Below are 1,153,433 nucleotides of genomic sequence, written 5' to 3' on the forward strand. Positions count from 1 at the left end.
ACATTCTTATCAGCAGGATGGTAGTAGAGCAAGAATTGAAATCGAGCGAAGAACAACGACCACCTGGCTTGGCGAGGATTTAGTCGCTGTGCTGACTGTAAGTACATAAGATTCTTGTGGTCCGTATAAATGATAAGAGGGTGAAGCGCCCCCTACAGGAAGTGTCTCCATTCCTTAAATCCCACCTTAACCATGACAGAACTTGGCGAACATGCTTACGATGTGTCATCAAATCAGGTGAGTAAATCAGGATGTCGTCCGAATAGACCACCACACAGACATACAGCAGATCCGTGAAAATTTCATTTACAAACTCCTGGAACGCAGCTGGAGAGTTACACAGTCCAAAGGGCATAACAAGGTATTCATAAGGACCGTCTCGGTGTTAAATGCGGTTTTTCATTGGTCACCTTTGCGGATTCGGATCAATTTATATGCTTTGCGTAGATCCAGTTTTGTGAATACCTTAGCCCCACGAATTTTAGCAAAAAGTTCTGAGATGAGCGGCAGAGGATACTTATTCTTTACTGTAATTTGGTTCAGACCCTGGTAGTCGATACATGGACGAAGAGATCCGTCCTTCTTCTTCACGAAGAAGAATCCGGCTTCGGCCGGGGAGGAAGATTTCTGGATGAACCCTCTCTCTGGGTTCTCTTTAATGTAGGTGGACATGGCTAGGGTCTCTGGCAAGAAGAGAGGATAAACTCGCCCTCGAGGTGGTGAAGTGTCAGGAAGTAAATCAACAGGGCAGTCGTAGATGCGATGAGGGGGAGGAGTCTCTGCTTCCTTCTTACTGAAGACATCCGCAAAACTAGCATAATGTGAAGGTAGATCGGAGAGTGACTGAGGCAGTGGAGGCAAAACAGTACGAACCTGTTTCAGACAGCGGTCATGGCATCTGGGCCTCCATTGGAGGACTTCTCTAGAATTCCAGTCAACAACCGGAGCATGTAAACGAAGCCAAGGTAGGCCCAGCAGAGCTGAGTTGATAGCTTTAGGCAGCATGATGAAGGTGATCTTTTCCGAGTGAAGAACTCCGTTTTGTAGTGTCAGTGGTTTAGTGACGGACACAATAGGATCTGGCAATGCTTGTCCATTCACAGAGGCAACAGCCAGGGGTCTCTCCAGAAGAACTGTGGGTAGATGTAGACAATCCACTAAAATTTGCAGCTGCTCTAGAATCCATATAGGGAGAGGAGGAGTGTGATGTCTCTCCAGAAATGATGGTCACAGGAATATATAACTTGGGAGAGGCTTTGACGTTTGGTGTCGTCCCACTTAGAGTTGTCTCCCCAACCAACCCTAGGTACTGGAATTTCCCGGCTTTCTTGGACATTGGCACACAAAAGGACGCAAGACAGACACAGACCTGAAGAGCGTCTGCGCTGTTTCTCCAGATTCTTTCTGTCTACCTGCAAAGGTTCTTCAGGTAGAGCAACAGGAGGAGGCAATAGTGGTCTCTGGAATGAGGGTGCCAGTGTGTGGAAACGTCTCTCCTGCCAAAACCCTAGAGCACGTTCCTGGATCCTCATGTTGACCCAAGTAGCCAACAAGATAAGAGCATCCAGGGTAGAAGGAAGATCGCGGGCTGTTAGCTTGTCTTTGATGTGCGAGGACAGTCCCTGCCAAAAGTTTGCCACCAATGCCTCATTGTTCCATGCCAACTTTGCTGCCAGGGTACGAAAGGAGATAGCATACTCTCCTACTGTGGACCCTCCTTGCTTGTGGGTTAGCAGAGTCGCCGTTGCAGAGGATGTTCCTCGAACACAGTATGAAAAGTCTGTAAGAATAAAGCTAGGTCCGAGAATTCAGGTCCCTCTCGTTCCAAGATGGGGTTGACCCATGTCAGGGCCTTGCCAGCAAGAAGGGAAATAATGAATGCTTTCTTGGCCAAATTAGAGAGGAAGAGATGAGCTCGTAGTCTAAAATGAATAATACATTGATTGATGAACCCTCTACAGGCTCTAGGGCAGGGGTTTCAAACTCGGCCGGGTAAGTGGGCCACATATAGAAAAAATGGGAAGTTGACGGGCCGCATTACTTTCAAATTTGATACAATACAAAATTAGTGTTAATCAATTAATTATTTGATCTACTATAACACTATATTACTATAATAATAATAATAATACTACATTACTATAATAATAGCGCTAGGTTTAAAATTTGAGATATTTCTCCACGTGCTTATTTCAACAATCCAGTTTTCCAGTTTAAGTGTCGCTAAATGCAGTCCGGCGGCTCAGTTGGTAGTTTTTGGCAGACACACATGTAAAGATTGGGCAGCTCCTTTTTAGATAGTTCCAAAGTGCCGCAGTGCCCTCTGTGGATGCTGCCGCAGTGCCCTCTGTGGATGCTGCCGCAGTGCCCTCTGTGGAAGCTGCCACAGTGCCTTCGGTGGATGCTGCCACAGAGTCCTCTGTAGATGCTGCCACAGAGTCCTCTGTAGATGCTGCCACAGTGCCCTCTGTAGATGCTGCCACAGTGCCCTCTGTAGATGCTGCCACAGTGCCCTCTGTAGATGCTGCCACAGTGCCCTCTGTAGATGCTGCCACAGGGCCCTCTGTAGATAATGCAACACACCCCTAGATAATGCCACAGTGCCCTCTGTAGATAATGCAACACACCCCTAGATAATGCCACAGTGTCCTCTGTACATACTGCCACAGTGCCCTCTGTATATGCTGCCACAGTGCCCTCTGTAGATGCTGCCACGGTGCCCTCTGTAGATGCTGCCACTTTGCCCTCTGTAGATGCTGCCACGGTGCCCTCCGCAGATGCTGCCACAGTGCCCTTCGCAGACGCCACAGTGATGTCAGGGGCTTGCCCAGAGCTGGAGTCAAGGAGCAGAGCCGCTTCTAGCACTCTGCCAGGGATTCCAGCTCTTATATGGACAGATATGTCAGGGGCAACCCCAGAGCGCTAGTAGGCTTTTCCTGGGACTCCAGCTGTGCTCCTGACATCACTGGGACTCCTGCTCTGAGGAAGCCCCTGACATCATTGTCGATGTATGGACAGCGATGTCAGAGGCTTCCCCAGAGTCCCAGAGCAGAGCGTATATTAGCACTCTGCCCGGGACTCCGGCTCTGGGGAAGACCCTGACACACTGTCCATATATGGACAGCGATGTCAGGGAATTCCACAGAGTCCCGGAACAGAGCCGATACTAGCGCTCTGCCTGGGACTCCGCTCTGGGGAAGACCATGATACACTGTCCATATATGGTCAGCGATGTCAGGGAATTCCACAGAGTCCCGGAGCAGAGCCGATACTAGCGCTCTGCCCGGCACTCCACTCTGGGGAAGACCCTGACACACTGTCCATATATAGACAGCAATGTCAGGGAATTCCACAGAGTCCTGGAGCAGAGCCTGTTCCATCGCTCTGCCCGGGACTCCGCTCTGGGGAAGACCCTGACACACTGTCCATATATGGACAGCGATGTCAGGGAATTCCACAGAGTCCCGGAGCAGAGCCTGTACTAGCGCTCTGCACGGGACTCCGCTCTTGGGAAGCCCCTGACACACTGTCCATATATAGACAGCGATGTCAGGGAATTCCACAGAGTCCCGGAGCAGAGCCTGTACTAGCGCTCTGCCCGGGACTCCGCTCTGGGGAAGACCCTGACACACTGTCCATATACGTTGCTCCGTACTGCTAAATAGCAGTTTCACTGTTCAATTTGCAGAATATCTGCTTTCGTCAGGGAACATAGCACGCTTACACTGCATGCAGGGCTGCTCAAATAGCTCACAATACGTGGGGGCACGATCGTACTCAGACAGCTGAAAGCAGCTCACCTCCCTGCAGCCCTCCCCAAGTACATGCGACTTACCAGGAAGCCCTACTCTGCACACATAACTAACTGTGGTTTTGACTGCCTGGCAGGCAGAGTACTCACTCTTGCGCTGCCTGTTTGTCACGTTCCCTTGCAGAGTTGTCTCGGTGTAGCAATTACGGCTCTGCTGCATCGAGCCTTTACTCACACGATACATATAACTGTGGTTATCTCTGAGGGGGGTTTTCTGCTGCTGCTTGTGGTCACACATACAAGGCTGACCACGGCTTCTGTGTCAGCCCACGTGATTTATAGTAAGCCTTGACAGCTAGGTCTGTGCGTATAATGTCAGCTCAATATAGGTTGTTACATTGCCTGACATTCTGAAAATTTACAAACACGCTAACTAAAGATCATTATCTAGGCAACTCAGCTGAGCGGCCGCCCGTCAGTGACTGTTACTCAGTCTATTTTGCTAGCACGCAGCAGTCTCAACTCTACTGTGCCGTGTTTACTTACATAGGACACATGCACATGCAACCCACTATGGTTATATTGATGCAGGGATTTCTCCACCGCAGGGCTTTAGTTACAGCCCGTTGGAGGAACCTTTAGTGTCATATGCAATTTGACTGTCTCATCATCAATACTGAGGGGGACAGCCATTTGCTAGTATTTAACACTCTAATCTCTGGACCAGGGACTATTACAGAGCCTCCTCGCATATACAGAGGGGGAGGCTAGATACATATATCTTTAATAAAACGGAGCATTTAATTTAGACATAATATTATGCAGTGTCCCAGTTAGGGTATGTGCACACACACTAATTACGTCCGTATTTGACGGACGTATTTCGGCCGCAAGTACCGGACCGAACACAGTGCAGGGAGCCGGGCTCCTAGCATCATACTTATGTACGATGCTAGGAGTCCCTGCCTCGCTGCAGGACAACTGTCCCGTACTGAAAACATGATTACAGTACGGGACAGTTGTCCTGCAGCGAGGCAGGGACTCTTAGCATCGTACATAAGTATGATGCTAGGAGCCCGGCTCCCTGCACTGAGTCCGGTCCGGTACTTGCGGCCGAAATACGTCCGTCAATTACGGACGTAATTAGTGTGTGTGCACATACCCTTACACTGCAGCAATGTACGGTGATTTCTGACATTGTATGGAAAATGTGTTTAAAACTGTTCCTTTAAGGCTGGGCTGAGGGGAGGAGTCAAGGCGGATCCCTTGTAGTTTTGAATCAGTTAGGCCACATTCACACGAACGTGTTTTTGCGGCCGCAATTCCCCCGAAAATCCACGGGAGAATTGCGGCCCCATTCATTTCTATGGGGCCATGCACACGACCGTAGTTTTTGCGGTCTTTGCACGGCCCAGGAACCCGCACCGCAGAAAGAATGGGCATGTCCTATTACGGCCGTCTTCTGCGGTCCGGGCTCATTGAAAACAATAACGGCGGCCATGTGCATGTCCTACGATTTGCGGGCGGCCCGTGGCTGACAGTCCGCAGCCGGCCGACCCGAAAATCACGGCCGTGCACACAGCTACGGTCGTGTGCATGAGGCCTTAGTCAGTGCTGAGAGAGCCCAGTAACGGTTGGAGTGAGGAGCAGTTCCTGTGTAGGAGAAAACCCTGCAGCTCTGAGGAGAAAATCCAGTTTAGAGATCTTGGATCAAACCTGAAGAAACACACACAAGTAATCCAGCTGTGTAATTACCACAGAGAGCAAATCCAGCTCATGAGAGAATCAAAGGAGGAAATTCAGAAGGAATCCTCTGCCTTGTCTCCTCACCTGCCAGCCTGCAGCCTGCAGCCATTGCATCTGTACCCTGCCAAACCTGAAGTAAAGGACCGTAAGTTACTATTTACAAGTTATTCAACCGTCTCCCGTGTATTTACCAACAAGGGCACCCCAAATACCATCATACCGGGAGGCTGTACAACAGGGTGTGCCCCAGGGGGAAACTACAACAACCACCATCTACATTCACCATACAGTGCAGACCCCCTCCATTTTCCCTGTAACGGCTCTGCAGGGAGTGCTTGAAGGCCCAGCCACCGTGTCCTTATACCGCCTCGCACTACCCCATTACCACCGGGCTGTTGCATGTTAATTTGGAGTCACGAACAGGATTGTTATATCACCTCTGTGCCTCCTAAAGAAATTTGCTAAGAGACTTTATTGCTGTTGAAAATCGCTGCATCTTGGAAAACCCAGTGTTTAAGCAGCAGCAGTGTGATTTCAGAGACTTTGTGTGTGAAATTTACTGTGGCCCCTCCAGGGTGCATTACGAGACTGCTACAGGAAGATATTGCTGTTTGTGTGAAGAAAAAGTGGCATTAGAGACTGTATTTGATTTAGAAATTGTCAGCTGCGTCACCACCGCATTTTGTTCCAGCCCACGAGGGGTTAACCAGTCGACAGTGTTACAGCGGGAAAGCGGAGACCAGAATAACCGCCAAGTAACAGCCCGCCTACTTCCTGGTGGGAAGAGCTAGAATCTGCCTAGCAACAGTGAAACATCACGTGGACAGCGGAACCAAAGTTCCTACCTCTTGTTGTGCCGGGGACAGAAAACACCAGCCGCAACTACCGGAAGTCCCTGGGCGCCGCCATCTTGAAAGTTACCCAGCCGGAGCCGCAATAGCTGCCGCTGCTAAGAAAGATAAAGAATTTTTTCCCACTTAGCCCTGCGAGAGTGGAAGTGTCCTACAGCCGCGGAAGTCAACCAGAGACCGCGGTGAGCAGATAAGATACTCAGTTTGAAAAATTTGCACAGCGTTGCTAAGGGCAACGACCCACAAATATAGCAGAAAAGTCTGACGATGGAGAAGAAGTTTCGCCCAGCAACAGTGGATTACCCCCAGCTCCCCAGGTGATGCCAATCACACTGCCCTACTACTTTGGAGCACCATGGCTCCCCCGCTACCAGGGAGAAAATCATTCACTGAAAGATTTCAGGCAAAAGATGTTGTCCATGTTTCGCTTGTATCCTCTCTCCACAGAACAGAAGGTTGAGATATTAACTGGACAGCTAGAGGGCGTTGAGAGAAGTGAAATCCTGGCCCTGAACTGAGAGAAAGACAGTTGAACAAATTCTGGACCGGCTGCGCGCCATTTTTGAAGTGAGAACTGTGGCAGAAATCAAGATGAGGTTCTTTGGAAAAAAACAACATCCCGGTGAGTCATTGAGAGACTTTGCTTTATCCCTGCAGGAGGCGCTACGGGCAATTATGCAGGTAGAACCCATGGAGGCTGCAGCTGCTGACAAGGCCTTAAGAGAGCAATTTGTGGAGGGAGCTGGATCTGAAGCCCTAAAAAGCCAGCTCAGAATGTTGGCCTCCCAGAACACAGACTGTCCTTTCCTGGACTTTAAAGAACTAGTCATAAGGATCCTGGGGACTGAAGCTGCATCGACTTCAACCAAAGTTTGTCCCTATTCCATAGAGACACCCCATGAGCTTCCTGCTGACTACCGAGTTACCTTGGGAAGCCAAGCTGCCATTGCTCCGTCAACCCCCAAGCCAGAGCCAGATTCAGTTGCGGAACTGAGAGAACAAGTTGCTGTTTTGACCAAAAGCCTCACTAAAGTGTGTCAGAGCTTGGAAGATCTGAAGCAGCACCAAGAGGAAAGCCACCGGTACACCAGTAACAGATTCCGTGATAGACCTGTTAGAAGGATGTTAACTTACCAGAATCCGGGTAGGCTCCCTACTGACAAGTTTGATGCTAAGGGAAGACCCATTTGCCGCAGGTGCCAAAAAGCTGGCCATGTTGAGAGAGAATGCCGTCAGTTAAACGACAAACCACCGAGGCAATGGACCGCCCATCGGGAGGAAGGCCACTAGGTCCATCAACTCCAGAAAGCATACCCCGCTATGTTGGGCAGTGTCCAGTGATCATCATCCACCTAGAGGGAGTTCCGATTCCTGCCTTACTGGACACTGGCTCACAGGTCACCACGCTGCAAAGAGGGTGGTTTGAGAAACATTGGGACACTGATCAGCTGATACAACCTCCAGACCCATGGCTGAAAGTCATAGCTGGTAATGGACAGTCGATACCACTACATGGTTACTGGGAACCTACAATCCAGGTGAGAGAGATGCAACTACCACAGCAAGGCGTAATTGTGATAGATCTGAAGGATGATGAATTTCCACCAATGGTGCTGGGCATGAACATACTCCACAATTGCTATGAAGAAATGCTAGATGCCCTACATGGTGCCCTTCCTACAGCTTCTACCTCTAAGCAAATTGTGCTTCAGAATGCCATACGTCGCCTGACTGCTCAACAGAGATTCTGCAATGAAAAGGGTGAGATTTGCCGTGCTCGTATTATGGACAACCAACCAGTGATTCTGCAGCCAGAGACAGAAACCATGGAGTGGTGCAGAGCTCGTTCAGGTTTACAAGGTAAAGACTATCAAGCTCTAGTGGAACCTCTTCCACTGGAAGAACACCCAACAGTACAGGCAGCTAGAAGCATAGTGACCGTTTCCAATGGGAGGGTACCCATCCGCCTCCTGAATCTTGGCGACCAAGCTGTGGAGCTGAAGAAGCATTACCCAATTGCCAAGCTGTCACAGATCTTTGTGGAAGACATCTGGAGTCCAGAAACTATTGTGTCCCAACATACTAACCAGAGTCGTGTCACGCCTGGGAGGACAACAAAACCCTGGTGGACCGAGATCCATGTTGGCGATGCCAATACACAAGAAGAACAGATTGAAGGAGTCCTAACAGTAGCCCAAGATCACCAGCGGGCTTTCAGCAAGCATTCCATGGACTTTGGAAAAGCTACCATCATACAGAATACCATTCCAACGGGTTCACATCCACCCATCAAGGAAATGTACCGTCCTATTCCACCTGCTATGTACCAACAGGTGAAGAAACAGCTTCGGGAGATGAAGGATGCTGATGTGATTCGGGAAAGTTACAGTCCATGGGCTGCACCCCTAGTCCTGGTGAAGAAGAAGCATGGTGATGTTCTGTGTGGACTACCGGAAACTCAATAAGATCACCCACAAGGATGCGTATCCCTTGCCACGCATTAAAGAATCTTTGACTGCCTTGGGGTCTGCTGCTTATTTCTCTACTTTGGACTTGACCAGCGGGTATTGGCAAGTACCCATGGCCCCTGAAGACAAAGAAAAGACTGCTTTCACTACTCCTATGGGATTGTTCGAGTTCAATGACATGCCCTTTGGACTCTGCAATGCCCCAGGAACTTTCCAGAGACTGATGGAACACTGCCTGGGTCATCAGAACTTTGAGACCATCCTCCTGTACCTAGACGATATCATCATCTACTCAAAGACATATACAGACCATTTGCAGCATCTGGCTGAAGTATTCCAGACCCTCATAAAATACGGCCTGAAAGTGAAACCCTCTAAGTGTCATCTCCTGAAACCAGAAGTCCGTTACTTGGGTCATGTCTTCAGTGCAGATGGGGTGCTTCCTGATCCAGAGAAAGTGGCAGCCGTGAAGAACTGGCCAACTCCTAAGACCGTCAAAGAGGTGAGAAGTTTTCTTGGGTTTGCAGGATACTACAGGCGTTTCATCCCACACTTCGCCCAGGTTGCAGAACCGCTCCAGGGATTGTTAAGAGGCCAGTCCAAAGAAGCCCTGAAGAGAAGAATCCCAATTGAGTGGGCCGAAGCCCATGAAACTGCCTTCAAGGAGCTAAAACAACTGCTGATTGAACCACCAATCTTGGGATATCCTGACTATCAGCAACCCTTCAAAGTGTACACAGACGCCAGCAACAAAGGGTTGGGAGCAGTCCTGTCGCAGGTACAAGACCAAAAGGAGAGAGTCATTGCTTATGCCAGCAGAGCTCTTCGTGGAGCTGAGAGGAACGACCAGAATTATAGTTCCTTCAAGCTGGAGTTCCTAGCTCTTGTGTGGGCCGTCACAGAGAAATTTAAAGACTACCTTGCTGCGACACCCTTCACTGTCTATACAGATAACAATCCGCTAGCCCACCTTGACACCGCCAGACTCGGAGCTCTTGAACAGAGATGGGCATCCAGATTGGCCAACTACCAGTTTGTAATCAAGTACCGGTCTGCTACATCCAATAAGAATGCTGACGCCCTGTCCAGATTGCCCGTTGATGATGAAATCGCCCAAAGTCAAGATGAGTGGGAAGAAGTAGAGATGCCAACTTTCCACGCCCAGTTTGCTGCCCAAAATCGCCAGAGAAAGAAAAGATCACTCTGAGCCAGAGTTTCCTGATCCTTCTAAGGATCCAAGACAATGGGTTAAGATCCAAAGAGAAAGTCGAACTCTCCGAGAACTCCAGACTTCTCTTCTACAGCGCAAAACTCCTGACCGAATACGAAGCTGTAAAGCTGATCTAGAATTGAGTCATCTATGGAAACAAAAGAATCACCTCTTCATGTCAAGAGTGCTGGTACAGAGAAACGCTCTAGATCCTATTATAGGTGAACGTCTGCATCAAATTGTAGTACCCCGGCGAGATGCCAAAACAGTGTTGGAAGCCTATCATGACCAATCAGGACACTTTGGGGTTCAGAAAACTGAAGCTACTATCCGCAGGAGATTTTACTGGACAGGTGTGAGAAGTGACCTAGAGAAGTGGCGCCGGGAATGTCCTATTTGTGCCCAGAGTAAAGGACACCCTTCAGACCAGAAAGCTCCACTCCATTCTATCATCAGCCATAAACCTCTGGAGCTTATAGCCATTGACCATGTCAAGTTGGAACCAAGTCGCTCAGGGTATGCCTATGCCATTACAATTATTGACCATTACACCAAGTTTGATGTTGCTTTGCCTGTGAAAGACCTGACTGCCAAGTCATCTGCTGCCATTGTTTGGAAGAATTTCGTGCTTCCTTATGGCTGATCGTGGATCTGCATTCGAGTCCCAGCTGTTCCACGAGATGTGTTCCCTACATGGCTGCCAGAAGCTCAGAACTACCGCTTATCATCCACAAGGAAATGGCCTGTGTGAGAAGATGAACCAGACGCTCATTCAGATGCTGAGAACTGTTCCATCCCAGAAGAGAGCTGATTGGCCAAGTCTACTGCCTGAACTGGTGTACCTGTACAACAATACCATCCATTGTTCCACAGGGTACACTCCCTACTATCTCCTGTTTGGCAGACAAGGAAAGTTACCATCAGATATGGCCTTAGATGTCGAGGTGCCAGACACCATCAATCCCCTGCCAAAGATTGAGTGGGTGAGTGACCACCAACGTCGCCTGATTGAAGCGAACGAGATTGTGGAAAATCGGATGGAAGATGCTCGTCAAAAGCAACAAGCAGATTTTGACAAGAATGCCTGTGCAAAGCCATTCCAAATCGGAGACCGTGTATGGCTGAAAAACAACCATCGCACCAGCAAGTTAGACAGCAAGTGGGAGAAAGAACCCTACACTGTAAAGTCTATCCCATATCCAGGTACTGATGTCTACAAGATTGAGCGAGAGGGCCGAGAACCTCAAGTTGTACATCGCAACAGGCTTAAACCCTACCAGAAGGAAGACACACCTACAGAACCACAGTCGACTGAAGAACTTCCTACAGCTGGAGAAGCCCACAGCCCACAGAGGAATCTCCTTCAACTAAAAATTCTCACCCCTCCAAAGATGAGCTGATGTTCCGTCCTTTTGATTGGTTCCTCAAGCCATGGATGTCAGTGTTCATCCCCAATGTTGTTCCTGCAGTGAATACCATCCCACCGCCTTCGGCAACAGAGTCCAGACCTTGTCAGGAAGAATCCATAGACCAGGAGGTTGTGACAGAAGAGCCCCTGAGAAGATCCGAGAGAGTTACCAGAGGTAAGATGCCGGCCAGGTATCAGGATTGAACTATTATGGAACTCTCGTACTGCGTTTGTTAGTCAGTGTTCATCCATTCATTGGCTGACTAAAGCTGAAGAGAGACCAAGAACATTTGCCTCTGCTACGTCCCAGATGGGCCTAAGCCCCCATGTTTCCCGTTTAGTGCCGGACTATGGACACTACCCCAGTTACGTTGATTGATTGATCTACGACCTTGTTCCCCTTCTAGAAGAGTCATCATCCCGTGTATTCACTCTGCACCCACGTTACCAACAAGGGCACCCAAAATACCACCATACCGGGAGGCTGTACAACAGGGTGTGCCCCAGGGGGAAACTACAACTACCACCATCTACATTCACCATACAGTGCAGACCCCCTCCATTTTCCCTGTAACGGCTCTGCAGGGAGTGCTTGAAGGCCCAGTCACCGTGTCCCTATACCGCCTCGCACTACCCCATCACCACCGGGTCGTTGCATGTTAATTTGGCGTCACGAACAGGATTGTTATATCACCTCTGTGCCTCCTAAAAAAATTTGCTGAGAGACTTTATTGCTGTTGAAAATCGTTGGTTAATCAGCCATCTTGGAAAACCCAGTGTTTAAGCAGCAGCAGTGTGATTTCAGAGACTTTGTGTGTGAAATTTACTGTGGCCCCTCCAGGGTGCATTACGAGACTGTTACAGGAAGATATTGCTGTTTGTGTGAAGAAAAAGTCTTAGCGTGCCAATCTAGGGGACTTTGGCACAACGTCATCATTTTTTCATCTAACATTGTTTTTAATAATTCAATAAAGTATTTTTTATTTTTTACATTGATGAAACACACTACTTTTCCTACTTCCCGTTCCTTTATTCCCATATATGGACAGCGATGTCAGGGAATTGAACAGAGTTTCGGAGCAGAGCTTGCACTAGCGCTCTGCACGGGACTCCGGCTCTGGGGAAGCCCCAGACATCGCTGTTCATATGTGGACAGCGATGTCAGGGAATTCCAGAGTCTCGGAGCAGAGCCTGTACTAGCGGCTCTGCGTCCCACGGGCTGCAGATGACTGCCCCAGGGGCCGCGTGCTTGAGACCCCTGCTCTAGGGTCACCGTCGTAGTGAGGCGGAAGAGGCAACGAAACTGGGTATCCGGAACAGACAGGAGGAGTAACGGGCAGTGGAATGGCAGCAGCATCCGGAAGAGGAGGTTAATCCAGTCGGGCGATGATGGAGTTTACAGCCACGAGGAGTTAATCCTGGCGTGCACGTAGGTCATGCATGTCAGTTTGTATGAGCTGCGGTCTTAGATTGGCCAGCGGGTTCCATGGCCTGAGTGTACTGTCACGATCCAGGGGTATGTGGACCCACTAGGCCGCTGCGCCTTAGCGGAGAGGCGGCTGACCAAGTCAGTCTATGCAAAGCCTATACTAAAGTTTGTAGCACAAGGGTACCTAAGATAGTCCAGACAGTAGCAGAGGTTTTGGCACGGATGGGACTTGCCGTGGCAGGTGGCGCCAGATATGGCGGATGATACCAGGAGTGGCAGATGACACCAGATGTAACAGCAGGGGTGGCAACGACGCAACATGACTCCAACACGTCAGCGCATCCGGCCGCTCTGTCCTGTAATGTCCACGAGGGGGCACACGCGTGTTCGTTCCCGGCCTTAAATGGGCAGCGCGCATACATAGTTAATTATTTATTTCTCAAGTCCAAGGTGATCTGGGAAATAAATAATTAACTATGTATGCGCGCTGGCCATTTAAGGCCGGGAACGAGCGCGCGTGCGCCCCCTCGTGGACATTACAGGACAGAGCGGCAAGATGCGCTGACGCTCTCCGGCGAAGGAGACGTCGGCCAGAGGAGGAAGGTCTGCGGTCGCGGCCATCACCAGGTAAGGGAAGGCGGCGGTCCGCGACCATTATATCAACATTTAAAGTCCCATGATGTACCTCCTGGTCCTATACCTCAGCTGTATTTGCCAGACAATACCCTCATATCTTTTGTGTTCTACAGCACATTATGGAGGCAATTAAGGACTTATTCTATGAGAGTACTATTACCAAATTATTGACCTTTTTTAGTCATTTTTTTCACATTAGATTTAATCAATTCGCTACCATGGTTGTTCGGATATTTTGCACCTCTGGTAGCCAGGACAATTTTCCCAAATTTTGACATACACAAAAAAAAAACTAAAGTACAAAATTAAAAAGTCATACCCAACCCCCATACCTGACCTGGAACATTGGCTCTTCCAATGTAGAAATGCAAAACTAAAATATTCTGCCAAAATAGGCTTGTTAATGAAGAGGGGTAAACCCTCTGGTATTGAAGTGGTTAAAAAAAATGTATGCATACTAATATGTGGATTGTAACTAGAATAGGCCTACATTATTAAAGGTGTTTTCTAGGCAGTAAAAATTGATTGCCGATCCTCAGGACAGGCCATCAATAGCTGATGGGTCGGGGTCCAACTCCCGGTACCCCCACCGATCAGCTGTTTTGAAGGGCCGGCAGCGCTCGTACGAACGATGCTTGCCCATTAATTCTTCTTGCTCACTGAATTGTCGAAACGCATTTACTTCAATGGGAGAACAGGCTGCAATACCTGTGAATCACCGCTAAATGCGTGTCATACGAGCACGGCGGCCCCTTCAAAACAGCTGATCGGCAAGGGTCCAGGGAGTCGAACCCCGACCCATCAGCTATTGACTATAGGCCATACATTTTTATTGCCTGGAAAACACCTTTAATAATGCCTCAATATTTAACTCTTTTTAAAGGATACTTCCATTCTACAATGCTTATGCAGCCTTTTCTGAATGGGTTTTGAAGGCTTAAACAAAACAATGAGCGAACAGGCCGTGGAGATGGTGGTACTAAAGGTTTCTTCTTTTTCTTTTGCATTCCCTCTTCAGTTGATGCTCCCAAGGGATCCATTCTTGCTGCGTTAACTCGAAGCTCTGGTACTGTTTTTGCTTCTTACGTAGTCAGCTCCTTGAATGTAATAAAAAAAAAGTGATTATTTATATTACACAAGTAAGTAAATATAAATATAACTGTTTACCATGTAAAATATGTTTTTTATGTTAGGTAAAAAGTAACCAAAGTTACTGTTTTTAGGTATAAACAAACATCCGTTTTTATTAGATTTATTAGATGTGTTCATCTCAACCAGGGCTGAATTATCATTACAGCTTATGGGGCTCCAGCTCATCTTGGTTCAGAGGGGCGTGCAACCAAATTTTTTATCGGTTCAATTATTATTTGTATTACTTATTATGGAGCCAGGTATTTGTGGACCAATCTGGTGGTGGCAAGACAGGCGGCGCTGGCAGTGAATTTTTCTTACATTATAATGTTATTACATTTAGCTATCCTTTAACCCCTTAACAACCAGGCATATTTTGTTTTTAAGGACCAAGCATCCTTTTTGAGTTTTTTTATTATTATTATTTTATGGTGAACGCTGTAAAAAAAATAAAAATAGAAAACAATGCAACAATTACTGTTTTTTTGGACACCTTCCGCTGTTTTTTGATCACCACATCTAGGTGGTTCGTAGAAGATCAACACCGACGGTGTGGCAACCAGAGGCATTAGGGTATGTTCACACGGCTTATTTTCGGCCGTTTTTCAGTTCGGGTCTGAACCATCCACGGCGATTGTGTGGGGATTCGGTGGGGATGTCAGTGGAAGTCTGTCCCCCGCGGTGGCGGTGGGAGTCAGTGCAGGAATTACTGAGGCGGTTGCTGCGGATGCAGTGGTACAAGTTGAAAAGTCGAGGGAAACGCAATGGGGCTTCTAAGAAGGTGGTCAGTGAGGTGTGGTTGGTGGATGCCGTGAAAGGGAAGGTATATTTATGTTTCGAGGGCCTATTAAAGGCTCAAGTCGAGAGTTAGAGAAAAAATTTGGAAGGATGAATATGTGGACATATTTTCATTCTTTTCATTGGAGAAGTTTAGCCGCTTCCCACTGCAGCCACTTTTTACCTTCCTGACAGAGCCTTATTTTTCAAATCTGACGTGTCACTTTATGTGGTAATAACTTTGTTATGCTTTTACCTATCCAAGCGATTCTGAGATTCTTTTCTCATGACACATTGGACTTTAAGTTAGAGGTAAAATCTGGTCGATACATTCAGTATTTAACTGTGAAAAACACCAAAATTTAGCAAAAAAAAAAGCAAAAATTAGCATTTTCGAAATTTAAATATATCTAAGACATATAGAAATACCACACAAAATAGTTGCTCATTAACATTTCCCATATGTCTACTTTAGATTGGCATCATTTTTTGAACATCCTTTTATTTTTTTTAGGATGTTACGAGGCTTAGAACTTTAGCAGAAATTTCTCCCATTTTCAAGAAAAAGTCAAAAGGCTATTTTTTTATGGACCAGTTCAGTTTTGAAGTGGCGTTGGGGGCCTATACGATACAAATCCCCATAAGTCACCCCACTTTAAAAAAGTGCACCCCTCAAAGTATTCAAAACAGCATTTATAAAGTTTCTTAACCCTTTAGCCGTTTCACAAGAATTAAAGCAAAGTGGAGGTGAAATTTACAAATGTAATTTTTTTTGTATAAATTCATATTTAACCACTTCCCGCTCCTGGACGTACTATTAGGTCATGGTAGCTGTATCGTTCGCGCTTCATGACCTAATAGTACGTCTAGGGAGTAACGGCCATTTCGGCCGTCCTCCCGACACATACAGGAGCTGTGACAGCTGCTGTGTCGTACAGCAGCTGCCGCAGCTCCTACAGCGGGGACCGATCGCTGTGTCCCCGCTGATTAACCCCTTAAAAGCCACGTTCAATAGAGATCGCGGCTTTTTAGGGGTTAAGCTACCATCGCCGGCCTGCTACACGATAGCGGCCGGCGATGGTGACTATGGCAACCGGACACCAAACAATGGCACCAAACCAAGTCAGGACCCACTATGCTTGCTGTCAGTGAGTAGCTGACAGCTCTAATACACTGCACTACGCATGTAGTGCAGTGTATTAGAATAGCGATCAGGGCCTCCTGCCCTCAAGTCCCCTAGTGGGACAAAGTAATAAAGTTAAAAAAAAGTTAAAAAAAGATGTGTAAAAATAAGAAAGTAAAAGTTTTAAGAGTAATAAAAGTAAAAATCCCCCTTTTTCCCTTATCAGTCCTTTATTATTAATAAAAATAGATAAATAAACAAATAACCTATACATAATTGGTATCGCCGCGCCCGTAACGGCCTGATCTACAAAATTATTTTGTTATTTATCCCGCACGGTGAACGCCGTACAAGAAAATAATAATAAACCGTACCACAATCACAATTGTTTGGTCACTTCACCTCCCAAAATATGGAATAAAAAGAGATCAAAAAGTCGCATGTACCTAAAAATGGTCCTGATCAAAACTACAGTTCGTTACGCAAAAAATAAATCCTCGCACGGCTTTCTTGATGGAAAAATAAAAAGTGCTGGCTCTTAGAATATGGTAACACAAAAAGTGAATGATTTTTTACAAGACTTATTTTATTGTGCAAACGCCATAAGACATAAAAAACTATAAACATATGGTATCGCCGTAATTGTATCGCCCCGCAGAATAAAGTGAATATGTCATTTATAGCGCACAGTGAACGCTGTAAAAAAATAGAATAAAAAAACAATTGTAGAATTGCTGTTTTTTAGTCACCACGCCACCTAAAAATAGAATAAAAACTGATCAAAAAGCCGCATGCACCCCAAGAAAACTACAATGAATTCCTCAAGGGGTCTAGTTTCCAAAATGGGGTCACTTTTGGGGGGTTTCCACTGTTTTGGCACCACAACACCTCTTCAAACCAGACATGGTGCCTAATAAAAAGGAGGCCTCAAAATCAACTAGGGGCTCCTTTGCTTCGGAGGCCGGTGCTTCAGTCCATTACCGCACTAGGGCCACCTGTGGGATATTTCTCAAAACTGCAGAATCTGGGCAATAAGTATTAAGTTGCGTTTCTCTGGTAAAACCTTTTGTGTTTCTAGAAAAAAATTGTATAAAAAGGATTTTCTGACAAAAATAAATTGTTAATTTCACCTCTACTTTGCTCTAAATTCCTATGAAACACCTAAAGAGTTCATAAACTTTCTAAATGCTGTTGTGAATACTTTGAGGGGTCTAGTTTCTAAAATGGGGTGTTCGATGGGAGTGTCTAATATATAGGTCCCTCAAAGCAACTTCAGAACTGAACTGGAACCTAAAAAAATAAAAAAATGAGGCAATACTTCGCTTCTCCTAATGAGCCTACTCCAAGACGACCCCAGTTTTGACCATTTGTATAAACGGAGACCCCTATTAGACCGTTTCAGTACTGGGTTTTCCCAAGCATACTCCCCCCAGAATTGTATTTCTATTGATTAGTCCCTGGTACATTTTAAAGGGAGGCTTCAATTCCGCCAGTTCCTGCCGGGTAGGAGGGCAAGGTATGGTGTGAAGATGTATAAGCTGTGTGAGAGTGCATCAGGGTATACCTACAAATTTAGGATATATGAAGGAAAGGACACCAGTGCTCAGCCTCCAGAATGCCCCCCCTTACTGGGAGTTAATGCAAAAATTGTGTGGGATTTGGTGCACCCACTGCTGGACCAGGGTTACCACCTCTACCTGGATAATTTTTATACCAGCATCCCACTCTTCAAGTGCCTCGCTTCCAGAAGTCCTGCGGCATGCGGCACTGCTAGAAGAAATCTGAGAGGCCTCCCTAAGACCCTGCTTGGGCAAACACTCAGAAGGGGTGAGAGCAGGGCACATTCTAGCAGCAACATATTGTGTGTCAAGTACAAGACAAGAGAGATGCCACACTAGTACCCATGTACCAGTACAGAGACCCCCAAACCAGACTGCATCCTGGACTACAATAGGTACATGAGAGGGGTGGACTTGTCAGATCAAGTCCTGAAGCCCTACAGCGCCATGCGGTGTGGTATAAGAAGCTGGCCGTGCACATCATACAGATGGCATTGTACAATGCGTACGTGCTATGTCGATGTACAGGCCAGACGGGAATTTTCCTGGAATTTCAAGAGGTGGTTATCAAGAAACACATTTTTAGAGACCAAGAAGGGGGGCACCCAGTACTTCTGGAAGCGGGGCCACATGCATCGTACCAGGGCAACACTTTCCTGGAGAAGTTCCCGAAACTGGCAAGAAAGAAAAAAGTTAACCGCTTCCCCACATTTGACGTATCCATACGCCAAAGTCAGGTAGGGGAAATATGGAGCGGGCGATCCCGCTAGTTTAACTCGTTAAATGCTGCGGTCAATACTGACCGCAGCATTTAAATCGTCAGAAAGAGGGAGGCGACCCCCTCTAACAGCTCATCGTGCCCCCCGCAACGCAATCGCGGGGGGGCGATGGTTGCTATGGCTGCCTGGGGGCTTAATGAATGTCCACAGGTCCGCCATCTTTGTACACCTATTAAGCCCTGCCTCTGGCAGGGCTTAATAGATGACTGTCAGAATCACAATATACTGCAATACAATAGTATTGCAGTATATCGTACAAGCGATCTAACGATTGCTGGTTGAAGTCCCCTAGGGGGACTAATAAAAGAAAGTGAAAATGAGTTAAAGGTTTTTTTGGTGTAAAAAAAATAAAAATAAATTAAAAGTTCAAAAAACCCCCCTTTTCCCATTTTCCCCCTAGAGCATAGTAAAAAAATAAAAAAATACACATAATTGGTATCGCCGCGTCCGCAAAAGTCTGAACTATTACAATATATCATTATTTAAACCGCACGGTGAACGCCGTAAAAAAAAAAATTGTAAACGCCAGAATGTCTATTTTTTGGTCACCTCATCTCCCACAAAAAATGATATAAAAAGTGATCAAACCATCGCATGTACACCAAAATGGTATTATTAAATACTACAGCTTATGCCGCAAAAAATAAGCCCTCATACCACTTAATCGACGGAAAAATGAAAAAGTTGTGGCTCTCGGAATTTGGCGACACAGAATAAATTTTCTTTTTTACACTTAGGTTTTTACATGTAAAAGTAGTAAAATATAGAAAATTCTATATATATTTGGTATCGCCGTAATCGTATTGACCCACAGAATAAAGTTAACAAGTTGTTTTAATTGCACAGTGAATTCCGAAAAAACGACGCGCAAAAAAACATGGAGGAATCGCTGTTTTTTTCATTTTCTACCCCACAAATAATTTTGTTCCCGTTTCCTAGTACATTATACAGCAAAATAAATGGTGCTACGAAAAACTACAACTAGTCCCGCAAAAATCAAGCCCTCATAGTTCTATATAGACGGAAAAATAAAGACGCTATGGCTTCTGGAATGTGGAGAGGAAAAAACGAAAATGAAAATCTGAAAGTTGTTTACGACGGGAAGGGGTTAAAAGAGGTACAAAGTCTGCTATAAGAGGGGGATAAGGGAGGACACAATATATCAATGTGACACGTGTCCCGAAAAACTAAGGCTCCGTATGAAAGAGTGCTTCAAAATGTATTATACATCCCTTGATTTTTAATCTACCCTAGTTTTACTTACTCTGATGCACTCCGCACATCTTATCCCCCACATCTTTCCCTTCTGAGCCCTACCGTGTTCCCAGGCAGCTGATAACAGCCACATTGAGGGTATTGCCATACCCGTGAGAACCCACATTACAGTTTATGGGGTGTAAAAATGCTCACTAGGGGGGCGTGGCCAGGCACGGATGTGAGCGGTCGCACTGAACCTTAGCTCCGTGTTCTGAACCCTGTATTTCATCCTGTGGAGAAAGTATTTCAGCCAAAATTCCTTACCTGTTGAGAAAGAAGGGTAGGAAACCCACTCGGCACAACATGGGACCCTCCAAGACTTCGGGAGCGGTGGAAAAACTGAAAGAGTTCGCCAGGAACTCGGGACAAGATGGCGCCCGGGGGGAGCAGTCCTCGCCGGCACATGTTCAGGAGAGACGGCCTGCTGCACTCGCCGAGGCAGGGGAAGCGGTGCCCCCCGAGTTAACGCTGAAGCAGGTGACGGAGACGCTCCTGGCGGCGATTCTGGAGACACGTACCTCGGTAACAACGAAAGTGGAGGAGGTGAAGGTGGATGTCGGTCTGATGCGGCAGGACCTCCATAATCTGAGAGACCGGGTAACTCAGGTTGAGACAAGGGTCTCGGACCTGGAAGATGTAACGGCAGCAGTACCGCGCACGCTGAGGGACCTGTCGGGGAAAGTGGAGCTGTGGCGCCAAAAAGCAGATGATCTCGAGAATCGACTGAGAAGAAATAATCTGAGGATAATAGGCCTCCCTGAAAGGTCGGAGGGACCCAGACCAGATGAATTTGTGGAGAAGTGGCTGAAAGACCTATTCCCGGATACAGTATTTTCAATGGCCTTTGCAGTGGAAAGGGCGCACAGAGTGCCAGCGAAACCACCACCACCCGGGGCGAATCCCAGACCATTGCTGGCGAGATTGCTAAATTGCAAGGACCGAGATATGGTGCTGCAGGCGGCGAGGCGCAAAGGAGAGATCAGAGTGGAGAACACGACGGTGTCCATTTTCCCGGATTTTTCCCCGGAGCTACAACGACAGAGGGCCTCGTACCTGCACGTCAAGAGACGACTTCGGGAGCGTCAGATCCCATATTCTATGGCGTACCCTGCGCGACTGAGAGTTGTGGATGGAGAGAGATCCGTGTTTTTCACTACCCCTGAGGCGGCAGATGAGTGGCTCACCAGACATGGACGATCTCCTCGACGCTGACTTGAGGACCATGTTTTATATGAAGGGGACAGTGAGTTTACATGATTGTAATATGCATTTTATGAGGGGTCCCTATGCAGTGGATATTTGATCTCGCACACACATGGGTTATATACATGGAAGTGTTCTTGATGTACTGAGTATATGTATGTACTAAACTTTGAAGTAGATAAGGGGAGAGGGGCAGATATATTGAGGTGGCATAGGAGTAAAAATGTTATAGTTTAAATAACTGGATTAAGTACCCTCACGTTTATGTAAGTTATAAGGAAAGAAGAGGCCGTACTGCAGACATAAAAGAGAAAATAAGGGGAGGCCTCCATGACTGGAATAGTTGGGAGGGAATCAGAGTTGGCTGGCCTATGAGAGTCGGGGAAGGATGGTAGGAGGGCTTGAGGGAGGTAGGGGTGGGGATTGAAGGGGAGGTACCTGTTTCCTGTTGTGCTCTTCTCTCTCTTCGCCAGGACACAGAAGCAGGAGCATGTTTGTTACCCCTGCTGCGTCTGACGAGGAGGCTATGGAGCTGTTGCGGGCCGCGGCAGCCTCTCAGGGTCCTGGATGGCTCGGAGCACGAGTGGCGACGCTGCTGCAGGGACAATCGGGCGCTCCGGTCCAGGAGCGAGCAGAGTCGTCTGGAGCAAGCGGGGAGCGCTCTGTCATGCCGGTGGTCGCGGGGCTGCTGGAGCAGGCCGAGGTACAGGACCGGCGTACCAGGGGGTCGGGCAGGAGAAGAGGAGAGCCCGTTTCCCCCATGACTCAGGCCAGTGCTGGCACTCCCGGCGTGACGCGCAGTACGAGGCGCTCGCGCCCGCCCGCAAGGCTGAGTCCTGAAGACATCCCGCGGGCGCGGCGGCGCAAGAGGAGCCCCTCAGTGGACCCTGCTGGCCAGACCCCAGGGCGGCCTGCCGCTGCTCTTTCGTCTGGTCCTGGGAGGAATCCCAAAACGCGGCAGCGCCCGGCGGCAGCGGCGAGGAGGACGCGGCCTTCACTTCTGGTCACATCCTCTCCTTCTTCAGTACGTGGCGGAAGGGCAACGGCGACCCTGCATGGCGATGTGCCAGCCAGAGGGTCGGCTCATGGTGTCGTCGAGGTGGAAATGAGCAGAGGTCGCAGGATGAGGTCGGTGGTTGGAATGCCAGGGACGGAACAGCTTGGAGCTGGTTCAGCGGGACGGATGAGACATGATCTGGAGCTCGGCCAATTGGATGATGCGATGTCACCCCCCCTTTTCTCAGACGGAAATCGGAATTCCCCGTGCACACATTGCCAATGCGGACAGCACCAGAGGGAGTCCGGAGCATTGGAGGACGGTGAGCGGCGGGCCTCTCCACGTGGACATGGGGGTCCGGCTGACGGGTTCACAGCCCCTGGGCAGCCTGGTGAGTTGACACCTACGTTACCATTTCCAGCTTTATTGATGTCGGGTATCGGTGTAGAGGGTGTCGCGTCGGCGGGCGTCGCGGCGGAGTCGGGGGTCCCGTCGTTACAGGCGGGTGCGGGGGATAGTTTGGCGGAGTTAGTGGGATGTTTAAAAGTGTTGGTGGGGCGGCTAGGTGGTTTCCCTTCCCAAGAACCGTCAGGTGTGGCGCCGGCCGCGGTGTGGGGGGGCAGTGTTGGAAGCGCTCCGGTTCTTCAAAACGGTGGGGGGTTGACTGCCGGGGCAGCGGTGGCAGTGGCGGTTCAAACAGACTCGCCAAAGGAGGTTGATAGGGTGCGTCTTGATGATCGTGCGCGCGGGGAGGTTTACATTTGTTATGAGGGCCCGTTAGGGGCGCATTTAAAGCAGGAGGTAAAGGAAAGGATTTGGAAAGACGAGTATGTGGAGATTTTTTCCTTGCTTCCGCTGGAGAAGTTTAATTTAGATAAGGTGAAGCGGGATGAAACAAAAAAGGATGAGGAAGAAAAGAGACGGTACAGGTTGATTCCAAAAACGTTCGTCAATTGGATGCAGGCTTTTGCAATTTTGGCGAGTGTTATTGGGGAAAAGGCGCCAGATAATTGTTCCGGCTTGTTTTGTTATTTGGATGCGGTGGGGGAGGCGCATCGGGTTTATGGGGGCCAGGCCTGGCTTCGTTACGATGAGCAGTTTCGGCAGAGGAAAGCGGTGCGGCCGAATATACGGTGGGACCATAAGGACATAGCCTTATGGTTAAAAGTGACGGCACTTTATAAGCAGGGGCAGTCCTTTCCCGGGAGCGGGAATGCAGCAGGACCTTCCGGGGGAGGTAGTCAGGCCTCAGGTTCCAAATTTGGGACGTGTTGGCAGTTCAATGAGGGGCAGTGCAAATTTGGAGCGGCGTGTAAATTCAAGCATGCGTGTTCACATTGCAGCGGGCAGTCACATGGAGCGTCTAAATGTTTTAAAAAGGGTAAACGACAAGGGGGAGCCAGCGGTGCGTCTGGTTATGGGGGAGACTCCGGTGAAACTCATAAAGATGGCCCCCTTTCTAAGTAGGTACCCCAATAAGGAGGGGGCGCGGTTGATTAGTTTAGGTTTTGGTTCCGGTTTCGTTATTCCGCCCCCTTTGCATGAGGTCCCTTTCACGCAGCGCAACCTTAAGTTGGCATATCAGCATGCGGGGGTAGTCTCGGAAAAAATCCGGAAGGAGATTGATCTGGGCAGAATGGCGGGCCCTTTTAGCACGATCCCAGTTCCAGGTTTGGTGGTGTCACCGTTAGGGGTGGTTCCAAAACGAGAAGGTAACAAATTCCGGCTTATTCAGCATTTGTCCTTCCCGAAGGGGGCGTCGGTTAATGATGGCATTGACCAGGATCTCTGTTCTGTGGTCTACACGTCGTTTGATGCGGCGGTAGCGTTGGTACGTGGTTACGGAAGAGGGGCTCTGATGGCTAAAACTGATATTCAAGCGGCGTTCCGTTTGTTGCCGGTTCATCCGAACAGCCAGAGGTTGTTGGGGTGTTATTGGGACGGGGATTATTACATTGATCGATGCCTTCCCATGGGTTGTTCGTTGTCGTGCGCGTACTTTGAGGTGTTTAGTTCTTTTTTGGAATGGGTAGTCAGGGAGGTCGCGGGGGTGGAATCAGTTATTCACTATCTCGACGATTTCTTGTGCGTTGGCCCGTCGTGTTCGGGGGTTTGCGCAAATTTGTTGGAGACGGTCAATTGGGTGTCAAGGGAGTTCGGTGTACCCTTGGCTGTGGAAAAAACTGAGGGTCCGGTGACGACCATTTGTTTTTTGGGAATTACAATCGACTCCATAGCAATGGAGTGCAGATTGCCGGAGGATAAGTTGGAGGATTTGCGGTTAGTAGTGGAGCGAGCGTGTCGGATTAGGAAAATTACGCTACGTGAATTGCAGTCCTTATTGGGGAAGTTGAATTTTGCTTGCCGCATCATGCCGATGGGCAGGGTTTTTTGTCGGCGGTTGGCAGCGGCGACGGCGGGGGTTCGGGAACCCCATCATTTCAGTCGCCTGGCTGCAGAGCACAGGGAAGATTTACAGGTCTGGCTCCATTTTCTGGCACAGTATAATGGGCGCTCTCTTTGGATGTCCCGGGCGTTAGATAGCTTCGATTTGGAATTGTTCACTGACGCGTCTGGGGCGGTGGGGTTCGGGGCGTTCTTTAAAGGTCAATGGTGCGCGGGAAAATGGCCGGTTGCATGGGTGGAGGCGGGACTGACGCGTAACTTGGCCCTACTCGAACTGTTTCCCATCGTGGTGGCGGTCACCATTTGGGGAGACAGGTTCCGGGACAAAAAAGTGCGTTTTCATTGCGACAATTTGGGGGTGGTGATGGCTATAAATAATACTTCGGCGTCGTCCCCTCCAGTGGTTCGCTTGTTGCGTCAGTTGGTGCTTTCCTGTTTGAGTTTAAATGCATGGGTGGTGGCGGTGCATGTTCCCGGGGTAGAGAATTGTATTGCTGACGCGCTTTCTCGCTCGCAGTGGGATCCTTTCCGGCAGCTGGTCCCGGACGCGGAGTTAACAGGGGTGGACTGTCCCAGTCATCTGTGGGAGCTGGTATCCAGGCGGCAGGTGCATTGATTAAACGTTCACTGGCCAGTGCGACGTGGTCGTCGTATGCTGCTGGATGGAGGCAATGGGAGGAGTGGGTGAGATCTTTGGGTGATGTGTGCTCGGATGATGATAGGATGGTGGCCTTGCTGTTTTGGTTGGGGGATGCGTTTGCCCGGGGTTGCACGGTCGCTAAGGTTAATCGCTTCGTGGCGGCCATTGCTTTCGGTTGTAAGTTACGGGGGTTGGTAGATATCACGAAGCGGTTCTTGGTGGGCCAGGCATTGAAGGGGCTGAGACGGGGTGTAGTGGTGAGGGATAAGAGGCGTCCCGTGTCATTTCAATTGTTGTGTTCACTGGAGGTGGTGGTGCGGCAGGTGTGTCGTTCAGAGTATGAGAGCAAGCTTTTCCGGTTGGCTTTTGCGTTAGCCTTTTTTGGAGCTTTTCGGGTAGGGGAATTGGTTTCCCCCAGTTCGGTAAAAGCGGGGGGCTTGCTGCAAGATAATGTCGATTTGTATGAAGACAGGGTGGAGATAGTGTTGCGAAGGTCGAAAACGGACCAAGTAGGGGCGGGACGTCGAGTGGTTTTGTTGGCGGTCCCAAAGAATCCGGTTTGTCCAGTGTTGTGTGTCAAGGAGTACTTGGCGGGTTTAGATCTCTCAGACGGGCCGTTGCTGCGGCACGAGGATGGCTCGTTTCTGTCGCGGTATCAGTTTATTTCGGTTTTCAAAAAGTGTCTTGTGGCTAGCGGGGTGCAGGCAGAGCAATACTCGTCTCATTCTTTTCGTATAGGGGCAGCGACGGAGGCGGTGAGATGGGGTTTAGATGATGCAGGCGTGCAGCGGATAGGGCGTTGGGAGTCGGCGCGTTTCCGTTCTTATGTGCGCTTGAACATGTTGTGATATGTTGATGTATAGCATGTTCCGGGTGCGTGCGTTTCCGCCTGAGTATTAATGGTGCGCGGCAGCAAGAGGTGGTGCGTGTATGTTCTTCATTTGTTTTGCAGGCCGTGACTCATGCATGGTGTGGATTATGGGACATTCTTTTGTGTACTGGGGTGCCCTTCGCGCGGATGTACGGCCGGACGGTCGACAGCTCAGGATTCCGCGGGACGCGGCGGTTGTGAGGTGGATGGGTATACGGGGAATGACATGGAACAGGGTATTGCCCGAGTTTCACAATTTTGTACTGCTTGACAGGGCGCCGGAGGTACTGGTGTTGCATGTGGGAGGCAACGATTTGGGTATACGCCCTTTCCGGGAGTTGGTACGGGACGTCAAGCATGATTTGCTCTGCTTATGGGCAACTTATCCTAAATTGGTGACGGTGTGGTCCGAGATGGTCCCTAGGAAGAGCTGGCGGATGGCCCGTTCTGTGGAAAAAATTAATAAGGCTCGCATTAAGGCTAACAGGGCCATATCGAGGTTCGTGGCGCGTAATGGTGGGGTTGCGGTGCGCCACTGGGATTTGGAGGCCGGGACAGGCAGGTATTGGAGAGAGGATGGGGTGCACCTCAATGAGGTGGGGATGGATATGTGGAGTCTGGCTTTGACCGATGGAATTGAGCGAGCGGTGGGAGTGTGGAGGAGCTCGCAGGCGTGAGGTGGTCAAGGCCTGTTTCGCTTTGGCGGGGGGGAGTCCTTGAAGTAGGTCGTAAAAAGTGGTGGGGGGGAATGCATCACGGGATGCACCCCCAATTTGTCGGCTTCTTAGGGTGTTACCCCTTTTTGAAAGCTGGGTTATATATATGGTGGTCATCTGCAAAAGGAAATTGGTGCCCCCGGGCCGGGTTACGGCTGGGGGTAAGGTATTGGTGGGCAGATGGCCAAAATTAAGTATCGGTGGCTTCAAGGACTTGCCCCTGTCATTCTGGTTGGTTAATAATGTTGTGACCCTGATAGGGTCACAGTGGGTTATTTAATGTTATGATGAATCCCCTTTTTGGGGATTAAAAAGTTATGGTATTTAAAAAATTTCATTGTTATTTAAATAATAAACGGCTGCTGTGGCCATAAAAATCCAACTCTGTTTCAGTGTCTGCTTTGGGAAGGGTAGTATTACATAGGGGAGAAGTGACTCGACTTATTGGAGTCAAGAAGAGGCCGTACTGCAGACAAAAAAGAGAAAATAAGGGGAGGCCTCCATGACTGGAATAGTTGGGAGGGAATCAGAGTTGGCTGGCCTATGAGAGTCGGGGAAGGATGGTAGGAGGGCTTGAGGGAGGTAGGGGTGGGGATTGAAGGGGAGGTACCTGTTTCCTGTTGTGCTCTTCTCTCTCTTCGCCAGGACACAGAAGCAGGAGCATGTTCCCGCCCGCCCGCCCTGATGTGGAGTGGTAGATCGCGGCAGAAGGTTGCTGCGGGTGGTGGTTATTGTCAGCAGTTATTATTTGCATATTAATGTATATCTACGGGGTGGTTAATTTTTGTCATTGCAGCTGCGGGGGGGAGTCCTTGAAGTAGGTCGTAAAAAGTGGTGGGGGGGAATGCATCACGGGATGCACCCCCAATTTGTCGGCTTCTTAGGGTGTTACCCCTTTTTGAAAGCTGGGTTATATATATGGTGGTCATCTGCAAAAGGAAATTGGTGCCCCCGGGCCGGGTTACGGCTGGGGGTAAGGTATTGGTGGGCAGATGGCCAAAATTAAGTATCGGTGGCTTCAAGGACTTGCCCCTGTCATTCTGGTTGGTTAATAATGTTGTGACCCTGATAGGGTCACAGTGGGTTATTTAATGTTATGATGAATCCCCTTTTTGGGGATTAAAAAGTAATGGTATTTAAAAAATGTCATTGTTATTTAAATAATAAACGGCTGCTGTGGCCATAAAAATCCAACTCTGTTTCAGTGTCTGCTTTGGAAGGGTAGTATTACATAGGGGAGAAGTGACTCGACTTATTGGAGTCAGGGAACATGGAAACTTATATGGCTGAAATACAGCTTAACAAAGGGTGAAGCCATTGAAAAGGTACTATTGCTTATCTTGATTCCTCTGTGTTACTAACCTAAGCAGTGGAAACTTCCCCCGTTTTTATGCACTTTGCATTTTTTATGCCTTGTAGGCTTAAGCAGCTCCTGATGAGCTTAATTGTTCAAAGTTATTGGTTTAAGGTTCAATACGGTTTTGCACGCCTGCTACATGAGGACATGGGAACAGGGTCCCATTATCACTGCTCGCTGATTGTGGGGGGATGGTGCCTTCACATAGAGATATGGTATAGAAAGGAATATGGCGACACTTAAATTTATGTCCTGGAATGTGAGGGGAATGGGAACGCCGGGTAAGAGAAATGTGATCTTTTCTGTACTACGGAGGCACATGCCTCATATTATATGCCTTCAGGAAACGCATCTTACGGCAGATAAGGTGCATATGCTGAGTAAATCTTGGATTCAATGGGGGCGGCATGCTACTAGATCCTAAGCATCACGGGGAGTATCACTACTAGTACATAGAAATTTACGCTGGGAGGCGTTACATACAAGAATAGATACTGATGGTAGATATGTGCTGGTTCATGCTAATGTAAACTCTGTCCCTTATGTCATAATTGGTATATACAACCCACCACAGGGCTCGATGAGTATACTCAGAGAGGCCATCACATTCGCATCCACTTATCAGGAGGCGCGAGTTATACTAATGGGGGACCTGAACCTCAAGATAGACCCTCTGTTGGATCGCTTTACTGTTAGGACGGGCCCCCGGGACCCCATAAGTCCCACGCCGCTAGCATTTATGATAGAGGAGATAGGATGGTTGGATCTATGGAGAGTGAGCCATCCGGGAATAAGGGAATACACATGCCATACTCCGCAGTTTAACGCTCTGTCTCGCATTGACTACGTGTTGGGATCTCCCGCCATTTTCTCAAGCATGGCTTCTATAGAGCACCTGCCCAGAGGGGTGTCGGATCATAGCCCGATTCTTTTACAGTTACATCAACGGGCGGAGGGAAGGAGGGGAGCTCTTAAGATACACCCATTTTGGTTGCAATTGTTTACGGGAAGTGACAGAATACCTGACCAGCTAGATGTCTTTTTAGGAGCTCATTCACAAGAACAAAATAGTGCACTGGTGTGGGATACATTAAAGGCGTATCTGAGAGGGTGCTTGAGATCCTCTATTTCCTATGTTAAACGCTCCTCAGCCAGACAAGAAATGGATTTAGAACAACAATGCAGGGATTTAGAGGATACTTTCGTACGGGACCCTACCCAGGTTAACAGAGAAGCGTGGCTGGCTGCGGGCAGACAATACTTGCTTCTAGTCAAGGAAAAGGCAGCAAGAAGGATATTCTTCTCTAAACAATACTTTTTTGAGCACAGTAATCAGTCGAGTTTGCTGCTTGCACAAATAGCGAAACAGAATACCATGTCCCCCCCAGTGCTACGTATATCCCAACCAAACCAGGGTACGGCTACTACGCCACTAGACATACTGAATAGATTTGCAGATTTTTATGGGGAGCTCTACACTTCGCAGGCACAGTATTCGATGGAGGAATTGAACTCCTATTTAGATGGGGCAAACTTCGCAGGGTTGTCAGAGGAGAATAGGAAAAAGTTAGAGGCCCCCTTCTCGGTACAGGAGATTGAAGAATGCTTATCCTCCATGACAAAAGGGAAGGCGTCAGGTCCGGATGGTCTCCCTCTAGAGGTGTATATTAAATATGCAGATACTCTAAATCCCCAGTTCTTAACTGTATTTGAGGACGCCTTTCAGAAGGGTGAATTACCAGTCTCGATGAAAGATGCCACTATAGTTGTCATTTTGAAACCAGGGAAAAATTCAGAGGAATGTGAGTCGTACCGCCCGATATCCCTACTCAATGTGAATTATAAAATCCTAACCAAACTTTTAGCTAATAGACTTAGTGGCGCTATCACAGATATTATTCATCCGGACCAATCCGGTTTTATCCCAGGCAAATCAACATCGGATAATATCCGCAGAGCTCAGGTGGTGACCCAGATAGGGTGGTGGGAGCAGCAGGACTGGGCATTGGCCTCGTTGGACGCGGCTAAGGCCTTTGATTCAGTAGAGTGGCCTTATTTGTTTGAGGTCCTTCGCAGATTTGGTTTTTGTGAGAGCTTCCTTAAATGGATTAAAATCCTATACAAAGATCCGAAAGCATCGGTGTTGGTCAATGGGATTTTGTCTCCCTCCTTTTGTCTCCATAGAGGCACGAGGCAGGGATGCCCCCTGTCCCCTCTTCTGTTTGCAGTGGCCATCGAGCCCCTGGCTATCCGCATCCGTCGGGATGCGGCTTTTCAGGGTATCCGCATAGGACCGGTCTTTATGCCGATGACATGATTTTGTATATGGCTAACCCAAACGCCTCCTTACCAAGAGCAATGACAATACTGGAAGAGTTTAGACGGTTCTCAGGCCTATATATCAATTGGAGTAAGTCATTTCTTATGCCCCTTAGACCTGATAACTGTGGGTGGGATACGGACTTCCAGGGCCTGCAGGTGGTCTCCTGTTTTAAATACTTAGGGGTCCATATAGTTAGGGATAGTGGCGCTTCATATGATCTTAATATATATCCCCTGTTGACATATCTGAGAGATAAATTTGCTGTCTGGAAGGCGCTCCCTATATCGACAGCAGGAAGAATAAATTTAATTAAGATGATAGTGCTGCCCAAAATGTTATATCTCCTAGAAAACGCGGACACCCTGGTCCCTAAACGATTTTTCAACCAGGTAAGCTCTTTATTTTCCTCATTTGTATGGGGGGAGAGTCGCCCCAAGCTTAAACTTAGCACGCTCCAACGCCCCAAGGAACAGGCGGGGGCCGCACTACCTGACGTGTTCCTGTACTACTTGGCAGGCCAATTAAGATATATAAAGGCATGGGTGGCTGAGGAACCAATGCCTAATGCAGAACTCCACTTGGCACAATTTCTTAGGATCCCCTCTTTGTGGCCCATACTTGAGCCACATGGATATAGCCCTAGGCATTCCTTGCCAATAATTAAACTAGCCAGGCAGGTCTGGTCACATGTTAAGAAAGTTCTGGAATGGGAGGACATAGTTGCAGAGCTGCCGCTTTGGTCTCATCAGGGTCTGTCTCATTTTAGGGGGATGCAGGATTCTGATTTTTGGATTGAAGTAGGTATAACGCAGGTGCAAAACCTGATAGATGAAGAGGGACATATGATATCCGCCAGAGAGATACAGGATACATTCCGGGTTCCTGAGAGAGATGCATTCCGTTGTGTACAGATTAGGCATGCTTTACAATCCCAGTTCAGGGAAGATCAGAGATCCATTTCTTCACTTCCACTCATTGGTATTCTGAGAACACAGGGACCAAGGGGGATGGTATCTGCCTTTTATACTTACCTTCTGTCGCAGAGGGTCGCTCACGCTGAGATGTCGGTTGAGGTTGGATGGAGGGGTCTTATTCCCACACTATCCAGTGAGGACTGGGGGGGAGGCCATGGGGTCACATCTCTTGGTCTCGCCTGCAGCGAACAATAAATTGACGCAATTGTACATCATACACAGATGTTATATTACCCCTATCAGATTATATCGGATGGGAAGGGCACCCAGCACACGATGCCCTAGATGCTCTCAAGACCAGGCTGGCTTTGATCACATGATGTGGTTATGCCCAGTCATAGCCAACTTCTGGAAAGAAGTGACGCAAATACTGTCCTCAATTATGACCAACCCGATTCCATGTGAACCAGGTCTCTGCTTATTGGGGCTGTTGGGAGAGAGGACGTGGACACACTACGAGGGTATCTTCCTGCGAGAAGCCCTGTTCTTAGCCAGAAAAGCGATAGCCATCCGATGGATGGGGGACACTTTTCCGGATACATCACAATGGAAAAGCCTGGTCAATGCTATTCTCCCATATGAAAATATAGTATATAAACATAGAGGATGTCAATATAAATTCTTGAAAATCTGGGGAGAGTGGTGCTCCTCACCTCTTGCCTCCTTCAGCGTGGGCGACCTTAGAGAATCCTTACCACTTCAAGTAGGAAGGATTTGAGATCTACTTGACCAGGTTTTAATACCCTAGGTGTGAGAATGGAGCTTGGATCTGGTAAATAACTGCGACCTGTATGTCTGCAGAATCACAAATAAGTGGGATACTGACCTGCCTGCGTGCAGTGAATATTTGGAGTCTCCTGTAACTCGCCTTCAAGTTTAAATGTAAATTGCAAACTCTTGTTTCTAATGTGTATTCATGGTATGCAGGAACGTTGATGTTAATGTTACTATTTTGTTTTCATTTGCTGATGATTTTTGTATGTACTTTTACAATAAACAGAGTTTAAAAAAAAAAAAAATGCTCACTACACCTCTAGATGAATGCCTTAAGGGGTGTAGTTTTTAAAATGGGGTCACTTCTTGGGGTTTCAACTGTACTGGTACCTCAGGGGCTTCTGCATACATGACTTTGCACCAGAAAATCCCCAGTAGGCCAAATGGTGGTTCTTTCCTTCTGAGCCCTCCCATGGGCCCAAATGTCAGTTTATCACCACAAATTGGGCATTGCCGCACTCAGTACCAATTGGGCAACAAAATGGGGTATTTTATTTCCTGTGAAAATAAGAAATTTTCAGGCAAAACTACATATTATTGGAAAAAATTAATTTTGTTTGAATTCCCAGCCCAATTCAAATAAGTTATGTGAAAAAACTATGGGGTCAAAATGGTCACAACACCAATCAATGAATTCCTTGAGGGGTGTAGTTTCCAAAATGGGGTCACTTCTGGTGGGTTTCCATTGCTTTGATACCTCTGGGGCTCTGCAAATGCGACATGGCACAACCGAAAACCAATCCAGCAAAATCTGCACTCCAAAGAACACACAGCGCTCCTTCCCTTCTGAGGCCACCCATGTGCCCAAACGGCAGTTTATCGTCACAAATGGGGTATTGCTGCACTCAGTACAAATTGGGCAACAAAATGGGGCAATTTGTTCCCTGTGAAAATAAGACATTTTTATCAAAAATGACATCTTATTGGAAAAGTCATTTTTTTAAATTTCACAGCCCAATTCAAATACGTGCTGTGTAAAAACTGTGGTGTCAAAATGGTAACAACAACCATAAATTAATTCCTTGAGGGGTGTAGTTTCCAAAATGGGGTCACTTTTGTGGGATTCCTACTGTTTTGGCACCTCAACACCTCTTCAAACCTGGCATGCTGCCTAAAATATATTCTAATAAAAAAGAGGCCTCAAAATGTACTAGGTCCTTCTTTGCTTCTGGGGCTTGTGTTTTAGTCCACGAGCACACTAGAGGCACATGTGGCAAATTTCTAAAAACTGCAGATCTTGGACAATACATATTTAGTAGTGTTTCTCTGGTAAAACCTTCTGTGTTACAGAAAAAAATTGAATACAATTGAAATTCTGCAAGAGAAATGTAATTTGCAAATTTCACCTCTACTTTGCATTAATTTCTGTGAAATGCCTGAAGGGTTAAATAAACTTTCTAAATGCTGTTTTGAATACTTTGAGGGGTCTAGTTTTCAAAATGGGGTGTTTTATGGGGGTTTCTAATACATAGGCCCCTCAAAACTACTTCGGAACTGAACAGGTACCTTAAAAAAAATACTTTTGACATTTTCCTAAAAATATGAGAAATTGCTGTTTATGTTCTAAGCCTTGTAACGTCCAAGAAAAATAAGAGTGTTCAAAAAATGATGCCAATCTAAAGTAAACATATGGGAGATGTGAACTAGTACTTTTGGGTGGTATAACCGTCTGTTTTACAAGCAGATGCATTTAAATTCTGAAAAATGCTATTTTTTATAAATTTTATCCAAATTTTGCAACTTTTCACCAATAAACACTGAATATATCGTCCAAATTTTACCACTAACATAAAGCCCAATGTGTCACGAGAAAACAATCTCAGAATCGCTTTGCTAGGTTTAAGCATTCCGACGTTATTACCACATAAAGTGAAATATGTCAGATTTTAAAAATGTGCTCTGAACCTTAAGGCCAAAACAAGGCTGCGTCCTTAAGGGATTAATCTATTTTTTTCTGTAACAGAAGGTTTTACCAGAGAAAGGCAACTCAATATTTATTGCCCAGATTCTGCAGTTTTTAGAAATATCCCACATTTTGCTCTAGTGTGCTTATGTACTGAAACATAGGCCTCAGAAGCACGTAGAGGATTTTGGGGCCTTCTTTTTATTAGAATAAATTTTAGGCACCATGTCAGGTTTAAAAAGGTCCTGTGATGCAGAAACAAAGGAAACACCCCATTTTGAAAACTACACTCCACAAGGAATTGACAGCAAGGATCAGAAGAGAAGGAGCGCCATTTGGCTTTTGGAGCACAGATTTTGATGGATTGGCTTCTTGGCGCCATGTCGCTTTTGCAAAGACCCTAAGGGACCAGTACAGTGGAAACTACCCAAAAGTGACTCCATTTACGAAACTACAGACTTTGAGGAATTCATCTAGGGGTGTAGTGAGCATTTTGACCCCGCAGGTGTTTCACAGATTTTATTAGAATTGGGCAGTGAAAATAAAGAAAAGCCTTTGTCTTCAATAAGATGTAGATTTAGCGCAAAAATGTTTCATTTTCTCAACAAATAAAGGAAAAAAATAATCCCAAAACTTGTAAAGCAATTTCTCCCGAGTATGGCACACAGTAGGGCTCAGAAGGGAAGGTGCGCCATTTGGCTTTTGGAGTGCAGATTTTGCTGGATTTGTTTCTGGGCGCTATGTCGCATTTGCAAAGCCCCTGTGGAAACAAAACAGTGGAAACCCCCCAGAAGTGACCCCATTTTGGAAACTACACCCTTCAAGGTATTCACCTAGGGGTGTATTGAGCATGTTAACCCTGCAGGTGTTTTGCAGAAATTTGTGTGCACTCGATGTTGCAGAGTGAAAATGTGAATTTTTCCATAGATATGCCAATATGTGTTGCCCAGCTTGTGCCACCATAACAAGACAGCTCTATCATTATTATGCTGTGTTTCCTGGTTTTAGAAACACCCTACATGTGGCCCTAATCTTTTGCCTGAACATTCGACCAGGCTCTGGAGTGAAAGAGTACCATGCGAAATTGAGGCCTAATTTGGTGATTAACTGTAACGTCTATGGCCACGGCCCGTCGTTCGGTCGTTAACCTCGATGTCCATGGCCATGGACAGCTTACCTCCCTGCAGCATCGTCCGCCAGTCAGGCGCCGGCACTCTCTTCCGGATTCCGAGTGTCTCCTTAAAGGGCCAGTGCGCGCGTTTTTGCAGTAAAACGGCAATCTGGCCCAGGATGCCCTGGGCTATAAAAAGTGCTCTGCCCTCTTGCCCTTTGCCAGAGCGTTGTTAGTTTTCCATTGTTCGTCTTGCTTATGGTCTCCCAGTGTCTTCCAGCCTCCCAGTCTACCTTGCTCCTGTATCTCGTATCCCGTTTCCGTGCTACCTAGTGCTATTGCCGTGCTGTGCTACTTGCCATGCTGTGCTACAGCCTACGCTGCCCTGCTACGCCTCACCGGACGACTTCCCGCCGCCTGGTTCTGGACGTGCCCGAAGTATTAACGAAGTATTGGTTCACAATTGCAGGGCTCTGATGTGGAATAATAAAAGAAACCCTTGAGAAGTGACCCGTTTTGGAAACTGCACCCCTCAAGGCATTTATTAAGGTGTGTAGTGAGCATTTTCACCCCACAGGTCTTTTCCAGAAATGAATGCACTGCGGATGGTGCAAAGTAAAAATTTCAATTTTTCCCTAGATATGCCATTTCAGTGCCAAAAATGTTGTGCCCAGCTTGTGCCACTGGAGACACACACCCCAAAAATTGTTAAAAGGGTTCTCTCGGGTATGGCGATGCGATATATGTGGAAGTAAACAGCCGTTTGGGCACACTGTAGGGCTCAGAATGAAGGGAGCGCCATTTGGCTTTTGGAGCGTGGATTTTGCTTGGTAGTAGTTTTGTTTGGAGTTTTAATGGCATTTCAGTTTATAATGTGGGGGTACATGTAAGCTGGGTGGAGTATACCCGGGTCATAGTCGGTGGTATAATAATGGGGTTAAAAAAAACATTAAAATAATCCATAGATGTGTGTTACGCTGTGAAGCAATCCTTTCTGCACCGGCTGGTGTCGCCCTGATAAATTATGTCCTTTCTTATCCCCCTTTTGGTTTACACTCCGCACCTTTGCAGTTTGGGGAATTTTCCTGGGAAAGTGTTGTCCTTATATGATATGGGCACCCTCACTTTCAGCCAATATGTTTGGGCCCTACCCTTCGTGAAACAGATGAAATGTTCCCCTTGGGTCTGCACAACTACATATTCTTTATTTCCTGACTTATTGGAGCCTTAACTAATTTTATTTTTTCATAGACGTAGTGGTATGGTGGCTTTTTTTTGTGGGATGAGCTGCAGTTATTATTGGTACCATTTTGGGGTACATGCAACTTTTTGATCACTTTCTATCCTATTTTTTTGGAGGCTAGGTGACCAAAAAACAGTAATTCTGGCATACTTTTTTAGGATTTTTTCATACAACGTTCACCATGCGTTATGAATTACATGTTAACTTTCCTTTGCCGGTCAGTATGATTCCGGTGATACCAAATTTATAGCACTTTTTTATGTTTTACAACTTTTTGCACAAAAGAAAATGCTTTTGTAAAAATAATGTGTAATTTCTGTCACCATGTTGCAAGAACCATAACTTTTTAATTTTTTCGTCAGCAGAGCTGTATGAAAGCTTGTTTTTTGTGAGACGGGCTATAGTTTTTATAGGTACATGCGACTTTTTGATCACTTTTTATTCCAATTTTTGTAGGGAAAAGTGACCAATAAACAGGAATTCTGGCATTGTTTTTTAAGGTTTTTTTTTATGTTGTTCACCGTGTGTAATAAATAAAATAATATTTCTTTAGTTCAGTCCGTTACGGTCTCGGCGATACCAAATATGTATTGTTTATTTATTTTCAATAATAAGGCACTTGATAAGGGAAAAAGGCCGATTGTGTTTTATTTTATTACTTGAAACTTTTATTATATATGTTTTACAACTTATTTTTTAACTTTTTTTTTACACTTTTCTTTGGTCCCACTAGGGGACTTGAAGGTCCAACTGTCGGATTTTTTTCTAATACATTGCACTACCCATGTAGTTCATTGACAGCAAACCGATTAAGCTTCGCCTCCGGGCGGGGCATAATTGGCTTCCGTAATGGCAGTGCAGGAGGCCATTGTTAGGACTCTGCTACTAACCCCTAAGATGCAGCAATATTTTTCGGGTTAATACAATAATGGAGTTACCAAAGTTATATAGATTTTTTATGTTTTACTATTTTGTCACCATATTCTGAGAGCCATAATCTTTTATTTTTCTGTCGATTGAGCAGTGTGTATGTATATATATATATATATATATAAATCTTTCTTTAAAGCGGGCTTCCACTAGCTTCTGCCCCACTTTGATTTATCCTAGGGGTGGCAGGGGTAGAGGGGGAGTGAGGGGTATACTGCTTTTCTCACTGTTTATGCATAGGTTGGGTAATGTGCTACAGTAACGCCAAAGTTTTTGTTTTTTTCGTCTGACCCTGACTACTGTATTGATTGCGATAGCGGTGTTTAGTTATGGGGAAGAAGGTTTTGAGAGGGTTGAGGGGGAGGGGATTTGACCAAACTGTGTACTCTGGTTTGGGAGGTGGCGGGCTTTGTGGATACGTCTGCTATGTATTAATGGTAACAATGTGAACTATGTCTGTATCGCCGATAATTAGCTGGAATGTCAGAGGGCTCTCTGATGCTACCAAACGACACAGTGTATTTAGGTTTATGTTGAAATGTCGCCCTGCCATATACTGCCTGCAAGAAACGCATCTTTCTGCGGACAAAATAGATTTAATGAGAAGGCCGTGGATAACCTCTGTGTACCATGCTGTTTATTCTTATAATTCTAGAGGATCTAGCATCTTGGTGCATAGATACATAACGTTCCAGGGCATGGCGCAGAGTATTGATGTGGAGGGTCGCTATATTTGTTTGCTTTGCAGAATTGACCAGCAGCTTCTTGTCCTTGTATCAGTGTATATTCCTCCTCCTTTTTCCTCGGCCTTACTGAGGGAGATATTGGATTTTGTAGCCTTGCACCCTGGCATCCCCTGTCTCTTGGTTGGAGACTTCAATAATGTCCCTGATTCGGCCTGGGATAGATGTAGAGTTGCAGGCCAATCTGTAGTATCGGAACAAACTCCTTTTGGGATCCTTATCACTGAACTAGGCCTTATAGATGTATGGAGGGTTAAACATCCCCAGGATAGCCGGTTTTACTGTTGCTCTTAAACATATGCTTCGCTATCGCAAATTGATTTGGCCCTTTGCAGCCCGACGCTGTTCCCTAGGATAGGGGAAGTTGAGTATATGCCTAGGTCTCTGTCAGACCACTCTCCCTTGCGGGTGGTTCTGGAACCCGTGGTGGGATATAATGGCTCTCAGGAGGGGAAGCTTAACCCATTTTGGTTATCTATTATCTACTATAGGGAACTGGTTCCAAGATTTCTACGGGAATATTTTGAATTTAATGCGGGGGCGGCATCGGTGCATTCAGTATGGGAGGCTATGAAAGCCTACTTGAGAGGGATAGTGATTAAGTCCATCAATATTACGAAGTCTAAGTCAACGGCTCTAGATGATGAACTGCATGCGGATGTGACGGCTGCGGAGGTAGATTTTATAACTAATCTGGTGTTGGATACCAGTGAGTGCTTGAAACAGGCTCAGGCGTGCCTAAGAACCCACCTTCTAGAGGTGACAGATAGGAAGAGACCGTTTGCTAAGCAGAGGTTCTATGCGGAGGGGGAAAAGGTTGGCCACATGTTTGTGATCTCTAAAGCTCAGCAAGAGTCCTCCCACATTGCTGCTTTGAAATACGATGCGGGCGCCTTAATCTCTGATATCCCAGGGATCGTGGGAATATTACAGTCCTTTTATGGTTCCTTGTATGCCTCAAAGGTGTCCCCTACTACTGCAGATATTAGGGGTTTCTTGGGAAATGCTAATCTCCCTATTCTGAATAGTGAGGATAGGGCCATGTTAGATGGCCCTCTTATCCTGGAGGAATTGCAGGAGGCTGTGCGAGGTATGGCCAATGAGAAAGCCCCGGGAGTGGACGGCTTGCCCACGGAAGTGTACAAAAACTATGGGGATGTGTTGTTGCCTATGCTGCTAGAGGTGTTTCAGGAGTCCCTGGAGGTGGGATATTTGCCAGAATCCATGCGAGAGGCCACCATTGTAGTGCTTCCCAAAGAGGGTAAAGACCCACTGCTTCCCGGGTCCTACCGCCCTATCTCTCTGTTGTCTACAGATGTCAAAATTCTCGCAAAAGCCCTTGCCAACATAATGTAATTTCCTCTTATTCATTATGATCAAACAGGCTTTATGCCAGGTAAGGCGACATCTGTTAATATTCGGCGTGTGTTTCTTAGTTTACAGATTCCGCCTGATAATAAGGGTAGCAGAGCCATCCTGTCGTTAGACGCCGCCAAAGCATTTGACAGTGTTGGATGGTCCTATCTGTGGCACAGGCTTGAACGTATGGGGGTAGGCCCAGTTTTCATTTCCTGGGTTAAAGTTTTGTACTCCGGTCCCAAGGCTAGAATTAGGGCTAATGGGGGTCTATCGGTGAGATTTCAGCTTTAAATGGGTACACGACAAGGGTGTCCACTATCGCACCTTTTGTTTGCAATTGCTATTGAGCCTTTGGCGGCAGAGGTTTGGCTTTCCCCAGTGATTAAAGGTTTCACATATGGGACTTATGAGAATAAAATTGCTTTGTACGTGGATGATGCATTGTTCTTTTTGGTAGATACGGACCCTCTTTAACAGCGGCTATTTCCTTAGTTTGGACGTTTATCTGGACTAACTATTAATTGGCAGAAATCAGCGCTACTTCCGATAGAACCCCTGGTTGAGCCTGTGGACACAATAGGGAGCTCAGTACATTGTGTTGCACAAATTCGGTACTTGGGGATAGAGGGGACATGGCGGATATCTGATTTTGAGGATTTGAATCTCATGCCTTTGATACAGAAATGTAAACGTAAAATAAGTGCGTGGTGTAAACTGTATCTTTCTGTCGTAGGCTGTGTGAATCTTATTAAAATGATTCTGATGCCGCAATTGCTTTCCCTGATACATAATGCACCAGTGTGGATCCCGCTCACCAGCTTCCACAGGCTGAGCGCTCTTTTCCGAGACCTTAGTTGGCGAAGGAACCGCCCTAGATTGCAGCTGGAAATTTTGCAAAGGCCCAAAACTGAGGGGGAACTGGCTTTCCCGAATCCATGGATTTCGTTTTTGGCAGCCCAGTGTCAGCACCTTAAAGGATGGGGCGCTCGTTCTGGGGAAGACGCTTCTGAAGTTTATATTGCAGTATCATTTGAAATGTGACATTTTATTGGAGGCTGTTGAGAGTGGGCGCTCATTCATAAAACCTGGGGAAAAGTTAAGCAGTTGAGAGGTGTGACGGGATACACGGAATATACACCCATATGGGGAAACAGAGTGCTTCCTGAGTTCATGGGCCTAGACAGTTCGGAGTACTGGATGGCGGCGGGACTTACGAGGTTATCTCAATTGACAAGTGGGTCTACCTTTAAATCCTTTCAGCAGTTCCAAGAGGACCTTAATGTTCCACATAAAGGGCTCTATAGGTATTTACAATTGAGGCATGCGTTTCTGGCGCAGTTTTCACAGGTTCAAGTGACTATACAACACGACAATATTGTCCAAGCTGTTGGCCCTTCTGGGACCATGAAAGGGGTTATATCGTGGGTATACCAACTCCTGCTGACTAAATTTTTGGATAGTTATCCTTTGGTAGCTATGCGTAAATGGGATAGGGGTATACCAGGTATTGATGAAGACCAGTAGTCCACTATAATAAAAACTGTTCTGAAGGTTTCGATGAGTGAGGACGGCAGGCTCTCACAGTTCTATATGCTCCACCGGGTGTATAAAACTCCTGAGGTGTTACATCGGATGGGAATTTGGCCTGATGCTACATGTCCGAGATGTGGTTTGGAGCCTGCCGACCTCCTCCATATGCTGTGGGATTGCCCGCAACTTGATATATACTGGTCCGGCCTCCTTGCGATTGTGGGGAAAGTGTTCTCTATATCTGTGCCTCGGGATCCAAAGGTATGTCTATTAGGCTTTGTAGACAGTCTGCCTCTGAACTCTAATGGTAAAATGGCAGTGGGGAGAGTGCTATATGTGGCCCGGAAGCTCATAGCACAGCATTGGATTCAGCCTTCTCTCCCAAAGGTTCAGGAGTTTGTGGATCGAGTGAACCAATTGTTCATTAATGAAAAGGCGATATTTCTTAAGAGAGGAGCATCTGCCATTCTGGACAAACTGTGGTTGCCATGGTTAAATACTGATGGGTTGGCAAGTGCCGGACTGCTAAGGGGTGGGGCTGTTGGGATTCGGGGTAAATACATTTTTGCATATTTGATTTGGGTCTGTGTCTCTGGGGTAATACTTACTTGAGTGGAGAGTGGGTTATGATATCTTCTGCTACGGCTGTGTGTATGGCATGTAGATTATATCTGCTAGTGAAATTAAAATATGTTCCTGCCCTGCGTGGCAAATTTTCTGTATGACAAATGTATACGTTCATTTCCCTTTATGGTGTATGGTCGAAAGGTTGTGTGGGTGGGGGGAGGGTGTCCTATTTCTGGATTGTTGTAATTGCTGAAAATGTGCAATAAAAAGTATTTGATAAAAAAAAAGGGGTTTTCCACGACTGGACATCTGATGACCTATCCACAAGATAGGCCATCAGTATATGATCGGTGCGGGTCCAACACACGGCCCTGCACCAATCAGCCACTCTGGCTTCCAAAATGTTTTGAACTGTGTGCAGTAGTTGGAACCGAAAGCAGATGGCTCCGACCACTGCATAGCGGCCGTTTTGCAGGCCTGCAGCTCTGTTCTGATTCACTTGAATAGCCACCTGCTACCGGCATGGACGTCCGGTGCCCAGCCGGAGCAGCTGATCGGTGCTATCACATATTGCACACAGTGTCAAGTATAAATAGGAAGTACATACAGTAATTCACAAAAGACCTATTTGATGTACAGTTTACATAAAACACATATATAAATATGATTCCCAACCTATATCAAAAGCTGTTTTTTTAAAGTGCAAACATGTCTTGATAAATTCATATACAAAATACATTATACATGAGAATACAGTATATAAAAATCGTGGACAGTGATTAAATTAGCAATTAGGCTGATTCAGAGAGGTGCAGAGGCCAATTAAAGAAATACATGTATATACATACACAAAACTTACAGTTAATCGTATAACATCGGTAGCAGACCTATCCAGCATGTAGCGTCCGCACGCATCTACTGTGCATGCTCAAAGATGGCATACAAACCGGAAGTTCAATCCAGTGGAACGCATATGACAGAAAGATCACGATTGCGCATGCGCAAAGACGGAGCTTGCGTTCCAGCCATTCTGCGCATGCGTAAACGGCGGCGATAGTGTAAATATAATGTAACACCTGCAGAGAAAGCATTGTGTATGGAGGATGCTGCAGTTAATGCCAAGCAGGGACTCACATCAACAGACTTTAGCACATCATCTTCTGAAGTGTAGTGGACTACATGTCCCAGCAGCACTTGCTTCTCTATACCCCTGCAGCCTAGGAGAGGAGCAGCAGAGGGGAGCACTGATTGGCTGAGAAGGGATTGTGGGACAAGGCTGAGCAGGGAGGAGAGACGGTGGCCATCTTTGGGAGAGACACATGGTCAGGAGATAGGGAGACTGTGAGTGCATTGCAGAGAGAAGAGAGTCCTGCACTGGGGCACACAGCACAGAGACCCAGAGACAGTCCTGACAGCCCAGCAGCTCACTGTATGAGAGAAAGAAATGCTGCAGCAGCATCACCTCTGCAAAACAGCCTGATTCCAGGGAGGTTCCCTGGTCTGCAGCACAGAAGGATTTTGCCTGCCACGCAGTGGCGTAGCTATAGGGGTCGCAGCGGTCGCACTTGCGACCGGGCCCCTAAGCCTGGGGGGCCCACGGGCCCCCGTTGCCATACTGTATGCTTCCCAAAAAAATCTTCTGTGCCGTAAAGCCGGCACTTCCCGGTTACGGTCACATGGTACACTTAGTGTACCATGTGACCGTGTTGTCACGTGACACGTCTTCCGGACAGTGGAGTGGAAGAGTCGGTGCCGAGGACTCCAGGTGAGCTGCAGTCTGTGTTGTATTGTGTTGTGATGCCTTGTAATGTATTGTGCTGTTTGCGGTGGAGAGGAGGGGGGGGGGGGGCGTTAAATCACAGCCCCCCCCCCCTCCTCTCTCCACCGCAAACTTCACAATACAGTATAGTACACATGACTATGAGAGCGGGGCTGCGGCTGTGTAATACAGCCATTGCCCCGCTCCTGAGTCCTGACAGTAAGTGCGCGCGCGGTCAGCATGATGTGATGCAGCCGGCGCTGCACTAATGATCTGCGGCACTGAAGACAGAACATGGCACCCCCATGTTCTGGCTTCAGTGCCTGAACCGCCGCTCATTAGTGCAGCGCCGGCAGCATCTCCTCATGCTGACCGCGCGCGCACTTACTGTCAGGAGCGGGGCGATAGCTGTATTACACAGCCGCAGCCCCGCTCTCTAACGGCGGAGATCAGAGGAACCGCTCATCTCCGCCGTTATTCCCCTGAATGCTGCAATCAAAGCCGACTGCAGCATTCAGGGGAAAATGAGAAGGGGGGGGGGGGGGGAATGCCCCTGGATCGTGTCACAGGGAATTCCTGTGACGCGATCGAGGGCCATACCATATATGGGCAAACAGCCTATTGAAGGACCCCAGGGCTGTCTTACCATATTTCCTGTTAGGGCATACTGAGGTATGTCCTAACAACTGCCTGTGTGCTATCTGTCCACAGGCTAATGTACTGGCACATATCTGATATATGCTAGTACATTAAAGTTTAAAAATAAAGTAAAAACAAAGTAATGTTAAATAAAAAAACACACATTCACCTTTTTTACAATAAACATTAAAATAGGTCTCAATACATAAAATATACACATATTCGGTATTGGCGCGGCCGTAATAACCTGCACAACGTTTTTTTTTGCATTATTTGTGATGTGTACGCTGTAAAAAAATAAAATAAACTGCTTTCTATCACTTATTGTGAGGCACGAGGTGTGATGAATTTAACCTCCATGTGCCTCACATTAATAGTAATTAACCCCATCATGTTCCTTACACATTAACCCATTATGACTGAGAAACATGATGAGGTTAATTACTATTAGGGTATGTTCACACGGCCTATTTACGGACGTAAATCGGGCGTTTTTGCCCCGAATTACGCCCGAAAATAGCGCCTCAATAGCGCTGACAAACATCTGCCCATTGAAAGCAATGGGCAGACGTTTGTCTGTTCACACGAGGCGTATATTTACGCGCCGCTGTCAAATGACGGCGCGTAAATAGACGCCCGCGTCAAAGAAGTGACCTGTCACTTCTTTGGCCGTAATTGGAGCCGCTATTCATTGACTCCAATGAATAGCAGCGCTAATTACGGCCGTAATTGACGCGGCGTTCAAGCGCCTGCACATGCCGGTACGGCTGAAATTACGGGGATGTTTTCAGGCTGAAACATCCCCGTAATTTCAGCCGTTACGGACCCCCGCCGTGTGAACATACCCTTAACGTGAGGTACATTCAAAATTCATCATCACACCTCGTGCCTCACATTAGAAAACGAAAGACCTTTTTTTTTTTATTACTGTAAACGAAGTATCGGCATCAAAGTCCAAATTTTGGTATCGTGACATCCCTACACTGTGGGTCGCGTCCCCCTGGGGGTTCGTGTGAAGACCTCCGGGGGGTCGCGAGTCACTCACCGAGGTCCCGGTTCCATTCAATCCTGGAGCAAGGAGCTGGCATCTCCTTGATCCAGCATTCACTGTGCCCTGAGCAGCTCGACGCAGGCAGGCAGGATGTAGCGACATCATCGCGCCTGTCTGCGCTGAGTCACTCATAGTACACACCGGAGGAGGCGAAGGATCCTCCACCCGACGTGGGAACGGGGATAGGTAAGTAATTATGCTATTTTCTTTATTATGCACATATGGGGGCATTATACTGTATGGGGTCTGATATTGCGGGGGCATTATACTGCATGGGGGGCTGATAAGGCATGAGGGCTGATAAGATGGGGGGGGCATTATATTGCATGGGGGCTGATATGGGGGAATTATACTGCATGGGGGGCATTATACTGCATGGGGAGCAGATATGGCATGGGGGCTGATAAGATGGGGGCATTATACTGAATGGGGGCTGATATGGGGGAATTATACTGTATGGGGGCTGATATGGGGAGCATTATACCGTATGGGGCTGTTATGGGGGGGCATTATACTGTGGGGGCAGCTATGGGGGGGAATTATACTGTGTGGGGGCAGCTATGGGAGCATTATACTGTGTGGGGGCAGCTATGGGAGCATTATACTGTGTGGGGGCATTATACTATGGGGGCTGTTGGGCAAAGCGTCTGGGCATAGGCATGCATAGGGGTCTGATGATAATGATGATGGTGGTGTTGTGGAGTGGTAGGGGGGCCCAAGCTGAATTCTTGCACCCGGGCCCATGAGCCTTTAGCTACGCCCCTGCTGCCACGCCATTGTCGTCTACGCGTCTGAACGCTGCGGCCCCGAGCTGGATCCCGGGGGAATATCATCTTTGCTGCAAGAAGTAGTGAGTACACATTGCTGGAACTTATTGTGCGGATATTGAGGACTTAGTGAGAGAACTGTTCTTGAGAGGAAGTTCAGTATCTAAGTGCACCAACGGTTCCTGAAAAGCGCGCCAACGTCCGCGGCAACAGGGCCCCAACGTTTGGACTGTGTTCATTGCATTACTGCAGCCATTAGTAACAGTATAAGTTTGTGCCAGCTATTACCAGCAGTATGAGTGTGGGTGAGTGATCATTATCCTGTGTGGGTCACTGATATACTGTAGATGTTTGGTGAAGACAGTAGATTAACCCTTTGTTATCCCCATAACATTTCAGGGAATATTGCTAAGTGTTGTAGCAGCCAGGCCTGGCATATAGCCCATGCCCACCACTAGGGGGTCAATCACACAGAACTGTAACTGTTATGTCATTTGTGCTTTATTTCTTTATTTGCATCATTCTTATTCAGATCGCCCTTGTTTACCTTTCCCTAAATAAAACGGTTGAGTAGTTTCACCATAACCGCTTGTGAGTGTGTACTGAGCTCAGGTGGGGGTTTCCCGAGTTGACCCCTGGCAGAAGAGAAATACCCTCCTGCTTTCCTATAGAGCTCCTAGCAAGATTCGGGTGGAGGCACTGTGCCATAGTGAGGTGAGAACTACACTACACCCTGCCTACAGAGGTCAGCCCAAAGGGGTGTTACAATAAGATTTACATAGAGAAAAGGGGGTTATGTAGGTAGAGAAGTCTGCAAACCTGAATACATGCACAGAACAGCATCTAAATGGATGCAACAGATAGCAAGGATAAAAAAAAGACGGACAATGAGCAATTATATGACCCCAACTAAAGAACCTCCATATATCAAAAAATATAGGAACTCGCTGAGCTACGCTGTTTTCGTTACTCCCATGGAACTGAATAGTAGTTAAGGAAACAGCGTATCCTGCTACGCTACTTCTGTAACTGCCATTCACAACTATTGGAGTTACGGAAACAGCGTAGCTCAGTGAGTTACGCTGTTTCCGAAACTCATCCATGTATTGCAGTGTATTGTAGCAGGGATTTAATGATCGCTGGTTCAAGTCCCCTAGGGGAACTAATAAAATGTGTAAAAAAAAGTGTAAGTGATAAAAATAACAAAATTAAAACTTTTACCATTTTTCCCCAAGCACAATGTAAATTTTTTTTTCAAACAAATTGGTATCGCTGCGTCCATAAGAGTCTGAACTATTACAATATAGCATTATTTGAGTCTCACGGTGAACGGCGTAAGAAAGAAAAAAAAATTGAAACCCCAGAATCGTTGTTTTCTTTCCTATTTTCTGTTGCGTCTTATAGTCCGAAAATACGGTATATTGAGTATAGAGATATATATTATATTTTCTATGTTACTAAACAGGTGACAACAACAATAACGAGGGTCTATAGAGATGACAAATGATGATGTATAACAACACGGAGTGATGAGTCCCCTCATACACTACAAGTCCCAGTCAGGGGCCACAGATATTATTATCACTGAGGGGGCCACAATAAAAGCTCAGGTACCACAGCACCTACCATACTGGAAAATAACTCAGGGGCTTCAGTCTGTGGATATCAAAATCATAGGGGCCAAAACTGTTATCATAGTAAGGACCCCATACATAACCTGTTATACTAGGAGCACATCAGTGGCCACACACAGTTTCTATTCTTTTCTCCTGTTCTCATGGGGTTATGAGGGTTGGGATTTGTCACAGTAGCAATTGCGGCAGGAGGAGGGGTCTTTGAAGGCACGTAATGGGAAGAAGGAGAACAACATTGAAGATTGTTGGAAAAGAACTCCGGGCGTTTAACCCTGGGTAGTATTGGAGGGGCTGGGGAGTGGTTACCCAGCTGGTTTTGCATACATTCCTGTTGGGCAGGGTCCACAGGAAGGGAGAGGTCTTGGAGATGATTGGTGCCCTCGGGTCAGGTGCAGTACGGCTGTAGGGCAATAAGTCCAGACCTGACAAGGAAAGGATGGAGTTTTTGATATAATGCCTGAAGTGCCTTCAAGGATCCTTTAACTGGAGAATGTTTGAAGAATAGTGCAGGATGTTCATTTATGGAGTGTTTTTTATGATATGTTATGATTATGCTATTTTATTGCATAAAAGTTGTGTATTTAATAAATGGCTGCTGTGGCCTTAACACCAATTTCAAGTTGTGGTCTCTTATTGGTTTTGGGAGGTGGAAGGTCATAGATAGCAAAGGCATCAAACATACCTTAAGGCTGGGTTCACACGACCTATTTTCAGGCGTAAACGAGGCGTATTATGCCTCGATTTACGCCTGAAAATACGGCTCCAATACGTCGTCAAACATCTGCCCATTCATTGAATGGGTGTGCCGACGACCTGTCATTTATGCGTCGTCGTTTGACAGCTGTCAAACGACAACACGTAAAATGACTGCCTCGTCAAAGAAGTGCAGGACACTTCTTTGAAACGTAATTTGAGCCGTTCTTCATTGAATTCAATGAAGAACAGCTCAAATGATCGGCCGTCAAAGACGCCTCGCATAATGCGAGGAGGAGCTTTTACGTCTGAAACGACGCAGCTGTTTTCTCCTGAAAACAGTCTGTCTTTTCAGACGTAAAAGCCAGTTCTCGTGTGCACATACCCTAAGTCATGAATAGCTGACACACTCGTAGCTTCGGTTCACGGTATTACAGCCTTGTCCAATTCAAGTGAATACTGTGAACTGCCGCTACTAGTCTGTTGACGATTCACAGTACAAGAAGTGACAGAAATGAAGGGGAAGCATGGCCCCTTCAAAATAGCTAATTGGCAGTGCTGAGAGTCTGACTCCCCCTTATCAGATAATGATGGTCTATCCTCAATTTCTTCTAAATGGAAAACCACAATTGAGTGGAGAATACTGAGTAGGAGTTGGTGGACTACACTATAGTGTCAAATGCTGCAGAGAGATCCAAAAGAATCAAGAGAGAATAGTTGCCGTTAGATTTAGCTGTCAGGAGATCATTCAACTTTAATAAGAACAGTTTCTGTGGAGTGTGGAAACCAGACTGTTAAGGGTCGAGAAGAGAGAGATCAAAGAGATAGCGGATTAGACCAGAGTACACCAAGCATTTCAGGAGTTCAGAGATGAAGGGGAAATTAGAGATAGGTCAGAAGTTAGCAGCACAGGATGGGTCAAGAGATGTTTTTTTCAGTAATGGTTTTATAACATGAGGTTTAATAGAGGAGGGAAAGATCCTAGAAGAAAGCGAGAGGTTGAATAGTTTTGTAAGGTGACTAGTGACCGCTGGTTGGAGAGACTGGACGAGGGAATAGGATCACTAAACATTTACACCGGCCGATAATCGTTGATCGGCGCTCGTTTGCTCCTGTCACACGGAGCTCTGGATGGGGACGAGCAATCGTTATTCCAATCGATCGTCCCCATACGTTATTATCATTTTAGCAGCGCGTCTCCCTGTTTACAGGGAGATGTGCGGCCGACAACGATAATATTTTTGCTTTTTTAAAACTATTAGAGCGCTTGCTTGTTCATCTGCAGATCGCTGCCCTGTCTATACAGGGCAATTATCGGCAACGAGCGTTCTATAAACGCTTGTCTGCCCGTTAATTGCCCAGTGTAAAAACCCTTAATGCAGGTAGTGAATTAGAAGTAGAGAGTAGCCTAGAGACTTCTATTATTGGGTCAAATGCTGAAAGTGAAAAAAAAAATATGGGAGGGAAGGGGATTTTTGCTACTTGGGGACTGGGAGATGATTTCATGCCCGATGTTGTCAACTTTAAGGGTATGTTCACACACTAGACAAAAAACGTCTGAAAATACGGATCTGTTTTCAAGGGAAAACAGCTCCTGATTTTCAGACGTTTTTTTAAGGCACTGGCGATTTTTGCTGCGTTTTTTATGGACGTTTTTGGAGCTGTTTTCAATAGTCAATGAAAAACGGCTCCAAAAACATCCCCTTTTTTCGCGCCCGATTTTTTTACACGGCATATAGGAACAGAATGCCGTGTTTCCCATTGCAATCAATGGGCAGATGTTTGGAAGCGTTCTGCTTTAGATTTTTTGGCCGTTTGGCCCGAAAAACGGCCGAAAATAAGACGTGTGAACATACCCTAATTGTAAAATATGTGGCCAGGTCTTTAGCACTGAAGTCTGTTATAGGTGTCTGCACTTTAGAACTAAGGAGGGAGTACAAAGTATCAAAGTGTTGTTTTGGATTATTATATAGTGTGGAGATGAGAGACGTGAAATAGGCTTGTTTGACATGGTGTAGGCAGAGTTTTACGTTTGTAGCATGCATTTGTAATGAAGCAAATCTGCCGAGCTATGTGATTTCCTCCACATCTGAAGCACCGAGTGCTGCTTATCCGGGCACTTTTGAGAGTTTTAGGGTATGTTCACACGCACCGTTGCTTTCAATAGGTTTTACGGTGTTCTGCTCCCACGAGGTGTTATTTTACGCGTCGCTGTCAAAAGACGGCGCGTAAAAAGACACCCCCAAAAAAGAAGTGCATGTCAGTTCTTGGGACGTTTTTGGAGACGTTTTTCATTGACTCCATTGAAAAACGGCTCCAATAATGTCCGTAAAATACGCCCAGAAAAACGCGAGTGCCTACAAAAACGTCTGAAAATCAGGAGCAGGTTTCGCCTGAAAACAGCTCCGTATTTTCAGACGTTTTTGGTCATTGGGTGTGAACATACCCTCATTGTAATGTTTGCCAGCTATATTGGGACAGGAGAGGGCAGGGATAGGGGCAATGAGGATTGTAGACTACAAGTTGCTAAGTGTAAATGGCATGTAGATTTCTGTATGTGTGATTGGCAGGTGTATCCCGAGGAGGCAGAGAATTTGTTTTATTATAAAGGAGAGAAGAGTGAGAGAGCAGCATTAAAGAAGCACTCCACTTTTTTTTAAATTTCCCCCTCCATTTGTACATTGGTGTTTCAGTGGGGTGCTGTGTGCAGAAATACTTACCGATCCGTGCATCAAGTCGTTTTCGTATCCAGCGCCGCCCACGTGATCTTCATTCTGACCTGGTCTGGAATCACTGCTGTTGAAACAAACGGAACTCAGGCTCTCAATGCATTCCTATTGGAGCCAGAGGAATGCATTGAGAGCATGAGTTCCGATTTTCTGAAAAACAGTGATTCCAGACCACGTCAGAATGAAGATCACGTGGGCGGCGCTGGATCCAAAAACTATGTGATGCACGGATCGCTAAGTATTACTGCACACAGCACCCCACTGAAACACCAATGTACAAATGGAGGAGAAGTAAAAAAAAAAGTTAAGTGCTTCTTTAATAAAGTCAGAAACTGAGCGGACCCGGAAGAAGACCAGATCAAGTAAATGCCCGTCTTCATGTGTAGTAGAATGAGTAAGTTGTGAAAGGCCTAGGGAGGAGGTTAAGGATAGAAATTGAGAGGCAGATGAAGGGATTAGGTTATCAATTGGGATGTTAAAGTCACCCATGATGAGAGTGGGTATTTCAGAGGATAGGAAATAAGGAATCCAGGCAGCAAAGTGATCCAGGAACTGGCACGGCGAGTCAGGGGGGCAGTAGACAACCGCCTCTCGCAGGTAAAATGGGTGGAAGAGTCTGAGGGTGTGGACATCAAAGGAGGGGAATGTGAGTGAGGGTACTGTGTTACGCCACTGGGTTGCTCAAGACTGCAACACCAGACAATCGCTATCATACAAGTGAAGCACGCATCAATACTGACAGAAAACAAAAGGCACCTCACCAGTGGACGAGTGGACCCAAACACCTAAGGTAGTAGAAGATGGAGACTTTGCACAAATGGAGTAGATGGCAGATGAATAGCATGCAAGCAGTTAACAGATGAAAAAACAGTGGACAAGAGTTTACAGCACTCACTGAGCTTATCTGAATACTATCCCACATAGGGTAAGACAACAGCTTGGCAGCATAACAAACGCACAGGAAAGGCAAATAAACCAGTGGAACTACTGATACGAGGATACACATTAGACCACTAAGCAAAAACTAGCGTGATCTATATGTAGGACCAAAAAAGGTACTCCGCCTGAATCAACAATGCAAAACTGAATGATGACCAAATCCAGATTTAGGCCTTATTCACACGAAAAAAGGCTGCATTTTTTGCGCGTTGCAGTTCCGTGTGTCATAAGTGTTTGGTGCGTGGCTGCGTGATTTTAACGCATACGCCATCCTTATGACACGCGGTTTTGATATTTAGAAAAAGAAATGAAGGAAGTGGTTTTATTTTTCCCTTCATTTCTTGATCTACTGTTGCGCGAATCACGCGCGACACACGGAAGTGCTTCCGTGTGCTGCGCGTGATTTTCACGCACCCATTGACTTCAATGGGTGCGTGATGCGCGAAAAACGCTCAAGTATAGGACATGTCATGAGTTTTACGCAGCGGACACAGGCTGCGTGAAAATCACGGAATGTCTGAACGGCCCCATTGACTAACATAGGTGCGTGCGACGCGCGTGATTTTCACGTGCGTATCACGGACGTTAAACACGTTCGTGTGAATAAGGCCTTAGACTAAAGGCATTGGCTAGAAACGCCCAAACACAGAGATAACAGAATCATTGATTAGTAGCAGTTCTGCATTACCCCCCACCGCACTTCAAGGAGGGCTGAAGAGCCCTAAGGCCTCATGCAGTATTTCGGTCAGTATTTTACTTCAGTATTTGGAAGCCAAAACCAGGAGTGGGTCCAAAACGAGGAAGAGGTGCAAATCTTTCCATTATAGGTTTTCTCTGCTTATGTTCCACTTCTGGTTTGGGCTTCCAAATACTGAAGCACAATACTGACCAGAATACTGACGGGTGAAAGAGTCCTTAATCCTGGATTTATCTGGATTGGCTGCATGAAAGGCTCTTATCAATCTATCGGCATGGATGTTCCTAGCTGATTCCCAGGACCTTTCCTCTGGGTCATAGCCCCGCCAATCGACAAGGTAATGGAGTTGTCTGCCGCGCCAATTAGAATCAAAGACCCTCTAGACCTCATAAACAGGCTGACCATGGACCAAAACAGCAGGAGGTCTACAGATCGCCCTTTTGAAAGTAGAGGCAGGCTTAAAAAGAGAACAATTAAAGTACTCGGTATTCTTACGCTGTGTGGTAAATTCAACATAAAGGAAACTGGAATAATTTGTCTCAAAATCTTAAACGGACCAATAAATCTAGGCCCCCAACTTACTTGCCACATGGTTGTCTTAAACAGATGTTTTTGGTGGACAACCACACTATCTCCCACTTTGAACGTATGTGTCCTGCGGTGGTGATCAAACATGCGTTTAGCTCAAAGGGCAGCTGAGCCCAAAGCACCAAGGATCTTCCCCCACACGGATTCAACATCTTAATCCTCAGTCTGAGCAATGAAATGTCAAAACCCACACTGCTGGTAAATGAAGATGCCTTGGCGTGAAAACGATAATTATAGAACAACGGAGAGACTTTAGTGAATGCATATGACATGAATTGCAAATTCTGCCCATGGCAAAAACTGGACCCACTCATCATGTAATTCTTAGACATAACACTAGAGTTATTCCTCTAATGTCTGGTACACTCTCTTAATCTAACCATTGGTCTGTGGATGATAGGCGGTGGAGAAACCCGAATTAATACCTAAATTTGCACAAAAGGCCTTACAAAATTTAGCCTCAAACTATGAACCCCTGTCAGATACAATATTTTCAAGAATACCATGAAGTCTCACCACTTGAACAAAGTGAGTAGCCAGAATATCAGCAGAGGGCAAACCAGACAAGGGTATAACATGGGCCATTTTACTGAACCTGTCTACAACGACCCAAATGGTACAGATGTAGCCATCTTTAACCTGATTCTGATAACTTGCAGCAGCGTGATATCACACAACAAAAGCCGTTGAAAAGTCATTGAAAAAGTCAAGATAAGAGATCTAGCCATTGTTTATTTAATGTGTTAAAAGTCAAGGTAAAGACGGCTACATCTGTATCCCCCGACCCCCCCCCCCCCCCCCCGTATCTGAGCAACTCGACAATAAAGTCCATGGATATGTGTGTCCATGCAGGGTCACTTTTATGCTTCCCGGGGCGAAAATTGAAATGGCGCCCCCCCCCGGATCTTAATTGACATCCCCCTGGCGGTTCTACATCACTAGAAGTCTCATTAAAAAAATCATACCACCCATTATCTCGCTGCAGATGATACAGTGACTACAGTACTGATTAAAGGCAGAATTGCATTTACATTAAGTGGCTCACAGATGACGTCTCCATCTGGTCGAGATCTCTATGATGACTTCGCCCAGTCATGGCCCATTTTTGCAGTTTTCTACTCAGATGTCTTCAGCTTCTCACTTTTCAAACATTTCTGCACCTATAAACGAAGATAAAATCCTCATGGTGCCACACACAATGCCCCTAAATATAATAGCACCATACACCTCAAATTCTAATGGAAACATACACTTTTTCCCTGATTATAATAGCACCATACACTGTGTCACATACACACACACAGTGGCGTAACTATAGGGGTTGCAGCGGTCGCAATTCGACCGGGTCCCGAAGCCAGACGGACCCGCAGACCCCCGCACCACATCAATTAATAGTTACTATAGTAACTGGATTGGACAACCCCTTTTAAGCCTCCCATGTGGTAGGCTTAGATACAGGGCACCAGCAGACATTAATCTTATACTGCATAAGATTACTGTCTGCTGAACCCTGTATCTAAGCCTACCTTAGGCTTAGATACAGGGTCCAACAAACAGTATCACACCTGTATGTAAGGCCTGTTCACATCACAGCTGCACTTCCGTTCAGGGGTTCTGTCGGAGGTTTCCGTCGGATTAACCCCTCAACGAAAAGGCAAACGGAAACCTTAGCTTCCGTTTGGATCACCATTGATCTCAATGGTGATGGAAACTTGGCTAATGATTTCCATTTGTCACCGTTGTGAACGGGTTCTGTTGTTTTGGTGGAATCAATAGCGCAGTCGACAGGGGCGTAACTAGGAAAGACTGGGCCCCATAGCAAACTTTTGACTGGGTGTCACACAACCCCCCCTTGTAGATATTGCCTTTTTTACAGCCCCCCCCCTGTAGATAACGCCAAACAGCCCCCTTTGTAGATATCTACAGGGGCTGTATGGCATTCTCTACAGAGGGGGCTGTATGGCGTTCTCTACAGAGGGGGCTGTATGGCGTTCTCTACAGAGGGTGCTGTATGGCGTTCTCTACAGAGGGGGCTGTATGGCGCTATCTACAGAGGGGGCTGTATGGCGCTATCTACAGAGGGGGCTGTATGGTGCTATCTACAGAGTGGGCTGTATGACGTTATCTACAGAGGGGGCTGTATGGCGCTATCTACAGGGGGGTGTATGGCGTTATCTACAGGGGGGGCTGTATGGCATTTTCTACAGGGGGCTGTATGGCGTTATCTACAGAGGGGGCTGTTTGGCATTATCTACAGGGGGGGCTATATGGCGTTATCTACAGAGGGGGCTGTATGGCGTTCTCTACAGGGGGGACTGAATGGCGTTCTCTACAGAGGGGGCTCTATGGCGCTAACGCCATACAGCCCCCCCTGTAGAGAACGCCATATAGCCCCCCCTGTAGAGAACGCCATACAGCCCCCTCCCTGTAGGGAACGCCATACAGCCCCCCCCTGTAGGGAACGCCATACAGCCCCCCCTGTAGGGAACGCCATACAGTCCCCCCTGTAGGGAACGCCATACAGCCCCCCCCTGTAGGGAACGCCATACAGTCCCCCCCTGTAGGGAACGCCATACAGTCCCCCCTGTAGGGAATAACCTACAGTACCCCCCCTGTAGGGAACGCCATACAGCCCCCCCGGTAAGGAAGGCCATACAGCCCCCCCCCCCTCTGTAGGGAACGCCATACAGCGTCCCCCCTCCCAAAAAAATGCGACCTACAGTGTGTCCTACAAAAGGCATATATCCCCTATCCACAGGATAGGGGATACATGTGTGATCGCTGGCAGCGATAGGGTGAAGGGGGGACCGAAAGTCCCCTGAAGTTCTCCATGACTAACCTCTGACTTCCGGAGTCTGCGCAGCTCAATAAAAATGAAAGGAGCGCTGGTCACGCATGCGCACAAGCGCCACCGGCGCTCCATTCATTTCAATGGAGCTGCCGACACAGACCCCGGAAGTCCGAGGTTTGTGATGGAGAACTTCAGGGGACTTTCGCTCCCCCGTTCTCCCTATCAATGCCAGCGATCACACATGTATCCCCTGTCCTGTGGGTAGGGGATACATGTCTTTTGTTTAATGGCAGAGCGGGGAGATACCCCCCTGCTCTGCCATAGTGTTCAGTGGCGTCCCGCTGTAGCAGCCATAGCGGCTGCTAGCGGAGCCTCCGGACACAGGCCCCCTCATGCCGCGGGCCCCGTAGCAGCTGCTACGGCGGTAGTTACGCCACTGGCAGTCGACAATGCAAAACAACTGAATCCTGTCACAACGGTGACAAACGGAAACCTTCAGCAACGTTTCCGTTACCATTGAGATCAATGGTGAGGGAAACGGAAGCTGAGGTTTCAGTTTGCCTTTCTGTTGAGGGGTTACCCGATGGAACCCCTCAACGGAAGGGCAGCGGTGATGTGAACAGGCCCTTACTAATGGATTTTTTTGTGTTTTTTTACAGGTTCGAGAAAAACCTTTGCATCGGGGCCCATGAGCCTTTAACTACGCACCTGCACACAGTGCCCCCTGTAGATATTGCCCTCCATAGAGCCCCCAGTATATAGTGCCCCCTGTAGATAGTGCTCCACATATAGCTCCCCTGTAGATAGTGCTCTACATACAGCCCCCATCCCCTGTAGATAGTGTTCCACATATAGCCCCCACCCCGTGGCTAATGTTCCACATATAGCCCCCACATATAGCCTCCCTTTAGATAGTGCTCCACATATAGCCCCCACCCCCTGTAGGAAGTGCTCCATATATAGTCCCCACATATATCCCCCACCCCCTGTATATAGTGCTTCATATATAGCCCCTCACACTTTTAACAGAAAAAACAACAACTTTACATACTCACCTAAACCTGTTCCCATGCCGTCCTCTTGCAATGCAGACCTACTCTCTTCTGAGCAGGTCTGCTGGGGCTGAACGATGCAAGCGGTGCTATTATGTCATCGCGGTGCTTGCGGCTGCCTTGCCCTGTCAATCAACTACAACATTGCTCCACTTACGTCATTAAAAGGCGCTGATTAGCGGGGCACGTTCCGTATCCCCGCCATTCAGCGATTAAGCATGTAATTGTATCTGCATCCTATAGACGCAGGTACAATTATAGTGCAGGAGGGGGTGGCAGTGGCTGATTTCAGTCACGCCGCCGCCCTTTCGGAGAGGCAGCAGGCCGCTGCCTGAAGCGAGATACTCATCTCGCCTCATGGACAGTACGGCCCTGTGTCCATGATTTCCCGGGAGTGGGCAAAGGTTTTAACTGACCAAAAGGTAACGCTCTAGATACGTTATTGGTCGCTGCCCGCCGGCATTCCTCTCTTACCAGCAGCCGCGATGTCAGGACTGTTTTCCCCACTTCACTAATTCTCCTGAAGTCCAATCAAACACTGGATTATGGAGGGACAACCAAGGGTACGCCAAAATAATTGGATAGAAGGGAGAGCAAGCTAACAGAAAATAAATAGTCTCACAGTGGATACCTCCCACTGACAACTTAAGAACGGAGTACCGTATCTTACCGATCCTCCAGACACAGGAGTACCATTCAATGAACAAAGGTCAATGGGTTTCTTCAAGGTACAGGGATAATACCCAACTTCTTGGCCAAATCAAAATGTAGAAAATCTGCTGCAGCACCAGAATCAACCAAGGCCTGCATATGCAAAGATATGCCCTCCCATTCAATCTTAGAGGGCAACAACACAATATTCTTAGGAGAAAAATTACATACACCCAGAAGAACCTCCCTGTTGACTTCTAGGCTCTGACTTTTTCCCAACTTGAGGGGACACTTTGGGCAAAATTTCCATTTTATTTTTTTACCACAATACAAACAAAGACCTAAGCGTCTCCCTTTAGAGAGCCTTTGGCTGAGAGTGCATTGGTTCCGCCTCAGTCACACTAAGAGACATCAACTGGATGACACAAAGCAGTCTCAATCTCTGACCTTCTCTCCCTAAGGGTATGTTCACACGGCCTATTTACGGACGTAATTCGGGCGTTTTGGCCCCGAATTACGTCTGAAAATAGCGCCTCAATAGCGCTGACAAACATCTGCCCATTGAAAGCAATGGGCAGACGTTTGTCTGTTCACACGAGGCGTATATTTACGCGCCGCTGTCAAATGACGGCGCGTAACTAGACGCCCGCGTCAAAGAAGTGACCTGTCACTTCTTTGGCCGTAATTGGAGCCGCTATTCATTGACTCCAATGAATAGCAGCGCTAATTACGGCCGTAATTGACGCGGCGTTCAAGCGCCTGCACATGCCGGTACGGCTGAAATTACGGGGATGTTTTCAGGCTGAAACATCCCCGTAATTTCAGCCGTTACGGACCCCCGCCGTGTGAACATACCCTTATACGCCTGTCAATATTGATGCCTAAAGACATACGGCTGTTAAGAGAATCACATGAGAGAAATTGTACCATAGCATCCTTTACCTGGTCAGAAAAGCCCACACGATACTAACTACAGAGGGCGGCATCATTCCAATCACTAACAGTGGCCCACCATCTAAATTCTGCTGAATATTCCTGAACTGTCCTGCCATGTCCGAAGATGAGCAGCCGCTGAGGTAGATGCTTCCGAGTCATCGCAGAGAATCCCCAAAGTTTACAGGAATGCTTCCACACTTAGTAATGCAGGATCTCCAGGCCTAAGACTAAAAGCCCAAGACTGTGGATCCACTTTCAACAGAGTCTAAATATTTCCAACTCTTTGACCCCAAATATCTAGGCCTCATAAAAAAAAAAGTACAATCTACAACTTTCACAGAAGTGTCTAAACTGAGAACTATCACCAGAAAAATGGTTGGGTAAATGTTTACGAGGTTCAGGACAAGCCGCAGGTATAACATCACCCCCCTGCATATTACGAGTAAGATGTTCCTGAGAAACCAAACATGCTAGAACATTCTGCATCACAGAACCCAAGGTTTGAATTTGATCATGTAAAACTCTGCACAGGATTAGGATCAGACATGATGCAGCTCCCAGTGAGGCTGGTTATAATGTTACACTGCTGGTGGTGCTCAAGATCACAACAGACAATCGCTATCAAATGGGTGAAGCACGCATCAATACTGACAGAAAATGTCCCCTAGTAGGACATATTAAAGTCCCCTAGTAAGACTAGTAAAAATGTAAGAAAGTTAAATAAAGTTAATTAAAAAAATGTGAAAAAAAATGAAAAACCCACTTTTTCCCCTTACAGAATGCTTTACTATTAAAGAAACAAAATAAAGTAAAAAAGTTAGACATATTTGGTATCGCCGCGTCCGTAATGACCCTAACTATGAAGTTATTACATAATTTACGCATAATTTATGCACGGTGAACGCCGCAGAAATAAAATAAAAAACAATGGAAAAATTGCTGTTTTCTGTGAATCCTGCCTTAAAAAAAATGTGAGAAAAAGTAATCAAAAAGTCGCATCTACTCCAAAATGGTACCAATAAAAACGACAAGTCATCCCGCAAAACAAAAGCTCTCATACAGCTGCATCGGCGGGAAAATAAAAAAGTTATGGCTCTTCAAATATGGAGACACAAAAACAAATAATTTTGAAAAAAAAGGGTTTTTAATGTGTAAAAGTACTAAAACATACTAAGTCTAAACAAATTTGGTATCGTTGCAATCGTAAGAAACATCTGAATAAGGTTATTGTGTTATTTAAACCACAAGGTAAACGGCGTAGATTCAGGATGCAAAAAAGTGTGGCAAAATTTCTGTGTTTTTTCTATTCCCTCCAAAAAAGTTAATAAAAGTTAATCAATAAATTATATGTACCACAAAATGGTGCTATTAAAAAATACAACTTGTCCCACAAAAAAAAAGACCTTATACAGCTATGTCGAAAAAATAGCTTGGTCATTAAGGTTTAAAATAGGCTGGTCATTAAGGAGTTAATTTATTATGCTAGATTTCCTAGACTGGACTGGGAGGTGTACTAGGGTGTTTCTCAACCCTATGCAGTCTGTGAAGCTGCTGCTTGCAGCCTGCTATTGAATATTTCGCTTGGTAGCACAAATGCATGTTAACCTTTTCCTCCCTCTAGGCAGTCCGAGTAAAGCATGTTCACACGTGGCAGGAATTGGTGTGGAATTCCGCTGCGGACAGTCCGCACTGGAAATCCGCAGCAGACAGTCTGTCCATTGGTTTCCACACCTTTTTAGTTATCTCCGTGCAGACGTTGCGGACAACTCCGCTGCGGACCATAGGCTGCGGTGCGGAATTTGGTGGCCGCAGCATATACTGGCTGTTGCGGACTTGATGCGTACTTGTGGCATAATTTTTCCATTGACTTCAATGGAGTTGAAAAATTACGCAATGAAATCCGCAGATGTTATGTGTGTTGCGTTGCGGATTGCTTTCGCGAACAGGATATTTCATCATTCTGGCTGGACCTATGTGTTTCGAGGTCTATAGCCAGACTGAGATGAAATGTTTTAAAAGAGAGCAGGATGTACTCTTCCCCTGAATCCGCAACGACTAATCCGCAGCATTTTACTTCACATTTTAGGCAAAGGCGCAACGGAATCTGCAACACAGATTATGTGCGGAATTGATGAGGACAGTGTCTGCAGAATTCTGGCACGTGTGAACATGCCCTTAGAGTCCTTTGGCACGTGTTATGATAGAGGCGCCCTGAGTTTTCAGGGTTTTTCAGATAATAGTCTTCCTGAGAAAATTAATATTTGTGTGAAGAGGAAGCCTCTACATTTATTTTATGACTGAATACTATACTTTAAAATATTTTTTGTGTGGGAACTAGGTTTCTTTAGTTGAAGGTGCAGTAGGCGTAGCTTTGCCTCTATTTGGCTCAAATTCCCATTATTTAAACTGGGAATAGTGCCTCATTAGTCACAGCTGTCACTTGGTTTTATACATATTTTCTGTGAAACCAGGTACGTATGTATTCTTTCTTGGAGTAAATTCCCCGGGTATATACCACTTGGTGGTAAAGAATGTTGGCAGCAGAGGGTCTTATGTTTCATATTAACAGCTGCAGAGACAGTTCTTTGGGCCTTTTAGCACTTACGACCCCTCTAGAGAGAGATCCAAAACCTAAGGTAATGCAACCTGGAGTGGTTGTACAGTAGGTGCACCGTATTTAATTTCAAACTCATGAATCCGTCAGATTTGGTAGCATCTCAGAGACACAAGGTCCTTGATCCAGTATGTTGAATACAGATAGATTTCTACTGGATTGGGAGCACACCTGGAGGAATATACAGTCCGGGGCTCAATGAGTACTCTCTAGTGGTCTATGTCCTGGATTCTAAAGAAACGCTAAGCCATATCATATGCTCTCTCTTACTATGCTTCAGGGGAAAGTTCAGGGGACAGCAGACTGTGTAAAGTCGGACATCATAACATCAGGTAGGGTGGCATCCGATCAGAACCCCTTCTCAGAGAAGTGATAAAGGCAGAGAAATGTTTCCACCTTGGTGCTGAACCTGTTCGCCATGAAATCGTTCTCTGGCAACACTTTCTGGTGATCAGCTTGAAGATTTCTAGATTCAGAGACATTTCCCCCGGGACTGCTAGACTTCAACTTAGTTGGTCAGCAATAATGTTTAGGGAGCCTTGAATATGTACAGTAGACAGATGGGTAAGCTCAACTCTGTCTATGTCAAGATCTTTCCCACAGTATTATTATAGTAATGTAGTGTTATAGTAATGTAGTATTATAGTAATGTAGTATTGTTATAGTAATGTAGTATTATTGTTATAGTAATGTAGTATTATAGTAATGTAGTATTCTAATAGTAATGTAATATTATTACAGTAATGTAGTATTATAGTAATGTAGTATTCTAATAGTAATGTAGTATTATTACAGTAATGTAGTATTATAGTAATGTAGTAGTGTTATTATGGTATTGTAGTAATGTAGTAGTATTATTATTATAGTATTGTAGTAATGTAGTATTATTATAGTAATGTAGTAGTATAGTAATGTAGTATTATTACAGTAATGTCGCATTATTATAGTAATTCAGTATGGTTATAGTAATGTAGTGTTATAGAAATGTAGTATTATTATTATTATAGTAATGTAGTATTATTATAGTAATGTAATATTGTTATAGTAATGTAGTGTTATAGTAATGTATTATTATTATTATAGTAATGTAGTATTATTGTAGTATTATTGTAGTAATGTAGTATTGTTATAGTAATGTAGTATTATTATAGTAGTTGAAATAGCTAATTGATTAATAATAATTTTGTATTGTATCCAATTTTAAAGTAATGCGGCCCGCCAACTTCACATTTTTTCTATATGTGGCCCACTTACCCGGCCGAGTTTGAGACACCTGGGTTACACCCAAGAGTTTTTAAAGAACTTAGTCCAGTTATTTCTGTCCCCCTCTTCATAATATTCAGAGATTCTCTAGTGACTGGTATAGTGCCAAGGGACTGGCGCAGGGCAAATGTGGTGCCTATTTTCAAAAAGGGCTCTAGGTTTTCCCCGGGTTATTGTAGACTAGTAAGCTTAACATCCATCGTGGGGAAAATGTTTGAGGGGCTATTGAGGGACTATATACAGGATTATGTGAGAGAAAATGTATTATAAGTGACAGCGAGCACGGATTTACTAAGGACAGAAGTTGTCAAACTAACCTGATTTGTTTTTATGAAGATTTGAGCAGAAGCCTAGACAGAGGGGCCGCTGTGGATATAGTGTTTTTGGACTTTGCAAAGTCATTGGACACTGTCATTCATAGATGTCTAATTGGTAAATTAACTCCTTCAGGACCCAGCCTGTTTTGGCCTTCAGGACACAGCCGATTTTTTCAAATCTGACGTGTTACTTTATGTGGTAATAACTATGGAATGCTTTTACCTATCCAAGCGATTCTGAGACTGTTTTCTCATGACATATTGAACTTATTGAATGTTAGTGAAAAATTTGGTCGATAGATTCAGTATTTATTTCTTAAAAACACCAACATTTTTTCTAAATTTAAACGTATCTGCTTGTAAAACAGATAGTAATATCACACAAAATAGTTACTAGTTAACATTTCCCATATGTCTACTTTATGCTTGCATCATTTCTTTGAACATGCTTTTATTTTTCTAGGATGTTACAAGGCTTAGAACTTTAGCAGCAATTTCTCACATTTTCTAGAAAATTTCAAAAGGCTATTTTTACAGGGCCAGTTCAGTTCTGAAGTGGCTTTCAGGGCCTTATATATTAGAAAGTGCCCATAAATCACCCCATTTTGAAAACTGAACCCCTCAAAGTATTCGAATCAGCATTCATAAAGTGTTTTAACCCTTTAGGGCTTTCACAGGAATTAAAGCATTGTAGAGGTGAAATTTACAAATTAAATTTTTTTGGCCAAAATTCATTTGTAATAAAAAAAAAATTCTACCACAGAAGGTTTTACTTGAGAAATGCAACTCAATATTTTATTGCCCATATTCTGCAGTTTTTAGAAATATCCCACATGTGGCCCCAGTGTGGTAATGGACTGAAACACCGGCCTCAGAAGCAAAGGAGCACCTAGTGGATTTTGGGCCTCCTTTTTTAAAGAATATATTATATGCACCTTGTCAGGTTTGAAGAGGTCCTGTGGTGCCAAAACAGTGGAAACACCCCAAAAGTTACCCCATTTTGTAAACTACACCTCTCAAGGAATTTATCTAGGGGTATAGTTAGCATTTTGACAACAAAGGTTTTGGGCTAAATATATTGTAGTTAGTCTGTTAAAAAGAAAATCTACTTTTTTTCTGAAAAAACATAGACATTTTTAATATTTACAAGGAATAAACAAGAAAATGCACCCCAACATTTGTAAAGCAATGTCTCCCGATTATGGCAATACCCCATATGTGGTAATAAACCGATGATTGGATCCACAGCAGGGCTCAAAAGGGAAGGAGCGCCATTTGGATTTTGGAACACAGATTCTGCGGGAAAGGTTTTCGGTGCCATGTCGCGTTTGCAACGCCCTGGAGGGACCAAAACAGTGGAAACACCCCAAAAGTTACCCCATTTTGGAAACTACACCTCTCAAGGAATTTATCTAGGGATTTAGTTTGCATTTTGATCACACAGGTGTTTCGCTAAATATATTGGAAATATTCTGTAAAAATGAAAATCCACTTTTTTTCTGAAAAAACATAGACATTTTTAACATTTACAAGAAATAAAGAAGAAAATGCACCCCAACATTTGTAAAGCAATGTCTCCCGATTAAGAAAATACCCCATATGTGGTATTAAACTGATGATTTGATCCACAGCTGGGCTCAGAAGGGAAAGAGCGCCATTTGGATTTTGGAGCATAGATTTTACCGTAATGGTTTTCGGTGCCATGTCGAGTTTGCAACGCCTTGGAGGGACCAAAACAGTGGAAACACCCCAAAAGTTACCCCATTTTGGAAACTACACCTCTCAAGGAATTTATCTAGGGATTTAGTTTGCATTTTGATCACACAGGTGTTTCGCTAAATATATTGGAAATATTCTGTAAAAATGAAAATCCACTTTTTTTCTGAAAAAACATAGACATTTTTAACATTTACAAGAAATAAAGAAGAAAATGCACCCCAACATTTGTAAAGCAATGTCTCCCGATTAAGAAAATACCCCATATGTGGTAATAAACTTATGATTTGATCCACAGCTGGGCTCAGAAGGGAAAGAGCGCCATTTGGATTTTGGAGCATAGATTTTACCGTAATGGTTTTCGGTGCCATGTCGAGTTTGCAACGCCTTGGAGGGACAAAACAATGGAAACCCCCCAAAAGTTACCCCATTTTAGAAACTACACCCCTCAAGGAATTTTTCTAGTGGTAAAGTTAGCATTTTGACCCCACAGATTTTTTTGCCGAATTTAGTGGAATTAGGCCGTGAAAAGGAACATGGAAATTTTCAAATTTTACAAGGAATAAAGGAGAAAAAGAACCATAAAATTTGAAAAGCAATTTCTCCCGATTGCAGCAATACCCCATATGTAGTCATCAACTTTTGTTTTGACACAGGGCTCAGAATGGCATGAGCCCTATTTGGCATACAGATTTTCCTGGATTGGTTTTTGTGCACCATGTCAAATTTGCAAAGCCCCTGTGGTACCAGAGTACAGTGGAAGCCCCTAAGAAGTGACCTCATTTTGGAAACTACAACCCTCAAGGCATCGTGTGCCTGAACATATGACACGGCTCAGACGTGAAATAGCACCATGCGCATTTGAGGCCTATTTTGGTGATTTTCACAGCATTGGTCCACAATTTCAGGGCTCTGAGGTCGATAGTAAAAGAAACCTCCAAGTCATCTGAATAAGGTTATTGTGTTATTTAAACCACAAGGTAAACGGCGTAGATTCAGGATGCAAAAAAGTGTGGCAAAATTTCTGTGTTTTTTCTATTCCCCCCAAAAAAGTTAATAAAAGTTAATCAATAAATTATATGTACCACAAAATGGTGCTATTAAAAAATACAACTTGTCCCACAAAAAAAAAGACCTTATACAGCTATGTCGAAAAAATAGCTTGGTCATTAAGGTTTAAAATAGGCTGGTCATTAAGGAGTTAATTTATTATGCTAGATTTCCTAGACTGGACTGGGAGGTGTACTAGGGTGTTTCTCAACCCTATGCAGTCTGTGAAGCTGCTGCTTGCAGCCTGCTATTGAATATTTCGCTTGGTAGCACAAATGCATGTTAACCTTTTCCTCCCTCTAGGCAGTCCGAGTAAAGCATGTTCACACGTGGCAGGAATTGGTGTGGAATTCCGCTGCGGACAGTCCGCACTGGAAATCCGCAGCAGACAGTCTGTCCATTGGTTTCCACACCTTTTTAGTTATCTCCGTGCAGACGTTGCGGACAACTCCGCTGCGGACCATAGGCTGCGGTGCGGAATTTGGTGGCCGCAGCATATACTGGCTGTTGCGGACTTGATGCGTACTTGTGGCATAATTTTTCCATTGACTTCAATGGAGTTGAAAAATTACGCAATGAAATCCGCAGATGTTATGTGTGTTGCGTTGCGGATTGCTTTCGCGAACAGGATATTTCATCATTCTGGCTGGACCTATGTGTTTCGAGGTCTATAGCCAGACTGAGATGAAATGTTTTAAAAGAGAGCAGGATGTACTCTTCCCCTGAATCCGCAACGACTAATCCGCAGCATTTTACTTCACATTTTAGGCAAAGGCGCAACGGAATCTGCAACACAGATTATGTGCGGAATTGATGAGGACAGTGTCTGCAGAATTCTGGCACGTGTGAACATGCCCTTAGAGTCCTTTGGCACGTGTTATGATAGAGGCGCCCTGAGTTTTCAGGGTTTTTCAGATAATAGTCTTCCTGAGAAAATTAATATTTGTGTGAAGAGGAAGCCTCTACATTTATTTTATGACTGAATACTATACTTTAAAATATTTTTTGTGTGGGAACTAGGTTTCTTTAGTTGAAGGTGCAGTAGGCGTAGCTTTGCCTCTATTTGGCTCAAATTCCCATTATTTAAACTGGGAATAGTGCCTCATTAGTCACAGCTGTCACTTGGTTTTATACATATTTTCTGTGAAACCAGGTACGTATGTATTCTTTCTTGGAGTAAATTCCCCGGGTATATACCACTTGGTGGTAAAGAATGTTGGCAGCAGAGGGTCTTATGTTTCATATTAACAGCTGCAGAGACAGTTCTTTGGGCCTTTTAGCACTTACGACCCCTCTAGAGAGAGATCCAAAACCTAAGGTAATGCAACCTGGAGTGGTTGTACAGTAGGTGCACCGTATTTAATTTCAAACTCATGAATCCGTCAGATTTGGTAGCATCTCAGAGACACAAGGTCCTTGATCCAGTATGTTGAATACAGATAGATTTCTACTGGATTGGGAGCACACCTGGAGGAATATACAGTCCGGCGCTCAATGAGTACTCTCTAGTGGTCTATGTCCTGGATTCTAAAGAAACGCTAAGCCATATCATATGCTCTCTCTTACTATGCTTCAGGGGAAAGTTCAGGGGACAGCAGACTGTGTAAAGTCGGACATCATAACATCAGGTAGGGTGGCATCCGATCAGAACCCCTTCTCAGAGAAGTGATAAAGGCAGAGAAATGTTTCCACCTTGGTGCTGAACCTGTTCGCCATGAAATCGTTCTCTGGCAACACTTTCTGGTGATCAGCTTGAAGATTTCTAGATTCAGAGACATTTCCCCCGGGACTGCTAGACTTCAACTTAGTTGGTCAGCAATAATGTTTAGGGAGCCTTGAATATGTACAGTAGACAGATGGGTAAGCTCAACTCTGTCTAGGTCAAGATCTTTCCCACAGTATTATTATAGTAATGTAGTGTTATAGTAATGTAGTATTATAGTAATGTAGTATTGTTATAGTAATGTAGTATTATTGTTATAGTAATGTAGTATTATAGTAATGTAGTATTCTAATAGTAATGTAATATTATTACAGTAATGTAGTATTATAGTAATATAGTATTATTATAGTAATGTAGTATTATTACAGTAATGTAGTATTATAGTAATGTAGTAGTGTTATTATGGTATTGTAGTAATGTAGTAGTATTATTATTATAGTATTGTAGTAATGTAGTATTATTATAGTAATGTAGTAGTATAGTAATGTAGTATTATTACAGTAATGTCGCATTATTATAGTAATTCAGTATGGTTATAGTAATGTAGTGTTATAGAAATGTAGTATTATTATTATAGTAATGTAGTATTATTATAGTAATGTAATATTGTTATAGTAATGTAGTGTTATAGTAATGTATTATTATTATTATAGTAATGTAGTATTATTGTAGTATTATTGTAGTAATGTAGTATTGTTATAGTAATGTAGTATTATTATAGTAGTTGAAATAGCTAATTGATTAATAATAATTTTGTATTGTATCCAATTTTAAAGTAATGCGGCCCGCCAACTTCACATTTTTTCTATATGTGGCCCACTTACCCGGCCGAGTTTGAGACACCTGGGTTACACCCAAGAGTTTTTAAAGAACTTAGTCCAGTTATTTCTGTCCCCCTCTTCATAATATTCAGAGATTCTCTAGTGACTGGTATAGTGCCAAGGGACTGGCGCAGGGCAAATGTGGTGCCTATTTTCAAAAAGGGCTCTAGGTTTTCCCCGGGTTATTGTAGACTAGTAAGCTTAACATCCATCGTGGGGAAAATGTTTGAGGGGCTATTGAGGGACTATATACAGGATTATGTGAGAGAAAATGTATTATAAGTGACAGCGAGCACGGATTTACTAAGGACAGAAGTTGTCAAACTAACCTGATTTGTTTTTATGAAGATTTGAGCAGAAGCCTAGACAGAGGGGCCGCTGTGGATATAGTGTTTTTGGACTTTGCAAAGTCATTGGACACTGTCATTCATAGATGTCTAATTGGTAAATTAACTCCTTCAGGACCCAGCCTGTTTTGGCCTTCAGGACACAGCCGATTTTTTCAAATCTGACGTGTTACTTTATGTGGTAATAACTATGGAATGCTTTTACCTATCCAAGCGATTCTGAGACTGTTTTCTCATGACATATTGAACTTATTGAATGTTAGTGAAAAATTTGGTCGATAGATTCAGTATTTATTTCTTAAAAACACCAACATTTTTTCTAAATTTAAACGTATCTGCTTGTAAAACAGATAGTAATATCACACAAAATAGTTACTAGTTAACATTTCCCATATGTCTACTTTATGCTTGCATCATTTCTTTGAACATGCTTTTATTTTTCTAGGATGTTACAAGGCTTAGAACTTTAGCAGCAATTTCTCACATTTTCTAGAAAATTTCAAAAGGCTATTTTTACAGGGCCAGTTCAGTTCTGAAGTGGCTTTCAGGGCCTTATATATTAGAAAGTGCCCATAAATCACCCCATTTTGAAAACTGAACCCCTCAAAGTATTCGAATCAGCATTCATAAAGTGTTTTAACCCTTTAGGGCTTTCACAGGAATTAAAGCATTGTAGAGGTGAAATTTACAAATTAAATTTTTTTTGCCAAAATTCATTTGTAATAAAAAAAAAATTCTACCACAGAAGGTTTTACTTGAGAAATGCAACTCAATATTTTATTGCCCATATTCTGCAGTTTTTAGAAATATCCCACATGTGGCCCCAGTGTGGTAATGGACTGAAACACCGGCCTCAGAAGCAAAGGAGCACCTAGTGGATTTTGGGCCTCCTTTTTTAAAGAATATATTATATGCACCTTGTCAGGTTTGAAGAGGTCCTGTGGTGCCAAAACAGTGGAAACACCCCAAAAGTTACCCCATTTTGTAAACTACACCTCTCAAGGAATTTATCTAGGGGTATAGTTAGCATTTTGACAACAAAGGTTTTGGGCTAAATATATTGTAGTTAGTCTGTTAAAAAGAAAATCTACTTTTTTTCTGAAAAAACATAGACATTTTTAATATTTACAAGGAATAAACAAGAAAATGCACCCCAACATTTGTAAAGCAATGTCTCCCGATTATGGCAATACCCCATATGTGGTAATAAACCGATGATTGGATCCACAGCAGGGCTCAAAAGGGAAGGAGCGCCATTTGGATTTTGGAACACAGATTCTGCGGGAAAGGTTTTCGGTGCCATGTCGCGTTTGCAACGCCCTGGAGGGACCAAAACAGTGGAAACACCCCAAAAGTTACCCCATTTTGGAAACTACACCTCTCAAGGAATTTATCTAGGGATTTAGTTTGCATTTTGATCACACAGGTGTTTCGCTAAATATATTGGAAATATTCTGTAAAAATGAAAATCCACTTTTTTTCTGAAAAAACATAGACATTTTTAACATTTACAAGAAATAAAGAAGAAAATGCACCCCAACATTTGTAAAGCAATGTCTCCCGATTAAGAAAATACCCCATATGTGGTAATAAACTGATGATTTGATCCACAGCTGGGCTCAGAAGGGAAAGAGCGCCATTTGGATTTTGGAGCATAGATTTTACCGTAATGGTTTTCGGTGCCATGTCGAGTTTGCAACGCCTTGGAGGGACCAAAACAGTGGAAACACCCCAAAAGTTACCCCATTTTGGAAACTACACCTCTCAAGGAATTTATCTAGGGATTTAGTTTGCATTTTGATCACACAGGTGTTTCGCTAAATATATTGGAAATATTCTGTAAAAATGAAAATCCACTTTTTTTCTGAAAAAACATAGACATTTTTAACATTTACAAGAAATAAAGAAGAAAATGCACCCCAACATTTGTAAAGCAATGTCTCCCGATTAAGAAAATACCCCATATGTGGTAATAAACTTATGATTTGATCCACAGCTGGGCTCAGAAGGGAAAGAGCGCCATTTGGATTTTGGAGCATAGATTTTACCGTAATGGTTTTCGGTGCCATGTCGAGTTTGCAACGCCTTGGAGGGACAAAACAATGGAAACCCCCCAAAAGTTACCCCATTTTAGAAACTACACCCCTCAAGGAATTTTTCTAGTGGTAAAGTTAGCATTTTGACCCCACAGATTTTTTTGCCGAATTTAGTGGAATTAGGCCGTGAAAAGGAACATGGAAATTTTCAAATTTTACAAGGAATAAAGGAGAAAAAGAACCATAAAATTTGAAAAGCAATTTCTCCCGATTACAGCAATACCCCATATGTAGTCATCAACTTTTGTTTTGACACAGGGCTCAGAATGGCATGAGCCCTATTTGGCATACAGATTTTCCTGGATTGGTTTTTGTGCACCATGTCAAATTTGCAAAGCCCCTGTGGTACCAGAGTACAGTGGAAGCCCCTAAGAAGTGACCTCATTTTGGAAACTACAACCCTCAAGGCATCGTGTGCCTGAACATATGACACGGCTCAGACGTGAAATAGCACCATGCGCATTTGAGGCCTATTTTGGTGATTTTCACAGCATTGGTCCACAATTTCAGGGCTCTGAGGTCGATAGTAAAAGAAACCTCCAAGTCATCTGAATAAGGTTATTGTGTTATTTAAACCACAAGGTAAACGGCGTAGATTCAGGATGCAAAAAAGTGTGGCAAAATTTCTGTGTTTTTTCTATTCCCCCCAAAAAAGTTAATCAATAAATTATATGTACCACAAAATGGTGCTATTAAAAAATACAACTTGTCCCACAAAAAAAAAGACCTTATACAGCTATGTCGAAAAAATAGCTTGGTCATTAAGGTTTAAAATAGGCTGGTCATTAAGGAGTTAATTTATTATGCTAGATTTCCTAGACTGGACTGGGAGGTGTACTAGGGTGTTTCTCAACCCTATGCAGTCTGTGAAGCTGCTGCTTGCAGCCTGCTATTGAATATTTCGCTTGGTAGCACAAATGCATGTTAACCTTTTCCTCCCTCTAGGCAGTCCGAGTAAAGCATGTTCACACGTGGCAGGAATTGGTGTGGAATTCCGCTGCGGACAGTCCGCACTGGAAATCCGCAGCAGACAGTCTGTCCATTGGTTTCCACACCTTTTTAGTTATCTCCGTGCAGACGTTGCGGACAACTCCGCTGCGGACCATAGGCTGCGGTGCGGAATTTGGTGGCCGCAGCATATACTGGCTGTTGCGGACTTGATGCGTACTTGTGGCATAATTTTTCCATTGACTTCAATGGAGTTGAAAAATTACGCAATGAAATCCGCAGATGTTATGTGTGTTGCGTTGCGGATTGCTTTCGCGAACAGGATATTTCATCATTCTGGCTGGACCTATGTGTTTCGAGGTCTATAGCCAGACTGAGATGAAATGTTTTAAAAGAGAGCAGGATGTACTCTTCCCCTGAATCCGCAACGACTAATCCGCAGCATTTTACTTCACATTTTAGGCAAAGGCGCAACGGAATCTGCAACACAGATTATGTGCGGAATTGATGAGGACAGTGTCTGCAGAATTCTGGCACGTGTGAACATGCCCTTAGAGTCCTTTGGCACGTGTTATGATAGAGGCGCCCTGAGTTTTCAGGGTTTTTCAGATAATAGTCTTCCTGAGAAAATTAATATTTGTGTGAAGAGGAAGCCTCTACATTTATTTTATGACTGAATACTATACTTTAAAATATTTTTTGTGTGGGAACTAGGTTTCTTTAGTTGAAGGTGCAGTAGGCGTAGCTTTGCCTCTATTTGGCTCAAATTCCCATTATTTAAACTGGGAATAGTGCCTCATTAGTCACAGCTGTCACTTGGTTTTATACATATTTTCTGTGAAACCAGGTACGTATGTATTCTTTCTTGGAGTAAATTCCCCGGGTATATACCACTTGGTGGTAAAGAATGTTGGCAGCAGAGGGTCTTATGTTTCATATTAACAGCTGCAGAGACAGTTCTTTGGGCCTTTTAGCACTTACGACCCCTCTAGAGAGAGATCCAAAACCTAAGGTAATGCAACCTGGAGTGGTTGTACAGTAGGTGCACCGTATTTAATTTCAAACTCATGAATCCGTCAGATTTGGTAGCATCTCAGAGACACAAGGTCCTTGATCCAGTATGTTGAATACAGATAGATTTCTACTGGATTGGGAGCACACCTGGAGGAATATACAGTCCGGGGCTCAATGAGTACTCTCTAGTGGTCTATGTCCTGGATTCTAAAGAAACGCTAAGCCATATCATATGCTCTCTCTTACTATGCTTCAGGGGAAAGTTCAGGGGACAGCAGACTGTGTAAAGTCGGACATCATAACATCAGGTAGGGTGGCATCCGATCAGAACCCCTTCTCAGAGAAGTGATAAAGGCAGAGAAATGTTTCCACCTTGGTGCTGAACCTGTTCGCCATGAAATCGTTCTCTGGCAACACTTTCTGGTGATCAGCTTGAAGATTTCTAGATTCAGAGACATTTCCCCCGGGACTGCTAGACTTCAACTTAGTTGGTCAGCAATAATGTTTAGGGAGCCTTGAATATGTACAGTAGACAGATGGGTAAGCTCAACTCTGTCTATGTCAAGATCTTTCCCACAGTATTATTATAGTAATGTAGTGTTATAGTAATGTAGTATTATAGTAATGTAGTATTGTTATAGTAATGTAGTATTATTGTTATAGTAATGTAGTATTATAGTAATGTAGTATTCTAATAGTAATGTAATATTATTACAGTAATGTAGTATTATAGTAATATAGTATTATTATAGTAATGTAGTATTATTACAGTAATGTAGTATTATAGTAATGTAGTAGTGTTATTATGGTATTGTAGTAATGTAGTAGTATTATTATTATAGTATTGTAGTAATGTAGTATTATTATAGTAATGTAGTAGTATAGTAATGTAGTATTATTACAGTAATGTCGCATTATTATAGTAATTCAGTATGGTTATAGTAATGTAGTGTTATAGAAATGTAGTATTATTATTATAGTAATGTAGTATTATTATAGTAATGTAATATTGTTATAGTAATGTAGTGTTATAGTAATGTATTATTATTATTATAGTAATGTAGTATTATTGTAGTATTATTGTAGTAATGTAGTATTGTTATAGTAATGTAGTATTATTATAGTAGTTGAAATAGCTAATTGATTAATAATAATTTTGTATTGTATCCAATTTTAAAGTAATGCGGCCCGCCAACTTCACATTTTTTCTATATGTGGCCCACTTACCCGGCCGAGTTTGAGACACCTGGGTTACACCCAAGAGTTTTTAAAGAACTTAGTCCAGTTATTTCTGTCCCCCTCTTCATAATATTCAGAGATTCTCTAGTGACTGGTATAGTGCCAAGGGACTGGCGCAGGGCAAATGTGGTGCCTATTTTCAAAAAGGGCTCTAGGTTTTCCCCGGGTTATTGTAGACTAGTAAGCTTAACATCCATCGTGGGGAAAATGTTTGAGGGGCTATTGAGGGACTATATACAGGATTATGTGAGAGAAAATGTATTATAAGTGACAGCGAGCACGGATTTACTAAGGACAGAAGTTGTCAAACTAACCTGATTTGTTTTTATGAAGATTTGAGCAGAAGCCTAGACAGAGGGGCCGCTGTGGATACAGTGTTTTTGGACTTTGCAAAGTCATTGGACACTGTCATTCATAGATGTCTAATTGGTAAATTAACTCCTTCAGGACCCAGCCTGTTTTGGCCTTCAGGACACAGCCGATTTTTTCAAATCTGACGTGTTACTTTATGTGGTAATAACTATGGAATGCTTTTACCTATCCAAGCGATTCTGAGACTGTTTTCTCATGACATATTGAACTTATTGAATGTTAGTGAAAAATTTGGTCGATAGATTCAGTAATTATTTCTTAAAAACACCAACATTTTTTCTAAATTTAAACGTATCTGCTTGTAAAACAGATAGTAATATCACACAAAATAGTTACTAGTTAACATTTCCCATATGTCTACTTTATGCTTGCATCATTTCTTTGAACATGCTTTTATTTTTCTAGGATGTTACAAGGCTTAGAACTTTAGCAGCAATTTCTCACATTTTCTAGAAAATTTCAAAAGGCTATTTTTACAGGGCCAGTTCAGTTCTGAAGTGGCTTTCAGGGCCTTATATATTAGAAAGTGCCCATAAATCACCCCATTTTGAAAACTGAACCCCTCAAAGTATTCGAATCAGCATTCATAAAGTGTTTTAACCCTTTAGGGCTTTCACAGGAATTAAAGCATTGTAGAGGTGAAATTTACAAATTAAATTTTTTTGGCCAAAATTCATTTGTAATAAAAAAAAAATTCTACCACAGAAGGTTTTACTTGAGAAATGCAACTCAATATTTTATTGCCCATATTCTGCAGTTTTTAGAAATATCCCACATGTGGCCCCAGTGTGGTAATGGACTGAAACACCGGCCTCAGAAGCAAAGGAGCACCTAGTGGATTTTGGGCCTCCTTTTTTAAAGAATATATTATATGCACCTTGTCAGGTTTGAAGAGGTCCTGTGGTGCCAAAACAGTGGAAACACCCCAAAAGTTACCCCATTTTGTAAACTACACCTCTCAAGGAATTTATCTAGGGGTATAGTTAGCATTTTGACAACAAAGGTTTTGGGCTAAATATATTGTAGTTAGTCTGTTAAAAAGAAGATCTACTTTTTTTCTGAAAAAACATAGACATTTTTAATATTTACAAGGAATAAACAAGAAAATGCACCCCAACATTTGTAAAGCAATGTCTCCCGATTATGGCAATACCCCATATGTGGTAATAAACCGATGATTGGATCCACAGCAGGGCTCAAAAGGGAAGGAGCGCCATTTGGATTTTGGAACACAGATTCTGCGGGAAAGGTTTTCGGTGCCATGTCGCGTTTGCAACGCCCTGGAGGGACCAAAACAGTGGAAACACCCCAAAAGTTACCCCATTTTGGAAACTACACCTCTCAAGGAATTTATCTAGGGATTTAGTTTGCATTTTGATCACACAGGTGTTTCGCTAAATATATTGGAAATATTCTGTAAAAATGAAAATCCACTTTTTTTCTGAAAAAACATAGACATTTTTAACATTTACAAGAAATAAAGAAGAAAATGCACCCCAACATTTGTAAAGCAATGTCTCCCGATTAAGAAAATACCCCATATGTGGTAATAAACTGATGATTTGATCCACAGCTGGGCTCAGAAGGGAAAGAGCGCCATTTGGATTTTGGAGCATAGATTTTACCGTAATGGTTTTCGGTGCCATGTCGAGTTTGCAACGCCTTGGAGGGACCAAAACAGTGGAAACACCCCAAAAGTTACCCCATTTTGGAAACTACACCTCTCAAGGAATTTATCTAGGGATTTAGTTTGCATTTTGATCACACAGGTGTTTCGCTAAATATATTGGAAATATTCTGTAAAAATGAAAATCCACTTTTTTTCTGAAAAAACATAGACATTTTTAACATTTACAAGAAATAAAGAAGAAAATGCACCCCAACATTTGTAAAGCAATGTCTCCCGATTAAGAAAATACCCCATATGTGGTAATAAACTTATGATTTGATCCACAGCTGGGCTCAGAACGGAAAGAGCGCCATTTGGATTTTGGAGCATAGATTTTACCGTAATGGTTTTCGGTGCCATGTCGAGTTTGCAACGCCTTGGAGGGACAAAACAATGGAAACCCCCCAAAAGTTACCCCATTTTAGAAACTACACCCCTCAAGGAATTTTTCTAGTGGTAAAGTTAGCATTTTGACCCCACAGATTTTTTTGCCGAATTTAGTGGAATTAGGCCGTGAAAAGGAACATGGAAATTTTCAAATTTTACAAGGAATAAAGGAGAAAAAGAACCATAAAATTTGAAAAGCAATTTCTCCCGATTACAGCAATACCCCATATGTAGTCATCAACTTTTGTTTTGACACAGGGCTCAGAATGGCATGAGCCCTATTTGGCATACAGATTTTCCTGGATTGGTTTTTGTGCACCATGTCGAATTTGCAAAGCCCCTGTGGTACCAGAGTACAGTGGAAGCCCCTAAGAAGTGACCTCATTTTGGAAACTACAACCCTCAAGGCATCGTGTGCCTGAACATATGACACGGCTCAGACGTGAAATAGCACCATGCGAATTTGAGGCCTATTTTGGTGATTTTCACAGCATTGGTCCACAATTTCAGGGCTCTGAGGTCGATAGTAAAAGAAACCTCCAAGTAGTAACCCCTATTTTGGAAACTACATCCCTTAAGGCATTTTAAGGTGTATAGTGAGCATTTTCACCCCACCAGTGTTTTTTCATTAGAAATTAATGCGCAGCGGATGGTGCAAAGTGAAAATTGCAATTTTCCACTGATATGTAATTTTAGTGCACAATATGTTGTGCCCTGCTTGTGCCACTGAAGATAAATATATAACTGTTAAGCGGGTTCTCCTGGGTATGGCAATGCTATACAAGTGGACGTAAACGGCTGTTTGGGCATGCTGTAGGGTAGAGAAAGGAAGTAGTGCCGTTTAGCTTTTGGTGCACAAATTTTGGATGGTAGGCGTTCTGTTTGGGGTTTTTGCTAATATTTCAGTTTATGATGTGGGGGCATATGTAAGCTGGGCAGAGTACATCAGGGCATAATGAGAGGGTAAATAATGTGGTAAATAAATAATAATCCACATATGTGTGGCCATTGTCTCACTGATAAATGGCGCCCAATCTTAACCGCTCTTGGAACACACTCTGCACATTTTGTGTCGCCATATTCTGAGAGCCATAACTTTTGAATTTTTTCTCCAAGGGAGCTGTGGTAGGGTTTATTTGTTGCGGGACAATCTGTAGTTTCCATTGGTACCATTTTGGGGTACATGTGATTTTTTTTTATCACTTTTTATTTCATTTTTTGACAAGCAGGGTGACCAAAGTTATTTTATTCTTTTTTTTTTACAGTGTTAACCATGGACTGTAAATTAAAGTTTTACTTTATTGTGTGGATCAATATGATTATGGCGATATCTTATGTAATATAGTTTTTTTAATGTTTTGCAGCGTTTTCACAATAAAATAAACTTTTTTTTAAATAATTTATTTTTTGCGTCACCATATTTTTTTTATTTTTTATTTTTCAGTCAGAAAAGCAATGTAAGGGCTTATTTTTTGCAGGACGGGTTGTAGATTGCATTGGTACTATTTTGGGGTACATGCGACTTTTTCCATCACTTTTTATTCTATGTTTTGGGAGGGATGGTGATTATGGCATTGTTTTTCTTTTTTCTTTTTTTGCGGTGTTCACCATGCGGGAAAAATAACATCATAGTTTTATAGTTTGGGTCGTTACGAATCCGATGATACCAAATATGTGTATTTTTATAACGTTTTCATTTTTTTTCTATAATATGCGGTTTTTGTTTTTTTTACTTCAAACTTTTATTTTTACACAACAGTTTATTTAACATTTTTTATTTTGTACAACCTTTTTATTAACTTTTTTTTTTTGTCCCACTAGGGGACTTGAAGGCCTGAACCTCTGAATGTTATTTTAAAAAATTGCACCACCCACGTAGTACAATGCATTAGAGCTGTGAGTCATACACTGACAGCAAGCCTAATGGACTTCCATAAATGGCAGACCAAGAGGCCATTGTTAAGCCTCCGGTTGCCATAGCAACCATTGGCAACCCCACGATCGCGTTGCAGAGATGCCGATTGGCTACAAACCACTAAGATGCTGTGATTGCTTTTGTTTGCGGCACACAAGGGGTTAATGACAGGGATCGGAGCTAGTTCCGTTCAGTGGTGCTACAGCAGGGTGCCTGTAATGGCAGGAAGGAGGTGAAGGGAAAGTGAGCCCTAATCTACCCACCGCCCTGTCCCTGCCTACTTGCAACGACCCGCCCTAGGCGACGGGGTACAACTGGGCGGCGGTCCCTACACTGTCTAAGTGCACGGGAGAACAAACAGGGAACATGCAAGGGAAGGGGCAGTAGCCCACGGAACGCCGCGAGGAAACGGAGCGGTGAATGAGTAGTCAGGACCAGGATGAAGTGGAGTATACCAACGTGAGCACGGAGAAGGAAGCAAGCCAGGGGCAAAGCGAAGCAGGTTAAGCGGAACTGCAGCAAGGCAGAAGCACGACAGAAGCAGGCTGGAGCAAGCAGCAGTGGGGCCAGGAATCCAGAAGAATTACAAGCACTGAGGAAGAGAACACGGCAGGTAATAATGGACAGGGGGCGGAGCTAACTCCGACTGACCAGGCCGCGATAGGCTCTCCCACTCCTGATCCTGCCACCCTGGTTGGTGGGAGCCGGTGTCAGTCTAAGAGGTCTGGCCTCAGGTGTGGATTGATTAATCCCAGGAGTATACCTAGACGTAGTACCTGGCAGATCCCTAACAGTACTCCCCCTTTTATGAGGGGCCACCGGACTCTTACTAAGAGGACCCGATTTAGTAGTGAAGAGAAGGTGGAACCTCCTGATCAATACCCCAGCGTGAACATCACGAGCAGGTACCCAAGTCCTCTCCTCTGGCCCGTATCCTCTCCAATGGACCAGGTACTGGAGGGAGCCCTGGACCATCCTACTGTCCATAATCTTGGCCACCTCGAATTCCACCCCCTCAGGGGTGAGAACGGGAACAGGAGGTTTCCTCGAGGGGGACCAGGACGGGGAGCAGCGTTTAAGGAGGGAGGCATGGAAGACGTCATGTATGCGAAAGGATGGGGGCAGCTCCAGACGGAAGGATACAGGGTTGAGGACTTCAATGATCTTATAAGGTCCAATAAATCGGGGAGCAAACTTCCTGGACAGGACCTTAAGGCGCAAGTTCCTGGACGACAACCAGACCAAATCCCCGACGACAAACCGGGGGTTAGCAGAACGTCTACTATCAGCCTGAATCTTTTGTGCGCTCTGGGACGCCTCTAGGTTCTTCTGAACCTGGGCCCAGACTGTGCACAGTTCCCGATGAACATCCTCTACCTCAGGATTATTGGAACAACCAGGGGAAACGGAGGAGAACCTTGGGTTAAACCCGAAATTACAGAAAAACGGGGAGACCCCTGACGAGTTACTGACCCGGTTATTCAGGGAAAATTCAGCAAGGGGAAGGAATGAGACCCAATCGAATTGACAGTCAGAGATGAAACACCTTAAATATTGTTCCAGGGATTGGTTAGTCCTTTCCGTTTGGCCATTAGTTTCGGGATGGAAGGCGGAGGAGAAGGACAGATCAATCTCCAACTTTTTACAAAAAGCTCTCCAAAATAAGGAAACAAATTGTACCCCTCTGTCAGAAACTATATTGACTGGGGCCCCATGGAGACGCAGGATGTGTTTCACAAACAAAGAAGCTAACGTCTTGGCGTTAGGTAGCTTCTTAAGGGGCACAAAGTGGCACATCTTGCTGAAGCGGTCTACTACCACCCACACCACCGACTTGCCCTGAGATGGGGGAAAATCGGTGATAAAATCCATGGAGATATGGGTCCAAGGTCTCTGGGGAATGGGCAAGGAACATAGTAGGCCCGCAGGTCGGGACCTAGGGGTTTTGGACCTAGCGCAAACCTCACAAGCGGCGACGTAAGCCCTAACGTCTTTAGGCAACCCAGGCCACCAATAGTTTCTGGTAATGAGGTGTTTGGTGCCCAAGATGCCAGGATGACCAGATAGAGCGGAGTCATGGTTTTCCCTGAGTACCCTTAGCCGGTATTGCAGGGGAACAAACAGTTTGTCCCCAGGGACGTTCCCGGGAGCTGAACCCTGATCAGCCGCGATATCAGAAGCTAAATCAGAATCCGTGGCAGAAACGATTATACCAGGGGGTAAAATACAAGCAGGATCCTTCTCGGAAGGAGGATTGGCCATGAAACTACGTGACAGAGCATCAGCCTTAATATTCTTGGACCCAGCCCTATAGGTAACCAAGAAATTAAATCTGGTAAAGAATAGTGCCCACCGAGCTTGTCTAGGATTAAGCCTCCGGGCCGATTCTAGGAAAACCAGATTCTTGTGATCCGTAAGGACCGTTACCTGGTGTCTGGCCCCCTCCAGGAAGTGCCGCCACTCTTCAAAAGCCCATTTAATGGCTAGAAGTTCGCAGTTGCCATTATCATAGTTACTCTCCGTGGGCGAAAACTTCCTAGAGAAGTAAGCACAGGGGCGGAGATGGGTGAGGGAGCAGGTACCCTGGGACAAGACGGCCCCCACTCCCACCTCGGATGCGTCAACCTCCACAATAAATGGCTCCTCTTGGTTGGGCTGAATCAGCACGGGGGCCGAGATAAAGCACTTCTTGAGGGTCTCAAAGGCCTGGACAGCCTCAGGGGGCCAATGGAGGACATCAGCACCCTTGCGAGTAAGGTCCGTAAGAGGCTTAGCGACGACCGAGAAGTTGGCAATAAATCTCCTGTAATAGTTGGCGAACCCTAAAAAACACTGTAACGCCTTAAGGGAGGCAGGTTGGACCCATTCCGCCACAGCTTGAACCTTGGCAGGGTCCATGCGGAATTCATGAGGAGTGAGGATTTGCCCTAAAAATGGTATCTCCTGTACCCCAAAGACACATTTTTCAGTCTTAGCAAACAGATTATTCTCCCGAAGGACCTGGAGCACCTTCCTGACATGCTCCATGTGGGAGGACCAGTCCTTGGAAAACACCAGTATGTCATCAAGGTACACAACAAGAAAATTACCCAGGTAATCTCTCAGGATTTCATTAATAAAATTCTGGAAGACAGCAGGGGCATTACACAACCCAAAGGGCATGACCAGGTATTCTAAATGACCCTCGGGTGTGTTGAACGCAGTTTTCCACTCATCCCCCTCTTTGATGCGGATAAGGTTATATGCCCCCCGTAGATCGAACTTAGAAAACCATTGGGCTCCCTGAACCTGATTAAAAAGATCCGGAATCAAAGGAAGTGGGTACTGGTTCCTTACGGTGACCTTATTCAGGTTACGATAATCAATGCACGGCCTAAGACCACCATCCTTCTTCCCCACGAAGAAGAAGCCAGCACCTACAGGAGAAGTCGAGGGGCGAATGAAACCCTTGGCCAGGCATTCTTGGATATACACCCTCATAGCTTCATGTTCAGGACATGAAAGATTAAATATCCTACCCTTAGGAAGCTTGGCACCAGGCACCAAATCGATGGCGCAATCGTAATCTCTATGGGGGGGCAACACCTCGGAGGCCTCCTTAGAAAACACATCGGCGAAGTCCTGAACAAACTCAGGAAGCGTGTTTACCTCCTCCCGGGGAGAAATAGAGTTAACAGAAAGACATGACATCAGACATTCACTACCCCATTTGGTGAGATCCCCAGTATTCCAATCAAACGTGGGATTATGCAACTGCAACCAGGGAAAACCTAATACCAGATCAGACGATAATCCCTGCATCACCAGTACAGAGCACTGCTCCAAATGCATGGAGCCAACCAGGAGTTCAAAAACAGGAGTATGCTAAGTAAAATAACCATTAGCAAGGGGAGTGGAGTCGATACCTACTACAGGGATAGGATAAGGTAAATCAATAAAAGGCATTTTTAGAGACATAGCAAATTCCACAGACATGATATTAGCAGATGAGCCAGAATCCACGAAAGCACTGCCCGTGGCAGACCGGCCAGCAAACGAGACCTGAAAGGGAAGCAAAATTTTATTGCGTTTCACATTAACGAGAAATACCTGTGCGCCCAAGTGACCTCCCCGATGATCACTTAGGCGCGGAAGTTTTCCGGCTTTTTATTCTTGCGCCTGGGACAGGTGTTCAGTAGATGCTTGTCGTCCCCACAGTAGAAGCAGAGACCATTCATTCTGCGAAACTCCCTACGTTGTCGAGGGGACATGGAGGCCCCGAGTTGCATAGGTACCTCCGAGTCCTCCGTGGAGGGGCGAGGAGACGGGACCTCGGGGGGAATCGCAGAAAAGTCAGAGGGGAGCACATTGAAACGTTCAAGCTGACGTTCCCTGAGACGTCGGTCAAGTCGTACTGCTAGGGCCATAACCTGGTCAAGGGAGTCAGAAGAGGGGTAGCTAACCAGCAGATCCTTCAGGGCGTCAGATAATCCTAACCTAAACTGACACCTTAGGGCCGGATCGTTCCACCGAGAAGCTACGCACCACTTTCTAAAATCAGAACAGTATTCCTCAACCGGTCTCCTACCCTGACGTAAGGTCACCAGCTGACTCTCGGCTAAAGCAGTCCTGTCAGTCTCGTCGTAAATGATTCCGAGGGCAGAGAAAAAACGATCAACAGAGGAAAGTTCAGGGGCGTCAGGAGCCAAGGAGAAGGCCCACTCTTGGGGCCCTTCCTGGAGTCGGGATATGATGATACCCACCCGCTGGTTCTCGGAACCTGAGGAGTGGGGTTTTAGGCGGAAATACAGTCTGCAAGGAGAGAAACGTCTTACGGTCCCCTGAGAACCGGTCAGGTAACTTGAGGTCGGGTTCTAGAGGTGAGGTGAGGGGTACTACTAAGGCAGCGTCACCCTGGTTGACCCTCTGGGCCAGGGCCTGGACCTGTAGGGAGAGGCCCTGCATCTGCTGGGTCAGGGTCTCAAGGGGGTCCATGATAGCGTCAGAAATGGTAGACTAGGTAGACTAGGTATGGGCTTGTAATTATGTAATGGCAGGAAGGAGGTGAAGGGAAAGTGAGCCCTAATCTACCCACCACCCTGTCCCTGCCTACTTGCAACGACCCGCCCTAGGCGACGGGGTACAACTGGGCGGCGGTCCCTACGCTGTCTAAGTGCACGGGAGAACAAACAGGGAACACGCAAGGGAAGGGGCAGTAGCCCACGAAACGCCGCGAGGAAATGGAGCGGTGAATGAGTAGTCAGGACCAGGATGAAGTGGAGTATACCAACGTGAGCACGGAGAAGGAAGCAAGCCAGGGGCAAAGCGAAGCAGGTTAAGCGGAACTGCAGCAAGGCAGAAGCACGGCAGAAGCAGGCTGGAGCAAGCAGCAGTGGGGCCAGGAATCCAGAAGAATTACAAGCACTGAGGAAGAGAACACGGCAGGTAATAATGGACAGGGGGCGGAGCTAACTCCGACTGACCAGGCCGCGATAGGCTCTCCCACTCCTGAGCCTGCCACCCTGGTTGGTGGGAGCCGGTGTCAGTCTAAGAGGTCTGGCCTCAGGTGTGGATTGATTAATCCCAGGAGTATACCTAGACGTAGTACCTGGCAGATCCCTAACAGTACCAGCTGTAACATACGGCTGATGGCGCAGGCTCAGCTTCTGAACCCGCGCTATCTTATTTTTGCGACCGGAAGCCTTTTAGGCTCCGCCTCTAGGCGTGCCTAACAGGCTTCAGTGCTTGGCAGACGGGAGGCCATTGTTAGGCCTCCGGTTGCCAAAGCAGCCATCAGTAACCACCAGATTGCATCATTGGTCACTGAAGCGTCGATTGACTAAAAACCCCATAGATGCATAGCTCGCTTTTGAGTGCTGAATCTAAGGGGTTAATTGACCGGATTGGAGGCTAGCTCCAGTACAGGTCTTGCAGCAGGGTGTCAGCTGTAATATTCAGCTAACACTCACTAGTGATGATGCAGGCTCAGTTTGTGAGCGGTTGTGAGAAGAGAGAGAGAGAGAAGAGCAAGTTAAAAAAAAGTCTAAAAAAACAACTTTTTTCGGCATCCCACCTCTCCCATCCACTACAGAGTTCTGTACCCTTCCTCCTTGTGTTCCCCCCATGTTTTTGGTCAGTGATCTCCTATCACTAACCACTTCTTAGTCTTCAGGACCAATTTCTTTGTCCCTCTGTATTACTTTTTTCTTTTTTTTCTTTATAAAACATATAAAACAAAAAAAAAACCTGTTAATTTAGACAATTTAACTGGTTAGTTTAGTATTTGGGCTAGAAAGTGTCAGGGAACCGTCAAAAACCGTAGTTAGATCTAGCGTTAGGGGTCCATCACCATAGTTAGGTTTAGCGTCTGGGAAGCTCGGAATAATCTGGATAGGTTTAGTGTCAGGCACCCGTCACCGTAGTTAGGTTTAGCTTTAGGGAAGCTCGGAATAATCTAGTTAGGTTTAGTGTCAGGGAATAGTCGCCGTAGTTAGATTTAGTCTAAGGGAAGTTCAAATAAAATCTAGTTAGGTTTAGTGTTAGGAACCCTCGCCCTAGTTAGCTTTAGTTTCAGGGAAGCCCACTCGTTGTATAAAAACACAACATATTCATTTCTTGCCTCCGACACAGAGTCGTCGGATGGTGAGACTCTGTTTTATTTATCCACCTCCTCATCCAGTGATGAAGAAGAGAAACCCCCTAGGAGACGCCCCAGGACCACCACTACAGTTGAAGCCCCCGAGCGAAATGACCCCGCCGCAATTCAAGCGCCCGAGTGAAGTGACCCCATTTGGACCCCCACACCAGACATTTATGAGCCCCAAATCCCAGAGTACATGGGCAGCTCAGGGATAAAATTTAATACGGCAGGGCTCAGTGAAATGAACTTTTTCAAGTTCTTCTTCACTGATGACTTTATAGATCTTATGGTCTCCCAGGCGAATTTATATGCCCAACAGTATATTACTAAGAACCCCACATCATTTTATGCCCAATCCCACAGGTGGATCCCTGTAGATGCAGCAGAGTTGGGCAAGTTCTGGGGACTTCACTTGAACATGGAGCTTCTGAAAAAGCCATCCATTAGGACCTACTGGAGCACGGACATCTTATACCACACCCGATGTACCGTATGGCCATGTCCAGGATGCGTTATGAGGCAATACTTTGCTTCTTAGATTATAGGGATAATGAGCAGTGCCCACCCCGAGATGACCCCAGTATTGTCTGTTTGTACAAACTGAGACCCCTATTAGACCATTTCAATGCCCGGTTTGCCAAAGCATACACCCCCGAGAAGTGTATTTCTATTGATGAGTCCCTGGTACATTTTAAAGGGAGGCTTCGATTCCACCAGTACCTGCCGGGTAAGAGGGCAAGGTATGGCGTGAAGATGTATAAGCTGTGCGAGAGTGCATCAGGGTATGCGTACAAATTTAGGATATATGAAGGGAAGGACAGCAGTATTCAGCCCCCAGAATAACCCCCCTTACTGGGAATTAATGCAAAAATTGTGTGGGATTTGGTGCACCCACTGCTGGACCGGGGTTACCACCTCTACCTGAATAATTTTTATACGAGCGTCCCACTCTTCAAGTGACTCGCTTCCAGAAGTACTGTGGCATGCGGCACTGCTAGAAAAAGGCCTCCCTAACACTCTGCTTGGGCAAACACTCAGAAAGGGGTGAGAGCAGGGCAAATTCTAGCAGCAACATATTGTGTGACAAGGACAAGAGTGATGTCCTTGTATTGACAACAATACATGACCACACCAGTACCCATGTACCTGTACGAGGTACCAGTACAGAGACCCCCAAACCAGACTGCATCCTGGACTACAATAGGTACATGGGAGGGGTTGACTTGTCAGATTAAGTCCTGAAGCCCTACAGCGCCATGCGGAAATTGAGGGTGTTGTATAAGAAGCTGGCCGTGTACATCATGCAGATGGCATTGTACAATGCGTACGTGCTATGTCGATGTGAAGGCCAGAGGGGAACTTTCCTGGAATTTTCAAGAGGTCGTTATCAAGAACCTAATCTTTAGGGACCAAGAAGAGGGAGCAACCAGTACTTTTGGAAGCGAGGTCACACGAATCGTACCAGGGCAACAATTTCCAGGAGAAGTTCCCCAAACTGGCAAGAAGGGAAAAGTCAAAAGAGGTGCAGAGTCTGCTCAAAGAGGGGGATAAGGAGGGAAACAATATACCAATGCGACATGTGTCCCGAAAAACCAGGGCTCTGTATGAAAGATTGTTTTCGAATTTATCATACATCCCTTCATTTTAAATTTACCCTGATGCACGCCGCACAGCTTATCCCCCTCATCTTTCCCTTCTGAGCCCTGCCGTGTGCCAAGGCAGCTGATAACAGCCACATGTAGGGTATTTCCGTACCCGGGAGAACCCAAATTACAGTTTATGGGGTGTATATATCCAGTGGCACATGCTTGGCACAATATATCGGACACTGACATGCCATATATATATATATATATATATATATATATATATATATATATATATATATATGTATATAGAAAATTGCAAATCTCACTCTGCACCATCTTTTACACAGTACCTGTGGGGTCAAAATGCTCAATACACCTCTAGATGAATGTCTTAAGGGGTGTAGTTTTTAAAATGGGGTCACTTCTCGGAGGTTTCAACTGTACTGATACCTCAGGGGCTTCTGCATACATGACTTAGCACCAGAAAAGCTTCAGTAGGCCAAATGGTGGTCCTTTCCTTCTAAGTCCTGCCATGGACCCAAACGGCAGTTTATCACCACAATGGGGTATTGCCGCACTAAAGACAAATTAGGCAACAAAATGGGGTATTTTGTTCCGTGTGAAAATAAGACATTTTGATCAAAAATGACATCGAATTGGAAAAAATGACATTTTTTTAATTTCACAGCCCAATTCAAATAGGTGCTGTGAAAAAACAGTGCGGTCAAAAGGATAACAACAACCATAAATTAATTGCTTAAGGGGTGTAGTTTCCAAAATGGGGTCACTTCTGGTGGGTTTCCATTGCTTTGATACCTCTGGGGCTCTGCAAATGCGACATGGCACCCAAATACCAATCCAGCAAAATCTGGACTCGAACAAACACATAGCGCTCCTTTCCTTCTGAGCCCTCCCATGGGCCCAAACGACAGTTTATCACCACAAATGGGGTATTGCCGCACTGAAGACAAATTGGGCAACAAAATGGGGTATTTTGTTCCCTGTGAAAGTAAGACATTTTGATCAAAAATGACATCTTATTGGAAAAAATGTAATTTTTTTAATTTCACAGCCCAATTCAAATAGGTGCTGTGAAAAAACTGTGCGGTCAAAATGATAACAACAACCATAAATTAATTCCTTGAGGGTGTAGTTTCCAAAATGGGGTCACTTCTGGTGGGTTTCCATTGCTTTGATACCTCTGGGACTCTGCAAATGCGACATGGCACCCGAAAACCAATCCAGCAAAATCTGGACTCCAACAAACACATAGAGCTCCTTTCCTTCTGAGCCCTCCCATGGGCCCAAACGGCAGTTTATCACCACAAATGGGGTATTGCCACACTAAGGACAAATTGGGCAACAACATGGGGTATTTTGTTCCTTGTGAAATTAAGAAATTTTGATACAAAATGACATCTTATTGGAAAAAATGAAATTTTTTTAATTTCACAGCCCAATTCAAATAGGTGCTGTGAAAAAACTGTGCGGTCTGGACAATACATATTTAGTAGTATTTCCCTTGTAAAACCTAAGAACCTAAATTCAGCAAGTAAAATGAAATTTACAAATTTCACCTCCACTTTGCTTTAATTCCTGTGAAATGCCTGAAGGGTTAAAAAAAACTTTCTAAATGCTGTTTTGAATACTTTGAGGGGTCTAGTTTTTAAAATGGGGTGTTTTATTGGGGTTTCTAATACATATGCCCCTCAAAGCCACTTCAGAACTGAACAGGTACCTTAAAAAAAAAAGGCTTTTGAAATGTTCTTAAAAATATGAGAAATTGCTGTTTATGTTCTAAGCCTTGTAACGTCCAAGAAAAATAAAAGAATGTTCAAAAAACGATGCCAATCTAAAGTACACATATGGGAAATGTGAACTAGTAACTATTTTGGGTGGATTAACCGTCTGTTTTACAAGCAGATGCATTTAAATTCTGAAAAATTCTATTTTTTTCAACATTTTCTCTAAATTTTGCAATTGTTCACCAATAAACACTAAATATATCGACCAAATTTTACCTCGAACATGAAGCCCAATGTATCACGAGAAAACAATCTCAGAATTGCGTGGATAGGTTTAAGCATTCCGACGTTATTACCACATAAAGTGAAATATGTCAGATTTGAAAAATGGGCTCTGAGCCTTAAAGGGGTTGTCCGAGATTTTTTTTTTTAGTACATTTAAAAATACATTGCACATATTAAAAATAGCATAATATAATTACCCGTGCAATCTTGCTTCTGTTCTCCGCTCTGGCTGCATTTTCCTTATGGTCACATGATCTCTGACGTCACCTTTTCAGCTGCCTCCACTGTCGTGTCGTATCCCGATCACATGGTCTCGTATCAGAGAGACCTCGGATAGTATACAACACGTCAGTTGTGACGTGTCGTATATCGGCTTCTTCTGCTTCACATCCCGTAACGTGCATGCGCTGTCACTGCTGTTCTCGCGGTCCCTGCTGTTCTCGAGATAACAGCAGGGGCCGCGCATGCGTGTTACAACAGAACAAGCCGATGTACACCACGTCACAAGTGACGTGTCGTATACCCGGCAAGAATTCAAGATCAACAAAGCGGCAGAGCCAGAGCAGAGAGAGACATCAACAGTCAAGTTCCCGACAGCAGGATTTGGAAACGGGGCCACTTTTGAGAACGTAAGTATATTACAAATGTATTTATATTTATAACTTAAATGATTTAAAGGTGTTATTGAAAATATGATGTTATCTCGGACAACCCCTTTAAGGCCAAAACTAGGCTGCATCCTTAAGGGGTTAAGCAAAGAAGTGATAGTGAAGACATTCTTTATTGTTTGGGAAAGTTTCATTGCCATACTACCTGCACATATTCACAGGGCTGTTAGAGGTTTTTTCTCTCTCCCTATGTGGTATCAGGAACAGGTCTTACTGGTTGACACCATAGTTGTTATCTGATTTTGGTGGGTTTTGTGTGGTCCTAGGGAGTTGACGTACCTTCTAACTGGTGGTCCTTGAGCTTTCTTGATATATTACTTCTCATGTAGAGTACAATTTTTCCTGTTCACTTTTGTTTGATTCTCTATTCTACTTCAGTATGGACAGTATGTAGTATATAAGCTCATGCTTTACCTTGATTTTCTCTGGGTTGACATTGGACGGATGTCTGTAATGTGATCTTTCGCTGCATGGCTGACTAAGGCCTCATGCACACCAACGTAAAAACGCCTGTAATTACGGGCCGTAATTACGGCACGTTTTTACGGGCCCATGGACTTCTATTGGCCACGGGTACCTCCCGGTATGCTTACGTGAAGGTGCCCGTGCCGTTGAAAAATATAGAACATGTCCTATTTCAGGCCGTAATTACGGCACGGGCAGGCCCATAGAAGTCTATGGGGCTCCCGTAAATACGGGTGACTACGTGTGTGCACCCGTAATTACGGTAGCATTGCTAGGCGACGTCAGTAAATAGTCACTGTCCAGGGTGCTGAAACGATCGGCAGTAACTGTTTCAGCACCCTGGACAGTGACTACCGATTACAATATAGATCAACCTGTAAAAAAAAATTGAAGTTCCTACTTACCGAGAACTCCCTGCTTCTTCCTCCAGTCCGGCCTCCCAGGATGACGTTTCAGTCCATGTGACGGCTGCAGCCAATCACAAGCCAATCACAGGCTGCAGCGGTCACATGGACTGCCGCGTCATCCAGGGAGGTCAGACTGGAAGTCAAGAGAGGGACGCGTCACCAAGACAACGGCCGGGTAAGTATGAATTTCTTTTACTTTTTCTGCGGAAAGGGCTGTCCCTTCTCTTTATCCTGCACTGATAGAGAGAAGGGCTGCCAATTAGTGCAGTGTAATTTTGCAGCGAAAACGTGCCCATAAATACGGGTGGAATACGGGTGACACCGGACCCGTATTTACGGGCACGGGTCCGTAAAAACTGGTGCAATACGGGTCGAATACGTGTGACTAAGGACCCGTATTTACGCCAATATTTACGGGAGAACAAAAATACGTTTGTGTGCCTGAGGTCTAAGGCTGGGTTCACACTGAGTTTTTTGCAGGTGAAAAATCTGCCTCAAAATTCCGTTTGGAATTTTGAGGCAGATTTTCCTCTGCCTGCACGCCGATTTTCGCTTTGTTTTTTGCCCGCGGCCATTGAGCACCGCCTCAATGGGAGGTCAGAGGCGTAAATGCCCGAAGATAGGGCATGTCCCTTCTTCATGCCTGATTTTCATGCCTCCCTTGAAATCAATGGGAGGCATTTTCGGCCGTTTTTTGGCGCATTTTGCGGCACAGTTTCCGCGTCAAAAAACTCGCCAAAAAACTCGCCAAAAAACTCTGTGTGAACTCCCCCTAACATATTTCTTCTGACCTAAGGCTATGTTCACACAGAGTTTTTTGCAGGAGGAAAATTTCTCCTGCAAAAACTGCTCCAGACGGTTTTTGCACAGTGGTTTGACAAAAACTCGTCAAAACACTCGTCGAGGCGTTTTTTTCCTCTTTCTGAGTAATTGAAATGGGGTTTTGGAGGCGGAAACCGCCTCAAGATGGGTCATGATGCTTCTCTTTACCACAACACGTTTTTTTTACTCGCGGTAAAAAAAACTAGTCCAACTCCCATTGAAATCAATGGGAGGCATTTTCGGGCAGTTTTTGAGGAGTTTTGCGGCGCGGTTTCCGCGTCAAAAAAATTGCCAAAAAAAAACTCTGTGTGAACAGGACCTAATACTGTCTTTCAACAACATTTGAATGAACACATTACAAATATTTTTATTTAATGCACCCTAAACATAAATAAAAATATTAAAAGAGTGCTTTAACCCCTTAACCCCTTCAGGACGCAGCCACTTTTTGACCTTATGACACAGCATCATTTTTTAAATCTGACATGTGTCACTTTATGTAGTAATAACTCTGGAATGCTTTTACCTATCCAAGCGATTCTGAGATTGTTTTCTCGTGACATATTGTACTTTAAGTTAGTGAAAAAATTTGGTCGATATATTCAATATTTTTGTGTGAAAAACACCAAAATTTAGAGAAAATGTGCAAAAAATTAGCATTTTCTAAATTCAAATGTATTTGCTTGTAAGACAGATACTTATACCACACAAAATAGTTACTAGCTAACATTTCCCATATGTCTACTTTAGATTGGCATAGTTTTTTGAACATCCTTTTATTTTTCTAGGACGTTACAAGGCTTATAAGTTTAGCAGCAATGTCTCAAATTTTCAAGAAAATTTCAAAAGCCTATTTTTTTAGGGACCAGTTCAGTTCTGAAGTTGCTTTGAGGGCCTTATATATTAGGAACCCCCACAAATCACCCCATTTTAAAAACTGCACCCATTAAAGTACTCAAAACAGCATTTAGAAAGTTTCTTAACCCTTTATGCGTATCACAGGATTTAAAGCAATGTGGAAGGCAAATTTGCAAATTTCATTTTTTTTTTGCAGAAATTCCATTTTAATCCATTTTTCCTGTAATACTGAAGGTTTTTACCACAGAAACACAACTGAATATTTATTGCCCTGATTCTGAAGTTTTTATAAATATCCCACATGTGGCCCTAGTGTGATAATGGACTGAAACAAAAGCCCCAGAAGCAAAGGAGTACCTAGAGGATGTTTGGGCCTTCCTTTTCTTAAATTATATTTCAGGCACCATGTCAGGTTAGAAGAGGTCTTGTGGTGCCGAAACAAAGGAAACCCCACAAAAGTGACTCCATTTGGGAAACTATACCCTTTGAGGAATTCATCTAGAGGTGAATTGAGCATTTTGACCCCACAGGTGTTTCACAGATTTCATTATAATTGGGCAGTGTAAATGAAAAATTACATTATTTTCCAATAAGATGTAGATTTACCTCAAAATTTTTATTTTTTTCAACAAATAAATGAGGAAAAGCACTCCAACATTTGTAAAGTAACTTCTGCAGAGTACGGAAATACCAAACATGTGGTCATAAACTGCTGTTTGGGCAAGCGGCAGGACTCGGAAGGGAAGGCACGCTATTTAGCTTTTGGAGCGCTGATTTTGCTGGATTCATTTCTCTGCACCATGTCGCATTTGTAAAGCTCCTAAGGTACCAGAACAGTGGAAACCCCCCAAAAGTGACTCCATTTAGGAAACTACACCCCTTGAGGAATTCATCTAGGGGTGTAGTGAACATTTTGACCCCACAGGTGTTTCATAGATTTCATTAGAATTGGGCAGTGAAAATGAAAAATTACATTATTTTCCAATAAGATGTAGTTTTACCTCAAAATGTTTAATTTTTTCAACAAATAAATGATGAAAAGCACCTCAACATTTGTAAAGCAACTTCTCCAGAGTACGGATATACCCAACATGTGGTCATAAACGGCTGTTTGGGGAAGCAGCAGGACTCAGAAGGGAAGGCACGCCATTTAGCTTTTGAAGTACAGATTTTGCTGGTTTGATTTCTCGGCACCATATCGCATTTGTAAAGCTCCTAAGGTACCAGTACAGTGGAAACACCCCAAAAGTGACTCCATTTGGGAAACTACACCCCTAGAGGAATTCAACTAGGGGTGTAGTGAGCATTTTGACCCCTCAGGTGTTTCATAGATTTCATTAGAATTGGGCAGTAAACATGAAAAATGTCATTTTTTTCCACTAAGACATAGCTTTAGGTAAAAATGTTTAATTTTCTCATCAAATAAAGGAGAAAAATCACAATAACATTTGTAAAGCAACTTCTCCAGAGTATGGAAATACCCCATATGTGGTAATAAAGTACTGTATGAATACACATCAGGGCTCAGAAGGGAAGGAGCGCCATTTGGCTTTTGCTGGATTGGGTTTTCTGCTCCATATCGCTTTTCCAAAGCCCCCTTAGGTGGCAGTACAGTGGGAACTACCCAAAAGTGACTCCATTTGGCAAACTACACCCATTGAGGAATTTATCTAGGGGTGTAGTGAGCATTTTGACCCCACAGGTGTCTCATATATTTTATTAGAAATGGGCATTGAAAATGAAAAATTACATTATTTTCCAATAAGACGCAGCATTAGTTAAACATTTTTCATTTTATCAACAAATAAAGGAGAAAAAGCATCGTAACATGTGTAAAGCAACTTCTTCAGAGTAGGGAAATACCCCACACGTGGTCATAAACTGCTATTTGGATACACAGCAAGGCTCTAAAGGGAAGGAGCGCCAATTAGTATTTGGACTGGGGATTTTATAAGATTAGTTTTTTGACACCATGTTGCATTGAGCTATAGTACCAGTACAGTGGTACCCCCGAAAAATTACCCAATTTTGGAAACTAGATCCCTCAAAGAATTGATCTAGGGGTGTAGTGAGCATTTTGAACGCACAAGTGTTTCGCAAAAATGAGTAAACAATAGATGTTGCAGATTGAAAATTGCTGTTTTCCACAGATATACCATTTCAGTGCCTTGTATCACTGTAGACACACATCCCATAAATTGTTAAGCGGGTTCTCCAGAATACAGTAATACCCCATATGTGGTCATAAATTGCGGTTTGGGCACACTGCCAGGCTCAGTTGGACCACCATTTGGCTTTTGAAGCGCAGATTTTGCTTGGTATTTTACTGGTATTTCAGTTTATAATGTGGGGGCATATGTAAGCTGGGCGGAGTGCATCAGGGTATATGTAAACTGGGCGGAGTACATCAGGGTATATGTAAACTGGGCGGAGTACATCAAGGGCATATGTAAGATGGGAGGAGTGCAACAGGTCTTAATAGGATGATGTAATAATGGAGTGAATGAATAATCCATGGATTGGTGTGGTACGCTTTGAACCAATCCTTTATGCACAGGCCGGGATTATTGGGTATTTTACAAAATATCTGCGCTCCAGTATTGCCTTATATTTGACTTCTTCACTAGCCCTATAAGCCGCACAAGGCCCTAAAGTTACCTCATCTCCGCTGCATCTACATGGTCCACCTGTGGGGTCCAGCAAATGACGATGTGGGGTACTTAGTGAAATTCTACTGGACCTAAAAATGAGTCTGGGCCGTCATTTAGAATAATTTTGCATCATTGCGTTTTGAGTCATAACGTGTTATTTTTCCGGTAACTGAGCTGTGTGAGGGCGCGTTTTTTGTGGAACGAGCTGTAATTTTTATTGGTTCCATTTTGGGGTACATGCGATTTTTTTTTTATCACTATTTATTTTATTTTTTGGGAGATGAGGAAACCAAAAAACAGCCATTCTAGCACGTTTTGTTTTTTTTGTTTTTTTTTACAGTGTTCACCGTGCAGTATAAACAACATGTTAACTTTATTCTGCGGGTCGATACGATTACAGCGACACCAAATTGATATGTTTTTTTTACGTTTCACTACATTCCCACAATAAAAATACTCTTTTCTAAAAAAAACTCATGTTTTAGTGTCGCCATTTTCTGACAGCCATAACTTTTTTATTTTTTAGTTGATATCGCTGCGGGAGGACTTGTTTTATGCGTGGTGAACTGTAGTTTCTATTGGTACCATTTTGCATTACTTGCAACTTTTTGATCACTTTTTATTACATTTTTTTTGAGACAAGATGACCAAAAAATAAAATACTAGTCATAGTCATAGTTTTTTATTAAAAAAATTTACGGTGTTCACCGTGCGGTAAAAATAATGTGACATTTTTATAGATCAGGCCGTTCCGAACGTGGCGATACCTATTATGTATATTTTTTTTTCATGTTTTAATTTTTTTTCTAATAATAAAGAGTTGATCAGGGAAACAGGGCGATTATTGTTTTTATTAGTTAAAACTTTTATTTATTTATTTTTCTTTCACATTTGTTTTTACTTTTTTCACTTTTTTACTTATGTAGTGCATGGTATTGTAACTGTCATTCATCAACTGACAGTTAGCCTATTAGGTCCTTCCTCCGGCAGGACCTAATAGGCTTCCGTACCTGGGCAACCAGGAAGCCTAGCAACGGCTTCCTGGTTGCCATAGCAACAATCTCCACCCGGGATCCATCGCGGGGGGGGGGGGCCGGGGGGTACAGAGGGAGCTCCCTCCCTCTGTCAACCACTTCAATGCGGAGGACGTCATTGACAGCCGCATTGAAGGGGTTAAATGGCTGCGATCGGCGGTAACAGCCATCGCAGCCATTGCAGCGGGATGTCAGCTGTCTATAACAGCTGACAGCCGCTGAAGATAAAGCGCGCAAAGCTCCTGTGCTCGCTTTACCTACAGGGCGTGACTATACGCCCGAGTGCGGAAAAGCACTTTGTATTTGGACGTACAGTCACGCCCAAAAGTGGGAAGGGGTTAAAGAAAAAAAAACTAGATAATGCAGCTAGTGCTGGTTATATTTTTCAAAAGGCGGCTCTGTTAGTGCGTGCTCCCGACCTTAATAGCTAATCTAGTTCTAGCTACACCTCCTCCCTATAGCTAGCTCCATTGGGACTCCCTCTAGGAGTGTTGTCCCCAGCCAGACCGTTTACGACACTCTGGCCGGAGATTCCTGCCCTGGAGGAGCCCCTGACTGTAGGGTTCGTGGTGTAAGCTGCACATAAATTGGCTGTATGAGACAGCATCCTTCCTTGTCTCCTGTGCTCCCATCGGTAGTACAGAAGCCCGCACTGATACAGGACTGGCTTCCGTACTGCAGATGGGAGCATAGGAGACCGAGCAAGACGCTGTCTCATACAGCTGATTTATGTGCAGTTTACAGCACAGGCATCGGCCTGTCCATGCTGCTGTGTAGCATAAGTATGTAACAGACAATGTTACATACCTGTTCTGATAAGGGCTCAGCTAACTCGGCTGGCCTTTATTCATGTGCCGCGTACAGGACGGCTCCAGGGCTACTGCGCATGCCTGGGGATCATCCTGTAGCCTTGAACAGAACTCAAAAGAGGTGGTCGGGGAAAGGAGCTACTGCGCGTGCTCTAGCATGCGCATTCCCAGGATCCCGGCTACCCTCACTACAAAATAAAGAGGTAGAATGGAGCAAGCACGACTACTGCTGCTGAACCACGGAGGTGGTAGTAACCATAAGTAACAGGTTATAAACAATTAATGGAAGCCTGGCTGGAGAATAATTCATATCTGCAAAACAGTACATATTTGAAAAATGAATGTATATAGATATTGACATTATCTAACATATTAAATATGATTGCTGAGTTGGGAATACACCTTTAACCCCTTCAGGACTGAGCCTGTTTTGGCCTTCAGGACGAAGCCGATTTTTAAAATCTGACATGTGTCACTTTATGTGGTAATAACTGCGGAATGCTTTTACCTATCCAAGCGATTCTGAGATTGTTTTCTCGTGACACATTGGACTTTATGTTACTGGCAAAATTTGCCCGATAGATTCAGTATTTAATTGTGAAAAACACCAAAATTTTGCGAAAAATTGCAAAAATTAGCATTTTTCTAAATTTAAATGTATCTGCTTGTAAAACCGATAGTAATACCACACAAAATAGTTACTAGTTACCATCCCCCACATGTCTACTTTAGTTTGGCATCGTTTTTTGAACATTATTTTATTTTTCTAGGACGTTACAAGGCTTAGAACTTTAGCAGCGATTTCTCATATTTTCAAGAAAATTTCAAAAGACGATTTTTACAAGGACAAGTTCAGTTCTGAAGTGGCTTTGAGAGTCTTATATATTAGAAAGTCCCCATAAATCACCCCATTTTGAAAACTGCACCCCTCAAAGTATTCAAAACAGCATTCAGAAAGTGTATTAACCCTTTAGGCGTTTCACAGGAATTAAAGCAATGTAGAGGTGAAAGTTACAAATTTCATTTTTTTTATACAAAATTCATTTGTAATACATTCTTTTCTATACCACAGAAGGTTTTTCCCAAAAAATGTAACTTATTATTTATTGCCCAGATTCTGCAGTTTTTAGAAATACCCCACATGTGGCCCTAGTTCGGTCATGGACTGAAACACAGGCCTCAGAAGCAAAGGAGCACCTAGTGGATTTTGGGGCCTTCTTTTTTTAGCATATATTTTAGGTACCATGTCAGGTTTGAAGAGGTCTTGTGGGGCCAAAACAATAAAGACCCCCAAAAGTGGAAACTACACCCCTCAGGGAATTTATCTAGGGGTATAGTTAGCATTTTGAACCCACAGTTTTTTTGCTAAATTTATTTGAATTAGTTTGTGAAGATGAAAATCTACTTTTTTCTGAAAAAACGTAGAAATTTTTAATTTTTTCAAGGTATAAAAGAGAAAAAACACCCCAACATATGTAAAGCAATTTCTCCTGATTATAGCAATACCGCATATGTGGTAATAAACTGCTGTTTGGACCCACAGCAGGACTCAGAAGGAAAGGAGCACCATTTGGATTTTGAAATTCTGATTTTGCTGGAATGGTTTTCAGTGCCATGTCGCGTTTGAAATGCACTGGAGGGAACAAAATAGTGGAAACCCCCGGAAAGTGACCCCATTTTGTAAACTGCACCCCTCAAGGAATTTTTCTAGGGGTAAAGTTAGCATTTTGACCCCACGGTTGTTTTGCTGAATTCATTGAAATTATTCTGTAAAGGTAAAAATTGACTTTTTTTCTGAAAAAAGGTAGCCATTTTTAATTTTTACAAGGAATAAAGGAGAAAAAGCACCCCAACATTTGTAAAACAATTTCTCCCGATTACGGAAATATGCCATATGTGGTAATAAACTGCTGTTTGGACCCACAGCAAGGCTTAGAAGGGAAGGAGCGCTATTTGGCTTTTGGAGCTCAAATTTAGCTGAAATGGTTTTTGGGTGCCATGTCGCATTTGCAAAGCCCCTGAGAGGCCAAAACAGGGGAAACCCCCCAAAAGTGGAAATTACACCACTTAAAGAATCTATCTAGGGATATAGTGGGCATTTAGACCCCACAAGTCTTTAGCAGGATTTATTAGAATTAGGCCGTGAAAATGAATATCGACATTTCTTCCACTAAAATGTTGCATTTTTTTCAATTTCACAAAGGATAAAGGGGGTAAAAGCACCCCAACATTTGTAAAGCAATTTCTCCCGAGTACGGCAATACCCCACGTGTGGTCATAAATGGTTTTTCATTAGAAAGTAATTAACCCTTTCTGGAGTGATCCATTTTCTTCTTTTCCTTCTTAGTTTTTTCCTCCCCGCGTTCCAAGAGCCACAACTTTTTTATTTTAGAGTCAATAGAGCGGTATGAGGGCTTATTTATTGAGGGACGAGCGGTCGTTTTTATTGGTGCAACTTTTTGGTACATACAATTTTTTGAGCACTTTTTATTAAATTTTTAGGTAGAGCCAAGGTGACCAAAAAAACAGCGATTTTGCCGTTCTAAATTCTTTATTTTTTACATGAGACGCTCCATACATCACCCCCCACACTACGACATGCTATGTCATGGTGCGCGCAGGGGTTAATGCGCAGCGCATGGTGCGGAGTGAAAATTAAAATTTTCCACTCATATGCCATTTTAGTGCACTATATGTTATGCCCAGTTTGTGCCACTGAAGACAAATAACTCAAAATATTAACCGGGTTCTCCCAGGTATGGCGATGCCATATCTGTGGACGTAAATTGGTGTTTAGGCACGCTGCAGGGCTCAGAAGGGAGGGACGCCATTTGGCTTTTGGGGCACAGAGTTTGCTTGGTAGTTGTTCTGTTTGGGGTTTTACTGGTGTTTCAGTTTATAATGTGGGGGCATATGTAATCTGTGCGGGGTACATCAGGGTACATGTTATCTGTGCGGAGTACATCAGGGTACATGTTATCTGTGCGGGGTACATCAGGGTATAATAAGAGGGTATAATAATGCAGTAAATAAATAATAATCCGCAGATATGTGGCCAGTGTCGCACTTATAAATGGTGCACGATCTTATCTGCTTTTGGAACACTCTGCACATTTTGCATCGCCATATTCTGAGAGCCAGAACTGTTTTATTTTTTCTCCACCGGAGCCGTGTGAGGGTTTATTCTTTGCGGGACAATCTGTAGTTTTCATTATTCCATTTTTTGGCAAGCAAGGTGACCAAAAACCATAAATTCTGACAATGTTTTTTATTTGTTTTTTTTTATGGCCTTCACCCTGGGCTATAAATGACCATTATACTTTATTCTGCGGGTCGATACGATTACGGCGATACTAGATGTATATAATTTTTTTATGTTTTGCAGCGTTTGTGCAATAAAATCACTTATTTATAAAATAAATAAATTTTTGTGTCACCATATTCTTAGAGCCATAACGTTTTTATTTTTCAGTCAAAAAAGCGGTGTAAGGGCTTGTTTTTTGCGGGACGGGATGTAGTTTGTATTGGTACCATTTTGGCGTACATGCGACTTTTTGATCACTTTTTATTGTATATTTTGGGAGGGTTGGTAACCAAAAAATTGTGATTCGGGCACTGTTTTTCGTTTATTTTTTTCGCAGTGTTCACCGTGCGGGAAAAATAATATTACAGTTTTATAGTTGGGGTCGTTACGAACGCGGCGATACCAAATATGTGTACTTTTTTTAACGTGTTAATTTTTTTCCTATAATAAAAGTCTTATTATAGGAAAAAAAGCATTCTTTGTTTATGTCACTTCTAACTTTGATTTTTACACTTTTTCAAAACATTTTTATTATCTTTTTTTAACTTTTTTTACTTGTCCCACTAGGGGACACTTAGACTTGCAGCTTTGATCGCTGCTGGAACACATTACACTACACACGTAGTGTAATGTGTTCTAACAGTCATTGTGACGTAACTGTCACACTGACAGGAAGCAGAGGAGGAACGGCCGGAGGCTGATCCTCCGAGGCTTCCGTACATGGCAACCCGGAGGTCATTGTCTGGCCTCTGGTTGCCATGATAAGGATCGCCAGCCCCCGCAAATACATGTGGGGGGCTGCCGATCCGCTGTAAACCTCTTCGATGTGGTGATCGCAATCGACCACCGCATCGAAGGGGTTAATTGCCGATTTCAGCGGCGACAGGCCGCTGATCGGCAACGGGGAGAGCAGGGCTGACACCCTGCACAGTTAGCCGCCGCTGCGGTGTAGCGCCGCGCGGCGGTTAACTTTTAAAGCGCGGACGTAACTGTACGCCCAGGTGCGCAAAGTTACTGCTTATCTGGACGTACAGTTACGCCAAGGTGCGGGAAGGGGTTAAATGGGCCTCTGTAATCTTGATTTGCTCACTGCACTGAAATTCAGCGCTGAGAAAATGGAGTTCACATTACTGAAAAAACAAAAAACTTTCCTACACTTTTAACTGCGTTTTTCTTTTAGGTTTAAAAAAGAAAAAAAAAAAACATTTAAAAACACCAGCTTTTTTTCCCATGGGACATAGGTTTTTATAGTGTTATTTTTGTGGTGTTTTTTTTTCTTCAAAATTGTGTGTTATATTACCGAAGTTTTTACATGTGTTTTTTGTGTGGTGTATTTCAGATTGCAAATCATGTGAGTCAACACATTCCTCTTTGAAACACAAGATTTAATCGTCATCGTATGAACTACACAGCGCATTTCCCATTGAAATCAATGGGAAGCTGTGTGCAGGCATATTTAGAATGTTTTTCAGCGCGTAATACGAGCGCTTTACATGAAAATATGGCGTGTGAACATGGCCTTATTGAACTTTTTTTTACCCTGCTCTTCATAATTATCCAATCTGTGAAGTAAATTGGGTCCAGTAGGATATTTCAAGACTTCTGGCACTGTCCTAGAAGCATTCGCTTCTGCTAGACACTAGACGACTGGACATATAAACTGCTGTAGCAATGGAAGGGCTAGGTTCACATCATGGTCAAAATGCGTTTTTGCTGCAATTTTCGCAAAACCATGTGGATTTGCCGCGATTGGGGCGGTCTTGCCGTCGTTTTATGAAAATTACAGCAAAAAAAGCATTTTGACCATGACATGTAAATCCAGCCTGACGGCACAATTCAGGAGTACTGCAGCTAGAACTGTTAGGCCTGGTTCAGATGACCGTATTTTACGTCCGTGTGATGGCCATTAAAACAACAGCCATCACACGGACCTATGTAATTCAATGGGGACGTTCACATGATGTTGTTATAGAACATGTCCTATTTTGTTCAGTTTTCACGGATCCCTACATAGACTCAAGTCTATGGGGATCCGTGAAAACAGAACCCACACGGGGCCACGTCGGATGGGAAAAACGACACGTTTTTCACATCCGAGTTTCCACATGTTCGTGTGAAGCTAGCCTTATGGAGCGATGTACCTTTGCCCTTCATTATCTCAAAGTTGAGAACTATTTCCTGTTTCTACACTGGCAGATTTCTGCCCATAATGAGCGCCGATCGCTGTTATAACAAGTCAATCGACACTCATTTAAAGGCCCTTTTACATGAGCTGATGCTTTCTGTATGGGTATGAATGATTGTTAAAGGGGTTTCCCCAGAATCATCAATTATCCACAGGAAAGGTGATCATTTTTTAGTCGCTGGAACCCCCACCGATTGTAAGAACGGTTTCCTGAACCCTCTGTTCCGCCTAACTGCTTGACCTCAATGAGGAGGACATGAAACGGAGCAGCGGTCGAGCATAGGTGCTGCCGCTTCCTTCAATGTCGACTGCGCTATTGATTCCGTCAAAACAACGGAACCCTGTCACAACGGTGACAAACGGAAACAATTAACAACGTTTCCGTCAGCATTGAAATTAATGGTGAGAGAAACGGAAGCTAAGGTATCCGTTTGCCTTTCCGTTGAATGGTTAACCTGCCGGAAACCTCCAACGCAACTCCTCAACGGAAGGGCAACGCTGATGTGAACAGACCCTTAGAAAGTTTCTATGTTTCAGAAAAGCAAAGTAATAAAAATATTTAGTTTTTTTATTGGACATCCCCTTTAGGTTGATACCTATTTCTTTAGTTTCTAAAAGGCTATAAAATTGTAGTTAAGCAGAACATACCTAACAAAACAAAACTTTTTTGTAAGCTAGATGCTACTATATGTCTTGAAATAGTATTTAGACTGTAAAGGACGTATATTGCTTCTAACCATCGTAAAGGCAACTATATATACTTCAAATAATAACAGATATGGATTTCTATATACACACATTTCTAAATAACACATAAAATTACATGATAGATAGATTAGATAGATAGATGATAGATAGATAGATAGATAGATAGATAGATAGATAGATAGATAGATAGATAGATAGATAGATAGATAGATAGATAGATAGATAGATAGATAGATAGATAGAATTACTGGCTTACTCCACTATGGTCAGACACAATACAGCATATATACACCACACCGACATGACAGGCGGACAGTACCTTGTATTCTATAATGTCTCCCTCTGCCCGTCCTTCTCTCAGAGAGCTTTCTTGAGGTAAATATTTCCCATCCACTCTCAGATGCTCGGCACTGTCCCTTCACCATTTAACAATGGATTGTAACGCTACAGAGGAGTTAGGAAAACTTCGGAAAGTGGGATATTTAGAAGAAGCGACAGGTGGACGTCATCGCTGCCTGCTTGTCCGAGCAGCTGTAGAGTGACAACCGTGCACACGTCTTACGATTAAATTTAGACCTGAAAACATCCTGCGACAGCTGCAAAGCTCAAATTCTCACTACGTGGGGGAGGAGAGGAAATATAACCAACTTCTATAATGTGCACTTACTTATTTCTCTTTTATACATCAGATTTTAGAGGATGAATAGCTAGGATGCACAGTATAAAACTTATAGTGTTTTGCAATGTTTTTGTATGCGCAACTTGTACAGGTAAAACACATTAAACAGTTGGTTTCGCCGGTACAAACTGTACAGGCAATAAAATGCTAATTTATATTAGATGATCGATTATTACACACACACACACACACACACACATGCGCGCGCACACCCCTTTAACGACCAGGCCTATGTTGGCCTTATTGACTGAAGGGGTTAAATGGCTAGAATAGGAGCCAAGCTGTCAGTCACAGTCGGACTACCTCAGTGAACCTTCGCGTGACTAAGGCCTCATTCACACGAGTGTGAATCACGTCCGTGTGCTGTGCGTTAAAACAACGCACAGCACACGGACGCATTGATTTCAATGGCATCATGCACACATGCGTGATTTTTCACGCAGCGAGAGTCCGTTGCGTGAAACTCACAGCATGTCCTATATTGGTGCGTTATCACGCACCTACGCACCCATTAAAGTCAAAGGGGGCGTGAAAACCACGCACCGCACACGGAAGCATATGCGTGTGCGGTGCGGGATTTGCACATCAATTGAATTTTTTTTAAAAATGTCCTTTGCGAGTGTGTGAATAACGCATGCCACTCGCAAAGTACACTGATGCATAACGCAACACACACGGATCAGATTCACGCGTGTTTTTCACGCACGTGAGTCTGATACGCTCATGTGAATGAGGCCTTACATGTATGTGAAAGTGCGTTAATAGGTTAATGTTTTTGTAGGTGTTATGTGTCATAGTAACCTGCAAATGGATGCCAGGACCCAAGGTTTTCCAGCAGAACATTGCCCATAGCCTCACATTGCCACTGCCTGCTTGCCTTCTTCTCATACTGCATCCTGGTGCCATTTTTTCCTCTGGTAAGCAACCCACACGCAAACAACCGTCTATATGATGTAAAAGAAAAAGTGATTCATTAGATTAGGCCACCACTTTCCATAGGTCCATGGTCCAATTCTGATGATCATGTGCCCATTGTAGGCATTTGTGGCAGTGGACAGGGGTCAGCATGGGCACTCTGACCGGTCTGAGGCTAAGCAGCTCCATACGCATTTAACTGCGATGCACTGTGTGGTCTGACACCTTTCGATCATAGCCTCTATTAACTTTTTCTGCAATAATAATCTTTTTTTACATAGTGCCAACATATTCCGCAGCACTTTACAATTCAGAGGGAACATGTGCAGACAATAATATCAGACATTACATATTGACAAAACTAACAATTCAAACAAGAGAAGTGAAGGCCCTGCTCGCAAGAGCTTACAATCTATGAGGAAATAAGGGAGACACAATTGGTAAAAAGTGCTTGTTAAGTACAAGGGTCCAGCCATCTTTTATACATTTGGGGTAGTACACAAACAGCTGCATGAGTCGGTCACCAGCCAGCATCAGTGTATGACAGACATGAAGTGTATTAGGGTGCAAGGAGTGTGGGGGATACTGCTAAATGAGGGGGTCAAGTCCTCATGACTAATGTAAAAGGAAAGTAGTCAGATTAGGGAATGTTATACGCCTGTCGAAATAGGTGTGTTTTCGGGCACGTTTAAAACTGTGAATGTTGGGTATTAATCTGATTGTCTGGGGTAGCGCTTTCCACGGGACTGGTGAAGCACGAGAAAAATCTTAGAGACGGGAGTGGGAGGTTCGGATTATGGTGGATGTTAATCTTAAAATGTTGGCAGAAAGTAGAGCGTGAGTAGGGTGATAGACAGAGATGAGGGAGGAGATGTAAGGTGGTGCAGCATTGTGGAGAGCTTTGTGGGTGAGAGTAATAAGTTTGAATTTAATTGCAACCAGTGCAGTGACTGGCACAGTAGGTTTGATGTAGCGGTAGGTTTGATGTAGCGGTTGGTCATAAAGATGAACCTGGCTGCTGCATTCAGGATATTCTGGGAAGGGACAAAAACCGTGGCCCTTCCTGATTAATTTCTGATCAGCTTAGAAAGTCCCTTGCCGCGTGGTTCGGAGTGTAGGGGGGGGGGTGCTTCCTTCAAAGCATTTTTGAGAGTGTTATTGTAATATTTGACGGGCAGATTGGAATAGGAGAGGGAAGAGATAGGGAATAATGTGGACTGTAGAATGACTATGAGTTGCTGAGTGTTAATGGCATGTAGATTTCTGTATGTCGGATGGGTAGGCAGAGAATTTGTGATAGTAAAAGAGAGAACGTTGTGATCAGAGAGAGGGAGAGGAGAGTTATTAAAGTCAGAAACTGAGCAGAGACAGTAGAAGACCAGGTCAAGTGAATGCCCATCTTCATGTGTAGGAGCATTAGTAAGGCTCTGTTCACATCAGCGTTGGGGTCCCGTTCTGACATTCCGTTGGATCTTTCTGTCAGAACAGGACCCTGAGCAGACACAAACTGACACAGACAGTGACGGATCCGATGGCCGTGGTTCCCGTTTGTCTCTGTTGTGCACCGAACCCGTTGTTTTGCCGGAAGCAATAGCGTAGTCGACTACGCTTTTGTTTCCAGCAAAATGACGGGTTCGGCACACAGCAGAGACAAACAGAAACCACGGGCACCGGATCCGTCACCATTGAAATCAATGGTGATGGAAACAGAAACCTCTGGTTTCCATCTGTGTCAGTTTGTGTCTGCTCAGGGTCCCGTTCTGACAGAAAGCTCCGACGGAATGTCAGAACGGGACCCCAACGCAGATGTGAATAGAGCCTAAGTTGTGGGAGGAGGTTAAAGATAGAAACTGGGAGGCAGATGAGGAGATAGAGTTATCAATAGGATGTTAATGTCACCCATGATGAGAGTTGGTGTTTCAGCTGATAGGAATTGTGGAAGCCAGGCAGCAAAATGATCCAGCATTTTTTTGCTGCAGTAGCTCTTTTGTGGGATGACTAGACTAGCTAGTCTTCGCTTCCCGCTAAACCACTTTTGGTAGGTACTAACTGCAAACTGGGAACACCATACAAGACCTGCCCTTTTTGAGATGCTCTGACCAAGTATTCTAGCCATCACAATTTAGCCCTTATCAAAGTTGCTCAGATCTTTATGCTTGCCCATTTTTCCTGCTTCCAAGACATTGACTTTGAGAATTATCTGTTCACTTGCTGCCTAATATATCCCACCCCATAATAGGTGCCATTGTAACGAGATAATCAAGATAATCAATGTTATTCACTTCTCCTGGCAGTGGTTATAATCTGTCTTCTTCTAAACGGTGTAGAAGAAGTTTATCTGGTTGGGGGTGTTCTGAGGAGCATTGGGGCAGGGCATAAAGGGGTTATTTGGGACTTTTAAATAATCTTTCCCAGGCCAGGTATTGCTATAATATAGTAAACTACCCCTGAAATACCTCAGCTATGATGCTGCTATGAACAGCGCACGACTGCTGCAGGAGCCTCCAGGGGAGAATGGAGCCACAGCAGAGCTGGAGCCGGCACCTCCCTTAGGGGTGTGCGACCTGTGCCATCGCACAGGGCGCATAACTCCAGCAAGTGGACGGGACGCTCCGCTGGCTCCTTTCCCCTGCTTGTTTCAGAAGGGCCCGGGCCCAGCGACTCAGCAGCCGCCTTTCTGCCCGGGTGCTTCTTCACTTAGTGGTGTCGCTACTGCTGTAGAAGCCATAACGGCTGCTAACCGCAACACCGGGCATGAGGGCGCCTGTGCCGCCCGTCGGAACGGGCCCCCCCATGCCCGGCGGCCCCGCTAGCAGCTGCTGCGACTGCTACAGCGGTAGCGATGCCACTATAGCAGTGCAGGGAGGTATCTTCCTCCTCTTCTATCTACTAGCGCCACTGTAGCTACCTGAAGGAGCAAAATCCCCCTGTGGACGGGGATTCTGCTCCTGGAGCGCTCCCCTTGATGTCCCTGTTCATATATGGACAGTGACATCAGGGGCAACTCCTGAAGCGGAATCCACGTCCACAGAGTTGCTGACTCTGTGACCGGGGATTCCACTCCAGGAGAAGCCAGTGACGTCACAAATGGACACAGTCGACAGGGGCTTCTCCTAGAGTGGATTCCCCGGTCACAGTGGGATTCCGCTCCTTCAGGGAGCTACAGTGGCACTATCTACAGGAAGGGGGTGCTATCTACAAGGGGGCTGTGCGCTGTGTGCCACTACCTACAAGGGGGCTGTGTGTCACTACCTACAAGGAGGCTGTGTGGCACTACCTACAAGGGGGCTGTGTGGCACTACCCACCAGGGGGCTGTGTGGCACTACCTATAAGTTGGCTGTGTGGAGTGGCACTACCTACAGGGTGCTGTGTGGCACTAACTTCAAGGATGCTGTGTGGCACTGTAGTGTCCCAGTACACTCCCTACTTCCATAAAAGGAGTAGTTGTCGTATGGTAGTAGGTTTGTCACAATGTAATAGTACTGTGTGTCAGTATGCCTCTGTATATCAGGTATTTCCTGTGCATACACTGTGTATATTCACAAACAGACCCATATATACCCACACAGGCACATACAGTGAAGGAAATAAGTATTTGATCCCTTGCTGATTTTGTAAGTTTGCCCACTGTCAAAGTCATGAACAGTCTAGAATTTTTAGGCTAGGTTAATTTTACCAGTGAGAGATAGATTATATTTAAAAAAAACCTGAAAATCATATAGTGAAAATTATATATATTTATTTGCATTGTGCACAGAGAAATAAGTATTTGATCCCCTACCAACCATTAAGAGTTCAGCCTCCTCCAGACCAGTTACATGCTCCAAATCAACTTGGTGCCTGCATTAAAGACAGCTGTCTTAAATGGTCACCTGTATAAAAGACTCCTGTCCACAGACTCAATTTATCAGTCTGACTCTAACCTCTACAACATGGGCAAGACCAAAGAGCTTTCTAAGGATGTCAGGGACAAGATCATAGACCTGCACAAGGCTGGAATGGGCTACAAAACCATAAGTAAGACGCTGGGTGAGAAGGAGACAACTGTTGGTGCAATAGTAAGAAAATGGAAGACATACAAAATGACTGTCAATCGACATCGATCTGGGGCTCCATGCAAAATCTCACCTCGTGGGGTATCCTTGATCCTGAGGAAGGTGAGAGCTCAGCCGGAAACGACACGGGGGGAACTTGTTAATGATCTCAAGGCAGCTGGGACCACAGTCACCAAGAAAACCATTGGTAACACATTACGCTGTAATGGATTAAAATCCTGCAGTGCCCGCAAGGTCCCCCTGCTCAAGAAGGCACATGTATAGGCCCGTCTGAAGTTTGCAAATGAACATCTAGATGATTCTGAGAGTGATTGGGAGAAGGGGCTGTGGTCAGATGAGACTAAAATTGAGCTCTTTGGCATTAACTCAACTCGCCGTGTTTGGAGGAAGAGAAATGCTGCCTATGACCCAAAGAACACCGTCCCCACTGTCAAGCATGGAGGTGGAAACATTATGTTTTGGGGGTGTTTCGATGCTAAGGGCACAGGACTACTTCACCCCATCAATGGGAGAATGGATGGAGCCATGTACCATCAAATCCTGAGTGACAACCTCCTTCCCTCCACCAGGACATTAAAAATGGCTCGTGGCTGGGTCTTCCAGCACCACAATGACCCGAAACATACAGCCAAGGCAACATAGGAGTGGCTCAAAAAGAAGCACATTAAGGTCATGGAGTGGAAAACTTATGGAGGGAGCTGAACATCCGAGTTGCCAAGCGACAGCCTCGAAATCTTAATGATGCAAAGAGGAGTGGGCCAAAATTCCATCTAACATGTGTGCAAACCTCATCATCAACTACAAAAAACATCTGACTGCTGTGCTTGCCAACAAGGGTTTTGCCACCAAGTATTAAGTCTTGTTTGCCAAAGGGATCAAATACTTATTTCTCTGTGTACAATGCAAATAAATATATATAATTTTGACTATGTGATTTTTTTATTTTTTTTTATATATATATAATCTATCTCTCACTGGTAAAATTAACCTAGCCTAAAAGTTCTAGACTGTTCATGTCTTTGACAGTGGGCAAACTTACAAAATCAGGAAGGGATCAAATACTTATTTCCTTCACTGTATTATAGATTGATAGGTATTACCCTCATACAATTTTATATATAATATGTTGGAGCAATGAGATTCACACTAGGTGTACACCACCGATTTATGATATATGTATAGTAACAGGAAAGGGAAAGAGGAAAGTAGTGTGATCAAATAATTTTGAAAATAATAAATTTTTTATTAGTAAATAGTTAAAATAACAATGTTAGCTGAAAATTTGTAGTGCCAATGACCCCTCACTTGACACTATAGACAAATAAATGTCTTAATTATTCTTACTCCGTTGGGGAAATATGCGAGTAATGGGACAAGTAGCCTAAATCTTAGATGTATATTGATATATTGATTAGCCCACAGTTGTATATGCTAAAGCAAAGTGTTGTGGAAATTACACTGCTAGGGCATGAACTTAATTTGGTTGTAGTGGTACACAATTCTCTATAATGCTGTGCTGAAGGTTCCTTCATCGGGCTGTAATGTTAGCCCAGCGATGGAGGAACCTAGTGAGGTGACAGTCACTGCGTGTCTGTCAAGTTGCATATAGACCAGATCAGCATACAATGTACAATGCTGAGCACGGTCAAATGAGAGAGAGTAACACGGCAAAAGCCGGGATAAGCTGTCTGGGTGCTTGTTAGCACGTCCAGTACAGCTAAACACGGTCCCTATTTGTGAGCTACTGCAGCTCACTGAGCACAGAATGTGTGTTCAGCGTAGATGGAGAGACTGCTAAATCAACAGTCTCTACGTAGCGGCTCAATGGTCACACGGCACAAAATCAAAAGTGCCGTTCGTGAATAAAGAACCAGTGTAATCTACAGAGTAGAGCCGAGATCAGCTGTCTGGGTGCTATCAGCACGTCCAGTACAGCGTAGCACGGACTCTCACTGTGGGCTGCTACGGCTCACTGGGCACACACTGTGTGCTGCGTCGAGGAGAGACTGTCAGGATGACAGTCTCTGCATTCCTGTGGAGCTTCTAGTTGATCACTACGGCATACAGGGAGTAGTGCCGTTCGTGATAAGAAAGGGAGTTTTACAGTGTTGAGCCCGGATCAGTTGTCTGGGTGCTAACAGCACATCCAGTACAGCTCAGCACGGTCCTCCACTGCAGGCTGCTGCGGTTCCCTAGGCACACCTGTGTGTACAGCGTCAACAAGAGACTGTTGAAGCTGCTCGTTGATCATTCCGGCACACAGTAGACAGTGCCGTTCGTGACCAACGACCAGGGAGTTGAAGCCTTTATGCCGGGATCAGCTGTCTGGGTGCTAATCAGCACGTCCAGAGCAGCCCGGTCCCTTCGTTTGAACTGCTATAATTGACGGAGCGCACGTACTATGTGCAGCTTCAGTGATAGAGGCATAGAGGAGTCCCTGTCTCTTAGCAGATATTCTGCCACAGTTGTTAGTTGGAGACTAGTGTCCTTTTTAATTTCAGCAGCTAATAAGCTATTAGTCGCGGTTACTTTTCTATAAAGATCAGTGTGGAGGTTCCTCTCTAGATCTGTGTGAATGAGAATATCCAAAAAGGGAATCGACTGTTGGTTGTGTACAAGGGTCAATTTAAGGTTAAAGTCATTGTTGTTTAATTCCATGATGAAGTGCTCCAGATCTGTGATTGTGCCCCCCCAGATGACAAATATGTCATCAATATAGCGCCTCCAAAGGCAAACATTATCTGTCAAAATTTTCATCTCATCAGAAAAAGACTATTTCCTCTTCCCACCAGCCAAGGTAAATGTTAGCAAACGTAGGAGCCACAGCTGCTCCCGTCGCTGTGCCCCTAATCTGTAGGTAAAATCGTCCGTCAAAAATAAAATAATTACGTGTAAGAATGAATCTCAGTGCTCTGAGAATGAAGTCTTTCCTTATAGGGTTCAGATTTTGATTCCTAGACAGAAAATAGTCTACCGCAGAACAGCCCCTGGAGTGATCAATGCTGGTATATAGACTTTCCACATCACAGGTTGCCAAAATTTCGTCTTGATTGAGAGTTATTCCATCTAACTCTTTGAGTATTTGCATAGTGTCTCTGGTGTGGGAAGGTAATTCCAACACAATGTCACGGAGTTCATTGTCAAGCCACTTGTTACACTTCTCCGTGAGATTTCCCACACCAGAGACAATAGGCCTACCTGGGGGGTTATCGAGATTTTTATGGACCTTAGGGAGCATATAGAAGGTGGGAACCCTAGGGTCCTTAACAGATAGAAATTGTTTTTCATTAACAGTGATTGCTCCCAATGTAAGACCTTCTGAGATCATAACGTTGTATTCGTCTAAAAACTGAACTGTTGGATCCCCCCATAGTGATTTATAGCCTTGTTTATCTGATAGCTGCCACTTGGCCTCACGTATGTACTGATCGTTTGGCCAGATAACTATATTCCCCCCCTTGTCCGATTGTTTAAAGACAATGTCTTTCCAAGACCGAAGATCACGAATTGCCTGATGTTCCATAATGGTGGTGTTATCCTTGATTCTATGAAGCGGTAGAGAAATTATATCTAGAAAGACTTTGACCGCAGGACACGTGTCCATAGATGGCATAGTGGTCGATTTCGCTTTCAGGTGTTTTCTACTCTGGGGTTGTACTATGTGTACATCTCCGCTGGTAGTGTTGTCTAATAGTAGTTCTTCTAGATCTCTCAGGGTCGCTGCTTCTTGTCCTATGAGGTCTAATGAATCTGGAGAGTGGATTCCCGGATCTTCTGCCGATCCACTAGGGTAAGTATCTCGTTGTGAGAAGATCATTTTATATATCAATTTCATGCCAAAAAGATGCAGATCTTTAATCACTGTAAATTTGTCAAGTCGTGTAGTGAGACAAAAATTAAGGCCCTTCTTCAGGACTTGTGATTGTGTGCCAGTAAGGGAGTGCTGCGAGAGATTATTCACTCTCATAGAATCTCCCACTGACTCAGTCACATGAGAGGTCATCTCCTCTGTTGATCTTTTTTCTTTCCTTTCCCTCTCTGAGAGCCTCTGAAGCCCCATCTCCCTCTGTCCCGTAAAAAAGGGACTTCCGGGACTGCGTTATAATTGCTCCTTATGGCTGAATGTCTTCTCGGGGAGTTAGCCTGGCCTCTATCTTGGTCAGAATTTCTGATCTCGGTATCAGACCCAGAGGCCTCAGTGAGGTCAGTGTCTGAGAAATCATGTGATCTAGTGATTTTGGCCTGTGAATGTGCGTGTTTTGTATATAGGCGACTGGATTTCATCTTGCCCCAGTTGTATACTTCGCCCTTTGTGTAGTCAAGTTTGTCTCTTATGTATTTCTTTTTCTTCCTACTTTTAACCTTGGATTCCACTAAATCTATATGATCCAGGGTTTTGGAAAAGGCCTCTTCAAAGCCATATGATGTCTCTTGGGCTGCGAGTTTAGGGGTCAAAACTTCCAATTCCCTCTCCACATTGTCTAAAATGTGCAATTCATCCTCAATAAGGACAGCCATCAGTGCCCTAGAACAATCTGTCAATATGGTTTCCCTTCTGTCTTTAAGACCCGGTTTGGACAATTCATAGGATGGAAAAAGGGGTACTCGAAGGCCCCTCGAAATAAGACCTTGCTCTAAATATTTTTCCAGAGTTGATTTTGTCCATGTGGATTGTATCTGTCTTATTTGTAGATCTTTAAAACGTCTAAGAAGGTCACTAGTGTCCTCAGTCCCATTATGGTTTGGAGATTCTATTTCTTGTGTGGATGAAAACACATTAGATAATTCTAGTTTCTGTCGTAAATTCCTTGACTGTAACTCATCCGCTATCTTAGATTGAGCCATCTAGAAGGCCTCTACACTGGTAGTGAAGGTAAAAACCCAGACTTGTCCAAGCAGGACAAAAAGTATTAGTATTATAGATTGATAGGTATTACCCTCATACAATTTTATATATAATATGTTGGAGCAATGAGATTCACACTAGGTGTACACCACCGATTTATGATATATGTATAGTAACAGGAAAGGGAAAGAGGAAAGTAGTGTGATCAAATAATTTTGAAAATAATAAATTCTTTATTAGTAAATAGTTAAAATAACAATGTTAGCTGAAAATTTGTAGTGCCAATGACCCCTCACTTGACACTATAGACAAATAAATGTCTTAATTGTTCTTACTCCGTTGGGGAAATATGCGAGTAATGGGACAAGTAGCCTAAATCTTACATGTATATTGATATATTGATTAGCCCACAGTTGTATGCTAAAGCAAAGTAGAGACTGTTGATTTAGCAGTCTCTCCATCTACGCTGCACACACATTCTGTGCTCAGTGAGCTGCAGTAGCCCACAAATAGGGACCGTGTTTAGCTGCACTGGACGTGCTAACAAGCACCCAGACAGCTTATCCCGGCTTTTGCCGTGTTACTCTCTCTCATTTGACCGTGCTCAGCATTGTACATTGTATGCTGATCTGGTCTATGTGCAACTTGACAGACACGCAGTGACTGTCACCTCACTAGGTTCCTCCATCGCTGGGCTAACATTACAGCCCGATGAAGGAACCTTCAGCACAGCATTATAGAGAATTGTGTACCACTACAACCAACTTAAGTTCATGCTCTAGCAGTGTAATTTCCACAACACTTTGCTTTAGCATATACAACTGTGGGCTAATCAATATATCAATATACATCTAAGATTTAGGCTACTTGTCCCATTACTCGCATATTTCCCCAACGGAGTAAGAATAATTAAGACATTTATTTGTCTATAGTGTCAAGTGAGGGGTCATTGGCACTACAAATTTTCAGCTAACATTGTTATTTTAACTATTTACTAATAAAGAATTTATTATTTTCAAAATTATTTGATCACACTACTTTCCTCTTTCCCTTTCCTGTTACTATACATATTTCCTTCACTGTATATGCACAGTACAGATATTGTTGTAAAATTTCACGTGCAGCCCTATGTAACACCACAGATAACACAGTGATAACTCTCTGAGTACAGATAATGTAGTAGATGTTACCTGCAGTCCTATGTAACACCACAGATAACACAGTGATAACTCTCTGGGTACAGATAATGTAGTAGATGTAAGAGACAAACACATGCAGCCACACACACACACACACACACACACACACACACACACACTGTAACATATACACATACAAACACAGAGACACATACTGTATACACACTACACACAGACACTCACCATGTCAGGATCACAGGTCAGGACGGGCTGTGGGCGGAGCTTCCTCCTCTGCTTCTCGGCAGTTATTTACCCCATGTGTGTAACAGCAGAGCACAGAGTAGAGGCAGAGCCCAGTGGCGCCCCCTACATGCTGGGAGGGTGCAGCACGGGAGTGGACCAGTCCAGTCCCCTGACCTGAGTCATCTGACCTCATGTCACTGACGTGAGGTCAGGTGACAGGTAAGGTGTCTGGACTGGTCCACTCCCTGGCCGTCACAGACCCCAGTCAGAACGCCGCTACGTGATTTCCTGGCTCTTCCTAAGGCTGCTGCAGGTTTCCGACATACAGGGCGCCTATCAGCAGCGATCAGCTGCTCTGCGGCGCCCACTTCCCTACCAGCTAGTTGCGCCTGGGGCACATGCCCCGCCTGCTCCCCCTAGCTATGCCCTTGGGTATAGTTAGCATCTTGACCCGACAGGTCTTCTGCTATATTTATTGGAATATGTCTGTGAAAATGAAAATCTATTTTTTTTCAGAAAAAATATTTTAAAAAATAATTTTTACAAGGAATAAAGAAAAAAAAGCACCCCAAAACATGTAAAGCTATTTCTCACGATTACCGCAATACCCCATATGTGGTAATAAACTGCTGTTTGGACCGACGGCAGAGCTCAGAAGGGAAGGCTTTTGGAGCGCAGATTTTGCTTGGTAATAGTTCTGTTTGGGGTTTTGCTGTGATTTCAGTTTATAATGTGGGGGTATATGTAAGCTGGGCAGAGTACATAAGGGCATAATAAGAGGGTATAATAATGGAGTAAATAAATAATTCATAGATGTGTGGCCGGTGTCGCACTGATAAATGGTGCCCAATCTTATCCGCTTTTGGACACTCTGCACAATTTCTGTGACTATATTCTGAGCGCCAGAACATTCTTTTATTTTTTCTCCACTGGAGCCGTGTGAGGCCTTATTTGTTACGTTACAATCTGTAGTTTTCATTGGTACCATTTTAGGGTACATGTGATTTTTTGATCACTTTTTATTCGATTTTTTGGCAAGCAAAGTGACAAAAAAACATACATTTTGACAATATTTTTTGTCCTTTTTTTTAATAGTAATTACTGTAAAACATGTGTATGTATAGGTGGTTTTTAAATACTCCACCACCCCTGCTAGAATTCTCTCCCCCAGCACAGCGGACCCCCTTCCATTTAGGTGCAAATCATCTGCAGAATACAGTTTGTACCGCAATGAAAAGTCAGCCCAGCGCTCTAGGAGCCCAAAGCCTTCTAATCTACACCAAGACTTAAGCAATGCATTTAACTCTCTGAGCTCTCGCTGTCTTTCATGTGATGCGCATGGCACAGGCAGTATTCCTGAGAATACAACCTTGGAGGTCCTTCCCTTCAGCTTGTAGCCTAGTTCTTTAAATTTATTCTTAAGGCTCCTCCACCTACCATTTATTCTATCGTTGGTAACTATATGGACCACAACAGCTGGATCATCACCAGCCCCTCGCAGCAATTTATCCACCCGTTCCACCACATGCCGAACCATGGCACCAGGGAGACGGCAAACCATTTGGTTGAGGTGGTTGAGGTGGTCTTGGTGACAAATTATTCTATCCTTCTTCCTGATTAAAGAATCCCCTACAACTACTATTTGTCTTGCCTTACCTGCATTACTATCCCGCTGACTACTAGCTGGGCTGTTCTCCCGTCTGTTAGGGAGATCCGTATCCACTAAGGCTGTCATTTTTGAGACCGATAACCTCGCATCATCACCCAACTTGGCAATTTTGCTCCGAATATCAGTAACAGGATTGGCCTTCCTTTTCTTGGAACCCTTTCTACTGCCCCTAACCCCTATTGTAAGTTCTTTACGGACCATGGCATTTGCTGTCACATGCAAGAAAGAAAATGTCAGGAAAATTCTAATAGAACAAAAATCCTAATAGAACAGCTGAACTTTATATAGGGTTACTCAGAATAACTTTAAATAATGGCAGCTGTGGGGGGCGTGGCTAACTCCCGCCGCGAGCAGTCGCATGCTGTAAGAGCTCCGTCCCGGCTTCAGTGTTTCTGCACTAATCCTGCCATAAAACTTCCCACAAATACTTCTTGAACTCGGGGTACTCGCAGGCATAGCAGAGGAGAGCTGAAAATGAGCAAGACATGCCATTCGGCGGCTGCTGACCGCCTCAAAGAGTTCGCCAGATCGAGTAGCCATCATGGCGCCGTTACTCCTGGACAGCAGCATGAGGAGGTGGACCCTCCGGGAGATGAGGATTCGGAACCATCATTGAAGCAAGTCACAGCACAGCTCCTGACTGCTATACGTGAGTCTACCACTTCTCTTACTGGGAAAATTGATGAGGTTAAGGTGAACCTTGGATTGATGCGTCAGGACCTCCAGAAACTAAGAGATCGGGTACGAGATACCGAAAATCGGATCTCTCAAATAGAGGATGATTCTGCCCCAGTGGCATGGCATATTGGGGCCCTGGAAAGGGCGGCAGATGCATGGGCACAAAGATCGGATAATCTTGAGAACAGGATGCGCAGGAATAATGTTCGTATCCTGGGTTTGCCAGAACTTACTGAAGGCAAGGATCCGGGGACATTTATGGAGCAATGGCTCAAAGATACGCTACCTGATGCTCCAATATCTGCGGCTTATGCAGTTGAACGGGCACATCGCGTTCCTGCCAGACCACCCCCGCCGGGGGCCATGCCGAGGCCTATGTTGGTTCGATTACTCAGCAGTAAAGATAGAGATGCCATTTTGAGAGCTGCGCGCCAAAAGGGCCGGATCACTCACAACACCGCCACGGTCACGATTTTTCTATATTAAACTATTATTACTATATGCATATCTGACATGACTTCATTGTGTGTATACTCTTTCTGACCACTGTATTTTTTCTTTTGATTGTATTGCTATTTCTGGTTGGGGGCCCTGAGTTGTCCCTGGATGGGCTGTTGGCCTGTCCTGGGGCGACTTGTTGTCCCACATCCAGTGCGATGATCATTGTGCACTGCGTTTTACATGACTGGGAGGTCCCAGTCCTATCATTGCGGGTTCTTGTATGACGGGTTATATACCTGTCTTGTGTGGGTTGGAGATGCTGGAGGGTGGAGGATGGAGCAATAGTCTGTGCAGAGTTTCCAGTTTCACACAGACTACCCCCGTGTTTCAGTGGGGATATACTATTCCCCTAGTTAGACGTGTCTTCTAGCTTTGCAAGGGGACTGATTTCTTTATTTTCGTTTTGTTAAATCTTTTATTTTTATTCAAGGATCATTCATTTAGCGGTGCATGATGTCTTTAAGTGTTCTGTCTTGAAATGTGCGGGGATTGGGAGAGCCACGTAAACGCAATCAAGTTTTCTCCCAGATCAGAGCACGAGGCCCACAAGTAATATGTTTGCAAGAAACGCATTTAATGCCAGACACCATTAAATTTATGAGGAAGCCAAGGGTACAATGGTCAGCACATTCCACGTATTCCTCATATTCCAGGGGGGTTTCCTTACTTATTCATAAATCCCTGAGATGGGAGCCGGGAGTCATGAAGAAGGACCCAGACGGAAGATATATTTTTGTGCTTGCCCGGATTGAGAGTCAACCTTTTGTCCGCCTGGGTGTATATATTCCTCCTGCACAATCCCTAGCGATCCTATATGAGGCAGCCAATTTTGCATCAGCGTATCCCCAAGCTAAGGTCATCTGCATGGGAGATTATAATACTGTAGCTAACCCTACAATGGACAGATTTCGACCGGGTGTGGGGACTGATCCACCCTGTGTATCTAGACCCCTTCCTTAATTGTCACTCCTGGAAGAGGTGGGTTGGTATGATCTTTGGAGGTATATGTGGCCTGATGTCCTGGAATATACTTGTTATACCCGGGGAGAAATGCACTGTCCCGTATTGACTACATCTGCGGTAATGTACGGGCGTGTTCGGTGCTTTCTTCTGTAGAACATTTACCCCGTGCGTTTTCTGACCACTCTCCTATAATGGCTAGTTTGACCACGTCCCAGAGTAGGAGCCACACATGCAGGAAAATACATCCATTTTGGTTAACTCAATTTACCCAGCAGGATCGCATTCCTGATCAACTTCACATATACACACAGGGCAACGTGAATGGCACAAACCACTCAGCTTACTGGGATGCACTGAAAGCCTATCTGAGGGACTGTCTTCAGTCCTCCATTTCCTATATAAAGAGGGAATCGGTTAAAAGGGAACAGGACTTAGCTAACTCCTGCAAAGTACTGGAAGCCACTTACGTCTCGGACCCATCGGAAGACAATAGGGTCAGCTGGTTACAGGCGGGTAGGCAATATTTGTTGTATTTGACTGAAAAAAGCAAGCGTAGAATGTTCTTTGCAAATCAGAAATATTTTGAACAAGGAAACCAATCTAGCAGCCTGTTAGCACACTTAGTCCATCAGAACACTTCCTCCCCAGCTATTTTGAAAATTAGAAGCCCTAATGGTGTTATTCTCACCGCTACGTCGGATATATTTTCTGCATTCACTGATTTCTACAAAGACTTATATGTCTGTAGGTTTACGAAGTCTGCAGAAGAGTTACGGGTATACTGTGAATCTATCACCTGCCCCTCTATAACTAATGAACAGAGACTCCTACTTGATGGCATGATCACTATAGAAGAGCTAAATGAGGCAGTGACGGATATGTCTAAGGGGAAAGCCTCGGGGCCTGATGGCATACCTTTGGAGGTTTATTTGAGATACCAAGAGCAGTTACTCCCAGAACTCCTTCATACTTACCATACATCTTTGTTAGCGGGGTCCCTGCCTGACTCATTTTATGAGGCCACAGTAGTGGTGATACTTAAGCCGGATAAGGATCCCTTGGATTGTTCTTCCTATAGACCCATAGCATTACTTAACGTGGATTATAAAATATTGACCAAGGTATTGGCAAATAGGCTTAATGCTATTATGCCTTCTATTATCCACCCTGACCAGGCTGGGTTTATACAAGGGAGAAGTACATCAGACAACCTACGCAGAGTCCAAATTGTCTCCCAGATTGCATCGCGACAGGGTGCGGACTGGGCCTTGGGATCTTTGGATGCAGCCAAGGCCTTTGACTCCATTGAGTGGCCATACTTACTCCATATTCTGCGTGGGTTTGGATTTGGTCCAGTGTTTTGTCAGTGGGTCTCCTTATTGTATTTACATCCCAGAGCGGCTGTGTTTTTAAATGGACAGCTCTCTCCATACTTTAATTTAGCTCGGGGTACCAGACAGGGTTGTCCGCTCTTCCCTTTATTATTTGCTATTGCTGTGGAACCCCTGGCTATTTTACTTAGATCTGATGTGGTTTACCGGGGCATACCCCTAAGCTCTGCGGAGCACCGAGTGCATTGTATGCGGATGACCTGTTGCTATTAATGTCATCTCCTGATGAGTTCTTAGATACAGCAATGACCATAATTAATATGTTTGGAGAATTCTCTGGCCTGTCTATTAATTGGGACAAGTCGTGTCTGATGTACTTTTCCCCGCCCAGAAATGTATGGTGGGATCCTTGGTGTATGGCTTGAGGGTGGTTTCTAGTTTTAAATATTTGGGAATTCATATCACGAGATTAGACGCTGACATGGTACAGGCAAATGTTGCTCCTCTAATTCCGCTGTTTCGGGATAAATTTAAGATTTGGTCGGGGTTGCCTCTTCCGTAGCAGGTCGTATCAACCTTATCAAGATGGTGGTTCAGCCTAAATGTCTATATATTCTGCAGCACATTTTTGTATATATTCCTAGGTCATTCTTCCAAGAGATGGAATCGCAACTTATTAAATTTATATGGGAATCTTCTAGATCTAAATTACAACCGGCAAAATTGCAACGACCTAGAGATTTAGGGGGATTGGCCCTTTCTGACTTATATTTATACTACCTGGTGGGTCAGCTCAAATATATGGCCGCCTGGGTGTCACCTGATGCACCAGAGGGATTGGAACTATGTCTGGCAAGCTATTTGGGCCTTCCTAAATGATGGCCTGTACTAGATCCTTTACTTCCCCTTGGTAGGAAATCCTTACCGATACATAAGTTTGCTCGTAATGTCTGGCTGGCGGCACTTAAGATCTCATGGGATGACCAAATTATAGCGGAAACACCCCTATGGCAGAATGCGGTACTTGATCAGTTAACTTCCTCACAGGATGATGCATTTTGGTCGATACTCGGGGTGGATACTGTGGGAGATCTATTTGTGAATAATGTGTTGCTCTCCTTTACCCAGGTTGAGGAGAATTATCAGGTTCCGAGACGAGCCTTCTATAAATATTTGCAATTGCGTCATTCACTGCGGACTCAGTTTAGGGTAAGGGATGTACTTATCTCCACCTATCCCTTGATTGGCATTATTAGATCGCAAGGCCTTGGAGGGTTGATTTCATCCATCTATTCTTACCTTCTCCACGCGAAGGCAAACAAAGCAGCTTTCCCAGCAATGGACAGGTGGCAGTCCTTGATCCCATCCCTAGATGAGGAGTCCAGATCGAGTCTTTTGGAGTCGCATAGATTCGTATCTCCTGCTATTAACAATAAGCTTATACAGCTTTACATCATACACCAGAGCTATCTTACCCCGATCCGCCTTTATAAAATGGGTAGACGACCTAATCCCAGTTGTCACAGGTGTCTCTGTGAACCTGCTGTTTTCATCACATGATATGGGAATGTCCTGTGCTTCAAGTTTTCTGGACCGACGTTACTGACCTGTTATCCCGGGTATTGGAGGTCCCAGTTAGACTGGATCCAGGGGTTTGCTTATTTAGATTATCGGAAGATGGGATGTATTCTATTCCTACTCGCACGTGCCTTCGGGAGACGTTATTTATGGCTAGGAAGGCAATAGCTATTAGCAGGGGCGTAACTAAGAAAGACTGGGCCCCATAGCAAACTTTTGACTGGGGCCCCCTCTCCCCTGGGTGTCACACAACCCCCCCCCTTGTAGATAGTGCCTTTTTTACAGCTCCCCCTGTAGATAACGCCATACAACCCCCCCTGTAGATAACTCCATACAGCCCCCTCTGTAGAGAACGCCATACAGCCCCCCTGTAGATAACGCTGTCAGGGATCATTACCATGTATATTGTTTGAAAAATATTATCCTTACATATATATATATATTCAGTATATTACACAAAGAGATTGGATTCATGGAGCACAAAGAGCCTGCATAACACGCCTATGGAAGACACCGCCCCCTGGAATGCAAAGAGGAGTGTGCAGAAGAATGTACAGGAAAACTTACAACAGAGGAGCCAATGGGACTTAAGCAAGTCCCATATCTCGAGGGAGGGGCATTTGTCTCCTCTGTCTGTTTCTTTGTTCTGAATAAAGTTCAGTTCTCCTCTTTTCTGATGAAGGGAAAGTGTGTAGCGAACATTTCTGACTCGTTCACTTCTTTCCAGGCATGCCTTCAGCTTTCAATTTACAAAGGTGGTTATTCGGTGTGAAATGACAGGGAGAAAGGAGCTTCCCTGATATACGGACCTGACATTTGGCGCCCGAACAGGACCTCACTCGAGGAAATATCAAAATCCGGACAACCGACAATCACAGGGTGAAACAGAGGACTCAAAGTTGCCCACTGAAGGAATTTGATCACTTCCGCAATAACACAGTAAGCGAATTGATTTTATAAATCTTCGTCTTATCTGTGTTAGTGGACAGTCTTGTGGCGATCTGTAGAACTCTTTTGTTGATTTCCTGGATTATCTCAGGCGACAGAGGTGATATTTTCCGCTGTGAGGTTGAAAACCTGTGAGAACTTAGTCGCGCCCGACTAACCATTCTCTGGGTAATTAGAGTCTAAATAAAAGATTATATAACCGACCGGAGAGCTGCAGACTGTGAAATTTTTATATTTCCAGCGAGGCCAGAGAGTCTAATTAAAGATTTTTATATCCTAGCGAGATGTAATAAATTACATTGCAGACTAGAGATGATACTATTTCGGCGAGACTTAGCGTTGGAGACTGTGAAATTATAATATTTCCTGCCAGACCAAGAATTGCAGATCGAAAATTGTTATATAAATTACGTGTATAATATAGACTGTTAGAATGGATGGTTTACGGTTCATATTCAAATCATCAGGATCACCCGATCCTATTCATGATTTGGTTAAGTGAATGGAAGTTAGGAATAAGAAAGGCATTGTATGTTATATGTATTAGAAAACACAGGACCAGCCGACGCCCGGTAATGGCTTCCGTACCTTATGTTGAGTGTGTCCTCATTGTGGGTGGGAAACCACCCCCCCTTCACAGCTGAGCAATGTATTTCCAATGGGAGAGGCTGCCCCCCCCTGACCCTGATGTGGCCACGCCCGGCCCAACCAAATCAGTATGAAATAATCGCCTTGTTAATTTTGTCATTTGTAGTGTTTTTTTTCTATTTACAGAAGTTCCAGTCTAGTTCACTGATGAAACAACACGTCATCATAATATAGAGATGGTGGCCGACAGATTGTACTGTTACAAATTATGTGGTTGATGTTTTGAACGTAGATAATTCCTATACAATAGTGTGATGAATGATTGCAGATACGTATGTTGTTTTGCCGGCATTGAAAGTGTTAAGATTGTGAGACTAGACGCTGTGAGAAGCTGTGAGTGTGTGACCCCCCTCCCTCCCCCCTGTAGTGCGCTGTGTTTGGGAGGAGGAGGGGGGCTGACTGGGTGCAGTCTGCAGGGCTGATGAGACAAAGGGATTTCAATATGCACTGCTGAGAGATATATATATATCAGTAATGTCTACAAATTCAAATAAATTTCTTCTCTTTGCGCATGCGCTGTTGTTTATAAAAGTTACGATATTTATGTGTTATGATGTGATCAGATTTCATGTGTTTTGATGTTAATTCAGATGTATTAAACTACAGATACTGTGAGACACGGGGTTTTGAAAATGTATGTGCCCCCACCGTTCCCTATTTTTATATACAGTTTATTGGTTTGCAGTAATTAATGGTATCAGATATAATATTTTCTGTTTTTATTGAATAACTAACTACAATTGTTTTGTTTTTTGATTTCACACATGAGTTATATCATTGTAAAGATCAAATGTATTTGTCAGGAAAAAGTCATTTTTGTTTCAGGCTGTTGTACATTACAGGGGGTTAAACTAGTGTTATGTTGAGATGTAGTTTTGAACTCTGCTACATTACTTTCGCAGAGTCCACAAGGGGGGAATGGTGAAGGAACTGATCAGGTACAATTTTGGTTTGTTTTGAGTTAATTAATTTGGTTTCAGGAGATCTAAAATGTGTAAGAGACCCCAATGAGTAATCCAGATTACATGTGTATGAGAGTAACCTACATTTTGAGGTTTTTCTGTGTAGATGGTTCCAGATCTTTCCAGAACGGTGAATATGGCACTGGGTCTGCTGTGCTGTAGTCTCCACCCAATATGAGGTATTGCGTAAGAGACCATCCCCCTCCAGCAAAGTTACACAGGAGGCAGAGGTGACGTCACTCACAGATGAGTCTTTACAGATTTAGATGGGGGAGAAGGGAAAAAATAAAAAACTTGTCTGGACATTGTTAATTTGATGTAAAGTTTTAGGAATGTTTTATTTTTATTTGTTTTTGTATTAATCAAGTATTTGCAGAACCTGATAAAAGTGAGATTCTCAAAGTATTCTGGATTATCAGATGAGTGTGGAGAAGTGTATAACATTTGGTTTTATTTTAGAGGATGAAGACGCCACCCGTTTGAGATGTTATATATATATGTGACATGGGTTTCTAATGTAAATTTGTAATAAAGAGATATTTTATTATACAGTATGTACAAGACAGGATACGAGGCACCAGGTAAATTACCCAGAAACCACTCTCACCTTCTTGTTCATCTCAAGGAGCGGAGCTGAAGGTGTTCGCTGAGGCTTGTAACCTGGCAGAAGGTAAGACGGCCGACATTTACACTGACTCTAGGTACGCTTTTGGCATCGCCCACAATTATGGGCCCATTGGTAGTAGGAAATTTATTGGATCATCGGGTAAGCCAATTGAGAGAGCGAGAGAAGACAGACCTGACAACAAGGATATGTGCAGCCAGGTGTCAGTAAATTGGCTTGTCCCTGGATACAATAATGCCACCACTAGGTTTGTAGCAGCCGGCATGATGTGCGCACGGTATGACATAGGTAAAACAACAAAGGTACCTGTGAATAGTGCAGCCCGGCCAGATTAACAGTCCCAGCGACTGCAGAACATACAACTACCCGAGGTAGAAGTGTATGACAATGTGCTCGTGTGTGTAGACCTGTTCTCGGGGGGGGGGGGGCCTGAAGCCCGGCCTGTATTTTCCCCACTGCAGACGTTGTGTGTAAGTGACAGGGGAACAATGTTATCCCAAGTATTGACCTGATGTTTGTACAATAAGATGTTAGCAGTTCTCTAGACGTTGTCCCAAAGTTAGTTTGTTTAATAACTGTATTTAAGAAGTGTTGTGGGAATATTAAATTCTGAAGTTAAGTTTTATGTAAAGTTCTAGACCAGCCTTAGCATTGGACTATTAGAGTCATGCGTCAGATAAAAGGTACAGAAGCGGAATATTCCCATTCGAAAACATTTTTATTTGTTTATTTTTGTTGTGAAAGGGAAATTTTAGAGCAGAGAATTCTGTGCAGTGTATATGTGTATGTATAGATATGTATATAAAGAAGAAGAATCAGTTTGTAAGTTTTAGTTACTGACCAGTGTGAACGTTTAAAATAAATCGGTCATTGTTAATGTTCTCCTTCAAGTTAATTATCTGATTAAGATCAATTACTGATTAGGCTATGAAAAGCTTGTTCTTCACAGGAAGAGTCCAACTGGGAGCGGAAGGTGTGAGAACCAGATTCTAACAGAATGTGGACGGATAAGGGAAGATGAACCGGTAACACGCAAGGCACTCTTGATGGCACTTGCATTGATGGTGTATGACCTCACATATGCCCCAAGACTGCACAGATCGACGTGGTAAGATCTAATTGGTATGTCCCAGGCTTTACAGCTGATGCTGCTAAATTCTGTTAGAGCTGTTTGATTTGCCTACAGAACAGTCCTGGCAGACCGGTGCCAACCTTATCATACCCGCCTCCCCCGAAGAGAACCGACCTTGAGAGGCCTTCCCAGGTAGAACGAACCAGATTAGAGTAAGAAAAATAGTTTTAAGACACTTGTCAGATAAACATGTGGAGTCTGTGTATGTTTCTGTGAGGTGGAGATGTTCTAGGCAATCAGCTGAGATCAAGGTACAAATCCTGCTGAAAGGGTATCACCAAGTGTAAATGAAATGTACCCAATAATTACACATCTTCTAGGTGCCCTGTCCATTGTAACAGAGAAGTTTTTCCTTATATAAAGGTGTTTGATGTCATTTAAGGGCCTGACATTATTGTATGTACTTAGAACAACGTTTATAATGTATGCGGATGATGTTATCACAAGATTAGTATTTATTTTAACAGTTGACAAGAGTTGGGGGTCCCCAGCAAGTGCCAGTAAATATGAACTAAAAGACTTTTAACACGATGAACTCCATCACTGAGATGCGGCAGGCACAGCCTGAGCCACTACAACGCGTTTATCATGAACTGACGGCAGTGTCACAATTCTAAGCGGCCGCCCAGACAAGTAACTTGCCAGAGGAAGAGTACAGATGCGGAGGGTTTGATAGTCACAATACAACTCCACTAATCCGCCTACGTGGGATCTCACCCCAGGCTCACAACATGAGGTGCTATGTACAGCCTGATGACGTAAACTAAAGGAGACGGTGTCGGACAGATGAGAAGGACCAAACCAAGTCCTGATGACATCAGCAATGATCAAAGTAAAGACTAAAGACCTGAGTGAATCCGTCAGCAGGATCAAGTGTTTTGATAAGTAAGTGACTAGGAGGGGGTAATAATAACTCCCCCACTGGACACCAACGTAGTCTGACTCCACAATTGTGTGGGTTACCCTGAGGGTGACAGTCAGTGAAGAGCAGAAGACAGGAGAAGAAGAAGACGATGGTGTACAGGACTGGCAATGAACTGATGGGACCCGAAACCTGAGGGTGATAGCATTATGATTATTAGTTGAGGCCCTATTGTTTATAATGTCTGAGGTTTATAATTATAATGTGTGTAAATATGCCACGGTGCTGCAAATTACAATCTGAGGAGTTTTGTGTGGAGGCGTGAGGTGAAGGTCACTGTGCTGCCCATGACCTGTTATATCTGCAGGGGTAAAAGTCCCATTAGGACAGTAAGTGACAGTGCGACAGTTGTTACCATTAATAAAATGTAGACCGGATTAATTATATATATATATATTACAACCAGCAGCGGTTTGTAGATTATATCAAGACAACCATCCTGTATCCAGAGGAGAATAGGGAAAGTTAGGACCACTCCGACACCTTGGAAGTCCAGGTACAAAGGGGGGTTACTCATCAGGAGTGGCTCGTCTCAAGCTGGTGAAGAAATCCAAAACCCCTACCCGCCTGGTTCGAGTGGTCAGTGGTAGGTTGCTAGGCAAGACTCAGGGATAGAATAATATTTTTAGGGGGGACTGTCAGGCATCATTACCATGTATATTGTTTGAAAAATATTATCCTTACATATATATATATATATATATTCAGTATATTACACAAAGAGATTGGATTCATGGAGCACAAAGAGCCTGCATAACACGCCTATGGAAGACACCGCCCCCTGGAATGCAAAGAGGAGTGTGCAGAAGAATGTACAGGAAAACTTACAACAGAGGAGCCAATGGGACTTAAGCAAGTCCCATATCTCGAGGGAGGGGCATGTGTCTCCTCTGTCTGTTTCTTTGTTCTGAATAAAGTTCAGTTCTCCTCTTTTCTGATGAAGGGAAAGTGTGTAGCGAACATTTCTGACTCGTTCACTTCTTTCCAGGCATGCCTTCAGCTTTCAATTTACAGAGGTGGTTATTCGGTGTGAAATGACAGGGAGAAAGGAGCTTCCCTGACCTGACAACGCCATACAGAGTCCCCCCCCCCTGTAGATAACACCATACAACCCCCCTGTAGATAACGCCATACAGTCCCCCCTGTAGATAACGCCATACAGTCCCCTCTGTAGATAACGCCATACAGTCCCCTCTGTAGATAACGCCATACATCCCCCCTGTAGAGAACGCCATACAGTTCCCTCTGTAGATAACGCCATACATCCCCCCCTGTAGAGAACGCCATACAGTCCCCTCTGTAGATAACGCCATACAGCCCCCTGTAGATAACGCCATACAGCCCCCTGTAGATAACGCCATACAGCCCCCTTTGTAGATATCTACAGAGGGGGCTGTACAGCGTTATCTACAGGGGGGACTGTATGGCGTTCTCTACAGAGGGGACTGTATGGCGTTCTCTACCGGGGGGAATGTATGGCGTTATCTACATGGGGGGTTGTATGGCGTTATCTACAGGGGGGGCTGTATGGCGTTATCTACAGGGGGGGCTGTTTGGCGTTATCTACAGGGGGGTCTGTATGGCGTTATCTACAGGGGGGTCTGTATGGCGTTCCCTAGAGGGGGGGCTTTATGGCGTTCCCTAGAGGGGGGGCTGTATGGCGTTCCCTACAGGGGGGCTGTATGGCGTTCCCTACAGGGGGGACGTTGTATGGCGTTCCCTACAGGGGGGGCTGTATGGCGTTCCCTGCAGGGGGACGCTGTATGGCGTTCCCTACAGGGGGGGCTGTAGGGGGTTCCCTACAGGGGGGACTGTATGGCGTTCCCTACAGGGGGGCTGTATGGCGTTGGTGGGCGTTGGGGGCTGTAGGTAACGCCATACAGCCCCCCCTGTAGGGAACGCCATACAGCGCCCCCCCTCTGTAGGGAACGCCATACAGCGCCCCCCCCTGTAGGGAACGCCATACAGAGCCCCCCCTATAGGGAACGCCATACAGAGCCCCCCCTGTAGGGAACGCCATACAGAGCCCCCCCCCTGTAGGGAACACCATACAGCGCCCCCCCTGTAGGGAACGCCATACAGAGCCCCCCCTGTAGGGAATGCCATACAGCGTTCCCACTCCCAAAAAAATGCGACCTACAGCGTGTCCGACAAAAGACATGTATCCCCTATCCACAGGATAGGGGATACATGTGTGATCGCTGGCAGTGATAGGGAGAACGGGGGACTGAAAGTTCCCCGAGTTCTCCATGACTAACCTCTGACTTCCGGCGTCTGCGCAGCTCAGTAAAAATGAAAGGAGCGCTGGTCACGCATGCGCACAAGCGCGACCGGCGCTCCATTCATTTCTACGGAGCTGCCGACACAGACCCCGGAAGTCCGAGGTTTGTGATGGAGAACATCAGGAGACTTTCAGTCCCCCGTTCTCCCTATCGCTGCCAGCGATCACACATGTATCCCCTGTCCTGTGGATAGGGGATACATGTCTTTTGTTTAATGGCAGAGCGGGGAGATACCTCCCTGCTCTGCCGTAGTGTTCAGTGGCGTCCCGCTGTAGCAGCTATAACGGCTGCTAGCGGAGCCTCCGGCCATGGTGGGGGCCCATGCCGGCGGGCGACACGGGCCCCCCCCATGCCGCGGGCCCCGTAGCAGCCGCTACTGCTGCTACGGCGGTAGTTACGCCACTGGCTATTAGATGGATGAATCCTTGATCTCCTACTAAATCTATCTGGATAGAACTGATTAATTCTATGATACCCTATGAGCGAATTGTTTACATCAATAGAAGATGCCCTGATAAATTTAATCGGGTGTGGGATCGTTGGTGTAATTCTGAGCTTACATCTTACACTAACACTGCATTATCTATGGCTCTTAGAGCAATCCCTACTTAGGTGCTCCGCAAAAATGCTGTCTGTTTCTCTTTTTGGGTATTTTATGGTTTAGGTTGGGATACGACCTCATTGTTACCTTATGTCACCCAGATGGGCTCTGGATTTTGCTGGTTCTCTGTCTCTTTACATATTGTAATGTATAATTGCTTCCCAGCGAATACGGAATGTGATGCACTGTAGATGTATGTGATATGTTTATATGTTTTAGTTTATTTCTTGTATAAGTTTGAGATTTATTATAATGCCATGCATTGCTGACATGATATTGTAACACGCACTTTTGTATTACTATTGGGCATGTCCGCTGCGCGGGGGCCCAGGAGTTTCTTTTACCATTTGTGTTTATGTACCTCCTTCAATAAAATGAGTTTTAAAAAAAAAATAATGGCAGCTGTGTACTCACTACTATTTAACCCCTTAGTGACCACCAATACGCCTTTTCATGGCGGTCACTAAGGGGCTTTAGGCTAGGCCGCCGCCTTTTCCGGGCGCCCCAGTCTAAGCCCTGCACGGGTGTCCCGTGCAGGCTGGAGCCGTGAGTTTGGCTGTCTAATGAAAGCCGTGCTCCTGCTCCAACGCCCGGGATCGAAGTTTACTTAGATCGCGGCCGTTTAACCCGTTAAATTCCGCGGCCATTAGCAACCGCGCCATTTAACTTGTTTATAGAGGGAGTGAGCTCACTCTGTCACCCATCGGCGGCCCGCAAATGCAATCGCGGGCCTCCGATGGGGTGTCATGGCAGCCGGGGGCCTGATAAAGGCCCCCAGGTCTGCCCTGGGCATATGCCTGTTAGAGGCACGTCCTAATAGATTGCCTGTCAGAGTTGCACTGACAGGCAATAATGCTTTGGTATACGAAGCATACCAAAGCATTATAGCAGCGATCTGAAGATCGCATAGTAAAGTCCCCTTAGTCCCCCAGTGGGACTAAAAAAAGAAGTAATGTAAAATAAAAATTACAATAAAAAAATAAATAAAACCGTTTTTTTCCATAAAAAGTGGTTTTATTTAGTAAAAGTGTAAAAAATAAATAAAAGTACACATATATGGTATCGCCGCAACCGTAAAGGCTCAAACAATAAATTTAATATGTAATTTAAACTGCAAGGTCAACACCGTAAATCAAAAAACGCAAAAAACAAAATTGCTAGTTTTTTCCATTGCGCCCCCAAAAAGTCACTACATTGATAAAAAAATTAAAAAAATACAGCTCTTGGAAAGCGATGATGCAAAAACACATCATTTTAGTTCAAAAGTGTTTTTATTGTGCAAAAGTCAGAAAACATTAAAAAAAACTATACATATGTGGTATCTTCATAATCGTACCGACCGATAGAATAAAGGTAACATGTTATTTACGCCGCACAGTGAACGGCGTCAATTTAAAATGCATAGAACTATGGCGGAATTAGTTTTTACATAGTCGCATTCAAAGAGCTATAACTTTTTTATTTTTCTGTCGACATAGCTGTATGAGGACTTGTTTTTTTGCGGGATTGGTTGTACTTTTTAATGGCACCATTTTGGGGTGCATATAATTTTTTGATTAACTTTTTTTTTTTTTGGGAGGGGGGAATAGAAAAAACTATACGCTATGGAACGACTCCCGTTCGCATTCTCTATGGGGATGTATGTGCCGTATTCCATCTCTTTATGTGTCGTTAATCGACACATACAGAGATGAAAAAAAATGGCAGCCCCATAGAAAAGTGAAAGAAAGAAAATAGTTAAAAGTACAAGAAAAAAACACAAATAAATAAAATTTATTTAATGACCCAGCCTGTTTTCGCCTTATGAACCAGGCCATTTTTTTCAAAACTGACATGTGTCAATTTATGTGGTAATATCTCCGGAATGCTTTTACCTATCCAAGCGATTCTGAGATTGTTTTCTCGTGACACATTGGACTTTAAGTTAGTGCTAAAATTTGGTCGATACATTCAGTGTTTATTTGTAAAAAAAAACACCAAAATTTACAGAAAATTTGTAAAAATTACCATTCTTCTAAATTTAAATGTATCTGCTTGTAAGACAGATAGTTATACCACACAAAATAGTTACTAGTTCACATATCCCATATGTCTACTTTAAGTTGGCATCATTTTTTGAAAAAAAAAAATATTTTCTAAGGACGTTACAAGACTTAGAACTTTAGCAGCAATTGCTCACAATTTCAAGAAAATTTCAAAAGGCAATTTTTTTTAGGGACAAGTTCAGTACTAAAGTGACTTTGAGGGCATTATATATTAGAAATACCCCATAATTCACCCCATTTTAAAAACCTAACCCCTCAAAGTATTAAAAATAGCTTTTAGAATGTTTCTTAACCCTTTAGGTGCTTCACGGGAATTACAGCAAAGTGGAGGTGTAATTTACAAATTTCATTTTTTTTGCAAAGAATCAGTTTTAATAATTTTTTTTCTGTAACACAGAAGGTTTTACCAGAGAAACGTTACTCAATATTTATTGCCCAGGTTCTGAAGTTTTTAGAAATATCTCACATGTGGCCCTAGAGTGGTAATGGACTGAAACACAGGCCTCAGAAGCAAAGGAGCACTTAGTGGATTTAGGGGCCTCCTTTTTATTAGAATATATTATAGGCACCATGTCAGGTTTGAGGAGGTCTTGTGGTGTCAAAACAGTAGGAACCCCCCAAAAGTGACCCCATTTAGGAAACTACACTCCTCAAGGAACTTATCTAAGGGTATAGTTAGCATTTTGACCCCACAGGTTTTTTGCCGAAATTATTGGAAATAGCTTGTGAAAATTAAAATCGACATTATTTTCAATAAAATGTAGGTTTCGCTATTTTTTTTTCATTTCCACGAGAACTAAAGCAGAAATAGCACCACAACATTTGTAGAGCAGTTTCTCCTGAGTAAAAAAATACCCCATATGTGGTCATAAACGGCTGTTTGGACACACGGCAGCGCTCATAAAGGAAAGAGCGCCATATGACTTTTGGAGGTCAAATTTAGCTGTAATGGTTTGTGCGGAGGCCATGTCGCATTTGCAAAGCCCCTGAGGGGACAAAACAGTGGAAACCCCCCAAAAGTGACCCCATTTAGGAAACTACACTCCTCAAGGAACTTATCTAAGGGTATAGCTAGCATTTTAACCCCACAGGTTTTTTGCAGAAATTATTGGAAATAGCTTGTGAAAATTAAAATCAACATTTTTTTCAATAAAATGTAGGTTTTGCTAATTATTTTTCTTTTCCACGAGAACTAAAGTAGAAAAAGCACTGCAACATTTGTAGGGCAGTTTCTCCTGAGTAAAACAATACCCCACATGTGGTCATAAATGGCTTTTTGGACACACGGCAGGGCTCAGAAGGGAAGAAGTGCTATTTGGCATTCAGATTTTACTGGATTGGTTTGTGGACGTCATGTCGCCTTTGCAAAGCCCCTGAGGGACAAAAACAGTGGGAAAACCAAAAAAGTTATCTCATTTAGGAAACTTCACCCCTCAAGGAACTTATCTAAGGGTATAGTTAGCATTTTGACTCCACAGGTTTTTTGTCTGAATTTATTTGAATTAGGCCGTATTTACTGGTATTTAAATATATAATGTGGGGGCATATTTAAGTTGTGAAGAGCAAATCAGAGTATAATAAAAGGGTACATGAATAATAAAATTCATAATTCATAGATGTGTAGTAAGCCTTGAAGCAATCCTTTATGCACAGCCAGGTTTTTCGGGGCAGGTGACGCACTGATAAGTGGTGTCCCTTCTTATGCCCCTTTTGCTACACACTCTGCACCATTTTTGGGATCTTCCCTTCTTTGCAGTTTGGGGAATGATGCCGGCAAAGTGTTGCCCTGGTACAATACGGGCGCCCTCGTTCCAGCAGATGTGCTTGGGCCCTCCCCTGCCTGGTTTTCAAACACAAGCACCTTGATAATCTCCTCCTGAAAATTAAGGAATGACCCTGTCCGGCCTTCACATTTGGATAGCAAGTAAGCGTTATACATTGCCATCTGTACCATGTGCACGGCCACCTTTTTGTGCCACACCCTTGTTTTTCTCATGGCACTATAGGGCTTTAGCACTTGATCTGAGAGATCAACCCCTCCCATGTACTTGTTATAGCCCACGATGCAATCTGGCTTGTGGGTCACTGTTGTGGTACCCCGTACAGGGACAGGGGCGCTGCCGTTCCCATGTATTGTGGTCAAGAGAAGGACGTCCCCCTTGTCCTTATACTTGACGATAAACACATTCTCGCTGCATAAAGCCCTGCTCTCACCCCTTCTGACACGTTGGCCAAGCAGTGTTTTAGGGAGGCCTCTCTGGTTTTTGTGCACCGTGCCGCATGCTGCAGTATTTCTGGTGGAGAGGCATTTAAATAGTGGGATGCTGGTGTAGAAGTTATCTACGTAAAGATGATAACCCTGGTCCAGCAGTGGGTGCACCAGATCCCACACTATTTTCCCACTAACTCCAAGGACAGGGGGGCATTCTGGGGGTTCAATCCTGGAGTCCTTCCCTTCATAAACCCGAAACTTGTAGGCGAACCCTGAGCTACTCTCGCACAGTTTGTACATTTTTATCCCATACCTTTCCCTCTTACTGAGCAGGCATTGGCGGAATTTTAGCATACCCTTGAAATGTACAAGGGACTCGTCTATTACAATGTTCTTTTAGGGGGTATACGCTTCTTGAAATTTGGTGCAGAAATGATTAATTACTGGCCTGATTTTGAATAGGCGGTCAAATGTGGGGTCATCACAGGACAGGCACTGTGCATTATTATTATTATGCAAACATTTAAAAATAGTTCCAAAGCGAGTCCAAGGCATTGCCATGCGGTAAATTGGGGTGTTGTACAAAACATCTGTACTCCAGTATTGCCTGATCTGTGGCTTCTTTAGCCCCATATGCAGCACTGCTGCATCTACAGGGGTCCACTTGAAGGGTTTAGCATATGATGATGTGGAGTTCTGGGCAATAAATTGCTGGGCATATAAATTGGTCTGGGCCACCATCAAATTCACTAAATCCTCACTGAAGAAAACCTTAAAAAAAATCTATTTCTGTGAGGCCTTCAGTCTCAAAATGAGTTCCTGAGCTGCCTATGAATTTGGGGATCTGAGGCTCATAATTCTCAGGGGTGGGTTCCACACGGATCACTTATCTGGGGGGGTTGCCTCAGCTGATGTCCTGGGTTGCCTTTGTGGGGGTTCCTCATTACTGGATGATGATGAGGAGGAGGAGGACAAGATGTATGGGGCGAATTCCTCTTCTCCCTCGCTGATAGAATCAGTGTCAGAGGCCATGGTGGCATATTCCTCCCCTGCTGAATAGACCCTTTGGGATGATTGGGACATTCTTATTAGAGGGGTGTGTAGTGCTTGAACACGTGTAACACTGACTTTATTTTTACAGAGGGGTTTGTGTGTGTTGTGCTTTTACATGTGTATTTCAAAATTGCTGAATAAAAAAAAAAAAGAAGAGAAGAAAGAAAATAAAAATTTAGAAAAAAATGGAAGCATAAAAAATTTACTGAACGAACTTCAGTAACAAAAAATTATGCCAATATAAAACTGTAAAGAATTTCCTGACTACCTGACACTAACTAAAATTTAGTGACGTTCAATCTGCTAAAAGAAAAATGTAGTATAAAAACTACTGCAGTAAATTTAGGCTGGAACCGGGACTGGGAAAGGGAAATTCAGGAATCACTAGTGCTGCTGCTAAAAAAAAAATCTGCTGCAGAACGTTGATGATGATGATCACAGTCAGTGATCACACAGCAATATGCAGAAGATGACGATCGCAGCACAGAAGGCCTCAGCAACGGTTAGTATTCGGTTCACAGACTCACACACCAGCTCTGCTCACCGATCCAAACCGGCTCGGTACAGGGTGTTTGAAACGCCCGCCATGGCTATGATTGGTCGGTCTATGCAATGGTAGCGATCGGGGGGATGGCACCATCACTACTGCATCACAAGTACATGGCAGGGATTGGTGCCGTCCTAGACAGCACCAATCCCCAACGTATCACTGTGCCCTGCGGCACAGTGATAGGTTATAGCCGCAAAAAGCCGTGATTGGCCGATCTGAACTGACCGACCAATCACAGCGATCGCCAATGTGAGGGGGGGTGTGCCACCCCCTGGGCCGCGTGTAAAGATGGCCTGCTGTCTTTAGACACAGTGACCACTTAATGCTCCAACGTACCCATACGTCGCCGCTGAAAGACTCCTGCCTTGTTCTGACGGTGAGTGACGTCAAAGCAGAGTGGCAGCAGTAGGCTACCTCTACCGCTCCCCGCTCTGGCGGCAATGTGGCACCTACAGGGGGACTGTGTGTGGAGCTATCTACTGGGGGGCTGTGTGTGGAGCTATCTACAGGGGGGCTGTGTTTGGAGCTATCTACAGGGGACTGTGTGTGGAGCTATCTACAGGGGACTGTGTGTGGAGCTATCTACAGGGGGGCTGTATCTGGCGCCATGTACAGGGGGGCTGTGTGTGGAGCTATCTACAGGGGACTGTGTGTGGAGCTATCTACAGGGGGGCTGTATCTGGCACTATGTACAGGGGGGCTGTGCATGGCGCTATCTATAGGGGGCTGCGTGTGGCGCCATCTACAGGGGGGCTGTGTCTGGCACTATGTACAGGGGGGCTGTGTCTGGTGCTATCTACAGGGGGGCTGTGTCTGGAGCTATCTACAGGGGAGCTGTGTGTGGAACTATCTACAGGGGGGCTGTATCTGGCGCTTTGTACAGGGGGGCTGTATCTGGCGCTATGTACAGGGGGGCTGTGTGTGGCGTCATCTACAAGGGGGCTGCGTGTGGCGCTATCTACAGGGGGGTGTGTGTGCTCTATGTACAGGGGGCCTATTTGTGGATCAATCTACAGGGGGACTGTGTCTGGCACTATATACAAAGGGGCTGTGTGTGGAGCTATCTACAGGGGGCTGTGTCTGGCACTATCTATAGGGGGATGTGCGTGGAGCTATCTACAGGGGGGCTGTATCTCGAGCTATCTACAGGGGGACTGTGTCTGGCGCTATGTGCAGGGAGCCTATGTGTGGATCAATCTACAGGGGGACTGTGTCTGGCACTATGTACAAAGGGGCTGTGTGTGGAGCAATCTACAGGGGGGCTGTGTCTGGCGCTATCTACAGGGGGCTGTGTGTGGAGCTATCTACAGGGGGTCTGTGTGTGGAGCTATCTACTGGGGGGGCTGTGTGTAGAGCAATCTACAGGGTGTAATGTCCGTGGCTGCGGGCTGTCAGCTCCAACCTCCCACTGACAGCCGCAGCCACAAGTCGGCAAGCGCTGGCCCCAGCCTCCTCCTCAGGAGACGCCAGCGCTGTTTTACTATTGACTTCCATTGTTCTTTTGGTTTGTCCTGCAGCTGCTGCCGTGATGAGCAAATGTTATACACAAGTTAGGAAAAGTAACATAAAGACGACATAGCCGGATCCATAATATCTGTAATATCCAGACAGTCTAGAGATCCGCAGTGAGAATTTGCACGTGTTATTAGCAGAAGGATCTGGCCATGATTTGATGTGTTTATGCGGGATATTGGGCGTGGTTAGGGGCGTGGCTTAAAATTTCCCTCTTTTCCGAATTCAAATGATGGGAGGTATGATCTATCTATCTATCTATCTCATATTCATCTATCTATCTCATATCTAATCTATCTATCTATCTATCTGTAACGTCCGTAGTCGCTAACGATGAACTCCTTCCATCCGGTCGACGTCCTTCTCTCCAGAGATGTCTGCACATGCGGCCGTCCTGTTCCACAGTGACCACCAGGGTGCGCTCGCGAGCTCAGTCCAACCTTAATGAGCCAAAGCGCACACAGGTGTCAGATTGAGCTGATTGCTCCCAAAGCACCCTGAACTATAAGAAGGGCCCAGCCCCTTCCTGCCTTGCCTGAGCTTTGTTGTCGTTACCCTAGTCTGTCTATGCAAATGATCGCCTAAGTGTTTTCCAGTTCCCAGTGTTTCCCGTTCCTGCTACCTGTAACCTGTATCCCGTGCTATTCTGGTCAAGTGCCATATTGAGTTGGAGTCGTGCTGCGCTGAGTACGACGCCTGTCCTACTTCACCACGCCTAGTGCTTGCCTGCTGCCTAAGTCCCAGCCGAGCCTGCCTTGCTACTAGCTGAGCTACCACAGGTACACCTTATCGAACTATAGACTGTGACCTGTGTCCTGTTGGCCAGCAGCCATACCGTCAAAGCGGTACGGCCCAGTGGGTCCACATACCCAACGTGACACTATTTATCTATCTAATCTATCTATCTATCTATCTATAATTCTCATATCTATCTATCTATCATTCTCATATCTATCTATCTATCTATCTATCTATCTATCTATCTATCTATCTATCTATCTATCTATCTATCTATCTATCTATCTATCTGTCTGTCTGTCTGTCTATCTCTATCTATCTCATATCTATCTGTGTATTTATTTACCTCCTGTCAGGCCAGGTGGTCGCTGTTCTTTGTCCGGTTTCAGTTTGAGCTCCACTACCGTCCGGCCGACAAGAATGTGAGGGCCGATGCCTTGTCCAGGTCGTTCGAGACAGAGGACACGATGGAGTCTCCACAGAATATCATTAATCCGTCCTGCATCATTCTTGTCAACCCGCTGCAAGTTAGAGACATTCCCCCGGGGAGGACTTTTGTGCGTCTGGCAGATAGAAGAATTCTTCGCTGGGGACAAAGTTCCAAACTGGAGGGTCAAGCGGGTGTCCGTAAGACCCGAGACCTGATTGCTCGTCAGTTCTGGTGGCCCACGCTGCCCAAAGACATCACGGACTTTGTCTTCTTCAAATAAAGTTGCCCACTGCAAACCGGAGGGCCTGCTCCAGCCGCTGCCTGTGCCCGATGCGCCCTGGCAACATATTGCTATGGACTTTGTCATGGACCTGCCTCTCTCTGCTGGTTGCAGTACGGTCTGGGTGGTGGTGGACCGATTCCCCAAGATGGCTCATTCCGTTTCATTGACCGGCCAACGGTCCCCTTCCCGACTGGCCAATCTTTTCATCCAACAAATCTTCCGTCTGCACGGCTTGCCTCTGCATATTGTGTCAGATCGGGGGGTTCAGTTCACCTCAAAGTTCTGGAGAGCCCCCTGCTGACTCCACGGTGTGAAGTTGGATTTTTCCTCTGCCTACCATCCCCAGTCCAATGGTCAAGTCAAGAGAATAAATAAGATTATGGAGAACTATCTACGACACTTTATCTCCAGGCAGCATGATGACTGGGTGCAGCTGCTTTCTTGGGCTGAGTTCTCCTACAACAACCACACTAGTGAGTCCACCGCCTCCACTCCATTCTTCATTGTCTATGGCCAACACCCACAAATACCTCTCCCTGTTTCCACTACGTCCCAGGAGCCTGCAGCTGACTCTGCATTCAGGGACTTTCTACAGATCTGGCAGCAGACCCGATCTATTCTGCTGGAAGTCGACCGCATGAAAAGAAAGGCAGACACAAGAAGACGAGAGCCTCCCCAGTTTCTTCTAGGCTCTAAGGTCTGGCTGTCCTCTAGGAATATCCGGCTGAGGGTGCTATCTTACAAGTTTGCTCCGAGGTTCCTTGGACCCTTCGAGATTTTACAACAAATCAAGCCCGTCTCCTACAAGCTTCGGCTGCCTCTTACCCTCAAGATCCCCAACTCCTTCCATGTCTCCCTGCTGAAGCTGGTGATCTTGAACCGCTACTCCAAGACTTCCACTCCTGCAGTGGCTCCCAGCGGTTCATCAGAGGTTAAGGAGATCCTGGACACCAAGAGAGTGGGTGGAAGAACCTTTTATTTGGTGGATTGGAGGGGGTTTGGTCCTGAAGAGAGGTCCTGGGAGCCAGAAGAGAACCTCAATGGTCCTACCCTCTTGAAGAAGTTTCTCTCTCGTTCTGGCCCCAAGAGGAGGGGGCGTAAGAGGTGGGATACTGTCATGGCCGCGGGCCGTCAGGCTCACTCACCACCTGACGGCCGCAGCCATGGATCTGTGAGCACTGTTCCCCATATCCTCCTCAGGAGATGCCAGCGCTCACTTCCGCTACTCCCGGTCGGATGCCGTAGCGTGCCCGCTCTTAAAGGGCCAGCGCGTGCACCTGAATTAAAGTACAAAATTAGCCCATGAGCCCCTGGACTATAAGAGGGGTCCAGCCCCTTCCTGCCTTGCCTGAGATTTGTTGTCGTTACCCTAGTCTGTCTATGCAAATGGTCCCCTAAGTATTTTCCAGTTCCCAGTGTTTCCCGTTCCTGCTACCTGTAACCTGTATCCAGTGCTATCCTGGACAAGTGCTATATTGAGTTGGAGTCGTGCTGTGCTGAGTACTACGCCTGTCCTGCTTCACCATGCCTGGTGTATGCCTGCTGCCTAAGTCCCAGCCGAGACTAGCTTGCTACTGTCTGAGCTACCACAGGTACACCTATACGAACTATAGACTGACCCGAGTCCTGTGGGTCCTACATGACACTATCTCATATCTATCTATTTATCTATCTTATACCTATCGATCTAACTATCGATCTATCTATCTCACATCTATCTAATCTATCTATCTCACATCTATCTATCTATCTATCTATCTATCTATCCAGGGGCGTAGCTAAAGGCTTATGGGCCCAGGTGCAAGAATTCAGCTTGGGCCCCCCTACCCCTCCCCAACACCACCACCATCAGACCCCTGCGCGCGCCTATGCCCAGACGCCTTACCCAACAGCACCCATAGTATAATGCCCCCACACAGTATAATGCTCCCATAGCTGCCCCCAGAGAGTATAATGCCCCCATAACTGCCCCATACAGTATAATGCCCCCCCATATCAGCCATATCGTATAATTCCCCACATAGCTGCCCCCATACAGTAAAATGCCCCCATATCAGCTCCCCATACAGTACAATGCCCCCCACATGAGCATCCCATACAGTATAATGCCCCCATATCAGCTCCCCATACAGTATAATGCCCCCCATATGAGCTCCCCATACAGTATAATGCCCCTCCATATCAGCTCCACATACAGTATAATGCCTCCCATATCAGCTCCCCATACAGTATAATGCCCCCCATATCAGCCCCATACAATATAATGCCCCTCCATATCAGCTCCCATACAGTATAATGCCCCCCATATGAGCTCCCCATACAGTGTAATGCCCCCATATCAGCTCCCCATACAGTAAAATGCCCTCCATATGAGCTCCCCATACAGTATAATGCCCCCCATATGAGCTTCCCATACAGTATAATGCCCCCCATATGAGCTTCCCATACAGTATAATGCCCCCCATGTGAGCTCCCCATACAGTGTAATGCCCCCCATGAGCTTCCCATACAGTATAATGCCCCCATATGAGCTACCCATACAGTATAATGTCCTATCTGTCTGTCTGTCTATCTATCTATCCAGGGGCGTAGCTAAAGTGTAATGACGGGGTAGGGAGACAGACAGGTGAGCCCTAATCTACACGCCACTCAGTCCCTGCCTACTTGCACGGCCCGTCCTAGGCGACGGCGTACAACTGGGTGACGGTCCCTACGCTCAATATGTGCACGACAGACAAACAGACAAGGGGTTACAGGTTTACATGTAAATATTTGCCTAAAGTCCATCCTGTGTGATAATGTCTATGAGGAAAATTATCACGTGGAGTCCCTATGGGTGGAAATAAGGGCAAGGAGAAAGAATGATAAAATACTGATAGGGGTTTGTTATAAGTCTCCAAGTCAGTGGCGTAACTACTGCTGTAGCAGCCATAGCAGATGCTATGGGGCCCGCAGCATTAGGGGGCCCGTGCTGTCCATCCACCACATTCAATAGTATGTGCGTCCTTGGGACACAGATTCTATTGTACACTATGAAAGAGCAGGGAGGTATGTACAGGGGGGTCTATATGGCACAATCTACAGGGGGGGGGGCAGTATGCCACAATCTACAGGGGGGCTGTATGGCACAATCGACAGGAGGGGGATGTATGGGACTATCTTCAGGGCAGAAATATCTACAGGGGGCACTATCTACAAGAAGGGGCTGTGTCTGGCACCCAGGGGAGGGGGCCCAGTCAAAGGTTTGCTATGGGGCCCAGTGTTTCTTAGTTACGCCCCTGCTCCCAAGTGTAATGGATGAAGCAGAGAATCAACTAATAAAGCAAATAGATGAGGCAGCAAACCATAACGAAGTCATTATTATGGGGGACTTTTACGACACTCATATTAACTGGGAGGCAGAAACCTGGAGGTCCGACAATGGAAACAAGTTTTTGACATTTCTGATTTGGAAGATGTAGTGACTCCAATAAGATCAAGGTTCAACACTCTAGGAATGCAACAGTCCACATGGCGGGCTAAAATCGATGACATGGGCAACCATTTGCATAGATATAACATCCGCTTCATCGGCTTGCCTGAAGGTGTGGAAAATTCAAACCCCGCTATGTTCTTGGAAAATTGCCTCAAATCAACATTTGGGGATACTGCCTTTTCTCCTATGTTCTTTGGGAGCGTGTGCATCAGATCCCAAATAGAGCTCCTCCACTTCGGGCGCCACCATGTACTTTCATTGCCAAGTTTCTGAATTTCAAAGACAGGGATAAATTGCTGGAACTTACAAGGAAACATCGGCCTCTGAAACATACCAACAAGTATGTGAGAGTCTTTCCCGACTATTCGTTGGAGGTACAAATACGGAGGCAGCGATTTACGGAGGCCTAGAAATGTTTGAGAGAGAAACAAATTGTCTATTCTATGGTATACCTCGCCAAACTCAGATTGGTGCACAACGGGATGTCTTTGCTTGGTTAGACTATCATGGACTCTAATCTCTTTATTCCTGTGCTACCATATCTCCTCATGCTGTAAGGGTATATAGCAGAGGTAAATTACTCTACACCATGGAACGTGTTCCTAACTTTGCTCCTATGTCAAGGTTTTGATCTTCCTTGCTATTGTCTTCAGTCTTGATGGGTGTCAGGAGATGTATTTGGACTAGGATATATTGCCGTAATACTCCTGTCTACCATGTTATAGCTCTATTGAGCCTATTAATTTATTTAGAGAATCTCTTCTGCATTCTAGGGGAGGGGGGTTGCCCCTTTCACTAATCATTTAAGCACACCTTGTAGTTCAATTTCTTTTTTTTTATACAAGCTCCAATTTGGAATGAAACCTGTCTCAAGTTCGGGGTGATGGGTAGGGTGAGTTTGGGTTGGGTTAATTTGTTTTTACCTTTCATACTTATCTGCTAATATATGTATAAATTCTCTGACCATGTGGACTAGTAATCTGATCTCTGGGAGTGCTGGAGTTGGAAAATCCCATAGAGGGCGCAACTTCTATATTCAACCCCTGTATATTCTTGTCCTCCGGGACTGTATTGACCTACATATCACTCATCGAGACACTACGCCATATTAAATTATCTCCTGAAACGTGAGAGGATTTAATTACAAATTTAAAAGGTCCTTTGTTTTTAATTTTCTCTCCAAGTGCAATGTCTTTACAAGAGACCCATTTACTGGGTCCCAAATTGCGAGCTCTGGTGCGACCATTGGTCAGGCATGGTTATCATGCTTCTTATTCCAGTTCCTCCTGTGGGGTCTCTTTGCTGGTTCACAAATCTCTACAATGGGATGTTACATCTGTTAAGATAGACCCAAGGGGGAGATTCATTGTGCTAGATCCAATTTACATCCTTTATTATAGTAAATGTCTATAATCCTCCATCGGCCACTGTTCAATTACTCAATAACATAATGATGCTTGTAACAGAGTTTTGTCCTGCTCCTCTTCTACACTTCGGGGACTTCAATCTTTTGCTATGATCTGAATTAGATAAACTAGGGGGAGTCCTGGGTTTTGGTTCCCCTCTGGCTGACTTGGCCGCAACATATAATTTACGGGAAATTTGGCGGTTTCGCTACCCTCATTCGGTAGCTTACTCATGCCATTCACCCGCCTATAGGTCCTTTTCCTGAATTGACTTGGCGTTTCTAAATGATGCCTCTTTAGTATACGTGGTAGATGCACAATACCTCCCTAGGGGAATCTCGGAACACTCTCCCCTTATGGTCACTCTGGGATTCCCTAAAGTTGCCAAAGGTAAGATCTGGAGAATGAGTCCCTTATGGCTCTCTTGTGCTGAAGTTGCAACCTCCATAGAAAGAGAAATTACAGGGTTCTGGAACACTAATCCAGGTTCGACAGATCTGGTATGATATCCTTTTAAAGCATATATTAGAGGGGTGGTTATACGGGCAATCTCCTCGCATAGAAGGGAACCAGCTAATCAACGTACAGTATTGGAGGCTGAACTGGTTGTAACAGAGGAGGAATATCTCAGGACTAAGTCTCCTCGGCCTTTGCTTCCTTCTCAGCAAAGCAACGTGAATATACCCTCTTATTAACTGAGCTCACCAGGAAGAATACTTTATATTCTCAGCAGAGGGTTTTTGAGCAAGGAGATAAGAATGGTCTTCTGGTGGCTTATTTAGCTAGAGTGGACACCACTTTGGAAATCACCTCTTGTACTGGGATGCTTGTTAGTGACCCCTTGGCCATCAATGACGTCTTTGCAAAATTTTGGTCCGATTTATACTCCTCTAAGGTTCCAAATAGTCAACCTTAGTTAGAGGTATATCTAGACACCATTATGTTCCCCACCCTGGATAGAGAGTATGTTAATTTTCTGGAAGTTGATCTGACTTTAGCAGAAATTACAAAGGCTATTAGCTCCTTTCAGAACAGGTATAAATTGCTTGTTGAACTGATTGTCCCTCATTTGCTTAAAGGAACAGTGTCATCACAAATTATTTTTTTATATGTTAAAGATGTTAGTGCTTTATTAAAAACGTTTATATTCATTTGTGTGTTTGTGTTTTACTTTTTCTTATTTTTACACTTTTTCTTCACCAATGGGGGCTGCCATTTTTTGTTCCATTTCTGTCTGTGTCGATTAACGACACATACAGACATGGAATACGGCAGCCACAGTCCCATAGGGACTGCGAACGGCTCCCGTCCCATTGACTTCAGTGTACGGCGTCTGTGTGGGAACTGCGCATGCGCCGCTCCCACACAGTCCAATTCGAAATTGGCGCCGTCCGGCGCCATTTTCCTGTGGACCGGAAGTCGCGGCCGGACAGTAATATTACTACTTCCGGTCGCGGCTTCCGGATTTGTGCACTTGGACCAGCGGCAGCAAACGGAGCGGACGGGCCGGAGGGAGCCGCGGCGGCAGGAGCAGGTAAGAGATTTCAATGTATGTTCGTGTTTGTGTGTGTTTACTACTGTATGTAAACCTACTACGCTGTGTGTTAGCTCAAAAAATGGCGACACACAGCGTAGGAGGTTACACCGTTCAAACCCCTAGTTTATCCCGGCACTAGCCAGGATAAAGGAGGGGGGATGCTGAGAGCTCACTAGAGCGAGGGCTTTTAACCCATTGTTGCAATGCTGCAATTTTGGGAATAGCTCCATCTAGTGACCAAAAATGGGTAGTATTATAAATTAGAATTAATTTATAATATTTCCTGACTATTTCCTGACTCGTGAAAAAAATAAAAAAAATTTGAACCATGTTTAATCACCCACACACTAAATGTTTAATTTTTTAAAAAAAAACATGTTTTTCTGGCAACACATTCCCTTTAATCTTTTTCAATCCTTCAATGGGAATAATATCCTCCCCCTTCTATGAGGGAGGCACTATAGACACGGCAGAGTGGCGGTGGGGAAGGGGGGCCCAAGTTTGTGGAACAGCCCAGGGCCTATGGTCTACTTATGCCGCCACTGTGAAAACTGATGTGTTTAATGTGGAACTGTTCTGCCATAAGTCTTGTATTTTCCTATTAAGTCCGTGACCACCAATAATGTGTTTTACCTATGTGCTTTATATAGCATGTCTCCTGGTATGTTAGGCCAAGTTTTGATGCTGGAAACCAAGCCAAAAAACGTAGAAATCGCCTCCCATTGATTTCAATGGGAAGCGACGGCGTTTTTTTTTTCCTGCGAGCGGAAAGAAACGCTTGTGGGAATGAAAAGTGACATGCTCTTTCTTCCCGCGGTTCTGTCACTGATCTCCTATTGAAATCAATGGGAAGCAAAGAAAGCGTTTTTCACTGCGTTTTTTGCCCGCTGCGCTCAACGGCCGCTGCTGAAAGATGCCGCAACAAACGCTGCGAAAAACACGGCAAAGAAAGTGCAGGCAGGTCAAAATCTGCCTCACAATTCCTGAAGAAAGGAAGGCAGATTTTTCGGCCTGAAAAAACTCAGTGTGAACATACCCTTAATCCTATGAGCAGCAAGGCTTTACAACAACATAGTATACTTGTGCAGAAGCATGTCTGATGTTTATAAAGCATTGGTGCTCAAAAGGTTAAGATAAAGTCTAGTTCACACAGAGTTTTTTGCAGACAGAAAAAAACTGCCTCCGAATTCTTGCAGGATTTTTTAGGCAAATTTTGATCTGCCTGTGCTTTTTTCAAGTTTTCTGCTGTGTTTTTTGCCCGTGGCCATTAAATCTATTGCAAGGACAACAGGCAAAAAATGCAGCGAAAAACGCTCAGAAATTAGCGCTGCAGGTCACTCCTTCACAAACTGCTTATCATTCTGTGATGGCTCCCCCTAGGCAACAAGTAGCAATTTTTAACTACAGATTCAATCTAGCGGGCTGCATAAGGCTGGATTTTAGCGAGAAGACAGGTAAAACAAATATATTACAAAATGTATTATTTTTGGACAAGTAGGTCAATTGCTGAACTTTTATAAAGATGGAGCTTCTCTATAAACATGTCTTACATCCCAGAGCTTCATTTAAAATGTTGCTGATTCTACTGGAATCAGTTGAAAGACCCACCACACATGGATTAGTTTCCATAATGCAATGGTAAAGTCCAGTAAAGATTTTTTTTTTTTTTTAACAGATTACTGTACAACATATTTCTCAGAATGCAAATCACTTGAGAAAGTTCTCTGCAGATTAAAAAGGTAAAATGCAAGTGAAATAAGAATTTCCTATTGTAATTACACACATATAAAGTTTTTGTTTCTTTTTTTTTTTTTAATATAGGGTGTGACCTAAGGCACAAAGCATTCTTTGCGCAAATTCTCCTGTATGTAAATATTCTAGTGCTTAAAGAGGCTCTATCACCAGATTCTCAAATCCCTATCTCCTATTGCATGTGATCGGTGCTGCAATGCAGATAACAGTTATGAGCTATATTATATATATGCAAATGAGCTTTAAAATGGACAACTGGGTGTGTTTTTTTTCGTATGTCCAACTGGGCGTGTATTGTGTTTTTAACTGGGCGTGTTTACTTGTTTTACTAACTGGGCATTGTGAATAGAAGTGTATGATGCTGACGAATCAGTGACCAATCAGCATCATGCACTCCTCTCCATTCTTTTACACAGCAGCATCACGTTCTTACTAGAACGATGTGCAGCCACATACACAGACATTAACGTTAATCAAGTGTCCTAATAATGAATACACATGACCTCCAGCCTGGACGTCATGTGTATTCAGAATCCTGACACTTCTGAATCTTTTCTGTGAGATTCCAGCAAGCCACGCGTAATCTCGCGAGATTACGAGGTAAACGAGATTTCGTTTCCCTTGCTGGAAATCTCACAGAAAAGATTCAGAAGTGTCAGGATACAAGTAAACACGCCCAGTTAAAAACAATACACGCCCAGTTGGACATACAAAAAAAAAACACGCCCAGTTGTCCATTTCAAAGCTCATTTGCATATATATAAAATAGCTCATAACTTGGCCAAAAATGAACTTTTGCATAAAAAACCACGTTACTGTTATCTACATTGCAGCGCCGATCACATGAAATAGGCGATAGGGATTTGAAAATCTGGTGACAGAGCCTCTTTAAAGTATCTTAGAATCCGTTCAGCAATGTAAATGCAAAGCTAATCAAAATTATATTGATTTTTATATTTATTAACACATTAATGCATAATCCCATACATACACGGCATGGGAAGGCTGTGATCACAATCACGTGGGCACAAAAGCTGTGCCCACACAATCTCAACAGCAGCCTGGCTGTGACTATCATCCAGGCATTCACTGCAACTGCTAAAATTGGAGAAACCTCCAATGCTTGAGGTTGAACCCCTTTAATGATGCGGTCAATATCAACCATGGCATTTAAATGGTTTGACAGATGGTGGGGGCTCCCTCTTTCAGCCCACGAACACGATCACCAACTAGTTGCCATGGGAGCCGGGGGCCTAACATAAGCCACTAGGCCTGCCCTGGCTATAAGCCTATTGGGCCGTGCCAATGACAGGCAGTAATTCTTTGGAATACTAAGTAAAATCGCAAAGTGAAGTCCTCTAGTGGGACAACACTAAAATAATTAAAAACAGACAAAGTAAAAATAAAATAAAACCACTTTTCTCTACAAAAAGGGGTTTTATTTACTAGAAGTGTAAAAAATGTTAATAAATAGACACATATAGGGTTCCGCTACAATCGTAACTACCTGAACAATAAAGTTAACACATTAATTAAACCACCGGGTGAACGCTGTACAAAAAAAAAAAAAAACACTGCGAAATTCCTTTTTTTATTATTTCCCCCAAAAAATAAAAGTTAATCTATAAGTCCTATGTACCCCAAAATAGTACCAACGAAAACTACAACTCGTCCCGCAAAAAACATAGCACATATGGCTTCATCGACAGAAAAATAAAAAAGTTGTGTATCTTGGTATGCGGCAATGTGAAAACAAATTATTTTTGTTTGTTTTTATTATGCAAATGTAGTAAAACATAAAAATACTATACATATTGTACATGAAAAACAATGTTGGAATAGTTGTGCTTTTTCAACTCCTTCCCAAAAAGAAGGTAATAAAAATTAATCACAAAAAAACAAGCCATTATAAGGCTATGTTGACGTAAAAATAAAAAAAATGTATGACTCTTCGAAGGTGGGTAGGAAAAATAAAAAGGCCTTGTCATTAAGGCAAAAATAGGCCTGTCGTTAAGGGGTTAAACATGCATTACAAGATTTTTTTAAGCGATAATTCATTGAAACCAGACATCAGACTATGCTAGCACCAACTGATGAAGTGGAAGAAAACCTTCCACTTATTTACTGAGCTACATATACACTATTCTTCTTCAGTAACCTGTAAAAGAAAAAAAAAACTGAAAAAAAACAAAGGTCCAGCGATAACAACAAAATTGATTGATCACAGAATGATCACTAAAAAAAACAAAAACCTGTGTCTTGAAGATCCAATGTGGCAGGACACATTATATTAATTTCCAACCATTATATATTACATATAATTTTTAATGTCTGATCATATTATAGCTTTAAAAAAATACCTCATATTTTGATGCAAATAACTGAGATTTTACTTTTCTTTATTACTTTTTGTCACCTTAAACTTTATATTGCATAAAGTGAAAGTGAGCACAACAACTTGTGATGAAAATAAAACACATACAAATGTATGGTAAACATATAATAGGTTTATACCAATACACTCTTTCCACTCCATAAATAGAAAATTGTGGTATAAATGGTTCTATAGAATGGCAGAATAAATAAAGACAGAAAAGAGAGAATAGAAAGAAAAGTAAGAGAGAAGGAAATTCAGACATAAATTGTAAATATCTTGTATATACTTTAGAATAAAGAATAATGCTCTGAATCAAAATATTACTGTTTTCATAAGAAAATATTGTACATGTTATGTATATATAGTGTGAGCTATCTCACTCGTCTTCATTTGAATTTTCTTGGACACTACCTTCTGCCCTCTGCTCTGCTCTATCTGTAATTGAAAAAAAAACAAGTTTTAGTACATCAACAAGATCAACATTAGTGAGTACTGAAAATTGAGACTATTTTCTCGTGACACATTGTACTTTATGTCAGAGGTAAAATTTGGTAGATACATTCATTGCTTATTTGTGAAAAACACCAAAATGCAGAGAAAATTTTCAAAAATTAGAATTTTTCTAAATTTGAATGTATCTGCTTGTAAGACAGATAGTTATACCACACAAAATAGTTGCTCATTAACATTTCCCATGTCTACTTTATGTTGACATAATTTTTTGAACATCCTTTTATTTTTCTAGGATGTACCAAGGATTATAAATTTAGCAGAAATTTCAAACTTTTTAAAGAAAATTTCAAAAGCCTATTATTTTAGCAACCAATTCAGTTCTGAAGTGGCATTGAGGGGCCCATACATTAGAAACCCCCATAAATCACCCCATTTTAAAAACGGCACCCCCAAAGTATTCAAAACAGCATTTAGAAAGTTTCTTAACCCTTTAGACGTTTTACAGGTATTAAGGAACGTTGCGGTGAAATTTACAATTTAATTTTGTTTTGCAGAAATTCCATTTTTATCCATTTTTTTCTGTAACGCAGAAGGGTTTAGCAGAGAAACACAACTCAATATTTATTGTCCAGATTCTGAAGGTTTTTTTTTTAAATATCCAACATGTGGCCTTAGTGTGCTACTGGACTGAAACACAGGCCTCAGAAGCAAAGGAGCAACTCGTGGATTTTGGGGCCTTCTTTTTATTAGATTATATTTTAGTCTAGTTTGAAGAGGTCTCGTGGTGCCAAAACAAAGGAAACACCCCTAAAAGACCACATTTTTTTAAACAAAACCCCACAAGGTATTAATCTAGGGATGAAGTGAGCATTGTCGCCCCCACAGTTACTTTATAGATTTTAGTAGATTTGGGGCGTGAAAATGACAAAATTAAATTTTTTCAAATAAAACGTCACATTTTTTAATTTCCTCAAGGACTAAAGGAGAAAAAAAAAACAACATTGCTAAAGCAATTCCTCCTAAGTATGGCAATACCCCATATGTGGTGATAAACTACTGTTTGGACACTGCAGAGCTCAGGAGGGATGGCTGTGTGGTATGTGGACCCACTGGGCTGCTAAGCCGTTACGGAGTAGCAGCTGGTCAAACGGAAAGTCTAAGACAGACACTAGGGCGAGAGTACCTGGGTAGCTGGCTTGTACCGAACTATCGGAAGCTGGCTTGTGCCGGACTATAGGAAGCTGGCTTGTACCGGATTATCGGTAGCAGGCTTGTGCTGGATAACTGGACTGCAACTCTGAAGTTGTCTTGGACACTTGACTTGACATGGACACTGGACTTGAACACTGAAGTCGTCTCGGACACTTGACTTGGCACGGACACTTGACTTGGCACGGACACTGAAGCCGTCACAGACACAGGACTTGACACCGAACACGGACACTGGATATAGGTTGCGGGATACAGCATAACACTTGGGAGCCTTTGCAGAACAACACAGGCTTAGACGCAACATTGCTCAGGCAATGTGGAGGTGGGAAGGGTTACTTTTAAAGTGCTGGGTATGCTGGGATTGGTTTGGGAAGAATTTCCTGGTGCGCGCACCCTACAGGCATTGGCCGGAGGACAGAGCAGTGTGATCTGGTGTCTCAGGGGAAGGAGACACCGGCAAGGCTTCAGAGTCCTGCGGCTGCTGGTGATTGGGGAAGGCTGGCTTACAGTACCCCCTTATTCCCCCACTTCTTTGGTTCAGAGCGTAGGAGTAACTTTTTGATGAGAGCTGGGGCACCCACATTCTCTTTAGGCTCCCAGGACCTCTCCTCAGGACCAAAACCCTTCCAATCCACCAGACAGAAGGTCTTCCCGTCTACCTTCTTATAGTCCAGCATCTGCTTGACCTCTGAGACATCAGAAGAACCGCTAGGAGCAAATACAGAGCCAGGAGATTAACTGAACCGGTTCAGGACCACAGGCTTCAGGAGGGATACATGGTAGGAGTTGGGAATCTTGATAATAGGTGGTACCCGTAGCTTGTAAGACACCGGGTTGATTTGTTGCAGAACTTCAAAGAGGCTGAGAAATCTGGAAGCGAATATGTAGGAGGGAATTTCAGACTAATATTTTTTGAAGACCACCAGACTTGGGAAGAAACTGAGGGCATATTTCTTCATGCGATTCACTGCCTGTAGGATCGCGGACTTGATTTGCTGCCAGACATGAAGAAAGCTTCTGAAAAAAATTAATTGGCTGCAGGCACTTGAGATGTAGCCAGTACAGGAAGAGGAACACGTGGATGCTGGCTGTAAACATTTAAAAAAATGGAGAAGAAGCAAGAGAATCATTTGTGTATTGTAAGAGAATTCGGCCCATGGAAAAAGGTGCACCCAATTGTCGTGTTGAACATCGTATGAAATGACGAACATAATTTTCTATAAGTTGATTGATCCTTTCAACTTGGCCATTGGATTGTGGGTGATATGCAAAAGAAAAGTCAAATTTTACATAGAAGAGTTTACACCGGGCTCTCCAGAACTTAGCCATGAATTGTACACCCCGATCAGAAATGATATGGAGGGCCAGCCCATGTAGACGAAAAATATGTTGAACAAACAAATTTTCTAGGCGAGGAGCTGAGGGAAGGCCAGACAGAGGAAGAAAATGTACCATCTTAGAAAAACGATCCACCACAACCAAGACAGTGGTACAACCAGCAGAAGGAGGAAGATCTGTAATAAAGGAACAGGCAGAGGTTGGAGTAGACTCACAGGTTTGGAATGGGTAGCTTTATTTTGGGTACAGTTGGTAAATGAAGAGACATAGTCCACAACATCTTTGGGCAGCGTGGGCCAACAGTAATGGCGCAAAATAAAGTCCACAGTCTTATGGATACCAGAGTGCCCTGCCACCTTGGAATTATGACCCCAAGAGGAGAATTTTCTTCCTGTCAGTAGGACGAATAAGATTTTTCCAGGAGGAATGTCTTTGATCTGCAGAGGGTTAACAGAAATACTCCTAGAAGGGTCAATGTTATGTTGAGGATCCTCTTCTGAGTCATCTGTCTCAAATGACCGAGACAGTGCATGAGCCTTTATATTTTTATCAACAGGATGGAAATGAAGTAGGAAATGGAATCTGGCACAAAACAGAGACCATTTGGCTTGACGAGGGTTGTCATTGTGCAGGCTGTAAATAAGTGAGGTTCTTGTGATCGGTTCTTGTAATAGGATGAGCAGGCCTCTCTAGCAAATGCCTCCACTCTTCTAAGGCTAATTTGACAGGAGATAACACTCGGTCCCCAATGGAGTAGTTTAGTTCTGCAAGAGAGAAGAGCTTTGAGAAGAAGACACAGGATACCACCTTACCCTTGGATTTTCTTTGAAAGAGAAGTGCTCCAGCGCCAATGGAAGAAGCATCAACCTCCAATGAGAATTACTGAGACACATGAGGATGGTGAAGTACGGTGTAACAGCTGCCGCGCCGTTCCCTGCCGTTCCAACGGCCTCTGCTCCGGTTCCGGCACCCTCCCTCATCAGCTGCTTGTCCCGAGCTCCACTTACCCGGTCCGGACGCTCTGCTGGCCCTGGACGGCGTCAGGTGAGTGCAGCCATCTCCTCCTTCCGCGGTCGGCATCCCCGATGTGCGGCTGCTGTCACTAGAGTGCGCGCGCTGACTCGTCCTGCCTTAAAGGGCCTTAATTCCCTAAACTTCCTATTTAAGGTTCCTCCTCCCTACCATCCCTGCTTGTTCAACCAAGTTCCCAGTGAGTTCCCTGTGCCTTAGTTCCCTGTTTCCGTTCCTTCTGCTTTTGTCTGTATTTCCCGTTACTGACCTCTGCTTGAACTTGACTATCTTTGTCTGCCGCCTGCCTTGACCTATTGCTGCCATACCCATTACGACGTCTGCCGCCTGCCTTGACCTATTGCTGCCATACCCGTTACGACGCCTGCTGCCTGTCCTGACTTCTGCCTATCCATCCGACCGCCTCTACCCGCTGTGCCAAGCGTTGCCTGGGTTCCAAGCACCATCTCCCAGATGACAACAAGGATCCATGAACAAACCGTTGAGAACCGTTATAGGTTGAACAAGCCATGGATCCCCTTGACACAGCCCTGCCGAACACGGTTGATATGGCTCAGGAGCTTTCTAGACAACAAGTCCGCCAAGATCAGCTTTTCCAGCTTCTGCAGAACGTGTCCACTCGCTTGAACGAACTAGCACCTTCGGCGCCTCTGATACTACCACCACCACCGCAACAAGCTCCTGTCTACAGTCCCGGACTTCACCTACCTACGCCTGCTCGCTATGAGGGAGACCCCAAGACCTGCAGGGGATTTGTTAACCAATGCACCATCCACTTTGAAGTTATGGCACATCATTTTTCCTCAGAACGGGCTAAGGTGGCCTATATCCTGTCCCTGCTGTCTGGTGAAGCGCTGGCTTGGGCATCGCCCTTGTGGGAGAGAAACGGCCCGATCATATACAACATTCAGAACTTTCTCTCTACTTTTAAAAGGGTGTTTGAAGAACCGGGCCGAGACTCTTCTGCAGCGTCCTCCCTACTTAAGCTCCGACAAGGAACCTCCACTGTAGACCAATACGCCATTCAGTTCCGCACCTTGGCTACAGAACTCCAGTGGAATAATGAGGCTTTGGTATCGACCTTCTGGGAGGGTCTGATGGGCCGAATCAAGGATGAATTTGCAGGCCGAGACCTTCCACCGTCCCTGAATGACTTGATTACCCTAGCTAATCGTATAGATATATGTTTCCGTGAGAGACAACAGGTATCTGCTCGAGGCAATAGGACTTCATGATTGGCACCAACCTTCCAAAGACCTCTTCTGGCCTCATCTTCCTCCCGCTCGGACGAACCCATGCAGGTGGAGAGAACAAGACTCACGCATGAGGAGCGCCAGAATAGACGCAAGTTCAATTTATGTCTGTATTGTGGTGGAAAAACGCACTTCCTCAGAGACTGCCCAGTGAGGTCGAAAAACTCCAACGCCTAGGGCAAGTGGGAGAGGCTACCCTAGGTGGAATACCTTCCTCTCAGAAGATGACCATACCAGCGAAGCTGTCCTTTGCAGGAACCACTTTCGGCGTTCAAGCCTTCCTTGTTTCTGGATCCGCTGGGAATTTTCTGTGCCATTCCTTGGTAAATCGTTACCAAATCCCAGTGCAAAAACTCACCAAACCGTTGTCCATTGCTTCTGTAGATGGGAGGCTCCTACAGGAAACTATCTCGTCACCGAGCCCATTCTCCTGTTAACAGGGGCGCTGCACCAGGAACATAACTCCTTCTATGTGTTAAAGAACTCTCTGAACCCTTTGCTTCTAGGTCTACCATGGTTGCAGAAGCACTCTCCTGTTATTGACTGGACTGGAGGTCAAATTACCCGCTGGAATGACTTCTGTCACCAACATTGTCTGCTATCTATTCGCCCACCTAAGCCTCAGTCTGCAGAACCTGACTCAGCAGGACGTCCTACTCCATGCAAAAGCTTCTCGGATGTCTTCTGCAAACAACAAGCCGAATCACTGCTTCCTCACAGGCCATATGACTGTGCCATAGACCTGGTCCCCAACGCCACGCCTCCCAGAGGTAGAGTCTACCCTTTGTCTTTGCCCGAGACTGAGGCCATGTCTAGGTATGTCCAAGAAAATCTGGAGACAGGATTCATCCGTAAGTCCTCCTCTCCTGCTGGCTCAGGGTTTTTCTTTGTGGGAAAAAAAGACGTCTCCCTGCGTCCTTGTATTGATTACTGAGGATTAAACAATATCACGTTAAAGAACAAGTACCCAAAACCATTGATCTCAGAACTCTTTGACCGGCTACAGGGGGCGAAGATCTTCACCAAACTAGACCTTCGTGGAGCTTATAATCTCATCCGTATCCGCGAGGGAGATGAATGGAAAACCACCTTCAATACTCGTGATGGGCATTTTGAATACGTTGTCATGCCCGTTGGACTTTGTAATGCTCCTGCGGTTTTCCAGGCCTTTGTTAATGACATTTTTCGAGATCTGTTGTACAGCTGTGTGGTGGTATACCTGGATGACATTTTAATCTTCTCCCCCAATATTCAAACTCATCGTGTGCATGTGAGCCAAGTGTTACAGCGTCTGCGAGAGAACTCCCTGTTTGCCAAGCTAGAAAAATGCCTCTTCGAGAGAACCAGCCTGCCTTTCTTGGGGTATGTAATTTCCGACCAGGGTCTTCAAATGGATAAAGCCAAGCTGTCCTCAATTCTCAACTGGCCTCGTCCGCAAGGACTCAAATCGGTCCAACGCCTGCTAGGATTCGCAAATTATTACCGCCAGTTTATTCCTCATTTCTCCTCTATGACGGCTCCTATTTCTGCTCTGACGAAAAAAGGGGATAATGCTAAAGACTGGACCCTGGAGGCCGAAGCCGCATTCCAAGCTCTCAAAGCTGCCTTCTTTTCTGCCTCAGTCCTACATAAACCAGATTCCACCAAACCATTTGTTCTGGAGGTCGATGCTTCTTCTGTGGGAGTTGGAGCTATTCTGTCTCAAAAGACTTGTAGAAGGAGACTTGTGGCCTGCGGTTTTTTTCTCCAAATCGTTCACATCCGCTGAAAAAAATTATGGAATTGGAGATAAAGAACTTTTAGCTATTAAATTGGCCCTGGAGGAATGGAGACATTTGCTTGAGGGTTCACGGCACCCCATCATCGTTTACACAGACCATAAAAACCTCCTATACTTACAAACTGCTCAACGCTGTTTTGACCCCACAGACCAAGAGCCCAGCCCCCAGTTTATTATAGATCTGAGACGTAATGTGATCGCTGCTCCTGTTGAAGTGGTACACATTCCCCGAGGAAAGACCTACGTACCCCCTAAACAAAGGGATTGTATTCTGCGTTGGGGTCATGCCTCCAGGGTTTCTGGGCACCCTGGCATCAAAAGGACTCTCGATTTGATTGGTCATCAGTACTGGTGGCCTTCCATGTCTCAAGACACTAAAGACTTTGTTTCTGCCTGCCCCACTTGCTCTCAAAATAAAGTCTCCCATTCAAGACCTGCTGGCCTTTTGCAACCCCTGCCTGTGCCTGACTCTCCCTGGTCGCACATTGCCATGGACTTCATCACCGATCTGCCTTGTTCTGCTGGGTGTATCGTAATCTGGGTTGCGGTGGATCGCTTTTCCAAGATGGCGCACTTCGTACCTCTCTCAGGCCTTCCGTCATCTTTCTGACTGGCAACGCTGTTTGTTGAGCACATCTTTCGCCTGTATAGTCTTCCTAAGCACATTGTTTCTGACAGAGGAGTTCAGTTAACATCCAAGTTCTGGAGAGCCTTGTGCAAACTGCTGGAGGTCAAACTAGACTTCTCTTCCGCATACCATCCCCAATCCAATGGTCAAGTAGAGCGGATAAACCAAATACTTGAAGGTTTCCTCAGGAATTTCATGTCTCCGAGACAAGACAACTGGGCAAGTCTGCTTCCATGGGCCGAATTTGCCTACAACAACCATACGGGGGAATCTACCCGCTCTTCTCCCATTCTTCTTGGTGTATGGCCAGCACCCAGGAATTCCTCTACCAGTCTCTGTGCCTTCTGAGGTTCCGGCTGCTAACACGGTCCACTGCGACTTTCTACGAATTTGGCAGACGGCCAAGGACCCCATCCACAAAGCCGTAGCCAGGTTTAAAAGAGACGCGGATAAAAGACGCAGGATACCGCTGTCGCTCCTTCCTGGGGATAAAGTCTGGCTATCTACCCGGTACATACGTCTGAAGACCCCTTGTTACAAGCTAGCTCCTCGGTTTCTGGGCCCCTATGAAATAACTAAACAAATTAATCCAGTAATTTTCAGATTTCGCCTTCCTCAGTCCCTAAAAACCTCTAATTCCTTCCACATTTCTCTGCTAAAACCCACCATACTCAACCGATTTTCTAAGAAAATTTCGGTCCATCCTGTACCGGCGGCTGATGCCGAATTTGAAATTTGAATTAAAAATTCTAGATGTCAAACGATCACGGGGGAGATTATGGTACCTAGTGGACTGGAGAGATTATGGTCCTGAAGAGAGATCATGGGAGCCCGTGGAGAATATCAACGCCCCAGCTCTCATCAAGGACTTTGAGCGAAGTTTTCCAGGCAAGCCTAAAAAGAGGGGGCGTAAAGGGGGGGTACTGAAACGGCTGCCGCGCCATTCTCCGCCGTTCCCAAGGCCTCCGCTCCGGTTCCGGCACCCTCCCTCATCAGCTGCTCGTCCCGAGCTCCACTTACCCGATCCGGAAGCTCTGCTGGCCCTGGACGGCGTCAGGTGAGTGCAGCCATCTCCTCCTTCCGCGGTCGGCATCTCCGATGTGCGGCCCCGCTGTCACTAGAGGGCGCGCGCACTGACTCGTCCTGCCTTAAAGGGCCAGCGCGCGCCTTAATTCCCTGAACTTCCTATTTAAGGTTCCTCCTCCCTACCATTCCTGCTTGTTCAACCAAGTTCCCCGTGAGTTCCCTGTGTCCTAGTTCCCTGTTTCCGTTCCTTCTGCCTTTATCTGGATTTCCCGTTACTGACCTCTGCTTGAACTTGACTATCCTTGTCTGCCGCCTGCCTTGACCTATTGTTACGATACCCGTTACGACGTGTGCCGCCTGCCTTGACCTATTTTTTGCCATACCCATTACGACGCCTGCCGCCTGTCCTGACTTCTGCCTATCCATCCGACTGCCTCTACCCGCTGTGCCAAGCGTTGCCTGGGTTCCAAGCACCATCTCCCAGACGACAACGAGGATCCACGAACAAACCGGTGAGAACCGTTATATACGGAAGCTGAAGTGAAGGCTCTCTTGAGGCTGGAGAATGCAGACTCTGCCTCAGGGGTCCAGACTTTCGTTCACTCCCTTCTTGTATAAGAGCAGAGATAGGAGTGGTAGTTGAAGAGAAGTTTAGGATGAACTGGCGGTAGAAATTTCCGAAACCAAGAAATCTCTGTATGGCACAGAGAACTTGAGGGCGTGGACACTCTAAGACAGACTTCACTTTCTCCTGATCCATCTGGAGTTTACGATCTGAAATTATATAGCCCAGAAAGGGCAAAGATTTATTTTTGCATGCGCACTTTTCAAGTTTAGCGTAGAGACTATTCCCATTTAACCGTGAAAGGACTTGGCGAACAGACTTCCGGGGAGTCGTCAGATCTGGTGAATACATCAAAATGTTGTACAGAAAAACCACCACAGAGACATACAGTAGATCCCGGAACATGTAGTTTATGAATTCGTGGAACACAGCGGGAGCATTACACAATCCAAAGGGCATTACGAGATATTCGTAGTGACCGTCTCAGGTGTTGAATGCGGTTTTCCATTAGTCACATTTGCGGATATGGATCAAGTTATAAGCCACGTGTAGATCCAGCTTTGTGAAAATCTTGGCCCCAAGAATTCTGTCGAAGAGCTCAGAGATTAGCGGCAAAGAGTATTTGTTTTGACAGTGATTGGGTTTAAACCACGGTAGTCGATACATGGCCAGAGAGATCCATCTTTCTTTTCTACAAAGAAGAATCCAGCTCCGGCTGGAGTAGTAGACTTCCTGATGAGCCCCCTCTCGAGGTTCTCCTTGACGTATGCCGACATAGCTTGGGTCTCAGGCAAGGAGAAAGGATAAACCCGTCCACGAGAAGGTGAAGCTTTAAGGAGCAATTCAATTGGACAATCGTATGGAAAATGGGGAGGAAGGACCTCAGCCTCCTTCTTACTGAAGACATCTGCTAAACAGGTATAGGGTGGAGGCAGACCCCATGAATTTAACGATTTAATTTAATGAATTTAACGATGCTATGGCTGCCTGGGGGCCTAATGAAGTCCCCCAGGTCCGCCATCTTTGTGCACCTATTAAGCCCTGCCTCCGGCAGGGCTTAATAGTTGCCTGTCGGAATCACGATATACTGCAATACATTAGTATTGCAGTATATCATGCAAGCGATCTAACGATCGCTGGTTGAAGTCCCCTAGGGGGACTAATAAAAAAATGTGAGTTAAATAGTTTTTTTTTGTGTCAAAAAAAAATATATATTAAAAGTTAAAAAAAAAAACCTTTTCCCATTTTCCCCCTAGAGCACGGTAAAAAAAATAAAAATAAATATAATTGGTATTGCCGCGTCCGTAAAAGTCTGAACTATTACAATATATCATTATTTAACTCGCAGGGTGAACGCCGTAAAAAAAAAATATTGTAAACGCCAGAATCTCTATTTTTTGGTCACCTAATCTCCTACAAAAAATGAAATAAAAAGTGATCAAACCGTCGCATTTACACCAAAATGGTATTATTAAAAACTACAGCTTATCCCGCAAAAAATAAGCCCTCATACCACTTAATCGCCGAAAAAATAAAACAGTTATGGCTCTCGGAATTTGGCGACACAAAATAAATTTTCTTTTTTACACTTAGGTTTTTACTTGTAAAAGTAGTAAAATACAGAAAAAAACCAATATATATTTGGTATTGCCGTAATCGTATTGACCCACAGAATAAAGTTAACATGTTGTTTTAAATGCACAGTGTATTCCGTAAAAACGGCGCGCAAAAAACCATGGAGGAATTGCTGCTTTTTTCATTTTCTACCCCACAAATAATGTTTTTTCCGTTTCCTAGTACATTATATGGCAAAATAAATGGTGCTACGAAAAACTACAACTCGTTCCGCAAAAATCAAGCCCTCATAGTACTATATCGATGGAAAAATAAAGACGTTACGGCTTTTGAAAGGTGGGGAGGAAAAAACGAAAAATGAAAATCTGAAAAAGGACTGCGGCGGGAAGGGGTTAAACAGAATGATCATTTAATAGCTGCATTCTGTATTTACTCTGTTATCTCTATGTTATATTAAAATTAGTTGGATGATGTGAAACATTTATATATAACAAATTAAGAAATCGGGTGAGGGGCAAATAGTTTTTCACAGCACTGAATGTAAAGTGAATACATAGAAACTGCAGCACTGAAATGATGGAACATTTTTAATAAATGTGTATCAGAAAAGTGCTTATTATTACCAAATACATACATAAAATAAAAGAATTAAGCACCAAGAGAATTATGGGTTTTTGCTATATCGTATTCTGTCAACGAGAATTTTTTCTTAACCATTTCTGCACCACCCATAGACTATAAACGTCTGGGCGGCCCACACTTATCTCTGCAAGGACATTCCAGAATGTTCTGCAGAGTTGGCATGTTTGACGCTCCCTGGCAGCATTTAACTTTGTGATACAGGTGTCTCTGGACAGCTGTATCACAGAGCTTCCATAGAAGACCAAGCGGCATTATCACATTACTCCTCCCAGCGGCGCTTGCGCACCGACTGTGGGGAGCTCCATGATACAGCTGTCTAGAGACAGCTATATCACGGAGCTTTTTTCCGGAGACAACTCAGTGTTGTCTCCAGTCATGTTATATCTGTGACAGCGTGTCACAGCGATCACAGAAAACTTTGTTAGTAAATAACAAACTTTTCCAGTTGTATCTTCTCCCTCTCTGGCAGGCTGACAGAGAGGGAGAAGAATAAGGTAAAACACAAACACACTTTTTTTTCAATAAAGATATTTTTCCAATATCTATTTGCTACATGGTGACTTTGGCTGCGTCACAGGTCGTCCGGCCAAAGTTGCACTGTAAGTAATAAAAGTTAATGTGGTTGTGTCGCAACGCGAATGTTGCCACGACATGACAATTGCAAGAAATCCAAACTGTCATGTCGCAGTTACATGCAGGACGCAACATGACCACATTGACTTTCATTACTTGTGGTGTAGGCTATTGGACATAGTGATCTTTGGCTGTGCGACCTGGGTCGTGGCCAAATTTACCATGTAGACCCAGCCGTATGGTGACGTTACATGTGGCGGATTCGCTGCAGATTTTACTTGCGGATTTGAGCAGGTAAAGTCTGCAGCAGATTGCAGTGCAAGGCAAGTAGATTTTTACAAAACTCTTCCACATGCTGCAGACATTTTACACTGCAGATTTTGAAATCTTTGATATGTCGTTAAATAAATACCTGGGGGGGGGTCTACTTTCCATAAAAGAGTCATTTTGGTGGTGTTAAAAGGCTTATTCAATCCCCAAAAATTGGTGGCCTATTCTCAGGATAAGCCATTAATATCTGATCGGTCGGGGTCCGAATTACGGCACCCCCGCAAATCAGCTGTTTTGGAGGGGCCGCAGCACTAGTATGTGCGCACCTTCCCCTTCATTTGTCTTACTGCTCATACTGTGAATCGCCAAAAACACTTGTAGCAGTGGTTCACATTATTAGTCTTTTCGCTTCAATGGTTGTAATTCTGTGAACCGCTGCTAGAATTTTGTCGGCGATTCACAGTATGAGCAGTAAAGAAAATGAAGGGCAAGCAGTGCTCATATGAGCCCTACGGCCCTTCAAGACAGCTGATTGGCAGGGGTGCCATGAGTCTGACCCCGACCAATTCGATATTGATGGCTTATCCTGAGTATAGGCCACCAATTTTTTTTGTATAGAGTACAGAAAAGCTGTATCTCCAAAAGTAAAAAGATTTTTTAATAAAGACTAAATTACAAAGTTACACTAAGCACACTGACTAATCTATTTATTTAGAAATAAAAATGCCCTCAAAGGTGTTCATAGCCTTTAAGGTAACATAGCTATTAGAGGCCTTGTTTTTTGTTTTTTTTTTGCGTAATGAGTTGTATATGTCTAAGGCATCATTAACCCCTTCCCGACATTTGACGTATCCATACTCCAAAGTCAGGTAGGGGAAGTATGGAGCAGGCTCACGGAGTGAACCCGCTCCATACGATGCTGGTGTCGGCTGTATGCTACGATCCCGCTCGTTTAACTCGTTAAATGCTGCGGTCAATACCGACCGCAGCATTTAAACCGTTAAGAGACTAAACCAAGAAAATATGATCGACTACGGCACACAATAATGAAAAAAATATATAAATTTTATTAAATAACAAACATCAGACAATTTAAAAGATGGAATAAGGAATAAGTCACACAATAAAAAGACGTCGCATCAATCAAAAGGTCGGATATGAGTGTTGTGTCAACATGTAAACAGTTTACATTATAGCAGCAATAGGGAATGCATATGATCACAGAGGAAACCGTGTCCAGTTGAGATCACAGCAAGTAAGAGCCAGACATGTCCAAGAACAGCGATATAGTCAGTACAAAAATGAGGTACTAGTGATTGTAGCGATCTCTGCATAGGTGTGAGAGATGAGTATGGATCGCAGGAAGTTTAGATACACGATGTTACAGGACAGTGTAACATATCAAAATATCTTTGTAATCAACAGAAGGTAACCAGAGATGATGGACAAAACAAGGCAATGGCTGCTAGACAAAACAAAAGTTATGAAACATACCGGTGGACATGATGGAAGTGTGAGATGAGACGTCTGAACCCGACGCGCGTTTCGGCAACTGCCTTCGTCCGGGGTTTTCCCGTTAGAAAGAGGTGACGACCCACTCTAACAGCTAATCGCGCCCCCCGCAATGCAATCGCGGGGAAGGGGGGGGCGATGGTTGCTATGGCTGCCTGGGGGCCTAATGAAGGCCCCCAGGTCCGCCATCTTTGTGCTTCTATTAAGCCCTGAAGCCTGTCAGAATCACAATATACTGCAATAACGATCGCTGGTTGAAGTCCCCTAGGGGGACTAATAAAAAAAGTAAAAATGAGTTAAATAAAGTTTTTTTTTATGTAAAAAAAAAAAAAATTTCAATATTATGTTTAAAAAAAAACCTTTTCCCATTTCCCCACTAGAGCATAGTAAAAAAAAAAAAACAATAAACATAATCGGTATCGCCGCATCCGTAAAAGTCTGAACTATTACAATATATCATTATTTAAAGGACCAGTGTCACGAAAAAATTTTTTTTTAGATCAATTTGATTTTTGTGTTTTATTAAAACATTTTTTATTTATTTGTGTGTTTGTGTTTTATTTTTTTTTATTTTTTCACTTTTTCTTCCCTATGGGGGCTGCCATTTTTTTTTTCCATCTCTGTATGTGTCGATTAACGACACATACAGACATGGAATACGGCACATACAGTCCCATAGTGAATGCGAACGGGGCCCGTTCCATCCACTATACTGTACGCCGTCTGTGTGGGAGTTGAACTGTGCGATGTCCAGCGCCATTTTCTTGTGGACAGTAAGATTACTACTTCCGGTCGCGGCTTCCGGACTTGTGCACTTGGAGCGGAGGTAGCAGACGGAGCGGACGGACCGGAGGGAGCGGCGGCGGCAGGAACAGGTAAGTTAGGTCTGTGTATGTACGTGTTTTACTGTGTGTTTACTACTGTATGTTAACCTACTACACTGTGTGTTAGCTCAAAAAATGGCGACACACAGTGTAGGAGGTTTGACCGTTCAATCCCCTCGTTTCTCCCGGCACTAGCCAGGATAAAGGAGGGGGGATTCTGAGAGCTCACTAGAGCGAGTGAGTTTTCTCAAATTTTGCAGCATAAAGCAATGTGGTTGCTTTACCACATGCAATGCTGCAATTTTGGGAATTGCTCCATCTAGTGACCAGCGCTGGGAAATATTATAAATTAGAATCTAATTTATAATATTTCCTGACTCGTGAAAAAATGTTTAAAAAATTTAAACCATGTTTAATCACCTATACACTAATTGTTTAACTAAAAAAAAAAATGTTCTAGCGACACATTCCCTTTAACCTGCACGGTGAACGCCGTAAAAATAAATTGTAAAACGCCAGAATCTCTATTGTTTTGGTCAAATCATCTCCTACAAAAATAAATAAAATAAAAGGTGAATGTACACCAAAATGGTATTATTAAAGACTACAGCTTATCCCGCAAAAAATAAGCCCTCATACCACTTAAACGATGGAAAAATAAAAAAGTTATGGCTCTCGGAATTTGGCGACACAAAATAAATTTTCTTTTTTACACTTAGGTTTTTACTTGTAAAAGTAGTAAAATATAGAAAAAACAATATATATTTGGTATCGCCGTAATCATATTGAGCCACAGAATAAAGTTAACATGTTGTTTTAATTGCACAGTGAATTCCGTAAAAACGACATGCAAAAAACATGGAGGAATCGCAGTTTTTTTCCATTTTCTACCCCACAAATAATTTTTTTCGCGTTTCCTAGTACATTATATGGCACAATAAATGAGGCTACGAAAAACTACAACTCGTCCCGCAAAAATCAAGCCTTCATAGGACTATATAGACGGAAAAATAAAGACGTTATGGCTTTTGGAATGTGTGGAGGAAAAAACGAAAAAGAAAATCTGAAAAAGGGCTGCGGCGGGAAGGGGTTAACAGGTACATAAATGGTAGTATTTAATTTAAATGAATTTTTTTAATGATGGAAGAAAACATAATGTTACCCAAATTATTAACCCTTTGAGGATTAAATGAATTTTGGCATTGAAGAATTTTGGGGTTTTTGTCTCCTCGTATTCTGTAAGCCATAACTTTTTTTGTTTTAGGCTTTATAGCTATTTGAGACCTTAGCTTTTGCATATAGAGTAATATATTTTTAAGGCATCATTTACAGATACAAAAATGGTAGTGTTTAGTTTATATGAATTGTTAAAAATGGCAGAATGCATTAAAAAAAAAAAGCTAGTCCGCCATGGTTTGTTTCTTCTTTTTTAGCTTTTTTTTTTTTTTTTTTACCGCATTTATCGTTAAAATAAACAGAGAACATAACTGTGTCAAGATGAGTTGGAGATACCTAATATGTATTTGCTTTAATGGTTTTTGTGACTTTTATAAAATAAAACTAATTTATTAATTTTTTTCATTGCTTTTGTCATATTTTTCGTGTTGCAGTGTAATTTTTTACCCATAATGTACTGACATATACTTATATGACAGTACATTAATGCCCTAACAAATACTATAACTAGACAGCACTGGGGACCCTTTATTAGACCCAAGGCTGTCAATATTACTCAATTAGTCCCAGCGATCGCGATGCTGGGGTTAACAGGAACAGAACAAAGGGAGCCCCCTCTTTATCCCCACACCGAGATCAGTAAAGATTGCGGTCTATCAAGGGTTTAATTGCCAGGATCAGAGTTTTCTGCCATCCCGGCCGTTAGGTGATGGAAGAAGGTGTGTGTCTGTTAATCACAGCCATACCAGCTCTTCATTGTACGAGCACAGATGTTGTTTAGTAGTAAGTATTTATTTATGTATTTAGTTATATTTGTTACCTTTTTTTTATACAGTACCTCCAAATGGTTAAAAAAAGTCGGTTTCGTTTTAGCTTTATTTTCTTACACTACTGTTTGCCCACAGCAGTCCCATTTACAGGAGAAATCATTTGTCACATTGAAAATTTATTTAGGTTTAAAGGGGATGGCCACTTTATCTTTATTTCCCCAAATGTGCATAATGTTACTTACTAATATAATGTTTTTAATGGTCTTCGCCGAGGTCTTGATGTGTATGGTGCGCCCAGGAGCGTATTACAATGAGGGCAATATGGGCAAGTGCCGAGGCTGGAAGGGGGCCCAGTTCGCCCCGGTTCTCCCTTACCGGCTGTTAAAATAACAGCCGGTTCAGGGAACCGGAGTGAAGCGGGACCGCTCACCCAACCAGTGGCTATACACTACACTACGCACGACACAATACTATAGTAACTACAGTACTTACATTCCCGTGACGTCACCACCATCCTGAGTCAGGACATCTGCCGTGGCTGAAGAGCAGGGTAAGTTTGATACCCCTTCTGCTTGAAGCTGATGGCTTGGGGTCCGACTCCCAGGACCCCCGCCAATCACCTGTTTTGAAGGGGACGCAGCGCTCGTACGAGAGCTGGTGCTTCCCCTTCACTTGCTCACACTGAATCCGTGTGGGTGATTCATAGTGTGAGCGAGTAAGTGAAATGAAGGGGAAGCATCTCTCGTACGAGTGCTGCGGCCCCTTGAAAACAGGTGATTGGGGGGTCCCGGGAGATGGACCCCAAGCCATCAGCTATTGATGGCCTCTCCCGAGGATAGGCCATCAATGTTTAGGGACTGCACAACCCCTTTAAGCCTAGAGGGCCCATGAGACAGGATCACATATTGTGTGATGCTGTCTGCTGGGCCCTGTATCTAAGCCAATCACATGGTAGGCTTAGATACAAGGCCCATGTGTGATCCTGTCTGTTGGGCCCTGTATCTAAGCATCTTACATAAGCACATGGTAGGCTTAGATAAATGGCCCATGTGTGATCCTGTCTGATGGGCCCTGTATCTAAGCCTAACACATGTGTTACTAATCGTTTTTTGTGTGTTTTCTTACAGGTTCGGCCGTTGGACTACGTCAGATTCCAGGACTACTTCGATGACGGCGTTTTTATTATCAATAAAATGGTTAATGAGGGTTGTCTGGGTGGTTTTTATTTCAATAAAATATTTTTTCTATGTCTTGGTTTGTTTTTTAAACGTTGTTATTACCGCTTTAGTAATGGACGCCGGCTGATTGACAGGGTCCATTACTAAGGCGATGCTTTGTGTTAGCCGGTACAGAGGCTAACACTAACACCCATTATTACCCCGGTACCCATCACCACCAGGGGTGTCGGGAAGAGCCTGGTACGATCCAGTACCTGACCATCTCTAGTGATGGTCGGGCAATGGGGCGGCCACAAGCTGGTATTATTAGGCTGGGAAAGGCCAAAAACTGTGGCCCTTCCCCCCTGGTAATGGTAACCTGCTGCTGCTTTCTTGTATCTGGCTGGTTATGAAAAATGGGGGGGACCCCGCCATATACAACAGCAGCAGCCTAGCATTACCAGGGGGGGAAGGGTCACTGATATTACCAGCCTGTGGCTGACCCGGTACCCGACCACTACAGATGGTCGGGTACTGATTCATACCCGGCTCTTCCCAGTACCACTGGTGGCGGTGGGTACCGGGGTAATAATGGGGGTTAGTGTTAGCCTCTCTGCCTGCTAACATTAAGCCTCGCCTTAGTAATGGATGTTGTCAATCAGCCAGCAGCTATTAATAAGGCGGTAAAAGTAAAGTTTAAAAAAATACAAGGACATAGAAAAAATATTTTATTGAAATAAAAAAACAAACACAACCCTCATTAACCATTTTATTGAGAATAAAAAAACGCTGTCATTGAAGTAGTCCTCGAATCCGACGTAGTCCAACAACCGAACCTGTAAAATAACACAAATACACAAAAATAATTAGTAACACATAAAAAAGCAAAACAATTCTTATACTTACCTTTACTGGGTCCAGCGCTGGAACCGCAATGTCAGCGAGCTGGTCCCTATATCTAATCCTATCATGTGTGATACTGTCTGTTAAGCTACTGTATCTAATCCTATCATGTGTGATACTGTGCTGAGCCACTGTATCTAATCCTATCCATAGTTTGTAGGGTCGTAGTGCTATAGATATGCTGTCTCCTATACACACACACACACACACACACACACACACACACACACACACACATATTCAGGATTACAGTGTATAGTACTATTATATTCAAGAGCGCAGTGTATAGTACTATTATATTCAGCAGTACAGTGTATAGTATTATTATATTCAGGAGCATAGTGTATAGTAATATTATATTCAGTAGTACAGTGTATAGTATTATTATATTCAGGGGCACAGTGTATAGCACTATTATATTCAGGAACACAGTGTATAGTACTATTATATTCAGGAGCACAGTGTATAGTACTATTATATTCAGGAGTACAGTGTATAGTACTATTATATTCAGGAGCACAGTGTATTGTACTATTATATTCAGGAGCACAGTGTATAGTACTATTATATTCAGGAGTACAGTGTATAGTACTATTATATTCAGGAGCACAGTGTATAGTACTATTATATTCAGGGGCACAGTGTATAGCACTATTATATTCAGGAGCACAGTGTATAATACTATTATATTCAGGAGTACAGTGTATAGTAATATTATATTCAGGAGTACAGTGTATAGTACTATTATATTCAGGGGTACAGTGTATAATATTATTATATTCAGGAGCACGGTGTATAGTACTATTATATTCAGGGGTGCAGTGTATAGTACTATTATATTCAGGAGTACAGTGTATAGTACTATAATCATTGTATGATACTATTATAGTTAGAAGCATAGAGTGTGGCATCATGAGAATTTTATCTTCGTTTACAGGTGCGGAAATGTTGGAAAAGTGATGAGCCAAAGACATCTGAGCTGCAAACTGCAGAAATGGGCCGTGCCCGGGAGAAGTCATCATAGAGGTCTGGACCGGATGGAGAAGAAAAGAAAAGAGAAAAAGAACGAAAAAGAATCTGAGGCATGACCGGTGAGTCACTCAATATGTTTATTCTACCTGTGACTGATCAGTACTGTAGTCACTGTATCATCTGCAGCGAGATGACAGATGGTAGCATTCTTTTTGTTAAACAGAAACTCCCAGCATATCCTAACCATTGTTCAGGCTATACTGGGAGCTGTCGTTTTATGATGTACAAATTTATATAGCAGGCGTTTAAATGAATTTGCAAATGATCTCTGTACTGAACTGTATTTGTTCTGGTGCTGTATATATGTACTGAGCTCGGTTCTGGGGCTGTATATATGTACTGAGCTTGGTTCTAGTGCTGTATATATGTACTGAGCTTTGTTCTGGTGCTGTATATATGTACTGAGCTTGGTTCTGGGGCTGTATATATGTGCTGAGCTTGGTTCTGGGTATGTATATATTTACCTTCTCTTAAGGTAAAAGTATATGTTAAATCTACTTTTACCTTAAGAGAAGGTAAATATATACAGTAAAAACTAAATCCAAAAAACCATGGGGGAATCTCAGTTTTTTCCAATTCACCCATTATATGGTACTTTACATGGTGCCAATAAAAACTATAATTCCTCCTGCAAAAAAATAATCCTTCACACACCCCTCCTTTGACGTAAAAATAAAAAAGTTATAAAGCTCCTGACCACTTCAGTGTCTCAAAGTATTCTGCTTTCTTTCTTCTATATGGCTCATTCCGCTTTTACAGCTAAATTAAAACCGTGCCAGGTCTGTGGCCGCCTAAACAGAAATCTGCAAATACATACAGTACAGCGTCCTCGGAGTTTGGGGGGGGGGGGCCCAGACCTGAAGAAAATGTGCCCGGGGCCCATGTTACCCTTAATTCGCCCCTGGGTGCGCCCCCTTTTTAAGTCCAATCTTCATAGCTGACTGCACAGCGCTCTGGTCCCAACATGGCTGCAGATGGAGGGGCATGTGACCAGACCTGGCCATCTGCGTCCTCCAATGAATGACACTGTATACAGCAAGGGAAACTAGCGAAAGCCCAGTGCTGCGTGCAGTGTTCTTCAACGGAGAGAACTGATGGACAGGTCTGGTCACATGCCCCTCCATCAGCAGCCCTATTGGGACTGGAGCACCGTACAGTCAGCTATGAAGATTGGATTAAACAAGGAGTACTACACAACTATAAATTTCACTCGTAGCACACATATTTCATCAACAATTGCAATAATCTATGCCAATGATGATATTAGCAGGATTGAAAAAGATAGTTTCGTTTTTAATGCATTTGTTATTTATGATTGTTTGGAAAGGAATAAATCGTAACAATAACTGCCCAGAGATGTCCCAATAGTGTTTTTCTTTATTTATAAGCTGAGGTCACATTGGTGTTAGTCTTTATTCCTAGACAGAATTTTGTGAATGGCGATATTTTTTTAAGTATTAAAAACTGCTAATGACACTTTATATATGCAACTTAAACAAGTATATAAACATTGACTACATACAATGTATACTTTAAAAATAACATAATAAGCATGATGCATGAAATACTGCTTTGGAGATTCACATTGTCCCATACCTGTATAAGTAAAGCAATAAAAAGTTATTTACATCTGTTTTCCTTAGTAGAGCTTACCTGCTCTGATATGGTTTAGTGATGCTAACATCCGTAGCATAAAAGATGCAGGCACTGTAATGGTGTTTCGAGTTTCTTCCAACATTAATTCATTACGTGAAATAACCTAGATATCCATATAGGGGAAACAGATAATATAATGAACATGTTGGAATATAGAACCAAACCATACTGTAAATATTCTAAATCAATGTCTTAAGGGCAATATGTCGCAAATAAAACATTTGTTTTGTAAGTTACTTATTTTTATTACATTTTTTTCCCCGCTTTTTGGTGTATCTTTTTTTCTTCCACAAGGTAGGAAGTATTAAAAATGAAATAATAATTTGACATGTTTTCCTATGTTGGCCACCAGGGAGAGAACTACCCAGAATTACAGAAATGTGAATCAGGCAAAGCAACCGGACTCACAGCTGCTGTAAATGTGGGAGGGTCACTCACCCTCAGGGCCAGCCTTAGGGGTGTACGACCTGTGCCATTGCACAGGGCGCATCCCTCCAGCAGGTGGAAGGGGGTGCTGCGCTGGCTCCCTTCCCCTGCTTGTTTTAGAAGCGCTCAGGCACGGCAACTCAGCAGCTGCCTTTCCGCCCGGGCGCTTCTTCACTCAGTGGCACTACCTACAAGGGGGCTGTGTGGCACTACCTACCAGGGGGCTGTGTGGCACTACCTACCAGGGGCTGTGTGGCACTACCTACCAGGGGGCTGTGTGGCACTACCTACAAGGGGACTGTGTGGCACTAACTACAAGGGGCTTTGGGGCACTATCTACAGGGGTCTGAGTGGCACTACCTACAAGGGGCTGTGTGGCACTACTTACAAGGGGCTGTGTGGCGCTACTTACAAGGGGGCTGTGTGGCACTTCCTACAGTGGGCTGTGTGGCACTATCTGCAGGGGCAATCCGTGAGTGGCACTATCTACAAGGGGATTTGTGGCACTATCTATAGGGGGCTGTGTGGCGCTATTTACAGGGGGAATCTGTGAGTGGCGGGCTGATGGTAATTTTACTGTGAGTGGGGGGCTGATGGTCATTTTACTGTGAGTGGGGGCTGATGGTCATTTTACTTTGAGTGGGGGCTGATGGTCATTTTACTGTGAGTGGGGGGCTGATGGTCATTTTACTGTGAGTGGGGGGCTGATGGTCATTTTACTGTGAGTGGGGGGCTGATAGTTATTTTACTATGAGTGGGGGGCTGAAAGTCTTCAAGTGGTTTCCACCTCTGACCTCCAATTGAAATGAATATGAGGCAGATAATACCTGCGGTGCTCGTTTGGTGCTTTTTTGCCTTCGTCTTTTGCATTAGCTTCAACGGCTAAGGAATTTTGAGGTAGATTTTTTTTGTCTTACAAAAAAAACGCTGTGTGGACATACCCTACTAGTGTAGTGCTTGTTTTTAGCCATTTTCTGTCTTTCTCTAAAAAAATTTTGGTAGGGTTGCCCTGTGGAAATGTTATTTTTCCAGTGGTCCGAAAAGGTCGGGAGACTCTGTACTGGGCTATAGGAACACGCGGGCTTACGCAAAGACCCCGTCGGGGAGCAGCTCAGTTTGTCCGTGGGAACGGGGCCTAGGTGAGTACAATTTTATGTTTGTTTGGAGGCACTGTCTACAAGGGGAGGTGGGGGGCTGTATGGCACGATCTAAAAGGAGGAGGTGGTGGATTATGGCACTGTCTACAGGGAGGATGTATGGCACAATCTACAGGGGGGACTAGCTACAAGAGGGAGCTGTGTGTGGCAGCCAGGGGAGGGGGAATTATACTGTGTGGGGGTCACTAAGCGGACAATATACTGTGTAGGGGTACTACAGGGGGGCAATACAGGGGGCACTTAGGGGGCATAATACTGTGTGGGCACAATTAGAGGACAAAATACTGTGTCCTTGAAGGGGTTATAATATATTATATTATTAAATATTATTATTATACTATATAGGGGTAACTAAAGAGGCATTATACTGTAGGGGGCATTATACTTTTTTATGATGGGGTGGGGCGCCAAAAGATAATTTTGTATGAGGTGCAATCTATCCTAACGCCGGCCCTGCTCACCCCCTCCTTTTTTTTGGCTACAAGCCAGGAAGAGGTGTCTTCAAATTGCCAAGCATTGACAAGCTTTATTTTTTAAGTGATTCTACAATTGTAGGATGTGCTGATAACCGCAGCTATAGGACACACCAAAATGCTAAGAATTATGAAAGTCAAGAGGGAGACCCTGTGGTGAATGACTTTTCACTTGATAGGTTTACACGGCGTGTATTTGGGGAGAAGACAGAAGACTGCTGTAGGTGAGTATAGTAATGGAAATTCCTCTTGAGGACTCTTAATGCTTCCAATTTTGCCCTGATGTACACCACCAAACTAAATTTAAACAAATGAAAAAGGAAGGGGAAGAGGTAGAGAAGAGAAGGGCAAGAAGCATAAAAATCAATGTATCTCTTTGAATAGAAAAAATAATAAAATTACCAGCTTAGAGAGGTATGGTATACCTAGCAGGGATGGGGTGAACAGTTCCTCTTTTGAGTACACATGAAATTAACAGATCCCATTCAACCTGTATGTGATGGGAGTAGTTGAATGGAAATAGAAAGGGAAAGGTGCATACATCAAATATCAGATATTTACAGTGGGGTGCACAGAGGGGCACACCATATGGTAATGTTAATATCCCCGGAGCACGCCACTGTAATGTGACACTGGGTTGGCTAATGAAATGAGTCAATATCTAATTGCATAGACTATGCTCAGTGATATATTTAATATGTCTCACTAAGTGTCATTATGCAGCCAGCTGCACACATTAGTGTAGTAAAGTGTGTCACAGACAACAGACTAAATTCAATTGTCACTGCTCAATATAAATATGTGCTTTGTTTTATTTAATTTTATTGTCAGCAACCTCATTAATTGTAGCAGTCTGGTAAGATGTGATGCAAGGCAACTGAGCCAGTACTTTTGTTAAAATTAGCACCAGTAACACTTAGATATTTTGATGTGAATATCTGGCAACATATGTAGCGATGAGAGCAGCTTAAAGGGGTTGTCCGACAAAGAATTCAAGATCAACAAAGCGTCGAGTGCAGAGAGTGACGTCACCCGTCAAGTACCCCACAGCATGATCTGGAAACGGGGCCACTTTGGAAAATGTAAGTATATTACAAATGTATTTACATTTAGAAATTACAAGCATTAACACATAGTCATTAAATCTCGGACAACCCCTTTAAGGAACGCTGCCCCTCTCTCCAGGAATTGCAAAGAGCACGTTGCCTAGCAGCAGGTGGGACGCCGAAAGCTAAGGCAGTAAGTCTGCTGTCTGATTCACTGCTCACACGCTGTTCAAGCGCTGTGAGCAGCTCAGCTGATATTCAGCTGTAAGTTTAAACCACTCTGTGTGTGTTTACACGTCGCTCCGTGAGCGGCGTCCAGCAGTACCACTACAAGGATGTATTTCCCTGCCTGGTGATCGTTCACCAGCAGGTATTTAACCACAATAATCTTTCCCTTCAGATTGTATTATCGTTCCCTGATGTAAAACCGGATATGTCCCGACGCACGTTTCGCTGACATAAGTCAGCTTCTTCTAGGGACATGGCCGCTCAGTTTCTCGCGTCCTTTATGTTCAGAATTGTGATGAACAGCTGTCAGTCAATCGCAATTGAATATTTAAAAAACAGTGTTTAATTGATTAAAAAAAACTCCCACAGGGTTGGAGCTAACAGTGTCTAAAGTAATTAACAAAAAGGGATTATTACCCATGGGTATAAAGACCTACCGATATTTAGATGTAACGCCTGAATATTTTAAAAAAACATATATTTTACAGGGTTTATTAGCAGATTCAATACATTTTTATTTTAATTTTGGGTTTTATTTGAATTTTGCTAACATTATTTTTGATCACATTTTTTTTTATATTAACAACAGTTGTGTGACTATTTATTGTGTCACAACAATTATATTATTTTATTACTTTTTATATAAGTTTTTATGGTGTGAACTATTTTTTTTGTGTCACAACAATTATATGATTGTATTACTTTGTATATAAGTTTTTGTTTTATTAAATTTGTGTTACCTACACCAAGCAAACATTTTATGTCAGTCAATTATTACTACCAGAGTAACAGGACAAATATACCGTTTGTAATTTCAATTGGGGAAAACAGTAAGGTTTTAACTATATACAGTTACAGTCAAAGCTAAGTGAGATGGATCAGGAGGTCCTAAATAGGACAGGCAGTTATGTATACCCATATATTAATATATATATATATATATATATATATATATATATATATATATACCTAGGTACTGATGTTGCATGCCTATACATAATTACAGAAAGCATCCAAAATTGAATGGCTCATTTAGTCCATTAGGACTCCCGGACTGCATCATATAGATCCACCTGCTCTTCTCTCTTAGTAGGAAGTTGTCCACATCTCCTCCTCTAATCCCCATAGATAAATGGTAAATAGCCCAACCCGTGAGCTCCCCAACATTGAGATTATGTTTAAGTTTGAAACGTCGAGCTACAGGGGTGAGTTGAAAGGGCTTATTTTTCTGATTTGCCTCTAACTCCATTCTGTCATAATTTTTTATCCTGTTGAGATGTTTGCGTATCCTTATCTTCATTTATTTGTCATACTATTAACTTAATTTTTTTTTGTTTTGCAGGTTCTGCTGGACGGTTTTGATTATGTCGTCTGCAATGATCTACGGTTTTTTTAATAAAACGGTTAACGAGGGTTGTGTGGGGAGATTTTACTTCAATAAAAAATGTAAACTTATGCCTCTGTGCTTTTTTAATACTTTATTAGGGCCTTAGTAATGGCAGTTGTCTGTTTGATGACGTCCTTTACTAAGGCGGGGCTTAGTGTTGGCCAGTAAAAATGCTAGCAGTAAACCCCAATTATTACCCGGTACCAATCATACCACCAGGAAAGTCAGGTACAATCAAGTACTCAACCATCTGAAGTGATGGTCAGGCACTGGGGTGGCCACAGACTGGTATTATGAGGCTGGGAAGGGCCAAAAAATGGGCCCTTCCCACCCTGGTAATGTTAGCCTGCTGCTGCTTTATTGTATCTGGCTAGTTATGAAAATGGGGCGGACCCCACGTAGTTTTTATCAATTATATTTTTCATAACCACCCAGATACAATAAAGGAGCCGCAGCCTAGCATTACCAGAGTGGGAAAGGACACTGTTTTTGGCCCTTCCCAGCCTTCCCATCACTTCAGAAACCTCACTGCAATGACCGGAATCCAAGATCTCTTTGTTTCCGCCTGTTTAACCTTAGACTTAGATGCCATGGTCAACAGCGACCGCAGCATCCAAGCCTTTAGATAAAGGGGAGGCCCCATTAGACAGCCCATCAGCCCGCCCACAATGCGATGGGCTGTGGTTCAGATGGTTATCATGGCAGCCTGGAGACTTAGTAAATATTTGCGCTTCTAATTGAAGCCTGTCAAAATCACGACATACTGCAATACATTAGTTTTCCAGTTTATAGTGTAAGCAATCCAAAGATCGCTCGTTCAAGGTGAAAGTCCGAACTATTACAATAACAGGGTGTTTTTTGAGTACTCACTGTAAAATCCTTTTCTTGACCTGTATCTTGGAGGACACAGACCATGGGTATATGCTGTTGCCACTAGGAGGCTTGACACTATGAAATAAAAAAGTGAGTCCTCCTACATGATATACCCTGCCCACAAACAATGAGCTATTCAGTCTGTCAACAAGCAGTAGGAGAAATAGATACAACGTAAGACACGAGAGGGCAATCCTTAAAACTGACATCCTTAGATACAAAAAAAAATTGAAAACAACTAAGTGGGAGCTGTATCACCCAATGAACTGGACAAGAAAAGGATTTTACGGTGAGTACTCAAAAAATCCTGTTTTCTTATTTATTACATTGGGCGACACAGACCGTGGGACTTCCTAGAGCAGTCCCCAGGGGTGGGAACAGAACACAGAACATGGTCAGCAATTTCACAGATGCCTGCAATAACTTGCGACCCTGGTAGAAATTCACAAAGGTGTGCAAAGAAAACCTTGTGGTCGCCTTGCAAATTGAAGGGCAAAGGCCTGATGGTGCACAGCCCAGGAAGCCACAACCGCTCTGGTAGAGTGGGCCATGACCCGGAAAGGGGGAACCCTTCCCCGGACGAGTTAAGCCTCAAGAAAAATCATCCAAATCCATCGAGCAATAATGTCCTTAGAAGCCGCCAAACTCTTCCTGGGACCCTCTAGGAGGATGAAGAGGGAATCTGACTGCAGGAAATCTGCTGGCACTGTGTAGGAGCGGCTGACAAATACCTCGTTAAGAGGTATTCTGGTTACATGTGCATGCGCACTGCCGCTCCATTCATTCTCTATGGGAGCGCCGGAGATAGCCGAGTGCAGTGTTCGGCTTTTTCCGGCGCTGCCATAGAGAATGAATAGGAGGGAAGTTGTTGTAATTTGCTAAATCGTGCGGCCATAAAGGGTGTATTAATTCATGGCCGCACGATTTTGCAGATAAAGGGACGGTTTACCCGCGTTAACATGCAGCCACTAACAGGCTGTTTGACAGCCGCACTGAACATGGTGCCGGCGCGGTTGTTAGCCGCGTTGCGACCCTGTCAGGGCCGTTCTGTGTGGCCTTACCCTAAGACATACAAAACCAATATTCAGATCCCACGAGGGAATCAGAGGACGATAAGGGGGGACCGCACGAGCCCCCCTGCAAAAAAAGTCTCAATGTCAGACACCAATAGGAGACCGAACAAGATGGAAAGAGCAGACACTTGCTCGTTCAGGGAACTTAGAGCTAAAATATGATCCATACCCCGATGTAAAAAGGATAGAATCCTGGACAAGGAAAAAACGCAAGGGGGGAAGCTTACGATCCTCACACCAACCAACATAAGCCTTTCATGTACGATGATGGATGTGTGCTGAAGAGGAATTTCCGGCCTTAAAGAGGCTCTGTCGCCACATTATAAGTGCCCTATCTTGTACATGATGTGATCGGCGCGGTAATGTAGATTACAGCAGTGTTTTTTTTTTAGAAAAACGATAATTTTTGACAGAGTTATGACCTATATTAGCTTTATGCTAATGACTTTCTTAATGACCAACTGGGCGTGTTTTACTTTTTGACCAAGTGGGCGTTGTGGAGAGAAGTGTATGACGCTAAACAATCAGCATCATACACTTCTCCCCATTCATTTGCACAGCAGCATCGTGTTCTTACTAGAACAAGATGTGCAGCCACATACACACACATTAATGTTAATCAAGTGTCCTCACAATGAATAGACATTACCTCCAGCCAGGACGGGATGTGTATTAAGAATCCTGACCACTTCTCTGCACTTCTCTGTGATTTACAGCATAGCAGGCGTAGTCTCGCGAGATTACGCTGTAAACTGTAATTTACAGCGAGACCTTGCTGTGCTGTGCTGTAGTCTCTCACAGACGCTACAGAAGTGGTCAGCATTCTGAACACACATCACGTCCTGGCTGGAGGTAATGTATATTTATTGTCAGGATACTGCAGTAACGTTATAGTGTGTTTATGTGGCTGTACATAGCGATATAGCTATAATGCTATTTGCTGTGTAAATGAATGGAGGGAAGTACTGTATATGACGCTGACTAGTCAGCGTCATACACTCCTCTGTACAACGCCCACTTGACTAAAAAGTAAAACACGCCCAGTTGTTCATTAAGAAACTCATTAGCATAAAGCTAATATAGGTCATAACTCCGTCAAAAATGATTGTTTTTCTAAATAAAAAACACTGCTGTAATCTACATTACAGTGCCGATCACATCATGTACAATATAGGGCACTTATAATGTGGTGACTGAGCCTCTTTAAGCATAGTGAGGATAACACTCTACGAAAAACCACGAGCCCTTAGAACAGTGGCTTCAACAGCCATGCCATTTAATGTAGCAACCTTAAATTCTGGTGGAAGAGAGTAAGGGCCATGGAACGTCAGCCAACAGGGTTGACAAGAGGTTCCGCGTACAAACAGCGGCACAGCCAATTCGGGGGCCACCAGAATGGCAGGAATCCCATCCGACTTGAGTCATCGGAGATGCCGTGACAGGAGAGGCAGAGGAAGAAAAATGTACAGGAGACTGAAGTCCAACCGTGACACAATGAGAGCCTCCACGGAACAGGCCTCTGGATACCAAGCTCGGGAGATGAAGCAGGGAACCTCGCGATTGAACCTGGAGGCCAACATGTCCACGTCCAGATGAGACAAATTTGGTTGAAACGTCTTGGTGAAGAGACCACTCCCCGGGATCCAGCGTTTCGCGACTGAGGAAGCCTGTGATCCATTGTCAATCCCATGAATGTGAACTGCTGTGAGAGACAGAGCATGAGCTTTTGACCAGATCAGGATCCTGGAAGCCTCAGCCATCACTGCAGCGCTGCGAGTGCTGCTCCGGTGATTCAGATAGGCCGCCTGCTAGCATGATGCTTCATCCCAGGAGACTGCTACTACATTCTGTGATAGGCTGCAGCATTCACATGGGATGAAACATCATCCCAGGAGCCCGCGCTGGAGGGAGGAAGAAACACAGACTCCTGGGTAAGTATCGGATTTTTCTTTTATGCGTTTCATTTTCTGCAGCGAAATCGCTGCAAAAAAACTCAACAACTGCTATTTGTTGCGGCTTTTACCTCCCCATTGAATTCAATGGAGAAAATCCGAAACAAATAAGCAGCAATTCCGTAAATACAATGACATGCTGCGGAATAAAATTCCGCACCGCAGGTCAATTTCTGAGCGTTATTTCCGGTCAGTATTTACGCAGCATGTGGGTGAGATTTGTTTTATCTCATCCACTTTGCTGCTACTATATTTGCTGCAGATTTTCCGCAACGCATTCATTGCGGAAAAACCTCAGTATTTACGCTATGTGTGAACTTACCCTAAGGCCTAATTCACATGACCGTGTTCGGTCCGTGACATGAGGAACAGCCCCAGAGACCCTGGGCAGAGTGCTAGTAGAAGATTTGCCCGGGGACTCCAGCTCTGGGAAAGCTCCACTACCTAGGCGACATATCCTACTATATGCCTTTACACGTACAATTTTGGGAAAGGGAGAAAGGAAAGTGTATATATAACTTTTATTTGTACGTTTAAAATAGACAATAAGTCATAAAAGTTCCAATGGTGCAATTGGGTATGTGTGAGTGACCTCCAAACTCACATACCCTGTAGGCCAAATAAACAGTGTGGTATATCACTGTTACTATAACCACAATGTGAATAGCACATGATTGCTGTGCTACAGTACAGTTGGCATGCAGCACTGTCTGAATGAGGTCCAGACAGTGCGATCTCCCACAGCGGCGCTCTCTGGGGAGAGCAGAGCAGCAATGTGGGAGATGCCATCTGGAGCTGATGCCCATCCACTTCGGACGAAATGTGATGCTGCAGTGGCACCCCAGCAAGACAGAGTTGAGGCAGCGATGCAGGACAAATCGTCCAGAGTGGTTGGCTCGAGTCCAGACGGAGTAAAAACCCCCGCTGTAGTGTGGTGGGTGCCGTCCGGAACTATATTAGACCAATTTCTTATTTAATTTAGTTGCTCATTACTCTGACATGAACTACACATCAATTTGTGTTTCAGACTTTCTGATTGGCCGATTAGGCTGTCAATCATTTTTGACCCTATTTATAGGGTAGTGAAATGGGGGTCCCCCACTGCTAGAAGAAGCCAGAATGCTGGCAAAACGCGCATCAGGTGCTCAGTATTTTTAATATTCTAATGTGCAATAACATGGCCTCTAGCTATGCAGTACATTACTAGTTTGTACACAGCTAACCTCACTGCCACAATCGGACAGGCTATCAGGTGTTCTGCACATGTACTCGAAAGGTCTCGCGACACTTGAACGCAACCTCGCCTGGCTCTATCCTAGCAGTAGAGCGTAATTCAGCCCTCACCTGCCTTCACCTTCTGCAGGACCCTAATATAATCTCCGGCGTCCCACCCCGGAGGGTCTCTCCTGCATCGCCGCCCCACCTTGCCTGTTGTGGGGCCGCTGCAGCCGACTACCTGTCCGTGGGGATACCGGCCAGGCACGATCCAGCGAGAATCTCTCGCCCCTGCCACTTTCTAGTTACAGACGGCACCCACCGCACTGCCGCTCTGCTGACCCAGGCAGAGCGCTGCGGTGGGGGTTTGCTCCATCCAGACTCCAGCCAACCACTCCGGATGAATGTCCTGCACCGCTGCCTCAGCTCTGCCTCACTGGGGCGCCGCTGAAGAATCACATTTCATCCAAAGTGGTTGGGCACCAGATCCAGACGGCATCCCCCACATTGCTGCTCTGCTTTCCCAGGGAGCGCTGCTGTGGGAGATCACACTGTCTGGACCTCATTTAGACAGTGCTGCATGCCAACTGCATGGTAGCACAGCAATCACGTGCTATTCATATTGGGGTTATAGTAACAGTGATATACATATACCACACTGTTTATTTGGCCTACAGGGTATGTGAGTTTGGGAGTCACTCACACATACCCAATTGCACCACTGGAACTTTTATCACATATTCTCTATTTTATAAAAGTTATATATTATAAGACCACATACTTTCCTTTCTCACTTTCCCCAAATTGTACATACTTACCTAGGTGGTGCACACCAATGTGGTCTTTCACATATTACACATGTGATTGGTGGCCCCTCTTCTATTACCTACTATATGCCTTACAGTGGGATACGTTTTGGCTAAATGTAACAAAATCCAGGGCATTAACCGGTCACTGCGTGCTCCATGGTTTAGTTCACTGTAGTTGACATCAGCATCAAAATCGGCTAACGCGTATAACGTACAAACATGGGCGCCACACTTTCCGTTGTCCACCCCAGTAATGGAGGGGGGCCCAGACATCTTGGCTGTATGGGGCCTATAAATTCCTGATGGCGGCACTGCCCCCATACCTTGAGGCTGGCATCCGTGGAGAGGATCAGCCAGTTCAGTGGGGGAAGGAGCGCCCTCGGGCTATGGCCGGAGAATTGATCCAGAACCGAAGCGAGCGACGAACCATGGAGGGGAAGAAGGCATTTCAAAACTAGTGACTGCAAGGTATACGTCTCACTAGGAGAAGATCGCCCGCTGCAGAGGATGCGTGTGGAACAGTGAAAATGAAAAAGCCTCGAATAGAGGCCACCATAGTCCCGAGCACCCGCCTGCAGGGGCGAAGTGAAGTCGGCAGAGCCGTATGTGTGAACGAATCCCATGCAGAAGAATAAGACGACGTTCCATAGGAAGGGACACCTTCGCCAAGTGAGTGTCAATGGCGACCCCCAAAAAAAGGATTTGTAAAAAGGAGATTGGCAAGACTTGGACCGATTAATGTTCCAACTGAACTGAATCAGAGTGTCCAGAGTGATCTGGAGGGCCATCTCATTGCTCCTCTTGGAGGGAGATTCGATTAGGATATCGTCCAGGTACAAGATGTCCGACATCCCACTGGTGCGAAGGAACACCATCACAACATGGAGAACTTTGGTGAACACTCGTGGGGCCATGGCTAGGCCAAAAGTAAGGGCCACAAATTGGTAATGACGCGACAGTACCGCAAAACGCAGGAAGCGCTGATGAGAAGTGCAGATAGGTACATGTAGATATGCGTCTTTGATGTCCACAGAAGAAAGAAATTCCCTGTTCTATGGAAGCGGACAGATCGGAGAGATTCCATTAGAAAATGATGGACTGAAACATGTGCCTTGAGGTGCTTGAGATACAGTATGGGCCGAATCGAACGGTCCTTTTTGGGGATGACAAGAAGTTGGAATAAAAAACGCTGGAACCTTTGGTTCAAGGGTACCGGAATGATAGTTGCATAGTCAGTACGGTTGTAATAAGAAACATATGTCCATCAAGTTCAACCAAGGGTTGGGAAAAAGGGAAGGGATGAAACAAAAATTCTACACATTCATAGAGATATTTTTTTGTTCTAGGAAATTATCTAAGCCTTTTTTAAAGCCATCTTCTGTTCCTGCAGTGACCAGCTCCTGTGGTAGGCTATTCCACAGATTAACAGTTGTCTCAGTTAGGCCTCGTTTACACGAGCGTGATATACGTCCGTGCGACGCGCGTGCTTTTCACGCGTGTCGTACGGACCTATGTAAATCATGGGGGCATGCAGACAGTCCGTGAGTTTTGCTCAGCGTGAGTCCGCTGAAAAAAACTCACGTCATATCCTATATTTGTGCGCTGTTCGCGCATCACGCACCGATTGAAGTCAATGGGTGCGTGAAAATCACGCAGGTCACACGGTAGCACTTCCGTGTGAACAGCGTGATTCACACAACAGCTGTCAAACTCTGAATGCAAACAGAAAAGCACCACATGCTTTTCTGTTTACAAACATCCAAACGGAGTGTCATAATGATGGCGGCTGAGCGAAAATCTCAGAGCCGCGCATCATACGCTGATGACACACGGAGCTGTTAAGTGCCTTTTGCGCATGCAAAACGCCGCGTTTTTTGCGTGCGCAAAACGCACACGCTCATGTAAACCAGGCCTAAAGTAGGCTTGTCGCCTCTGCAGATTTAACCTTTTTTTCTCCAGACGGAGGGAGTGCCCCATTGTCTTTTGAGGGTGTTTTCCATGGAACAGGTTTTCATTATATTTCTTGTATGGGCCATTCATATATTTATATAAGTTAATCATGTCCCCCCATTAGTCATCTCTTTTCAAGGCTAAATAGGTTTAATTCTTTTAAACTTTCCTCATAACTTAGATTCTTCATGCCCCTTATTAGTTTAGTTGCTCGTCTTTGTATTTTTTACAACTCCATGGCATCCTTTCTATGAACTGGAGCTCAGAACTAAACTGTATATTCTAGATGAGACCGCACTAATGCTTTGTAAAGTGGTAATATTATATCCCTGTCCCGCGAGTCATGCATTTTTTAATACACGGCAATATCTTGCTAGCCTTAGAAGCAGCTGATTGACATTGTATGCTGTTATTGAGATTATGATCTACAAGTACACCCAGATCCTTCTCAACAAGTGACTCTCCCAGTGTAGCTCCCTCTAAGACATATGATGCATGCAGATGGTTGGTACCCAGATGCATAAGTGGGTGGGGGGAATAACACACCATATAGCGTAATAAATTCAGTTTTATAGATGCTTAAATTAACAAAATATTCCATTCATATCATTATGCATTTAACAATGTGCAGTTATTCTTTTGTTCATCTATTAAATCATTGTCTTTTTTTAGCTGAGGTCTTTATACTACCTGCTAGTATTCTCATGCTCGCAATGTCCGAAGACTGCGGAAATGAACAATATTTTGTTAATTTAGACATCTGTAAAACGGAATGTATTACGCTATATGGTGTGTCATTCCCCCCACCCACTTGTACAACTTTAAATGTGAAATACAACTGCCCTACACTGGGTTTTCTATGGCTTTTTTTCACTACAAATGAAAGCACTTTGCACGTGCAAACAGTGTTACAGACCTGACGAAGGGACCGGTCCAGTCCAGAAACGCGTTGTCGTTCCAATAAAGAGTACCTTTGCGAAAAATACCTTAAAGAACCTTTTTTCCTTCAAAGCCTGGCACCGATACCACACATTATACTGCATCTTTTACTCATCTCATTACATATTTGTTCCCTGCAAGGAGGATTCATCCACCAAGGGACCGCAGTGGGTGGCAGCCGGCAAAGATATTGATCATTCCACAAAAGTCTCGGAGGAGAGCTGCTGTTACAAAAAATTTTTCACATTTGTGTCCATAGCTTGGTGTCATCCCATCCTCTATATCATTAATAAATAAGTTAAATAATAGTGTTCCCAGCACGGAACCCTGGGGTACACCACTTATAACCAGTGACCATTCAGAGTAGGAATTATTGACCACAACTATCTGGATACGGTCCTTGAGCCAACTTAGAATCCAATTACAAACTATACTATCTAAACCTATAGTCCTTAATTTACCCATTAGACATCTAATAGGGGCAGTGTCAAATGCCTCCCCATGGGAGTAGTAGCCGAACCATGACATAAATTAATATCTGGGTAATCAAAATCTCCCATTATCACTACAGTACCTGCCTGTGCAGCCTGCTCCATCTGTTTATATAGCTGGCCTTCCATGTCCCCAGATATATTGGGGGGGTCTATAGATTGCACCAAAAGTTATTTTTTCAGTGTTTATTCTCCTTTGTAATTCCACCCACAAGGTTCCAACCTCCTCACAATCTTCACCAACTATTGCCTATTTCACACTCTCCTCATATCACTTCTCACATACAGACATACACCACCACCTTTCCTATTTGCCCTGTCGTTCCAAAATAGTGTAGAACCCTGTAGATTTACAGCCCAATCATGTGAAGAGTCTATCCAAGTTTCAGCAACACCAATTATATCAATATGTTCCTCCAGTACCAAGGCCTCGAGCTCCCCCATTTTGCTTTCTAGGCTTCTGGCATTTGTGAACATACACTTTAACTTGCATTTCAATTTGTCACGTTCGATATCATAAATGTGACTATTTGACATTATTTGGGCATTTTTATCTTCAATGTTGTTTTGTAACGAGAGGATCTCCTTAAAGGGAATGTGTTGCCAGAAAAACATGTTTTTTTTTAAAAAATTAAACATTTAGTGTGTGGGTGATTAAACATTGTTCAAATTTTTTTTATTTTTTTCGCGAGTCAGGAAATATTATAAATTTTTTCTAATTTATAATACTACCCATTTTTGGTCACTAGATGGAGCTAGTTCCCAAAATTGCAGCATTGCAACATTGGGTTAAAAGCCCTCGCTCTAGTGAGCTCTCAGCATCCCCCCCTCCTTTATCCTGGCTAGTGCCGGGATAAACGAGGGGTTTGAAAGGTTTAACCTCCTACACTGTGTGTCACCATTTTTTGAGGTAACCCACAGTGTAGTAGGTTTACATACAGTAGTAAACACACACAAACACTAACATACATTGAAATCTCTTACCTGCTCCTGCCGCCGCGGCTCCCTCCGGCCCGTCCGCTCCCTTTGCTGCCGCTGTTCCATGTGCACAAGTCCGGAAGCCGCGACCGGAAGTAGTAATCTTACTGTCCGGCCGCGACTTCCGGTCCACAGGAAAATGGCGCCGGACGGCGCCAATTTCGAATAGGACTGTGTGAGAGCGGCGCATGCGCAGTTCCCACACAGACGCCGTACACGGCAGTCAATGGGACGGGAGCCGTTCGCAGTCCCTATGGGACTGTGGCTGCCGTATTCCATGTCTGTGTGTGTCGTTAATCGACACACACAGAAATGGAACAAAAAATGGCAGACCCCATAGGGAAGAAAAAGTGTAAAAATAAGAAACAGTAAAACACAAATGAAAATAAACGTTTTTATTAAAGCACTAACCTCTTTAACATATAAAAAAATTATTTGTGATGACACTGTTCCTTTAAACTGTTGCATAGTCTTCTCCCAACAGTCTATTTCACTCCCCACCCATATAGTCTGACCCCTCTCTAACCTACTTACCAGACCCCCTTCCATTTAGGTGCAAATCATCTGCAGAATACAGTTTGTACCTCAATGAAAAGCCAGCCCAGTACTCCAGGAACCCAAAGCCTTCTCCTCTACACCAAGACTTAAGCCATGCATTTAACTCCCTGAGCTGGCTCCCTGAAGCAGCAGGAGTGTCGATTGCTCGAAGAAAGGGTGCCGCCCTGGATGGGGACTGTGGAACAGCGCACTGAAGATGCACTCTGGAGGGAGGCTGGCAAATTAGATTTTGTAACCAGAAGCCTGCCCCCCCCACCCGTGGCAAGTCAAGTGGTGGCGCATCTTCAGACGGAAGTGGCCTCGCCAGTCCCAAACTTTGCAGGTGGAGGTTGGGGGCGCCAGGAGGGCCGTGTCTTGAAGAAAGGTTTGGCCTTCTGATCCTGGTTAGCCTGCCGCCTGGATGAAGGGGTGTTAGAGAAACCATGAATGGAGCAAAAAAGCAGACCCACCTTTTTGGTCGGGGTAGTGCGCTTAGGTCTATTCTGAGGAAGACGGGTGCTTTTACCACCTGTGGCTTCCTAGATATTCTCATCCAACCAAGACCCAAAGAAACGAGAACCTGAAAAGGATAGAGCAGTCAGGGAGCGCTTGGAGGGACAAAGCCTTGAGCCAGGTAGTCCTGCGAATAGCGACAGAGGAAGAGCATCAAGAGCAGCTTCACAGATATACTTGGACGCATTGGCAATCAGGTGAGATAGATAGACTAATTCCTCTTGAGGAGCAGACCATGATGGAATTTTTGAGCCCATTCAGTGTCGGCTATGCTAACCCAGACAGATGCAAAAATCGGGCGAAGGGCATAGCGCGAGACCTCATAGGTAGTTTTAGCAAAGGAGTCCACATGGCGATCCAGGGGATCCTTGAAGGAAATGGAATCTTCCATTGGCAAGGTAGTAGCCTTGGCTAGGTGAGAAACCGGAGTATCTCCCGCTGAGTTCTCACCCATGCGGAAGAATTGCCCTCTTGAAAGGGGTAGAAAACATCCAGATGGCTAGAGTGGGAAAACTTCTTGTCCGGGTGCTTCCATTCCTTAAAGACAATGCACCCTAGTTCCGAGTGGGCAGGATAAACAGCCTGAGCAATTTGGGGCTGAAGAAAAGAAATGGAATCAGTGGAAGAGGAAGTTCTAGAGTCAGTGACCAGAAGTGTGTCACGGACAGCTCTAATTAGCACCTCCACCAAGGTGGGAAGTGGGGTAGAACCCCTACCAACGGAATCCGAATCAGATAATTCACCATCAGACAAAACTTCTCTAGGTAGAAAGGAGGTACCAGACCAGACTTCAGGGCCAGAAACAGCTCATCTGAGCAGTCTCGTTGATTGGCGCTAGTTTACACGGCCCTACCTTAAAGAGAACCTTTCACCTCCCCATACATGTACAGCTGAGTGCAGCATGTAATGGGGAGGGCTGAACAAACCCTTTAAAAAACAATTTATACCTCCCTCCGTTATTTAGATATCGGTGCTGTTATATTTGGCACCCGATATTTAAATAACCCCCTGAACAGTCAACGTGGTGTGTACTGGCAAGGGGGCGTGTTACTATGGATGTGACACTGTCCAATCAGATATGGACAGTGCCACAGCAAGAGCGAGGAGAGAGTGTGCGATTGCAGTCTTTTCACCCGAACTGGCAAGGGGGCATGTCACTTCTATGGACAATGTAAGAGCTGGGGAGCGATTGCACTGTCCGTAGCAGAGACACGCCCCCTTGCCAGTTCGGCAGACAATACAAGACTGATCTCTAGCACGAGCTGAAGAGATGAGAGCGCGCTCTCCTCTCCACAGCTCTTACACTGTCCATAGCAGTGACACGCCCCCTTGCCAGTCCGGCAGAAGACTAATCGCTCTTGGTGTAACACTGTCCGTATCTGATTGGACAGTGTCACAGCCATAGTAACACGCCCCCCTTGCCAGTACATGCACCGTTGACTGTTCAGGGGGTTATTTAAATATCAGGCGCCAAATATAACGGCACCGATATCTAAATAATGGAGGAAGGTAGAAAAATGTTTTAAAGTGCCCCAGGGTTTGTTCAGCCCTATGAATAGTGAATTCCCTTTGCTCTTTACGCGTAAGGCACCAGATTCTAAGAGTGTTGAACACTATATGAGAGAGGTTGCGTGGGGTTGCCAGGCAGATTCAAGCTATCTAAGATCAAAGGCATTTGACTAGGAAGTCGGTATGCATCACATAAGGAAGTTGACTGACAAGAAAATTTTGTATTGCACTTTGAGGAGGCATAATAAATGGCAAAGGTAGTTTGGTATGAGGGTACCCCTTTAGGGTCAGACATGGCAGTAGAGAGGGTTACTTCCACCGAAGTAGTGAAAAGTAAGAAGATCACTCAAACTGCGTAGCCAAGAGCGCTCCTAATTAAGAAGTAATACCTGCTTCACCTAGCGTTGCTAGTGAAGTAAAAAATTACTGAAAACTAGCACAGTGAGAAAAGTACTATGCTCCCTTAGATAAACTGACTCAGCACCTGTAGGCTAGGGCTCCTGTAGGGGAATAGAAGAAGCAAAGGCTAATCCTACCCGCTTTCAAGATGTCAGATGTCCTCCTGACGCAAGAAGCAGCAGTTCCGTTCAGGAGGTCTTGTGTTCCAGCTGCGTCCATCCAAATGGAGGATAGCAGAGGGAAATGTTGAAGCCTCGCCCATGAAGCTCCACGATTGGCCGCTGGCGGACATTTGAGGAGACCATCCAATCCGGGGAGAGAATTGATTCCCCATGATAAATAGGGAAAAGACGTGCCAGAGCGCTATTGGCATAGTACAGTGAAGTCTCCCAACCCCGTCCGTCCGTCTTTGCAATGAAGAAAAAAATGGCGCCGCCGGCGTATTGGCGCCAACCATACAAAAAAAACAGCGCTAACTGCCCAAAGCATTGAGGGAGCGCAGAAAGGACTATGGAGAAAACCCCAGGAATAGGTTGGTCCATCGAACTCCTACAGTGCACAAACGGTGGTCCGATTTGGTGGAGGGGGTGTTAGTATAACTCACCCAACTCTCCATCTCCCAGATGTACTGACCAGCAGGAGCACCCCCTCAGTGTTACGGTCTTTACTAAGGGGAGACTGGGGGAGGCGTTAGAGGTGATCCTAAGGCTGGTGGGTGACAGAGGAGCTGGCGATCTTGTCTCACTTGTCTTCAAAGGCAGGTTGGACAACAGTGCATGAGTATATGACACTGTGCGCCCACCAAAGGGAAACACGGGGAGAACCTGTGACCCTAGTTCTTCATGACGAAAAAAATAAAATAATAAACGAAAATAAAAAAGAAAATTTTTGGTAGAGACTCTGCTGCTATCAGCAGAAGTGTCTGCCTCCTACGACACTAAGCTTAGACTGAATAGCTCACTGTCTGTGGGCAGGGTATATCCTGTAGGAGGAGTCACATTTTTATTTCATAGTGTCATTCTTTCTAGTGGCAACAGCATATACCCACGGTCTGTTTCCCCCAATGTAATGTATAAGAAACAAAGTTATTTAAACCACAGGGTAAATTCTGTAACAAAAAAGCATTTAAAACACCAGAATTGTGGTGTTTTTTAGACAAGTTAGCTCTCCCAAAAAAATGAATAAAAGGTGATTAAAAAGTCGCATGTACTTCAAAATGGTACCAATAAAAACTGCAGCTCACCCTGCAAAAACTAAGCCCTCATACAGCTCAAACAATGAAAATATAAAAAAATTATGGCTCTCAGAATGTGGCGACACAAACCCAATTTTTCACAAATTTAATTTTCTTTGAAAGTGGTAAAACATAAAAAATATATACATTTGGTATCTCCCTAATCATATCAGCCCGTAGAATAAAGATAACATGTTATTTTTACCGCACGATGAATGCCATAAAATGAAACCCAAAAAACTATGGCGGAATCTCTGTTTTCTTCCCATTTCACCACACAAATAATTATTTTTTCATTAGATTAAATGGTGCCATGAAAAACTACAAATTGTCCAGCAATAAACAAGCCCTCATACGGCTATGTCGACGGAAAAATAAAAAAGTTATAGCTTAAATAAAACTGGAGGGAAATAATGAAAATGAGAAATCGATAATTGCCTACATTATTAAGGGGTTAAAGACCAAGCCCCCTTTCCAAAAAGCCTAACTGGACGGTCAGACTATATAGGCTGTAACCATGCTGGTAGAAAAAACTTTGATCAAAATTATTTTCAAAGTTGATTAATTTTTAACTTCAGATGCAATGGAGCCAAATAAATAAAAAAGTTGGTTGTAAAGGTGTACACATTCCCTTATTTTTGTGCTCTCATACAACCAGGGCTGATTCAAGCTTTTCTGCTGCCTGAGGCAAAAATTGAAATGGCGCACCTCAGATCTTGATTGACATCCTCCTGGCTGTTCTACATCACTACCAGCCTCCAACTCTTGCGAATTCGCCATTGCAGAGTACACTTTGCTGCGCAGTGCCTACCCATGGAGTACAAGGCAATGGCGCATCCGAGAAAGCTGGAGGGTACTAGTAGTGATGCAGAACAGACAGAAAGATGTCAATCAAGCATGAAAAGTTGGGTTTAGAGTCAGGACTATGTGACACCTCAGGATAGCGGCACTGCCCCATGACCTTTTATAGAGTATTTAGCATACAGCGTGAACTGTTCTTAAAAGTTGACATTATCGATTTTGCTGCATCTGAAAAAAACATTCAGGGGAATGTTTGGAAATATTGTCAGGTCATGTATTACCGCATGGGGGGATTCAAGGGGTTGAAACTAACTGACAGATTCCCATTAAATAGACAATATATTGCAACAATTCAATTTGCTCTGTAATTTTTGTTATTAGAAATATATCCTATATAATTACAACACCAGAACAAAGCTTTGACATATATACGGCACTAGAACCAAGCTCAAATATAGCACAAGAACAAAGCTCAGTACATAAATAGATCAGAACCAAGCTCAGTACATAAATACAGCACCAGAATCAAGCTCAGTACATACATACAGCACCAGAACAAAGTTCAGTATATAAATACAGCTTCAGATCCAAGCTCAGTACATAAATACAACACTAGAACCAAGCTCAGTACATAAATACAACACCAGAACAAAGCTCAGTACATAAATACAGTACCAGAACAGAGCTCAATACATAAATACAACACTAGAACCAAGCTCAGTACATAAATACTTCACCAGAACGAAGCTCAGTACATAAATACAACACCAGAACCAAGCGCAGTACATAAATAAAGTACCAGAACAGAGCTCAGTACATAAATACAACACCAGAACCGAGCTCAGCACATATATACAACACCAGTACATAAATACAGCACGAGAACCAAGCTCAATACATAATTAAAGCACCAGAACCAAGTTCTGACAAGTACCAAAACAAAGTTTAGAACACAAATACAACACCAGAACCAAGCTCTGACATATATACGGCACCAAAACCAAGCTCAGTACATAAAAAAACACCAGAACCAAGGTCAGAACATAAATACAACATCAAAACCAAGCTCAGTACATAAATACAGCACTAGAATCAAGCTCAGTACATACATACAGCACCAGAACAATGTTAAATATATAAAAACCTGCTCCAGAACCAAGCTCGGTACATAAATATAGTACCAGAACAGAGCTCAGTACATACATACAACACCAGAACCACGCTCAGTACATAAATACAGTACCAGAACCGAGCTCAGTACATAAATACATCACCAGAACTGAGCTCAGTACATATATACAACACCAGAACCATGCTCAGTACATACATATAGTACTAGAACCAAGCTCAGTACATAAATACAGCACAAGAACCGAGCTCAATACATAAATACAGCACTAGAACCAAGCTCAGTACATAAATACAGCATCAGAACCAAGCACAGTACATAAATACAGCACCAGAATCAAGCTCAGTACATACAAACAGATCTAGAACAAAGCCCAGTATATAAATACAGCTCCAGAACCAAGCTCAGGACATAAATACAACACCAGAACCAAGCTCAGTACATAAATACAGTACCAAAACAAAGCTCAGTACATAAAGACAACAACAGAACAAAGCTCAGTGCATACATACAGCACCAGAACAAAGCTCAGTACATAAATACAGTACCATAACAGAGCTCTGTACATAAATACATCACCAGAACCAAGCTCAGTACATAAATACATCACCAGATCCAAGCTCAATACATAAATACAGAACCATAACCACGCTCAATACATAAATACAGCATCAGAATCAAGCTCAGTACATAAATACAGCACTGGAATCAAGCTTAGTACATACAAACAGCACCAGAACCGAGCTCCGTATATAAATACAGCTCCAGAACCAAGCTCAGGACATAAATACAAAACCAGAACCAAGCTCAGTACATAAATAGAGTACCAAAACAGAGCTCAGTACATAAATACTTCACCAGAACCAAGCTCACTAAGGAAAATCTGTAATTAGGCCATGATCACCGTGGACTAGTTCCAGAACCAAGCTTAGTACATAAATAAAGCACCATAACCAAGCTCAGTACATAAATACAGCACCAGCACAAATACAGTTCAGTACAGAGATCATTTGCAAATTCAGTGTAACCCCTGCCATATAGGTTTGTACAGCGTGAAACTACAGCTTTCAGCATGGCCCGAACAATGGTAAGGATATGCTGGGAGTTGCGGTTTCACAAAATAAAATAAAAATCATACCACCCATCATCTCGCTGCAGATCATACAGTGACTACAGTACTGTTTAGAGGCAGAACAAACATTTCCATTAAGTGTCTCACAGGTGACATCTCAGATTCTAGTCATTATTTTTCTCTTTTCTTCTCCATTCGGTCCAGACCTCTATGATGACTTCTGCTGGCCACAGCCCATTTCTTCAGTTTGCCACTCAGATGACTTCAGCTTCTCACTTTTCAAATAATTCCACAACTATAAACAGATAAAATTATCATGTGTCACACACTACACCCCATAGCGCCATACACTGCGTCCCTGATTATAAAAGCACCACACACAGTGCCCCTGTAGATAGTGCCCTTTATAGAGCCCCCTGTAGACAGTGCACCACAAAGAGCCCCTTGCAGACAGTGTCCCACATAGAGCCCCTTGCAGACAGTTCCCCACATAGAGCCAGCCCCCTGTAGACAGTACCCCATACATAGTTCCCCCTATAGAGCCTCCTGTAGATAGTGCTCCTATAGAGCCTTTTGTAGATAGTGCCCCATATAGCCTCCTGTGGATAGTGTCCCCATAGAGCCTCTTTGTAGAGATAGTGCCCCCTGGAGATAGTGCCCCATATACAGCCCCTATAGATAAAGCCCCCAGGGTCCCTTGTAGATAGAGCCCCCAGAGTTCCCTGTAGACAGAACCCCCAGAGTCCCCTGTAGATAGAGCCCCCCAGAGTCCCCTGTAGATAGAGCCCCCTGTAGATAGATCCCACTGTAGCTATAGCCTCCTGTAGGTAAAGCCACTCACACTGGTTACTGGAAAAAAAAAACTTTACATACTCACCTGATCCCTTTCCCACGCCGTCCTCTTACAACGCAGGCCTGGTCTGACCAAGACGGCTGGAGCTGAATGACGCAAGTGGCAAGATAACGTAATCGCACTGCTTGCGTCATTGAAAGGTGCTGAATGGCAGGGCAAGGCACATCCTTTCAATGACGCAAGTGGAGTCATGACAGGGCAAGGAGCTAATGTTCTTTGCTCTGCTCATGCTAGTTATAAATGTAATTGTATCTGCATCCTATAGACGAAGATACAATTATAGTGCAGGAGGGGATGGCGGAGGTTGGTATAAGTGGCACCGCTACCCTCTCAGAGAGGCAGTAGGCCACCGCCTGAGTCAAGACGCTCAACTCGCCTCATGGACGGTGTGACCTGCATACAACCCCCATAAACTTTGGTTTCCTATCAGATAATAGATGAGCACGGGGAAGAAAATAAACATAAATGAGTTAATTCATTATTTTCCTTTAGGTCTGTTCTTCTTGATAAAGAACATTCACCGCAATAATCAGACTGCAGCATAAATCCATTAGACTCACATTATTCCTATGTCTACGTTTGGTAATTGCTTCAAAGTTGCTATACATTGTTATTATGACATAAATGGCAATACAGTTTTACAAAATGAAGGAATAGCAACTCTGATGTATTTTTTTCCTTACCTCCTCAGCAAGTGCCCAGTTGAAAGACTTGTCTTGTTCAAGTGGTGACCAGATCTTTATATTGTAATCTATACCAGATGATGCTAAAACTTTAACACAGAACAGATCATAAGCATGATGATAATAATAATAATAATAATAATAATAATAATAATATTAATAAATAAAAAATGATATGTCCTTAAAGGGGTTGTCCAGTCCCAAACAATGTATAGCCTATCCTCAGGATAGGCCATCAATATCTGATCGGTTGGGGTATGACTCCCTGCACCCCCACCTATCGGATGTTTTGAAAGGGCCGCAGCGCTCGTATGATTGCTGCTTCACCTTCATTTCCTTTACTGCTCACACTGTGAATCACCGAAACACTTGTAGCGTTGGTTCACAGTATTATAGACTTCTACCATTCACTTCAATGGCTGAGGATAGAACACCAATTTTTTGGGCCTATTCAACCCCTTTAAATAATGTCAGTAGTATTGTCACTAATACCCAATTCTTCCAATACCTGCAGCTATGTCATTGCCTTGCAAACCCATTTTCAACATGCTCCACCACCTTTCCATGATTTCTCCCAGCCCACCTCACTCATGTCTTCTCCCGCTTCCGAGACAGAATCTTGGTCCCCTTTTTCCAGATAAAAAAGCAGGCATAGGAAGCACATGTTGGCCTTTTAAATGGACAGTTATTTTTCAGTGAAGTTTGTATTTATCAACAGTACAAGCGAATACAATAAACTTTGAATTATATCTTATTAGAGACAAATTCCACTTTATCCACTTATCAGGCTCCTTTTCTCCCCTCATCTCCTAACTTATTACTCACTATGAATTTACTACCACTTCCAGTTCCTCAAGGCAAGACATACTATCTGCATACTGAGGGATCAGGTTACAGCTGCCCATAGAAGTCTATGGAGGCGGGGGGAAGCAAGAATAGAGTGAGAGAGATAGACAGAGGAAAGAGACACAGATGCTGCAGCTGCTTTCTAGTGAGTGTTCTATCTCCCCTCAGTACTGGATTCTCAGTTAAACTGCTTATTACTTCTGTAAAATGTCCTCCTGCTGTTTCTATATATGTGATAAATAGAGATAGGAGAGCAGGATTTTCCTCTTCTCTGCGTGCAGTGTATAGAAGGCATAATAGCAGTTAGGCTCCACCCTCTAAGTCCTACAATGGCTAGAAATGGTGTTATTCCTCATGTACACACATATGACAGCTTATTCTGAAAAGTTGGTTGAAAGGTTAGGTACGCTTTAATAGCTGCTCAATGGTTTCCTATTGTTGAGACACCCAAACTAGTTTTCACAAAATATGGTAAATGTACCACTCAACTATATTCACCATGCCTACTATACAACGGCCCGCCACCAGGATCTTCCTCTCTTAGCTGGAGTGGAGAGAGGTTATGTTAGTGTACAATTATTTTAAAGGATGGAATAGCATAGTAGACTGTGCTATGTTATCATGAGGGATCACGCAAAAAAGCGTACACAGTGCAGTATACTATTTTTAACATGGGAGCCTAGGTGTAACAGATGCCACTGTATGGCATCCGTCACAGGTATACGTTGAACTTATACATCGGAAAGTTCCTGACATCACTGTCCATATATGGCGAGTGATGTCAGGAGCTTTCAAATGCCAGAGTTACCGGCTAAAGTGTCATGAGTGCTCTGCCCACTGACTTTAGCTCTGGGGAGATCTTGATGTCATTGTTCATCTTATATTTAATCAGGAAGGACGTGGTGTCAGAAGCACAGTTATGGACACCATGTGGTTTCCGAGGCAGTTGAACAGTTAGCTTCGCCCACAGCCCGACCTGCAGGAAGCCTGTGAAAAAGGAGATGTGAGTGCTCAGTCTGTCTGTTGTTTGTGCCTCTATTTGTCTGTGTGTCTTTGTGTGTGCATAAGTTCCAGTATGTGTGTATGTGTGTCTTTGTGTGTGTGTATTTGTGTGTCTATTCACACGACAGGGATTTTCGGCCCAAAAGGAACAATAGACCCAAAATGGGGCTATTCACACGCCCAAATTTTTGACGCGCCGTCAAAAAATGAAACATACCCTATTTTGGGCCGTTCTCCCGGCCGCACGGCTCCCATAGAAGTCTATGGGGCCGTGTACAGCACGGCTGTTACTCGGATATGATCCGAGTGACGGCCGTGCATTCTGCCGCTCGCTACCTCTCTTCTCCTTCTCAGAGTGAGGAGGATGGGGAGGTTATTTTGTTGTTCCCTGTAGGAACTTAATCCCTAATCCCCGGCCACAGCTTTGGCTGGATTCCGCTCTAGGAGAAGTCCCTGACGTCACTGTCCATATATGTGTCCGAAAATGTACAAATTAAATTCATCCGTTTTTAAAACACACAGGGAAAAAATTGGATGCAAAACAGGTCAAAATAGTCCGTTAAAAACGGAAACATAGGCCGGAATGGAAATGGAACGGAAGGAAAACGGCCGAGAAAAACGGACCAAAACGGACGTTTTCATCGGCTGACACTCGGACCCTGTCATGTGAATAGAGCCTTACATAGGACTGCAGGTGACATCTACATTATATTTACGCAGAGAATTATCACTGTGTTATCTAAGGTGTTACATAGGACTGCAGGTAACATCTACTACATTATACCTTTACCCTGGGTTAATAATCTATTATTCAGCAAACGCTTCCGAATTTTTCTTAGGATTCAAATTTTGGTAATTAGGTTTTAAAATACATTTAGATTTTTTTTAGAATATTTTTTACAAATACTTATCATCATTCCTTTTGCTAGCAAACCCGTGTAACTGGTTTTCTATACTAGTATACATATATATGCCTTACAAAGTGAGTCCTGCTCTGGAGGACCTGCCCTGTCCTGTTACATAGAAAACCCATTGATATGAATGTGCACTGTGCAATTAGAGAACACTTACTACCAAGTTTCCCTAGATATAAAAGGGTGGTTACCTGAGCAGGGGAGCAGACGCACCAATCTGAGCTCCGTGAGCAATAGCTTCCATCCAGCTCAATCTGCACTAAAGGAGGCTGTTTCTCATCGTCCTGGAGGGCACCGGACACTGCTATACATCATCCCTGCCTGGGAGAGCATTTTGGTCCGTTTTAGCAGACAACCGAAATTGCGGCCTAGGTGAGACCTGAAGCCGAGGACTAAATTTTTGTCCGTGACTGCACGTGCGGGATTTACGGCCGGAGGAGAGGCAGCAAACAAGAGCAAGGTGAGGCTGCCACCACATACAATCCTGCCCTACCATATCCCCTGCTCCGGAAAACTTTGCACCGCAGCAGTAGTTTTAAGACACAAAGGCTTAGATCAAGGGTGAAGCCGAGAACTAAATTTTTGTGCCTACCTGGACGGGAGTTAGAAAAAGAGGAGAGGAGGCCTTCTGGAGAAAGGAGAAGATGCCTGACATACCAGCACCTAAATCCCCCGCCCCAGAAAACAGTTGAAAGTTGCAGCAGCAACAGGGAACACCGTGGCCTATCCCCAGGGTGAAGCCTGGGTCTTTATTTCATAATTTACATCATCCAGCTTCAAGTGTGTGCTGCATGAAATAAAGGAAGCAAGAAACGGGGAGAACACAAACCAAACACCTCTAATTTTGCCTATTAACCGGTTAAGGACTAGGCTGTTTTACAGCTAAATGACCAGAGCAAATTTCACAATTTTGCTATGCCCTTCTTTAGATGACTATAACTCAGCAGGTGAATAAAGTTCATCTTTAAATTTTACACTCTTTTTAAAGGACAGATAGGGCTTTGTTTTAGTGGCATTTGTCAGTATATATCATTTTTATTTTTTTCTCTAAAGTGGGCAAAATTGGAAAAAAATGCAAGAATTTAGCAATTGCGCCAGTTTATGCTAGCATTTTTCACACACGGCATGGACCACGGACAAAATTAATCTCCTTTCACATTCCTCCACTTCTCCCGTGCATGGGGATACCAAATATGTGTGCCTTATTCACTGTGCGGGCATGTGCCAGGGCTTGGCATAAAAGGAGGCTTTTTGGCCTTTTCGGTCCAGGAATTCTGCATTTGATTTTATAGCAGCGTACTGTTTTCTTGGGGGTGTAATGCTGCTGAAACATTAGAAACACCCCATAAATGACTTCATTCACACAAGTAGACCCCACAAGGTTTCCTTCAAGGGGTTTATCATATTTTTAGCAAGTCCAGTTTTCTTCTGAAAGTTTCTTGAATAAGATGGAACAAAATAAAATCAGCGCTTTTTTAGCAAATGCGTCAGTTTAGGCTAGTATTTTTCACACACGGTATAGACCACGGACAAAATTAATCTCCTTTCACATTCTTCCACTTCTCCCGTGCATGGGGATACCAAATATGTGTGCCTTATTCACTGTGCGGGCATGTGCCAGGGCTTGGCATAAAAGGAGGCTTTTTGATCTTTTCGGTCCAGGAATTCTGCATTTGATTTTATAGCAGCGTACTGTTTTCTTGGGGGGTGTAATGCTGCTGAAACATTAGAAACACCCCATAAATGACTTCATTCACACAAGTAGACCCCACAAGGTTTCCTTCAAGGGGTTTATCATATTTTTAGCAAGTCCAGTTTTCTTCTGAAAGTTTCTTGAATAAGATGGAACAAAATAAAATCAGCGCTTTTTTAGCAAATGCGTCAGTTTAGGCTAGTATTTTTCACACACGGTATAGACCACGGACAAAATTAATCTCCTTTCACATTCTTCCACTTCTCCCGTGCATGGGGATACCAAATATGTGTGCCTTATTCACTGTGCGGGCATGTGCCAGGGCTTGGCATAAAAGGAGGCTTTTCGGTCCAGGAATTTTGCATTTGATTTTATAGCCGCATACTGTTTTCTGGGGGGCGTAATGCTGCTGAAACATTAGAATCACCCCATAAATGACTTCATTCGCACAAGTAGACCCCACAAGGTTTCCTTCAAGGGGTTTATCATATTTTTAGCAAGTCCCGTTTTCTTCTGAAAGTTTCTTGAATAAGATGGAACAAAATAAAATCAGCGCTTTTTTAGCAAATGCGTCAGTTTAGGCTAGTATTTTTCACACACGGTATACACCACGGACAAAATTCATCTCCTTTCACATTCTTCCACTTCTCCCGTGCATGGGGATACCAAATATGTGTGCCTTATTCATTGTGCGGGCATGTGCCAGGGCTTGGCATAAAAGGAGGGTTTTCGGCCTTTTCGGTCCAGGAATTTTGCATTTGATTTTATAGCCGCATACTGTTTTCTGGGGGGCGTAATGCTGCTGAAACATTAGAATCACCCCATAAATGACTTAATTCGCACAAGTAGACCCCACAAGGTTTACTTCAAGGGGTTTATCATATTTTTAGCAAGTCCAGTTTTCTTCTGAAAGTTTCTTGAATAAGATGGAACAAAAAAAAATCAGCTATTTTTTAGCAAATGCGTCAGTTTAGGCTAGTATTTTTCACACACGGTATAGACCACGGACAAAATTCATCTCCTTTCACATTCTTCCACTTCTCCCGTGCATGGGGATACCAAATATGTGTGCCTTATTCACTGTGCGGGCATGTGCCAGGACTTGGCATAAAAGGAGGCTTTTTGGTCCAGGAATTTTGCATTTGATTTTAGAGCCGCATACTGTTTTCTGGGGGCGTAATGCTGCTGAAACAATAGAATCACCCCATAAATGACTTCATTCACACAAGTAGACCCCACAAGGTTTTCTTCAAGGGGTTTATCATATTTTTAGACAGTCCAGTTTTCTTCTGAAAGTTTCTTGAATAAGATGGAACAAAATAAAATTAGCAATTTTTTAGCAAATGCGTCAGTTTATACCAGCATTTTTCACACACGGCATAGACCAAGGCCAAAATTAATCTCCTTTCACATTCTTCCACTTCTCCTGTGCTTGGGGATACCAAATATGTGGGCCTTATTTATCACATAGAGAAGTAGGAGGGCGGACGATAGAAGAAGCTTTTTTTTCAAAGCTGGTTTTACAAAACTCAACAGAGTTACTATAACACTTCCAAAATATCTGCTCTTGAAGCAGAAATCCCAAAATATTCATCTAGGGGTATAATGGGAATTTATTTTTTTGGGTTTTCTAAAATAAGAAATTGCAGGTTTATGCAAATGGAGCTCTCCAGCAGATGAACTTTAGAGAATATGCAAACATGACATCCACCCCCCACCCATTCCCTCCCTCACCCTTAGAGTAAAATCAGGGGAAAAATAAAAACGTAATGTAGGGCAAATATATTTTCAACGAATTAACTAAAATCTAATAATTCAGAACAGTGTGGTATTTTTTAAAACATGGCTCAATGCACAGGCCTGGTTGCGAGGGACATGAGGCACAGAAATATCGTGAATCTTTGCGGTGCCCGTCTTTTCTGCAGACGCGGCACTTTTTCTGAGGGTTGCTTCTGGTTGGTGTTGGGGGAATCCGACTGATGAAGTGTCTTTCAGTCAGTCGCGTGACATCCTCAGACTGGGGGCATTCTCGGGTGTCCTGAACATCAAAAATGAGGCCTTCAATAATTTTTTCCTGGAAATCCAGGTATGTGTCTCTGCCTCTGTTTTTTTTGTAGAGCACAAATGAGTTGTGGATGGCCACCTGTAACATATAAATGGCCCTTTTTTTTACAAGGTTTAGTTTTGCGTTTTACTAAATAGGGCTGTAAAACCTGGTCGCTTAAATACACCCCCCCATGTACTTATTATATTCGGACACGCTCACTGGTTTGTGCTTGTCCGATGTTGCCCCCTTTTCCCTCATTGCCACTGTTCCTGCGGTATGAATCGTGCTTAGCACATACACATCTTTGCGATCCCTGAATTTGACCGCCAGCCATTCTTCAGATGCATAAGCACAGGAGTTCCCCTTTACCATGCGCTTCCCCACTAATTGCTGTGGAAAACCAATTCTGTTTTGGCGCATGGTACCACATGCCCCAGTCCTTGCAGCATGCAAATGCCTAAACAGGGGCACACTCGAATAAAAATTATCACAGTACAGGTGGTACCCCTTGTGAAGCAGAGGCTGCATTATCTCCCACACGATCTTACTGCTGATGGAAAGATCAGGGGGGCATCCAGGAACATTTATTGTGCGGTCCCGCCCTTCATAAATCCTGAAGGCGGTGGTATATCCTGACCCGCTTTCACACAATTTGTAGAGCTTAACGCCATATCTTGCCCTTTTTGAAGGTAGATATTGGCGAAAGCTAAGTCTGCCATGAAAGTTGAGGAGGGATTCGTCCACACTTACATTCTGCTCAGGGGTGTAGAGTTGCAGAAATAAATTATTCAGGGAATTTATTAGCGGTCTTATTTTGAACAACCGATCCCGGTTTGCATCGGTACTTGGGGGGGCCTGTGCGTTGTCATTGAAGTGGAGGAACCTCATTATTGTCTCATAACGAGACCTGGGCATTACTGCAGAATATACTGGGGTGGCTTGGGCGGGTCTTGTTGACCAGTAAGACCTAATGGAGGGCTTTTTGACAATACCCATATTTAGGGTGAGCCCAACATTTTTTTTTAATTCCAGCAAATTGGTGGGCATCCAATCTCTGGCATGGGTGGATGAAGGTTTCTGCCTTATATATTGAGTGGTATATAAATTTGTTTCGTGGACAATCTGATTTAGGATGTCGTCCGTTATAAATAAATGGAAGTAATCCATTTGGACAAAATTTGTATTGTCCACGGTTATGCCAAGAGTGGCAGTAAATTCGTGGATTCTAGGCCCAAAAGATGGGGCAGGTGCCCATACAAGATCCTGGACTGAAGGGACCAGGCTGTCCCGTGCTATAGCGCTACTTGGCCCTGCGCTTTCATGTTCTGCAGTTTCAACTGCATCAGGGACAACGTCCCCTGAAGATGAACCTGAAGTGACGCTGTCATCGTCACTACCTAAAACAGGTTCCATCTCGGACGCCATCTCTGATGCGGTCTCCGACTCAGACCACAGCATGGCGTATGCCTCCTCGGCGCTAAACAACTTCCTCGCCATAACGTAACTAACACTAACACTAACGAAACAATTTTTTATTTTTTTTTATAAAACACACAAACTAACTGCTATATATATCTACACTACCGCTAACAAAAAAATAAACCGCTATTGCTATATATATTATATATATGTGGATATATATATATAATTATATACTCCCTACCTGCCTATTCTAATAGAATAAAAGATAGAAAGGTAGATATATAGAAAAAAAGATAGATGGATAGATAGATTGTATAGATAGTTAGAAATCTATCTATACATAGAATGTTTTAGAGTGTAACTGTATTTTTTGTGTAACTGTAACTGTAATCTTGTGGCAGCAATTCTCCCGAATCTCTTCTTCTCCTCAAACTGAAACAATGTTTGAGGAGAAGAAAAGAGGCAGGAGGTTTACTGCCAGAAAAGTCAAAATAAAACAAATGTGGTCGCTGTGATAGGTTTTCACAGCGACCACATGTTCAGGGACCATCAGATTGGTCCCTGATACTCTGCCCAGTGCCCAAAGCTGTTGGTAACAGCGTGGCCACAGGGCTGTGTGCACGCGATCGCGTGCACACTGTTTTCTATGCAGAAATGCATGTGATCGCTGTGATTGGTTGTCACAGCGATCACATGTTCAGGGGCCAAACGATTGACCCCTGACATTCCGCCCAGTGCCCATGACTGTTAGCAACAGCCAGGGCATAGAGCTGTGTGCACGCGATCGCGCGTGCACAGTCTCTGAAGTGCCGCCGTAAATAGTCTATACGGCGGACTTCAGAGACCCTGACCGCTGGCCGTATAAATACGGCCAGCGGTCGGGAACCTGTTAAGAAACAGGAGGAGAACTCTGACTTCTGAAGGAGACCCTCCTGTGTTGTTCAAAAATTGTAGCTGGAGTCACTGCGACATACCAGCACTCTTGGGGTGGGGGGGGGGAATTTGAAAAAGAAAATAATAAAAAAAAGGATATAAATATATTTATTTTTCTGCTGAATTGCCTAATTTACCACTACAAGAGAAACCGAACCACAATGTTAGAAAATATCAACTGTATTTAGACATATTTCAGAATATGTACTAACATAGGACCTTTTAACCCCTTCCCGCACCTTGACGTTAATGCACGGCAATGTGTGCAGTAACTTCGCGCACCTTGACGTGCAGTAACGTCAGTGCTTTGACAGTTAACCGACGCGCGGCGCTACACCGCAGCGGCGGTTAACTGTGCAGGGTGTCTGCCCTGCTCTCCCCGTTGCCGATCAGCAGCCTGTCGCCGCTAAAATCGGCAATTAACACCTTCGATGCGGTGGTCGAATGCGATCACCACATTGAAGAGGTTTACAGCGGATCGGCAGCCCCCCACATGTATTTGCGGGGGCTGGCGATCCTTCTCACGGCAACCGGAGGCCAGACAATGACCTCCGGGTTGCCATGTACGGAAGCCTCGGAGGATCAGCCTACGGCCGGTCCTCCGATGCTTCCTGTCAGTGTGACTGTTACGTCACAATGACAGTTAGAACACATTACACCACGTGTGTAGTGTAATGTACTCTAGCAGCGATCAGAGCAGCAAGTCTAAGTGTCCCCTAGTGGAACAAGTAAAAAAACTAAAAAAAAGATAATAAAAATGTTTTTAAAAAGTGTAAAAATAAAAGTTAGAAGTGACATAAACAAAGAATGCTTTTTTTCCTATAAGTCTTTTATTATAGGAAAAAAATTAACACGTTAAAAAAAGTACACATATTTGGTATCACCGCTTTCGTAACGACCCCAACTATAAAACTGTAATATTATTTTTCCCGCACGGTGAACACCGCGAAAAAAATAAACGAAAAACAGTGCCCGAATCACAATTTTTGGGTTACCCACCCTCCCAAAATATACAATAAAAAGTGATCAAAAAGTCGCATGTACGCCAAAATGGTACCAATACAAACTACAAACCGTCCCGCAAAAAACAAGCCCTTACACCGCGTTTTTGACTGAAAAATAAAAAAGTTATCGCTCTCAGAATATGGTCACACAAAAAATAATTTATTTTATAAATAAGTGATTTTATTGCACAAACGCTGCAAAACATAAAAAAATTATATACATATGGTATCGCCATAATCGTACCGACCCGCAGTATAAAATATAATGGTAATTTATAGCCCAGGGTGAACGCCATAGAAAAAAGAGTAAAAAACATTGTCAGAATTGATGGTTTTTGGTCACCTTGCTTGCCAAAAAATGAAATAAAACGTGATCAAAAAAATTTCTGGTGCCCCGAAATGGTACCAATGAAAACTACAGATTGTCCCGCAAAGAATAAACCCTCACACAGCTCCGGTGGAGAAAAAATAAAACTGTTCTGGCTCTCAGAATATGGCGATGCAAAATGTGCAGAGTGTTCCAAAAGCGGATAAGATTGGGCGCCATTTATCAGTGCGACACCGGCCACATATCTGCGGATTATTATTTATTTACTGCATTATTATATCCTCTTATTATACCCTGATGTACCCCGCACAGATAACATATGCCCCCACATTATAAACTGAAACACCAGTAAAACCCCAAACAGAACTACTACCAAGCTACATCTGCGCCCCAAAAGCCAAATGCCGCTCCCTCCCTTCTGAGCCCTGCAGCGTGCCTAAACACCAGTTTACGTCCATAGATATGGCATCGCCATACCCGGGAGAACCCGGTTAATATTTTATGAGGTATTTGTCTTCAGTGGCACAAACTGGGCATAACATGTAGTGCACTAAAATGGCATATCAGTGGAAAATTTTAATTTTCACTCTGCACCATCCGCTGCACATTAACCCCTGCGCACACCTCGACATAGCATGTCGTAGTGTGGGAGGTGATGTATGGAGCGTCTCACGTGAAAAATAAAGCATTTAAAACGGCAAAATCACAGTTTTTTGGTCACCTTGGCTCTACCTAAAAATGTAATAAAAAGTGCTCAAAAAGTTGTATGTACCAAAAAATGGTACCAATAAAAACGACCGCTCATCCCTCAATAAATAAGCCCTCATACCGCTCTATTGACTGAAAAATAAAAAAGTTGTGGCTCTTGGAACGCGGGGAGGAAAAAAACTAAGAAGGAAAAGAAAAAAATGGATCAGTCCAGAAAGGGTTAATTACTTTCTAATGAAAAACCATTTATGACCACACGTGGGGTATTGCCGTACTCGGGAGAAATTGCTTTACAAATGTTGGGCAGCTTTTACCCCCTTTATCCTTTGTGAAATTGAAAAAATGCAAGATTTTAGTGGAAGAAATGTCGATATTCATTTTCACGGCCTAATTCTAATAAATCCTGCAAAAGACTTGTAGGGTCTAAATGCCCACTATATCCCTAGATAGATTCTTTAAGTGGTGTAATTTCCACTTTTGGGGGGTTTCCACTGTTCTGACCTCTCAGGGGCTTTGCAAATGCGACATGGCACCCAAAAACCATTTCAGCTAAATTTGTGCTCCAAAAGACAAATAGCGCTCCTTCCCTTCTAAGCCCTGCTGTGAGTCCAAACAGCAGTTTATTACCACATATGGCATATTTCCGTAATCGGGAGAAATTGTTTTACAAATGTTGGGGTGCTTTTTCTCCTTTATTCCTTGTAAAAATTAAAAATGGCTACCTTTTTTCAGAAAAAAAGTAGATTTTTACCTTTACAGAATAATTCCAATGAATTCAGCAAAACAACTGTGGGGTCAAAATGCTAACTTTACCACTAGAAAAATTCCTTGATGAGTGTAGTTTCCAAAATGGGGTCACTCTCCGGGGGTTTCCACTATTTTGTTCCCTCCAGTGCATTTCAAACGCGACACGGCACTGAAAACTATTCCAGCAAAATCAGAATTTCAAAATCCAAATGGTGCTCCTTCCCTTCTGAGTCCTGCTGTGGGTCCAAACAGCAGTTTATTACCACATATGGTGTATTGTTATAATCGGGAGAAATTGCTTTACATATGTTGGGGTGTTTTTTCTCTTTTATTCCTTGAAAAAACAAAAAATGTCTACGTTTTTTCAGAAAAAAAGTAGATTTTCATCTTCACATACTAATTCAAATAAATTTAGCAAAAAAACTGTGGGTTCAAAATGCTAACAATACCCCTAGATAAATTCCCTGAGGGGTGTAGTTTCCAAAATGAGGTCACTTTTGGGGGGTCTTTATTGTTTTGGCCCCACAAGACCTCTTCAAAGCTGACATGGTACCTAAAATATATGCTAAAAAAAAGGAGGCCCCAAAATCCACTAGGTGCTCCTTTGCTTCTGAGGCCTGTATTTCAGTAAATTAGCGCACTAGGGCCACATGTGGGATATTTCTAAAAACTGCAGAATCTGGGCAATAAATAATAAGTTGCATTTCTCGGGTAAAACCTTCTGTGGTATAGAAAAAATGTATTACAAATGAATTTTGTAAAAAAAAAATGAAATTTGTAAATTTCACCTCTACTTGCTTTAATTCCTGTGAAACGCCTAAAGGGTTAAAACACTTTCTGAATGCTGTTTTGAATACTTTGAGGGGTTTAGTTTTCAAAATGGGGTGATTTATGGGGACTTTATAATATATAAGGCCCTCAAAGCCACTTCAGAACTGAACTGGTCCTTGTAAAAATCGCCTTTTGAAATTTTCTTGAAAATATGAGAAATCTCTGCTAAAGTTCTAAGTCTTGTAACGTCCTAGAAAAATAAAAGAATGTTCAAAAAACGATGCCAAACTAAAGTAGACATATGGGAAATGTTAACTAGTGACTATTTTGTGTGGTATTACTATCTGTTTTACAAGCAGATACATTTAAATTTCAAAAAATGCACATTTTTGCAAATTTTCTTCAAATCTTGGTGTTTTTTACAAATAAATATTGAATTTATCGACCATTTTTTTCCCTAACATAAAGTACAATATGTCACGAGAAAACAATCTCAGAATCACTTGGATAGGCAAAAGCATTCCGGAGTTATTACCACATAAAGGGGAACATGTCAGATTTGAAAAATCTGCTTCGTCCTGAAGGCCAAAACAGGCTCAGTCCTGAAGGGGTTAATGCTTTAACTATATATTACACCTCTTCCAGCAAGTTTTACAAGAAACCGATCATAATGGGCAAACCCACAAAAAATTCTGGTGAAGAACAAGTCAAAAACGGGAAAACACCTAAGAAAGGTCAAGAAATAGAAATCACAAGTAAAAGTTTGACCTTTGAAGAAAATCAAAGCTTGATTTAAAAAATGGATCCTAAAAAAGCTAAATCAAAAGATACCTTAACAACCTCAAACTGGACAGACAGTGAAGAAGAAGAACAAACTGCGCACGATTCCTCAGATCTCAAAGAATACATAAAAGTTCTTCCCACAACAGATTGTATCAGGGGCTTATTCAAAGAATTCACCCAGACGGTAAAAGAAGTAATATCAGAAATTAGGAACAACGTTAACCCCTTAAGGACGCAGCCTTGTTTTGGCCTTAAGGCTCAGAGCCCATTTTTAAAATCTGACATATTTCACTTTATGTGGTAATAACATCGGAATGCTTAAACCTATCCTGTTTTCTCGTGACACATTGGGCTTTATGTTAGTGGTAAAGTTTTGACAATATATTCAGTGTTTATTGGTGAAAAATTGCAAAATTAAGGGAAAATGTATAAAAAAATAGCATTTTTCAGAATTTAAATGCATCTGCTTGTAAAACAGACAGCTATACCACCCAAAATAGTTACTAGTTCACATTTCCCATATGTCTACTTTAGATTGGCATCGTTTTTTGAACATTATTTTATTTTTCTTGAACGTTACAAAGCTTAGAACATAAACAGCAATTTCTCATTTTTTTAAGAAAATTTCAAAAGCCTTTTTTTTAAGGTACCTGTTCAGTTCTGAAGTGGCTTTGAGGGGCCTATATATTAGAAACCCCGATAAAACACCCCATTTTAAAAACTAGACCCCTCAAAGTATTCAAAACAGCATTTAGAAAGTTTTTTTTAACCCTTCAGGCATTTCACAGGAATTAAAGCAAAGTGGAGGTGAAATTTGCAAATTTAATTTTTCTTGATGAATTTCAATATTATTAGATTTTTTTCTGTAACACAGAAGGTTTTACCAGAGAAACACTACTAAATATGTATTGTCCAGATTCTGCAGTTTTTAGAAATGTCCCACATGTGGCTCTAGTGCGCTCGTGGACTAAAACACAAGCCCCAGAAGGAAAGAAGCACCTAGTGCATTTTGAGGCCTCTTTTTTATTAGAATATATTTTAGGCAGCATGCCAGGTTTAAAGAGGTGTTGAGGTGCCAAAACAGTAGAAATCCCCCAATAGTGACTCCATTTTGGAAACTACGCCCCTCAAGGAATTCATTTAAGGTTGTTGTTATCATTTTGACCACACAGTTTTTTCACAGCACCTATTTTAATTGAAATTTTTTCCAATAAGATGTAATTTATGATCAAAATTTCCTATTTTCACAGGGAACAAAATACCCCATTTTGTTGCCCAATTTGTCCTGAGTGCGGCAATACCCCATTTGTGGTGATAAACTGCCGTTTGGGCCCATGGGAGGGCTCAGAAGGAAAGGAGCGCTGTGTGTTTGTTGGAGTCCAGATTTTGCTGGATTGGTTTTCGGGTGCCATGTCGCATTTGCAGAGCCCCAGAGGTATCAAAGCAATGGAAACCCACCATAAGTGACCCGATTTTGGAAACTACACCCCTCAAGGAATTCATTTATGGTTGTTGTTATCATTTTGACCACACAGTTTTTTCACAGCACCTATTTGAATTGGTCTGTGAAATAAAAAAAATGAAATTTTTTCCAATAAGATGGGATTTTGAACAAAATGTCTTATTTTCACAGGGAACAAAATACCCCATTTTGTCCTTAGTGCGGCAATACCCCATTTGTGGTGATAAACTGCCATTTGGGCCCATGGGAGGGCTCAGAAGCAAAGGAGTGCTATGTGTTTGTTGGAGTCCAGATTTTGCTGGATTGGTTTTCAGGTGCCATGTCGCATTTGCAGAGCCGCAGAGGTATCAAAGCAATAGAAACCCACCAGAAGTGACCCCATTTTGAAAAACTACACCCCTCAAGGAATTAATTTATGGCTGTTGTGACTATTTTGAACTCACAGTTTTTTTCACAGAACTTATTTGAATTGGGCTGGGAATTAAAACAAAATTATTTTTTCCAATAATATGTAATTTTGGCTGAAAAATCTAATTTTCACAAGAAATAAAATACCCCATTCTGTTGCCCAATTTGTCCTGAGTGCGGCAGTACACCATTTGTGGTGATAAACTGCCGTTTGGGCCCATGTGAGGGCTCAGAAGGAAAGGACCACCATTTGGCCTACTGGGGATTTTTTGGTGCAAAGTCATGTATGCAGAAGCCCCTGAGGTACCAGTACAGTTGAAACCCCCAAGAAGTGACCCCGTTTTAAAAACTACACCCTTGAGGCATTCATCTAGAGGTGTAGTCAGCATTTTGACCGGAGACATACACCCCATAAACTGTAATGTGGGTTCTCATGGGTACGTCAATACCCTACATGTGGCTGTAATCAGCTGCCTAGGCACGCAGCAGGGCTCAGAGAGGAAAGACGAGGGGGGATAAGCTGTGCGGAGTGCATCAGGGTAAGTAAAACTGTGGTAGATTAAAAATCAAGGGATGTATGATACATTTTGAAGAACTCTTTCATACGGAGCCTTAGTTTTTCGGGACACGTGTCACATTGATATATTGTGTCCTTCCTTATCTGCCCCTTTTATAGCAGACTTTGTACCTCTTTTGACTTTTTCCTTTCTTGCCAGTTTGGGGAACTTCTCCTGGAAAGTGTTGCCCTGGTACGATGCGTGTGGCCTCGCCTCCAGAAGTACTGGGTGCCCCCCCTTCTTGGTCCCTAAAAATTAGTTTCTTGATAACCACCTCTTGAAATTCCCGGAAAGTTCCCGTCTGGCCTGTACATCGATGTAGCACATACGCATTGTACAATGCCATCTGTATGATGTGCCTGGCCAGCTTCTTATACCACACCGCATGGCGCTGTAGGGCTTCAGGACTTGATTTGACAAGTCCACCCCTCCCATGTACCTATTGTAGTCCAGGATGCAGTCTGGTTTGGGGGTCTCTGTACTGGTACCTCGTCCTGGTACATGGGTACTGGTGTGACATCTCTCTTGTCCTTGTACTTGACACACAATATGTTGCTGCTAGAATGTGCCCTGCTGTCACCCCTTCTGAGTGTTTGCCCTGCAGAGTCTTAGGGAGGCCTCTCAGATTTCTTCTAGCAGTGCCGCCTGCTGCAGGACTTCTGTAAGCGAGGCAGTTGAAGAGTGGGATGCTGGTATAAAAATTATCCAGGTAGAGGTGGTAACCCTGGTCCAGCAGTGGGTGCACCAAATCCCACACAATTTTTGCATTAACTCCCAGTAAGGGGGGGGGGGCATTCTGGGGGCTGAGCACTGGTGTCCTTCCCTTCATATATCCTAAGTTTGTAGGTATACCACGATGCACTCTCGCACAACTTTTACATCTTTACGCCATACCTTGCCCTCTTACCCGGCAGGTACTGGCGGAATTGAACCCTCCCTTTAAAATGTACCAAGGACTCATCAATAGAAATACAATTCTCGGGGGAGTATGCTTGGGAAAACTGGGCACTGAAACGGTCTAATAGGGGTCTCCATTTATACAAACGGTCAAAACTGGGGTCATCTCGGTGTGGGCACGGCTCATTATCAGTATAATGTAAGAAGCGAAGTATTGCCTAATTTATTTATTTTTTTAGGTTCCAGTTCAGTTCTGAAGTTGCTTTGAGGGGCCCATATATTAGAAACCCCTAAGATTCACCCCATTTTAGAAACTAGACCCCTCAAAGTATTCACAACACAACAGCATTTAGAAAGTTTATGAACCCTTTAGGTGTTTCACGGGAATATAGAGCAAAGTAGAGGTGAAATCTACTTTTTTTTTTGTCAGAAAATCCTTTTTATACCATACGTTTTGTAAAAAATCATTTACTTTTTGTGTTACCTTATTCTAAGAGCCAGAACTTTTTTATTTTTCCATCAAGAAAGCCATGCGAGGACTTCTTTTTTGCGTAACGAACTGTAGTTTCCATCAATACCATTTAGGTACATGCGACTTTTTGATCTCTTTTTATTCCATTTTTTGCAAGGTGAAGTGACCAAAGAATTGTGATTCTGGTACGGTTTATTATTATTTTCTTTTACGGCGTTCACCGCGCGGCATAAATAACGAAATAATTTTGTAGTTCAGGCCGTTACGGACACGGCGATACCAATTATGTATAGTTTATTTGTTTGTTTATATATTTTTATTAATAATAAAGGACTGATAAGGGAAAAGGGGGGATTTTTACTTTTATTACTTTTAAATCTTTTATTTTCTTATTTTTACACATCTTTTTTTAACTTTTTTTTAACTTTTTTACTTTGTCCCACTAGGGGACTTGAGGGCAGGTGGCCCTGATCGCTAATCTAATACACTGAACTACATGCGTAGTGCAGTGTATTAGAGCTGTCATCTACTCACTGACAGCAAGCATAGTGGGTCCTGACTTCGTCAGGACCCAGTAGGCTTCCGTCGATGGCATAGCCGGCCAGAGGCAATTGTTTGGTGTCCGGTTGCCATAGTCACCATCGCCGGCCGCTATCGTGTAGCAGGCCGGTGATGGCAGCTTAACCCCTAAAAAGCCGTGATCACTATTGAACACGGCTTTTCAGGGGTTAATCAGCGGGGACACAGCGATCTGTCCCCGCTGTAGGAGCTGTGACAGCTGCTGTACGAGACAGCAGCTGTCACAGCTGCTGTATGTGTCGGGAGGACGGCCGAAATGGCCGTTACTCCCGTGACGTACTATTCCGTCATGGAGCGCGAACAGGGCGGTTTCCATGACGGAATAGTACGTCACTGAGTGTTAAGGGGTTAAACAAGCCTTCACTAGAATTCAAGCTCTAGAAGATACATGCACCCAAGCGATCTCATACTCCGAAAGAATGTCTGAGATACTTATAGATAAGCAAAAAGAAATGTATCTGCAAAGACTACATATAGATGACCTTGAAAACAGATCTAGAAGAAACAACCTGAGAATAAGAGGCATACCTGAAGCAGTCATTGACAAGGAAATTCCTAACGTTTTCTCTCAAATATTCAATGCACTCATAGGGAAAGAAGAAAATCACGATATAGGTCTCGAACGAGCACACAGAGTTTTCAGGCCCAAATCTATCAGTCCAGAAAAACCGAGAGACATATTATGTTGCTTGCAAAGCTTTAAAACCATTAAAACCAAAGAAGAAATATTACTGGAAGCAAGATAATCGAGTACGAAGAAAGCAAAATTCTTATTTATCAGGATCTCTCCAAACTCACTTTAGATCTAAGGCGCCAGAGAGAGAGCAATATTCCATACAGGTGGATGTTCCCCTTTGGTCTTGCAATAACCTTACACAACAAAACATTGACAATTAAAACACCAGATGACCCGGACTTTGCTTTGAACAAATTGGACTTGTGTCAGGACTGGAGGAACAACTCAATTTACCACAACTTCCAAAACAGGACAGCTGGGAAACAACTACCCCAAAGAAAACCAAAAAGATGAAAAGGACAGGACTGGAAAGTGGAAAGACTCAGAGAAGATGAGAAAAAAATAATGTTTGGAACTATGACATTATATACGTTTTTCAGTGTCAGTCTCCTCTCAAACTCATAAGTTTGGAATATTTTGATGTCAATCTATTCCTTTTTTCTATTTTAGCTTCTACAAAATAGGTCATACCTTTCTACATCTCAAACTCATATCAGCAGAGACAATTGTTAGTTTACCCTTAGTTCTCTTATTATAATTTGTATTTGTATACCTTGTAACTCCTAACTCTCTTCCCCTCCTTTCTGTACCTTCCATACCCCTCCCTTCCTATGTTTTAAAAGAAAAACTTAAAGAGGCTCTGTCACCACATTATAAGTGGCCTAGCTTCTACATAATGTGATCGGCGCTGTAATGTAGATAACAGCAGTGTTTTTTATTTAGAAAAACAATCTATTTTCACCAAGATATGATCGATTTTAGCTTTATGCTAATGACTTTCTTAATGCCCAACTGGGCGTATTTTTACTTTTGACCAAGTGGGCGTTGTGGAGAGAAGTGTATGACGCTGACCAGTGACCAATCAGCATCATACACTTCTCTCCATTCATTTACTCTGCACATAGTGATCCTGCATTGTTCACTATGTGCAATCACATACACACACACACACACACACACACACACACACACAATAATGTTACTGAAGCGTCTTGACAGTAAATAGACATCATGTCCAACCAGAACGGGATGTCTATTCACAATCCCGACACTTCGGTAACGTTTGTGTGTGACTTATAGCACAGCAAGCGTAATCTCGCGAGATCACGCTGTAAATGACAGCACAACGTGATCTCGATGTGCTGTGCTGTAAGTCACACGCGTTTTTTACATGTTTTTTGATGCATTTTGTGCGTGCTTTTTGCCATTTGTTTGGTGCGTAATCATGAGTCCCATTGACTATGGGAACATTTGGCGCGCTTTACGTGCCAAAGAATTGACAAGACTCTTCCTATATTCCGCAACGCGTTTTTTAAAAACACTCACGTGAAAAATCGTGTTGTATGCACTAACGGTGCGCTTTCCCATTGATGTAAATGGGAAGCCTAACCAAGCATTTGACGCGTTTTTTCGGCACGAAAAATGCGTAAAAAACCAAGACAAATACACGCCGTGTGAACCTGTCAACTGAAAAGTCATTTACCGCAGGGTCTTCCCTCTTGACTTTTAGCATTCTTAGCCTTTTGGTGTGTCCTGTAGCTTCTGCCAAAAACACTCCCAAAATGGAAATTGGACACTGCCTAGCAATTTGAAGACACCTTTTCCCGGCTTGTAGCCAAAAATAGGGAGGGGGTGAGTCTCCCTCCCACATTAACAGCAGCTGTAAGTCAGGCTACTTTGCATGATTCATCTTGCTGTAGTTCTGGGAAGTGCTCCCTCTGGTGGCCATAGGAAAACATGTAAAATTATAATTTAATTTTTAATACTTTCCACCTTGTGGAAGAAAAAAAATACAGCAAAACAAGTTAAAAAATGTAGAATCACATGTGGGGTCAAAATGCTCACTACACCTCTTAAATACCTAAGGGGTGTAGTTTCCAATATAGGGGTCACTACTTGGGGGTTTGTTTTACTATTTGACCTCAGAGCCTTGCAATTGTGGGCCAATGCTGTGAAAATCACCAAAATAGGCCTCAGATGCGCATGGTGCTCTTCACTTCTGAGCCCTGTCTTGTCCAGGCAAATGATAAATGCCTTGAGGGGTGTAGTTTCCAAAATGGGGTCACTTCTTAGGGCTTCCACTGTACTGTGGTACCTCAGGGGTATTACATATGCGACATGGTGGCCAAAAACCAATCCAGCAAAATCTGCATGCCAAATAGTGCTCCTGCCATTCTGAGCCCTGCCGTGTTTCCAAACAGCAGTTTATGACCACATGTGGGGTATTACCATAATTGGGAGAAATTTCTTTACAAATGTTGGGGTGCTTTTTCTCCAGTATCCCTTGTGAAAATAAAGACATTCTACACTTTAGTGGAACAAAATGTAAATTTTCATTTTCACGGACTAATTCCTATAAATTCTGCAAAAGACCTGTGGGGTCTAAATGCTCACTATACCCCTAGATAGATTCCTTGAGGGGTGTAGTTTCCAACATGGGGTAACTTTTGGAGGGTTTCCACTGTTTTGGCCTCTCATGGGCTTTACAAATGAAACATGGCACCTGAATAAGAATCAAGCAAAATTTCAGCTCCAAAAGCAAAATGGCGCTCCTTCCCTTCGGAGCCTTGCCGTGGGTCCAAACAGCAGTTTATTACCACATATGGGGTATTGCCGTACTCAGAAGAGTTTGCTTTACAAATGTTGTGGTTCTTTTTCTCCTTTATCTATAGTGAAAATGGAAAAATCTGAGCTAAAGCGACATTTTATTAGAAAAAACTTAGACTTTCATTTCCACAGCCTAATTACACTAAATTCAGCAAAAAACCTGTGGGGTCAGAAAGCTCACTATACCCCTTGATAAATTCCTTAAGGGGTGTAGCTTGCCAAATAGTGTCTTTTTTGGGGTGTTTCCTTTGTTTTGGCACGACAAGAGCTCTTAAAACCCGACATGGTGCCTAAAATATATTCTAATAAAAAGGAGACCTCCAAATCCTCTAGGTGCGCCTTTGCTTCTGAGGCCTGTGTTTCCGTCCAGAATTCTTTTCATGTGGGATATTTCTTAAAACGGCAGAATCTGGGCTATAAGTATTGAGTTGCATTTCTCTGGTAAAACCTTCTGTGTTACAGAAAACAATGGAATAAAAAGGATTTTCTGACAAAAAAAATAAATATGGAAATTTCACCTCTACTTTGCTTTAATTTCCTGTGAAACACCTAAAGGGTTAATAAACTTTCTAAATGCTGTTGTGAACACTTTGATGGGTCTAGTTTCTAAAATTGGGTGTTTAATAGGGGTTCTAATATATAGGGCCCTCAAAGCAACTTCAGAACTGAACTGGAACCTAAAAAAAAATATATATATAAGGCAATACTTTGTGTCTTACATTATAAAGATAATGAGCAGTGCCCACCCCGAGATTACCCCAGTTTTGACCGTTTGTATAAACGGAGACCCCTATTAGACCATTTCAGTGCCCGGTTTTCCCAAGCGTACACCCCTGAGAATTGTATTTCTATTGAAAGGTACATTTTAAAAGGAGGCTTCAATTCCGCCAGTACCTGCCGAGTAAGAGGGCAAGGTATGCCGTGAAGATGTATAAGCTGTGCGAGAGTGCATCAGGGTATACTTACAAATTTAGGATATACAGTGAAGGAAATAAGTATTTGATCCCTTGCTGATTTTCTAAGTTTGCCCACTGTCAAAGACATTAACAGTCTAGAATTTTTAGGCTAGATTAATTTTACCAGTGAGAGATAGATTATCTAAAAAAACAAACTGAAAATCACATAGTCAAAATTATATATATTTATTTGCATTGTGCACAGAGAAATAAGTATTTGATCCTTTTGGCAAACAAGACTTAATACTTGGTGGCAAAACCCTTGTGGGCAAGCACAGCAGTCAGACGTTTTTTTGTAGTTGATGATGAGGTTTGCACACATGTTAGATGGAATTTTGGCCCACTCCTCTTTGCAGATCATCTGTAAATCATTAAGATTTCGAGGCTGTCGCTTGGCAACTCGGATCTTCAGCTTCCTCCATAAGTTTTCGATGGGATTAAGGTCTGGAGACTGGCTAGGCCACTCCATGATCTTAATGTGCTTCTTTTTGAGCCACTCCTTTGTTGCCTTGGCTGTATGTTTCGTGTCATTGTCGTGCTGGAAGACCCAGCCACGAGCCATTTTTAATGTCCTGGTGGAGGGAAGGAGGTTGTCACTCAGGATTTGACGGTACATGGCTCCATCCATTCTCCCATTGATGTGGTGAAGTAGTCCTGTGCCCTTAGCAGAGAAACACCCCCAAAACATAATGTTTCCACCTCCATGCTTGACAGTGGGGACGGTGTTCTTTGGGTCATAGGCAGCATTTCTCTTCCTCCAAAAACGGCGAGTTGAGTTAATGCCAAAGAGCTCAATTTTAGTCTCATCTGACCACAGCACTTTCTCCCAATCACTCTCAGAATCATCCAGATGTTCATTTGCAAACTTCAGATGGGCCTGTACATGTGCCTTCTTGAGCAGGGGGACCTTGCGGGCACTGCAGGATTTTAATCCATTACGGCATAATGTGTTACCAATGGTTTTCTTAGTGACTGTGGTCCCAGCTGCCTTGAGATCATTAACAAGTTTCCCCCGTGTAGTTTTCGGCTGAGCTCTCACCTTCCTCAGGATCAAGGATACCCCACGAGGTGAGATTTTGCATGGAGCCCCAGATCGATGTCAATTGACAGTCATTTTGTATGTCTTCCATTTTCTTACTATTGCACCAACAGTTGTCTCCTTCTCACCCAGCGTCTTACTTATGGTTTTGTAGCCCATTCCAGCCTTGTGCAGGTCTATGATCTTGTCCCTGACATCCTTAGAAAGATCTTTGGTCTTGCCCATGTTGTAGAGGTTAGAGTCAGACTGATTACTTGAGTCTGTGGACAGGAGTCTTTTATACAGGTGACTATTTAAGACAGCTGTCTTTAATGCAGGCACCAAGTTGATTTGGAGCGTGTAACTGGTCTGGAGGAGGCTGAACTCTTAATGGTTGGTAGGGGATCAAATACTTATTTCTCTGTGCACAATGCAAATAAATATATATAATTTTGACCATGTGATTTTCTTTTTTTTTTATATATATAATCTATCTCTCACTGGTAAAATTAACCTAGCCTAAAAATTCTAGACTGTTCATGACTTTGACAGTGGGCAAACTTACAAAATCAGCAAGGGATCAAATACTTATTTCCTTCACTGTAGGTGTAAAATGCTGGGTAGCATTTTGACATTGTGCCGAATGTCTACTTTCAAGATAAATTAGCTGCAGGGGGTCAATAAATCTCTAACTGTAGGTAAATGCCTGGGACAAGAAGGCAAAATTTTATGAAGACAACTATCCTATATTTTCTCCATTTCTCTTATCTGCCATCGTACCTTAAGTATAGTGGGTGAGGTATGTGTTGCTCTGTCTTGTCTAAATCCACAATCTTTCTACTGAATGTAGATTTAAAAATCTATGCAAATACATATGTGCTGCATTTGCTGCATGTTTGTGTAAGGTTTATGCAGACCAAGTGGAAAACTAGCCATCTTACTTCCCAACTTTGAAGTATCGCAAAGAGGGACAACCAATGCGGTGCGTGTAGCGCGTTGCAGCAATTTTTTTCCAGTAAAGCCACGCCTCTAACCCTACCCAATCCCTGACCATACACACCCGGTTCAGCCCACAGAGTATCATGCTTCCATAGTGCATCCCCACAGTATAATGCCCCCATAAAACCCCCACACAGTATAATGCCCAATAGCTGCCCCCTCACAGTATAATGCCCCCATACTGTACAATGCCCCCATAGATGCACCAAACAGTATAATGTCAACACAGATGTCCCCATACAGTATAATGCCCCCATAGCTGCCCCATACAGAATAATGCCCCCATACAGTATAATGCCCCCATAGCTGCCTGAATACAGTATGATGCCCCATAGTGCCACACTGCCCACCTAGTGCCACAGTGCCCACATATAAAGTGCCACAGTGCCCAGATATAAAGTGCCAGTTGCAAAATATAAAGTGCCAGTGCCCAAATAGTGCCACAGTGCCAATATAGCTGGTGCCCATATAGTGCCTCAGTGCCCATGTAGATAGTGCCACAGTGCCCACATAGTGCCACAGTGTCCACATATTAAGTGAAAGTGCCAAAATATAAAGTACCAGTGCCCACATAGTGCCACAGCGCCCATGTAGCTGGTACCCAGATAGTGCCATATTGCCCATTTAGATAGTGCCACAGTGCCCACATAGTGCCACAGTGTCCACATATAAAGTGCCAGTGCCAAAACATAAAGTGCCAGTACCAACATAGTGCCACAGTCCCATGTGGCTGGTGCCCATATAGTGCCACAGTGCCCATGTAGATAGTGCCACAGTGCCCACATAGTGCCAGTGTCCACATATAAAGTGCCAGTGCCCATGTAGATTGTGCCGATATAGTGCCACAAAGCCCATGTAGATAGTGCCACACATCCCTTGAAGATAGCACCACCCTATCAGTAGATAACGTCAACCCCCCTGTAAATAGCTCCAACCTGCCTGTAGATAGAGCTAAAACCCCCTGTAGATAGTTCCATTGGGGCTCCCTCTAGGAGCGGAATCCCCGGGCCACAGCGTGGCCGATTCTCTGGCTGGGGATTTCTCTTCAGGAAGTGCCCCTGACGTCACTGTCCATGTATGGACATTGACGCCAGGGGCTTCTCCAGGAGCGGAATCCCTGGTGAGTGATGTCAAGGGCTTTCTCAAGACAGGAGACCCGGCCAGAGAGCTTGCGCTGCTCTGGCCCGGGACTCCATAGTTGAATGCTGGAGCAGGGAGCTGACGGTTCCCTGCTTCAGCATTGTATTCAACTGTATCTGTGTCCTGAGGATGCGAATACAGTTAAAATCGGGACATACCACCAGCCGCCCGGGACAGCACCTGGAATCCGGGACTGTCCTGCTTAATACGCAGCGGTTGGGAGGTATGCTAACCACTGCTCCTTACTTAGTCCAAAGTAATGCACCACACATCATGTGACCACTGGAATTCAAGTAAAACTGTAATGACGGGGGTGGGGAGACAGACAAGTGAGCCCTAATCTACCCACCACTCAGTCCCTGCCTACTTGCAACGACCCGCCCTAGGCGACGGGGTACAACTGGGCGACGGTCCCTAGGCTCAATAAGTGCACGACAGACAAACAGACAAGGGTACACAGAGCTAGGGGGAGAAACAAGAGCAACAAGAGAAGTGAACAAGCCGAGTCAAACCAGGAGAGTACGAGGTGCCAAACGCAGAGCAGGAGAGTAGTCAGCAAGCCGGGGTCAATATGAAGCAAGGACAATGGTACAAGAAGCTGCAGCAGGGCCAGGAAACCAAACGAGAAGAATCACAAGCAAAGGAGGAACAGGAAAGGCAGGTATAAATAGACAGAGGGCGGGAGCTAGCGCCGTCTGGCCAGGCTGTGATAGGTTCTCCCACTCCTAAGCCTGCCACCCTGAGTGGTGGAAGATGGAGTCAGTCTCACAGACATAGAAGCAGGTGCAGACTAATTATCTATGGGCGTTAACCCCAAAGCTGTGCCTGGCAGATCCTTTACAAACACTGTCCGAATATCTAACAAATTAATAGTATTTTACTGAGGAATAAAGGATATTTTCTACCTACAGCATCCTTTCAGCATCATGTCTGCCAGTGTCTGTGTAGGTGCATCTCTTACATTATTAACAAAATTACAATATCACAAAGAAACAGGCAGCCATTTTACACAAGTAAATATATGCACATGGAAGTAGTTCTTCATCATTACTCCACCATTAGTCCTGTTCACTTAGCCCATGGATGTTTCCACTATGTTGTCATAAACACGTATCATGTAAACCTGTTGCTAACTGAATGCTAGGGGTCACATTTTGTGTGTGCGTTAGGGTTGTTAATCTTGTTTTAATTTTTTAAAAACTTGTCATGTTTTTAGATTGGTCTGAGGTCTAATGAGGGCTTTGGAGTCACATGAAGCACTGTGTGGTACTGTCTAGGGAGGGTATTGTGTGTGTGTCACTTTCTACAAGTGGTACTGTGTGACACCAGTGGTACTGTGTAGTAATGTCGACAGGGGGCACTGTGTGTGTGGCAAGATCTACAGGGGGTACTGTGTGTGTCACTATCTACAGCGGGCACCTTGTGTCACTATCTACAAGGGCTCATTTCTGACACTATCTACAGGGGGCCCATGTGTAAATATCTACAGGATATAAGGGGGAAAAAGGAAGAAAAAGTGCTGCTCCTCTAAGGTGATAACGTTATGGGCAGGGCATATACAAAGTTGGATTTCTTTGAGATAAGACTCACCTAGTGCAGTTGTGCTGGAATAGACACAACACTACTGCCTAGCATCTGTGAGCAAGCTGCCTCCCACTGCGATCCCTTGGAAGGTAGTTCCCAAAGAAAGAAAAAAACTTGCAGTGTTCTAGTTATGGTGCCTGGCAGGTAAGTATCAGGAGGACGTAAGATATTACATAGTTATTACGGTTGAAAAAAGACACATGTCCATCAAGTTCAACCAATAAATTTATTTTATTGAAACAGACTATGCGTTTCAGGACTGAACTGGTCCCTTCATCAGGTAAAAAAACATATCTACAGGGGGTACTATGTGTGGCACTATCTACAGGGGACACTGTGTGTGGCACTACCTATAGGGGCACTGTGTGTGGCACTTTCTACAGGGGGCTCTTTGTTTGGCACCATCTACAGGGGTAGTGTGTGGAATGTCTACAATGGGCACTGTGTGGCACTGTCTACATGGGGCACAGCGTATTTGTGTGGCGTGTGATTTGTATGGGGCACATTCTATGGCACTATTTTGAGGGGGACAGCCTATGGCACTATTTTTAGGGGGCACAGCTTTCGGTACTATTTTTATGGGGCATTGTGTATGTGACACTAATTGTGTTTGGAGGCACAGTTTATGTGGGGGGTGCAATTTGCCTAATCTGCCTAAGGCACCAAACTAGCTTGCCCCATCCCATTCTGCAGCTACTGAAATGAAAGTAAGATGTTAGCAATTATAGCTAATAATAGAGAGGAGCATCCTGGGGTCCCAGAATGCTGCGACAGTAAGGTTGCCACCTGCTTGGTAAATCACATAACTTAGACGTGATCGATTCCAGGTAGATCCTGACCCGCCGACACTGAACCCGTCAGGTCCGCGAGACTGACGAATTCAGTGTAAAACGAGCGATACAGCTGTTCTGTATAGAGGAGACAGAACAGTGGTATCTCCAAAAGTACAATTATTTTTTAATACAGACTAATTACAAAGTTACACTAAGCACACTGACTAATTTATTTATTAAAAAAAAAAAATGCCCTCAAAGTTGTTCATAGTTTTTAACCCCTTCCCTCTTTGGCAGCTTTTGACCTTCCTGACAGAGCCTCATTTTTCAAATCTGACATGTTTCACTTTATGTGGTAATAACTCCGGAATGCTTTTACCTATCCAAGCGATTCTGAGAATGTTTTCTCGTGACACATTGGACTTTATGTTACTGGCAAAATTTGCCCGATACATTCAGTATTTAATTGTGAAAAACACCAAAATTTAGCGAAAAATTGCAAAAATTAGCATTTTTCGCAAATTAAATGCATCTGCTTGTAAGACAGGCAGTTATTCCACACAAAAATGTTGCTAACTAACATCTCCCATATGTCTACTTTAGATTGGCATCGTTTTTTGATCATCATTTTATTTTTCTAGGACGTTACAAGGCTTAGAACTTTAGCAGCGATTTCTCACATTTTCAAGAAAATTTAAAAATGCTATTTTTACAGGGGCCAGTTCAGTTGTGAAGTGGCTTTGAGGTCCTTAGATATTAGAAACCCCCAATAAGTCACCCCATTTTAAAAACTGCACCCCTCAAAGTATTCAAAACAGCATTTAGAAAGTTTCTTAACCCTTTAGACATTGCGCAGGAATTAAGGCAAAGTAGAGGTGAAATTTACAAAGTTCATTATTTTTTTCCAGAAATTCATTTTGAATCCATTTTTTTTTGTACCACAGAATGTTTTACCCAAGAAATGCAACTCAATATTTATTGCCCAGGTTCTGCAGTTTTAGGAAATATCCTACATATGGCCCTAGTGTGCTACTGGACTGAAGCACCGACCTCAGAAGCAAAGGAGCACCTGGTGGATTTTGGGCCTCCTTTTTATTAGAATATATTTTAGGCACCATGTCAGCTTTGAACAGGTCTAGTGGAACTAAAACAGTGGAAACCCCCCAAAAGTGACTCAATTTGGGAAACTACACCCCTCGAGGAATTTATCTAGGGGTGTAGCAAGCATTTTGACTGGCCAGTTTTTTTGCAAACATTTTTGGAACTAGGCCATGAAAATGAAAATCTACATTTTTTCAAATAAAATGTAGGTTTAGCGATTTTTTTTTCATTTCCAAAAGAACTAAAGTAGAAAAAGCATCACAACATTTGTAGAGCAATTTCTCCCGAGTAAAACAATACCCAACATGTGGTAATAAACGGTTGTTTGGACACACGGCAAGGCTTCGAATGGAAAGTGTGCCATTTGGCTCTTGGAGCTCAAATTTAGCAGGAATGGTTTGCGGAGGCCATGTCGCATTTGCAAAGCCCCTGAGGTGACAAAACAGTGGAAACCCCCAACAAGTGACCCCATTTTGGAAACTATACCCCTCGAGGAATTTATCTAGGGGTGTAGCAAGCATTTTGACCGGCCAGTTTTTTTGCAAAAATTTTTGGAACTAGGTCATGAAAATGAAAATCTACATTTTTTCAAATAAAATGTAGGTTTAGCTAATTTCTTTTCATTTCCAAGAGAACTAAAGTAGAAAAAGCACCACAACATTTGTAGAGCAATTTCTCCCGAGTAAAACAATACCCCACATGTGGTAATAAACGGTTGTTTGGACACACGGCAGGGCTTAGAAGGGAAAGAGCGCCATTTGGCTCTTGGAGCTCAAATTTAGTAGGAATGGTTTGCGGAGGCCATGTCACATTTGCAAAGCCCCTGAGGTGACAAAACAGTGGAAACCCCCAACAAGTGACCCCATTTTGGAAACTATACCCCTTGAGGAAATTATCTAGGGGTATAGTGAGCATTTTGACCCCACAGATTTTTTGCAGAAATTTTTGCAAGTAGGCTGTGAAAATGAAAATCTACATTTTTTCAAATAAAATGTAGGTTTAGCTAAATTTTTTCATTTCCACAAGGACTAAAGGAGAAAAAGCACCATAAAATTTGTAAAGAAATTTCTCCCGAGTAAAACAATACCCCACATGTGGTAATAAACGGCTGTTTGGACACACGGCGAGGCTGAGAAGGGAAAGAGCGCCATTTGGCTTTTGGAACTCAAATTTAGCAGGAATGGTTTGCGGAGGCCATGCCACATTTGCAAAGCTCCTGAGGGGACAAAACAGTGGAAACCCCCAACAAGTGACCCCATTTTGGAAACTACAACCCATGAGGAAATTATCTAGGGGTACAGTGAGCAGTTTGACCCCACAGGTGTTTTACAGAACTTATTGTAAGGAGGCCGTAAAAATGAAAATCTACATTTTTTCAAAGAAAATGTAGGTTTAGGTATTTTTTTTTCATTTCCACAAGGACTGAAGGAGAAAAAGCACCGCAACATTTGTAAAGCAACTTCTCCCGAGTAAAACAATACCCCACATGTGGTCACAAACATCTGTTTGGACACACGGTAGGGCTCAGAATGGAAGGAGCACCATTTGGATTTTGGAATGGTTTCTGGGTGTCATGTCATATTTGCTGAGCCCCTGTAGTACTAGTACAGTGGAAATACCCCAAAAGTGACTCCATTTGGGAAACTGCTCCCCCTGAGGAATCATCTAGGGGTATAGTGAAAATTTTGATCCCAAAGGTTTTTTGCTGAATTAATTAGAATAAAGCCATGAAAATGAAAAATAATTTTTTTTCCCAACAAGATGTCATTTTAGATACACATTTTTCATTTTTACAAAGAATAGAGAAGAAAAAGTACCCCAACATTTGTAAAGTAATTTCTCCCGAGTACGGTAACACCCCATATGTGGTTATAATCAGCTGTTTACATATATGGGAGCATTCAGAAGAAAAGGAGCGGTATTTATCTTTTGGAGCGTAGATTTTGCTGGAATGGTTTGCGGACGCCATGTTGCATTTGCAAAACCCCTGATGTATTGAGAATTTAGACTCCACAGGTGTTTTTCAGAAATGAATACGCAGTGGATGGGGCAAAGTGAATATTGCAATTTCTCCACTGATCTTCCCATTCACCGCACAAGATGTTGTGCCCCTAGAGAATCTTACCCCATAAATTGTTAAGCGGGTTCTCCCGGGTATGGTAATGCCTTACTTGTGGCCATAAATTGCTGTTTGGGCACACTGTAGGGCTAAGAAGGGAAAGACCGCCCTTTTGAGCATGGATTTTGCTTGGTAATAGTTCTGTTTGGAGTTTTGCTGGTATTTCCGTTTATAATGTGGTGGCATATGTAATCTGTGCGGAATATATCAGGGGTATATGTAATCTGTGCGGAGTACATCATGGGTATATGTAATCTGTGCGGAGTACATCAGGGCATAATAAGAGGGTATAATAATGGGGTAAATAATACAATTATCCATAGGTGTGTGTTACGCTGCGAAGCGATCCGTTATGCACAGGCCGGTGTCACACTGATAAACGGTTTTCTTTCTTATCCCCCATTTGTAACGCTCTGCACCTTTTGGGGACTTTTTCTCCTTCGTAGTTTGGGAAATATTACTGGGAAAGTTTTGCGCTGGTATAATACGGGCGCCCTCGCTTCCAGCGGATGTGCTATGTCCCTTCCCTTTCCTAAATACTAGGGCCCTGAAACTGAAGAAATGTTCCCCTCTGGCCTGCGCATTGAGATGTTTTTTCATCACCGCATTACTAGTGCCGTAACTTTTTTGTTTTTCCGTTGATTGAGCGGTGTGCGGGCTTGTTTTTTGCGAGACGGGCTGTAGATTTTATTGGTACCATTTTAGAACACATACGACTTTTTGATCACTTTTTATTTCATTTTTTGGTAAAGGAAATTACCAAAAACAAGCAATTCTGGAATCGTTTTTTATTGTTTTTTTTATCGGCATCCACAGTGCGCCCTAAATTACATGTTAGCTTTATTCTGCGGGTCGATACGATTACGGCGATACCAAATTTATATAGTTTTTTTTATGTATTGCAGCTTTTGCACAATAAAATCACTTTTTTTATTAAATCATTTGTTTTCTGTGTCGACATTCTAAGACCTATAACTTTATTATTTTTGCGTGCACAAAGCGGTGTCAGGGATTATTTTTTGCGGCACGGATTGTCATTTTTTATTAGTACTATTTTGGAGTAAATGTGACTTCTTGATCACTTTTTATAGCATTTTTTGGAAGGAGATGTGACCTAAAAACAAAGATTCTGGCGTTGTTTTTCATGTTTTTTTTTACGGCGTTCACCGTGCGGGATAAATTACATAATTGTTTTGTAGTTTGGGTCGTTACGTACGCGGCGATACCAATTATGTATAGTTTTTTTTATGTATTGTGGCTTTTGCACAATAAAATCACTTTTTTTATAAAATCATTTGTTTTCTGTGTCGCCATATTCTAAGACCCATAACTTTTTTATTTTTGCGTGCACGAAACGGTGTCAGGGATTATTTTTTGTGGGACGGATTGTCGTTTTTATTAGTACTATTTTGGAGTAAATGTGACTTTTTGATCACTTTTTATAGCATTTTTTGGAAGATGTGACCTAAAAACAAAGATTCTGGCGCTGTTTTTCATGTTTTTTTTTACCGCGTTCACCGTGCGGAATAAATTACATAATAGTTTTGTAGTTTGGGTCGTTACGGATGCGGCGATACCAATTATGTATAGTTTTTTTGATTTTTACGGTTTTTCCCATAATAAAAGACTTACTATGGGAAAAAAGTCAGTTTAGCTTTATTTTTATTTGAAATGTGTGTGTTTTTATTGTTTTACCACATTTTTATTAACTTTTTTTTACTTTTTTTACTTGTCCCACTAGGGGACATGAGGGCCTGATGCCCCGAACGCTACTCTAATACACTGCACTACATACGTAGTGCAGTGTATTAGCGCTGTCAGTTATTCACTGACAGCAAGCCTATGAGGACACGCCGCAGGCGGGTCCTCATCGGCTCCCGTACAAGGCACACTCGGACGCCATTTTCTGGTGTCCAATTGCCACAGCAACCCAGCGATTGCATCACTGGGTTGCTCTATTGAGCGCAGCATCTGAGTGGTTAATCTGCCGGATCGGAGAATAGCTCCGGTCCTGGCAGTTACAGGAGGGTGCCAGCTGTACAATACAGCTGTCACCCCGCGGTGATGGTGCCGGCTCTGCTTCTGAGCCCGCACCATCACTGCGCCGTACATATACGGCGCTTTGCGGGAAGCACCTCCCGACAGCGCCGTATATATACGGCGGATGTCGGGAAGGGCTTAAATCTGACATGTGTCAATTTATGTGGTAATAACTTTGGAATGCTTTCACCTATCCGAAATAGTCGTTCGTGACACATTGTACTTTATTTAGAGGTAAAATTTGGTCGATACATTCAGTGTTTATTTAGGAAATCCAATAAAAATTTTGATACAATTTGCAAATATTAGCATTTTTAGAATTTGCTTGTATCTGCTTCTAAGTCAGAAAGTTATACTACAAAAAATAGTTGCTAATTAGCATTTCCCATATGTCTACTTTATGTTGGCATCATTTTTGAATATCCTTTTACTTCGCTCGCTCTTTAGAAGGGTATGTTCACACAGGGCGGATATGATACAGTGTATCCTCTCTGGCGGCCGCAGGGAATTCAGGCTGAAAAACTGCAGTTTTATGGCCTGAATGTCTGCTGTGGAAAACTACACGTAAAAAAAAAAAAGGTTCATACCTACCCATGCCATGGTGACGCGTCCATCTGTCGTCCTGCAGCCTGGCCTCCTGGCATGACGTTTTATCCCATGTGACCACTGCAGCCTGTGATTGGCTGCAGCAGTCACATGGGATGAAACGTCATCCCTGGAGGCTGGGCTGGATGAAGGAGCAGAGTATTCTGGGTAATTCTAATTATTTACTCAAGTTACTTAATTTGTGAAACTATGCCCCTTAAGGAATTCATCTAGGGGCATAGTGAGCATTTTTAACCCACAGGTGTTTCAAAGATTTTATTAGAATTGTGGAGTGAAAATGTAAAATTATTATGTATTTCTTTTAGCTTTAGTTAAAAAAAATTTTTCATTTTCTCAACAAATAAGCACCCTAACATTTAACCCCTTCCCGTTGCAGCCATTTTTCAGATTTTCATTTTAGTTTTTTCCTCCCTACATTCCAAAAGCCATAACTTTTTTATTTTTCCGTCGATATAGTCCTATGAGGGCTTGATTTTTGCGGGACGAGTTGTAGTTTTTCATAGCACCATTTATTGTACCATATAATGTACTGGGAAATAGGAAAAAAATTATTTGTGGGGTAGAAAATGTAAAAAAAATGTGATTCCTCCATTGTTTTTTGCGCTTCGTTTTTACGGAATTCACTGTGCAATTAAAACAACATGTTAACTTTATTTTGTGGGTTAATATGATTACGGCGATATCAAATATATATAGTTTTTTCTATATTTTACTACTTTTATAAAATTTATTTTGTTTCGTCAAATTCTGAGAGCCATAAATTTTTTATTTTTCCGTCGATTAAGTGGTCTGAGGGCTTATTTTTTTGCGAGAGAAGCTGTAGTTTTTAATGAAACCATTTTGGGGTACATGCAACGTTTCGATCACGTTTTATTTAATTTATTGTGGGAGATGAGGTGACCAAAAAAATAGAGATTCTGGCGTTAATTTTTTATTTTTTTTGTACGGCGTACACCGTGCGGGTTAAATAATGATATATTGTAATAATTCAGACTTTTACGGCGATACCAATTATGTTTATTTAATTTTTTTTTACTATGCTCTAGGGGGGAAATGGGAAAAGGGGGCTTTTCTGAACTTTTAATATTTTTTGTTTTTTTTACATAAAAATAAAACTTTATTTTACTAATTTTTACTTTTTTTTATTAGTCCATTAGCCGGAGGCAGCGCTTAATAGGAGCACAAAGATGGCGGACCTGGGTGCCTTCATTAGGCCCCCAGACAGCCATAGCAACCATAGGCAACCTCACGATTGCATTGCAGGGAGTGCGATGAGCTGTTAGAGAGGCTCGCCCCCTCTTTCTAAAGATATAAATGCTGCGTTCGCTATTTAACGTGGTAAACGAGCGGGATCGCGCACGAGCGCAATCCCTCTCGTTACTCTGAAGTGTCGGCTGTAACATACAGCCGACACCGGCATCGTATGGAGCGGGTTGCATAATTCCCCTACCCGTCTTTGGCGTATGGATACGTCAAATGTCGAGAAGGGTTAAAGAATGAATTTCGCCAGAGTACGTAAATACCCTGTTTGTGGTCATAAACTCCTGTTTAGGCACACGGTAGGGCTCAGAATGGAAGAAGCACCATTTGGCTTTTGGAGTGCAGATTTTGCAGGATTGGTTTCCAGGCACCATAACGCATCTGAGAAGCCCCTGTGGGACCAAAGCAGTGGAAAACCCCCAGTAGTGACCTCATTTTGGAAACTAAACCACTCAAGGCATTTACCTAGGGGTGTAGTGAGCATGTTGACCCTACAGGTGTTTTCCAGAAATGAATGCTTTGGATGGTGCAGAGTGAAAATGGAAATTTTTCACAGATATGCCATTTCAGTGGCACATATGTGCCACCATGAAAAGACAGGTCTGTAATTATTATGCTGTGTTTCCCAGTTTTAGAAACACCCTACATGTAGCCCTAATCTTTTGCCTGGACATACGATAGGGCTCCGGAGTGAGAGTTCCATGCAAATTTGAGCCTAATTTGGTGATTTAGACAGTATTGATTCACAGTTGCAGAGGATCTGTTGTGAAATAATAAAAGAAACCCCTTAAAAGTGACCCTATTTTGGAAACGAAACTCCTCAAGGCATTTATCAATGGATATAGTGAGCATTTTGACCGCACAGGTGTTTGAATGCGCTACTGAAGGTGCAAAGTAAATATTTACATTTTTCCACAGATATGCCATTTTAGTGGCAAATATGTTGTGCTCAGCTTGTGCCACTGAAAACACACACCCCAAAATATCTTAAAAGGGTTCTCCCATGTATGTGAAAGTAAACTGCTGTTTGGGCCCAGCGTAGGGCTCAGAAGGGAGTAAGCGCCATTTGGCTTTTGGAGCACAGATTTTGTTTGGTGGTAGTTTTATTTGGAGTTTTACTGGTATTTCAGGTTATTATGTGGGAGCATAAGCAAGTTGAGCAAAAGTACATCAGAGCATAATAAAGCGGTATAAAAAAATTATAAAAATTAGACATGGATATTTGTTACGCTTTGAAGCAATCTTTTTGCACAGGACAGTTGTGGCACTGATAAATGGTGTCCTTTCTTATGCGCTTTTTGTTACATACTCTGCAACTTTGCAGTTTGGGAAATTTTGCTGGGAAAGTGTTATCCTGATATAATTGGGGCAACCTAGCTTCCAGCAGGTATGTTTGACCCTCCCCTTTCTGGTTCCCAAATATTAGGATCTTGATAATCCCCTCTTGGAACAGAAGAAATGTTCCCCTCGGGCCTACACATATGAATATTTTTTTCTTCTGTGACTTATGGGAGCCATAGCAAAAGCCAATTTTCATCATCTTAGGGAAAAATTCCTTTCTGACTCCAATATGGCAATCAGAATAAACCCACGGATCAACAACCCATCTCCAGTAATCTAGAAAACATAACTTGTAATATTATTGCACTCAAGAAAGGCATCCAGGCCCCTCTTGAACTCTTTTAGTGAATTCACTCTAACAACTTCCTCCGGCAGAGAGTTCCATAGTTTAAAAATGGAAAATAAATAATAAGTAACTAAAAACTGAAAGTCTTGGCCCTCTCAGAAATAATCTGGATGTAATGGTGGAGGAGGATTCGGAAAAAGTCAATCTATTAAATGCCTTCTTCTTTTCTGTATTTGTACAGGAAAATCCAATGTCGGAGGAATAAAGTAAATGCTACATTAGATGTCACCTGTTTGACCCATGAAGAAGTGTTGCGCTGCCTTACAAACTCTAAAAAAGACAAGTAACGTGGTCCGCATGCCATACACCCCCTAGGTTCTGCAGGAATTAAAAACTGTGATAGACAGACCCTAATTTTTAATATTAAGGGCTTCCTGAATGACCAGGTCTGTTCCAATGTGCTGACACACAGTATGTAAGTTTAACCTCCACTGGAGGTTTTCTAAGAGATGCTTTTCTGGAGTATCTCAATGAAAATAACCTTATAACAGAGCATCTATGGGTCTATGAGAGATCGGTCCTGTCAAACTAATCTGATCAACTTCTGTGAGGAGGTAACTTCTAGACTGGATCTGGATAAGGCTGCAGATGCTGTGTATTTCTACTTTCAAAGGCATTTAACCCTTTCCCGTCAAAATAATTTTTGGACTTTCGTTTTCATTTTCTCCTCCTCACATTCCAAAAGCCATAACTTTTTTATTTTTCTGTCGATAAAGCCATATAAGGGTTTGTTTTTTGCGGGACGAGTTAAGAATTTTTCACGGCACCATTTATTGTACCATATAATGTATTGGGAAACTGGAAAAAGATTCTAAGCCCTGTAATATAATCAACACAGAAGAGTATAATACAGTGTTACAGAGTTTTTTGAAAATGGTGTCTTTGGGAAAACCGCCACTGAAAAGGACTTTGGAAAATTGGTGGACGATAAACGTCTCTTTTGGGCTAGCTGAATTAAGTGGCTTGTGATACAAGTGGAGTTATTAAACCGGAGTTGAAAAGAGGAGTTAAAGTCCCTGTTTCTACTCTTCTTTTCTTTTACTTTAACAATTGTTCACTGTTTTTTTGTAACTTTTGTAACTGGGATAATGGACAGCAAGACTGGAGGTTTCCCTCAGTGCACAGTCTGCCATAAGTATGCATGACTGGAGCCGGATTTCCAGGGTGAATACCTCTGTGGCAGATGTGAGCATGTTGTTCACCTGGAAGTTCGCATTAGAGATCTGGAGGAGCAAAATGCAACACTGAGGGCGATAGACAATCTTGAGCGGAGCATGCTGCTCACTGAGCAAGCAGTTAGTGGTGTAGAACTGGAGGGTGAAGACATGGGTGAGCTGGATCAGGCAAGTAGCTGGGTTAATGTAGTGAAGGGCAGTAGAAAGAGGTCCAAGGGGGCCAATCCTGTTTCTGATATTCCAAGCAAAATTACCAAGTTGGGTGATGATACGAGGGTGTCAGTCTCAGAAATAGCAGCCCTAGTGGATACTGATCTCCCTCACAGCGAGGAGAACAGCCCAGCTAGTAGTCGGCATGATGGTAATGCAGGTACGGCAAGACAATTAGTAGTTGTAGGGAATTCTATAATTAGGAAGATGGATAGAATAATTTGTCGCCAAGACCACCTCTACCGAATGGTTTGCGGTCTCCCTGGTGCCAGGTTTCGGCATGTGGTGGAACAGGTGGATAAATTACTGGGAGGGGCAGGTGACGATCCAGCTGTCGTCGTCCATGTGGGTACCAACGATAGAATACATGGTAGCTGGAGGAGACTTAAGAATAATTTTAAAGAACTAGGCTACACGCTGAAGTGAAGGACCTCCAAGGTAGTATTCTCAGGAATACTGCCTGTGCCATGCGCATCACAGGAAAGACAGCGGGAGCTCAGGGAGTTAAATGCATGGCTTAAGTATTGGTGTACAGGAGAAGGCTTTGGGTTCCTAGAGCACTGGGCTGACTTTTCATTGGGTTACACACTGTATTCTGCAGATGATTTGCACCTAAATGGAAGGTGGTCCGTCGTGCTGGGGGAGCGAATTCTAGCTGGGGTGGCAGAGTATTTAAACTAGGGCTGAGGAGAGAGGTAAATGTAGAAAATAAAGGGGTAGTTAGGTTAGAGAGGGGTCAGACTATATTGGTGGGGGGAGAAACAGACTGTGGGGAGAGGACTAGACAACAGGATAAGGAGATCCTTTTGTTACAAAACAGCAATGAAAATAAAAATGCATAAATAATGTCAAATAATCACATTTCTGATACTGAAAGTGAAACATTTAAAGGCCAGTTTAAGTGTATGCCAGAAGTCTAGCAAGCAAAATGGGGGAGCTGGAGGCCTTGGTACTGGAGGAAAATATAGATATAGTTGCTGTTTCTGAAACATGGCTAGACTCTTTAAATGACTGGGCTGTAAATCTACAGGGTTTTACACTGTTTCGGAAAGACAGGGCAAATAGGAAAGGCGGTGGTGTATATCTGTATGTGAGAAGTGATATGAAGGCGAGTGTGGAAGAGAAAATAGTGGGTGAAGATTGTGAGGAGATTGAAACCTTGTGGGTGGAATTACAAAGGGAGGTAAACACTGCAAAAATTACTTTTGGTGTAATCTATAGATCCCCAATATAACTGAAGAGATAGAAGGTCAAATATATAAACAAATGGAGCGGGCTGCACAGGCTGTTACTGTGGTGATAATGGGAGATTTTAATTACCGAGATATTAATTGGTGTCATGGTTCGTCTTCAACTGCAAAGGAGAGAAATTTTCTCAACCTGTTGCAGGAAAATTTTATGGGCCAGTTTGTGGAAGACCTGACTAGAGGTGAAGCTCTGTTGGATCTGGTCATTTCTAATAATGCAGAGTTTGTTAGGAATGTCAATGTTCGTGAAAACCTTGGTAACAGTGATCACAATATAGTTACATTTTACCTATACTGTAAAAAACAAACACAGGCTGGAAGGGCAAAAACACTTAATTTTAAGAAAGCCAATTTCCCCAGGATGAGGGCTGCAATTCAGGATATACACTGGGAAGAACTAATGTCAAATAATGGTACAAATGATAAATGGGAGATTTTAAAATATACTTTGGGTAATTATAGTGCAAAATTGATTCCTATAGATAACAAGTATAAACGACTAAAACTAAACCCTACATGGCTTACACCTTCTTTAAAAAGGGCAACACATGACAAAAAAAGGGCATTTGAAAAATAAAAATCTGAGGGTACAGCTGTAGCCTTTTTAAATTATAAACAGCTTAATAAAATCTGTAAAAAGGTAATAAAATCAGCAAAAATACAAAATAAAAGGCGGGTGGCCAAGGATAGTAAAACGAAAAATTCTTCAAGTATATAAATGCAAAAAAGCCAAGTTCTGAACATGTAGGACCCTTGGATAGTGGTAATGGGGAGTTGGACACAGGAGATCAAGAGAAGGCAAAGTTACTAAATGGGTTACATAGTTACATAGTTAGTACGGCTGAAAAAAGACACATGTCCATCAAGTCCAACCAAGGGAAGGGAAAAGGGAAGGAAAAATTTCTACACATAGGAGCTAATATTTTTTTGTTCTAGGAAATTATCTAACCCTTTTTTAAAGCCATCTACTGTCCCTGCTGTGACCAGCTCCTGCGGTAGGCTATTCCATAAATTCACCGTTCTTACTGTAAAGAAGCCTTGTCGCCTCTGCAGCTTGAACCTTTTTTTCTCCAGACGGAGGGAGTGCCCCCTTGTTTTTTGAGGGGGTTTTACAAGGAACAGGATATCACCATATTTTTTGTATGTGCCATTAATATATTTATATAAGTTAATCATGTCCCCCCTTAGTCGTCTTTAGCTCTGTATATACAACAGAAGAAAGAGCAGCTGATGCAGCCGATTCCAGTACTATTAATATATCAGTTGATATACTGAATTGGCTGAATGTAGATATGGTCCAAGTAAATAAAATAAAATAAATGTACACAAGGCCCCGGCACCAGATTGGTTACACCCTAGATTTCTTAAAGAGCTTAGTTCAGTTATTTCTTTCCCCCTCTTCATAATATTTAGAGATTCTCTAGTGACTGGTATAGTGCTAAGGGATTGGCACAGGGCAAATGTGGTGCCTGTTTTCAAAAAGGGCTCTAGGTCTTCCCTGGGTAATTATAGACCAGTAAGTATAGACCATCGTGGGAAAATGTTTGAGTGGCTATTGTGGGACTATATACAGGATTATGTGACAAAAAATAGTATTATAAGTGACAGCCAGAACGGTTTTACTAAGGACAGAAGTTGTCAAAACAACCGGATTTGTTTTTATGAAGAGGTGAGCAGAAGCCTAGACAGAGGGGCCGCTGTGGATATAGTGTTTTTAGACTTTGCAAATGCATTTTACACTGTCCCTAAGAGACGTCTAATGAGTAAATTAAGGACTATAGGTTAAGAAAGTATAGTTTGTAATTGGATTGAGAATTGGCTCAAGGACCGTATCCAGAGAGTTGTGGTCAATGATTCCTACTCTGAATAGTCCCCTGTTAGAAGTTGTGTACCCCAGGGTTCCGTGCTGGGACCACTAGTATTCAACTTGTTTATTAATGATATAGAGGATGGGATTAATAGCACTATTTCTATTTTTGCAGATGACACCAAGCTATGTAGTAATGTTCAGTCTATGGAAGATGTTCATGAATTGCAGGCGGATTTAAACAAACTAAGTGTTTGGGTGTCCACTTAGAAAATTAAGTTTAATGTAGATAAATGTAAAGTTATGCATCTGGATACCAACAACCTGCATGCATCATATGTCCTAGGGGAAGCTACACTGGGGGAGTCACTGGTTGAGAAGGATCTGGTTGTACTTGTAGATCATAAACTAAATAACAGAATGCAATGCATCTGGGTACCAATAATCTGCATGCATCATATGTTTTAGAGGGAGCTATACTGGGAGAGTCACTTGTTGAGAAGGATCTGGGTGTACTTGTAGATCATAAACTAAATAACATCATGCAATGTAAATCAGCTGCTTCAAAGGCCAGCAAGATATTGTCGTGTATTAAAAGTGGCATGGACTCGTGGGACAGGGATATAATTTTACCACTTTACAAAGCTTTAGTGAGGCCTCATCTAGAATATGCAGTTTTGTTCTGGGCTCCAGTTCATAGAAAGGATGCCCTGGAGTTGGAAAAAATACGAAGAAGAGCAACTAAGCTAATAAGGGGCATGGAGAATCTAAGTTACCAGGAAAGATTAAAAGAATTAAACCTATTTAGCCCTGAAAAAAGATGACTAAGTGGGGAACATGATTAACTTATATAAATATATTAATGGCACATACAAAAAATAGGGTGAAATCCTGTTCCATGTAAAACCCCCTCAAAAAACAAGGTTCAGCCTGCAGAGGCGACAAGCCTTCTTTACTGTGAGACCTGTGAATCTATGGAATAGCCTACCGCAGGAGCTGGTCACAGCAGGGACAGTAGATGGCTTTAACTCGTTGGTAACCGCCCCATAGTGTTTTCACGGCGGGCACTAACAGGCTTTATTCCGATGCAGTAGCCTTTTTACGGCGCTGCATCGAAATAAATAAACAGAGCAGGGAGCCGTTAAATCTCCCTGCTCTCAGCTACCAGAGGTAGCTGGGGGCACCCCTGCTCGAATGGGTGAGATCGATATCAGTATCGACCTCACCCGTTTAACCCTTCAGATGTGGCGCTCAATAGCGAGTGCCGCATCTGAGTGGTTTTGGAGAGAGGCAGGGAGCTCCCTCTCATTCCACCAGCACCCGGCGATAAGATCGCCGAGGGTCGGTGTCTTCTATGGCAGCTGAGGGGCCTAATAAAGGCCCCCAGGTCTACCTGTAGTGTATGCCTGCTAGGTCATGCCAGAAGCATGGCCTAGCAGATGTCTGTCCGTTTTGAACGGACAGGCATAATACACTGCAATACAGAATTATTACAGTGTATTATAAATGTGATCGGGTGATTGCATAGTGAAGTCCCCTAGTGGGACTAGTAAAAAAGTCAAAAAAAAGTTTAATAAAAAGTAAAAAAAAGAAAAAAGCGAAAAACCCACTTTTTCCCCTTCCAAACTGCTTTATTATTAAAAAATTAAAATAAAGTAAAAAAGTTACACATATTTGGTATCGCACCGTCCGTAACAACCCCAACTATAAAGTTATTACATTATTTAAGTCGGTGAACTTCGTAAAAAAATATAATAAAAAACAATACGAAAATTGCTGTTTTCTTTTAATCCTGCCTTTTAATTTTTTTGATAAACTGTGATCAAAAAGTCTCATCTACTCCAAAATGCTACCAATAAAAACTACAAGTTGTCACGCAAAAAAAAGCCCTTATACAACTGCATTGGCGAAAAAATAAAAACTTTATGGCTCTTCAAATATGAAGACACAAAAACAAATAATTTTAAAAAAAAGTGTTTTTACTGTGTAAAAGTAGTAAAACATACAAAATCTATACAAATTTGGTATCATTGCAATCGCAACAACCCGCTGAATAAAGTTATTGTGTTATTTCTATCACATGGTAAATGGTGTAAATTTAGGATGCAAAAAAGTGTGGCGAAATTTCAGTTTTTTTCTATTCCCCCCCAAAAAAGTTAATAAAAGTTAATCAATAAATACTATGTACCCCAAAATGGTAATATTAAGAAATACAACTTGTCCCGCAAAAAACAAGACCTTAAACAGCTATGTCGACACAAAAATAAAAAAAGTTATAGCTCTTTGAATGAGACGATGGAAAACCGTAAAAAATAGCTTGGTCATTAAGGTCTAAAATAGGCTGGTCATTAAGGGGTTAAAAAAAGGCTTCGATCATTTCCTAGAAACTTTTCCCTTCCCTTTTCTTATCCCTTGGTTGAACTTTGGTTTTAGGCCTTCCCTGGTTGCAGTTGCATAATCCCACGTTTGACTGGAATACTGGGGATCTTACCAAATGGGGTAATGAATGCATGACGTCATGTTTTTCTGTTAATTTCTCCCCCTGAGGAGGTGAACACTCTACCTGAGTTTGTTCAGGACTTCGCTGATGTTTTCTCTAAAGAGGCCTCCGAAGTGTTACCTCCTCATAGAGAATACGATTGCGCAATTGATTTGGTACCAGGAGCTAAGCTCCCTAAGGGTAGGGCTGGGTCTAAAAATATTAAGGCTGATGCACTGTCCCGTAGCTTCATGGCCAGCCCTCCTTTGGAGGAAGATCCTGCATGTGTTTTGCCTCCAGGTATAATCATTTCCTCTATTGATTCTGATTTAGTCTCTGAAATTGCGGCTGATCAAGGTTCAGCTCCCGGGAACCTTCCTGAGAACAAGCTGTTTGTTCCCCTGCAATTCCGGCTAAGGGTACTTAGGGAAAATCATGACTCTGCACTATCTGGCCATGCAGGCATCCAGGGTACCAAGCACCTCATTGCCAGAAACTATTGGTGGCCTGGGTTGCCCAAAGACGTTAAGGCCTACGTCGCCGCTTGTGAAGTTTGTGCTAGGTCCAAGACTCCCAGGTCCCGACCAGCGGGCTTACTATGTTCTTTGCCCATTCCCCAGAGACCTTGGACCCATATCTCCATGGATTTTATCACCGATTTGCCTCCATCTCAAGGCAAGTCGGTGGTGTGGGTTGTAGTAGACCGCTTCAGTAAAATGTGCCACTTTGTGCCCCTCAAGAAACTATCCAGTCTCTAGAACAATATTTAAGGTGTTTTATCTCTGACTGTCAATATGATTGGGTCTCATTCATTCCCCTCGCCTTAATTTTCCTTTAATAACCGGGTCAGTAACTCGTCAGAGGTCTCCCCCTTTTTCTGTAATTTTGGGTTTAATCCACGGTTCTCTTCCATTTCACCTGGTAGTTGCAACAATCCCGAGGTAGAGGTCGTTCATCGAGACCTGTGCACAGTCTGGGCTCAGGTTCAGAAGAACCTAGAGGCGTCCCAAAGCATACAAAAGACTCAGGCAGATAGAAAACGTTCTGCTAACCCCTTGTTTATGGTCGGGTATCTGGTGTGGCTATCGTCTAAAAATTTGCGCCTTAAGGTCCCGTCCAAGAAGTTTGCTCCCCGGTTTATAGGGCCGTACAAGGCATTGAAGTCCTCAATCCTGTCTCCTTCCGACTGGAGTTGCCCCCATCTTTTCGAGTACACGACGTGTTCCATGCCTCCCTCCTTAAACGCTGCTCCCCGTCCTTGGCTCCCTCGAGGAAACCTCCGGTCCCTGTTCTCACCCCTGAGGGGGCAGAATTCGAGGTGGCCAAGATTGTGGACAGCAGGAAGGTCCAAGGCTCCCTCCAGTACCTGGTCCATTGGAGAGGATATGGGCCTGAGGAGAGGACTTGGCTACCCGCTCGGGATGTTCACGCTGGGATATTGGTCAGGAGGTTTCACCTTCGTTTCCCCAGTAAACCAGGTCCACTTAGAAAGGGTCCGGTGGCCCCTCATAAAAGGGGGGGGTACTGTAAAGGATCTGCCAGGCACAGCTTCGGGGTTAACGCCCATAGATAATCAGTCTGCACCTGCTTCTATGTCTGTGAGACTGACTCCATCTTCCACCACTCAGGGTGGCAGGCTTAGGAGTGGGAGAACCTATCACAGCCTGGCCAGACGGAGCTAGCTCCCGCCCTCTGTCTATTTATACCTGCCTTTCCTGTTCCTCCTTTGCTTGTGATTCTTTTCGTTTTGTTTCCTGGCCCTGCTGCAGCGTCTTGTACTATTGTCCTTGCTTCATATTGACCTCAGCTTGCTGACTACTCTCCTGCTCTGCGTTTGGTACCGCGTACACTCCTGGTTTGACTCGGCTTGTTTACTTCTCTTGTTGCTCACAGTGTTGCCGTGGGCAACTGCCCCTTTCTCCCCCTAGCTCTGTGTACCCTTGTCTGTTTGTCTGTCGTGCACTTATTGAGCGTAGGGACTGTCGCCCAGTTGTACCCCGTCACCTAGGGCGGGTCGTTGCAAGTAGGCAGGGACTGAGTGGCGGGTAGATTAGGGCTCACTTGTCTGTCTCCCCACCCCCCGTCATTACACTGAATATCAGAAAAATTAGTTCCCACTATACACATGCAGTAATTTTGGTTAAAGTGCTCTATCCATTACAATTAGTGACTTAAAAAGGTTTTCACACCAATTCCATTTATGGCATACCAAACAAAATTTGCCATAAATGTATAATCATTGAGGGTTCAGCTGCAGCACTTTCGGTTCCTGTCAGCTAGACTCGTCTTCACTAAGGAGACACCAATTAGGCATATTAAAGTCTATGTAACGACCTAAGACAAACGGCGAGCGAGGTGGGTCAAACGAGGCATGGTACAGAAGTACTAACCATTAATAATAGAGATCAAAGGGTGCCCCCAGGGTTGGAGCCCTATTGATCATACATTTATGATATTTCCCATAGATATGCCATAAATAGTGAAAAAATTAGTTTGTATAATTTGTATATTTTGTTTCTCGTTCATTTGTATTCTAGTGAAAAAGCCCAAAGCTTTCCTCACGCATTTTAGTAACTGGACCTGAGGTGTTCAGCTGATTACCAGTACAATAAATTCAGAAATAAATCCAGCTTGTAAGATAAAAATGAAAGCAAAAGACATACACCTCATGCACACGACCTTTGTGCCATTCGGGTCTTTCTTGACGGCATCCGAGTGGCACCCGATAGTCTTCACAAACCCATTCACTTTAGCGGGTGAATCGGGTCTGTGATCCGAGGAAAGATAGGACATGTTCTATTTTTCCTCGGCCGGCACACACGTTCATGTGCATGAGGCGTTATGCTGTCATTGGTGGGAAGTGTTGAAAGGAGACATGTGGGTCAGATGAATACTTTGTGTAGGATTGCACGCTTCAGTATGCAATGAAAATGTAATATTTTTAAGTTCCCTAACAGATTCCTAAAACGGAAACATTTCATAGTAACAAGCAATAAAAATAAATACATTTAGTGGAAAAAAATGTACGTATACTATCTAGATTGTAAACTTTGTTTCTTATAAATTACCAAAGAGTAAAAACAGTATTTTTGTACTTATATTGTTATTACTGTTACTTACTTGGGTCATAGGGATGTGGTTGAAGACAGTTTACTACATGATTGTCTGCTTCTAACAGCATTAGATGGTCAGTTGTGTGTCGATCCCAGATGAAAATATGACCACAGTCAGAACCACTTATGACAAAGTTTTTACCCCAAAAACAAGCCTCTTTGATCTGTAATTAAAACAGAAATTACAGATTTTGTCATATTTTTTATAGAAGACATGCAAAATTAGAGTTGGCATAAAATTTGGGGAGTGGGATTAAAAGGATTTGATTGTCAGAAAATTGTTGCTCTTTTATTATGTCACTAACTACATCAAAAAACATCCTAATATATTCCACTGAGCCAGTGTAGAGCAAACTATGATATTGGTCGTTTAACCCCTTAGATGCCGCGGCACCTAAATAGTGTACAAAGGGGCGAAGCTCTCTCTGTAAACCTATCGTTGCGGTGCCAATTCGTTACCATGGCAGCCAGGGGCCTAAAGGCACCCAGGTGTGCCATTGGTAGCTATCAATTAAGCCATACCAGTGGCATGATACACTGACAGGTCGTAATGCTTTTGAATACAAAGTATGCCAAAGAATTTTACCAACAACCAAAAAAATGCAGCTTCAAGTCCCCTAGTGGGACTAATTAAAAAAAGTTAACCCTTTAACGACACAGCCATTTTTCATTTTTATGTTTCCGTTTTTCACTATTTGCCTTCCAAGAGCCATAACGGTTTTATTTTTCCATCAACAGAGTGGCGTGAGGGATTTTTTTTTTGCAGGAGGAGCTGTAGTTTATATTGGCACCATTTAAAGTACTATATAACGTACTGTGAAATGGAAAAAAAAACTTCTTTGCGGGGTGGAAATGGAAAAAAAATAAAATCCCCGTTTTTTGGGCTTATTGTTTGCGGGACGAGTTATAGTTTTTATTGGTACCATTTTTTGGTATATACGATTTTTTTAGAACTTTCTATTTAATTTTTTAGCACAAAGGTACCTAACAAACACGATTCAGGTGTTTTAATATTTATTTTTTTACGCCGTTCACTGTGAGAGTTAAATAACTGTATATTGTAATAGTTCGGACTTTTATGGATGCAACGATACCAATTTTTTTAAATTATGCTTTTTTTTTTTACATTGTGCTTGGGGAAAAATGGTAAAAAAAATATTTTTTAACTTAATATTTTTGTATTTTTTTTTACACTTCTGAAAACTTTATTTAACATTATTTTTCACATTTTATTAGTCCCCCTAGGGGACTTGAACCAGCGGTCGTTAGATCGCTGATACAATAAACTGCAATACTAACATATTGCAGTATATTGTCATTTTCACAGGGCCGGAGGCAAGGCTTAGCAGAGGCAGACAAAAGACAGACCGCCCCCTCCTTCTAACGGTTTAAATGCCGCGGTCGCTATTGACCGTGGCATTTAACTAGTTAAACGGCCAGGAACAGTGTGATCACTGTACCTGGCCATTAGAGCAGCGTGTCAGCTGTAGTACAGAGCTGACAGCTGCGGTGTATGGAGCGATCCATGACGTTCATTTTCGTCAACGGAACGGGGAACACTGGGAACTGGAAAACACTTAGGAAACCATTTGCATAGACATACTAGGATAACGACAACAAGGCTCAGGCATGGGAGGAAGGGGCTAGGCCCTTCTTATAGCCCACGGTGCTCTGGGAGCTATCAGCTCAACTTCCCACCTGTGTGCGACCTGGCTCCTTGTCTGGACTGAGCTCGCGAGCACACCCTTGTGGTCACTGTGGAACAGGACAGCTGCATGTGCAGACATCTCTGGATGGAAGAAGTTCGTGGTCAGCGACCACAGACGTTATAGTATCCCCCCTCTTACGCCCCCTCCTCTTGGGACCAGAACGAGAGAGAAACTACTTAATGAGGGTAGGAGCATTGAGATTCTACTCTGGCTCCCAGGACCTCTCTTCTGGACCAAACCCCCTCCAATCTACTAAATAAAAAGGTTCTTCCTCTTACTTTTTTGGTGTACAGGATCTCCTTAACCTCAAATATCTCGGAAGAACCGCTGGGGGCAACTGCAGGGCTAAGATTTTTAGAGTAGTGGTTCAGAATCACAGGTTTCAGGAGAGAAACGTGAAAGGAGTAGGGGATCCGGAGGGTAGGAGGCAGCCGAAGCTTGTAGGAGACCGGGTTAATCTGTTGTAAGATCTCGAAGGAACCTGGGAGCAAACATGTAAGATGGCACCCTCAGCCGGATATTTCTGGAGGGCAGCCAGACCTTGGTACCTGGAGAAAACTGGGAAGGTTCTCTTTTCCTTGTGTCTGCCGTACATTTCATGCAGTCTACCACCAGCAGAATAGAGGATTGGGTCTGCTGCAAGATACACAGAAAGTCCCTAAAAGCAGAATCAGCTGCGGGCACTTCGGACATAACAGACACCGGAAGAGGGAATCGTGGGTGTTGGCCGTAAACTATGAAGAATGGTGTATGTCTTGTGGACTCGCTAGTATGATTATTATATGAGACCTCCACCCAAGGAAGAAGCTGCACCCAGTCATCATGCTACTTGGAGATGAAGTGTCGTAAGTAGTTCTCCATGATTTGGTTGATCTTCTCGACTTGACCATTGGACTGAGGATGGTAGGCTGAGGAAAAGTCCAACTTCACACGAGGAGTCCGCAGAGGGCTCTCCAGAACTTTGAGATGAACTGAACCCCCTGATCAGACACAATATGCCTAGGCTAGCCGTGCAGGTGGATTCAGTCGTTGGGCCGTCTGGAGATAAGTGAGGTTCTTGTGGTCCGTAAATATCAAGATGGGATGAACTGCGCCCTCTAATAGATGTCTCCACTCCTCCAGAGCCAATTTGATGGCCAGTAACTCACAATCCCCAATCGAGTAGTTGTGTTTTGCGGAAGAGAAGAGCTTGTAGTAATAGAATTTGACGTTAAGCAACAATTGTTGCATTGATATATAACAGGTGTCCGTTCACTTGATGGGTTAAATAGTATCACTGCCTGAATGAACAATTAAAATACGATTTTTATTGTAGAAAACCTTACTAAAATTAGGGCTAGATAGCCAATTGTACTATAAAGGCGTAAGCACGGTAGACCATACAGAGGAGGAGCGGTTATAGTACTGTTGTTAGCACCATTACTGCCAAACGACAATTCCCCCTATCTGTATTATAATATAACACCTGGTCAATCCCTGCCACTAACACGTGTCCCTACGCGTTTCCGCACCGTTATTGGTCACAGTGCTTCATCAGGGGTACACTGATGTGATTCCAACACATCTAATTCAATTGTATGGCGGGGAGACACCTATTGCGTGTCTCATAACATTCACCCGGCTCGTGCACGACACTAGTCAGCTGGTCGAACACGAGCCGAGTGAAATGCCGGACATAAGTAGTACTAGCCCCTCCCTCCCCGGAGTGACGCGGCGGCCAAGCAGCCAACCCGTGGCGAGCCACGTACATGACGCGGCCCGAGCAGGGCCGGCCCCCGGGCGTTCGCTGTCATCACAGGGGGGAGGAACAACAAAAGCGTCCCTAGTAACCAGGGATCACAAGGCGGCCATGTCTCACTGACATATGAAAAGTGGCTGGGGAGAGGACCCAAAACAGGAACACAGCGATCGCGAGCCATGACAATGGCATACTCAATCGCCGCGTGTGCCATCCGAGGGACGGGAGACACAGCGGTCCTGAAACCGATAAACACCGCACCCCCGTGTGTGTGTCGGAGGAAGGCAGGGTCAGGGTGGGAAAAGGTCATTACCCATTCACCATATAATCTAGCGGTATAAGTCACCGCGATTAGTCTCATATGGAGACGGGCAGATTGGAGATGACTGTACTAAGGTGACAAAGGGGCAATAGATGCAGATAGGGATAATATGTACGGTGTACATGCAGGGGTTTTGCCCAGTCAGGGTCACAGCAACTGGTTCAGAGGAAGCAATTGAATGAAATTTGCTCATTGAGACCCGCCGGTTTCATGGTATGCATGTGGAAGATCCATTGGGCCTCTTTTTGTAAGATCCTCTTATCCCAATTGCCGCCCCTGGCAGATGACCTAATATGCTCAATCCCCTGAAATTTAATGACATGGGTGTCACCACCATGCTGTTCCCAAACGTGTCGGGCCACCGAAGTATCCACATTACGACGAATGTCGCCTATATGGTCCCTTATTCGTCTCCTGAATTCTCTAATTGTCTTGCCGACATATTGCAGTCCGCAGACACATGAGATCAGGTAGACGATGCCCTTCGTTTTGAAATTAATAAAGGATCTGTTGTCATATGTCCGACCAGTCGCATGGCTTTTCAAATTCTTGCCACACGAAATGGATTCGCAAGCTTTACAAGACCCACATCTAAATGTGCCCTTGATGTTATGTGTGAGCCATGTTGTGGGGCGAATAGATAGCATGTGGCTATGAACTATACGATCCCTAATGTTCCTACCCCTCCTGTAGGTGACAGAAGGTCTGTCGCCCACAAGGTCCCCTACATCTGGATCAGTCCGCAGAATCCCCCAATATGTCTGTAGGATTCTGATGACTTCACGATTGGATGAATCATACGTGCCTATAATTCGCATTTTGTCATCGGTCGTACGTTTTTTAGGATTTAGGAGTTCACTCCTATTACAATGAATTGCATTGCGATAGGCCGATCCAAGGACATCGTGGGGATAACAAAATCATGATGTAATCAATAAATCTCAGCCAGAGGATGATCACAGATGTCCATCGATCCATCTCCTCCCCAAATACAATCATCTTCTCCCACCAGCCCAGATATAAGTTAGCATAGGAGGGTGCACAGGGGGTCCCCATTGCTACCCCCCTAAGCTGGTGGAAGAATTTACCATCGAACAAAAATAAATTCTGTTCGAGAACAAAACGAAGGAGGCTATCCACAAACTCGTTGTGAGCCTGGAAATGGTGTTCCCCTTTCCTTCAAAAAATCATCCACAGCCCTACATCCCATGGTATGGGGTATAGAGCTGTAGAGGGCCTCCACATCCAGTGAGGCCAGATATACGCCAGGGTCACATTTGATGCCCTCTAAGCGTCTAAGTACATCCATCGTGTCGCGAACATACGATGGGAGGGCCAATACAAATGGACTAAGGATCCGATCGATATAGAGACTAGCATTCTGAGTCAGGTTATCAAGCCCAGAGACGATGGGGCGACCCTTGAGAGGAGATGTGCCTTTGTGTACCTTGGGCAGGCTGTAAAAGATGGCATATTGTGGATGATCGGTCAGAATAAAGCGTTGTTCATTGGTGCTCACCAAATTGAGAGATCTGCCTTGGTTTACCAATCTTTTTAGTTGGTTTGCAAAAGTCGGCATAGGATCACTCGATAAAATTCTATAACATGCTGTATCACTCAGAATACGGTGGCACATGTCACTATACTGATTACGATCCATCACAACAATATTGCCACCTTTATCTGATGGTTTAATGACAATACGGTCATCCTGCTCTAGGGCCTGTAGGCCTGCCATCTCATCTCTGGAGGTGTTAAATTTAATGGTATTAGAGGAATCAATTTTCCTAAGCTGGTCCACCACTACCTCCAGAAATACATCCATTGTAGTAATAGCCACATACCATTGACTTGCCCTTGGAACCTCTCTGGAACAGGAGTGCACCAGCACCGACAGAGGAGGCGTCCACCTCCAACGAGAACTGTCGAGAAACATCTGAATGATGGAGGATCGAGGCTGACGTGAAGACACTCTTCAGGCATTAAATGCGGCTTCCGCCTCTGGAGTCCACACCTTGGCGTTCATGTCTTTCTTGGTGAGGTTAGGGATAGGAGATGTCAGTGAGGAAATGTTTGGAATGAACTGTCTGTAGAATTTGGCGAATCCCAGGAAGCGCTCTAAGGCCCTCAAGCTTTGAGGGCATGGCCATTCCAGGACGGCCTTTACCTTTTCAGGATCCATCTTGAGACCTTGATTCTTGATGATGAAGCCCAGGAGGGGTAGAGCATCTTTCTTAAACATGCACTTCTCCAACTTGGCGTACAGACGATTCTCCCAAGCAAAACTTGACGGATATGTCTCTGATGAGTCATTGGATCTGACAAAAAAATCAAGATGTCATCAAGATAGACCTCAACACATACATAGAGGAGGTCATGGAAGATGTCATTAACGAACTCCTGGAAGACTGCGGGAGAATTACACAGACCGAAGGGCATTACTAGATATTCATAGTGTCCGTCTCGGGTGTTAAATGCGGTCTTCCATTCATCACCCTGGCGAATCCAGATTAGGTTGTAAGCCCCACGCAGGTCTAGCTTTGAAAAAATCTTGGCTCCACGTATGCGATCCAACAGTTCAGGAATCAAAGGCAATAGATACCTATTTTTTACTGTGATCTGTTTGAGACCCCAGTAGTCGATGCAAGGACACAGAGAACCATCCTTTTTCTTGTCGAAGAAGAACCCGGCTCCTGCCGGGGAGGAAGACTTTCGAATGAAGCCCCTCTCCAAGTTCTCCTTAACATAAGCGGACATGGACAGAGTCTCTGGCATGGAGAGAGGATATACCCTACCACGGGGAAGGGATGCACAAGGAACTAGGTCGATAGGACAGTCATACGTCCAGTGTGGGGGCAGAGACTCCGCCTCTTTCTAGCTGAAGACATCTGAGAATGCAGAATAATGACCCGGCAATCCTGCCACTGACTGAGGCAGAGGAGGCTGAGCCGAACAAATCTGTACCAGGCAGCGGTTGAGACACTCAGGAACCCACTGGAGAACATCTCCAGAATTCCAGTCCAGGACTGGGGCATGTAGTCAGAGCCAGGGCAGACCCAGCAGCACAGGATTGACAGCTTTAGCCAGGACAAAGAACGAAAGGAGCTCAGATTTGAGGACTCCCACTTGGAGCCTCAGCGGCTTGGTCACAGCTATAATTGGGTCTGGCACTGGTAGTCCATTCACAGATGCAACCATCAATGGCCTCTCCAGAGGGGTTGTGGGCAATTGCAGAAGATCGACCAGGTCTCTATGAATGAAATTAGCAGCGTATCCAGTGTTCAGATACACAGGGACCTGATGCGTTCTCTCTCCGGACACTATGGTCACGGGAATGGACAATTTAGACGAAAGTCCTTCTTAACCCAGGGTTGTCTCTCCCACCGACCCTAGGCTCTGGGGCTTTTGGGGAGACAGGTGCACATGATCGCAATATAGAGTCCCAAGGTGCATCTGCATTGTCTCTCCTGGGTAGACAGCTTAAACTGGTCCGTCCTTCCAGACTCCATAGAAGGATCAGCATCTGAGGACAGCAGGGGTTTCTGCAAAGTAGGAACCGGACTAGGGAGTCCTCCCTCCCGACGAGCTTCTTGGAACCGTTCTCGGATCCTTATATCAATCCGGGCTGCCAGAAGGATGCCAGGCTAGATGATAGATCTCGGGCGGCCAGCTCGTCCTTAATCCTAGGAGACCGTCCCTGCCAGAATGTAGCCACCAGGGCCTCATTGTTACACAACAGTTCTCCTGCCATGGTGCGTTAGTGGATGGCGTGCTCGTCCAAGGAGGTGTCTCTCTGGCGTAGGTTCAGCAAGGAGGCGGCTGCAGACGGGACTCTTTCAGGCTCCTCAAACACTGTGCGAAATGTCCGTACGAACCCCTGCAAGTCACGGGTCTCTGGTCCCTGTCTCTCCCAGATAGAGTTTGCCCATGCAAGGGCCCTGCCAGTGAGGAGAGAGATGATGAACGCGACCCTTGCGCCATCAGACGAGAATGCCCTTGCATACAGGCTAAAGTGGATCTGGCACTGGTTCAAAAATCCACGGCAGGTCCTCGCGTCTCCATCATAGCGGTCAGGAAGCAAAGAAAAGCGGGGATCAGCACTGCCAGGAGGTGTAATCGGAGGATCAGTACTGCCAGGAGGTGTAGTAGGAGGAACATCAGCTTGCACCTCCAGCCAACGTGCAATAATGTTCAATGCCTGGAGGAGTTGGTCCTGTCGAGACCGGAGGTCTAGCATATCCGCCCGCATCTCCTGTGACGTCGTCATGGTCTTGGATTGACCAGCGGGGTCCATGGCCTGAGCCTACTGTCACGTTGGGTATGTGGAACCACTGGGTTGTACCACCTTGACGGTATGGCAGCTGGCCAACAGGATACAGGTCACAGTTTATAGTTTGTATGGTGTACCTGTGGTAGCTCAGACAGTAGCAAGACAGGCTCGGCTGGAACCAGGCAGCAGGCAGGCGCCAGGAATGGCGCAGCAGGACAGGCTTGGTACACAGCACAGCATGACTTCAGCTCAACACGGCACTTGACCAGGATAGCACGGGATACAGGTTATAGGTAGGAGGAATGGGGAATACTGGGAACTGGAAAACACTTAGGAGACCATTTGCATAGACATACTAGGATAACAACAACAAGGCTCAGGCATGGAAGGAAGGGGCTGGGCCCTTCTCATAGTCCAAGGTGCTCTGGGAGCAATCAGCTCAATCTCCCACCTGTGTGTGACCTGGCTCCTTGTCTGGACTGAGCTCGCGAGGGCACCCTGGTGGTCACTGTGGAACATGACGGCCGCATGTGCAGACACCTCTGGAGAGAAGGGCGTCGACTGGATGGAAGGAGTTTGTGGTCAGCGACCCCAGATGTTACAGCCACTCTTCTATCTGCGGTTCAGAGCAAAATTGCCAAGTTGGGTATTGATGCGAGGTCTCAACCTCATATATGGCAACCCAAGTTGACACTGATACCCCTAACAGCTGAGACTCTAGCTAGTAATTGGGAAAGTTAATACAGGAGCTGAATTAGTGGCTGAAACGGTCAGGCAGAAGAGTGATAACAGCAAGTGTAATCAAAAGGGTGGTAATAGCAAGAGTAATCAAGTAACAGTCCAGGTTCAGTACACCCATTAGCGGCAACACGTTTTAGAATGAGGCAGAGACGTAGTAAGGAAACAATGCAAGTTCTGTACACAAATAAGCAGCAACACTTTATAGAGAGCCACACCTAAACTCATGGGCCTCAGCTCTGAAACTCACTGATGTGTGGCGTTGGAAATTTCCGACTCATAAAGTATACTCCTATTATTACTCTACTCATAAAAACTTCTCTTGGATTGACCTTGCTATGGCATCCAGAGACTTCCTGCCTATCGTCACTTCTATTGCTTTAACTCCCAGGGGTATATCAGATCACTCGGCCCTTCTACTGATGTTTTTATATGGACTTCCTGCTGATTCTAAAGTATGGAGGCTTCATCCGGCATGGCTCCCCTCTCCTGAGGTCGCCTCTGAGGTCCCGGCCTCTCATTTTACATACTGGGAAAATAATTCTTCCCATACAACCCCCTGGTTGTATAGGACGCTTATAAAGCTACTGTTAGAGGAGCATTCGCAGCTGGGGTGGCGAAATACAGAAAGTTGTCCAGGGTAAGGGAGGTGTTTCTGGTGGATGAGGTCCAAAGAGCTGAATGAGAATACATTGCAAATCCTCAACCCAGTGCTAGGAGCCTGTGGGCGGGGCTCCAGAGGGAACTACTCACCCTGTACACTGAACAGACTAAAAAGTGTGTGCTGTCTACCGAGGCATCCATATTTGAATTTGGGGACAAGAATGGTAAGCCTTGGCATACCTCTCACGGGCAGAGGGTCCATGCACTTCCATTCCATCCGTTATATCATCAGAGGGTGTGCTATGTACTGCTCCGAAGGATATAAATAGGCTCAAGGTGTTGTGTTCCTCCGGGAGAGATTGAGCAATTTCTAGACTCACTCCCCTTATGGAATCTGTCCAATGCACAGTCAATTGAGTTGGATAGCCCGCTTATGGAAGGCTATATAGAAGAGGCTATTCAGTTGCTGCCAACCGGCAAAACTCCTGGTCTGGATGGTTTGGGTGGTGAATGGTATAAGACTAATTGTGAAACTCTGATGCCTCGGCTCCTAGGGTGCATTTGAGCTGGGTATCTTACCAGACTCCATGGGTGAGGCTCTTATTGTGGTGTTGTTGAAGATGGGGAAGGACCCTACTCTTCCGGATTCTTAACGTACTTTCTTACTTATTAACTTGGACGCTAAAATATTGGACAAAATCCTAGCCAATAGATTAAAGAAGGTTATATTGCCCCTAGTTCACCCTGATCAAACTGGCTTAATGCCTGGAAAGGGCACAGATATTATTATACATAGACTGTTTCTGAACATTGACGCTCCTCAGGGTCTTGTTCTCTCTCTGGACACATACAACTCCTTTTCCATGAAAATTTTGTTACCAAATTCATAGCTCTTGTCTGGATACTATATGAGGGGCCCAGGGCCAGGGTGAGAACAAATATGAACATTTCCAATTCCTTCTGTCTTACTCGAGCACATTCAAGTGAGGATCGTGCTTTACACAGTCCATAGACTGATATGGGAGCCGTGCGTCTGGGAGAGCAGCCCCATTTGGGGTCTATCGTTCTTACTGCGGCCGTGTGACGGTCGTTAAATATATAGCCACCATTCGGCCATTATCCCTGTCGTGTGAATAGGGCCTTATAGGTAAAGTAATCCAACCAGTCATCCTGAAGAGATGACACTATGTTCACACTATCTAATAATCCAAAACGCCTCTTTGATACTTTTCACTCCCTCCCGTCCAAAAGTGCAGACACCGATTACAGATTTCAGTGCTGAAGGCCTGGCCACTTCTTTTGAAGTTAAAATTGACAACATCCGGCATGATATTATGTCCCAGTCCCCTAGTATCATCAATCCACTTCCCTCCCACACTCCCTCTTTTTCACTTTCAGCATTTCACCTAATAACAGAAGAAGAAGTCACTAGGCTCCTCTCTTCGTCCTACCACCTGCCTTAGTGATCCTATCCCCTCACACCTCCTCCAGTCCCTCTCCCCGGCTGTCACTAGTCACCTGACTAAAATATTTAATCTCTCCCTTCTGGTATCTTCCACTATTCTTCTAAACATGCCATTGTAAACCCATTACTGAAAAAAACAACTCTTGACCCATCCAGTGCGACTAACTACCGACCAGTCTCTAATCTGCCCTTCACATCCAAACTCCTGGAACGCTTGGTCTACTTTTGCCTTATTCGCTATCTCTCTGCTAACTCCATTCTAGACCCCTTACAATCTGGTTTCCGCACTCTACACACCACAGAAACTGCCCTTACTAAAGTCTCAAATGATTTCTTGGCGGCTAAATCGGACAATTAATACTCTCTCATGATTCTTCTGGATCTCTCTGCAGCCTTTGACACTGTTGACCACCAACTCCTACTTAACATGCTCCACTCTATTGGCCTTAAAGACACAGCTCTCTCTTGGTTTTCTTCCTATCCCTCTGACCGCTTGTTCAGTGTGTCATTTGCTGGTTCAACTTCTTCTCCCCTTGCGCTTGCTATCGGGGTTCCTCAGGGATCAGTCCTAGGTACGCTCCTCTTTTCTCTCTACACAGCCCCTATTGGACAAACCATCAGAAGATTTGGCTTCCAGTACCATCTCTACGATAATTACACCAGCGATTGTCTGTCCGCTGTCTCCAACATCATGTCCTCTCTCTATTTGAAACTGAATCTTTCCAAAATGAAACTCATTGTGTTCCCACCATCTGCTAACCTACCTAAACCAGATGTCTCCATCTCAGTGTGTGGCATTACCATAACTCCTAAGCTGCATGCCCGCTGTTTCGGGGTCATTTTTGACTCAGATCTTACCTTTACTCCTCACATTCAATCACTTACACACTCCTGTCATTTTCACCTCAAAAATATCTCCAGAATAGACGGAAACAGCCAAAACTCTCATTGTCGCTCTGGATCACTCTCATCTTGATTACTGTAACTCATTACTAATCGGTCTTCCCCTCACTAAACTCTCCCCTCTCCTATCTATCCTTAATTCGGCAGCCAGGCTCATCTTTCTGACCAACCGCTACACCAATGCCTCTACCCTGTGCCAGTCACTGCACTGGTTTCCCATACCCTTCAGAATTAAATTCAAACTTATTTTACTCTCACCTACAAAGCTCTCCACAGTGCTGCATTTCCTTACGTCTCATCCCTCATCTCTGTCTACCACCCTACTCACGCCAACGACCTTAGATTTAAATCCTCTATATTCCGAACCCCCCATTCCCGTAGATTTTTCTCGTGCTGTACCAGTCCTCTGGAACATACTACCACAGACAATCAGATTAATTCCCAATATCCACAGTATTAAACGTGCCCTGAAAACACATATTTTTAGACAGGCCTATAACATTCCCTAATCTGACTCCTTTCCACGGCCCCCCTTTTACATTAGATCTCAGAATAAGATTCCCTCACACTCCTTGCACCCTAATGCACTTCATGTCTGTCATACACTACACTGACACTGGCTGGTGACCGGATCATGCAGCTTTATGTTCTGCCCCATATGTTTTTAAAGGTGGCTGGACCAGTGTACTGAATAAGCACTTTTACATTTTGTGTCTCCCTTATTTCCTTATAGATTGTAAACTCCTGCGAGCAGGGTCCTCACTCCTCTTGTTTGAATTGTAAATTAGCTTTGTCACTATGTAGGGTTTGATATTGTATGTTCATGTTCCCTCTAAATTGTAAAGTGTTGCGTAATATGTTGGCGCTATATAAATAAAGATTATTATGATTATTATTATTAACTAATGAAGCATCAAGTTACTGTTCAAGGGTTTGATTAGTTCTTTCAGTAAGTCTCTTATCAATTTGAATGCACAACTGAATTAAGTCCTCCAAGTCATCTGGAGTTTCCACTCTGGAAAGTTCATCCTTCACTTGCTCATAAGGCACTCACCGATATTGACATTTCTGGGTGTCACGCCTCGTGGGGAATGTGGACCCACTAGGCCGCTCCGCCGTAGCAGAGTAGCAGCGGGTCAAATAAGAGTCAAAGACAGTCTTTAGGACTAGAGTGCCTGGATAGAAAACTTGGCTGACACTTGACTTGGCAGACAATTGACTTGGCACAGATGACACATGGCACGGATGACACTTGGCATAGATGACACTTGGCACAGATGAAACTTGGAATAGACGCTTGACTTGACTTGGCACAGACACAGAACATGAATAATGCAGTCGTCTCGGACACTTGACTTAATTCGGACACAGATGCTGGATATGGGATACAGAAACAGGAAAACAGGATACAGCTAAGGAACCATTTGCTAGACAAACATGGGTAGACACAACATAGCTCAGGCAAGGAATGAATGTGCAGAACCCCTTTTGTTTGTCCTTTTATGCTGGGATAGTTTGGAGGAGATTTTCCTGGTGCGCTCGCTGACCCTTTAAGGCCGGGAGCACGTGCACGCACCCTACTAGCAGCAGTGGCAAACGATTGTACACGCTGGTGTCCCCGGGGAGGAGGATTCCGGCACAGAGGTGAGAGGCACTGGCGGCCGCCAGGGGAAGTAGCATGGCGGTGTTCGGCGGCCACCAGCGTTACAGTAACCCCCTCTACACCTCATCTTCTTAGGCCCAGAGTGTAGAAGGAACACTTGATGAGCGCAGGGGCATCAACGTTGTCTTCAGGTTCCCACGACCTCTCCTCAGGGCCAAACACTTTCTAGTCAACGAGCTAGAACGTTTTTCCTCCTACCCTCTTCTAGTCCATAATCTCTTTTACTTCAAAGACGTCAGAAGCACCACTGGTAGAAATTGCAGAGCCAGGGGATTTTCTGTAATGATTTAGGATCACAGGCTTCAGGAGGGACACATGAAATGAGTTGGGAATCTTGAGAGTCGGAGGCAGCCGTAGCTTATATGACACAGGATTGATCTTATGGAGAATTTCAAAAGGACCAAGAAATCTGGGAGCGAATTTGTAAGAAGAGATTTTCAGACAAATATTCTTTGATGATAACCAGACTTTGACTCCGCGAAGAAACTGAGGAGGGATTTCTCTTTCGATCAGTATTTTTCTTTATGCTGTCCACTGCCTGTAGGATCGAGGACTTGGTTTGCTGCCAGATATGAAGAAAGTTTCCAAAAGAAGAATTAGCTGCTGGCAATTGAGATGTAGCCAATACAGGAAGAGGAACACATGGATGTTGGCTGTAAATAATGAAGAATGGGGATAACAGACATACAGTAGGTCCCAGAAGATGTCATTCACAAACTCCTGAAACACAGCTGGAGCGGTACACAGTCCAAAGGGCATCATGAGATACTCGTAGTGACCATTTCTGGTGTTGAATGCGGTCTTACATTCATCACCTTTACGGATACGGATCAGGTTAGAGATCCAGGTTCGTGAAAATCTTGGCCACACAAACTCTATCAAAGAGCTCAGAGATTAGCGGCCAGGGGTACTTGTTTTTGACTGTGATTTGGTTTAAACCTCGGTAATCAATACATTGTCGGAGTGATCCATCTTTTTTTTTGATGAGGAAGAATCCGACTCCAGCCAGAGAAGTAGACTTCCTGATTAAACCCCACTCGAGGTTCTCCTTGAACACAAATAATGCAGTCGCCTCGGACACTTTACTTGACTTGGACATAGATACTGGATACGGGATAGAGGATACAGGAAAACAGGATACAGCTCAGGAACCATTTGCTAGACAAACATGGGTAGGCACAACATAGCTCAGGCAAGGAGTGAATGGGCAGAACCCATTTTGTAGCTGCAGGTTGCGAGTTTTACCTGTTGCGCGCAATTTTTTTTCTACATAATAAAGGCCCACACTACAGCTTTATCTGTCATGAGACAGATTATAAACAATACTTTTTTCTTTTCACCGGTAAATGTAGCAGTTTGCATTTGAAAATATATGCAGCATTCGAACAAGCAGGATCCCGCTTGTTTAAACCCTTAGATGCTGCTGTCAATAACGACCGCAGCATTTAAGCGGTTAGACATTGGGGGCGGCCCCCTCTGACGTCTCATCGCCCCCCGTGACATGTTCTTGAGGTGCCAATGGTGGTCCTGGCAGCCTGTGGGTCTAATGAGGGCCCCCGTGTCTGCCATCTTTTTGCTCCTATTAAGCACTGCCAGAGGCTTAATTAAGAAAAATTAAAACTGTAAAAGAAAGACCACCATGGTAGCATTCTCTAAAATATTTCCTGTGTCATGCTCAACACATGGAAGACAGTGGGAGCTTAGGGAGTGAAATGCATGGTTCACGGTTTGGAGAAGGGGTTGGGTTCAAGAGAATTGGGCTAGATTTTTATTGGGGTTGCAAAATGTATGCTGCAGATAACTTGCTCTTGAATGTAAGAAAGTTGCAGTCCTAGATAAGAAAATTCTTGACGGGGTGGGAGAGTATTTAAACTAGGGTTATGTGGTAGGGCAAACCAGAAAATTAAAAAGTAGATAGGCGTAGTGGGTGAAGAGGTACAGATTGGGGGGGGGGGATTATGGTAGTGGATAAGCGGATATCTATCTGTGTTACACACCAACATGCAGAAATGTGTCCACAAAATTGTAATAAATCACATTACTACAAAGGCATGTACAAAATTGTATGGCAACCCAAATGATCCTGATATTAAGAACCTTGAAGGCAGCGCTGCTTTAGCAAAGTGTCCCCATATCAGCCACTAAACCTGTACTGCCGCCCCTTCATTCTCTGGATCAGCAGGGGTCTGGGAAGTTGGACCCCCACCTATCACAAAGCGCTAGCATATCATGGCTATATGTCATCACGGTGTGTGAAGGGACTAAACCTTTAAGTTGCCATACAATTTTGTACATGGATTTAAAGTAATGTGATTTATTCAAATTTTGTGGACATATTTGAGCAAGTTGGTGTGTAGCAAGGATTTCTGCTGAGAATATTCAATTCTGCGCTCACATCTCCGTTGCAGATTCCGTAGTTTTTGCTTGACAAAATAGTGCAGCATGCTACGCTATTTTGTCCGGTAAAATGACAGAAACCCGACAGATATCATTAAAGTCAATGGGTTCTGTTGGCCCTGCTGGTTTCTATGATGCAATGGGTCCGGCGGATTCGTTCTCCCCCACTATCTATCTGTCCATCCACTAAACCCATTTACTTTTGTATTTTCTGGTTTACCCTCCTCCTAAGCCCGATTTAAATATGATGAAATATCTTAGTTTTAGGTTAAGCCATTAAAAGGGAATGACACCAAAAAATAACAAAGAGTATGTAAAAGTTTTACCCTGTATGCAAACCTTTGAATTCCTGATATTCGACATATTGCGGATCAGATATACAGATTGCTGGGTAGGGCTGGAAAAGACCCGACAGTTATGGTACACATCAGAGTCTGGTACTTAAAAAAGATCTAGGAAACCTAGCAGAGATGCTCAAGTCCAGGAACTCCAGGGTAGTTCAGAAATACTACCAGTGCCACAATCGTCAATAGTAAGACAGTGGGAGCTTATGTACAGTGAAACCTCTACATAAGACAACCCCTTTGAGAAGACCACCCCCTTATCCAGACCAGATTTTGTGACAAATTTTCAGTTCCACATATACTATGCATACTTGCATCTTGTTTTAGAACCACCCCCCCCCCCTCCTCCGAAGACCACTTTTCTATGCAATTTTGGGTGGTTGTCTTAAAGAGGTTTCACTGTATGTAAAGGCTATATACACCTTTAAAGGAAGGGTGTCGCGAAAAAAAATAATTTTATATGAATTTGTTTTTAGTGTTTTATTAAAATAAATGTTATTTATTTGTGTTTGTGTTTTACTTTTTTTTTTTTTTTTATAACTTTTTCTTCACTATGGGGCTGCCATTTTTTTTTTCATCTCTGTATGTGTCGATTAACGACACATACAGAGATGGAATACTGCACATACATCCCCATACGTTCGCATTCACTATGGTGTACGCCGTCTGTGTGGGAACGGCGCATGCGCCGCTCCCACGCAGTCCAAATGGAAGGTCTTCGGCCGAGCGACATCCGGCGCCATTTTCTTGTGGACCGGAAGCTGCGGACGGACAATAAGATGACTACTTCCGGTCGCGCTTTCGGACATGTGATTAGAAGCAAACACTAGGAGCGGACGGACCGGAGGGAGCTGCGGCGGCAGGAGCAGGTAAGTTATGTTTGTGTTTGTTCGTGTTTTACTGTGTGATTACCACTGTATGTAAGCCTACTACACTGTGCATTCGCTCAAAAAATGGCGGCACACAGTGTAGGAGGTTTGAACATTCAATCCCCTCCTTTCTCCTGGTACTAGACAGGATAAAGGAGGGAGGATTGCTTGAGGACGCTAGAGCGAGTGTGTCTTCTCAAATTTTGCAGCATAAAGCCATGTGGTTGCTTTACCACATGCCGACGACTGTTTAACTAAAAAAAAAAAAAACTAAAAAAAATTTCTAGGGACACATTCCCTTTAAAGCTAAAATTTTTCTCTTAATAAATGTATGCTATGTATCCTGTATACACTATTGACCGTGGCATCTAAGTGGTTAAACGGCCAGGATCAGAGTTCTGACACAGCTGACACGCGCAGCATATAGAGCGTGCTCAGAGTATGAGCACTCTCCATACTTCAACCCCTGCATGCAAGTGCACATGCTGGTGGTTCAAGGGGCTAAAAAGCCCATGATGTATACATTAAACGTATGCCTATGATGTATGTTATACAGTGGCAAATGTCACTAATAGGATCTCCATGTTAAAAAACTGTAAACCACAATACAATACAATATTTTTTTTTCCATTGTAGTCCACTACACTATTCCATATCTAAAAAATAAGGTATACAAACTTATACCAGCCCGAAGGACCCCAAAAGGACACTCTATTGGCCTCTATTGGGCTAATGGAGCCCTATGTATATATGAGTGCCCAATCAAACGTTCAGGAAGAGGGTTGACAAGAATACCAGAAATAAGACCTTTAGTAGGTGCCTGTTTTGCAGAAGGTAAGCAAACTGCTTAATTTTAAGGTAATGAAATTTACTTTGAAGTGGCAAAGAAAATGTTTTGCAGTTCTTCAAAAGGGAGTAGAGTCCTAGTTCTATAATTAATATTGTCTGCATACAAAAATAGGTTATGAAACTATGGTTTGGAAAAAGCAGGGGAATAAAAAAAAATAAGACATGGACGGGCAGAAGATGAATTATAATTCTGGGCACAAGTCTTCCAAACATATGTAGTAATTTGCATGGGTCCTAACAGCATATGTGCAAGAGGATTATAAGAGAGAGTTGGGTTAAGCAGAATCAAACCATAAATTTTACATTTCTGTCCACCTTGCATATGCTGGGAGGACCATCCAGGCAGAAATCCTTCTCAGATGGACTACCCAATAATAGTAAATTATATTTGGGATAGCTAATCCTGCAGTGTCTATACTAGCTAAGAGGGTGGCTTTGCAATCCTGTAACGTTTTGCAGTCTAGATAAATCGTGGGATAGCCCTAGGATCTCTAAGACAAGAGGAGGCTTCTGCCACAGGTCATATAAGGAGTATCTCCAAAGCAGCCTACAAAACTCTTTTGATGGTCTATTCAACAAGAAAAGCCAGTCCATGGCGTCTGAGAAGGCTATGCAAAAATTTCCTCCTAAAATAATGGCCACAGAAGGGAGACAGGTTAATTCACTAAGGATTGACACATAAGTGACCCACGTTACTAGACTTCATTACAATAATATTTTGCTGTCCTACCATAGTTCGTGAGTTCCTGTGACCCTTGTACACAAGTTTTGAAGGAGGCAACCGAATGTTTTGCATGTCTAATTCTTCCAACTCCTTTCTTTCTTTTCTTCTTCTAAAAAGTTCTTGTATACGAGCTGCAGCAGATCTCCTAAAATACATTTCAAAATATTATACGTAAAGTGAAAATGACTGTAGAACTTAAAAAAGTAAAATTTACTTTGTATTCATGAACAAGAAAAGAAGCCCAATCGATCACACAAAAAAAACACTGTAAAAATCATGAAACATTTAAAAGGAAAAAATATATACATCTAGAAGTAAAATCAAGCAGAATTGGCAGCTCAAAAATAGATTGCCAGCTACATTTATAAAAATCCACTAAAATTTAGGTTAAAAGTAAATATTTTAAACATGTCCTTTTTTTTGTGTTAAAAGGATATCCAGGTTCCTAAATTTTTTAGTAATGGCTGAAAATGTCCTGAATTAAACAATCATCGCGAGGTCTGCCAGATTATCAGTGCTGGATTGCCATGGGAAAAGATAGGTGTGTAGTGCTTGTTTATTTTTTAATTTACATAAATTGCAGCTATTACTAAAAAAAATTAGGAACCCGAATAACCTGTTAATGAGTTACCTGTGCCAGATAAAATGTAGGAGAACTTTGATCAATGACCATTCAATAACACTTATTTAGAGGGAACGTATCATCAGAAAATGGCATCGGGATTTTGTTCTAAACATATTTTTTAAATATTTTAATGCTGTATTTTTTTGGCCTAAGGCTACATTTACACGACTGTGAAAAGAATAGGTTATTAAATACTGATGAACTGTTTTTCACGACCATTTTGCATCAGTGTATCTCCAAATTCTCATCCATTTCAAGTCCGTCTGTCTGTTTCTAATGGCCGTTTGTCATTCGTTTTGCCATCTGTTTTTCATGGCCGTTAAAAAAAAACTGATGGATTTAATTTGTCTGGATTTTTTTTGGCCAAACCCCTGAAAACACCACAGTGCCCCTGTATATTGTGCCACAATGTCCCTGTAGATAGTGTCACAGTGGCCATAGTAGATAGTGATAATGCCCACATAGTGCCACAGTGCCCTCATAGATAATGCCACTGTCCACATAATGCCCACATAGATCATGCCACAGTGCCCATGTAGTTAGTGCCATACACAGTACCCATGTAGATAGCATCAGTGTCCTCTCTAGATAGTGCCCACATACTGCAATAGTGGGCCTATGATGTGAAAATCATCAAAATAGACTGCAAATGTGCATGGTGCTCTTTCAATCCTGAGTCCTGCCATATGTATAGGCAAAAGATAAATGCCTTGAGGGACGTAGTTTCCAAAATGGGGTAATTTTTCAGAGTTTTCCACTGTACCTCAAAGGCTCTGCAAATTTGACATGGCGCCTGAACACCAATCCAGCAAAAACTGAGCTTTAAAAGCCAAAATGGCGCTCCTTCCTTTCAGAGCCTTGCCATGTGCTCAAACAGCAGTTTAAGGCTACGCGTGGAGTAATACTGAACTGAGGAGAGATTGAGTAACATTGTGCAGTGTTTTTTCCTCTTATTGCCCTTTGTGAAAATGAAAAATTGGGGGCTAAAACGACACATTTTGGTTAAAAATTTAATTTAGTATTTTCACTGCCTAATTTTAATAAAATCTATGAAACACCTGTGGGGTCAAAATACTCACTACATCCCTAGATGAATACCCTGAGGGATGGAGTTTCCCAAATAGAGTCACTTCTCAGGTGTTTCTACTGTACTGGTACCTCATAGGCTCTGCAAATGCGACATGGTGGCGCCGGCCAAAAAAAAAATCCCGCAAAATCTGCATGCCAAATAGCACTCCTGCATTTCTGAGCCCTGACGTATGTCAGTAGTTTACAACCACATATAGAGTATTTCTATACTTGGGAAAAATTGCTTTGCAAATGTTAAGGTGTTGTTTCTCCTTTATGCTTTGTGAAAATTAAAACATTTTCATTTTCACAGCCTAATTCCAATAAATTCTGCAAAAGACCTATGGGTCTGAATGCTCACTATACCCCTAGATAGATTCCTTAACCCCTTCCCTCTTTGGCCACTTTTGACCTTCCTGACAGAGCCTCATTTTTCAAATCTGACATGTTTCACTTTATGTGGTAATAACTCCGGAATGCTTTTACCTATCCAAGCGATTCTGAGATTGTTTTCTCGTGACACATTGGACTTTATGTTACTGGCAAAATTTGCCCGATACATTCAGTATTTAATTGTGAAAAACACCAAAATGTAGCGAAAAATTGCAAAAATTAGCATTTTTCTCAATTTAAATGTATCTGCTTGTAAGACAGGCAGTTATACCACACAAAAATGTTGCTAACTAACATCCCCCATATGTCTACTTTATATTGGCATCGAATTTTGATCATCATTTTATTTTTCTAGGACGTTACAAGGCTTAGAACTTTAGCAGCAATTTCTCACATTTTCAAGAAAATTTCAAAATGCTATTTTTACAGGGACCAGTTCAGTTGTGAAGTGGCTTTGAGGTCCTTAGATATTAGAAACCGCCAATAAGTCACCCCATTTTAAACACTGCACCCATCAAAGTATTCAAAACAGCATTTAGAAAGTTTCTTAACCCTTTAGACATTGCGCAGGAATTAAGGCAAAGTAGAGGTGAAATTTACAAAGTTCATTATTTTTTTCCAGAAATTCATTTTGAATCCATTTTTTTTGTACCACAGAATGTTTTACACAAGAAATGCAACTCAATATTTATTGCCCAGGTTCTGCAGTTTTAGGAAATATCCCACATATGGCCCTAGTGTGCTACTGGACTGAAACACCGGCCTCAGAAGCAAAGGAGCACCTGGTGGATTTTGGGCCTCCTTTTTATTAGAATATATTTTAGGCACCATATCCGCTTTGAACAGGTCTATTGGAACCAAAACAGGAGAAACCCCCCAAAAGTGACCCCATTTTGGAAACTACACCCCCCGAGGAATTTATCTAGGGGTGTAGCAAGCATTTTGACCGGCCAGTTTTTTTGCAAACATTTTTGGAACTAGGCCATGAAAATGAAAATCTACATTTTTTCAAATAAAATGTAGGTTTAGCAAATTTTTTTTCATTTCCAAAAGAACTAAAGTAGAAAAAGCACCACAACATTTGTAGACCAATTTCTCCCGAGTAAAACAATACCCCACATGTGGTAATAAACGGTTGTTTGGACACACGGCAGGGCTTAGAATGGAAAGTGCGCCATTTGGCTCTTGGAGCTCAAATTTAGCAGGAATGGTTTGCGGGGGCCAGGTCGCATTTGCAAAGCCCCTGAGGTGACAAAACAGTGGAAACCCCCAACAAGTGACCCCATTTTGGAAACTATACCCCTTGAGGAAATTATCTAGGGGTATAGTGAGCATTTTGACCCCACAGGTTTTTTGCAGAAATTATTGCAAGTAGGCTGTGAAAATGAAAATCTACATTTTTTCAAATAAAATGTAGGTTTAGCTAATTTTTTTTCATTTCCACAAGGACTAAAGGAGAAAAAGCACCATAAAATTTGTAAAGAAATTTCTCCCGAGTAAAACAATACCCCACATGTGGTAATAAACGGCTGTTTGGACACACAGCGAGGCTGAGAAGGGAACATTTGGCCATTTGGCTTTTGGAACTCAAATTTAGCAGGAATGGTTTGCGGAGGCCATGTCGCATTTGCAAAGCCCCCGAGGGGACAAAACAGTGGAAACCCCCAATAAGTGACCCCATTTTGGAAACTACACCCCATGAGGAAATTATCTAGGGGTGTAGCAAGCATTTTGACCAGCCAGTTTTTTTACAGAACTTATTGTAAGTAGGCCGTAAAAATGAAAATCTACATTTTTTCAAAGAAAATGTAGGTTTAGGTATTTTTTTTTCATTTCCACAAGGACTGAAAGAGAAAAAGCACCGCAACATTTGTAAAGCAACTTCTCCCGAGTAAAACAATACCCCACATGTGGTCACAAACATCTGTTTGGACACACGGTAGGGCTCAGAATGGAAGGAGCACCATTTGGATTTTGGAATGGTTTCTGGGTGTCATGTCACATTTGCTGAGCCCCTGTAGTACTAGTACAGTGGAAACACCCCAAAAGTGACTCCATTTGGGAAACTGCACCCCCTGAGGAATCATCTAGGGGTATAGTGAAAATTTTGATCCCAAAGGTTTTATTGCTGAATTAAGCCATGAAAATGAAAAATAATTTTTTTTTCCAACAAGATGTAGTTTTAGATACACATTTTTCATTTTTGCAAGGAATAGAGAAGAAAAAGCACCCCAACATTTGTAAAGTAATTTCTCCCGAGTACAGTAACGCCACATATGTGGTTATAATCGGCTGTTTACGTATATGGGAGCATTCAGAAGAAAAGGAGCGGTACTTATCTTTTGGAGCGTAGATTTTGCTGGAATGGTTTGCGGACGCCATGTTGCATTTGCAAAACCCCTCATGTACCAAACAAAAGTGACCCCGTTTTAGAAACTACACCCCTAAAGGCATTTATCAAGGGGTGTAGTGAGAATTTAGACTCCACAGGTGTTTTTCAGAAATGAATACGCAGTGGATTGTGCAAAGTGAAAATTGCAATTTCTCCACTGATCTGCCCATTCACCGCACAAGATGTTGTGTCCCTAGAGAATCTTACCCCATAAATTGTTAAGCGGGTTCTCCCGGGTATGGTAATGCCTTACTTGTGGCCATAAATTGCTGTTTGGGCACACTGTAGGGCTAAGAAGGGAAAGACCACCATTTTGAGCATAGATTTTGCTTGGTAATAGTTCTGTTCGGTGTTTTGCTGGTATTTCAGTTTATAATGTGGGGGTATATGTAATCTGTGCGGAGAACATCAGGGTATATGTAATCTGTGCGGAGTACATCAGGGCATAATAAGAGGGTATAATAATGGGGTAAATAATACAATTATCCATAGATGTGTGTTACGCTGTGAAGCGATCCGTTATGCACAGGCCGGTGTCACACTGATAAACGGTTTTCTTTCTTATCCCCCTTCTGTAACGCTCTGCACCTTTTGGGGACTTTTTCTCCTTCGTAGTTTGGGAAATATTGCTGGGAAAGTTTTGCGCTGGTATAATACGGGCGCCCTCGCTTCCAGCGGATGTGCGATGTCCCTTCCCTTTCCTAGTTCCTAAATACTAGGGCCCTGAAACTGAAGGAATGTTCCCCTCCGGCCTGCGCATTGAGATGTTTTTTCATCACTACATTACTAGTGCCGTAACTTTTTTGTTTTTCAGTTGATTGAGCGGTGTGCGGGCTTGTTTTTTGCGAGACGGGCTGTAGATTTTATTGGTACCATTTTAGAACACATACGACTTTTTGATCACTTTTTATTTCATTTTTTGGTAAAGGAAATTACCAAAAACAAGCAATTCTGGAATAGTTTTTTATTGTTTTTTTTATCGGCATCCACAGTGTGCCCTAAATTACATGTTAGCTTTATTCTGCGGCTCGATACGATTACGGCGATACCAAATTTATATAGTTTTTTTTATGTATTGCAGCTTTTGCACAATAAAATCACTTTTTATATAAAATCATTTGTTTTCTGTGTCGACATTCTAAGACCCATAACTTTATTATTTTTGCGTGCACAAAGCGGTGTCAGGGATTATTTTTTGCGGGACGGATTGCCGTTTTTATTAGTACTATTTTGGAGTAAATGTGACTTTTTGATCACTTTTTATAGCATTTTTTGGAAGGAGATGTGACCTAAAAACAAAGATTCTGGCGTTGTTTTTCATGTTTTTTTTTACGGCGTTCACCGTGCGGGATAAATTACATAATTGTTTTGTAGTTTGGGTCGTTACGTACGCGGCGGTACCAATTATGTATAGTTTTTTTTACGTATTGCGGCTTTTGCACAATAAAATCACTTTTTTTATAAAATCATTTGTTTTCTGTGTCGACATTCTAAGACCCATAACTTTTTTATTTTTGCGTGCACGAAACGGTGTCAGGGATTATTTTTTGCGGGACGGATTGTCGTTTTTATTAGTACTATTTTGGAGTAAATGTGACTTTTTGATCACTTTTTATAGCATTTTTTGGAAGGAGATGTGACCTAAAAACAAATATTCTGGCGCTGTTTTTCATGTTTTTTTTTTACCGCGTTCACCGTGCGGGATAAATTACATAATAGTTTTGTAGTTTGGGTCGTTACGGACGCGGCAATACCAATTATGTATAGTTTTTTTTATTTTTACGGTTTTTCCCATAATAAAAGACTTACTATGGGAAAAAAGTCAGTTTAGCTTTATTTTTATTTGAAATGTGTGTGTTTTTATTGTTTTACCACATTTTTATTTACTTTTTTTTATTTTTATACTTGTCCCACTAGGGGACATGAGGGCCTGATGCCCCGATCGCTACTCTAATACACTGCACTACATACCTAGTGCAGTGTATTAGCGCTGTCAGTTATTCACTGACAGCAAGCCTATGAGGACACGCCGCAGGCGGGTCCTCATCGGCTCCCGTACAAGGCACACTCGGACGCCATTTTCTGGCGTCCGATTGCCACAGCAACCCAGCGATTGCGTCACTGGGTTGCCGATCGGGTGAAAACCTATCAGATGCTGCGCTCTATTGAGCGCAGCATCTGAGGGGTTAATCTGCCGGATCGGAGAGTAGCTCCGGTCCTGGCAGTTACAGGAGGGTGCCAGCTGTATAATACAGCTGTCACCCCGCGGTGATGGTGCCGGCTCTGCTTCTGAGCCCGCACCATCACTGCGCCGTATATATACGGCGCTTTGCGGGAAGCATCTTCCGCCAGCGCCGTATATATACGGCGGATGTCGGGAAGGGGTTAAGGGGTGTAGTTTCCAAAGTGAAGTCACATTTGAAGAGTTTCCATTGTTTTGCTCCCTAAGGGGCTTTGCAAATGCGACATGGCACCCAAAAACCATTCCAGCTAAATTTGAGCTCCAAAAGCCAAATGGCGCTCCTTTCCTTCTGAGCCCTGCCGTGTGCCCAAGCAGCAGTTTATGATCACATATGTGGTATTGCCGTACTCAAGAGAAATTGTTTTACAAATGTTTGGGTGCTTTTTATAATTTTTCTTCTTTATTCCTTGAAAATAAAACAATGTGAGCTAAAACTTCATTTGAGAAAAAAATTAGATTTTCAATTTCACGGCCTAATCCAATGATTTCAGCAAAAAAAACTGTGGGGTCAAAATGCTCACTACAACCCTAGATAAATTCATTGGGGGCTGTAGTTTCTTTTTGTGTGTGTTTCCTATGTTTTGGCACCACAAGACTCTTCAAACCTGACATGGTGCCTACAATATATTCTTATAAAAAGGAGGCCCTAAAATACAATAGATGCTCCTTCATTTCAGAGGCCTGTGTTTGAGTCAAGAAGCCCACTGGTGGCACATGTGGGATATTTCTAAAAACGGCATAATTTGGGTAATAAATATTAGGTTGTGTTTCACTGGTAAAACCTTCTGTAACAAAATTAATTAATACTGAATTTCTGCATAAAAGATGAAATTTGTAAAGTTTACCTCAACGTTGTTTTAAATCCTGTGAAACGCCTAAAGGGTTAAGAAACTTTCTAAATGCTGTTTTGAATACTTTGAGGGGTGCACTTAAAATTTGGTGATTTATGGGGGTTTCTAATATATAGGCCCCTCAAAGCCACCTTAGAACTGAACTGGTCCCTAAAAATAGGTTTTGGAAATTTTCTTGAAAATGTGAGAATTTGCTGCTAAAGATATAAGCCTTGTAACGTCCTAGTAAAATTGAAGGACGTTCAAAAAATTATCCGAACATAAAATAGCATATGTTAAATGGTAACTATTTTGTGTGGTATTATTATCTGTCATACAAACAGATACATTAAAATTTTAAAAAATTGCTAATTTTTGAAAATTTTTGAAAATTCTGGTGTTTCTCACAAATAAATACTGAATGTATAGATCAAATTTTACCACTAATATAAAGTACAATGTGTCACGAGAAAACAATAAGATAAGTAAAACCATTCTAAAGTTACTACCACATATAGGGACACATGTCAAATTTGAAAAAATGGGTTGTGTCCACACGGTCAAAACTGGCTGTGTCTCAAATGGGTTAAAGTGGTTATCCTACAATAACAACTCATCACCTATGCACTCGGGGACCCACAACTGGGACTCTCACCAATCATGAGAACAGGGGTCATGAGTCCCCTGTTTGAATGGAGTCACAGTCATGCATGCGCGGTACTGCTCCATTCATTCTCTAACTAACGGAGATAGCTGAGCGATGTACTCATGCCCGCAGCCCAGTTAAAACAGGGGACTATTATGCAAATAGGCGACTCTCCCTTTCGGAGTCAGCTTGTGCATCCTCTCTTTCAACTCACATCATGCCTAGCACCGCCAATGCCACAAACTGTGCTGCATATACTGAAACCGCGAGATTTGTGTAATAGGTGCGCAATATCTTTTTATTTATTTTTCAACAAGCTGAATTTAGAAAAAAAATTGTGTAGAGACTTTTTTATCAGCTGAAAACAAGTCCTCTTGAAACAGGTTTTCGAAAAACTCTTCAAATCTTTTCAAAGCTGCTTAAACAAGCACTCCACTTTATTTTTTTTATTGCACCCTCAATTTGTACATTTTTGTTTCAGTGGGGTGCTGTGTGTAAAAATCCTTACCAATCCCCACCTCATGTAGTTTTTCGGGTCCAGCGCCGCTCACGTGATCTTCATTCTGACCTGGTCTGGAATCGCTGCTGTTCAGAAAACCGAAAGTAAGGCTCTGAATGCATTTCTATGGAGCCTCGTTCTGGCTCCCATAGGAATGCATTGAGAGCCTGAGTTCTGGTTTATTCAAAAGCACAGTGATTCCAGGCAAGTCAGAGGGAAGATCACGTGAGCGGCGGGGTCACTGACAAGCTGAATAGAAGTGCCACAAACCGCAAAGTGGTGAGGAAGAACCGAAAAGTGCTGGAAGCGCTGGTGAGATGGACAAATGGGAAGTTGTGGTAAGCTCCTGTATGTCTACTGATGATATAAATTTCCCCTGTACCATGGAAGAAATCAACGACCGGAGGGACTCCATGCGAGAATGACGGACCTGGACAAAATGGGATCCTGAACCATGCTTTTTGGGGACAACAAAAAGATTTGAGTGGAACCCGTGGGACTCCTGATCTGGAGGAATGCGAACAATGACTCCTTCACCCAAGAGAGATTCTAGTGCTTGATAAAGGAAGAGCCTATCGGGTGGAAGGCGTACAAACTTGATCTTGTACCATGAGGAGACTACTTTCTGCACCAAAGTGTCCGAAATGTGAGAAAGTTGTTAAAGAGAAGAAGTCTGCCCCTCCCAGCAGAGAGGGGTGCACCTCCATGCGGAAGCATTCTTTCCCGCTGCAGGCTTAACAGACTGCGGGCAGCGGGCGCCAGGAGGAATGGGGTTTGAAAGAAGGCCTGGTCTTGTAGTCGTGGTGGGACTGCTGGCAGTATGCCCGTGGTCCAAGGAATCTGCGAATAGGGATGCAAATGAAGTCCTTGTTGCCTGGGGTAAGGAGCACGGCGAGCCTTAGTTGAGACAGGTAAGTGTTCTTTCTTCCTGTGGCTTCTGAGATGATCCCATTCAGACGGGCCTAAAAGAGACGGGAGCCAACAAAATAAAAAGCTGTGAAGGGGCTCTTAGAACCATTTATTAGCGGACCAGCTTTTTTGCCCCGATGTCTGGCATATAGCAACTAGGGAAGAGTATGTGCGAGCCACAAGGCGGGCTGCATCTTGAGGAACTTTGTAGAGATACTTGGTAGCCTGTTGAGAAAGTAGTCCTAGATCTTTAGTAGATGCTCCTGAGAGGAGGCCATGGCGCAGTTGGCAAAGCCAATCAGTAAAATCTCTGTTGACCTATGCAGAAGCAAAAATCGTCCGCAAGGCTGAGCTTGTGGCCTCAAAGGACACTTTGGGGAAAGAGTCTAGTTTCTATTATGGAAAATTAAATTTTTTTAAATTTTTATACTGTTAACTTTTTTTTGGTAGGTTCCGCTGGACTGTTTGGACTACGTCGTAGATTCATTGGACTACTTCGATGATCTACTTTAAAAAAAAAAAAATGGTGAAAGAGGGTTGCATGGGGGAGTTTTGATCTCAAGAATTTTTTTTTTCTTATGTCTGTTATTTTAATACTTTATTATGGCCTTAGTAATGGCTGCTGTTTGATTGACAGCATTTAATTACTAAGGCTGGGGCTTAGCATTAGCCAGTAACAAGGCTATCACTAACCCCTATTATTGCCCTGGTTCCCACTGCCGCCAGGGATATCGGGAAGATCCGAGTATGATCCAGCACCTGACCATCTGAAACGACAGTTAGGCAGCGGGACGACCACAGGCTGGTATTATCAGGCTGGGAAGGGCCAAAAACCGTGGCCCTTCCCACCCTGGTAATGCTAAGCTGATGCTGCTTTATTGTATCTGGCTAGTTATGAAATATAGGGTGAACCCTACGTCATTTAAAAAAAAAAAATTATAGAAAAAAAATTACGTGAGATCCCCTCCATTTTTCATAACCAGCCAGATACAATAAAGCAGCAGCAGCCTAGCATTTCCAGGGTGGGAAGGGCCACAGTTTTTGGCCCTTCCTAGCCTGATATTACCAGCATACGGCCACCCCAGTACCTTTCGCTTCAGATGGTCGGGTACTGGATCGTATCCGGCTCTTCCCGGTACTCCTGGTGGTGGTGGGTAGCGGGGTAATAATAGGGGGTTAGTGCTAGCCTTTTTACTGGCTAACACTAAGCCCCTTCTTAGTAATGGACGCTCTCAATCAGACAGCTGCCATTACTAAGGCAGTAATGAAGTATTTAAAAACAGAGACATAAAAAAATTATTTTATTAAAATAATAACTCTTCCACACAATCCACTTTAACCATTTTATTTAAAAAAAACTTAAAGAGGCTCTGTCACCAGATTTTGCAACCCCTATCTCCTATTGCAGCAGATCGGCGCTGAAATGTAGATAAGAGTAACGTTTTTTGTTTTTTTAAAACGAGCATTTTTGGCCAAGTTATGACCATTTTTATATTTATGCAAATGAGGCTTTCTAAAGTACAACTGGGCGTGTTTAAAGTAAAAGTACAACTGGGCGTGTATTATGTGCGTACATCTGGGCGTTTTTACTTCTTTTACTAGCTGGGCGTTGTGAATGGGAGTGTATGATGCTGACGAATCAGCATCATCCACTTCTCTTCGTTAACACCCAGCTTCTGGCAGTGCACAGACACAGCGTGCTCTCGAGAGATCACGCTGTGACGTCACTCACTTCCTGCCCCAGGTCCTGCATCGTGTCGGACGAGCGAGGACACATCGGCACCAGAGGCTACAGTTGATTCTGCAGCAGCATCAGCGTTTGCAGATAAGTAGCTACATCGACTTACCTGCAAACGCCGATGCTGCTGCAGAATCAAATGTAGCCTCTGGTGCCGATGTGTCCTCGCTCGTCCGACACGATGCAGGACCTGGGGCAGGAAGTGAGTGACGTCACAGCGTGATCTCTCGAGAGCACACTGTGTCTGTGCACCGCCAGAAGCTGGGTGTTAACGAAGAGAAGTGGATGATGCTGATTCGTCAGCATCATACACTCCCATTCACAACGCCCCGCTAGTAAAAGTAGTAAAAACGCCCAGATGTACGCACATAATACACGCCCAGTTGTACTTTTACTTTAAACATGCCCAGTTGTACTTTAGAAAGCCTCATTTGCATAAATATAACAATGGTCATAATTTGGCCAAAAATGCTCGTTTTTTTTAAAAAAAAAACGTTACTCTTATCTACATTGCAGCGCCGATCTGCTGCAATAGGAGATAGGGGTTGCAAAATCTGGTGACAGAGCCTCTTTAAATCAGCAAAGTAGTCCAATGAATATAAGACGTAGTCCAAATGGTCCAGCAGAACCTGCAAAACAAAAATTAGCAGTATGAAAAATAAAAAGAAAGATGGCTGCCCCCACAAATGTACAAACATATGAATAAATAGTTACTTTAGGGAACATATTAAAATAATTAGAAAAAATAGGCCCATAAAGTAAAACATAAAATCCTTTAGGCCCCATGCACACGACAGTAAAAACGCCCGTAATTATGGGGCGTAATTACGGGCCCATAGACTTCTATTGGTCACGGGTACCTTCACGTTTGCTTACGGGAAGGTGCCCGGGCCGTTGAAAAATATAGATCATGTCCTATTTCAGGCCGTAATTACGGCACGAGCAGGCCCATAGACGTCTATGGGGCTCCTGTAATTACGGGAGCGTTGCAAGGTGACGTCAGGGGATAGTCACTGTGCAGGGTGCTGAAAGAGTTAAACGATCAGTGCAGGATAGAGAGAAGGGGCTGCATTGATCGGCAGTAACTCTTTCAGCAGCCTGGACAGTGACTGCCGCTGGATAGTGAGTAAAAACTTGCAACAAAAAAAAAGATCATACTTACCTAGAACTCCCTGCTTCTTCCTCCAGTCCAGCCTCCTGGGATAATGTTTTATCCCATGTGACCGCTGCAGCCAATCACAGGCTGTAGCGGTCACATGGACTGCCGAGTCATCCAGGGAGGTCGGACTGGATTCAAAAAGAGGGACGCGTCACCAAGACAATGGCCGGGATACGTATGAACTTCTTTTTCTTTCTATCGCTGCATTCTGCTGCGGAAACTCTGTCAAAGGGGCTGCCCCATCTCTCTATCCAGCACTGATAGAGAGAAGAGGCTGCAGACCAGAGCTGAATAGAGAAAAGAGGCTGACAATCAGTGCTGGATAGAGAGAAGGGGCTGCCGATTAGTGCAGTCCAATATAGCAGAGAAAACGGGTCCGTAAATACGAGTGGAATAAGGGTGACAACGGAACCGTATTTACGGGCCCGGGTCCGTAAATACGGGTGGAATACGAGTGACAAAGGACCCGTATTTACGCCAGTATTTACAGGAGGGAAAAAATATGCGTACATGGGGCCTGAAAGATAACCTTTCACCTTCCCATATGTAATGGGGAGGGCTGCACAAACTCTGGGGCACTTTAATATTGTTTTCCTATCCTCCTTCGTTATTTAGATATCGGTGCCGTAATATTTGGCGCCTTATATTTAAATAACCCCCTGAACTGTCAATGGGGAGGTAATTGGCAAGGCGGTGTGTAACATCGCTGTGACACTGTCCAATCAGCTACGGACAGGGCCACAGCAAGAGCTGGAGAGAGGAGAGCGTGTGCGCCTGAGCTCGCAGCTCTGCCACCACTACAGAAAAGAAGAGGAGAAGAGTGTGAATTCTTCTTCTTCTGTTCCATGGCATCGGAGCTGTGCACGCACGCACGCTCTCACTCTTTAGCTCTCGGCAGACAAGGACGACAAGACTGATCTCTCGCGAGAGATCACACAATCTTGTACTTGCCTGGCGAGAGCTGAAGAGTGAGAAAGTGCGCGCGCACATGCTCTCCTCTCTCCAGCTATTGGGGTTGACACTGTCCGTAGCTGATTGGACAGTGTCACAGCGATGTTACACACCCCCTTGTCAATTACCGCCCCATTGACAGTTCATGGGGTTATTTAAATATCGGGCGCCAAATATTACGGCACCGATATCTAAATAAGGAAAGGGGGTAGGAAAAAAATGGAAAGTGCCCCAGAGTTGGTGCAGCCCTGACCATTACATGCTGCACTCAAATGCACATCTATGGGCAGGTGACAGGTTCTCTTTAAAGTGTAACAACTTTTTAAAAAACTTTTGACATGTCAGAAGTTTTGATCAGTGGGGTCCAAACACTGAGACCCCCCACTAGTCGCTAAAACGAAGCAGCAGGAGTGCTCGGGTGAGCGGTGCGCCGCTTCAATTTTGTTTGGCTTTCTTTGGAGCAGTGTACAGGCTCAATAGAAAGTCTATGAGTCCGTACACCGCTCACTCGGCTGAAGGTCGATCATAAATGAAGCGGCACATCGCTCACCCGAGCACTTCTGCTGCTTCGTTTTAGCGATCGCTGTGGGTCTCAGTGCTCGGTCCCACACCGATGAAAACTTCTGACATGTCACTATGACAAGATAAAAGTTTAGTTACGATTTAAAGGCTATGTACACCTTTAAAAACGTATTATATATATATATATATATATATATATATATATATATATATACATATACAGTGAAGGAAATAAGTATTTGATCCCTTGCTGATTTTGTAAGTTTGCCCACTGTCAAAGACATGAACAGTCTAGAATTTTTAGGCTAGGTTAATTTTACCAGTGAGAGATAGATTATATATATAAAAAAAAAAAAAGAAAATCACATTGTCAAAATTATATATACTTATTTGCATTGTGCACAGAGAAATAAGTATTTAAGTATTTGATCCCCTACCAACCATTAAGAGTTCAGCCTCCTCCAGACCAGTTACACGCTCCAAATCAACTTGGTGCCTGCATTAAAGACAGCTGTCTTAAATGGTCACCTGTATAAAAGACTCCTGTCCACAGACTCAATTAATCAGTCTGACTCTAACCTCTACAACATGAGCAAGACCAAAGAGCTTTCTAAGGATGTCAGGAACAAGATCATAGACCTGCACAAGGCTGGAATGGGCTACAAAACCATAAGTAAGGTGCTGGGTGAGAAGGAGACAACTGTTGGTGCAATAGTAAGAAAATGGAAGACATACAAAATGACTGTCAATCGACATCGATCTGGGGCTCCATGCAAAATCTCACCTCATGGGGTATCCTTGATCCTGAGGAAGGTGAGAGCTCAGCCGAAAACTACACGGGGGGAACTTGTTAATGATCTCAAGGCACCTGGGACCACAGTCACCAAGAAAACCATTGGTAACACATTACGCCGTAATGGATTCAAATCCTGCAGTGCCCGCAAGGTCCCCCTGCTCAAGAAGGCACATGTACAGGCCCGTCTGAAGTTTGCAAATGAACATCTGGGTGATTCTGAGAGTGATTGGGAGAAGGTGCTGTGGTCAGATAAGACTAAAATTGAGCTCTTTGGCATTAACTCAACTCACCGTGTTTGGAGGAAGAGAAATGCTGCCTATGACCCAAAGAACACCATCCCCACTGTCAAGCATGGAGGTGGAAACATTATGTTTTGGGGGTGTTTCTCTGCTAAGGGCACAGGACTACTTCACCGCATCAATGGGAGAATGGATGGAGCCATGTACCGTCAAATCCTGAGTGACAACCTCCTTCCCTCCACCAGGACATTAAAAATGGCTCGTGGCTGGGTCTTCCAGCACGACAACGACCCGAAACATACAGCCAAGGCAACAAAGGAGTGGCTCAAAAAGAAGAACATTAAGGTCATGGTGTGGCCTAGCCAGTCTCCAGACCTTAATCCCATCGAAAACTTATGGAGGGAGCTGAAGATCCGAGTTGCCAAGCGACAGCCTCGAAATCTTAATGATTTACAGATGATCTGCAAAGAGGAGTGGGCCAAAATTCCATCTAACGTGTGCAAACCTCATCATCAACTACAAAAAACGTCTGACTGCTGTGCTTGCCAACAAGGGTTTTGCCACCAAGTATTAAGTCTTGTTTGCCAAAGGGATCAAATACTTATTTCTCTGTGCACAATGAAAATACATATATATAATTTTGACAATGTGATTTTCTGTTTTTTGTTTTTTTATATAATCTATCTCTCATTGGTAAAATTAACCTAGCCTAAAAATTCTAGACTGTTAATGTCTTTGACAGTGGGCAAACTTAGAAAATCAGCAAGGGATCAAATACTTATTTCCTTCACTGTATATATATATATATATATATATATATATATATATATATATATATATATATATATATATATATATATATATAAAAAATCGAGCAAAGAAGCAGCACTCAATAGCAAAAAATGAAATTTATTCACCCAACACAGCAACGTTTCACTTCCTCCATGGAAGCATTTTCAAGCAATTAGTGAAAAGCACACACAGGTATATATAGGGAGCACAAAGCTCAATTAACAAATCCTCTAAATAGCAGCAATTATACACTTCATATTGAAAAAAATACCCCGTGTAACAGTGTAACAAAATATTACATATATGTGTACAAGAGTCAAACATTGACAAATGGTATGAAGAACTTTAAAATTCCAACGAGTGTAATACGTGCCTATAAAATAGTGTAATGCATTAATTGGATATTGATTAATAATCACATTATAATACACAATAGCTGGCACTCACCAATCTGGAGAAACAAGGACATCCTGAACAGAACATGTGTGGAATTAAAATTTCCGGCGTTACAAACACCGAACTGCGCATGCCCTAACTCTATCTGTCCATTGGGTAAGGCTATCACATGTGATCTGACTCGCCGTGACGATGCACAGCGACGCAACAGCTGACATGATTACATCACTAGCAGAGGCCCATCAAATCGCACAGTCGTGTTAGGGTCAATGCAACCTAATACGCCATGTTTGTTAAGGGCAAATATGCCAGAACTACAGTTTACAGGGTAGAGATACCACTAAAATACCTCTAATGAAGTCGTGAATAACACATTCCGCTAGTCAAGAAGGAGTGTATGAAAACTGTGTATAAGATGCACAGTGGTAGGTTTTGCTCAATTGGAATACCTTATGTCCCAAGAGACAAGAGAACGCCCGCTCACATAGCGTGCAGAACTCAAGTCCCACGAAGAAATACTCAACCAATGCGATGATCTATCATCAACACAGAGGCACATAGTATTACTCCTATTAAGGGATCTCTGGAAAATTAGCAAAAACCTGTACCTTCAAATCAGAACTCCCCCGTTGCGGAGCTATCATTCACGGCTCAAAACGTATATATATAAAAAGAGTCAATAAGCAACCCAAATGATACTGAACAAACATAGATGGCAGATGTCGTGGAGCTGTGCAAAATCAACAACATTATTGCAGTTCACATAGATAAAGAAAAATCTAAATAAAAATGTAAATGACATTTTTTTTTATTCAATAACACTCTCCTATGACAGAAAAAAAGAGGCCACATGTGTACAGAATTCCTTGTTCCAGTTGGCAAGTGTCTTCCAATATCAATATCGAGACTTCAATCTATAAAAAAGAAGAAAGAAGAAGTATATTAAAAATTACAGTATAATAGCTTTCCTATTCCAATACATCAGACAATATCTAGAGTAGTGAAGGGATCATGAACAGATATCATTAGGCATTTGTGGAAATGGGTCATAGTGTACAACAACTTAGATTTTGCATCATTGATAGGGTTCCCCCCCTCAAACGGGGAGGGAATAGGGAATTGATCCTTAAACAACGGGAGGTTCAGTGGATCAATAGACTAAATTCCCTCTACCCTAACGGTCTCAATATTGATTACCCCTTGAATGTATTCAAATAAGTATTTTATTACATCTAGGACATTGTGGTCCAGATGGTTTTGAGAGGTCATTCTCTTCATGTACAGCCTTTAGATTTGGCCTCTGCGGCGTTCCTTGGGGATTCCTTTGCCTAATGATATCTGTTCATGATCCCTTCACTACTCTAGATATTGTCTGATGTATAGGAATAGGAAAGCTATTATACTGTAATTTTTAATATACTTCTTCTTTCTTCTTTTTTATAGATTGAAGTCTCGATATTGATATTGGAAGACACTTGCCAACTGGAACAAGGAATTCTGTACACATGTGGCCTCTTTTTTTCTGTCATAGGAGAGTGTTATTGAATAAAAAAAAATGTCATTTAAATTTTTATTTTTATTTTTCTTTATCTATGTGAACTGCAATAATGTTGTTGATTTTGCACAGCTCCACGACATCTGCCATCTATGTTTGTTCAGTATCATTTGGGTTGCTTATTGACTCTTTTTATATATATACGTTTTGAGCCGTGAATGATAGCTCCGCAACGGGGGAGTTCTGATTTGGAGGTACAGGTTTTTGCTCATTTTCCAGAGATCCGAGTAATACTATGCGCCTCTTTGTTGATGATAGATCATCGCATTGGTTGAGTATTTCTTCGTGGGACTTGAGTTCTGCACGCTATGTGAGCGGGCGTTCTCTTGTCTCTTGGGACATAAGGTATTCCAATTGAGCAAAACCTACCACTGTGCATCTTATACACAGTTTTCATACACTCCTTCTTGACTAGCGGAATGTGTTATTCACGACTTCATTAGAGGTATTTTAGTGGTATCTCTACCCTGTAAACTGTAGTTCTGGCATATTTGCCCTTAACAAACATGGCGTATTAGGTTGCATTGACCCTAACACGACTGTGCGATTTGATGGGCCTCTGCTAGTGATGTAATCATGTCAGCTGTTGCATCGCTGTGCATCGTCACGGCGAGTCAGATCACATGTGATAGCCTTACCCAATGGACAGATAGAGTTGGGGCATGCGCAGTTCGGTGTTTGTAACGCCGGAAATTTTAATTCCACACATGTTCTGTTCAGGATGTCCTTGTTTCTCCAGATTGGTGAGTGCCAGCTATTGTGTATTATAATGTGATTATTAATCAATATGCAATTAATGCATTACACTATTTTATAGGCACGTATTACACTCGTTGGAATTTTAAAGTTCTTCATACCATTTGTCAATGTTTGACTCTTGTACACATATATGTAATATTTTGTTACACTGTTACACGGGGTATTTTTTTCAATATGAAGTGTATAATTGCTGCTATTTAGATGATTTGTTAATTGAGCTTTGTGCTCCCTATATATACCTGTGTGTGCTTTTCACTAATTGCTTGAAAATGCTTCCATGGAGGAAGTGAAACGTTGCTGTGTTGGGTGAATAAATTTCATTTTTTGCTATTGAGTGCTGCTTCTTTGCTCGATTTTTTCCATATACCTTACTGGGAGAACGTCACTCCCTGTTATTTGAAGCTTAGCACCAGCTGTTTTTGTTTTTTTGCACAGTGCTGCTCCTATTATATGTTTGTTTCTATATATATATATATATATATATAAATATATATATATATATATATATATATATATATATATATCTCAAATCGATTGTTGCAAGTTTTAATTACTTTTTGTTGAAAATGATTAATTATTGTTACTTTTTGAGATACAGCTGCTTTGTATCCTGTATACAGAGCAGCTGTATATAGCGCTGAGACCTGAATCCAAGAGGTCGCCTATTATCGATCACATCTAAAATATGAACTTATATGTGATTGGTAACAGCTCGATTCTGCAGGACCCGCTGACACTGAATCAGTCAGTCCCGCTGACCTGACGGATACAGGATTCAGCGCTATATACAGCTGCTCTGTATACAGGATACAAAGCAGCTGTATATCAAAAAGTAAAAATTATTTTTAATAAAAAGTAATTAGAAAGTTGCACCAATCACACTGAAACCCCCCCCCCTTGCAGTATAATAAGTACTGAGCGTGCTATGGGGGGATTATACTGCAAGGAGGGTACAGACTCTGACTGCTGTGGGGGAATGCTGTGGGGGGAGATAAACTGTGCTCAGCTTCTTGCCCCCACTAATTTAAGTGATGGGGCGGTTGCCTGAGCACCTTACTGACAGTTGAGGGCTCTATGCGGCTGAATAATCCCCCCCCCCCCATAGAGCCCTCACTAATTACTATACTGCAAGGTGGGGGTCTGGGCATTTAACTGACTGCTGAGGGCTCTAAGGGGGCGGATTCCCCTTAGAGTCCTCAGCAGTCAGTCAGACACTCAGACCCAGCTAACCTTGCTGTATGGTAGCTAATGAGGACTCTATAGAGCCGTCAGCTGTCAGTAAAATGCTCAGACCGCCCCTTGTAGAATTCCCCAACCTTCAGCATCGGCCGATCACTTTTGAATTAGCGGGAGCAGGTTTATGGGGAAGGATTATACTGCGCTCAGCTTCCTGCCCCAACTAATTTAAAAGGGGTCGGCCAACGCTGGGGGGGCCGGGAGTATACTGCAAGGGGGGGTCTGGGCGTTTTACTGACAGCAGAGGGCTCTATAGGGGGGAATTATCCCCCCCATAGAGCCCTGACTAGTTACTATACTGCAAGGTTAGGTGGGTCTGAGCATCTAGCTGACTGCTCCAAAGGGGTGGAGCAGAATCCCCCCCTACAGAGCCATCTGCAGTAAGTCAGATGCTCAGACCCCCCCCCCCCCCCCCCTATCCTTTCATTATAGTGATGTGAGGGCTCTATGGGGTGGATTATTCTAGCCCCATAGAGCCCTTGGCTGTCAGTAAAATGCCCAGATCCCCCTTGCAGTATACTACTGGGTCCCGGTCCCAGCAGCTTCGCCCGACTGAGTTAAGGCAGGAACGTACCTCGTACATCTCATCACTTCTCCTCTTCGATTGACCGCTCCTCCTGCAGACCTGCTCCTCTCTGGCAGCGCATGCTGCGTACAGCGTCAGAGAGGAGGAGTGTTACAGACGTGCACATCATGCGGCACGTGTGCTAAGTCTGCATGCCCCCTCCCCCCAGTCCAGTCTGTCCCTGGTCTTTTTCGGGAAGGTGGTGTCACCTGAGGCTGTCAGCTCACCTCGCCTCATGGCAGGTTCGGCACTGCATATACAGCACAGGACTGCTGAGGCCACGACAAATACCCCTGTCCGTATACCCTATTAGGGTATATGGACTACATTAGAGGGGGTCCCACACTTGGGAAACCCCTCTATGTGCCAGAACGGAGAGCCACTCTGAAAGAGTGGCATTACAAGTGAGGCCATTGATTTGACTGGCCGCATGTAATGCTACGTTTCCCATGCTGGTGCCTGGGAAATATGTGTTTTTGTTTTCCCCTGGCTATAACAGCTCATCGCTGGGGGTAGAAAAGCCGGATAACTGCACCAGCTATGTTTAAAAAGGGGTGGTCTTCATGAGACAATCCCTGTAATAATATTTTTATATTCCAATTTTTGTGCTCTTTTTGTTTTAAATAGTTTTTTTTGAGGCTTGGTACGGTGTTTGACTTAAAAATAGAGGCTACGACCCATAAGGGCATGTTCACGCAGGTCGCATACACTGTGGAAAGGTCTGCTGTATAATTGACCTAGGACCCGCAGGGAATTCCGGCCAAAAGTCTGCACCAAATTGTTAGAAATAAAAATCAATACTTACCTCAGCAATGCGTCCCTGCTTCCCATGTCTGGTCTATATGCAGCCCGGATTCATGTGATAATGTTGCAGCCCATGTGACCGCTGCAGCAGTTACATGGGATGATACATCATGCCGAGAGACCAGCAGCACAGAGAACAGCTGGGGGAAACGAGGAGCTGCCTCTATGGCAAAGTCAGTGAAGTAAGTATTGACTTTTTTTTATTACTTTTAAACAAGAAAAAGCTTTTTGATTCTTTTTCAGATTTGCGATTTTTGCAGTGAATTCTCAACTTTTCCCCCAACAAAATCACAACATTTTCTATTTGCTGCAGTTTTTTTAACTTTCCCATTGAAATCAATGGAGAAGATCCACAACAAAAATGTAACTATTCCTGTAATGATAGGGGTAGGGAAACGGACAAGTGAGCCCTAATCTACCCGCCACTCTGTCCCTGCCTACTTGCAACGACCCGCCCTAGGCGACGGGGTACAACTGTGCGGCGGTCCCTACGCTCAGTAAGTGCACGAGACAAACATACAAGGGAATATAAAGCAAAGGGAAAGGGGAAGTTGCCCACGGCAACACCGTGAGCAACAGAGTGGTGAACGAGCCAAGTCAAACCAGGAGAGCACGAGGTACCAAACACAGAGCAAAAGAGTAGTCAGAAAGCCAGGGTCAGTATGGAGCAGGATCAAATAGTAGGAGCTGTAGCTGGGCCAGGAAACCACAAGGAAAGAATCACAAGCAAGGAGGAACAGGAAAGGCAGCTATAAATAGACCGAGGGCGGGAGCTAGCTGAGTCTGGCCAGGCTGCGATAGGCTCTCCCACTCCTAAGCCTGCCAGCCTGAGTGGTGGAAGCTGGAGATAGACTCAGGTGAAGACTGATTACCTCTGGAAGTTAACCCCGAAGCTGTGCCTGGCAGATCCTTTACAATTCCACAGAATAAATTTACATTCGATCGATTAAAAATCCGCACCGCAGGTCAAATTATGCACATTTGCTCAGCTGATTTTTTTCTGCAGCATGTCGATGAGAACTGTTCTTATCTATTATGCTGCTACTGTAATACGCTGCTAATCTTCCATCCGTGTATCAGGATAAAAAAATCTGCGGCAAATTTGCCCAGTGTGAACATAGCCTAAAGATGCTGGTTAATTTTAGTAATTTTAATTTTTTTAGCGACAGATATGTTAACCATACCATAAGTTATAATTACAGTACAGAATTTAAAAAAATATATATATTAGGCTTGTACGTCAGAGGATCATTTGTTATACTACCGTGTTTCCCCGATAGTAAGACACCCCCGATTGTAAGACGTATCGGGGGTTTCAGGGGGGTCGGCTAATATAAGCCGTACCCCGAAAGCAAGACATATGTCTTACTTTCGGGGAAACACGGGGGTATTGCCGCCTCCTGCCCACTTCCGCGCCGCCCCCTCTCCATACGTCACCGCGCCGGATATATCCGTCCTCAGCAGCTGCTAGTTCGCGCAGGAGGACGGATATATCCGTCCTGTGATGGCGCGGGTACTGAGACTGTACCCATGCGATCAGCGGCAGGAGCACGGCTGTTATACACAGCCTGGCTCCTGCTGCAACTGCCGGAATCGAAGCGCGCGCCGATTCCGGCAGTTTAACCCACTAAATGCCGCTGTCAATAGTGACAGCGGCATTTAATGTGTTTGACAGAGGGGGGAGCTCCCTCTGTCACCCGATCGGCGCCCCCGCAAACAAATCGCGGGTCGCCGTCGGGTTTCCATGACAGCCGGGGGTCTAACAAAGACCCCCAGGTCTGCCTTCAGCATCTGCCTGTTAGGCGATGCCGGAGGCATGACCTAATAGGTTGCCTGTCAGTTTTACACTGACAGGCAATAATGCTTCGGTATACTAAGTATACCAAAGCATTATATATGCGATCGGCACATCGCATAGTGAAGTCCCCTGGTGGGACTAAAAAAAAAAATGTAAAACAGTTAAATAAAGTTTGTGAAAAAAAAAAAAATAATAATTAGACAATTTTTTTCCAATATAAGACATACCCCGAAAGTAAGACATAGTGGGGCTTTTGGGGATAAAAAGAAAGTAAGACACTGTCTTACTTTCGGGGAAACACGGTATGATCAAATTTGAAGCATTTAAGGCTATATTTTCGTTACTTTTTAAAACTCATGCAGCAAACTTGTTAGTTAAACTTTACCAGTCAAATTTATAAAGGTTACCTGGTTAATCTATCACTTACTGATGGCCCTCCGACACTTAATCTGTCAAGATGAGAAGACACAATTATTTAAACCATTAAAACAATTAACTTCACAATTGTAAATGTATTTTTTATATCATCATCATTATTACTGAAGGCTTCTTCTAAATCAGTGGCACATTTTTTTTTTTTGCCTAAACTCATAAAGTGTGATGAACGGGCAGAATGCCCGTAAGCAACCATAAGGAGGGCCATCTGGCCCCCAGGAAGAAAGGGGTTGTAGTGGGGTACCTTAGATAGTTTGGTAGGAATAGGGATAATGCAGGTTAAGGGTATTTTGCTTTGTCAGGTGTAAGGTAATTGGGTGAGGAAATTAGGGAGGGAGTAAAGTTAATTGTGTAAGGGGATTAGTGTAGGAGGAGTTAAGGCAGGTAATGTGAAGGAGAGTAGGCTAATTTTGTTTCTGTTTACAGGGAAAAGCAGATTGGATTGTGCTGAAGAGACCAGAGAAGATAAGCAGGACTACTGAGAACGGTAAGCAGAAAAGGAAGATCATGTCCCCAGAAGGTTCTCGGAAGCCAGCAAACCCAGTAAGTCAGAGGTACAATGGCAGTTAGAAGGGGGTGTTAGCAAGCTATATTCAGCTCAGCCTGAGAATGGAGGGGAGGACATGGATATATAGCCCCCTAAATCGGGGCCCAGCATGTATAGAGATATACAGTTAGGTCTAGATTTAATTGGACAGTGACACAAGTTTTGGCCTTTTAGCGGTTTACCAAAACATATTGAATATACTGTATATACAATATACATATAATTAATATACTGTATGCTTAAAGTACAGACTCTCAGCTTTAATTTGAGGGTATTCACATCCTAATTTGAGGAAGGGTTTAGGAATTACAGCTCTTTAATATGTAGCTGCCTCTTTTTCAAGGGACCAAAGGTAATTGGACAATTATCTCAAAAGCTATTTAATGGGCTGCATGGGCTATGCCCTCATTAATCCATCCTCAATTAAGCAGGTCTGGAGTTGATTCCAGCTGTGGAATTTGCATTTTTGGACAGATGAAACTAAGATCAACCTGTACCAGAATGATGGGAGGAAAAAAGTATGGAAAAGGCTTGGAACGGCTCATGATCCAAAGCACACCACATACTCTGTAAAACATGGTGGAGGCAGTGTGATGACATGGGCATGCATGGCTGCCAAAGGCACTGGGTCACTAGAGTTTATTGATGATGTGACTGAAGACAGAAGCAGCCGGATGAATTCTGAAGTGTTCAGGGATATACTTTCTGCCCAGATTCAACTAAATGCAGCAAGGTTGATTGGACTTCGCTTCACAGTACAGATGGACAATGACTCAAAACATACTGCGAAAGCAACCCAGGAGTTTTTTTTAAGGCAAAGAAGTGGAATAGTCAATCACCAGATCTCAACCCGATCGAAAATGCATTTCACTTGCTTAAGACAAAACTTTAGTCAGAAAGACTCACAAACAAGCAACAACGGAAGACAGATGCAGTAAATGCCTGGGAAAGCATCACAAAGGAGGAAACCCAGCGTTTGATTATGTCATGGGTTCCAGACTTCCTGCAGTCTTGGCCTGCAAAGGATTCTCTACAAAGTATTTAAAAAAAAACATTTTATATATGGTAATGTTAATTTGGCCAACATCTTCTGAGCCCCTGAAATGAGGAGACTGTGCAGAAAAAATCCTCAGGGCACCCCTACCAAAAAAAGACAGAAAACAGCTAAAAACAAGCACTACACTCGTAGACTATGTTCACACTGTGTTTTCTGTATGGCAAAAAAAAAATCTGCCTTAAAATTCCTTTAGGAATTGACAACGTTGCTTGATCTTTTTTTTTTTTTTGCGTTCTTTTCCTAAGCCGTTGAAGCTAATGCAAAATGCGCAGGCAAAAAAGCTTCAAACGGGCGACGCAGGTATTTTCTGGCTCCCATTAATTTCAATTGGAGGTCACAGTAAAATTACCATCAGCTCCCCATTCACAGTAAAATGACCATCAGCCCCCACTCACAGTAGAATGACCATCAGCCCACCACTCACAGATTCCCCCTGTAGATAGTGCCACACAGCCCCTTGAAGGTAGTGCCACACAGCCCCTTGAAGGTAGTGGCACACAGCCCCTTGTAGGTAGTGCCACACAGCCGCCTTGTAGATAGTGCTACATAGCCCCCTTGTAGATAGCGCCACAAGGCCCCCTTGTAGATAGCCCCACACGGCCCCCTGTAGAGTGCCACACGGCCCCCTGTAGAGAGTGCCACACGGCCCCCTGTAGAGAGTGCCACATAGCCCCCTGTAGAGAGTGCCACACAGCCCCCTGTAGAGAGTGCCACACAGCCCCCTGTAGGTGGTGCCACACAGCACCCTGGTAGGTAGTGTCACACATCACCCTGGTAGGTAGTGCCACACTGCCCCCTGGTAGCTAGTGCCACACAGCCCTCTGGTAGGGAGTGCCACACAGCCCCCTGGTAGGTAGTACCACATAGCCCACAGCCCCCTTGTTGGTAGTGCCACACAGCCCCCTTGTTGGTAGTGCAACACAGCCCACCGCCCCCATGTAGGTAGTGCCACACAGGCCACAACCCCTTTGTAGATAGCACCCCATCCTTCCTGTAGCTAGCGCCACTGTAGCTCCCAGAAAGAGCGTAATCCCTGTGTGGCCGGGTATTCCACTCCACTTGATGTCTCTATCCATATATAGGCAGTGATATCAGGGGAAACTCCTGAAGCAGAATACCCGTCCACAGCATTGCCGACGCTGTGACTGGCAGCTCACAGTAAAATGACCTGCTACAGCGGTAGCGACGCTACTGAGTGAAGAAACGCCTGGGCCTGGCGACTGCTGAGTCGCTGGGCCCGAGCGCTTCTGAAACAAACAGGGAAAGGGAGCCAGTGCAGCGCCCCCTTCCACCTGCTGGAGTAATGCATCCTGTGCAAAGGCACAGGTCGCACACCCCTAAGGCCGGCCCTGGCTGTGCACATACATGACAACGCACTGACGCTACAGCAACTTAACTTGAAAAGGGAGCAGGGGTTCCTACTGTAGTGTTAGTGTGCATCGCCTGGCTCCATAGAGGCCTACACTGCACCCAGGGCAATTGCACAGGGCACATCACTTCAGCAGGTAGTAGGGGGCAATGCACTGGCTCCCTTCCCCTGCTTGTGTTTCCCCTGCTTGTGCTTCTCCCCACTGAGAGAAGTAGTGCCCGGGCGGAAAGGAAGCTGCTGAGTGGCTGGGCCCGGGCACTTCTTCTCTCAGTGGCGTCGCTACCACTGTAGCAGCCATAGCGGCTGCTAGCGGCTTGACTGGGCATGGCTGGCCGCGCCGCTAGCGACCGCTGTGGCTACTACAGTGGTAGTGACGTCATATTCAATAGCATCTGCGTCCTTAGGACTCAGATACTATTAAACAATATAGCAGAGCAGGGAGGCATCTCCCTGCTCTGCTATCTACTAGCGGCACTGTAGCTCCCTGAAGGAGGCCGGTTGCCAGTGATTCAGCAACAGGAGAAGCCCCTGACGTCACTGTCCATTAATAGACAGAGGCGTTAGGGGCTTCTACTGGAGTGGAATCCCTGGTCACAGTTTCGGCAACGCTGTGGACGGAGATTTCGCTTCATGAGTTGCACCTGATGTCACTGTCCATATATGGACAGAGACATCAAGTGCTCCGGCCACAGGGGGGATTCCGCTCCTTGAGGGAGCTACAGTGGTGCTATCTACAGGAATGGGAATGCTATCTACAAGGGGGCTGTGTGGCACTACCTACAAGGGGGCACTACCCACAGGGGGGCTGTGTGGCACGCCACACTACCTACAAGGGGGCTGTGTGGCACTACCTACAAGGGGGCTGTGTGGCACGCCACACTACCTACAAGGGGGCTGTGGCACTACCTATAAGGGGGCAGTGTGGCACTACCTACAAGGGGCTGTGTGGCCCTATCTACAGGGGGCATCTGTGAGTGGCGGGCTGATGGTCATTTTACTGTGAGTGGTGGGCCTATGCTCATTTTACTGTGAGAGGCGGGCTGATGGTTATTTTAATGTGAGTCGCGGGCTGATGGTAATTTTACTATGAGTGGTGGGCTGATGGTCTTCAAGGGGTTTCCACCTCTGACCTCTAATTTTAATTAATAGGAGGCAGAAAATACCTGCGGCGCTCGTTTCCCGAAGGAATTTTGAGGCAGATTTTTTCTGCTATACAAAAAACACTGTGTGAACATACCCTAAGAGTGTAGTGCTTGTTTTTAGCCGTTGTCTGTCTTTCTCTAAACAGTTTTTGGTAAAGGTGCCCTGAGGAAAAAAAAATTTCCAGCGGTGTCTGGAGTCCGAAAAGGTTGGGAAACTCTGTACTAAGCAACAGGATCATGCCGGCTTACGCAAGGATCCCGTCGGGTGAGCACCATTTTTTTTGTTTGAGGAGCACTGACTACATGGGGAGGTGGGGGGATGTATGGCACTGTCTACAAGGGGAGGTGGGGGCTGTATGGCACTGTCTACATTGGTGAGGTGGGTGGCTTTATGGCGCTGTCTATAAGGGGGAGGTGGGGGCTGTATGGCACTGTCTACAAGGGTGAGGTGGGGGCTGTATGGCATCGTCTAGAATGGGAGGTGGCGGATTATAGCACTGTCTACATTGAGGCTGTATGGCACCATCTTCAGGGGAACACTATCTACAAGGGTGGGGGCTGTGCGTGGCAGCCAGGGGAGGGGGCATTATACTGTGTGGAGGCCACTAAGTGGTCATTATAATGTATAGGGGCAATATACTGTGTGTGGAGCATGGTGAGTATTAGATTTATTTTTTCCGCTCTTTGCTACTCTTAGCTTTGGGGGTACTATGGGGGAAATTATTACTAATGGCAGCCCTCTGGTGGAGCACTAATACTAATGGGGGCACTATAGGAGCATTAATACTAATTGGAGCACTCTGGAGGAGCATTATTACTATTGGGTGCACTATTACTAGTGGGACTCTCTGGGGGAGAAGGATTACTATAGGGGGAACTATGGGGGAGTACTATTACTAATAAGGGCACTCTGCTTCATACAATTAATGTAATTGGCAATATATACTTGCCAAAATAAGTTTTGGGGCACTTAGTGAGAATTATTACTGTTAGGGATGAGATATTTGCTTGGCACAATATTTTTTGAGGGCACTATGTGGGGCACTAAATATTGTAGGTGGCACTATCTGTGTGTGGTGCTTTCAGGGGGACTAACTGTATGGCACTAATATTTCTACAGTACAGTATTTGGGGACACTAGGATGGGTAGTTTGTGTTGAGAAGGTGGGGAGGATGTTTGAAAGGTGAGGAGCTTAAGATATCTGGGAACAATCTCTGCGGAGATGAGTCATGGGTAAAGAAGCATTCATGGTGGTCTGAGATATATGGAGAAGAAAAGGAAAGAGAACTTCTCCAATCAGAGAGTATTTTGCCTCTGACTGCATCTGATCAGTGCTGGATTCTCCTGTATGTTCTATAGCACTGAATTGAACTTAAAAAGTAATATCCATTCCGGGACCATGTCATGTAGTATTTGAATAGGTATAATTCACTGTATTTCAAAGATGTATTCAATTGTGCTCCCACAACATAACAATTTTAAAGGATTCACTGGTGTAATATATGAGTAAAATATAACATTTATTTATAACTCTCTAAAAACAGGGGTACAATCACCACTGTGAAAAAGCCCCACCGTGTGTATAAAAACGTATTAAATAATAAACACTGAGTTCTAATTCAATTGTGAACCTCCTATAGCTCAGTGTTCAACAAGAATATGTCAGCGGCATCTATGACATCTATGCGAGCATGCTTCCGTGGAGTACAGCAGAATACCTGCTGCTGAACTAAATATCGCTGGCATCCCGGCCAGAGTGACCAAGCTACAGACCCCTGATGATGAGTATTGAAACGCGTAGGGTCGGTTGTGAATAGGAATTTTTTAGCATTGGGAACACTAGCATTGTTTGTATACCTCAACACTAGGAGCTTCCGGAGCGGTTATCACGGACTCTAGTGTGAATTAGGGTCAAGACTATTGTTATGCCCATTTTTCAAATGCTGATTCCGTATTGATATTCTTGTTGAACACTGAGCTATAGGAGGTTCACAATTGAATTAGAACTCAGTGTTTATTATTTAATATGTTTTTATACACACGGTGGGGCTTTTTCACAGTGGTGATTGTACCCCTGTTTTTAGAGAGTTATAAATAAATGTTATATTTTACTCATATATTACACCAGTGAATCCTAGCATTTGAATAGGCCATAGTCCAGCGAGTCCTCCGTTAAAAAATCAAAAGTTTTATTATGGCATCTTAAAATAAGTACAACAATCCAGGAATAAGAACCGGCCTACATGCTTCAAGCGTGTAGCTCTCATGCCCCATGCACACGACCATATTTTTTCCCTCCCGTAAAGACTGGCCGTAAATTGTCACACGTTTTTAACCCGTATTTACGGACCCGTGCCCGTAAATATGGGTCCATTGTCATCCGCATTTACGGACCCGTAAATAAAGGGGGCTGCAAATGCTGTCACATGATCACTCAGACACCATTTTCTCTGCTTCTCTTTATTAAAAAATGTAAATCCCCTGACGTCGCCTAGCAACGCCTCCATAATTACGGGTGCACACACGTAGCCACCCGTTATTACGGTAGCCCCATAATCTTCTATGGGCCTGCCCGTGTCGTAATTATGGCATGAAATAGAAATGTTCTATATTTTTCAACAGCCCGAACACCTTCCTGTACGCAAACGGTAAGGTACCCATGGCCAATAGAAGTCTATAGGCCCATAATTACGGGCTGTAATTACGGGCGTTTTTACGGTCGTGTGCATGGGGCCTTAGTCATGGACAAAATTTACAAAGAGGTTTAAAAAACCCTCCCCAACCAGACCAACAAGGCAAACCGCTGCCACATCATCTATGGAGATTTAACCCCTGCTATGTCAGTTGCTGGATCCAAGAAAATTTAATTTATATTACATATACAGAACGGCCGTATCCGAGCCTTGAGGCATAGGGTAAGGCCACATGACGAGGGGAAGAGGAAGAGCTGGGTTAGACAGCGCTCTGGTTTGAGTGCCAGTCTAACTGGAAGCAGCACGCGGAGCAGTTGTCCTTGCTGCTCGCTCCTGCTCTCACGCTTCTCACCCCTCTTCCTTTGTCACTAAGGATTTTCTGCGATAGCGGAAGTTCGCAGGCTGCTGGAGCAGCTCCAGGACATGGTGGACGAGTGGGGCTTGGAGTGGCTAAGGGCCCTGCTGGCTGGTCAGGTGGTAGGACCGGCGGTGTCTAGTGCGGCCATGCCATCGGCAGAGGGAGCACAGGACATGAAGGCCAGGGAGGGGTAGGCAACTGGGGGATTGCAGGACTGCGATCCCCAGTTGGTGAATCCACAGCGGTCCAGGAGGGCCAGGCCGCCAGCTAGATTAAACCCTGACGCTACTCACAGGGTCCGGCGCAGAGTTGGGAGCCCCTCCAGGTAACCTGTAGGCCGGGCCTGGTGCCCTCTCCTCCGTCTGGCAGGAATCCCGTTTGCCGACCGGATCCAGCGGGGCCAGGGGGTCCGGTCTCCATGAGGCGGGGAACGCCCTCAGGCCCCAGGACAGCATTTTTATCCAGGTCTGCGGCAGGCCAACCTGGCGATGCTCCAGTCAGGCGGCCTGACTGTTCCCGTGGAGAAAACACGAGGAGCTCCTGAGGGCCACAGTCGGTGGTCGTGCGGGGCAACGGCGGTGGGCGGCGCCCTGCAGGCTCGGCGGTGGAAGGTCGACGGCCCGCGAGAGCTTCGACAACGGGCGTTTTTCCAGCTTGGGTGGAGAGAGCGGCCCTCCAGGTTCGACATCTGGATGCGGGACGAACGTCGCTAGGGTCTGTGCGGGGTGGCTTTGGGGGACAAGAGACTAAAGTTCGGGAGTCCGGGGTGGCGGTGTCGGTTCAGATGGATAAGGATGGAGAAGTCGATCAGATGCGGTTAGACGATAAAGCAAAGGCGGGGGTTTATGTTTGTTTCAAGGGACCCCTGGGAGCATATTTAAAACCAGAAGTTAGGGAAAAAATATGGAAAGACGAGTATGTCGAAATTTTTTCACTCTTGCCCTTAGAGAAGTTTAATTTAGAAAGCCAAAAAGAGTGGAGAGTAGGAAGGAATTGGTCCAAAATCAGTGATAAATAGGTATACGTTTAAATTTATTGAAATACACTTGTTCTACCTGTATAAACGTTTAAAATAATTCTTTAATGATAATTTATTAAAATATAGTAGGGCACAAAGTGCCAAAAGATCCAAATACAGGCGTTGGCAGCCAGATCAAGAATGCACAGTAAGAGGAGTGTGAAATGGACAATCAACATGCACTGATTGAACAGTGCCTGACAAGTCTGATGTAGTTTTCAACACCTCTTAAGATGTGCTGGCAAATATTGGTAGGATCTGATTGCCACAGATTACAGGCACACTTCCCTACGCGTTTCTGCACCACATTAGGGGAGCGTCCTCAGGGGTATGAATTGCCTGATATCACTCGTATTAGTTCACGAGATGCCGGTCAGCTGATATTCAGCTGTTCAAGTAGTATAACGGCGCATACGAGACACTGATGTCGGTCTAGCGCGCGCCGGAGAAACAAGGAAGCTTTAAAGCCCTGGCCCCACCTCCCAGGCATTGCGTAGAGTAGGAAGGAGGAAAAATGTAGGTACAGATTGATACCCCAAACCTTTCTTAACTGGTTACAAGTGTTTGCCATATGGGCAAGTGTTATCGGGGAGAAGGCGCTGAAGAATTGCTCCGGGCTTTTCTGCTATTTAAATGCCATAGGGGAAGCTTACAGGGTTTACGGAGGCTGCAAACAGCAAATCGAGTTTATGCTGGCAGTTTAATGACGGACAATCTAAATTCGGGCGGATTGCAAACTCAAGCACTCCTGCTCAGTTTGCGGAGAAGCGTCTCACGGTCCTCCTGTTCCTTTAACCAGTTCAGGACCGGGCTATTTTGAGCCTTCAGGACCAGACACCGTTTAGCCATTTTTAGCACACGTTAGTTAAATGGCTATAACTTTTTTATTTGTTGGGCTAACAACGTGATTTTTGCAATGTTTTTTCCGTAGGCAATGCAGGTTTCTTTTTTTTTATCGTTTTCATACAGATCCTTTTTGCTATTTTAGAATTTTTAGGCTTAAAGTTTGAAAATAATAGTAAAAAAATAACATTTTTATGTTTCAGCTATTTTTTTTTGGGTAATAACATAGTTTTACCCTAAAATAGACCTTTTATTTGTGATCGACATTTTCTACCATAAATTTTAATATATTACATGTCTATATTAGGGTAATTGGGTCAGCGCTAGCGTTACAACAATGATTGGCTGGGGGGGGGGGACGACGTTTTTTTTTGGGGTGGGTATTTTATGTGTATTTATTATTAATTTTTTTTGCACTTTACAGGGGAAATCAGCCCTCTCATAGTGAGGATTGTCACCAATAGGGCTGTGCTGGGTCTAGTAAGACCCAGCAATAGCCTGTCAGTAAACGGCACCCGGCAATCATGTCACCAGTCACATGAACACCGGGAGCAATAGAGACAGCGGCGCGGCCGCTGCCTCTATTCCTATACACAGGGTTCATTGAGCGCTGTGTAAAAGAGATCGGAGAAGACAGAAGCAGCGAAAGTTGCTTCTATCCTCTCCTCAGGGTCCCCGGCAGTCACTGACAGCCGGAGACCCGACATTCAGCTGCCCAATCGCTCGGGCAGCAAGTTAAAACCCGAGCTGTAAAAAGTCTATGGCTCGGGTTTTTACGGAGCCTGACTGACTGCTGGCCGTAAAAACATAGCCAGCGGTCGGGAACCAGTTAAGAAGGGAAAGGAAGAGGGGGCAGTTCAGGTGGGCATGGGGGAGACGCCGGTGAAGCTGGCAGAAATGTTGCCTTATCTAGATAGGTACCCGGATAGGAATAAGGCAAAGTTACTGGAGTTAGGGTTTAAGGTCGGTTTTTGTATCCTGCCCCTCCGCATGAGGTCCCCTTTTCATTGCGTAACCTAAAGTCTGCTCGTGAGTTCCCGTTAATAGTGGCTGATAAGCTGAGCAAAAAGGTGGGGCTGTGTAGAATGGGTCATTTTGTTTCACCCCCCCTTTTCTGACTTGGTGATTTTCCCTCTCGGGGTGGTCCCCAAGAAGGAACCTAACAAGTTCAGGCTTATCCATCCCCTGTCACATCCAAAGGGGGCTTCAGTGAATGATGGTGTAAAGGATCTGCCAGGCACAGCTTCGGGGTTAACTCCCTTAATTAATCAGTCAGCACCTGAATCTACATCCCTGAGACTGACTCCAGCTTCCACCACTCAGGCTGGCAGGCTTAGGAGTGGGAGAGCCTATCGCAGCCTGGCCAGACTCAGCTAGCTCCCGCCCTCTGTCTATTTATACCTGCATTTCCTGTTCCTCCTTGCTTGTTATTCTTTTTCGTGTGGTTTCCTGGCCCAGCTATAGCTCCTTCTATTTTGTTCCTGCTCCATACAGACCCTGGCTTACTGACTACTCTTCTGCTCTTCGTTTGGTACCTCACACACTCCTGGCTTGACTCGGCTCGTTCACCACTCTGGTTGCTCACGGTGTTGCCGTGGGCAACTGCCCCTTTCCCTTGCTTGTATTCCCTTGTATGTTTGTCGTGCACTTACTGAGTGCAGGGACCGCCGCCCAGTTGTACCCCGTCGCCTAGGGCGGGTCGTTGCAAGTAGGCAGGGACAGAGTGGCGGGTAGATTAGGGCTCACTTGTCCGTTTCCCTACCCCCCGGTCATTACAGATGGCATTGATCCGTCTCTCTGTTCTGTGGTTTACACCTCCTTTGACGCGGCAGTTGATTGTGTTAGGTGGTATGGCAAGGGTGCGCTTATGGCGAAGACGGATATCGAATCGTCTTTCCGTTTACTGCACGTTCATCCCAAGAACATTCGGCTGTTGTGTTGCAATTGGGAGGGGTGTTATTTTGTTGATGTATGTCTTCCGATGGGCTGCTCGATTTACTGCACCTATTTCGAAGTCTTTAGTTCTTTCCTGGAATGGGTTATTTGCGAGGTAGCAGGAGTGGCCTCAATCATTCATTACTTGGATGATTTTCTTTGTGTTGGGCCGGCGGGTTCCCTGGTGTGTAGTGTCTGTTGTCAACAGTAGAGTGGGTGTCTAGGCGGTTCGGGGTTCCGCTTGCGCCTGCAAAAACCGAGGGCCCGAGGTTGGTGATGGTGTTTCTGGGTATCAACATTGACATGGAATGCCGCCTTCCCCCTGAGAAATTGCAAGATTTGAAGTTGCTGGAGGGCAAAACGCGGCACGCTGTGGAGAATCACGTTGCGCGATTTGCAATCTCTCCTGGGAAAACGTAATTTCGCACATCGAATTATGCCTATGGGTCGGATTTTCTGTAAATGTTTGGCACAGGCAACGGCGGGCGTGAAGGGCCCTCATCATTTTGTTCATTTGGTCCAAGAAGATCGTGACGACTTAGAGGTGTGGTCAGAATTCCTTGACCAGTACAATTGCCGATTAATTATCATGGCGCCAGTTGTTGATCATTTTGACTGAAACTTATTCACTGATGTGCCTGGTTTTTGGGGTGTATTGCGGAGGGCAGTGGTGTGTGGGTCAGTGGGCTGATACCTGGGTTGAGGAGGGTTGGGTTCATAACCTGGCTTTCCTGGAATTGTTTCCATTGTCGTAGCGGTTACAATATGGGATGAGCGTTTTAGGAACAGGAAAGTGCGTTTTCACTGTGACAACATGGGGGTGGTGATGGCAATTAACAACGTTTCTGCGTTTTCTCCCCCTGTTGTCTTTGTTGCGACATTTAGTCCTCTTGTGTTTGTCTTTGAATGTGTGGGTTACTGCTGTGCACGTCCCGGGGGTCAACAACTCAATTGCTGGTTCTCTTTCTCGCTTACAGTGGGATCGGTTCTGGCTTTTGGCCCCGGAATCGGAGACGGAGGGTCTCGAATGTCCTCCGCACTTGTGGGATCTGATCTCCAAGAAGCGAATCAGCTGATCCGTTCTCCTTTTGCTCCAGGGACGTGGATTGCTTACGAGGCAGCGTGGCGAGATTAGGAAGAGTGATTGCGTGAAATGGACGGGGTTGTTACTGATGAAGATTGGATGGTTGCCTTGCTTGCTTTCCTGGGCTATGTGTCGGCTGCGGGTTGGTCGGTCGCTAAGGTTAATCACTTTGTTGTGGCCTTGGCCTTCAGTTGCAAATAGCAGGGACGGCGGGACGTCACTAAGAATTTTCTGGTTGGCCAGGCCCTGAGGGGGTTCAGAAGAGGGCGGGTGGTGCCTGATAGAAGTCGCCGGGTGCCGTTTGCTTTGTTGGAACGATTGGGGTCTGCAGTGGATGTGGTGTGTACCTCCGTGTATGAGTTGAATTTGTTTAGGTTGGCTTTTTCGTGGGCTTTTTTCGGGGCGCTTCGTGTGGGGGCAGTGGCGTAGCTATAGGGGTCGCAGCGGTCGCACTTGCGACCGGGCCCCTAAGCCTGGGGGGCCCGCAGGCCCCCCTCGCCACACTTCGATAAATCTTTACACAGCGCAGGTGCTGCTGCGTGTGTATCAGCGTGTGTAATCCCTCTCCATTCTTGTGCTCTGCGGCACTGGATTGGAGGAGACGGGAGGAGGAGTCTAGATACACACACTGCCGCACGCTGTCTAAGGAGAAGCTCATGTCTCATGGCAGCTCGTTTCCCCCACATCTATGTGAGTGCAGGACGGGCATCACTCGTAATTACATTGTCTTTCTTTAGTGTTTTTTTTCCTATACTGTTTGATCTTTGCTGTTTCTCTCTGTTATTTCTATCCTGCAAATAAAGGACAAGAACGGGAGGATTCAGCAGTGAGAGCAGCCAGACAGGACACTGATAACAGAGGTTACTGAGTGTCATAATTCATTACAGGACAGCTCCAGCCTCCAGTTATCGGGAAGAAACTGATAAGGGGGCTAGAGGTTACTGTGGGTCATGATTGCACATTACTGGAGGTCTGGAGCTGTGCTGTAATGTGAAGCACACAGCTCTGCTATGCCAGTATCCATTAGGAAGCTATAGATAATAAAGAGGCTACTCCTACAGGTGTTATAGATAATATCTAGTAACAGGGGCATTTTCTTACGTTTTTTGCCAGAATCGTAAATTACCACTTATCCGTAGGATAAGTGATCATTTTGTTATCACTGGGACCCCCACCAATCATGAGAACTGGAGTCCCGGACCCCCCATTCCTCCTCACTGTAAGCAGGACATTGAATGGAGCAGCGGTCGTGCATGAACTCTACTGCTCCATTCAAAGTCTATGAGAATGACAGAAATAGCCGAGTACAGCGCTCGGCTGTTTACGTCATTGTCATAGACAGTGAATGGAGCGGCGGGCGTATGCTCAACAGCCGCTCCATTCAAGCTCCTCTTTACTGCAGGGGTGCAGTGAGGAGGATCAGAGGGTTTTGGACCCCTGGCGTCACAATCGCATCCAGCAATAAGAAAATTATCAAATATACTGTTGATAGGTGATAATTTATGATTCTGGGAAAAACATTTTAAATATCTTGCAATTAATAAAATTATCAACTGCCCAGGGGGAATTTATCCTGTGTAGGAGGACATAGGGGGCAGCAATCCCTTTTGTGGGGGCAAAAAAGTTGGTATTATTACTATATAAGGCCCAAAAAAGGCATTATGATTTTGTGGTGGGTCACTATTACTTTGAGGTGGGGGCACTATTATTTTGTAGGGCACAAAAGGGGGCACTAGTACAGTTTGGGGAACAAATGGGGCCACTATTAAGGTGGAGGGGGCACTAAGAGGGCTATTGGGGCAAGCAACATAATTTGTAGTTTCTGTAAAGAGACAAGTTATAGCTGGAAGAAGTCATGGCGGTCTGGCCTGGATAGAGAAGAAAAGGGAAATTGGAGAAGACGTCTCCTGTGAGTCACGGGATACAACTGTAGTGTATTAATTGTACACTGTGTAGAGCTGGTATATGACCATTATTTGGTGACTTCATTATTTAGGTATACTATCATACATAGAACTGCGCCGCTGTAAGTCTGCCGTGTTATAAAAGTTGTTTTATTAGTCTCCGATGTATATATTTTTGTTTTGAGGGAGAAGCAAAACATACGAGTTGTGCCACTGATCTTTTAAGACTGTAAGAACCTCCCTGGCGGCTAGTGCTACATTAATGGGTTACTTTAGAGACCCAGCAATGCAGCTGAAAGTTAGGGTATGTTCACACAAACTATTTTCGGACGTTTTTTGGGCCGCAAACGCCCGAAAAATCGGAAGCAGAACGTCACCAAACATCTGCCAATTGACTTCAATGGGAAAAATCGGCGTTCTGTTACGATGGGCCATTTTTTTGCCCGGCCGTTTTTCAAAACGGCCGTGTAAAAAAAGGCAGCTAAAAAGAAGTGCAGGTCACTTCTTGTGACGTTTTTGGAGCTGTTTTTCAAAGACTCTATTGAAAACAGCTTAAAAAAACGGCCGTAAAAAACGCAGCGACAAACGCGAGTGGGTTAAAAAACGTCAGAAAATCAGGAGCTGTTTTCCCTTGAAAACCGCTCCGTATTTTCAGACATTTTTGAGTTTGTGTGTGAACATACCCTAAAAGGGAAGATGCGTAGGGGGGCCCAAACTGAACTTTTGCACCTGGGCCCATGAGCCTTTAGCTACGCCACTGTTTGGGGGAATTGGTGTCTCCCAAAGGGTCACGACCGGGTGGTTTGTTAGTTGAGGATGTTTTGCAGCTCAAAGGGCGGGTGGAGTTCTGGATTTGCGTTCTAAAACGGATCAGTCAAGAAGGGGCAACCGGGTGTTGTTGGGAATGACTTATTTACGGGGTACTGATGTAGTGTCAACTCCATTGCTGCGTCATGGGGACGGGGGTTTTCTGTCTCGTTTTCAGTTTACGGCTGTTTTCTGTAAGTGTTTAATGTCCATTAGCCTGGAGGGTAGGTCTTTTGCGCCACATTCTTTTCGGATCGGAGTGGCTACAGAGGCGGCAAGCTGGGGTTTGAGACCTGATGTGGTGCGCTGTGTTTGGGAGGCAATCTCAGCGTTTTTAGTCATACGTTCATACCCATTTGCTTGCATAGGTGTGGGTGGTTGGTGGAATTATTGTTTGGTGGGAAAGATGGTTCGTGCTGCTTGCTCGTGTACTTGTTTAACAGGTTTTTTTTATTTTATTTTAGATTATTCCCCGTGCATGGTGTGATTCTTTGGGCACTCGAATGTCCATTGGGGGGCGGTTCGGGCGGAGTTTCGGTCGAACGGGCGCCAGCTGGGTTTTGCGAGATCGGTAGCTATGTCGCGATGGCTCGGATTCTGTGGCATGACGTGGGCAAGGGTTTTACCGGAGTTCCATCATTCTGCGGGGCTGGATAGAGCGCTGGATGTCCTGGTGCTTCACGTTGGGGGGAATGACCTGGGTGTCCGTCCATTTCGGGAACTGATTTGTGACATACGCTTTGATCAGCTGCGTCTATGGTCCGTTTTTCCCCGAGTGGTTGTGGTGTGGTCGGAGATTGTACCTCGCAGATCGTGAAGGGCCATCAGGTCAGTGTAGGCGTGGGATGTTTGTGCGTCACTTAGATTCTGAGTATGGTGTGGGCAATTTTTGGTTGGCGGTTGGGGTGCATCTGAATGCGTTGGGTGTGGATCTGTGGGTGTTGAGGATTCAGAAAGAAATCGAGCGGCTATGTTGTTGTGGGGGAACTCGCATATTTGAGGTGTTCAAGATATGCTCGCTGTGGCGGGTTTGGGGGTCCTTGGAGTTGGTCAAATTTGGGTGGGGGAGGGATTTATAGTAGGGATGGTCCCTCCCAAATTATGTTATGGGCGATCTGGTTTATTTGGGCTCCTGCTGCGTGGGGTCCTGATGAGTAAATACATGTGAAGTTTTAGCCATCTGCTGTTGGTCACGGTACCCCTGAGCCTGTTTTTTGGACGGCTGGGGTAAAATTGCAGTTTTATGGGCAGAGTGGCGCTAGATCCTCCTTTCTGAGCTTCAAGGACCTCCTTTCCCAATTTTTCTGTAGGGGTGAATGGTTTTCACGTGAATGAGGTTAGAATGGGGTTTGCGTGAAAAGGTTAAAAATTGGTGGTTATTTATTTCTTGTATATTTATTTGGTATGTTATTTATTGAATAGTTTTTCTTGTTCGTTAATAAAATGGCTGCTATGGCCAATTCATTCGAAGCAAACGTCTCTGTGTTTTATTGGGCTAATTAGAGTTTATGGTAAGTCGGAGACATAAAGGAGGTGTGAATTGGTACAGTAGCAAGATACAAGGTAAGACTGGACCGAACTTTATTATCCCTTGTCATGTATAAATGCTGAAACTAAATAAATGTATTAAACATGGTCATGGATCCATTATTGGCTGCTTGCCATTTTTATCTCTGTGTATGCACATGGTTACAGACAGTATTGATAATTTACGCTATATTTACACAAATATATGTACTACATATTGCGAGCACAGAATGAAATTTACCTTCTGAAACATTATGTATTTGTAAACATTATGGATATAAAGTGAAACGATGTATCCAGACATAAATCTGTGGTCAGCAGCATGCCACTTGTGTCTCCTTGTGTACACAAGGTCTCATGTGGTGGCAGTAATGTACATTATATATTCTCATTTTCTATATGAATTTGAATCTTATTAAAAATGTACAGAATTAAACATTATCACCTGAACTCTATCACAGAGGCGATACTAGGGCATTAGCACAAGGGTGGCGAAAACACATCTGAGTGGGCCCAAACCCAGTGGGCCCCCCACACACTATAATGACCCCTTAGTGGTCCCCACACAGTATAATGCTCCTATAGCTGCCCTTAAAAAGGATAATGCCGCTATAGCTGCCCCACACAGTATAATGCCCCTATGATTGCCCCCACACAGAATAATGTTCCCATAGCTGTCCTCACACAGTATAATAACCCCGTAGTGGGGAAAATGTTTGAGGGGCTATTGAGGGACTATATACAGGATTATGTGACAATAAATAGCATTATAAGTGACAGCCAGCACGGTTTTACTAAGGACAGAAGTTGTCAAACTAACCTAATCTGTTTTTATGAAGAGGTGAGCAGAAGTCTAGACAGAGGGGCCGCTGTGGATTTAGTGTTTTTGGACTTTGCAAAGGCATTTGACACTGTCCCCCATAGACGCCTAATGGGTAAATTAAGGACTATAGGTTTAGAAAATATAGTTTGTAATTGGATTGAGAATTGGCTCAAGGACCGTATCCAGAGAGTTGTGGTCAATGATTCCTTCTCTGAATGGTCACCGGTTATAAGTGGTGTACCCCAGGGTTCAGTGCTGGGACTACTATTATTCAACTTATTTATTAATGATATAGAGGATGGGATTAATAGCACTATTTCTATTTTTGCAGATGACACCAAGCTATGTAATATAGTTCAGTCTATGGAAGATGTTCATGAATTGCAGGCAGATTTAAACAAACTAAGTGTTTGGGCGTCCACTTGGCAGATGAAGTTTAATGTAGATAAATGTAAAGTTATGCATCTGGGTACCAACAACCTGCATGCATCATATGTCCTAGGGGGAGCTACACCGGCGGATTCACTTGTTGAGAAGGATCTGGGTGTACTTGTAAATCATAAACTCAATAACAGCATGCAGTGTCAATCAGCTGCTTCAAAGGCCAGCAGGATATTGTCGTGTATTAAAAGAGGCATGGACTCGCGGGACAGGGATGTAATATTACCACTTTATAAAGCATTAGTGAGGCCTCATCTAGAATATGCAGTTCAGTTCTGGTCTCCAGTTCATAGAAAGGATGCCCTGGAGTTGGAAAAAATACAAAGAAGAGCAACGAAGCTAATTAGGGGCATGGAGAATTTAAGTTATGAGGAAAGATTGAAAGAACTAAACCTATTTAGCCTTGAAAAAAGACGACTAAGGGGGGACATGTAAATATATTAATGGCACATACAAAAAATATGGTGAAATCCTGTTCCTTGTAAAACCCCCTCAAAAAACAAGGGGGCACTCCCTCCGTCTGGAGAAAAAAAGGTTCAAGCTTCAGGGGCGACAAGCCTTCTTTACAGTGAGAACTGTGAATCTATGGAATAGCCTACCGCAGGAGCTGGTCACAGCAGGGACAGTAGATGGCTTTAAAAAAGGGTTAAATAATTTCCTAGAACAAAAAAATATTAGCTCCTATGTGTAGAAATTTTTCCTTCCCTTTTCCCTTCCCTTGGTTGAACTTGATGGACATGTGTCTTTTTTCAGTCGTACTAACTATGTAACTATGTAACTATGTAGTGCCCCAACATAGTATAATAACCCCTTAGTGCCCCCCACACAGTATAATGAGCCATTAATGGACCCCACACAGTATAATGTCCTTATAGCTGTCCCCCTATAGTGCCCCTATAGCTGTCCCCCACACAGAATAATTCCCCCATAGCTTCCCCAACACAGTATAATGACCAATTAATGCCCCTACAGAGTATAATGCCCCCATAGGTGCCCCACACAGTATAATGCCCCCATAGTGCCACCACACCGTTTAATGCCCCCATAGCTGCCCCCACACAGTATACTGCCCCCATAACTGACCCCACACAGTATAAGGCCCCCACAGTGCCCCCCACAGTATAATGCCCCCGTAGCTGCCCCCCACACAGTATAATGCCCCATAGTGCCTCCTACACAGCATAATGCCCATTTGCTGCCCCATACAGTATAATGCCCCATAGCTGCCCCATAAAGTATAATGCCCCATAGCTACCCCAAACAGTATAATCCCCCAGCTGCCCCATGCTGTATAACTCCCCATAGCTACCCTCATACAGTATAATGCCCCCATAGCTGCCCCCAATTGTATAATGCCCCCATAGCTGCCCCTAAACAGTTTAATACCCCGAAATCTGCCCCCATACAGTAAATTTCCTCATTTCGGCCCTCCACACCCAGTATAAATCCCTCACAGTGCCTAATTAATACTCACCTATCCCCGTTCCCACGACGAGTGGAGGAGATCCCTCTGTTCCATCGCTCTGTGAAGTGTGTAGCTCTGTGCAGACAGGCGTTATTATGTCACTATATCGCGCCTGTCTGCACAGAGCCGCTCAGAGCTGGCATTAAATAGTGAATGCTGGAGCAAGGAGCCATCAGCTCCCTGCTTCAGAATTGGATTCAACTGTATTTCAACTGAGGACGCAGATATAGTTGAAACCAGGACATGCCACTGCTGGGGGACTGGCCCTGGGCCCCACCGCCCCCCTGCTAGCTACGCCTCTGACTCTGTGTATTAAGGACAGTAGAGGATGTGTTTTTTTTAGATACAATGTATCCTGCAATATAGGGAAAAAAACACAGATTTATGATTCATCTGTAAATGATATTTGACAAAAATGAATTAAAAAAAATATTATTCAAAACAAAATCAGTTCTTCTAGGTACACTTGCATACTGTTTTTGAAAGAACTCGGCAGGGAGGTTGTTCCAAACATCTTGGAGAAATAACCAAAGATCTTCTGTGGATGTTGACTTGCTCAAATCTTTCATGTAATCCCAGACAGACTTGATGTTGAGTTCAGGGCTCTGTGGGGGCCATATCATCACTTCGAGGGCTCCTTGTTAACATTTATGCTGAAGATAGCTCTAAATGACATAGGCTTTATGTTTGGGGTCGTTGTCCTGCTGCAGAATAAATCTGGAGCCAATAAGACACCTGTCACGAAGGGTCTGTGGACCCACTAGGTCGTACCGCCTTGGCGGTAAGGCAGCTGGTCAACAGGGCGCAGGTCAATGTCTATAGTTCGTATAGGTACCAGTGACAGCTTGGACAGAAGCAAGGCAGGCTCGGCTGGGACTAAGCAGAAGGTAGACATCAGGCGAGGTGAAGCAGGTCAGATGTGGGAAAAAGCACGACAAGACTTTGGCACAGCACAGTACTCGACCAGGATAGTATAGAATGCAGGGAACAGGAACACACTAGGAGGCCATAACATAGACAAACTTAGGAAATATCAACAACACTCAGGCATAGAAGCAGGGGACTGGAGCCCTCTTATAGTCCAGCGTACTCACGGGTTCAAGTTCATCAGAAGCACCCTACGGCATTCGGCTGAAGTGAGTGAACGCGAGCGCTGGCGTCTCCTGAGGAGGAGGCTGGGGCCAGCACTTGCCGACTCGTGGCTGCAGCTGTCAGGAGGAGATTGGAGCTGACGGCCCGCAGCCATGGACATTATAGTATCCCCTCTTTTACGCACCCTCTTCTTGGGACCAGAGCGAGAGAGAAACTTTTTCAGAAGAGTAGGGGCATTGAGGTTCTCCTCTGGCTCCAAGGACCTCTCTTCAGGACCAAACCCCCTCCAATCCACCAAATAATAAGTTTTTCCTTTCACTTCCTAGTGTCCAAGATCTCCTTAACCTCAAAGATGTCCGAAGGGCCACTGGAGGCAACCGTAGGGCTAGGAGTCTTGGTATAGCAGTTCAGAACCACCGGTTTCAGGAGGGAGACATGGAAGGAGTTGGGGATGCTGAAGGTAGGAGGCAGCCGTAGCTTGTAGGCAACAGGGTTGATCTGCTGCAGGATCTCGAATGGTTCGAGGAACCTGGGAGCAAATTTGCACGACGGCACCCTTAGTCGGATATTCCTAGAAGACAGCCAGATCTTTGTGCCAGGTAGAAACTGAGGAGGTCCTCGTCTCCTTGTGTCAGCCTTCCATTTCATGCGGTCGACTGCCATTAGGATGGAGGATCAAGTTATCTGCCAGATCTGCAGGAAGTCTCTAAAAGCGGAGTCTGCCGCTGGTACCTCGGAAGTCTCGGGCACCGGGAGAGGAATTCGTGGGTCCTGGCCGTAGACAATGAAGAACGGTGTATTACTTGTACACTCGCTGGTGTGATAATTGTAGGAGAATTCAGCACATGGGAGCAACTGCACCTTGTCATCATGCCGCTTGGAGATGAAGTGGCACAGGTAGTTCTCTAAGATCTGAATGATCCTCTCGACCTGACAATTGGACTGAGGATGGCAGGCTGAGAAATAGTCCAACTTCCCACCGAGGAGTCCGCAGAGGGCTCTCCAGAACTTCGAGGTAAACTGAACCCCCCGATCGGACACAATATGATGTGGCAAGCCGTGCAGGCGGAAGATGTGTTGGATGAACAGCTTGGCCAGCTGAGGAGCAGAAGGAAGACCGGTCAGAGGAACGAAGTGGGCCATCTTCGAAAATCGGTCCACCACCACCCAGACAGACCTGCATCCAGCAGAGAGAGGCAGGTCCATAATAAAGTCCTTAGCTATATGCTGCCAGGGAGCATTGGGCACAGGCAATGGCTGGAGAAGACCAGCAGGTCTGGAGTGAGCGGCCTTGTTGGCTGCATATACAGAACAGGAAGAGACAAAGTCCATAATGTTCATGGGGAGCGTGGGCCACCAGAAATGAAGAGCAATCAGATCCCGGGTCTTACTGACCCCCGCGTGACCTGCCAGTCTAGAGGAGTGTCCCCAGCGGAGGATTCTTCCACAATCAGCCAGGCGCACAAAAGTTCTACCTGGAGGAATGTCCCTAACTTGCACGGGATTGACAGAGACAATGCAAGACAGATCAATAATGTTCTGTGGAATACCCATGGTGTCTTCCGTCCTCGAAAGACCTGGACAAGGCATCGGTCCTCACATTCTTGTCGGCCGGGCGATAATGGAGCTCAAACTGGAACCTGGTAAAGAACAGTGACGACCTGGCCTGACGAGGTTTAAGCCGTTGGGTCGTCTGGAGGTAGGTCAGATTCTTGTGGTCTGTAAAAATTAGGATCGGATGAGCTGCGCCCTCTAGTAGATGTCTCCACTCTTCCAGAGCCAATTTGATGGCCAGCAACTCCCGATCCCCAATCGAGTAGTTGCGTTCTGCGGAAGAGAAGAGCTTAGAGAAATATCCACATACCGTTGACTTGCCCTTGTGACCTCTCTGGAACAGGAGTGTACCAGCACCGACAGAGGATGCGTCCACCTCCAACGAGAACTGCAGAGAGACATCTGGATGATGGAGGATAGAGGCTGACATGAAGGCACTCTTCAGGCTATTGAATGCGGACTCTGCCTTGGCGTTCATACCCCTCTTAGTGAGGTTAGAGATGGGACAAGTCAGTGAGGAGAAGTTTGGAATAAATTGGCTGTAAAAATTGGCGAATCCCAAAAAGCGCTGTATGGCCCTCAAGCCTTGAGGGCGTGGCCATTCCAGGACAGACTTTACCTTCTCAGTATCCATCTCGAGACCTCAATTTAAGACGATGTAACCCAGGTAAGGTAGAGCATTTCTGTCAAACACGCACTTCTCCAACTTGGCGTACAGACGATTCTCCCTTAACCGTAGCAGAACTTGAAGGACATGTCTCTGATGCGTCATAGGATCTGGAGAAAAAAAATCAAGATGTCATCAAGGTAGACTACTACACAAACATAGAGGAGGTCACAGAAAATGTCATTAAAAAACTCATGGAAGACCGCGGGACCATTACACAGGCCGAAGGGCATTACTAGATACTCACAGTGTCTATCACGGGTGAGTCATCCATTCATCACCCTGGCGAACCCGGTCTAGGTTGTAAGCCCCACTCAGGTATAGCTTAGAAAAAATCTTGGCACCACGTATATGATCAAGCAGTTCAGAGATCATTGGCAATGGATATTTATTCCTCACCGTGATCTGGATGAGACATCGGTAGTCGATACAAGGACGAAGAGAGCCATCTTTCTTTTTGACAAAGAAGAACCCGGCTCCTGCCGGGGAGGAAGACTTTCGTATGTAGCCCCTCTCCAAGTTCTCTTTCACATAGACGGACATGGGCAGAGTCTCTGGCAAGGAGAGAGGATATACCCTACCATGGGGAAGGGATGCACCAGGAATCAGTTCAATAGGGCAGTCATACGCCCGATGTGGAGCAAATTTGTCCGCCTCCCTCTTGCTGAAGACGTCCAAAAATGCAGCATAATGACCCGGCAATCCTGCCAATGACCAAGGCAGAGAAGGCTGAACTGAACAAATCTGCACCAGGCATAGGCTTTGACACTCAGAGCCCCACTGGAGAACCTCTCCAGAATTCCAGTCCAGGACTGGGGCATGCAGTCGGAGCCAAGGCAGGCCCAGCAACACAGGGTTAACAGCTTTGGATAGGACATAGAACGACAGAAGTTGGGAGTGAAGAGCTATAACTTGGTCACTTGGTCACAGTTATAACTGGATCTGTCAGAGGTAGTCCATTTACTGAAGCAACTGTCAACGGGCTCTCCAGAGGGGTGGTGGGTAATTGAGGAAGGTCCACCAGGTCTCTACGGATGAAATGGTCACAGGTATGGACAATTTAGACGGAAGTCCACTCTTACCCAAAGTTGTCACTCCTAACAACCCTAGGCTTTGGGATCTTTGGGGACACAGGCGCACAAGATGGAAACCAAGGCCGCAATAAAGACAGAGTCCAGAAGTGTGTCTGCATTGTCTTTCCTGTTTGGATAACTTACACTGGTCCATAATCACAGACTCCTTAGGAGGATCGACATCTGAGGACAGCAGGGGTTGGTGCAAAGTAGGAGCCAGAGTGGGAAGGACTCTTTCCCGTCGAACCTCTTGGAGGCGTTCTTGGATCCGTATATAAATCTGGGCGGACAGAAGGATGAGGTCATCCAGGGTTGACGGCAGATTCCGAGCGGCAAGTTCGTCCGTTATTTTAGGAGCCAGTCCATGCCAGAATGCAGCCACCAGGGCATCATTGTTCCATAAAAGCTCTCCCGCCAGGGTGCAGAAGTGGATGGCGTACTCAATCACGGAGGTGTCTCCTTGGTGTAGGTTAATCAAAGAAGCCTCTGCAGATGAGACCCGACCAGGCTCCTCAAACACCATACGAAAAGTCCGGAGGAAGGCTTGGAAGTCACGGGTCTCTGATCATAGTCTCTCCCAGATAGGGTTCGCCCATGCAAGAGCCTTGCCAGTGAGGAGAGAGATGATGAAAGCGACCCTTGCGCCATCAGACGAAAATGTCCTATTATACAGGCTGAAGTGGATCTGGCACGGATTCAGAAATCCACGACAGGTACTTGCCTCTTCAATATAGCGGTGAGGAAGTGGCAAAGAAAAACACGGGTCAACACTGCCAAGAGGTGTAGTCTGAGGATCAACACCGCCAGGTGGTGTAGTAGGAGGAATGGCAGCTTGTGCCTCCTGCCGACGTGCAAGAATGTTCAACGCCTGGAGGAGTTGGTCCTGTCGAGACCGGAGGTCGAGCATATCCGCCCGCATTTCTTGAGACGTCGTCACAGTCTTGAATCGACCAGCGGGGTCCATGGCCTGAGCGTAAGTCACGAAGGGTCTGTGGACCCACTGGGCCATAACGCCTTGGCGGTAAGGCAGCTGGCCAACAGGGCGCAGGTCAATGTCTATAGTTCGTATAGGTACCTGTGGCAGCTTGGACAGCAGCAACGCAGGCTCGGCTGGGACTAGGCAGCAGGTAGACGTCAGCCGAGGTGAAGCAGTTCAGACGTGGGATACAGCCCGAACATGACTTTGGCACAGCACAGTGCTCGACAAGGATAGTATGGAAAGCAGGGAACAGGAACACACTAGGAGGCCATCACATAGACATACTTAGGAAACATCAACAATGCTCAGGCATAGAAGCAAGGGACTGGAGCACTCTTAAAGTCCAGGGTACTCACGGGTTCAAGTTCATCAGAAGTTCGGTGCGCGCGCTGCCCGTTTAAGATCGGCCACGAGTGTGCATGCGCACCCTATGGGATCCAGATGAGTGGACGCGAGCGCTGGCGTCTCCTGAGGAGGAGGCTGGGGTCAGCACATTCCGACTCATGGCTGCGGCTGTCAGGAGGAGATTGGAGCTGACGGCCCGCAGCGATGGACATTACAACACCTCCCTGATGGTATTGCATGATGGATAAATATCTGCCTGTATTTCTCAGCATTGAGGACACCATTAATCCTGACCAAATCCCCAACTCCATTTGCTGAAATACAACCCAAAACTTGCAAGAAACCTCCACCATGCTTCACTGTTGCCTGCAGAAAATCATTATTGTACCGCTCTCCAGTCCATCGGCAAACAAACTGCCTTCTGTTACAGCACCTGCTGCCATTTTTCTGCACCTCAGTTCCTATGTTTTCGTGCATAGTTGAGTCGTTGGGCCTTGTTTAACCCCGTAGTGACCAGCCTATTTTAGGCCCTCATGACCAAGCTATTTTATTCGTTTTTCTATAGTCGCATTCAAAGAGCTATAACTTTATTTTTCCGTCAACATAGCTGTATGAGGACTTGTTTTTTTGTGGGATTAGTTGTACTTTTTAATAGCATCATTTTAGGTTACATATAATTTTTTTAATTAACTTTTATTAACTTTTTTTGGGGGGATTATAAAAAAAACCTGAAATTCCACCATTGTTCTATGCATTTTAAATTGACGCCGTTCACTGTGCGGCGTAAATAACATGTTACCTTTATTCTATGGGTCGGTACGATTAAGACGATACCACATATGTAGAGGTTTTTCAAGTTTTACGACTTTTGCACAATAAAAATACTTTTGAACTAAAATTATTTGTTTTTGCATCGTCGCTTTCCAAGAGCCGTAATTTTTTTATTTTTCCATCAATGTAGTGATTTTTTTGGCTTGTTTTTTTGCGGGATGAGATGTTGTTTTGATTGGTACGGTTTTGGGGTGCATGGGACTTATTGATTAATTTTTATTATGAATTTTTGGGGGGGCAATGGAAAAAATTGCAATTTCGCCATTGTTTTTTGTAGGTTTTTTTTACGGTGTTCACCTTGTGGTTTAAATTACATATTAACTTTATTAATTGAGTCATTATAGTCGCGGCGATACGATATATGTGAACGTTTATTTATTTTTTACACTTTTACTAAATAAAACCACTTTTTATGGAAAAAAAATGTTTTTATTTATTTTTTTACTGTAATTTTTATTAATAATCTTTATTTCACATTAATTACTTATTTTTTTAGTCCTACTAGGGGACTTTACTATGCAATCTTCAGATCTCTGCTATAATGTTTTGGTATACTTCGTGCTCTGCATTATTGCCTGTCAGTGTAAATCTGGCACAGGCAGACCTGGGGGCTCTTATCAGGCCCCCGGCTGCCATGACACCCCATCGGAGACCCGCAATTGCATTTGGAGGCCGCCGATGGGTGACAGAGGTAGCTCACTCCCTCTGTAAACAAGTTAAATGCAGCAGTCGCTATTGGCGGCGGCATGTAACGGATTAAACGGCCGCGATCTAAGTAAACTTCGATCGCGGGTGTTGGGAGCAGGAGCCTGGCTGTCATCAAACAGCCAAGCCCCGGCTCCAGCCTGCACGGGACACCCATGCAGGACTTAGACTGGGCCACCGTGAAAAGGCGGCAGCCTAGCCTAAGGCCCGAAGGTATGGCTTTTTGGTAGCAATATTTCCATGAAGTCTACTTCTGATCAGACTTCTCCAAACAGTAGATGGGTGTACCTAGGTCCTACTGGTTTCTGCCTGTTCTGAACTGATGGCATTGCTGGACATCTTCCAATTTTGAAGGGTCTTTGATCTAGTGCACTAGGTTTACAACGTTGAGGACTGAATCTACGGTCCTCAACGTTGCCTGTGTCTTTGAGCTTCTTGAAAAGAGCTTGAACAGTATATATTGAAACCCTAGTCTGCTTTGAAACCTTTGCCTGGGAGAGACCTTGCTCGTTTAGTACGAGTGAGCTCCCCCACTCCTTTAAGAGTATGCTTGTAGTGGTTACTAGTTACATGCTACAAAGTGTTGCCTGCAACCGCCTTTCTATAAATAGATGTATGTACTGTATGTTCTTAGATTTAAAAATTCTATGTTTGGTTCATGTGGATTATGTGTGAATCCAAAATTGTTATTGTTACCATTGATATATTGTAATGGCCGTGGTCGCTGACCTCTGAAGTTTTGCCGGCATCTCCTCCCTCTGAGACGCCAGCGCACACTGCTCTCCACTTCAAATGCCCGTAGTGTGCACATGCGTGCCTGCATCCGCTCTTAAAGGACCAGCGCGCGCACCACAGAATCCTTCCTCAACATATTCCAGCACACCTGGGATTTTAAAAGGATTTCTACCCACTCCTTCCTTGCCTGAGCAATGTTGTGTCTTCTCTATGTTTGTCTTGCAAATGGTTCCTTAGTTTTATCCTGTATCCCGTATCCTGCTGAATACCATAATCCGTATCCAGTATTTGTGTCCGGTTGTAGTGGCTAATCGAGTGTCCGGTGCCCGTGCCAGATCGAGTATCCGAGATGACTTTATCATTTGTGTCCAGTTCCCGTGCCAAGTCAAGTGTCTGAGATGACTTCAGCATATATGTACGGTACCCTAGCCAAGTCTAGTGACCCAGACGTGTCCACTACTCCTGTCTGGTGTCCTAGCCAAGTCCAGTGTCCGCGACGTCTGCAATACTCCTGTCCAGTGTCCTGGCCAAGTTCCATTGTCCTGCACAGGCCTGCTTCCCCTGATTGTCCGGCATATACCCACCTCTGACTATCCAGGTGCTTTATCATCATTGACTCCCATAGACTGTTTATCAGCAGCTGCTCCGTTACGGAGGAGTGGCCCAGCAGGTCCGCATACAGTTTGCTTAGGCCATGGATCCCGCTGGAGATCAGCCCCTACAAGCTGTTAACTCCACGACCCGCTATCACTCTTTTCAGTTCTGTGTTCGGAATTACGTTGCCACTCCCCCTCGTTACAATGGAGATGCAAAATCTTGTAGAGGCTTCATCAACCAGTGCAAGATCCACTTTCAGCTACATGCTCATCTTTTCCCCTCGGATGTGACCAAAGTTGTTTTTATTGTCTCCCTCCTCTCTGGCAAAGCCCTGGCATGGGCGAACCCTATCTGGGAATGTGAGCGGTTTGAAACTTTGAACATAAAATTGTTTCTGGAGACTTTTTGTAATGTATTTGAAGGACCAGGCTGAACATCTTCTGCAGCTGTTTATCTTTTGACTCTCCGTCAAGGGAAATCGACGGTAGGGGAATACGCCACCCAATTCTGTACATTGGCAGTGGATCTTGCCTGGAATAATGAGGCCTTGGTAGCAACTTTTTGGCAAGGATTGGCTCCTCAAATTAAGGATGAGCTGGCGGCTCGTGACCTTCCGACCACCTTGGATGCCTTAATTCTGCTGGCTGCACGGATCGACATAAGGATCCAAGAACGCGCCCAGGAAGCTCATTGGGAAAAAAGGTCCTATAAACTAGCGCCCAGGTTCCAGAGGTTCTTACTGCCTCCTTCGGTTATTCCCCCTGAAAAGTCTATGCAGGTAGACTGACTCAGACTGTCTGACCAGAAGGGTCATTTTGTGCGTAAATGTCCACAGAAGCCGGGAAACTGCAGCACCAAGGGTTGATAGGAGAGACTACCCTAGGTGGGTCGACGCCAACTGCAAAATTCTCTTCCAAATTATCTATTCCTGTGACAATCTCCACTGGTGAAGAATCACACTCTATTTCTGCCCATTTGGATTCTGGAGCGTTTGCGAACTTCATCCACTAGGCCTTAGTACATTGTCTTCACTTGCCCACAATACCTCTGGAGAAACCTCTGGCGGTCGCTTCAGTAAATGGTTAATCCCTGCTCAATCCAATTCTTTCCGTCACTAAACCTCTAAAGCTACAAGTGGGAGTTCTTCACACGGAAAAAGTAGCATTTTATGTCCTACCGAAAGCAATTAACCCTATTCTGCTGGGACTGCCATGGCTTCACCAACACGCTGTAATGACGGGGGGTAGGGAAACGGACAAGTGAGCCCTAATCTACCCGCCACTCTGTCCCTGCTTACTTGCAACGACCCGCCCTAGGCGACGGGGTACAACTGGGCGGCGGTCCCTGCGCTCAGTAAGTGCACGACAAACACGACAAACATACAAGGGAATACAAGAAAGGGAAAGGGGCAGTTGCCCACGGCAAGACCGTGAGCAACCAGAGTGGTGAACGAGCCGAGTCAAGCCAGGAGTGTGCGAGGTACCAAACGAAGAGCAGAAGAGTAGTCAGCAAGCCAGGGTCTGTATGGAGCAGGATCAAAATAGAAGGAGCTGTAGCTGGGCCAGGAAACCACACGAAAAGAATCACAAGCCCAGAGGGACAGGAAGGGCAGGCTTAAATAGACCGAGGGCGGGAGCTAGCTGAGTCTGGCCATGTTGCGATAGGCTCTCCCACTCCTAAGCCTGCCAGCCTGAGTGGTGGAAGCTGGAGTCAGTCTCAGGGATGTAGATTCAGGTGCTGACTGATTAATTATGGGAGTTAACCCCGAAGCTGTGCCTGGCAGATCCTTTACAGTACCCCCCCCCTTTTATTAGGGGCCACCGGACCCTTTCTAAGTGGACCTGGCTTACTGGGGAAACGCAGGTGGAACCTCCTGACCAATACCCCAGCGTGAACATCCCGGGCGGGTACCCAAGTCCTCTCCTCGGGCCCGTATCCTCTCCAATGGACCAGGTACTGGAGGGAGCCTTGGACCATCTTGCTGTCCACAATCTTGGCCACCTCGAATTCCACCCCCTCAGGGGTGAGGACGGGAACAGGAGGTCTCCTCGAGGGAGCCAAGGACGGGGAGCAGCGTTTAAGGAGGGAGGCATGAAACACGTCGTGTATACGAAAAGACGGGGGTAACTCCAGCCGGAAGGAGACAGGATTGAGGACCTCAATGACCTTATACGGCCCAATAAACCGGGGAGCAAACTTCTTGGACGGAACCTTGAGACGAAAGTTCCTAGACGACAACCACACCAGACCATAAACAGGGGGTTAGCAGAACGTTTTCTATCAGCCTGAGTTTTTTGTACGCTCTGGGACGCCTCTAGGTTCTTCTGAACCTGGGCCCAGACTGTGCACAGTTCCCGATGAACGACCTCTACCTCGGGATTGTTGGAACTACCAGGTGAAACGGAGGAGAACCGTGGATTAAACCCAAAATTACAGAAAAAGGGGGAGACCCCTGACGAGTTACTGACCCGGTTATTAAGGGAAAATTCGGCGAGGGGAATGAATGAGACCCAATCATATTGACAGTCAGAGATAAAACACCTTAAATATTGTTCTGGAGATTGATTAGTCCTCTCAGTTTGGCCATTGGTTTCAGGATGGAAGGCAGAGGAGAAGGACAGATCAATCTCCAACTTCATACAGAAGGCTCTCCAAAACAATGAAACAAATTGTACCCCTCTGTCCGAAACAATATTGACAGGGACCCCATGGAGACGCAGGATGTGTTTAACAAACAAGGTAGCCAACGTCTTGGCGTTGGGTAGTTTCTTGAGGGGCACAAAGTGGCACATCTTACTGAAGCGGTCTACTACCACCGACACCACCGACTTGCCTTGGGATGGAGGCAAATCGGGGATAAAATCCATGGAGATATGTGTCCAAGGTCTCTGGGGAATGGGCAACGAACGCAGTAAGCCCGCTGGTCGGGACCTGGGAGTCTTGGACCTAGCACAAACCTCACAAGCGGCGACGTAGGCCTTAACGTCTTTAGGCAACCCAGGCCACCAATAGTTTCTAGTAATGAGGTGTTTGGTACCCAGGATGCCTGGATGACCAGATAGTGCGGAGTCATGATTTTCCCTAAGTACCCTTAGCCGGAATTGCAGGGGAACAAACAGCTTGTTCTCAGGAAGGTTCCCGGGAGCTGAACCTTGATCAGCAGCAATTTCAGAGACTAAATCAGAATCGATCGAGGAAATGATTATACCTGGAGGCAAAATACAAGCAGGATCTTCCTCCGAAGGAGGGCTGGCCATGAAGCTACGCGACAGTGCATCAGCCTTAATATTTTTAGACCCAGCCCTATAGGTAACCAAAAAATTGAATCTGGTAAAAAATAACGCCCATCGAGCTTGTCTCGGGTTTAGCCTCCGGGCAGATTCTAGGAAAACCAGATTCTTGTGGTCGGTAAGGACCGTTACCAGGTGCCTAGCCCCCTCCAGGAAGTGGCACCACTCTTCAAATGCCCATTTAATGGCTAAGAGTTCGCGGTTGCCAATATCATAGTTACTCTCAGTTGGCGAAAACTTCCTGGAGAAGTAGGCACAGGGGCGGAGATGGGTGAGGGACCTGGTACCCTGGGACAAGACAGCCCCCACTCCCACCTCAGATGCGTCAACTTCCACGATAAATGGCTCCATTTGGTTGGGCTGAACCAGCACCGGGGCCGAGATAAAGCACTTCTTAAGGACCTCAAAAGCCTGGACAGCCTCAGGAGGCCAGTGGAGGAGATCAGCACCTTTGCGAGTGAGGTCCGTAAGAGGCTTAGGGATGACCGAGAAGTTAGCAATAAATCTCCTGTAATAATTAGCGAACCCCGAAAAACACTGTAACGCCTTCAGGGAGGCAGGTTGGACCCATTCCGCCACAGCCTGAACCGTGGCGGGGTCCATGCGGAATTCATGAGGAGTGAGGATTTGACCCAAAAATGGTATTTCCTTTACCCCAAACACACATTTTTCGGTTTTGGCAAACAGTTTGTTTTCCCGAAGGACCTGGAGCACCTTCCTGACATGCTCAATGTGGGAGGACCAGTCCTTGGAAAACACCAGTATGTCATCAAGGTACACTACAAGAAATATCCCCAGGTAATTTCTCAAAATCTCATTTATGAAATTCTGAAAGACCGCAGGGACATTACACAACCCAAAGGTCATGACGAGGTATTCGAAATGGCCTTCGGGCGTGTTAAACGCAGTCTTCCACTCATCCCCCTCTTTGATGCGGATAAGGTTATACGCCCCCCGTAGATCCAACTTAGAGAACCATTGGGCCCCCTGAACCTGATTGAAGAGATCAGGAATCAAAGGAAGGGGATACTGGTTCCTTACTGTGACCTTATTCAGGCTACGGTAGTCAATGCATGGCCTAAGACCACCATCCTTCTTCCCTACGAAGAAGAAGCCAGCACCTACCGGAGAAGTAGAGGGACGAATGTTACCCTTGGCCAGGCATTCCTGGATATACTCTCTCATGGCTTCACGTTCGGGACAAGAAAGATTAAATATCCTACCCTTAGGAAGCTTAGCTCCTGGTACCAATTCGATAGCACATCGTATTCTCTATGAGGAGGTAACACTTCGGAGGCCTCCTTAGAGAAAACATCAGCGAAGTCCTGAACAAACTCGGGTAGCGTGTTCGCCTCCTCAGGGGGAGAAATAGAATTAACAGAAAAACATGACGTAAAACATTCATTACCCCATTTGGTTAGCTCCCCAGTATTCCAGTCAAACGTGGGATTATGCAACTGCAACCAGGGAAGGCCTAGAACCAAATCGTATGATAATCCCTGCATCAACAGTACAGAGCACTGCTCCAAATGCATGGAGCCCACAAGGAGTTCAAAAACAGGGGTATGCTGTGTAAAATAACCATTAGCAAGAGGAGTCGATACCCACTACCGGGACAGGTTTAGGCAAATCAGAGGCATAGCTAGAGACATAGCAAATTCCACAGACATGATATTAGTAGAGGACCCTGAATCCACGAAGGCACTGCCGGTAGCAGACCTACCACCAAAAGAGACCTGAAAGGGAAGCAAGATCTTAGTACGTTTCCTATTTACGGGAAATACCTGTGCGCCCAAGTGACCTCCCCGATGATCACTTAGGCGCGGAAGTTCTCTGGCTGCATTCTTACGCTTAGGACAGTTGTTCACTTGATGCTTGTCATCCCCACAGTAGAAGCAGAGACCATTCTTCCTGCGGAATTCTCTACGTTGTTGCGGGGACACGGGGGCCTCGAGTTGCATAGATATCTCTGAGTCTTTCGGGGAGGAACGAAGCAACGGAACTTCGGGAGGCATCATGGGGGAGTCGGAGGAGAAAACACATAAACGTTCACGTTGTCGTTCCCTGAGACGTCGGTCAAGTCGTACCGCTAAAGCCATAACCTGGTCTAGGGAGTCAGAAGAGGGATAGCTAACTCGCAGGTCTTTCAGGGCATTCGACAGACCCAACCTAAACTGGCACCTTAAGGCAGGGTCATTCCACCGGGAAGCTACGCACCACTTCCTAAAGTCAGAACAATACTCCTCAACAGGTCTCTTACCCTGACGTAAGGTCACCAGCTGACTCTCGGCAAAGGCAGTCCTGTCAGTCTCGTCATAAATAAGTCCGAGAGCAGAAAAGAAACAATCAACGGAGGAAAGTTCAGGGGCGTCAGGAGCCAAGGAGAAGGCCCACTCTTGGGGCCCTTCCTGGAGCCGGGACATAATTATACCCACCCGCTGGCTCTCATAACCTGAGGAATGAGGCTTTAAACGAAAGTAAAGCCTACAACTCTCCCGAAAGGAGAGAAAAGCCCTCCAGTCCCCTGAGAACCGGTCGGGCAACTTGAGGTGGGGTTCAAGAGGTGAGGTGAGGGGAACTACCAAGGTAGCATCAGGCTGGTTGACCCTCTGAGCCAGGGCCTGGACCTGTAGGGAGAGACCCTGCATTTGCTGAGCCAGGGTCTCACGGGGGTCCATAGTGGTGTCAGGGACCAGGGTAGACTAGGTATGGCTTGTGATTATGTAATGACGGGGGGTAGGGAAACGGACAAGTGAGCCCTAATCTACCCGCCACTCTGTCCCTGCTTACTTGCAACGACCCGCCCTAGGCGACGGGGTACAACTGGGCGGCGGTCCCTGCGCTCAGTAAGTGCATGACAAACACGACAAACATACGAGGGAATACAAGAAAGGGAAAGGGGCAGTTGCCCACGGCAAGACCGTGAGCAACCAGAGTGGTGAACGAGCCGAGTCAAGCCAGGAGTGTGCGAGGTACCAAACGAAGAGCAGAAGAGTAGTCAGCAAGCAAGGGTCTGTATGGAGCAGGATCAAAATAGAAGGAGCTGTAGCTGGGCCAGGAAACCACACGAAAAGAATCACAAGCCCAGAGGGACAGGAAGGGCAGGCTTAAATAGACCGAGGGCGGGAGCTAGCTGAGTCTGGCCAGGTTGCGATAGGCTCTCCCACTCCTAAGCCTGCCAGCCTGAGTGGTGGAAGCTGGAGTCAGTCTCAGGGATGTAGATTCAGGTGCTGACTGATTAATTATGGGAGTTAACCCCGAAGCTGTGCCTGGCAGATCCTTTACACACGCCCTGTCCTCGACCGGAATTGAACCTGTTGTGGTTTCATCCCGGCCGTGGTGGCGCCCCCCCCCCCTCCCCGCTGGTCTTAGCCCCAGCTCACCACTGAATAGAAGGAGAGTTAGAGCTTCTGCTTCCTCCAACCGACGCTCAGTGTGCGGCCCGTTGGCTAGTGCACAAGTTACTGTGGCGGCACCTAGCCATGTAATATTGCTGCCGACTATTTTGAGAACCCAAATCCCTGCTGCTAATCACCCCAGTCCAGCATCCCTGGCTCCATCTGATATTGTGGCTCCGATTCCTCCTCCCCCACAGCCCTGCGGGTTAGCTTGCTTCTTTGGACTGGGCAGGAGGTCGGCTGCAGTTACAACTGTCAGCCAGCAGGTGGTGCCCCTTGCTCTTGTATCTGTACCAGCCAGTAATGAAGCTTGTGTTAATGTTAATCGTTCTTCTCCTTTGCAAGGGGAAAGCAATAGTTTAATGTTATATGAATCAGAGTTGAAGCCAGTCCTCCCCGTGCTTTATACCCCCCAGACGCACACGTGGACACCGTGATGAGTGCAATCGCCCTCAACGTTACGACAGTCACACCATCACATCGCAGCGTCTGAGGGAGATCGATTCGCACTCATCCGATTAGTCTTATACACGTTCCAGGCGTGGGCACAGATCCGCAGGAAGGTCTCGGTCTAGATGCCCTCGCAGTTCTGGTAGAAGTTCCCATAGCAGAAGACGAGGCAGAAAACACTCCCTATGCTCTAAAAGAGAGAGAGAGAGGTCAGTGTCACGTTCTTGTTTTTCGAGCTCATCCTGCACCGATTCCAGTTGTTCCGGAAGTCCAGATGGGAGTCACAAGCGGGGGAGATGTACTACAGAGGACGCCGGTCGGTCATCCGGTTCCACCTTGGCCGTGCCACAGTCGACGTCCTCTACAGCTGCTCCACGAGTCGCGCTTTCCTCGGATGACATCTCGCAGACCTCCAGTCAAGTTGGGAAGTTGTCGTGCACTCAAGCTTGGTCAAAGATGCCCGCGATGGGCGAAGGTGAAATGTTATCTGTTTTAAAAACATTTATATCAAAGTTTGATAAGAGTGAAGGCAATGCGTGTTCGTCTCAAACGAAGCCTGCGGCGGCTATGGAGTCGATGGGTTTAATTTTCCGTGACTCCTATTTTTGTGGGGTCACCCTTCGGGTACACACGTTTTTACTGAGAAAAGAGCTAAGATCTGCAAGACTAAATTTGTAGATTTGTGGTCCCTTATTTTACCAGAACACTTGACTGTTGAAAAGGACAAACGTTTTGACAAGGATGACAAAAAAGTCAAGGTAGCCAAAACCTTTGGGAATTGGCTCCAAGCGTTCTCCATGTTAGCATGTATTTTATCTAAGAAATACCCGGAAGTTAGTTACGATTTATTTGTATATCAATATAAAATTTCCTCTGCTTATAAACTGCATGGTGCAACGGCCTGGTGGATATATGGGGAGGAGTTTAGGAGGAGGTTAGTTCTACATCCTGAGGTTGGTTGGGCATCAAAAGCTACGGGTGTATGGATCCAATTGATGATGTTGCAAAATCCAACCTCATCCTTTCTGCCTCCCGCGGCTGCCAGTGCGGCGTCCTCTGGACGTAGACCCGACGCTTCCTGGATGTATAATGAAAGTCGTTTACTTGCCTCCTGCCATTTCAAGCACGAGTGCTTGATCTGCGGAGGAACCCACGCTGCACTTCGATGCTTTAAAAAAGGTAAAGCGACCTCCAAGCCTTCTGCCCCAGGCAGGGTCGAGGACGCCGGTGAGCGTGCTAGAGATGCGCCAGTGGCTAGACCAAAACCCCAGGAGGCAGGAAGCCATCGCACTTGATCACAGTTTTACATATGGTTTTTATATCACTCATTGACCATAAAAAAAGTGGTTACTTTTACCGGTAATTTAAAATCTTTTTCAGAGGTGGTCCGAGGAAAAATCGACAAAGAGGTGGAATTGGGCTGTATGTCGGGTTCATATGCTGAAACCTCCCTTTCCGAACCTGAATATCCCTCTTTTGGGCATCATGCCAAAGAAGGAGATAGGAAAGTTTAGTTTAATACAGCATTTATCATTTCCTCCTGGGGATTCGGTAAATGACGGTATGTCAAAGGAGGACGCAGCGGTTCGCTATGTCTCTTTTGACAAGGCTGTCTGGTTGATCAAGAATGCCGTGGAGCTCTGCTGTCTAAGTCGGACATCGAGTCTGCTTTCCAGTTACTCCCAGTACACCTGGATTGTTTCCACCTTTTCGGATGCCAACGGAACGGCAAATTTTATGTCGATTTACATGTTTACCCATGGGCTGTTCCATCTCTTTCAGATATTTTGTAATGTTTATTTGTTTTTTTAGAATGGGTCGTGAGGTTTGAATCGGGTTGATCCATTATTTAGACTACTTTCTTTTTGTTGGTCCTCGCGATCCCGAGATATGCCCTAGATTGTTGAACTGTTTCAAATATTTCACGCCCCGTTTTGGTGTTCCATTATCACTAGAGAAAACAGAAGGCCCCGGCACAGTCATGTCATATTTAGCCATAGAATTTGATACTGAGGATATGGTTTTTCACCTGTGGAGGGCAAATTGGCAAAAATGCTATCATTGATCGAACGTTTTATGATTGCAAAAAAAGGGACTTTGCTTCAGATGCAGTCCTTAACCCCTTAGTGACCACCAATACACCTTTTCACGAGTTACTAAGGGGCCTTAGGCTAGGCTGAGTCCTGCATGGGTGTCCCGTGCAGGCTGGAGCTGGGACTTGGATCTCTGATGACAGCCGGGCTCCTGCTCCAATGGAGCGATCAAAGTTTTCTTAAATACCGGCATTTAACTTGTTTACAGAGGGAGGGAGCACCCTATGTCACCAATCGGCGGCCCGCAAATGCAATCGCGGGTGTCCAATGGGGTGTCATGGCAGCCGGCGGCCTCATAAAATCCCCCAGGTCTGCCCTGGGAATATGCTTATTAGGACGTGCCAGAGGAATGTCCTAATAGATTGCCTGTGAGTTTTACACTGACAGGCAATAAGGCTTTGGTATAGCAAGTATACCAAAGCATTATAGCCGCGATCTAAAGATCACATAGTAAAGTCCCCTAGTGGGACTAAAAAAAGGAAGTAAGTAATGTGAAGTAAAAATTATTAATAAAAATTACAGTTTAAAAATAAATCTATTTTTTCCCATAAAAAATGGTTTTATTTAGTAAAAGTGTCTGTTAAGGATCTGCCAGGCACAGCTTCTGTATCCACGCCCATAGGTAATCAGTCTGCACCTGCTTCTATGTCTGTGAGACTGACTCCATCTTCCACCACTCAGGATGGCAGGCTTAGGAGTGGGAGAGCCTATCATAGCCTGGCCAGACGGAGATAGCTCCCGCCATCTGTCTATTTATACCTGCCTTTCCTGTTCCTCCTTGCTTGTGATTCTTCTCTGTTGGTTTCCTGGCCCTGCTGCAGCTTCTTGAACTACTTGTCCCTGCTTCGTATTGACCCTGGCTTACTGACTACTCTTCTGCTCTGCGTTTGGCACCTCGTACTCTCCTGGTTTGACTCGGCTCGTTTACTACTCTTGTTGCTCACGGTGTTGCCGTGGGCAACTGCCCCGTTTCCCTTTGTTCTGTGTTTCCTTGTCTGGTTGTCTGTCGTGCACTACTGAGTGTAGGGACCGTCTCCCAGTTTTACCCCGTCGCCTAGGGCGGGTCGTTGCAAGTAGGCAGGGACTGTCTGTTTCCCTATCCCTGTCATTACAGTGTCTAAAATAAATAAAGGTACACATATAAGGTATCGCCGCGACTGTAATGACGCAGACAATAAAGTTAATATGTAATCTAAACCGCAAGATGAACACCGTAAAAAAAACTACAAAAAACAATGGCAAAATTGCTATTTTTTTCCATTGAAGTCATAATAAAAGTCAATAACTCCCATGTACCCCAAAACAGTACCAATAAAAACTACGTCTTGTCCCGCAAAAAACAAGCCCCCATATCACTACATTGAAGGAAAAATAAAAAACTTTTCGGCTCTTGGAAAAAGACTGTAAAGGATCTGCCAGACACAACTTCTGTGTCGACACCCATAGGTAATCAGTCTGCACCTGCTTCTATTTCTGTGAGACTGACTCCATCTTCCACCACCCAGGATGGCAGGCTTAGGAGTGGGAGAGCCTATCACAGCCTGGCCAGACGGAGCTAGCTCCCACCCTCTGTCTATTTATACCTGCCTTTCCTGTTCCTCCTTTGCTTGTGATTCTTCTCTGTTGGTTTCCTGGCCCTGCTGCAGCTTCTTGAACTACTGATCCTCTGCTTGTGATTGACCTTTGCTTTTCTGACCACTCTTCTGCTCTGCGTTTTTGTACCTCGCTCATCTCCTGGTTTGACTCGGCTCGTTCACCTCGCTTGTTGCCCACGGTGTTCCCGTGGGCAACTTCCCCATTTCCCTTGCTTCTTTGTACCCTTGTCTGTTTGTCTGTCGTGCACCTATTGAGTGTAGGGACCGTTGCCCAGTTGTACCCCGTCGCCTAGGGCGGGTCGTTGCAAGTAGGCAGGGACTGAGTGGCGGGTAGATTAGGGCTCACTTGTCAAATAATTTTAGATCAAAAGTATTTTTATTGTGCAAAAGCGGTAAAACATAAAAACCTATACATATGTGGTATCGTCGTAATCGTACCGACCCATAGAATAAAGATAACATATTACTTACAACGCAAAGTGAACAGCGTGAATTTGAAATGCATAGAACACTGTCGGATTTTCAGGGTTTTTTTCTATTCCCCCCCCAAAAAAGTTAATAAAAGTTAATCAAAAAATGATATGTACCCCACAATGGCGCCATTAAAAAGTACAACAAATCCAGCAAAAAAACAGCCTTCATACAGCTATGTCAAGAGAAAAATAAAAAAGTTATAGCTCTATAAACCTCGTTCCAAATTATTATGCAAATTTTATTTTTCGCTGATTTTCCTAAATAGTCGATGACAGTCAGTATAATCTTCAAGCCATCAACCGTTGGAGTATAATGCAAATTTTATTGAACAAATCCCCTAATAATAACAGATTTTCTTTTAGAAGTAAAAAACTCAAAATGAACTGTTTATTATGCACAACAGAGATCAAAACATTTTAAAGGTTGTCAAGAGAACTAAAATGGTAATTTGTTGAATTTGCAGCATCAGGAGGTCATATTTACAGAAATCAAAAGCTCTTTCAATCAAAAAAAACAACTTAACAGGCCAAGTTACATGTTAACATAGGACCCCTTCCTTGATATCAACTTCACAATTCTTGCATCCATTGAATTTGTGAGTATTTGGACAGTTTCTGCTTGAATATCAGGATGTCAGAATAGCCTCCCAGAGCTTCTGTTTTGATGTGAACTGCCTCCCATCCTCATAGATAATTTGCTTGAGGATGCTCCAAAGGTTCTCAATAGGGTTGAGGTCAGGGGAACATGGGGGCCACACCATGAGTTTCTCTCCTTTTATGCCCATAGCAGCCAATGACACAGAGGTATTCTTTGCAGAATGAGATGGTGTATTGTCATGCATTAAGATAATTTTGCTACGGAAGGCACGGTTCTTCTTTTTGTACCACGGAAGAAAGTGGTCAGTCATAAACTCTACGTACTTTGCAGAGGTCATTTTCACACCGTCAGGGACCCTAAAGGGGCCTACCAGCTCTCTCCCCATGATTCCAGCCCAAAACATGACTCTGCCACCTCCTTGCTGACATTGCAGCCTTTTTGGGACATGGTGGCCATTCACCAACCATCCACTACTCCATCCATCTGGACCATCCAGGGTTGCACGGCACTCATCAGTAAACAACACGGTTTGAAAATTAGTCTTCATGTATTTCTGAGCCCACTGCAACCATTTCTGCTTGTGAGCATTGTTTAGGGGTGGCCGAATAATAGCTTTATGCACACTTGCAAACCTCTGGAGGATCCTACACCTTGAGGTTCGCGGGACTCCAGAGGCACCAGCGGCTTCAAATACCTGTTTGCTGCTTTGCAATGGCATTTTAGCAGCTGCTCTCCTAATCCTATTAATTTGTCTGGCAGAAACCTTCCTCATTATGCCTTTATCTGAACGAACCCATCTGTGCTCTGAATCAGCCACAAATCTTTTCACAGTACGATGATCACGCTTTCTTGAAATATCCAATGTTTTCATACCTTGTCCAAGGTATTGCACTATTTCACGCTTTTCGGCAGCAGAGAGATCCTTTTTCTTTCTCATATTGCTTGAAACCTGTGGCCTGCTTAATAATGTGGAACGTCCTTCTTAAGCAGTTTTCCTTTGATTGGGCACACCTGGCGAATTATCACAGGTGTCTGAGATTGATTACAATGATCCAAAGAGCCCTAAGACACAATACCATCCATGAGTTTAATTGAAAAACTAATAATTAAATGTTTATGACACTTAAATCCAATGTGCATAATAATTTGGAACACGGTGTAGAATAACGAAAAAAATAGCTTGGTCATTAGGGCCTAAAATAGGCTGGTCACTAAGGGGTTAATAGGTTTGCTAGTGTTTGCGAGCAAGTCATGCTGATGGGACGCGCTTTCTTGCGTCGCCTTTCGTTAGCCAAGAAAGGGATAAAATCTCCAAATCATTTTATTCGTGTTACAAGACATATCAAGGATGATTTGTCCGTTTGGCAGACCTTTTTGCAGTCATAAAATGTCCGATCTTGTTTTATGAGCAATGTTGTAGATAGCCCAGATTTGGAATTCTATTCCCATTCGGCTGGCTCGGTTGGTTATGGTGCAACTGTGGCAGGCATTGATCCATGGCTCGAAGGCCCGATTCTTGGTTGCTTTCACATTTAAATAAAAACCTGACGCTGTTGGAATTATTCCCCATAGTAGTTTCAGTTGAACTTTGGGGCGACAAGATGAAGAATAAGAGAATTTTATTTTGGTCTGACAACTTAGCGACTGTTTTGGCTATTAATAATCTGACTTCCAGTTCTGTCTTTATTGTGACTATTGGTGTTTCGCTGCCTGCAACTAAACATTTTTTCAGGGCAAAACACCTGCCAGGTGTAGATAACTCAGTGGCTGATGCTCTTTCTCATTCGCAGATGGATCTCTTCAGGGAGCTCTATCCATCGGTGGAATCAATGGGAGAACCATGTCCGGAGGACCTATGGGCCCTCGCGGAAGCGAATTGATGAGCTTGGTACAAGCATTGGTTACAACGTCCACATGGTCGGCTCATAGTAAGTCTTGGAATTCATTTTTGCTTAGCAGCGGCGCCATTGACCTTCATGATCGTGACTTGATGCACGGAGCCTTTATGGCTTTTCTTGAATATCTGCGGCGTGACAGAGTATCCGCTTCAATGGTTAAAAAACACATGACTGGCTTATCCTTCATGTTACAACTTCGTAATTTGCCAGACGAGACTAAACATTTTTGCATTTGACAAATATTGAAAGGGTAGCGCATAGGGTCTCGTGCGTCGGATAGTCGTAGTCCTATATTATTTATGCTCTTACAGCGTATTTTAGTGTCGCTTGAGATTGTATGTTTATGAATCTTCACTTTTTCGTGACTCTTTTTCACTGGCATTTTTCCGTGCTCGCCGGGTCGGGGAATCGGTACCTGCCAGTGGTTGAGAGGACCTGGTTCTAACCACATCTGATATTGTTATTTTAAATTATAGCATACACAGAAGTATTCGTAGGTCTAAGACGGACGTATACGGCAGGGGCACGTGGATATCGGTTTGTAGTTTGGATTCACCATTTTGTCCAGTAAAACTGATTCATGAGTACGTTGATTGTCAGCCCGGCAGTAGTCATTTCCTAGTGCATTATAATGCACAACCTTTAACTAAATTTCAGTTTCCGTCAGTTTTTAAGAAAACTTTAAATCCGGTCGGTGTGGATTCAAATGAGTTTGGTACCCATTCCTTTACGATAGGGGCTGCATACAGCAGCTGGCGCGTCCTGTCTCCTAGACGATGATATAAAGAAATTAGGACAATGGCGATCGGACTGTTTCGTCGTTATATACGCCCAGATTTGCTTACTTGTTAAAGAGGCTCTGTCACCAGATTCTCAAATCCCTATCGCCTATTGCATGTTATCGGCGCTGCAATGTAGAGAACAGTAAAGTTTTTGTTTTTTTAAAAAACGTTCATTTTTGGCCAAGTTATGAGCTATTTTATATATATGCAAATGAGGTTTTAAATGTCCAACTGGGCATGTTTTTTTTCCGTATGTCCAACTGGGCGTGTATTGTGTTTTTAACTGGGCGTGTTTACTTGTTTTACTAACTGGGCGTTGTGAATAGAAGTGTATGATGCTGACGAATCAGTGACCAGTTAGCATCATGCACTCCTCTCCATTCATTTGCACAGCAGCATCACGTTCTTACTAGAACGATGTGCAGCCACATACACAGACATTAATGTTAATCAAGTGTCCTGATAATGAATACACATGACCTCCAGCCTGGACGTCTTGTGTATTCAGAATCCTGACACTTCTGAATCTTTTCTGTGAGATTTCCAGTAAGGGAAACGAAATCTCGTTTACCTCGTAATCTCGCAAGATTACGCGTGGCTTGCTGGAATCTCACAGAAAAGATTCAGTAGTGTCAGCATTCTGAATACACATGACGTCCAGGCTGGAGGTCATGTGTATTCATTATCAGGACACTTGATTAACGTTAATGTCTGTGTATGTGGCTGCACATCGTTCTAGTAAGAACGTGATGCTGCTGTGTAAATAAATGGAGAGGAGTGCATGATGCTGACTGGTCACTGATTCGTCAGCATCATACACTTCTATTCACAACGCCCAGTTAGTAAAACAAGTAAACACGCCCACTCTCTCCCATTAAGAAGTCTCTGTTGTACTCCTTCCTAATTCTATGTCATACATATACTATGGGTGAATGGTGAAGCACTCTGGTAAGTGAAGCAGCTCCCCTCAGTCACAAGCGGAAACCATAGTTTTTCATTTCCATCACCATTGATTTCCGTTTGTCTCCGTTGTGCAAGGGTTCCGTTGTTTTGACTGAAGCCATACCGTAGTCGACCAAGCACCCAATGGTCACTCTGGCTAAGCTCCAAACATCCTGTGAGCAGATGGGAGAAACTTCAAGCTGGTCAACCATCACTGCAGCACTCCACCAATCTGGCAGAGTGGTCAGAAAGAAACCTTTCTTTAGTAAAAGACACATGAAAGCACCTAAAGGACTCTTGGACTGTGAGAAACAAACTTCTATAGTCTGATGAGACCAAGACTGAACTATTTGGTTTAAATTCTTAGTATCATGTCTGGAAGAATCCAGGCACTGCTCATCACCTGCTCAATATCATCCCTACAGTGAAGCATGGTGGTGGCAGCATCATGCTGTGTGGGTGTTTTTCAGCAGTTGAGACAGGGAGACTGGTCAGGGTTGGGGGAAAGATTAATGAGCAAAGTACAGAGATATTCTTAATGAAATACTGATCCAGAGCGCTCCGGACCTCAGACTGGGCTGACGGTTCACCTTCCAACAAGACAATGACCTTAAGCACACAGACCAAGACAACACAGGAGTGGCTTAGTGACAACTCTCTGAATGTCCTTGAGTGGCAAGGGCCCTGACATGAACCTAATCGAACATCTCTGGACAGACCTGAAAAAGGCTGTCCATCGACAGTCCCCATCCAACCTGACAGAGCTTGAGAGGAGCTGCAGAGAAAAATGGGAGAAAATCCCCAAATCAAAGTGTGAAAACCTTGTGGCATCATACCACAAAGACTGGAGGTTGTTATCGCTACCAAAGGTGCTTCAACTAAGTACTGAGTAAAGGGTCTGTATACTTATATGAATGCAATATTTTAGTTTCTCCTTTTCAAAAAATTAGCAAAGAGTACTAAAATTCTGTTTTCATTTTGTCATTTTATCTCGAGAACAGCAGGGACTGCACATGCGCATTACGGGCTGTACAACAGAACAGCCCATACACGGCATGTCACAAGTGCCCGGAAAAGAATTGAAGATCAACACAGTGGCCAGAGAGTGACGTCACCCGCCAAGTACCCCACGGCAGCATCTGGCAACGGGGCCAATTTGGAAAATGTAAGTATATTACAAATGTATTCACATTAATAAATTACAAGCATTAATATAGTAATTTTAACTTGGAAAACCCCTTTAATTAAAATGTTTCTACCATTTATCTTCTGTACTTCAGGGTAATATAGTGAATTACTTTCTTTCGTTTCTACAGTATTAATGTCCACATTTTCCTGTTCTAGTTTTAAGAGGTTAACAAGACAGCATTGTTCCACAAAATTCAGGTCAGTAAACTGAATAATAATAGGCATCTCCATTACTTTGTTTTCTTCCAGATTTCATTGCTTTACTTTGAATATAAATGTCTCTTTGAAGTAAGTAATCTTACTAGCTTGTTAACATCAAAAAGAGTCCTGAAAATATTAAACAGTTTGGCTGGGACAAAATGTAATCAACTAAAGAGAACTTCCAGTTGTTCTTTTGTTAATGTGGTAGAGGATTAATTCAAAACACTACACTTTTCACCAGCAATGATACAATCAACATAAGTCTCTATTTGCGATTCCGGGCAGGATAACTTCTTGCTTCTGTGTTCCCTCCCTGCCCAGAGTCAGCATTTTTTGTCTGCAAAGCATTCATGTGGAGGCATTATACTCCTCAATCCCCCACACAATCGGTCTAAAAGCGGTAGAATATTTCCTAAACACAAGGGGAACCCACCTACAGCGACATAATGCCTTCATTTTAGATTTGTTAAAATTTGTATTGACAAATAACAATTTTCTCTTCAATGGTCGTATCTACCACCAACTCAGGGGCACAGCCACGGGTAACTCATGCGCACCGACATATGCAAATTTGCTCCTGGGTTAGTGGGAGGAAACCATGGTATTTACAGCGCCAACATCTAAACAGCCCGATGTGGGCACGTTTTATAGACAACGTGTTTGTCCTATGGGGGGGATTTGAAAGGGACTTTATAAGCTACAGTAAAGCATTGAATGAAAACATTATTGGTCTGAGATTCACATCTGAATCTAATAATCAAAGTTTGCCATTTTTGGATGTATATATCTCCAAAAATGATAAAGGAGGACTTATTCCAACTATATACAGAAAACCAATTTCCACAAATAGTCTTTTAAGAAGAGAAAGTCATCATCCCATTTCATTGAAACGGGGAATACCAAAAGGACAGTACCTCAGACTTAGACGTAACTGCTCCAATGAACAAGAATTCATAGAGCAAGCAACGGATCTTAAAGCTCGATTCCTTGAAAGAGGGTACCCGTTGAGAACCCTTAAAAAAGATTATCAACATGCAAAACAAAAGAAGAGGGAAGAATTCATTATCCCAAAAAGAAAAGAATTGACCAATCAACATATACGTCTAATTGGCACTTATGATAGATCAGATCAAAAAATTAAAGGAATACTAAGAAAACACTGGGGCATCCTACAAATGGATCCAGACCTCAAAGAAGTCATATCACTTTGGGCACAGGTCACCTATAGATGAGGAAGGAGGATAGGAGACAGAGTAACACATAGCCACTTGAAAAGCTCTAGACCTGACTCATGGTAAAACGAGTGGATGCTATAAGTGAAGACGCTGTAAAGCTTGCGTGGTTGTACAAAATACTAAAGAATTTACGAGCTCACATACAGGAAAAAATTATAAAATAAAGGACTTCATTAATTGAAGTTCTAAAAATGTAATTTATAAAATTACATGCCGTTGTCCTCGGGATTACATAGGCAAAACCACAAGGGAATGGAGAAGGAGGATCCTGGAACACCTAGGGGACATCAAAAATGCCAGAAACAAACCGGTGGCCAGACATGTACATTTAAATCACGGGGGGTGGATGCAAAATGTCTTAAATTCACAGCAATTGAATTAATTCACCGATCAGCAAGGAGAGGAGATATAGACACAGTAGTTCTCCAAAGGGAATACAAATGGATATTTAAACAGGGTAGCTCCGCACCCCATGGATTAAATGAGCAACTAGATTTTTCTAGTTTCATTCAAATCTTTCCAGCAGCTCATAAAGAATATTCCAACAAATCTGAAAAGCTCAAAAAATAAATCATATGTGTCAATGGGCTATTAACAACTTAACCCCTTCCCGACATTTGCCGTACATGTACGTCATGGAAAGCATTGACTTCCCGCAAAATGCCGTACATGTACGTCAAATGTTTGGCACCGGCTCAGAAGCTGAATCGGTGCCATCATCACCGGATCTCAGCTGTATCTTACAGCTGACATCCGACTGTAACGGCGGGGACCGAAATTAGCTTCGATCCCCGCCATTAACCCCTTAAGTGCAGCGCTCAAACGCGATCGCTGCACTTAAGGTGTTTGCAGCTCATCGGAGCCCCAGCAATGAAATTGCCGGGGTTCCGGTGGCTGCAATGGCAACCGGAGGCCTAATACTGGCCTCCCGGTCTGCCTAGCACCGAAGCCGGTCAAGATCCGCCCGGCGGCGGAGCCTGATCGGCTTCCGTAGCTGCCGGCAAGATGGCGCCGGGTCAGGAGCTGATCCGGCGTCATCAGCGGTGGAAGTCAGCTGTACTGTACAGCTGACATCCACCTGTAACGGCAGGAACCGGAGCGAGCTCCGATCCCTGCCATTAACCCCTTCGATGCAGCAATCGAAAGCGATTGCTGCATCGTAGCGGTTACTAGCAGATCGCCAGCCCTGACAGGCAATCGGGACTGGCGACTGCTGTTATGGCAACAGGAGACACAATGGTCTCCTGCTCTGCCATTACGGAAGCCGATTTAGGCCCCGCCGGGAGGCGAAGCCTAATCGGCTTGCTGTCAGTGAATGACTGACAGATCTAATACATTGCACTACATAGGTAGTGCAATGTATTAGAAAAAAAAAAAGCTGACCGTTGGACCTTCAAGTCCCCTAGTGGGACTTGAAGAAAAGTGTAAAAAAAAGTATAAAAAAAGTGTAAAAAAAAGTGCAAAAAATAAAAGTTTGAAAACAATAAAAGTTTCAAGTAATCAAATAAAACACAATCCCCCTTTTACTCTTATCAAGTCCTTTATTATTGAAAAATAATAATAAACCAAATGTATTTGGTATCGCCACGACCGTAACGACCTGAGGTATCAAAATATTGTATTATTTATTGCACGCGGTGAACAGCGTAAAAAAAAACGTAAAAAACGTTACCAGAGTTTCTGTTTTTTAGTCACTTTGCCCTACAAATATTAGAATAAAAAGTGATCAAAAAGTCGCACGTATCCAAAAATGGTACCTATAAAAACTATAGCTCGTCCCGCAAAAAACAAGCCCTCATACACCTCCGTCGACAAAAAAATTAAAACGTTATGGCTCTCACAACTTGGCGACAGAAAAAAAATACATTCTTTTTACAAAAGTAATTTTATTGTGAAAAAAGTTGTAAAACATAAAAAAGTGCTATAAACTAGGTATCGCCGGAATCCTACTGACCCACAGAATAAAGTTAACATGTAATTTATAACGCGTGGTGAACGCTGTATAAAAAAAACGAAAAAAGCTGTGCCAGAATTGCATTTTTTTGTTTACCTGGCATCCCAAAAAATAGGGTAAAAGGTGATCAAAAAGTCACATGTACCCCAAAATGGTACCAATAATCGCTACAGCTCATCCCACAACAAACCAGCCCTCATACCGCTACGTCTATGAAAAATAAAATTAGTTATGGCTCCAATAAGTCAGGAAATAAAAAAATATGCAGTTGTGCCGAGGGGAACATTTCTTCAGTTTGAAGAGGCGATTTATCAAGGACCTAAAATTAGGGAACCAGGAAAGGGAGGGCCCAAACATATCCGCTGGAAGCGACGGTGCCTGTATTATACCAGGACAACACTTCCCAGCAAAATTCCCCAAACTACAAAAGGTGCGGAGTGTGGACTAAAAGGGGGATAAGAAATGACACCATTTATCAGTGCGACACTGGCCTGTGCGGAAAGGATTGCTTCACAGCGTAACACACATCTATGGATTATTTTACTTCTAAGCCCTGCCGTGTGTCCAAACAGCCGTTTATTACCACATGTGGGGTATTGTTTTACTCGGGAGAAATAGCTTTACAAATTTTACGGTGCTTTTTCTCCTTCAGTCCTTGTGGAAATGAGAATAAATTAGCTAAACCTACATTTTCTTTGAAAAAATTTAGATTATCATTTTCACAGCCTACTTCCAATAATTTATGCAAAAAACCTGTGGGGTCAAAACGCTCACTATACCCCTAGATAATTTGCTCAATGGGTGTAGTTTCTGAAATGGGGTCACTTGTGGGGGGTTTCCACTGTGTTGTCCCCTCAGGGGCTTTGTAAATGTGACCTGGCCTCCGCAAACCATTCCTGCTAAATTTGAGCTCCAAAAGCCAAACGGCGCTCTTTCCCTTCTAAGCCCTGCCGTGTCTACCAAATATCCATTTATTACCACATGTGGGGTAGTGTTTTACTCGGGAGAAATTGCTTTACAAATTTTGCGGTGCTTTTTCTCCTTTAGTCCTTGTAGAAATGACAAAAAAAATCGCTAAACCTACATTTTCTTTGAAGAAATGTTGATTTTAATTTTCATGGCCTACTTCCAATAATTTCTGTAAAAAACCTGTGCGGTAAAAATGCTCACTGTACCCCTAGATAATTTCCTTGAGGTGTCTAGTTTCCCAGATGGGGTCACTTTTGGGGGATTTTCACTGTTTTGGCACCGCAAGAGCCCTTCAAACCTGACATGGTGCCAAAAATATATTCTAACAAAAATAAGGCCCCAAAATCCACTAGGTGTTCCTTTGCTTATGAGGCCGGTGCTTCAGTCCAGTAGCACGCTACGGCCACATGTGGGATATTTCCTAAAACTGCAGAAACTGGGCAACAAATATTGAGTTGCATTTCTCTGGTAAAACCTTCTGTGTTATAAAAAAAATTGTATTAAAAATTTATTTCTGCAAAAAAATATTAAATTTGTAAATTTCACCTCTACTTTGCTTTAATTCCTGTGAAATGTGTAAAGGGTTAAGACATTTTCTAAATGCTGTTTTGAATACTTTGAGGGGTGAAGTTTTTAAAATGGGGTGACTTTTTGGGGGTTTCTAATATATAAGGCCCTCAAAACCACTTCACAACTGAACTGGTCTCTGCAAAAATAGCCTTTTGAAATTTTCTTGAAAATGTGAGAAATTGCTGCTAAAGTTCTAAGCCTTGTGAGGTCATAGAAAAATAAAAGGATGTTCAAAAAACGATGCCAATCTAAAGTAGACATATGGGGGATGTTAATTAGCAACAATTTTGTGTGGTATAACTGCCTGTGTTACAAGCAGATACATTTAAATTGAGAAAAATGCTAATTTTTGCAATTTTTCACTATATTTTCGTGTTTTTCACAATTAAATACTGAATGTATCGACCAAATTTTACCACTATCTTAAAGTCCAATGTGTCACGAGAAAACAATCTCAGAATCGCCCGGATAGGTGAAAGCATTTCGACGTTATTGCCACATAAAGTGAAACATGTCAGATTTGAAAAATGAGGCTCTGTCAGGAAGGTCAAAAGTGGCTAAAGAGGGAAGGGGTTAAAGCACAGGTGTCGCCAAATTATTATTTTTTATATATAAATTAGCTTTTAGTGTGTTATTAAAATACATTTTATTTATTTGTGTGTTTGTGTTTTACTTTTTTCTTTTTTCTAACTTTTACCTCACTATGCGGGCTGCCATTTTTTTTTCATCTCTGTATGTGTCGATTAACGACACATACAGAGATGGAATACAGCACATACATCCCCATAGAGAATGCGAACAGGAGCCGTTCCATTCACTATGGTGTACGCCGTCTGTGTGGGAACGGCGCATGCGCCGCTCCCACACCGTCCAAAAGGAAGGTCTTCGGCCAGACAGTAAGATGACTACTTCCGGTCGCGGCTTCCGTACATGTGTTCAGAAGCAAGGACTAGGAGCGGAGGGAGCGGACGCAGCGGCGGTGGCAGGAGCAGGTAAGTTATGTTTGTGTTTGTTCGTGTTTTACTGTGTGATTACCACTGTATGTAAGCCTACTCCACTGTGCATTAGCTCAAAAAATGGCGGCACACAGTGTAGGAGGTTTGAACATTCAACCCCCTCCTTTCTCCTGGCACTAGCCAGGATAAAGAAGGGGGATTAATTGAGCACACTAGAGCGAGTGTGCCTTCTCCAATTTTGCAGGATAAAGCAAAGTGGTTGCTTTACCACGTTGAAATGCTGCACTTTTGGGAATTGCTCCCTCTAGTGACCAGCACATGGAAATGTTATAAATTAGAATCTAATTTATAATATTTCCTGACTTGTGAAAAAATTTAAAAAATTTAAACAATGTCTAATCATTTATATACTAAATGTTTAACTAAAAAAAAAATATATATTTTCTAGCAACACATTCCCTTTAACCCCTTCCCGCTCCTGGACGTACTATTAGGTCATGGTAGCTGTATCGTTCGCGCTCCATGACCTAATAGTACGTCTCGGGAATAACGGCCACTTCGGCCGTCCTCGCGACACATACAGGAGCTGTGACAGCTGCTGTCTCGTACAGCAGCTGTCACAGCTCCTACAGTGGGGACCAATCGCTGTGTCCCCGCTGATTAACCCCTTAAAAGCCGGCTTTTTAGAGATCGCGGCTTTTAGGGGTTAAGCTGCAATCGCCGGCCTGCTACATGATAGCGGCCGGCGATGGTTACTATGGCAACCAGACACCAAACAATGGCATCCGGCTATGCCATCGACAGAAGCCTAGTGGGTCCTGACAAAGTCAGGACCCACTATGCTTGTTGTCAGTGAGTAGCTGACAGTTCTAATACACTGCACTGCGCATGTAGTGCAGTGTATTAGAATAGCGATCAGGGCCTCCTGCCCTCAAGTCCCCTAGTGGTACAAAGTAATAAAGTAAAAAAAAAGTAAAAAAAAGATGTGTAAAAATAAGAAAATAAAAGTTTTAATAGTAAAGTAAAAATCCCCCTTTTTACCTTATCAGTCCTTTATTATTAATAAAAATAGATAAATAAACAAATAAACTATACATAATTGTAATCGCCGCGTCCGTAACGGCCTGAACTACAAAATTATTTCGTTATTTATCCCGCACGGTGAATGCCGTAAAAGAAAATAATAATAAAAAGTGAATGATTTTTTCCAAAACTTATTTTATTATGCAAACGCCATAAGACATAAAAAAACTATAAACATATGGTATCGCCGTAATCGTATCGCCACGCAGAATAAAGTGAATATGTCATTTATAGCGCACCGTGAACGCTGTAAAAAAAATAGAATAAAAAAACAATAGTAGAATTGCTGTTTTTTAGTCACCACGCCACCTAAAAATAGAATAAAAACTGATCAAAAAGCCGCATACACCCCAAGAAAACTACAATGAATTCCTCAAGGGGTCTAGTTTCTAAAATGGGGTCACTTTTGGGGGGTTTCCACTGTTTTGGCACCACAAGACCTCATCAAACCGGACATGGTGCCTAATATAAAAGAGGCCTCAAAATCCACTAGGTGCTCCTTTGCTTCGGAGGCCGGTGCTTCAGGTATAAAAAGGATTTTCGGACAAAAATAAATATGTAAATTTCACCTCTACTTTGCTCTAAATTCCTGTGAAACACCTAAAGAATTCATAAACTTTCTAAATGCTGTTGTGAATACTTTGAGGGGTCTAGTTTCTAAAATGGTGTGTTTCATAGGGGTTTCTAATATATGGGCCCCTCAAAGCAACTTCAGAACTGAACTGGAACCTAAAAAATAATGAGCATTGCCTACTCCAAGACAAACCCAGTTTTGACCGTTTGTATAAACGGAGACCCGTATTAGACCGTTTCAGTGCCCGGTTTTCCCAAGCATACACCCCCGAGACGTATATTTCTATTGATGAGTCCTTGGTACAATTCCGCCAGTACCTGCCGGGTAGGAGGGCAAGGTATGGCGTGCAGATGTATAAGCTGTGCGAGAGTGCATCAGTACCGACAAATATAGGATATATGAAGGGAAAGACACCCCCATTCAGCCCCCAGAATGCCCCCCCCTTACTGGGAGTTAAAGGACGGGTGTCGTGAAAAAAAATTATTTTATATCAATTTGCTTTTAGTGTTTTATTAAAAAATGTTTTATTTATTTGTGTGTTTGTGTTTTACTTTTTTTTTATTTTTTAACTTTTTCTTGTCTATGGGGGCTGCCATTTTTTTTTTCATCTCTGTATGTGTCGATTAACGACACATACAGACATAGAATACGGCACGTACAGCCCCATAGTGAATGCGAATGGGACCCGTTCCATTCACTATGATGTACGCCGTCTGTGTGGGAACGGCGCATGCGCCGCTCCCACACAGTCCAAATGGAAGGTCTTCGGCCGAGCGACGTCCGGCACCATTTTCTTGTGGACCGGAAGCCGCGGCCGGACAGTAAGATGACTACTTCCGGTCGCGGCTTCCGGACTTGTGTTCTAATGCAAGCACTTGGAGCGGAGGGAGCAGACGGAGCGGACGGACTGGAGGGAGCGGCGGCGGCAGAAGCAGGTTAAGTTATTTCTGTGTATGTACGTGTTTTAGTGTGTGATTACTACTGTATGTAAACCTACTACACTGTGTGTTCGCTCAAAAAATGGTGACACACAGTGTAGGAGGGGATTCTGATAACTCACTAGAGCTAGTGTGTTTTCTCAAATTTTGCAGCATAAAGCAATGTGGTTGCTTTACCACATGCCAATGCTGCAATTTTGGGAATTGCTCCATCTAATTTATAATATTTCCTGACTCGTGAAAAAATTAGAACAATGTTTAATCATTTATACACTAACTGTTTAACTAAAAAAAAAAAAAATTCTAGCGACACATTACCTTTAATGCAAAAATTGTGTGGGATTTGGTGCACCCACTGCTGGACCAGGGTTACCAACTCTACCTGGATAATTTTTATACCAGCGTCCCGCTCTTCAACTGCCTCGCTTCTAGAAGTCCTGCGGCATGCGGCACTGCTAGAAGAAATCTGAGAGACCTCCCTAAGACTCTGCAGGGCAAACACTCAGAAGGGGTGAGAGCAGGGCACATTCTAGCAGCAACATATTGTGTGTCACGTACAAGGACAAGAGACATGTCACACCAGTACCCATGTATGAGGTACCAGTACAGAGACCCCCAAACCTGACTGCATCCTGGACTACAATAGGTACATGGGAGAGGTGGACTTGTCAGATCAAGCCCTGAAGCCCTGCAGCGGTGTGGTATAAAAAGCTGGCCGTGCACATCATACAGATGGCATTGTACAATGTGTACATGCTACGTCAATGTGCAGGCCAGAGCGGAACTTTCCTGGAATTTCAAGAGGTGGTTATCAAGAAACTAATTTTTAGGGACCAAGAAGGGGGGGCACCCAGTACTTCTGGAAGCGGGGCCACACGCATCGTACCAGGGCAACACTTTCCAGGAGAAGCTCCCCAAACTGGCAAGAAAGAAAAAAGTCAAAAGAGGTACAAGTCTGCTATAAGAGGGGGATAAGGGAGGACACAATATATCAATGTGACACGTGTCCCGAAAAACTAAGGCTCCGTATAAAAGAGTGCTTCAAAATGTATCATACATCCCTTGATTTTTAATCTACGCCAGCTTTACTTACCCTGATGCCCTCCGCACATCTTATCCCCCTCATCTTTCCCTTCTGAGCCCTGCCGTGTGCCCAGGCAGCTGATAAAAGCCACATTGAGGGTATTGCCATACCCGTGAGAACCCACATTACAGTTTATGGGGTGTATGTCTCCAGTAAAAATGCTCACTACACCTCTAGATAAATGCTTTAAGGGGTGTAGTTTTTAAAATGGGGTCACTTGGGGGTTTCAACTGTACTGGTACCTCAGGTGCTTCTGCATACATGACTTCGCACCTGAAAATCCCCAGTAAGCCAAATGGTGGTCCTTTCCTTCTGAGCCCTCCCACGGGCCCAAACGTCAGTTTATCACCACAAATTGGGCATTGCCGCACTCAGGACAAATTGGGCAACAAAATGGGGTATTTTATTTCATGTGAAAATAAGAAATTTTCAGCCAAAACTACATATTATTGGAAAAAAATAATTTTGTTTGAATTCCCAGCCCAATTCAAATAAGTTATGTGAAAAAACTATGGGGTCTAAATGGTTACATTACCCATCAGTTAATTCCTTGAGGGGTGTAGTTTCCAAAATGGGGTCACTTATGGTGGGTTTCCATTGCTTTGATACCTCTGGGGCTCTGCAAATGCGACATGGCACCCAAAAACCAAACCAGCAAAATCTGCACTCCAAAGAACACACAGCACTCCTTCCCTTCTGAGGCCATCCATGGGCCCAAACGGCAGTTTATCGCCACAAATGGGGTATTGCTGCACTCAGGAGAAATTGGGCAACAAAATGGGGTATTTTGTTCCCTGTGAAAATAAGAAATTTTTATCAAAAATGACATCTTATTGGAAAAAATGAAATTTTTTTAATTTCACAGCCCAATTCAAATACGTGCGGTGTAAAAACTGTGGGGTCAAAATGGTAACAACAACCATAAATTAATTCTTTGAGGGGTGTAGTTTCCGAAATGGGGTAACTTTTGTGGGATTCCTACTGTTTTGGCACCTCAACACCTCTGCAAACCTGGCATGCTGCCTAAAATATATTCTAATAAAAAAGAGGCCTCAAAATGTACTAAGGCCTCATGCACACGACCGTAAAAACTCCCGTTATTACGGGTCGTAATTACGACCCGTAATAACGGGCTCATAAACTTCTATTGGCGACGGGTGCCTTCCCGTTTTCTCACGGGAAGGGGCCCGTGCCGTTGAAAAAGATAGAACATGTCCTATTTCAGGCCGTAATAACGGCACGGACAGTCCATAGAAGTCTATGGAGCTCTCGTAATGACGGGTGGCTACATGTGTGCACCCGTCATTACGGCAGCGTTGTTAAGCGACGTCAATAAATAGTCACTGTCCAGGGAGCTGAAAGAGTTAACTGATCGGCAGTAACTCTTTCAGCACCCTGGACAGTGACTACCGATCAGTATAAACCTGTAAAAAATAAAAATAAAAGACTTTCATACTTACCGACAACTTCCTGCTTCCTCCAGTCCGGTCTCCCGCCCGTTGCCTTGGTGACGCGTCCCTCTCGACATCCGGCCCGACGTCCTGGATGACGTTTCAGGCCATGTGACCGCTGCAGCCAATCACAGGTCAATCACAGGCTGCAGCGGTCACATGGACTGCCGCGTCATCCAGGGATGTCGGGCTGGATGTGAAGAGAGGGACGCGTCACCAAGACAACGGCCGGGTAAGTATGAATTTCTTTAACTTTTATTACAGAAAAGGCTGTCCCTTCTCTCTATCCTGCACTGATAGAGAGAAGGGGCTGCCGATTTGTGCAGTGCTATTTTGCCGCCAAAAACGTGCCCGTAAATACGGGTGGAATACGGGTGACACCGGACCCATATTTACGGGCACGGGTTCGTAAATACTGGTGCAAAACGGGTGGAATACGTGTGACACCGGACCCGTATTTACGCCAGTATTTACGGGTGGGAAAAAATACGGTCGTGTGCATGAGGCCTAAGTCCTTCTTTGCTTCTGAGTCTTGTGTTTTAGTTCACGAGCACACTAGAGACACATGTGGAACATTTCTAAAAACTGCAGAATCTGGACAATACATATTTAGTGGTGTTTCTCTGGTAAAACCTTCTGCGTTACAGAAAAAAATGAAATACAATTGAAATTCAGCAAGAAAAATAAAATTTCACCTCTACGTTGCTTTAATTTCTGTGAAATGCCTGAAGGGTTAAATAAACTTTCTAAATGCTGTTTTGAATACTTTGAGGGGTCTAGTTTTCAAAATGGGGTGTTTTATGGGGGTTTCTAATACATAGGTCGCTCAAAGCCACTTCGGAAGTGAACAGGTACCTTAAAAAAAAGGCTTTTGAAATTTTCTTCAAATATGAGAAATTGCTGTTTATGTTCTAAGCCTTGTAACGTCCAAGAAAAATAAAAGAATGTTCAAAAAACTATGCCAATCTAAAGTAGACATATGGGAAATGTGAACTAGTAACTATTTTGGGTGGTATAACCGTCTGTTTTACAGGCAGATGCATTTAAATTCTGGAAAATGCTATTTCTTATAAATTTTCTCTAAATTTTGCAATTTTTCACCAATAAACACTGAATATATCGTCCAAATTTTACCACTAACATAAAGCCCAATGTGTCACGAGAAAAGAAATGTGAAAAATGGGCTCTGAGCCTTAAGGCCAAAACAAGGCTGCGTCCTTAAGGGGTTAAATAGTCATCCAGTACTTTAATATTGACTACCTTTGCGAAAATGTAAAACTTTAAATATAAGAAATAGTATCTATATATGAAGTAAAAAAACCCACGTTTAAAAACAGATGGTTTATTGCCTAAAATATCCAAATAATAATATATCCAAATAAAAGAGTAAAACCCACTTCTATAGCTAAAATTTTAAAACTACAAACAGGGTTGTAGGGGTTAATGGAACGTAGTTATCTGTATTTGTTTCCACAGATACTATATCTACACTAGTAGATAAGCCAGACACCCCTAGCCTCTCTCCCAATCTCAAGTAGCACTGGGTCTGATTCACATTGTGAATGCATGTGGCAACGTAAGCTGACCTTCTGTTTGCGGAGGGTGATTCCACTGCCTTCAGGCAGTGGTTCATAGCCTGCAACTGGAGACACAGAGATAGTGGTTCGTGATTTTGGGAGGTGCTCTGGACTCGGTGGCGTATCAGCTTCGACTAAGGGGCACTGGAGGAGTGCACAATGAGGGAGGGAATAACCTGTATAAATAGCAATAAAAAAAACATGATGACGTCATACGCTGGAACCAGCGTATGCTCCAGCACTGGGAAACAAGTGCTATGAGGAATCCCTGCCACTGCAACGAAACTCCAACTTAATCTGTGCCTCCTGTCAAGGAGGTTATCTGGCCTAGTCTCCCCTGAAGAATTCTGGCCACAAGGAAACCCGTCGGGAGAAGGCAAGGATTGATTGCCTAATAATAAGAAAGAAACAAGTGAGGTTTCCCAGTCCCCAGCCATAGGAACGGAACAGGACTTTGACAAACTACGGAACAGGTAGGAGGGGTCATTACCCCACAGATATTAACATCTATCCTTCTGGGAAAAAGACCACTCACATATATTGAAATCATTTGGAGCACCATTTACATTCTGCAAAAAGTTTTAATATCATCAATAGAGATGAGCGAACCGGGACATCCGAACCCGGTTTCGGTCCGAACATCGCGAAAAGTTCGGTTTGCAGCGAATGCGAACTTCACTGGGTTCGGCCGAACACGTTTTGACCGAACCCGGGCGGGCAGAAAAAACATTACAAAAATATTATACTAATCGGCAGCCACTTGTCTCTATCAATCACTGATAGAGAAAAAAGGCTGCTGATTAAAAATAAAATAAAAAGCATTTCATACGTACCCGGTCGTTGTCTTGGTGACGAGTCCCTCTTCTTCCTCCAGTCCGACCTTCTTTCCTGACGCGGCAGCCTGTGATTGGCTGTAGAGGCCGCTGCAGCCTGTGATTGGCTGCAGAGGCGGTCACGTGGGATGAAGCATCATCCCTGGAGGCCGGCCTTCTGACGTCATCCTGACGTGCGTGACCGCCACTACAGCCTGTGATTGGCTGCAGCGGCGACATGGATGAAACGTCATCGCTGGAGGCCGGACAGGAGGAATGTAAGTATGAACGTATTTTTTTTTAAATTACATTAAAATTGTATTTTCCGCATGCCGAGCATGGTACTGTCAAGGTTGCTGAAAGAGTTAGTGCAGCCCATTAACTCTTTCAGCACCCTGGACAGTACCATACTCGGCGCACGGAAATTACAGGTTCGGTCAGAACTAGCTCGGTCCGAATCAAACTTTTTCGTGAAATTCGGCGAACCAGCCGAACCGAACTTTTCATAAGTTCGCTCATCTCTAATCATCAATATAAAATTGACGTTTTATTGCATGGAGCATTACATCTCCTTCATGATAAGGAAGATTTTTTTGTTGTAAACAGTCTTGTCCTAGTGTGTCATTTGTTTTGCACACTTTTTTAAAACATGTTACGAGTAAAGGTTACATTTTAAACAAAACTCTAGTCCTATTCCAGTGATCTGACTGCAAAGCATTCATAGTAGGAATATTTGTGGTGAAAGATGAATTGCCAACATTCATGCCAATATTCTTTTATTTGTCCTTATTTTTGTTCTTATAAGTTACATTTTATTTCCACAGCTGCACCCTCGCTCTCCCAGACTTCGGAGGAATCATATTCAGATGAACTAAACGTAACATGATTTGAGGAAGTATTGTATTTACGGTCACTTCTTCGTTTGTTACGTTTTAATATTGATTTGGGTGTGCAGGCAACACTTTCCTTGCCCATATAAAAGTTATTTGTTTTATAGTCTTCCATTTCTCTAGTATATTTCATCAGAATAATCTGCTCCTCCAACGTTTGAGACCCTATCAACACCCCTGATAACTTTCACACCATTCCCCAATGGTAATGTCACAACTCGGTACTAAGTAGATCACAAGTTACAAAAGTAGAACTCCACTTCACTATGGTTGCCTAAGCCGCTATAACGTGTAGTGTTCTCATGATTTTATCATCAAAGCAGTGTTTTTTTAAACTCTCAATCGCCCTCCATTGTTTATGAGGTGTGGAAGGCCGTTTTCAACAGTGATAAAATGCTGATCCTCTGCTGAAAGGCAGAGCCCACATATAGTGGGCCCTATTCTCTGGCTGCAGCAATCTATAATGGAGATAATTACAGGAGGAAGTTACATTATAAACATTTTGCTTAGTAGTTTGGTAATATATTTATGGCTGACCATAGGCAGTATTGGCTGGAACTATATGAGGGCCCTATAGCTAACAATGGCAGTGTGGTTAACACTGTAATTAAGAATTACAGCAGGCACTTAGTAGTGTGCCTGAGACTATATTTAGACACCGTGTGACATAATGGGCAGTGTAGCTAACATTAGAGGAAACTGTAGCAAGCATTAGGAGACAGCAGGAAGACTTTGTTCGCGGTTATGGACATACCTTCAGTTCAAGAAGCTACACCTTTTAAGGGCACTTTTTTTAATAAATAGATTAGTCAGTGTGCTTAGTGTAGCTTTGTAATTAGTCTTTATTAAAAAAATCGTTTTACTTTTGGAAATACAGCTCTTCTGTATTCTCTATACAGAGCAGTTGTATCGTTTGCTTTACACTGAATCCATCAGTCCCGCGGACCTGACAGACTCAGTGTCGGTGGGTCCTGCGTGTCTGTGACATGCAGCATCCACCTGTAAACTATCACATTCATGTTCATAACTTAGATGTGATCGATTTACACTGTAATTAGTTTTTATTATTTATTTATTTTACTTCCTGAGATACAGCTTCTATTTATCCTAAAGTCCAAATACAATGTCAGCTGCACAGCCTTGTAAATCATAGGTGGGTGCCGACCTGCCCAGGTCAGGGCTAACAGACCTGCTGTAGTAGAATCCAAAAATCAGGCAGCACTCCAAGGTATAAGCAAGGTAGAAAAAGGTGCTTTATTGGTCCATATACACACGACGTTTCAGCTCAACACAGGAGCCTTTCTCAAGTGAACAGATTCATGTCATGACCACACATTTATAGGAGAACCAAAGTTATAAAAAAGTAGTGCCAATAAAATGCAACAACACATATAAGGTTGCCAAAAGGTACATAGTGAATTCATATATGCAACATTAAATGAGTGAGGAATGTGTTAAAAAGATACTATCACAACAGGACTGTAATACATAACATAATACATTACAGAAAGTTATATAGTTTAACAATCTTTAAATTGTATATAATTAGATAGGATCGTGCACATGTGTAGATACCACTACACTTGAGGGACTCACCGAGAATAAGGATCCGGCTCCAATGTAAACACAAAACATGTGCTGCAATCACCATTGTGGAGCTGTCAGAAGCATTGGAAGCATTAGTATTCGTGCTGCGCATGTCATGCATGCGCAGTCACGAAGGGAACGCCAATCAGCCATACCCGAAGAGGGCAAATGCCAATCATAGACATGCGAAGAAAATCCACAATGAGAAATGGAATTTTAGGAGTGAAGGGGAAAAAACCCTTTATCACTCCTATTTGATACAGGAAGACAATATGTACTAGAATGTCAAATATGTATGTGCGTATATAAAGAGACCTCAGTCTACTACGTAGAGGATTAAATACAGAACCCTGAATCACGGGTATTCTGAAAAGATAAATCAACTCCTGATAGTATATACATACACACATATATATATATATATATATATATATATATATATATATATATATATATATATATATATATAAATACACACACACATATAGCGAAAAAAATTCCACATATTGCATAGTTGTACATGTCTAACTCAAACCACATGTCAAATATTGGCGCGTCTCAATGCAATGCATTTGAAAATACTAATTATAGTTGTCAAAATTTTCAACAGAAAATACAATAAGCATATTTCATTAGTATAAATGAGCCAGTCCTAGGATCGGTGAGTCGATCAATGCCGCGATGTGATATGAAAATACGTGATCTGTGAATACAGAGCAGTTGTATCGTTTGCTTTACACTGAATCCATCAGTCCCGCGGACCTGACAGGCTCAGTGTCGGTGGGTCCTGCGTGTCTGTGACATGTAGCATCCACCTGTAAACTATCACATTCATGTTCATAACTTAGATGTGATCGATTTACACTGTAATTTGTTTTTATTATTTATTTATTTTACTTCCTGAGATACAGCTTCTATTTATCCTAGATATATTGAAGCTGTATCTTGCGCTTAAACCTGAATTTGTCAGGTCAGTGGGACTGACGACTTCTGCGACAGCGGGTCCTGCATGTCTCTGACATGCAGTATCCAGCAGCTATCGATCACATCTAAGTTACGAACTTAGATATGATCGATAACAGCTGGATCCTGCTTGTCAGAGACACGGAGGACCCGCTGTCACAGAAGCGTCAGTTCGGTTGATCTGAAGGATTCAGGTTTCAGCGCAAGATACAGCTTCGATCTCAAAAAGTAAAAACAGTTTCTAATGAAAACAAATTACAAAGTTGAACAAAACACTCTAATACAATGTTTTAGTTAAAAAAAAAAAAAAAAGGACTTCAAATGTTTACATAGCGTTTAAACTGAACTGCTGAGGATTTGTTTATTGACAACCAGTAACAGTAGGATTTTATAATTAAAATATAGTTTTTAACAACATAATTAAGTCCACATTTGTTAAACTAGGTCCAGATACATTGCAAATATTTTTTTGATTCAACCACTGGTAAGCCCCTTTACTATCTCTGTCCTAGCTGGTGAAGCCCCGATAGAAAATGTTTGCGAAGCACTGCTCTGTAGGAGAAGAGAAAGGGAGAAAATCCAGATGATCGCCCTGGCACAACCAACTTTGATAAATGCGGATATCCGTAGAAACAGATGAAGAGATTTCGCAATAGTTAGGATAATTTAATAAGTATTTGTACATAGAAACAACGTGTTTCGAGGCCGAAATAGCCTCTTCCTCAGGTAGAGTACAAAGTTCCGGTGATCATCCGGATTTTCTCCCTTTCTCTTCTCCATGCTGATTCTGGACAAATTCCTGATCCGGAGCCTAGGCTGCAAATCTCCAAGACCGACAACTCATCGAGTTAATATACTCTCCATCTCTTTGGACGATGTGCTCCCGGCACAACACAACCGGACCGGGTTTTTGCCTAATACATCACTTGTGTTAACTCACTGGCGAGGCCCGCCATGAACACATTACCAGAGAGGAATAGTGCCAAAAAGGGATCACCTCTTTTCCTTGAATTCTGCTCTGTAGAAGGGCATGTAGCCTTCTAAAAGGTGCCCATAGATATTAAACAGAATATAAAAACAAAAAATATCTGAAGAAGACAGTGCTGAGTGTCAATCTGTCATTAGCCTCCAGCAACCGGTTGATCTTTCAGTAGCTACAAATTCGAAGGAATCCGCAACAAACTGATACAATGCGATATTTGGGCCAATTGACCTCACGCTCGCAGTCTTTCAGTAGCTGTCCACATTGTGCATGCCATTAGTGGAAGTTATTTTTGTGGCCAGAATTTTTACAAAACCCAAACACAGTAACCCAAATTAAACACGAGCCACAAATATACTATATATTAACGGAGCCCAAGAAAACTTGCATACAAGTGAGTAGACTGTTATTCTCAAGAGAAATCAGTTTTTCATGATTTTGAAATGGGAATAGAAACAGGGGAATGTGTTTTAAAATATAAAGAATTGAAATATTGACGAGTTAAAGAGCGTGTCTCAAAATTATAAGCTTTCTCCTAACCACAGGATCTGTGGGGGTCCGACCACTGGGACCCTCACCGATCATGAGAACAGGGGTCCTGTTCCTGTGAATGGAGCGGCAGGATGGGTATGTGTCAAATTCAACATTTCAGCCCCATCGCATGGCCTTTCTCAAGCAATGTGATCTGGCAAAAAGACAGGTATTAATAGAACAATCAGTGTATTTAACACAGTAAAGTACAAAAAACAGTATATCTAGTACATTGCGTTTAAGCACCAATCATTTACATATCATTGACAAACAACGTGTCAAAGTGCAATATAAAAAGTGTCATTACATAAAAATATCTAATGATCAATTAGATATGATAAAAACAAGAGATGCAAGGAATGGAGCCACTAACCAATCAAATGATCGGATCAAGCCAGCGACCTAAAACGTTCCAAACTGGATAGTGTCCTCAAAAGCATATTGGGCATGCCTGGAGTAGGATGTAACCATAACCAAAAGACAGAGTCATGTCTATGCGTGTTTAGGCCGAGGTAAAGCAGAAACAAAAGCGTTTCTAGTTACCGAAGTGTCTCGCTCCATTGTGCAATGCATGCATGCGTATTGGCGATTTGTGTGTTAGAATGGCCATATTAACTACTCGTAAGATATGTGAAGGTAATGGAATATTTACACAAGTTAATATAACACTGTCTGTTGCCACCCAAAAGACATCAGATCCCTATGGTACAAAAAATGCGTCCCTCAGACTTCTACAAGTGTCATCTTTTACTTACTCCAAGTCATCCACACATATGCACAAAACCCATTCATTTGCCTGCCTTCGCATACTTCTACCCCTATAGGAGGCAGACTGTCACAAAGATCATGGCCATACAGGCTAGTAGTATCTACATAAACATGACACTTAAGTCTTGGCCATTATTTATGTGAAAGAGAAAAAGAGTTCCAAAAATGGCCATCAATTTCAATATAATGATATATTTATCTCCACTCCACCATAGTACCTGACAAAAAATACTTCTGTTTAACAAAAAAGACAACACTCAGCAAAAAGTAATGTCGCTGGCTTCATGTGATGTAGGTGGTATTCCATTCTTTATTCCCAAGTTCTGCAAATAGATGAATAAAATGAGAAATAATTATTCAACATTAAATACTACTGTAACGTCGGTGGTCGCTGAAGACGAACTCCTCCCATCCAGCCGACGTCGTCCTCCACAGAGATGCCAGCACATGTGGCCGTCCTGTCCTGCAGTGACCCCTAGGGTGCACGCTCGAACTCATTCCCGGCCTCAAGGATTCAGAGCACACACATGTGTGCGATTGAGCTGATTGCTCCCAGATCACCCTGGACTATAAGAAGGGCCCTGCCTCTTCCTTCATTGCCTGAGCGTTGTTTGTACCTACCCGCGTCTGTCTTTTCAAATGGTCCCTTGAGTGTTTTCCAGTTCCAGTGTTCCCGTTCCTGCTACCTGTACCATGTATCCTGTGATATCTTGTTCCAGTGCCGTGTAGAGTTGGAGTCGTGTTGTGCTGTATACTACGCCAGTCTTGTTACACCACACCTCGCGTCTGCCTGCTGCCGAGGTCCCATCCGAGCTTATCCTGCTACTGTCTGAAGTGACCACAGGTACACCAATACAAACTATAGACATTGACTTTGTATTCTGTTTGGCCAGCTACTATACAGCTACGGTGGTATGGCCCAGTGGGTCCACAATACCCACAGATCGTGACAGTACGCTCAGGCCATGGACTCCGCTGGTCAACTCAAGACTGTGATGACATCACAAGCTATGCATTAGGATTTGCTAGTCTGCAAATTACGACAAGACCAACTCCTCCAGGCGGTGAACTCCATTACATAGCGACTGGATGCGCAAGCTGCAGTTTCCACGCCACCTGCTCCTATTGCCTCTGCTGTTCCTCCCACTACACCTCCTGGCAGTACGGCTCCTCTGAATACACCTCCTGGCAATGCTGACCCCCGATTTTCTCTGCCACTACCTCATTACTATGATGGACCTGCAGGGGATTTCTCAACCTGTGCCAGATCCACTTCAGCCTGTATGCCAGAGCATTTTCCATTGACGGCGCAAGGGTCACTTTCATCATCTCTCTCCTCACAAGCAGGGCCCTAGCATGGGCGAACCCCATTTGGGAACGACAGGGACCAGAGACCTGTGATCTCCAGTGGTTCCTACGGACAGTTTGTATGGTATTTGAGGAACCTGGACGAGTCTCGTCGGCAGCCGCCTCCTTGCTGAACCTTCGGCAGGGAGGCAATTCCGTGGGCGAGTATGCCATTCACTTCCGCACCCTGGCAGGAGAGATGTTATGGAACAACAAAGACTTGGTCGCAACATTTTGGCAGGGACTGTCCCCCGTGATTAAGGACGAGCTTGCCGCCCGAGATCTGCCATCTACCCTGGACGATCTCATTCTTCTCGCTGCGAACGCTTCAGAGAGGCTCATTGGGAGGGAGGACTCCCTAGTCCGGACCTCACATTTTAGCAACCCCTGCTGTCGCCATCTGCTGTTCCACCTAAGGAGTCTTTGAAGACGGACCATCTCAAACTTTTTATCCAGTAGAGACAATGCAGACAGACTTCGGGACTCTCTCTGCATTGTGGCCTCGTAGGCCATCTTGTGCATTTGTGCCACCAAAAGCCCCAGAACCTAGGGTTGGTTGGAGAGACAACTCTGGGTGAGAATGGACTTTCTTCCAAATTGTCCATCCTCGTGATCATAGTGTCCGGTGAGAGAACGCATCGAGTCTCTGCCTATCTGGACTCTGGATCCGCAGCTAACTTCATTCGGAGAGACCTGGTGGATTTTCTCCAGTTGCCCATAACCGCTCTGGGGGGGCCTTTGATCATTGCCTCAGTGAATGGACTGCCTCCGCCAGACCCGATTGTAGCTGTGACCAAACCACTGAAGCTCCAAGTGGGAGCCCTTCATTCAGAGCTCATTTCATTTTTTTGTCCTGCCCAGGGCTGTTAACCCTTTGCTGCTGGGTCTGCCCTGGCTCCGACTACATGCCCAAGTTCTGGACTGGAATTCTGGAGAGGTTCTCCAGTGGGGTTCCGAGTGCCTCAACTGTTGCCTGGGTCAGATCCATGCGGCCCAGTCTCCCCAGTCTCGGTCATTTGCAGGATTGCCTTCTCACTACTCACAGTTTGCAGATGTCTTTAGCAAGAGGGAGGCGGAGACGCTGCCCCCACACCGGGCGTATGACTGTCCTATTGAACTGGTTCCTGACGCGTCCCTTCCCCGTGGAAGGGTGTACCCTCCCTCCTTGCCAGAGACTCAGTCTATGTCGCCTATATTAAGGAGAATTTGGAGAGGGGTTTCATACGGAAATCCTTCTCTCCGGCCGGAGCCGGGTTCTTCTTCGTCAAAAAGAAGGACGGAACTCTTCGACCCTGCATCGACTACCGGGGTCTCAACCAGATCACGGTAAAAAATAGATATCCGTTGCCATTGATTTCAGAACTGTTTGATCGCAAACGATGAGCCCATAATTTTTCTAAACTAGACCTGCGTGGGGTTTACAACCTAATCCGGATTATCCGGGGAGACGAATAGAAGACTGCATTTAACACTCGAGACAGGCACTATGAATACCTGGTAATGCCCTTCGGTCTGTGTAACGCTACCGCGGTCTTCCAAGAGTTCGTCAATGACTTCTTCCGAGACCTCATCTATGCCTGTGTTGTGGTCTATCTCGATGTCATTCTGATTTTTTTCCCAGATCCAGTGACTCATCAGAGACATGTCCGTCAAGTTTTGCTGCGGTTAAGGGAAAATCGTCTGTATGCCAAGCTGGAGAGGTGCGTGATCGAGAGAAAGTCTGTACCCTTCCTGTGCTACATTATCTCGGATCAGGGTCTCAAGATGAAACCTTAGAAGGTAAAGGCCATCCTGGAGTGGCCACGCCCGCAAGGCTTAAGGGCCATACAGCGTTTCTTGGGTTTCGCCAACTTTTATCGACAGTTCATCCCAAACTTCTCCTCACTAACCGCTCCCATCTCTACCTTCACCAAACAAGGCATGAACGCCAAGGTGTGGACTCCAGAGGCAGAGGCCGGATTCCATAGTTTGAAGAGTGCCTTCACATCAGCCTCAACCCCCCATCACCCTGATGTATCTCTACAGTTTTTGTTGGAGGTGGACGCCTCCTCTGTTTGCGCTGGCTCACTTCTGCTTCAGAGAGGTCCCTAAGGCAAGATAATGGTATTGTAACGTCTGTGGTCGCTGACCACGAACTCCTTCCATCCAGGCGACGCCCTTCTCTCCAAAGATGTCTGCACATACGGCCGTCCTGTTCCACAGTGACGACCAGGGTGCGCCCGCGAGCTCAGTCCAGACTTAAGAAACCAACGCGCACGCAGGTGGGAGATTGAGCCCCTCCCTGCAATGCCTGAGCGTTGTTTGTCGTATCCAAAGTTTGTCTATGCAAATGGTCTCCTAGTGTTTTCCAGTTACCAGTGTTCCCAGTGTTTCCTGTATCCTGTGCTATCCTGGTCAAGTGCCGTGCTGAGCAGTAGTCATGCTGTGCTGTATTCCATGCCTGTCCTGCTACTCCACGCCTGACGTCTACCTGCTGCCTAGTCCCAGCCGAGCCTGCCTTGCTACTGTCTGAGCTGCCACAGGCACACTATACGACTATAGACTGTGACCTTCGCCCTGTTGGCCAGCTACCATACCGTCAAGGCGGTACGGCCCAGTGGGTCCACGAACTCAACGTGACAGGTATGGCTATTACTCCAAGCTTTTCTCTTCCGCAAAGTGCAATTATTCAATTGGGGATCGGGAGTTACTGGCCATCAAACTGGCTCTGGAGGAGTGGAGACACCTACTAGAGGATGCAGATCATCCCATCCTGATTTTCACTGACCACAAGTACCTCACCTATCTCCAGACGGCCCAACGGCTGAACCCCCATCAGGCCAGTTGGTCGCTGTGCTTTGCCCGGTACCAGTTTGCGCTCCACTACCGCCCTGCCGACAAGAACGTGAGGGCCGATGCCTTGTCCAGGTTGTTCAAGACAGAGGACATCATGGAGCCTATCATTGACATTGACCCATCCTGCATCATCTCTGTCAACCCTCTGCAGGTTAGAGACATCCCTCCGGGGAGGACTTTTGTGCGTCTGGCAGACAGAAGAAGAATCCTCCGCTGGGGACCCAGCTCTAAACTGGCAGGTCACGTGGGTGTCCGTAAAACCCGAGACCTGATTGCCCGTCAGTTCTGGTGGCCCACGCTGCCCAAAGACATCATGGACTTTGTCTCTTCCTGCACAGTGTGCGCAGCAAAGTTGCTCACTCCAAACCGGCTGGCCTGCTCCAGCCGCTGCCTGTGGCCAATTCTCCCTGGCAGTATATTGCAATGGACTTCATCACAAATCTGCCTCCCTCCGCTGGATGCAGTACGGTCTGGGTGGTGGTGGACTGATTCTCAAAAGATGGCTCATTTTGTTCCGCTGACCGGCCTACCTTCTGCTTCTCGACTAGCCAACCTCTTCATCCAACATATCTTTCGCCTGCACGGCCTACCTCTGCATTTCGTGTCTGATCGGGGGATTCAGTTCACCTCAAAGTTCTGGAGGGCCCTCTGTAAACTCCTCGATATAAAGTTGGACTTTTCCTCAGCCTACCACCCCCAGTCCAATGGCCAAGTTGAGAGGATCAATCAGATCATGGAGAACTACTTACAACATTTAATCTCCAGGCAGCATGATGACTTCCTTGGGCCGAGTTGTCCTATAAAAACCACACAAGTCCACCGCCTCCACACCATTCTTCATAGTCTACGCCCAACATCCACGTATTCCTCTCCCTGTGTCTGCTTCATCCCAGGTGCCTGCAGCTGACTCTGCATTCCGGGAATTTTTACGGATCTGGCAGAAAACCTGGTCCTCTATTCTGCAGGCAGTCGACTGCATGAAGCGAAAGGCAGAAACGAGGAGAAGAGAGCCACCTCAGTTTCTTCCGGGTACCAAGGTCTGGCTGTCCTCAAGAAATATCTCACTGAGGGCGCCGTCATGCTAATTCGATCCCAGGTTCCTCGGGCCCTTTGAGATCCTGCAGCGGATCAACCCTATCTAATAAGCTTCAGCTTACCGCTACCCTCCGGATCCCCAATTCCTTTCAAGATTATTTTCTGAAACCTGTGGCCCTGAACCGCTACTCTAAGACTCCTAGCCCAGCGGTTCTGCCAAGATATTTGAGGTTAAGGAGATCCTGGAAACCAAAAATTAAGAGGAAGAACCTTTTATTTAGTAGATTGGAGGGGGTTTGGTCCAGAAGAGAGGTCCTGGTAGCCAGAAGAGAATCTCAATGCTCCTACCCTCATTAAGAAGTTTCTCTCTCGTTCTGGTCCCAAAAAGAGGGGACGTAAGAGAGGGGATAATGTAACATCCATGGTCGATGACCACAAACTCTTCCCATCCTGCCGACGTTGTCCTCCCCAGAGATGCCAGCACATGCGGCCATCATGTCCTGCAGTGACCACTAGGGTGCATGCTCGAGCTCATTCCCGGCTTCAGGGAGTCAGAGCACACACTTGTGAGATTGAGCTGATTGCTCCCAGATCACCCTGGACTATAAGAAGGGCCTTGCCTCTTCCTTCATTGCCTGAGCGTTGTTTGTATCTACACGTGTCTGTCTTTGCAAATGGTCCCTTGAGTGTTTTCCAGTTCCAGTGTTCCCATTCCTGCTACATGTACCCTGTATCCTGTGCTATCTTGTTCCAGTGCCATGTAGAGTTGGAGTAGTGTTGTGCTGTATACTATGCCTGCCTTGTTACACCACGCCTGGTGTCTGCCTGCTGCCAAGGTCCCATCCGAGCCTATCCTGCTACTGTCTGATGTGACCACAGGTACACCTATACTAACTATAGACATTGACTTTGTATTCTGTTTGGCCAGCTGCTATACCGCTACGGCGGTACGGCCCAGTGGGTCCACAATACCCACAGATCGTGACAATTACTGATCATATTCAAATGGTAGCTCCTGGTCCCCAATGCAAAATCTGTAACAGGGCCCCGACCTACCATATGTCACGATCCGTGGGTATGTGGACCCACTTGGCCGTACTGCCGTAGCGGGATAGCAGCTGTCCAACAGAGTACCAAGTCAATATATAAATAGTCCAAGCACAACGGCTAGGCACAGTTGGGACCTTGACAGCAGACACCAAACGTGGTGTAACGGAGCAGTCGGAACCGGTAGCACAACACGACTCCAACTGTTTCGAGGCACAGGAACAAATTTCACAGGATGTTCGTAGAGGAGAACTCCACTTGTATTCTTAAATTAAATGGAATAAGTTATCCCTCCATGCTCAGGTGTACACCACCTATTCAATTGTAGAAATAATAGGAAAGGGGAAAAGAGGAAAAGGAGCGTGGAGGGTTAAAAGTCGCCTTCAATTGTATTGATACCGACTGCAATAGGGGCAAAAAGATTATATAGTTCAATGTCCCCTTTTAATATTGCCACATTGTAAAATTGTCGATATTACAATGTATAATTGCGACTTTTGTCAAATTTAACAAAGTAGAAATTATATTGGTTACTATCACTACTTTGATAAAAATAGAAGAGGTAGTGCTACAAGGGTGAATGGTATATATAAAGTTCCTTGTAAACGCACTCCGCAAGAGGTTGTATTCAAATTCTGTGAGCAACTGCGTATTGCCTAATTGCGTTTTTTGTTATATTATCGTATTCTTTTTCAATTTTTTAAAAATCTTTCCAATTCGTTATTAGGTCATGTTATAGTACAATATAGACTGCGGAATATGCCAATAGGCAATACGTTCGTTGGTGCGTTTTATGTACAACGCTGTTAATTTTATCACCGTTAAATATGTACTTTAGTCAGCAGTATGACCATTATCCTAATGAACTGCCGGCTCTTAAAACACCACGTGTTGTGTTTGGGCCGCAGTGCACACAGATAGACAGGCTCTGTTTGAATTGTAAGTGTAACTTAATAAATTCAATCGTGTGATCTGCTGGTTAATTAGGCCAGCAAATATTCAAGATGCACGCTGTCAAAGCCACGGCAACTCCGTAGCCTGTGACGGTATTACCACCACATTCGTTCGTTCCCCTTTGTTTATAAGTGCGGAGCGAACTGACAGCTCACCACTTTGTAGTGCTGTTGCCACTACCTCCGTTCGTTCTGAGTTTGCAGTGAACGAACTGATTGCGGTAAGATTAGATTTTAAATTTTAAATTTCTAGATTTTCTCTCACTAATCTTGCCCTCTACAGTCGATAATCTTTCCCTATTGCCAGGGTCGGTATAGTCCCGACGCGCGTTTCACTGACCGAAGTCAGCTTCTTCCGGGGGCGGGAGCATTTTGTTTCTGAAGCTATTTAAAGCCCAGAGTTTGATTGACATTAAGTATAGCCAATCAGTTACATGGTGATTCGTTAAACTGTTACTGGTCTAAAGGGAACTGTGATTTTGTTCCCGTCCGTGATTACAAAACAAAATAAAATCATCCCGTGCAGGATTCTCCTCAGCAATATTTAATAGGTTAACAAAAACCTTTACCATTTATTAATATGTCCAAAATATTAGGACACATTATATTAAATGATATCACTTCGCATGCTCTATGTTATTCAGTAAATTTAAAAGTAATATGCTACCGGACTGTCGTTAACTTGAAATATTCTATTATTGGACCTACAAAAATCTTTATTATGTATTTTTTGATTTTTATTTTATTATGTGTTATTTATATAGTGTTATATTAATTTTATTTAATTTTTTACTTCATTTTTTACTTGTTTTGTGAAAGATTTTTTAAGGTTTTATGTAATTTTTATATGTTTTTATTGTTTTTGATAATTTCTGACCCTTGTAGGAAAAGTACTAATTTACATTCTTTTCTAAGTAAAACCCTATGTACATGCTTTGTATCGGTTAGATAAATTATCCCAAAAATTAATCTGAAAAAGACTGTTTTGATAACATTAAATCCAGGTTGACCATTCAGGGAGATTGGAATTGTTGTGGATGGTGTAATGGGAGTGTCACTTGTTTAAAGAAAACAGCCAAAGTTGAAGGATTCGTTTAAACCATGTGGATTCACAGAGTTCATGTTGAAGATCCACTTACTCTCTTCTTGTAACAATAAGGAGTCCACATCTCCACCTCTGATTCCCGTAGTGAGGTGGCAAATCGCCCAGCCTGATAATTCTCTAAAATTGAGATTATGGCTGTGTTTAAAGTGTCTGGCCACTGATGTTGGTTGGAACTGTTTATTTTGTTTTTTTGTCTCCATTTCCACTTTATCGTAATTTCTTATGTTTCCAATATGTTCCCTTATTCTAGATTTCAGGTCTCTCTTGGTTTTTCCCACATAGTATAGGTTACACGTGCATCTTAGGACATATATCACCCCCTTGGTGGCACAGGTGATATGTTCCCGAATTTTGTAATAAACTCCTTTTCCATTCTTGAAACCCTGCTTTTTTATGAGGATTTGACAGGCTGTACATAGGCCGCATGGATAAAACCCTGGGTATTTTTGTTCTTTCTTTTTTATACAATCTCTTGAAAAATGACTTTTTACAATATGTTGTTTTATAGTATTACTTTTTCTATAACCTGAAGAGATTGTTGTACCGAGATGTTCTTTCAGGTCTTCGTCCAGTAGTAAAATCTGCCAATGTTTTGCCATGATATTATACATTTCTTGCCATTTTTCGTGTAATGTGGTAATAAACCTTACTTTATTGTCACTTTTCGACTTTGTCTTGGTGACTAGCAGTGTGTCCCTGTCTGTCCTGAGTGCAATGTTATAAGCCTGTTTTATCTGATGTCCAGAGTAATGTCTATCCTTCAATCTTTGTTTCAAATCAACTGCTCCATCCTTGAAGTTTTCAAAGGTAGAGCAGTTTCTCCTTAATCTCAGGAATTCCCCTTTGGGGACCCCTCTAATTGTTCTTTTGAGGTGGGCACTATTAGCGTCTAGCAGGCTATTGGTAGCTGTCTCTTTCCGATACAAGTTCGTAACAATATCATGATTAAGATCAGTACCAATTCTAATATCTAGGAATGTGACCTCCTGCCTGCTATAATTTAGGGTTAATTTCAAGTTCAAATCGTTGGTATTAAGTTCCTTTATGAAATCTAGCAATTCGCCCTCTGTCCCACTCCAGATGAACACGATATCATCGATGTATCTTCGCCATGTCGTAATCTTATCTATGTACATCTGGAGTGGCTCCCCAAAAACAACTTCTTCTTCCCACCATCCAAGGAACAAATTGGCAAAGGTAGGTGCACAGGTTGTCCCCATCGCCGTTCCTTGGATTTGTAGGAAGAAGCGGGAGTCAAACACAAAATAATTCCTACTTAAAATAAATTTCAGAATCTTGTTGGCAAAAATCCTCCTGTTGGGGTTATAACCTTGTTCTCGTCCCAAGAAAAAATCCACAGCTTTGCAGCCTAAATCATGTCTGATACTCGTATAGAGACTCTCTACATCCAGGGTTACGAGAATTTCTCCCTCCTCCAAGCTAGCATTGTTTAGCTCTTGGAGTATTTGCATCGTATCCCTGGTGTAGGAGGGTAGTCTATATACAAAATCTCTTAATTCTTGATCCAGCCATTGACTGCACCTCTCAGTTAGGCATCCTTGGCCAGACACAATTGGTCTGCCCGGTGGATGTTCCGCATTTTTGTGAATTTTAGGCAACATATAGAAGGTTGCCACCTTAGGATGTCCAACTGAGAGAAACTTAGCCTCACCTTCCGAGATGGCTCTTTCTTCTACACCTGAATGGATAAGTCTCTCATATTCCTGTAGGAATTGAATGGTGGGATCCCCCCAAAGGGGTTTGTAGCAATCCTTATTATTGAGCTGTTTTTTGGCTTCCCTTGTGTAAAGATCCTTTGGCCAAATGACCACATTCCCACCCTTGTCGGATTGTTTGAATACTACATCCGTCCAGATTTTAAAATTCTTCAAGAGCCTTATATTCCTCATGTGTGATATTATTATGTCGTGGATTGTCACTTATTTTTAAAAGATCTTTTGTGACTAATTCCACGAAAACTTTAACTTGTGGACATATGTCCAAAGGGGGCATTTTCTTTGATTTTAACTTTAATCTCGGATTTAGCATATTGGTTTCCTCTAATGCTACTGTTTCGTTTTCCAAGTTAATTCCTTCACTCAAATATTCCCCTTCTATAGCTAATACTTCTAAGTCCTTCAAATTTGAAACAAAGATTGAAGGATAGACATTACTCTGGACATCAGATAAAACAGGCTTATAACATTGCACTCAGGACAGACAGGGACACACTGCTAGTCACCAAGACAAAGTCGAAAAGTGACAATAAAGTAAGGTTTATTACCACATTACACGAAAAATGGCAAGAAATGTATAATATCATGGCAAAACATTGGCAGATTTTACTACTGGACGAAGACCTGAAAGAACATCTCGGTACAACAATCTCTTCAGGTTATAGAAAAAGTAATACTATAAAACAACATATTGTAAAAAGTCATTTTTCAAGAGATTGTATAAAAAAGAAAGAACAAAAATACCCAGGGTTTTATCCATGCGGCCTATGTACAGCCTGTCAAATCCTCATAAAAAAGCAGGGTTTCAAGAATGGAAAAGGAGTTTATTACAAAATTCGGGAACATATCACCTGTGCCACCAAGGGGGTGATATATGTCCTAAGATGCACGTGTAACCTATACTATGTGGGAAAAACCAAGAGAGACCTGAAATCTAGAATAAGGGAACATATTGGAAACATAAGAAATTACGATAAAGTGGAAATGGAGACAAAAAAACAAAATAAACAGTTCCAACCAACATCAGTGGCCAGACACTTTAAACACAGCCATAATCTCAATTTTAGAGAATTATCAGGCTGGGCGATTTGCCACCTCACTACGGGAATCAGAGGTGGAGATGTGGACTCCTTATTGTTACAAGAAGAGAGTAAGTGGATCTTCAACATGAACTCTGTGAATCCACATGGTTTAAACGAATCCTTCAACTTTGGCTGTTTTCTTTAAACAAGTGACACTCCCATTACACCATCCACAACAATTCCAATCTCCCTGAATGGTCAACCTGGATTTAATGTTATCAAAACAGTCTTTTTCAGATTAATTTTTGGGATAATTTATCTAACCGATACAAAGCATGTACATAGGGTTTTACTTAGAAAAGAATGTAAATTAGTACTTTTCCTACAAGGGTCAGAAATTATCAAAAACAATAAAAACATATAAAAATTACATAAAACCTTAAAAAATCTTTCACAAAACAAGTAAAAAATGAAGTAAAAAATTAAATAAAATTAATATAACACTATATAAATAACACATAATAAAATAAAAATCAAAAAATACATAATAAAGATTTTTGTAGGTCCAATAATAGAATATTTCAAGTTAACGACAGTCCGGTAGCATATTACTTTTAAATTTACTGAATAACATAGAGCATGCGAAGTGATATCATTTAATATAATGTGTCCTAATATTTTGGACATATTAATAAATGGTAAAGGTTTTTGTTAACCTATTAAATATTGCTGAGGAGAATCCTGCACGGGATGATTTTATTTTGTTTTGTAATCACGGACGGGAACAAAATCACAGTTCCCTTTAGACCAGTAACAGTTTAACGAATCACCATGTAACTGATTGGCTATACTTAATGTCAATCAAACTCTGGGCTTTAAATAGCTTCAGAAACAAAATGCTCCCGCCCCCGGAAGAAGCTGACTTCGGTCAGTGAAACGCGCGTCGGGACTATACCGACCCTGGCAATAGGGAAAGATTATCGACTGTAGAGGGCAAGATTAGTGAGAGAAAATCTAGAAATTTAAAATTTAAAATCTAATCTTACCGCAATCAGTTCGTTCACTGCAAACTCAGAACGAACGGAGGTAGTGGCAACAGCACTACAAAGTGGTGAGCTGTCAGTTCGCTCCGCACTTATAAACAAAGGGGAACGAACGAATGTGGTGGTAATACCGTCACAGGCTACGGAGTTGCCGTGGCTTTGACAGCGTGCATCTTGAATATTTGCTGGCCTAATTAACCAGCAGATCACACGATTGAATTTATTAAGTTACACTTACAATTCAAACAGAGCCTGTCTATCTGTGTGCACTGCGGCCCAAACACAACACGTGGTGTTTTAAGAGCCGGCAGTTCATTAGGATAATGGTCATACTGCTGACTAAAGTACATATTTAACGGTGATAAAATTAACAGCGTTGTACATAAAACGCACCAACGAACGTATTGCCTATTGGCATATTCCGCAGTCTATATTGTACTATAACATGACCTAATAACGAATTGGAAAGATTTTTAAAAAATTGAAAAAGAATACGATAATATAACAAAAAACGCAATTAGGCAATACGCAGTTGCTCACAGAATTTGAATACAACCTCTTGCGGAGTGCGTTTACAAGGAACTTTATATATACCATTCACCCTTGTAGCACTACCTCTTCTATTTTTATCAAAGTAGTGATAGTAACCAATATAATTTCTACTTTGTTAAATTTGACAAAAGTCGCAATTATACATTGTAATATCGACAATTTTACAATGTGGCAATATTAAAAGGGGACATTGAACTATATAATCTTTTTGCCCCTATTGCAGTCGGTATCAATACAATTGAAGGCGACTTTTAACCCTCCACGCTCCTTTTCCTCTTTTCCCCTTTCCTATTATTTCTAAAATTTCACAGGATACAAGATACAGGTAGCAGGGCACAGGATAACACTAAGGGACCATTTGCAAGACTAAAATTGGAATACTAACAATGCTCAGGCAATGAGTAAAGGGGCAGGGCCCTTCTTATAGTCCAGGGTGATCATTGGGCTAATTACTAATGTTTTGCCTTTAAGGCTGGGCACTGCAGAGTGGAGCGGAAGTGAGCGCTGGCATCTCCTGGCATCTCATGACCATAGCTGTGGCCGTTGAGGGGTGAGTAATCCCGACGGTCCGCAGCCATGTATTTTCCACCATATATTATTTATAATACTAATGTCTTCTTATGCGGCTGAGGGACTTTTGGGCCCCCACAGACTCCAGTGCCCGGGTGCGACTGCTACCTTTGCACCCCGTATAGCTACGCCCCTGGCTGTAGCCACATTGGTCATAGATCTAATAATGCAGCCATATTATTATTGTCAGCATTGGGCTGTGTTCACAGCTGCATTGGACGCTCTTAGGTGGCTTTCAGACCACTGTATTTCTATATAATGTATATACTGATAAAGCTCCCAGGAGATGCATTAAACAGTTTAAAAAATGGATGTCCCTGCAATCCGACCTCCATAGGTGCCCATGATAAAAAAAAAAAGCACATACACATGCATGGGATAACGCAGCCTCAAAGCTATTTCACCCAGCAAAAAAAAGCTACAAATCTGCAGGATTCCACCTCAACAGAGGCTTTTTTTTAGCCTCAGTTGGGTGTATGGGGGTCTATGTATCCATTTATCGTATGCATCAAGAGTTTTCCCGCCACATACAGTAAACTGATAGAAATACCATGGTGTGAAAGTAGCCTTAGAAGCCTCCACTGCAGGTAATAAAAATTGTGACCAAAATAGTACAGCATGCTGCGCTATTTTGTCTGGTAAAATGACAGGCAGCAAGTGGTAGGGGTACTATGGGGAACAAAAAGTGGCAGGGGGGTTTAATGGGGTGCAGTGGACACTGAAGCGGATTTTGCACTTTATTTGTGGTGGGGCACAGATGGTGGCAAAGGCTCTATGGGAGGTGGGGAATAGAAGGAGGCAGTGGTTAGGCAGGGGGCCAGGGGGGAGAGTGCAGGTGAAAGCAGGGCCGTATTTAGAGTTGATGCTGCCCTAGGCACTTTTAGCGCTGATACCGATATAACTCCTGAAGTTACAGAAACAGCGTAGCTCGATAACATTGAAGCTCCAGCGCTAGGCCCTGGAAAGGTAAGTATAATAATTGCTTTGCTTTTTTATGTTTTACTAACTATTTATTTTTTGATGTTTCTTTACAGGTTGGCTTGTTGGACTACTTCGGATTCGAGGGCTACTTCGATGATGGCAGTTTTTTCTCAATAATATGATTAACGAGGGATTGTGTGTTTTTTAAAACTATATTACTTCAGCCTTGGTAATGGCCGCTGTCTGACTGACAGCATCCATTACTAAGAAGGGGCTTAGTGTTAGCAGGTGAAAAGCCTAACAATAAACCCCCCATTATTACCCCGGTACCCACCGCCACCAGGGGTACCGGGAAGAGCCAGGTACAATCCAGAATCTGATCATCTTTCCCAGCCTAATAGTACCAGCCTGCGGCTGCCCCATTGCCCATCCATCACTCCAGATGGTTGGGTACTGGATCGTACCCGGCTCTTCCCGATAGCCCTGGTGGCGGTGGGTATCGGGGTAATAATGGGGTGCCATGGCAGCCAGGGGCCTGATAAAAGCCCCCAGGTCTGCCCTGGGCATATGCCTATTAGGACATGCCGGATTCACGTCCTAATAGATTGCCTGTCAGATTTACACTGACAGGCAATAATGCTCTGGTATACTAATTATACCAAAGCATTATAGCAGCAATCTGAAGATCGCATAGTAAAGTCCCCTAGTGGGACTAAAAAGGAAGTAAGTAATGTGAAATAAAAATGTATTAATAAAAATGACAGTTAAAAAAAAAAAAAAAGTGGTTTTATTTAGTAAAAGTGTAAAAAATAAATAAAAGTACACATATATGGTGTCGCCGTAACCGTAATGATGCAAACAATAAAGTTAATATGTAATTTAAACAGCAAGGTAAACACAATGGCGAAATTGCTATTTTTTTACATTGCCCCCCCAAAAAATCATAATAAAAGTTAATCAATAAGTCCCATGTAACCCAAAACAGTACCAATGAAAACTACGTCTCGTCCCGCAAAAAACAGGCCCAAAAAATCACGACATTGATGGAAAAATAAAAAAATTAAGGCTCTTGGAAAGCGACGATGCAAAAACAAATAATTTTTGTTCAAAAGTGTTTTTATTGTGCAAAAAGTCGTAAAACATAAAAAACCTATACATATGTGGTATCGCCGTAATCGTACCGACCCATTGAATAAAGCTAACATGTTATTTACGCCGCACAGTGAACGGCGTCAATTTAAAACACATAGAACCATGGTGGAACTTCAGTGGTTTTTCTATTCCCCCCCCAAAAAAATAATAAAAGTTTATAAAAAAATGAGAAGCCGAGCTGGCACCATCACCACAGGGTGACAGCTGTATTATACAGCTGGCACCCTCCTGTAACTGCCAGGACCGGAGCTATTCTCCGATGTGGCCGATTAACCCCTCAGATGCTGCGCTCAATAGAGCGCAGCATCTGATGGGTTTTAACCCAACCGGCAACCCAGCGACACAATTGCTGGGTTGCTATAGCAATCAGAGGCCAAATAATGGCTTCCGTGTCTGCCTTGTATGGAAGCCAATGGGCTTGCTGTCAGTGAATAACGGTCAGCGTTATACACTGCACTACGTATGTAGTGCAGTGTATTAGAGTAGCGATTGGGGCATCAGGCCCTCAAGTCCCCTAGAGGGACAATTCAAAAAAGTTAAAAAAAAGTTAATAAAAATGTCGTAAAACAATAAAACACACAAGTTTCAAGTAAAAAAAAAAAGCTAAAATGTCTTTTATTGAGAAAAATCTTAAAAAATTAAAAAACTCTATACATAATTGGTATCGCCGCGTCCGTAACCAAGCTATAAAAATATTATGTAATTTATCCCTCACGGTGAACGCCGTAAAAAAAAAAGAAAAACAACGCCAGAATCTTTGTTTTTAGGACACATCTCCTCCCAAAAAATGCTATAAAAAGTGAACAGTTACATTTACTCCAAAATAGAAACAATTAAAACGACAATCCGTCTCGCAAAAAATAATCCCTGACACAGCTTTGTCCATGGAAAAATAAAAAAGTTATGGGTCTTAGAATATGGCGACACAGAAAACAAATGATTTTATAAAAAAAAGTGATTTTATTTTGCAAAAGCTGCAAAACATCAAAAAAACTATATAAATTTGGTATCCCCGTAATCGTATCGAACCGCAGAATAAAGTTAACATGTAATTTATCGCGCACTTTGAATGCCGAAAAAAACCCCAGTAAAATACTATTCCAGAATTGCTTGTTTTTGCTAATTTCCTATACCAAAGAATTACATAAAAAGTGAAAAAAAAAAGTTGTATGTGTTCCAAAATGGTACCAATAAAATCTGGGAGCCCGTCTCGTAAAAAATTAGCCCACACACAGATCATTCAACCGAAAAATAAAAAAGTTATGGCACTAGTAATGCGGTGATGAAAAAACATCTCAATGTGCAGGACGGAGGGGAACATTCCTTCAGTTTCAGGGCTATAGTATTTAGGAACTAGGAAGGGAAGGGACATAGCACATCCGCTGGAAGCGAGGGCGCCCGTATTATACCAGTGCAAAACTTTCGCAGCAAAATTTCCCAAACTACAAAGGAGAAAAAGTCCACAAAAGGTGCAGAGCGTTACAAAAGAGGGATAAGAAAGAAAACCGTTTATCAGTGTGACACCGGCCTGCGCATAACGGATTGCTTCACATCGTACCACCCATCTATGGATAATTGTATTATTTACCCCATTATTATACCCTCTTATTATGCCCCTGATGTACTCCGCACAGATTACATATGCCCCAACATTATAAACTGAAATACCAGTAAAACTCAAACAAAACTACCAAGCAAAATCCAGGCTCAAAATGGCGGTCTTTCCCTTCTTAGCCCTACAGTGTGCCCAAACAGCAATTTATGTCCACAAGTAAGGCATTACCATACCCGGGAGAACCCACTTAGGAATTTATGGGGTAAGATTCTCCAGTGGCACAAGCTGGGCACAACATATTGTGCGATGAATAGGCATATCAGTGGAAAAATTGCAATTTTCACTTTGCACCATCGGCTGCATATTAATTTCTGAAAAACGCCTGTGGAGTCTAAATTCTCACTACACCCCTTGATAAATGCCTTTAGGGGTGTAGTTTCTAAAATGGGTTCACTTTTGTTTTGTACATCAGGGGTTTTGCAAATGCAATATGGCGTCCGCAAACCATTCAAGCAAAATCTACGCTCCAAAAGTTAAATACCGCTCCTTTTATTCTGAATGCTCCCATATATGTAAACAGCTGTTAATATCCACATATGGGGTGTCAATGTACTCAGGAGAAGTTGCTTTACAAATGTTGGGGTGCTTTTTCTTCTTTATTCCTTGTGAAAATGAAAAATTTTGATCTAAAACTACATCTTATTGGAAAAAAATTTAATTTTTCATTTTCACTGCTTCATTCTAATTAATTCAGCAAAAAACATTTTGGATCAAAATTTTCACTGTACCCCAAAATGACTCCTCAGGGGGTGCAATTTCCCAAATGGAGTCACTTTTGAGGTGTTTCCACTGTACTAGTACTACAGGGGCTCAGCAAATGTGACATGGTGCCCAGAAACCATTCCAAAATCCAAATGGTGCTCCTTAAATTCAGAGCCCTACCGTGTGTCCAAACAGTAGTTTATGACCACATATCGGGTATTGTTTTACTCGGAAGAAATTGCATTACAAATGTTGCATGCTTTTTCAGTCATTGCGGTAATAAAACCAAATTAGCTAAACCTACATTTTCTTTGAAAATATTTAGATTTTCATTTTCATGGCCTAGTTCCAAAAATTTCTATAAAACACCTGTGGGGTCAAAATGCGCACTATACCTCTAGATAATTTCCTCAAGGGGTGTAGTTTCCAAAATGGGGTCACATGTTGGGGGTTTCCACGGTTCTGTCCCCTCAGGGGCTTTGCAAATGCGACATGGCCTCCGCAAACCATTCCTGTTAAATTTGAGCTCCAAGAGCCAAATGGCGCTCTTTCCCTCCTCAGCCCCGCCATGTGTCCAAACAGCCGTTTATGACCACATGTAAGGTATTGTTTACTCGGGAGAAATTGCTCTACAAATGTTGCGGTGCTTTTTCTCCTTTAGTTCTATTGGAAGTGAAAAAGAATCCGCTAAACCTACATTTTATTTGAAAAAAATTTAGATTTTAATTTTCATGGCCTACTTCAAAAAATGTATGCAAAAAAACAGGGGGGTTTCCACTGTTTTGGTACCACAAGACCTCTTCAAAGCTGACATGGTGCCTAAAATATATTCTAATAGAAAGCAGGCCCCAAAATCCTCTAGGTGCTCCATTGCTTCTGAGGCCAGTGCTTCAGTCTATTACCACACTAGTGCCACATGTGGGATATTTCCTAAAATGTCAGAACCTGGGCAATAATGATTGAGTTGCGTTTCTCTGGTAAAACCTTCGGTGTTCCAAATTTTTTTTTTTTTTAAATGAACTTGGTAAATTTCACCTCCATATTGCTTTCATTCCTGCGAAACACCTAAAGGGTTAAGAAACTTTCTAAATGCGGTTTTGAATACTTTGAGGGGTGCCGTTTTTAAAATGGGGTGACTTATTGGGGGTTTCTAATATATATGGCCATAAAAGCCACTTCACAACTGAACTGGCCCCTGTAAAAATAGCCTTTTGAAATTTTCCTGAAAATGTGAGAAATTGCTGCTAAAGTTCCAAGCCTTGTAACGTCCTAGAAAAATAAAAGAATGTTCAAAAAATGATGCCAATCTAAAGTAGACACATGTGGGATGTTAATTAGCGACTATTTTGTGTAGTATAAGTATCAGTCTTACAAGCAGATACATTAAAATTTAGAAAAATTTTGCAATTGTTCGCTAAATTTTGGTGTTTTTCACAATTAAATACTGAATGTATCGACCAAATTTTACCACTAACTTAAAGTCCAATGTGTCATGAGAAAACAATCTCAGAATCGCTTGGATAGGTAAAAGCATTCTGAAGTTATTACTGTAACGTCTATGGCTGCGGACCGTCGTTCAGACATATCCTCTGACGACCGCGGCAATGGACGTCTGTGTTCTCGGCCGCATCTCCCTCCAGGGAGACGCCGGCACTCACTTCCAGGTTCTGAGACTGTTTCCCGCAGGGCGCGCGCACGGCCTTAAAGGGCCAGTACGCGTCCAGTTGTTAATAATCAGTATTAGCCCAGAATGCTGCTGGACTATGAAAAGGGCTCTGACCACTTGATCCTTGCCTGAGCATTGTTGTATAACTAAAGTTTGTCTTGCAAATGGTCTCCTAGTGTTTTCCAGTTCCCAGTGTTACCTGTTTCTGCTGCCTGTACCCTGTATCATGTGTGTGCCATCTACAGTGAAAGTCAAGTCGTATCTTCCGCTGCATCTACTGTGCCATCTACAGTGAAAGTCAAGTCGTGTCTTCTGCTGCATCTACTGTGACATCTACAGTGAAAGTCAAGTTGTGTCACCGCTACTGTCTACATTGTCTCAGGTAACCTTTCTGGACTATAGACATTGTATTGTACTTAGTCGGCCAGCTGCTATCCCGCTACGCGGTACGCCCACATAAAGTACCACATAAAGTGAAACATGTCAGATTTGAAAAATTAGGCTCTGTCAGGAAGGTCAAAAGTGGCCAAAGTGGGAAGGGGTTAAAGTGTATCTCCACTTTCAGTTAAAACTATTATACTGCATTAGTGTGCGCTATAATAGTTTTTTAAAATCACTTTTACTGATTTTGATTTGAGCAGCACGGACTGTGTAAAATCCATGCTGCCGGCTACTAATAACTATGCAATAGTGTCCTGCTCGTTTTCATGAATCCCGTATGCAGAACGGACATTATGGCCAATGTGATTCTATAGCACTGACAACCATTCCGGATACAGGAGCTATGGAAACGAGCAGGACGCTCTGTCTCCTATTAGAGAGTTATGAGCAGCCAACAGCACAGACTTTTGCTCAAAGCAAAATCCGTAAAACAAGTAATTTAGAACAACTATAAGGGTATGTTCACACACAGTGTTTTCAGACGTAATTCAGGCGTTTTACGCCTCTAATTACGCCTGAAAAATACCCCTAATACGCCTACAAACATCTGCCCATTGCTTTCAATGGGTTTTACAGTGTTCTGTTCCCACGAGCCGTAATTTTACGGGTCGGTCAAAATACGGCGCGTAAAAAGACGGCCGGAAAAATGAGTGCATGTCACTTCTTGGGACGTTTTTGGAGGCGTTTTTCACTCCAATAACGGCCATAAAATATGCTGCGAAAAACGCGAGTTGCTACAAAAATGTCTGAAAAACAGCTCCGTATTTTCAGACATTTTTGGTCACTGCGTGTGAACATACCCTAATAGTGCACACTCCAGCACTATATTAGTTTTTTAACTGAAAGCAGAGGTGCGATTCAGATTTCCATATATATATATTAAGAATAGTATATTTCAATGAAATATATATAAAAACTGGGTATTTTTTGGAGAGCGCTCCTTGATATGAAGAAAAGGCAGATAAGTACTGATAAGCTGATTTATTGTGCAACACAGGATGGGCAACACAGGATGGGCAACGCGTTTCAACGCAGAACATGCGTCTTCATCAGGCCGAGAAATAGGTATAGCAGAACAGCACAGTATACAGTTTAAATACACAGAGGAGACTGGGGAGGGTTTAAAAAAAAGGCCCAAAAAAAAAAACAACACATAGTAATCAGGTAAATAAAATCAGGTGTGGCTGACATCATTAGGTGAATGTTCACAGTTAAAAAGGCAATGGATGCGTTAAAACAGTACATGCATAGAAATATATGTATAAAGAGCAGAGATCGAGATTCAAAAAGCAAACCTAACACTGCAGAACAGAGAATTTAAGAAACAGAGTATGATACCGACGGATGAAAAATAGGGAAAGGCTAGTGAGGGAGTAAACAGACGTTGAAAGCACGAACGGCGGCAGGTGCCGAAGTGCAGAAGGATAGAACAACAACAAACACATGCCGGCGTCAGCGTAGTCAAGGCGACCAAAGTAACTACGGTGGCCGCAAAGGGGAAAACAAATGTAAAAAGCAAAAGGACGCTACAGACGGAGGATGCACCGCTACATGAAGGAGGGTAAGATGATGGAAGAATTATTACGTTTTAGTCATATTTTTGGGGAAAATACAAGAGAAAAGTGGCAATAGAGTATGAAATATGGAAACATAATAATAATGATAATAAAGTTAATCGTCCAATATGCAAAATTTCTGGATAAAAGGAAAACTGGAAAGATAACTTCATTCAAAGAAGTAAATATGAAAAAAATAGAACAAACGAACATTATAAATAAATGTAGAAATTCAATAAACAGGGTAGTACATATGAGATTTGACATCTTGATATATTAATATATGCAATGCATAACATGACCAAAGGAGCACACATATAGTTAGGATAAACTAAAAACAATCAATCCAATGAAGATTCTGAAATATCATTAAGACCGCCAGGCTGTAGACACGATAATTTAAAGATCCAATAGTTCTCCCTTTGTTTTAGTTTGTTGTACCTATCGTTGTCAATAGCTGAGATGGCTTCAATAGGGGTGACACAAATATTACTAAAGTCCCTATTATGAACAGTTAAAAAGTGACGTGAAACACTATGTTTTAAAAAACCGGTTTTCACATTAAATCTATGCTTGTTAATCCTGCACCGCAGTTGTTGGGTTGTTCTCCCCACGTATTGCAGGTTGCAGGAGCATTTGAGGAGATAAATGACGTAGGTATTACTACAATTAATAAACGTTTTAATAGGGAAAGATTAATTTGTAACGGTTGAAGAAAAAACCGTGCAGCCATGGGTAATGTTGCTACAACACAAGCATCTCTGGTGGCCACATCTATAGGAACCAACGACAGGTGGTAAAGGGTTAGAATTTTTTACACATACTTGTTTCAGTCTGCTTGGTGCTATGATATTGCGTATGGTCTCCGATCTCCTATAAGTTATTTTGGGTTTATCCGGTAAAAATTCTTTGAGATAAGGGTCACTTTTTAGTATGTGCCAATGTTTATTTAAGATTTTAGTGCATACATTACTACCACAATTAAACGAGGTGATGAAGTTATGATTCAAATTACTAGCAGAGACAGATGCCGTATTACTATCATTTGATGAGATGCACCCATCTTGTGTCAGTAAACTGGCCTTGGATATGGCACCTTGGATAAGACTAGTGGGATAGTGCTTATCTTTAAAACGTTTTTTTAGGATATTGCACTCCGATTTAAATTGCCCATTGTCTGAGCAGTTCTTCCTAATACGTCTGAATTGCCCAAACGGTATATTTTTTTAGCCATGAAGGATGATGTGCACTTTTAAAATCAAGATAACTATTCACGTCCAGAGACTTAAAATGTGTTCGTGTGTTAAAAATACCCTTGTTATCTTTATTGATCGTGAGATCCCAAAAATCTATTGAGGTAGTGGAAAAATTATGTGTGAAGGTAAGACCAAAATCATTCTGATTTAAAAAGCTAATAAAAGCAGCGGCATGGATAGCATCACCCTTCCAAATAAAAAACAGATCATCTATGTAACGACGGTAAAAAATGATATTATCACTAAAAGAATGGGAATCACCAAAAATGTGGGCGTCCTCAAACTGTCCCATATAGAGGTTGGCATAGGATGGAGCAAATCGAGACCCCATTGCACAGCCTCTAATTTGTCTGTAAATTTGGGCATTGAATGAAAAAATATTATGTTGTAAAATAAAATCAATACATTCCAAAAGAAAAAAAGATTGGGAACGAGGTATGTGTATGTCAGATGTTAAAACAGTTTCTATAGACAGCAGACCCTTGTCGTGTGGGATATTTGTATACAATGCTGATACATCAGCTGTTAAAAAATTGTAATCTAAAGAGTGATGTGTTTTGTTCAAAATAGTTAGATCCCTAATTAATTGTGTTGAGTCTTTGAGGTAAGAATGAAGTTTCAGAACTTTGGGCTGAAGATGTAGGTCAATAAAATGAGATAAGTTACTTGTGAGAGAGCCTATGCCGGATATGATAGGACGGCCAGGGGGATTGATGGGGGATTTGTGGATTTTGGGAAGGTGATAGAGGAATGGTAAATTTGGATGAGAGATATTTAAAAAATTGTATTCCTTTTTAGATAAAAGACATTCATCATGACCCCGTTCGATAAGACGTTTGTACTCAATAATATAGGAGGGAAGGGGGTTAATAGACATTACTTCATAGAAGGAGTCATCCGACAATAATCTTATGGCCTCATTAATATAGTCGATCCGGTCTTGTAGGACTATGCCACCTTCTTTATCTGCTGACCGGATAATTATGGAGTCATTTTGAGACAAGGTTTTTAGAGCCCCTCTCTCTAATTTTGTACGATTATCTTTACAGATGGTCAAGTGGTCGAGTGATTTGAATTCGGTATTCATAATGTTGGAGAAAGTTTCCAACGCAGACCCGCGGTGGTGTAATGGGTAAAAACTAGACTTAGGTCTTACATCAACACAGACATGTGGGGTAGGGTGTATAGTAGTCAAAGGGGTGTTATTAGTGGCCAACGGTATTGGTGCCATGGAAAAATGCCTAGCCAAAGTTAGTTTCCTTACATACCTATTGAGATCCATGAATAGATCAAAGCCTTTTGGGGTTGTAGTTGGGCAAAAGGATAGACCTTTTGAAAGAAGATTTGTTTCGTTAGAATTCAGGGAATACTTGGACAAATTAAAAAATTTTACGGTATTAATTTGATGTGATTTGTTTACTACTAAGTTTTCTGTCTGATCTTTTGTGGTGGTTCTAGTTCTTTTCTTTTTACCTCCTCTGCATCCCCTATATTTATGTCTATTTTTCTTTTCAGTGAGGGCTTCTGTATTTTTGGAAAGAAATGTGTGATGGTTTGAGATTTTGGGCTCTTTAATATGGGCATCAGAAGTGTAGTAGATTGGGTGGTGGGAGTTAAGGGTGGCATGGTAAGTTGTGATGGGAGTCCTAAAAAAGAAATGGATGAATGTGTATTGTTGATAGCGTCAGAAAAGACATCAATAGAGGAATTATCGATGCAACACAATGGTTCATCAGAGGGTAACGTAGTAGACAGCATAGGGAACATAGGAGTAGGTAACAGCTGAGTAGTAAATGTATTATCATGGGTAGTGAGGTAGTGGGTAGTGAGGTAGTGAAGACCGGATCGACTATATTAATGAGGCCATAAGATTATTGTCGGATGACTCCTTCTATGAAGTAATGTCTATTAACCCCCTTCCCTCCTATATTATTGAGTACAAACGTCTTATCGAACGGGGTCATGATGAATGTCTTTTATCTAAAAAGGAATACAATTTTTTAAATATCTCTCATCCAAATTTACCATTCCTCTATCACCTTCCCAAAATCCACAAATCCCCCATCAATCCCCCTGGCCATCCCATCATATCCGGCATAGGCTCTCTCACAAGTAACTTATCTCATTTTATTGACCTACATCTTCAGCCCAAAGTTCTGAAACTTCATTCTTACCTCAAAGACTCAACACAATTAATTAGGAATCTAACTATTTTGAACAAAACACATCACTCTATAGATTACCATTTTTTAACAGCTGATGTATCAGCATTGTATACAAATATCCCACACGACAAGGGTCTGCTGTCTATAGAAACTGTTTTAACATCTGACATACACATACCTCGTTCCCAATCTTTTTTTCTTTTGGAATGTATTGATTTTATTTTACAACATAATATTTTTTCATTCAATTCCCAAATTTACAGACAAATTAGAGGCTGTGCAATGGGGTCTCGATATGCACCATCCTATGCCAACCTCTATATGGGACAGTTTGAGGACGCCCACATTTTTGGTGATTCCCATTCTTTTAGTGATAATATAATTTTTTACCGTCGTTACATAGATGATCTGTTTTTTATTTGGAAGGGTGATGCTATCCATGCCGCTGCTTTTATTAGCTTTTTAAATCAGAATGATTTTGGTCTTACCTTCACACATAATTTTTCCACTACCTCAATAGATTTTTGGGATCTCACGATCAATAAAGATAACAAGGGTATTTTTAACACACGAACACATTTTAAGTCTGTGGACGTGAATAGTTATCTTGATTTTAAAAGTGCACATCATCCTTCATGGCTAAAAAATATACAGTTTGGGCAATTCAGACGTATTAGGAAGAACTGCTCAGACAATGGGCAATTTAAATCGGAGTGCAATATCCTAAAAAAACGTTTTAAAGATAAGCACTATCCCACTAGTCTTATCCAAGGTGCCATATCCAAGGCCAGTTTACTGACACAAGATGGGTGCATCTCATCAAATGATAGTAATACGGCATCTGTCTCTGCTAGTAATTTGAATCATAACTTCATCACCTCGTTTAATTGTGGTAGTAATGTATGCACTAAAATCTTAAATAAACATTGGCACATACTAAAAAGTGACCATTATCTCAAAGAATTTTTACCGGATAAACCCAAAATAACTTATAGGAGATCGGAGACCATACGCAATATCATAGCACCAAGCAGACTGAAACAAGTATGTGTAAAAAATTCTAACCCTTTACCACCTGTCGTTGGTTCCTATAGATGTGGCCACCAGAGATGCTTGTGTTGTAGCAACATTACCCATGGCTGCACGGTTTTTTCTTCAACCGTTACAAATTAATCTTTCCCTATTAAAACGTTTATTAATTGCAGTAATACCTACGTCATTTATCTCCTCAAATGCTCCTGCAACCTGCAATACGTGGGGAGAACAACCCAACAACTGCGGTGCAGGATTAACAAGCATAGATTTAATGTGAAAACCGGTTTTTTAAAACATAGTGTTTCACGTCACTTTTTAACTGTTCATAATAGGGACTTTAGTAATATTTGTGTCACCCCTATTGAAGCCATTTCGGCTATTGACAACGATAGGTACAACAAACTAAACCAAAGGGAGAACTATTGGATCTTTAAATTATCGTGTCTACAGCCTGGCGGTCTTAATGATATTTCAGAATCTTCATTGGATTGATTGTTTTTAGTTTATCCTAACTATATGTGTGCTCCTTTGGTCATGTTATGCATTGCATATATTAATATATCAAGATGTCAAATCTCATATGTACTACCCTGTTTATTGAATTTCTACATTTATTTATAATGTTCGTTTGTTCTATTTTTTTCATATTTACTTCTTTGAATGAAATTATCTTTCCAGTTTTCCTTTTATCCAGAAATTTTGCATATTGGACGATTAACTTTATTATCATTATTATTATGTTTCCATATTTCATACTCTATTGCCACTTTTCTCTTGTATTTTCCCAAAAAATATGACTAAAACGTAATAATTCTTCCATCATCTTACCCTCCTTCATGTAGCGGTGCATCCTCCGTCTGTAGCGTCCTTTTGCTTTTTACATTTGTTTTCCACTTTGCGGCCACCGTAGTTACTTTAGTCGCCTTGACTACGCTGACGCCGGCATGTGTTTGTTGTTGTTCTATCCTTCTGCACTTCGGCACCTGCCGCCGTGCGTGCTTTCAACGTCTGTTTACTCCCTCACTGCCTCTTCTGTATTTCAGTAAGCTTTTTGCTTTATCGATCCTTCCAAGTTTTGAGATACTATTATGTCCACTAGCCTTTCCCTATTTTTCATCCGTCGGTATCATACTCTGTTCCTTAAATTCTCTGTTCTGCAGTGTTAGGTTTGCTTTTTGAATCTCGATCTCTGCTCTTTATACATATATTTCTATGCATGTACTGTTTTAACGCATCCATTGCCTTTTTAACTGTGAACATTCACCTAATGATGTCAGCCACACCTGATTTTATTTACCTGATTACTATGTGTTGGTTTTTTTTTTGGGCGTTTTTTTTAAACCCTCCCCAGTCTCCTCTGTGTATTTAAACTGTATACTGTGCTGTTCTGCTATACCTATTTCTCGGCCTGACGAAGACGCATGTTCTGCGTTGAAACGCGTTGCCCATCCTGTGTTGCCCATCCTGTGTTTGCACAATAAATCAGCTTATCAGTACTTATCTGCCTTTTCTTCATATCAAGGAGCGCTCTCAAATAAATATCCAGTTTTTATATATATTTCATTGAAATATACTATTCTTATTTCCCTGCGGCTCAATCTCATTGATGCCGGTACCTGGATACGGAAAGCTGCAACCTGGCTACATCAAACGGAATTTTACACTAAGCTATACCTGCCAGTATTAGCTTTTATGGTGAGCCTAATCACTTACCTTTACTATCCAGTACCCTATCCTTTAAGGTTTATCTTGCACCATGTGGCGCTGTGTATATTTTTCTCTCTTCAGACATCATATATATATATTGTACCAGTTCAGCTACTAAGATCTGGGATTTGGGCCCAGAATGTAATAATTAAAAGGAATGTTACTGGAGAAAGTGTCCTTTCTCCTTATTTATTATGTAAGAAACCTGGAAAAAGGGGGGGGGCGTGGCTAGCGGGCAAGATGGCTGGACGCATCTGAGCTGCTCTCCAGGGGACCGCTGCACATCCTGCTATAATCCTGAGCTGACAGCATGCTCTGGTGATCTGGAGTGACCGGAACCGGACCACTATACCCCTGACTATCCCCGGGCCGACTTTGAAGCGTCTACCCGCTTCCAACACCGAGCACTCACCGAGTGAAGTACGGACCGCGTGCAGCTGCGGCCTAGCTGTCCCCGCTGAGCGCTACCTCCAACAGGGAAACCCTGCAACGCATAGCTCACACCCTGCTCGCGTATACCGGCAGAAGCCTTGAACCGGAACATCACAGCAGGAGCTGTCGCTGGAACAGGTACCGGACACCCACCCTTCAGGGACCTGATCACTATTTAGTGCGTGGCATAACACATAGCGGCGGGACTTTGAGAACGGAGGTGGGGCGCAGAGGGGTGAAAGACGAGGCCTAGATCCTAAGTAATGCTGTAGTCTCGTACAGCACTAACCTACTTCGACCCCGTGATCCTCAGTGGTAGTACCAGGAGGAATAACCAGGAAATTAAGTCCTAACACCATTATCATCTGGGCCTTCCTAAACTAGCAAGGAGTGTATGATAAGCCTACCTTGCTTGTCTCATCTTCAGCTGCGCAGATCCTCTGCACTTTGGAGCTTCATTCGATACCCCGCTACTCTACAAGATCGCCTTGATCATTTATTGCTAGTTGCTTACTTCTCAAATAAACGACATGCACAGATCTAACCTTCAACCCGCTATGGATAAGCTGAAAGAATATGCTCATACAGACAACGATGACACTACCTCCACTCCTCGTGCAACACGTTCCGCACTGGGCAAAACACGAGATGGCGACTCCCACTCACGGGATAACACTGAACCTGAGACGGATCCCGAACCTACTTTACGCCAAGTATCTGCTCTATTGCTGGCGGCCATAAACACCTGTAAAACCTCATTGACAGGTAAAAACCTGGAAAAAGGTATGGAAAAGTTCAGGATTTGGGTTGCCTTGGGAGTCTCATTAGCTGCCAGCTGTGGGCTCCTTTAAAGGAACAGTGTCACCACAAAAAAAATTTTCATGTCAGTTTAATGTTAGTGTTTTATTAAAAACGTTTTTATTTATTTGTGTGTTTGTGTGTTACTTTTTTCTATTTTTTCACTTTTTCTTCCCTATGGGGCTGCCATTTTTTTTTCCATTTCTGTATGTGTCGATTAACGACACATACAGACATGGAATACGGCAGCCACAGTCCCATAGGGACTGCGAACGGGTCCCGTCCCATCCACTTCTGTGTACGCCGTCTGTGTGGGAACTGCGCATGCGCCGCTCCCACACAGTCCAATTTGAAATGCGCGCCGTCCGGCGCCATTTTCCTGTGGACCGGAAGTCGCGGCCGGACAGTAAGATTACTACTTCCGGTCGCTGTTTTCGGACTTGTGCACTTGGACCAGCGGCAGCAGACGGAGCGGACGGGCCGGAGGGAGCCGCGGTGGCAGGAGCAGGTAAGAGATTTCTATGTATGTTCGTGTTTGTGTGTGTTTACTACTGTATGTAAACCTACTACACTGTGTGTTAGCTCAAAAAATGGCGACACACAGTGTAGGAGGTTAGACCGTTCAATTCCCACGTTTATCCCGGCACTAGCCAGGATAAAGGAGGGGGGGATTCTCAGAGCTCACTAGAGCGAGTGCTTTTTTTCCCAATTTTGCAGCAAAAAGCAATGTGGTTGCTTTACCACATGCAATGCTGCAATTTTGGGAATAGCTCCATCTAGTGACCAGCAATGGGAAATATTATAAATTAGAATCTAATTTATAATATTTCCTGACTCGTGAAAAAAATAAAAAAAATGTGAACAATGTTTAATCACCTACACACTAAATGTTTAATTAAAAAACAAAACAACATGGTTTGCTGGCAACACATTCCCTTTAAGAAAGGTGTGATCTATTCACACAATGCTCCGAGTCTGGAGAAGACTAGCATTGCCAGCAGGTTAAAGTCAAATGTTCTGGTAAGAACACATGTTTCTTGAGAGGTGCTGGGCAGTAGGTCTTTCACCCTGATAGATAGGGAAGCAATATGTTTAGTTAAAGGCTGGACGGCCTAGGGTTTGTTTTGAAATGTTTTGTAAAAACTGCTTTTCATGTATGAAGACAATAAAGCTGGTTGCGACCAGTTTCAAACCGAATCGACTGCGTTGGAGTGACAATATTCAAGTGTGCCAAACATCTTAGCCCAAGAGATGGAGATCCTGTGAGCTAACTTACCAAAAGTTGTCACAGATGGTGCATACCTCCCAACCGTCCCGGATCCGGTGGGACAGTCCCGGATCCGGCAGGACGGTCCCGGCTTCTAACCTCTGTCCCGGGCGGTCTGTAAGTGTCCCGCTGGGCGCTGAATCAGAACAGCTGATCGCTGCTGACTGCAGCAGCGATCAGAAGAAGGCAGGAGTCTTGCGGCGGTGTTCCCACTAGGATCAATGCCTGCCCGTGAGTGGACCAGTCCAGTCACCTGACCTGTCACCTGACCTCACCGGTCAGGTGACTGGACTGGTTCACTCCCGGGCCGGCATCGACACCAGTGAGATCGCCGCTGCAAGACTCCTGCCTTCTTCTGACGGTGAGTGACGTGTCCCGAGTGACGGCCGTGTCTTCTGTGGCTCACGCTCTCTCTCCTCCTCCTCCTCACAGTGCAGAGTGCATGTGAGGAGGAGGAGGGACTTATTTTGCTCCCTGTAGGAGTCGGAATCCCCAATCCCCGGCCGGGGATTGGGGATTCCGCTACAGAAGTGAGTGACTACACTGTCCATATATGGACACAGCGACGTCACTCACTTCTGAAGCGGAATCCCCGACCCTGCAGCCGGGGATTCCGCTATAGGAGAAGTAAGTGACTACACTGTCCATAAATGGACACAGTGATGTCACTCACTTCTGAAGCGGAATCTCCGACGCTGCAGCCGGGGATTCCGCTACAGGAGAAGTAAGTGACTACACTGTCCATATATGGACACAGTGACGTCACTCACTTCTGAAGCGGAATCTCCGACCCTGTGGCCGGGGATCCGCTACAGAAGAAGTGAGTGACCACACTGTCCATATATGGACACGGTGACGTCACTCACTTCTGAAGCGGAATCTCCGACCCTGTGGCCAGGGATTCCTCTCCAGGAGAAGTCAGTGACATATATGGACATTGAAGTCAGTTACTTCTCCTGGAAGGGGGGGATGGGTGCAACCTACAGGGGGCTGTGTGGCATTACCTACAGGGGGCTGGGTGGCATTACCTACAGGGGGCTGGGTGGCATTACTTACAGGGGGCTGGGTGGCATTACCTACAGGGGGCTGGGTGGAACTATCTGCAGGAGGAATCTGTGAGTGGCACTATCTACAAGGGGATTTGTGGCACTATCTATAGGGGGCTGTGTGGCGCTATCTACATTGGGAATCTGTGAGTGGCGGGCTGATGGTAATTTTACTGTGAGTGGGGGGCTGACGGTCATTTTACTGTGAGTGGGGACTGATGGTCATTTTACTGTGAGTGGGGGCTGTGGCATTATCTACAGAGGGCTGTGTGTGGCAACAACTTTAAATGAAATTCATCCGATTTTAAAACGGACAGGGAAAAAACGGATGCAAAACGGGTCAAAATCGGCCGTTAAAAACGGCAACACGGCCCGGAACAGAATCGGAATGGATGCAAAACGGCCAACACATCATGTGAATAAAGCCTACCTCTACCGCTCTGGCGGCAATGTGGCACCTACAGGGGGACTGTGTGTGGAGCTATCTACTGGGGGGCTGGGAAGTTTGGATAATGGAGGATGTTAATCTTCGATCCTTGAGAGAACGTAAAGCATGGGTAGGATGGTAGTCAGAGATGAGGGAGGAAATGTAAGAATTTGTAGCACTGTGAAGAGCTTTGTGTGTGAGAGTAATATGTTTAAATTACTTAGTTATTGGCACAGGGTAGAGGCATTGGTGTGCCGGTGAGTCAGAAATATGAGCCTGGCTGCTGCGTTTAGGATAGATTTGAGAGGGGAGAGTTATGTTCGGTCCGTAAAGGACGGGACGCATTTCGGCCGCAAGTCCCGGACCGAACACACTGCAGGGAGCCGGGCTCCTAGCATCATAGTTATGTACTACACTAGTACGGGACAGTAGTTCCACGGAGAGGCAGGGACTCCTAGCGTCGTACAAAACTATGATGCTAGGAGCCCGGCTCCCTGCAGTGTATTCAGTCTGGGACTTGCAGCCAAAATACGTACGTTACGGACCGAACATGCTTGTGTGAATTAAGCCTTACAGTAGTCAAGATGAGAGTAAATCAGAGCAATAATGAGATTTTTGGATGTTTCCACAGTTAGTAAAAAGCTGATTCTGGAGATGTTTTTGAGGTGAAGGTGACATGAGCATGCCAGTGATTGAATATAGGGAGTAAAGGAAGGATCTTAACCCCTTCGCGCTCAGCGACGTAATAATCCGGCACGCTAACTGTATCGTTAGCGCTCAGCGACGGACTATTACATGCATCGCCATTTTCCCCCGGCGCGTGCACGAGCTGTGACAGCTGCTGTTTCCAACAGCAGGCTATCACAGCTCAATACGCCGGGACATGCCGCGATGGTCCCGCCTCCACGATCGCCACTATTGGTCAGTTAGTGAGAAACTGTCCAATAGTGGCGATCAGTCGCTTCACTTCCTCTCCCTGACCTCACATCCGCCCTTGGAGTTAGCGAGGCGTTCAGAGCGGTTGTGAGAAAGAGACAGAGAAGAAAAAGAGTGAAAAAAGTGTGAAAAAAGTCAAGAAAGAAGATAAAAAACAACTTTTTTCTGCTTCCCACCTCCCCAATCCACTACCCAGTCCTGTACCCTTCCTCTTTGTGTTCCCCCCACGTTTTTGGTCAGTGATCTCCTATCACTGACCACTTCTTAGTCTTCAGGACCAATTTTTGGGTCCCTGGGGATTATTATTTTTTTTTTCTTCATATAAAACAAAAAATAAAAATAAAAATAGTTAGTTTAGCCAATTTTGACAATTTAACTGGTTAGTTTAGTATTAGGGTTAGTTAGTGTCAGGGAACCGTCAAAAAGCGTAGTTAGGTATAACGTCAGGGAATTTAGCGTCCGTAATCCGTCACCGTAGTTAGATCTAGCGTTAGGGGTCCGTCACCGTAGTTAGGTTTAGCGTCAGGGAAGCTCGTAATAATCTAGATAGGTTTAGTGTCAGGTACCCGTCACCGTAGTTAGGTTTAGTGTTAGGGAAGCTCTGAATAATCTAGTTAGGTTTAGTGTCAGGGAATAGTCGCCGTAGTTAGATTTAGTCTCAGGGAAGTTCAAATAAAATCTAGTTAGGTTTAGTGTTAGGAACCCTCGCCCTAGTTAGGTTTAGTGTCAGGGAAGCCCACTCGTTCTATATAAAAACAAATTTTTTTGGCTGGTTTAGCAGCCTATTAGGGAATGTCCCAACGGACATTTAGTGCCGAAGAGGCATATACATTTCTTGCCTCCGACACAGAGTCGTCGGAAGGTGAGACTCTGTTTTATTTGTTCACCTCCTCATCCAGTGATAAAGAAGAGGAACCCCCTAGGAGACGCCCCAGGACCACCACCACTGCAGTTGAAGCCCCCGAGCGAAATGACTCCGCCGCAGCTCAAGCCTCCCGAGCGAAGTGACCCCATTTGGACCCCTACACCAGACATTTATGAGCCCCAAATCCCAGAGTACACGGGCAGCTCAGGGATAAAATTTAACACGGCAGGGCTCAGTGAGATGGACTTTTTCGAGTTCTTCTTCACTGATGACTTTATAGAACTAATGGTCTCCCAGACTAATTTATATGCCCAACAGTATATAACAAAGAACCCCACATCATTTTATGCCCAATCCCACAGGTGGACCCCTGTAGATGCAGCAGAGTTGGGCAAGTTCTGGGGACTTCATTTGAACATGGGGCTTCTGAAAAAGCCATCCATTAGGACCTACTGGAGCACGGACATCTTATACCACACCCCGATGTACCGTATGGCCATGTCCAGGATGCGTTATGAGGCAATACTTCGCTTCTTGCATTATACGGATAATGAGCAGTGCCCACCCCGAGATGACCCCAGTTTTGACCGTTTATACAAACTGAGACCCCTATTAGACAATTTCAGTGCCCGGTTTGCCCAAGCATACACCCCCGAGAAGTGTATTTCTATAGATGAATCCCTGGTACATTTTAAAGGGAGGCTTCAATTCCGCCAGTACCTGCAGAGTAAGAGGGCAAGGTATGGCGTGAAGTTGTATAAGCTGTGCGAGAGTGCATCAGGGTATACATATAAATTCAGGAAGGAAAGGACAGCAGTATTCAGCACCCAGAATGCCCCCCCCCCTTACTGGGAATTAATGCAAAAATTGTGTGGGATTTGGTGCACCCACTGCTGGACCAGGGTTACCACCTCTACCTGGATAACTTTTATACCAGTGTCCCACTCTTCAAGTGCCTCGCTTCCAGAAGTACTGTGGCATGAGGCACTGCTAGAAGAAACCTGAGAGGCCTCCCTAAGACTCTGCTTGGGCAAACACTCAAAAGGGGTGAGAGCAGGGCACAATCTAGCAGCAATTTATTGTGTGTCAAGTACAAGGACAAGAGAGATGTCCTTGTAGTGACAACAATACATGGCCACACCAGTACCCATGTACCTGTACGAGGTACCAGTACAGAAACCCTCAAACCAGACTGCATCTTGGACTACAATAGGTACATGGGAGGGGTGGACTTGTCAGATCAAGTCCTGAAGCCCTACAGCGCCATGCGGAAATCGAGGGTGTGGTATAAGAAGCTGGCCGTGCACATTATACAGATGGCATTGTACAATGCGTACGTGCTACATCGATGTGCAGGCCAGAGGGGAACTTTCCTGGAATTTCAAGAGGTGGTTATCAAGAACCTAATCTTTAGGGACCAAGAAGGGGGGGCACCCAGTACTTCTGGAAGCGAGGCCACACGCATCATACCAGGGCAAAACTTTCCAGGAGAAGTTCCTCAAACTGGCAAGAAGGGAAAGAATCAAAAGAGGTGCAGAGTCTGCTCAAAGAGGGGGATAAGGAGGGAAACAATATACCAATGTGACACGTGTCCCGAAAAACCAGGGCTCTGTATGAAAGATTGTTTTCGAATTTATCATACATCCCTTAATTTTTAATTTACCCTGATGCACTCCACACAGCTTATCCCCCTCATCTTTCCCTTCTGAGCCCTGCCGTGTGCCCAGGCAGCTGATAACAGCCACATGTATGGTATTGCCGTACCCGGGAGAACCCACATTACAGCTTATGGGGTGTATACCTCCGGTGGCGCATGCTGGGCACCCTATATCGGACACTGACATGCCATATATATATATATAGAAAATTGCAAATCTCACTCTGCACCATCTGCTGCGCATTATCTTTTACACAGTACCTGTGGGATCAAAATGCTCACTACACCTCTAGATGAATGTCTTAAGGGGTGTAGTTTTTAAAATGGGGTCACTTCTCGGGGGTTTCAACTGTACTGGTACCTCAGGGGCTTCTTCATACATGACTTAGCACCAGAAAAGCTCCAGGAGGCCAAATGGTGGTCCTTTCCTTCTGAGCCCTGCCGTGTGCCCAGGCAGCTGATAACAGCCACATGTAGGGTATTGCCGTACCCGGGAGAACCCACATTACAGCTTATGGGGTGTATATATCCGGTGGCGCATGCTGGGCACCCTATATCGGACACTGACATGCCATATATATATATATATAGAAAATTGCAAATCTCACTCTGCACCATCTGCTGTGCATTATCTTTTACACAGTACCTGTGGAGTCAAAATACTCACTACACCTCTAGATGAATGTCTTAAGGGGTGTAGTTTTTAAAATGGGGTCACTTCTCGGGGGTTTCAACTGTACTGGTACCTCAGGGGCTTCTTCATACATGACTTAGCACCAGAAAAGCTCCAGGAGGCCAAATGGTGGTCCTTTCCTTCTGAGCCCTCCCATGGGCACAAACGGCAGTTTATCGCCACAAATGGGGTATTGCCGTACTAAGGACAAATTGGGCAACAAAATGGGGTATTTTGTTCTCTGTGAAAATAAGAAATTTTGATCAAAAATTACATCTTCTTGGAAAAAATGTCATTTTTTTAATGTCACAGCCCAATTGAAATAGGTGCTGTGAAAAAACTGTATGGTCAAAATGCAAACAAAAACCATAAATGAATTCCCTGAGGGGTGTAGTTTCCAAAATGGGGTCACTTCTGGTGGGTTTCCATTGCTTTGATACCTCTGGGGCGCTGCAAATGCGACATGGCACCCGAAAACCAATCCAGCAAAATCTGGACTCCAACAAACACATAGCGGTCCTTTCCTTCTGAGCCCTCCCATGGGCCCAAACGGCAGTTTATCGCCACAAATGGGGTATTGCCGCACTAAGGACAAATTTGGCAACAAAATGGGGTATTTTGTTCCCTGTGAAAATAAGAAATTTTGATCAAAAATTACATCTTATTGGAAAAAAAGGCATTTTTTTAATCTCACAGCCCAATTCAAATAGGTGCTGTGAAAAAACTGTGCTGCAAAATGCTAACAACAACCATAAATGAATTCCTTGAGGGGTGTAGTTTCCAAAATGGGGTCACTTCTAGTGGGTTTCCATTGCTTTTATACCTCTACACCTCTTCAAACCTGGCATGCTGCCTAAAATATATTCTAATAAAAAAGAGGCCTCAAAATGCACTAGGTGCTTCTTTGCTTCTGGGGCTTGTGTTTTAGTCCACGAGTGCAGTAGAGCCACATGTGAGACATTTCTAAAAACTGCAGAATCTGGACAATACATATTTAGTAGTATTTCTCTGGTAAAACCTTCTGTGTTACAGAAAAAAATTGAATAAAATTGAAATTCAGCAAGAAAAATGAAATTTGCAAATTTCACCTCCACTTTGCTTTAATTCTTGTGAAATGCCTGAAGGGTTAAAAAAACTTTCTAAATGCTGTTTTGAATACTTTGAGGGGTCTAGTTTTTAAAATGGGGTGTTTTATCAGGGTTTCTAATACATAGGCCCCTCAAAGCCTCTTCAGAACTGAATAAGTACCTTAAAAAAAAGGCTTTTGAAATTTTCTTAAAAATATGAGAAATTGCTGTTTATGTTCGAAGCCTTGCAACGTCCAAGAAAAATAAAAGAATGTTCAAAAAACTATGCCAATCTAAAGTAGACATATGGGAAATGTGAACTAATAACTATTTTGGGTGGTATAACCGTCTGTTTTACAAGCAGATGCATTTAAATTCTGAAAAATGCTATTTTTTTCAAATTTTCTCTAAATTTTGTAATTTTTCACCAATAAACACTGAATATATCGACCAAATTTTACCACGAACATGAAGCCCAATGTGTCACGAGAAAACAATCTCAGAATTGCTTGGATAGGTTTAAGCATTCCAACTTTATTACCACATAAAGGGAAATATGTCAGATTTGAAAAATGTGCTCTGAGCCTTAAGGCCCAAACTAGGCTGCGTCCTTAAAGGGAATGTGTTGTTAGCAAAAAATGTATTTTTTTTTTTAGTTAAACAATTAGTGTGTGGGTGATTAAACACTGTTCTAATGTTTTTTATTTTTTTCACGAGTCAGGAAATATTATAAACTGGATTCAATTTATAATATTTCCCATTGCTGGTCACTAGATGGAGCAATTCCCAAAATTGCAGCATTGCATGTGGTAAAGCAACCACTTTGCTTTATGCTGCAAAATTGGGAAAAAATCCCTCGCTCTAGTGAGCTCTCAGAATCCCCCCCTCCTTTATCCTGGCTAGTGCCGGGAGAAACGAGGAGATTGAACGGTCTAACCTCCTACACTGTGTGTCACCATTTTTTTAGCTAACACACAGTGTAGTAGGTTAACATACACTAGTAAACACACAGTAAAACACGAACATACATAGAAATCACTTACCTGCTCCAGTCGCCGCCGCTCCCTCCGGACCGTCCGCTCCGTCTGCTGCCGCTGCTCCATGTGCACAAGTCTGGAAGCCGCGACCGGAAGTAGTAATCTTACTGTCCAGCCGCGACTTCCGGTCCACAGGAAAATGGCGCCGGACGGCGCGCATTTCAAATTGGACTGTGTGGGAGCGGCGCATGCGCCGTTCCCACACAGACGGCGTACACCATAGTGGATGGAACGGGCCCCGTTCGCAGTCCCTATGGGACTGGAGCTGCCGTATTCCATGTCTGTATGTGTCGTTAATCGACACATACAGAAATGGAAAAAAAAATGGCAGCCCCCATATGGAAGAAAAAGTGTAAAAATAAAAAAAAGTAACACACAAACACACAAATAAATACAAACGTTTTTAATAAAACACTAACATCAAACTGATATAAAAAAAAAAAATTGTTGCGACACTGTTCCTTTAAGGGGTTAATCAAACATAATCCCAAGTTATGGAAATACTACACACTGAAATAGAGACACCAGGTTTAGGTAGGTTAGTAGATAGTGGAAACACAAGAAGCTCAGTTTTTGAAAGATTCAGTTTCAAAAAGAGAGAGAACATGATGTGATGTTTTCTATTAAAGAGGGGGTGATGTCACGGAAAGAGCTATGTAATTGGTTGTCATCAGCGTAGAGATGATACGGGAAGCCAAATCTGCTGATAGTTTGTCCAGTTGGGGCTGTGTATAGAGAAAAGAGGAGAGGACCTAGGACTAAACCCTGAGGCACCAGAACAGCAAGGGAGAGAGGGAGAGAAGTAGAACTAGTAAATGATACACTCAACGAGCGTTCAGAGAGGTAAGAAAAAAACCAAGGGAGAGCAGTATCCTTATGACCAATAGAGTGGAGCATATTGGGTAGGACTTGGTGCCGTTAGATTTAGGTTTCATCAATGTTTATTAGAAGTTGTTTTAAGTATGACATAAGACTTATTACCCAAAAATATTACAAAAAAAAAAAATGGCCACAAGTGAATCAGGTAATATAGACATATTCGAAATAGAAACTCAATAGAGTAGAACATATGCAAAAAACATATTAACTTTGACTAATGTCGGGCACATAGTGAAATTGAAGAGCGGTAAAAAACAAGAACAGGGCAGCTCAAACCGCCATAATATAATCAAGTGCACACTCGAGCACAATAACCTGTCCCACTGTGTATAGGAACTTGAAAAAAATAAATGACAAAGAACAAACATATAAGGAAAGTATAGAAGGGGAGAGGAAGAAACAGAAAAAGATGAATGTCAAGACCAGTCAAATAAGCTAGCCATGTGCAAATGGAAGTCAGCCAGGACCTTCACTCCTCAGAGTTACGGAACTAGAACCATGGCTGCCAGACTGCCAAGAAGAAAGAAAGTTTATCTACCTCGATATCCATTCATTCCTCCATTCTCATAAGTTGGATAAAGCGTTCAAGGTAGGATAAGAGAAGGTCCTGTCTGCTTCCAATAGCATGCAATAGTTTGTCGGGCTGCAGCCAAGAAATGTCTAAACAACCCCTTTTTAGCCAAAGACAGGGGATCAGGCAGTAGTGCAAATTCCGGGTGATAAGGGAACTTGGCTGGGGAAAATGTGTTGTACAGGGAAAAGACCTTCTTCCAAAAGACTTAAATGTCCGGGCATTCCCAACAAATATGGTAATATGTGCCTGGAACAGCATTATAGTGCCAACAGGTATCTGGGGTGGAAGGGTATAATTTATGTATCAAATCCGGAGTTTTATACCATCTAGACCAGGGGTCACAAACTCGACCGTGTAAATGTGCCACACACATAAAAAATGTGAAGCTGACGGACCGCATAACTTTCAAATTTGATACAATATAAAAGTATTGTTAATTAGTTATTTGAACTACTATAACAATACCACATTACTATAACAATACTACATTACTATAATAATACTACATTCCTATAATAATAGAGCAAGGTTTAAACTTAACGGAAATTTGCGAGTTCACTCCAGGTGTTTATTTTAACAATCCAGTTTTTCAGTTTGTCGATAAATGCAGTCTGGCTGCTCAATTGGCAGCATTTGGTAGATACAAGAATATCAAGATCGGGCAGCCCCTTTTATATAGTGCCACAGTGCCCTCTGTAGATAATGCCACAGTGCCCTCTGTAGATAATGCCACAGTGCCCTCTGTAGATAATGCCACACCCACATGTAGATAATGCCACAGTGCCCTCTGTAGATAATGCCGCCCCCATAGATAATGCCACAGTGCCCTCTGTAGATAATGCCACAATGCCCTCTGTAGATAATGCCAACCCCCCCTAGATAATGCCACAGTGCTCTCTGTAGATAATGCCACAGTACACTCCGTGGATAATGACACAGTGCCCTCTGTAGATAATTCTGCAGTGCCCTCTTTAGTGCCACACACTCGCCCCCTATAGATAGTGCCACACGCACACGCACACACACACACACCATGTAGATAGAGGGAGCCCCAATTGAGCTATGAGTGGAATCCCCAGCCAGAGCGTTGCCGACGTTTAGGCCGGGGATTCCTCTGCTGGAGGAGCCCATGACGTCAAAGTCCATAGACAGTGATATCAGGGGCAACCCCAGTGCCGGAGTCCCAGTGCACTAGTATAGGCTCTGCTCCGGAACTCTGGGGAAGCCCTAAGATCACTGTCTATATATGGACAGTGATGTTAGGGACAAGACCAGAGCCGGAGTCCCAGGCAGAGCGCTAGTAGCGCTCTTCCTGGGACTTCGCTCTTCCCGACTTCACTGTCCATAGATGGACAGTGATGTCAAGGGCAAGCCCAAAGCCGGAGTCCCAGGCAGAGAGCTACTAGCGCTGTGCCTGGGACACCATCTTTGCTCCTGACATAACTGCTCATATATAAACAATGATGTCAGGGGCCTCCCCAGCCAGAGTCCTGGAGCAGAGCAGCTTCTAGCACTCAGACTGGGACTTCAGCTCTGCTCCTGACATCACTTTCCATATATGGACAGTGATGTAAGGGGCTTCCTCAGAGCAGGAGTCCCGGAGCAGAGCGCTAGTATAAGCTCTGATCTCGGATGTCATGAAAGAGTGCTGGCACACTCCTCCTTCAGCCTGCTCTCTCCTCTCCCAAGGGAGCTACGGGGACCAGAGCAAAGTAAGGTAAGATTTAGGTTGCGCTTAAGAAGTGGGAGATGGTTATGCATGGAGATTTCATTTGAGAGAATATGCATGCTCTGTAGAGTCCCTCAGGAAACATGGATTGCCATTAAATTTAGCAGTCAGATCAGTTGGGACTTTAGTAAGGGTAGTCCCTGTAGAGTGTAGACACCAGATTGCAAGTGGTCGAGAAGAGAGTTAGCAGAGAGATAGCCAATTAGGCAAGAGTAAACCAAGTGTTCCAAAAGTTTAGAGAAATGAAGGGTAGATTAGAGACAAGTCCATAGTTAACAGTGCTGGACGTTTTTAAGAGATGTTTTTCTTCAGTAATGGGGTTATTAACGGAATGTTTAAAGATGAGAAAAAGATCCCCCCCAAAAAAGAGAGATGTTAAATATTTTAGTTAGGTGACTAGTGACAGCTGAGGAGAAAGACTGGATGAGGTGTGAGGGAATAGGATCACTAATGCAGGAAGTAGGACAAGAAGAAGAGAGAAGCGTAGATTCTTCTTCTTGTGTTATAGGGTAAAATGCTGAAAGTAAAGAAGAGGAATTATGGGAGAGAACTTGATTAATGCTACTAGTGGTCTGGGAGATAATATAATGCCAGATGTTGTCAATTTTACCTTTAAAATAAGTGAACAGGTCTTCAGAACTGAGATCTGAGTTAGGTGTCTACACTTTAAGAATAAGGAGGGAGCAAGAAACGATCAAAGAGTCATTTTTGGAAATGACTTAGTATGGAGATGAGAGAGGTGAAATAAGCTAGTTTGGCTTGTAGGGCAAGATGTAAGTTTTGAGGTGTAATGGAGGAAATCTGCTGACATATTCATTTTTTCCCACAGATGTATGGCAAACCTCGAGCACCACTGAAGAAAGCGAGATTAAGTCGTGTGCCAAGGTTGTTATTGTCTGTGTTGTGAGGTTCGGAGTGTAGGGGGGAGGCTGCTTCATCCGAGCACTTTAAGAGTTTAATTGTAATGTTTGGTAGCCAGATTGGGACAGAGGAGGGAAGAGAAAGAGGACAATGAGGACTGTAGACTGTCTATGACTTGCTGAGTATTGATGGCTGTAGATTTCTGTATATCTGATGGATAGGCATGTCCTGAGGAGTCAGAGATTGTTTGATAGTAAAGGAGTGAAGATTGTGGTCGGAGAAAGTGAGAGTAAAGTTAATAAAGTCAGAAATTGAGCAGAGCCAGAAGACCAGATAAGATCATGTGTAGCAGTATTAGTACGTTTTGAAAGTCCTAGGGAGGAGGTCAAAGATAGAAACTGAGAGGCACATGAGAAGATTAAGTTATTAATGAGCATCTTAGTCAACCATAATGAGTAAATATTTCAGAGGATAGCAAAGGTAGCAAGCAGTCAGGGAGCAAAGTAATCCAGGAACTGGTGGGGAAAACCAGGGGGGTGGTCCTAAAAATCTGATCTCTCTCTCCCTACTATCCCCTCCCACCTCATAGACTTATTCGGTCATCTTCTTTGTGTGTCTCCATCACTCTGCTCCTGCTCTCCTCCCATCTCTATAGACTTATTTTTGGCAGACTGTGAAGATACACCCCCCATTTCCTGCAGTCGGTCTCCTCTGCTCTGTAACTAGAGACGGATTTTGCTTGACAACAGTGGGTGGCCAGCAGATTACAGGAAGGGAGACACCTAATGGCAGTAACATTACAGAGAATTTGAATTATAATGTTAATATATGTCAGGTACACTATTAGATTAGCATGAGTTGTTTGGAAAGTTAGTTTTCATTTAACACATAAACTATGTTGTTTTACCTTCACATATGAAAGATTAACACTGATTTTTTACTAACCTATTTTGTGATTGAACTCTTGGTGGTAAACGGACTGTGTTATTATCACTGTCTGCTTCTTGGTGCTCAGAAGTTGCAGAATGAAGCTCTGTTTGCAACAAATTTTGAGAAGTTTCAGGATGCACTTCCGCATCTAAGGTTGCAAATGGTGCCCTTTGGTTTTCATTAGTGCTGTCATCTGGGTGATTGGTTGCAGCTAAAGATAAATAGTAAAAAATAATTCTAGTTAAATGCAAAGTTAGAATTAATCAAATGGTCTCGCAATAAGGAGCTGACCCAACAAGTGGATTGAGGGGTGAAGAGGCTGACTAGTGTTCATAATTTACATAATTCACAGTTAATGCTGCAAATGTATTTATTTTATTGTTCTGCACTATAGACATGAATTCAGACATTAAGTTTTGGGTTTCCAATTGTTCCATTAAATATTTGGCTACTATTATTATTTATCTTAAAGCACCATTAATTCCAGACCACTGTACGGATGTAGCCATCGTTATCTTGACTCTGATAACTTGCTGCAGCATGATATCACACAACAAAAGCCAAAAAAAGTCATTAAAAAAGTTAGGTTAAAGGATCTTGCCACTGTTTAATTAATGCGTTAATAGTCAAGGTAAAGATAGCTACATCTATACATTTAAAAAAAAGTACATAGCATGAGACAATAAAAACCACAAGTACAATTTTAATGTATGATAAACTGGTACAGAAGGAGAGAGGAAGCCACCTGCGGGGACTTTATGTTTTTTTTTTACACAGGACGATTATCTGGCAGACGAGCATTAATATAACGCTCATTGCCGATAATTGCCCAGTGTAAAGAGGGGAACGATCAGCAGATGAACGAGCAAACGCTCGATCATCTGCTGGTCGTATTGTTTTAAAAAAGTTAAATATTACCGTTGTCGGCAGCACATCTCCCTGTGTAAATATAATATAGAGTCTAACCCCCTCATTTCTTTTGTTTTACTTGGTACCAGCACTCCACACTTTTGGCCCAGCTGATTTTAATTAGAAATGACCTCATAAGTGTTTCTGCTCGTGCTTGTACTCTCAGTTGTCAACTGGGGGCGCTGTAATGACGGGTTAGGGAGACAGACAGGTGAGCCCTAATCTACCCGCCACTAAGTCCGTGCCTACTTGCAACGACCCGTCCTAGGCGACGGGGTACAACTGGGCGACGGTCCCTGCGCTCAGTAAGTGCACGACAGACAAACAGACAAGTGTACACAGAAGCTAGGGAAACGGGGCAGCTGCCCACGGAGACACCGAGAGCAACGAGAGTAGTGAACGAGCCGAGTCAAATCAGGAGTGCACGAGGTACAAAACGCTGAGCAGGAGAGTGGTCAGTAAGCCAAGGTCAATAACAAGCAGAGGATCAGTAGTTCAAGTAGCAGCAGCAGCAGAGCCAGGAAACAAGCAGAGCAGAATCACAGGCAAAGGAGGAACAGGAAAGGCAGGTATAAATAGACAGTGGGCGGGAGCTAGCTCCGTCTGGCCAGGCTGTGATAGGCTCTCCCACTCCTAAGCCTGCCATCCTGAGTGGTGGAAGATGGAGTCAGTCTCACAGACATAGGGGCAGGTGCAGACTGATTACCCACGGGCGTCGACACAGAAGCTGTGTCTGGCAGATCCTTTACAGTACCCCCCCTTTTATGAGGGGCCACCAGACCCTTTCTAGGTGGACCTGGCTTATTGGGGAAACGAAGGTGGAACCTGATGAGCAATACCCCAGCGTGAACATCCCGGGCGGGTACCCAAGTCCTCTCCTCAGGCCCGTATCCTCTCCAATGGACCAGGTACTGGAGGGAGCCTTGGACCATCCTGCTGTCCACAATCTTGGCCACCTCAAATTCTACCCCCTCAGGGGTGAGAACAGGGACTGGAGGTTTCCTCGAGGGAGCCAAGGACGGGGAGCAGCGTTTAAGGAGGGAGGCATGAAACACGTCGTGTACTCGAAAAGACGGGGATAACTCCAGTCGGAAGGAGACAGGGTTAAGGACTTCAATGATCTTGTACAGCCCTATATACCGGGGAGCAAACTTAGCCACACCAGATCACCGACCACAAACAAGGGGTTAGCAGAACATCTCCTATCTGCCTGAGTCATTTGTATGCTCTGGGACGCCTCTAGGTTCTTCTGAACCTGGGCCCAGACTGTGTACAGTTCCTGATGAATGACATCTACCTCGGGATTGTTGGAACTACCAGGTGAAACGGAGGAGAACCGTGGATTGAACCCAAAATACAGAAAAAGGGGGTGACCCCTGACGAGTTACTGACCCGGTTATTAAGGGAAAATTTGGCGAGGGGAATGAAGGAGACCCAATCATATTGACAGTCAGAGATAAAAAACCTTAAATATTGTTCTAGAGACTGATTAGTCCTCTCAGTTTGGCCATTAGTTTCAGGATGGAAGGCCGAGGAGAAGGACAGATCAATCTCCAACTTTTTACAGAAGGCTTTCCAAAACAATGAAACAAATTATACCCCTCTGTCAAAAACAATATTGACAGGAACCCCATGGAGACGCAGGATGTGTTTGACAAACAAGGTAGCTAACGTCTTAGCATTGGGTAGTTCCTTGAGGGGCACAAAGTGGAACATCTTTCTGAAATGGTCTACTACAACCCACACCACCGACTTGCCTTGAGATGGAGGCAAATCGGTGATAAAATCCATGGAGATATGGGTCCAAAGTCTCTGGGGAATGGGCAAAGATCATAGTAAGCCCGCTGGTCGGTACCTGGGAGTCTTGGACCTAGCACAAATTTCACAAGCGGCGACGTAGGCCTTAACGTCTTTAAGCAACCCAGGCCACCAATAGTTTCTGGCAATGAGATGCTTGGTACCCAGGATGCCTGGATGGCCAAATACTGCAGAGTCATGATTTTCCCTGAGTACCCTTATCCGGAATTGCAGGGGAACAAACAGCTTGTTCTCAGGAAGGTTCCCGGGAGCTGAACCTTGATCAGCCGCAATTTCGGAGACTAAGTCAGAATCAACAGAGGAAATGATTATACCTGGAGGCAAAACACATGCAGGATCTTCCTCCGAAGGAGGACTGGCCATGAAGCTACGCGACAGTGCATCAGCCTTAATATTTTTAGACCCAGCCCTATAGGTGACCAAAAAGTTGAATCTAGTAAAAAATAACGCCCATCGAGCTTGTCTCGGGTTTAGCCTCCGGGCAGATTCTAAGAAAACCAGATTCTTGTGGTCGGTAAGGACTGTTACCTGGTGCCTAGCCCCCTCCAGGAAGTGGCGCCACTCTTCTTGGCTTAGCGATGACCGAGAAGTTAGCAATAAATCTCCTGTAATAATTAGCAAACCCCAGGAAGCACTGTAACGCCTTCAGGGAGGCAGGTTGGACCTATTCTGCCACAGCCTGGACCTTGGCGGGGTCCATGCGGAATTCATGAGGAGTGAGGATTTGACCCAAAAATGGTATCTCCTGCACCCCAAACACACATTTTTTGGTTTTAGCAAACAGTTTGTTTTCCTGAAGGGCCTGGAGCACCTTCCTGACATGCTCAATGTGGGAGGACCAGTCCTTGGAAAACACAAGAATGTCATCAAGGTACACTACAAGAAATACCCCCAGGTAGTCTCTTAAAATCTCATTTATGAAATTCTGGAAGACCGCGGGAGCATTACACAACCCAAAGGGCATGACGAGGTATTCGAAATGACCTTCGGGCATGTTAAACGCAGTCTTCCACTCATCCCCCTCTTTGATGCGGATAAGGTTATAAGCCCCCCGTAGATCAAACTTAGAGAACCATTGGGCCCCCTGAACCTGATTGAAGAAATCAGGAATCAAAGGAAGGGGATACTGGTTCCTTAAAGTGACCTTATTCAAGTTTCGGTAGTCAATGCACGGCCTAAGACCACCATCCTTCTTCCCTACGAAGAAGAAGCCAGCACCTACCGGAGAAGTAGAGGGGCGAATGTAACCCTTGGCCAGGCATTCCTGGATATACTCTTTCATGGCTTCACGTTCGGGACAAGAGAGATTAAATATCCTACCCTTAGGGAACTTAGCTCCTGGTACCAATCGATTGCGCAATCAAATTCTCTATGAGGAGGTAACACTTCGGAGGCCTTTTTAGAAAAAACATCAGCGAAGTCCTGAATAAACTCAGGTAGAGTGTTCACCTCCTCAGGGAGAGAGATAAAATTAACAGAAAAACATGACGTCATGCATTCATTACCCCATTTGGTAAGATCCCCAGTATTCCAGTTAAACGTGGGATTATGCATCTGCAACCAGGGAAGGCCTAAAACCAAATCGGACGATAATCCCTGCATCACCAGTACAGAGCACTGCTCCAAATGCATGGAGCCAACAAGGAGTTCAAAAACAGGGGTATGCTGTGTAAAATAACCATTAGCAAGAGGAGTGGAGTCGATACCCACTACCGGGACAGGTTTAGGCAAATCAATCAATGGCATAGCTAAAGACATAAAATTAGCAAGAGACCCTGAATCCACGTTAGGCACTGCAGGTGGCAGACCTACCCTCAAAAGAGACCTGAAAGGGAAGCAAGATCTTATTAGGTTTCATATATACGGGAAATACCTGTGCGCCCAAATGACCTATCCGATGGTCACTTAGGCGCGGAAGTTCTTCTAGCTGCTTATTCTTACGCCTAGGACAGTTGTTCACTTAATGCTTGTCATCCCCACAGTAGAAACAGAGACCATTCTTCCTGCGGAACTCTCTACGTTGTTGGGGAGAGACAGAGGCCCCGAGTTGCATAGGTTCATCCGAGTTTTCCGTGGAAGAATGAAGCAACGGAACCTCGGGAGCCATCATGGGGGGGTCAGAGGGGAAGGCACAAAAGCGTTCCAGTCGTCGTTCCCTGAGACGTCGGTCAAGACGTACCGCTAAAGCCATAACATGATCTAGGGAGTCAGAAGAGGGATAGCTAACTAACAGGTCTTTCAGGGCATTCGACAGACCCAATCTAAACTGGCACCTCAAGGCAGGGTCATTCCACCGAGAAGCTACACACCACTTCCTAAAATCAGAACAGTACTCCTCAACGGGTCTCTTACCAGCTGACTCTCGGCAAAAGCAGGCTTGTCAGTCTCTTCATATATGATCCCGAGAGTGGAAAAAAAAAGATCAACAGAGGAAAGTTCAGGGGCGTCAGGAGCCAAGGAGAAGGCCCATTCTTGGGGCCCATCCTGGAGCCGGGACATAATTATACCCACTCACTGGCACTCAGAACCTGAGGAGTGGGGCTTTAAATGGAAATAGAGCCTACAACTCTCCCGAAAGGAGAAAAAAGTATTTCGGTCCCCTGAGAACCGGTCAGGCAACTTGAGGTGGGGTTCAAGAGGTGAGGTGGGGGGCACTACCAGGGTAGCATCATGCTGGTTGCCCTTCTGAGCCAGGGCTTGGACCTGTAGGGAGAGGCCCTGCATTTGCTGAGCCAGGGTCTCAAGGGGGTCCACAGTTGTGTCAGGGACCAGGGTAGTAAAGGTATATGGGCCTGTGATTATGTAATGATGGGGTAGGGAGACAGACAGGTGATCCCTAATCTACCCGACACTCAGTCCCTGCCTACTTGCAACGACCCGTCCTAGGCGACGGCGTACAACTGGGCGACGGTCCCTACGCTCAATAAATGCAACGACAGACAAACAGACAAGGGTACACAGAAGCTAAGGGAAATGGGGCAGTTGCCCACGGCAACACAGTGAGCAACAAGAGTAGTGAACGAGCCGAGTCAAACCAGGAGTGCACGAGGTACAAATCGCAGAGCAGGAGAGTAGTCAGTAAAGCCAGGGTCAAAAATGAAGCAAGGTCAATAATCATAGCAGGAGCAGTAGAGCCAGAAAACAGAAAAGAATCACAGGCAAAGGAGGAGCAGGAAATGCAGGTATAAATAGACAGAGGGCGGGAGCTAGCTCCGTCTATACAGGCTGTGATAGGCTCTCCCAGTCCTCAGGCTCCCAGCCTGACTGGTAGAAGATCGTGTCACTCTCTCAGATTTAGGAGTAGGTGCAGACTGATTACCCACGGGCGTCGACACAGAAGCTGTGTCTGGCAGATCCTTTACAGGTACCCTATATGAACTATAGACTCTGACCTGTGCCCTGTTGGCCAGCTGCCATACCGCCACGGCGGTACGGCCCAGTGGGTCCACGAATCCTACGTGACAGTATGCTTCACATGTCTGCTGTATCTGGAAACATTACTTCTTGTTTATAAAAGCCTATGTTCCTGTCAATCTCCATTCCCCACTCCTAAACCTCTTGCTACCTGCCTTCTTAATGAGAACCTAGTAGGGAAGGCTAGTAGAATGCTTGGCTACATAGCTAGAGGTATAATTAGTATAAAAAAGGGGAAAATTTAAAGTGGTTAACCCTGGTTTTTAATATTGATAGGTCATCAATATGCGATCGGTGGGAGTCCGACTCTCTGCATTCCTGCCGATCAGCTGTGAAAGGAACAGCATGTGCAAGTACAAATGAAAGATAAATGCATGTAACCAATGAAGAGGTCAACGACCGCCGCAGCGCTTTCAAACAGCTCAACAGTGGGGGAGCCAAGCATCAGAGCCACAACAATTATCAATTTAAAAATCCAGATAAACCCTTTAATCCCACTGTATAGATCTCCAGTGAGACCACATACAGTATATTGTGTTTAGATCTGGAGATCGTGCCTACAAATTTTTTTTATAAAATAGAATATGACCAAAGATGAGCTATAAAAAGAGTGGAAGGTCTTAAGCACAAAGCTTATCAGGTGAGACTTAATAACTTAATTTGTATAGTCTTGAGGAAAGAAGGGAAAGGGAGACATTATCGAAGCCTTTAAATATGTTAAAGTTTTAAATAAAGTCCTGAAAGGGAAGTGTTTTTAATAAAAAACTAAACACAAGAATACGTGGTCACAATCTGAAATTAGTTGGGGGGGGGGGGGGATCTGAAGCAATGTCAAAAAAGATTATTTTAATAAAAGAGTAGTAGATACTTGGAACAAACTTCCAGCAGATGTGTTTGGGAAATCAACAGCAAGTGAATTTATGCCTAAGCCATGTGGTCTTTTTCCGACATCAAGCTTCTATGTTTCCAACTCCTGTTTTTGATGCCTTCATTGAAAGCTCATGCCCTTACTTCTCAATAACTCTCCTACATGTACCACTTCTATTTAATCTACAACCACGAGACTAATGCCCTGTTTCAATTGTGTTTCAGCCTAGCGTTCAGCGTATGCACCAGGAAAGCTCCCGGCACATATTCCAAACATATCCATTGAGAGAGACTGTCAGCCTGCTTTTATAAGTGTTCATGATGCTGTAGTAATAAAAATACATGTGAGCTAGCAAATTCTCTCTGACAGCTTGCAAAACCCTGCTTGGGTAACATATTCAAGTTAATTTAGCTCTATCTATTTCTCCCTTACGAAGTAAGTGAAGGTCAAGTCTTCTCCTACTCTGCCTATATCGAAATGAATGGAGCATGCAGCCTGCAAGTGAATGAATTTAATTAACATTGGCAACAATTCTATCCCACTCTCTACCATACTCCATATTTTTTTAGTATTTGATCATTGAGTAATGTACCTTCCATTTCATTTGACAGAGCAGGTTCAAGTGTTGTAGAATCATTTGTGTGTCCAACTTTCACAGCTACTGAACTTGCGGCAGTGTTACTCCTTAAAAAAATAAAAATAGATATATATTACGACTGGTACTTCTTCAAGGTAAACATTGTGGCATTATATTACTCAATGAAAATAAACATATTACTCCAGATCAGCATGGGTTTTTGAGGGGTTGGTCATGTCAAACTAATCGGATCAGCTTAGGAGGTAAGTTCTAGACTGGACTGTGGTGAGTCAGTGGATGTCATATACAGTATCTTAATTCTTCCAAATCATTTGATACTGTGCCGCATAAGGTTGGCATATAAAATTAAAATGCTGGGTCTGGGGGAAAATATATGTAATTGGGTAATTAACTGGTTCAGTAATAAAAAAAACAGGGTGGTATTACATACTCTGACTGGGTCACCGTTACTAGTGGGGTACCACAGGGGTCAGTATTGTGCCCTCTTCTCTTTAATACATTAATTAATGACCTTGTAAAGGGATTAAACAATATAATAGAATTCTTTGCCGATGGTGCTAAACTGCGTAAAAAGATTTGTTTTTATAAAGAGGTGAGCAGAAGCCTAGACAGAGGGGCCGCTGTGGATATAGTGTTTTTGGACTTTGCAAAGGCATTTGACACTGTCCCCCATAGACTTCTAATGGGTAAATTAAGGACTATAGGTTTAGAAAGTATAGTTTGTAATTGGATTGAGAATTGGCTCAAGGACCGTATCCAGAGAGTTGTGGTCAATGATTCCTACTCTGAATGGTTACCGGTTATAAGTGGTGTACCCCAGGGTTCAGTGCTGGGACCACTATTATTCAACTTATTTATTAATGATATAGAGGATGGGATTAACAGCACTATTTCTATTTTTGCAGATGACACCAAGCTATGTAATATAGTTCAGACTATGGAAGATGTTCGTGAATTGCAAGCGGATTCAAACAAACTGAGTGTTTGGGCGTCCACTTGGCAAATGAAGTTTAATGTAGATAAATGTAAAGTTATGCATCTGGGTACCAACAACCTGCATGCATCATATGTGGATTGCCACCTGTAACAGATAAATGGCCACTTTTTTCTACCAGGTTTTTGTTTTGCGTTTTACTAAATAGGGCTGTAAAACATGGTCGCTTAAATCCACCCCCCCCCCCCCATGTACTTGTTATATTCTAGGAACATTTATTGTGCGGTCCCGCCCTTCATAAATTCTGAAGGCGGGCGTATACCCTGACTCGCTTTTACACAGTTTGTAAAGCTTAACGCCATATCTTGCCCTTTTGTTGGAAGGTAGATATTGGCGAAAGCTAAGTCTTCCATGAAAGTTGAGGAGGGATTCGTCCATGCTTACATTCTGCTCAGGGGTGTAAAGTTGCAGAAATAAATTATTGAGGGAATTTATCAGTGGTCTTATTTTGAACAACCGATCACGGTTTGCATTGGTACTTGAGGGGGCCTGTGCGTTGAAGTGGAGGAACCTCATTATTGTCTCATAACAAGACCTGGGCATTACTGCAGAATACACTTGGGTGGCTTGGGCGGGTGTTGTTGACCAGTAAGACCTAATGGAGGGCTTTTTCACAATACACATATTTAGGGTGAGCCCAAATTTTTTTTGTAATTCCTGCAAATCTCTGGCATGGGTGGATGCAGGCTTCTGCCTTATATACTGAGCGGCATATAAATTAGTTTAGTGGACAATCATATTTAGGATAAATAAAATTGATAAAATTTGGATTTTCCACAGTTATGCCAGGAGTGGCAGTAAATACGTGAATTCTAGGCCCAAAAGATGGAGCAGGTGCCCATACAAGAGCATGAACTGGAGAGACCAGGCTGTCCCGTGCTACAGCGCTTCCATGTTTTGCAGTTTCAACTGCGTCAGGGATAACGTCCCCTGAAGATGAACCTGAAATGACGCTATCACCGTCACTGCTTTCAACAGGTTCTATCTCTGACACCATCTCTGATGCGGTCTCAGACTCTTACCACAACATTGCGTATGCCTCATCAGCACAAAAAAACGTCCTCGCCATAATTTCACTAACACTATCTAAACAAACAATTTTATTTTTTTTTTCACAAACAAACACTAACTGATTATATATATATATATATATATATATATATATATATATATATATATATCTACACACTACCGCTAACAAAAAAATAAACCGCTATTGCTATATATTATCTATATATATATATATATATATATATATATATATATATCTACACTACCGCTAACAAAAAAATAATCCGCTATTGCTATATATATTATCTATATATATATGTGGACATATATATATATATATATATATAAAATTAAATATTCCCTACCTGCCTATTCTAATATAATAAAAGATAGAAAGGTAGATAGATAGAAAAAAAGATAGATGGATAGATTGTATAGATAGATAGAAATCTATCTATACAGAGAATGTTTTAGTGTAACACTTTTTTTTCACAGTATTCTTCTGGCAGCAATTCTCTTGAGTCTCTTCTTCTCCTCACACTGAAACAATGTGTGAGGGGAAGAAAAGAGGAAGGAGATTTGCTGCCAAAAATGTCAAAATAAAAACAAATGTGATCGCTGTGATAGATTTTCACAGCGATGACATGTTCAGGGACCATCAGATTGGTCCCTGATACTCTGCCCAGTGCCCAGAGCTCTTACTAACAGCGTGGGCACAGGGCTGTGTGCACACTATATTTACATAGAAATGCATGTGATCGCTGTGATTGGTTGTCACAGCCATCATATGTTCAGGGACCAGCCAGGGCACAGGGCTGTGTGCACCCGATCGCGCGTGCACACTCTCTGAAGTGCCGCCGTAATTAGTCTATACGGCGGACTTCAGAGACCCTGACTGCTGGCCGTAAAAACACAGCCAGCGGTCGGCAACCTGTTGAAGGGGTTTTCCCATGAGAAAAACGTTATATTGCTGTGAGTTACGTAAACAGCGTAACTCGCGGAGCTACGCTGTTTACGTAAGTCTCATAGAACTTAATGGTAGTTACGGAAACAGCGTAGCTTGCATGCTACGCTGCTTCTGTATCTGCCATTCACTACTATTGGAGTTACGGAAACAGCGTAGCTCCGCGAGTTACACTGTTTATGTAACTCACGACCATATAAACCTTTTCATGGACGGAAAAAACACTTCATTCAGTCACAACACACAGCGGCTGAACGGGGTTTAGGGGGCCCTGTTCTGGAGATAGGTGCGGATCCCAGAGCTGGGACTCCTTGTCTATATGACATTTATGACATATCCTGCGGAGGTGTCATAAATGTATTTAGTGGGAAAACCCCTTTAACACTGATAAATGTAAGGCTATGCAAAGTGAATGGAAAATACATGTCACCATTACATACTAAAACACTGGAAAATGACTTTTTAGTTGACAGTAAACATTATAAAACAATAGTTAGACCACACAAGGAATATTGTATGCAAATTTTGGGCATCTATGCACAAGAAAGACATAGTAGAGCTTGAGTGGGTTCAAAGGCGAGCAGCCAAAGAAAGAAATGAAAAGGGTGGACTACAGTACCCAGAATGATTATCAGAATTAAAGGGGTTATGTGGGGACCGAAAAGTATTAGCACTGTATGCACTGAAGTATGTGAGTACACTCGCTAATATACATGACGGTCCCCCGTTGTGCTGATAATGAGATTCTAATAGATTTTTATAGTGCTGATGGGGGACCGGAAGTCTAGTTGCAAATTTTTCTTTGACGACGACACAACTCTTTGTCATGTGACCAGCCCTGCTGTACTCCATGTACTACTGCTTCAGCGAGTGAGTACACTGCTAATACTTTTCGGTCCCCAAATTAAAAAAAACAAAAGTAAAAAAAAAACAATAATGGTTGAAAAACCCAATAGCTATGGATAAACATATTTAAGGTCAATACAGAAGTCTCATTCATGATTTATTTTTTACCCCTTTTCTATAACAGAGAAAAAGTGTCAATATTACCCAAAAAGTAAGACCTATTCATACAGGGCAATGCAGTGCCCAATCATAATTGTTTCAAAGTTTTGCCAGCCTGACACGGTTAGGTACCGTTTAGTTATACGTTTTTAGGATGTTTCCTTAATATTATATGAACGAGAACAGGTGTGAGCATTTTCTCATATTTGCTGCCAAATAATGTTGTTCGGTATAAGGCTAATCTGCTTTTCCCATGCTGCTACATAGGAGGGGGTCTGAAGACACAAAAGTTGAAAATTGAGAATAGATTTGAGAGATTATTCTTTGATTTTAAGGCGTTATATACGTTTTCAAATGTGGAAGGGAGGTTCCCAGACGGGACTTTAAAAAAATGTAGTGAAGTATATAAATATCTATAATGTTCCCTTATAGGAATATCAAGGATATTTCTCAGTTCTGCAAAATATTTCATTTTCCCATCTCAAGTGAAAAGAGATATTAAAAGATTGATCTAACCACCACTAAAAGGCGGCATATGTTTGAGCTGGAGGGAAATGTGGATAAATGATAAGGTTTTGCAAAAAGGAAGGGATGGACATTAGTTTAAAATTATTTCTGTGAGTAGACCAGAGACATAGGGAATGTGCAACCACTGCATCACTAACAAAACTTAAACGGACATTAACTTTTCAAGCAACTTATGCTAATCCAATAGTATGACACCCCCCCCCTGCCCCCCACAAAAAATACCATCTTGTTTCTGATGATTTCCTTACGATTCCTCTCCTTGCATATTTTTCAGTTTGTTTTCATTCAGGAGTTCCGGTCCACGTCCGTTTCCGGTCCCTCCTAGACTACATTTACCACCATGCATAGAGCTGGTATTTCAGCCAGGTCCAGACCCGCTTAGCACACCTCTGTTCTCAGAAAGGCCGCGCATTGGTGCTCCATTGGTCACTGGGAATGGCGCAGGCGCAGTGTAGTCTGCAAGGCTTGTCTGACGAAAGAATGCTTACACAGGTGCAGTGGAGGCAGTGGATTTAGGATGCGTCGAGGAAACACTTCGTTTGAATCACACATGCTGTAAATGACTGAGCGTATCCGGCTCCCACCCTTGTACATGTCAGTAATGACGCTCCGTGCATTGAGCAAGCCGGAATGAAGTGTGGACAATGAACGGACGGGAATTCACCGGAAGAGTGAAAATCAGATGGGGTTGGCGACACCTGAGCCGTGATGTGATTGGGAAAAACGTACAGATTCTCCAGCGTGAGTAATTTGAAAAGAAACTGGTATTGGCAGCTGTAGGTGATTGACCATTACATGTCAGGTTCTAGAAAACCCCTTTGGGAATTTTCATTACTAAGTAGATAACAAAGTCAGATTCAACACAATGGGCTGGTTCCCGTTATTCCTTCCAAAGTCATAAATTGTTTAGATAAGGAAGGATTAATTTATTAAAGGGAAGTTCTCACATGCTCTGCTTGTGTCAAAAATGTCTTGATGCTAGAGCAGTTTGCTCTGAGGCAGAGGTAGTTCCCATCCATATGTCCTAAAAAGAGTCATACCTAAGGAACTCTCCCATCTCAGAGGACTGTTCATGGCACTGGATATATACTCTATGTGTAGCAATACATGTTCACAATCGACACCATACTGTGAAAATAATATATATAGTTTAGAATATAAATTTTAAGTAAAAAGGTTACTCCCCGAGGATTACAATAAGAAAGGATTAAGGGGTTTTGATACTAAGAGACATTGATATGGAAGAGAACGGAAAATATCTGAATATTTGATAGCTAGTATAGCTGTTATTTCCATACACCTTGACTGACAGAAGCAGAGAGACAATAGGGGATATGCATAAAAAATCCCAGTGACGATACTTTGTAACCCAACCCACTGAGGAGGCAACATAGGACGAAAGATCAGAGAGAAGAGGGATGTCGTATGAACACTTCGCCATGATTGGCCGTCTCACGATCGAGCCAACAGAATGGGAGGGAGATTCCAGCATACAAAAGACGCGAGACTGAGGCGCTCGCTGCCACTGCCAAACCCTATAGTTGTTATGGCGCTACGATGCACGTCTCCCTAACGAACCAGAGAGAACTGGTGAAATGCCTAGGAGAAATGAACAAGCGGTAGGGAAACAATTTAGATGGGAACAGGGATAGGTTCCCGCGATAACAGGGTCGTTCTTTTCAGAACGGGAGCCCGGAATGGTTATCAAATAGAGGGCAAATGCAGTTCAACTGTAAGGCATAGACATACGGTAGCACCACTGTGCGATCTAAGCAGACCCAAAAGATCCTATTACCTTTACAACTATTTAATGGAGCCAAATACCCATTACTCATAAATATGAGAATTTATGTTTTGTATGTCGGTGTGTTTATTAAAATACTAAAAACTAAAAATCAAAACTATGATATTCCACTTTTATCGGCTTTATAAAGGCTTTTATAAATGAATCCTTCCTTGTTATGTACATACAGGGGAGGGGGAGCAGAGTAAGAAAGACACTGACAGACATGCTGCAGCTTCCTGAGTGTTAGGCTGGGTTCACACAACCTATTTTCAGGCGTAAATTAGGCGTTTTACGCCTCGAATTACGCCTGAAAACAAGGCTCAAATACGTCGACAAACATCTGCCCATTCATTTCAATGGGTTTGCCGACGTACTGTGCCGACGACCTGTAATTTTACGCGTCGCTGTCAAAAGACGGCGCGTAAAATAACAGCGTCGTCAAAGAAGTGCAGTACACTATTTGGGACGTAATTTTTTTTACTTTATCAAGATTTTTATTTTGAAAATATAACAGCATATAAAACATTGTACATTTTGCCCAAAAATTTGCAAGCAGTGCAATATACAAACTTTCATAATGTAAGAACCGTATATAAAATGTATAAACATCAGTGGGAGGTAGCCTCCCAACCATCTAAATTGAGTATAAATCGAAATGTAGTGGTACTAACTGTACCATGTTTGCATCAAGATAGTGCAATAGTCAGGGGACCAGGCCCCAGCAAAGTAAGAGTTGGTACGTATAAGTGCCACAAATGTGATATCACACCAACACAAGACACCAGACAACAGAGGGAAACAAATACAGACAAAGCGCACGGATTAAGGTCACAGAATCTGTTCAGAACATTTCATCCAGCCAGAGAGGTAGATCAGCACCACCCCGGAATCCAGACCACACTGCCCAAGTTCGGACGAAAAGCACAGATGTGCCCCTATCAGCGGACAACAACTCCTCCATCCTCATAATCCCGTTCACCTCCGTTACCCATTCCTTCAAAGAAGGTACAGTATGAGACTTCCAGTGACGAGGTATCGCCGTTCTCGCCGCAGTCAGGTAATGTCTAAAGACTTTTTTGAGGTGTGGGAGTGATCCAGGAACCATGGAAAGTAATCCAATAGGAGCTGAGGTCGGGACCTCAGTGTGAAAGAGCTTGTTACCTTGTTACCTAGGTCAAAAAATTTTCCCCAAAAGGGACGCAGCTTGGGACATCCAAGACAGCATTCATTGATGAGTTGGCACCGTTAGGAGTAAGGGTCTCAGCCAAATATCCAACCTCCCTTCTCTCCCAACAGAGGAATGTATCAACACCCACTGCCGGAGGGAAGGAAGGGTTATTAAAGAGAGGAGTCAGAGGACCCGGGCGATGAACAAGGCCCGCAGCACCATAGATTCACTCCCAGACCACAAGAAATTGACGTGTGAGGAAAGGCAAAGAAAGCATGTGTCGCTGAAGAACAGACAACCACGGTAGAGAGGACAATGCAAGAGGAGACATAGCTCTTTCAATGCGCACCCATTTCCGAACGGAACCAATCCACTACCCTCATAATCATTGCAGCTTGATGGTATCGTTTAAAGTCTGGAAGACCCGCGCCCCTGTCTACTTTTGGCCGACTAAGGACAGCAAAACGGATGCGAGGCTTAGAGGAGCCCCACACAAATTTAGTTATGGCCCTGTGTAAGGTCTTGAAAAAACCCGAGGGTACTACAATAGGAACGGTCTGGAAGATATATAGGAATTTGGGCAAAATATCCATTTTAACCGCGCTGATACGCCCAAACCATGACATACGATTCCCGCCGTACTCCGCCAATTCCTTCAGAGTACGCTGCAGAATGGGCATGTAATTCAGAGCATACAGGTCTGACTGCTGCGTGGGGACATGCACCCCCACATATTTTAAGGACGTAGGTTGCTATTTGAACGGGAAAACCCGAGCAAGATGGGTAGCCAGAGGAGCATCAAGAGATATATTCAAGGCCTCAGATTTAGAGTAATTGACTTTAAAATTCCTTAAATGACCAAAACGCTCAAATTCCTCCGTCAAAGATGGCAAAGAAATCATGGGAGTTGTAATGTACACAAGGAGATCGTCTGCATAAAGCGCCAATTTATGAAGCTGTGAGCCAACACGTACACCATTAACATTAGGGTTACTCCGCAGTGCCACGGCCAGGTGTTCCATGACCAGAACACACAATAGGGGCGAGAGTGGGCACCCCTGTCTCGTGCCATTAGCGATAGACAAAGAGTCAGATAAAAGTCCGTTGACACGAACTCGAGCAGTAGGCCTATGATACAATGCCATTATCCTTTCCACCATAGTAGTGCCAAGGCCAACCTGCGTCAGGACACTGCGGAGGAACACCCAGTGCACTCTGTCAAAAGCCTTTTCGGCATCCACCGAGAGTAAGCACATCGGTATCTTACGTGATTGGCAGTATGATGTTAAAAGGAGAGTCTTGTTAGTATTATCCCGCACTTCCCGACCGCATACAAACCCCACCTGATCATCAAGGATCAAACCAGGCAGTAACGGCGACAGACGAGAGGCAAGCAACTTCGCGAAAAGTTTTACATAAACATTGATTAGTGATATGGGTCTGAAGTTAGCGCATGATGTCGGATCTTTGCCTGGTTTTGGTAGGAGGGTGATATGAGCCTCGAGGGACTGAGGCGCAAAGGGACACGAGGAATACACAGAGTTAAAGACTTTCGTCAAAAAAGGAGCCAGTTGATCCTTAAATGTCTTATAAAATTTGTTGTTAAACCCATCGGGCCCCGGACTCTTGCCCAAGGGTGAGTCTCCAATTGCACGCTCAACTTCCGATTCCACAAAATCCTCCTCGAGCCCCAAAGCCTCCCCCTCCTCCAAGGACGGCAACGCAGTATTATGCACATAAAGGTCTATTTTATCCCGTAACGCCTCCGCCTGCATATCGTGAAATTGACCTTTAATATTATATAAAGCCGAGTAATATTGTCTGAAGCAATCAGTAATACTAACCTGGTCATGAACCTCACTGCCCGAAGAAGATATAATTTTAGGGATGTAGGACGCTTGTGTACGGGGATGTAATATACGTGCCAAAGACCTGCCACACTTGTCCGCAAATTCGTAGGAGTGCTTCCTCATCCGATCCCTGAACCGAGCGTGGGACTGATATATCAGGGAGCGTAAGGATTCTCTCGCAGTAGTAAGATCCGCAAAACATGACATGATTCCAAATCCCGTATTTGAGTAAGGACACGCGCAATAGTTACCCCTTTTTCTCGCTTCAAACGTGCCCCATGTTGTATCAGGACTCCTCTAATGACACATTTCAGCGCCTCCCACTGGAGTGGCAGAGGAGTAGAGTCATGCTCATGGACCTAAAAAAAAAACGAAAGCGAATCCTTAAGGGCCGACACGCACACTGTATCACGTAATAAATTATCATTAAGTTTCCATGACTGGAAATTCGGTACCGAATCAGGAAATGTAAGAGTCAGAAACACAGGGGCATGAGCTGACCAGATCATGGGGCCCACATCAGAAGTGGGATGCCAGGTAAGCAAATGTTGGCTAATCAAAAAAGCGTCTATCCGACTGTACATATTATGCAGTGGGGAGAAGAAAGTGTACTCTCTTACCTGAGGGTGCAGAATCCTCCACACGTCAATCAGTTGCATGGAATGCATCACAGTCTTTAGTGCCCCCAAGTGCGACTTAGGAACAGTAGACCTGCCCGAGGAGGTGTCTAGCCTGGAATCGAAAGTCAAATTAAGATCTCCTCCCACAATTAAAACGCCCTCGGTGAACTCTTCCAATTTCTTCAAAAACAAGCCACACACTCTAGCCTGATCCTGATTAGGGAGGTACAAGTTAGCCAGGGTGAAAATCTTATTTCGTTAGGACAGTTTGAGAAAAACGTATCGACCACCTGGGTCAACCAGAACGTCAATGATATTGTGAGAGAGCGATTTGAGGAGACATATACTAGCGCCCTTGGACTTGGACTCCGGGTTGGCACTGTGAAACCAAGTCGGAAAATATCGATTTGTGAACTGTGGCGTATGGCCCACCTGGAAGTGAGTCTCCTGTAGGAACAAGATGTGTACCCGCTCTTTGTGCATGTTATATAAAACTTGCGAGCGTTTTTCCGGGACATTAAGCCCCCTAGCATTAAAGGTACAGACTTTCAATTGCACCATCGCCACCTCCTACCGAAGGAACACACGAACAGAATGTGCTAAAGCAGTGGTGAAAAGAGCAAGACAGACAAGGAAGGGAGACACGACAACAAAGACAGAGAAACGGGCGAAATAATCACCCACTCCTTGATCTACTCAAGGAGAAACAATCCAATATACACCGGATTCAACCAGTGAGTCCCTAAGAGGAGAAGTGTCAGGACAAGGTCTAGCCAGCGCCCCGCACCCCCCAACCCGGCAAATTTCAATAAAGCAAATAACAATATAACAGAAAAGAAAGGAAAACCAAGGCACTTAGCATAATACCCTATAGCAGTTAAATAATAGTATGCAGCATTAGTAGGGACCTAAAGAAACCTCAGCAGAGAAGACCCCTGAATACAGTCAATGTCAATATAAATGCAAATACAGGTTAGCAATACAGGGAATATATAAAAAATGTAAACATTCACGTTTGTAGCGCATTGACAGCAATCAACATACACCAATTAGCCACCAGATCTCCATTAGCAATCACTTATAACAAGAGGCAGACCCACACAGCAATGGCTATATGAAACACAGAATACAATTGCTTCAGATGAGAAACACAAGAGCCATTGCATTTAACTCAGACAACAGGCCGCAAGAAGACATAAGAAGGGCATCACATCGGCTCAGCAGGACGATCCTCATGACGCCTCATCGGAGAAGCAGGAGAATGACCTCGCCTGCGTGCCCGTGGACGCGGCGGCGGGACGGGAACATAAGGCCAATCAGGAAGGGAGATTCTAGGCAAACGGAGAGCAGCGCAGAAGTCCAAAACATCCCCTGGGTCCCGAACACTCAGCAGTGTCCCATCCCTGCGAACCTGCAGCTGAAAGGGGTGACCCCAGGAATAAGAGATCTCGTGTTCTCTCAAGACATACAGCAAGGGACGTAGCACTCTGAGCTTGTCCAGAGTCATCCTGGACAAATCAGACAGCATCTGGATCTTGACCCCTTGCAATAAAACCTTGCCTTTATCTCGGGCCTTCCTCATGATCTGCTCCTTGAGAGAAAAGAAATGGACACGGCATAGCACATCTCTAGGCCTATCAGGATCCGGGTTACGAGGGCCTAGAGTCCTGTGAGCTCTATCCAGTTCCAGAGGGTCATCAGCAGGGCGCCCTAGTAAGGTGTTAAACAGAGACTGTAAAGCAGGGATCAGTTGACCCGGAGAGATATCCTCAGGGATGCCCCGAAGCCGAATATTATTGCGGCGATTCCGATTCTCATGATCCTCAGCAAGGTTAAATAACGCATGAATCTGATGAGAGTGTTGATCCAATCGGTCGGCATGAGAAACTTGCTGTTGTGAAATAACAGAAACCTCGCTTTCCATCCACTGCACTTGATCGGATAATTGGGATAGATTGGTGGTAAGAGATTGTATCTCCGATTTGTACGTCGTCTCAAGACGATTTACATAACGCTCCATGTCCTGTTTAGTGGGCAGCACAGATAATTGTCGTCTCAGGCCCTGTAGATCATCCCCTAGGACAGTAGAACCACCCAATTGAGATGAGGGATGAATAGCTATATCTCTGGGAGAGGTAGAAGGCAGCAATGCAGGCCCCAGCACTTGAAGGGAGGAAGAAGGAGAGACCCGGCCGCAATGACAGGCCCTACGTGGCGAGCAGTCCCGCGCAGGCAGCGCCATCACAGCCCCAGAAGAGCACGGTTCTAACCCATCCAGCAGGGAGGGAAGCTGCCCAGGCGAACCCGATATCGAGGAGAAGGTACTATCGGTACCTGATGCAGCAGCGCCGGCCGCAGATGACAGCCCCTCTGGAAGCAAGGTCCCGGTGCCATCTCGTCTCCCCTCCAGCAGCGCCATCTTAGATGATGTTCCAGCAGTAGCGTCGGTCAGGAATCGCTGGATGGAGCCGGCTGAAGACATCTGCCGTGTGCAATAAGGAGTCCTTGGGACGTAATTTGAGCCGTTTTTCATTGACTTCAATCAAGAACAGCTCCAAATTACGGCCGTAATTGACGCCTCGCAAAACGCGAGTAGGAGCAATTACATCTGAAATGCAGGAGCTGTTTTCTCCTGAAAACAGCTCCGTAATTTCAGCCGTAATTGTCGTTATTGTGTGCACATACCCTTACTGTCTCGCCCCAGTACTGGATTCTCAGATAAAATGCTCATTACTGCTGTATAATCTCATCAACGCTGCTGCAGCTTCTATAAATGTGATAGATAGATAGATAGATAGATAGATAGATAGATAGATAGATAGATAGATAGATAGATAGATAGATAGATAGAGATAGCAGAGCAGGACTCTCCACTTCTCTGTGTGCAGTGTATGGCAGACATGATAGTCGTTAGGCTCCACCCAACATATCAGGGACCACTGAGAATTAGAGAGAGTCTGCAGAGGGGAAAACTGCTAAAAAATGCAGAATACAAATCATATAATGGCTAGAGATAGTGTTATTCCTCATGTACACATATATGACAGTTTATACTAAAAAGTCACCTGAAAAGTTAGGTATGCTTTAACCCCATCCCGTTCCTGGACGTACTATTAGGTCATGGTAGCTGTGTCGTTCGCGCTACATGAACTAATAGTACGTCACGGGAGTAACGGCAATTTCGGCCAGCTTCCCGACACATGCAGGAGCTGTGACAGCTGCTGTCTCGTACAGCAGTTGCCGCAACTCCCACAGCGGGGACCGATCGCTGTGTCCCCGCTGATTAACCCCTCAATAGTGACCGCGGCTTTTTAGGGATTAAGCTACCATCGCCGGCCTGCTACAGGATAGCAGCCTGCGATGGTGGCTATGGCAACCAGACGCATAACAATGGCGTCCCGCGTATGCCATCGAAGGAAGCCTAGTGGGTCCTGACAAAGTCAGCTCCCACTATTCTTGCTGTCAGTGAGTAGCTGACAGCTCTAATACACTGCACTACGCATGTTGTGCAGTGTATTAGAATAGCGATCAGGGCCTCCTGTCCTCAAGTCCCCTAGTGGAACAAAGTAAAAAAGTAAAAAAAAAAGTTGTGTAAAAATAAGAAAATAAAAGTTTTAAAAGTAATACAAGTAAAAATCCCCCTTTTTCCCTTATCAGTCCTTTATTATTAATAAAAATAGATAAATAAACAAATAAACTATGCATAATTGGTATTGCCGCGTCCGTAACGGCCTGAACTACACAATTATTTAGTTATTTATCCCACGCGGTGAACGCCATATAAGAAAAGAACAGTAAACCATACCAGAATTAAAAAATTTTTGTCACTTCACCTCCCAAAAAATGAAATAAAAAGAGATCAAAAAGTTGCATGTACCTAATAATGGCACTGATCGAAACTACAGCTCGTTACACAAAAAACAATTCCTCGCACGGCTTTCTTCATGGAAAAATAAAAAAGTGATTTATTGTGCAAACGCCATAAGACATAAAAAAATATAAACATCTGTTATAGCCGTAATCGTTTCACCCCGCAGAATAAAGTGAATATGTCATTTATAGCGCACAGTGAACGCTGTAAAAAAATACTATAAAAAAAGAATAGTAGAATTGCTGTTTTTTTAGTCACCACGCCACTTAAAAATAGAATAAAAACTGATCAAAAAGTCGCATGCACCCCATGAAACCTACAATGAATTCCTCAAGGGGTCTAGTTTCCAAAATGGCATCACTTTTGGGGGGTTTCCACTGTTTTGGCACCACACGACCTCTTCAAACCGGACATGGTGCCTACTAAAAATGAGGCCTCAAAATCCACTAGGTGCTCCTTTGATTCGGAGGCCGGTGCTTCAGTCCATTACCGCACTAGGGCCACATGTGGAATATTTCTCAAAACTGAAGAACCTGGGCAATAAGTACTGAGTTGCGTTTCTCTGGTAAAACCTTCTGTTTTACAAGAAAAAAATTGAATAAAAAGGATTTTCTGACAAAAAAAAGAAATATGTCAATTTCACCTCTACTTTGCTCTAAATTCCTGTGAAACACCTAAAGGGTTAATAAACTTTTGAAATGCTGTTGTGAATACTTTGAGGGGTCTAGTTTCTAAAATGGGGTGTTTGATGTTGATGTCTAATATATAGGCCCCTCAAAGCAACTTCAGAACTGAACTGGAACCTAAAAAAAATAAATTAGGCAATACTTCGCTTCTTACATTATACTGATAATGAGCAGTGCCCACCTTGAGATGGCCCCAGTTTTGACCGTTTGTATAAACGGAGACCCCTATTAGACCGTTTCAGTGCCCGGTTTTCCCAAGCATACACCCCCGAGAAGTGTATTTCTGTTGGTGAGTCCCTGGTACATTTTAAAGGGAGGCTTCAATTCCGCCAGTACCTGCCGAGTAAGATGTATAAGCTGTGCGATAGTGCATCAGGGTATACCTACAAATTTAGGATATATGAAGGGAAGGACAGCAGTATTCAGCCCCCAGAATGCCCCCCCCCCCTTACTGGGAGTTAATGCAAAAATGGTGTGGGATTTGGTGCACCCACTGCTGGACCAGGGTTACCAACTCCACCTGGATAACTTTTATACCAGCGTCCCGCTCTTCAAGTGCCTCGCTTCCAGAAGTACTGCGGCATGCGGCACTGTTAGAAGAAATCTGAGAGGCCTTCCTAAGATTCTGCTTGGACAAACAAGAACGGGTGAGAGCAGGGCACATTCTAGCAGCAACATATTGTGTGTCAAGTACAAGGACAAGAAAGATGTCCTTTTATTGACAACAATATATGGCCACACAAGTACCCATGTACCTGTACGAGGTACCAGTACATAGACCCCCAAACCAGATTGCATCCTGGACTACAATAGGTACATGGGAGGGATGGACTTGTCAGATCAAGTCCTGAAGCCCTACAGCGCCATGCGGTGTGATATAAGAAGCTGGCCGTGCACATCATTGTCAAGAACATAATCTTTAGGGACCAAGAAGGGGGCACCCAGTACTTCTGGAAGCGAGGCCACACACATCGTACCAGGGCAACACTTTACAGAAGAAGTTCCCCAAACTGGCAAGAAGGGAAAAAGTCAAAAGAGGTGCAAAGTCTGCTATAAGAGGGGGATAAGGAAGGACTCAATATATCAATGTGATATGTGTCCCGAAAAACCAGGGCTCTGTATGAAAGTGTTTTAAAATGTATCATACATCCCTTAGATATTTAATCTACCCTGACGCACTCCCCACAGCTTATCCCCCTCATCTTTCCCTTCTCAGCCCTGCTGTGTGCCCAGGCAGCTGATAACAGCCACACGTAGGGTATTGCCGTACCCAGGAGAACCCACATTACAGTTTATGGGGTGTATATCTCCGGTGGCGCATGCTGGGCACAATATATTGGACACTGAAATGGTATAGATATATAGAAAATTGCAAATCTCACATTGCACCATCTGCTGGGCATTACCTTTTAGACAATACCTGTGGGGTCAAAATGCTCACTACACCTCTAGATGAATGTCTTAAGGGGTGTAGTTTTTAAAATGGGGTCACTTCTCGGGGGTTTCAACTGTACTAGTACCTCAGGGGCTTCTGCATACATGACTTAGCACCAAAAAAGCGCCAGTAGGCCAAATGGTGGTACTTTCCTTCTGAGCCCTGCCGTGTGCCCAGGCAGCTAATAACAGCCACATGTAGGATATTGCCGTACCCGGGAGAACCCACATTACAGTTTATGGGGTGTATATCTCCAGTGGCACATGCTGGGCACAATATATCGGACACTGACATGGCATATATATAGAAAAAATTGCAAATCTCACTCTGCACCATCTGCTGCACATTATCTTTTACACAGTACCTGTGGGGGTCAAAATGCTAACTACACCTCTAAATGAATGTCTTAAGGGGTGTAGTTTTTAAAATGGGGTCACTTCTCGGGGGTTTCAACTGTGCTGGCACCTCAGGGGCTTCTGCATACATGACAACACCAGAAAAGCTCCAGTAGGCCAAATGGTGGTCCTTTCCTTCTGAGCCCTCCCATGGGTCCAATTGGCAGTTTATCACCACAAATGGGGTATTTCCGCACTTAGGACAAATTGGGCAACAAAATGGGGTATTTTATTCCTTGTGAAAATAAGAAATTTTGATAAAAAAAGACATCTTATTGGAAAAAATGATTTTTTTTTAATTTCACAGCCCAATTCAAATAGGTGCTGTGAAAAAACTGTGTGGTCAAAATGGTAACAACAACCATACATGAATTCCTTGAGGGGTGTAGTTTCCAAAATTGGTTAATTCCTACTGTTTTGGCACCTCAACACCTCTTCAAACCTGGCATGCTGCCTAAAATATATTCTAATAAAAAAAGAGGCCCCAAAATGCACTAGGTGCTTCTTTGCTTCTGGGGCTTGTGTTTTAGTCCACGAGCACACTAGAGCCACATGTGGCACATTTCTAAAAACTGCAGAATCTGGACAATACATATTTAGTAGTGTTTCTCTGGTAAAACCTTCTGTGTTACAGAAGAAAATGGAATAAAATTGAAATTCAGCAAGAAAAATGAAATTTGTAAATTTCACCTTCACTTTGCTTTAATTCCTGTGAAATGCCTAAAGGGTTAAAAAAAACTTTCTAAATGCTGTTTTGAATACTTTGAGGGGGTCTAGTTTTTAAAATGGGGTGCTTATGGGGGTTTCTAATACATAGGCCCCTCAAAGCCACTTCAGCACTGAACAGGTACCTTAAAAAAAAGGCTTTTGAAATTTTCTTAAAAATATGAGAACTTGCTGTTCATGTTCTTGTAACATCCAAGATTTTTTTTTATTTTTTTTCAAAAAACGATGCCAATCTAAAGTAGACATATAGGAAATGTGAACTAGTAACTATTTTGGGGGGATAACCATCTGTTTACAAGCAGATGCATTTAAATTCAGAAAAATTATATTTTTTTAACATTTTCTCGAAATTTTGCAATTTTTCACATTGTGATTGCTGTGTGGCACTATATACAAGGGAGGGGGCTTTTTGGCACTATATACAAGGGAGGTTGGCTGTGTGGCACTATATACAAGGGGGGTGCTGTGTGGCACTATATAAAAGGGAGGGGGGCTGTGTGGCACTATATACAATAGGGGGCTGGGTGGCACTATATACAAAGGAGGGGGGCGGTGTGGCACTATATAAAATGGAGGCGTGGCTGTACAGCACTATATACAAGGGGCTGTGTGGCACTATATACAAGGGGGGCTGTGTGGCACAATATACAAGGGCGGCAGTGTGGCACTGTATGCAAGGGGGAGCTGTGTGGCACTTTATACAAGGGTGGCTGTTTGGCACTATATACAGGGGGGCTGTGTGGTGCTATGCACAAGGAGAGCTGTTTGGCTCTATACACAAGGGGAAGATGTGTGACACTATATACAAGGGGCTGTGTGTGTGGCACAATATACAATTGGGGCTGTGTGGCACAATATACAAGGGGGGGCTGTGTGGCACTATATACAAGGGGGGCTGTGTGGCGATACAAACAAGTGGGGGCTGTGTGGCACTATATACAAGGGGGGCTGAGTGCCACTATATACAAGGGGGGCCAAGTGGAACTACATACAAGGGGGGCTGTGTTGCACTATATACAAGGGGTGCTGTGTGGCACTATACACAAGGGGCATCTGTGTGGCCCTATACACAAGGGGCATCTGTGTGGCCCTATACACAAGGGGCATCTGTGTGGCACTATATACAAGGGGCTGTGTGTGGCACTATATACAAGGGAGGGGGCGTGTGGCACTATATACAAGGGGGGTTGTGCGGCACTATATACAAGGGGAGCTGTGTGGCATTATATAAAAGGGGGGCTGAGTGCCACTGCAAACAATAGGGGCTGTGTGGCACTATATACAAGGGGGCTGTGTGGCACTATATACAAGGGGTTCTGTGTGGCACTATATACAAAGGAGGCTGTGTGGCACTATATACAAGGGCAGCTGTGTGGCACGATCTACTAAGGGGGTCTGTGTGGCACTATCTTCTACAGGGCTGTGTGGTACTGTCACGTAGGGTCTGAGGACCCACTGGGCCGTACCGCCTTGGCGGTATGGCTGCTGGCCAACAGGGTGCAGGTCAATGTCTATAGTTCGTATAGGGTACCTGTGGCAGCTCGGACAGTAGAAAGGCAAGCTCAGCTGGGACTAGGCAGCAGGTAGACATCAGGCGTGGTGAAGCAGGTCAGTCGTGGAATACAGCACGGCACGACTTGGGCTCAGCACAGTACTCGACCAGGATAGTACGGAATGCAGGGAACAGGAACACACTAGGAGACCATTGCATAGACAAACTACGGAAACAACAACGCTCAGGAATCAAAGCAGGCGGCTGGACCCCTCTTATAGTCCAAGGTACTCACGGCCTGATGATTCATCAAAGTCTTCAAGAGCGGGCACGAGCGTGCGCGCGTACCATACGGGATCCGGCTGAGGTAAGTGGAAGCGAGCGCTGCCGTCTTCTTAAAAGGAGACACGGACATGACAGTATCCCCCCTCTTACGCCCCCTCTTCTTGGGACCAGAGCGAGAGAGAAACTTCTTCAGAAGAGTAGGAGCATTGAGGTTCTCCTCTGGCTCCCAAGACCGCTCCTTAGGACCAAACCCCCTCCAATCCACCAAATAAAAAGTCTTTCCTCTCACTTTTTTGGTGCCCAAGATCTCCTTAACCTCAAATGTGTCTGAAGGACCGCTGGAGGCAACTGCAGGGCTAGGAGTCTTGGTATAGCGGTTCAGAAATACCAGCTTCAGTAGGGAGACATGAAAAGAGTTTGAGGGTAGGAGGCAGCCGAAGCTTGTAGACGACAGGGTTGATCTGCTGAAGGATCTTGAAGGGTCCGAGGAACCTGGGAGCAAATTTGCATGACGAAACCCTTAGTCGGATATTCCTAGAAGACAGCTAGACCTTTGTGCCTGGGAGAAATTGAGGAGGTTCTCTTCTCCTTGTGTCAGCCTTCCGTTTCATGCGGTCGACTGCCATTAGGATGGAGGATCAAGTCTGCTGCCAGATCTGCAGGAAGTCTCTAAAAGCGGAGTCAGCCGCTGGTACCTCAGAAGTATCGGGCACCGGGAGAGGAATTCGTGGGTGTTGGCCATAGACAATGAAGAACGGTGTATTCCTTGTAGACTCACTGGTGTGAGTATTATATGAGAACTCAGCCCACGGAAGCAGCTGCACCCAGTCATCATGCTGCTTGGAGATGAAGTGGCGTAGGTAGTTCTCCAAGATCTGATTGATCCTCTCAACCTGACCATTGGACTGAGGATGGTAGGCCGAGGAAAAGTCCAACTTTACACCTAAGAGTCCGCAGAGGGCTCTCCAGAACTTCGAGGTGAACTGAACCCCCCAATCAGACACAATGTGCTGTGGTAAGCCATGCAGGTGGAAGATGTGTTGGATGAACATCTTGGCCAGCTGAGGCGCAGAAGGAAGACCGGTCAGAGGAACGAAGTGGGCCATCTTAGAAAATCGATTCACCACCACCCAGACTGTACTGCATCCGGCAGAGAGAGGCAGGTACGTAATAAAGTCCATAGCTATATGCTACCAGGGAGCATTGGGCACAGGCAATGGCTGGAGCAGACCAGCAGGTCTGGAGTGAGCGACCTTGTTGGCTGCACATACTGAACAGAAAGAAACAAAGTCCATAATGTCCTTGGGCAGCGTGGCCCACCAGAAATGACGAGCAATCAGATCCCGGGTCTTACAGACCCCCGCGTGACCTGCCAGTCTAGAGGAGTGTCCCCAGCGGAGAATTCTTACACAATCAGCCAGGCGCACAAAAGTCCTTCCTGGAGGAATATCCCCAACTTGCAGGGGATTGACAGAGACAATGCAAGACGGATCAATAATGTTCTGTTGAATCTCCATGGTGTATTCTGTCTTGGAAGACCAGGACAAAGCATCGGCCCTCACATTCTTTTCGGCGGGGCAATAATGGAGCTCAAACTGGAACCTGGTAAAGAACAGTGACCATCTGGCCTGACGAGGGTTTAGCCGTTGGGCCGTCTGGAGGTAGGTCCGATTCTTGTGGTCTGAAAAAATTAGAATCGGATGAGCTACGCCCTCTAGTAGATGTCTCCATTCTTCCAGAGCCAATTTGATGGCCAGTAACTCCCGATCCCCAATCGAGTAGTTGTGTTCTGCGGAAGAGAAGAGCTTAGAGAAATATCCACATACCATTGACTTGCCCTTGGGACCTCTCTGGAACAGGAGTGCACCAGCACCGACCGAGGATGCGTCCACCTCCAATGAGAACTGCAGAGAGACATCCGGATGATGGAGGATAGAGGCTGATGTCAAGGCACTCCTCAGGCTATTGAATGCGGACTCGAGAGTGCACACCTTCGCGTATATGCCCTTCTTAGTGAGGTTAGAGATAGAAGTCAGTGAGGAGAAGTTTGGAATAAACGGTCTCTAAAAATTGGCGAATCGCAGAAAGCGCTGTATGGCCTTCAAGCCTTGGGGGCATGGCCATTCTAGGACAGACTTTACCTTTTCAGGATCCATCTCGAGACCTCGATTCGAGACGATGTAGCCCAGGAAGGGTAGAGTATCAATGTCAAACACACACTTCTCCAACCTGGCATACAGACGATTCTCCTTTAACCGTAGCAAAACTTGACGGACATGTCTCCGATGCGTCTTAGGAACTGGAGAAAAAATCAAGATATCATCAAGAGAGACCACAACACAAACATAGAGGAGGTCACTGAGAATGTCATTAACAAACTCCTGGAAGACCGCGGGAGCATTACACAGGCCGAAGGGCATTGCGCAAGATATTCATAGTGTACATCACGGGTGTTAAATGCAGTCTTCCATTCATCACCCTGGCGAATCCGGATCAGGTTGTAAGCCCCTCGCAGGTCTAGTTTAGAAAAAATCTTGGCACCACGTATACGATCAAACAGTTTAGAGATCAGTGGCAACGGATATTTATTCTTCACCGTGATCTGGTTGAGACCTCGGTAGTCGATACAAGGACGAAGAGAGCCATCTTTCTTTTTGACGAAGAAGAACCCGGCTCCTGCCGGGGAGGAAGACTTCCGTATGAAGCCCCTCTCCAAGTTCTCCTTCACATAGGCGGACACGGACAGAGACTCTGGCAAGGAGAGATGATATACCCTACCATGGGGAAGGGATGCACCAGGAATCAGTTTGATAGGAAAGTCATACGCCCGATGTGGAGGCAATGTCTCCACCTCCCTCTTGCTGAAGACGTCCGAAAATACAGCATAATGACCCGGCAATCCTGCCAATGACCGAGGCAGAGAAGGCTGAGCCGAACGAATCTGCACCAGGCATCGGCTTTGACACTCAGGGTCCCACTGGAGAACCTCTCCAGAATTCCAGTCCAGGACTGGGGCATGTAGTCGGAGCCAATGCATGCCCAGCAACACAGGGTTAACAGCATTTTGGACAGGACATAGAACGACAGAAGTTAAGAGTGAAGAACCCCTACTTGGAGCCTTAGCGGCTTGGTCACAGCTATGACTGGGTCTGGCAGAGGTAGTCCATTTACTGAAGCAACTCTCAACGGGCTCTCCAGAGGGGTGGAGGGTAATTGAAGAAGGTCCACCGGGTCCCTATGGATGAAATTAGCCTCGGATCCGGAGTCCAGATACGCAGAGACCTGATGCGTTCTCTCGCTGGACACTATGGTCACAGGTATGGACAATTTAGGCGGAAGTCCTTTCTTACCCAAGGTTGTCACTCCTAGAAACCCTAGACTTTGGGATTTTTGGGGACACAGGCGCACAAGATGGCCACCGAGACAGCAATATAGACAGAGTCCCGAAGTGCTTCTGCGTTGTCTCTCCTGGGTGGTTAGCTTACAATGGTCATTCAACACAGACTCCTTAGGAGGATCGACATCTGAGGACAGCAGGGGTTGCTGCAAAGTAGGAGCCAGAATAGGAAGACCTCCCTCATGACGAACCTCTTGTATGCGTTCTCGGATCCGTATATGAATCTGGGCGGACAGAAGGATGAGGTCATCCAGGGTAGGCGGCAGATCTCGAGCGGCAAGTTCATCCTTAATTTTAGGAGCCAGTGCATGCCAGAATGCAGCCACCAGGGCCTCATTGTTCCATGACAGCTCTCCCGCCTGGGAGCGGAAGTGGATGGCGTACTCACTCACAAAGGTGTCTCCTTGGTGTAGGTTAATCAAAGAAGCCGCTGCAGATGAGACCTGTCCAGGCTCCTCAAACACTATGCGAAAAGTCAGACGGAAGCCTTGGAAGTCACGGGTCTCAGGTCCTTGTCTCTCCCAGATAGGGTTCGCTCATGCAAGAGCCTTGCCAGTGAGGAGAGAGTGATGAAAGCGACCCTTGCGCCATCAGACAAAAATGTCCTAGCATACAGACTGAAATGGATCTGGCACTGATTCAAAAATCCACGACAGGTACTTGCGTCTCCATCATAGCGGTCAGGAAGTGGCAAAGAATAACGTGGGTCAATACTGCCAAGAGGTGTAGTCTGAGGATCAACTGAGGATCAACACTGCCAGGAGGTGTAGTAGGCGGAACGTCAGCTTGTGCCTCCTGCCGTTGTGCAAGAATGTTCAACGCCTGGAGTTGGTCCTGTCGAGACCGGAAGTCTAGCATATCCGCACGCATTTCTTGTGACGTCGTCATGATCTTGAATCGACCAACGGGGTCCATGGCCTGAGAGTACTGTCACGTAGGGTCTGTGGACCCACTGGGTCGTACCGCCTTGGCGGTATGGCAGCTGGCAAACAGGGCGCAGGTCAATGTCTATAGTTCGTATAGGGTACCAGTGGCAGCTCGGACAGTAGAAAGGCAGGCTCGGCTGGAACTAGGCAGCAGGTAGACGTCAGGCGTGGTGAAGCAGGTCAGGCGTGGAATGCAGCACGGCACGACCTTGGGCTCAGCACAGTACACGACCTGGATAGTACGGAATGCAGGGAACAGGAACCCACTAGGAGACCATTGCATAGACAAACTAGGGAAACAACAACGCTCAGGCATCGAAGCAGGGGGCTGGACCCCCTCTTATAGTCCAGGGTATAGTCCACGGCTCTTAAAGGGGCAGCGCGTGCACCGGACTTTGATGAAGCATCAGGCCATGAGTACCCTGGACTATAAGAGGGGTCCAGCCCCCTGCTTCGATGCCTGAGCGTTGTGGTTTCCCTAGTTTGTCTATGCAATGGTCTCCTAGTGTGTACCCTATGGGATCCGGCTGAGTTGAGTGTAAGCGAGCGCTGGCGTTTCCCGAGGAGGAGACTGGGGCGAGCGCTCGCCGACTCGTGGCTGCGGCTGTCATGGGGAGAGTAGCGCTGATGGCCCGCAGTCACAGACATGACAGGCACTATATACAATGGGGGTGGGCTTTAGTGCTATCTACAGGGGGCTATGTATGGCGCTATCCACAGGGGGGCTGTGTGGCGCTATTTACAGGGGGGCATTACTGCTGTGGGGGCACAAAGGGGGCACGGTTACTGATGTGACACTTTTATTGTGTCGAGCACTGAGGGATCATTATTATCATCTGGGACACTGTGGATTACGAGTTGTTTAGAGGATGGGGTATTGGTGTGGAGGATGCTGTAAAAGCCAGAAACCAACATGTCTGTGTGTCAAAATCTGCAGAGACGTGTCGTGGCTGGAATAAGTCACATTGGTCTGGATGGGAAAAAAAAGGGAAAGTGAATGACTCTAATCTAATCGAGAAAACATCACCTGTAAATCACTGGATATAAATGTGCTGCAATCACTTATATCGTCTGCAGAGCTCCTGTGTATAACTGGCATCTACCACTTTATGGTCACTATATGCTGGTTATATTATATCATCTGTAGAGCTCCTGTATAAAACTGGAATCTTCCAGTATATGGTCACTACATGGTGGTAATATTAAATGGTCTGCAGAGCTCCTGTTTAGAACTAGCATCTACCACTACATGGTGGTAATTTTGGTCTTTGTATAGTGGTTTTATTCAGTAACAGTATGGGGGTATTATTCAGTTACTATGGGATTACGGTGTGGCGGTATTATTTTGTAACATTATGGGTGTATTATTCAGTCACTATGTGGTTATGGTGTGGAGATATTATGCAGTAACAGTATGGGGGTATTTTTCAGTCACTGTGGTTATGGTGTGGAGGTATTATTCAGTAAAAGTATGGATGTTATTATTTAGTCACTATGTGATTATGGTGTATGGGGTATTATTGGTAATATTGCTCTTATAAAAGTGAGTTGTGTTCAGTAACAGTATGCAGGTTATATTTCATCTGGTATAATTTAATAACTGTATATGTATATAGATAATTTTTTTGTGTGAGATGGGACATATGCTTTGGGGCTTGCAACACTCCTTGACGCTCTAGAAACCAGTGATGCAGTTTTCTACACACCGCCTTCTAAATAGACTGCATTATTGATACAGTTAGGGCCTGTTCACATCAGCGTTTGGTTTCCGTTGATGGGTTCCGTCAGACCTTTCTGTCAGAGGAACCCATCGACGGAAAGGCAAACAGAAACCATAGCTTCCGTTTGCATTACCATCGATTTCAATGGTAATGCTTCCATTGCAAATGGTTTCCGTTTGTCTCTGTTCCGTAAGGTTTCAGTTTTTTTGACGGAATCATAAACCTTACGGAATGGAGACAAACGGAAACCATTTGCAACAGAAACATTACCATTGAAATCAACGGTAATGCAAACGGAAAGCTATGGTTTCCATTTGGTTTGCGTCCATGGGTTACCCTGACGGAAAGGTATGACGGAAGCCATCAATGTAGCCCTGACGCAAATGTGAACAGGCCTGAATTCAGCCTTTGGGGCCCCACTATTAACTTTGCCCAGGGCCACACTTTGTTTAAAACCGGCCCTGCTTTCACCTATCCAAGCGATTCTGATATTGTTTTCTCATGACACATTGTACTTTATCAGGTGTAAAATTTGGTTAATAAATTTGTGGCTTATTTGTGAAAAACGCCCCAATTTTGTGAAAATTTCTAAATTTGAATATCTGCTTGTAAGACAGATAGTAATACCACACAACATCGTTACTAATTAACATGTCCCATATGTCTACTTTATATTTGCATAATTTTTTTTAAATTACTTTTATTTTTCAAGCATGTTACATGGCTTATAAGTTTGCGCAGTAATTTCTCACATTATTTTTTAAAAATTCAAAAGCCTATTTTTTTTAGCTACCAGTTCAGTTCTGAAGTAGCTTTGAGGGGCCTATATATTATAAACCCCCATAAATCACCCCATTTTAAAAACTGCACACCTCAAAGTATTCAAAACAGCATTTAGAAGTATTTATGAGTTTTACAGGAATTAAAGCAAGTTAAGGTGAAATTTGCAAATGTATTTTTATTTTTTTGCAGAAATTTAATATTAATAAAAAAAATTCTGTAACACAGCAAGTGTTAACAGAAAAACACAACTCAATATTTATTGCCCAAGTCCTACAGTTTTTAGAACTATCCCACATGTGGCCTTAGTATGTTTCTGGACTCAAACACAAACCTCAGAAGCAAAGGTGCATCTTGTGGATTTTGAGGCCTTCTTTTTTTTTTTAGAATAGATTTTAGGCACCTTGTCAGGTTAGAAGAGTTCACGTGGTGCCAAAAAAAGAAACACCCCCAAAAAAATATCCCCATTTTGGAAACTACACCAGACAAGGAATTTATCTAGAGGTGTAGTGAGCATTTAAACCCCACAATTTTACTAGAATTGGACAGTGAAAATGAAAAAAAAATTATTTTTTTCCCAATAAGATATAGTTTTAGATCAACATTCTTCATTTTTCAACAAATAAAGTAAAAAAAGCATGCCAACATCTGTAAAGAAAACCCCATATGTGGTCATGAACTGATGTTTGGGCACACGGTAGAGCTCAGAATGGTAGGAGCGCCATTTGGCTTTTGGAGCGCAGATTTTGCTGGATTGATTCCTGTGCGCCATGTTGCATTTACAGATCCCCTGAGGTACCAGTACAGTGGAAACCCCTGAAAGGCGACTACATTCCTTGGGGAATTAATCTAGGGGTATAGTGGGCATTTTTGCTCCACAAGTTTTTGCTGAATTTATTAGAATTAGGATGTGAAAATAAAATAACTATATTTTTTTTCCAAGAAGACGTAGTTCAAGCTCAAAATGTTTCATTTTCACAAGGACTATAGGATAAAAAGCATCTCAGTTTGTAAAGCATTTTTTCCAGAGTACTGAAATACCCTATATGTGAAAGCAGTCTGCTGTTTAGACACACAGGAGTGCTCAGAAGGAAAGAGGGCCATTTGGCTTTTTGAGCGCATATTTTGCTGAATTGTTTTTTGGGAGCATGTCGCATTTGAAGAGCTTCCTGAGGTACCAGTACAGTAGAAATTCCCCAGATGTATCCCCATTTTCGAGACTATACCCCTCAAGGAATTAGATTGGTGGTGTAGTAAGTATTTTGTTTCAATAGTTTTTTATTGATTTTCACATGAAAGAATGAATGCTCAGGTATCAGAGTTACAGTTATACATATTCAGCTCCAACATGAGCTAAAACGGAAAAACAGACCAGAACAAAATCAACAATCATAAAGCTAGCTGAGTACATCAATACACATTTAGTTATAGAGCAGGATTATGCACATGGTCTCCCTATACCTAGACTTGTTGACACAAAGGACTAACAGCCTAGTAAGTCCAGATGTTGGTAATTGTGGGAAAGGAGAAGTTGTCATATGCTATGATCTTTTCGTATGCGTAAGAGGTAATAATTAACAATAGCAGTTTCTCCAGCGTGGATGCGTGAACACTTTTCCAATGTCTAGTCAGGACTAATTTGGCGATCACCAAGATTTTGTATGTTAAGGTTATAAATCTGGGAGGAACAACCTCCATATGTAGAAAGAGCAAAGCTAAATGAGGGGACATGGGAGTCTTAAAATGAAATAGAGATTCCAGCAAGTTAAAGAGGCTCTGTCACCAGATTTTCAAACCCCTATCTCCTATTGCAGCAGATCGGCGCTGCAATATAGATAACAGTAACGTGTTTATTTTTTTCAAAAACGAGCATTTTTGGCCAAGTTATGAGCATTTTTATATTTATGCAAATGAGCCTTTCTTAAGTACAACTGGGCGTGTTTAGAGTTATGTCCAAGTGGGCGTGTATTGTGTATGTACATCTGGGCGTTTTTACTTGTTTTACTAGCTGGGCGTTGTGAATAGAAGTGTATGATGCTGACGAATCAGTATCATCCACTTCTCTTCGTTACCACCCAGCTTCTGGCAGTGCACAGACACACAGCGTGTCCTCGCTCTTTCCTCCTGTGGGAGGAAGTGAGTGACGTCACAGCGTGATCTCGCGAGGACACGCTGTGTGTCTGTGCACTGCCAGAAGCTGGGTGGTAACGAAGAGAAGTGGATGATGCTGATTCGTCAGCATCATACACTTCTATTCACAACGCCCAGCTAGTAAAACAAGTAAAAACGCCCAGATGTACACACACAATACACGCCCACTTGGACATAACTTTAAACACGCCCAGTTGTACTTAAGAAAGGCTCATTTGAATAAATATAAAAATGCTCATAACTTGGCCAAAAATGCTCGTTTTTGAAAAAAACAAAACGTGTAGTCTTGATGGACATGTGTCTTTTTTCAGCAGTACTAACTATGTAACTATGTTACTGTTATCTACATTGCAGCGCCGATCTGCTGCAATAGGAGATAGGGGTTTGAAAATCTGGTGACAGAGCCTCTTTAAATACATGCTTCCAGTATTCATGTAGAACAGGACAGTCCCACAATGTATGCAGCAAAGTGCCCTTGTGTCCACATCCTCTCCAACAATCCGCGGAGGAATTTGGATATATCAGATGTAGCCTTTCTCGAGTGTAATACCAGTGTAGGTTAGTTTTAATAGCTGCTTCCACGTGCGAGCTACATTGTAGTGTGGAGTGAATGAGTTTGAAGGCTTTCAGCCATTGATCTTCCTCAAAGGTAGTTCCTAGATTTTTTTCCCCAAGTCCTAATTTTGTGAGTTTTGATAAATTCAGTATTAGCTTTTAAAGTATTATAAATACCTTTGAGATTTTCCATGGACTTATCAAGCCATCCAAAAAACTTCAAATTACAGAGAGGATGCAAGTCGTCAAGTTTAGAAACAAAGTGTCTAATCTGCAGATATTTATATAAGTCACTTCTTGGTAGTGAATAATTAGACATTAAATATTAGAAGGAGCGGAGTTGGTTCTGTTGATATATATGAGATAAGTTGATTATACCTCTGGTCTTCCAGTTTGTTAAGTTTAGGTCAGGAATAACTAGTTCTAAAATGTCAAAATGTAGCAGTTGTAGCAGTTGTAAATGGGAAGATACGGGTGGGAGGGGAGACATTCCAAAATGCCAGAACAAGGAACACTTTCATATTAGAGGGGAAAATGTAGAAAGAATGTAAATTTGAACCCCATGTTTAGAGAGGTTCGCTTGCCAGCCTGAACTAAAAAGTGCCACCAAGGTGGCTACATAGTAACCATACATATTAGGAATTCCCAATCAACCCAATTTTTTTTATTTCTGGTCAGTATATAGGAAGCAACTTTCGGTTTATGATAGGACCATATGTATACCACGGGAATCTGTTGAAGGCAGCAAAAAAATTACTTCAGAATAGTTATTGGGACCGTTCTAAATAAATATAAGAGATTTGGTAGTAATAACATTTTAAAAGTGACGACCCTACCCACCCATGATACTTCAAATTGATGTAGTCTAGTAGTCTCTAATTGAATGGATGTTAGGAAGGGTTCATAATTAGCTCAGTATAGGGATTTATGTAGAGGTGTCAAAGTGATGCCCAGATATTTGATACCACCTTCCAGACAGTCAAAGGGATATTTGTTTTCAAGAAGATGAAGTGTCGAGGAGGAAAGATTCAGCGGTAGTATTTGGGACTTTGAGTATTACGTTTTTATAAAGAGATCCACCCATAGGTTTGAATACATTCCAAAGCAAATTCCAGAGAAACCACTGGGGATGATAGCAAGATTCTAATGTCATCCGCGTATAATGATATTGTATGAGTTCTATTTCCGATTTGTATCCTGTGGATATCGGCATGCGTTCTTAAAAGTTGTGTGAATGGTTCCATGGATAGGATAAACACTAGTGGGGATAATGGACATCCTTGTCTAGTGTCATTGGTGATTTGAAAACTATCTGATAGCACACCATTAGTGTAGACCTTAGCGGAAGGATTTGAATATAGTCCCTTAATAGCCGTAAGTATCGTCCCATTGGAACCCATTGTATCGAGGGTGGAAAAAGTATAAGCTCAGTGTATACGTTCAAAAGCTTTTTCAGTGTCGAGGGCTAACATAACCAATGGAGAATGGGACTGTTCAATATGATATACTAGGCCTAGCACTCTACGTGTATTGTCTGAAGCCTGTGTACCCTTCACAAATCCTACTTGATCCTCTCCTATCAATGAGGGCAAAACAGGGGCAAGTCTTGTAGTCAAAATTTTTGCATAAAGCTTTACATCTGTGTTCAATAGCGATATATAGGACGAAAATTCTGAGGAGCGTCCATGGATTTGCCCGGTTTTGGAATAGTTACAATTAAAGCAGATTGGTTTTCTGCTGTCATGGATTCAGATGACATAGCTTTCTGAAAAAATATAAGGAGTTAAAATGCCTTGTAAAGACTTGTAATACACATTAGAGAGACCATGCGGACCACGGGATTTACCATTAAGTAGTTGCTGGATTGTAGTGTAAATCTCTACTCCCAGTATTGGGGAATTTAGGCTAGATAATGGTCTCTCTGAGAGTGTAGGTAAGGCCAGGTTGCGAAGAAAATTCTGTATGTCCGTCTCAGACGGATGAGGAGAAAAAGGGTACGTACCTAGGATATAGAGTGATGAGTAAAAGTTCTTACATTGATTGGCTATGTTTTTAGGATGTGTCTGTTTAGTTTTAGTGTGGGGGTCTATGAGAAACGGGATCTTCGATTTCTGATGTTGGGTTTTACGACGTATTGCTAGCAATTTACCGGCTCTGTTATTTTGTGAATAATATATAGCCTTAGTTTTTTTTAAAGATTCTTTTCATAATCAAATAAAAGGCTACAGCGGAGGCGTTGGCAAAGATTAAATAATTGTTCCGCTTGTTGCAGGGTTTGTGTAGTTTTATTCTGGGATTCTAAGTGTTGAAGGGAGGAAATTGTGGCTAAGCATTGTTTTTTCACTATGTGTCCCAAACGGATGAGAGTACCTCTAATGAATGCTTTGTGGGCATGTCATTTATGTCTGAACTGTCATTAGTCAGGAAGTATTCACGAAGCTCTGTTTCTGTAGTTTGTTTGTGGGCAGAATGCGAGAGTAAAAAGGGGTTACATCTCCAGAGATTATTCTGATTCACATTATTATATTCCTCCAGGTATAGGGAAATAGCGGCATGATCTGACCACTTAATGGTCTCAATAGTTGAACATTTAGAAGAGAGGAGTAACTCTTTATCTACCAAAAACATGTCAACACAGGAGTAGCTATTATGAGCCTGAGAATAAAACAAATAGTCCCTTTCTGCACTATGTTGAGCACGCCATATATCATATAAGTCATGTTTCCAAATTAAATTTCCCAGTGGAGTTAGTAGCTGGCGAGAGGGATTCATATTATCGAGGGTGGTATCAATTATAGAATTAAAGTCCCCACATATTACTATTCTGCCTTGCTTAAATTTATGAACAAGCCTAATTACTTTTTAGAAGAAGCGGAGTTGGTGTCTGTTGGGTACATATAAATTCACCAACGTATACGTCACATTATTAATCATGCATAGCAAAATAACGAAGCGACCCTTATGGTCGATGTGGACCTGAATTGGTTGAAAGGCAACGGAATTCTTAACAGCCACCAGAACACCTCTAGTTTTAGTGGTAAAGTGAGATTGGTATATATATGGGGAAAGAGATTGTGGGTAATTCGAGACGCATCTTTTTGCAAAAGGTGTGTCTCTTGGGCACAGATAATATCACATGCCAAAGATTTAGCTTCCATCCACATTGTGCGAACTATTAAGGCCTTTGACATTCAAGGAAGCTATTGTAACAACCATTGTACAGGGAGAAGGTGTGCTGGTGACTGCAGAACATCAAAGTAAACAGTACAAGTCTGTATCATAAAAGTACCAGAAGTAAAGTGAATCATGGTGAGACAGTTTCGTCCAATAGAAGACCAATCTTCCATGAATCTGCTAGCTAAAATGGAAAACAATAGGTAAAACAGCAAACAATCAAAACGGGACTTCATGCGTCCTCTAGAAGACAACATACAGGAACAGTGAAGGCTGTTCAACAAATGGGGGGAAAGAACAGTCAGCTTGATGTTGACTAAGATGGTCGCCTCTGCACCAAAAGGATAGGTGTGTGAATCCTCATATGGATCTAGATGAGCTGCAAATTAAGTACTCCAGGTATTTTTACAAGGCAGTAGAGAATTGTTGTTTACGTTGGCTCACTACTTGCCAACCATCTCGCAGTCTAGGGGGGTAGGTATTAGAAGGTTTTTCAGGGGTAGGCTTCGTTATATCCCACTGTCCCAAGAGGGTGATACCTTCTGCGAGGGTCCGGATAACGTGAAGAGAGTTGATGTGGTGAATAAGCAGACGAACTGGGAAGCTCCAGCAGTAGAGAATCTTGTGATCACGTAAGGCCAGTGTGACGGGGGCTAGTTGTCTGCGCATTTGTAGTGTTACAGCAGATAAGTCCGTGACGATAGACAGAATTTTGTACTGAGTAGGTAGAGCATCTTTTTTCCAAGTGGATGCCATCAGTAGCTCTCTGATGTAATAGAAATGGACGCGGGCAAAGACATTGCGTGGAACGTCATATGTCAAATCTTTTGGTCTCTGTCAATGATAAGATCTCTAGGGGTGCATCGAGGAAGCATAGTTTTGATAAAGCCCTGTACATAATTGGCCAAATCCGATGCTGCAACATTCTCCGGAATCCCTCAAAAGTTGACATTATTCCAGCGGGATCTATCTTCTAGGTCCACCAGTTTAGCTCTATCTTGAGAGACCTCATCTGCTGTCATAGTGAGCGTCCATTAATTCGTTATGAGAAGCAACAAATTCACTGATTTTAGATTCCACATGTTGCACTCTGTGCTCACCTTCTTGCACTGCCACAGACATAGAGCGAAGAAGTTTTGCAAAGCCGGAATGTAGGGAAGTGCTGAGAGCTTGCAGCATGGTTTTCATAGTAAGCTTAGTAACAGAGTTCATGGAGGAAGGTAAATCTCCCAGAATGTCACCATATTCAGGGGTTAGGGGATCACAGGGTATGATGACCCCTACCTTATCTGTTGGTGAGTACGGAGAGAGTAGTCGCTGTCTCTGCTGCGACAGGCTTCTGGAGCTCTCAGACGCCGGAGAGGAAGGAGCAGAGCCGTGCTTGGAGTGAGAAAGATGGCACCCGCACCTACCGGAAGTCGGGTTTTCTGAATGACCGTCAAGGAGATCATCTTGGGCGGCCAATGGTAGGAGAGCCAGAGTAGGTACTGAGCCATTCCTTCTCTGTACCTTTGCTTCCGACGTGTGTAGTGACGGGGATTGCCGAGGAGGATCGGAGGTGAGTGATCCGGCCTGAGAATATGCATCTCCGCCATCTTGTCCTTAGTCAGCACGGCGAGAACGATAAAAATCCGTAAGTCGGGCAGGTCTCGTCAGCGTCTAGGCATCTCGGTGGATATCTTTAACCAGGTCAATTAAGCTGTTGCCGAACGGAGCACTATTCGAGGCATTAGTCCATGAAGTAGCTAGAGTGGTGCAGGAGCCGAGCTCTCAAGCGGCCATCATGTTCGGCAGCCAAGACACGCCCCTGTAGTAAGTATTTTGACCCACAGGTGTTTTATAGATTTTATGAGAATTGGGCCATGGTAATTTAAATCTATATTTTTTCCAATAATATGTAGCTTTAACTCAAGTTTTAATTTTTACAAGAAATACAGGAGAAACGGCACTTCAAAATGTGTTCCACTATTTCTCCCGGGTAAGGCAATACCCAATATGTGGTTGTAAACTGCTATTTGGATACATAGCAAGGCTATAAATTGAAGGAGCCCAATTTTGTTTTTGGATTAGGGATTTTACAAAACTAGTTTTCGGACTCCATGTTGCATCGGGCTGAGACACCAGTACAGTTGAAACCCCCGAGAAATTACCCCATTTTGGAAACTACTTCCTTTAAGGAATTCATCTAGAGGTATAGTGAGCATTTTGGCCACACAGGTGTTTTTACAGAAATTAGTACACAATAATTGTTGCAGACTCAAAATTGCCATTTTTCCACAGATATGCCATTTCAGTGCCCAATATCTTGTGATCAGCTTGTGCCACTGGAGAAACACACCCAATAAATTGTTAAGCAGGTTCTCTATAGAGTAATAGCCTATATGTGGTCATAAACGGCTGTTTGAGTACACTGCCAGGCTCGGAAGGACCGCCATTTGGCTTTTAGAGCGCAGATTTTGTGTGGTAGCAGTTTTGTTTAGGATTTTACTGGTGTTTCAGCTTTTAATGTGAGGGTATATGTAAGCTGGGCGTAGTGCATCAGGGTATATGTAAGCTGGGTGGAGTGCATCAGGGTATATGCAAGCTGGGCGGAGTACATCAGGGTATATGTAATCTGGGCAGAGTACATCAGGGTATATGTAAACTGGGTGGTGTACATCAGGGTATATGTAAGATGGGCGGAGTACATCAGGGCATAATAGGTTGAAGTAATAATTGAGTAAATAAATAATAAAACCAAACCAGCCAGAACCAGTCCTTCATGAACAGGCCAGGTTTTTTTCTAAGATGTCGCAATGTTTCCTTTCTGATACCCTTTCTGAAACACACTCTGCACTCTTTTTGGGTCCTTCCATTATGTGCAGTTTGGGGAACTTCGCTCTAAATGTTGCGATGATCACGTTTTGGGGAATAGGTGCTTGAACACTCCCCGGTTCTCAAATATTAGGGAAATTATAATTACCTCTTAAAGATGAAGGAATGTTCCCAACTGACCTGCACATAAGGATAGCAAGTAAGCATTATACAATGCCATCTGTATGATGTGAATGGCCAGCTTTATGTACCAAGAGACACGGCTACATGGTAAATGAGGGTATTGTACAAAATATCTGCACTCCAGTATTGCCTAATCATTGACTTCTTCACTAGCCCTGTAAGCATCACAAGGCCCTAAAATGTTCATATCTCAGCTGCATCTACGAGGTTCATCTGTATTATTTTTCTGTTGACAGAGTGTGTGAGGGCTTGGTTTTTGTGGAACGAACTGTCATTTTTATTGGTTTCATTTTGGGGTAAATGCGATTTTTTTGGGTCACTTTTAAGTTAATTTTTGGGGAGGCGAGAAGACTAAACAGCAATTCTGGCACTGAGTTTTATTTTTATTATTTACAGCGTTCACCGTGCAGTATAAACAACATGTTAACTTTATTCTGTGGGCCAATATGATTACAGTAATACCAAATTTATATATTTCTTTTTACGTTTTACTACTTTCCCACCTCACGAACCTCAGGTACGAACACAGCGATACCTATTATGTATAGTGTTTTTAATTTTTTTCCAATTATAAAGGACTTGATCAGGGAAACGGCTATTCTTGTTTCTATGACTTAAAACATATTTATTTACGTTTGTAAAAAAATATATATTTTTTTTTTACAGTTACTTGGGGACTTGAAGGCCTGATCTTCTGATCCCATGTACAATACACTGGCCGACCAGGAGGCCTTTGATAGGCTTCCTGGTAGCTATATCAACCATCGGTACCCCACAATCACTTGCAAGTGGCCGAAGTGGTACAGAGTTAGCTTCCTACCTCTGTCAGCCACTTAGAAGTCACGGTTGCTATTCACAGCAGCACCTATGGGGTTAAACGGTGCCGATCGGAGATAACTCCAATCTTCGCCGTTGCAGCGGGATGTCTGCTGTATATTACAGTTGACAACCACTGAAGATGGCGTGGACACAGCTCCTGTGCCCGCTTCATCTTCAAGATGTGACTGTACGCCCATTTGCATTAAGTTATTCTTGACATGGATATACATTCACGTCCTTTTGCACGAAGGGCTTAATGGAGGGCGTTTGTCTTTAAACCAGTGCATTTCTTGGAGAAACACAATGTTGCGGTGACATTTGAATGTGATTAAAGATTTTATGTCTCTTAAAGCGTTCTATATGTATAGTGACATCGGGGGCTGTTCCTGGAGCGGAATCCCAGTCCAGTGCATCGGCAACGCTCTGGCTGGGGATTCCACTTCAGGAGGAGCCCCTGACGTCACTGTCCATATATTTTATTCAGGAAAACAGCAGCACAGCCACAAAAAATTCTTCAGTGTAAAAGGACAACTACCCAAACTTGGGTGGTGCACACAGTAAAGAATCCCAGGTCCAAGGGAGACAATCCACATGCAAGCGAAGAAAGGAACTGCAACACTCAAGATAATCCAAAGAAGTGTATTTGATTTTATTCACCAAGCATAAAAACACTTGCAACGTTTCAACCCATAAATGGGTCTTTATCAGGCACGCTTGATAAAGACCCATTCATGGGTTGAAACGTTGCAAGTGTTTTTATGCTTGGTGAATAAATCAAATACACTTCTTTGGATTATCTTGAGTGCTGCAGTTCCTTTCTTCCATTGCATACTGCCCATATATGGATAGTGATGCCAGGGGCTTCTCCTGGAGCGGAATCCCCGGGCAGAGCATCGGCAACGCTCAGGTTGGGGATTCCGCTTCAGGTGGAGCCCCTGACGTCACTGTCCATTTATGGAAAGTGACGCCAGTGGCTTCTCCTGGTGCGGAATCCTTGGCTAGAGCGTCGGAAAAGCTCTGGGGGAATTCCGGTCCTAGACAGGCGCTCCGCTCCTAGACAGGGTATTTGGCAAAAAATCTAATCACATGCACTTAGCGCTGTGAGGAGGAGAGAGTGAGTGTCAGAAAGCACGGCCGACACTCGGATTACATCCACGTGACGGCGGTGTTTTACATGGCCCCACAGAGTCCTATGGGAGTTGTGTGGCCATAAGAATGGCCCAAAATAGGGCTTGCTCCATTTTTTGACAGACCAGTAATTTGGGGTGCATTGTTTTCACCGCCACAGTGTGACGTCTGTTAAAAAAACGGCAGAGAAACCCTGCTGTGTGAACAGGGCCTTAGAAATGGACGCATGCGTGATACTTTCCGGGTGTCATGCGGTTGCCATGGCAACGGCACCGCCCATTATGCCGGAGCGTCTCTTCACGCCAGATACAGGCTCGGTGGGGAGATCACGAGTGGGGGTACAGAATAAAACATTCTTTTAAATAGTTTTTTTAGGGAAGAGGGGTAATTTCTTTGTTTTATCTTTTTAACCCCCACAATATATTTTTCAGGGTAGAAATGAACAAATAATTTGTGTTCCCTGCATTTCCCTACATATAGATTAGTGGTAATAGTGATTTAAAGGGGTTGTCCCACAAAACACATGTATCCCCTATCCACGGGATAGGGGATACATGTGTGATCACTGGGGGTCTGACCACTGGGACCCCCAGCGATAAGGAGTATGGGGGACCGAAAGTCCCCCGAAGTGCTCCATGAGAAGCATCGGACCCCCGTGGTTCGTGTCCAGCAGCTCCATAAAAATGAATGGGGCACCAGTCATGCTTGTGCGCATGCGTGACCGGCGCTCCATTCATTCCTATGGAGCTGCAGGACACCCAAGCTGGACACAGACCACGGAAGTGCCAAGCTTGTCATGGAGCACTTCGGGGGACTTTCTGTCCCCCGTTCTTATTGCTGGGAGTCCCAGTGGTCGGACCCCCAGCGATCACATATGTATCCCCTATCCTGTGGATAGGGGATACATATTGTTTTGTGGGACAATCCCTTTAATGCAAGTCACTGCTGATCTACATAAAGGAAAAAATGGGAGAAGACAGAGATTTTGTCTTTATAGTATTCATTCTGCTCCCAAGAAAATCCTTCGATGTCAATGATGACTTTTTCACTGTAAGCATCCTTAAAATAGAGACTGGAAAATGAGCTGTGTTTAAAGCAGTGGTGCATAACCTGCGGCTTGGGACACACATACGGCCAGCGATGCTATTCTGTGGCCCCCAGCCATTTCTGGCAACCCCATATTTGGGGATCTCTCTGGCACTCCAGAGAGGAAGAGATGAGGCGGAGAGGTGGCTGTGCAAGAATGTGGCTCTTTCCATTGTAGTTTTTGGGAGTAACTCCCATAATCTACAGAAGAGAAAACTGTGCTTACGCGTGCAAACAGGGGATAACGGCATTGTTCTAATAAGTGTAAGTCCCAGAGGTCTACCCCTACTTATCAGACATTTATAGAATATACCCTCCAAGTTGTATTGGAGCCCTAGTGAGTGGTACAATCTGACAATGTGGCCCACAGACCAAAACATTTTTTTAAAGCGTATCTTTCACCTGAATATGGTGCCCTGTTTCAGGAAAGCTAATTATGGAGACAGGTCCACTATACTATCAGCCTAAATTGCACACACAAAAATATTGTGCTATTTGGCTAATAGAGACTAACAAAGAATAAACTCAAAGCTATAAGTTGTAGTATTCTTGAGGAGAACACTCCCCCTACCTCTCTCACCAGTGACTGAATCCTGCCGTGTATACATGCAGCTGTCAGGAAGTGGTGACATGGGCAAAAGGAGGCTGCTGGAGAATAAACAGATGACTCATAACTATGAGTCTGCTGAACCCTATTAGTCTAATGCTGCAAAATGTTTAATTTAGCATTGTGGTGAGGCCCCGTCATCAACATGTTTTGGCTGGTGAGGCCCCAGTAAAAAAAGATGGAGAAGCCTTGGTGTATAGCACACTGCCACTAAACTCTGAAGCAGTGGATACATGTTCTCTGAAATGATAAATCATGTTTACTATCTGGTAGTCTGATGGATGGTTCTGGGTTTGGCAAATGACAGAATAATACTACCTAATGAAATGCATAGTGCCTACTGTAAATTTTGGTGGAGGAGGGGTAATATTCTGGGGCTATTTTTCAGGGTTTGGGCTAAGCCCCTTATTTCCAGTGCTACAACATATATTGACATTTTAGAAAATTGTATGGTTGCAACATTGTGGCAACAGTTTGGGGAAGGCCCCTTCCTGTTCCACAATGACTGTGCACCTGTGCACATAGCAAGGTTTATAAACGCATGGTGTGGAGGAACTCGAGTGGCCTTCACAAAGCCCTGACTTAAACCTCATCAAACACATTTGGGATGAATTGGAATGCCAATTGCGAGCCAATTCGGCTGAATGGCCACAAATTCCCACAGACACGCTCCAAAATCTTGTGTAAAGCCTTTCCAGAAGAGTGGAGGCTGTTATAACCGCAATGGGGAACCCAACCCATGGTTTTGTTGGCATGGGATGTCCAACAAGATCATAGAGATGTGATGGTCAGATGTAAACATACTTTTGGCCATATAGTATAAAGCATACATAAAATTGCATAAGTTTACTGATCACTATACACATATTTATTCAGTTAATAGTTTGTTAATAATGTCACTCCAGATTTAAAAGTCATAAAATTATATCATTATGAACATTGTAGCTATTTACCATTCATCTGTGAAGTCCAGTCTTATTGTACTTGTGGTAGTTCCTTCTGTACTGTAGTGTAATTGCAATACAGGCTCACTTGTCTCAGCTTCGGGACTGAATTTGGCGGTTTCTTTAAAAAAATTTAACATAAAATGGTCACCAACAAACAACTAAAATGTATGCCAACATTTTTCTTTTGCATTTTATTTGATAGAACTCAACTATATCTACAATACAAATAAGTATACCCATACCTTCTTCAAAAAAAAATCAACACATCGTCTTCATAAAGCCGCACCTTATCTTCCATCCCTCCTATTCTAATTTCACATAGGTCCCCTCTCTCTCTCTCTCTTAATTGCTGTGCCAACAGCTCAATCATCAAGGCGAATAATAAGGGTGAAAGGGGGAATAAGGGGGAGGCTTAGTCATTTAGACTAATTCTTGCCATGGCTTCTGCAAATAGAAGCCTAACCCACTTTATATATTGCCTCCCGAATCCAAATCTCCAAAGGACCTCCCATATGTAGGCCCACTCGACGTGGTCAAGTGCTTTGACCGCATCAGGTGATTTCACAGCAGGGCTTCTGAAATCCTGCCAATCCCCCATAAGAGCCAAAAACATTGTCGTATGTTACCAGACGTAGCTTTCACGGGGATAAAAGCGGACTGGTCTGGGTGTATTTACAACACCTCTATCACACCTCTCAGCCAACTTGACAACATTTTTGCTATAAACTTATAGTCCAAATTCATTAGGAAAATCAGTCTATAGGAAGCTACTTTAGAAGGATCCTTCCCTTCCTTCAGGATCAATACCACCAAGGCTTCCCTTATTGAAGGGGGGGATATATCTTTTGTACCGGAGCTAATTACTACTTCCAAGAGCAGTAGGCATAGTATGCTTCCATATTTCAAGAACGCCTCACTTGTAAGCCCATCGCATCCGGGGGACTTATCCTTTGGGCTATTTCTTACAACTTGCTTGAGTTCCTGAAGAGTAAAAGTGGAATCAAGCGTAGTCCTCATATGTTCCTCTAAACTCGGCAATCACATCCCTTTTAGATACTTAGCAATTTCTGCTGGTGGGGGTCTTTATTTCAGATGAGTACAGCTCAGGATAGCACCTCACCAACACCTCCACCCCCCCCCCTATCCCTCCTATTTACACTCCTGATAGAAGAAAGTGTTAGGTAAAGCAAACTCCTCCTTCAACTGTTGAAAAGACTTAAGTACACACTCCTTATATACATACGAAATGAAAATAACTCCGGAAGACTCCCATTGCTCAAACCTCTGCAATTGATATAACTCCCATGCCTGGACATTCCGCCATAAAGGAATGAGCCGAGTAATCCCTGTGATACCTTGGATTTCCCTGGAAGTCTAAATCGCTGTGCCTCCAGCAAGGAAAGTAAAGGGCCATTACCCAACAAATACTTTAATATTATACCACTGGAACCTCCACAGTCTGACAGCCCCCAACCCTTAAAATGTTGCAACTGCGCCACCAAAAAATATATCTGAGGGTTAGGAACTGCCAAACCCCCCTCGTCAGTGGGCAGCTGTAATGTTTCTAGCTTAATTCTGGGCGTACCTCTTCCCCATATAAATCCACAAAAAATGTGATCAATTCTGCAGAACAGAGATTTAGGGATCCAGACCGGCAAATTATGAAGTACATAGAGTAATTGCGGCATTAAAATAATTTTCAACAAACTGATTCTGCCCACCAATCCCAACAGCAATTTACCCCAGGCTTCAGTCTTCATTTTGAACTTTCCCAGAAGCGCCAACATGTTCAGAGGAATAAAATCAAAGACCCGAGTAATCTGCATCAAGTATTTGAATTGCGACGTGACAGGAACCATAGCCAGACTAGATGGCAGAGAATCTACTAACGGATCCACAGGAAGCATAGCCGACTTATTCCAATTAATAGTGAGACCGGAGAATTCACCAAATAGAGTGATAGTACTGACAGCCTGAGACAAGGATTCTCCCGCACATCCCCCAAAAACAAAAGAATATCATCAACATACAAGGCCACTTTCTCCTCCAACCCTCCATACTTAAACCCCACTATTTCTGAAGTCATCCTAAGTTTAATTGCCAAAGGTTCTATGGCCAGGGCAAAGAGTACAGGGGATAAAGGACACCCCTGCCTTGTGCCTCTTTCCAGAACAAAAACATCAGAAACCAAATTATTCACCCGAACCCGAGGCGCAGTACATAATTTTTACCCAAGAGATAAATCGGGGCTCAAATCCCATTCTCTCCAGGACGGCCCACAAATAACTCCATTCCACACTATCAAACATCTAGGGACAATACCACTCTACCACCAGGATTATCCGGGACCACCTGGAGATTCAGGAACAAGCGACGAATATTAATAGCACTGAATTTAGATGGCATAAAGCCCACTTGATCAACGTGCACCAGGGTAGTAACAACCCCCCCCCCCCAACCGAAGGGACAAGACTTTAGCCAGCAGTTTAATATCCGTGAGAAATAGGGAAATTGGACTGTAAGATTCCGTGCACCTGGGGTCTTTATCCGGTTTCAGAAGAACAACAATGAGTGCCTCCATCATAGAAGCCGGTAGTCTCCCCCTCTCCTCTGCCTCCTGAAACACGGACAACATGTGTGGCAATAACAAATCACTATATTGTTTGTATATTTCCACGGGAAACCCATCAGTCCCAGGGGCCTTGTCATTGGACATGTGGTTTAACGCCATCGTTAGTTCCTTAAGCGTGAGAGGCGCTTCCAACAAATTACACTGCTCCGCCGACAAAGATGGCAAAGGAATACCATCTAAGTAAGCAGCCAGACCCTCAGTGGTGACCCCAATTCTAGAAGCATACAAAGATCTATAATAGTCACAAAATTGAGTCAGTATACCTTCCGAATCCGTAACCAGAGAGCCCTGCCCATTCCAAATACCTGACATGAAGTGTGCATCCTGTTGTGCTCTATCCACAGTAGCCAATAGATGACCAGTATGCTCCCCCTCCTCAAAATATCTCTGCCTCATAAACATGCATTTATTTTCCGCTATCTGTCTATCATGTGCTGAAAGTGCTTCCTGCACTTCCTTCCAGTGTTTCAAATTTTCCTGTGTAGGGTCTACTACATACCGCCCCTCCGTGTCCTGCAGTCTAGATCGTTTCAATTCTCCTAACGCTCTAGTTTTACGTTTAACCCTAGATATCTCTTATATATATATACCTCTAAAAAAGGCCATCATAGCATCCCAAACAACTAGCAAAGAAGTGGAGCCCACGTTCTGTTGAAAGTATTCCTGCAATCTAACCAGTACCCCCCCCCCCCACCCATCAATTTTAACCAAAATGGATTAAGCTTCCAGCCTGGACGTCTATTACATGCCACTCTCTGCAAACCCAGTGTCACCAATACAGGAGTATGATCAGACAGAGAACGAGGTAAGTATTTTACATCTTTAACATAGGATAACAACCTATTATTTCCCAAACATAAATCAATCCGAGATAAGGAATTATGAGAAGCAGAGTAACATGAATATTGTTGCAGGTTTGGCTTCCGGAGCCTCCAAAGGTCTAGCAGGTCCAACTTCCTCAAAAACTGACCAAATGTGGTAAGACCTGGAGAAAGGGTCGTAGTAGCCACTGGGAATTTATCTAATGTCGGATCAAGATAATTATTAAAATCACCCATGACGACCAAAGGAGCCTCCGGATCATGAACCGAAAACTCCAGAGCCAACCGAAACACTGTACTTAGAGAAGGGAGGCGGAACATAGATTGCAATGACAATACATAAAATACCATACAGTTTACAATACAATCATACATATCGTCCCTCTTTGTCTATTTCTGACTTAATACATTCAAATGGCACACTTCTATGAACCAGGATACTGACACTCCTAGAATAAGAGGGAAACGTGGAATGAAACGCCTGTGCAACCAATGCCCGTTTAAGTAAGTGAACAGAATCAGGTAATAAATGCGTTTCTTGCAGGCACACTAAAGCAGGTAAACGATCCTGCAAGGCATTAAAGATGGCATAGCGTTTAGTAGCATCATTCAAACCCCAAACATTCCACGTCAGAAGATTAACCGTCCCCGCCATAAAGACACACCAAAAATAGCAAATGTCTCACCCTGTTACCATAACCCACCCCCACCCCTGAACATACCCAACAAGACACAAAAAAATATAAGACAGCATTTTCAGCCTCCGAAATGCGAAGGCGGGGGGTATTAAAATATAGCCCCAGCCAAAAAACTGGTAGTGTAACCAATACGAATCTCCAAATTAACCAGCATCCAGAAGAAGGAGACACCAAAATAGCAATAGACTACCCTGAACTGCATTGCTGTCTGTAAGAACCATGTGTGATGTACAACAAGACAGCATACAAAAAGAAAAGGGAAAACAGACAGTTCTCCCACAATCTGTAGGAAAATAACTAACAGATTCACATTTTACAAGTGCGCAACAGACATAAGTAAATATGTATAAACAAAGAAAACAAATTTTTTTTTCGTAAAAGTAAACAGTTACAGCAGAGTGGTCCAGCAATCAGCACAGAATCTTGCAGTAGTAGACAAGTTGGAACTGACTAGCCACAGTCTCAAACAAAAAAGGCACATTCCAAGGCCAAGCGGAAGTAGAGGATCTTCAAGTGTCGCCTCCATCATCTCGTCGCAGACGCCTCTCATGGTGTTATATCCAGGACATGGCCTCCGGCGGAGTAGCAAAAAAAATGAGTCTGACCCAGTGCCGCCACACAAAGCTTGGCCGGGTATATCATACCATATGCGACATTCAAATTGCGTAGTTTACGCTTAACTTCCAGAAACTTTGCTCTCCTTCTTTGCACTTCTGCGGAATAATCAGGATAAATAGACACATTCGAGCCGTTGATAGTAAGATCTGTATGATCTCTAGCATTACGAAGCACCATGTCGCTGTCCTTGAAATGCAGCAATTTAATTAAGATCGGCCGGGGTGTAGCCCTAGGTGGCAAAGCCCTGGTGGGGACCCGGTGAGCCCTTTCAATAGCAAATAACGGCGTCAAATTATCTCGACCAATTTTTTCCTGGAGCCACTTTTAAAAAAAATTGATCAGGATTAGTTCCTTCAGCTCTTTCAGGGACACCCACCAAGCGGATATTATTACGGCGTGATCTATTTTCTAAATCATCCGTCTTCACCCTTAAGGACGCAATCTCCTGGGCTTGTTGTCTGGCGTCTCTCACCACAGGAGACACAGTATCCTCCAACTCTGACACCCGACCTTCCATTGCAGTCGTGCGCTCCGTCACTTTCTGTATATCGTGCTTGCTAATAGCCAAAGATTCCATAATGCCCCCACTTGCATCTGAAGGGCACACAGAGCAGAATTACATCGAGTGGCCACCATAAACACATCTTTGAGCGTAGATTCAGGACTACCATCAGGCTGAGTAGAAGTCCCTGGTAATGAAACAGTAGCTGAGGATGGCAGTCCCCGTTCAGCATCCGAAATATCGGGGCAGTCCCCTCCAGCTCCACATGGGCAAGTGAGGTGCCAAGTACAGGGAAAATGGAAGACCCACTCTGTGAAGGGGTAGGTGATGAATGAGCAAACTGCGCATGGCGAGCAGCAATTTCTCGAGCGTATCTGGTCGTTTGGGCTCTCTCACTGATACAGCGCCATCTTGGGTGGCCTTCTCCCTTGCTCCCTGGCCACCTTTACTCTTCTTGGATATATTATCAGCCGATAAGATAGTCTGTATAAAGCTAGGACCACACTGAGGGCTTAATTTAGGCACTATGTAGCTACGTCGTGTTCGTGGCTCCAAAGATAGTCTGGATATCATGTACTCACGATACCTGGTGATCCCAGCACCAGAAAGTCCTGCACACGACCTCCGCTACATCCGGCAGCGCAGCTACCACACGGCTGCAAGATGGCATCCGGCAACTCTACCGGCCCAGGAAGACGGGGCAAACAGCACACCCGACCGGCAAGTAAGCCCTGAATCTCCTCACACCACGGTCCCAGACGACTCCTACAGCCAACCACCTTCAAACGGACCACTCAAAGTATTATCAGGTAGGTTTAACCAGGATAATTCAGGATGGCTGGCGGGAGCTCCTGTAACACACGTCCGGCTACATGAAAGGCTAGGCCATGCCCCCCACTTTTCCCTATTTAACTCAGTTGGATGTGCCATAAATTGTGCCTCTGATTCAGAAGCTACTACATTTATGTGTCTCAGATGTTTATTTTTATCTCTTTTTTAATTTTAGCGACTTGCTTCAGAACAACCCCTCTAAGAAACTATTTCATTGTATCCCATAATACCTCTAGATCCGAATATGGTTTGTTAGCTGCAAGAAACTCTTGTAACTCACTCATTACCCCCTCGTGTTGATCCATAATATCCAACCAAAATGGTTTAAATTTATACACGGTCAAACTTCTTTTTTTTAAATTAATAAAATCCAGAATAAGCGGCACATGATCTGATAAACCCCTCAGGCCATATCTAACCTCGTTTATCAATGACAGCCCCAAATCATTACAGATAAAAAAAAATGTATCCAAGACATACTTGCCTCTGCCCAACTTAGTTCATTCAATAGCCCAGAAAACTTGAATGACCCTGTTTCTTGCCTATTCGCCGATACCCTGTCCAAATTCAGATCCAGAACCTTGTTAAAATCGCCTGACATAAGCAATGGGCACCTAGGCCTTTCCTCTGCGAACTACTTTAAAGTAATCAGAGGGCCGCAAGATGAGCCGGGGGAGATACACTGAGGCCAAAATACATCTAATACCTTCAAGTATACAATATAAAAAAACAGGACAGCTCTATGGATTAGTATACAAACCCCAATTGAGAAGGAGGAAAAAAAGGAATTAGACCCATATGCCATGCATTTCTTACAGACATACGATCTAGATTCTTCAGTTAAATGAATTTACTGAAAAAAAATAATTGCTGGTTGGAATTGATTACAGAACTGGAATACTGCAAGGTGTTAAGCCAATCTCCTAACCCTCTCCTATTCCATGATACTAACTATAGCATTCTTTCTTATATTAAAAAAAAACACCCACTTCTGTCCAATCCGCTCAGACACGAACCCACCTCCCATTGTGCAATTGTGTGCTGCCACCACACATTAGAACTCTTATCCTATTATACCCTCACTTCTCCCCCCTGCTTAAGAGTTACTATACAGAATCAACATCTACGCTCCCTAACTACTGCCCGTTGAAAATGTAACCCCTTTGGGACGAAGCCATTTTTTTATTTTTCAGTTTCGTTTTTCACTCCCTGCCATCCAAGAGCCATAACTTTTATATTTTTCCATCAATAGAGTGGTGTGATGTTTTTTGTTTTTTTTTAGCGGGAGGAGTTGTAATTTCTATTGGTAGCATTGAAAGTACCATAAAATGTACTTGGAAACTAAAAAAAAATTATTTGCAGGCTGAAATTGTAAAACAAATTGCTATTCCTCGATTGTTTTTTGGGTTTCGTTTTTACGGCGTTTACCGTGCGGTAAAAACGACAACTTAACTTTATTCTGTGGCTCAATACAATTACGGTGATACCAAATTTATGTACGTTTTTCTATTTGAATACTTTTAAAGAAAAAACTTTTTAGAAAAAAATGCTGATCACTTTATATTACATATTTTTTGAGAGCTAAGTTGACCAAAAAGCAGAGATTTTTATTTTTACAGCGTTCACTGTGCGTGTTAAAGAGGCTCTGTCACCAGATTTTGCAACCCCTATCTGCTATTGCAGCAGATAGGCGCTGCAATGTAGATTACAGTAACGTTTTTATTTTTAAAAAACGAGCATTTTTGGCCAAGTTATGACCATTTTCGTATTTATGCAAATTAGGCTTGCAAAAGTACAACTGGGCGTGTTGAAAAGTAAAAGTACAACTGGGCGTGTATTATGTGCGTACATCGGGGCGTGTTTACTACTTTTAATAGCTGGGCGTTCTGAAGAGAAGTATCATCCACTTCTCTTCAGAACGCCCAGCTTCTGACAGTGCAGATCTGTGACGTCACTCACAGGTCCTGCATCGTGTCGGCACCAGAGGCTACAGATGATTCTGCAGCAGCATTGGCGTTTGCAGGTAAGTCGATGTAGCTACTTACCTGCAAACGCTGATGCTGCTGCAGAATCAACTGTAGCCTCTGGTGCCGACACGATGCAGGACCTGTGAGTGACGTCACAGATCTGCACTGCCAGAAGCTGGGCGTTCTGAAGAGAAGTGGATGATACTTCTCTTCAGAACGCCCAGCTATTAAAAGTAGTAAACACGCCCCGATGTACGCACATAATACACGCCCAGTTGTACTTTTACTTTTCAACACGCCCAGTTGTACTTTTGCAAGCCTCATTTGCATAAATACGAAAATGGTCATAACTTGGCCAAAAATGCTCGTTTTTTAAAAATAAAAACGTTACTGTAATCTACATTGCAGCGCCTATCTGCTGCAATAGCAGATAGGGGTTGCAAAATCTGGTGACAGAGCCTCTTTAAATAATGCTATGTTGTAATAGTTCAGACATTTATGGGCACAGCGATACAAATTTTGTTTACTTTTTAATTTTTTACATTACTTTAGAGCAAAAATGGGAAAATGTTTTACTTTCTGGAACTTTTATATTTTTTTTCAATACTAAAACTTAGTTTCACTTTATTTTACACAGTTTATTAGTCCCTCTAGGGGACTTGAACCAGCGATCGTTGGATACTAATGTACTGCAGTGTATAGTCATTTTTAAAGGCTTCTGTTAAGGCCTGCCACAGTCAGTGAAGGCAGTCCTGGGGGTCTTCATTAGACCCTTGGGCTGCCATGACAACCATAGTCACCCCCCCCCCGATCCCGTTGCGTGGGGGGGTGATCTGGCCGCCCCCCTATTTTCTATGCCTCAGATGCTGCGGTCACCATTGACCGCAGCATTCGCTGTTCCTGCTCGTTAGTCCCGGGTGTCAGCTGTAAAACAAAGCTGACACCCACAGCGTATGGAGCACGCTCAGCGCGTTAGCGTGCTGCATACATCACCCCACGCACACGGACGTAATAGCACGTCAAAGTGCACAAAGGGGTTAACGGGAGTCAAGCAAATCACTAGTTTTATTTGCATTTGCCCTCCCAAACCACTCTTAACCCGTTAATGACCGCCAATACGCCTTTTCACGGCGGCCACTAATGGGCTTTATTCTGCTGCATAAGCCTTTTTACGGCGCTGCATCAGAATAAACAAACAGAGCAGGGAGCTGTCAAATCTCCCTGCTCTCAGCTGCCAGATGTAGCTGAAAGATGGGGGCGTCCCTGCTCGAACGTGTGAGATCGATATAAGTATCGATCTCACCTGTTTAACCCCTCAGATGCGGCGCTCAATAGCGTGCGCCGCATCGGAGTTGTTTTGGAGAGAGGGAGGGAGCTCCCTCTCATCCCACCGACACCCGGTGATAAGATCTGTGTCTGTGATCTGTGTCTGTGTCTCCGATGGCAGCCGGGGCCTAATAAAGGCCCCCAGGTCTGCCTGTAGTGAATGCCTACTAGGTCATGCCAGAGGCATGTCCTAGCAGATACCTGTCTGTTTTAAATGGACAGGCAATAATAAACTGCAATACAAAAGTATTGCAGTGTCTTATAATAGCGATCGGATAATCACATATTAAAGTCCCCCAGTGGGACTAGTAAAAAAGTAAAAAAAAAGTTAATTAAAAAAAAAAGAAAAACCCACTTTTTCCCGTTACAAACTGCTTTACTATTAAAAAAATAAAGTAAAAAAGTTACGCATATTTGGTATTGCCGCGTCCGTAACGCTCCCGACTATAAAGATATTACATTATTTAACCCGCACAGTGAACGCTGTAAAAAATGCTGTTTTCTGTGAATCCGGACTTAAAAAAAATGGGATAAAAAGTGAACAAAAATTTCGCATCTACTCCAAAATGGTACCAATAAAAACTACAAGTCTTCCCGCAAAAAAAAAGCCCTCATACAACTGCATCGGCAGAACAATAAAGAAGTTATGGCTCTTCAAATATGGAGACACAAAAACAAATAATTTTGAAAAAAAAGCGTTTTTACTGTGTAAAAGTAGTAAAACTTCTGTTTTTTTTCTATTCCCCCCCAAATAAAAGTTAATAAAAGTTAATCAAGAAATAATATTTACCTCTAAATGGTGCTATTAAAAAATACAACTTGTCCCGCAAAAAAACAAGACCTTACACAGCTATGTCGACGGAAAAATAAAAAAGTTATAGCTCTTGGAATGCGACGATGGAAATACGTAAAAAATACCTTGGTCATTAAAGTTTAAAATAGGCTGGTCATTAAGGGGTTAAACGTGCTGAAAAACAGTAGGATATTGAATATTTGCATCTCTCATAATAAGAGGCCCGTTTCTTCTGCGTTTATGGTGCATAGTTCGCATAAATATTTATCTTGCAGCCATTATAGACTAGACCATAATTTTTCCTGTCTTTCCTTAGTTTAGTGTCTATCAGGGGCGTGGCCTGATAGCGCAAGGAGGAAGACGTGTACCTGCTGTGCTCCTCTGCACCGAAGGCTAAACCGGCTCAACTAATCCTATAACCTGCACAAGTCGGGACTCACCCTCGGTATTCTGGAGATTGAGGAAAATCCTGTGACGGGAGAACTTCACATGCCATCCTGTCTCCCAACAGAGCCGACACAGACACGCCACGAGCCTTCCACATACAGTGGACCCATCCTGTCGCTGACTTCCTCTGTCCAGTGTCGGGCACATCTCTGAGGTGAGGAATCTACCTACCCTCCATTTGTGTCCATTGTTCTTCCCTGAGAGGAACACGTGCCTACTTCCTCGGCTGGGCCCTCTTTCCTCCGTTGGCCATCTTGAAATCAAAGGCTGCACGCTGAACAGACATAGCGCTGCCCTACAAACAACACTCCAGAGAAATAGTGTGGATGTTGTCCCCTCTCTGCTGGTAATAACAGCAACAGGAGAGTCTGGGAATTGTTCATGGGAAAACTAATGCAGTCCCCACTCACTTTAACCTCAAAATCAGACTGTGTTTGGGACTTATAATGCCCTGTCAAAGGTGATCTTCTATGGTCATTCTGAGATGGTTTGAGTGCTCATATTAAACATAATGGGAGGTACCTCCATAAAGAACACTAAGGTTAAACCATCCAAACTCATAATTTCTATAACCCCTCATCCCCCCAAAAAGAAGTGAAAAGACTAATTTCTCTTCCACCATCTTCTCCCACTCCTTCGTCCTAGCCTGATTCAATGAACAATGATATTCTGGATGACATTGATTCTCAACCCGCTTCAGAAGTCAGAATGAAACAACTTCTGAACTCTCTAAGAGATTCATTTCAATCAGATTTTAGAGAAGTTATGGGGGAATTACGATGTGACATACAATCTATTGCCGCAAGAACAGATCATAAAATGGAAGATTTTGCGAAATCTTAAAACCTGCTCATCGATGCAAACTCTATTTTAGACGAAGAGGTTCTGCGGCTCTCTAACAAAGTGTTGGATTTGGAAGACCGTTCCAGTAGGAACATTGTTCGTATTAGAGGAAATCCTAGTAAGTTTCTCCAGACCTCCTGTCTCAATATCTCCCTAACCTGATGGCAATAGACCTACCTCATAAATCTACTTTGGATCTCACGAATGACAGGATTCACCAGATCCCAAAACCCCATCATATTGCTTCGCACCTTCCTAGAGATACGATTGCCTGCATCCATTTTTTTGGTGTAAAGGATAAATACCTCAGAGCATAAAAAACCTCTTCTGAGCTGCTGGAACGCTTCAAAGATATTTCTCTTTACCCTAATATGTCTGCAGCGACTACAGTATGAGGAGACGCAAAGAATTTGCTCTGTTCACTTAAATTGCAGGAAAACAATAAAAGGTGATGATCACAGCTCACCTCATCACCTTTCCTGCACAGTGACCTCTGCACAAGTCACAGAGCATGCTTAGAAAACTCTCCCATAGAAATCAAAGAGTCATCTCCAGACTATTATTTCCTGCGGTTCATGTGGCTGCTGTATAGCATATCTCTAAATAATGTTTGCAATAGCTCACGCAAGATAACTGCCCCCATAAAAATTTACAGAAAATAGAATAAAAAATCTACAACCGGAAAATAAAAATAAAAAATAGAAAAATATGTATCAATATTTAGATTTATTAGTAAACCAACATATAAGCGACACATTACTTTTAACCCCTTAATGATCAAGCCACATTTTTCAAATCTGTCAAGTCTTAATTCATCAGAAAATAATTCTGTAATAGTTTTGAATAGCCAAGTAATTCTGATTGTTTTTTCGTCACAAGTTTGACATTATTTAGGTGGTAAAATAAATAAAACATTTTTTTTGTAAAAATGTCTATTTTTATCTGCAATATGTACATACACACTGTACACATTTTTTTAATTAAATATATATTTTACCCTATTTTGGCAGCACTACATTTTGACCTATTTAAGAGTTAGTTAAGATTTTAAACATTTAAGAATTTTATAAATTTCTAAGTACATTTTGTTTTCACAGGCTCAGGCCTCATGCACACGACCGTATTTTTTCCCACCCGTAAATACTGGCGTAAATACGGGTCCGGTGTCACACGTATTCGACCCGTTTTGCACCAGTATTTACGGACCCGTGCCCGTAAATATGGGTCCGGTGTCATCCGTATTCCACCCGTATTTACGGGCACGTTTTTGGCGGTCAAAATAGCACTGCACTAATCGGCAGCCCCTTCTCTCTATCAGTGCAGGATAGAGAGAAGGGACAGCCCTTTCTGTAATAAAAGTTAAAGAAATTCATACTTACCCGGCCGTTGTCTTGGTGACGCGTCCCTCTCTTCACATCCAGCCCGACATCCCTGGATGACGTGGCAGTCCATGTGACCGCTGCAGCCTGTGATTGACCTGTGATTGGCTGCAGTGGTCACATGGGCTGAAACGTCATCCAGGGACGGCCAGGACGTCGGGCCGGATGTCGAGAGGGACGCGTCACCAAGGCAACGGCCGGGAGACCGGACTGGAGGAAGCAGGAAGTTCTCGGTAAGTATGAACGTCTTTTATTTTTATTTTTTACAGGTTGCTCTTTATTCTGATCGGTAGTCACTGTCCAGGGTGCTGAAAGAGTTACTGCCGATCAGTTAACTCTTTCAGCTCCCTGGACAGTGACTATTTACTGACGTCGCTTAGCAACGCTGCCGTAATGACGGGTGCACACATGTAGCCACCCGTCATTACGGGAGCTCCATAGACTTCTATGGACTGTCCGTGCCGTTATTACGGCCTGAAATAGGACATGTTCTATCTTTTTTAACGGCACGGGCACCTTCCCGTAAGAAAACGGGAAGGTACCCGTGGCCAATAGAAGTCTATGAGCCCGTTATTACGGGTCGTAATTACGACCCGTAATAACGGGAGTTTTTACGGTCGTGTGCATGAGGTGTCAGAATGATGGAAACCATCATAAATTACCCCATTTTGAAAACCAGACTCCTTTATGTATTTATTAAGGGTTGTTGTAAGTTTTTTAACCCCACAGTTTTTTTGTAAGAATTTATGCGAAGCAAGTGAAAAAAATAACATTTCACTTTTTTCACAAATGTGTCATTTTAACGACAGATTTCTTTGTAAAGTGAACATGATAATAAAGAAACACACCCAAAAATATATCACCCTCTTTCACCTATGTTCAAAAATACCCCCATTGTGGCCCTAATGCCCTGCTTGGACACACGTCAGTGCCCAAAAGGAAGGGAGCACCCAGCGGCTCAAGACACCTATTTTGCTTGAAAATGTTTCAGGCCCCACTGCACATTCAGAGAGGCATTGAGCTCCCAGAACTATAGAAATGCCCCATAGATTACCCTATTTAGAAAATGAGACCCATTGAGGTATTTATCTAGGGGTGCAGAGAGTACTTTGACCCCACAGGTTTTGCAAGAATTAATGCAAAGCAGGTAAAAAAAAATTACCTATTTTTTTCACAAATGTGTTTATTTAAAGACCGTTTTTTTGTAAAGTGCACATGGAAATAAAGAAACGTACCCCAAAATGTATCACCCTGTTTCTCCTGTGTTCAAAAATATTCCCATTGTTGCTCCAATCTGCTTACTGGACACACAACTGGGCCTAAAATGGAGGAAGCACTCTTTGGCTTTTAGTACACAACAGAATGGATTCCAGGCCCCAATCCAATGTTTTTAGATGCATTATTCTGACAGAACTATAGAAATCCCAAAGAAATTCCCACTTTTTAAAAAAAATACAGCCCTTAAGGTATTCATCTAGGGGTGTAGTAAGCATGCTGAATGAAATTTTTTTATAGGAGGAAATAATGGAAATTATCCCAGAGAATATGGGTATATATTGTGTAAAGGGAAGTGTCCCCTTTCAATGGAGATGGAGGGGGGATATGTGTAGTGTATATATATATATATATATATATATATATATATATATATATATATAAAATATCTATATCTTGATGTCCCAGGAGACAGGTCTGTAGATTCACAGACTTGGTCATAGGAATCTACTCAAAAGAAGCCAATGACAATTACTCATTGTCCTGATTTGATTAGCAGAGAGCGAGACGGGAGATACTGCCTTTGATCTCCTGTCCCCTTACTCAGCAGGGGACCAGGGAGGTAATTGGGGATGTATCTTGTGATGCACTCGTGTACCATAGGACATCCCCACTGATTAACTTACCTCCCTTCCCCCTCGAGATTCTGGGGGGGGGGGGAAAGATTCCCACTGCTTGCCCCGTCCTCACCAGGTAATGAGATTCCATGGGGGGAGCCATAAACCCATGTCTCCCCCCTTGCACATGTATGAGCATGTGATGTCGCACAGATGTGCACGGGAGGGTTTAAAAGGACAAAATGTCCCACACTCTGTTTCCTGCTCCCCGGCTCCACCAACGGACACCTCCACTCCTGGTCTCCTCTTCCCTCGTGGTCTCCTCTTCCCTGGCTCACTGCTCCACCGATGTTCTCCACTCCACCAACAATCCCCTGGACAACGAGCACCAAGTATCTTCTCCGCCTACACAACGAGCTAATACCTATACCTCCCCAGTAACCCTTTCCTGCAACCCCCACATTACCTGCACCCCTACCTGAACATTCCCATACCTGTGGTTAACCCTTTCATCCCTAGCAACACTTCCCATCTGGAGTAACCCCTGAGTCCCTGTTAATCCTTGCTGGCCTAAGTAACCCTTGCAGTAACCTTTACTGTCCCTGTTAAACCTTGATGTCCCTGTTAACACTTGCTGCCCTAAGTAACCCTTACAGTAACCGTTGCTGTCCCAGAGCTAACCCTTGTTTACCAGCATATCCCCTGGTACACGTTGTTAACCCCTTTTTACCTGATTAACCCTTAGTGTACAGGGATAGTTATTGCTAGGAGGGAGTGGGACAGAAATAGTGAGCGTGTATTGTATTGTAACTGTATTCATATGTATGTTTAGGTAAGTGGGTGGTGGTATAACATAGGATTGTAACACCATGTTGAAACTGTACTACATATAGTGTGAGTATACTCAGTATATATTAACTTGTTATATGTACTGGGGTATACGGATAATATACGGTGACCAGTTACTGTGTTCTGTGTATGGTGTATTTTATATGTAGAAGTGTGAATATTGTTAGTAATAAATATTACCTTTTATTCACTATACAATTGTATTTACTGTACGGTCTTATTCCCTTGAGTAGCAGCAAAATAATTAGATCAACGTTAGTATAAGTAAAAGGTAGGGGAACTAGGCATAACCCTAGTTACCCTGATTATAAAGGAGGTAATAGTGGATGACACAAGAAGGTGAACCCCGCTATTATCCTAGCCCTTTAACATATTGTTTTCTTCTAATTTTTGATACATTTTTACATTAAATAGGAGAAAAAAATATCTGTAAATCTGAGACCGTATTAGAAAAATGTTGCATTGTTATCTTTGGGGGCCATACAGAAGAATAGCAATACTATGTTCTCATAAGGGTGGCGTGTGACTAAAAATGCATTTGCTTGTCCATATGACTGTCTTGCTAACAAAGCAGTTGTCCCACATTTGTGTCACTCTGATGCCGTTGTGAAAACCATTCTAGTCTTATATATAATAAATTATAGCAGAAAAAATAAACTGTATTAGAGTGAAGGGCAATATATAAAAAAATTGAGGAAAATTTATCAATCTATGCGGCAAACTCGAGTTCGTTCACGAGATGAAAAACACCTATGGTGCTATAATGACAAGTTATTTTTCATAGTGACTGGTCATATAGCGTCTCGTTATCCCCATCGATCCCAATATAAGGGACGAACATGCCAAGTAACGTGTTACACCATAAAAGCCCCGTGCCCGGCAAAGTAGGAACCGCTATGTGCACAAAACAGCCATTCACCTACTGAATAGATAAAGGAGCAGTGTCCCAAACCATATACAGGAACAGTAAAGGATCAAATAATGTCAGTATTTCTAGAAGCATTATCTGGTGCAAAAGGTCCTGCAAAAAACAGAATGTAATAAAGCCTGTAGTGTATTGATAAGGAACAGTTTAATTATTAGTGATCCTCCAAATAAAATAAAAAATATCATGCCTGTATTACCAAACAGTAATATGAATAAAAATAACAGTTGTGTGTGGCAGGACATAGTAGTAAGAACATTCAACAGAAACAAAATTATCAAAAATATAAAAGAGGTAAAATTATTTTCACTGTCTGAAAAAAATACCCTCTACTACCTCTCCCAAAATAATTTCTCCCCACTTGAAAAGCCCACAAACTAAAATAAAAATATATATTTAAAATTAGTTCCTAACACCCTCCCCCCCATTTTGGCATTTTCTAAATAAAATTAGTAATTGTAAACTGTGTTGTATGTTTCAAAACAGGGGTAGTTGCAGCGGTCTGGTTGAGATGGGCAAATGGGCCTGTAACATAGACTATCCCTCCTCCTTTCATGCTTACTACAATCCCGGCACCTTTTTTGATATGCTTGGGTCTCGGTGGAAGGGACAGGGTGTAGAAAGTGGCGCTCTGCAAGTCTTTTCACATACTCAGACTCGTAGGGTTGTGTAGGGGGGGGGGGGTGGAGTCAAATAGGAGATACTCAATAACCTCCTCCTGGAAATGGAGAAAGGTGAATGTTCCATGGTATTTTTAATAAAGTACAAACCAATTATAGGTAGCAATCTGAATTAGAAAGACTGCTACCTTTCTGTAACAGGCCCTGGTCTTACGCTTCACTAAATAAGGTTGAAGCACCTTGTCCGAGAGATCTACACCCCCAATACATTTATTGTAATCTGTCACACAGACAGGCTTACGCTTTTCAGTGGTGGCCCTCCTCTTTCTAACTGTCACCGTGGTGACCGCTTGCCGAGTGAACAAGATACAGACATCTTTCGTGTCATTCCACTTCACTGCAAGTAACTTCTTTCTTGCCAGTGCGAATGATGCCCCCTGTCAAGACGTCTGGACACCAACTGTTTTGGGAATCCCAGCCTGTTTTTATGGACTGTCCCGCAGGGCCCTGTATTTGCAGCATGGAGGGATTTAAAAAGTGGGACACTGCTTCAAAATTTGTAGACGTGGTACCCTTGGTGCAGGATTGGCACCATTAGGTCCAAAACAATTTTGCCTGATCTGCCAATTGTCTCTGGGCAGCATGGGGGATTCATTTGACAGTCTTTGCCTACATAAAAAACCACAGGTGTACCCCGTTGTGCTCTTGCACACCTTTTATAGTTTAATACCATATTTGGCTTGTTTGGAGGGAGTGAACTGACAGAATGAAAGACAGCATTTATTTCTAATCAGTGATTCATCCACTCTTAAATTTTGATCTGGGGTATATGAATTAAGAAAAGATTCTTGTAGGTGGGAAATTAAAAGTCTCAATTTATTAAGGCGATAATAGCCTGGCTAATTTCTTTGGGGGACTTGGGAGTTATCCGTAAAATGCATGAAGCACATTATGGATTCAAATCAGTGTCGGGACAGGACTGCTGCAAATACAGGGGTAGTGTGGACAGCTCTTGATGCACAGTAAAGGCAGCTAGTTGTTTTTTTGACCAACCCCATATTAAGAGTTAGGCCTAAAAAAAAATTAAGCTCAGGGACACTAGGTGAGGTCCATGATGAGTAGAGGGATATTGGTTTTTGTGCAATAAAATGTCTTGCATAAGTATTTGTCTGTTGGACAACCAACTCCAGGATTTGGTCACTAAAAAATAAGTGTAAGAAGTCAATAAGGGTAAAATTAGCAACATCCACTTTTATTCCTGGTGTTGCTGACAGTTGCGGTTCTTGGGGGGAAAATTAAATCGCGGGATCCCACATTACGGGAGGGACGGCACCGCCAGGCCCTGCACCACTAGTTATATTATCACTAAATTCAATATATGGGTTCCTCTAAAAAACAAATGGTATCACAGAATAGGAACTCAAATACTCAAGGTAAATCCAATGATATACAAATACACTTGACACCACCAGGGCTGATTCAATAACCAATCCACAACTATCACCCGGAGTATCTAGAACAAATGTGTCTCAAGGTGGCGTGGTACTATACACCACTTATGGATAACTCCAGGGATCCCCAAAAAAAATTCTCCCCCACAATTTTTTTTTTGCATACAGCGATAACACTAATACTTTTTGGCCCAATGCGTTTCTCCAACTTCGTTGGTTCATCAGGGCACAATACTGAGCAATATGTAAATATTTGAAAAACTGTGAAGGTACAGATACATAAAGAATAAATTTGCTCATATTGCCACTTTGTGCCAGATTACGATTCAAGACTCCAGAGAGAGTAAGGATGATAATTGGCTGAGAAAGAAACAGACAGTTGGAGAAGTTAATTTTACAAAGCATGCTGGTTTGTAGCAGCTGAAGATAGAGGATTGGAATTCCACATCGTCAGCAATAACTTCCTTTGGATGCATGGTGCAAATGTGCCAACATTAGCATGTATATGCGAAAACTATTTTTTTAAGTATTTATTGGCTACACTAAGTGTATGGGGAAAAAATATATTTTTTTGTATCCCTGGAGTATATCCATAGGTGGTGTATGGTACCCCGCCACCTAGAGACACATTTGTTCTGGATACTCCAGGTGATAATTGTGGATTGATTATTGAATCAGCCCTGCTGGTGTCAGGGTTTTTTGTATATCAATGGATTTACTATCACGTAGGGTCCGTGGAACCACAGGGCCATTCCGCCTTGGCGGTATGGCAGCTGGCCAACAGGGCACAGGTCAGAGTCTATAGTTCATATAGGGTACCTGTGGCATGTGGTATATAGCACAGCACGGCAACAGCTCAACACGGCACTAGATCACGATACAGGTTACAGGATACAGGAACAGGGAACACTGGGAGCAGAAAACACTAGGGGACCATTTGGAAGACAAACTTAGGATACGACAACAACGCTCAGGCGTGGGAGGAAGGGTCTGAGACCTTATAGCCCAGGGTGCTCAGAGAGCAATCAGCACAATCTCCCACGTGCGTGCACTCTGGCTTCTTGAGTCTTGACTGAGCTCGCGAGTGCACCCTGGTGGTCACTGTGGAACAGGACAGTCGTATGTGCAAACATCTCTGGAGAGAAGGGCGTCGACTGGATGGAAGGAGTTCGTGGTCAGCGACCACGAACGTTACATTTACCTTGAGTACTTTAGACCTATAATTAATAAAGGTTATGTTTTATGAAGAGTTCCTGTTCCCTGCACCACTTGGCCCTGCATCTGGGGTAGCGAGAGCGATGACTAATTCTACCACCATAGGGCTACGGGGTCCAGTGGTAGAACCTCTGAAGCAGTGTCGATGTCACTACCTGAACTGCCGGAGCATAGCAAGGTGTACGCTTATTCCGCAGTAAACATTCTCGAAGCCATTATTATTAGAAAAAACTTCCCATAAAAAACTCAACCTGCCTAACACCAATAATCTGATGACCCTATAATCAGTAACCGTTAGGATACCAACTTTTTTTTAATGTTTTTGTTTCTGCGTTTTTTTAATTTTCTTTTTTTCAACCTAAGAAAAAAAAAAGATAACCTGCCTATCATTAGGTAAATAAATAGTAATTATGAAACCAGCACAAAAAGATTACGTAAAACTTGCTAAAACCAGATAATAACCAGAAAACAGAGATAAAAAAAAAGTACTGACCACTTGTGTGCTCACACTTATCAGGAGATCAGGCGGCAGAAACTGGTTGATCAGGGGGCACAAACTGGGTGATCAAGAGGCACAGATTGAAGAATTTGTGGTGTTTTTTAAACTTATACAGCTTATGATTTGAATGTAGTGTCTCTCCTCTCACAGATCAACTACGGTGAGGGGCAAGGAAGACATAGCCCATGTCCTGGCTGTGTTTTCTAAACATACTGACATAGATCACTGTGATCGGTATATCACAGTGATCATGCCATCAGGGACCACTGAGATTGGTTCCTTACTATTAGCCATATGCTGCCACAGGCAGCATTAGCAATGTATAGACATCGTGCGCCATTTTGCTTCATCAGGGACGGGAGGGTGATAAGGGAGTTCTGGCCCTAATTTTCACTATTTCGCTCTCCTCTTACAGAATATATAATGTGAAAGGAGAGAGAACTTATTTTTTAAACTGCCGTAGTGTTTTAGATGATCGCCGCTATTCAGTAAATGATGGCTACCACGTGACCGAGGACCGGACAAAACAATCCTCGGTCGGTACTTCAAGGCCTCAGCTACCTCTGGTAGCTGACAAAAGAGAGTTAAAGCGCCTCCCAGGGGCGCCATCTTATGCCAAAGAGCTGCCGTGAAAAGGCAGAGCTTTGGCATAAGTACCCTTAATGGCCACTGTTAAAACACATATGGGCGGTCATTAAGGGGTTAAAGGAGGTGGTCTTCAGAAAAACAAACTTATTGTATAATAAAGTATCAGTAAGGGTTTATAAGAGATTGGGTTATAAGCATAGGTTTTTAAAAAGAGAAACAATATCAATGTTTTCTCTCAGGAGGCGAGTTCTAAATTGAACCTTGGATTTAAAGTAAAGTACTTGCTTTGATATGGTTCCACATAAAATGTGTGTAAATGGTTTAATAACTGGATATATATATATAAATATATATATATATATATATATTATATATATATATATATACACATACACAGTGAAGGAAATAAGTATTTGATCCCTTGCTGATTTTGTAAGTTTGCCCACTGTCAAAGTCGTGAACAGTCTAGAATTTTTAGGCTAGGTTAATTTTACCAGTGAGAGATAGATTATATAAAAAAAAACAGAAAATCACATAGTCAAAATTATATATATTTATTTGCATCGTGCACAGAGAAATAAGTATTTGATCCCCTACCAACCATTAAGAGTTCAGCCTCCTCCAGAGCAGTTACACGCTCCAAATCAACTTGGTGCCTGCATTAAAGACAGCTGTCTTAAATGGTCACCTGTATAAAAGACTCCTGTCCACAGACTCAATTAATCAGTCTGACTCTAACCTCTACAACATGGGCAAGACCAAAGAGCTTTCTAAGGATGTCAGGGACAAGATCATAGACCTGCACAAGGCTAGAATGGGCTACAAAACCATAAGTAAGACGCTGGATGAGAAGGAGACAACTGTTGGTGCAATAGTAAGAAAATGGAAGACATACAAAATGACTGTCAATCGACATCGATCTGGGGCTCCATGCAAAATCTCACCTCGTGGGGTATCCTTGATCCTGAGGAAGGTGAGAGCTCAGCCGAAAACTACACGGGGGGAACTTGTTAATGATCTCAAGGCAACTGGGACCACAGTCACCAAGAAAACCATTGGTAACACATTACGCCGTAATGGATTAAAATCCTGCAGTGCCCGCAAGGTCCCCCTGCTCAAGAAGGCACATGTATAGGCCCGTCTGAAGTTTTCAAATGAACATCTGGATGATTCTGAGAGTGATTCGGAGAAGGTGCTGTGGTCAGATGAGACTAAAATTGAGCTCTTTGGCATTAACTCAACTCGCCGTGTTTGGAGGAAGAGAAATGCTGCCTATGACCTAAAGAACACCGTCCCCACTGTCAAGCATGGAGGTGGAAACATTATGTTTTGGGGGTGTTTCTCTGCTAAGGGCACAGGACTACTTCACCGCATCAATGGGAGAATGGATGGAGCCATGTACTGTCAAATCCTGAGTGACAATCTCCTTCCCTCCACCAGGACATTAAAAATGGCTCGTGGCTGGGTCTTCCAGCACGACAATGACCCAAAACATACAGCCAAGGCAACAAAGGAGTGGCTCAAAAAGAAGCACATTAAGGTCATGGAGTGGCCTAGCCAGTCTCCAGACCTTAATCCCATCGAAAACTTATGGAGGGAGCTGAAGATCTCAGTTGCCAAGCGACAGCCTCGAAATCTTAATGATTTACAGATGATCTGCAAAGAGGAGTGGGCCAAAATTCCATCTAACATGTGTGCAAACCTCATCATCAACTACAAAATAGTCTGACTGCTGTGCTTGCCAACAAGGGTTTTGCCACCAAGTATTAAGTCTTGTTTGCCAAATATATATATATATATATATATATATACACACACACACATATATATAAATATATATATATACATACCTGTTATATATTTTCAAAAGCTTGTTTGAAGCCCAATTTTTCATTGGTTTAAAATGGACACACATCTAATACACCGCCTGACAAATATGTCAACACAGGATCGGATCAAGCAGCATTTGGCTTGGAAAGACAAGGAAGAACAACTGATGAAATAAAATCGCCAAGAAAGACAAGAAAGAACAATTGATGAAATAGATCGATTCCAAACTGGACGTAATACATCAGTAGCAACGAGGCTGTATGGCCAATTTTGGACTTTCCAATTCACGACGCTATCCGACGGTAGTTCATCTCAACGTCCACTTGGAAAATGGACAGAGAGTCTACTTCACCGAGGAAACTGCTGCACAACAAGTTTTGCAGCCCAAAGACACCACGCTGACAGCATTCTTCAAGCTTTGCCAACAAGGTTACTTTGCAATGACAATCCTGTACTGCGATGTTCTAAAAGTATTATATGTGGAATAAATCTACAAGAGTTTCAAGCGAAGAGTCCAATGAACACCAGTTGAAGGTCATGTTGGAATCAAGTCAAGTGATGCTCTTGGCAGAGTCTACACAGTGAACCCAAACAACCACGAGTGCTTCTTCCTCCGGTTGCTTCTTCACACAGTAGAAGGACCGACATCGTTTGTTAGCCTCAAGACTGTTGGCGACCATGTTTGTACAACCTATCGGCAAGCATGTCAAGAAAGGGGACTACTTGAGAGTGATTCTCAATGGGACAAGACTTTAGAGGAAGTAGCAACCTGCCAATTACCAGCAAGCTTACAAAACCTATTTGCTGTCATACTCACAACATGTGGACTATCCAAGCCACTTGAACTGTGGGAAAGGTACAAAGAGCACCTCTCGGAGGATGTTCTTATGCAAGCACGACGGCAAAACCCGGGACTCCAATTGGACAGCTGTACTCTGCAAATGTTCAACATGTCATTGATCCTACTTGAAGAAAAGACCGTCATGATGGTTGGAAAGAGATTTGAGCAACTGGGACTTCCCGCAACGGAAGGGAACAACGTTGAAAGACATGGACGGGAATTACTTAGAGAAACAAGCTATGACATGAGCAATCTGGAGACTTATCTTGCAACGAATTAACCTCTTTTGGTTGCTGACCAAACGGCGGCGTACAATCAGATCTTGGACATGGTTGTGAAAAACACCAGTGGTATTGTCTTCTTGGATGCTCCTGGCGGAACAGGAAAGACGTTTGTCATAAATCTGTTGTTGGCAAAGATCCGACAACAATCCAGGATTGCTCTGGCTGTTGCTTCCTCTGGCATTGCGGCAACATTGCTTGATGGTGGCAGAACTGCCCATTCAGAGTTCAAATTACCGCTCAACTTGACTCGAGATGCGTCTCCTGTTTGTAACATCAGCAAAGGTACTAGTGTGGCAAATGTCCTGCAAGAATGTTTGATGATTGTCTGGGATGAATGCACGATGGCACACAAGTTGGCACTTGAAGCTCTGGATCGAACTCTGCAGGACTTGCGTGGAAACAATACAGTCATGGGAGGTGTCGTCTTGGTGTTGGCCGGTGATTTCCGTCAGACATTGCCTATTGTTCCAAAGGGAACACCAGCAGACAAATCGAAAGCTTGGTTGAAGCAGTCAGTGTTGTGGAGGCATGTGAAGAAGATGAGTCTGACTACCAATATGCAAGTTCATCTGCATGGAGATGCCACAGCTTGTGAGTTTGCCAGCAGATTACTAAATCTGGGGAATGGAGATGTTCAAGTTGACAATGGGACAAATCTGATAAACTTCCATGATGATTTCGGAAATTTTCCCAAGTCGGTGGAAGAGCTTACAAACAGTGTCTTTCCCAACATCGCCTTCAACTACAGAGATTATGAATGGTTATCTCAACGGGCAATACTGGCTCCAAAGAATGATTCTGTCAACGCCATAAAGCAGCAAATTCAAATGACTATGCCAGGTCAAGAAAAGCTGTACAAGTCCACCGACACAGTTATTGACCCCGATCAGGCGGTGTACTATCCGACAGAATTTCTCAACTCTCTCTCGAGCCGCCTGGCTTACCTGCCCATCGATTGATGTTGACGGTTGGCTCACCAATCATGCTGTTGAGAAACATTAACGCTCCGAAACTTTGCAACGGGACTAGGCTGTGTGTCAAGAAGTTGATGGATAAAGTCATCGAGGCCACCATACTAACATGATGTGCCAAGGGGGAAGTTGTCTTTATTCCTTGCATTCCCACGCTCCAAATTATGTTCCTTTCGAGTTCAAGCGGCAACTGTTCCCTTAACACCTAGCCTTCACAATGACAATTAACAAGGTTCAAGGTCAATCCCTGAAAGTGGCAGGAATACACCTTCAAAGTCCCTGTTTTTCCCATGGGCAACTATATGTTGCTTGCTCCAGAGTCAGCACTGGAAAGAATCTCTACATCTTGGCACCGGATCAAAAGACAAAAAACATTGTTTACAAGAAAGCGTTGGAATAGAAACATGCAATCCTAAATCAACACTATATAAATCTGTAATGAATATATTGCTTTATTTAATTTCTTTTATGCTTCCAATAACATTATTTACACTCTCTAGCAATTAAATTCATATCGAGAGGTAGCAATTAAATTCGTACTGAGAGGTATTTAAATAGTGAGCTTTTACTCTATCTATACCGTAAGTCAACCTCCCGAGCAACGCCGGGTATAAAAGCTAGTATATATATATATATATATATATACATACATACATACACTACCGTTCAAAAGTTTAGGGTCACTTAGAAATTTCCTTATTTTTTAAAGAAAAGCACAGTTTTTTTCAATGAAGATAACATTAAATTAATCAAAAATACACTCTATACATTGTTAATGTGCTAAATGACTATTCTAGCTGCAAACGTCTGGTTTTTAATGCAATATCTACATAGGTGTATAGAGCCCCATTTCCAGCAACCATCACTCCAGTGTTCTAATGGTACATTGTGTTTGCTAACTGTGTTAGAAGGCTAATGGATGATTAGAAAACACTTGAAAACCCTTGTGCAATTATGTTAGCACCGCTGTAAACAGTTTTGCTGTTTAGAGGAGCTATAAAACTGACCTTCCTTTGAGCTAGTTGAGAATCTGGAGCATTACATTTGTGGGTTCGATTAAACTCTCAAAATGGCTAGAAAAAGACAGCTTTCATGTGAAACTCGACAGTCTATTCTTGTTCTTAGAAATGAAGGCTATTCCATGCGAGAAATTGCCAAGAAACTAAAGATTTCCTACAACGGTGTGTACTACTCCCTTCAGAGGACAGCACAAACAGGCTCTAACCAGAGTAGAAAGAGAAGTGGGAGGCCCCGCTGCACAACTGAGCAACAAGACAAGTACATTAGAGTCTCTAGTTTAAGAAATAGACGCCCCACAGGTCCTCAACTGGCAGCTTCATTAAATAGTACCCGCAAAACGCCAGTGTCAACGTCTACAGTGAAGAGGCGACTCCGGGATGCTGGCCTTTAGGGCAGAGTGGCAAAGAAAAAGCCATATCTGAGACTGGCGAATAAAAGGAAAAGATTAATATGGGCAAAAGCACACAGACATTGGACAGAGGAAGATTGGAAAAAAGTGTTATGGACAGACGAATCAAAGTTTGAGGTGTTTGGATCACACAGAAGAACATTTGTGAGACGCAGAACAACTGAAAAGATGCTGGAGGAGTGCCTGACGCCATCTGTCAAGCATGGTGGAGGTAATGTGATGGTCTGGGGTTGATTTGGTGCTGGTAAAGTGGGAGATTTGTACAAGATAAAAGGGATTTTGAATAAGGAAGGCTATCACTCCATTTTGCAACGCCATGCCATACCCTGTGGACAACGCTTGATTGGAGCCAATTTCATCCTACAACAGGACAATGACCCAAAGAACACCTCCAAATTATGCAAGAACTATTTAGGGAAGAAGCAGGCAGCTGGTATTCTATCTGTAATGGAGTGGCCAGCGCAGTCACCAGATCTCAACCCCATAGAGCTGTTGTGGGAGCAGCTTGACCGTATGGTACGCAAGAAGTGCCCATCAAGCCAATCCAACTTGTGGGAGGGACTTCAGGAAGCATGGGGTGAAATTTCTCCCGATTACCTCAGCAAATTAACAGCTAGAATGCAAAGGTCTGCAATGCTGTAATTGCTGCAAATGGAGCATTCTTTGACAAACGCAAAGTTTGAAGGAGAAAATTATTATTTCAAATAAAAATCATTATTTCTAACCTTGTAAATGTCTTGACTATATTTTCTAGTCATTTTGCAACTCATTTGATAAATATAAGTGTGAGTTTTCATGGAAAACACAAAATTGTCTGGGTGACCCCAAACTTTTGAACGGTAGTTTTATATATATATATATATATATATATATATATATATACACACACACACACACACATTGTCACGCTGGGTGTGTGGACCCACTGGGCCATACCGCCTTAACGGTATAGCAGCTGGCCAACAGGGTAAAAGTCAAAGTCAATAGTTCAGATAGATGTACCTGTGGTACCTCTGACAGTAGTGAAGACCGGATCGCATGGGACATTGGCAGTAGGCGGACACCAGGTGTGGTGTAACTAGGAAGGCGTAGTACACAGCACGACTCGACTCCAACTCTAAATGACACTTGATCGAGAATAGCACGGGACACAGCATACAGGTAGCAGGAACGGGAACACTGGGAACTAGGAAACACTAAAGGGACCATTTGCAGAGACTAACATAGGTAAACGACAACAATGCTCAGGCATGCAGGAAGGGAAAGGGGTCTTCTTATAGCCCAAGGTGCTCATGGCCTAGTTTGGTTCTTTAATTCAGGTGCGCGTTGGCCCTTTAGGAGCGGACCCTGCGGGACACAGCAGAGTGAAGCAGAAGTGAGCACTCACTGATCCATGGCTGCGGCCGTCAGGAGGCGAGTACACCTGATGGCCCGTGGCCATGGGTATTACAGTATCCCCCCTCTTATGCCCCCTCCTCTTGGGACCAGAGCGAGAGAGAAACTTCTTCAGGAGGGTAGGAGCATTGAGGTTCTCCTCTGGCTCCCAGGACCTCTCTTCAGGACCAAATTCCCTCCAATCCACCAAATAAAAGGTTCTTGCACCCACTCTCTTGGTGTCCAGGATCTCCTTAACCTCAAATGTATCTGATGAACTGCTGGCAGCCACTGCAGGACTAGGAACCTTGGAGTAGAGGTTCAGGACCACAGGCTTCAGAAGGGAGACATGGAAGGAGGCAGCCGAAGCTTGTAGGAGACAGGGTTGATCTGTTGCAAGATCTCGAAGGGTCAGAGGAACCTGGGAGCAAACTTGTTTGATGACACCCTCAGCCGTATATCTCTCGAGGACAGCCAGACCTTGGTACCTGGGAGAAACTGGGGATGTTCTCTTCTCCTTGTGTCTGCCTTACAATTCATGCGGTCGACCGCCAGCAGAATGGAGGATCGGGTCTGCTGCCAGATCTGCAGGAAGTCCTTAAAAGCAGAATCAGCTGCGGGAACCTCGGACATAACGGATACCGGGAGAGGAATTCATGGGTGTTCACCGTAGACAATGAAGAAAGGTGTAGTTCTTGTGGACTCACTTGTATGATTATTGTACGAGAACTCGGCCCAAGGAAGAAGCTGCACCCAGTCATCATGCTGCTTGGAAATGAAGTGTCGTAGGTAGTTCTCCATGATCTGATTGATCCTCTCGACTTGACCTTTGGACTGGTGATGGTAGGCTGAGGAAAAGTCCAACTTTACATTGAGAAGTTTACAGAGGGCTCTCCAGAACCTTAAGGTGAACTGAACCCCCTGATCAGACACGATATGCCGTGGCAAGCCATGCAGGTGGAAGATGTGATGGATGAAGAGGTTGGCCAGTCCAACAGCAGAAGATAGACTAGTCAGCGGAACGAAGTGAGCCATCTTCGAATATCGGTCCACCACCACCCGCAGAGGGAGGCAGATCAGTAACAAAGTCCATTGCTATATGTTGCCAGGTAGCATCGGGCACATGCAGCAGCTGGAGCAGGCCAGCAGGTTCGGAGTGAGCAACCTTGTTAGCTGCGCACACTGAGCAGGACGAAACAAAGTCCATAATGTCCTTCGGCAGCGTGGGCCAACAGAAATTATGGGCAATGAGGTCTCGGGCCTTACGGGTACCTGGGTGACCTGCCAATCTGGAGCTGTGTCCCCAGCGGAGGATTCTCCCTCTGTCTGCCAGGCGCAGAAAAGTCCTCCCCGGAGGGATGTCTCTAACTTACAGGGGGTTGACAGAGACAATGCAACACGGATCAATAATATTTTGTGGAGACTCCATGGTGTCCTCTATCTCAAACGACCTGAATAAGGCATCGGCCCTCATATTCTTGTCGGCCGGATGGTAGTGGAGCTCAAACTGGAACCGAGCAAAGAAGAGCGACCACCTAGCATGGCGAGGGTTCAGCCGTTGGGCCGTCTGGAGATCGGTGAGATTCTTGTGGTCAGTGAATATCAGGGTGGGATGTACTGCGACCTCTAGTAGATTCCTCCACTCCTCCAGGGCGAATTTGACGGCCAGTAACTCCCTATCCCCAATCGAGTAGTTGCGTTCCACTGAAGAGAAGGAGTTCAGAGTAATAGCCACATACCACTGCTTTGCCCTTCCAACCTCTGTGGAACAGAAGTGCACCAGCACCAGCAGAGGAGGCGTCCACCTCCAACGAAAACTGTCGAGAAACATCTGGATGATGGAGGATAGAGGCTGACGTGAAGGCACTCTTCAGGCTATTAAATGAGGATTCCGCTTCTGGAGTCCACACCTTGGCGTTCATGCCTTTTTTGGTGAGGGTAGAGATAGGAGATGTCAGTGAGGAGAAGTTTGGAATGGACGGTCTGTAGAAATTGGCGAATCCCAGGAAACGCTGTAAGGACCTCAAGCCTTGAGGCCTTGATCCAAGATGATGTATCCCAGGAAGGGCAGAGCATTTCTTTCAAACACGCACTTCTCCAACTTCGCGTACAGGCGATTCTCCCTTAATCGCAGCAAAACTTGACGGACATGACTCTGATGAGTCATCGGACCTGGAGAAAAAAAATCAAGATGTCATCAAGATGGACCACAACACAAACATAGAGTACGTCACGGAAGATGTCATTAACAAAATCTTGGAAGACCGCGGGAGCGTTACACAGGCCGAAGGGCATTACTAGTTATTCATAATGTCCGTCACGAGTGTTAAATGTCGTCTTCTATTCGTCACCCCGGGCCAATCCGGATATGGTTATAAACTCCCCGCAGGTGGAGCTTCGAAAAATTTTTGGCTCCTCGTATGCGATCAAACAAACTTTTTTTTTTACATATATTTATTTATTTTTTTTGCACAAATAAAATACAAAGACGTCACAAACGTACGCTACACAAAAACCCTAGGCTAAACCTAGGCTAACCCTAGACTAACTCTAGAATAGAACCTAGGATAACCCTAGACTAAACCTAAGGGCACATTCACACGTTGCTGTGGAATTCCGCTGTGTACAGTCCGCAGTGAAATTCTCCAGTGGCTGTTTTTTACATTTGTTTAAATACATTTTTAGGCAAGTTAGTTCAGACGTTGCGGAAAACTCAGCTGTGGACCATAAGCTGCGGTGCGGAATTTTCCCTCTGCAGCATGCACTGTCTGTGGCGGAGAAGAAGCGGAATTTCACTGCGGATTTCAGCCTTTGCAATGCAAAAACTGAAATCTGTGGCAAGTCTGCTGTGTTTTCTGCAACGTCTGAATTACCTGTCAAATATGCAAATGTTGGTGCAGATTCGTTGCGTAATTGCCCCAAATCTGCACCAACATTTGCAGCGGAAAAACTCTGCCACGTGTGAACGTGCCCTAAGGATAAGCCTAGCCTAGGTATACAATTGAAGTTTATATAAAGTTCATATATTAGATTTTTTGTAATTTTGTGTCTTTGGTGTCACAGTAAAATTCTCTCTCTGTCTCTTCTCATACAGAGTAACAAGTGTGAGGAGAGACAGAGAGACAGGTAGGAGAAACACTTCGTTTTTCATTTTGTGATCACTGTGAATGGTTCTCACAGTGATCACATGAACGGAGACCACTGTTATTGGTCTCGGATCAGCACACTGAAGCCAAGGCTGTTGCTAACAGCCTTGGCTTCAGAGGCAGATTAACCGATGACCGGGAAAACCGCTCCGATGTGGCCCCCTCCGTCCCAAACAACTCAGATGTGGCACTTGCTATTGAGCGCCGCATCTGAGGGGTTACAACTGATTGGAGACCACTGCTAGTGGTCTCCGATCGTTGCCCTGAAACCCAAGGCTGTTACCAGCAGCCCGCACTTCAGGAGATCCCCCCGAAACCGCTCCGATGCGGCCCCTTCCCTCCCAAACAACTTGCTATCCAGCACCGCATCTGACGGGTTAAAAAAATCAAAGGCCTCTCCAGAGGGGTTGTGGGCAACTGGAGAAGATCCACCAGGTTTCTCCGAATGAAGTTAGCTGCGGATCCAGAGTCCAGATAAGCAGAGACCCGGTGTGTTTTTTCGCCGGACACTATGGTCACGGGAATGGAGAATTTAGAAGAAAGTCCTCCTTCACCCAGGGTTGTCTTTCCAACCAACCCTAGGCTCTGGAGCTTTTGGGGGTACATACGCACAAGATTGGCTCCGAGGCCGCAATATAGACAAGAGTCCCGACGTGCGTCTGCGTTGTCTCTCCTGGGTAGACAGTTTGAAATAGTCTATCCACAAAGACTCCTTTGGAGGAACAGCTGATGAGGACTAGGGGGTCCTCCCTCCCTACGGGCCCCTACGGGCCTCTTAGAACCGTTCTCGGATCCTTATGTAAATCCGGATGGCCAGAAGGATGAGGTCATCAAGGGTAGATGGCAGATCTCGTCCTTAATCTCAAGGGATGGTCCCTGCCAGAATGTAGCCACCAAGGCCTCATTGTTACACAACAACTCTCCCGCCAGGGTGTGGAATTGGATGGCGTACTCGACCCACGGACGTGTCTCCCTGGCAAAGGTTCAGAAAGGAGGCAGCTGCTGACGAGACTCGTCAAGGCTCCCCAAACACCGTGCAAAATGTCCGTAGGAACCCCTGGAAGTCACGGGTCTCTAGTCCTTGTCTCTCCCATATAGGGTTCGTCCATGCTAGGGCCCTGGCAGTGAGGAGAGAGACGATGAAAGCGAACCAAGTCGGAGGGTCTGTAATGCCAGGAGGTGTAGTAGGAGGAACGGCAGCTTGCACATCCAGCCGAAGTGCAATAATGTTCAATGCCTGGAGGAATTGGTCCTGTCAAGACCGGAGGTCTAGCATATCTGCCCGCATCACTTGTAACGTCGTCATGGTCTTGGATTGATCAGCGGGATCCATGATGTGAGCGTACTGTCACTTTGGGTGGGTGGACCTACTTGGCCGTACCACCTTGACGGTATAGCAGCTGGCCAACAGGCTACAAGTCAAAGTCAATAGTTCGGATAGGTGTACCTGTGGTACCTCAGACAGTAGTGAAGACAGCCTCGGATGGTACCTTGGCGGCAGGCGGACACCAGGCGTGGTGTAAACAGGAAGGCGTTGTACACAGCACGACTCGACTCCAACAATGCTCAGGAAATGCAGGAAGGGACAGGGCCCTTCTTGTAGTCCAAGGTGCTCATGGGCTAATTTGTTTTTTTAAGTCAGGTGTGCGCGCTGGCCCTTTAAGAGCGGGCACGAGCGTGCACGTGTACCCTATGGGACACAGCAGAGTGAAGCGGAAGTGAGCGCTGGCGTCTCCTGAGGAGGAGATGTGGGTCCGCGTTCACTGATCCATGGCTGCGGCCGTCAGGAGGTGAGTAAACCTGACGGACCGCGGCCATGGGTATTACACACATATATATATATATATATATATATATTTATTAAGTGTTCTGTTTCGATTTGTCTATTGAAGAATTAAATATCAACAAAGAAGACTGGTGGACTGCTCACTTACCTTTCTTATAGTGCATGAGGCCCCTGTCACCGTAGAATCGTATAGTCCACAGATTAGTCCTGTGTAATGCATCCGCAAGGTGAATATGACTAAACATGGCGTTAATCACACACTACTCTTGGCAATTTTTAAATATGGCTGCCTGTCTCTAGGTGATGTTGTTAATAAAGATAAATATTAAAAACATACACAGAGGAGACAGGGAAAACAATGTGATGCTCCTGCATAGACACTGACAGATGAGATGCTGCTGTGGGTAGAAATACTTTGTAACTTCTGCTACTCAATAACCTATTATTCACCTGTTATATACTCAGACAGTGTTACCTAAATGCCAGATGTCACTTGACGCTATCTTTAGTCCCTGACCATGTGTCACATTACACTATCTTTTAGTTCATTCAGTTATCGTATTGATGCTTTGCTATGGACTTATCTATGGCCTATATACCATTATTTTTTCATTTTAGAGTGAGGCAAATGCAATAATATAAGAAAGGTATGTGAGCAGAATTTCTAATACATGTATATTAGACAACTGTATGATTTTTCTATTCTATAAATAAATTAATAAAAATTAAAAAAGTGTTCAACCCCTTTTTTGTACACAAGAGAGCGGAATGTATGTTCTTAATGTAGCCTTTATCCTGATAACTACCTGTGTGAAGTGGTGCCACCTGTGTGGTAGCAGTGATACTGGGACTTTTCTAGTCTGGGACAGTGGGAAATTGCACTTACCCCTTCCCGCTGCAGGCATTTTTTGGATTATCACTTTTGTGAAACCAAACCCAATTGGTTAGCCAGCGGTTCATTTACATATTGTTAAATAAAGAGGGGCAATATCTCAGCAACGGAAGTAAAGAACAAACATTGTTGGAATCAAACACAGCGGCAATTACTTGAGTCTAATAACTCATTTTGTAGGAGCTAGTTACAGATACTCTTTAAGTAATACAAAATTAACATCATCCCCTGATTTGGGCAGTTCAAGCAAACACGAAGCTTTACACTTGGGGTTAGACAGACAAAGCATTACAAGCAAACGATTAGAAGCCATGCTCCACGTTATTCACTTTCTGATTTATGGTGATCATATTGCATTACATACACTGGTATTCATAAGCAGCAGTTATATTTTTTAAAGAGGCTCTGTCACCACATTATAATTGCCCTATCTCCTACATAATGTGATCGGCGCTGTAATGTAGATTACAGCAGTGTTTTTTATTTAGAAAAATGATCTATTTTCACCAAGATATGAACGATTTTAGCTTTATGCTAATGAATTTCTTAATACACACTTTTGACCAAGTGGGCGTTGTACAGAGGAGTGTATGACACTGACCAATCAGTGACCAATCAGCGTCATACACTTCTCCCCATTCACTTACTCTGCACATAGTGGTCTTGCTGGATGATGATGTGCAGACACATACTCACACATTAAGGTTACTGAAGTGTCTTGACAGTAAATAGATATCGCGTCCAACCAGGACGGGATGTCTATTCACAATCCCGACACTTCGGTAACGTTTTTGTGTGACTTACTCACACAGCACATCGAGATCACGCTTAGCTGTCATTTACAGCGAGATCTCGCGAGATTACTCTTGCTGTGCTGTAAGTAACACACAAACGTTACCGTAGTTTCAGGATTATGAATAGCAGTAAAAAAGATTATATATGTTTTAAAAAAAACATATATGTTAAAACTGGATATTTGAGAAAGCGCTACACAATTAGATTAGTAGAATGATGCATATGATAGATTTATTGCATAAAAAGGAAGGGCCCTTCCTTTTTATGCAATAAATCTATCATATGCATCATTCTACTAATCTAATTGTGTAGCGCTTTCTCAAATATCCAGTTTTAACATATATGTTTTTTTGAAAAAATATATAATCTTTTTTACTGCTATTCACTCGCGGCACAATACCATTGTTGCCGGTACCTGGATACTGAAAGCTGCAACCTTGTCACAACACTGCTTACATCCCTAAGCTGTACCTGCCAGTACAAGCTCTTACGGTGAGGGCAACAACTTACCCTTGCTATCCATTACCCTACCTAACAAGGTTTATCTTGCACCATGTGGCGCTGTGTACTTTTTTATTTTCTCAGACATCAGGATTATGAATAGACAAGGCGTCCTGGCTGGACGCGATGTCTATTTACTGTCAAGACACTTCAGTAACGTTAATGTGTGAGTATGTGGCTGCACATAGTGAACAATGCAGGATCACTATGTGCAGAGTAAATGAATGGAGAAGTGTATGACGCTGATTGGTCAGCCTCATACACTTCTCTCCACAACACCCACTTGGTCAAAAGTTAAAAAACGCACCTAGTTGTCTATTAAGAAAGTCCTTAGCATAAAGCTAAAATCGCCCATAACTTGTTGAAAATAGATAGTTTTTCTAAATAAAAAACACTTCTGTAATCTGTATTACAGGATAGAGCACTTATAATGTGGTGACAGCCGCTTTAAAGAGGCTCTGTCACCAGATTTTGCAACCCCTATCTGCTATTGCAGCAGATAGGCGCTGCAATGTAGATTACAGTAACGTTTTTATTTTTAAAAAACGAGCATTTTTGGCCAAGTTATGACCATTTTCGTATTTATGCAAATGAGGCTTGCAAAAGTACAACTGGGCGTGTTGAAAAGTAAAAGTACAACTGGGCGTGTATTATGTGCGTACATCGGGGCGTGTTTACTACTTTTACTAGCTGGGCGTTGTGTATAGAAGTGTCATCCACTTCTCTTCACAACGCCCAGCTTCTGGCAGTGCAGCACTGTGACGTCACTCACAGGTCCTGCATCGTGTCGGCACCAGAGGCTACAGATGATTCTGCAGCAGCATCGGCGTTTGCAGGTAAGTCGATGTAGCTACTTACCTGCAAATGCTGATGCTGCTGCAGAATCAACTGTAGCCTCTGGTGCCGACACGATGCAGGACCTGTGAGTGACGTCACAGTGCTGCACTGCCAGAAGCTGGGCGTTGTGAAGAGAAGTGGATGACACTTCTATACACAACGCCCAGCTAGTAATAGTAGTAAACACGCCCCGATGCACGCACATAATACACGCCCAGTTGTACTTTTACTTTTCAACACGCCCAGTTGTACTTTTGCAAGCCTCATTTGCATAAATACGAAAATGGTCATAACTTGGCCAAAAATGCTCGTTTTTTAAAAATAAAAACGTTACTGTAATCTACATTGCAGCGCCTATCTGCTGCAATAGCAGATAGGGGCTGCAAAATCTGGTGACAGAGCCTCTTTAAGCATTGCTAGAATTTAATTATGGGGTACTTTATTTTAATGAAGTATTAATAAGCATTATTTACTTGAATATTACATTTAGACCTTTACCCCCTTTCCCCAGCAGCAGTTTTTGCTTTTGTTTTTTTCATCCCAACCTTCCAAGACCCAGAACTTTTTTTTTATTTTTCGGTCGATGGAGCTGTGTGAGGAATTGTTTTTGCAAGGCAATCAGTAGATTTTATTGGTACCATTTTGGGGTACATAAAGCTTTTTATTCACTTTTTTTATTATATTTTTCTTGGGAGATATGTTGCCAAAAAAACAGCAATTCATTTTTTGTACAGCGTTTACAGTGCGTTATAAATAATATTATATTTTAATAGTTGGGATCGTTACAGATACCAATTATGTTTATTTTTGTTATTTATTTAAGTAATGAATAGGATAACTTTTTTTTTTTACTATTAGGGTATGTGCACATGGTAGAAGGCTTCTACGTCTGAAAAGACAGACAGTTTTCAGGAGAAAACAGCTGCCTCGTTTCAGACGTAAATCCTCCTCCTCGCATTTTGTGAGGCTTCTCTGACAGACGTTCATTTTGAGCTGTGCTTCATTGAGTTCAATGAAGAACGGCTCAAATTACGTCTGAAAGAAGTGTCCTGCACTTCTTTTGACGAGGCTGCATTTTTACGCTTCGACGTTTGACAGCTGTCAAACGACGACGCGTAAATGACAGGTTGTCTGCACAGTACGTCGGCAAACCCATTCAAATGAATGGGCAGATGTTTGCCGACGTATTGTAGCCTTATTTTCAGACGTAAAACCAGGCATAATACGCCTCGTTTACGTCTGAAAATAGGTTGTGTGAACCCAGCCTTATTGTTTTTTCATATATATTTTAAAACACTTTATAATTTATTTTACCTTTTTTAAACTTTCTTTTCCCACTAGGGTTCTCAAACATGTGATCGATTGTATAATACAGTGCAATATTATGTATTGCATTGTATTGTCCTGTCAGCGCTATCCTATTAGGTCCTGCCTCTGTAGGCCTAACAAGAATTGTAAGATTAAAAATATTCATTAGACCCCCAGTTGCATGACAACCCATTGGCACCCAGCGATTGTATCGTTGGGGAGCTGATGGGGCAACAGAGGAAGCTCCCGCCCTCTATACAACTGCTTAGATGCTCCTTTCAATATTGACCGTAGTATGTAAGTGTTTAAACAGCTGGAATGTAATTATCTCCGAAGCTGGCTGTTGAAACAGGTTGTCAGATGTAATATACAGCTGACATCAGCTCCATACATACCCATCCACCATCTGCCTTATATACTAGTCCTTCTCAATGAATTAGAACATCATCAAAAAGTTTATTTATTTCAGTAATTCAATTCAAAAAGTGAAACTCATATATTCTATAGATTCATTACACACAGAGTGATCTACTTCCAGCATGTTTTTCTTTTAATGTTGATGATTATGGCTAACAGTTAATGAAAACCCAAAATTTAGTGTCTCAGAAAATTAGAATATGCTATATTATCTAATTAAAAAAATTATTTGCAATTCATTGTGTTATATCAAGTCCAGAGTCAACGCAGCCAGCTAGCTACCAGGAAATTTTAGAGCACTTCATGCTTCCCTCTGCTGACAAGCTTTATGGAGATGCTGATTTCATTTTCCAGCAGGAGTTGGCACCTGCCCACACTGCCAAAAGTACCAATACCTGGTTTAATAACCACAGTATCACTGTGCTTGATTGGCCAACAAACTCGCCTGATCTAAACCCCGTTGAGAATCTATGGGGTATTGTCAAGAGGAAGATGAGACACAAGACCCAACAATGCAGACGAGCTGAAGGCCGCTATCAAAGCAACCTGGGCTTCCATAACACCACAGCAGTGCCAAAGGCTTAGCGCCCCCATGCCACGCTGCACTGTTTCAGTAATTCATGGAAAAGTAGCCCCAACCAAGTATTGAGTCCATATACTGTATATACTTTTCAGTAGGCCTACATTTCGGTATTAACCCCTTCCCGCAAATGGGCGTTATTGTACGTCCTTTTTATTGGTGCGTTCCGGCAAATTGGTGTACAGTAACACCCTGAGGATGAAGCGGGCACAGGAGCTGTGCAAGCTTCATCTTCAGCGGGTGTCGGCTGTAATATACAGCCGACATCCCACTGCAACGGCGGCGATCACAGTTATCTCCGATCGCTGCCGTTTAACACCTTAAATGCTGCTGTCAACAGCGACAGCGGCATTTAAGTGATTGACACAGAGGCAGGGGGCTCCCTCTGTACCCCGTTGCCCCCTGCAAATAATCGTGGGGTGTCGATGGTTGCTATGGCAACCAGGAAGTCTGGCAACGGCCTATTAGGTCCTGACCAAGGCAGGATGTAATAGGCTTAACTGTCAGTTGTAAAAGGATACTTACAATAAACTGCACTACATAAGTACATACATAAGTAGTGAGGTATTGCACTGGGGATCAGAAGATCAGATCTTCAAGTCCCCTAGTAAGTGTAAAAAAGTAAAAAAAAGTAATGTTTTAGATAAATAAAAAAAGTTTTATGTAATAAAAACAATAATCACCCTGTTTCCCTGATCAAGCCCTTTATAATTAGAAAATGAAAAAAAAAACAAAAAACTATACATAATAGGTATCACCGCGTTTGTATCGACCTGACCTATAAAAATATCATATTATTTATCCCGCACGGTGAACACCGTAAAAAAAAAAGAAATAAAAAACAATGGCAGAATTTCCTTTTTTGGTCAGGTTGTTTCCCAAAATTTTTTATAAAAAGTGATCAAAAAGTCGCAAGTACCCCAAAATGGTACCAATAATGCAAAAAACAAGCCCTCACTTCGCTCTGTCGACAAAAAACTAAAAACAGTTATGGCTCTCAGAATATGATGACACTAAAACATTATTTTACTTAGAAAATTGTTTTTATTGTGTAAAATAGTATAACATAAAAACAATATAAATTTGGTATTGTCATAATCGTATCGAACCGCATAATAAAGTAAACATGTTATTTATACTGCACAGAGAACTCCGTTAAAAATATATTAAAAAAGTTAGAGAATTTCAGTTTTTTTGTCTCATCTCCCAAAAAATTGAATAAAATCTGATCATTATATCACATGTACCCCAAAATGATACTAATAGAAACTACAGTTCGTCCCATGAAAATCAAGCACTCACACAGCTCGTCAACAGAAGAATAAAAAGTTACGACTCTCGGAACGCAATAATGCAAACGACGGTCCAGACTAATTTATATGTGCAGCAGTTCTTCACCTCAAACCCCACGTCATCATTTGCTAGCCCCCACTGGTAGACCCTGTAAATGCAGAGGAAACTATAACATTTAGGGGTCTGTGGTACATATGGGGCTAGTGAAGAAGTCAAACATTAGGCAATTCTGGAGTGCGGATATTTTGTACAATACCACGGACACCCTTTAGAAGTGCGACTCCTGCACCCAAAAAACTGACCTGTGCATAAAGGATTGGTTCAAAGCGTACGTCACTATCCATGGATAATTCATTTTATTATTAATTTACCCCACTATTACATCATCCTCTTTTGAATGATGCACTCCGCCCAGCTTACATATACCCTGATGCACTCCGTCCAGCTTACATATACCCTGATGCACTCCGCCCAGCTTACATATACCCTGATGCACTCCACCCAGCTTACATATACACTGATGCGCTCCGCCCAGCTTACATCTACCCTGATGTGCTCTGCCCAGCTTACATCTACCCTGATGCACTTCGCCCAGCTTACATATACCCTGATGCATTCCACCCAGATTACATATACACTGATGCACTCAGTCCAGTTTGCATATACCCTGATGAATCCGCCCAGATTACAAATGCCCTGATGCACTCCGCCAAGATTAAATATACCATGATGCACTCCGTCCAGCTTACATATGCCCCCACATTATAAACTGAAACACCGGTAAAACACTAAACAAAAGTACTAACAAGCAAAATCTGCGTTCCAAAAGCCAAATGGCACTCCTTCTGGGCCTGGCAGTGTGCGAAAACAGTTTATGACCACATATAGGGTATTACTGTACTCTATAGCACCCGCTTAACAATTTAAAGGGTGTGTGTCTAAAGTGGCACAATCTGAGCACAACACATTGGGCACTGAAATAGCATATCTGTGGAAAATGGCAATTTTCAATCCGCAACATCTACTGTGTACTAATTTCTGCAAAACCTTTGGGGTCAAAATGCTCACTACATTTCTAGATGAATTCCTTGAGGGGTGTAGTTTCCTAAATGGGGTCACTTCTCGGGGGTTTTCACTGTACTGGTACTTCAGCGCAATAAAAAATGGCGCCAAAACACAATTTTGTAAAATCTGCACTCCAAAAAACGAAATTGCGCTTTTTCCCTTTAGACCATTGCCGTGTATCCAAATAGCAGTTTACAACCACATATGGGGTATTTACCTACTCAGGAGAAATTGTTTAACGAATTTTGGGGTGTCCTTTTCTCCTGTATTTCTTGTGGAAATGAAAAATTATGAGCTAAATCTAGAAGTATAAAATCTATAAACCACCTGAGGGATCAAAATGCTTAGTAAACCTCTAATTTAATTCTTTAAAGGGGTATAGTCTCTAAAATAGGATCACACCTAGGGAATTTCTACTGTACTGGTACTTCAGGGTCTTTGCAAATGCGACATGGCCCCCAGAAACCAATTCAGCGAAATCTGAGCTGCAAAATCCAAATGGCACTCCCGCCCTTCTGAGCCCTGCCGTGGATCCAAATAGCAGTTTATTACCACATATGAAGTATTGCCGTAATCAGGAGAAATTACCTTACAAATGTTAAGGTGCTTTTTCTCCTTTATTCCTTATAAAAATTAGAAAAATGTTTTTTCAGAAAAAAAGTAGATTTTCATCTTCACAGACTAATTCCAATAAATTCAGCAAAAAACCTATGTGGTCAAAATGCTAACTATACCACTAGAAAAATTCCTTGAGGGTGTAGTTTCCAAAATGGGGTCTCTTTTGGGGGGTTTCCACTGTTTAGGTCCCTCCAGTGCGTTGCAAACGCGACATGGCACCAAAAACCATTCTAGTAAAATCTGCGCTCCAAAATCCAAATGGAGCTCTTTCCGTCCTGAGCCCTTCCGTGGGTCCAATCAGCAGTTTATTACCACATATGGGGTATTTCCATAATAGGGAGAAATTGCTTTACAAATATTGTGTTGCGTTTTCATTTTTGTTCATTGCAAAAATTAGAAAATTCTATGTTTTTCCAGAAAAAAGTAGATTTTCATTTTCACAGACTAATTCAAACAAATGTACCGAAAAAAACTGTGGGGTCAAAATGCTAACTATACCCCTAGATAAATTCCCTGTGGGATGTAGTTTTTTTTAAAAATGGGGTCAATGTTTTTTTTATAGGGGTTTCTAATATATAGGGCCCTCAAAACCACTTCAGAACTGTCCTCCCTGAAAATATAGCCATTTGAAATTTTCTTAAAAATGTGAAAAATTGCTGCTATAGTTCTAAGCCTTACAACGTCCTAGAAAAATAAAAGGACGTTCAAAAAACGATGCAAACAAAGTAGACATATGGAAAATTTTAATTAGTAACTATTTTGTGTGGTATTACTATCTGTTTTACAAGGAGATACATTTAAAATTAGAAAAATCATAATATTCTTTATATTTTCTCTAAATGTTGGTGTTTTTCACAAATAAGCAATGAATTTATCTACCAAATTTTTCCCCTAACATAAAGTACAATATGTCACGAGAAAATTATCTCCGAATCGCTTGCATTCCAAAGTTATTACCACATAAAGTGACGCGTCAGATTTAATTTCATTAACTGTTAGCCATAATTTTCAACATTAAAAGAAAAAATGCTGGAAATAGATCACTATGTGTGTAATAAATCTATATAATTTACGAGTTTCACTTTTTGAATTGAATTACTGAAATAAATAAACTTTCTGATGATATTCTAATTAATTGAGTGGGACTAGTATATACATCGGATTTCGGGAAGGGGTTAATTCGATTTCTACATAAATATCCCAAACAATAACTGCAGCTATGAGAAAATGTTCAGTATAATGAATCACACTGTACAGTTGCCACCTACAAACTAATGCAGCACACACAGATAAAAACCCACACTTATACTATACTGCTAGTTTTGTAGGCTACGCACCCCGTCCTTCATCAAGTGACATGGATCCAAGTTGTTTGCTAATCATAGAAGTAGAATCTGAAACAAGAATTACATTTCAGGCAGCTTTAAACTGTTAAAAAGCTGAATGAATTAATGAAAATTGTATTGTGTTTCACAATCGTGAAAAAATATAGATACCACATGTAAAATTGTGAACATATCAATATTTGACCTATATAAAGATAAAGGTGATGTAACTAAACAGAAAATCAAAATTGACTTTGTAAAAATATATTAAACAAGACAAATTCACAGAAAAATCACTTGAAAGCAATTTAATATGATTTCCAAAATAGTGGAGAAAATTTCAATCTGCTGCCAACTTGCCCAGGCTCAGCAATTCATGCAGGTTTAGCTCAAGAGCAGAATGCAAGGTAATGCAAGAGGCTGCATGGAGTCTCTAAGTATCCTTGAATTTTTTTTACAGGACTTAGTTCACTTTGACATCCAGTGCAGTGAGATATACTATTAGTCTACTTCTAGAAAGAGGGTTAACAAGCTAAACCCACATGAGTGGTGTGTCAGGAGGCAGAAAAATCAGGTAAAAAAATCATTTCAGGGTAAAACTAAAGTTTGAACCTAAACTCTTAGGAAAACTCTTCTGAAACAATATGGTCTAGACAGACAAGGTAGAGAGTCCTATTTTACCATATTACCAGAAGACCGCTTTGGTAAAAACATAGACAACATTTCACAAAAAGAACTTGATTACAAACTGTTAGGCCTCTTGCACACGACCGTTGTCATTGATCGGGCTGCAAACTACTGATCCTATTTGGGTCCGTAATGCCTCCGAGTTTCTTCTGCAACCGTTCCGTATATTATGGCCGTTTGTGTCCCTATACCATCCATATTTAGCAGTCCGCACCAATAGGATGGTCACGCAATAGGATTTCCCAGACGTTTTTTCTAGCAATGTACCCACAAAACGGATGGCTTTCCTTTGCTTTCCATTATTTTTGTGGACCCATAGACTTGAATGGCGGCACAGGTCCGAAAGAAACGGACTGGGATAAGATATGTTACATAAGAATTTATGAAATTGACTATCTAGCAGAAGGAAAAAAATTCTCACTCAATGTCTGGGAATGGTAGACCATTACAACAAACTTCTCCTGGTAGTTTGAACAAAATGTTAACAAAGAACCTCATGTTCCATATAAACTATGCCTAGCGTCTCAGACCAACGTATATATTGTTGATGTGCGGTCCATGTCTAATTTCTCACAATACTGACATTATATAGTCTATCCTCCTCAATTTTTTTGTTTTACTTGGCACCAGCACACCACACATTTGACCCAGTTGATTTGAATTTAGGAATGACCTCATAAGTGTTTCTGCTCTTGCTTGTGCTCTCAGTTGGTCACTTGGGGCGCATGGTAAGGTGAGCTTATTCCATCTGTTCACATGTTGTGGTGCTGTGGGGTCGTATCTGTTGCTGTAGTGCTGCACTTGTGGGGGGATGTGGCCCAGAGCCAAGGAGGCTTGGCACAGCCCGATAGCATGGGTGCTTTTGGACCTCTGGGATGCTCCCCCTGCAGGAGCAGTGCTGCGGTGGCTGTGGCCGCCATGCGGTGCTGCAACCGATAGAGTAGGGATCCACATTGAAAGAGGTCGCTTTGAAGTATCAAGTGGGCTTATACAGTTTGATTAAAATGTTAACAACGAAACTCATGTTCATGTTTATAAATTATGCCTAGCGGCTCAGATCAACGTATATATTGTGGATGTGCGGTCCATGTCTAGTGTCTCACAATACTGCATCTCCTGGAAGATCTTAGTTACAAGGTTTGGATAGCACTATGTAATGGTGTGGGTGCATTAGTAGGGGCCCAACCCGATCCAATAGAGAAAAGAAGTACTATGCACACCAATATGGAGTTATTTATCTAAACAAATAATTTATTTATTTGTAGCCAGTGACAGTGCGACGTTTCGGTCAACACCTTGACCTTCCTCAGGCAATTTAGTCAATGCTGATCCTGCGTGGATGGCGCTGTAAGATTGGCGGGTAACCGATATGTGAGGCGCCTCACATAGCGGTTACCCGCCAATCTTACAGAGCCATCCACGCAGGATCAGCATTGACTAAAGTGCCTGAGGAAGGTGAAGGTGTTGACCGAAACGTTGCACTGTCACTGGCTACAAATAAATAAATTATTTGTTTGGATAAATAACTCCATATTGGTGTGCATAGTACTTCTTATCTCTTGGAAGATGTTTCTACCAAAGCGAGCAATATCCGGTATTTCACAGAGGGAAATGGTTATCTGTGTTTTTTTTTGTGGTTGACTTTGCAATAATTTTTTAATTTGTTAGTGTATATGCTAAATCTTATCTTTTATACGGTTTCAATAAAAATACAACATTAATATATTCCACAAAAAATACTAAACTTTACATGGTATGTACTTACATGACTGTATATATATTTGTGTATTAGACAAAACCTAAACATATTATGTGTCTATTTGCATATTTATGGGATTTAGGCCTCATGCACACAAACGTAAAAATGGCAGTAATTACGAGCCTTAATTACGGCCCGTAATTACGGGCCCATAGACTTCTATTGGCCACGGGTACCTTCCCGTATGCTTAAGGTAAGGTGCCAGTGCCGTTAAAAAATATGGAACATGTCCTATTTCCGGCCGTAATAACGGCACGGGCAGGCCCATAGAAGTCTATTGGGCTACCGGAATTACGTGTGGCTACGTGTGTACACACGTAAATACGGGAGCGTTGCTAGGCGACGTCAGGGGATAGTCACTGTCCAGGGTGCTAAAAGAGTTAACGGTTAGACAGTAACTCTTTCAGCACCTGGGACAGTGACTACCGCTGGAGTTAATAGTATTAAAAGTTAACTTACCTGCTTCTTCCTCCAGTCCGGCCTCCCGGGATGACGTTTCATCCCATGTGACCGCTGCAGCCAATCACAGACCATTCACAGTCTGCAGCGGTCACATGGACTGCCGCGTCATCCTGGGAGGTCAGACTGGATGTCAAAAGAGGGATGCGTCACCAAGACAACGGTACGTATGAACTTCTTTTACTTTCAATCGCTGCGGAAACTCTGCCCGAAAGGGGTGCCCCTTCTCTCTTTCCAGCACTGATAGAGAGAACGGGCTGCCGATTAGTGCAGAGAAAACGGGTCCGTAAATACGGGTGGAATACTGGCGACACCGGACCCGTATTTACGGGCATGGGTCCGTAAATACTGGTGGAATACAGGTCGAATACGTGTGATAAAGGACCCATATGTACTTCAGTATTTACAGGAGGAAAAAAATACGTCCGTGTGCATGAGGCCTTAGAGTGTATTTAAATGGGCCAGTAGTGTGATACGCAGATCGCACACGTCTTATCACAAAATTGCCAGTGGTCTTGCTATGCATTTATCTAGCAGTACAGATTTAAAATGTTAAGCAAGTGTTTAACAACTGTTGTTTACCGGCATGTGAAGATACACCCTAAAACAAATGCTTCCATATATAAATGTTAAATGGGTTTTTCCCACGAGAGACATTTATGACATATCCACAGGATATGTGTCAGATGGATGTGGGTCCCACCTCTGGTACCCGCAGCTATCTCTAGAACCAGGCCCCCTAAACACCATTCTGCCGATCTGTGTTGCGGCTGAATGAGGTGAATTCCGACCATGAAAAAGGTTATATGGTCGTGAGTTATGTAAACAGCGTAAATCGCTGAACTACGCTGTTCTGCAAAAATCAATCTTATTTCATTCCAAAATTGTGTTCAAATCTTTGATTATTCATGCAGCAGTTTAACACCTTAACGACTGACCGTAAATGCTGCGGAATTGCATGTGGAAATCCTGCAGTATTTACAGGAGCAGCAAAGTGGTTAAGATTTAGAAAATATCATGCCCACGCTGCGGAAAAAAACAGCGTAAAACGTTAATAAATTGACCTGTGGTGCGGAATGGAATTCCGCAGCATGTCAATTTATGCTGCATTTTTATTTTCTGTCACGTGTTTTCCCCATTGAATTCGATGGGGATGCAAAACCCGCAAAGGAAAGCCAAGTGTTGCGACTTTTACGGTGTAATCGCAGCGTTTATGCTGCAAAAATCGAAACTCCGGGGAAAATCATACTTGCCCAGAACGCGGTCCTTCTTCCTGCATTCCGGCCTTTTGGGATGACGTTTAATCCCATGTGATGGTTCCAGGCAATCACAGGCGGCAGCGCCACATGGCCTGCAATGTCATCGTAGGAGGGCGGACTATATGCAGAGAAGATGGAGGGGGTAAGTATGAGCGCCTTCTTGTGCAGTGGAATTTCTGTTAGAAAAACCACACCACAATGTGGTGCGATTTTTCGGACGGAAAGTGACACGGGTTACAGGTCAGATAGGCTGTGCGATTTTTACGCAGCATATCTGACCCGTGGGAAACCGGCATTGCGGTGTAATATAAAAGATGATCCCCAAGTGATAGTAAAATTAAAAGTTAAAAAAAGTTTATAATAAATAAAAATCCCAAGTAAAAAAAAAAAGAAAAACCCACTTTTTCCCCTTACAAAATTCTTTATTATGAAAAGACAAAAAATAAATTAAAAAAACGACACATATTTTGGTATCGCTACGTCTGTAATGATCCCCAACTATAAAACTATTACATTATTTAACCCGCATAGTCAACGCCGTAAAAAATAAATAAAAAAACAATGCCAGAACTGCTGTTTGCTGTTCATCCTGCCTTAAAAAAAAAGTGATAAAAAGTGATCAAAAAGTTGTATGAACTCCAAAATGGTGCAAATAAAAACATCTAAGTCGTCCCGCAAAAAAAATTAGCCTTTGTGCAGCAGAAAAATAAAGTTATGGGCATTTAAAATATGGCGACACAAAAACAAATAACTTTTTTTTAAAAAAAAGTGTTTTTATTGTGTAAAAGTAGTAAAACATAAAAAAAACGATATAAATTTGGTATTGCCGCAATCATGACAACCCGCTGAATAAAGTTATGTTATTTATACCACAGGCTAAATGGCGTAAATTTAAGACTCGAAAAAGAATGTCAAAATCCGTTTTTTTCCTATTACTCCCCTTAAAAGTTAATCAATACATTTTATGTACCTGAAAATAGTGCTATTAAAAAAAAATACAACTTGTCCCACAAAAAACAAATCCTTATACAGCTACGTCAACGGAAAAATAAAAAAGTTATAGCTCTGTGAATGCGACGATGGAAAAAATTGCTTAGTCAATATGGCCTAAAATAGGCTGGTCACTAAGTGATATAATCACCTATATAAATATATTTCTTGACAATTTATTATACTCAAGATACCACAATATTCACATATATTAAACCAAAAAAGAGATCTTGATATCATGCAATTATTTTGTCAAAAATACAATTACATTTTTATTTAAATACTTTACAATTTATTATACATCAATACAAAAATAACCCTCCTCCCAAGTATATACTATAGACATGTAAAAAATATAAAAGAAAACCAGGTGACCTCAAATATGATGTCATAAATCATGAATGGTATAAACTCCTCATGAAAGTGCAATTACACCTCAGGTGAAGTGAGTAACATGTATTCCCATAAAGCACGATCAACATGGCAATATGATGACATAAATCATGAATGGTATAGACTTCTCATGAAGTCAATTACATCTCAGGTGAAGTGAATAACATATATTCCCATAAAGCACGATCAACATGGCAATTGAAGTCAAAGTGCGATAGGTTTATTTAAACAGCATATCCACGCTGGTAATCCTGCTAAGGGCAATACAAGAAAAATAGCACTACAATTGGCAACAGTAATTGCAAAGGAACAACCAATGTTAAAAGTAGAGCATACCTGAGGAGGACATAGCGAATATATGATAGGGCACCTGGACACCGAGCACCTCGACGCGCGTTTCGCAACCTTCGTCAGGAGGTGTAGTAGCTACTCTGACAGCTTCGATTTAAATACACAAACGGAAAACCCCTGTAACCAATGGCGCGCCGCGCACCGCTCACACCCACCGACGTCATCCCGTCAGCATCATGACGAGCACCTCTGGTCACTAATTGATTACAATTTTGGTTGATTAAAACAGATATGAATTAATAAAATAGTACCAAAATCATAAAAAAAATTTAATAATTATACACACCCAGACCCCGAGCAGCATCATTTAGTAAGGCAGGATGTGGTGTGCAGGCAAAAGGAATTAGGCTATGTTCCTCTGGTAGTCAAATGCAACAAAAAAGCCGAACTCCTTTTTTTTCTTTTTGGTGAAGCAATTCTTTTTTTTACTTTTATTCCATATGCGATGCTTCGGTCATAGACCTTTCTCAATCAAAGACTTAGTGCAAGTGATTACATATATACACTACCGTTCAAAAGTTTGGGGTCACCAAGACAATTTTGTGTTTTCCATGAAAACTCACACTTATATTTATCAAATGAGTTGCAAAATGACTAGAAAATATAGTCAAGACATTGACAAGGTTAGAAATAATGATTTTTATTTGAAATAATAATTTTCTACTTCAAACTTTGCTTTCGGCAAAGAATGCTCCATTTGCAGCAATTACAGCATTGCAGACCTTTGGCATTCTAGCTGTTAATTTGCTGAGGTAATCGGGAGAAATTTCACCCCATGCTTCCAGAAGCCCCTCCCACAAGTTGAATTTGCTTGATGGGCACTTCTTGCGTACCATACGGTCAAGCTGCTCCCACAACAGCTCTATGGGGTTGAGATCTGGTGACTGCGCTGGCCACTCCTTTACAGATAGAATACCAGCTGCCTGCTTCTTCCCTAAATAGTTCTTGCATAATTTGGAGGTGTACTTTGGGTCATTGTCCTGTTGTAGGATGACATTGGCTCCAATCAAGTGCTGTCCACACGGTATGGCATGGCGTTGCAAAATGGAGTGATAGCCTTCCTTATTCAAAATTCCTTTTACCTTGTACAAATCTCCCACTTTACCAGCACCAAAGCAACCCCAGACCATCACATTACCTCCACGATGCTTGACAGATGGCGTCAGGCACTCTTCCAGCATCTTTTCAGTTGTTCTGCGTCTCACAAATGTTTTTCTGTGTGATCCAAACACCTCAAACTTCGATTCGTCTGTCCATAACATTTTTTTCCAATCTTCCTCTGTCCAATGTCTGTGTGCTTTTGCCCATATTAATCTTTTCCTTTTATTAGCCAGTCTCAGATATGGCTTTTGCTTTGCCACTCTGCCCTGAAGGCCAGCATCCCGGAGTCAGCTCTTCACTGTAGATGTTGACACTGGCGTTTTGCGGGTACTATTTAATGAAGCTGCCAGTTGAGGACATGTGAGGCGTCTATTTCTCAAACTAGAGACTCTAATGTACTTGTCTTGTTGCTCAGTTGTGCAGCGGGGCCTCCCACTTCTTTTTCTACTCTGGTTAGAGCCTGTTTGTGCTGTCCTCTGAAGGGAGTAGTACACACCGTTGTAGGAAATCTTCAGTTTCTTGGCAATTTCTCGCATGGAATAGCCTTCATTTCTAAGAACAAGAATAGACTGTCGAGTTTCACATGAAAGCTCTCTTTTTCTAGCCATTTTGAGAGTTTAATCTAACCCACAAATGTAATGCTCCAGATTCTCAACTAGCTCAAAGGAAGGTCAGTTTTATAGCTCCTCTAAACAGCAAAACTGTTTACAGTGGTGCTAACATAATTGCACAAGGGTTTTCAAGTGTTTTCTAATCATCCATTAGCCTTCTAACACAGTTAGCAAACACAATGTACCATTAGAACACTGGAGTGATGGTTTCTGGAAATGGGCCTCTATACACCTATGTAGATATTGCATTAAAAACCAGACGTTTGCAGCCAGTATAGTCATTTAGCACATTAACAATGTATAGAGTGTATTTCTGATTCATTTAATGTTATCTTCATTGATAAAAACTGTGCTTTTCTTGCAAAAATAAGGACATTTCTAAGTGACCCAAAACTTTTGAACGGTAGTGTATAAATACAAGATAAGTGGTGTGCAATCAAACAATTCCCATACCTCCCAACTTTCAAGTATTACAAAGAGGGACAACCAATTTTTTTATTTTAAGCCACACCTCTAACTCCGCCTAATCCTTGCCCATACACACCCGGTTCAGCCCACCCAGTATCATGCTCCCATATTATCTCCCCTCAGTATAATCCCCCGCATAGAACCCCCACACAGTATAATGCACTATAACTGCCCCGCACACAGTATAATGCCCCAATACAGTATAATACCCCATAGAGAAACTACGATATTATGTTACTAGTAACCACGGGACACTACAAAATGAGCACAATGGAGCTCGAGGTCCAAAGACAAAGTCCAAAAAATGTCTAAATGAAATTAAAGCAAAATAGATCCTCCGCTCACACTCCACTAATACACCGCAAAACAATCCACCTTCGGGACTGTCCTTCCTTCAACTCCAGCTTGTAGTAAAGGTGTAAGTGATCTTACTCTGGGAGTACAGAAAAAATATGTTTTTCAGGCCAAAACTCCTTCCAGTGTTTGCTCCTTTTAGATAAGAAGCAACCAAGTCTCCCCGAATGCTTACGCTCCACAATGTAGTTTCTAAATAAAGTTTAAAATAGCCCAAACGTAGTGTTTCACCGCAACTTCAGATGAACAGTTAAAACAAGGGGGTTTTAACCCCTTAACGACGAGCTACGGAAATATCCGACACAAGCAGGTGATAGTTCCTGCATAGCAATGGATATATCCATCGCTCTGACTCATGGGTACTGCTAGTGTACCCACGAGATCAGCGGCAGGAGCACGGCTGTTATACACAGCATGGCTCCTGCCGGAACAAAGAACTCTCAGAATCCGGCAGTTTGACCCATTAGATGCCGCTGTCAATAGCAATCAATAGCTGTCAATAGCAATCAGCAGCCCCGCAACGATATTGCAGGGAGACAATCGGTTTCCATGACAGCCAGGGGCATGGCCTAATAGATTGCCTGTCTGTTTTAGGCCTTATTCACACGAACGTGTTATACGTCCGTGCTAGACGCGTGATTTTCACGTGCGTCGCACGGACCTATGTAAGTGAATGGGGCCATTCAGACTGTCAGTGAATTTCATGCAGCGTATGTGCACTGCGTAAAACTCACAACATGTCCAATATTTGGCCGTGTTTCGCGCAGCACGCACCCATTGAAGTCAAATCGCGCACGTCACACGGAAGAACTTCCAGGTGCCGCGCGTGATGCGCGCTACAGTAGTATAAAGAATGAATGAAAACAGAAAAGCACCACGTGCTTTTCGGTTTGTCAACATAGAACCAGAGTGTCATAATGATGCCGGCCTGCGAAAATCACGCAGCCACACACCATATGCTGATGCCACATGGACCTTTTGCGCGCGCAAAACGGACACGTCCATGTGAATAAGGCCTTGCACTGACAGGCAATAATGCTTCAGTATACTAAGTATACCAAAGCATTATATCTGCGATCAGAAGATTGCAAAGTAAAGTCCCCTAGTGGGACAAAAAAAAAAGTAAAATAGTTAAATAAAGTAAAAACAAAACTACTGTTTTCCCCAAAAAAGGCCCCATGCACACGACCGTATTTTTCATCAGTAATTGCGGAGAGTAAATACTGACAGTAATTACGGACCCATTCATTTCTATTGGCCATGGACACTTTTCAGTATTTTTACTGATGGGTTTCCGTGCTGAAAAAATTATAGAACATGTCCTATTCTTGTCCGTAATTACGGCAAGGACTCTTCCATATAAGTCTATGGTATCTTCTATAAATACGGATGTGCATCCGTACATCGTTCATATTTACGGAGGTGTTGCTATGCAACATGCTGATATCATTTGCATCCTCCATTTTTTTTTTACAGATCCATATATGTGGATGGAATACGGATGCAATACAGACCATATTTACGGACACCCTTCCGTAAATGCTTACAGATTCGTATTTACAGACAGTATTTCTTAGTAGATGAAAATACGGCCGTGTGCATGGGGCTTAAAAGCGTAAAAAAAAAACACATACAATTATATGTTATCGTAATGAATCAAACAATAAAGTTAACACATTAATTAAACCGCCGGTTGAACGGCGCCCAAAAAAAACCCACAAAGAACAACGGCAAAATTCCTTTTTTTTTCTCCCATTCCCCCCTCAAAAAATAAAATAAAAGTTAATCAAAAAGTCCCATGTACCCCAAAATACTACCAATAAAAACGACACCTTGTCCCGCAAAAAACAAGCCCACATATGGCTACATTGATGGAAACATAAAAAAGTTAGGGCTCCTGGAATGGAGCGATGCAAAAACAAGTAATTTTTTTAAAAGTTTTTTTATTATGCAAACGTAGGAAAACCTAAAACCTTTACATATTTGGTATTCCCGTAATCGTGTCGACCCACAGAATAAAGGTAACATGTTATTTATGCTGCATAGTGAACGGCGTAAATTTATAACGCGAAAATCAATGATGGAATAGCTGTTTATGTTCAATTATTTTCTAAAATAAAGTTAATAAAAGTTAATCAATATATTATATGCACCCTAAAATGGTGCAATTCAATAATACAACATGTCCCGCAAAATATAAGCCCTTACACGGCTATGTCAACAGAATAAAAGTTACAACTCTTAGAATGCGACAGTGAAAAAAATAAAAATAAATCCTTGGTCACTAACACGCAAAAAGGCCTGGTCATTAAGGGGTTAATTATATTCAAAAACATCAATAAAAACAGCTCTTTTTCATAACAATGCAAGCAGCACGCCTCACATGGACCCGACCCTGGGTTTCACCTTAGGGTATGGTCACACGCAGAGTCAAAAACGTCTCAAAATACGGAGCGGTTTTAGGGTATGTTCACACGATCAGAGGCATTTACGTGTGAAAAGACAGACTGTTTACAGCTGCCTCGTTTCACACGTAAATGCTCCTCCTCGTAATTTACGAGGCGTCTGAGACGCTCTGAGACGCTCGTAAATCTTGAGTTCAATGAAGAACAGCTCAAATTACGTGGCAAAGAAGTGCCCTGCACTTCTTTGCCGAGGCAGTCCATTTACGCGTCGTCGTTTGACAGCTGTCAAACGACGACGCGTAAATTACAGGTTGTCTGCACAGTACGTCGGCAAACCCATTCAAATGAATGGGCAGATGTTTGCCGACGTATTGCAGCCCTATTTTCAGACGTAAAACGAGGCATAATACGTCTCGTTTACGTCTGAAAATAGGTCACGTGAACCCAGCCTTAAAAGGAAAACAGCCTCTGATTTTCAGACGTTTTTTGAGCAACTCGCGTATTTCGCTGCGTTTTTCACGGCCGTTTTTGGAGCTGTTTTCAATAGAGTCTATGAGAAAACGGCTCCAAAAACGTCCCAAGAAGTGTCCTGCACTTCTTTTGACGAGCCGTCATTTTACGCGCCTATTTTGACTGCGACACGTAAAATGACAGCTCGTCTACACAGAACATTGTAAGACCCATTGCAAGCAATGGGCAGATGTTTGCCGACGTATTGGAGCCGTCTTTTCAGGCATAATTCGAGGCGTAAAACGCCTCCATTACGTCTGAAAAGAGGTCGTGTGCACATACCCTTAAGGTATGATCACACGCTAAACCAAAAACGTCTGAAAATACAGAGCTGTTTTCAAGGGAAAACAGCTCCTCATTTTTAGACGTTTTTTAAGCCACTCGCGTTTTTCGCTGCATTTTTGGAGATGTTTTTCTATAGAGTCTATGGAAAAATGGCTCCAAAAACAGCTGATGAAGTGACATGCGCTTTTTTTTCGCAGCCGTTTTTTTACGCGCCCGTTTTAATAAAATAGCCATGAAAAAAAATGGCCCGTCGGAACAGAACGCAGTTTTTCCCATTGAAATCAATGGGCAGATGTTTGGAGGCGTTTTGCTTCTGATATTTCAGCCGTTTTTCGTGACGTTTACAGCCCGAAAAACGGCTGAAAACACTACGTGTGCACATAACCCTACAGCTTCTTCCTGGGGCAACCAGGAAGAAGTGCTGTTTTTATTCATGTTTGTGAGTATAATTAGAACGCCCTTGTTTTAACTGTTAAACTGAATAATGCCCACACAGTATAATTCCCTATAGTGCCACAATGCCACTGTAGATAGTGCCACAGTGCCCACTGTAGATAGTGCCCACATAGATGGTGTCAGTGCCTACACAGTACCACAGTGCCCACATAGATGGTGCCAGTGCCCACATAGTGCCAGTGCCCACATATAATCACAGTGCCCATGAAAATCGTGTCCACATAGTCCAAAAGTGCCCACATATAATGTGCCAGTGTCGACATAGTGCCACAGTGCCCATGTAGATGGTGCCCATATAGTGCCACAGTGCCCATGTAGATAGTGCCACACCCCCCTTGAAGATAGCGCTGCCCCCATTGTAGATAGCTCCATTGGGGCTCCCTCTAGGCGCGGAATCCCTGGCTAAAGCGTCGGTGAGGAATTCTGCTCCAGGAGTAACCACTGACGTCACTGTCCATATATTGATAGTGACACCGGGGGCTTCTCCAGGAGCGGAATCCCCGGCCAGACAGCTTGCGCTGCTCTGCCCCGGGGCACCATAGGTGGATGCTGAAGCAGGGAGTTGACGGTTCCCTACCTCAGCATTGGATTCAACTGAGGACGCAGATACAGTTGAAACCGAGACACCGCCAGGAATCCGGGATGATTGGGATTTATGAATTCCCATAATAAATGATACTGAAACATGACATAACAAATATCAGAAGGATACATATATCTAAAAATTGCATACAAAGTGTATTATGCGTCAATAGCAATATTCAGATATTAGCTCAATCTATCATTACAGTATATATTAGCTATAAAGGCTTAATAATCGTAATTAGTGCAGCTATGTGTTAAAATAAACTCACCAGTTAGGGGTATAAATAATAAGCATCACGACTCGTATGTATAACAGCACACTCTTACCGTCGTCTGGGGCAACTTCAGTGCGCCTGTCCAAAGAGATCACTAACCAGGAGGGAGGAGTGGCTCAAAAATGTACAGCGCATGCACTCTAAAGATACTGTATTGTAAATGTGCCATCTTGGAAAGTGGCAAACTACTTGTGTATGAACATGTGCACTAGGAATCACCTAAACCAAATGCAACATCATGGAAAGGGGCAATGTATAGGTTATTAAGTATTCTACTGGCAAGGCCGGGTGTGACAGACCAATCAGCCAAGAGAGACATGTATCAAGCAGATAATCAAGGTGGGCTGGAATTAGAGTAATAACTGCCACCTAACAGTTATACTTATGTTTTAGAACAAACACATCCTATACAAGGGGGATGAAGCAAAGACCTTTATACCGAGGTATCAGTCACCTCTCCGTGTGGGCCACCATCAGGAGCCAGTAGAGTATATAACTCTCATGCTCTGTTTAATAGATGCCCTCAAGTGGTCATGAGGAAACATGCACACAGATGACAGAAAACCGCATGAAAACCGCACCTCTACTGTTGCAGTGTGGACATGGTATGAAACCAGAACGTAAATCCTATATCAAAATAAACGTCTGCTATTAAATGAACGGTAATATATTATATTAAAGGTGAGCTAAACAATCTCTCCTGGTAGCAAAAAGGACATACATATAAAAATATATAGAAAAACATATGACGATAAATATTGAAAAAATATACAAAAAATTAATACAATATGGAGATCAACCATCAAGGTGGGCTAGTGTTTTCAAAAAGTTGTGTACAAATTTGTGTATCCACTGTCAAAATAAAGCAAAAATAATAAATAGTAAATGTTTTAAAATATATTAAAATAAATTAGTTCCTGGTGTTCAGGGGGTCTCACTAGCAGTGTTCTACACGGCAAGCAACTAAACTCCCTTCATGTCATAACATGCAATTTGTAATCGACATTCATTCCGTTTGGTATTAAGGTGTTTATCCGGTATATCCATTATAGTTCCCCTTGTTTCAGCAGTTGGACTCTGTCCCCACCACGTCGAAGTGGGGGGGATGTGGTCCAGTATCCTGAACCTGAATTGTTTCTCATAGTGGCTGATCGCCGTAAACTGTTTGGCAATATATGCATTATTTTTTTTCTTATAGTGTACCTATATTGGTTGAGATGGGTCCTTAGATCCAAAGTTGTCCCACCAACATATCAAATTACAGGGACAACTCAGAAGATATATTACATGGTCACTGGCACATGTTAAAAAGTGCTGAATGGTAAATCTCTGTCGGATCACAATGTGAGGAAATTCTCCCCTTTATCCATCAGTGAACAATTAATGCAGCTCAAACAGGGGTAACACCCCTCACATTTCCGTCCAGTTAGGGATAACTGTGAACTGTGCTCATGGGAGACTATGTCTGCCCAGAATACTGTGTCCTTTATGCTTTTGGATCTCAGATATATATATATATATATATATATATATATATATATATATATATATATATATATATCTATAGTACGGTCGAAAAAAATACATATGTCCATCAAGTTAAACCAAGGGATGGGAGAAAGGGTAGGGTTGAAACAAGAATTCTACATATTGACATAGGAGCGGATATTTTTTTGCTCTAGGAAATGATCTATGCCTTTTTTAAAGGCATCTCCGGTTCCTGATGTAACCCGCTCCTGTGGTAAGCTATTCCATAGATTCACAGTAAAGAAGGCTTGTCGCCTCTGGAGGTTGAACCTTTCTTTCTCCAGATAGAGAGAGTGCCCCCTTGAGGGGATTTTAACTGAAACAGGTTTTCACTATATTTCTTGTATGGGCCATTCATTTATTTAAGTTACTCCTGTCCCCCCTAAGTCATCTCTTTCATTTAATTATTTTAATCTTTCCTCATAACTTAAATTATCCATACCCCCACTAGTTTAGTTGCTCTTCTTCAAATTTTTTTCCAAACTACAGGGCATCCTTTCTATGAACTGGAGCCCAGAACTGAACTTCATATTCTAGATGAGGCCGCACTAATGCTTTGTAAAGTGGCAATATTATATCCCTGTCCTACGTGCAGGGCCGGACTGGCCATCTGGCAGTTCTGGCAAATGCCAGATGGGCCGGGGAACAGTGGGCCGCCTGCTGGCTGCCCAATCAATCAGTGTCGGAAGTGTCAGCGGCCTGCTGCCTTTCTGAGGGGTCGGCGACGCCACTGAAACCAGCCGCCGCCACTTCCTCCTGCACTAATTGTACCTGCGTCCCGACCAATCAGCGCCTTACAATGACGCTGAATGGCAGGGCAAAATAACTTGCCCTGCCAATCAGGACCTTTTAACGATGATAGCGGCGCGATGTCATCGCGTCACTTCCGTTGTTGAAAGGCGTTGATTGGCGGAGCAAGTCATTCAATTAGGACATTTCAATGACGCTAGCGGCGTGATGACGTCATTGCGCCTCTTCCATTGTTGAAAGGCACGGATTGGCGGGGCAAGTCATTCTGCCCTGCCAATCAGTGCCGTCGTTCAGCCCCAGCAAACCTGCTCAGAAGAGAGCAGGACTGCATTGACACAGGATGGCGTGGGAACGAGATCAAGGTGAGTTTGTAAAAGTGTTTTTTTTCTCTCTAAAAGTGTGAGTGGCGTTATCTACTATAGGGAACTATATGTGGGACACTATCTACAGGAGAGGCTATATGTGGGACACAAAGGGGGTCTATATGTGGGGCACTATATACAGGGGGAGCTATATGTGGGGCACAATCTACAGGGGAGGCTATATGTGGGTTACTATCTACAGGGGAGGCTATACGTGGGAAACTATCTACAGGTGGGGCTATATGTGGGGCACAATCTACAGGGGAGGCTATATGTGGGTCACTATCTACAGGGGGCTATATCTGGGACACCATCTAAAGGGGGGCTATGTATGGGACACCATCTACAGGGGGGGGCTATATGTGGGGCACCATCTACAGGGGGGGCTAGATGTAGGGCACCATCTACAGGGGGTGCTATATGTGGGGCACTATATAAAGGGGGCACTATATGTGGGGAGCTATCTACAGAGGGCACTATCTACAGGGGCCTCTATGGGGGCACTATCTACAGGGAGCACAGTGTGTGTGGGACACTGTGTATGGTGCTATTATAATCAGGGGCAGTGCATGGTGCTATTCTAATTAGAGGTGCAGTGTATGGCACCATGAGAATTTTATCTTCGTTTATAGGTGCAGAAATGTTTGAAATGGGCTGTCGCTGAGAGAAGTCATCATAGAGGCCTGGACCCGATGGAGAAGAAAAGAGAAAAATAACTACTAGAATCTGAGATAGTCACCTGTGAGCAGCTGACGAGGGGGAAGGGGTTAACTGGACACAGGTGGTATAAATTAGTCAGCAGACCTCATTTTGAGCTTGCTCTTTCTGAGCTTGGTGGTTTAAGTGGCTTGTGAACTAAGTGGAGTTCTAAAACCGGATTTGAAAAGAGGAGTTGAAGCCCCAGTAAGTACTCTTCTTTTCTTTTACTTTGACAATTGTTCGCTGTTTTGGTGTAACTTGGATAATGGATAGCAAGATTGGAGGTTTTCTTCAGTGCACAGTTTGTCATATGTATACACGACTGGAGCCGGAGTTCCAGGGTGAATATCTCTGTGGCAGATGTGAGCATGCTGTTCACCTGGAAGCTCGCATTAGAGATCTGGAGGAGCAAAATGCAACACTGAGGAAGATAGACAATTTTGAGCGGAGCTTGCTGCTCACAGAGCATGCAGTTAGTGGGTTAGAACTGGAGGGTGAAGACATGGGTGAGCAGGATCAGGTAAGTAGCTGGGTTAATGTAGTTAGGGGCAGTAGAAAGGGGTCAAAGGCAAGGAAGGCCGATCCGGTTTCTGGCATTCCAAGCAAAATTGCCAGGTTGGGTGATGATGCGAGGGTGTCAGTCTCAGAAAAGGCAGCCCTAGTGGATACTGATCTCCCTAACAGCTGGGAGAACAGCCCAGCTAGTAGTCGGCGGGATGGTAATGCAGGTAAGCCAAGACAATTGATAGTTGTAGGGGATTCTATAATCAGGAAGACGGATGGAATAATTTGTCGCCAAGACCGCCTCAACCGAATGGTTTGCTGTCTCCCTGGTGCCAGGGTTCGGCATGTGGTGGAACGGGTGGACAAATTGCTGGGAGGGGCTGGTGATGATCCAGCTGTTGTGGTCCATGTCGGTACCAATGACAGAATAAATGGTAGGTGGAGGAGCCTTAAGAATAATTTTAAAGAACTAGGCTACAAGCTGAAGGGAAGGACCTCCAAAGTAGTATTCTCAGGAATACTGCCTGTGCCATGCGCATCACAGGAAAGACAGCGGGAGCTCAGGGAGTTAAATGCATGGCTTAAGTCTTGGTGTAGAGGAGAAGGATTTGGGTTCCTAGAGCACTGGGCTGACTTTTCATTGGGGTACAAACTGTATTCTGCAGATGATTTGCACCTAAATGGAAGGGGATCCGCTGTGCTGGGGGAGAGAATTCTAGCTGGGGTGGCGGAGTGTTTAATCTAGGGCTGAGGAGGGAGGCCTATGTAGGAAATAAAGGGGTAGTTAGGTTAGAGAGGGGTCAGACTATATTGGTGGGGGGAGAAACAGACGGTGGGGAGAGGACTAGGCAACAAGATAAGGAGATCCTTTCGTTACAAAACAGCAGTGAAAATAAAAAGGCCCAAATGTCAAATAATCACATTTCTGAAATTGAAACATTTAAAGGCAAGTTAAAGTGTATGTTCACAAATGCCAGAAGTCTAGCAAGCAAAATGGGGGAGCTGGAGGCCTTAATACTGGAAGAAGATATAGATATAGTTGGTGTTGCTGAAACATGGCTGGACTCTTCACATGACTGGGCTGTAAATCTACAGGCTTTTACACTGTTTCGGAAAGACAGGGCAAATAGGAAAGGTGGTGGTGTATGTCTGTATGTGAGAAGCGATATGAAGGTGAGTGTAAATGAGACATTAGAGGGTGAAGATTGTGAGGAGGTTGAAAGCTTGTGGGTGGAATTACAAAGGGAAGTAAACACGGAAAAAATTACTTTTGGTGTAATCTATAGACCCCCCAATATAACTGAAGAGATAGAAGGTCAAATATATAAACAGATCTCCGGAGCGGGCTGCACAGGCGGGTACTGTAGTGATAATGGGAGATTTTAATTTCCGGGATATTAATTGGTGTCATGGTTCGGCTTCAACTGCAAAGGGGAGACATTTCCTCAACCTGTTGCAGGAAAATTTTATGGGCCAGTTTGTGGAAGACCCGACTAGAGGTGAAGCTCTGTTGGATCTGGTCATTTCTAATAATGCAGAGCTTGTTGGGAATGTCAATGTTCGTGAAAACCTCGGTAACAGTGATCATAATATAGTTATATTTTACCTATACTGTAAAAAACAAACGCAGGCTGGGAGGGCAAAAACATTTAATTTTAAGAAAGCCAATTTCCCCAGGATGAGGGCGGCAATTCAGGATATAGACTGGGAAGAACTAATGTCAAATAATGGGACAAATGATAAATGGGAGATTTTCAAATCTACCTTGGGTAATTATAGTGCAAAATGTATTCCTACAGGTAACAAGTATAAACGACTAAAATTAAACCCCACATGGCTTACACCTTCTGTGAAAGGGGCAATACATGACAAAAAAAGGGCATTTAAAAAATACAAATCTGAGGGTACATCTGCAGCCTTTGTAAAATATAAAGAGCTTAATAAAATCTGTAAAAATGTAATAAAATCAGCAAAAATACAAAATGAAAGGCAGGTGGCCAAGGATAGTAAAACAAATCCTAAAAAATTCTTCAAGCATATAAATGCAAAAAAGCCAAGGTCTGAACATGTAGGACCCCTAGATAATGGTAATGGGGAGTTGGTCACAGGGGATCAAGAGAAGGCAGAGTTACTAAATGGGTTCTTTAGCTCTGTATATACAACAGAAGGAGCAGCTGATGTAGCCGGTGCCAGTGCTGTTAATATATCAGTTGATATACTGAATTGGATGAATGTAGATATGGTCCAAGCTAAATTAAATAAAATAAATGTACACAAGGCCCCGGGACCAGATGGGTTACACCCTAGAGTTCTTAAAGAGCTTAGTTCAGTTATATAAACAGATCTCCGGAGCGGGCTGCACAGGCGGGTACTGTAGTGATAATGGGAGATTTTAATTTCCGGGATATTAATTGGTGTCATGGTTCGGCTTCAACTGCAAAGGGGAGACATTTCCTCAACCTGTTGCAGGAAAATTTTATGGGCCAGTTTGTGGAAGACCCGACTAGAGGTGAAGCTCTGTTGGATCTGGTCATTTCTAATAATGCAGAGCTTGTTGGGAATGTCAATGTTCGTGAAAACCTCGGTAACAGTGATCATAATATAGTTATATTTTACCTATACTGTAAAAAACAAACGCAGGCTGGGAGGGCAAAAACATTTAATTTTAAGAAAGCCAATTTCCCCAGGATGAGGGCGGCAATTCAGGATATAGACTGGGAAGAACTAATGTCAAATAATGGGACAAATGATAAATGGGAGATTTTCAAATCTACCTTGGGTAATTATAGTGCAAAATGTATTCCTACAGGTAACAAGTATAAACGACTAAAATTAAACCCCACATGGCTTACACCTTCTGTGAAAGGGGCAATACATGACAAAAAAAGGGCATTTAAAAAATACAAATCTGAGGGTACATCTGCAGCCTTTGTAAAATATAAAGAGCTTAATAAAATCTGTAAAAATGTAATAAAATCAGCAAAAATACAAAATGAAAGGCAGGTGGCCAAGGATAGTAAAACAAATCCTAAAAAATTCTTCAAGCATATAAATGCAAAAAAGCCAAGGTCTGAACATGTAGGACCCCTAGATAATGGTAATGGGGAGTTGGTCACAGGGGATCAAGAGAAGGCAGAGTTACTAAATGGGTTCTTTAGCTCTGTATATACAACAGAAGGAGCAGCTGATGTAGCCGGTGCCAGTGCTGTTAATATATCAGTTGATATACTGAATTGGATGAATGTAGATATGGTCCAAGCTAAATTAAATAAAATAAATGTACACAAGGCCCCGGGACCAGATGGGTTACACCCTAGAGTTCTTAAAGAGCTTAGTTCAGTTATTTCTGTCCCCCTCTTCATAATATTTAGAGAGTCTCTCATGAGTGGTATAGAGCCAAGGGACTGGCGCAGGGCAAATGTGGTGCCTATTTTCAAAAAGGGCACTAGGTCTTCGCCGGGTAATTATAGACCAGTAAGCTTAACATCAATTGTGGGGAAAATGTTTGAGGGGCTATTGAGGGACTATATACAGAATTATGTGACAATAAATAGTATTATAAGTGACAGCCAGCATGGTTTTACAAAGGACAGAAGCTGTCAAACCAACCTGATTTGTTTTTATGAAGAGGTAAGCAGAAGCCTAGACAGAGGGGCCGCTGTGGATATAGTGTTTTTGGACTTTGCAAAGGCATTTGACACTGTCCCTCATAGACATCTAATGGGTAAATTAAGGACTATAGGTTTAGAAAGTATAGTTTCTAATTGGATTGAGAATTGGCTCAAGGACCGTATCCAGAGAGTTGTGGTCAATGATTCCTACTCTGAATGGTCCCCGGTAATAAGTGGTGTACCCCAGGGTTCAGTGCTGGGACCACTATTATTCAACTTATTTATTAATGATATAGAGGATGGGATTAATAGCACTATTTCTATTTTTGCAGATGACACCAAGCTATGCAATATAGTTCAGACTATGGAAGATGTTTGTGAATTGCAGGCAGATTTAAACAAACTAAGTGTTTGGGCGTCCACTTGGCAAATGAAGTTTAATGTAGATAAATGTAAAGTTATGCATCTGGGTACGAAAAACCTGCAAGCATCATATGTCCTAGGGGGAGCTACACTGGGGGAGTCAATTGTTGAGAAGGATCTGGGTGTACTTGTAAATCATAAACTAAATTTCAGCATGCAGTGTCAATCAGCTGCTTCAAAGGCCAGCAAAATATTGTCGTGTATCAAAAGAGGCATGGACTCGCGGGACAGGGAGGTAATATTACCACTTTACAAAGCATTAGTGAGGCCTCATCTAGAATATGCAGTCCAGTTCTGGGCTCCAGTTCATAGAAAGGATGCCCTGGAGTTGGAAAAAATACAAAGAAGAGCAACGAAGCTAATAAGGGGCATGGAGAATCTAAGTTATGAGGAAAGATTAAAAGAACTAAACCTATTTAGCCTTGAGAAAAGACGACTAAGGGGGGACATGATTAACTTATATAAATATATGAATGGCGCATACAAAAAATATGGTGAAATCCTGTTCCATGTAAAACCCCCTCAAAAAACAAGGGGGCACTCCCTCCGTCTGGAGAAAAAAAGGTTCAACCTGCAGAGGCGACAAGCCTTCTTTACTGTGAGAACTGTGAATCTATGGAATAGCCTACCGCAGGAGCTGGTCACAGCAGGGACAGTAGATGGCTTTAAAAAAGGCTTAGATAATTTCCTAGAACAAAAAAATATTAACTGCTATGTGTAGAAATTTTTTACTTCCCCTTTCCTATCCCACTTCCCCTTTCCCATCCCTTGGTTGAACTTGATGGACATGTGTCTTTTTTCAACCGTACAAACTATGTAACTATATGTAACTATGTAACTATGTAACCTCATATAAATGTTTATTCTGCCTCTAATCAGTGCTGTAGTCACTGTATGATCTGCAGCAAGATAATGGGTGGTATGATAACAAATTTTGTGAAACAGCAACTCCCAGCATATCCTTACCATTGTTAGGTCCATGCTGGGAGCTGTAGTTTTATGCCGTAGAAACCTATATGACAGGGGTTACACTAAATTGAGCTGTATTTGTGCTGGTGCTGTATATATGTACTGAGCTTTGTTCTGGTGCTGTATATATGTAATGAGCTTGGTTTTGTTGCTGTATATATGTATTGAGCTTGGTTCTGGAGCCGTATATGTAAGAACTTTGTTCTGATTGTCACAAACAAAGGTAGCATGGGATACAGGATACAGGTAGCAAGTACGGAAACACTGGGAACAGGAAAACACTAAGGGACCATTTGCAAGACTAACATGGGTAAACACAACAACGTTCAGGCAATGAGTGAAAGGGCAGAGACCCTTTTATAGTCCAGGGTGATCATGGGCTAATTAGGGATTATTTTCATTTGCACGCACTGGCCCTTTAAGTTCGGGTGCGCGCACCCTACGGGGTCCAGTGAAGCAAGGCGGAAGAGAGTGCTGACGTCTCCTAGGAAGGAGATGCCGGCCAGCACTCACAGAGTCATGGCCGCGGCCGTCGAGGGGTGATTAGGAACGATGGTCCGCGGCCATGGCCATTACAGTGATGCTGTAATTATATAGAATATATTTATAATAACAAAATTACAGGGCAGAACGGAATTGTTTTTAATTCATTGTATATTTAATGGGAATCTGTCAGGTAGATTTAACACCTTGAATTCCCCTCTATGTTGTTTTCAGATGCAGAGAAATCTATCAAATCAACTTATAAAACGGCGAACACTATATGCTAATTACTCATTAAAGGCTCATGGGGCGGAGGCGCTATCCTGAAGATTCACATCGGCCTGCCTCCAAACCCTCCTTTCCATGCTTAATTGACATCTCTCTAGCTGCTATACATCACCGCCAGTTTCCTCCAACTTTCTCGGATGCGCATTTGCCTTGTACTACTTGGGCACACACCGTGCAGCGAGGTGTACTCTGCCCGGCTGAACCGCGCATGCCAGTACAAGGCAACAAAGCATCCGCAAGAGTTGGAGGAGGCTGTTAGTGATGTAGAACAGCCAGGGAAATGTCAGTCAAAATCTGGTGGCGCGCCATTTAGAATTTCGCCTCAGGCTGCAGAAAAGCTAGAATCGGCCCTGCGGACAGTGGTGCACACAAGCACCAACATTACAATAACTGCTGCCTCCTGGTGTTTAAAACCACATCTTTCCGAGATGTATTGCTGTGTACTCTGCAATGATGGGGAGGAGCACTGCAGAGATGAAGTATACTGCTTGTTGGCCGAGCCATAGCTAGTCAGCTCTAGACTTGTTTTCTGCACTGATGCCTAGCTCATTAGCGCACATCTCTGGCGCCGTAGAGGAAAAGGAGAATCAGTACCTGCGCAGTCTGCATGTGCAAATCAAACCTAACGCTGGTTGGCTGAGCATCAGCCAATCAGTGATGAGCTTGCTCTTTCTACTGCCCCCTGAACTCAGCTTCAGTCTGGCTGCCGAGGAGGACACCCCAGCCCATGCCAGGTTTGTTTCTGATGGCTGTAGCACCAGCACATTTATTTCTTTATCTGCTTCAGCTTCATGTAAGCTCCAAGCAACCTGTTACAATGAGGAGGGTAGGGGGGGCATAAGTGAGTGTAAAGGACATGGGTGATGCACACAGTAGCTGCAAGTAACCTGCTTGTGGGGGGGGGGAGTGGGTCCAGATATTGTAGATAGGAGCTATAGGGTTAAAAGGGTGAGCATCAGGTTATGGTTAATTTGAGCCACAGATGGGAGGAACTTTGTAAAAGGGACGTGGCTTCGTGGGCACATAGACGGGGCTTAATGGTGGAGGGGGCAAGATGCCTATGTACTGCCAGCATCCTGCATGCCAGTGACCAAAAATCTACACAAGAAAGCAGGTAAATATAGCAAGGTGAGTGAAGTGTTGGATTGTTTTTTGTAGTGTGACTGGTTGATGTAGTGTTAACAGTGTATGTCAATTGTATGAGTGAAATATGCAATTTGTGTGAGTTTTGTGTCTTCTAATGTATTAGTGGCATTTTTGTGCGTGTGAGTGGTATAAGTCTAGTGTGTAAGTGTTATGTGAGGTATGTGTTTAACATTTGAGTGGTGTGTGTGGTATGTGTCTAGTGTAATTAATTTAGGTGGCTCGTGTCTAGTGTAATTAGTGTGTGTGGTGCATGTCTAGTGTTTGCAGCATCTGTGCCAGGTGTGAGTAGTGCGTGTTCAACATGTGTCCTTGGTGTGGGTAGACAACGTGCGGCATATGTCTTAGGTGAGCGTGAAGTATATATCCTAGGTGTGAATGGTGTGTGTGCGCATGTGTCCTAAGAGTGAGTGGTGCATGTGCGGCATATGTCCTAGGTGTGAGTGGGAGATGTGTTCTAGGTGTGCGTGCGAATGTGTCCAAGGTGTGCGTGGTGTGCGCACACATGTGTCCTTAGGTGTCTGGTGTGCGTGCGCATGTGTCCTAGGTGTGAATGTGCATGTGTCCTACATGTGAGTGGTGTGCGTGCGCATGCGTCCAGCTTGTGGGTTGCATCTGTGCGTCATAAGTCCAGCATGTAAGTGTTTGTGTACATATATGGCTGAATATAAAATTTAAATCACACTATTTAGTTACAGTATGGTGATATTTTAGCATTGTATAATGGTATAATTTGCAATCTTCATACGTCAGTATTAGGCCATGATCACGCAATAAGGATTTGATTAGGACTAAGTCCTTGATTCCACACCTAAATCCCTTTCAAATCTACTAATATTCTGTATCCATTACAAGTGAATGGGCTATATTATGTCCCATTCACATACAGAGGAAATAAGTCTGCTTGAATTTGTTTCCGCTCCGCAAAAATAAATCCTCTAGAATAATGAGCATATTCATTATTCCCGTGGAAGAGCAGTGGATTTGGAGCTATAAGGAACTATTGCTCTTTTCATTTACACCTGTTTTAACAAATCTCCCCATGTCTTGTATAGCTGAAAGGTGGTCCCATGTACTCAAGCCCAACACTGGCGGCTGTGTATGGCCTGCGGTGGGCCTGTGTGCTTAAAAATGCCATGGCTGATTTTAAGTCCCAATCTGGCACTGCCTACGAGTCCGTGCCTCTTTTAATACACGACAATATCTTTCTGGCCTTAAAAGCAGCTGGGTACCCCAGTTTTATTGCCCCAGCTTATCTTAATGATGTATCACCTCATGTACTAATTGTCTTTGTGTAACATCTTAATGTTGTGCTTTTTTCTAAGTCATTCATTTGTAAACTGCCTGAAGAAGGAGCCTCTGTGCTCTGAAAGCTTGCATATAGAACTTTTATGGTTAGCCAATAAAGGTATCATACCTTCTATACTTTTGTCTTTTTTGACACAAAGGTATTTAACATTGCATATGTTATTTTTTTATGAAATTCATTTGTAATACATTTTTTAGAGAAACTCAACTCAATATTTATTGCACAGATTCTGCAGTATTTAGAAGTACCCCACATGTGGCGCTAGTATGCTAATGGACTGAAACACAGGCCTCAGAAGAAAAGAGCATGTATGAGAGGAAAAAAATAACTAGAATACAGCGCTTCTAACATCAATTGTACATCCAGACAAGGCAGTAATTAATGATAAAAGGATTTATTGGGTTTTAGAAGGTTTAAATAGGCTATACGTTTTGACGCTGGACCAGCGTCTTCATCAGGCCATATACATTAAATTGCAAGGAAGCAACTTTATATAGTGAGGGAACGGAAGAAGAAAAACCGCCAAAAAAGGCAGGGATCAACTCTGAGGTCACACAGGGTCATGATGATGCAAAAGGCCAAGTAAAAACACACATAGGGGGTTAAGTAAATAACACAATGGTTTAAGTGGCAATAAATCAATGAGGGCATGTCAAACGAAGCTGCAGAAACAGAACTGAAATGGAGATGAATAAAGAAGAATATAAGCGGCAAAGGTCCGAAGTGTCAGAGGTATTGAGAGAATAAGCGCATAATGCAAATGTGTGGTTCAACTTAGTAATGAGAGGATGAGGGGGGTTAAACTGTCGGGTTTTTACACATATAATGGGAAGGGGGACCGATCGGTACTTACAGTTACACTTTGCTTGTCTCATGGGGCAGAGTCTGGAGGTACACTACAGGCGGCGCTCAAACAGCGTCCCTGTCGTCAAGGAAACTACAAAACTATGGTGGCCGCAGTGGTACAAAAGGCATGGAGAACGCGAGTTCACGTAGTAGTGTCCGAGCGCATGAAATGCATGAAGGTTGCAGGAATATTTATCCAAATGTAATAAAGGTATGTAGGTCTTCACTGGCTATAGGTCAGAGGGGGGCAGTGTTGGGATGGAGAGGTGACGGAATGGCCAGAGTGAACAGGGGCTTGTCAGGTTTTTTTTTTAGAAAATTTTGTAAATGAAAACGATGGATATATATATATATTTAGCATGTACAGTGCTTTGTCAAGGGTTGGTATGTTAAATGAATTAAAAATGGGGCATTTAATACAAATTGAACTAATGTATATAAGAACATGAGAATTGAAAACATAAAAAGGATGGTAATTAATAAATCCATAGATGGTCCATTTAGTAATAATAAAAATAAGGTCTGATAGGTGGAAACGAAGGGAAATCTCAATGTTGGGGATTTATGATATTTTTATGACATTTTTTGAAGATATATTAGTTGCGGACGTAATTAATCTAGGGATGTTTCGGTGATTTAATTTAGACCGCTGGGGTTGAGACAAATCATTTTATAGTTTCAATAATTCTCACGTTGTTTTAGGAGGTTGAATTAATGGAGCATGAAGAGATTTGTTCAATTGGTGTAATTAAAATATTATCAAAGTTACAGTTATGCGCAAGTGAGAAAATGGCGTGAAACGCTATGTTTTAGAAAGCCATTAGTGATATTTGATCGGTGTTTATTGATCCTAGAGCGAAGTGGCTGTGTGGTGCTTCCAATATATTGGCGGTAACATGGGCATTGTAGTAAGTAAATAACGTAGTCACTTGCGCAGTTATGCGTAAAATTTAACCCAAAGTCATTATTATTCAGATAGTTGATGAAAAGGTCAGCATCAGAGTTATTGCCATTCCAAATAAAAATCAAATCGTCGATATAACGTTGAAAGAAAATTATATAGTTACTGAAGGGGTGAATACCCATGATGAATTTGTCCTTGAAAGCACCCATGTAAAGGATGGCATAGGATGAAGCAAACTGGGAACCCTTGCACAACCCATTTTTTGTCTGTAAATAGCATTATTAGAAGTGAATATATTGTGTTTGAGAATAAAATCAATACAATCTGTTAGGAAAAGAGCTTGAGAGTCGGGTATATTATCGTCAAGGAGTAGGATGGATTCAATAGTTAATAAACCTTTGTCATGTGGAATATTAGTGTAGAGAGCTGATACGTCAGCAGAGAGAAAGCAAAGGGAAGAGAAGTTGAAATCATAGTTAAGTGACCTGAGGTAATTGATTAAATGGGTGGAGTCTCTGAGGTACGAGGGAAGTTTAAAAACAAAAGGCTGTAAGTGTTGTTAGTTAGCTTATACCAGCAATAATAGGATGTCCTGGGGGTGTAGTGAGGGATTTATGGATCTTGGGTAGGTGATACATGAAAGGCATAGATGGGAAGGGGACTTGTAGGAACTTAATTTCTTTTTTGGTTAGTATTCCATCATTAAAGGCGGTATGAATGAGAGTTTTGTACTTAATGCTGTAAGCCGGTAATGGGTTTGTTTTGAGTTTTTCATAGAAGGAGTCATCTGAAAGCAATCTTGTTGCTTCTTTGATATAATCTGTCCTGTTTTGTAAAACTATGACACCCCCTTTGTCTGCAGAGCGAATCACTAGGTATGTATTTGATTTAAGGGATTTGATTGCTCTCCGTTCAGATGGATTAAAATTATCCTTGGTAATCAGAGGGCTTTCAAGGGTATTGAGTTCGTTCCATACAATGCTGAAAAAGTGTCAATGGCGGAGCCACAGTGATGGGCAGGGTAAAAGGTAGACTTGGAAAGAACGTCAACAGTGATTGGTAATGGATCAGGGTTGGCATTGTCAGGAATAAGGGCAGTGGGGAGAATGAAGGAGGAGGTCTGGGGGGAAATGGCAAAGTGGCGTGTAAGAGTGAGTTTGCGAATGAATCTTTAAATCCATAAAAAGCTCGAAGCCATTAGGGGATACAGTAGGGCAAAAGGAAAGACCTTTGGCTAGTACGTAATTTTCATTTTTATTAAGTACATGATTGGATAGGTTAAAGATTTTTACTGTTTGTGTTTTTTTGGCTGTTCCTGCAGATTCTGTTGTGTTTTGCTCTGCCTCCTGTATCTGCTCCTAGTTTTCTTTTCGTGGTGACTCTCTGAACTGTTGGAAAGAAGGATGTTATGGTAAGAGGTTTTGGGCTCAGAAGGAAGGGAAGGATTGTATCTGTTGAGTGGGAGGAGGGGGTCACAGGGGGTATTAGACGGTGGGAGATGGGAGTCACTAGGGGCACGGTGAGTTGAGAGGGAAGGCCTAAAAAAAGAGATGGTGGTAAAGGTGTTGTCCGTGTGGGGTAGTGTACCATCAGTGGATGAGAAATTGGCAGTCGAGGGTGGTTTAGTTGGGGAGTTTAGAAGAGTGAGATTTTATATTGAGGAGTCATGAATGGAAAGCTCGAGGAGTTCGGCCGGAATTGGTTGGGAGATGGATATTTCAATAGAGTCATTGAAAAAGGGGAGAGGAAGGCTGTTGGGGAGGGGAATGGGAGAGGAGATTGAGACATCCGAGTTGATGATTTAATTCAAATGGTTTGAATGCATTGATCGGTATAGAGCCGAGTGGGTGGAGATTGGTTATAGTAGTAGTTAATTGTGGAGGATTGGGGGTAGGCAAATGGTAATTGGAGACCCTATCCAGGGGGGTAGCGGGCATGTTAGATAATTTAGTGAGATGGTTTTTATTTTTGAATGTCGTGTTTTTCTGGGATGTTGGGGGTTTGTGGAGGGAGGAGGAGGGGGTTTCTCCATTCAAATTTTTATGGGGAAGACCAGTGGGTTTGGGAGGGAAGAGTTTTCTAGAGGGATTGACGGAGCGATTTACAGGGAGGGCTACTCCATTAGCCTCTGGGCACCAATACCCAGTTCTATTGGTTTGATCTATCTCTAAGAAGTTTGTTGGCTTTTTTGGTGATAGAATCATATTCAAAATTCGTTATACGATTTTTTTGTGGATGTTTCCAAAAGTATAAAGTCAGGATGTTCATGGAACATAATCAAATTGTCTCTGATGTTATCAATTTCCATTGAAATATTTTCACAAAGATCCTTTCTTTTATCAAGTAGTCTTTTCAGAAAACCTGATGCACATTCATCTAGAAATTCAAACCAATTGATACTTAAAGTGGTATCATTGTGTCACGTTGGATATGTGGACCCACTGGACCGTACCGCCTTAACGGTATGGCAGCTGGCCAAAAGGACACAGGTCAAAGTCTATAGTTCATATAGGTGTACCTGAAGTAGCTTCGGACAGTAGCAAGTCAGGATTGGAAGGGACTTTGGCAGCAGGCAGACACCAGGCGTGGTGAAAAGGACAGGCGTGGTATATGGCACGGCACAACTCGAACTCGAAACGGCACTTGAGCAGGAACGGGAAACTCTGAGAATTGGAAGACACTAGGTGACTATTTGCAGAGACAAACTAAGGTAACGACAACAAAGCTCCCGCAAGGCAGGAAGGGGCTGGGCCCTTCTTTTAGTCCAGGGTGCTCATGGGCTAATTTGGCACTTAAACACATGTGCGCTCTGGCTCCTTAAGGCTGGACAGAGCTCGCGAGTGCACCCTAGTGGTCACTGTGGAACGGGACGGCCGCATGTGCCGATATCTCCGGAGAGTAGGGCATCAACCCGATGGAAGGAGTTCGTGGTCAGCCACAACGGACGTTACAGTATCCCCCCTCTTACGTCCCTTCCTCTTGGGACCAGAACGAGAGAGAAACTTCTTAATGAGGGTAGGAGCATTGAAATTCTCTTCTGGCTCCCAGGACCTCTCATCTGGACCAAACCCCCTTCCTCTTACTTTCTTGATGTCCAGGATCTCCTTAACCTCAAATATATCAGATGAACCGCTGGGAGCCACTGCAGGAGTGGAAGTCTTAGAGTCGTTGTTCAAGATCACAGGCTTCAGCAGGGAGACATGGAAGGAGTTGAGGATCTTGGGGGTAGGAGACAGTCGAAGCTTGTAGGAGACAGGGTTGATTTGTTGCAAGATCTTGAAAGGTCCAAGAAACCTGGGAGCTAACTCATAAGATGGCACCCTCATCCGGATATTCCTGGAGGACAGCCAGACCTTGGTACCTGGAAGAAACAGGGGAGGCTCTCATCTTCTTGTGTCCGCCTTTTTTTTTATGCGGTTATGCCATGTGACACACGTGTTTAGAGAGGGAGTGAGGCTGCACCCTGTGAGGGAGAGTGAGGGCCTTCCTTAGCCTTAACAAGTGAATGGAGGCTGAATTGCATTCTTATTAGACAGGAAAAGAGGAAAAGAGTCCAGTATAGTATGGAGTCTCTGAACAGAGCAGCTCTGATACGGTGAAGATGTCTGATGAAAGCTGCATTACACTCAAACTCTCCGATTGGCACCCAGTAGGCCCTGTAGACAAGTTAAGTGTTACATTCTAGAGTTCTGGTGAAGCATAGTGTTGTTGTCTGCAAATCTGTTGTTTAATGGCCAGTTGGTCTTAAGTAGCCTGTAAATCGAATTGTGGACTACGAACTAATGCTGTGGCACCATTTCCCTGTTGGCAGAGTAAATTGGGTTGCTTGTGATGTTTGCAAGCAATCGCTCGAGTGTGTTACTGATGATACTGTGAAAGGTAGTGGTTAACCGCCACTAGAACCCGCAGAGGCTTAGCAGCGATGTCCACAAAGTTTGTGGCGCAATCAAGAGCAGAGGGCTCCACCCTTACTCTTCGATTAGGCCGTGAGGTAGTGGGGTGGTTCCCGCAGTGACCCACGGTGGCGCAGTAGGAACAACGACTGTCTGGTCGGACACGAGTATTAGATGCAACCGGTACAGGGTGGGACTCCTGCATTCGGTTGAGGTCCTCGGTCTCGAGTTGACCACTCAGCCTATTACTACTGTAATTCACATTAATAAAGTATGAAGGAAATTTTCTCCTTATTGCCTCTCTACATGATGTTGCAGCAGCAGCAAGAGTTCATCCAGGCTGAAATGCAGCAGCAACAAACCCAGGTCAAGCAAGATGAGATGAGCCGCATTCTGGTGGTGAAAAATAGGATTTTTTTGATTACTCACGTAAAATCCTTTTCTTGTCCAGTTCTTTGGGGGACACAAACCATGGGTATATGCTGTTGCCACTAGGAGGCTTGACACTATGAAATAAAATGTGACTCCTCCTATATACCGTGCCCACAGACCGTATAATGCCCCAAAGAACTCCACACACCGTATATTGTCCCTATAGCTACAACCACACAGTATAATACCCCATAGCGCTTCTCACACAATATAACGCCCCCATAGCTGACCCCATACTGTATAATGCCCCCATAGAACCCCACAAGTATAATGCCCCTATAGCTGCCCCCACACAGTATAATACCTCATAGTGCCTCCCACACAGTATAATGCCAAATAGCTGCCCCCACACAGTATAATGCCCTTATAGCTGTCCCATACAATATAATGCCACCATAGCTGCACCATACAGTATAATTCCCACACAGATGCTCCATACAGTATAATGCCCCCCATAGCTGCCCCCGTACAGTATAATGCCCAAACAGATGCACCCATACGGTATAATGCCCGCACAAATTCTCCCATACAGTAAAATGCCCATATATCTGCCCCCATACACTATAATGCCACATAGCTGCCCCATAGAGCATAATGCCCATATAGCGGTCCCATTCAGTCTAATGCCCCCTTAGCTGCCCAATACAGTATAATTCCCCATAGCTGCCCCATAGAGTATAATTCACCGTAGCTGTCCCATACAGTATAATGACGCATTAGCTGCCCCATACAGTATAACGCCCTCTTAGATGCCCCCATAAAGTATAATCCCACTCAGCTGCCCAAATACTGTAGAACACCCCATAGTGCCTAATAAAAAAAAAATCAAATAAAACTTTTTGTTCTTATCACTTTTGCAACAAGAAAAGCTTTAACCCTTTTATGAAAAGTATAGCTTATAGCTTCACTTCCTCATAAAATAAGCCGTTTTTTTTTTTTTATCATGGTAGATCTTAAATACCATCTGTATTATTACAATGGATTCCTACATCACCAAGGATGCCTACCTTTGCATTATCGGAATAAAGGATAGGAACAGGAAAAAAGCAAGGTGGATAAATAAAAATGTAAAGGGGGCAATAAATTATAAAAAATAAAGTATTTAAAGGGGTTCTCTGGGCACAGGGCTGTTTTTCATACTGATGACATCAGTATATGATCGGGGGGGTCTGACAAACCGGACCCCACACCGATCAGCTGTTCCGGCTGCCCTCGGGCACCGGATGTTATGCAGTGGCCGATGTCGGAAGCAGATGGCTCCGTACACTGCATAGCAGTCATGGTGAAGTACTGCAACTCTGCTCTCATTTACTTGAATAGGAACATAGCTGCAGTTTTACAGCATGGCCGCTGTACTGTGACGGGAGCTATCTGCTTTTAGTATGGACATCTCGTGCCAGGAGGCAGCCAACACATCTGATCGGTGCGGGGTCCAGGTATCGGACCCCCACTGATCATATACTGGTGACCTATCCTGTGGATTGGTCATCAGTATGAAAAATCACCCCTTTAAGCTACTGAAGCTGGAAGGCAATGAAGAAGTGATAAAAAGCATTCGGGGAAAAAACATGTATTATGTAAAAACAGATAAAGAAAGCAAAGCTGCAGACAGGGAAAATGTTCTTTAATTACATAAATGATAAAAACGTTAATACTGAATGTGTTGGCCCTTTAACAAGCAATGAGGAAAAAATTGTTGAGGAGAATAAAATGTCAGGTGAAATGCAGAAGAATAAAAGTAAACCTCCATTAAATGTCACTTGTCCTACAGAGAAAGAAGTACAAAAGCGACTTAAAAAAATTAAAATACAAAAATCACTGGGTCTAGGTGGCATACAACCCAGAGTTCTAAGTACAGCGATAGACAGACCCTTATTTATGATATTTAAATATTCTATAAGGACAGGATCTGTTCCACAGGACTGGTGCATAGCGAATGTTGTGTCAATATTCACAAAAGGGTCAAAAACTGAGCCTGGAAACTATAGGCCTGTGAGTTTAGTCTCTATTGTGGGTAAAATGTTTGAAGGTTTTCTAAGAGATGCTATCCTGGAGTATCTCAATGAGAATAAAGGTATAACTCCATATCAGCATGGGTTTATAAGGGATCGATTCTGTCAAAGTAATCTGATCAGCTTCTGAAAGGAGGTAAGCACTAGACTGGACAGAGGTGAGCGAGAGTGGTTATTAATGGATCAGACTCAGATTGGGTCATTGTTACTAGTGGGGTACCACTCTGGTCAGTATTAAGCCCTATGCTTTTTAACCGCCTCCCGACCACCCACAGTAAATTCACGTCGGTGCATGCTGGGCTCTGTGCAGCGCCGACGTGAATTCACGGTGGGTGTTAAAAGTGTGATTTGGTGTCTCAGAGTTGCGCTGACACCCGGATTGCGCTGTTAACCCCTGCCTCTGGTCCCAGAGACATGATTGGGACCAGGGCCGGCCTTAGGATAGATGGAGCCCTGTGCAAAATTATCTTTCAACGCCCCACCCCATCATAAAACAATGCCCCACAAAAAAAGTATAATGCCCCCACAGTATAATGCCCTACATAGTGCCCCCACACAGTATAATTCCCCTTTAGTGCCCCCATACAGTATAATAATAATATTTAATAATATAATATAACACCTTCAAGGACAGGGTATTTTGTCCTCTAATTGTGCCCACAATATTATGCCCCCTGCAGTATCCTGACACAGTATAATGTCCACTTAGTGGCCCCCACACAGTATAATGCCCCCCCTTGTAGATAGTGGCAGCTGTAGATTGTGCCATAGAGTGTCTCTGTAGACAGCGTCATAATCCCCCACCTCCTCCTCGTAGATTGTGCAATACAGCCCTCCCCACCTCCCCCTTGTAGACAGTGCCCCCTCAAAAAAAATTGTACTCACCTAGGCCCCATTTCCATGACGAACTGAGCTGCTCCACAATAGGATCCTTGCGTAGGCCGGCGTGATACTGTAGCCTAGTACAGAGTTTCCCAACCTTTTCGGACTCGAGGCACCACTGAAAAAATAAAATTTCCTCAAGACACCCCTACCAAAAATTGTTTAGAGAAAGGCAATTTTAGAGAAAAGACAATAGAGAATACGGCTAAAACCACACACTACACTCATAGTAGTTTGACCTTTTTTATTTGGCGTTTTTTTTTTTTAAGCTTTTGAAGATAATGCAAAAGACACAGGCAAATAAGAACCATACCAGCGCCGCAGGGATTTTCTGCCTCCTATTAATTTTAATTGGAGGTCGGAGGTGGAAATTACTTGAAGACCATTAGCCCCCCACTAACATTAAAATGGCCATCAGACCCCCACTCCTAGTAAAATGACCATCAGTCTGCCACTCACAGTAAAATGACCATCAGCCCGCCACTGACAGTAAAATGACCATCAGCCCGCCACTCACAGTAAAATGACCATCAGCCTGCAACTCACAGATTCCCCCTGTAGATAGTGCCATACAGCCCCTTGTAGGTAGTGCCACACAGCCCCCTGGTATTGCCACACAGCTCACAGCCCCCTTGAAGGTATTGCCACACAGCCCACAGCACCCTTGAAGATAGTGCCACACAGCCCACAGCCCTCTTGTAGATAACACCCCTCTTTCCTGTAGATAGTGCCACTGTAGCTCCCTTAAGGAGCAGAATCCCCAGGTGACCAGGTACTCCGCTTCTGGAGCACTCCGCTTGATGTCTTTGTCCATATATGGACAGTGACATCAGGGGCAACTCCTGAAGCGGAATCCCGGTCCACAGCATTGCCCACGCTGTGACCGGAAATTCCACTCCAGGAGAAGCCCCTGTCATCTGTGATTAACGGACAGGAACAGCGATTGCGCTGTTACAGGAGCCTGTAAAAATTACATTATACAGCAATACATTAGTATTGCAGTGTATTGTACCAGCGATCTAATGATCGCTAGTTCAAGTCCCCTAGGGGGACTAATAAAATGTGTAAAAAAAAAAAAAAAGTTAACGTTTTTATTAGTTAAAAAAATATATATTATATTTAATGTTAAAAAAAAAACCTTTACCATTTTCCCTGTAAAGTAATATAAAAAAAAAAAAAAAAAAAAAATGTGTATCGCTGCATCCGTAAAAGTCTGAACTATTACAATATACCATTATTTAACTCGCATGGTGAGCGCCGTTAAAAACAAAAAATTTAAAACGCCCAAATCGCTGTTTTTTGGTCATCTTAGCTTTAAAAAATAATGCAATAAAAAGTGATCAAAAAGTTGTGTGTACCAAAAAATGTTACCAATAAAAACTACAGCTCGTCCCGCAAAAAATAAGCCCTCACACCACTCGATCGACCAAAAAATAAAAAAAGTTATGGCTCTCGGTATGTGGTGAAACAAAATGTTTTGTTTTTTAACAAATAGTTTTACTTTGTAAAAGTAGTAAAACATTAAAAAAAACCTGTATAAATTTGGTATCACCTTAATCATATTAAGTCTCAGAAAAAATTTAAGTTGTCGTTTTTACCGCCTGGCGAAAGCTGTAAAAACGAAACCCAAGAAACAATGGAGGAATCACAGCTTTTTCCAGTTTCAGCCAGCAAAGTATTTTATTTTCTGTTTCCCAGTACATTAAATGGTCCTTTAAATGGTGTCACTAGAAACTACAATGCCTTCCGCAAAAAAAAATAAGCCCACACACCACTCTACTGACTGAAAAATAAAAAAAGGGAAGGGAAAAACTAAACTGAAAAAGCAAAAAATGGATCAGTCCTGGGTTAATTAATTTCTAATAAAAAACATTTATGACAACGTGAAAAATTACCGTACTTGGGAGAAATTGCTTTACAAGTGTTGGGGTGCTTTTTCTCCTTTATCCTTTGGGAAAAGGAAAAAATGCTAAATTTTTGTGGAAAAAATGTTGATATTCATTTTCACGTCCTAATTCTAATAAATTCTGCAAAAGACCTGTGGGGTCTAAATGCTCACTATATCCCTAGATAGATTCCTTAAGGTGTGTAGTTTCCCAAATCGGGTCAGTTTTGGGGTGTTTCCACTATTTTGGTACCTCAGGGGCTTTGCAAATGTGACATGACACCCAAAAACTATTCCAGCTAAATTTAAGCTCCAAAAGCCAAATATTGCTCCTTCCCTTCTGAGTCCCGCCGTGGGTCCAAACAGCAGTTTATTACCACCTATGGCAAATTGCCATAATCAGGAGAAAATGCTTTACAAATTTTAGGGTTCTTTTTCTCCATTATTCATTGCAAAAATTAAACATTTCGATGGCTTTTCAGAAAAAAAAAGTGGATTTTCATTTTCGCAGTCTAATTCCACTGAATTCAGCAAAAAAAACAAAAAACTGTGGGGTCAAAATGCTAATTATACCCCTAGAAAAATTGCTTGAGGTGTGTAGTTTCCAAAATGGGGTCACTTTGGGAAGTTTCCACTATTTTGGTCCCTCCAGGGCGTTGCAAACGCGACATGGCACTGAAAACCAATCCAGCAATATCTGTGCTCCAAAACCCAAATGGTGCTCCTTCCCTTCTGAGCTCTATCGTGGGTCCAAACAGCAGTTTATTACCACATATGAGGTATTGCCGTAATCGGGAGAAATAGCGTTACAAGTTTTGGGGTACTTTTTATTCTTTATGCCTTGTAAAAAATAATTATTTTTTATAAATATTTTTTCAGAAAAAGTCGATTTTCATTTTCACAGACAAACTACAATAAATATAGCAAAAGACCTGTGGGGTCAAGATGCTAACTATACCCCTAGATAAATTCCTTGAGGTGTGTAGTTTCCAAAACCGTGTCACTTTGGGAAAGTTTCCACTGTTTTGGCAGCACAAGACCTCTTCAAACCTGACATGGTGCCTAAAATATATTCTACAAAAAGGAGGCCCCCAAATCCTCTAGGTGCTCCTTTGCTTCTGAGGCCTGTGTTTCAGTCCATTGCCATACTAGAGCCACATGTGTGATATTTCTAAAAACTTCAGAATCTGGGCAATAAATATTGAGTTGCATTTCCCTGGTAACACCTTCCATGTTACAGAAAACAATGTATTACAAATGATTTTCGGTAAAAAAAATAATTTCATTTCCCTTTTACTTTCCTTTAATTCCTGTGAAACGCCTAAAGGGTTAAGAAACTTTCTGAATGCTGTTTTGAATACTTGTTTTTAAAATGGGGTGATTTATAGGGTCTATCTAGTACATAAGGCCCTCAAAGCCACTTCAGAACTGAACTGGTCCTTGAAAAATAGCCTTTTGAAAAAAATGTTAAAAGGTGAGAAATTGCTGCTAGAGTTCTAAGCCTTGTAACGTCCTAGAAAAATAAAATAATTTTCAAAAAACAATGCAAATATAAAGTAGACATGGAATATGTGAAATTGTAACTATTTTGTGTGGTATTACTATCTGTTTTTACAAGCAGATTCATTTAAAATTAGAAAAATCATAATTTTTAACATTTTCATAAAATTTTGGTATTTTTCACAATTAAGCAATGAATTTGTTGACCAAATTTTTCCACTAACACAAAGTACAGTATGTCACGAGTATATAAAATGACATGTCAGATTTGGAAAAAATGGGGCTGGTCCTGAAGGCCAAAATGAGCTCGGTTCTGAAAGGGTTAATATATTTATTAATGACCTTGTGGAGGGATTGCACAGTAAGATTAAAATTATTGCATATGGGGGCGTGGCTTAGGCATGGCGGTGTGATGACGCACTTTACTGGAGCTCCGGATTCACCATACAGAAAATCGCCCGAAAGGGCTTACTTACCTGACCTAGGCATACGATGAAGAAGGGGAGAAGTCGCAAGAACCTCCCGGTCACCCCTGGCACCTCGTCCATCGGCAGGTATCTTCGGTCCACGCTGGACGGAATTTCACCGCGGCGCTCCTCCATTCCTCCAGCAGGCCGCACCCAGACTCTGCCGCCACATGGATACTCGCCGCCTCCCTGCTCCTCTGGACAGGCAAAGACCGACAGCTGCTCCCGGGTTCCTGGATCTGACATGGCGACGCCAGAGAGAGGTCAGTGCTCTGAGGACTCCCCAGGGTCGGCTCCTCCGGTCCTGGTAGAGGACTTTCCCCCCATTCAGCCCCAGTCAGTACCCAGGCAGGGTGAGGATCGCATGGTCCCACCAGGCAGGGCGGTCTCGGCGCCATCTTTTCTTGCCGCCCCGTGGCAGTCACCCTCACAGGACTGGATGCTGCTGAGTAAGGGGACATTTGAAATTTTAAAGGGGGCCCCTCACTCTGTCACCTGGGTAGGGGGAACAGTCAGCCCCTTCTCAGGGTCCCCCGCTCTCAATGGAACGGACTCTGGCGGAACTTTGGGAAATGGTGAGGATGTTGCCCACCAAATCCAATCTAGATCTACGCCTCTCCCGGCTGGAAGAGAAACATGACAAGACCATTGGCGCGGTTTCACAGGAGGTGCGTGTTTTGACCGCAAGGGTGGATACATTGGAGCGCCAGAACTCCATATCCTCCATGGACATCTCGGTCCTATCGCAGACCCTGGCCACTCAAGCTTCGCAAAAGCGGGACTTTTCCTTACACTTGGATGATGTCGAAAACAGGGGGAGACGGAACAACTTGATGCTGAGAGGCATATCGGAATCTGTGCCCCGGGATGGCCTATATGATGCAGTGACGCATATCTCTAATAAGCTCCTGGACAGACCACGTGATATGGCCATTAAGATGGACAGGGTGCACAGGCTGGCTAGAGATGGTAACTGTCCGCAGGACGTCATATGTAGAGTACATTTCTACAAACAAAAAGAGGATATTGCCCGGAGAGCTTGGGAGAAGGGGGCCGTTCCCATCAATGGTTCCGAGATTAACGTATTGCCAGATGTCTCCAGACTGACCCTTTCCATGCGCAGGATTGTCCGCCCCTTGCTGGAGGCGACCAAGGCGGCAGGAGCTACTTACAGATTGGACCACCCCTTCCACATCATCCTTCACAGACCGGGGCAATCTTTTGCAGTTCGGTCTCCGGATGACCTAGAGGAGGCCTTCCGGTTTTTGCAGATCTCACTGGTGCGGCTAGCTGATTGAACAGAGCCCCCGGCACCACTCTTTATTAGAGGGGGCCCATATCCTGATTTTGTTCATCCAATCCTGGCAGTTTAACCCCTTCTCTTTCTCCTACTTTGATTCTCCCTCCTAGTAAAGGGATCCCTTACGGCAATTTCAGTTCAGGAGCCAGCAAATGTCGGCTGTAATATAAAACTCCCATCCTGGCAGTTTAACCCCTTCTCTTTCTCCTACCTTGATTCTCACTCCTAGTAAAGGGATGAATGGAAAGGAACTCTGCAACAAAATTCTGCAACAAACTCTGCCACATGTGAATCAACCCTTATGGAAATTTGAGCTCAGGAGCCGGAGGATGTCATCTGTAATATAAAACTCCCATCCTGGCAGTTTAACCCCTTCTCTTTCTCCTACTTTGATTCTCCCTCCTAGTAAAGGGATCCCTTACGCCAATTTCAGTTCAGGAGCCAGCAAATGTCGGCTGTAATATAAAACTCCCATCCTGGCAGTTTAACCCCTTCTCTTTCTCCTACCTTGATTCTCACTCCTAGTAAAGGGATGAATGGAAAGGAACTCTGCAACAAAATTCTGCAACAAACTCTGCCACATGTGTATCAACCCTTACGGAAATTTGAGCTCAGGAGCCGGAGGATGTCATCTATTATATAAAACTCCAATCCTGGCAGTTTAACTCCTTCTCTTTCTCCTACTTTGACTCTCCCTCCTAGTAAAGGGATCCTTTACGGCAATTTGAGCTCAGGAGCCAGCGAATGTCGGCTGTAATATAGAACTCCCATCCTGACAGTTCAACCCCCCCATCTCTTTGTCATACCTTGATTCTCCTTCCTAGGAAAGGGATTGGAAAGTGTGAACATTTTTTGTAAAAACTTTTATTTTTATTTTTTTGGTCCCATAAAGTGACTTTAACTTCTCTAATTACACTCTACTAGCATACTTACACCCAGAGGACGCACTCAAATTTTTCCAGGAGAGTAAAATTGCTCCTCTTAGAATTTATAGGCGAGGAGGAGTAGATTTGCGGTAATTCAGTTTAATAGAACATAAATATATGTGATGTTATAAACTCCCTATTTATGACGGAAACCATTACTATAACGCTTCCAAACATAAATAGGGAGTTTTAGACGGTATGGGGTGGGGGATTTTTTAAAACTAATGTAAGGCAAAAGTGATGTACGGTAGTTGCCTATAGAAATAAATCGGTATATTTCTAAATATAATACACGACTACTATATATATATATATATATATATATATATATATATATATATATATATATATATATATATATATATACTTTCAGAATTGTTATAGGACATGAAGACTGCTCCTGCCATCAAGACTGCTCCAGTCAAGATGTTATGACCAGGCATCGAGATTTTTCTGTCAAAGCAAACAAAAAATGTGAATTTTTGTGGGCCATCAAAAAAGAAATTTGACAGATACAAAAAACTATTCAGAAGGAAAGGCATTATAAGGGGCATCATGTTCCTCACACAGGTCAGAGAATGTCATCTGCTACAAGAGCTCTGTGACTGGCACCCATCATACACAACACACATTAACAACTACTGCTATACTCCCAGTTATTGTGTACCTTGAAGGACAGGGTGGTTGTCCACTGCAAAAACTTAATCTCAATCCAGGGACAGCCTGGAAGCTGAACCACCGGTCTCCAGGCTAAGGCTTGCTATGAAATATAGTATCTGGAACTCCCATAGAAGTGAATGGGACTTTCGGGAACAGTGTGGCATTTCCAGAAAAAGCATAGCTCGGTGTGCTTTGAGTGTATACATACATATATATATATATACACTCAAAGCACAGCGAGCTATATATATATATATATATATATATATATATATATACACACTACCGTTCAAAAGTTTGGGGTCACCCAAACAATTTTGTGTTTTCCATGAAAACTCACACTTCTATTTATCAAATGAGTTGCAAAATGACTAGAAAATATAGTCAAGACACTGACAAGGTTAGAAATAATGATTTTTATTTGAAATAATAATTTTCTCCTTCAAACTTTGCTTTCGTCAAAGAATTCTCCATTTGCAGCAATTACAGCATTGCAGACCTTTGGCATTCTAGCTGTTAAGTTGCTGAGGTAATCGGGAGAAATTTCACCCCATGCTTCCAGAAGCCCCCCCCACAAGTTGCATTGGCTTGATCGGCATTTCTTGCGTACCATACGGTCAAGCTGCTCCCACAACAGCTCTATGGGGTTGAGATCTGGTGACTGCGCTGGCCACTCCATTACAGATAGAATACCAGCTGCCTGCTTCTTCCCTAAATAGTTCTTGCATCATTTGGAGGTGTGCTTTGGGTCATTGTCCTGTTGTAGGATGAAATTGGCTCCAATCAAGCGCTGTCCACAGGGTATGGAATGGTTATGCAAAATGGAGTGATAGCCTTCCTTATTCAAAATCCCTTTTACCTTGTACAAATCTCCCACTTTACCAGCACCAAAGCAACCCCAGACCATCACATTACCTCCACCATGCTTGACAGATGGCGTCAGGCACTCTTCCAGCATCTTTTCAGTTGTTCTGTGTCTCACAAATGTTCTTCTGTGCGATCCAAACACCTCAAGCTTTGATTCGTCTGTCCATAACACTTTTTTCCAATCTTCCTCTGTCCAATGTCTGTGTGCTTTTGCCCATATTAATCTTTTCCTTTTATTAGCCAGTCTCAGATATGGCTTTTTCTTTGCAACTCTGCCCTGAAGGCCAGCATCCCAGAGTCGCCTCTTCACTGTAGACGTTGACACTGGCGTTTTGCGGGTACTATTTAATGAAGCTGCCAGTTGAGGACCTGTGAGGCGTCTATTTCTCAAACTAGAGACTCTAATGTACTTGTCTTGTTGCTCAGTTGTGTAGCGGGGCCTCCCACTTCTCTTTCTACTCTGGTTAGAGCCTGTTTGTGCTGTCCTCTGAAGGGAGTAGTACACACCATTGTAGGAAATCTTCAGTTTCTTGGCAATTTCTCACATGGAATAGCCTTCATTTCTAAGAACGAGAATGGACTGTCGAGTTTCACATGAAAGCTCCCAGATTCTCAACTAGCTCAAAGGAAGGTCAGTTTTATAGCTCCTCTAAACAGCAAAACTGTTTACAGCGGTGCTAACATAATTGCACAAGGGGTTTCAAGTGTTTTCTAATCATCCATTAGCCTTCTAACACAGTTAGCAAACACAATGTACCATTAGAACACTGGAGTGATGGTTGCTGGAAATGGGGCTCTATACACCTATGTAGATATTGCATTAAAAAACAGACGTTTGCAGCTAGAATAGCCATTTACCACATTAAAGGGAACCTGTCACCAGCATTTCACCTATTAAACCAGCAATATCTGATGGTAGTGGGTGAAAAATCATTTCTATCTAACCTATAATTGTCTTCTTAGTCGGCTCTGTAGCTTTAGTATTCAGCTTTTTAGTGTTCCCACACCGTATGCTAATGAGCATAAAAGAGTCATATCTTCGTTTGAAAAGAGTCAAATCTTCATTCCTCAAGTCTCTCCGAGTTTACCCCGCCTCCTTACATTTGATTGACAGCTTCACGCCTTCCCCCAGCACACAAAACCCTGCACTTGTGCATTGCTGTCCTCTTCTGGGGTGTGCGCACAAAGGGACACTGGATTATTACGATAAAAAGCGCAAAATGTTTGCAGACCGTTATTTACAGTTGAAGGAGTAGTTTAGGAGAGGGGATAACGGTAATAAATTTTTGATAGCAGCGGCCAGTGAGGGATAAGTAAAGTTCAATAGGTGAAATGCTGGTGACAGGTTCCCTTTAACAATGTATAGAGTGTATTTCTGATTAAATTAATGTTATCTTCATTGAAAAAAACTGTGCTTTTCTTTCAAAAATAAGGACATTTCTAAGTGACCCTAAACTTTTGAACGGTAGTGTATATATATATACGACCACTCATCTGTCAACAAACTAATTATATACCAAGTGGTATATCAAAAACAAAACATGTATCACAGGAAGGACCACCACTAAAATTTTACCTAGGGGTAGGTATAAGCAATTGATAATACAGGTAACTCACCCTGTTATATCCTACTTAAAACCACGCCTAGAAAGACAGGATAGCCACCTGATAAGGGTGATCCCACATTCAAAAACCTAAACTACTATTCCCTAAACCAACCCTGATATCTATCAATGTGAGGGGATATAGAGAATTTCCCAGAGAAAATAAAGGTAGCTGTAGTAATAGGTAGGTAGTCAAAACACACTGTTTGATATGATAAAGTATCCAAAGTATACAAGCATCACCAATTTCCCACAGAGTTCGGTAATGAAAAACCTACAATGGCGATTAGAAACTTCCAAACTCTTAATGTGTTTCCCAATAACCTGAGGAAACAATTCATCAGGGAAGTAACGATACTTACTGGCTATATAGTTAAAAGCCACATGGTCTCCTAAATATATTGTTGAGTCAAAAATACAATAAAGAAATGTCCCAAACAAAAGAAAACAGTACCAAACACAATTGCATTGATCGCAACAATGGTACTTGTCTATCTCCAATGTGGAGTATGTTTAACCACAGAGATATAGCTGGCCGCACAATGTTAGTCCATGATGGTGTAGAGGGAGAGAATACTTCCTACATATTGATTAAATAGTGTCTGACGTCAGAGGGCACCGCCCCTGATACAACAGGGAGCAATCCCAATGGTTGGAGCTGCTTCTACCTGGCAATTATATCACCTTAAATAATTTTACGTCCTCATACTAGTAAAAACTAACAATGCATATGTTAACCCAGGAGCAGGAAAATCAGTGGGCGTTTCAGGTGCCAGGAGTTAAATCATGCGTTCAAAAAGACATACCCCCATATTTTTGTTTAACCCTACACCACTAAGAACAGACAAATAAGTGTGTGATAAATCACTGCAATCCTTTGGAGATGACAGGTACTTAAGAGCGACATAGTGGGGTCTTATTACTTTTTATAACAACTGTGTCACGGCGCGGGGTGTGGACCCACTGGGCCGTACAGCGTAGTGGGAGAGCAGCTGGCCAACAAGGTACAAAACAATGTCTATAGTCCAGAATGGGGACCTGAGGCAATGTAGACAGTAGCGGAGACACAACTTGACTCTCACTGTAGATACGATAGCACGGGATACAGGGTACAGGCAGCAGGAATGGGTAACACTGAGAACTGGAAAACACTGGGAGACCATTTGCAAGACAAACTTTAGGTATACAAAAACACTCAGGCAAGGAACAAGTGGGCAGAGCCCTTTTTATAGTCCAGCAGCATTCTGGGCTAATACTGATGATAGACAGTAAGACGCATACTGGCCCTTAAAGGCCGTGCGCGCGCCCTGCGGGAACCAGCCACAGAACCAGGAAGTGAGTGCCGGCGTCTCCCTGGAGGGAGATGCCGCCGGGAACACAGACGTCCATACACGGAGAGAGAGATATTGCACTGCACTAATCGGCAGCCCCTTCTCTCTATCCATCACTGATAGAGGGAAGAGGCTGGCAATCAGTGCTCGATAGAGAGAAAGGGAAGCCCTTTCGGGCAGAGCATCCGCAGCGATAGAAAGAAAAAGCAGTTTATTCATACCCCAGCCGTTGTCTTGGTGACGCATCCCTCTTTTGACATCCAGTCCGACCTCCCTGGATGACGCGGCAGTCCATGTGACTGCTGCAGCCTGTGATTGGCTGCAGCGGTCACATGGGATGAAACGTCATCCCAGGAGGCCGGACTGGAGGAAGAATCAGAGAGTTATGGGTAAGAATAAACTTATTTTTTTCTGAGTTGGTGTTTTTAGAGGAAATCATTAGAAATCTATATTGTGAGCGGCGCGCATAGTACTCACTGTCCAGGGTAGTCACTGTCCAAAGTGCTGAAAGAGTTACTGCTGATCAGTGCAGCCCCTTTTCTCTATCCAGCGCTGATTGTAACTCTTTCAGCATCCTGGACAGTGACTACCGCTGGACAGTGAGTACCATGCGCGGCGATAGGAAACATGGAAGTGTACACGGAGTACACACGGAAACCACACTGATCCAATTACGGACAAACGGATCTGTGAAAAACGGCAGTGAAAACGGTGATGGAAGTGTGCATGAGACCTAAGTCTTTTGGTCTAGGAAAAAAATAAAAACCATCATATAACTAAACATATTTGGCATGGCCACATCCGTAATGACCCAAAATATAAAGCTATTATGTTATTTCTCCCACACGGTGAACGCCATTATTTTTTTTATAAAAAACAATACAAGAATTGCACATTTGTGGTCACTTCACCTCCCAAACAAAATGGAATAAAAATGGATCAAAAAGTCGCATGTACCCCAAAATGGCAACAGCAAAAACTACAGGTTGTCCCGCAAAAACACAAGCCCTAACACAGCTTTCTTGATGAAGAACTAATAAAGTTATGGCTCTTAGAATATGGTGGTACAAAAAAAATGATTTGCACAATAAAATCACTTTTTAAAAAACAAACGCTGTAAAATATAAAAAGCTATATACATTTGGTATTGTTGTAATCATATCGACCTGCAGAATAAAGTAAATATGTAATTTATAGCGTGCGGTGAACGCCGTAAAAAAATAAATAAATAAAATAATAGCAGAATTGCTGTTTTATGGTCACCACCCCTTTTAAAAAGCAGAATAAAAACTGATGAAAAAGTCAAATGTATCCCAAAAGGATACTAATAGAAACTACAGATTGTTCCTCAAAAATAAGCCGTCAAGCAGATCAATTAAGAAAAAAAAAAAAAAGTTATGGCTCCCAGAATATGGCGACACAAAAGGTGCAGATTGTGTTCCAAAAGGGGATAAGATTCGGCACCATTTATTAGTGGGACACTGGCCACATATCTATGTATTATTATTTATTTACTGCATTATTATTATTCTTTATAATGCCCTCATATACACTGCCCAGCTTATATAAGCCCCCAAATTATAAACTGAAATACCAGTAAAATCCCAAAATACTACCAAGCAAAATCTGCGCCCCAAAATCCAAATGGTACTCCCCCCCTTCTAAGCCCTACAGTGCAAACAGCAGTTTACGTCCACATATATGGCATTCCCATACCCGGTACAAACCCGCTTGGCAGTTTACGAGGTATTTGTCTTTAGTGGCACAAGCTGGGCACAACATATAAACACCTATGTGGTCAAAATACTTCCTGCACCTCTTAATAAATGCTTGAGGGTGTAGTTTCCAAAATGGGATCACCTCTTGGGGGGTTATTTAACTATTTAACTTCCGAGCCCTATAATTGTGGGTCAATGCTTTGAAAATCACCAAAATAGGCCTTAAATGCGCATAGGGCTCTTTAACTCCTGAGCCCTGTTGTATGTCCAGGCAAATGATAATTTTTTTGCAGGGTGTAGTTTCAAAAATGAGGTCACTTCTCGGGGGCTTCCACTGTACCTCAGGGAGCTCTGCAAATGTGACATGGCACCCAAACACCAATCCAGCACCTTCCCTTCTGAGTCCTGCCTTGTGCCCAAACAGCAGTTGGGGCCACAAATGGAGTATTGCAATGCTCGTAAGAAATTGAGTAGCAAATTGTGTTTTTTCCTCCTATCACCCCTTGTGAAAATTAAAAATTATTTGCTAAAACGCCATATTATTGGACAATTTTTTATTTTCACTGCGTACAGTAAAAAATAGTGTAGTACCGTGTTAGGCCTCATTCACACGACAGGGTTTCCCGGCCGGGTGCCGGCCGTTCATAAATCGGCCGGCACCCGGCTGTATTAGGAATAATAGACCCCTAATGGGGCTATGCACACGACCGATTTTTTGACGGCCGGGAAAACCGGCCGTCAAAAAATAGGACATGCTCTATTTTCGGCTGGGTACCCGGCCGCCCGGCTCCCATAGAAGTCTATGGGGCCGGGTAATACACGGCCATCACCGGAATGTGTTCCGAGTGATGGCCGGGTTTTCCGTCGCTTGCGCTCTATCTCCTCCTCCTCACAGCGCAGAGTGAATGTGAGGAGGAGGAGTTGATGCCATTCGGATGAATGGCTGTACGCTGTACACTGTGTGGCAGGGCCGGGGCGTACAGCAGGTGGAAGGGAGTACTGCGCTGGCTCCCTTCCCCTGCTTGTTTTAAAAGCGCCCTGGCCCGGCGACACCTTCCATGGCGCCGCTAGCAGCTGCTGCTGCTGCGGCTGCTACTACTGTAGCGACGCCACTATAGCAGAGCAGGGAGGTATCTCCCCGCTCTGCTATGTGCTAGCCCCACTTTAGCTCCTTGAAGGAGCGGAATCCCCGTGTTTTCAGGGATTCCGCTCCTGGACAGAGCGCTTGATGTCTCTGTCCATATCTGGGCAGTTACATCAGGGGAAACTCCTGAAGCGGAATCCCCGAACACATGGGGATTCCCCTTCAGGAGTTGCCGCTGATGTCACTGTCCAGATCTGCCCGGCCCGGAACGGATGCAAAACTTTATGCAAACCGGCCGGGCAAAGTGGCCGATTTTACCGGCCGACACTCGGGCTCGGGCGGGACCCGGTCGTGTGAATCCCGCCTTAGCCAGAAACAATACTTTTTTGACACAAAGGTATTTAACATTGCATATTATTTTCACTGCATAATTCTAATAAAATCTATGAAACACCTGTGGGGTCAAAATGCTCAGAACAGCTCTAGGTAAACGCTCTGATGGATGTAGTTTCAAAAATGAAGTCACTGTACTGGTACCTCAGTGGCTATACAAATGTGACATAGTGCCTAAAAACCAATCCAGCAAAATCTACATGGCAAATATTGCTCCTGCCATGTGTTTAAATAGTAGTTTATAATATATGCGGTATTGTGTACTCGGGAGAAATTAATTTACAAATGTTGGGGTGCACTTTCTCCTTTATCCCTTGTGAAAATGGAAAAATTCTAAATTGTAGTGGGAGGGGTGTATATCCCAAATGAACTCACTTTCCACTGTTCTGGTCCCTCAGTTGCTCTGCATATACGACCTAGCACCCAGAAAAAACATTCCAGCTAAATTTGAGCTCCAAAAGTCAAATGGCACACCTTCACTTCTGAGCAGTGCTGCGTGTCCAAAGAGCAGTTTATGACCACGTATAGGATATTGGCGTACTCAGAAGAAATTGCGTTACAAAGGTTGGGGTGCATTTTGTCCTTTATTCCAAAAAACCTGTGGGGTTAAAATGCTCACTATACCCTTAGGCCTGAATGTAGAATATGTCCATGTGACGGCCTTTAAAACAATGGCAGTCACACGAATACATATATTTCAATGGGGCCGTTCACGCAGCCATTTCTTCAATGGACCGTGTGAAGGGTCCGTTGAAAAATAGAACACGTCCTATTATCTTACGTTTTCACGGATCCTTCCGTAGACTCGAGTCTATGTGGATCCGTGGAAATGGGACCCGCACGGGGGCAACTCGGATGTGAAAAACTGCAGTCTTTCACATCGGTGTTTCCCCACGTTCTTCTCAATAAGCCCTTAGATGAATTCCTCAGTGATTGAAGTTTCCAAAATTGGGTCTTTTTTTAGGTGTTTCCTATTTTTTGGCACCACAAGAACTCTTCAAACCTGATATGGTGCCTAATTTATAGTCTAATACGAAGGTAGCCCCAAAATCCGCTAGGTGCGCCTTCATTTCTCAGGCTGGTGTTTGAGTCTAGTAGCACACTAGGGCCACATGTGGGATATTTCTAAAGACTGCAGAATCTGGTAAAAAAAAATATTGAGTTGTGTTTTTCTGGTAAAACCTTCTGTGTTACAGAAATTTTCTAAGTGAGGCTCTGTCACCACATTATAAGTGCCCTATCACTTAAAAAATATCTATTTTCACCATGTTAGGAACGATTTTAGCTTTATGCTAATCAGTTTCTTAATGCCCAACTGGGCGAATATTTACTTTAGACCAAGTGGGTGTTGTACAGAGGAGTGTATGACGCTGACCAATCAGTGTCATGCACTTCTCTCCATTCATTTAGTCAGTGCATAGTGATACTGCGTTGTTCACTATGTGCTGTCTTATACTGACATATTAACGTTACTGAAGTGTTTAGACAGTGAATAGACATTCCTTCCAGCCAGCACGAGATGTCTATTCACAATCCCGACACGTCGCTAACGTTTCTGTGGTACTTACAGCAGAGCAAGCGTAATCTCGCTCTAACCTGTGAGAAGACGTCAGAAGAACCTCTGGGAGCAACTGCAGAACTAGGAAATTTACTGTAGTCGTTCAGAACCACGGGCTTTACAAGGGACACATAGAACGAATTGGAAATTCTGAGAGTAGAAGGCAGCCAAAGCTTATAGGACACAGGGTTTATTTGTTGCAAGACTTCGAAAGGGCCGAAGAATTTGAAAGCGAATTTGTGAGAAGGCATCTTGACAAATGTTTCTTAAAGGGAATGTGTTGCCAGCAAAACATGTTTTTTTTTTTTTAATTAAACATTTAGTGTGTAGGTGATTAAACATTGTTCAATTTTTTTTATTTTTTTCACGAGTCAGGAAATATTATAAATTAGATTCTAATTTATAATATTTCCCATTGCTGGTCACTAGATGGAGCTATTCCCAAAATTGCAGCATTGCATGTGGTAAAGCAACCACATTGCTTTTTGCTGCAAAATTGGGAAAAAAGCACTCGCTCTAGTGAGCTCTGAGAATCCCCCCTCCTTTATCCTGGCTAGTGCCGGGATAAACGAGGGGATTGAACGGTCTAACCTCCTACACTGTGTGTCGCCATTTTTTGAGCTAACACACAGTGTAGTAGGTTTACATACAGTAGTAAACACACACAAACACGAACATACATAGAAATCTCTTACCTGCTCCTGCCGCCGCGGCTCCCTCCGGCCCGTCCGCTGCCGCTGGTCCAAGTGCACAAGTCCGGAAGCCGCAGCCAGAAGTTGTAATCTTACTGTCCGGCCGCGACTTCAGGTCCACAGGAAAATGGCGCCGGACGGCGCGCATTTCAAATTGGACTGTGTGGTAGCGGCGCATGCGCAGTTCCCACACAGACGGCGTACACAGAAGTGGATGGGACGGGACCCGTTCGCAGTCCCTATGGGACTGTGGCTGCCGTATTCCATGTCTGTATGTGTCGTTAATCGACACATACAGAAATGGACAAAAAAATGGCAGCCCCCATAGGGAAGAAAAAGTGTAAAAATAAGAAAAAGTAACACGCAAACACACAAATTAATCCAAACGTTTTTAATAAAGCACTAACATCTTTAACATATTAAAAAAAAAATTGTGATGACACTGTTCCTTTAAAGATAGCCAGACTTTGACTCCGGGAGAAAATTGAGGAGGAACTTTTCTTTTTCTGTCGCCATGCCTTTTCATGCGATCAACTGCCTGAAGGATCGCAGACTTGGTTTGCTGCCAGATGTGAAGGAAGTCTCAAATTAAGAATTAACTGCCGGTACTTGAGTCATGGCTGGAACAGGAAGAGGAACTCATGGATGCTGACTGTACACCCTGACGAGTTACTGACCCGGTTATTAAGGGAAAATTTTGGCGAGGGTAATGAATGAGACCCAATCATATTGACAGTCAGAGATAAAACACCTTAAATATTGTTCTAGAGATTGATTAGTCCTCTCAGTTTGGCCATTAGTTTCAGGATGGAAGGCAGAAGAGAAGGACAGATCAATCTCCAACTTTTTACAGAAGGCTCTCCAAAACAATGAAACAAATTGTACCCCTCTGTCAGAAACAATATTGACAGGGACCCCATGGAGACGCAGGATGTGTTTGACAAACAAGGTAGCTAACGTCTTAGCATTGGGTCGTTTCTTGAGGGGCACAAAGTGGCACATCTTACTGAAGCGGTCTACTACAACCCACACCACCGACTTGCCTTGAGATGGAGGCAAATCGGTGATAAAATCCATGGAGATATGGGTCCAAGGTCTCTGAGGAACGGGCAAAGAACATAGTAAGCCAGCTGGTCGGGACCTGGGAGTCTTGGACCTAGCACAAACTTCACAAGCGGCGACGTAGGCATTAACGTCTTTGAGCAACCCAGGCCACCAATGGTTTCTGGCAATGAGGTGCTTGGTATCCAGGATGCCTGGATGGCCAGATAGGGAAAATCATGACTCTGCACTAAGTACCCTTAGCCGGAATTGCAGGGGAACAAACAGCTTGTTCTCAGGAAGGTTCCCGGGAGCTGAACCTTGATCAGCCGCAATTTCAGAGACTAAATCAGAATCAATAGAGGAAATGATTATACCTGGAGGCAAAACACAAGCAGGATCTTCCTCCGAAGGAGGGCTGGCCATGAAGCTATGCGACAGTGCATAAGCCTTAATATTTTTAGACCCAGCCCTATAGGTGACCAAAAAGTTGAATCTGGTAAAAAATAATGCCCATCGAGCTTGTCTCGGGTTTAGCCTCCGGGCAGATTCTAGGAAAACCAGATTCTTGTGGTCGGTAAGGACCGTTACCAGGTGCCTAGCCCCCTCCAGGAAGTGTCGCCACTCTTCAAATGCCCATTTAATTGCTAAGAGTTCACGGTTGCCAATATCATAGTTACTCTCAGTGGGCGAAAACTTCCTGGAGAAGTAGGCACAGGGGCGGAGATGGGTGAGGGACCTGGTACCCTGGGACAAGACAGCCCCCACTCCCACCTCGGATGCGTCAACCTCCACGATAAATGGCTCCATTTGGTTGGGCTGAACCAGCACTGGGTCCGAGATAAAGCACTTCTTAAGGACCTCAAAAGCATGGACAGCCTCAGGAGGCCAGTGGAGGAGATCAGCACCTTTGCGAGTGAGATCCGTAAGAGGCTTAGCGATGACCGAGAAGTTAGCAATAAATCTCCTGTAATAATTAGCGAACCCCAGGAAGCACTGTAACGCCTTCAGGGAGGCAGGTTGGACCCATTCCGCCACAGCCTGGACCTTGGCGGGGTCCATGCGGAATTCATGAGGAGTGAGGATTTGACCCAAAAACGGTATCTCCTGCACCCCAAACACACATTTTTCGGTCTTAGCAAACAGTTTGTTTTCCCGAAGGGCCTGGAGCACCTTCCTGACATGCTCAATGTGGGAGGACCAGTCCTTGGAAAACACAAGTATGTCATCAAGGTACACTACAAGAAATACCCCCAGGTAATCTCTTAAAATCTCATTTATGAAATTCTGGAAGACCGCGGGAGCATTACACAACCCAAAGGGCTTGACGAGGTATTCGAAATGACCTTCGGGCGTGTTAAACGCAGCCTTCCACTCATCCCCCTCTTTGATGCGGATAAGGTTATAAGCCCCCCGTAGGTCCAACTTAGAGAACCATTGGGCCCCCTGAACCTGATTGAAGAGATCAGGAATCAAAGGAAGGGGATACTGGTTCCTTACAGTGACCTTATTCAAGTTACGGTAGTCAATGCATGGCCTAAGACCACCATCCTTCTTCCCTACGAAGAAGAAGCCAGCACCTACCGGAGAAGTAGAGGGGCGAATGTAACCCTTGGCCAGGCGTTCCTGGATATACTCTCTCATGGCTTCACATTCGGGACAAGAGAGATTAAATATCCTACCCTTAGGGAGCTTAGCTCCTGGTACCAAATCAATTCTCAGAACCTGAGGAGTGGGGCTTTAAGCGAAAATAGAGCCTACAACTCTCCCGAAAGGAGAAAAAGGTCTTCCGGTACCCTAAGAACCGGTCAGGCAACTTGAGGTGGGGTTCAAGAGGTGAGGTGAGGGGCACTATCAGGGTAGCATTAGGCTGGTTGTCCCTCTGAGCCAGGGCTTGGACCTGTAGGGAGAGGCCCTGCATTTGCTTAGCCAGGGTCTCAAGGGGGTCCATAGTAGTGTCAGGGACCAGTGTAGACTAGGTATATGGGCTTGTGATTATGTAATGTCGGGGTAGGAAGACAGACAGGTGAGCCCTAATCTACCCGCCACTCCCTGCCTACTTGCAACGACCCGCCCTAGGCGACGGGGTACAACTGGGTGACGGTCCCTACACTCAATAGGTGCACTACAGACAAACAGACAAGGGTACAAAGAAGACAGGGAAATGGGGAAGTTGCCCACGGGGACACCGTGAGCAACAAGCGAAGTGAACGAGCCGAGTCAAACCAGGAGATGAGCGAGGTACAAAAACGCAGAGCAGAAGAGTGGTCAGAAAAGCCAAGGTCAATCACAAGCAGAGGATCAGTAGTTCAAGAAGCTGCAGCAGGGCCAGGAAACCAGCAGAGAAGAATCACAAGCAAAGGAGGAACAGGAAAGGCAGGTATAAATAGACAGAGGGCGGGAGCTAGCTCTGTCTGCCCAGGCTGTGATAGGCTCTCCCACTCCTAAGCCTGCCATCCTGGGAGGTGGAAGACGGAGTCAGTCTCACAGACATAGAAGCAGGTGCAGACTGATTACCTATGGGCGTCGACACAGAAGTTGTGTCTGGCAGATCCTTTACACCTGCCATCTGTCTAGTGCTGGGAAAGCTGCTTTATTTGCCTTTGTATGAATGAGGAAGGAGTAGATTGAAGAGATTAAACCCCTTCAAATAGGTCCCCAATAATGTTTACACCTAGATGTGACCAAAAAACATCATCCTGTGAGGAACTCAACTGACTCATCGTATCATTGTGCCATAGGGGTGTCTCAGCAATTATCTGATCCTGCCAAGATATATTTAGCACTGCTTCCCATATTTTGCGTGCCACTTTATGGATCGGTAAGGATTGTCTTCCAATCGGTACTAAAGGGTGAAGTACAGGCCACAACTTAGTCATTCCCATGTAATTCGCCAGACATTTCTCCAATTCCACTGGTTCCCCATGGAACACCTAGGATCCCAGATATTTAAGGTGACCAGCCAGATAGTATACATAGAGATCAGAGAGAGCCATGCCAGCCAGGTCTTTAGACCTTTGCAGTTTTGCTAATTGCAATTTAGATCTAGAAGATCCCCATATAAATGCAATAATTTGAGAATCCATAGCTTTAACCCCTTCCCGCTCCTGGACGTACTATTAGGTCATGGCAGCTGTATTGTTCGCGCTCCATGACCTAATAGTACGTCTCACAGCTCCTACAGCGGGGACCGATCGCTGTGTCCCCGCTGATTAACCCCTTAAAAGCCGCGTTCTATAGAGATCGCGGCTTTTTAGGGGTTAAGCTGCCATCGCCGGCCTGCTACGGCAATGGTGACTATGGCAACCGGACACCAAACAATGGCGTCCGGCTATGCCATAGAAAGTTTTAAAAGTATTAAAAGTAAAAATCCCCCCTTTTCCCTTATCAGTCATTTATTATTAATAAAAACATATAAACAAACAAATAAACTATACATAATTGGTATCGCCGCGTCCGTAACGGCCTGAACTACAAAATTATTTCCTTATTTATCCCGCACGGTGAACGCCGTAAAAGAAAATAATAATAAACCGTACCACAATCACAATTGTTTGGTCACTTCACCTCCCAAAAAATTGAATAAAAAGAGATCAAAAAGTCGCAGGTACCTAAAAATGGTACTGATGGAAACTACAGTTCGTTACGCAAAAAATAAGTCCTCGCACGGCTTTATTGATTGAAAAATAAAAACGTTATGGCTCTTAGAATATGATAACACAAAAAGTGAATGATTTTTTACAAAACTTATTTTATTGTGCAAACGCCATAAGACTTAAAAAAACTATAAACATAGGGTATCGCCGTAATCATATCGCCCCGCAGAATAAAGTGAATATGTCATTTATTGCGCACGGTGAACGCTGTAAAAAAAATAGAATAAAAAACAATAGTAGAATTGCTGTTTTTTAGTCACCACGCCACCTAAAAATAGAATAAAAACTGATCAAAAAGCCGCATGCACCCCAAGAAAACTACAATGGATTCCTCAAGGGGTCTAGTTTCCAAATTGGGGTCACTTTTGGGGGGTTTCCAATGTTTTGGCACCACAAGACCTCTTCAAACCGGACATGGTGCCTAATAAAAAAGAGGCCTCAAAATCCACTAGGCGCTCCTTTGCTTCGGAGGCCGGTTCTTCAGTCCATTACCGCACTAGGGCCACATGTGGGATATTTCTCTAAACGGCAGAATCCGGGCAATACGTATTAAGTTGCGTTTCTCTGATAAATCCTTTTGTGTTATAAAAAAAAATTGTATAAAAAGGATTTTCTGACAAAAAAAAAATTTACATTTCACCTCTACTTTGCTCTAAATTTCTGTGAAACACCTAAAGGGGTCATAAACTTTCTAAATGCTGTTGTGAATACTTTGAGGGGTCTAGTTTCTAAAATGGGGTGTTTGATAGGGGTTTCTAATATATGGGCGCCACAAAGCAACTTCAGAACTGAATTGTAACCTAAAAAAATAAATAAATGAGGCAATACTTCGCTTCTTACATTATACTGATAATGAGCCGTGCCCAACCCGAGATGACCCCAGTTTTGACCGTTTGTATAAACGGAGACCCCTATTAGACCGTTTCAGTGCCCGGTTTTCCCAAGCATACACCCCCGAGAAGTGTATTTCTATTGATGAGTCCCTGGTACATTTTAAAGGGAGGGTTCAATTCCACGAGTACCTGCCGGGTAAGAGGGCAAGGTATGGCGTGAAGATGTATAAGCTGTACGAGAGTGCATCAGGGTATACTTACAGGTTTAGGATATATGAAGGAAAGGCCACCCCCAAACCAGACTGCATCCTGGACTACAATAGGTACATGGGAGGGATGAACTTGTCAGATCAAGTCCTGAAGCCCTACAGCGCCATGCGGTGTGGTATAAGAAGCTGGCCGGGCACATCATACAGATGGCTTTGTACAATGCGTACATGCTACGTCGATGTGCAGGCCAGATGGGAACTTTCCTGGAATTTCAAGAGGTGATTATCAAGAACATAATCTTTAGGGACCAAGAAGCCCCCAGTACTTCTGGAAGCGGGGCCACACGCATCATGCCAGGGCGGTAACATTTTCCAGGAGAAGTTCCCCAAACTGGCAAAAAGGGAAAAAGTCAAAAGAAGTGCAAAGTCTGCTATAAGAGGGCGATAAGGGATGTCACAATATATCAATGTGACACGTGTCCCGAATAACCAGAGCTCTGTATGAAAGAGTGTTTTAAAATTTATCATACATCGCTTGGTTTATAATTTACCCCAATTTTACTTACCCTGATGCACTCCGCACAGGTTATCCCCCCTCGTCTTTCCCCTCTGAGCCCTGCTGTGTGCCCAGGCAGCTGATAACAGCCACATGTAGGGTATTGCCGTACCCAGGAGAACCCACATTACAGTTTATGGGGTGTAGGTCTCCGGTCAAAATGCTCACTACACCTCTAGATGAATGCCTTAAGGGTGTCGTTTTTAAAACCGGGGTAACTTCTTGCGGGTTTCAACTGTACTGATACCTCAGGGGCTTCTGCATACATGACTTCGCACTAGAAAATCCCCAGTAGGCCAAATGGTGGTCCTTTCCTTCTGAGCCCTCCCATGGGCCAAAACGGCAGTTTATCACCACAAATGGGGTATTGCGGCACTCAGGACAAATTGCGCAACAGAATGGGGTATTTTGTTTCTTGTGAAAATAAGAAATTTTCAGCCAAAACTACATATTATTTGAAAAAAATAATTTTGTTTTCATTTCCAGCCCAATTCAAATAAGTTCTGTGAAAAAACTATGGTGTCAAAATGGTCACAACACCTATAAATGAATTCCTTGAGGGGTGTAGTTTCCAAAATGGGGTCATTTATGGTTGGTTTCTGTAGCTTTGAAACCTCTGGGGCTCTGCAAATGCGACATGGCACCCGAAAACCAATCCAGCAAAATCTGGACTCCAAAGAACAAATAGCGCTCCTTTCCTTCTGAGCCCTCCCATGGGCCCAAACGGCAGTTTATCACCACAAATGGGGTATAGCCGCACTCAGGACAAATTGGGCAACAAAATGGGGTATTTTATTTCTTGTGAAATAAAGAATTTCTGTGCTAAAATGACATATTATTGGAAAAAAAATATTTTTTTTTAATTCCCAGCCCAATTCAAATAAGTTCTGTGAAGAAACTATGGGGTCTAAATGGTCACATTACCCATAAATGAATTCCTTGAGAAGTTTATTTTCCAAAATGGGGTCACTTCTGGCGGGTTTCCATTGCTTTGATACCTCTGGGGCTCTGCAAATGCGACATGGCACCCGAAAACCAAACCAGCAAAATCTGTACTCCAAAGAACACACAGCACTCCTTCCCTTCTGAGGCCTCCCATGGGCCCAAACGGCAGTTTATCGCCACAAATGGGTTATTGCTGCACTCAGGAGAAATTGGGCAACAAAATTGAGTATTTTGTTCCCTGTGAAAATAAGAAATTTTGATAAAAAAATTACATCTTATTGGAAAAAATGTCTTTTTTTTTAATGTCACAGCCCAATTGAAATAGGTGCTGTGAAAAAACTGTGCGGTCAAAATGGTCACAACACCCATAAATGAATTCCTTGAGGGGTGTAGTTTCCAAAATGGGGTCATTTGTGGTTGGTTTCTATTGCTTTGATACCTCTGGGGCTCTGCAAATGCGACATGGCACCTGAAAACCAATCCAGCAAAATCTGGACTCCAACAAACACATAGCGCTCCTTTCCTTCTGAGCCCTCCCATGGGCCCAAACGGCAGTTTATCACCACAAATGGAGTATTGCCACACTAAGGACAAATTGGGCAACAAAATGGGGTATTTTGTTCCCTGTGAAAATAAGAAATTTTGATCACAAATGACATTTTATTGGAAAAAATGAAATTTTTTTCATTTCACAGCCCAATTCAAATACGTGCTGTGAAAAAAAATGTGTGGTCAAAATGGTAACAACAACCATAAATGAATTCCTTGAGGGGTGTAATTTCCAAAATGGGGTCACTATTGGGGGATTCCTACTGTTTTGGCACCTCAACACCTTTTCAAACCTGGCATGCTGCCTAAAATATATTCTAATAAAAAAGAGGCCTCAAAATGCACTAGGTGCTTCTTTGCTTCTAGGGCTTGTGTTTTAGTCCACGAGCACACTAGAGCCACATGTGGGACATTTCTAAAAACTGCAGAATCTGGACAATACATATTTAGTAGTATTTCTCTGGTAAAACCTTCTGTGTTACAGAAAAAAAATTGAAATTCAGAAAGAAAAATGAAACTTGCAAATTTCACCTCCACTTTGCTTTAATTCCTGTGAAATGCCTGAAGGGTTAAAAAACTTTTTAAATGCGGTTTTGAATACTTTGAGGGGTCTAGTTTTTAAAATGGGGTGTTTTATGGGAGTTTCCAATACATAGGCCCCTCAAAGCCACTTCAGAACTCAAGAGGTACCTTAAAAAAAAAGGCTTTTGAAATTTTCTTAAAAATATGAGAAATTGCTGTTTATGTTCTAAGCCTTGTAACGTCCAAGAAAAATAAAAGAATGTTCAAAAAATTATGCCAATCTAAAGTAGACATATGGGAAATGTGAACTAGTAACTATTTTGGGTGGTATAACCGTCTGTTTTACAAGCAGATGCATTTAAATTCTGAAAAATGCTATTTTTTCAAAATGTTCTCTAAATTTTGCAATTTTTCACCAATAAACACTGAATATATCGACCAAATTTTACCACGAACATGAAGCCCAATGTGTCACGAGAAAACAATCTCAGAATCGCTTGGATAGGTTTAAGCATCCCGACGTTATTACCACATAAAGTGAAATATGTCAGATATGAAAAATGGGCTCTGAGCCTTAAGGCCCAAACTAGGCTGCGTCCTTAAGGGGTTAAAGAATGACATGGGAATATGTACAAATACATGTTGCAAGACGTATAAACACTTAGGTTGGACAACCATCTTAATAAGATTTATACGACCCGCTACCGAAAGGGGCAAAGCCAACCATATCTTAAATTTATCTCTGAAGAAAGGAATCAGAGGGTCAACATTCAACCGTATATCAGAGTCCAATCTGTTGACATGAATACCCAAATAATTAAATCCAGAAACCACTTTCAGACCGCATACCATCGAGTTCACCATGGAACTCCTGAGTGGGGAGAAGTACATCAGACATGACGTTTCCCAGTTAATGCGTAGACCAGAATATTCTCCAAACAGATTAATAATTGTCATTGCCCTTTCCAATAACGTATCTGGATAAGACATGAACAATAGAATATCGTCAGCATATAACGCTATACTTTCCTCTCCAGAGCTAAGGGGTGTGCCTCTAAATAACTCATCCTGTCGTTTCAAAATAGCAGGGGGCTCTATAGCAATAGCAAATAAGAATGGTGATATCGGACAAACCCGCCTGGTGCCCCGTGCCAGATTAAAATATGGAGAAAGTTGTCCATTCAAAGAAATGGTCATTGTATAAACACAGGCCCAAATCCAAAGTTATAAAGAATACAAAGTAAATATGGCCATTCAATGGAATCAAAGGCCTTAGCTGCATCCAAAGAGGCCAAGGCCCAGACCTCACCTTGTCTCGATGCAATCTGGGAAACAATTTGGGCTCTACGTCGGTTATCTAATGTATTCCTCCCTTGAATAAATCCAGTCTGGTCAGAGTGTATGATAGATGTCATAATATCATTGAGCCTATTGGCCAAAACCTCTGTTAATATTTCATAGTCAACACTGAGTAATGCTATTGGTCTATATGATGTGCAATCCAATGGATCTTTATCTGGTTTTAATATAACTACTAATATATACTCCGGTAAGGACTTCGCTAGTAAAGATGCTTGATACGTTTTAAGTAGTTCAGGAACCAATTGGTCCTGGTATTTCAAATATACCTCTAATGGTATGCCATCCGGACCCGAGGCCTTCCCCCTGGACATGTCCGATAATGCCTTAGCTATCTCCACCACAGTAATAGGGCAATCAATTTTAAGTCGTTGATCGTCAGTTATAGTGGGGCAAGATACATGGTCACAATAACTAAACAAGTCTTCAGTTGATTTATCAAATTTAGAAACATATAAATCTTTATAGAAATCAGAAAACTCAGAGAGTATATCAGATGTGGGAGTCAAAGCAGAGCCACCAGGAGTTTTGAGTTTTAATATCGCTGGAGATGCGGTATTCTTATGGATTATGTGTGCCAGCAGGCTACTGGATAGGTTACCCTGTTCAAAATACTTCTGATTATTGAAAAACATTCTACGCTTAATCTTTTCAGTTAGATAAAGTAAATACTGTCTACCTGTAAAGGATCTGCCAGGCACAACTTCTGTGTTTACGCCCATGGGTAATCAGTCTGCACCTGGTTCTATGTCTCTGAGACTGATTCCATCTTCCACCACTCAGGATGGCAGGCTTAGGAGTGGGAGAGCCTATCACAGCCTGGCCAGACGGAGCTAGCTCCCGCCCTCTGTCTATTTATACCTGCCTTTCCTGTTCCTCCTTTGCTTGTGATTCTTCTCGTGTGGTTTCCTGGCCTTGCTGCAGCTCCTAGCTATTTGACCTTGCTTCATACTGACCCCGGCTTACTGACTACTCTCCTGCTCTGCGTTTGGTACCTCGTACATTCCTGGTTTGACTCGGCTCGTTCACCTCTCTTGTTGCTCACGGTGTTGCCGTGGGCAACTGCCCCATTTCCCTTTGCTTGTGTCCCCTTGTCTGTTTGTCTGTCGTGCACCTACTGAGCGTAGGGACCGTCGCCCAGTTGTACCCCGTCGCCTAGGGCGGGTCGTTGCAAGTAGGCAGGGACTGAGTGGTGGGTAGATTAGGGCTCACTGTCTGTTTCCCTACCCCCCTGTCGTTACACTACCAGCTTGTAACCAAATGATTCTATTACTGTCTGACGGATCAGAAATGTAGGTAGCTTCTAAAATTTTACAGGATTCAGCTAAATCGTCATTTTTTTTTTAACCGATTCTCATTTAATGTAGGAAATAGAGGACTGGAGACAGCCCCTAAGGTATGCTTTGTGCCCATCCCAATAGACAGAGTGATTAGAGTCTATCGAGTTTTCCCGAGCATATATCTGTAACTGATCTGGGATACGATCCTGATGGGTAAACTGTGTCAACCAAAACGGATGGATCTTTCTACACATTGCACAAGTCCCTCCCTGATCTACCCTCATGCGAACCAGAATGGGTGAGTGGTCAGAGAACGTACGGGGCAAGTGTTCAACTGATTGAAGCACTGAACAGGTCTATACATTCCCACAAATATAATCTATACGGGACAATGAGTTCCTCCCTGGGCTAAAGCAGGTAAATTCCCTGACATCAGGGCACAAATGTCTCCAAATGTCATGCCATCCAACTTCCTCCAAGAATAACATTAGGGGAGAAAGCCTGAACAAGGACTGAGGGTCAGTCACCCCACCTATCCTAAATTTATCAAGTAGAGGGTTAGCTATGGTGTTATAATCTCCCATACATATAACCTTAGCTAGAGGATAAGCGGAGGAAAAACCGGCCGCTTCATATAAGACCGCTGGGGACTGTGTGGGGGGTATATATGTACACAATAAAACATAAGGATGGCACTCAATTCAAACATGAATAAACCTATGGATAAGGAGGGATACACCTCTTGAGTATCAGGAGAAAGTGGCATGTGCTGACCACTATATCCATGGTTTTTGCAAAAATCTAACCGTTTCAGGCAACAAATGAGTTTCCTGTAGAAATGATTTTATTTAGGAAAAAGGGAGAAAGGGAAAGAGTTGTGGTTCCTATGTGAAATTGAGAATAATAAAAATAATAAACTTTATTGACTAATTAGTTTTATAATTATTTTTTTTTTTTACAATTGTCCAATGTAGGTCAGAATAGATTACAGTGCAGATGACCCCTTATCCTGCACTATGATAGCAAAATGTGCCTACTAATAGTTAACTATCCAATGCTATTGTCTTACAAAAAACATATTCAGACCTTTTATTTTACTGAAATTGATACATTTATTATTTTGAATTGTGCTTTATTCTCTACTCTGTGATGGGCTGAGTAGAGATCTGATAACAGTAGTATAATGATCTTTATTCCAAGTGTGCTATATTTTGTGCACTAAATAAAACAACATTTGCTGTTAGTCAGTGGACACTGTATCAGTTAACCCCTTAGTGACCAACAGTACGCCTTTTTACGTTCCTCACTAATGGGCTTTAGGCTAAGGCGATGCCTTTTAACGTGATCGCTTTAGCCTAAAGTAGCGCCGAAACGAAAGATCAGAGCTCCGTTCTCTCAGCTACCGGAGGTAGCCGAGAGTTCGGAGCAACGACCAGAGACCATAACAAGTGGTCTCTGGTCACGTGATCGCCGTGAAACGCTATTTCACGGCGTTCACGCTAAAGCGGCAGATAATCGCCATTTCTCTCTCCTCTCATGGAATAACTCCTTAGAGAGGAGAGAGAACGGGTAATTAGTGCGGCCCCCCACTCCCACGTCCGATCCCCCCCCCGTCCGATTCCCCTTCATGTCCGATTCCCCCCCCCCGGTCCGATCCCCCCGGTCCGATTCCCCCCCCAAAATGGCGCCCGAATGCGCTTTGCATATCTTACCTGTGTCGTCAGCTGGCACAGCAACAATCAGGGACCGTTGCGACTGGTCCCTGATCAGGTGATCTCTGTGATAAAACCTATCACAGAGATCACTGACAGTTATTTTCATAACACAGCCAGGACATGGGCTGTGTTTCTCTCTCCTCCCATTGTAGTTGTTCTGAGAGGAGAGAGAAATCAGTCTGCGTCCTGTGCTGTGAAAGAAAAAGTGATAAAAAATCATCGTTCTAATATATACATATATATATATATATATAATATATAAAATCTATATTAGCGTCAGCGCTAGATTAGCGTCAGCGCTAGTTTAGCGTTAGTGCTAGTTTAGCGTTAGTTCTAGTTTAGCGTTAGTTCTAGTTTAGCGTTACTTTAGGTTTAGTGCTAGTTTAGCGTTACTTTAGGGTTAGGGCTAGTTTAGCGTTCGTGTTTAGGGCCGTTAGAATTTATTTTACGTCTGTTATATAAAAAAAAAATATATATATAAAAAAAAAATATATATATATAATAAAAAATAATAATAATTTGTGTCGTTTTTAGGATTTTAGGTTTACTTTAGGGTTAGGACTTATAGGGCATATATATATATATATATATATATATATATATACATACATACATACATATCTATAAATATGTCTCAGCGAATGTACAGCGCAGAGCAAGCCTACGCCTTGCTATGTTCCAACACTTCTGAAAGCGAAACAGACACCGCTTCAGAATTTGTTCCAGACAGTGACAGTGACGATTCTAATTCCACCGCTGAACCCCATAGTCTTATGGTGGTTGATACGTCAGTCGCTGTAGAGGTGTCAAGTGCAGGGCCGAGTGTTGCAGTCCCTCCCGTGATGTGGGATCCTGCACTATAATTTTCCCCCCAAGTACCCCAATTTGAAGCGACCCCAGGAATTAGTGTGAAGGTCCAAAATTTTACCCCCAATAATTTTTTTAATTTATTTATATGTGATACGGTCCTAGACTTGATAGTTCAGCAGACTAATCTGTATGCTAGGCAGTTTGTTCTACAAAAGCCTGCGTCTATGTACTCCAGAATGTGGAGCCCCACAAGTGTCCCAGAAATAAAAATTTTTTTAGCCATTACCCTCAATATGGGTGTGGTTAAAAAAACCTCTGTCCGGTCCTACTGGACTTCTAGTGCTGTCCACGCTACCCCTGTATTTGCAGCAGTGATGTCCAGAAACCGCTATGAGGCCCTAATGCGATTCATGCATTTTACTGACAATTCCCAAGTCCCCCCAAGAAGTGACCCAGCCTATGATCGGCTTAATAAATTAAGGCCATTAATCACCCTTCTAAATGATTTATTTTTAAAGTTGTACACCCCTGACAAAAATTTGTCTGTAGATGAATCGCTCATGAGCTTCAAAGGGCGTCTTTCCTTTCGTCAATTCATCCCTTCCAAACGAGCCAGATATGGGGTGAAATTGTACAAAGTGTGCGAGAGCACAACGGGTTACACCTGCGGTTTCAAAATCTATGAAGGCAGGGACTGCCAAATTCATACCCCAGGCTGCCCAGAAACTATTGGCACCTCTGGCAAAATTGTGTGGATCCTAATGGAGCCATTTCTGCACGTCTATACAAGGGGTACCACGTCTATACAGACAATTTTTATACAAGCGTTGCCCTTTATAAAGCCCTCCATGCTGCAAATACAGGGGGCTGTGGGACAGTACTGAAGAACAGAGTGGGACTCGCACAACAGTTGGTGTCCAGGCGTTTGGGAAAAGGAACATACATGGCCCTTGCAAGTCAGGAATTGCTTGCAGTGAAGTGGGCCGACAAGAAGGATGTCTACATGCTGTCCACCGTACACACGGACACCACTGTGGCAATTACGGAGAGGGGGGCTACCACAGCAAAGCAGAAACCTGTCTGTGTAACAGACCACAACAAATTTATGGGGGGTGTAGAACTTTCCGTCCAGGTGCTTCAGCCTTACCTGGTGAAGCACAAAAATAAGGCCTGGTACAAAAAGGTAGCAATCTACCTCATCCAGGTTGCTACCTATAACAGTTTTGTTATTTTCAAAAAAGCCCAAGGAACGCTCACTTTCCTTCAATTTCAGGAGAAGGTCATTGAGCATCTCCTTTTTGAGTCCACTATACCGGCACAATCCTGCGAATCTGAGGATGTGCGCAGGCTTTCAGAGCGCCACTTTTTACACCCTATTCCTTCCACTGAGACCCAAAAATATCCCCAAAAAAGGTGTCGGGTATGTAGCAAGCATGGCAGGAGGAGGGATACCCGCTTTTATTGCCCCATGTGTCCATCAAAACCAGCCCTTTGTAACTACCCCTGTTTCGAAACCTTTCACACGGTTGCAAATTACTAGAATTTAACACAAAAAAAAAAAATGGGTTGGGGGCCTTTTTAGGGAGTCAATTTCTTTATATTTTCTTTTTAGTTCGTGGGCTTTCCAAGTAGGGATTATTTCTTGTGGGAGAGGTTGTAGAGCACATTTTTTTCAGACCGTGAAACTAATTTTACCCCTTATGATTTTTTTTATTTATTTGTGGGTGATCAAGTGCTGGAATTAATTGTCCAGTACAAAATCCCACATCCACAATTTTTTTATTTTGACTGTTCTTATGACTATGTCCTGCCACATACAGCTGTTACATTCCTAATTCTGTACCGTGATACGGGCATGATCTTTTTTTTTATTTGGAGGATCTCTAATAATCGAGCTGTTCCTTATCAATACACCATGGGCTTTGTTACAGTTCTTCTGGAAATACTGACATCATTTTGGGTATTAGTGATCCTTTACTGTTCCTATAGATGGTTTTGGACACTGTCCCTTTATATATTCTGTAGGTGATTGGTTGTTTTGTGCACATAGCGGTTCCTACCTTGCCGGGCAGGGGCCTGTTATGGTGTACCGCGTCACTTGGCACATTCGTCCCTCATAAGGATTGATGGAGCTAAAGAGACGTTGTACAACCAGTCCCTGAAAAAAAAAAACCTTGTCATGACAGCCCTGCAGGTGTTCTTCTATCTAGTGAACAGACTCGAGTTTGCAACATAGTTGGATACATTTTCCTCCATTTGTTTGAAGATATTGCCCGTCACTCCAGTACAGTTTATTTTTTCCTCTCTGACTGATTTTATATTAGGACAGAATTCTGTCCACAATGACATCATAATGGCACCAACTGCTTCTTCAGCAAGACATAGTCATAAGTACAGGCAAATACGTCTATAGCAACATGTATCCGTTATGAATACACAGCTTCACTTCTCTTCTGTGCCGCACAAATTTATTAATGTGGCATATTTCTAACAAAATAACCTTCTACCACGTCTCCTCTATTTCATGTGGAAACGTAATAAGAGTTTGAAGAAAACATTATATACCCATAGTGTCTGAAATAATAACCATTATTTCCTCCTTTAAAAATTTTTGGTCCGCATGCCCACTACACCACTAGATGAATACCTTTAGGGGTTTAGTTTTTAAAATGGGGTCATTTCTGCGTGGTTTTTTTTTTTGTTCAGGCTTCTCAATGCCTCTAAATGCATGATATGGGGCCTAGAATTTATTCAATTGTGCCCTGAAAGCCAAAGGGTGCTCCCTCTCTTTTTGGCCCAGCCACACGTCTAATAAGCAGATTGGGGCAACAATGGGAGTATTTTTGAAAACAGGAGAAACCGGGTGATAGATTTTGGGGTGTGTTTCTTCATTCTCATGGTCGCTTTACAAAGAAATCGGTCGTCAAAGTGATACTTTTATATAAAAAGTGATTTTTTTTAAAATTTCACCAGCTATGCATTAAATTTAGCAAAAAACTGTGGGGTCAAAATACTCACTACACCCCTAGATAAATACCTTAAGGGGTCTAGTTTTCTAAATGGGGTCGTTTATGGGGAGTTTCTATCGTTCTGGTAGTTCAAAACCTCTCCAAATGTACAGTGGGGCCTAAAACATTTTCAAGCAAAATATGAGTCCTGAAAGCCTCCGGGTGCTCCCTCCCTTTCGGGCCCTGCCGTGTGTCCAGGCAATGCATTAGGGTCACAATGGGGGCATTTTTGAAAACAGGAGAAACAGGGTGATAGATTTTGGGGTGTGTTTCTTCATTCTCATGGTCGCTTTACAAAGAAATCGGTCTTCAAAGTGATACTTTTATATAAAAAAGTGAATTTATTTTTTAAATTTATCAGCTATGCATTAAATTTAGCAAAAAACTGTGGGGTCAAAATACTCACTACACCCCTAGATAAATACCTTAAGGGGTCTAGTTTTCTAAATGGGGTCGTTTATGGGGAGTTTCTATCGTTCTGGTAGTTCAAAACCTCTCCAAATGTACAGTGGGGCCTAAAACATTTTCAAGCAAAATATGAGTCCTGAAAGCCTCCGGGTGCTCCCTCCCTTTCGGGCCCTGCCGTGTGTCCAGGCAACGCATTAGGGTCACAATGGGGGCATTTTTGAAAACAGGAGAAACAGGGTGATAGATTTTGGGGTGTGTTTCTTCATTCTCATGATCGCTTTACAAAGAAATTGGTCTTCAAAGTGATACTTTTATGAAAAAAGTGAAATTATATTTTTTTATGCCTGCTTTGCATGAATTCTTACAAAAAAACTGTGGGGTCAAAATACTTACAACACCCCTTAATAAATACCTTAAGGGGTCTAGTTTTCAAAATGGGGTCACTTGTGGGGGTTTCCACCATTCTGACACCTATGAGCCTATGAAAACCTGGCTTGGTGCAGGAAAACAAAATGTACTACAAAATTTATAAAATTATTATTTAAGTAGCTACATCGACTTACCTGCTAACGCCGATGCTGCTGCAGAATCAACTGAAGCCTCTGGTGCCGGTGTCCTCGCTCGTCTGACACGATGCAGGACCTGTGAGTGACGACACAGCGTGATCTCTCGAGAACACGGCTGTGTCTGCACTGCCAGAAGCTGGGCGTTCTGAAGAGAAGTGGATGATACTTCTCATCAGAACGCCCAGCTAGTAAAAGTATTAAAAACGCCCCGATGTACGCACATAATACACGCCCACTTGGACTTTTACTTTTAAACACACCCACTTGGACTTTTGCAAGCCTCATTTGCATAACTACAAAAATGGTCATAACTTGGCCAAAAATGCTCGTTTTTTAAAAATAAAAATGTAATCTACATTGCAGCGCCTATCTGCTGCAATAGCAGATAGGGGTTGCAAAATCTGGTGACAGAGCCTCTTTAAGTGCTTGCTGTCAGTTTTCACCATAAATTCGTGGGAAATCGTAGGCAGCAGCACATTAAGGTATTTTGGCTAGATAGCCTGTGTGTTCCACCTTTGCAGATGGAGCACACCTATAATCCTCACTATTAGGGTCAGCAGCGTTGTAATAGTCGTGCTGGAATTTTTGGTTGTTTAACAGCAATGTAGTGACTTATATGAATGAGCACCACTGTCTTCCCTGATGCCTAGGTGCTTGCTGTCAGTTCTCACCGTAGTACGTGGGAGACCGTCAGCAGCAGCAGTGTGAATGGCATACAACGCTGATCCTCGCGAATAGGATCAGCAGCGATGCAACTCGTCTATTTAAAAATGGCAGTACACTATGTTAGGTGCCCTATTAGTTAGGTGCTTGCTATCTGTTTTCACCGTCGTCACGGGAGAAACAGTGTGTAGCAGCACGGTGTAATATAGTGGCTGAACAGCCTGTGTATATCGATTTGCTGATTCAGTAGACGCTGTCAGGGATTCAACCCAGCAGCGTGTGGCAAAATATAGGCACCGCTCTCTTTCAGGGAGCAGCGTTTACACATGTAAGTCGTTGCCAATTATTGATTAATGTTGTAGGTAGCATTAGATAGAGTTAGGACCTTAAACATTGGTTTCTTTATTTGGACTAAACACCCGACGCGCGTTTCGCCGGCATTCCGGCTTCCTCTTGGTGGGGCTGTATGGCGTTCCCTACAGGGGGGGGAGATGTATGGCGTTCCCTACAGGGGGGGGGCTGTATGGTGTTCCCTACAGGGGGGGCTGTATGGCGTTCCCTACAGGGGGGCTGTATGGCGTTCCCTACAGGGGGGGCTGTATGGCGTTCCCTACAGGGGGGGGCTGTATGGCGTTCCCTACAGGGGGGGCTGTATGGCATTCTCTACAGGGGGGCTGTATGGCGTTCTCTACAGGGGGGGCTGTATGGTGTTATCTACAGGGGGCTGTATAGCGTTCTCTACAGGGGGGCTGTATGGCGTTAGCGCCATACAGCCCCCTCTGTAGATAACGCCATACAGCCCCCTCTGTAGATAGCACCATATAGCCCCCCCATGTAGATAACACCATACAGCCCCCCCTGTCGATAACGCCATACAGCCCTCCCCTGTAGGGAACGCCATACAGCCCCCCTTGTAGGGAATGCCATACAGCCCCCCTGTAGGGAATGCCATACAGCCCCCCCTGTAGGGAATGCCATACAGCCCCCCCCTGTAGGGAACGCCATACAGCCCCCCTATAGATAACACCATACAGCCCCCCTGTAGATAACGCCATACAGCCCCCCTTGTAGATAACGCCATACAGCCCTCCCCCTGTAGGGAACGCCATACAGCCCCCCCTGTAGATAACACCATACAGCCCCCCCCCTGTAGATATCTACAAAGGGGGCTGTATGTCGTTATTTACAGGGGGGGCTGTAAAAAAAGCGCTATCTACAAGGGGAGGGGTTGTGTGACACCCAGGGGAGGGGGGGGCCCAGTCAAAAGTTTGCTATGGGGCCCAGTCTTTCCTAGTTACGCCCCTGCAAGCAGGCCACAGCGGATGTACTGAAGGGCAGGTGCGAGTCAATAGTTTACAGTAGTACAAGAGATAACTGTACACAAAACATAGTAAGAGCAGCAGTCAATCGCCCCCTAATAAGCAATAGTAGAAAGAAAAAAGGGAAACACTAATTCCCCCCAGGCACCTATCATCAATAAAGTAAACATATTGGTTTCGAACCCATATGGTCTCAGAACATACAATAAATGTAGTGTCAACAAAAATCTAGAGGAGTCACTTATAGACACGCCACCAAGGGCAACATTATGAAATCAGGAAGGTGCAGTCCAGCATACACCAGTGAACACAGTTCTTACAGGAAGAAACCCTCAATCCGAATGATTACGGAGCGGACGTTCATGTTGATCCAACCATCTCACCACCGCTTGTGGTTGGTCAAAGAAGAGAGTGGTACCAAGAGCAACCACCCGCAGACGCGCCGGGTAAAACATTAAGTAGAGAACTTGAAGAGTCCTCAGACGGCGTTCGATATCAATGAATTGAGATCTCCTCTTTTGAATATCCATGGAATAATCAGGAAACAGGGAAATGTTATGCCCATCTAACACCAGATTAGGATGGTCTCTAGCTGCGCAGTAGAATGTCTCTATTTCTGTAGTGTAGAATCAAAGCACATCGTTCACTTCACCAACACTTTCTTCTAAGGCAGTAGTTCTCTTAGAGATCTTTTTGACATCCCGTATGGAAATGTCCTCCTTAAGACCACCAACTTGGAAGGTCAGGGATTTGTGGCAATGATTAATAGCCTTCATCACATTAATAAGTTTGAGAATAGCCCGTTCAATCTTTTCCCCTGCACGTCTGTCTCCATATCTTCAGCATGCCTGTGGCTGTAAACATGTCAGTCCTTCCTCACCAGTATCTTCACAAGCTCGGTCCTGGTCAGTAATAGAGGGAAAAGCAGCAGCTCCCAAACTGAGCTCCACAGAGGTACTGCAAGCATATTTATTGAGGAGAAACGGAAGAATTTGATCCAGCGCTGTTTCATTAAAAGGAAGTAATATTCTAACTTTATTTCAGACAAAAGTAAAATCCACTAGGAGTAAGGGTGGATGTCTCAGCAGTAAGCCTTAGGCAGTGCAGTGTGACAGGTAGGTGTCAGGATAAAAGTAGCTGCTGGGGGAAATGTCAGGATCAAAGCAGGTGCTCACGACCACTTCACCCTCTAAAATTGCGAGATAGCACCTACCCCTCAAGGAATTTATCTAGGGGTGTTGTGAGCAATTTGATGTCACAGGTGTTTCATAGAACTTATTACAATCGGGGCGTGAAAATAAAAAAATGAATGCTGTAGCATTAGCGTAACATTTTTCATTTACACAAGGAATTCAGGATATATAGCACCCAAAAATTGTTAGGAAATTTCTTCGGAGCACGGCAATACCAAATATGTGGTGATAAACTGCTGTTAGGCACACGGAAGGGCTCAGAAGGGAAGGAGCACATTTGGCTTTTAGAGCGCACATTTTGCTGGAATGGTTTTCTGATGCCATGACGAATTTGCAAAGGCTCTAAAATACTAACACAATGGAAAAAGTAGTAAAAAAATCTGAAGTTTTAGTTCAAACTTTAATTTGCTTAAGGACTGTAGGGGAAAAAAGCACCCCACAATTTGTTAAGCAATTTCTCCAGAGAACAGCAATATCCTACAGATGTAACCATCTTTATCTTGAGTCTGATAACTGCAGCGTGATATCACACACAAAAAAGTCAAGATAAAGGATCTTGCCACTATGTATTTAAAGGGGTTTTCCAGGGACACAAAATTTTTGATCTAACATTCTATGTAACGATTTAACCAGTTCAGGATCGGGCTATTTTGATCCTTCAGGATCAGACACCGTTTAGGCCTTTTTAGCACTCGTTAGTTAAACAGCTATAACTCTTTTATTTGTTGGGCTAGCGACGTGATTTTTGTGTTATTTTTCCGTAGACAATGCAGGTTTATTTTTTTTAGCATTTTTATACACATCCTTTTTGCTATTTTAGAATTTTTAGGCTTAAAGTTTTTGGGGGTGGGTATTTTTATGTGTATCTATTATTAATTTTATTTGCACTTTATTCTACTTTTATTTTTTTATTACTGTGATCTGCCCATCAAAGGTCAGAAAAGACCTTTTCTCTCTTCTTTTACACCATGTTTTTCCACTGTAACTGGGGCTGCACAGAAGCCCCAGTTACAGGGGAATTCAGCCCTCTCATAGTGACTATTGTCACTAATAGGGCTTTGCTGGGTCTAGTAATACCCAGAAGCAGTCTGCCACTAACGGCATCCCGGCGATCATGTGACCAGTCACAAGATCACCAGGACCAATAGAGACAGCGGCGATGCCGAGCGCATTGAGCGCTGTGTAAAAGCGATCAGAGAAGATAGAAGCTGCTTCTATCCTCTCCTCAGGGTCCCCGGCAGCCACTGACTGCCGGAGACCCGACATTCAGCTGCCCAATCACTCGGGCAGCAAGCTAAAACCCGTGCTGTAAACAGTCTATGGTGCGGGTTGTAAGGACCCTCACTGCTGGCCGTAAATACACAGCCAGCGGTCGGGAACCAGTTAATAAAGTTGCTAATATATAGTCAGTTTTAAATCTGAAGACTTTACTTTCTATTCGCCCTACCTCTGCTCTGCCAGAAGTTCTGACTTTCGGCTGTCTCTTATTTGCTGTCGACACAGGATCGTGGACGCACAACTAGGTGTCAATACCTCACTGACCTATGTAACAACACAAGGCTGTTCTTTACTAATTATTCTGCCCCCTGTGTCTATTGGCCCCCACTAGTTCTACCTACCCCTCTAGTTTAGCCCGCCCACCTGCTTCATCTGAGGTGCGGTCACAGAATCCTGTGACCACACCTCAGATATCTAATGTGATCCCCATCATAATATATGTACCCCATATATATATATATATACATACATACATATATATACATATATATATATATATATATATATATATATATATATATATATATAATTGTGCTTCTATTGAAGTACATGCAAAGATTGAATGGAGCAGACATTGAGGAGGTCGTGGACCAATAGGATGCCTCAAAACCCGGGACTTCTGACATACACCCGGGTTTGAGGCATCCTATTGGTCCACGGCCTCCTCAATGTCCGCTCCATTCATTATTTGCTTGTACTTGAATAGCAGCACCGTTTTCTTTGCGTGCATGCTATTCCTCAATTTTCACTGAGGAATAGCATGCACGCAAAGTAAGCCCAACGTAATGTAGGTGCAGCCGTAATAGAGAGAGCGCATGAGAAGGTGGTTTGGGTTTTAGGCTATTACGTTCGAGGCTATGTGTATAGGGAGTTAAATGGTTAAGTACAGGGGGGCTGGTGTGAGAATGTATCTATATGTGGTGGGAGGAGTATAGTGTATATAAGTCCATGCGGGATAGAGGCAGCCCTCTTTCCCACTGGACAACAGGAGAAAGATTTGTGTGTGAAATACTGACTTAGCAAAAAAAAAAACAGTTTATTCACTTACCTTATCATGGATGCTTCACTGGAGTCCATGATGGTCAGGATCAGAGACGCAGCGCTGCAGCACGGTCCTGGATGGCTGGAGCAGCTGTTCTCCTGGGGCTCTTCCTCCAGATCCAGTGGCAGGAGTGGAGAGTGTGGAGGGACGCGGCAGCAGGCATTCCAGGCCTCCGGAGAGGCCTTCATCTGAGGTAACGCCTCAGTCCCGTCGGCGCCGTGGGAGCCCCTCCAGGGACCCTCCTCCTCCCGGTCCTGAGCGATCGCCATGCGCAGGGCCTAGGAGGTCTGGGAGGAATCCCGGCAGGCAGGCAGGATTGGAGGTGACAGGAGGGGGGGGCCGCGGCCATCTTCCCTCCTCCTGTCTTCAACGACAAGGCCGGAAGTGAGGGCGGGACTGGAAGTGACGGCTCTCTCCGACGCCGAGGTTCCGGAGGAGCTCATCAGAAGGACGAGCGGACGCCAGGCCCGACCCGCAGGACAAGGCGGGCGGGCTCTAATTGGAGGATGAGGTCACCTCCTGCTGGAGCAGGGAGGCATGCGGCGGGGACCGGAAGTACCGGGTCCAGGTCTGTCGGTGACGTCGTGCCCCTTCCGGAAGGGGGGGGCAGCGGCCATCTTGCCCCACAGTGAGAGGAGACGAGGAATCGGATGACCGCCCTGCATAAGGGCCTGGAACCAGGGCTGTCTTTCTATCTATGCCACGCCAGAAGCGGGTGGCAGGGCATTGGACGGGCCGATGTCTGCTGGGCCTATGGTCAACATCGGCCAGGATGTTGGACAGCTACGAGGAGCGAGGGGTGCAGGAGCACCAATCCCCTGGACCGACGAGATTGACAGCGGGATCGTCTGGATCGGTGGATACGGCCACTGGGAGGTCACCTCAGGGACGGCCGGGTGAGTCTACCACTGTTGTGGTGCCGGGAACGGGTGGGGGGGATGTTTTCTGTGTCTCATATGCAACTGTTTTTTAGGGGTATGCACGAATATTTCACTAAAGGTTTGGGGGGTGGTGAGCAGTCTCCAGCGAGGGTGTGGGGCGCTGTTAGTGAGGCGTGTGGAAGTGCGGCTGCGTCAGGGGTTTGCAGTGGTTAGCGAGGTGGCGCCGGCTGCGGGTGTCATGGTGGAATTGGATAAGTCGGTTGATGCGGGGGCTGGTACATCCAAAAAAGTGGTGGAAGACGTGCGTTTGGCTGACGTTTTGAAGGGCATGCAAGTGTATGTGTGTTTTGAGGGCCCGCTTGGGGCGCATTTGAAGGCTGAGATTAGGGAGAAGATCTGCAAGGATGAATATGTGGAGATTTTTGCTTTATTGCTGTTGGAAAAGTTTAACCTGGACCGGTGGAAACCGGATGAGAGTAAGAAGGAGGAGGAGGAGCGGCGTCGTTATCGCTTGTTCCCTCGGACGTTTGCGAATTGGCTGCAGGCCTTCACTATTTTGGCTAGCGTGGTGGGTGAAAAGGCGGCAGAGAATTGTTCGGCGCTGTTTTGCTACATGGATTCAGTGGGGGAGGCGTACCGGGTATACGGCGGTAATAAAAGTTGCGGTATGACGAGCAGTTTCGTCAGCGGAAGTCCACAAGGACATTGGTCTGTGGATGCGCCTAATGTCGGCTCCAAAACAGGGGCATTAGCCCTTTCGGGATGCGGCCGGCGGGCAGGGGTCAGCAACGGGTCGGTCAGCCTCCGCGGGAAAAGGATGTTGCTGGCAGTTCAACGAGGGGCATTGTAAGTTTGGACCAGACTGTCAGTACAAGCACGAGTGCTCCGGTTGCGGAGGCGCCCATGGTTTGTCCAGATGCTTCAAGAAGCATAAGGGCAGGCAGGGAGATGCTGAGCAGAAGAGGGGCAACGCCGGTGAGGGTGGAAAGGATGCTTCCGTTTTTAAAGGAGTATCCAAATAAAAAAGTTGCAGAGTTGTTGTTTTTGGGTTTTTCGGAGGGTTTTAGGATTCCTTGTACGTCGGCTGGATGTGATGGGGTGGTCCGTAATTTGTCGTCTGCTTTGGCGCGGCCTGATCTGGTTCCTAATAAGTTGATGAAGAAGGTGGATTTGGGTCGCATGGCTGGCCCATTTTACTTCCCGCCTGTGCCTAGTTTGCGGGTTTCCCCGTTGGGTTTGGTTCCTAAAAAGGAGGGTAATAAGTTCCGCCTTATTCATCACTTATCTTATCCGGAAGGGGAGTCGGTGAACGATGGCATTGATCCTGCCCTGTGCGCGGTTAGTAACACTTCCTTTGATGCGGCGGTTGTTTGGGTTCGCAAGTATGGGAAGGGCTCACTGTTAGCAAAAACTGACATTGAGGCCGCGTTTCGTCTATTGCCGATGCACCCGGACAGTTTTTGTTTGTTAGGTTGTTATTGGCAGGATGGATATTTCGTGGATTGTTGCCTCTCGATGGGCTGCTCCATTTCCTGCGCTTCTTTTGAAATGTTTAGCACATTTCTGGAGTGGGTGGTTCGGCGTGAGGCGTAGGTACCATCTGCGCTGCATTATTTGGATGATTTTTTGTTTATTGGTCCGCCAGCTACCTATGTGTGTGCAGGATTGCTCCATACTATGGAACGAGTGGCAAATGAGTTTGGGGTACCTCTGGCGCCCGAGAAAACTGAAGGTCCTACAACGGTAATCAAGTTTTTGGGGATAATTATTGATTCGGACAAAATGGAATGTCGCTTGCCAGAAGATAAATTGCTGGAGTTGAGAGAGTTGGTGGCGAGTGCTTTGCGCAGAAAAAAGATTCAGTTGCGGGATATGCAATCATTATTGGGACATTTTAATTTCGCATGTAGAATTATGCCCATGGGGCGGGTGTTTTGTAGGCGGTTGGCTAGTGCTACCGCAGGGGTTCATTCTCCCCATCATTTTATTAGGTTGTCGGGGGAGTTGAAAGCGGATTTGTTGTTTTGGGGGGAGTTTTTGCAGAGCTACAATGGGCGGTCTGAGCTCATGTATCGGCCGGTGTCTAGTGTGGACTTAGAACTCTTTATAGATGCGTCAGGTGCTTGTGGCTTTGGGGCATATTTCCAGGGGCAGTGGTGTGCGGGGGTTTGGCCAAGTGCATGGTATGAATGTGGTTTCGTCCGTAACTTGGTTTTGTTGGAACTGTTCCCGATTGTGGTGGCTGCAGAGTTGTGGGGGGATTGTCTGAGGGATAGGAAAGTGCGTTTCGTATGTGACAACTTGGGTGTGGTTCAGGCCGTTAATGCCCAGACGGCTAATTCTCCGCCGGTCGTGCGACTATTGAGACATTTAGTTTTGAAAGGTTTGGTTTTGAATTCGCATTTTGTGGCAGTTCATGTTCCTGGGGTGCTTAATTCAGTGGCTGATTCCCTTTCTCGTCAACAGTGGGACAGGTTTCGTCTTTGGGTGCCAGATTCATGGCCTGGCTTGCCCAGAGCATCTTTGGAAGGTGGTATGACGAAGGCGATGTCGCTCGTTGGGAAGTAAGTTAGTGTGGTTACGTGGAAGAGGTATGGTGCGGTATGGCAAGTATGGGAGGCTTTGTTGGAGGATGCGCAGGTGGGTATTTCGGATCGGCCGGCGTGCTTGTTATACTATATAGGGAATGCTTACAGTGAGCGATTTGTAAGCTATTGACGTCTGTTTGTGTGTCAGGGTTTGAAGCACGTTTATTTAAGCTGGCCTTTTCTTTAGCTTTCTTTGGGGCTTTCAGGATATCGGAGTTGGTGTCGGCCAGTAAGCGTGTAGCTGGGGGCTTATTGTACGCGGACGATGAATCAGATGGCTCCTGGTTATCTTGCTTGCTTCGTAGATCTAAGACGGATCAAGAGGGAAAAGGTTTTTTGGTGCGCTTGTATGAATTACCAAGATCACAGGTGTGCCAGGTTTACTGTTTTCAGGAGTTTATTGCGGTGAGACCGGAGGGGTCCACTTCCTTGTTGGTTCATGCAGATGGTCTGTCTTTGTCGAAATTTCAGTTTTCACAAATTTCAAAAAATTGATCCTGTTGTCGGGCAGGGGTGGAGCAGGGTTTAGCTCTCACTCATTTAGGATTGGCGCGGCTACTGAAGCAGCTAGGCGGGGTTAATACCCGGCAATGGTTAAGAAGATAGGTAGGTGGGAGTCAGACAGATATAGGCTTTATGTGCGGCCTCATTTGCTTTGAGGCGGTGGGGATAAGTTGTGCTGGAGGTGGGAAATGGAGTTATTACCTTACTGTTTTGTTTTGTTCAAGGTGTGGGCCTCTGCTTGGTCTGGATCATGGGGCATTCCTACGTGCACTGGGGAGGTGTTCGGGCTGATGTTCATCCGGCTGGACGGCAGTTGGGCTTGGACCAGTCTGAGGTTCAAGTCAGATGGTTGGGTCTGAGGGGCATGCTGTGGTGCAGGTTGTTGCCAGATCTCCAGTTCTACGCAGGGTTGGATAGAGCGCCTGATATTTTGGTCGTGCACCTTGGAGGCAATGATTTGGGTATAAGGTCATCTAGGGATTTGATGCGGGACGTTAAGCTGGATTTGTTGCGTTTATGGTCATCATTTCCAGGATTGATTATTATTTGGTCGGATATTGTTGCTCGCAGGGTGTGGCGTCAGGCCCGTTCGGTACACAGTTTGAATAAGGCCAGAGCAAAGGATAACAAAGTGGTTGGAAAAATTGTGGCATGCAATGGTGGTGTTGTGATGCGGCATAGAGAGTTGGAGGGAGGTGAGGTCGGATGGCGTTCATTTGAATGAAGTAGGGTTGGTTATGTGGACCCTGGGCATCAAGGACGGCCTGGAAAAAGCCCTGCGGTTGTGGAGGGACGTTCATGTGTAAGGTGTCACACATGAATGTCGTGGAGGCAGGAGGAGGGGTCTTTGAAGGCACGTAATGGGAAGAAGGAGAACAACATAGAAGATTGTTGGAAAAGAACTCGGGGCGTTAAACCCTGGGTAGTATTGGATGGGCTGGGGAGTGGTTACCTAGCTGGTTATGCATACATTCCTGATGGGCAGGGTCCCCAGGAAGGGCGGTCTTGGAGATGGGTGGTGCCCTCGGGTCAGGTGCAGTATGGCTGGAGGGCAAGAAGTTCCAGACCTGACAAGGAAAGGATGGAGTTTTTGAAATATAATGCCTCAAGTGTCTTCAAGGATCCTTAACCCCTTCAAGACACAGCCTGTTTTGGCCTTCAGGACACAGCCAATTTTTTCAAATCTGACATGTTTCACTTTATGTGGTAATAACTTCGGAATGCTTTTACCTATCCAAGCGATTCTGAGATTGTTTTCTCGTGACACATTGGAATTTATGTTACTGGCAAAATTTGCTCGATACATTAAGTATTTAATTGTGAAAAACACCAAAATTTAGCGAAAAATTGCAAAAATTAGCATTTTTCTAAATTTATATGTATCTGCTTGTAAGACAGATAGTAATACCACACAAAATTGTTGCTAATTAACATCACCCATATGTCTACTTTAGATTGGCATCGTTTTTTTAACATCCTTTTATTTTTCTATGACATCACAAGGCTTAGAACTTTAGCAGCAATTTCTCACATTTTCAAGAAAATTTCCAAAGGCTATTTTTACAGGGGCCAGTTCAGTTGTGAAGTGGATTTTAGGGCCTTATATATTAGAAACCCTCGATAACTCGCCCCATTTTAAAAACTTCACCCCTCAAAGTATTCAAAACAGCATTTAGAAAGTTTCTTAACCCTTTAGATGTTTCACAGGAATTAAGGCAAAGTAGATGTGAAATGTTCAAATTTCTTTTTTTTTTTGCGGAAATTCATTTTTCATCTATTTTTTTGTAACACAGAAAGTTTTACCAGAGAAACGCAACTCAATATCTATTGCCCAGATTCTGCCGTTTTTAGAAATACCCCACATGTGGCCCTAGTGCACTTATTGACTGAAGCACCGGCCTCAGAAACAAAGGAAACCTTAGAGGATTTTGGGGCCTCCTTTTTATTAGAAAATATTTTAGGCTCCATGTCGGGTTTGAAAGGCTCTTGCGACACCAAAACAGTGGAAATCCCCCAAAAGTGACCCCATTTTGGAAACTATACCCCTTGAGGAAATTAGCTAGGGGTATAGTGAGCATTTTGACCCCGCAGGTTTTTTGCAGAAATTATTGGAAGTAGGCCGTGAAAATGAAAATCTACATTCTTTCAAAGAAAATGTAGGTTTAGCTTATTTTTTCTAATTTCCACATGGACTAAAAGGAGAAAATGCACCACTACTTTTGTAAAGCAATTTCTCCCGAGTAAAACAATACCCCGCATGTTGTCATAAACGGCTGTTTGGACACACGGCGGAGCTTAGAAGGGAAAGAGCGCCATTTGGCTTTTGGAGCTCAAATTTAGCAGGAATGGTTTGCGGAGACCACGTCGCATTTGCAATGCCCCTAAGGGACCAAAACAGTGAAAACACCAAAAAAGTGACTCCATTTAGAAAACTACACCCCTTGAAGAATCCATCTAGGGGTGTAGTGAGCATTTTGAACCCACAGTTTCATAGATTTTATTAGAATTGGGCAGTGAAGATAAAAAAAAAAATCCTTTTTTTCCAATAAGACGTAGCTTTAGCTCAACATTTTTCATTTTCTCAACAAATAAAGGAATAAAAGGACTCCAACATTTGTAAAGCAACTTCTCTGGAGTACGGCAATACCCCATTTGTGGTCATAAACTGCTGTTTGAGCATACGGCAAGGATCAGAAGAGAAGGAGTGCCGTTTGGCTTTTGGAGCACAGATTTTGCTGGATTGGTTTCTTGACACCATGTCACTTTTGCAAAGCTCCTAAGGTACCAGTACAGTGGAAACTCCCAAAAAGTGACTCGATTCACAAAACTACACCCCTTGAGGAATTCATCTAGGGGTGTAGTGAGAATTTTGACCCCACAGGTGTTTCATAGATTTTATTAGAATTGGGCAGTGAAAATAAAAAAAATCCTTTTTCTTCAATAAGACGTAGTTTTAGCTGAAAATGTTTCATATTTTCAACAAATAAATGAAAAAAAGCACCCCAACACTTGTAAAGCAACTTATCCTGTGTACGGCAATACCACATATGTGGTAATAAACTGCTGTTTAGGCACAGAGTAGGGCTCAGAAGGGAAGGAGCGCCATTTGGCTTTTGGAGTACAGATTTTGCTGGATTGGTTTCTGGTCGCTATGTCGCATTTGCAAAGTCCCTGTGGGACCAAAACAGTGGATCCCCCCCAGAAAAGACCCCATTTTGGAAACTACAGCCCACAAGGTATTCACCTAGGGGTGTAGTGAGCATATTAACCCCACAGGTGATTGGCAGAAATTGGTATGCTTGCGATGTTGCAGAGTGAAAATGGTTTTTCAATAGATATGCCAATATGTGGCACCCAGCTTGTGCCACTGGAGACACACACCCCAAAAATTGTTAAAAGGGTTCTCCCGGGTATGGCGATGCCATATATGTGGAAGTAAACTGCTGTTTGGGCACACTTTAGGGTTCAGAAGAGAGGTAGCGCCATTTGGCTTTTGGAGCGTGGATTTTGCTTGTAGTAGTTTTGTTTGGTGTCTTACTGGTGTTTCCATTTATAATGTGGGGGCACATGTAAGCCGGGCAGAGTATATAAGGGGCATAGTCAGGTGGTATAGTAGGGTAAAAAAAAACAATAAAATAATCCATAGATGTGTGTTATGCTGTGACACAATCCTTTCTGCACAGCCCGGTGTCTCACTAATAAATGGTCTTTACTTATTCCCCTTTTGGTCCACACTCCGCACCTTTGCAGTTTGGGGGATTTTGCAGGAAAGTGTTGTCCTGGTATAATACGGGCACCCTCACTTCCAGCAGATATGTTTGAGCCCTACCCTTCCTGGTTCCCTAATTTTAGGGTCTTGATAAATCGCCTCTTGAAACAGAAGAAACGTTCCCCTCGGGTCGGCACAACTGCATATTTTTTATTTCCTGGCTTATTGGTGCCTTGACTAATTTTATTTTTTCATAGTTCTAATGTATTAGAACTGTCAGTTGTTCACTGACAGCAAGCCTAATCGGCTAACGTAATGGCAGATAGGAAGCCATTATTAGGCATCCTGTTGCCATAGTAGCAGTCGCCAGCCTTGCCATCGCATGGCAAGGCTGCCGATTGCATACAAACCACTTTGATGCAGCGATTGCATTGAATCGCTGCATTGAAGGGGTTAATGCCAGGAATCGGAGCTAGCGGACACCCACTGCTGATGACGCCGGCTCAGCTTCTGAGCCGGAAGCTGAGCCGGCGCCATCTTGCCGATGGTACCGGAAGCCTCCTGGGCCCCGCCGACGACGGGGCATAGGAGGATTCCGTTACTGGCGGACCGGGAGGTAAGTATTACCCCTCCGATCGCATTGCAGCCACCGGCACCCCAGCGATCACGTTGCTGGGGTGCCGGTGGCTATAAACTCCTCACATGCTGCGATTTCTATTGAACGCAGCATGTGAGGGGTTAATCGGTCGGATCGGAGGCTAGCTCCGGTCCTGGCCGATACCTCAGGGTGCCAGCTGTAACATACAGCTGTCACCCGGCGGTGATGTCGCTGGCTCAGCTTCTGAGCCAGCTTCATCTCCATCACGTACAGTTACGTGGAGATGCGGGAAAAGGCCATCTCCCATCACGTAACTGTACGTGAAATGGCGGGAAGGGGTTAACTGGAGATTGTTTGATGAATAGTGCAGGATGTTAATTTACGGAGTGTTTTTTATGATATGTTATGATTATGCTATTTTATTGCTTAAAAAGTTGTGTATTTAATAAATGGCTGCTGTGTCCTTTACACCAATTTCAAGTTGTGGTCTCTTATTGGTATTGGGTAGTGGGAGGTCATAGATAGCAAAGGTATCAAACATACCTTGTGTCAAGTAAGCCCAACGTAATGTAAGCGCAGCCGTAATGGAGAAAGCGCATGCCAAGGTGGTTTGGGTTTTAGGCTATTACGTTCGAGGCTATGTGTATAGGGAGTTAAAGGGTTAAGTACAGGGGGGCTGGTGTGAGAATGTATCTATATGTGGTGGGAGGAGTATAGTGTATATAAGTCCATGTAGGCTAGAGGCAGCCCTCTTTCTGCTGAACAAAAGGAGAAAGATTTGTCCCGCCCGCCCGCCCTAATTTTCTCCTGTTCTCATGGGGGTCTGAGGGTTGCGATTTGTCACAGTAGCAATTGTGGCAGGAGGAGGGGACTTTGAAGGCACGTAATGGGAAGAAGGAGAACAACATAGAAGATTGTTGGAAAAGAACTCGGGGCGTTTAACCCTGGGTAGTATTGGAGGGGCTGGGGAGTGGTTACCCAGCTGCTTTTGCATACATTCCGGATTGGCAGGGTCCCCAGGAAGGGAGGTCTTGGAGATGGATGGTGCCCTCGGGTCAGGTGCAGTACGGCTGCAGGGCAAGAAGTTCCAGACCTGACAAGGAAAGGATGGAGTTTTTGAAATATAATGCCTCAAGTGCCTTCAAGGATCCTTTAACTGGAGAATGTTTGATGAATAGTGCAGGATGTTAACCCCTTAAGGACACAGCCTAGTTTTGGCCTTAAGGCTCAGAGCACATTTTTCAAATCTGACATATTTCACTTTATGTGGTAATAACGTCGGAATGCTTAAACCTATCCAAGCAATTCTGAGATTTTTTTCTCGTGACACATTGGGCTTCATATTCGTGGTAAAATTTGGTCGATATATTCAGTGTTTATTGGTGAAAAATTGCAAAATTTAGAGAAAATTTTGAAAAAAAAATAGCATTTTTCTGAATTTAAATGCATCTGCTTGTAAAACAGACGGTTATACCACCCAAAATAGTGACTAGTTCACATTTCCCATATGTCTACTTTAGATTGGCATCGTTTTTTGAACATTCTTTTATTTTTCTTGGACGTTACAAGGCTTAGAACATAAACCGCAATTTCTCATATTTTTAAGAAAATTTCAAAAGCCTTTTTTTTAAGGTACCTCTTGAGTTCTGAAGTGGCTTTGAGGGGCCTATGTATTAGAAATCCTGATAAAACACCCCATTTTAAAAACTAGACCCCTCAAAGTATTCAAAACAGCATTTAGAAAGTTTTTTAACCCTTCAGGCATTTCACAGGAATTAAAGCAACGTGGAGGTGAAATTTGCAAATTTCATTTTTCTTGCTGAATTTCAATTATATTCTATTTTTTTTTCTGTAACACAGAAGGTTTTACCAGAGAAACACTACTAATTATGTATTGTCCACATTCTGCAGTTTTTAGAAATGTCCCACATGTGGCTCTACTGCGCTCGTGGAATAAAACACAAGCCCTAAAAGCAAAGAAGCACCTAGTGCATTTTGAGTCCTCTTTTTTATTAGAATATATTTTAGGCAGCATGCCAGGTTTGAAAAGGTGTTGAGGTGCCAAAACAGTAGGAATCCCCCAATAGTGACCCCATTTTGGAAACTACACCCCTCAAGGAATTCATTTATGGTTGTTGTTACCATTTTGACCACACAGTTTTTTCACAGCACGTATTTGAATTGGGCTGTGAAATGAATTTTTTTTTATTTTTTCCAATAAAATGTCATTTGTGATCAAAATTTCTTATTTTCACAGGGAACATGTAATGGCAGGAAGGAGGTGAAGGGAACAAGTGAGCCCTAATCTACCCACCGCCCTGTCCCTGCCTACTTGCAACGACCCGCCCTAGGCGACGGGGTACAACTAGGTGGCGGTCCCTACGCTGTCTAAGTGCAAGGGAGTACAAACAGGGAACACGCAAGGGAATACAGTAGCCCACGGAACGCCGCGAGGAAACGGAGCGGTGAATGAGCCAGTCAGGATCAGGAAGTAGTGGAGTATACAAACGGGAGCACGGAGCAGAAGCAAGCCAGGGGCAGAGCAACGCAGGATAAACGGAACTGAAGCAAGGCAGAAGCACGGCAGAAGCAGGCTGGAGCAAGGCAGCAGTGGGGCCAGGAATCCAAGAAGAATAACAAGCAAGGAGGAAGAGAAAACGGCAGGTATAAATGGACAGGGGGCGGAGCTAACTCTGACTGACCAGGCCGCGATAGGCTCTCCCACTCCTGAGCCTGCCACCCTGATTGGTGGGAGCAGGTGTCAGTCTCCGAGGTCTGGCCTCAGGTGTCGACTGATTAATCCTGGGAGTATACCCAGACGTAGTGCCTGGCAGATCCTTTACAGAACAAAATACCCCATTTTGTTGCCCAATTTCTCCTGAGTGCAGCAATACCCCATTTGTGGCGATAAACTGCCGTTTGGGCCCATGGGAGGCCTCAGAAGGGAAGGAGCGCTGTGTGTTCTTTGGAGTGCAGATTTTGCTGGTTTGGTTTTCGGGTGCCATGTCGCATTTGCAGAGCCCCAGAGGTATCAAAGCAATGGAAACCCACCAGAAATGACCCCATTTTGGAAACTACACCCCTCAAGGAATTCATTTATGGGTAATGTGACCATTTAGACCCCATAGTTTCTTCACAGAACTTATTTGAATTGGGCTGGGAATTAAAAAAAATATATTTTTTCCAATAATATGTAGTTTTAGCTAAAAAATTCTTATTTTCACAAGAAATAAAATACTCCATTTTGTTGCCCAATTTGTCCTGAGTGCGGTAATATCCCATTTGTGGTGATAAACTGACATTTGGGCCCATGGGAGGGCTCAGAAGGAAAGGAGCGCTATTTGTTCTTTGGAGTCCAGATTTTGCTGGATTGGTTTTCGGGTGCCATGTCGCATTTGCAGAGCCCCAGAGGTATCAAAGCAATAGAAACCAACCACAAATGACCCCATTTTGGAAACTACACCCCTCAAGGAATTCATTTATGGGTGTTGTGACCATTTTGACCCCATAGTTTTTTCACAGAACTTATTTGAATTGGGCTGGGAATTAAAACAAAATTATTTTTTTTAAATAATATGTTGTTTTGGCTGAAAATTTCTTATTTTCACAAGAAACAAAATACCCCATTCTGTTGAGCAATTTGTTCTGAGTGCCGCAATACCCCATTTGTAGTGATAAACTGCCGTTTAGGCGCATGGGAGGGCTCAGAAGGAAAGGACCACCATTTTGCCTACTGGGGATTTTCTAGTGCGAAGTCATGTATGCAGAAGCCCCTGAGGTACCAGTACAGTTGAAACCCGCAAGAAGTGACCCCGTTTTAAAAACTACACTCTTAAGGCATTCATCTAGAGGTGTAGTGAGGATTTTGACCGGAGACATACACCCCATAAACAGTAATGTGGGTTCTCCCGGGTACGGTAATACCCTACATGTGGCTGTTATCAGCTGCCTGGGCACACAGCAGGGCCCAGAGGGGAAAGACGAGGGGGGATAAGCTGTGCGGAGTGCATCAGGGTAAGTAAAATTGGGGTAAATTATAAACCAAGGGATGTATGATAAATTTTAAAACACTCTTTCATACAGAGCTCTGGTTATTCGGGACACGTGTCACATTGATACATTGTGTCATCCCTTATCGCCCTCTTATAGCAGACTTTGCACTTCCTTTGACTTTTTCCCTTTTTGCCAGTTTTGGGAACTTCTCCTGGAAAGTTTTGCCGCCCTGGTACGATGCGTGTGGCCCCGCTTCCAGAAGTACTGGGTGCCCCCCCTTCTTGGTCCCTAAAGATTAGGTTCTTGATAATCACCTCTTGAAATTCCAGGAAAGTTCCCCTCTGGCCTGAACATCGATGTAGCACGTACGCATTGTACAATGCCATCTGTATGATGTGCACGGCCAGCTTCTTATACCACACCGCATGGCTCTGTAGGGCTTCAGGACTTGATCTGACAAGTCCATCCTTACCATGTACCTATTGTAGTCCAGGATGCAGTCTGGTTTGGGGGTGGCCTTTCCTTCATATATCCTAAATCTGTAGGTATACCCTGATGCACTCTCGCACAGCTTATACATCTTCACGCCATACCTTGCCCTCTTACCCGGCAGGTACTCGCGGAATTGAACTCTCCCTTTAAAATGTACCAGGGACCCATCAATAGAAATACACTTCTCGGGGGTGTATGCTTGGGAAAACCGGGCACTGAAACGGTCTAATAGGGGTCTCCGTTTATACAAACGGTCAAAACTGGGGTCATCTCGGGGTGGGCACGGCTCATTATCAGTATAATGTAAGAAGCGAAGTATTGCATAATTTATTTATTTTTTTAGGTTCCAGTTCAGTTCTGAAGTTGCTTTGAGGGGCCCATATATTAGAAACCCCTATCAAACACCCCATTTTAGAAACTAGACCCCTCAAAGTATTCACAACAGCATTTAGAAAGGTTATGAACCCTTTAGGTGTTTCACAGAAATTTAGAGCAAAGTAGAGGTGAAATTAAAATTATTTTTTTTATCAGAAAATCCTCTTTATATCATTTTTTTTATAACACAAAAGGATTTATCAGAGAAACGCAACTTAATACGTATTGCCCGGATTCTGCAGTTTTGAGAAATATCCCACATGTGGCCCTAGTGCAGTAATGGACTGAAGCACCGGCCTCCGAAGCAAAGGTGCACCTAGTGGATTTTGAGGCCTCTTTTTTTATTAGGCACCATGTCCGGTTTGAAGAGGTCTTGTAGTGCCAAAACATTGGAAACCCTCCAAAAGTGACCCCAATTTGGAAACTAAACCCCTTGAGGAATCCATTGTAGTTTTCTTGGGGTGCATGCGGCTTTTTGATCAGTTTAAATTCTATGTTAAGGTGGCGTGGTGACTAAAAAACAGCAATTCTACTATTGTTTTTTTATTCTATTTTTTTTACAGCGTTCACCGTGCGCAATAAATGACATATTCACTTTATTTTGCGGGGCGATACGATTATGGCGATACCCTATGTTTATAGTTTTTTTTAATGTCTTATGGCTTTTGCACAATAAAATACGTTTTGTAAAAAATCATTAACTTTTTGTGTTACCTTATTCTAAGCGCCAGAACTTTTTTATTTTTCCATCAATAAAGCCGTGCGAGGACTTATTTTTTGCGTAACGAACTGCAGTTTTGATCAGTACCATTTTTAGGTACATGCGACTTGTTGATCTCTTTTTATTCCATTTTTTGGGAGGTGAAGTGACCAAACAATTGTGATTGTGGTACGGTTTATTATTATTTTATTTTACGGCGTTCACCGTGCGGGATAAATAACTAAATATTTTTGTAGTTCAGGCCGTTACGGACACGGCGATACCAATTATGTATAGTTTATTTGTTTGTTTATATATATTTATTAATAATAAATGACTGATTAGGTAAAAAGGGGGATTTTTACTTTTAATACTTTTAAAACTTTTATTTTCTTATTTTTACACATCTTTTTTTTACATTTTTTTTACTTTATTACTTTGTCCCACTAGGGGACTTGAGGGCAGGAGGCCCTGATCTCAATTCTAATACACTGCACTACATGGGTATTAGAACAGTCAGCTACTCACTGACAGCAAGCATAGTGGGTCCTGACTTTGTCAGGACCCACTAGGCTTCCGTCTATGGCATATCCGGCCGCCATTGTTTGGTGTCCGGTTGCCATAGTCACCATCGCCGGCCGCTATCGTGTAGCAGGCCGGCGATGGCAGCTTAACCCCTAAAAAGCCGCGATCTCTATAGAACGCGGCTTTTAAGGGGTTAATCAGCGGGGACATAGCGATCGGTCCCCGCTGTAGGAGCTGTGACAGATGCTGTATGAGACAGCAGCTGTCACAGCTCCTGTATGTGTCGGGAGGACGGCCGAAACGGCCGTTACTCCCGAGTCGTACTATTAGGTCATGGCGCGCGAACTATACAGCTGCCATGACCTAATAGTACATCCAGGAGCGGGAAGGGGTTAATTTATGGAGTGTTTTTTATGATATGGTATGATTATGCTATTTTATTGTATAAAAAGTTGTGTATTTAATAAATGGCTGCTGTGGCCTTTACACCAATTTCAAGTTGTGGTCTCTTATTGGTATTGGGTGGTGGGAGGTCATAGATAGCAAAGGCATCAAACATACCTTAAGTCAAGGAAATCGTGCTGCTTTTCAGGTACAAGCAAAGAATGAACGGAGTGGACATAGAAGAGGCCGTGAACCAATAGGATGCCTCAAAACCTGGGACTTCTGACGTACACCCGGGTTTGAGACATCCTATTGGACCACGGTCTTCTCAATGCCCAGCCCATTTGCCTCTTATTAGTAAAACTCCTCAGTGCTCGTGCACTGCATGGCCTGAGAAAAATATGTCCCTGGAAAACCCGTTTAATGTGTTAAAAGTCAATATTAAAATGGCTACATCTGTATATGTGAACATAAACTGCTGTTTGGGCACAAGGCAGGGATTAGGTGGAAAGGACTGCCATTTGATTTGGCGCTCATATTTTGCTGGTATGGTTTTCTGAGGTAGCAGTACAGTGGAAACCCCCCAAAAGTAACCCCATTTAGGAAACTACACCCTTCAAGGAACTCATCTAGGTGTGTAATAAACGTGTTTCAGCAAATTTATTAGAATTGAAAATAGAAAAATAGAAAACGTAAATTTTCTTCTAATATTATGTAGTCCTTCTTTTAGGAGAAAAAGCACCCCATAATTTGTTATGCAATAAATAAAAATAGAGTATGAAAAAACCGCATATGTGGTTGTAAACTGCTGTTTGGGTACACCAGGGCTTTTGAAGCGCTGATTTTGCTGGAATGTCGCAGTTGCAGAGCCCGTTGGGTACCAATACAGTGGAAACGTGACCCCATGTTGGAAACACAAGCATTTTGACCTCACAAATCTATTTTCCAGAAATTTGCGCTCAATGGATGTTGCAGAGTGAAAATTGCTTCCACAGATATGTCATTTCTGTGCCAATTATTTTGTGCCAGGCTCACAAGGACCACAATTTGGCTTTTGGAGTTCGAATTTTCCTTGGTAGTAGTTTTGTTTGGAATATTATTGGTATTTTAGTTTATAATGTGGGGGTATATGTAAGCGTTGCGGAGTATATCAAGGCATAATAAGGTGGTATAAGGATGGGGTAAATAAATAATAAAATAAATAATCCATGAATTAGTGTGGTATGATCTGAAACAAGCTTTTAAACACAAGGCAGTTTTTTCAGGGCAGGTGTCCCTTCTTATCCCCTTTTGGAACACAGTCTGCACCTTTTTGGGTCCTTTCCTTCTTTGCAATTTGGGGACAATACTGGTAAAGTGTTGCCGAGGCACAATACAGGCAGCCTCGGTTCCAGCAGATGACGTTTTAGGGCAGATGTGCTGGGACCCAAAATTTCCTGGTTGCCAAATATTAGGGCCTTGATAACAACCTCTTAAAACTGAAAGAATGTTTCCGTCTGGCCTGCACATTGGGATAGCACGTAAGCATAATACAATGCAAAGGCCAGCATTTTGTACCATGGGATGAGGTATTGTACAAAATATCCAAATTGTCCAGTATCCATTCAGTATTGCCTTCTTCACTAGCCCCATATGCAGCACATGGTCCCAAAACTTCATAATCTCTACTGCATATAAAGGGTCCATCTGTGAGTTCAAACAGATGACCTGGGTTTTTATGAGAGAAACTGTTGGGTGTATAAATTAGTCTGGGCCATCATTTTTCATTATCGCGTTCAAAGATTCATAACATTTACATTTTTCCGTCAGCAGTGCATATAATGTATTGAAAAACTTTTATTAACTGTTTTTGGAGCGAAACTAGAAAACCAGAAAGCAATTCCGCAATAGTTTTTGGGTATCAATTTTACGGCGTTTATTGTGTGGTATATATAACAAGTTAACTATATTCTCCCGGTCAGTATGATTGTGGCGATACCAAAGTCAAACTTTTTTTCATGTTTTACCACTTTTACACAATAACAAACACTTATTAAAAAGAAAAATGATATTTTTGTGTCGCCACATTCTGAGAGCCATAACTTTATTTTTCCACTGACGGAGATGTAAGTACTTTTTTTTTTTTTTGTCGTACAAGCAATGTAATTTTGAGGTACATGCATCTTTTTGGTCACTTTTTATTACATTTTTTTGAGGCGAAGTGACCAAAAATAAATGATTCTGGTGATTTTTATAAAAAAAAAATATGCCATTCACTGTGCAGAATAAATATAATGATAATTTTACAGTTCAGGTCTTATGAACGCGGTAAAACCAATTATGTATAGGTTTCTTCATTTTTTTTCCCAGTTATAAAGGACACAATAAGGGGGGAAAAAAACGCCTTTCGTTTATATTACTAATTTTTCAAACACATTTTTTTCTTGACTTTTTTTTTGTATCAATAGTGTATTTGAAGGCTTGAACTTGTAATCGCTTGTACAATACATTGCACTACTTATGTAGTGCAGTGCATTGTAGCAGTTATTTTTCAACTGACAGGCAGCCTATTAGGCCCTATTAAGTGCATGGCAGTCTAGGAGGCCATTGTTAGGTTTCTTGGTTGCCATAGCAACCATCTACACCTGCGAACACTAGCTGGGGGCCCCCTTGCCTCGGTCAACCACTTGAATATATTGACTGCGGCATCTAAGGGGTTAAACGGCCATGATGACCTAGCCCCGATTCCAACTATTGCAGTGGAAGCCCAGATGTGTATTAAACCCAACTCAGGCCTCATGCACACAAACGTATTTTTTCCCTCCCGTAAATACTGGCGTAAATACGGTTCCTTGGTCACATGTATTCGACCCGTATTGCGCCAGTATTTACGGACCCGTGCCCGTAAATACGGGTCCGGTGTCACCAGTATTCCACCCGTATTTACAGGCACGTTTTCGCTGCAAAATTGCACTGCACTAATCTGCAGCCCCTTCTCTCTATCAGTGCAGGATAGAGAGAAGGGACAGCCCTTTCCGAGGTAAAAGTTAAAGAAATTCATACTTACCAGGCCGTTGCCTTGGTGACGCGTCCCTCTCTTGACATCCAGCCCGACCTCCCTGGGTGACGCGGCAGTCCATGTGACCGCTGCAGCCTGTGATTGGCTGCAGCGATCACATGGGCTGAAACGTAATCCAGGGAGGCCAGACTGGAGGAAGAAGCAGGGAGTTCTGGGTAAGTATGAACTTCTATTTTTTTTACACGTTGATTTACATTGTGAGCGTAAGTCACTGTCCAGGGTACTGAAACAGTTACTGCCGATCAGTTAACTCTTTCAGCACCCTGGACAGTGACTATCCACTGATGTCGCCTAGCAACGCTCCCGTAATTACGGGTGCACACACGTAGTCACCCGTAATTACGGGAGCCCCATAGACTTCTATGGGCCTGCCCGTGCCGTAATTACGGCCTAAAATAGGACATGTTCTATATTTTTCAATGGCCCGAGCACCTTCCCGTAAGCATACGGGGAGGTACCCGTGGCCAATAGAAGTCTATGGGCCCGTATTTATGGGCCGTAATTACGGCCAGTGATTACGGGCGTTTTTATGTTCGTGTGCATTGGGCCTCACACTGTGAACAGTGCAAGCTCAACTGCTGAGCCCGCCACATTTGCTATACTAGTACGGCAAATCTCTCTAACCCCTTCCCAGCCATGACGTACCCCTACGTCATGGGCTAAGAAGGGGTTAATAGGAAAAATAAATGTAAAAAAAACTACAAAGGCGGTGAAGCTTGATAACGGTTACTGCTGGCAAAAATCAGCGACAGGGACTGGGCATTCATGAAGAGTGGAGTTAGAGAACTGTCACTGCTCACATAATCAGTGACAAGGACTGGGCAGAGATGAAGGATGGTGGTATGGGTGTGAGTGGGGCTCTTGAAAAGTACTTATACGTTGTTGATTTTTACTGTAATTGTGCTTGCGCTGTGTTTCCTTCGCGAGAACACACACATACTGAGAGAGCGCTGTCTGCAGAACCACCAGTCTGTGTGTGTTGTCGCGGGAAAGAACACAGCGCAAGCTGCCCTGACACTGTCCGAAGCTGATTGGACAGTGTCAGAGCGAAGAGATCACACCCCCTTGCCATTTAGTTAGATAGAAACGCCCCATTGGCAGTTCATGGGCTTATTTACATATTGGGCGCCAAATATAACGGCACCGATATGTAAATAACGGAGGAAGATAGGAAAAAAATTTAACGTGAGACAGTATTTGTGAAGCCCTGCCTATTAAATGCTGCACTCAGCTGCACATGTATGAACAGGTGAAAACTTCTCTTTAACTCCTTGTCGCAGAATCACGTAAATGCACGGCATGAAATCCATCCATTAGTGCATTCCGCCGTGCTTGTACGTGTAGGAGATCGTGCGGACACAGAAGCTGTGACCGCACAATCGCCGCGGGAGGCGGGCTGTGACTAACAGCCTGGCTCCCGCTGCAACGACTAGCCAATCCTGGCCGTTCAACACCTTAAATGTTGCGGTCAATAGCGACTGCGCAATTTAAGTTGTTTGACAGAGGGAGGGAGCACCCTCTGTCACTGATCTGCGGCCCGCGAATGCAATCAACCAACCGCCGACGGGTTGCCATGGCCTAACAAAGGCCCCCAGGCTGTATGCCTATTAGGCCGTGACAGAGGTATGGCCTAATAGATTGCCTGTCAGTTTTACACTGTTTTTTACAGTTTTACAGTGGTATACTAAGCATACCAAAGCATTATATAAGCGATCAGAGGAGATCGCAAAGTGAAGTCGCTTAGTGGGACTAATAAAAAATAAAATAAAACCGTTAAATAAAGTATATTTAAGAAGAAAAAAAAAATGACCATAAAATTTTAAATAAAACCACTTTTTCCATAAAAAGTGGTTTTATTTACTAGAAGTGCAAAAAAAACACAAAACACACACATATGGTATCGTCGTGATCATAACGACCCAAGTAATAAAAGTAACTCATTAAATAAACTGCCGTGTGAACGCAGTACAAAAAAACGCACAAAAACTACAGCAAAAATAAAAAAAATTTCCATTCCCTCCCACCAAATAAATTAAATGAAAGTTAATCAATAAGTCCCATTTTCCCCAAAATGATACCAATAAAAGCTACATCTCGTCCCGCAAAAAAAAAGTCCTCATATTGCGACATCGACATACAAAATAAAAAGTTACGGCTCTTGAAAAGCGGCGATGCAAAAACAAATAATTTTTCTTTAAGGCTATGTTCACACGGGGTCTTTTGCCGAGTTTTTTGACGCGGAAACCGCGTCGCAAAACTCGGCAGAAACGGCCCGAGAACGCCTCCCATTGATTTCAATGGGAGGCGTCGGCGTCTTTTTTCCCGCGAGCAGTAAAACTGCCTCGCGGGAAAAAGAAGCGACATGCCCTATCTTCGGGCGCTTCCGCCTCCGACCTCCCATTGACTTCAATGGGAGGCAGGAGAAAGCGTGTTTTCTGCCCGCGGCGCTCAATGGCCGCGGGCGAAAAACGGCGCGATAATTGCTATTCACACGGAGTATTTTGGGGGAGGAATATCTGCCTCAAAATTCCGTTTGGAGCTTTGAGGCAGATATTCCTCCCCCAAAATACTCCGTGTGAACATAGCCTAAGGCTGGGATTTTTGCAGGTGGAAAATCTGCCTCAAAATTCCATTTGGAAGTTTGAAGCAGATTTTCCTCTGCCTGCATGCCGATTTTTGCGTCGTTTTTCATGGCGTTTTTCGCCTGCGGCTCTCAATGGCCGCGGGCGAGAAACGCAGCGAAATATGCTTTCTCTGCCTCCCATTGATGTCAATGGGAGGTCAGAGGCGTAACGGTGCGAATATAAGGCGTGTCCCTTTTCTCTCCCGCGAGCCGGTTTTACCGCGCGCGGGAGAAAACCGCCACGGTCTCCCATTGAAATCAATGAGAGGCATTTTCAGACCGTTTTTTGGCGAGTTTTGTGGCGCGGTTTCCGCGTAAAAAAAACTCGTAAAAAAACTCTGTGTGAACATACCCTAAAAGTGTTTTAATTGTGCAAAAGTAGTAAATAGTAAACGGCATAAATTTAAAACGTGAAAAACAATGCTAGAATAGCTGGGGTTTTTTTCAATTCCTTCCCTAAATAAATGAATAAAAGATAAGCAATATAATATATACACTCAAAAATTGTGCAATTGAAAAATGCAACTTGTCCCGAAAAAACAAGCCCTCATGTGGCTATATTGACATAAGAATAAAAAAGTTAGGACTCTTGGAAGGCGGGGAGAAAAAAATAAAAAAGAATGCTTGGTCCTTAAGGCCGAAATAGAACTGGTCCTTAAGTTTATAGACCCATTTTAATATCAGTCATAGAGACCCAGGCATGTAATGGCATCAAAAATTTGCATAAAAAATTTGATTACCTGCTAACATCCCAGGATGCGAAATAGGAAACAATAGAGTAACATTTTTTATTTGCATAGCATATTCTTACCAGAAGGAGCACTGGATTTGTTTGACGAAGGTAAAAACTGTTGTTCCATATTTTCAGCAGATGACCCTTCTTCAGCATTAATGGGAGATGAATTCACATTGACGTCAGACTGATCTGATTCTGCAGATGCTTGTATCTCTGTGCTTGTAGACTGTGAAACTGGTGTGCTTGACTGTAATCCACCTGCATTATGAAAATAACATTAACTCCATAATGACGCAGTCATATTTGGGCCTTAAGACTCCGACCCCATTTTTCAAATCTGACATGTGTTACTTTATGTGGTAATAACTTTGGAATGATTTTATTTATCCAAGTGTTTGAGATTTGTTTTCTCGTGACACATTGTAATTTATGTTAGTGGTAAAATTTGATCGATACAATCAGTATTAGTTTGTGAAAAACACCAAAAATTAGCATTTTTCTCAATTTGAATGTATCTGCTTGTAAGACGAATAGTTATAACACACAAAATAGTTACTAGTTCACATTTCCCATATGTCTACTTTATGTTGGCATAGTTTTTTTGAACTTCCTTTAATTTTTCTAGGAAGTTAAGTTTAACAGCAATTTCTCACATTTTCAAGAAGTACAGTAAAAAATAGTGTAGTACCATGTTAGCCAGAGACAATATGAAATGTTAAATACTTTTGAGTCAAAAAAGACAAAAGTATAATAGGTATGATACCTTTATTGGCTAACTATAAAAGTTCTATATGCAAGCTTTCAGAGCACAGAGGCTCCTTCTTCAGGCGGTTTACAAATGAATGACTTAGAAAAAAGCACAACATTTAGTATACAAAGACAATTAGTACATGAAGTGATATATCATTAACCCCTTAAGGACACAGCCTGTTTTGGCCTTCAGGACATAGCCAATTTGTTCAAATCTGACATGTTTCACTTTATGCGGTAATAACTTCGGAATGCTTTTACCTATCCAAGCGATTCTGAGAATGTTTTCTCGTGACACATTGAACTTTATGTTACTGGCAAAATTTGCTCGACACATTAAGTATTTAATTGTGAAAAACACCAAAATGTAGCGAAAAATTGCAAAAATTTGCATTTTTCGAAATTTATATGTATCTGCTTGTAAGACAGATCGTAATACCACACAAAATTGTTGCTAATTAACATCACCCATATGTCTACTTTAGATTGGCATTGTTTTTTGAACATCCTTTTATTTTTCTATGACATCACAAGGCTTATAACTTTAGCAGCAATTTCTCACATTTTCAAGAAAATTTCAAAAGGCTATTTTACAGGGACCAGTTCAGTTGTGAAGTGGATTTTAGGGCCTTATATATTAGAAACCCTCAATAAGTCACCCCATTTTAAAAACTTCACCCCTCAAAGTATTCAAAACAGCATTTAGAAAGTTTCTTAACCCTTTAGATGTTTCACAGGAATTAAGGCAAAGTAGATGTGAAGTTTTCATATTTTTTTTTTGCAGAAAGTAATTTTTTATAAATTTTTTTTGTAACACAGAAAGTTTTACCAGAGAAATGCAACTCAATATCTATTGCCCAGATTCTGCAGTTTTTAAAAATACCCCACATGTGGCCCTAGTGAACTTATTGACTGAAGCACAGGCCTCAGAAACAAAGGAGCACCTAGAGGATTTTGGGGCCTCCTTTTTATTAGAAAATATTTTAGGCACCATGTCGGGTCTGAAAGGCTCTTGTGGCGCCAAAACAGTGGAAATCCCCCAAAAGTGACCCCATTTTGGAAACTATACCCCTTGAGGAAATTATCTGGGGGTATAGTGAGCATTTTGACCCCGCGGGTTTTTTGCAGAAATTATTGGAAGTAGGCCGTGAAAATGAAGATCTACATTCTTTCAAAGAAAATGTAGGTTTAGCTAATATTTCTAATTTCCACAAGGACTAAAAAGAGAAAATGCACCACTACTTTTGTAAAGCAATTTCTCCCGAGTAAAACAATACCCCACATGTGGTCATAAAAGGCTGTTTGGACACACGGCAGGGCTTAGAAGGGAAAGAGCGCCATTTGGCGTTTGGAGCTCAAATTTAGCAGGAATGGTTTGCGTAGACCACGTCGCATTTGCAAAGACCGTAATGGACCAAAACAGTGAAAAAACCAAAAAAGTGACTCCATTTAGGAAACTACACCCCTTGAAGAATCCATCTAGGGGTGTAGTGAGCATTTTGAACCCACAGGGGTTTAATAGATTTTATTAGAATTGGGCAGTGAAGATAAAAAAAAATCATTTTTTTCCAATAAGACGTAGCTTTAGCTCAACATTTTTCATTTTCTCAACAAATAAAGGAATAAAAGAACCCCAACATTTGTAAAGCAACTTCTCTGGAGTACGGCAATACCCCATTTATGGTCATAAACTGCTGTTTGGGCACACGGCAAGGATCAGAACAGAAAAAGCGCCATTTGGCTTTTGGAGCACAGATTTTGCTGGATTGGTTTCTTGACACCATGTCACATTTGCAAAGCTCCTAAGGTACCAGTGCAGTGGAAACTCTCGAAAAGTGACTTGATTCACGAAACTACACCCCTTGAGGAATTCATCTAGGGGTGTAGTGAGCATTTTGACCCCACAGGTATTTCATAGATTTTATTAGAATTGGGAAGTGAAAATAAAAAAAATCCTTTTTCTTCAATAAGACGTAGTTTTAGCTGAAAATTTTTCATTTTCTCAACAAATAAATGAAAAAAAGCACCCCAACACTTGTAAAGCAACTTCTCCTGTGTACGGCAATACCACATATGTGGTCATAAACTGCTGTTTGGGCACAGAGTAGGGCTCAGAAGGGAAGGAGCGCCATTTGGCTTTTGGAGTACAGATTTTGCTGGATTGGTTTCTGGTCGCTATGTCGCAATTGCAAAGTCCCTGTGTGACCAAAACAGTGGATCCCCCCCATAAGTGACCCCATTTTGGAAACCACACCCCTCAAGGTATTCACCTAGGTGTGTAGTGAGCATATTAACTCCACAGGTGATTGGCAGAAATTGGTGTGCGCTCGATGTTGCAGAGTGAAAATGTTTTTTTTTCCATAGATATGCCAATATGTGGCGCCCAGCTTGTGCCACTGGAGAGACACACCCCAAAAATTGTTAAAAGGGTTCTCCCGGGTATGGTGATGCCATATATGTGGAAGTAAACTTCTGTTTGGGCACACTGTAGGGTTCAGAAGGGAGGTAGCGCCATTTGGCTTTTGGAGCGTGGATTTTGCTTGTAGTAGTTTTGTTTGGAGTCTTACTGGTGTTTCCGTTTATAATGTGGGGGTACATGTAAGCCGGGCGGAGTATATAAGGGGCATAGTCAGGTGGTATAATAATGGGGTAAAAAAAAACAATAAAATAGTCCATAGATATTTGTTACGCTGTGACACAATCCTTTCTGCACAGGCCGGTGTGTTGCACTAATAAATGGTCCTTACTTATTCCCGTTTTGGTCCACACTCGGGATCTTTGCAGTTTGAGGAATTTTGCTGGGAAGTGTTGTCCTGGTATAATACGGGCACCGTCGCTTCCAGCAGATATGTTTGGGTCCTCCCCTTCCTGTTTCCCTAATTTTAGGGGCTTGATAATTCGCCACTTGAAACAGAAGAAACGTTCCCCTCGGGCCGGCACAACTGCATATTTTTATTTCCTGGCTTATTGGAGCCTTAACTAATTTTATTTTTTCATAGACGTAGTGGTATAACGGCTGTTTTTTTTGGGGGGACGAGCTGTAGTTTTTATTGGTACCATTTTGGGGTACATGCGACTTTTTGATCACTTGTTATCCTTTTTTTTTTTTTGGGAGGCAAGGTGACTAAAAAAATATGCCAGAATTGCTCTTTTTTGATTTATTTTTTTTAAAACATAAGTTTTTATTGACAAAGGAATGAGATATCACATACAGACTTTTGGCATATACAATGTGCATTAACATTTTAGTGATCATGTTTCCTCCACAGAAGGAATGTAGAATAGAAAATGAGTAATACAAATACAATTTTTTACCCCGACCAGGTGTATCACCTATACCTGTTAAGCAAATGCAATAAGTTATAAGCTATACATCAGTCACTATCATGGGGCCAAGTTACACTGGAATCCAATGTATATGCCTACTTAGATCATGTAGATTCTCCATCAATGTTTTTTAGAAAAAAGTTATAAACCGAACTTAAACAAAGTAAACAAACAAAACAAACAAAACAACTCAGCTTGCAAGAGCACGAGCATTACTTTATATGGAAGTTTAAGTATGCAGGGAATCCACATAATATCTAAACGACGTCCATTTATCCCATTGGAGACATTGTGACACCTGAGATCTCTGTAAGATTATCGTTTGTTCCATAATACAAGTAAGATTGACATACTGAATTACCTCAGTTATTGTAGGAGTGGAGGTTTTTTTCCAGTATTTGGCTATAAAAATTTTTGCAGAGCATAGTACATGGAAAAGAATGGCTTTATCATGCGAATGAAAATCAGCTAAACCCACTTGTAGCAGAGCTAAGGCGGGAGTGGTAACCACTGGGAATTGTAGAACAATCGACAGTAGTTTGTCTATCCTGACCCAAAACTTCTGTATAGCCGGACAATGCCAGAAAATATGTAGAAAAGTCCCCACTTCCAGTCCACATCTCCAGCAAATATTAGAAGTAGTAGGGTATATTAAGGAAAGGCGGTGAGGTGTTAGATACCATCTATATAGTACCTTCCTAGTAGTTTCTAAATGATGAGTAGAATTAGACAGTTGGGAGGCCAGCGAAAAGGTAGCTTCCCAGTCTACACTATCCTGAGGTAAGGAGAGGTCAGCTTCCCACCTCCGAATACATTGGAGATCTGATTGCTGTGAGGAGTCTAGTATAGCCCTGTATGCTTTAGAAACCCCCTTTACAGTTTTGGGATACTGAAAAAAATAGGATTCATAGAGTGATTTAGCGGGAAGGGGATCCGTGGTCTTGTTTATTAAGAAATGGCGCACGCGAATATACTTATAGAAATCTTTAGTTGGTAAGTTAAATTTGTTAACAAGCTCTGCAAAAGTAGGAAGAACACCTCCACTCCACATATCCCCCACTGTACCTACTCCCTGAGCAATCCAGAATGACAGATTCAAATTAGGAATTAATTGCGCGAGTACTCGAAGACTCATGTCTGACATTCTCATAGGAAAAAGAGCTTTCCTGACCACCACTGATTTCCACGAGTTTAGAGCAGCTTTAATAGTCAGCAAAGGCGGAACCAGAATAGGTAGCTTTAGTGCTGCAGCCCACAGGTATGTCTCAAGAGATTCAAACTGCCCACAGCTGCTTTCAATTAGAACCCAATGTTTAACGTGCGCTGGATTTAACCACTGCCTTACTTGGTCTAAAATGCAGGAATGATAATATGCAAATATATTGGGGAATCCCAACCCTCCTTGCTCCACTGTGAGGTATAGAATTTGAACAGCTACCCTCACTTTTTTTTTCTTCCATGCATATTTGATCAAGAGCTGTTGCAGTTTATGTAGATAAGCTACAGGAACCCATATAGGCAAATTTCGAAATAAGTAAAGAATTTTCGGTAAAACTAACATTTTAAGAGCTGCAATACGCCCTACCCACGAAACTTCAAACCGTAGGTGGTCATCAAGCTCCTTTTCCAGTTGAGGTAGTAGAGGGGGATAATTGAGTGCGTAAAGTCTCGACGCAGGGTAAGCTAATTGAATCCCCAAATATGGAAGTCCCTGAGACGTCCATTCAAAGGAGTATAAGTTTTGCAACTTCTGAACCTCATCTGCCGGTAATCCCATATTCATAATTTTAGATTTGCCTTCATTTAGTTTGTAGTAAGAAACCTTACTAAAGGTCTCCAGAATGGTCATGACATGAGAAAGTGACTCACAAGGGTCGGATAGCACCATAAGTACGTCATCCGCAAAGAGACCAATTTTGTGCTCAATACGGCCAATGGTAACCCCCTTTATTTCTTTACTAGATCAGATTTTTTCAGCTAAGGGTTCCATGACCAATATAAAAATTAGGGGGGAGAGTGGGCAGCCTTGGTACCATTAGTACCATTAGTTATATGAAACGGATTGGATTGGTACCCTGAGGTTAACACAGTGGCAGAGGGGTGAGTATATAGTGCCATTATAATATCCCGGGCCTTCCCCGTAATTCCAAATCTAGCAAGCCCTGCGTCCAAGTATCCCCAATGCACACTGTCAAACGCCTTTTCCGCGTCTAAGGATAAAAGCAAAGAGGACGTCTTCCTGCGTCCCACCCAATCTATGAGATCTATAAATCTCCTGGTACCATCTACTGAAGATCTCTGTTGAGTGAAACCCACCTGGTCTTGGTGAACTAAGTCAGGCAGCAGGGGAGCCAGGCGTACAGCTAACAATTTGGAGTATATTTTTAAATCCGTGTTGAGCAGACTAATGGGTCTAAAATTTTGTGGTCGGTCCGGAGGTTTACCTGGCTTAGGCAGTGTGACAATGGCTGCTTGAAGCATTTCTGGGGGCATTTGACCCGTGGAATGAATTTGTGAAAATAAATGTAGGAGTTGGGGAGCAAGGATAGTACTATATTTTTTAAAATACTCATTGGTGAGTCCATCCGGACCCGGTGACTTTTGCGGTTTTAGGGTAGCTATAGCGTCCAAGATTTCAATTAATTGGAAAGGCTGTGATAATGTGTTAAGCTGGGATGTCGTAACTTCTGGGAGAGAGACGGAGTTAAAAAATGCATTAATACCTTCAGGAGTGGGTTGTGAGACAGTAGGGTCCTGATTTAGATTATACAGAGAGGAGTAATATTGTGCTATAGAGTTTGCGATCTCCTGCGTATTAAATATAATGTCATTTTGTTGGTTATGGAAAAAGGGGATCCTAGCTTTGAAGGCTTTATGTTTTAGTTGTTGTGCTAACAACGCCCCGGCTTGATTGCTTTGTCTATAGTATTTAACTTTTAATCTTCTCAAAGCCTTGTCATAGCTATATAAATCAAGCTGGTGCAGTTGCGCATGAAGGTAACTAATCAGCCGCGATCTATTTGCACAAGGCGTACCTTTATTTAACTGGGTGAGGCAGAGAATTTCCTCCAATAATCTTATACGTTTAGCTTCTCTGCTTTTTTTGTCTTTGGCCGCTAGACCAATAAAGTGACCCCTAATAAAAGCCTTGTGAGCACACCACACTGTTGCGGGGGATACATCCGATGTCACATTAAATTTAAAGAACTCCTCCAGAGTGGACATGTGTGCGTCCTGATATTTAGGGGAGTTTAGTATGAAATGATTGATTCTCCATGGGAATGAAGGGGTTTTGTTGAAATGCTCAGACACCACCATGGAGATAGGCGCATGGTCTGACCAGGTAATCAGCCCTATCCGAGAGGAGGGAATTCTGTCAAACAACATCTTATCCACAAAAAACATATCGATACGAGAGTATGTACCATGGGGATGAGAGAAGAATGTGAAATCTTTCTCATTTAGATGCTGTAACTTTCAGACATCCATAAGACCCTCTCTAGCTATAACCTGAAACAAATCTGAGGGAGAATGCGCGGCCCCAGGAGCCGTGGAGTCAAGCGATGGCCACATAACTCTGTTATAATCTCCCACTAACACAAGGTGTCCTTTCTGAAATTTATGAATTTGTTTAAATAACTTATTAGTAAACCTAATCTGGTGTGTATTGGGTGCATACAGATTAACAATGGTATATTGCACATTGTTCAAATGACATACAAGGATAACATAACGCCCCTCTGAATCCACCTGAATAAAATCTTTAACAAATGCAACAGATTGGTGTATGGCTATAGACACGCCCCTTTTTTTAGAAACAGCCGGAGCTGAAAAGATGTGAGGATAGTTTTTGTGCTTAAGCCTACCAATATCTGGCAAATTTAAATGTGTCTCCTGCATGCAAAGCACAGAGGCCTTCAAATTTTTGGCCTCAGCCCATAACATTGATCTCTTAAATGGGCTGTTTAACCCTTTAGTATTAAGAGAAGAAAATTTACAGCACCATTATGTATTCTCAAAAAGGACATATTTCACATTACTATTCCCTGGGCATATTAGCCCACCTGAGACATTAAAGGCACCATCATGACATATTCTAGCATTACTTGCGAGCGGAGCTGAAAACATAGCCCAAAAACGTGGGCAACTAAGAAAGAAAATCCAAACCAAACGGTACATTCTAGTCCGCACTTGACGTTCTGACAGTGCAGCCCTAGAAGGGGGGAAAATCTGCATCAACAAGGTACAGACATGGCTCCACCCTAGGCCATACAAATGAAACAGCATAACTGACATTCATATAATATGAGAGTTACAGACACACATATGCACCGGAGTAACAAAACAGCGTTATTTCACCATACTTCACAGAAATATGCACTACAGCATTATGAGACTGAAGAACGGCGATGGCGATGGACTTCCTGCCACTCCTCTTCCAAACGGAGAGGGAGTTTAGGTGGAGATGTAGCCTTGGACTGCCTAGAAGTACCCGATCCATGAATATCTCCAGTGTCCAAGTTCCAACTGTTGAGCAGCGCAGCAGCTTTGACTGGAGAGTCCACCACATGTTTCGCATCTTTAAAGGAGATAATAAGCTTGACGGGGAATCCCCATTTGTAAGGGATTTGGTGATCACGCAGAGCCCGAGTGGTAGCCACAAATTCTCTCCTGCGCATCAAGGTGGCTGCAGACAAATCAGCAAACAACTGTACTCCCCGGAACCGGTCAGGAAGGGAAGCCTCAGATCTCGCTGCAAATAGAAGTTTATCCTTGAAGTGATAATAATGAAGACGAGCAATTACATCCCTCGGCGTAGATGCAGGCAGGGATCGTGGTTTAGGTATGCGGTGTGCTCTGTCGACCAGCATATCCTGTTGAGTTGTATCTGGTAGAAGAGCCACAAACAAATCAGCTAGGAACCCCGTCAATTGGGAATTTGTAATATCCTCGGGAATACCTCTAAACCGAACATTATTGCGGCGCGACCGGTCCTCTAAATCTGCAATTTTATGAGATAGAGCATCCACTTGCTCTTCCAGGCCCGTATTAGTATCCACCAGAGCATTGTGCGCCACAGAGAATTCCGCCATACGGTTCTCAATATGAGAGGTTCTGTCTTTCAAAGCATTAAAATCTTTCTGCAAATCCTGAAAAGCACTTTGAATAGACTGCTGGATAGAGGCATGAAGATCATGTAAAAGATATTTAAGTGCAGCCTCAGTCACTGGTTTATCAGATCCAGTATTTTGCATTAACACAGGCGCCATATTTAACATGTGCTCTGTGGGAGAGCTATGAGTACTCAGAGAAGGAGAAGATGGTGGTCTGGAGGAGAACATCCCAACAGGGGACTGAGCCGGCTGCCTCATTGGAGATTCAGAAGACCGAGGGTTGTGTGGTGACGAGACTGCGAGGCCCGTGCCTCTAGCAATCCCTGCAGACCTCCTTTCAGCAGCAGAGTCTCCCTGATGATCCTGTGCAGGCGAGTCGGCGCCATTTTGGGTTCTTGCCGCTGGGAAGAACTCTGTCAATTTAGCCGCCGCGGGCTTCTTCTTGATCCTGCCCATGACAGGTAAGTGTTACAGACGATCCGGTTTGTTGGTGTGTCGTTTTTGGACACTGTTATGCCCGGTAAAGTGCCGATTTTAGCCGGTTTCAGCCTAGGAGCAGTGGAGCTGGAACTAAACGCGTCCTACTCCATGCGCTCGCGGCCACGCCCCTTTTTTGATTATTTTTATACAGCGTTCAACACGCATTATAAATTACATGTTACCTTTATTCTGCAGGTCAGTCCGATTCCGGTGATACCTAATTTATAGCACTTTTTATGTTTTACTACTTTTTGCACAATAAAATTACTTTTGTAAAGAGAATGGATTTTTTCTGTCGCCAAGTTGCGAGAGCCATAACGGTTTTAATTTTTTCTTCGACGGAGCTGTCTGAGGGCTTGTTTTTAGCGAGATGAGTTATAGTTTTTATAGACACCATTTTTGGGTACATGCGACTTTTTGATCACATTTTATTTCAATTTTGGCAGACAAAGTGACCAAAAAATAGCAACTATGTCAGTATTTTTTAGTTGTTATTTTTTACGGCGTTCACTGTGCGGAATAAATAACATAATATTTTTATAGTTAAGGTCGTTACGGTCGCAGAAATACCAAATATGTATGGCTATTATTTTTTTCAATAATAAATTACTTAATAAGGGAAAAAGGGCGATTGTGTTTTGTTTTATTTTATTACTTGAAACTTTTATTGTATGTTTTACAACTTTTATTTTTACTTTTTCTACACTTTTTTTTTAAATACTTATTTAGTCCCACTAGGGGACTTGAATGTCCAACTGTTTGTTTGATGTTCTAATACATTGCACTACCTACAGTGAAGGAAAGAAGTATTTGATCCCTTGCTGATTTTGTAAGTTTGCCCACTGTCAAAGTCATGAACAGTCTAGAATTTTTAGGCTAGGTTAATTTTACCAGTGAGAGATAGATTATATATAAATAAAAAAAAGAAAATCACATAGTCAAAATTATATATATTTATTTGCATTGTGCACAGAGAAATAAGTATTTGATCCCCTACCAACCATTAAGAGTTCAGCCTCCTCCAGACCAGTTCCACACTACAAATCAAGTTGGTGCCTGCATTAAAGACAGCTGTCTTAAATGGTCACCTGTATAAAAGACTCCTGTCCACAGACTCAATTAATCAGTCTGACTCTAACCTCTACAACATGGGCAAGACCAAAGAGCTTTCTAACGATGTCAGGGAGAAGATCATAGACCTGCACAAGGCTGGAATGGGCTACAAAACCATAAGTAAGACGCTGGGTGAGAAGGAGACAACTGTTGGTGCTATAGTAAGAAAATGGAAGACATACAAAATGACTGTCAATCGACATCGATCTGGGGCTCTATGCAAAATCTCACTTCGTGGGGTATCCTTGATCCTGAGGAAGGTGAGAGCTCAGCCCAAAACTACACGGGGGGAACTTGTTAATGATCTCAAGGCAGCTGGGACCACAGTCACCAAGAAAACCATTGGTAACACATTACGCCGTAATGGATTAAAATCCTGCAGTGCCCGCAAGGTCCCCCTGCTCAAGAAGGCACATGTACAGGCCCGTCTGAAGTTTGCAAATGAACATCTGGATGATTCTGAGAGCGATTGGGAGAAGATGCTGTGGTCAGATGAGACTAAAATTGAGCTCTTTGGCATTAACTCAACTCGCCGTGTTTGGAGGAAGAGAAATGCTGCCTATGACCCAAAGAACACCGTCCCCACTGTCAAGCATGGAGGGGGAAACATTATGTTTTGGGGGTGTTTCTCTGCTAAGGGCACAGGACTACTTCACCACATCAATGGGAGAATGGATGGAGCCATGTACCATCAAATCCTGAGTGACAACCTCCTTCCCTCCACCAGGACATTAAAAATGGCTCGTGGCTGGGTCTTCCAGCACGACAATGACCCGAAACATACAGCCAAAGAAACAAAGGAGTGGCTCAAAAAGAAGCACATTAAGGTCATGGAGTGGCCTAGCCAGTCTCCAGACCTTAATCCCATCGAAAACTTATGGAGGGAGCTGAAGATCCGATTTGCCAAGCGACAGCCTCGAAATCTTAATGATTTACAGATGATCTGCAAAGAGGAGTGGGCCAAAATTCCATCTAACATGTGTGCAAACCTCATCATCAACTACAAAAAACGTCTGACTGCTGTGCTTGCCAACAAGGGTTTTGCCACCAAGTATTAAGTCTTGTTTGCCAAAGGGATCAAATACTTATTTCTCTGTGCACAATGCAAATAAATATATATAATTTTGAATATGTGATTGTCTGTTTTTTTTAAAATATAATCTATCTCTCACTGGTAAAATTAACCTAGCCTAAAAATTCTAGACTGTTCATGTCTTTGACAGTGGGCAAACTTACAAAATCAGCAAGGGATCAAATACTTATTTCCTTCACTGTATGTAGTGAAATGTATTGGAACGGTCAGTTGTTCACTGACAGCAAGCCGATCAGGCTCCGCCTCTGGGCGGGGCCTAATCAGCTTACGTAATGGCAGACAGGAGTCCATTGTTAGGGCTCCTGTTGCCATAGTAATAGTCGCCAGCCTTGCCATCGAATGGCAAGGCTGCCGATTTGCTACAAACCTCTAGGATGCAGCGATCACAATGGATCGCTGCATCGAAGGGGTTAATGCCAGGAATCGGAGCTAGCTCCGGTTCCTGGCGATAGATCAGGGTGTCCGCTGTAACATACAGTGGACACCCGCTGCTGATGACGCCGGCTCAGCTTCTGAGCCGGAAGCTGAGCCGGCGCCATCTTGCCAAATGGTACCGAAAGCCTCCTGGGCCCCGCCGACGACGGGACATAGGAGGATTCCATTACAGGCTGACCGGGAGGTAAGTATTAGCTCTACGATCGCCTTTGCAGCCACTGGCAACCCAGCGATCACGTTGCTGGGGTGCCGGTGGCTATAAACTTCTCACATGCTGCGATCTCTATTGAACGCAGCAGTGAGGGGTTAATCGGTCGGATCGGAGACTAGCTCCGATCCTGGCCGATACCTCAGGGTGCCAGCTGTAACATACAGCTGTCACCCGGGGGTGATGTCGCTGGCTCAGCTTCTGAGCCAGCTGCATCTGTTTCACGTACAGTTACGTGGAGTTGCGGGAAAACACCATCTCCCATCACGTAACTGTACGTGAAATTGCGGGAAGGGGTTAAGATAAGCCGGGGAGATAAAACTGAGGTTATATGGGTGATGACTTAGGAGTTAAGGCATCTGGAGTCAGTCTCATGGGGGATGTGACATGTGTCCATGTAATGGCTCATAAATCCAGGTGTTAGATTGAGGCCTTGTGTCAATGACTGGAATTTTTTTTTTTTTTTTAAAACATATTTTTATTGAATTTTTTTTCAACACAAAAAAAAACACAAATCATACAGTAATGCATTGTCATAATCATAATGATAAACATTACAAAAAATGTATAAATGAACATGTGATAGTGAATGCTTCCTAGCAAACTAGGTTTAATCTTGGAAGGTATTCCCCATAGGCTATCAGCCCTCCTTCATCTCCTCTATCCTTCCCATCCTTTAACCCCACATGTCGGGTATTCCTGTAAACATTGTTACATAACTTTGCATATCTGCCTAACTAACATAACTAAACAATACACAAAACAAATAAGAAATGGGAGCATACATAACAATTGGAGCTTCATGAAGCAGTTCACCGACTCAGGCAGCTAGTCCGCAAGAATAAAGAAATCCAAGAGGATATATATGCTTTACTCCCGTGATATTTTCAGTGCCCCTAAAGTGCCCTTGAGATCTTCAATCAAGTACCATGACGTTCCCGTGAATGGATCTATGATGTCCCTTCGTTCTGCACTGGTGAAATATTTTGTGAGGAAGAGCTTCCATTTCTCAAATAATTTTTTGCTCTGCGTGTCTTTATTCTGTAATATACCAATGCGGTCTAGATAAAACAGTTTCCTCAACCCCTGGACCACCATGTTCTGAGTCGGTACTTCAGCTACCAGCCAGTTTTGGAGTATGCACCTCTTTGCCACAATCAGTGTGGCATGGGCCATGGGAGCTAAATGTGTCGTTTCTGTTTCTTCTAATTCTCCATCATGTTGTATATGGAATAAGACCTCCATTGGCCCTAAATTCCCATGGAACCTGCCCACCTGCTGCAATAAGGATGTTATCTCCCCCCAGAATGGCTGAATATGTGCGCACGCCCAAAGGCCATGATACATGTCCGTCTTTGAGATATTACATCTAGGGCATGACGTTTTCCTATCTGGTTGTGAGGCGGAGGGGGCCAAGGTAAATGCATATATTGCTTGGTGGATGATCTTCAAATGAGTTTCCCTCCAGTTTTCGTTGTGCACGTGTGCCCTGAAATCCACCAGCCCTTTTTCAATATGCTTTTCAATGCCTGGTAAATTAAACAGTTTTTCCCATCTCCCAAAGGCCTGCCCCGGGGACATCTTCAGTAGTGATGGTCTGAGTGTACTATATAATTGGGAATTGGAGTGTCTGTGATTGTCCGTGAACCATGAATCAAACAGGTTGGGGGGGACCTCATCCGCTACATCCGCAAGTTTAGTTTTACAGTGATTAACTATTTGTAAGTACTGTAAGTGCTGATGCCGAACAAAAACGTATTTATTCTGGAGCTCCTGCAAGGTTAACCACCTCTTATCCTGCGCGTGGAACATATCCCCCAGTGTCGCTACCCCTTTCTCCCTCCATTCTGACATTAGTTTGTTAGATCTTCCTGCTGCAAACTCTGGGTGCTGCCATAAGGGCATATGTTTTGAAATGCGATAAGAAAGGTTATAGTGTTTGCGCAATACCTTCCAGGCAATGATGGTATCTCGTAACAGAGATGATTTCTTGACGATCTTTGGGAGACAAGTGAACGTTGTGTGTACCAGGGCCATGAGATCCCAAGGTTTTGCTAGCTGTCTCTCCAGTCTAGTATTGGAGTGGAACTCTGTGTTGTGTTTCCAGTCTAGCAGATGTCTACTCAAGCAGGCCAGGTTATAACCCCGAATGTTAGGGAAATTGACCCCTCCTTCCGCCTTCCTCATCATGAGTTTCGTGAGCGCTATTCTTGGTTTCTATCCCCCCCATATGAATTTGGTAAATGATGAGTTGAGTGTATTGATATCTGAGTGCTTGACCAGAAGTGGGATAGTCTGGAGCGGGTAGAGTAATTTCGCAAATCCTGACATTTTGACCAAACAGCTCCTTCCCATCAGTGATAAAGGTAGACTGTGCCATCTCAGAAGATCTGCTTGGATATCCTGTATAAGGGGGGGATAATTTAGATCATACAGCGAGTTGGGTGCCCGACCCACTTTAATACCCAGATAAGTAATGTTTGACTTAGCCATCTCAACATCCAGGGAGACTAGGGACCGCCTATATGCTGGGTCCTGCGTTCCCAAATCTAATAACTGGCATTTTAACGTGTTAACTTTGTACCCTGAATATCTCCCAAAGTCGTTCAATGCCTGGAAGATACGCGGAACATCTTTAAGGGGGTCTGCGAGAAATAACAAGATGTCATCTGCAAACAGCGTTTCCTTGACCTCCATCTCCCCCACCCTTATGCCCGTATATAAATTGGATGACGCCAGATAACGTGCCAGCGGCTCCAAAGCCAGATTGAACAACAGTGGCGATAGCGGGCACCCCTGTCTTGTACCTTTACATAGACGGAATGGTTTCGACAGAAAGCCTGGTGTGGAGATTCTAGCCTTAGGGTCTTTGTATATGTGGTGTAATAATATCCTGAATGCCCCCGTTATTTCCATCTTATCCAGGACAGCATCCAACCAATTCCAACGGACATTGTCAAAAGCTTTCTCCGCGTCAAGTAAAAGTAAAGCCGAATGTTCCCCCGGAAATGGGTTATGCTGTACTCTATCTAGCACTGCCAGAACCGTCCTAATGTTGGTGACCGCCGACCTACCTTTAATAAAACCTACTTGTTCTGGGGCTATGAGGAACGGCATTATATTCGCTAACCTATCAGCTATGATTTTGGAAAGGAGTTTAGCGTCCACGTTTATGAGCGATATGGGTCTGTATGATCCTGGTAGTAGGGGGTCCTTTCCAGGTTTAAGCAATAATTTCACATAAGATGTGTCTGCTGATGGTGGTAACCCCTCCTCTCCCAGAGCATTGTTAAACAAGGAGACCAAAGTCTCCGTAATCTGTTCCCGCATTACTTTAAAAAATTCGCCAGTCAGCCCATCTGGGCCAGGCGCCTTACTATTTTTAAGGTTTCTTATTGCTTCATCCACCTCCTCCCTTGTGACCCTGGCATTTAGAAGTTGCAACTGTTCCGCGGAGATAACCGGTAAAGTGACCTTGTCTAACAGTGTGTCTGTCAATGAAAGGGAAGATGTATCAGAGTATAGCTCCTCATAGAATTTAGCCAAGATGGAATTAATACTAGTTGGATCGCATGTTTCTCGCCCATTATGATCCCTTAATTTCGCTATGTGTTGCACTGAGCGCTTTCCTCGAGCCATATTGGCCAAAAGTTTACCCGCCTTACTTCCGAACTTATGTAAAGTAGCTTCAAAGTCTCGAGTATGCATTGTTTCTTTCTGAGCTGCCCACTCGTCAAAAGAGTGTTTTGCCTGAATCCAGGCCTGTCTAGCATCTAGTGTAGGGTGCGCCAAATATGCTGTATAGGTTGCCCTCAGTGTAACACTAGAAGCATTAAATTTTTGCTGACAGTATACGCCATTATCCTCCCCCTCAGCACTGCCTTGGCCGTATCCCAGTACAGTGAGGGGTCATCTCTGTGTTCTGAATTCGTCGACGTGTATTCTAACCACCACCCTCTTAGCTGTCTCACAAAGGTGTCATCAGTTGCTAAATGAGCCGGGAATCTCCATATGAAGTCTGATCCTCTGGGATATATTTCCTGAAAATCTACTCGTACCGGGGCGTGATCTGAGATCACTAGGTCCCCTATCTCAGCGGCCCCCAGCCTCGGTTGTAGTGTTGGGGATATCAAGAGGTAGTCAATCCTGGACCAAGACTGTTGAGCGTGGGAGTAATGTGTAAATTCCCGGGCATCCGGGTTACCCCTTCTCCAGGGATCTATTAAGTGTGTTCTTTCCATCAGGGGTCCCAACACTCGGTCCTGTTTTCTGGGAGCCCCTGTTGGAATGGATCCCATGCTTTGTGAACTGTGTATGCGTCTATCCTCCTTGTGATCAGAAACTGAATTAAAGTCACCTCCCACTATTTTGTGCTGGACATTATCTGACATAAGGGCCCTTTCCAAACCATTGAAAAACGCAATATTATCACTATTAGGTCCATACACGTTATAAATGCTTAATACCCCACATGGTGTGCTTAGAGTAATATGGAGCAGTCGCCCTTCCTTATCTGCATCGGTGTGGATTACCTCATGTACCAGGTTTCTATTTATTAAAATAAGTACCCCCGCTTTACGGCCACAAGCTGAAGAGCCGTATACTTGGCCCACCCACAACTTTTTCATGCGGTGGAAGTCGCTCTCCTCCAAATGCGTCTCCTGAAGAAGAGCGATGTCCGTATGAAGTTTTTTTAAGTGACGGAGTACCATCATTCTCTTGTTAGGAGACCTGAGCCCCTTTACATTCCACGAGGTCAGCTGCATAAAGTGAGCGTTCCGATAAGGTTCACTATTGACTGGTCATATATATCTATTTCTAGGCAAGCGTGCTTTGCTGCCTTGGTAGCCGCCCGGCGGCGTCTGCTCCAGACTGCTCCCAACATTACAATAACAACATTTACATTCAGTGCCAGAGAATTGGCACAACCTTTAACAACAAAATGCCCATCCAGGAATGTCACCAGCATTTCCTGTGAGACAAACTTTAAATTGGCATACATAACTTCACTTTTTTCTGGTCTGTGACCCCTCCCCCCCTCCCCTTCCCGCCATCTTTTCGTGATATACTGGAACTTCATATTTTACATTTTTAAAGTATCAAAATAAGTTGGGCTTCCTATACAACCCGGGTACAAGTGCTTATGCCTATTATAGCAGGAATTTTGTCGGCATAATATCCCACCAGAACCAATTGCCACATAAATATATAAGGCACAATCAAATGCGCTCATGGAGCCTCTATGCGATACTTATCAGTCCGGGATGGTTGCAAGCCGGTTTTCTGAGCGTTGTCGATGTGGCATCTTCGACGATTCTGCCCGTTGTTGCTTGGGTGAGGAAGTGGAATTGCGGGCGACATCTGACCATGTACAGTCCCTCGGTGAAGAAACTGGTGCACGGGGACCTTCCCCTCCTGTACCTTGACTCGCCGTCTCCTCTCCCGATTGTCTAGGGCCCCGAAATCCAGGGATCTTGTCTACATATAATGCCGCCTCCTCAGGATTGTGGAATACCTTGGTGGCGCCATCCGTCTGCATGATCCTCAAAGTGGCCGGATATTGTAGCTGAAATTTGATTTTGCGTTTGTAAAGGGAGGTGCAAACCCCTCCAAATGCTCTCCGACGCCTTGTGACTTCTGCCGAATAATCTGCAAACAGAATGATTTTTGCCCCCCTTATATGCAAAGGGGTATTACGGTTCCTGAAAGTGCGCAAAAGTTCCTCTTTGTCATTGTAATCCAAGTACCGCATGATCACCTGGCGCGGTCTGCTTTGCGGCTCTCCTTTGGCGTTGGCGCTCGGACCAGGGGGGCCCACTCTGTGTGCCCTTTCCACTCTGCAAGATCTGGTCAGGCCTAGCGCTTCTGGTAACTCCGTCTCGCAGATGCCCTGGAGGAGCTGCGGTCTAATATGCTCAGGCAGTCCCACTATCCTTAAATTGTTTCTTCTGGACCGATTCTCAAGATCTTCTAAGCGGTCTCTGAGTTTTGTGTTATCTCGCATTAGGTCTCTAATGCAGGTATGTGCCCCTGCTGATTCATCCTCCATGAGACCAACCCGCTGCTCCAATTCATCTAGTCGATTGCCATGAGATGTCACCTCATTTTGGAGTTTTTGGAGCGTTGTTGTGACTGTGGCTATTAAGGATTCTCTGATGTCGGGGGCCAGTTGGGTAGCTACCTCAATTGCCAGCTTCCGATAATCAATCTGTGAGTCAGTCATTACCGACGGCGATAGCACTTCCCTCTGAATTTCTGGGCTCTGAGACCGGCTCTGTGAGAGTGGTGGCTGCAGCGGCGCCGCCATCTTGGATGGCCCCTCACCTCGTGTGCTGTGCTCGGCCGAACAGGAGATCTCTCTGCTGCCGCTCCGGAGGAGATATATCTCCATAAACCGCCCAGTTCTTGTCCCCCGACTCTCCTCCTAATGCCGGGGTGCTTATATCCTGCGGGTGTGTGGCGTAGATGGGTTAGGGGATCAGGGCTTCAGGAGCTCATGCATCTCCGTCTTCACATCCCAGCGCCGGAACCGGAAGTCGACTGGAATTTTATCATCATCTTGAATTCCCAAATTTTTCTTTCTCTGTTGTTTTTAAAATGACCCTTCAGAATTAGTATCTTTAAATCTGCCAAACTGTGATCAGGTCCAGAGAAGTGTTTCCCCGGGTGTATCTACCTCCTGTTTTATTGTATGTCTGTGAAGATTTATCCTGGTTTGTAGTTTTTGTAGATTCCTTTAATGATGCACCTAGTACACAGGATCATGTACACTACATTGGAGGATGTACAGGAGAACGTGCCAGTGATTTTATAGTCCAGCTGCGTGTTTGGTATGTGGATGGTGTTTGATGACAAGATGTTGGTACAGGTCTTGCATTTTCTACTGTTGCAAGGAAAGGTGCCAGTCTCTGATGGTGATGAGAGGGCACTTCTGACCAGGAGATTCCTTAGGTTTGGTGGCTGTTTGTATGCAAGGAGAGGTAAATCCGGGAATATATCCTTCAGTTTATTGTCTTTGTTAAATACAAGTTGGAGATCAAAAGCAATTTTCCTCAAGATGTTCATTTGTGGGTTGTATATGACCACATATGACCATATGACCCACAAATGAACATCTTGAGGAAAAAAATTCACTAAAAACTAGAATGGTTTTCTTTTTTACAAGGGATAAAAGAGAAAAAGTACCCCAACATTTGTAAAGAAATTTCTCCCAAGTATGAGTAGAAATTTATTAAGTCATACAGGCTACGCGTATGTATGGCCTGAGGAAGACGCTGGTACAGTGTCGAAACGCGTAGCCTGTATGACTTAATAAATTTCTACTTATACACCTTCGTTTCCATTATCTGTGAATACCCTCCAAACAACCACGCAGCAGCGCCCTATAGGATCCTCCCTTTTGTCTTCTTTTGCCCATATGCATTACTAGCGGTAACCGGTCTGGTTTTCCGGCTTTGGATCCTGGCAGCAGCACGAAGTGGTTTGATTATTTTCTGCCTATATCACATATTCACCAGGTGAGCATAAACTGATTAGGGTTATAGCTCTCCCGTTATCGTATTGACCTGCACCATGTGGCGCCGTGCCTTTTGCTTCTCTTTTCGTTCTCCCAAGTATGACACTACCCCATATGTGGTCATAAACTGCTTTTTGGTTACACGGAAGGGCTCAGAATGGCAGGACCGCTATTTGGCATGCACAATTTGCTGGATTGGTTTTCCATTGGTTTTGTTGATCTGTTTAGAGTTTTACTGGCATTTGAGTTTATAATATTGGGGCATATTTAAGCTGTGCGAAGTACATCAGGGCATAATAAGGTGGTAACATAATGGGGTGAATAAATAATTCATAGATGTATGGTCAGTGTCACACCGATAAATGGTGCCCGATCTTATCCCCCTTTTGAAACTCACTCTGCACCTTTTGTGTTGCCTTATTCTGAGAGGCATAACTTTTTTATTTTTTTTATCGACTGATGTGTGTGCGGGCTTATTTTTTACAGGGAAAACTTTTTCATTGGTATTTTGGGGTACATGCAACTTTTTGATCAGTTTTTATTTTATTTTTTGAGGAGCGTGGTAAACAAAAAACAGGAATTCTTCGATTTTTTTAAATTATTTTTTTTACAATGTTCACTGTGCGCTATAAATTACATATTTACTTTATTCTGCAGGTCAATACGATTATGGTGATACCAAATGCATACTTTTTTTATGGCGTTTGCACAATAAAAACACAAAAATTAGTGTTGTCATATACTAAAAACCATAACTTTTTTATTCTTTAACCAGTTCAGGACCGGGCTATTTGCAACTTCAGCACCAGACACCGTTTAGCCATTTTTAGCACGTGTTAGTTAAATGGCTATAACTTTTTTATTTGTTGGGCTAAAGACGTGATTTTTGCAACGTTTTTTTCCGTAGACAATGCAGGTTTCTTTTTTTATCGTTTTTATACACACCTTTTTTGCTATTTTAGAATTTTTATTCATAAAGTTTGAAATGAATAGTAAAAAAAATAAGCTTTTTTACGTTTCAGCAATTTTTTTGGGTAATAACATCGTTTTACCCTAAAACAGACCTTTTATTTGTGATCGTCATTGTCTACCATAAATTTTAATATATTTCATGTCTATATTAGGGTAATTGGGTCAGCGCTAGCGTTACAACAATGATTGGCGGGGGGGGAGACGTTTTTTTTGGGGGTGGGTATTTTATGTGTATTAATTATTACATTTTTTTTGCACTTTACTTTACTATTTTTTTATTACTATGGTCTGTCCCTCAAAGGTCAAAAAAGACCTTTGGGGAACTTTATATACAGTGAAGGAAATAAGTATTTGATCCCTTGCTGATTTTGTAAGTTTGCCCACTGTCAAACACATGAACAGTCTAGAATTTTTAGGCTAGGTTAATTTTACCAGTGAGAGATAGATTAACTAAAAAAAAAAAATGAAAATCACATAGTCAAAATTATATATATTTATTTGCATTGTGCACAGAGAAATAAGTATTTGATCCCTTTGGCAAACAAGACTTAATACTTGGTGGCAAAACCCTTGTTGGCAAGCACAGCAGTCAGACGTTTTTTGTAGTTGATGATGAGGTTTGCACACATGTTAGATGGAATTTTGGCCCACTCCTCTTTGCAGATCATCTGTAAATCATTAAGATTTCGAGGCTGTCGCTTGGCAACTCGGATCTTCAGCTCCCTCCATAAATTTTCGATGGGATTAAGGTCTGGAGACTGGCTAGGCCACTCCATGACCTTAATGTGCTTCTTTTTGAGCCACTCCTTTGTTGCCTTGGCTGTATGTTTCGGGTCATTGTCGTGCTGGAAGACCCAGCCACGAGCCATTTTTAATGTCCTAGTGGAGGGAAGGAGGTTGTCACTCAGGATTTGTCGGTACATGGCTCCATCCATTCTCCCATTGATGCGGTGAAGTAGTCCTGTGCCCTTAGCAGAGAAACACCCGCAAAACATAATGTTTCCACCTCCATGCTTGACAGTGGGGATGGTGTTCTTTGGGTCATAGGCAGCATTTCTCTTCCTCCAAACACGGCCAGTTGAGTTAATGCCAAAGAGCTCAATTTTAGTCTCAACTGACCACAGCATCTTCTCCCAATAACTCTCAGAATCATCCAGATGTTCATTTGCAAACTTCAGACGGGCCTGAACATGTGCCTTCTTGAGCAGGGGGACCTTGCGGGCACTGCAGGATTTTAATCCATTACGGCATAATGTGTTACCAGTGGTTTTCTTGGTGACTGTGGTCCCAGCTGCCTTGAGATCATTAACAAGTTCCCCCCGTGTAGTTTTCGGCTGAGCTCTCACCTTCCTCAGGATCAAGAATACCCCACGAGGTGAGATTTTGCATGGAGCCCCAGATCGATGTCGATTGACAGTCATTTTGTATGTCTTCTATTTTCTTACTATTGCACCAACAGTTGTCTCCTTCTCACCCAGCGTCTTACTTAGGGTTTTGTAGCCCATTCCAGCCTTGTGTAGGTCTATAATCTTGTCCCTGACATCCTTAGAAAGCTCTTTGGTCTTGCCCATGTTGTAGAGGTTAGAGTCAGACTGATTAATTGAGTCTGTGGACAGGAGTCTTTTATACAGGTGACCATTTAAGACAGCTGTCTTTAATGCAGGCACCAAGTTGATTTGTAGTGTGGAACTGGTCTGGAGGAGGCTGAACTCTTAATGGTTGGTAGGGGATCAAATACTTATTTCTCTGTGCACAATGCAAATAAATATATCTAATTTTGACTATGTGATTTTTTTATTTTTTTTTTATATATAATCTATCTCTCACTGGTAAAATTAACCTAGCCTAAAAATTCTAGACTGTTCAGGACTTTGACAGTGGGCAAACTTCCAAAATCAGCAAGGGATCAAATACTTATTTCCTTCACTGTATATTTTTTCTTTCTTTTGCACCATGTTTTTCCACTGTAACTGTAGCTGCACAGCAGCCCGTTACAGGGGAAATCAGCCCTCTCATAGTGACGTTTGTCACTAATAGGGCTGTGCTGGGTCTAGTAAGACCCAGCAGCAGTCTGTCACTAACGGCACCCGGCGATCATGTGACCAGTCACATGATTACCGGGAGGAATAGAGACAGCGCCGCTGCTGCTGTCTCTATTCCTATACACAGCGTTCATTGAGCACTGTGTAAAAAGACATCGGAGAAGACAGAAGCAGTGAAAGTTGCTTCTATCCTCTCCTCGGGGTCCCCCGGCAGTCACTGACAGCCGGAGACCCGACATTCAGCTGCGCAATCGCGCGGGCAGCAAGTTAAAACCCGAGCCGTAAAAAGTCTATGGCTCGGATTTTAAGGACCCTGACTGCTGGCTGTAAAAATACAGCCAGCGGTCGGGAACCAGTTAATCAAGAAAACTGTGTGAGGACAATAAAAACTGTCGTTTTTATTGGTACCATTTTGGGGTACATGCGACTTTCTGATCTTTTATTCTGTTTTTTTGGGCGGGGAGGTGAAGTGACCAAAAAAATAGTGATTCTGGTATTGTTTTTTTTTTACGGTTTTCACCGCACGGGATAAATAATGTAATATGGTTATAGTTTAGGCTCGATCAGCGTCATACTCTTCTCTCCATTCATTTATACAGCACATATCATCTGCTGTGGGTTTGGTAGGTTCCAGAGTTGTTGCCTCTTAAGATCTTGGCTCGGTAGAGGTGTCTTATTTGTGGTCTGTACTTGGTCAATTTTGATTTGGACCCAGATTTATCCGTTGGGTACAGCTCTTATACTCCCAACTTATAGTTAGTATTAAAACCAATTGTCATATCTCCCCCTCATTCACCCTAGCCCGTGGGACTAGACAGGGTTGCCCACTCTCCCATTCCCTCTTTGCACTGGCCAATGAGCCTCTTGCGCTAGCTATAAGAGCCTCTCCTGATATAAAGGGCTTTGAGATGTGTGGGAGGGATCATGTCTCTCTCTATGCTGATGATAGGCTTCTATTCCTCCATGATCCGGGTCCATCTCTGTGGGCAATGTCTAATTTATTTGCGTCCTTCTCTGGTCTTCGTGTGAATTGGTCAAAGTCTTTAGTAATGGTGAAAGACAATGCAGCTGGGGAGATTGCACTTCCTTCCCCACTACAATGGGTGGATAACATTAATTAGGCCCAATATCTGCAGCTTTATACCCGATAATATAGTTTTTTTGGTACAATTTCTTAAGATAGACCTTGATAGATGGAAGCATCTCCCTCTTACAGTTACTGACAGAATTAATCTATTTAAAATGAAGCCCCTGCCTAGATTTTTGTCAATTTTTCACCACTCTCCAGTATGGCTACCTTTATCACTGTACTCCAATATTGATAAAAGATCTTCGATCTTTTATTTGGGCAGCGGGTACTTCTAGAATCGCTCTGGGCACACTATGATTACCCACGGAACAGGGGGGCTGACTCTCACGAATCTATATCTCTACTTCCTTGAAAGCCAACTGGTGTATGTTTGTTGATGTTTTAACATCACAGACATTTTAATCGCAGTACTGAGCAGGAAGCTTCACTTCTTGGTTCCTATAAAGCCCTAGTGAAATATATTTATAGGCAGGCCCCCCGGGAGACACACTTAAAGTTCCAATTCAGACTACTCTGAAGTTTTGGCATAGATCAATGCTCCTCTTTAAGTCAGAGGAGGTGTCCTGATCACCTAGGACACCACTCTGGTATAACCCACTTCTACCACTGCTAAGAAGATTCCCTAACCCCAGTGGGCAGCCCTGGGTATATTGACCTTGGGAGATGTGGTGTTGGAGGATAGGGTAGCTGCCGTCACACAACTAAGGTCTAAACACCAGGTTCCGACTCATCTCAAGTCCTGTTATTTACAGCTTAGACATAGCCTTTGGTCGCAGTTTGCAGGATATAATGTCAGACTATGTACGTCCCCGATGGAGGAATGCGTGACAAATGAGACGTTGGCTAAACAGTCATCCATATTTTATAGACCGTTATTAAATGTATCTTCCAATATACTTGATAGAGCCGCCTTGGACCGATGGTCTCAGACTCTGTCCTCTGTATCTATGGATTATCATAAAGAAATGCTCTCTGCTCTAACAAGTCATTTAATTTCTACAAGAGACCGACTTATTCAACTACATTTTTTCACCAAATCGATTACACACATTCCGGGACATATACCTACTCCTGTCTGCCCACGTTGCCAAGGAGCGGAGGGATCTTTTCTGCATATGTTCTGGGAATGTGCAATTATTAATAATTTGTGGGCGGAAGTACTTGAATTTCTTGAGCTTAAACTAGGACTCCCTTGTATTCTTGACCCTAGAATTTGACTTTGGCTGTTAGATCCCTCATGACACTGCTATTAATCTATGCTAGAAAAAACTATACTCCTGCACTGGAAACATCCTAAGGTGATCAGCATGGATTGCATTGGTTAACTCTACCCTGTCACTTTTTAAACTCACATATGAAGCACGTGAGTATCCTGATAAATTTCTGAAAGTGTGGAGCTCTTGGATAGCCAACTCTTACACTAGCTCTAAACTTTACATTGTCCAGGATGTTTGGACCTGGAATTTGCTGACGTCTCTTTTGGTCCCCCAGTCCTCCACTGCACTTCTTCTTTGGCTGGTCTTCAATAAGCTTTATTGTATATTTTCTGGTGATAAGGAAAGACTGTTTGTTAATGTTTTGTTTTTTAACCCCTTCCCTCCTCCTTGTATTTTCACTTTTGTTTTTTCCTCCTCACCTTCCAAAAGCTATAATTTTTTAATTTTTCCGTCTATATAGCCATGAGGGCCTGTTTTTTGCGGGACAATTTGCAGTTTTTCATGGTACCATTTATTGTACTGCATAATGAACTAGGAAGCTGAAAAAAAATTATTTGTGGGGTGAAATGGGCAAAAAACAGCGATTACGCCTTTTTGGGGGGGGGGGTGTTGTTTTTACGGCATCCATCAGGCGGTAAAAACTACACATTCACCTTATTCTACAGGTTGATATGCTTACGGCGATACCAAATTTTTATGTTTTGCTTTATGTTTTCCCAATTTTAAAAAAATAAAACGATTTGCTAAACTAAAAAAATCTTTTGTGTCACTGTGTTCTGAGAGCCATAACTTTTTCATTTTTCCATAAATTTAGCAATGTGAGGGCTTAAATTTTGCGGGGCGAGCTGTAGATTTCACTGATACCATTTGGGGTATATGTGACTTTTTGATCACTTTTTATTTTGAGCGCTAAGATGACTAAAAACCAGCAATTTGCGTGTTTTATATATATATATATATATATATATATATAATTTTTTTTACGCCATTCACTGATCGGGTTAAGCAACGCTATAGTGTGATAGTTCGGACGTGTACGGACACGGCGATACCAGTTATGTTAACTTTTATTTTTTTAACATTGATTTAGGGAAAAAAAATTAAAAGCGGGGTTTTTGGAACTTTTAATACTTTAATTTTTTTGGAACATAAAAAGAACCTTTATTTAATGTTTTTTTACTTTTTTTATTAGTCACCCTAGGAGACTTGAAGCAGCGATCCAACGTATATCCTAATGTATTGCAGTATATTGTGATCCTGACAGTCTCTCATGAAGCCCTGCCGGAGGCAGAGCTTCAAAGGAGTACAAAGATGGCAGAACTGGGAGCCTTTGTTAGGCCCCCAGGCTGCCATAACAACCGTTGTTAATGGCCGATCTTGTCATGGGGGGGCGCGATGGCTTGTTTGAGGGGGCGGCCCCCTGATTCTAACACTTTAAATCCCGCGTTCGCGATCGACTGCAGCATTTAAGATGATAAATCGGCGGAATTAAAGTGAACTTTGATTCTGCCCGCTGGAGTGAGGTGTCGGCTGGGCAGCACAGCCGTCACCCGCTGTGTATGGAGCGAGCTCAGCCCGTGAGCTCGCTCCATACTTCCCCTTAATATATATCATATTGATATGTGAAGAAATATATCTGTATGTTTTGATTCATACCTGACTTTATACACTTGGTACTATTGTATTATTTACTTATAGTTTTATGTTTTACCACTTTTACAAAGAAAAAAAATTTGTAGAAAAAAAAATAATTTGTGTGGCCGCTTTCTGATAATTTTGGGGTACATGCGAATTTTTGATCACTTTCTATTCCATTTTTTGGGGGAGCTACGGTGACTAAAAAATAGCAATTCTTGATACATTAATTATTTATTTATTTTTAAAGTGTTCAGCGTGTGGGTTAAATATTGTAATAGTTTGGACTTTTACGGACGTGGCGATACCAGCTATGTTAGTTTTTTTTATCATTACTTTAGGGTAAAAAATGGTAAAAGGGATTTTAATTAGCAGTACAATAAAAGGAAACAAATTATATATATATATATATATATATATATATATATATATATATATATATATATATATATATATAGTGAAGGAGATAAGTATTTGATCCCTTGTAGATTTTGTAAGTTTGCCCACTGTCAAAGACATGAACAGTCTAGAATTTTTAGGCTAGGTTAATTTTACCAGTGAGAGATAGATTATATAAAAAAACAAACAGAAAATCACAGTCAAAATTATATATATTTATTTGCATTGTGCACAGAGAAATAAGTATTTGATCCCCTACCAACCATTAAGAGTTCAGCCTCCTCCAGACCAGTTACACGCTCCAAATCAACTTGGTGCCTGCATTAAAGACAGCTGTCTTAAATGGTCACCTGTATAATGACTGTCAATCGACATCGATCTGGGGCTCCATGCAAAATCTCACCTCGTGCGGTATCCTTGATCCTGAGGAAGGTGAGAGCTCAGCCGAAAACTACACGGGGGGAACTTGTTAATGATCTCAAGGCAGCTGCGACCACAGTCACCAAGAAAACCATTGGTAACACATTACGCCGTAATGGATTAAAATCCTGCAGTGCCCGCAAGGTCCCCCTGCTCAAGAAGGCACATGTACAAGCCCGTCTGAAGTTTGCAAATGAACATCTGGATGATTCTGAGAGTGATTGGAAGAAGGTGCTGTGGTCAGAGGAGACTAAAATTGAGCTCTTTGGCATTAACTCAACTCGCCGTGTTTGAAGGATGAGAAATGCTGCCTATGACCCAAAGAACACCGTCCCCACTGTCAAGCATGGAGGTGGAAACATTATGTTTTGGGGGTGTTTCTGTGCTAAGGGCAGAGGACTACTTCACCGCATCAATGGGAGAATGGATGGAGCCATGTACCGTCAAATCCTGAGTGACAACCTCCTTCCCTCCACCAGGACATTAAAAATGGCTCGCGGCTGGGTCTTCCAGCACGACAATGACCCGAAACATACAACTAAGGCAACAAAAGGAGTGGCTCAAAAAGAAGCACATTAAGGTCATGGAGTGGCCTAGCCAGTCTCCAGACCTTAACCCCTTCCCTCTTTAGCCACTTTTGACCTTCCTGACAGAGCCTCATTTTTCAAATCTGACATGTGTCACTTTATGTGGTAATAACTCCGGAATGCTTTCACCTATCCAAGCGATTCTGAGATTGTTTTCTCGTGACACATTGGACTTTATGTTACTGGCAAAATTTGCTTGATATGTTCAGTATTTAATTGTGAAAAACACCAAAAATTAGCGAAAAATTTCAAAAATTAGCATTTTTCTCAATTTAAATGTATCTGCTTGTAAGACAGGCAGTTATACCACACAAAATTTTTGCTAATTAACATCCCCCATATGTCTACTTTAGATTGGCATCGTTTTTTAAACATCCTTTTATTTTTCTATGACCTCACAAGGCTTAGAACTTTAGCAGCAATTTCTCACATTTTCAAGAAAATTTCAAAAGGCTATTTTTACAGGGGGCAGTTCAGTTGTGAAGTGGTTTTGAGGGCCTTATATATTAGAAACCCCAAAAAAGTCACCCCATTTTAAAAACTTCACCCCTCAAAGTATTCAAAACAGCATTTAGAAAATGTCTTAACCCTTTAAACATTTCACAGGAATTAAAGCAAAGTAGAGGTGAAATTTACAAATTTCATATTTTTCTGCAGAAATACATTTTTAATACAATTTTTTTTATAACACAGAAGGTTTTACCAGAGAAATGCAACTCAATATTTGTTGCCCAGTTTCTGCAGTTTTAGGAAATATCCCACATGTGGCCGTAGCGTGCTACTGGACTGAAGCGCCGGCCTCAGAAGCAAAGGAGCACCTAGTGGATTTTGGGGCCTTATTTTTGTTAGAATATATTTTAGGCACCATGTCAGGTTTGAAGGGCTCTTGCGGTGCCAAAACAGTCAAAATCCCCCAAAAGTGACCCCATCTGGGAAACTAGACACCTCAAGGAAATTATCTAGGGGTATAGTGAGCATTTTGACCGCACAGGTTTTTTACAGAAATTATTGGAAGTAGGCCGTGAAAATTAAAATCAACATTTCTTCAAAGAAAATGTAGGTTTAGCGATTTTTTTTCTCATTTCCACAAGGACTAAAGGAGAAAAAGCACCGCAAAATTTGTAAAGCAATTTCTCCCGAGTAAAACAATGCCCCACATGTGGTAATAAACGGCTGTTTGGACACACGGCAGGGCTGAGAAGGGAAAGAGCGCTATTTGGCTTTTGGAGTTCACATTTAGCAGGAATGGTTTGCGGAGGCCATGTCACATTTACAAATCCCCTGAGGGGACAAAACAGTGAAAACCCCAAACAAGTGACCCCATTTTGGAAACTATACCCCTTGAGGAAATTATCTAGGGGTATAGTGAGCATTTTGACCCCACAGGTTTTTTGCAGAAATTTTTGCAAGTAGGCTGTGAAAATGAAAATCTACATTTTTTCAAATAAAATGTAGGTTTAGCTAATTTTTTTTCATTTCCACAAGGACTAAAGGAGAAAAAGCACCACAAAATTTGTAAAGCAATTTCTCCCGAGTAAAACAATACCCCACATGTGGTAATAAACGGCTGTTTGGACACACGGCAGGGCTTAGAAGGGAAAGAGCGCTATTTGGCTTTTTGAGATCACATTTAGCAGGAATGATTTGCGGAGGCCTGGTCACATTTGCAAAGCCCCTGAGGGGACAAAACAATGAAAACGCCCAAAAAGGGACTCCATTTAGGAAACTACACCTCTTGAGGAATGCATCTAGGGGTGTAGTGAGCATTTTGACCCCACAGATGTTTCATAGAATTTATTAGAATTAGGCAGTGAAAATAAAAACAGTCCTTTTTCTTCAATAAGACGTAGCTTTAGCGCAAATTTTTTCATTTTCTCAACAAATAAAGGAAAAAAAGAACCCAACATTTGTAAAGCAATTATTACCGAGTACGGCAATACCCCATATGTGGTCATAAACTGCTGTTTGGGCACACGGCAGGGCTCAGAAGGGAAGGACCGCCATTTGGAGTGCAGATGTTGCTGGATTGGTTTCTGGGCACCTGTGGGCCCAAAACAGTGGAAACCCCCCAGAAGTGACCCAATTTTGGAAACTACACCCCTCAATGCATTTACCAAGGGGTGTAGTAAGCATTTTAACCCTGCAGGTGTTTTGTAGAAATTAGTGTGCGCTCGATGTTGCAGAGTGAAAATGGGATTTTTTTCCATAGATATGCCAATATGTGGTGCCCGGCTTGTGCCACCATAACAAGACAGCTCTCTAATTATTATGCGGTGTTTCCCGGTTTTAGAAACACCCTACATGTGGCCCTAATCTTTTGTCTGGACATATGACAGGGCTCAGAAGTGAAGAGTACCATGCAGAGTGGAGGCCTAATTTGTTGATTTACAAAGTATTGGTTCACAACTGCAGAGGCTCAGATGTGAAATAATAAAAAGAAACCCCTGAGAAGTGACCCCATTATGGAAACTGCACCCCTCAAGGCATTTATTAAGGGGTGTAGTGAGCATTTTCACCCCACAGGTCTTTTCCATAAATGAATGCGCTGCGGATGGTGCAAATTAAAAATTTATATTTTTCCCTAGATATGCCATTCAGTGGCAAATATGTCATGCCCAGCTTATGACGCTGGAGACACACACCCCAAAAATTGTTAAAAGGGTTCTCACGGGTATGACGATGCCATATATGTTGAAGGAAACTGCTGTTTGGGGACGCTGTAGGGTTCAGGGCCGAGGGAGCACCATTTGGCTTTTGGAGAGCGGATTTTGCTTGGTAGTATATTTGTTTGAGTATTGCTGGTGTTTTATAATGTGGGGGTACATGTAAGCGGGGCGGAGTATATAAGGGGCATAGTCAGGTGGTATAAAAAAATAAAAATAATCCATAGATGTGTGTTACGCTGTGATCGATCCTTTCTGCACAGGCCGGTGTCGCACTGATAAATGGTGTCATTTCTTATCCCCCTTTTGGTCCACACTCCGCGCCTTTGTAGTTTGGGGAATTTTGCTGGGAAAGTATTATCCTGGTATAATACGGGCACCGTCGCTTCCAGCGGACATGTTTGGGCCCTCCCCTTCCTGGTTCCCTAATTTTAGGTCCTTGATAAATCGCCTCTTGAAACAGAAGAAATGTTCCCCTCGGACTTTCTGATCACCTTTTATCCTATTTTTTGGGAGGCCAGGTAAACAAAAAACCGCAATTCTGGCACAGCTTTTTTCGTTTTTTTATACAGCGTTCACCACGCATTATAAACTACATGTTAACTTTACTCTGCGGGTCAGTACGATTCCGGCGATACCTAATTTATAGCACTTTTTTATGTTTTACAACTTTTTGCACAATAAAATTACTTTTGTAAAAAGAATGTATTTTTTCTGTCGCCAAGTTGTGAGAACCATAACGTTTTAATTTTTTTGTCGACGGAGGTGTATGAGGGCTTGTTTTTTGCGGGACGAGCAATAGTTTTTATAGGTACCATTTTTGGATACGCGCGACTTTTTGATCACTTTTTATTGTAATATTTGTAGGGCAAAGTGACCAAAAAACAGAAACTCTGGTAACGTTTTTTACGGGTTTTTTTTACGCTGTTCACCGCGTGCAATAAATAATATAATATTTTGATACCTCCGGTCGTTACGGTCGTGGCGATACCAAATACATATGGTTTATTATTATTTTTCAATAATAAAGGACTTGATAAGAGTAAAAGGGGGATTGTGTTTTATTTGATTACTTGAAACTTTTATTGTTTTCAAACTTTTATTTTTTGCACTTTTTTTTACACTTTTTTATACTTTTTTTACACTTTTTCTCAAGTCCCACTAGGGGACTTGAAGGTCCAACGGTCAGATTTTTTTTTTTTCTAATACATTGCACTACCTATGTAGTGCAATGTATTAGATCTGTCAGTCATTCACTGACAGCAAGCCGTTTAGGCTTCGCCTCCCGGCGGGGCCTAAATCGGCTTCCGTAATGGCAGAGCAGGAGACCATTGTGTCTCCTGTTGCCATAACAGCAGTCGCCAGTCCCGAATGCCTGTCAGGGCTGGCGATCTGCTTGTAACCGCTACGATGCAGCAATCGCTTTCGATTGCTGCATCGAAGGGGTTAATGGCAGGGATCGGAGCTAGCTCCGGTTCCTGCCGTTACAGGTGGATGTCAGCTGTACAGTACAGCTGACCTCCACCGCTGATGACGCCGGATCAGCTCCTGACCCGGCGCCATCTTGCCGGCAGCTACGGAAGCCGATCAGGCTCCGCCGCCGGGCGGATCTTGACCGGCTTCGGTGCTAGGCAGACCGGGAGGCCAGTATTAGGCCTCCGGTTGCCATTGCAGCCACCGGAACCCCGGCAATTTCATTGCTGGGGCTCCGATGAGCTGCAAACACCTTAAGTGCAGCGATCGCGTTTGAGCGCTGCACTTAAGGGGTTAATGGCGGGGATCGAAGCTAATTTCGGTCCCCGCCGTTACAGTCGGATGTCAGCTGTAAGATACAGCTGAGATCCGGTGATGATGGCACCGACTCAGCTTCTGAGCCGGTGCCAAACGTTTGACGTACATGTACGGCATTTTGCGGGAAGTCAATGCTTTCCATGACGTACATGTACGTCAAATGTCGGGAAGGGGTTAATCCCATCGAAAATTTATGGAGGGAGCTGAAGATCCGAGTTGCCAAGCGACAGCCTAGAAATCTTAATGATTTACAGATGATCTGCAAAGAGGAGTGGGCCAAAATGCCATCTAGCATGTGTGCAAACCTCATCATCAACTACAAAAAACGTCTGACTGCTGTGCTTGCCAACAAGGGTTTTGCCACCAAGTATTAAGTCTTGTTTGCCAAAGGAATCAAATACTTATTTCTCTGTGCACAATGCAAATAAATATATATAATTTTGACTATGTGATTTTCTGTTTTTTTTTAAATATAATCTATCTCTCACTGGTAAAATTAACCTAGCCTAAAAATTCTAGGCTGTTCATGTCTTTGAGAGTGGGCAAACTTACGAAATCAGCAAGGGATCAAATACTTATCTCCTTCACTATATATATATATATATATATATATATATATATATATATATATATATATATATATATATACACATATACACACACACACACACACACACACACACACACACGGCATTACATTCAGTTCACTACAGAGATACAGAGAACTGGAAGCCAAGTGTACATAAGAGGGCATAATCATAAGACAAGGCTGTTACACATACTACCATATATGTAAATCTTTTCAAAAACATTTTTATTCGCTCTAGCACATTTTGAGGGAAACTAAATGTGCATGTGTGAAAAGACAAACAAAAATAAAGTAAGACTTCTAAAGAAAACATCTCTGATGCCTGCTCAAGGAAGAAATAGAATAGCTCTCACAGTCATCTCCATGTACCGTCCAGTGTGTAATTGTTATGGGGTAATATCTAAAGGGGGAGAAGGTAAATGTGTAAGTAGGGTTGTGGGAAAATTCCTCTGAATAAATAAGGTCCAACGCTCTCATTTACAAACATGTGTAGACCTATGGGTCACTCGTTTAACCCTTTCATAACCATGCCTGTTTAGGCCTCAAAGGGAACCCGTCATCTGCATTTTACCTATTAAGTGGGTGAAAAATAATTTTTATGTAATCTATAATTATCTTCGAAGTAGGCTCTGTACCTTTAGTATTCAGCTTTTTAGTGTTCCCGCACCATATGCTAATGAGCATAAAAGATTTATAACTTAATTTGAAAAAAGTCATATCTTCATTCCTCAAGCCTTACCGAGTTTACAATGCCTCCTTATTTTTGATTGACCGCTCCTCACCTTCCCCCAACACACACGAAATCCTGCGTTTGGCGCATAGATGTCCAGTTCTGGTGCATGCGCACAATTGGACACCATAGCGGCGAATGTGCAGTAACTAGATTTGATGCCTAGACGTAGCAGGGAAGGGTATCGGACCATACATGACTGGCGCATACGAGATTTTGCCATTTAGGGCAGGCGAGTTTTCAGTGGTGGGCAGGCATAAGAAGAGGAACGAATGAACGAACGAACGAGATTGCTGGATTATTACCATAAAATGCGCAAAATGTTTGTAGACCGTTATTCATGGTCGGAGGAGTTTAGGAGAGGGGATAACGGCAATGAACAACAGCGGCCAGCTCAGGGTGAGTAGCGTTTAATAGGTGAAATGCTGGTGACAGGATGTTCCCTTTAATGACATCTGGTATGTGTGACTATATCAAAGAATAACTCTGTAATAGTTTTGCACATTCAATTCTTACATTGTGTTTTCGTCACATGTTGACGCATGTACCACAAAATGGTACCAATAAAAACTACAGCTCGCCTCGCAATAAAAAAAGCCATCACACCGCTAAATCAACAGAAAAATAAAATACTTATGGCTTTCAGATGATGACAAAAAATAAATTTTTTAAACAAATTGTTTTTTTCTTTATAAAAGTGGTAAAAAATGAAAAAAAAACTATATAACTTCAGTATATCCGTAATTGTATTGACCCGTAGAATAAAGTAAACATGATTTTTTACCGTATGTCGTGAATATGAAACCCAAAAAACAAAGGTGAAATCGCTGTTTTTTTAGCCATTCCACCCCACAAAGAATTTTATTTCAGTTTCCCAGTACATTATATGGCACTTTAAATAAGGCTGTGAAAAACCTACAACTTGTCCTGGAAGCCCTTATACGGCTATGTCAACGGAAAAATAAAAAAGTTATGGCATTTGGAATGCGTGGAAGAAAAAACTAAAACTAAAATCCGAAAAATGCCAAGGGGTTAAAGACAGATTATTTTGTAAAGCGAGCATGAGAATGAAAAATCGCACCTCAAATTTTATCACACTGTTCCTCCTGTGTTCAAAAATATCCCCATTGTGTATCTAATGCGCAGCTTGGACACACAACAGGGCGCAAAATGAAGGGAGCACCGGTGGCTTTCAAGACACAAATATTGCTTGAAAATGTTTTAGGCCCCATTGCACTTTTGTAGAGGCATTGAACAGCCAGAACGATAGAAAACCCCAATAAATTACCCCACTTTGAAAACTGGACCCTTTTATGCGTGTAGTGAGTATTTTAACCCCACAGTTTTTGCAGAAATCAATCTTTGTCAGATTATATTTCTGCAATATCTGCATAATCAGCACCCAGAGATATTCAATGAGGGGTATATTGTAAATTGATTTTTTTTCCCAATTATTTTTAAAGATGGTGTAAAAGGAAGGACTTATTTTTTTTTATTTTTTTTAAAGTGTGAGGCCAAGGTTGATTTTTTGGGGATTAAAGGTTAAAGATCTTTCATCTCAAAAGGCATCATATATTTTTGGCAATAAATACGAAAAAAACAAAAACTAAATATTAAAAACATAGTCAATTATCTGCTTTAATGTCTGAAATGGCACAACTTGATATACTGTTGAAAAAAAAAGTCTCTGTGTGAAAATTTTTAAAACAGTCTTTGAGGAACAGGCTGAAGGGCAGGCTGGGCAATAATAACGTGTATCATGCCTCATTCCTCTTTTAGAACAAACCCGACATCTTCATATGACTCTGTTGAAGATATTACTACAATTCAACGTCGCTTTGCGAGCCTTCTGCTATTTTCTGATTCTAATTGATAAGATGACCCAAATTTGTGAAAAGGAGATCCTCAATGACCTTTCCTGGTAATCAAGAAATGTACCTGAATTCCTTGATTTTTTTTTTTTTTTATATATAAAATAAAGGAGTTCTACATGACTACTTGAAACAGATTGATTACTAATTTCTTGTACCAACTATATTTCTTGACACCTGTTATGGATGCAAAACCTTGTCTGAAAGGTTCACTTCCCCCAGGTACTTATTGTAGTCAATGATTGACACAGGCTTTTGTTTATAGCAGAACCTAGTTATACAACAGCTGTTGTGGCATCTGTGTGGATTCTGAAAATTCTTCAGGCCCGAATGCACATTTGTAGAGTGAAAATAGAATGAAAATATGTCTAATATCCTTGCACTTAAGGGCAAGCAACTCTGCGCTGCCAACACCGCCTGAGTCCCCGTTTCTATACTTTGAATTTACCAGTAATAGTGGAAACCCATGGCAGTTTTTAACAAGGGTCCCACAAGCCCCTGTGTTATTTTCAAGCATACTTTTAAAAAGAGGTATGCTGGTATAATAGTTATCTACATACAGGATGTAGCCTTTTTGTAGGAATGGGGAAACCAGATCCTAAACTATTTTTCCACTTGTCCCTAGATAGGTAGTGCATCCTGATGGATTTAGTTTTTTGAACTTTCCCTTTGTACATATGGAAAGCTGATGTATATCCTGTTGAACTCTCATACATTTTATAGATTAATCCAAACCTTGCCCTCTTAGACGGAATAAATTGTTCAAAGTGGTGTTCCTTTGAATTTTACAAGGGGCTCATCAATGGAAATGTTTTGGGTGGGGGTGTAAAGCTTTAAAAATAATTCTGACAGCTCTTTGAGGTAGGGTCTAATTTTGTATAATATGTCAAATTCTGGAGCGTTTTTAGAGGGACTATGGCTGTTATTGAAATGGCAAAATCTAAGCAGAATTTCACACCATGTTCTTGGAAGAATGGCAGAAAATTGAGGCGCGGTTAGAACAAGACTGGTGTACCAGTAAGAGTGTATACTGGGTTTTTTAACAAGTCCAATGGAAAGTGTGGGCCCTATACAGTTTTTCATCTCCTGAACATTTGTTGGTGTCCATATGTCTTGTGTGGCATAATAGGAGCTTGGATTTCTTGTGATCAATTGGACTGCATATAAATTTGTCTGTGAGACGATGAGCTCTAATAAATCATCTGTGATAAACAGGATAACAAAATTGAAACACAAAATCTTCCACACCTACATTGATACCTGGGATGGAATTTAAGTCAGGGAGAAATAGGCATCAGAATTTGAAGTTTCCCATCTTGGAAATGCCATAGCTAATGGTATACTGAAATGCGCCCCTTCGCTAGTACTTGGGATCTCACTTGTACTGGGCATTTTATTCTGATTCGGAGAAGTTTCTCCAATACCACTCTCTGCCTCCACCGTACTGGTCCTTGACTTTTTTGAGGATGGACCAGAATGACTGCTACATTCTGAGCCCTCAAAATCATAATCCCCATCTGACAAAACACTCTCTTCCCTGTCAGAAAATAACATTGCAAACACCTCCTCTGCAGTGTACAACTGATCTGCCATTGTTTTAATTGTATCTTTTTTTTTATACTAATGTAAAGGATCTGCCAGGCACAACTTCTGTGGATACGCCCATAGGTAATCAGTCTGCACCTGAGTCTATGTCTCTGAGACTGACTCCATCTTCCACCACTCAGGATGGCAGGCTTAGGAGTGGGAGAGCCTATCGCAGCCTGGCCAGACGGAGCTAGCTCCCGCCCTCTGTCTATTTATACCTGCCTTTCCTGTTCCTCCTTTGCTTGTGATTCTTCTTGTGTGGTATCCTAGCCCAGCTACAGCTTCTAACTATTTGATCCTGCTCCATACTGACCCTGGCTTACTGACTACTCTCCTGCTCTGCGTTTGGTACCTTATACACTCCTGGTTTGACTCGGCTCGTTTACCTCTCTTGTTGCTCACGGTGTTGCCGTGGGCAACTGCCCCAATTCCCTTAGCTTTGTGTACCCTTGTCTGTTTGTCTCGTGCACTTACTGAGCGTAGGGACCGCCGCCCAGTTGTACCCCGTCTCCTAGGGCGGGTCGTTGCAAATAGGCAGGGACAGAGTGGCGGGTAGATTAGGGCTCACTTGTCCGTTTCCCTACCCCCATCATTACATAATCACAAGCCCATATACCTAGTCTACTCTGGTCCCTGACACTACTATGGACCCCCTTGAGACCCTGGCCCAGCAAATGCAGGGTCTCTCCCTACAGGTCCAGGCCCTGGCTCAGAGGGTCAACCAGCCTGACGCTACCATGGTAGTGCCCCTCACCTCACCTCTTGAACCCAACCTCAAGTTGCCTGACCGGTTCTCAGGGGACCGGAGGACTTTTCTCTCCTTTCGGGAGAGTTGTAAGCTTTACTTTCGCTTAAAGCCTCACTCCTAAGGTTCTGAGAGCCAGCGGGTGGGTATAATTATGTCCCGGCTCCAGGCAGGGCCCCAAGAGTGGGCCTTCTCCTTGGCTCCTGACGCCCCTGAACTTTCCTCCGTTGATCTTTCTTTTCTGCTCTCGGACTCATTTATGACGAGACTGACAGGACTGCCTTTGCCGAGAGTCAGCTGGTGACCTTACGTCAGGGTAAGAGACCTGTTGAGGAGTATTGTTCTGACTTTAGGAAGTGGTGCGTAGCTTCTCGGTGGAATGACCCTGCCTTAAGGTGCCAGTTTAGGTTGGGTCTGTCGAACGCCCTGAAAGACCTGCTAGTTAGCTATCCCTCTTCTGACTCCCTAGACCAGGTTATGGCTTTAGCGGTACGACTTGACCGACGTCTCAGGGAACGAAAACTTGAACATTTTTGTGTTTTCCCCTCTGACTCCCCCATGATTACTCCCGAGGTCCCGTTGCTTCGCTCTTCCAAAGAAGACTCGGAGGTACCTATGCAACTCGGGGCCTCCGTGTCCCCCCCGACAACATAGAGAGTTACGCAGGAAGAATGGTCTCTGCTTCTATTGTGGGGATGACAAGCATCAAGTGAACACCTGTCCTAGGCGTAAGAATAAGCAGCCGGAAAACTTCCGCGCCTAAGTGATCATCGGGGAGGTCACTTGGGCGCACAGGTATTTCCCGTAAATATGAAATGTAATAAAATCTTGCTTCCCTTTCAGGTCTCTTTTGGTGGTAGGTCTGCTACCGGCAGTGCCTTCGTGGATTCAGGGTCTTCTGCTAATATCATGTCTGTGGATTTTGCTATGTCTCTAGCTATGCCTTTGATTGATTTGCCTAGACCTGTCCCGGTAGTGGGTATCGACTCCACTCCTCTTGCTAATGGTTATTTTACACAGCATACCCCCGTTTTTGAACTCCTTGTTGGCTCCATGCATTTGGAGCAGTGCTCTGTACTGTTGATGCAGGGATTATCGTCCGATTTGGTTTTAGGCCTTCCCTGGTTGCAGTTGCATAATCCCACGTTTGACTGGAATACTGGGGAGCTTACCAAATGGGGTAATGAATGCTTGACGTCATGTTTTTCTGTTAATTCTATTTCTCCCCCTGAGGAGGTGAACATGCTACCTGAGTTTGTTCAGGACTTCGCTGATGTTTTCTCTAAGGAGGCCTCCGAAGTGTTAACTCCTCATAGAGAATACGATTGCGCTATCGAATTGGTACCAGGAGCTAAGCTCCCTAAGGGTAGGATATTTAATCTTTCTTGTCCCGAACGTGAAGCCATGAGAGACTATATCCAGGAATGCCTGGCCAAGGGTTACATTCGCCCCTCTACTTCTCCGGTAGGTGCTGGCTTCTTCTTCGTAGGGAAGAAGGATGGTGGTTTTAGGCCATGCATTGACTACCGTAACTTGAATAAGGTCACTGTAAGGAACCAGTATCCCCTTCCTTTGATTCCTGATCTCTTTAATCAGGTTCAGAGGGCCCAATGGTTTTCTAAGTTTGATCTACGGGGGGCGTATAACCTTATCAGCATCAAAGAGGAGGATGAGTGGAAGACTGCGTTTAACACGTCCGAAGGTCATTTCGAATACCTCGTCATGCCCTTTGGGTTGTGTAATGCTCCTGCGGTCTTCCAGAATTTCATTAATGAGATTTTAAGAGATTACCTGGGGGTATTTCTTGTAGTGTACCTTGATGACACACTGGTGTTTTCCAAGGACTTGTCCTCCCACATTGAGCATGTCAGGAAGGTGCTCCAGGTCCTTCTGGAAAACAAACTGTTTGCGAAAACCGAAAAATGTGTGTTTGGGGTACAGGAGATACCATTTTTGGGTCAAATCCTCACTCCTCATGAATTCCGCATGGACCCCGCCAAGGTCCAGGCTGTGGCGGAATAGGTCCAACCTGCCTCCCTGAAGGCGTTACAGTGTTTCTTGGGGTTCGCTAATTATTACAGGAGATTTATTGCTAACTTCTCGGTCATCGCTAAGCCTCTTACGGACCTCACTCGCAAAAGGTGCTGATCTCCTCCACTGGCCTCCTGAGGCTGTCCAGGCTTTTGAGGTCCTTAAGAAGTGCTTTATCTCGGCCCCAGTGCTGGTTCAGCCCAACCAAATGGAGCCATTTATCGTGGAAGTTGACGCATCCGAGGTGGGAGTGGGGGCTGTCTTGTCCCAGGGTACCAGGTCCCTCACCCATCTCCGTTCCTGTGCCTAATTCTCCAGGAAGTTTTCGCCCACTGAGAGTAACTATGATATTGGCAACCGCGAACTCTTAGCCATTAAATGGGCATTTGAAGAGTGGCGCCACTTCCTGGAGGGGGCTAGGCACCAGGTAACGGTCCTTACCGACCACAAAAATCTGGTTTTCCTAGTATCTGCCCAGAGGCTAAACCAGAGACAAGCTCGATGGGCGTTATTTTTTACCAGATTCAACTTTTTGGTTACCTATAGGGCTGGGTCTAAAAATATTAAGGCCGATGCACTGTCGCGTAGCTTCATGGCCAGCCCTCCTTCGGAGGAAGATCCTGCTTGTATTTTGCCTCCTGGTATAATAATTTCTTCTATTGATTCTGATTTAGTCTCTGAAATTGCGGCTGATCAAGGTTCAGCTCCCGGGAACCTTCCTGAGGATAAGCTGTTTGTTCCCCTGCAATTCCGGCTAAGGGTACTTAGGGAAAATCATGACTCCGCACTATCTGGTCATCCAGGCGTCCTGGGTACCAACCACCTCATTGCCAGAAACTATTGGTGGCCTGGGTTGCCTAAAGACGTTAAGGCCTACGTCGCCGCTTGTGAGGTTTGTGCTAGGTCCAAGACTCCCAGGTCCCGACCAGCGGGCTTACTACGTTCTTTGCCCATTCCCCAGAGACCTTGGACCCATATCTCCATGGATTTTATCACCGATTTGCCTCCATCTCAAGGCAAGTCGGTGGTGTGGGTTGTAGTAGACCACTTCAGTAAGATGTGCCACTTTGTGCCCCTCAAGAAACTACCCAATGCCAAGACGTTAGCTACCTTGTTTGTCAAACACATCCTGCGTTTCCATGGGGTCCCTGTCAATATTATTTCGGACAGAGGGGTACAATTTGTTTCATTGTTTTGGAGAGCCTTCTGTAAAAAGTTGGAGATTGTTCTGTCCTTCTCCTCTGCCTTCCATCCTGAAACTAATGGCCAAACTGAGAGGACTAATCAATCTCTAGAACAATATTTAAGGTGTTTTATCTCTGACTGTCAATATGATTGGGTCTCATTCATTCCCCTCGCCGAATTTTCCCTTAATAACCGGGTCAGTAACTCGTCAGGGGTCTCCCCCTTTTTCTGTAATTTTGGGTTTAATCCACGGTTCTCCTCCGTTTCACCTGGTAGTTCCAACAATCCCGAGGTAGAGGTCGTTCATCGGGAACTGTGCCCAGTCTGGGCCCAGGTTCAGAAGAACCTAGAGGCGTCCCAGAGCGTACAAAAAACTCAGGCTGATAGAAGACGTTCTGCTAACCCCTTGTTTATGGTCGGGGATCTGGTGTGGTTATCGTCTAGGAACTTGCGCCTTAAGGTCCCGTCCAAGAAGTTTGCTCCCCGGTTTATTGGGCCGTATAAGGTCATTGAAGTCCTCAATCCTGTCTCCTTCCGACTGGAGTTGCCCCCATCTTTTCGAATACACGACGTGTTCCATGCCTCCCTCCTTAAACGCTGCTCCCCGTCCTTGGCTCCCTCGAGGAAACCTCCTGATCCCGTTCTCACCCCTGAGGGGGTGGAATTCGAGGTGGCCAAGATTGTGGACAGCAAGATGGTCCAAGGCTCCCTCCAGTACCTGGTTCATTGGAGAGGATACGGGCCTGAGGAGAGGACTTGGGTACCCGCCCGGGATGTTCACGCTGGGGTATTGATCAGGAAGTTCCACCTTCGTTTCCCCAATAAACCAGGTCCACTTAGAAAGGGTCCGGTGGCCCCTCATAAAAGGGGGGTACTGTAAAGGATCTGCCAGGCACAACTTCTGTGGATACGCCCATAGGTAATCAGTCTGCACCTGAGTCTATGTCTCTGAGACTGACTCCATCTTCCACCACTCAGGATGGCAGGCTTAGGAGTGGGAGAGCCTATCGCAGCCTGGCCAGACTCAGCTAGCTCCCGCCCTCTGTCTATTTATACCTGCCTTTCCTGTTCCTCCTTTGCTTGTGATTCTTCTCGTGTGGTTTCCTGGCCCAGCTACAGCTTCTAACTATTTGATCCTGCTCCATACTGACCCTGGCTTTCTGACTACTCTCCTGCTCTGCGTTTGGTACCTCGTACACTCCTGGTTTGACTCGGCTCGTTTACCTCTCTTGTTGCTCACGGTGTTGCCGTGGGCAACTGCCCCAATTCCCTTAGCTTTGTGTACCCTTGTCTGTTTGTCTCGTGCACTTACTGAGCGTAGGGACCGCCGCCCAGTTGTACCCCGTCGCCTAGGGCGGGTCGTTGCAAGTAGGCAGGGACAGAGTGGCGGGTAGATTAGGGCTCACTTGTCCGTTTCCCTACCCCCATCATTACAACTAAGTACGTAACTGAAATAGATTTTTTTCATCACAAAAATGAATTATTGTGGTACTCCCTAGAGAATGATATAAAATAATTATGTGTGTATAATTGTATGTAGCAGAAATGAATGAGGAATTAAAACAAATTGTATTGTAGCCAATTAGCTGAGACACTCCTTATAAAATTCTATAGAATTATATTTGGTACAAAAGTTAAGTGGTATTAAAACAAGGTGAATTCATTTATAGAACTAAATAACTGACAAACTGACACAACACTCCTTATATAATTATAGGTTACAAAAGAGAACTAATATAAGTGATACTAAAATTAGATGAATTAATTAATATAGCTAAATAACTGATTAATCGACACGACACTCCCTATAAAATTATATTTAGTACAAAAAAGAACTAATATAAGTGTAGCGCCAATGGTCGTGGGTCTCACTCACTCCAGCGGCCTCCAGCTTACTCATCCTCATCGCCGGCGTCTCTCTGCCCACGCTGGAGCACTCTGCTTTCTCTTCCTCCCACTGCCTGTGCCGGTGTGTGCGCTCGTTCCAGGTTCTAAAGGGCCATAGCACGCACCAGGAATATTGCCCCCAGCCTATCCCTGCATACCTTGGACTACTTAAGGATCTCTGCCCACTTCCCCAGTGCCTGAGCAATGTTGTTTCTAACCCAGTGTTAGTCTGCAAAGGTTCCATATCCTGTTCTCTGTAACCGTTGTCCGTCACCAGTCTTGTACACGTGTCCAGCCCTGTATCCTGAGTCCAGTGTCCGTGACCAGTCCTGCTTCCAGCAATCCGGAACTAGCCTGCTTCCAGCAATCCAGCACAAGCCTGCTCCAATCTTTCCAGCACAAGCCTGCTCCCAGCTATCCAGCACAAACCTGCAGTCAGTATCTGGCACCAGCCTGCTTCCAGTAATCTGGATTCAGCCTGCCATAAAAGTACCATCTACCAGTGACTATCAAATACCTGCCTGGCCAGCAGCTACTCCGTTACGTCGGAGTAGCCAAGTGGGTCCACATCCCCAGTGGACGTTACAGTTTGCTCAGGCCATGGACCCTGTGGGCAAACCCAAGACTGCTGTTCAGGTCATGCAGGAAGATATGCATGGCCTCCGAATATGCCAAAATTTGCTTTTGCAGGCAGTTAACACCTTAGCCAATTGCCTGGACATTGCTTCTGTCCCTACCAAGACAGCTCCACAGCTTTAGCTCCGTCCAACCCTTTGAGGTTTTGAACTACGTCTTTTCTTGCACCAAGTGACACCAAAAAAGATTTCTCATTCCAAACCTGCGGGCCTACTTCAACCTCTGCCTGTTCCGAACAGCCACTGGCAACACATTGCCATTGATTTTATTACTGATCTTCCTTCCTCTGATGGCTGCACCACTATTTGGGTTATTGTTGACCGATTCTCCAAAATGGCACATTTTGTTCCTTTGACCGGCCTCCCCTCGGCTCCTCGTCTGGTGAGTCTATTTGTCTTTCGTCTGCAAGGATTGCCCCTGAATATTGTGTCTGATCTGGGTGTCCAATTCATATCTAAATTCTGGAGAACCCAGTATAAACTTCAGGACGTGAATTTGGACTTTTCAACTCTCGTACCATCTACAATCCAACGGCCAAGTTGAAAGAATTAAACAAGTGCTAGAAAATTACGCGCTCATCCCAGTTCTTAAAGGGTCAGAGCACGCATCAGGATTATTGCCCTCATTTCATTGCTGCATACTGTAATGATAGGGGTAGGGAAACGGACAAGTGAGCCCTAATCTACCCGCCACTCTGTCCCTGCCTACTTGCAACGACCCGCCCTAGGCGACGGGGTACAACTGGGTGGCGGTCCCTACGCTCAGTAAGTGCACGAGACAAACAGACAAGGGTACACAAAGCTAAGGGAAATGGGGCAGTTGCCCACGGCAACACCGTGAGCAACAAGAGAAGTGAACGAGCCGAGTCAAACCAGGAGTGTACGAGGTACCAAACGCAGAGCAGGAGAGTAGTCAGAAAGCCAGGGTAAATATGGAGCGGGATCAAATAGTCAGAAGCTGTAGCTGGGCCAGGAAACCACACGAGAAGAATCACAAGCAAAGGAGGAACAGGAATGGCAGGTATAAATAGACAGAGGGCGGGAGCTAGCTGAGTCTGGCCAGGCTGCGATAGGCTCTCCCACTCCTAAGCCTGCCAGCCTGAGTGGTGGAAGCTGGAGTCAGTCTCAGAGACATAGACTCAGTTGAAGACTGATTACCTATGGGCGTTAACCCCGAAGCTGTGCCTGGCAGATCCTTTACACATACATTGGTCTACTTAAGGAATTCTGCCCACTTCTCCAGTGAATGAGCAATGTTGTTTTATAACCCAGTAGCAGTCTGCGAAGGTTCCGTATCCTGTTCCCTGTAAGAATTGTCCACGACCAGTCTTGTATCCGTGTCCAGCACTATATCCTAAGTCCAGTGTCCATGACCAGCTCTATATCCTGAGTCCGTTGTCCGTGAAGAGTCCTGCTTCGAGCTACCCAGCATAAGCCTGCTTCCAACTAACTGGCACCAGCCTGCTTCCAGTAATCCGACATCAGCCTGCTTCCAGCTATCCGGCACCAGCCTGCTTCCAGTAATTCGGCACCAGCATGCCATCAAGGTACCATCTACCAGTGACTTTCATATACCTGTCTGGCCAGCAGCTAATCCGTTACGTCGGAGTAGCCCAGTGGGTCCACATAACCGGAAGAAGTTACAGTAAGCGGTACTAAAATTAGGTGAATTAATTGATATCTTATTGATAAGTATCTGATGAACAGACACAACACTCCCTATAGAATTATACATAGAAAAATGAAATCCTGTTCCTTGTAAAACCCCCTCAAAAAACAAGGGGGCACTCCCTCCGTCTGGAGAAAAAAAGGTTCAAGCTGCAGAGGCGACAAGCCTTCTTTACCGTGAGAACTGTGAATCTATGGAATAGCCTACCGCAGGAACTGGTCACAGCAGGGACAGTAGATGGCTTTAAAAAAGGGTTAGATAATTTCCTAGAACAAAAAAATATTAGTTCCTATGTGTAGAAATTTTTCCTTCCCTTTTCCCGTCCCTTGGTTGAACTTGCTGGACATCTGTCTTTTTTCAGCCGTACTAACTATGTAACTATGTAACATTAAGGCCGGATTTTCTAGACCAGATGGCCATTAAAAACTCAACATTTATCAGTTTTCCATGTCCATTTTGCATCAGTGTCTCCAAATTCTCATCCATTTCCAGTCTGTCTGTCTGTTTTTTATGGCCGTTAAAAAAAAGAATATAAAAAAAAAAAGATGAATTTCATTTGTCCGGGTTTTTTGTTCCAATCCCCTGAAAACACCACAGTGCCCATGTAGATAGTGCCCACATATAGTGTCACACTGCCCACATATAGTGACATAGTGCCACAGTGCCCATGTAGATAGTGTCGGAATATCCCTATAGTGTCCACATATAGTGCCACAGTGCCTACATGCAGTGCCACGGTGCCCATATAGTGCCACAGTGCCCACATGCAGAGCCACAGTGCCCACATGCAGAGCCATAGTGCCCACATGTAATGACAGTGCCAACATGTAATGACAGTGCCCACATAGTGCCACCCCCAATATAGTCCCACAGGGCCCATGTAGGAAGTGCCACATCCCCTAGAAGATAGCACCCCACTCCCCCTAGTGGATCACAGTACCCACTCTCCTTGTGGTCGCCATGATTGGCAATCATAAAAATCACATGATCGGACCCTGAACAAATCAGGTCCCCATGAGGGTACCGGGACCATAGGCTGATAGCAACAGCCTGCTCCGGGTGCTAGACGCGCTCTGGGGGTCAGGATAGCCGATAAAATATAGATAAATTAACTTTGGCACTACACAGAGCCCAGCAAGCGTCAATATTACTCTACTAAGAACCTCTCAAACAGTGCAAGTGTGTAATGACGGGGGAGGGAGACAGACAGCTGTGCCCTAATCTACCCGCCACTCAGTCCCTGCCTACTTGCACGGCCCGTCCTAGGCGACGGCGTACAACTGGGCGACAGTCCCTACGCTCAATATGTGCACGACAGACAAACAGACAAGGGTACACAGAAGCTAAGGGAAATGGGGCAGTTGCCCACGGCAACACCGTGAGCAACAAGAGTAGTGAACGAGCCGAGTCAAACCAGGCGTGTACGAGGTACCAAACGCAGAGCAGGAGAGTAGTCAGTAAAGCCAGGGTCAATTTAAAGCAGAGGTAAATAGACTAGCAGAGCAAGGAACCCAGACAGAATCACAGGCAAAAGAGGAGCAGGAAATTAAGGTATAAATAGACAGAGGGCGGGAGCTAGCTCCGTCTGGCCAGGCTGTGATAGGCTCTCCCACTCCTCAGCCTCCCAGCCTGAGTGGTAGCAGATCGAGTCACTCTATCCGACTGAGGAGCAGGTGCAGACTGATTAACCACGGGCGTTGACACAGAAGCTGTGTCTGGCAGATCCTTTACAAAGCTCTTCCATTTAGAGACTAAGCATAATAAATGTGGCCGTTTGAACATGTGAAACTGGCCATCTACAGTGAAGGAAATAAGTATTTGATCCCTTGCTGATTTTGTAAGTTTGCCCACTGTCAAAGACATGAACAGTCTAGAATTTTTAGGCTAGGTTAATTTTACCAGTGAGAGATAGATTATATTAAAAAAAAAAAAGAAAATCACATTGTCAAAATTATATATATTTATTTGCATTGTGCACAGAGAAATAAGTATTTGATCCCCTACCAACCATTAAGAGTTCAGCCTCCTCCAGACCAGTTACACGCTCCAATTCAACTTGGTGCCTGCATTAAAGACAGCTGTCTTAAATGGTCACGTGTATAAAAGACTCCTGTCCGCGGACTCAATTAATCAGTCTGACTCTAACCTCTACAACATGGGCAAGACCAAAGAGCTTTCTAAGGATGTCAGGGACAAGATCATAGACCTGCACAAGGCTGGAATGGGCTACAAAACCATAAGTAAGACGCTGGATGAGAAGGAGACAACTGTTGGTGCAATAGTAAGAAAATGGAAGACATACAAAATGACTGTCCATCGACATCGATCTGGGGCTCCATGCAAAATCTCACCTCGTGGGGTATCCTTGATCCTGAGGAAGGTTAGAGCTCAGCCGAAAACTACACGGGGGGAACTTGTTAATGATCTCAAGGCAGCTGGGACCACAGTCACCAAGAAAACCATTGGTAACACATTACGCTGTAATGGATTAAAATCCTGCAGTGCCCGCAAGGTCCCCCTGCTCAAGAAGGCACATGTACAGGCCCATCTGAAGTTTGCAAATGAACATCTGGATGATTCTGAGAGTGATTGGGAGAAGGTGCTGTGGTCAGATGAGACTAAAATTGAGCTCTTTGGCATTCACTCTACTCGCCGTGTTTGGAGGAAGAGAAATGCTGCCTATGACCCAAAGAACACTGTCCCCACTGTCAAGCATGGAGGTGGAAACATTATGTTTTTTGGGTGTTTCTCTGCTAAGGGCACAGGACTACTTCACCGCATCAATGGGAGAATGGATGGAGCCATGTACCGTCAAATCCTGAGTGACAACCTCCTTCCCTCCACCAGGACATTAAAAATGGCTCGTGGCTGGGTCTTCCAGCACGACAATGACCCGAAACATACAGCCAAGGCAACAAAGGAGTGGCTCAAAAAGAAGCACATCAATGTCATGGAGTGGCCTAGCCAGTCTCCAGACCTTAATCCCATCAAAAACTTATGGAGGGAGCTGAAGATCCGAGTTGCCAAGCGACAGCCTCGAAATCTTAATGATTTACAGATGATCTGCAAAGAGGAGTGGGCCAAAATGCCATCTAACATGTGTGCAGACCTCATCATGAACTACAAAAAACGTCTGACTGATGTGCTTGCCAACAAGGGTTTTGCCACCAAGTATTAAGTCTTGTTTGCCAAAGGGATCAAATACTTATTTCTCTGTGCACAATGCAAATAAATATATATAATTTTGACAATGTGATTTTCTTTTTTTTTTTATATATATATATAATCTATCTCTCTCTGGTAAAATTAACCTAGCCTAAAAATTCTAGACTGTTCATGTCTTTGACAGTGGGCAAACTTACAAAATCAGCAAGGGATCAAATACTTATTTCCTTCACTGTATGTGCTACCTTAGTTGTGTGATAGAATTAGGTCCAAAATTATTTGGACTGTGACACAATCTTCATGATTTGGGAACTGCATGCCACCACATTGGATTTGAAATGAAACAACTGAGATGCAATTGAAGTGTAGAATTTCAGGTTTAATTCAAGGGGTTCAACAAAAATATCCTGTGAAACGATTGGGAATTGCAACCATTTTTCTACACAGCCTCCTCATTTCAGGGGCTCAAAACTAATTGGACAAATTAACATTAACCATAAATAAAATGGTTTTTCTTATACTTTGTAGAGAATCCATTGCAGGCAATGACTGCCTGAAGTCTGGAACCCATGGACATCAACAAAGGTTGGGTTTCCTCCTCTGTGATGCTTTGCCAAGTCTTTACTGCAGCTGTCTTTAGCTGTTGCTTGTTTGTTGGTCTTTCTGCCTTCAATTTTGTCTTAAGCAAGTGCAATGCATGCTCGATCGGGTTGAGATCTGGTGATTGAATTGGCCATTGCAGAATATTCCACTTCTATTCCTTAAAAAACTCCTGTGTTGCTTTCGCAGTATGTTTTGGGTCATTCTCCATCTGTACTGTGAAGCGACGTCCAATCAACCTTGCTGTATGTGGTTGAATCTGAGCAGAAAGTATATAGCTGAACACTTCAGAATTCATCTGGCTGCTTCTGTCTTCAGTCACATCATCAAAAAACACTAGCGACCCAGTGTCTTTGGCAGCCATGCATGCCCATGCCATCACACTGCCTCCACCACGTTTTACAGAGGATGTGGTGTGTTTTGGATCATGAGCCGTTCCAAGCCTTCTCCACACTTTCTTCCTTCCAACATTCTGGTAGAGGTTGATCTTAATTTCATCTGTCCAAAGAATGCTGTTCCAGAACTGGGCTGGCTTCTTTAGATGTTGTTTGGCAAAGTCTGGCCTTTCTATTTTTGAGGCTGTCTTCTCTTTATGGAAGACTTACAGTAGATACTGATACACCTACTTCCAGGAGAGTGTTCTTCACTTGGGTAGATGTTGTGAAGGGGTTTTTTTTCACTATGGAAAGGATTCTGCGATCATCCACCACAGTTGTCTTCCGTGGACGTCCAGGTCTTTTGGATTTCACCAGATCACCAGTGCGCTTTTTTTTTTTTTTCAAGAATGGGCAAAACTATTAATTTGGCCACACCTAACATTTGTGCTATCTCTCTGATGGATTTCTTCATTTGTTTTCAGCCTAACGATGGTCTGTTTCACTTGCATTGAGAGCTCCTTCGACCTCATGTTGTTGGTTTACAGCAACAGCTTCCAAATGCAAATGCCACACATGGAATCAACTCCAGACCTTTTACCTGCTTATTTGATGATGGATTAACGAAGGAATAGCCCATGCAGCCCTTTAAATAGCTTTTGAGATAATTGTACAATTACCTTTGGTCCCTTGACAAAGAGGCAGCTAAATATTAAAGAGCTGTAATTCCTAAATCCTCCCTCAAATTAAGATGGGAGTACCCTCAAATTAAAGCTGAGAGTCCACTCTTTAAGCCCATATTGATTATACAACTGTATATTATATATGTTTTGGTAAACAGCTAAAATGCAAAAACTTGTGTCACTGTCCAAATATTTCTGGACCAGTGGCAGCCGTAGCGGCTGCTACGGGGCCCACAGCTTGAGGGGGCCCGTGCCGCCTGCCGACAAGCCCCCCCCCCCCCCATATGCCTGGTGGCGCCGCTACTACGGGGCCCGCGCCGCCGAACCTCCAACAATTATGGACTGGGCGACACAGGCCCTCTCATGCCCGTAGGCGTAGCTAGAACCGGAGGGGTCCCGGTGCTAGCGACAGCCAAATATATGCATTAATGCTGAATGGCCCGGCATGCTTTACAATGACGCTGATTGGCAGGGCAAAATGACTTGCCCCGCTAATCAGCGCCTTTCAACGACGCTAGCGGCGCGATGACGTTATCGCGCCGCTTCTGTGCTTGAAAGGTGCTGATTGACGGGGCAAGTCATTCTGCCCCGCCAATCAGTGTCATTGAACGACGCGTTGTTCAGCTCCAGCAGACCTGCTCAGCATTGCAATCGGACTGCGTGGGAACGGGATCATGTGCGTATGTAAAGTTTTTAGTTTTTTTCTAATAACACTGTGAGTGGCATTATCTATAGTGGGGGCTCTATCTACAGGGGGGGGTCGTCTATATGTGGGTCACTATATACAGGGGGTCCAGATGTGGGGATGTGGGGCACCATCTACAGGGGTGGTCTATATGTGGGGATGTGGGGCACTATCTACAGGGGTGGTCTACATGTGGGGATGTGGGGCACGCTCTACAGGGGGTCTATATGTGGGGATGTGAGCCACTATATACAGGGGGATCTATATGTTGGGATGTGGGCCACTATATACAGGGGTGGTTTATATGTGGGCCACTATATACATTTGGGGTCAATATATGGGGATATGGGCCACTATAAACAGATGGGTCTATATGTGGGCCACTATATACAGGGGTGGTCTATATGTGGGCCACTATATACAAGGGGGTCTATATGTGGGGATATGGGCCACTATCTACAGGGGGGTCTATATGTGGGGATGTGGGCCACTATCTACAGGGGGATCTATATGTGGGGCACTATATACAGGGGGAGCTATATGTGAGACACTATACAGGGGTGGGCTATATGTAGAGCACTATCTAAAGGGGAGCTATTTTAGGGCACTTTCTATAGGGGTGGGCTATATGTGGGACACTATATACAGGGGTAGGTTACCTGTGGGGCACTAGCTACAGGGGGGCTATATGTAGAGCACTGTCTACAGGGGTGAGCTATATGTGGGCCACTATATACAGGGGGAGCTATATGTGAGACTACCTACAGAGGTGGGCTATACGTGGAGCACTGTCTATAGGGGAAGCTATGTGTAGGGCAGCACGGTGGCTCAGTGGTTAGCACTATTGCCTTGCAGCTCTGGAGTCCATATGTCGGCACTATATACAGAGGGCTGTATGTGGGACACTATCTACAGGGGCTTCTATGTAGGGCACTATTTACAAAGGCTCTATGGGGGTCACTATCTACAGGGGGCTATGGGGGCATTATCTACAGGCGGCATGGTGTGTGGGTGTGACAGTGTATGGTACTATAATAATCAGGGACACAGTGTATGGTGCTATTATAGTTAGAGGTGCAGTGTATGGCGCTTTATTATATTTAGAGGTGTTGAGAATTTTAACTACGTTTATAGGTGCAGAAATGTTTTAAGAGTGAGAAGCTGAAGACATCTGAGCGGAAAACTGCAGAAATGAGTCATGGCCGGTAGAAATCCATCATAGATGTCTGGACCGGAGGGAGAAGAAAAGAACTAGAATCTGAGACGTCACTGGTGAGTCACTTAATGTAAATGTTTATTCTGCCTTTAATTAGCACTGTAGTCACTGTATGATCTGCAGCGAGATGATGGGTGGTATGATTTTTTTTTGTGAAACAGCATCTCCCAGCATATCCTCATCATTATTCGGGCCATGCTGGGAGCTGTAGTTTTACGCCGTACAAACCTATACGGCAGGGGTTGCACTAAATTGAGCTGGATTTGTTCTGGTGTTGTATATATGTATTGATCTTGGTTTTGATGCTGTATGTAAGTACTGTGCTTTGTTCTAGTGCTGTATATACGTATGATTTGTTTTGGTGCTGTATATATGTACTGAGCTTGGTTCTGGGGAAGTATTTATGGACGGAGCTGGGTTCTAGTGTTGTATTTATGTACTGAGGTTGGTTCTGGTGCTACCGTGTTTCCCCGAAAGTAAGACAGTGTCTTACTTTCTTTTTATCCCCAAAAGCCCCACTATGTCTTACTTTCGGGGTATGTCTTACATTGGCAAAAAAATATTTTTTTTTTTTTTTTTTTTTTTTCACAAACTTTATTTAACTGTTTTACATTTTTTTTTTTTAGTCCCACCAGGGGACTTCACTATGCGATGTGCCGATCGCATATATAATGCTTTGGTATACTTAGTATACCGAAGCATTATTGCCTGTCAGTGTAAAACTGACAGGCAACCTATTAGGTCATGCCTCCGGCATCGCCTAACAGGCAGATGCTGAAGGCAGACCTGGGGGTCTTTGTTAGACCCCCGGCTATCATGGAAACCCGACGGCGACCCGCGATTTGTTTGCGGGGGCGCCGATCGGGTGACAGAGGGAGCTCCCCCCTCTGTCAAACACATTAAATGCCGCTGTCACTATTGACAGCGGCATTTAATGGGTTAAACTGCCGGAATCGGCGCGCGCTTCGATTCCGGCAGTTGCAGCAGGAGCCAGGCTGTGTATAACAGCCGTGCTCCTGCCGCTGATCGCGTGGGTACAGTCTCAGTACCCGCGCTATCACAGGACGGATATATCCGTCCTCCGGCGCGAACTAGCAGCTGCTGAGGACGGATATATCCGTCCTTCGGCGTTAAGTGGGAGTGGAAGTGGGCAGGAGGCGGCAATACCCCCGTGTTTCCCCGAAAGTAAGACATATGTCTTACTTTCGGGGTACGGCTTATATTAGCCGACCCCCCTGAAACCCCCGATACGTCTTACAATCGGGGGTGTCTTACTATCGGGGAAACACGGTAGATATATGTATGGGCTTGGTTCTAGTGCTGTATTTATGTACTGAGCTTGGTTATAGTGCTGTATATATGTATGAGCTTGGTTCTGGTGCTGTATATATGTAATGAGCTTGTTCTGGTGAGGTATATATGTGCTGAGCTTGGTTCTGGTGAGGTATATATGTGCTGAGCTTGGTTCTGGATCTGTAATTATATAGGATATATTTATATTAACAAAATTGCAGGGCAGATGGAATTGTTCTCAATTCATTGTATATTTAATGGGAATCTGTCAGGTAGTTTTAACCCCTTGAACCGCCACGCCACCATGCGGTAACACATGACCTGACAATATTTCCAAACATTCCCTTGTATGTTTTTTCAGATGCAGCAAAATCTTTAAAATCCATTTTGAAAACGGCACACACTATATGCTAATTACTTATTAGAAGGTCAAGGGGAAGTGCCGCTATCCTGAAGAGTTACATAGTCCTACCTCTTTTGGATTTTCACATTCGTTTTATCCTTCATCAATACAGCCATATGAGTTGAAGATTTTCACCATATAATCTAGTGGGAAACTGGAAAAAATAAATTGCGGGGTGGAACAGGAAAAAATAAGCGATTCCTCAATCTTTTTGGGGGGTTTCGATTTTTACGGAATTCACCATGTGGTAAAAATGGCATGTTAACTTTATTCTGATCTATGTGTCGATACGATTGCGGCGCTACCAAATTCATGTAGTTTTTGTATGTTTTCTGTCGTTTCAGCTGTATGGGGGCTTATGTTTTGAAGGGCAAGCTGTAGTTTCTTTTGGTATCATTTTGGGTTACATGAAACTTTTTGATCACTTTTTATTCCATTTTTGTAGCAGATGAAGTGAACAAAAAAACAGTGATTCTGGTAGTTTAATTTTTACTGTGCGGACTAAATAATGTTATATTGTAATAGTTCAGACTTTTACACATTGGACTTGGGGGAAAATGGGAAATGTTTGTTTTTTTTACTTTTAATATAGATATATATATATATTTTGAATATATTAAAAAAAACTTTTTACTGTATTTAACTTTTTTTACTTGTCCCCCTAAGGGACTTGAACCAGACATAGTTAATGATGCTGGGGTTGTAGGAGGAGGGTGTGAGTGCAAACAGGGGAGGGGGATAAAGCTTGTGCAAGTGTTTCTGTTTGGTTAAAACTCCTAAATAGAAAACAATCATTATATAAAATACATCAGGAACCAGAAGAGTATGTAAAAAAAACTACATCAAGAAAACAAGAGTGTCTATACTACAAACATGTAAAATGAAGTGAAGGAGCAGTATACTACTGAACCCATCCATATAACGATAAGTTTTTATAATTTTACATTTACACACTTCATTTAACATGTTTGTAATATACATAATCTTCTGTTTACTTGATGTATTTTTTTATATAATCTTCTGGTTACTGATGAATTTTATATAAGGATTATATAATGATTGCTTTAACAAAACAGGAACACTTGCATAAGCCTTATCCCCTCCCGCGTTTGAACTCACACCCTCCTCCTATGACCTCAGCCTCATAATCACTTAATAATCGCAAATGGTATCATACAACAAAATTATGTTATGTAACATTGTAATTACAGTATAATTATTGATCTGATGAATCATGACATTAGATCAGACTACACAAACAACAGAGTATACCGATGGAACGACTCCTTCAATTTTGGAAACATGGGGCGCGCCAACGTAGACAAAAACTGGTGGAAATTATTCCAGTTCAGGCAGCGATACAACTACAGGCAGATACCCACAGCAACGTTTCTTAGACAACCGCAGAGGAAGAAACGAACCACCAGGCGGGTGGGGAGGAGATGGTCGAGGACGCGAGACAAATGTAGAGACGAGATCCCAGGTAAGGACAATAACCTGGTTGTCAACCTCTCCTCCCACACTCTCACACCAACGGAACATTCTGTATTACAACGGGGACTATCCTTCTACCCACTGCCCCCCAGTAACATCTTCACCCTCCAACAGGAACTCAATTACTTTTACAGGTCATTACGTTTAAAAACACATTTTGGGTTGCTCACGTCCTCCCCTAATCCCCAACAACCTGATGATAATGTCCCACACCTTTCCATCACTACCTTAGGCTTACCTAATAAAATCCACTTTGGCCCCCCCAAAAACACACCATCCTACAGAGTCTTACATAAATATAGTCTGGAATATTATCCCCATCGAAAGAACATCTCTATCAAGGAAACCGATGCACTATCTATCTAAGATCAAAATAAAGAGATCATAATCAAACCAGCTGATAAGGGTGGGGCCATTGTTGTACGTAGAAACTATGTGATGGAAGTAGAATGCCAATTAACAGATACCAATACTTACAAAAAAACTTTCACATGACCCCACCACTAATATAGGGAGAAAAATCATTCTTATATTAGTCTATCACCTTGAAAACCACACCATAGATCAAAAGACCTACACATTTTTACAAAACCCTTTCCCTATCACTCGGTCTTTTAAGTTCTTCCCAAAATTCACAAATCACTCATCAACCCACCAGGCCGGCCCATAGTAGCCTCTACTGATTACATTCTATCACCTCTCTCCATTTTTCTTGAGAAAATGTTGACACCTCTGGTAAAAAGAACATCTTCGTTTATTCTAGGCACTGGCCATTTTCTCCAGAACATACGTAATTTAGCGAGTGTAGAACCTCATTGCATCTTTACCACACTTGATGTCAATAGTTTCTATACGTCCATTCAACATCATGATGGCATAGTTGCTACCAAGAGATTACTAGATTCCACCGACATGAATATCAATTCCAAAAACCTTTGTTTGGACATTTTAGAGCTTATACTTAATGAGAATTTCTCTCTCTTTGGGGATGTTTATTATAAACAAATATGCGGCACTGCAATGGTCTCAAATGTAGCCCCACCCTACGCTAATGCCTAAATGGCCGCATTTGAGGATGATTATGTATACCCCAATCTCAAATTTAGAGAACAAGCATTGTGTTGTTTCCACTATATTGATGACATTTTTTGCTTTTGGAAGGGAACAGAAAATTTCCTGATTGATTTTCTCTTTGAAATTAATAATATACGAGTGGGACTCCAATTTACCCCCATGAAATTTGCTTTTTAGACACTCTCGTCAAAAAGAATGACAGGGGTGTGTTGTCCACAGATTTGTACACCAAACCAACGGACAGGAATTGCCTGCTCCATTTCAATAGTAATCACCCCACAAAAACAAAAACGTCCTTACCAAAATCACAATACAAATGAGTCTTAAGAATTGTTATAGACCATGTAATACGAGGCACCAGACTTAATGAGATGACCGACAAATTCCAACAGAGCGCTAGCCCATAAGAGTTCTTAGACATAAACTTACTAAAGTGCTACAGGAGGAGTCTTCACCTCCTATTGCACCTAGAAATAAAAACCTAGCTAGGATTCCGTTCATTCATACATACCATCCTCTTGCACCCAAATTTCAACAAATAATTAAAAAACACTGGCATACTCTACATACAGCCTATCCCATGATAGAAGAATTTGCTCTACCTGCATTGATGTGCTTAAAACGTCAACCGAATTTCAGAGACAGATTAATCAGAGCAGACATTGGTAGTAGAAGTAAATTACCAATAGACATTTTTGAAATCTAGACGCGATGGAACTTTCCCATGTCTGCACTACTCCAGCTGTTCAAATTTTATTAAGGGTGACAGATTTCAAAATCCACATAATAAAACCTTTCCAATCAAGGGCTTTTACACCTGCAAAACAAATGTTGTCATATACCTTAGGAAATGTCCATGCGGCTTGGTTTATATTGGAGAAACGACACAACACATAGACAAGACTTTATAGCCAGCCACAAATCCACGATTCAGTGTAGCAAAACGTGGTTACCCATTCCAGACCATTTCCAAATGGCTAACCATAAAATGTCTCAGTTAAAATTTTAAGCTATAGAGCATATCCCGAGACCACGTAGGGGTGGCAACTATATTCGCCAACTTAAAAAACTTAAATCATACTGGATTCATACATTTCGGACTTTGGCCCCCAAGGGATTGGATAGTGAGTTTGATCTAATGTCATAATTCATCAGATCAATATCAATAATTATACTGTAATTACAATGTTACATAACATCATTTAGTTGTATGATACCATTTGCGATTATTAAGTGGTTATATACTAAGTTGCATACTAATCTGTATTGTTTCTTCCTCTTCTAGACACGCTAGAATATTTTCCATCGCTGGACCAGGTAATAATACCATAAAACCGGTTGTTTAACTCGTTCTCTGGTTTTCTTGTTTTTCATTCCCCCCCCCCTATGTTTTTCTTTGTTCTTCTTTTGTCTTTCTCATACGTCAATAGCCTATCGTAGCTTGATCTATTTTGTTTACACCACCAATTTTATACATCATAAATAAAATTCTCTGACATCGACACAATAAGTAGCAATGTTTGAGTCCATCCGCTGAAGCCGTTGCCAAGAGAACTATACACAAGCGCCATTAACTGGTTCCCGACCGCTGTCTGTGTTTTTACAGCCAGCGGTCAGGGTCCTTAAAACGCGCGCCATAGACTTTTAAGGGTGCGGGTTTTAACTTGCTGCCCGAGCGATCGGGCAGCTGAGTGTCGGGTCTTCGGCTGTCAGTGACTCCCGTGGACCCTGTGGAGAAGATAGACGTGTGCCGTTAGTGACAGACTGCTGCTGGGTCTTACTAGACCCAGCACAGCCCTATTAGTGACAATCGTCACTATGAGAGGGCTGATTTTCCCTGTAACTGGGGCTGCTGTGCAGCTCCAGTTACAGTGGAAAAGTGTGGTGGAAAAGAAAGAAAAAAAATATATAAAGTTCCGCAATGGTCTTTTTTGACCTTTGAGGGACAGACCATAGTAATAAAAAAATAAAAGTAAAGTGCAAAAAAAAAATGTAATAATAAATACACATAAAATACCCACCCCCAAAAAAATGTGTTCCCCCCCCCGCCAATCATTGTTGTAACGCTCACGCTGACCCAATTACCCTAATATATACATGTAATATATTAAAATTTACGGTAGACAATGACGATGACAAATAAAATGTCTATTTTAGGGTAAAACTATGTTATTACCAAAAAAAATAGCTGAAAAGCAAAAAAGCTACTTATTTTACTATTATTTTCAAACTTTAAGAATAAAAATTCTAAAATAGCAAAAAGGATGTGTATAAAAACAATAAAAAAAAGAAACCAGCATTGTCTAAGGAAAAAACATCGCAAAAATCACGTCGTTAGGCCAACAAATAAAAAATTTCGAGCCATTTAACTAACACGTGCTAAAAAGGGCTAAAAGGTGCCTGGTCCTGAAGGCTCAAAATAGCCCAGTCCTAAACTGGTTAAACAGCAAACGAAAATAGATCTGACTCCATCTTGGTACTCCCTACAACTTGTGTATTCAATACGTCATCTCTGGTTCACAGTACCTCATCTACACTTCTATAGAAAGATTTACAACTACATTCTATTCTATCGTAGGCTACTATCCCCACACTCAACTACTCAACGCATTTCTTAGTTGCATAGCTACCACATACCTTCGTTGCTATGCGCCCATTTCGTCACTTCTGGTTCCTGGAACTGACGTACTTCTGGTCCGGATAGAAGAAAACACAGACCGCTCACACATACTCCACACTGGCTTGTCTGGCAGTCTTTGGCCTGATGAAGACGTTAGTCCAACGTTGAAACGCGTTGCCTGCTTATCTCCATTAAAACTAGTTATTTATTTGCTAACTACTTATCATCATTATCTTCACGAACAGCAGCGCCTCTCTTTAATTTCTCTTACACATCAAAATGTGTATTGTTTTTATTTTATTTTAACTGTTCTCAATTACTGCAGTAACCTTCACGGTTCACCGGATTGGACCTGGCTGCAGCTGTTTAAAACTCTTTCCCAGCATTGTGCCTGTGTATAGCACAAACTTACAAGGTGAGCCTTTGCCTTCGCTACTTTGTACATATTACCAGCATTTATTTTGCATTATGTGGCGCCGTGCTCTCTTCTTTCTCTCCTACAGCTGTAGTCTGGCAGACGTCCATTTACAAATCTTCACTACATTTCCATGTAATTTATTTTCCATTCCATCCTCTACTCTGACAGTATTTTATGGTATGGTCTTCCATCTTTAGGGTTTGGTAAGCCCCCCCCCCCCCCCTCCTGTAACTCAACTTTGAATTTATCTAGTCAAACCTTAAGCCTGGTATAAACCGTCAATGTTATGAGCTTTATCATTGGTTAAATCATCCAATATTTCCAATATCAAGACTTCTTTCTTCATCCCTATACACCGGATGTTCCTATTTTATGGTTTTAGGATACATTATGTTATATGAATTTTATGGCTCTCTATTTCATAGATGTCTATTTTCATATGAATACTATAATTATTTCTGTGCATTATTTATATGCATGTACGCTATATTAAAATTAAATTATTTATTTATTTTACACAGCAACAGTGTTAAAAGCCATGGATTGGCCGAAACATCATTATTAAGTCGCTTCAATTCATATAAAAATGCTGATTACATATGAAATAATATAGGATATACAGCTTTGTAAAAATAAATCTATTCCACTTGCAATATATTTACTTGCTTTTTTGTGAGTGCTGGGGTAATCAAGACTATATAGTTTTACAGTGACAGGCAATATTACGCTCCAATACAGAAGTATTGCAGTGTTTTATAAAAGCGATCAAATGATCGGAGCATAAAGTACCCTAGCGGGACTAAAAAGAAAGTTAAAAAAAAGCTTAATCAAAAATTCGATAGAACCAAGCAGATTAAGAACCACGCAACCACAAAACATTTTAAGACTGTTTCCAAAAATAGTAGGGATCTATAAATGTGGAAAAAATAAAAGTCTGCTGTACTAGTATAAACTCGGGCAAAAGAACTGTAGGATAGAACATTACAAAAGAGGAATTCACCATTAAATCCTTCCTGAAATGCAGCTCGGATTTTGTAGTATACTTATTAGAGTGCGAATGTGGTATTCCATATATCGGAAGGACAACTCAGCCCCTACAATGTAGATTGAAAAGCCACAGATTTAATGCAAAAACTGTATACCTTAAACACAGCTTATCACAACATCCGTTAAAACACCACAACTCGTCATACGCAAATATAAAAATATCTCCCATAGAGAAAGTCACACTAAATACATATAACCGGACAGCTCCCCTGAATAAACGCAGATCATATTGGATCTTCAAGTTCCAAACATTAACGCCGGATGGTTTGAACGAAAACATAGAAACCGTCTAAAAAACAAAAGGTATATTTCTGACACAATATAAGAACAAAACAATTAAAAAAAAAAAAGATTTCTCATATAAAAACATTTTTCGCTTTGATATCCGACCAATATCATCCAGTTGTCTCTACCAGAAGTCATATAACGAAACTATAAAAACCTAATATAATCAAAACCAGTATTATTGGTAGTATTATTATTATTATTATTATTATTATTAGTATTAGTGATTGCTTACCATCTATGGTTTGAGTGTATCTTAGCATGTTTTAAACCCCTACCAAGCAGGTCAGAATATATTCATTATTTTTCGCTCTTGAGCAGAACTATTGGACCGTTTCAGCCGCCGTAGCAATACCCATTTCAGCCGATGATCCGATTTCCCAGCAACAGTAACGCTACGTCAATGTAAATGAATAAAACCCATGAGCAGTATAGCACTGAACCCATCTATATGGTAAGTTTTTATCATTTTACACACTTAATTTTAGATGTTTGTAATATACACACTCTCCTGTGTTCTTGATGTATTTTTTACATAATTTTCTGGTTCCTGATGAATTATATATAATGATAATTTTGTATGTAAGAGTCTTAAAGCCTATGGAAACCTTTGTGCCTAAGAAAACTTTTTTCATGCAAGTGACTAAGTCCCAGTAGAAAAACAAATTATGCACTTATCTTTTTTTTGCATCCAGTTTGCCTTCTTATGTTTTCAGCAACCCTCATATGTGGTTTGTAAGCTTTCGGCCGGGTTTACACGAGCTTGTGCGTTTTGCGCACACAAAAAATGCGCCATTTTGCGTGCACAAAAGGCACTTAACAGCTGTCAGCCCCGTATGATGCGCGGCTGCGTGATTTTCGCGCAGCCGCCATCATAATGAAACTCAGTTTGGATGTTTGTAAACAGAAAAGCACGTGGTGCTTTTCTGTTTACATTCATAGTTTGACAGCTGTTGCGCGAATCACGCTCGTCCCACGGAAGTGATGCGCGAACAACGCAGAAATATAGTACATGTCGTGAGTTTTACGCAACGGACTCACGTTGCGCAAAAATCACGGACTGTCTGCACTGCCCCATAGACTAACATAGGTCCGTACGACACGCGTGAAAATCACGCGCGTTGCACGGACGTATAACATGCTCGTGTAAATGAGCCCTTCCTCCAATCAAACTTCTTCTCTAAGGGTCAGTTTACATTCAGGATTTGATGTGGATGAAATCCATATCAAATCCGAATATTAATCCGCATTTAGAAAACCACATGTGCGTATTTCTTATAGTGTGGATTTCATTGCAGATTTTAAAATATAATTGATTTATATGATGAAAATCTGCAATTTATACGCATTGAATCCGGTGAAGCATGCTGTGTATTTAATTTCTAACCGCATTTCTAAATCCACAACGTAAAAATAAGCTGCATGTGGTTTGGGATTGTAAAAACCCATCTACTTGCATTGTACAGTAAATTTCTGTGGATTTGTGCTGCATATTCAGCAACGTAAATCCGCATCAAATCCTGAACGTGTGAACTGGCCCTATGGGGTGTTCATGTTCTCTTCTCTGCCTGTTTGGATTTTTCATGCACAAGCACAGCTTACCCTCTGCCCCCCCCCCCCTCCACTTCTCCTGGTTAGGAGGCCGTTTTGAATAACAATGCCCACACACAGCTCTATTCACATGACAGGGTCTGGGTGTAGGCCGTTCTGGTCTGTTTTTCTCGGCCGTTTTGCATCCGTTCCGTTTCCGTTCCAAGCCGTGTTTCCGTTTTTACCAGCCGATTGTGACCCGTTTTGCATCAGTTTTCACTAATTAATTTAATTTGTCAATTTTCTTTAAACCCAAACCACTTAAAACACCCACAGGAAAGTGATGATTGCACAGCCACCATTTTCTATTGCTTTCAGAGTATAGAGAGCTTTTTCTGTTCCCTCAGCTTCTTTGCATTTGTTTTTTACTCTTTCTCTGCTATTTTTTACTTGCTACCATGTTCACAGAACCATTGAACTGTGTACTGCAGCTTTGGCTGATTTCTCGGCAATTCGGACAGCAATCGCAGATGTTGATGCCCTCTGTAGATAATGCCACAGTGCTCCCTGAAGATAGTGCCGCAGTGCCCCCTGTAGATAGTGCCACAGTGCCCCCTGTAGATAGTGCCACACAGCCCCCTTGTAGGTAGTGTCTCACAGCCCCCATGTAGGTAGTGCCACAAAGCCCCCTTGTAGGTAGTGCCACACAGCCCCATTGTAGGTAGTGCCACACAGCCCCCTTGTAGGTAGTGCCACACAGCCCCCTTGTAGGTAGTGCCACACAGCCCCCTTGTAGGTAGTGTCTCACAGCTCCCTTGTAGGTAGTGCCACATAGCCCCCTTGTAGTTAGTGCCACACTGCACCCTTGTAGGTAATGCCACACAGCCCCCTTGTAGGTAGCGCCACACAGCCCGCTTGTAGGTAGTGCCACAAAGCCCCCTTGTAGGTAGTGTCACATAGTACCCTGTAGTTAGTGCCACACAGCCCACTTGTAGCTAGTGCTACACAGCCCACTGTAGGCAGTGCCACACAGCCCACTGTAGGCAGTGCCACACAGCCCACTGTAGGCAGTGCCACACAGCCCCCTTGAAGGTAGTGCCGCACCCCCTCTGTAGATAGTGCCACACAGCCGTCTTATAGATAGCACCCCCTAGATGGCACCCACCTGTAGATAGTGCCACTATAGCTCCCTGTAGGAGCGGGATCCTTCTGGCCGGGGATTACGCTTCTAGAGAGAGTCCCTGACGTCACTGTCTACCTACTGTAAATAATAATCTCCTCCTCCTCACATGCTGCCACAGTGCCCTCCGTAGATGCTGCCACAGTGATGTCAGGGGCTTGCCCAGAGCTGGGGTCCCGGAGCAGAGCCACTTCTAGCACTCTGCTTGGGATTCCAGCTCTGCTCCTGACATCACTGTCCATATATGGATAGAGATGTCAGAGGCAACACCAGTGCTGGAGTCCCGGGCAGAGCGCTAGTAGGCTCTTCCTGGGACTCCAGCTGTGCTCCTGACATCACTGGGACCCCTGCTCTGGGGAAGCCCCTGACATCATTGTCGATGTATGGACAGCGATGTCAGAGGCTTGCCCAGAGTTCCAGAGCAGAGCCTATACTAGCGCTCTGCCCGGGAATCCGGCACTGCGGAACTCTAGACATCATGTGTCCAAACATGGACACCTATGTCAGGGAATTCCATAGAGACCCGGAGCAGAGCCGATACTAGCGCTCTGCCCGGGTCTCCGCTCTGGGGAAGACCCTGACACACTGTCTATATATGGACAGCGATGTCAGGGAATTCCACAGAGTCCCAGAGCAGAGCCTATACTAGCGCTCTGCCCGGGAATCTGCTCTGCGGAAGACCCTGACACACTGCCCATATATGGATAGCGATGTCAGGGAATTCCACAGAGTCCCGGAGCAGAGCCTATACTAGCGCTCTGCCCGGGACTCCGGCTCTGGGGAAGCTCCAGACATCGTGTGTCCAAACATGGACAGCGATGTCAGGGAATTCCACAGAGTCCCGGAACAGAGCTGATACTAGCGCTCTTCTCGGGACTCCGCTCAGGGGAAGACCCTGACACACTGTCCATATATGGACAGCGATGTCAGGGAATTCCACAGAGTCCCGGAAAAGAGCTGATACTAGCGCTCTTCTCGGGACTCCGCTCAGGGGAAGACCCTGACACACTGTCCATATATGGACAGCGATGTCAGGGAATTCCACAGAGTCCCGGAGCAGAGCCTGTACTAGCGATTTGCACGGGACTCTGGCTCTGGGGAAGCCCCAGACATCGCTGTTCATATGTGGATAGCGATGTCAGGGAATTCCAGAGTCTCACAGCAGAGCCTATACTAGCGACTCTGTGTCCCCTGGTCTAAAGTAAATACACGCCCAGTTGGGCATTAAGAAAGTAATTAGCATAAAGCTAAAATTGCTAATAACGTGGTAAAAATAGATTGTTTTTCTAAATAAAAAGCACTGCTGTCACCTACATTACACGCCCATCTCCTTATGTAGGAGATAGGAGACTTATAATGTGGTGTCAGAGCCTTTTCGCATTGCTTTTTGAAAATCCTTTTATTTTTCTGGTGCGTTACAAGGCTTATAACTTTAGCAGAAATTTCTCGCAATGTCAAAAGGCTATTATTTCAGGGATAAGTTCAGTTCTAAAGTGGCTTTGAGGGACTCATACTTTGCAAACCCCCATAAATCCCCCCATTTTCAAAACAGCATTTAGAAAGCTTCTTAACCCTTTAGGTGTTTCACAGGAATTAAAGCAAAGAACAGGTGAAATTTACACATTTCCTTTTTTTTTGCAAAGATTCATTTTAAATCTATTTTTTTTCTGTAACACAGCAGGCTTTACCAGAGAAATACAACTAAAAATGTATTACCCCAATTCTGCAATTTTTAGAAATATCCCACATGTGGCCCTAGTGTGCTAATGGACTTAAAGAGGCTCTGTCACCAGATTATAAGTGCCCTATCTCCTACATAATCTGATCGGCGCTGGAATGTAGATTACAGCAGTGTTTTTTATTTTGAAAAACGATCATTTTTGAGCAAGTTATGAGCAATTTTAGATTTAGTTTCTTAATGCCCAACTGGGCGTGTTTTTACTTTTGACGAAGTGGGTGTTGTAAAGAAGTGTATGAGGCTGACCAATCAGTGACCAATCAGTGACATACACTTCTCATTGTTCCAGCCCAGCATGATCCACAGCACAGTGGGATTGTGCAGTGAAAGAAGCTGGGCTGGAACAATGAGAAGTGTATGTCACTGATTAGTCACTGATTGGTCAGCCTCATACACTTCTTTACAACACCCACTTGGTCAAAAGTAAAAACACGGCCAGTCAATGACTGCCTCGGCAAAGAAGTGCAGGACACTTCTTTGCAATGTAATTTGAGCCGTTCTTCATTGAAGTCAATGAAGAGCAGCTCAAGATTTACGAGCGTCAAAGACGCCTCGCATAATGCGAGGAGGAGCTTTTACGTCTGAAACGACGCAGCTGTTTTCTCCTGAAAACAGTCTGTCTTTTCAGACGTAAAAGCCACTTCTCATGTGCACATACCCTAACTGCAGTGCGCTTGACTTATACATGCGTGCTATTACTGTTTCGTAGTATAATGTCACGTGCAACTGTTTGTAGGCTGCATATTCCTCAGAATGTAAGATGGCCTTTTAGAGGCTGTAGAGCTGGTTTGTGAGTGAAGGCAAGAAAGAGGTGATTTAAACCAGCTGTTCTATCCATTAGCATGGGAAATGCACAGTGTCTTGGGAATAAATCAGATGAGCTGTTGCTTTATTCAAGAATCAAAGGGAATTCTGGGAATGCAGTATTTTGTGTTTTGCATAGACATGGCTTCATAGTGATGTCCCGGATTCCATGTCTCTGTACCTGGGTTTATCTTGATTCGCCACGACCTTGATATGCAATTGAGTGGGAATAAGAAAGGTGGGAATTGATATTCTATGTGAACAATAGATGGTGTAATCAGGGACATGTAACGGTAAAGGAGCGTCATTGTTGTCCGAATATAGAATCTTTTGCAACAGGAATTAGGCCATGCTATTTACTTTGGTAGTTGCAGTTTTCGTTTATATACCGCCGTCTGGAAATTTGGGGGTGGCATGTGAGGTACTCTCTGGGGTGTTTGCCCGTTTACAGACCAACCATCCTAATTGCTTCTTTTTTATATCGGGTGATTTTAATAGGGTGGTTTTAATAGGGTGATGTCCTTGGCGCTACCAAAGTTTCACCAGTTTGTCAAGTGTGCCACCCACGAGGATACTATTTTGACCTCCTTTTTGCAAATGTTAAGGAGTTGTACAGTTCAACGGCTCTTCTACCATTCGGAAGGTCAGATAATAATTTGCTACCGTTGCGGTCTGTTCACCAACGGGTTGCTTTTAACTCATGGATATCAAAAACATTCGCCAATGGACACTTGAGGGTTAACGAGGCGTTGCAGACGTATTTTTCGGAATAACAGAATATGAGTTTATGTGAAACACCAGGTGAGGATATAGATGCGGTTATGAATCAGATTACCGATTTATATAAATTTTTTGCACGGATATGCTGATCCCTGTTAGAAAGGGGAGTTGTTTTTCTAACAATAAGCGGTGGATTACTAAAGACTTAAAACCGTTATTAAATAAAAAAAGAAGTTGGCTTTCAAAACAAAGAATAGGGACCAAATTAAAATTGTACAACGTGAGCTTAGAGTCAGGTTAAGGGACAGTAAGGGGGTGTATAAAGAAGTTAGAACATCAGCCATCACAGAACAACTCCAAGGAGGTGTGGTCAGGAATTAAATTACTAACTGGGTTTAAGTGTAAAATGGAAAATAATGGTGGCAGCGTAGACCGGGCTAATGATCTAAATTAGAATTTTAATATATTTAGAAGGATACGTAGTGTGCCTATAGATGAGGTTGGTGCTTCATCACAATAAATGCCATCGCTAGATTTTGGTACCGGAGTAATAGATTATGTGATTTCAGAATGTGTCATGTGGGGGCAGTTTATACTGATGAAAGTAGGAAAAGTAGCAGGGCCAGATGGAATTAGTCCTCGGGTGTTAAAAGTTTGTGCAGACCAGCTGTGTTCCATTTTTCAGAGATTGATCAATCAGTCTTTGTTCTGAAACGGTATCGGTGATATGGAAGACCTCGTGTTTGGTGCCGGTTTCAAATTGTACATCACCAGTTCCTTTTGGTGATTATCGCCCGATAGCTTTGAATTCATATGCAATGAATGCTAGAGAGGTTAGCGGTAGCCTGTATGTGTCACGGTATGTGGACCCACTAGGCCGTACCGCTGTAGCAGGGAGGCAGCTGGCCAAGCAACAGGGAACCCCAGCAATACAAAATCCCGCACAAGGATACCTGAATAGTCCATACAGTGGACGTGTCGGTTGTCGTGGAGTTATCGGCAGCATCTCCCTCCTGAGAGATGCCTGCACTCACTTCCTGGTCCGTACACTGACTCCCACAGGGCGCGCGCACGGCCTTAAAGGGCCCAGAATGCTGCTGGACTATAAAAGGGGCTCTACCCTCTTGCCTCTGTGCTGTCAAGAGTTGGAGTCGTGAGCCTCATCTTAGCTTGAATTCACTGCTACTGTCTACATTGCCTCAGGTACCCTTTCTGGACTATAGACATTGTATTGTACCCATTTGGCCAGCTGCTATCCCGCTGTTAGGTACGGCCCAGTGGGTCCACACCCCGCGTCGTGACACTCGATACTGAGTAAATCAAGGTGTTTGGAATATTTGTTTCCTATTTTTATTATTTGCATAGCATTAACATGTGTATCGATCCTGTGTAATAGCCTATGATGCACTATATAGGCAAAAAAATAGCTTTCAGGGGTTAAAGAATAGTTCTATGAAATACTCTATCTTAATTGGTCGTTTAGGAAAGGGATGATATAGTGACAGAGCACTATATCACTATATCAGGGCACTGAGTGACAGAGCAGTGAGTGATAAGGGTAATATGGGAGAGGAAACTATATGTTTATTTATTTTATTTTTTAGTCTGTCATGAAAATGATAAAAATGGGAAATCTTTGCTTTGGAAATAAAATTGGGGGCAAGGAAATGAAAATTCAATTTCAAACTAAATTGCGTAAAGCTTTTTTTTGGGATTGTAGATAGGCTGCTCCTCTGATTTATAGATTATAGGTACATGTAGATTTTAGATTAAAGGGAATGTATTTCAGAAAATCATTTATGTTAAACATATTTTTTTTTAAAAACATTGCTAGTGTTTGTTTTTTTTGCCAGGATATGATCGCCGCAGGTAAGTTCCTGGCGTACCCAGCAAACAACTGATTTTAGTCGAGGGAAGCAAGGCATTTCCCCTGCAGCAGACATTTTGTTTAGACTGTTAACGACATCTAAGCTACTTGGATTTTCTCTTTTCAAGATGACCACAGAATTTTAATGTACAAAAGTGAGTAGAGCAAATGTATGTCAAATCAAACATGGTGAAGAGCTTGGGTCGATTTTTGATCATCATTAAAATTTGAGATATTTATCATGATCCAGTGGGGGAGATTTATTAATATTGTCTTAAAGAGACAGTATAAAACTAGACCAGACAGGCAGAAACTGCATCAAATTTTTCACAGTGGTGCCCGCTGTATGATAAATTTGGCACAACTTGCTAGACACATGATTAGCTTTTCTCTTCCTTACGCCACCAAAACATGGTCTAAAACACAATAAATTTTGCACGAGTCATATACGCCAATTGTGAGTCAAGATACACCAAGTGTGTAAAACTGGTCTAACAGTGGCATTCAATTCTTAACCCCTTAAGGACGCAGCCTAGTTTTGGCCTTAAGGCTCAGAGCCCATTTTTCAAATCTGACATATTTCACTTTATGTGGTAATAACATCGGAATGCTTAAACCTACCGAAGCGATTCTGAGATTGTTTTCTCGTGACACATTGGGCTTCATGTTCGTATTAAAATTTGGTCGATATATTCAGTGTTTATTGGTGAAAAATTGCAAAATGTAGAGAAAATTTTGAAAAAATTGCATTTTTCAGAATTTAAATGCATCTGCTTGTAAAACAGACGGTTATACCACCCAAAATAGTGACTAGTTCACATTTCCCATATGTCTACTTTAGATTGGCATCGTTTTTTGAACATTCTTTTATTTTTCTTGGACGTTACAAGGCTTAGAACATAAACAGCAATTTCTCATATTTTTAAGAAAATTTCAAAAGCCTTTTTTTTAAGGCACCTTTTCAGTTCTGAAGTGGCTTTGAGGGGCCTATGTATTAGAAACCCTGATAAAACACCCCATTTTAAAAACTAGACCCCTCAAAGTATTCAAAACAGCATTTAGAAAGTTTTTTAACCCTTCAGGCATTTCACAGGAATTAAAGCAAAGTGGAGGTGAAATTTGCAAATTTCATTTTTCTTGCTGAATTTCAATTTTATTCATTTTTTTTTCTGTAACAAAGAAGGTTTTACCAGAGAAACACTACTAAATATGTATTGTCCAGATTCTGCAGTTTTTAGAAATGTCCCACATGTGGCTCCAGTGCGCTCGTGGAATAAAACACAAGCCCTAGAAGCAAAGAAGCACCTAGTGCATTTTGAGTCCTCTTTTTTATTAGAATATATTTTAGGCAGCATGCCAGGTTTGAAGAGGTGTTGAGGTGCCAAAACAGTAGGAATCCCACAATAGTGACCCCATTTTGGAAACTACACCCCTCAAGGAATTAATTTATGGTTGTTGTTACCATTTTGACCACACAGTTTTTTCACAGCACGTATTGGAATTGGGCTGTGAAATTAAAAAAAATTCATTTTTTCCAATAAAATGTCATTTGTGATCAAAATTTCTTATTTTCACAGGGAACAAAATACCCCATTTTGTTGCCTAATTTGTCCTTAGTGTGGCAATACCCTATTTGTGGTGATAAACTGCCGTTTGGGCTCATGGGAGGGCTCAGAAGGAAAGGAGCGCTATGTGTTTGTTGGAGTCCAGATTTTGCTGGATTGGTTTTCGGGTGCCATGTCGCATTTGCAGAGCCTCAGAGGTATCAAAGCAATGGAAACCCACCAGAAGTGACCCCATTTTGGAAACTACACCCCTCAAGGAATTCATTTATGGTTGTTGTTAGCATTTTGACAGCACAGTTTTTTCACAACACCTATTTCAATTGGGCTGTGACATTAAAAAAAATGTCATTTTTTCCAATAAGATGTAATTTTTTATGAAAAATTCTTATTTTCACAGGGAACAAAATACTAAATTTTGTTGCCCAATTTGTCCTGAGTGCGGCAATACCCCATTTGTGGTGATAAACTGCCGTTTGGGCCCATGGGAGGGCTCAGAAGGAAAGGACCACCATTTGGCCTACTGGGGATTTTCTAGTGCGGTCATGTATGCAGAAGCCCCTGAGGTACCAGTACAGTTGAAACCCGCAAGAAGTGACCCCGTTTTAAAAACGACACCCTTAAGGCATTCATCTAGAGGTGTAGTGAGCATTTTGACCGGAGACCTACACCCCATAAACTGTAATGTGGGTTCTCCTGGGTACGGCAATACCCTACATGTGGCTGTTATCAGCTGCCTGGGCACACAGCAGGGCTCAGAGGGGAAAGACGAGGGGGGATAAGCTGTGCAGGGGGCGTCAGGGTAAGTAAAATTGGTGTAAATTATAAACCAAGGGATGTATGATAAATTTTAAAACACTCTTTCATACAGAGCTCTGGTTATTCGGGACACGGGTCACATTGGTATATTGTGTCATCCCTTATAGCAGACTTTGCACCTCTTTTGACTTTTTCCCTTCTTGCCAGTTTGGGGAACTTCTCCTGGAAAGTGTTGCCGCCCTGGTACGATGCGTGTGGCCCCGCTTCCAGAAGTACTGGGTGCCCCCCCTTCTTGGTCCCTAAAGATTAGGTTCTTGATAATCACCTCTTGAAATTCCAGGAAAGTTCCCGTCTGGTCTGCACATCGACGTAGCACGTACGCATTGTACAAAGCCATCTGTATGATGTGCCCGGCCAGCTTCTTATACCACACCGCATGGCGCTGTAGGGCTTCAGGATTTGATCTGACAAGTCCATCCCTCCCATGTACCTATTGTAGTCCAGGATGCAGTCTGGTTTGGGGGTGGCCTTTCCTTCATATATCCTAAATTTGTAGGTATACCCTGATGCACTCTCGCAGCTTATATATCTTCACGCCATACCTTGCCCTCTTACCCGGCAGGTACTCGCGGAATTGAACCCTCCCTTTAAAATGTACCAGGGACTCATCAATAGAAATACACTTCTCGGGGTGTATGATTGGTAAAACCGGGCACTGAACGGTCTAATAGGGGTCTCCGTTTATACAAACGGTAAAAACTGGGGTCACCTCGGGGTGGGCACGGCTCATTATCAGTATAATGTAAGAAGCGAAGTATTGCCTCATTTATTAATTTTTTTAGATTCCAGTTCAGTTCTGAAGTTGCTTTGAGGGGCCTATATATTAGAAACCCCTATCAAACACCCCATTTTAGAAACTAGACCCCTCAAAGTATTCACAACAGCATTTCGAAAGTTTATGAACCCTTTAGGTGTTTCACAGAAATTTAGAGCAATGTAGGTGTGAAATTTACATTTTTTTTTGGTCAGAAAATCCTCTTTCTACCATTTTTTTTACAACACAAAAGGATTTATCAGAGAAACGCAACGTAATACTTATTGCCCAGATTCTGCAGTTTAGAGAAATATCCCACATGTGGCCCTCGGGCGGTAATGGACTGAAGCGCCGGCCTCCGAAGCAAAGGAGCACCCAGTGGATTATGAGACCTCTTTTTTATTATGCACCATGTCCGGTTTGAAGAGGTCTTGTGGTGCCAAAACATTGGAAACCCCCCAAAAGTGACCCCATTTTGGACACTAACCCCCTTGAGGAATCCATTGTAGTTTTCTTGGGGTGCATGCGGCTTTTTGATCAGTTTTTATTATATTTTTAGGTGGCGTGGTTACTAAAAAACAGCAATTCTACTATTGTTTTTTTATTCTATTTTTTTACAGCGTTCACTGTGCGCTATAAATGACATATTCACTTTATTCTGCGGGGCGATACGATTACGGAGATACCATATGTTTATAGTTTTTTTTTATGTCTTATGGCGTTTGCACAATAAAATAAGTTTTGTAATAAATCACTCACTTTTTGTGTTACCTTATTCTAAGTGCCATAACGTTTTTATTTTTCCATCAATAAAGCCGTGCGAGGACTTATTTTTTGCGTAACGAACTGTAGTTTCCATCAATACCATTTTTAGGTACATGCAACTTTTTGATCTCTTTTTATTCCATTTTTTGCGAGGTGAAGTGACCAAACAATTGTGATTCTGGGACGGTTTATTATTATTTTCTTTTACGGCGTTCACCGCGCGGGATAAATAACGAAATAATTTTGTAGTTCAGGCCGTTGCGGACGCGGCGATACCAATTATGTATAGTTTATTTGTTTGTTTATATATTTTTATTAATAATAAATGACTGATAAGGGAAAAGGGGGGATTTTTACTTTTAATACTTTTAAATCTTTTATTTTCTTATTTTTACACATCTTTTTTTAACTTTTTTACTTTGTCCCACTAGGGGACTTGAGGGCAGGAGGCCCTGATCGCGTGCAGTGTATTAGAACTGTCAGCTACTCACTGACAGCAAGCATAGTGGGTCCTGACGTTGTCAGGACCCACTAGGCTTCCGTCTATGGCATAGCCGGACGCCATTGTTTGGTGTCCGGTTGCCATAGTCACCATCGCCGGCCGCTATCGTGTAGCAGGCCGGAGATGGCAGCTTAACCCCTAAAAAGCCGCGATCTCTATAGAACGCGGCTTTTAAGGGGTTAATCAGCGATCGGTCCCCGCTGTAGGAGCTGTGACAGCTGCTGTACGAGACAGCAGCTGTCACAGCTCCTGTATGTGTCGGGAGGACGGCCGAAACGGCCGTTACTCCCGAGACGTACTATTCCGTCATGGAGCGCGAACAGGGCGCTTTTCATGACGTAATAGTACGTCACTGAGCGTTAAGGGGTTAAAGTGTAGCTAAATGTTTGACAAGCTTCTGACATGTCATAGTGACATGTCAGAAGTTTGTATTGGTGGGGGTCTGAGCACTGAGACCCCCACCAATCGCTAGAACGAAGCAGCTGAAAGCCGATGTATCGGAGTACGGGCTCATAGACTTTCTATGGAGTCCGTACACCGATACATTTATTTCTAAAAAAAGCCGAACAGACACGAAGCGGCTGAGCACTCACACGAGCGCTTCAACTGCTTCGTTCTAGCGATTGGTGGGGGTCTCCGTGCTCGGAGCCCCACCAATCCAAACTTCTGACATCACTATGACATGTCAGAAGTTTGTCAAACGTTTAGCTACACTTTAATACCTTATCTCTCTCCTAAACAAAGATTACATAGATGGATTGTCTAAGCAAGAGAGTAATATAAATTAGTGGATGAATTATATAAATAACACTTTGTGGGACTACATCTGGTTAGATTATGGTTTTGTTTTTTTAAACATTCCTAATATTGCAGCAAAGCAGATGAGAAGCGTTGAATAAAAAACATTGTCTGCTACAACATTTGATTTTAAAGTGGACCGGTCAGCTCTGTATTGTGTTATTATTCCTCCTAGAAATGTATGAGGATGGCCTGAGGAAGACGCTTATTCAGCGTTGAAACGCGGATGGCCTGAGGAAGACGTTTGTTCAGCGTTGAAACGCGTAGCCACTTATTGAAATAAACGTTTCTTATTTATTATACTCTGGACTTCATTCCTACAAATCTCGCCACGCAGCAGCGCCCCCGTAAGATCCAATTTTTTCTTCCTCTCTCTCTGTCAAAGATTACATAGATGGATTGTCTAAGCAGGAGAGTAATATAAATTAGTGGATGAATTATATAAATAACACTTTGTGGGACTACGTCTGGTTAGATTATGGTTTTGTTTTTTTAAACATTCCTAATATTGCAGCAAAGCAGATGAGAAGCATTGAATAAAAAACATTGTCTGCTACAACATTTGATTTTAAAGAGGACCGGTCAGCTCTGTATTGAGTTATTATTCCTCCTAGAAATGTATGAATAAATTAACAACTGTGTGCTACCATTCAGGGGTGTGTACCTACACAGTCTGGTCTGGTCAGCACTGATTGACAAGTTGTCAATTTATTGATACATTTCTAATAATAATAGAAGATGGGCACAATACAGAGTTCTAATAAAAGATGCTCCAGAATTGTTATTTCATTGGAAATACAAGTATTTACTAAAACAGACATGTCAACAGAGTTTTCAGGTCCATGTTATGTTTTGATAATGTACGTGTTTTTTAACGAAGTTGCTGTAAAGCTGCAAGTTGGCTTTTACCGTTTGAGCAAAGTGTTTACTAAAAATCTCATACAAATATTTTGATATTTAAAAACAATATAATATAAAAATAATATTTAGAGATGTTTCAAATAAATTGATGGCCTATCTTAATTCCTTTGAATGAGACAATTCTGTGTGCAGTCACTCATGTGGACGAGCCGCTGTGCCTATCTAAAAGATGAAGGGGACCCTTCATTTTGCTAATCGGCATGGGGCTACAGAGATCGAACTTTTAGCTATCAAACATTGATGGCCAATCATATCGATAGGCCATCAATGTTATAGAACTGGAAAACCCCTTTATAAGTGCTATTCAATAAAATAATTAACAAAAATAAAAATGTGGTGCTACCTGCAACATGTTTCAAGACTTTCTTGATACATTATTTAAAGGCTATAGAAACATTTGGGGCAATTATTTTTTTAGTGTAATGTATGTATTTTGTGAGCACTTTCTAATATATTTTTATTAGAAATTTTGATTTTTTTATTTTCTGCAATGATGTTGTCATCCGAATCCGTCACTGAGCTGGACTGACAGCTCGGTTGACGGTGGCTCCTGTGTGCCTCTGACAACTCATCAATCCAGCTCACTGACCGATTCGGCTGACAATATCGTTCTGCAGCTTCTATGCACAGTGGATATAGAGAAGCTGCAAAACAGAAAAGCACGTTTTTTAATAATATTCGAAAATTGCTCACAAAATACATACATTACATAAAAGTGTCATCAAAGGTTTCCATAGCCTTGAAGGGTCTTTTTAAACGTAAAGATAAATTGGTAAAAAAAAATAGCACCAATCGATGATATAGCGAGTCGTTAATGTTTGAAAAAGACGTATAAAAATAATCGTATATTTTTTATAGCGTCAATCACTTTTGAGATTGCTCGTTTTTCCTCCTGTTTCACCTAACGACTAGCAGATGCTCGTTTACACAAAAAGGTATAGCACTGACAAACAATAACTTAAAAGATTCACTCAATTTTTTTTACCGATTGTGCAATCGATGCACATGTTTACTCAGGCCAAGGATTACTAAATTTTACTCGGTATTACAATATTTTACATGATAATCACCCTGTGTAAGAGGGTTGGTGAGTGGTTTAGAAGAATTGCTAATTTTTTTCCATTCCAGATTTTGCACATGATACAGAAGCATGTAAATGTAGCTACACATATACAAACATTACTTTGGCTGGGAATGTACCTCTACTTTGATTTCTTCCTCTTCCTCTTTGTGCAACTTCACTAGCTTCTTCAAACCATCTTGAAAGCATGTCAGACATTCTTTGCATTAAGGATGCATTAGTCACCTGATCACCTGGAGAAATTAAGTGATTTACATCTTAACAAAATAAATATAAATTTAAAATACAGTACTTGGTCATATGATTTTCAATAAATTCTAAAATCAGAAAGTCTACTTTTGTCTATATGAGCATATAATTATTGGTCAGGGAAAGGGTTGTGCAGTCAAAACTACTCTGCCTCAGGCTATTAAAGGGAACCTGTCACTTGTTTTGGAGCCACTAAACCTCCAGCATGTTATTATGCTCCTGGGGTTTAAAGTTCCAAATCTACCCACATCAAAACTGGCCATTTAGGCAATATTTAGTAAAATAACTTACAATTTACTAAGGTCAGTTGAGGAGCAGCATCGGGCGAATGCACATGGTGTGCACATGCGCCTGATGCTGCTGACGGACTCCTCTAAGTAAATTATAAGTTATTTCACCAACTATTGCCTAAATGGCCGGTTTTGACTTGGGTAGATTTGGAGCACTAAACCCCAGGAGCATAACAACATGCTGTTGGTTTAGCATCTCTAAACCTAATGACAGGTTCAGTTTAAACAAAAAATTATATGACATATACTGTCTACCGTCTCACATGCTCGCTGGTTAACCCTTTTAGGACAAGACAAATTTTTGTTTTTATGCTTTGGTTTATTCCTCCCTGTCTTCAAAAAGTCATAACTTTTTTATTTTTTACATATACTCTGATGTACTCCGCCCAGCTTACATATACCTTGATGTACTCTGCCCAGCTTACATATACCTTGAGGTACTCCACCCAGTTTACATATACGTTGATATACTCTGCCCAGCTGATGTACTCCGCACAGATTACATATACCCTGATGCACTCCGCCGAATTTACATATAGCCTGATGCACTCCGCCCAACTTACATATAGCCTGATGTACTCCGCACAGATTACATATACCCTGATGTACTCCTCACAGCTTACATATACCCTGATGCACTCCGCCCAGTTTACATATACCCTGATGTACTCCGCCCAGTTTACATATACCCTGATATCCTGATATACTCCGCCCAGTTTACATATACCCTGATGAACTCTGCCCAGTTTACATATACCCTGATATACTCTGCCTAGCTTACATGTGCCCCCACATAATAAGCTGAAATACTAGTAAAATCCCAAACAAAACTACTACCAAGCAAAATCTATGCTCCAAAAGCCAAATGGTGGTTCTTCTGAGCCTGACAGTGTGCTCAAACAGCAGTTTATGACCACATATCAGGTATTACTGTCACGGCCCTGGTCGCGGACTGCCGCTGTTCCTTACCTTGTGACGGCCGCAACAACAGACCGCTGGCATCCTGCCAGCGTCTCCCTCCTAGAAGACGCCGGCACTCGCGGTCGTCCAGCCCTACTCTTAATGTCAGTGTGCGCACGTGCTCGTTCCCGGCCTTAAAGGGCCAGGGCGCTCACCTGTTAAAAATACCCTAATCTATCCCTGAAGAGAGAAAGCAAAAAACACACGGCGCCACCTTGTGCAGGTCAAAAGGTTGAGTGGGTGAGGCAGGAGGGCAATTGTCATGCTCACCTAGGTAGGATGGTTTTAAGCGTTAGGATATAACCACAGTGCTGCTGCCAGATCCGAGTCGGTACCCCGAAGGGACCGCTTTGTTGACGGAGAGAAAGGGAGAAAAAATTGGATCTTGTGGGGGCGCTGCAGCGTGGCGAGATTTATATGAATGAAGTCCAGAGTATAATAAATAAGAAATGTTTATTTCAATAAGTGGCTACGCGTTTCAACGCTGAACAAGCGTCTTCCTCAGGCCATGTACACACTGTGCTTACAGTACTTTATATAACATAATGGATTCCAATTAACAAGAGTGAAAAAAAACGCCAAATCTGCCGAGGTCAGAGTGCGGCCGTGACGTCACACCCGGTTTTTTTCAAACAGTAAAAAAGTAAAAACAGAAATAGGACATTTTAAGAATAAATACATTCTTTGGTTTGCAAGAAAGAGGCTCATGATAATAGGGGTACAATAGAAAGATACCTGAATTGTATAATTTACAGAAATGACTAAAAATAATGGTCTTTAAAAGCCGGCAGTATATCGTTAACTGCAGTGCATTAGAACCGATAAAAAAATGGACATCTTTATAGTTTTATGCAAAGGGTTAGTGGGACTAGCAATAACATTAGTGGTTTAGACATAAACTGAGTTTATAATGAGAACAATTGTGTTGCTAGGTTTAATTGGAGGACGCCGAGACGCGTCTCCGTTGCCAGGACAACTAAAGAGGGTCGGAACTTCAAGAAGAACAGAACATGCCGGTTGGGCTACAGGTAAGTTGAAAAAGAGTAAAAGTACATCTACATGTATTTATTTAACATATATAGAATAATGAGTAGTGATCAGAGGGTAACAAACTTTGTAGTTACAACCACAAATGGTTTTTTTAATTTTAGTGTGAGATAGTCGGTATACTGGAGTGAATACCCATCATAGGCAATATTAATCTTATTTACATTTTACTCTCATTTTGAATGTTATAAACAAATTGTCATGTTATCAGTGGCTTCTGGTACACGTGCTGAGATCGGGATGTTTTAGTCTAAAGTGGACTCAGAGATGTCATTAAGACCCCCAGGGTGTAATATTTTTAACGTAAAAATCCAATAGTTTTCCCTCTGTTTAAGTTTATTAAATCTGTTGGGAACATCTGGATGGATGTCCTCGATTGGTGTGATGTTAATTTGATTAAATTGACACTTGTGTACCTGGGTGAAGTGACGGGACACACTGTGTTTTAGAAAGCCCGTGTTCACATTAAATCTGTATTTATTCAGTCTAGATCGCAAACATTGTGTAGTTCTCACTATGTATTGCAACTGGCAGGTACATTCCATTAAATAAATTACATATGAACTACTGCAATTAGAAACTTGTCTGCCTGGGATTGAAATGTTGGATGATAAAAACGAATTTGCTACTTGTATACCTCTTATGTGGAATATTACTATAGAGGGCAGTCACATCAGCTGTTAAAAAATGTATTTGGGATATGGATGGGTCAATTTCTAAATTAAATAAATCTTTGATTAGTTGAGTCGAATCCTTTAGATAGGATGGCAGGGTAAGTACAAATGGTTGAAACAAACAAATACAATACTAATTTTATTACCACTTTTAACCAAGGGAACAAAACAGTTAGGGCCATCCTGCACAAACACTGGCACATCATAAAAAATGACTCCTATCTGAAGGATGTGGTGCCGGCCCAACCGAGCATCACATTCAGACGATCTTTAACTCTGAAAAACATTTTAGCCCCTAGTAGGGTCCGAAAACCGAAAATATTACAAACAAACTTTTTGTCCAAATTAAATGGCTCTTTCAAGTGTGGTCACCCACGGTGTTTATGCTGCAACAGCATCACCCACAAAAAATACACATACACATCCACTGTTACAAAAGAATCATTCAATATTAAATCATTTCTTAATTGCAGTAGTTCATATGTAATTTATTTAATGGAATGTACCTGCCAGTTGCAATACATAGTGAGAACTACACAATGTTTGCGATCTAGACTGAATAAACACAGATTTAATGTGAACACGGGCTTTCTAAAACACAGTGTGTCCCGTCACTTCACCCAGGTATACAAGTGTCAATTTAATCAAATTAACATCACACCAATCGAGGACATCCATCCAGATGTTCCCAACAGATTTAATAAACTTAAACAGAGGGAAAACTATTGGATTTTTAGGTTACAAACATTACACCCGGGGGGTCTTAATGACATCTCTGAGTCCACTTTAGACTAAAACATCCCGATCTCAGCACGTGTACCAGAAGCCACTGATAACATGACAATTTGTTTATAACATTCAAAATGAGAGTAAAATGTAAATAAGATTAATATTGCCTATGATGGGTATTCACTCCAGTATACCGACTATCTCACACTAAAATTAAAAAAACCATTTGTGGTTGTAACTACAAAGTTTGTTACCCTCTGATCACTACTCATTATTCTATATATGTTAAATAAATACATGTAGATGTACTTTTACTCTTTTTCAACTTACCTGTAGCCCAACCGGCATGTTCTGTTCTTCTTGAAGTTCCGACCCTCTTTAGTTGTCCTGGCAACGGAGACGCGTCTCGGCGTCCTCCAATTAAACCTAGCAACACAATTGTTCTCATTATAAACTCAGTTTATGTCTAAACCACTAATGTTATTGCTAGTCCCACTAACCCTTTGCATAAAACTATAAAGATGTCCATTTTTTTATCGTTTCTAATGCACTGCAGTTAACGATATACTGCCGGCTTTTAAAGACCATTATTTTTAGTCATTTCTGTAAATTATACAATTCAGGTATCTTTCTATTGTACCCCTATTATCATGAGCCTCTTTCTTGCAAACCAAAGAATGTATTTATTCTTAAAATGTCCTATTTCTGTTTTTACTTTTTTACTGTTTGAAAAAAACCGGGTGTGACGTCACGGCCGCACTCTGACCTCGGCAGATTTGGCGTTTTTTTTCACTCTTGTTAATTGGAACCCATTATGTTATATAAAGTACTGTAAGCACAGTGTGTACATGGCCTGAGGAAGACGCTTGTTCAGCATTGAAACGCGTAGCCACTTATTGAAATAAACTTTTCTTATTTATTATACTCTGGACTTCATTCATATAAATCTCGCCACGCAGCAGCGCCCCCACAAGATCCAATTTTTTCTCCCTTTCTCTCCGTCTAATCTATCCCTGATCATCCTGGACTATTAAAATGGCTCCGCGCTTCCACTCCTTGCCTGAGCGTTGTTGTTTTCCCATGTTCGTATTGCAAATGGTCCCTTAGTGTTATCCTGCTCCCAGTGTTCCCATTCCCTGTTACCTGTATCCTGTGCTGTGCTTTGTCCCTGAGCCTGTCTAGTGTTGGAGTCGTGTTTTGCCGCCTGCTGTTATACACCACGTCTGGTGTCATCCGCTATCGCTGGTATCATCCGCCACGTCTGGCGCAACCTGCCATGTCTGCTGGTATACACCACGTCTGGTGTCATCTGGTATCACCCGCCACGTCTGGCGCAACCTGCCATATCTAGCCCTATCTGTGCCAGAGCCTCTGCCACTGTCTGTACTATCTCAGGTACCTTTGTGCTACAATCTTCTTGTAGAGACTTTGCATAGACCGTGACATGGCACCTGTATTGCTGTAATCGGGAGAAATTGCTTTAAAAATGTGGGTGTGTTTTTTGTCCCTCATACCTTGTAAAAATTTTACATTTCTACTTTTTATTGGAAAAAATTTAGATTTTAATTTTTACGGCCTCATTCCACTAAATTTAGCAAAAAACCTGTGGGGTCAAAATTCTCACTATACCCCTTGATAAATTTCTTGAAGGGTGCAGTTTGCAAAATGGTGTCTTTCTGGGAGTGTTTCCACTGTTTGGCCCCAAAAGACCTCTTCAAACCTGACATGGTGCCTAAAATATATTCTAATAAAAAGAAGGCCCCAAAATTCTCTAGGTGTTCCTTTGCATCTGAGGCCTGTGTTTCAGTTCATAAGCACACTAGGGCCACATGTGGGATATTTCTAAAAACTGCGTTATCTTGGCAATAAATATTGAGTTGCTTTTCTCTGGTAAAACCCTCTATGTTACAGAAAAAATGGAATAAATATACATTTCTGCAAAAATAATGAAATTTGTACATTTCACCCCTACTTTGCTTTAATTCTTGTGAAACGCCTAAAGGGTTAAGAAACCTTCTTAATGCTATTTTGAGGGTGCAGTTTTTAAAATGAGCTGATATGGTATTGTATGGGCACCTCAAAGCCACTTCACAACTGAACTGGTCCCTGAAAAAATAGCCTTTTGAAATTTTCTTGAATATGTGAGAAATTGCTGCTACAGTTCTAAGTCTTGTAAAGTCCAGGAAAAAGGAAAGAACGGTAAAAAAAAAAAACAATGCCAACATAAAGTAGTGTAGACATGTGAAATAGTAACTATTTTGTGTGGTGTTACTATCTGTTTTACAAGCAGATACATTTAAATTTTCTACAAATTTTGTTGTTTTTCACAAATAAAACAAATTACATTTTTATCACAATATTGCAGTCTATGGCAAATCTAGTGCATTGCTATTGAGACCTGCCACAGGCAATAACACTAGAAATCTTCCTATAGCAGGCATGGGAGCGTACACAAAGGTCCCAGCTGCTATAGGAATACACTGGCATCTGAGGGCTTAAATGCTTGCATTCAGAAATTGTTGTGAACGCAAGCATTTCCACTGTGTCCCTGCTGTACAACACAGCAGAGATCCAGCGGTTATGGCACCCGCTCGGTTTCCGAGCGGGCGCCATTTTTAACCCCTTCCCGCTTTGGCCACTTTTGACCTTCTTGACAGAGCCTCAATTTTCAAATCTGACATGTTTCACTTTATGTGGTAATAACTTCTGAATGCTTTCACCTATCCAAGCGATTCTGAGATTGTTTTCTCGTGCCACATTGGACTTTATGTTACTGGCAAAATTTGCTCGATACATTCAGTATTTAATTGTGAAAAACACCAAAATCTAGTGAAAAATTGCAAAAATTTGCTTATAAGACAGGCAGTTATACCACACAAAATTGTTGCTAATTAACATCCCCCATATGTCTACTTTACATCGGCATCGTTTTTTGAATATCGTTTTATTTTTCTAGGATGTTACAAGGCTTAGAACTTTAGCTGCAATTTTCACATTTTCAAGAAAGTTTCAAAAAGGCTAATTTTACAGGGGACAGATCAGTTGTGAACTGGCTTTGAGGGTTTTATATATTAGAAATCCCGAAAAAGTCACCCAACATCACCCCTCAAAGTATTCAAAACAGCATTTATAAAGTTTCTTAACCCTTTAGACGTTTCACAGGAAACAGAAAGTAGAGGTGAAAAGTACAAATTTCCTTTTTTTTTTGCAGAAATTAATTTTTAATCCATTTTTTTGGTAACACTGAAGGTTTTACCAGAGAAATGCAACTAAATATTTATTGCCCAGAGTCTGCAGTTTTTAGAAATATCCCACATGTGGCCCTAGTGTGCTAATGGACTGAAGCCCCGGCCTCAGAAGCAAAGAAGTACCTAGTGAGTCTTGGGGCCTCCTTTTAATTAGAAAATATTTTAGGCACCATGTCAGGTTTGAAGGGCTGTTGTGGTGCCAAAACAGTTGAAATCTCCCAAAAGTGACCCCATTTGGGAACTCAAGGAAATTATCTAGGGGTATAGTGAGCATTTTGACCCCACAGGTTTATTGCAGAAATTATTGGAAGTAGGCCATGAAAATTAAAATCTACATTCTTTCAAAGAAAATGAAGGCTTAGCTAATTTTTTCCCATTTCCACAAGGACTAAAGGAGAAAAAGCAGTGCCAAATTTGTAAAGCAATTTCGCCTGATTAAAACAACACCCCACATGTAGTCCTAAATGGCTGTTTGGACACACGGCAGGGCTTAGAAGGGAAAGAGCGCCATTTGGCTTTTGGAGCTCAAATTTAGCAGGAATGGTTTGCGGAGGCCAAGTCACATTTGCAAAGCCCCCGAAGGGACAAAACCTCCCACAAGTGACCCCATTTTGGAAACTACACACCTTGAGGAATTCATCTACGGGTGTAGTGAGCATTTTGACCTCACATGGGTTTTATAGATTTTATTAGGATTGGGCAGTGAAAATAAAAAAAATCCTTTTTCTTCAATAAGATGTAGCTTCTCAATAAATAAATGAAAAAAGAACCACGTTTGTAAAGCTATTTCTCCTGAGTATGGCAATACCCGATATGTGGTCATAAACTGCTGTTTGGGCACACAGTAGGGCTCAGAAGGGAATTAGTGCCGTTTGGCATTTGGAGCACAGATTTTGCTGGATTGGCTTCTGGTTGCTATGTCGAATTTGCAAAGCGCCTGTGGGACTAAAACAGTGGAAACCCCCACAAGTGACCCAATTTGGAAACTACACCCCTCAATGTATTCACCTAGCGGTGTAGTGAGCATCTTGACCCCCACAGATGTTTCATAGATTTTATTAGGATTGGGCAGTGAAAATTAAAAAAAATCCTTTTTCTTCAATAAAACGTAGCTTTAGCTAAATTTTTTTCATTTTCCCAATAAATAAAGGAAAAAAAGAACCACAGCGTTTCTAAAGCAATTTCTTCTGCGTACGGCAATAACCGATATGTGGTGATAAACTGCTGTTTGGGCACACGGTAGGGCTCAGAAGGGAAGCTGCGCCATTTGGCTTTTGGAGTGCAGATTTTGCTGGACCGAATTCTGGGAACTATGTCGCATTTTCAAAGCCCCTGTGGGACCAAAACAGTGGAAATCCCCCACAAGTGACTCCATTTTGTAAACTACACCCCTCAAGGTATTCACCCCGCAGGTGTTTTGCAGAAATTAGTGAAAATTTTATTTTTTTCATAGATATGCCAATATGTGGTGCCCAGCTCTTGCCACCATAACAAGTCAGCTCTCTAATTATTATGCTGTGTTTCCCGGTTTTAGAAACACCCTACATGTCACCCTAATCTTTTGCCTGGACTATCGACAGGGCTCAGGAGTGAGAGAGTACCATGCGAAATTGAGGCCTAATTTGACAATTTACTCAGTATTGGTTTACAATTGCAGAGGCTCTAATGTAAAATAATAAAAGAAACTGCAGAGAAGTGACCCCATTTTGGAAACCACACCCCTCAAGACATTTATTAAGGGGTGTAGTGAGAATTTTCACCCCACAGGTCTTTTCCATAAAGGATTGCTCTGCGGATGGTGCAAAGTAAAAATTAAAATTTTTCCCTAGATGTGATATTTCAGTGGGAAATATGTTGTGCCCAGCTTGTGCCACTGGAGACACACAGCCCAAAAATTGTTAAACGGGTTCTCCCAGGTATGGCAATGCCATATATGTGGAAGTAAACTGCTGTTTGGGCACGCTGTAGCGCTCAGAAGGAAAGGAGCGCAATTTAGCTTTTGGAGCGTGGATTTTGCTTGGTAGTAGTTTTGTTTGGAGTTTTACTGGTGTTTCAGTTTATAATGTGGGGGCATATGTAAACTGGGCAGAATACACCAGGGGAATAGTCAGGTGGTATAATAATTGGTTAAACAATAAAATAATCCATAGATGTGTGTTACGCTGTGAAGCAATCCTTTCTGCACAGGCTGGTGTCGCATTGATAAATGGTGTCCTTCCTTATCCCCTTTTGTTCCACACTCCGCACCTTTGCAGTTTGAGGAATTTTGCTGGGAAGTGTTGTCTTGGTATAATACGGGCACCCTCGCTTCTAGCACATATGTTTGGGCCCTTCCTGGTTCCCTAATTTTAGTGCTTTGATAATTCTCCTCTTAAAACAGAAGAAATGTTCCCCTCTGATCTGCACAACTGCATATTTTTCTTTCCTGAATTATTAGAGCCTTAACTAATTTTATTTTTTCATAGACGTAGTGGTATAAGGGCTGATTTTTTGCGGGACGAGCTGTAGTTATTATTGTTACCATTTTGGGGTACATTCAACTTTTTGATCACATGTTATCCTTTTTTTTGGGAGGCAAGGTAATCAAAAAATAACAATTCTGCCATAGTTTTTTAGTTTTTTTTTATACATCGTTCACCATGCGTTATAAACTACATGTTTTCTTCATTCTGCGGGTCAGTATGATTCCGGCGATACCAAATATATAACACTTTTTTATGTTTTACAACTTTTTGTACGATAAAATCACTTTTGTAAAAACAATGTATTTTTTTAAGTTGCAAGAGCCATAACTTTTAACGTTTTTCATCGACGGAGCTGTCTGAGGGCTTGTTTTTTGCGAGATGAGTAATAGTTTTTATAGGTAGCATTTTTGGATACATGCGACTTTTTGATCACTTTTTATTTCAATTTTTGAAAGACAAAGGGACGAAAAAAAATGCAATTCTGGCATTATTTTTTAGGTTGTTTTTTACGGTGTTCAACTACCATAATATTTTTAGGCTGGGTTCCAATACGTCGGCAAACATCTGCCCATTCATTTGAATGGGTTTGCCGACGTACTGTGCCGACGACCTGTCATTTACGCGTCGTCGTTTGACAGCTGTCAAACGATGACGCGTAAATTGACTGCCTCGGCAAAGAAGTGCAGTACACTTCTTTGCAATGTAATTTGAGCCGTTCTTCATTGAAGTCAATGAAGAGCAGCTCAAAAATACGGGCGTCAAAGACGCCTCGCATAATGCGAGGAGGATCTTTTACGTCTGAAACGACGCGGCTGTATCTCCATGACGTAATGGTACTGCGCTTTGCGGGAAGACCTTCCCGATTGCACCGTATATATACGGCCGATGTCGGGAAGAGGTGAAAAACCCTTTCCTGACGTAAATAGAATTATTAGCGGCGAGAAAGGGTTTAACCCCTTCCCGCTCCTTGACGTACTATTACGTCATGGCAGCTGTATCGTTCGCGCTCCATGCCGTAATAGTACGTCTCGGGAGTAACGGCCGTTTCGGCCGTCCTCCCGACACATACAGGAGCTGTGACGCTGCTGTCTTGTTCAGCAGCTGTCACAGCTCCAACAGCGGGGACCGATCGCTGTGTCCCCGCTGATTAACCCCTTAAAAGCCGCGTTCTATAGAGATCGCGGCTTTTTAGGGGTTAAGCTGCCATCGCCGGCCTGCTACGCGATAGCGGCCGGCGATGGTGACTATGGCATCCGGACACCAAACAATGGCGTCCGGCTATGCCATAGACGGAAGCCTAGTGGGTCCTGACAACGTCAGGACCCACTATGCTTGCTGTCAGTGAGTAGCTGACAGTTCTAATACACTGCACTACGCATGTAGTGCAGTGTATTAGAATAGCGATCAGAGCCTCCTGCCCTCATGTCCCCTAGTGGGACAAAGTAATACAGTGAAAAAAAAGTTAAAAAAAGATGTGTAAAAATTAGAAAATAAAAGATTTAAAAGTAATAAAAGTAAAAATCCCCCCTTTTCCCTTATCAGTCCTTTATTATTAATAAAAATATATAAACAAACAAATAAACTATACATAATTGGTATCGCGGCGTCCGTAACGGCCTGAACTACAAAATTATTTCATTATTTATCCCGCACGGTGAACGCCGTAAAATAAAATAATAATAAACCGAACCACAATCACAATTCTTTGGTCACTTCACCTCCCACAAAATGGAATAAAAAGAGATCAAAAAGTCGCATGTACCTAAAAATGGTACTGATCAAAACTACAGTTCGTTACGCAAAAAATAAGTCCTCGCACGACTTTATTGATTGAAAAATAAAAACGTTATGGCTCTTAGAATAAGGTAACACAAAAAGTGAATGATTGTTTACAAAACGTATTTTATTGTGCAAACGCCATAAGACATAAAAAAAAACTATAAACATCTGGTATCGCCGTAATCGTATCGCCACGCAGAATAAAGTGAATATGTCATTTATAGCGCACGGTGAACGCTGTAAAAAAAAACGAAAAAAAACCAATAGTAGAATTGCTGTTTTTTAGTCACCACGCCACCTAAAAATAGAATAAAAACTGATCAAAAAGCCGCATGCACCCCAAGAAAACTACAATGGATTCCTCAAGGGGTCTAGTTTCCAAATTGGGGTCACTTTTGGGGGGTTCCCAATGTTTTGGCACCACAAGACCTCTACAAACCGGACATGGTGCCTAATAAAAAAGAGGCCTCAAAATCCACTGGGTGCTCCTTTGCTTCGGAGGCCGGTGCTTCAGTCCATTACCGCCCAAGGGCCACATGTGGGATATTTCTCTAAACTGCAGAATCTGGGCAATACGTATTAAGTTGCGTTTCTGTGATAAATCCTTTTGTGTTATAAAAAAAATGGTATAAAGAGGATTTTCTGACAAAAAAAAAATGTAAATTTCACCTCTATTTTGCTCTAAATTTTTGTGAAACACCTAAAGGGTTCATAAACTTTCTACATGCTGTTGTGAATACTTTGAGGGGTCTAGTTTCTAAAATGGGGTATTTGATAGGGGTTTCTAATATATGGGCCCCTCAAAGCAACTTCAGAACTGAACTGGAACCTAAAAAAATAAATAAATGAGGCAATACTTCGCTTCTTACATTATACTGATAATGAGCCGTGCCCACCCCGAGATGACCCCAGTTTTGACCGTTTGTATAAACGGAGACCCCTATTAGACCGTTCCAGTGCCCGGTTTTCCCAAGCATACACCCCCGAGAAGTGTATTTCTATTGATGAGTCCCTGGTACATTTTAAAGGGAGGGTTCAATTCCGCCAGTACCTGCCGGGTAAGAGGGCAAGGTATGGCGTGAAGATGTATAAGCTGTGAGAGTGCATCAGGGTATACCTACAGGTTTAGGATATATGAAGGAAAGGCCACCCCCAAACCAGACTGCATCCTGGACTACAATAGGTACATGGGAGGGATGGACTTGTAAGATCAAGCCCTGAAGCCCTACAGCGCCATGCGGTGTGGTATAAGAAGCTGGCCGGGAACATCATATAGATGGCTTTGTACAATGCGTACGTGCTACGTCGATGTGCAGGCCAGACGAGAACTTTCTTGGAATTTCAAGAGGTGATTATCAAGAACCTAATCTTTAGGGACCAAGAAGGGGGGGCACCCAGTACCAGGGCAACACTTTCCAGGGGAAGTTCCCCAAACTGGCAAGAAGGGAAAAAGTCAAAAGAGGTGCAAAGTCTGCTATAAGAGGGGGATAAGGGAGGACACAATATATCAATGTGACACGTGTCCCGAATAACCAGAGCTCTGTATGAAAGTGTTTTAAAATTTATCATACATCCCTTGGTTTATAATTTACCCCAATTTTACTTACCCTGATCACTCCGCACAGCTTATCCCCCCTCGTCTTTCCCCTCTGGGCCCTGCTCTGTGTCCAGGCAGCTGATAACAGCCACATGTAGGGTATTGCCATACCCGGGAGAACCCACATTACAGTTTATGGGGTGTAGGTCTCCGGTCAAAATGCTCACTACACCTCTAGATGAATGCCTTAAGGGTGTAGTTTTTAAAACGGGGTCACTTCTTGCGGGTTTCAACTGTACTGGTACCTCAGGGGCTTCTGCATACATGACTTCGCACTAGAAAATCCCGAGTAGGCCAAATGGTGGTCCTTTCCTTCTGAGCCCTCCCATGGGCCCAAACGGCAGTTTATCACAACAAATGGGGTATTGCGGCACTCAGAACAAATTGCGCAACAGAATGGGGTATTTTGTTTCTTGTGAAAATAAGAAATTTTCAGCCAAAACTACATATTATTTGACAAAAATAATTTTGTTTTCATTCCCAGCCCAATTCAAATAAGTTCTGTGAAGAAACTATGGGGTCTAAATGGTCACATTACCCATAAATGAATTCCTTGAGGGGTGTAGTTTCCAAAATGGGGTCACTTTTGGTGGGTTTCCATTGCTTTGATACCTCTGAGGCTCTGCAAATGCGACATGGCACCCGAAAACCAATCCAACAAAATCTGGACTCCAACAAACATATAGCGCTCCTTTCCTTCTGAGCCCTCCCATGGGCCCAAACGGCAGTTTATCACCACAAATGGGGTACTGCCACACAAAGGACAAATTGGGCAACAAAATGGGGTATTTTGTTCCCTGTGAAAATAAGAAATTTTGATCACAAATGACATTTTATTGGAAAAAATGAAATTTTTTTCATTTCAGAGCCCAATTCAAATACGTGCTGTGAAAAAAATGTGCGGTCAAAATGGTAACAACAACCCTAAATGAATTCCTTGAGGGGTGTAGTTTACAAAATGGGGTCACTATTGGGGGATTCCTACTGTTTTGACACCTCAACACCTCTTCAAACCTGGCATGCTGCCTAAAATATATTCTAATAAAAAAGAGGACTCAAAATGCACTAGGTGCTTCTTTGCTTCTAGGGCTTGTCTTTTAGTCCACGAGCGCAGTAGGGCCACATGTGGGACATTTCTAAAAACGGCAGAATCTGGAAAATACATATTTAGTAGTGTTTCTCTGGTAAAACCTTCTGTGTTACAGAAAAAAAATGAATAAAATTGAAATTCAGCAAGAAAAATGAAATTTGCAAATTTCACCTCCACTTTGCTTTAATTCCTGTGAAATGCCTGAAGGGTTAAAAAACTTTATAACTGCTGTTTTGAATACTTTGAGGGGTCTAGTTTTTAAAATGGGGTTTTATCAGGGTTTCTAATACATAGGCCCCTCAAAGCCACTTCAGAACTCAAGAGGTACCTTAAAAAAAAGGCTTTTGAAATTTTCTTAAAAATATGAGAAATTGCTGTTTATGTTCTAAGCCTTGTAACGTCCAAGAAAAATAAAAGAATGTTCAAAAAACGATGCCAATCTAAAGTAGACATATGGGAAATGTGAACTAGTAACTATTTTGGGTGGTATAACCGTCTGTTTTACATGCAGATGCATTTAAATTCTGAAAAATGCAATTTTTTCAAAATTTTCTCTAAATTTTGCAATTTTTCACCAATAAACACTGAATATATCGACCAAATTTTACCACGAACATGAAGCCCAATGTGTCACGAGAAAACAATCTCAGAATCGCTTGGGTAGGTTTAAGCATTCCGACGTTATTACCACATAAAGTGAAATATGTCAGATTTGAAAAATGGGCTCTGAGCCAAAACTAGGCTGCGTCCTTAAGGGGTTAAGGAACACTGCAGAAAATGTATACATAATTTTATGCCTAGTGCAGGGCCATAGGTTGCGGTGCTTGATCCTGGAATAAAAAGATCAAAGAGAGCAGTCATGCACTTCACCATTAACCCCTTCAGGACTGAGCCTGTTTTGGCCTTCAGGACGAAGCCGATTTTTCAAGTCTGACATGCGTCACTTTATGTGGTAATAAGTCCGGAATGCTTTTACCTATCCAAACGATTCTGAGACTGTTTTCTCGTGACATATTGTACTTTATGTTCGTGAAAAAACTTGGTTGATAAATTCAATATTTATTTGTAAAAAAACACCAAGATTTGGAGAAAATGTGTGCAAAAATGTGCATTTTTCTAAATTTAAATGTATCTGCTTGTAAAACAGATAGTAATACCACACAAAATAGTTACTAGTTAACATTTCCCATATGTCTAATTTAGTTTGGCATAATTTTTTGAACATTCTTCTATTTTTCTAAGACGTTACAAGAATTAGAACTTTAGCAGCGATTTCTCATATTTTCCCAAAAATTTCAAAAGGCGATTTTTACAAGGACCGGTTCAGTTCTGAAGTGGCTTTGAGGGCCTTATATATTATAAAGTCCCCATAAATCACCCCTCAAAGTATTCAAAACAGCATTCAGAAAGTGTTTTAACCCTTTAGGCGTTTCACAGGAATTAAAGCAAAGTAGAGCTGAAAGTTACAAATTTCATTTTTTTTTTCTATACCACAGAAGGTTTTACCCGAGAAATGTAACTTATTATTTATTGCCCAGATTCTGCAGTTTTTAGAAATATCCCACATGTGGCCCTAGTGTGCTAATTTACTGAAACACCGGCCTCAGAAGCAAAGGAGCACCTAGTGGATTTTGGGGCCTCTTTTTAGCATATATTTTAGGTACCATGTCAGGTTTGAAGAGGTCTTGTGGGGCCAAAACAATAAAGACCCCCAAAAGTGACCTCATTTTGGAAACTACACCCCTCAAGGAATTTATCTAGAGGAATTAGTATGTGAAGATGAAAATCTACTTTTTTTCTTAAAAAACATATAAATTTTTAATTTTTTCAAGGAATAAAAGAGAAAAAACACCCCAACATATGTAAAGCAATTTCTCCCGATCATAGCAATACCCCATATGTGGTAATAAACTGCTGTTTGGACCCACAGAAGGACTCAGAAGGGAAGGAGCACCATTTGGATTTTGAAATTCTGATTTTGCTGGAATCGTTTTCAGTGCCGTGTCGCGTTTGAAATGCACTGGAGGGAACAAAATAGTGGAAACCCCCTGGAAAGTGACCCCATTTTGGAAAGTACTCTCATCAAGGAATTTTTCTAGGGGTAAAGTTAGCATTTTGACCCCACAGTTGTTTTGCTGAATTGATTGGAATTATTCTGTAAAGGTAAAAATCGAATTTTTTTCTGAAAAAGGTAGCCATTTTTAATTTTTACAAGGAATAAAGGAGAAAAAGCACCCCAACATTTGTAAAACAATTTCTCCCGATTACGGAAATATGCTATATGTGGTAATAAACTGCTGTTTGGACCCACAGCAAGGCTCAGAAGGGAAGGAGCGCTATTTGGCTTTTGGAGCTCAAATTTAGCGGAAATGGTTTTTGGGTGCCATGTCGCATTTGCAAAGACCAAAACAGTGGAAACTCCCCAAAAGTGGAAATTACACCACTCAAAGAATCTATCTAGGGATATAGTGGGCATTTAGACCCCACAAGTCTTTTGTAGGATTTATTAGAATTAGGCCGTGAAAATGAATATCAACATTTCTTCCACTAAAATGTTGCATTTTTTCAATTTCACAAAGGATAAAGGGGGAAAAAGCGGCCCAACATTTGTAAAGCAATTTCTCCCGAGTACGGCAATACCCCACGTGTGGTCATAAATGGTTTTTCATTAGAAAGTAATTAACCCTTTCTGGACTGATCCATTTTTTTCTTTTCCTTTTTAGTTTTTTCCTCCCTGCGTTCCAAGAGCCATAACTTTTTTTATTTTTCAGTCAATAGAGCGGTACGAGGACTTATTTATTGAGGGACGAGCGGTTGTTTTTATTGGTACCATTTTTTGGTACATACAACTTTTTGAGCACTTTTTATTACATTTTTAGGTAGAGCGAAGGTGACCAAAAAACAGTGATTTTGCAGTTTTAAATTCTTTATTTTTCACGTGAGACGCTCCATACATCACCCCCACACTAAGAAATGCTATGTCATGGTCGCGAAGCGGTTAATGTGCAGCGGATGGTGCCATTTTAGTGCACTACATGTTATGCCCAGTTTGTGCCACTGAAGACAAATACCTCATAAAATATTAACCGGGTTCTCCCGGGTATGGCGATGCCATATCTGTGGACGTAAACTCGTGTTTAGGCATGCTGCAGGACTCAGAAGGGAGGGAGCGCCATTTGGATTTTGGGGCGCAGATGTAGCTTGGTAGTTGTTCTGTTTGGGGTTTTACTGGTGTTTCAGTTTATAATGTGGGGGCATATGTTATCTGTGCAGCGTACATCAGGGTATAATAAGAGGGTATAATAATAGATATGTGGCTGGTGTCGCACTGATAAATGGCGCCCGATCTTATCTGCTTTTGGAACACTCTGCACATTTTGCATCGCCATATTCTGAGAGCTAGAACTTTTTTTATTTTTTCTCCACCGGAGCTGTGTGAGGGTTTATGCGTTGCGGGACAATCTGTAGTTTTCATTGGTACCATTTTGAGGTACCAGAAATTTTTTGGATGACGTTTTATTCAATTCTTTGGTAAGCAAGGTGACCAAAAACCATCAATTCTGACAATGTTTTTTATTCTTTTTTTTATGGCCTTCATCCTGGGCTATAAATGACCATTTTACTTTATTCTGCGGGTCGATACGATTACGGCGATACCATATGTATATAATTTTTTTATGTTTTGCAGCGTTTGTGCAATAAAATCACTTATTTATAAAATAAATTATTTTTTGTGTCACCATATTCTGAGAGCCATAAAGTTTTTAGTTTTCAGTCAAATAAGCGGTGTAAGGCCTCATTTACACGAGCGTAATATACGCGCGTGCGACGCGCGTGCTTTTCACGCGTGTCGTACGCACCTATATTACTCTATGGGGCAGTTTAGACGATGCGTGAATTTTGCGCAGCGTGAGTGCGTTGCGTAAAACTCACGACATGTTCTATAATCGTGCGTTTTTCGAGCATCCACGCACCCATTGAAGTCAATGGGTGCGTGAAAACCACGCATGCCGCACGGAAGCACTTCCGTGCGAACTGCGTGATTCGCGCAAGAGCTGTCAAAAGGATGAATGTAAACAGAAAAGCACCACGTGCTTTTCTGTTTACAAACATCCAAACGGAGTGTCAAATGAGAGATGAGCGCACCGAACTTCACTGGGTTCGGCCGAACTCGTTTTGACCGAACCCGGCAAAAAATGTTCGGGTACGCGACGTCAGGAGACAGTCACTGCCCACGGTGCTGAAAGACTTAAACTGTTTCAGCACCATGGACAGTGACTTTCGATCACAATATAAGAAGTTCGGACTTACCGATAAGTCCCGGCTCCTTCCTCCAGTCCGACCTCCCGGGATGACAGTTCAGTCCAAGTGACAGCTCCAGCCAATCACAGGCCAAGCACAGGCTGCAGCCAATCACAGGCTGCAGCGGTCTCATGGACTGCCGCGTCATCCTGGGAGGTGGGGCCGGACGACAAGAGAGGGACGCGTCACCAAGGCAACGGCCGGGAGACCGGACTGGAGGAAGCAGGCAGTTCATGGTAAGTTTGAACGTCTTTCTTTATTCACAGGTTGGTGTATATTGTGATCGGCATTCACTGTCGAGGGTGCTGAAAGAGTTACTGCCGATCAGTTAGCTCTTTCAGCACCTTGGACAGTGACGGGCGTCGACTAGCCTCATCTCTACGGATGACACACGGAGCTGTCAAGTGCCTTTTGCGCACGCAAAACGCAGCGTTTTTTGCACGCGCAAAACGCACACGCTCGTGTAAATCAGGCCTAAGGGCTTGTTTTTTGCGGGACGGGTTGTAGTTTGTATTGGTACCATTTTGGCGTACATGCGACTTTTTGATCACTTTTTATTGTATATTTTGGGAGGGTTGGTAACCAAAAAATTGTGATTGGGGCCCCGTTTTCATTTATTTTTTTCGCGGTGTTCACCGTGCGGGAAAAATAATACTACAGTTTTATAGATGGGGTCGTTACGAACGCAGTGATATCAAATATGTGTACTTTTTTAACGTGTTAATTTTTTTCCTATAATAAAAGACTTATTATAGGAAAAAAAGCATTCTTTGTTTATGTCACTTCTAACTTTTATTTTTACACTTTTTAACCCCTTCCCGCTCCATGACGTACTATTACGTCATGGCAGCTGTATCGTTCGCGCTCCATGACCTGATAGTACGTCTCGGGAGTAACGGCCGTTTCGGCCGTCCTCCCGACACATACAGGAGCTGTGACAGCTGCTGTCTTGTTCAGCAGCTGTCACAGCTCCTACAGCGGGGACCGATCGCTGTGTCCCCGCTGATTAACCCCTTAAAAGCCGCGTTCTATAGAGATTGCGGCTTTTTAGGGGTTAAGATGCCATCGCCGGCCTGCTACACGATAGCGGCCGGCGATGGTGACTATGGCAAACGGACACCAAACAATGGCGTCCGGCTATGCCATAGACGGAAGCCTAGTGGGTCCTGACAACGTCAGGACCCACTATGCTTGCTGTCAGTGACTAGCTGACAGTTCTAATACACTGCACTACGCATGTAGTGCAGTGTATTAGAATAGCGATCAGGGCCTGCTGCCCTCAAGTCCCCTAGTGGGACAAAGTAATACAGTAAAAAAAAAGTTCAAAAAAAGATGTGTAAAAATAAGAAAATAAAAGTTTTAAAAGTATTAAAAGTAAAAATCCCCCTTTTTAAGTTATCAGTCATTTATTATTAATAAAAATATATAAACAAACAAATAAACTATACATAATTGGTATCGCCGCGTCCGTAACGACCTGAACTACAAAACTATTTCGTTATTTATCCCGCACGGTGAACGCCGTAACAGAAAATAATAATAAACCGTACCACAATCACAATTGTTTGGTCACTTCACCTCCCAAAAAATGGAATAAAAAGAGATCAAAAAGTCGCATGTACCGAAAAATGGTCCTGATCGAAACTACAGTTCGTTACGCAAAAAATAAGTCCTCGCACGACTTTATTGATTGAAAAATAAAAAAGTTATGGCTCTTAGAATAAGGTAAAACAAAAAGTGAATGATTTTTTACAAAATGTATTTTATTGTGCAAACGCCATAAGACATAAAAAAAAACTATAAACATCTGGTATCGCCGTAATCGTATCGCCCCGCAGAATAAAGTGAATATGTCATTTATAGCGCACGGTGAACGCTGTAAAATTTTTTTTATAAAAAAACAATAGTAGAATTGCTGTTTTTTAGTCACCGCGCCACCTAAAAATAGAATAAAAACGGATCAAAAAGCCGCATGCACCCCAAGAAAACTACAATGGATTCCTCAATGGGTCTAGTTTCCAAATTGGGGTCACTTTTGGGGGGTTTCCAATGTTTTGGCACCACAAGACCTCTTCAAACCGGACATGGTGCCTAATAAAAAAAGAGACCTCAAAATCCACTAGGTGCTCCTTTGCTTCGGAGGCCGGTGCTTCAGTCCATTACCGCACTAGGGCCACATGTGGGATATTTCTCAAAACTGCAGAATCCGGGTAATACGTATTAAGTTGCGTTTCTCTGATAAATCCAATTGTGTTGTAAAAAAAATGGAATAAAGAGGATTTTCTGACAAAAAAAAAATGTAAACTTCACCTCTACTTTGCTCTAAATTTCTGTGAAACACCTAAAGGGTTCATAAACTTTCTAAATGCGGTTGTGGATACTTTGAGGGGTCTAGTTCCTAAAATGGGGTGTTTGATAGGGGCTTCTAATATATGGGCCCCTCAAAGCAACTTCAGAACTGAACTGTAACCTAAAAAAATAAATAAATGAGGCAATACTTTGCTTCTTACATTATACTGATAATGAGCCGTACCCACCCAGAGATGACCCCAGTTTTGACCGTTTGTGTAAACGGAGACCCCTATTAGACCGTTTCAGAGCCCGGTTTTCCCAAGCATTCACCCCCGAGAAGTGTATTTCTATTGATGAGTCCCTGGTACATTTTAAAGGGAGGGTTCAATTCCGCGAGTACCTGCCGGGTAAGAGGGCAAGGTATGGCGTGAAGATGTCTAAGCGGTGCGAGAGTGCATCAGGGTATACCTACAGGTTTAGGATATATGAAGGGAAGGCCATCCCCAAACCAGACTGCATCCTGGACTACAATAGGTACATGGGAGGGATGGACTTGTCAGATCAAATCCTGAAGCCCTACAGCGCCATGCGGTGAGGTATAAGAAGCTGGCCGGGCACATCATACAGATGGCATTGTACACTGCGTACGTGCTACATCGATGTGCAGGCCAGACGGGAACTTTCCTGGAATTTCAAGAGGTGATTATCAAGAACCTAATCTTTAGGGACCAAGAAGGGGGGGGCACCCAGTACTTCTGGAAGCGAGGCCACACGCATCGTACCAGGGCGGCAACACTTTCCAGGAGAAGTTCCCCAAACTGGCAAGAAGGGAAAAAGTCAAAAGAGGTGCAAAGTCTGCTATAGGGGATGACACAATATATCAATGTGACACGTGTCCCGAATAACCAGAGCTCTGTATGAAAGAGTGTTTTAAAATTTATCCTACATCCCTTGGTTTATAATTTACCCCAATTTTACTTACCCTGATGCACTTCGCACAGCTTATCCCCCCTCGTCTTTCCCCTCTGAGCTCTGCTGTGTGCCCGGGCAGCTGATAACAGCCACATGTAGGGTATTGCCATACCCGGGAGAACCCACATTACAGTTTATGGGGTGTAGGTCTCCGGTCAAAATGCTCACTACACCATGAATGCCTCACTACACCATGAATGCCTTAAGGGTGTAGTTTTTAAAACGGGGTCACTGCTAGGGGGTTTCACCTGTTCTGGTACCTCAGGGACTTCTGCATACATGACTTCGCACTAGAAAATCCACAGTCGGCCAAATGGTGGTCCTTTCCTTCTGAGCCCTCCCATGGGACCAAACGGTGTTTTATCACCACAAATGGGGTATTGCCGCACTCAGGACAAATTGGGCAACAAAATGGAGTATTTTATTTCTTGTGAAAATAAGAATTTTTGCGCTAAAATGACATATTATTGGAAAAAATAAATATTTTTTTCATTCCCAGCCCAATTCAAAGAAGTTCTGTGAAGAAACTGTGGGGTCTAAATGGTCAAATTACCCATAAATGAATTCCTTGAGGGGTGTAGTTTCCAACATGGGGTCACTTCTGGGGCTCTGCAAATGCGACATGGCACCCGAAAACCAAACCAGCAAAATCTGCACTCCAAAGAACACACAGCGCTCCTTCCCTTCTGAGGCCTCCCATGAGCCCAAACGGCAGTTTATCACCACATATGGGGTATTGCTGCACTCAGGAGAAATTGGGCAACAAAATGGAGTATTTTGTTCCCTGTGAAAATAAAAAATTTTGATAAAAAATTACATCTTATTGGAAAAAATGACATTTTTTTTAATGTCACAGCCCAATTCAAATAGGTGCTGTGAAAAAACTGTGCGGTCAAAATGCTAACAACAACGAGAAATTAATTCCTTGATGGGTGTAGTTTCCAAAATGGGGTCACTTCTGGTGGGTTTCCATTGCTTTGATACCTCTGAGGCTCTGCAAATGCGACATGGCACCCGAAAACCAATCCAGCAAAATCTGCACTCCAACAAACACATAGCGCTCCTTTGCTTCTGAGCCCTCCCATGAGCCCAAACGGCAGTTTACCACCACAAATAGGGTATTGCCGCACTAAGGACAAATTGGGCAACAAAATGGGGTATTTTGTTCCCTGTGAAAATAATAAATTTTGATCACAAATGACAATTCAAATACGTGCTGTGAAAAAACTGTGCGGTCAAAATGGTAACCACAACCATAAATAAATTCCTTGAGGGGTGTAGTTTCCAAAATGGGGTCACTTTTGGGGGATTCCCACTGTTTTGGCACGTCAACACCTTTTCAAACCTGGCATGCTGCCTAAAATATATTCTAATAAAAAAGAGGACTCAAAATGCACTAGGTGCTGCTTTGCTTCTAGGGCTTGTGTTTTATTCCACGAGCGCACTAGAGCCACATGTGGGACATTTCTAAAAACTGCAGAATCTGGACAATCCATATTTAGTAGTGTTTCTCTGGTAAAACCTTCTGTGTTACATAAAAAAAATTAATAAAATTTAAGTTCAGCAAGAAAAATGAAATTTGCAAATTTCACCTCCACTTTGCTTTAATTCCTGTGAAAAGCCTGAAGAGTTAAAAAACTTTCTAAATGCTGTTTTGAATACTTTGAGGGGTCTAGTTTTTAAAATGGGGTGTTTTATCAGGGTTTCTAATACAAAGGCCCCTCAAAGCCACTTCAGAACTCAAGAGGTACCTTAAAAAAAAGGCTTTTGAAATTTTCTTAAAAATATGAGAAATTGCTGTTTATGTTCTAAGCCTTGTAACGTCCAAGAAAAATAAAAGAATGTTCAAAAAACGATGCCAATCTAAAGTAGACATATGGGAAATGTGAACTAGTAACTATTTTGGGTGGTATAACCGTCTGTTTTACAAGCAGATGCATTTAAATTCTGAAAAATGCAATTTTTTCAAAATTTTCTATAAATTTTGCAATTTTTCACCAATAAACACAGAATATATCGACCAAATTTTACCACGAACATGAAGCCCAATGTGTCACGAGAAAACAATCTCAGAATCGCTTGGGTAGGTTTAAGCATTCCGACGTTATTACCACATAAAGTGAAATATGTCAGATTTGAAAAATGGGCTCTGAGCCTTAAGGCCCAAACTAGGCTGCGTCCTTAAGGGGTTAAAAACATTTTTATTATCTTTTTTTTACTTTTTTTACTTGTCCCACTAAGGGACACTTCGACTTGCAGCTCTGATCGCTGCTAGAACACATTACACTACACACATAGTGTAATGTGTTCTAACTGTCATTGTGACGTAACTGTCACACTGACAGGAAGCATCGGAGGACCGGCCGGAGGCTGCTCCTCCGAGGCTTCCGTACATGGCAGCCCGGAGGCCATTTTCTGGCCTCTGGTTGCCGTGATAAGGATCGCCAGCCCCCGCAAATACATGTGGGGGGCTGCCGATCCGCTGTAAACCTCTTCAATGTGGTGATCGCAATCGACCACCGCATCGAAGGGGTTAATTGCCGATTTAAGAGGCGACAGGCCGCTGATCGGCAACGGGGAGAGCAGGGCAGATGCCCTGCACAGTTAACCGCCGCTGCGGTGTAGCGCCGCGCGGCAGTTAACTATTAAAGCGCGGATGTAACTACACGCCCAGGTGCACGAAGTTACTGCTCACCTGGATGTGCATTTACGTCAAGGTGCGGGAAGGGGTTAAGACCTGCACTAGGCATGAAACAGTGTATAAAATTCACCTGGATTGTTCCTGTAAAGAGTAAGGGTATGTTCACACGCAAACGCAAAATATGTCTGAAATTACGGAGCTGTTTTCAGGTGAAAACAGCTGCTGAATTTCAGAAGTTTTTGCATGTACTCGTGTTTTTCGCGGCATCTTTTACGGACGTAATTGGAGCTGTTCTTCATTGGAGTCAAAGAAAAACGGCTCCAAAAACGTCCCAAGTAGTGTCCTGCACTTCTTTGACGCAGGCGTATTTTTACGCGCCGTCTTTTAACAGCGACGCGTAAAATTACACCTCGTCTGAACAGAACATCGTAAAACCCATTGCAAGCAATGGGCAGGTGTTTGCAAACGTAATGGAGCCGTCTTTTCAGGCGTAATACTCCTCAATTACGTCTGAAAATAGGTCGTGTGCACATACTCTAACTCAGGGGTCTCAAACTCGGCCGGGTAAGTGGGCCACATATAGAAAAAATGGCAAGTTGACGGGCGGCATTACATTCAAATTTGATACAATACAAAATTATTGTTAATCAATTAGTTATTTGATCTACTATAACACTACATTACTATAATAATAATAATAATAATAATAATAATAATACTACATTACTATAATAATACCGCTAATTTTAAAATTTGAGCTATTACTCCACGTGCTTATTTCAACAATCCAGTTTTCCAGGTTAAGTGTCGCTAAATGCAGTCAGGCGGCTCAGTTAGCAGCGTTTGGCAGACACACGTCAAGATTCGGCAGCCCCTTTATAGATAGTGCCGGAGTGCCCTCTGTGGATGCTGCCGCTGTGCCCTCTGTGGCTGCTGTCATAGTGCCCTCTGTAGATGCTGGCACAGATGCCTCTGTAGATGCTGCCACAGTGACCTCTGTAGATAATGCAACACACCCCTAGATAATGCCACAGTGCCCTCTCTAGATAATGCAACACACCCCTAGATAATGCCAGTGTCCTCTGTAGATGCTGCCACAGTGCCCTCTGTAGATGCTGCCACAGTGCCCTCTGTAGATGCTGCCACAGTGCCCTCTGTAGATGCTGCCACAGTGCCCTCTGTAGATGCTGCCACAGTGCCCTCTGTAGATGCTGCCACAGTGCCCTCTGTAGATGCTGCCACAGTGCCCTCTGTAGATGCTGCCACAGTGCCCTCTGTAGATGCTGCCACAGTGCCCTCTGTAGATGCTGCCACAGTGCCCTCTGTAGATGCTGCCACAGTGCCCTCCGTAGATGCTGCCACAGTGCCCTCCGTAGATGCTGCCACAGTGCCCTCCGTAGATGCTGCCACAGTGCCCTCCGTAGATGCTGCCACAGTGCCCTCCGTAGATGCTGCCACAGTGCCCTCCGTAGATGCTGCCACAGTGCCCGCCGTAGATGCTGCCACAGTGCCCGCCGTAGATGCTGCCACAGTGCCCGCCGTAGATGCTGCCACAGTGCCCTCCGTAGATGCTGCCACAGTGCCCTCCGTAGATGCTGCCACAGTGCCCTCCGTAGATGCTGCCACAGTGCCCTCCGTAGATGCTGCCACAGTGCCCTCCGTAGATGCTGCCACAGTGCCCTCCGTAGATGCTGCCACAGTGCCCTCCGTAGATGCTGCCACAGTGCCCTCCGTAGATGCTGCCACAGTGCCCTCCGTAGATGCTGCCACAGTGCCCTCCGTAGATGCTGCCACAGTGCCTTCCACAGATGCTGCCGCAGTGATGTCAGGGGCTTGCCCAGAGCTGGAGTCCCGGAGCAGAGCAGCTTCTAGCATCCTGCCTGGGATTCCAGCTCTGCTCCTGACATCACTGTCCATATATGGACAGAGATGTCAGGGGCAACCCCAGACATGGAGTCCTGGCCAGAGAGCTAGTAGGCTCTTCCTGGGACTCCAGCAGTGCTCCTGACATCACTGGGACTCCTGCTCTGGGGAAGCCCCTGACATCATTGTCGATGTATGGACAGCGATGTCAGAGGCTTCCCCAGAGTCCCGGAGCAGAGCCGATACTAGCGCTCTGCCCGGGACTCCGCTCTGGGGAAGACCCTGACACACTGTCCATATATGGACAGCGATGTCAGGGAATTCCACAGAGTCCCGAAGCAGAGCCTATACTACTGCTCTGCACGGGACTCCGGCTCTGGGGAAGCCCCAGACATCGCTGTTCATATGTGGACAGCGATGTCAAGGAATTCCAGAGTCTCGGAGCAGAGCCGATACTAGCGGCTCTGTGTCCCGCGGGCCGCAGATGACAGCTCCATTGGCCGCATGCGGCCCGCGGGCTTGAGACCCCTGCCCTAACTGTACTTTCCAAAAACTTTTGATATGTCATTACATAGAACGTCAATTATGTTTGCGGTCTTCAGCCCAAATATTGAAGCAAAATACTGATCAAAATACTGCCTTGTGAAAGTGACCTTAGAGTTTATTCTCAATTCTATAAAATCAACTTAGTGTGAGAGGTATATATTTAGTGTCAAAATGGGATGATATATTATCGTTGGAAACCAGGAAAGCCTTCATGAAAGTTTTTTTTGTTTTTTTTTAAGGTTTTTCTACTTTCCCATAATGGTATCTGATCCTATCTTTAGTGCTATACACATGGCTCTCAAAAGGATCTGTTAGGCCACGTTCAGACATAAAAGATTAGTTGTAGATTTTCATTGTGGATTTAGTTCAAAACCCCATTGACACATATTTCAATTTAAACAAACAAATTTGTCAGCGTAACTATGTATTGTCAAAGATTTTACCACAAGTAAATATAATGCATAATAGCATAATATCATGCATACCATCTCTTTCTCGTTCACTTTCAGGTCTCGATCTGGGTCCTGTATCTGACCAATCTCCTCGTAACCGGAGGCGCTTAAGTGGAGGTTGCCGTACCTTAATGATGAAAAATTCTGTAATTAATACATGCCTTTACTTTAGGCTACATTCACACGACACAACGTCAAATGGCTGCTTTCTGAACAATGGAGGTCTGTGGGTGTATTCAAATGTCTGTTTTTTTAACGGCAGGTGAATATTGTCTATTAAAAAAATAGGAGACATAATTCCAAACTGGCTGTTCATTACGGTGCCTACAAGACTGGTGACTTTATTGCTCATCATTATTGGTGGCCCTCGCTTTCTAGAGTTGTCTTGGACTTTGTTTCCTCCTGTGCTAACTGTGGCCTAAACAAGTCTTCTCATTCTAAACCTGCAAGTCTGCTCCAATCTCTGCCGGGACCTGTAGCTTCCTGGCAACACATCGCCATGGACTTTATCACTGTCCTTCTCCTTCTGCTGGATGTACTATGATCTGGGTAGTGGTAGACCGTTTTCCCAAGATGGCACATTTCGTTCCTTTAACGGGCCTTCCCTCAGCTCCTCGTCTGGCAGATCTCCTCATGCAACACATTTTTCGTCTACACGGACTACCCCTACATATTGTGTCTGACCGGGGTGTACAGTTCACGTCTAAACACTTTTAGATGTAAAGCTGGACTTTTCTTCTGCCTATCACCCACAGTCTAACGGTCAAGTGGAAAGGATCAACCAAATGCTAGAGGATTATCTCCGTCATTTTGCCTCTGTCAAACATGAGAATTGGGTACAGCTTCTGCCTTGGGCGGAATTCTCATACAACGACCATACAAGCGAGTCTACGGCTTCCACTCCATTCTTCACTGTATACAGTCAGCATCCACAAGTTCCTCTTCCTGTACCAACTATGCCTCAAGTGCTTGCAGCCAATTCGTCCTTGGGGACTTTTCTTCACATCCAGCAGCAAACCAAGTCCACGATTATTCAATTGATCGCATGAAAGCATATGCCGATAAGAAGAGAAGCGTATCTCCTCAGTTTCTCCCCAGAGTCAAGGTCTGTCTCTATTCAATGAACACTCATCTGAAGATCCTTTCCCACAAATTCACTCCCAAGTTCTTCGGCCCCTTCGATGTGTTACAATAAATAAACCCTGTGTCCTATAAGCTTCGGCTGCCTCATACTCTCAAAATCCATAACTCGTTCCATGTATCTCTCCTGAAGCCCGTGGTACTGAACCGTTACAGCAAGTTCCTTGGTTCTGCAGTTGCTCCCAGCGGTTCTTCTGACATCCTTAAGGTAATGGAAATTCTGGACTTGAAGAGGGTAGAAGGGAGGACTTTCTATTTGCTGGACTGGAAAGGGTTTGGTCCTGAGGAGAGGTCTTGGGAGCCTTAAGAGAAGATTGATGCCCCAGCTCTCATCAAGAAGTTCCACTTCTGCCTTGGACCTAAGAGGTTAAGGGGGGTACTGTTGAGCCCGTGGTCGATGACCACCAGCACGTCCTACTTACCAGCAGCCGCGACCACAGGACACCCTCTGCAATTCGGCGTCTCCCACCCCAGAGATGCCGACACACGCGACTGCAGCTCCCTACTATTTCCTGTAGGGTGCACACCCACGCTAGTTCCCGACCTTAAGGAACCAGTGCGCGCACTAGTGTAACAGTTCTCTAAACAATCTGTATGCACCCATGACTTTAAAAAGAACCCCACCCCTCCTCTCCTTGCCTGAGCGTTGTTGCGTCTGCCCATGTTAGTCACTGCAAATGGTCCCTTAGTTGTATCTTGTGTACCCATTTCCTGTGCCCTGTATCCCGCATCCAGTAATTGTGTTTGTTCCAGTATGAAGTCTAGTGCCAAGAATGTCACCTGTGCCGAGTGTCACCTGTGCCGAGTGTCTGCTACATCAAACGTCTGCTACACCAAATTACTGCTACAACTAACGTCTGCTAAGCTAAGTGTCTGCCTAATCTTCTATCCAGGCACCTTGTCCTAAGGCTTTTATTAATTGTTGTTTGGCCAGCTGCTGCTCCATTATGGCGGGGCGGCCTAGTCTCCAATATAATAGGCCCTTATATGCAATCTAAATACTATGTACAGTTATATCACTGGATAGTAGAGAGCGCTGTCTAATGATCTTTTAATACCTAGGCCTAAAACTATGACAAAGGGAAATCCACCAGGTCTAGAGGAAAGACTGTTTTACTATTATCACAGATTGTGCTTCTTTATTAAGCAGTGAGACTAAGGAACTCTCTGCCACAGAATGTTGTGATGGTTGTTTCATTAAACAAGTTCAAGAGGAACCTGGATGCCTTTCTTGAAAGATATATCACAAATTATATGTACTAGATTGCTATTAGCAATTTAGGATTATAGGTTGGGCTTGATGGCTTATGATGTAATTACAATAACATCTTAGGGAATTGGTTTATATGTAGCTACAGTATATCACAATACATATGTTAACACAAGCTTTGTTTACACATTTACAGAAAGGGGATATAGAGAGTACGAGTGTAAATGTGCCCGTACATGTTAGGTAAAACTCAGCCAAACTCGCTGATTTTTGCCGATGATCTGATGTTAATGGGGGACACCAGATACTCCCCATGACAGAAAATGCGAAAAGGGAAAGCAGAACTTAACATTTTGGATTTCAACAAGCCATAGCCTATGTTCCTACAGGTGAAAAGACATTGCCAGAGGTGTCTGGAGCAGCTTATTCCCCTTTACTGATAGTCTGGAGTAATAACTTGACCGAAATAGCATACGACCAGCAATTATTATTAGGTGTATAACCACGTTAAAGGGGTTTTCCCATTAAGGACATTTATGACATATCCACAGGATATGTCACGTCTGGGACCCGCACCTATCTACAGAACGGGGCCCCCTAAACCACGTTCAGCCGCAGTGTGTTGCAGCTGAATGAGGTGTTTTCCGATGAAAAACGTTATATGGTCGTGAGTTACGTAAACAGTGCAACTCGCTGAGCTACGCTGTTTCCGCAAGTCTCATGGAACTGCCATTCACTACTATTGGAGTTATGGAAACCGCGTAGCTCAGCGAGTTACGCTGTTTACGTAACTCACGACCATATAACGTTTTTCATGGTCGGAAAACACCTCATTCAGACGCAACACACAGCGGCTCAATGGGGTTTAGGGGGCCCCATTCTGTAGATCGGTTCAGGTCCCAGAGATGGGACCTGCATCTATCTGACATTCATGACATATCCTGTGGATATGTCATAAATGTCCTTCATGGGAGTTATTACTCCAGACTATCAGTAAAGGGGAATAAGCTGCTCCAGACCCGCATCTATCAGACATTTATGACATATCTTGTGAATGTGTCATAAATGTCTCTCGTGGGAAAACCCCTTTAATTGCTACCCCCACTGTGTTCAAAATATGTTATGAAATATGGCTAGGTATATAGTTGACTGCCCTAAATAGTGTACAAGAATTAACAAATGACCTTCTTAAGAAACCCATACTTTGCAACTAATTAAACGACTGATCTTCTAACAAAATTCTGATGGATACTCACCTCTTCTTGCTTCCGATTGGCTGATGGAAACTTGAGTTCTTTTGCTTGATCATCTTTTGGATTAAATAAATATACATAATCTGATGAATAGCTCACAAGGACCTCTTCCCCATCTTCACTATAGCACAAAGAGGTTACACGACAAGATTTGTTTGCAAGATGTGGGGGTACAAATCGTACACACATTCCCATAGTTCCACGATTTGAATAATTGCCTGTAATTGGAATAAAAAAAAAATTCTTACTACATGTTTTAGTAAAGCTCATAAATGTTCTTGTTCCTATTTTATGAGTGTTTAAACTCAAAGATGTGCCAGTAACGGTCAGCGCAGGTTATCCTCCACCTCTCTTAATTACCATTGAAAGGGTTATTTTAATCTAAGACACTTATAGCATATCTTTGGGATATGCCATAAATGTCTGATAGATGCAGGTCCAAGCTCTGGGACCTGCACCTATCTTGAGAACAGAGGTCCCCGACCCCTGTCCTGCCTGGTGAGGTGGCTGCTTGCCAACACATACAGGCAAAGTCGCTCTCCCACAAAAATCAAGCCATCATACAGCTACATCGACAGAAAAATAAAGTTATTACTCTTGGTATGAGGCAAAATAAATATTACTATTTTTCCATAAAATATGCTTATATTGTTAAAAAATATTTGGTATTACTGCAATCGTAATGACCCATAGGATAAATTTAACACATTATTTATACTGCATGACAAACAAGGATTAAAAATAAAAATGCACAAAACAATGGGAGAATTGCTGTGTTTTCTATTCCGCCACCACAAAAAAAAAAAAAAAAAAGTTGAAGGTTTTCTCATTATGATGATGTATCACATATCCACAGGATTGGTGATAAACGTCAGAACGGTGGGGGCCAAAATGCTGGGACCCCCCACCGATCTTGGGAACAGAGATCCTGGAGTGCCCTATGTGAATGGAGCGGGACTGCGCATGCTCAGCCACTGCTCCATCCACTTTCTATAGGGCTACAAGAGATAGCGTTATGCAATAAATTATCATAATGAGAATACCCCTTTGATCCATAAATTATATGCATCACAAGAGCTGGAGGAGAGCATGCGCACGCGCATGCACAGCTCTGCCACCGCCGCTACGGAACAGAAGAGGAGAAGAAGAATGTGGATTCTTGTTCTCCTCTTCTGTTCCGTAGTGGCGGCGTCAGAGCTTGTCAGATAGTGAAGGAAAGACTGTGTGATCTCGCAAGATAGATCACACAGCACAAGCCGCTCTGACACTCTCGGTAGTTGATTGGGCAGTTCAGAGCGCTAAGTATCACGCCCCCCTTGCCCTTTCCAGGAAAAGATACGCCCCATTGACAGTACAGGGGGTAATTTACATATCGGGCAAATATAACGGCACAGATTTCTAAAAAACAGAGGAGGCTAGAAACATAGTTTAAAGTGACACAAGGTCTGTGCAGCAGTGCCTATTACATGGTGCACTCAACTGCACATGTATGGGCTAGTGAAAGGTTCCCTTAAAGACTCCCTACCATATGGATCTCCATAAGAGAATCAGTATCTTCCTAGAGCTGAATTTAATGATTTAATGATCTTATAATCTTATTTATGAAAGTTAAACATATCCCAAGAACAAGTAAAGAGGACAATTGAGGACAGAGAATATATGCATATAAGTCACAGCCATGGTGAAAATACCCAATAGCTATCCTGGAAAAAGTAAATGACGTAGTTAATTGTCAACCTGAGAAACATTTACAGCTTGGGTATATGAAATAGGACGAGTCAACATAGATGCACAAGATGAGAACATAGTTCTACCACTTTATAAATCACTTGTCAGACCGCACATGTAATATTGTGTACAGTTTTGAGCACCAGTGCACAAGAAAGACCTACAGTATGAGAGTTTGAGCTGGTTCAAAGATGGACAACTCAGGAATAAATGGAATGGTTGAACTACAGTACCCATAATTATTATCAAAATTAGGGTTATTTCGTTTAGAAAAAAAGACAGTTGAGTAGTAAACTACTAACTATGTAGGAATATATCAAACTATGGTTACCCCCCCCCCCCCCCATAGGATCTATTTACATCCAGGACTGTAGCTATAACAAGGGGGCATCATCTACAGCTAGATGAAAGAAGGTTTCTACAATTAAATAGAAGGGAATTCTATACTGTAAGAGCAGTGAGACTATGGAACTCTCTGCCAGAGGATGTGGTTATGGTGAATTCACTATAAGATTTCAAAGTGGCCTGGATGCTTTTCTTGAGTGTAATAATATTACAAGTTATGTTTACTATTGTCACGTTAGGTATGTGAACTCACTGTGCCATACCGCCATGACAGTATGGCAGCTGGCCAACAGGACACAGTCTATAGTTCGTATAGTGTACCTGTGGCAGCTTAGACAGTAGAGAGCCAAGCTCGGCTAGGACTAGGCAGCAGGCTGGTGCCAGGTGTGGTGTAGCAGGACAGGCGTGGTACATAGCACCGCACGACTTCAGCTCAACACGGCACTTGACCAGGATAGCACGGGATACAGGTTACAGGTAGCAGGAATGGGGAACACTGGGAACTGGAAAACACTTAGGAAACCATTTGCATAGACATACTAGACTAATGACAACAAGGCTCAGGCAAGGCAGGAGGGGTTGGGGCCCCTCTTATAAACCAGGGGCACATGGGCTAATTTTGTACTTGAATTCAGGTGCGGGCACGGGGGTGCGCGCGCAACCTAAGGGACCCGGCCGGGAGACGCAGAAGTGAGCGCTGGCGTCTCCTGAGGAGGAAATGGGGGCCAGCACTCACAAATCCATGGCATCAGAAGTTGAGTGAACATGCCCGCGGCCATGGGCATGACAACTACATTACTGTAGATGGGTTGTTGATCCAGAGATTTATTCTGATTGCCATATTAGAGTTGGGAAAGACTGTTTCCCTAAGATGAGAAAAATTAACTTGTGCATCATGGGGGTTTTGCCTTCCTCTTGATCCACATTGTAGAATAACAGGCTGAACTGGATGGACATATGTATTTTTTCTGCCTTACAAATTAGGAAAGTAAAAAAACAACTATGCAAGATACACGCAAGACTAGATACAAGGATCAAGAAAATTGGCAACAGAGGGAGAAGGGGTACACCTTAAAGGGAACCTGTCACCAGCATTTCACCTATTAAACTAGTAATACCAGGTGGTAGTGGGTGAAAAATCATTTCTATATAACCTATAATTGTTATCTTAGTCGGCTCTGTAGCTTTAGTATTCTGTTTTTTTAGTGTTCCCACACCGTATGCTAATGAGCATAAATGAGTCATATCTTCGTTTGAAAAGAGTCAAATCTTCGTTTGAAAAGTGTCATATATTCATTCCTGAAGTCTTTCAGAGTTTACCCCGCCTCCTTACATTTGATTGACAGCTCCTCGCCTTCCCCCAGCACACAAAATCCTGCGCTTGTGCATTGATGTCCTCTTCTGGAGTTTAGGAGAGGGGATAATGGCAGCACTGAACTTTTGATAGCAGCGGCCAGTGAGGGATAAGTAAAGTTCAATAGGTGAAATTCTGGTGACAGGTTCCCTTTAAAGAGGCTCTGTCACCAGATTTTGCAGCCCCTATCTGCTATTGCAGCAGATAGGCGCTGCAATGTAGATTACAGTAACGTTTTTATTTTTAAAAAACAAGCATTTTTGGCCAAGTTATGACCATTTTCGTATTTATGCAAATGAGGCTTGCAAAAGTACAACTGGGCGTGTTGAAAAGTAAAAGTACAACTGGCCGTGTATTATGTGCGTACATCGGGGCGTGTTTACTACTATTACTAGCTGGGCGTTGTGTATAGAAGTATCATCCACTTCTCTTCAGAACGCCCAGCTTCTGGCAGTGCAGCACTGTGACGTCACTCACAGGTCCTGCATCGTGTCGGCACCAGAGGCTACAGTTGATTCTGCAGCAGCATCAGCATTAGCAGGTAAGTAGCTACATCGACTTACCTGCAAACGCCGATGCTGCTGCAGAATCATCTGTAGCCTCTGGTGCCGACACGATGCAGGACCTGTGAGTGACGTCACAGTGCTGCACTGCCAGAAGCTGGGCGTTGTGAAGAGAAGTGGATGACACTTCTATACACAACGCCCAGCTAGTAAAAGTAGTAAACACGCCCCGATGTACGCACATAATACACGCCCAGTTGTACTTTTGCAAGCCTCATTTGCATAAATACGAAAATGGTCATAACTTGGCCAAAAATGCTCGTTTTTTAAAAATAAAAACGTTACTGTAATCTACATTGCAGCGCCGATCTGCTGCAATAGCAGATAGGGGCTGCAAAATCTGGTGACAGAGCCTCTTTAACAAAAAATAAAAGGGTGGGCGGAGTATAAATCACATGTGCTGCTGAAATTAGGATGGAACACAATGTATCAGAGAACTTGAACTGTACCTAAGGTGTCCAGAATTTCAAAAAGTACTCCTGTGAACCAAATAGTTCCTTCATAATCATATTGTTCAACTCTTGCGCGCCATTGTTTTCCTGAGCATGGCAACACGGCATGTGATATTGTGCATATTTTTAGTCATGCTTTATTATCCAGCTTTATTATCCAGCTGTGCATCCAGGTCTACTGCCCATAGAGAATAGATACACAGTGAAATGGAGTTGAAGAATGAGTGAGCAATGATTTAAGGTTGGCAAGCTGTGTAGGTTTAGGGAGAGGTGGAGAAACGAGAGCCTATGAGTAAGCGTAATTGATCATCTGACTACAAGGACAGGATGATGTATCTAAGCTGGACCAGCCCACTCAAAATAGAAAATCAGGAGAATTTATTCCTGGGGAAAATGCTGAATTATCGAACAAGGTATTACTACCTTGTTCGATAATTCAGCATTTTCCTCAGGAATAAATTCTCCTGATTTTCTATTTTGAGTGGGCTGGTCCAGCCTATGGGATATGGGACACTTCCTATTAATGCAGTCCCAGAACTGTAGAATAGGAGGAACTAAAATGGGAGCACAGAGAATTGGGGTCTGTGAACAGATGATAGTCATGGGAAGGAGCATAGGGGCGTCACACAGATATTTCCCTGCTAGGAATAATTTTCAAATGTCGAAGAATGCTAAAAACAGGAACTCCGTTAGCCTTTTAGTACAATTTGCAACTAATAGGTATACCAAATATTTATATTTTTGTGATATTTATTTAATGAAAAATTTTTTGGGTCTATGCTATTTATTATGCTTTTTTTTTTCACATTATATGTATTTCATTTTATTTAACATTAGTTATTTTTTTTATATATCCAGTAGGGAATTTTAACTTTTTTGAATATTTATTTTTAATTGTAATGTATTGGAATATGTGTATATTAAAATACACTATTGCCATTGCATGTAAATTGCATTGACATCTGTAAGGGCATAGCTAAGGTATGCCCTAACAGCCAAGCTGGATTGGCAATCTGGCAGGTCTGGCAAATGTCTGATGGGTAGGTGCACAGTTGGCTGGCCGTCACCCACACGGTTGTTTATTAAAACTACGGTCTGAAGCCTATTCCCTCTGTGTGTCTGATCAAGCTCATCTGTACAAGGCTGCTGACCAGACACTCAGAGAAACCGGAAGGGGAAGAAGAGGGGTGAGGTTGGGTGCCTCTGTATATTCGGGCAAGAACAAAGAAGAAGAAGGATAGAACCCACTCACTAGTCGAGCAGTGGTTAGGTCAATGTTTGGTCTGGAATGGTTGGGGTGCACTGTCGGATTTCACAGAACTCAATAGAAAGAGAATAATGGCACTGCTGAAACACTGCTGTATCCTGAGCCAATAAGCAGCGATTGGGCCTGGCATACAGCAGCTGCTCAGCAGTGCCACTTTCACTATTACCATTTGCAGGAAACCAACATGCACCCCGGCAGCTGCAGGAAAGTTAGGCTCTGTCACAGCGCTACATGCAGCGTTACTTTCACTTTCAAATGATGGACACCCCCTAGGTCAGTCAAGTGGGTCTGTTGGGCACCAGTGATTTCCGTCATATCCCAGATCCAGAAGAGTGTTGTGGCTGCCATTATGAACTAAAGCCACAATGCAGATGTGAACAAAGACCTACCTGTAATTTAGTGTTGACCGAGGGGACATGGCTTAGTAATGTTATGGATGTGGCGTGATGTGAAGAGGGCATGTCTATGTCTCAGCAGGAGGTTCAGCCAGGGGTTATTAATAGACAAAAAAGACCTGGTAAGTGTGAGTGAATAACGTGTAGTGTGTATGGCACAGCGTGTTTGTGTGGCAGGTGTCGTTGGTGTGAGTAGCATGTGTCCTAGGTGTGAGTGGAGCATGTGCGGCATGTGTTCTAGGTGTGAGTGTGTATATGTGGTTGATGATTAAGTATGTTTTTTTTTAGTCATACCATTATTTGGTTATGGTAAAGGTATATTTTAGTATTGTATTGTCACGATCCGTGGGTATGTGGACCCACTAGGCCGCACCGGAGTAGCAGCTGGCCAAACAACAGTCCTAGTACAATAGTCCCTTTAATAGTCAAGACAGTAATGGAGGCTCGGCACAGATGAACTTGTAGACACCAGACATGGTGTATATCAGCAGGCGCGACCGGTGGCACAACACGACTCCAAAAGGTTAAGGCACAGGAACAGATATAGCACGGGATAAAGGATACAGTTAGCAGGGCATGAGAACACCGGGAACAGGATAACACTAAGGAACCATTTGCTAAGACTAACATGGGTAAATACAACAACACTCAGGCAATGAATGAAAGGGCAGAGCCCATTTTATAGTCCAGGGTGATCATGGGCTAATTACAGATTTTCCTCATATGTGTGTACTCGCCCTTTAAGGCCGGGCGCGAGCGCGTATATATATATATATATATATATATATATCTCAAGAAACCAGCAGAACTCAAATAGAGAAAAAGGAAGGAGTGGGTGCCAGCGAGCAATCCAGATCCAAGGATTGTTCCGAACAATAAACAATAAGGGTATCTGCACACGATTAACTGGTTGCCGACACAGGACGAGTATGCTCGTCCTGAGCAGCGAGCACTTCGCGCATTAGGACGAGCATACTCGTCCTGTGTGACAGCAGTCTCTGCCGTCTCTGTGTGTGCGATCGAGAGCGGGGCAACGGCTGTAATACACAGCCACGGCCCCGCTCTGACAGCGGAGAGGAGAGAAACATCTTCTCTCCGCTGTTAACCCTTTGAACGCCGCGATGACAGCTGATCGCGGCGTTCAAGGAGAGGGGACTGCACATTGATCGCGTCACAGAATATAACTGTGACGCGATCAAAGCCAACAACTCGTATGGCCAGACAGCCCAGGGTCCAGTGAAGGACCCCAGGGCTGTCTGAACATATTTCCTGTTGTTAGGGCATACTGAGGTATGCCCTAACAACTGCCTGTGTACGATCAGTAACAGGCTAATGTACTGGCATATAGATCTATGCCAGTACATTACAGTTACAAAATCAAAATCAAAATGATAAATCCCTTTATGGGATTAAAAAAAAAAGTTAAATGAATGTAAAAAAAAAATAATGGTAAATAAATAAAAAGTAATTAAAATACACAGAAACACACATTTTTTATAATAAATCAACTTTTTAAAATATAAGTCCCAAAACACAAAATAATATAGACATATTTGGTATCGCCACGACCGTAACAACCTGTACTACAAATGTATACCATTATTTATTATGATCGGTGTATGGTGTAAAAAAAAAAATATTAAAACTGCTGCACAACTGCTTTTTTTCTGCATTTTAATCTAATTAAAAATTTATAGAAGTTAAACGATAATGTATTTGTATCAAAAAATGGTACGTACATAAAGTACAACTCGTCCCGCAAAAAACAAAGTCTCATACAACTACGTCGTACAAAAAATAAAAGCGTTATGAGCGTCGGGATGCAAAGAGGGAAATTTACAAAAAATTGCTCTGTCCTCAAGGCTAAAATTGGCCGTCTCCTTAAGGGGTTAACTGGCTTTTACGTCTGAAAAGACAGACTGTTTTCAGGAGAAAACAGCTGCGTAGTTTCAGACATAAAAGCTCCTCCTCGCATTATGCGAGGCGTCTTTGACGGCGATCATTTGAGCTGTTCTTCATTGAATTCATACGTTTCAAAGAAGTGTCCTGCACTTCTTTGACGAGGCAGTCATTTTACGCGTCGTCGTTTGACAGCTGTCAAACGACGACGCGTAAATGACAGGTCGTCGGCACAGTACGTCGGCAAACCCATTCAAATGAATGGGCAGATGTTTGCCGACGTATTGGAGCCGTATTTTCAGAAGTAACACGAGGCATAATACGCCTCGTTTACGTCTGAAAATAGGTTGTGTGAACCCAGCCTAAAACTCACAGCACTCCAGGTTAAAATGTAAAAAAATGCAGTAATTTAAACAACGTTTCAATCCCACATTGGGAACTTTTTCAAGCATAGTAACACATAGTGATTGGAGGTATATATACCATGTGTCTCATTACAATATTTAACATTATAAAAATTTACATATAAATAATTTGTGTTACAGTATATAAACCAGTGCATGTAAAGCACAGTGATACATTGCATCTATCAGCATTGTCAATACAGAAGTGCAACATATATAAAAAACTAAAATGAGTCTTAATCAAAAATTCCACAGATGTGGAAGGGTTGGGACTCCGGGAGCACTCACCAATCGCAGGTCAAGTTTGTATGAATATTCAAAAGGCTAGTTTAAAGAGGCTCTGTCACCAGATTTTGCAACCCCTATCTGCTATTGCAGCAGATAGGCGCTGCAATGTAGATTACAGTAACGTTTTTATTTTTAAAAAACGAGCATTTTTGGCCAAGTTATGACCATTTTTGTAGTTATGCAAATGAGGCTTGCAAAAGTCCAAGTGGGTGTGTTTAAAAGTAAAAGTCCAAGTGGGCGTGTATTATGTGCGTACATCGGGGCGTTTTTAATACTTTTACTAGCTGGGCGCTCTGAAGAGAAGTAACATCCTCTTCTCTTCAGAACGCCCAGCTTCTGACAGTGCAGATCTGTGACGTCACTCACAGGTCCTGCCTCGTGACGGCCACATCGGCACCAGAGGCTACAGTTGATTCTGCAGCAGCATCAGCGTTTGCAGGTAAGTCGATCTTACCTGCAAACGCTGATGCTGCTGCAGAATCAACTGTAGCCTCTGGTGCCGATGTGGCCGTCACGATGCAGGACCTGTGAGTGACGTCACAGATCTGCACTGTCAGAAGCTGGGCGTTCTGAAGAGAAGAGGATGTTACTTCTCTTCAGAGCGCCCAGCTAGTGAAAGTATTAAAAACGCCCCGATGTACGCACCTAATACACGCCCACTTGGACTTTTACTTTTAAACACACCCACTTGGACTTTTGCAAGCCTCATTTGCAGAACTACAAAAATGGTCATAACTTGGCCAAAAATGCTCGTTTTTTAAAAATAAAAACGTTACTGTAATCTACATTGCAGCGCCTATCTGCTGCAATAGCAGATAGGGGTTGCAAAATCTGGTGACAGAGCCTCTTTAAACTCACAACCTGTTCATCATGCCTGTAACTACTGCGCGTGTCAGGATTGCTACATCAGCTGACTGAAATACATTTCTCTCAATGCACAAGTTCAAAGTAGCATTCTGCCTCCATAGGGTGAGACGCAATACTGAATAGCATAATGTGTTTAACCCCTTAAGGACGCAGCCTTGTTTTGGCCTTAAGGCTCAGAGCCCATTTTTCAAATCTGACATATTTCACTTTATGTGGTAATAACGTCGGGATGCTTAAACCTATCCAAGCGATTCTGAGACTGTTTTCTCGTGACACATTGGGCTTTATGTTAGTGGTAAAATTTGGACGATATATTCAATGTTTATTGGTGAAAAATTGCAAAATTTAGAGAAATTTATACAAAATAGCATTTTTCAGAATTTAAATGCATCTGCTAGTAAAACAGACGGTTATACCACCCAAAATAGTTACTAGTTCGCATTTCCCATATGTCCACTTTAGATTGGCATCGTTTTTTGAACATTCTTTTATTTTTCTTGGACGTTACAAGGCTTAGAACATAAACAGTAATTTCTCATATTTTTTAGAAAATTTTAAAAGCCTTTTTTTTAAGGTACATGTTCAGTTCCGAAGTGGCTTTGAGGGGCCTATGTATTAGAAACCCCCATAAAACACCCCATTTTGAAAACTAGACCCATCAAAGTATTCAAAACAGAATTTAGAATGTTTATTTAACCCTTTAGGCATTTCACCGAAATTAAAGCAAAGTAGAGGTGAAATTTGCAAATTTTATTTTTCTTGCTGAATTTCAATTGTATTCAATTTTTTTCTGTAACACAGAAGGATTTACCAGAGAAACACTACTAAATATGTATTGCCCAGATTCTGCAGTTTTTAGAAATGTCCCACTTGTGGCACTAGTGTGCTCGTGGACTAAAACACAAGCCACAGAAGCAAAGAAGGACCTAGTACATTTTGAAGCCTCTTTTTTATTAGAATATATTTTAGGCAGCATGCCAGGTTTGAAGAGGTGTTGAGGTGCCAAAACAGTAGGAATCCCACAAAAGTGACCCCATTTCGGAAACTACACCACTCAAGGAATTAATTTATGGTTGTTTTTACCATTTTGACCACATAGTTTTTACACAGCACATATTTGAATTGGGCTGTGAAATTAAAAAATACATTTTTTCCAATAAGATGGCATTTTTGATAAAAATTTCTTATTTTCACAGGGGACAAAATACCCCATTTTGTTGCCCAATTTCTCCTGAGTGCAGGCAATACCCCATTTGTGGCGATAAACTGCCGTTTGGGCCCATGGGTGCAGGGGTGAACCTAGCCCGTCTGCCGCCTGAGGCGAACTATAAAAAGGCGCCCCCCCCCCCACAAATCTATCAGAGTTTTCTCATTCCTAACTTTACACATCAAACACGGAATATATAATTTTTTTAAATAGGAAAACATTTGATGTTTATTTGTTAGGCCCTGTTCACACAGAATATTTTGACGAGTTTTTGGGCGCGGAAACCGCTCCGCAAAACTCGTCAGAAACCGGACGAAAATGCCTCCCGAGAAAGAAGGGACATGCCCTATCTTCGCACGTTTACGCCTCTGACCTCCTATTGACATCAATGGGAGGCAGAGACAGGGTATTTCGCTGAGTTTTTTGCCCGTAGCACTCAATGGCCGTGAGCGAAAAACGCGGTGAAAATCGCGGCAAACAACGTGCAGGAAGGACAAAATTTTCCTCAAAAACCCAAAAAACTCAGTGTGAACATAGCCTTAAAGTGCTGTTTGAAGTATGGAAAATATTTAAAGAATTATTCTTACTGCCAATCAGTGCAGTGCAAATAGTACAGTCTGCACAGCCCCATATCTCTCCTCGGCAGCCAGTCTCATTTGCGGTGAAACTCTCTGCAATTACATTCAGGCCAGTCCAGGACGGATCGCGCTTAGCGCTGTTTTGAAGCGGCACGTCCTGGGCTGGTTTCTTTGCTCTACCTGCTGTATTGTTGTGGTCTGCCTGTGCTGGCTCGATGCCAGTGGTGGATTAATATGATCTTTGGCCCTGTGCGGTCCACAAGTTATGGACCCACATCCCACGCGTAAGTATCACCTACATGTCAAAGTACATCACATGCCACTCTGCGGACTGTCTCTTAGCCTGATCATCCGCTGCCACTCACACTTCCCCACAGCCCCCACCACTGTAATGTACATAGATTGTAAGACCAACATTACCAATAATACCGCCATACTGCTACAGAATAATACCCCATACTGTTACTGAATAATACCCCCATACTGTTCCTGAATAATACTCCCATACGGTTACTGAATAATACCCTCATACTGTTACTGAATAATACCCCCATACTGTTACTGAATAATACCTCCATACTGTTACTGAATAATACCTCCATACTGTTACTGAATAATACCTCCATACTGTTACTGAATAATACCCCCATACTGTTACTGAATAATACCCCCACACCATAACCACATAGTGACTGAATAATACGCCCATACTGTTACTGAATAATACATTTATACTGTTACTGAATAATACTCCCATACGGTTACTGAATAATACCCTCATACTGTTACTGAATAATACCCCCATACTGTTACTGAATAATACCTCCATACTGTTACTGAATAATACCTCCATACTGTTACTGAATAATACCTCCATACTGTTACTGAATAATACCCCCATACTGTTACTGAATAATACCCCCACACCATAACCACATAGTGACTGAATAATACGCCCATACTGTTACTGAATAATACATTTATACTGTTACTGAATAATACTCCCATACTGTTACTGAATAATACCTCCATACTGTTACTGAATAATACCCCCATACTGTTACTGAATAATACCTCCATACTGTTACTGAATAATACATTTATACTGTTACTGAATAATACTTCCATAATGTTACTGAATAATACCCTCATACTGTTACTGAATAATACCCCCATAGGGTTACTGAATAATACCTCCATACTGTTACTGAATAATACCTCCATACTGTTACTGAATAATACATTTATACTGTTACTGAATAATACCTCCATACTGTTACTGAATAATACCTCCATACTGTTAGTGAATAATACCCCCATACGGTTACTGAATAATACATTTATACTGTTACTGAATAATACATTTATACTGTTACTGAATAATACCTCCATACTGTTACTGAATAATACCCCCATACTGTTACTGAATAATACCCCCATACTGTTACTGAATAATACATTTATACTGTTACTGAATAATACCCTCATACTGTTACTGAATAATACCCGCATACTGTTACTGAATAATACATTTATACTGTTACTGAATAATACCTCCATACTGTTACTGAATAATACCTCCATACTGTTACTGAATAATACCCCCATACTGTTACTGAATAATACATTTATACTGTTACTGAATAATACCTCCATACTGTTACTGAATACCTCCATACAGTTACTGAATAATACCCCCATACTGTTACTGAACAATACCCCCATACTGTTACTGAATAATACCTCCATACTGTTACTGAATAATACCTCCATACTGTTACTGAATAATACCTCCATACTGTTACTGAATAATACCCCCATACTGTTACTGAATAATACCTCCATACTGTTACTGAATAATACCTCCATACAGTTACTGAATAATACCTCCATACAGTTACTGAATAATACCCCCATACTGTTACTGAACAATACCCCCATACTGTTACTGAATAATACATTTATACGGTTACTGAATAATACATTTATACTGTTACTGAATAATACCCGCATACTGTTACTGAATAATACATTTATACTGTTACTGAATAATACCTCCATACTGTTACTGAATAATACCTCCATACTGTTACTGAATAATACATTTATACTGTTACTGAATAATACCTCCATACTGTTACTGAATAATACCTCCATACAGTTACTGAATAATACCCCCATACTGTTACTGAACAATACCCCCATACTGTTACTGAATAATACCTCCATACTGTTACTGAATAATACCTCCATACTGTTACTGAATAATACCTCCATACTGTTACTGAATAATACCTCCATACTGTTACTGAATAATACCCCCATACTGTTACTGAATAATACATTTATACTGTTACTGAATAATACCTCCATACTGTTACTGAATAATACCTCCATACAGTTACTGAATAATACCCCCATACTGTTACTGAACAATACCCCCATACTGTTACTGAATAATACCTCCATACTGTTACTGAATAATACCTCCATACTGTTACTGAATAATACCTCCATACTGTTACTGAATAATACCTCCATACTGTTACTGAATAATACCTCCATACTGTTACTGAATAATACCTCCATACAGTTACTGAATAATACCTCCATACTGTTACTGAATAATACCTCCATACTGTTACTGAATAATACATTTATACTGTTACTGAATAATACCTCCATACTGTTACTGAATAATACATTTATACTGTTACTGAATAATACCTCCATACGGTTACTGAATAAAACTGCCAAACCATGATCACATATTACTACAACATTGTGTCAGAAAAAACCCACCATACTGTTAGTGAATAAATCACACTATATATAGACCAATATTACCACCATATAGTGACCTTATAGAGGTAGATGCCAGTTATACACAAGATATCTGCAAACCATATAAGTGATTACAGTATAGTTATATCGAGTGACTATTGTGGCAAATTTAAGTTTTTTACACTGCTTTTTTTTGGTAGGTTCCGCTGGAGCATTTGGACTACGTCGTAGATACATTGGACTACTCCGATGATCTACTTTTAAAAAAATAAATAAAATGGTGAAAGAGGGTTGCATGGGGGAGTTTAGATTTCAATAAAAGTTTTTCTTGTGTTTTTTTTAAATACTTTATTATGGCCTTAGTAATGGCTGTTGTCTGATTGAGAGCGTCCATTACTAAGAAGGGGCTTAGTGATAGCCAGTAAAAAGGCTATCACTAACCCCTATAATTACCCCGGTTCTCATTGCCGCGAGGGGAGTACGATTCAGTACCCGACCATCTGAAGCGACGGTAAGGCAGCAGGGCGGTCACAGGCTGGTTTTACCAGGCTGGGAAGGGATAAAAAACGTGGCCCTTCCCACCCTGGGGATGCTAGGCTGCAGCTGCTTTATTGTATCTGGCTGGTTGTGAAAAATAGCGGGAACCCCACGACTTTTAAAAAAAAAAAAATAGAAAAAAAATTACGTGAGATCCCCTCCATTTTTCATAACCAGCCAGATACAATAAAGCAGCAGCAGCCTAGCATTACCAAGGTGGGAAGGGCCATGGTTTTAGGCCATTCCGAGCCTGATATTACCTGCCTGCGGCCACCCCAGTACCCGCCCTTCTCTTCAGACAGTCGGGTGCTGGATCGTACCCAGCTCTTCCCAGTACTCCTGGTGGCGGTGGGTACCGGGGTAATAATATGGGTTAGTGATAGCCTTATTACTGGCTAACACTAAGCCCCTTCTTAGTAATGGACGCTCTCAGACAGCTGCTATTACTAAGGCGGTAATGAAGTATTAAAAAACAGAGACATAAAGACATTTATTTTATTGAAATGACAACTCTTCCACACAATCCACTTTAACCATTTTATTAAAAAAAAAGAAATAAAGCTTAAATCAGCGAAGTAGTCCAATGAATCTACGACGTAGTCCAAATGGTCCAGCGGAACCTGCAAAACAAAAATTAGCAGTATGAAAAATAAAAATAAAGCTGGCTGCCCCCACAGACGTACAAACATATGAATAAATAGCTACCTTCGGAAACATATTAAAATAATTAGAAAAATTAGGCCAATAAAAAAATAAAAAATTATAACACCTTTCTTTTAAAGAGAACCTTTCACCTCCCCATACATGTACAGCTGAGTGCAGCATGTAATGGGGAGGGCCGCACAAACTCTGGGGCACTTTACATTTTTTTCGTTATTTAGATATCAGTGCTGTAATATTTGGCGCCCGATATTTAAATAACCCCCTGAACTGTCAATGGGGAGGTAATTGGCAAGGGGGCGTGTAACATCGCTGTGACACTGTCCAATCAGCTACGGTCAGCGTTACAGCAAGAGCTGGAGAGAGAGCGCGTGCGCGCAGCTCCGCCACCACTAAGGAACACAAGAGGAGAAGAAGAGTGTGAATTCTTCTTCTTCTGTTTCATGGCATCGGAGCTGTGCGTGCACGCACGCTCTCACTCTTTAGCTCTCGGCAGACAAGGACGACAAGACTGATCTCTCACCTGAGATCACAGTCTTGTACTTGCCTGCCGAGAGCTGAAGAGTGCTGTTGACATTGTCCGTAGCGGATTGTGTCCCAGCGATGTTACACGTCCCCTTGCCAATTACCGCCCCATTGGCAGTTCATGGGGTTATTTAAATATCTGGCGCCAAATATTACAGCACCGATATCGAAGTATGGAAAGAGGGTAGAAAAAAAAATGTAAAGTGCCCCAGAGTTTGTGCAGCCCTGACCATTACATGCTGCACTCAAATGCAAATCTGTGGGCAGGTGAAAGATTCTCTTTAAAGTGTAACAACTTTTTAAAAAAATGTTGACATGTCAGAAGTTTTGATCAGTGGGGGCCGAGCACTGAGACACCTCCACTAGTCGCTAAAACGAAGCAGCAGAAGTGCTCGGGTGAGTGTGTGCCGCTTCAATTCTGTTTGGCTTTCCTTGGAGCAGTGTACGGGCTCAATAGAAAGTCTAGGAGTCCGTACACCGCTCACTCGGCTGAAAGTCGATCATAAATGAAGCGGCACAGCGCTCACCCGAGCACTTCTGCTGCTTCGTTTTAGCGATCGGTGGGGGCCTCAGTGCTCGGTCCCCCACCGATGAAAACTTCGGACATGTCACTATGATATATAAAGATATCTATTACTGCGATTGGTGCAAGTTTTAATTACTTTTTATTGAAAATGATTTGCACTTTTTGAGATACAGCTGCTTTGTATCCTATATACAGAGCAGCTATATATAGCGCTGAGACCTGAATCCATTAGGTCGCCTATTACCGATCACATCTAAGTTATGAACTTAGATGTGATCGGTTACAGCTCGATCCTGCAGGACTCGCTGACCTGACGGATACAGGATACAGCGCTATATACATTATATAATATATTTATTTTAATTAGCGGGGGCAGGTTTATGGGGAAGGATTAGGGCCTGTTCACATCAGCGTTGGCTTTCCGTTCCGGGGATCCGTGGGAGGTTTCCGTCGGGTGAAACCCCTGCAACGGAAAGTCAAACTGAAACCACAGCTTCCGTTTCAGTCACCATTGAAATCAATGGTGACGGAAACATTGCTAATGGTTTCCGTTCATCACCATTCCGGCAGGTTTCAGTTTTTGTGACGGAATCAAGAGCGCAGTCGACTGCGCTAATGGTGACTGAAACGGAAGCTGTGGTTTCAGTTTGACTTTCCGTTGCGGGGTTACCTCCGACGGAACCCCAGAACGGAAAGCCAACGCTGATGTGAACAGGCCCTAAGGCTTCTTTCACACTAGCATTAATATACGTTTACCTCTCTTCCGTCAGAGGAAGAGAGGATCAATAAGTTAAACGGAAAGCAACGGCTCCATTAGAATTACCATTGCTTTCAATGGTAATTCTTTTGTATCAGTTGCTTTCCATTTGTCTCCGTTCGCTAAGTTTCCGTTTTTTTTAAAGGAAACAAAAGTGAAGTCTGCAGAACTTTTATTTCCGTTCAAAAGAACGGAAACCTAGCGAACGGAGACACACGGAAAGCAACTGATACAAAAGAATTACCATTGAAAGCAATGGTAATTCTAATGGAGCCGTTGCTTTCCATTTAACGTATTGATCCTCTCTTCCTCTGACGGAAGAGAGGTAAACGTATATTAATGCTAGTGTGAACAAAGCCCAATACAAGTAAGATATTAATAAATAAATTTAAAAAAAAAAACCCAACTGGGATTTGAACCAGCAACCTTCATGTGTAAGGCAGACAAGCTAACCACTAAACTATAGAAAGCTTCAGTCAATGCCTGTGAAACTGTAGTACTTGAGGGTTTATTGAATGACAGGCACTATTAGTCTCTCCTATCTGCTGCGTGTGGGTGGTGACTGGTCAGAGACTCACAGTCAGACTGGCTGCCGCAGCTGCTGCATGCAGTGTGCACTGTGAGACTCACCAGTCAGCCCTATTTGTAGCTTTCCCACACTAATTAAGCACAGGAAAGCTACAAAGCCAGGAGTATACTGCAGGGGGGGGGGTCGTTTTACTGACAGCAGAGGGCTCTATAGGGGGGAATCATCCCCCCACCATAGAGCCCTGACTAGTTACTATACTGGAAGGTTAGGGGGGTCTGAGCATCTGACTGCTCTAAAGTGGGGACAGAATCCCCCCTATAGAGCTCTCTGCAGTAAGTCAGACGCTCAGACCCTCCCCCACCCACACTAATCGTTCCATTATAGTGATGTGAGGGCTCTATGGGGTGGATTATTCCAGCCCCATAGAGCCCTCTGCTGTCGGTAAAATACCCCCCTGCAGTATACTCACGTCCCGGTCCCAGCAAGGCAGGCACTTACCTCGTGGTGCTGCTCGTCGCTCCTCCTGCAGACTTGCTCCTCTCTGGCTGTATGTACTGTGTACAGCGTCAGAGAGGAGGAGGAGTATTACAGATGTTCGGCGCGTCTGCATGGCCCCTCCCCCCGGTCCAGCCCCGGGCTGAAAATGCCGCCCCCCCCCCCCCGTTTGGGTAGGTGGTGCCGCCTGAGGCCGTCGGCTCACATGGCCTCATGGCAGGTTCGGCACTGCATGGGTGGCCTCAGAAGGGAAGGAGCGCTGTGTGTTCTTTGGAGTGCAGATTTTGCTGGATTGGTTTTCTGGTGCTATGTCGCATTTGCAGAGCCCCAGAGGTATCAAAGCAAAGGAAACCCACCAGAAGTGACCCCATTTTGGAAACTACACCCCTCAAGGAATTAATTGATGGGTAATGTGACCATTTAGACCCAATAGTTTCTTCATAGAACTTATTTGAATTGGGCTGGAAATGTAAAAAAATATAAATTTTTTCCAATAATATGTAGCTTTAGCTCAAAATATCTTCTTTTCACAAGAAATAAAATACCCCATTTTGTTGCACAATTTGTCTTGAGTGCGGCAAAGCCCAATTTGTGGTGATAAACTGACGTTTGGGCCCATGGGAGGGCTCAGAAGGAAAGGACCACCATTTGGCCTACTGGGGATTTTCTGGTGCGAAGTCATGTATGCAGAAGCCCCTGAGGCACCAGTACAGTTGAAACCTCTGAGAAGTGACCCCGTTTTAAAAACTACACCCCTTAAGGCATTCACCTAGAGGTGTAGTGAGCATTTTTACCGGGACATACATCCCATAAACTGTAATGTGGGTTCTCACAGGTATGGCAATACCCTACATGTGGCTGTTATCAGCTGCCTGGGCACACGGCTGGGATCAAAAGGGAAAGATGAGGGGGATAAGATGTGCGGAGTGCATCAGGGTAAGTAAAACTGGGGTAGATTAAAAATCAAGGGATGTATGATACATTTGAAAGCACTCTTTCATATGGAGCCTTAGTTTTTCGGGACACGTGTCACACTGATATATTGTGTCCTCCATTATCCCCCTCTTATAGCAGACTTTGTACCTCTTTTGACTTTTTCCTTTCTTGCCAGTTTGGGGAACTTCTCCTGGAAAGTGTTGCCCTGGTACGATGCGTGTGGCCCCACTTCCAGAAGTACTGGGTGCCCCCCTTCTTGGTCCCTAAAAATTACTTTCTTGATAACCACCTCTTGAAATTCCCGGAAAGTTCCTGTCTGGCCTGCACATAAACGTAGCACGTACACATTGTACAATGCCATCTGTATGATGTGCACGGCCAGCTTCTTATACCACACCGCATGGCGCTGTAGGGCTTCAGGACTTGATCTGACAAGTCCACCCCTCCCATGTACCTATTGTAGTCCAGGATGCAGTCTGGTTTGGGGGTCTCTGTACTGGTACCTCGTACAGGTACATGGTACTGGTGTGACATCTCTCTTGTCCTTGTACGTGCCACACAATATGTTGCTGCTAGATTGTGCCCTGCTCTCACCCCTTCTGATTGTTTGCCCTGCAGAGTCTTAGGGAGGCCACTCAGATTTCTCCTAGTAGTGCCACATGCCACAGTACTTCTGGAAGCGAGGCACTTGAAGAGTGGGACGCAGGTATAAAAATTATCCAGGTAGAGTTGGTAACCCTGGTCCAGCAGTGGGTGCACCAAATCCCACACAATTTTTGCATTAACTCCCAGTAAGGCGGGGCATTCTGGGGGCTGAGCACTGGTGTCCTTCCCTTCATACATCCTAAATTTGTAGGTATACCCTGATGCACTCTCGCACAGCTTATACATCTTCACACCATACCTTGCCCTCCTACCCGGCAGGTACTGGCGGAATTGAAGCCTCCCTTTAAAATGTACCAAGGACTCATCAATTGAAATACACGTCTCGGGGGTGTATCCTTGGGAAAACCGGGCACTGAAATGGTCTAATAGGGGTCTCCGTTTATACAAACGGTCAAAACTGGGGTCGACTTGGAGTAGGCAATGCTCATTAGGAGAAGCGAAGTATTGCCTCATTTTTTTTTTTTTTAGGTTCCAGTTCATAAGTTGCTTTGAGGAGCCTATATATTAGACACCCCCATCAAACACCCCATTTTAGAAACTAGACCCCTCAAAGTATTCACAACTACATTTAGAAAGTTTATTAACTCTTTAAGTGTTTCACAGGAATTTAGAGCAAAGTAGAGGTGAAATTTACATATTTATTTTTGTCAGAAAATCCTTTTTATTCCATTATTTTCTATAACACAAAAAGGTTTTACCAGAGAAACGCGAATTAATATTTATTGCCCAAATTCTGTAGTTTTGAGAAATATCCCACATGTGGCCCTAGTGTGGTAATGGACTGAAGCACCTGTCTCCGAAGCAAAGGAGCTCCTAGTGGATTTTGAGGCCTCTTTTTTATTAGGTACCATGTCCGGTTTGAAGAGGTCTTGTGGTGCCAAAACAGTGGAAACCCCCCAAAAGTGACCCCATTTTGGAAACTAGACCCCTTGACGAATTCATTGTAGTTTTCTTGGGGTGCATGCGACTTTTTGATCATTTTTTATTCTATTTTTAGGTGGCATGGGGACTAAAAAACAGCAATTCTACTATTGTATTTTTATTCTATTTTTTTTACAGCGTTCACTGTGCGCTATAAATGATATATTCACTTTATTCTGTGTGGCGATACGATTACGGCGATACCAGATGTTTATAGTTTTTTTTATGTCTTATGGCGTTTGCACAATAAAATACGGCCGATCATTAAAAATAGTTATCAGCATATAGAGCGGTTACATCAAATGCCTCCGTCTTCTAGACATCCACAGCATTTGAGAGATGGACTTGTAAAAACAGAAGTCCAAAGAGGTCCTAAACAAGGATTTATTATATCTAGAGAACTAGGGAATTTCCCGAGTTTAAACTGCATTAAAACAGCGGTACAAGTACAAAGGTAGAAAAACCTGATTACATACAGTAAATAATACAATAGTACCAATTGTATTAGGTCAGTTATCAATTGAAACAAACGGATATATTTCTTCACATATCAACATGCATATATATTAGAAAACAAAAAAATAACCCTAACTAACAGCCTTTCCTTAGCAGCAGAAAATATACAAGAAAGCTTGGTGAGGACCCGTCAAGACGTGTATTGGAGGAGTGGGGGATCAAGAGAGACGTCAGCAGATTTTAGGTTCAAACATCCTGGACAATATCAAGTTAAGAGCTAGTATGAGGGTTGGCTACAAGAGCTCCATACTTTCAGAAATTTGTCAGGACATCCACCTGCTTCATACGCGAGTTTAAAATGTGGTAGGGTAGAGTTAACCAATGCAATCCATGAGGATAACGTAGGAACCTTGGGATGTTCCTAGTGCAGGAGTATAGTTTTTTTTAGCATAGAATAATAGGAGCCTCATGAGAGATCTAAGGGTATGTTCACACGCAGTAGCAAAATACGTCTGAAATTACGGAGCTGTTTTCGCTTGAAAACAGCTCCTGATTATCAGAAGTTTTTTAACAATTCGCGTTTTCGCTGCGTATTTTACAGACGTTATTGGAGCTGTTTTTCAATGGAGTCACTGACATGTACTTCTTTGATGCGGGCGTCTTTTTACACGCCGTCTTTTGACAGCGACGCGTAAAATTACACCTCGTGGGAACAGAACATCATAAAACCCATTGCAAGCAATGGGCAGATGTTTGTAGGCGTAATGGAGACGTTTTTTCAGGCGTAATTCGAGGCGTAAAACGCCCAAATTACGTCTGAAAACAGTGCTTGTGAACATACCCTTAAAGCCACAGTAGCTATAATGTTTTCCACCATTAATAAAAGACAAATTCTATGGTCAAGAATACGAGGGAGTCCTAGTTTAAGCTCAAGAAATTAAAATACTTCAGCCCAGAAATTATTAATAATTGGACACTCCCAGAACATATGCAGGAAGGAGCACTCCGCTCCCTGGCAATGTGGGCAGACAGGAGTAGGTATACGTCTCATTCTAAATAATTTGGAAGGTGTGTAATATATTTGGTGGAAATTTCATTGAATAAGTCGGTCTCCTGTAGATATTAAAGGACCTGTCAGAGCAGAGAGCATTTATTTATGATCATCTACATATATATTGATCCAAGGCTCTGTCAAGCTTTTTGGAAGATACATTTAATAACTGCCTATAAATTATAGATAATAGTTTAGCAAACGCCTCCTGTGTCACTCAATCTTCCACCGGGGATGTACATAGTCTGACATTGTATACTGCAAACTGCGACCAAAGGGCATGTCTATTTAATGCAAGCTGAGGTGAGTCGGAATCTGGTGTTTGGACCTAAGTTGTGCGGAGGTAGCTACCCTATCCTCAACCACCACATTTTCCAAGGTCAATATACCCAGGGTTGCCCATTCACTAGGGTTAGGCAACATACTCAGCTGTGGTAAAAGCGGGTTATACAAGAGCAGTGTCCTAGATGACCAGGACGCCTCCTCGGACTTAAATAGCAGCTGTGATCTCTGCCAAACCTTCAGAGTCCTCTGCATTGGGACTGTAAGTGTGTATCCCGGTGCGGGCCTGTCTATAAATAGAATTTACGAAGGCTTTATAGGAACCAGGAAGCAAAGCTTCCAGCTTAGTACAAGAAATAAAATGCCTATGAGTAAACCACCACCAAACATATACAGGGTTGACTGGCAAGGAAAAGAGATAAAGATTCGGGAGGGCCAGCCCCCCCTGCTCAGTGGGTAGTTGTAGTGTGCCAAGAGCAATTCTAGGAGTACCCCTTGCCCAAATAAAAGATCTAAGATCTTTATCAATATTGGAGTACAGTCAGGGGCTTAGCTAAAGGCTCATGGGCCCAGGTGCAAAAGTTCAGTTTGGGCCCCCCTACGCATCTTCCCTTTTAGGGTATGTTCACACACAAACTCAAAAATGTCTGAAAATACGGAGCGGTTTTCAAGGGAAAACAGCTCCTGATTTTCAGACGTTTTTTAACCCACTCACGTTTGTCGCTGCGTTTTTTACGGCCGTTTTTTGAAGCTGTTTTCAATAGAGTCTATGAAAAACAGCTCCAAAAACGTCACAAGAAGTGACCTGCACTTCTTTTTAGCTGCCTTTTTTTTACGCGGCCGTTTTGAAAAACGGCCAGGCAAAAAAATGGCCCATCGTGACAGAACGCCGTTTTTTCCCATTGAAATCAATTGGCAGATGTTTGGTGACGTTCTGCTTCCGATTTTTCGGGCGTTTACGGCCCAAAAAACGTCCGAAAATAGGCCGTGTGAACATACCCTAACTTTCAGCTGCATTGCTGGGTCTCTAATGTAACCCATTAATGTAGCACTAGCCGCCAGGGAGGTTCTTACAGTTTTAAAAGATCAGTGGCACAACTCGTATGTTTTGCTTCTCCCTCAAAACAAAAATATATACATCAGAGACTAATAAAACAACTTTTATAACACGGCAGACTTACAGCGGCGCAGTTCTATGTATCATAGTATACCTAAATAATGAAGTCACCAAATAATGGTCATATACCAGCTCTACACAGTGTAAAATTAATACACTACAGTTGTATCCCGTGACTCACAGGAGACGTCTTCTCCAATTTCCCTTTTCTTCTCTATCCAAGCCAGAGCGCCATGACTTCTTCCAGCTATAACTTGTCTCTTTACACAAACTACAAATTATGCTGCTAGCCCCAATAGCCCTCTTAGAGCCCCCACCACCTTAATAGTGGCCCCATTTGTTCCCCAAACTGTACTAGTGCCCCCTTTTTTGCCCTACAAAATAATAGTGCCCCCACCTCAAAGTAATAGTGACCCACCACAAAATCATAATGCCTTTTTTGGGCCTTATATAGCAATAATACCAACTTTTTTGCCCCCACAAAAGGGATTGCTGCCCCCTATGTCCTCCTACACAGGATAAATTCCACCTGGGCAGTTGATAATTTTATTAATTGCAAGATATTTAAAATGTTTTTCCCAGAATCATAAATTATCACCTATCCACAGTATATTTGATAATTTTCTTATTGCTGGATGCGATTGTGAGACCAGGGGTCCAAAACCCTCTGATCCTCCTCACTGCACCCCTGCAGTAAAGAGGAGCTTGAATGGAGCGGCTGTTGAGCATACGCCCGCCGCTCCATTCACTGTCTATGACAATGACGTAAACAGCCGAGCGCTGTACTCGGCTATTTCTGTCATTCTCATAGACTTTGAATGGAGCAGTAGAGTTCATGCACGACCGCTGCTCCATTCAATGTCCTGCTTACAGTGAGGAGGAATGGGGGGTCCGGGACCCCAGTTCTCATGATTCGTGGGGGTCCCAGCGATAACAAAATGATCACTTATCCTACGGACAGGTGGTAATTTACGATTCTGGCAAAAAACTTAAGAAAATGCCCCTGTTACTAGATATTATCTATAACACCTGTAGGAGTAGCCTCTTTATTATCTATAGCTTCCTAATGGACACTGGCATAGCAGAGCTGTGTGCTTCACATTACAGCACAGCTCCAGACCTCCAGTAATGTGCAATCATGACCCACAGTAACCTCTAGCCCCCTTATCAGTTTCTTCCCGATAACTGGAGCTGTCCTGTAATGAATTATGACACTCAGTAACCTCTGTTATCAGTGTCCTGTCTGGCTGCTCTCACTGCTGAATCCTCCCGTTCTGTCCTTTAATTGCAGGATAGAAATAACAGAGAGAAACAGCAAAGATCAAACAGTATAGGAAAAAAAACACTAAAGAAAGACAATGTAATTACGAGTGATGCCCGTCCTGCACTCACATAGATGTGGGGGAAACGAGCTGCCATGAGACATGAGCTTCTCCTTAGACAGAATGCGGCAGTGTGTGTATCTAGACTCCTCCTCCCGTCTCCTTCAATCCAGTGCCGCAGAGCACAAGAATGGAGGGGGATTACACACGCTGATACACACGCAGCAGCACCTGCGCTGTGTAAAGATTTATCGAAGTGTGGCGAGGGGGGCCTGCGGGCCCCCCAGGCTTAGGGGCGCGGTCGCAAGTGCGACCGCTGCGACCCCTATAGCTACGCCACTGAGTACAGTGATAATGGTAATCATACTGGAGAGTCATGAAAAAAAGTACACAAATCTGAGAAGGGACTTAATTTTAAAAATATTGATTCTGCCTGTAACAGTGAGAGGGAGGTGTTTCCATCTATCAAGGTCTATCTTAAGAGATTGTACCAAAGGAGTGATATTATCTGGTATAAAGCTACAAATATTGGGCCTAATCACTATACCTAGATAAGTAATTTTATCTGTCCATTCTAGTAGGGAAGAAAGTGCAATTCCCCCAGCTGCATAGTTTATCACCATCACCAAATACTTTGACCTATTCACATGAAGTCCAGAGAAGGACACAAATAAATTGAACAGAGAGAACATTGTCTGTAGAGATTGACCCATATCATTAAGGAATAGAAGAGTGTCGTCAGCATATAGAGAGACACGCTCCTCCCTTCCACCCATCTCAAAGCCCCTTATGTCAAGAGAGGCCCTTATAGCTAGCGCAAGAGGTACAATGTCCAGTGCAAAGAGGGAAGGGGAGAGTGGGCCTAAAACCAGATTGGTCCGGATGGTTAATATGAGAAATTAGTTTTTGCAGAGGCATCGCCAAAATTTGGCCTATTATTTTAATGTCACAGTTAAGGAGTTAAATAAGCCGGTAGAAGCCACATTCCTTAGGATCTTTACGGGGCTTGGGGATCAGTACTATAAGAACCTCTCTCATAGAAGGAGGGAGGGTATCACCCCCATCAAAGGATTAAAAAAGGCTAAGCAAATGAGGGGCAAGTAATTCAACGTGTAGTTTATACAACTCTATGGGCAGACCAGCCAGTCCTGGGGTTTTCCTATTCAGAAAGAAACCAATAGCCTCTGTAATTTCCTCTATAGTCAGATTAGCCTCGAGAAAACGAACATCCTCTCTATCCAGGGTGGGGAACACAATATTATCTAAGTATGCCTCCAAGTCAGGGGGGGGTAGTCGAAACCTTAGAGGAGTCTAAATCATAGTAAAAATTAGCAAAGATGTTATTAATGGTCACTATCAGGCATTCAAGTACAAGAGGTTATTTCCAAAATAGGGTTTGGGGTGGTGTCCTTTCTAGCCAAGTAAACCAGCGAAGGACCATTTTTATCGCCATGATCAAAAACCCTCTACCGAGTATACGTTTTTTTTTCTAATGAGCTCAGGTAATAAAAGATTATATTTTCGTTGTTTTGAAGAGAAGGTAGTAAAGGCAGAGGAATCCTTAGTCCGGAGATATTCCTCCTCTGCCACAATCAACTCAACCTTCCTAAACTGTGTGATGCTGAGCTAGCCCCTTCCTATGTGAGGATATTGACCATATAACCAACCCTCTAATATACGCTTTGAAGGCATCCCATATCAGATTACTGTTTGAGGAACCTACATTTTAATTATGTTTAATTATGGATTCCTGTTTATGTATTCTTATAGATATCTATTGGACTACAGTAGTGCACTCACCGCCAGAGATAATGTCATCATATTATACCATATGTTTCTCTCTCTTATTGTAGATGTCTATTTAACATTTCACTAGTAAACATGATCAAGTGATATTTTTTCACATTGATGCGTTTTGTTAGAGACGTATAGCTCTCCAGCATTGGAGCAGACGTTGGTTACGCCTTCCTCAATTTGCCGTGATGAGTCTGGGTTAGAAAACCTTTTAGTCAATACATAGCATATAAGTTGAACATTGAGAGTAATGGTACTTGTCATATTGGTTAATATAGATATGTGTCTAATTTACTTTTGGGTAGGCTAGTGCAAGTTCTACCTTATGTTACTTGAAGGTTTGCATGTCCTACATTAAGATGACGTCTCCAGCTTCAATGATGCCGAGTCGTTAGCTAGTCGTGACGCCGATTTGCAAATCAATCTTACAGACCGACTTGGTTTTCCACGTGTGTCTGTTGACATCTTCTCGAGGTTGAGTGCCAGCTGCTTATCATATGTTACATCTAATTCCAATTAACAGTGGATTGTTTCTAGCCTACACTTTTGCATCACCTGAAATTTTGCATTTATGTATACGATTTGTACTGGATCACATGTTGATGGTATGTATTGATTACTGTCTTTTTTAAATATTTCACTATGATGTATGATATTGTCACTTGATTATATGCAATAATATAAATGAGGTGATTTATCACGGACACACGCTATTTATAGGGTGTATGTATACGCTTTCATTGCTTGATAATGCCTTCATTGAAAAGGTGAAACATCGCCTTTTGCACTAGGTAAATAAACACGTTTAATTCATACTTCTGCTGGTGTGCTGCCTCCCTTTCTTCTGGATACACTCCAGTGAACTTTGCATGGCCATGTCCTGGTAGATGCCCTGACATCCATCACCACTGAAGACATGAGCGGTGAAGAGCAATTCCCTCCTGTTATAGTTCCTTACAGAATAGGAAGATAGGGAATGATAGAAGCAAAAAAGTTAGAGTCCCTTATGTATAACCATGTTTTGGCATATCCCTCAACACCATTCACACCTGAGATCATTGGTGAGGAAAACTTCAAAGCTGTACCAAGGAGCAAGAACATGCTCCAAGTTGTAGAGCAGTTTACCCCTGTGACATGTCCTCCCCGCAAAAAAAGATATGGAATCACAGGAGTACACAAACTAGAGTCCATGACGTTCCAACCAGGCAAAGACCTTTTCCAGCTTGTCCAGGAATATTGCAGAGCCGTTGTGCACCAATCTGAGTTTGGCAGGGAACTCCATAGAATAGAATATTTGTTTCTCCCTAGGCATTTATTGGCCTCTGTAAATCGCTGACTATGTTTTTGTACTTCCAACGAATAATCTGGTAAGACTCTTATATCTTGATTGGTATGTTTCAAAGGCCCGTGTTTCCTTGCAAGCTCCATCAACTTATCTCTGTCTTTGAAACTTAGAAATTTTGCAATGAAAGTGGGTGGCAGCTCTGTAGGTGGAGGAGCTCTAGTCGGGATCCGATGCGCACGTTCCACACAGAACATAGGAAAATAGGCAGTATTCCCAAATATTGACTTAAGCCAATTTTTCCAAGAAAGCAGCAGGGCTGGCTTTCACACACCTTCAGGCAGGCCGATGAAGCGGATGTTACATATCCGCAAACTGTTCTATCATCTTGTTTCGCCTTACATGTGGACTGTTGCGCTTCTAGAGTGTCGACCCTTGATCTCAGAGGAGTCACATCTTTCAAGTCAGAGATACGCCTCTCAGACACCGTAGCTCTTTCACGTAGTGTGTGCACATCAGCTCTGAGAAGTGCAAAGTCCGTATGAAGGGCATACATTTTCATGGCGAAAGGAGAAGTGGAGGCCTCAGAAGGCTGTAGAGGCCTAGATGTAGGATTAGACTTATCCATCTTGTCCGTAATTTTAGACGGTTTGGAGGGGACCATTTTAAGAGCACCCTAGCAGGATAGTGTAAGGACAGAGAATTACCTCAGATTAGTGCACAGCCAAACATAAAGCTAAAGGATTAAAGGCGTAGGGAAGGGGGAATAGTCTTAATGCCGCTCTTCATATCCAGCTTACATCTTTGCAGTATAGGGAGGGACAGCAGGGAGGTCGGAACAAATCCAAAGCATCAGTGGCAACAAGTGCTAAAGTCACTCACCACTCACACATTGGCGGCCGCGTCCACAGGAGCTTCCCTAACTCAGAGCGTCCTATCAGTCACGTCCCTCGAGTCCAAGCCAGGTTTCAGGGCAAATAATGATGGGCTACAGTGAAGGAAATAAGTATTTGATCCCTTGCTGATTTTTTAAGTTTGCCCACTGTCAAAGTCATGAACAGTCTAGAATTTTTAGGCTAGGTTAAATTTTACCAGTGAGAGATAGATTATATTAAAAAAAAACTGAAAATCCCATAGTCAAAATTATATATATTTATTGGCATTGTGCACAGAGAAATAAATATTTGATCCCCTACCAACCATTAAGAGTTCAGCCTTCTCCAGACCAGTTACACACTCCAAATCAACTTGGTGCCTGCATTAAAGACAGCTGTCTTAAATGGTCACCTGTATAAAAGACTCCTGTCCACAGGCTCAATTAATCAGTCTGTCTCTAACCTCTACAACATGGGCAAGACCAAAGAGCTTTCTAAGGATGTCAGGGACAAGATCATAGACCTGCACAAGGCTGGAATGGGCTACAAAACCATAAGTAAGACGCTGGGTGAGAAGGAGACAACTGTTGGTGCAATAGTAAGAAAATGGAAGACATACAAAATGACTGTCAATCGACATCGATCTGGGGCTCCATGCAAAATCTCACCTCGTGGGGTATCCTTGATCCTGAGGAAGGTGAGAGCTCAGCCGAAAACTACACGGGGGGAACTTGTTAATGATCTCAAGGCAGCTGGGATCCCAGTCACCAAGAAAACCATTGGTAACACATTACGCCGTAATGGATTAAAATCCTGCAGTGCCCGTAAGGTCCCCCTGTTCAAGAAGGCACATGTACAGGCCCGTCTGAAGTTTGCAAATGAACATCTGGATGATTCTGAGAGTGATTGGGAGAAGGTGATGTGGTCAGATGAGACTAAAATTTAGCTATTTGGAATTAACTCAACTCGCCGTGTTTGGAGGAAGAGTAATGCTGCCTATGACCCAAAGAACACCGTCCCCACTGTCAAGCATAGAGGTGGAAACATTATGTTTTGGGGGTGTTTCTCTGCTAAGGGCACAGGACTACTTCACCGCATCAATGGGAGAATGGATGGAGCCATGTACCGTCAAATCCTGAGTGACAACCTCCTTCCCTCCACCAGGACATTAAAAATGGCTCGTGGCTGGGTCTTCCAGCACGACAATGACCTGAAACATACAGCCAAGGCAACAAAGGAGTGGCTCAAAAAGAAGCACATTAAGGTCATGGAGTGGCCTAGCCAGTCTCCAGACCTTAATCCCATCGAAAACTTATGGAGGGAGCTGAAGATCCAAGTTGCCAAGCGACAGCCTCGAAATCTTAATGATTTACAGATGATCTGCAAAGAGGAGTGGGCCAAAATTCCATCTAACATGTGTGCAAACCTCATCATCAACTACAAAAAACGTCTGACTGCTGTGCTTGCCAACAAGGGTTTTGCCACCAAGTATTAAGTCTTGTTTGCCAAAGGGATCAAATACTTATTTCTCTGTGCACAATGCAAATAAATATATATAATGTGATTTTCTTTTTTTTTTTTTTATATAATCTATTTCTCACTGGTAAAATTAACATAGCCTAAAAATTCTAGCTGTTCATGTCTTTGACAGTGGGCAAACTTACAAAATCAGCAAGGGATCAAATACTTATTTCCTTCACTGTATATACAAGGCCTAAACTGTCGGACAGAAGTAGCCAGCATTCGGCTTCTGTTACAAATCTAGCCAGGGTTCCGGCCCCAGACTAGGCCCGAGACTCCAGGCCGCAGAATGCAGCAATGAGAAGGGTTATCAACCTAGGAGATCGTTGTTTCTTAGAAGGAGCAGGGGTAGCTCTCCCTGTAGATGCAAGAGCATGTAGAAAGGGGGATGTAGCAGCTACCATAGCCGGCTGCTCCAACTTCCGGCAAGCCAGCCGCAACTGTAGTCTGCGGCTTCAAACCAGCCAGTAGGCAGCAAAAGTAAAATTGTTGCAAACGCCCAATACAGGGCTTAAAAATGAACAGGAGTCCCCACTGGTGTCAGATCTCCACATGGATGAGGGCTGGTACCCTGTAAATGGGAGGATTTTAGCGGATGAGAGACAAGAGAAAGGGGGCCCCAGCAAAACACGTCCGGTCAGCATTACGTCCAAGCGCTATTTGATAATTTAATAGTTACATCAAGAAATGTAATGTTCTCCTTAGAGTACACTATAGTGAAACGTGTATCATGATCTATCAGTATTTTGCATATTGTCCCAAGCACAGTTACAAAATGTAAATGTTCCCAATGTAAATACTAATAATTTTTGGCTAAAAAATGTTGATCTGTTCAATAGATGTGTATTCCAACCACCTCTTGTAGCACATCCTATTGATACTAGTCCTTCTGAATGAATTAGAATATCATCAAAAAGTTAATTTATTTCAGTAATTCAATTCAATAAGTGAAACTCATATATTACATAGACTCATTACACACAGACTGATCTATTTCCAGCATTTTTTTCTTTTAATGTTGAAGATTATGGTTAACGGTTAATGAAAGCCCAAAATGTAGTCCCTCAGAAAATGAGAATATTAAACAAGCCCAATTTCTCAAATGATTTTTAATACCGAAATGTAGGCCTACTGAAAAGATGTACAGTGTATGCACTCAATACTTGTTCACTCAATTACTGCATCAATGAGGCGTGGCATGGAGGCGATCAGCATGTGGCACGGTTGAGGTGTTATGGAAGCCCAGGATGCTTTGATAGCGGCATTCAGCTCATCTGCATTGTTGGGTCTGGTGTCTCATCTTCCTCTTGACAATTCCCCATAGATTCCCTATGGGGTTTAGGTCAGGCGAGTTTGCTGGCCAATCAATCACAGTGATACTGTGGTTATTAAACCAGGTATTGGTGCTCTTGGCAGTGTGGGCATGTGCCAAGTCCAGCTGGAAAACGTTTTGCGATTAAAGAGTAAGGAGAGAGGTCTTATACATACAAATTTAACGACAACTGAAATTACAGCCATTGATGAGTTGTTCCATAACCATGGCCTTACCATTAAACCCGCCGACAAAGGGGGTGCGACTGTGGTTATGGACACTGTAACATACATCAATAAAGCCTATAGACAACTGCATGACACAGAGGTTTACCGTGTTTTGGGTGATGATCCTAGATGGGATAATGAGAGGAGAATTAAACAGTTTGTCAGGTGCATGACTGTGGCCTCATTGATCAAGCACTAAAAAAAATTTTTATTATTGAACATCCAAACACTCCACTAGTGTATCTATTACCTAAAATTCATAAGCGTTTAGAGAATCTCCCTGGCCGCCTGATTGTGTCCAGGAGGGGTTCCTTACTAAGCAATATTTTCATCTTTATTGACAGGGCCCTAAGACAATTTGCAATCCATGCCAAATCATATATTAGGGACATAACTGACTTTTTGAACAAATTGAAACAAGTGACACCACCCCAGGGATTCTTTCTGGTATCCTTTGACGTGGTGTTATTATATACTTCTACTGATCATACAATGGGCATTAATGCAGTAAAACACATGTTGGAAAGATCAGAATACAAACCCTCTTGTTGTGAATTTATCATTTCATTGGTCTGGACTTCAAATTACTTTGTGTTTGCTGAAAAGTTTCATATCCAACAAAGGGGTACAGCAATGGGATTAAACATGGCCCCTATCTATGCCAATATTTTTTGGACCGTGATGAAGGAGATGTTCGTATGTGTGTCTGACCACTTCTCTGAAGTATTGAGGTGGTGGCCCTACAAAGACAACATCTTCCTCATATGGACAGGCACTGAATCTTCATTGAGGGCATTCCATGATTACTTAAAAATGGTAGATCTAAGGAGAACAGTTCATTTCTTGATGTAACTGTTAAATTATCAAGTGGCATTTTACAAACTGAATTATACTCAAAAGACACAGATCGTAATACGTTACTCCACTTTGAGAGTTGTCATCACAAGAATATGGCTCGTTCACTTTGATATAGCCAAATGCTAAGGTGGAAACGAATCGTTGATGATTTGGAAATTTTTGAAGGTACTTTAGATGCTATGGTGTTTAATCTCTTGGAAAGGGATTACCTGAACAGATTAAGGAGGGTACAACGAGATACACAGACTTAATGACATCCCTAGGGAAGAAATACTCAAGAAGGTTAAAACAAAGGTTCACTTTGTTTCTACCTTTAAAGACCTGAGTGGTAATGTCTCCAAAATATTGAATAAACATTGGCCGATCATTAAAAATAGTTATCAGCATATTGAGGGATTTCATCAAATGCCTCTAATGTCTTCTGGACGTCCACAGCATTTGAGAGATAGACTTGTAAAAACAGAAGTCTAGACAAAGACAAGGACACAAAAGATTTATAAGACCTAGAAAACTGGGCAATTTCCCGTGTTTAAACTGCATTAATTGACCCTTGACATGCAAAGGCAACATCTTTTTACATCCCCTTATTCATAAAGAATATAAAATTAAAAAAATTTAGACATGTGATTCAGACTGGGTAATCTATGTACTATGGTGCCCCTGTTCTTTATTGTATGTAGGAGAAACTACATGAGACTTTAAAACTCGTCTCAACAACCATAGATACATGTTCCGTAAAAAGAAACGCGATCTGCCAGTCTCCAAACATTTCTTAGACTTGGGACACACAGAAAGGGATCTCAGGTTCATGATTTTGGGCCATATTCCCCCACATAAAAGTGGCGTTGTGTGTGACGCTATCTAAAGGGAGGGGTGTATTCCGGGCATCTCAAAGCCCCGGCAGACATGAAAGTGCAGCGGTGCTTACACTGAAACAGCACTGCGCACATTAAACCCCGTTCCAGGCTGCCAACGTTTATATACGTGACAACTGCATGGCGATTTATAAGTTGGTATGTATATTACCGTATTGCTGTTGTGAAGGGGTTAAAAGAGCTTAAAAACTCAACAGCAATGAAGCAAAGAACAGATAGAATGCTGTAAATTAAAAAAAAATGATCATAGCATATGTATAGTAACATCAGAAGGATAACATCTTGACTGAACAATATATTGTAAAACAGGTGGAATAAAAAACGTGTGTTCACAATTGGGAGCAAGTGCTTATATTTTGCGGGAGGAGTTGTAGTTTTTATTGGTAGCATTTAGGGAATGTAGACACGATAACTGCTATTACGTCTGAAATTACGGCGCTGTTTTCAGGTCGAAACAGCTCCTGAATTTCTGACGTAATTGCATGTACTCGCGTTTTGCGGGGTGTCTTTTATGGACGTAATTTGGAGCTGTTCTTCATTGGAGTCAATGAAAAACGGCTCCAATTACGTCCCAAGAAGTGTCCTGCACTTCTTTTGACGAGGCTGTAATTATACGCGCCGTCTTTGACAGCGACGCGTAAAATGACAGGTCGTCGGCACAGTACATTGTAAAGCCCATTGAAAGTAAAGGGCAGAAGTTTGCCGATGTAATGGAGCCGTTTTTTCAGACTTAATGCGAGGCGTAAAACACCTCCATTACGTCTGAAAATAGGTCGTGTGAACCCAGCCTTAAAGCACCATATAATGTACTGGGAAACTGAAAAAAAAAATTGGGGTTTCGTTTTTACAGCTTTCAAAGTGCAGTACAAACGTCAACCTTTATTCTGTGGCTCAATACGCTTACGGTGATACCAAATTTTTATCGATTTTTTTATATTTTACTCTTTTTAAAGAAAAAAAACATTTTAGTTAAAAAAAAATAGTTTTGTGTAGCCACATTCTGAGAGCCATAACTTTTTTATTTTTTTGATCGATTGAATGTTGTGACAGCTTATTTTTTGCGAGACGAGCTGTAGTTTTTATCGGTACCAATTTTTGGTACATACTTTTTGAACACTTTTTATTACATTTTTTTAAAAGCGAAGTTGACCAAAAAACTGCAATTTTACATAGTTACATAGTCACATAGCTAGTACAGTCGAAAAAAGACATGTCCATCAAGTTTAACCAAGTGACGGGAAAAAGGAAAGGGATGAAACTAAAATTCTACACATTCACATAGGAGCTGATATTTTTTCGTTCTAGGAATTATCTAACCCTTTTTTAAAGCCATCTACTGTCCCTGCTGTGACCAGCTCCTGCGGTAGGCTACTCCACAGATTCAGAGTTCTCACAGTAAAGAGGGCTTGTCGCCTTTGCAGATTGAACCTTTTTTTCTCCAGATAGCGGGAGTGCCGCCTGGTCTTTTGTGGGGGATTTTACATGGAACAGGATTTCACCATATTCTTTGTATGTGCCATTCATATAATTCACAAATTAATCATGTCTCCACTTAGTCGTCTCTTTTCATAGCTAAATATGTTTAATTATTCTAATCTTTCCTCATAACTTAAATTCTCCAAGCGCCTTATTAGTTCAGTTACTCTTCTTTCTATCTTTTCCAACTCCATCCTTTCTATGAACTGGAGCCCAGAATCAAACTGCATATTCTAGATGAGGCCGCACTGATGCTTTGTAAAGTGGTAATATTATATCCCTGCGCCGCGAGTCCATGAATCTTTTAATACACGACAATATCTTGCTGGCCTTAGAAGCAGCTGACTTACATTGCAGGCTGATATTTAGTTTATGATCTACAAGTACACCCAGATCCTTCTCAACAAGTGATTCTACCAGTGGTAGCTCCCTCTGAGAAATATGATGCATGCAGATTGTTGGTATCCAGATGCATAACTTTACATTTTTCTACATTAAACCTCATTTGCCAAGTGGATGCCCAAACACTCAGTGTGTCCAAATCAGCTTGCAATTTACAAACATATTCCATAGACTGAACAATACTACATAGTTTGGTGTCATCTGCAAAAATAGAAATAGTGCTATTAATCCCATTCTCTATATCATTAATAAATAAGTTGAATAATATTGGTCCCAGCACGGAACCCTGGGGTACACCACTTATAAATGGGGACCTTTCAGAGTAGGAATCACTGACCACAACTCTCTGGATACGGTCCTTGAGCCAATTCTCAATCCAATTACAAACTATACTTTCTAAACCTATAGTCCTTAATACACCCATTAGACGTCTATGTGGTACATTGTCAAATGCCTTTGCAAAGACCAAAAACACTATATCCACAGCAGCCCCTCGGTATTGGCTTCTACTTACCTCTTCATAAAAACAAATCAGGTTGGTTTGAAAATTCTGTCCTCCATAAAACCGTGCTGGCTGTCACTTATAATACTATTTTTTGTTTGTCACATACACCTGTATATAGTCCCTCAATAGCCCCTCAAACATTTTTCCCACAATGGATGTTTAGCTTACTAGTCTATAATTACCCGGGAAAACCTAGAGCCCTTTTAGAAAATAGGAACCACATTTACACTGTGCCAGTCCTTTGGCACTATACCAGTCACTAGAGAATTGTCACGGTCTGCGGGTATGTAGACCCACTAGGCCGGACCGCCATATCGGGGCGGCAGCTGGCCAAGCAACACAGCACCCAATCAATAAAAAGACCCGCTCTAGGGTACCTGAATAGTCCAGACAGTGGCCGAGGCTTTAGCACGGATGGAGGTGGGTGCAGGTAGCAGGGCACGGGTAACAACTGAACAGGATGACACTAAGGGACCATTTGCAAGCCTGACATGTGAATACTAACAACGCTCAAGCAATGAGTAAAGGGACAGAGCCCTTCTTATAGTCTATGGAATCATGGGCTGGTTGGTAATGAGATTCCCACATGCGTGCGCTGGTCCTTTAACCCCTTAAGGACGCAGCCTAGTTTTGGCCTTAAGGCTCAGAGCCATTTTTCAAATCGGACATATTTCACTTTATGTGGTAATAACGTCGGAATACTTAAACCTATCCAAGCGATTCGGAGATTGTTTTCTCATGACATATTGGGCTTTATGTTCGTGGTAAAATTTGGTCGATATATTCAGTGTTTATTGGTGAAAAATTGCAAAATGTAGAGAAAATTTTGAAAAAATAGCATTTTTCTGAATTTAAATGCATCTGCTTGTAAAACAGACGGTTATACCACCCAAAATAGTTACTAGTTCACATTTCCCATATGTCTACTTTAGATTGGCATCATTTTATGAACATTCTTTTATTTTTCTTGGACGTTACAAGGCTTAGAACATAAATAGCAATTTCTCATATTTTTAAGAAAATTTCAAAAGCCTTTTTTTTAAGGTACCTCTTGAGTTCTGTAGTGGCTTTGAGGGGCCTATGTATTAGAAACACTGATAAAACACCCCATTTTAAAAACTAGGCCCCTCAAAGTATTCAAATCAGCATTTAGAAAGTTTTTTTTAACCCTTCAGGCATTTCACAGGAATTAAAGCAAAGTGGAGGTGAAATTTGCAAATTTCATTTTTCTTGCTGAATTTCAATATTATTCCATTTATTTTCAGTAACACAGAAGGTTTTACCAGAGAAACACTACTAAATATGTATTGTCTAGATTCTGCAATTTTTAGAAATGTCCCACATGTGGCTCTACTGCGCTCGTGGAATAAAACACCAGCCCTAGAAACAAAGAAGCACCTAGTGCATTTTGAGGCCTCTTTTTTATTAGAATATATTTTAGGCAGCATGCCAGGTTTGAAAAGGTGTTGAGGTGCCAAAACAGTAGGAATCCCCCAATAGTGACCCCATTTTGGAAACTACACCCCTCAAAGAATTCATTTATGGTTGTTGTTACCATTTTGACCGCACAGTTTTTTCACAGCACCTATTTGAATTGGGCTGTGAAATGAATAAATGTTATTTTAACCAATAAGATGTCATTTTTTAATCAAAATTTCTTATTTTCACAGGGAACAAAATACCCCATTTTGTTGCCCAATTTCTCCTGAGTGCAGCAATACCCCATTCGTGGCGATAAACTGCCGTTTGGGCCCATGGGAGGCCTCAGAAGGGAAGGAGCGCTGTGTGATTTTGCTGGTTTGGTTTTCGGGTGACGTGTCGCATTTGCAGAGCCCCAGAGGTATCAAAGCAATGGAAACCCACCAGAAGTGACCCCATTTTGGAAACTACACCCCCTCAAGGAATTCATTTATGGGTGTTGTGACCATTTTGACCCCATAGTTTTTTCACAGAACTTATTTGAATTGGGCTGGGAATTTAAAAAAAAAAAACTTTTTTTCCAATAATATGTCGTTTTAGCTCAAAAATTCTTATTTTCACAAGAAATAAAATACTCCATTTTGTTGCCCAATTTGTCTTGAGTGCGGCAATGCCCAATTTGTGGTGATAAGCTGCCGTTTGGGCCCATGGGAGGGCTCAGAAGGAAAGGACCACCATTTGGCCTACTGGGGATATTCTAGTGCGAAGACATGTATGCAGAAGCCCCTGAGGTACCAGTTCAGTTGAAACCCGCAAGAAGTGACCCCGTTTTAAAAACTACACCCTTAAGGCATTCATCTAGAGGTGTAGTGAGCATTTTGACCGGAGACCTACACCCCATAAACTGTAATGTGGGTTCTCCCGGGTATGGCAATACCCTACATGTGGCTGTTATCAGCTGCCTGGGCACACAGCAGGGCCCAGAGGGGAAAGACGAGGGGGGATAAGCTGTGCGGAGTGCATCAGGGTAAGTAAAATTGGGGTAAATTATAAACCAAGGGATGTATGATAAATTTTAAAACACTTTCATACAGAGCTCTGGTTATTCGGGACACGTGTCACATTGATATATTGTGTCATCCCTTATCGCCCTCTTATAGCAGACTTTGCACCTCTTTTGACTTTTTCCCTTCCTGCCAGTTTGGGGTACTTCTCCTGGAAAGTGTTGCCGCCCTGGTACGATGCGTGTGGCTTCGCTTCCAGAAGCACTGGGTGCCCCCCCTTCTTGGTCCCTAAAGATTAGGTTCTTGATAATCACCTCTTGAAATTCCAGGAAAGTTCCCCTCTGGCCTGCACATCGATGTAGCACGTACGCATTGTACAATGCCATCTGTATGATGTGCACGGCCAGCTTCTTATACCACACCGCATTGGCGCTGTAGGGCTTCAGGACTTGATCTGACAAGTCCATCCCTCCCATGTACCTATTGTAGTCCAGGATGCAGTCTGGTTTGGGGGTGGCCTTTCCTTCATATATCCTAAATCTGTAGGTATACCCTGATGCACTCTCGCACAGCTTATACATCTTCACGCCATACCTTGCCCTCTTACCCGGCAGGTACTCACGGAATTGAACCTTCCCATTAAAATGTACCAGGGAATCATCAATAGAAATACACTTCTCGGGGGTGTATGCTTGGGAAAACCGGGCACTGAAACGGTCTAATAGGGGTCTCCGTTTATACAAACGGTCAAAACTGGGGTCATCTCGGGGTGGGCACGGCTCATTATCAGTATAATGTAAGAAGCGAAGTATTGCCTAATTTATTTATTTTTTTAGGTTACAGTTCAGTTCTGAAGTTGCTTTGAGGGGCCCATATATTAGAAACCCCTATCAAACACCCCATTTTAGAAACTAGACCCCTCAAAGTATTCAAAACAGCATTTAGAAAGTTTATGAACCCTTTAGGTGTTTCACAGAAATTTAGAGCAAAGTAGAGGTGAAATTTAAATTATTTTTTTTATCAGAAAATCCTCTTTATACCATTTTTTTTATAACACAAAAGGATTTATCAGAGAAACGCAACTTAATACGTATTGTCCATATTTTGCCGTTTTGAGAAATATCCCACATGTGGCCCTAGTGTGGTAATGGACTGAAGCACCGGCCTCCGAAGCAAAGGAGCACCTAGTGGATTTTGAGGCCTCTTTTTTTTATTAGGCACCATGTCCGGTTTGAAGAGGTCTTGTGATGCCAAAACATTGGAAATCCCCCAAAGTGACCCCAATTTGGAAACTAGACCCCTTGAGGAATCCATTGTAGTTTTCTTGGGGTGCATGCGGCTTTTTGATCAGTTTTTATTCTATTTTTAGGTGGCGTGGTTACTAAAAAACAACAATTCTACTATTGTTTTTTTATTCTATTTTTTTTACAGCGTTTACTGTGCGCTATAAATGACATATTCACTTTATTCTGCGGGGCGATACGATTATGGCGATACCCTATGTTTATAGTTTTTTTTTATGTCTTATGGCGTTTGCACAATAAAATAAGTTTTGTAAAAAATCATTCACTTTTTGTTTTACCTTATTCTAAGCGCCAGAATTTTTTGTTTTTCAATCAATAAAGCCGCGCGAGGACTTATTTTTTGCATAACGAACTGCAGTTTTGATCAGTACCATTTTTAGGTACATGCGACTTTTTGATCTCTTTTTATTCCATTTTTTGGGAGGTGAAGTGACCAAACAATTGTGATTGTGGTATGGTTTATTATTATTTTCTTTTACGGCGTTCACCGTGCAGGATAAATAACAAAATAATTTTGTAGTTCAGGCCGTTACGGACGCGGCAAAAGCAATTATGTATAGTTTATTTGTTTGTTTATATATTTTTATTAATAATAAAGACTGATAAGGTAAAAAGGGGGATTTTTACTTTTAATACTTTTAAAACTTTTATTTTTTTATTTTTACACATCTTTTTTTTAACTTTTTTTTAACTTTATTACTTTGTCCCACTAGGGGACTTGAGGGCAGGAGGCCCTGATCGCAATTCTAATACACTGCACTACATGCGTAGTGCAGTGTATTAGAACTGTCAGCTACTCACTGACAGCAAGCATAGTGGGTCCTGACTTTGTCAGGACCCACTAGGCTTCCGTCTATGGCATAGCCGGACGCCATTGTTTGGTGTCCGTTTGCCAAAGTCACCATCGCCGGCCGCTATCGTGTAGCAGGCCGGCGATGGCAGCTTAACCCCTAAAAAGCCGCGGTCTCTATAGAACGCGCCTTTTAAGGGGTTAATCAGCAGGGACACCGCGATCGGTCCCTGCTGTAGGAGCTGCGGCAGCTGCTGTACGAGACAGCAGCTGTCACATCTCCTGTATGTGTCGGGAGGACGGCCGAAACGGACGTTACTCCCGAGACGTACTATTAGGTCATGGAGCGCGAACGATACAGCTGCCATTACCTAATAGTACGTCCAGGAGCGGGAAGGGTTAAGGCCAGGCACTAGTGTGCGCCCGGGTGAGTAAACCCGATGGTCTGCGGCCATAGACTCTACAACAATCTCTGAATATTATGACAGAAATAACTGAACTAAGTTGTTTAAGAACTCTAGGGTATAACCCATCTGGTCCCGAGGGCCTTGTGTACATTTATTTTATTTAACTATTCCCAACCGCGGGCTATGTTTTTACGGCTAGCGGTCAGGGTCCTTAAAACCCGCGCCATAGACTATTTACGGCGTGGGTTTCAACTTGCTGCCCAAGCGATCGGGCAGCTGAATGTCGGGTCTCCGGAAGTCAGTGACTGCCGGGGACCCTGAGGAGAAGATAGAAGCAGCTATCGCTGCTTCGGTCTTCTCCGATCTCTTTTTCACAGCGCTCAATGAACGCTGTGTATAGGAATAGAGGCAGTGGCCGTGCCGCTGTCTCTATTGGTCCTGGTGTTCATGTGACTGGTCACATGATCACCGGGATGCCGTTAGTGGCAGACTGCTGCTGGGTCTAACTAGACCCAGCACAGCCCTATTAGTGACAATCGTCACTATGAGAGGGCTGATTTTCCCTGTAATTGGGGCTGCTGTGCAGCCCCAGTTACAGTGGAAAAAGATGGTGTAAAAGAAAGAAAAAAAAAATATAAAGTTTCCCAAAGGTCTTTTTTGACCTTTGAGGGACAGACCATAGTAATAAAAAAATAAAAGTAAAGTGTAAAAAATGTTTTATAATAAATACACATAAAATTCATACCCCAAAAAAAAGTCCCTCCGCCTGCCAATCATTATCGTAACGCTAGCCCTGACCCAATTACCCTAATATAGACATGTAATATATTAAAACTTACGGTAGACAATGACGATCACAAATAAAAGATCTATTTTAGGGTAAAACTATGTTATTACCAAAAAAGAAAAATTTGTTCAAAAGTAAAAAAGCTTATTTTTTTAGTATTATTTTCAAACTTTAAGCCTAAAAATTCTAAAATAGCAAAAAGGATGTGTATAAAAATTATAGAAAAAGAAACCTGCATTGTCTACGGAAAAAAACATCGCAAAAATCACGTTGCTAGCCCAACAAATAAAAAAGTTATAGCCATTTAACTAACGCGTGCTAAAAATGTCTAAACGGTGTCTGGTCCTGAAGGCTCAAAGTAGAACGGTCCTGAAGGCTCAAAGTAGAACGGTCCTGAACTGGTTAACTTAGTTTGGACCATATCTATGCCAATTAACTATAATAATTGATGCATTAATAGCACCGGCACCAGCTACATCAGCTGCTCTTTCTTCTGTTGTATATACAGAGCTAAAGAACCCATTAAGTAACTCTGCCTTCTCCTGATCCCGTGACCAACTTCCCATTACCACTATTTAGGGGTCCTACACGTTCAGACCTTGGCTTTTTTGCATTTATATACTGGAAGATATTTTGGGGATTTGTTTTGATATCCTTGACCACATGCCTTTCATTTTGTATTTTTGCTGACTTTAATTACTGTTTTACAGATCTTATTAGGCTCCCTGTAATTTACAAAGGCTACAGCTGTACCCTCAGATTTTTATTTTCAAATGCCCTTTTTTTGTCAAGTATAAACGACTAAAATTAAACCCCGCGTGGCTTACACATTCTGTAAAAATGGCAATATATGACAAAAAAAGGGCATTTGAAAATAAAAATCTGAGGGTACAGCTGTAGCCTTTGTAAATTACAGGGAGCCTAATAAGATCTGTAGGAACCTATAGGAATAAATAGGAATAAATTTTGCACTATAATTATACAAAGTAGATTTTAAGATCTCCCATTTATCATTTATCCCATTATTTAACATTAGTTCTTCCCAGTCTATATCCTGAATTGCAGCCCTCATCCTGCGGAAATTGGCCTTCTTAAAATAAAGTGTTTTTGCCCTCCCGGCCTGTGTTTGTTTTTTACAGTATAGGTAAAATGTAACTATATTGTGATCACTGTTACCGAGGTTTTCATGAACATTAACATTCCCAACAAGTTCTGCATTATTAGAAAAGAGCAGATCCAACAGAGCTTCACCTCTAGTCGGGTCTTCAACAAACTGGCCGATAACATTTTCCTGCAACAGGTTGAGGAAATGTTTCCCCTTGGCAGTTGGAGCCGATCCATGACACCAATTATTATCTGGGTAATTAAAAGCTCCCATTATCACACCTCTGCAGCCTGCTCCATCTGTTTATATAGCTGACCTTCCATCTCCTCAGTTATATTGGGGGGTCTATAGATTACACCAAAAGTAATTTTTTCAGTGTTTACCTCCTTTTGTAATTCTACCCACAAGGTTCCAACCTCTTCACAATCTTCACCCTCTAATTTCTCTTTCACATTCGCCTTCATATTACTTCTCACATGCAGACATACACCACCGCCTTTCCAATTTGCCCTGTCTTTTCGAAACAATGTAAAACCCTGTCGATTTACAGCCTAGATTTTGGCGGTTTACATTTTTTATTTGTTACAGCGTTCACCGTAGAAGTTAAATATCGCTATATTGTAAAAGTTCAGAATTTTATGGAGACAGCGATACGAATTTTGTTTACTTTTCTATTTTTTACATTACTTTAGTGGAAAAATGGGAAAAGGTGGGTTTTTGAACTTCTAATAATTTTTTTTCTTCACTAATAAAAATGTAATTAAATTCTCTTTTTTTTTTTTTTACACTGTTTATTAGCCCCCCTAGGGGACTTGAACCAGCGATTCAAGTATTTAATGTACTGCAGTATATTGTCATTTTTACAGGGCGATCCTGGGGGCCTCCATAAAGGCCCCTGGGCTGCCATGAAAATCCTTAGTCACCCACCGATCTCGTTGCGGGGGGGAGGGGGTGACGAGCGGTCGGAGGGCGCCGCTCCCCCTTTTCAATGCCTCAAATGCTGTGGTCGCGATTGACCGCAGCATTTGAGTGGTTAAAACAGCCAGGAACATCGCGATCGCTGCTCCTGGCTGTTAGTCCCAAGTGTCAGCTGTAAAACACAGGCAACTACTGCAGCATCTGGATCGCGCTCAGCGCGCGAGCGCGCTCCAATCATCACCCCCCCACCCCCGTATGTAATGGCACATCCGGGTGCGTGAAGGGGTTAAGGGGTGTTGTTTCCAAAAGAGGGGTCACTACTTTGTTTTACTGTTTGACCTCAGAGCTCTGAAATTGTTGGCCAAAGCTGTAAAAAAAAACATAATAGGCCTCAAATGCGCAAGTTGCTGTTCACTTCTGAGCCCTATCGTTTGTGTAGGCAAATTGCAAATGTCTTGAGAGGTGTAGTTTCTAAAATGGGGTCACTTCTTGGGGGCTTCCACTGTACTCTGGTACCTCAGGGTTTTGCAAAGGCGACATAGCGCCCAAAAAACAAATCAGCAAAATCTGCATGCCAATTAGCGCTCCAGCCTTTCTGAGCCCTGCCTTGTGTTCGAACAGCAGTTTATGACAAATGCTGGGTACTGCTGTAATCAATAGAAATTGCTTTTAAATATTGTGGTTCTTTTTCTTCTTTATTCCTTGTTAAAATTGAAAATTTCCATGTTTTATCCGAAAAAAAATATTTTCAATTTCACAGCATAATTCCACTAAATTCAGCAAAAAAAACCTGTGTGGTCAAAATGCTCACTACACCGTGTTCCAAATTATTATGCACATTGGATTTAAGTGTCAAACATTTAATTATTACTTTTTCAATTAAACTCATGGATGGTATTGTGGCTTAGGGCTCTTTGGATCATTGTAATCCATCTCAGACACCTATGATAATTAGTTTGCTAGGTGTGCCCAATCAAAGGAAAACTACTTAAGAAGGACGTTCCACATTATTAAGCAGGCCACAGGTTTCAAGCAATATGGGAAAGAAAAAGGATCTCTCTGCTGCCGAAAAGCGTAAAATAGTGCAATACCTTGGACAAGGTATGAAAACATTGGATATTTCAAGAAAACTTAAGCGTGATCATCGTACTGTGAAAAGATTTGTGGCTGATTCAGAGCACAGACGGGTTCGTTCAGATAAAGGCATAATGAGGAAGGTTTCTGCCAGACAAATTAATAGGATTAGGAGAGCAGCTGCTAAAATGCCATTGCAAAGCAGCAAACAGGTATTTGAAGCAGCTGGTGCCTTTGAAGTCCCGCGAAACTCAAGATGTAGGATCCTCCAGAGGTTTGCAAGTGTGCATAAAGCTATTATTCGGCCACCCCTAAACAATACTCACAAGCAGAAACGGTTGCAGTGGGCTCAGAAATAAATGAAGACTAATTTTCAAACCGTGTTGTTTACTGATGAGTGCCGTGCAACCCTGGATGGTCCAGATGGATGGAGTAGTGGATGGTTGGTGAACGGCCACCATGTCCCAACAAGGCTGAGACGTCAGCAAGGAGGTGGCGGAGTCATGTTTTGGACTGGAATCATGGGGAGAGAGCTGGTAGGCCACTTTAGGGTCCCTGACGGTGTGAAAATTACCTCTGCAAAGTACGTAGAGTTTATGACAAACCACTTACTTCCGTGGTACAAAAAGAAGAACCGTGCCTTCCGTAGCAAAATTATCTTCATGCATTACAATGCACCATCTCATGCTGCAAGGAATACCTCTGTGTCATTGGCTGCTATGGGCATAAAAGGTGAGAAACTCATGGTGTGGCCCTCATGTTCCCCTGACCTCAGCCCTATTGAGAACCTTTGGAGCATCCTCAAGCAAAATATCTATGAGGGTAGGAGGCAGTTCACATGAAAACAGAAGCTCTGGGAGGTTATTCTGACATCCTGCAAAGATATTCAAGCAGAAACTGTCCAAATACTCACAAATTCAATGGATGCAAGAATTGTGAAGGTGATATCAAAGAAGGGGTCCTAGGTTAACATGTAACTTGGCCTGTTACATTTTTTTTTGATTGAAAGAGCTTTTGATTTTTGTAAATATGACCTCCTGGGGGGCGTGGCCAGCTGCTGATGTGAGAGGACGTGTGTGGCGATAGCTCCGGGCCAGCATCCTGTCTAAAATCCTCCTGACGGTGCTGTAATCCTTGAAATTAGCCAAAATTCCTTACCAGTTGCGTAGGAAGGGAAGGATATCTTCCAGGAAAAAGATGAGCCCGCCTAAAGCGATGGACGCGGCGGAAAAGCTGAAATCATATGCCCGCGTGGTGATCCAAGATGGCGCCGGCGGGAGTTCTTCTGTGCAAGCCGCAGCTGTGGCTGGGACATCCAACCATGCTCCCTCGGAACAGGACGCAGGAATCACGCTGCTAGAGGCATCGGATAAGCTGCTGACAGCCATCCTCGAGACACGGACGACTCTGACGGCTAAGATTGATGAGGTGAGAGTGGACGTGGGCCTATTGAGACAGGATTTGCAAAATGTGCGGGTTGAGAGTCACGGAGACGGAGGGCAGGATATCCACCTTGGAAGATCTTACTGCTACCATGCCGGCAGCTATTCAAGATTTGCACCGTAAAGTCGATCTGTGGCGCCAGAAAGCCGAAGATTTGGAAAATAGATCGCGCCGCAACAATCTCCGCATTGTGGGATTGCCGGAGAGGGCAGAGGGGCAGAGGCCTGGAGAATTTGTGGAAAGATAGCTGAAGGAGATGTTTCCAGCTGCCGCCTTCTCGTTAGCATATGCGGTGGAAAGGGCGCACAGGGTTCCAGCACGGTTACCAGTTCCAGGTGCTCCCCCAAGACCACTGCTTGCCCGGATGTTGAATTGCAAAGATCGGGACACGGTTCTGTTGGAAGCTCGGAAGGCCGGAGAGATTAGATTTGAAAATGCATCTGTGTCCATATATCCGGACTTTTCTCCTGATTTGCAGCGACAAAGGGCGTCATATGTCCCTATCAAGCGCCGACTCCGGGACATGCAGATTCCATATTCGATGGCCTATCCGGCTAGATAGCGGGTGGTGGATGGAGATCGAGCCATATTTTTTACGGATCCAACTGAGGCGGAAGAGTGGCTTACGAGCAAGCATAGGCGATCTCCTCGACGCTGATCGTTGTGATTGTGCAGGCTGGGAGGCCATTGTCGATATATGGAACTCATGGATACCCCATATTGTGTGTCGCACAGAAGTTCCACGGGAAAGTATCCTTATAAGATAATGATGTGATGCTGTAACATGTTATTTGCAACCTGCTATGGGGGGCCTGAGGTCCGTGGTGGCAGCTGGATGGTTTAGTCCTTATAATCTCCTCCTTATGTGTTCTGAATAAGAGAGATGGGGGACCCTTAATACAAGTCAGGCTTTAAAATGTTTTATAATAGTTGGTGGATGGGATGCTGGTCGGGGGAAACGCTATACCTATATAGATAGTGTGTGTGCGGCAGAAATACGCTAGCCGTAGACACTACCCCCTAGAGTATTGGATACAAAGGTTTGTTCCTGTTGAGCAATGTATGTTTTTGATGTTGTTATGGAGAATATTGAGTCAACTCACACTACCGCAGAAACTGGCATAAATATTGTACACCTACGAGACATAGAGGGAAATGCAGATGGGGTTGGGATAATTGTCACTCAGGAGCTTGTGGATGGGATCCTGGGCTACAGCGCTCCAACATGTGTTAACAGTACGAAATGGCAGGATTACGGTTAATGTCCTGGAATGTCCGGGGAATGGGGGCTCCTGAAAAGAGACATATGATATTTGCGGCTGTGCAGAGACAGCGTCCACATTTAACGTGTCTACAGGAAACGCACATGACACCGGATACTATGAGGAGTTTGAGTAAGCCCTGGGTGCAGTGGGTGGGACATGCCTCACACACCTCGTACTCTAGAGGGGTGGCCATCTTAGTGCATGTGGAGCTCCGTTGGAAATTTCTACAATCCAACATGGACCCAGAGGGGCGGTACATTTTTCTACATGCGGTTCTTGATGAATGTCCATATGTGATCTTGGGGGTATATAATCCTCCACCGGCTTCAATGGCAATAATCCAGGAAGCCGTCCGATTTGTGTCAGCATACCCGGGGGCCCGGGTGATAATGATGGGAGATTTCAACATGGTCATGGACTCTGGAATTGATAGATTTCAGGGGACTGGGAGTAGAGGTCCTGGAAGCCCCTCACAGTTAAGTCTCCTTGTACAGGAAATGGGATGGATTGATTTGTGGAGAGCGACACATAGAGGGATCAGAGAGTACACATGTCACACCCCACAATACAATGCACTGTCCAGAATTGATTATATATTTGGATCGCCTGCGGTTTTCCAGGAGGTAGACTCTGTGGATCATTTACCGAGGGGGATTTCGGATCACAGTCCGGTCTTACTGACATTGAAAAGGCCACAGGTAGGCAGAAGGGGTATGGGTAAAATTCACCCGTTTTGGCTTCAGCTAGTTCAACAAAATGATCGTATACCGGATCAGCTATCAATATTTATAGAAGCACATGCGCAGATGGAAAATCGGTCGCTGGTGTGGGATACCCTCAAAGCCTATTTGAGGGGATGTCTCCGATCCTCCATATCCTATGTAAAACGTGCTTCCGCCCTGCATGAAGAGGAATTAGCATATAAATGTTCACAGGCGGAAGGGGCATTTGTTCAGGATCCCACACCAGCTAACCGAAATGCTTGGCTGGACTTGGGTAGACAGTATCTACAAGACCTGAGGGATAAGACCTTGCGTAGTCTATTCTTTAGTAAACAATCTCATTTTGAATTGGGCAATCAATCGGGTAAAATTCGGGCTCATATGGTGCTCAACAGTTCAAGATCCCCCCCGGTGTTGGGTATAGTGGGGCCTGGCGATAGAATCTACACTTCCTCGAGGGATGTTCTCGAACAATTCACACAGATCTATGATCAGTTGTATGCTTCAAAAATAGATTATAGGAGGGAGGAGATGGAGAAGTATTTAGATGGAATATCGTTTCCTACGTTGTCAGCCGAGCGGGTGGCAATGCTTGATGCTCCATTTACGGTAGACGAGATCTTGGAGGGAATGGCGTCTATGGCCAAGGGGAAAGCCTCAGGGCCGGATGGTATCCCCCTTGAGGTATATCTACAGTATGGGGAGCTGCTAGCCCCCCAATTGCTGGCCCTGTTTGAGCATAGCTATCAGAGCTCTACTCTTCCGGAATCCATGTGTGACGCCACCATTATTGTACTGCTGAAACCAGGCAAAAATCCAGATGAATGTGGGTCATATAGACCGATCTCACTACTGACAGTGGATTACAACATTTTGACTAAAATGCTAGCCAATCGGTTATGTAATGTGATAAAGGAAATCATTCACCCAGACCAGTGTGGTTTTATACCCGGCAAGTCCACCTCAGAGAATATTCGACGGGTACAGGTGGTGGCGCAGATTGGATGGGAGGAGCAGCAGGACTGGGCTGTGGCATCTTTGGATGCGGCCAAGGCATTTGACTCGGTATGGCCTTATTTGCTGGCAGTGCTGCGAAGATTTGGGTTTGGGGATAGATTCATTAATTGGGTCTCCTTGCTATATAAATCTCCGAGAGCGCAGGTGTTGGTGAACGGGGTCCTGTCCCCTTCCTTTGGCCTCCATAGGGGCACGAGGCAGGGGTGCCCACTTTCGCCACTTCTTTTCGCAATGGCCATTGAACCACTGGCTCTGAACATTAGGAGGGATCACGCATATATGGGAATTAGAATAGGGGACAGAGAGGACCGGATAGGATTATATGCGGATGACATGGCGTTGTTTATGGCAAACCCCAATGCCACCCTTCCCAGGGCCATATCCCTCATTAACGCTTTTGGTAGGTATTCCGGGTTACTAATTAATTGGGCCAAATCGTATTTGATGCCTTTGAGGCAGGATAACTGTGGAAGGGACACCCAGTTCTGCGGACTGTCAGTACAACCAGAGTTCAAATATTTGGGGATTAATATTGCTAGGGATAGTTCTAGATCGTATGGGTTAAATGTAGCGCCCTTGGTTGCGTACCTAAGGGATAAAATTCAGGTGTGGAAAGGTCTGCCTCTGTCAGTGGCAGGACGCGTGAATCTATTAAAAATGATAGTACTGCCGAAGTTTTTGTATGTGTTGGAGCATGTGGATGTGTTGGTGCCTAAAAGGTTCTTTAAAATAATAAACTCGCTATTCGCGCCGTTTGTATGGGGGGGGGAGATCTAAACTCAAGCTGTCGATTCTACAGAGGTCTAAAGATGAGGCCGGAGCTGCGTTACAGGATGTTTTTCTATATTATTTGGCGGGTCAGCTCAGATACTTGACTTCTTGGGTCTCCCCCCCCCCCCTAACGACCAATGCCGAGTGTCATCTAGCCAGGGTGTTGGGCTTAAAAACCCTTTGGCCGATATTGGAGCCGCATGATTTTAGACACCGCTCCCTGTTACCCTTGCATAAGATGGCCAGACGAGTTTGGCAACAGGCTAAAGAGATCTTGGGGGTTGTGGGGGTGAACCCGCTGTGGGACAATCCAAGTTTTTCACATTTGCACGGGATGGTGGGAAAACGTTACTGGTCCTCTAGAGGGGTAGTTGCTCTGTCACAGTTACTAACGGAAGACGGGATGGTCATGACGGTGAGTGAGATTCAGGCAGCATTCAATATACCACCGGGGGATGAATTATATTGCATACAACTCCATCAGGCCCTATTAGCACAATTTCCACTGAACTCCGTGACGTATTCTAGCTGTGATTTGGTGGGGAGGTTGAACACGCCATCTACACATGGAGCCATTTTTCAAATTTATTCTTTTCTATTGGAGGCTAAAATGCGAGTGGAGCCCCTTGTGGCGGAGGATAAGTGGCGTGCACTAATTCCACAACTCACAGCGGAGGAATGGAGGGAGGCTCAGGGTTCCCATTTGCTGGTTTCACCAGCGGCAAACAATAAATTAGTGCAACTGTTCATTATCCACCAATATCATTTGACACCCATAAGACTACATCGTATGCGAAGAATGGCGTCCTCACAATGTCATAGGTGCGGAGAGACACGGACTGATTTTATTCACCTAATATGGGGTTGTCACTGGATTCTTAGCTTTTGGGAGGAGGTGGTTGCATTATTGACAGCAGTATTGGGGAGGACGATACCTTGCAGGCCGGAGGTGTGTCTGCTGGGACTGCTCAATGAGGAACAATGGTCGATATGAGAGGACTGTCCTCAGAGAAACACTTTTCATGGCAAGGAAGGCGGTGGCCATGAGATGGATGGCAGATAGGGCCCCGACAGTAGCGCAATGGCGTAAATTAGTCAATGACATACTTCCATTTGAGAAAATAGCGTATAAACACCGGGGGAAACCGGCTAAATTTGATTTGATCTGGAATGGGTAGTGCTCATCGAATCTCACTCACTGTACAGTCCAAGGGCTATCAGCTGCTCTGATTCAAGCTGGGGGCGGGAGCGGGTAAAGAGGTCGGGAGGAGGACACTTCCAGGTGCTTCGTTTTAGGCCATACAAGGAGGATAGGAGCGTTAGGGTAGAATATCGAACTGTGGGCATATTCATACTATTGGGATGTATAAGACTAAAAGTTTTGATAGAATGCTTGATTGATCTGTATTATGTATACGTGGTCTGCGAACCACGGTTTAACACCATGGGTACCTGCGAGTATCCCTTATGTATGTAATGATGTTTCTGACATATGTACTATTGAGTGTATAATGTTATCCTGATGTATGTGATGGTTTGACTCTGACAGTTACTTTTAATAAAACGAGTTTAAAAAAAACATATGACCTCCTGATGCTGCAAATTCAACTAATTACCATTTTAGTTACATAGTTACATAGTTAGTACGGCTGAAAAAAGACACATCCATCAAGTTCAACCAAGGGACGGGAAAAGGGAAGGAAAAATTTCTACACATAGGAGCTAATATTTTTTTGTTCTAGGAAATGATCTAACCCTTATTTAAAGCCATCTACTGTCCCTGCTGTGACCAGCTCCTGCGGTAGGCCATTCCATAGATTCACAGTTCTCACGGTAAAGAAGCCTTGTCGCCTCTGTAGCTTGAACCTTTTTATCTCCAAACGGAGGGAGTGCCCCCTTGTTTTTTGAGGGGGTTTTTGAGGAACAGGATTTCACCATATTTTTTGTATGTGCCATTAATATATTTATATAAGTTAATCATGTCCCCCCTTAGTCGTCTTTTTTCAAGGCTAAATAGGTTTAATTCTTTCAATCTTTCCTCATAACTTAAATTCTCCATGCCCCTAATTAGCTTTGTTGCTCTTCTTTGTATTTTTTCCAACTCCAGGGCATCCTTTCTATGAACTGGAGCCCAGAACTGAACTGCATATTCTAGATGAGGCCTCACTAATGCTTTGTAAAGTGGTAATATTACATCCCTGTCCCGCAAGTCCATGCCTCTTTTAATACACGACAATATCCTGCTGGCCTTTGAAGCAGCTGATTGACACTGCATGCTGTTATTGAGTTTATGATTTACAAGTACACCCAGATCCTTCTCAACAAGTGAATCCGCCAGTGTAGCTCCCCCTAGGACATATGATGCATGCAGGTTGTTGGTACCCAGATGCATAACTTTACATTTATCTACATTAAACTTCATCTGCCAAGTGGACGCCCAAACACTTAGTTTGTTTAAATCTGCCTGCAATTCATGAACATCTTCCATAGACTGAACTATATTACATAGCTTGGTGTCATCTGCAAAAATAAAAATAGTGCTATTAATCCCATCCTCTATATCATTAATAAATAAGTTGAATAATAGTGATCCCAGCACTGAACCCTGGGGTACACCACTTATTACCAGGGACCATTCAGAGTAGGAATCATTGACCACAACTCTCTGGATACGGTCCTTGAGCCAATTCTCAATCCAATTACAAACTATATTTTCTAAACCTATAGTCCTTAATTTACCCATTAGGCGTCTATGAGGGACAGTGTCAAATGCCTTTGCAAAGTCCAAAAACACTAAATCCACAGCGGCCCCTCTGTCTAGACTTCTGCTCACCTCTTCATTAAAACAGATTAGGTTAGTTTGACAACTTCTGTCCTTAGTAAAACCGTGCTGGCTGTCACTTATAATGCTATTTATTGTCACATAATCCTGTATATAGTCCCTCAATAGCCCTTCAAACATTTTCCCCACGATGGATGTTAAGCTCACTGGTCTATAATTACCCGGGGAAGACCTAGAGCCCTTTTTGAAAATAGGCACCACATTTGCGCTGCGCCAGTCCCTTGGCACTATACCAGTCACTAGAGATTCTCTGAATATTATGAAAAGGGGGACAGAAATAACTGAACTAAGCTCTTTAAGAATTCTAGGGTGTAACCCATCTGGTCCCGGGGCCTTGTGCACATTTATTTTATTTAATTTAGCTTGGACCATATCTACATTCATCCAATTCAGTATATCAACTGATATATTAACAGCACTGGCACCAGCTACATCAGCTGCTCTTTCTTCTGTTGTATATACAGAGCTGAAGAACCCATTTAGTAACTCTGCCTTCTCTTGATCCCCTGTGATCAACTCCCCATTACCACTATCTAGGGGTCCTACATGTTCAGACCTTGGCTTTTTAGCATTTATATACTTGAAGAATTTTTGGGGATTTGTTTTATTATCCTTGGCCACCTGCCTTTCATTTTGTATTTTTGCTAATTTTATTACATTTTTACAGATTTTATTAAGCTCTTTATATTTTACAAAGGCTGCAGATGTACCCTCAGATTTGTATTTTTTAAATTCCCTTTTTTTGTCGTGTATTGCCCCTTTCACAGAAGGTGTAAGCCATGTGGGGTTTAATTTGAGTCGTTTATACTTGTTACCTATAGGAATAAATTTTGCACTATAATAACTCAAAGTAGATTTGAAAATCTCCCATTTATCATTTGTTCCATTATTTGACATTAGTTCTTCCCAGTCTATATCCTGAATGGCAGCCCTCATCCTAGGGAAATTGGCTTTCTTAAAATTAAATGTTTTTGCCCTCCCAGCCTGCGTTTGTTCTCTTTACAACCTTTAAAATGTTTTGATCTCGGTTGTGCATAATAATTTGAAACAGTACATTTTGAGTTTTTTACTTCTAAAAAAAAAAATCTGTTATCATTAGGAGATTTGTTCAATAAAATTTGCATTATACTCCAACGGTTGATGGCTTGAAGATTATACGGACTGTCATTTGCATCAACTATTTAGGAAAATCAGCGAAAAATAACATTTGCATAATAATTTGGAATGCGGTGTATGAGAAATTAGGGTCTGTCACTTTACTGTAGTTTTTAAATCGGGGATGATTCATGCTTGTCCCCAGTGTGTGCAGTGAGAGAGGAAGGCATTCCGTCAATCCCTAGTTTTGCATTAGGGCTGTGGTTACATAATTACATAGTTAGTACTGTTGAAAAAAGACATATGTCCATGAAGTTCAACCAAGGGATTGGAAAAAGGGATGGCATGAAACAAAAAGTCTACACATAATCTAATCTTTTTTTAAAGCCATCTACTGTCCCTGCTGTGACCAGCTCCTGCGGTAGGCTATTCCATAGATTTACAGTTCTCACAGTAAAGAAGGCTTGTCGCCTCTGCAGATTGAACCTTTTTTTCTCCAGATGGAGGGAGCGCCAACTTGTTTTTTGAGGGGATTTTACATGAAACAGGTTTTGACTATATTTCTTGTATGGGCCATTCATATATTTATAGAAGTTAATCCTGTCCCCCTTAATCGTCCCTTTTGAAGGCTATATAGGTTTAATTGTTTTAATCTTTCCTCATAACTTAGATTCTCCATGCCCCTTATTAGCTTAGTTGCTTTTCTTTGTATTTTTTCCAACTCCAGGGCATCCTTTCTATAAACTGGAGCCCAGAAGTGAACTGCATATTCTAGATGAGGTGGCACTAATGTTTTGTAAAGAGGTAATATTATATGCCTGTCCCGCGAGTCCATGCCTCTTTTAATACACGGCAATATCTTGCTGGCCTTAGAAGCAGCTGATTGACATTGCATGCGGTTATTTAGTTTATGATTTACAAGTACACCCAGATCCTTCTCAACAAGTGACTCTCCCAGGGTAGCTCCCTCTAGAACATATGATGCATACAAGTTGTTGGTATCCAGATGCATAACTTTACATTTATCTACATTAAACCTGATTTGAACAAGTGGATGCCCAAACACTCCGTGTGGCCAAATCGGCTTGTAATATAAGAACATCTTCCATAGACTGAACATACTACACAGCTTGGTGTCATCTAAAAAAATAGAAACAGTGCTATTAATCCCATCTTCCATATCAAGAAGTTCAATAAAAGAGGTCACAGAACTAAACTCTGGGGTACACCACTTATAACCGGTGACCATTCAGAGTAGGAATCACTGACCACAACTCTCTGGATATGGTCCTTGAGCTAATTTTCAATCCAATTGCAAACTATACTTTCTAAATGAATAGACCTTAATTTACCCATTAGGCGTCTATGAGGGACAGCTTCAAATGCCTTTGCAAAATCCAAAAACACTATATCTACAGCGGCCCCTCTGTCTAGGCTTCTACTCACCTTTTCATAAAAACAAATCAGGTTGGTTTGACAACTTCTGCCCTTAGTAAAACTTTGCGGTTTGTCACGTATAAAACAATTTTTTGTTACATACTCCTGTATATAGTCCTCAATAGCCCCTGAATCATTTTTCATACAATGGATATAATTGGTAGAATTACCCGGGAAAGAGCCCTTTGTTCAAAATTGGCACCACATTTGCCCTGCGCCAGTCCCTTGGCACTTAACCAGTCACTAGAGAATCTCTGAATAATATGAAGAGGGAGACAGAAATAACTGAACTGTTCTTTAACCCCTTCCCACTCCTGGACGTACTATTAGGTCATGGCATGCGAGTATCATTCGCGCTCCATGACCTAATAGTACGTCTCGGGAGTAACGGCCGTTTCGGCCGTCCTCCCGACACATACAGGAGCTGTGACAGCTGCTGTCTCGTACAGCAGCTGTCACAGCTCCTACAGCGGGGACCGATCGCTGTGTCCCCACTGATTAACCCCTTAAAAGCCGCGTTCAATAGAGATCGCGGCGTTTTAGGTGTTAAGCTGCCATTGCCGGCCTGCTACACGATAGCGGCCGGCGATGGTGACTATGGCAACCGGACACCAAACAATGGCGTCCGGCTATGCCATAGACGGAAGCCTAGTGGGTCCTGACAAAGTCAGGACCCACTATGCTTGCTGTCAGTGAGTAGCTGACAGTTCTAATACACTGCACTACGCATGTAGTGCAGTGTATTTGAATAGCGATCAGGGCCTCCTGCCCTCAAGTCCCCTAATGGGACAAAGTAATAAAGTAAAAAAAAAAAGTAAAAAAAAGATGTGTAAAAATAAGAAAGTAAAACGGTGAACGCCGTAAAAGAAAATAATAATAAACCGTACCACAATCACAATTGTTTGGTCACTTCAACTCCCAAAAAATGGAAAAAAAGAGATCAAAAAGTCGCATGTACCAAAAAAATGATACTGATCGAAACTACAGTTCGTTACGCAAAAAATAAGTCCTCACACGGCTTTATTGATGGAAAAATAAAAATGTTCTGGCTCTTAGAATAAGGTAACACAAAAAGTGAATGCTTATTACAAAACGTATTTTATTGTGCAAACGCCATAAGACATAAAAAAAAACTATAAACATCTGGTATCGCCGTAATCGTATCGCCCCGCAGAATAAAGTGAATATGTCATTTATAGCGCACGGTGAACGCTGTAAAAAAAAAATAGAATAAAAATACAATAGTAGAATTGCTGTTTTTTAGTCACCACGCCACCTAAAAATAGAATAAAAGCTGATCAAAAAGCTGCATGCGCCCCAAGAAAACTACAATGAATTCCTCAAGGGGTCTAGTTTCCAAATTGGGGTCACTTTTGGGGGGTTTCCACTGTTTTGGCACCACAAGACCTCTTCAAACCGGACATGGTGCCTAATAAAAAAGAGGCATCAAAATCCACTAGGTGCTCCTTTACTTCGGAGGCCGGTGCTTCAGTCCATTACCGCACTAGGACCACATGTGGGATATTTCTCAAAACTGCAGAATCTGGGCAATACGTATTAAGTTGCGTTTCTCTGATAAAACTTTTTGTGTTATAAAAAAAATGGTATAAAGAGGATTTTCTGACAAAAAAAATGTCACCTCTACTTTGCGCTAAATTTCTGTGAAACACCTAAAGGGTTCATAAACTTTCTAAATACTGTTGTGAATACTTTGAGGGGTCTAGTTTCTAAAATGGGGTGTTTGCTAGGGGTTTCTAATATATGGGCCCCTCAAAGCAACTTCAGAACTGAACTGTAACCTAAAAAAATAAATAAATTAGGCAATACTTCGCTTCTTACATTATACTGATCATGAGCCGTGCCCACCCCGAGATGACCCCAGTTTTGACCATTTGTATAAACGGAGACCACTATTAGACCGTTTCAGTGCCCGGTTTTCCCAAGCATACACCCCCGAGAAGTGTATTTCTATTGATGAGTCCTTGGTACATTTTAAAGGGAGGCTTCAATTCCGCGAGTACCTGCCGGGTAAAAGGGCAAGGTATGGCGTGAAGATGTATAAGCTGTGCGAGAGTGCATCAGGGTATACCTACAGATTTAGGATATATGAAGGAAAGGCCACCCCCAAACCAGACTACATCCTGGACTACAATAGGTACATGGGAGGGGTGGACTTGTCAGATCAAGTCCTGAAGCCCTACAGTGCCATGCGGTGTGGTATAAGAAGCTGGCCGTGCACATCATACCGATGGCATTGTACAATGCGTACGTGCTACATCGATGTGAAGGCCAGAGGGGAACTTTCCTGGAATTTCAAGAGGTGATTATCAAGAACCTAATCTTTAGGGACCAGGAAGGGGGGGGCACCCAGTACTTCTGGAAGCGAGGCCACACGCATCGCAATACCACAAATGGGGTATTGCGGCACTCAGAACAAATTGCGCAACAGAATGGAGTATTTTATTTCTTGTGAAAATAAGAATTTTCGAGCTAAAACGACATATTAGAAAAAAAATTTTTTTTAAATTCCCAGCCCAATTAAAAGAAGTTCTGTGAAGAAACTATGGGGTCTAAATGGTCACATTACCCATAAATGAATTCCTTGAGGGGTGTAGTTTCTAAATGGGGTCATTTCTGGTTGGTTTCCATTGCTTTGATACCTCTGGGGCTCTGCAAATGCGACATGGCACCCGAAAACCAATCCAGCAAAATCTGGACTCCAAAGAACAAATAGCGCTCCTTTCCTTCTGAGCCCTCCCATGGGCCCAAACGGCCGTTTATCACCACAAATGGGGTATTGCCGCACTAAGGACAAAATGGGCAACAAAATTGGGTATTTTGTTCCTTGTGAAAATAAGAAATTTTTATCACAAATGACATTTTATTGGAAAAAATTTCATTTTTTTAATTTCACAGCCCAATTCAAATAGGTGCTGTGAAAAAACTGTGTGGTCAAAATGGTAACAACAACCATAAATGAATTCCTTGAGGGATGTAGTTTCCAAAATGGGGGTCACTATTGGGGGATTCCTACTGTTTTGGCACCTCAACACCTTTTCAAACCTGGCATGCTGCCTAAAATATATTCTAATAAAAAAAGAGGCCTCAAAATGCACTAGGTGCTTCCTTGCTTCTGGGGCTTGTGTTTTATTCCACGAGCGCAGTAGAGCCACATGTGGGACATTTCTAAAAACTGCAGAATCTGGACAATACATATTTAGTAGTGTTTCTCTGGTAAAACCTTCTGTGTTACAGAAAAAAAATGGAATAAAATTGAAATTCAGCAAGAAAAATGAAATTTGCAAATTTCACCTCCATTTTGCTTTAATTTAAATTTAAAGAGGCTCTGTCACCAGATTATCAAATCCCTATCTCCTATTGCATGTGATCGGCGCTGCAACGTAGATAACAGTAACATTTTTTATTTTTTTTGAAAAACAATCATTTTTGGCCAAGTTATGAGCAATTTTATATTTATGCAAATGGACAACTGGGAGTGTATTGTGTTTGTTACATCTGGGCGTGTTTACTTGTTTTACTAGCTGGGCGTTGTGAATAGAAGTGTATGATGCTGACAAACACTTCTATTCACAACGCCCAGCTAGTAAGGCCTCATGCACACGACCGTAAAAACTCCCGTTATTACGGGTCGTAATTACGACCCGTAATAACGGGTTCATAGACTTCTATTGGCCGCGGGTACCTTCCCGTTTTCTTACAGGAAGGTGCCCGTGCTGTTGAAAAAGATAGAACATGTCCTATTTCTGGCCGTAATAACGGCACGGACAGTCCATAGAAGTCTATGGAGCTCCCGTAATGACGGGTGGCTACATGTGTGCACCCGTCATTACGGCAGCGTTGCTAAGCGACGTCAGTAAATAGTCACTGTCCAGGGAGCTGAAAGAGTTAACTGATCGGCAGTAACTCTTTCAGCACCCTGGACAGTGACTACCGACCAGAATAAAGAGCAACCTGTAAAAAATAAAAATAGAAGACGTTCATACTTACCGAGAACTTCCTGCTTCCTCCAGTCCGGTCTCCCGGCCGTTGCCTTGGTGACGCGTCCCTCTCGACATCCAGCCCGACGTCCTGGCCGTCCCTGGATGACGTTTCAGCCCATGTGACCGCTGCAGCCAATCACAGGTCAATCACAGGCTGCAGCGGTCACATGGACTGCCGCGTCATCCAGGGATGTCGGGCTCGATGTGAAGAGAGGGACGCGTCACCAAGACAACGGCCGGGTAAGTATGAATTTCTTTAACTTTTATTACAAAGGGCTGTCCCTTCTCTCTATCCTGCACTGATAGAGAGAAGGGGCTGCCGATTAGTGCAGTGCTATTTTGCCGCCAAAAACGTGCCCGTAAATACGGGTGCAAAACGGGTCGAATACGTGTGACACCGGACCCGTATTTACGCCAGTATTTACGGGTGGGAAAAAATACGGTCGTGTGCATGAGGCCTAAAACAAGTAAACACGCCCAGATGTTACAAACACAATACACGCCAAGTTGGAAATAAGAGAAAACACACTCCCAGTTGTCCATTAGAAAGGCTCATTTGCATAAATATAAAATTGCTCATAACTTGGCCAAAAATGATTGTTTAAAAAAAACAAAAACGTTACGGTTATCTACATTGCAGCGCCGATCACATGCAATAGGATATAGGGATTTGATAATCTGGTGACAGAGCCTCTTTAATTCCTGTGAAATGCCTGAAGGGTTAAAAAACTTTCTAATTGCTGTTTTGAATACTTTGAGGGGTCTAGTTTTTCAAATGGGGTGTTTTATGGGGGTTTCTAATACATAGGCCGCTCAAAGCCACTTCAGAGCTGAACAGGTACCTTAAAAAAAAGGCTTTTGAAATTTTCTTAAAAATATGAAAAATTGCTGTTTATGTTCTAAGCCTTGTAACGTCCAAGAAAAATAAAAGAATGTTCAAAAAATGATGCCAATCTAAAGTAGACATATGGAAAATGTGAACTAGTAACTATTTTGGGTGGTATAACCGTCTGTTTTACAAGCAGATGCATTTAAATTCTGAAAAATTCTATTTTGTATAAATTTTCTCTAAATTTACCACATTTTACCACAAACATGAAGCCCAATGTGTCACGAGAAAACAATCTCAGAATCGCTTGGATAGGTTTAAGCATTCCGACGTTATTACCACATAAAGTGAAATATGTCAGATTTGAAAAATGGGCTCTGAGCCTTAAAGGAGTTGTCCGAGATATATTTTTACTTTAAATTTAAACCCACAATGCACATATTAACTATTGAATAATATACTTACCTGTGCAATCTTGCTTCTGTCCTCCGTTCTGGCAGCTCTTTTCTTCCGATCACATGTCTTCTGACGTCACTTTTTCTTCCTCCTCCACTGTCGTGTCGTATCCCGATCACATGGTCTCGCCCCAGCGAGACCTCGGATGGGATACGACACGTCACTGGTGACGTGTCGTTTCTGCGGGTGCTCATTCATGACTGCCTGCCCAGCCAATGCAGCTTTTCACTGTGAGCGCGCCTATGTGTGTTCACAGTGAAAAAAGTGAAAAGGGACGGCACCTGCGGACTAGCTCAGTCGACGAGGTACAGTGGCATCTGTACTTTTAGTTCTTACCCTATCAAAGCCTACACATAGTAGGCTTTGATAGGGGATTATACAACACGATGCAGCACACGGGTCGCATGCAGCCCTTGAGGCTGTTATCTGCGGCCCGCGGGACACCGTTGCGCCGTAGGACCGAGCAGGCCCAAGGAGGAGCTGCACTACGCTAGTATAGGCTCTGCTCCGATGTCAGGCGAGTCCCGGAGCAGAGCCTATAATAGTACACTGTTTAACAACTGGTTCCCGACCGCTGGCTGTATTTTTACGGCCAGCGGTCAGGGTCCTTAAAACCCGATCCATAGACTTTTTAAGGCTCGGGTTTTAACTTGCTGCCCGCGCTGTCGGGCAGCTGAATGTCGGGTCTCCGGCTGTCAGTCATTGCCAGGGACCCTGAGGAGAGGATAGAATAAGCTTTTGCTGCTTCTGTCTTCTCCGATGTCTTTTTACACAGCGCTTCAATGATCGCCGGCTGCCGTTAGTGGCAGACTGCTGCTGGGTCTTACTAGACCCAGCACAGCCCTATTAGTGACAATCGTCACTATGAGAGGGCTGATTTCCCCTGTAACTGGGGCTGCTGTGAAACTCGTTACAGTGGAAAAGATGGTGTAAAAGAAAGAAAAAATATATATAAAGTTCCCCAAAGGACAGACCATAGTAATAAAAAAAGAATAAAGTAAAGTGCAAAAAAAAATAAAATAATAAATACACATAAAATACCCACCCCAAAAGAAAAACGTTCCCCCTCCCACCAATCATTGTTGTAACGCTAGCGCTGACCCAATTACCCTAATGTAGACTTGTAATATATTAAAATTTACGGTAAACAATGACTATCACAAACAAAAGGTCTATTTTAGGGTAAAACTATGTTATTACCAAAAAAAAAAAATAGTTGAAACGTAAAAAAGCTTATTTTTTTACTATTATTTTCAAACTTTATGAATAAAAATTCTAAAATGGCAAAAAAGGTGTGTATAAAAACTATAAAAAAAATAAACCTCCATTGTCTACGGAAAAAACGTCGCAAAAATCACGTAGTTATCCCAACAAATAAAAAAGTTATAGCCATTTAACTAACACGTGCTAAAAATGGCTAAACGGTGTCCGGTCCTGAACTGGATAAGATCTTCTGGGGTCCTGTATCTAAGCCTACATTGTTAGGCTTAGATACAGGGTCTAACAAACAGTGTCACACATGGTACCTGTATCTAAGCCTAACACAATGTAGGCTTAGATACAGGACCCCAGATGACATTCTTTTTATTCCTGTATAAGGGTATGTTCACACGGCCTATTTACGGACGTAATTCGGGCGTATTAACCCCCGAATTACGTCCGAAATTACGGCTTGAAAGCGTTGACAAACATCTGCCCATTGAAAGCAATGGGCTGACGTTTGTCTGTTCACACGAGGCATATATTTACGCGTCGCTGTCAAAAGACGGCGCGTAAATAGATGCCCGCGCCAAAGAAGTGTCATGTCACTTCTTCAGACGTAAATGGAGCCGTTTTCCATGGACTCCATGGAAAACCAGCTCCAGTTACGTCCGTAATGGACGCGGCGTTCAAGCGCCTGCACATGCCGTTACGGCTGAAATGACGGGGCTGTTTTCTCCTGAAAACAGCCCCGTAATTTCGGCCGTTACGGACGCTGCCGTGTGAACATACCCCAAGATTAGTGTTTTGGGGCCCTGTATCGAAGCCTAACATGTGGTATTCTTAGATACATGGCCCATGTGTGACACGGTCTGCTTGGGTAATGTATCTAAGGCTACCTTGTGGTAGGCTTAGATACATGGTCTAACTGTATCACACATGAGCAGTGTATCTAAGCATCCCTCTTTTTTTTTTTTCTTAGTTATGTGTTTTTTACAGGTTGGGTCCTTGGTACTACATCAAGTTCAAGGACTACTTCAATGACATCTTTTTTATTTTTAATAAAATCGTTAACCAGTGTTGTGTGTGTTATTTTATTACAATATTTTTTCTATGTCCTTCTCATTTATTTAAAAATTTATTACTAGTGCATTATTAATGGCCACTGTCTAACAGCGTCCATTAGTAAGGCTTCATGCACACTAGCGTGTGTATTTTCTGCGCGTGAAAAACTTGTGTCAATTCCGTTCGTGTGTGTGCGCGCTAGGGCGGATTTACATGACCGCCATATACGTCCGTGCAAACCGCGTGGTTTTCACGCGCGTCGCACGGACCTATGCTAGTCTATGGGGCAGTGAGGACTGTCAGTCATTATTGCGCAGCGTGAGTCCGCTGTGTAAAACTCGCGACATGTTCTATATTTCGGCGTTTTTCGCGCATCACGCACCCATTGAAGTCAATGGGTGCGTGAAAATCAGGCGCACCCCAAGGAAGCACTTCCGTGGGACGCGCGTTATTCGCGCAACAGCAGTAAAAGAATGAATGTAAACAGAAAAGCACCACGTGCTTTTCTGTTTACAAACATCCAAACGGAATGTCAATGATGGCGGCTGCGCGAAAACCACGCAGCCGCGCACCATATGAACAGGGCACACGGAGCTGTCAAGTGCATTTTGCGCACGCAAAACGCCACGGTTTTTGAGTGCGCAAAACGCACATGCTCATGTAAATCCGCCCTTATGCATCAGTGTGCTTTTCGATTGTCATGCGTTATTCACGCACTCAAAAAGCCAGCCCATTTTTTTCTTCTTCTTTACAAAAAATTGCTGTGTAAATCACGCACCAAGCACGCGTGTGCGGTGCGAGGTTTTCACGCATGCATTGACTTCAATGTGAGTGTAGGTGCATGATAACGCACCAATAGAGGACATGCAGTATGTTTCACGCTGCGGACTCTCGCTGCACAAAAATCACGGACAGTCTGCACTGCTCCATAGACTTGCATAGGTCCGTGCCACACGCGTGAAAAACACGCGGGTTGCACGGACGTATATGGCGTTCGTGTAAATCCGCCCTTAGGTAGACCGCGCCACTATGATTCCGGTCCACAACGGATTGCTTCATGTCTCTGCCTAGGTCTATGTCCAAGCAAAGCGTGCGGGAGTGGAATCCACGACCATAGTGGGATTTCACTACTCCGATAAGTTACAATAGCGCTACGCACAATAGCGCTAGGTACAGGTGGAGGTAGGGGTAGTGTGTCATCTATGCAATAAAAATACTCCTCACAGCACAAAGTGCATGTGAGGAGGAGGAATGGTACATGAAGTACAATAACGGAGGCAGCATTAGGCTAAGTTCACACGGAGTATTTTGACGAGTTTTTTTTAAGCGGAAACAGCATTGCAAAACTCGTCAAAAACGGCCCGAAAATGCGTACCATTGATTTCAATGGGAGGCGTCGGCGTCTTTTTCCCACGAGCAGTAAAACTGCCTTGCGGGAAAAAGAAGCGACATGCTCTATCTTCGGGCAGCCTGCAATGAGCGTGCACGGAAAAAAAGTTTCCTCACAAGGAAAGATCAACAAACCAGACCTGAACTGCTTGTAAACAAACTGTGCTAAATTCAAAGAAGAAATGTGGTAAGTAGAATTTTTTTTTTCAAATAATGCTTTATTTAGGTTGTCTGTATAAGGGGTAATGTATGACACAGTTTTTGAAAAAATTTTGGTATCTCGGACAACCCCTTTAAGGCCAAAACTAGGCTGTGTCCTTAAGGGGTTAAGAACTCTTGTAACCCATTTGTTTCCAGAGCCTTGTCCACATTTATTTTATTTAACTTATCTTGGACCATATCATCCAGCCAATTCAGTATGTTAATTGATGTATTAACAACACTGGCACCGGCTATATCAGCTGCTCTTTCTTCTGTTGTATATACAAAGCTAAAGAACCCATTAAGTAACTGCCTTCTCTTGATCCCCTGTGACCAACTTCCCATTACCACTATTTAGGAGTCCTATATGTTCAGACCTTGGCTTTTTTGCATTTATATACTTGAAGAATTTTTGGGGGATTTGTTTTACGATCCTTGGCTTTACATTTTGTATTTTTGCCGCTTTTATTACTTTTTTACAGATTTTATTACTTTTTTACAGATTTTATTAAATGTTTTATAATTTACAAAGGCTAGAGCTGTTCCCTCAGATTTTTCAAATGCCCTTTTTTTTTGTTATTTATTGCCCTTTTTACAGAAGGTATAAGCAATGTGGGATTTCATTTTAGAAGCTTATATTTGTTACCTGTAGGAATACATTTTACACTATAATTATACGAAGTTGATTTTAAGATCCCACATTTATCATTTGCACCATTATTTGACATTCGCTGTTCCCAGTCTATATCCCGAATTGCAGCCCTTATCCTGGGAAAATTGGCCTTCTTAAAATTAAGTGCTTTTTCCCTCCTAGTCTGTTAGTTTTTTACAGTATAGGTAAAATATAACTATATTGTGATCACTGTTACCGAGGTTTTACAAATGGTGGCGTTCTCAACAAGCTCTGCATTGTTTGAAATGACCAGATCCAACAAAGCTTCACCTCTAGTCGGGTCTTATACAAACTGGTCCATAACATTTTCCTGCAACAGGTTGAGGAAATTTCTCCCCTTCGCAGTTGTAGCAGTACCATGACACCAATTAATAGTAGCTATGAATACTCCTTTCACCAGTGTCACGCTGTAAAGAGCCACCCTGAGCTGGTTCTGAGAAGCATGGGCTGCCATCTGCCTCTGTGGTCATCTCTGTGCTCGTCTTTGGAGCCGCTAAAGCTGCCAGATGCGAATGTTCTCCAAGGCCGTTTCTGGTCTCGTGCACCAAGCTTGTGCAGGCACGCCTAACCTAAACATCCGGAACATCCGGACAATTTAGGTGTCTGCAATCTCGCTAGGGAAAGAAGTCAGTCAGGCATTTTAACTGGGCTTTATTCTTGATCCTTGTCATAGTAGGCATCTTGGGGAAAATAGCAGAGGGAAGCAGAGTATATTGGTGTCCGTCCCAGTAGTCACACCAGCTGTCACACCCCAGAGTGATGCAGATAATGAGGTCGAAAAAAAAAGCCCTTAGAACGCTCTGCGCAGCTAGAAGTGGCATGGAGCAAGCTGAACGCTGCTCAGCTACAGCATGGCCTTCTCCTTCAGCTTCCAGTCACGGCCCCCCGGTATAGGTCAAGTAAGTGATTATACATTAATAGAACCATCAGACTTTATAGCCCATACTCCAGCCTCTCCTTTAATGAAAGAGATGTTAATTGCCTTTAAGGGTTTACTAAACTTTTATTTAACAAATCTCTTTAAAAAAACAAACTCCATTCTCAGGTGGAGGAAGTAGAGGAAAAAGTAGATCAAATAGAAACTAAAATGGGAGAGATATCAACAGCACATAATAATTTGGTGCATACCCCTAACGCTATTGAAGATTAAATCGATGCCATCAAGACCAAAATAGCAGATATGGGGGATCGTTCAAGAAATAATGTTAAATTTAGAGGTGTCGCAGAGTCAGTACCTCCAAACAAACGGAGATCTTTCCTACAAAAATTTATATCTGCAGCATTGCCCCAAACTATGCCTCCAGATCTGGAAATCAATAGGGCTCATCTTTTGCCAAAACCAAAGTCTGTACCGGACCAGAAAACGCGTGATGTCTTAGCGTGTCTGCATTTTTTCAGTACAAGAGAGAATGTCACGATAGCCTCTAGACTAATCCCAGCACTACTAGCTCCATTTACTGACATCTCTCACTTTGCGGACTTGTCCCAAACAACTATTAAATAAAGAAGGAAACATAACCCTATTACAACTTCCCCGAGAAGCCATAATATCCTGTATAAATGGGGCTTCCCCACAAAGCTGAAGGTCAGTAGGATTAAATAACGATTACTATTAGATCGATTGAAGAGGGACGAGATCTTCTGAAACAATGAAACATTGCAATTCCAGATACATTTCAGTACTTGAATAACAACAACTGTCCCAAAGTGCACAGCAAATGGTTAAAAATGCTGAAGAAAAAGCAAAAATAAGCAAAAATAAATGTTTTCTCTTCTGGCTGTCTATTCCGGCAAAATTTTGCCCCCATGATGTGGCAGGCTTCCAGTCTGCACAAATATATATATATTAATTTAATGGATTTTGTTTTGCTCTCCTTTTTTACGTCTATTTTTTTTCATACTTTGGTATATATATGCTCTGAAAATGCTTTCAGCTTCTCTAAAGGGATTAAAGCTGATCTACTGAGCCATTTAATGTGGCCAAATATACATATTAACGTACGGGTTAAAGCCTATAACTTAGGTATTTGCTATAAAATTTATAGGAAAAGAAGTTGGCATAAGATGGACCAAGCCAAAAATTACATAAGAAGGGGATATACTATACTATTATGGCCATTAAAATACTGAGCCTTGATGTTGAAGGCCTTCATCACCCCTTCAAGCGTTCCTCTCTCTGGAGGGAAATTAGAGAAGGGGATATTGATAATGCATGTATTCAGGAAACACATTTAATAACTTCAGATGCTAAAAGGTTACATCGCCCTTACTTTAACAATATTTTTCATGCACATGCAGATAAAAAATCTGGAGGGGGTTCTTATTGTTGTTAAAAAATTATATTATTTTCGAGTTGTTGGAAAGTGTCGTGGGCTCTAAGGGAAGGTTTCTTATCATGGTGTGTAAACTTAATAATCATATGTTCACTATATGTAATGTCTATGTTCCCAACAAGTTACAAATCTCTTATCTAAATACCCTTATGAAAAAGACAGTAAAGGACAGTTTTTAATGTGGTGATATAAATATTATAGAAGATCTATCTTTAAATTCTACGGCACGTGATAAGAAACCATACCCAACGTTAACGTCCAGACTATGCTCCACTGTTTATGTCTATTGCTCAAACTCACTTCCCTAACAATAAATTCAATTGGAGATTAGAAATAAGGGTCTATCACGGTACTTAATTCCTGCAGAATGTGGGGGTATTTACCATCCAGACCCGTTGATTTGTCTATTTTAGTGTTTTAAGGCGTGGTTGCACTTCCTGCTGGGTAAAGCAGGTGACACTTAGTTGAGAATTTACTTTATCCCTAATCATGTCGTCTGACTTTGTATTTTCCTGTGTAAATATAGCAGAGAAAAAGGCGTTTAACACCTTAACCCGTTAGTGACCGGCCCATAGTCTTTTTACGTCGGTCACTAACAGGCTTTATTCTGATGCAATAGACTTTTTACGTCGCGGCATCGGAATATGTAAACAGAGCAGTGAGCTGTCAAATCTCCCTGCTCTCAGCTGCCAAAGGCAGCTGAGGGCTGGGAGCGTCCCTGCTCTGCCGGGTGAGATCGATATTAGTATCGATCTCACCCGTTTAACCCCTCAGATGCGGTGCTCAATAGCGAGCACCGCATCTGAGTGGTTTTGGAGAGAGGGAGGGAGCTCCCTCTCATCCCATCGACACACGGCGATAAGATCGCAAAGTGTCTGTGTCTCCCATGGCAGCCGGGGGCCTAATAAAGGCCCCCAGGTCTGTCTGTAGTGAATGCCTGCTAGATCATGCCGCAGGCATGACCTAGCAGATGCCTGTCCGTTTTAAAACGGACAGGCAGTAATACACTGCAATACAAAAGTATTGCAGTGTATTATAATAGCGATCGGAGGATCGCATAGTGAAGTCCCCTAGTGGGACTAGTAAAAAAGTAAAAAAATAAGATGAAAAACCCACTTTTTCCCCTTAGAAACTGCTTTACTATTAAAAAACCAAAACAAAGTTAAAAAGTTACACATATTTGGTATCGCCGCGTCCATAACGACCCCGACTATAAATCGATTACATTATTTAACCCGCAACGGTGAACGCCGTAAAAAATAAAATAAAAGACGTAGGAAAAATTTAAGTTTTCTGTGAATCCTGACTTTAAAAAAATGTGATTAAAAAGTGATCAAAAAGTCGCATCTACTCCAAAATGGTACCAATAAAAACTACAAGTCTTCCCGCAAAAAAATAAGCCCTCATATAACTGCATCGGCGAAAAAATAAAAACGCTACGGCTCTTTAAATATGGAGACACAAAAACAAATAATTTTGAAAAAAAAAGTGTTTTTACTGTGTAAAAGTAGTAAAACATACAAAAACTATACAAATTTAGTATTGTTGCAATCATAACAACCCACTGAATAAACTTATTGTGTTATTCATACCACACGGTAAACGGCGTAGATTTAGGACGCAAAAAAGAGTGGCGAAATTTCAGATTTTTTTCTATCCCCCCCCCCCAAAAAAAGTTAATAAAAGTTAATCCATAAATAATATGTACCTTAAAATGGTGCTATTAAAAAATACAACTTGTCCCGCAAAAAACAAGCCCTCATACAGTTGCATCGGCGTAACAATAAAACAATTATGGCTCTTAAAACATGGCAATACTAAAAAAAATAATTTTGAAAAAAAAGTGTTTTTACGGTGTCAAAGTAGTAAAACATACAAAATCTATATAAATTGGGTATCGTCACAATTGTAATGACACACTGAATAAAGTGATTATATTATTTATATCACACAGTAAACGGCGTAAATCTAAGATGCAAAAAAGAGTGGCAAAATGTATGGGTTTTTTTCCATTACACCCCCAAAAAAGTTAATAAAAGATAATCAATAAATTATATATACCCCAAAATGGTGGTATTAAAAAACACATCTTGTCGTGCAAAAAACAAAACCTTATACAGCTATGTCGACACAAAAATAAACAAGTTATAGCTTGTGGAATGCGACAATGGAAAAACGCAAAAAAGAGCTTGGTCATTAAGGTTTAAAATATGCCAGCCATTAAAGGGTTAATAGATTGGACTTTTCCTTATCCTCCTCCACCATTACATCCAGATTATTTTTGAGAGGGCCCACACTTTCATTTTTCAGTTTCTTAATATTTATCTATTTGAAAGATATTTTGAGGTTATTTCTCCTTTCTTTCGCAATGAGTCTCTCTGTTTCAATCTTTGCTGCCTTTATTTGTCTTTTACACATTTTATTTTTTCTTTATAATTATTTAATGTCTCGTCACTACCATCCAGCTTTAGTAGTTTATCATTCATTGCCCCCCATACTGTTTTAATTAACCACATCGGTTTCATCCTGTTTCTAGCTTTCTGTTAGGAAAGGTCTGTTCCTTTAAGATCGCCTTGACTACTGGTCTAGCTTCTGGATGGTTCTGGTTTTACTTTGAGCCTCTCCTATTAATCTCTCCTTAAATTTTGTTTATCCACCATCTAATTCACTTAAGAAACCTCCTGCTCCAGTTCAGATAGAAGGAGAAATGGAGTTTGAGGTCCTGAGGATTGTGGATTCTAGAAGGATCAGGGTACTTGGTGCACTGGAGGGGGTATGGGCCAGAAGAACAAACTTGGGTTCCTGCCCATTCAGTACATGCTAGTCGTTTAGTTAAGATCTCTCATTTAAAGTATCCTTTGAAGCCTAGGCCGAGGTTTAGGAGTCCGGTGGCCCTTCGTAGAAAGGGGGTTACTGTTAGGAAGTGTCGGTTCCTTTAAGATTGCCTTGACTACTGGTCTAGCTTCTGTGCGGTTCTGGTATTACTTTGAGCCCATCTCTCTTCTCTGTATTGCTCCGTATTAGAGGTAAGGGTGGAGTATTTATACCTGGCTTCCACCACTTTGCTTGTGATTTTCAGGTCTTCAGGTGTTTTGATAAAGCTTCTGATAATACCCTATACCTCTGACTTTTGGACTTCTTGGAAACGGACCTCTGGCTGTCTGGTTATCCTGTTCAAGTTTGCCTGCATTGCACCTCTTATCCAACACTGAACACTACTAAAACAACCTGGGTTCTATACAGCAAAAACCATCCTGCCTTGCGGTCGCCTCTGGCAAAAACCATAGAGTAGCCTTAGACTCAGAGTTGTGACAAATTTGAGGTTGCAGATTCATTTGCACGCTCACTCCCGACAGTCTCCTGCAGCCTTTGGGGAATCACTCGCATAGCAATTCCTTAATATAATCACAAGACTATTTTTTCACAATGGAACCTATGCAAGCCCTTTTGGAACAGATGGACAATCTGACTCAGCTCATACAATGTCTGGCCATAAGGATTCAACAACATGAAACTGCGCAGGCCCAAGCAGTCGTTCCAGTTGCAACTTCAGTTGAACCAAAAGTGAACTCATCTGATCGTTTCTCTGGTGACTGTAAGTCTTTTGTTGATTCTCATGAGAGTTGTAATTTATATTTACTAAGACCTATCTTCTCTGGAACTGAGCAACAGGGAGTGGGTATCGTCATTTCACTTTTCGCTGAGACCTGTTGCCCCTGAACTTTTTTCTGTGGAGATCTTTGAGGCTGTAGGTATCATTTATGGAGAACCAGATATCACTGCGGTGGCTGAGGCCAATCTGTTATCTCTCAAGCAAGGACTGCGTCCTGTCGAAGATTATTGTTTGGAATTTTAGACCATGGTCCACTTTTTCACAATGAAATGATGCTGCACTCCAATATCCGTTCCGCCGAGGCCTTTCAGAAACCTTGAAAGATCTCTTAATAAATTACCCTCCGCCCTTGACGCTAAAGTATACTATGACCCTTGTTGTGTGTCTGGACCGACGACTTCGAGAGTGAAAAAATAAAAAATCTGCAATGGCCACTCCCCTTCCCTGAAATCCCTTCATCTGATGCACAAGAGCCTATGCAGCGACTTTTTCGGAAACGCAAGAGGCTGTGTTTATATTGCGGCGACGCTGGTCATACACACAAGAACTGTTCGAAATGTCCAGAACGTCCAGCTCCGGAAAACTTCAGAGCCTAGATGGTCCCCAGGGCTATCTTGCTATTAAGTGGGCATTTGAAGAGTCGCTAGACATCAAATTACTGTACTTACTGACCATAAAAATACTTTTTTAGAATCAGCCAAAAGACTCAATCCCAGACAGGCTAGGTGGGCCTTGTTCTTTACCAGGTTTGACTTTATTGTAACCTACAGACCCAGGTCTAAAAATGTCAGGGCCGAAGCATTATCTCAAAGTTTCTGTTCCTCACAGATCTCCGACATTCATCCTGAACCTGTTTTATGTAAGGGGATAGTGGTTTCTGCAATATCACCTGATTAAAGAATTAACTGAGATTGAAGAATGTCAGCAACTCGCTCTGCAAACAATTCCTGCTGGGAAGTTGCTTGTACCTCCTCAGTTTAGATTTTGTTTGCTCAATGAGTTACATGATTCTGTTTTGTGCGGTCATCCAGCGACAACTGGTACTAAAAGATTAGTCTCACGACTCTATTGGTGACCGTCTTTGTCTCGTGATGTAAATTCTTATGTCTCTGCTTGTGATGTCTGCGCTCGCGCTAAAACTCCTCAAACTCATCCTATGGGTGAACTACTACCATTGCCTATTCCACAGAAACCTTGGTCTCATCTGTCTATGGATTTTTATCACCGATTTGCCTCCCTCTGAAGGGAAAACTGTCATTTGAGTGGTGGTGGACAGTTTCAGTAAAATGTGTCATTTAATTCCATTGCCTCAACTCCCTGATTCCAAAACGTTGTCTAAATTATTTATTGATCAAATGGTTCGTCTGCATGGTATTCTGGAAAATATTGTCTCTAATAGAGGTGTACAATTTGTGGCTAACTTCTGGAGAGCTTTCTGTAAGAAACTTGGTGTACAGTTATCTTTCTCTTCTGCATTTCACCCTAAGGCTGGGTTCACACGACCATGTTACGTCCGTAATGGACGGAACATATTTCTGTCGCAAGTCCCGGAACGAACACAGTGCAGGGAGCCAGGCTCCTAGCATCATAGTTATGTACGACGCTAGGAGTCCCTGCCTCTCCGTGGAACTACTGTCCCGTACTGTAAACATGATTACAGTATGGGACAGTTGTCCTGCAGCGAGGCCGGGACTCCTAGCGTCGTACATAACTATGATGCTAGGAGCCCGGCTCCCTGCAGTGTGTTCGGTCCGGGACTTGCGGCCGAAATACGTTCCGTTTATTACGGACGTAATGTGTTCGTGTGAATCCAGCCTAAGACTAACTGAATGCTTTAATCAAACCTTGGAGCAGTATCTTAGGTGTTATATTGCAGATAACCAGGTGGAATGGGTCTCATATCTTCCATTAGCGAAATTTGCTATGAATAATCGCCATGTTTCTCTAGATACCTCGCCGTTTTTCTGTAATTATGGTTTTCATCCTCGTTTTGGTTAATTTTCCACCTCTTCTAGTGATAACCCTGAGGTACAAGTTGAATCTAATAAACTGTGCACAGTTTGGGCTCAGGTTCAATTGAACCTGAAGAACTCCCAAGTTATTCAAAACAAAAACGCTAACAAAAAACGTAGGGTGGGTCCTGTGTTTAGTGTGGATCAAAAGGTGTGGCTTTCTACAAAAATCTGCGACTGAAAGTGCCTATGCGTAAGTTTGCCCCTAGGTTTATTGGTCCATATTAAATTGTTGAAGTTATTAACCCTGTATCTTTTCGTCTGGAACTTCCTCCGCCTTTTAAAATTCATGAAATTTTTCACAAATCTCTCCTTAACATTTTTTTCCACCATCTAATTCACTCAAGAAACCTCCTCTTCCTACTCCAGTTCAGGTAGAAGGAGATATGGAGTTTGAGGTTCAGAGGATTGTGGATTCTAGAAGGGTCAGGGGTACTCTCCAGTACTTGGTGCACTGGAGGGGGTATGGGCCAAAAGAACGAACTTGGGTTCCTGCCCATTCAGTACATGCTAGTCGTTTAGGCTAGGCTAGGCTGAGGTTTATGGGTCCGGTGGCCCTTCGTAGAAAGGGGGTTACTGTTAGAAAACGTTGGTTCCTTTAAGTTCGCCTTGACTACTGGTCTAGCTTCTGGGCGGTTCTGGTTTTACTTTGAGCCTATCTCTCTTCTCTGTCTCTCTATTAGAGGTAACGGTGGAGTATTTATACCTGGCTTCTTCCACTTGTTCTTTGCTTGTGATTTTCTTGTCTTCAGGTGTTTTGATCAAGCTTCTGACAAGGGTATTGTGTACCTCTGACTTTTGGACTTCTTGGAAACTGACCGCGGCTTGTCTCTGGATAAACCCTTGTTTACTAATTTGGAATATCTGCCCCCAGCTGGTTTTGACCTCTGCTATACCTGATATCCACTTGCTTTCTGATCTGCATTTTCTGTTTACCCTCTGGCTGTCTGGTTATCCTGTTCAGGTTTGCCTGCATTGCACCTCTTATCCAACACTGAACTCTGCTACAAAAAAAGTTCTATGCAGTAAAATCCATCATGCCTTGCGGTCGGCTCTGGCGAAAAACATAGAGTAGCTTTAAACTCTGTTGCGGATTAATTTGGACGCTCACTCCCGACAGTCTCCTACAGCCTTTGGGAAATCGCCTGCATAGCAATTCCATAACACTTGCTTATTCCCATAAGGTATTCCTATTAACTGTTCTAATCCATTCCTCTATTCAACCCCCATGTTCGATTCTTAGCTCCAGCTCACTATCTACGCTGTCCTCCCCTTCTACACAGTAATTGCCCACCCCCCATTCCCTAGTTTAAACACTCCTCCAACCTTTTACCCATCTTTTCTCCCCAACACAGATGCACCCTTCCCATTTAGGTGCAGCTCATCCCTACCGTAGAGTCTGTAGTCAACAGAGAAGTCGGCCCAGTTCTCAAAGAACTTAAACCCCTCCTTCCTGCACCAATGCTTTAGCCACTTGCTCACCTCCCTAATCTCCCGTTGTGCCTCTGGTGTGGCTCGTAGTACAGGTAGTATTTCTGAAAATACTGCATTTGAGGTCCCTGCCCTGAGATTGTTGAGCAAGTCCCTGAAATCAGGTTTTAGGACCTTCCACCTACCTCTAACTTTGTCATTTGTGCCAATATGCACCAGGACCGCTGGGTCTTCACCAGCCCCTCCCAATAATATGTCAACCTGATCTGCGATATGAGGAACCCATGAGTTAGGATATAGGCTTTCCATCTACGGCTCTGGAAATAATAGGCACATTAGATCACTTGCCTTCAAGTCACACCACACATGTTTCCTCACCCAGGTAGTCTGATATGCTACTATTATTAACCCCTTGTGTCGGCTGTATGTTAAAGCCGACACTTCAGAGTAACGAGCAGGATACGGACCGCAGCATTTAAATAGTTAGAAAGAGGGGGCGACTGCCTCTGACAGCTCATCGCGCCCCCCGCAATGCAATCGTGGGGTGGTGAAGGTTGCTATGGCTGCCTGGGGGCCTAATGAAGGCCCCCAGGTCTGCCATCCATGTGCTCCTATTAAGGGCTTAATAGAAGCCTGTCAGAGTCACGATATACTGCAATACATTAGTATTGCAGTTTATAGTGCAAGCGATCTAACGATCGCTGGTTGAAGTCCCCGAGGGGGACTAATAAAAAAAAAAAAAAATATTAAAATAAAGTTGTTTCCCATTTGCCCCCTAGAGCATAGTAAAAAAAAAAAATAAAATTAACATAATAATTGGTATCGCCGCATCCGTAAAAGTCTGAACTATTACAATATATCATTATTTAACCCGCATGGTGAACGCCGTAAAGAAAAAAAAAATTGTAAACGCCAGAATCTCTATTTTTTGTTCACCTCATTTCCCACAAAAAATGAAATAAAAAGTGATCAAAAACGTTGCATGTACCCCAAAATGGTATCATTAAAAACTACAGCTTATACCGCAAAAAATAAGCCCTCATACCACTTAATCGACGGCAGAAAAAAAAAAAGTTATGGCTCTCAGAATTTGGCGACACAAAATAAATTGTATTTTTTACACTTAGGTTTTTACTTGTAAAAGTAGTAAAATATAGAAAAAACTATATATATTTGGTATTGCCGTAATCTTATTGACCCACAGAATAAAGTTAACAAGTTGTTTTAATTGCACAGTGAATTCCGTAAAAACTAAGCGAAAAAACAATGGAGGAATCGCTGTTTTTTTCATTTTCTACCCCACAAATAATTTTTCCCCCGTTTCCCAGTACATTATATGGCACAATCAATGGTGCTACGAAAAACTAAAACTACAACTCATCCCGCAAAAATCAAGCCCTCATAGGACTAGATAGACGGAAAAATAAAAAAGTTATGGCTTAAGTTATGGCTTAAGGGAGAAAAAAAATGGATGAAGCCTGTGTAGTCGGAACTCGAGACGAGTGAGAAAGAGATGGAGACAGCCTGGATATAAAATTGTTACATGCACTTTTTTAATCTGATGTTAGTGGGTATATTAAACATTGCATTTAACTTCCTGGGATCAGTCTCAAACAGATCGCACTAAGTCCGCCATGCGGCATATCAGACTACATGGGCGGTGTGACTAAAAGGCAACTGATCTAATCTGCCTGTTACTTCTGGAGCCATAGGTGAAAAGGCTATATCCTTCATCACTTTGTATTGTATGAGCCCTGGTTGAGCGCAACAGTTCCTTTCTAAAACAAGAAGGAAACAACGATGGTTCCTATTGTGATAGCAAGCAGAGAACTTTAAAACCGTATTGCAACCGCTTAGTTCAGAGTCAGATTCTGTTTCAAAGATCGAGTTTTCCTTCTACAAGCACTGAAATCACTCAGTCCGATGACCAGCATATACTGAAATATGCTGGGGGAGTTTTACTTAGACTGGCAATTCATATGCCAGTCTAAGAATGAACGCTGCTAGAATAAGATGCAATAAATGAATTAAGAGGCACAGACCTCTTAACATTTTGTCTCATCTTTGGCCGTCTTTGGCTGTCCACGCGTAAGAAAAAGAAAGAAAGGGACATCTATTCCAGTTACCAGCTCAAATAGATTTCCTCTATAATTAATGCCAGCTGACGTAAATTATAGTAAATATGTTGAGGCATGGGTGACCCTGCCTCCCTCCATTAAGCTCCACCCACTATCTTGAACAGTGCCGGAAGTCGATAGGAAAAAACTAAAAGTTGCAAAATGTTTGCACAAAAATTGCTTAATAAATTCCCCTGACCCGCTGTGTGTTTTGAATTATTGAGAATCCATAAAGAGATACAAACAGCCAAACATAGGAACATGTGAATATCTCTATTGGCTAACGTACTTCAGGGGAATAACACAATATAAGCTAGTGTGCATGAGGCAGTCATGCAGTGATAATATGCTCTATCTTAGAAATTCCTTTTTTCCAGGAATATAATTTTAAAACTATAAAATTTTAATATTTGATACCTGTTCCAAGCATTCGTCGATCATATATTCTCACAGAACTATCTGAACATCCAACTGCAAGGTAATACGGTGCTGGAGGACATACACTTATTGATGTAGCTGCACGTCGGCAATGGATTAAAATATCCTATGACCAAAATAAAAATGATAAAAAATAGTTAAAAATGATAAATGATTATGCAGATGGTCTTAAAGAGAACTTTTCACCTGCCCATACATGTGCAGCTGAATGCAGAGAGTAATAGGCAGGGCTTCACAAACACTGTCTCCCTTTAAATATATTTCTATCTTCCTCCGATATTTACATATCGGTGCAGTTATATTGGCACTCGATATGTAAATAAGCCCCTGAACTGTCAATCGGGTGTTTCTATCTAACTAAATGGCATGGGCGTGTGATCTCTTTGCTCTGACACTGTCCAATCAGCTACTGACAGTGTCAGGGCGGCTTGCGCTGTGTTCCCTCCCGCGAGAACACACACAGACTGGTGGTTCTACAGAGAGCGCTCGCTCAGTCTGTGTGTGTTCTCGCGGGAGGGAACACAGCGCAAGCCGCCCTGACACTGTCCGTAGCCGATTGGACAGTGTCAGAGCGAATAGATCATGCACCGTTGCCCTTTAGTTAGATAGAAACGACCCATTGACAATTCAGGGGCTTATTTACATATTGGGCGCCAAAAATAACGGCACCGATATGTAAATAACGGAGGAAGATAGGAAAAAATTTAAAGTGAGACAGTACCTGTGAAGCCCTGCCAATTACATGCTACACTCAGCTGCACATGTATGGGCAGGTGAAAGGTTCTCTTTAACATTTTATATATACTTTTCTGTAATTTGCCCATTCAGAGGACTCCAAAAAACTTTTGTATTTTTTTACCGGTCTCATTTCAACAGTGATCGTATACAGAAAAGCAAGTTCTGTATTTATATTTCTACACCCTAATTCTTTTATTTTGCAACTTTATCATTTGTGCCTTTTGGCAGTGATGATCTATTTGTGCTAAAAAAAGGTCACCAACCATTTTCTTTGGGTGCAGAAGCAGCAAAACTGATCTCCTTTACAGTGAATCAGTATAATATTTTCTCCACTGTAGATGACCATGAGAATTGACGTGTCATACATTCTTAGTCTACACCTCTATGGAAAATTACTATGTCTGTTCGGCTTTTTCCGGAAATAAATATATCGTTGTACGGACTCAAGAGAAAGTCTATGAGCCCGTACTCCGATACTTCGGCATTCCGGAAAAATCCGAACAGAAACGAAGCGGCTGAGCGCTCATACGAGCGCTTTTTCAGCTTCGTGTTAGTGATTGGTGGGGGTCTCACTGCTCGGACCCCCACCAATCCAAACTTCTGACATGTCACTATGACATGTCAGAAGTTCGTCAAATGTTTAGCTACACTTTAAAGTTATAATATCTGATCACTACAGACGAGAACAAAGGCTAGTGTCTAATTAAATATTTATTGTCAATCGTGGATGGGGTTCAATAACACAATTAGGTTTTTGTTTTTCACAGAAAGATCCTCGTTGTTGAATAATAGTGGATTTGGATTTTTAAATTCCACCTTAAAGCGGATTTGTCATCTGAATAAGTTGCCCTGTTTAAAGGCAGCATTTATTACGGGGACAGGTCTGCTTTACTATTAGCCCAAACAGCACTAAAAAATATTGTGCCTTCTAGCGAATAGAGCCTAACAAAGCACACAATGGACTCAGCAATTCATGAGAGGAGTTCTGTCGCCGACTCTCTCACCAGTGACTGACGGCGCCACATCTGCATGTATACACGTCAGTCACTGGTGAAGGGTCGGGAGGAGGCAGTTGGGGCGCTCCCCTCCTAAATACAGTGGACTCATAACTATAAGTGAGCGGTTTTCTTTTTTAGATTCTATTAGCCAAATGGCACAATACTTATTTTGTGCGGTTTTCCCTGATTGTACAGCAGAAATGTCCTTATAATAAGTTGTCCTTAAACAGGGCAGCATATTCAGTTAACAGATCCACTTTTATTTACTTGCTCTGAATAGGAAATCAGTACAGTGTAATAAAATGTATAAATGTATAAAACTTACATCTTTGCAGTCCTCTTTTGTACAACTAGTTTTCATTCGAATATCAAACCACCTTACGGTGCCATCTTCACCACATGATAGAAATGTATAGGGATCATTTGGCACAGTCATAATCTGTGTTACAAGCAAAAGAAAAGAATAAAAAGGAAATGCACGCTAATATATATTATCTCATATTCTGGGATGTATCTTATCTGTGTATGTTTGCATGGCTGTGGCAATCTTTTACAGTGCAGAAGGCTGTGTATAGAACACTCACATGAATATATCTGTGAAGATAGTTTACAAAGACTGTGCACAGCCCAAGAATCACACACATCAGCATCCACGGCCAGGAAAGAAGTGACCTAGAGGATAAAGCTATGTGAATCCTGCCATCTTCGTTCATTGATATGCATGGACACCTACCTGCAATGCTAGATGACAAAGTTCATTTACATCTACTGAAATAGTCGCAAAGTGAGGAAAATGTACAGATCTGAAACACAATATGCATTATGAAACTTTAGAGATTTTACTACTATTACTGTCCAAAAACTGTATTCACTATGACTCAGAATTTTATTTTATTTTTTTACCACTTCCTGCTCTACTCCAGGGGCTCTAGCCTCTTCTCTGTGGCAATGACCGAGATCAGAAAACACGGATTGCGACATCATCAGGTGGAGGGGGGGGGGCAAAGTTTGTGTCCTGGTTGTCTGCTCTGGTGATTGCGAACATTAGGGACTGAAGGTTTATGGAACAGTCCTTTGACTCTCAAAGGCCCCCAGGGCTGTCCTGAGATATTACGTGTTAAGGGTTTTTACACAGGATGATTATCGGGCAGACGAGCGTTAATATAACGCTCGTTGCCGATAATTGCCCTGTGTAAACAGGGGAGCAATCAGCAGATGAACGAGCAGACTCTCGATCATCTGCTGGTCGTATTGTTTTTAAAAAGTAAAAAGTTATCGTTGTCGGCATCACATCTCCCTGTGTAAACAGAAGACGCGCTGCCGACATGATAATAATGGATGGGGATGAGCGATCGGAATAAAGACCGCTCATCCCCATCCTTAGCTCCGTGTGACAGGAGAAAGCGAGCGCCGATCAACTTTGTCTCAATCGGTGCTCGCTACACAAGCCGAGGGCAAAACTCTATGCTAGATATACCATAAAAGTATTCCACAAGAAATTATAAGATGCAAAAACACAAGACCTCACAGCAAAATACATACAAAAAAAAATGTAAACGCTCTGGCACTCGGAATGCGGTGAGGTAAAAATGCAATGCACCCTGAAAAAGAAAATTAGGTGAGGCCTTCAAGTAGCTGTCTCATCAGAAACAACCCCTTACACATGGGAGCCGATGTGGCTATTAGCTATTCTGGTCCTTCTACTAACATTTTCATTAAAGTGGCCACTGCAGAGGAAATGTAGTATTACATGGAGGCCAACACAGTGAAACCCAGTGTCAGACTATATGCCTATTATGCCTGTGAGCAGAATTAAAGACCTTTTGCTTAAACACTGCTATTGCAGTGCTGCACTAGTTTTCTGGTAAAACTTCTAAAGGTAATTGGGAAAGGGCTCCTAATAGATGAGTTCTGTTGCTAAGAGTACTACAGAACCCAGCCAGACTACATTCGCAATGTTCTATACCTACTAAATAATGTGAAGGAGAGAGGTGTCTCCAGGAGCGATAAAGTAAAACAGTTTTCCTGGTAGTTAAGCATTGACTGGATTTTATACTTACCTGCCCCAGTATGCATATTAATAGAATAGTGCTTTGTTATTTTTTCCTTATGCCTTTGTGTCCGCAAGAGAGGCTCTCTGTTCTGGGTCATAAAGGGGGGTCCCATGCAGCTGAACCCACTTTAGTATTAATAAGAACTTTAAGAGCTTAATACAATATATGTACATTTTGTTATTCAATTGAAATCTTAAATAATGATGGCAGTTATTTTATATGAAGGACTCTTATTCTACACTTACACCCATATGATATTATTATTTATTTTTTTTACCTTCATCAAGAAAGTGTGGAAAGAACAGACATTAATTTATTACATACCTCATATGCAGTTCCATAATGGCAAGTAAACTGGCACTGTCTATTCGTCTCTGCATCTTTTTCAATATTTGTGTAGTAAATAACTCCATCTCCCGAGCATGATATAATTTGCTTATCGTTTGTAAAAGGCAGGAACTTTGCACAAAAAATATTAGCTCTGTGGCTGGAACGGATTTGCGTTAACACCTGCAATCACGACAGAAAGAAACAAAAATGCATGGAGATTATGTACCTAGCTTATTATATAGTAGTTTTTACTAAAGTTTTTCAGGTATATTCTAATATTCTCTAAGGCTAAAGTAGATATCCAAGATACAAAACATGTTTAACAGCAATATTGTATTTAACTACCAAGGAAGTTTGTAAAATTCTACCTTTCATTCTGAAATGTTGAATACTTTTGTGTCAAAAAAGACAAAAGTATAATATGTATGATACCTTTATTGGCTAACCATAAAAGTTCTATATGCAAGCTTTCAGCGCATACAGGCTCCTTCTTCAGGCGAGTTAACAAACAAAAAATCTATTTACACTATTTTTTACCTTTCAATCTGAAATCCTATTGATTTGAACAGAACGCAAGCAGGAAAAGCCACAAGATTTTTAGTAACTGAAACCTTATTTGAAAGTCCCAATATGACTAGTATGACATTTACAATGTGGGGGAAAAAATAAATCAGTTTATCAGGATGCATGGGAGAGTTCTTTAGGAAAGCTTAGTGACCTCTGCAGAGGTCATTGTGCAGGTCATGATAGGAGGAGGGGAGGTGTGTGTGTGCGTGTGCGTGTGCGTGTGCGTGTGTGTGTGTGTGTGTGTGTGTTAATCCTGCATCTAATGGTAATGAGGTGACTGCTAAGAACAGAAAGTTTCAGTCTAATGTGAGGCCTAGTAGCCAGAGTCAAAACTGCAAGATTTTAGGATCCTTTTTTAACCCTTTAATGACAAGATCACTTGGATTCCGCCCGCTTAACACCTTAAATGTCGCAGCCAATCGCGACCGCGGCATTTAAATTGTTAGAATCAGAGGGGCTCCCCCTCAAAAACCCCATCGCTCCCTACTGCGACGGGATCGGCCGGTGACGATGGTTGTCATAGCAGCCTGGGGGCCTAATGAAGGTTTGCCATCTTTGGGCTTCCAAGGAGACTGTCAGAACCACAATATACTGCAATACACTAGTATTGCAGTATATAATGCAAGCAATCCAACGATTCCTAGGGGGAATAATAGAAAGATTTTTATAATGTTCCCAAAAAAATATTAAAAGTAAAAAAAAAAAAAAACGGCGTGCGCAAAAAAACGCTGCGTTTTGTGCGCGCAAAAGTTCCGTGTGGCATCAGCATACGGTGCGTGGCTGCGTGATTTTCGCGAAGCTGTCATAATTATGACACTCTGGTTTTATGTTTACAATCATGGTGCTTTACTGTTTTCATGAATTTATTTTACTTCTGTAGCGCGCATCACGCGCGGCACCCGGAAGTGCTTCCGTGTGCCGTGCGCGATTTGCACGCACCCAATGGGTTCGTGCTGCGTGAAACACGGCCAAATATAGGACATGTCATGAGTTTTACGCAGCGCACATACGCTGCGTGAAATTCACTGACAGTCTGAACGGCCCCATTCATTAACATAGGACCGTGCGACTCGAGCGAAAATCACGCGCGTAGCACGGACGTATAACACGTTCGTGTGAATAAGGCCTAAACATAACTAGTAATGCCGCGTCCGCAAAGGTCCTAATTTTTCACAACATAGCATTGTTTAAACCGCTTGGTGAACACTGTAAAAAATATATATATATAAAACACGTAAATTGCTGTTTTTGGGTGACCTTAGTTCTCCACAAAATTGAATAAAAAGTGATCAAAAAGACGCATGTACCCGAAAATGGTATTGGTGAAAACTACAGCTTGCCCCGCAAAATATAAGCACTCACACCGCTAATTTGAAGGAAAAATCTAACAAAAAGTTATGGCTCTCAGAATATGGCGACACAAAACATTTTTTTTTTAGCAAACAATTATTTTTTTTTTTTTAAATAGTGGTAAAGCAAAACATAACATATAAATTTGGTATCGTAATAATCATATCAACCTGTAGAATAAGGTGAATATGTAGTTTTTACTGCCTGATGGATGCCGTAAAAACAAAATCCCTCAAAGAATGGCGTAATCGCTGTTTTTTGCCCATTTTACCCCACAAATAAATTTTTCCAGCTTGCCAGTAAATTATTCAGTACAATAAATGGTGCCATGAAAAACGACAAACTTGTCCCACAAAAAACAAGCCCTCATACCGTTATAATAATGATGTCAGTTCTGAATAGGAATTCAGAGCTCTGTGTACACACAATAAACCTTCTTTAGCCTAAAGAAGCAGGCGTTATTACTACCAGAGATAGAGAAAGTTACTACACGGCCGTAACATTTGGTGCTTCTGCCCAGTTCTTCAAGACGTCCAGACGGGAGCCAGGAGTGATGTTGACAAACAGTGGATTCACTCTTGGGCCCAAGCACGTGAGCACTTATTGCCTGTGACCCCACTCTATCAGGCAGTATACACTACTCCTGTCTGAGTCATCTGAATGTACCATTTTATTTAAATGATTTGCTGTCCAATCTTCATGAACAGAAGTATGTGGTATAGTCTCCCTGTGTTTTACAGACTTATCCACCAGAACGTGGGTCTAATTTAGAGACACACTATTGTAAACTCTGTGTGTGAAGTGGCGGGTAACAACTCCCGTCCGGGAAACTGGACAGCGCCCTTGCATGTCCACGTTGTGACGATTATTGCACACGTGGTCAGGAGTGAGCTAGCGAGTTAACAATGCACAAAGAAAGATAGAAGGATAAGTATGACTTGTTTTGTAAACATAAATACTTTATCTTTTCTATTGGGGTTATAAGCATTTAAACTATACTTTTGTGTTGTATTCTCATGTGAGGTGGATGTATGGACTGTTGTGTTGAAATCTCTCCCTAACAATACAGTGAATGGGTAACAGAAGGACCTTCGAAAGGTGTGTGAATATATGAGGCTAGTGAAGGGTAATTCCTGAACTGTCTGCATGCTATGAGGGACGGTAAAAGTCCCTGAATCCCATAAAAGGTCTGCTGTCTACTTTTAATGCTCTGTGTTACACACAGTAGCAGGAGTTAGGCTTTATTCACACGAACGTGGCGTTTTTGCGGACGCAAAAACGCGGAGTTTTGTGTGCGCAAAAGCCACTTAACAGCTCCGTGGGGCAGCAGCATATGATGCGCAGCTGCGTGCTTTTCACGCAGCCGCCATCATTATGACACTCCATTTGGATGTTTGTAAACAGAAAAGCACGTGGTGCTTTTCTGTTTTCATTCATCCTTTTGACAGCTGTTGCGCGAATCACGCTGTTCGCACGGAAGTGCTTCCGTGCGACATGCGTGGTTTTCACGCACCCATTGACTTCAATGGGTGCGTGATGCGCGAAAAACGCCCAAAGAACGGACATGTTGTGACTTTTTTTCAGCGGACTCACGCTGAGTAAAAATCACGGACATGTCAGCACGGCCCCATAGACGAATATAGGTCCGTATAGGACGTAATTCACGTTCGTCTGAATAAAGCCTTAGAGGGTGAAGCAGGGAATGTTTGTGTACTGAGTGATAGTTTGATTCTTTGTATCTATAAGTGTGCTTCTCTGTTGTATCTTTTTGTGCCTGTGCTTGAGCCACTAATCTTTGACAGCTATGCTATAGAAGCAAAGTGTGACGTGTAGTAGTAAAGTTAAATCCTGTGATATTGCCTGCCTATTAAAGGTGGTCTGACGAGATCCATATTGTGTCCCTGTAGTTTGAGACTTCCGTAGAGTAGAGTGAAATTTGGGGTTATGGTAAAGCCCCACCGCGGAGGACACAGTCTGTGGCACATCCAGAAGGAAGTCCTATGATCATAATGATCAAGGCACATGGTAAGAATGTATACAAAATGTGGAACAGGTGGAGAATTGGGCTTCCAGCTCTACCTGTAGAGGGTACTCTATATACTATAGTGGTGAAAACTATTCATCCATACTGTAAGAATGATGTAGAAAAGAACATGTATTATCAATTGTTGAATTTAGTGAACGCAGATATTAGAGGAGATGCTCTTACAGCAACTATAACCCCACGTGCTCCACTAATGTACTACCTAACATGATGATAAGAATGATGAATATGATGGATAATGATGATCTGCTAAACATGATAAGCAGAATGCCAAAGCCTAGAATAGGGGTAATATATCCAGCAAGTGAGTTACAGGAAGTAAAAGATTGTATTATGACTGATGATTATACGAATGTAGATGCCTGCAATGTGGTTGAGTCTAAAACTTGTTCTCAAATCAAGTTTATTTCTGTCTACTCACTGCAAGAAGCAACAGGGCCTAACAAAGAGCAGTGGCGTATGAGAAAGCCAAGAAACAGTAGTGACCAAGTTCAAAGAAGGAAAGACATCAGGTGTTACAAGTGCAATGGCCAAGGTCACATAGCTAGAAACTGTAAAAAACGCCCAGCCACATCATTCTACGTTGGTGTTCACATTTGAACCCTGCTAGTTTGCTTCCTTATGAGACAAGTTTGTCTCAGAAAGTGGAAGCGGAGGATGATGAAGGGGGTTACTTTTTTATTCTGACCCTGATCATGATGGTCTTGAATATATACAGACATTGACTCGAGCTGACATGAGAGAGGAAATCACAATGCTACTCGAAAATATACAACTACCAAAAGAAGTAGCAAATATAAAGTTCCAAGCTCACACTACAGGGTGTAGCGTCCAAGGCTGCGGACCGTCGGTTTACTCACCCCCCGGTGGCGGCAGCCATGGATCTGTGAGCGCTGGCTCACATATTCTTCCTAGGAGACGCCAGCGCTCACTTCTGCTGTGTCCCGTAGGGTGCGCGCGCATGCTCGTGCCCGGCCTTAAACAGCCAGCGTGCGCACATGGGAAATAATCATCATCAACTAGCCATGATTTCCTGGACTATAAGGGCCGTGCCCCTTTGCTCATTGCCTGAGCGTTGTTAGTATTCCCATGTCAGCCTTGCAAATGGTCCCTTAGTGTTATCCTGTTCCCGTTGTTACCCGTGCCCTGTTACCTGTATCCCGTGCTGTGTATCTTGTTCCTGAGCCTGTTAGTGTTGGAGCCATCTCCTACTGCACCAGTGTCTTCTGCCACGTCCAGTATCATCTGCCTCGTCCAGTGTCATCTGCCACGTCTGGCGAAACCTGCTGTCATCCGCCACTGTCTGGACTATTCAGGTACCCTAGTGCGGGACTTTGTATTGCTGGGGTGCTCTGTTTGGCCAGCTGCCTCCCCGCTACGGCGGTGCGATCTATTTGGTCCACATACCTACAGACCGTGACACAGGGCATGACCCAGTGACTAAGGGAAATCAATGAGCTGATGTAGCTCCGAAGCAAGCAGCCAGTAAAAATTTGACACATGAACTGATGACAGTAAAAATAGATGTCATGACAAATTTACCAGACTTTCAGAAACTTATCACTATGCAAAACAGTCAAAAGGAAAAAGGCCAGATGGGAGGAACAAGGATGCACCCAGGATACTGATGGACTCTGGTGTGATAGTGAAGGTAGGCCAGTAGCACAAAAATCATTGCTGTCGGCATTAGCAGAGTCATCGCATGGTTTAACCCATGGGTCTCAAGCACGCGGGGGTAACGATTGGGGCTGTCATCTGCGGCCCGCGGGACACAGAGCCGCTAGTATAGGCTCTGCTGCGAGACTCTGGAATTCCCTGACATCGCTGTCCACATATGAACAGCGATGTCTCGGGCTCCCCCAGAGCCGGAGTCCCGTGCAGAGCGCTAGTACAGGCTCTACTCCGGGACTCTGTGGAATTCCTTGACATCGCTGTCCATATATGGACAGTGTGTCAGGGTCTTCCCCAGAGCGGAGTCCCGTGCAGAGCGCTAGTATCGGCTCTGCTCCGGTACTCTGTGGAATTCACAGACATCGGTGTCCATGTTTGGACACACGATGTCTGGGGCTTCCCCAGAGCCGGAGTCCTGTGCAGAGCGCTAGTATCGGCTCTGCTCTAGGACTCTGTGGAATTCCCTGATATCGCTGTCCATATATGAACAGTTTGTCAGGGTCTTCCACAAAGCGGAGACTGGGCAGAGCGCTAGAATCGGCTCTGCTCCGGGACTCTGTGGAATTAACTGACATCTGTGTCCATGTTTGGACACACGATGTCTGGGGCTTCCCCAGAGCCAGAGTCCCGGGCAGAGCACTAGTATGGGCTCTGCTCTGGGGAAGCCTCTGACATCGCTGTCCATACATTGACAATTACGTCAGGGGCTTCCCCAGAGCAGGAGTCCCAGTGATGTCAGGAGCACAGCTGGAGTCCCAGGAAGAGCCTACTAGCGCTCTACCCAGGACTCCAGCTCTGGGGTTGCCCCTGACATCTCTGTACATATATGGACAGTTATGTCAGGAGCAGAGCTGGAATCCCAGGCAGGGTTCTAGAAGCTGCTCTGCTCCGGGACTCCAGCTCTGGGCAAGCCCCTGACATCACTGTGGCAGCATCTGCGGAGGGCACTGTGGCAGCATCTACGGAGGGCACTGTGGCAGCATCTACGGAGGGCACTGCGGCAGCATCTACGGAGGGCACTGCGGCAGCATCTACGGAGGGCACTGCGGCAGCATCTACGGAGGGCACTGCGGCAGCATCTACAGAGGGCACTGCGGCAGCATCTACAGAGGGCACTGCGGCAGCATCTACAGAGGGCACTGCGGCAGCATCCACAGAGGGCACTGCGGCAGCATCCACAGAGGGCACTGCGGCAGCATCCACAGAGGGCACTGCGGCAGCATCCACAGAGGGCACTGCGGCAGCATCCACAGAGGGCACTGCGGCAGCATCCACAGAGGGCACTGCGGCAGCATCCACAGAGGGCACTGCGGCAGCATCCACAGAGGGCACTGCGGCAGCATCCACAGAGGGCACTGCGGCAGCATCCACAGAGGGCACTGCGGCAGCATCCACAGAGGGCACTGCGGCAGCATCCACAGAGGGCACTGCTAACTGAGCCGCCGGACTGCATTTAGCGACAACTAAAACTGGATTGTTGAAATAAGCACGTGGAGAAATATCTCACATTTTAAACCTAGCGCTATTACTATAGTAATGTGGTATTATTATTATTATTATAGTAATGTAGTATTGTTGTAGTAGTTCAAATAACTGTATTGTATCAAATCGGAAAGTAATGCGGCCCGCCAACTTCCCATTTTTTCTATATGTGGCCCACTTACCCGGCCGAGTTTGAGACCCCTGGTTTAACCCATGGAGGCAAGACAGCAATACAAAATTTAATTTTCACTTAATTGTGCCTCCGGCATGATCTAGCAGGCATTCGCTCCAGGCAGACCTGGGGGCCTTTATTAGCCCCCCGACTGCCATTGGAGACACTGACACTCGGCGATCGTATCGAAGGGGGTCAGTGGGATGAGAGGGAGCTCCCTCCCTCTCTCCAAAACCACTCAGATGCGGTGCACGCTATTCCACACCGCATCTGAAGGGTTAAACGGGTGAGATTGATACTAATATCGATCTCACCCGGCTGAGCAGGGTTGCCCCCAGCCCTCAGCTGCCTCTAGCAGCTGAGAGAAGGGAGATTTGACGCTCCCTGCTCTGTTTACTCTATCCTGATGCAGTGCCGTAAAAAGGCATATGCATCAGAATAAAGCCCGTTAGTGGCTGCCGTTAAAAGGCGTATTGGCGGTCACTAACGGGTTAACCAGCATCAATCCGGAAACAATGACTGTGTCCTGACATTCAGGCTGGAGACTTTGAACTGGTGCGCAAGTTTTTAAGATTTATTTTTCAGAACGCAGGGAAGGTCCATATAAAGTTCTTCTGATGACACTTACCGCTATCAAAGTAAAGGACAGAGGTGCATGGATCCATGTGTCACACTGCAAATGTGTAAAATCTGCTGTTGAACTATCTAACCGAAAGAAGGAGCTGGCTGACATCCTCGACACCATTCATCCAGATCTACAACTGTGAAATTCAGCGGATTGTGGTTTGAGGTAAGAGGACATAATAAAGCCTCCTACACGACTGCCATTTAAGCCGCAGCTGTAGCAATAAGAAAATATACTGCTTTTCCATCGCGTGAAGATGACTACAATAAAATGTGTGGAGCAAAGCCAGAGAGAGGACTTTAGAATATAGAGTTGGGGGGATTTCCCATTACGACAACTGTTTGCTTGATAGATGTTGATTACATGTGTCATGTTTCGAGTACCACTATCAGCATTACTGCTAATATTCTAGATCCGCAGAAGATAAACCACGACAGGAGCGTAGCTAAAGGCTCATGGACCCCGATGCAAAAGTTCATATTGGGTCCCCCTCCTGCAAACTTCTCATGGCTGACGGCCCGCAGCTTTCAGCTGCATCGCGGGGTCTCCTAAGTGACCCAACAATGCAGCACTAGCAGCCAAGGGCGTCACTAAGGACTTAAAATGTCAGGGGAAATAGCCACAATACATATACCCCCCAAAAAAATGTGTGTGTGTGTGTATGTGTGTGTGTGTGTGTGTGTGTGTGTGTGTGTGTGTGTGTGTGTGTGTGTGTGTGTGTGTGTGTGTGTATAGGACACAGCATATCTATAGCACTACGACCCTATAAACTATGGATAGGATTAGATACAGTGGCTCAGCAGACAGTATCACACATGATTGGATTAGATACACAGCTCCGCAGACAGTATCACACATGATAGGATTAGATATAGGGTCCAGCTCACTGACATTGCGGCTCCAGCGCTGGACCCAGGAAAGGTAAGAATAATTATTATTTTGCTTTTTTATGTGTTACTAATTATTTTCATGTTTTTTTACAGGTTTGATCGTTGGACTATGTCGGATTCGAGGACTACTTCAATTACACAGTTTTTTTATTCTCAATAAAATGGTTAATGAGGGTTGTGTGTTTTTTTATTTCAATAAAATATTTTTTCTATGTCCTTGTATTTTTTTAAACTTTATTATTACCGCCTTAGTAATAGCCGCTGGCTGATTGACATACTCCATTACTAAGGCGGGGCTTAATGTTATGCCGGTGCAGAGGTTAACACTAACCCCCATTATTACCCCGGTATCCACCGCCACCAGGGGTGCCGGGAAGAGCTGGGTGCGATCCAGTATCCGACCATCTGTAGTGATGGGTGGCACCAGGGCGGCTGCAGGCTGGTATTATAAGGCTGGGGAAGGCCAAAAACAATGGCCCTCCCCACCCTGGTAATGCCAGGCTGCTGCTGCTGTGTTGTATCTGGCTGGTTATGAAAATTCATTTTTTTGAAATGACTTGGGGTCCCCCCACTTTTCATAACCAGCCAGATACAATAAAGCAGCAGCAGCCTAGCATTACCAGGGTGGGAAGGGCATCTGTTTCTGGCCTGTCCCAGCCTGATAATCCCAGCCTGCGGCCGCCCCGGTGGCCGACCATCACTACAGATGGTCAGGTACTGGATCATACCGGGCTCATCTCCCAGCACCCCTGGTGGCGGTTGGTATCGGAGTAATAATGGAGGTTAGTGTTAACCTCTGTACCGGCTAACACTAATCCCCGCCTTAGTAATGGATGCTATCACTCATCCAGCGGCCATTACTAAGGCGGTAGTAATATAGTTTTAAAAAAAAAAAACACAAAGACATAGAAAAATATTTTATTGAAATAAAAAAAAAAACACACAACCCTCATTAACCATTTTATTGATAATAAAAAAAGCCGTCATCGAAGTAGTCCTCGAATCCAACGCAGTCCAAAGAAGGAGCCTGTAAAAAAAAACACAACGAAAACCATTAGTAACACATGTGGTAGTCTTAGATACAGGGCCCATGTGTGATACGTCTGTCAAGGTAGGCTTAGATACAGGGTCCAGCAGACAGTTTCACATATGGGCCTTGTATCTAAGCTTACCATGTGGGTATGGTAAGATACTTAGATACAGGGCCCCAGCAGACATTAATGTTATACAGTATAAGATTACGGTCTGCTGGGGCCCTGTATAGAAGCCTACCGTGTGGTAGGCTTATATACAGGGCCCATCAGACAGGATCACACATGGGCTATGTATCTAAGCCTACCATGTGATTGGCTTAGATAGAGAGCCCAGCAGACAGCATCACACAATCTGTGATCCTGTCTCATGGGCCATCTAAGCCTGCTACATCGTAGGCTTAAAGGGGTTGTCCAGTCCCTAAACATTGATGGCCTATCCTCAGGATAGGCCATCAATAGCTGATTTGGTCGGGGTCCATCTCCCGGGACCCGCCAATCAGCTGTTTTGAAGGGGCCACGGCGCTCGTACTAGAGCTGCTTCCCCTTCATTTCTCTTACTCGCTCACACTGTGAATCGTTGACACAGATTCAGTGTGAGCAAGTGACCGGAATGAAGGGGAAGCAGCTGTCGTACGAGCGCTGCGGCCCCTTCAAAACAGCCGATTGGCGGGTCCCGGGAGACGGACCCCGCCAATCAACTTCAGCAGACAGGGATATTAATCTTACCCTCCTCTTCAGCCGCAGCGGATGTCCGGACTCTATCCAGGATCAGGATGCTGTGCGCGGCTGTAGCGTCCATGGCTGCGCGCCGTTGGGTTTACTCACCTCCCGACGCCCGCAGTCATGGATCCGTGAGCGCTGGTCCCCATCTCCTTCCTAGAAGACGCCAGCGCTCACTTCCGCTCCGTTCTGCTGTGTCCCGTAGGGTGTACGCGCACGCTCGTGGACGGCCTTAAAGGGCCAGCGAACGCACAAAGGAAATAGTCGTCATCATCATCAAATGCCATGATTTCATGGTCTATAAGAAGGCCTTCTGGTCCTTGCCTGAGCGTTGTTAGTTTATCCCAGTCTGTCCGGCAAATGGTCCCTTAGTGTTTCCCGTTCCAGTTGTTAGCCGTGCCCTGTTACCTGTTCCTGTGTCCCGTACTGTTCTTGTTCCTGTGCATACCAGTGTTGGAGTCGTGTCTACTGCACCTGCTGTTGTTTGCCATGTCCAGGGTCTTCTGCCATGTCCAGTGTCGTTTGCCACGTCCAGTGTCTTCTGCCACATCCAGTGTCTTCTGCCACATTGGATACTACCCGCCACGTCTTGCGCTACCTGCTGCACCGGCCTCCATCCGTGCTGAAGTCACAGCCACCGTCTGGACTAGTTCAGGTACCCAAGCGTTACTATCTACTATTGACTTTACTAAAACAAAGTAAAAAGGACACGGCGCCACATAGTGCAGTTCAGATAGTAATGTAGAAGAGCAAATTGATGAAAAAATTGCTCACCTTGTGGTTGCAAGAACTGGCAGGTATTTTGCAATGTAAAAGAAGCAGCTGCCGATCCCAAACGCAAACACCCGGAGGGGTTGCCAGAAATAATAATTGTATAAGAGCAAAAAACGGGAATATAAGGCGCTGCTTGGTTGTAAATGAACACATTGATTTATTTAGGTAAATGAAGTACAGATGCTACGCGTTTCAACGCCGGACTGGCGTCTTCATCAGGCAAATGAAACATACAGAAAACATGAGTGTATATATACAGAGATATAATTTAGCTGATTGGACCAATTCAGACGGAGCTGCAGGAGAAAAAACCGCCAAAACAAAGGCAGGTTAAAGTTCAAAGCAACAGGATGAAAGTTTACGTGCTTCAAAGTGCATAAAAAAACACAATACAACAATAAAAATGCAAGTGATACATGTAAGATCAATAAATAAACCAGTGTATTCACTGCAATTTTTTGATACAAATCTTTGAATACACTGGTTTTATGCACTTTGAAGTACGTAAACTTTCATCCTGTTGCTTTGAACTTTGACCTGCCTTTTTTGGCGGTTTTTTCTCCTGCAGCTCCATCTGAATTGGTCCAATCAGCTAAATTATAACTCTGTATATATACACTCATGTTTTCTGTATGTTTCACTTGCCTGATGAAGACGCCAGTCCGGCGTTGAAACGCGTAGCATCTGTATTTCATTTACCTAAATAAATCTATGTGTTCATTTACAACCAAGCAGCGCCTTATATTCCCGTTTTTTGCTCTTATACAATTACTATTGACTTTCATATAGACTGTGACCTGGTCAGCTGCCTCTCCGCTACGGCGGAGCGGCCTAGTGGGTCCACATAACTTGTATATTTATTTAATTGTTTTCACTAATAATAATTTACTTTTCTTTTTCCACATTTTATTAGTCCCCCTATGGGACTTGAACCAGCAATCAATTGAAAGCTGGTACAATACACTGCAATACTAATGTATTGCAGTATATTGTAATTTTTAAAGGCTCCTGTAACAGCGCGATCGCTGTTCCTGTCCGTTAGTCCCAGGTGTCAGCTGTAATACATAGCTGACACCCGCAGCGTATGGCACGGGCTCAGGGCGTGAGACCACTCCATACATCACCCCCCACACCGCGACATGCTATTAAGTCATGGTGCGCGAAGGGGTTAATGCGCAACGGATGGGGAGGATTGAAAATTAAAGTCTACCGCCAATATGCCATTTTAGTGCACTTTATGTTATGCCCAGTTTGTGCCACTGAAGACAAATACCTCATAAAATATTAACCGGGTTCTCCCGGGTATGGCGATGCCATATCTGTGGACGTAAACTGCTGTTTGGGCACACTGTAGGGCTCAGAAGGGAGGGAGTGGCATTTGGCTTTGGAGTGCAGATTTAGCTTGGTAGTTGTTCTGTTTGGCGTTTTGCTGTGGGGGCATATGTAATCTGTGCGGAGTACATCAGTGCATAATAAGAGGGTATAATAATGGGGTAAATAAATAATAATCTGCAGATATGTGACCAGCATCGCACTGATAAATGGTGCCTAACCTTCTCCGCTTTTGGAACACTGCACATTTTTCATCGCCATATTCTGAGAGCCAGAACTTTTTTATTTTTTCTTCACCGAAGCCGCCTGAGGGCCTATTTGTTGCGGGACAATCTGAACTTTTTATTGGTACCATTTTGAGGTACATGCGATTTTTTTTGATTACTTTTTATTCCATTTTTAGGCAAGCAAGGTGACCAAAAACCGTCAATTCTGACAATGGTTTTTATTATTATTTTTTTACTGTGTTCAACATAGGCTATAAATGAAATTTTACTTTATTCTGCGGGTTGGTATGATTACGGCGATACCATATGTATATCGTTTTTTTTATGCTTTGCAGCGTTTGCGCAATAAAATCACTTATTTATAAAATAATTTATTTTGTGTCGCCATATTCTGAGAGCCATAACTTTTTTATTTTTCAGTCAAATAAGCTGTGTAAGGGCTTGTTTTTTGCAGGACGGGTCGTAATTTTTATTGGTACTATTTTGGCGGGCATGCGACGTTTGATCACTTTTTATTGTATATTATGGGAGGGGTGGTGACCAATATATAGTGATTCTAGCACTGTTTTTTTTACTTTCTTTTCTTGCGGTGTTAATCGTGCGGGAAAAACAATATAATAGTTTTATAGATGAGGTAGTTACGAACGCGGTGATACGAAATATGTGTACTTTTCTAACGTGTTAATTTTTTCCCTATAATAAAAGACTTATTACAGGAAAAAAAGCATTTTTTGTTTATGTAACTTCTAACTTTTATTTTCACACTTTTTATTATCTTTTTTTTTCATTCTTTTACTTGTCCCACTAGGGGACATTTAGACTTGCAGCTCTGATCGCTGCTAAAACACATTACACTACGTACGTAGTGTAATGTATTCTGCCATTGTGACGTGACAGTCAGTCACGCCATCTTGAAGATCCAGATCAGGTATGGGGGGGGAGGTGGACGAGGGGTGTGATCAGGGGTGTAAAAGGGGGGGGGTGCTGCCCCTTATTTAGACCATTTCTCTCTTGGACTGAGAGAAGAGAGAGAACTAGCCGCCGCTGTTTTTCGTTGAATAACGGCGATCACCTGACCGGGAACCAGTCCTCGGTCTGTGCTCCGAGGCCCCAGCTACCTCCGTTGCGGAGTCCAAGGAGTTTAAGTGCCTGCCGTGGGCGCTATCTTATGCCAAAGCGCCGCAGTGAAAAGGCGGCACTCTGGCATAAGTACCCTTAATGGCCGCCGTGAAAACACGTATTAAAGGGGTTAAACCGGAGTTAAAAAGAGGAGTTAAAGAGGCTCTGTCACCACAAGTGCCCTATCTCCTACATAATGTGATCGGCACGGCAATGTAGATAACAGTGTTTTTTATTTTGAAAAACGATCATTTTTGACCAAGTTCTGAGCAATTTTAGATTTATGCTAATTACTTTCTTAATGGCCAAGTGGGCGTTTTTTAACTTTTGACCAAGTGGGCGTTGTGAAGAGAATGTTTAGGACGCTTCTCTCCATTCATGTCCATTTATACTCAGCACAACGTGATCTTGCAAGATCATGCGGTGCTGTCACATACACCCACATTAACTTTATTTAAGTGTATTGAGAGTGAATAGACATTTCCTCCAGCGAGGACGCGATGTCCATTCACACTCCAGACACTTCAGTAAAGTTTGTGTGAGACTTAATCGCTGCACAGCGTGATCTCGCACGATCACGCTATGAATGACAGCAGAGCGAGATCATGCTATCCAGCGATTAAGTTCCACACAAACTTTACCGAAGTATCGGGAGTGTGAATCGCGTCCTGGCTGGAGGTGATGTCTATTCACTCTCAAGACACTTCAGTAAAGTTAATGTGGGTGTATGTGACAGCACAGCAAGATCAGGCTGTGCGGAGTACAAATGGACATGAATAGAGAGAAGTGTATGACTCTGATTGGTCAGCGTCATACACAACGCCCACTTGGTCAAAAGTTAAAAAACGCCCACTTGGCCATTAAGAAAGTAATTAGCATAAATCTAAATTTGCTCATAACTTATAATAAATAATATAAATAAAAAACACTGTTGTTATCTACATTACAGCGCCGATCACATTATGTAGGAGATAGGGCACTTATAATGTGGTGACAGAGCCTCTTTAAAGTCCCTGTAATTACTCTTCTTTACTTTTTGAATTGTTCACTGTCTTTTTGTAACTGGGATAATGGATAGCAAGATTGGAGGTTTTCTTCAGTGCACAGTTTGCCATATGTATGCACGACTGGAGCAGGAGTTCCAAGGTGAATACCTCTGTGGCAGATGTGAGCATGTTGTTCACCTGGAATCTCACATTAGAGATCTTGAGGAGCAAAATGCAACACTGAGGGCAATAGACAATCTTGAGCAGAGCATGCTGCTCACTAAGAAAGCAGTTAATGGGGTAGACCTGGAGGGTGAAGACATGAGTCAGCAGGACCAGGCAAGTAGCTGGGTTAATGAAGTTAGGGGCAGTAGAAAGGGGTCCAAGAAAAGGAAGGCCAATCCTGTTTCTGTCATTCCAAGCAAAATTGCCAAGTTGGGTGATGATGCCAGGGTGTCTGTCTCAGAAATGGCAGCCCTCGTGGATATTGATCTCCCTAACAGCCGGGAGAACAGCCCAGCTAATAGTTAGCGGGATGGTAATGCAGGTAAGGGAAGACAATTAGTAGTTGTAGGGGATTCTATAATCAGGGAGGCGGATAGAATATGTCGCCAAGACCGCCTCAACTGAATGGTTTGCTGTCTCCCTGCCAGGGTTCGGCATGTGGTGGAACGGGTGGATAAATTACTGGGAGGGGCTGGTGATGATCCAGTTGTTGTGGTCCATGTAGGAACTAAAGACAGAATAAATGGTAGGTGGAGAAGCCTTAAGAATAATTTTAAAGAACTAGGCTACAAGCTGAAGGGAAGGACCTCCAAGGTAGTATTCTCTGGAATACTGCCTGTGCCATGTGCATCACAGTAAAGATAGCGGAAGCTCTGAGAGTTAAATGCATGGCTGAAGTCTTGGCGTAGAGGAGAAGGCTTTGGGTTCCTAGAGCATCTGGGCTGACTTTTCATTGGGGTACAAACTGTATTCTTTAGATGATTTGCACCTAAATGGAAGAGCTGTGCTGGGGGAGAGAATTCTAGCTGGGGTGGCAGAGTATTTAAACTAGGGCTAAGGAGGGAGGTCAATGTAGAAAATAAAGGGGTAATTAGTTTAGAGGGGGGTCAGACTATATTGGTGGGTGGAGAAATAGACTGTGGGGAGAGGACTAAATACCAGGATAAGGAGATCCTTTTGTTACAAAACACCAGTGAAAATAAAAATGCACAAATAATGTCAAAATATCAAATTTCTGATACCAAACGTGGCAATTTTAAATGCAAGTTAAAGTGTATGTTCACAAATGCAAAACGTCTAGCAAGCAAAATGAGGGAGCTAGACTCATTGGTATTGGAGGAACATAAAGATATACTTGGTGTTGCTGAAACATGGCTAGACTCTTCTCATGACTGGCCTGTAAATCTACAGGGTTTTACACTGCTTCGGAAAGACACGGCAAATAGGAAAGGCGGTGGTGCATGTCAGTATGTGAGAAGTGATATGAAGAGGAGTGTGAAAGACACAATAGTGAGTGAAGGTTGTGAGGAGGTTGAAACCTTGTGGGTGGAATTACAAAGGGAAGTAAACACTGAAAAAATTACTTTTGGAGTAATCTATAGAGCCCCGAATATAACAGAGGTTATATAAGGTCAGCTATATAAAGAGATGGAACAGGCAACACAGGTGGGTACTGTAGTGATAATGGGTGAGTTTAATTACCGGGATATTAATTGGTGTCATGGTTCGGCTTCAACTGCAAAGGGGAGACATTTCCTCAACCTGTTGCAGGGGAATATTATGGGCCCGTTTGTGGAAGACCCGACTAGAGGTGATGCTCTGTTGGATCTGGTCATTTCTAATAATGCAGAGCTTGTTGAGAATGTCAATGTTCGTGAAAACCTTGGTAACAGTGATCATAATATAGTTATATTTTACCTATACTGTAAAAGACAAACACAGGCTGGGAGGACAAAAATACTTAATTTTAAGAAGGCCGATTTCCCCAGGATGAGGGCTGCAATTCAGGATATAGACTGGGAAGAACTAATGTCAAATAATGGTGCAAATCATAAATGGGAGATTTTAAAATCTATTTTGGGTAAATATAGTATAAAATTTATAAAAGGGCATTTGAAAAATACAAATCTGAGGGTACAGCTGTAGTCTTTGTAAATTACAAACCTCTAAATAAAATCTGCAAAAAAATCAGCAAAAGTACAAAATGAAAGGCAGGAGGCCAAGGATTGTAAAACTAATCCCAAAAAAATTCTTCAAGTATGTAAACGCAAAAAAGCCATGGTCTGAACATGTAGGACCCCTAAATACTGGTAATCGGGAGTTGGTCACAGGGGATCAAGACAAGGCAGAGTTACTAAATGGGTTATTTAGCTCTGTATATAATACAGAAGAAAGAGCAGCTGATGCAGCCCGTGCCAGTGCTGTTAATATATCAATTAATATACTGAATTGGCAGAAAGTAGACGTGGTCCAAGCTAAGTTAAATAAAATAAATGTGCACAAGGCTCCGGGACCAGATGGGTTACACCCTAGAGTTCTTAAAGAGCTTAGTTCAGTTATTTCAGTCCCCCTCTTCATAATATTTAGAGATTCTCTAGTGACTGGTATAGTGCCAAGGGACTGGCACAGGGCAATTGTGGTGCCTATTTTCAATAAGGGCTCTAGGTCTTCCCCGGGTAATTATAGCCCGTCGTGGGGAAAATGTTTGAGGGGCTATTGAGGGACTATATACAGGAATATGTGACAAAAAAATAGTATTAAGTGACAGCCAGCATGGTTTTACTAAGGACAGAAGTTGTCAAACCAACCCGATTTGTTTTTATGAAGAGGTGAGCAGAAGCCTAGACAGAGGGGCCGTGGTGGATATTGTGTTTTTGGACTATGCAAAGGCATTTGACACTGTCCCTCATAGATGTCTAATGAGTAAATTTAGGACTATAGGTTTAAAAAGTATAGTTTGTAATTGGATTGAGAATTGGCTCAAGGACCGTATCCAGGGAGTTGTGGTCAATGATTCCTACTCAGAATGGTCCCTGGTTATAAGTGGTGTACCCCAGGGTACCGTGTTGGGACCACTATTATTCAACTTATTTATTAACCCCTTCCCGCACCTTGCCGTTAATGCACATCGAGATGAGCAGTAAGGGTATGTTCTCACGGCAGCGTCAGTTACGGCTGAAATTACGGTGCTGTTTTCAGGAGAAAACAGCACCGTAATTTCAGCCGTAATGGCATGTGCAGGCGTCTTTCGCTGCGTCCATCACGGACGTAATTGGAGCTGTTTTTCCATGGAGTCCATGGAAAACGGCTCCATTTACTTCTGAAGAAGTGACAGGCACCTCTTTGACGTGGGCGTCTTTTTTACACACCGTCGGCACAGAACATCCTAAGACCCATTCAAATGAATGGGCAGATGTTTGCCGACACTTTTGAGCCGCATTTTCGGACGTAATTCGGGGCTAAAACGGCCGAATTACGTCCGTAAATAGTGTGTGTGAACCCAGCCTAACTTTGCGCACCTCTACGTGCAGTTACGCCAGTGCTTTGACAGTTAACCGCCGCGCGGCGCTACACCGCAGTGGCGGTTAACGGTGCAGGGTGTCTGCCCTGCATTTCCTGTTGCCGATCAGCGGCCCATCGCCGCTGATTTCGGCAGTTAACCCCTTCGATGCGGCGGTCGATTGCGATCGCCACATTTAAAAAGTTTAGCGGAGATTGGCAGCCCCCACGTGAAATCACGTGGGCTGGCGATGGTACCCATGGATACCGGACACCAGACAATGGCTTCTGGGCTGCCATGTACCGTAGCCTAGGAGGACCAGCCGGAGGCTGGTCGTCGTAGGCTTCCTGTCAGAGGGACTGTCACGTCACAATGACAGTTACAATACATTACACTACGTAGGTAGTGTAACGGATTCCAGCAGCGATCAAAACTGCAAGTCTAAATGTCCCCTAGTGGGACAAGTAAAGAAAGTAAAAAAAAGAATAAAAATATTTAAAAAAAAGTGTAAAAATAAAAGTTATAAGTGACATAAACAAGACCTGTTTTTTTTCCTATAATAAGTCTTTTATTATAGAAAAAAAAATGAACACTTTTGGTATCACCGCGTTCGTAACGACCCCAACTATAAAACTATAAATATTGTTTTTCCCGCACGGTGAACACCGCAAATAAACGAAAAACAATGCCAGAATTACTATTTTTTGGTCACCAGGCCTCCCAAAATATACAATAAAAAGTGATCAAAAAGTCGCATGTACGCCAATATGGTACCAATACAAACAACAACCCGTCCCTCAAAAAACAGGCCCTTACACAGCTTTTTTGACTGGAAAAAAAAAAAGTTATGCCTCTCAGAATATGGTGACACAAAAAATAGTTTCTTTTATAAATAAGTTATTTTATTGCAGAATAAAGTAAAATGGTCATGTATAGCCTAGGGTGAACGCCGTAAAAAAATAAATAAAAAACATTGTCAGAATTGATGGTTTTTGGTCACCTTGCTTGCCGAAAAATGGAATAAAAAGTGATAAAAAAATCAAATGTACCCCAAAATGGTACCAATGAAAACTACAGATTGTGCCACAAAGAATAAGTCCTCACACAGCTCCGGTGGGTCAAAAAATAAAAAAGTTCTGGCTCCCAGAATATGGCGATGCAAAATGTGCAGTGTTCCAAAAGCGGATAAGATCGGGCGCCATTTATCAGTGCGACACTGAAAACATATCTGCGATTATTTATTTACCCCATTATTATACCCTCTTATTATGCCCCTGATGTACTCTGCCCAGCCTACATGTACGCCCACATTATAAACTGAAATACCAGCAAATCGCCAGAGCTACTACCAAGCTAAATCTGTGCTCCAAAAGCCAAGTGGCGCTCCCTCCCTTCTGAGCCCTACAGCGTGCCCAAACAACAGTTTACGTCCACCGATATGGCATCGCCATACCCGGGAGAGCCCGGTTAATATTTTATTTGTGGTATTTGTGGCACAAACTGGGCACAACATATAGTGCACTAAAATGGCACATCAGTCGAAAATTTTAATTTTCACTCTGCACCATCCGATGCGCATGAAACCTTTCACGCACCATGACTTAATAGCATGTCGTGGTGTGGGGGGTGATGTATGGAGCGCCTCACGCACTGAGCCCGCGCCGTACGCTGCGGGTGTCAGCTGTGCATTACAGCTGACACCCGGGACTAACGGACAGAAACAGCGATCGCGCTGTTACAGGAGCATGTAAAAATGACAATATACTGCAATACATTAGTATTGCAGTGTATTCTACCAGTGATCTAATGATCGCTGGTTCAAGTCTCCTATGGGAACTAATAAAATGTGTAAAAACAAAAAGTAAATAGTTACTAGTGGAAAAAATGTAATAAATATTTAAAGTTAAAAAAAAAAAACCTTTTCACATTTTTTCTCTAAAGTAATATAAAAAAATAAAAAAAAAACACAAAATTTGTATCGCTGCGTCCGTAAAAGTCCAAACTATTAAAATCTACCATTATTTAACTCGCACGGTGAACGCCGTGAAAAATAAAGAATTTAAAACGGCAAAATCGCTGTTTTTTGGTCACCTTGGCTCTACCAAAAAATGTAATAAAAAATGCTAAAAAAGTTGTATGTACTAAATAATGACCCTGAAAGGATTTAAAGGTTTTTGACCTATTGCTGGTAAGGGAAGGGCCAATTTTTAGCAATATAAAATCAGTCTATAACTACAAAATGGATGAGAGATCACCTATCGCACAACGATGTGTAAGAGGTAGACCACAATGCAGGGGCGTAACTAGGAAAGACTGGGCCCCATAGCAAACTTTTGACTGGGGCCCCCCCTCCCCTGGGTGTCACACAACCCCCCCTTGTAGATAGTGCCTTTTTTACAGCCCCCCTTGTAAATAACACCATACAGCCCCCCTGTAGATAGCGCAATACAGCCCCCCCTGTAGATAGCGCCATACAGCCCCCCATGTAGATAGCGCCATACAGCCCCCCCTGTAGAAAGCGCCATACAGCCCCCCCTGTAGAAAGCGCCATACAGCCCTCCCTGTAGAAAGCGCCATACAGCCCCCCCTGTAGAGAGTGCCATACAGCCCCCTCTGTAAATAAAGCCATACACCGCCCTGTAGATAGCGCCATACAGCCCTCCCTGTAGATAGCGCCATACAGCCCCCTCTGTAGATCGTGCCATACAGCCCCCTCTGTAGATAGCGCCACACAGCCCCCCCCTGTAGATATCTACAAAGGGGGCTGTATGGCGCTATCTACAGAGGGGGCTGTATGGCGTTATCTACAGGGGAGACTGTATGGTGTTATCTACAGGGGGAACTGTATGGCGTTATCTACAGAGGGGGCTGTATGGCGCTAACGCCATACAGCCCCCACTGTAGATAACGCCATACAATTCCCGCTGTAGATAACGCCATACAGTCTCCCCTGTAGATAACGACATACAGCCCCCCCCCCCCCTGTAGGGAACGCCATACACCCCACCCCCTGTAGGGAACGCCATACAGCCCCCCCCTGTAGGGAACGCCATACAGCCCCCCCCCTGTAGGGAACGCCATACAGCCCCCCCTGTAGGGAACGCCATACAGCCCCCCCCCTGTAGTGAACGCCATACAGCCCCCCCTTGTAGGGAACGCCATACAGCGTCCAAACCCCCAAAAAAATGCGACCTACAGTGTGTCCTACAAAAGGCATCCACAGGATAGGGGATACATGTGTGATCGCTGGCAGCGAAAAGGGAGAACGGGGGAACGAAAGTCCCCCGAAGTTCTCCATGATTAACATTGGACTATCCGAAGTCTGAGCAGCTCAATAAAAATGAAAGGAGCGCTGGTCACGCATGCGCACAAGCGCGACCATGCTCCATTCATTTCTACGGAGCTGCCGACACAGACCCCGGAAGTCCGAGGTTTGTGTTGGAGAATTTCAGGGGACTTTCGGTCCCCCGTTCTCCCCATCCCTGCCAGCGATCACACATGTATCCCCTATCCGGTGGATAGGGGATACATGTCTTTTGCTTAATGGCAGATCGGGGAGATACCTCACTGCTCTGCCGTAGTGTTCAGTGGCGTCCCGCTGTAGCAACCATAGCGGCTGCTAGCGGAGCCTCCGTCCATGGTGGGGGTCCGTGCCGGCGGGCGACACGGGCCCCCTCATGCCGCGGGCCCGTAGCAGTCGCTACGGCGGTAGTTACGCCACTGCCACCATGGTGTACACCACCTGGGTAAGTATATAGGAATGAGGATGGGAAGAGGGATTGGGACAAGTATGTGGTCAATTAATATCTGGCTGGGGATTCCACTCCTGGAGGAGCAATGATGGCAGCGTCAGCACCCGGCGGCTAAGTGGGCCCCATGAAGGGTAGTGGGCCCTGGCACTTGCCCGGGTTCGCCGAGTGTCGTCGCTGGGGCCGGATTACAGCTGACACCCTGCTGTAGCAACAGGGACGAGAGTAAGCGCCAAACTCCACCATTAACCTCTTAGATGCCAGTCAAAAGTGACCGCGGCAATTTTGTGGTTTGCAACCGCTCGCAGGGTTGTCGATGGTTGCTATGGCAGCCGGAAGCCTAGCAATGACCTTAGGTCCTGACACCGACAGCTCTAATGCATTGCACTACGAAGGTAGAGCAATGTACTACAACAGGGATCAGCAGTGCAGGCCTTCGAGTCCCCTAGTGAGACAAAAAAAAAAAAAGTTAATAAAAATGTCGTACAAAAGTACAAAAATACAATTTTCAATTAAAAAAAAAAGAAATTGCCCTTTTTCCCCATAAGAAGTTATGATAGGGAGAAAGTGAAAACATTACAAAAAATATATATTCTGTATTTCCGTGTTCGTAACGACCTGAACTATGAAACTCTTATGTTATATTTCCCACAAGGTAAAAGATGTGGAAAAGGAAAAAAGAATGCTCTTGACCTTTGGATAGTGGGAGGAAGTGGCATGAAGAAGTGCATTGGTCGCGGTTTCCTTCCTAAAAATGGCTGTAGAGACAATATTATCAACATCCTTTGATATCAAGACATCAAGAAATTCCACACATGACCCACTAAACTTCCAAGTAAGCCTGATGTTTAAATTGTTATCGTTCAGAGATGAAAGAAAAGATTCTAGGTGTTCAGTGGAGCTTTGCCAGATAAATAGAATGTCGTCTAGACCAGAGGAGTACGGCGTCATGACCAGGAGTGTGAAGGACAATCTCTCTCTCCCACAGCCCCAGGAACAAATTAGCATATGAGGGCGCACATGTTGCCCCCATTGCCGTGCCCTGGACCTGCAGAAAAAAACGATCCCTAAAAAGGTAAAAAAATTATGAGTAAGCGAGAACTGTAACAAAGTTATCACAAGTGCAATAAGGTCAGAGTCATAGTTAGTCATACTAAAAAAATATTTGGATGCACGTACCCCCTGGTCGTGACAAATAGACGTGTACAAGGACTCCACGTCACATGTAACTAGAATCATGTCATCATCCAGATGTAGGCCATCCAAACGGCGAAGGACATCGGTGGTATCTTTGATGAATGATGGTAAAGTCTCCACACATTTTTGTAGAAAAAAGTCCACAAATTTGCAAATATTTTCACAAAGGCCACCTATGCCCGACACAATTGGACGACCTGGGGGATCAATGGAGTACTTATGGATTTTGGGTAGCAGATACGTCGGTACAATCGGGAAATCTACCACCAAGCCCTCTTTGAGTTTAGGGCTAATAATAGATTCTTCCACAGCTCTTTGTAGTATATTGTCTAGTTCTCTTTTAAAGGGAACAGTGGGATCACCAGAAAGGCGATGATAACATGTGACCACTTTAAGCTGACGAAAGACCTCAAATTCATACATCTGTGCAGGCCAGATCACAACATTACCCCCCTTATCTATTTGCACAGACGCTCATTGGCGCATGCGCTGTGGGCACTGCATCCCGGAGTGCCTGATTTGTGTGTTCACGTTACTATGGTGACGTGCGTTTCAGCAATTGAGACGCATCATCACGACGTGGACATCTTGCCGCTTCCTGTTGATGCAGTGTCTGCATCATGGCTCCTGAGCGCCGCCTTGGACGTGCATTCCACAGGTGCCACCAATGAATCCCCGATTTTTAATGATGATCAGCCTCCTGACGAAGCCGGTCGCTGGCGAAACGCGCGTCGAGGCGTTCCTGTGCCATCTCTCCACGTCCCGTGCTGCCATCATGTCCACAGGTATATTCGTTTCCACACTACCTCTTTTGGCATATATCTGTTACTTTTGCCTGTTTTTGCGCCGTTGATCTGTAGCTGGCATTTGCTATGCACATTTTGCCACGGGCAGCATTTCTGTCATAGATGTAGCCTCATATACATATACTTTGTATACCCTATTGGCATTATATGATACTTGTGTGTATGTCATGTGCAGTATTGGGACGTGTTTCAGAGTTTGGTTGTCTCTTGTTTCCCTCATGGTATTTTGTCATCTGTACCTGACTGCTATTTCTCCTGATATATGATCCTTTACTTTTGTTGTATTTATTATTGTAATACCATGTATCGTTATGTAATAATAAAGATGTATATTTTTTACTATTCATGGTAGTTATCTTCATATTCTATTGGGATGTTATGTCCCTTTGCCACATAAGGGGTATTGCCATATTCGGGAGAAATTGACTAACAAATTGTGTGGAGTTTTTTCATCTATTACCCTTGTGAAAAAGAAAAATTGTAAGCTACATATATTTTGAAAAAAAATTATTATTTTCATTTTCACTACCTAATTCTAATAAAATATATGAAACAACTGTGGGCTCAAAATGCTCACTTCAGCCCTAGATAAATGCCCTGAGGGGTGTCGTTTTCAAAATAGAGCCACTTTTGGTGGGTTTCCCCTGTATTGGTACCTCCTGGGCTCTGCAAATGCGACATGTTGTCTAAAAACCTATCCAGCAAAATTGACATGCCAAATAGTGCTCCTACGCTTCTGAGCCCTGCTGTGTGCCCAAACAGCACTTTATGATCACATATGGGGCATTTCCGTACTCGGGAGAAGTTGCTTTACAAATGTTAGTGTGCTTTTTCTCCTTTAATCCTTTGTGGAAATGAAGAAAGTCTAGGTTTTATTGCAAAAAAATAATTTTCATTTTCACTGCCCAATTCAAATGAATTCAGCAAAACCCTGTGGGGTCAAAATGTTCACTACATCCCTAGATGAATTCCTTGTGGAGTGAAGTTTCCTAAATGGGGTCACTTTTGGGGGGGCTTTCCACTGTTTTGATCCCTCAGGCGCTTTGCAAATGTGACATGGCACCCAAATACCATTCCAGCAAAATTTGAGCACCAAAAGCCAAATTGCGGTCTTACCTTTCTGAGCCCTGCCATGTTTCCAAACATCAATTAATGACCACATATGGTGTCTTACTGTACTCAGGGTAATTTTTCTCCTTTATTCCTGGAATTAGGCCGTCAATAAGAAAAAAACCTGTGCTCAAACGTCATTTTATAAGAAAAAATGAAGATTGTCATTTTCACGTCCTAATTCCAATGATTTCAGCAGAAAAGCCTGTAGGGTCAAAATGCCCACTATACCCCTAGATGAATTCCTTGGGGACTGTAGTTTCCCAAATTGTGTCTTTTCGGCGTTATTTCCTATGTTTTTGCACCACAAGACCTCTTCAGACCTGACATAGTGCCTAAATCATGATCTAATAAAAACAAAGGCGCCAAAATCCACTAGGTGCTCCTTCACTACTGAGGCCTGTGTTTGAATCAACTAGCACACTAGAGCCACGTGTGGGATAATTCGAAAAACTTCAGATTCCGGGCAATAAATATTGAGTTGCGTTTCTCTTCTAAAACCTTCTGTATTTCAGAAAAAAAATGATTAAATATAAATTTGTGCAAAAATTTTTTGTCAATTTTACCTCTACTATGCTTTAATTCCTGTGAATTGCCCAAAGAGTTAAGAAACTTTCTGCTGTATTGAATACTTTGAGTGGTGCAGGTTTTCTAAACAGGGTGATTTCAGGGAAGTTGCTAATATATATGGCCCTGAAAGCCCCTTCAGAACTGAATTAGTCTATAAAAAAAATAGTTTTTTCAACATTTTCTTGAAAATGTGAGAAATTGTTACTAAAGTTATAAACTTTCTAACGTCCTAGAAAAATAGATTGACGTTCAAAAAATGATGCAAACCTAAAGTAGGTAAATGTTAACAAGTAATTAGTTTACGTGGTATTTCTATCTTACAGGCAGACATTTAAATTTAGAAAAATGAAATATTTTTGCAAATTTTCCCTAAATGTTGTTTTTAACCCTTTAACCTCTTCATGCACTGCTCCGCAACTTTACGTCCTGCAGAGGGCTTGCTTCCCGCATCAGGATGTACAGTTGTGGAGTAGTTCCCGGCGCACACTGTCCTAACGGGCAGTGTCTGGGAACCGGGAGGTCAGCTGTCCCCGACAGCAGATATTCCAGTCTTGCCGGACAGCGGACCATCCCCGCTGATTTCGGCAATTAACCCCATAAATGCGGCGACAGATTGCGTTCGCCACATTTAAGGGGCTTGAAGCACATCGGCAGCCCCCACAAAGTGATTGTAGGGGCTGCCGATGCTTGTCGTGGCAAACGGAGGCCAGACAATGACCTCCGGGTTGCCATGTACGGAAGCCTCGGAGAAGCAGCCTACGGCCGATCCTCCGTGTCTTCCTGTCAGTGTAACGGTCACGTCACAATGACAGTTAGATTACATAACACTACGTGTACTCCAGCAGCGATCAAAGCTGCAAGTCTAAATGTCCCCTAGTGGGACAAGTGAAAAAAGTAAAACAAAGTAATAAAAAGGTTTTTAAAAAAAAAGGGTAAAAATAAAAGTTACATAAACAAACACTGCTTTTTTTCCTATAATAAGCCTTTCATTATAGGAAAAAAATGAAAACGTTAAAAAAAGTACACATATTTGTTATCACCGCGTTCGTAACGACCCCAACTATAAAACGATGTTATTTTTCCCGCACGATGAACATCCCCCAAAAAAATCAATACAAAACTACACCAGAATTGCTATTTTTTTGGTCACCATCCCTCCCAAAACAGAGAATAAAAAGTGATCAAAAAGTCGCATGTACCTGAAAAATGTAATAAAAAAAAACTACAACCCGTCCCACAAAAAAACAAGCCCTTACAGCGTTTTTGATTGAAAAATAAAAAAAAAAGTTATGGCTCTCAGAATATGGTGACACGGAAAATAAATTATTTTATAAAAAAGTGATTTTATTGCGCAAACGCTGCAAAACATAAAAAAAACCCTATATACATATGTATCGCAATAATCGTACCGACCCGCAGAATAAAGTAAAACTGTCATTTATAGCACACGGTGAAAGCTGCAAAAAATAAAACTAAAAAGACATTGTCAGAATTGCTTGTTTATGGTCACACGGCTTGCAATAAAATTTAATATTAAGTGATTTAAAAAATAAATAAATAAATAAAAAAATCACATGTACCCCAAAATGGTACCAATGAAAACGACATATTGTCCCGCAACAAATAAGCCCTCACACGGCTCCGGTGGTGAAAAAATAAAAAAGTTCTGGCTCTCAGAATATGGCGATGCAAAATGTGCAGAGTGTTCCAAAATCGGATAAGATAGGGCGCTATTTTTCAGTGCGACACTGGCCACACATCTATGAATTATTATTTATTTACCGCATTATTATACCCTCTTATTATGACCTGATGTTCTCCGCACAGATTACATATGCCCCCACATTATAAACTGAAATACCAGCAAAATCCCAAACAGAACAATTGGCAAGCAAAATCTGCGCTCCAAAAGCAAAATGGCGTCCCTCCCTTCTGAGCCTTGCAGCGTGCCCAAATAGCAGTTTGCGCCAACATATATGGCATTGCCATACCCGGGAGAACCCGCTTAACGCTTTATGTGGTATTTGTCTTCAGTGGCACAAACTGGGCACAACATATTATGCATTAAAATGGCATACCAATGGAAAATTGCAATATTCACACCATCCGCTGTGCATTAACCCCTTTGCGCACTATGACTTAATAGCACGTCATGGTGCGGGGGTTGATGTATGGAGCAGGCTCACATGCTGAGCCCGCTCCATACGCTGCGGGTGTCGGCTGTGTATTACAGCTAACACCCGGGATTAAGAAATAGGAACAGGGATCGTGCAGTTACAGAAGCCTGTAAAAACAACAATATACTGCAATACATTAGTATTGCAGTATATTGTACCAGCGATGCAATGATTACTAATAAAATGTGTAGAAGAATTAAAGTTATTAGTAGTGAGAAGGAAAAAAGTTTAAAGTTAAAAAAACAAAAACTTTTCCCATTTTCATCTTCTAAAGTAATGTAAAAAAATAAACAAAATTGGTATTGCTACGTCCGTAAAAGGCCGAACTATTACAATATACCATTATTTAACTTGCACGGTGAACACCGTAAAAAACTTAAATAATTTAAACCGCCAAAATCGCTGGAGTTTTTTGTTTTTACCGCACGGCGAGTGCTGTAAAAACCAAAACCCCAAAAGATGGAATCAGATATCTTTCCTATATTCTTCTCATTTTTTTCAGTTTCCCAGTACATTTTACAATTCCTCCCGCAGGAAATAAGCCCTCACATCACTCTACTGACAGAAAAAGAAAAAAGTTATGGTTCTTGGAAGGCGGGGAGTGAAAAACGAATATAAGAAAGAAAAAAATGGATCAGTCCTGAAAGGGTTAATTCATTTCTAATGAAAAAAAATGTATGACCACATGTGGGGTATTTCCGTACCCGGGAGAAATAGCTTTACTAAAATTTGGTTGTTTTTTTCTCCTTTATCCCTTGTGAAAATGAGACAATTCAACATTTTAGTGGAAAAAAATTGATATTTATTTTCATTTTCACGGCCTAATTCTAATAAATTCTGCAAAAGACCCGTGGGGTCTAAATGCTCACTATACCCCTAGAAAAATTCCTTGAGGGGTGTTTCCAAAATGGGGTAACTTTGGGGGTTTCCACTGTTTTGATCCCTCCAGGGCGTTGCAAACGCGGCATGGCACCGAAAAACAATCCAGCAAAATCCGTGCTCCAAAATCCAAATGGCGCTCCTTCCCTTTTGAGCGCCGCCATGATTCCAATCAGCAGTTTATTACCACATATGGGGTATTGCCGTAATCACGAGAAAATGCTTTACAAATGTTGTGGTTCTTTTTTTCCTTTATTCCTTGTAAAAATGTAACATTTCTATGCTTTTTCAGAAAAAAATCTATTCTCATTTTCACTGCCTAATTCCGCTAAGTTCTGAAAAAAAACCTGTGTGGTCAAAATACTAACTATACCCCTAGATAAATTCCTTGAGAGGTGGTTTCCAAAATAGGGTCACTTTTGGGGGGTTTCCCCTGTTTTGGTCCCTCCAGCGTGTTGCAAACGCAACATGCACCGAAAACAAATCCAGCAAAATCCTTGTTCCAAAATCCAAATGGCGCTCCTTCCCTTCTGAGCCCTGCTGTGGGTCCAATCAGCAGTTTATTGCCACATATGGGATATTGCCGTTATCGGGAGACATTGCTTTACAAATGTTGGGGTGCATTTTCTTTATTATTGCTTGTAAATATTAAAAATGTCTATGTTTTTTCAGAAACAAAGTAGATTTTGATTTTTGCAGACTAATTCTAATAAATTTAGCGAAAAACCTTTGTAGTCAAAATACTAACTATACCACTAGATAAATTCCTTGAGGGGTGTAGTTTCCAAAAGGGGGTAACTTTTAGGGTGTTTCCACTGTTTTGGCACCACAAGACCTCTTCAAACCTGACAAGGTGCCTAAAATATATTCTAAAAAAAAGGAGGCCCAAAATCCACTGGATGCTCCTTTGCTTCTGAGGCTTGTGTTTCAGGCCATTACCACACTAGGGCCACATGTGGGATATTTCTAAAAACTGCAGAATCTGGGCAATAAATATTGAGTTGCATTTCTCTGGTAAAACCTTCTGGGTTACAAAAAAAAAAAAATTTTTTATTAGAAATGAATTTCGGCAAAAATAAATACATTTGTAAATTTCACCTCTACATTGCTTTAACCCCTTCCCGACATTTGACGTACATGTACGTCATGGAAAGCATTGACTTCCCGCAAAATGCCGTACATGTACGTCAAATGTTTGGCACCGGCTCAGAAACTGAGTCGGTGCCATCATCACCGGATCTCAGCTGTATCTTACAGCGGACATCCGACTGTAACGGCGGGGACCGAAATTAGCTTCGATCCCCGCCATTAACCCCTTAAGTGCAGCGCTCAAACGCGATCGCTGCACTTTAGGTGTTTGCAGCTCATCGGAGCCCCAGCAATGAAATTGCCGGGGTTCCGGTGGCTGCAATGGCAACCGGAGGCCTAATACTGGCCTCCCGGTCTGCCTAGCACCGAAGCCGATCAAGATCCGCCCGGCGGCGGAGCCTGATCAGCTTCCGTAGCTGCCGGCAAGATGGTGCCGGGTCAGGAGCTGATCCGGCGTCATCAGCGGTGGATGTCAGCTGTACTGTACAGCTGACATCCACCTGTAACGGCAGGAACCGGAGCTAGCTCCGATCCCTGCCATTAACCCCTTCAATGCAGCAATCGAAAGCGATTGCTGCATCGTAGCGGTTACTAGCAGATCGCTAGCCCTGACAGGCAATCGGGACTGGCGACTGCTGTTATGGCAACAGGAGACACAATGGTCTCCTGCTCTGCCATTACGGAAGCCTATTAGGCCCCGCCGGGAGGCGAAGCCTAATCGGCTTGCTGTCAGTGAATGACTGACAGATCTAATACATTGCACTACATAGGTAGTGCAATGTATTAGAAAAAAAAAATCTGACCGTTGGACCTTCAAGTCCCCTAGTGGGACTTGAAGAAAAGTGTAAAAAAAGTATAAAAAAAGTGTAAAAAAAAGTGCAAAAAATAAAAGTTTGAAAACAATAAAAGTTTCAAGTAATCAAATAAAACACAATCCCCCTTTTACTCTTATCAAGTCCTTTATTATTGAAAAATAATAATAAACCATATGTATTTGGTATCGCCACGACCGTAACGACCTGAGGTATCAAAATATTGTATTATTTATTGCACGCGGTGAACAGCGTAAAAAAAAACGTAAAAAACGTTACCAGAGTTTCTGTTTTTTAGTCACTTTGCCCTACAAATATTAGAATAAAAAGTGATCAAAAAGTCGCACGTATCCAAAAATGGTACCTATAAAAACTATAGCTCGTCCCGCAAAAAACAAGCCCTCATACACCTCCGTCGACAAAAAAATTAAAACGTTATGGTTCTCACAACTTTGCGACAGAAAAAAAATACATTCTTTTTACAAAAGTAATTTTATTGTGAAAAAAGTTGTAAAACATAAAAAAATGCTATAAATTAGGTATCGCCAGAATCGTACTGACCCGCAGAATAAAGTTAACATGTAGTTTATAACGCATGGGGAACGCTGTATAAAAAAAACCGAAAAAAGCTGTGCCAGAATTGCATTTTTTTGTTTACCTGGCATCCCAAAAAATAGGATAAAAGGTGATCAAAAAGTCACATGTACCCCAAAATGGTACCAATAATAACTACAGCTCATCCCGCAACAAACCAGCCCTCATACCGCTACGTCTATGAAAAATAAAATTAGTTATGGCTCCAATAAGTCAGGAAATAAAAAAATATGCAGTTGTGCCCGAGGGGAACATTTCTTCTGTTTGAAGAGGCGATTTATCAAGGACCTAAAATTAGGGAACCAGGAAAGGGAGGGCCCAAACACATCCGCTTGAAGCGAGGGTGCCCGTATTATACCAGGACAACACTTCACAGCAAAATTCCTCAAACTACAAAGGTGCAGAGTGTGGACCAAAAGGGGGATAAGAAATTACACCATTTATCAGTGCGACACTGGCCTGTGCGGAAAGGATTGCTTCACAGCGTAACACACATCTATGGATTATTAATTTTTTTTCATACCACCTGACTATGCCCCTTATATACTCCGCCCCGCTTACATGTACCCCCACATTATAAAACACCAGCAATACTCAAACAAATTTAGTACCAAGCAAAATCCGCTCTCCAAAAGCCAAATGGTGCTCCCTCGGCTCTGAACCCTACAGCGTGCCCAAACAGCAGTTTCCTTCAACATATATGGCATCGTCATACCTGGGAGAACCCTTTTAACAATTTTTGGGGTGTGTGTCTCCAGTGTCCTAAGCTTGGCATGACATAGTTGCCACTGAATGGCATATCTGGGGAAAAATATAAATTTTTAATTTGCACCATCCGCAGTGCATTTATTTATGGAAAAGACCTGTTGGGTGAAAATCCTCACTACACCTCTTAATAAATGCCTTGAGGGGTGCAGTTTCCATAATGGGGTCACTTCTCAGGGGTTTCTTTTTATTATTTCACATCTGAGCCTCTGCAGTTGTGAACCAATACTTTGTAAATCGCCAAATTAGGCCTCCACTCCGCATGGTACTCTTCACTCCTGAGCCCTGTCATATGTCCAGGCAAAAGATTAGGGCCACATGTAGGGTGTTTCTAAAACCGGGAAACACCGCATAATAATTAGAGGGCTGTCTTGTTATGGTGGCACAAGCCGGGCACCACATATTGGCATATCTATGGAAGAAAATCCCATTTTCACTCTGCAACATCGAGTGAACACTAATTTCTACAAAACACCTGCAGGGTTAAAATGCTTACTACACCCCTTGGTAAATGCATTGAGGGGTGTCGTTTCCAAAATGGGGTCACTTCTGGGGGGTTTCCACTGTTTTGGTCCCACATGTGCCCAGAAACCAATCCAGCAACATCTGCACTCCAAATGGCGGTCCTTTCCTTCTGAGCCCTGCCGTTTGCCCAAACAGCAGTTTATGACCACATATGGGGTATTGCCGTACTCGGGAGAAATTGCTTTACAAATTTTGGGTTCTTTTTTTCCTTTATTTGTTGAGAAAATGAAAAAATTTGCGCTAAAGCTACGTCTTATTGAAGAAAAAGGACTGTTTTTATTTTCACTGCCTAATTCTAATAAATTCTATGAAACGTCTGTGGGGTCAAAATGCTTACTACACCCCTAGATGAATTCCTCAAGAGGTGTAGTTTCCTAAATGGAGTCCCTTTTTGGGCGTTTTCATTGTTTTGTCCCCTCAGGGGCTTTGCAAATGTGACATGGCCTCCGCAAACCATTCCTGCTAAATGTGATCTCAAAAAGCCAAATAGTGCTGTTTCCCTTCTAAGCCCTGCCGTGTGTCCAAACAGCCGTTTATTACCACATGTGGGGTATTGTTTTACTCGGGAGAAATTGCTTTACAAATTTTGTGGTGCTTTTTCTCCTTCAGTCCTTCTGGAAATGAGAAAAAATTAGCTAAACCTAGATTTTTTGGGAAAAAATGTAGATTATTATTTTCAGGGCCTACTTCCAATATTTTCTGCAAAAAAACTGTGGGGTCAAACCGCTCACTATACCCCTAGATAATTTCCTCAATGGGTGTAGTCTCCAAAATGGGGTCACTTGTGGGGGGTTTCCACTGTTTTGTCCCCTCAGGGGCTTCGTAAATGTGACATGGCCTCCGCAAACCATTCCTGCTAAATGTGGACTCCAAAAGTCAAATGGCGCTCTTTCCCTTCTAAGCCCTGCCGTGCGTCCAAACAACCGTTTATTACCACATGTGGGGTATTGTTTTACTCGGGAGAAATTGCTTTACAAATTTTACGGTGCTTTTTCTCCTTCAGTCCTTGTGGAAATGAGAATTAGCTAAACCTACATTTTCTTTGAAAAAATTTAGATTATCATTTTCACAGCCTACTTCCAATAATTTATGCAAAAAACCTGTGGGGTCAAAACGCTCACTATACCCCTAGATAATTTCCTCAATGGGGTCACTTGTGGGGGGTTTCCACTGTTTTGTCCCCTCAGGGGCTTTGTAAATGTGACATGGCCTCTCAAACCATTCCTGCTAAATTTGAGCTCCAAAAGCCAAACGGCGCTCTTTCCCTTCTAAGCCCTGCCGTGTGTCCAAATATCCATTTATTACCACATGTGGGGTATTGTTTTACTCGGGAGAAATTGCTTTACAAATTTTGTGATGCTTTTTCTCCTTTAGTCCTTGTGGAAATGAGAAAAAAAATCGCTAAACCTACATTTTCTTTGAAGAAATGTTGATTTTAATTTTCACGGCCTACTTCCAATAATTTCTGTAAAAAACCTGTGCGGTCAAAATGCTCACTACACCCCTAGATAATTTCCTTGAGGTGTCTAGTTTCCCAGATGGGGTCACTTTTGGGGGATTTTCACTGTTTTGGCACCGCAAGAGCCCTTCAAACCTGACATGGTGCCTAAAATATATTCTAACAAAAATAAGGCCCCAAAATCCACTAGGTGCTCCTTTGCTTCTGAGGCCGGTGCTTCAGTCCAGTAGCACGCTACGGCCACATGTGGGATATTTCCTAAAACTGCAGAAACTGGGCAACAAATATTGAGTTGCATTTCTCTAGTAAAACCTTCTGTGTTATAAAAAAAATTGTATTAAAAATTTATTTCTGCAAAAAAATATGAAATTTGTAAATTTCACCTCTACTTTGCTTTAATTCCTGTGAAATGTGTAAAGGGTTAAGACATTTTCTAAATGCTGTTTTGAATACTTTGAGGGGTGAAGTTTTTAAAATGGGGTGACTTTTTGGGTGTTTCTAATATATAAGGCCCTCAAAACCACTTCACATCTGAACTGGCCCCTGTAAAAATAGCCTTTTGAAATTTTCTTGAAAATGTGAGAAATTGCTGCTAAAGTTCTAAGCCTTGTGATGTCATAGAAAAATAAAAGGATGTTCAAAAAACGATGTCAATCTAAAGTAGACATATGGGGGATGTTAATTAGCAACAATTTTGTGTGGTATAACTGCCTGTCTTACAAGCAGATACATTTAAATTGAGAAAAATGCTAATTTTTGCAATTTTTCACTATATTTTCGTGTTTTTCACAATTAAATACTGAATGTATCGACCAAATTTTACCACTATCTTAAAGTCCAATGTGTCACGAGAAAACAATCTCAGAATCGCCCGGATAGGTGAAAGCATTTCAACGTTATTACCACATAAAGTGAAACATGTCAGATTTGAAAAATGAGGCTCTGTCAGGAAGGTCAAAAGTGGCTAAAGAGGGAAGGGGTTAAAGGGGTTGTCCGAGATACCAAAATTTTTTCAAAAACTCTGTCATACATTACCCCTTATACAGACAACCTAAATAAAGCATTATTTATTTTTAAAAATTCTACTTAGCACATTTCTTCTTTGAGTTTAGCACAGCTTGTTTACATGCAGTTCAGCTCTGGTTTGTTGATCTTTCCTTGTTATGAAACTTTTTTCCCGTGCACGCTCATTGCAGGCTGCAATGAGCGTGCACGTACCCTCCAAGAGTTCACGTGAGCTGTCCTTGCTCCTCCCCGCTGACATCCTTCACTGGACTTGTCTTCTTGCTGACATTCTTGAAGGATGATGAGCAAATGTTCTCCCCCCATTATGTTTTTCACATTTATGTTTTCTTTCTCTTTTCAGGTCTATAAACCTCTTCGTGTCTCCCCTCACCCTCGTCCACCCTCACCCTCGTCCACCCTCTTCTATCTCATGTCTCTCTCCACTAAGGCCATGTTCACACACAGTTTTTTTGCAAGAGGAATATCTGCCTCAAAATTCCGTCTTGAAGTTTGCGGGAGATTTACCTCTCCCTGCACGTTGATTTTTGCGTCGTTTTTCCCGGAGTTTTTCCTGGCGTTTTTTGTGCGTATTTGTTTGCCGCTTTGTTCGGGGCGTTTTTCGCTTCGTTTATCTTGGCGTTTTTTGCTTGTTTGTTTGCGTCTTTTTTTGCGATGTTTTTTGCTGTGTTTTCCATTGCGTTTATCGTAGCCTTTTTCACGTCGTTTATCATTTCTTTTTTTGCGTCGTTGTTTGCGCCTATTTTTGCTGCGTTTTTCGTTACGTCTTTCGTGGCGTTTTCCCAGTTGATTTTCGCTGCGTTCTTTGCCTCTGTTTGCGGCGTTTCTCGCGTCTATTTCCGCGATGTTTTTCGCAGCTTTTTCCGTGGCGTTTATCGTAGCCTTTTTTGCGTCGTTTTTCGCGTCTTTTTTTGCGTTTTCTTTCCTGCGTTTTTCGTGTCGTTTCCCTGTCGTTTTTCGTGGCGTTCTTTGCCTCTTTGTTTGGGGCTTTTTTCGCGGCTTTATTTGTGATGTTTTTCGCGGCATTTATCGTAGCCTTTTCGGCGTATTTTTTTTGCGTCTTTTTTGCGGCGTTGTTTGTGGCTTTTTTTGCTGCGTTTTTTGCGTCGTTTTCCGTGGCGTTTATCGTAGCCTTTTTTGCGTCGTTTTTCGCGTCTTTTTTTGCGTTTTTTTTTCTGCGTTTTTCATTGCGTCTTTCGTGTCGTTTTCCCTGTCATTTTTCGTGGCGTTCTTTGCCTCTTTATTTGTGATGTTTTTCGCTGCATTTATCGTAGCCTTTTCTGCGTTTTTTTTTTGCGTCTGTTTTTTGCGGCATTGTTTGTGGCTTTTTTGCTGCGTTTTTTGCGTCGTTTTCCGTGGCGTTTTTCGCCCGCGGCAATTGAGCGCCGCAGGCATAAAATAACGCGAAATACGCTTTCTCTGCCTCTCATTGAAGTCAATGGGAGGTCAGAGGCGTAAACGCCCGAAGATGGAGCATGTTGCTTCTTTTTCCCGCAAGGCAGTTTTAATGCTCGATTTTAATGCTTGTTACAACAAATTGCAGCATAAATCACGCACCAAACACGCTTGTTTGGTGCATGGTTTTCACGCATGCATCTACTTGAGTGTAGGTGCATGATAACGCACCAATAGAGGACATGCAGTATGTTTCACGCAGCGGACTCTCGCTGCGTGAAAACGGCCCCATTGAAATAAATGGGTCGCGTGTGCTGTGCGTGGTTTCGACGTGGTGTGAATGGGGCCTTATGCGCGATTTACACTAGCGTGAATCAAGTCTGTGTGCTGTGCTTTGAAAAAACGCACAACACACGCAACCCATTTATTTCAATGGGGCCGTTGACACATGTGTGACTTTTCACGCAGCCAGAGTCCGCTGCGTGAAACATACTGCATGTCCTCTATTGGTGCGTTATCATGCACCTACACTCACATTGAAGTCAATGCATGCGTGAAAACCACAAACAGCACACACGTGTTTGGTGCGTGATTTACACAGCAATTTGTTGTAAAAAAGAAGAAAAAAATGGGCTGGCTTTGTGAGTGCGTGAATAACACATGACAATCGAAAAGCACACTGATGCATAAGGGCGGATTTAAACGAACGTGTGCGTTTTGCGCACACAAATACGGTGGCGTTTTGCATGCGCAAAATGCACTTGACAGCTCCGTGTCATGTTTATACGGATGCGCGGCTGCGGTTTTCGCGCAGCCGCCATCATTATGACACTCTGGATGTTTGTAGCACGTGGTGCTTTTCTGTTTACATTCATTATTTTACTGCTGTTGCGCGAATCACGCTCGTCCCATGGAAGTGCTTCCATGGGATGCGCCTGATTTTCACGCACCTATTGACTTCAATGGGTGCGTGATGCTCGAAAAACGCAGAAATATAGAACATGTCGCGAGTTTACGCAGCGGGCTCACGCTGCGTAAAATTCACGGACTGTCTGCACTGCCCCATAGACTTGCATAGGTCTGTGCGACCCGCGTGAATACCACGTGGGTTGCACGGACGTATAGCACATTCGTGTTAATCCGCCCTAACGCAACCACAGGGATGGGATTGACGCAAGTTTTTCACGCGCTGAAAATACACAAGCTAGTGTGCATGAAGCCTTACTAATGGACGCTGTTAGACAGTGGCCATTAATAATGCACTAGTAATAAATTTTTAAATAAATGAGAAGGACATAGAAAAAATATTGTAATAAAATAACACACACAACACTGGTTAACGATTTTATTAAAAATAAAAAAAGGTGTCATTGAAGTAGTCCTTGAACTTGATGTAGTACCAAGGACCCAACCTGTAAAAAACACCTAATAACTAAGAAAAAAAAAAAAAAAGAGGGATGCTTAGATACACTGCTGATGTGTGATACTGTTAGACCATGTATCTAAGCCTACCACAAGGTAGCGTTAGTAACATTACCCAAGCAGACAGTGTCACACATGGGCCATGTATCTAAGAATACCACATGTTAGGCTTAGATACAGGGCCCCAAAACACTAATCTTAGGGTATGTTCACACGGCAGCGTCCGTAACTGGCGAAATTACGGGCTGTTTTCAGGAGAAAACAGCCCTGTCGTTTCAGCCGTAACGGCATGTGCAGGCGCTTGAGCGCCGCGTCCATTACGGACGTAACTGTAGCTGGTTTTCCATGTAGTCCATGGAAAACGGCTCCATTTACGTCTGAAGAAGTGACATGACACTTCTTTGGCGCGGGTGTCTATTTACGCGCCGTCTTTTGACAGCGACACGTAAATATACGCCTCGTGTGAACAGACAAACGTCTGCCCATTGCTTTCAATGGGCAGATGTTTGCCAACGATTTCAAGCCGTAATTTCGGACGTAATTCGGGGGTTAATACGCGCGAATTACGTCCGTAAATAGGCCGTGTGAACATACCCTTATACAGGAATAAAAAGAATGTCATCTGGGGTCCTGTATCTAAGCCTACATTGTGTTAGGCTTAGATACAGGCTCCATGTGTGACACTGTTTGTTAGACCCTGTATCTAAGCCTAACAATGTAGGCTTAGATACAGGACCCCAGAAGATCTTATCCAGTTCAGGACCGCGCTATTTTGCGCCTTCAGGACCAGACACCGTTTAGCCATTTTTAGCACGTGTTAGTTAAATGGCTATAACTTTTTTATTTGTTGGGCTAACGACGTTATTTTTGCGACGTTTTTTCCGTAGACAATGCAGGTTTCTTTTTTTATCGTTTTTATACACACCTTTTTTGCTATTTTAGAATTTTGATTCATAAAGTTTGAAAATAGTAAAAAAATAAGCTTTTTTACGTTTCAGCTATTTTTTTTGGTAATAACATAGTTTTACTCTAAAATAGACCTTTTATTTGTGATAGTCATTGTCTACCGTAAATTTCTATATATTACATGTCTATATTAGGGTAATTGGGTCAGCGCTAGCGTTACAACAATGATTGACAGGGGGAACGGTATTTTTTGGGGTGGGTATTTTATGTGTATTTATTATTTAATTTTTTTTTGTACTTTACTATTTTTTTATTATTATTGTCTGTCCCTCAAAGGTCAAAAAAGACCTTTGGGGAACATTATATTTTTTTTTACACCATCTTTTCCACTGTAACTGGAGCTGCACAGCAGCCCCAGTTACAGGGGAAATCAGCCCTCTCATAGTGACGATTGTCACTAATAGGGCTGTGCTGGGTCTGATTAGACCCAGCAGCAGTCTGCCACTAACGGTACCCGGTGATCATGTGACCAGTCACATGATCACCGGGAGGAATAGAGACAGCGCCGCTGCTGCTGTCTCCATTCCTATACACAGCGTTCATTGAACGCTGTGTAAGAAGACATCGGAGAAGACAGAAGCAGCGAAAGCTGCTTCTATCTTCTCCTCCGGGTCCCCGGCAGTCACTGACAGCCGGAGACCCGACATTCCCGCAGGTGCCGTCCCTCTTCACTTTTTTCACTGTGAACACGCATAGGCGCGCTCACAGTGAAAAAAAGCTGCATAGGCTGGGCGGGCACCCGCAGAAACGACACGTCTCCAGTGACGTGTCGTGTCCCATCCGAGGTCTCGCTGGGGCGAGACCATGTGATCGGGACACGACACGACAGTGGAGGAGGAAGAAAACGTGACGTCAGAAGACAGGTGATCGGAAGAAAAGAGCTGCCAGAACGGAGAACAGAAGCAAGATTGCACAGGTAAGTATATTAGGGAATATTTAATGTGTGTATTGTGTGTTTAACTTTTAAATAAAAATTTATCTCGGACAACCCCTTTAATTCCTGTGAAACGCCTAAAGGGTTAAAACACTTTGTGAATGCTGATTTGAATAACTTAAGGGGTGCAGTTTTCAAAATGGGGTGACTTCTGGGGATTTTCAAATATATAAGGCCCTCAAATCCACTTCAGAACTGAACTGGTCCCTGAAAAAATTGCCTTTTGAAATTTTCTTTAAAATATGAGAAATTGCTGCTAAAGTTCTAAGCCTTGTAATGTCCTAGAAAAATAAAAGGCCGTTCAAAAAACAATGCAAACATAAAGTAGACATATGGGAAATGTTAACTAGTAACTATTTTGTATGGTATTACTATCTGTTTTACAAGCAGATACGTTTAAATTTAGAAAAATGCAAATTTTTTCAAAATGTTGGTGTTTTGCTGAAATAAATACCAAAATTATCGACAATTTTTTTTCACTAACATAAAGTACAACCTGTCACGAAAAAACAATCTCAGAATCACTTGGATAGGTAAAAGCATTCCAACGTTATTGCCACAAAGTAACGTCAGATTTGAAAAAATCGGCTGTGTCCTGAAGGCCTAAACAGGCTGGGTCCTGAAGAGGTTAACCCCTTAAGGACGCAGCCTTGTTTTGGCCTTAAGGCTCAGAGCCCATTTTTCCAATCTGACATATTTCACTTTATGTGGTAATAACGTCGGAATGCTTAAACCTATCCAAGCGATTCTGAAATTGTTTTCTCGTGACACATTGGGCTTTATGTTAGTGGTAAAATTTGGACGATATATTTAGTGTTTATTGGTGAAAAATTGCAAAATTTAGGGAAACTTTATAAAAAATTGCATTTTTCAGAATTTAAATGCATCTGCTTGTAAAACAGACAGTTATACCACCAAAAATAGTTACTAGTTCCCATTTCCCATATGTCTACTTTAGATTGGCATCGTTTTTTGAACATTTTTTTATTTTTCTTGGACATTACAAAGCTTAGAACATAAACAGAAATTTCTCATTTTTTTTTTTATTTTTTTTTCAAATCCTTTTTTTTTAAGGTACCTGTTCAGTTCTGAAGTGGCTTTGAGGGGCCTATGTATTAGAAACCCCGATAAAACACCCCATTTGAAAAACTAGACCCCCTCAAAGTATTCAAAACAGCATTTAGAAAGTTGTTTAACCCTTCAGGCATTTCACAGGAATTAAAGCAAAGTGGAGGTGAAATTTGCAAATTTCATTTTTCTTGCTGAATTTCAATTTTATTCAATTTTTTTTGTTTAACACGGAAGGTTTTACCAGAGAAACACTACTAAATATGTATTGTCCAGATTCTGCAGTTTTTATAAATGTCCCACATGTGGCTCTAGTGCGCTTGTGGACTAAAACACAAGCCCCAGAAGCAAAGACCATAGGGAAAATAGTGGAAAAAAAGGGAGGATCCTATGGGGCGCTGCTGCGTGGTTGTTATGGATAATGAATGATGATAGATATGGAGATATATGAATAGATATTTATTGAAACATTAAGGCTACGCGTTTCAACGCTGTACTAGCGTCTTCCTCAGGCCTGAGGAGGACGCTAGTACAGCGTTGAAACGCGTAGCCTTAATGTTTCAATAAATATCTATTCATATATCTCCATATCTATCATCATTCATTATCCATAACAACCACGCAGCAGCGCCCCATAGGATCCTCCCTTTTTTTCCACTATTTTCCATATGTTCTAACTAGCGGTAACCACCCGGTTTACCGGTTTGGATCCTGGCAGCAGCACTAGTGGATTTACCGACTACTTTTATCAAGCATTAACGTGGTGAGCATAAAAGACCACGTTTACTATTCTTTTTATCCTATTGACCTGCACCATGTGGTGCCGTGCTTTTTGCTTCCCAGAAGCAAAGAAGCACCTAGTGCATTTTGAGGCCTCTTTTTTATTAGAATATATTTTAGGCAGCATGCCAGGTTTGAAGAGGTGTTGAGGTGCCAAAACAGTAGAAATCCCCCAATAGTGACCCCATTTTTGAAACTACACCCCTCAAGGAATTCATTTATAGTTGTTGTTATCATTTTGACCACACAGTTTTTCACAGCACCTATTTTAATTGGGCTGTGAAATTAAAAAAATGAAATTTTTTCCAATAAGATGTAATTTCTGATCAAAATTTCCTATTTTCACAGGGAAAAAAATACCCCATTTTGTTGCCCAATTTGTCCTGAGTGTGGCAATACCCCATTTGTGGTTATAAACTGCCGTTTGGGCCCATGGGAGGGCTCAGAAGGCAAGGAGAGCTATGTGTTTGTTGGAGTCCAGATTTTGCTGGATTGGTTTTCGGGTGCATTTGCAGAGCCCCAGAGGTATCAAAGCAATGGAAACCCACCATAAGTGACCCCATTTTGGAAACTACACCCTTCAAACAATTCATTTGTGGGTAATGTGACTATTTAGACCCCATAGTTTCTTCACAGAACTTATTTGAATTGGGCTGGGAATTTAAAAAAAAAAAAAATTTCCAATAATATGTAGTTTTGGCTGAAAATGTCGAATTTTCACAAGAAATAAAATACCCCATTCTGTTGCCCAATTTGTCCTGAGTGCGGCAGTACCCCATTTGTGGTGATAAACTGCCGTTTGGGCCCATGGGAGGGCTCAGAAGGAAAGGACCACCATTTGGCCTACTGGGGATTTTTTGGTGCAAAGTCATGTATGCAGAAGCCCCTGAGGTACCAGTACAGTTGAAACCCCCAAGAAGTGACCCCGTTTTAAAAACTACACCCTTGAGGCATTCATCTAGAGGTGTAGTGAGCATTTTGACCGGAGACATACACCCCATAAACTGTAATGTGGGTTCTCATGGGTACGTCAATACCCTACATGTGGCTGTAATCAGCTGCCTAGGCACGCAGAAGGGCTCAGAGGGGAAAGACGAGGGGGGATAAGCTGTGCGGAGTGCATATGGGTAAGTAAAATTGGGGTAGATTAAAAATCAAGGGATGTATGATACATTTTGAAGCACTCTTTCATACGGAGCCTTAGTTTTTCGGGACACGTGTCACATTGATATATTGTGTCCTTCCTTATCCCCCTTTTATAGCAGACTTTGTACCTCTTTTGACTTTTTCCTTTCTTGCCAGTTTGGGGAACTTCTCCTGGAAAGTGTTGCCCTGGTACGATGCGTGTGGCCTCGCCTCCAGAAGTACTGGGTGCCCCCCCTTCTTGGTCCCTAAAAATTTGTTTCTTGATAACCACCTCTTGAAATTCCAGGAAAGTTCCCGCCTGGCCTGTACATCGATGTAGCACGTACGCGTTGTACAATGCCATCTGTATGAGGTGCCCGGCAAGCTTCTTATACCACACCGCATGGCGCTGTAGGGCTTCAGGGCTTGATCTGACAAGTCCAACCCTCCCATGTACCTATTGTAGTCCAGGATGCAGTCTGGTTTGGGGGTCTCTGTACTGATACATGGGTACTGGTGTGACATCTCTCTTGTCCTTGTACGTGACACACATTATGTTGCTGCTAGATTGTGCCCTGTTCTCACCCCTTCTGAGTGTTTGCCCCAGCAGAGTCTTAGGGAGGCCTCTCAGATTTCTTCTAGCAGTGCCGCATGCCGCAGTACCTCTGGAAGCGAGGCAGTTGAAGAGTGGGACGCTGCTATAAAAATTATCCAGGTAGAGGTGGTAATCCTGGTCCAGCAGTGGGTGCACCACATCCCACACAATTTTTGCATTAACTCCCAGGAAGGGGGGGGGGGCATTCTGGGGGCTGAGCACTGGTGTCCTTCCCTTCATATATCCTAAATTTGTAGGTATACCCTGATGCACTCTCGCACAGCTTATACATCTTTACGCCATACCTTGCCCTCTTACCCGGCAGGTACTGGCGGAATTGAACCCTCCCTTTAAAATCTACTAAGGACTCATCAGTAGAAATACACTTCTCGGGGGTGTATGCTTGGGAAAACCGGGCACTGAAACGGTCTAATAGGGGTTTATGTTTATACAAACGGTCAAAACTGGGGTCATCTCGGTGTGGGCACGGCTCATTAACAGTATAATGTAAGAAACGAAGTATTGCCTCATTTATTTATTTTTTTAGGTTCCAGTTCAGTTCTGAAGTTGCTTTGAGGGGCCTATATATTAGAAACCCCTATGAAACACCCCATTTTAGAAACTAGACCACTCAAAGTATTCACAACAGCATTTAGAAAGTTTATGAACCCTTTAGGTGTTTCACGGGAATTTAGAGCAAAGTGGAGGTGAAATTTACTTTTCTTTTTGTCAGAAAATCCTGTTTATACCATTTTTTTTTATAACACAAAAGGTTTTACCAGAGAAACGCAACACAATACTTATTGCCCAGATTCTGCAGTTTTGAGAAATATCCCACATGTGGCCCTAGTGCGGTAATGGACTGAAGCACCGCCTCCGAAGCAAAGGAGCACCTAGTGGATTTTGAGCCCTCCTTTTTATTAGGCACCATGTCCGGTTTGAAGAGGTCTTGTGGTGCCAAAACAGTGGAAACCCCCCAAAAGTGACCCCATTTTGGAAACTAGACCCCTTGAGGAATTCATTGCAGTTTTCTTAGGGTGCATGTGACTTTTTGATCAGTTTTTATTCTATTTTTAAGTGGCGCGGTGACTAAAAAACAGCAATTCTGCTATTGTTTTTTATTCTCTTCTTTTTACAGCATTCACCGTGCGCTATAAATGACATATTCACTTTATTCTGCGGGGCGATACGATTACAGCGATACCAGATGTTTATAGTTCTAAGAGTCATAACTTTTTATTTTTCCATCAATAAAGCCGTGCGAGGACTTATTTTTTGCGTAGCGAACTGTAGTTTCCATCAATACCATTTTTAGGTACATGCGACTTTTTGATCTCTTTTTATTCCATTTTTTGCGAGGTGAAGTGACCAAAGAATTGTGATTCTAATACGGTTTATTATTATTTTCTTTTACGGCGTTCACCGTGCGGGATAAATAACGAAATTATTTTGTAGTTCAGGTCGTTACGGACGCGTCGATACCAGTTATGTATAGTTTGTTTGTTTATATATTTTTATTAATAATAAAGGACTGATAAGGGAAAAGGGGGGATTTTTACTTTTATTACTTTTATTTTCTTATTTTCACACATCTTTTTTTTAACTTTTTTTTATCTTTATTACTTTGTCCCACTAGGGGACTTGAGGGCAGGAGGCCCTGATCGCTATTCTAATACACTGCACTACATGCGTAGTGCAGTATATTAGAACTGTCAGCTACTCACTGACAGCAAGCATAGTGGGTCCTGACTTAGTCAGGACCCACTAGGCTTCCGTCGATGGCATAGCCGGACGCCATTGTTTGGTGTCCGGTTGCCATAGTCACCATCGCCGGCCGCTATCGTGTAGCAGGCCGGCGATGGCAGCTTAACCCCTAAAAAGCCGTGTTCGCTATTGAACACGGCTTTTCAGGGGTTAATCAGCGGGGACACAGCGATCGGTCCCCGCTGTAGGAGCTGCGGCAGCTGCTGTACGAGACAGCAGCTGTCACAGCTCCTGTATGTGTTGGGAGGACGGCCGAAATGGCCGTTACTCCCGTGACGTACTATTCCGTCATGGAGCGCGAACAGGGCTGTTTCCATGACGGAATAATACGTCACTGAGCGTTAAGGGGTTAATGACCAGCCTATTTTAGACCTCAATGACCAAGCCATTTTTTAAGTTTTTCCATCGTCACATTCAAAGAGCTATAACTTTTTTATTTTTGCGTCGACATAGCTATATAAGGTCTTGTTTTTTGCGGGACAAGTTGTATTTTTAATAGCACCATATTGTGGTACATAGAATTTATTGATTAAGTTTATTAACTTTTTTTTGGGGGGGGGGGGAATAGAAAAAAAAACAGCAATTTCGGCACACTTTTTTGCGTCCTAAATTTACGCCGTTTACCGTGTGGTATAAATAACACAATAACTTTATTCAGTGGGTTGTTGCGATTGCGACAATACCAAAATTTGTATAGTTTTTATATGTTTTACTACTTTTACACAGTGAAAAAAACTTTTTTTTTTTCACAATTATTTGTTTTTGTGTCTCCATATCTAAAGAGCCATAACTTTAATTTGTTCGCCAATGCAATTGTATGAGGGCTTTTTTTTTTGGCGGGACGGCTTGTAGTTTTTATCGGTACCATTTTAGTGTAGATGCGACTTTTTAATCACTTTTTATCACATTTTTTTTTTAAGGCTGGATTCAAAGAAAACAGTAATTATTGTATGGTTTATTTTTTTTTTTTTTTACGACGTTCATCGTGCGGGTTAAATGATGTAATAAGTTTATAGTTGGGGTCGTTATGGACGCGGCGATACCAAATATGTGTAACTTTTTTACCTTATTTTTTTTATAGAATAATAAAGCAGTTTGTAAGGGGAAAAGTGGGTTTTTAATTATTTTTTTTCACTTTTTATTAAACGTTTTTTTTACTTTTTTACTAGTCCCACTAGGGGACTTTAATATGCGATCATCCGATCGATTATATAATACACTGCAATACTTCTGTATTGCAGTGTATTATGCCAGTCCGTGTAAAATGGACCTAGCAGGCATACACTACAGGCAGACCTGTGGGCCTTTATTAGGTGCCATCGGAGACAGACACTCGGCGATCTGATCGCCGGTTGTCAGTGGGATGAGAAGGAGCTCCCTCCCTCTCTCCAATACCACTCAGATGCGGCACTCACTATTGAGCACCGCATCTGAGGGCTTAAACGGGTGAGATCGATACTAATATCGATCTCACGCGGTCGAGCAGGGATGCCCCCAGCCCTCAGCTACCAATGGCAGCTGAGAGCAGGGAGATTTAACGGCTCCCTGCTCTGTATATTTATTCTGATGCAGTGCCGTAAAAAGACTATTGAATCGGAATAAAGCCCGTTAGTGGCCGCCGTAAAAACACTATGGGGCAGTCCTAACGGGTTAAAAAATAAACACTGAATGAATCTACCAAATTTTACCACTAACCTAAAGTACAATGTGTCACAAAAAAACAATCACAGAATAGTTTGGATAAAAAAAAGCATTTCAAAGTTATTACCACATAAATTAACACGTCATATTTGAAAACAAGGCTAAAAACGGCTGTATCCTTAAGTGTAATGTATTAGCGTACAGAAGTAAAAAATAAAGTTACAAATAAAGTTATCCCTTGATGGGATAAAAAAAAAAAAGTAACAAAACAAATAAATTAATTAAAAAAAAGTCCCAAATAGAGTCTTTATTTTGCATTAAATACATTTTATTGCCCCTACACTAAATAAAAACAAAAAACCTAGACATATTAGGTATCTACACGACCGTAATAATCTGAAGAATTAATCTAATGGGTTATTTAGCGTGAACGGGATAAAAAAGAAACAAAAAAAACTATTCCGAGAATCGCTTTTTCCTATATTCACGCCGTGAAAAAAAAATTTTTTACCCCCAAACTGTGGGAAAAAAAAAATTATATTTCTCTCGCATAAAACAGGTCCTCATACAGCCACATCAATGAAAAAATAAAAAAGTTATGGCTGCTGAAACGCAGAGAGGCAAAAACAGAAAAATTGAGCTTGTCATTAAGGTCTTTTCAGGCCCGGTCATTAAGGGGTTAATGGGATAAATGTATTTATACCAGAAAAATTGTGGAAATAAACACTATAGGAAAAACGTATCAGATAAGATCTTACCTTTTTATTGTAAGGGCTACAAATAACTAAAGTAGTGTCATCAGAGCCAGATAATATGTATTCACCTGTACTGTTCCAAGAAATTGTATTCACCTATTTGGAGAAAAACAAACACATAAACAGACAATTTAGATAAACCAAGTTGACAAAATACATAAATATATATAGTGTAAATGAAGAATGACTTATTAACCCCTTCCCTCTTTAGCCACTTTTGACCTTCCTGACAGAGCCTCATTTTTCAAATCTGACATGTTTCACTTTATGTGGTAATAACGTTGAAATGCTTTCACCTATCCGGGCGATTCTGAGATTGTTTTCTCGTGACACATTGGACTTTAAGATAGTGGTAAAATTTGGTCGATACATTCAGTATTTAATTGTGAAAAACACGAAAATATAGTGAAAAATTGCAAAAATTAGCATTTTTCTCAATTTAAATGTATCTGCTTGTAAGACAGGCAGTAAATACCACACAAAATTGTTGCTAATTAACATCACCCATATGTCTACTTTAGATTGGCATCGTTTTTTGAACATCCTTTTATTTTTCTATAACCTCACAAGGCTTAGAACTTTAGCAGCAATTTCTCACATTTTCAAGAAAATTTCAAAAGGCTATTTTTACAGGGGCCAGTTCAGATGTGAAGTGGTTTTGAGGGCCTTATATATTAGAAACACCCAAAAAGTCACCCCATTTTAAAAACTTCACCCCTCTAAGTATTCAAAACAGCATTTAGAAAATGTCTTAACCCTTTACACATTTCACAGGAATTAAAGCAAAGTAGAGGTGAAATTTACAAATTTCATATTTTTTTGCAGAAATAAATTTTTAATACAATTTTTTTTATAACACAGAAGGTTTTACCAGAGAAATGCAACTCAATATTTGTTGCCCAGTTTCTGCAGTTTTAGGAAATATCCCACATGTGGCCCTAGTGTGCTACTGGACTGAAGCACCGGCCTCAGAAGCAAAGGAGCACCTAGTGGATTTTGGGGCCTTATTTTTGTTAGAATATATTTTAGGCACCATGTCAGGTTTGAAGGGCTCTTGCGGTGCCAAAACAGTGAAAATCCCCCAAAAGTGACCCCATCTGGGAAACTAGACACCTCAAGGAAATTATCTAGGGGTGTAGTGAGCATTTTGACCGCACAGGTTTTTTACAGAAATTATTGGAAGTAGGCCGTGAAAATTAAAATCAACATTTCTTCAAAGAAAATGTAGGTTTAGCGATTTTTTTTCTCATTTCCACAAGGACTAAAGGAGAAAAAGCATCGCAAAATTTGTAAAGCAATTTCTCCCGAGTAAAACACTACCCCACATGTGGTAATAAATGGATATTTGGACACACGGCAGGGCTTAGAAGGGAAAGAGCGCCGTTTGGCTTTTGGAGCTCAAATTTAGCAGGAATGGTTTGAGAGGCGATGTCACATTTACAAAGCCCCTGAGGGGACAAAACAGTGGAAACCCCCCACAAGTGACCCCATTTCGGAAACTACACCCATTGAGGAAATTATCTAGGGGTATAGTGAGCGTTTTGACCCCACAGGTTTTTTGCATAAATTATTGGAAGTAGGCTGTGAAAATGATAATCTAAATTTTTTCAAAGAAAATGTAGGTTTAGCTAATTTATTCTCATTTCCACAAGGACTGAAGGAGAAAAAGCACCATAAAATTTGTAAAGCAATTTCTCCCGAGTAAAACAATACCCCACATGTGGTAATAAACGGCTGTTTGGACACACGGCAGGGCTTAGAAGGGAAACAGCACTATTTGGCTTTTTGAGATCACATTTAGCAGGAATGGTTTGCGGAGGCCATGTCACATTTGCAAAGCCCCTGAGGGGACAAAACAATGAAAACGCCCAAAAAGGGACTCCATTTAGGAAACTACACCTCTTGAGGAATTAATCTAGGGGTGTAGTAAGCATTTTGACCCCACAGACGTTTCATAGAATTTATTAGAATTAGGCAGTGAAAATAAAAACAGTCCTTTTTCTTCAATAAGACGTAGCTTTAGCGCAAATTTTTTCATTTTCTCAACAAATAAAGGAAAAAAAGAACCCAAAATTTGTAAAGCAATTTCTCCCGAGTACGGCAATACCCCATATGTGGTCATAAACTGCTGTTTGGGCAAACGGCAGGGCTCAGAAGGAAAGGACCGCCATTTGGAGTGCAGATGTTGCTGGATTGGTTTCTGGGCGCCTGTGGGCCCAAAACAGTGGAAACCCCCCAGAAGTGACCCCATTTTGGAAACGACACCCCTCAATGCATTTACCAAGGGGTGTAGTAAGCATTTTAACCCTGCAGGTGTTTTGTAGAAATTAGTGTTCACTCGATGTTGCAGAGTGAAAATGGGATTTTCTTCCATAGATATGCCAATATGTGGTGCCCGGCTTGTGCCACCATAACAAGACAGCCCTCTAATTATTATGCGGTGTTTCCCGGTTTTAGAAACACCCTACATGTGGCCCTAATCTTTTGCCTGGACATATGACAGGGCTCAGGAGTGAAGAGTACCATGCGGAGTGGAGGCCTAATTTGGCGATTTACAAAGTATTGGTTCACAACTGCAGAGGCTCAGATGTGAAATAATAAAAAGAAACCCCAGAGAAGTGACCCCATTATGGAAACTGCACCCCTCGAGGCATTTATTAAGAGGTGTAGTGAGGATTTTCACCCAACAGGTCTTTTCCATAAATGAATGCACTGCGGATGGTGCAAATTAAAAATTTATATTTTTCCCTAGATATGCCATTCAGTGGCAAATATGTCATGCTACGCTTATGACACTGGAGACACACACCCCAAAAATTGTTAAAAGGGTTCTCCCGGGTATGACGATGCCATATATGTTGAAGGAAACTGCTGTTTGGGCACGCTAGGGTTCAGAGCCGAGGGAGCACCATTTGGCTTTTGGAGAGCAGATTTTGCTTGGTACTAAATTTGTTTGAGTATTGCTGGTGTTTTATAATGTGGGGGTACATGTAAGCGGGGCGGAGTATATAAGGGGCATAGTCAGGTGGTATGAAAAAAAATTAATAATCCATAGATGTGTGTTACGCTGTGAAGCAATCCTTTCCGCACAGGCCAGTGTCGCACTGATAAATGGTGTAATTTCTTATCCCCCTTTTGGTCCACACTCTGCACCTTTGTAGTTTGAGGAATTTTGCTGGGAAGTGATGTCCTGGTATAATACGGGCACCGTCGCTTCCAGCGGATATGTTTGGGCCCTCCCTTTCCTGGTTCCCTAATTTTAGGTCCTTGATAAATCGCCTCTTCAAACAGAAGAAATGTTCCCCTCGGGCACAACTGCATATTTTTTTATTTCCTGACTTATTGGAGCCATAACTAATTTTATTTTTCATAGACGTAGCGGTATGAGGGCTGGTTTGTTGCGGGATGAGCTGTAGTTATTATTGGTACCATTTTGGGGTACATGTGACTTTTTGATCACCTTTTATCCTATTTTTTGGGATGGCAGGTAAACAAAAAAATGCAATTCTGGCACAGCTTTTTTCGTTTTTTTTATACAGCGTTCACCATGCGTTATAAACTACATGTTAACTTTATTCCTCGGGTCAGTACGATTCTGGCGATACCTAATTTATAGCATTTTTTTATGTTTTACAACTTTTTTCACAATAAAATTACTTTTGTAAAAAGAATGTATTTTTTTTCTGTCGCAAAGTTGTGAGAACCATAACGTTTTAATTTTTTTGTCGACGGAGGTGTATGAGGGCTTGTTTTTTGCGGGACGAGCTATAGTTTTTATAGGTACCATTTTTGGATACGTGCGACTTTTTGATCACTTTTTATTCTAATATTTGTAGGGCAAAGTGACTAAAAAACAGAAACTCTGGTAACGTTTTTTACGTTTTTTTTTACGCTGTTCACCGCGTGCAATAAATAATACAATATTTTGATACCTCAGGTCGTTACGGTCGTGGCGATACCAAATACATATGGTTTATTATTATTTTTCAATAATAAAGGACTTGATAAGAGTAAAAGGGGGATTGTGTTTTATTTAATTACTTGAAACTTTTATTGTTTTCAAACTTTTATTTTTTGCACTTTTTTTTTACACTTTTTTTTACACTTTTCTTCAAGTCCCACTAGGGGACTTGAAGGTCCAACGGTCAGATTTTTTTTTTTCTAATACATTGCACTACCTATGTAGTGCAATGTATTAGATCTGTCAGTCATTCACTGACAGCAAGCCGATTAGGCTTCGCCTCCCGGCGGGGCCTAATAGGCTTCCGTAATGGCAGAGCAGGAGACCATTGTGTCTCCTGTTGCCATAACAGCAGTCGCCAGTCCCGATTGCCTGTCAGGGCTGGCGATCTGCTAGTAACCGCTACGATGCAGCAATCGCTTTCGATTGCTGCATCGAAGGGGTTAATGGCAGGGATCGGAGCTAGCTCCGGTTCCTGCCGTTACAGGTGGATGTCAGCTGTACAGTACAGCTGACATCCACCGCTGATAACGCCGGATCAGCTCCTGACCCGGCGCCATCTTGCCGGCAGCTACGGAAGCCGATCAGGCTCCGCCGCCGGGCGGATCTTGACCGGCTTCGGTGCTAGGCAGACCGGGAGGCCAGTATTAGGCCTCCGGTTGCCATTGCAGCCACCGGAACCCCGGCAATTTCATTGCTGGGGCTCCGATGAGCTGCAAACACCTTAAGTGCAGCGATCGCGTTTGAGCGCTGCACTTAAGGGGTTAATGGCGGGGATCGAAGCTAATTTCGGTCCCCGCCGTTACAGTCGGATGTCAGCTGTAAGATACAGCTGAGATCCGGTGATGATGGCACCGACTCAGTTTCTGAGCCGGTGCCAAACATTTGACGTACATGTACGCCATTTTGCGGGAAGTCAATGCTTTCCATGACGTACATGTACGTCAAATGTCGGGAAGGGGTTAAAGAAAACAACATGTGGTTTGGCTGTGTTCACACTGCCGTCAGAGGCTACTTAGGCAGTCCCAGCAGATTTAGCGCGAAGATTAGTGCTGCATGCAGCGCTATTCTTTCCGTCAAAGCAACAGAAACCACAACCGAACCCATTATAAGTCAACAAACGTTATGAACGGAAGTCACAACGCAAATTTGAACATAGCCTTATCCTGAGAAATTGTGCAGTCATCTTAAATTGCAGATTACAGGTTAAAGAGGCTCTGTCACCAGATTTTGCAGCCCCTATCTGCTATTGCAGCAGATCGGCGCTGCAATGTAGATTACAGTAACGTTTTTATTTTTAAAAAACGAGCATTTTTGGCCAAGTTATGGCCATTTTTGTATTTATGCAAATGAGGCTTGCAAAAGTACAACTGGGCGTGTTGAAAAGTAAAAGTACAACTGGGCGTGTATTATATGCGTACATCGGGGCGTGTTTACTACTTTTACTAGCTGGGCGTTCTGATGAGAAGTATCATCCACTTCTCTTCACAACGCCCAGCTTCTGGCAGTGCAGATCTGTGACGTCACTCACAGGTCCTGCATCGTGTCGGCCACATCGGCACCAGAGGCTACAGTTGATTCTGCAGCAGCATCAGCGTTTGCAGGTAAGTCGATGTAGCTACTTACCTGCAAACGCCGATGCTGCTGCAGAATCAACTGTAGCCTCTGGTGCCGATGTGGCCGACACGATGCAGGACCTGTGAGTGACGTCACAGATCTGCACTGCCAGAAGCTGGGCGTTCTGAAGAGAAATGGATGATACTTCTCTTCAGAGCGCCCAGCTAGTAAAAGTATTAAAAACGCCCCGATGTACGCACATAATACACGCCCACTTGGACTTTTAAACACACCCACTTGGACTTTTGCAAGCCTCATTTGCATAACTACAAAAATGGTCATAACTTGGCCAAAAATGCTTGTTTTTTAAAAATAAAAACGTTACTGTAATCTACATTGCAGCGCCTATCTGCTGCAATAGCAGATAGGGGTTGCAAAATCTGGTGACAGAGCCTCTTTAAGTGCAAAGGGAATCGGACAACCCGTTCATGTTGGACTATCGGAGTTAGGGACAAGGCTGATGACCTTATGCAGAAATGTATTTTAACAACGTGCTGTGTAATTAAAATACCCTATTAAAAGGAAAACTAAACCTAAAAATGAATGATTAACTGGTTGCCGACACAGGACGAGTATGCTCGTCCTGAGCGGCGAGCACTTCGCGCATTAGGACGAGCATACTCGTCCTGTGTGACAGCCGTCTCTGCCGTCTCTGTGTGTGCGATCGAGAGCGGGGCAACGGCTGTAATACACAGCCACGGCCCCGCTCTGACAGCGGAGAGGAGAGAAACATCTTCTCTCCGCTGTTAACCCTTTGAACGCCGCGATGACAGCTGATCGCGGCGTTCAAAGAGAGGGGACTGCACATTGATCGCGTCACAGAATATAACTGTGACGCGATCAAAGCCCACAACTCGTATGGCCAGACAGCCCAGGGTCCAGTGAAGGACCCCAGGGCTGTCTGAACATATTTCCTGTTGTTAGGGCATACTGAGGTATGTCCTAACAACTGCCTGTGTACGATCAGTAACAGGCTAATGTACTGGCATATAGATCTATGCCAGTACATTGCAGTTACAAAATAAAAATCAAAATAATAAATCCCTTTATGGGATTAACAAAAAAAGTTAAATGATTGTAAAAAAAAAATAATGGTAAATAAATAAATAAAAAGTAAATAAAATACACAGAAACACACATTTTTTATAATAAATAAACTTTTTAAAATATAAGTCCAAAAACATGAAATAATATAGACATATTTGGTATCGCCACGACCGTAACAACGTGTACAACAAATGTATACCATTATTTATGATGATCGGTGTATGGTGTAAAAAAATAAATATTAAAACTGCTGCGCAACTGCTTTTTTTCTGCATTTTAATCTAATTAAAAATTTATAGAAATTAAACGATAATGTATTTGTACCAAAAAATGGTACGTACATAAAGTACAACTCGTCCCGCAAAAAACAAAGTCTCATACAACTACGTCGTACAAAAAATAAAAGCGTTATGAGCGTCGGGATGCAAAGAGGGAAATGTAAAAAAAATTGCTCTGTCCTCAAGGCTAAAATTGGCCGTGTCCTTAAGGGGTTAAAGTAAGAAGGAGATAAACTTTCAAAACACTGTTTGCCATTCTGCAGGATCTTCTGAATGCTCCCGAGACAAACATTCTAGAAAAAGTCCTGCAGATGACATAGGTGTTAATTTCCTGATGATCTGTTCCATTTTCAGCTGGTAAATGGCTGAGGGGTGGGGCTTATCAAAGGGGTCTGGGGGATTAACAATCTCTGTGTCCTACAGCAGACAGACCGACATAGGATTATGAGGAGATGGAGGGGATAATGGATAATCTCCTGGAACACAAAAAATAATTCTTTATATATTTCTCAGTATTAATTGCAATAAGAGACAAAATAGATTCATAAAGAAAAAGAGAAGTCTAAAGGGAGGAATTGCTGGTATATTTGGTTTTATTTGTATTTTGCGTGTTTAGGAATTGTGATTGATTTTAATGGGCACTGTGTAATGCTTCATTTATCCTGTGGTGGCATTGCAGTGAAATGGACTATTCGAGGTCCCAGCAGCAGTATGCTCTCTGATTAGGATAATGTCAGGGGACCCTTCTAACAAAAAGGGATTGGCCAAAGTGGAAAACCTCTTTAAACCCTGCAGTGTAAAATGCAGGACATTGAGACAGGTGTCTGATGGACAGCTATCTTTCAACATCGCCTGCCCTTTTCCCTGTGGAAGCTTCCAGGGATATTATAATAACTGTGGAATCACACATCGCTTTGTGAATATACTGCTCTGCAAAAGTTTATCGGCCCTGCATTTGCCCCATTTTGTCCTCAGATGGGGCAGCATCATCGTAGAGACAGGTTTCTTTTAAATTAGTTTGCCTTTTAGTGGCTTCTTTACACTTTTTTTTTTTTTCGTATTTAGGGTATGTGCACACGATAGAAGGCTTTTACGGCTGAAATGACAGACTGTTTTCAGGAGAAAACAGCTGCCTCGTTTCAGCCGTAATTCCTCCTCCTTGCATTTTGCGAGGCTTGTCTGACAGCCGTAAATTTTGAGCTGTGCTTCATTGAGTTCAATGAAGTACGGCTCAAATTACGTCTGAAAGAAGTGTCCTGCACTTCTTTTGCCGAGGCTGTATTTTTACGCGTCGTCGTTTGACAGCTGTCAAACGACGACGCGTAAATGACAGGTTGTCTGCACAGTACGTCGGCAAACCCATTCAAATGAATGGGCAGATGTTTGCCGATGTATTGTAGCCCTATTTTCAGACGTAAAACGAGGCATAATACGCCTCGTTTATGTCTGAAAATAGGTCGTGTGAACCCAGCCTTAAAGTTTTATTAGATTACACTCACCAGCTCTCATTGATATTGGTGGACTGAGTAGCTTGTGAAATAAGTTGAGTTAATAAATCGGAGTGTGCTGCTGTGTGTGATTCAGTGAATGGATTGAGTGCTTGCAAATAGACGTTAGACAGGTTTTTTTTTTGTGTGCAGCTTGTGTTCTAACTACTGACACAATTTAAAACCCTTTTTTTCTTTTCTGCTGCGCACCTAATTAAGTTGAGGGGTTAATTGCTCTCAGGTGCTTTAAATTAACCCGCTGAGCTCATTCTGAGCTTGGCCTTATGGAGCTTGATAGACAAAGTGGCTTGTGTAATAAGTGAAGTTAATAAACCGGAATTGAAAGGAGGAGTTTAAGTCAGCTATATAAATAGATGGAGCGGGCTGCACAGACGGGTACTGTAGTGATAATGGGAGATTTTAATTACCGGGATATTAATTGGCGTCATGATTCGGCTACAGCTGCGAAGGGGAGAAATGTCCTCAACCTGTTGCAGGAAATTTGTATGGCCCAGTGTGTGGAAGACCAAACTAGAGGTGACGCTCTATTGGATCTGGTCATTTCAAACAATGCAATGGGAAAGGCAATGTTTGTGAAAACCTCGGAAACAGTGACCACAATACAGTTGCATTTTACCTATAATGTAAAAAACAAACAGGCTGGGAGGACAAAAATACTTAATTTTAAGAAGGCCAATTTCCCCAGGATGAGGGCTGCAATTCAAAATATAGACTGGGAAGAACTAATGTCAAATAACGGTACAAATGATAAATGGGAGATCTTAAAATCCACTTTGCATAATTATAGTGCAAAATTTATTCCTATATGTAACAAGTATAAATGACTAAAATTAAACCCCACATGGCTTACACCTTCTGTAAAAAAAAAAAAAAAGGCCAAAATAGGACTAAAAAGGGCATTTGAAAAATACAAATCTGAGGGTACAGCTCTAGACTTTGTACATTACAAATAGCTTAATAAAATCTGCCAAAAACTTAAAATCTGCAAAAATGAAAAATGAAAGTCAGGTGGCGAAAGATAGCAAAACAAATCCCCAAAAATTCTTCAAGTATATAATTGCAAAAAAGCCAAGGTCTGAACATGTAGGACTCCTAAATAGTCGTAATGGGGAGTTGGTCAAAGGGGATGAAGAGAAGGCCGAGTTACTAAATGGGTTATTTAGCTCTGTATATACAAACAGAAGAAAGAGCAGCTGATGTAGCTGGTGCTGATGCTGTTAATACCGTGTTTCCCCGATAGTAAGACACCCCCGATTGTAAGACGTATCGGGGGTTTCAGGGGGGTCGGCTAATATAAGCCGTACCCCGAAAGTAAGACATATGTCTTACTTTCGGGGAAACACGGGGGTATTGCCGCCTCCTGCCCACTTCCGCGCCGCCCCCTCTCCATATGTCACCGCGCCGTCCCCTGCACTTGCTCCTGCTGCAACTGCCGGAATCGAAGCGCGCGCCGATTCCGGCAGTTTAACCCATTAAATACCGCTGTCAATAGCGACAGCGGCATTTAATGTGTTTGACAGAGGGGGGAGCTCCCTCTGTCACCCGATCGGCGCCCCCGCAAACAAATCGCGGGTCGCCGTCGGGTTTCCATGACAGCCGGGGGTCTAACAAAGACCCCCAGGTCTGCCTTCAGCATCTGCCTGTTAGGCGATGCCGGAGGCATGACCTAATAGGTTGCCTGTCAGTTTTACACTGACAGGCAATAATGCTTCGGTATACTAAGTATACCAAAGCATTATATATGCGATCGGCACATCGCATAGTGAAGTCCCCTGGTGGGACTAAAAAAAAAAAATGTAAAACAGTTAAATAAAGTTTGTGAAAAAAAAAAAAATAAAAATTCGACAATTTTTTTACAATATAAGACATACCCCGAAAGTAAGACATAGTCGGGCTTTTGGGGATAAAAAGAAAGTAAGACACTGTCTTACTTTCGGGGAAACACGGTATATCAGTTGATATACTGAATTGGCAGAAAGTAGACGTGGTCCAAGCGAAGTTAAATTAAATAAATGTGCACAAGGCTCCGGGACCAGATGGGTTACAACAAAAGATTTCTTAAAGAACTTAGTTCAGTTATTTCTGTTCCGATCATCATAATATTCAGATTCTCTAGTGACTGGTATAGTGTCAAGGGACTGGCACAGGGCAAATGTGGTGCACATTTTTTTCATTTTCCCCGGGTCATTATAGACCAGTAAGCTTAACATCCATCATGGGAAAAATGTTTGAGTGACTATTGAGGGAATATAGACAGGAGTATGTGACAAAAAATTGTATTATAAGTGACAGCCAGCACGGATTTACTAAGGACAGAAAATGTCAAACCTACCTGTTTTGTTCAGGTTGATTTGTTCAGAACTGACGAATCTGTCAGTTCTGCTGAACTGATCGCTCACCTAAGAGCAGGTAATAAGTGTCTCTGACACACAGCATCAACCTAATATCGATTACATCTAAGTTATGAAAATAATTGTAACTAAGTCCTGAAGCAGCAGGTATGATAGTACATAAATGGTAAAGTGCAGACAAATCTATTTTACAATGTAAACGAAAACATATCAGTATAATAAATTGAGTGGGTATAAGGGGCCTGAGAATGGAACATACAGTAGTACAACAGCATGACCAATAACAAGAAGAAAATAGGTGGGAGGTGGGGGCCAGCATTAGAGATGAGCGAACCGGGACAACCGAACCCGGTTTCGGTCCGTACTTCGGGAAAAGTTCGGTTCGCAGCAAATCCGAACTTCACCGGGTTCGGCCGAACCCGTTTTGACCGAACCCAACTACATTTTGGTGCCTGCCACATGTTAGAAGTAAAATGGAGGATTTCACCTGACATCAGGCTACCCCATGATGCCTTGCAAACGGCTCTCCCAGCCAATCGGGAGACAGCATAGGGGCGGGCTCAAGCCTGCAATAAAAGTCTATGCACGGAGCTCAGCGGCCATTTTAGAGACAGGAGCTGTAGGGATAGCATCTCTGTGCAGTAAGGGAAAGCTTTAGGAATCTAAAAAGGCAGGAATCCAGCAATCGAAGGGGCTCATTCACTACTCACTACTCAGCCAGTGTGTGAATACGCTTTTATAAGGGGCTCATCCCCGTTGCATCCAACTTGCATAACAGGCAGGCTTTGTAGTACTACAACGCCCAGCACTCCCTGAGTGCATTGCCTCGTGGCTGATAGAAATTCTCATTCATTGCCATTTGCCAAGCCAGTGTCAGTGTGTGAATACGCTTTTAGAAGGGGCTCATCCACGGCCGTTAACATAACAAACAAATAACAATCCAACTTGCAATACAGGCAGCCTTTGTAGTAGACGTAGTACTGCAACGCCCAGCATTCCCTGAGTGCACCGCGGCGTGGCTGATAGAAATTCTCATTCATTGCCATTTCCCAAGCCAGTGTGTGAATACGCTTTTAGAAGGGGCTCATCCCCCGGCTTTTGATTCAACTTGCTGCACTCCAGCAGTGAAATGTCTGGTAAAAAAAAAGATTGTGAAAGGACGGGGTAGAGGAAAAAACACCCATGCCGTGTCCTCTTCCAGTCCAAATGTTGGATCTGTTGGTGCCAGACCCAGTACCAGCATTTGTGGCACAAGACATGTGCCCAGTTCCACTAGTAGCAGCAGCCATGTGCCTGCTGGTAGTAGTAGCAGTATCAGCAAGCCAGACTTGTCCATCTCCTCCGGTGGGCGGGTTACTTTAGACAATACGGCCATTGTGGACTGGTTGGCTGGCTCGCGGTCATCTCAGCAGGAAGACTCTGACGATCTGGCTTCAAGCCAGGTTTCGTTGGATTCCAGATCCTCTACAGTTCCTTGGCACAGTGACAGTAGTAATATGGGTATTTCTAGCGTTTCCATTCCATCATCTAGGTCTTCACTCCCCCTTCCTAGCGGGAAGCCATCTTTCCTGAGAGTCCTAAGAGACATCTCCCGGGTGCGAAGGAAGAAACTGAACAACATAGTGATGATGATTTGTTTTCCGCGAGTCAGCCAACGGAGTGTGTTGCGGCGGTGGTGGAGGTGTCCGAGACGCATAGCTGTGGTAGTGGGGGTGTTGGTGGTGGTAGCCGTGGTGGCAGACGCAGTAATGAGGGGGGGCATGGAGCCCGCCATGATGTCACATCACATTCACAACACAGTGACAGAAGGGGCGGGGATGATGAGGAGGGCTATGATGATGATGTTGTTTTAGACAGGACGTGGGAACCAGGTGACGAGGTGATGACGGCGTCAGAGGAGGAGGGTAGTAGTGCCGGCACTGGCAGTGATAAACAGCCAAGCCGAGGTAGGGGCAGAAGTCAATCTGCAAAACGTTGCAGCGGTAGGGTTAGCTCAGGAGCCGGTGACACTGATGCTGGTGTAGGCTCCCGAAAAAAGCCTGCCAGACAAGGGGCAAGCTCGGGTGGTGGTGATGGACGTGGTACTACCTCTTTGCGGTACTCTGCCGTGTGGCAATTTTTCTGTACCTTCCCGGAGGACGAAAACATGGCACAGTGCCGTATCTGCAAGCAGAAAGTAAGGCATGGGCAGGGCAGCAATGTAGGAACTACCGCTCTACGTAAACACATGGAGCGGCATCACAAGGCCATGTGGGACAATCGACATGCCCCACCATCATCATGTACATCTAATGAAGAACCCTCTGCCGCTGCTGCTGCTGCTGCTCCGAGTCCCTGTCATCTAAGTAGTAGCCAGGCCTTATCCACCATGTCGTTGTCATCATCATCATAACGGTCATCTAGTTATCCATTACGGAATCGTTATCCAATAAGCAACAATATATACCCAGTCATCCACTTGTCGTGCGGCTTAATTCACACCTGGCTAAGTTGTTGGTGGTGCAGTCGCTGCCGTACCACCTGGTCGACTCCGCCGGCTTCAAGCAATTGATGGCGTGCGCTCAGCCTAGGTGGCGAATACCTAGCAGACATTACTTCTCCAAAACAGCTGTCCCTGCCTTGCACAAGCACGTGGAGGAAAAGGTGTGCCAGTCCTTGCAATTATCCGTGTGCAGCAGGGTACATGCCACCGTCGACACGTGGAGCAGCAACTATGGGCAGGGACAGGACATGTCTTTCACGGCCCACTGGGTCAATATTTTGCAGTCCGATGCACCACCGCAGCAATGCCAGGCATTACCACCTCCACGCTTGTATCTTTCTGGTTCAACTCCGGACACCAGGCGTCTACCATCCTCCTCCTCCTAGCCCTTCTCAATGGAAGTCTTCCCGTCCCCGACAGGACACAGCGTATCTTCCACTCCTCCTCCCTCCTCTTTTCATAGGTGCAAGGTGAAGCGCCACAACGCTGTCTAACATTTGCTGAGCTTGGGCGAGAAAAGCCACACAGGGCAGGAGCTGCTGCTGTGCATCAAGGAGGAAATCGCACGCTGGCTGTCTCCTCTGAAACTCACACTGGGCAATGTTGTCTCTGATAACGGGAAGAACGTTGTGGCTGCACTGCGTCTAGGTCACCTGACACACGCTCCTTGCATGGCACATGTGATCAATCTGGTCATAACACGCTTCTTAAAGTCATATGTTGGTTTGAAGGGTGTGCTGGCCATGTCCAGGAGGGTTTGCGTTCGCTTTAGACGTTCGTATGCATTTAAGCACGCCCTCCTGGACTTGCAGCGTCAAAACAATCTCCCAGAACACAGACTGATTTGCGACGTTCCAACACGCTGGAATTCCACCCTGCACATGTTGGACCGTCTGAACGAACAGCGGAAAGCCGTGAATGATTTCCTGATGCAGCAGACGGGCAGCGTTTGGAGCCAGTGTAATTTCGAGCTCAGGCACTGGCAGCTGGTTAGAGACGCATGTCGCGTTTTGAGGCCCTTTGAAGAGGCCACACGATTTGTGAGCCGTGACGCTAGCGGAATGAACGATGTTATGCCGCTGATATTCATTATGGAGCAAACGCTCACAGCGATGATTCAGCAAAGGATGGAGGAAGGATCACATCTGGCTATGGATGTTGAGGAGGAGGAGGAGGATGAGGATGAGGAAACAGGACCTGAAGAGGAGCTGGATTTGGAGATGGAATCACAGGAAGGGATAGGGGACGAGGCAGCCGCACAACATGACAGTGATGACGAGTCTGACGACGACCTTGATGATGGACAACCATGGCAGTATGGGGCGGAGATGGAACCAACCGGCCCTCTGAAACGCCGGGCAAGATGGCGAGCGGTTTGCTTCGTTACTTGCGCGCTGACTGTCGTATTGTTAGCATGAAGCAAAGAGATGAGTACTGGATAGCCACACTTTTAGACCCTCGGTCTAAAGCCAGAATGGGGGAGTTTTTTGCGCCTTCCGAGAGAGAGGCAAAATTGGCATATTATCGAGAGAAGCTATGCAGCCAGCTTGTCACGGCTTTCAAACGGCAAACACCTGCTGCAAGCATGTCTGACCGGGGGGCCACTCTCCGCTCCACACTATCTCATCGTTCCACCGCCTCTGGCAGAGCTACCTCTGCAATAGGCGGCAGCGGCAGCAGCAGCCAATTCAGTTTGGAAAATATGACGACAACATTTTTACATCCAATACCCCGACCTGACACACATCGTAGTCACCAATGGGATGTTCACCATCACCAGGTGCAGCACCTAAACAACCAGGTTCACTCGTACCTGGACTGTGCCCTTTCTCCGTCAGAAATGCTGATCCCAGACCCCATGGACTTCTGGGTCAGCAGATTGGATCATTAGCAAGAACTGGCCCAGTTTGCCATGGGTGTACCGTCTTGTCCACCCTCCAGTGTAGCGTCAGAGAGGGTATTCAGCGCAGCAGGGGGCTTCGTCACCCCTAAGCGAACAAGATTGTCCGCCAACAGCTTGGAAAATCTCACGTTTCTGAAAATGAATCAAGCGTGGATCGGTGAGGATTTTAAAACCCCTGTGCCTGATGCCACTGATTAGATCTGACATTGCTGCTGCTGCTGCTGCCACTGCCGCCTGCTACTGCCGCCTGCTACTACGGGATTCTGTCCTGTCCACTCTTTTTTTAATGTGCCGCTGTTGGTGCTGCTAATACTTCTACCACCAATCCACCCCCAGTGCTGTCTGCTACAAGCAGGCCTGCCCCACCACAGGGCTTTGTCCTGTGACTGTCCAGTCTCTTTTAATGTGCTGCTACTACTACTACTACCACGCTTGCTGTCCGTTGGCTACCTCTACTACCACCAATACACCTCCACTGCCGTCTGCTACAAGCAGGCCTAAGGCTTGCCCCACCACAGGGCTTTGTCCTGTGACTGTCCAGTCTCTTTTAATGTGCTGCTACTACTACTACTACCACAACCCTTGCTGTCCGTTGGCTACCTCTACTACCACCAATACACCTCCACTGCCGTCTGCTACAGGCCTGGAGGGATTGTGAAAAGCCATTGCTTGTTGCTTTTACATCCATGTATGGATGAACCCCGGCAGGCATCTGCCACCATAAAGGGTACATTTTTTGAGGGCTTGTCAAAAGCCATTGCTTCTTCTTTTACCACCTTATATGTATGAACCCTGGCAGGCATCTGCCGCCAAAAATGGTTAATTTTTGTACCTTTTTTAACAATGCATTAAGCATACAACATGCACAAGTGCAGTGGTTTCTGTTAGTTATCACCGTGTCCCATCCGTTTTCCTATAGTCATACATGTTGGCGTAACTTTGACACTAACTTTGCCTTAAAGACAGCTCAAAAGTACTTGGATACACTCATGGGTGACCTAAGAGTGTTATACAGGGCTTCTAGGGCTTTTAAACAGTTATAAACGATTTTTAGGGGCTTTCTTGTATTACAGGTTCGGTCAGAACTAGTTCGGTCCGAATCGAACTTTTTCATGAAATTCGGCGAACCAGCTGAACCGAACTTTTCATAAGTTCGCTCATCTCTAGCCAGCATGACGAAACAGAGCAAAATAAAGGAAGAGATCATGGAATGTTATAAAACCGGTGGTAGATCACATCTAAAATTTGTATGTGGGGCAGGCTATAAAGGTGATCTAGTTCTTGCCATGTAGTATTGCGGACCTTGGATGTTGACTTTGTTTAGTCACCAGTTCTCCTAGTCATTGCAGACGACTGTGACTGTGAACCAGTCTGTAACTTAAGTGGGTGGGTGCTATGCCATAATCTTTTGATCACAGAACTGGCAGCTAAAAGGACAAAGTGTAAAATACTCTTTTAAAGAGCTTGGATCAAGATTGGTAACTTAGATAACAGAAGGAACGAGGGCTCATTAGAAACTGACACACCCCTGATTGTGGGGGTCAGATCCAGTACTTTTGTCCAAAAAGCATGAATAGAGGACAGTTTTCCAAGCCACAAGACATTTTACGTATTCCATTCAGATAGGTCAAGTACAAACAATCCAAATTTAGTGATTAAGGGATAAGATGATTAACTTGTATAAATATATGAAAGGCCCATACAAAAAATATGGTGAAAACCTGTTCCATGTAAAATTCCCCAAAAGACGAGGGGGCACTCCCTCAGTCCGGAGAAAAAAAAGGTTTAATCTGCAGAGGTGACAAGCCTTTTTTACTGTGAGAACTGTGAATCTGTGGAATAGCCGACCGCAGGAGCTGGTCACAGTAGGAACAGTAGATGGCTTTAAAAAAGGCTTAGATCATTTCCTAGAACAGAAAAATATCAAATCTTACGTCAATGTATAGAACTCGTTTGACTTTTTGATCCAGTTGGATTGGGTCATTTTTATATTTATTTACAGTTTTATTTATTTTTTAAAACCTTTCTCTGGATCAATAGGGGTAAAACAACATTCTATCATTTCTCCCATCCCTTTCTCCAAAGCCTTTGTTAAACTTGATAGACATATTAAAAAAAAATAGCAGTTCAACATCTCCCGGAAGCCGCGACCGCGGGACTCTGGAAGCTTGTCGGCGTCTCCCTCCTAGGAGACGCCAACTCACGCAGCTGCATCCTTCGACTACTATTGTGCACCAACTAAATGTTCAATAACCTATCCCCTTACTTCCTGCCCCTCAACTCCTTGCCTGAGCGTTGGTGTTGTATTCCCATGTTTGTCTTGCAAATGGTCCCTTAGTTGTTGCTCTGCTCCCAGTGTTCCCATATCCTGCTACCTTTATCCTGTATCCCGTAGCTGTGCTTGTTCCTGAGCTGCGAGTCGTGTTGTCATCTGCCACACCAAGCATCACCTCTGCCACGTGTCTGCTACTCCGAGCATCTGCCTGAACATCCTCCCTGGTACCCTTAACCCAGAGACGGTTAATGACTGTAGTTTGGCAAGCTGCTACTCCGCAACGGAGAAGCGGCCCAGTGGGTCCACATACCACACAGGCATGACAATCATTAACCTGATAAATCAATCTTTTTGACAGAAGTGATATTTCTACGTAGAAAAATAATTTACTTGTAAGTGTAGTAGAGTAATAGAAAACAAACCAGAGCCAACAATTAGGACATGCATGCCGCTCATTCTGAGGTATTAAATCATTAATTGAAAGGGGCTTGTTCAAAATAATAGCAGTGAGGAGTTAAATTGGTGTCATTCTGTGGAATAACAAAAGTGTACATTTTGGCCCTTATTTAAAGGTAGGGGGGGTGGCAAATATTTCACATGTTGGTTATAGTGCATTTCCTTCTGAAATACTGGGGAAAATAAGTAGTTGCAGACATTGTTCTGATGAAAAACATACTTTGATTAAAAAGTTGATTGGAGAGGGAAAAACATATAGAGAAGTGCAGCAAAGTTATAGGCTGTTCAGTTAAATGATCTCAAATGCCTTGAAGTGGAAACCAAAATCTGAAAGACGCGGAAGGTAGCGGGGAACTACTGTTCGAATGGATCGAAGAATAGCCAAAATGGCAAATCTCAGCCAGTGATCACCTCAAGAAAGATCAAAGAAGATCTGAAGTTACCAGTGAGTACTGCTACAATCAGAAGACAATTAAGTGGAGCCATGTTATCAAACAGTACTCCCCGCAAAGTCCCGTTGTTGAAAAAAGACATGTCCTAAATAGGTTAAAAATTGACAAGGAACACATTGACTGGCTCAAAGAGAAATGGTGCAACATTTTGTGGACTGATGAAAGCAAAATTGTTCTTTTTGGATCTTGTGGCCACAGACAGTATGTCCCCCGAGCACTAAATTCAAGCCACAGTACACTGTGAAGAGAGTAAAGCATGGTGCTGCAAAAATCATGATATGATGGTGCTGTGCCTATTTATCGCATACAAGAGATGAGATGGATCAGTTGGAATATATAAAAATACTTAAAGGAATAGTGTCACCAAAATTTTTTTTTTCATGTCAGTTTTATGTTAGTGTTTTATTAAAAACGTTTTTATTTATTTGTGTGTTACTTTTTTCTATTTTTTCACTTTTTCTTCCCTATGGGGGCTGCCATTTTTTGTTCCATTTCTGTCTGTGTCGATTAACGACACATACAGACATGGAATACGGCAGCCACAGTCCCATAGGGACTGCGAACGGCTCCCGTCCCATTGACTTCCGTGTACGGCGTCTGTGTGGGAACTGCGCATGCGCCGCTCCCACACAGTCCAATTCTAAATTGGCGCCGTCCGGCGCCATTTTCCTGTGGACCGGAAGTCGCGGCCGGACAGTAATATTACTACTTCCGGTCGCGGCTTCCGGATTTGTGCACTTGGACCAGCGGCAGCAAACGGAGCGGACGGGCCGGAGGGAGCCGCGGCGGCAGGAGCAGGTAAGAGATTTCAATGTATGTTCGTGTTTGTGTGTGTTTACTACTGTATGTAAACCTACTACGCTGTGTGTTAGCTCAAAAAATGGCGACACACAGTGTAGGAGGTTACACCGTTCAAACCCCTCGTTTATCCAGGCACTAGCCAGGATAAAGGAGGGGGGGATGCTGAGAGCTCACTAGAGCGAGAGCTTTTAACCCAATGTTGCAATGCTGCAATTTTGGGAAATAGCTCCATCTAGTGACCAAAAATGGGTAGTATTATAAATTAGAAATAATTTATAATATTTCCTGACTCGTGAAAAAAATAAAAAAAATTTGAACAATGTTTAATCACCCACACACTAAATGTTTAATAAAAAAAAAACAAACATGTTTTTCGGGCAACACCATGCCTTTAAGATCATGTTGCCCTAAGCCGAAGAAGAAATGCCCTTGAAATGGGTGTCTCAACACGACAATGACCCAAAACACAACAGTATTCGAACATCTTGGTTACAGACAAACAGGATTGAGGTAATAGAGTGGCCAGCTCAATCCCCTGAGCTCAATCCCATAGAGAACTTGTGGGGTGACATAAAAAAAATGCGGTTTATGAGGCAAAACCAAAAAATGCAGAACTGTGGAATGTAGTCCAATCTTCCTGGACTGGAATACCTGTTCAGAAGTGCCAGAAGATGGTTGACTCCAAGCAACACAGATATCAAGCAGTTCTAAGAAACAGTGGTTATGCCACTAAATATTAGTTCAGTAAAGTGAAATCTGAAACATTTTTTCAGTTTATACATTACATTTTTGGGGTTTTTAAAGAAAAATGCTGGCACTATTTTTTTGAACAGTCTAATATTGCTTTTTTTTTACTTTTTGTAAAGGATTAACACAAACTGGATACATTTTGTTAGTGTAGTAATTCCAGTGCATTTGTATTTAGGCAAATACAAGTTATAATGATTTGGCGTTTTATTTGCTTTTTAAACTCACTTCTAGTTTTTTTTTAACACTACTCTAACTCCGAGACATGCATTGGGTCAGAATGGATATGCACTCCAAGGTATTTAAATTGTTTAGGCCTCATGAACACTTCAGTTTTTTCCTTCAGGGTGCTATCCGTTTTTGTCACTGATAGCACCCTGAACCCATTAATTTCAATGGGGCCATGCACACCTCAGTTTTTTTGACTGTCCGTTGCTCCTTTCCGATCCAAAGTAGTGCATGTCCTACTTTGGTCCGGGATTCCGTGACCGTGAGGCCCATGCAAGTCAATGGGGCCGTCAAAAAAACTGAAGGCACACGGAAGGCATCCGTGTGCCGTCCGTGTGTGACGGAGCCGTTCCCTAGCAACCGCCGGGCGGGCAGAAAAACATTAGAAAAATATTACACTAATCGGAAGCCACTTGTCTATATCAATAACTGATAGAGAAAAGAGGCTGCTGATTAAAAATAAAATAAAAAGCCTTTCATACATACCCGGTCGTTGTCTTGGTGACGAGTCCCTCTTCTTCCTCCAGTCCGACCTTCTTTTGTGACGTGGCAGCCTGTGATTGGCTGCCGAGGCAGCCTGTGATTGGCTGCAGCGGCCGCCTGTGATTGGCTGTCGAGGCCGCGGCAGCCTGTGATTGGCTGCTGCGGCGACATGGATTGAACGTCATCGCTGGAGGCCGGACAGGAGGAATGTAAGTATGAACTTATTTTTTTAAATTTTTTTTTATTACATTAAAATTGTATTTTCCGCGCGCCGAGCATGGTACTGTCACCCTGGACAGTACCATGCTCGGCGCACGGAAACGGAAACATGGAGTGCACACGGAAACCACACGGCCGCTAAAACTGGTTTACGGACCCGTCAAAAGCGGCCGTGAAAACGGTGACGTAAGTGTGCACGAGGCCTTAGTATGTCAAGTGAATGAGAATCTAGAGTAAAACAAAGACAATCGCTTTTAGAGAAGTTTATTTTGTAGTTGCGGAGTACGCTAGAGTCAAGAATAATTTCCATGAGAGAAGGAAGGAAAGTGTGTCATTGAGTGACGAGTAACTCATTAGTGAATGCAGACCTTTGAAAATATAAGTTGCTAATCTAAACACCCCCGAACGACAGCACAGCTTCGAAAAGCTTGCAAAAGATGCTCTATTACAAGAACATAAAGCAAAGGCAAAAGGGGAAAACCCTTTCTCGTGCCATTGCCTATACTAAAGGGGGCAGAGATATAATGGTTTACGTATTGGAGCATGGGATGTGAATTTAGTGTGAGGAACTGCACGAGCATTACGAGACCCAAGCCTAGCTTTGTCAGGACTCCTAGAAGCCCCAGCCTACCTTGTCAAGAGGCGTCTAAAAATAGCAGCATGCATGTCGTTTGGTTCTAACATAATGGATAAAAGAGAAGGTCTAAAGTATATTATCACGAGCTTCTCTGAAAAGGACAAATCCAGGTAGACTAAGGGCCCATTCACACGAGCGTGAATAACATCCGTGTGCTGCGGATGGAAATCATGCGCAGCACACGGACCCATTGATTTCAATGGGGCCGTTCACACATGCGTGAGTTTTCACGCAGGGAGAGTCCACTGCGTGGAACTCACTGCATGTCCTATATTGGTACGTTTTCATGCACCTACGCGCCCATTGAAGTCAATGGGTGCGTAAAAACCACGCACCACACACGGATGCACATCCGTGTGTAATGCGTGATTTGCGCATCAATTCGCACTGGCTCCCTTGCCCTGATTGTTTCAGAAGCGCCCGGGCTCAGCGACTCAGCAGCTGCCTTTCCACCCGGGTTTCTTCTCTCAGTGGCGTCGCTACTGCTGTATAGCAGCGGCGACACCTGGCATGAGGGCACCGCTGCGGGGGGCTGAGGCTGATGGTCACTTTACTTGAGGGGGCTTATGGTCTCTTTACGGTGGGGTTATTATTCGGTGAGTGGGGGGCTGATGGTCATTACTGTATGTGGGGGGCTGATGGTCATTACTGTATGTGGGGGGCTGATTGTCATTATACTGTGAGTGGGGGGCTGATGGTCATTTTACTGCGAGTAGGGGGCTCATGGTCTTCAAGTGGTTTCCTCCTCTGATCTCCAATTGAAATTAATAGGAGGCAGAAAATACCTGCGGTACTCGTTTGGAGTGCTTTTTTGCCTGCGTCTTTTGCATTAGCTTCAACGGCTTAAAAAAAAACCAAAACCCGGCAAATAATGCTGTCAATTCAAAATCTACCTCAGATTTTTTTTTCTGCCTTACAAAAACACGCTGTGTGAGCATACACTATGAGTGTAGTACTCGTTTTTAGCGGTTTCTGTCTTTCTCTAAATAATTTTTGGTAGGGGTGCCCTGAGGAAATTTTTGTTTTTCCAGGGGTGCCTCGAGTCCGAAAAGGTTGGTAGACTCTGTACTATGCGAAAGGATCACACCGAGCTACGCAAGGATCCCGTCGTGGAGAAGCTCAGTTCATCGTGGGAACGGGGCCCAGGTGAGTAAAAATTTTTTTGTTTGAGGGCACAGTCTACAAGGGGGAGGTGGGGGGCTGTATAGCAATGTCTACATGGGTGAGGTGGGGGATGTATGGCACGGTCTACAAGGAGAAGGTGGGGGATTAAGGCACTGTCTACAGGGAGGCTGTATGGCACAATCTACAGTGGGGAACTGTGTGGGGCAACCCGGGGAGGGGGGCATTATACTGTGTGGAGGCCATTAAGCGGACACTATACTCTGTAGGGGCACCACAGGGGGCAATGTAGTGTGTGTTGCACTTAGGGGGCATAATACTGTGTGGGCACAATTAGGGGACAAACTACTGTCCATGAAGGGGTTATAATACATTATATTATTAAATATTATTATACTGTATGGGGGCACTAAAGGGGCATTATACGGAGTGGGGGCACTATATAGGGCATTATACTGTGGGGGGGGCATTATACTGTTTTTTTATGGGGCATTTTTTTTATGATGGGGTGGGGCGCCGAAAGATAATTTTGCATGGGGCGCCATCTATCCTAAGGTCGACCCTGGTCGTGTGTCTCATTTGTTATTGTATATTTTCTTAGGTGTACTATTCTTGTGAATACACTTATAACTTTTTATGGCAAGTCTTGGCACATCTTCTCTTTTTTGGTAAGTTGTTTTATTTGTTTTAGAATAGCATTCTTGTTGCTGGGGGTGGGGCGAGTCTATAGCTGGCCCAGAGATGTGGGTCTTTACCCTCTTTAGGGATAACCGTTATATGGGCATGTAGGGAAAACGGAGGAAAGGAAATTCAGTCAGATATGGAGTTACAGGTTGTGAGAAAATGTGAAGCTGATTTTTTTAAACTGATTTTATAGTTGTATAATTTTACTTACACAGCCCTCATGTACATTCAGAGTTGTTTCCAGTTTAAGTCTTTGAATAAACTCTTTTCTCCCTATTTAAAAGAAAAAAAGCGTGAAGGGATTTTAATTCATAATGAAGCTTTAGCAGCACAACATATATAGGGAGAAAGCTTAATTAAAATGCAGGTGAGTCAGCACTTACCTTACTCAAATTCTTACCTTGTTCTACTTCTACATGCAACATTCAATGCGGAAAAGGCAGGCAAAATGTAATTGTGATCAGGCAACAGCCCAGTTGCTTTCCTCAAAGTTTAGCGTGAAGGCGGGAATAAGTCCCCAAGCTAAGCATGTTATTTACTATTAGCGGAGGCAAGTCATTTTTCTTCCAGAAAATTGCATCCTACAGGTGGACTCTCTGTATGACACATCTCTGCATTGTATAAAAATGTATTATCATTTAATGATCTTTTTGTTCATTTTACACTGTCCAAATTATTCGGGTATACTCATTAGGGTAACCTAGTGGTAGCCATTTCAAACTACATTGTTAGGAATTTTTTTTAACCAGGGACACAAAGTTCAGATTAATTTCCTAGATAAACATCAAACCAGGAACGGTCCTTAGTGGTGGTATCGAAGACCAAGCATACTAATATGAAAAAAGAATATTTAACTTATTGGTTGCTTCTAATTACCATATTACTTTTCCTTTCATCTCACTAATGCTTTCTATTCATCAAAAAAAAAATATATAAAACTGTCGCAGGAACAAGAATTGCTATAATCTTATGAGGCTGTCCACAGCGGACTAGACCAGACTGCATTTCATGAGCACTGGGCAGCAACCACTTTTTTGCATCACAACAGCTCACTTTCAAGGAATTTGTGATTTTATTTTCAGGATAGATTCAGGCAGTACTTTATGCTCACTTGGGCATTACCCCAACAAAGTATTATTGTTTAAAAGCTGCTATGTAAACCTTTGATGTACATTTTTTTTATATATATATATATATATATATATATATATATATATATATATTATATATACACACACACACACACACACACACATATATATAAATATATATATATATGTATAAAACTATAAAATAATATCATTGTATACAACTTTTAAATATTTTTTTTTTAAGTTTGAGGTACAGCTTCTATGCACCCTATACAATACATAGAAGCTGTATCTTGTCAAAGCCAAATCCGTCAGGTTTGCAGGAGTGACTGCTTGGCTGAGTGCGGGTCCTGCCTGTTTCTGACACACAGGAACCAGCTGTTAGCGATCACATCTAGGTTCATGAACTCAAACGGGTCAGCTTCCCCTTTATTCCGGACTTGTAGTGGCGGTTCACAGTATTATAGCCTTCTCCCATTCATCTATGAGCAGTGACAGGAATGAAGGGAAAGCAGCATTCGCATGAGCACCGCAAACCCTTCAAAACAGCTGATCGGTAGGGGTGCCGAGGGTTGAAATCCCCATCAATCAGATATTGATATCCTATACTTGGATTAACCCCCTTAAAGCATACCTAAACTTTCAGATTACTTTTTTTTTTAGAATAAGCTGCTATATGTGTGTACATGAGGAATAAGACCATTCCTGACCATTATATGATTTGTACTCTGCATATTTTAGCAGTTTTCCACCCTGCAGGCTTTTACAATTCTCAATTTTCCCTTAGCTAGTGGGCAGGGCCTAACTGCTACAAGGTCTTCTATACACTGCACACAGGAGAATTCAACTCTCTTATCGCTATATAATCTTAAATGGCGAGTGGGGGCTCATTTGAAAGCTCTTTTCAATACAAAAACAATGCTTTTTTTCGCTGTGATATTTAACGTTAAAGTTATCATCTTCATTATCGGCTACAGCCGGGTGTTAGCATTGCCCAAAATGTAGCGCGCGGGTGAAATCCTAAATGTGTGTGGACGCGTGTGCGTGTGAGCTAGGGATTGTAACATCAAGGGGACTTTAAATTACGTATTATTACAATCGGCCTCGGCGATACAAAATGGACCTGGTCTACGATTGTAACATGAGTTCATGTGTACACATTTCGGTAGTCGCTTGTGAATTTCAGGGAGCGCTAATTCAGAGAGTAATTTTCTTTTTTGTACATTTCTATTGTCATATCACAAAACGCATTTGACCGAAACGGAAAGGATCACTTTATTGATGATGAGAGGGTATGGCGAAGAAAAAATAAGATCCTATCGAGAAGCAGCAGCTTTATTCAATGCCACTTATCCTATCCGTGATCCAATTTCATTGTCAACTGTTAAAAGAACGGTTCATCGTTTCGAAATAACCAATTCAATTAAAGACAAACCAAGATCCGGAAGACCCAAACATGCTAGTAATGATGAAAAAGCTTTAGATGTTCTGCTCACTGTACATGATAATCTTCATACATCTGTCTCGAGTGGAGCACAACAAGCCCGATTGTAATAATACGTAATTTAAAGTCACCTTGATGTGACATTCCCAAGCTCACACACATGCGCACACACACACATTTAGGATTTTACCTGCACGGTACATCTTGGGTAATGCCAACACCGGCGGTAGCCGATAATAAAGATGATAACTTTAATGTTAAATATCTCAGCGAAAAAAAAATCCTACCTAAAAATCATTTGCAGCATCGTTTTTGTATTGAAAATAGCTTTCAAATGAGCCCCCACTCAACCCCCCGTGCCATTTAAAAAATTTCTGCCCCCAAGGGGGTGGGGGTATTTTTTTGGGGCGTTAACTGGTAGATTTTATGACCCCATTAAATCCCACCAAATTTCAACCCTCTACCTCGAGCCGTTCAAAAATTATGAGGGTGTTCCGGAACTTTTGGTGGGCACTGTATAAAAACAGCAGCAACATGGAGGACATCATACAGCAGTAAAAGAGGCATTTTCTCGAATAAGATATATTACAAAGTTCCTTATATTCGCTTGTACTATTGACTTATGCAATGTTTATTCAAAGTGCAGTGCCTATTTAAAGGGGTTGTCTCATGACTACAACCTGTCCATATGCTCAAGACCTCCTCTCTATATGCCAGAGCATACCCGGGACACATTCATGCTATTCATTTCAAAGGCCACAATGCAACATTCCTCCTTCAGCGGAAAATATAGCATCTTCACCCAGCGATTCACCAAGTCTTCTCCAATCAGAGACTCGCTACTAGGCCATTCAATATCGTCCCCAGTGCTGCTGTGGCCCAGTCACAAGCATCATCGGGCAAGGGCAGAATCTGCCATAGTATTTGGCAGCAAGAAACTTCTTGCTAAATTTTTATCTATTAGGAGAAGACCACAGGGATGACTGTAATCCCATGTGGACCCCTCCTCATGACCCGGCTTCTCTCATTAGATAGTTATTAGATTCTGTGGACATCAGAGAGACCTGATGACAATTATCTAATAGTCAGGTCCAGTGTAAGTTATACAAGCATTTTATGGCATTAGAGAGGGGAGTCTTACCAATTTTTTTTCCCAGTAGCCTCAACCTGTGTAGATGCAAGTAATGCTAGTGTTGCAAAATATTACATACACGGCATACTTTTTATTCACCAAAACAATTCATGTGGATGTACTATATTCCACAGAAGTCTACTGATTGTGAGTACTAAACATTATAACTTACCCAAATAGTTCATACGCACAGCAGATGGTTCATTCAATCCAAGAGTAAGTTTTCTTACATCCCACAGTAGGTTATCATAACAACGGGACATTGTCCAAGTAGTGCTTCACAAATTCTTAAAACTGAAAAAGAAACAAAATTACAAATGGACACAATGGCACTATTTATGATATTAAAATATTGAACAATGCAAACAAAAACACACCTAAAAAAAAATCAGCTGTATAGGACTGCAAAATATACAAACACAGACACCAATTTAATATATGATTAATAGGAGCTTTGAAGAAAATTATTTTGGCTTGGTATAGCTTTCTTGGATATAGAACCATCCACTCTCACTGCTCAATTTAGTGCCGGGACTTCTAAACTTTAAGCGGAAGCCCTGAAACATATAAATGGAGATGCACGTAAAGGCCGAGAAATGTCTGGTATTTCGTGTAACACGCAGCTTTTGCGGCAGATTAAATCTTGCAGTAAAAAGGATTATTTTCTTGGTGAAAATCTGCAACAGAATGGCATGCTGCACATTTGAAAATATACAACATGCCCTCAAATCAGCGTGGATTTTTTTTATCGCTACAAGCGGTTAGGGTTCTGAACACCCTATCCACATGTATTGTACTGGAAACTGCTGCAGTCTTTCGGGGTGACAATTCCACTGATCTCACTCTAATGGAAGAAATAAGTTTGTGTTTTTTTTCTATTTTTTCCCAATAAGTAGCTTTCACTTCCAACTTTGACATTTAGAAGGTGAGAATGAACCATGTGGATTAACCACTTCAAGACCAAAACCATCAGATGAATTATTGTCCACAGCAAAATTACATTTTGGAATGCCACATTCTAAGGGTCAATATTTTTTTTATATTTTGGCCAAATTATTTTTTGAAGAACAGAGGGGGCTTTACCAAATACCAAAACACAATAAGAATCTTTTCATTTTTGAAAAGTTTTAAGGGGAAATAGGAAAAAATATGGGTAAAAAAAATGCAAATTTCCTTATTAGTTGAAACAGACAATTTTATTTCACAAAACTAATCCCTGCTCTCTCCCATAAAAAAAAACTATGCCAAATACGTGTACTTTGACAAAATTACATCATAAACTCAATACCTGAGAACACTCTTCTGTTGTTTTTTTATAGAGCGCCACCTTATATTAGGTGGTATGTGGGTTTTTGTAAAAGGGCGCAAAGCACCTGTGTGCAGAAATTCTAACTCCTTGCTGCTGCAGCCACTTTTGACCTGACAGCGCCTCGTATTTCAAATCTGACATCAGCATTTAGAAAAAAAAATTAACCCTTTAAGTGTTTCACAGGAATTAAAGCAAAGTAGAGTGGAGATTTACAAATGTAATTTTTTTTGCAGAAATTTATTTTTAATCCACTTTTTTCTGCAACACAAAAGGTTTTAAAAGAGAAGCGCAATTCAATATTTATTGCCCAGTTTCTGCAGTGTTTAGACATATCCCACATGTGGCCCTATTGTGCTACTGGATTGAAACACAGGTCTCAGAAATGAAGGAGCACCTTGTACATTTTGGGCCCTTTTTTTTTTTTTTTAAACTCGGTTTATTGTAGTTTTACATACAAAATCCATTCATGGAAACATAACATTAACAGTCCTGCATATAACGAATTCTCATGGTAATCAGCAATATCACATAATACATAGAAATGAGTCGCAATAGACCCCTTAATACCAATGCACGCAGGCAGGTAAGAGACCCACGTATAAGTGATCGCACAGAAATTCAAGGTCCATTCTCATTGCGTGTCCTTGCTCAAGGAAAACAAGTGAGTTAGAGAATATCAAGCCAAATGACTCTCATTCCCCCAATACACTGTGTGGTAAGGAAGCTCTAAGGTCGCCCACGCTGAAAGAGGCAAGAGGTGAAGAACACCACCCTCCCCAAATCTTCAGAAACTTATGTTGACATCCTCTATGCTTATACACCACATTTTCATATGGGAGAATAGAGTTAACTAGTCTTTTCCATTGAGAGACATCTGGGGAGGTGTCCCCCATCCAAACGGATGGCTATCGCTTTCCTAGCTAAGAACAGGGCTTCTCGTAGGAAGGCTCCCTCATAATGTGTCCAGACCCCTGTGTCCAGCAGCCCCAATAAACAGAGTCCGGGTTCACACGGAACCGAACGATTCATAATTGCGGATAGCAGTTGTGTTACCTCATTCCAAAAATTTGCTATGTCTGGGCACAGCCACATCATGTGATCGAAACCGGCCTGGTCTTGAGAACAGCGAAGGCATTGTGTGCTGGATGCCCGTCCCATACGAAATAGCCTGATAGGGGTTATATAGCATCTGTGTATGATGTACAGTTGCGTCATTTTATCATTAGCTGCAGGCGAGACCACGAGATGCGACCCCACAGCCTCCCCCCAATCCTCTGCGGATAATGTAGGGATAAGACCCCTCGATCAGACCTCTACCGACAACTCAGCGTGAGCGACCCTCTGAGACAAAAGGTAAGTATATAGGACCGATATCATCCCCCTAGGTCCCCGAGTTCTCAGAATTCCTATAAGCGGCAGTGAAGAAATAGACCTCTGATCCTCCCTGAACTGGGAATGCAAAGCGTGCTTAATCTGGACACTTCTAAATGTATCTCCATCCAGTACCCGGAAGGTATCCTGTATCTCTCTGGCAGATAACCTATGTCCCTCATCATCAATCAGGTTTTGCACCTCTGTTACTCCCAGGTCTATCCAAAAAGCGGAGTCCTGCAAACCCCAGAAATGAGACATATCCGGGTGAGACCAAAGAGGCATTTCGGCAACTATGTGTGAACAATTCAAGACTGTCTTGGCATGGGACCAAACCTGCCTAGCTAGTTTAAGTATTGACAAGGAGTGCCTAAGGCTATAACTGTGCGGCTCAAGTATTGGCCACAAAGAAGGTACCCGGAGGAAGTGAGGTAGATGGAGTTCCGCATAAGGCATTTGATCCGTTGCCACCCATGATTTAATATACCTTAGCTGCCCTGCCAAATAGTAAAGGAACATATCAGGTAAAGCGGCCCCAGCCTTATCTTTGGGTCTTTGGAGCGTGCGAAGTTTAAGCTTAGGACGGCTCGCCCCCCACACAAAGGAGGAAAATAAGGAACCCGCCAGGGTAAAGAAACGTTTGGGGACCAGGGAATCTGCATGCTCCAGTAAATATAACATCTTGGGCAACACTATCATCTTAATTAAATTAATTCTACCCGCAACCGATATAGGGAGCGCCTTCCAAATCGCAAATTTATCTTTCAGGTACGTTAGCAAAAAGGTATATATTAAGGTCATATGAATTTGCACTATCCCTGACTATAAGGACCCCCAGGTATTTAAAACATGAGACCACCTGTAAGCCCTGGATACACGCGCCCCACCCACAGTTATCCGGTCTAAGAGGCATAAGAAAAGATTTGCTCCAATTGATATATAGGCCCAAGAACCGACCAAACTCTTCCAGAAGTATCATTGCTCTAGGCAAGGAGGCATTAGGATTAGCCATATAAAGTATCATGTCGTCAGCGTAAAGACCAATACGATCCTCACGCGGTCCTATGCGGATGCCCTGAAAAGCCGCGTCCTGACGGATGCGGATAGCCAGGGGTTCGATAGCCACCGCGAACAGAAGAGGGGACAAGGGGCACCCCTGCCTTGTGCCTCTATGGAGGCTGAAGGAGGGGGACAGAATCCCATTAACCACCACCGATGCTCTAGGAACTTTATACAAGATTTAAATCCATTTGATGAAGCCCTCACCAAATCCAAATCTGCGGAGGACCTCAAACAGAAAAGGCCACTCGACCGAATCGAAAACCTTGGCCGCATCCAATGAGGCCAATGCCCAATCCTGTTGTTCCCACCAACCTATTTGAGTTCTGCGTATATTATCCGATGTGGATTCGCCCGGGATGAAACCGGTTTGATCCGGATGTATAATATCTGTGATAACTCCACTGAGTCTATTAGCTAATAATTTAGTTCGAATTTTATAGTCGGCATTGAGTAAGGATATCGGGCGATACAATCCACACTCCTCTGGGCATTTTCCCGGTTTCAAAATGACAACTATGGCAGCATCTTTTAATGAGTCAGGTAGCTCACCCCTCTGAAAAGCGGCCTCGAAAATAGATCACAGCTGGGGAGATAAAACATCCGCATACTGAAGATACACCTCTAGGGGTAGGCTGTCCAGACCCGAATCCTTTCCTTTGGTCATAGAAGACAAGCAGTCCACAACCTGGTGGGGGCTGGTGATGATCCAGCTGTCGTGGTCCATGTGGGTACCAACGACAGAATAAATGGTAGGTGGAGGAGCCTTAAGAATAATTTGAAAGAACTAGGCCACAAGCTGAAGGGAAGGACCTCCAAGGTTGTATTCTCAGGAATACTGCCTGTGCCATGCGCATCACAGGAAAGACAGCGGGAGCTCAGGGAGTTAAATGCATGGCTTAAGTCTTGGTGTAGAGGAGAAGGCTTTGGGTTCCTAGAGCACTGGGCTGACTTTTCATTGGGGTACAAACTGTACTCTGCAGATGATTTGCACCTAAATGGAAGGGGGTCCGCTGTGCTGGGGGAGAGAATTCTAGCTGGGGTGGCGGAGTATTTAAACTAGGGCTGAGGATGGAGGTCAATGTAGAAAAAAAAAGGGGTAGCCAGGTTAGAGAGGGGTCAGACTATATTGGTGCGGGGAGAAACAGAATGTGGGGAGAGGACTAGGCAACAAGATAAGGAGATCCTTTCGTTACAGTACAGCAGTGTAAAAAAAAATGCCCAAATAATGTCAAATCACATTTCTGATAAAAGTGAAAAACTGACAGGCAAGTTAAAGTGTATGTTCACAAATGCCAGAAGTCTAGCAAGCAAAATGGGGGAGCTGGAGGCCTTGATACTTGAAGAAAATATAGATATAGTTGGTGTTGCTGAAACATGGCTGGACTCTTCACATGACTGGGCTATAAATCTACAGGGTTTTACACTGTTTCGGAAAGACAGGACAAATAGGAAAGGCGGTGGTGTATGTCTGTATGTGAGAAATGATATGAAGGCGAGTGTGAAAGAGACAATAGTGGGTGAAGATTGTGAGGAGGTTGAAACCTTGTGGGTGGAACTAGAAAGGGAAAAAATTACTTTTGGTGTAATCTATAGACCCCCCAATATAACTGAGGAGATGGAAGGTCAGCTATATAAACAGATGGAGCGGGCTGCACAGGCGGGTACTGTAGTGATAATGGGAGATTTTAATTTCCGGGATATTAATTGGTGTCATGGTTCAGCTTCAACTGCAAAGGGGAGACATTTCCTCAACCTGTTGCAGGAAAATTTTATGGGCCAGTTTGTGGAAGACCCGACTAGAGGAGAAGCTCTGTTTGATCTGGTCATTTCTAATAATGCAGATCTTGTTGGGAATGTCAATGTTCGTGAAAACCTCGGTAACAGTGATCACAATATAGTTACATTTTACCTATACTGTAAAAAACAAACGCAGGCTGGGAGGGCAAAAACATTTAATTTTAAGAAAGCCAATTTCCCCAGGGTGAGGGCTGCAATTCAGGATATAGACTGGGAAGAACTAATGTCAAATAATGGGACAAATGATAAATGGGAGATTTTCAAATCTACTTTTGGTTATTATAGTGCAAAATTTATTCCTATAGGTAACAAGTATAAACGACTCAAATTAAACCCCACATGGCTTACACCTTCTGTGAAAGGGCCAATACATGATAAAAAAAGGGCATTTAAAAAATACAAATCTGAGGGTACAGCTGTAGCCGTTGTAAAATATAAAGAGCTTAATAAAATCTGTAAAAATGTAATAAAATTAGCAAAAATACAAAATGAAAGGCAGGTGGCCAAGGATAGTAAAACAAATCCCAAAAAATTCTTCAAGTATATAAATGCTGATTCTCAGGCAGAAGATAGAGCAATAATATTTGTGACCTTGTAATGCGACATAGGCGACCTGTTTTGTTTTGTTTGATCTATCTATATAAATGTTCCCTTTCATATATGGAAAACAGCATGTAATAATCCTGTAATTCACTAATTGATTGACAAATGACTAGTAGAGTATTGCCATAAAGATAACGGTCTTTAATGCTTATATTATATACTGTACACATACTGTCATCATGGATGTTGTCATATCATATCCAATTGCTGTGATACTCTGTATGTGATATTTTGAATAAACGAATTTAAAAAAAAAGTATATAAATGCTAAAAAGCCAAGGTCTGAACATGTAGGACCCCTAGATAGTGGTAATGGGGAGTTGATCACAGGGGATCAAGAGAAGGCAGAGTTACTAAATGGGTTCTTCAGCTCTGTATATACAACAGAAGAAAGAGCAGCTGATGTAGCCGGTGCCAGTGCTGTTGATATACTGAATTGGATGAATGTTGATATGGTCCAAGCTAAATTAAATAAAATAAATGTGCACAAGGCTCCGGGGCCAGATGGGTTACACCCTAGAATGCTTAAAGAGCTTAGTTCAGTTATTTCTGTCCCCCTTTTCATAATATTCAGAGAATCTCTAGTGACTGGTATAGTGCCAAGGGACTGGCGCAGGGCAAATGTGGTGCCTATTTTCAAAAAGGGCTCTAGGTCTTCCCCGGGTAATTATAGACCAGTAAGCTTAACATCCATCGTGGGGAAAATGTTTGAGGGGCTATTGAGGGACTATATACAGGATTATGTGACAAAAAAATTGTATTATAAAAGTGACAGCCAGCACGGTTTTATGGAGGACAGAAGTTGTCAAACTAACCTAATCTGTTTTTATGAAGAGGTAAGCAGAAGCCTAGACAGAGGGGCCACTGTGGATTTAGTGTTTTTGGACTTTGCAAAGGCATTTGACACTGTCCCCCATAGACGTCTAATGGGTAAATTAAGGACTATAGGTTTAGAAAATATAGTTTGTAATTGGATTGAGAATTGGCTCAAGGACCGTATCCAGAGAGTTGTGGTCAATGATTCCTACTCTGAATGGTCCCCGGTAATAAGTGCTGGGACCACTATTATTCAACTTATTTATTAATGATATAGAGGATGGGATTAATAGCACTATTTCTATTTTTGCAGATGACACCAAGCTATGTAATATAGTTCAGTCTATGGAAGATGTTCATGAATTGCAAGCGTATTTAAAGAGGCTCTGTCACCAGATTTTGCAACCCCTATCTGCTATTGCAGCAGATAGGTGCTGCAATGTAGATTACAGTAACGTTTTTATTTTTAAAAAACAAGCATTTTTGGCCAAGTTATGACCATTTTTGTAGTTATGCAAATGAGGCTTGCAAAAGTCCAAGTGGGTGTGTTTAAAAGTAAAAGTCCAAGTGGGCGTGTATTATGTGCGTACATCGGGGCGTTTTTAATACTTTTACTAGCTGGGCGTTCTGATGAGAAGTATCATCCACTTCTCTTCAGAACGCCCAGCTTCTGGCAGATCACGCTGTGACGTCACTCACAGGTCCTGCATCGTGTCAGACGAGCGAGGACACATCGGCACCAGAGGCTACAGTTGATTCTGCAGCAGCATCAGCGTTTGCAGGTAAGTAGCTACATTGACTTACCTGCTAACGCCGATGCTGCTGCAGAATCAACTGAAGCCTCTGGTGCCGATGTGTCCGACACGATGCAGGACCTGTGAGTGACGTTACAGATCTGCACTGCCAGAAGCTGGGCGTTCTGAAGAGAAGTGGATGATACTTCTCATCAGAGCGCCCAGCTATTAAAATTATTAAAAACGCCCCGATGTACGCACATAATACACGCCCACTTGGACTTTTACTTTTAAACACACCCACTTGGACTTTTGCAAGCCTCATTTGCATAACTACAAAAATGGTCATAACTTGGCCAAAAATGCTTGTTTTTTAAAAATAAAAACGTTACTGTAATCTACATTGCAGCGCCGATCTGCTGCAATAGCAGATAGGGGTTGCAAAATCTGGTGACAGAGCCTCTTTAAACAAACTAAGTGTTTGGGCATCCACTTGGCAGATGAAGTTTAATGTAGATAAATGTAAAGTTATGCATCTGGGTACGAACAACCTACATGAATCATATGTCCTAGGTTGAGCTACACTGGGGGAGTCACTTGTTGAGAAGGATCTGGGTGTACTTGTAAATCATAAACTCAATAACAGCATGCAATGTAAATCAGCTGCTTCAAAGGCCAGCAGGATATTGTCGTGTATTAAAAGAGGCATGGACTCGCGGGACAGGGATGTAATATTACCACTTTACAAAGCATTAGTGAGGCCTCATCTAGAATATGCAGTTCAGTTCTGGGCTCCAGTTCATAGAAAGGATGCCCTGGAGTTGGAAAAAATACAAAGAAGAGCAACGAAGCTAATTAGGGGCATGGAGAATTTAAGTTATGAGGAAAGATTAAAAGAATTAAACCTATTTAGTCTTGAAAAAAGACGACTAAGGGGGGACATGATCAACTTATATAAATATATTAATCGCACATACAAAAAATATGGTGAAATCCTGTTCCATGTAAAAACCCCTCAAAAAACAAGGGGGCACTCCCTCCGTCTGGAGAAAAAAAGGTTCAAGCTGCAGAGGCAACAAGCCTTCTTTACCGTGAGAACTGTGAATCTATGGAATAGCCTACCGCAGGAGCTGGTCACAGCAGGGACAGTAGATGGCTTTAAAAAAGGGTTAGATAATTTCCTAGAACAAAAAAGTATTAGCTCCTATGTATAGAAATTTTTCCTTCCCTTTTCCCGTCCCTTGGTTGAACTTGATGGACATGTGTCTTTTTTCAGCCGTACTAACTATGTAACCTCCTGCACCGAAAATGGGGCCTCTAACTTTATTCTATTCTCCTCTGATAAAACAGGAAAGCTTGCCCCAGCCAAATAGGTGTCTAAGTCCTCCATGGAGTACTGTGCCTTTGATGTGTAAAGCTCCCTATAAAAATCTTCAAATCGGTTTAGTATGTCTAACGGCATGGTAGCAGTGCCCTGGGTAGGATGGGATATGTGCAGCACTGGGGGAGACATGGCATTCTGCTTCGCTATGTGTGCCAGCAGCTTACTTGACTGATTACCGTGTTCAAAAAATGATTGTTTGGAAAAAAATATCCTTCTAGCTGCCTTTTCCCTAACAAGGAGCAAATATTGTCTACCCGCAGCTAGCCACTCTTCTCTATTAACCTGGGAAGGGTCCCTTACAAATTTATCCTCCAATTCCCTGCAGTTCTGTGCTAGATCCACTTCTTGTCTAGCGGAGGAGCGCTTAACAAAGAGATGGAAGATCGTAAACAACCTCTCAGATATGCTTTTAACCCCTTAATGACCAGCCTATTTTGGACCTTAATGACCAAGCTATTTTTTACGTTTTTCAATCGTCGCATTCCAAGAGCTATAACGTTTTTATTTTTGTGTCGACATAGCTGTATAAGGTCTTGTTTTTTGCGGGACAAGTTGTACTTTATAATAGCACCATTTTTAGGTACATATTATTTATTGATTAACTTTTATTAACTTTTTTTTGGGGGGGGGGGGGGAATAGAAAAAAAAAAATCAGAAATTTCGCCACTCTTTTTTGCGTCCTAAATCTACGCCATTTACCGTGTGGTATAAATAACACAATAACTTTATTCAGCGGGTTGTTACGATTGCAACGATACCAAAATTTGTATAGTTTTTGTATGTTTTACTACTTTTACACAGTAAAAACGCATTTTTTTCTAAATTATTTGTTTTTGTGTCTCCATATTTGAAGAGCCGTAACGTTTTTATTTTTTCGCCGATGCGGTTGTATGAGGGCTTTTTTTTTGCGGGACGACTTGTAGTTTTTATTGGTACCATTTTGGAGTAGATGCAACTTTTTGATCACTTTTTATCACATTTTTTTAAAGTCAGTATTCACAGAAAACAGCAATTTTTCCATAGTTTTTTATTAATTTTTTTTACGGCGTTCACCGTGCGGGTTAAATAATGTAATAGATTTATAGTCGGGGTCGTTACGGACGCGGCGATACCAAGTATGTGTAACTTTTTAACTTTATTTTGTTTTTTTAATAGTAAAGCATTTTGTAAGGGGAAAAGCTGGGTTTTTCATTTTTTTTCACATTTTTTTTTTAAATTAACTTTATTAAACTTTTTTCCACTTTTTTACTAGTCCCACTAGGGGACTATAATATGCGATTCTCCGATCGCATTTATAATACACTGCAATACTTTTGTATTGCAGTGTATTACTGCCTGTCCGTTTAACACGGACAGGCATCTGCTAGGTCATGCCTGCGGCATGACCTAGCAGGCATTCGCTACAGGCAGACCTGGGAGCCTTTATTAGACCCCCGGCTGCCATTAGAGACACAGACACTCGGCGATTGTATCGACGGGTGTCGGTGGGGGAGAGAGGGAGCTCCCTCCCTCTCTCCAAAACCACTCAGATGCGGTGCTCGCTATTGAGCAATGCATCTGAGGGGTTAAACGGGTGAGATCGATACTAATATCGATCTCACACGGCAGAGCAGGGACGCTCCCAGCCCTCAGCTGCCTCTAGCAGCTGAGAGCAGGGAGATTTGACAGCTCCCTGCTCTGTAAACTTATTCCAATGCCGCGACGTAAAAAGTCTATGGCATCGGAATAAGGCCCGTTAGTGACCGACGTAGAAACACGATGGGCCGGTCACTAACGGGTTAATGTATCCCATAGCAATGCTCCATTCTGTTCCTGAGAATTAACCTCTAAGAATAAATCTAATTGGTCAGGTATTCTATCACTGCCCTGAAACAGTTGCAACCAGAAGGGATATATCTTGAGAGGACCCTGCATGCCCTCCGACTGCTGATTCAGTTGTAAAAGAATCGGGCTATGATCCGATACCCCCCTAGGAAGATGCTCAACGGATGCCATATTGGAATAAATTGCCAGAGACCCAAACACATAGTCAATACGTGACAATGCGTTAAACTGGGGGGTATGACACGTATACTCTCTTAGTCCCGGGTGGCTCACCCTCCACAAATCCAACCACCCTATCTCCTCCATCAGGGAGGCTAGCTGTGTGGGACCCTCGGGGTCCCGGGGCACGTTCCTGGCATTAAACCAGTCCATAGAAGGGTCTATCGTGAGATTAAGATCCCCCATTAATATAACCCGTGTAACCTGATGGGTAGAAGCAAAAGAGATGGCCTCGCTGAGTATGTCTATTGAACCCTGCGGTGGGTTATACATGCCCCAAATAACAAAAGGGATAGAATTCACATTAGCATGTACGAACACATATCTGCCGTCAGCGTCTATTCGTGTGTGTAAGGCCTCCCATCTGAGAGTTCTATGGATCAACGACACTCCCCGTGACGCTGAGGATCTAGTGGCATGGCGCCCCCATTGAATCCAGGATTTACTCAACATGTTCACCTTATCTGCCATAAGATGCGTTTCCTGAAGGAATATAATGTGAGGCATGTGCCTTCTCAGCACAGAAAAAAATCATGTTTCTCTTTCCTGGTGTTCCCATCCCCTCACATTCCACGACAGGGTTTTAAGTGTCGCCATATTGCATACAATGCCATATACCTAGGAGTGGGTCACAGGACTCGCAGCCCCCTCCTACCATGATCAGTGTGCACTGGTGAGGCCTATATTCCATGTCATCATTAAGCAGGCAAACAGAAAAGTACAGAACCTTTAAACAATAACGGTGAACAGCTAAGCTCAACAGGAGCTGTAGATGCATACATGGCATAAGACTGAAAAGGGGGTTGTTTCCACTGTTAAGGGTAGTGACACAGTGAAATCAAGTTAGACAGTAATACCTTTCAGTGGCTTCACCCCTTGGCAAGCTGTATCTCAGCTATAGAAGATTCCATGTTCCCTTACACATAGCATGCAGGAAGGGGAGGGCATTTTATACACTTACGAGAATCATATCACAGATACACATTTAGCCCTTCAAAATGGATGCCCCACTTCTCCAGAACCCCCTCCCCCCCCCCTTTTTCCTTTCAGGGTTTAGAAAGCACCCCTACTCCTCACATCGTGAATACATAAATTATCAGTATCCAAAGTGATGCATTAACCAGTAACAAATTCAGGGGAACACTTCATGAAATTCACTGTATGATCTTGTAAACTCACAGTCCCCAGCATACACAAAATGGATTCCAAATCAGCGGCGAGGAGAGCGTCCCAGTCTAGTGAGCCAGCCATCGGCCGCCTCCGGGGTAGCAAAAAACACAGATCTCTCTCCATCCACCACTCTCAGGCACGCAGGATATGCCATAGAATATGGTATTTGGCACTCACGAAGTCGCCTCTTGACGTGCGCATATGAGGCCCTCTGGCGTTGTAACCCCGGGGAAAAATCCGGGAAGATGGATACCGACGTATTCTCAAACCTGATCTCTCCTTTACGTCGGGCGGCTTGCAGCACCATGTCGCGGTCTTTGCAGTTTAGCATCCTCACCAGCAAAGGCCGAGGGTTCGCTCCAGGCGGTGGTGGTTTAGCCGACACCCTATGCGCCCTTTCAACAGCAAAGGCCAACGAGAATATGGTGTCCGGGAATAGGTCTTTCAAACATTTTTCAACAAATTCATCCGGCCGAGGTCCTTCCGCCCTTTCAGGAAGGCCGATAATCCTCAGATTGTTTCTTCTCAGCCGGTTTTCAAGATCGTCTGCCTTCTGGCGCCACAACGGCACTTTCCCCGTGAGGTCAATTAGCGTGCGCGGCATGGCTGCCGTAACATCCTCCAGGTCTGAAACCCGCGTCTCAACCTGAGTAACCCGGTCTCTCAGATTATGGAGGTCCTGCCGCATCAGGCCGACATCCACCTTCACCTCCTCCACTTTAGTGGTAACCGAGGTGCGCATCTCCAGGATCGCAGCCAGGAGTGTCTCTGACACCTGCTTCAGTGTCAATTCGGGAGCCGCAGCCTCCTCTGCAGTGGTGAGTATAGCAGGCTGCCCAGCCTGAACATGTGCCGACGAGGAAGTCTCACCCCGGGCGCCATCTTGTCCCGAGTTCCTGGAGAATTCTCTAAGTTTTTCCACCAGGAATCTTTGAGGGGCCCATAATGTGCCGAGTGGGTTTCCTACCCTTCTTCCTCAACAGGTAAGGCATTTTGGCTGAAATACTTTCTCCACAGGATGAATTACAGGGATCAGCGCACGGAGCTAAGGTTCAGTGCGACCGCTCACATCCGTGCCTGGCCAGAATTCTGGGCCCTCCTTTTTATTAGAATATATTTTAGGTATCATGTCAGGTTTGAAGAAGTCTTGTGTTACCAAACCAGTGGAATCCCATCCCCCAAAGTAACCCCATTTGGAAAACTACACTCCTCAAGGAATTTATCTAGGGGTATAGTGAGCATTTTGACCCCACAGGTTTTTGCTGAATTTATTGGAATTAGGCCGTGAAAATGAAAATCAACATTTGGTCTGAAAAAACATAGACATTTTACATTTTTCCAAGGGATATAGGAGAAAAAGCATCCTAATATTTACATTCCTCAATATTGAAATTGCAACACCAAAAAGGAAAAGTTTTGTAATCGAGGAACTCACAGGATCAATAAACAGGTTAATGATATGCAAATGATAAAAAAACAAAATATTCAAAACATCTTGATTTATTCAGTATAGAGTAAGAGCGCACGCGCAGAATTCCACTCACATGCTGTCAATGAGGATATGAATGTTTGTGTGTGGAATGTTATTGTCACGAAGCGGGTTAGTGGACCCACTAGGCCGTACCGCCGTAGCGGGAAGGCAGCTGGATAAACCGCAGGAAACCCCAGAAATACAATGTCCCGCACAAGGGTACCTGAATAGTCCAGATGGTGACCGCAGCTCTGGCACAGATGAGATGGGTGCAGCGGATGGTGCCAAACGTGGCGGATGACACAGGAGCCGCAAGTTGCGCCAGACGTGGTGGATTCCTCCTGATGTGGCAGATGACACAGGACGTGGCAGATTAAACAGGACGTGGCACGACTTGATACTTAGGCAAAGCACGGAAACAGGAACGGGGAACAAGGCACGGGTAACAACAGGAACGGGAAACACTAAGGGACCATTTGCAAGACAGACTGGGAAAACTAACAACGCTCAGGCAAGGATTAGAAGGCCAGGGGCCTTCTTATAGACCAGGAAATCGTGGCAGTTGATGGTGATGACGATTTCCTTCTTGCGCGCACTGGCCCTTTAAGGCCGGGGCGCGAGCGTACCCTACTGGACACAGCCGAACGAAGCTGTAGTGAGCGCTGGCGTCTCCTAGGAAGGAGACGGGGACCAGCGCTCACAGATCCATGGCTGCGGGCATCGGGAGGTGAGTGAACCTGACGGCCCGCGGCCATGGACGCTACAGTTATGCCACGCTGAATGCACTTGGGCACGCAAATCATCAAGATTGGCTGCTGGCAGGTACCTTTGCAATTGTCCGGCGACGCTACAGGCCATGGTAGCACGTTTAGGCCATAGAGGGTGCTCACAGTAGCACGTGCAACATGCGTCCTGGCGTGGTCTTGTTGAAAAAAAGGCTTCTGGGACACTTTGGAGAAATAGCCATATTACTGCTTCCACAACCAAATCAATGTAACGCCAAGCTGTTAGCGTACCTGAAATGAAGACTAGAGGGGTCCGGCTGATGTACATTATGCCACCCCACACCATAATCCCGGGAGAAGGACAGGTATGCCGTTCCTATGTGAAGGCCTCTTCATGGCGTTGCCCACGTGGTCTCCAGATCAATCTACGGCTATTATTTCACCCAAGACAAGAGCGAGACTTATCGCTGAAGAGGATAGACCTCCATTCCAGCCTCCATTGCCGCCTTGCTGTGCACCATGATAGCCTTTGAGAGCGGTGGCGTGTGGTCAATGAAACACCTGTAGCTGGACATCTGTCTCATAGCCCTATGTCGTGCAAACGCCTTCCAAAGGTTTGTGTCTGCACTGGTTGCCGCCCTAGGCTCGGGATGGGACGTCCAATTTCACTTGCAGTACAGAATGGATTCTTCCAATCAGACGATCCGTCCGTGCAGAGGTTAGCCTCTGCGTACCTTTTGCAGTCATTCCTGTTCGTTGTTGTTCTCCAAACCCCCAGGACACGCAACGTTGAACAGTGCTGACATCTTGGCCTAGGCATGTAGAAATCTGCTAGAGTGATAAACCAAGCTCTCTCAGTTCGAGGATTCTGTCCCTCGCAGTTTGCGACAAGTGCAATAACCGTCACGTCGGTGAGCAAGAGGCATCACACAATCATCCCACACCACTTGATCCGATATTTGAGGTTTCATGTGGCTAAAATACTTTGCTGAAAGCAAATGGCTTGTATGCCCCTCCCATGTGTAACAGATTGGAGCTGGGTGCTTGAAAATGTGATAATTTGCAGATCTTAGCGACACCTGCTACTTCTTTAATTTGCATAACCATGTTGAGGAGTGTATAAAGCATTTTCTCCTGAGTACAGAAATACCTCATATGTGGTAATAAACTGCTATTTGGTCACGGTAGGGCTCAGAAGGTGGGGAGCACTATTTAGCTTTTGGATTGCGGATTTTACTGGATTGGTTTCTGGGCACCATGTCGCATTTGCAAAATCCCTGTGGCACCAGAACAGTGGAAACCCACCAAAAGTGATCTCATTTTGGAGACAACACTAGGCATTCACCTAAGGGTTTAGTGAGCATGTTAACTCCACAGCTGTTTTCCAGAAATTAGTGTGCAGTGGATGTTGCAGACTGAAAATGGAAATTTTTCCACAAATATGCCATTTCAGTGTCCAATATGATGTGCCCAGCTTTTGCCACCATGAAAAGACAGATCTCCAATTAATATGCTAGGTTACCCGATTTTAGAACGCCCCTCATGTGGCCCTAATCTTTTGCCCGGAATTAAGACGGGGCTCAGGAGTAAAAGAGCACCATGCGGATTTGAGGCCTAATTTGGCGAATTACACAGCATTGGTTCACAATTGAACAATAGATGTGAAATAATAAAAGAAGTCCCAGAGAAGTGATCCCATTTTGGAAACTACAGCCCTTAATGCATTTATCAAGGGGTGTAGTGAGCATTTTGACCCCACAGGTGTTTTCCAGAACTGAATGAGCTGCGGATGGTGCACAGTGAAAATTGCAATTTTACCGCAGATATGCCACTTCATGTTTGGTTTTTGGTAGTAGTTTTGTTTGGAGTATTGCTTGTATTTCAGTTTAAAGTGTGCGGGCATAGGTAAGCTGGGTAAAGTATATCATAGACATAGCGGTACGAGTGCTGTTTTTGTGGGACGATTTGTAGTTTTTAATGGTACCATTTTGGCGAACATGTGACTTTTTTAGCACATTTTTTGGGAGTCAAAGTGATGTTACAGATTCGGCGATACCAATCATATAGGTTTTTTGTTTTTTTTTCCAATAATAAAAAAGGACTTGATATGGGAAATTGTACCATTTTTTTTTTTAGTCCCACTAGATTTGAAAGTCCAACTGCCTGATTGCTATTCTAATACATTGAACTACCTATGTAGTGCAAAGAATTAGAACGGTCAGTCTAAGGGCCTGTTCACATCACCGTTCGCTTTCCGATCCGGGGTTCCGTCGGAGGTTTACGTCGGGTGAACCCCGCAACGGAAAGTGAAAGTGAAACCACAGCTTTCGTTTCAGTCACCATTGATATCAATGGTGACGGAAACATTGCTAATGGTTTCCGTTCGTCACCATTCCGGCAGGTTTCCGGTTTTCCGACGGAATCAATAGCGCAGTCGACTCCGCTATTGATTCCGTCATTGAAACGTAAACCTGCCGGAATGGTGACGAACGGAAACCATTAGTGATGTAAACTGAAACGGAAGATGTGGTTTCACTTTCACTTTCCGTTGCGGGGTTCGAACGGTGATGTGAACAGGTCCTAACACTGACAGCAAGCCTATTAGGCCCCCGAAATACGCTTCCTTACTTAGCAGATCAGGAGGCCATTGTTAGGCCTCCCGTTGCCATAGCAGTTATCGGCACCCCTGTGATTGCATCACAGGGATTCCAATCAGCTATAAACCACGAAGAAGCTTCGGTCGCTTTGACCATGGCATGTAAGGGGTTGATGGGGGGATTGCAGCTTCTGAGCCCGCGCCATCTTCTTGTCTGGTAACTCTATGACATATTGCAGAGACACATTGCCGCTTATCACGTAGTTACGACAAATGTCCGGAAGGGGCTAATTGAACGTGTAAGAGTAGATAGGGTGGGATTAGCGAGACAAAAACAAATCATAGGTAATAATTTGTGTGGATTTTATATAATAAACACCAATTAGCCATAAAAGTAACAAAATCTGTACTCCAAAGAACACACAGCGCTCCTTCCCTTCTGAGGCCTCCCATGGGCCCAAACGGAAGTTTATCACCACAAATGGGGTATTGCCGCACTAAGGACAAATTGGGCAACAAAATGGGGTATTTTGTTCCCTGTGAAAATAAGAAATTTTGATCACAAATGACATCTTATTGGAAAAAATGACATTTTTTTCATTTCACAGCCCAATTCAAATAGGTGCTGTGAAAAAACTGTGCGGTCAAAATTGTAACAAAAACCATATTTTAATTCCTTGAGGGGTGTAGTTTCCAAAATGGGGTCACTATTGGGGGATTCCTACTGTTTTGGCACCTCAACACCTTTTCAAACCTGGCATGCTGCCTAAAATATATTCTAATAAAAAAAAGAGGCCTCAAAATGCACTAGGTGCTTGCTTGCTTCTAGGGCTTGTGTTTTATTCCACGAGCGTACTAGAGACACATGTGGGACATTTCTAAAAACTGCAGAATCTGGACAATACATACTTAGTAGTGTTTCTCTGGTAAAACCTTCTGTGTTGCAGAAAAAAATTGAACAAAATTGAAATTCAGCAAGAAAAATGAAATTTGCAAATTTCACCTCCACTTTGCTTTAATTCCTGTGAAATGCCTGAAGGCTTAAAAAACTTTCTACTAGCTGTTTTGAATACTTTGAGGGGTCTAGTTTTTAAAATGGGGTGTTTTATCAGGGTTTCTAATACATAGGCCCCTCAAAGCCACTACAGAACTGAAGAGGTACCTTAAAAAAAAAGGCTTTTGAAATTTTCTTAAAAATATGAGAAAATGCTGTTTATGTTCTAAGCCTTGTAACGGCCAGGAAAAATAAAAGAATGTTCAAAAAACGATGCCAGTCTAAAGTAGACATATGGGAAATGTGAACTAGTAACTATTTTGGGTGGTATAACCGTCTGTTTTACAAGCAGATGCATTTAAATTCTGAAAAATTGTATTTTTTCACAATTTTCTCTAAATTTTGCAATGTTTCACCAATAAACACTGAATATATCGACCAAATTTTACCACGAACATGAAGCCCAATGTGTCATGAGAAAATCTCAGAATCGCTTGGTTAGGTTTAAGCATTCCGACGTTATTACCACATAAAGTGAAATATGTCAGATTTGAAAAATGGGCTCTGAGCCTTAAGGCCCAAACTAGGCTGCGTCCTTAAGGGGTTAAAGTGTGTCGACATTGAGGGGGTCAATGCAATTCCTAAGTACTAATGTGGTCTTCGCGCAAACGCAATTCGTAGTTTATTTGTATAAATTTGGCCATATGGCGGGGAACAGAGATATTAGCCGCTTCCCTGCTTTTGGGCATGACTGTACGTCCAAATTCAAAGTGCCTTCCCGCACACGGGCGTACAGTCACGCCCTGTAGATATAGCCGGCACAGGAGCTGTGCGCATTTCATCTTCAGCGGCTTTCAACTGTCATACACAGCTGACATCCTGTTGTAATGGCAGTTACCGCCGATCGCAGCCATTTAACCCCTTCAATGCGGCTGTCAATGGCGTCCGCCGCATTGAAGTGGTTGACAGGGAGGGAGCTCCCTCTGTACCCCCCTGCAATGGATTGTTGGTGGCGATGGTTACTATGGCAACCAGGAAGCCGTTTGTAGGCTTCCTGGTTGCCCAGGTACGGTAGCCTATTACGTCCTGCCCGAGGCATGACGTAATAGGCGAACTGTCAAATGAAGAATGACAGTTACGATACACTGCACTACATAAGTAATGCAGTGTATTGTACCGGGGATCATAAGACCAGATCTTCAAGTCCCCAGTTACGTGTAAAAAAAAAAACTGTTAAAAAAGTTTCAAAAAAATGTGAAAGAAAAATAAAATAAATAAAAGTTTTAACTAATAAAAACAACAATCGCCCTCTTTCCCTGATCAACTCCTTTATTATTAGAAAAAAAATGAACATGAAAAAAAACTATACATAATAAGTATCGCCGCGTTCGGAAGGGCCTGATCTATAAAAATATCATTATTTTTACTGCACGGTGAACACCGTAAAAAAAAACAAAAAAAAAAACAATGACAGCATTTTTTTTTTTGGTCATCTTGTCTCAAAAAAATTTTTGTAAAAAATTTATCAAAAAGTTGCAAGTAACGCAAAATGATACCAACAGAAACTACAATTCGTCACGCATAAAACAAGCCCTCCCGCAGCAATATCAACTAAAAAAAAACAAAAAGTTTTTTTTAGAAGAGCGTATTTTTATTGTGGGAACGTAGTGAAACGTAAAAAAACAATATAAATTTGGCGTCGCTGTAATCGTATCGACCCACAGAATGAAGTGAACATGTTGTTTATACTGCACGGTGAACACTGTAAAAAAAAACAAAAAAAAAAACACGTGCTAGAATGGCTGTTTCTTGGTTTCCTCATCTCTCAAAATATGGAATAAATAGTCACCAAAAAAAATAAAAATAATCGCATGTACCCCAAATGGAACAAATAAAAATTACAGCTCGTTCCACAAAAAACAAGCCCTCACACAGCTCCGTCAACGGAAAAATAACACGTTATGACTCTCAAAACGCAATGATGCAAAATGATGCAAAATGATGCTAAATGATGGCCCAGACTAATTTTTTAGGTCCAGTAGAATTTCACTAAATACCCCACATCATTTGCTGGCCCCCACAGGTGGACCCTGTAGATGCAGCGGAGATGAGGGAACTTTGGGAACTTTAGGGCCTTGTGCTGCTTATAGGGCTAGTGAAGAAGTCAAAGATTAGGCAATACTGGAGCGCAGATATTTTGTACAATACCCAAAAACCCGGCCTGTGCATAAAGGATTGGTTCAAAGCGCACCACACCAATCCATGGATTATTCATTCACCCATTACATATCCTATTATGCCCTGATGCACTCCGCCTAGCTTACATATACCCTGATGTTCTCCGCCAAGTTTACATATACCCTGATGTACTCCGCCCAGCTTACATATGCCCAGGGGCGTAACTAGGAAAGACTGGGCCCCATAGCAAACTTTTGACTGGGGCCCCCCCTCCCCTGGGTGTCACACAACCCCCCCCCCTTGTAGATAGTGCCTTTTTTACAGCCCCCCCATGTAGATAACGCCACACAGTCCCCCCTGTAGGTAACGCTATACAGCCCCCCCCTGTAGATAACGCCTTACAGCCCCCCCCCCCTGTAGACTGTGTGGCGTTCTCCACAGGGGGGACTGTGTGGCGTTCTCCACAGGGGGGGGCTGTGTGGCGTTCTCCACAGGGGGGGGCTGTGTGGCGTTCTCCCCCCTGCAGGGAACGCCATACAGCGCCTCCCCCCTCTGCAGGGAACGCCATACAGCGCCCCCCACCTGCAGGGAACGCCATACAGCGCCTCCCCCCCTGCAGGGAACGCCATACAGCGCCTCCCCCCCCTGCAGGGAACGCCATACAGCGCCCCCCCCCCCTGCAGGGAACGCCATACAGCGCCTCCCCCTGCAGGGAACGCCATACAGCGCCTCCCCCTGCAGGGAACGCCATACAGCGCCTCCCCCTGCAGGGAACGCCATACAGCGCCTCCCCCTGCAGGGAACGCCATACAGCGCCTCCCCCTGCAGGGAACGCCATACAGCGCCTCCCCCTGCAGGGAACGCCATACAGCGCCTCCCCCTGCAGGGAACGCCATACAGAGCCCCCCCCTGCAGGGAACGCCATACAGCGCCCCCCCCTGCAGGGAACGCCATACAGCGCCCCCCCCAGGGAACGGGGAACGCGATACAGCCCCCCCCCCAGGGAACGCGATACAGCGCCCACCCCCCCTGCAGGGAACGCCATACATCGCCTACCCCCCCTGCAGGAAACGCCATACAGCGCCCACCCCCCCTGCAGGATAGGGGATACATGTGTGATCACTGGCATTGATAGGGAGAACGGGGGACTGAAAGTCCACTGAAGTTCTCCATGACTAACCTCTGACTTCCGGCGTCTGCGCAGCTCAATAAAAATGAAAGGAGCGCTGGTCACGCATGCGCACAAGCGCGACCGGCACTCCATTCATTTCTACGGAGCTGCCGACACAGACCCCGGAAGTCCGAGGTTTGTGATGGAGAACTTCAGGGGACTTTCAGTCCCCCGTTCTCCCTATCGCTGCCAGCGATCACACATGTATCCCCTGTCCTGTGGATACATGTCTTTTGTTTAATGGCAGAGCGGGGAGATACCTCCCTGCTCTGCCGTACAGTTCAGTGGCGTCCCGCTGTAGCAGCCAGAGCGGCTGCTAGCGGAGCCTGCGGCCATGGTGGGGGCCCGTGCCGGCGGGCGACACGGGCCCCCTCGTGCCGCGGGCCCCGTAGCAGTCGCTACGGCGGTAGTTACGCCACTGCATATGCCCCCACATTATAAGCTGAAATACCACTAAAACACCAAGCAAAATCTGCGCTTCAAAAGCCAAACGATGGTCCAACTGAGCCTGGCAGTGTGCACAAACGGCAATTTATGACCACATGTGGGGTATTACTGTATTCTGGAGAACCCGCTTAACAATTTATGGGATGTGTGTCTACGGTGGTACAAGCTGGGCAAAAACACATTGGGCACTGAAATGGCATATCCGTGGAAAACGGCAATTTTCAATCTGCAACATCTATTGTTTACTCATTTTTGCAAAACACTTGTGAGGTCAAAATGCTCATTACATCCTTAGATAAATTCTTTGAGGGATCTAGTTTCCAAAATGGGGTAATTTTTCGGGGGTACCACGGTACTGGTACTATAGCTCAATGCAACATGGTGTCAAAAAACGAATCTTGTAAAATCTCCACTCCAAATACTAAATGGCGCTCCTTCCCTTTTAGAGCCCTGCTGTGTGTCCAAATAGCAGTTTATGACCACATGTGGGGTATTTCCCTACTCTGAAGAAGTTGCTTTACAAATGTTACGGTGCTTTTTCTCCTTTATTCGTTGAGAAAATGAAACATTTTGAACTAATGCTACGTCTTATTGGAAAATAATGTAATTTTTCATTTTCACTGCCCATTTCTAATAAAATCTATGAGACACCTGTGGGGTCAAAATGCTCACTAACACCCTAGATGAATTCCTCAATGGGTGTAGTTTGCCAAATGGAGTCACTTTTGGGTAGTTTCCACTGTACTGGTAATTCAGCAAAATCTGCTCTCCAAAAGCAAAATGGCGCTCCTTCCCTTCTGAGCCCTGATGTGTATTCATACAGTGGTTTATTAGCACATATAGGGTATTTCCGTACTCTGGAGAAGTTGCTTTACAAATGTTGGGGAGCTTTTCCTCATTTGTTTGTTGAAAAAATAAAAAAAATCTGGAGGTAAAACTACATCTTATTGGAAAATAATGTAATTTTTAATTTTCATTGCCCAATTCTAATGAAATCTATGAAACACCTGGGCAGTCAAAATGTTCACTACACCCCTAGTTGAATTCCCCTAGGGGTGTAGTTTCCCAAATGGAGTCACTTTTGGGGGGGATTCATTTGTTTTTGCACCACAAGACCTCTTCTAACCTGACATGGTGCCTGAAATCTAATTTAAAGAGGCTCTGTCACCAGATTTTGCAACCCCTATCTGCTATTGCAGCAGATAGGCGCTGCAATGTAGATTACAGTAACGTTTTTATTTTTAAAAAACGAGCATTTTTGGCCAAGTTATGACCATTTTCGTATTTATGCAAATGAGGCTTGCAAAAGTACAACTGGGCGTGTTGAAAAGTAAAAGTACAACTGGGCGTGTATTATGTGCGTACATCGGGGCGTGTTTACTACTTTTACTAGCTGGGCGTTGTGTATAGAAGTATCATCCACTTCTCTTCACAACGCCCAGCTTCTGCCAGTGCAGACACAGCCGTGTTCTCGAGAGATCACGCTGTGTCGTCACTCACAGGTCCTGCATCGTGTCAGACGAGCGAGGACACATCGACACCAGAGGCTACAGATGATTCTGCAGCAGCATCGGCGTTTGCAGGTAAGTCGATGTAACTACTTACCTGCAAACGCTGATGCTGCTGCAGAATCAACTGTAGCCTCTGGTGCCGATACGATGCAGGACCTGTGAGTGACGTCACAGATCTGCACTGCCAGAAGCTGGGCGTTCTGAAGAGAAGTGGATGATACTTCTCATCAGAAAGCCCAGCTAGTAAAAGTAGTAAACACGCCCCGATGTACGCACATAATACACGCCCAGTTGTACTTTTACTTTTCAACACGCCCAGTTGTACTTTTGCAAGCCTCATTTGCATAAATACGAAAATGGTCATAACTTGGCCAAAAATGCTCGTTTTTTAAAAATAAAAACGTTACTCTTATCTACATTGCAGCGCCGATCTGCTGCAAAAGCAGATAGGGGTTGCAAAATCTGGTGACAGAGCATCTTTAAGAAAAGGAAGGCCGAAAAATCCACTAGGTGCTCCTTTGCTACTGGGGCCTTTGTTTCAGGCACGTAGCACACTAGGGCCACATGTGGGATATTTCTAAAAACTGCAGAATCTGGGCAATAAATATTCAGTTGTGTTTCTTTGGTAAAAACCTTCAGTATTACAGGAAAAATTGATCAAAATGGAATTTCTGCAAAAAAATAAATAAATTCCCTTCAGCCTAATGCACACAAACTTATTTTTGTGCTCCCGTAATACGGGTCCTTGGTCACACGTATTCGACCCGTATTGCACCAGTATTTACGGACCCGTGCCCGTAAATACGGGTCCGGTGTCACCCGTATTCCACCCGTATTTACGGGCACGTTTTCACTGCAAAATTACACTGCAGTAATCGGCAGCCCTTCTCTCTATCAGTGCAGGATAGAGAGAAGGGACAGCCCTTTCCGCAGAAAAAGTAATTCATACTTACCCGGCCGTTGTCTTGGTGACGCGTCTCTCTCTTGACATCCATTCCGACCTCCCTGGATGACACGGCAGTCCATGTGACCGCTTCAGCCTGTGATTGGCTGCAGCGGTCACATGGGCTGAAACGTCATCCCAGGAGGCCGGACTGGAGGAAGAAGCAGGGAGTTCTGGGTAAGTATGAACGTCTTTTTTTTTTTTTACAGGTTGATCTATATTGTGATTGGAAGTCACTGTCCAGGGTGCTGAAACAGTTACTGTCGATCGTTTAACTCTTTCAGCCCCCTGGACAGTGACTATTTACTGACGTCGCCTAGCAACGCTCCCGTAATTACGGGTGTACACACGTAGCCACCCGTAATTACGGGAGCCCCATAGACTTCTATGGGCCTGCCCGTGCCGTAATTACGGCCTGAAATAGGACATGTTCTATATTTTTCAACGGCACGGGCACCTTCCGGTAAGCATACGGGGAGGTACCTGTGGCCAATAGAAGTCCATGGGCCCGTAAAAACGTGCCGTAATTACGGGCGTTTTTACGTTCGTGTGCATGGGTTCTTCCACTTTGCTTTAATTCCTGTGAAACGCATAAAGGGTTAAAACACTTTCTAAATGCTGTTTTGAATACTTTAAGGGGTGCAGTTTTTAAAATGGGGTGATTTGTGGGTGTTCCTAATATATAAGGCCCTCAAAGCTACTTCAGATCTGAACAGTTCCCTAAACTTTTTAACATTTTCTTTAAAATTTGAGAAATTGCTGCTAAACTTATAAGCCTTGTAACGTCCTAGAAAAATAAAAGGATGTTCAACAAAAATGATGCAAACACAAAGTAGGACGTATGGGAAAGGTTAACTAGTAACTATTTTGTGTGGTATAACTATCTGACTTACAAGTAGATACATTTACATTTCGAAAACAGCAAATTTTTCTGCATTGTCTGTGTTTTTTTACAAACACTGAATATATCAACCAAATTTTACCACTAACAAAGTACAATGTGTCGCGAGAAAACACTCAGAATCGCTTGGATAAATAAAAGAATTCCAAAGTTATTGGGTCGGAGAATTAGGCCCAAACTAGGCTGCATCATTAAGTGGTTAATGGCCAGAATAGGCGGGCCATTAACCCCTTCCCGACATTTGATGTATCCATACGTCATAGCCGGGTAGAGGGAAATATGGAGAAGGCTCACGGGCTGAGCCCGCTCCATACAATGCGTGTGTCGGTTGTATGTTACCGCCGAAACTTCACAGTAACGAGCGGGATCGCGCATGAGCGCCATACTGCTCATTTAACCCATTAAGTACAGCGGTCAGTGACCGCGGAATTTAAAATCGTTAGAAAGAGGGGGCAACCCACTCTAGCAGCTCATCGCGCCCCCTGCAATGCAATCGCAGGGTGGCGATGGTTGCTATGGCAGCCTAGGGCCCTAACGAAGGTCCCCAGGTCTGCCATCTTTGCGCTCCTATTAAGCCCTGCCTCTGGCAGGGCTTAATAGAAGCCTGACAGAAAGACGATATACTGCAATACATTATGACCCCATTAAATCCAACCAAATTTCAACCCCCTACCTCGAGCCATTCAAAAGTTATGAGGGTGTTCCGGAACTTTTGGTGGGCACTGTAAATAAATACTGCTATGAAGTGAAAACGTTTCCAATAGATCAGCTGCCTGGACAGCTGCTTTCTCACTCTCGCCCCCCACAAACATGGGTCTGAGAAGAGACAAACAGGGGGAAGTGACAGTTCTGTTTATCAACAAATCTTTGTGTTATTGCAGGGATTTGTGGAGGTCATATGATCAGTATCTTAATCCATTGACTCTGGGCCAGTGTCCCTGTAACAGGAGAGCTGTCAACAACAGATCTGTTAGGGTATGTTCACACGCAGTGTTTTCAGGCGTAATTCGGGCGTTTTACGCCTCGAATTACGCCTGATAAAACGGCTCCATTATGCCTACAAACATCTGCCCATTGCTTTCAATGGGTTTTACGGTGTTCTGTTCCCACGAGGTGTAATTTTATATCGCTGTCAAAATACGGCGCGTAAAAAGACGCCCACGAAAAAGAAGTGCATGTCACTTCTTGGGACTTTTTTGGAGCCATTTTGCATTGACTCCATTGAAAAACAAATCCAATAACGTCCGTAAAAAAACACTACGAAAAACGCGAGTTGCTACAAAAACGTCTGGAAATCAGGAGCTGTTTTCGCCTTTGTATTTTCAGATGTTTTTGGTCACTGCGTGTGAACATACCCTAATAGAGCAAGATGTGCGATTCAGCATTAACCCTCTCTAAAGTGCTGCCACATTCTACCATTGTAAAATCTTGTTGCATTTCCCACCTGTGAACCACCACCAGAATAACCAAACTGCATATATTTGACATCCGCCTTCTCAACGGAGACCCAAAAACATGTCTGCGGAGCCAGACCCAGATTTTGAACAACACAAATTATCTGTACACTATCAATTTTGGGCTCCTCTGCCATTAGATAAAGAGCGGGAACAGAAGAATACTCATTTTCTTGAGGTGACCTGATTTGGTGCATGAGTGGATACTGAAGGGATTCTTTTTTATACCATACTTGTATCCACATAGCAGCTATGGCATTGTATCTATATGGATCTGTGGAAGTAAATACACATAGTGCTGGCTGAATTACAGCAGCTCCCCCACATTGTTTCCTCTGCTCCCCCACATTGTTTCCTCGGCTCCATCTAACCTTATAGAACCATTTCCACAAAGTTTATTGTTTTGAAAACTTCGGTGGCGTGGGCTGGTGCAGGACTATACAAACATATCAATAAGAAAACTGCAGTCTACGCCAGGGGCTGGCAGACCACTCACCAAGTATTGCAGCGCAATGTGCCAGTCACCTTCCATATCCTAACACTACATCAATCATCTTTACCGATTTCTAGCTGCATAAAAGACCTAGTTCATTCACCATTCCTTACCCTAACAAACAGCCTGTGTTATTCTGAGAACGCCTCGTCCTGTCAGACGGCTCCAAGAGCTTTTTCACCCGGGGAAAGACTCAGCAGCGACAAACTTCCTCGGCCGAGCGGACCCTCAATGCAGGTACCCGAGAGGACATATGACAAGCAGGACGCCGGCCATCAATACCAGTGCGTGCCAAGTAATGACCGGGGTACAGAAATAGAACAGTGCCTAGGATGGAAATGGAAGCGCTCGGCTCAATACGTCACTGTGACCTGAAAGGTGGGCGGAGACTAGAGCACAGGAGAAATGCTGAGCTGTTTACTCATGACTGACTCCACTGCATAGGAAGACGTCCTGTTCTTGCTTTTCAGGCTACATTCACATGACCGTGGAAAAAAAGATGGCCATTAAAAACTGATCAACTGTCAGTTTTTCATGGCCATTTTGCATCACTGTGTCTCAAATTTTTCATCCATTTCTGTTTTTAATGGCCGTTTGTGATCCGTTTTTCATGGCCATTAAAAAAAAAGGAAGGATTTCATTGGTCAGGTTTTTTTTGTCCCAGCCCCCTTAAAACACCACAGTGCCCATGTAGATAGTGCCACAGTGCCCACTGTAGATAATGCCCACATAGGGCCACTGCCCACATAGTACCACAGTGACCACTGTTGATAGTGCCACAGTGCCCACATATAAAGTGACAGTGCTTACATAGTACCACAATGCCCATTATAGATAGTGCCACAGTGCCCATATAGTACAACAGTGCCCACATATAAAGTGATATAGTGCCCACATATAAACTGCCTGTGCGACCACATAATGCCACAGTGCCCGATGTAGATAGTGCCACATTGCCCACATAGTACCACAGTAACCACATATAAAGTATGCCCACAAATAAAGTGCCAGTGCCCATATAGTGCCACAGTGCCCATTGTAGATAGTGCCACATCGCCCACATAGTATCACAGTGCCCACATATAAAGTGGCATAGTGCCCACATATAAAGTGCCATTGCCCACATATTTCTACAGTGCCCATTATATATAGTGCCACAGAGCCCACATAGTGCCACAGTGTCCCCTGTAGATAGTGCCACAGTGCTCATGTGGATAGTGCCACACCCCCCATATAGCACCACTCCCCCTGTAGATAGCATCCCTCCTTTAGTTTGCACGCCCCCTGTAGATAGAACTCTCCCCCCCCCCTGTAGATAGCGCCACTGTATCTCTCTGTAGGAGCGGAATCCCTCTGGATGGGGATTCCTCACAGACGGAGCCCCTGACGTATATGGACAGTGATGTCAGGAGAGCGAAATCCCCTGCCAGAGCAGGCTGGGGATTCCGCTCAAAGACGGAGCCCCTACCGTCTCTGTCCATATATGGACAGTAACTTCAGAAGAGCGGAATCCCCTGCCAGAGCGGACCGGGGATTCCGCTTCAGGGGTAACCCCTTGACGTCACTATCCAGAGCGAGGTCTGGCCGCCGGGGATTCCGCTCCTACATGAAGCTACAGTGGCGCTATCTATGGGGGATGGGGGGGTTGCTATCTTCAGGCAGTGGGAAGCTATTTACATGGAGGGGTGCTATCTACAAGACTAAAGTCCCCGGCCTCTGGCCGGGAATTCTATTGTTGAAAGCCCAAAATCACTGTCCTTATATGGACAGTAATATCAAGGGCTTCCCCAGGCTCAGCGCTCAAAGTAGCGCTGTGTGCGGGGATTCCTCGGCCAGGATCAGTTTTTACCGGCCGTTACAAGGATTATTTCCTAAAAAATGGCCTGTAAAAACTGATCCATTGACTACTATGAAAGCCGTCCGACCATGAAAACGGCCAAAAATAGGACATGTCATGTTAAAAAAACGGCCACGTGAATACACCCATAGAACTTCATTGTTCTGAAAACGCTGTTTTGTCGGCCGTTAGAAAAATGACCGTCAATTTTTCACTGTCGTGTGACTGCAGCCTTACTTGCATGAAGACTAGTTATTTGCATTGAAGTAGACCCTGTGTTTTTTTTTTTGTTCAAGATGCTTTCCCACCTTTCCAACTACTAATCCTAGTTCAACTTCTGCAGTTTGCCCAAGATTGAAACGTATTACTTATCCACAGGATAGGTGATAAGTATCTGATCGTTCGGGGTACGACCGCTGGGACCCCCAGTCATCACGAGAACAGGGGACCCTCTGTCCGCTCAGTTTAACGCTATGGGACTGCTGGAGAACCCTGTTCGGTGGGAGTCCCAGTGGACGGACCCCCACCGATCAAATACTTATCACCTATTTTCTGGATAGGTGGTAAGTTCCAATCTGGGACAAACCCTGGTAATAGCCTAGGTTTACCGGACAAAAGCTGGTGCTCATATATAAAAACTGTAAGAGGCATGATCGGTGGCTTGCAGTCAGTTGCTTCTTAGTACTGTATAAGGCTTAAAGGCACACGACCAGGGGCGTAGCTAAATGCTCATGGACCCCGGTGCAAAAGTCCTTCACGGGCGCGCCCCCGCCAACTTCTCTTCATGGCCGACGGGCTCACAGCTTTCAACTGCAACGGGGCGTAGCTAAGGTCCTGAAACGTCTGGGGCAATAGCCTCACTACATATTTTCCCTACCTAAAAAATGTGTGTGCGTCTATGTATGTATGTGTGTGTATAATATATATATATATATATATATATATAGTGTACAGCTGCCGTCATCGCAACCTCCACTGCAAACATTTTTATAAAACGTATGTGCGTGTATGTGTGTGTATAATATATATATATACAGTGAAGGAAATAAGTATTTGATCCCTTGCTGATTTTGTAAGTTTGCCCACTGTCAAAGACATGAACAGTCTAGAATTTTTAGGCTAGGTTAATTTTACCAGTGAGAGATAGATTATATAAAAAAAAAACTGAAAATCACATAGTCAAAACTATATATATTTATTTGCATTGTACACAGAGAAATAAGTATTTGATCCCCTACCAACCATTAAGAGTTCAGCCTCCTCCAGACCAGTTACACGCTCCAAATCAACTTGGTGCCCGCATTAACCCCTTAATGACCGGGCCATTTTGCACGTTAATGACCAAGGATTATTTTTTGTTTTTTCACGGTCGCAATCCAAGAGTCGTAACTTTTTTTTTATTCCGTCGACATAGCCGTATAAGGGCTTGTTTTTTGCGGGACGAGTTGTATTTTGTAATTGTACCATTTTTAGATGCTAATAACATATTGATTAACTTTTATTAACTTTATTTTAGGAGAGAGTTGAAAATAAGCAGCTATTCCAGCATTGATTTTCACGTTATAAATTTACGCCGTTTATTATGCAGCAGAAATAACATGTTAACTTTATTCTATGGGTCGGCACGATTACGGGGATACCAAATATGTAAAGGTTTTATATGTTTTTTCTACGTTTGCACAATAAAAAGTCTTTTAGAAAAAAATTACTTGTTTTTGCATCGCCGCATTCCAAGAGCCGTCATTTTTTTATTTTTCCGTCGATGTGGCCGTATGTGGGCTTGATTTTTGCGGGACAATGTGTAGTTTTCATTAGTACTATTTTGGGGTACATAGGACTTATAGATTAACTTTTATTTTATTTTTTATGGGGGGAATGGGAGAAAAGAGAGAATTTTGACGTTGTTTCTTGCGATTTCTTTGGACGCCGTTCATCCGGCGGTTTAATTAATGTGTTCATTTTATTGGTCAAGTTGTTACGATCGCGGTGATACCATATATGTGTATGTGTGATTTTGTTTTGACCGTTTTACTAAATAAAACCACTTTTTGGGCCAAAAAAGTAGTTTTATTTGACTTTGACTGTAATTTTTATTGATTTTTTTTCACAAACTTTATTGAACTGTTTTACATTATTTTTTTTTCCCACCAGGGGACTTCACTATGTGATGTGCTGATCGCATATATAATGCTTTGGTATACTTAGTATACCAAAGCATTATTGCCTGTCAGTGTAAAACTGACAGGCAACCTATTAGGTCATGCCTCCGGCATCGCCTAACAGGCAGATGCTGAAGACAGACCTGGGGGTCTTTGTTAGACCCCCGGCTGTCATGGAAAACCGACGGCGACCCGCGATTTGTTTGCGGGGGCGCCGATCGGGTGACAGAGGGAGCTCCCTCCCTCTGTCAAACACATTAGATGCCGCTGTCACTATTGACAGCGGCATTTAATGGGTTAAACTGTCGGAATCGGAGCGCGCTTCGATTCCGGCAGTTGCAGCAGGAGCCAGGCTGTGTATAACAGCCGTGCTCCTGCCGCTGATCGCGTGGGTAAACTGTCAGTACCTGCGCGATCACAGGACGGATATATCCGTCCTCCTGCACGAACTGGCAGCTGCTGAGGACGGATATATCCGTCCTTCGGCGTTAAGGAGTTAAAGACAGCTGTCTTAAATGGTCACCTGTATAAAAGACTTCTGTCCACAGACTCAATTAATCAGTCTGACTCTAACCTCTACAACATGGGCAAGACCAAAGAGCTTTTTTAAGGATGTCAGGGACAAGATCATAGACCTGCACAAGGCTGGAATGGGCTACAAAACCATAAATAAGACGCTGGGTGAGAAGGAGACAACTGTTGGTGCAATAGTAAGAAAATGGAAGACATACAAAATGACTGTCAATCGACATCGTTCTGGGGCTCCATGCAAAATCTCACCTCGTGGGGTATCCTTGATCCTGAGGAAGGTGAGAGCTCAGCCGAAAACTACACGGGGGGAACTTGTTAATGATCTCAAGGCAGCTGGGACCACAGTCACCAAGAAAACCATTGGTAACACATTACGCCGTAATGGATTAAAATCCTGCAGTGCCCGCTAGGTCCCCCTGCTCAAGAAGGCACATGTACAGGCCCGTCTGAAGTTTGCAAATGAACATCTGGATGATTCTGAGAGTGATTGGGAGAAGGTGCTGTGGTCAGATGAGACTAAAATTGAGCTCTTTGGCATTAACTCTACTCGCCGTGTTTGGAGGAAGAGAAATGCTGTGTTAGGGATCTGCCAGGTACTTCATCTAGCTATACTCCTGGGATTAATCAATCCACACCTGAGGCCAGACCTGTTCGACTGACACCATCTCCCACCAACCAGGGTGGCAGGCTCAGGAGTGGGAGAGCCTATCGCGGCCTGGTCTCTCGGAGTTAGCTCCGCCCCCTGCCCTTTATTACCTGCCCTGTGCTCTCCCTCAGTGCTTGTAATTCTTTTGGATTCCTGGCCCCACTGCTGCTTGCTCCAGCCTGCTTCTGCCGTGCTTCTGCCTTGCTGCAGTTCTGCTTGACCTGCTTTGCTTGCCCTGGCTTGCTCCTGTCTCCGTGCCCGCTCGGGTGTACCCACTTCGTCCTGGTCCTGACTGTTCGTTCGCCGCCCCGTTTCCTCGTGGCGTTCCGTGGCTACTGCCCCTTCCCTTGCGTGTTCCCTGTTTGTCTTCCAGTGCACTTAGCCAGCGTAGGGACCGCCGCCCAGTTGTACCTCGTCGCCTAGGGCGGGTCGTTGCAAGTAGGCAGGGACAGGGCGGTGGGTAGATTAGGGCTCACTTTCCCTTCACCTCCTTCCTGCCATTACATAATTACAAGCCCTTACCTAGTCTACCCTTTCTCCTACGCTGACGCTATCATGGACCCCCTTGAGACCCTGACCCAGCAGATGCAGGGCCTCTCCCTACAGGTCCAGGCCCTGGCCCAAAGGGTCAATCAGGGTGACGCTGCTTTAGTAGTACCCCTCACCTCACCTCTAGAACCCGACCTCAAGTTACCTGACCGGTTTTCAGGGGACCGTAAGACGTTTCTCTCCTTCCGGGAGAGTTGCAGACTGTATTTCCGCCTAAAGCCCCACTCCTCAGGTTCCGAGAACCAGCGGGTGGGTATCATCATATCCCGACTCCAGGAAGGGCCCCAAGAGTGGGCCTTCTCCTTGGCTCCTGACGCCCCTGAACTTTCCTCTGTTGATCGTTTTTTCTCTGCCCTCGGACTCATTTACGACGAGACTGACAGGACTGCTTTAGCCGAGAGTCAGCTGGTGACCTTACGTCAGGGTAGGAGACCGGTTGAGGAATACTGTTCTGATTTTAGGAAGTGGTGCGTAGCTTCTCAGTGGAACGATCCGGCCCTAAGGTGCCAGTTTAGGTTAGGATTATCTGACGCCCTGAAGGATCTGCTGGTTAGCTACCCCTCGCCTGACTCCCTTGACCAGGTTATGGCCCTAGCAGTACGACTTGACCGACGTCTCAGGGAACGTCAGCTAGAACGCTTCAGTGTGCTCCCCTCTGACTTTTCTGCGATTCCCCCCGAGGTCCCGTCTCCTCGCCCCTCCACGGAGGACTCGGAGGTACCTATGCAACTCGGGGCCTCCATGTCCCCTCGACAACGTAGGGAGTTTCGCAGAATGAATGGTCTCTGCTTCTACTGTGGGGACGACAAGCATCTACTGAACACCTGTCCCAGGCGCAAGAATAAGAAGCCGGAAAACTTCCGCGCCTAAGTGATCATCGGGGAGGTCACTTGGGCGCACAGGTATTTCCCGTTAATGTGAAACGCAATAAAATTTTGCTTCCCTTTCAGGTCTCGTTTGCTGGCCGGTCTGCCACGGGCAGTGCTTTCGTGGATTCTGGCTCATCTGCTAATATCATGTCTGTGGAATTTGCTATGTCTCTAAAGATGCCTTGTATTGATTTACCTTATCCTATCCCTGTAGTAGGAATCGACTCAACCCCCCTTGCTAATGGTTATTTTACTCAGCATACTCCTGTTTTTGAACTCCTGGTTGGCTCCATGCATTTGGAGCAGTGCTCTGTACTGGTGATGCAGGGATTATCGTCTGATCTGGTTTTAGGCCTTCCCTGGTTGCAGTTGCATAATCCCACATTTGATTGGAATACTGGGGATCTCACCAAATGGGGTAATGAATGTCTTATCTCATGTTTTTCCGTTAACTCTATTTCTCCCCGGGAGGAGGTAAACACGCTTCCTGAGTTTGTTCAGGACTTCGCCGATGTGTTTTCTAAGGAGGCCTCCGAGGTGTTGCCCCCCCATAGAGATTACGATTGCGCTATCGATTTGGTGCCTGGTGCCAAGCTTCCTAAGGGTAGGATATTTAATCTTTCATGTCCTGAACGTGAAGCGATGAGGGTATATATCCAAGAATGCCTGGCCAAGGGTTTCATTCGCCCCTCGACTTCTCCTGTAGGTGCTGGCTTCTTCTTCGTGGGGAAGAAGGATGGTGGTCTTAGGCCGTGCATTGATTATCGTAACCTGAATAAGGTCACCGTAAGGAACCAGTACCCACTTCCTTTGATTCCGGATCTTTTTAATCAGGTTCAGGGAGCCCAGTGGTTTTCTAAGTTCGATCTTCGGGGGGCATATAACCTTATCCGCATCAAAGAGGGGGATGAGTGGAAAACTGCGTTCAACACACCCGAGGGTCATTTCGAATACCTGGTCATGCCCTTTGGGTTGTGTAATGCCCCTGCTGTCTTTCAGAATTTTATTAATGAAATCCTGAGAGAGTACCTGGGTAATTTTCTTGTTGTGTACCTTGATGACATACTGGTGTTTTCCAAGGACTGGTCCTCCCACGTGGAGCATGTCAGGAAGGTGCTCCAGGTCCTTCGGGAGAATAATCTGTTTGCTAAGACTGAAAAATGTGTCTTTGGGGTACAGGAGATACCATTTTTAGGGCAAATCCTCACTCCTCATGAATTCCGCATGGACCCTGCCAAGGTTCAAGCTGTGGCGGAATGGGTCCAACCTGCCTCCCTTAAGGCGTTACAGTGTTTTTTAGGGTTCGCCAACTATTACAGGAGATTTATTGCCAACTTCTCGGTCGTCGCTAAGCCTCTTACGGACCTCACCCGCAAGGGTGCCGATGTCCTCCATTGGCCCCCTGAGGCCGTCCAAGCCTTTGAGACTCTCAAGAAGTGCTTTATCTCGGCCCCCGTGCTGATTCAGCCCAACCAAGAGGAGCCATTTATTGTGGAGGTTGACGCTTCCGAGGTGGGAGTGGGGGCCGTCTTGTCCCAGGGTACCAGCTCCCTCACCCATCTCCGCCCCTGTGCTTACTTCTCTAGGAAGTTTTCGCCCACGGAGAGTAACTATGATATTGGCAACCGCGAACTTCTAGCCATTAAATGGGCTTTTGAGGAGTGGCGGCACTTCCTGGAGGGGGCCAGACACCAGGTAACGGTCCTTACGGATCACAAGAATCTGGTTTTCCTAGAATCGGCACGGAGGCTTAATCCTAGACAAGCTCGGTGGGCACTATTCTTTACCAGATTTAATTTCTTGGTTACCTATAGGGCTGGGTCGAAGAATATTAAGGCTGACGCCCTGTCACGTAGTTTCATGGCCAATCCTCCTTCCGAGAAGGATCCCGCTTGTATTTTACCCCCTGGTATAATTGTCTCTGCCACGGATTCTGATTTAGCTTCTGATATCGCGGCTGATCAGGGTGCAGCTCCCGGGAACGTCCCTGGGGACAAACTGTTTGTTCCCCTGCAATACCGGCTGAGGGTACTCAGGGAAAACCATGACTCCGCTCTATCTGGTCATCCTGGCATCTTGGGCACCAAACACCTCATTACCAGAAACTATTGGTGGCCTGGGTTGCCTAAAGATGTTAGGGCTTACGTCGCCGCTTGTGAGGTTTGCGCTAGGTCCAAAACCCCTAGGTCCCGACCTGCGGGCCTACTACGTTCCTTGCCCATTCCCCAGAGACCTTGGACCCATATCTCCATGGATTTTATCACCGATTTGCCTCCATCTCAGGGCAAGTCGGTGGTGTGGGTGGTAGTCGACCGCTTCAGCAAGATGTGCCACTTTGTGCCCCTTAAGAAGCTACCTAACGCCAAGACGTTAGCTTCTTTGTTTGTGAAACACATCCTGCGTCTCCATGGGGCCCCAGTCAATATCGTTTCTGACAGAGGGGTACAATTTGTTTCCTTATTTTGGAGAGCTTTTTGTAAAAAGTTGGAGATTGATCTGTCCTTCTCCTCCGCCTTCCATCCCGAAACTAATGGCCAAACGGAAAGGACCAACCAATCCCTGGAACAATATTTAAGGTGTTTCATCTCTGACTGTCAATTCGATTGGGTCTCATTCCTTCCCCTTGCTGAATTTTCCCTGAATAACCGGGTCAGTAACTCGTCAGGGGTCTCCCCGTTTTTCTGTAATTTCGGGTTTAACCCAAGGTTCTCCTCCGTCTCCCCTGGTTGTTCCAATAATCCTGAGGTAGAGGAGGTTCATCGGGAACTGTGCACTGTCTGGGCCCAGGTTCAGAAGAACCTAGAGGCGTCCCAGAGCGCACAAAAGATTCAGGCGGATAGTAGACGTTCTGCTAACCCCCAGTTTGTCGTCGGGGATTTGGTCTGGTTGTCGTCCAGGAACTTGCGCCTTAAGGTCCCGTCCAGGAAGTTTGCTCCCCGATTCATTGGACCTTATAAGATCATTGAAGTCCTCAACCCTGTATCCTTCCGTCTGGAGCTCCCCCCATCCTTTCGCATACATGACGTCTTCCATGCCTCCCTCCTTAAACGCTGCTCCCCGTCCTGGTCCCCCTCGAGGATACCTCCTGTTCCCGTTCTCACCCCTGAGGGGGTGGAATTCGAGGTGGCCAAGATTATGGACAGTAGGATGGTCCAGGGCTCCCTCCAGTACCTGGTCCATTGGAAAGGATACGGGCCGGAGGAGAGGACTTGGGTACCTGCCCGTGATGTTCACGCTGGGGTATTGATCAGGAGGTTCCACCTCCTCTTCCCCACTAAACCGGGTCCCCTTAGTAAGGGTCCGGTGGCCCCTCATAAAAGGGGGAGTACTGTTAGGGATCTGCCAGGTACTTCATCTAGCTATACTCCTGGGATTAATCAATCCACACCTGAGGCCAGACCTGTTCGACTGACACCATCTCCCACCAACCAGGGTGGCAGGCTCAGGAGTGGGAGAGCCTATCGCGGCCTGGTCTCTCGGAGTTAGCTCCGCCCCCTGCCCTTTATTACCTGCCCTGTGCTCTCCCTCAGTGCTTGTAATTCTTTTGGATTCCTGGCCCCACTGCTGCTTGCTCCAGCCTGCTTCTGCCGTGCTTCTGCCTTGCTGCAGTTCTGCTTGACCTGCTTTGCTTGCCCTGGCTTGCTCCTGTCTCCGTGCCCGCTCGGGTGTACCCACTTCGTCCTGGTCCTGACTGTTCGTTCGCCGCCCCGTTTCCTCGTGGCGTTCCGTGGCTACTGCCCCTTCCCTTGCGTGTTCCCTGTTTGTCTTCCAGTGCACTTAGCCAGCGTAGGGACCGCCGCCCAGTTGTACCTCGTCGCCTAGGGCGGGTCGTTGCAAGTAGGCAGGGACAGGGCGGTGGGTAGATTAGGGCTCACTTTCCCTTCACCTCCTTCCTGCCATTACATGCTGCCTATGCCCCAAAGAACACCGTCCCCACTGTCAAGCATGGAGGTGGAAACATTATGTTTTGGGGGTGTTTCTCTGCAAAGGGCACAGGACTACTTCACCGCATCAATGGGAGAATGTATGGAGCCATGTACCGTCAAATCCTGAGTGACAACCTCCTTCCCTCCACCAGGACATTAAAAATGGCTCGTGGCTGGGTCTTCCATCACGACAATGACCCGAAACATACAGCCAAGGCAACAAAGGAGTGGCTCAAAAAGAAGCACATTAAGGTCATGGAGTGGCCTAGCCAGTCTCCAGACCTTAATCCCATCAAAAACTTATGGAGGGAGCTGAAGATCCGAGTTGCCAAGCGACAGCCTCGAAATCTTAATGATTTACAGATGATCTGCAAAGAGGAGTGGGCCAAAATTCCATCTAACATGTGTGAAAACCTCATCATCAACTACAAAAAAACGTCTGACTGCTGTGCTTGCCAACAAGGGTTTTGCCACCAAGTATTAAGTCTTGTTTGCCAAAGGGATCAAATACTTATTTCTCTGTGCACAATGCAAATAAATATATATAATTTTGACTATGTGATTTTCAGGTTTTTTTTTCATATAATCTATCTCTCACTGGTAAAATTAACCTAGCCTAAAAATTCTAGACTGTTCATGTCTTTGACAGTGGGCAAACTTACAAAATCAGCAAGGGATCAAATACTTATTTCCTTCACTGTATGCGCTGCGCACAACCTCATGACGCTGAATGGTGTCAAGACCTGCGCTTGCCCCAGAGCTGAAGTGGAGGGTAAGTATAAGATTATTGTCTGTTGGGGTCATGTATCTAAGCCTACCATGTGGTAGGCTTAGATACAGGGCCCAGCAGACAGTATCACATATGGTGTGATACTGTCTGCTGGGCCCCGTATCCAGGCCCGTATTTGCCACTAGTGCTCTGCCCAGGGACTCCAGCACTGCTCCTGTCCATATATGGACAGTTATGTCGGGAGCTCCCCGAGGTATTAGTTCAATGCATACCTGTGAGGGATGCCATACAGTTGCATCCATCCCCCATAGGCTCCCAGGTCTGCTTCACATCTGCGTTGGAGGCTCCGTTAGAGGCCTCCATCGCAGATTCCACTGAAAATACCGGAAACAATAGCGCATCATGCTGCGCTATTGTTTCGGGTAAAACAACAGACACCCCAACGAAACCCATTAAAGTCAATTGGTTCCATTGAGTGTCGGTTGTCTTTTGACTTCCAGCATTTACATTGTTCTCCTCCTCTGACAGAGCAGAAAACAAAATGCCGGACGCAGATGTGAACAGGGCCTTACTGGTTACTAGCGATCATTCACCTTCTTTTTAAAGTAGGTGAATGACCGCCAATAACTCCTATTGCACTGACTCCTTTGTATCTGAAAGAGTCCCCGCTGTAGGTTTCTTTTAGTTGGGTACAGGCCCGAGATGCGCCAAAATTCTGGCGCATCTCGGGTGATCGTGCGCTTCTTAAAAGCCTCAGTAAACAAAGCAGTAACAGCTCTGAGCTGTCATTGGTTAGTTTACATCACATGGTGCCCGGTACCTCAGTTCATTGTCCTACTTCTAAAAGTAGGCCAATGACCCAGTATTAAGTCTTGTTTGCCAAAGGGATCAAATACTTATTTCTCTGTGCACAATGCAAATAAATATATATAATTTTGACAATGTGATTTTCTGTTGTTTTTTTTTATATAATCTATCTCTCACTGGTAAAATTAACCTAGCCTAAAAATTATAGACTGTTCATGTCTTTGACAGTGGGCAAACTTACAAAATCAGCAAGGGATCAAATACTTATTTCCTCCACTGTATATATATTGTTACAGCTGCCTCCTGCAGGTCCTTCTCTCCCTGTCGACGTCTCCCTCCCCGGAGACGCCCGCACACGCGTCCGCTCTGTCCCGCAGTCGTCACTAGAGGACGCGCGCCTTCAAGGGCCAGTGTGCACATATGTAATTAATTAATTATGCTCTGGTCACCTTGAACTATAAAAAGGGACTGCCCTTTCGATCCTTGCCTGAGCGTTGTTTGTAATTCCCATGTTAGTCTTGCAAATAGTCCTTTAATGTTACCCTGCAACCAGTGTTCTCGTGCCCTGCTACCTGTATCCCCTGCTGTGTTATTATGCCTGAGCCTGTTTACTGATTGGAGTCGTGTCCTGCTGCTCCTGCTGTCATTCGCCACGTCTGGCGCAACCTGCTGCAACTGCTGTCATCCGCCATGTCTGGCGCAACCTGCTGCACCTGCTGTCATCCGCCATGTCTGGCGCAACCTGCTGCACCTGCTGTCATCCGCCACGTCTGGGGCAACCTGCTACACCTGCTGTCATCTGCCACATCTGGTGCAACCTGCCACATCCACCTCCATCCGTGCTAAAGCCCCTGCCAATTGTCTGAACTATCTCAGGTACTTTCGTGCTACGTACTTCTTGTATAGACTTGGGCATTGACTGTGACTTGACCAGCTGCCTCTCCGCTACGGCGGAGCAGCCTAGTGGGTGCACATACCCCTAGATCGTGACATATAAGCATATCTTTAGATAAGACAGCATATTTATAGCACTACGATCCTATAGCTATGGATAGGATTAGATACACGGCTCAGCAGACTTTATCACATATGATAGGCTTAGATACAGGGCCCAGCTCGTTCACATTGCGGCTCCAGCGCTGGACCCAGGAAAGGTAAATATAATAATTGTTTTGCTTTTTTATGTGTTACTAATTTTGTTTTGTGTTTTTTTACAAGTTTGATTGTTGGACTACGTTGGATTCGAGGACTACTTCGATGATGGCGGTTTTTACTCTCAATAAAATGGTTAACGAGGATTGTGTGTTTTTTTGTTATTTCAATAAAATAATTTTTGGTCTTTAACTTTATTACTACCGCCTTAGTAATGGCCGCTGGCTGATTGACAATGTCCTTTACTAAGGTGGGGCTTAATGTTAGCCGGTGAAGAGGCTTACACTAATCCCCATTACGAAAGTCCAGAAACAGTGGCCCTCTTACCCTGTTAATGCTAGCCTGCTGCTGATATGTTGTATCTGGCTAGTTATGAAAAATGGGGTGGACCTCACATCATTTATTCCAATTGTTTATTCTTTTTTTTTTTTTAAATGATGTGGGGTCAACCTCATTTTTTATAACCAGCCAGATACAACATAGCAGCCGCAGGTTGGCATTACCAAGGTGGGAAGGGCCACGATTTCTGCCCTTTCCCAGCCTAATAATACCAGCCTGCGATCGCCCCAGTGCCTGACAATCACTACAGATGGTCGGGTACTGGATTGTACCTGGCTCACCCTGGTGGCGGTGGGTACCAGGGTAATAATGGGGTTTAGTGTTAGCCTTTTCACCGGCTAACATTAAGCACCGCCTTAGTAATGGACTCGATCAATCAGTTAGCGGCCATTACAAAGGCGATAGTAATAAATTAAAAAAACAAAAAAAATAGAAAAAATATTTTATGGACATAAAACAACCCGCACACGACTCTTGTTAACAATTTTATTGAAAAAAAAAACATCATCGAAGTAGTCCCCGAATCCGATGTAGTCCAACAACCGAACCTGTAAAAAAACACAAACACAAAAAAACCATTAGTAACATGCAAAACAGTTATTATACTTACCTTTCTTGGGTCCGTGACAGTTAATGAAGCAGTGACAGCTCTAAGCTCTCATTGGTTAGTTTACATCACATGGTCCCAGGTTATCCCCGGGTCATTGGCCTACTTTTAGAAGTAGGACAATGAACTGAGGTACCGGGCACCATGTGATGTAAACTAACCAATGACAGCTCAGAGCTGTTACTGCTTTGTTTACTGAGGCTTTTAAGAAGCGCACGATCACCCGAGATGCGCCAGAATTTTGGCGCATCTCGGGCCTGTACCCAACTAAAAGAAACCTACAGCGGGGACTTTTTCAGATACAAAGGAGTCAGTGCAATAGGAGTTATTGGCGGTCATTCACCTACTTTAAAATGAAGGTGAATGATCGCTAGTAACCAGGTAAGGCCCTGTTCACATCTGCGTCCGGCATTTTGTTTTCTGCTCTGTCAGAGGAGGAGAACAATGTAAATGCTGGAAGTCAAAAGACAACCGACGCTCAATGGAACCAATTGACTTTAATGGGTTTCGTTGGGGTGTCTGTTTTACCCGAAACAAAAGCGCAGCATGATGCGCTATTGTTTCCGGTATTTTCAGTGGAATCTGCGATTGAGGCCTCTAACGGAGCCTCCAACGCAGATGTGAAGCAGACCTGGGAGCCTATGGGGGACGGATGCAACTGTATGGCATCCCTCACAGGTATGCATTGAACTAATACCTCGGGGAGCTCCCGACATAACTGTCCATATATGGACAGGAGCAGTGCTGTAGTCCCTGGGCAGAGCACTAGTGGCAAATACGGGCCTGGATACGGGGCCCAGCAGACAGTATCACACCATATGTGATACTGTCTGCTGGGCCCTGTATCTAAGCCTACCACATGGTAGGCTTAGATACATGACTCCAACAGACAATAATATTATACTTACCCTCCACTTCAGCTCTGGCGCAAGGTCTTGACACCATTCAGCGTCATGAGGTTGTGCGCAGCGCATACAGTGAAGGAAATAAGTATTTGATCCCTTGCTGATTTTGTAAGTTTGCCCACTGTCAAAGACATGAACAGTCTAGAATTTTTAGGCAAGTTTAATTTTACCAGTGAGAGATAGATTATATGAAAAAAAAATATGAAAATCACATAGTCAAAATTAGATATATTTATTTGAATTGTGCATAGAGAAATAAGTATTTGATCCCTTTGGCAAACAAAACTTTATACTTGGTGGCAAAACCCTTGTTGGCAAGCACAGCAGTCAGACGTTTTTTGTAGTTGATGATGAGGTTTGCACACATGTTAGATGGAATTTTGGCCCACTCCTCTTTGCAGATCATCTGTAAATCATTAAGATTTCGAGGCTGTCGTTTGGCAACTCGGATCTTCAGCTCCCTCCATAAGTTTTCGATGGGTTTAAGGTCTGGAGACTGGCTAGGCCACTCCATGACTTTAATGTGCTTCTTTTTGAGCCACTCCTTTGTTGCCTTGGCTGTATGTTTCGGGTCATTGTCGTGCTGGAAGACCTAGCCATGAGCCATTTTTAATGTCCTGGTGGAGGGAAGGAGGTTGTCACTCAGGATTTGACGGTACATGGCTCCAGCTATTCTCCCATTGATGCTGTGAAGTAGTCCTGTGCCCTTAGCAGAGAAACACCCCCAAAACATAATGTTTCCACCTCCATGCTTGACAGTGGGGATGGTGTTCTTTGGGTCATAGGCAGCATTTCTCTTCCTCCAAACACGGCGAGTTGAGTTAATGCCAAAGAGCTCAATTTTAGTCTCATCTGACCACAGCACCTTCTCCCAATCACTCTCAGAATCATCCAGATGTTCATTTGCAAACTTCAGACGGGCCTGTACATGTGCCTTCTTGAGAAGGGGGACCTTGCAGGCACTGCAGGATTTTAATCCATTACGGCGTAATGTGTTACCAATGGTTTTCTTGGTGACTGTGGTCCCAGCTGCCTTGAGATCATTAACAAGTTCCCCCCGTGTAGTTTTCGGCTGAGCTCTCACCTTCCTCAGGATCAAGGATACCCCACGAGGTGAGATTTTGCATGGAGCCCCAGATCGATGTCGATTGATAGTCATTTTGTATATCTTCCATTTTCTTACTATTGCACCAACAGTTGTCTCCTTCTCACCCAGCGTCTTACTTATGGTTTTGTAGCCCATTCCAGCCTTGTGCAGGTCTATGATCTTGTCCCTGACATCCTTAGAAAGCTCTTTGGTCTTGCCCATGTTGTAGAGGTTAGAGTCAGACTGATTAATTGAGTCTGAGGACAGGAGTCTTTTATACAGGTGACCATGTAAGACAGCTGTCTTTAATGCAGGCACCAAGTTGATTTGGAGCGTGTAACTGGTCTGGAGGAGGCTGAACTCTTAATGGTTGGTAGGGGATCAAATACTTATTTCTCTGTGCACAATGCAAATAAATATATATAATTTTGACTATGTGATTTTCTTTATTTTTTGTTATATAATCTATCTCTCACTGGTAAAATTAACCTAGCCTAAAAATTCTAGACTGTTCATGACTTTGACAGTGGGCAAACTTACAAAATCAGCAAGGGATCAAATACTTATTTCCTCCACTGTATAGCACTGTGACACTGAAAGACGTCCAGAGCACCGCTGCGCTCAGGAACGAGGAGGGTAAGTATACTGTTACTATAATAACAGGGGCCCGTGTAGTTTATTACATAGGCCCCAGTTACTATAGTAACTTTGTATAGATGGGGTGTGTGGGGACCGAGGGCCCCCTGGCTTCGGGGCCCATTCTCAATTGCGACCCCTATAGCTATACCACTGTCCATATGGTAATATCACAAGTGGCAAGAAAACACAGGTATGATGAGTGCTACAGGAGAAAGCCAGTAGTTTGTGGATTCATTTAAATAATTACGTTATTGTTAAACGGGTTATCCGGGGACCAAAAATTGCATTGCAATCATATATTTATGTGAAACGAAGTAACTTACTAATATACTTTAAAGTGTAGCTAAACGTTTGACAAACTTCTGACATGTCATAGTGAGATGTCAGAAGTTTGAATTGGTGGGGATCCGAGCACTAAGACCCCCACCAATCGCTAGAATGAAGCAGCTGAAGCCCTCGTGTGAGATCTCAGCCGCTTCGTGTCTGTTCAGCTTTTTCCGGAAAGCCGATATATCGGAGTACGGGCTCATAGACTTTCTATTGAGTCCGTACACGATATATTTATTTCCGGAAAAAGCTGAACAGACACAAAGCGGCTGAGCGCTCACATGAGCGCTTCAGTTACTTCGTTCTAGCAATTCTTAGGGGTCTCAGTGCTCGGACCCCCACCAATTCAATCTTCTGACATATCACTATGATATGTCAGAAGTTTGTCAAACGTTTAGCTACACTTTAATTTAAAATTCTTTACTAAATGCTGCAGCTCAAACCTCGTGAATCATTCCCGGAAGTGCTGGAGCTTTTCTAATAATCATGACTCATCGACACGGCCCCTGACACCTTCTGATGAAGAGGTGGGGGGGCATGTGCAGGGGGAGTCAATTGCGGCCAGGGAACAGGGGACCGGCGGCACAGCACATCAGCTGTGCAGAGCAGACTGTCAGAGATAGTGATGGGCAGGTGCTGGAGTCACTCTCCCTGACAGTCTGCTCCTCTGTGCTGCTGTGCACTGTCCCACCTGTCTACACCTCCAGCAGCTGCTTGATAACGGCAAGACTGCAACTAGGGGTTGAAGGACCTGTAGTGACATCACAGTCACGTGATCAAGGTCCTGGGGGCTGTACCAGAGCACAAGCACCGCAGAGGAAGAGGCTCTGGTAAGTGTGGTGTGTATGTAGTGTATATAGTGTGTATAATGTAAGTCTATATAGTGTGTGCTGTGTGTATACTGTATATCGTTTATGTCTATATAGTGTGTGCTGTGTATATAGTGTATGTCTATATAGTGTGTGCTGTGTGTATAGTGTTTATAGTGTAAATCTATGTAGTGTTTATAGTGTATGTCTATATAGTGTATATAGTGTATGTCTATATAGTGTGTGCTGTATGTATATTGTTTATAGCGTAAGTCTATATAGTGTGTATAGTGTATATAGTGTATGTCTATATAGTGTGTGCTGTGTGTATAGTGTTTATAGTGTAAGTCTATATAGTGTGTGTGTATAGCATATATAGTGTATGTCTATATAGTATGTGCTGTGTGTATAGTGTAAGTCTATATAGTGTGTGGTGTAAGTCTATATAGTGTGTAGTGTGTGTATAGTGTAAGTCTATATAGTGTGTAGTGTGTGTATAGTGTTTATAGTGTATGTCTATATCGTGTATGCTGTATGTATAGAGCCCTCAGTAGTTATTATACTACAAGCGTCAGACTTTGGTTTAGCGATCGGTGGGGGTCTCCGTGATCGGACCCCCATCGATCGAAACTTCTGACATATCACTATGACACGCCAAATGTTTTTTAAAAGTTTAGTTACATCTTGGGGACTGAATTTATTGGTCTGAGTTAATGTATGGGCCTGGGGACCTAATTTGCTTAAGAGTTTGGTCTGGGGTATAAAACAATTTAGGGTGTTTAGTTTCTGAATATTTGTGTTACTATAAATACTGAAAATGGCTGCAGAATCGAGGGGAAAAGATTTATCATCAGGAGAAGTAGCCATAGCAGCCTGTTTCAGATGGAGAAGAGAAAAAAAGAGAACGACTCCCATCAAGAAGAAATCACTTGTGAGCCATTGGATTTATAGATCTGTCCCCTCTCCTGACATGTCTGTTTTAGGAAATTCTTGTATTCTGTAAAAAGTCTGTGTACCCGGGACGAATAGACAAATGCGTGTTACCATTCCAATTGTCAAGAGGATGTGTGATACACAGTGTAATACTGTCAGCGATGGTTGGAGACTGTCAGTATGTAGGGACACAGCCCTTTCACAAGGTTAATCGTAACACTCATTTGTCAATGCTCACACAGAAAGGTGGTGTTTAATATAGACATGACGTGGCAGGGCGGTGGTGGAGAAGGGGGGCCCAAGCTTGTGGAACAGCCCAGGGCCTATGGTTTACATAATCCGCCATTGACTGTCACGGTCCATATATGGACAATGACTTCGGCAGCAGTACTGGAATCCCCGAGCAGAGCATCAGCTGATGCTTTGCGACATCATTGTCCATATATGGACAGTGACGTCGGCGGAAGTGCTGCAGTCCCCAGGCAGAGCATCAGCTTATGCTCTGCTCGGGAACTCCGGTGATAGGATACCGCTGAATTGACCAAATATGGACGACGGGAGCAGTGTTGGGGTCCCGAGAAAAGCTCTAGTGGATGCTCTGCTCGGGACTCAAGCAATAGGCACCGTGACAGCCACTTGCGGTCATGTTCATGAACAGCGCATGAAGCAAGCCCTCAGTCACGTGGGGCCGTGTCGGAACGCCATTATTAGAAAAGTTCCAGCACTTCCAGGAACAATTCACGAGGTTTGAACTGCAGTATTTAGTACAGAATTTTAAATTAAAGTATATTAGTAAGTTACTTAGTTTCTCATTTATATATTATTGCAATGCAATTTTTGTTCCCCGAATAAACCCTTTAAATACTAAGGCCTAGTTCACACAGAGTTTTTTGCAGGCAGAATAATCTGCGTCAAAATTCCTTCAGGAATTTTGAGGCAGATTTTGACCTGCTGGCAGAACACTTGCCGTGTATTTTGTCCGCGGGCAAAAACTGCCGCGAAAAACGCTTTCTCTGCCTCCCATTGATGTCAATGGGACTTCAGAGTGACGGAAACACCTAAAGAAAGGACACAACGCTTTTTTTTTTCCGCGAGTGTTTTTTTCTGCTCATGGGAAAAAAACGCCTCCGCTTCTCATTGAAATCCATGGGAGACAATTTCAGCCTTTTTTTTTTTTTTCTTTATCAAAGATTTTTATTTTGAAAATATAAAAAAACATAACAGCATACACATGGTTTCATAAATTTGCAAAATTCACACGCAGTGCAATATAACTACTTCAATATCGCATAAAATATACAAAGACATAGAAACAACAGTAGGAGGTAGCCTCCTAATCAGTAAGCAAAAACTAAATAAGAATGCAATGAGAATAACAGTACCATAAATGCAGCAAAGATAGTGCATTATTTAGGGAAGCCAGTCCCCACAGTTGGATAAGAATTGTCGCATATAAGTGCACATTATACTTTAGACTAACACAGACACAAGACAACAAGGGGAAACACATACAGACCTAGCACGCAAAATGTAGGCTTATATAGGTGTTCAGAAGAGGCCATCCAGCCAGAGAGGTAGATCATTACCACCCCGGAATCCAGACCACACTGCCCAAGTGCGGACAAAGAGCTCAGATTTAGCCTGATCAGCAGACATCAACTCCTCCATCCTCATAATTCCGTTCACCTCCGTTACCCATTCCTTCAAGGAAGGTACAGTGCTGGACTTCCAATGACGAGGAATCACTGTTCTTGCTGCGGTCAAAAAATGCCGAAAGACACTCTTTTTGAGGTGTGGGAGTGATCCAGGAACCATGGAAAGTAAGCCAATGGAGGCCGAAGTCTGAACCTCAGTATGAAAAAGTTTGTTACCAAGATCAAAAATTTTTCACCAAAAGGGACGAAGCTTGGGACAATCCCACCAAATATGCAGCATGGTTCCAGGAGCCTCCCCACACCTCCAGCACTCATCAGATACATTAGGGAATATCCTATGCCTCAAAGAAGGACAGCGGTACCATCTGGTGAGAATCTTATAATTTTTTTCCTGGGCGAAGCACGAGGTCGGTAGCTTATGCGCCAGGAAGAAAGATGTGCCCCACTCCTCAGCAGAGTGTCGAGTCCCCAATTCCTCATCCCATGCGGTAGTGAATGTCAGCTGAGAGTAATCGTATTTAGGTAGGAGGATCCCGTGTAAATAGGACAACACATGAGAGGGGGCAGTAGTCAACAACAAATAGTGCTCCAGAGGAGTCTTATCCTGCAGCAATACAAGACGGTCGCCCATGGAAGAAAGATAGGAGCGCAACTGAAAATAGGACCACCAAACCGGACGTCCCCCCGGGCAGGCCTCAGAGACAACAGTCTGTGACAAGATTGTACCCTCAGTTGTAAGAGTCTTAGCCAAAAAACCACCGTCCTGTCTCTCCCAACAGAGGAATGTGTCCACACCCACCGCCGGAGGGAAGGAAGGATCATCAAAAAGAGGAGTTAGAGGACCTGGACGGTGAACAACGTCCATCGTAGCAATGATCCGCTCCCAGACTACAAGAAACTGACGTGTGAGGGAAGGCAGAGAAGATGAAGGTCGCTGGAGAGCAGACAACCAAGGCAGAAACGACAGTGCTAGGGGAGACATAGCCTTCTCAATGCGCACCCATTGCTTACCCGCACCTGAGCGGAACCAGTCTACCAATCGCATGAAGACCGCAGCTTGGTGGTAGCGTTTAAAATCCGGCAAGCCTGCCCCCCCCTCCACTTTCGGCCGACTAAGGACAGCAAAACGAACACGAGGCTTAGAGGAGCCCCAAACAAATTTAGTTATGGCCCTATGTAAGGTTTGGAAGAAGCTCGTTGGAATTATGATAGGGACGGTTTGGAATATGTATAGGAATTTGGGCAGAATGTCCATTTTAACCGCGTTAATGCGCCCGAACCACGATATGCGGTTCCCACCATATGACATTAAATCCTTCAAGGTGCGCTGCAGAATGGGTGTGTAATTCAAAGCGAACAAATCCGACTGTTGTGTGGGAATATGCACCCCCAAATATTTTAGAGATTTAGATTGCCATTTGAACGGGAAAACATGAGCGAGATGGATGGCTAGAGCAGTATCGAGAGATATATTCAATGCCTCCGATTTAGAATAGTTGACTTTAAAATTACTCAAATGACCAAATCGCTCAAATTCCCCGGTCAAAGATGGCAAGGAAACCATGGGAGTCGTAATGTACACAAGGAGATCATCGGCATACAATGCCAGTTTGTGATGTTCCGCGCCAACACAGACGCCATTAACATTAGGGTTGCTCCGCAGTGCCACGGCCAGGTGTTCCATGACCAAAACATAGAGTAAAGGTGAGAGTGGGCACCCCTGTCTCGTGCCATTAGTAATAGACAAAGAGTCAGATAACAAACCATTAACTCGAACCCGGGCCGTAGGCCCATGATATAATGCCATAATCCTATCCACCATAGTGGCGCCAAGGCCAACCTGTGTCAGGACACTGCGGAGAAACACCCAATGTACCCTGTCTAAAGCTTTTTCAGCATCGACCGAGAGTAAACACATCGGTATCTTATGGGATTGGCAGTATGATGTTAAAAGGAGGGTCTTGTTAGTGTTGTCCCGCGCTTCCCTACCACGTACAAACCCCACCTGGTCATCTGTGACCAGATCATGTAAGAAAGGCGAGAGTCGAGAGGCCAGCAACTTCGCGAAAATCTTAACGTCTACATTTATCAATGATATTGGTCGGAAATTTGCGCACGACGTCGGATCCTTGCCCGGTTTTGGTAAAAGGGTAATATGAGCCTCAAGGGACTGAGGTGCAAAGGGACACGAGGAAGACACGGAATTAAAAACTTTCGTCAAGAACGGAGCCAATTGATCCTTAAATGTCTTGTAGAATTTATTATTAAAGCCATCGGGTCCCGGACTTTTGCCCAAGGGGGAGTCTCCAATAGCACGCTCCACTTCCGTTTCCAAAAAATCTTCCTCAAGTCCCAAGGCCTCCCCGTCCCCCAATGACGGCAACGCAGTGTCGTGCACATAACGGTCTATTTTATCCCGCAACGCATCCGCCTGCATATCCTGAAAATGCCCTTTAAGATTATATAATGCCGAGTAATACTGTCTGAAGCAATCAGTGATGCCCGCCAGATCATGAACCTCAACACCCGAGGGAGAAGTAATTTTAGGGATATACGACGCCTGGGTGCGAGGATGTAGTATCCGTGCCAGAGACCTGCCACATTTGTCTGAAAATTCGTACGAATGTTTTCGCATCTGGTCCCTGAATCGAGCGTGTGATTGGTCTATCAGAGAACGCAAGGATTCTCTCGCTGTAGTAAGTTCCGCAAATATCTGTGAGGAAAGAACACGCTTATGACGGGATTCAAGGTCCCGTATCTGAGTAAGGAGCCGCGCAATAGCTACCCCTTTTTCCCGCTTCAAACGTGCCCCATGTTGGATCAGGACTCCCCTTACTACACACTTTAGCGCCTCCCACTGTAATGGTAATGGGGTGGTGTCATGTGTATGTACCTCAAAAAAGCAGGTTAGCGAGTCCTTAAGAGCTGACACACACACTGAGTCACGCAATAAATTATCGTTACGTTTCCAAGATTGGAAATTGGGTACCGAACTAGGAAACGTGAGTGTCAGAAATACAGGGGCATGATCCGACCAAACCATTGGGCCCACCTCAGAGGTAGGATGCCAGGTAAGCAAATGGTGGCTAATAAGAAAGGCGTCCAGCCTACTGTACATATTGTGTAGCGGGGAGAAGTAAGTATATTCTCTTACCTGAGGATGCAGAATCCTCCACACGTCAATCAGTTGCATGGAATGCATCACAGTTTTCAAGGTTCCCAAGTGGGACTTCGGAACCGCAGACCTGCCTGAGGAGGTGTCAAGCCTGGAATCGAACGTCAGGTTAAAATCACCGCCCACAATCAAAACTCCCTCCGTGAACTCCTCCAATTTCCGCAAATAACCGCAGCACACTCGCGCCTGATCCTGATTGGGGAGGTACACTTTAGCCAAGGTGAACAGTTTATTCCGAATGGACAGTTTAAGAAACACATACCGACCGCCCGGGTCAACCAGGACGTCTACCAGTTTATGAGAGAGTGACTTGTGAATACATATACTAGCGCCCTTGGACTTGGATTCCGGGTTGGCACTGTGGAACCAGACTGGATAATAACGATTTGTGAACTGTGGAGTGTGGCCCACCTGAAAATGAGTCTCCTGTAAAAACAGGATATCTACACGCTCTTTGTGCATGTTGTACAATATCTGTGAGCGTTTTTCCGGGACATTAAGCCCTCTAGCAATAAAGGTACAGACTTTCAACTGTGCCATCTCCAACGCACGTAGGTCTAGCAAGTCAAGAAATGTGCTACAACAATGAAGAGAAGGACAAGACAGACAAGGAAGGGAGACACGACAACAAGGACAAACAAGCTGGTGAAACAAGCACCCACTCCTTGATCTAATCAAGGAGAAACAATCCAATATACACCGGATATAACCAGTGAGTCCCTAAGAGGAGAAGTGTCAGGACAAGGTCTAGCCAGCGCCCCGCACCCCCCAACCCAGCAAATTTTATATAGCAAAGAACGATATAACAGAAAAGAAAGGAAAACCAAGGCACTTAGTATGATACCCAAAATAATTAAATAAGAGTATACATTGCTAGTAGGGACCTAAAGAAACCCCAGCAGAGAACACCCCTTAATACATTCATTGTCAGCATAAATGTACAGACAGGTTAGCAATAAATAAAAATAATAAAAATAAACATTAACGATTGTGGCGTATTAACAGCAATCAACCGACATCAGTAGCCACCAGGTCTCCAACAGCAATCACCTAGAACATAATGCAGACCCACACAGCAATGACCACATGAAACTCCGAATATAATTGCCTCAGCTGATAAACACAATAACCATTGCAATTAGGCTCTGACAGCAGGCTGCAATTAGGAGACATTAAAAGGGCATCACATCGGCTCCGCAGGACGACCATCATGACGCCTCATAGGAGAAGCAGGAGAACGACCTCGCCTGCGTGATCGTGGATGCAGCAGCGGGATGGGAACATAAGGCCAATCAGGAAGAGAGACTCTAGGCAAACGGAGAGCAGCGCAGAAGTCCGGAACATCCCCCGGGTCACGAACACTGAGCAGTGCCCCGTCCCTGCGAACCTGCAACTGAAAGGGGTGACCCCAGGAATAGGAGATCTCATGTTCTCTCAAGACATCCAGCAAAGGACGTAAGCACCCGGCGCTTGTCCAGAGTCATCCTGGACAAATCAGACAGCAGCTGGATCTTGACTCCCTGTAATAAAACCTCGCCTTTATCTCGTGCCTTCCTCATGATCTGCTCCTTAAGAGAAAATAAATGGACACGGCATAGCACATCTCTAGGCCTATCAGGATCCGGGTTACGCGGGCCTAGAGTCCTGTGAGCTCTATCCAGCTCCAGAGGATCATCAGCAGGGCGCCCTAGTAATGAATTAAACAGAGACTGTAGAGCAGGAATGAGTTGACCCGGAGAGATATCCTCAGGGATGCCCCGAAGCCGAATATTATTACGGCGATTGCGATTCTCATGATCCTCAGCAAGGTTAAATAATGCGTGAATCTGAGGAGAGTGTTGATCCAATCGGTCGGCGTGAGAAACTTGTTGCTGTGTAATAACGGAAACATCGCTTTCCATCCGCTGTACTTGATCGGACAATTGAGATAGATTGGTAGTAAGAGATTGTATCTCTGATTTATATGTCGTCTCAAGACGGTTTACATAACGTTCCATGTCCTGTTTAGTGGGCAATGCTGATAACTGTTGTCTCAAGCCCTGTAAATCATCCCCTAGGACAGCAGAACCACCTATATGAGAGGAGGGATGAACAGCCATATCTCTGGGAGAGGTAGAAGGCAGCATTGCAGGCCCCAGCACATGAGGGGAGGATAAGGGAGAAACCTGGCCGCCATGACAGGCACCACGTGGCGAGCAGTCCCGCGCAGGCAGCGCCATCACAGCCCCAGAAGAGCTCGGCTCCATCCCATTCAGCAGGGAGGGAAACTGCCCCTGAGAACCCGATATCGAGGGGAAAGTACTAGCGGTACCTGATGCAGCAGCGCCGGCCGCAGATGATAGCCCCTCTGGAAGCGAAGTCCCGGCGCCATCTCGTCTCCCCTCCAGCGGCGCCATCTTAGATGATGTTCCAGCAGCAGCGTCGGTCAGAAATCGCTGGATGGAGCCGGCTGAAGACATCTGCCGTGTACAGTAAGGAGTCCCCGTGGAGGCCTTGGATTTCCTGACTATCAGGTTGATAAAATGTTGCTTTTTAATATGCTTATGATCGGGTTAGGGAAGTGCAGGAACGGAGCTCTCAAGCAGCACGTCTGGTAAGCGCCATGTCCATGCCACGCCCCCCAATTTCAGACTTTTTTGGCGTGGTTTCCACGTCAAAGACAGCGCGAAAAGACTGTGTTTCCTTGCTACTTGTGATATCAGCATATTCAGTATTCACAGTGTGGTCAAATTGCATTTTTTTACATGGTTTTCACAAAATCGCAGCACATGATGTGATTTGACCGCACTGTGTGAATTAAGTCTACTGTTTTTATGTGTCTTGTACTAATTTTTTTTAAAAACTTCTGTATTGTGATATAAATGGTGCGGATTTGCTGCAAGTTTCATAATCGCGTCACAACTGCGTAATTTTTTCCGCGATTACGAATATCGCGGCCAGGGTAGCCAACCTGCTGTCAATTTAAAGACAGTCCACAAAAATGCGTGTTTTTTTCTGCCGTTCATAGCATCCGACAGAAAAAAAACACCGTCCAGGATTTTTCTGCAGTCTCCCGGAAGTTTGCACTGTACATGTGCCAAAATGTACATGCACAGTGAAAAGGAACAGTAGGCTGCGGCCTGGCATATTTTCAGATTCTGCGGAGTGAGGTCGGTGCCGGGAGTGGACCAATACATTCAACTGACATGAGGTCAGGTGACTAGACTGGTCCAGTCCTGTGCCGTCACTGAGCCCAGTCAAAAGTGATCTTCCGCGGCGACCGCTTCGCTTCTTCGCTTCAAGACCACCTCCTCCTCCTGACAGTGAGTGGTGTCAGGCAGAGCGGATAGTGGTAGCGATGGGCTGCCGTTCTCCGCACTAAGTACAAGGGAAGGGGGGAGAAGGCTGTGCGGCGCTACATACAAGGGATAAGGAGGCGCTTTCTACAAAGGGGGGGGTGTGGTGCTATCTACAAGGGGGGACTGGCGCTATCTACAAGGGGGTGTGTGTGGCTATCTGCAATGGGGGCTGTGTGTGGCTATCTGCAAGGGGGGGCTGTGTGTGGCTATCTACAAGGGGGACTGTGTGTGGCGCTATCTAAAAGGGGGGAGCTGTGTGTGACTATCTACAAGGGGGGCTGTGGGCGCTATCTACAAGGGGGAGTGTGTGTGGCGCTATCTACAAGGGGAAGCTGTGTGTGGCTATCTACAAGGGGGAGCTGTGTGTGGTGCGATCTACAAGGGGGAGCTGTGTGGCTATCTACAGGTATGGGCTGTGTGGCTATCTACAAGGGGGGCTGTGTGGCTATCTACAAAGGGGAGCTGTGTGGAGCTATCTACAAGGGAGAGCTGTGGCTATATACAAGGATGGGCTGTGTGGCTATCTACAAGGGGGACTGTGTGGCTATCTACAAAGGGGAGCTGTGTGGCGCTATCTACAAGGTGGAGCTGTGTGGTTATCTACAAGGTGGGGCTGTGTGGCTATCTACAAGGGGCTGTGTGGCTATCTACAAGGATGGGCTGTGTGGCTATCTACAAGGGGGAGCTGTGCATCTATCTACAAGGATGGGCTGTGTGGCTATCTACAAGGAGGCTGTGTGTGGTGTTATCTGCAGGGGACACGGTTACTGATGGGGCACATTTACACTTTTATTGTGTCAACAATGAGGGGTCATTATTACCATCTGGATCACTGGATTACGAGTTTGTTTAGAGAATGGGGTATAGGTGAGGAGGTTGCTGGAAAAACGAAAAACCAACATGTCTATGTCAAATTCTGCAGAGACTAGTCATGGCTGGAATAAGTCGTCAAAGTGGTCTCGGCCGGATTGAGAAAAAAAGAGAAAGTGAACGAATCTAATAAGAGAAAACAGCAGGGGGAAAGCTACAAGCGGAGCTGTGATTGGTGAGTCACTCCTAGCACACTGCACAGTGCACAGGCAACGATTTTGTAATGTGTCCGTAAAAATGTTGGTCTGTCCGTGAATTTTAGCTCAGTTGTCCAGAAATTTCTGAAGTGGAGGTTGGCAACCCTGATCGCAGCAAAAACGCATGCTAAATGTAAAAAGTTAACAAACCCTGCAGGAGTTGGGTTCAGGAGAGACCTGTAATGAGACCATGGAGGGAGAGGGGGGGTTGAAGAAGCACTCACCAACCTGTTGTTCTGTACAAGGACCAGAGAGGTGGGCGGGCCTTCTCTTCTGCAGAGCTGCTGCTGCTGTAGTGTGGTAGAAGGACCTGATCAGTGGGCGGGCCACTGTTCCTTAACCCCTTAAGGACACACCATTTTTTGGCCTTAAGGACACAGCCCATTTTTTTCAAATCTGATGCGTCACTTGTGGTAATAACTTTGGAATGCTTTTATGTATCCGATCGATTCTGAGACTGTTTTCTCGTGACACATTGTACTTTATGTTAGTGGTCAAATTTGGTCGATATATTTAGTGTTTATTTGTGGAAAACACCAAAATTCTGAGAAAATTTGCAAAATATAGCATTTTGGAAATGTAAAAGTATTTGCTTGTAAGACAGATAGTAAAACCACACAAAATAGTTACTAGTTAACATTTATCATATCTCTACTTTATGTTGGCATTGTTTATTAAAAGTCCTTTTATTTTTCTAGTATGTTACAAGGCTTATAAGTTTAGCAGCAATTTCTCTCATTTTCAAGAAAATTTCAAAAGGCTATTTTTTCAGAGACCAGTTCAGATCTGAAGTGGTTTTGAGGGCCTTATATATTAGAAAGTACCCAAAAATCACCCAATTTAACTGCACCCATCAAAGTATTCAAAACAGCATTCAGAAAGTTTCTTAACCCCTTATGCGTTTCACAGAAAATAAAGCAAGTAGAGGTGAAATTTACAATTTTTTTTTTTGCCAAAATTCATGTGTAATACATGTTTTTCTGTAATACAGAAGGTTTTACCAGAGAAAGGCAACTCAATATTTATTGCCCAAATTCTGCAGTTTTTAGAAATATCCCACATGTGGTCCTAGTGTCCTAATGGACTAAAGCAAAGGCCTCAGAAGCAAAGGAGCACCTAGTGGATTTTGGGACTTCCTTTTTTTTTTAGAATATATTTTAGGCACCATGTCAGGTTTGAAGAGGTCTTGTGGTGCCAAAACAGTGTAAACCCCCAAAAGTGACCCCATTTTGGAAATTATACCCCTCAAGAAATTTATCTAGGGTATAGTTAGCATTTTGACCCAACTGTTTTTTTGCTAAACTTATTGGAATTAGTCTGTAAAAGTTAAAATCTACTTTTAATTTTTACAATGAATAAAGGAGAAAAAGCACCCCAACGTTTGTAAATAAATTTCTCCCGATTACGGCAATACCCCATATGTGGTAATAAACTGCTGTATGAACGCACGGCAGGGCTCAGAAGGGAAGGAGCGCCATTTGTATTTTGGAGCGCAGATTTTGCTGGAATGGTTTTCAGTGCCATGTCGTGTTTGTAACGCCCTGGAGGGACCAAAACAGTGGAAACCCCAAAAAAGTTACTCCATTTTGGAAACTACACCTGTCAAGAAATGTATCTTGGGGTATAGTGAGCATTTTGACACCACAGGTTTTTTGCAGAACTTATTGGAATTAGGCAGTGAAATTACATTTTTCTAATAAAATGTAGTTTTGGCTCCGAGTTTTTCATTTTTACAATAGATAAAGGAGAAAAAGCACCCCAACATTTTTTTTTTTAACAAATGTTTTTATTGTGATTTTCACCATAAACAACTCTTTTACAATGAAACAGAAACATCAAAGCGACAAGGACATTGTGATAATAACAATGAACGATGCTATAGCAGAAAATACAGCTGATCCTGTACACAAAAATCAAAAGTATAGAGGCGTCAGTTGCTAGGTAAGGAACAATGCCCCTATCAGTACAGTAAATCATATAAGAAAGAAAATAATAAATTAACAGCAAATGAAAAATCAAACAGCACTTTTCTCAAGTGCAAGCAGAAGTTCCTAGGAGGACCTTAGAGCCAGCCATGCTCCCCACATTCCCCAAAACACCGCCACCCAGCAAATATTGTATACCCTATTCCCTTTTGGTAGATACAGGCATAAATGCCCCAGAGGGCATTAATGGGAAACCTGTGGTCCCACCTAACAGGTTCCAAACACGTAGTTCCGGGTTTCACATATATTGTTATTATGACATCGGTGGTGATCCCATTCAGAGGCGTAGCTAGGTTCTCCAGCAACCGGGGCAAAGATTCAGTTTGGCGCTCCCCGCCCACACCTCTTTCCCGACATCTCCTTCCCCCTCGCCGTGTTTGTCTTCTCTACCAATCAATGACCTGTCATTTCTTTTCCACATTTCTTTTTATGTAACGCGAGCATAAAAACATTTGTACATTTTACAAGCAATATAGTTCTATACACAACACCAGAACCAAGCTCAGTACATAAATACAGCCCCAGAACCAAGCTCAGTACATATATACAGCACCAGCACAAATACAGCTCAATTTAGTGCAACCCCTGCTGTACAGGTTTGTACGGCGTAAAACTACAGCTCCCAGCATGGTCCGAACAATGGTAATGATATGCTGGGAGTTGCTGTTTCACAAAAAAATAAATCCTATCATAATCATACCACCCATCATCTCGCTGCAGATCATACAGTGACTACATTACTGATTAGAGGCAGAATAAACATTTACATTAAGGAACTCACCGGTGACGTCTCAGATTCTAGTTCTTTTTCTCCATCTGGTCCAGACCTCTATGATGATTTCTCACGGTCACAGACCATTTCTGCAGTTTGCCGCTCAGATGTCTTCAGCTTCTCACTTTTCCAACATTTCTACACCTATAAACAAAGATAAAGTTATCATTATACCACACACTACGCCCCTAAATATAATAGCGCCATACACTGCACCTCTAATTATAATAGCACCATACACTGTGTCCCACACACACACACACACTGTGCCCCCTGTAGATAGTGTCTGCCATAGAGCCCGCTGTAGATAGTGCCCCCATATAGCCCACCCCTGTATATAGTGTCCCACAAATAACTCCCCCTATAGTGCTCTACAGATAGCCCCCTGTAGATATAGCCCAGCCCTGTATATAGTGCTCCACGTATAGCCCAACCCTGTATATAGCCCCCTGTAGATATAGCCCACCCCTGTATATAGTGCTCTACAGATAGCCCACCCCTGTATATAGCCCCCCTGTAGATATAGCCCACCCCTGTATATAGGCCCCTGTAAATATAGCCTACACCTGTATATAGTTCTCCACAGATAGCCCAACCCTGTATGTAGCCCCCTGTAGATATAGCCCACCCCTGTATATAGTGCTCCACATATAGTCCACCCCTGTATATAGTGCTCCACATATAGTCCACCCCTGTATATAGTGTTTCACAGATAGCCCACCCCTGTATATAGCCCCCCTGTACATATAGTCCACCCCTGTATATAGTGCTCCGCTAGATAGTCCACCCCTGTATATAGTGCTCCACGTATGGCCATACCCTGTATATAGCCCCCTGTAGATATAGCCCACCCCTGTATATAGTGCTCCACAGATAGCCCACCCCTGTATATAGTGTCCCACAAATAACTCCCCCTATAGTGCTCTACAGATAGCCCCCTGTAGATATAGCCCAGCCCTGTATATAGTGCTCAACGTATAGCCCAACCCTGTATATAGCCCCCTGTAGATATAGCCCACCCCTGTATATCGTGCTCCACAGATAGCCCACCCCTGTATATAGCCCCCCTGTAGATATAGCCCACCCCTGTATATCGTGCTCCACAGATAGCCCCCCCTGTATATAGCCCCCCTGTAGATATAGCCCACCCCTGTATATAGTGCTCCACATATAGTCCACACCTGTATATAGTGCTCCACATATAGTGCACCCCTGTATATAGCCCCCCTGTATATATAGGCCACCCATGCATATAGTGCTCCATAGATCGCCCACCCCTGTATATAGCCTCCCTGTAGATATAGCCCACCCCTGTATATAGTATCCCACAAACAGCTCCCCCTATTGTGCTACACAGAAAGCCCACCACTGTTTATAGCCCCCCTGTAGATATAGCCCACCCCTGTATATAGTGCTCCACATATAGTCCACCCCTGTATATAGTGTTTCACAGATAGCCCACCCCTGTATATAGCACCCCTGTACATGTAGTCCACCCCTGTATATAGTGCTCCACTAGATAGTCCAACCCTGTATATATAGTGCTCCACAGATAGCCCACCTCTCTATATACTATATACAGGGGTGGACTATCTGTGGAGCACTATATACAGGGGTGGACTATATGTACAGGGGGGTTATGTACAGGGATGGGCTTTCTGTGGAGCACTATAGGGAGAGCTATTTGTGGGATACTATATACAGGGGTGGGCTATATCTACAGGGGGACTATATACAGGGGTGGGCTATATCTACAGGGGGGCTATATACAGGGGTGGGCGATCTATGGAGCACTATATACAGGGGTGGGCTATACCTACAGGAGGGCTATATACTATATAGCCCCCCTGTAGATATAGCCCACCCCTGTATATAGTGCTCCATAGATCACCCACCCCTGTATATAGCCCCCCTGTAGCTATAGCCCATCCCTGTATATGGTGCTCCATAGATAGCCCATCCCAGTATATAGCCCCCCCTGTAGATAGACACCCCCGTGTGTAGCTAAAGCCCCCCCCTGTAGATAAAGTCCCTCCCGTAGATAAAGTCCCCCTTATAGATAAAGCCCCCCCCCCCGTGTAGACAAAGTCCCCCCTCCGTAGATAAAGTCCCCCTTGTAAATAAAGCCCCCCCCCCCGTAGATAAAGTCCCCCTTGTAGATAAAGCCCCCCCCCCCCCCCGGTAGATACAGCCACACACTTTTTTGTGCCATTATGCTTAAAGGCAATGTCTTTACACATCCCACTACGGGGAAAACATATAACATTAGATCATACTATACCTGTAGGAGTGATTTCGTTATATATGTGCTACAGTGCCCGTGTAACCTTATCTATGTGGGGGAAACCACAACAGAGTTGTTAGGGATCTGCCAGGTACTACGTCTAGGTATACTCCTGGGATTAATCAATCCACACCTGAGGCCAGACCTGTTCGACTGACACCATCTCCCACCAACCAGGGTGGCAGGCTCAGGAGTGGGAGAGCCTATCGCGGCCTGGTCAGTCGGAGTTAGCTCCGCCCCCTGTCCTTTATTACCTGCCGTGTTCTCCTCCTCAGTGCTTGTAATTCTTCTGGATTCCTGGCCCCACTGCTGCTTGCTCCAGCCTGCTTCTGCCGTGCTTCTGCCTTGCTGCAGTTCCGCTTAACCTGCTTTGCTTTGCCTCTGGCTTGCTTCCTCCTCCGTGCTCACTTGGGTATACTCCACTTCATCCTGGTCCGGACTACTCATTCACCGCTCCGTTTCCTCGCGGCGTTCCGTGGGCTACTGCCCCTTCCCTTGCGTGTTCCCTGTTTGTTCTCCCGTGCACTTAGACAGCGTAGGGACCGCCGCCCAGTTGTACCCCGTCGCCTAGGGCGGGTCGTTGCAAGTAGGCAGGGACAGGGCGGTGGGTAGATTAGGGCTCACTTTCCCTTCACCTCCTTCCTGCCATTACATAATTACAAGCCCATACCTAGTCTACCATTTCTCCTACGCTGACGCTATCATGGACCCCCTTGAGACCCTGACCCAGCAGATGCAGGGCCTCTCCCTACAGGTCCAGGCCCTGGCCCAGAGGGTCAACCAGGGTGACGCTGCCTTAGTAGTTCCCCTCACCTCACCTCTAGAACCCGACCTCAAGTTACCTGACCGGTTCTCAGGGGACCGTAAGACGTTTCTCTCCTTCCGGGAGAGTTGCAGACTGTATTTCCGCCTAAAACCCCACTCCTCAGGTTCCGAGAACCAGCGGGTGGGTATCATCATATCCCGACTCCAGGAAGGGCCCCAAGAGTGGGCCTTCTCCTTGGCTCCTGACGCCCCTGAACTTTCCTCTGTTGATCGTTTTTTCTCTGCCCTCGGACTCATTTACGACGAGACTGACAGGACTGCTTTAGCCGAGAGTCAGCTGGTGACCTTACGTCAGGGTAGGAGACCGGTGGAGGAATACTGTTCTGATTTTAGAAAGTGGTGCGTAGCTTCTCGGTGGAACGATCCGGCCCTAAGGTGCCAGTTTAGGTTAGGATTACCTGACGCCCTGAAGGATCTGCTGGTTAGCTACCCCTCTTCTGACTCCCTTGACCAGGTTATGGCCCTAGCAGTACGACTTGACCGACGTCTCAGGGAACGTCAGCTTGAACGCTTCAATGTGCTCCCCTCTGACTTTTCTGCGATCCCCCCCCGAGGTCCCGTCTCCTCGCCCCTTCACGGAGGACTCGGAGGTACCTATGCAACTCGGGGCCTCCATGTCCCCTCGACAACGTAGGGAGTTTCGCAGAATGAATGGTCTCTGCTTCTACTGTGGGGACGACAAGCATCTACTGAACACCTGTCCCAGGCGCAAGAATAAAAAGCCGGAAAACGTCCGCGCCTAAGTGATCATCGGGGAGGTCACTTGGGCGCACAGGTATTTCCCGTTAATGTGAAACGCAATAAAATTTTGCTTCCCTTTCAGGTCTCGTTTGCTGGCCGGTCTACCACGGGCAGTGCTTTCGTGGATTCTGGCTCATCTGCTAATATCATGTCTGTGGAATTTGCTATGTCTCTAAAGATGCCTTTTATTGATTTACCTTATCCTGTCCCGGTAGTGGGTATCGACTCAACTCCCCTTGCTAATGGTTATTTTACTCAGCATACTCCTGTTTTTGAACTCCTGGTTGGCTCCATGCATTTGGAGCAGTGCTCTGTACTGGTGATGCAGGGATTATCGTCTGATCTGGTATTAGGTCTTCCCTGGTTGCAGTTGCATAATCCCACGTTTGATTGGAATACTGGGGATCTCACCAAATGGGGTAGTGAATGTCTTATGTCATGTCTTTCTGTTAACTCTATTTCTCCCCGGGAGGAGGTAAACACGCTTCCTGAGTTTGTTCAGGACTTCGCCGATGTGTTTTCTAAGGAGGCCTCCGAGGTGTTGCCCCCCCATAGAGATTACGATTGCGCCATCGATTTGGTGCCTGGTGCCAAGCTTCCACGGGTAGGATATTTAATCTTTCATGTCCTGAACGTGAAGCTATGAGGGTGTATATCCAAGAATGCTTGGCCAAGGGTTTCATTCGCCCCTCGACTTCTCCTGTAGGTGCTGGCTTCTTCTTCGTGGGGAAGAAGGATAGTGGTCTTAGGCCGTGAATTGATTATCGTAACCTGAATAAGGTCACCGTAAGGAACCAGTACCCACTTCCTTTGATTCCGGATCTTTTTAATCAGGTTCAGGGAGCCCAATGGTTTTCTAAGTTCGATCTACGGGGGGCATATAACCTTATCCGCATCAAAGAGGGGGATGAGTGGAAAACTGCGTTCAACACACCCGAGGGTCATTTCGAATACCTGGTCATGCCCTTTGGGTTGTGTAATGCCCCTGCTGTCTTCCAGAATTTTATTAATGAAATCCTGAGAGATTACCTGGGTAATTTTCTTGTTGTGTACCTTGATAACATACTGGTGTTTTCCAAGGACTGGTCCTCCCACGTGGAGCATGTCAGGAAGGTGCTCCAGGTCCTTCGGGAGAATAATCTGTTTGCTAAGACTGAAAAATTTGTCTTTGGGGTACAGGAGATACCATTTTTAGGGCAAATCCTCACTCCTCATGAATTCCGCATGGACCCTGCCAAGGTTCAGGCTGTGGCGGAATGGGTCCAACCTGCCTCCCTTAAGGCGTTACAGTGTTTTTTAGGGTTCGCCAACTATTACAGGAGATTTATTGCCAACTTCTCGGTCGTCGCTAAGCCTCTTACGGACCTTACTCGCAAGGGTGCTGATGTCCTCCATTGGCCCCCTGAGGCCGTCCAGGCCTTTGAGACCCTCAAGAAGTGCTTTATCTCGGCCCCCGTGCTGATTCAGCCCAACCAAGAGGAGACATTTATTGTGGAGGTTGACGCATCCGAGGTGGGAGTGGGGGCCGTCTTGTCCCAGGGTACCAGCTCCCTCACCCATCTCCGCCCCTGTGCTTACTTCTCTAGGAAGTTTTCACACACGGATAGTAACTATGATATTGGCAACCGCGAACTTCTAGCCATTAAATGGGCTTTTGAAGTGTGGCGGCACTTCCTGGAGGGGGCCAGACACCAGGTAACGGTCCTTACGGATCACAAGAATCTGGTTTTCCTAGAATCGGCCCGGAGGCTTAATCCTAGACAAGCTCGGTGGGCACTATTCTTTACCAGATTTAATTTCTTGGTTACCTATAGGGCTGGGTCCAAGAATATTAAGGCTGATGCCCTGTCACGTAGTTTCCTGGCCAATCCTCCTTCCGAGAAGGATCCTGCTTGTATTTTACCCCCTGGTATAATCGTTTCTGCCACGGATTCTGATTTAGCTTCTGATATCGCGGCTGATCAGGGTGCAGCTCCCGGGAACGTCCCTGGGGACAAACTGTTTGTTCCCCTGCAATACCGGCTAAGGGTACTCAGGGAAAACCATGACTCTGCTCTATCTGGTCATCCTGGCATCTTGGGCACCAAACACCTCATTACCAGAAACTATTGGTGGCCTGGGTTGCCTAAAGACGTTAGGGCTTACGTCGCCGCTTGTGAGGTTTGCGCTAGGTCCAAAACCCCTAGGTCCCGACCTGCGGGCCTACTACGTTCCTTGCCCATTCCCCAGAGACCTTGGACCCATATCTCCATGGATTTTATCACCGATTTGCCTCCATCTCAGGGCAAGTCGGTGGTGTGGGTGGTAGTAGACCGCTTCAGCAAGATGTGCCACTTTGTGCCCCTTAAGAAGCTACCTAACACCAAGACGTTAGCTTCTTTGTTTGTGAAACACATCCTGCGTCTCCATGGGGCCCCAGTCAATATCGTTTCTGACAGGGGGGTACAATTTGTTTCCTTATTTTGGAGAGCTTTTTGTAAAAAGTTGGAGATTGATCTGTCCTTCTCCTCCGCCTTCCATCCCGAAACTAATGGCCAAACGGAAAGGACTAACCAATCCCTGGAACAATATTTAAGGTGTTTCATCTCTGACTGTCAATTCGATTGGGTCTCATTCCTTCCCCTTGCTGAATTTTCCCTGAATAACCGGGTCAGTAACTCGTCAGGGGTCTCCCCGTTTTTCTGTAATTTCGGGTTTAACCCAAGGTTCTCCTCCGTTTCCCCTGGTTGTTCCAATAATCCTGAGGTAGAGGATGTTCATCGGGAACTGTGCACTGTCTGGGCCCAGGTTCAGAAGAACCTAGAGGCGTCCCAGAGCGCACAAAAGATTCAGGCGGATAGTAGACGTTCTGCTAACCCCCGGTTTGTCGTCGGGGATTTGGTCTGGTTGTCGTCCAGGAACTTGCGCCTTAAGGTCCCGTCCAGGAAGTTTGCTCCCCGATTTATTGGACCTTATAAGATCATTGAAGTCCTCAACCCTGTATCCTTCCGTCTGGAGCTGCCCCCATCCTTTCGCATACATGACGTCTTCCATGCCTCCCTCCTTAAACGCTGCTCCCCGTCCTGGTCCCCCTCAAGGAAACCTCCTGTTCCCGTTCTCACCCCTGAGGGGGTGGAATTCGAGGTGGCCAAGATTATGGACAGTAGGATGGTCCAGGGCTCCCTCCAGTACCTGGTCCATTGGAGAGGATACGGGCCGGAGGAGAGGACTTGGGTACCTGCCCGTGATGTTCACGCTGGGGTATTGATCAGGAGGTTCCACCTTCTCTTCCCTACTAAACCGGGTCCTCTTAGTAAGGGTCCGGTGGCCCCTCATAAAAGGGGGAGTACTGTTAGGGATCTGCCAGGTACTACGTCTAGGTATACTCCTGGGATTAATCAATCCACACCTGAGGCCAGACCTGTTCGACTGACACCATCTCCCACCAACCAGGGTGGCAGGCTCAGAAGTGGGAGAGCCTATCGCGGCCTGGTCAGTCGGAGTTAGCTCCGCCCCCTGTCCTTTATTACCTGCCGTGTTCTCCTCCTCAGTGCTTGTAATTCTTCTGGATTCCTGGCCCCACTGCTGCTTGCTCCAGCCTGCTTCTGCCGTGCTTCTGCCTTGCTGCAGTTCCGCTTAACCTGCTTTGCTTTGCCTCTGGCTTGCTTCCTCCTCCGTGCTCACTTGGGTATACTCCACTTCATCCTGGTCCGGACTACTCATTCACCGCTCCGTTTCCTCGCGGCGTTCCATGGGCTACTGCCCCTTCCCTTGCGTGTTCCCTGTTTGTTCTCCCATGCACTTAGACAGCGTAGGGACCGCCGCCCAGTTGTACCCCGTCGCCTAGGGCGGGTCGTTGCAAGTAGGCAGGGACAGGACGGTGGGTAGATTAGGGCTCACTTTCCCTTCACCTCCTTCCTGCCATTACAAGAGTGTAGATTAAGGTTAAATAATCATAAATCCAGTATACGCACTGGAAAAGTCGAATTCCCTATACCACGACACTTCGTGGAGATGGGACATACTGTACGTCAACTCAGGTTTACCATACTTGACAGGGTCCCTCTTTTGAAACGGGGGGGGGGGGGAATAGGGAATTGATCCTTAAAAAACGAGAAGTCTTCTGGATTAATAAATTGAATTCACTACATCCAGGTGGGCTTAATGTTGACTACCCTCTAAATATATTTAAATGATCTCAGTTGTCATATTTTGGATTTTTATCTGTCATACATATATGGTCTTCTTTTGTTTTAAACCTTACCGCTCCTTAAGGTATTGTCCCTTTTGCCCTGTGGTATTAGTTCAGGATTCATCCGACGTTCTTGAAAGGTCCGTGGTGTTTGGAGTGGAGAACAATAACTATATTGTAACAGATGTATATTTCTTAACTTATTTTATCTTCTTTCTCTTGGTAGAACGATGTCTGATTTATGATTTACATGGACACTCACCAACTGAACCCAGAAGGACTGAATCCTCGTGGACAATAATTTTTCTGTCTTTATGATTGCTATCCAATAAAATATTGAAACATTGACGTATTTTTGTTTTTTTCGTGTATTCTATAAGGTTGCGTTGACTGGGTACAACTTCAATAAATTTAAATGTACTTAAATAATTTTTATCTCAGCTGGGATAATTTGGGATCCCTTGGCCCGTTTGAGTCGGTGATGTGTGTTCCGCACACATGGGTTGCTTTGTCTTTTTATGGTACAGGTTCTGCTGTTTAGCTAGAGATCCCGGAATGATCTCCACCTGTTGATATACCTGTTTGTTGATTACATATCAGCATATTGGTTGAGTGAGGATTGAGACTTCAGTCTCCCCGCAGGTTTATTTGTGGGGGAATTTTTTGTCTATAGGGACGCAATGCTTTTAATGCAGCTTTTGACCTCTGGGATCTAATACGGATCTTAACATGTACATGTATTCCGTTGGCGGAGCACACTACCCCTGATTCAGATACTGTCCTGACATGACGTAATCCATATAGATTAATGTATACTGGCATTTTGCCCTTAATAAAGATGGTGGTACACGGCACATTTTACCTAGAAATGAATGCACGGCCTGAATGGCCTTTCACAGCTGCTGTGTTTAATTTTGACACCATGTTGTTGTACTTTGTCATGGCAACCTTGGAACACGATGATAGCCAGCTAGGATGTGGGCATGTGCTGTCCGGCGTGTGAAACGCCCAGATTCAAGTAATTAGCACATTCAGTCCATGAGGTTTGCATTCAACTCAGTGTGGTGAGTGTCAGCTGTTTTTATGTTTTATTATTTAATCACTAATGACACCTAATCTACAGCACATACGTGTTTACATGGATATGGTAGATAGTACATATTTGTAATTTTTATTATTATATGTCCAGATGAGACTCTTAAATCACATGTTTTTTGTACATGGTCACATTGTTACATTGTGCAATTTTTATATGTTTTGTATAAATTGCTATTAATTACAACCCTTGTTTTTTGAACTGTGTTCTCTGTATTTATACTCGTGTGATATTATCACTTGAAAATGCTTCCATTGAGGAAGTGAAACGTTGCAGTTGTTGGGTGAATAAACTTTTTTCGTGAGTGCTGCTTCCATGCTCTTGTCTTTTTGTTAGCCCCCCCCTGTAGATATAGCCCACCCCTGTATATAGTTCTCCACATATAGCCCACCCCTGTATATAGTGCTACACATATAGTCCACCCCTGTATATAGCCCCCTGTAGATATAGCCCATCCATGTATATAGTGCTCCATAGATCGCCCACCCCTGTATATAGCCCCGCTGTAGATATAGCCCACCCCTGTATATAGTGCTCCATAGATCGCCCACCCCTGTATATAGCCCCCCTGTAGATATAGCCCACCCCTGTATATAGTCCCCCTGTAGATATAGCCCACCCCTGTATATGGTGCTCCATAGATAGCCCACCCCAGTTTATAGGCCTCCCTGTAGATAGACACCCCCCCCCGTAGATAAAGCCCCCCGCCGTGTAGATAAAGCCCCCCCGTAGATAAAGTCCCCCTTGTAGATCAAGCCCCCCCCGTGTAGACAAAGTCCCCCCTCCGTAGATAAAGTCCCCCTTGTAGATAAAGCCCCCCGTAGATAAAGGCCCCCTCCGTGTAGACAAAGTCCCCCGTCCGTAGATAAAGTCCCCCGTGTAGATAAAGCCCCCCCGGTAGATACAGCCACACACTTTTTTATTACAATTTAAAAAAAAAAAACTATTCAAACTCACCTTAATCCCATTCCCACACCAGCCGGCAGCAATGGAGACCTGCTCTCTTCTGTGCAGGTCTCCTGAGGGTTGAACGAAGCGTCTATGAAAGGCGCTGATTGGCTGGGCTGGATGACTTTCCCTGTCAATCAGCGCCTTTCATCGACGGAAGCTTCACTGGTACAAAAGGTACCAGTCGCTTCACTGGTACAAAAGCACTGAATAGCCGGACACGGAACGTGCCCGGTCATTCATTGCTTCTAATTGTACCATCCATGTGTGTAAAATAGATTTTACACCCGCTGCCGCTATCAAATGCAATAATTTACCTGCTCCCCATGTATAGTTATAACATCCTTTGTCCAGATATCCAAAAATAGCCCACAAGGCATCATTAGGAACAAAGTTAGTCAGGTGTGTTAAAGTAAAAGTTCTTATTCTATCCTAAAATTGTTGTATCACAGGGCATATCCACAAGCAGTGATATAGATTTGCGTCAGCCTTGCCATATTCAAGACAATTAGAGTTAGTATATATACCCATCAGATAACCCCTTGAAGGAGTAAGGTATGCTCTGTGACATATCTTTATTCTCATTTCCAAATACCTGGCAGATGGTAAATATTTATAGGCTTGCTCTAACGCTAACAGTATATTCCCATAAATTAGAGTGGAGTCATCTAATACCCATTTGGAGAGGGAAACTTCAGTTTCCGCATAATCTATAAGTGTGTGTAGAGATTGATAGTTACGAGATATCACTCCCCTAATACTCAGGAGTTTGTTGAATTTTGCATGTACAGCGGGGTTCCAATACCTGTCAGTCAGTTTATGTAGCAGAGTGTTAATATAACTTCTGAAAATACATCAAGTGAGGGAACGGTACATCCGGATATTTTTGCAGAAGTTCTGTTCTCGTGTACATCCTCTTTTCCGAAACATGCAGCAGACAACATATATTCTTGATACCTGCCCTAAACCAGTTACCAAATATCGCATGGGACCCACCATCCTGAAAGCCAGGATTCTGGACTAAGGTCAGATAAGGGGAGATCAGCGTAGAAACTCCTAATATGTGTCTGATTTTATTCCAACCCTTCCATGTAGATAGCAAGAGAGGGTTATCTTTTATTTCTTCAGACAGCATATGATGCTGTAAATGAAGCATGGTGGGCAGTGCACAGTCCGGGAGAAGTTTTTGTTCTAATCCTGTATCTTAAAAGTGTGATGTAGTATTTATTCAATCCCTTATTACCCGAAGTAAGGACGCTCAATTGTATATTCGGATGTTAGGGAAAGCTATCCCTCCATTGACTTTGGGTTGTTGAACAATTTGCATGCAATCCTCGGTCCCCCCCCCCCCCACCCCAGATAAAAGTACGATATAAGAAATTGATGCGTTTTTCATCCCCAGGAGTGAGATAAATTGGGAGTGTATGAAATAAATATAAAAGTCTGGGTAATTCTGTCATTTTTAGTAAGTATGCTCTCCCCAGGTATGAAAGGGCCAAGGATCCCCAAACTTTCAGTGTAACCTCCAACTTTTGTATATATGGGCGGATATTAAGTTTATATAGATCCAATGGATTTTTCGTTATCTGTACACCCAAGTATTTCAGCGAGTTAGTTTGCCATCGAAAAGGGTATGCAGAAGACCACAAAGGTTTTGACGGTCCGTTAAGCAAAAGTGTCTCAGTTTTATTGATGTTGAGCGTATAACCCGAAAGGTGTCCAAATGTAGTCAGGTCCCCCGTTATCTGAGGTAGGGCTTGTTTTGGGTCGGAAATCATCAACAGTATGTCAACCGCAAATGCTACAATTTTGAGTTCGGCCCCGTCTTTTTTATGCCCTGAAAAGCTGGGGAGGTTTGTAAATGTCTCAACAAAGGATCTATTGACAAATTGAAAAGTAGGGGTGAGAGTGGACATCCCTGACGTGCCCCCCGGAACATATCTAAATGTCCATTAACCGTAATTGTGGTCCTAGTGTCAGTTTGTAAGAGCGCTATGTAGTTCAGAAAGGTAGCACCGAATTTGCGCTGCATTAGGGCTTCAGTCAGGAAAGACCACGCCATCTTATCGAACGCTTTCTCTGCGTCTAAACTCATAAGCATAGTTACCGGGCTCTGTGGGCTCCGAGCCATCACCGTGACATTTTTTAAGCATTGCCTTCCCTGAGCGAAGCCTGTCTGTGCCGGACTGAGTATATGTGGTAGAATAAGCTGTAATCTATTGGCTAGGATTTTAGACAAAAATGTATAATCAGTGTTTAGCAATGATATGGGTCTGTATGACTGAGGGTTTACCGGATCTTTTGGGGGATTTGGAAAGAGAATAGTCCTGGAGTCCGTGAAATAATGTGATAAAGCCGACTGTGTGTAAGCGGAGTTATAAAGGTTAGTTAAGGTCGGAATTATTTCGGGAGACAGTATTTTATCAAATTCAGCCAAAAAGCCATCTGTTCCTAGTGTTTTACCATTCATAGAGGCCCGGACCACGCCACGGACTTCCTCCTCTTCTATAACAGAGTCTAGCATATTTTGCTGTTCCTCTGTTAAGGTGGGCACTTGTAAAGTATTGAGGAAAGATTTGATTGTTACGGGGTCCGCTGGGGCAGCACGGAACAGATCTTCAAAATAATCATGGAATATATCCGCTATTTTGTCCAGGTCCAAGGTCAAGGATCACGTAGTGTCAGGATTGGTTTGTAAGGTTTTTTTTCCTTTGCCATATTGGCTTGTAAGGAACCTACCCTGTTTCCCCATCTTTAGAATCTGTTCTGTGTGTGTTTTACCTGCCATTGTGCATTCGTTTGTACAAAAGTGTCTAGAAGGTGTTTAGCTGTTAAAGAGGCTCTGTCACCACATTATTAGTGCCCTATCTCCTACATAAGGAGATCGGTGCTATAATGTAGGTGACAGCAGTGCTTTTTATTTAAAAAAAAAAATCTATTTTCACCACTTTATTAGCGATTTTAGATTTATGCTAATGAGTTTCTCAATGGACAACGGTGTGTGTTTTACTATTGACCAAGTGGGCGTTGTACAGAGGAGTGTATGACGATGTCCAATCAGCGTCATACACTTCTCTCCATTCATTTAGGCAGCGCATAGGGATCCTTTTAGATCAGTATGTGCTGTCTTATACTAACACATTCGACGGGATGTCTATTCACAATCCCTGCACTTCGTTACTGTTTCTGTGGTAGTTACAGCAGAGCAAGCGTAATCCCGTGAGATTACGCTGTAAATGACAGGTTACAGCGAGATTACACTTGCTCTGCTGTGTTTGGCTGCATTGTAGAGAGGTTCAAGTTGGGCAATAGTTTGTTCCGTCCCTTGTACCTGAGTTTCCAATTCCCCTATCCTCTGCGCATTGTTAGTAATTTGAGATAGCGTGGAATTTATTGAGGTATGGAGCACTTCGAGATGTTTGTGAAACAATGGGATCAATAGTTGCGATACCTTATCAGCCACCCAGGCTGCTTGAAGATCATCCTGTTAGAAGGTCCCGAAGGACTAGAACTAGGCGATAAGTTTGGTGGAGTAATGTTTTGGAAGTGGCCTTGTCGTGTTTGGCCTGCAGCTTTTGTTTATTCATTTTTAGTGGCGTGGTGACTTCCGTTCCCGATCGTTGATCAGCTCGCAGCTGTCTACCAGACGATGTTGTAGTAAGAAATTTGTCCATAGCAAGGTCCAAACGGACCGTTTCAAATGCAAGGGAGAGGCGAAGCTAGAAATACAAAATAGGTTACATCAAGAGAGCACAGTCCCCATATACACACTTCTATCGCCTCATTTGAGAAATAGGTGTCCTCTATTTGTGAGCATCCAGTTAGGGAATATAACGGAGGAGGGCGGATTTCCCAACATCTGGGTCGCAAAAGGGAGCGCAACGATCCAATCGGCAGTTCTTACCAGAGGTAGCACAGTATCCTGTGCATATAATAGTATTCTCAATATAAACAGTGAAGGTATGTCAGTCCGCACATAAAAATATAGGGCACTTTAATCATACCTCCCAACTTTCAAGCATCACAAAGAGGGCCAATTTTTTTCTTTTAAGCCACGCCTCTAATCCCATCCAATCCCCGCCTATACACAGCCGATTCAGCTCACGCAGTATCATGCTCCCATAGTGCCTCCCACACAGTATCATGCTCCTATAGTGCCTCCTACACAGTATAATACCAAATAGCTGTCCCTACACTGTATAATGCCCTATAGCTGCCACCATACAATATAATGACTCATAGATGTACCCATACAGTATAAAGCCAACACAGATGCACCCATACAGTATAAAGCCAACACAGATGGCCCCATACAGTATAAAGCCAACACAGATGGCCCCATACAGTATAAAGCCAACACAGATGGCCCCATACAGTATAAAGCCAACACAGATGGCCCCATACAGTATAAAGAAAACACAGATGCACCCATACAGTATAAAGCCCACACATATTCTCCCACTTATATAAGGGCAGCTGCTCCATACAGTATAATGCCCCCTAGCTGCCCTTATACAGTATAATACTGCCAAAGCTGCCCCTAGTGCCAGTGCCCATATATAAAGTGCCAGTGCCCTCTCGATAGTGCCACAGTGCCCATGTAGATAGTGCCCCTATATAGTGCCACTGTTCCCATATTGATAGTGCCACCCCCCTGTCGATAGTGCTCCCCCCACCCTGTAGTCAGCGCCATTGAGACTCCCTCTAGAAGCGGAATACCCAGCCAGAGCATAGGCCGGGGATTCTGCTCCTAGTGGAAAGTCCTGATTTTACTGTCCATATATGGATGGTGACGTCAGTGGATACTCCTTGAGCAAATCCCCGTTGCCGACTCTGGCCGGGGATTCCGCTCCAGGAGGAGCCACTGACGTCAATGTCCAGATCATTGGCAACGGGGATTCTGCTCAAGGAGTAGCCACTAATTCTGAAGCAGGAAACTATCAGCTCCCTGCTTCAGAATTAGTTCAGAGCGGAGGGAGCTCCTCCGTTCGCCGAAGACTCCCCGGCATCGTTACCAACCTCCACTTCAGAAATATTCTGGACAACTGAGCTAAAAATCATGGACAGACTAACATTTTTATGGAAACATTACAAAATCAAGAGTAAGGCCCCATATACACGACCGCAGATTTCATCCGGAATTACGGACCCATTCATTTCTATGGCCGTAGAAACCTTCTGTAAAAAAATAGGACATCCTATTTTTTATTTTATGAGCCATGAAGTTGAATTAAAAAACGATTAAAGTAAGGCTTCTGTGACACTAGCGTTTCTATACGTTTACCCCTCTTCCATCAGAGGAAGAGAGGATCGATACATTAAACAAAAAAGCAACGGTTCCGTTAGAATTACCATTGCTTTCAATGGTAATTCTTTTGTATCAGTTGCTTTCCATTTTGTCTTCGTTCGCTAGGTTTCCGTTTTTTTTAAACGAAAACAAAAGTGCAGTCTGCAGAACTTTTATTTCCATTCAAAAGAACGGAAACCTAGCAAACGGGGACAAACGGAAAGCAACTGATACAAAAGAAATACTATTACATTCAATGGTAATTCTAATGGAACCGTTGCTTTCTGTGTAACGTATCGATCCTCTCTTCCTCTGACGGAAGAGAGATAAATGTATATTAATGCTAGTGTGAACTTAGCCTAATACAATTAAGATATTAATAATATATATAAAAAAAAATTAAAACACACACCCTGCTTGGCTTTGAACCAGCAACCTTCCATATATAAGGCAGACAAGCTGACCACTTCACTATAGAAGCTGTCATATCCAATGCCTGCCAAACAGTAGTAGTTGAGGGTCCATTCAATAATGAAAGGCACTATCTCAGTCTATCCTGCCGGCAACATCTGTCTGTCTGCTGCGTGTGGGTGGTGACTGGTCAGAGATTCACAGACTGGCTGCTGCCGCATGCAGTGTGCACTGGGAGTGACTGTGAGACTCACCAGTCACAGCCCCGCTTGTAGCTTTCCCACGATAATTAAGCACAGGAAAGCTACAAGCGCGGCTGTGACTAGTGAGTCGGACACTCAATCCACCCGCACCCCCCTGCCTGGTCTCTGGACATGAGGTCAGGACCAGGTGACTCACACGTTACTGGTCCCGGCACCGACCCAATGACGGTCTGTGTGTCTGTGACTGAGGTCACCCCAGTCAGAGACAGTTGGCAACCCTGCTCCCCGGACACAACACTACTTTAAGCGCTGTGCTCGGGGAAGCCATTGACAGTACTGTCCATATATGGACAGTGACGTCAGTAGCTAATCCTTGAGCGGAATCACCATTGCCCATACCTCCCAACTTTCAAGTATAACAAAGAGGGACAATTTTTTTTCTTTTAAGCCACACCTCTAATCCCACCCAATCCCTGCCCATACACACCCGATTCAGCTCACACAGTATCACTCTCCCAAATAGCTGCCCCTACACAGTATAATGCCCTAGCTGCCACCATACAGTATAATGCCCCATAGATGCACCGATACAGTATAAAGCCAACACAGATGGCCCCATACAGTATAAAGCCCACACATATTCTCCCATTCAGTATAATGCCCATACAGATGCTCCCATGCAGTATAATGCCCAAACAAATTTACCCATACAGCATAACGCAACCATAGCTTCCCCCATACAGCATAATGCCCCCATAGATGCCCCCATAGATGCCCCCATACAGTATAATTCCCCCTTAGTTGCCCCTAGTTCCAGTGCCCTTGAAGATAGTGACACAGTGCCCATGTAGGTAGTGCCACAGTATATTGCCCTCTTGCTGCCACCATACAGTATAATGCCCCCATACAGTATAAGGCCAACACAAATGCCCCCATACAGTATAATGCCCACATAGATTCTCACATGTTGTATAATGCCCACACAGAGGCCCACATGCAGTATAATGCCCAAACAAATTCTCCCATACAACATAATGCCCCATAGCTACACTATGCAGCATAATGCCCCCATAGCTGCCCCATACAGTAAAATGCCCATACAGATGCCACCATACAGTATAATGCCCCATAACTGCCCCATACAGTATAAAGCCCCATAGATGCCCCATACAGATTAACCCCTTCCCGCTCCTGGAGCGTACTATTAGGTCATGGCAGCTGTATCGTTCGCGCTCCATGACCTAATAGTACGTCCTGCAATTAGAACAGCGGTACTCGCGCCTGGTGCGTTCATGCGCTGTGATAGCTGCTGTTTCTGACAGCAGGCTATCACGGCATAATGGGCCGGGACCATTTACTATGGTCCCGCGTCGCCGATCTCCGCTATTAGCTAGTCAGTGAGTAACTAGCCACTAGCAGCGATCGGTCTCATTCAGCACAGCAGTGCTCGAGCCCGGCGTTCCTGAGCTGTGATAGCTGCTGTTTCTGACAGCACGCTATCACAGCATAATGTGCCGGGACCATTTACTATGGTCCCGCCTCGCCGATCGCCGCTATTGGCTACTCAGTGAGTAACTAGCTAATATCAGCGATCGATCTCATTGAGCACAGCGATGCGCGCGCTCGGCGCGTTCATGAGCTGTGATAGCTGCTGTTTCTGACAGCAGGCTATCACAGCATAATGGGCCGGGACCATTTACTATGGTCCCGCCTCGCCGATCGCCGCTATTGGCTAGTCAGTGAGTAACTAGCCAATAGCAGCGATCGGTCTCTTCACTTCCTCTCCCTGACCTCACATCCTGCTGCAACCGCCCTGAACGCCCTGTTGGAGTTAGCGAGGCGTTGAGAGCGGTTGTGAGCAGAAAGTCAGAAGAGAAAAGAAGTTAAAATAGTGAAAAAAAGTTTCTAAAGTTTTTTTGCTTCCCACCACCCCATTCACTACCCACTCCTGTTCCCTTCCTCTTTGAGTTCCACCCACGTTTTTTGGTCAGTGATCTCCTATCACTGACCACTTTTCAGTCTTCAGGACCAAATTTCTTGGTCCCTGGGGATTTTTTTTTCATTTTTTTCTATATAAAACATATAAAACAAAAAAAAAATCTAAAAAGAAAAAAAGAAACAAAAAAAAATAGTTAGTTTAGCCAATTTTGACAATTTAACTGGTTAGTTTAGTATTAGGGTTAGTTAGTGTCAGGGAACCGTCAAAAAGCGTAGTTAGGTATAGTGTCAGGGAATTTAGCGTCAGGAATCGGTCACCGTAGATAGGCTTAGCGTTAGGGATCCATCACCGTAGTTAGGTTTAGTATCAGGGAAGCTCGGAATAATCTAGATAGGTTTAGCGTCAGGGACCCGTCACCGTAGTTAGGTTTAGTGTCAGGGAAGCTTGGAATAATCTAGATAGGTTTAGTGTCAGGGAATCGTCGCCGTAGTTAGGTTTAGCGTTAGGGAAGTCCACATAAAATTTAGTTAGGTTTAGTGTTAGGAACCCTCGCCCTAGTTAGCTTTAGTGTCAGGGAAGTCCACTTGCTCTCTAAAAACAAAACACGCATTTGTGCTAGTTGTGCTATCCTATTGCTCCCAGTTAGGGATTTATTTTTTTGCTGTATATAAATTTTGTCTTAGCACAACAAGCATGTCCCAACGGACATTTACTGCTGAAGAGGCGTATGCATTTCTGGCCTCCGACACAGACTCGTCAGATGGTGATACACAATTTTTTTTGTCTATCTCCTCATCCAGCGATGAAGAGGAGGGACCCCCTAGGAGACGCCCCAGGACCACCATTATAGTAGAAATCCCTGAGAGAAGTGACCCCACAACAAGTGATACCCCTGAGCGAAGTGACCCCATTTGGACGCCCACACCAGACCATTATGAACCCCAAATCCCTGAGTACACGGGCAGCCCAGGGATCAAATTTAACACGGCAGGGTTCAGTGAGATGGACTTTTTCAAGTTCTTCTTCACTGATGACTTTATAGAGCTAATGGTCTCCCAGACTAATTTATATGCCCAACAGTATATCACCAAGAACCCCAACTCAATGTATGCCCAATCCCAGAGGTGGACTCCTGTAGACGCAGCAGAGTTGGGCAAGTTCTGGGGACTGCTCTTGAACATGGGGCTTCTGAAAAAGCCATCCATTAGCACCTACTGGAGCACGGACATCTTATACCACACCCCGATGTACCGTATGGCCATGTCCAGGATGCGTGATGAGGCAATACTTTGCTTCCTACATTATGCTGATAATGAGCAGTGCCCACCCCGAGATGACCCCAGTTTTGACCGTTTATATAAACTGAGACCCTTATTAGACCATATCAGTGCCCGGTTTGCCCAAGCATACACCCCCGAGAAGTGTATTTCTATTGATGAGTCCCTGGTACATTTTAAAGGGAGGCTTCAATTCCGCCAGTACCTGCCAAGTAAGAGGGCAAGGTATGGCGTGAAGTTGTATAAGCTGTGCGAGAGTGCATCAGGGTATACTTATAAATTCAGGATATATGAAGGGAAGGACAGCAGTATTCAGCCCCCAGAATGCCCCCCCTTACTGGGAATTAACGCAAAAATTGTGTGGGATTTGGTGCACCCACTGCTGGACCAGGGTTACCACCTCTACCTGGATAATTTTTATACCAGCGTCCCACTCTTCAAGTGCTTCGCTTCCAGAAGTACTGCGGCATGCGGCACTGCTAGAAAAAATCTTAGAGGCCTCCCTAAAACACTACTTGGGCAAACACTCAGAAGGGGTGAGAGCAGGGCACATTCCAGCAGCAACATATTGTGTGTCAAGTACAAGGACAAGAGAGATGTCCTTGTATTGACAACAATACATGGCCACACCAGTACCCATGTACGAGGTACCAGTACAGAGACCCCCAAACCAGATTGCATCCTGGACTACAATAGGTACATGGGAGGGGTGGACTTGTCAGTTCAAGTCCTGAAGCCCTACAGCGCTATGCGGAAATCGAGGGTGTGGTATAAGAAGCTGGCCGTGCACATCATACAGATGGCATTGTACAATGCGTACGTGCTACGTCGATGTGCAGGCCAGAGGGAAACTTTCCTGGAATTTCAAGAGGTGGTTATAAAGAACCTAATTTTTTGCGACCAGGAAGGATGGGCACCCAGTACTTCTGGAAGCGAGGCCACACGCATCGTACCAGGGCAACACTTTCCAGGAGAAGTTCCCCAAGCCGGTGGAAAGGGAAAGAGTCAAAAGAGGTGCAGAGTCTGCTATAAGAGGGGGATAAGGAAGGACACAATATACCAATGCGACACGTGTCCCGAAAAACCAGGGCTCTGTATAAAAGATTGTTTTCAAATTTACCATACATCCCTTGATTTGTAATTTACCCTGATGCACTCCGCACAGCTTATCCCCCTCATCTTTCCCTTTTGAGCCCTGCCATGTGCCCAAGCAGCAAATAACAGCCACATGTAGGGTATTGCCGTACCCGGGAGAACCCACGTTACAATTTATGGGGTGTATGTCTCCGGTGGCACATGCTGGGCACAATATATCGGACACTGAAATGGCATATATGTATAGGAAATTGCAAATCTCACTTTGCACCATCTGCTGCGCATTACCTTTTACACAATAACTGTGGGGTCAAAATCCTCACTACACCTCTAGATGAATGCCTTAAGGGGTGTAGTTCTTAAAATGGGTTCACTTCTCGGGGGTTTCAACTGTATTGGTACCTCAGGGGTTCTGCCTACATGACTTAGCACCAGAAAAGCTCCAGTAGGCTAAATGGTGGTCCTTCCCTTCTGAGCCCTGCCGTGTGCCCAGGCAGCTAATAACAGCCACATGTAGGGTATTGCCGTACCTGGGAGAACACACATTACAAATTATGGGGTGTATGTCTCCAGGTGGCACATGCTGGGCACAATATATAGGACACTGAAATGGCATATATATATATAGGAAATTGCAAATTTCACTCTGCACCATCTGCTGCGCATTATCTTTTACACAGTAACTGTGGGGACAAAATGCTCACTACACCTCTAGATGAATGTCTTAAGGGGTGTAGTTTTTAAAATGGGTTCACTTCTCGGGGGTTTCAACTGTACTGGTACCTCAGGGGTTTTTGCATACATGACTTAGCACCAGAAAAGCTCCAGTAGGCCAAATGGTGGTCCTTTCCTTCTGAGTCCTGCTATGGGCCCAAACATCAGTTTATCACCACGAATGGGGTATTGCCGCACTAAGGACAAATTGGGCAACAAAATGGGGTATTTTGTTCCCTGTGAAAATAAGAAATTTTGATAAAAAATTATATCTTATTGGAAAAAATTTCATTTTTTTAATTTCACAGACCAATTCAAATAGGTGCTGTGAAAAAACTGTGTGCTCAAAATGATAACAACAACCATAAATGAATTCCTTGAGGGGTCTAGTTTCCAAAATGGGGTCACTTCTGGTGGGTTTCCATTGCTTTGATACCTCTGAGGCTCTGCAAATGCGACATGGCACCCGAAAACCAATCCAGCAAAATCTGGACTCCAACAAACACATAGCGCTCCTTTCCTTCTGAGTCCTCCCATGGGCCCAAACGGCAGTTTATCACCACAAATGGGGTATTGCCGCACTAAGGACAAATTGGGCAACAAAATGGGGTGTTTTATTCCTTGTGAAAATAAGAAATTTTGATAAAAAATTACATCTTAATGGAAAAAATATAATTTTTTTAATTTCACAGCCCAATTCAAATAGGTGCTGTGAAAAAACGGTGTGGTCAAAATGCTAACAACAACCATAAATGAATTCCTTGAGGGGTCTAGTTTCCAAAATGGGGTCACTTCTGGTGGGTTTCCATTGCTTTGATACCTCTGGGGCTCTGCACAACGAACACATAGCGCTCCTTTCCTTCTGAGTCCTCCCATGGGCCCAAACAGAAGTTTATCACCACAAATGGGGTATTGCCGCACTAAGGACAAATTGGGCAACAAAATTGGGTATTTTGTTCCCTGTGAAAATAAGAAATTTTGATAAAAAATTATATCTTATTGGAAAAAATGTAATTTTTTTAATTTCACAGACCAATTCAAATAGGTGCTGTGAAAAAACTGTGTGCTCAAAATGATAACAACAACCATAAATAAATTCCTTGAGGGGTCTAGTTTCCAAAATGGGGTCACTTCTGGTGGGTTTCCATTGCTTTGATACCTCTGAGGCTCTGCAAATGCGACATGGCACCCGAAAACCAATCCAGCAAAATCTGGACTCCAACAAACACATAGCGCTCCTTTCCTTCTGAGTCCTCCCATGGGCCCAAACGGCAGTTTATCACCACAAATGGGGTATTGCCGCACTAAGGACAAATTGGGCAACAAAATGGGGTGTTTTATTCCTTGTCAAAATAAGAAATTTTGATCAAAAATTACATCTTAATGGAAAAAATATAATTTTTTTAATTTCACAGCCCAATTCAAATAGGTGCTGTGAAAAAACGGTGTGGTCAAAATGATAACAACAACCATAAATGAATTCCTTGAGGGGTCTAGTTTCCAAAATGGGGTCACTTCTGGTGTGTTTCCATTGCTTTGATACCTCTGGGGCTCTGCAAATACGACATGGAACCCGAAAACCAATCAAGCAAAATCTGGACTCCAACGAACACATAGCGCTCCTTTCCTTCTGAGTCCTCCCATGGGCCCAAACAGAAGTTTATCACCACAAATGGGGTATTGCCGCACTAAGGACAAATTGGGCAACAAAATTGGGTATTTTGTTCCCTGTGAAAATAAGAAATTTTGATAAAAAATTATATCTTATTGGAAAAAATTTTATTTTTTTAATTTCACAGACCAATTCAAATAGGTGCTGTGAAAAAACTGTGTGCTCAAAATGATAACAACAACCATAAATGAATTCCTTGAGGGGTCTAGTTTCCAAAATGGGGTCACTTCTGGTGGGTTTCCATTGCTTTGATACCTCTGAGGCTCTGCAAATGCGACATGGCACCCGAAAACCAATCCAGCAAAATCTGGACTCCAACAAACACATAGCGCTCCTTTCCTTCTGAGTCCTCCCATGGGCCCAAACGGCAGTTTATCACCACAAATGGGGTATTGCCGCACTAAGGACAAATTGGGCAACAAAATGGGGTGTTTTATTCCTTGTGAAAATAAGAAATTTTGATCAAAAATTACATCTTAATGGAAAAAATATAATTTTTTTAATTTCACAGCCCAATTCAAATAGGTGCTGTGAAAAAATGGTGTGGTCAAAATGATAACAACAACCATAAATGAATTCCTTGAGGGGTCTAGTTTCCAAAATGGGGTCACTTCTGGTGGGTTTCCATTGCTTTGATACCTCTGGGGCTCTGCAAATACGACATGGAACCCGAAAACCAATCAAGCAAAATCTGGACTCCAACGAACACATAGCGCTCCTTTCCTTCTGAGTCCTCCCATGGGCCCAAACAGAAGTTTATCACCACAAATAGGGTATTGCCGCACTAAGGACAAATTGGGCAACAAAATGGGGTGTTTTATTCTTTGTGAAAATAAGAAATTTTGATCAAAAATTACATCTTAATGGAAAAAATATAATTTTTTTAATTTCACAGCCCAATTCAAATAGGTGCTGTGAAAAAACGGTGTGGTCAAAATGATAACAACAACCATAAATGAATTCCTTGAGGGGTCTAGTTTCCAAAATGGGGTCACTTCTGGTGGGTTTCCATTGCTTTGATACCTCAACACCTCTTTAAACCTGGCATGCTGCCTAAAATATATTCTAATAAAAAAGAGGCCTCAAAATGCACTAGGTGCTTCTTTGCTACTAGGGCTTGTGTTTTAGTCCACGAGCGCACTAGAGCCACATGTGGGACATTTAAAAAAACTGCAGAATCTGGACAACACATATTTAGTAGTATTTCTCTGGTAAAACCTTCTGTGTTACAGAAAAAAATGGAATAATATTGAAATTCAGCAAGAAAAATTAAATTTGCAAATTTCACCTCCACTTTGCTTTAATTCCTGTGAAACGCCTGAAGGGTTAAAAAACTTTCTAAATGCTGTTTTGAATACTTTGAGGGGTCTAGTTTTTAAAATGGGGTGTTTTATGGGGGTTTCTAATACATAGGCCCCTCAAAGCCACTTTAGAACTGAACAGGTACCTTAAAAAAAAAGCTTTTGAAATTTTCTTAAAAATATGAGAAATTGCTGTTTATGTTCTAAGCCTTGTAACGTCTAAGAAAAATAAAATAATATTAAAAAAATGATGCCAATCTAAAGTAGACATATGGTAAATGTGAACTAGTAACTATTTTGGGTGGTATAACCGTCTGTTTTACAAGCAGATGCATTTAAATTCTGAAAAATTCTATTTTTTCAAAATTTTCTCTACATTTTGCAATTTTTCACCAATAAACACTGAATATATCAACCAAATTTTACCACGAACATGAAGCCCAATGTGTCACGAGAAAACAATCTTAGAATTGCTTGGATAGGTTTAAGCATTCCGACGTTATTACCATATAAAGTGAAATATGTCAGATTTGAAAAATGGGCTCTGAGCCTTAAAGAGGCTCTGTCACCAGATTTTGCAAGCCCGATCTGCTATTGCAGCAGATCGGCGCTGCAATGTAGATTACAGTAACGTTTTTATTTTTAAAAAACGAGCATTTTTGGCCAAGTTATGACCATTTTCGTATTTATGCAAATGAGGCTTGCAAAAGTACAACTGGGCGTGTTGAAAAGTAAAAGTACAACTGGGCGTGTATTATGTGCGTACATCGGGGCGTGTTTACTACTTTTACTAGCTGGGCGTTCTGATGAGAAGTATCATCCACTTCTCTTCACAATGCACAGCTTCTGGCAGTGCAGATCTGTGACGTCACTCACAGGTCCTGCATCGTGTCGGCACCAGAGGCTACAGTTGATTCTGCAGCAGCATCAGCATTTGCAGGTAAGTAGCTACATCGACTTATCTGCAAACGCCGATGCTGCTGCAGAATCATCTGTAGCCTCTGGTGCCGACACGATGCAGGACCTGGAAGTGACGTCACAGCGTGATCTCTGGAGAACACGGCTGTGTCTGCACTGCCAGAAGCTGGGCGTTGTGAAGAGAAGTGGATGATACTTCTATACACAACGCCCAGCTAGTAAAAGTAGTAAACACGCCCCGATGTACGCACATAATACACGCCCAGTTGTACTTTTACTTTTCAACACGCCCAGTTGTACTTTTGCAAACCTCATTTGCAGAAATACGAAAATGGTCATAACTTGGCCAAAAATGCTCGTTTTTTAAAAATAAAAACGTTACTGTAATCTACATTGCAGCGCCTATCTGCTGCAATAGCAGATCGGGCTTGCAAAATCTGGTGACAGAGCCTCTTTAAGGCCAAAACTAGGCAGCGTCCTTAAGGGGTTAAAACCCCTCTACAGAATAATGCCTCAATAGCCTCCCCATACAGTATAATGACCCTATAGCTGCTTCAGAGGCGTAGCTAGGTTCTCCAGCACCCGGGGCAAAGATTCAGTTTGGCGCCCCCCCCCCCAACCTCTTTCCCGACATCTCCTTCCCCCTCGTCGGATTTTTTTTCTCTACCAATCGACGTGTAATTTTTTTCCCACATTTCTTTTTATGTAACGCGAGCATAAAAACATTTATACATTTTACAAGCAATATGGTTCTATACACAACACCAGAACCAAGCTCAGTACATAAATACAGCCCCAGAACCAAGCTCAGTACATATATACAGCACCAGCACAAATACAGCTCAATTTAGTGCAACCCCTGCCGTATAGGTGTGTACGGCGTAAAACTACAGCTCCCAGCATGGCCCGAACAATGGTGATAAGATGCTGTTTCACAAAAAATAAATCCTATCATAATTACACCACCCATCATCTCGCTGCAGATTATTCAGTGACTACAGTGCTGATTAGAGGCAGAATAAACATTTACATTAAGTGACTCACCGGTGACGTCTCATATTCTAGTTCTATTTCTCCATCCAATCCAGACCTCTATGATGACTTCTCACGGTCACAGACCATTTCTGCAGTTTGCCGCTCACATGTCTTCAGCTTCTCACTTTTCCAACATTTCTGCACCTATAAATAAATATAAAGTTATCATTATACCACACACTATGCCCCTAAATATAATAGCACCATACACTGCACCTCTAATTATAATAGCACCATACACCGTGTCCCACACACACACACACACACACACACACACACACTGTGCCCCCTGTAGATAGTGCCTGCCATAGAGCCCCCTGTAGATAGTGCCCCCATATAGCCCACTCCTGTATATAGTGTCCCACAAATAACTCCCCCTATAGTACTCTACAGATACCCAACCCCTGTATATAGCCCCCTGTAGATATAGCCCAGCCCTGTATATAGTGCTCCACGTATAGCCCAACCCTGTATATAGCCCCCTGTAGATATAGCCCACCCCTGTATATAGTGCTCTACAGATAGCCCACCCCTGTATATAGCACCCCTGTAGATATAGCCCACCCCTGTATATAGCCCCCTGTAAATATAGCGTACACCTGTATATAGTTCTCCACAGATAGCCAAACCCTGTATGTAGCCCACTGTAGATATAGCCCACCCCTGTATATAGTGCTCCACATATAGTCCACCCCTGTATATAGTGCTCCACATATAGTCCACCCCTGTATATAGTGTTTCACAGATAGCCCACCCCTGTATATAGCCCCCCTGTACATATAGTCCACCCCTGTATATAGTGCTCCACTAGATAGTCCACTCCTGTATATAGTGCTCCACAGATAGCCCACCCCTGTATATACTATAAACAGGGGTGGGCTATCTGTGGAGCACTATATACAGCAGTGGACTATATGTACAGGGGGGCTATATACAGGGGTGGGCTTTCTGTGTAGCACTATAGGGGGAGCTATTTGTGGGATACTATATACAGGGGTGGGCTATATCTACAGAGGGGACTATATCTACAGGGGTGGGCTATATCTACAGGGGGTGGGCTATATCTACAGGGGTGGGCTATATCTACAGGGGGACTATATCTACAGGGGGAATATATCTACAGGGGGGCTATATCTACAGGGGGGCTATATCTACAGGGGGCTATATCCAGGGGTGGGCTATATCCAGGGGTGGGCTATATCCAGGGGTGGGCTATATCTACAGGGGGCTATATCCAGGGGGGCTATATACAGGGGTGGGCTTTCTGTGTAGCACTATAGGGGGAGCTATTTGTGGGATACTATATACAGGGGTGGGCTATATCTACATGGGGACTATATACAGGGGTGGGCTATATCTTCAGGGGGGCTATATCTACAGGGGGACTATATCTACAGGGGGACTATATCTACAGGGGGGCTATATCTACAGGGGGGCTATATCCAGGGGTGGGCTATATCCAGGGGTGGACTATATCCAGGGGTGGGCTATATCTACTGGGGGGGCTATATCTACAGGGGGGGCTATATCTACAGGGGGACTATATCTACAGGGGGACTATATCTACAGTGGGGCTATATCCAGGGGTGGGCTATATCCAGGGGTGGGCTATATACAGGGGTGGGCTATATCTACAGGGGGACTATATACAGGGGTGGGCTATCTACTGGGAGACTATATCTACAGGGGGGCTATATCTACAGGGGGGCTATATCTACAGAGGGGCTATATCTACGGGGGGCTATATCTACAGGGGGGCTATATTCAGGGGTGGGCTATGTCCAGGGGTGGGCTATATCCAGGGGTGGGCTATATCTACAGGGGGACTATATCTACAGGGGGACTATATCTACTGGGGGACTATATATACAGGGGTGGACTATATCTACAGGGGTGGGCTATATCTACAGGGGTGGGCTATATCTACAGGGGTGGGCCATATACAGGGTTGGGCTATATCTACAGGGGGCTATATACTATATAGCCCCCCTGTAGCTATAGCCAACCCCTGTATATGGTGCTCCATAGATAGCCCACCCAGTATATAGCCCCCCCTGTAGATAGACACCCCACCCATAGATAAAGCCCCCCGCGTGTAGATAAAGCCCCCCCGTAGATAAAGCCCCCCCCCCCGTGTAGATAAAGTCCCCCCTCCGTAGATAAAGCCCCCCCATGTAGATAAATTCCCCCCATAGACAAAGTCCCCCTTGTAGATAAAGGCCCCCCCGTGTAGACAAAGTCCCCCCGTAGATAAAGCCCCCCTTGTAGATACAGCCACACTTTTATTACAATTAAAAAAAACAAAAAAATATTTAAACTCACTTTAATGCCACTCCCACGCCGTCCGGCAGCCATGGAGACCTGCTCTCTTCTGCGCAGGTCTCCTGGGGGTTGAACGCAGCGTCTATGAAAGGCGCTGATTGGCTGGGCAGGATGACTTTCCCTGTCACTCAGCGCCTTTCATCGACGGAAGCTTCACTGGTACAAAAGGTACCAGTTGCTTCACTCGTGGAAAGGCACTGAATGGCCTTTCATTGCTTCTAATTGTACCTGTGTCCTATAGACACAGGTACAATTATAGTGCAGGAGGAGGTGGCGCTGGCGCCCCCCTCTAAGCTGCGCCCGGGGCACATGCCCCGCCTGCCCCCCCTAGCTACGCCCCTGGCCGCTTCATACAGTATAATGCCCCCCTAGCTGCCCTTATACAGTATAATACCCCCCAAAGCTGCCCCTAGTGAGAGTGCCCATATATAAAGTGCCAGTGCCCTCTCGATAGTGCCACAGTGCTCATGTAGATATTGCCGCTATATAGTGTTACAGTTTTCAGGTTGATAGTGCCACCCCCCTGTAGATAGTGCTACCCCCACCCTGTACACAGCGCCATTGAGACTCCCTCTAGAAGCGCAATACCCAGCCAGAGCATAGGCCGGGGATTCCGCTCCTAGAGGGAAGCCCTGATGTTACTGTCCATATATGGACAGTGACGTCAGTGGATACTCCTTGAGCGAATCCCCGTTGCCGACTCTGGCCGGGGATTCCGCTCCAGGAGGAGCCACTGATGTCAATGTCTAGATCATCGGCAACAGGGATTCCGCTGAAGGAGTAGCCACTAATTCTGAAGCAGGAAACTATCAGCTCCCTGCTTCAGAATTAGTTCAGAACGGAGAAAGCTCCTCCGCTCGCCGAAGACTCCCCGACATTGTTGCCAACTCCACTTCAGAAATTTCTGGACAACTGAGCTAAAAATCACGGACAGACCAAAAGTTTTACGGACACATTACAAAATCAAGAGTAAGGCCCCATGCACACGACCGTAGATTTCGTCCGTAATTACGGACCCATTCATTTCTATGGCCGTAGAAACCTTCAGTAAAAAATAGGACATGTCCTATTTTTTTATTTTATGGGCCATGGTCCTATACTTTATAATGGGAGCACGGATTGCAAATGCGGATGACTGTCCGTAGACGTCTGTGGCCGGCCGTGCCCGTAATCACAGATTGTGATTACGGGCACGGTCGTGTGCATGGGGCCTCAGTGATAATAAAGAGCATAACTAACACCTTTTATAAGTGATCACACAAGTGGGATAGAAAAAAGAAGAGTACGGGAACAACTGAAGTTGAATTAAAAAACGATTAAAGTAAGGGCCTGTTCACATCACCGTTCGCTTCCCGTTCCGGGGTCCATCGGAGGTTCCCGTCGGGTGAACCCCGCAACGGAAAGTCAAACTGAAATAACAGCTTACGTTTCAGTCGACTGCGCTATTGATTCCGTCGGAAAAATGGAAACCTGCCGGAATGGTGACGAACGGTAACCATTAGCAATGTTTCCGTCACCATTGATATCAATGGTGCCTGAAACGGAAGCTGTGGTTTCATTTTGACTTTCCGTTGCGGGGTTCACCCGACGGAAACCTCAGACAGAACCCCGAAACGGAAAGCCAACGCTTATGTGAACAGGCCATAAGGCTTCTTTCACACTAGCATTAATATACGTTTACCTGTCTTCCGTCAGAGGAAGAGAGGACCGATACGTTAAACGGAAAGCAGCGGTTCCATTAGAATTACCATTGCTTTCAATGGTAATTCTTTTGTATCAGTTGCTTTCCGTTTGTCTCCATTCGCTAAGTTTCCATTTTTTTAAAGAAAACAAAAGTGCAGTCTGCAGAACTTTTATTTCCGTTTAAAAGAACGGAAACCTAGCGAACGGAGACAAACGGAAAGCAACTGATACAAAAGAATTACCATTGAAAGCAATGGTAATTCTAATGGAGCTGTTGCTTTCCGTTTAACGTATCGATCCTCTCTTCCGCTGACGGAAGAGAGGTAAACGTAGATTAATTAGTGTGAACAAAGCCTAATACAACTAACATATTAATAATATTTTTAAAAAAAGGACCTTCTGGGCTTTGAACCAGGAACCTCCCACATGCAAGGCAGACAAGCTGCCACTACACTATAGAAGCTATCATATCACTACCTGCAAAACAGTAGTAGTTGAGGGATTATTCAAGAACGACAGGCACTATCTTAGTTCATCCTGCCGGCAATGTCTGTTTGTCTGCTGCGTGTTGGTGGTGTCTGGTCAGAGACTCACATTCAGACTAGCTGCCGCTGCTGCCGCGTGCATTGTGCACTGGGAGTGACTGTGAGAATCACCAGTCACAGCCCCGCTTGTAGCTTTCCCACGCTAATTAAGCACAGGAAAGCTACAAGCGGGGCTGTGACTGGTGAGTCGGACTCTCAATCCACCCGCAAAGTAGCACTGTGCCCGGGGAGCCCTCTGCGAGCGCAGGAGCTCCCTCTGCTCCTCCGCTATGAACCAATTCTGAAGCAGGGAGCTGATGGTTCCCTGCTTCAGAATTATTTTGGACTGTCCCGCTGAATCCGGGACGGTTGGGAGGTATTTTTCAATGTTGAGAGGGTCCAGGTTACATGGATGTGATGCAACTCACAAATCAGCCACTAGATGGCGTCCGACACTGTGCTGTGTCTGCAGTACACGGTAAGTTGTAACTAAGGATTTCCAGCTCACACGCAGGGAACAATTATTTTTTTTTTGCAGGAGGGTTGGGAGGTATGCCGTTGCCGACTATGGCCGGGGATTCCGCTCATAAATGGACAGTACCGTCAAGGGCTTCCCCGAGCACAGCGCTTAAAGGAACAGTGTCATCACAAATTATTTTTTTATATGTTAAAGATGTTAGTGCTTTATTAAAAACGTTTATATTCATTTGTGTGTTTGTGTTTTACTTTTTCTTATTTTTACACTTTTTCTTCCCTATGGGGGCTGCCATTTTTTGTTCCATTTCTGTGTGTGCCGATTAACGACACATACAGACATGGAATACGGCAGCCACAGTCCCATAGGGACTGCGAACGGCTCCCGTCCCATTGACTGCAGTGTACGGCGTCTGTGTGGGAACTGCGCATGCGCCGCTCCCACACAGTCCTATTCGAAATTGGCGCCGTCCGGCGCCATTTTCCTGTGGACCGGAAGTCGCGGCCGGACAGTAATATTACTACTTCCGGTCGCGGCTTCCGGATTTGTGCACTTGCACCAGCGGCAGCAAACGGAGCGGACGGGCCGGAGGGAGCCGCGGCGGCAGGAGCAGGTAAGAGATTTCAATGTATGTTCGTGTTTGTGTGTGTTTACTACTGTATGTAAACCTACTACACTGTGTGTTAGCTCAAAAAATGGCGACACACAGCGTAGGAGGTTACACCGTTCAAACCCCTCGTTTATCCCGGCACTAGCCAGGATAAAAGAGGGGGGGATGCTGAGAGCTCACTAGAGCGAGGGCTTTTAACCCAATGTTGCAATGCTGCAATTTTGGGAACAGCTCCATCTAGTGACCAAAAATGGGTAGTATTATAAATTAGAAATAATTTATAATATTACCTGGACTCGTGGAAAAAAATAAAAAAAATTTAAACAGTGTTTAATCACCCACACACTAAATGTTTAATTTTTAAAAAAAAAACATGTTTTTCTGGCAACACATTCCCTTTAAAGTAGCACTGTGCTCGGGGAGCCCTCAGCGAGCGGAGGAGCTCCCTCTGCTCCTCCGCTATGAACTAATTCTGAAGCAGGGAGCTGATGGTTCCCTGCTTCAGAATTAGTTTGACAGTGGGACATACCCCCGTCTGCCCGGGACAGCGCTACACCGCCCAGAATCCGGGACTGTGCCACTGAATCCGGGACGGTTGGGAGGTATGCTTCAATGTTGAGAGGTTCCAGGTTACATGGATGTGATGCAACTCACAAATCAGCCACTAGATGGCGTCCGACACTGTGCTGTGTCTGCAGTACACGGTAAATTGTAATGAAGGATTTCCAGCTCACACGCAGGGAACAATTTTTTTTTTTTTGCAGGAGCGTCTATTTCCTTAAACTGCACAGACAAGGTAACTGCTATAAGAGCAAACCACATCCATATGATGTCATGCAATAAGGCAAACAGGGTAGCAGTGCAAAGTACTTATCTGTATCCAGGCAATGATTCAGTGTCCGTTACCAGTGAGGTGTCTCTCACTGTCTGCAGGCAATATCCAGCCCAGTCGGTCCTGTGGAAGTCTGTGAGCTCTCGTCTGCGGGCAAGCACTGCAGATCCTCCTATTATACTGAGGGGGGCCGTGCTGCAAGGGATCCCCACCTCTCACCGCTCTATCTCCGGCGGTCTTCTGCTTCACCTCCCCTCTAGATGGCGGGTGGCCGCTCCGCCGCCTCTCAGAGCGGTCTCACGCCCACCTGTTGGGCCGACTTCGGCGGTCGATATGGCGCTCCCGCGGCAGAGTAAAGCTGTCACCGGGATATCGTGTCGTCTCAGGTCACAAAAACCTGGGATGCCCGGACCGGAGACCAGAATCTTCAGCTGGGTGCAGGAGCTGAGTTAAAACGCGGCCATCCTGGATGTCCCGCCCACCGGAAGTCCGCACGCCAACATTTATAAAGCAAACTCTTCTGAGCACAGCAATACCCCACATGTGGCAATAAACTGCTGTTTGGAGACAGAGCAGGGCTCAGAAGGGAAAGAGCACCATTTGACTTTTGGAGTTCAAGATTTGCTGGATAAGTTTGTGGCGCCATGTCACATTTGCAAAGCCGCTGAGACGCCAAAACCATGCAAGCCCCGCAAAAGTGACCCCATTTGGGAAACTATACCCCTCAAGGAATTTATCTAGCGGTAGAGTGAGCATTTTGACCCCACTGTTGTTTTTGCTGAATTTATTGGAATTAGGCAGTGAAAATTAAAATCTACATTTTTTTCTACTAAAATTCAGAATTTTTTTGATTTTCACAAGGAATAAAGGAGAAAAGGCACCCCAACACTTGTAAAGAAATTTCTCCCGAGTACGGCAATACCCCATATGTGGTCATAAACTGCTGTTTGGACACACCGCAGGGCTCAGAATGGCAGGAGTTCTACTTGGCATGCAGATTTTGCTTGATTGTTTTTTGAGCGCCATGTGGCATTTGCAGAGCCCCTGAGGTACCAGTACATTAGAAAACCTGAGAAAGGACTCTATTTTGGAAAGTATACCCCTCAGGGCATTCATCTAGGGGCGCAGTGAGCATTTTGACCCCACAGGTTTGATTTTTTTTTAAATTAGAAATGAACGCTCAGTGGATGGTGCAAAGTGAAAATTGCAATTTTCCACTAATATGCCATTTTAGTGCCCCTTATGTTGTGCCCAGTTCGTGCCACTGAAGATAAAACCTCAAATTGTTAAGCGTGTTCTCCCGGGTATGGCAATGCCATATATGTGAATGTAAACTGCTGTTTGGGCACGCTGTAGGGTTCAGAAGGGAGGGAGCACCATTTGGTTTTTGGGGCGTAGATTTTGCTTAGTGGTAGTTCTGTTTGGGGTTTTGGTGATATTTCAGTTTATAATGTGGGACATATATAAGCTGTGCGGAGAACATCAGGGCATAATAAGAGGGTATAATAATGCGCTAAATAAATAATAATTCATAGGTGTGTGGCCAGTGTCGCACTGATAAATGGTGCCCAATCTATCGCCATATTCTGAGAGCCAGAACTTTTTTATTTTTATCTCTACCGGGACTGTGTGAGGGCTTATTTGTTGCGGGACAATCAGAAGTTTTCATTGGTACCATTTTGGGGTACATGCGATTTTTTTTATCATGTTTAGTTTAATTTTTTGGCAAGCGAGGTGACTAAAAACCAGCAATTCTGGCAATGATTTTTATTCTTTTTTTTTTACGGCGTTCACCGTGGGCTATAAATAACAATTTTACTTTATTCTGCGGGTCGATATGATTACGGCGATACCATACGTATATAGTTTTTTTTATGTTTTGCAGCGTCTGCACAATAAAATCACTTTTGTTTCAAATAATTTATTTATTGTATCACTATGAGAGCCATAACTTTTTATTTTATCGTCAAAAAGGTGTGGGAGGGCTTTTTTTTTTTTTTTGCGGGACGGGCTGTAGTTCTTAATGGTATAATTTTGGGGTACGTGCAACTTTTAGATCACTTTTTTTATTTTGTTTTGGTAGGGGTAGTGACCAAAAAACAGCGATTCTGGAATTGTTTTTTATTATATTTTTTTACGGCATTCACAGTGCGGGTAAAATGGCATGTTATTTTTATAGTTTGGGTCGTTACGGACTCTGTGATACCACATATGTGTACTTTTTTGTTAAAGTTTTCAGTTATTCCCTATAATAAAAGACTTATTATGGGAAAAAAGGCGGTTATTTTTTAACTTGAAACTTTTATTTTTTTATACTTTTTTACAACATTTTTATTAACTTTTTTGAATGTCTTTTTGTCCCACTAGGGGACTTGAAGCATGAAGATCTGATCGCTATTCTAATACACTGCAATACCTACATAGTGCAATGTATTAGAGTTGTCAGCTATTCACTGACAGCAAGCCTATTAGGCTCCGCCTCCCGGCGAGGCCTAATAGGCTGCCATACTAGGAGGCCATTGTTAGGCCTCTGGTTGCCATAGCAACCATCGGCATCCCCGCGGGTGCCGATCGTTGCCATTAATAAACATCGGGTGCGATCTAACCACCTAGATGCAGCAATCGCTTTTGATCGCTTCATCTGAGGGGTTAACCGGCCGGAGCCGAGCCTAGCTTCGGTCCTGGCCGTTAGACCAGGATGTCAGCTGTGACAAACAGCTGACATCCGCGGCTATGGCTACAATCAGAGGTGCCGACAGACTAGAAACCACATAGATGCAGCGATCGCTTTTCGCTGCATCTAAGGGTTTAATCGGCTGTATCGGAGGCTTTGTTCCGGTCTTGGCCATTACAACGGGGTGTCAGCTGTAATATACAGCCAACACCTGGCGGAGATGGCGCTGGCTGAGCTTCTGAGCCAGCTCCATCACATACACGTTCTCAAGGAGCTGTGATTGGTCCCCTGCCGTATTATTGTGCCGATCAACTGTCATAAACAGTTGATGGAACAGTTCTGTCACCTTATCCTTTGACAGGGTGACAGTTGTTAGCCAGAACGCACTGGTATGTCTCGGTGCCTTAAAGCACTGCAATACAGAACGTACCGGTGCGTTAAGGGGTTAAAGGCAAGTCAGGTCACATGGGCATGATGTCATTAAAGGTACTTAAGCCCACAAGGCTTTAACCCCTTAAGTACTCAGCCTAGTTTGGGCCTTAAAGAGGCTCTGTCACCACATTATAAGTGGCCTATATTGTACATGATGTGATCGGCGCTGTAATGTAGATTACAGCAGTGTGTTTTATTTAGAAAATCTATCATTTTTAACGGAGTTATGACCTATATTAGCTTTATGCTAATGCGTTTCTCAATGGACAACTGGGCGTGTTTTACTTTTTGACCAAGTGGGCATTGTACAGAGGAGTGTATGATGCTGACCAATCAGCATCATACACTTATCTCCATTCATTTACACTGCTGATAGCGATATACACTACCGTTCAAAAGTTTAGGGTCACTTAGAAATTTCCTTATTTTTGAAAGAAAAGCACAGTTTTTTTCAATGAAGATAACATTAAATGAATCAGAAATACACTCTATACATTGTTAATGGGCTAAATTACTATTCTAGCTGCAAACGTCTGGTTTTCAATACAATATCTACATAGGTGTATAGAGGCCCATTTCCAGCAACCATCATTCCAGTGTTCTAATGGTAAATTGTGTTTGCTAACTGTGTTAGAAGGCTAATGGATGATTAGAAAACACTTGAAAACCCTTGTGCAATTATGTTAGCACCGCTGTAAACAGTTTTGCTGTTTAGAGGAGCTATGAAACTGACCTTCCTTTGAGCTAGTTGAGAATCTGGAGCATTACATTTGTGGGTTCGATTAAACTGAATGAAGGCTATTCAATGGGAGAAATTGCCAAGAAACTGAAGATTTCCTACAAAGGTGTGTACTACTCCCTTCAGAGGACAGCACACACAGGCTCTAACCAGAGTAGAAAGAGAAGTGGGGAGCCCCGCTGCACAGCTGAGCAACAAGACAAGTACATTAGAGTCTCTAGTTTGAGAAATAGACGCCTCACAGGTCCTCAACTGGCAGCTTCATTAAATAGTAACCGCTAAACACCAGTGACAACGTCTACAGTGAAGAGGCGACTCCGGGATGCTGGCCTTCAGGGCAGAGTGGCAAAGAAAAAGCCATATCTGAGACTGGCTAATAAAAGGAAAAGATTAATATGGGCAAAAGCACACAGACATTGGACAGAGGATGATTGGAATAAAGTGTTATGGACAGATGAATCGAAGTTTGAGGTGTTTGGATCACACAGAAGAACATTTGTGAGACGCAGAACAACTGAAAAGATGCTGGAAGAGTGCCTGACGCCATCTGTCAAGCATGGTGGAGGTAATGTGATGGTCTGGGGTTGCTTTGGTGCTGGTAAAGCGGGAGATTTGTGCAAGGTAAAAGGGATTTTGAATAAGGAAGGCTATCACTCCATTTTGCAACGCCATGCCATACCCTGTGGACAGCGCTTGATTGGAGCCAATTTCATCCTACAACAGGACAATGACCCAAAGCACACCTCCAAATTATGCAAGAACTATTTAGGGAAGAAGCAGGCAGCTGGTATTCTATCTGTAATGGATTGGCCAGCGCAGTCACCAGATCTCAACCCCATAGAGCTGTTGTGAGAGCAGGTTGACCAATCCAACTTGTGGGAGGGGCTTCTGGAAGCATGGGGTGAAATTTCTCCCGATTACCTCAGCAAATTAACAGCTAGAATGCCAAAGGTCTGCAATGCTGTAATTGCTGCAAATGGAGCATTCTTTGACGAAAGCAAAGTTTGAAGGAGAAAATTATTATTTCATATAAAAATCATTATTTCTAACCTTGTCAATGTCTTGACTATATTTTCTAGTCATTTTGCAACTCATTTGATAAATATAAGTGTGAGTTGTCATGGAAAACACAAAATCATCTGGGTGACCCCAAACTTTTGAACGGTAGTGTATATATATATATATATGTGTATATATATATATATATATATATATATGTGTGTATATATATATATATATATATATATATATATATATATGTCTATTTGGTTGCCTGTACATATGTCTATGGACTGAGGTGCCTTGCTACATAATATAGTTACATTTATATGGGGTAAAATATGGGTTAAAAGGTGCGTAGTCTGGTCCTAATTTTTTGGGCCTTTTCCAGATTGTATTCTGGTCCCTGTACTGTATATCTCATAATTGCAGTTTGCACCGCATCTTCCCTGCGTTTTCCTTGCACACTTTTGTGGAAATTGCCTTGGAGCGATACTGACAGCATGTGTCAGTTTGCCCTCATATAATACGGCGTTCCCGGCACAGTATCTACGTTGGCGCATGCGCGGACATGCGCAGTTGAACGCTTCACCTCTGACATATTTGGTCTCCTGGGCATGCGCAATAGCGCACAGGGGACACCGTGAGTAGCGCGGTTGTTTTGAACTTTAGCAGCCTATACCATCATGGTGAGTGTCTCCATTTGTTCTCTTAATGTATTCACTGGTGCCAGCAATACCTAATTGTGCATAATCATGGATATGCACTGACTGTCGGTACGTTTTATGGATTGTAATTTATGGAGATATATACATTATGACATGACATGTTTTTTCTATAGCACTTTGTTAAAACTATGTTTTAACGATATGCCATATTCACTGTGTATGGTTAATTATTTTCTGATGCAAACCCTTCCCTCTTGATTGAGGCTTTCCTATATATGCACTGTTGTAACATGTGTTCACTATCTTGAGAAAGGCTCTATGGTAGAGCTGAAACGTTGCTGTTTTGACTGATGGAATAAAGCACATTTGTAAAGGGTTTGCCTGACACAGGTTCTGTGTCGACGCCCGGGGTTAATCAGCCTTCATCAGCTCCAAGGTCTGCTAGAGTGACGCGATCTGTTACCACTCAGGCTTGCAGGCTGAGGAGAGGGAGAACCTATCACAGCCTGGCCTGACTGTTCTAGCTCCTGCCCTTGGTCTATTTATACCCTTACTTGCAGCATGTTCCTTGCCTGTGATTCTCTGGTTTCCTGGCTCTGCTATTCCTGCTATTTACCTGATTGACCACTGTAACCTTTTTGACCCTGGCTTGTCTGACTATTCTCCTGCTCCGTTTTGCTACTACGTACACTCCTGGTTTGATTCGGCTCGTTCACCACTGCCTGTTGCTCACGGATTTCCGTGGGCAACTGCCCCTACTTCCCCTTTGCTTCTGTGTGCCCTTGTCTTGTGTTGTCTGTCTTGCACTTACTTAGCGTAGGGACCGTCACCCAGTTGTACGCTGTCATTTAAGACGGGCCATGCAAGTAGGCAGGGACTGAGTTGCGGGTAAATTAGGGCTCACCTGTCTTCTGCACACCCCGATTCATTACATAATCACAGGCCTTATGTAAAGGATCTGCCAGACACAGCTTCTGTGTCGACGCCCGTGGGTAATCAGTCTGCACCTGCTCCTATGTCTGTGAGACTGACTCCATCTTCCACCACTCAGGATGGCAGGCTTAGGAGTGGGAGAGCCTATCACAGCCTGACCAGACAGAGCTAGCTCCCGCCCACTGTCTATTTATACCTTCCTTTCCTGTTCCTCCTTTGCCTGTGATTCTGCTCTGCTTGTTTCCTGGCTCTGCTGCAACTGCTTGAACTACTGATCCTCTGCTGCTGCTTGAACTACTGATCCTCTGCTTGTTATTGACCTTGGCTTACTGACCACTCTCCTCAGCGTTTTGTACCTCGTGCACTCCTGGTTTGACTCGGCTCGTTCACTACTCTCGTTGCTCACGGTGTCTCCGTGGGCAGCTGCCCCATTTCCCTAGCTTCTGTGTACCCTTGTCTGTTTGTCTGTCGTGCACTTACTGAGCGTAGGGACCGTCGCCCAGTTGTACCCCGTCGCCTAGGACAGGTCGTTGCAAGTAGGCAGGGACTGAGTGGCGGGTAGATTAGAGCTCACCTGTCTGTCTCCCTACCCCGTTATTACATAATCACAGGCCCATATACCTAGTCTCCCTGGTCCCTGACACAACTATGGACCCCCTTGAGACCCTGGCTCAGCAAATGCAGGGCCTCTCCCTACAGGTCCAAGCCCTGGCTCAGAGGGACTACCAGCATGATGCTACCCTGGTAGTGCCCCCCACCTCACCTCTTGAACCCCACCTCAAGTTGCCTGATCGGTTCTCAGGGGACCGGAAGACTTTTTTCTCCTTTCGGGAGAGTTGTAGGCTCTATTTTCGCTTGAAGCCCCTCTCCTCAGGTTCTGAGAGCCAGCGGGTTTTTATAATTATGTCCCGGCTCCAGGACGGGCCCCAAGAATGGGCCTTCTCCTTGGCTCCTGACGCCCCTGAACTTTCCTCCATTGATCTTTTCTTTTCTGCTCTTGGGCTCATTTATGACGAGACTGACAAGACTGCCTTTGCCGAGAGTCAGCTGGTGACCTTACGTCAGGGTAAGAGACCTGTTGAGGAGTATTGTTCTGACTTTAGGAAGTGGTGTGTAGCTTCTCGGTGGAATGACCCTGCCTTGAGGTGCCAGTTTAGATTGGGTCTGTCGAACGCCCTGAAAGACCTGCTAGTTAGCTATCCCTCTTCTGACTCCCTAGATCAGGTTATGGCTTTAGCGGTACGACTTGACCGACGTCTCAGGGAACGACGACTTGAACATTTTTGTGCCTTCCCCTCTGACCCCCCCATGATGCCTCCCGAGGTTCCGTTGCTTCGTTCTTCCACGGAAGACTCGGATGTACCTATGCAACTCGGGGCCTCCGTGTCCCCCCAACAACGTAGAGAATTCCGCAGGAAGAATGGTCTCTGATTCTACTGTGGGGATGACAAGCATCAAGTGAACAACTGTCCTAGGCGTAAGAATAAGCAGCCGGAAAACTTCCGCGCCTAAGTGATCATCGGGGAGGTCATTTGGGCGCACAGGTATTTCCCGTAAATATGAAACCTAATAAAATCTTGCTTCCCTTTCAGGTCTCTTTTGGTGGTAGGTCTGCTACCGGCAGTGCCTTCGTGGATTCAGGGTCTTCTGCTAATATTATGTCTGTGGAATTTGCTATGTCTCTAGCGATGCCATTGATTGATTTGCCTAAACCTGTCCCGGTAGTGGGTATTGACTCCACTCCTCTTGCTAATGGTTATTTTACACAGCATACCTGTAATGTCGGGGTAGGGAGACAGACAAGTGAGCCTTAATCTACCTGCCACTCAGTCCCTGCCTACTTGCAACGACCCGCCCTACGCGACGGGGTACAACTGGGCTACGGTCCCTACACTCAATAGGTGCACGACAGACAAACAGACAAGGGTACAAGAAGACAGGGAAATGGGAAAGTTGCCCACGGGGACACCGTGAGCAACAAGCAAAGTGAACGAGCCGAGTCAAACCAGGAGATGAGCGAGGTACAAAAACGCAGAGCAGAAGAGTGGTCAGTAAAGCCAAGGTTAAACACAAGCAGAGGATCAGTAGTTCAGAAGCTGCAGTAGGGCCAGGAAAACAGCAGAGAAGAATCACAAGCAAAGGAGGAACAGGAAAGGCAGGTATAAATAGACAGAGGGCGGGAGCTAGCTCCGTCTGGCCAGGCTGCGATAGGCTCTCCCACTCCTAAGCCTGCCATCCTGAGTGGTGGAAGATGGAGTCAGTCTCACAGACATAGAAGCAGGTGCAACCTGATTACCTATGGGCGTCGACACAGAAGTTGTGTCTGGCAGATCCTTTACAGTACCCCCCCTTTTATGAGGGGCCACCGGACCCATTCTAGGTGGACCTGGTTTATTGGGGAAACGCAGGTGGAACCTCCTGAGCAATACCCCAGGGTGAACATCCCGGGCGGGTACCCAAGTCCTCTCCTCAGGCCCGTATCCCCTCCAATTGACCAGGTACTGGAGGGAGCCTTGGACCATCCTGCTGTCCACAATCTTGGCCACCTCGAATTCTACCCCCTCAGGGGTGAGAACAGGGACCGGAGGTTTCCTCGAGGGAGCCAAGGACGGGGAGCAGCGTTTAAGGAGGGAGGCATGAAACACGTCGTGTACTCGAAAAGACGGGGGCAAATCCAGTCGGAAGGAGACAGGGTTAAGGACTTCAATGACCTTGTATGGCCCTATAAACCGGGGAGCAAACTTCTTGGACGGGACTTTAAGGCGCAAATTTTTTGACGATAGCCACACCAGATCCCCGACCACAAACAAGGGGTTAGCAGAACGTCTTCTATCTGCCTGAGTCTTTTGTATGCTCTGGGATGCCTCTAGGTTCTTCTGAACCTGGGCCCAGACTGTGCACAGTTCCCGATGAACGACATCTACCTCGGGATTGTTGGAACTACCAGGTGAAACGGAGGAGAACCGTGGATTAAACCCAAAATTACAGAAAAAGGGGGAGACCCCTGACGAGTTACTGACTCGGTTATTAAGGGAAAATTCGGCGAGGGGAATGAATGAGACCCAATCATATTGACAGTCAGAGATAAAACACCTTAAATATTGTTCTAGAGACTGATTAGTCCTCTCAGTTTGGCCATTAGTTTCAGGATGGAAGGCAGAGGAGAAGGACAGATCAATCTCCAACTTTTTACAGAAGGCTCTCCAAAACAATGAAACAAATTGTACCCCTCTGTCAGAAACAATATTGACAGGGACCCCATGGAGACGCAGGATGTGTTTGACAAACAAGGTAGCTAACGTCTTAGCATTGGGTAGTTTCTTGAGGGGCACAAAGTGGCACATCTTACTGAAGCGGTCTACTACAACCCACACCACCGACTTGCCTTGAGATGGAGGCAAATTGGTGATGAAATCCATGGAGATATGGGTCCAAGGTCTCTGGGGAATGGGCAAAGAACATAGTAAGCCCGGTGGTCGGGACCTGGGAGTCTTGGACCTAGCACAAACTTCACAAGCGGCAACGTAGGCCTTAACGTCTTTGAACAACCCAGGCCACCAATAGTTTCTGGCAATGAGTTGCTTGGTACCCAGGATGCCTGGATGGCCAGATAGTGCAGAGTCATGAATTTCCCTAAGTACCCTTAGCCGGAATTGCAGGGGAACAAACAGCTTGTTCTTAGGAAGGTTCCCGGGAGCTGAACCTTGATCAGCCGCAATTTCAGAGACTAAATCAGAATCAATAGAGGAAATGATTATACCTGGAGGCAAAATACAAGCAGGATCTTCCTCCGAAGGAGGGCTGGCCATGAAGCTACACGAGTTCGCGGTTGCCAATATCATAGTTACTCTCAGTGGGCGAAAACTTCCTGGAGAAGTAGGCACAGGGGCGGAGATGGGTGAGGGACCTGGTACCCTGGGACAAGACAGCCCCCACTCCCACCTCGGACGCGTCAACCTCCACAATAAATGGCTCCATTTGGTTGGGCTGAATGAGCACTGGGGCTGAGATAAAGCACTTCTCAAGGACCTCAAAAGCCTGGACAGCCTCAGGAGGCCAGTGGAGGAGATCAGCTCCTTTGCAAGTGAGATCCGTAAGAGGCTTAGCGATGATCGAGAAGTTAGCAATAAATCTCCTGTAATAATTAGCGAACCCCAGGAAAAACTGTAACGCCTTCAGGGAGGCAGGTTGGACCCATTCCGCCACAGCCTGGACCTTGGTGGGGTCCATGCGGAATTCATGAGGAGTGAGGATTTGACCCAAAAACTGTATCTCCTGCACCCCAAACACACATTTTTCAGTCTTAGAAAACAGTTTGTTTTCCCGAAGGGCCTGGAGCACCTTCCTGACATGCTCAATGTGGGAGGACCAATCCTTGGAAAACACAAGTATGTCATCAAGGTACACTACAAGAAATATCCCCAGGTAGTCTCTTAAAACCTCATTTATGAAATTCTGGAAGACCGCGGGAGCATTACACAACCCAAAGGGCATGACGAGGTATTCGAAATGACCTTCGGGCGTGTTAAACGCAGTCTTCCACTCATCCCCCTCTTTGATGCGGATAAGGTTATAAGCCCCCCGTAGATCAAACTTAGAGAACCATTGGGCCCCCTGAACCTGATTGAAGAGATCAGGAATCAAAGGAAAGGGATACTGGTTCCTTACAGTGACCTTATTCAAGTTTCGGTAGTCAATGCATGGCCTAAGACCACCATCCTTCTTCCCTACGAAGAAGAAGCCAGCACCTACCGGAGAAGTAGAGGGGCGAATGTAACCCTTGGCCAGGCATTCCTGGATATACTCTCTCATGGCTTCACGTTCGGGACAAGAGAGATTAAATATCCTACCCTTAGGGAGCTTAGCTCCAGGTACCAAATCAATTGTGCAATCGTATTCTCTATGAGGTGGTAACACTTCGGAGGCCTCTTTAGAGAAAACATCAGCGAAGTCCTGAACAAACTCAGGTAGAGTGTTCACCTCCTCAGGGAGAGAAATAGAATTAATAGAAATACATGACATCAAGCATTCATTACCCCATTTGGTAAGATCCCCAGTATTCCAGTCAAACGTGGAATTATGCAACTGCAACCAGGGAAGGCCTAAAACCAAATCGGACGATAATCCCTGCATCACTAGTACAGAACACTGCTCCAAAGGCACGGCTGCTTATTCTGACGCCTAGGACAGTTGTTCACTTGATGCTTGTCATCCCCACAGTAGAAGCTGAGCCCATTCATCCTGCGGAACTCTCTACGTTGTTGGGGGGACACGGAAGCCCCGAGTTGCATAGGTACCTCCGAGTCTTCCGTGGAAGAACGAAGCAACGGAACCTCGGGAGGCATCATGGGGGAGTCAGAGGAGAAAACACAAATACGTTCAAGTCGTCGTTCCCTGAGACGTCGGTCAAGTCGTACCGCTAAAGCCATAACCTGATCTAGGGAGTCAGAAGAGGGATAGCTAACTAGCAGATCTTTCAGGGCGTTCGATAGACGTAATCTAAACTGGCACCTTAAGGCAGGGTCATTCCACCGAGAAAATACGCACCACTTCCTAAAGTCAGAACAATACTCCTCAACAGGTCTCTTACCCTGACGTAAGGTCACCAGCTGACTCTCGACAAAGGCAGTCTTGTCAGTCTCGTCATAAATGAGCCCAAGAGTAGAAAAGAAAAGATCAACGGAGGAAAGTTCAGGGGCGTCAGAAGCCAAGGAGAAGGCCCATTCTTGGGGCCCGTCCTGGAGCCGGGACATAATTATATCCACCCGCTGGCTCTCAGAACCAGAGGAGTGGGGCTTTAAGCGAAAATAGAGCCTACAACTCTCCCGAAAGGAGAAAAAAGTCTTCCGGTCCCCTGAGAACCGGTCAGGCAACTTGAGGTGGGGTTCAAGAGGTGAGGTGAGGGGCACTACCATGGTAGCTTCAGGCTGGTGGACCCTCTGAGCCAGGGCCTGGACCTGTAGGGAGAGGCCCTGAATTTGCTGAACCAGGGTCTCAAGGGGGTCCATAGTAGTGTCAGGGACCAGGGTAGACTAGGTATATGGGCTTGTGATTATGTAATGTCGGGGTAGGGAGACAGACAAGTGAGCCCTAATCTACCCGCCACTCAGTCCCTGCCTACTTGCAACGACCCGCCCTAGGCGACGGGGTACAACTGGGCGACGGTCCCTACACTCAATAGGTGCATGACAGACAAACAGACAAGGGTACAAGAAGACAGGGAAATGGGAAAGTTGCCCACGGGGACACCGTGAGCAACAAGCAAAGTGAACGAGCCGAGTCAAACCAGGAGATGAGCGAGGTACAAAAACGCAGAGCAGAAGAGTGGTCAGTAAAGCCAAGGTCAAACACAAGCAGAGGATCAGTAGTTCAGAAGCTGCAGCAGGGCCAGGAAACCAGCAGAGAAGAATCACAAGCAAAGGAGGAACAGGAAAGGCAGGTATAAATAGACAGAGGGCGGGAGCTAGCTCCGTCTGGCCAGGCTGCGATAGGCTCTCCCACTCCTAAGCCTGCCATCCTGAGTGGTGGAAGATGGAGTCAGTCTGACAGACATAGAAGCAGGTGCAGACTGATTACCTATGGGCGTCGACACAGAAGTTGTGTCTGGCAGATCCTTTACAATACCCCTGTTTTTGAACTCCTTGTTGGCTCCATGCATTTGGAGCAGTGCTCTGTACTGTTGATGCAGGGATTATTGTCCGATTTGGTTTTAGGCCTTCCCTGGTTGCAGTTGCATAATCCCACGTTTGACTGGAATACTGGGGATCTTACCAAATGGGGTAATGAATGCATGACGTTATGTTTTTCTGTTAATTCTATTTCTCTCCCTGAGGAGGTGAACACTCTACCTGAGTTTATTCAGGACTTCGCTGATGTTTTTTCTAAAAAGGCCTCCGAAGTGTTACCTCCTGTGGCAAAACCGGGTCAGTGGGGGTCGGTTTACGCCAAGAGAATGTGGGCGATAGATTCAGGCGACACAGATTAACAGGGGACAAGCCACAGCGGCGCGTTTATTAACAGGGACAGACACACACAGAACCAATGCATCGCTGCTTCTCCCCTCTGGGCTGGATGGGACAGGCTACCTCACTATGGGGTCTCTCCACTGTACCTTTCATCCTTTGGGGTGTCTCCAGATCCTCCTTAGTTAGATGGGACTCCAGCACTTGTCCTCTATTACTGTCCCTAGGTCAGGTTCCATCTCTGAGGTAGACAGCGCCTGTCTGCAGCTCACACTGCTATCTCATCCTCTCCTGGGCAGCAACTAACTCAGTTCTCCTCCAGCATAGCTATATCCCTCACTCAGGAAACAGGCCCCCTCCTTTTTCTTATTTACATTACACATGTTCCCGCTCTCAGCCTGTGACTCATTCTCCTTCAGTATAAGATTAACCCTAGAGGGGGAGGACAGTGAAGCAGCACTGAATACAATACAATATAAAACAACTGGTTATCAAACATAACGTAATGCAGTTTTTGGGGACATATCCCCATCTAGCACCGGGCGCCATCTAAGCTATGGCACCCGGATGGCGGGAGTGCGACGGTTTGTGGCAGGCTTAACTTTTATTTGGGTACAATGCCTGTAACCGTCACCCGTTCCGCCACAGACCTCGCCCAGCTTAGATCCAGAATCAGTCCTGCTGACCCTCTGTCGGGTCAGTGATGAGATCTGGGCCCGGTGCTGTCAGTCTCTGCCCATCAGTGTCCTGCTGCCGAGAGGGTCCATCAGCATTCTCGTGGTCCCGGCCCTTTTTATGAGAGATGGTAAAGTTATAGGATTGTAAGGCCAGGCTCCACCGTAGTAAACGCCCATTGTCCCCGGCGGTTCGGTTCAACCAACTGAGAGGACTGTGGTCTGTGACTATTGTGAACTCCCTCCCATAAACGTAGGGCTGGAGCTTCTTTAGAGCCCACACGACAGCCAAGCACTCCTTCTCAATGGTTGCATATGCCCTCTCTCGGTCCAGCAACTTCCGGGAGAGGTACGCGACCGGGTGTTCGTGGCCCGCCTGGTCCACTTGGCTCAGTACCGCTCCCAGCCCGACATCTGAGGCATCGGTTTGGACTATGAACCGCCGGTGGAAGTCAGGGGCAGCCAGGACAGGGGAGGTGGAGAGGGCAGTCTTAAGGCTCCCGAAGGCCGCCTCACAGTCAGGGGACCAGGGCATCAGTCGACTGAACCTTTTGGACGTCAACTCGGTCAAGGGTTTGGCCAGGGTACTATACTGCGGGATGAATTTTCGGTAGTACCCTGTGACTCCCAGAAAGGCCCTAACCTGCTTCTGGTTGGCCGGCCGGGGCCAATTGAGAATGGCCTCCACCTTGGCCGGCTCGGGGCGGATCTGTCCGCTGCCCACTCGGTGCCCCAGGTAGGCGACTTCTGCCATCCCCATCTGGCACTTGTCGGGGCGGATGGTGAGGCCGGCGTACCGGATGCGCTCCAGGATCTGCGCCACGTGCCCCAAGTGTTCCTCCCAAGTCTCGCTAAAGATAGCGATATCGTCCAGGTAGGCCTGGGCAAACTCCTGACACCCCACAAGGATCCGGTCGACCACCCTCTGGAAGGTCGCGGGGGCGTTCTTTATCCCGAACGGCATGCACGTAAATTCAAACAGGCCGAACGGGGTAATGAACGCCGAGCGCTCTTGGGCTTCCTTGGTCTGAGGAATCTGCCAGTAGCCCTTGCTGAGATCCAGAGTGGACACGAAGCGTGCCCCTCCCAGCCTATCGAGCAGCTCATCAATCCGGGGCATCGGATAGGCATCCGTAACGGTTACCTCGTTCAGCCGCAGGTAGTCTACACAGAACCTCGTGGTTTTGTCCTTCTTGGGGACCAACACAACGCCGGCGGCCCAAGGACTGTGAGATGGTACAATGACCCCCATCTCCAGCATGTCTTCTACTTCTTTTCTCATCGCGGTCAGCACTGAGGGAGCCACTCGGAACGCGGGCTGCCTCAGGGGTCGGGCTCCTCCAGTGTCGACCTCGTGAGCGACTAGGGAGGTACGTCCGGGGGACGCGGTGAACAGGGCCTCCTGGGCTGCTAACACCTCCCCCATCTCCCTACTCTGCAAGCGCGATAGCTGGACTTCAAGCTGCACATCTGCCAGCCCTGTCTGGCGTCGGGCCTCTGCCAGTAGGTCAGGGATGCGGTCCACGTCAGGGTTGTCCATGGGCGGGCAGCATATCGCGACCGCTCCTACCTCCCTTTCCACATAGGCCTTGAGCCGGTTTATGTGGTAGTTCCGTACCTGCTTTTCTGCTTTGTCGTGGGCTACTAGGTAGTTCGTCATCCCCTGTCGCCCCACTACAGTGTACGGTCCAGCCCAATTGGCCTGCAACTTGTTGCCTCGTACTGGCGCGAGGACCAGTACCTTCTCCCCCACCCCCAGCTCTCGGGGTCGGGCGCTACGGTTGTACTCGTCCCGTTGACGGCTTCGAGCTACTTCCAATCGCTGATGGGCCAAATCCATCAGCCGTGCTAGGCGCTCCCGCATTTGGCTCACATAGTCTACTACCGGGATCTCCGGGCTTGCAAACTTCCCTTCCCAACCTTCCGGGACTAAGTCCAAGGGTCCCCGGACCCGCCTCGCGAACAGCAACTCGAATGGGGAGTGCCCGGTAGACTCCTGCGGCACCTCTCGATAGGCAAAGAGAAGCTGCTGCAAGGAGCGGTCCCAGTCTCTCCCCTCCGAGTGGACGTATCGGAGTAGCAACTGCTTGAGGGTACCGTTGAAACTTTCACACAGTCCGTTCGTTTGGGGGTGGTAGGCGGTGGTTCTTAGAGAACACACCCCGTGCCGATTCCAGAAGTCCTGCATGAGTTCTCCCTGGAATTGAGATCCCTGGTCTGTGAGTACCTCACGCGGGAACCCCACCCGGCTGAAGATGTCCATGAGTCCCTGGGCGACGTGCTCGGCATCTATGGAGGACAGAGCCACTGCGTCCGGGTATCTGGTAGCGAAGTCTACCAGGGTTAGGATGTAACGCTTTCCCCCTCGGCTGGGGGGATTAATGGGGCCAACCAGATCTATGGCCACCCACTGGAAGGGCTCTCGGATGAGGGGCAGCTGCCTGAGCGGCACCTTGCGCGGCGCCCCCGCCACCCGTTGGCAGACAGGGCACGAAGCTCGGTACCGCCGCACGTCCTCAGTCAGCCCTGGCCAAAAGAAAGCCTTCGAGAGCCGGGCCCTGGTGGACCTGGTCCCAGTGTGACCCGCCGCGGGTATATCGTGGGCCAGGGCTAACAGTCGTGCACGGTAGGCTTGGGGAACAAGCAGCTGTTTGGAGGCGATCCAGGGCGACTCGGGCTTGGTCGGGGCTTCGACCCGGTACAACAGCCCGTTGTCCCACTGGAACCCTGCCTGGGCCCCTCCACTGGGTGGTCGATCGGCCAGGCTACGGGCAGAGGACAGGGAAGGATCCGTATGCTGGGCCTCCCTAAAAGCGACCCTATCCACCTCCCCCAGGTCTGTCGGTGGGTTCGTCAGGTCGGTCAGTTGTGAGGCGTCAGGGGCTTGGGTACTTACCACCGGCGGTTCAGGGGGCGGGGCTTCCGGGAGAGGAGCCTCGGTGGTTACACGGGTCGGTGGTGGAGGCCGGTAAAGGTTCTCCCGGGCTTGGCTGCGGGTCACGGCCCCAGCGAACTGACTTGTGAGACCGTTCCCAAGGTCGTTCCCCAATAAGACATCGGCGGGGAGATCCGGCATGGGCCCGACTTCGACCTCTCCTTTTCCGGGCCCCCTGTCCAGGTAGACTCTGGCGCGGGGAATGGACCGCTGCTGTCCGTCCGCCAGGGCAATCCGGGCTAATCGCTGGGGAAGAACCTTAGACTGGGGAACCAGGTCCGCTCTTACCAGGGTGAGGGATGCCCCCGAGTCACGGAGTCCTTGGACGGTGCGGCGTCCCAGCACCACGGGCTGTCGGTGGCCCTGCATGTTGGCAGGGACCTGGTTTGTCACGAGGCTCGCAAGCTCTACGTGGTAGACCACCTCCTCCACCTCTGGTGCATCTAGGAGGTGGTCACACTCATCGGGGTCGCCCGCCTCCGGGCAAAAGGCGACCCAGGTTGGGGTTGGTCTGGGAAAGGGCACCGTTGATTGGGCAAGGGGGCAGTCCCGTCGGATGTGCCCCGGCTGGTGGCACCCATAACACTGGCGGGAGTCCGTAGGGCCGTGGACCCTTGGAGGGATCGGGGCGGCCGTAGGCTGCGGCTGGGGTCTCATCAAAGTTGGCCGGGGTGGTTCTGCTATTTTGGTAGGGGCTCGGAGCTCTCGGCGTTGGTCCTGGCGCGGAAGGCTTCTCCACTGGGGTCGGTGGGCCAAGAACTCGTCGGCCAGGGTGGCGGCATCTTCAGGGGTGCTGGGGTGGTGGTCCGCGACCCAGGCACGAACGGGGACCTCCATCCTGGAGAGGAGTTGCTCCAAAATGACGAGGTCCTCCAGGGCCTCCCGACTGAAGGCCTTCTTCCCCTCGGCCCACCTGGAGCAGCTTAAGCGGAGCTGGGATGCCAGTTCCACATGGGTACCCTGGCCGGCGAGCGTCAAATTACGGAACCGCTCTCTGTAAGTCTCTGGGGTGATCGCATACCTCTTCAGCAGGGCGTCCCGGAGGCAACCGTAGTCCTGTCCGTCCTCTGGACCTAGGCTCCGGTAGACTTCAAGGGCCCTCCCTTGCAGGCTGGGCCCCACGTAGCGAGCCCATTCGGTGGTGGGGATGTCATGCATTTGTAGCTGTGTCTCCAGCATGGTTAGGTGCACATCGATATCCGTGGACGAAGGATCCAACTTGGGGAGGTCGTTGTATCGTAGTTGGGGTCTTCGGGGCCCGGCAGGGATTGGGGTTGTTGGTTCTGGGGGTGCAACTGCACGGGCCACGGCCCAAACGATGATCAGGCGCTCGGCCTCGGAGCATTGAGGCCCCAGAGCGGTCAGCAGATCGCCCATCCGCAGGGCCTGGGTGTCCGAGATGGCGCTATGGCCGGTTCCCTGGCGACTGGCCAGTTCTTCGGGGCAGTAGTCAATGTCACCCTCGGCCATCTCTCCCATCTCGGCCGGGTTCGCCAGGTCCCAGGCTTGGAGCTTCTCAATCAGCTGATCCTTGATGTCGCGGGACGAGAAGGCAATACGCCGGAACCGGCACAGCTCTTGGAGTGTAATTCGGAGGTAGCTGCCATAGGGGACAGCCTCTGCTCCGCCGGGAGGATCCATAGAGTCAGGCTCCATGACTGGGGATTTAGGTGCCTATGGTCCCCCTGTACTGCAGCACGTGTGGCAGTCCGCCCTGGAGGTCTGGCCGCGAAGCGCCGGATGGTACCAGGGTACCTATCCCCTGCCGCTTCCCCAGGAACGGGCTGAATCTATCCCACCGCTGCCACCAAATGTGGCAAAACCGGGTCAGTGGGGGTCGGTTTACGCCAAGAGAATGTGGGCGATAGATTCAGGCGACACAGATTAACAGGGGACAAGCCACAGCGGCGCGTTTATTAACAGGGACAGACACACACAGAACCAATGCATCACTGCTTCTCCCCTCTGGGCTGGATGGGACAGGCTACCTCACTATGGGGTCTCTCCACTGTACCTTTCATCCTTTGGGGTGTCTCCAGACCCTCCTTAGTTAGATGGGACTCCAGCACTTGTCCTCTATTACTGTCCCTAGGTCAGGTACCATCTCTGAGGTAGACAGCCCCTGTCTGCAGCTCACACTGCTATCTCATCCTCTCCTGGGCAGCAACTAACTCAGTTCTCCTCCAGCACAGCTATATCCCTCACTCAGGAAACAGGCCCCCTCCTTTTTCTTATTTACATTACACATGTTCCCGTTCTCAGCCTGTGACTCATTCTCCTTCAGTATAAGATTAACCCTAGAGGGGGAGGACAGTGAAGCAGCACTGAATACAATACAATATAAAACAACTGGTTATCAAACATAACGTAATGCAGTTTTAGGGGACATATCCCCATCTAGCACCGGCGCCATCTAAGCTATGGCACCCGGATGGCGGGAGTGCGACGGTTTGCGGCAGGCTTAACCTTTATTTGGGTACAATGCCTGTAACCATCACCCGTTCCGCCACACCTCCTCATAGAGAATACGATTGCGCAATCGATTTGGTACCAGGAGCTAAGCTCCCTAAGGGTAGGATATTTAATCTCTCTTGTCCCGAACGTGAGGCCATGAGAGAATATATCCAGGAAAGCCTGGCCAAGGGTTACATTCGCCCCTCTACTTCTCCAGTAGGTGCTGGCTTCTTCTTCGTAGGGAAGAAGGATGGTGGTCTTAGGCCGTGCATCGATTACCGAAACTTGAATAAGGTCACTGTAAGGAACCAGTATCCCCTTCCTTTGATTCCTGATCTCTTTAATCAGGTTCAGGGGGCCCAATGGTTCTCTAAGTTTGATCTACGGGGGGCTTATAACCTTATCCGCATCAAAGAGGGGGATGAGTGGAAGACTGCGTTTAACACGTCCGAAGGTCATTTCGAATACCTCGTCATGCCCTTTGGGTTGTGTAATGCCCCCGCGGTCTTCCAGAATTTCATAAATGAGATGGAATGGAAACCAACCAGAAATGACCCAATTTTGGAAACTGCACCCGTCAAGGAATTCATTTATTGGTGTTGTGACCATTTTGACCCCATACTTTTTTCACATAACTTATTTGAATTGGGCTGGGAATTAAAACACAATTAATTTTTTCCAATAATATGTAGTTTTGGCTGAAAATTTCTTATTTTCACAAGAAACAAAATACCCCATTCTGTTGCGCAATTTGTTCCGAGTGCCGCAATACCCCATTTATGATGATGATAAACTGCGGTTTGGGCCCATGGGAGGGCTCAAAAGGAAAGGACCACCATTTGGCCTACTGGGGATTTTCTGGTGCGAAGTCATGTATGCAGAAGCCCCTGAGGTACCAGTACAGTTGAAACCCGCAAGAAGTGACCCCGGTTTAAAAACTACACCCTTAAGGCATTCATCTAGAGGTGTAGTGAGCATTTTGACCGGACACATACACCCCATAAACTGTAATGTGGGTTCTCCTGCGTACGGCAATACCCTCAATTTGGCTGTTATCAGCTGCCTGTGCACGCAGCAGGGCCCAGAGGGGAAAGACGAGGGGAGATAAGCTGTGCGGAGTACATCAGGGTAAGTAAAATTGGGGTAAATTATAAACCAAGGGATGTATGATAAATTTTAAAACACTCTTTCATACAGAGCTCTGGATTTTCGGGACACCTGTCACATTGATATATTGTGTCCTCCCTTATCCCCCTCTTATAGCAGACTTTGTACCTCTTTTGACTTTTTCCTTTCTTGCCAGTTTGGGGAACTTCTCCTGGAAAGTGTTGCCCTGGTACGATGCGTGTGGCCCCGCTTCCAGAAGTACTGGGTGCCTCCCCTTCTTGGTCCCTAAAGATTAGGTTCTTGATAATCACCTCTTGAAATTCCAGGAAAGTTCCCCTCTGGCCTGCACATCGATGTAGCACGTACGCATTGTACAATGCCATCTGTATGATGTGCACGGCCAGCTTCTTATACCACACTGCATTGGCGCTGTAGGGCTTCAGGACTTGATCTGACAAGTCCACCCCTCCCATGTACCTATTGTAGTCCAGGATGCAGTCTGGTTTGGGGGTCTCTGTACTGGTACCTCATACAGGTACATGGGTACTGGTGTGGTCATGTATTGTTGTCAATACAAGGACATCTCTCTTGTCCTTGTCACACAATATGTTGCTGCTAGAATGTGCCCTGCTCTCACCCCTTCTGAGTGTTTGCCCAAGCAGAGTCTTAGGGAGGCCTCTCAGATTTCTTCTAGCAGTGCCGCATGCCGCAGGACTTCTGGAAGAGAGGCAGTTGAAGAGTGGGACGCTGGTATAAAAATTATCCAGGTAGAGTTGGTGACCCTGGTCCAGCAGTGGGTGCACCAAATCCCACACAATTTTTGCATTAAAGGGGTTGTCCCAAGTTGACTCAAATTTTTTTTTTTAAACATTGTAAGCAGGAAATTAATTTTAAAACATTTGCTGTTAAAAAAAAATTAAAATTCATTTCCTAAGTGCCTTTTTTTTACACTTGATAACTCAGCAAGTGCTGGTTATCTTTTCTAAAAAGGGGCGTGAGCGGCTCGATGTCAATCAAGCCGCTCCGCTCTGCAGTGTGCGCGCTCCCGATGTTGCTAGATACTGTAGTTCTAGCAGCATCGGGAGAATGTTCGTCTCAAGCGGGCATGGTAAGCCCGATTGAGACGAACTTACCGTGAATGTACTGTACACTACCCTACACTACACTACACTACACTACACTACATTACACTACACTACATTCACTACATTTACCCCGTTTCGGCTAACAACTTCTCCCCCACCCTGTCACTACATGTAATGTTTGTAGCCGCCGTACCGGTGCTGCATCAGCACCCGGCGAACAACTAAAAATATATTAAAAAAATAAACTCACCTAAGACGTTCTAACGGCGCTCTGAACGGTCCCGTCACTTGCCATCTTCCCTCTTCTTGGCGCCGCTCGCATTCATAGTAACAATGCGTTGTGGCGCAGATGACGTAATCATATCAGGCCCACGTGATTACGTCATCTGCACCCACCGCTCTGTTATTGTGAATGGGAGAAGAAAAGTGACGGGACCTTTCAGCTCTTCGTGGGAACGTCTTAGTGAGTTTATTTTTGTATGTATGTTGTCATGTATGTGTATATGTGCATGTATGTATATGTGCATGTATGTTTTCTTGTATGTATGTTGTCCTGTTTGTATGTGTATATGTGCATGTATGTATGTTTGCTTGTATGTATGTTTTCATGTATGTATGTTGTCATGTTTGTATGTGTATATGTGCATGTATGTTTCCATGTATGTATGTTTTCATGTATGTATGTTTTCATGTATGTATGTGTGTATGTTTTCATGTATGTATGTTTTCATGTAGGTATGTTTGCATGTATGTTTGTATGTATGTTTTCATGTATGTATGTTGTCATGTTTGTATGTGTATATGTGCATGTATGTTTGCATGTATGTAAGTTTTCATGTATGTATGTTTGCATGTATGTATATATGTAGATGTTTGTATGTATGGTTGAATGCAAGTATGTATATATGTATGTTTGCATGTATGTATGTATGTATGTATGTATGTTTGCATGTATGTATGTTTTCTTGTATGTATGTTGTCATGTTTGTATGTGTATATGTGCATTTATGTTTGCATGTATGTATGTTTTCATGTATGTATGTTTGCATGTATGTATGTTTGCTTGTATGTATGTTTGCATGTATGTTTGTTTGCTTGTATGTATGTTTGCTTGTATGCATGTATGTTTGCTTGCATGTATGTATGTTTGCTTGCATGTATGTATGTTTGCTTGCATGTATGTTTGTATGTAGGTTTTCTTGTATGTATGTTGTCATGTTTGTATGTGTATGTTTGCTTGTATGTATGTTTGCTTGTATGTATGTATGTATGCTTGTATGTATGTTTGCTTGTATGTATGTTCTCATATTTGTATGTGTATATGTGCATGTATGTTTGCATGTATGTATGTTTTCATGTATGTATGTTTTCTTGTATGTATGTTGTCATGTTTGTATGTGTATGTATGTGTATATGTGCATGTATGTTTGCATGTATGTATGTTTGCTTGTATGCATGTATGTTTGCTTGTATGTATGTATGTTTGCTTGCATGTATGTATGTTTGCTTGCATGTATGTATGTTTGTATGTATGTTGTCATGTTTGTATGTGTATATGTGCATGTATGTGTATGTATGTATGTATGTATGTTTGCTTGTATGTATGTATGTATGCTTGTATGTATGTATGTTTGCTTGTATGTATGTTGTCATGTATGTATGTTGTCATGTTTGTATGTGTATATGTGCATGTATGTTTGCATGTATGTATGTTTTCATGTATGTATGTTGTCATGTTTGTATGTGTATATGTGCATGTATGTTTGCATGTATGTATGTTTTCATGTATGTATGTTTGTATGTATGTTTTCTTGTATGTATGTTGTCATGTTTGTATGTGTATATGTGCATGTATGTTTGCATGTATGTATGTTTTCATGTATGTATGTATGTTTGTATGTATGTTTTCTTGTATGTATGTTGTCATGTTTGTATGTGTATATGTGCATGTATGTGTATATGTGCATGTATGTTTGCATGTATGTATGTTTGCATGTATGTTTGCTTGTATGTTTGCTTGTATGTATGTATGTTTGCATGTATGTATGTTTGCTTGCATGTATGTTTGCTTGCTTGTATGTTTGCTTGCTTGTATGTTTGCTTGCTTGTATGTTTGCTTGCTTGTATGTTTGCTTGCTTGTATGTATGTTTGCTTGTATGTATGTATGTATGTTTGTTTGTATAAATGTCTGTATGGCCATGTATGATACTGTCTGCCCTGTATCTAAGCCAACTTTGCCGCAGGCTTCTATACATGGTATAACAGTCAGTATCACACATGAAAGTGAAACTAAGCCTACGACATGTTTTATTTCATTTATTTTTTTTTATATTTTTGATTTTTTACAGGTTTGGTGTTTGGACTACGTCGGTTTCGAGGACTACTTAGATGACGCTTTTTTATTTCATCAATAAAATGGTTAATGAGGGTTGTGTTGGGGGTGCTTTATTTCAATAAAATATTTTATCTATATCTTTGTGTTTTATTTTCAAGTTTTATTACTATCACTTTAGTAAGGGCCGCTGTCTGAGTGACAAGGTCCATTACTAAGGGGAGGCTTAGTGTTAGCCGGTACAGAGGCTAACACTAACCACCATTATTACCCCGGTACCCACCACCACCAGGGGTGCCGGGAAGAGCTGGGTACGATCCAGTACCCGACCATCTATTGTGATGGTCGGGCTCCGGGGCGGCCGCAGGCTGGTATTATGAGGCTGGGAAGGGCCAAAAACAGTGGACCTTCCCACCCTTGCAATGCTAGGCTGCTGCTGCTGTGTTGTATCTGGCTGGTTATAAAAATGGGGGGGGACCCCACGTCATTTTTTTTTTATTATTTATTTATTATTTTTATTAAAAAGACATGGGGTTCCACCCAATTTATCATAACCAGCCACATACAACACAGTTTTATTAGCCTGGAAATGTACTAAACCAGTGGCCCCTCCCACCCGTGTAATGCCAGGCTGCTGCGGCCTTGTATATGGCTGGTTATTAAAAATGTGGGGGACCCAACGTCTATTGTTAAATTTTTAAAAAAAACGACGTGGGGGTCCCCCACATTTTTATAACCAGCCCGATACAACACAGCAGCAGCCTAGCATTACAAGGGTGGGAAGGTCCACTGTTTTTGGCCCTTCCCAGCCTCATAATACCAGCCTACGGCCGCCCCAGTACCCGACCATCACAACAGATGGTCGGGTACTGGATCGTACCAAGCTCTTCCCGGCACCCCTGGTGGTGGTGGGTACCGGGGTAATAATGGGTGGTTAGTGCTAGCCTCTGCACCGGCTAACACTAAGTACCGCCTTAATAATGGACGCTGTCAATCAGCCAACTGCCATTATCTAGGCACTAATAAAGTTTGAAAAAAAAAGACAAAGACAATTTTTTTTTATTGAAATAAGAAATCCCCAACAAAACCCCTGTTAACCATTTTATTAAAATTTTCAAAAAACTTAGATCTACGCAGTAGTCCAAAGAATCGAAGACGTAGTCCAATTGGTACATCAAAATCTGCAACAACATAAAAAAAAAGTTATCAATGTGAACAATACCGATACTTATACTCACCTACACAAACAACCACACACAAACATATACACAAACACATAAACACACACCCATATATTACACAAACACACACATAAACACATACACACAAACATATACACACAAACACATGTACACAAACACACCCATATATACACAAACACACATATAAACAAACACACAAATATACATATACAAAAATACACACACATACACACAAACATATGCACAAACACACCCATATATACACACACACACACACACACACACACATATACACACACAAACACATGTACACAAACACACCCAAATATACACAAACACACACACAAACATATACACAAACACACCCATATATACACAAACACACATATACACACAAACATATACACAAACATATGTACACAAACACACCCATATATACACATACACAAACACACACATATACAAAAACACACACACACACAAACATATACACACAAACATATACACAAACACCCATACACACACACACACACACACACATACACAAAAATATACACAAACATATACACATACACACAAATACACCCATATATACACTCACACATAAACACACACACACACATATGCACAAACACATATACACAAACACACCCATATATACACAAACACACCCATATATACACAAACACATGTACACAAACACACCCAAATATACACAAACACACATACAAACATATACAGAAACACACCTATATATACACAAACACACACATATACACACAAACATATACACACAAACATATGTACACAAACACACCCATATATACACAAACACACATACACAAACACACATACAAACATATACAGAAACACACCCATATATACACAAACACACACATATACACACAAACATATGTACACAAACACACCCATATATACACAAACACATACACAAACCCACACATATACAAAAACACACACACACACACACACACACACACAAACATATACACACACAAACACAAAAATATACACAAACATATACACATACACACAAATACACCCATATATACACTCACACATAAACACACACACACACACACAAACACATATACACAAACACACCCATATATACACAGACACACACACACACACACACACACACACAAACATATACACACTTACCTTTAGCGGAGCGCAGACTTCTCCTTGCGACGGGTGCCTTTCCACTGCATCTTCTGCGCATGCGCCGAGAAGCGCCGAGATGCGCGTTCACGAGCAAATTACATCCTCTGCTCCGGACGCAGAGGATGTCATTACGCATGCGCGGCCACCGCTAAAGGTAAATAGCGGTGGCCGGGAACCTAGGCAACGAGCAGGATACAAAGAGGGACCGACCGCAACTTCAATCAAGAATAGCAAGAAAACGACATCGCTGGACGACGGACAGGTAATTAGAATTCTTCTTATTTTTACATGGGGGAGCTTAATAGCTCCATTTATCAACTTGGGACAACCCCTTTAACTCCCAGTAAGGGTGGGCATTGTGGGGGCTGAATACTGGTGTCCTCCCTTCATATATCCTAAATCTGAAGGTATACCCTGATGCACTCTCGCACAGCTTATACATCTTCACGCCATACCTTGCCCTCTTACCCGGCAGGTACTCGCGGAATTGAAGCCTCCCTTTAAAATGTACCAAGGACTCATCAATAGAAATACACTACTCGGGGGTGTATGCTTGGGAAAACCGGGCACTGAAACGGTCTAATATGGGTCTCCGTTTATACAAACGGTCAAAACTGGGGTCATCTCGGGGTGGGCACGGCTCATTATCAGTATAATGTAATAAGCGAAGTATTGCCTCATTTATTTATTTTTTTAGGTTACAGTTCAGTTCTGAAGTTGCTTTGAGGGGCCCATATATTAGAAACCCCTATTAAACACCCCATTTTAGAAACTAGACCCCTCAAAGTATTCACAACAGCATTTAGAAAGTTTATGAAGCCTTTAGATGTTTCACAGAAATTTAGAGCAATGTAGAGGTGAAATTTAAATTTTTTTTGTTGTCAGAAAATCCTCTTTATACCATTTTTTTTCTAACACAAAAAGTTTTACCAGAGAAACGCAACTTAATACGTATTGCCCAGATTCTGCAGTTTTGATAAATATCCCACATGTGGCCCTAGTGCGGTAATGGACTGAAGCACCGGCCTCCGAAGCAAAGGAGCACCTAGTGGATTTTGAGGCCTCTTTTTTATTAAGCACCATGTCCGGTTTGAAGAGGTCTGGTGGTGTCAAAACATTGGAAACCCCCCAAAAGTGACCCCAATTTGGAAACTAGACCCCTTGTGGAATCCATTGTAGTTTTCTTGGGGTGCATGCGGCTTTTTGATCATTTTTATTCTATTTTTAGGTGGCGTGGTGACTAAAAAACAGCAATCCTACTATTGTTTTTTATTCTATTTTTTTTACAGCGTTCACCGTGCGCTATAAATGACATATTCACTTTATTCTGGGGGGCGATACGATTATGGCGATACCCTATGTTTATAGTTTTCTTTTATGTCTTATGGCGTTTGCACAATAAAATACGTTTTGTAAAAAATCATTCACTTTTTGTGTTACCTTATTCTAAGCGCCAGAACTTTTTTATTTTTCAATCAATAAAGCCGTGCGAGGACTTATTTTTTGCGTAACGAACTGTAGTTTCTCTTTTTATTCCATTTTTTGGGAGGTGAAGTGACCAAACAATTATGATTGTGGTATGGTTTATTATTTGTTTCTTTTACGGCGTTCACCGTGCGGGATAAATATCAAAATAATTTTTTAGTTCAGGCCGTTACGGACGCGGCGATACCAATTATGTATAGTTTATTTGTTTGTTTATGTATTTTTATTAATAATGAATGACTGATAAGGTAAAAAGGGGGATTTTTACTTTTAATACTTTTAAAACTTTTATTTTCTTATTTTTACACATCTTTTTCTTACTTTTTTTTCCTTCATTACTTTTTCCCACTAGGGGACTTGAGGGCAGGAGGCCCTGATCGCTATTCTAATACACTGCACTACATGCGTAGTGCAGTGTATTAGAACTGTCAGCTACTCACTGACAGCAAGCATAGTGGGTCCTTACTTTGTCAGGACCCACTAGGCTTCCGTCTATGGCATAGCCGGACGCCATTGTTTGGTGTCCGGTTGCCATAGTCACCATCGCCGGCCACTATCGTGTAGCAGGCCGGCGATGGCAGCTTAACCCCGTCGGGAGGACGGCCGAAATGGCCGGAGCGCGAACGATACAGCTGCCATGACCTAATAGTACGTCCAGGAGCGGGAAGGGGTTAAGAAGAATTAACAAATGTGGCATACAAACACAGAAACTAATAAGTGTACGCATGTTGCATTTGAAGTGCTCCTCAGAGGCTTCAATACTGCAATGTCATCTCAAGCTCATTTTGTTGCCGTCACACACTAATTTAGTCCTATTTCGGAGAAAAAAAAACACGTCCACAACACTAATACCATTTGGTACAAACTCACCGATTTCCCACTGCTCCTCCTGTGCGGTATGCCCAGTTCGGGTAGAGCACCAAACATATTTCCACCCATGCCACCTGTCTCAGTTTGCAGTTGCTGTATCCGGATGCCTCTTTGTCCAGGAAATGGGGCAGGCCTGTACCTGAAAATATAAATATTAAAGAAAAAAATGTATTATATGATCTTCAGGAAGAAAAAAAATTATATTAAAAAAAATATGAATATGTGCATTTTTGGCTCCTCTGGCATTGTTAGGGGCCTCTGGCCTCTGGCGTAGCTATAGGGGTCGCAGCAGTCGCACTTGCCCCAAAGCCAGGGGGGCCCAAGGGCCCGGCCGCACCACCTCTGTAAAACAATGATAACGAGGCTGCTGCACAAGCAGCATGAAGACCAGAGGCCTGCAGAACACGATAGAAAGCAGCAGCCAGCAGAAAAGAGATCTGCCCACCAGTCAGGAGCTTCTTCTTTTTCTGGGCACAGTACCTGCAGTTTGCAGGAATCAGTGATTCCCCTGTTCCGTAGAGACTGCAGAGGGCTGTGAACATCGCTACAATGCTCCAACAGTAAGTGCTCCCCAATCACTTATGTTTACATGAGTTTAAATTTTTTTCCTGATTTCGTTGTGTTTTTTTTGCAGCAATTTTCACAATCGTGGCAATTCTGCGCCATTTGCAGTGATTTTTGTAATTGTGGTAAAAATGACGCAGTATTGTCGTGATTTTAAAAATTGTGGCACAAAAACAATCAAATCCTTAAGCCACTGACTGGCTTAACCTTTGGAGGAAAATTGGGCTAAATTCACACAGGGCAGATATGCTGCTTAAAAGCACACAGTGTATCCACCCTGGCTGCAGGGAATCCCGGACGGAAAAAAAGCAACAAATTGTTGTGCAATTTTTCGGTCAGAATGTCAGTTGCGGAAAACTGCACATTTAAAAGACAAAACAAAAAAAAACACATACTTACCCTCTGACGTCCTGCAGACTGGCCTCCTGGGATGACGTGTCCTGTGATTGGTTGCAGTGGTCACATGTGATGAAATGTCATCCCAGAAGGCAGGCCTGGACAAAGAAGCATATATATTTTTGTTTTTTTCGGAGTTGCACTTCTTTGCGGTTTTACCTCCCCATTTAATTCAATCGGGTAAAGCCACAACAAAAATGCAGCGATTATGCAAATACATTAAAAAAACGCACCGCAGGTAAATTTCGTAGCAATTTTTTCCACTTATCATTTATGCAGTGCATGGATGAGATTTGTTATCCACTTTGATGCTACTGTATTATGCAGAAAATCCGCAGTATTTACGCTACATGTGAATTTACCCTAACTGTGGGTTGAGTATCTTTTCTCATTTATTTCCTGACATGACAAAAACTTATGTAAGCATATACTAGGGACAGATTCACACGCTGGGGATTCTTTCAGGATTTAGGTGTGGATTTCGCACTTAGATCCAAACAGAATCCGCCAATATTCCACCAGCAATGCAGTATTTTATACCTTATTAACAGTCTCAGGACGAAAGTGAAAAACCGCGGTTTAGGGCCTGTTCAGTGCCACACCGTCCATGAGGCAAGATCAGCATCTCACCTCAGGCGGCAGCCTGCTGCCTCTCTGAGGGAATGGCGGTGCCACTGAAACCAGCCACCGCCACATCCTCTTGCACTATAATTGTACCGGACTTTATAGGACGCAGACAGGGGCGTAACTAGGAAAGACTGGGCCCCATAGCAAACTTGGGCCCGCCCCCCTCATCTGGGTATCACTCAACCCCCCCCCCCCTTGTAGATAGTGCCTCCCTATAGATTCCACCACACAGCACCCCTTATAGATAGCACCTTACAGCCCCCTGTAGATAACATCATACAGCCCCCCTGTAGATAACGTCATACAGCCCTCCCCATGTAGATAACGCCATACAGCCCTCCCCCTGTAGATAACGCTATACAGCCCTCCCCCTGTAGATAACGTCATACAGCCCTCCCCATGTAGATAACGTAATACATCCCTCCCCCTGTAGATAACGCTATACAGCCCTCCCCCTGTAGATAACACTATACACCCACTGTAGATAACGCCATACACCCCCGTGTAGATAACGCCATACAGCCCCCCTGTAGATAACGCCATACAGCCCCCCCTGTAGATAACGCCAGACAGCCCTCCCCATGTAGATAACATCATACAGCCCTCCCCCTGTAGGTAACATTATACAGCCCACCCCCTGTAGATAACGCTATATACCCCCTGTAGATAATGCCATACACCCCCGTGTAGATAACGCCATACAGCCCCCTGTAGATAACGTCATACAGCCTCTCCTGTAGATAAAAACGCCAGACAGCCCTCCTGTAGATAATGCCAGACAGCCGCACTATAGATAACGCCATACAGCCCCCCTGTAGATAACGCCATACAGCCCTCCCCTGTAGATAACGCCAGACAGCCCCCCTTTAGATAACGCCATACACCGCCCTGTAGATAACGTCATACACCCCCTGTAGATAACGCCAGACAGCCCCCCCTGTAGATAACGCTATACAGCCCTCCCCCTGTAGATAACGCTATACACCCCCCTGTAGATAACGCCATACAGCCCCGTGTAGATAACGCCATACAGCCCCCCTGTAGATAACGCCATACAGCCCCCCCTGTAGATAACGCCAGACAACCCTCCCCATGTTACATAGTTACATATAGTTACATAGTTAGATAGTTTGTACGGTTGAAAAAAGACACATATCCATCAAGTTCAACCAAGGGATGGGAAAGGGGAAGTGGGATGGGAAAGGGGAAGTAAAAAATTTCTACACATAGGAGCTAATATTTTTTTGTTCTAGGAAATTATCTAAGCCTTTTTTAAAGCCATTTACTGTCCCTGCTGTGACCAGCTCCTGCGGTAGGCTATTCCATAAATTTACCGTTCTCACAGTAAAGAAGGCCTGTCGCCTCTGCAGGTTGAACCTTTCTTTTTCCAGACGGAGGGAGTGCCCCCTTGTTTTTTGAGGGGGTTTTACATGGAACAGGATTTTGCCATATTTTTTGTATGTGCCATTCATATATTTATATAAGTTAATCATGTCCCCCCTTAGTCGTCTTTTCTCAAGGCTAAATAGGTTTAGTTCTTTTAATCTTTCCTCATAACTTAGATTCTCCATGCCCCTTATTAGCTTCGTTGCTCTTCTTTGTATTTTTTCCAACTCCAGGGCATCCTTTCTATGAACTGGAGCCCAGAACTGGACTGCATATTCTAGATGAGGCCTCACTAATGCTTTGTAAAGTGGTAATATTACATCCCTGTCCCGCGAGTCCATGCCTCTTTTGATACACGACAATATTTTGCTGGCCTTTGAAGCAGCTGATTGACACGGCATGCTGTTATTTAGTTTATGATTTACAAGTACACCCAGATCCTTCTCAACAAGTGACTCCCCCAGTGTAGCTCAACCTAGGACATATGATGCGTGCAGGTTGTTCGTACCCAGGTGCATAACTTTACATTTATCTACATTAAACTTCATTTGCCAAGTGGACGCCCAAACACTTAGTTTGTTTAAATCTGCCTGCAATTCACGAACATCTTCCATAGTCTGAACTATATTGCATAGCTTGGTGTCATCTGCAAAAATAGAAATAGTGCTATTAATCCCATCCTCTATATCATTAATAAATAAGTTGAATAATAGGGGTCCCAGCACTGAACCCTGGGGTACACCACTTATAACTGGGGACCATTCTGAGTAGGAATCATTGACCACAACTCTCTGGATACGGTCCTTGAGCCAATTCTCAATCCAATTACAAACTATACTTTCTAAACCAATAGTCCTTAATTTACCCATTAGACGTCTATGGGGGACAGTGTCAAATGCCTTTGCAAAGTCCAAAAACACTAAATCCACAGCGGCCCCTCTGTCTAGGCTTCTGCTTACCTCTTCATAAAAACAAATCAGGTTGGTTTGACAGCTTCTGCCCTTTGTAAAACCGTGCTGGCTGTCACTTATGATACTATTTATTGTCACATAATTCTGTATATAGTCCCTCAATAGCCCCTCAAACATTTTCCCCACAATTGATGTTAAGCATACTGGTCTATAATTACCCGGCGAAGACCTAGAGCCCTTTTTGAAAATAGGCACCACATTTGCCCTGCGCCAGTCCCTTGGCACTATACTAGTCATGAGAGACTCTCTAAATATTATGAAGAGGGGGACAGAAATAACTGAACTAAGCTCCTTAAGAAATCTAGGGCGTAACCCATCTGGTCCTGGGGCCTTGTGTACATTTATTTTATTTTATTTAGCTTGCACCATATCTACATTCATCCATTTCAGTATATCAACTGATATATTAACAGCACTGGCAGCGGCTACATCAGCTGCTCCTTCTTCTGTTGTATATACAGAGCGGAAGAACCCATTTAGTAACTCTGCCTGTAATGGCAGGAAGGAGGTGAAGGGAAAGTGAGCCCTAATCTACCCACCGCCCTGTCCCTGCCTACTTGCAACGACCCGCCCTAGGCGACGAGGTACAACTGGGCGACGGTCCCTACGCTGGCTAAGTGCACAGGAAGACAAACAGGGAACACGCAAGGGAAGGGGCAGTAGCCACGGAACGCCACGAGGAAACGGGGCGGCGAACGAACAGTCAGGACCAGGACGAAGTGAGTACACCCGAGCGGGCACGGAGACAGAAGAAAGCCAGGGGCAAAGCAAAGCAGGTCAAGCAGAACTGCAGCAAGGCAGAAGCACGGCAGAAGCAGGCTGGAGCAAGCAGCAGTGGGGCCAGGAATCCAAAAGAATTACAAGCACTGAGGGAGAGCACAGGGCAGGTAATAAAGGGCAGGGGGCGGAGCTAACTCCGACAGACCAGGCCGCGATAGGCTCTCCCACTCCTGAGCCTGCCACCCTGGTTGGTGGGAGATGGTGTCAGTCGAACAGGTCTGGCCTCAGGTGTGGATTGATTAATCCCAGGAGTATAGCTAGATGAAGTACCTGGCAGATCCCTAACAGTACTCCCCCTTTTATGAGGGGCCACCGGACCCTTACTAAGGGGACCCGGTTTAGTGGGGAAGAGGAGGTGGAACCTCCTGATCAATACCCCAGCGTGAACATCACGGGCAGGTACCCAAGTCCTCTCCTCCGGCCCGTATCCTCTCCAATGGACCAGGTACTGGAGGGAGCCCTGGACCATCCTACTGTCCATAATCTTGGCCACCTCGAATTCCACCCCCTCAGGGGTGAGAACGGGAACAGGAGGTATCCTCGAGGGGGACCAGGACGGGGAGCAGCGTTTAAGGAGAGAGGCATGGAAGACGTCATGTATGCGAAAGGATGGGGGGAGCTCCAGACGGAAGGATACAGGGTTGAGGACTTCAATGATCTTATAAGGTCCAATAAATCGGGGAGCAAACTTCCTGGACGGGACCTTAAGGCGCAAGTTCCTGGACGACAACCAGACCAAATCCCCGACGACAAACCGGGGCAGTGGCGGACACAGACTGCAAAAGGCCCCTGTGCAGATAATGTGCCAGGGCCCCCCCGCCCCCCCCCCCCAATACCGACGAAGTTACCTAAACATATATATGCATATAAAAATAAACCTTACTAATAAAAATTATGAAGGAAGATTTATATTGTACATTTTATTACCAGTTTAGAACACAAGTAACACATTTTTTTCCGGGTTAAATTCTTATCTAAACTAAGTCCCTAAATGTGGGCAAAGAAAATGAAAAACCTATACTCACCTCCTCCGGCGCCTCCGTTCCCCCTCCGCAGCCCCTATCCCTTTCTGTGTTTACAAAGCTGCTGTGGTGACGCGCGGTCGATGGCACATGACCGCTGCAGCCAATCAATGCCCTCAACAGCGATTTGCTGTGGAACTACTGTCCTCAGCAGCACACCAATGAGGAGTTATTGGCAGCAGCGGTCACGTGCCATCGGCAGCGCGTCACCAGTGCAGCCTTGTACACTTGTAACACAGACCGAGACAGGAGGATGGGGGCTGCGGCGGGTCACGGGCCTCTGTCTCAGTCCTCAGCATCGCGCAGCTGAGAACTGAGTCGGCCAGCAGAGGAACGGGCCCCCTTCCCACGCGGGGCCCTTGTGCAGCTGCACCGGCTGCACATGCGGTATGTCCGCCCCTGAACCGGGGGTTAGCAGAACGTCTACTATCCGCCTGAGTCTTTTGTGCGCTCTGGGACGCCTCTAGGTTCTTCTGAACCTGGGCCCAGACAGTGCACAGTTCCCGATGAACCTCCTCTACCTCAGGATTATTGGAACAACCAGGGGAGACGGAGGAGAACCTTGGGTTAAACCCGAAATTACAGAAAAACGGGGAGACCCCTGACGAGTTACTGACTCGGTTATTCAGGGAAAATTCAGCAAGGGGAAGGAATGAGACCCAATCGAATTGACAGTCAGAGATGAAACACCTTAAATATTGTTCCAGGGATTGGTTGGTCCTTTCCGTTTGGCCATTAGTTTCGGGATGGAAGGCGGAGGAGAAGGACAGATCAATCTCCAACTTTTTACAAAAAGCTCTCCAAAATAAGGAAACAAATTGTACCCCTCTGTCAGAAACGATATTGACTGGGGCCCCATGGAGACGCAGGATGTGTTTCACAAACAAAGAAGCTAACGTCTTGGCGTTAGGTAGCTTCTTAAGGGGCACAAAGTGGCACATCTTGCTGAAGCAGTCGACTACCACCCACACCACCGACTTGCCCTGAGATGGAGGCAAATCAGTGATAAAATCCATGGAGATATGGGTCCAAGGTCTCTGGGGGATGGGCAAGGAACGTAGTAGGCCCGCAGGTCGGGACCTAGGGGTTTTGGACCTAGCGCAAACCTCACAAGCGGCGACGTAAGCCCTAACATCTTTAGGCAACCCAGGCCACCAATAGTTTCTGGTAATGAGGTGTTTGGTGCCCAAGATGCCAGGATGACCAGATAGAGCGGAGTCATGGTTTTCCCTGAGTACCCTCAGCCGGTATTGCAGGGGAACAAACAGTTTGTCCCCAGGGACGTTCCCGGGAGCTGCACCCTGATCAGCCGCGATATCAGAAGCTAAATCAGAATCCGTGGCAGAGACGATTGTACCAGGGGGTAAAATACAAGCAGGATCCTTCTCGGAAGGAGGATTGGCCATGAAACTACGTGACAGAGCGTCAGCCTTAATATTCTTGGACCCAGCCCTATAGGTAACCAAGAAATTAAATCTGGTAAAGAATAGTGCCCACCGAGCTTGTCTAGGATTAAGCCTCCGGGCCGATTCTAGGAAAACCAGATTCTTGTGATCCGTAAGGACCGTTACCTGGTGTCTGGCCCCCTCCAGGAAGTGCCGCCACTCCTCAAAAGCCCATTTAATGGCTAGAAGTTCGCGGTTGCCAATATCATAGTTACTCTCCGTGGGCGAAAACTTCCTAGAGAAGTAAGCACAGGGGCGGAGATGGGTGAGGGAGCTGGTACCCTGGGACAAGACGGCCCCCACTCCCACCTCGGAAGCGTCAACCTCCACAATAAATGGCTCCTCTTGGTTGGGCTGAATCAGCACGGGGGCCGAGATAAAGCACTTCTTGAGAGTCTCAAAGGCCTGGACGGCCTCAGGGGGCCAATGGAGGACATCGGCACCCTTGCGGGTAAGGTCCGTAAGAGGCTTAGCGACGACCGAGAAGTTGGCAATAAATCTCCTGTAATAGTTGGCGAACCCTAAAAAACACTGTAACGCCTTAAGGGAGGCAGGTTGGACCCATTCCGCCACAGCTTGAACCTTGGCAGGGTCCATGCGGAATTCATGAGGAGTGAGGATTTGCCCTAAAAATGGTATCTCCTGTACCCCAAAGACACATTTTTCAGTCTTAGCAAACAGATTATTCTCCCGAAGGACCTGGAGCACCTTCCTGACATGCTCCACGTGGGAGGACCAGTCCTTGGAAAACACCAGTATGTCATCAAGGTACACAACAAGAAAATTACCCAGGTACTCTCTCAGGATTTCATTAATAAAATTCTGGAAGACAGCAGGGGCATTACACAACCCAAAGGGCATGACCAGGTATTCGAAATGACCCTCGGGTGTGTTGAACGCAGTTTTCCACTCATCCCCCTCTTTGATGCGGATAAGGTTATATGCCCCCCGTAGATCGAACTTAGAAAACCATTGGGCTCCCTGAACCTGATTGAAATGATCTGGAATCAAAGGAAGTGGGTACTGGTTCCTTACGGTGACCTTATTCAGGTTACGATAATCAATGCACGGCCTAAGACCAACATCCTTCTTCCCCACGAAGAAGAAGCCAGCACCTACAGGAGAAGTCGAGGGGCGAATGAAACCCTTGGCCAGGCATTCTTGGATATACACCCTCATCGCTTCACGTTCAGGACATGAAAGATTAAATATCCTACCATTAGGAAGCTTGGCACCAGGCACCAAATCGATAGCGCAATCGTAATCTCTATGGGGGGGCAACACCTCGGAGGCCTCCTTAGAAAACACATCGGCGAAGTCCTGAACAAACTCAGGAAGCGTGTTCACCTCCTCCCGGGGAGAAATAGAGTTAACAGAAAGACATGACATAAGACATTCATTACCCCATTTGGTGAGATCCCCAGTATTCCAATCAAATGTGGGATTATGCAACTGCAACCAGGGAAGACCTAATACCAGATCAGACGATAATCCCTGCATCACCAGTACAGAGCACTGCTCCAAATGCATGGAGCCAACCAGGAGTTCAAAAACAGGAGTATGCTGAGTAAAATAACCATTAGCAAGGGGAGTGGAGTCGATTCCTACTACAGGGATAGGATAAGGTAAATCAATACAAGGCATCTTTAGAGACATAGCAAATTCCACAGACATGATATTAGCAGATGAGCCAGAATCCACGAAAGCACTGCCCGTGGCAGACCGGCCAGCAAACGAGACCTGAAAGGGAAGCAAAATTTTATTGCGTTTCACATTAACGGGAAATACCTGTGCGCCCAAGTGACCTCCCCGATGATCACTTAGGCGCGGAAGTTTTCCGGCTTCTTATTCTTGCGCCTGGGACAGGTGTTCAGTAGATGCTTGTCGTCCCCACAGTAGAAGCAGAGACCATTCATTCTGCGAAACTCCCTACGTTGTCGAGGGGACATGGAGGCCCCGAGTTGCATAGGTACCTCCGAGTCCTCCGTGGAGGGGCGAGGAGACGGGACCTCGGGGGGGATCGCAGAAAAGTCAGAGGGGAGCACACTGAAGCGTTCTAGCTGACGTTCCCTGAGACGTCGGTCAAGTCGTACTGCTAGGGCCATAACCTGGTCAAGGGAGTCAGGCGAGGGGTAGCTAACCAGCAGATCCTTCAGGGCGTCAGATAATCCTAACCTAAACTGGCACCTTAGGGCCGGATCGTTCCACTGAGAAGCTACGCACCACTTCCTAAAATCAGAACAGTATTCCTCCACCGGTCTCCTACCCTGACGTAAGGTCACCAGCTGACTCTCGGCTAAAGCAGTCCTGTCAGTCTCGTCGTAAATGAGTCCGAGGGCAGAGAAAAAACGATCAACAGACGAAAGTTCAGGGGCGTCAGGAGCCAAGGAGAAGGCCCACTCTTGGGGCCCTTCCTGGAGTCGGGATATGATGATACCCACCCGCTGGTTCTCGGAACCTGAGGAGTGGGGCTTTAGGCGGAAATACAGTCTGCAACTCTCCCGGAAGGAGAGAAACGTCTTACGGTCCCCTGAAAACCGGTCAGGTAGCTTGAGGTCGGGTTCTAGAGGTGAGGTGAGGGGTACTACTAAAGCAGCGTCACCCTGATTGACCCTTTGGGCCAGGGCCTGGACCTGTAGGGAGAGGCCCTGCATCTGCTGGGTCAGGGTCTCAAGGGGGTCCATGATAGCGTCAACGTAGGAGAAATGGTAGACTAGGTAAGGGCTTGTAATTATGTAATGGCAGGAAGGAGGTGAAGGGAAAGTGAGCCCTAATCTACCCACCGCCCTGTCCCTGCCTACTTGCAACGACCCGCCCTAGGCGACGAGGTACAACTGGGCGACGGTCCCTACGCTGGCTAAGTGCACAGGAAGACAAACAGGGAACACGCAAGGGAAGGGGCAGTAGCCACGGAACGCCACGAGGAAACGGGGCGGCGAACGAACAGTCAGGACCAGGACGAAGTGAGTACACCCGAGCGGGCACGGAGACAGAAGAAAGCCAGGGGCAAAGCAAAGCAGGTCAAGCAGAACTGCAGCAAGGCAGAAGCACGGCAGAAGCAGGCTGGAGCAAGCAGCAGTGGGGCCAGGAATCCAAAAGAATTACAAGCACTGAGGGAGAGCACAGGGCAGGTAATAAAGGGCAGGGGGCGGAGCTAACTCCGACAGACCAGGCCGCGATAGGCTCTCCCACTCCTGAGCCTGCCACCCTGGTTGGTGGGAGATGGTGTCAGTCGAACAGGTCTGGCCTCAGGTGTGGATTGATTAATCCCAGGAGTATAGCTAGATGAAGTACCTGGCAGATCCCTAACACTGCCTTCTCTTGATCCCCTGTGACCAACTTACCATTACCACTATCTAAGGGTCCTACATGTTCAGACCTTGGCTTTTTTGCATTTATATGCTTGAAGAATTTTTTAGGATTTGTTTTACTATCCTTGGCCACCTGCCTTTCATTTTGTATTTTTGCTGATTTTATTATCTTTTTACAGATTTTATTAAGCTCTTTATATTTTACAAAGGCTACAGCTGTACCCTCAGATTTGCCCTTTTTTTGTCACGTATTGCCCTTTTTACAGAAGGTGTAAGCCATGTGGGGTTTAATTTTAGTCGCTTATACTTGTTACCTGTATGAATAAATTTTGCACTATAATTACCCAAAGTAGATTTGAAAATCTCCCATTTATCATTTGTCCCATTATTTAACATTAGTTCTTCCCAGTCTATATCCTGAATTGCAGCCCTCATCCTGGGGAAATTGGCCTTCTTAAAATTAAGTGTTTTTGCCCTCCCAGCCTGTGTTTGTCTTTTACAGTATAGGTAAAATATAACTATATTATGATCACTGTTACCAAGGTTTTCACGAACATTGACATTCTCAACAAGCTCTGCATTATTAGAAATGACCAGATCCAACAGAGCTTCACCTCTAGTCGGGTCTTCCACAAACTGGCCCATGAAATTTTCCTGCAACAGGTTGAGGAAATGTCTCCCCTTTGCAGTTGAAGCCGAACCATGACACCAATTAATATCCCGGTAATTAAAATCTCCCATTATCACAACAGTACCCGCCTGTGCAGCCCGCTCCATCTGTTTATATATTTGACCTTCTATCTCTTCAGTTATATTGGGGGGTCTATAGATTACACCAAAAGTAATTTTTTCAGTGTTTACCTCCCTTTGTAATTCCACCCACAAGGTTTCAACCTCCTCACAATCTTCACCCTCTATTGTCTCATTCACACTCACCTTCATATCGCTTCTCACATACAGACATACACCACCACCTTTCCTATGTGTCCTGTCTTTCCGAAACAGTGTAAAACCCTGTAGATTTACAGCCCAATCATGTGAAGAGTCCAGCCATGTCTCAGCAACACCAACTATATCTATATCTTCTTCCAGTATCAAGGCCTCCAGCTCCCCCATTTTGCTTGCTAGACTTCTGGCATTTGTGAACATACACTTTAACTTGCCTTTAAATGTCTCACTTTCAGTATCAGAAATGTGATTTTTTGACATTTGGGCCTTTTTATTTTCACTGCTGTTTTGTAACGAAAGGATCTCCTTATCTTGTTGCCTAGTCCTCTCCCCACCGTCTGTTTCTCCCCCCACCAATATAGTCTGACCCCTCTCTACCCTAACTACCCCTTTATTTTCTTCATTGGCCTCCCTCCTCAGATGTAGATAACGTCATACAGCCCTCCCCCTGTAGATAACGCTATACACCCACTGTAGATAACGCCATACTCACCCGTGTAGATAACGCCATACAGCCCCCCTGTAGATAACGTCATACAGCCTCTCCTGTAGATAAAAACGCCAGACAGCCCCCCTGTAGATAACGCCAGACAGCCCTCCTTTAGATAACGCCATACACCCCCCTGTAGATAACGCCATACACCCCCCTGTAGATAACGCCAGACAACCCCCCCTGTAGATAATGCCAGACAGCCCCCCTGTAGATAACGCCAGACTTCCCCCCTGTAGATAACGCCAGACAGCCCCCCCTGTAGATAACGCCATACACGCCCTGTAGATAACGTCAGACAGCCCCCTCTGTAGATAAGGCCAGACAGCCCTAAACCCCCCCTGTAGGTAACGCCATGCAGCCCCCAACAAAAAACGGCCTATAGTTTGTCCTACAAAGGACATGCATCCTCTATCCACAGGATAGGGGATACATGTGTGATCGCTGGCAGCGATAAGGAGAACGGGGGACCGAAAGTCCCCCAAAGTTCTCCATGACAAACCTCGGACTTTTGGCGTCTGCGTAGTTCAATAAAAATGAAAGGCGCGCTTGTCACGCATGCGCACAAGTGCGACCGATGCGCAAGTCATTTCTATGGAGCTGCAGACAGACCCTGGAAGTCCGAGGTTTGTGATGGAGAACTTCGGGGGACTTTCAGTCCCCCGTTCTTCTTATCGCTGCCAGCTATCACAAATGTATCCCCTATCCTGTGGATAGGGGATGCATGTCTTTTGTAGGAACAACCCTTTCAGTGGAGTCGCGCTGTAGCAGCCATAGCGGCTGCAAGAAGAGCCTCCAGCCATGGGAGGGGGCGCCCGTGCCGGCGGGAGAAGCGGGCCCCCTCATGCTGCGGGCCCCGTAGCAGCCGTAGCGGCTTGAGGTGGCCCATGCCGCTAGCCGACACTCCCCCCCAAAGGCCCGGTGGCGCCGGTAGCAGCCGTTATGGCTGCTACTGCTGTGGCGATGCTACTACGGGGCCCGCACCGCTGAGCCTCTAACATTTATGGGCCAGGCGACACGGGCCCCCTCATGCCCGGGGGTGTCGCTAGCACCGGAGGGAGCCCGGTGCTAGCGACAGCCACCCCATCTTGCAGTAATTGTACCTGCATCTATAACACGCAGGTACAAATACATGCATTAGTGCTGAATGGCCGGGCATTCAACACCTTACAATGACGCTGATTGGCGGGGCAAAATGACTTGCCCTGCCAATCAGCGGCTTTCAACAACGCTAGCATCGCGATGATGTCATCGCGCCGCTTCCATGCTTGAAAGGCTCTAATTGACGGGGCAAGTCATTCTGTCCCGCCAATCAACGCCTTTGAACGACGCATCGTTCAGCTACAGAAGACCTGCTCAGAAGAGAGCAGATCTGCATCGACACCGGACGGGATCATGTGAGTATGTAAAGTTATTTTTTTTCTCTACTAAAACTGTGAGTGGCATTATCTTCAGTGGGGGCTATATCTAGAGGGGGGGGGGTTGTCTATATGTGGGGATGTGGGCCTCTGTATACAGGGAGGGGTCGGGTCTATATGTGGGGATGTGGGCCACTATACACCGTGTTCCAAATTATTATGCACATTGGATTTAAGTGTCATAAACATTTAATTATTCGTTTTTCAATTAAACTCATGGATGGTATTGTGTCTTAGGGCTCTTTGGATCATTGTAATCAATCTCAGACACCTGTGATAATTAGTTTTCCAGGTGTGCAAAATCAAAGGAAAACTACTTAAGAAGGACGTTCCACATTATTAAGCAGGCCATAGGTTTCAAGCAATATGGGAAAGAAAAAGGATCTCTCTGCTGCCGAAAAGTGTGAAATAGTGCAATACCTTGGACAAGGTATGAAAACATTGGATATTTCAAGAAAACTTAAGCGTGATCATCGTACTGTGAAAAGATTTGTGGCTGATTCAGAGCACAGACGGGTTCGTTCAGATAAAGGCATAATTAGGAAGGTTTCTGCCAGACAAATTAATAGGATTAGGAGAGCAGCTGCTAAAATGCCATTGCAAAGCAGCAAACAGGTATTTGAAGCCGCTTGTGCCTCTGGAGTCCCGCGAACCTCAAGGTGTAGGATCCTCCAGAGGTTTGCAAGTGTGCATAAAGCTATTATTCTGCCACCCCTAAACAATGCTCACAAGCAGAAACGGTTACAGTGGGCTCAGAAATAAATGAAGACTAATTTTCAAACCGTGTTGTTTACTGATGAGTGCCGTGCAACCCTGGATGGTCCAGATGGATGGAGTAGTGGATTGTTGGTCAATGGCCACCATGTCCCAACAAGACTGCGACGTCAGCAAGGAGGTGGCAGAGTCATGTTTTGGGCTGGAATCATGGGGAGAGAGCTGGTAGGCAACCCTTTGGGGTCCCTGACGGTGTGAAAATGACCTCTGCAAAGTACGTAGAGTTTATGACTGACCACTTTCTTCCGTAGTACAAAAAGAAGAACCGTGCCTTCCGTAGCAAAATTATCTTCATCCATGACAATGCACCATCTCATGCTGCAAAGAATACCTCTGTGTCATTGGCTGCTATGGGCATAAATGGAGAGAAACTCATGGTGTGGCCCCCATGTTCCCCTGACCTCAACCCTATTGAGAACCTTTGGAGCATCCTCAAGCAAAATATCTATGAGGGTGGGAGGTAGTTCACATCAAAACAGAAGTTCTAGGAAGCTATTCTGACATCCTACAAAGATATTCAAGCAGAAACTGTCCAAATACTCACAAATTCAATGGATGCAAGAATTGTGAAGGTGATATCAAAGAAGGGGTCCTATGTTAACATGTAACTTGGCCTGTTAATTTTTTTTTTATTGAAAGAGCTTTTGATTTCTGTAAATATGACCTCCTGATGCTGCAAATGTTCTCTTTACAACCTTTAAAATGTTTTGATCTCTGTTGTGCATAATAATTTGAAACAGTGCATTTTGAGTTTTTTTCATCTGAAATGATGTGGATAATGAAATAACAAAATATTATATTTATTAAAAATCGTTTACATAAAAAATATATAAAATAAAAATACAAACATAAATAAATAAAAATAACAAAAACAATATAAAATAATACCACACCAGATATCACAACTATATAGAGACTAGAGCAATAATAGGCAGACTGTACATATATCTCGACCATTATATTACCGAGGTGATAGTGAAAATGTAAGTGCACAATGCACTAGTAACGAATATTATCACATCTGCATCATCTATCAATACATGCAGAGATTACTTACTAACCAATATACAGTAACATCGATATTTGAATAAACACTATATCCCTAAAAGATTAACTTTGTTCTGGTGCTGTACATATGTCAGAGCTTGGTTCTAGTACAGTATTTATGTACGGAGCTTGGTTGTGGTACTATATATATATATATATATATATATATATATATATATATATATACTTGGTTGTGGTACTGTATATATGTATGAGCTTGGTTCTGGAGCTGTAATTATATAAGATATATCTATAATAATAAAATTGCAGGGCAGATGGAGTTGTTCTCAATTCATTGTATATTTCATGGGAACCTGTCTGGTAGTTTTAACCCCTTGAACCGCCACCATGCGGTAATACATGACCTGACAACATTTACCCTGTATGTTTTTTCTCAGATGCAGCAAAATCTTTAAAATCCACTTTTAAAACGGAGCACACTATAAGCTAATTACTCATTAAAGGGTCACGGGGCGGTGCCGCTATCCTGAAGAGTCACATAGTCCGGCCTCCACACCCACCTTTCCATGTTTGATTGACTTCTCCCTGGCTGATACAACTTTCTCGGATGCGCCATTGCCTTGTGGCACTATAGACAAAGGGGGGCTGCGTAGCACTATATACAAGGGGAGCTGTGTGGCATTGAACACATGGGGAGCTGTGTGGTACTATATACAAGGGGCCATGTAGCACTACTAAGGGGAGGCTGTGTGGAACTATTTACAAGGTGGAGAGCTGTGGCTCTATCTACAGGGGGCTGTGTGTGGCGCAAACTACAGGGGTCTGTGTGTGGCACTATCTACTAAGGGGGGGCTGTGCAGCACTATATACAAGGGAGGGGGGCTGTGTGGCACTATATACAGTGGGAGATGTATATCGCTATATACCAGGGGGGCTTTATGGCGATATCTACAGGGGGGATGTATGGCACTATCTACAAGGGGGAAGTGGGGGTCACTATCTACATGTGGGATGTGATACTGTTTATAGACGGGGCTGTATAGCACTGTCTACAGTGGGGCTGTAGGGCACATTCTACAGGGGGCACTATCTATAAGGGGGGGCTGCTTGTGGCACCTGGAGGGGCCCTAGTCAAGAGTTTTTGTCTGCCTGCTATGGGGCCCAGTCCTTCCTAGTTACGCCCCTGCAGGGGGGCTATATGTTGAGCACTATCTACATGGGGCAAGATGTGGAGCACTATCTACAGGGGGGCTACATGTGTGAGGGGCTATGTGTGGAGCACTATCTACAGGGGGGCTATATGTGTGAGGGGCTATGTGTGGAGCACTATCTACAGGGGGGCTATATGTGTGAGGGGCTATGTGTGGAGCACTATCTACAGGGGCCTATATGTTGAGCACCATCTACATGGGGGCAAGATGTAGAGAACTATCTACAGGGGGGCCATATGTGGAGCACTATCTACAGGGGGGCTATATGTGGAGCACTATCTACAGGGGGGCTATATGTTGAGCACTATCTACATGGGGGCAGGATGTGGAGCACTATCTATGGGGGGGCATATGTGGAGCACTATCTACAGGGGGCTATATGTGGAGCTCTATCTACAAGGGGGCTATATGTTGAGCACTATCTACATGGGGGCAGGATGTGGGGTACTATCTATGGGGGGCCATATGAGGTGCGCTATCTACAGGGGGGCTATATGTGGAGCACCATCTACGGAGGGCTATATGTGGAGCCCTATCTATAGGGGGTTATATGTGAGCACTATCTACAGGGGATCTCTGGGGGCCACTATCTACAGGGGGCTCCATGGAGGGCACTATATATGTGGGGTACTGTCTGCAGGGGCTCTTTGGGGGGTACTATCTACATGGGGCATCGTGTGTGTTTGTGTGTGCAACACAGTGTACTGTGCTATTATAATCAGGGACACAGTGTATGATGCGATCATATTTAGAGTGTAGTCTGTGGCACCATGAAAATTTTATCTTTGTTTATAGGTGCAGAAATGTTTGAAAAGTGAGAAGGTGAAGATATCTCAGTGGAAAACTGCAGAAATTGGCGGTGGCCAGGAGAAGTCATCATAGAGATCTGGACTGGATGAAGAAGAAAAGAACAACTAGAATCTGATGTCACCTGTGAGTCACTTCATGTAAATGTTTATTCTGCCTCTAATCAGTACTGTAGTCACCATGAGATGTATTTTTGCTGGTGCTGCATATATGTACTGAGCTTTGTTCTGGTGCTGTATATATGTAAAGAGCTTTGTTCTGGTGCTGTATATATGTACTGAGCTTTGTTCTGGTGCTGTATATATGTACTGAGCTTTGTTCTGGTGCTGTATATATGTACTGAGCTTTGTTCTGGGTCTGTATATATGTACTGAGATTTGTTCTGGTGCTGTATATATGTACTGAGCTTGGTTCTGGTACTGTATATACGTACTGAGCTTTGTTCTGGTGCCATATATATGTACTGATTTTTGTTCTAGTGCTGTATATACGTACTGATCTTGCTTCTGGTGCTGTATATATGTACTGAGCTTTGTTCTGGTGCTGTATACATGTACTCAGCTTGGTTCTTGTGCTGTATATATGTACTGAGCTTTGTTCTGGTACTGTATATATGTATGAGCGTGGTTCTGGTGCTGTAATTATGTAGGATATATTTATAATAACAAAATTGCAGGGCAGATGTTGTTTTAAAGTCATTGTATATTTAATAGCAACCTTTCAGGTAGTTTTAACACCTTGAACCGCCACCATGCAGTAATACATGACCTGACAATATTTCCAAACATTCCCCTGTATGTTTTTTTCAGATGCAGCAAAATCTATGAAATCTACAAAATCTATGAAACGGCAATGTTTTACCATGGCACGCAGAAAGTAAGCATCAGCTTGTAATTATACATGACAGGGACCAAATGTCCCCCAGCATGCAAATCTGCTTCCTGTCAACTACAAAATTATCTGACATAGGGGAAACGTGCTCCCAACACGTGGGCCATGTTACTAACAGTCATTGGCCTACTTGTGCATGTAGGTCATTAGCGTCAAGAAAACAAGACCACATAACAACCAACAATTGACAGTTTATAGCTGTCAATGGCTGCTTTACAAGACATGGTCTGGGTTACTTGCAGTCATCGGTGTACTTTTGCCCATAGCCCAATGACCACGAGTAACCTGGACCACATGAAAATAGTGAATGGAAGGAATGGTGCCAGGCATAAGAAGGTGTTGCACACGTAATCGCATGACCCTTCCGCCATTCTGAGAAAAGTCTGAACGTTGTTGTTTACTATGTGTTACAAATGTGTGTTTCACTATACATGTTTCTCTATATGGAATATAGAAAATTATCTGGACTCCCTTGGACCTGCATTATTTAGTACAATAAAATGTTCAAAGCGAGATGTTAAAGGGGAGTATTTATTTGAATGAAATGTGATTTTCATGTGTGTGTCACTTTTATTTTACTTTGTTACTGCCCTAGTAATGGAGGTGTGTTATAAACAGCATGCCATTAGTAAGGCTGGGGCTGTGTTAGCAGTCCGAATAGGCTAACAATAACCCCACCCCTTACAATTACCACGTTACCAAGTGCCTCAAGTGTACCAGGAAGAGCCGACTATCGGCAAAAACCGACCACGTGAAGTGATGGTCAGGTCCTGTGACGGCCGAGGGCTGTTATTTTTACAGTGTGAAGGGTCGAATTACCATGGACCTTCACACCCGGACAATACTAGCCTGCGGCTGTCGGTCATTACCTTACCTGGTTCTGATCAATCGGGGACATAACGCTGTTATTTTTCCCATTTTTTTTAAAGAAAATTAGCACGTAGGATCACCCCATTTTAATCACCAGCCAAGGTAAAACCAACAGCTTATTGTTTAACTTACTGTATAAAAATCCGGGGAACTGCTGCTCGTACAGTCCGGTATGCCCACGCCATGCTCAGCCACTCCTGAATTAGATGCTGCCACCGCCATAGTCTGGGTCTGCTCTCCACAGCTGCACTCCTCCTGGTCTTTATTCTTGACTGGCGCTGCCAACTACCCTACACAAAACACAACGCTGCTATTCATAACAACCTACACACACCAAACATGCCGCCGCTACTCAACAACCCCCCAAACCAAATATACCTTCACTACTCACCACCCCTGTTAGGGATCTGCCAGGTACTTCATCTAGCTATACTCCTGGGATTAATCAATCCACACCTGAGGCCAGACCTGCTCGACTGACACCATCTCCCACCAACCAGGGTGGCAGGCTCAGGAGTGGGAGAGCCTATCGCGGCCTGGTCTCTCGGAGTTAGCTCCGCCCCCTGCCCTTTATTACCAGCCCTGTGCTCTCCCTCAGTGCTTGTAATTCTTTTGGATTCCTGGCCCCACTGCTGCTTGCTCCAGCCTGCTTCTGCCGTGCTTCTGCCTTGCTGCAGTTCTGCTTGACCTGCTTGCTTGCCCTGGCTTGCTTCTGTCTCCGTGCCTGCTCGGGTGTACTCACTTCGTCCTGGTCCTGACTGTTCGTTCGCCGCCCCGTTTCCTCGTGGCGTTCCGTGGCTACTGCCCCTTCCCTTGCGTGTTCCCTGTTTGTCTTCCTGTGCACTTAGCCAGCGTAGGGACCGCCGCCCAGTTGTACCTCGTCGCCTAGGGCGGGTCGTTGCAAGTAGGCAGGGACAGGGCGGTGGGTAGATTAGGGCTCACTTTCCCTTCACCTCCTTCCTGCCATTACAACCCCCTTCTCGTCCTTCAAAAAAAATAAAAAAAATCGACAGATCTGTTTGAAAATTGTTGTTTATTTGTTCTTGCGATTAAAGTGATTTTTTTTACTCGCAGACATCGCACTGCTTTTGTACATAGACCAATGACCAAGAGTAATCCAGACCTCCTCAAGTAACTCAACTGAGGAGAGCTATAATGGAACTCTGCAAAGTGTAAACTGTCATTTCATCTGCCAGAGGGAAAAGGGTTTCACCATGTAGGAGAGAAAGTGAGCGTCAACTACCAAACACGCCGCTGCTTCTCTTCCAAATACCACACATAAAAACCCGCCGCTGCTATTCATAACACCCCACACACACCACATATGCCGCCGCCACTACTGAACAACCCCCCAAAACCAAACATGCCTTCACTACTCAACACCCCCCAACAAACACGCCGCTGCTTCTCTCCAAGCCCTCACACCAAACATGCCGCAACTTCTCTCCAACCCCCACAGAAAACACGTCGCCGCTACTCAACACACCCACACTAAACATTCTGACACTTCTCTCCAACCCCCCACACCAAACATGCCGCCTTTACTCACCAGTGGCCCCCCACACGCCGCTACTTCTGACAAAACCCCTCTTACATTCCGTTGCTCCAAATACCCCATTCTCAACAAAACCCCCCACACGCCGCTGCTATTAACAACCCCCAAATGCAGCCTCTCACTTCCCCCCTCCACATGCTGCCGCTCCTTACCCCCTACCCCCACATGCTGACACTCCTGACAAAACCCCCCCACACCAACGCGGCCACCACAACCTTGCCGCTACCTTCCCTTAACCCCACTAGTGCGCCCAGGCAAACACACAGTTAAACTTACAGTAATCCTGGGAACTGCTGCTCATATGGTCCAGTACACCCACGCCACACTCAGACTCTCCTGGACTAGATGTAGCGCTGGTCCCGCTGTTGCTGCCACCACCACCAGAATCTGCTCTCCACAGCCACACACCTCCTGGTCTTTAATCTTGACTGGCGCGGTCCTTCTCTGCATAATACCCCACACACACCAAACATGCCATCGCTACTCAACAACCCGCAAACCAAACATGCCTTCACCACTCACCACCCCCCAACAAACATGCCGCTGCAACTCACAAGCCCCCCACACCAAACACCCCCCAGACCAAACATGCTGCCACTACTCACCACTGCCCACCAAACATGCCGCCGCTACTCAAAAGCCCCCCCCCACAAAAAACACTTTGCCGCTGCTCAACACCCCCCACACCAAACATATCGTTGCTTCTGTCGAATACCCCACACCAAACACTCCGTTGCTACTCAACACCCCAACACCAAACATACCATCTCCAGTCTCCAACCCACCCACACCAAACATGCCGCCACTACTCACCACCCCCCACAAAACATGCCACCGCTTCTCTGCCAACCACCCCACACAAAAGACGCCACCAGACTAATCACGCCGCCGCTGCTCAACACCCCTCCACACCAAATACTCCGCCGCTACACAACACCCCCTCATACCAAACATGCCACCACTTTGCTGCCAACCCCAAACATTCCACCGCTGCTCTCCAACCCTACACACCAAACATGCCGCCATAACCCTCTGCACATACCACCGCTATTCAATCCTCCCACATGTCGCCCCTTCACAACCCCCCCTTGCCCCACCGCTCCTCCTCACAACACCACCACTTCACAACCCCCTCACATGCCGCGTAACACCGTTTCACAACCCCTTTTGCTGTATGAACATAACCGCAATGGGGCCGTGAAAAACATTTCGTGCATCCGAAACAACGGTACATGTGAACGGGTCTCCTAGCATCATATACATTTATGATGCTAGGAATCTATGCCTCGCCATGGAACTACTGTACTGAACAAAATTATACAGCACAGAACAGGGGAAGTAGGGACTCCTAGCATAATAAATGTCTATGATGCCAGTAAACTGTAGTGACATGGTTCACATGGTCCCATCGCGGTCATCTGCGTTAGGATTTTTTGCACTTTCCACCCTCCCCATACTGCCGCTTCACCACCTACCCCGCTCCACAAACCCTTCGGTCGTTTGTCGGCCAGACCACGGTACATGTGAAGGGGACTGCTGGCATCATAGACATTTATGATGCTAAGAGTTCCTGCTTGCCCACGGTACTGCTGTTCTGTACTGAACAAAATTATACAGTACAGAATAGCAGTTCCATGCGGAGGCAGAGACTCCTAGCATCATAAATGTCTATGATGCTAGGAGTTCCGTTCACATGTACCGTGGTGACATGGTTCACATGGCCCCATTGCGATTGTCTGCACCTCACTGTTCTCTTCTCCTCGCTGTGTTCCTGTAACCGCTGGCTGCTGTGAACAGAACATCCTATCACTGTGCAGTCATTCAGAAAACGGTGGTGCACAGTTTAGGTTGGCTTGAAGACATTCAACCCCCGGCACTAGTCAGAAGAAGGTGGGTGTTGTGTGAGGACACTAGAGGTAGAGGAGATGTGTCCATCACAAATTTGCAGCAGAAGTCACTGAGGTTGCTTTTCCTGAGTGACCTTGCTGCAATTGTGGGAATTGCTGACTGTAGTTGCCGGCATATGGAAATATTATAAATTAGAATATAATTTATAATATTTTCAGACGTGAAATTTTTATTTTTTTTAACAATTTGTAAATAATTACATAAACATCAATAAATTAAAAAAATAAAAATAATACACACACACACTAGTCATTCGCAATAAATTAGAATATCATCAAAAAGTTAATTTCAATAATTTAATTCAAAAACTGAAACTCATATTATATAGATTCATTACACATAGACTGATCTATTTCCAGCATTTTTCTTTTAACCCCTTAAAGACCAGGTCAATTCAACTTTTTCATTTTCCCATTGCTTTAGGGAAAAAATGGGAAAAGGGTTTTTTTTTTTACTTTTTATATTTCATTTTTTTTGGATCCTCATAAACTGTTTTTTTACTAGTCCCCCTAGGGGAATTGAAGCAGCGATCGCTGGATCGCTTGCATGATATACTGCAATGTATTGAAGTATATTGTGATTCTGAGAGTCTCCTTTGAAGCTCTGCCGGAGGCAGAGCTTCAAAGGAGTACAGAGATGGCAGACCTGGGGACCTTTATTAGAACCCCAGGCTGCCATAACAACCACTCTAAACGCCAATCGTGCCGCGGGGGCGCGCGCGATTGCGTGTTTGAGGGGCACCCCCTTGATTCTAACAATTTAAATGCCGCGGTCACAATTGACCGCGGCATTTAAGGTATTAAACGGCCCGTGATCCCGCTCCATACTTCCCCTTAACGGCTGCCGTGTACCAGTACGTGACATGTCGTTAAAGGGTTAATGTTGATGATTATGGCTAACCGTTAATGAAAACCCAAAATTTAGTATCTCAGAAAATGTGAATATTAAATAAGCCCAATTTCAAAAATGATTTTTAATACCGAAATGTTGGCCTACTGAACAGTATGTACAGTATATGTACTCAATACTTGGTCGGGGCTCCTTTTGCATGAATTACTGCATCAATGCGGCGTGGCATGGAGGCGATCAGCCTGTGGCACTGCTGAGGGGTTATGGAAGCCCAGGTTTCTTTGATAGCAGCCTTCAGCTCGTTTGCATTGTTGGGTCCGGTGTCTCATCTTCCTCTTGACAATACCCCATAGGTTCTCTATGGGGTTTAGGTGAGGTGAGTTTGTTGGCCAAACAAGCACAGTAGTAATACTGTGGTTATTAAAGGGAATTTGTTGCTAGAAAATTTATTTTTTTATTTTTTTAGTTGAACAGTTAGTGTATAAGTGATTAAACATTGTTCTAATTTTTTTCATTTTTTCACGAGTCAGGAAATATTATAAATTAGATTCTAATTTAGAACATTTCCCAGTGCTGGTCACTAGATGGAACAATTCCCAAAATTGCAGCATTGGCATGTGGTAAAGCAACATTTTGTTTATGCAACATTTGCTTTATGCTGCAAAATTTGAGAATACACACTCGCTCTAGTGAGCTCACAGAATCCCCCCTCCTTTATCCTGGCTAGTGCCAGGAGAAAGGAGGGGATTGAACGGTCAAACCTCCTACGCTGTGTGTCGCCATTTTTTTAGCTAACACACAGTGTAGTAGGTTTACATACAGTAGTAATCACACACTAAAACACGTACATACACAGACCTAACTTACCTGCTCCTGCCGCCGCCACTCCCTCCGGTCCGTCCGCTCCGTCTGCTCCCTCCGCTCCAAGTGCACAAGTCCGGAAGCCGCGGCCGGAAGTAGTAATCTTACTGTCCGGCCGCGGCTTCCGGTCCACAAGAAAATGGCGCCGGACGTCGCTCGGCCGAAGACTTTCAATTTGGACTGTGTGGGAGTCCATGCGCCGTTTCCACACAGACGGCGTACAGCATAGTGGATGGAACGGGCCCCGTTCGCATTCACTATGGGGCTGTATGTGCCGTATTCCATGTCTGTATGTGTCGTTAATCGACACATACAGAGATGGAAAAAAAAATGGCAGCCCCAATAGACAAGAAAAAGTTAAAAGATAAAAAAAAGTCAAACACAAACGCACAAATAAATAAAACATTTTTTAATAAAACACTAAAAGCAAATTGATATAAAAAAAATTTTTTAGCGACACTCGTCCTTTAACCCCTTCGCGCTCAGGTCAGTAATAGTACGTCCTGCTAAGTAGAACGTTCGCGCTCAGGTCAGTACTATTACTGACCTGAGTAAACACGGCGCCATTTAATCCCGGCGCGTGTTTGAGCTGTGATACCTGCTGTTTCCGACAGCAGGCTATCACAGCTTAGTGTGCAGGGACCGATCGCGGTGGTCCCCGCCGATTAACCCCTTAGAAGCCGCGTTCAATAGCGATCGCGGCTTCTTAGGGGTTAAGCTGCCATCGCCGGCCTGCTACACGATAGCGGGCCGTGATGGCTACTATGGCAACCAGAATCCTAACAATGGACTCTGGCTACGCCATCGACGGAAGCCTAGTGGGTCCCGACAAAATCAGGACCCACTATGCTTGCTGTCAGCGATCAGAATAGCGATCAGAGCCTCCTGCCCTCATGTCCCCTAGTGGGACAAAGTAAAAAAAGTGTAAAAAAGTTAAAAAAAGTTGTGTAAAAATAAGAAAATAAAAGATTTAAAAGTAATAAAAGTAAAAGTCCCCCTTTTTCCCTTATCAGTTCTTTATTATTAATAAAAATATATAAATAAACAAATAAACTATACATAATTGGTATCGCCGCGTCCGTAACGGCCTGAACTACAAAACGATGTAGTTATTTATCCCGCGCGGTGAACGCCGTAAGAGAAAATAATAATAAACTGTACCACAATCACAATTGTTTGGTCACTTCACCTCCCAAAAAATGGAATAAAAAGAGATCAAAAAGTCGCATGTACCTAAAAATGGTACTGATCGAAACTACAGTTCGTTACGCAAAAAATAAGTCCTCGCACGACTTTCCTGATGGAAAAATAAAACAGTTATGGCTCTTAGAATAAGGTAACACAAAAAATAAATTATATTTTACAAAATGTATTTTATTGTGCAAACGCCATAAGACATAAAAAAAAACTATAAACATCTGGTATCGCCGTAATCGTATCACCCCGCAGAATAAAGTGAATATGTCATTTATAGCGCACGGTGAACGCTGTAAAAAAAATTGAATAAAAAACAATAGTAAAATTGCTGTTTTTTTAGTCACCACGCCACCTAAAATTAGAATAAAAACTGATCAAAAAGTCGCATGCACCCCAAGAAAACTACAATGGATTCCTCAAGGTCTCTAGTTTCCAAAAAGGGGTCACTTTTGGGGGGTTTCCACTGTTTTAGCACCACAAGACCTCTTCAAACCGGACATGGTGCCTAATAAATTAAATTAATTAAATGTCACCTCTACTTTGCTCTAAATTCCTGTGAAACGCCTAAAGGGTTAATAAACTTTTTAAATGCTGTTGTGAATACTTTGAGGGGTCTAGTTTCTGAAATGGGGTGTTTGATAAGGGTGTCTAATATATGGGCCCCTCAAAGCAACTTCAGAACTGAGCTGGAAACTAAAAAATAAAATAAAAATGAGGCAATACTTCGCTTCTTACATTATACTCATAATGAGCCGTGCCCACCCCGAGATGACCCCAGTTTTGACCGTTTGTATAAACGGAGACCCCTATTAGACCATTTCAGTGCCCGGTTTTCCCAAGCATTGACCCCCGAGAAGTGTATTTCTATAGATGAATCCCTGGTACATTTGAAAGGGAGGCTTCAATTCCGCGAGTACCTGCCGGGTAAGAGGGCAAGGTATGGCGTGAAGATGTATAAGCTGTGCGAGAGTGCATCCGGGTATACCTACAAATTTAGGATATATGAAAGGAACGACACTAGTTCTCAGCCCCCAGAATGCCCCCCATTACTGGGAGTTAATACAAAAATTGTGTGGGATTTGGTGCACCCACTGCTGGACCAGGGTTACCACCTCTACCTGGATAATTTTTATACCAGCGTCCCACTCTTCAACTGCCTCGCTTCCAGAAGTCCTGCGGCATGCGGCACTGCTAGAAGAAACCTGAGAGGCCTCCCTACGACTCTGCTTGGGCAAACACTCAGAAGGGGTGAGAGCAGGGCACAATCTAGCAGCAACATATTGTGTGTCAAGTACAAGACCAGGGAGATGCCACACCAGTACCCATGTACCTGTACGAGGTACCAGTACAGGGACCCCCAAACTAGACTGCATCCTGGACTACAATAGGTACATGGGAGGGGTGGACTTGTCAGATCAAGTCCTGAAGCCTTACAGTACTTCTGGAAGCGGGGCCACAGGCATCGTACCAGGGCAACACTTTTTAGGAGAAGTTCCCCAAACTGGCAAGAAGGGAAAAAGTCAAAAGAGGTGCAGAGTCTGCTATAAGAGGGGGATAAGGAAGGACACAATATATCAATGTGACGCGTGTCCCGAAAAACCAGAGCTCTGTATGAAAGAGTGTTTTAAAATTTATCATCCATCCCTTTATTTTTAATTTACCCCAGTTTTACTCGCTCTGATCCACTTCGCACAGCTTACCCCTCCTCATCTTTCCCCTCTGAGCCCTGCTGCGTGCCCAGGCAGCTGATAACAGCCACATGTAGGGTATTGCCGTACCCGGGAGAGCCAACATTACAGTTTATGAGGTGTATATCTCCGGTGGCGCATGCTGGGCACAATATATCGGACACTGAATTGGCATATATGTATAGAAAATTGCAACTTTCACTCTGCACCATCTGCTGCACATTATCTTTTACACAATACCTGTGGGGTCAAAATGCTCACTACACCTCTAGATGAATTCCTTAAGGGGTGTCGTTTTTAAAACGGGGTCACTTCTCGGGGGTTTCAACTGTACTGATACCTCAGGGGCTTCTGCACACACGACTTCGCACCAGAAAATTCCCAGTAGGCCACATGGTGGTCCTTTCCTTCTGAGCCCTTCCATGGGCCCAAACGGCAGTTTATCACCACAAATAGGGTATTGCCACACTCAGGACAAATTGGGCAACAAAATGCGGTATTTTATTCCTTGTGAAAATAAGAAATTTTGAGCCAAAACTACCTCTTATTGGAAAAAAAAATTTTTTTTTTAATTCACAGCCCAATTCAAATAAATTCTGTGAAAAAACTGTGGGGTCTAAATGGTCACAACACCCATAAATAAATTCTTTGAGGGGTGTAGTTTCCAAAATGGGGTGACTTCTGGTGGGTTTCCATTGCTTTGATACCTTTGGGGCTCTGCAAATGCGACATGGCACCCGAAAACCAATCCAGCAAAATCTGGGCTCCAAAGAACACATAGCGCTCCTTTCCTTCTGAGGCCTCCCATGGGCCCAAACGGCAGTTTATCACCACAAATGGGGTATTGCCGCACTCAGGACAAATTGGGCAACAAATTGGGGTATTTTATTCCTTGTGAAAATAAGAAATTTTGAGCCAAAACTACCTCTTATTGGAAAAAATTACATTTTTTTGAATTCACAGCCCAATTCAAATAAATTCTGTGAAAAAACTGTGGAGTCTAAATGGTCACAACACCCATAAATGAATTCCTTGAGGGGTGTAGTTTCCAAAATGGGGTCACTTCTGTTGGGTTTCCATTGCTTTGATACCTTTGGGGCTCTGCAAATGCGACATGGCACCCGAAAACCAATCCAGCAAAATCTGTGCTCCAAAGAACACATAGCGCTCCTTTCCTTCTAATACCTCCCATGGGCCCAAACGGCAGTTTATGGCCACAAATAGGGTATTGCCGCACTCAGGACAAATTTGGCAACAAAATGGGGTATTTTATTCGTTGTGAAAATAAGACATTTTGAGCCAAAACTACATCTTATTGGAAAAAAGTTTTTTTTTTTTAAATTCACAGCCCAATTCAAATAAGTTCTGTGAAAAAACTGTGGGGTCTAAATGGTCACAACACCCATAAATAAATTCCTTGAGGGGTTTTGTTTCCAAAATGGGGTCACTTTTGGTGGGTTTCCATTGCTTTGATACCTCTGAGGCTCTGCAAATGCGACATGGCACCCGAAAACCAATCCAGCAAAATCTGGACTCCAACAAACACATAGCGCTCCTTTCCTTCTGAGCCCTCCCATGGGCCCAAACGGCAGTTTATCGCCACAAATGGGGTATTGCCGCACTCAGGACAAATTGGGCAACAAAATGGGGCATTTTGTTCCCTGTGAAAATAAGAAATTCTGATCAAAAATGACATCTTATTGGAAAAATTGTCATTCTTTTAATTTCACAGCCCAATTCAAATACGCGCTGTGAAAAAACTACGGGGTCAAAATGGTAACAATAACCATAAATTAATTCCTTGAGGGGTGCAGTTTCCAAAATGGGGTCAGTTTTGGGGGATTCCTACTGTTTTGGCACCTCAACACCTCTCCAAACCTGGCATGCTGCCTAAAATATATGCTAATAAAAAAGCACCACCAAAATGCACTAGGTGCTTCTTTGCTTCTGGGGCTTGTGTTTTAGTCCACGAGCGCACTAGAGCCACATGTGGGACATTTCTAAAAACTGAAGAATCTGGACAATACATATTTAGTTGTGTTTCTCTGGTAAAACCTTCTTTGTTACAGAAAAAAAATAGAATAAAATTGAAATTCAGAAATAAAAACGAAATTTGCAAATTTCACCTCCACTTTGCTTTAATTCCTGTGAAATGCCTGAAGGGTTAAAAAACTTTCTAAATGCTGTTTTGAATACTTTGAGGGGTCTAGTTTTTAAAATGGGGTGCTTTATGGGGGTTTCTAATACATAGGCCCCTCAAAGCCACTTCAGAACTGAACAGGTACCTTAAAAAAAAGGCTTTTGAAATTTTCTTAAAAATATGAGAAATTGCTGTTTATGTTCTAAGCCTTGTAACGTCCAAGAAAAATAAAATAATGTTCAAAAAATGATGCCAATCTAAAGTAGACATATGGGAAATGTGAACTAGTGACTATTGTGGGTGGTATAACCGTCTGTTTTTCAAGCAGATGCATTTAAATTCTGAAAAATGCTATTTTTTCTAAATTTTCTCTAAATTTTGCAATTTTTCTCAAATAAAGACTGAATATATCGACCAAATTTTACCACGAACATGAAGCCCAAAGTGTCACGAGAAAACAATCTCGGAATCGCTTGGATAGGTTTAAGCATTCCGACGTTATTACCACATAAAGTGAAATATGTCAGATTTGAAAAATGGGCTCTGAGCCTTAAGGCCCAAACTAGGCTGCGTCCTTAAGGGGTTAAACCAGGTATTGGTACTTTTGGCAGTGTGGGCAGGTGCCATGTCCTGTTGGAGAATGAAATCAGCATCTCCATAAAGTTTGACAGCAGAGGGAAGCATGAAGTGCTTGAAAATTTCCCAGTAGACGGCTGCATTGACTCTGGACTTGATATAACACAGTGGACCAACATCCGCAGATGACATGGCTCCCCAAACCATCAATGACTGTGGACACTTCATACTGGACCGCAAGCAACTTGGATTGAGTGCCTCTCCACTCTTCCTCCAGACTCTGGGACCTTGATTTCCAAATGAAATGCAAAATTTACTTTCATCTGAAAACAGGACTTTGGACCACTGAGCAACAGACCAGTCCTTTTATCCCCTTAATGACCGGGCCTGAAAAGGTCTTAATGACAAGATACATTTTTCAGTTTTTACCTCTCTGCATTTCAGCAGCCATAACTTTTTTATTTTTCCATTGACGTGGCCGTATGAGGCCTTGTTTTATGTTTTCATAGTTTGGAGATATAATATTTTTACGGTGTGAATATAAGAAAAAGCGATTCTCTGCATAGTTTTTCTTGTTTATCTTTTATCCCATTCACGTTTCATGCTAAATAACCCGTTAGATTAATTCTTCAGGTTATTACTGTAGTTTATATACCTAATATGTGTAGGTTTTTTGTTTTTATTTAGTGTAGGGGCAATAAAATATATTTTATACAAAAGAATAACTTTTTTTTTTAATTGTTTAGTTTTTTTGTTCCTTTTTTTTTTTTTTATCTCAATAACCCCTTAATACCGAAGGTGTTTTAAACCTTAGTTACCAGAGCAATTTTCGCAGTTTTGCTATTCACAGATGTAACGCAATATAACTCTGTATGTGTTTTATGTATCGATGTGAATTTTGCACTGTTTTCTTGGGACATGTAGTGCTTCCTTTTTGTGGTATATATGTATAGGTAACATCTTTGTTACTTTTTTTTATAGCCGTGGAAAGACAGAAAAAAAAGAAAAATTTTGGTTTTTCATCATTTAAAATGTAACAGTTTGAAAATAAAAGTAATTGTATCATACAAATGTATTGAAATATATTTTTTTAATTTATCCTGATCATAAGGACACCTGACTTGGAGGTGTAGTCTATTTTTTACCAGAAATATAGTATAAAACACAAGTGCCCCTTTTTTCAATTGCGCACTAAAATTTCTTAATTTAGTTTTTTACACCATGGTATTAATGTATGGGTAATGGACTTGAAGTCCAATAAATAATGGTAAAAAAACCTTCTAGAATCTAGATACTCTAAAGTCTATTTCTAGCGGCTCAATTTCTGTTTTAACCCTTCACACTTTTTACAGAATTTGCGCAAACTTGGGCCCAAAAAATGTCAATTGCATTTTTTTTTACAAAAGTGTCACTTTTCTTAAGCTATTTCAAAACACCATATGACATACTGGTAAAAGTGACACCTTTCCACATTCTGCTATTTCTCCCGTGTACGGCGATACCAAATATGTGTGTCTAATCTATTATATGGACCCGTTATAGGGCATATCATAGAAGGAGTCCATTTTGGCTTTTGGAGGCCTGTCACACCAGAATTAATTTTAGTGCACCATGCTGCATTTGCCATAGTACTGGGGTGGCAGACTGTCAGGATTTACCTAAAATGACCCTGATACAAAAAAATACACACCCCAAATTCTATTTCTAGCGGTTCAATTTTCTGTTTTAACCCTTCACACTTTTTACAGAATTTTCCAAAACTTGGGCCAAAAAAATGTACATTTATTTTATTTTTTACAAAAGTGGCACTTTTCTTAAGCCGTTTCGAAACACCATATGACAAATTGGTAAAAGTAACATCTTTCCACATTCTGCTATTTCTCCCGTATATGAAGTTACCAAATATGTGTGTCTAATCTATTATATGGACCCGTTATAGTGCATATCATAGAAGGAGTCCATTTTGGCTTTTGGAGGCCCTTTTACGCCAGAGCTGATTTTAGGGAACCACGCTATATTTGCCGTGGTACTGCAGGTCATTTTGACAAGTATAAATGTCCTGCTAATATTCATCTAGGGGTATTGTAAAGGATCTGCCAGACACAGCTTCTGTGTCGACGCCTGTCTTTGGCTGGGAGGCTGAGGAGTGGGAGAGCCTATCGCAGCCTGGCCAGACGGAGCTAGCTCCCGCCCTCTGTCTATTTATACCTTCACTTCCTGCTTCTCCTTTGCCTGTGATTCTGTCGGTTTGTCTTCAAAGAATTTGCGCCTTAAAGTCCCGTCCAAAAAGTTTGCTCCCCGGTATATAGGGCCGTACAAGGTCATTGAAGTCCTTAACCCTGTCTCCTTCCGACTGGAGTTACCCCCGTCTTTTCGAATACACGTGTTTCATGCCTCCCTCCTGAAACGCTGCTCCCCGTCCTTGGCTCCCTTGAGGAAACCTCCGGTCCCTGTTTTCACCCCCGAAGGGGTAGAATTCGAGGTGGCCAAGATTGTGGACAGCAGGATGGTCCAAGGCTCTCTCCAGTACCTGGTCCATTGGAGAGGATACGCGCCTGAGGAGAGGACTTGGGTACCCACAGGGGATGTTCACGCTGCAGTATTGCTCAGGAGGTTCCATCTTCGGTTCCCCAATAAGCCAGGTCCACCTAGAAAGAGTCCAGTGGCCCCTCATAAAAGGGGGGGGTACTGTAAAGGATCTGCCAGACACAGCTTCTGTGTCGACGCCCGTGGTTAGTCAGTCTGCACCTGCTCCTAAGTCTGATCGAGTGACCCCTCCTTCTACCAATCAGGCTGGGAGGCTGAGGAGTGGGAGAGCCTATCACAGCCTGGCCAGACGGAGCTAGCTCCCGCGCTCTGTCTATTTATACCTTCACTTCCTGCTTCTCCTTTGCCTGTGATTCTGTCGGTTTCCTGGCTGTGCTGCTGCTTGTACTTTTGTCCTCTGCTCCATATAGACCCTGGCTTACTGACTACTCTCCTGCTCTGCGTTTGGTACCTCGTACACTCCTGGTTTGACTCGGCTCGTTCACTACTCTCCTGCTCTGCGTTTGGTACCTCGTAAACTCCTGGTTTGACTCGGCTCGTTCACTACTCTTGTTGCTCACGGTGTTGCCGTGGGCAACTGCCCCGTTCCCCTAGCTTCTGTGTACCCTTGTGTGTTTGTCTGTCGTGCACATAGTGAGCGTAGGGACCGTCGCCCAGTTGTACCCCGTCGCCTAGGACGGGCCATTGCAAGTAGGCAGGGACTGAGTGGCTGATAGATTAGGGCTCACCTGTCTGTCTCCCTACCCCGGCATTACAGGTATAGTGTGTATTTTTAATAGGTGGAAAGAAATAAAAATAGTTTTTTCCAGAAAATACAGTATTGCTGCATTTTTACAGTGAAACATTATCCAATAAGCAACCCTCCCTTTTGGTCCTCCCTAATCCAATAAGCAACCCTCCCTTTGGTTCTCCCTAATCCAATAAGCAACCCTCCTTTTTGGTTCTCCCTACAAAAACGGTGTGAAAGTAAATGAGTTAATAATGTAGACTGTATGATAAATTTCAAAGCATGGATAGTTACAGAGACCAGGATTAGAGGGACATGTAGGGCAATAAAATCTCGTGTCCCTTCGTATGCCGTTTTTGCTGCACACTCTGCATCGCTTTTGGGAGTATTGTTTTTTTTTTCAGTAGCAGGCACAGGGTATACAAAGTGACGTTCCACAAGCCGTCGGACATCTTCTGCCTCATGGCTGTGTCTGGGGTCAGGGGACTCAAATAAAAGGTGTTCAAGCACAAAGCCGTTGAATGCTGCCATCTGAATAAGGTGGATGGCCACCATTTTATACCAGGTGCGGGATTTTCTTTGCACCAGGTATGGCTGTAAAGCTTGGTCAGACAAATCCACCGCCCCCATGAATTTATTATAGTCTGTGATGCAGACCGGCTTCTTTTTATCAGAGGTGGCACCACATTCCCTCACTGTCACTTTTGTGTCTGTGTGAACAGTGCTAAGAATGAACACATCCTTGCGGTCATTACAGGTTTCCACTGCAAAGACCACTTGATTCCCCCATTATCAGGCGTTTTCTCACCAGCTTCTGTGGCAAGCCCCTTCTGTTTTTGCGGATTGTTCCGCAAGCCCCTTTGTCAGCGACATGCAGGTGCTTGTACAAGGGGACGCTGGTATAGAAGTTATCATTGTATAACTGATAACCCTTATTCAGCAGAGGCTGCATCAAGTCCCAGACTATTTTCCCACTGCATCCTAGCTCACTGGGACATCCTGGGGGGTTAATATCACGGTCCTTGCCTTCATAGATTCTAAAGGCAAATGTGTAGCCTGTACCGCTCTCACAGAGCTTGTCGATTTTAACCCCATAGTTTGCTCTCTTTGAGGGGATGTACTGGCGGAATGAGAGCCTGCCTTTGTAACTCATCAGCGTTCATCCACCGCTAGGTTTTTTTTGGGGTTGCACACCGGCATAAATGACTCCTCCAAAATTTTTAGCAGGGACCTTATTTTATATGGGCGGTCACGGCCTGGATTACTATGGGAGGGGGGGCGTTAAAATGAAGGAAGCGCATTAGCACTTCATATCGGCTTCTGGTCATAACGGCTGGAAAAACAGGTGTGGCATGTGTAGGGCTTGTTGCCCAATATGACTGGATTGAGGGCTTTTTCACTAACCCCATGTTGAGGATGAGCCCCAAAAATGTTTTAAGTTTGCCAGTATTTGTGTGGTGCCACTGCTTTGCATTAAAGAACGTTGGCTGTTCAGCAAAGAATTGGCGAGCATACAGATTGGTTTGGTTCATATTTTTAAAAAATCGAGGGCAGTAAAATTTTCCACATTAATATTTATCCCTGGTGTGGCAATAAATTCTGGGATATTAGGGGAAAATGACTCTGTGGGTACCCACTTAATATATTCTGGGGGAATAGAGTGGGCCGTGTTTTGTGGTACTTCTGCGACATGCCCTGTGCTTGTGGACTCTGCAGCGACACTTGCATTTGCAGAAAGCGTATCACTGTCGTCGCTATCACTGGTAGACAACATTTCTACCTCGGACGCGGTTTCTGTATCGCTTTCATCAGAGTCAGAAATTAACATGGCGTATGCCTCTTCCACCGTGAACCTTCTATGGGCCATTGTAATTACACACACGTATGACAAAGACTGTATCCAGATGCACACACAGACAAATTTATTATTGACTTTTTTTTTCACAGACAAATACACGGACGTTTCAAAAGCACGCTTCACTAAAAACTGATGTCGAACAAACACGTAGACTATAAAAAAAATTTTTTTACAAATATTTTTTTTTTACTTTTTTTTTTGCACAAAAAAATACACAGACGTCACACACGTACGCTACACAAAAACCCTAGGCTAACCCTAGACTAAACCTAGACTAACCCTAGACTAAACCTAGGCTAACCCTAGACTAACTCTAGAATACAACCTAGACTAACCCTAGCCTAGGTATACAGTTGAAGTTTATATAAAGTTCATATATTAGATTTTTAGTAATTTTGTGTCTTTGGTGTCGCTGTAAAATTCTCTCTCCGTCTCTTCTCATACAAAGTAACAAGTGTGAGGAGAGACAGATAGACAGGGAGAAGAAACACTTTGTTTACATTTTGTGATCACTGTGAATGGTTCTCACAGTGATCATATGAACGGAGACCACTGTTATTGGTCTCCAATCATCACTCTGAAGCCTTGGCTGTTGCCCGCGAAAACCGCTCCGATGCGGCCCCCTCCCTCCCAAACCACTCAGATGTGGCGCTTTGCTATTGGTCTCCGATCATTGCAAAAGAAGCCTGAGGCTGTTACTAACAGCCTGGTCTTCAGGAGATCCCTGCACGATGGCAGAAAAGTTCTTCTGAAGTGCCGACGTGAAAAGCCAACACTTCAGAAGAACTACCCTAAACGACCGACGTAAAAACACTCTACACCGGTCGTTAAGGGGTTAAGGGATAACTTTAATTATAACTTTCTTTTTAACTTGAAATGTATTAGCATACTCCTGTATGCTAATACAACATACTGTGACACAGGCTGCTGTTAGGGTCCTTTGTAGGTCCCCAGGGCTGACTGCAGAGGAATTCCCCGGTGTTTGATCACGTCACCGGGTTTCCGATGACGAGATCAAAGTGGGGATTTCCCTTTGATCTTGCCGCAGTCACGGACCGCGGCGATCAAAGCGGTAAACAGCTGGGGTCCAAATGTTTCCTCACCCCAGCTGTATTCAGCAGGATTATCTAAGATCAGGAGCTGTAAGTCACAGCTCCTGCTTAGAGCACGAGCGCTCATCAGCCTCTTCTACAGCAACGCCAAAAGACGTCGCTGTAGACTAGGGACATGCACCGACTGCCATCAAAAGATGGTGGGCGGAGGTTAAGGGGTTAAAGGCTTAGAAAACCTTTGCAGGTGTTTTGTGTTAATTAGCTGTGTTACGTCCACAGCCGCGGACCATCGTTCTAACTTACCCCCCGACGGCCATGGACGAGTGAGTGCTGGGCGGCATCTCCCACTTGAGAGATGCCGGCACTCACTTCCGCATCACTGTACTGGCTCCCGTAGGGTGCGCACGCACACTCGCCCCAGGCCTTAAAGTGCCAGTACATGCACGTCAGAAATCTGTAATTTACCCATCATTCCCCTGGACTATAAAAAGAGCTCTGCCCTTTCACTCATTGCCATAGCGTTGGTGTGTTTACCCATGCTAGTCTTGCAAATGGTCCCTTAGTGCTTTCCTGTGCCCTGCTACCTGTATCCTGTATCCCGTGCTATACCTGGTTTCGTGTCCTTGAAGAGTTGGAGTCGTGTGCTGCTTGCCTCCACTCCTGCTGTGTTACATTGCACCTGGTGTCTGCTGCCAAGGTCCCAACTGAGCCTAGCGGTTACTACTGTCTGAACTACCACAGGTACCTTTGTGCTCGGACTATAGACTTTGTCATAGTATCGTTTGGCCAGCTGCTATCCCACTATGGCGGTGCGGCCCAGTGGGTCCACAAACCCACAGATCGTGACAGTATGCTCAGGCCATGGACCCCGCTTGTCAACCCAAGACCCTGACAATGGTCACGACAGGATCAACTCCTCCTGGCAGTGAACGCCATTGCACATCGGCTAGATGCGCAAGCTGCAATCTCCACAGCTCCTGTTCCTGTTACCCCGGCTGTTCACCCTGCTACACCTCTTGTCATTACCAGTGCTGATCCCCGATTCTCGTTGCCACTACCGGCTCGTTACTACGGAGACGGGAGTACCTGCAGGGGATTTCTGAACCAGTGCCAGATCCACTTCACGTTACATGCCAGAGTGTTCCCTTCTGATGGCACAAGGATCGCCTTCATTGTCTTTCTGCTTACTGGCAATTCCCTAGCATGGGCAAATCCTATCTGAAAACGTCGTATCTGGATGAGTCTTGTCAGCAGCTGCCTCCTTGTTGGCCCTTCGCCAGAGAGACACCTCCGTGGGCGAATACGCCATTCAGTGGCGGGAGAGCTGTCTTGGAACAACGAGGCCTTGGTGGCTACATTCTGGCAGGGACTGTCTCCCGAGATCAAAGACGAACTTGCCGCTCGTGATCTGCCATCTACCCTGGATGACCTCATTCTTTTAGCCACCCGGATTGACATGAGGATCCGGGAGCGATCCCAAGAGGTACGTCGGGAGAGAAGATTTCCAAGACTGGCTCCTACTTTCCAGCAATCATTGTCGCCCTCACCAGTGGTTCCACCAGAGGAGCCTATGCAATGGACTGGCTCAAATTGTCGAACCAGGAGAAACAATGCAGATGCACTTAAAGAGGCTCTGTCACCAGATTTTGCAACCCCTATCTGCTATTGCAGCAGATCAGCGCTGCAATGTAGATTACAGTAACGTTTTTATTTTTAAAAAACAAGCATTTTTGGCCAAGTTATGACCATTTTTGTATTTATGCAAATGAGGCTTGCAAAAGTACAACTGGGCGTGTTGAAAAGTAAAAGTACAACTGGGCGTGTATTATGTGCGTACATCAGGGCGTGTTTACTACTTTTACTAGCTGAGCGTTGTGTATAGAAGTATCATCCACTTCTCTTCAGAACGCCCAGCTTCTGGCAGTGCAGACACAGCCGTGTTCTCGAGAGATCACGCTGTGACGTCACTTCCCCAGGTCCTGCATCGTGTCAGACGAGCGAGGACACATCGGCACCAGAGGCTACAGATGATTCTGCAGCAGCATCGGCGTTTGCAGGTAAATCGATGTAGCTACTTACCTGCAAACGCTGATGCTGCTGCAGAATCAACTGTAGCCTCTGGTGCCGATGTGGCCGACACGATGCAGGACCTGTGAGTGACGTCACAGATCTGCACTGCCAGAAGCTGGGCGTTCTGAAGAGTAGTGGATGATACTTCTCATCAGAACGCCCAGCTAGTAAAAGTAGTAAACACGCCCGATGTACGCACATAATACACGCCCAGTTGTACTTTTACTTTTCAACACGCCCAGTTGTACTTTTGCAAGCCTCATTTGCATAAATACAAAAATGGCCATAATTTGGCCAAAAATGCTTGTTTTTTAAAAATAAAAACATTACTGTAATCTACATTGCAGCGCCTATCTGCTGCAATAGCAGATAGGGGTTGCAAAATCTGGTGACAGAGCCTCTTTAATGACTTTGTCTGTATTGCAACCTCGGAGGCAAAGTTGTGTGTTTGTGCCCTTAAAAGCCAAAAAAACTCCAATGCCTAGGATTGGTTGGGGAGACAACCCTAATGTATGTAATCCTGATGTATCTCGACAGTTTTCGTTGGAGGTGGACGCCTCCTCTGTTGGTGCAGGCGCACTTCTGTTCCAGAGAGGTCCTAAAGGGAGGGCAGTGGTATGTGGCTATTATTCTTAACTTTTTTCTTCTGCAGAACGCAATTACTCGATTGGGGATCGAGGGTTACTGGCCATCAAACTGGCCCTGGAGGAGTGGAGACATCTACTAGAGGGCACAGCTCACCCCGTCCTGATATTTACCGACCACAAGAACCTCACTTATTCCCAGTCGGCCCAACAGCTGAACCCCCATCAAGCCAGGTGGTCGCTGTTCCACGGTTCCAGTTTGAGCTCCACTACCGCCCTGCCGACAAAAATGTGAGGGCCGATGCCCTGTCCAGTTTGTTCGAGACAGAAAACACCATGGAGTTTCCACAAAATATCATTGATCCATCCTGCAGTGTATTTCTGTCAATCCTCTGCAAGTTAGAGACATCCCTCCGGGGAGGAATTTTTTGTGCCTGGCGGACAGAAGGACAATTCTTTGCTGTGGACAGAGCTCCAAACTGGCGGGGCATGCGGGTGACCGTAAAACCCGAGCTCTGATTGCACGTAATTTCTGGTGGCCCACGCTGCTCAAAGACATCGTGGACTTTGTCTCGTCCTGCACGCTGTGCACTGCTAACAAGGATGCTCACTCCTGGCCTGCTGGTCTGCTCCAACCGCTGCCTGTGCCCAATGCTCCCTGGCAGTATATAGCAATGGACTTTGTCACAGACCTGCCTCCCTCTGCTGGATGCAGTACGGTATGGGTGGTGGTGGATGGATTCTCGAAAATGGCTCATTTTGTTATGCTAACCGGCCTACCTTCTGCTTCTCGACTGGCCAACCTCTTCATCCAACACATCTTCCACCTGCATGGCTTACCCCTGCATATAGTGTCTGATCAGGTGGTTCAGTTTACCTCAAAGTTCTGGAGAGCCCTCTGTAAACTCCTTTAAGTAAAGTTGGACTTTTCTTCAGCCTACCATCCCCAGTTCAATGGTCAAGTCTAGAGGATCGACCAAATCATGGAGAACTATCTTACGACACTTCATCTCCAGGCAGCATGATGACTGGGTGCAGCTTCTTCCTTGGGCCGAGTTCTCTTATAAACAGCACACAAGCGAGTCCACTGATGCCACACCGTTCTTCATTGTTTACGGCCACTATCCACTAATTCCTCTCCCGGTGTCAGCAACATCCCAGGTGACGGCAGCTGACTGTACATTCAGGAACTTGCTGCAGATCTGGCAGCAAACCAGATCCTCTATTCTTATTGTAAAGGATCTGCCAGGCACTACGTCTGTGGATACTCCCAGGATTAATCAATCGACACCTGAGGCCGGACCTCTTAGACTGACTCCGGCTCCCACCAATCAGGGTGGCAGGCTCAGGAGTGGGAGAGCCTATCGCGGCCTGGTCAGTCGGAGTTAGCTCCGCCCCCTGTCCATTTATTCCTGCCGTTTTCTCTTCCTCATTGCTTGTGATTCTTCCTGGTTTCCTGGCCTTGCTACAGCCTTGCTCCAGCCTGCTTCTGCCTCGCTTCTGCCTTGCTACAGCTTCCGCTTATCCTGCTTCGCTCTGCCCCCGGCTTGCTTCCTGCTCCTTGCTCTGCGTTCATATACTTCGTGACATCTGATCCTGACTGGCTCGTTCACCACTCTGGTTTCCTCACGGTGTTCCGTGGGCTACTGCCCCTTCCCTTGCTTGTTCCCTGTGTGTATTCCCTTGCACTCAGTCAGCGTAGGGACCGCCGCCAAGTTGTACCCCGTCGCCTAGGGCGGGTCATTGCAAGTAGGCAGGGACAGGGCGGTGGGTAGATTAGGGCTCACTTGTTCCCCTCCCCTCCTTCCTGCCATAACACTTATGGCAGTTGACCGCATGAAGTGAAAGACAGACACAAGGAGAAGAGAGTACTTCCGGGTACTAAAGTCTGGCTGTCCTCTAGAAATATCCGACTGAAGGTGCCGTCATACAAGTTTGCTCCCAGGTTCCTTGGACACTTTGAGATCCTACAATAGATCAACCCTGTCTCCTACAAGATTCGGCTGCTTCCACCCTCAGGAGCCCCAACTCCTTTCATGTTTCCCTCCTGAAGCCTGCGGTCCTGACCGGCTACACCAAGGGTCCTAGTCCTGCAGTTGCCCCAGCGGTTCATCAGGGGTATTCGAGGTCAAGGAGATCTTGGACTTCAAGAGGATAAGTCTTTTATTTGGTGGATTGGAAGGGGTTTGGTCCAGAAGAAAGGTCCTGGGAGCCAGAAGAGAATCTCAATGCTCCTACCCCCATTAGGAAGTTTCTCTGTCGCTCTGGCCCCAAGAAGAGGGGGCGTCCACGCCTAACTTACCCTGTGACGGCTGAGGGCCATGAACGAGTGAGTGCTGGGCGGCATCTCCCTCCTGAGAGATGCCGAAACTCACTTCCACATCACTGTACTGGGTCTCGTAGGGTGCGCGCGCACTCCCGCACCCGGCCTTAAAGGGCCAGTACGTCAGAAATCTGTAATTTACCCATAATTCCCCATGACTATAAAAAGGGCTCTGCCCATTACCTGTGCATTGTTGGGTTTACCCGTGTTAGTCCTGCAAATGGTCCCTTAGTGTTTTCCTGTTCCCAGTGTTCCTGTGCCCTGCTACCTGTATCCTGTGCTATACCTGGTTTCGTGTCCTTGAAGAGTTGGAGTCATATGCTGCTTGCGTCCACGCCTTCTGTGTTACACCGTGCCTGGTGTCTTCTGCCAAGGTCCCATCTGAGCCTAGCGGTTACTACTGTCTGAACTACTATAGGTACCCTTGTGCTCGGACTATAGACTTTGTCGTGGTGCCCTGTTTGGCCAGCTGCTATTCCGCTACGGCCCAGTGGGTCCACAAACCCACAGATCGTGACAAGCTGATTAGAGTGTGACACCATGAGTCTACAATCTTCAACTTTTACATAACATTCAAAATTTGGGGTTTTCATTAACGGTTAGCAATAATCTTCAACATTAAAAAATAAAAAATGCTGTGTGTAATAAATCTATATACTATATGAGTTTCCCTTTTTTAATTGAATTACTGAAATAAATTAACTTTTTTGATGATATTCTAATTCATTGAGAAGGACTACTGTGTATACATATATATACAGGGTGGGCCATTTATATGGATACACCTAAATAAAATGGGAATGGTTGGTGATATTAACTTCCTGTTTGTGGCACATTAGTATATGGGAGGGGGGAAACTAGCACAGGCTTCCAGTATCAGTAGTTTGAGTTGCTGCACATCTCGTATCTTCACAGCATAGACAATTGCCTTCAGATGACCCCAAAGATAAAAGTCTAAGGGGGTCAGATCGGGAGGCATTTCTTCTGCGGTGTTGCTATCAGTGTGTGAAGAGTGGGAGAAGACGGTTGCATTGACAATCCAACACAATGGGAAGCACTTTGAACACATTTTATAAGTGGTCAGAAACTTGTAAATAACTCATGAAAGAATAAAGTAACGTTAAAACCAAGCACACCATTGTTTTTCTTGTGAAATTCTCGATAAGTTTGATGTGTCACATGACCCTCTTCCCATTGAAAAAACTAAAGTTGGATACAAAATGGCCGACTTCAAAATGGCCACCATGGTCAACACCCAGCTTGAAAAGTTTCCCCCCTCCCATATACTAATGTGCCAAAAACAGGAAGTTAATATCAGCAACCACTCCCATTTTATTTAGGTGTATCCATATAAATGGCCCACCCTGTATATATATATATATATATATATATATATATATATATATATATAGTGGCAACATATTCCCGTTAACCCCTATCCACACGAGTAAGTAACTATACAACGTCGTAACCTCCCGCACAAGGACGTATATATAGTTACTGAGTTGTTTCTGGTGCATACTGGAGGCGACAGTGTGCACCGGGAGGTCAGCTGTCGCCGACAGCTGACACTCCACTCATGCCGGCCAGCGGTTCTTTGTCGCTGATTTTGGCTAATTAACCCCTTAAATGTGGCGATCGGTTGCGATCGCCGCATTTTAGGGGTTTCTAGCATATCAGCAGACCCTGGTCCGAAATCGCGGGGTTTGCCGATAGTTAGCATGGCAAACAGAAGCCAAACAATGGCCTCCATGTCTGCCATGGACGGAAGCCCATCAGGACCAACCTCCGGCTGGTCCTGATAGGCTTCCTGTAAGGGTATGTGCACACGTAGTGACCAAAAACTTCTGAAAATACAGAGCTGTTTTCAAGGGAAAACAGCCCCTGATTTTCAGATGTTTTTTGAGCAACTCGCGTTTTTCGCGGCGTTTTTTACGTCCGTTTTTGGAGCTGTTTTCATTGGAGTCTATGAGAAAACAGCTCCAAAAACGTCCAAAGAAGTGTCCTGCACTTCTTTTGACGAGGCTGTATTTTTACGCGTCGTCGTTTGACAGCTGTCAAACGACGACACGTAAATGACAGGTCGTCTGCACAGTACGTCGGCAAACCCATTCAAATGAATGGGCAGATGTTTGCCGACGTATTGTAGCCCTATTTTCAGACGTAAAACGAGGCATAATACGCCTCGTTTACGTTTGAAAATAGGTCGTGTGAACCCAGCCTCAGAGTGACAAGGTGTGCATCGGGAACTCGAAGGTCAGCTGTCCCCAACAGCTGACACTCCAGCGTTGCCGATCAGCGGCTCATCGCCGCTGATTTTGGCAATTAACCCGTTAAATGCGGCGCTCGATTGCGATCGCCGCATTTAGGGGGTGTGTAGCACATCAGCAGCCCCCATGCAAATGTGGGGGTTGCTGATGCTTGTGATGGCATCCGGAGGCCAGGCAACGGCCTTTGGGTCTGCCATGTATGGAAGCCTATGAGGACCAGCCTCTGACTGGTCCTCGTAGACTTACTGTCAGAGTGACTGTGACGTCACACTGACAGTTGGAATACATTACACTATTAGGTAGTATAATGTATTCTAGCAGCGGTCAGAGCTGCAGGTAAAAAAAATAAAGTGTAAAAAGTAAAAAAAAAGTTAATAAAAATGTTTTATAAAAGTGTAAAAATAAAAGTTTGGGTTTTCCTATAATAAGTCATTTATTAAAGAAAAAAATTAAACCGTTAAAAAAAGTACACATATTTGGTATCACCGGGTTCGTAACGACCCAAACTACGAAACTATAATGTTATTTTTTCCGCACGTTGAACAAAATAAACGGAAAACTATGTCAGCATCGCTATTTTTTGGTCATCACCCCTCCAAGATATAAAATAAAAAGTGATCAAAAAGTCACATTTACCCCAAAATAGTAGCAGTAAAAACTACAACCTGTCCCGCATAAACAAGACCTCCCACAGCTTTTTTGACTAAAAAATAAAAAAGTTACGGCTCAGAATATGGTGTCTCAGAAAAAAAATTATTTAATAGAAACGTAATTTTATTGTGCAAAACTAAAAGAAAAACTATATACATATGGTATCGCCGTAATCGGACCAACCCGCAGAATAAAGTAAAACGTAATTTATTGCACACTGTGAACGCTGTTAGAAATAAAGAATTTAAAACGCCAAAATTTCTGTTTTTCGGTCACCTTAGCTCTAAAAAAATATGTAATAAAAAGTGATCAGGTAGATGCATGTACCATAAAATGGTACCTATAAAAGTAACAGCTCATCCCGCCAAAAATAAGCCCTCACATCACTCAATCGAACAAAAAATAAAAAACGTTCTGGCTGTCAGAATGTGATGATACAAAACAATTAACTTTTTTTAACAAATAGTCTTTTCTTTGTAAAAGTAGTCAAATATAAAAAAAACTATATAAATTTGGTATCACCGTAATCGTATTGAGACGCAGAATAAAATTAAAGTTGTCGTTTTTACTGCACGGTGAAAGACTTAAAAACAAAACCCCAAAAACAATGGAGGAATAACAGTTTTTTCCAATTTCAGCCGCAAATTTTTTTTCAGTTTCCCAGTATATTTTATGGTACTTTAAATGGTGTTAGTAGAAACTACAACCCTTCCCACAAAAAATAAGCCCTCACACCTCTCTATTGACGGAAAAATAAAAAAATGATGGCTCTTGGAAGGCGGGTCGTGAAAAACTAAAATGAAAAAGCAAAAAAGGATCAGTCCTGAAAGGGTTAATTAATTTCTAATAAAAAAAACATTTATGACCACATGTGGGGTATTGCTGTACTCGGGAGAAATTGCTTTACAAATGCTGGGGTGCTTTTCCTCTTTTATCCCTTGTGAAAATGAAAAAATGCAACATTTTAGTGGACAAAAATTTTGATATTCATTTTCACGGACTAATTCCACTAAATGCTACAAAAAACCTATGGGGTCAAAATGCTCACTATACCCCTAGAAAATTCCTTGAGGAGTGTAGCTTCCAAAATAGGGTCACTTTTGGGGGGTTTTGGTCCCTCTGGGGCATTGCAAACCCGACATGGCACTAAAAACAATCCAGCAAAATCCGCGCTCCAAAATCCAAAAGGCGCTCCTTCCCTTCTGAGCCCAGCAGTGGGACCAAACAGCAGTTTATTACCACATATTGCCATAATTGGGGACAATTGCTTTACAAATGTTGGGGTGCTTTTTCTCCTTTATTCCTTGTAAAAATGAAAAAATTCTATGTTTCCACATAAAAAAAAGGTGATTTTCATCTTCACAGTCTAATTCCACTAAATTCTGCAAAAAAACTGTGGGGTCAAAATGCTAACTATACCCCTATAAAAATGCCTTGAGGGGTGTAGTTAACAAAATGGGGTCACTTTTGGGGGTGTCGACTGTTTAGGTACCACAAGACCTCTTCAAACCTGACATGGTGCCTAAAATATATTCCTAAAAAAAGGAATTCTGAGGCCTGTGTTTCAGTCCATTACCACACTAGGGCCACATGTTGAATATTTCTAAAAACTACAGAATCTGGGCAATAAATATTGAGTTGCGTTTCTCTGGTAAAATCTTCTGTGTTGCAGAATTTTTTTTATTACAAATGAATTTCAGCAAAAAAAATTTAATTTGTAAATTTCACCTCTACTTTGCCTTAATTCCTGTGAAACGCCTAAAGGGTTAAAATACTTTCAGAATATGGTTTTGAATACTTTGAGGGGTGCAGTTTTCAAAATGGGGTGATTTATGGGGACTTTCTAAAGGTCTGTCACGGACACTGGGTTTGTGGACCCACTAGGCCGCTCCGCCGTAGCGGGGAGGCAGCTGACCAGGTCACAGTCTATGCGAAAGTAAAATGGCAGACAGTAATGCTTAGGTACCTGAAATAGTCCGGGCGGTGGCTGTGGCTTCAGCACGGATGGAGGCAGGTGCGGCAAGTGGCGCCAGACGTGGCGGGCAGTATCCGATGAGCGGTAGACACTTGACGTGGCAGATGGCACTTGATGTGGCAGATGGCACTTGGCGTGGCAGATGGAACTTGGCGTGGCAGATGGGACTTGGCGTGGCAGAAGACACTTGACGTGGCAGATGGCACTTGACGTGGCAGATGGCACTTGGCGTGGCAGAAGACACTTGACGTGGCAGATGGCACTTGGCGTGGCAGAAGACACTTGACGTGGCAGAAGACACTTGAACGCGGGTAGGCACAGGAAAAATACGGAATACAGGAACGGTAACAGGGCACGGGTAACAGCTGGAACGGGAGACACTAAGGGACCATTTGCGAGACAGACTGGGAAAGACTAACAACGCTCAGGAAAGGATTAGAAGGCCAGGAAATCGAGGCAGTTGATAATGATGATTTCCTAATTGCGCGATAATGATGATTTCCTACGGGACCCAGCCGAACGGAGCGGAAGTGAGCGCTGGCATCTCCTAGGAGGGAGACGGAGGCCAGCGCTCACAGATCCATGGCTGCGGGCGTCGGGAGCGGAGTAAACCCGACGGCCCGCGGCCATGGGCGCTACAAGGCCCTCAAAGCCACTTCAGAAATGAACTGGTCCATGAAAAAATAGCCTTTTGAAACTTTCTTGAAAATATGAGAAATTGCTGCAAAAGTTCTAAGCCTTGTAACGTCCTAGAAAAATAAAAGGATGTGAAAGAAAAACGATGCACACATAAAGTAGACATATGGGGAAATGTTAACTAGTAACTATTTCTTGTGGTATTACTATCTGTTTTACAAGCAGATACGTTTAAATTTAGAAAAATGCAAATTTTTGCTAAATTTTGACGTTTTTCACAAATAAATATTGAATTTATCGACCAAATTTTTTCACTAACATAAAGTACAACATGTCACGACAAAACAATCTCAGAATCGCTTGGATAGCTAAAAGCATTCCGAAGTTATTACCACATAAAGTGACACATGTCAGATTTGAAAAAATCATCTGTGTCCACGAGGCCAAAACAGGCTGTATCCTGAAGGGGTTAATGACGAAGCAATTTTAATTCTGTTTTTCCGTCGTCGCATTCAAAGAGCTAGAACTTTTTTATTTTTTCAATGACATACCGTAGCTGTATAAGGAACATGTTGAATTTTGTAATGCGACAATTTTGGGTACATATAATTTATAGATTAACTTTTACTAGCTTTTTTGGGGGGGGGGGGGTGGGGGGGCGGTGAATAGAAAAAACCCTGAAATTTTAACATTCTTTTTTGCATCTTAGATATACAGTTTACCGTGTGGTATAAATAACATAACTTTATTCAGCGGCTCATTACGATTACAGCAATAACAAATTGATATTGTTTTCTTATATTTTACAACTTATGTATTTTTGGGGTACATACAACTTTTTGATCGCATTTTTTGGAGGGCAGGATGAAGAAAAAACAGCAATTCTGGATTATTTTATTTTTTATGGTGTCCACCGTGCAGGTTAAATAACAATAGTTTTAAAGTTCGGGTTGTTGCGGACGTGGCAATTCAGGTCTCGGCGCATGATACAGCTGCTCTGTATACTGAATACAAAGCAGCTGTATCTGAAAAAGTGAAAATTTATTTTTTAATAAAAGTAATTTGAAATTTGCACCAATAACACTGATAGACATTTTTATAAAAAAAAAAAAACCCTTTTCAAAAGGTGTACGTAGCTTTTAAAGAGAAGCTTTCACCTGCCCATACATGTGCAGCTGAGTGCAGCATGTAATAGACAGGGCTTCACAAACACTGTCTCAGGCCTCATGCACACGAACGTAAAAACGCCTGTAATTACAAACCGTAATTACGGCCCGTAATCACGGGCCCATAGACTTCCATTGGCCATGGATACCTTCCCGTATGCTTACAGGAAGGTGCCCGCGCCGTTGAAAAATATGGAACATGTCCTATTTCAGGCCGTAATAACGGCACGGGCAGGCCCATAGAAGTCTATGGGGCTTCCCGTAATTATGGGTGGCTACGTGTGTGCACCCGTAATTACGGGAGCGTTGCTAGGCGATGTCAGGGGATAGTCACTGTCAAGGGTGATAAAAGAGTTAACTCATCGGCAGTAACTTTTTCAGCGCCCGGGACAGTGACTACCGCTGGAGTTAATCGTATTAAAAGTTAACTCACCTGCTTCTTCCCCCAGTCCGGCCTCCCGGGATGACGTTTCATCCCATGTGACCGCTGCAGCCAATCACAGGCTGCAGCAGTCACATGGACTGCCGCGTCATCCAGGGAGGTCGGACTGGATGTCAAAAGAGGGACGTGTCACCAAGACAACGGTACGTACAGTGAAGGAAATAAGTATTTGATCCCTTGCTGATTTTGCCCACTGTCAAAGACATAAACAGTCTGGAATTTTTAGGCTAGGTTAATTTTACCAGTGAGAGATAGATTATGTAAAAAAAAAAAAAGAAAATCACAGTCAAAATTATATATATTTATTTGCATTGTGCACAGAGAAATAAGTATTTGATCCCTTTGGCAAACAAGACTTAATACTTGGTGGCAAAACCCTTATTGGCAAGCACAGCAGTCAGACGTTTTTTGTAGTTGATGATGAGGTTTGCACACATGTTAGATGGAATTTTGGCCCACTCCTCTTTGCAGATCATCTGTAAATCATTAAGATTTCGAGGCTGTCGCTTGGCAACTCGGATCTTCAGCTCCCTCCATAAGTTTTCGATGGGATTAAGGTCTGGAGACTGGCTGTTATGGCAGGAAGGAGAGGATAAGTGAGCCCTAATCTACCCACCGCCCTGTCCCTGCCTACTTGCAACGACCCGCCCTAGGCGACGGGGTACAACTGGGCGGCGGTCCCTACGCTGACTAAGTCCAAGGGAATACAAACAGGGAACAAGCAAGGGAAGGGGCAGTAGCCCACGGAACACCGTGAGGAAACCAGAGTGGTCAACGAGCCAGTCAGAATCAGGATGTCACCAAGTATACGAACGCAGAGCAAGGAGCAGGAAGCAAGCCGGGGTCAGAGCGAAGCAGGATAAGCGGAAGCTGTAGCAAGGCTGAAGCAAGGCAGAAGCAGGCTGGAGCAAGGCTGTAGCAGGGCCAGGAAACCAGGAAGAATCACAAGCAATGAGGAAGAGAAAACGGCAGGTATAAATGGACAGGGGGCGGAGCTAACTCCGACTGACCAGGCCGCGATAGGCTCTCCCACTCCTGAGCCTGCCACCCTGATTGGTGGGAGCCGGAGTCAGTCTAAGAGGTCCGGCCTCAGGTGTCGATTGATTAATCCTGGGAGTATCCACAGACGTAGTGCCTGGCAGATCCTTTACAGGCTAGGCCACTCCATGACCTTAATGTGCTTCTTTTTGAGCCACTCCTTTGTTGCCTTGGCTGTTTGTTTCGGGTCATTGTCGTGCTGGAAGACCCAGCCAAGAGCCATTTTTAATGTCCTGGTGGAGGGAAGGAGGTTGTCACTCAGGATTTGACGGTACATGGCTCCATCCATTCTCCCATTGATGCGGTGAAGTAGTCCTGTGCCCTTAGCAGAGAAACACCCCCAAAACATAATGTTTCCACCTCCATGCTTGACAGTGGGGACAGTGTTCTTTGGGTCATAGGCAGCATTTCTCTTCCTCCAAACACGGCGAGTTGAGTTAATGCCAAAGAGCTCAATTTTAGTCTCATCTGACCACAGCACCTTCTCCCAATCACTCTCAGAATCATCCAGATGTTAATTTGCAAACTTCAGACGGGCCTGTACATGTGCCTTCTTGAGCAGGGGGACCTTGCGGGCACTGCAGGATTTTAATCCATTACGGCGTAATGTGTTACCAATGGTTTTCTTGGTGACTGTGGTCGCAGCTGCCTTGAGATCATTAACAAGTTCCCCCCGTGTAGTTTTCGGCTGAGCTCTCAACCAGGGCCGGCCTTAGGGTAGATGGCGCCCCGTGCGAAATTATCTTTTGGCGCCCCACGCCATTATAAAAAATGCCCCATAAAAAAGCATAATTCCTCCCCACAGTATAATGCCCTATATAGTGCCCCCACACAGTGTAATGCCCCTTTAGTGCCCCACACACAGTATAATAATAATATTTAATACTGTAATATATTATAACGCCTTCAAGGACACAGTATTTTGTCCTCTAATTGTGCTCACACAGTTATGCCCCCTAAGTGCCACACACATTATATTGCCCCCTGTAGTGCCCCTACACAGTATGATGTCCGCTTAGTGGCCTCCACAGAGTATAGTGCCCCCACAGCCCCCCTAGTAGAAAGTGCCCCCTGTAGATTGTGCCGTACAGCCTCCCTGTAGACAGTGCCATAATCCCCCTACCGCCTCCTTGTAGACAGTGCCATACAGCCCCCATCTGCCCCTTGTAGTGTCATACAGCCCCACCTCCCTCTTGTACACAGTGCCCCCCACCACCCCCTTGTAGACAGTGTCATACAGCACCCACCTCCCCCTTGTAGAAAGTGACATACAGCCCCCACATCCCCCTTGTAGACAGTGCCATACTGCCCCCCACCTCCACCTGACAGGATCCTTGCGCAGGCCGGTTTGATCCAGAGATGTCATCACGCCGACTGCGCAGGGATCCTGTCCCTGCGACTCATAGGCTGCAGGCGCCTCTGTAGCCTGCTACAGAGTTTCCCAACCTCTTCGGACTTGAGCCACCCCTGGAAAAAAAAAAATCCTCAGGGCCCCCCTACCAAAAATTGTTTAGAGAAAGACAGAAAATAGCTAAAAATAAGCACTACATTCTTAGGGTATGTTCACACAGCGTTTTTTGTAAGGCAGAAAAAAATCTGCTTTTGAATTGACAGCGTTATTTGATGGGGTTTTTTTTGCGTTTTTTTTTAAGCCGTTGAAGCGAATGCAAAAGACGCAGTAAAAAAAGCTCCAAACGAGCGCCACAGCTATTTTCTTCCTACTATTAATTTCAATTGGAGGTCAGAGGTGGAAACCACTTGAAGACCATCAGCCCCCCCCCCCCACTCACAGTGAAATAACCATCAGTCCCTCCACTCACAGTAAAATGACCATCAGCCCCTCCACTCACAGTAAGGCCTCATGCACACGACCGTATTTTTACCCACCCGTAAATACTGGCATAAATACGGGTCCGGTGTCACACGTATTCGACCCGTTTTGCACCAGTATTTACGGACCCGTGCCCGTAAATATGGGTCCGGTGTCACCCGTATTCCACCCGTATTTACGGGCACGTTTTTGGCGGCAAAATAGCACTGCACTAATTGGCAGCCCCTTCTCTCTATCAGTGCAGGATAGAGAGAAGGGACAGCCCTTTCTGTAATAAAAGTTAAAGAAATTCATACTTACCCGGCCGTTGTCTTGGTGACACGTCCCTCTCTTCACATCCAGCCCGACATCCCTGGATGACGCGGCAGTCCATGTGACCGCTGCAGCCTGTGATTGACCTGTGATTGGCTGCAGCGGTCACATGGGCTGAAACGTCATCCAGGGACGGCCAGGCCGTCGGGCCGGATGTCGAGAGGGACGCGTCACCAAGGCAACGGCCGGGAGACCGGACTGGAGGAAGCAGGAAGTTCTCGGTAAGTATGAACGTCTTTTATTTTTATTTTTTACAGGTTGCTCTTTATTCTGATCGGTAGTCACTGTCCAGGGTGCTGAAAGAGTTACTGCCGATCAGTTAACTCTTTCAGCTCCCTGGACAGTGACTATTTACTGACGTCGCTTAGCAACGCTGCCGTAATGACGGGTGCACACATGTAGCCACCCGTCATTACGGAAGCTCCATAGACTTCTATGGACTGTCCGTGCCGTTATCACGGCCTGAAATAGGACATGTTCTATCTTTTTCAACGGCACGGGCACCTTCCCTTAAGAAAACGGGAAGGTACCCGTGGCCAATAGAAGTCTATGAGCCCGTTATTACGGGTCGTAATTACGACCCGTAATAACGGGAGTTTTTACGGTCGTGTGCATGAGGCCTAAGGCTGGGTTCACACACACACTATTTACGAAAATGCGGCTAAAAAGCGTCAGCAAACATCTGCCCATTCATTTGAATGGGTTTTACGATGTACTGTGCCGACGGTAATTTTTTTTACGTGTCGCTGTCAATAGACGGCGCGTAAAAAAGACGCCCGCGTCAAAGAAGTGCCTGTCACTTCTTGAGACGTAATTGGAGCAGTTTTCCCTTGACTCCATGGAAAAACAGCTCCAATTACGTCCGTAATGGATGCAGCGAAAAGCGCCTGCACATGCCATTACAGCTGAAATTCCGGAGCTGTTTTCTCCTGAAAACAGCTCCGTAAATTCAGCCGTAACGGAGGCTGCCGTGTGAACATACCCTAAAATGACCATCGGTCCGTCCACTCACAGTAAAATGACCATTAGCCCCCCACTCACAGTAAAACAACCATCAGCCCCCCACTCACAGTAAAACGACCATCAGCCCACCACTGACAGATGCCCCCTGTAGCTAGTACCACACAGCCCCCTGTAGATAGTGTCACACAGCCCCCTTGTAGGTCGTGCCACATAGCCCCCTTGTAGGTCGTGCCACACAGCTCCCTTGTAGGTCGTGCCACACAGCCCCCTTGTAGGTCGTGCCACAAATGCCCCCTTTGTGCACAGCTCCCTTGTAGGTAGTGCCACACAGCCCTCTTGTAGGTAGTGCCACAAGGCCCCCTTGTAGGTAGTGCCACAAGGCCCCCTTGTAGGTAGTGCCACAAGGCCCCCTGTAGGTCGTGCAACACAGCCCCTTTGTAGGTAGTAGGGATGTCACGATACCTGAATTTGGACTTCGATACCGATACTTTGTGTAGTATTGCGATTTCGATACCAAAACGATACTTTGCCAACAGTAATAAAAAAAAGTTCTTCCATTTTCTGATGTGAGGCGCGTGGTGTGATGCTGAATTTAACCTCCATTTGCCTCACATTAATTGTAATTAACCCCATCATGTTTCTCAGTCATAATGGGTTAATGTGTCAGGTACATGATGGGGTTAATTACTATTAATTTGAGGCACATGGAGGTTAAATTCATCACACCTCGGGCCTCACATTAATAAGTGAAAGAAGTTTTTTTTTATTTATTTTTTTACAGCGTACACATCATAAATTACGCAAAAAAATTGTTGTGCAGGTTATGTATATGTATATACATATATATAGTAAAAAGGCAGTTGTTAGGACATACCTAAGTATGCCCTAACAACAGGAAATATGGTAAGACAGCCCTGAGGTCCTTCAATAGACCCTGGGCTGTCTGCCCATATATGGTATGGCCCTCGATCGCGTCACAGGAATTCCCTGTGACACGATCCAGGGGCATCCCCCATTCTCACTTTCCCCTGAATGCTGCAGTCAGCTTTGATCGCAGCATTCAGGAGAATAGCGGCGGAGATGAGCGTTTTTTCTGATCTCCGCCGTTATAGAGCGGGGCTGCGGCTGTGTAATACAGTCATTGCCCCGCTCCTGACATTAAGTGCACGCGCGGTCAGCATGAGGTAATGAGCGGCGGCGCAGACACCAAAGACAGAACACGGGGGTGTTTTGCAGTGCGGTCGCCATGTTCTGTTTTCAGTGCCGGCGCTCATTAGTGCAGCGCTGGCCGTATCGCATCATCCTCGCGGCGCGTACTTGTCAGGACTCAGGATCGGGACCGCTCTCATTCATCATGTATTACTATACTTAGCTGTGTGGCTCGAACCATTTGGGGATGCACAGTATCGAAACAGTATCGAAGTTTCGATGCATTGTGCATCCCTAGTAAGTAGTGCCACAAATCCCCCCCTTGCCGCACAGCCCCCTTGTAGGTAGTGCCACGCAGATCCCTTGTAGTGCCACACACCCCCTTGTAGGTAGTGCCACACAGCCCCCGTGTAGGTAGCACTCCCTTCCTGTAGATAGCGCCACTGTAGCTCCCTGTGGCTGGGGATTCCGCTCTTTGACGGAGTGCTTGATGTCTCTGTCCATATATGAACAGTGACATCGGGCAACTAACTCCTGAAGCGGAATCCCTGTCCACAGCGTTGCAGACGCTGTGACCAGGGATTCCACTCCAGGAGAAGCCCCTGACGTCTCTGTCCATTTAGTCGGGGGGTGCTATCTACAGGTGTTCTGCAAAAAAATCTCCTCCTCCTCACATCCACTTCGCGCTGTGAGGAGGAGGAGAGAAAGCACGTCCTGGCAGTTGTCCAGAGGAGTGTCGCGGCACCCCTGGAGGGTTCTCATGGGAACCTCATGTTGGGAACCACCAGCCTAGTAGATCACAGAGCAGGGAGATACCTCCCTGCTCTGCTATAGTGTTCAATAGTATCTGCATCCTTAGCAGGGCCGTATTTACAACTCACGCTGCCCTAGGCACTGAGCCTGAATATACCCCCATTAAAGGCCTATTTAGTTTAGCCAATTATCATCATGATTCGCCAGTTTCTGACCAATTATAATGATATTTGGTCAGTGTTAAAAAAAGGGGAAGATCAATGATAAAAACTTTGCTTATCGTTAATCTCAAATGAGAAAAAAAAAAGGTAATACACCCGGCCAGTCATAGCGATGCGTATTCTGTTCTGAGCGTAGCCCTGCTTCCAGGGATGACGATGCATCCCATGTGACAGCTGCAGCCAATCAAAGGCTGCAGTGGTCACATGGACTACAGCGTCATCACAGGAGGCCGGGCTACGCTCAGAGAGAGAGAGAGGGACTACGGCTGGGAGTATTAGCTTTTTTTTAAAGAGGCTCTGTCACCAGATTCTCAAATCCATATCTCCTATTGCATGTGATCGGCGCTGCAATGTAAGGGTATGTGCACTCACACTAATTACGTCCGTAATTGACGGACGTATTTCGGCCGCAAGTCCCGGACCGAACACAGTGCAGGGAGCCGAGCTCCTAGCATTATACTTATGTACGATGCTAGGAGTCCCTGCCTCGCTGCAAGACAACTGTCCTGTACTGAAAACATGATTACAGTACGGGACAGTTGTCCTGCAGCGAGGCAGGGACTCCTAGCATCGTACATAAGTATGATGCTAGGAGCCCGGCTTCCTGCACTGTGTTCGGTCCGGGACTTGCGGCCGAAATACGTCCGTCAATTACGGACGTAATTAGTGTGTGTGCACATACCCTAACAGTAAAGTTTTTTGTTTTTTTTTCATTTTTGGCCAAGTTATGAGCTATTTTATATATATGCAAATGAGCTTTGAAATGGACAACGGGGCGTTTTTTTTTCGTTATGTCCAACTGGGCGTGTATTGTGTTTTTAACTGGGCGTGTTTACTTGTTTTACTAGCTGGGCGTTGTGAATAGAAGTGTATGATGCTGACGAATCAGTGACCAATCAGCGTCATACACTCCTCTCCATTCATTTACACAGCAGCATCACGTTCTTACTAGAACGATGTGAAGCCACATACACAAGTGTCCTGATAATGAATACACATGAAATCCAGCCTGGACGTCATGTGTATTCAGAATCCTGACACTTCTGAATCTTTTCTGTGAGATTTCCAGCAAGGGAAACAAAATCTCGTTTACCTCGTAATCTCGCGAGATTACGCGTGGCTTGCTGTAATATCACAGAAAAGATTCAGAAGTGTCAGGATTCTGAATACACATGACGTCGAGGCTGGAGGTCATGTATATTCATTATCAGGACACTTGATTAACGTTAATGTCTGTTTATGTGGCTGCACATCGTTCTAGTAAGAACGTGATGCTGCTGTGTAAATGAATGGAGAGGAGTGCATGATGCTAACTGGTCACTGATTCGTCAGCATCATACACTCCTCTGTACAACGCCCAGTTAGTAAAACAAGTAAACACGCCCAGTTAAAAACACAATACAGTTGGACATACGGAAAAAAAACACGCCCAGTTGTCCATTTAAAACCTCATTTGCATATATATAAAATAGCTCATAACTTGGCCAAAAATGAACGTTTTTAAAAAAAAAACAACGTTACTGTTATCTACATTGCAGCGCCGATCACATGCAATAGGCGATAGGGATTTGAGAATCTGGTGACAGAGCCTCTTTAAATTTATTGCTGCAGTCTTTCCGCCAAAAAAACTGCACCAAAATTTGGTGCTGTTTTTCAGGTGAAATTCCCTGCGGTTCTCAGGACGTATACACTGTGTAGTTTTACGTATCCACCCTGTGTGTTCCTACACTAATAATCAAGTTGCTCTCCCCCACAAATATTATCTCTAAGGGCTTATTCAGACGAATGGGATATACGTCCGTGCAACGCGTGTGATTTTCACACGCGTGGCACGGACCTATATTAGTCTATGGGGCCGTGCAGACATGTCGTGATTTTTATGCAGCGTTAGTCCGCTGCGTAAAAATCACGACGTGTCCGTTCTTTGAGCGTGTTTCGTGCATCATGCACCCATTGAAGTCAATGGATGCGTGAAAACCACGCATTCCGCACGGAAGCACTTCCGTGCGAACAGCGTGATTCGCGCAACAGCTGTGAAAAGGATGATTGAAAACAGAAAAGCACCACGTGCTTTTCTGTTTACAAACATCCAAATGGAGTGTCATAATGATGGCGGCTGCGCAAAAAGCACGCAGCCGCGCATCATATGATGCTGCCACACGCAGCTGTCAAGTGCATTTTGCGCAGGCAAAACGCCGCGTTTTTTGCGAGCGCAAAAGGCACAGGCTCGTGTGAATCCAGCCTAAGGGTAAGGACACACAGAGCGGCCCTGACACGGTCGCAACGCAGCTAACAACCACGCCGGCAACATGTTCAGTGCGGCTGTTAAGCAGCCTGTTAGTGGCCGCACGTATTCCAGTTACATTCGCATTGCCGCTCCATTCATTCTCTATGTGAGCGCCGGAGATAGCCGAGTGCAGTGTTCGGCTTTTTCCGGCGCTCCCATAGAGAATGGATAGGGGGTAAGCTGTTGTAATTGGCAAAATCGTGCGGCCATAAAGGGTATATTAATTCATGGCTGCACGATTTTGCAGATAAAGGGACGGCTTACCCGCGTTAACATGCGGCCATGAATTAATACACCCTTTATGGCCGCACGATTTTGCAAATTACAACAACTTACCCCCTATTTATTCTCTATGGGAGCGCCGGAAAAAGCAGAACACTGCACTCGGCTATCTCCGGAGCTCCCTTAGAGAATGAATGGAGCGGCAGTGCGCATGCGAATGTAACCGGAATACCCCTTAACGAGGTATTTGACAGCCGCTCCTACATAGTGCCGGCACGGTTGTTGCCCGCGTTGCGACAGTGTGAGGGCCACTCCGTGTGGCCGTACCCAAAAGAATCCTTTCTCCCCATACATAACGCTAAGTTCCCCTCCCCCATGATTCATAATAAGCTTCTACACCACAAAATAAACTATACAGAAGTCCCCCTCCCCACAAAATACATTTATAAAGACTCCCCCCATACTCCTATAGCATTTAGGGCAATGTCCCCTCACCTTCAAAATCGATCTGTAAAAAATACACACAAAGCACCTATAACGTAGTCTCCCCTCCCCCACAAAATCGATCTTTGCAAAAAAACATCCTGTTACACATCACTTAACCCCTTCCCTCTTTCCTCCTCCCTCACACAGCACATAAATATAAATTAACCCCTTCAGGACCAAGCTCATTTTGGCCTTCAGGACCAGACCCATTTTTCCAAATCTGACATATTTCACTTTATGTGGTAATAACTCTGGAATGCTTTTACCTATCAAAGCGATTCTGAGATTGTTTTCTCGTGACACATTGGACTTTATGATAGTGGAAAAATGTGGTCGATAAATTCAATATTTACCAGTGAAAAACACCAAAATGTTGTGAAAAATTGCAAAAATTAGCATTTTTCTAAATGTAAATGTATCTGCTTGTAAGACAGGCAGTTATACCACACAAAATTCTTGCTAATTAACATCCCCCATATGTCTACTTTAGATTGGCATCGTTTTTTGAACATCCTTTTATTTTTCTATGACGTCACAAGGCTTAGAACTTTAGCAGCAATTTCTCACATTTTCAAGAAAATTTCAAAAGGCTATTTTTACAGGGGCCAGTTCAGTTGTGAAGCGGCTTTTAGGGCCTTATATATTAGAAACCCCCAAAAAGTCATCCCATTTTAAAAACTTCGCCCCTCAAAGTATTCAAAACAGCATTTAGAAAGTTTCTTAACCCTTTAAACGTTTCACTGGAATTAAAGCAACGTAGAGGTGAAATTTTTTTTTTTGCAGAATTTTTTTTGTAACACAGAAGTTTTTACCAGAGAAACGCAACTGAATATTTATTGCCCAGATTCTGCAGTTTTTAGAAATATCCCACATGTGGCCCTAGTGTGGTAATGGATTGAAGCACCGGCCTCAGAAGCAAAGGAGCACCTAGTGGATTTTGGGCCTCCTTTTTATTAGAAAATATTTTATGCACCATGTCAGGTTTCAAGGGCTCTTTCGGTGCCAAAACAGTGGAAATCCACCAAAAGTGACCCCATTTGGGAAACTACACCCCTTGAGGAAATTATCTAGGGGTATAGTGAGCATTTTGACCCCGCAGGTTTTTTGCAGAAATTATTGGAAGTAGGGCGAGAAAATGAAAATCGTCATTGGATCGCTGCATCGAAGGGGTTAATGCCAGGAATCGGAGCTAGCTCCGGTTCCTGGCGTTAGATCGGGGTGTCCGCTGTAACATACAGCGGACACCCACTGCTGATGACGCCGGCTCAGCTTCTGAGCCGGAAGCTGAGACGGCGCCATCTTGCCGATGGTACCGGAAGCCTCCTGGGCCTCGCCGACGACGGGGCATTCCTATGCCCGGGGATTCAGTTACTGGCGGACCGGGAGGTAAGCATTAGCCCTCCGATCGCCTTTGCAGCCACCGGCAACCCAGCGATCACGTTGCTGGGGTGCCGGTGGCTATAAACTCCTCACATGCTGCGATCTCTATTGAACGCAGCATGTGAGGGGTTAATCGTTCGGATCGGAGGCTAGCTCCGGTCCTGCCCGATACCTCAGGATGCCAGCTGTACCATACAGCTGTCACCCGGCGGTGATGTCGCTAGCTCAGCTCCTGAGCCAGCTTCATCTCCATGACGTACAGTAACGTGAAAATGCGGTAAGACACCAATTTTCATGACGTTACTGTACGTGATTTCTCCTCTCTTCAGCTCGTACCCACTGGCGCCCCCCTTACAGCATGGCGGCCGGCGCCCTGTGCGACCGCACGTGTCACACATAGCGAAGGCCGGCCATGCTCTCACCTTCCTCAGGATCAAGGATACCCCACGAGGTGAGATTTTGCATGGAGCCCCAGATCGATGTCGATTGACAGTCATTTTGTATGTCTTCCATTTTCTTACTATTGCACCAACAGTTGTCTCCTTCTCAGCCAGCGTCTTACTTATGGTTTTGTAGCCCATTCCAGCCTTGTGCAGGTCTATGATCTTGTCCCTGACATCCTTAGAAAGCTCTTTGGTCTTGCCCATGTTGTAGAGGTTAGAGTCAGACTGATTAATTGAGTCTGTGGACAGGAGTCTTTTATGCAGGTGACCATTTAAGACAGCTGTCTTTAATGCAGGCCCCAAGTTGATTTGGAGCGTTTAACTGGTCTGGAGGAGGCTGAACTCTTAGGCTTTATTCAGACGAACGGGAAAGACGTCCGTGCAATGCGCGTGATTTGCACGCGCGCGGCACGGACCTATATGTGTCTATGGGGCCGTGCAGACATGTCCGTAATTTTTCCTCAGCGTGAGTCCGCTGAAAAAAAGTCACGACATGTCCGTTCTTTCGGCGTTTTGCACGCATCACGCACCCATTGAAGTCAATGGGTGCGTGAAAACCACGCATGCCGCACGGAAGCACTTCCGTGCGAACTGCGTGATTCGCGCAAGAGCTGTCAAAAGGATGAATGTAAACAGAAAAGCACCACGTGCTTTTCTGTTTACAAACATCCAAACGGAGTGTCTTTGAGAAGAGCGAACACGGACAACCAAACCGAAGTTCACCGGGTTCGGCCGAACTCGTTTTGGCCGAACCCGGCAAAAAAAATTCCGGTACGCGACGTCAGGAGATAGTCACTGTCCAGGGTGCTGAAAGAGTTAAACTGGTTCAGCAACCTGGACAGTGACTTCCGATCCCAATATACATGAACGTGTGAAAAAAAAAGAAGTTCTGACTTACCGATAACTCCCGGCTTCTTCCTCCAGTCTGACCTCCCGGGATGACAATTCAGTCCAAGTGACAGCTGCAGCCAATCACAGGCCAAGCACAGGCTGCAGCGGTCACATGGACTGCCGCGTCATCCAGGGAGGTGGGGCCAGATGTCAAGAGAGGCGCGTCACCAAGTACGCGTCACCAAGGCAACGGCCGGGAAGTTCTCGGTAAGTACGAACATCTTTTTTTTTTTAACAGGTTGCTCGATATGGTGATCGGAATTCACTGTCGAGGGTGCTGAAAGAGTTACTGCCGATCAGTTAACTCTTTCAGCACCCTGGACAGTGACTGACGTTGGCTAGCCTCATCTCTATGATGGCGGCTGTGCGAAAATCACGCAGCCGCGCATCATACACGGATGACACATAGAGCTGTCAAGTGTTTTTTGCGCGCGCAAAACGCCGCGTTTTTGCGTCCGCAAAAACGCCACGCTCGTGTGAATCCAGCCTTAACCCCTTCCCGACATTTGCCGTACATGTACGTCATGGAAAGCATTGACTTCCCGCATCTTGCCGTACATGTACGCCGAATGTTTGGGACCGGCTCAGAAGCTGAGCCGGTGCCATCATCACCGGATCTCAGCTGTATCTTACAGCTGACATCCGGCTGTAACGGTGGGGACCGAAATTAGCTTCGATCCCCGCCATTAACCCCTTAAGTGCAGCGCTCAAACGCGATCGCTGCACTTAAGGTGTTTGCAGCTCATCGGAACCCCAGTAATGAAATTGCCGGGGTTCCGGTGGCTGCAATGGCAACCGGAGGCCTAATACTGGCCTCACGGTCTGCCTAGCACCGAAGCCGGTCAAGATCCGCCCGGCGGCGGAGCCTGATCGGCTTCCGTAGCTGCCGGCAAGATGGCGCCGGGTCAGGAGCTGATCCGGCGTCATCAGCGGTGGAAGTCAGCTGTACTGTACAGCTGACATCCACCTGTAACGGCAGGAACCGGAGCTAGCTCCGATCCCTGCCATTAACCCCTTCGATGCAGCAATCGAAAGCGATTGCTGCATCGTAGCGGTTACTAGCAGATCGCCAGCCCTGACAGGCAATCGGGACTGGCGACTGCTGTTATGGCAACAGGAGACACAATGGTCTCCTGCTCTGCCATTACGGAAGCCGATTTAGGCCCCGCCGGGAGGCGAAGCCTAATCGGCTTGCTGTCAGTGAATGACTTACAGATATAATACATTGCACTACATAGGTAGTGCAATGTATTAGAAAAAAAAAAATCTGACCGTTGGACCTTCAAGTCCCCTAGTGGGACTTGAGAAAAAGTGTAAAAAAAGTATAAAAAAGTGTAAAAAAAAGTGCAAATAATAAAAGTTTGAAAACAATAAAAGTTTCAAGTAATCAAATAAAACACAATCCCCCTTTTACTCTTATCAAGTCCTTTATTATTGAAAAATAATAATAAACCATATGTATTTGGTATCGCCGCGACCGTAACGACCTGAGGCATCAAAATATTATATTATTTATTGCACGCGGTGAACAGCGTAAAAAAAACCGTAAAAAACGTTACCAGAGTTTCTGTTTTTTGGTCACTTTGCCCTACAAATATTAGAATAAAAAGTGATCAAAAAGTCGCACGTATCCAAAAATGGTACCTATAAAAACTATAGCTCGTCCCGCAAAAAACAAGCCCTCATACACCTCCGTCGACAAAAAAATTAAAAAGTTATGGTTCTCACAACTTGGCGACAGAAAAAATACATTCTTTTTACAAAAGTAATTTTATTGTGCAAAAAGTTGTAAAACAAAAAAAGTGCTGTAAATGAGGTATCGCCGGAATCGTACTGACCCGCAGAATAAAGTTAACATGTAGTTTATAATGCATGGTGAACGCTGTATAAAAAAAAACGAAAAAAGCTGTGCCAGAATTGCGTTTTTTGTTTACCTGGCATCCCAAAAAATAGGATAAAAGGTGATCAAAAAGTTGCATGTACCCCAAAATGATACCAATAATAACTACAGCTCGTCCCGCAACAAACCAGCCCTAATACCACTACGTCTATGAAAAATAAAATTAGTTATGGCTCCAATAAGTCAGGAAATAAAAAAATATGCAGTTGTGCCCGAGGGGAACATTTCTTCTGTTTGAAGAGGCGATTTATCAAGGACCTAAAATTAGGGAACCAGGAAAGGGAGGGCCCAAACATATCCGCTGGAAGCGACGGTGCCCCTTATTATACCAGGACAACACTTCCTAGCAAAATTCCCCAAACTACAAAGGCGCGGAGTGTGGATCAAAAGGGGGATAATAAAGGACGCCATATATCAGTGCGACACCGGCCTGTGCAGAAAGGATTGCTTCACAGCGTAACACACATCTATGGATTATTTTATTGTTTTTTTTTACCCCATTATTATACCACCTGACTATGCCCCTTATATACTCCGCCCGGCTTACATATGCCCTACATTATAAACGGAAACACCAGTAAGACTCCAAACAAAACTACTACCAAGCAAAATCCACGCTCCAAAAGCCAAATGGCATTTCCTCCCATCTGAACCCTACAGCGTGCCCAAACAGCAGTTTCCTTCCACATATATGGCACATATATGGCACCGTCATACCCGGGAGAACCCTTTTAGCAATTTTTGGGGTGTGTGTCTCCAGTGGCATAAGCTGGGCACGACATATTTGCCACTGAATGGCATATCTAGGGAAAAATATAAATTTTTAATTTGCACCATCCACAGCGCATTCATTTATGGAAAAGACCTGTGGGGTGAAAATGCTCACTACACCCCTTAATAAATGCCTTGAGGGGTGCAGTTTCCATAATGGGGTCACTTCCCAGTTTATTTTTATTATTTCACATCTGAGCCTCTGCAGTTGTGAACCAATACTTTGTAAATCGCCAAATTAGGCCTCAATTTTACATGGTACGCTTTCACTCCTGAGCCTGGTCGACTGTCCAGGCAAGAGATTAGGGCCACATGTAGGGTGTTTCTAAAACCAGGAAACCCAGCATAATAATTAGAGAGCTGTCTTGTTGTGGTGGCACAAGCCGGGCACCACATATTGTCCACATATCTGTGGAAAAAAATCCCATTTTCACTCTGCAACATCGAGTTCACACTAATTTCTACAAAACACCTGCAGGGTTAACATGCTCACTACACCCCTAGGTAAATGCATTGAGGGGTGTAGTTTCCAAAATTGGGTCACTTCTGGGGGGTTTCCACTGTTTTGGGCCCACAGGCGCCCAGAAACCAATCCAGCAACATCTGCACTCCAAATGGCGGTCCTTCCCTTCTGAGCCCTGCCGTGTGCCCAAACAGCAGTTTATGACCACATATGGGGTATTGCCGTACTCGGTAGAAATTGCTTTACAAATGTTGGGTTCTTTTTTTTCCTTTATTTGTTGCGAAAATGAAAAAATTTGCGCTAAAGCTACGTCTTATTGAAGAAAAAGGATTGTTTTTATTTTCACTGCCCAATTCTAATAAATTCTATGAAACATCTGTGGGGTCAAAATGCTCACTACGCCCCTAGATGAATTCCTCAAGAGGTGTAGTTTCCTAAATGGTGTCACTTTTTGGGCATTTTCATTGTTTTTTCCCCTCAGGGGCTTTGCAAATGTGACATGGCCGCCGCAAACCATTCCTGCTCAATGTGATCTCCAAAAGCCAAATAGCGCTCTTTCCTTTCTAAGCCAAGCCGTGTCTCCAAACAGCCGTTTATTACCACATGTGGGGCATTGTTTTACTCGGGAGAAATTGCTTTACAAATTTTGTGGTGCTTTTTCTCCTTCAGTCCTTGTGGAAATGAGTAAAAATAAGCTAAACCTACATTTTCTTTGAAAAAATTTAGATTGTCATTTTCAGGGCCTATTTCCAATAATTTATGCAAAAAACCTGTTGGGTCAAAACGCTCACTGTACCCCTAGATAATTTCCTCAATGGGTGTAGTTTCCAAAATGGGGTCACTTGTGGGGGGTTTCCACTGTTTTGTCCCCTCAGGGGCTTTGTAAATTTGACATGGCCTCCGAAAACCATTCCTGCTAAACTTGAGCTCCAAAAGCCAAATAGCGCTCTTTCCCTTCTCAGCCCTGCCGTGTCTCCAAACAACCGTTTATTACCACATGTGGGGTATTGTTTTACTCGGGAGAAATTGCTTTACAAATTTTACGGTGCTTTTTCTCCTTTAGTCCTTGTGGAAATGAGAAAAAAATCGCTAAACCTACATTTTCTTTGAAGAAATGTAGATTTTAATTTTCACGGCCTACTTCCAATAATTTCTGTAAAAAACCTGTGCGGTCAAAATGCTCACTGTACCCCTAGATAATTTCCTTGAGGTGTGTAGTTTCCAAGATGGGGTCACTTTTGGGATTTTGACTGTTTTGGCACCGCAAGAGCCCTTCAAACCTGACATGGTGCCTAAAATTTATTCTAACAAAAATAAGGCCCCAAAATCCACTAGGTGATCCTTTGCTTCTGAGGCCGGTGCTTCAGTCCAGTAGCACGCTACGGCCACATGTGGTATATTTCCTAAAACTGCAGAAACTGGGCAACAAATATTGAGTTGCATTTCTCTGGTAAAACTTTCTGTGTTATAAAAAAAATTGTACTAAAAATTTATTTCTGCAAAAAAATATGAAATTTGTAAATTTCACCTCTACTTTGCTTTAATTCCTGTGACATGTGTAAAGGGTTAAGACATTTTCTAAATGCTGTTTTGAATACTTTGAGGGGTGAAGTTTTTAAAATGGGGTGACTTTTTGGGGGTTTCTAATATATAAGGCCCTCAAAGCCACTTCACAACTGAACTGGTCCCTGTAAAAATGGCCTTTTGAAATTTTCTTGAAAATGTGAGAAATTGCTGCTAAAGTTCTAAGCCTTGTAACGTCATAGAAAAATAAAAGGATGTTCAAAAAACGATGCCAATCTAAAGTAGACATATGGGGGATGTTAATTAGCAACAATTTTGTGTGGTATAACTGCCTGTCTTACAAGCAGATACATTTAAATTGAGAAAAATGCTAATTTTTGCAATTTTTCGCTAAATTTTGGTGTTTTTCACAATTAAATACTGAACATATCGAGCAAATTTTGCCAGTAACTTAAAGTCCAATGTGTCACGAGAAAACATTCTCAGAATCGCTTGGATAGGTGAAAGCATTCCGGAGTTATTACCACATAAAGTGACACATGTCAGATTTGATAAATGAGGCTCGGTCAAGAAGGTCAAAAGTGGCTAAAGAGGGAAGGGGTTAATGGTTGGTAGGGGATCAAATACTTATTTCTCTGTGCACAATGCAAATAAATATATATAATTTTGACTGTGATTTTCAGTTTTGTTTTTTTTTATATATAATCTATCTCTCACTGATAAAATTAACCTAGCCTAAAAATTCTAGACTGTTCATGTCTTTGACAGTGGGCAAACTTACAAAATCAGCAAGGGATCAAATACTTATTTCCTTCACTGTATGAACTTCTTTTACTATCAATCGCTGCGGAAACTCTGCCCGAAAGGGCTGCCCCTTCTCTCTTTCCAGCAATGATAGAGAGAAGGGGCTGCCGATTAGTGCAGAGAAAACGGGTCTGTAAATACGGGGGGAATACTGGTGACACTGGACCCGTACTTACGGGCACGGGTCCGTAAATACTGGTGCAATACTGGTCAAATACGTGTGACTAAGGACCCGTATTTACGGGAAGAAAAAAATAAGTTTGTGTGCATGAGGCCTCACTTGACACTTTTTTCCTATCTTCCTCCGTTATTTACATACCGGTGCCGTTATATGGGGCGTTTCTATCTAACTAAAGGGCAACGGTGCGTGATCTATTCGCTCTGACACTGTCCGAATCAGCTTCGGACAGTGTCAGGGCGGCTTGCGCTGTGTTCCCTCCCGCGAGAACACACACAGACTGAGAGAGCGCTCTCTGCAGGCCGCCAAATATAACCGCACCGATGTGTAAATAACAGAGGAAGTAATCAAAATTATTTCAAGTGAGACAGTGTTTATGCGGCCCTATCTATTACTCTCTGCACTGCACATGTATGGGCAGGTGAAAGGTTCCACTTTTATGACCTTGTGACATGTCCTCTTTAAATCACACTCTTGGTTGCCCACTTTGACTCCCATTTTTGTGTCAATTATTCCTCTTTTTGGGCTGCTTTCAATTTATTCTCCTCAGGGCCACGCGGGTTATTGTATTTTATAAATAAAATAAGTTCTTCATAGTTGCTGGACCAGTAAAAAATAAAAATACTTCCACCTTGAATAAGAAACGGATGAGTAGGAAACCAACTTCAGCATCGCGTTCGTATGCGGCCGAAACTGATTTGCGGTTTGCTGTATTAGGCGCCACCGCATGCGGCAGTGGTTGCGGTCGCAAGTAGACACTGCTATATGAGACCGTTCGACCGAAAACCATTGATTTCTTCTTCGCATATATCTTATACATCAGCTGGGCGGATGGATTGCACATGTTTACGTCTGGCAATAGACGTCACATAGTAGTGTGAAAACTACCAGCCACTGAGGTGAACGATCTCCGGCAAAAGCTTCTCATAGACGTTCCTGTAGGTTTAGCCCAGGTGCCAAACACGGGACCGGGTAGCAATAGGCGCAGCCGACAGGAAGAGGCCCGGCCTGCTTGCACAGCTGTGCACCAATAGTAATGTGGCGTGCTTTCTACGCCCCTGTAGAAGACCTTGTGGGGACATTCTGCACTTCCGCTAGGTCTTGGTGAGCTTCTAGGATACCTCTCCGCTGGAGAAGATGGCGGCAATCGGGCTGAGGGCATCTTATCACAGAGCTCTAGATAAAATAGAGCTAATGCTACCTGCAAGAATGAGACCCTTCTACAATCACCCGGCAGGTAGGACGTTATTATATGCCGTGTTCGTCAAAGGTCACCTATGTTTACATTGTATAACTCAGGGGTCTTCAACTGTTGTGAAACTACAACTCCCAACTATCCGGCGCCGGCTATCAGGGCATGCTGGGAGTTGTAGTTTCACAACAGCTCGAGAGCCGCTGGTTGCAGGCCCCTGGTATAACTGCTGGAAGATTCGTATACAAAAAGCGCAGTGTTTGTGAATGTAGGTGACGGGCTGCTCTCTGAAGTCCACTCATTCAACACCCGTTTATAGATTAGCGGGTCTGACCTCTCCGGACCCTGATTGTTGTGGTGGGAACATGGTGAGATCTGCCAGTGTTTACCTGCAGCTAAGCGTACATGTGATTTCAATGACTCCCACAGGGGACGGACGGGTCACCTCAGAAGGTCACTCACTGGTTTCTCTGTTTAGTTTGTGCTTGCAATGCGTGGACGAAGCCTCAGCTGGAGAATAAGATTATCCTTCCTAGTTTAGAAGAACTACTCATTAATGTGAGATTTATAATGCAGTCACCGCTCAACCTTTATTTCACAATCCTTACCTGGCATGGCGGACTCCTACTGATCGTGACATTCTACATTCAAGTTTCTTGTTTTGACTTAATATAGTTTCTGCAATATTTCCGTTCCTGTTAAGTTTCTACTGGAGCTAATCTTTCTCACACGATTAGGCCCCATGCACACGACCGCAAAAATTGTCCGTAATTACGGACCCATTCACTTCTATTGCCCATGGACGCCTTCCCGTATATTTACTGTGTCTGAAGCCTTCCGCAAAAGATAGGACATGTCCTATTCCTATATCTTGCTCTTTACGGCCTGTACTCTCATAATTTATAATGGGAGCACGGCCCGTAAATGCGGACAGTCCACGGCCGGCTGTGCCCATAATTACGGACCGTAATTACGGACACAGTCGTGTGCATGGGGCCTTAGACCTTGTTCGCGTCTGGCTCTATAAGGCCTAATGCACACAACCACAAAATCAGCGCTTGGTTGTTAATGCACTATAAGGGTCAGTTCACACAGAGTTTTGGTTTTTTTTTGGCGCTGATCTTAACACGGAACCCGCTTCGGCATCCGCACAAATAAATGGGCCAAATCGATTCAACGGTTGTGGGCAAAAAAGGTCGAAAAATGCTTTTGAATCAACTAGCAACGTTGGTTTAGGAATTTTGATGTGGATTTTGAACTGCCAACGTTGATTTTTTTTTTTTTAGTTTTTTTTTTTAGTTTTTTTTTTTTCAGCCTACAAAATAAACTCAATGTGTGGAAGGGTATGTGCACACGATGAGAGGCTTTTACGTATGAAAAGACAGACTGTTTTCAGGAGAAACCAGCTGCGTCGTTTCAGACGTAATTGCTCCTCGCATTTTGCGAGGCGTCTTTGACGTTTGTAATCTTGAGCTGCTCTTCATTGACTTCAATGAAGAACGGCTCAAATTACGTTGCAAAGAAGTGTCCTGCACTTCTTTGACGAGGCAGTCATTTTACGCGTCGTCGTTTGACAGCTGTCAAACGACGACGCGTAAATGACGGGTCGTCTGCAAAGTACGTCGGCAAACCCATTCAAATGAATGGGCAGATGTTTGCCGACGTATTGTAGCCCTATTTTCAGACGTAAAACGAGGCATAATACGCCTCGTTTACGCCTGAAAATAGGTCGTGTGAACCCAGCCTTAGGCCTATGGGTCTATTCACATCTGCATAGGAGGCTCCATCAGGGGTCTCAGTCACAGATCCAGCCCATAATATTGGAAACAGTAGCGCAGTATTTTTTTACCCGTTAAATGACGGACACCATAACGAAAATCAGAAAAAACATTTAGTCAATGGATTCTATTGGGCACTGATAGTGACCGTCATGCAACGGAACCAGTGCTTCTAGTATTTTCCTGCTGCTCCCGCCAGAGCAGAGCAACTGAAACACAGATGCAGATGTTACCAGGCCTTAACTGTTTTCAATAGAGCAAATTCCTCAGCACCACTCCAAGCCTGTGTTCTTTGGTACGGTAGTCCACTAATACCACATACAGACCAAAAGAGAGACGGAGTATCAAAATACCAAATATATACATGAAGTTTAAAAATATATTTTATTAAATAACACATAAAAATACATACAAACAGGCAAATAATGAAAACCATTACAAAAAGAAAAAACAGCAGGTGCAAAGTGAAGGGCCTGAGTTGGAATCTTAAATATCGACCTGATGTACTGGTATGTAAAAAGTATCTAATCCCCAACTCCGTAAACCAAGCAATATTCACTTCCATTGTGGTACCACACTAAGTCAAGAGTGTAAAAATAGCTAATGGCATAAGCGCTTCAAAGGAGTATCTTACTAGGGTTGCACGATGCATCGAAATATCCATACTATTTTGATGCCGTGCACCCTCAAAAAGGTTCTATACTGTTATTTCATGTATTTCTATACTATTGTAATACATGAATTTAGTCAGAGCGTAATAGAGCCATTGCCTCGCTCCTGACAACTGTGCACGCGGTCAGCATGATGTGATGCGGCTGGTGCTGCACTAATGAGTGCCGGGAATGAAGACCGAGAACATGGCAGGCGCACTGCAAACACCCCATGTTCTGTCTTCAGTGCCTGCGCCGCCACTCATTATTGTAGCGACGATTGCATCACCTCCATGACGACCGTGCGTACTTGTCAGGAGCTGGGAAATGGCTGTATTACAAAGCCGCAGCCTCGCTCTAAGGGTATGTTCACACGGCTTATTTTCGGCTGTTTTTCAGGCCTGAAAAAGGCCCGCAAAATCGGAAGCAGAACGCCTCCAAACATCTGCCCATTGATTTCAATGGGAAAAACGGCATTCTGTTGTGACGGGGCGTTTTTTTTTTTTTACGCGGCTGTTTTGAAAATTCTCTATAGAAAAACGGCTCCATAAACGCTAGGTAATTAAAAAAAGGCTGAAAATCAGGAGCTGTTTTCCCTTGAAAACAGCTCCGTATTTTCAGACGTTTTTTAGTAAGCGTGTGAACATACCGTAACGGCGGAGATCAGAGAAACCTGTTTTCTCTGCTGTTTTTCCCCTGAAAGCTGCGATCAAAGCTGATCGCAGCATTCAAGGGGAAAATTGGAAGGGGGTGTGCCCTTTGGATAGCATCGCAGGGAATCCCTGTGATGCGATTGAGGGACATAGCATATATGGGCAGACAGCCCAGGGTCTATTTAAGGACCCCAGGGCTGTCTTACCATATTTCCTGTTGTTAGGGCATACTTGGGTATGTCCTAACAACTGCCTGTGTGCTATCAGTATATATAGATATGCCAGTACATTAAAGTTTAAAAGTAAAAAAAAAATACACACTTCTTACAATAAACATTAAAATAATTCTCAATACATAAAATATACACATTCGATATCGTCGCGACCGTAATAACAAATATATAGCGTCCTTTATGACGTTTACGCTGTTAAAATAAATAAAATAAAAACTGCTTTTATTAATGTGAGGCACGTGATGAATGTTGAACCTCCATGTGCCTCACATTAACCCAATGTTGTCCATTATGACTGAGGAACATTATAGGGTTAATTACTATTAATGTGAGGCAAATGGGGGTTCAAAATTCATCACACCACGTGCCTCGCGTCAGAAAATGGAAGAACTTTTTTTTATATTACTGTTGGCAAAGTATAGTTTTGGTATAGAGTATCGCAATACTACACAAAGTATCGGTATCAAAGTCCAAATTCTGGTATCGTGACAACCCTATATCTTACCCATATTTGGAGCTTTAACCCCTTCCCGACATCTGCCGTATATATACGGCGCTGTCGGGAGGTGCTTCCCGCAAAGCGCCGTATATGTACGGCGCAGTGATGGTGCGGGCTCAGAAGCAGAGCCGGCACCATCACCGCGGGGTGACAGCTGTATTATACAGCTGGCACCCTCCTGTAACTGCCAGGACCGGAGCTATTCTCCGATCCGGCAGATTAACCCCTCAGATGCTGCGCTCAATAGAGCGCAGCATCTGATAGGTTTTCACCCGATCGGCAACCCAGTGATGCAATCGCTGGGTTGCTGTGGCAATCGGACGCCAGAAAATGGCGTCCGAGTCTGCCTTGTACGGGAGCCGATGAGGATCCGCCTGCGGCGGGTCCTCATAGGCTTGCTGTCAGTGAATAACTGACAGCGCTAATACACTGCACTACATATGTAGTGCAGTGTATTAGAGTAGCGATCGGGGCATCAGGCCCTCATGTCCCCTAGTGGGACAAGTAAAAAAAGTAAAAAAGAGTTAATAAAAATGTGGTAAAACAATAAAAACACACACATTTCAAATAAAAATAAAGCTAAACTGACTTTTTTCCCATAGTAAGTCTTTTATTATGGGAAAAACCGTAAAAATAAAAAAAACTATACATAATTGGTATCGCCGCGTTCGTAACGACCCAAACTACAAAACTATTATGTAATTTATCCCGCACGGTGAACGCGGTAAAAAAAAAACATGAAAAACAACACCAGAATCTTTGTTTTTAGGTCACATCTCCTTCCAAAAAATGCTATAAAAAGTGATCAAAAAGTCACATTTACTCCAAAATAGTACTAATAAAAAATGACAATCCGTGCCGCAAAAAATAATCCCTGACACCACTTTGTGCACGCAAAAATAATAACGTTCTGGGTCTTAGAATGTCGACACAGAAAACAAATGATTTTATAAAAAAAGTGATTTTATTGTGCAAAAGCTGCAATACATTAAAAAAAACTATATAAATTTGATATCGCCGTAATCGTATCGACCCGCAGAATAAAGCCAACGTGTAATTTAGGGCGCACTGTGGGTGGCGATAAAAAAACCAAATAAAAAACGATTCCAGAATTGCTTGTTTTTGGTAATTTCCTTTACCAAAAAATGAAATAAAAAGTGATCAAAAAGTCGTATGTGTTCTAAAATGGTACCAATAAAATCTACAGCCCGTCTCGCAAAAAACAATCCCGCACACCGCTCAATCAACTGAAAAACAAAAAAGTTACGGCACTAGTAATGCGGTGATGAAAAAACATCCCAATGCGCAGGCCGGAGCGGAACATTCCTTCAGTTTCAGGGCCCTAGTATTTAGGGACTAGGAAAGGGAATGGACATGGCACATCCGCTGGAAGCGAGGGTGCCCGTATTATACCAGCGCAAAACTTTCCCAGTAATATTTCCCAAACTACGAAGGAGAAAAAGTCCCCAAAAGGTGCAGAGCGTTACAGAAGGGGGATAAGAAAGAAAACCGTTTATCAGTGTGACACCGGCCTGTGCATAACGGATTGCTTCACATCGTAACACACATCTATGGATAATTGTATTATTTACCCCATTATTATACCCTCTTATTATGCCCTGATGTACTCCGCACAGATTACATATACCCCTGATATACTCCGCACAGATTACATATGCCCCCACATTATAAACGGAAATACCAGCAAAACCCCAAACAGAACTATTACCAAGCAAAATCCATCCTCAAAATGGCGGTCTTTCCCTTCTTAGCCCTACAGTATGCCCAAACAGCAATTTATGGCCACAAGTAAGGCATTACCATACCCGGGAGAACCCGCTTAACAATTTATGGGGTAAGATTCTCTAGGGGCACAACATCTTGTGCGGTGAATGGGCAGATCAGTGGTGAAATTGCAATTTTCACTTTGCACAATCCACTGCGTATTCATTTCTGAAAAACACCTGTGGAGTCTAAATTCTCACTACACCCCTTGATAAATGCCTTTAGGGGTGTAGTTTCTAAAACGGGGTCACTTTTGTTTCGTACATCAGGGGTTTTGCAAATGCAACATGGCGTCCTCAAACAATTCCAGCAAAATCTACGCTCCAAAAGATAAATACCGCTCCTTTTCTTCTGAATGCTCCCATATATGTAAACAGCTGATTATAACCACATATGGGGTGTTACCGTACTCGGGAGAAATTACTTTACAAATGTTGGGGTGCTTTTTCTTCTCTATTCCTTGTAAAAATGAAAAATGTGTATCTAAAACTACATCTTGTTGGAAAAAATAAATATTTTTCATTTTCATGGCTTAATTCTAATTAATTCAGCAAAAAACATTTGGGATCAAAATTTTCACTATACCCCTAGATGATTCCTCAGGGGGTGCAGTTTCCCAAATGGAGTCACTTTTGGGGTGTTTCCACTGTACTAGTACTACAGGGGCTCAGCAAATATGACATGACACCCAGAAACCATTCCAAGATCCAAATGGTGCTCCTTCCATTCTGAGCCCTACCGTGTGTCCAAACAGATGTTTGTGACCACATGTGGGGTATTGTTTTACTCGGGAGAAGTTGATTTACAAATGTTGCGGTGCTTTTTCTCCTTCAGTCCTTGTGGAAATGAAAAAAAATACCTAAACCTACATTTTCTTTAAAAAAATTTAGATTTTCATTTTTACGGCCTACTTACAATAAGTTCTGTAAAACACCTGTGGGGTCAAACTGCTCACTATACCCCTAGATAATTTCCTCATGGGGTGTAGTTTCCAAAATGGGGTCAGTTGTTGGGGGTTTCCACTGTTTTGTCCCCTCAGGAGCTTTGCAAATGCGACATGGCCTCCGCAAATCATTCCTGCTAAATTTGAGTTCCAAAAGCCAAATGGCGCTCTTTCCCTTCTCAGCCTCGCCGTGTGTCCAAACAGCCGTTTATTACCACATGTGGGGAATTGTTTTACTCGGGAGATATTTCTTTACAAATTTTATGGTGCTTTTTCTCCTTTAGTCCTTGGGGAAATGAAAAAAAATTAGCTAAACCTACATTTTATTTGAAAAAATGTAGATTTTCATTTTCACAGCCTAATTCCAATAATTTCTGCAAGAAACCTGTGGGGTCAAAATGCTCACTATACCACTAGATAATTTCCTCAAGGGGTATAGTTTCCAAAATGGGGTCACTTGTTGGGGGTTTCCACTGTTTTGTCACCTCAGGGGCTTTGCAAATGTGACATGGCCTCTGCAAACCATTCCTGCTAAATTTGAGCTCCAAGAGCCAAATGGCGCTCTTTCCCTTCTCAGCCTCGCCGTCTGTCCAAACAACCGTTCATTACCACTTGTGGGGTATTGTTTTACTCGGGAGAAATTGCTCTACAAATGTTGTGGTGCTTTTTCTACTTTAGTTCTTTTGGAAATGAAAAAAAATTAGCTAAACCTACATTTTATTTTAAAAAATGTAGATTTTCATTTTCATGGCCTAGTTCCAAAAATTTTTGCAAAAAAACTGGCCGGTCAAAATGCTTGCTACACCCCTAGATAAATTCCTCGAGGGGTGTAGTTTCCCAAATGGGGTCACTTTTGGGGGGTTTCCACTGTTTTAGTTCCACTAGACCTGTTCAAAGCTGACATGGTGCCTAAAATATATTCTAATAAAAAGGAGGCCCAAAATCCACCAGGTGCTCCTTTGCTTCTGAGGCCGGTGCTTCAGTCCAGTAGCACACTAGGGCCATATGTGGGATATTTCCTAAAACTGCAGAATCTGGGCAATAAATATTGAGTTGCATTTCTTGGGTAAAAGATTCTGTGGTACAAAAAAAATGGATTCAAAATGAATTTCTGGAAAAAAATAATGAACTTTGTCAATTTCACCTCTACTTTGCCTTAATTCCTGCGCAATGTCTAAAGGGTTAAGAAACTTTCTAAATGCTGTTTTGAATACTTTGAGGGGTGCAGTTTTTAAAATGGGGTGACTTATTGGTGGTTTCTAATATATAAGGACCTCAAAGCCACTTCACAACTGAACTGGCCCCTGTAAAAATAGCTTTTTGAAATTTTCTTGAAAATGTGAGAAATTGCTGCTAAAGTTCTAAGCCTTGTAATGTCCTAGAAAAATAAAATGATGATCAAAAAACGATGCCAATCTAAAGTAGACATATGGGGGATGTTAATTGGCAACATTTTTGTGTGGTATAACTGCCTGTCTTACAAGCAGATACATTTAAATTGAGAAAAATGCTAATTTTTGCAATTTTTCGCTACATTTTGGTGTTTTTCACAATTAAAGATCGACTTACCTGCAAACGCTAATGCTGCTGCAGAATCATCTGTAGCCTCTGGTGCCGATGTGGCCGACACGATGCAGGACCTGTGAGTGACGTCACAGATCTGCACTGTCAGAAGCTGGGCGTTCTGAAGAGAAGTGGATGATACTTCTCTTCAGAGCGCCCAGCTAGTAAAAGTATTAAAAACGCCCCGATGTACACACATAATACACGCCCACTTGGACTTTTACTTTTAAACACACCCACTTGGACTTTTGCAAGCCTCATTTGCATAACTACAAAAATGGTCATAACTTGGCCAAAAATGCTCGTTTTTTAAAAATAAAAACGTTACTGTAATCTACATTGCAGCGCCTATCTGCTTCAATAGCAGATAGGGGTTGCAAAATCTGGTGACAGAGCCTCTTTAAATACTGAATGTATCGGGCAAATTTTGCCAGTAACATAAAGTCCAATGTGTCACGAGAAAACAATCTCAGAATCGCTTGGATAGGTAAAAGCATTCCGGAGTTATTACCACATAAAGTGAAACATGTCAGATTTGAAAAATGAGGCTCTGTCAGGAAGGTCAAAAGCGGCCAAAGAGGGAAGGGGTTAAGGGCCTTTCCAGTCGTAACGGAATTGCCGCGTATTTTCCATGCGGAATTGCGGACAGAAAATATGCAGCAGAATACAGCAGCCTCAAAATGGGTGAGACTTTGAGGCTCTGTCACCACATTATAAGTGCCATGTCTCCTATATAAGGAGATCGGCGCTGTAATGTAGGTGACAGTAATGCTTTTTATTTAGAAAAACGATCTATTTTAAACCACTTTATGAGCGATTTTTAGGTTTATGCTAATGAGTTTCTTAATGCCCTACTGGGCGTGTTTTTACTTTAGACCAAGTGGGCGTTGTACAGAGGAGTGTATGACGCTGACCAATCAGCGTCATACACTTCTCTCCATTCGTTTACACTGCACTAGCGATATAGTTATATCGTTATGTGCAGCTACAGACACAAAGGCTAACGTTACTGCAGTGTCCAGATAATGAATATACATCACTACCAGCAAGGCCGTGATCTGTATTCAGAATCCTAACACGTCTGTAGCGTCTCTGAAATTTACAGCAAGGCTAACGTAATCTCGCGAGATTACGATGTAACCTGTCATTTCAAACGAGATTACGTTTGCCTTCATGGAATCTCACAGAAAAGATTCAGAAGTGTCAGGATTCTGAATATACCACGTCCTGGCTGGAGGTCATGTATAGTCATTATCAGGACACTGCGGTAATGTTATAGTGTAAGGATGTAGCTGCACATAGCGATATAACTATATCGCTAGTGCAGTGTAAATGAATGGAGAGGAGTACATGACGCTGATTGGTCAGCGTCATACACTCTGTACAACGCCCACTTGGTCTAAAGTAAAACACGCCCACTTGGGCATTAAGAAACCCATTAGCATAAATCTAAAATCGCTAATAAAGTGGTGAAAATAGATCGTTTTTCTAAATAAAAAACACTGCTGTCACCTACATTACAGCGCCGATCTCCTTATGTAGGAGATAGGGCACTTATAATGAAGTGACAGAGCCTCTTTAACAAATCTCATCCACATGCTGCGTAAAATTTCCGTCCAGAAATTCACCTGCGGTACGTATTTCTCGTACCGCAGCACCTCAATTCCTGCTGCAGTACGAAAGTGGACTGAATTGAAAACACCTCTCCCAGCATTGTAAAAAAGCTTAGCACAATCCCTACTATTTTCTACAGTAAACAAGTAGGAAATGGTGCAGTTTTTCCGCAGTGGGTTGTCTGCTAGTTTCAACGGAAATGCTGTAGAAACCTTAAATCTCACCACGTTGTGTGCACCAACAAGCGTTTCACGTATCGCTTCCTCAGGCGGGACTGTTCTAACTAAAGAAACCCACTATTCTGTATAAAAAAACAAAAATCTATACCATGTAACCTCCGAATAACCAATTGCCACTTTGGATTCGACCCATGCGTCAGATCACAGCTGCAGCGAATCCCCATCTGCGTCAATGACATCACAGATGCGCAGGACAGCATGTAGAGGCCGGAACGGGTAAGGGCGCCGCATGTGATCGTACGCGCAACAGAAAGCGACTGGGAGCCGGGAAAGACCGCGACTATCCCAAGGACCAAGCAGCTTGAGTTTTAACCCCATAAGTGCCCTATTGTAAGTGTATAAATTATAATAAAGATAAGCCCGAGCAAGTCTTATAGTGCAAGCGGGTATAGATCATGCCTAATCCCTTATGTATATATAAAAAAATATATAGAATAAATTATGAAAATTAATAAAAAGCAAATATAATGTAGGGGAAAAAAATGAAAATAATTACTTATTTATGAATAAGGGAAAGAGAGAATATATATCCCTTTACATATAAAGGAATTATAAAGTGGAGAACCTGAATAAAAAATATAATATGAGTGTGTATAATCATATATGAAAAAATGTGTATAGACCAATCAAAGTAAAGGCAAATGACCGCAATCCTTGTTAGAAACATAATGATATAATTCATATATTAATAAAATCTAGCTGTTAAAAAAGAAAAAGGGTTGAAACATACTTAGCGGCTCTGTCACTAGTTTAGTAATACCTTCTCTCCTACCTAATCTAATAGGCGCTGTCACACTGATAATACTAGTGAAAATTGTGTCCTAGAACATTTATTTTAAAAGTTATGGGTGTCAACACCAGCGATTCCCCTGAAGTGGAGCTACCTCACAGCTTCTGACGCTATCCTATCCGCATGAAGCTGCTTCAGTGTGAGAGACTAAGGGCCAGTTCACACTGAGTTTTGTTTTTTTTTAAGGCGGAAAACGCGTAAAAAAAAAACAGCCAAAAATGTCTCCCATTGATTTAAATCAAGAGAAAGCGTATTTCGCTGCGTTTTTTTGCCTGTGGCGCTCTGGCCACACGTGAAAAACGCAGCAAAAATCGTGCAGGCAGAGCAAAATCTGGAATTTTGAGCCAGATTTTCCTTAAAAAAACTGTGAACCCAGCCTAAGGCTGGATGGGATGGGGGAATCACTTCAAACAGCCATATCTCGGGCTGTCGACCACTTTGATATGTCACCAGAACCGCTATTCTAATATGAGATTCTAATCTTTCATATGACACCATCAAAGTTCTACCTGTGAAACAACCAGAGATACTCACAATTCGGGAATGGAAGCTGATCAGCTGATGCTCTGCTCGGGGACTCCATCACTGCTGCAAATGTCACTGTCCATATATAGAGTCACGTCGGCAGCAGTACTGGAGTACCCGAGCAGAGCATGAGCTGATGCTCTGCCCGGGTACTCCAGCACTGCTGCCAACGTCACTGTCCAGTGATGTTGCCAGCAGTGCTGGAGTCCCCGGGCAGGGCATCAACGGGAACTCCAGCGATAGGAAACCCCTAAAGTCGTTGACCAAATATGGACAGTGACGTTAGGAGCAGGGCTGGAGTCCCGAGCAAAGCGCTAGCTGATGATCTGCTCAGGGACACCAGCAATAGGCAATGCGGGAGCCCCTTGTGGTCTTGCGCTTTATAGCACGCTGACTCGAACAGCACAGGAAGCAAGCTCTTGTGGGTCCGTGTCGGCGAGTCATCAATATTAGAAAAGCTACAGGACTTCCGGAAACAATTCGCCGGGTTTAAACTGCACGATGTAGTACCGAATTTTTAATTAAAGTACATTAGTAAGTGCCTTCTTTTCACATAAAAATATTAATGCAATGCAATTTTTGGTCCTATAGTTCCCAGGGTAACGATCCACTTACATTCCCTGTGAGACAAAATTTGCTTAATGTTTCCTCCTCTGATGCCAATATTGATTCTGTCAATTCCTCTGAATTTAAATGATCTCTGGTCACAGCCATGGGCCTTTAAAATATTTCGTAATGGTTGTAAGCTGCATCAAATTTTCACTGTCCTTAGCTGCTATAATGTCACGTACATGTTCTCTTGTACGGATTCTCAAGTCTCGATGTTAATCCAGCATATATGTTTGGGCATCCACACGTCACGTAATAAATCACATTAGATGTGCTGCAGTAAAGAAGATTTTATTTTAAATTGACACGAGTTGTCAGCCGTCTCAAGTCATGGTAGGGATAATATTAGGGCAGGAGATACAATCCCCACAGGGGTAGCAACCCCACTTTGGACTCTGAGTTGAACAAGTTTTGGGGTTTCACCAAATAGTAGCTTCTCGCCAACATATCCCTCAGATTTTTGCCCCTCTCCAAGCTGTCATTAGAGGGGCCTCTGTCAAATTCCCCCCCAAAAGCAGGTTTGGTTTCCAAAATCGACCAATGCTTAGTCAATACGGCCTTTATTGTCTGCCACTGGTTGTTAAACCTGGAGATAAACCTGACTTTGTTGTTACCCTTCTTGTCACGATTTGAGGGTACCAAAAGATTTGTCTGAGGAGTTGATCTGGCCCTGTGATAACCCTGTTTTACACTTCTATTTCCGTAACCCCTGTTTAAGTATCTCGTTAGAGATCCCTGGCTTGAGTTCCAAATTTGGCATCTGAGGAACAGATCGGCCTCTTCCTGAGGATTTGACCAACTGGTACAGCTTTTGATGGTGGAGTAATTATGTGCAGATGACGCGTGTAGAAGTGAGTTGACATGTACTTTTTTACGGTAAACATGCTGTATTTGTCCATGTTGATCCACTTCAATAGATATATCAAGGAACTCCACTTTCTGATACTGTCATATACATATAAAATTATTTTGATTCAGTGAGTTCACGAATTCAACCAAACAATAATTCGACCACTGCCATATTAATAGTAGATCATCAATATATCTAATGCAGCACTGCACGTGGTCCACGGCGTGGGCACCGCCACCTTGGTAAACCTGCTTCTCCCAAAAACCGAGAAACAGGTTAGCACATGACAGCGCGCGCGCAGTGCCCATGGCAGTACCCTGCTTCTAGAATATATTCTTGAATACAAAGAAATTATGCGTAAGGATGAACTGTAACCTTTCTATAATCAACTCACACGTATCGCTGTCCCAGTTGCTCATCCCCAGGAAGAAGCTGACCACCTCCAATCCATCCTGATGCCGTATACAGGTGTACAGAGACTCGATATCCACAGTGACCAGGCACATGTCCAGTTTAATTGACAAGCCATCAATTCGGGTCGGTACGTCCGTGGTGTCTACATTCTACCAATGGTTTTAGGTAGTGATTAATGAACCGACAAATGGGATCACATAGGCCCTCAATACAGGATACTATGGGCCATCCGGAAGGATCTACATACAGTATCAAACGAAGTAGGAGTCCAAGATACCTGGTCTGCTTTAAAATGTAACATTTTGGACAGAATATTAGATTTAAAAAAAACGTTGTTTTTTTTTCCCCCCCCATGAATCACACTCCCCATCAATTTTGCCATGGTGTAAAAATGTCTTCTGTAACTCCTACGCTATGTGGACAAAAGTATTGGGACTCCTACACGTAATACCTACAGAAGCTTTTATAACATCCCCTTCTAAATTTATAGGCTTCGGTCCACCCTTTTGAAACTGAATCATCTTCCACTCTTATGGGAAGGCTTTCTACAAGATTTTAGAGTGTGTCTTTGGGAATTTTTGCCCATTAATCCAGAAGAGCATTTGTGAGGTCAGATACTGAGGTTGGACGAGAGGACCTGGCTCGCAATCTTCGTTATAGCTAATTTCGAAGGGGTTGAGATCAGTGCCAGTCAAGATCTTCCACTCTAAACTCACCCAACAATGTCTTTATGTACCTTGCTTTGTGCACTGGGGCGCAGTCAAGCTGGAACAGAAAAGCGCCTTCCCCAAACTGTTCCCATGTAGTTGGAAGCATACAACTGTCCAAAATGTCTTGGTATTCTGAAGCATTAAAGGGATTTTCCAGGGAAATAAAATTTATAATTTACCTCTATCTAATTACTTATGTAACTTACGAATCTATCATCTGTTTCAAATCTGTTCAATGTAACACCTGCAACAAATAGCCAAGTGTTGTGACATTTGCGGCAGAAATACTGAGATTCCGCAGCAAAAATCATTTAGAGAAAAAAAAAGGGCAGCTTTCTTTTTTTTTGTTTAAAAGGAATGAAAAAGCTTATCATTTCCACCGGGTTGTTGTCATAGCGATGCTTGCTTCTGTTCTTCCAGTTCGGCCTCCTGGGATGACGTTTCATCCCATGTGACTGCACGGTATGAAAGTATGAAATTTTGTTATCTTTTCCAAGCGCAGCTTTCTGCAGCGGAAATTCCACCCGAAACACAGCACCACGATGTATTTAATGAATGTGCTGCGGGTTCTAGGTCGTATATGCTGCATAGTTTTACTGGAAACTCGGCCTATAGTGTATTTGCTTAGACATTTTCACGTCTTGGGGTATGTGCACACACAAAATAAAAAAAAATTCTCAAAATACAGAGCTGTTTTCAAGGGAAAACTGCTCCTGATTTTCAGACGTTTTTTAAGCTACTCGCGATTTTCATGGCTGCTTCTCTATAGAGCCTATGAAAAACTGCTCCAAAAACGGCTGAAGTGACATGCACTTCTTTTTCGCGGCCGCTTTTTTAAAAAAAACAGCCACGTAAAAAATGCCCCGTTGGAACAGAACGCCAATGAAATTAATGGGCAGATGTTTGGAGGCGGTCTGCTTCCGATTTTTCATCCGTTTTTCGGGCCGAAAAACGGCTGAAAACACTGCGTGTGCACATACCCTTAGTCTGTAGTTCTGTACCATATTCTGCACTAAGCTCAAATTTTGGTTTTTAGAACCTGTCGACTTTCCTTAAAATATTCTGTTTGGCAAAGGGTTCAATGGCAAGCAGACAATTATCCCTGATAGGCTTGGGAGGAATAACCCCATTGTATTAGGTTTCCTGGCTGATTCTTATCTCGTTTTGAAAGTGTTCGGGCCCGTTCACATCATGTTTTGGCCCTACGTTTAGCGTGTCCGTTGGGAAATCTCCCTGCGCACACGCTAAACGTGTCCATAGGGCTCCATTAGCCCGACCGAGTAAAAAAGAGTATCGCTTTGAGCCCTCAAAAAATAATAGAGATAGTGGAGCAAACTAACATTTATGCCCAGAAATTTTTAACTGCCAACCCCAACTCCTATATTATGCAAGGCCCCGTCAGTGGACTCCCACCAACTCAGTGGAGATGAGAAAATGTTTGGGTCTACGCCTCAATATTACAGTCCCCTCTTCCCTTCTCTATCACGTAATTAGGCTGGTTTGATGCAAAATTTTTGCTAATTAATGCTTAAATACTAGGAACGCATATTGAGGGGATTAGGTGGGAGTGTGGGGGTCTTCTCTGTTGAGCACTTATCAGGGTGGCTACCGCTAAGAATTTTTTCTAGCATGTTTATGCTATTTTAAATGTTTTTAATCATATATTTTATTTAGAGTAAATCGCATAAATAATTGTGCTATACATAGTTAATCTATTGTATATTTTTTTGCCCTACATACATACCTGCTTGTGTTTCATACTACTCAATATGGGAATAATAAAAAAAAAACACAATAAGTTCATATTGTCGTAATGACCTTTTTTATAGCACACTCCACTGTACTGCAATGTCATTCCCAGGGCTCGATTTCAACTGTTGCTAAAATTTCTGCATTATAATAACAATTCACATTGCCCGCTCCCTAATGACCTTGCATATGATTTCTTATTCAAGGGCAGATTCCATTTTTGCCAATACCTGCCCAACAAACGGCCCAGGCATAAAACTTTACAAATTATGTGAGTGCACATCTGGCTACACACACGTTCAGAGTCTACTAAGTGAGGGACTCCAAAGTAGAGCCAGAAGGCCCCCTGTCCTGAAAATAACTGGCAAAATATTATGGGATCTGCTTCACCCCCTGCTAGATCAAGGGTACAATTTGTATCTAGACAACTTCTATACAAGTGTCCCGCTACTAAAATGTCAGTTTTCCAGAGGTACTGTTGCATGCGGAACTATCAGGCGAAACCAAAAAGATTTGCCTAAAGGCTTCATAGGGCAAAGGATTAGAGTGGGGGGAAGTAGGGCGGTGATAACATGATGCTTGTAAAGTACAAGGCCAAGCGTGTGAGGTCCTTCTACTTACCACCATACATTTTGACAGATCTAGCCCCATCCCAATCTGTGGAAACTGAGAGCTGGTTCTTAACCCCTTCCCGCAAAATCACGTACAGTTATGTCATGGGAGATGGACTGTTCCCGCATCTCGACGTAACTGTACGTCATGGAGATGAAGCTGGCTCAGGAGCTGAGCCAGCGACATCACCGCCGGGTGACAGCTGTATGTTACAGCTGGCACCCTGAGGTATCGGCCAGGACCGGAGCTAGCCTCCGATCCGACCGATTAACCCCTCACATGCTGCGTTGAATAGCGATCGCAGCATGTGAGGAGTTTATAGCCACCGGCGCCCCAGCAACGTGATCGCTGGGTTGCCGGTGGCTGCAAAGGCGATCGGAGGGCTAATGCTTACCTCCCGGTCCGCCAGCAACGGAATCCTCCTATGCCCCGTCGTCGGCGGGGCCCAGGAGTCTTCCGGTACCATCGGCAAGATGGCGCCGGCTCAGCTTTCGTCTCAGAAGCTGAGCCGGCGTCATCAGCAGTGGGTGTCCGCTGTATGTTACAGCGGACACCCCGATCTATCGCCAGGATCCGGAGCTAGCTCCGATTCCTGGCATTAACCCCTTCGATGCAGCGATCCATTGTGATCGCTGCATCCTAGAGGTTTGTAGCAAATCGGCAGCCTTGCCACACGATGGCAAGGCTGGCGACTGCTACCATGGCAACAGGAGCTCTAAGTATGGACTCATGTCTGCCATTACGTAAGCTGATTAGGCCCCGCCCAGAGGCGGAGCCTGATCGGCTTGCTGTCAGTGAACAACTGACAGTTCTAATACATTGCGCTACATAGGTAGTGCAATGTATTACAACATCAAACAAACTGTTGGACCTTCAAGTCCCCTAGTGGGACTAAAGAAAAGTGTAAAAAAAAGTGTCAAAGTAAAAATAAAAGTTGTAAAAAATACAATAAAAGTTTCAAATAATAACACAAAACACAATCCCCCTTTTTCCCTTATCAAGTCATTTATTATTGAAAAAAATAATAAAGCCATACATATTTGGTATCGCTGCGACCGTAACGACCTGAACTATAAAAATATTATGTTATTTATTCCGCACAGTGAACGCCGTAAAAAAAATAACTAAAAAATACTGACAATTGCTATTTTTTGGTCACTTTGTCTTCCAAAAATTGAAATAAAAAGTGATCAAAAAGTCGCATGTACCTAAAAATGGTACCTAATAAAAACTATAACTCGTCTCGCTAAAAACAATCCCTCATACAGCTCCGTCGACAAATTTAAAACCGTTATGGCTCTCACAACTTGGCGACAGAAAAAATCCATTCTCTTTTCAAAAGTTATTTTATTGTGCAAAAAGTTGTAAAACATAAAAAGTGCTATAAATTAGGTATCACCGGAATCGGACTGACCTGCAGAATAAAGGTAACATGTAATTTATAACACGTGGCGAACGCTGTATAAAAAGAACTAAAAAAATATGCCAGAATTGCTGTTTTTTTGGTCACCTTGCCTCCCAAAAAAAAAGGATAACAAGTGATCAAAAAGTCGCGTGTACCCCAAAATGGTACCTATAAAAACTACAGCTCGTCACACAAAAAAAACAGCCCTCATACCACTAGGTCTATGAAAAAATAAAATTAGTCAAGGCACCAATAAGCCAGGAAATAAAAATATGCAGTTGTGCCGGCCCGAGGGGAACGTTTCTTCTGTTTCAAGTGGCGAATTATCAAGGCCCCTAAAATTAGGGATCCAGGAAGGGGAGGGCCCAAACATATCTGCTGGAAGTGAGGGTGCCCGTATAATACCAGGACAACACTTTCCCAGCAAAATTCCCCAAACTTCAAAGGTGCGGAGTGCGGACCAAAAGGGGGATAAGTAAAGACCATTTATTAGTGCAGAAAGGATTGTGTCACAGCATAACACACATCTATGGATTATTTTATTGTTTTTTTTTTACCCCACTATACCACCTGACTATGCCCCTTATATACTCCGCCCGCCTTACATGTGCCCCCACATTATAAACGGAAATACCAGTAAGACTCCAAACTAAACTACTACAAGCAAAATCCACGCTCCAAAAGCCAAATGGCTCTACCTCCCTTCTGAAACCTACAGTGTGCCCAAACAGCAGTTTACTTCCACATATATGGCATCGCCATACCCGGGAGAACCCTTTTAACAATTTTTGGGGTGTGCGTCTCCAGTGGCACAAGCTGGGCGCCACATATTGGCATATCTATTGAAAAACCATTTTCACTCTGCAACATCACGTGCACACCAATTTCTGCCAATCACCTGTGGGGTTAATATGCTCACTACACCCCTAGGTGAATACCTTGAGGGGTGTAGTTTCCAAAATGGGGTCACTTCTGGGGGGGATCCACTGTTTTGGTCCCACAGGGACTTTGCAAATGCGACATAGCGCCCAGAAACCAATCCAGCAAAATCTGTACTCCAAAAGCCAAATGGCGCTCCTTCCCTTCTGTGCCCTACTCTGTGCCTAAACAGCAGTTTATGACCACATATGTGGTATTGTCATACACAGGAGAAGTTGCTTTACAAGTGTTGGGGTGCTCTTTTACATTTATTTGTTGAGAATATGAAAAATTTTCAGCTAAAACTACGTCTTATTGAAGAAAAAGGTATTTTTTTTTATTTTCACTGCCCAATTCTAATAAAATCTATGAAACACCTGTGGGATCAAAATGCTCACTACACCCCTAGATGGATTCCTCAAGGGGTGTAGTTTCGTGAATCGAGTCACTTTTGGGGAGTTTCCACTGTACTGGTACCTTAGGAGCTTTGCAAAAGTGACATGGTGTCAAGAAACCAATCCAGCAAAATCTGTGCTCCAAAAGCCAAATGGCACTCCTTCTTCTCTTCTGATCCTTGCCGTGTGCCCAAACAGCAGTTTATAACCACAAATGGGGTATTTCCGTACTCCAGAGAAGTTTGCTTTACAAATGTTGGGGTTCTTTTATTCCTTTATTTGTTGAGAAAATGAAAAATGTTGAGCTAAAGCTACGTCTTATTGGAAAAAAAGGATTTTTTTTATCTTCACTGCCCAATTCTAATAAAATCTATGAAACCCCTGTGGGTTCAAAATGCTCACTACACCCCTAGATGGATTCTTCAAGGGGTGTAGTTTCCTAAATGGAGTCACTTTTTTGGTGTTTTCACTGTTTTGGTCCCTTAGGGGCTTTGCAAATGCGACGTGGTCTCCGCAAACCATTCCTGCTAAATTTGAGCTCCAACAGCCAAATGGTGCTCTTTCCCTTCTAAGCTCCGCCGTGTGTCCAAAAAGCCGTTTATGACCACATGCGGGGTATTGTTTTAGTCGGGAGAAATTGCTTTACAAAAGTGGTGGTGCATTTTCTCCTTTTTAGTCCTTGTGGAAATTAGAAAAAATTAGCTAAACCTACATTTTCTTTGAAAGAATGTAGATTTTCATTTTCACGGCCTATTCCAATAATTTCTGCAAAAAACCTGCGGGGTCAAAATGCTCACTATACCCCTAGATAATTTCCTCAAGGGGTATAGTTTCCAAAATGGTGTCACTTTTGGGGGATTTCCACTGTTTTGGTGCCGCAAGAGCCTTTCAGACCCGACATGGAGCCTAAAATATTTTCTAATAAAAAGGAGGCCCCAAAATCCTCTAGGTTCTCCTTTGCTTCTGAGGCAGGTGCTTCAGTCCATTACCGCACTAGGGCCACATGTGGGGTATTTCTAAAAACTGCAGAATCTGGGCAATAGATATTGAGTAGCGTTTCTCTGGTAAAACTTTCTGTGTTACAAAAAAAATAGATGAAAAATGAATTTCTGCAAAAAAAAAAAGAAATTTGAACATTTCACATCTACTTTGCCTTAATTCCTGTGAAACATCTAAAGGGTTAAGAAACTTTCTAAATGCTGTTTTGAATACTTTGAGGGGTGAAGTTTTTAAAATGGGGTGACTTATCGAGGGTTTCTAATATATAAGGCCCTAAAATCCACTTCACATCTGAACTGGCCCCTGTAAAAATAGCCTTTTGACATTTTCTTGAAAATGTGAGAAATTGCTGCTAAAGTTCTAAGCCTTGTGATGTCATAGAAAAATAAAAGGATGTTCAAAAAACGATGCCAATCTAAAGTACGGTAGACATATGGGTGATGTTAATTAGCAACAATTTTGTGTGGTATTACTATCTGTCTTACAAGCTGATACATATACATTTAGAAAAATGCAAATTTTTGCAATTTTTCGCTACATTTTGGTGTTTTTCACAATTAAATACTTAATGTATCGAGCAAATTTTGCCAGTAACATAAAGTCCAATGTGGAACGAGAAAACAATCTCAGAATCGCTTGGATAGGTAAAAGCATTCCTGAAGGCCAAAACAGGCTGTGTCTTGAAGGGGTTAAACCAGTATATATGCAGGACTATAATAAGTGTATGGGAGGGGTGGATTTGTCAGGCCAGGTGCTGCAGCCATACAGCGCCCTTCGCAAAACTCCGGCGTGGTATAAAAAACTTGCACTGCACCTCAGCAAAGTAGCCCTTTATACCTAATTTTTGGACTGTAAGACGGACCTGACCATACGAGGCACCCAGGTTTTACACCACAGAAAAGAATGAAAAAAAAGCCCTAATTTTTTTTTTTTTTTTTCTTTTTTTATATTTTCATCAATTGAGCTGTATGAGGGCTATTTTTTGCGGGACGAGCTGTAGTTTATTTTTTACCTTGTGTTTGTGGAAAAATGGGAAAAGGGGTGTGTGTTTTTTTTTTTTACACTCCTGAAAATGTAACTAACGTTTTATTTTTTTCTTCACACACTTTTAGTTCCCCTAGGGGACTTGAACCAGTGACCACTTGATTGCATGTGGCATTACTGAAACAGCGTAACTCGCTGAGCTACGCTGTTTCCCTAACTCCCATAATATTGAATTGCCGTTACGGAAGCAGCGTAGCATGCGAGCTACACTGTTTCCGTAACTACTGTTCAGTTCTATAGGAGTTACGGAAACAGCGTAGCTCAAGTCCTAGAGTTGCGACCTGCATCTATCTGACATTTATGACACATCCCGTGGAACTGCAATAGGCTTGAGAAAGGTCCTATTACAGGACTGAAACGTTGCACTGTCTTATGTTCCCTGAATAAACGACAATTTTTTTTATCACCTATTGGAGTGCTGCAAGATCTGTTTTTGAAGAGAGAGAGAGATATTTCAGTCAACCTCAAGAAAAATGCAACGTTTCAGTTCTGCCATTGGACCTTTCTCAAGCATAGTGATAAAGGTTTGTGGCGACATATATACAAGTGTTACACTGGCATCATCAGCCTCGTTATAAATAATTAAACCAATACATAACGTATAAAGCAATATATAAACTAATAGGTTAAGGTACCAAAAAAAAGATAAAATTGATACATGCAGTCGACTCTGCTATTGATTCAGTCGTTAAAACGGAAACCTGCCAGAATGGTGACGAACGGAAACTATTAGCAATGTTTCCGTCACCATTGATATCAATGGTGACTGAAACGGAAGCTGTGGTTTCACTTTCCGTTGCGGGGTTCACCCAACGGAAACCTCCGACGGAAAGCGAACGGTGATGTGAACAGGCCCTAATACATACGTTGTGTGTGACACATGCCTGGCAACATTGATGTAGATGTAAACAAACAAAGTGTTTTATGCGTTACTATAAGAAACTGTTACATTCTTATCACTTGTCTCTCTCTTTCAGGTCCCAAGACTGTTTTTTTCTGGGCTCCAATAATGAAATGGGTAATTCTTTAAAAAAATTCTTAATCTTCCAAGTGTTTTATATTAAAGGTAGTCAATGTTTTAGAAATCGTTGCCACGATGGGATGTCCTTAGCAGTTTAGGTAGGTGCTACATGTCAGAAATATTAGCTCCTATGTGTAGAATTTTTTTTCCCTTCCCTTTTCTCATCCCTTGGTTGAACTTGATGGACATGTAATTTTTTTTTTTTTTTTTTTTTTAACCGTACTAACTATGTAATGTAACATCCACATCATTGCCAAACTAAGATGTTAGTTTAATCCGTTAGTGACCGCCAATACGCCTTTTCACGGCGGCCACTAATGGGCTTTGTTCTGATGCATAAGCCTTTTTACGGCACTGCATCAGAATAAATAAACAGAGCAGGGAGCTGTCAAATCTCCCTGCGCTCAGCTGCCAGATGTAGCTAAGGGCTGGGGGCGTCCCTGCTCGAATGTGTGAGATCGATATCTGTATCGATCTCAACCGTTTAACCAGTCAGATGCGGCGCTCAATAGCATGCACCGCATCTGAATGGTTTTGGAGAGATAAGATCACGAGTGTCTGTCTCTGATGGCAGCCTGTAGTGAATGCCTGCTAGGTCATGCCAGTGGCATGTCCTAGCAGATGCCTGTCCGTTTTAAACGGACAGGCAGTAATACACTGCAATACAAAAGTATTGCAGTGTATTATAATAGCGACCGGATGATCGCTTATTAAAGTCCCCTAGTGGGACTAGTAAAAAAGTTTTAGTAAAGTTATTTAAAAAAAAAAAATGAAAACCCCACTTTTTCACCTTACAAACTGCTTTACTATTAAAAAACTAAATAAAGGAAAGTTACGCATATCTAGTATCGCCACGTCCGTAACGACCCCAACTATACAGCTATTACATTATTTAACCCGCACGGTGAACGCCGTAAAAAATTAAATAAACTATGGAAAAATTGCTGTTTTCTGTGACTCCTGACTTAAAAAATGTATAAAAAGTGATCAAAAAGTCGCATCTACTCCAAAATGGTACCGATTAAAAACTACAAGTCTTCCCGGAAAAAAAAAAAAAAGCCCTCATACAAATGCATCAGCGGAACAATAAAAAAGTTATGGCTCTTCAAAAATGGAGACACAAAAACAAATAGTTTTGGAAAAAAAAGCGTTTTTACTGTGTAAAAGTAATAGGAATACAAAATCTATACAAATTTGGTATCGTTGCAATCATAACAACCCGCTGAATAAAGTTGTCATTTATACCACACTGTAAAGGACGTAGATTTAGGACGCAAAATAGAGTGGCAAAATTTCGGGGTTTTCTTCTATTCCCCCCCCCCCCCCCCCCCCAAAAAAAAGATTTAATAAAAGGTAATCAATAAATATGTACCTCAAAATGGTGCTATTAAAAAATACAACTTGTCCCGCAAAAAAAAGACCTTCTACAGCTATGTAGACGCAAAAATAAAAAAGTTATAGCTCTTGGAATGCGAAGATGGAAAAACTTAAACACCTTGGTCATTAAGTTTAAAATAGGCTGGTCATTAAGGGGTTAAAGTTTATAGTAGAATAGAAGAATGCCAACATACATAGCGTTTTTGGGGGTCAGAGGCGATTTTTAGCAATACGCATCTTTCTCTAGTTATGAGGCTCTATAATTGATCTTAAAATATGCCAAGAAAAATGCATGTGCAAATTTACACTGAATAAAATATTCCACTTAATACACATAAAAAAATAAAAATAAATTTAAACCCCCTTCCCGCTGCAGCCACTTTTGACCTTCCTGATGGAGCCTCTTTTTCAAATCAGACTTGTCAATTTATTTGGTAATAACGTTGGAACGCTTTTACCTATCCAAGCGATTTTGAGGTTTTCTCGTGACACATTGGACTTTGTTAGCTGGTTGCCGACACAGGACGAGAATGCTCATCCTGAGCGGCGAGTACTTTGCCCATTAGGACGAACATTCTCGTCCTGTGTGACAGCCGTCTGTGCGCGCGATCGAGAGCGGCGCTACAGCTGTAATACACAGCCACGGCCCGCTCTGACAGCGGAGAGGAGAGAAACAGCTTCTCTCCGCCGTTAACCCCTTTGAACGCCGAGATGAAAGCTGATCGCGGCTTTCAAGGAGAGGGGACTGCACTTTGATCGCGTCACAGAAGAGAACTGTGACGCGATCAAAGCCCACAACTCGTATGGCCAGACAGCCCAGGGTCCATTGAAGGGCCCCAGGGCTGTCTGAACTTATTTCCTGTTAGGGCATACTGAGGTATGCCCAAACAACTGCCTGTGTACAATCAGTACACAGGCTATTGTACTGGCATATAGATCTATGCCAGTACATTACAGCTACAAAATAAAAATGATAAATCCCTTTATGGATTAAAAAATTAATGATAAATAAAAAGTAAAAAAAAATACACATTTTTTTTATAATAAATAAACTTTTTAAAATATAAGTCCCAAAACATGAAATAATATAGACCTATTTGGTATCGCCATGACCGTAACAACCTGTACAACAAATGTATAACATTATTTATGATCGGTGTATGGTGTAAAAAATATAATATTTTAACTGCTGCGGAATTATTATTTTTTTTTTCTTTTCTGCATTTTCGCCAAAATAAAAATTTATATAAATTAAACGATAATGTATTTGTACCAAAAAATGGTACCTACATAAAGTACAACTCGTCCCACAAAAAACAAAGTCTCATACATCTATGTCGTACATAAAATGAAAGTTATGAGCGTCAGGATTCAAAGAGGGAAATCTAAAAACATTGTTCGGTCCTCAAGGCCAAAATTGGCCGTGTCCTTCAGGGGTTAGTGGTAACATTTGGACGATTCATTCAGTATTTAATTGTGAAAAACACCAAAATGTAGCATTTTTATAAATTAAATGTATCTGCTTGTAAGACCGTTATACATGCAAAATGAACATTTAGACATGTCTACTTTAGATTGGCATCGTTTTTTTTTGAACATCCTTTTATTTTTCTAGGTCTTTGCAATGCTTATAAAATTATACATTTCTCACATTTTCAAGAAAATTTTAAGGCTGTTTTTTTCTTTTGGCTTTGAGGGGCCCATGGGTTTACAAACCCCCCCTAAATCACCCCAATTTAAAACCTGCTCCCTCAAAGTATTCAAAACAGCATTTAAAGTATTTTAACCATTTAGGCATTTTACAAGAATTAATGCACAGAAGAGATGAAATTTACTCATTTTTATTATTTTATTTTTTGTTGCAGAAATTCATTTTCAATCAATTTTTTTTTTCTTCCCTGTAACACAAGGTTTTACCAGAGAAATACAACTAAAAATGTATTACCCAGATTCTGCAGTTTTTAGAAATATTCCACATGTAGCCTTAGTGTGCTACTGGACTGATACACAGGCCTCAGAAGCAAAAGAGGACCTAGAGGATTTTGGGGCCTTCTTTTTATTAGATTATACTTTAGGCACCATGTCCGGTTTGAAGAGGTCTTGTGGTACCAAAGCAAAGGAAACTCCCAAATACCCCATTTTAAACTACACCCACAAGGATTTTATCTAGGTTTGTAGTGAGCATTTTGACCTTACAGGTGATTCATAGGGCTGTGAAAAAAAAAATAAATTCCCCAGTAAAACGTAGAATTATTTAATTTTCATAAGGATAAAAGAAGACTAAGCATCTACATTTGTAAAACAATTTCTCCTGAATACAACAATACCCCATATGTGGTCATAAACTGCTGTTTGGACACACCGTAGGGCTCAGAAGGGAAAGAGCGCCATTTGGCTTTCAGAATGGTTTCCGGGTGTCGTTTCGCATTTGCTGAGCCCCTGTAGTACTAGTACAGTGGAAACACCCCAAAAGTGACTCCATTTGGGAAACTACACCCCTCAAAGAATCATTTAGATCAACATTTTTCATTTTCACAAGGAATAAGGAAGAAATGGCACCCCAACATTGGTAAAGCAATGTCTCCTGAGTACGGGAGACCTTTATTTTACTGTGTTAACTGTGTGGGATAAATTACATAATAATTTTTCTAGTTTGGGTCATTACGGATGCGGCGATAACAAACATTTATGTATATATTTTTTTAATTTTCTTTCATTTTTCAAATAGGCTTATGGAAAAAAGGAAATTTTTGTTTATTTTTTAACTTGAAATGTTTATTTTATTTTTACAAAATTTATATAAACTTTTTTTTTTACTTTTTTTTTTTTTCCCCGCTAGGGGACTCTTGAAGGCCTGTAACATTGATCACTATTTTAATACGTCATTCTTCATACATGTATTAGAGCTGTCCGTTAAACACTGACCACAAGCCTATGAAGACCCACTGGTGGTTGGGTCCTTATAGGCTTCCGTATTAAGGCAGACACAGGCCGTTTTTAGGTCTCCGGTTGCTGTACTAACCATTGGTGCCGGTCGGCTAAAAAAACAAACAGATGCTGTGGTCTCTATTGATCGCAGCATCTGAGGGGTTACTTAGCCGGATTGGAGACTAACTCAGGTCCTGGCCGTTACAGCAGTGTGTCAGCTGTAATATAGAGCTGACACCTGGTGGTGATGGCGCAGGCTCTGCTTCTGAGCCCACACCATCACCGCGACGTAACTGTACTGCGGTTTACAGGAATCCCTTCACGACGGCGTTGTGGATATATAGACGCCGCATGTCGGGAAGTGGTTAAAAATGCTTGAAACGGATACATAGTAGTTACATACATATTTGCATATGTTAAGATATACCGGTCCACAAAGTTTAACCTTTCTCAATCAATTACACATGATTCATAGCTTGATTAACCCCTTCCTGCTCCTTGATGTACTATTCCGTCACGATGAGTGCATCGTTGGCGCTCATTGACTGAATAGAACGTCACGGGAGGAACCGCCATTCCGGCCCCCCTCCTGACGCATACAGGAGCTGTGACAACTGCTGTCTCGTACAGTGGTTACCACAGCTCCTTCAGCAGGGACTGATCGCGGTGGTTCCTGCTGATTAACCAGTTAGAAGCCGCGTTAAATAGTGATGGTGACTACTTAGGGGTTAAAACACCATCGACGTCCAGCAACTTTTTTTTTTTTGTTACATTTTTTTAAATAATAAACTATACATAATTGGTATTACCGCTTTCGTAACGGCCTGAACTACAAACTTATTTTGTTTATCCCGCGTGGTGAACGCCGTAAAAGTAAATAAAACTTACTAGGATCACAATTTTTTGTTCACTTCACCTCCCAAAAAATGGAATAAAAAGAGATCAAAAAGTCGATAGAATCTACAGTTCGTTACGCAAAAAAACAAGCCATCACACGGCTTACTCAATGGAAAAATAAAAAAGTTATCGCTCTTAGAATATGGCAACACAAAGTAAATAAATTTTTTTATAAAAAATATTTTATTATGCAAACACCAGAAGACCTAAAAAAAAAACAGAACTATAAACATATGGTATCGTTGTAATCGTATCGCCCCGCAGAATAAAGTCAATGTGTGGCAAAACGCCATGACCACTACGTCTGAATAATCCCTTCAGATGAGACCCTCATGATTTTTAGCTATGAAAAAAAACCGCATTGAATTTGTACCAGACACCTTTGTTCACAGGCTCTGCCCTCGATCATTGTGTGCAGCTGCCTCCACTCCGTCCTGCAGCCGCATCTCGTGCGCGCCAAATGTGTCACGTGACGTCCCCAGTTTCCCGCGTTGTCGTGTCCTCACAGGAGTCGGGTGAGCGGCCTCAGTTTTGGGGACACATTGTGTGGAGTTTGAGGTACAGCGGGGGCTCCGCGTCTCCCTCCACTGCCGGTGAATGTCATATCACTACAGGACACGGTCTTGACGGTGAATTCCGGAGGAAAGGATTACTAGGTAGTAGTGGTTACCCCGAGTGCAGTAGTCCTCTATATATCGTCTCGCTGAGGGTTGTAGTACCTCAGGTGCAGAGCTGCTCCTCTATTAAATAGACACGTCGTCTATATCGTGTGAAACTACAACTCGCAGCATGTGGCCGCACTACCAATAACTGGTATATAATATATACATAAAATACCTGCAACTCTCGTATAAAGATACATAACTGGAATATAAAACATATATAATATAACGAATATAAAACACAATATAACTGGAATATAAAACATCGATACCAAATTTGCATGAATCAGAAGTCCCCGCTCCTCATCCACCACTTCGTAGTTTAGTCTAGGAGCACTGGCTAAGGACTTTTATTTCCTAAAGGGAATACATTTTTTTTTGATCATGTGATCATAGTGTTAAGGATATTTAATGGTGCTTCCAAAAACATTGGGTCCGTTGTCACCAGTATTCCACCCGTACTTACGGACCCGTTTTCTCTGCACTAATCGTCAGCCCCTTCTCCCTATCAGTGCTGGAAAGAGAGAAGGGGCAACCCTTTCAGACACGGTTTCCGCAGCGATTGAAAGTAAAAAGTTCATACGTACTGTTGTCTTGGTGACGCGTCCCTCTTGACATCTAGTCCGACCTCCCTGGATGACGCGGCAGTCCATGTGAGAAAATAGGCCGTGTGAACATACCCTAACTTTCAGCTGCATTGCTGGGTCTCTAAAGTAACCCATTAATGTAGCACTAGCCGCCAGGGAGGTTCTTACAGTCTTAAAAGATCAGTGGCACAACTCGTATGTTTTGCTTCTCCCTCAAAACAAAAATATATACATCAGAGACTAATAAAACAACTTTTATAACACGGCAGGCTTACAGCGGCGCAGTTCTATGTATGATAGTATACCTAAATAATGAAGTCACCAAATAATGGTCATATACCATCTCTACACAGTGTAAAATTAATACACTACAGTTGTATCCCATGACTCACAGGAGACGTCTTCTCCAATTTCCCTTTTCTTCTCTATCCAGGCCAGACAGCCATGACTTCTTCCAGCTATAACTTGTCTCTTTACACAAACTACAAATTATGCTGCTAGCCCCAATAGCCCTCTTAGTGCCCCCTCCACCTTAATAGTGGCCCCATTTGTTCCCCAAACTGTACTTGTGCCCCCTTTTGTGCCCTACAAAATAATAGTGCCCCCACCTCAAAGTAATAGTGACCCACCACAAAATCATAATGCCTTTTTTGGGCCTTATATAGTAATAATACCAACTTTTTTGCCCCCACAAAAGGGATTGCTGCCCCCTATGTCCTCCTACACAGGATAAATTCCACCTGGGCAGTTGATAATTTTATTAATTGCAAGATATTTAAAATGTTTTTCCCAGAATCATAAATTATCACCTATCCACAGTATATTTGATAATTTTCTTATTGGTGGATGCGATTGTGAGACCAGGGGTCCAAAACCCTCAGATCCTCCTCACTGCACCCCTGCAGTAAAGAGGAGCTTGAATGGAGCGGCTGTTGAGCATACGCCCGCCGCTCTATTCACTGTCTATGACAATGACGTAAACAGCCGAGCGCTGTACTCTGCTATTTCTGACATTCTCACAGACTTTGAATGGAGCAGTAGAGTTCATGCACGACCGCTGCTCCATTCAATGTCCTGCTTACAGTGAGGAGGAATGGGGGGTCCGGGACCCCAGTTCTCACGATTGGTGGGGGTCCCAGCGATAACAAAATGATCACTTATCCTACAGATAGGTGGTAATTTACGATTCTGGCAAAAAACTTAAGAAAATGCCCCTGTTACTAGATATTATCTATAACACCTGTAGGAGTAGCCTCTTTTTATTATCTATAGCTTCCTAATGGACACTGGCATAGCAGAGCTGTGTGCTTCACATTACAGCACAGCTCCAGACCTCCAGTAATGTGCAATCATGACCCACAGTAACCTCTAGCCCCCTTATCAGTTTCTTCCCGATAACTGGAGCTGTCCTGTAATGAATTATGACACTCAGTAACCTCTGTTATCAGTGTCCTGTCTGCGCTGCTCTCACTGCTGAATCCTCCCGTTCTGTCCTCTATTTGCAGGATAGAAATAACAGAGAGAAACAGCAAAGATCAAACAGTATAGGAAAAAAAACACTAAAGAATGACAATGTAATTATGAGTGATGCCCGTCCTGCACTCGCATAGATGTGGGGGAAACGAGCTGCCATGAGACATGAGCTTCTCCTTAGACAGCGTGCGGCAGTGTGTGTATCTAGACTCCTCCTCCCCGGTCTCCTCCAATCCAGTGCCGCAGAGCACAAGAATGGAGGGGGATTACACACGCAGCACCTGCGCTGTGTAAAGATTTATCGAAGTGTGGCGAGGGGGGCCTGCGGGCCCCCCAGGCTTAGGGGCCCGGTCGCAAGTGCTGATTGTGGAGGTGGCGGAGAGAGACGTGCTTGTTGCTACTCAGGGCTCGAGATATACACTGCTGTGAGCGCACATGGAGTCTGATGCAGAGGAGACGGGAGATGAAGATCCTGGGCCCTCTGAGCTGGTCATGGCGGCCATGGTGCAGACCACGATGATCCCTGAACCTATGCTGGCAGATGTGTTTTCGGTGGTAAGCCAATGTAATAGTACGCCTGCTAAACTTACCTGCCAGATAGGGGGGGATAAAGGAAGACCTTTCCATAATATGACATGATCTCCAAAAAGTCTCGGAACGAACAACGGCGGTGGAAGGCCGCATAAGTGAAATTGAGGAAAGGTTGTTACTGATGAGAGGAGACCTAAATAAGAATTCTGTGGCTATCATGAACTTGCTGGCTAAAGAGGATGATTTAGAAAACCGCTTGCGGCGGAACAATGTACCAATAGTTGGCGTAACAAAAAAGTGGAAGGGCCTAATCCTGATTCTTTCTTTGAGAAATGGCTACTAGAGGTGTTTGGGAAGGAGGTCCTGACTCCCTTGTATGTGGTAGAAAGAGCACACAGAGTGCCTACCCGGCCTGAACTACCTGGTCGTCCGCCTAGGCCGGTACTAGTGAAATTATTGCATTCTAAGGACATAGATATTATTCTTTGTTAAGCCAGAGAAAGACAAGATGTCTGTGTTAACGGGGTGAAAATATCCTTCTACCCAGACTTTTCCGCCGAAGATCAGAAAAAGCGGTTTACATTTCTGGACATTAAAAAGCGCCTGAGGATTCTTCGGGTTCAATATTCCATGTTATATCCTGCTAAACTGGGTGGTGGCATTGGGATCAGTTACATTTTTTGATACCTCTCAGGATTCCCTAAGGTGGCTTGATAGCCATGAAGGTCGGATTCGTCAGGACCAAAGACCGGAAGAGCTGTAAGAGTTCTCCAGTGGAGCCTATGAAGCTATGCTGAGTTTTATAGATATATTTGTGCACATCTCCTGGTGCAGACCATGATATCTGATATGTACTCATTGGGATATGTTATACTCTTCTTTCACTGTTAAGTTAGGTATAACTTGGGGAATACTGTAAGTAATAATGTGTTTAATTACTTATGTGTATCTTGGATAATGAAAAGATGTCTGCTATTGTTGTAACAAATGGGTGGCGGGAAGGAGAAAATGGAAGGTTTAAATGCGGAGTTGGATAGTCGGATGTGTCTTGACCTGCGGTAGGTTGGTTTTACTACTTGAGTCACTTGGCACTGATGGTGGAACTTCTGCCATTGGCCCTGACCCTTCTAGAAGGGTAGGATTACAAAACTGTTGGGTATTATTGTTGGGGGGACGACGACCTACTGCAGCTCTATGCTCTCATTTGGACCTCCGGCGAGGTTTGGGAAAGACAGCCTGTGGATTCTTATTGATCATAATGCTTTCAAATGGGAGGTAAGAAACTTCCTGTCCTGGAATGTTTGGGGTATGGGGGAGGCTACCAAAAGACATGCTATATATGAATATCTGAAGCAACATTCCCCTGGAGTGGTGGGTTTGCATGAGACTCGCTCAACTAGAGATGCGGTTCATCTTTTACGTAAAGTATGGATCAAACATGACTTTCACTCTTTCCACTCCATGTATTTGAGAGGGGTGAGCCTATTGATGCAACGAAATGTACCTTTTCACGGTTATTCTTGGTTTAATGATGATGAGGGGAGATATGTGGGCTTACATTGTAAACTGTTCCATCGGGATTGCATAGTTGTTGTCGTGTATGTTCCTCCCCCAAACTCCAGTGTTCCAATGAATAAAAGTCTTGGAAAAATTGGTCGGTTGGCCTGATGATCCGACCATACTACTGGGCGACTTTAATAATGTTATAAATGTAGAGATGGATCGACTTCCAGCTGGAGTGGGGAGGGAGGTTCAGGACTAACACAATTTGGAAAATATATACAGGAAATAGGGTTTCATGATATAAGGCGGGGCAAATGGCCAACTACGGGCCAGTATTCCTGTGTCTTCTACTTTATTGCTCGTTATCACGAATTGACCTGATTTTATACAATAATCTGGGCCTTATGCGTGTAGAGGGAATTGAATACTTATCCAGATCTGTTTCGGACCACTCACCCATTTTACTGAGGATTAAGGTTCTTTCCGAAGTCGGACATGGGAGATGTGGTTGGCGACTGAACCCGTTCTGGGTCCGGTTAATTGAAACGGATAAGATTATCCTGCTCATACAGGAGTACTTTGAATTTAATACTGATACGGTCCCGGTAGATGTCCTGTGGGACGCCATGAAGGCCTTTTTGAGAGGGCTATATATTCGTGAGATGACGTTTTGTTAAAAATAAAACTAGACAGTTGGGGGTTGAGATGACGCAGAGAGTGATGTCCACTGAGGAACTACACATTAGTGAGAATACCGCAGACACAAAGGTGAATTGGAAGAGCGCTAAAAGAGTATGGTTTGGAACAAGCTGCAAATAAGAGGTTATTTCTGGAACACTAGTACTATGAGGGTGAGACTACTGGTAGACTTTTGGCCAATATAGCGAGACCGCAGAGGGGGTCGACTTTTATACACCAACTGAAAGATGAGGGGGGTGCCTGGTTACTGAGACGAGTGACATTCTGCAGGTGCTGAGAACATTTTATATATCTCTGTATAGCTCTAGGGTGGATTATGCGACAGACCTATTAATGGAATATTTAGAAGGGATCCCATGGGTAACTTTAGGTGCGAAAGATAGGGATATGTTGGATGGTCCTCCTGACTATTGAGGAGTTACAACAGCCGGTACGGTCAACGGCGAATGATAAGGCATCGGGGTTGGATAGTTTGCCCACAGAAATATACAACACTTATGGAGAAGAACTGCTCCCACGCCTGCCGAGTGTGTTTCAGGATGGGTTGAATAGAGGGAGACTGCCTCGTACGATGTCTGAAGCAGCGATTTGTAGTGCTCCCTAAGGAAGGAAAGGATCTGGAGCAACCTGATTCGTATCAACCTATTTCCTAATTGACGACTGACATTAAGATCTTGGTGAAAGTACTTGCCTGTAGATTGGTTAGGGTGGTTACATCTATTTCTTCGGACCAACCTGGCTTCATGCCTTCCAAATCCACGGCAACTAATTTGCGCAGGGTGTTCTTAAATATCCAGGCGACCCTAGAGGGCCCCATTCTAGAGCTGTCCTATCCCTAGTTGCCGCGAAGGCGTTTTATAGTGTGAAGTGGGGGTACCTGTGGGCGGTGTTGGAGCTGTTCGGGTTTGGGCAGGATTTTATAAAATGGGTACAGCTCTTATACGGAGACCCGGTTGCAAAAATATGGGCTAATGGTGTATTGTCTGAGCCGTCCGTCCCCCCCCCCCCCCCCCCCCCCTGGCGAGAGGGACCCATTGTCTCGGCTGTTGTTCGCTTTGGCGACAGAACCATTTTTTAGAGTATTGTGAGGCATCACCCAAATATAATAGGTTTTGCGTATGGAGCTGTGGTGGAACGTATAGCGTTATATGCGGATGCTATGTTATTATTTGTAGGGAATGTTGGAGTCGATCCCCCTAGATTATAGACACTCTGGAGAGGTTTGGGAGGTTTTCGGGATTGTTGATTAACTGGACCAAATCGGTCCTGATGCCACTGACTTCATTGGTGCTACCGGAAAGGGTGCGGGGGGTGGACATTCAATGTGTGAAAGAATTCAAATATTTGGGAATTAAGGTATTGGCTAATGGGAAGTATTTCATTAATCTTAATGTACAACCCCTGCTAGATAAAATTAAAACTAGAGTACAAATTTGGCCTAAATTGCTTCTGTCTGCCTTAGGATGTGCAAATCTAATAAAAATGGTACTTCTGCCCCAGATTTTATACTTCATCCACAATGCTCCGGTGTGGATACAAAATATTAGTTTAGGAGGATGCATAATTTGTTCAGAGACCTGGTTTGGAAAATGGGGGGGGGGGGGGGGGGGCAAATTTAAACTAGAGAAATTACAGATGCCTAAGGGACAAGGGGGGCTTGTATTACCAAATACTTGGATTTATTATTTGGTGGCTTAAATGCCACTTTCGGGGGTGGAAATGTAGGGACAGATGGGATTCTAGTGGAAAGTGGTTGTACTATCTGGGACACCTAATGGGTATGATGGAGACACTGGAATCTCATGAATACAAACGGGAGGCTCGGGGTAAATCGACTTTGTTGCTTATGCATAAAATTTGGTGGGAAAGTAGACTATTTCTCAGGATTGAAGGCTGCTCGAAATACATGCCCATATGGAATAATCCTTATCTATGGGAATTTAATATACTTGAAGATTTTCAAGGTTGGGAACAGAAAGGGGTGCAATATGTAGATCATTTGTATAAAGATGGCAATTTAAAATCCTTTCAACAATTTGGTATTTGATACTTTGGTATTCCTAATAGATCATTTTACCAATATTTACAGTTAAGACATGCGGCACAGGCTAGGGGTGGTTAATCTGGAATGTGCAGGCTCGGGCATTCTGCAAATAAATTCTAAGTTCGGATACTACTAAAGGTCTTATATCCCTGGTATATACAAAGATGTTATTGGTAAACCTGGGGGGCTGTAAAAAGTCAATGGGAACGTGATGTGTGGCCTATCACGTCTGAGGAGTGGGAGGAGGTGCCTTTCTTCAGCACAGCTGGTATCTCTTAATGTAACGCAAAGACGGTCGCAATTGTTTCTGTTGCATACAGTGTATAGGACTCCTAAGCTGCTTTGGCAGATGCGTATCAGATCGTCTCCGGATTGCCCTAGGTGTCTTGCAGAAATGGCGGATCTGAAGCACATGTTCTGGGACTGCATATAGCTGGATAGTTATTTGCTGGCAGTAAGAGACCTGATTAAGAAAGTGTTTGGAACGACTGTACCATCAACTCCTAATGTGTGCTTTCTGGGGTTTGTAGATGGCCTGGGAGTAAATGTGGCTGAGACTCAGGCTATCGGTAAAGTTCCCTACCATGCACGAAAGCTGATGGCTAAATGCTGGATACAGACAGATCCTCCTTGTGTGCCTGAGCTTATAACCGATCTATATAATACACTCGTCTTTCCAGTGTAATTGTATCTCAAACGTGGGGGCCTGTCAGAAATTTGAGCGGCAGTGGGGGAAATGGTTGGCTTGTCCTGGGGTGGTTTCTCTGGAATTGGCGAGACGTGGGGTTGGACGAAGTACACTCTGACCTAATGAGAGATAATAATGGTGTATTGGAAGACGGGCGTGTATGGATCGTGGAGCTGTGGTAGGTTGGGGGTTTTTATGGTTGTTGGATTGGGAAGGTGTACGTGCATTACCTCCTGTTTACTTGAGATACTGCCTTTTGGTTTCTATTAATAAAATGGCAATACTATATTATGTATGTCCTGGAATGATAATTGAATGTTTAGATTACTAGGACTACCTCTACGGTTAAGAGGTTGGGTCGATGGGGGGAACTGGTATTGTATTTTTTGTGGGGTTTTTTGTACCATGTAATGCATGAATAGCGTGTTGTACATCTGTAAGGACATTCTGTACTCTGTTGTACCGCTATACTGTTTATTGTTGTATCTGAATAAAAGCTATCTGATTTAAAAAAAATAAAAAAAATTGTATAGTACAAAATGCTGTGCTCACCTTGTGGACTGACCGCGTCTTACAGCAGAGGGTTTATTACTAATATATACAGACACATACCATGCAGTGCATATCATAACTGTGGCAGTGAGTGTCTTTGTATAAATCATCCATTACTATGCTGTGTGTATACTCGTAGGCAGACTTCTTTTCACAGTTTTTATATGGTTTGCTACGATTTTCGTAATTGTGGCAAATATTTTGCTGTTTTGCTGTGATTGCTATCATGGTCTTTGCTGAGATCATGGTCTTTGCTGAGATCATGGTCTTTGCTGAGATCGTGGTAAAACCTTTAAATTTTTCCCTTCCTTTTTTTTTTTAATATAAAGAAAATCACGTTCTAAAAAACCGGACCAGCCTTAACCTCCCTTCTAGTACAGCTGCTCACTGTCCCTGAACGTTGCCTCTTTCGCTCACACTCAATTGGCTGTTTGTATGCTCTTAGCCAATAGTAGGAGGCTGAGTAAAAAAACTATTTTTATTGGTTGAAGTAGAGGAGTAGTAAAAGGTTCGCCCTGAACATTTGCCACTCTTCTCCTTTACATAATAATCGTGCCACAGCGCACCTCTCCCACTGTTCAGTCTCGTGCATAGGAATACGCGTAAAACTGATTTGAATGCTTGAAAGTCTTTACAGTAGAAAGGGGTCCAAGAAAAGGAAGGCCACTCTTGTTTCTGTTCAAGTAAAATTGGCAAGTTGAGTGATGATGCGAGGGTGTCATTCTCAGAAATGGCAGCCCCAGTGGATACTGCTACCCTGGTGGATACTAATCTCCCTAACAGCTGGGAGAACAGCGGCAGGATGGTAATGCAGGTAGGACAATACAATTAGTTGTAGGGGATTCTATAATCCGCTAGACAGACAGAATAATTTGTCGCCAAGACCGCCTCAACCGAATGGTTTGCGGTCTCTCTGGTACCAGGGGTTTAGCATGTGGTGGAGCGGGTGTTTAAATTACTAGGAGGGGCTGGTGATGATCCAGCTGTCATGGTCCATTTGGGTACCAACAACAGAATACATGGTGGGTGAAGGAGCCCTAACCCCTTTCCGACATTCGCCGTATATATACGGGCAAAATAGGCTTTTGACATTTTATTGAAAATGCTGCTAAAGTTCTAAGCCTTGTAACGTCCTAGAAAGATAAAAGGACGTTCAAAAAACGATGCAAACATAAAGTAGACACGTGGGAAATGTTAATTAGTAACTATTTTGTGTGATATTGCTATCGGTTTTAAAAGCAGATGCATTTCAATTTAGAAAAATGCTTTGGTGTTTCTCACAAATAAATATTGAATTTATCGACTACATTTTTTCACTAGCATAAAGTCCAATATGTCACGAGAAAACAGTTATTACCACATAAAGTGGCACATGTCCGATTTGAAAAATAAGGCTGTCGGGAAGGTCAAAAGTGGCCACAGCGGGAAGGGGTTAACCCGTTAGTGACGGCCCATAGGTGTTTTTACGGCAGCCACTAGCGGGCTTTAATAAACCTGCTCAAACAGGTGAGATCGTTATCCATATCGATCTCATCCGTTTAACCCCTCAGATGCGGCGCTCAATGTGACCCACAATCTGTATAATTCCATTGCAAAGCAAACTGAAATCATTGAGGGGAAAAATTAAACACACAAATAATGTGGTTGCATAAGTGTGAACACCCTCTTGTAATTGGGGATGTGGTTGTGTTCAGAATTAGCCAATCCCATTCAAACTCATGTTAAATAGTAGTCCGTACACAGCTGCCATTATTTAAAGTGATTCTGAGTAACCCCATATAACGTTTCAGCTGTTCATTTAGGATTTTCCTGCTATTTTCTTTATTGCATGTGACCGCAAAAGCCATGGTCCATAAAGAGCTTACAACGCATGAAAGGGACCTGATTGTTGAAAAGCATAAATCATGAGAAGGGTACCATAGAATTTCTAAGGCATTGGATATACCATGCAACACCTGAAGATGGTCATCAAGAAGTGGATTACATTTGGCACAACCGTGACATTACCAAGTACTAGACGTCCCTCAAAACTTGATGAAAAAACAAGCACAAAATTGGTCCGGAAGGCTACCAAAAGGCCTACAGCAACATTAAAGGAGCTGCAGGACTTTCTGGCAGGTACTTTTTTTGTGGTGCATGTGACAACAATCTCTCTCGTTTACTTCATATGTGTGGGCTAGGGTCGCAAGACGGAAGCCTTTTCTAAAAAAGGAAAACATCCAAGCCCAGCTATGTTTTGCAAAGACCTACATAAAGTCTGCCAAAAGCATGTGGGGAAACATGTTATTGTCAGATGAGACCAAGATTGAACTCTTTGGCTATAATTCCAAAAGGTATTTTTGTTGCAAAGCAAACACTGCAGATCACCAAAAGAACACCATACCCACAGTGAAGCATGGTGGAGGCAGCATTATACTTTGGGGCTGTTTTTCTGCAGCTGGAACTGAGGCTTTAGTCAAGGTGGAGGGAATTATGAACCGTTCCAGATATCAGCCAATATTTGAACAAGACCTGCAGGCCTCTGCTAAAAAGCTGTAGATGAAGAGGAATTTCACCTTTTTATAGCACGACAAAGACCCAAAGCATACCTCCAAATCAACAAAAGAATGGCTTCACCAGAAGATCAAAGTTTTGGAATGGCCCAGCCAGAACCCAGACCTGCATCCCATAGAAAAACTGTGGGGTGACCTGAAGAGGGCTGTACAGAGGAGATGCCCTCACAATCTGACAGATTTGGAGCGCTTTTGCAAGGAAGAGTGGGCAATAATTGCCAAGTCAAGATGTGCCATCCCGATAGACTTCTACCAAAAAAGACGGAATGCTGTCATAAAGTCAAAAGGTAATTCAACAAAGTATTAGTTGAAGGGTGTGCATATTTATGCAGCCACATTTATTTTTGTTTTTTTTATTTTTCCATCCTAAAAGATTTATGTTGGTTTCTCGATGGAATTGTACAGATTATAGGTGGAAAAAGTTCTGAAATGATTCATCTTGGACCGATTTTGTAACCGGACAAAAACCTGGCATTTTAACGGGGATGTGTAGACTTTTTATATCGTGTGTGTGTGTGTGTGTATATATATGTATGTGTGTGTATATATATATATATACACAATTAGTGTGTACATATGTGCTAGTGATGATGGGGATCACATTAGATATCTGAGGTGCGGTCACAGGATTCTGTGACCGCACCTTAGATAAAGCAGGTGGGTGGGATAAACTAAAGGGGAAGGGAGTACTAGAGGGGAGGGCCAATAGACAGAGGGTGTGGAATAATTAGTGAAGAACAGCCCTGTATCGTTATGTAGTTCGGTAAGGTATCGACACAGTGCAGTGTGTGTATTCTAACTCTCGTGCACGAGCCTGTTTCGAGAGAAAGAGACCGATGAAAATCTTAACTTCTGGGCAGAGGTAGGGAGAATAGGAAGTAAAGTCCTCAGGTTTAATACAGACTCTATATTGGAAACTTTATTAAATAGGTACATTATTATTAGGATTGATTATTAGGTCAAAAATAGTTTCCCTGGAAAACCCCTTTAAGGCCAAAAATAGGCTGGTCACTGAAGGGTTAAGAACAATTTTATCGAACTAAGCTACAAGCTGAAGGGAAGGACCTCCAAGGTTGTATTCTCAGGAATACTCACTGTACTATATGCACCACAGGAAAAACGGCGAGAGCTCAGGGAGTTAAATGCATGGCTTAAAGGGGTTGTCCAGGAAAAAAAAAATAATTCTAAAGTGTCCCCCAGCCTTGGTTTGCCTTCCCTAATACCCCCTATTAAACTTCTAACAAGTTTCTGTTTGATCTCCATGGTCACTGCTGCTCTTTTTGTTTGTTTACATCCCTTGCTGGCTGATTCCTGTCTTGTAACCCACCATACCCATGATCCTCTGCATCTGAGGAGACAGCTTGCACCCCCCTTTCTCCAAAGCATCTCAGCTATTTGCATACTGCCACGCCCCTCTATGTTCACAGGGTCTTCCCTGCTCTAATTCCAGGCAGTTCTCTCCCTGCACACGGTCACACACTAATAATCATCATTATCCTTTCTGCCTCCATCTATCCCTGATCTAAATACAGGCACCCATCTCCCTGCCCCACCCCTGTCACAGCCTGATAAATGTAAGTCTGCCCACTCCACCTATGTCAGACATCTTGGTACACACAATCCAGTCAGCACATTTACCTCACCTGCTGCTGGATCTGTTCCAAGAGATCCTGTATTAGGCTCTGCTCACACTGAGTTTTTTACTGGCAGAAAATTCTACCTCAAAATTCTGTCTTGAATTTTGAGGGCAGATTTTGACCAGCCTGCACGCCGCTTGCCGCATTTTTCGTCCGTGGCCATTGAGCGCCGCAGGCAAAAACGCAGCATAAAATGCTGTCTCTGCCTCCCATTAATGTCAATGGGAGGTCAGAGATGTAAACGCCCGAAGATGGGGCATGTCGCTTCTTTTTCCCGCGAACCGGTTTTACCGCTCACAGGTTAAAAAACGCCTCCGCCTCCCATTGAAATAGGCATTTTCGGACGTTTTTTGGCGCGTTTTCTGACGCGGTTTCCGTGTCAAAACGGCCGAAAATGCCTCCCATTGATTTCAAAGGGAGGCGGAGGCGTTTTTTCCACCGAGCGGTAAAACCAGCTCGCGGGAAAAAAACGACAAGCCCTAAATCGGGCGTTTACTCCTCTGACCTCCCATTGACATCAATGGGAGGCAGAGAAAGCGTTGTTTGCAGCGTTTTTGCCCGCGGGCAACAAACACTGGCATTTTGAGGCAGATTTTGATCTGCCTGCACGTCGTTTTTCACAGACGGAATTTTGAGGCAGAATTTTCTGACAGCAAAACTCAGTGTGAACAGGGCCTTACAGCGAAGCAATGCCACACGGCCCCCCTGTAGGTAATGCCACACGGCTCCCTTGTACATAGTCACCCCCTTCCTGTAGGGGACGGATCCAGAAGTCCCCCCACTTAACTGTCCATATATGGACTGGGAAGGCAGGGACTTCTGGAGCAAAATCCCCGGCCACCGCTTCGGAAACGCTGTGGCCGGGGATTAGGGATTCCGCACCTACTCCTCCTCGCATGCACTTGAGTGCGAGAGCTCCAAGAGAGGAGGCGTGGACGACGAGACAGGAGCTCATGAATCATCCGCACGGCCCACTGCCTGTAAATGTAGTTGATGACGCGGCCGTGCCTTTCTCAGCCGGAAGTGCTGGCTAAGCAAAGACACGGTACCTCAAAGGAAATAAAATATTACCCTGGGTGCGGTCACGTGACCGCAGATCAGAACAGGGTAACGCTGACACAGGTAAACAGACATATTAGAAAATTTATTAAATATGTCTAAGTTAAAATTGAAATAAAATGTATTCCTGGACAGCCCCTTTAAGTCTTGATGTAGGGGCGAAGGCTTTGTATTCCTAGAGCACTGGGCTGACCTTTCATTGGGGTACAAATTGTATTCTGCAGATGACTGCACCTGAATAGAAAGGGGTCTGCTGTGCTGGGGGAGAAAATTCTATCTCGGGTGGCAAAGTATTTAAACCACTGCTGAGGAGAGATGTCAATGTAGAAAATAAAGGGGTAGTTAGGTTAGAGAGGGGTCAGACTATATTGGTGGGGGAGAAACAGACTGTGTGGAGAGTATTATGACACAGGATAAAGACATACTTTTCTTAAAAAAAACAATGGAGCTAAATATGTCCATGAATTAAAAAAAAAAAAAATCATTTCTGATACTGAATGTGAAAAATTGAAAGGCAAGTTAAAGTGTGTGTTCACAAATGCCAGAAGTCTAGCAAGCAAAATGGGGGAGCTGGAGGCCTTGGTACTGAAGGAACATATTGATATACAGTTGGGTCCAGAATTATTTGGACAGTGACACAATCTTCATGATTTGGGCTCTGCATGCCACCACATTGGATTTGGAATGAAACAACTGAGATTGACGTGTAGACTTTCAGGTTTAATTCAAGGGGTTGAACAAAAATATCCTGTGAAAAGTCTAGGAATTGCCACCAATTTTCTACACGGCCTCCTCATTTCAGGGGCTCAAAAGTAATTGGACAAATTAACATTACCATAAATGAAATGTGTTTTTTTTAATACATTGACGTGCAGTTATGTCTGTACTTTGACCGTTAACCGCCGCGAGGCGCTACACCGCTGCGGCGGTTAACTGTGCAGGGCGTCTGCCCTGCATTCCCTGTTGCCGATCAGTGGCACATCGCTGCTGATTTAGGCAGTTAACCCCTTAGATGCGGCGGTGTCGATTGCGATAGTGGTATTTAAAGAGTTTAGCGCAGATCGCCAGCCCCCACATGAAATCACGGGGTGCTGGCGATGGTACCCATGGCACCCGGATGCCAAACAATGGCCTCCGGGCTGCCATGTACAGAAGCCGGAGGCTGGTCCTCATAGGCTTCCTGTCAGAGTGACTGTTACTTCACAATGACAGAATACATTACAGTACGTAGGTAGTGTAATGTATGCTAGCAGCGATCCGAGCTGCAAGTCTCGTAGTCTTCTAGTGGGACAAGTAAAATAAGTAAAAAAATAAAATAAAATATGAATGTTTTAAAAAGGTGTAAAAAATTAACACGTTAAAAAAAGTACACATTTGGGATCATCGCATTCGTAACAACCCAAACTATAAAACGAATGTTTTTCCCGCACGGTGAACACCGAAAAAAAAAAGAAGTAAAAAAAAAAAAGTCAATCGCTCTTCTTTTTTTTTTTTGGGTTGCCACCACTCCCAAAAAGAATAAAAAGTGATCAAAAAGTCGCATGTACACCAAAATAGTACCAATAAAAGCTACAACCCGTCCCACAAGAAACAAGCCCTTACACAGCTTTTTTTGACTGAAAAATAAAGAGGTTATGGCTCTCCGAATATGGTGACACAAAAATGTAATTATTTTATAAAGTGATTTTATTGCGCAAACTCTGCAATACTATATAAATATGGTATCGCCGTAATCGTATCGACCTGCAGAATAAAGTAAATTTGTCATTTATAGCTCAGGGTGAACGCCGTGAAAAAAAACCAAACTGGCAGAATTGATGGTTTTTGTTTACCTTTGTTGGAGAAAACTTAAAGTTCTGGCTCTCAGAATATGGCGATGCAAAATGTGCAGCGTGTTCCAAAAGCGGATAAGATTGGGCGCCATTTATCAGTGCGACACTGGCCACACATCTGCGGATTACTATTTACCCTGATGTTCTCCGCACAGATTACATATGCCTCCACATTATAAACTGAAATACAAGTAAAACCCCAAACAGAAAAACTACCAAGCAATATCTGCGCTCGAAAAAGCCAAATGCCGCTCCCTCTCAAGCCCTACAGCGTGCCCAAACCGCAGTTTACGTCCACAGATCTGGCATCGCCATACCCGGGAGAACTCGATTTAATATTTTATGAGGTATTTTCTTCAGTGGCACAAACTCAGCACAACATATTGTGCACTAAAATGGCAGATCAGTGGAAAATTAAAATTTTCACTCCACCAACCGTTGCGCATTAACCCCTTCATGCAACACAACTTAATAACGTGGTGTGCGGGGGTGATGTATGGAGCGGGCTCACGCGCGGAGCACGAGCCATACATTGCTGGTGTCAACTGTGTATTGCAGCTGACACCCAGGACTAACAGACAGGGACAGCGATCGCGCTGTTACAGGAGCCTGTAAAAATGACTATACATTAGTATTGCAGTGTATTGTAGCAACGATCTAATGATCGCTGGTTCAAGTCCCCCTAGGGGGACTAATAAAATGTGTTAAAAAAAATAAATAAGGTAAATAAAGTTTTAGTGAAAAAATATTAATTATTTAACCCCTTCCTGACTTTTGACGTATCCATACGTCATAGCCGGGATGGTGATGTATGGAACGGGCTCACGGCGTGCGGGATCGCGCTGGTTTAACTCGTTAAATGCTCGGTCAATAGCGACCGCGGCATTTAAACTGTTAGGCTAGAGGGGATCGCCCCCCTCTTTCTAATAAAGGCCCCCAGGTCTGCCATTGTTGTACTCCTACTAAGCTCTACCTCTGGCAGGGCTTAATAGAAGCCTGTCAGAAAGACTATATACTGCAATACAATTTTGTAATTAAACATTCATGTAACAAAAAAAATGTATTTAAAAGTTTAAACAAAAAACTCCCATTTTCCCCCTAGAGCAGGGGTGGGCAAACTTTTTGACTCGCGGGCTACAATGGGTTCTAAAATTTGACAGAGGGGCCGGGCCAGGAGCATTTGGAGGGAGTGTTTGGGCCGGATATACTAAAGCATTAAATGTAGTGTGTGCAAACCTCATAGCACAGTAAGAACACTACAACCCAATTTATTAACTGTCTTTCAAATGTGAAAAATAGCCCTTTATCAGTTAATAAATTTGTCTCAAGGAATATGCAAGATATGGCATTTACATACTATTTCGCAGATACTGGGAGGAGGAAATGTAAATAGATTAAAATAACATACGCACTGTGATTTATCAAGAAAAAAGTTCTGTTGACTCTGTAAATTAGCTGCCAACCTCTGAGCAGTAGCCGCCCGTTCTTGTGTTGACTGCTTGCTAGCATAGTTTGCATGCTTCGTGGCAAAGTGACGGCTGATATTGTACTCTTTGAAAACCGAAGGGCTTAATGGTGACGTGAAACGAAGTGAAAATTAAAGTGAAATGAAGAGAAATACGCGCCACATTAACCCCTTAATGACCGGGCCATTTTGCACGTTAATGACCAAGGATTATTTTTTGTTTTTTCACGGTCGCAATCCAAGAGTCGTAACTTTTTTTTTATTCCGTCGACATAGCCGTATAAGGGCTTGTTTTTTGCGGGACGAGTTGTATTTTGTAATTGTACCATTTTTAGATGCTAATAACATATTGATTAACTTTTATTAACTTTATTTTAGGAGAGAGTTGAAAATAAGCAGCTATTCCAGCATTGATTTTCACGTTATAAATTTACGCCGTTTACTATGCAGCGTAAATAACATGTCCACTTTATTCTAAGGGTCGGCACGATTACGGGGATACCAAATGTGTAAAGGTTTTATGTTTTTTCTACGTTTGCACAATAAAAACCCTTTTAGAAAAAAATTACTTGTTTTTGCATCGCCGCGTTCCAAGAGCCGTCATTTTTTTATTTTTCCGTCGATGTGGCCGTACGTGGGATTGATTTTTGCGGGACAATGTGTAGTTTTCATTAGTACTATTTTGGGGTACATAGGACTTATAGATGAACTTTTATTTTATTTTTTATGGGGGGAATGGGAGAAAAGAGAATTTTGCCGTTGTTTTTTGCGTTTTCTTTGGACGCCGTTCATCCGGCGGTTTAATTAATGTGTTCATTTTATTGGTCAAGTTGTTACGATCGCTGGGATACCATATATGTGTATGTGTGATTTGTTTTGACCGTTTTATTAAATAAAACCACTTTTTGGGGCAAAATTTGGGTTTTATTTGACTTTGACTGTAATTTTTTTTATTTTTTTTTTCACAAACTTTATTTAACGGTTTTACTTTTTTTTTTTTAGTCCCACCAGGGGACTTCACTATGCGATATGCCGATCGCATATATAATGCTTTGGTATACTTCGTATACCAAAGCATTATTGCCTGTCAGTGTAAAACTGACAGGCAACCTATTAGGTCATGCCTCCGACATCGCCTAACAGGCAGATGCTGAAGACAGACCTGGGGGTCTTTGTTAGACCCCCGGCTGTCATGGAAACCCGACGGCGACCCGCGATTTGTTTGCGGGGGCGCCGATCGGGAGACAGAGGGAGTTCCCCCCTCTGTCAAACACATTAAATGCCGCTGTCACTGTTGACAGCTGCATTTAATGGGTTAAACTGCCGGAATCGGCGCGTGCTTCGATTCCGGCAGTTGCAGCAGGAGCCACGCTGTGTATAACAGCCGTGCTCCTGCCGCTGATCGCGTGGGTAAACTGTCAGTACCCGCGCGATCACAGGACGGATATATCCGTCCTCCTGCGCGAACTAGCAGCTGCTGAGGACGGATATATCTGTCCTTCGGCGTTAACGGTCAATGTGTTTTGAGTGCGCCATCTATTGGGAAAACGTGAGCATTGCAGGGAAAGGGGAAAAAAAGGAGGTTTTTACTATTATTTGGACAAGTTCGGCGGGCCGGATTAAAAAGCCTAACGGGCCGTATGTGGCCCGCGGGCCGTAGTTTGCCCATGTCTGCCCTAGAGCATAGTAAAAAAAAAATAAACATAATTGGTATCGCCGCATCCGTAAAAGTCTGAACTATTTCAATAGATCATTATTTAACCCACACGGTGTACGCCGTAAAGATAAAAATAGTAAACGCCAGAATCGCTATTTTTTTGGTCCCCCTCATCTCCCACGAATAAAACATGAATAAAAACTGATCAAAACATCACATGCACCCCAAAATGGTATCATTAAAAACTACAGATTATCCCGCAAAAAATAAGATCTCATACCACTTAATCGACCGAAAAATAATCGCAATCGCAAGCTGCCAATGGCTTATATGGCAGCCGGGGGCCTAACAAAGGCCCCAGCTCTGCCTGCGGTGGATGCCTGCTAAGCCACGCCTGAGGCATGACCTAGCAGGTGCCTGTCAGTTTTACACTGAAATGCAGTAATATGCTGCAATACAGAAGTATAAAAGCGATCAGAAGATCGCATAGTGAAGTCCCCTAGTGGGACTAAAAATGTATCATAAAGCTTATTAAAGTTAATAATAAATAAATAAAAATCCCAAATAAAAAAAATGAAAAACCCACTTTTTCCCATACATATAATACTTTAATATGAAAAAACAACCTTTTTTTTAAAACATTACACATATTTGGTATCGCCGCATCCATAACTACCCCACCTATAAAGCGATTAAGTTATTTAACCCGCATGGTGAACGCCGTAAAAAAACACAAAAAATAGCTTGGTCATTAGGGTTTAGAATAGGCCGGCCGTTAAGGGTATGTTCACACGTCTTCACAAAATATGTCTGCAATTACGGAGCTGTTTTCAGGTGAAAACCGCTCCTGAATTTCAGACATTTTTGCAATTGCACGCGTTTTTGGCGGCGTCCATTACGGACGTAATTGGAGCTGTTTTTCAATGGAGTCAATGAAAAACTGCTCCAAATACGTCCCAAGAAGTGACATGCACTTCTTTGAGGCGGGCGTCTTTTTACGGGCCGTCTTTTGACAGCGACGCGTAAAATTACACCTCGTCTGAACAGAACATCGTAAGACCCATGGGCAGATGTTTGCAGACGTATTGGAGTCGTCTTTTCAGGCATAATTTGAGGCGTAAAATGCCCGAATTACGTCTGAAAATAGGCCGTGTGAACATACCCTAAGGGTTTAAAGTCAAAAAGAAAACCCTTTTCCCATTTTTTTTCTTCGCTAAAGCAATGTAAAAAATAAAGTACACAAAATTGGTATCGCTGCGTCCATAAAAGTCCGAACTGTTACAATATACCGTTTATTTAGCTCGCATGGTCAACGCCGTAAATAATAAAGAATTTAAAACTCCTAAATTTCTGTTTTTTGGTCACCTTCGCTCTTAAAAAAAAAAAGAAAAACATTTTTTCATAAAGTGCTCAAAGTTGTACATGCCAAAAAATGGTACCAATAAAAACTACAGCTCGTCCCACAAAAAAATAAGCCCTCCCAATCAACTAAAAAATAAGAAAAAGTGGTGTAACAAAACAACTTTCTCTTTTTTTTAACCAATCGTTTTTACTTTGTAAAAGTAGTAAAATATATCCATTTGGCATCACCGTAATTGTATTGCGTCGCAGGAAAAATTTAAGTTGTCGTTTTTACTGCACGGGGGAAGCAGTAAAAGCAAAACCAAAAAAACAATGGAGGAATCTCAGTTTTTTTCTAGTTTCAGCCTGCAAAGAATTTTATTTAAGTTTCCCAGTACATTAAAGAGGCTCTGTCACCAGATTTTGCAACCCCTATCTCCTATTGCAGCAGATCGGCGCTGCAATGTAGATAAGAGTAACGTTTTTGTTTTTTTCAAAAACGAGCATGGCGACAGAGGCTACATCGACTTACCTGCAAACGCCGATGCTGCTGCAGAATGAACTGTAGCCTCTGTCGCCTGGTGCCGATGTGTCCTCGCTCGTCCGACACGATGCAGGACCTGGGGCAGGAAGTGACCTCACAGCGTGATCTCTCGAGAACACGCTGTGTGTCTGTGCATTGCCAGAAGCTGGGTGTTAACGAAGAGAAGTGGATGATGCTGATTCGTCAGCATCATACACTTCTATTCACAACGCCCAGCTAGTAAAAGAAATAAAAACGCCCAGATGTACATACACAATACACGCCCACTTGTACATAACTTTAAACACGCCCAGTTGTACTTAAGAAAGCCTCATTTGCATAAATATAAAAATGGTCATAACTTGGCCAAAAATGCTCGTTTTTGAAAAAAAAACGTTACTCTTATCTACATTGCAGCGCCAATCTGCTGCAATAGGAGATGGGGGTTGCAAAATCTGGTGACAGAGCCTATTTAAAGAGGCTCTGTCACCACATTATAAGTGGCCTATATTGTACATGATGTGATCGGTGCTGTAATGTAGATAACAGCAGTGTTTTTTTTTATTTAGAAAAACGATCATTTTTGACTGAGTTATGACCTATATTAGCTTTATGCTAATGAGTTTCTCAATGGACAACTGGGCGTGTTATACTTTTTGGTCAAGTGGGTGTTGTAGAGAGAAATGTATGACGCTGACCAATCGGCGTCATACACTTCTCTCCATTCATTTACACAGCACATTGTGATCTAGCTATATCGCTATGTGCAGACACACACACACACACACACACACACACACACTCACACACTAACATTACTGCAGTGTCCTGATAATGAATATACATTACCTCCAGCCAGGACGTGATGTGTATTCCGAATCTCGCGAGACTACGCCTGCTATGCTGTAAATCAGAAGTGCAGAAACTCATTAGCATAAAGCTAATCTAGGTCAGAACTCCATCAAAATGATCGTTTTTCTAAATAAATACCACTGCTGTAATCTACATTACAGCGCCGATCACCTCATGTACAAAATAGGACACTTATAATGTGGTGATCGAGCCTCTTTAAATGTTGTCAATAGAAAATACAACTCCCCCCGCAAGAAATGAGCCCTCACACGACTCTATTGATGGAAAAATAAAAACGTTATGGCTCTTGGAATGCGAGAAGTGAAAAACGAAAATAAAAAAGCAAAAAAAAATCGTTCAGTCCAGAAAGGGTTAATTTTCTAATAAGATTTATAACCACAGGAGGGATTTAGCCGTGCTCGGGAGAAATTGCTTGACAAATGTTGGGGTGCTTTTTCCTCCTTTTATTCATTGTGAAAATTAAATTCTACATTTTAGTGGAAATAATGTTTGATATTCATTTTCACGGCCGAACTCTAATAAATTGTGGGGTCTAAATGCTCTCTATACCCCTAGATAGATTCCTTATGTGGTGTAGTTTCCCAAATGCGGTCACTTTTAGGGGGTTTCCACTGTTTTGGTCACTCAGGGGCTTTGCAAATGCGACCTGGCCCCCGAAAACTATTTCAGCTAAATTTTAGCTCCAAAAGCCAAATAGCGCTTTTTCCAATCTAAGCCCTGCTGTGGGTCCAAGCAGCAGTTTATTACCACATACGGGGTATTTCCGTAATCTGGAGAAATTGCTTTATAACTACTGGGGTGTTATTTCTCCTTTATTCCCTGTGAAAATTAGAAACGTCTACGTTTTTTCAGAAAAAAAGTAGATTTTCATCTTTAGACTAATTCAAATACATTCAGCAAAACTGTGGGGTCAAAATGTCAACTATACACCTAGATGAATTCATTGAGGGGTGTAGTTTCCAAAATGTGGTCACTTTTTTTCTTTTACTGTTTTGGCACCACACGACCTCTTAAAACCTGACATGGTGCCTAAAATATAATCTAATAAAAAGGAAACCCTAAAATCCACTAGATGCTCCTTTTTGCTTCTGAGGCCTGTGTTTGAGTCCATTAACAAACTAGGGCCACATGTAAGATATTTCTATCTGGGCAATATATATTGAGTTGCATTTCGTGTGTAAAACCTTCTGTGTTAGGGTATGTTCACACGGCCTATTTCGGGCCGTAAACACCTGAAAAATGGCCAAAAAATGGGAAGCAGAACGCCTCCAAACATCTGTCCATTAATTTCAATGGGAAAAACAGAGTTCTGTTCTGACAGGTGCAGGACACTTCTTGGGGCGTTTTTGGAGCTGGTTTTCATACTCTATTGGAAAAAAGCTCCAAAAACGGGCGTAAAAAATAGCGAGTGGCTTCAAAAACGTCTAAAAATCAGGAGCGGTTTTCCCTTGAAAACAGCTCCGTATTTTCAGATGATTTTTTGAGTTTGCGTGTGAACATACCCTGACAGGAAAAACTGTATTACAAATGAATCTGGACAAAAAAATTATAATTTTGTATATTTCACCTCTTAAAACACTTTCTGAATGCTGTTTTGGATACTTTTAGGGGTGCAGTTTTCAGAATGGGGTGATTTTATGGGGACTTTCTAATATATAAGGCCCTCAAAGCCACTTCATAACTGAACTGGTCCCTGAAAAAATGGGCTTTTAATTATTTATTTTTTTAAATATGAGAAATTGCTGCTAAAATTCTAAGCCTTGTAATGTCCTGGAAAAATAAAAGCATATTCAAAAAACGATGCAAACGTAAAGTGCACATATGGGATATATGAAATAGTAACACTTTTTTGTGGTATTACTGTCTGTCTTACAAGCAAATACATTTAAATGTAGAAAAATGCTAATTTTTTCAAATTTTCTCAATTGTGTTTTTCACACAAATATTATTTATCAACCAATTTTTTTTTACGAACATATATTTAACGAGAAAACAGTCTCCGAATCACTTGGATAGGTAAAAGCATTCCCCAGTTATTACTACATAAGGTAACACATATCAGATTTGAAAAAATCTGCTTCGTCCTTAAGGCCAAAACCGGCTCTGTCCTGAAGGGGTTAAAAACTCCTGGGTTGCTTTCGCATTATGTTTTGGGTCATTGTCCATCTACACTGTGAAGCGACGTTCAATCAACCTTTCTGCATTTGGTTGAATCCGGGCAGAAAGTATATCCCTGAACACTTCAGAATTCATCCGGCCGCTTCTGTCTTCAGTCACATCATCAATAAACACTAGTGACCCAGTGCCTTTGGCAGCCATGCATGCACATGCCATCACACTGCCTCCACCATGTTTTGCAGAGGATGTGGTGTGCTTTGGATCATGAGCCGTTCCAAACCTTCTCCATACTTTCTTCCTCCCATCGTTCTGGTTCAGGTTGATCTTAATTTCATGCTGTTCCAGAACTGGGCTGGCTTCTTTAGATTTTTGTCAAAATCTAATCTGGCCTTTCTATTTTTGAGGCTGATTAATGGTTTGTATCTTGTGGTGAACCCTCCTGTATTTGCTCTCATGAAGTCTTCTCTTTATGGTAGACTTAGATACACCTACTTCCATAGGAGAGTTCTTCACTTGAAAAACCCCTTCACTTCCAGATGTTGTGAAGGGGTTTTTCTTCACCATGGAAAGGATTCTGCGATCATCCACGACTATCTTCCGTGGATGTCCAGGCCTTTTTGGAGTTCACGAGATCACCAGTGACCTAGACTTCTCATGACTGGGCTGTAAATCTACAGGGTTTACACTATTTCGGAAAGACAGTTCAAATAGGAAAGGCGGTGGTGTATGTCTGTATGTGAGAAGCGATATGAAGGTGAGTGTGAAAGAGACAATAGTGGGTTAAGATTGTGAGGAGGTAGAAACCTTGTGGGTGGAATTACAAAAGGAGGTAAACACTGAAAAAATATTTTTGGTGTAATTAATCCAATATAACTGAGGAGATGGAAGATCTGCTAGATAAACAGAAGAGGCTGGTATTGTAGTAATAATGGGAGATTTTTAATTACCCAGATATTAATTGGGGTCATGGTTTGGCAACAACTACAAAGGGGAGACAATTCCTCAACCTGTTGCAGGAAAGTTTTATGGGCCAGTTTGTGGAAGACCCGACTAGAGGTGAAGCTCTGTTGGATCTGGTAATTTCTAGCAATACAGAGCTTGTTGGGAATGTCACTGTTCGTGAAAACCTCGGTAACCGTGGTCACAATATAGTTATATTTTACATATACTGTAAAAAAACAAACACAGGCTGGGAGGGCAAAAACACTTAATTTTAACCCCTTCCCTCTTTAGCCACTTTTGACCTTCCTGACAGAGCCTCATTTTTCAAATCTGACATGTGTCACTTTATGTGGTAATAACTCCGGAATGCTTTCACCTATCCAAGCGATTCTGAGATTTTCTCGTGACACATTGGACTTTATGTTACTGGAAAAATTTGCTCGATATGTTCCGTATTTAATTGTGAAAAACACCAAAAATTAGCGAAAAATTGCAAAAATTAGCATTTTTCTCAATTTAAATGTATCTGCTTGTAAGACTGGCAGTTATACCACACAAAATTGTTGCTAATTAACATCACCCATATGTCTACTTTAGATTGGCATCGTTTTTTGAGCATCCTTTTATTTTTCTATGACCTCACAAGGCTTAGAACTTTAGCATCAATTTCTCAAATTTTTAAGAAAATTTCAAAAGGCTATTTTTACAGGGGCCAGTTCAGTTGTGAAGTGGTTTTGAGGGCCTTATATATTAGAAACCCGCAAAAAGTCACCCCATTTTAACAACTTCACCCCTCAAAGTATTCAAAACAGCATTTAGAAAATGTCTTAACCCTTTACACATTTCACAGGAATTAAAGCAAAGTAGAGGTGAAATTTACACATTTCATATTTTTCTGCAGAAATAAATTTTTAATACTATTTTTTTTATAACACAGAAGGTTTTACCAGAGAAATGCAACTCAATATTTGTTGCCCAGTTTCTGCAGTTTTAGGAAATATCCCACATGTGGCCGTAGCGTGCTACTGGAATGAAGCACCGGCCTCAGAAGCAAAGGAGCACCTAGTGGATTTTGGGGCCTTATTTTTGTTAGAATATATTTTAGGCACCATGTCAGGTTTGAAGGGCTGTTGCAGTGACAAAACAGTAAAAATCCCCCAAAAGTGACCCCATCTGGGAAACTAGACACCTCAAGGAAATTATCTAGGGGTGTAGTGAGCATTTTGACCTCACAGCTTTTTTACAGAAATTATTGGAAGTAAGCCGTGAAAATTAAAATCAACATTTCTTCAAAGAAATTGTAGGTTTAGCGTTTTTTTTCCTCATTTCCACAAGGACTAAAGGAGAAAAAGCACCGCAAAATTTGTAAAGCAATTTCTCCCGAGTAAAACAATACCTCACATGTGGTAATAAACGGTTGTTTGGAGACACGGCGTGGCTGAGAAGGAAAAGAGCGCTATTTGGCTTTTGGAGTTCACATTTAGCAGGAATGGTTTGCGGAGGCCATGTCACATTTACAAAGCCCCTGAGGGGACAAAACAGTGGAAACCCCCCACAAGTGACCCCATTTTGGAGACTACACCCATTGAGGAAATTATCTAGGGGTATAGTGAGCGATTTGACCCCACAGTTTTTTTGCAGAAATTATTGGAAGTAGACCCTGAAAATAATAATCTACATTTTTTCAAAAAAAAATCTAGGTTTAGCTAATTTTTTCTCATTTCCAGAAGGACTGAAGGAGAAAAAGCACCACAAAATTTGTAAAGCAATTTCTCCCGAGTAAAACAATACCCCACATGTGGTAATAAACGGCTGTTTGGACACACGGCAGGGCTTAGAAGGGAAAGAGCACTATTTGGCTTTTTGAGATCACATTTACACAACCAATGCGAAGGACAACCAAAATACCCCTTGAAGGTCACACAAAGTAAATTACTTCAAATAATATATGGGGGGAAAAGGGCATATACCAGTGAATACCCATGACTGCTGGTAACATTAGCAATGACTCATACTGTATAAGAACAACCTAAAAGAATTGAGTCAAAGACCAAATTTAAATAAAGAATTATAATTTTTATTACACAATACAAGAAATAAATATATTTACTCAAGTTTAAAAAGACAAGGATGACTACCACAGTGTGGAAAGAGAAGCCAGACACGTGTATAATGGGGCTACTGTAATAGCATATGCATAACAAGGATATATATGAGACCAAGGTACATAAATAGATAAATAAATAAGTTACTAACACCTGGGTATACTTATCAAAAAAAAGGCTTGTGTAAGGTCCCAAATGATGGTATATGGTTATACTCATTAATGTAGCCTAACATTTGATAATGCATAAATCATTAGTATAAAGTGCACATGCAGTTGAGTGAGAGCAGCTTACCCATATTATAGCACACTGTTGTCTGGCATCACACCCGACGCACGTTTCGGCGAGGAATGCCTTCGTCCGGGGGTGAGATCACATTTAGCAGGAATGATTTGCGGAGGCCAGGTCACATTTGCAAAGCCCCTGAGGGGACAAAACAATGAAAACGCCCAAAAAGGGACTCCATTTCGGAAACTACACCTCTTGAGGAATTCATCTAGGGGTGTAGTGAGCATTTTGACCCCACAGATGTTTCATAGAATTTATTAGAATTAGGCAGTGAAAATAAAAACAGTCCTTTTTCTTCAATAAGACGTAGCTTTAGCGCAAATTTTTTCATTTTCTCAACAAATAAAGGAAAAAAAGAACCCAAAATTTGTAAAGCAATTTCTCCCGAGTACGGCAATACCCCATATGTGGTCATAAACTGCTGTTTGGGCAAACGGCAGGGCTCAGAAGGGAAGGACCGCCATTTGGAGTGCAGATGTTGCTGGATTGGTTTCTGTGGGCCCAAAACAGTGGAAACCCCCCAGAAGTGACCCCATTTTGGAAACTACACCCCTCAATGCATTTACCAAGGGGTGTAGTAAGCATATTAACCCTGCAGGTGTTTTGTAGAAATTAGTGTTCACTCGCTGTTGCAGAGTGAAAATGGGATCTTTTTCCATAGATATGCCAATATGTGGTGCCCGGCTTGTGCCACCATAACAAGGCAGCTCTCTAATTATTATGCGGTGTTTCCCGGTTTTAGAAACACCCTACATGTGGCCCTAATCTTTTGTCTGGACATATGACAGGGCTCAGAAGTGAAGAGTACCATGCGGAGTGGAGGCCTAATTTGGCGATTTACAAAGTATTGGTTCACAACTGCAGAGGCTCAGATGTGAAATAATAAAAAGAAACCCCTGATAAGTGACCCCCACTATGGAAACTGCACCCCTCAAGGCATTTATTAAGGGGTGTAGTGAGCATTTTCACCCCACAGGTCTTTTCCATAAATGAATGCGCTGCGGATGGTGCAAATCAAAAATTTATATTTTTCCCTAGATATGCCATTCAGTGGCAAATATGTAATGCCCAGCTTATGACGCTGGAGACACACACCCCAAAAATTGTTAAAAGGGTTCTCCCGGGTATGACGATGCCATATATGTTGAAGGAAACTGCTGTTTGGAGACTCTGTAGGGTTCAGAGCCGAGGGACACCATTTGGCTTTTGGAGAGCGGATTTTGCTTGGTACTATATTTGTTTGAGTATTGCTGGTGTTTCCATTTATAATGTGGGGGTACATGTAAGCGGGGCGGAGTATATAAGGGGCATAGTCGGGTGGTATAAAAAAAATAAAAATAATCCATAGATGTGTGTTACGCTGTGAAGCAATCCTTTCCGCACAGGCCAGTGTCGCACTGATAAATGGTGTAATTTCTTATCCCCCTTTTGGTCCACACTCTGCACCTTTTGTAGTTTGAGGAATTTTGCTGGGAAGTGTTGTCCTGGTATAATACGGGCACCGTCGCTTCCAGCGGATATGTTTGGGCCCTCCCTTTCCTGGTTCCCTAATTTTAGGTCCTTGATAAATCGCCTCTTCAAACTGAAGAAATGTTCCCCTCGGGCCTGCACAACTGCATATTTTTTTATTTCCTGACTTATTGGAGCCATAACTAATTTTATTTTTCATAGACGTAGCGGTATGAGGGCTGGTTTGTTGCGGGACGAGCTGTAGTTATTATTGGTACCATTTTGGGGCACATGTGACTTTTTGATCACCTTTTATCCTATTTTTTGGGATGCCAGGTAAACAAAAAAACGCAATTCTGGCACAGCTTTTTTCGTTGTTTTTTTATACAGCGTTCACCATGCATTATAAATTACATGTTAACTTTATTCTGTGGGTCAGTACGATTCTGGTGATACCTAATTTATAGCACTTTTTTATGTTTTACAACTTTTTGCACAATAAAAATTACTTTTGTAAAAAGAATGTATTTTTTCTGTCGCCAAGTTGTGAGAACCATAGCTTTTTAATTTTTTTGTCGACGGAGGTGTATGAGGGCTTGTTTTTTGCGGGACGAGCTATAGTTTTTATAGGTATCATTTTTGGATACGTGCGACTTTTTGATCACTTTTTATTCTAATATTTGTAGGGCAAAGTGACCAAAAAACAGAAACTCTGGTAAAGTTTTTTTTACGTTTTTGTTTTTTTACGCTGTTCACCACGTGCAATAAATAATATAATATTTTGATACCTCAGGTGGCGATACCAAATACATATGGTTTATTATTTTTCAATAATAAAGGACTTGATCAGAGTAAAAGGGGGTTTGTGTTTTATTTGATTACTTGAAACGTTTATTGTTTTCAAACTTTTATTATTTGCACTTTTTTTTTTTTACACTTTTCTTCAAATCCCACTAGGGGACTTGAAGGTCCAACGGTCAGATTTTTTTTTTTCTAATACATTGCACTACCTATGTAGCGCAATGTATTAGATCTGTCAGTCATTCACTGACAGCAAGCCGATTAGGCTTCGCCTCCCGGTGGGGCCTAAATCGGCTTCCGTAATGGCAGAGCAGGAGACCATTGTGTCTCCTGTTGCCATAACAGCAGTCGCCAGTCCCGATTGCCTGTCAGGGCTGGCGATCTGCTAGTAACCGCTACGATGCAGCAATCGCTTTCGATTGCTGCATCGAAGGGGTTAATGGCAGGGATCGGAGCTAGCTCCGGTTCCTGCCGTTACAGGTGGATGTCAGCTGTACAGTACAGCTGACTTCCACCGCTGATGACGCCGGATCAGCTCCTGCCTCTTGCCGGCAGCTACGGAAGCCGATCAGGCTCCGCCGCCGGGCGGATCTTGACCGACTTCGGTGCTAGGCAGACCGGGAGGCCAGTATTAGGCCTCCGGTTGCCATTGCAGCCACCGGAACCCCGGCAATTTAATTGCTGGGGCTCCGATGAGCTGCAAACACCTTAAGTGCAGCGATCGCGTTTGAGTGCTGCACTTAAGGGGTTAATGGCGGGGATCAAAGCTAATTTCGGTCCCCGCCGTTGCAGTCGGATGTCAGCTGTAAGATACAGCTGAGATCCGACGATGATGGCACCGACTCAGCTTCTGAGCCGGTGCCAAACATTTGACGTAAATGTACGGCATTTTGCGGGAAGTCAATGCTTTCCATGACGTACATTTACGTCAAATGTCGGGAAGGGGTTAAGAGAGCCAATTTCCCCAGGATGAGGGCTGCAATTCAGGGCATAGACTGGGAAGAACTAATGTCAAATAATGGTAAAATCTACTTTGGGTAATTATGGTGCAAAATGTATTCCTATAGAAGTATAAACCACTAAAATCAAACCCCACATGGCTTACACCTTCTGTAAAAATGGCAATATATGACAAAAAAGGGCATTTGAAAAATACTAATCTGAGGATACAGCTCTAGCTTTTGTAAATTATAAAGAGCTTAATAAAATCTGTAAAGTAATATCAGCAAAAATATCAGTAAGTCGATGTAGCTACTTACCTGCAAACGCTGATGCTGCTGCAGAATCAACTGTAGCCTCTGGTGCCGATGTGTCCTCGCTCGTCTGACACGATGCAGGACCTGGGGAAGTGACGTCACAGCGTGATCTGCCAGAAGCTGGGCGTTCTGAAGAGAAGTGGATGATACTTCTCATCAGAGCGCCCAGCTAGTAAAAGTATTAAAAACGCCCCGATGTACGCACATAATACACGCCCACTTGGACTTTTACTTTTAAACACACCCACTTGGACTTTTGCAAGCCTCATTTGCATAACTATAAAAATGGTCATAACTTGGCCAAAAATGCTCGTTTTTTAAAAATAAAAACGTTACTGTAATCTACATTGCAGCGCCTATCTGCTGCAATAGCAGATAGGGGTTGCAAAATCTGGTGACAGAGCCTCTTTAACCTTTCCCACGTGTCTACCTTGTTTGCATAGTTTTTTTGAATGTCCTTTTATTCTTCTAGCGCGTTACAAGGCTTCGAACTATAGCAGCAATTTCTCAATGTTTCAAGAACATTTCCTAAGTCATCACCCCTATAATCTCCGTTATTGCCCCAGCTTATCTTAATGAATTGTCTTTGTTTAAACTTCTTAAATGTTGCGTTTTTGTTTTTTCTCAGTCATTCATTTGTAAATTGCCTGACTAAGGGGCCTCTGTGCTCTGAAAGCTTGCATATAGTACTTTTATGGTTAGCCAATAAAGGTATCATACCTAAAATACTTTTATCTTTTTTGACACAAAAGTATTTAACATTGCATATTGTTTCTGGCTAACACGGTACTACACTATTTTTTTTTGTACTTCGTGAAAATGGAGGAACATTTTAAAATGCTATTTTCAGGGACCAGTTAAGTTCTGAAGTGGCTTTGAGGGCCTTGTATATTAGAAACCCCCATAAATCACCCCATTTTAAAAACCGCATTCTGAAAGTATTCAAAACAGCATTCTGAAAGTTTCTAAAGATTTTAGGCTTTTCACAGGAATTAAAGCAACGTAGAGATGAAATTTACAAATTTCATAAATTTTTTTTTTGCCGAAATTAATTTGTAATTTTTTTTTTTTTGTAACGCACAAGGTTTTATCAGAGCAACGCAACTCAATATTTATTTCCCAGATTCTGCAGTTTTGTTTTTTTTTTTAGAAATATCCCACATGTGAAACACAGACCACAGAAGCAAAGGAGCACCTAGTGGATTTTGTGGCCGCCTTTGTTTTATATTTTAGGCAGCATGTCCGGTTTGAAGTGGTCTTGTGGAATCCCCCCAAAAATTAACCTATTTTGAAAACTACACCCCTAAAGGAAATTATCTAGGTGTATAGTTAGCATTTTGACCCCACCGTTTTTTTTTTTTTGTGAAGAATTTAGTGGAATTAGGCCACGAAAATTAATCTACTTTTTTTTTCTGATTTTTTTTTTTTTAGAAGGAATAAAGGAGAAAAAACCCCAATATTTGTAAAGCAATTTCTCCCGATTACGGCAGTACCCCCATATGTGGTAATAAACAGATTTTTGGACCCACGGCAGTGCTTAGATGGGATTGAGCGCTATTTGGCTTTTGGAGCTCAAATTTGGCTGGATCCTTTTCCCTCGCCATGTCACATTTGCAAAGCCCCTGAGTGACCAAAACAGTGGAAACCCCCCATAAATGACCCCATTTGGGGGAACTACTACCATTAAGGAATCTATCTAGGGGTATAGTGAGCATTTAGACCCCACAGGTCTTTTGCAGAATTTGAGAGGCCATGAGCATTAATATGATCATTTTTTCCACTAAAAAGTTTTAAAAAAAATTTCATTTTCACAATGGATAATGATAAAAAGTCACCCAACATTTGTTAAGCAATTTCTTCAGAATATGTCTATACCCCACCCTTTCAGGACTGATCCATTTTTTGCTTTTCCGTTTTTCACTCTCCGCCTTCCAAGAGCCATAACTTTTTGTATTTTTTTTAGTCTTAGAGTGGTGTGAGGGTTTTATTTATTTTTTTGCAGGCTGAAATTGGAAAAAAATGGATTCCTCCATTTGTTTCTTGGGTTTTGTTTTTACGGCTTTCGTCGAGCTGTAAAAACCACTAATTAACTTTATTCTGCGTCTCGATGCGATTACAGCGATACTAAATTTTGTGGTTTTTTTTTATTTTTATATTTTACTACTTTTACAAAGAAATTGTTAAAAAAAAATTGTTTTTGTTTTACCACATTAAGAGAGCCATAACTTGTTTTACATTTTTGGTCGATTGAAAGATGTGAGGGCTTATTTTTTGCGGGACTAGGTGTAGTTTTTGTTAGCACCATTTTTTGGTACAGACAATTTTTTGATCACTTTCTAGTGCATTTTTTTTATTAGAGCAACGTTGACCAAAAACCACATATTTTGTTGATTTTTTTTTGTTTTTTTTTTTTGTTTTTTTTTTTTTTTACGCCGTTCACCGTGTGAGTTAAATATTGGTATATTGTAATAGTTCAGACTTTTACGGACGCAGCTATACCAATTTTGTTTTATTTTTTACTTTCTAAATTACTTTAGAAGAAAAATGGTAGTGTGTTTTTTTTTTTTTTTTTTTTTTTTACTTTTAAAAGAAATAATTTTATTTTTTTTACTACGAAGAACTTTTAAATTTTTTACACATTTTATTAGTGTTCCTAGGGGACTTGAACCAGCGATCGTTAGTTCCTGAACGTTTGTCCTGGAAATCCGCTGTAATACACAGCTGACACCCGCAGAATATGGAGCTGCTCAGCATGTGAGCCCGTTCCATACATCACCCCACACACCACAACGTGCTATTATGTCATGGTGCATGAATTTGTTAATGCGTAACGGATGGTAAGTATAGTAAAAATTGCAATTTTCCCTTACTGTCATTTTACTGCACAATATGTTGTGCCACTGAGGACAGATACCTCATAAAATGTTAAGCGGGTCCTCCCGGTTATGGCAACGCCATATATGTGGAGGTAAATTTCTGTTTGGGCACACTGTATCGTTAAGAAGGGAGGAAGCGTCCTTTTAGCTTTTGTAGCGCAGATTTTGCTTGGTAGTTCTGTTTGGGTTTTTACTAATCTTTCCGTTTTATAATGTGGGGGCATATGTAAGTTCTGCGGAGTACATTCGGGTATAATAATGGGGTAAATAATCTGCAGATCTGTGGCCAGTGTCACACTGATGATTTCATTTTTTCTCCACTGGAGCGGTTTGAGGCTTATTTGTTGCGGGAAAATCTGTGGTTTTAATTGGTACCATTTTTTTTTTTATTTTTTTTATTGGCAAGCAAGGTGACTAAAAACAGTGTTCAAATATGGCGATACTGTATTTATATATTTTTTTTCATTTGCACAATAAAAATTTTATTTTTTTTTTGTCACCATATTCTGAGAGCCATAACTTTTTTTTATTTTTCAGTCAATAAAGCTGTGTGAGGCTTGTTTTTTGCGGGATGGGTTGCAGTTTTTATTGGCACTATGTTTGGGGCACAAAAACGTTATTTTTATTTTTTTTGAACTTAGAACTTTTTTTTTTTTTTTTCCTCCCACTGGGCGACTTGAAGACCTGCAGCACTGACCACTGCTATAATACATTACACTACGTTCATAGTTTTAATGTATTATAACTGTCATTTTGATATTATATATATTTCAGTCAATGGAAGATGTTCATAAATTACAAGTTGATTTGGACAAACTGAGTGTTTGGGCATACACTTGGCAAATGAGATTTAATGTGGACAAATGTGAAGTTATGCATCTGGGTACCAACAACCTGCATGTATCATATGTCCTAGGGGGAGCTACACTGGCGGATTCACTTGTTGAGAACGATCTGGGTGTACTTGTAAATCACAAACTAAATAACAGCATGCAATGTCAATCAGCTGCTTCAAAGGCCAGCAGGATATTGTCGTGTATTAAGAGGCATGGTCTCGTGGGACAGGGATATAATATTACCACTACAAGCATTAGTGAGGCCTCATCTAGAATATGCAGTTCAGTTCTGGGCTCCAGTTCATAGAAAGGATGCCCTGGAGTTGGAAAAAATACGAAGAAGAGCAACAAAGCTAATAGGGGGCACTCCCTCCGTCTGGAGAAAAAAAGGTTCAATCTGCATAGGCGACAAGCCTTCTTTACTGTGAGCACTGTGAATTTATGGAATAGTCTACCGCAGGAGCTGGTCACAGCAGGGACAGTAGATGGCTTTAAAAAAGGCTTAGATGGGGCGTGGCCTGGTAATGGCGCCGAGCGGACGTGTGGACTGAGAGCTCCGCTACAGACTTCATCCCAGCAAGCTCTTTAGCATGAGAAGGCAGAGGCAAACGGCACCCCGATGAGCAGGAGAACACCCAGGCATATAGGCACACCGTCCAGACCACAATCGAGGGCACTAACCGGAGGTATTCACAGGTATTTTGGCGACACAGTGAGGGGAGAGAAATCCAAGATGGCGCCGCCGGGCCCTGAACGCTGGACCAGGGGAAATGGAAGCACAGTACAGAACGCTTCTCCTATAGCTCCCCCATCTCCAGCCCAAAACTCCTCTCCTAGCTCCTCGTCTCCTCAGAAGAATGACACAGGCCTAACCACGCAAATGGTTGCGACCGATATGATCTCTGTTTCAGGGAATATACTTATGGAGCTAAAACAACAACTTGCTGCAGTTCCAACAAAGGGAGACATGGAAGCTTATGTGAGCAGATTGGAGACAACGTACAAATCTGAGATTCAGGCGCTGACATGCAATCTTTCTCAGCTTACAGACCAGGTACAGCGCATGGATGGAGATATTACAGCGACTTCTCAGGCACAAGCAGCACATCAGTCGACACTGGAGCAACATACTCAGCAAATCCATATGCTGTTTAATATCGCTGAAGATCATGAAAACCGCAATCGGCGGAATAATTTGCGTGTCCGTGGCCTGCCGGAGACATATAGCACTGCCTCTATAGTTCCTACCCTGAAGGGCCTATTCAACTCTCTCCTGGGACATGAGCCTGAATCTGCTCTGGAAATTGATAGAGCACACCGCACTCTGGGTCCTAGAAACGCAGACCCTGATAGGCCGAGAGATATCCTGTGCCGCATTCACTACTTCACGCTGAAGGAAGAAATATTACGAAAAGCCAGAGATAAAGGCGATATTGTATGGGAGGGGACGAAACTTCAACTCTTATCTCATCTCTCCAAAATGACTTTGGATAAACGTAGGAACTTGCGCCCTTTACTGGATGTTCTGCGTGAGAATGGGATTCCATATTCTTGGGGATATCCGTTCCAGCTTCAAGTCAGGAAAGATGGCGTTCTCTTCTTCGTCCGGGAGCTAGCCGACATTCCAGAGTTTTGTGAGGCGTTAGACATCCCAAGAGTCTCCATATTGGACTGGCCCTCAACTCCGTTTCTTCCCCAAAGAGCGCACCAAGGTCGGCGCGGCAGATCTCCAGCCCTTCGTGGATGGCGTCAGGAGCGACGACAGATGGAACCGGTTCCAGAAAATTAAGTGGTGGTCGTGAGTATAAATACTCACCCACAGGTAGCATAATTATAAGCCCTTTGCCGGCTTTGATGCGGAACTCTCATACCTATTTGTATTCATTCTACAGGGACACAGGTTGAGGGTTCATGGTGTTTTTTGAGAGAATCTAGAACGAATACCTTGATGTGATATGCTTTTATACAACTGTGCTCCGGTTAGAGATAGACGAGGTTCATTAGCACTTTTCATAAATGTGTCACTTTAATGGTACACTGTTTCAATATTTGCCTCTGAATGTATATTTAAGGTTCCGCACCATCTCATGGGGCATACCATACTGCCTTAGATAATACCGCTTAACGGGTGTTCTCCATAGCTCCTTTTGGTGCTATACTATACTGTTCTCTTGATACTTATTCATATTGTATTATTTCATGTTGTTCTTCCTGCTATATTTTTTCAGTAATATTGCTGGGGTGATAGTCTAAGCGTTCGCTAGGTTCCTGACTAGACACTCTTCCAATAAGGGATTCACTGGTTCGCCAGTGTTACTTGGTTTGTAATATCTCTCTGATTTAGAAATCAGAGAGTGGGTTTTCACCCCTATTCTATACTTCATTTTCGAAGTTCGTTTTCTTTTGTATTTTTTGTTTTAATTTCTCCTATACCTAAACTTATCCCCCTTCCCCCCTTCCTGCCTTTTTAGTGTGAAGGGATGGCCTCCCTAAAGATGTGCACTCTGAATGTCAGGGGATTTAATACTCCTGAAAAACGCGCACAGATCCTTTATGACATGCATAAAGAGAGGGTCCAACTCTTGTTTTTACAGGAGACCCATTTTAAAACCGCACACATCCCTCGTCTTAGCACTCCATATTACTCCAAGTGGTATCATAGCACGAATACGGAGTCCAAAAGCAAAGGGGTTAGTATTGCAATTCATAAGTCCCTATTGCACGAGGTATTGGCGACGGCGTCAGACACGGAGGGTCGCTACTTATTTGTCAAAATTTCTCTACATGGCAAGGTGATTACGTTGGCTAACTTTGCCTAATCGGGATCATGCTAAGGTGTGCAGGTCATTGTTGCGTAGGCTGGAGGATTTCTCAGAAGGGCTGCTGGTAATTGGAGGCGATTTTAACCTAGTGTTGGACAGATATCTTGACTCTTCGTCTGGTAAAAGCTCGGTACCTAGGTCACATTTGTCAGCTTTATCATCTACATTACATACAATGCAGTTAGTCGACGTGTGGCACACGCTCCACCCACAAACCAAAGATTACACCTACTTTTCAGCGTTGCACAATTCATATAGTAGAATTGACATGTTCCTTCTCAGCCACCATCTCCTCACATGGAAACCCACCACAATGATTGGGAATGTACTCTGGTCGGATCATGCTCCGGTGTATCTGATTTTAGATATCCCAGATAAGCCGAAACATTGTAAGAACTGGAAGCTGAATGACAACCTCCTAAACGACAGTCTGACCGCAATGAAGAACTCTATTCAGTCCTTCATTCTTAATCATACAGCTGACACAACAGCCCTACCACTGCAATGGGAGGCGTTGAAATGTGTGTTAAAGGAACAGTGTCATGGCAAATAATTTTTTTTATATGTTAAAGATGTTAGTGCTTTAATAAAAACGTTTTTATTCATTTGTGTGTTTGTGTTTTACTTTTTCTTATTTTTACACTTTTTCTTCCCTATGGGGGCTGCCATTTTTTGTTCCATTTCTGTGTGTGTCGATTAACGACACACACAGACATGGAGTACGGCAGCCACAGTCCCATAGGGACTGTGAACGGCTCCCGTCCCATTCACGTCCGTGTACGGCGTCTGTGTGGGAACTGCGCATGCGCCGCTCCCACACAGTCCTATTCGAAATTGGCGCCATCCGGCGCCATTTTCCTGTGGACCGGAAGTCGCGGCCGGACTGTAATATTACTACTTCCGGTCGCGGCTTCCGGACTTGTGCACATGGAACAGCGGCAGCAAAGGGAGCGGACGGGCCGGAGGGAGCCGCGGCGGCAGGAGCAGGTAAGACATTTCAATGTATGTTAGTGTTTGTGTGTGTTTACTACTGTATGTAAACCTACTACACTGTGGGTTACCTCAAAAAATGGCGACACACAGTGTAGGAGGTTAAACCTTTTCAAACCCCTCGTTTATCCCGGCACTAGCCAGGATAAAGGAGGGGGGGATGCTGAGAGCTCACTAGAGCGAGGGCTTTTAACCCAATGTTGCAATGCTGCAATTTTGGGAACTAGCTCCATCTAGTGACCAAAAATGGGTAGTATTATAAATTAGAATTAATTTATAATATTTCCTGACTATTTCCTGACTCGTGAAAAAAATAAAAAAAATTTGAACCATGTTTAATCACCCACCCACTAAATGTTTAATTTTTAAAAAAAAAACATGTTTTTCGGGGAACACCATGCCTTTAAGAGGAGTTCTCATTCAACATGGGTCACGCCTGAAGAGGGAGAAAGGAGCCCAAATGACCAAATTATTAGATAAGATCAATGTCCTTGAGACCCAACATAAACGCACGCAACTCCTCACTACATTCTCAGAACTCAGCCTTGCTAGGAACCAACTTAGGGAGCTGCTCGACCAAACATACACGAGGTATAGAGACAGGAATCGGAAGTACTTTTATGAACTCGCTGATAAGTGTGGACGACCTCTCGCAAGGGCGCTGCATCCCAGATCACAGGCTGCTTATAGCCCTAAATTACATACAGCATCAGGGCAGGTGGTTTCTGATCCCAAGGACATCACCATGGGTTTCCAGCAATACTATTCTTCCCTATACAATATTAAGGGTAGCTTACATGACATTCCAGTGGAAACATTACAGTCCAAAATAGATGAGTATTTGAATGAGACTCCAGTCCCTACTCTTTCCCATGCAGACTCTGATATGTTAGAGTCCGATTTCACAGAGGACGAAGTGCTGCAAGCTTTTAAGGACTCTCCATTGGGAAAGAGTCCGGGACCTAACGGTTTCAATAACAAATTCTACAAAACATTCCAGGAGTTTCTAATTCCTTTTTTAACAAGGGTTTTCAACTCCATCACTCCAACAGTCGCTAGAGGCACACATCACATTACTACCAAAACCGGGAAAGGACCCTACGTCTTGCCCTAATTTCCGCCCGATTTCACTGATCAACGTGGATGTCAAATTATTTGCGAAGATCATTGCATCACGCATGTCTCCTATTTTACCGTCTCTCATCCACGATGATCAGGTGGGATTCGTCAAGGGACGAGAGGCTAGAGACAATACAAACAAGACCATCCTTCTCATGTCTTATGCACAACGACAACGGATCCCTACCTGCCTGCTCTCAGACGCCGAAAAGGCGTTCGATAGGGTAAGTTGGCAATTCCTTGGGAGGGCATTGTCACAAATTGGTTTGGGCAACAACATGCTTGGAAAAATAATGTCTTTATACACAAAACCCACAGCCAGGGTTCGCGTGAATGGGCTATTATCAGATCCACTGCATATTTCAAATGGTACTAGACAGGGATGCCCGTTATCCCCTATCTTATACGTGCTCACCATGGAACATTTGGCTAGTGCATTACGGAAAAACTCTTCCATAAAAGGAATAAACGTGAGATCGATGCATACTAAACTTGCTTTGTATGCAGATGACCTCCTCTTATATGTAACTGAACCTATTGTGACTCTGCCATCCATCCTTAAGGAATTCGAACGTTTCAGTCAGCTCAGCAACTTCAAAGTCAACTACTCTAAAACTGAAGCTTTAAATGTCTCCCTCAGCAGTGAGTTGGTGGAACAATTAAAACAAAACTTCCCATTCAAATGACAGCAAAAATCTCTAAAGTACCTGGGAATCAATATCCCAACGGATTTGACAGTTGTTCCGTCTGAATTACACCTCTTTATTGCATCGCACAATGAAAGACGTGGAGCAATACTCTTCGGCTCGCCTTTCTTGGTTTGGCCGAATTAATGCGGTAAAAATTGACATTTTACCTAGATTTTTATATCTATTTCAGACGGTCCCGATTCTGGCAACTCAACCCTACTTCCGTCAGTTACATAGAAGCATAAATAAATTTATTTGGGGATCTAAAAACCCCCGAATAAGCCTGAAAGTGCTCTGTAAACCAAAATTGGAGGGCGGGGCGGGGCTACCAGATTTTAAAAAATATCACTCTGCTGCATTGTTGATGAGAATCGCTGACTGGTTTAGATCATATACACACAAACAATGTGTTCGTTTGGAATTTGAAATTTCCCCTTTACGACCAACATCTCTCCCATGGATGGCCAAACAGCTCAGAAACACCTCTGTGCTACCATCGTTAAAGAGGCTCTGTCACCAGATTTTGCAACCCCTATCTGCTATTGCAGCAGATAGGCGCTGCAATGTAGATTACAGTAACGTTTTTATTTTTAAAAAAACGAGCATTTTTTGCCAAGTTATGACCATTTTCGTATTTATGCAAATGAGGCTTGCAAAAGTAGAACTGGGCGTGTATTATGTGCGTACATCCGGGCGTGTTTACTACTTTTACTAGCTGGGCGTTGTGTATAGAAGTGTCATCCACTTCTCTTCACAACGCCCAGCTTCTGGCAGTGCAGACACAGCCGTGTTCTCGAGAGATCACGCTGTGTCGTCACTCACAGGTCCTGCATCGTGTCAGACGAGCGAGGACACATCGGCACCAGAGGCTACAGATGATTCTGCAGCAGCATCGGCGTTTGCAGGTAAATCGATGTAGCTACTTACCTGCAAACGCTGATGCTGCTGCAGAATCAACTGTAGCCTCTGGTGCCGACACGATGCAGGACCTGTGAGTGACGTCACAGATCTGCACTGCCAGAAGCTGGGCGTTCTGAAGGGAAGTGGATGATACTTCTCATCAGAACGCCCAGCTAGTAAAAGTAGTAAACACGCCCCGATGTACGCACATAATACACGCCCAGTTGTACTTTTACTTTTCAACACACCCAGTTGTACTTTTGCAAACCTCATTTGCATAAATACGAAAATGGTCATAACTTGGCCAAAAATGCTCGTTTTTTAAAAATAAAAACGTTACTGTAATCTACATTGCAGCGCCTATCTGCTGCAATAGCAGATAGGGGTTGCAAAATCTGGTGACAGAGCCTCTTTAACTCAAAACTTTTTAGTGGCTTGGGACAGGGAGGCAGCGGCTCTTAATCTAACCCATTGTCCTGGTCCTTTCACTCCTTTATTTGACAATCCAGACTTTACACCGGCAGTGGGAGTCGAGGAATTTCTTTCTTGGAAGAAGCAGGACAATCTCAGACTAGCTTCCACACTTACTGACACTCATGAGCTCCCCACTTTACTGTCCTTGAGGGAATCGTGTCCTCACAAAAGACTATCTTGGATGGAGTATCTACAGCTTAGGGCATACATTTCCTCTTTCCCAGACAATGAGGCTATCACCTTAGACAAAACAGCACTGGAAGTCTTCCTACTGATACCCTCCATGCCGACCAAACTGTTATCAACAATGCACGTCTTTCTTCGTGACTGCTCTGAGCTGTCTCAACTTAGATATGTACAGGCGTGGGAGCGCGAATTGGGGTTGCACATACAGGAGGAGGATTGGCAAAAAATTTTTTTGCTTACCCATAAACTGCCATCAGCCTGTTACGCACAGGAAAAGAATTAAAAAATTCTCACCCGTTGGTATCGATACCCGGTCTTGTTACATAAAGCTTTTCCCTCCGTGTCTGACCAATGTTGGCGCTGCCTTACCGCTTTGGGAACCATGTTGCACATATGGTGGGAATGTCCCATATTATCTCCATTCTGGATTAACATATTCGAACTATATAATGTGCTGTTTGATTCCCAGACTTCTATTGAACCTGCCATTGGACTACTGTCCCTTTTACCAGGCAACGTCACAGCCTTGAATAAAGGTATTTTCAGGCACTTTCTCACTGCAGCTAGGTGCGTGATCCCTAGACACTGGAAATCTACGAGATGCCCCTCTCTTCGTGAATGGGTTACCGAATTAACTCATATCATGAGAATGGAAGGCCTTCTGGCAGGGGACAATGGCAAACGAGACAGATTCATGGCTACATGGAGGAGCTGGATTCTGTTTGCAGAAAGCGAAGCCCTGCCACGCTGGCTGGAAGAACACACCTAAATCTTCTTTGGCGTCCGTACGTCTTGATCAGAGGCCCCCCCTACCTCTCCACTATATATCTTACCTGTCCCACGGTCCTTCCCTCTTCCGTTTTCTTTGTTTTTCTTTTCTCCCCCCCCCCCCCCCCTGTCTCTTAATTTTATTTTTATTATGTTTCCTTTTTTTTTTTGCACTATATTATATAATACATCAGATTGATTATATTGTGCTAATTCTTCAGTACTTATTTGTGCCTTATTGAATGGTTCTTACGCAAGGTACACTGCTTGATGCCAATAATGCATATGCTCTTTATGTATAACATGTATAACATTCGCATTGTATGCAAAAATCTTATGTAAAGTGGTTCAGTTGAACTGCCACTCGTTCAAATGCATTGAAGTTGTTATTTGTTTGTATTGAAAATTTAATAAACTTTGATAAAGAAAAAAAAAAGGCTTAGATCATTTCCTAGAGCGAAAAAAATACCAGCTCCTATGTCATTGTGTAGACTTCTTGTTTCATACCTTCCCTTTCTCCCATCCTTTGGTTGAATTTGATGGACATGTGTCTCTTTTTCAACAGTACTATGCAATACAGGCGTCCACTTGCTGTTTATTGCACCACTAATGTCACAATCGCATAAACATGAAACATTAGATAGATTTGACTGAGAAAGCATATGCACATGAAAGAACGCGTACCTGTGCAATTTCATGCGTCCCCATAGTTAAACACTAGCACCAATAGCGCTCTGCGTTCTACCGCAATCGCAAATTGTAAAAATTGGAGCGCGGTTACTACATTCGTCACACAGCAGTCGCATGAAAATCTGATACAATTTGTACATACAATTCTGTGTATTCCTATGGATTGCAGAACTAATGCAGTGTGTGTGTGTGTGTGTGTGTGTGTGTTTACTTGTTTGTGAAAAATATTGTAATAAATTTAATTTCACTATTATCACCCTGCAATATTGTAAATATTTATTTTGTATTTGGCATAAACTATAGGGCTTAGTGATGGCTGGATTAGCAGATATGACCAGACCAGCAGATAAATTAAGCCCAGCTCAGTCTGGAGTTCTCACGGCTACTGGTAAGTTGTGTATGTTGTTTTTTTTTTTTTTTTATCCATCATTCTATCATATTTTGTAATTTCTGAAAAGTATCATTTTATAATCTATTTATACTCGGATGATGTATGTGAATTACCTGAACATTTTCCTCATTTAGAATAATAAATGACTTAAAATTGTGCAGGAAAAACCACTATAAAACTAAAGGTTAAATCCGGAATGGAGAAATTACTAGACTTTAGAAACCAGTTACTCAATTCCAGTACTCTGATTACATATAAAAATAGTTTTTCCAGCCGGGCGTTATCATAGACTTCAAAAGAAAATAATGCAGATAGAGAGGCACCAGCAACAAATGTCTAAGCAAGGGGAAAGCTGCAGCAGCATCACCCCATCAGTGTATTTGTGAGACTCCTGCTGGAAGAGGAGCAGCAGGGAAGAACATATCGAATTGGCTCAAAGCACACATAATAGCTGACCTCACACCAAGAAGCTAGAAAGAAGGGAAAGGCCCAAAATATGCAGGTACATAGGGTTTTTGTTTTTTTTGTTTTTTTGCTGCGCCATCTAGAGCTGCCTAAAGTGATTTCTTTTTTCATTTTTATAAATAAAATTGGTTATGGAATTGCAATTTTTTTTTTACATTATTATTACTGAAGTTTTTTCATAATCGGCCAGATTTTAAGAAATGTCGCTATACTCGGTAAGTTAATGGAAAGATTATCCAGATAAAAATCTGAATTCGATATGATTTGACTAATGGTCAAACATTTATCAATAAACAAGCTGTTGTGTGTACATGAGTAATAACCGTATTCCTAACAACGACGCAACCAGTAACCTAGTATGTAAAGCTGAAGAAAAAAAAAGTCCATCCAGTTCAGCCTATTACCCTGTATTGTTGAACCAGAGGAAGGCAAAAAAAAAAAACCATGAGGCAAAAGCGAACTTTCCTCATCTTGGAGAACAAAAATTCCATTTTGACTTTAATATGGTAATCTGAAAAAATATCTGGATCCAATCTCCAGTAATTTAGTGCCCATAACGTATAATATTATATACTCAAGAAAAACATTCCGGCCCCTTTGGCACTCTTTTAGTGAATTTGCCATGAAAGGTTCCACCTGGCAGAGAGTTCCATGGTCTCACTGCTCTTACAGTAAAAAAAAAAAACCTATGTTTGTGTAGAAATCTTCTTTCCGCTAGAAGTAAAGGATGCCCATTTCTATAGTTTCTGTTCTAAGTATAAGTAGATCATGAGCAAGATCTCTGTATTGACATTAGATATATTTATACATAGTTATCGGGTCAACCCTCCGCTGTATTTTTTTCGAAACTAAATGACCCTAATTTTGATAGTCTCTCTGGGTACTGTAGCCCATCCATTCCATTTATTACTTTAGTTGCCTTCATTTGTACCCGCTCAAGCTCAGTCATTCTTGTGCCCAAAACTGTACGCAATATTCCATGTGTGAGTTTACTAGAGATTTATAAAGTGGTAGAACTAGGTTCCCGTCTTGTTCATTTATGCCCATTTTAAAGCACCCCATAGTTTTATATGCCTTGGCAGCAACTGCCTGCCCCCTGTATGCTACAGTTCCTAGGTTCTTATCCATGACCGTTTTACCCAGTGTTTTCTCATTTAGTAAGGCCGTATTCACACGAGCGTGTTCAGTCCGTGCTATACGGTTCACAGGTCGGCCGCATTTCCTGGACTGAGCACACTGCAGGGAGCCGGGCTCTTATCGTCATCTTTATCTATGACGCTAGAAGTTGCTGCCTCGTTGCGGGAAAACTGTCCTGTACATGTTTTCCGTACGGGACAGTAGTTCCGTGGAGAGGCAGGGACTGCGTCATACATAACGAAGATGCTAGGAGCCCGGCTCCCTGCAGTGTGCTTAGTCCGGGAAATGCAGCCGACCTGTGAACCGTATAGCACGGACTGAACACGCTCGTGTGAATCTGGCCTAAGTAATGGTCACCTATTTTACCTTTCCAAGTTACATTCACCAGTGTCAAACCTCATTTGCCACTTCTCTGCCCAAACCTCCAACTTCTCCAGATACATTTGTAAAATAATAATGTCCTCATTTGTGTTAATTTTAACAGTTTAGTATCCTCTGCAAATTATTTTTATTTTACTGTGAAATCTACGTCTACAAGGTCATTATTAAATACATTAAATGGAATGGGGCCAAATACTGACCCCTGTGTTACCCCACTAGTAAATGTAACAAAATCTGCGTTTGAACCGTTAATAGCCACCATCTGTTTATCACTGAGCCTGTTACTTACCCACTGATACACATTTTCCCCCTGTCCAGCAATCTTTTTGTTATCAACCAATTTTATGTGTTAGTTTCAAATTTTCTGAAAAAAATCAAGATAAATTACATCCAATGATTCGCCCCGGTCCAGTCTAGAACTTTCTCATAGCTGATCAAATTCGTTTGACAGGACCAATCCCTCATAACCCTATTCTGATATAGTTATATGTTGTTATTTTCATTAAGATACTGCAGTATAGCATCTTTTAGAAAACCATTATGTATTTTACCCACAATAGAGGTTAAACTTACAGGCCTATAGTCTCCTGCTTTTACTTTTTAACCCCATTTTAAATATTTGCACCGCATTTTGAATGTGCCAGTCCTCTGGAACCGATCCTGTCATGATGAAATCCTTAAAGCTATATTCACATGACAGTGAAAAATGGCCCGTGAATACTGGTCGTCCAAAAAATAGAATGTGGCCCCTTAACGTCAATGGATCTGTTTTTCAGAAATCAATTCTGTGATGGCCCTTAAAAACTGATCATGGTCCTCACAAGGGGACTGTCTAGGCACAGCGCTACTTTAAGCTCTGAGCCCGGGAAGCCTTTGACTTCACTTTCCATATATAGACATATATCGCAGACTCTCTGGCCAGAAACTCCTTTCTTGGGAAAGGCCTTGACGTCACTGATGAATGCCATCCGTTTTTCATGGCCGTTAAAAAAAACCAACTAATATCAAATAGATGAGGCTGGGAAATGGATTAAAATTTGGAGACCCACTGATACGAAACGGCCATGAAAAACTGACAGTTGATCCGTTTTCACGGTCGTGTGAATATAGCCCAAATATTAGAAGTAATGGTCTATCACTGTACTTAATTCCTTTAGAACATGGGGATGTATCCCATCTGGACTTGGTGATTTTTTTTTTCTTTTTTAATCTTTTTAAGGCAGCTTTGCACTTCATCCTGGGTTAGACAGGTAACATGGTGAGTTTACTTTATCCCTCTGCATTTCACACATTTCATTTTCTTCTGTGAATACGTGGAGAAAAAAATATGACTAAATAGATTTCTACTAATCACCCTCCACAATTTCTGACAATTACTTTTTTAAAGGGCCCACAATTTATTTTTTTAACCTTTTTTTTTACTTTTTATCGAATTGAAGAACATTTTAGGGTTTTATTAAATGGACACTAACTTTTACCACTTAAAGAGGCTCTGTCACCAGATTTACAGCCCCTATCTGCTATTGCAGCAGATAGGCGCTGCAATGTAGATTACAGTAACGTTTTTCTTTTTAAAAAAACGAGCATTTTTGGCCAAGTTATGACCATTTTTGTAGTTATGCAAATGAGGCTTGCAAAAGTCCAAGTGGGTGTGTATTATGTGCGTACATCGGGGCGTTGTTAATACTTTTACTAGCTGGGCGCTCTGAAGAGAAGTATCATCCACTTCTCTTCAGAACGCCCAGCTTCTGGCAGTGCAGACACAGCCGTGTTCTCGAGAGATCACGCTGTGACGTCACTCACAGGTCCTGCATCGTGTCAGACGAGCGAGGACACCGGCACCAGAGGCTACAGCAGCATCAGCGTTTGCAGGTAAGTAGCTACATCGACTTACCTGCTAACGCCGATGCTGCTGCAGAATCAACTGAAGCCTCTGGTGCCGGTGTCCTCGCTCGTCTGACACGATGCAGGACCTGTGAGTGACGTCACAGCGTGATCTCTCGAGAACACGCTGTGTGTCTGCACTGCCAGAAGCTGGGCGTTCTGAAGAGAAGTGGATGATACTTCTCTTCAGAGCGCCCAGCTAGTAAAAGTATTAAAAACGCCCCGATGTACGCACATAATACACGCCCACTTGGACTTTTACTTTTAAACACACCCACTTGGACTTTTGCAAGCCTCATTTGCATAACTACAAAAATGGTCATAACTTGGCCAAAAATGCTCGTTTTTTAAAAATAAAAACGTTCCTGTAATCTACATTGCAGCGCCTATCTGCTGCAATAGCAGATAGGGGCTGCAAAATCTGGTGACAGAGCCTCTTTAACCTATGACCGCACCCCTGGAGAGACATCCTGTTTGTTATACAGGAAGCCTGATGAGATGAAAAAAAAAAAAAAAAGAAGAGACTTCTCCACATATCCATTCAGGTTTCCTGTCCTCTGGATGGGATTGTCCTTTTTGACAAACACTTTTCTACAGATAGCAGATTCTTACCTGGTCCTTTTTAGGGGTATTCTTAAGCCTGGGACGTTTACTCCCTCCTCGCCCGGGCACCACTTCCCTCTGCGGAGGTGGTCTTGATCCTGCCATTGGCAAGTTAGCAGCTTTTTATACAAAATATGTCAATCCTGTGTAGACAAGGTTATCACTGATACTAGATGCAAGGCTAGTGGATTCCTCAAAGATATTGTATGGACTGCGGTTAGGAATTCCCTTAAATCCTTAAAAGAGAAGCAAGATTTACCTAGTACCTTTACTGGCCGGATGAACTTCTCTGACTCTTCTAGCAAGGTTAATTACGCGTTCGATGAAGAGCTAAGCTTTTCTGATTCCTCCGAAGAGGACTGGGGAGGAAAGAATTTGTTCTCCGCTGAGGATGTTGATTAGCTTAAGACGGTCTGAGTCACAATGATTATTGATGACCCTAAGGAACCCCATTCTGTCCATAATATTATGTTTGAGGGCCTAGGACCAAGAAAACAAAACCTTTCCCATCCGTAAAAGTGTGACCAGCCTTATTATATATGAATGGAATTACACTGATGAAAAAATTAGATATCCCCAAGATCCTAAAACTGAAGTTTTCTTTTGTGGAGGAAGTCTGCAAAGATTAGGGTAGTATTCCTAGACTAGACCTCCCAGTAGCCAAAATAAGTAGAAAAAATGCACTACCATTTGAAAACCCAGGATCCCTTTCACACCCTATGGATAGGAAAGCAGATTACTAATTAAAAAGAACATTGGTGGCTTCGACTTGGGCCTTTACGCCAGATATTGCTGCTACTTGTTTGGCTAGATCCTTAAAAATTTAGACTTTCCAGTTAGAGCGGCATATTAGAGCTAAAACTTCTAGAGTAGGGATGCACGAAGCATCGAAACTTCGATACGGTTTCGATACTCTGCATCCCCAAACGGTTAGATACCGTTATTTCATGTATTTGATACTTAGCTGTATTGTAATACATGAATGTATGAGAACGAGGCAGCGGCTGTGTGATGGTCATTGCCGCGCTCCTGAGTCCTGATAAGTGTGCGGGGTCAGGATGATGCGATGCGCCCGGCACTGCACTAATGAGCGGCGGCACTAATAACAGAACATGGCGGGCGCACTACCAAACACCCCTATGTTCTGTCTTCAGTGCCTGAACCGCCGCTCATTAGTGCAGCGCCAGCCACATCTCCTCATGCTGACCACACACTCACTTCCTGTCAGTAGTGGAGCAATGACTATTACACAGCCGCAGCCCCGCTGGCGGAGATCAGAGAAACCTCTCATCTCCGCCGTTATTCCCCTGAATGCTGCGATCACAGCGGATTGCAGCATTCAGGGGAGAATGAGAAGGGGGAATGCCCCTTCGATCGCGTCACGCGGGACATACCATATATGGGCACACAGCCCAGGGTCCATATTTCCTGTTGTTAGGGCATACTTAGGTATGTCCTAACTACTGCCTGTGTACTATCAGTACACAGGCTAATGTACTGTAATATAGAGATATGCCAGTATATTAAAGTTTAAAAAATAAAGTAAAAACATACAGTAATAAACATTAAATTAAAAAAAATACACACACCTTTTTTTACAATAAGCCTTAAAATAAGTCTCAATACATAAAATATACACACATTCAGTATTGGCGCGGCCGTAATAACCTGCACAACTATTTTTTTTTTGCATCATTTATGATGTGTACGCTGTAAAAAAATAAAATAAAAACTGCTTTCTATCACTTATCGTGGGGCATGAGGTGTGATGAATTTAACCTCCATGTGCCTTACATATTAACCCATTATGACTGAGAAACATGATGGGGTTAATTAATATTAATGTGAGGCACCTCACATCAGAAAATGGAAGAACTTATTTTTTTTCATTTTTTTGTCTTGCCTGAACACTCGGAGCTCAGCTCCTCACAAGTACTGGGCATAGGCGACACACCCTGTGTCATTGATTGCAAGCAACTGGCGATACAGGTGGCACAGTTAATTACCCCGGATTTGCAGGAATCCCGATCTAAAACGATAGAAACCTCATTGTCACACCTGCATACCTCAGTGACACAGCATGAGGAACGTCTAGATAAGTTGGAAACGGCGATTCAGGATATGGATTCTGGACTCGTGGAGGTACAACAACTCGTACGAGATACCCGGTTGGAAAACAAGAAATTGTGGGAGCGGGTAGAAGATCTAGAGAACCGCTCTCGGCGGAATAATCTGCGCATCGTCGGCTTGCCAGAATCAGTGCCAGCAAAATATCTGAGACTTCTATGTGAGCTGGATCTGCCGGCAGCTTTGGGCATACACCATCCATGGAGGGTGGAAAGAGCACATAGAATTGGAGTTGATCTGCGTGCGGCAAAGTCGGATAACCGCAGTGTTGTGAATACAATGAGAGATCGCCCGAGGCAAGTAATTGTAAAGTACCTAGATTACTCTGACAAGATGTCTGTGCTCAAATCCTTCAAGAACAGAAAAGATGGATTCGATTACAAAGGCCATCGTATCCTCATCTTTGGAGACTTCTCGGCGGAGGTTACTAAGAAAAGGCGAGCATTCTCTCAAATTTGCTCAGATCTGTACAAACGCCAGATGAAATTCGCTTTACTGTACCCCGCGGTTCTAAAAGTTTTTCAATCGGATGGATCATTCGAATCGTTCCAGTCTCCGGAAGAGGCCCTTGCAAGCTTGAAGCCCTCAACTTCGAAGGATTCCCCTACGCCCCCTCTTCGCTCAGCCCCGAGATTTCGGAGGCAGAGTGTGGAAGACAGTCGGGACATTACTACAATTCCGCCATCTTCTCCGAAGCCCCAGCGGGTGGGTCGTCTGGTTTCAGCTGATACCTGACAAGATTTCGATTTGCTAACACGGACGGACAGAGCCGTTCTTTATTCACCGATGATTGCCTGTTCTGAGTCAGCTTTTATATTACCTGCCAGATCAAGTGAGAAGGGTCTGGATGGCGGGTCTTCACTTCTTCGGAGCCTTGTCGATTTGGAAGATGTGGTATGGACATACTAACGGTTTCATGTTCTTTATTCAGCTACCCCAGTTGATTCTACTTAGGTAGGGGGGAATGGAAGGCTACTGAATGTAATTGTTCTATGATACATAACCTAGTTGCTTTTTTTGGTAATGTATTTCTGCGTGTCGGAAATAAGCGAAGTCTTATTGCACCAATGGGTGGGAGATAAGGTATTAATCAACACCTTCAGTGTGGGGATTGTTTTATTGTTTCTAGTTAAACGGTTGATCTGGCAGTTTATGTTGTGGGAATCCATGCTCAGGGGCATCTATATCCGTACCGTATATTTAATTGCTCTTATATGAGAATTATATCCTGGAACGTCAAAGGACTAAGGTCTCCACATAAACGCATGATGGTACTGCGTCACCTGAAGCGTTTGCGTGCAGACATAGCACTCTTACAAGAAACGCATTTGGCAGAGGCAGATTTCTTTAGGATGAAAAGGTTATGGGTAGGCCAAGTGTTCGGATCCCCGGCTGTCGATTCGAAAGCTGGAGTTCTTGTTCTTATACACCAAAAGTTTTCCTCAACGGTGTCACAGGTATCCAGAGACTCGGAAGGTCGCTGGATAAATGTGCTACTTACTGGCTCCACAGAACAAATCAGTTTGTACAATGTCTATGGCCCAAATACGCGTAGCTCATCTTTTTTCCATAAGTTAAGCACTACAATTGGAGCAGATCGACATCCGCATAAAATTTTAGGAGGCGACCTAAATGTCGTTTTACATACGAGTGAAGATAGGACCACCACAGCTCGGGGCGGGAGAGCCCCCTTGATCACAAGCGAAACGATATTAAAAAAATTCCTTACAGCCACTGATTTGACGGATATCTGGGGACTTCATAACCCAGACGGTAGGGAGTATTCCCATTATTCACATCCACACCAATCCTGGTCTCGCATTGACTATATGTTAGCATCTCCACTTTTATTGCAACGAATGCGAGGGTGTGCAATTGAGCAGATGCTTATCTCGGATCACTCCCCTGTAGTATTGGAAGTACATGATTGCTTCCCCCACGGTACTGATTACTTATGGAGATTTCCGTCAAATCTGGCTACGGAGGAATCCTTCCAAATCAAACTTAAAGGATGGTGGCAGGAGTTTGACTTGACAAATGGAGCTCATGTAGATAACACTCAGCTTTATTGGGATACCGCAAAGGTAGTCATGCGGGGTCACATTATGGCATATGTCGCTAATTTTAAGAAAGTTACTAAGCAAAAAATTGAGACTTACAGTGCAACTCTCAGGGCATCTTACACTCTTTTCCAGAATTCGCCTTCTCCAGTTAATAGAGAATCCTGGAAGAAAGCCAAAAGCGACTACGAGCTATGGTTAGATAAGGGTGAGAAATTGAAGCGCTCGGCCTTAGAGGCGAAATTGTTTCGATTTGGCAACAAGGCAGGCAGTCTCCTGTCTAGGCTCTCAAAAGGTCCATGGTCACACTCTGTTATCACTAGGTTGAAGGATCAATTGGGTCAGATGCAGAATCACCCCAAACAGATCAATTCCATCTTGAGGGATTTTTATGCCAATTTATACGCTAGTCGCCAGAGCACACCTGGGGTGACTCCTCTTTCTTTAGACTCCTTAAATTTGCCTGTTCTTACCGAGGAAGAGAAAGTCTTGTTAGTTTCCCCAATTACGGAAGATGAGCTCAAATCTGCTATCAATTCCTTGAAACTCAATAAAGCGCCAGGCCCCGATGGGTATACTGGGGAATATTTCAAAGCTCTGAGGGATCAAATGGCTCCATATTTGCTTCAACTATATAATGGCTACCTGTCGACAGCCGATTCCACCAGCCTCTAATGTCGCATATATAAAGGTTTTGCCGAAACAGGATAAGGATCCTGCTCTAGCATCATCGTACCGACCAATCTCGTTAATTAATTTGGACCTGAAGTTGATGTCTAAAATAATGGCAGATAGACTTGCCTTCATTCTCCCCAGATTAATTTCCCCTAGCCAGGTGGGCTTCGTTAAGGGCCGCTCAGCAGTGTCAAACATACGGAGGATTCTGAGTGTTCTAGACGACGTAAATCTTAATACTTCTGCTCATCCATCCCCAGCGATCCTTACCGTGGATGCCGAAAAAGCTTTTGATATGGTGGACTGGGGATGGTTGGGTAGTACTCTAGATTCCATGCATATAGTGGGCCCTTTTCGCACATACTTGTCCGCACTTTACACAGAACCGTCAGCACGGGTATACACTCCTGGTTTCCGGTCACCCCCTATTCCTCTATTTAAGGGCACCAGACAAGGTTGTCCGCTTTCCCCTCTTCTTTTTAACATTGCCCTTGAACCTTTTATTAGGACATTGGAGGCTGATGGGGATATTCATGGTATAGCGGTAGGCTCGACAGTAGTTGAGGCGTCCTATTTTGCAGATGATGTTTTGGTCTTTTTATCAGACCCGCTTAGGGATCTTCCTCTGGTTTTTGACCTGTTGAGGGTTTTCGAGGCCTCCTCCGGGTTTAAGGTGAATGTGGCGAAGTGTGAACTCCTAGATTTGTCTCGGACACGAACCTCATCTAACTGGTCCACTCTAAACATCCCGGTGACCATCGCCAAAAGTTCAATCAAATATCTGGGAATCCATATAGGCCGTACCCCAGACTCCATATATACTCTCAACTACCCTCCCCTGTTGTATAAATTGGTTAATGAATTAACGAGGTGGCGCAGCTTGCCATTATCTTTTATGGGAAAATGTCATATACTTAGAGGCTCTCACCAGATTTTGCAACCCCTATCTGCTATTGCAGCAGATAGGCGCTGCAATGTAGATTACAGTAACGTTTTTATTTTTTAAAAACGAGCATTTTTGGCCAAGTTATGACCATTTTTGTATTTATGCAAATGAGGCTTGCAAAAGTCCAACTGGGCGTGTATTATGTGCGTACATCGGGGCGTTTTTACTACTTTTACTAGCTGGGCGTTCTGACGAGAAGTATCATCCACTTCTCTTCAGAACGCCCAGCTTCTGGCAGTGCAGACACACAGCGTGTTCTCGAGAGATCACGCTGTGACGTCACTCACTTCCTGCCCCAGGTCCTGCATCGTGTCGGCCACATCGGCACCAGAGGCTACAGTTGATTCTGCAGCAGCATCAGCGTTTGCAGGTAAGTAGCTACATCGACTTACCTGCAAACGCCGATGCTGCTGCAGAATCAACTGTAGCCTCTGGTGCCGATGTGTCCTCGCTCGTCCGACACGATGCAGGACCTGGGGCAGGAAGTGAGTGACGTCACAGCGTGATCTCTTGAGAACACGCTGTGTGTCTGCACTGCCAGAAGCTGGGTGTTCTGAAGAGAAGTGGATGACACTTCTCGTCAGAACGCCCAGCTAGTAAAAGTAGTAAAAACGCCCCGATGTACGCACATAATACACGCCCAGTTGGACTTTTACTTTAAACACGCCCACTTGGGCTTTTGCAAGCCTCATTTGCATAAATACAAAAATGGTCATAACTTGGCCAAAAATGCTCGTTTTTTAAAAATAAAAACGTTACTGTAATCTACATTGTAGCGCCTATCTGCTGCAATAGCAGATGGGGGTTGCAAAATCTGGTGACAGAGCCTCTTTAAGATGATAAGCTTTCCCAGATTGTTGTACCCGATGCAGACTATACCCCTTCTCCTTAGACATACTGATATTTTGAAACTTAATGCGGCCTTTACTTCCTTTATTTGGTCTCAAAAACGACCAAGGATAGCGCTGAGGAAGCTTATGTTACCCAAAGACCAGGGGGGCCTTAATTTCCCTGACCTCCGTAGGTACAATTTAGCATGCCTGGCTCGTCACGGGATAGACTGGTTGCAGCAATCTAACTTCTATTCCAACTATTCCCTAGAGGCAGGAGTGGTGAACCCGCTGCAGTTGTCATCATTACTGCATACTGCTTTTGGTATGCTTCCTGACAATGTGAGACGACGCATATTATTACGAGATACTATAATGGCATGGAAGTCCCTTAGGTCTTCATTTGGGCTCCCTCAGCGTCTATCCCCACACATGAATCTATGGGGACACCCGGGTTTCTCGCAGGGGAGAGAAAACTCAGATTTTCGGCATTGGCGTGCTTTGGGCACATTATACACCCTTCTGAAAATCGTGTAAGGAGCTTTCAGGAATTGGTAGATACTTTTAATGTCCCTTTTGCATCATCATTTAGCTTACTGTCAGCTACGCTCTTTTATACGCTCCCTAAGTCGAGATGTGACACAGGCGTGTTTGGAAAACCCCATTGATTCTATGATTGATTCTCCTCCATCTAAAACCTCCTTATCACTTCTTTATAAAACCTTTCGGGACCAACAGGGGAGGTCTACGGCAGCACTTTTGTTTAAAGCATGGAACAGAGTTCCAAATTTTGGAAGGGTGGTTAAAAGTGAGAAAAGCGGTAGTAAATGAGCAATGGCGTGAGACAGATTTTAAGTTTATACATCGCGCTATTTATGGTTTCAATATTCCCCCACACCCAAATGCGCCAGATAGATTGGAGGCTTGCCCAAGATGTGCCACTCCCAAAACCGATCTTCTGCATGGATTATGGAAATGTCCCAAACTCGTTCCGTATTGGACCGAGATAGTGCAATTTATAAAGGATACTTGGGAAATCTCACTTACCCTGGACCCACTATCTCTGCTGTTCCATGTCTTTCCCGATCTCCCTTGTGTACCACAAGCCCTTCATGTATTTTTTTTGCTGATTGCTAAAAGATGCTTATTGGCACAATGGCTTACGCCCCTTTATACCTCCACTTACAGATCTAATGTACCAGATGAAGAAGGGTATACATATGGATAAGTTAGATATAGAGCGTACACCGGAAGCCAAAGCTTCCAAATTTTTCCAGAAATGGAAGACCTTTATCTGCAAGCATTATCAACAAAGCGAGATTGTGGAATTGATGGCACCATTTCATTACACGTCCTGGTATTTGACAAGAGCGGTCGCGGGGACGTTAGATAACTTGGGGCCTCAGTGAAGGCCTATCGCAAGGAGAGGGGGTACACGAAGCTTGAACATGTAGATATATATGATTATTAGATCTGATGTCCAAATTTCATATACTGGTTTCTATTGAAGATTAATTGAAAACTGATGGGCCCCTGAGCTATGGTGGGGGGGGGGGTTACGTTTGATTGTTTAGTTACTTTAGTCTAATGTTGTTTGTAACAACAAGTACCTCAATGCACATCGGTGATACTGTGAATGTTGTAGAATACTTTATTCTCTGCCATATCTTATGCAATATGTTGCTGTTATTGTACATCTCCTTTTCTCATGGATCAATTTTGATATATAATATTTGATTTTCTTTTTTGTAATGTTATAAAACTCAATAAAATTTGTTTACAAAAAGAGAGGGATTCTTTCATTGCCTATAATTGGTGTTTATAATGGTCTATTTTACTTGTGTACTTGTAATATTATAGTATTTAATAAAGTAATTAAAACTAATTTAAAATAAGTTTTCTTCTATCATTTAGTAGGCTATATTAGCGTTTACGGGGGGTATTACTTTTGGTCATCGGGTCGCCCATCATTGAAGGAGACTTGCCCTGCTCCCTATCTGCTCTGCTCAGGATCTGCCACGACTTAGAGGGAGAATTGATCCTGGGTATTATAAAAACAGACAATTGTCTAGAATTCAAGATCCGATTTGGGCACAGAGTTGCCTGACCCCGGATGGATGCAAATTTGGTCTTCCAGTTCCAGAGGACTATTGGTTTGGTGCATCAAAGTCCTCACTATATGGTACCAGACTCTCTCCCGTATTGCTAAATCTGGCTCAGGATACTTCCCTTTGTTTTACGGGTTGTCAAGAACCAAGGAGGCATTTTACACTCCTAGAGCTGTCCTAGAGTACAAATGCTTTGGGTTCGAGCATACTTTTTTGATTCTAAACATCACCGGACATAACCTGGTCAAGAACCCTTGGGAAGCCAGTCTCAATAATAATAAAACTCCTAATGTACCTCTCCATGCTGGAACCCTAGTCTCCTTCTTTTTTTTTTTTTTGGCTGTCAAACAAATCCTAGCGATGTCCTGTCTCGATTTTGCGGAGGTCAGGAGACGGTTGTCCTGGTTTATGATTAACAAAAAACTGTCGACTGTACTCCTAGATCAGGTAGACCAATTTCCAACTTAATTTGTTAGACCAATTCAACCCTTTCATTCATGATCGAATTGCCTTTCTCATTGATTTTCGGTATAGGCTTGCTATGCACAGGTTCTCGGTCCTCCCTCTCATAATTTTCTTCTTGCCCTTCTCTCTTCTTTCTTTCCTTTTTTATTTTTTTTTAGTCTTCATTACCGTACATTGATTTTCTTTTTCGTTACTTTTTGAACATATTGATCCATTGTGTTCTGTTATGGTTCTCCACTTCACCCAATCCCTATTGCTGATGAACATTTGTCATGGCAATGCTTTAACCCCTTAATGACCGGCCTATTTTAGACCTTAATGACCAAGCAATTTTTTACGTTTTTCCATCGTTGCATTCCAAGAGCTATAACTTTTTTTTTTTTTTTTTTTGCGTCGACATGGCTGTATAAGGTCTTGTTTTTTGCGGGACAAGTTGTATTTTTTTAATAGCACCATTTTGAGGTACATATTATTTATTGATTAACTTTTATTAACTTTTTTTTGTGGGGGGGATAGAAAAAAATCTGAAATTTCGCCACTTTTTTTTTTGCGTCCTAAATCTACGCCGTTTACCGTGTGGTATAAATAACACTAAGTTTATTCAGCGGGTTGTTACGATTGCAACGATACCCAATTTGTATAGTTTTTGTATGTTTTACTACATTTACACAGTAAAAACGCTTTTTTTTTCAAAATTATTTGTTTTTGTGTCTCCATATTTGAAGAGCTGTAACGTTTTTATTTTTTTGCCGATGCGGTTGTATGAGGGCTTTATTTTTGCGGGAAGACTTGTAGATTTTATTGGTACCATGTTTGGAGTAGATGCGACTTTTTGATCACTTTTTAATCACATTTTCAGGATTCACAGAAAACAGCAATTTTTCCGTAGTTTTTTATTTAATTTTTTACGGCGTTCACCGTGTGGGTTTAAATAATGTAATAGATTTATAGTCGGGGTCGTTACGGACGCGGCGATACCAAATATGTGTAACTTTTTAACTTTTATTTTGGTTTTTTAATAGTAAAGCAGATTGTAAGGGGAAAAAGTGGGGTTTTCATTTTTTTTTTTTTTTTCACTTTTTATTTTTTTTATTACCTTTTTATTAAACTTTTTTTCATAGTCTCACTAAGGGACTTCACTAAGCGATCGTCCGATTGCTATTACAATACACTGCAATACTTTTGTATTGCAGTGTATTACTGCCTGCGGCATGATCTAGCAGGCATTACTGCCTGCGGCATGATCTAGCAGGCATTCATTACAGGCAGACCTGGGGGCCTTTTATTAGTCCCCCGGCTGCCATGGGAGACAGACACTCGGCGATAGTATCGCCGGGTGACGGTGGGGGAGAGAGGGAGCTCCCTCCCTCTCTCCAAAACCACTCAGATGCGGTGCTCGCTATTGAGCACCGCATCTGAGGGGTTAAAAGGGTGAGATCGATACTAATATCGGCCTCTGGCAGCTGAGAGCAGGGATATTTGACAGCTCCCTGCTCTGTTTAAAGACATTATTTTTTTTTTATAGGAAAGTCTTCATTCCAGTTCCCAGTCTAGAAATACAGAAGGTGGTCTAAAAAACAAAACAAAACAAAAGCCATTATCATTATTTACCATAGGTGATAAATATCTGATCGGTGGAGTTCTGACCGCTGGGACCCCCAACAATCACAAGAACAGTCTTACCTTGCTGTTCCTGGGAGACCCATAGTAATGGAGTGGTAGTGGGCATGCTGGAACACCACTCCATTCATTTCTATGGGGCTACCGAGCATGATCTTCGGCAGCCCCATGAATGGCGTGGTGGACGAGCATGCACACTACTGTTCAGCCATACACCCGGCAATCATATATTTATCGCCTATTCTGTTGATAGGTAATTAATATTAATTATGGGATAACCCCTTTATTAGACCTAGAGGATCCCTATTCTCACGTCCAAATTTGCTGTTCTCATCAAAAATACCTAAGGGTTGCAGTGGTTTTCAACAGGTCCTTTAAGGGTATGTGCGCACACACTAATTACGTCCGTAATATACGGACGTATTTCGGCCGCAAGTTCCGGACCGAACTCAGTGCAGGGAGCCGGGCTCCTAGCATCATAGTTATGTACGATGCTAGGAGTCCCGGCCTCGCTGCAGGACAACTGTCCCGTACTGTAATCATGTTTTCAGTACGTGACAGTTGTCCTGCAGCGAGGCAGGGACTCCTAGCATCGTACATAACTATGATGCTAGGAGCCCGGCTCCCTGCACGGAGTTCGGTCCGGGACTTGCGGCCGAAATACGTCCGTCAATTACGGACGTAATTAGTGTGTGTGCACATACCCTAAAGGGTTTCTACCATCACAGACGTTTATGGCATATCCACAAGATATCGGTGCGGGTCATAGAGGTGGGGCCCGCATCTATCTGACATTTATGACATATCCTGTGAATATGTCATAAATATCTCTCATGGGAAAACCCTTTTAATCCACCTTCAGTACTGGGCCTTCCCCTTCGGCATTTCACAGGCTCCAAGAGTATTCATCAAGTTAATTGCAGAGATGAATTCCTTCATCAGGACGAAGGACATCCTTCTGATCACATATTTAACTATTGTCTAATAGTGGCTACAGTTGGGGAGAGTTCGTTATGTCAATAAAATTAGGGTGAGCAAAGGAGCACCTAGTGGATTTTGGGGCCACCTTTTTTTTAGAATATATTTTAGGCACCATGTCAGGTTTGAAGAGGTCTTGTGGGGCCAAAACCGTGGAAACACCCTCAAAAAGTCACAATTTGGCAAACTACACCCCAACGAATTTATCTAGGGCTATAGTGAGCATTTTGACCCCACAGGTTTTGTGGTGAATTTAGTGGAATTAGACAGTGAAAATGAAAAATCTAAAACGTAGAAATTATACATTTTTACAAGGCATAAAGAAGAAAAAACACCCCACTTTTGAAAAGCAATTTCTCCTGATTACGGCAATATGCCATATGTGGTATGTAACATCCATGGCCGCGGGCCGTCTGGATTATTCACCTGTCAACGGCCACAGCCGTGGTCTGCACAGCTGGCCTTCATCTCCTCCCCAAGAGACGCCGGCACTCACTTCCGCTCCACTCTCCTGTGTCCAATAGGGTGCGTGTGCATGCTCGCGCCGGCCTTAAAGGGCAAGTGCGCGCACAGGTAAAACAGCAATAATTCGCCCATGATCACCCTGGACTATAATAAGGGCCTGCAGATGCGCTTCAGGGAATTGTCTGTATTGCGGCCTTGGAGGCCATGTTGTGCGTTTGTGTCCCCAGAAGCCAGAGAGACCCCAGTGCCTAGGATTGGTTGGAGAGACAACCCCAGGCGGAACGGTACTAAATAAAAAAACTATTCCAAGCTGACCATTCCTGTGATCATAGTGTCCGGCGAGAAGACGCACCTGGTTTCTGCCTATCTGGATTTCTTGTCCACGGCAAACTTCATCCAAAAGAATCTAGTGGACCATCTCCAGTTGCCCACAGTTCCTCTGGGGACATCTTTGGCTGTTGCCTTGGTGAATGGATTGCTTCTGTCCAATCTGATTGTATCTTGACACCAAGCCGTTGAAGCTCCAAGTTAAGAGTCCTTCCTAATTTTGCTTCTTGTTTTGCCCAAAGTCGTCAATCCTATTCTGCTGGGTCTGCCTTTGCTTCGACTACATGCCCCAGTCCTGGACTGGAATTTCGTAGAGGTTCTCCAATGGGGTTCCAAATGTCTCAATCGCTGTCTGTTGCAGATCCATCCTGTCCAGCCTCCTCTACCTCAGTCATTGGCAGGATTACCCCCTCAGTTTGGGTCGAATGGTGTTGCAAGCAACCATGGTTTAGGCTGCCCGCAGGGCTATGATTCTTTTTTTTTTTTTTTTTCCCAACCTGAGGGACTGCTTTAGGGTGTCCCATGGTACTGCGACCCCCAGTGAATACTTTAACGAGAAAACGAGAATTTTTGTACTTACCGGTAAAATCCCTTTATCATTGAATTCACTGGGGGACACCGGCCCACCCTATTTCTTTTTTGGGGTTCTTGGGGTTGCTTTTCTCATTGGAAAAATATTGTGTTTAAAGCTTCTGTGCTCTCCTACTGCTCTTGGTACAAACTGAGGAGCTGAGTGCTCAGCAGAGGGTATAGCTCACTGTGCGGAGAAACACATTTTTTTTATTTCTATTTACCTAGTGTCCTCCTCCTAGTGACAGCGGCCTATACCCGTGGTATTGTGTCCCCAGTGAATTCAATGTGAAAGGGTTTTTACTTGCAAGTACAAAAATCTTGTTTTTTTTATTTATTACCCACTCTACATTTTTATTTATCCACATTGCTTTTCCCCTGTTCCTAACGCTATAAGGTTTGTTCCTCTCACAATGAATATGTAACCCCTTAACGACAGCCATATAGTGTTTTTACGGCAGCCGTCCGGGGTAGTTATTCTGAAGTGCCTCCTTTTCACCCCGGCGCTACCGAATAAGTTTTCCCACATCAGGCGGGGTGCTCCTGAAGCCCAGGCTGTTGCTAACAGCCTCCGGCTTCAGGGCATCAATCGGAGACCACTAGCAGTGGTCTCCAATCATTTGTAACCTGTCCGCAGTGGTCTCTGATCATGTTTAACCAAAATAGCAACCGCCGCATCCAAGTGGTTTTAAAGGCAGGGAACACCCTCTCGAATCCCATCAGCACCCCGCGATGAGGTCGCAGGGTACTGATGGTTTCTATGGTTACCGGCGGCCTAACAAAGAAGGCATTGCCGAACGGTTGCCTGTCAGTTTTACACTGACAGGCAAGAATACACTGCAATACAGAAGTATTGCAGTGTCTTATCAAAGCGATCAAAAGATTGCACAGTAAAGTGCCATAGTGAGACTAAATGAGCCCAAGTAAAAAAAATAAAATGAAAAGCCCACTTTTTCCCCTTACAAAATACTTTATTATGAAAAATAAACAAAAAGTTACACACATTTGGTATCTGCGCATCCGTAACAACCCCAACTATGAAACTACTGCATTACTTAAAGAGGCTCTGTCACCAGATTTTGCAACCCCTATCTGCTATTGCAGCAGATAGGCGCTGCAATGTAGATTACAGTAACGTTTTTATTTTTAAAAAACGAGCATTTTTGGCCAAGTTATGACCATTTTCGTATTTATGCAAATGAGGTTTGCAAAAGTACAACTGGGCGTGTTGAAAAGTAAAAGTACAACTGGGCGTGTATTATGTGCGTACATCGGGGCGTGTTTACTACTTTTACTAGCTGGGCGTTGTGCATAGAAGTATCATCCACTTCTCTTCACAACGCCCAGCTTCTGGCAGTGCAGACACAGCCGTGTTCTCCAGAGATCACGCTGTGTCGTCACTCACAGGTCCTGCATCGTGTCAGACGAGCGAGGACACATCGACACCAGAGGCTACAGATGATTCTGCAGCAGCATCGACGTTTGCAGGTAAGTCGATGTAGCTACTTACCTGCAAATGCTGATGCTGCTGCAGAATCAACTGTAGCCTCTGGTGCCGACACGATGCAGGACCTGTGAGTGACGTCACAGATCTGCACTGCCAGAAGCTGGGCGTTCTGAAGAGAAGTGGATGATACTTCTCATCAGAAAGCCCAGCTAGTAAAAGTAGTAAACACGCCCCGATATACGCACATAATACATGCCCAGTTGTACTTTTACTTTTCAACACGCCCAGTTGTATTTTTGCAAGCCTCATTTGCATAAATACGAAAATGGTCATAACTTGGCCAAAAATGCTCGTTTTTTAAAAATAAAAACGTTACTGTTATCTACATTGCAGCGCCGATCTGCTGCAATAGCATATAGGGGTTGCAAAATGTGGTGACAGAGCCTCTTTAACCCGCACGGTGAGCGCCGTAAAAAAATAAAATAAAAAACTATTCCAGAATTGCTGTTTTCTGTTTATCTTACATCCAATAATTGATAAAAAGTTATCAAAAAGTCGTACTCCAATGGTACTAATAAAAAACTTCAAGTCTTCCCGCAAAAAAAGCCCTCTCATGGCTCTTAAAATATGGCGCCCCAAAAACACATGATTTAGAAGCAAGAAGTGTTTTTACTGTGTAAAAGTAGTAAAACATAAAAAATAATAATTTGGTATCGCCGCAATTGTAACGACCCACTGAATAAAGCTATTACGTTATTTATAACCCGTGGTAAACGGCATAAATTGAAGACACGAGTGGCAAGATTTTTTTCCCATTTCGCCCACCAAATAAGGTAGTTAATAAAAGTTCATCAATAAATTACCCTAAAGTACCCCAAAAGGGTGCTATTAAAAAATACAACTTGTCCTGCAAAAAACAAGTCCTTTTACAGCTATGCCGACGGGAAAAAAAACCTATAGTTAACTTTTATTCTGTGGCTCAGGGATTACGGTGATACCAAATTTATATTGTGTTTTTTTTGTTTTTTTTTTAAATATTTTACTACTTTTACAAAGAAAACTATTTGTAAAAAAAAAAAAAAATGTGTTTTGTGTCACCACGTTCTGAGAGCCATAACTTTTTCTACTTTTTTCGTTGATTGAGCCTTGGCAGTGCTTAACAGTGGCAGAGTGAAGGCAGACCTGGGGGCATTACTCCTCTTGGCTGCCATGGCAACCATCTCCCCGATCGGATTGCGATGGGGCGCGGTCTGAGGGGGCACCCCCTCTTTCTAACGCCTCCGATGCTGCGGTCGCTATTGACCACAGCATTTGACGGGTTAAACAGCCAGGAACAGCGCGATCGCCCAATAAATATACATCAAATTAAAAGCCACCAATACATTCACCAAGGTCTGAGCAGAGTTCCCCCTGGCATAAACCACATCTTTTTATAGTCCTCCCTAGAAGTCTCTCCTTGAGATGTAATCCCTGGAGATATCTCTAGTCCTCTCCTCTCTTCCCTCCTCTAGATGTCCAAACCTGGGTGTTTTCATACCCATTTTGGTAGACCCACAATGTGCTCCCCCCTCGAGCCTGAAGAGACCGTGTCTCACCTATTATGGAAGAATTGCTTTGATCTATCTTAGCTTTTCTCCATCAATATTCGGAAGAATCAAGATGTCATCTCTTCCCTAATTAGCATCTGACATGACACTCGGAGCCTCCTAGGCTTGCTTGCATACAGACAAATCAAGCAAAAGATAGACATGTTGACCAGCTGTGATCATACCTGGTACCTCCTCTTGAATTGGCAAAACTCTTGCTTTCTCAGGAGCCTCTGAAATTTAAGTTACTGTCACCACTTACAGTATCTGTACAACCTGATTTAAGGCCCCCCCATGCACACGTCCTTAAAGGGAACCTGTCACCAGCATTTCACCTATTAAACCGACTATACCTGGTGGTAGTGGGTGAAAAATCATTTCTATATAACCTATAATTATCTTCTTAGTCGGCTCTGTAGCTTTAGTATTCAGTTTTTTAGTGTTCCCACACCGTATGCTAATGAGCATAAAAGAGTCAGATCTTCATTTGAAAAGAGTCAAATCTTCGTTTGGAAAGAGTCATATCTTCATTCCTCAAGTCTTTCCAAGTTTACTTCGCCTCCTTACTTTTGATTGACAGCTCCTCGCCTTCCCCCAGCACACAAAATCCTGCGCTTGTGCATTGATGTCCTCTTTTGGTGTGTGCGCACAAAGGGACACCGCATAATTACGATAAAAGGTGCAAAACATTTGCAGACCGATATTTACAGTCGGAAGAGGAGTTTAGGAGCGGGGATAACGGCAATGAACTTTTTGTAGCAGCGGCCAGTGAGGGAGAAGTAAAGTTCAATAGGTGAAATGCTGGCGACAGGTTCCCTTTAAAATTCATCCATCCTTAAATACTGTCTGTAAATACGGATACGTAGTCATCCGCATATCGGGAACCGTGTTCGTAAATACGGTTCTTAGTGCATCTGTAATTACGGATCTGCAAAGAAAATGGAGGAATCTTGGGTAATCCCCTGGCGTCGCATAGCACCGCTTCCGTAATTACTGACTGCTATGGATGCACATTCGTAGCCGGACGTAATCCTGTAAGCGCCCATAGACTTATATGGGGAGTCTGTGCCGTAATTACGGACAAAAAAAACATGTTCTATCATTTCTACGGCACGGACACCCATCCGTAAAAATACGGAACAGTGTTCGTAGCCCATAGAAATTAATGGGTCTGTAATTACGGATGAAAAATACGGTCGTGTGCATGGCAATGAATAACAATGAATAGGCCTTAATCACATAATCCCATATCTTGCATATCTTGATTAGCATTGCCAAGGCCCTTATTAAGACCAGCTGACCACAGAATTACTGACTATAGAAACAGTTTTCAGATCCTTGGCTATATCTTTTGACTCCATTTTTTTTTAATACATCGAATTAATTATATTCACCTTATACACAATGTATGATCTACAGATATTTAATCTGTATATTTTACGTTAGTGATGGATTTTCTATGGATTCTGTTAAATTGGTTTGCTTATAGCAAACCCTGAGCAGTATCCTATTAGGTTTTACCCCTCCATTTATTTCTACTAATATAGACTCCTTATGGTCATTTACCTTGCATAAGTCGTCCCGTAATATGGCCTTTATGGCTGAGTTCACACGGGGTGGAAAGCACGCAGCGTATCAGCCCTGTGCACCGCAGGGAATTCTGGGCGAAAAACAGCACCAAACTATGGTGCAGTTTTTCGCCCAAAATGTTCGTTGCGGGAAACTGCAGCTCTTAGCCTCCTGGGATGACTTTTTCCTGTGATTGGCTGCAGCGGCGGTTACATGGGATCCCGGGAAGCTGGCCCTCTGAAGTCATCCGGGCCAGCCCCTTGGGATCTTTCATCCCATGCAGGGCCCGGCCTTAAAGAGGCTCTGTCACCACATTATAAGTGCCCTATCTCCTACATAAGGAGATGGGCGCTGTAATGTAGGTGACAGTAATGCTTTTTATTTAAAAAAAACTATCTATTTTCACAACGTTAGGAGCGATTTTAGTTTATGCTAATGAGTTTTCTTAATGCCCAAATGTGTGTATTTTTACTTTCGACCAAGTGGGCGTTGTTCAGAGGAGTGCATGACGCTGACCAATCGGCATCATGCACTCCTCTCCATTCATTTACACTGCACTAGCGATATAGATATATCACTATGTGCAGCCACATACACAAGCCCTAACATTACTACAGTGTCCTGATAATGAATACACATGACCATCCAGCCTGGACGTCATGTGTACTCAGAATCCTGACACTTCTGACTCTTTTCTGTGAGATTTACAGAAACGGATACGAAATCTCGTTTAGTTCCGTAATCTCGCGAGATTTTGTTTCCGTTGCTGGAATCTCACAGAAAAGATTCAGAAGTGTCAGGATTCTGAATACACATGACGTCCAGGCTGGATGGTCATGTGTATTCATTATCAGGACACTAGTAATGTTAGGGTTTGTGTCTATAGCTGCACATAGTGATATAACTATATCGCTAGTGCAGTGTAAATGAATGGAGAGGAGTACATGATGCTGATAGGTTAGCGTCATACACTCCTCTGTACAACGCCCACTTGGTCGAAAGTAAAAATACGCCCACTTGGGCATTAAAAAAGCTCATTAGCATAAACCAAAATCGCTCCTAACGTTGTGAAAATAGATCGTTTTTTTTAAAATAAAAAGCATTACTGTCACCTACATTACAGCGCCCATCTCCTTATATAGGAGACAGGGCACTTATAATGTGGTGACAGAGCCTCTTTAAGGGTGCGCAACCTGTGCTATTGCGCAGGGCGCATCACTCCATCAGGTGGAAGGGGGCGCTGTGCTGGCTCCCTTCCCCTGCTTGTGCTTCAAAAGCGCCCGGGCCGGGGACTCAGCATCTGGCTTTTTTCTAGCGGCAACACTGAGGCCCGTGCCATAAATGGACGGAGATGTTAGGGGCTTCACCTGGAGTGGAATCCCCGGTGTGATGAGATCACTGGATCATGCCGGCCTATGCAAGGATACCATCATCGGCGTTGTGGAGCAGCTCCATTTGTCGTGAGTAAATATTTATTTATTTTTTTGCGGGCACTGTCTACAAGGGGGAGGTGGGGGGCTGTATGGCACTGTCTACAAGGGGCGCACTATCTAAAAGGGGGGCTGTGTGTGGCAGCCAGGGGAGTGGGGCATTCTACTGTGTGGAGGCCACTAAGCGGACATTATACTGTGTAGGGGCACTACTGTACAAGGGGCAATATACTGTGTGCCACTTAGGCGGCATAATACCGTGTGGGCAGTGTCGGTGAAGGGGTTTTAATATATTTTATTAAATATTATACTGTATGGAGCAGCTATGGGGGCATTGTACAGTATGGGGCAGCTATGGGGGCATTATACGGTGTAGGGGCACTATGTAGGGCATTCTACTGTATGGGGGGCACTAAAGGGGCATTATACACTGTAGGGGCACTATATAGGGCATTATACTGTGGGGGGGCATTATACTTCTTTATGGAGCATTTTTTTTATGATTTGGGTGGGGTGCTGAAAGTTTATTTTGCACGGGGCGCCATCTATCCTAAGGCCGGCCCTGATCCCATGTGACCGCCGCTACAGCCTGTGATTGGCTGCAGTGGTCACAAGGGAAAAAACGTCATCCCAGGAGGCCGGCCTGGAGGAAGAAACAGACTCCTGGATAAGTTTTTACCTCCCCATTTAATTCAATGGGGAAAACACGCAACAGATGAGCAGCGTTTACACAAATACAATTGACATGATGCAGAATAAAATTCTGCACCGTAGGTCAATTTGAGCAATTTGTTTTATCTCATCCACTTTGATGCTACTGTATTTGCTGCAGATTTTCCACAACTAATTCTAAACAGAATTTTACCGAAGGTCGAACACAAACGCCTCCTACTTTCCAGTTTTTACGGTCCTTTGTGAACAGACTGTCAGCCTGTAGGTTAACTGCCCAGTCATAGCTATCATCCAGCCAGGTCTCCATTATTCCCCCTATGTCATACCTTTCCTTTGGCATTCTTCATTTCAGTTAACCAGTTTGATCATTGGTTGTCATACAATTTCGATTTTGTTTTTTTGTTTTACAATTCTAACCCCTCCCTCCAATCCACCCCAGTTTTATTAGAAGTCCCAGTTTCCGATCTGCACTATCTTTCCCTCTACATGTGTATTTGTCCTGGTCCATTTTTGCTGATATCAGATCCAGAAAAAGGTGTGAATTAGCTGCTGGAATGTTCTCTCACACTCATGAGCACTGATCTCCCTCCCAGACCCCAATTCTTTTCCTTTTTTTTTTTTTTAATGGAAAAAGACCTGATACGGGTGAGCTCCCCATATCATTTCAGCTTAAATCCAATGATTGATCACCTTCTACAATCTGCAGATCCCCCCCCCCCCCCCCCCCGCCCCCATAAAATTATGTTGGCATCCCTGAGAGTATTGCAGTAGCAAAAAAAATAAATCTCCACACGCTGTGAAATATGTCCATGCAGAAATTGCAGCTTGTGTGTATGTTGCAGATTTTTATCTGGAATTCCCAGGGGAATCTGGGCGGATTTGCTGTGGAGTTTTACGCAGCAAATCCGAGCAGTGTGAACATACCTTTTTAAGGTACCTACACATATAGCGGAGTTGTTGAGGATTTTCTGCAGCGTTTCTACAGAAAATTTGCACCTGTTATGATTTTGTAGCAGATTTTACTCCTTACACTTCTAAAAGTGTGAAATATGCATTGAACATTCAGAATTTAATTAACATTCTGCAGAGTTTAAAATCCGCTATACGATAAACGTATACCTGTGACTTACACCATAGAGTGACAACAGACGTCATCCATAAGTTCCCTTTCGGTACATCGGTTTTGTATTGTTTTTGTTTTGGTTTTTTTCGGAATCCCTCGGGATGGAAAGCATAGTCTATCGACGTATACCAGTCCAAAATAGGCTATAAATACTCTTTTGGCCTATGGTGGTTTTTCAACGTACATGCTAAATGTAGGGCCAAAACGTGATGTGCACAGGGGCTTACAGAAGTAACCGCAAACGTGAGTCTGATAAGTGGAGAAAGAGGCATTATACATAAACTTTATAACATATATAGTTAATTACCTTTGCATTACACTATTTATTGAAAAAAAATATATATGATCGGTATTCTTTTAGGGCCTGTTCACATCACCGTTCATTTCCGTTCCGGGGTTCCGTCGGGTGAACCCCGCAACGGAAAGTGAAACTGACAGCACAGCTTCCGTTTCAGTCACCATTGATCTCAATGGTGACGGAAACATCGCTAATGCTTTCCGTTCGTCACCAACGGAATCAATAGCGTAGTCTACTCCGCTATTGATTCCGTCGGAAAACCGGAAACCAGCCGGAATGGTGAGGAACGGAAAGCATTAGCGATGTTTCCGTCACTATTGAGATCAATGGTGACTGAAACGGAAGCTGTGCTGTCCGTTTCACTTTCCGTTGCGGGGTTCACACGACGGAACCCTCCGACGGAACCCCGGAACGGAAATGAACGGTGATGGGAACAGGCCCTAAGACATTTAGAGGCATGTGGTGCAATGAGAATGTTTTATTATTTAGACTACGAGAGATTTGCTTAACCCCTTCCATCCATTTTTCGGATTTTCACTTTTGTTTTTTCCCCACCTTCCAAAAGCTATAATTTTTTTATTTTTCCATCTACGTAGCCATATGAGGGCTTGTTTTTTGCGGGGCAAGTTGTAGTTTTTCATGGCACCATTTATTGTACTGCATAATGTACTGGGAAGCTGGAAGCTGTTTTACCACTTTTAAACAAAAAATAAAAGTATTTGCTAAATTTAAAAAAATATTTTGTCGCCATATTCAGAGAGCCATAACTTTTTTCATTTTTCCATCAACTTAGCAATGTGACAGCTTCAATTTTGCGGGGCGAGCTGTTGTTTTCACGGATACAGTTTTGGGGTATGTGCGACTTTTTGATCACTTTTTCTTATTTTTTTGGAGCTCTATGGTGACCAAAAAACAGCAATTTGCGTGTTTTATATATTTTATTTGTTACGGCATTCACCGAGCGGGTTAAACAATGCTATATTGTGATAGTTTGGACCTTTACGGACGAGGCGATGCTAGTGGTAACTTTTTTTTTTTTTTTTAACATTGATTTAGGGAAAAAAATTGAAAAGGGGAGTTTTTTGAACTTTTTATACTTACTTTTTTTTGGAACATAAAAAAAAACCTTTCTCTGCTTTTTACTTTTTTTTATTAGTCCCCCTAGGGACTAATCATGTCCCTAAGTATATCGTGTCATAGTATATCATGATTCTGACAGTATCCTTCGAAGCCCTGCCGGAGGCAGAGCTTTAAAGGAGTACAAAGATGGCGGACCTAGGGGCCTTTGTTAGGCCGACAGGCTGCCATAACAACCGTTATCGGCCGATCGTGCCGCAGGGGGGCGCGATGGCTTGTTTGAGGGTGCTGATTCTAACACTTTAAATGCTCTGGTCGCGATTGACTGCGGCATTTAAGGTGTTAAACGGGCAGAATCAACGTAAACTTTGATTCCGCCCGTTGCAGTGAGGTGTCGACTGTGTAACACAGCCGTCACCCGCTTTGTACGAAGCGAACTCAGCCTGTGAGCTCATTCCATACTTCCCCTTAACCCTTATCACGTACAGTTACGTGATAATGCGTTAAAAGGTTGAAGATGGAGATCCCTGTGCCCATTTAGAAAATTTGTTGAGGTTGCAACTCACACACCATATTTTACAGGCTGAAGAATAAGAGTCTGATTTAAAGAGAAAACTTTGAAAATATGCTAATTAAAGCGTCAATAAGAAAGACTTCAATGGCAAAAATCCGCTCGTAAAGTGCTTCAAGAAGTGACATGTCACCACCCTTTTTCTTCTTATTCACTCCCCTTGGTGTTTTTCCTGTTTTGTTGCATTACAACCTTGAAGTAAGATGGATTTTAAATTTGATTTTAGTTAATGGACCTAAAAAAACAATAGTCCAAATGGTTACAGTTGAATGAAAAAAAATATATCTGGGAAGTATCTTTCCATAGGACCCACTATAAGCCATATACTTCAGAGTAGAGCTTTATGGAAGAGTGGCCAGAAAAAAAACATTGCTTAAAGAGGCTCTGTCACCACATTATAAGTGCCCTGTCTCCTATATAAGGAGATGGGCGCTGTAATGTAGGTGACAGTAATGCTTTTTATTAAAAAAAACTATCTTTTTTCACAACGTTAGGAGCGATTTTGGTTTATGCTAATGAGCTTTCTTAATGACCAAGTGGGCGTACTTTTACTTTCGACCAAGTTGGCGTTGTTCAGAGTACATGACGCTGACCAATCGGCATCATGCACTCCTCTCCATTCATTTACACTGCACTAGCGATATAGTTATATCACTATGTGCAGCTACATACACAAACCCTAACATTACTACAGTGTCCTGATAATGAATACACATGACCATCCAGCCTGGACGTCATGTGTACTCAGAATCCTGACACTTCTGACTCTCTTTTTTTTTTTTTGTGAGATTCCGGCAAGTGAAACCAAATCTCGCGAGATCACGCAGCTAAACGAGATTTGGTTTCACTTGCCGGAATCTCACAAAAAAAGATTCAGTAGTGTCAGGATTCTGAGTACACATGACGTCCAGGCTGGATGGTCATGTGTATTCATTATCAGGACACTGTAGTAATGTTATGGTTTGTGTATGAGGCTGCACATAGCGATATATCTATATCGCTAGTGCAGTGTAAATGAATGGAGAGGAGTGCATGATGCTGATTGGTCAGCATCATGCACTCCTCTGTACAACGCCCACTTGGTCGAAAGTAAAAGTACGCCCACTTGGGCATTAAGAAAGCTCATTAGCATAAACCAAAATCGCTCCTAACGTTGTGAAAAAAGATAGTTTTTTTTAATAAAAAGCATTACTGTCACCTACATTACAGCGCCGATCTCCGCAAGTCCCGGACCGAACACAGTGCAGGGAGCTGGGCTCCTTGCATCATACTTATGTACGATGCTAGGAGTCCCTGCCTCGCTGCAGGACAACTGTCCCGTACTGTAATCATGTTTTCAGTACGGGACAGCAGTTCCACGGAGAGGCAGGAACTCCTAGCATCGTACATAACTATGATGCTAGGAGCCCGGCTCCCTGCACTGTGTTCGGTCCGGTACTTGCGGCCGAAATACGTCCGTCAATTACGGACATAATTAGTGTGTGTGCACATACCCTATAGGAGACAGGGCACTTATAATGTGGTGACAGTCTCTTTAAAGAAAATCTTTATGGCCATCATGGATAACGAAATGTGTGACGCAAACCCAACACTTCCCATCACCCCACCAACACCATTGTAAAGGTATGTTCACACACTTAACAAACGGCTGAAAATATGGAGCTGTTTTCAAGGGAAAACAGCTCCTGGATTTCAGACGTTTTTTTTAAGCAACTTGCGTTTTTTGCAGCGTTTTTTTCGGCCTCGGAACAGAACGCCGTTTTTCCCATTGAAATCAATGGTCAGATGTTTGTAGGCGTTCAGCCCCTGCATTTTTAGCTGTTTTTTGGGGTGTTTATGGCCTGAAAAACGTTTGAAAATAGCCCGTGTGAACATGCCCTTACATTGTAGCATGGTGTGGGGATGCTTTTATCATCGGCAGGGATTGGAAACTGGTCCGGATTAAAGAAAAGAGGGATTGCAGTGGATACAGGTCAGTTCTTGAGGAAAACCTGTTGTAGTCTGCCAGAGATTTGAGACTGGGATGGGGGGATCACCTTCCAGCAGGACAATGACCATAAACATACTGCTAAAGTTACACTGCAGTTGCGTAAGGGGAAACATTTAAATATCTTGGAATTTCCTAGTCAAACCGCAAACCTCAATCCAATTGAGAATCCGTGGCATGACTTGAAAACTGCTGTACACCAACGCAACCCATCTAACTTGAAGTAGTTGTAGCAGTTTTGCCTGGGAGAATGGTCAAAAATCCCAGTGTCTAGATGTGCTAAGCTAATAGACATACCCCAAGAGACTTGCATCTGTAATCGCAGCAATAGGTGACTCCACAAAGTATTGACTTTCAGTGGGTGAATTCTCATGCACATTAAAGTTCTCTGATATACGGTATGTCTTAAATTATTTTAATTCAAGGTTGTAATGTAACCAAAATACCAAGGAAGAGGGAGGTGGTGTGTTTGAATTACTTCGCAAGGCACTATATGTTCTTCCTTTTTGATTTTGATGCCGTCCAAAACTGCATCAAAATCTGCAACAAAAACTTGATGTGTGTTTACAGCCTAAGAAGTTTATAAACTATTTTCTTGTTTAGAGTAGACTGCTGATATATTATTTTGTTTTTATTTTTCTGTTATATAGGGTTGGATATGTTTTATTGCATTTATAAGAAAAATCTTTGTAAGATTCCAATGACTTTTTATTACACACCGTTTTCCCTGTAATTTGATTCTCCTATCTTGAGTGTAAAGGCCCTTTTACACAGGCCAGTTTTCAGGGCAACGATCAGCCGATGAACGGGCAAACCCTCGTTCATTGGCTGATTGCATCGTTTATGCAGCAAAAAAAATTCTTTGGCAGCACATCTCCCTGTGTAAACAGGGAAATGTGCTGCCGACGTGATAGAAATTTGTGCGAACGAGCAATTGTAGTAACGAATGCACATCCCCATACATTACTGATAAGAGCTCCTGGTGAAAGGAGAAAACGAGCGCCAATTAACAAACTGTCTCTTTGATTGTCCCTCGTTTGTCACTTTCCAACAAAACTGTTTTTGTAAGTATTTTATGTATTAAAGCACATTCTTAGTTCCACCGGCTTCCTTTTTGTCTGTCCTCCTAAATATTAAAAGGAAGACTGGCAAAATGTTGATGCAATATCTTTATTTTAACTTTATTGGCATTCTACTTAAACATTCTTCGCACAAATTAATTGTGTATACTCCAATCCCACACTAACAGATTTTTTTTTTTCTTCACTGTGGTAGGACTGATATGGTCACGTTATTCCCTTGTGATTATTCCGAAAAACTGGTCACTCTTCGCTGTGAACTTTTTTGTTGGCTGTGCAGGCGGGTCCCAACTTTTTCGAATATGGAGGTATGTATGTGTTCTAGTTAACAGTACTAAAGTGTTATAGAATTAGTCCGGTTTAACATGAGCACATGAGGAATCTGTGCAGTAGCTGTATATTTGGTGCCAAGGATGGGATCGGATACGGTCTTGTAAATTCAGGAATGCTTTTCCCACTAAAATTTTTGTGAAAGGTTATCCTAATTTCATAGGACTGGATTTGATCCTGTTCTTGGCTCTTAATATACCGTTCCCGCACAAAGCTGTAATACATGTGATCAAGGATCTACAAGCATATATTTTATTTTTTTTATTTTTTTTCAGATACAATCAAGAACTTAAAGCACAAGCTGCTGAAGCGATCCAGGAAGCAGAGCATTAATTTTATTAATGGCATGTTATCCAACTTGCTAGATATTAAAAAAATAAATAAATTAATAATAATACAAAACCACTGTGGGTCTAAACATTGTTAGAAACAACAGGTTGTATTTACGCGTAACCTTGTTAGAGATAACCTTAAATATTTTTAAATTGATTTCATTGAAATGTCTAGTGCATCATATTTAATAAAGAATTACAACTCTTAAGTGTATCTTATTGAATTTTTATTTTTAAAAAAACAGTGTTAATCAATTATCACTAAACCCAGTTTTAAAGCAAGGTACACTAAACTAAGTGGAGGCTTGTAATTTGTTGACGGCTCTGCTGGTAATCGAGGTCAAATTTGCACATTTCTGCATGTTAAGAACACTATAAAAATATGTGAACACCACTACATAAGAGCACTATGATCCACTGTATTTAGTCACAGGCATAAGGAATAAATAGACTTGCAAAATGTTGGCATAAACTAATAATAATGTTAAAGGGGTTGTTCGGGCACAGGGTGGTTTTTCATATTGATGACCTTGCAACACAGGATATGTAATCAGTACATGATCGGTAGGGGTCCGGACCCCGCACCGATCAGCTGTTTCATCTGCCTCCGGGCATTGGATGTTATGCAGTGGCCTTGTCAGTAGCAGACGGCTCCATACACTGTATAGCGGCCGTGACTTAAATAGAAACAGAGCTGCATCACGATCGCTATACTGTGACCGGAGCCAGGGCCGCCATCAGGAATTTCAGGGCCCCCTACAGCTACATTTTCTGGGCCCCCCTACCGTGGCACCGCCTGTTATCGGTACTCCGTCCAGCACTATATCATGGTACCCAGGGCCGCCATCAGGGGGGGTATTAGGGGTACTGATGTGAGGGGCCCGGCCAAACCTAATTGAAAGGGGGGCCCGGCAAACTGCCGCGACTTGCCTTTGGTAGAAAAAAAACAGGCCCCTACAATGGGGCCCGTTTTTTTCACCAAAAGAATGTCATGAGCTGCGGGCCCCCCTTTCAATTAGGTTTGGCCGGGCCTCTCACATCAGTACCCCTAATACCCCCCTGATGGCGGCCCTGGGTAGCATGGGGGCCATCAAACACCGCTGACAGATCGCGCGCACCCGCATACTCCCGCGCACCCGCAACCGCCTGGAACCGCGCACCGAATTTTGAGGCAGATTTTGACCTGCCCACACTATCTTGCCGCGTTTTTTGCCCGCGGCGATTGAGGACAGCAGACAAAAAACGCAGCGAAAAATGCATTTTCTGCCTCCCATTGATTTCGATGGGAGGTCAGAGGCGGAACCGCGGCAAGAAAGGACGTGCTGCTTTTTCCCATTGATTTCAGATTAAATCAATTGGAGGCGGTTTTGGAAGTTTTTTGGTGCTGATTCTTTCGCAGTGTCCGAGTCAATATCAAGGCCCAAAAACTCTGTAAACTGGGCCTTATTGTTAGGGCTTATTCAGACGAACGTGTAATACATCCGTGCAACGCGCGTGATTTTCACACGCCTCGCACGGACCTATGTTACTCTATGGAGCCGTGCAGACTGTCAGTGATTTTCACGCAGCGTAAAACTCACTTCCACAGCAGTATAAACTATGAATGAAAACAGAAAGGCACCACGTGCTACAAACATACAAACAGAGTGTCATAATGATGGCGGCTGCCACGCATCATACGCTGCTGATGGGGGTCTCAGTGCTCGGACCCCAACCAATCAAAATTTCTGACATGTCACTAAGACATGTCAGAAGTTTGTTGAATGTTTAGTTATACTTCAATACAGTAACAGCAATACCAAATTGATATTTGTTTTCATTTACCGCAATGACGGAATGTAACTATGTTGTTGGTACATTATTTAAACATTTGGAGCCCCTCTTGTGATTTTTGCCCAGGGCCACACTGTGCCTAAAACCGGCACTGTGTTTCAGGGGAGTAATGTTTTTTTCCGTTGGACTGTATGTTGTAGGTTAGTGATGTGTTTTCAAGGGACTCTATGTTGCAGGGGAGTGAGGTTGTTTACGTGGGTCTGTATGTTAAAAAAGGTCTAGGACAGTGGGGTGATGTTCTGCAGGATGAGGCTGCTGAAGGAAGAGGGGAGTGATTATTTGCAGAATAGGATGTGAGAATGGAGGTGGAAGATAGAATGGAGTCTGCTCATAGTGTTGTTAGTGATTGTGTGGCTTTTTGTTGGCTTTTATTTTCACTAACTGCATTAATCCAGTGTTTTACCCACCCAGTCTATGAACCACAGCAGCATTAAGGCTACCAGCCAGTCCCAGAGCATGCATAAGTCCTTCGTTCACCTACCTACAACAATGGTCGGTATAGTTACTATCATGATTCAGTGGTAGAATTTCTATGACACATTGAACCTGATTTGCTTTTAGGTGAATAAGTAAGTGAAGTCATGGTAGCCCATTCCATGGCCCTGTATCTCAGGATGAGGAAGCCTACGCCAACCTCCCCTTACGGCCAAATGCATAGGACTGGGTTCTCATCATCCAGCAACATTTGCCACGTTAACACACCAAGACTTTGCTGAAATAAGTTACGGAATCTTCTGGCATAGCCCAGGTTAAAGGGATATTCCCATCTCATAAAAAGAGGGCACATTTCCAGAATATGAAGGGGCGTAGTGCTGCATCCCCATCATTGGTTTTCTATGTCACTGCAGCACAGTTTTGTTCAAGTTAATGAGGCCAGCTGCAATTCACTGCACCACTAGGTCAGGAGCAGCACTTCTTAATGGAAAACTTAGGAAGGGGTGCAGCACTAAGTTGGTGTACATGGGGAACATAGAATTTCCATGCGGGTGCTGTGCTTGGTCAGATTTGAACTCTGGAACTAAACCATATTTATTTCATAATAGGCAATAATTCAATGACTGAAAATACCTCTCATCCTTAAAGGAACAGTGTTACCACAATTTTTTTTTTAATATGTTAAAGATGTTAGTGCTTTATTAAAAACGTTTGGATTAATTTGTGTGTTTGTGTGTTACTTTTTCTTATTTTTACACTTTTTCTTCCCTATGGGGGCTGCCATTTTTTTTCCCATTTCTGTATGTCGATTAACGACACATACAGACATGGAATACGGCAGCTCCAGTCCCATAGGGACTGCGAACGGGGCCCGTTCCATCCACTTCTGTGTACGCCGTCTGTGTGCGCCGCTCCCACACAGTCCAATTTGAAATGCGCGCCGTCCGGCGCCATTTTCCTGTGGACCGGAAGTCGCGGCCGGACAGTAAGATTACTACTTCCGGTCGCGGCTTCCGGACTTGTGCACTTGGACCAGTGGCAGCAGACGGAGCGGACGGGCCGGAGGGAGCCGCGGCGGCAGGAGCAGGTAAGAGATTTCTATGTATGTTCGTGTTTGTATGTGTTTAAAACTGTATGTAAACCTACTACACTGTGTGTTAGCTCAAAAAATGGCGACACACAGTGTAGGAAGTTAGACCGTTCAATCCCCTCATTTATCCCGGCACTAGCCAGGATAAAGGAGGGGGGGATGCTGAGAGCTCACTAGAGCGAGGGCTTTTTACCCTATTTTGCAGCATAAAGCAATGTGGTTGCTTTACCACATGCAATGCTGCAATTTTGGGAATGGCTCCATCTAGTGACCAGCAATGGGAAATATTATAAATTAGAATCCAATTGAATCCAATTTATAATATTTCCTGACTCGTGAAAAAAAAATAAAAATTAGAACAATGTTTAATCACCTATGCACTAATTGTTTAACTAAAAAAAAAAACAAACATGTTTTGCTGGCAACACATTCCCTTTAAGCAGGACCGGTTGTTACATGTCAAGCACTGGATGCAGACAAGGTAAACTTTTGCTTTATGTACTCGCTATGTAAGCAGTGCTGCTTCGAAAAGTGAGAATTAAAGTTGTTTTTTTTAACTAAACACCGGATAGGGGGATACATGTGTGATCGCTGGGGGTCCGACCGCTGTTGCCACCAGGGATGAGAACCGGGGATCGCAAGTCTCCTGAAGTGCCCCATGACAATGGAACGCTGGTGTACATGTTTAGCTAGTGCTCAATTCACTTCTATGTGACTTACAGGACCAAGGTCTCTGTCAGCTGCCTAGAAGGGAATGGAGCGGTTCAGAGGACTTTCTGTCCCACATTCTCCTCATTGCTGGGCGTCAGACCCCCATTGATCACACATGTATCCTCTCTCCTGTAGATAGGGGATGCATATGTTTAGTAGGAAAACCCCTTTAAATGCAATTTCCTGCTCGTGTCATTGGGGTACACAGATGGGTGGGATCCAGGTGGGTCGCCCCAATTCCCCCGAAGCGGTTGTTAAAAAGTGAAGTGGGAAACTGGTCCCCTGCACTCAATTGTATTTGTGTCCTTAGGACGCGGATACAATTAAGTTCACTAGTGCTACCCTGGCGAGGCACATGAAGCCTCGCCATTCGATGCTTTAGTGATGATGCAGTCTGCGCGATGACTTCATCGCACCACTGCGTCATTCCGCTGGAGGAGAACTCTGCTAGAGGATGGCGCGGCAATGGGACAGGTTAAGCATATAATGCTTTTATTGTGGGCAGTGTTGGGGGCCTTAACTATAGGGGACAATAACTAAAGTGGAGGACTATATAGGGGACAATAACTACAGGAGAGCACTATATAGGGGGCACTAACTAGAGGGGAGGACTCTATAGGGGGCACTAACTACAGGGGAGGACTATATAGGGGCAGAAATTACAGGGGAGGACTATAGGCAGTGGCGGATTATCATTCGGGCGGCCGCCCGGGGCCCAAGGCTCCCAGGGGGCCCATGACCGCCCGAACCCCCTCATGCCCAGTGGCGTCGCAAGCACCGGAGGGAGCCCGATTGCCAGGACCGCACCTGTCATGAGACGAGGGGAGCTACGCTCCTACTTAGCAGCCGTAGTCTGTGCTGCTTTAGAAGCTCCCCCTCCAGCCCCCCTTCCCTGCTCTAAACATCTCTCCTGCTGCTGCTAGCTGTCGGGACATGGGGAGGGGAGACTGTCGGCGGGCTCTGTGTCGGGCTGTGAGCAGGAGAAGAGCTGCAGTGAAGACTCACAAATCTACATAAAAAGGTAAGTGCATGTGTGTTTACAATGTGTTTAATGTGCATATTCATGCGTGTTTAATGTGCATATTCATGTGTGTTTAATGTGCATATTCATGTGTGTTTACAAGGTGTACTTTATGTGTATAATGTGCATACTCGTGTGTACTTTGTGTATAATGTGCATACTTTGTGTACTTTGTGTATAATGTGCCTACTTTCTGTATTTTGTGTACTTTGTGTATAATGTGCCTACTTTGTGTATAATGTGCCTACTTTTGTGTACTTTGTATATAATGTGTGTACTTTGTGCATAATGTGCGTACTTTGTGCATAATGTGCGTACTTTGTGCATGCTGTGTGTACTCTGTGCGTACTTTGTGCATACTGTGCGTACTTTGTGCATAATGTGCGTACTTTGTGCATAATGTGCGTACTTTGTGCATAATGTGCGTACTTTGTGCATAATGTGCGTACTTTGTGCATTCTGTGCGTACTTTGTGCATACTGTGCGTACTTTGTGCATAATGTGTGTATGACACATTGAACCTGATTTGCTTTTAGGTGAATAAGTAAGTGAAGTCATGGTAGCCCATTCCATGGCCCTGTATCTCACGATGAAGAAGCCTACGCCAACCTCCCCTTACGGCCAAATGCATAGGACTGGGTTCTCGTCATCCAGCAACATTTGCCACGTTAAGACACCAAGACTTTGTGCGTACTTTGTGCGTACTTTGTGTACTGTGCGTACTTTGTGCATACTGTGCGTACTTTGTGCATACTGTGCGCACTTTGTGCATAGTGTGCGTACTTTGTGCATAATGTGCGTACTTTGTGTGTCTGTGATAGATACTGTATATATACATATGTATAGTGTGTGTATGTATATGTGTGTGTGTATATGTATGTGTGTGTATATATATATATATATATAATATTTCAGCAGCAATTCCGCATAAAACTAGCAGAAATTCCGCTACAGAAAAAAAGCACCATTTCCTGGGGTTTTTGCTGCAGAAAATGGTGCGTATTTTGCTGCGTTTTTCTCAATGTTGGGGGATGGTGACGTCTCCTCTGAAAAAACGCAGCAATTCAGTCACTTTCCACAGCAGGAATTGACATGCTGCAGTACGAGAAATATGCACCTCAGGACAAAATGTCTGGTCGGAAATTTTACGCAGCGTCTGGATGAGATTTGGTAAATCTCACTCACTTTGCTGCTACCGTATTCTGTGTATATTCCGGGCGGAAAATACGCAGCAATTCCGTTAAGTGTGGACAAGCCCTAATACAGTAGCAGCAGAGTATATTAGATGTGAACAATTCTCATCCACACACTGCGTAAATGATAAGCGGGAAATAAAAAGCTCAGAAATTGACCTGCGGTGCGGTTTTTTATTCCGCAGCATGTCAATTGTATTTGCGTAAACGCTGCTCATTTGTTTCGGGTTTTCCCCATTTACCTCAATGGGGAGGTAAAACCCACAACAAATAACAGATGTCATGTAGCGCAATTTAGAAAAATTAAAAATCTTATACTTGCCCAGAATTCTGTTTCTTCGTCCGGGCCGGCCTCCTGGGATGACGTTTCACCCCATGTGACCGCTGCAGCCAATCACAGGCCAATCACAGGCTGCAGCAGTCATATGGGATAAAATGTCATCCCAGGGCTGCAGCGACGCTGTGTAGCACTATATACAAGGGGGAGTGCTGTGTGGCTCTATCTATAGGGGGCTGTGTGACGCTCTCTACAGGGGGTTGTGTGTGTGCCGCTATCTACAGGGGTGTGTGGCTCTAACTACAGGGGTGTGTATGTGGCTTTACCTACAGGGGGGGGTGTGTGTGTGGCGCTGTCTACATGGGGGGTTGGCGCTGTGTCCCTGCACAGTGTGATACTGTCAGTATGTAGGGACACATCCCTGTGAAAGGGGAATCGTAACACCCATTTGTTAATGCTTGTGCAAATAGGTAGTGTTAGCAATAGTTACGGCACGGTGGCGGTGGAGAAGGCGGGCCCAAGTTTGGGTAACAGCCCAGGGCCCATGGTCTTCTTAATCCGCCACTGACTATAGGTGGCACAAACTACAGGGGAGGACTATATAGGGGACAATCATTGCAGGAGAGCACTATATGGGGGGCACTAACTACAGGGGAGGACTATATTGTGGGCACCAACTACAGGGGAGGACTATATAGGGGGCACTAAGTACAGGGAACGCTACTATCTACAGATGACACTATGGGGAGCACTGTCTTCAGGGGCTCTATGAGAGACACTATAGGGGGTTTTACAGAGGGCAACTATCGGGCAGACCAGCGTAATTAGAACGCTCATTGCCGATAATTGCCCTGTGTTAACAGGGCAGCGATCAGTAGATGAACGAGCAAATGCTCGACCATCTGCTGGTCTTATAATTTAAAAAAAGTTAAATATTATAATTGTCGGCAGCATATCTCCTTGGAGTAACGACCGCTTGTCCCCAACCATAGCTCCGTGTGACAGGAGCAAACGAGCGCCGATCAACGATGTATCGTTGATAGGCGCTCGCTGAATCGCCTGAATATCGGCAGGTGTAAAAGGCCCTTATCTACAGGGGGCTCTATGAGGGGCACTTTCTACGAGGGACACTGTGTGTGGTGCATTACTTTACAGTGTTTGACACAATTTTATTCATGGACACAGTGTATTGTACTATTATATTCAGGGGCACAATCCAGGAGCACAGTGTATAGTACTATTATATTCAGGGGTAGAGTGTATAGTACTATTCAGGAGCACAGTGTATAGTACTATTATATTCAGGGGCGCAATGTATAGTACTATTATATTCAGGGGCACAGTGTATAATACTATTATATTAAGGGGCATATTGTATAGTACTATTATATTCAGGGGCGCAGTGTATAGTACTATTATATTCAGGAGCACATTATATAGTACTATTATATTCAGGGGAGCAGTGTATAGTACTATTATATTCAGGGGCACAGTGTATAGTACTATTATATTCAGTGGCACAGTGTATGATACTATTATATTCAGGAGCACAGTGTATAATAATATTATATTCAGGAGCACAGTGTATAGTACTATTATATTCAGTGGTGCAGTGTATAGTACTATTACTGTATATTCAGGGCCACAGTGTATAGTACTATTGTATTCAGGAGTACAGTGTATAGTACTATTGTATTCAGGAGTACAGTGTATGGTACTATTATATTCAGGAGTACAGTATATAGTACTATTATATTCAGGAGTACAGTATATAGTACTATTATATTCAGGAGTACAGTGTATAGCACTATTATATTCAGGAATACAGTGTATAGTACTATTATATTCAGGAGTACAGTGTATAGTACTATTATATTCAGGAGTGCAGTGCATAGTACTATTATATTCAGGAGTACAGTGTATGGTGCTATTATATTCAGCACAGTGTGTAGCACTATTATGTTCGGGGGCACAATGTATAGTACTATTATATTTAGGAGTACTGTTATATGCAGGACAGTGTGTAGCACTATTATGTTCGGGGGCACAGTGTATGATACTATTCTATTTAGGAGCATAGAGTGCGGCACCATGAGAGTTTTATCTTCGTTTATAGGTGCGGAAATGTTGGAAAATTGAGAAGCTGAAGACATCTGAGCAGCAAACTGCAGAAATGGGTCATGGCCAGGAGAAGTCATCATAGAGGACCAAAGAAAAGAGAAAAAGTATGACTCCAATCTGAGAAGTAGTCACCAGTGAGTCACTAAATGTTTATTCTCCCTGTGACTGATCAGTACTATCTTTTTTTTGTGTGTGTGAAACAACAACTCCCAGCATATCCTTACCAGCATTCTGGCTATATAGGGAGGTGTAGTATTATGCTGTACAAACTTAAATGACAGGGGTTAAACTGAATTTTCAAATGATCTCTGTACTGAGCTGCATTTGTGCTTGTGCTGTATTTATGTACTGAGCTTAGTTCTGATGCTGTATATATGTACTGAGCCTGGTTCTGGAGTTATATACATCATAACAACCAAGCTCAATATATATAAACACCACCAAAGAGAAGCTCATAACATATATACAAATCCAGAACCAAGATCAGTACATATATACAGCACCAGAACAAACCTCAGTACATAAATACAACACCAGAACCAAGCTCAGTACATATATACACCAGAACCAAGCTCAGTACATATATACACCAGAACCAAGCTCAGTACATATATACAGCACCAGAACCAAGCTCATACATATATACTCACCAGAACCAAGCTCATACATATATACTCACCAGAACCAAGCTCAGTACATATATACAGCACCAGTACCAAGCTCAGTACATATTTACAGCACCAGTACCAAGCTCAGTACATAACTACAATACCAAAAGCAAGCTCAGTATAAATACAGTACTGAGTTTGGTTTTGGTGCTGTATTTATCTACTGAGCTTGGTTCTGGTGAGTATATATGTACTGAGCTTGGTTCTGGTGCTGTATTTATATGCTGAGCTTGGTTCTGGTGCACTTTATATGTTCTGAACTTTGTTCTGGTGTTGTATAGATGTACTGAGCTTGGTTCTGGTGAGTATATATGTACTTAGCTCTGTTCTGGTTCTATATTTATGTACTGAGCTTTGTTCTGGTGCTGTATATATTAACTGAGCTTGGTTCTGGTGATGTATTTATGTACTTGGCTTTGTTTTGGTGCTGTACATATGTCCTTTGAAGCTTTGTACTGGTGCTGTATATATGTACTGAGCTTTGTTCTAGTGTTGTATTTATGTACTTGTGTAACGTCCGCAGTCGCAGACCACAGACTCCTATCATCCTGCAGACGTCTTCCTCCCCAGAGATGCCAGCACATGCGGCCGTCCTGTCCTGCAGTGTCCACTAGGGTGCGCGCTCGAGCTCATTACAGGCCTTAATGGGCCAGAGCGCACACATGTTTTAGATTGACTGATTGCTCCCATGATCACCCTGGACTATAAGAAGGGCCCTGCCCCTTCATTGCCTGAGCTTTGTTGTGTTTACCCATGTTAGTCTTTGCAAATGGTTCCTTAGTGTTTTCCAGTTCCCAGTGTTCCCGTTCCTGCTACCTGTATCCTGTATCCCGTGCTACCTTGTTCCTGTGCCATTGAGAGTTGGAGTCGTGTTGTGTTGTATACTACATCTGCTGTATTTCACTGCGCCTGGTGTCTGCCTCCTGCCAAGGTCCCATCCGAGCCTGCCATCGCTACTGTCTGTATTGCCACAGTTACCCTTATTCGAACTATTGACTTTGCCAGCTGCTGTCCCGCTACAGCAGTATGGCCCAGTGTGTCTACACACCCACCGTGACAGCTTGGCTTTGTTCTGGTGCTGTGTATATGAACTGAGCTTGCTCCTGGCACCGTATATATATATATATATATATATATACACGGTGCCAGGAGCAAGCTCAGTGTGTATATATATATATATATACACGGTGCCAGGAGCAAGCTCAGTGTGTGTATATATATATATATATATACACACACTGAGCTTGCTCCTGGCACCGTATCTGTGCATTAGCCGGGAGAGTTGTCGCGGCTTACTGCGCACGCCGCACAGTCCTCCACCCTTCTCACAGTCTACAGCCTAACTAAATGGGCCGAGGACGCTTAGGGTATTGAATGTGCGCATATAGGTCTATACGTAATGGGTGAGTTTAATATAATGAGCGTCGGTAGGTAGGTAGGTAGGTAGATATGTACACCTATGTAAATATATACATAGTGTGGAAATCCACACTAAAACATGTGGACAGGGAATTTCTTTTATTTGGAGTCCACTTTAATATAATATAGGGCGTATTTGGAATATTGTAATTGTTTTATTTTATTATTAGAATCATTTTCCATGGCGCGATACACCGCAAAACACTGCGACCCCCTCCTACGCGTATATCTTAGTCCGCAAAACAGGGAACCTGTTGTTAAAAATTTGAATCCCACCCCTGTACACAGAAGACCGTGGGTGAGTCCTGGGCGAGTCCTGGGCAGGGACGTATTTGCCACTAGGCAATGGGAGTGCAGTGCATAGTGCGTCCAGCAAAGAGGGGCGGCTGCAGGGTCGTTTTTTTTCTATTTTTCTAAACCCCTTAACGCACTATCACTTAACTGTACGTGATAAGGGTTAAGAAGAAGTATGGAGCCCGTTCACAGGCTGAGCACGCTGCATACACAGCGGGAGACGGCTGTGTAATACAGCTGACACCTCACTGCAACGGGTGGAATCAAGATCACTTTGATTCCGCCCGTTTAACACCTTAAATCCTGTGGTCAATCGCGACCACTGCATTTAAATTGTTAGAATCAGGGGCGCGCCCCCTCAAACACGCCATCGTATCCCCCCCCCCCCCCCCCCCACGGCATGATCGGCCGTTTACAATGGTTGTTATGGCAGCCTGGGGTTCTAATAAAGGCCCCAGGTCTGCCATCTTTCTACTCCTTTGAAGCCCTGCCTCTGGATCACGTCAGAATCACGATATACTGCAATACATTAGTATTGCAGTATATCATTCAAACGTTTCAGCAATCGCTGCTTCAAGTTCCCTAGGGGGACTAGTAAAAAAAAATAAAAAACTGTTAAATAAAGTTTTTTTTTATGTTACAAAGAAAAACTATTAATAGTTACAAAAAAAAAACTTTCACATTTTTTTCCCTAAATCAATGGTAAAAAAATAAATAAAAGTTAACATAACTGGTATCACCGCGTCCGTAAAAGTCCAAACTATCACAATATAGCATTCTTTAACCCGCTCGGTGAATGCCCGAACACAAATATATATATATATAAAACACGCACATTGCTGTTTTTTGGTCACCTTACCTCTCCAAAAAAAATTTACTGAAAAGCCATCAAAAAGTCGCATATACCCCGTAATGGTATCGGTGAAAACTACAGCTCGCCCTGCAAAATTTAAGCCCTCGCACCGCTAAATTGATGCAAAAATGTAAAACGTTATGGCTGTCAGAATATAGCGACACAAGTTTTCTTTAAATTAGCAAATAGTTTTATTTTTTTTTAAAGTGGTAAAACATAAAACAAAACATAAATTTGGTGTTGCCGTAATCGTATCAACCTGTAGAATAATGTGAATATGTAATTTTTACCGCCTGATGGATGCCGTAAAAAAAAATCCCCTAAAAAATTGTGTAATCGCTGTTTTTTGCCCATTTCACCCCACAAATATTTTTTTTCCAGCTTCCCAGTACAAGAAATAATGGCAATAAAAACTACAACTTGTCCTGCAAAAAACAAGCTGCCATATGGCTATAATCGACGGAAAAATAAAAACATTATAGCTTTTGGAATGTGGGGAGGAAAAAACAAAAGTGAAAATCTGAGAAATGGCTAAGGAGGAAAGGGGTTAAAGGGGTTTTCCCATCAGAGACATTTATGGTAAAACCAACAAATAAATGGGTATGTATATGGCAACTAAATAATGAAAACATGAAAAGTAGCACAATTTTTTTTTGTACTACATGTACAGAATTAAAATCATTGAAAATAGAACACATTCTAAAAATTACTTCTAAAGGGGGAGTTAGTCACCCTTCTAAGTAACCAAACAAAAGCCCCCACAGTACACCAGAACCCCTCAACTTATATAGCTAACCATAAACAAATAAAAAATATCCCTGAGGAAGCCACATTGTGGCGACACACGTGGGGTTTTCAGTCCTCCTGTCCCTTCCTAGGATACTATGCTGCACATTTTCACATATTCTGGTATTTATTACCTATCTGCTTGATTTCTTTATGGTTAGCTATGTATGTTGAGGGATTCTGGTGTACTGTGGGGGCTTTTGTTTGGTTACTTATCAGGGTGACTAACTCCCCCTTTAGAAGTCATTTTTAGCATGTGTGCTATTTGAAATTATTTTGATTCTATACATGTGGTACTTCTGTTGAAATAAAAGATTTTTGTGCTACTTTTCATGTTTTTATTATTATTATACCCATTTCTTTGATGGTTTTGCAGTTTGTGGTTCATAGGGTATTTGGATTGTGGGATTGCCGAGGGTATGCCGGTTTTGGAGATGAATCTTTTATATGTTATATTCTATAACTCAGATTAACTTGAAACTTTCCCAGGCACAGGCATTACTTAATGCAGGGGCGTAGCTAGGGGGGGCAGGCAAGGCATGTGCCCCGGGCGCAACTTAGAGGGCGGCGCCAGCGCCACCCCCTCCTGAACTATAATTGTACCTGCATCTATAGGACACAGGTACAATTAGAAGCAATGAATGGCCGGGTACGTTCCGTGTCCGGCCATTCAGCGCTTTGCTACGAGTGAAAGGTGGTGAATGACAGGGAAAGTCATTCTGCCCAGCCAATCAGCGCCTTTCATAGACGCTTCATTCCACCCCAGGAGACCTGCGCAGAAGAGAGCAGGTCTCCATTGCTGCCGGACGGGATTAAGGTGGGTATAAATAGTTTATTTTATTGTAATAAAAAAAGTGTGTGGCTTTATCTACCCCCTGTAGATAAAGCCACACACTTTTTTTTTATTACAATATCTACCGGGGGGGGGGGGGAGGCCTATCTATGGAGCACTCTATACAGGGGTGGGCTATATCTACAGGGGGCTCTATATATGGGTGTGCTATCTGTGGAGCACTATATACAGGGGTGGGCTATATCTACAGGGGGGCTATATACAGGGGTGAGCTATCTGTGGAGCACTATATACAGGGGTGGACTATATGTGGAGCACTATATACAGGTGTGGGCTATATCTACAGGGGGGCTATATAAAGGGGTGGGCTATCTGTGGAGCACTATAGGGGGAGCTATTTGAGGGACACTATATACATGGGTTGGCTATATGGGGGCACTATCTACAGGGGGCTCTATGGTAGGCACTATATACAGGGGGCACTGTGTGTGTGTGGGGGGGACGACACAGTGTTTGGTATGCTATTATATTTAGGGGCGTAGTGTGTGGGATAATGAGAACTTTATCTTTGTTTATAGGTGTAGAAATGTTGGAAAAGTGAGAACCTGAAGACATCTGAGCGGCAAACTGCAGAAATGGGCTGTGACCAGGAGAAGTCATCATGGAGGTCTGGACCGGATGGAGAAAAAGAACTAGAATCTGAGACGTCACCGGTGAGTCACTTAATGTAAATGTTTATTCTGCCTCTAATCAGTAATGTAGTCACTGTATGATCTGCAGCGAGATGATGGGTGCTATGATTATGATATGATTTATTTTTTGTGAAACAGCATCTCCCAGCATATCCTTACCATTTTTCGGGCCATGCTGGGAGCTGGAAACAAATTAGTGCAAGCCTATACAGCAGGGGTTGCACTATATTGAGCTGTACTTGTGCTGGTGTTGTATATATGTACTGAGCTTTGTTCTGGTGCTGTGTATATGTACTGAGCTTGGTTCTGGTATTGTGTATAGAACTCTATTGCTTGTAAAATGTACAAATGTTTTTATGCTCGAGTTACATAAAAAAAATGTGGAAAAGGAATGACACGTCATTGATTTGTAGAGAAAACAAACATGGCGAGGGGGAAGGAGATGTCGGGAAAGAGGTTTGGGGGGGCGCCAAACTGAATCTTTGCCCCGGGTGCTGGAGAACCTTGCTATGCCTCTGCTTAATGAGACCATCCCTGGATTATCTAAAGCCTCTCACAAATTTGTATCCTTTTTTTTCCTGGCAGCCAAAATTGCTATAGCTACATCCTGGAAAAGTCCTGTAATTCCTCTTCATCTTGTTAAAACTAAACGGAATTGGATTATGGTCAATGACCGTTTACAATGTATGGTCACAGATAAGGAAGAGCTCTTCCTTCAAGTTTGGCAGCCATGGCTCAGTTATATAGGGACGATCTCTTAGGTTAATTTTGCCTAGGAGACATTTGACCCTCATTCTCCTACTTTTCCCCCCTCTTTTCCCTTTTTCTCTCACTCTCTTTTATCACTTTACCTTTTTTGAACTGTTGCAATATTCAGAATATATTTGTTTGTCATGATTAAATCTATGGGGTCTGACCCCCGGATGCTGATTGTATTGTTTGATGTACAGTTTATCCTTTTGAAAATCTTCAATAAAAATGATTGAGACGGGTATGTGGCATTCGTATTTTTGTCGTTCCCGTCTGGGATAGTTATCAGAGACATTTATGACATAGCCAAAGGATATGTCATAAATGTCAGATAGAGGCGGGTCTCACCTCTATCTCTAGAATGGGTCCCCATAAACCCCGTTCTACTGCTATGTGTTGTAGCTGAATAGTGTAACTTCCGACCATGAATTACGAAAACAGCGTAGCTCGCTGAGCTAGGCTATTTACGTAACTCTCATAGTAGTGAATGTCCGTTACGGAAGCAGCGTAGCATGCGATCTACAATGTTTCCGTAACTATCATTTAGTTCTATGGGATTTACGGAAACAGTGTAGCTCAGCGAGCTACGCGGTTTTCTTTTTCGTGGTCGGAAATCACACGCTTCAGCCGCAACACAGAGAGGTAGAACGGGGTTTAGGGTGCCCATCTAGAGATGGGGGCGGGTCCCAGAGGTGGGACCTGCAACTATCTGACATTTATGACATATCCTGGGGATATGTCATAAATGTCTCTAAAACCCCTTTAAGTTAACTTGTGAACTGACCGACCAGCCGTCAGGTCACTCACAGGGCAGGGGGGGGGGGGTTTTAGTGGGCTTCACCAGCTCTCCTCAGACTGTAAGGCTGGATTCACACGAGCACATTACGTCCGTAATGGACGGACATATTTCGGCCGTAAGTCCCGGACCGAACACACTGCAGGGAGTCGGGCCCCTAGCATCATACTTATGTACGATGCTAGGAGTCCCTGCCTCGCTGCCGGACAACTGTCCCGTACTGTAATCATGTTTTCAGTACGGGACAATAGTTCCACTGAGAGGCAGGGACTCCTAGTATCGTACATAACTATGATGCAAGGAGCCCGGCTCCCTGCAGTGTGTTCGGTCGAGGACTTGCGGCCGAAATACGTCCGTCCATTACGGACGTAATGTGCTCGTGTGAATCCAGCCTAAGACACTCCTTCTGTTAATTGATAGGCCAGAACTGCTCACATGAGCAGCTGTGGCCAATTCGAGAACAGTGGGTGTGTCTTGGAAACAGTCTAAGAAGCGCTGTGGGGGACAGACGGCAGAGCAGTTCAGGAGGGCATCGCAGCAGGTCAGGTAAGTAAATGTTATGTCTAATGTAATGTACGGCCTTCAATTGTATGTGCGTCCTTAGGAAGCGGGTACAATTGAAAGCAGTGGTGAGGCAAGGGACCCATTAGTTCCCTTCCTCATCATTTTGCCGTCGTTCCACTGGTGCTTGACTGATCAGAAAAGAACAGGCCTGCATCAATGGAAACCTTATTCCGGAGCCTTCCCACACTAGTAACTCCTAGCGTGGGGACTCCGTTCTATCTGAAGGATTCCTCGCACTAGGTTTATAGTGGCGCACTCACCCTAAATGCGCCAAAATTCTGGCGCATCTAGGGTGATCCTGCGTCACTTACAAAGCTTAGTAAACTAAGCAGTGACAGCTCTAATATGTCATTTGTTCGTTTACATCATGTGGTGGCCGGTTACCGAACTTCATTGGCCTACTTTTAAAAGTAGGCCAATGACCCGGGGATAACCTGGGACCACGTGATGTAAACTAACCAATGACAGCTTAGAGCTATTCCTGCTTAGTTTATGGTCACAAAACCAGGAAGGTAAGTATTATAATGGTTTTGCTTTTTTACTTATTAGTGTTACTAATGTTCTCTTATTTTACAGGTTCGGTCGTTGGCCTACGTCGGATTCGAGGACTACTTTGACGCCATTTTTATTTTCAATAAATTTGTTAACGAGGGTTGTTTTAACATGTGTAAATGTCAGTTTCAGAAGCAGCGTAGCATGCGAGCTATGCTGCTTCCCTAACTGACATTCACTACTATGGGAGTTACGGAAACAGCCTAGTTCAGCGAGCAACGCTGTTTTTGTAATCCATTGTCGGAAATCACACTATTTAGCTAAAACACAATATTTTGTTAATATTTCAATAAAATATTTTTTCTGTGTCTGTATTTTTTCTTAACTTTATTACTGTTGCTTTAGTAATGGCGGCTGTCTGATAGACAGAGTATTACTAAGGTGGGGCTTAGTGTTGGCTGGTGAAGAGGCTAGCACTGACCCTCCTTTATTACCCAGGTACCCGCCATCACCAGGGGTGCCTGGAAGAGCCGAGTACAATCCAGTATCCGACCATCTGAAGTGATGGTCGGGTCTGGGGTAGCTGCAGGCTGGCAGGATTAGGCTGGTTAGCCCAAGAACAATGGGCCTTCCCACCCTGGTGTTGCTAGGCTGTGGCTGCTTTATTATTTCTGGCTGGTTATGAGAAATGGGGGGGACCCCCACGTAGTTTTTTAAAAAAATAAATAAATTTATAAAAAGCACCATGGGCGCCCCCTATTTTTCATAACCAGCCAGATACAATAAAACAGCCGTAGCCGATCGTTACCAGGGTGGGAAAGCCCATTGTTATAGGGAGGTTCATAACAACCACAGTCTATATAGAGACCATGAACCTCCATATAACAACTCCATTCTAGTCAGTGCAGTAGTGAGACAGCTAGAATGGAGGACCTCCCTATAACAACTACAGTCTATACAGAGACAAAGAACCTCCCTATAACAACTACAGTCTATACAGAGGCCGTGAACCTCCCTATAATAACTCCATTCTAGTCACTGCAGTAGTGAGACAGCTAGAATGGGGATGCCGTATAGAGGACCTCCCTATAACAACTACAGACTATACAGAGACCATGAACCTCCCTATAACAACTACAGTCTATAGTGAGACCATTAACCTCCCTATAATAACTAGTCTATTCAAAGACCATGAACCTCCCTGTAACAACTAGTCTATACAGAGACCATGAACCTCCTTGTAACAGTCTATACTGAGACCATGAACCTCAATATAAAAATTACAGTCTATACGGAGACCATGACCCGCCATATAACGCCTACAATCTATACGGAGACCATGAACCTCCATATAACAATTACAATCTATATGGAGACCATGAACCTCCCTGTAACAACTACAGTCTATACTGAGACCACAAACTTCCCTATAACAACTACAGTCTATACTGAGGCGATAAACCTATATATATATATATATATATATATATATATATATATAAAACTACAGTCTATACTGAGACCATGAACCTCCATTTAACAACTACAGTCTATGCAGAGTCCATGAACCTCCCTATAACAACTACAGTCTATGCAGAGTCCATGAACCTCCCTATAACAACTACAGTCTATACGGAGACCATGAACCTCCATATAACAATTACAATCTATATGGAGACCATGAACCTCCCTATAACAACTACAGTCTATACAGAGACCATGAACCTCCCTATAACAACTACAGTCTATACAGAGACCATGAGACCTTCCTGCAACAGCTACAGTCTATACTGAGATCATGAAATTCTCTGTAATAGCTACAGTCTATACATAGACCACGAACCTCCATATTACTACAGTTTATACTGGGACCATGAACCTCAATATAATAACTACAGTATGATATGAATGAGAGAAATGAAAATGCGGCACTCACCTGTTTGCAATTCTTCTTAACTTTATTATGTCATCTTGGCAAGGGTAAAAGCATTACAGGGAGGACAGCAAGTTGTAGGTGCCTACAACTTGCTGTCCTCCCTGTAATGCTTTTACCCTAGCCAAGATGACATAATAAAGTTAAGAATTGCAAACGGGTGAGTGCCGCATTTTAATTTCTCTCATTCATATCATACTACAAGACCGTCTGTTTTTATGCTGAGCACCGCCCGAAGTTTGCTTAAAGGACCAGTGTCACGGAAAAAAAATTTTTTAGATCAATTTTACTTTAGTGTGTTATTAACCGGTTAAGGACTAGGCTAAATGACCAGAGCAAATTTCACAATTTTGATATGCGCTTCTTTAGATGATTATAACTGCAGGTGAATAAAGTTCATCTTTGAATTTTACACTCTTTTTAAAGGACAGATAGGGCTTTGTTTTAGTGGCATTTGTCAGTATATATCATTTTTATTTTTTTCTCTAAAGTGGGCAAAATTGGAAAAAAATGCAAGAATTTAGCAATTGCGTCAGTTTATGCCTTCAAGGGGTTTATCATATTTTTAGACAGTCCAGTTTTCTTCTGAAAGTTTCTTGAATAAGAGGGAACAAAATAAAATTAGACATTTTTTACCAATTGCGCCAGTTTATGCTAGCATTTTTCCACACACAGTATAGACCACGGACAAAATTAATCTCCTTTCACATTCTTCCACTTCTCCCGTGCATGGGGATACCAAATATGTGTGCCTTATTCACTGTGCGGGCACGTGCCAGGGCTTGGCATAAAAGGAGGCTTTTTGGCCTTTTCGGTCCAGGAATTTTGCATTTGATTTTATAGCCGCATACTGTTTTCTGGGGGGTGTAATGCTGCTGAAACATTAGAATCACCCCATAAATGACTTCATTCACGCAAGTAGACGCCACAAGGTTTCCGTCAAGGGGTTTATCATATTTTTAGACAGTCCAGTTTTCTTCTGAAAGTTTCTTGAATAAGATGGAACAAAATAAAATTAGCTTTTTTTTAGCAAATGCGTCAGTTTATGCTAGCATTTTTCACACATAGAATGGACCACGGACAAAATTCATCCCATTTCACATTCTTCCACTTCTCCCGTGCATGGGGATACCAAATATGTGTGCCTTATTCACTGTGCGGGCATGTGCCAGGGCTTGGCATAAAAGGAGGCTTTTTGGTCCAGGAATTTTGCATTTGATTTTATAGCCGCATACTGTTTTCTGGGGGGCGTAATGCTGCTGAAACATTAGAAACAACCCAAAAATGACTTCATTCACACAAGTAGACCACACAAGGTTTGCTTCAAGGGGTTTATCATATTTTTAGCAAGTCCAGTTTTCTTCTGAAAGTTTCTTGAATAAGATGGAACAAAATAAAATTAGCTTTTTTTTAGCAAATGCGTCGGTTTATGCTAGTATTTTTCACACACGGTATAGACCACGGCCAAAATTAATCTCCTTTCACATTCTTCCACTTCTCCCGTGCATGGGGATACCAAATATGTGGGCCTTATTTATCACATAGAGATGTAGGAGGGCGGACGATAGAAGAAGCTTATTTCACAAATCGCTTTTTTTCAAAGCTGGTTTTACAAAACTCAACAGAGTTTCTATAACACTTCCAAAATATCTTCTCTTGAAACAGAAATCCCAAAATATTCATCTAGGGGTATAATGGGAATTTATATTTTGGGGTTTTCTAAAATAAGAAATTGCAGGTTTATGCAAATGGAGCTCTCCAGCAGATGAACTTTAGAAAACATCAAACATAACATCCACCCCTCACCCATTCCCTCCCTCACCCTTGGAGTAAAATCAGGGGGAAAATAAAAAAGTAATGTAGGGCAAATATATTTTCAACAAATTAACTAAAATCTAATAATTCAGAACAGTGTGGTATTTTTTAAAACATGGCTTACTGCACAGGCCTGGTTGCGAGGGACATGAGGGACAGAAATATCGGGAATCTTTGAGGTGCCCGTCTTTTCTGCAGACGCGGCACTTTTTCTGGGGGTTGCTTCTGGTTGGTGTTGGGGGAACAGTCAGTCGCGTGACATCCTCAGACTGGGGGCATTCTCGGGTGTCCTGAACATCAAATAATAATCCTTCAATAATCTGCCTCTGTTTTTTTTGTAGAGCACAAATGAGTTGTGGATTGCCACCTGTAACAAATAAATGGCCACTTTTTTTTACCAGGTTTTTGTTTTTCGCTTCACTAAATAGGGCTGTAAAACCTGGTCGCTTAAATCCACCCCCCCCCCCATGTACTTATTATATCCGGACACGCTCACTGGTTTGTGCTTGTCTGATGTTGCCCCTCTTTCCCTCACTGCCACTGTTCCTGCGGTATGAATCGTGCTTAGCACATACACGTGTAGGAGGGACTACCGCGATAGGAATTAAGTGAACAAGACACACCGTCTTTTGGGTAACTTCTTTACTGTAGCGAGCAAATAACAGCAACTTCTTCTTTATGGAGCAGACAGGAATCCTGAGGTTGATGACTTCGATCCCGCTGGAAGTCCCCCGGAGAGAGGTTGTGCCTGACCCCACGTTGCCGGCTTGGCTAAGGATACGCCGCTGTCAGTCACGGCGGGAGCTACCCACTACTGACAGCCTATCCTAGGGTAAGAGTCACACTCTCGGCCCACGGATCGCGTCGTGGGAATCAGCGACTAACGTACCTACTAGCACCGTCACGGGTCCTTGCGGAGCTATCCGCTAACTTTCATGACAACCCTCTCTCTCCTCAGTCGGTAGTCCGAACGGTGGACACCCTAGGATGCAACTGAACTGGCGGGCTGACGCTAAGGGTTACACGAAGTCCAGCTAATAGTCCAACAAAGTCCCGTCAACCCGACCGTTCCTTCTGTCTGCTCCTATTCCAACAAGATTCATAAACAACAGTTCCATGCAAGTATTACATGCGGTGCTCTAGCTATAACAGTTCCATGCAAGAGTGACACGCGGTGCTTTATCTATAACAGTTCCATGCAAAAGTGACACGCGGTGCTTTATTTATAACAGTTTCATGCAAAAGTGACACGCGGTGCTTTATCTATAACAGTTTCATGCAAGAGTGACACGCGGTGCTTTATCTATAACAGTTCCATGCAAAAGTGACACGCGGTGCTTTATCTATAACAGTTTCATGCAAGAGTGACACGCGGTGCTTTATCTATAACAGTTCCATGCAAAAGTGACACGCGGTGACTGAGATAGCAAGTCCTCTGCCTTTGGGCCTTTCTGTGAAAGTGTTGTTTGTCCCTTTTGAGACTATTCCTTTGAGAGTAAGGTGGCGGTAGTTAGCGAGGGACGTCACGCCAGAAACGGTCACAGACTAGGACACGGGCACTTTGGTCATGGCGGGAATCTAGTTCTTGGTCAGGGGTCTTAAGGTCTGGGCACGGTACCTGTGGCTGTTGGCACACTCCTTGTGCTTTGGCCGGTCCTCTGTCCTCCTCCTGGATTTCCTCAGACACCCGTGCTGTCCTTCTTCCTCTATTCTGAGGCTGCAGCTGAGAGCCCACGTGCTGTCAGGCTCCTCTCTTCTCTATTCCGGTGCCTTCCTGCACCTCTCACTTCGCAGTACACCTCTTCTCTCTCGTTCCCTCTTCGTACCGCTCCTTCTTCACCTCCTCACTACTGCTCTCTCCCTCGCTCCTCTTCGCGCCACTCGGTTGCTCCGCCCCCTCCTGTTTGGCGCGCTCTCTCCCTCTCTCCTTCCCGCGCGCACATACTCTCCTCCTCTGTCCTCCCTCTTGCTCCCGTCACGGCCCCTCCTTCTCCTGCTTTCCTTCTCTCTCTCCTGGAGCGTCTGCGATGGCCGTCGGCACCGCGGCCGTTTCCATGGCGACCAGGACGCTCCTCCGCCCGACTCCTGTGCCAAAGACCGGCGGTGATTTCCTGTGGGGTTCCCCCTCCAAGAGGACAGGTAAGTGCACCCCTTACACACGTCTTTGCGATCCCTGAACTTGACCGCCAGCAATTCCTCAGATGCATAAGCACAGGAGTCCCCCTTTACCATGCGCTTCCCCACTAATTGCTGTGGAAAACCAATTCGGTTTTTGCACATGGTACCACATGCCCCAGTCCTTGCAGCATGCAAATGCCTAAACAGGGGCACACTGGAATAAAAATTGTCGCAGTACAGGTGGTACCCCTTGTGAAGCAGAGGCTGCATTATCTCCCACACAATTTTGCTGCTGGTGGAAAGATCAGGGGGGCATCCAGGAACATTTATCATAAATCCTGAAGGCGGTGGTATATCCTGACCCGCTTTCGCACAGTTTATAAAGCTTAACGCCATATCTTGCCCTTTTGGAAGGTAGATATTGGCAAAAGCTAAGTCTGCCATGGAAGTTGAGGAGGGATTCGTCCACACTTACATTCTGCTCAGGGGTGTAGAGTTGCAGAAATAAATTATTCAGGGAATTTATTAGCGGTCTTATTTTGAACAACCGATCCCGGTTTGCATCGGTACTTGGGGGGGCCTGTGCGTTGTCGTTGAAGTGGATGAACCTCATTATTGTCTCATAACGAGACCTGGGCATTACTGCAGAATATACTGGGGTGGCTTGGGCGGGTCTTGTTGACCAGTAAGACCTAATGGATGGCTTTTTGACAATACCCATATTTAGGGTGAGCCCCAAACATTTTTTTAATTCCTGCAAATTGGTGGGCGTCCAATCTCTGGCATGGGTGGATGAAGGTTTCTGCATTATATATTGAGTGGCATATAAATTTGTTTCGTGGACAATCTGATTTAGGATGTCGTCCGTTATAAATAAATGGAAGTAATCCATTTGGACAAAATTTGTATTGTCCACGGTTATGCCAGGAGTGGCAGTAAATCCGTGGATTCTAGGCCCAAAAGATGGGGCAGGTGCCCATACAAGAGCCTGGACTGGAGGGACCAGGCTGTCCCGTGCTACAGCACTACTTGGCCCTGCGCTTTCATGTTCTGCAGTTTCAACTGCATCAGGGACAACGTCCCCTGAAGATGAACCTGAAGTGAAGCTGTCATCGTCACTGCCCAAAACAGGTTCCATCTCTGACGCCATCTCTGATGCGGTCTCCGACTCAGACCACAGCATGGCGTATGCCTCTTCGGAGCTAAACAACTTCCTCTCCATAACGTCACTAACACTAAACAAATTTTTATTTTTTTTATATTTTTTATAAAACACACAAACTAACTGGTATATATATATACACTACCGCTAACAAAAAATAAACCGCTATTGCTATATATATTACATATATGTGGATATATATATAATTATATACTCCCTACCTGCCTATTCTAATAGAATAAAAGAAAGAAAGGTCGATAGATAGATAGATAGATAGATAGATAGATAGATAGATAGATAGATAGATAGATAGATAGATAGATAGATAGATAGATAGAAATCTATCTATACAGAGAATGTTTTATAGTGTAACTGTATTTTTTTGTAACTGTATTCTTCTGGCAGTCTCTTCTTCTCTTCAAACTGAAACAATGTTTGAGGAGAAGAAAAGAGGCAGGAGATTTGCTGCCAGAAAAGTCAAAATAAAAAAAATGTGGTCGCTGTGATAGGTTTTCACAGCGACCACATGTTCAGGGACCATCAGATTGGTCCCTGATACTCTGCCCAGTGCCCAGAGCTGTTGGTAACAGCGTGGGCACAGGGCTGTGTGCACGCAATCGTGTGCACACTGTTTTATACGCAGAAATGCATGTGATCGCTGTGATTGGTTGTCACAGCGATCACATGTTCAGGGGCCAAAAGATTGGCACCTGACATTCTGCCCAGTGCCCATGGCTGTTAGCAACAGCCAGGGCATAGAGCTGTGTGCACGCGATCGCGCGTGCACAGTCTCTGAAGTGCCGCCGTAATTAGTCTATATGGCGGACTTCAGAGACCCTGACCGCTGGCCGTATAAATACAGCCATCGGTCGGGAACCTGTTAAACATTTTTTTATTTATTTGTGTGTTTGTGTTTTACTTTTTTTTATTTTTTCACTTTTTCTTCCCTATGGGGGCTGCCACGTTTTTTTCCATTTCTGTATGTGTCGATTAATGACACATACAGACATGGAATACGGCACATACAGTCCCATAGTGAATGCGAACGGGGCCCGTTCCATCCACTATGCTGTACGCCGTCTGTGTGGGAACGGCGCATGCGCCGCTCCCACACAGTCCAAGTTGAACTGTGCGACGTCCGGCGCCATTTTCCTGTGGACCGGAAGTCGCGGCCGGACAGTAAGATTACTACTTCCGGTCGCGGCTTCCGGACTTGTGCACTTGGAGCGGCGGTAGCAGACGGAGCGGACGGACTGGAGGGAGCGATGGCGGCAGGAGCAGGTAAGTTATTTCTATGTATGTTCGTGTTTTAGTGTGTGTTTACTACTGTATGTTAACCTACTACACTGTGTTAGCTCAAAAAATGGCGACACACAGTGTAGGAGGTTTGACCGTTCAATCCCCTCGTTTCTCCCGGCACTAGCCAGGATAAAGGAGGGGGGATTCTGAGAGCTCACTAGAGCGAGTGAGTTTTCTCAAATTTTGCAGCATAAAGCAATGTGGTTGCTTTACCACATGCAATGTTGCAATTTTGGGAATTGCTCCATCTAGTGACCAGCGCTAGAATCTAATTTATAATATTTCCTGACTCGTGAAAAAAATTAAAAACATTTTTTTCTAGCTACACTTTCCCTTTAAATGAGGAAACCCTGACTCCACTTGCATCTATCTGCCTGTTCCATGCTGTGAAGATTGAGAGTGGTGCCGACTTCCATCTATTGTGCTTGATAATAACTACAGTCTATACGGAGACTATGAACCTCCATATAACAACTACAGTCTATACGGAGACCATGAACCTCCCTGTAACAACTACAGTCTATACAGAGACCATGAATCTCCCTATAACAACTACAGTCTATACTGAGACCATGAACCTCCCTATAACAACTAGTCTATACAAACACCATGAACCTCCCTATAACAACTACAGTCTATACTGAGACCATGAACCTCCCTATAACAACTACAGCCTATACTGAGACCATGAACCTCCATATAACAACTCCATTCTAGTCAGTGCAGTAGTGAGACAGCTAGAATGGAGTTGCTGTATGAAGAAGCTCCTTATAACAACCACAGTCTATACAGAGATCATGAAGTTCCATATAAAATCTACAGGTATTGCACCATGTGTGTAAAAGCATGAATCACATAAGTAAAATCACAGTAAACTTTATGAGCAATTTTAAGTAATTTTCTGGAATTATTTTTCTCTCTTATGCCTAGTTCACACTGCGTTTTTTTAGCGCTGCTTTTGACATGGAAACTGCGTCGGAAACCACGCCAAAATACGGCTGAAGTCGCCTCCCATTGATTTCAATGGGAGGCGGAGGCGTTTTTTCCCACGACCGGAAAAAAAAAGTGTTATGCTCTTTCTTCAGGCGTTTCAGTCTCTGACCAGACCAGTTTTTGTTGCGTTTTTGCTTCAATGGTCGTGACCAGGAGAAAAAAAAACGCCGAAGAGTGCAGGCAGGTCAAAATCTGCGTCAAAATTTTTCAGGAAGATTTTTCTGCCTGCAAAAATCTCTGAACATACCCTTAGTTTACTTTCGCACTACGGTTTTATTATCAATCAGATGATTCGAACGGACATTAACCCCTTAATGACCGCCGTATAGCCTTTTTACGACGGCTGTTCGGGTAGTTCTTCTGAAGCGCCGCCTTTTCACGGCAGCACTTCAGAAGAGCTTTTTCCGCATCTCCTGAAGCCCGTGCTGTTGCGAACAGCCTCGGGCTGCAGGGCAACGACCGGAGACCACTAGCAGTGGTCTCCGATCATATTTAACCCCTCAGATGCGCCGCATCTAAGTGGTTTTTGAGGGAGGGTGCCCCCTCACTCACCCCACTCGTATCCCTCGATAAAATCGCTTGGTGTCAATGGTTTCTATGGCAGCGGGGGGCCTAACAAAGGCCCCCAGGTCTGCCTCTAGTAACTGCATGTTAGGCCATGCCATACTGTTGATGCAGGGATTATCGTCCGATTTGGTTTTAGGCCTTCCCTGGTTGCAGTTGCATAATCCCACGTTTGACTGGAATACTGGGGATCTTACCAAATGGGGTAATGAATGCTTGACGTCATATTTTTCTGTTAATTCTATTTCTCCCCCTGAGGAGGTGAACACGCTACCTGAGTTTGTTCAGGAATTCGCTGATATTTTCTCTAAGGAGGCCTCCGAAGTGTTACCTCCTCATAGAGAATACGATTGCGCTATCGAATTGGTACAAGGAGCTAAGCTCCCTAAGTGTAGGATATTTCATCTTTCTTGTCCCGAACGTGAAGCCATGAGAGAGTATATCCAGGAATGCCTGGCCAAGGGTTACATTCGCCCCTCTACTTCTCCGGTGGGTGCTGGCTTCTTCTTCGTAGGGAAGAAGGATGGTGGTCTTAGGCCATGCATTGACTACCGTAACTTGAATAAGGTCACTGTAAGGAACCAGTATCCCCTTCCTTTGATTCCTGATCTCTTTAATCAGGTTCAAGGGGCCCAATGGTTCTCTAAGTTTGATCTATGGGGGGCGTATAACCTTATCCGCATCAAAGAGGGGGATGAGTGGAAGACTGCGTTTAACACGCCCGAAGGTCATTTCGAATACCTCGTCACGCCCTTTGGGTTGTGTAATGCTCCTGCGGTCTTCCAGAATTTCATAAATGAGATTTTAAGAGATTACCTGGGGGTATTTCTTGTAGTGTACCTTGATGACATACTGGTGTTTTCCAAGCACTTGTCCTCCCACATTGAGCATGTCAGGAAGGTGCTCCAGGTCCTTCGGGAAAACAAACTGTTTGCGAAAACCGAAAAATGTGTGTTTGGGGTACAGGAGATACAATTTTTGGGTCAAATCCTCACTCCTCATGAATTCCGCATGGACCCCGCCAAGGTCCAGGCTGTGGCGGAATGGGTCCAACCTGCCTCCCTGAAGGTGTTACAGTGTTTCTTGGGGTTCGCTAATTATTACAAGAGATTTATTGCTAACTTCTCAGTCATCGCTAAGCCTCTTACGGACCTCACTCGCAAAGGTGCTGATCGCCTCCACTGGCCTCCTGAGGCTGTCCAGGCTTTTGAGGTCCTTAAGAAGTGCTTTATCTCGGCCCCGGTGCTGGTTCAGCCCAACCAAATGGAGCCATTTATCGTGGAAGTTGACGCATCCGAGGTGGGAGTGGGGGCTGTCTTGTCCCAGGGTACCAGGTCCCTCACCCATCTCCGTCCCTGTGCCTACTTCTCCAGGAAGTTTTTCGCCCACTGAGAGTAACTATGATATTGGCAACCGCAAACTCTTAGCAATTAAATGGGCATTTGAAGAGTGGCGCCACTTCCTGGAGGGGGCTAGGCACCAGGTAACGGTCCTTACCGACCACAAGAATCTGGTTTTCCTAGAATCTGCCCGGAGGCTAAACCCGAGACAAGCTCGACGGGCGCTATTTTTTACCAGATTCAACTTTTTGGTTACCTATAGGGCTGGGTCTAAAAATATTAAGGCCGATGCACTGTTGCGTAGCTTCATGGCCAGCCCTCCTTCGGAGGAAGATCCTGCTTGTATTTTGCCTCCTGGTATAATAATTTCTTCTATTGATTCTGATTTAGTCTCTGAAATTGCGGCTGATCAAGGTTCAGCTCCCGGGAACCTTCCTGAGGACAAGCTGTTTGTTTCCCTGCAATTCCGGCTAAGGGTACTTAGGGAAAATCATGACTCCACACTATCTGGTCATCCAGGCGTCCTGGGTACCAAACACCTCATTGCCAGAAACTATTGATTGCCTGCGTTGCCTAAAGACGTTAAGGCCTACGTCGCCGCTTGTGAGGTTTGTGCTAGGTCCAAGACTCCCAGGTCCCGACCAGCGGGCTTACTACGTTCTTTGCCCATTCCCCAGAGACCTTGGACCCATATCTCCATGGATTTTATCACCGATTTGCCTCCATCTCAAGGCAAGTCGGTGGTGCGGGTTGTAGTAGACCGCTTCAGTAAGATGTGCCACTTTGTGCCCCTAAAGAAACTACCCAATGCCAAGACGTTAGCTACCTTGTTTGTCAAACACATCCTGCGTCTCCATGGGGTCCCTGTCAATATTGTTTCGGACAGAGGGGTACAATTTGTTTCATTGTTTTTGAGAGCCTTCTGTAAAAAGTTGGAGATTGATCTGTCCTTCTCCTCTGCCTTCCATCCTGAAACTAATGGCCAAACTGAGAGGACTAATCAATCTCTAGAACAATATTTAAGGTGTTTTATCTCTGACTGTCAATATGATTGGGTCTCATTCATTCCCCTCGCCGAATTTTCCCTTACTAACCGGGTCAGTAACTCGTCAGGGGTCTCCCCCTTTTTCTGTAATTTTGGGTTTAATCCACGGTTCTCCTCCGTTTCACCTGGTAGTTCCAACAATCCCGAGGTAGAGGTCGTTCATCGGGAACTGTGCACAGTCTGGGCCCAGGTTCAGAAGAACCTAGAGGCGTCCCAGAGCGTACAAAAAACTCAGGCTGATAGAAGACGTTCTGCTAACCCCTTGTTTATGGTCGGGGATCTGGTGTGGTTATCGTCTAGGAACTTGCGCCTTAAGGTCCCGTCCAAGAAGTTTGCTCCCCGGTTTATTGGGCCGTATAAGGTCATTGAAGTAATCAATCCTGTCTCCTTCCGACTGGAGTTGCCCCCATCTTTTCGAATACACGACGTGTTTCATGCCTCCCTCCTTAAACGCTGCTCCCCGTCCTTGGCTCCCTCGAGGAAACCTCCTGTTCCCGTTCTCACCCCTGAGGGGGTGGAATTCGAGGTGGCCAAGATTGTGGACAGCAAGATGGTCCAAGGCTCCCTCCAGTACCTGGTCCATTGGAGAGGATACGGGCCTGAGGAGAGGACTTGGGTACCCGCCCGGGATGTTCACGCTGGGGTATTGGTCAGGAAGTTCCACCTTCATTTCCCCAATAAACCAGGTCCACTTAGAAAGGGTCCGGTGGCCCCTCATAAAAGGGAGGGTACTGTAAAGGATCTGCCAGGCACAACTTCTGTGTATACGCCCATAGGTAATCAGTCTGCACCTGAGTCTATGTCTCTGAGACTGACTCCATCTTCCACCACTCAGGATGGCAGGCTTAGGAGTGGGAGAGCCTATCGCAGCCTGGCCAGACGGAGCTAGCTCCCACCCTCTGTCTATTTATACCTGCCTTTCCTGTTCCTCCTTTGCTTGTGATTCTTCTCGTGTGGTTTCCTTGCCCAGCTACAGCTTCTACTATTTGATCCTGCTCCATACTGACCCCGGCTTACTGACTACTCTCCTGCTCTGCGTTTTGTACCTCGTGCACTCCTGGTTTGACTCGGCTCGTTCACCACTCTTGTTGCTCACGGTGTTGCCGTGGGCAACTGCCCCATTTCCCTTAGCTTTGTGTACCCTTGTCTGTTTGTCTCGTGCACTTACTGAGCGTAGGGACCGCCGCCCAGTTGTACCCCGTCGCCTAGGGCGGGTTGTTGCAAGTAGGCAGGGACAGAGTGGCGGGTAGATTAGGGCTCACTTGTCTGTTTCCCTACCCCCATCATTACACCTACAAGGAGCAAAAAAAGACCCTCCTCCTCCTGCACTGTGAGGAGGAGGAGGAGGAGCGAGAGCGCGAGCGACGGAAGACACGGCCATCACTTGGGACACATTACGGTGATGGCCGTGTATTACTGGGACTTCTATGGGACCCGGGCGGCCGGGTAAACGGCCGAAAATAGGGCATGTCCCACTTTTTGACGGCCCGGTTTCCCGGGCCGTCAAAAAAATCGGTCGTGTGAATAGCCCCATTAGGGGTCTATTGTTCCTACTGCAGCCGCGTGACGGCCGTTTTATGGACGGCCGTCACCCGGCCACGACACCCTGTCGTGTGAATAAGGGCTAAGCCTTGTAACGTCCTAGAAAAATAAAAGAATGTTCAAAAAATTATGAAAACAATGTAAACATATGGGATATATGAAATAGTAACTATTTTGTGTGGTATTACTTTCTGTCTTACTGTAAAGGATCTGCCAGGCACAGCTTCGGGGTTAACTCCCAGAACTAATCAGTCAGCACCTGAGAATACATCCCTGAGACTGACTCCTGCTTCCACCATTCAGGCTGGCAGGCTTAGGAGTGGGAGAGCCTATCGTAACCTGGCCAGACTCAGCTAGCTACCCGCCCTCGGTCTATTTAAGCCTGCACTTCCTGTCCCTCGGTGCTTGTGATTCTTTCCTTGTGGTTTCCTGGCCCAGCTACAGCTCCTGCTATTTTTGATCCTGCTCCATACAGACCCTGGCTTACCGACTACTCTTCTGCTTTTCGTTTTGTACCTTGCACACTCCTGGCTTGACTCGGCTCGTTCACCACTCTGGTTGCTCACGGTGTTGCCGTGGGCAACGACCCCTTTTCCTTGCTTGTGTTCCTTTGTATGTTTGTCGTGTTTGACGTGCACTTACTGAGCTCAGGGACCGCCGCCCAGTTGTACCCCGTCGCCTAGGGCGGGTCATTGCAAGTAGGCAGGGACAGAGTGGCGGGTAGATTAGGGCTCACTTGTCCGTCTCCCTACCCCCTGCCATTACATAATCACAAGCCCATACCTAATCTACCCCTGGTCCCTGACACCACTATGGACCCCCGTGAGACCCTGGCTCAGCAAATGCAGGGTCTCTCCCTACAGGTCCAGGCCCTGGCTCAGAGGGTCAACCAGCCTGATGCTACCCTGGTAGTTCCCCTCACCGCACCTCTTGAACCCCACCTCAAGTTGCCCGACCGGTTCTCAGGGGACCGGAGGGCTTTTTTCTCCTTTCGGGAGAGTTGTAGGCTTTACTTTCGTTTAAAGCCTCATTCCTCAGGTTCTGAGAGCCAGCGGGTGGGTATAATTATGTCCCGGCTCCAGGAAGGGCCCCAAGAGTGGGCCTTCTCCTTGGCTCCTGACGCCCCTGAACTTTCCTCCGTTGATTGTTTCTTTTCTGCTCTTGTACTTATTTATGACGAGACCGACAGGACTGCCTTTGCCGAGAGTCAGCTGGTGACCTTACGTCAGGGTAAGAGACCTGTTGAGGAGTATTGCTCTGACTTTAGGAAGTGGTGCGTAGCTTCTCGGTGGAATGACCCTGCCTTAAGGTGCCAGTTTAGATTGGGTCTGTCGAACGCCCTGAAAGACCTGCTAGTTAGCTATCCCTCTTCTGACTCCCTAGACCAGGTTATGGCTTTAGCGGTACGACTTGACCGACGTCTCAGGGAACGACAACTTGAAAGTTTTTGTGTTTTCCCCTCTGACTCCCCCATGATGCCTCACGAGGTCCCGTTGCTTCGCTCTTCCACGGAAGACTCGGAGGTACCTATGCAACTCGGGGCCTCCATGTCCCCCCGACAACGTAGAGAGTTCCGCAGGAAGAATGGTCTC

General features: G+C 43.7%; 3 protein-coding genes across 6 annotated transcripts in view; 1 reads left to right on the top strand and 2 right to left on the bottom strand.

Moving 5' to 3' along the window:
• CACNA1S (calcium voltage-gated channel subunit alpha1 S) overlaps positions 1-102,737 on the bottom strand; it is a 960,893-nt gene extending 858,156 nt beyond the window's left edge. Inside the window, exons 1-2 of the mRNA XM_075853532.1 lie at positions 102,658-102,737; positions 14,388-14,596 (exon numbers count right to left, since the gene is read on the bottom strand). Of these exons, the coding sequence (XP_075709647.1) occupies positions 14,388-14,539 (152 nt within the window). The 5' untranslated portion in view covers positions 14,540-14,596; positions 102,658-102,737. The remainder of the gene's footprint in view (positions 1-14,387; positions 14,597-102,657) is intronic.
• Positions 102,738-148,466: 45,729 nt separating this feature from the next.
• DCAF6 (DDB1 and CUL4 associated factor 6) lies at positions 148,467-861,148 on the bottom strand. 4 transcript variants are annotated; one of them, XM_075853533.1, is made up of 21 exons: positions 860,887-861,148; positions 833,773-833,894; positions 830,145-830,206; positions 806,686-806,778; positions 758,979-759,164; positions 756,926-757,039; positions 754,844-754,970; positions 677,672-677,886; positions 674,099-674,192; positions 646,989-647,102; positions 570,766-570,948; positions 476,615-476,671; positions 434,481-434,592; positions 395,365-395,456; positions 387,779-387,974; positions 281,673-281,714; positions 258,358-258,496; positions 239,765-239,921; positions 193,528-193,616; positions 169,798-169,903; positions 148,467-148,861 (listed from the first exon to the last, which is right to left on the bottom strand). In XM_075853533.1, exons 2-21 carry the CDS (start codon positions 833,861-833,863, stop codon positions 148,803-148,805), a joined length of 2,328 nt encoding a protein of 775 aa, XP_075709648.1. In that variant the 5' UTR covers positions 833,864-833,894; positions 860,887-861,148; the 3' UTR covers positions 148,467-148,802. The 4 variants fall into 4 exon arrangements, with proteins under 4 accessions (XP_075709648.1, XP_075709651.1, XP_075709649.1 ...); XM_075853536.1 differs by lacking the exon at positions 806,686-806,778; XM_075853534.1 differs by lacking the exon at positions 281,673-281,714 and having other exon boundaries at positions 148,469-148,861.
• A 158,107-nt stretch (positions 861,149-1,019,255) lies between these two features.
• Positions 1,019,256-1,121,451, top strand: MPC2 (mitochondrial pyruvate carrier 2). The gene is made up of 5 exons (XM_075850636.1): positions 1,019,256-1,019,567; positions 1,041,477-1,041,517; positions 1,090,013-1,090,097; positions 1,120,777-1,120,888; positions 1,121,186-1,121,451. The coding sequence occupies exons 1-5, from the start codon at positions 1,019,468-1,019,470 to the stop codon at positions 1,121,241-1,121,243; spliced, it is 396 nt and encodes a 131-aa protein (XP_075706751.1). The 5' UTR covers positions 1,019,256-1,019,467; the 3' UTR covers positions 1,121,244-1,121,451.
• Positions 1,121,452-1,153,433: the final 31,982 nt, after the last annotated feature.

The sequence above is a fragment of the Rhinoderma darwinii genome, chromosome 2, assembly GCF_050947455.1.
Source record: "Rhinoderma darwinii isolate aRhiDar2 chromosome 2, aRhiDar2.hap1, whole genome shotgun sequence".
Lineage (NCBI taxonomy): Eukaryota > Metazoa > Chordata > Amphibia > Anura > Rhinodermatidae > Rhinoderma > Rhinoderma darwinii.

Bases quoted from the DNA above. Each gene is read 5' to 3' on its own strand.
- DCAF6 (XM_075853533.1), bottom strand. From the start codon at position 833,863: ATGTCCCGTTGTTATGATAACCTACTGTGGGATGTAAGAAAACTTACT. The intron at 830,207-833,772 runs GTAAGTTATAAT...TCTTTTAAATAG, and splicing joins TGTGCGTATGAACTATTTGG to GGAGAAAAGAGTTTATTCAA. The intron at 674,193-677,671 runs GTGAGTATCCAT...TTCATCATTAAG, and splicing joins CCAATCGGAAGCAAGAAGAG to GTACGGCAACCTCCACTTAA.
- MPC2 (XM_075850636.1), top strand. From the start codon at position 1,019,468: ATGGCGGCAATCGGGCTGAGGGCATCTTATCACAGAGCTCTAGATAAA. The intron at 1,041,518-1,090,012 runs GTAATTCTTTAA...CATAAACTATAG, and splicing joins GGGCTCCAATAATGAAATGG to GGCTTAGTGATGGCTGGATT. The intron at 1,090,098-1,120,776 runs GTAAGTTGTGTA...TCACTGTGGTAG, and splicing joins TGGAGTTCTCACGGCTACTG to GACTGATATGGTCACGTTAT.